Raw genomic sequence first — 1,153,433 nt, 5'->3', positions numbered from 1 at the left:
ATAGTCATTAAATATGTAGAAACACAATGATCTGTTTTAAATACAGACTAAATTTGAAAGAAAAAAATAGTCTAAATATTATACAAATCAATGTGGATGCCAGTCTTTGTAGAAAGGAAAGGTTGTTAGAGGGTGACATGAATTATTTGTTCAGAAACTTGCATTAAAAGATGTTTAAAAAAGCTCAGCATATTTTATAAAAGGGCAGAAAGCATATTCCATCACAGCTAGCTGAATTAAATTGCTAGGTTTGGGATTCAAGTGCCCTGAGGACATCTGCTCAGTACTCAGCTTCTGCAGCTCTTCACATTGTTGTCTTTTGCTCAGGCTCCAGAACCACAGGAAGACCTGACAGAGGTGACATACTGAGTCCTGACTTCTGTCCTTCAGATCTGAAAGGGAAAGTATTTAGCAGTACAAGAATGTGACACGTGAATGTAGGTGTACTGACAGACCATCTTTATGTCTCTATTTAGAAGGAATATCCTGTTAATTAGTCACCAGGCAAATCCAGAGGTCCCTGCCTGAGGTGCTCCCCTCTAGTTGGAGCTCTCTTTCAGGGCTCCAGACCTGAGTGATATGGTGATACTATCTCTGTGAACTCACAGAGGAGGCAAAAGGCCTAGAGCTTTCTCCTGTTCTCTTTCGCATGTGTGTGAAGGATTCCTAAGTTTACTTGTAGAGAGAAAAGTGGGCTCAAACCCTAATGCTTTCCAAATCACCATTTAGGTTTCTCCTATTTAAAGCCAGATCAGTCTTACAGCTCTTTGGGTAGCCTCTGCGGATGCTGGGCTTGTTCAAACCAGCTTTCTGAGAAGTGAAAATGCCAAATATACTATGAATTTTCTTTCCAGGAAGTGTCTCCAGCTTCTATTCCTCTGTAACCCTTTCTTTTGGGGCAGAGTGACTCAGTACTGCTAGTGGTAATGAGCAGACCATTTTGACTGATGAGCACTTCACACTGATTCTGTGATGCTGGGGTAAAGAGCACAGACAATTCCCAGGGTGCAGGCTAATAATGTGCTTTACTCAAACCTCTTTCTTCCCACTAGTAAAGGGAAAGGAAAAAAATGGATATGAGGTTAAATACTGTTCCTCTTTCAGGTTCTAGCTTTTAGATACATCCTTTTCATTAATAAATATCACTCTGTTTCAGTGGTTATCTATGCAGTTAGAGCTCACCAGGCTTTTGTCTGTGCTGGAGTCCCAGTTAGCCAGGTGCTGGGCAGTGAATGCCAAATCATTCAGAGCCTAGTGAAGCCAAGACACTATAAATGGACAGAGCAAACTGCTGAAAAGAAAGAAGAAACATGAATGGAAAAAGTAGCTGTGGGAACAGATGTACATTTGCAGGCCAGAAGCAAATGTAATTAAGAGGCTTTGAATGATTTGTAGTACTTGCATACAAACATCACCTCTCTAACTTGCTTTGCTCACTTTCTCCCTACATGTCAGCATGTGGCACATCAGATGGACACTCAAGGAGAATTTTGTATAAAAGGAATTGGAGGAAAATAAATATCCTATTTGTTACATCTGGGAGACTCTTTACATCTGTTTTCGCAAACACTTATTAACAGGAGGTTTTCCAAGTGGGGAGAATTTAGTTGATGACAAGATATTGCTCTGTCAACATCATAGGACTTGAAGAACAGCTGCTGGTTGTATTTGAAGCTAGAAGTGGGGGAGAGGAGCTCCAGAGTGTTAACTCTGGACTGGTAACTGCTGAGAAAAGCAATAATTTCTAAATCACTCTTTTTCTAAAACGTGGTGGCTTTGCATTAGACGCTAACTGTGAAACATCTCAGTGCCTTTTTCCCCTTTTGTAATACTAACCCATTTACGAGACACTGGCTATGGCTCCCTTTGCTCTCTCCTCTTTCTCTCATGATGTTTGTCAGTGCTTTTACAGCCTTTGGCAGCTTCCCAGCCAGAGCAGGTTCCCTGCCAACAGACTCCTCTCATGGCAGCTCGTTTTATAAAGGGCTGACTGCTTTGATGGATGATAAGGCTAAGGAGAATGAAGAAACAAGGGATTTTTTTTTTTTATTTTTAAGGAAAAAGTCCCTCTCACTTGCATCTGAAAGACACTTTGTAAATAGAATCAATCCAAACCTTGCAAGCTTTTATCAAGAGGGAGCCCATCAGGAGTGAAAGCTGTTCCTGTGGTGCTCTGTGTGTGATACTGGGTGTGGGAGGTGGAAAACATTAAGGCAGGAAAGGTTAGGAAATAAAGGAGAGCAAATTAGAATCCTAGGCTATGAGAGAAAAACACAGTGAGTGGAGAGAAGGGAATAATAATCAGTCAAGGGAAAAAACGGGAATAAAGAAGGAAAGAAGTTGAAAAGCAGAAATAGAAACAAAAATGGTCTGTAAGCAGAAGAGAAGCTGAAGAGAAGTGCTAGAGGAAAGCAAGGCTAGTGTATATGCAGCTATGTATGCACACTTGGTAGAGGAATAAGAAAGACCTGAAGCCAGGATGAAAAATAAATCATTAGAAAAGATAAAAAAACCTTTTTCCTGACCTCCCTTCTCATCAGTCCAGCTGATATCTCAGTGCTGAATTTAATATTGATGTTTAGTTCTGCAGGTATCTGATTGAGTCTCAAAGGCCTTGATTATATCCATCTTGTGGAGATTTGCCTCAGTGCTCGTAATTATTGCAGACACAGAAGGAAATACATGTTTCGAATCAGCGCAGTGTTTCCTTCATTTTGTGTGTCCCGGCTGGACTCTGATGTTGGCAACTATTCCAGCTTTGCCCACCTTACCTTATCTTACCTTAACACATATGTTGTTTATCAGCTATTCACATCTTCAGAACCTCTAGTGCAATGTGAGCATCTCCTGTGGATTATGTTTCACATCCTCTGGCTGTAGAGGGTAGAAACATAAAATGACATGTTCCCTCGGTGTCCATATGATCTTTCTGCAGCATCAATATGCCACTTCATTCCTTGCTCATTCCAACAAAACCTCTTGTATGAGTGTGATTACTCAGGAGCATGTAAATTGTAACTTAAGGGAGAGACCTCCACAGATGTCTTGGCAGGAGCAAACCTCTCCTATATGCCTGTACACTTGGGTCAATCTCTCTTGGGTCTCAAGAGTCCAGACTGGCTCATTACAAACACTGCATTTACAATTGCCTTTTCCAGAGGAAATGTGCAGCATATTAATGGTTACTTTGTTAAGACTTTATTTCATCTTTTTTTTTTTTTTTTTCTTTCCCCCCAGCCGCTGTGGGCATCTCCAGCAGACCAGGGCCCAGCCATTCCTGCTGGCCACAGGCAGGCAGCTATCATTAATTTAAGGTAGCTCTTAAGTGTCTAGCAACAGGGTAATTCTGCCTTTTTGGCACCTTTCTTATTTACGCCTGTAGCTCTTGGGGCATTGCTGTCCCATTCACACTTACTGCGATAGCACAGACAAGTGCTCTCTGAAAATGATGCACAAGTCTTCTCTATTCCACAGTAAATTTTGTCTTTCTTGGATACCACTTGTTGTGTTCTCTGTTTCCACACCAAGTCAGTGTTGTTGCCTATCTTCCTGCAGCAGGCTGTGCTGTGGGGGTTGGAGCAGGCTCCGCTGCCTGCCCACGGCCAGCAGGAATGGCTGTGGGCCCGGCTCCACTGGAGGTGCCTGCAGCACAAGAAGGGAGCAATTCCAGTAGAGAGGGATTGAAGTGGGTTGAGGCAAGCTGTGCCTTTAAAGCACAGTGATGTTCTGAGTACTTGTGGTGAATCTGGAAAAAGGTTCCATTTTTGTTTGGGTTTTTTTTTCCCCCCCTTGGGTACTGGTTGCACTTACTGTTACCATGATTAGATAATGTGTTCATACCTCAGCCTGGTATGAACAGCCTGGTACTCCTGTTACGCCTATCTTCAAGGCTCTGTCCCTGCTTCTATCTTTGATCTAGCTTAGTTTACAAACCAGTTTCCTTAGGATATAGACAGAAGTTTTGAGGTTTAAGAGGCAGTTATCTGCTTAGTCACAACTGAGGTTCTATGGGACATAAGCACTGACCTGGACTCTGGACTTTTCAAAACCAGCCCTCAGATTCCAGTGAAGGTGGCAGGTGCTCTCCATTTCATGTTGAAATGTAGGCATTTCAGCCTAATTTCTGAGTTGCAAATGCATGCAGATCCTTCTCATCACTGCCTGGGTGCTGGAAGAATCATGCCTTCTGGGATTACGCAGACTTCAGTTTCAATGGGTTTGATGTGAGCATATAATCTGACCTCCTATACTTCAGGTTTACTCCTATAGAGTAAACCTGAAGGTCATGAAAAGAATATAAATGAGTTTAAAAAAATATAAAAGTGAAATAAATGAATTAAGAAAATTCTAAAAGTGAAATTCAGTGCATTCTGCCTGTGCTTATTTTGTGAATCTTTGCTTCCTCTGTCATTCAAAAAAAGATTAAACTTCCTCACTTGCTTAATACTTGGTTAAACATTATACAGTCCATTGGCTCCAGATAAATTTGTCCCCAATTACATGGGACTTCTACTAATAGAACTTGAGCTAAGCAGTAGTCATTAGAGTAAATCAAATACCCCAGTAAAGTGGCCTCAGCTGAAGTTAGGTGCAGTGCAATCATGGCCCTCAGGGCATGTGGCTTGATTGCTTACAGTCTTGCATGTTTCTTTCTATAAGTGCCATTTTCTAAATGAAAAATGTCTTCTTTCTTTTTTTTTTCTTTTTTCCTGTGGATCCCTTCAATTCATAATAAAGAACCTCAAGTACTTTTTGAAGCCTCCTTGAGGGAATTCTATTTTTACTGGGATTTTAAAAAGGGAAATAAATGGGAAAACAGGGAAAAATACTGTGTTTCATCTTGCTCACCAAAATCTCACCTTGTTTGAACTCAGCAGTCACAGTATATTCAAACATTACAGAAGCAGAAAGTGTTCAAGTTTGTGGAATAATAGCCTTAAAAAATTCACAGAGTGCTAAATATTGGATGAATAGCTGAATGAAAATTCCAGACCTAGAATGCGGAAAGATTAGTCAAACTTCCCAAAGGAAATGTAGCTTAAGCTACACTGTCTTTCTAAGCAGCCTATCCCTCCTCCCCCAGGTGTAATTTTTGAACCCACCAGTCTCTTGAGCAGATCTGATGGAAGCATTGGGTTTCAAAAGACGTGAAGTTGTTCCAAGTTCTGTGGAGGTGGTTAGTCAGAGGGAAGGAACAAAGAGGCTCTGCAGAAGTATAGAAGCTTCTCCATGCAGCACATGGGGCTCAAACCCCTTGCAGCAGGTGCTGCCCTCAGTTCAGCAGCCAGCAGGGAGCTGGACAGGGTGGGGGGATGTGGAGAGAGCCAGGTGTGTTTGGGGTGGCTCCAGGTTGCCACTGTGGTGGGGGACCACAGCCTGGAGGTGGTGTGCTGTGACCAGGAGGGTGCATGGGCTGTGGAACATCAACCACCAGGAAAACAGCTTCATTAATCTTGTTGGGAATGGAACAACTCGTCGGTGCTGTGCGAAGGAAGGGAGAGCGGGAATGAATCTCTGTGCATTTATATGAACAATTTTCATGTGTAGTTTGACACTCAAGAATGCAAAATATTACTTGAGCCCTCCTCAGCCCCTTCCCTGATTCTGCCAATAAAGATGTCAGGAAGAAACTGGGCCGTTAGAGCAGAGCAGGCAGGACTGGGAAGGCACAACTGGGACTACGCAGGAGGCACCCAGGAAGGCCTGGGCACTGAAGCTCAGTGTGATGCTCCTCAGACACTGCCTGCGCTGTGCTGCCACCAGTCAGCTGGTTCCACAGGGGATCACCTGGTGCCACAATCAGGACCTGTAACTACATCAGGATTTTTTTTTTGAAAACCTCTTTTTTGTGGTTGTTGGGGCTTTTGTTTTGTTTGTTTTTTTTTTGGGGGGGGGGCGGGTGGTTTGTTTGGCTTTTTTCAGAGCAAGAAGGTAGGATGCTGCTGCTGAGCAGAACAAGATGTCTTCCAGTTACAGCTGCTCCTGTAGAAGCTCTGTCTGGTGATGTTTTGTTTATCTTCCTTGTGAAGATTGTGAGAAGAGAACCAAAAATACCAAGCAAGCTCGGCTTTAAGGGATAACCTCTATGACATCTCTCCTTTTACATCAGAGATGTGCAAATAGAAAATGACAGCATTATTTTCCTTTCCTTCTTTTCTTTCTGCAGTATGCTTTCTCCCCTGCCTGGCATACTGATTTGCTTGAGAATCCAGGTAGCATTTTGGTGGAGAAAAAAAATGATTAAGTACATGCAGGCTTTGCTCAGCACTATATCATGACTGGACTCTTACTAGCACATAATATTTTTTTCCTCCAGATCTCAAAGTACTTCATGTGTAAAATAGTGTCCCATTTCAACAATTTCTATCTTTTTTCAATCTTTAAAAAAGAGAATGACTGAAATATATTTCCCAAATCATCTCATGGATGTCTCAGAGATCTTCCTTGTCCTTATGTGTGCCACACAGTTCTTTCTGAAGTATTTTTGCATTTTTGAGACAGCATGTTGCAGTGCCAGGATATTCTGGTTGCAAGGCCTTTCTTTATTTAAACTAAACTTTGTCAGTAGCAATAAAACTTTTTGCAAACCTTGAAATCATCAGGAGAATAGCCTAGAAGTTGTAAGTTAAATTAAAATAATGTTTGTGCTCTTTTGTGTTGGTGCTCTTTTTCTGACTTTGGGAGGTGTAGTCAAGCTTGCTTCTGGTGTGAAATTTTAAAAAAATATGCAATTCAGACAGAACTATAAAATGTTTGGTGAAGGAGCCAAGGTAGATTTGACACAGAACTCCAGAGGTGAGTCAATCCATAAAGAAAGATGTTGAAATTTCCTTATAGGAGAGAGAATTTCCTTCTTTTAGAATATAACATTGGTGATGCCGACCCTGACCCAAGGTTCACCCAGCCCAGAGTGCTGTTTTTGACAGTGTCCGTAGGTGAAGACCAATAGAAGAGTCTGAGCAAGACAGGTATGTGTGATTATTTGATGTTCTCCCAGCCTTCACATTTTTGAACTCAGAGTCTTCATGGCTAGATGTGGTCCCAAGGCAGTTGCCCTCTGTGAGAATATGTCCAGCCTTCCCATGAAGCCACAAAAACTTGTATCACCTGTAGTGCCCTTTGCTGAGGAGCTCCTGCTGCCCTTTTTGCTGTTATCTTGGCTCCTTCAAGCTTCAACTGATGGCGCCCTCTTGCTGGTACTGTTAGAGAAGCAGACAATCAACCTTCCTGCAGATTTTTTTTGTACACCCAGAAGTCACCTCTTTCACAGAGTGATGTGTCCTACCTCACTCATTTGTTCCTTGTACAGCAACTTTCTGTACCTTTGATCTTCTCTTTTGCCTTTCTCTGAACATTTGCCAGTTCTGCTATAAAGCTTTTGAGGGATTTTATTGCTCAGTTGTATAAGATTTCTCTGCAATTTTTCACAGCTGGTGCTAGTCCTTACTATCCTGAATAACCGTATTCTTGATAAGCTTTCTCACTTCACCCTTTTCTAAATTTTCCATAAATACACTGAACAGCACAGACCCCTCCTGAACTGTTGCTTACTCTTCATTGAGAAAATGCTGCTACTGTATTTCCTAACTGGACAAAGATCCTCTGTGGATGTTCGGTTTCTTCTAATGCTTTGGAAGATGTTTCTGAAAATCAAGGAAGTCAGTGTCAACCAAATTACTCTTATCTTCAGATTTGTGGATCCCTTTGCAGTTCTCCAGGGAGAGCAAGAAAGACCTCGTTATAAAAGCCCTACTAACTCTTCGTACCCTGATCATCTCAAGTAGCTTGTGCTTCTCTAGTTGAGCACTAATTTTTTTCACTATTACAATTCCTCCTAATTGTCTTGGTTCAAAGGTCACGCTACTTTTCCCATATCGCTTCTGGTGAATTTTTAGGAATTGGTGCCACTTTGACCCACAGCCGTGACTGAATGTTGTAATGCATCCTGGAGCAGAAGAGATGGTCTCCAGGAGCTCAGCACCCTGCTGGTGTCCTGGCCCCATCTCTGGCCAGTACACAGGACACATCACACTGTTCTCAAGTGACAAATGGTGTTCTCAGAGAGAAAAAAAGTATTAAAGCATAGGTAGGTAAGATAGGCTGGGTGCTCACACGGGAGGGGGATGTTCAGGCCCTGCTGTGCCACAGCTTAGGCTCTTTCTGCCTCTCTCCCTGCGTGTGCTGTGGGCGTAGTGGTATTTTCCTAGCTCACAGGGTTAGGGTTGGATAAGTAGACTGCAGACAGCAAGTACCTTATTTACTACTGGAATCTGTGCCATAGTAGAGCCAAAAATAGGCGGGTGAATGTACTTACAGCACCAGTGGAGCGTTGCTAACCTTGTGTGACAGACCGAGGGCTAGCACACTATGAATGTGTTATGGAGAGGGAGTGGGAAAGCCCTGGCTGAGCACAGTAGGATCAACCTCTCCTTATGGAAAAAGTGCTGGGTTCCCTTGTCAAAACTTTGTCCTAGGCAGGACTTTTCAAACAGGGTATTTTTTTTTTTTTGTCTGATTTGACCCTTTGTGTGTGAGCTTTTGGGCCCTGCTTAGGACTGTAAGCTCATACCTTCAGACATGCTGGAAGTTCTTTATGGTCTGGAGATGAAAGTGGGATGGCAGAAAGGGCCAGGCCTTGTGAAACCCAGAACGACAGAAAGGGACTGTCACAGAGGGCCACAAGTCTGCAAAGAGTAGTTAACACTGGCTAGAGTACAGTTACTCCTTAGGTTGCACTAAACCTCTCATTTAAACTTCCATGAGTAAATTACTTTCAGCAGGTAGTGATTTGCAGAAAAAATACATTGTTCTACTCAGTTTTATGAAAGATATCTCAGGCTCTCTGAGGTACATTGAACTGTGTGCTCTCACTGCTTTATGCATTGTGCGTTAGTCCAGCCACACCTAACAGAGGCATTTGCATGAGTAATTAACTGCCATTTCCTGCGAATCAAATTACTTGGAATTAGAATTTAAAATTACTTTCCAGTTACTGAACCATACTTGTTAGCGAGAGCAATGTTTTTACTGTGCCACATTTAGAAAGGGCAGAGGCTCTTAACTCTTTCAAGAGAGCAATTATTTCTGAGAAGCACAGTGTGTCCAGGGATCCTAACCTTATTTGCTTTACACTGCTAACAACCGCTGGAGCTGGTGATGCTGCTCTCACAAGTGAGACAAATTAATTTTCTTCTTAAACTTTATGAGAAGAACAACATAAAATTTCCTTTATTTGCATCATGTTTCAAGGATGGTTATATGAGCTTCAGTACAAAGTTGTTTTTTGTTTTTTAATGTGTACAGCAAAATTGTTCAGAGCCTTTTCATGACAGTCTGTATAACTGTATGTGCAGATGTATATATAATTCTAAATGAAGATGTCTCTATTATCACTTACAGTATCAATTTAAATTGCCAATGGGAATGTTAATATTAGAGAATAGGATTTCCTAAAAATATGCTTTCAAAATTTACAGACCCTGAATTTCCTCATGTCTTGTGTCCAACAACGATCAGACAAATTGTCTGTCTTTCTGTCTGCCTGAAACACAACTAAATAATAAAAGGGATTAGGTAAAAATGATGAACCTAGGCCATCATATTTTAAAGTTGCACTGTGGGGACTTTGGCTGGCATCAATGCGTTGAAGAAAATAAATGTATTCATGTTTCTTGATTCCTGCACACCAAGTCTTGCATGTAAGTTAAATGACTTCCTGGCTATCTAGTGTGGTTTCACAGAGTCAAAGCTTCATTATTAATGTCTGCTTGAAGAACACAGTGCCCTGTTAACCACTAATAGGAGTCAATGAATCCTAATTGATTCAGTGACCAGGGAACATTTGATGTTCAAGATCATAAAATATTATGAGAACAGACATTAATTTTTGCTATCTGCTGCCTAGAAAAGGAATGGATTTAGTTAAAAGGAATACTAGAAGTACAACTTGGTTTTTCTGTATTATATAAAAGCATAATGACATTGTGTAGCTAACTTGAACTGACAAGAGCAATGAAATGTAAGGTTAAGATTCTTTCTGCCTTTAATCTTGCTGAGGCTTGAGGTACTGCAGTGCACTAAGCAATAATACTATGGAAATAAAGAGACCAATTATAATTGTAAGCGGGGGGCTGGGAAAAGGAGAGCTTGACTCATTTCTTATCAGATTTATTGGCAGACTGTTAGAATAATAGTAGAATAATCCCTTCTGAAACCAATAGAGGTCCCCAAATTAACAGCAAAAAGAGAATTCGCCTTAAATTTGTTTCATTTCAACCCAAACGTCATCTTTAATTTACCCTGTCAAGTTAGGGGATGGGTTTAAGGAGGAGTGCTGACAGGACAGGCATTTCTTTAGTGCTGCCTTCTTTCTTTTGCTCAGGCCAGGTGGTTCTGCTTTGGGGAACCTGCAGTGCTTCCTGGAGGGCAATCATTGTATGGGAGGTGACTGCTGAAGGTGAGCTCCTCTGCCAGCACCCAGACAACTTGGGTTAGGGTTTCACTGACTCTTATGTCCAAATTTCCAAAAAGGAAAGGCAATATTTGTGTCGTTAAAGGGCGTTTGGACCTGTGCTGGAGGCTGAAAGTGGAAGCATTTTATGAAGTTGGACACTGGAAAATAAAAGGAGAGGGAAGAGGTGGCGGAAGTGAGAGGAAGATGAAGCAGGATAGCATGGGTTGATGGAGCAGAGGAGCAGGCTGATGGTAAACGAGCAGAGCTGTTTGCTGTCAAGAAGCTCCCAGAAGGCAACATTGGGGAAGAGAGACTTCTCTCTGTGAGGCCTGAACTGCCTCTCCCTAGGCTATGGCTGTGCTTGTCAGCCTGTGTCAGCATGTTTCCAGAGTGTCCTCAGGAGGGTTTGATACAAGTGAAGAGCATGGAAAGGAAACCTTTTCTTAAGCTGCCTACTAGCACAAGAAGCTCATCAACCAGAGGGTCATGGTAATTCAAGCCTCTGCCTTCTGAAGAGAAGGCTGACACACTTTCAGAGATCACAGTGATCTGCCAGAACCATTGCCATGAAAGGACCTGGTTTTGAAAGAGATGAAGATTTAGCATAATCTGAGTTATTTTTTGCCACCATTGCCAGGATGCTGGAACAGCTGAACAGTTGCTTGCATCTGTCAGTTTGGTGTCTGTTAAGAGGCTCATCACACAGTTTTGCTGGACAATTAGCTCCCTGAACCTTCTCTAATAAAAATAATGCTGGGCAGAAACCAGACAGGACAGTGCTGTGCAATGTATTTAGACAGTTAAATGGTTAACAACAGAATTCCTGTTGTGATTCAGTCATGCCAGTAGCATAATGCCAGCTTCTGTCCTCATCTGACACTTTCATGCTGCTCGGAAGGAACCGCTGGGGAAATATGCTTTCACAGATTGTTAGTTGTACAGCCACAGCCCTCAGAGCCTTGTATAATAAGGCATTGGCTGAGGAAGGTGAAATAACCAAGTCCTGGTCACATACCACCTCTATTTTTGCTATCAGCACAAGCTCAAAGGCAGCTGATTCTGGGTGGGAGGTAAAGCTTCTCAGAGGTCACCTCAATTAACATCAGGGCTTGGCCAGGGGCCCGCCTGGTTTCATAGATAAAGCTCTGCTGCTTTTTCATTTACTAAGACGAACCTGACTAAAATGAGCAATTGGGTTTTTATGCTGCAAAAAGCCACTGACAAAGCTCTAAAGTAGGATCCTCTGTGTGTGTGTGTACCTGCTGGCAAAGCACAGGATGACAGACTACCTCACAGTTAGCAGGGGCAGGGTGAATCTGTAGCAGAGAGAAAGCAATATAAAGGTCCTAATTATTTTTTATTTTGGAGTGAAATCATGCTGAAAAGCAAACAGTTGCAGTCAATATTGAAAAATGAGCTTACTTATCTTTTTGGACACAGAAGATGCTCCAGCATTGATTAAATGTAATGGACTGCAGGGCACTGATTGCAAGGTAAGATATGATTGATCACTGCTGGGAAGGCATTTGGTATTGGGGCAGCACCTTGGCAACCTTTAAAAGAGTATCAGCCATGCGTGCAGAGCTGTCCCAAGCTGAATTCCATGTGCAGTGAACAGGGACTCTGTTGTTGCTGCAAGATAATCTGAGAGCATCAGGCAGGGCAGAAGTCTTTTCTGTCACTGTATTAGTGACAAGGCAAGGCGAGGGCAAGGATGCTGGCAGAATGCCTGGATCTCTGCATTCACTCATTTATGGTGCACATTGTATTTTTTAGAAATACCCATTCATATGTTTTTAAGTAAAATAACCTCTGTGGAGTCTGAGTTTCTTCTTCCTCATACCAGTGTCTACAGTCATGATATATCTGTGATGGGGCAGCATGAGATCCTCCAGTCTTTCAGATAACGCCATTATTTCCCTTTGTGACCTCTTCCTCTGGTGTCAAGGACCATGTTCTGATTTTAGAAGGAAGGAAAGAAAATTTTTTGTCATTCAGAAAGTAGATCTCAAATGGCTGTCATGGCCTGAGATTCTATGTTTTTTTTAGTGAGATAAAAAAGGCAAGAGTTTCACAGTGGGTTTTGCCTATGTAGTTAGTCTGAGCTTTTCAATGAATTTATATCCCAAAGACCCAGAGGAAAAATTTCAGATAAGCCCATTTCCAAGCTCTGTATGCCTAAATCAGATCTAAACCCACTGGAGAAGCCACATGCCAAGTTCACTGGCTTGTAGAATAGCAAACTTCAAACAGTTTAATTGTCTCACACAGTTGTGTTTTTCAATTTCAGCCCACTAATATTCAGTTTCAATTTCAGAGAGCAGTTGTCTGTAAAGAAGTGTTAGCTGAGTGAAGTGAATTGTTTGAACAGTGCTGGGATTTTGAACTGTCATTGTGAGAAAGGCTGCCTTTTTTTTTTTTTTTTTTTCTGGACCAGCCAGGGAAAGCTGCAGCTTTTTTCTCTAGGAGGGAAGATGGTGAATATTAATCACCCCTTGGCAACCTGTCAGGTGGCGGATTGCAACCCGGGGGAAGCGATTTGCTGATTATCTGATGTGACAGGTTAATAAACAAATATTTACACATAGGGTAAAAGTAACAGTAAAGTTGGGCAAGAGTTCTGCATCTCCTGAAGTCTTGGGTCAGTGATTTGGGTAGAAAAAATATTTTCCTTTCTGGCCATAGGGAAAAGGGTGGAAATAACTTTGTCAGGTTCTTTGTGGTGATAATTTAAATTCTCTGTGTGCTTGGGATTTCTCTTTAAAAAGATCATTCTAGAAGAGAACAAGATTAGCAATCCTGGGCTCCTTGGCTGACTTTCCAGCCTCAGGACTGCTGTGGAGCATGCTGACCTGACCACCCAGCTATCCCACCCTCCCTGGATACCAAACTATTTGACATTATCAGACACTCTAAAAATATCTCCCATGGTGTCTGATGTCTCTGTGGTTTACCTGAGAGCTGAGTCAGCACATGTGCTGATACAGACTTCGTGCATTGCATGGGCATTTATTTCCCAGCTTCCCTTCATAAGCAACAAGTGCTGGAGCAAGGGAGAGGGAAATACTGAAGAGCATCACCCTTGATACAGGTGAACCAGAGTCCCAGTGGCAGCTAACTCTTGGCCACAGGTGCTACTGTGAGAAGGGAGGAAGGGTTTCACTTGGAGGTAATTCTTGGAGGGGGTTGCAAAGTCCCCTGAGGGAGATGCTCTCTGTTAGGCAGGGTGAGGAGCCTGTGTGGCAACTCCACCATCCAAGCCAACCCTGTAGAAAGCAAGGTGTGATTCCTGTGAAGGAGAGCAGCTGGAGAGGGATAGAGCTAATGATGGACAGACCCACCTTAATGATGAGAGGATGCTGTGGATGCCCTTGGCAGTAAGGACAGGGCTTCAGCCTTGTGATAGATTTCTTCAGGGGGCTGGGAGATGAAACTCATTCAAAGCATGTAAAGAAGAAAAAAAATTCAAAACAACCAACCCACAAAAAACCTAAACCCTTTGAACACTGCTATTTATGATTACATAGGAATTCAAGGCTTCCTTCATGTTCATAGCTAGGAACTGTTTTCCTAGATAAAGTTTAGAGGCCTAGATGTAATCAGCTAAGGAACTCTTCAAATAAGCTTAGCTGTGTTTCGATTTGGTGCAAATAAGAAGTGAAGTAATAGGAATAGCTATTCCTGGAACAGCTGAAGCTTTGAAATGCTGATTTAAAATGCTCCATGCTGCCATTCAGCTGTCCTGTCATAACAGTATGGAACGAAAGACAATTTTCCTCTCTGTGAACATACAAAAAGAAGGATATATTAGCAATTGGAGATAAAAATCCAGCTCTAAAAAAATGGGGGGGGGGGGGATAGTTTTTGTACTCTTTTACCTTTTACTTCATATTTTTATTCTTTTTTTTTCCTCCCTGTATTTCTTCTTAGTATCAAAAAGACAATAGCAATGTTTCTTGCATTAGCTACAAAGGACATCCAGTTTTTATTTCTCTACTGCTGTTACCTCAATTGACATGATTTGAAAAGTCTGATCATGTGGGGCATGACTGTGAACTTGCTATAAACATTCATTTTCCTGCATTGTGAGCTAACAGGGAAGAGAGATCTGGGATGATGCCTGTGCTGCAGTCAGAAGCCCAGGCAGAGCAGGTATGGGCTCTGTGACCCTCGGTTGAAGGCTGGGGAGCTGCAGCTGCAGGGGTGCCAGCATGAGGAGCTGGCAGAGTCTTTGCCCAGGGTTGTGGGCAAACCTTTGGCATGGCGATAACTGTGCTGACTCTGATAATGGGGCTGGTTTAGGTCTACCTATACATATGCTTCTGCCCCACACCTTGGGCAGTATGGTCATACAGAATCTGCCTTTTGAATTTCTGTCTCTGCATTCTGCCCCTGCCTTCCCCTCCTTGGCCCAATGTGCAAAGAATGTTTGCAATGATATTTTATCTGAAAGAGGCTATTCTCAGCTTGCTGGCCATTGGGAGGGAACCATTGCTACCCCTCCTTCCTGTTCTCTAAACACCCCCATTCTGAAGAGTTTGTAACAGTCTCTATTAGGCTGTGTGCTCCCATGGGCCTATTCAGAAATGGTCCTTACTTTTCCCCATCAGCTGGTATCAAAGGTAACTCACAGAATAAAACAGATTTGAACACAGCCTATTATGAGTCTGTGCCTAAAAGTGATTGTGGAAAAATAATATTTTGTCTTCATGTATTTACATGCCCCCATATTTGGGGCAAATATCTTCCAAGGTGTGCGTTATCTGCAGACCCTTGGTGGTTTCCATTTAAGTTCAGTGGTGTTTTCAGGATCTTTGTTTATATTTATAGTTTCAGTGAGTTTCTGAAAACTCACCCATGCAGCTTTACTTCAGTGAGTAGCACTATTAATGTCTACCAGATTCCTGCCATGTGTAAACTCACTCCTACACCTTCATGGTGGTACAGCAACAGCAAATTGCTTCTTTTGCTATGAATCTGGGGACAAGTTAGTCTCTGGGTTAAATTTTAATTTTTTTTCTGAAATCAGAAATATTTTTAGGAGCGCTAATTGTCCCGTTGAACACAACTAATGGTTTACCTGACAAGACAGATCCTAATAAATGGATTATTCTATTTAGAAAGATATTAATGAATCATGTCTATAGTTAGGTTATTTCTTCTGCCTGTAATACATAACCACAGGGAGTTTGCAAGTGAAGGGCGCTATATGGAGGACAAATGGAAAGAATTGCTCTGTTGCATGGTGCTCTGTTGTCTCATGCTTTCGTTGCTATGGGATGTAATTCTATTACCCACTGTACTGTCAGATTTCAAAAGGGCAGTTCATAAGCACTAATAACATTTGTGGCAATCTGAGCTAAGTTAATGAAAAAGATAATCAAATCTAATGCTACAGGGCAAGATATCTGATATCTCCAGGGGTCGTAAAGGGATCATACAGCTGTCTCTGGGCAAGGGGTGGTTGTATGTATGAGTGCAAGAAGAGGCAAGAGGCAGCAGAAAAGTGAGGGTCACCTTGCTCAGAAGCACCGTGTGCTGGTCACTGGCAGAGGCAGGAGGGGATTGCTGGATATGCCACAGAGATGGAGACGCTTATTAGGCTAATGATATTTTTAGTAATGCCAATACCTCATAGATAAGTTTCAGCTGATCCCAGACATTTGTCTCAATGTGTTGATTGCGAGATTGGATTAAGTAGTTCATGCATGGTTGTGCCTTGCCCATAGCAGGTATATACTGAGTTGGGAGCTGACCAAGGATGGCACTGAAATAACCTTTGGAATTTGTTTTTGGTAAATACAAGCTTCAGCCTGAAACTCACTTCTGAAGCAAATGTAGTATTTTATTGCGTCTCTAGACAATACCCAGTGGTGACTTTTTCTTGCTTCTAACTATAAACACTGAGATATTTTTGTGAACCCTTTCATCACCTCATATTGGTACATCACCTGAGGGTCTGAACAGCAGCTTCGTGTTCCTTGTAGGTATGTAACTGATAATGTTCAGCAAGAGACACTTGCAATGGGAATTGCAGCCAGCACCCAAAAACATGTTTTCTCTCACAGACTCGTGCTGTATTTATTGCAAGCACCTCCATCTTACTCTGCACTTTTGTATGTTCACTGTGAGCATTCTTCTATTGCTGCTACTGTTCTTTTTAATAATGATCTGCTTTTGACTACAGTAAGGCTTCTGTCCTAGTTTCAGCCGAGGACAGGTTAATTTTTAGCAGTAGCCATGAGGAGGCAGGGCCTGGTGCCATGTGGGTGTGTCTAGGTTGTTACTCTATGCCGGGCACTTCGTAGGGGGGAGGCAGAAGTAAGGGCTTCTCACTTCCAGGGGGGATGATGTGGCTTATCGACATTGCCAATGCATTTTTCTTCATTCCTCTAGAGCAGAGTGCAGCCACAGTTTACTTTCACCTGGAGGGATGTGCAATACACCTGGAATCAATTGCCCCAGGGGTGGAAGCACAGTCCCACCATCTGCCATGGGCTGATCCAGACTGCACTGGAAAAGGGTGAAGCTAAAGAACACTTGCAGTTCTTTGACAACATCATCGTATGAGGCCACATGTCTGAGAAAGTTTTTGAGAAAGGGGAGAAGATGACCCAGATCCTCCTGAAGGCTGATTTTGCCATAAAACAAAATAAGATTAAGGAGCCTGCCCAAGAAATTCAGGTTTTAGGAGTAAAATGGCAAGATGAACATTGTCACATTCTCATGGACATGGTCAAAAAACAGCAAAATACCAGCTATGTCCCCACCAACCGGCAAGAAGGAAACACAGTTTTCTTATCTCATTGCTGTTTCCAGTAAATATTTCCTATCTCAACTCAGGATATCTGCCCTTTGTCTGTCTCACTGGAGGGACGGGAAGGAGGGGAGTAGCTCGTGGTTTTCATTTTAGTGAGAGCACTAAATTAGGGAATTCCATTCCTACACCACAACAACTTCTCATACCAAATCCTAGCCATGTGAAGACATCAAGTGCTATAGCCTGTGTGTGTATATGGCCAAGGGCAGATGATTAGGAAAAACAAGAAGGCTAAGGACTGCACGACAGGGCCCCTCCTTCAATATGTCTTCCTAAGCCCTAGAGACTTCCTAAATTAGGTGTTTTAACTACGGTACTTTGCCTCTGATAGTTAATCAAATCTGAATAGATGTATTGGATCCCTTTTTGAATGTCTAGATATTACTAGTTGTCTGTATCATCCAATAAGAAGTGCTAAGAGTTCTCCAATAAAGAGACTTCTCAAAGTAAAAATGTGTGATGAGCAGATGTCATTTGTTGGCTTCAGGCCTCCTTGCAGCATATGTCCATCATGTGATAGTCTCATGCCCAGCCGCCGCACGATTGTTTGTGTGATCCTTGTGTGACTGTCCCACCATGGGACAGTCCACTACTGGCATTTGCTCATCACATGTTTTTACTTTGAGAAAAAAAAATAAAGGGGTGTATTTGATACTAGAGCACTTTTTATTTTTTCTTCAGAAGAACAACAACTACGCACAAAATTTAATGGGAAATATTGAAGAAAGAATTTTGGGGCCAGGAGCTTTTACTATGATGGACTGTACTTTTCAGGAGTGCTTATGATTTTCATGCAGTAATAGTGGAGTACATTGATGTTCTTTATAGTTCCATTTCTATCAACATTTTCTAAATTCTTTCCATGTTTGTTAGAAAAGCTTTGTTAACTCCTAGAAGTGGAGTTATTTGTAATGTTTCTTCTGACTTTTTTGAGACTTAAAAAAAACCCCAAAATTCAGCTGCTAGTCTTTAGAGTTTACTGTAGAACTGAAGAAATAATTGTAATACATTTTCTTGAACTTATCATTATAATAATAATCACGTTTCTATAAAGCTTGGATTGAAAAAAAATCTAACAGAAAAACTGATTGAAATCTACCATACAAAAATTGACGGCTTCCTTCCTCTTTCCCACAGTTTCTCAAGACATCACCATGTTTCTTTTTGGAATTTCTACAATATACAGTTATTTATACTATATCAGGTTTTAATTAAACAAGGAGTTCAACCTCACAATTTTCAATATGTAACACCAAGTAGATTTTGCTTAATACCAAATGGACTTTTATTTAGCTTGCTTTCTTTGTTTCTCTGTTCAACAAAAGGAAAATTAATATCACCTCTAAGGAAGTCAAAGTTATTCTGGAACAGTGAGCTATTACAAAGTTTCCAGCATTGCAAGTAGACATAGTTATTTTAAACTACATCATTCAGACTTCTATATAGCTTCTCTCACTTTCAGCACAGACCTGTCTCTTCATGGGATGGATTCTCAGCTGCAAAGCATCCAGATCCTAATTTATGTGTACGTGAATAGTCAAGGTTAATATATTCCCTGTGGGAGAAACAGTCAGTGCCATTCAGACCACATTCTGTTTTCCTCCCTTGCTACAGAGTAGGCTGTTGAAAATGTGTCTGATGGAATTGCAGGTTCCTTCTCTAGTCTTATGAATAAATTTAATGTTTCTAATTGAGATTAGGTAAAGTACTTCTCCCTCTGTCCAGTCAGCCAGCAGGTGGGACAAATGAGTTTAAATATCTACTCTAAATCAAGGAGAGAGAAGATAAATGTGCAACTTTTTTTTTTTTCCTTCACATGATAATTGTTTCTGTTCCTGTAGAGTGTATGAGTTTTGGAGCTCTTAGTATGTGCAGTCCAAATCAATGACCCAAGCACATGTCCCAGGTCACAAACTGACTGAAGAGTAGGAAAGACAAGATTCATGGCTTGGATTTTCAAGCGAATTGTCCTTTTAGCCACAGGTAGGTGGACGTTTATTGCCAACTTTACTGGATTAGATTAGGTTAGATTAGGAACCTAAGTACAACTTTTGCATGTCCTCTTTATTACATTTCTGATGGATTTGTGCAGTCTCTTGGCTGGTTCTGGGGCTACTCTGCTTACACAGATCCCAAATATTGCCTGTAAGGACCGGTGCCGACAGGGACTGGGGACCTGTGTGTTGGAGTAGGATGCAGTGCAACAGCAGTAAAGTTTATTCTGTATCTGAGCTGGGCAACTGAGAAAGTCCAGCTTGGGTACCAGCTTTCAGGCACTTTCATTTTGCCTCTAAGCACATCTAGACAATATGTGCACAGCTGTGAAATTTGCTTGTCCTTGCCCTTTTAACACAAGGAGCTTCTAGGAAAAGGGGATACATGTCTGGACTGTCAGCCAGACTTCCATTGACCAGTGTGGTCACACATTCCTGTTCTTGTGCGGCAACCTGGTCATTAATCTGTGCTTCCCAACACACGGACCAATCCTCAAGGCAGCTGGCAGTATCTGCTGGAGCACTGGAAGGTAGGGAGCCCTTGGAGTGACAGTGTCAAAAGGGACCAGTAAGGGTGTGCTGAGTGCTGCAAAACTGGTGAGGTGAGAGGTGTGAGTGGTAGGATATGAACTGAGAACCTGTCAGGATGAAACCTGTGCATACCCCAACTTCTCTGTCCCCTTTGCGTCCTGGTTTTCACATTGAGGAAACTGGGGGTGCCCTAGGGAGGGACTGCAATGACCCCTGCAGGTGCCAGCTGCAGTGCTGACCTGCCCTGGGACTCACTGTCTCCTGGCATGGCTACACTCACAACCATTCCCACTTATCTTGGGGGCTTACTCAAAATGCAGATTAACTTGCTGTGGATGCTGGGACATCAGAAATGGCCCTGTACGGCATGAGATAAGGCTTAGCAGGTGCTAAGAAGGGCTGATGGGCACTGGTGACGGCATGCACAGAGTACCCCTGCCCCCTGCTTTCCAGCACAGCCCTCAGCAGCCACTGCTGTCTCACATGTCATTATCCAGTATGTCCCAATAGCCCCAGGTAAAGACAACAATTCAATGCCGCTGTGTTCGTTCAGTTCCCAAGCAGCTGGCTGAGGTAAAAGTGGGTTAAGCATTTAGACATTGACCATTATTGGATTATACCAGGATCCTATCGGTTTTTAATCTTTGATAGGATGCTGAAACATGGCATTAAAATTCACTGCAGCCATCACATATTTTTTACTTTGATTGCTTGAATTCTTCTTGTCGGTTCCCCCAGAACATCCAGGATGAATACAGGGCTCTGTGAATTGTCTCACTCGTGTTTTATACAGAGGCAATTCTGCCCCTTTACTTATCTGTTCTATTGACCTGTTGACAGAGCTGAGGGTGGTGCTGCAAGCTGATTTTCAATTGGTGATGTCCTGAATTCCTGGGATACATGTAAAATGCTAATTTTATGAGTTGAACATTGAAGAGATGACATTAGTTTTTAAAAGTCATATTCCCACTTGGGTCTTCTCATAATCACTGTTACAAGGAAGATTACTGAGCTGACCATAATAATGCCTCAATAATGGTCTTGCCTCAATCAGGAGTTTTGAAAGACCTTGGGATTTTAAAATTTATTTTGCACTGGACAGCATTTATGTGTATGGTCATTGCCTCTGGTTGCTGTTTATAAGCTGTTTCTTCTCAGAAAATATATAAACCTGGCTCTGGAGTTTTTTTAACTGCAGGAGGTGTTTGTTAACAGCAGGAGCCCATCACAGATGAGATTGTGGGGGCGGTGTCTGAAAAGTAGAAGCAAGATCGGGTGGAAGACTGAACCTTGAGTTCCACCCCTTTTTGCTTACTGCCTTGCTGCTCTTCCCTCTTCAGCCTCTCCTTTTCATGAGCAACTACAGAACTTGGAACAAAGGCTCCACATTTCCATAGCCATGGCACTCTTTTCTTTCCTCACCCCAGTCTTTATAGCCATTATATGTGTTTTGATTGGGGTAATAATGAAGAAGACTAATGGAGAGAAGGAAAAATGTGACACTAAAAGCAAGCATCCATCTCGCCCATGGGTGGATGAAGATTTAAAAGATGGAACTGACCATCCCTTAGAAGAAGAAGGTAAGAAAAATCTTATCCCAAACACTTTTGTTGTTTGAATTTTATCTGCTGATATGAATAAAGGAGGTGCAATCTGCTGGACTTCTCTACAGTAACAGCAGTGCTCAGCACAACACTGCTGCTGTGCCCTGAGCTTGTTGGCTTCCAGGAAGGAGACAGTCCTCATGTCATGTCGCTCTTGGTTTAAATCACAGATCAGAGTGAAAAAAAAAAAAAAAAAAAAATATATATATATATATATATATAAAATATATTCTCAGAGACTCCTGTCTGTTCCTTTGTACAGCAGATCTCAGACCTATGGGGGACTCTATGGACAGTGTAAGGAAAGGAAGGAGATCCTGCTGAATTGCCCACAGTCCCTCCCCAGGCCTTGTTAGTGAGAGCAAAGGGAAGACCTGAGCAGAGTGTTTCTATCTGCAAGTCATCCCACTTTGTCACCCAGTGCAACATATTTGGTCTCAGCGCTGCTAAAAAGTTGGAAATGGGTTTATTACTGTTTTTACAAAGGTCCTCTATTTGTGGCTTCTGAGAATGTCAATGGCAGCTTTGTTGGGAGCTGTGTTGATCAAATATTTAAGAGCAAAATGTGGTGATGGTGATAATCTGTTCACTCAGCTGCATATTTTGAACCCGTACAGAATGCCCTTTATTTTAGTAGCTCTTTTTGATTCACAGCTTGGACAAAAGTCTAAGTACAAAATGTACTCTTCCTTCTTCTTACTGTTCTACTATCCTCCATAAGCTCACTTTATTTCCTTGTGAAACCTAGAGTTCTGTTCCTATGAAGTTTTTAAAGTTGTAGTTAATACAGATCTTCTTTTTCTTTTTTCTCCCTCAAGCTGGTTTCAAAGGCTTTTTGAGGTGTCTGGGTTATTTTTTCCCCATAATGACATTTTCCCTCAGTCTGCTTCTAGGAATCTTAAAACTTACATTGCACATAGACCTATTTCTAAGAACGATTATAGCTCTTTTCTCAGTGCTCAGTGTACTTCAAGTTAGTGTTGTTTATCAGTTTCTGAAAATAGTTGATACCAGGACGGGTTTAAACCCTGTTGCCTATTTTCCAAATATATAAATTTTCTTTACGAATTAGTTTATGTGGTGTATCCTCCTTTGTTCAATGCAAAGTAGATTCTGTATAAAATTATCCCATAATTTCTTTGTCGCTAATGGCTTACTAGTTCAGTTAAATTGCTGCAAGTTAAAATTCCTGTGGGTAGTTCAAATGATAATATATGAATTATCATCTTGGACTATAGCTGTTTCTGTTAGTCAAAAAATTTAGATCCCCCGCATACGCAAACCTATTAGCTCTTAACAAGGAATCTCACCGCCACAGCTCCATATATCAAATTTTAGTCTTTATGTGTTAGTTGCTTTCCCTGTTTTCAGGTGCTAAATTTGAAACTGTACTGGTTTAAAATTGCTTGCAAAAAATTTTGACAGGTAGACATGTTGGTACTGTTGCTAAGTTTTATTTGCTTTTAAATAAAACCTTTCTCAATATACCATGTCATCCAATATTAAATTTTCTTGCTATTTTGCTTTCCCTTAATGGTGTGTGATTCAAACCAATGTCTTTGCAGAACAGTCATGTCTTCTATGTCTAGAAATATTAAAATAATTTTATCATTCTTAGGGAAGTTTTTCTTCAGCAACTCAGCCTAAGTGAGAAGAGTAGCAAGGAGGAGTAGAACAGTCAGTAATAAAAGTCTTAATAAAGGATCAAAATATGTTAAACTTGTGGTCAGTGTTAAAACTTTCACTGACTGCACTAGATGCTGAAATGGAAACATAGATGTAAAAAGAGATTTTTTTAATAGTGAAGAATACTTTACCTACTGTGTAAATTCTGCTGTTTTATTTATGTATGTTTCTTTAGCAGACAAACTCCGTTCTGCTTAAATGTCTCAAGTTGGTTTGTGTTTAAAGATAAAGTTCCTCTGAAGAGAATTTGAGTTAGATAACATGAAGCATTCTTAAAGCCTTGTCTAAAGCTAGAATCTAGGGCTGCCCTAGGTGAAAGCTGAATTTTCAACAGCCCCCTGAATAGGAAGGGGCAGCTGAAGACCAAGTCTTTTGATTCATGTCCCTGACCAAAGCAAGGTCTATTTGCTGAGTGAAGCACTCTGCTAGAAAAGCACCAACCTTACTTGTAGACGTCAGCCCCATGAGTGTTCCCTGAAGTGGAACCGTCAGGGATGTTTCCCATGAGAAGGACATACCTTTGAGCAGCAGAGCATTCAGTGTAAGTAGCTGAACTGCTTGGGCAGACTCAGTAGGGTCACTTACTGGCAATGAAGGGTAGAATGGTGAGGGCCAAGTGCTCCTGAGCTTGTCTGTGTTCTGCTTTCCATGGCTAAAGAGATGGATGTTTTGTTAAGTGCAAAACACTCAGTCCATTTGTTTAATGGTTTAACTGGCAGTACTTCAAATTTGTTTGCATGCCCATCTATCCTGTAACTTTTTTCTTCATTTATAATATACAGAATGAGAGGTTGTTGTGCTGTAGATTGGCAAGGATGCTCTGTATATGTGTATATCTGGCTGTGTCTTGCATTAGGCCATGTGTAATTAGACCAGTTGGATACAGATGAAAAATATGTTTCTTCAGCCTTGCCTTGAATATTGAGTCACAAGGGCTTCCTTATAGTAGCAGGCATCTTATCCCAAAGTGGTGCTATCTTGTCTCCCATTGCTTCAGAATAGATCTGGACTGTTGGAAAAACAACTTCAGTCTCTAGCCCAGGGAGCTTCATATATATTGATCATTTTTTGGTAATGCCTTCAGAGCCATACAACTGATGGATAAGGTAAATACAGACCCATTTTATAGTGGTGTGGAAGATGAGGTTGAATTATATTTGCATCCTTGTTATTCCGGGGAACACTTGCAGAGATTAAAAGCAAAAGCATTTTATTACTACATATTTAATTGTGGGAGCACTGATGATACACTCTACTTAAGGACTACAAAGCAATGCACAAAGTACCAAATGTTCCATTTCTTCTGAAAATGCACTGCTGGTTGCTTGTGATACTCCTTGTAATAGACCTGTCCCACTTAAAAGCATTTCTTCTCTCCCCAGTTTCAAAGACTTCCCATATCTTAATAAAACTACTACTGACATGAATGAGGCAGTAGCATTTTAAATTTACTTTTCAATGACAGTTCATGTTTTGTATCGTTTAGGAAGACAGGACTTAGATGGACACAATGCCTTACTGTGTGTATCTTCCTGCTGTTGCAGATACATCCAGCCTTTGTCATCAGCTGAATGAACATGAAAACTGGACTTTTGTGACTCTTTTTCTTTAATTTTGCTGAAAGGCTGGTCCAGATTTTCATGTTATGGGTTAAAAACCCTCCTCTACTTTCCTACCTGCCCAAACTTAAATAAGACCACTGTATACCTATTTAATCTGTTCCATCCTCTTGATTTTAAAGGATTCTCTTCCAGCCCTGATATATACCCTCCTGGGGTTTATGGATAGCAACCAGATTACCTCTCAGCTTTCCTTATCCTAGGTTTTCTCTTGTTACAACAGCCACTCATTTCTCTTGAGATCTTAAGAAACCACCTGCAACTGTATTCCAGCTGAGGTAATTTTCACAATATTTTGATGCTGGGTTCTTTCTTCCAGGGTCTGCGCCTCTCCAACTTACTACTTCTTTTGCTTAAGATCCCAGACCCACTCTCTCATTGAGAGTTTTCAGGATGAGCCTGCTAACCACTATTTATAACCCACTAGAAGGGTAATCAATCTCTTTTAGTTCTCTATTAGTGACACTCAGTTCAGGGTTGGATTCACTAGTGGGATTCCTGTAGTGGCCCTTTTTGCGGCAGTCTGCCATTAATCAGAGAAAGAACAGGGTCAGTTACCCAACATTTAAGTCCAAAGATCTGAAAGCTTTCTTTATACACTTTTAATTTTTTTCCTATGCATCATGTCTTTACACTGGAAAAGAGAATTAGAGAGGAATTGTAAGCTTAGGAAGCAATTCCCTAGAGAAGAAACTTGTTTGGAAAGAAAATGCAGTGGTCTTGACTGGGGTTTCTCAAGGATCAGTCTCAGGACCAATTGTTAATACCATCTAGTGGTCTTTGCATAAAACCAAGGAGGGTACAAGTGAAATTTCTTGATGACATACAACCTGACATGAAGCCAGCAACACAGAGAAGTGTCAGTGCAGGTAAAATAAGTTGCCAACAGAAGTGAAATGATAGCTTATTGTTCTCAGTGAGAGTTTGTAATTAAGAACTCATGCTTCAAACTGAGGTAAAATTTATTACAGATTTGCAGGCTGATTATAACCTCCCATATGGACTCTGGGAAGAACATAGTCATCATCCTAAAATGTATCCAGAGAGGATTTTCTGATCAAGATAGAAAAGTCGTACTTTTAAAGTGAGATTCCATTTGGGATGTCTGAGCCAAAACCACTCCAGATTTGCTTAAAAAACAGGAAGCTTGATGACTACTGTAAATGGGCAACAGAATTGATGGCAATCTTGAGAATGTGGCTAACAAGATAATAGACTTACTAGCAGGATGTCTGTTGTCCATCAAGTGGTGGAATACACAGAGATATCAACAAGACACTTGTGGTATTGTATAATGTGACCGTACCAACAGGAGTATGTCTAAACACAGCAATTAAAGATATAGAGAGCGTGCACTAAACAGATGGTGCTGATAATGATTTTAAGTTAGCATATGGATAATGTTAACTGCTAAAAAAGAATGGTAGACACATGGTGGAAGAGAAAATATATAATAGATGAGTTTATAAAAAAAAAAAAAGATTGCCGGGAGAGTTTTGGTTTTGTGTGTCAGTTCCCACATTTCTGGATTCTTCTGCTTCAGCCAGTATTCCCCTGTTGAGTGTATTGAGATTTTCCATTCTCATGAGTTGTCTCACCTTTGTCCCATGTACAAATATCTTTGAAAGTACATTTCTTTTTTCAGCTTATTATTAAGATGGGCTATCTTGACTAAACAGCAGCTTCCCTTCTTCTCTTCTACTTACATGGGAAACGCCCCCTCCCCACAAAACAACCAAGCACTCATCACTATTTTCCTGAATGTAAACTGCAAAGGAAACATTATCAAGAGAAACCCTTTTACTTTTTGATTGTGCAAGATGATTAAAAAAAAATTATTTTTACAAGGGGTCGCTGCTTTCCATTAACCTGGAGCCAGGTCCCTGCAGACTATGACCAAGAGTGCTTAACACAGGCATGAAATGCTAAACCTGACATCTTCTCAGGGTGAATTCTTTGTTTGCAAAATGAAGTGTGTGTTGTTTGGGGACCAGAACCATTCCGTTTAGATTCATGTATGAAACTGGATTTATTTCACTCCTTTGCATAGGCTGAGCCACGCTTGTGAATATTTCACTGCTTTTAAAATGAACAAAAAGTCAGCCTGGTCTCTAAGGCAACTGCCTACTACTAAAACACAGAAGTAATTGCTATTTGAATTTGTGCTGGAGATTGCTGTGATTTGGGAATAATAGCCTAATAGCAACAGAAAAGAACTGTAATATTTTTTCCTGACTCAGCTCTCTGTAGCAGATTGCTCAATACTATTGACTAGTCAAAATGCGGCATTTAAATGGCTTTAACTTCCACATCATAGTTGCAAAAAAAATGCTATCCCTGCTTATTCTAGGAATACAGGGGAGAAAGAGACCTCAGAGACAACAGAAGACTCATTTTGTGATATAAACAGACAGATTTCAGTGAAATGGGGAACCATTTTGAGTTCTTAAATTAAAGACAAGAAACACAATAGCCTACATTTGATATGTTGTTATCCTAAGTATAGATGCCTGACATCCATTTCCTCCTGTGCTGAAAGCAGTGGGAAACCAAGGAGCTTAACCACAAAGTCGCATTTCTGCAGAGCCAAGGCTTGCAATGCTTCTGCTATGAAACATGAATATGGAAGAAGTTGACATTCAGCTCTTCAAAGGAGATTTTACACAAATTGGTAGTTAAGCTCTCTCCTTAAATTCAGTAATTTAATTGATTTTTTTTTTCTTATTAAACTGCTCAAGAAGGAACACACATGTTCACATTTATTTGCTGAGAAAAATGGGCTGGAAGACTGTCCACTTTTTCAATGCTGTTTCAGCTTGTAACCCATTTTTGCAAGTGGAAAAGGCAGTGACTTCTTTGTGGATCACACTTGGTAGAGCCAGCCAGGACCCTCCTGTCTCTTGCTATTTAAACAAGGTGTTTATTCAGTAGCTGGAGCTGGGGATCAATGAGTTGTGTCAACTGGAACCTCAGACTTTGCATTACCAGTGGTGTAGAAGCATAGCGTATGCCAGTGCAGGACAAAGTGCCTTATGGTGTGAATGCCAAGGATATTGACAACATTCCATTCCTAACAACAAAAAAATCCATAACCACTTCTGTTTTCTTGCAGAGGGCGATGAAGAGTGGCAAGGACTTGAAGAAAATGTTGCCCATGTCCCCTTTACTGGTGAGCGCTTCTCTGAGGCCGAAATGATTAAAAGGTCACGGACGTTTTACGAGCTCCTAAATAAGCGGCGATCCGTCAGGTTTCTCAGTGATGAGCCGGTCCCCAGGGAGGTTATCGATAATGTCATCAGAACAGCAGGTAGGTACTGAGTGGTTCAAGGTCTTGGGGGAAAAAAAAGGAGCAGCATTGCTGTTCAACTGTGTAACTGTGAAAAGGTGGTGTGGAAAAGCCAAGAGAACTGGCATTTTGCTTATGGTTTTCGTAGATTCACCTGTAACTGGAATGAATTAGCACCCACTGATTGATTGGAAATTACTCAGTTTGAACAACTGTATGTTGGAGACTGGTTTGGAGCACTCCCAATTCCTTCGTGTTTGCAGTTCACCCATGAAGGAAGAAGAGCATTACAACAGCATGAAAAAAATCACTTCATTTTCAACCTTTAAAAGATGTTATTTAAAATAAAATTGATGTATGGTTTATTGAGACATCTTTCAAATAGAAATATTGAAATGTTTTCTCAAAAATGTCAAGCCATGTGTACTTCACATGCTTTAAAATTTAATGCATTGTGATGATATTTATCATGTGTGAGTTTGTTTTTTTTTTGTGTCCCCCCACAAACAAATAGATGAAATTCTCAGCCATGCAAAATATTTCAGTTGACATAAATGGTTGGTGCTTAATAAAGGGAAAGAATTTCAGTCTAGAACAAGAAACATTTTCCAGTCCTTCCAACAGCAGTGACAGAACCCTGTTGCATATGATTGGAGTGTTATGCTGAGGACCTTCATAGAGTTCATTTGTCTGAATGTCAGAAATTGATTATCTTTTTGTTGTGGTTGTTGTTGAGAATTTACGTATTTCACATCATTACTATCATGTCCTGGCCTAATCTTATCTCTGCTTTAGTAACATTGACTTCAGCCAGGAGTGGTTTTCACCCTCATTATTTCTATTATTCTATGAGCCAGCTGCTGCTACTATAGAAAATATTCCCAAGCTGCCTTAGAGAAAAGTTCAGTACCCTTTAGCAGGCTTAATAATTTAAAGATTGTCCACATTTGAGGTGCATTATTTTCCCTTTAAAAACTGTAAGCAGCTTTGTTATTGCACTGTAACGAGTGTCCATCTCCCTCTAATTAACTTGGAGTCATTAAAACACTGAGCATGTTTTGGCAAATGCAGCAAAGCAAACAAGGCTGGCGTGCAGATGAAGTACTTAGTAATGGTGAAAGCTTTGGGCTGTGTAGAGAAAAAGAAAAAGGGAAGCATGAATGCCATCAGTTTTTACCCAAAACTGAATGGAGGAGAGGCAAGGTTCACAATATAAAAACACTTTCATATATCAAGATAGTTCAAGCTGCTTATTCAGTGTTTCTCGAACTAAAATCAGTCCTTAGTATTGTATGCATTCAAATATTTTTAAATATTTTTAAATGTGTATGAGGGATCAGAGAGATCTACGCAGTCTTCTTAACCTATATATCTGTGAACCTGTGCATATATATATTTTCTTCAGCTTCTGGCTTTTAACCTCAATGCAGTTAAAATATTCTCCAGTGGTGTTGATGGGTGAGCAAGTACAGATTTAATATGTGCACACTTATAAACACCAGCTGTCTGTGGGACAATGAACTCAAACCTGTACGCTCTATGGCAGATGTCTGTGTTGTACAGCTCCTTATCTTTGTCAGTCAGTGACAGGTTCCTGCAGGTGGTCACTTAGCCTTGTTTTCCTGAAAGCCATTACTTTCACCCTTTAGCAAATCCACGTGTCAGAGCTGGCAGTGTATTCAGACAGTGCTCTGCTCTTGGTACAACACTTTGCAATAGCCTTACTGCATTCATATATTGCACCATATTACTGCCTCATCATAAGGACCACCAAAAAAGGAATTTTTACAAATCCTTAATGCTGGCTTCCTGTAAGATGGCAGTATGAAAGGACTAACTTCTGTTCTTCAATGGGATTTCACATTCTTTGAGAAGGAAATGAACAGGATTGTCTGCCAGAACTTATCTCAGTCCTTTTCTTCCCATCTTATCCACATGCTTTCCCACTGCTCAACAGATCAGCCTGAAAGCTCACAAGGAAGAGCTGATACCTCTCACTGCCCACCTTCCTTCCTGAGTTTTCATCTTCTCCTGTTTTTCTATGAAGGTACTTCACCTAGTGGAGCACACACTGAGCCCTGGACATTTGTGGTAGTGCAAGATCCAGATTTAAAACATAAGATTCGTGAAATTGTAGAAGAAGAAGAGGAAATCAACTACAAAAAAAGGATGGGAGACAGATGGGTTAATGACTTGAAAAGATTGAGGTATGAAAAGTCAATTACCTAAGGGGTTTGAAGAGAGCTGCTGTTTCAGTGTAGGATAGACTTGTATAATTTTCCATTTCTTCCTCCCTCTCACTTTTAATATTTTTCTAAGATTCATGTTTGGAAAAAAACCATAAATATGTGTAAAATTGTGCCTTGGTGGCTGGTTCATAAAATTGCATCCAGTAAAAAAGATTATATGCTCTCCATTTTGAAAGTTTTCCAAGCATTTGGCTCCATCATTATTTTTTCCTATGTAACCTCTGTGGCTGAAACTCTTGTCCCAGATTTTTCCTGTTGTTTGCCAAACAGTGAAGCTCCCAAAGTCATCGGAAGCTTTGCTACTGACTGAGGAAGCCCCAAGGCCTGTCCCTATCCAAGTGCTGAATTATGCAATATTTAATTGTTCCAAATGCCCTCCGAAGTCTGACCAACTTGCTTAACTTCTCACAATGTGAAGATGTCTACTGAGCCTTGGCTTGTCAAATGGAGCATATGCACAAAGCTTGGTAGGGTTGACTTGCTGTACTTGTTTGAGAATGTTATTGTTTTTCAGGTGCTTAGGTGCTATGCAAATTTATGTGCTATGGAAACAAATAAGAGGGGTTCTTATGTTTTGAGTGAGAACAGTAGAAAGCACTCATTTTCTTGTTTAAATCCTACATCATGAATGTCATTTAAGAAATAGGGAATCAAATGAATTGTAACAGGGATGAAATACCCAGGAACAGAATAACAATTTTTTGCCATTGGAATGTATTTAGATTTAGACCTTAGACAATAAAGTTTTGAACTTTTCTGACAGCATTTTTCCCTTCAATGACAAAAACGTTGTCACTGCTTGTAACAGGCAAATCTGCAAAATTCCAGGAATTAAGTAATCTCACAGGCAAATGCTTATGAGGCCAGGTCATAGATAAGAGGTCAAGAACTATCTCTTACTTGTATGCAATTCCACTCTTCAGAGTAAGCACATCAGCTCCTCAGCCAAATCTGTTAAAATTGAGAACTCTATTCAAGCTTTTTTTTTTCTTTCTGAAATGTTTCTATTTAAGATGATAATACTTAATCCTTTGCAGTAAATGTTCTAAGGTTTAGTCTACTGCTATAATTGGCATGTACCTTTAGTGCCCCTTTGCAGTAACTTACACGAAAGTGAAAAGGTTGCAAAATAAATGTCTTAAACATTCTTTTGCAGGACAAACTGGATCAAAGAGTACTTGGACACTGCTCCGTATTTGATCCTCATTTTCAAGCAGGTATATGGGCGGCTTCCAAATGGCAAAAAGAAGACCCACTATTACAATGAAATCAGTGTTTCTATTGCCTGTGGTATCCTGCTTGCTGCACTGCAGGTATGTTGACAGAACTGACATAATGGGATTCAATATATTAGTTTGGATTACATACCAAGATTATTCTGCCCAAATGAGGGTGGAACCCAATTTAGATTTTAACATTTTGAGTCTCCCAGATTATTCCAATTCCTGACAATATGTCTTATTTTGGAGGTTTAAAGTTATGCTACTGACATCTACATCTGAGAAGGTGATTCCTATCCTCAGTACTGGTTAACAGGAAGAAAAATATAATGTAGCTTCCAGAGTTGTCACTCTTCTCTCGGCACAGGCTTCAGCCCCTGTGGTTTCTGCCTTATGCTAACAAGGCTGACAGGCTCTTCAGACTACCCAAGCATGGCTGTGCAGTGCCACACTGGCCCTTTCTTTTCAGTAATCCCTATAAAACAGCTTGACACCAAATCACTTTTAGTATACAATGCTGGAAAAAAAAAATCAGGAACATATTCCACAGGACAGGCTGTACTATTTCAATCAGTCTTTCTGAGGCATTTCTGAAAGTGAACTGATTTCTAAAGCTCAGCATGTTTGACACCAGCCAGTTAGATTTTCTCAGTGGTTTCTCAGTACCCAGTTCTGCTTCCTGTATCTGATGTACTCACACAAGTGTTAAATAGAGAAGCTATTCTGATAGTTAACCTGGCCTGTCAGCAAGATAACAGCAAGGTGCTTCCTCTTATATTAGGCCAATTTCCTACCAGGCACTGGCATTTCTCCTCTATTCTGTTTTGAATGACACTTGCTTTCATGCATTGCTGCTCCTCAGGCACCATTCAGCACCACCACTATTAGCTTTTCCCCTCTTGAGAAGATCATAGAGATTACTTAATGTGACAGGTGCATTTCCTAGGCACCTCTCCCTGGCTGACTTTTGTATCTCAAAGCCTCCCAAAATGCCTTCATTACGTAGACATAGAGACTGAAATCCACATGTGCAGCTCTCAGGAAAAGACTCAGCTGTGTGGTCATACCTCGGATGATGTCAGCTTTTTATTGTTTGTCAGATTTTTTAGGGGTTTTGTGAGATTTTGTATAAGAGGAAGAATGATACATAGACTTATTTTGGGATTCTGATGTAATCCGTAACAATGGCCACTGTGAGAGATGCCAACAGACTCCTGTGACAACTTCTGAGGCAGGGCCTGTGCCCCGTAATCCTGTGAGGCACAGCTCTTGATGAGGAACAAGTGTTCACAAGGCTGTAAGGCATCTTCCTGCCAGCTGTATGGAGGCAAGAACCAAAACATTTCTCTGTGTGAGCCAGATCACAGAATCATGGAATAGTTTGGTTTGGAATGGATGTTTCAAGGTCATCTAGTCCAACCCCCAGCTCCATGGGATGACATTCCAATCATATTCCCACAACTGCCTCTCAACTTCCCTGTGGCTATGGATCCCCCACCACACTGAGCACAGCAGGCAGGCTCTGGCTGTACAGCACACAGAGATGGCAGGCAGACTGGGCTGCTGCTGTGGTGGAGAAACGCTCTACTTCTCTGTAAGCAGAGCAGGCATCTTTTATGGTACCATTGAGGCTGTCAGTAAATCAGGGGCTCTAAAGCCTGCAGCAGGCTAACGAAGTAGCATTTCTGGGCTAGTCAACAGAAGGGTGTGTACAGGTGTGGTGGGAACAACCACTACAAATACAGAGCACAGACCTCTGTCTCACTCTGTCACTGTCTGTCTTGCTGCAGAATGCGGGTCTGTACACAGTGACCTCCACACCCCTCAACTGTGGCCCCCAGCTCCGGGTGCTGCTCCAGCGCCCAGCAAACGAGAAGCTTCTCTTGCTGCTCCCAGTTGGTTATCCCAAGAAAGATGCCACTGTGCCTGCGCTGACTCGGAAGCCGCTAGAAGACATCATGGTGGTCATGTGAACCCAATGCCTGGAGGAAGGAGTGCATCCCTGCTGACAGCTGAAGTTGTCACTGCTGTTTCTGTGCATTGTCCCCCTGTGTCACTGTTGCTCTGGCTCTTTACTCCTCTATTTCTTTTAGTGTTAGTAATCTACCAACAGCAGTGAGCAGTCAAGCACTGTGCCTTTGACAGCTGCTGTTACCTATCTGACCAGGGCATTGTTCCAGGGGATATGTACAATGGCATTTAAATGACCTTCATCACTTGTTTTTTCTCATGCATTGTGGGGACAAATCTCTCCTTGAACTGGAATACCTATTTTCCTTTTACTTTTGTGATTGCCATTACACAGTTATTTTAACTTAAGAATTTTAATGACGGTTGTATTAAAACATACAAAGAGGTCAAACTCAGCTGTCCTATCTCGGTCAGTGTGTACTGTTTAAATGCCTCTTCCCCTTCACTGTGTTCAGCTATGTGTAGAAAGATGCTATTTTCCTCTTACATCGTAGGATTTCTCTATTTGATTGATCTCAAAAACTTTCTCTATACCAGGCTTTCTTAAACTATTGTGGCTATGAGTGTCTTAGGTTGGGGGAAATTTAGTAGGAACAAGGCATATAATTTGCTTGTTAGCATTTATTTATACATGTTCCCGGCAAAATTAGATCGTGTAGTAGCTATCAATCGCATCCCTGGTACTTGCTTCTTCCACTGGAAGCAGTCCAGAGGGAACTACTATTCTGTTTGTCCTGTTTACCTGCAACTATACCAGATTAACACCCTGAAATTGAAACTGCTTTAGAGACCTTGACACGTGAGAGATGCTTTCCTGTGAGCCCAGACCAGGGATTTGGGAGCGGCGCGCTGGGAGGGCTGGCGCTGCCGATGGCCGGGCGGGCAGAGCCCCCTCGTGGGGCCGCGGGTCCCGCCGGCTCCGCCAGCAGCGAAGGGGAAACGCTGAAACAGACGCATCCTTCCTGCAGGTCTCTCTGTGCTGGGGAACGCTTTCCCACCCTGACCTCTGCTGCATCTAATGCCAGGCAAGTTCAGCCAAACTGGCTTCAGCCGTCCTTGAGGGATGAGAGGCTGGAGAGCAGTGCCACGGAAAGGGACCTGCGGGTCCTGGTCAATGGCAAGTTGAACACGAGCCAGCAGTGCCCTGGCAGCCAGGAGGGCCAAGCGTGTCCTGGGGGGCATCAGGCACAGCATCGCCAGCTGGGCAAGGAAGGGGATTGTGCCAGTCTGCTCTGCACTGGGGCAGCCTCACCTCGAGTGCTGGGGGCAGTTTTGGGGGCCACAATGTAACAACATTGAACTATTAGAGAGCGTCCAAAGGAGGGCAACAAAAATGGTGAAGAGTCTTGAGGGGAAGATGTATGAGGCGTGGCTGAGGTCACTTTGCTTGTTCCACCTAGAGCAGAGGAGGTTGAGCAGTCTGCATCTTCCTCGTGAGGGGACGAGGAGGGGCAAGCACTGATCTCTTCTCTGTGATGCCCAGTGACAGGACCCAAGGGAACGACCTGAAGTTGTGTCAGGGGAGGTTTAGGTTGAATATCAGGAAAAGGTTCTTCACCCAGAGGGTGGTTGGACACTGGAACAGGCTCCCCAGAAAAGTGGTCACAGCACCAAGCCTGACAGTTCAAGAAGCATTTGGACAATGCTTTCAGGCAAATGGTGTGACTCCTGGCTGTGCATGGCCAGGAGCTGGACTTGATGATCCTTGTTAGTCCCTTCCAACTCAGCAGATTCTGCGATTCTGAGTTAACTCACTCCTCCTTATCTGGTCAAGTGGAAGGCTTATCAGGGGGATTGGAACTACATGATCCTTAAGCTTCCTTCCAATCAAAACCATTCTGTGATTCTATACGTCAAATCCAATTTAGCATCACTTGTCAGCTGACAAAATGGAGGGGATAATGTTTTGCAGAGTTGCAGATTTTGGCCACGTCAATGCATCTGTCACCCAGTAGGAAAAACTATTTTCCTCATTTTTAGACAATTTTGCTGGTATTTAGCAGATGTGGCTGTGTGTTCACCTGTTGTACTAGCCCTGTTTCACATTCTCAGTGGTACAGCTATGGCAGAAAGTTTCTTATGCAGGCCTAGTCTGAAATGAGCTCTTGTAACTACAGTCAAAAAAATTTATAAAAAGGAAGTTCTGGGTTTACACACTTTAGTTTCTAAAAACTAGTAAGGGAGATAGGGATTAGCTTATTCAAGTGAAGGCTGATCAGCTGCAGGTGCCCAGTTTTCAGGAATACATATTAAAGTCACTGTTGCAAGTTTTCCTTCTGTGCAGATGCTGCTCTGCCCCACCATGCCCCTTCACAAGCAGTTTGTACCTGCTGGTACTAGTATGTTTTAATTCAGAGTTCACATCAACAGAGGGAGAACTGAATCCCTGTCATGTTGCAATCTTTCCTACAGAAATAAACTCTCAGCTACAGAAATAAATTGCTTCTGCAATTCTGAGGACACTCAGAGAAACTTTACCAAATAATTCCGTTTCAAACAGCAGGAGCTTGCATTTATAAGGCTGTTTCTAGTGTGGTTTCATAACTAAAAAACAAAGAACTAAAGCAGTTTTAAAAGTATACAAAAAATTGTCACAATAACAAGCACTGGTATATACCAATATACCTCCTCACAGCAAAGAAGATTAATGGTTGGGTTTTTTCCCCCTGTGCTAATTCGAGAAACTAATAAACACATAGTAGTTGAGGAACTCAAGCTCTCATACCTGCTGGATGGGAAAGGTTCTATCCAAAAAGCATGTCTGAAATCATGAAAAGTAAGTAAAATAAGCTTCTTTTTTTCCCCTTCTTTAAAAACTCCCATAAAAATGCTTATTCAAATGGTAATACTTCAGTAGTATTACAACTGGTGATGATGTTGCAGTCTCTTGTAAATCATGTTAGTGCTCTTTTAGTGACAAACCTACTTGGAATTGCCATTGTTCTTTAATAAATGCACTGTCTTTACTTAAAACACAATTAAATAATAAATTTTGCCTTTCCATGCAGCATATTGTTGAATAAAACAAAGGTTAGCATTTAAGTTGATTTACATTTAACTAGGGATACCTGGTTGGCATTTGTTCAATTTCAAGGTAAAAAATGATTTTCTGCTATCTAAATGGAATTTCCCATGTTTCCACTAGTGTCCATTGCCTGTTGGCCTGGTGCCACCCAATTCCTAGAGAAGTCTGGCTTCGTCTTCTGTGTATCTTTCAATCAGGTAGCTGCAGAAAGCAACTAGTTCTCCCCATTTCTGGGATCTCTCTTCCTTGAATTTGTGTGCATTCAAGGACTGTCACTGTCTGAATTTGTCAGACAAATGCTCTTGAAATCAGGTGCAACGCGGTGGGTTGCGTGACAATCCAGATAATTAAAGGAATAAGTATCACATTTGTTGGAACCACGGCCACCTGCCCATCTCCTCCCGCTGCATGGATGACTGAACTGGCTTTGGTTTCAGTCTGCCCTTGAACACCTTGAGGAGCTGCAAGGTATTGCAGCTTGTGCTTCATTAGCAAGCCAGCTGGCCATGCCATGAGGCAGGGAAGCATTACTCCCGGAGCAGCACCTTACCCACTCCACCATCTTCCTTTCAAGACAGGTAAGCCAGAACCCAAATGATGCTGCTAGGAGGTAATTTTTCTTTAATCTTGGTGATTCAGAGTGCAAGGTCTGAGGACTCCACTGAGGATGGGTATATGTGCCCATCTCCTCCATAGCTGTGTGATCAAGTGTAAGATTCCCATAAATTAGCTGGGCTGTAGTACTCATGTAAGTGCTCTCTGCTTGATGAAAATAGCAGGTTGGCAGTATTTAGCTTCTTTGCAAGTAGTTTAAAGCTAAGTGCTATTATCTTGCATTTGACAGAAATAACTGTTCCAAGGCACAGTTGGGGTACTGGGTCTGAGCTGGTGCACAGGGATGTAACAGGCTATAGTTTATCAGCTGTGTATTTGAGCATTCCTTACCATACAAAGTCACACTAGTACAATAAAAGTAAAGCAACTTCTGGGTGTGAGGAAGTGTCAACTTTGTGCTGTGTACTCCAGATGAACAGAAGCATGCAAGTCCCTACCTCAGGTTGTGGTTTTGCTTTGATTAAGCTGCAGCACTTCAAAGACATTTAAGCAAGTAGATGTGCAGTCAGCATCTGATTGATTTATTTCCTTAATTGCTACATAGATCTCATGGGCCCATGAAAAATCAATCTTGAGAAATAATCCAGCTTGCACTCTAAGGCAGGATCAGCTGTACTTGATTGCCAGGTACTGACAAAACATGAATCCACAGCACTAATAAACTGCTCCCAGCAAAAGACTTGAAAGAAATGAAAATGCAAATGCTAATTCTGCCAGCACATGCAAGTCCTAGGAAGTTTCTGTTTCCAGAAGGGCTCAGCCTTGGCATTGTGTTGTGTCACTGATGAGACCTCCATGGAGATCATTAGGAAAAGACTGGGCTGCTGTATTGTTTTTTGAAGATTTCCTCCCACCTGAGCTTAGTCAAAATAAGAGCTGCAAAAGTAGAACAGACATCGTACTCATCACTTAGAACTCTCAAGGAATTTAATATTTTTTTGGCTAACATTACCTATATCAGGCATCTTTGGGAGCCAAGCCTTTGCCCATATAGATAGAGCTCTCCTGTGCTTGTGGAGCATAAATAGTGAGAACACTTAATGGCATGAGAGCTGGGCAACAAGTCCATTCAAATTTAAGATGGAAAAGAGTCACTGAAGCTTGAATCAGTGCAGCAGCAAGTTACCAGTGAAATATCACATCCTGTTCCAGGTTGTGTATGTGTATTAACTTAGCTACAAGATTGGAACTGAGTTGAACTAGTTCTGGTAGAAACAACAAAGGCATTCCAAGACCCAGGTAACACAGTGTAAGACATGGGAAAACAGTGCTGATCAACGAGATAGATAGTGACCATGACCTCAAGGCATCAGTTGCCAAGTTTTTTGGGACATAGATTTGAGAGATGAGGTGTTTGAAAGATTTTTAAGAGAACACTTGGAATTTTTTATGAGGAGGTGCCCTCTGCCTGATGGTAAATTCTTGTCTACTACTTGAGGGTAAGATCTTGTAGCTGAGATCAGAAGTGACTCAGCTTGAAAGGGTGAGACCAGAGTCCAACAGTTTTGCCCAGTTTTGCCCTATAATGTGACAGCGTTGGTGAAGTTATCCTGAGGAGCACCTCTTGCACATACCAAGTTCAAGGTGTGAATATTGGGAGTCAGACAAGAGCACACCTGTGTAGACCCACAACAGTCACAGATATGCTTCCAAGAGAGGATCTGCTTTAACAGGCTGCTTTTTTTTTTTTTTTTTTTTTTTTTCAGTTGAATATGCAGTAGGGGCGTGGGTCTGTAGATTATGCACTGGATTTAAATGAAGCTTTTGTCTGTCATTTTTTCTGTAGTGCAAATGGTCCAAATGTCAGAATGCTTTTAACATCTTCAAACTATTCCTTTAGCTCGCTCATAGGATGGCAATTATTCATTCAGCTTGCAGAAGGCTGTCACAGCCAATTCTCTGTGGGACTAACACCACAGTACCACTCTTGGGTAAAGAGAGATATGTTCCCTAGCAGCTTGCTGTGAAAGATAGCTCTATGCAAGTAGCATTACCAAGTGGAAGGGTTAACAATGACCAGCTGGCTTTGCCTTCCTGGGGCAAATAAATATGAGATGTGATATAAGTCACCTCCTTTTCAGTGTGAAGATCTTAGTCTACTTTCAGTACTAGTGTACCAGTAAACTTGTTCTTTGAGGTTTATGACTGAGCAAGACAAGCCACAACTACCAGGCAATGTGTAAGTGTCCACACAAAGGGTCAAAGAGCTGAGGAGAGAAAGAGCTTTCCTATGCTGGCCATTCTGTTTGTTCCTGTATGTGAGCTGGTATGCATTAAATTTAGAGCTGACTAAATTTCAGGAGACTAAGCGGCCCTTGAAAAATCTGTGTTACCCCTGGAATAATGTGTTAAAAGCCACTAATGAACGATGTCAAGCAGGACAGTTGTGGCACCACTCCTCTTTGGTATATGGCCTTTTATTTCTCAGGGTATGTTTTAGACTTAATACAATACAGCAGCTCATTCTTTAATATTGGTCTCTGTTTCCCTTTTTGCTGGAAAATGAAAATGAGGCACATGATGGGAGAAGAATAATTTTAAATTCAGTGAAATATAAATATTGGTCAAAGCAAAAAGGTGGTGTAATCAATAAACAAAGTGATGGACAGCTATATGTAGATTTATACTTTTAAATGTTAAGTAATCACATATTTTATTTTACAGTTGTGCATAATGGCATGAAGCAAGAGCATCCTCAAATTTAAAGTAGGGTGAATTATCAATTAACTTTAGTAGTAGCTGGGCCTGCAAAGGGAAGAAAAACAAAATTCAAAATGAATACTTGAAATATTTATAAATACATTATCTATTTAGAAATCAAAACCCACTGAAAATACTGACTCATTTTGATTAGCTTTCAAGAAGCATGAAAAGAATTGTGATTATTTCCTTTGCTTTGGAGACCAAAGCAGCATATGCAAGTGTATCACTTGAAAGAGATTTAGGATCTGTTTCATGCTGAATTGTGTTTCAGACTGCCCTTGAAATGAGAAATTTTATTTCCAAACTGTCTACTAGCCAGGATGTCAAGGCAAAAACTGATCATCTATGTGTGGGATTCCAGATTGTGTTCCAGCTTAACGATGTGTTATGCACAGAACAGGGCATAGTGGCTCATTCCAGTGGCTCAGTGAGATCTGAGAAACAAACCTGATGCACAAACCTTAAATACATTGTGGCTCAAACGTCTCAGTTTGCTACAATAGCATCATAAATCAGAGGTGGTCAATGGATGGTACCTGACAGGGAGATTTCCTTTTGTGACCACTAACTCTGGCTGTGCAAGTACGTGTGAATGAGTATGGATAAGAGATGTATGCATACATAAAAAGCATAGATGAGGACTGTGGCACAGCAGAATTGTTCTTGTCTCACATGATACAGATTGGTGCATCCAAAGTGGCTGAAGTTTTGCCACTTTCTCAGGAAGGAAATCTTAGGCAAACACCAAACGTTGCTGGTTTTGGAAGCAACAGAATTAAATCTTGGGGAAAAAGCTCTAAGGCCAGAAGGATTCTTAAAAACTGTCTTGGTTCTTGTCAGAAGATAGGAATGTTTTATACAGGATAACCTCTAACTATTTCTTCTCCCTGATACCTGGTACAATTTGAGTGCATTCATCATGAATGAACAGCAGCAAAATAATATCTGCTTCTTGTTTATCCATTTTCTTATGTTTTTGACCTCAATTTCTTTTCTGTCCTTCATTTCACATCTGTCACCTCACAGTATATTTTTGCCATAGGTACTTTTTGAGCTTTGAGCATGGTGTTCCTATTCTTTAAAAGAACAAGCATGAGTACTATGCAAAGTGTGTTGAGCTGGCAGAAGGGTCAAGAAAACAGCAAGCACAGGTCAACAGCAAGATCTCCATCTTTCTGTGCTTATTTTTATCTATGTGGGTATAGCACCTGAACTCCACTAGATGTGTAACAAATAGTGGGTCTGACTCCAAAGTTTGTCTTGCTTTTAGCTGCATTTGTTATACTATCTGTTTATAATTAGATGGCAAAACACAAGCATAAGTATGAATGAGGTAATAAACAAAGGTTAGAGCAAACTGTTGTCAACTGTTGTCTATTTTAACTGTCAAGAGAAATCTGGCAGGCACATCCTTTCCTGCCAATCAAAGTGAATAAACTCTCTGTGAATATTACCTTCCCATTTAATTTAGTAAATTGTTGATGAACAAATTGCAAAGTTCAAGAATGTAATTATTTGCGATTAGTAGAGAATTTCTTTAGCATGTAATTGATATTCTGTAGATCATTTGATTAGCAGCTGAAAACAGTTTGTAATTGATGCTGTAATTAGCCAGCACAGTGCTCACTCCATATGAGACTGCAGTGTTATAAATTTGGGTAGACCCAGAATACAGAGCAGCTTGGACAGAGTAGCAGCTTGACTGCTAACTAACTTACACTGGACAAATATTTTGTAGAAGACTACACTTTCACCTGTAGAAATTGAATACAGGAGGTTTACAACCAGGTCTGAATCAAAAATTGCCTCAGAATTCACTTACCTTTAATTCTGTGCTGATGTCAGCTGTCTGTGGGTTCTCACTCTGTGGGTTTTGCATCTCACTGGTGGTTCGGGGCAGAATGGACTAAATATGACTGGTTTATGAAAACGCACATGGAGAGGAGTCATGGGCGGTGAAAGATCCTCTGCACAAATGCCTACTATCTGTGGGGTGTTCCTACAGAGCATGAGAGTTCCTCTGGACTGGAGGCTGTGTATTTTCACCTTCATAATCATGCAGCAGACCTGTATTGTGGGAGGACCGTGTTTCCTTTCTGCCCCTTAGACCCAGGAGAGCAGAGTCCTTCTGTGAGCAGCTAAATGGGGAAATACTATGGGGATATGGGAATATATTATTATATACCATTTTCTGCATGATATGATTTTTTTCATACCATATTCAGAGTCAACTGATGTAATAGGAGACAGTGCTGCCTGCAGGCCAGTATCCCTGTCCAGAATTAAAAAACCTTTTGTAAGGAAAAAGTAAATGATATTTTAAATAATCTTGCTTTTCTTCAGTTTGTTTATGAACTTCATAACTAACCTGGCACTCCTGTTCTGGTCTCTAAGGGCTGGATACATAAATGCAATTCTATTGTTTAGCTCCTCAGAGAAAGTCTATTGATATGGAAGGAGCTTTCCCCTAGCCTTTTCTAGATACAATCTTTTTTTTTTCTTATCCCCAGCTGCTCCTAATTGGCAAGAAAACACATTGAAGTACTCCATTACATTTGCTAGCATTGCCTTTATACCACTAGATGGCACGAGAACACCATATAGGAAGATCGAACCTTTGCCTGGAAATTAATTGGCTCCTTAAGTCCTCTTACTCCAGTTACCTTTAACCGTACTCTGTTACCCAAATCACAGATCTAGGAATATGCAGCTGATAGTTAAGAGCTAGACTGTGATCAAAAAAGGACCGCACACAAAGACTAAATTTGTTGTGCACTTTGATAGCTTAAGTACAGAGCTGATTGTAAATGCAAAGGGTGAAACTCACTTCCTCCAAGCTCTGACAGGCTTGTATAGGTGGGGTTTTTCTTTGCTGTAGAAGGGACCCAGTTTTATCTAGTTACCTAGTAGTATCTGCTTTGCAGTGACACAGATGCAAAGTTTTCCATTAATCATGAAGCAGACTGTCAGGTTCACAGGTGTCTTCAAATAAGAATATGGTCACTAATTTTCAGCCATTTCCTTTCATTGAATTAATTCCCCATGTATTTCCCTTCCTCCCCTGTGGGTCTGCATACTTCAGACCTCTGCAATCCTGGCTGGCCAGCAGCTAAGGCATGACACGCAGACACTTGTCTCTTGAGAAGCAGGTCCAACTCCAGTCTACTCAAAGGCTCTTACTTGTTCATGTGAAACACAAGATATGGGTGTCCTCTGAGTAAAGCTTGTAGACTTTTTTAATTTCTGCTATTTGCCTGAGAGAGAAAAGGAGATCATTCCTACTGTCTTTCCCTTCAGATATGGGTAAGGCATGATGGAATTACGTAACATAAGAATGAGAAAGCTGTGGAGAAAAAGCTTTCCCTCCCTCTTTTCCCAACTTATTTCTAAAATAAATCTTCATTTACTCTCTATTTAAAGGATTTTGGAATGACCTGTCTATGAAAACTAGAACTCTATTTCCATGAGTGGTGGGAAAATGAAGCCTGGGATTTTAGATAACTTGTGAAGTAAGTATACGAGTCACCTCTTAATATGAAGCGTGGTGACCTTAGAAGACTAACGAGAGCATAGAGAAGTAAAAAGGTCTGGGAGGAGAACACAGGTTTGAAGGCCTGTAAGGCTGTGTTCAGGCTAGATCTGTTGTGTTACAACAAAAATTGTGTACTGGGGAAGGTAGGCTTGGATTTGCCTGCAGGTGTGGAGGAGTTACTTGGTTGCCCAAGCAGTGAGTCAGTCAGATGCCAACATCAAGTGAAGGAATGTTCTCCTTACGGAAGATTCAGTCATGTATCTAAGAGACAAGACTGGAACTCCTGCCTATGTAACACTGGATAAATCGCTTCCCATATTTTTTCTGTCAGTGCATGAATGGTGGGATTTGTGCTGATAATCTACAAAGGAAATGAAAGGGAAAAATTACTTGAGCAGCCCATGATAATCTTGGTCTGATAATCTCAAATTTGCTGCTTACATAAATTTTCCAGATTTCATATTCAGCTTATCTGTGACTAAAACTTATCTGTACTTGATCATTAATCACTAATGTATTCTTCCTGTAATAGTTGTGGATGCTGAAGGGTACCAGGAAAGTAGGAGACCGAGAAAGAATAGATAAACACTGCAGAAATATTTTAACTCTGGGCAGACTGGCAGCAATGAACTTTGTGCACTTGAGGAAGAAAAGATTTTATGCTTGAACTTCAAATCTGTCTTGGATGCTGCTTTCAGCATTTCAGTTACTCTTGAGGATTCCAGGTGTCTAGTTGAAAATAGAAAGTGTTCCCAGACATGGGTTTCTGTCTATATTCTGTGTTCCTGTACTCACAAGAAGAAGAAGAAGAAGAAAATTTCTTACAAAGGCAAGGCACTAGATGGAATATACAGTGTTGGGGTTTTTTAACATAGATTCATACAAGTTTTTGAAAGCCTCTTTGCTATGTTGTTTGTCTAATGATTATGTAGATACAACTGAAATTTCTCCAATTAATGTGATTCTTTTGTACTTCTTTGCTGTGTAACCTAATGTACACTGCTTTGCACTTTTTCACTAGAGGCAATACAGAGCAGTTGATGGAGAAACTGACTTCGACAAAATACCTTTAAATTTGACCTTGAAAGAGTTGCTAAAGGGAAAAATTGAAGCAGAGGGAGCACTGAGAACTAAACAGTGAGAGGGTCTTACGAATTCACGGTGTATGTGGTAGAGAGTGGTTACTGTTTTGCAGAACTGCATTACTTGAGAGATACAATTCTGCAATTTTATCAGCTATTCTTTGGTATTTTCATAAATCACAGCAATAGGAAATTATTAGTTGTACATGCCCTTGGCAGCCCCCCTGCATGCATCCCCTTACTGACTGTACCTGGAGCTGAGGAGCAAGCCTGCCTTGGGTGATGTGGTTATGCCTGATGTGCTTAAAATTAAGGAGTAGAAATCAGAGCGATGCTGAAGACTGCAGGGGTGACCACCACCTCACCCAGACTAGCCTGTGGCTCTTGCTGAGCTTGCGTATGCTGGATATTGGGCATCTATCAAAGCCTGTGGTAGTGCAAGGCAGAAGGAACAAGTTCTCCCACATGAAGAAAGAAAAGTGTTTGGCTGAAGGAAGAAATAAAGTACTGATCCCACAGTCTTTAAAGATAAACTCCTATGAAAGACTGAAGCGCTGATTATTTTTAGCGGGGGAGAGCCTAAGGGGAGGGCTTGTCAAATAGATTAAACCATTGTTAGGAGCAGAGAAGGATTCTCCTGCAGCACCTTCCTTTCCATCACACCTGCATCCTGATGTGAAATAAAAAGCCTGTGCGTGGTGGTGGGGGAATGTGGAGGAGGGAAAAGCTGCACTTGGGAGAGCTGAAGTGGTAGCAGTTAGTGATGGAGTCCTTGTTTCCTGTCACTGCTTTTACCCTATTAGCTTCTCTTATGCTGATTTCTTTCTGTTAACCCCAGGATAGCCTCTGAGAGTTGTTTATCATCCTGGGGCAAAATGATTCCAGCCTGCGCTCACCACTCTTTTTTCCTGCACGCAGTGTTGCTGATGTGTCTAAGTGTCCAGAAGAGCCTGAGGACAGAGTGGGAGGATGTTTTCTCATTTTTGTAATCTCTCTGGGCCTGTGACTCTTGCTCAGCGCTGTTCTATTCCCCCTGCTTCTCCCAGGCACCGAGGCTGTGAGAAGCAGTGCTGTCATGCTGCAGCAAACAAGGTGCTGTGCAGCTGCTGGGCATTCATCCGTGCTGGGCCAGGTGCTGTCTAGCCCTCCCTTTGGGAGCATGTGTTTGAACATTGTTCAGAGCAGTCTGGTCACGGTGGAGTGGCATGGGTGCACTGGGTAGGGCAGGGTATTATTCAATGCTGCCCTTTGCCAGCTAGGTTTTACTAATTTCCTTGTTCTGCTGCATGACTTATCTCCCAGACAGAAGGAAGGAAAGGCTGGGAGAGTGTGTTTGCCCCAGAGAAAGAAGGTATTTGGGACGACACCTGGAGGTTCAGCCAGGTGTTGTGACAGCAGAAGCTGGCTTTTTTTATCTAGAGCAAGAGTGTGAATATGTAAAGTGCCTTCAGAGACTAAAGGTTATGCTACAACCCCATCCGAGCCTTTCTTCTCTTCTACCTTTCTATTCAATTCTTTAGATCAGCCTTCTACAGAAGAACATCTTTTAGGTGGCAAGTCCATCACAGAAGACTTCTGTGACTCTTCAGTCCTGGTATCATTCTCTAGTTTTGTATTGCCCTACAAATCCTCTGCCTTAGGGTCTTTGAGTCTAGAAGAGGAGGCTTGTACATAAGACAGACCCATGTATTTACTAATAACTAAACTTTGGGGAAGAGGAATCAAAGAAATATATAAGCAGGTAATTCACGTGCAGACCTGTTCTTTTTAGAAGTCTATCTGCCTAAAAGTGGAATCTACTGGGACTCCCAGCTTTGAGTAGAGAGAAAGTAGGACTGAAGTCTGTCTCTTAATATTCTTTCTGAATACTTCAGGAAATGTGCCTTTAAGCCTACTCAGATGATCCCTCCTCCACAGTTTTAACAACTTCTTACATAACTGGTTAATCTGACTTTGGGAAGCTCTTGTACCATCACATGAAAACATTTTTATGTCTTGTCCTAAAGTATTCCTTCACTCTATTTTATAATCTGAAAGGAGAAATGAGACCCCCTCCGTAGCCTGTGAAGGGCCTGTTGATCCTAAGTGTGAAAACCCTTTCAAGAAGTGGTAGGTAAATGGCTGAGCTGTATGAAACTGAACTATGCTCTTTGCTGCCTGATGTAGGCAGCTTGTTTTTCAATTTAACTCCATGTTTTTACACAGAAAATTGCCTTCCAGTAATCAAAGAAACATTTAAAAGATTATATATACAATTTCAGGCATCTTCAAATCCATCACAGATGTCCTTTGGGTTTTGTGTGCTCAAGGGAAAGCTTTGGCTTTTAAAGATAGAAGAAACAGGAAGAAGATGAGAGATGAAAGGGGAGAGGCTGGTTGCTTTCAGAAATATGGGAATTATCAGACTGAGCCAGACTTAGACCATGTAATCTGGCTTGGATACATAGAGTGCAGAAGGGGACTCTAATTATCACTCAGCACACACTGGTGGAGTACATGTCTTCAGTCATGTAGGCTTCTGGTGTCTGCATAGCTGAACCATCTCCCTTTGGAGCTGGGATCCCTGCAAGCAGAACTAGAACTTAATTACTCTGCTGTTCCTCCTGGGAAGGGATCCACACACTGACGTCTGATATCAGTCTGAGCTAAGGGAGGAGCAGGGAGAGAGGAGCTGTTGCTTTACTGTGGAACAGCTGCATTTTGGGCTCAGTGCCAAAAGTGGGGGAGGAAAACTTCTGGAGGCCTGAAGAGGTAGAGAAAGGCAAATCCCTCCAGGTCTTAGGCTTCAAGAGACCAACGCTGTGTGTGGGCAGGAGCTGGGATGCTGTGTGGGAAAGATTTGCTGTTTCAGTAGGAGTTCCCTCCCAGGTCTTCATGCAAACCAAGTCCCCCAAATCCCAGACTTTATCACAGATCTAGGCTAGTACTCTGGGATGGGCTGCAGAGCTGCAGCCTCCACCCCTTTCCACCCACTGGCATCAGATACTGATAACCTCTGGATTTAAAGATGCACTGCTTTTGGCACAGAACTGAAACCAGCAGTGTGGCCATCTGAACCCCTCCTCGGTAGCATGAAGCAGCACAGTATGGGAAGCTTCTGCTCAGGCCACAGAACTTGGCAAGTCTATGTGGTGTAGCTGCCACAGCTCTCAGCCTTGCATGCTTTGTGCTCTGCTGGGTACAAGACAAGGACTTTCCAGGAAGGCTGGCAAATGTTGGGGTCAGTAATACTGGCAGCTGGCTGCCTGCTATGAAGTGAGAGCACAAAGACCATGTATTGTTTTTATTTTAGGGTGTTTGATATCAGAAAAGCACTTTGCAACACTGCACGCATGCCTGGGCTTCCAGTGACTTCATTTAGAAGTGTCCAGCCACACCTGGAGAGAGCTGTAAAGTGTGAGTTGGGATGACAGCATTTTTTGTAAACAATGGGATTTCCTGGGATTATGTTTGAGTGGTTGGCCCTCTTGGAAAGGGGGAGAACGTATTATGTCTCTGACAAAGTAATAAGAAGACTTTCTGCATTATGTAATTTATAAGGCCACTGGTTACCATTGAGCCAAAAACCTGCTTCAAATTGAATGGGTTAAGGTCATCCACGTGGTCCTGTTGAAGAAATTCAAATTGCATGGGATACAATTACATTAAAAACTGTAGTCAGTTTAAACCATGTCTCTGTCATTCTTATATTTGATAAGCATAAAAACACCCTGTAGTGAAACCAGCTAACTGTTTTCCTTGCCAGAATGTGTCATAGGATTTTGTTGTGACCAATCTAATGGCTTTTTCAATGTTTCACAGCTCTCTGGTATAATCTCTATAAAACCTTTTTTTCATTTTTTTTTATTTAAAATTTATCCTGACTGTCTGATCAGGACAGGAAAAATTCATCTTAATGAACCCTATAATGATTACAAAGCTACTCTGGCAAACCAATTTAATTTTCATGAATCTCATTGTTAGATGAATATATTAAAAAAATTAGTGTGGGTCCTCTTTGAAATTCTGCACACCCCAGGTATGCTCAGATTCCTAGAACTCTGCTTCCTTTGGAATTAAAACAGCAATTTATGCGCATAATGCTTAGCTCTTGTTCAGTGGCAGTGACCAGGTAAACCGTGCTGTTATAGGCCTGTTTGGTGGCATGTATAAGCTTTCTAATGTACACTTTAAATGTGATATCAGCAAATAATGTGTGTAGCTTTAAAACAAGCTTTGGCAAGCAATCAGTCTGCCAGCATTTGACTGGACTTTCAGTGAAGCAGAAACAGGAAAGTATACACTTCTTTAAATTTGCCCTGTCTGTTGGTGGAAATAGTCCTTGTGGTATTTGTCCAGTTGTGTTACTGAATCCAATCACTGCAGCAACTTACAGGCACCTTCATTAGCTGGAACCACTGGAGATAATTTCTGAAATTCTGAGAAGCGGTTTTAAGAAAAATGCTTTTTAAATAATCAGTCTCACTTGCCCCAGCGATTGTGGCTTCAGTGCATTGTGGCATGGCTGCTGTCAGCATCCATCCATGCTGACAGGCATCAGGAACTAGGAGATAACCAGGATCTGCCCATAATATTATTGGAAATTGGTACTCCCCAGCATATGCACTGTCCCATTCTAAGAAAGGCTGCCATTTTTGACCTCCTGAGGTTTTGCTGCTTCTAAAGTGGAGGGACTGAATTGTGCCATGGATGGAGTTCAAGTGATTCTTTGTTTTAAGCAGCCATTGGATCTCAGCAAACATCAAAGAATTTTGGGGTACCAGACATCACCTTTGCTGTCTGAGCTGTATCTTTTCTGGCATGGAATGGTAGACATAAAATCTTCTTCTCCAATATAGTGAAAGGAAGTATATTTTAGTTAAGGTTGGTATTGTCAGGAGATAACATTTGCTTGAAAATGAAGGTGTATTTTTCTAGCACAATATACTGTAATTTAAATCATTCACAATGCAATTTCTTCTGTGGTTCCAGTCTGTAAACTAAACCAGAATCTGACATTTTAGTTGGTGCATTCAGTTTCAAAGCATTGAATACTGCACATAATGTAAGCAAGAATTCTCATTTTCTTGCTTCATGTAATTTTCATAAATAGTGGTGCTACACCTCTTTTCTTCTCCATCTGAATAATGTCTCTGACTTTTTTTTTCCCTTCATCACTCTGGAAAAATACTGTATGTTGATGTTCACTATACTTGTCTCAGTTTACCTGTTTTCACTGTGCCAGGCAGATGAATGACTTAGTTTTGTCTTCTGAAACAGAAGCTTCCTGACGGAACTTGGAGTTCACTGCTTTGCTCTGTACCTAGATGTTCACTGAAGGGTAGTTTTCTTCCCTGAAAGCATCTTCTTTGGCTGTACCAAATTAATCATCATCAGTTTTGCCTTAAGGGGTTATGCCCTTCCTCACAGTAGGTTTAAACTTGAGTGTGGGGACATGATAGCAGAGTTCTAGGAATCTGAGCATACCTGGGATGTGCAGAAGGAGGCCTCTGAACATGGGCTTTGACTCAGCAGGAGATATGCTGCTCAGGGCACAGAAGAGCTGGCCAGAATCCCTGCTTTTACTCTTGCTTGGGAACTCACTGCAGAGAAATGGACTGACTGTCTCTCTTCAGGTAAGAAGACTGCCACTCAGTCCTGCCTTCCTGGCATGGGACCGTGGAGGCTAAATTCTCTTTCAGCCTGTGCAAGTCATGATTCTGCTCATTTGCTTCCCAAATCCACCCCAGCAGAAAGGAAGTAAAAAAGTAGCAAAATAAGCTAAAGAGAGCAGTGTAAAATTAAAATTAAAAGTGTAAAATTAAGACAAGTGAGAATGCGCAGCTTTAATGTGAATTTTAGTAAAATTCTGTGCCCTTCCTAGTATTTAAGAGTAGCATTTGCTTATATTTTAGTTTCCATGAATGGCGTGCAGTGGACATGACTGCTATGTCTCCTTGTGTACTTCTCAACTAAATAACTCTTTGAAGAAAGTGGTATATGAGTACAGGTTTCTTCAGCATGAAGTCACAAATTATCCTCTTTGCTAAAAGGAACTTTCTCTATGTGTTTTGACCCTTTCTCCCCCAAGTTTTTCAAGCGTAGGTTTTTCTTTCAGCCCCATCTGCTGTCCTTTTACCTCTTCCACTCTCTTCTCCAATGAGTCATTCGTTCTTAGTGCTACCTATTTGGATCTGGTGATTCATGTATATGCTCCCCTGCTGAATAACCAGCACGAGGCAGGAAAGTCTACCCACTGACTAGTGACTGCTTCTTTCCTACTTTGCCTTTTTCAGCTTTTAATGGAGAGAAGGGAGAAGAGTTATGTAGTGCCACCAAATTGAATGCCACTTTTACTCAGCTTTTGTGCAGGCTTTAAAGAATGTTAGAAAATAGTATGAGGAGTCAGAAACCTATCATGTTTAGACCATATCTAGAGGTTTCCTTTAGATCTGATTATCACTGTTATAGTCCACATTAACAAACTACATCATAATTTGGTCTGCTTGTTTTTTAAACCAAGGTTTGGCAGTCTTTTGTTTGTTTCCTGTGGTGACATTTGAGGAATTTCCACGTATGGCTGCACCATCTGAAAAAGATGCCAAGGCTAAAATGAACCTCATGTCACAAAGTTCACACTTTTCATAATGTGGATTTCTCCCACGTCGCTGCTCTGTTCAGTGCATGGTACAATGGATTTTTCTAGTAATGGTTTTGTGATGGTACAGGCTAGGGATAAACCAACTGGAAGCTGGGAGTGATTCCCAAGTCTTGTGTAAGGAGCTCTGTTCAAACTCTGTTTTGACTCCATTCATGAGTCAGGTTCCACATCTTTCTCTTCATGCTCAGGCTTTCAAGCTTCTAGAAGTAAGCTCAAGTGCATGGGCCTGAATGGGGTTTCGCCATGTTGCTGTCAGACAGTCATGAAATCAAAACTACAGAACCTGCCAAGGAAAGCAACCACCCCTAGATGGAAGCTGTGAATTTTTTGCAAGAGGAGTTGTCCCTCCAACTAATTCTTTACTTCAAAATCAGAAACCTCAAGTCCCTTCTGAATGGCATCAACCAAAATTTGGGCAGGGACAAAAGATGGGAGCTGCTGTGCCTTCAGGGAGATGGCTGTGACTTCCAGGCATTCTCTGCTCCTGAAAGATGGAAATTCCTGTTGTACCCAGAGGTGGTGTATAGCTTTGAGCATATGGAAGGTGGGAGCTTTTCACCTCTTGGAGAAGCAGTACATGATTTATCTCTAGTTCGGTAGGGAAAAAAATTCTGGCGTGCGTTTCTGGAAGGGTTGCTGGGCCCTGACCTCCTTTGACCTGATTTAATTGAGGATTTTTCCAAGCTTATTACATGGGATGTTCTTTGGCAGCACTGAGAAAACAAAGCAGGCTGATCACAAATTATCATTTACACGTGCACAGAACGAAACATAAAAATAGCTCTTTAAAAAAAAAAAATTCCTTTTCAGTGACATATAATAACCTTCCTTCAGTAACCTGCCATAGACCTCAAGATCTGCATGACAAAACATCTCAGCTTCCTCACTTTTACATCTTCCCAGACACATCCCTAACATGAGGCTGAAAAATGTAAAATATGCTCATCCATTTTTTTTTTCTTTTCTTTTCTTTAAACTACATTAGTGGTTCTACAGATGTACCCATTTTTTGTCTGCCTACCAGCAATGTCAGCCAATATTTACTGATACACCTGCTTTACCTTTGACATATTTCCACATATGAAATACATGGGACATATTAGCACATTTCCTCATATTTCAGGAAAAATTATCTATTGCATACACAAAGCATTTGCTTTTGAAGTATTAAACCTCAGGTTGCTGACCTGACAGCTACTTGCAGTGTAGTACACTTCATGACATAAATGAGTGAGACAACAGGATAGATTAAAAAGGAATGTCAGGTGAAATTATTTTTCCTTACTGTTTTTAGGCAAGATGTCATTTTTTTCAGAATATTATTCATTAAATGAAAAAAAAAGGTGGTTCCACACCCTGAGAAGTAATATTTCAAACTTCTCAATGAAAATGAAAACATATTACAATGTAACTGGCCTTGGTTTTACTTGAAGGAACTGTTGCAACTCATCACCTCCTTGACAACAGGTGTGTTTATTGGCTTAGGACAGTCAATAAGAAAATAAGTGACAGCAATTTTTATTGTCCCATAAAAATTTAAAAGTGATAAAGTCTCACAGTAACTCCCCTACTGTTAAGAGTTTTTCCATGTTTGAAAGCTAACAAGACTAAAGACTTTCCCCTTTATGAAATGTTATTAGCTACAATAATTTGCCCAATCTGTGGAACAAAAAACCACTGATGACTTAACAGCTCTTAGGGTTCATTGCAGGATTTGCTTTGGTTTTCTTATTTAGGAGGTATCTACATCTGCCCTAAGATAACTGCATACTGTCTGTTGACATCAGCAGCATTCCTAAGTGTCAGGGAAGGACACTAAACTATAATTAATTGGCTGACGTTGCTAAAGACTCATATGTGAGCTGGTTATTTTCCTTTTATTTTCCAGTTTTTTGCCATCTCCTGTTTTCTGTTTGGCTGCTTCATGTTTATGGTATAGGAAGAAACAGGTAAAGAATCACATACCTAGGATCAATGTGAGATCCAAAAGAGATATAGAAATGGGAAAACTTGCATGAATATGAGGCTTATGTATTGCCAATCAAGCTCCATAATTTTACCAACAAATTCTAAATTTCAACCAAATTCAGCAGAAGTAGAAACTTCTAAGATGATAAGTCCCTAAAAAATGTCATGAAAATTCATTGGGAGGAAGAAGACAAAGGAAAAGTTTGAGTTCAGTCCTTATCTTACTTCTATGATATGCAAGTGTTGCTGTCAGCACTCAATGCTCTAAATCAGCCGTGACCTGTGCTGCCCCTTGCCCAGTTAAACAGGTAATATGTATGGCAGGGAAATAGAAGTGTTATGAAAATCAGGGCTAGAACATGGAATACGGGATGTTGAGAAACTAGGATCATTACTATGGAAGAGATTCTGGGGATATAAGAGCAATCTGATGGTACAGTGGCAGCTTTGATTAGTATCACGGGGAAATAAAAGTCTTTAGTGACCGTACGGATATGCAGGAGACATGAGTGCTGTCTGGATAGCAGCTTGGATCTGTAATACTCTTTTCTTCTTTGCACGTTTACCCCCTTAATCACCCCACCCCCTTATCTTTTTTCTCCCTCCTCTGCTTGACAAGCTTCCTCACATCACAGCCAAGGTAGTCATAAGTCAGCTGACAAATGAGGAATGAATAATTTCCTTCCCCTAGGGGCACTAGCACGTCACTGCTATGAAACACTTGGGTCACCTGTCTTCCCAGCAAGAGAACAGCAAGGACACCGTGTAACCCAACAACTTCAGTGTGTCTCCTCCCTTTGGAAGAGCCACTACAGTGGCTACAAGGTCGGGTGATTTATACTCTTAGTGAGTTCTCCTAGCTTTTACCTGCAAGATTGTTTTTCCAAGTAAAGTTTTCTCACAAAATTCGTGTTTTCAGATACCTCTATAGAACCCTAGGTTTTTTTCTGAAATGCTGCAACTCTTCTGGGCTGATAATTGCATAGGCATTAGATATCAACAGCTCCAAAACTATATGAATTTTTAGAAACAAAATAAAATACAGAATCACAAAGGAGTATTAAAGTGAAGTGAAAGGAGAGTTCTGAACAGAGCACAAGATCACAGCAAGGCTGGTAAATGCAAGGCTGGCCTTGAGATGACCCATCTTTGAGATGTCAATTTGTCATTCTGTGCCCAGTTTCACCTACTTAGAAAGAGGTTAGCACTCCCATCTCATCTTTTCAGAGCATTTTGTGATGCACAGCTAGAAGGCACTGTAGAAATATAAATGACTGTTTGGGAAGTAGTACAGTTCTGTTACCATCTATTCAGCTCCTGGGAGAGTGCACCGAGGTCTCTTAAGAGAAAATGGAGTTCATGTCAGCAGTTGGATGAAATAAAGAAAGAAAATAATGGCAGAGATGGATGCGGTGAAGAGGGAAGTATGCAAGGTATAAAGAAAAACATGGGTGAGTGGCATCTGCCTGAGAAAAAGAAGTTGGAAGTGGGTGAGGGAGGGCAGTACAAATGGAAGGGGTGTACTCACCCAGTGGTACTGTCCTTGCTGAAATGCAAATGTGAAGCTGCATCTGAATGCAGACATGGTGCCAGCCCTTGTCACAGAGAGGAGGCTCCAAGTTTATCACCTACTGGTATCTCGTGTACTCCATGGCTGACATGCAGCTCATGTGCCCTGAAACAAAAAAATTGTTTTACAGCCTTAGGCTGCTCCTATAACACAGTGAATTTGACACAAATCTGTTCCAGTGTGACCAAGCTGGAGCAAGTAAGCAACAGCACTTGTTTTCCTGCCTCTGTAAACTCATCCTGCTTTCTGTCTCTGACTTACCCAGTAGAAACAAGATAATTAAAAAATGGCCCTAAACTATAGTCCCTGAGATTCATGACAGACCCTAAGAGAATTTCCTCCATGTAAGCTGAGGTGATTTAGAGAGATTGCCTTTCCTTAACTAAAAGTGTTTTAAGAATGTGTTAACAGCATATAAATTAAAAAGGGATTGAAAGCTGGAGCTTTAACACCAACGGCACAGGAGGACAAGTCAGTGCAAGATCAGGGAGTTGTGGAAGTAAAATCAAAGCAATGTCAGACTGATTAAGAATAAACCACATCAGAAGTGTAACTGGTAAGAGTCTTAATCATTCAGAGTCAAATAAATGCGGGAATATGGTATTCTTTAACACCACTGCTTGGAGAGATTTTTCTGACCAGGTTCAGAATGGAAGAAAGTCCAGTATAATAGGCTGTGGTCCTCAGTAGAAACATGAAGACTGGACTTCTCTGGGCTTAATGGGAACGTATATGAGATGTCTAGTGGCTGATATGTAGTTCACTCACCTATAGCATGTGTTCTTTCTTTTTTAATTTAAGTTTCTCTTTGCATCTGTTGCAGGAAGTGTCTTAACTACAGCAGTGAAGTAGCTTTTATTTGTATTTTTCTTGTTTCATTCTATTCCATAGAGGGCTGTGTTGTCAAGGAGCTCAAAACCTGTGCTCCACTTCTTTCAGTATGGAGAACACTTCTGTTTGCTGGGCTGGCAGCTGCTGTGTAAGCTTTTCAGTCCTTTTTAATTACTCTGCCTCCCGTAGAAAGCTACTGTGAATTAGTTCTTTGGGGCTCATTATCCAGACTCCTTTACCACCCTTGAGAAGGAACAAGAGGTACTGAAGAAAGCCCAAGGGGATATCCCTTGCTTAATGATTCTCTGCTGTGCCTGTAGAGTCACAGTGCCAAGAGGAGGATGGAAGGGTCATGGCTGGGATGTATTGTGCTCTGGATGATAGTGCATGAGAATGGATCAGAGCAGCTATGAAACTGCTTTGTAAGACACTGGAAGTCAAGTTGGCTCTGAATGATACCAGGAAACAGAACAATAAGGACACTGACAACTTCCTTTACCCATGTCCTTACTTAGACTGCAGTGCTGAAGTCACTGACAACTGAAAGATTGGTAACTAGAATGAGGAAGGAAAAAGTCCAGTATCTCTGCTTTTTCATGCTGTTTTCTCTGATTGCAGAGAATCTGACCTTAAGCAGCATGACAAGGCAGGGAGGCAGGGCTCTTCACAAGCAGGAGTCACCCTAATCAATAGAAAAGGAATGTGATTGTGTGCCCTTGTACTTCCATCCATGGATTTAACTTACCCAGACGCTGCAGATTTAGAGTGAAGAGCTATCAACTGAGATTTTGAATGGCGGTGTTTACCCCTCTTGCTCAGCAGATGTGGGAGCAACAAAGATCCTAAATTTTACAACAGAAAAAGAATTCTTCCCTGTTCTGCTTTGTAGTTGCTGCATGCTGATTCGAAACCTGCTGAAAAAGTTTTATAAGGCTCTTCTCCCTCATTAACAGAATCATTTTAGGTGCAGGAGATAGCAGGAAACAAAGCACAATAAATGCTGAAGCTTCAAACTCAACCCAAACCTCTCTGTAGACTGGAGGTGCATGCTACTATTCCAGGTTTTTACTTCATTAAAACTCCAGGGATTTGGACTCATTAAACCTGCTAATCCCAGGATTACTTTTTAATTGCAGTTTTTAACTCATCTGTTGTACTACCTGTTGCTCCATCGAAGTTGTGCTCACAAGGAAAAGCATGAGAAAAGGAACCAAGGGAAATTTGTTTCTGTGGTCAGTCACTGCCTGGAGCTCTCTCACTGGCTTTTAACTATCTTGTGAAAGCATGACTGAAACAGATTGTAACAGTTACATCTGAATAGATTAGGCTGTGAACATCTTTATGAAGATATGGAGGTTCTCTTACAGGTACAGTGTGTTCTTGCAGCTAGCTGCATCAATGTGAAGAGTGCAGAGAGGCACACCAGCTGTGCACAACTGCACCACATTCAGCAGCAGAGCATTTGAATATGAACAAGACTCTCATTTTGGTCTCAGTCCTTTCCTTCTCTCCCTGTTGAATGAATAAATCTGCTTCGTTGCTGTTTATGTGATACAAGTGGGTGAGAATTAGCAGTTTGGAATTACTGGTTTGGGTTATTAACTCGGGTTCATGAATAAGCAGAATGACCGCTGCCAGGGAATCATGCATTAATTATCCTTGAGCCATGCTGATGAAAGAGTGATAGAGAAACAGCAAATATACTAACAGTTTTTGACTACTGTTTTATTATTATTAGAATTGCTAAAAGGAGAAAATTGGGAAAAACTCCTTTTCCTGTCTGCTTCTGGACTGTGCAGGGGGCTGCAATTCAGGCACCTCCTCTAGAGTATGAATGACAGATGTGTTGTAGATATTATTTTTCTGTTGTGATCATTACTAGCCACTCAAAACATACTTCTGGCTCCCCTGTGGAGAGAACAGATCCACTGTGATGTCTCTTGCCCTGGACATCCACTTGGCCCCCATAAAACTGTAACTGTGGCTGTTCATCTTGGTGCCAGCTCTGGTAATGAAGCAGTTAAGCGAGACCTGCAGAAAACCCCAGAGAAATGCACTGATTAAACACTTTAGTTTTATCTTCTACTGTTCTTCTTGCCTGGTCTTTTTCACCTTCTTCCGGCCTTGGCAGTGTGTGCTCTTGTGTTTTTTTGAAAAAGCTGGATGGGAAATTAGTAAACACTTTATTTGGTTCAACATATGTTAAGGAAGTGGAAACAGCTGGGGGCCAAAGGGAGAATGTGGCTGGCAAGGCAGGTTGTTATTTTTATACAGGGCTGTTAAGTTAGGTCCCTTTGTGTAGAGATGTCATTCCACTTGGCCCAGTTTTACCTTGATGCCTCCTATTAATCCTCTTGCCTTTGAGCATTTTGTCTTAGTAGTTTACACACCTGCATGTTCATGTATTGTGATCCATTGCAGCTTCTCCTTATCTCTCCCTTTCCTCAGCACTTTTCTCTTCCTTTTCCTCTCTTGCAGCAGTTGCCACTCCTACAGATACTGGGGGCAATGGGAGGGGTCTGGCCCAGTTTTGTCTGTCACCTTCTCAGCCCTTCCTCTTCCCAAGGGCAAGAGAGCCTAGGGTGAAAGCTAGTCTGAAGGAAAAGAGCCAGCCAGCTTCTGCCAAGTTTGAAGAGACAGACCAAGGATGAGTTGAGAGAAAATTATTAGGCAGGGGAGAGGATGGGATTTCCATGGCGCCCAGAGAGATGGTCTAATTTCAGTAATTTGCATGAAGTCCTAATGAGACAGGACTTAAAACTTCAATCATATGTGTAATATTTTCTACTCTGTATTATTATCTATAATTATGCATATGTATTGCTTTATTATATATTCTAGAGGGATAGGTGATAGAGCAGGAACTCATAACCACCTATTTTGTGGCAGGAGAGAGCCTTAAGTTATTCCATTAGGAAAACAGAGATGTTACTCTGTTAGAAGAGAAAAAAATAATGTAGTAAGTGGTGCTGTATCAAGGCAAAGAATAAAATTGTCTCCTTTTTGCCTATCCTTTCCCTGTATGTTTCAAAAATTCAAGTCTATTGCCGCTTATTTCCAGTAATTTGGCCGAGCAGACTGGCACATTTTTGTATGTCACATGGAGATCTTGCATAATGTGGGTGAAGCAAGCAGATATAGTTGGGCTTTGATTATACCAAGGCCACTTTATATGGCTACAGGGATCACTCTTGGTGGTTTTATTCCAACATCAAAGACCAAGGCCATTCAGTTATTTCTTCCTGGTTTGCTAAGGAAAGTGATTTAGTGGCAGAGCTCTTATTGCTGTTTTGTTACTGTTATGTACAAACACAGAAAAATTCCTGGGAACTGAAAAACACTTCCAAGCAAAATATGATTTTGATTATTGGCTTATCTGTGAGAGCATTGTAGTCTAATTCCTATGTCAAAGATCACATAAGGCTTATTCAGAGTCAGCATGGCAAGACCTAATTTTTTTTTGCATCATTGACTCTCCAACAGGAGCTCAGCAGCCTTATGCAGAGAGTAGAAATGAGGCCCAGAGCCTCCTCTCTGACTCTTGCCATAGGAATCTTTAAAACAGCCTTAATTCTGATAAACTCCCTGACATAATTTCAAACTGTTCTATTAAGTGTGTCAGTAACACTATTTCTCAGAATCCATTTTTATGTCTTCTAAAAGTTTATTTGTTGAAATATATTTAGTATCTTCTAAAGCTCAGTAACAAAATTGCTGGTTTTATGTATTTTATGTGCAAGACAGGATAGCCTTTTGATTATGCAGTACCATTAAGTGAATATAGGAACATTAAGCCTAATAGACATATCAGTTGCTTTACCTGTTTTTTTTTTTTATTAACTCTTTTGAAGTGATTACTTGTTATGTATTTATCATATGCAATAAAATGCTCCAAGGGCAAAGAGCAAATATGTTAATCTAGTATAATAAGTAAAGCTAGTATCAGTTAGCTTGCCACTGCTTTCTCCCATTAAGCTGGCATGGATCTTAGCCCTGGTTGCTGCACTTTTTTTAAAATGTTTTTTTTAAAGATCCTAGGTTGCAGACATGCTTTCGTCAGTAATGATAAGCTGTTGATATTGATGCTGGCTAATTGCTTCATTTCTACAATCAGATGTTTTCCATTTTAGAATCCTTTGATTTCCTATCAGTCAGATGGTAAAAAGAAGAGAGAGGTTCCGTAATAAAACTTTCAAAGAACAAACAGAAAATAAAATCTATTTAGAGTCTAACAATAAAATTCTTGCCTTCTTTTTAGTTCAAAGGGACAAATTACCAGCAGCCTCTGAAAACCAGAACATGTACGAGACTTTATCATAGCCAACGATTTCAGGAAATATTGACAGATCCAGTTCTGAGGCAGAATTTCCTGCTTCCTGCCTTGATGGATAAAATACTGACACACACAAATTCATCTGTTCATTTTGAATATGTGCTGACAGAAGCAGTCTGACTTTCAGAGCAGTATACACTCCAGGTGTACATACTCGGGATGTCCCTGGCTACAGAGATCAAGACTCTTGCATCCTGTTTAACATCCCGGGGGATTTACTAGAGGAAAACATAAGCTGTCATGGAGTCGTGATGGCAGTGGTATGAAGGTGACACCCAGTGTGCTTGCAGGAGAAGGAGCATTGTCTCCTGCCAGGCTTCAGGACATTTCTGTCTGGATGAAGAGAAGTTGGCTCAGTGGCTAAACTTTAACAGCAGTAATTCAAAGTGGTTTCTGTCACTTTCTTTACATTTCTGCTCATTTTTTGCTGTCTCCTTCCTTTTGGTATTCTTTCTAGAGAGACTATACGAAAAACCTTTCAAAGGAAAAAATCTAAACCTGACCTGACTGTGCCAGCATAATATGCCTAAAAGTTTGGGGGTTTTTTTTGTTTGGTTTTGTTGTTGTTGTTGTTGTTGTTGTTTTGTTTTGTTTTTGTTTTTGTTTTTTTTCCTGTTGTAATTCAAACAGTTTCAACTAGTCCTACAACTATCAGCCAACTTTTTAGTACCAAAAGACTTTGGGGTTTTCAGTGATTTGGAGCCAGTAGCATTGGTCACACTTACCAGACTGTTTCACCCTAAGCTGTCACAACTCACAGCAGTTACTGCATGTTGGAATGATGGACCTATCGGTGGAAACTAATGGTTAAAGCTGAAGAGAACAGACAAGGCGAGAGATCTCTCAGGAGCATTTTCTGTCTGTAGGCCTTTAGAAACCTTGATTTATAGGTAGCAATACATTGGCATTTAAGCTGTCTAGACATAGGTGCCTACTTTGAATTAATTTTATGGGAGTTATGCCCAGGGGTGCTTTCCAAGTGCCAAAATGCCATAAAAAATGTGCTATGATTATCTTTTGGGGGCCGCTAAAATAAATAGTTTGTTCAGATATTGTGCTGACAAAAACAGTATTAAAAAAAACCAACTAGATAGAATTTGATAAAGTAATATACAGCAAATGCAGTTGCATACATGAGGGGATTTCATACTAGAGGAGTATGGTTCTAGCCATCAGCACAATGGGAGTGAAAACTTCTGCGAGAAGATAACAATAAAGAAGCAGCAAAAGTTTGGGGTAGGGCTGTGGTTGTTGGCATTTAATGCACTTCTAAGCTGTGCATCTGAAAGCCATTCAAAAGGCCTAACTTGCATAAGAGTGCCAGGAAACCCTGCTTTATTTGTAGACATCCTGGGCAGCTGTTGTCAGACTATAAAGAAGAAGTAGAGAAGGCAGAGAAAGGAAAAAGAAAAATGGATGTTTTGGTGACAAATCTGTCCTCTTCTGCTTCTGAAACATTGCAAGCTTAAGGAGACTTCAAATAGCTAAAAAGTTGTAATTAGAGCCTTCTTCTGAAACTTGAATTTGTTTCCCTGACACTTTGCAGGAAAGTTCCTGTTTTTCTGTTGTTTCCTGTGGCATAAACATTTATTTTAAATTTCTTTTGTCATCTGGGGAGATGCTGTCTGGAGGAGACATGCTTTCACGTGACATTCTTCCTTCCCACTGCTGTTTTTGTGGCCTCAAAGGCAAATGCAGGATATTCCTCTTCCAGTTCCTTCAGTGCCTCTCCTTATTCCAGTGTCTCTGATCAATCACTTTTCAGTGATGTCAGCATTTTTGAAGAGCTGATATAACTGCATGAAAGAAATGTAGAACAGACTGACATTGAATTTCCTAGAAAAGGCTGAAGCATTCTTCAAGCTTGTATAGATTACAGAGGATTTGAATAATAACAGAAGAAAAGTATTGTAGTACTGTAATGTAAGTATGATTCAGTTGATAATAAAATGAGATGGGGATGAACATCAGATTGACATAATTTATCTAGACCCCTTGGGGTCAGGAACAAGTTTGGCAAAATCCTCAGAAGGCTTTTTATCAATTGTGGCAATCCAGATAAAATTGATCCCCTCTGTGCATAGCCTTGATCTGTACTATTTCTCATGTCCCTTCCTTGCTGTACTTCTGTGACAACTATATGACTCAAGTGGCTAGGCAGGTGATACCCTGTATCAACACTAAGAATTAGAAAGGTGGGAGAACTTCAATTAGCTGCTGGTGCGCACTGATAATCATATTTAAGGTTCTGTGTTGCCTTCTGCACATCATTTCTTTATGGCTACACAGCACTGATCTGGACTGAGCAGTCCAGTGGATAAACTGTGCTAACAAAGTGTTAATGGGGAAAGTCTCAAAAGTTAATAGACTGGGAACGGCAGAGAATCCATTTTAAAATTAGCACACAGGTATATTACTACAAGAAGTGCTTGGCCTGATTTACCACATGACCTACCGACTTATGACCACATGGTTAAACAATGCTGGATGATCTATCTCAGCTTTTTAATTGTTGCAGTAAATCATTTAAATAAACCTTCAGAAACACGGGTGAGAAGGAAGGAGTTGCTTGGTTGAGAGTCTTATAACCTCAAAAAACGTGAGAATGACATGAAGAATCCTATCTTTTGAGATGACTCATAAAGTCCGCTTTATTTAGGATTAATGAGGGAAGTGCTTTCTGAAGGCTGTTACTGATAAAAGCACAGAGGTTTCTGTTCATCAGGGCAGAAAACAGGAGGCAGGTGTGTGTGTGTGCTTTACTTTGAAGAAATGGGCAGGAATTATACTTAAAAATCATATGGGTTTATCTCCTGCTAGGAATTTCATGTCACTAGTTGACCTCGGCCTTCATTCAGTAATGCTCTTTCTTCTGTAATGCTGTAAATGACTCTAAAATTGGTTTTCTTCAGCATCCTGTGAAGGAGAGAAGGTAGAAAGGAAATTTGAATAGTCAAGTCACTTATGTAGCAAACAGAAAAAAGGTAGGAGAGGTTTTAGACAGGTGTGTCCATGATCAATTAAAAAAAGATACGTTAGAAGGGCTAGTGATCCAGTGATTTGTTGTAAATTAATTAGCCCCTATGGGTAATTAACTTCTTTGTACAAAGATCTATATTTCAATAGAAAGAGATGCAGTCTGTAGAACAGTGCATTTTGTTTGTGATGCACTTATCTTGCAACTGTTTACTCCATTATTGCATCAAGACTGTGATTAGGAGGAAAGGTTTTATCTTGTCTCAGTGAAGGTTTCAGTATACAGCTTTGGTTGTTGGCAAACCAGCCTGTGAGATACCTAAGAAATATTGGTTATTTGAGAAATCTGGCTTCTCCTTTCCTCAAGCAGCCTTCATCATATTCCCTTCCTCCTCCTGACCAGAGAATTGTCAGCATGTTAGCTTGCCATCCTAACTATGGAAATTTTCTTTGTGTCTCTCACCATGAACCAGATCTTCTGTCCAGGTTAAGGACAGCTGATGAGATCACAAACCAACCAAAAATATTGTCTGTAAAGATATTTTCTTAGGCCCTGGCATTCCTATAGAGTTTACAGCAACTGTCAGGGGTCTGGGTCTTTCAGTAGGGTCTGTTTTGGGGGAGGGTGTGGACGCCAGGCTCTGGCAGAGGAGGGTTGGGAGTTGGGGGTGTGAGCATGAGCGGAGGTGAGGAAAGAGCTGCCTTCTAGTCTGCAGATTGGTGCTACAGCTCAAGGAGAAGAGGCAGTGGAGGCTGAAATGGTTTTGGTGGTTGGGATGTCAGTGGGCTGTTTGACCAGGCAATACCACAGCATCTCCAAGCACGGCCTCTTCAGTTGGACTAGGCCTGACTAGGCTAAAGTAAGACATAAGTACAGTGTGGGTGTCAGCTGCTCCTTTGTACCTGCCTGGGTATGCATTCTTACTACCTGATAAATTTTATCTCTGTTTCAGTGATGAGTCACTCTCCCTGAAGGATAATGTACTTTGTGTTTACTACAGAGAAGTGGCATGTAAATAAGCAGTTAATGCAAAGTAGCTGGCATAAATGCACTACTACTTACAACCTGAAAAAAGTGACTTTTCCGATGACTTAGTGTATTTTTTGTATTCTTACTCTTCTGGTTTAAAGGTGTCTCTTCCCTTCCTTATGAGGCTTCTTTACCAGAAGCAGCTGGGTGTGGTTTTGCAGTGTGAAAGATGGATGTGGGAGGAGGCTGAAATTAGACGTCAATAAAACTCAGAGTAGGAAGGAAAAAGTCATTATGAAAGAGTTTATCTCTGTTGCTTCCATTAGCAAAGCAGGTGAGTGTGCCATGAAACCATCAGGTGTCAGGTTCAAAACAAACAGGAGATAACGTCTTCACAGGCTGCTGCATGTTGAAGTTATGCAATCCTTGGCCACAGCATGTCTTGGGGTCCAGAAGTTCTCAGAGCTTCAGAAACTGGCTTTGAAGGTCTATAGATGAAAGATAGCTTGAGATTTAAAAGGCACAAACATACCCACCATGGCTTAAGGTGTCTGCCATACATAAATCCCTGGAAACCAAGTATGAAATCTTGCAGAATGTCAGTCTGAGCTTTCCATGCTAGTTTATTCTTCCCTGATATCCGCTGCTGGCCACTGTCAAGCACAGTACATTGTGCTAGATGCCATTTTTGATCCACCATGAATGTTTTCATGTTCTTAACCATGCTGTTAGAGGGCACATTTGTCCCAGTACTACTGCACCTATACTTGGAGAAGATGGGCATGTCTTGTACTGCTTTAACTATTGTCAAAAGGATCAAGTCTTTCTGTGTGGATGAGGCAGCAAGAGGCATTTCAGTAATGACACATGGAGCAATGGGCTGAATCAACAGTTTTTCCTAAGCTCTGAAGACAGGAATGTAGTGGAATGTATTTTTGAATACAATATTTAATAACAAAATAAAAGTCTGACATTTAAATTCCATATGACAAAGAATACCTCTTAGGCAGAATTTCCTTTTTGAGAGTTCTGTTATTTTGAGTACAGAAAAACAGTTTGGAATTTGAAAAGGGGGGAAAAACAGACGTTCAAATTTGTTATAAGGAAATTTTTATTAGTCTGTGGATACCTGCTAAGTTAATTTAACTGGGACTTCATATCCTGTTTTCCCAGTTGTGCGATTAGGAAAATGACGCTGCTGTTTCTAAAGACTGACTAGAAATTTATAATTTTGGCAGGAGATCTTAATGGTTTACACACTGCAGGCATCAGGCTGGAAGAAACATGGGTGAAGCTTCTTGCAGAGGGAGAAGAGGAGGCTTTCCAGTTTTTTTAATTTCAGAGTAACTAGGATGGAGTAAGATAATATCCTTTCTCTGATAGTTTATGGGCTACAGGTTATTTGTTGTTCACAAGGAGACGGTGAAGTTGCACAGACTAACTTTCTCGGATACTCTGTTGCGGTGCAAGCAAGAAAAAGCCTTTGATCACGTGGTGGAGTTAGTTGCTGGCCACAGCTGCCTTCAGGCTGGTCAGCAGGACAAGTGCACACTGCAGACAGTAAATCTCTAAGATAGGTTATTGAATATCTATGTCCATGCTATAAGTCAGCTAAGGAGAAAGAAGCCAGGGAGGTTTTCCTGGGCTCTAGAGCCCTTCATAACTCCTGCCCAAGACTTGCACAAACACCTTGCTGCCCCCTTGCCCCATGCTAGGGTATCCTGTGTCCTAACAAGGACATGGAGTCCTAAGGAGGAAATTGAGGAAACCTGCACCCAGCACCTTCCCTGTGCCATCTTGGTCTCTTTTCTCTTAACACTTTCTCTAAATGGCTTCAAGGTCCCTTAGTGCCAAGATCCTAGAACGCGGTGTCCTGGGAACCACTTCTAACCACAAGAAAGAGCCTCCCTGTCTCAGGCCAATGCTGTTGTTGCTCCCTCATTGTAATGGGATGGTGGGAATAAGGTTCTACCTTTTTTACCTGCATAGGCAGCAGGGACAAACACGGCTGTCGGGAAGAAGGCCACGGATGCAGCAGTGACAGCTGAGATGGGGAGTTCAAGTGTCTCATTAGAATGGGAGTGCCACGGGAAGGTGAAGGCTGCACCATGGTCTGTTCAGCTCCAAGTCTTTGAGGCAGCAGCCTTGTTTGGCTGGGATCTGAACCTATTTGGTCCTGTGCAACACCCACCTCAGTTCAGGGTCCTACCTATGACTCTCCTGCTGCTTCTGTTGTTCCCAAGGCTCTGGATGCAAGTGTAAGAACCAGGGCAACTGGGAACAGGACACAGTTGAGGGCTGACAATTTAGGGAACTGTGAGAGCAAGGGAAAGGAGGAGGAGGGGGTGACTTGTTCTCAGCTTTCCTATATGCAAGGTTGCTAACATAATCCTGGTGCTAATGCAATGATGAGGTTCTCAAACCTTTTCTGTCTCTCTCTAGCTCAGGACATGGGTAGTTTCAGCACAAAAGCATCTGCATTAACTTTGGCTTGGACCATATGATTTGAGCTGTAGTTTGCGGTGAAGGAAGACAACAGAAAGCAGCAGTTTCTGGTCGGGAGGCAACCCACAATTGGGAAGGGGCTTGTGTGACGTTCATTGTCGTGATTCAGAGGAACCCTGATGGGAAATATGCAGCTTTGGTAAACAAGCCAATAGCACTAAGAAAACACCTGACTACGTGTCACTAATTTTGACTCCCAAGGGAAGCTGATTTCCAAAACATTGTCATTCAGCACAACTCTTAGAGGCTGTGCAGGTCTTGCTTGGTAAACATTGCCTTACTTAACAAAGGCTGTTACTAGTGAGGAAAGAAAAGGCCAGGTATACAGTTGCTGTGAAGTGAAAGCCTGCAGGCAGAATAGCTGACATTCACTTAAAACCCTATAATTCTGCTAGTGAAGAAAAGAAAATGCTCTCAACCAGCAGATGAAATGTACTCTTTCCTTGTCTTCACGTAAAAGGTCAAGCAAAAAAAAAAAAATCAGGAGGTCAGAAGTAAATCAGGAACAGTAAAAATTATCTTTAAGACACGGTAGGGTTAGCAGTGCTTTTCTGCCTGTAGCCTGATCTTGCTGCAGAAAAAACCTGGAGAACATGCCAAAGCATTAAAAGCAATACAATTGCGTTTTGCAAGGCAATAAAAGCAGACTGTGTGGGTAAAGGGCTGTGTCGTTCACCTTTCATCTCTCTGATGGTCACCCAAGGATCTCCTTTGTGATTATAGAGGGTGCCATTTTAAGACCATTTATGTTGCTTGGGAGAGTTATTTGAACAGTATCTATGCATTGCTGAGGTAACTTTAATTGGGTTGCTGTTTAGGTGATGCAATTAAACTGTTGACCTTCGGATAGCAAAATATCCAAATGAAATAGTCTTGTTTGGGTAGGGGCTGTTAAAATGTATAGTGGCTTATTGACATACTACAGGTTTATTGACTTAACCTTCTGAAGTTACCTTTTGCAATGCAGAAAAGCCTCTCTGTGCCTTGAATTCATTTCACAGACTTTGTCCCCCTGATTTGTCAGGGGCAAGAGCTCAGAGCATCCTTTACTCGCTATTTACTGAAAGTTCTCCTGGAATTGTGCATCTAAGAAGAAATTCAGTTCTAGAGTTGAACCGTGCCACAGGGTTTCAGTTCAAGCTTGCAGAGGAACCTTTCAGCCATTCCTTCTAGGTGGAAACCCAGGTCAGACACAGGGCATTTGATTCCCAGCTTTATGTAAAGAGTTAACAACAGATGTGTTTTCTCCACATATTAGACACGCATAATTAGAATAGCTTCTCATGTCACCTTGCTAGTTTATGAACACAGAAGGATTTGTGCATTTATATTGGATGCTCTCATCAGACATAGATTATTTTGTAATAGTTTTCTGTTTGGAGCTAATCTCCAGGAAGGAGGGATAGAAGGCTGAGACCTGGAACGTGACATCAGTGTGAAGAGGGTCTGTCACTTCATAGCTGTGACCAGCATAGATTAAGATAAACTAAATTAATTGACCTTTTCTTCCCTGATATTTAAGGGCTACTTTCCATTCTCTGAATTTTGACTAGCTCTTTTCATCACCACTCCGAAGATGATGTCTGTGTCTCTGAAACACGCTACACAATCTAGTCTGCTTTCAACATCTATCTACTGGCACTTAATTCTCCATGGGGTGTATCTGTTAGTAATATGATTGAGAGACTTCTCCTTGAAGTCTTCTGTCTGCTAGAACAGTTTATCCTTTGTGGTTTAACTCTTCTCCTTTTTCATATCCTTGGGTTTTACTTTTGGAAAAAAACCCAAACCAAATGTGGTGACAGATGGCAGTGGTTTTCCATATTTCAGATACTGATCACTTCTCTTGACCTGACCAAAAACTTCATTTCTTACCCTGTTTTCCCTGCCGCTACCCAAAACAACTTTTTGTGATAATTCAATGTGCGTTCTGACTTCTGGAGAATGTTTATTCCTTTTTCTGCAGGGCGATGAAAGCTGGTCCTGCCTGGTTGCTGTGAGTAGTCAGGACATAATTTCAAGTTCTACTCTGAAGACCTCAGTTATGGGAGCTATTTTTTTTTTTCATTCTCCACCCCTAGGATTTATCACAAGCCAAAAGGGAAATTATTCTGACGGCTCTTAGAAACAAATTTGTAAATTTTTTATATCATACTTTCGCCACAACAGAGTTTGAAATCCTGTTTTTATGAAATCCATGGAAGTTTTCCAGTGGGTCCAAGTCTGAGGTGGGTGTCTGTTAAGAGTCAGAAAACAACACGTGATATGAGTTAGAAACAGAGGTCATGTCAACTGTTTTCTTTCCAGTTTCCTCTCTGTTGTCCTACATGCGAAATTTCTTGTATGGCTGTTTTCCTGGAGAAAGCCTGGATGGGCAATAGGTTAGCAGTTACTCTGCCCTGTAAGTTCATGTTTTGTCAAATCATTACCTGTGAATAAAGTATAAAAGGTGTGCTTTTACAACTCTAGTTTCCTGCCAAACTACCTGGGCTCAAGGTACCTCTTCACAGTGACGTAAAGCAGTCCCCATAGTAGAAGACTCAATTGGGAGACTACGGACCATGAGACAGGAAGGTTTTTTGAGTTTGTAACATGCCTAATTTTCCCTAGAAAGCTAAACAAGCACCAGGCTTGTTAGGGTTATTCATCTTTTGTGTGGTCATTTTTTGCTTAATCTATGAAAGTTATTACAGGCTGGAATACGTATAATTTATACAATATGGTATTGGGACCCCAGGGAAAGGTACTGCTGTTTAAAGAAGAAAGGGAAAGTGGGACATCTGAAACAAATCAGATGAGGAAAACCAGAACACAAGTTGGTAGAATTGCCACAAAAGTTTTATTTCGCTAAAATTCCTAGGGTGATCTTGTGGCATTACTCATTTTACATGCCAATTATCCTTGCCTTTGCATCTATTTATAGTTGGCCTCCTGTGGAGGCCCAGACTGAGAAACATAGTTTTGAACTCCTTCCACACTCCAGTTACACAAACCCAGTTCATGCTATTTTGGGGTCAGACACCTGCAGCCAAAGCAGTGGAGGGGCAGTGTAGAGGAGCAGGCCCTCAGAAAGAAAGGAATTAAAATAACTTCTGTACAACATTTCATAGGATGTTGACCATTGCCAAAATGGGATTAATCAATTTTCAGTAGCCCTGAAGAAATCGTGTGCCTGGGGCCTGACCAGTTTAACCAAAGAAACTCGTCAGTGCAAGGGGAAGGCTGGGCATTAACATCCAGAGTCAAACAAGCAGCTCTGGCTGCAAGCACCGCCATTCCCCTGTGCTCCGGCTGCTCCGGGGCAGATGTACGGAGCGTATCCTCCAGATAACAGCAGACCCAGAGGTCTGGCCATCCACTGCACAGTCACAGAGGGGTCTTTCCCTGCGCTGCCGGCACCTGGGCGAGCCCCAGGCCGTGGGCCTCACCCAGCCCAGCTGGCTGCCCTCCCAGAGCAGGGGCTCACGGTATGCGCTTGGGGAGTCCGGAGGCTGTTTGGCACTGGAAGCAAACTAATGCAAAACACAGTCAAAGCGCTTTCATGTGAGCTCCTGAGGAGAGGGCAGGGCGGCAGTAAAGGATACGCACAGCCTTGGGTTTGTTTATGAGGGGAGAGAAAGGGCTGCTGTGGGAAATGGCCACGTCACTGTTCCTTGTGGTGTACTGTATGTTGTTTATACAATAGTGCCAAGTGGCAAGCACAAACACACTCATGACAGAGTACCTCAGGAACTGCAGAGCCTCCTTTTGATCTTCTTCAAAACCTAAAAAGGGAGAGAGTTGTTTAAATTTGTACTACTGTCACTGCTGCTCAGCTGTTTGAACCTTTTTTCCACCCACTCATGTTTACTTCTCTCGGCATCGGTGAGCTTCTAGAGCACATTAGAAACATCACAAGCAATGCCAAAGTTTGAAATTGAGCAGATGAGGTCACTTGTTCAGCCTGAAGAAGGGGAAACTGGACAGGAGACCTCATGGTGGTCTACAGCTTCCTTGTGAGGGGAAACGGAGACACAGGCACCAGTCTCTCCTCTTTGGTGACCACTGACAGGACCTGAGAAAATGGCAGGAAGCTGTCTGGGGGGAAATTAGGTTGGATATTAGGAAAAGGTTCTTCTCCCAAAGGGTGGTCAGACACTGGAAAAGGTTCCCCAGGGAGGTCATCACAGCAGCAGCCCGCCAGAGTTCAAAAAGTGTTTGGACAATACTCTCTGGTCCATGGTGTGACTCTTCAGGCTGTCCTGTACAGGGCGAGGAGTTGGACTTTGATGATCCTTGTGGGTCCCTTCCAACTCAGGGTATTTTGGGATTCTATGAAATCCATGCTTGTCTCTTTCGATGGATGTTTTATAACATTGAAGATCTGGGTAGTGTGATCACAGTTGTATTTGTAGCAACCTCTGTTGTCTGCAACTGTCCCTCTTTTAATGGCATGTCCATAAGTACTATTCCAGACTCAAAACATATTTCTGTTATTGTTTTATAAGAGTACAAGCAAGGTTAGTACATGGTGTGAGTACAGGAGCGTAAGAACTGCTGGCTTTTCTATCCATACTTTGTGAATTTAATTTACATTTTCACATTAGTTTTATTCCCTGTAGGTATGTCCTGGACTCCTCTGTAGTGATTATTTTTGATGACTCCACTAACGCTTACTTCTGAAGACAGAGATGATCTATTTCAGACTCCTCCGCTGAATGAATTTAGCCAACAATCCACTCATGACTCTGGCAGATGTTTTTACTTTCTTTCTTTCCTTCAGGCCAGTAAAAACTTTATAAATCTTCCCTCCACCATTCCAGAAATATGAGCGCTTCCCCCTTGACACCTGAAACATCTCACTGGCATTGTCTGCATGCAGTAGAATACATTTGTAGATACTGCAGACACCTAAGTTTAAATAAACAAAACCCCAATATTTACTCCTGTAAAGGGTTGATCCAGATTAGACTAGTATCCACAAAACAAGGTTTTCCTTAAGAGTACTTACTCCTGGGGCTCATTTACCCACAATTCAACAGCTGTCAACTTGATTACCTACTGTAGCAAGTCCAAATGTTTATGTTGGTTGCCCCTGTTGTTTATATAACAACATTGTGTCTCCCCTCCTTAGTATGCACACCAGTAGCCATGAAGTTAATGGACTATTTCCATTGATCTCAGGAAATGTTAGCCAAAGGTCTGCAAAAATGCATGAGATCCTGCTCCAAATCAAGCCTGAGGCGCGTTCATTACAATCTTTCCTTTGTCTCCACTTTGAGATGCTAACTCATTGGTCTGCTCTCCCATTGAAGAAGACCTGAGAGTTCAAAGAAGCTACTTCAGACTCTGTTTCTGTATGCTCTTTAAGGCTTGTCCTGTTTGGTTGGAACTGGAAAGCATTCAGATATGTTGATTATTTCCAGGGAAAGAGTGAGGTGAACTGATTATTGCAGTCCATCTCTCCCTAGACTAGGGGACACATTATTTTTTCGAACTAAGTTTTGCTAAGAAGCCAAGGACTAATTGGTTATGGAGACTAAATTATCCTTTCACTTTTTAATTTATTAGAAAACATCATGGTCTTGTAACCAGAGGCTGTTAGAAGCCTTCATGATGATGAATAATTATGACATGATGAGACATGCCTGAGGAGGAATTTTTGAAATCATTCTAATGCAAATAAATAAAATAAAGATTAGTATTCCAGGGAAAATACATAAACTCATAAATCTGCAAATGAAGATTAGCATATACTTTGTGGTTTGTTTTTTTGTATTTTTTTTAATTGTGAAGTTGTTGGAGATTTTCCAAAGTAGTAGCATAAGAGGGGGTATTTTGTATCTTACTAGTTCTGTGCTAATTGCAGCTTATTTACAGCCACTTTAAAAGAAAGTTCCCATCAGGGCAGTACTCTATTTCAGTTTTCTTCATAAAGCAGTGAGATGGGTCATTCCTATTTCAGTGTCATTCTTTTTCTTCTGACTCTCAATGAGCCTGCAGGTTGTTTATGCAGAATTTGCAATATTTGACTCTAAAAATTTGTGTTGTACTCCCTGGACATCTTGGTGTCTCACACCTACCTGGGTATTTTATGCTTTCTGTGCATTCTCTGCAACAGCAAATACCAAATGTTTGCATCAGTTAAAGGTTAGTGTTAGTGGATGTATGGGATGGATTCCCTCAGGTTCTATGCTGTGTTGTAGAACAGCCATTAGTGTAAAACTCACAGAGATGAGATAAAATTATGAACAGTTTACCCAAAAAACCCCAGCACCCCACAAAAAAGTAAGAATGACTTGGTTAGGGCAACTATAAAATTTTCACTTCCATCCAGCCACAACAGTAAAGTGTAATCAAAATGATATTTTTTCTGCCTTCTCTCCTTTTACCCTCTTTGAAAGAAAACATTTAGGCCTGTGGTTTTCTATAGGATTTACTGATAATTCACATAAGCCAATGTCTGGGATCTGAATTTTAGATGTATTGAGTACCTGGAACTCAGGTTTTAACCTGCAACAGATATGGCAAATGCCTGCTCCTGAACAGGAGGCAGTGTAAGTCAGGAGCTGCTTTGTGAAACCTGTACTGCTGTCCTGGTAATGATGGAAGTAGTAGTAATTCAGGGGACAGCTGTAATGAGAGTGCCATTTGCTTATAAAATGCCAGAAGGTGCAAATAACTATTAGTCACTTGCAAAGAGGACTGCAATGGGGTGAGATAGCTCTGTGTGCCTATTAACTTTGAGCACCTATTTTATTAATAGTATTGCTGTGAGCATTGTGTTTAAATTATCAATCCTCTATTAAGCCTGAGAGCAGACAGCCAAAGCTGTGGGGGTCTTTCATATCTTGAAAGGCACATTTTGCAGGACAGTATGCCCACTGGGGGACACATGGGCAGCTAACAACCTTCAAATTGTCCACTTTAGGTCACCTAACCATATGTCATGACTGCCTTAACTCACCTCTTCATCAATAGCCTGACTACTTCCACCTGTAGTGGGTTTTCCTAGGAGTGACTTCCTGAATTTGAGAAATTTGATCCCATCTTGGATTAATGGGAGTTTTATCTCTGACACACATGAGGTAGGGTTGAGGTTTTGATGATGTGTGAGAAACAGCAACCTAGCTGTATTATCCACCTTTTTGGAATGATCACCTAGAGAGGGCATGGGAGCTCTTGACACAGAGAACAGGTATGCAACGTGAAAAGGTTCTGCTTCTTTGCATCTACTTTGCTGAGAACACTCCTTTAATGATTTCAGACTTAGAAACAGCGTGTTTACCAACAGCAGAAATAAGTCCAAACCTTTAATAGATGCTCAGATTTTAGGCTGAGTGTTTGGGAATCTCCTAAGCCTCTGCGAGTGTTTTCTGTGTCTGTCTGGCATAAGAAGCAAGTAGTATTCTACCATTAATACAGTCACTGTAATCCTGTATTATTTGTCCATGTTTTACACAGCATTGTTCTGCTCCCTAAGGACTAGACTTTGGCCAGTGTTGCATCCTCATCAGTGAGGGATGGCTTGTGCATCTGGGTTTTACATCAGAAACATGCTCTCTTGTTTGTGTGGAACTCATTCAGAAAAGTGACTGAACTGTTTTTCAAAAGTGGGATGCTGTAGTTTTAATACCAATGGAGTGCCAAAGGACTTAAGTTCATGTGTCCTTGTTTTTGGTTGCAGGAAAAGACATCAATACAGAGCACATATGAAATTCTGCCTGTGTAATGAAGAATATTCTTTGACTACACTGTTTCCAATGTAAACTACTGAATGTGCAAACACAAGTTGCATGGGAGATATGCCAAGGTGATGAAGTCCAAGCAAGATGAGGAAGCATAGAGACTGTAAACATACTATCTTTTATTAAAGGAAACATGTGTTGTAAAGATATAGGGTCTTGTCTTTTATTTTGGTAAGAATAAGTTGGTTTTTTTCTGATACAGGTGGCAAATTCACCAAGGAAAACATCCGCCAGAGAGCAGAGGTAGGCCAGAACATTTAACAAAAGCCTCATTATCTGTTGTTCTGCAAAGCAGAAGACTGAATGCTGGTCTCCTGAAGTTACTGGCAAAACTAGCTTTTTCAATGACCTAGGAGTTTATCCCAGGTGTTTTGCTACCATAGTGACAGTCTTATCCATACATGTAGAGAGCAGTTGGTTTAAGTTAAGAACTGCTCTTATCAGGGTGTAATTTTTGGAACAAAATGACAGCTACAGTTAAATGAATTAAAGGTAAGTATTATGAAAAATATTTCTCAGTACACCTTTTAGATGTAGACTAATACTTGACAGAATGCTGCAGGCATCATTGCAATGCTAACAGATCACGGTAAATACAGCAGAAGTATATGTGATACAAATAAGTTTTACCTTCAGAAACTTATGCCGTCTAAACCCATAGAGCTCAGTGAGCATGCTTAGAGGAGCCAAAATGGGTGTATCAACTCACATACCTATACCAACTGGGCACAGGGCAAATGCTGAATAAATACGCTGTCAGAACAGTCCATTTGTTATAAAAACTGTGGCAGGTATCGTCCACAGCAGACATCCCTGTGGTTTCCTTCATGAAGAGACTGCATACAAAAGAAAACTGTTTTGACTTCATATTGTGGGGGAATAGCCTAAGTTCTTATTTCTTTGTGTGTTGATCTTTTTTTTATTGCTTTTCAGAACAAGGATGTCCTGAACTAATTTATGCTCTTCATTTGAAACATTGATGGCTGGTATAGAGAGTAAAGCAAGGAAGCTGGGAAAATTTGGGGGCTACGGGTGTCTTTGATATATTTCCAGCAATGCCTTTCATGAGAATTTTAGATCTTTGTGAGTTTGAAAATAGAGGTGATAGACCAGGTAAGTATAATGAAAACTTCATATGAAAATGAAAAATTTAATTTAGAGATGATCATTTAGACTAATATATTTTAAGTTCTTGTATTAATTCAGATTTATTTTCATGTCTAGCTCTTATTAATTATACATAATACTGAGATCCTACAGCATCACCATCAACCTGTAAAGCCTATGGAAAGTGAAATTTGCACTGATGCTGTTCAGTTCAACACATGCAAGCTACAGACACATCCTAGAATCACAGAATATTCTGACTTGGAAGGGACCTACAAGGATCATAGAGCCCAGCTCTTAAGTGAATGGTCCCTATGGTGATTGAACCCAAAACCTTGGTGTCATTAGCACTATGCTCCCATCAACTGAGCTAATCCTGTTTGCATCACCTTTTTTATTATTATGGTCATAGGTATAAACTGGGCAATCATTTTTTGGAGGTGCAGTTTTTGTGAAGCAAATGAGTCTTATTGACAGATCTGGTTCAGATGATGATCTGACAGATGATTTTGATTCACAGTGAATTTGCACATGCCGCTTGTGGCTTTCCATTGCAGTTACTGGGAACTGATTTTTAATTCTTTGTTGCTTTTTGAGATAGATAGTTATATTTGTTTCAATTTTTAAATAAAACTGAGGTATTTATATGTTTGAACATGTTTACTGCATCAGTTATGAAGTCATTTAAATGGCAACAGTGCTAGGGAGCATACTGGAGTACCAAAAACAAAAAAATATTTTAATAGATAGATGAATAGTTTTTTAAGCTCAAAAGCATCTATTTGATTCAAACCAAACGATGTGTGACTGTGATATCATTAAAACAAATATCCCAAATGAACCATCTCTCACCCTTAGTACCAAAGGGGTGACATCACTTCTGCATATTGTATTGATAGGTTTTGTCATTCAGTACAGAGGTCAGACAAGTAAGCTGGGAAAGCAGGTTGTGTTCCAAAAGGCCACACCAAGTCCCAGCATGAGCTTTTTATCTTCTTTGAATGTAAGATCACAGGAAATTAATTTTTATTCTGTTTTTTCCACCTGTGTTTACTGTAGCTAGGGGCCTATTGCTTTTCTATTTGGATTCTATTTATTTAGAAGCAAAATGAGAACAGAAGAGTATGTGGGAAAACTCCTAATAAGGCAAATTTGGCAAAAGGAGTCTGTACATTGCCACCCTGCACTGTGGTAGCTTCAGAGCAGACTGCTGATTGTTTGCCTGCCTAATTTTATACAGTGCTTCCTACTTTAGGGTATGGCTCCTACAGCATCAGTCTCATACTTTAGATGTTATGGAAAATGGCATTTACATTGAAGTCAGTGATAGTTGAGTGCATGCACTTAAGAAAATAAACACAAACATTGATTTCATTGTCTCTTCCTTCCTCCATTATGTATGCTAAACTTTTGCTATTGTTGTTTTTTTTGCTTACAGAGATACCAGGAATACCACTGGAAATTCTGTCTTCCAGTTCCTTCCTTGAAGGAAGGACAAGGAATCAGTTTTTTTATTTTTATGTTTTAATAGTGGAAGACTACCAAGTCACAACTCTGATACTTGTTCTACTATGAAAATGGCCCTGCTGAGAACATAGCATGGCTTTGTTTTGCTATTCCATAGGAAAAATCAAGAAGCTGGTGAGCAAATGGAAAAATATGTTGAAAAAAAAGATTTTTTCTTATAAACACTTGCACGTTTATGCTTAAAAACATTTGCACAAGGTAGGTGTCTTTTGTTAAGATATGTCCTAAAACAACGTGTTCATCAAACATGTAACAGTTGAGCTAAATGCTGTTTGCTTTTATCATAGTAGCAGCAGAGTGGGTGTGACAATGCCTGTAGTACTGTTTGCAAGAAATGTATGCAAATTCAGGCTCATACTTCTTGCCAGACACAAAATATTCTCTTTATGGTGAGATAAATTACTTTCCATTTTTATGCAAATTTTCCTGCTTATTGGCTATAGAGCTCTTCTGTTGTATTTGGAGGCACTGCATGTCAAGCACTGGAGAGGCTTTGCATTATTTCCAGAAATCCTGCTGAGGTATGTGGGAATATGTAAAGCAGTCAGAGAGAGAAATTAATGCCATTTCCCTCTGCCTTCTCTGTATTTCATCATTGATTGAAGACACGATGTGGGAAAAGAGATTTTGGCATCTCTAGTTAAAATAGTGTTATTCATAGAGCTTTGTATGTAAATGTGTTCGTTGCTGTGTCTAGAAGACACAAAATCCCCAGCAGAACCATCTCAGATTGCACTGTGTGGTACAGACTGTGAGGGAATGATGAACCAAAGCTGCTGTGTTCAACATAGAGTGAGTTCTTTGCTGTTGGAATATTTTATTTTTGGAAGTGGTAGAAGAGAGACGAGGAAAATGGGGTAGGAATAGAAAGTGTGGCTCTGAAAAGTCTATCAGAAAGACTTCCTCTTCCTCTTACAGCTCATCTGTTGGAATATTGTCCTGGGATGTGAATTCATGTTTTCCCTCCTACTGAAGGGATTCTCCTCAGAGATACCATCCCCTCCTAATGTTTCAGAGGTCAGAGTCCTTCTCAGGCTCTGGCAGATTCCTGGGTCCTGCCTACAGGAACTGCCCATCAGCGCTGAGCAAGTGGGACCTCAGCTTTTGCCTGCTCCCCTGGGAAGCAGGACTGTCATGTTCCATGTTGCTCATCCTACCTACAATGGAGTTTTGTCCAAAAATCCAGATAACTCTGCTATGTACACCTGTGGTCTGAGCCCTCTCTTGAAATGTACAAATACATGTTCAAGTTGTCTCAAGCAGAGGAGGGAACTAAACTGAAGTTTCCAGTACCTGGGAGACATCCTCAAGTCAATGGGGAAAAAGAAGTTATGTGCAGTAATATGGTCCTGTGATACTCCCTGGCTACTCTGCAGCCACACAAGCGTTAAGTGGGAGACCTGGAATGGGAATCTAGAACAGTTCTTTCCTGTATGACTTTACCGCATGAAAGCTATTCTTGAGTATCATACCTCTAATTTAAGAAAGCTTGTGGGTTTATAAATGTCTTGGAGACTTTTAGCCTATGTTCATCTTTGACTGAAATGTTTCTATAGTGCCCCAAGTATTTGGGAGTGGGAAATATCCCTGGCTTTCTGAAAACAAACAAGAACCCTTGCTTCTACCTCTTCTACTTTTGTTGCTGTAACTCTCTTGTTATTTTTAACAAGCGTTGAGCACTTTTGGAGTGAAGTGGGCATGGGGAAAGTACTCATTTGGCTCTACTGTCCATAGAATTTCTAAAAAAGCTTCTTTCTTATTTTTAGAAGATAATTATAAATTGCCCATATAATATGTGAACTCGTGAATAGTATCACAAGATGATTATTTCACTGCAAGACAGAATTCCTCAGCGTTATTTGCATCTTCTTTTTTTTTGGCAGGCTTCCAACAAATGCATGACACTTAGATATGTAATTCATGAAATTTATATCCTCACTCTATTTTGGTAGTCTTTTTTTCCTTGTCTGTTATTAGTCAATAAACAAATTTTGCTTTCTTGAACAAGATCTACTACAGTACAATTCTAAGATAATTTCTATTGATGAAAACTTCCCAGGTGATTGGCAGACTATACTAGAAACCACTCATCAATACCATCTCTTTGTTAAATGTCTTTGGATTTCAATAGAGGTGCTTTATGGAGACTGCTTCAATGGAATCTGGCATTTTCATTTCCAAAAAAATTTGAATGCTGGAAGACCTCTAATATGTATAACATTAATTCTAAATGACATAACACTTATACAATGTAGTTAAAATGTTACCTGATAGCTTATCATTCTGTGCACTATATTTTTTTCTTACAATATTTCTTAATTAAGAAGTCCGTTTGGTAGGTGTATTTTTAATCCCTTCACCGTTTCATATTGTTGTTTTTCTGCATTTGTTCTGAATGTAAAAATAGATATAGAAACCATCCATCGGGTGGTTAATTTATATGAAGCTAGATTTTTAAAAAATCTTGAATTTTGGCAAAAAGTATGGTCCACTTCACTCCTTATCACCGTTCTTCTTATTGACATAATTATCATGAATTATGTTTTCCTGCAATTTCAACTGATGATTTCCCCTGGGCTATATTGATTGGGGGTTTTTTGTTGGGGTTTTTTCATTTGGTTGGTTGTGGGGTTTTCTGGTAGGTTGAACTTTGCGTGCTACAGTAGAGATGGCAGACTGTCCACCATTCCACAGAAATTGGCTCAGCATGTGTGGGAGATCTTAGGGTTCATGTCCTCATTACATGTTCTCTCTTCTGAATTCTTTTCTAATTTTCACTGCAATCTATTTTTCATTGGCTTTTCTCTCATTAGTACCAGAAAAAGGTCAAACTGAACTTTTCATCTCATCCGGTTTTAGTTTTGGTTTTTTGTTTGGGTGGGGTGTTTTTTTTTTTGTTTTTGTTTTTTTTTTTTTTTTTTGTGAGGTCAAAATTAGGCAAAAAGAACTTGTCTGTCCTTAACTGAAAACCTCTTTTTAATACCTACACTAATAGCACTTGGACAAAAAAATGGGTTGGAGAGAGTTTTAATCCTTAAAGTGCATTGTCAAGTAAAACAAGCACAGTGAAATGTGGAAATAAACAGAAAAGCAAGAGGAGTTTCTTGTCATTAGTTATTGGTAACTGGAAAATTGTCAGAGCCCAGAAAGGCCATAAAGACTTCATTGTGTCTTTCAATCAAGTTTTAGAGCCAGATAGTTACAAGGCAAATTCATTCTCAATATACAGCCTCTGGAACCATGACCATAGCATTCAATGAATTCGATGTGAGCAAAATGTCAAGATCCTCATAAAGAAATCTTTCACTCATCTGGGTTATTATATCAAGAGGTTTGGGTTGGTTTTTTTTTTTTGAGTCTGATAAATTTAGGGCATGGGAGGAATTTACTTATTTATAGTTTCTTCTTATTTCATAGTGATAGTGCTTGCCATCCCTCCCATACAGCTGCAGAGCTCCTTAGCTAGGAAATACACAGACTGAGTCATTATAATTGCTACTAAAAAGGAGAAACACAAAAGGGTTGGATCCAAAACAAGAGCCAAACCCAGTTTTGGTGGACTGCACTCTCTGTGTAATATGTTACCATTACTTCTTTTAAATGTAATTTTGAAACCCATTTAAGCACAGATGTTGTCACTGGAAACTCATAAAAACATCAGTTTAAGCAGTCCCACGCTGGTTGAGCATCCCATTAGCCTGTCTCGGACAATGGCCAGCACCAACAGCTCAGGGGAAAGAGCTTAAGAAACACAGGAATGATTCGTTCCTCTTTCCTTTCTTCTAGTGATCAGTGCTGCAGGCGTTTCCTCCTCTTGATATCACATTAGGGCCATTGTTTAGTTATCCTCAATGGACCTTTCTCCAACTCACTTTCCTAATCCCATTTTGAACCTGCTAATATTTTTCACATCCAAACTTAATTTAGCAGTGAGTCAATATCTTGCTGTGTGGAAAATTGCTCCCTTTGGTTTTAACTGTTTTTAAACCTGTCATTGGATAAATTACTTTGTTTGTATGGTAAGGAATAATGAACAATTGTTCCTTATTCATCTTCTCTGTCCTAGTTATGATTTTATAAACCTCTCCCCCCACACACAAGCCGTCCTGAGCTGAAGAAAGCTTTCCTGCTTTGCTTGAGCAGGTGCTGAGCCATACTTGCAGCCACCTTTGTCCCCCTTCAGAATATTCCAAGTTCTACTGTATCCTTTCAGAGGGAGCATCATCAGAGTTATACCAACACACTTGCCAGATGTGAAAAATGTGCAGCAACTGAAGGACTCCAGGATATAAAATAATAGGATTTGTGGCTTGTCTATAGATCTAATGAGTAACTGGTTTGGGAGTTTGGTTGGTTTTATCTTGAATAAAAGGGTGATTTTTTCATCTCTCTAAATTAGTTCAAGCTGCTTTGCACTTGGACTAAGCAAGCTAGAACGTGCTCCAGAATAGGAATGTTCACTCATAGAGGCAATCTGAAGCAGCTATCCATTCAAAAATTTCTCCCTATCCTGTTGTACATCAATTTTCATCCATCAACAAATCCTCAGTCTCAGAACTTTCTTCATTCCTTTCACAGGAGCAATGTGTGGATTAATTAATGCACACTGTTGGCTGAAATTAATAAGTGACAAAATTTAATTACCTTCCACACCAGTTGACTCTTATCCACACATGGTGCAAACTATAATTTCCCATTCCTTTGGGATACATTTCTCATACGGGCCACACATGTTTCATAAATTATGTTGGAAGTTCTCCTTATTCTGGGAAATTTTTGTGGTCTGCAAACCACAAGCACAAGCAAGAGTTCAAAAGGCTTCAGTAGAATACAATCTGATTTAGCACTGTATATACACAGGTCAGTAAACACCTAAGTAGTGCACCTGAATTGATACTAACTACTGTGTGTCCTATTTTGACAGAGCTGAGAGACGAATTGCCTTCTAGTCTCACTCTGTTGAAGCATGAATAGTCCACAGTTTTAACTCAGTAGCAGACAACTGTTGTCCATTCAGTCCTGTACAAATCTGTAATGAAACAGTTAAATGGCAAACCCCAAATGCTAGGTATTTCTAGCAATTGACATTTATGACAAAACACTCTATCGTTGGAATCAAAACTGTCATTGAAACAAACCTTTTTCCTAGTCCCTGTGTCTAGTGTGCATTTTAAGTTCTCTTGAATGTTTTTTTTCTGCAGCTTGATGGAGTTGACTCTTGACCAATAGCAGTTAAAAACTCTACAATATAAGAGCCCCTTACTAGGTTCAAGGCATTGAGAAAACAAGAGAGATCTACTGGACAATGATCCAGGATGTCCTCAAGGGACCTGGATTTGAGTTCTGATATTGCTGATGTATTATAGACATGGTAATTATTCACTTCTGATTTTGTCTGGTTTGCTCAGCTGTAATATATTTGCAGAAGACAATTTTTGCTACATATTTGCAGTCAAACACAATGCAGTCCTCCTCCTCTCTTGGATGTCTGCAAGTCAGATTCCCTGCTGCAAACCTAACACAGGGATTTCCTAAACTTTCCTGCAGAATATCTTTACACACTTTTTAATTTCATGAAATTAGTAAGAATTAGTTAGATGAAGTCAGCAGGAAGTGTCTTTTTTAGCAGAGGAGGTGAGTCCTTACTCTTTGAGTCTTGTCATATCGTTACTAACTGAGCAGTGGTTCCTTGTACAGCTGCTCAGCCTAATGACTCACAGATTCCAAGATAGAAGAGTCTTGTTCTTGCCCATGCACATGCCACCCTGTCCATTCCTGTTGATTCATTTCCAGGCTGGGCAGTCTAAGTGACTGGCCCAGCAGAAGAGCTGGGCAGTCTTCTACTGTGTTAAGGTAGCATCCAGAAGAGTCCAGATGTCAAGTGTGTAGTGTGGGAGCAGGGCAGGGGAAAAGAGAGGCCAGGCGAGGAGCGACACTTCCTCTCTTTGTTCACCACCAGGTTTGCTCAGTTGACCATGGAGCTACAGCTTAATAAACTATCAAATTGTCTCCAGTTGTGTCTTCTGAGCCTAGAAGATTCTAAAAATCTAGGCTGGCCCAATTTCTTTCTGAATTCGTGCAGTATGATCACTTACTTCATTTACTAGAGGCTTTAATTCAAATGCTGTGTCCCCAATACATCTTTGTTAATAATGACACAGATTAGTAAACATGCTTCACTGTAGGAGCGATGACTGTCTTCCGTAGGGAGGGAGCAGTCTGTTTTGGTATTCTAGGAAACTGTTCTCATTTAATCAACAGACTTTGTTTTTCATAGCTGCATAACATGAGACAAAGTTGAACTAATGGTCAGGTTTAAGGTTACTACCAAGGATTTCAACTCTTCAGCTACAGGGGAAAAGGTCTTACATTTTTTTCATCACAGTCTCTGTCGAAAATGTTTAAATCTGCCTAGAAGTAATTACTGTTTCCTAACCCAGTAAGATCTTCCAACAAATACAAAGAGCTGCCTGCAGTTCTGACACCATGCAGATCTGTTTTGTTGTTTGTTTATCTTGGTAAACCAGGAGTTTTGTTACAATAGGATGCATATTTTGGCTTTTGAAATGCAGCAAGGAGCACAGGAAATTATATGTGCTGACAACTGGATTCTGAACTTTTGTTAGGAGGAAACAATTTCAGAGCCTCCACTAGGAAAACTCCACCCATCTTGTTATATGTTTTTTGAATCACTATCTGTTTAATGACTTGCATGTTATGAAGGACATGCATGTTTTCTCTTAGAAAAGATTCTTATACTCAACCCCGCTTATACACAAAATTTCATGGATTTCACTAAATAAAAATCACTTTGGTAAATGTTTCAGACCCCCTACTGTATTTAACTTCACTGTCGAGTTCTGTGTTCTTTCAACATAAAAAAGCTCTTCTCCCACTATGTAACAGAAACACTGCTATTAATTGAAACTTTGAAGCAATGATGAAGATTTCCATAATATATAAAATGTGCGTCTCTCCCTGTAGCATCTTGTAATAAGGAGAGGGTCTTTCTGAAACAGGCTTAACATATGTTCTTATTAATCTGTTTTTCTTGAAGTGATTTAAAGGCGAAGGACAAGGCACTGCCAAGCACAGTGGAAGAGAAGATTTGCTCTCGTGGGTGACGGACAGTCAGGAAGGTCAGTGTCTCAGGGCTGGGATTTCCCATCCATGCTGTATACACTTGGCTGGGCCACTGACCATTGTTTCAAGTGATAGGCTGTGCTGGCTCCCACGCAAGGTGATTTTTTTCTATGTCGCATTTAGAGAACAAGCTCTTCTCACAATATCTGGGACACGGGCTCATTGTGGCTTCCATGAATACAAGGGAAATTCCTGGCATATTCCAGGACCAAGAAATGTGAAGGCCCCTCAGAGACTGAAAATTGGACCGAACCTTTTTTGAAGGTACATGAACTGTGAATCTGAGAGTAAAATTTATCCTACTTGCCACTCTGGGAAAAAAATAGTGCTGTCTTGGTTTTCCGCATGGTCTTTTCTAAAGGACAATGTATATCTCATGCATTTTTGTCATTATACAGTAAAAGTATGGAGTGATAGTGTCTGACATGGAGCTGTTGTTCCTTCAAGTTTTTCTTATTCTGGAGTTCCTGAATTATTAAGGAAGCTGTACCAATCAGGGCACCCCTTCTAACACTAGACTGTGAAAAAGAAAGAGGAATGCATCAATCATGAGGACTGAGGCTTCTAGAGAAGAAGTATTAACTTCATTTAACCAGTCTTCTTCTATTAGAGCATTGACTTTGTCTCTTTGATTTTGGTATATTCTTTGCTATACTCCAAGAAGAGAAACCTGTGTGACAGAACTTAAGAAAACAGTAGAATAATGGATAAACAGTCTAAAACTTTTGGCTTTAGAACATCATTGCTTATTTAATCTCACCTCTAACTATCTGTTCCCTCTCTCGCCTCACATGTCAGATAAACTCTTAGGGGTCACATCTGTCATCTGGTTTTGGGGTGTTAATCTCCTAGGACAAGGAGGTTAAATATACAAACTATAATACATTGATCAATATAATGGTTGGCTGGAGAAGTTCAATTAATTAATAAAAATTATTAAAACTAGAATCACTCTCCTTGTTTTAAGAATGACACTTCCATGGAACATAGATGTCTCCTTATATAAAGGTGGGGCTGCCTCTTGACTTGTTTCCTACTTCCAGATTTCCTTTTTAACCATGGCAGGAAGACTGGGATTGTGACAAGAGAAAGGGGAAACACAGAAGAACATTTAGTAGCAGTAAGTTTTCTCATGTTTAGAAATAGCCTCAGTGTGCAAAAACAATTGTCAGCAGCTTTAAACAATTTCAGTGATGGGTTTTGTTTTCTCAGACCTGACCACCCTCTGTTCATCAGTCTTTTCACATGCATCAGTCATGAATCTAAGTCTCTCAGCATCCCCATGCTGAGCTGTCATTAATCAGCCTGCACATTGGAAACTGCTTATGAGTTTGCTTATGCTTAGGCAGCAGGGATCAGCTCTATTTCAGCTTATTATAAGTACAGTAAAGCTTTTCACTGGCCTGTATAAGAGGAAAGATAGAAATGTAAGTTCTCCCAGATCACTGGGAGAACCAATGGCAAGCTGCTGTCAGCCACTCCAGAGAGATAAGTAACAGAGGGTCAAGTCTGATGTACACTCTCCAGGAGTGGTATGTATACTCTTATCTGGTGTCTGAAGTAATTTAATTAGTTTCATGCCTCATAACATCCATACAAGCAAGATCACCAGTGGGGAACAGCGTAGTTCTGGTGTTAAAACACATAGCTAAGATTTGAGACCAGTGCTCAAATTCCAGCCTTATTACACCATGAAATTCTAAGTTACAATTTTCTGTCATTAAACCACTTCAGTGGGTGGTGAAAGCTGCACAGCAGTGAAGACTCAAACCATTGTGTCACAGAGTGAACCATGCTACGCCAGGATAAAGTCAAACAATGGAATAGTAAACACATCCAAATCCCATCTGTGTTACAGTGTCCATCAGTGGGACTGCAACTGCACCATGGGATCCTGAATTGCAAGTCCTTTTATTTAAGGGCAAGGGACACACATCCTAAAGAATAGTATAATTTTATCACCTAATTTATTATATCAGTCCAAAGTGCTGTAGTGAGTGTCCAGATCAGTTATGCTTTTTCATAACGGCCATGTATTTTAGGGTAGTGCTAAAAAATCTAGTACTTTGGTTTATTACATTCACATCAGAATGACCTACACTCTTCTCAATTTGGATGCATAAATGTAACTGTAGGTGTCTATTCATATTTTTTGTGTTTCTTTGCAGAAGAATGGTTCTGCTCTGCACAGTACTGTCCTGCATGAGGAACTGTCAACGATTATGTTGTGGTTATTACATATGAAAATGGAAGAAAACAACAGCTCCTTTAACACTCAAATGTAAAGTAGAGATGAAAGGAAAGGTGTAGTTGCAGCAACCTTTGCTGCTTCAGCTGTCTGCACTAATGGGGATGAGGTGCTTGAGTGCAACTGCTTTTGCTTTTGCAATGAGCGCCTCATACTGTCTCCCTTTGGTTCTGGGAACTAGGTGGAAGGTTTACTCTGTCTGCAGAGAATCTGTGCTTTCGCCTGTAATCGAAAGACTGATGTACCACACCCTAGGCCCTGATGAGAGGTGTCTTCCTTCAGTGCAGCAGACCCCAGGGAGGTGTGGATGGAGTTCCTGAGTGTCAGGCAGGAGAGAGGTGAGAGAGGTTGTACCCAGCCTAACCTGGTCTGTTACAAAGTTTTGGGCATGCTCTAACTTTGATTAATGAACTGTTCTACCCCAAATATTTCCTGGATGTCTACATTACCATTTTCAATTGTGCTAACTCAAACAAACCAGCAATCAATTAACTAGAATTGCAAAACTCTAGGCTAAACAAAGCCATCATGAAGAAACTGGCTTTCAGCCCAGTATCTGGAGACGATGGCATATGAAACAGCCTATTGATTCTGCAGCTCTCAAATTCTTGTACAAAAGTAAAAACAATGCTATTTGCCTTTTCAATAGGGAAAAAAAATATCTCATTTTATTCAGTACCTCCACTTATAAAAGGGAAACTACATTACTGAGCCAAGTTTTAGGAGGTTATACAGGAGGTACAGAAAGAAGTAATTCCAGCACAGTAAGAAAACTTCAGCTTAGAGTTATAAAAACTCTAGAAGAAAGGCAAGAACATGAAATTTTAAACTAGATTTATATGTCCGCCTGTCAAAAATGTTATGCGAACTTTTTGAGGTGTTTTTATCTTTCATGTAGAAAGCAATATGAGAAGACAAAACAGCTCTGTCAAGTTTCTATGCTGGTGACTGTCAAGTTTATTGCTAGTACTATGATATTTAGTGCTTTTCGTCTGGCTTTGGATGACAGAACCCTAAAAAGTCTGAAGATCTCAGCTTCTAGTAGTCATGCTTCGGGGGAAAAACTTGGAAACTTGAAACTAACACACACAAATGGCATAAATAAGTCAAGCAACAACAACTGAAGACAACACTTTCCTAAACCTCTTCTTTTTAATAAATTCTCTGCTCTGGAGGAGCAGTTTCGTAGTTTTTCAATATGTGAGTGTTGCCAATAGAAAAAGCATGTGGTAATTGTAAAAGCAATAACCAGTCCAGCTGCATTCCCTGTGCAGAAACTGAGAGGGACAACAAGCCATAAATAGTGGTTTCACCACCACTCTTTGCCTCAGTTAAGGAGTATTATTAATCCAAACACAAAACAAACTATTGCTTGGGTTCCAACTGAAAGTTTCAAAGCCTCATATATCTGCCAGATCAAAGCCAATTTTCACTGGAATTTGGGAAAGGAACTTCTTGAGAGAAATACCAGTGCTAATTTTAATTTCCTTTTACTACTTAACAGCCTTATCCAAACCCAAAGTGTTCTTCAAATGGAAGAATACAAATTTTTCCTCTGATTCACCTTATTCTGTGTATGCCTGTAGCTCAGCATTAGTCTACTATAGCAAACACAAGCAGAACATCTACAATGAGTATATATTTTCCTTTAACCTGAAGCTGCTGAGAACTGTCTTTAGGCAGAGATGGATGTGATGAGTGACTGCACGTTAACTACTGATGGGCTTTAGGTAGGATATTGCTGCCTAAGCTGTTATCTCCAAGGTCCCAGTCAAGGCAGGTGCTTTGTCTACAGTGTAAACTTTTTTTAGGCTTGTTCAATAAAAGGTTTGGAAACTGCTGCCACTGAGGAGAGTTGCTGGTTCCAAAACATGAAGAGAAAGGTTTTGATTTTTTTTTTAACAAAAAGGAAAAATCCTTTTTTAACAAAATGGAAAAATCCATCCTCGGCAGACATCTGAGGCAATTTTCAGAAAAGTCTACTCAAAAGGAAGGATGTGTGTATGTGATTGCTCTCTGATTGCCCTTCTGAGAGTAATTTCTTTGCACTACTTTTTCTGCTTCGGAGTATCTTCCCAGGTGGAGAGGCCAGCCTTCCCAGCCTTCCCGAAAGGGAGAAGGGGAAGGTCAGAAATGATGGGGCTTTTTCTCCCTTTTTTTCACAAATTTCTCTTTTGTCACTACCCTCCTGCTATAACACTTAATTGTCTTCACGCATTAAGTGCGTTCTACACAGAAAACCTGCTTGCAGCACAGTGTTTTCTAGACTCAGTATTTTATCTTTTTTTAATATATGGTGTTACATGTTTGCTAATATGCAAAAGAAACAAGAAGAGTAATGATATAAGAGAAAATCTGAGGTGTCTTTCTTTCTAGGGATATTTATTCCATTTTCATGGTTATGAAATTACAAAATTATGTTCTATGCAAAAAAATTTGGCTCTGAGTATCAATCAATGCAGTGATAGAACAGACATGATTAGTACAAGATCCCCACAAAGAACTTAAAAAATGAGAAAAGTGGCAAAAGGAAAGGTTGTAGTGTCAGAGAGATTGATCAAGATATTTGGTATTGTGAGAAAGTTCTCTTTTGTTTCCCAGTTGCAAAATCTTTTGCCCCAGACAGGAACAACTGATTTTAACAAATGTTTGGCTTATTTATTTTTTTTGGTGGAAGTATACAATAGGCCCATAGACCCAGCCGGTCATAACACATGGTCTTGGGCCTAAAGAAAGGCAGCATAAAAGTGTGGGGGTTTTTTTTAATGAAAAGAAAGAAGGTAGTAAAAAGGACTAATTTACATAGTTCAAGTGATCAGGGTAGAACAGAAAAATATTCTGCCTCTACCGTGGATTTAAATAAAGGCGTTCCTTTGATTGTTAACTACTGTCAAAAGGAACCTCATTCTGGGAAACATGCTGAAAAAAATTTTTCTTTGTCTATCCTGCATATCAGCTGCCTGCTAGACAAGGAAAGATTCTTTGTGACTCTCTTGTTCTTATACACAAAAGCAAATAACAGTGTCTGCATTTATAGGTATTGCTTTCCAGTGAAAGAGTTTTATGTCATACCAGTCCATAAGATTCAGAAAAATAATTGTAATATCCGTTGGCCGTAATAACATGTTATGATTAAAACAGATCTTCACTTTGCAGGCCAAAACCAAATATACAGGCTTGTGAGCATTTTTTAGCTTTTTGCTTCTTTATTCTTGCTTCTCTGTTTTGCCCCAGATTGACCCTGCACTTCTGGACTTGTTGCTCTACCAGGATTTCTCTTAACCTTATTAACATAGGCTCTTATTAAAAGGAGCTCTGTGCAGCAGTGGGCAACACTGACAGGGTTGTCTTATGGAAAGCACAGCTGTGAGGACCTTCCTCCAGGAATGGCAAACCAGGCAGTTACTAAGTATCAAAGCACATTTAGGTGTCAAACACAAGCGCTTCTTGCTTTTTTTTATGCCTCAATATTGTGCAAGCTGTAGCAGTGTCTTGGAGGTGAAAACTAATATGCAGCTGGAGGGTGTCAGAGCTTTTTCCAGCAGTATCTATGTCAATAAAACAGCCTGAAACTTTGTTTATAGCCTTGGCAAAGCCATCATAAGCTGAATTAGTCACAGCAGCAAAGCTATCTGCTCACCAGTAGGGAATCTTCGTATTACAAACTTTTTGTATAAACCTCATGAGGTTTAATAGGAATTGCTTTATATACTAGTAAAATCTATAGATTTTTACAGACTCTAGAGCTTGTTTTTACTCTTTCCAACACTTTGCAAAACCAAGGTGAGTTCTTCTGGCTCCTAGGCTCTTCTCTCTTAGCTTTCTCCCAGTTGCTGCTGCTAACTGTTCAGCATGCATGGATGAGCCTGGAGCCTTGGTGGAAGGCAACAGAAGTCTGCGGCTCAGGAATATTGCCCCCTTTCAGTGTGTCTCTCAGAGAACTTCTCAAAGTGACTGCTTCTCTTGTTTAGCCACTATAATTGAGCAAGAAAGCAATTCTGTGGCATAGTTTACAAATCTTTAAGAAGATTGGTATTTTCAATATGCTTCAAATTTGTGGACCCCTGTAAAGTGAATCTAAGTCTACTGAAGCAAACTTTCTCAGTTATCTTTCCAGGTCTCCTAGTAGTAGACCAGATGTGAAACACCACTGATCTAGAAAAAAAGACCTCCCTTCCAGCTGAAATTTAAGCCCTGTTTACTCAAAGGTTCAGAACACTCTCAACATCACTTAGATTGTAAATTCCCTGTTTATAGGGACCTTTTCCTTTTTTTTTTACAAATTATGCATTCAGCTCATTGGTCACTGTACTCTGTGAGCATTATTGCAGTACGGATAATAAATGGCAGTTTTATCTGAGGGTCCTCAGAAATATCATTCTGTAAGAAAGTTTCTCATCACTAGATTTGGAATATTTAGAAATTATTACTTTCTCATTCTCAGAACCAGGACGTGTTTCATGATGGTTGGTAGACTAGAGGTATGAGGTAAACATAGTCATAGCTGACTGAGTTTTTGTGGTTCCATCCTAACTTGTACAGCTTTCTTGAGAGAAGCCAAGACTGAAAGGAAACATGGGAGTTTCGTGGAACACAATTACAGTTGCTTATTCAATTATTAGCCAGTCCTGAAGTGACTCACAACACAGCTGCTTAGATTTACAGGCAGTTAACAGACTTAAGTGTTTGTTGGCTTTTTTGTTCAAAGTGATGTAGTGGGACATTGTCCTGGGTCAGATGTACCATAAATTTGAAGGCTTGAGGAAACAGAACAGACTTTTGTCTCTTTCTTACATCAGCTGCTTTGTCAACGGCTATGAGAAAGATGCTATGAAAGTGATTTTATCTGTCTAATCTTGAGATAGCAGAGCAATCTAGTAACAGTATTCAGTGAAAGTTGGGCACTATTGTCTCTGAGACACTCTGAAAACTCTGGGATTCTCTGATCTGCTATTTCCAAATACTCCATTTTTGATGCGACCTTATTTGGTAACTCTTGCATCTGTAATAATAATAATACAGTGGGCTAGCTGCTTGATTGGTGGAATTTTTTTCAAAACACTGATAATTGACAGTCATGCCTCAATAATTTGGAACTGTTTTGGTTAGATTAACAATCAAATTTCATACTTTTTATATAGAGAATTTCTTCGTGAACAGAGATAGAATAACCAGTAAGTATAGGCCATGTCATGTCATATAAACAAGTATTTACAAGATGCTGCAACATATTTCCTTTTCCAAATAATATTGTTTCTGATTTTAATCTGGGGTTGTTCTCCTGTACTAGACTTCTATGCTAATCTTCTGCATTAAAGAAAAGGAATTAACAACACTGACCATAACACCTTAGGATTTTTAAGTTTTCTTTTTTTCTTTTCTTTTTCACTTTCTTCTGTTTTTCTTCCTTATTTCATTAATTCACTGAGGTATCTCTTCTGCTCTTAATCCCTTTTGTCTGAGGTTGAGTTACCATCTTTTTTCTCTTCTGGTTAAAGTATTTTGTATTTTTATACTGCTATATGTAACTATTAAAAATCAAAAGCATCTTTCCATACTGTAGGCAGCAGGATTTGTAAAATCTATAAGAGACTCTCTGCCTTTTTGTCAATGGCAGGTCTTAACTTTAGGGCTTACGTCCCTCTTCTGGACAGACACTGACCAAGGCAATGCAAGTTCCTATTTGGGGGTTAACAGCCTTCACTGTTACAAGTCCTGATAAAGGTTTAGACTTCCTTTTCCACTGCCTTGTCTGCATTCATGTAGATAGATGGAGAATGAAACTGCAGTGAGTTTATTAAATCTTTGTTCTGTCTTGATAGGATCTGAAATACCACCTTCCTTGACAAGTCTGCAGTGGCTGAGAGTGAGTTTTTGGGTGTTACACAAACTTCCTGAGGGTTGTGATGAATTATGCCCACTGTCCATGATCTGATTGGCTTTTGGCACTCATAGAATTTACTAAGAGTGAGGAAAATCTTCCCTCAAGATAGCGTTTTGCTGTGGCAGTAGTTCAGGACCGCACGGGATGCAGCTTTGATGAGGTTGGAATGGCTGAACAGTGGCCAAAGTTACCTGATAAGCGATTTGGACTGCGTGTTGCATCAGACAGCAATACAGCAAAGGAGATTACAGTCCTCTTAGCTCCTTCTTGGAAATTTGCCCCTTGGGATGCTCTCTGATCCATGCCCAGAGAACTGCCCTTGCAATCTGCCTGCTCTGGTGTTGTCAGTCTCTGATGGACAGCAAACCAGACTAAATGCAAGGAAGAGTCCAGGGCCACTTGTGCTTGAGAAAAATACTCCAGGACTAGATGGTGATCTTGGAGAAGTTAGGGGCTGAATTTAGTTTATTGCCTAAAAAAAAGCACGTTTATTACTTATTACTCAGAGGGTAGTTTAAAACAATTAGTCTAATTATTGTGGAGCATTGTGCTTTAAAAGCTACAGCTGAAAGTAGGGAACCACAAGATTTTCATGTAAGTAGTAAAAGTTTTTTTTTTAATAACCTAGATGAGTCAGAAGAAACCAGTGGTTATAAGTTTGAAGGAGTTTCCTTGAAGCTGGAGTCCTGTAATCAGATGAGCTCATCTACCATCTTAGCAACCTGTATTAGCAGTGTTGAAAAGTAACTCTTAGCTGCTGCTTAAAGCAAGTGTAATATTCTCCTTGTTGTGCTCTGAAGTCCTTGGACTTGATCCTGCTTTTTTGTACATGTAGACTCACCACAAAGCACACAACAAGAAAAAACCCTTTTAAAGAGCATGATCTTGCAGCCCCTAAATACAGCACATAAGACAAAGGCCTCCTTGTGACATCTTAATAATCTTTTTGTGAATAATCAATTTAAGCCAAAAGGAGGCAGCTGAATTTTGAGAAACAAGCACCTCCTGTGTGTCCCGTAAGGACTTTTGCTGTGCAAGCAACGAAACAGAGAAGAGGAAGTGGTTGGGATCCTGCTCCAGCTTTATTTTGAGTGCTTTTGACTGTCCTGTCCAGAGAAAAGGGGTAAACATCTTCCATCCTGGAGGGGTTGCAATGGTTCATCCTTAACTGGTGGCTTTGTTATGAGGAGCATGGAACTAGTGGTGACTTTCTTCCAGAACAAGATGGTTGACGGCCAAACTTTGAAATGAACGACTCGGTTCCAGCCTTATAACCTAAAATACTTCAAAGAAACTTTAACTGGAGAGAAGATGAGCTCTTGTAAGACTGAAACAGGGTTTCTGTTTGCAAGGGTGTAGATGCAAATTTTTTCAGGAATAAGACACAAGAAAAGCTTTCTGGAGAAGAACAGATGGGAAATGTAGACAGCTATTATTTATCACAATGAAAAAAGCACCATGGTGGAGGTTGTGCTTAAGACCCAAGACTTGTAAAGAATTTGAGACCTGAGCTGACAACATAATTGCACTAGCTTTTGAATTTACCGAAGCCTATTTCATGAAAACTGCAGCTGGTCTGTGCAGCTGGTCATATTTTTTTATGAAATACAGTAGCATTTGTGGAGGATCCGAGCAGTGCTGCTAGGTGGAAAAGCAAATCACCTCAAGGATGTTTACTTCTGCATGGACAAAGGAGTCAACCCTCTCCCTAGAAAGATTAAATTCAGTCCATTCCTTCTGCACAGTATTTTGTTCTTTTATTATGTTGGCAGTCTTCATACTTGTAACCACTAAACTTCATCCTCTTACTCCCATTCTTTATGCACACTGTTTGTTTCCCAAGGCAAGTGGCATGCAAAGTCATCTTGTATTTAAAGTACTTCCACTTAAACTTTACAGTAAGATTGGGAGTAAGATATTTTGAACTTCGTGATTAAATGTTTTAGCAGCTGTTGCTGTAAAGACTTAAATATGCTTCCAATTTTTTCCACAGAGTTATCTCACCAACTTGGAGGAAAACTGAATACCTACAGGACACAGGCATAAAGTAGATATGATAGTATTTTATTTGATATTAATGATTTTACTGGAACATATAATTACTGGAATGGTTGTGTACTCCTTGGCATTAGTGTACATGAAAGAATATGTTCTATTAAACAGGAGCATAGCTCTAAAAACCCCCTACACTTAATAACATTACTTTTCAAAGTGAAGGAGTGTACCTATGCCTGTCAAGTAAATTGTGTAGTGGGTAGAATAATTAATTTGGACACAAGGCAAGGAGCACATTGCAGATTTTTTTTTTTTTTTTAAGCTGACTGGGGAGTGCCCAGGTTAATATTATATTCATTTTCCCTGCTTTACACCCTTGTGCATGGCATACATGCAGCAGTTTGCCTCTACAGATCCTGCCCCTCACCAAACAATCAATTCTGGGATGTGTCTTTGCCTTGAAGTGTGTGTGTGGGGTGTCTTTACAAGTAGCTTTCTTCTGTTATTGTAGGGACAGGTTTTTTTCCCCCCAGATTCTAACACAGAACAGATAAACTTGTGCTCCTCTTCAAGTGAATGGTGAAATTCATCATCAGTCAGCAAAACCGAAGTGACAGTGATTTCTGTATATTTAAAGGCATTGGTTACAGTTTTGCTGAGTCACAGCCAGAATGAGGAAAACATTAACATGATGACTGATGCAATTCAGAGCTTGTGATGTAAAGAAATGCTGTGATGTTTGAGAACATATGTATATGTACAAACTTATTGGTAGACCAGTTGATACAAGCAGACCTCCTAGAAGAAAATAATGTTAGGTTACAGATGCCCAACATAGTAAGCAAATCAGTTTCAAGTAGTACATGAAGGTAAGTCCTGGACACCATTGTGAAAGACACCAGCTCGTTAGTGGTGCAAGTTTCTGACTGCCAGGGCAGCAGGAGGGATAAAGGTGAAGAGCTGGCAGACGGAGTGGAATCCCACCTTATGTATGGGGGAAGGCAGGAATCCTGCTGTGTAAGAGTATGAGAGATGCTGTGAGAGTGAGTAGAAAAAGATGTGTGTTGACAAAGGTGGAGCTCAGGGGAACAGAGGCTTGCTTCTTGAGGAAGCTGTTTGGAAACCTCCACAACAACTGATGCTCCTTCCTGTGCCACTGACCTTCTGGTGCACAGGCAAAAATCAGGAGAAAGGTTCACCTGCCTGCAGCTTCCTTGTCACTCATGCCCTTTTACTAATAGTCAGGTGAATTACCTTCAAAGACAGGCGTTCCCACAATTTGTCCATGTATCTAATTCCTCTAAAAATAGGTGGTTCTTCAGATACATTATTTTGTGTTACAGTGTTGTAAAGCTTGACCTTTAAACCTCTCTCATTCTTTCTGCAACAATGATCCTGCATTATCGGTCAGTCGCCTTAAAACTGAGGGTATTTTGTCAGTCCACTGTAATGCTATTTTTAGCACAAGCAAACAGAAACCAGACAGACTCATGATCAGTCCTTTGGGGAAACGGAGGTAGAAGGATGAAGAGAGAGGAAGAGACCTCCTCTTGAAGATTTTTCCTGTTAGTCACAGCACTGAGGAAAAACAAACTCCATATGGAACAGATCATGTAAGGCCTTTAAAACATATTTGGAGAGACTGTACAGTTTCTTAAAGGAACTTGGAATACTCTGTGATTTGGGGATTTTGTTGTATTTCCCATTTGGGGACGCGTGTGCATTTTCATTTGTTTTAATTTGGACTGAGTTAAATGCATTAAGCAGTAGTTTGTTTTATTACCATCTTTCAAAGATCTATTCATAAAGGAAGAACATTCCCTGATTCCCCAAATGGGAATGAGTTACAAATGCTTCTCTCCCAGTAGTTTCATCAGAGAAGTTTTGCTGCTTTTGTGTTTTTCTGTTTTGTTTTTGGTTTTTTTTTTTTTTTTTTTTCTTTTTTTTCCTATTGACTTGCAGATGAAGGCTAATTTTTTGTTCCCAGCACAAGGCCAGAGTGTAGTGTGCTGAGGCAAGGATGTGTGCTGAGCTGGATGCTGAATTCGACATGGAGTAAATATGTGGTGCAGGAGGTCACAACCAGTGGGTTGGTGTTAGTGGACCTACTAGTCTTATCTGAAATCGCCCTTCTTCCTTTTGCCCCCCTGTCAAGCAACTTTGTCAACCATTCTAGAGTATTAACTGTGGAGTCCAGCCTTCTGTGATCTGCCTTTCCTGCCTGATAGTACAGTGATGGCTCACAAGGAAATAGGAGTGGAGTGAGATTTACCCCTTGGTGATAAGTTTTTTCACGCAGAGGGTGGTTGGGCACTGGAACAGGGTCCCCAGGGCAGTGGTCACAGCACCAAGCCTGACACAGTTCAAGGAGCATTTGGACAATGCTCTTGGGCATAGGGTGTGATTTTAGGGGCTGTGCTCTGCAGGACCAGGACTTGGACTCAATGATCCTTGAGAGTCCCTTCCAACTCAGAATATTCTGGGATTCTGTGATAACTATGCTATAATTCTGCAGTGTCAATAAATGTTATGTGCAAGAATGGCTGCCTTTAAAACATTTGAGGTATTTTTTTTTCTTGAAAAGCTAATATAGTCCCACTTATTAAAAACAAACTTTTGTTTTGAAATGTGGCCAAAATGAATTCATAAATGTGGTAATCTTAAAATTCAGCACTGGTCTGAAGAATATTCAGCATGCATGTTGGGAAAGAGCTCTGGGCTTCTGAATCAATGACAGAGAAACAGACTCTAAACAAGGTGTTTTGGTGGTTTTTTGGGTTTTTTTTTGGTTTGCTTTTTTAGGATTCCAGTGAGAACAGGTAAGATGAGGGCAAACACTGAAACTTCCTGCTTTTCTGAATTACTGCTATAATTACTTGTTTTGACATCTGAAAAGTATGAGCTGTTCTAACCTCTCAATTTTCCTTGCATTCCACATGTTGTATATTAGCATGAGTAGATGCAGAAATTGTTATGGAAAAAAAGGAATACAGCTTTACTAAATGTGAAATATGGAACAAGATTTTACAGGAAACCAAGGATTTTGTTAGGGCTCAGAGGAATAAGGAGCACAGAACATGTATGAAGAATTCAGGCTTTATTTAAGCTATTTTTTCTCTTTTGTGTTTGTCTTTTTAATTTATTCTTTTTTAATTTTGTGTAGCTTTAAGCTCACCTTTTCAAAGAAGATGACCCAGCAGCCTGCCACTAGGCAGGTGTAGTCTCTGTCTACAGCCTCTTGGAATTTGCTTTTTACGGGTCTGTATTTCGGGGTGGACTTGCTCCCTTCGCATTTTGGCAACTCATTTACAGAAGCTCAGACCTGTGAATTGAATTTCAGATCTGTGGTGGCAGAGAGGAGCCGATGGGCAGCTCGGCGAGGCGGGAATGGGGCTCGCAGCCGGGAGGAGAGGCTGTGACCTGACACACGGGGGAGGGCAGGAGAGCCCAGCGCTCTCCCCTGAGTGGAAACAGTAGCGGGATTTTTTTGTTTTCCTTTCATTTTTTTTTCCTCCCTCATTCCCTTTTCCTCCCTTCTTCGTCCCGGGGCTGTAATCTGACTGCTCTCTTTGGCTCCATTCCAGAGACAAATCCGAGTGGTTAATCTCTCTTCCCCCCCTTTCCCAGCCTCGGGGGCTGGGGGGCGACGGAGGAGGGAGGAGAAGGAGAACAGAGCAAGCACCAGCCCAGAGCCGGGCCAGGCCTCCCCGGGGAGGGGCTGAGGCAGCGGCTGGGCTGCGGGAGCTGCATGGAGGAGGGGAGTTTCACAGACTCTTCTGCCCGGCCGGGAGGCGAAGGAGGAGGAGGAAGTTTGGAGATTAAGCCGCTGCCCGGAGCTCGAGCGCACGGAGTGAGCCGGGGCGCGGCCACGGGCGCTGCGAGGGGGACACCCGGCCGGCGCCGCTGAATGCGCTGCGGGGCAACCTCCCGCACTCCTGGCCCGCACCCCTGCGCCTGGATTTTCAGCGGGAGGAGGAGCGGTGGGCGAGGGCAGAAGACGGCGAGACGCTGCCGGTGAGCGCTGCCAGGGGCTTTGTTCGGTGAGGCGCGCCGGGGAGGGGGCGGCGGCTCCCGGAGCGGCTGCGTTCGGTGCGGGGCGGGCGGTGAGGTACCCGGTGTCCCGCAGCCCCCCGAAACCGCGCCGGGAACTCCGCAGGGGAGCGGGCGTTCCGTGAGCGCAGGCTTTGTGCGAGCCCCGCCGCTGCCCCCGGAGGTGCCGTGCGCCGGGCTCCCATCGCGGCTGCCGCGGCCACCGCACCGCTTTGTGCTCCGTCGCTCCGCCGGAGCTCGGGGCTATCCCGGCCAAGCTCCACCGGCTCAGCCCGAGCCTGGGGGTTTCATCGAGTTTCTCTGGCGAAGGAGGAGGTACTTCTTTTAAAATATGATAAAATTGCATAGGGCCTCGGGTTTTGTGGGGATGCTTTAGCAAACCTGTGTCTTCTGGAAAACTCAGAAAAACCCCCCAAACCTATCCTCTATTTCTTTTTATGTTTTAAAGTTAATGGGATTGTGATAAGTATGTCCTAAAGAGGTTTAAAAATATGATTGATCTATTGTTAAGTAGTAGGAACTTTGATTCTGTGGAGAGGCAGTGGGGCAGAGCAGTGTCCTGCTACCCTATAGGATCCTGGATGCATTTCCCTATATCCCGCACTCGTCTTTTCCCTGTTTTGCGAGTCGTGTGTCCCAGTCCCTCTTGTTGAAGGAGAAGCCCTTCAGAGTTCATCTTTCAGTTAGCACTGACAGACCTGAGGCACTGGTTCCTTCCTTTTTACAAGCCACACTGCTCCAAGTATATGGGGAAAGGACCTGAAACAAGCTTAGCTGAACGTTCAGCTGGCTTCCAACACGGTCTCTCTTTGGTTGGCTTTTTTCCTCCTTTGATTATTAATTGGCAGACACAGAAAGAGCTGTGGCCTTGCTTTTTTCTTTTATTGTTTGCTGGTATTCAGCAGTTTAATAACTCTGCCTAGAGAACCTGAGGACTTATAGCTGTTTTGAAAGCTGTGTAATAAGAGCCTACTAATAGTCATCTTTTGCTACTGTTTCATTCTTGGAGGGAGCAGTCTTTGCTGCTGGAGCGTTGTGGTTCAAATTTCCACAAGCGTTTGTTGCCTGTGCCTCTAGCTAAATTTATAAAGGAATCCTGTTAGCTTGTATGAAGCTAAATCTGGCTGTAGCAACTCCTGGCTGTACAATTCACTGTGGTTGGCAAGGCACAATATATAGCTTCCTTGAGATTTATTTTTAGGTTTTTTTTTCGCCTGGTATGTGTGGGACACGTAGTTGTGATAATTTTGGGAACTCTTCACCGATGTGTGTGCGGGTGCTTTGGGATGAAAACATAAGAGTTATGCTAAGGTTAAGAAATGTATTAATAGAGTGCTTGTCTTGAAAATATGAGAAGGCAGTTTGAGATCGGCCTCTTAATGAATATTGGTATTGTTCTCGGGTCCATGCAGATGCTTAGCTATTAAACTTTGCTTCTGCTCTGTGTTCTCAGTTGGCAAACTAGGAATGGTGCAAAACACTCTGATGAAAGGTTCGGTTTTAAATGTGTTCGTTTACGGGAATGCTGGCTGTTTCTCACAGACCTAGAGAGCCCTAAGCAAACAACGTCGACCTGTGGCCACACAACTGAGTGCATCTCTGCAAGAGCATGTTATGATTCTAACACTAGGTGTTAAGGTGTAATTTTTCTTGTTGTTTTACTTTTGATTTTCCAGAAAAGATAGAGGAAAAAAAATAGGTGTGTAGCCAAATCAGTTTGTAATTTAGTGTCTTACTTGATAACATACTGCAAAGACAGCATTGACTTGATTTTTAAGTGGAAATCTTCAAGCAGTGAACCTGGTTTGTTGGCAGCAGTCATCATTTCAGGACATCTGCTAATGTGTTCTTCTTCCTTGGGCAGGATGTGAGACTACAAATTAACTGTCTAAAGGCATACTTTGAGACTAAAGTGTTTGATTGTGAGGGGATGGAAAAAGGTAGAAAGGGTTTGGAGCTAACTAACTGAACACTTGGTACCTTCCTGTGGGGAAGTGGAGTGTTTTTGTCTGGGTAGGGTTTTTTTATGGGGTAGTGTTTTGGGTTTCTTTGTAGTTTTGTTTTGTTATTTTATTTTAAACCTTTGCTGTGACCTAAAAAGTTCAAGCTAGAAGGGAAGTGAGAATATCTGAATACTTTGCTGGTAAGTGGCAAGTAGTGAGTTTGTATACTTTTTGCTGCTGTTATTTGTGTAGGTTGGTATGTTTGAACCTTTCACTGATGCAGTCTTTCATGTGGCACCAGTGATAGTATTTTTGCGAAGTCATTTGGAGCAGTATGCATGTTTGAAAGCCTCCTTGTGTGCATTTATTTGGATTGGGTTGCTGTATACCTGTTGTCCTCTGCCTTTCATACTCTTGTGATTTCTTGGCTCCCATTCAGGAAAGGCTTTTTAAGCTCTGCTAACCAGATAGGGCTGTAGCAACTGACAAAGGCATTTACTTGAAGTAGTGCTCTATTATCTTTGAATGCAAACTCAGCAGTGCAAAGCTGGTCTGTTTCTCTAACCATAGAACACTAACAGAACTGTAATTTGGCATTGGCTTCTGTCATTTTACCTTGCTCTGTGCTAGCATCACCCATACAACTTGTAGGCTCTGGTGAGTTTCTTTTGAGATCTACCCAAAAATGGGGAAATCAAGAACACAGTTACAAAATCTGCTGTTACTAATTTTGAAGAGTGGATCCACAGATTAGCCTGAGATACTGCTATTGAAAAAAAAGTTTCTGTACAGAGGTGTCATCTCTAAAATTGTCACTAAAAAAGACCAATCCTAAACCAAAACAATTCTTAGGGAAGGATACTACAGAATGGATGGACCTTTTTTATTTTATCTCAATTTTTTAAGACCTCCCAAATAACAATATTTTAACAGATACTTAGCACAGTTATTAAAGTATGCCAAAGACTTATTCAACTGTTGATTTTAATTTATTTATTAATTTTCTTTGTGCTTGGTTGCCATTCCAGCAATTGCTGGGCACCACTAAGTCTCTACTGGCCAAACCAGAGCTGCAGCTCTTAGTCTTGGGAGCATGGGGTCATGAAGAAGAGGGACCACATTTCTGGGTGGCAGCATGGCCATGTCATGTACCCCAAATCCATAGGGTTAGATGTGCTAGATCAGGAAATAATGGAACCATCCAAGCTGATGATAAAGGGGGCCATTTGCAGGCTCCATTTAGAAGTGTTTCTCAGATTAGACATGTATAAAGCTATGGCAGTTATAAATTAGAACAAAGGAATTAATCTGATGTGCATTCCCTTTTGTATTCAGTCGTGTTGAGAAGGAAGGCTGCTGTGTTAAAGAAACATGTTTTATTGACATGTTAAATTAGTTATGGCTTTAAGTTACTTTGCCTTAAATTTCTTAATTGCCAAATGTGGTGCACGGATATTTAGCTAGAATAGAAGATAGGACAGTGAAATATGAAAAAATGCAAGTTAATAATGTAATGTCTACTGAAGACATTTGGAGTGATGGTGATCCTCTTATAATAATCTGGAATTTTTGCTGGTGGGGACAATGAGGATGACTTACCACTACTTACTCTAAATGACATTCTGTTTCTGTAGAGTTAAGAGGGAGAGGTGGGAGGGGAAGAATTTTTGCAGCCCTCAGCAAAGTCTGGAGTGGCTGAAAGGCTTGCAGAGCTGTTTCTGAATGGTTAATTCTGAGAACCTGCATTACTGTCACTGCACATAAAAAGTTTTAGCTAGTAGGACTGTCAATGAGGAAAAAAAAAGTGGAAGAAAGTGTTATTCTTGTAAACTTAGAATGCAAAGGATGTGGAGCCTAGATTTCCTCTCCGCTTTAGAAAAGCTTCATACCCCACAGTGAGTGGTGGAAGCACAAAACCGACCTGGGAACAGGAGGGAAGGGAGTGAAAAGTAAAGTGAGTCTTAGTGCAATGGCAACAGTTACAATTGTAAGTACAGGAGTCTTTTATGTCAGTGGCTAAGAATACAAGAGATGAATGTGAACAGATTGAATAATAACTAAAAGTATCAGTAAAGCCTGTTTGTATTAATTAATGTTCAAAAAAAGTGTGTGACAAACTATCTCTTAGTGTTTAAAGTTTCCCAAATCACTTTAAGGATATTAACTTTTTTTTTTTTTTTTTTTTTTTTTTTTTTTTTTTTTTTTTGTTATGGTCGTTGTATCAAATAGGTCTAGCCTGATTCACCAAAAGTTGAGTTTATATGAACTTGGCCTAAAATAGGTTTAACCATGAACTTGATTACAAATGCAGGAAGAGAAAGGGGCCTAGTCAGGGAGGACTGGGAAGGAAATAGAGGGGAAAACTACTTACAGTTATCAAGAAGGCCTGCAAGAAGCAGTTGTCCAAGCCACATTAAAAACTCTTAAACCCACTGTCATCTGTTGACTGGGATGCCTTCTGAAGTACCTGCATGTGGGGGTGGTCACTACCCATGTTTTCACTAATCACAATGCAGACCATTGCTGTGAAAATACAAAGCAAGGTGACAGTTTAAAATTTTTTCTGTAAGAGTGACTTCATGCATTTGACTTGATTCCTTCCTTCTTTCCTTCCTTCCTCAGCATGACCTCTACTAGTCCTGTTTCCTAATGTTCTATGGAACCATGATGACTGTGCTAGTGGAGGTTGCATGTGTGTTTTGTAAGTGTAGTGAACAGGTATAAATTGGGCTGGCAGCAGTTTCCCATGTAAGCTTGTGACTGAAGCAGCGCTAAAGAAACTTTGAATCCACTAAGTCTTGCTTACCTGCTCTGTCATTGAGTTTCAGACCGCAAGTGGTGCCAAGCCTCTTCCTGTAAGCATACGTTCTCTAGGGACTTGCATGTGAGCCCTGCCCAGATGTTTTAAAACCTAATGAATGTTAGCATTGAAGCATTTGAACCTTCGTATCCATTCAGACATTTCAGGATCACGATCCAAGCATTAGTATCGTTCAGCTACTGTTTTCTGCTGATAAGATGTGTGCTTCCTTTCACTGGAAGTATCGAACAGAGTTAGTGTGTCATTGATTGAATCACCGTCTCAGCTGCTTACTCACAGCCATTGTAGATAAAACCTTGGTACCTAGCTTGGGAAGGAGATGGCTGTTTGGGTTGTCCTAAGGAGCAGTGTCGGGGACAGCATAACAGCCAGTTTCTTTTCATGGTCATGGCTGACATCTTCCAGCATTGTCATCTGGGTGTGGGCTTCAAGGTCGGCTTCTGCCTTTTAGTTAGCCCACATAAGGAGTCCCTATCTCCTAGATTTAGTGCATAGGCTCTAGTGCTTGTACTTTCTCCCATGCTTTCCCTTGTGTTATGCAAAGTTATCTGTAAACATGGGCAAGTTTTCCTCCCTAAACGCCCTGTAAACTCTGGTTTGTTAAAGTATTTACAGATGTTTTCTCTCATACATGTCCCCTAAGATTAGATACACTGTCTGCTGCAGCTTCGTTGTGATTTCTACATACCAGAATCAATGTGCTGTTTGGGGGTTTTCTTTTTGTTTTTGTTTCTTTTTCTGTATTTGCACTGCCTATCCCAGTGAGTCTAGATCCATAGATGAGCTCCCAACACATTTCAGGAAGGCAGTGGCAGAATGACTTGCTTTCTGCTGCTGCCACTGATCTGCAGTACTTCAGTATAAAGTAACATAGTGCTTTGTGTCCTTCATGTCTGATAGGGAAGAAAAATGATAGTTCCTTCTTTGTAAATAATTTTGAAAATCGATGAGATGGAGAACTACTTATTATGCATGTAAGTAATCTTTATCACTTTAGTATGCACAGAGGTTTCCACTTATTGTTTTAAACTGAAACCAAGTTAACAGCAGAAACCTGGGTTTGGCTTACAAGCAGTATTGGTGCTGCCATAATGAGCATGCTTCATACTCAAGTGCTTATGAAGCTTTCTCACTGTTTACTTTCCAATTCCTTCTCACTATCCTGTTAACATACCTCATGAGGTTGGTCAGAGAGCTGTCACACCTTAGTGTCTGAGTGATGTCATCACAGACTTCAGTCAGTTGTAGAAACACTAATTTCTGGGAAGAATCAGCAGTCTTAGCCTATTGAATGGTAGACAAAGATGTATTTAACAATAAATCATTATTGAATTTGGAGAGATAGCTTGCCTTCCCTCATACTTTACCAGCATATGGCTTGTAACATCTCTTTTCTGTCAATCTTCTCTGATAATTGTCGGTCTCTCTCATGTGGGATAAATCTGAAGTCATAAATCTCTGATTTGCTTTATCTTGGTGGGTTTGCTCCTGCTGCTTTGAAGAGGTTGCTGTCTCTGTCCTGCAGGCAGACGGGACCACTTAGGCCACTCCTCACTGGATATAGCCTCTGAGAATCCTTGCCTTACTGGGCTGGTTGTACTGTGAAGGTTCTTCTGCCTTGTGGAGATCATCTTCAGCATCTCCTTCTCCTGAGCTTGAACTCATTTAATCTTCTGAGTTTTTCCCAGATTTTGGGGCAAAGATGCTAATTTACTTTCTTAACTTCCACCTGCAATACCAAGCATCAGGCAGAGTGTAGATGTTTTGGTAAGCCATTCTAGAATACTGCAAACTGTTATTAAGTGAAAGTAAGTAATTTCTGAGGGCATTAATGACTGTTTAATCTCCAAGGTTTCTTTCTGATATATAGGGCAGTATCTCAGCATGCTTGTGCTCCTCCATTGCTTTAGATGACATGGTTCCTAAATTGGTATTGGAGATGTCTGTACTAGGACAGTCAGTGCTAGCCAAATTTTTCAGATGAAAAGGACAGGTTTTCTGCAGACCTTCCCTTCAGGAATTGTTTTCTACTTTCTTAGAGCATGCCAGCAGGGAAATGCAGGCTAGAGCATTAAGAAAACCCCACTTTTCTCTTGGTGTGAAGGACAGAGTGGTTTGCCAAGGCACAAGTTTTGCTGGGCAGATTTTAGAGTTGATCTCCTGCATGCTGACTCATCCTGGTGATCTCAGTTACTGCAGTTTGCCCTTTGCCTCTTCACCTGCAGCAGCACTCTCCTTGGCAGCATGGCCTGTTACCAACACAGGAGTGCTTCCTCACTCATGGCTGTGCATGCTGACAGTGTCACTTCTGTTCTTCATTCTTAGAGCCAGGCTGTCCTGCCGCTGCCATGCACAGTGCAGATCCAAAAGGAGCCATGCTGAAGATGTTCTTTCTGCAGCCCTGCAGTAGAGGATCCTGCTGATAACAACCTCTGTTATTAAACAGAAATTTGACTCTTGCACTCCTCAGGCCCCTTCACAGCAGTTTGTTCATCCAGATCACAGAATAGGCACTGACAGACTCCCACAAGTTCAAAGCAAGGGGAATAGGTGATTTTTTTTTCTGCCCTGTTTTGGTGAAGCAGTGGTGTGATTTGGGCCTGTGATATGCACAGGTAGGGTATGGAGGAGAAAGGTTTTCTTTCACACACCACTGCATGCTGTTTGGATAGGATAGGAGCTGTGTCTGCTTCTCAAGGAAGAATTCTGAAAAAACAGAACTATGATGATCTCATTTGCTCTCTTCAGAAGAAAAGCTCGTCATCAGCCTTCGTCACATCTGTTGCTTGCGAGTCTCTTTCATCTCAAAGGGACAGTGCTGACACACATACCTGACAGATGCACCTGCCCACTCTGGCTGTGTGCATCATGCAGCTATTTGAGCTTCCAGAGGGGTCTGGATGCTAGGGCCATTTGGATACTTCTTCATTGCCACTGTCTTGTAGTGATGAGGAGTCTGCCCATTAAATGTTATGGGTTTTTTCCCCTTTTGCTCTTTAAATCAATGTCAGTGGTGCACAAAGAGTTCTTTCAATATTTAATAGAGGATCAGTGATGCCCATCTTCTGATGATTTCAGGAAAATATACTGGGTTGGTTCCTTTTATTTGTTAATTATAAATATTGAGTCTTATCAGGAGGTGATTAGTTCTGGTACCTGGATCACAGTTACTTGTCTATGCCCATACTTGCTCAATACTGACTTCTTTCCTGGGGACAGTTTGAGGTCATACCAGGGATGGGCTGGAGGAATTCTGGCAAAAATTGACTCAGCTGTTGACCTTGTCATGCAGCTCACCTTTGTGCTGTTCACTGTTGTGAATGGGTAGAGTGAAAGAAACTCCAGGAGCACTGCATGAACTTAGTCCATGACATTAGCTTAATATGTCTGGGAAAGCTCTCAGCTGATTGCATGTGGAATAAATCCTTTTGCTTGGGATGTGGCACATTTTCCATCTGTTAATCAGTTATGTCGTGCAATGAGAAGGTGCTACAGTATGTGGCCTTCCTGTAAAAGCAAGCTGCATTCCTCAGCCAGAAAAGCTGGGCTTTAGGAACTGGAACACAGCTCAGAAAAAGTCATGTCAAATCAATTTTTACTTTAGTTCTACTCACTGGTGATTAAACTTGCACAGTGGTTTGCTGTCTAGCACATGTGAACTTCTCCAAAGAATTTTATTCTGAGCTTTTCTTTGAGGGTCAGTATGTGGAATTGTTTGGCAAGAGTATTTGTTTTAAAATGCTACAGTATAAATTGACACATATAATCCAAGGTGTAAGGATGGAGTTGTATGGATGTGAGGTGTGGTTGGGGACTAGCTGAGAGCAGGGGTGACAATGAATGGAATGAGTGTCTTGATATCCTACTTGGAATTGAAGCAAATTCCCACCTGTAAGTTTGTGGAACACAATTGCATCTAGTTGAGTGGCTCTGGCTTACTTTGGTCTTTTACCCTAGCTGAAACAGGATGGGGAAATTCTTTAAAAGCAGAGATGTCAAAGCTCCATGGTGTGAGAGAATGAGTTTATTGGACTAAAGTGAAAATGTTTGCTTTCACCACACTGAGAGAGTGTGTAGAACAGAAGGGTTGTGTGTCATTTACACGTTTTAGGAAAACTGAGGTGAAGGTAATCTCAGTGACTCCTAAGGAATAAAGTAAAGCACCTGTCCTCTTACTGAAAATTATTTTGGTTGCCTCCCATGCAGAGTATACCTGAAAGGAGCACCTTAATTTTACTGCATTTTGAAAGATAGTTTTCAAGTTTCTAGGCTTTTCTTTAACATTATAGTGTGAATTCCACGTTCCAAAGTGTTTTTCACAGGACAGCCAGGCATTATGGTTCAAGCCAGTTTAAATATCTGAATGCAGGTTTCTTTGGTGGTTTTGCTTTTTAAGTTGCTACTTGCTTGATGCTTTTGCCCTATATATTTTCTAAAAGTGATTAAGAAGTAAAGCTTTTTATTAACAACTGTGATACATTTCTAGACTGAGTATTTTAAGTCATGCAATTTTTTTAAAGATGAAATAGAAATTATAGAACAAATGACAGTATATTTTTTAATCACTTTCGTGAAAGAAACATGCAACATCTTTTCTTCACTATAGTTTTTCTAGTACAAAAGTATTCAGTATTCTTACACTGATGGTTGAGAAATAAACCACTGAACTGATAAAAAATTCACAGGATGAAAAATTAGTTTTCCTTACAGATTGTCCTGTTACATAGTACGATGATAGCAAAATCTGTAGAAAACCTTCTTGGAAAAGTTAAAGGTTGGTAGAACATTCTGTAGCATCCAAGAGCTTATATTTTAGTTGGGTGTGACTATAAGACCCTGTCTCAGCTCATCAGTTGAAAGGTTTTGAAAGGCCATTGTGTCCCCTGGTGGGTAGAGAATATCTCAGCTTTTGGTAAATAATTTTACCCTAGAACTAAGAAACTATCATTGATGAAACTACTGGCAAACAAGAGAGCCCTAGTAAAAAGTTCAGGCTTCTTCAGGGTTATCTAGGTTCTGATTTTTGTTTATTTATATATAATGGATATTATATATATACACACACAGATGTGTGTGTATTTAAATGGTTGTGGTTGTATTGCCAGTCTGCCTTTTTCTAGGGTTCTTAAAGAAACTGGGCTCTCAAGCAGTTGAAATTGAGTCCTTTGGCTCTGGAGGATTTGAGGCTAGGGAAACTTGCATGATAAATCAAAAGTAGAATGGTAATTGTAGATCACTTTGCATTTCTGTTTTGCTTAATTTGCAATCTGAAGTACAGTCAGGTGGTTGGGCATTTGAATGTTACAGCTGTTACAGTCTGATCACAGGAACCTGGTGAGACTACTCATGTATTTCCTTCTTCAGATTCCTAGAAATGTTAGTGGAGACTATTCTGTGTCTTCAGTTATGAACAGGAAAAACTAAGCGAAGTAAATAAAATTGTTGCTGTAGTTGTCACTAAGTGATACCAAAAGAAAAAAATATACTCTTTTAGTCTGTGAAATTGCCTGTAGTGTTGCTTTAATGCTGCAAAGATGGCATGGAGAGGGCAAATACATTGATATTTCATTAAAAGAAAATTTCAGATGGAGTGGTTTTTGTATTTAAAAAACATCTGTAGATAAACATTATGCCGCATTAGCAAGATTGAATTGATGGTATTACTGTTGAAGTTGAAAGTAGCCCAATATTTTTTAAATGGATTTTTGAAATATAAAATTTTGCCTGTTTATGGCTTGCTTCACCTAAACCAAATGAACTCAGACACTTAGCAGGGACTCTCATTTATTATGGCATAAGAACAAGCGTTGGGCAGAGCTTCCTGGTCGCAAAAACTGGTGATGGTAAGAGGCCTCCATAGTGTTCCCAGTCAGCTGAATGCCTGAGGTATTTTGCCATACAGGAAATCAACTGCAGCTGAATGTGCACTGTTTCCACTCCACGTATATAAACAGGCCTTATGATGATATAAAGAAAAGAAGAAAGAAATTAAATACTTTCTTGAAAGTTCAGAACAAGAACATTTGATGTTCAGTTTCTGTGGCTTCTTCACTGTCACCTCTGGCACAGTCCATGGCATAGAAATAGCAAAGAAGGAGAGGTGAATTAATCTTGGGTCCCCTAGAAAAGGGAAACATAAAGCAATGTCTTAGAGAAATGAAAATAATAAAAAAAGGTATTCTTGTTCAGTTCCAGTTGATATTCTGTTGGGGCTGGGAGGGGTTACAAGTTTAGCAGAGGAAATGAGTTCTTTCCCTTGTTAAATCAAAAATCCTCCATTTTTAGGCTTCAAGGCAGGCTAATAAATTTTGCGAGAAAAAGTTGCACCACAATTCTACCTAGATAGCTGTTTTTTGTGAAGTGGTAGGAGAAACATTATTTTTGTTCAGATATTTATCATGTTTTGTTGACCTTGTAAAAATACCTAGGTGTGGTGGAGGTACCAAGCAGATCTCAGTGACCCATGTCTCTGATGTACTTTATAGGCCAGTGATATTGCAGGAAAGTGAGGGATCATTTGGATAGAGGTTTCCAGGCATTAAAGATAATGAAGTTGAAAGTCAGCTCTAAAAATTTCCAGAAGGAGTGTGGCCTGAAGCCCTTGGGGTTTAGAGCTTGGGAACCCAGCCGTACTTCCTTGCTTCAGTGCAGCTGTACAGCGCGAGCATAGGCGAGCTGTCTGATCTAGATTTTTAAAGATGTGGAGGTAAGCAGAGGTGGTAAAGGCTCTTAATGGGATTTTCAGAATCACATTAGTGTCTCATTCCTATTCAAAATCTGACTCCCTAGCTTGTCTGAACTGGATTCAGCCCGTGCTATGTTTTATTCAGCTACTCTTTAGGACGGAACGGGCAGGCGTATGTACGGCGAGCGTGACTTAGGGGGTATAAACTGAGGTGTGCCCAGACCCCTGCTGAGCTGCACAGCTGAGCTCCCTTTTATCCTTTCTCTAATTCTGTAATTTCTACCCTCCTTTCTGCAGAATGCCAGAGTTTCAACGGAAGAGAGGAGAAGTGACTCCACTTTGCCCAACCTAACAGTGATATATTGGGTGAGTGCTCTACCAGGTAAATTTTTTTACTATTATTTTAACTTTCATTTTTTTTACTTTATTTTAAATGTGAGGTGATGTTTGCTGTGCCTCTGACTGCGAGGATTACCATTGGTGTGCAGTAAACATGCCTCAGGTTAACCATGAGGCTGCTTAGTATGCAAATCCACAGTAGGTCACTGTGCTGAACGGGCCTGCCATGTGGGTTAGCCAAGAGGGAGGGTGTTCCTCATGTGCACACCAGTGGCCTTTTATGCTAATTAAATCAAATTTTGGGGGGGCACCTAAGCAGTTAGGGGAGGTTAAGTCTTCAGTTTTAGCCCTTGTTTCTGAAACTGAAGTTTTGCTGAAGATCTGTGGCTGAAATTTTGTTTGGTTGCTTGATTCTTTGCCTTTGGATGTAAGAGTGCCACTTTTTTGGAGAAACAATGGTCTCGCCATAGGGATGGGGTGATCCAGGATGACTTTGTTCTCCTGAAATTTGCTATATTTGCTATACTCTATGTCATTTTAGTTTATTTTTTAGGGATTTTATTTTGTTTATATAACCTCACTGCCTGGAAGTCTTAGGGCATCTAGGGAACTTGGGAACATAGGAGAAGCAGGTTTGGATGCCATGGAAATGTAACCTGATTGTAATAACTGATTTCACTCATTTGATTATCTGAAACAAATTGACATTCCAGAAAACTTCACAATAGGGCTGGCAGGAGACTCTACAGAAAATACTAGATAAGAGAGCTTTAGGCAAGATCCCTTTTTCCTCCTTTCCTCCTCAAGGAGAAAGATTCCTGGTGCCAATGTGAATGTATATTTTCTTTTCTCTGAAAAAAGCAGACATTCAGTAACTAACAGCTCAGACACTGCTATTTCGAAAAACTTGATGCCTTATAAGTAACCTACTTCACTCCTTCCAGTGCTAATGTTGAAACCAGTATAGCATGGATTACTTTATAATTAAAAAAAAAAAAGGATGCATTATGTTAATTGCCACTCTGGCTTCTGTGACCTGCAGAGGGAATATGAGTATGCTATATTAGACCACTAATTAATAATATCTATTCTTTTACCCTACTGATAGTAGGGCTTGTAATATAATTTTGTAGTATGTATTTATGATTCAATTGTGTTCAAATGTTTATGAAATTTTAGGAGAATGGCAACTTCATTTTGACTCCAATGCTTTGAGATTGCATAACTGTAATAGAGAGACACTTGCAGGACTGCATAGCATTAGATTAGAGCTTACATCTGACAAACATTAGTGAGATCTTACTTTTCTTTGGATCCAAGGGAGAACAGTCTCTGTAAGTAGAAAAACATTTTGCGGAGGCTGCAAGAGGAAAGACCAGAAATTCCTCTTCAGTGTTTTCCAGAAATAGCAAGATTTGAATAAGGTTGCATGTTTTAACATGCATCAGAGAAAAATAATTGACATGACCTAAATTCAGTACACTAGTTCTCTGTGTTATTTGCTGATAGTTAATTACTAGCATATTTTTTCATCCACAAGTGCGGAGGGGCTGTACATTCCCAGCTTCCACACAGGAAATAATTTTATTTAGCTTGAAGTTTGTGCATATCCAAATGCACGCAAAGTATTTGCCTAGTGACCTTAGAATGAATTATTTGCACAAATTCTCCCCCTTTCCTGATTTCCATTTCATTTCAAGTGTGCTTCTTGGCCCTGGTTTTGAGTTGCAGTGGTTTTATTGCATTTTCATGATGAACAGAAAAGCTAAACCAGACCACCAGACTCAAATAACCTCTTTTCTAAGCAGAGATAACATGGATTGTGCCTGTGGCCTAAGATGCAGAGGATTTCCTAAGATTCTTTGGATCCGTGGCAGACAAGCATTCACTGTGAAGTGCCTCAAAAAATTGTTGTGTCAACAAAACTGGAGTGTGTGGGAATGTATCAACTAAGGGGATAAGGCATTCAAGGACTAGATGAAGTGAATATAGCGAGGAATTAATTCTGTGGGAAAAAGGAAGGAACACAAAATATGAGGACTGGTGTTCTGTAAAAAGAATAGCGTAATGGTTTAGGCAGATACAGCTTTGAGGGATGGATGTTGAATCTTGCCAAATAAACACCAGTAATTTTGCCAAATTTGCTTTACATGTCAGGCTTAAATCTGGAACTTCTAAGAATATTTTCATTCCGAGAAACTTTTGGGGGTGGTGGGGGAAACATTTTATGGAATGTGTTTCTATTTTGCTGTTATCCATTTCACAAACAAACAATATTGTTTGTTTTTAATTGTTTCAATAAGTTGGTGGTTAGAATATCTTTAGAAGGATTAAAATGGCATCTATTAAATCATAACATGTTGTAGCAGAGAAGGAAACATTAGAGCAATATACTTTGTTCTGACAATTCCATGTAAGTTTTAATATGCAGTGTGTTTATGCTAAAATTCAATACATTAAAAAGATTCCTTGAGCATCTGTGCATCACTGAATGCTTTGTTTAGGTCGTGCCTTTAGTGGTATGAGGGCTTTCAAATCTGTGTGGGGGTGGAGAGGAATGACTATGCCCACGTGTGAGCTTTTCTGTAAGTCGGGTCTATTTTTGGTATGCAGTGAAGCAGAGGTGCAGAGTGAAAATAGGGGTTCAGTTGCAATGTGAAGGCATTTAAAGTTTTCCTGTTGTGGGAAGTGCCCACCAAGCTCTTAGAGCAGGTGCATTAGTGTTCATGGGAATATTTGGGGTTTAATTTAGCATGCTAGCTTAATGCCTAATACCTTAATTAAGGCTAACATTTTTAATAAGTTTCCTGCAAATCCTTTGTGGCTGACTACAGTCGTGTAACAGACATAATATAAAGCCCATCTCTAGGGTTTTCTGTTGTTGGCAGCTTTATGAGAGCTGTCATTCTATTTCAGAGTGATGAAGCTCACCAGCGAACGTAATCTTTAATGGAAGGATCCACAGATCTGACTAGATTTCTTGAAAATATTAATCCAAATAACTTATGCCAGCGATGTATTGAAATTCTATATGCCTAGTACATTTAGACTAATGTTTTTATAAAAATCGTGATAACTGTTTCAGAAAAGGCTTTGTTAATCGATAAAACAGCTTTTCTAGATAGATGCTGCTTAAATCTGTTGTCAGCTCACGTTTGGGATTTTCTGCTGTGAAAAAGAGTCAATGAATTGTATGGACAAATTCAGGAATAATTTAATTAGGATTTTGTATAATTTGTAGATAAAGTGACAAAGTATTTTTTAAACATTTGTATATTAAAGTGTTGAATAAAAAATCTTATATTCATTTTTAAAAAAATCCAAAAAGACAAGCTCACTCACCCCTATCTGCTTTCCTCCCTGCCACACTTGCTCAGAGCACTCAGTCCTTTCCCGCTGCCATCTCCTATTGTTGCGGTCAAATGACCAAGGAAAAGTGTATACTTCCTTTTGTGTCCTGTAGATAGGGGTTCTTAATTGATGACTGCTGCTTTCTGACAGAAAGGAAATGAATGGCCAGTAGTGATTATAGCACATCTGTTGTTTTCTGGTGAGCATCCTGTACAGCAGTGAAACTGTCTTGAAGACTTTTTTTTGGTTTTTTTTTTTGTTTGATTGGCTTTTTGTCCTTTTCAGGACTGGTTGATAGAAGGGGTACAGGTGACAGTCCTTTGTCACAGGTGTAGCCAGAGCAGAAAAAGAAAAACTGGAAGAAAATAACTTGCTTTTCAAATAACTGTATTTTACACACAAACACACAGACAGTCTTACAAAATCTTCAGGGATGTGCTGTGTATTGGTTGCATGTGAGTCCTGTCTTTTTAATCGAGTCACTGCATTGTAGATTTAACACTCCAAAATCAAGCTGGAAATGGCTTCCTTTGGGGAAGGGGAGAAATACGAAGGACCCAAAAGCTGAAACGGTCACATAGCTTTCACTAAGATGATGTTTCTAAGTCTGTGATACCATTGTCCAACTCCTGCTTGAGCATCTACTGCTGGATGTGTTGCAACACAGCTCTTAGAAGTGCTGAGGAATAAACTGGGGAGCTCTGTAGTATGTGCCTGCTCTCTCAGAGAGGAGGTTGGGCATATATGGAGCTCCTTAGCTGGCTTTACAGATGACAGGGAAAGAAGTTTTGGGGACAGATGAATGGTGAACTATTGGTAAGTGTCTGGCCTGAGAGAAGAACGGGACTTGATGCTGGGGCAGACAAAGGTCTGGAGAAGTGATTGAGGGAGACCAGTAAAGCAGCTGGGTGAAGTAGGTGATGGTAGCAGAGTATACTACAGCTTTTCCTTTCCATCACACCAGCCACAATTTTTCCACAAGTTTTTCTTTTTAACTCTTGTATAATAAAGATGTGAAAGTGGTATGCACTCTACATAAACCCTGAGTGTGTCTTGACCTTTTTGTTCTCTCTTGCCATGCAAAATGCTTGAAAAACCATTAATTGAAAGAGCTCTGTAAGTCTGAATTCTTACCACTTACTTAGTTGTTATTTGTTCCTTCCTTTTGCTTTCATCCTGTTTAATTGCACCATATCTTGTAAGCAAGATGCCAGTACTCTGCTTTTGCATAGACTAAATTCATTGGTACTTAAAGTAACAGGGTTTACGTTGGGCTTGGATGCAGCTGGTTAACCAAAGTCTCTGGACTGGGTAGTGCTACACTCTTCCTTGGGATTTTTTTCAGCCCATTCTTGTCACTTGGAATCCCAAGAGCTGCTCTGTCTCTGTTCTCTTAGGAGAGGGTCCCTTAACAAAGGGTACGTTGAGATGTACAACTTTCTATCCATAAGATGCTGCTGTTTAGCTGGAATCTTACAGCCTTCCTTAAGCTAAACAGGTTTTTCAAAGAGCAGATGCACCTGGCCACTAGAGATGAGAAAAGTGAGTGAGAACATTCTGTGCTATAGGTGAACACCAATATGGCTGAACACAAAATTTGTGATACCATACGTGCTTCATGCTGCAGTTAATGTCCCAGAGCTACATATGCCCTTATGGTGCTGGTAGAATGGGCATCAGAACTGTGACCCTTCCTTTGGCTTTACTTTCATCTGTACTCCCAACTTGCAGACCATGTGGGATATTCAACTGTGTAATTATCCAGCATAAATATGGTTAACCTTTAGTTGTTCGTTAATCAGAACAAACTCCAGAAAATGAAAAAGCAGGTGACATAACCCCAAATTTAAATTTAAACTGGGTGGGTTTTTTTCCTTCTACCTAGTGATAAAACTGTTTTTTTTTTCCCCAAAGACTTATCTGAGAGTAATTTAAGCAAGTAGGTAATCCTTGTGCTTTCTGAGTGAGATGCACAGAGACCCTCTTCATGCCTCCAAAGCCTGTTAAACATCTAGCCTATCCCCATAGGATTTCAGAGTTATCCTGCATCTGTTGGCAAGCATTATGTTGTAGCTAAATATTAGTTGTGGCAAAAGCCAAGTAATACAGTAAAAACCCACAGAATCATTCAAAATATATTTGTTCAAGTTTTTGTAAATTCCATTTTATGGATCTCTTAATAGATTGAGCTTTATAAAGAGTGCATTATAATTTTAAGAAATATAGTAAATTGTTAATTTGAGCTTTTTGCAATTCTAAGCACTACATTGGTAGATTATGCAATTCTAAGCACTACATTGATAGATTATTCTGCACCACTTGAATTACTTGTGAGAAACACTTGGATATTAGTGTGGCTTAATGTATTCAAGTTACTGTATAGGAGTTTGCTAAGATGTTTTTATTATGGAATCCTGGCTTTGGGAACACATGTGACTTCTTGTATCGTGAGTTAAAGATGCAATATGTGACTTAGAGCATGACTATAAATGGTTTTACAAAAATTTCAAAGACAGCTCTTTGAGTACATACGCATTGATGACTATACTCACAAGCCAAAATCCTATTAAAAATTAAAAATATTTCTTCCATTGAGGCAGATTCTCATTAAAGCTTGATAAATAGCTCTTCAGTAAAAGAAACTTCAACAAGACCTTCAACCTCTAAAAAAAAAGATTAGCTACTGCTTTTATCAGCACAGACATCGCTTTGAAGAAATTGAACATCTGGTTTCCTTCTGGGAGAATTATGTTCTGTCCACTTGACCCTTTGTAAAAGTAAATATTTTTATTAGTTATGTTATGTTATGTTATGTTATGTAGGAATTTGAAAAAATATTTAATACATGAAAAAACCCCCAACCTTTGTATATTTAGCTTCAATTACCGAAGTGCAATACATCAAATGATCTTGCGTTCTTGATTAATGAGTTTCTATTGTATTGAAAATCATGCCAGTATGGAATTTGATAAGAGACATAACTATGACTTTCCTTTTTCTTTGTTTTCGTTTTTATAAGAAAATATTTCTTTTCCTCCCTTGCTCCCTTGTCCCCTCCCAAAAGTATGTCAAACCACAGACATTTCAGCCCTCGCTCCTTTCCTTCAGCTATGGCTGTAAACTGTACTTCCAGGGTAATTCCACCTGGATTATATTTGTTTACCACATAGTTTAAATGTGTAAAGTTACTTAGTAAAGATAGTTGTATGTTTTGACTATGATCAAATAGAGGTTAAGGTTTATTGGAGATGTAGCTTCTAATCCTGTTTTTGAGGTAGAATAGAACAGACCTTAATATCATAGTTGTTATATTTGTTTCTTCTATGTGGAAATAGATTACTTAAGAAAAATGCCCTCCATGCATCACAGGTTTAAACACAAATGTTGCTTGTTTTGTGCCAGTATGAGAGTGAATGAGTATCTTTTAAAATACACAATGTAGCCTTTTAACTAAGGAAAGGCATTGGACTAAAGAAATGTTGCACTTGAGAAATGATTTTACAAGTAAAGGCAGTTAGGAATTTTTCAGCCAAAAATATTTTGTTGGAAAATAACAATTTATTGAAAACAGAACATTTCACACAAGCAGTTTTCAACAAAACTATCAGCAAGAGACGTTTTTCAGATATAGGATTGTAAGAAAACCTGTGTCAGTTCCATGGAAAAATAACAATGTAACTTAAAACTCAAGTGAATACTATCTCTCTGGAAAGTTCTGTCTCTATTTTTAATGTTTTGTTTTTTTTTAATTACAGTCCTTCAATGATCTCTACCTCTTTCTCACAAGGAACATGGCTATTTTCAAAATTCTACTTTTTATTTTTCCATAAGTGGGTAAGACAGCTTGCTAGTTGATTCTAGTCTACTGATGTTCATTTTTGCAAATTGTTCCTATGGAAAAGGTTCTTCCATTGTTTTAATGCAAACTTGCTGACAAATGGCAGACATGACATGACTCAAGTAATGACAAATGATTCCTTTTCATTCCCCATTTGACATGAATCAAAAACCTATTGGTGACTTATCTGTGAAGTTAAGACCTGCTCCAAATTATTATAAATTTGATTTGCCCCATTTGTTATTATTATTATTGGTCTAAATTGTGTTGCTTATGTAATAGGCGCCATAAGTGCCTGTCTCTTTATTGGATGTGCCAGTGTTGAGGGTTTATTAATCTTCTGGGTGAAGTGAAGCCTTTCAAAAGACTGCTATCAGAGTAGACAGCTTTTAATCAAGTGGGTTGCAAGGACAACTGAGGATGCTTGTGCCAAATCTGTGTAGTATCTAAACCAAAAATACGGAGGTTTTGTGTTTATTTTGGGAATAGGTTCATAGTTGTACACTTGCCTTTTACAGCAATATTTATGAGAAATGACCTTGAAGTGGACTTTAAACAGCACATTATAATATAAAATGTTACTGTGTCTCTGAAGCACATCTGGTAATGCAAGATGTAAAGCTATTAATTTGGTCAGGACAATGAGTTCTTTATGAATTGGGGCTAGCCTATTGAAATGAGTTTGTTCCTGAATTAATGATGGAGGGTGGGGAATTTGGAGTAATGACCATCTGCTGGGTTGTTGATGTCCAGCAGGCTTCAAGAGACAGAGTGACGCCTGTGGTAACATGCTTGTGCAAATCTTACTATTTGTATTGTTACTATGAATAGAGCAAGGAAACAAAAGATGGGTGAAACTACAAAATTTAGGTAATTTTTGTGTGAGAGAGGGAACTGTCTTCCAGGGATTGAAGCTCGCTAGTATTCTCCATTCCTGAGAACAGCTTGATTTGCCCCCACCCCCCAGGCGAGATGAGAGACAAAAGAACTAAATGCTTTTTACTCTGGGGACTGGAGGAGCCCCACGCGAGTGCTGTTGTGCTTCATCTCCTGTGGTGCAACAGTGCATATGTGATAAACTCTTCACCCCTGTTGCTACTCATTGCACATACCTAAATTGCATCCAAGATGTAGTTTAACTGCCTGCAACACTAATTCTCATAAAGCTGTTCAACAGCCTTTCAGCACTGAGAGTGGTGTATGTTTCTTGAGATTGTCAAATCGTATTTTGCCTTACCAATACCTTTATGAGACATAAGGGTAAAGATACTTGAGTAAATTCTGTATAGTTGTATAGTTGAGGGAGGCATGTATAGTTGAGGGAGGCATGAAATTCCCCTGCACAAGTAATTTCCTTCCCTGCTTTCTTGGATATTAGTCTTCAAGGTGAGTGACATAAGCCGCTGCATGCTTGCTGGAAATGAGATTAGTAGCTGGGGATTTTCCTTAAAATGAATTGGCAGTACTGGTAGAAAAATGCATGCTTCTTTCTGTATATGTGGAATGCATAATGTAAACACACATCTATTTATAAGTAGGCATCATACAAATATCTTAATATCTCTGTAGTATCATACTTCCTGCCATTGATCTTTATCACTAAAAGTAAACAAAAAATTTTTCCTTGATGATTCTTATGTGTTAATCTAGGATTGCAAACCTCTACTTCCAAAAATGCTGCTCATGGTAGATATCTTGAAGATTACAGTGTCCATGGTGTTCTGATATGTTCTGAAGTGTATTTCACACTCTATATGAAGTGTTAGTTTGGATTTAGGGTTTCCCTGCAGTCTACAGCACCAGGCTCACACTTGGGAATAGGTGGAGTGCAGCCTTCTTGGGGGAGGTGCCAGCATCCCAGAGGAAAAGTGGAATGTAAAACACTGCCCAATAATCAGGCACTGGGGAACCCATGTGCTATCTCCTTCAGGTTCTGAATCTGCAGAGCATTCAAATTTTCTTCCTAATACATTTCCTTTTCTTTATTGCAGCTAAAAGGTTGAAAATCTTTTTTTCATTTGGTATCTTCTTATTATCTTGCTAGTAAGCACTCTGATGCATCAGTTAAATAGATCTTTGATGGAGTTCTTGCAGGCTGGAAAAAAGAGCAAAACTGCAAAAAAAGTCCACGGAACATGTATGTGGTAAAAATGGAATTTATTATCTATTTCAGTTTTAATACATGCTTGAATTGGTAACGGAAAAATATATTTTTGTAGTTATTTCTCTGAGAACTGCATCAGTTCTCTTATTTCCTTAGAGAAATAGGCTGAATCTTCAGCTTCAGAGATCTAAGGCTGGTAGTTACAGGTAATCTGTTTTAACTAGTAACTTTTGTAACAAATTAATTAATCAAATAGTTGAGTTTCTGTGCAAATTTTGCTGACAGTTAACTTTGGAAAAATACAAAATAATTCTAGGCACACTATAAAGGTTATGTTAATTTAACCCATCAGAGTTTACATGATTCAAACCTTGTTCCTTAGTTTTGTTTTAGATTGTTTTTTGCTTGTTTGTTAGTAAGAACAATTTGAAAGAAGTACCACATGGCTTACATGTTTTAAAATAGATCAAACTTTTCTTACATTTCAGTGTAAAATCTCAAAGCTGTCAAAAATAAAGGTAATGTTGAAGTTTGGTAGTTGCCGTAACATTCACTGTAGTTGCTTTTGTTAAGTATTCTAGGTTCCTGTTTTCCACAAGCTGGGGTAGATGCTAAAATGACTAAACAGTTTTTTAAAAGTTTGGCCTTTGTTTTATAACTATGATTGATTACAGCTTCTTCCCAAGCTTTAATAGTTTTTGCTTAAACTGTATTACAGTTGGATTTAAAAAGAAAACCTGAAGCACTCAAACCACAAAAAATTCCCTTCCATTAAGGATCTGCTTTACATTTCATGCTGGCATTAGCCTGGTAGTGTCACAGAGATGCCCAGACTTAAGACTTGTTATGGAACAGCCAAAAGAGGACTTTCCTTGCTACAGGAGAGCTGGGCAACTGCCTCTGAACTCTCCTTGTGGAAAAATCTCTTGCTCTGACACAGTGGAAGGAGGCATCCACCATTTGTTGGATACACAGGAGCTGAGAGTTTCTGGAGGTACAGAGACAGAAAGTTATGCTTCTTTTTGAAAGGTTTGTATCTGGTCTGTTTTAAAGGTCAGGACTGAAATGTACAAGCAAACCCTGACACTGCCTGTGGCAAAAGCATAAGGGAAGAGTAGTTCAATTGCATGTAATTATACTTTCTCCTCTGCAGAGAGTATGGTTGTCTTTTTTCCTTTCTTCTCTCCCTGTTCTGCTTTTTATACCAGTGTGTGTTTGTCTGTCTCTGTTTCCATTTAGAGTTCTTTAAATCTTTGAAGTGTGTAATGATACTCAATTAGGGAAAAAATTAGTCGAAACTATGTGTCAGCAAAGGTTTATGAGCATAGGTGGCCTGAGAGGAGTCCTGTAAGGTTACACCTGTATAAAGTTCAGATGGGCCTAGGAATGTTCCCAGGCCTGGAAGAAGATGGTTTGTGATGGTCGTGTTTGCTGGTGTGATGTTGGGAAATGATAGTTAGCCTTCTCCACGGGCAGTTTCCAGGCATGACTCCATCCCTAGTGCATTTCAGCCATCACTCTAGAGAGATGACTTTTCTGCACCCTGTTTTGGAGACTAGGATTATTCATTACCACAGATGTATTAGTCTGTCCCAGCTTGCTTTTGTACCCAGGAGCACTTTTTGCGCACATGTAATGCATTAATTTAAGAATAGCCTTCATTTTTCTGATGATGAAACCCTGCAATGTGGCCTCAGTATTTATTCAGCATCAGAGAACCTACAGGTTGCTCCAGAAATCCCCTGAGTGTTTTCACTGTGTTGGCCTCAGTCACTTTTTATTTGATGTGAGCTCATCTTCTCCTCAGTCAGCATTTCTCTGCAGACTTTTTTAGGTCCTTGCACGGGTAAGTTTCCTCTACAGAATTGCTATGGTTTATTTCAAAGTGAATTTCTGAACTATTTGTTTTGTAGAGAGAAATGGAGGAATTTGAAACTGGGAAAGAGGAAACAGAAGAGTTGGAACAGACTTGGCAATTTGTTAAATTGATATGCCCTTGTGGGTGAACACATAGTGATGACCATTGGGGAAAAATTGATAGTAGCTTGGTGATATCTCTGGGAATACTGCACAGGTTATGGGAACAGTGACAGGATGAGAAGGAGATGGAGTAACTGTCATCAGATTTAAAGGGAGCAAATGCTTTATCCCCCTGCTCCTCTTGCCTAAATGCAGTAAGACTCAGAGGGCTACAGAATCTCATTTGCTGATCAGACAGAGTGGTTTCCTGCTTTTTGTGGTAATATACATAGCTCTTTGTGTGTGTTTGAAATACAGCAGGGACTTTTTTTCCTGTTGCCCCACTGAATAGGCTGGCATAATCTCAGTGAGGCAGGGCCAGGTGGTTTCCTCGCTCTGCTGTGCCTCTTGCTGGGTTCAGTGGGAACCTGCTGTTGTTAGTATGCACTCTGTGTGCCTGTGTTCCTCAGAGGACAAAATGGGGGCTAGGCAGCAAGAATGGAGGAGCTGGGATTTTTGTGTACTAAGGATGGTATTACATAACTTGAACAGCATTATTGGAATACCTCTGTGTTGTTTCAGTACTCAGTACTTAATATTTGAATGAAACATTAAGGTTTATAAATGGTTAGTTGTGTGTCTTGGCAGTGCTTTAGGTTTGTTCCCCAATTACTAAACTCAAAAGGCTGTTTTGCAGAAGGTTCACATAAGTTATTTCTTCCCTTAAAAGTGGAAGAAAAGGAACTTTCATCTGAATTCACTGGGCTTAGCTCTGAAATTCAAAAGGCTTTGGAAACTGGCTGAAGCTCTTGGTACTGACTTGAGTAATATCTCTTTGAATATTTACTTTAATCAAACCTATTTAGAGATTCCCACTCACACCCTGTCCTTATTTTTGTTGGTTTCCAGTACTAGATCAAATTATCAATGAAATATAAAGCTGTTTTCTTAAAAACGGGTCCTTCTGGAGTTTTCAGTGATATTCCTGTAGCTGGATTTTATATTATTTTAGTACAAAATAGGTATTTTTTGTTTCTGTGTTTGAAAGATAAGTTATTTATTTTATTTTCTAGAAGGTGAATGAAGTATCAAAGTGCACAATGGCTCAGACTCCATGTGGTTGTCAAGAATTACTTTTAAACAACTGATTGATCAAACCATGTCTCTCAGACTGTTGTAGAAAGGAGAAAAACACTCAGCTGAAGGAAATCACCTTTCCAGCTATAATATTTGTAACTCATGTTATTTTTTCCCCATGTGTTTTTTCTGAATGCAAGTAGTATTTTGGTCAGGGGCAAGTGAAGGTCTGCATTTGGCAATTCAATGTTTACTAAGAAATCCAGCTCTTTTGAGAAAGAATAGTGGAGATAAGAAGCTTTATCTATTTATACAGAAGGAGTTTCCATGTCTAGAGAATACTGCAGGTTTAACTCAAAAGAAATGTTTATTCAACAACTTGTCACCTGCTTCCATCAAAATGGTCATTCAGATTCCTTTGGAAATTCTGGCAGGTTAAAGATTGCTACCGTGAATGGTTTCCCTTTGACCAGTTTTAGTCTCCTAGACTCTATACTTGTGCTGATCATGGGTTAATGAAATAATTTCCTTTCCATTTCTAGTCCTATTTTATCTAATATTCCTTATTCTTTATAATGAATATATTTAATGAATATATATGTGCATGTGTTCTGTCAGAGATTAAGCATGAATGTAATTTGAAACTGTAGTTTCTCTGTGCTCTGCCTATGCAATTCAGTGCCACAAAAGCCAATTGGACTATGCTTGTAGTTACAGAACTCTGAACTGGGGACATGCTTTTCAAAGCTGATACATAGCAAGAGGTCTCTGGCTTCTCCATCCCAACCAGTTAGAGTGTTCTGTAGGTAAGTGCAAACTTTGGCTCTGGAAAGAGTGTTGTTTGCAAGCCACGCTTCAACAGTTGCACTCTGGAGTGGCTTGATAAATAGTGGAGTGTTTTTACAGGAAATGTCCCAATCTGAGTTATGAGGCCATTCATTTGGATAAATTGCAAGGGAATGTACACAGTGCTGTTAGCTTGTCTGTTCTTAATTTCCTCTTTTTTAACATGTGTGCACAGTGTGTATATAAATATATATACATATATACACACAGATGTATGTACTCTCAAAGTAGGGAGAAGGAAAAGCTGGAGGAACATGAAGGGGTCCTGCAGTCAGCTGCCTGAGCCAGGGCTGGGGGGCTGCCAGGTTCGGCGGTGTTCGGAGCCTGGAACATGTCAAGGCTCAGAAAGCTTTAACTGTTGATTCTTTTACGTGATTTGCTGTGTTGTTTCCTAATGTTACATACTCTGTGATGGAAACAAAACCCCAAAATTTTCATTAATGATACTGTACTGTAGTCAGAAAGTTAGATGGATTTTTTCTGATGGCTGTGGGTAAAAAAACCCCAACAAATGTGTTTCAGAGGGCATGCGTAAGTAGCTTTGTTATGCATGGCTGTGCATTGGCTAGCCACTCAAATGACAGCTTCTGGAAAAGCCAACTGAGTATTACTTGTCTAATAATTATAAAGTCCATGTCTAAACCTCTCATTTCAGCAGTAGTGCCATACACAGGCAATTGCAGTTGAAGGAAGCACACAAATGAGCTCTGTAGGAGCCCATTTTCCTCACGGCCAATCTGTGTCTGAGTCTTTCCTTATAAATGTAATAGTGTCACCGTGTGTTATGGAGACAAAACTAGTGAAGGATCTACATATAAAGCAATAATTATCCATTATTCTGGTTTTAAGTAGGCTTCCCCTTCTTGAACATTCTCCTTGTCAGCAATGCCAAACCAAACATTCGTCTGTATCCTTCCCCCCCCGCTTTAGCTCTCCAAAAGAGTTTATGGTTGAGGGGGAAAATATCATTCTCTCTTCTTTACTTGGAATTAACATGGTTTATGAATTTTTTTTTTTAAAGTAAATGTCCTTTCTGGACAGTGCTGACATTTTTGTCTTTCATCAGTATGACCTTATTCTGAAAGTTCTGTGGTTTTCTTCTACAATAAGGTCTGAAGTTATTTCTTTGAAAATACACAGTGAACCCAAACATATTACAAGTATTTTACAGAAGAGGTGTATCAGCCTAATGGGAGTTGATGCATACTAATTTCTCTGCTATTAGTCAAACTGGAAGAAAAATAGCAGTGCTTTGAAAAAATATGCACACGAGATAATAAATTTGTGATTCCAGTTTGGTGCAAAGCAGCATTTTGTGGTTCATTGGTTTTTGGGTTTTTTTTGTTTTTTTTTTTTTTGTTTTGTTTTTTGTTTTGTTTTGTTTTTTTTTGTTTGTTTTTTGTTTGTTTGTTTGTTTTTTGTTTTTGTTTTGTTTTGTTTTTTAGGGGGCTTTCAGAAACGTGTTTATGTGCAGAGAAGAAATAGCTGACTGAAACAGCTGACTTCGAATAGGACTTTTTTTGTATTTATACTCTTGAAAAGCATTGGGCTGTTCTGTTCTCTTTTAGTATTTGCTTTTGGATGCACCTTATCTCTGTCAAGTTGTCAGGATTTACGTTGCATACTGGTTATGTGAGTTGAGGAAGATATCATTCCCTATCTCAGTGCCTTGACTTTGGCCCTACACAGAGTTAAAATACGTACAAATTTCATTGTTCCCATAGATAATAGCTTTTTAGTGACCTTAAATATCAAGAATTTCTCTGTAAGAGGGCTATAAAGTTTTAATTTAAAACAAAACAAGCCCCAGAAAAACCTTCATTATTATCACAGTCCTGTGATTTCAAGAGAAACTACCTTGCATAATAGACACAGCCTGATGTCCTTACTGAGCGGATGGCAAGGTTGTTCCCTTTCTTCTGACGACTAAGCATGACAAAGTTAGTGAACTTTAGTTGGGTGTCAAGAAATTTCCTTAAACAGAAATGGAAATACAAAAAGAAAGTGTCAGAGGGTGAAATGCCTGCAGACAGGGTAAGATTCTTCTACCATCGTCAGATCCAGTTCTTCAGACGTATTGGAATTCATTGGTATGTTATCCATCACTGTAATATTTATTCAGCACATAGGACTGGATTTGCATATTATAGTTTATTTTTACTGTTATTTTACTTGTTTGCTGTGATTGGGTTCCTTGTGCTCCAACAACAGCTTTGCTTCCTTGCAGCCTGTTTTATTTCTTCCACTTGAGCCTATGGTGAAAGGATGAATTTACACATCAGTGGTCTTTTCCAAGATGACATTTAGTGATAGCCCAAGCACAGGCCTCAAGCAAAAATAGAAGTGTCTTTTTAAGTGCTACACAACCTCTCTAATAGAAAACAATTTGGAGTAGGCTTACAACCTGTAAAAGCAGGGACCAGGGGCTCTTTACTGCATATGCCAGGTGCAAGTCTGGAGGGTTTTTTGTTTGCTTGTTTTGCTTGTTTTTTCATGTATAAGAGAGAAATGGGAATACAAGTTGACTGTGAGGATGCTAGCTGGGTTATTGCTCGTTTGCTTGTTTGTGTTTTTTTTTTAATATCTGTGAGCGGCATGGAACAGCAGCAGCAGCTTTTGTCCTTAATCAGGAATCTTAAAACTGTAGTTGTTGAGCACCAGAGACTTGAATACAAAAAAGACTAAAGAGGGACAGAATGTGAAAAAGACTAAAGAGGGACTCTGTGTGTGCATCTCTCTGATTGTTAATTAGCCAAATCAGCATCTTTCCTAATTGTAGCAAAGTTCAGAGCTTTGAAAGGAATTTGAGTAATTCTGAGATAAACAATGCTGAAATTCTTTCTTCTTCAGTTTCCTTTTCTTAACCATGTGCACTATAAAGCAATCTCTGCTGTTGAAGAAATTTGACAGGTTCACATCCAGCTCTGGAATGTTTTGGAATTTTTGTTTTCTTCATTTTTTAAGGCAGAGCTTTTGGCCCAGTAGTGAGGTTTAAGCTCTGCACCTCACTAGAAGGAAATCATAGAATGGCTTCGGTTGGAAGAGATCTTAGAGGTCATCTAGTTCCAACCTTCCTGCCATGGGCAGAGACACCTTCCAGAAGACCAGGTTGCTCAGAGCTCCATTTTACCTGGCCTTAAACACTTCCAGGGATGGGGCATTCACCACTTCTCAGGGCAACTCCTTCCAGTGCCTCAACACCCACAGTAAAGAATTTTTTCCTCATATTTCATCTAAACCTATTCTCTTTCAGTTTGAAGCCATTCTCTCTTGTCCTGTCACTACATGCTCGTGTAAAAAAATGCATCTCCAGCTTTCTCATAGCCTCCCTTCAGGTACTGGAAGGCCACAATCAGGTCACCCTGAAGCCTTCTCTTCTCCAGGCTGAACAACCCCAATTGTCTCAGCCTTTCCTCCTGGGAGAGGTGCTCCATCCCTCTAATCAACTTGATGGCCCTCATCTAGACTTTCTTCAACAAAATACAAGACCTAATGCATCTGTAGTTGTATTTTCTCTTGAGAAAGATGCAAGAAGAGGGGATGCTAGTGACCAGTCTACCTAATGTAGATTTAAAAAAAAAAACAACTTCAAACTTTTTTTCCCCACGAAATCTGAACACTTACCTGGAATGTGTAGTTGGAAGGGTGAATGGTGAGCAAGGCAGAAGTGCAGCTGTAAACACAGCATTCAGAAACTACATTTAGGGTGACATGGTTAAATGACTGTGTGAATTCTAGCAGTATCAGAGAATTTGTTGAGGGGAAAGTCATGTATTCTTTTTTTAGCAACTGTCAGGGTTCTGGCCATGGGTTTGACTGTTATCACACTGTAAGGACTTGCACCCTAAAATCCTGTAGTCTCTTTAGTACTTTAGCTGGTGTGTGTGTGTGCATAGTGCTATTTCTGCACTTGGTATACGCATTACTGAAGAGTCACAAATTAATGGTATTGGTTATAAGCTCTTGTGATATAGAAAATGTTGAACAGTGCATTCTTGTCTATGTTGAGGCATTTGATTTTATTTTTAAATGGGTTTGTTTCACATTCAGTTTTCTTTGTGTGCCCCTAATTAGCACTTAGCAGTAGAAGTAGTATTATCTAAAAAATGAAATCAGAAAACAATGTAAGGGTAGCTCAGTTAAAAGATTTTATCTCTTTCTAAATGCCAGTAAAGAAAACTATGCTGTTGGTTGGTTTTTGCAGAGTAACTACATGTAATGCATTACATGGGGCTCTTAATTTGCTCAGAAAATGCTTTGCGTGGAATACATTGTGTGCTTCACTGTGTGCTTGTTGAGTAGCAGATTTCTTTGAGTAGATGACAACAGTATTTTGTGATAACGATAGCTGTTCTTGGCAGCTATGGCTTGCTACTGCTGTACTCACAACAGACTGTGCTGAGACTTGCCTCTAAGTCCCTAAATATCTTGGGACTGACCTGCTTATCCTGCTTTTCCTTGGTTTTCGTCAGTGTATATCAGGCATGTCCTGTGCTGAGCCCCCTTACCTAAGTCTGTCTGTTTTCTCAAGCTTAGATTCAAAGGAGTGTCTGAAGTGACAGACCTTCTGTATGTAAGTGAAACATGATCTTTTGATGGATTTTTTTTTTCTTTGTTCATGTGGGATTTTTTAACTTTAGTGAAAGCCTGGAAGAGCTTAACTGCACTGTACGAAGGCATGGGAGAAGCAATAGGTGTATGGAATTTGAAAAAATGCCCAGTGCTTTTCAAAATAATTCTCTTCATTCTGGTTATAGGGAGTCTTGAAATAAGCAAAAGGTGGGATAGCAGCTTAGCTGTTAGGCTACCCAATCCCAAATCCAGACTCGAGTGATAAGCACGACAATTCAGAAGGATTTTTAGCCCTCGCCCGACACGCTGACCAGGACGGAGAGACAGATTCTGCTGCAAGCACTCATTTTTGTCTGCCAGTGGAGCAGCGTGTGGCACCACACGGAGCAGCAGCGAGTGCCACCTGCGGGAGCTCTGCTGGAACCGGTGCCTTAGGGCTCCGAGAGGCAGAATCCTGGGAAAGCGCTGTCGCGATTTCCCAGCGCCACAGAGGGAGGCGTTGGGTTCTTTTCTGTCAGCTTTCTCTAGCGCAGCGTGATTACATGCCATCTTGAGCAAAGCTGCGTGTACAAGCTAAAAAGTATTTACAAAAATACTCATTAACGGTTCATTTTTACAGAAAGAGAAAGAGCAGTGGTTAATTATACTAAGGAATTTCCTATAAACTGCTCTGAAATGACTTGAGTTTGAAAGACAGCACTTCTGCTGAGCTGAGAAACTGCTGTAATCAGCACAGAGTTAATACATACGTGCAGGAAATACATGCATTTCAACAATTAAAGCTGATGTCTTTCTGCTTAGGCTTTGAACATATGCTTCACAAGGGTGTTTGGGGAGTGTCAGTCAAGGTTTTGATCCGTCTTCCTCCTCCCACCAGACCCTGTGGGGAGTTTTCCTCTTTGTTTCACTTGGCCTAGAAGCAGCATATGCTCTTTTAAGTAAGGAGCCTTGCAACGTGGTTGGACACAGACCAAAGGTTGAGTATGGCTCGTCTTTTTAAGAAGTTCTATACAAAGTTTGAAGGAGAAAATACTGTGTCACATTCCCTCCTAGACCTCATATCCGGTGTTACTTTGTGAAAAATACGCTGTCTTGCCTTGCAGGCTGAAACATGGTGATTAGCTGCTGAACTTGATCTTTTAGTGGGTTTGGAAAACCATGACCAAAACCTTGGAATAGCACTGGGAATGGATTCAGAACTATTGGAGGGACGGGAGGAGGGAGAAGACATACGCGTAGCAGTTAAACCACAGAGGAGCCAGACAGCTTGTTCCTTATATTAGAACATTTGTGATGTTTTTCACATTCAAACGTGGTGAATTACTGTAAGCCAGAATGAAAGTGACAAAAGGATTCTGTGATTTGGTCTTTGCCTGCTGGCAAAAACTTATGTATTTTGGATTGCAGCCGCAGCATGGATGATTAGCTCCAGAAACCTAGGCAGAGGATGCTGTAGATTAAATATATTTTGAAGAAGTAGGCAGGAGAGAGTGATGTTAATGTGACTTTCATCAATGGGCAAATGTGTAAAGGGGGTTTTGCTCCTTCTTGCCAATATAGATCAGAGAGTCTTGTTTGGATCATCTCATCTCTTGCTGCATTTATCTTAAGTGCCACTGTTACTGCCTTTCTGTGGAAAAGAAAGTGAAAGGGTGACCTGGTTTGGGAAAATCAGCAAAATGTGTAGCGTCTTACCAAAAAAACCCACAAAAACCAAACCCCAAACTCCAACAAAACCCCCAAAGCTGGAACATTTTTGTATGTGTTGATGTGCAGGGGGAAAAAGACTGGAAGATTTTTGTAGGACTTTGAAGGAGAGGGTTTTTGCAGAAGGGAAGCTGTAATTCACACCCACATCCAGAGTGCTGCTGGCAGGGAATGAAAGGAGCCATTAGAATTCTGTGCAATTTTGAAGGAATAACTGTTAACTTGAAATATAGCTTGAATCTTAAACAGGTACTGCCATATTACTTAGGAAGGCTTGGGGGGTGGTGGTGAATAGGAGCAGAAATGAGGCTTGGTTTATGTCCTCGTAACTGCTATCCTTTAGGTCAATGTTATTTAGGGTTTCTTTCAGTGTCACTTCTTGGTTCATGTGAAAGAACTGTGTTAGTGTTAGCATATAAACTTGCTTTTAAGGTTTATGTGATCTGGGATCAAAGCTATTCTCGTGGGGTTCAGACAGCAATGCATCTGCTCCAGAAGGGATTTTGTAGGCAAACAAATGGCAAAAACTAGATCAGGGACAGATGTCCTTATTCTCTAGCAAAGATAATAAGCAATGTTTAACAGCCAAATGTCGAAGTCTGAGTGTGAGTATGAATTTTACCATAGCCATCCTTGGAGTATGGAGTTCATCTTGAAACCTGAGAATGTGAGTGCTGGTTTTGGGGTTCTGTGAGTTGTTCTGCATTCAGAAATGCAGCATCCAATACCATTTATCCAAGAAGGGTGGCCATCTGTGCTGGCTGTTTCTGGGCATCCAATTGTCCTTATTTGTTTACAAAATATTTAATGTCAAAAAACCTACTAATATCTATTATCTTTCTACCTCTTGCACTTTTTTTTTTGATTGCAGCAGGAAGACCTCATCCAAATACTCTTTAAAAATAAACCAGCAGATAGACTTTCTGTTAACAGCACAGATGTAATGTAACTTCAGGACTTCAGTTGTTTTACATGTACTGATCTGTGTGTATAAAGCGCCAACTGTCTAATCTGTAAAAGGCTGCATTTAAAACTGTAATATAGTATTGTAAGGGAACATGTATTTTAATTGTGAATAAAGTGGCCACAGCAGAATCTTAACATTAATGCTGATTGTGCCGATGAAAGATGGTGGAGAAATGCAGTGTCTGTCATTGACAAGTGACTGTGTTTGACAACATTTTGAAGAAATCCAAGCAACTTTCTTAAATATGATCACTTCCAGCTATTTGGAACAGATGTAGACTAGAGGCCAGGGGTTTGACACAAAGGAGGAGGTTAAGGTTAGATTTTGATTAGTGATGATCATTGTTCAACATAAATACATAGTTGGACTCCATAGTTACAACTGCAAACAGTCCTATGACAAACAATAGTCTCTTTCAAGCTGCTTGATGCTTTTTTGAGAATGCAACAATAAATTGCTGAAAGAACAAAACTGGAACAGAAGTCTTCTCTCCAATGAAAATTTGTCCATGAAACTTTAAAAGTGAAAATTGTGATACTTTGATTAACAATGATTTCGAATAATTGGAAACCCTTACTGATGGTTTTGTTTTATTTGGGTTTTATTTGGGTTTTTTTTTTGCAAAATACAGCTAATTAAAGAGACGAGGAAAATATTTGTCTATGAAACACAAGTAATCCATATTTTTTGTGAGCATGCTTTTTAAAAGGTATTTTTTTAGCCACCCATGTGCTATAAATTTGAATATTTTACTAATTCGCCTACAATACACTATTGGTTTAGATGCTGTGTTTAAAGGATCTTATGTTTTTCATAACCTTAAAGCTGATTTGCAGTTTTTAGCAGCTCAGGATTTTAAAGGTAAATCAATCTACTGGAAGGAACAAAAAATTTCTTGAACTAGGACCTCCCAGTATGCCTGTTTGGGTGGCCCTAGCTGATTATGGCCCATGAAAATGCATGGTCATACATCTGACTGTTTTTAGTTGCTGTTAAAGAGTTTTGCTTAATGGAGAAATGTAAACAGTATAGCTGTGTTTATTCATAAATTATCAATGCATATGTATTTCAAGTTCTCTTACTAGGATGTTCTGTGAAAAAGTGCTCTGACTAAGCAATAGGTAGCAGTTTTGACTGATGATTTGAAAAATACAATGTACCCCATGGACAACTAAAATAGCTGAGCCTGAGATTCAGAGACAGTTAAAACTATTTCAATAATTATATTGCAAGAGTATTTGGAAGGGTCCAACAGGAATGTTTTTATATGTACTTAATTGGATTCATCTTGAAATTATGCAAAATTTTTGGGATACTATTACTAATAAGATTGTCTGGATAAGTGGAAACTATGTGTATTGAAAGTGAGCAAGGATTACTTCATTTTACATTTACTAGCAAGCTTGTACCCCAAATGCTGCTTTTCTGCTGGATTTCACGAGTCCAGCTTGGCCTTACTGCAGAGAGAGAGATTTAGTGTCCTAGTCTATGAATAGTATTTGTCAGAGATTTCCTTCCTAGATTAAAAAAGGAGGAACTTTATTTATAAATAAAGGAATGCTCAACATTGACTTCTGTTTTTTGAATAATTCAAAATTTGGTGTGTTACAGAAAACAACAGCAGAGTTCGGTATTTCTTTTGTTTAAAGTTTTTTAGTATATCTTGCAATTTCTAGCATTAGCATGGAACTAGTTTGCAATAATGAGACAGAAAGGGGGAAAGCATACTTTTTAGATTTTAAAATATATGTATTTGTGTACTTCAAAAAAGAAGTCATAAAATACTGTTCTGCACCATGTTATGGGACCTCAGTTTTTTGATGTAATGTTTTTAATTGACAATCAATTGCAAAAATGTTGAAGACTCTGTCATGTTTGCATCTGGTTTTACTATTCTGGTACAACTAATCTCCTGTAAGATTTAGAAAAAGCAGCAACAAATTTCAGACTGTTTCATTACCAAAAACCATTACAGACAGTGACAAGAATATCTGGGAAAAAATCCTTCATGGAAAGGATTTTTCAAGCATTGAAACAGGCTGCCCAGGGAAGTGGAATCGCCATCCTTGGAGATACTTAAGAGAGATGTAGACGTGGCACTTAGGGACATGGTTGAGGAATGGACTTGGCATTATCAGTTTAACAGCTGGACTCAGGGATCTTGGAGGTCTGAGAGCTTCTAGACACTGTTCTGAAGATGCACTTTTCTAGGCACAGAGGCTGACTTTTTTCAGCCTGTTGTAACTACGTTAAGCCGCCCTTGCTGTCACTTTTTGTAATGCAGAGCTGCTGAACTGGTAAGTCTGTAGAAAACCATTAGTGGGACTTTAGTTTTTAAAATTGCTGAGAATTATCCAAATGAGCTCTTGAAACAGAATTGTTGTAGCTGTAGCAGGTCTGAACCTGTTCAATAAATACCTTCGTTTGTGAGCAGTAATTGAATGATCGAGCTTTCAAGTTACTGTTCCATTATTAAAAATGACAAGGTCATTCAACGCCTATTTGAATCCCACTTGCTTTTGTGCTGGGAATGATAGGTCATGCTCCATAGCGAGGGATAAGCACAGAAACTCTATTAAATTTGGAGAAATGACTGTTGGGGCGTGTCTTTCTTGCAGTAAAATTGCTTTCTGGTATTGAGTTTTAATAACAGAAAAGCAAGGCTATCACTTCCTTAGAAGGCCAAGTAAAAAAGGCTGGCCTACTTTAGACAAGAAAAAATTGGAGTTATGTAAATAAAGATCAGGGCAGAAAAAACAAGAAGTCTTTTTTTCTTGCTTGTATTTAGCACCTCTACAAAAGTCAGTAGAAAAAAGCCCAAAATTATTTCTGAGACTACTGATTTTTTTTTTGTCATTAACATGTCAGTGAGTGACTCTGTGAGCATTTTCATGGTGAAGTTTACTTATATATTTATTTCAAGTCTACACAACTCCAACCAACCAAAACCAGAAAACAGATATGCATATATCCATGTTTTTCCATTTTAAACATGTTGTTTTCTGAATAAGTGATATGAAATGATTTATTTAAAATGTAAAGTTTACAGGAAACATTTATTGTATTTTAAAATTAATGACAAAAAGTAAATATAGTACTTATTGATGAAATTTCTTGTTTCAAATACACTGTGTGATTAACTAGTTCCTATCAACTTTACTAGTAAATCACTAGATAACTGGAATTTGATTTATAAACTGGTGCAATGTTGAGAGAATATGTAGTACATCATTGAATGCAGAGGGTTAGACACGAGCTTGCCAAGTTTTAGAATTAGTTGGTGTATTTATTCTAGCCAACTGTTTAGTGATGATAAGCATAGATAATTAAATTTGAGTGATCTGTTTGAAGAACAAATTAATTTTTTTAATTGTCTTCTGGAGAGTCAGTTCTGTTTCACAGCAGATTTATAAAGGCGTTTGGAGATCCCTGGGTGTTTATAGTTGTTTAAACCTCTGTTGTGGGCACATTGGTTTGTTCAGTGTGTGGCACTATCCAGCTGTGGTTTATGAACTCATAAACCCAGACCTTCAGGTGGGTGAGTGTTGTAGCTATTGATTTGGGGGAGTTAGAGAAGATGTTTAGCTAGCTCACAGTCTTCAGTATATATACTGTTGTGTGGATAAAACATCTATGTTAAAGACAAAGTAGTTCCTGAGTAAGATGTGGTGGATTTTACCTTGAGAAGAGATGAATTGGCTGATCCAGGAAATCATAGGTAGTAGAATTTCCATCAGCTAAATAGAAATTAATTTCCACCCTAAGGTATGCTCATATGTGTTTAATATTTCTAAGTATTTTACATATTTGTGAATTAAATATGTCAGATATACTTGCCCTGGAAAACACACATGAAATACTATTTTGTGACTTAAACTGCTTAAGAAATCCTACAAATTTTGTATAGTTTGGTTGTAATGTAAACGTAAGCTTTTTATTGGACACCAGGGCAGAAATGTTTTCATTTTATGTCTGAGGATAGGATTCAAAACAAGCTATATGAATTTGAAAGGAAAATAATTTAAGAAGGGAGAGAAAAAGGGCCATTTGTTGGAGTTCAGTCTCAGTTCTGCTGCAGGGTTATCTGGGGAGGTCTCACATAACTCTGGGTCTGATGGCTGTCTTGAAATTGCACGCCAAATCAGCTCTTTGCCTCAGTGTTGATAGAAACTAGATGATTCCTTTGTCAGGAATTAAGGCTGTACTGTGAATACTTCCAATGCTGTGCACTCTGTACAGTGCTATACACAGCACTGAGCTGGGTGAATTGTCAGCTGAGGTGAAGTCCCTGTCCCACTTGGCACACAAACTCCTTCAGGCAGAGGATCTTCTTTGTTCTGATTTGTCTTTTCTTGGGGCATCCTGTCTGATCTTGAGGCTTTCATTATGTAAAATGGAGCGTCAGCATTGCTGGTGATGGGAAAATATTCAAAGGTGCTAAAAAGGAGGAAACAAAATCCCAGTCGGTATGTGGTGGCCACATGTTGACCATCAGCCAGTACCACAGAGGGTACATAAGGTTGCTGTAAGAGGAGAAGTGTTCAGTGCCTTCCTGAGAAGCCTTTTCTTCTCTGCCCACTGCTGTGCTGGAAAAAATACTGGTGCTCGACTGTGTAGTAAAGCTTTTAGTTAGTGGGATTTTCTGTTTGATGCAGGCTGATGTGACCCTCTGGATGGTCACTCCATGGTTAACTTCAGCAGTACCTGAGTGTAAGCAGCTCTTCCATCCTAGTTCATAGACCTCTCACTAGAAATTAACTGAGGGAGAAAAATGTATGAAATCAAAGGCAGAAGTTCCCCAGATGTAATTAGCACTTTCAGGTATGAGAGGGTCCTTTTGTGCCTGCCTACCTGGTAGTACATCCAATTGAGAGTCTACTGAATGGTATTGCAGTTAATCCCAAGAGAGTTTTGCCTGTTTACACTTCTTACATGCAAACACAGAAACTATGAAAGCTGAAAACCCATCCTTCACAGGGGCCATGGAGCAGGGGAGTGCCTTAACTGAAACATGCTGGTTTTGATGGAGAACTTTGTTTGCTTTGTGTCCATTAGGTTTTACTAAGCCTGTGTCTGCAGAGATGCCAGATAAAACACCGGGTGCTACAGAGCCTGTGCCCAGAAGTGAAGGTTAGTAGTTTTCTTCCATTTTTCTGACTGTTAAAAAAAAAAAAAAAAAAAAAAAAAAAGAAGCATTGGGATTCTGTGAAAAATTTTTTGAACTTAAAAACTGAGTTTCTCTTACTGGCCTTAAATTTAAGGGAGAGCTGAATTAGTATTATATGTGCATGTTTATCTAGATAGCAGGAAATTTTCACTTGTTTTTGTGTAAGCTCTCCATCCCTCTCTAGCCCATCATCCATGATAGTACTAAAATATATAATGGGGGGGGGAGGACCAGTGCACTGCTAGGATTTCAGTGTTAGAGAAGATGTTTTGTCCCATTTGCTGAAGAGATCTTGTTAACTGAGGCCAGGTTTTCGTATGGGATACTTGAGTCTCACAAAACCAAAGCTGACAGTTAAGATGTGGGATGATTGATACAAGGAGGAATTGTCTGGGTGATTTTCACTAAATCAGTGGAATCTTGAAATGCTCAGTCAGACCATTTTGTTTCTTCTCAAGGTCTATTAATTTTAAATTCCCACATCTGAAGATCTGGTACTTGGTTTCAGGGAAAATCCAATCTTTGAAAAAATTGTAATCCTGCTAATTTGATTCCTTCCTCAGAACCACTGCTGGATGTGTCATTACAATATTTTATAAGAATTTGCTATTTCATGTGAAGATTGTGAGGTGTTTCTGACAATATTGTGTCAAAACTGAAGTAGCTCTTGTATATCCTTGTTTTCTAGATCCTCACACACGGGCTATATTAATTAAAATGTGTGTTTTAGTTTGATTAAAGCTTACAGCTCAGGCTAGTTTATTCTATGCCTCAAGACAGACATCTCAAAATTTAGTTTTAAATATTTTCCTGGATTTTGAATCTCAGTTTTGGCATTTGAAAGGCATGGAGAAACATGCTGCAATAATAATTTCAAGAAGTGCATCAATAGCAGTAGAAAAAGGCATTTCTCTTCATTTAAAGGGTATTAAAATTTTATGCTTGACTGCAGAAGGCCTTTTTAAAAGTTACTGTAAAGCTTAACACGTTACTGGGAGAACTCTGAACACAAGAGGAGAAGCAATTACAGCTAGTCTTTAAGACTGAGCTCTCTCTGATTCACATGTTTGTGTCACCCTTATAAATAAATACTTATGCTAAAAGCATTGGAGTGAGTCCACTTGAAGCGAAAGCCTACGATAAAATATAGCTAACTAAAATGATGAGATTATTCTGAATCTTCATTTTCAAATTGCAGTTATCATATTTTGTTGCGATAAGAGCTCATGAAGTTATTCCAGAGTCTGTAGAACATATCTTTCCTCAGCTGGTTAGAGCAGGATGCTGATAATGCCAAGGTCACAGCTTTGACCCCTGTATGGGCCATTCACATAAAAGCTGGACTTGGTGATCCTTGTGGGTCCCTTCCAACTCAGAATATTCCGAGTGATTCTGTGTGTGCACTTTAACAAATGCAATGTTTACTTAAACAAAACTTGGTTTAATCTGGATGCTTTGTTTTTAACTGCTGTTTCAAAACTAATTTTTAGATATTAAAAAAAAGGGTGAACTAATGAATAACAATGAATCTACACTTAAGAGGCCTGTTTTTGTGTCGTGATGAAAATACTCTACTATGCATAAAACATTCTAACAATATGAAGTCATTAGTGCTGGCAGTTAATGAGAGTTTTTGTTGGTTTATTGTCATAAATACATTCAAAGATGTTACGATAATGTTTACTGGAAAAAATTGTCAGACATATATGCTGCAGCATGGATTTACAGGATAAACTTCCACAGTCAGTCTTTGATCATATGCATCTCTCTTTAGTTAGCATTTATACAACTAACTGGTATGTAGAAAAGTTTCACTGGTATGACTGAGTCAGAATTGAGAAGTGGGTGTTTCATTTCTCATGATTAAAATACCAATGCTCCTTATGTGCATAAACATTTATGTGAACTTTTGTAATTATTTCCAGAAATCTTATCATCTTATTACTCTTTGATTTTTTTCCCAAAGAAATATTCTTGCAGTCATTGGTTAAAAGAAAAGAAAAAGGTGTATTTGTTGTTACAAATTTCTAACAATTAACCTCTTTCGTTTATCAGGGTCAAGTTGGGTTAAGCAAAGTGTTGGCAAGTAACTGATTATCTGGAAACTTTGAAAAGGCCAGTGTTGCTTTAACCTAGCAGTGCCCCTCCCTGCCCCTGACCCACTGCTCCATATACTCCAGTTAAGCCACGGAGCACACAGGAGCAGACAATTGAGAAAGGAGTTTCCTGTAATTAAGTTACTGTAACTTAGTCCTTGACTCGAGGGTCCCCAGTGGGTGGGCAGCCTATTTGCTTTTCTGCCACCTCTTCTGTCAAACCTTTTAGAGTCAACAGTTATATTTATAAATGTCAACGCTTGCTTTGTGCTTTTGGGAGAAAAGAACCCAGGACCTGGAGATGTGGTTGTTGCAAAGATGGAAGTGTGTGCATATCACACAGGGAAAAATATTTTTCAAGAAGCTTGTGTAGCTATCAAGGAGTGGTAGACAAACAAATTAAAACAAAAAACTCCTACCATGACCAACGTATAACTATTTCTTAACTGTTTTCCTTCGGCAAAGCTATTATATTCTATTTACAATGGATGCATTTAGAACAATGTACTATGTCAATACCAGGAAGTGGATTGAGTATATTTCTGTTTTAGCTTGCAAAGGAATTAGCATTTGTTCTGCTTGTGTTTGCTGAAAAGTCACTCTTAAACGTCTAGTGTGGTTAACCACTGGAAATAAGGCTGTGACAGGAGTACCCCACCCACTGCACAAATTCCTCCTCTCACCTTTAGAGAGGCCGCTGTGATTCACGGTCGCTGCTCATGATGGTATCTGGAGCTGAGCAGTTACTTATTTGCAAAAATTTAGGGGAATGATTGTTGACTTTTTAATTACAAATTATCTGTCTTATAGGATTCAAACTTTTTATAGCTTAAGAAAATTTTGATGATACTGAATATTTTTCATGGAACACAAGTGTTTCATCCTGTGGATAGTGGATTAATTATTTGTCATGATACCTGTGAACAGCTGTTCTTAACATAGCTAGGCTTGCGTCAAAGAAACCATATGAGGTCTGCCTTAGTATCTATTTGGAAGACTCTCAGACTCAAAGTTCTTGGGGTATCAAAGTGCTACCTTAGCAGTAGCTTTATGCAAAATACTCAGAAAATGTATATGGATGTGGGAACCTTTATTCAGTTTCTCCAGTCAGCTTGCCTGGTTGTTTTTCTGTGCCTTAAAAGTAGACCTATTTGAAGAAGATATGAGGAAGTTAAACTCCCACAAAGTCTTCTTCCTTTCCCTCTTCCCACGCCAACTTTTTCATGAAGTAAGAGGCATGACTTCCCACAGCTGGATCCTCTCTTACTGACTTCATGGTCCACACTTGCATCCTGAAGGAAACGAATGTTACACCTGGACTTTATAAACAGCTACTGACAAATCCCTGTGGACAGCAAGTTTATGTCATTGTAAAATATCCTACAGCAACAAGCAGTGGTTTTCCTTGCATTGTGTACCTGATGGCACTAGTGAGAGCCTACCAGCTGTTTCTGTTGCTGCTTGTGATAAGACTCACTCCGTTTTGTAACTCCTCTGACTTACGTTTGCGTGCTATTTCTGCTGTAATACACAACACTGCACAGGAAAAACGTGCAAGCACAGCCCAATGGATCATACACTTCAAATGCAGTGAAGAAAATAGCATGAGTATTTTTTACCTCCAAATTTTGCTAAGGCTGATTCTTTCATGGCAGGAATGCCAGGGTGTGGTCATACAGGTTAGTAAGTGCTGCGTGCTGCCTTTAGTCCCAGTGCTGTGTGGGCTTTCAGTGCGTCATGTTCATGGAAAAAGTTGTTGTTATGCTTTATTATTACTACATCCCTTTTAAAGAAACACTGAAGTAGATGGGAAAATGAAACATCTTTCTAAAGCTTTTTCAGATCTTATGTGCATGTGAAGTTTTAGGCAACTGTGGTAATAGTGCACTTTTAGGCTTAATGGTAAATCACTGGGCTGAGATAAGCACCAAAAAAATCTGTGTGCTGACACTGGGTGGCTAAGATGGAACATAAAAGGCTGTGGCTATTTATACAGAAGGTGGTGGGTGTTGTGGACTTCCCTACAAAAGGATATTGTGAATTTTAAAAAACCATAAGTTGAAGGGGAGACCAGAGAAGACAGCTCCAAATAAATAAGCCACTGTGAACCAAGGAAAGGCTTTTAGCTGAAAATGGTTGGAAGCTAGAAAAATGGTGGGGAAAACATACTACATGCCTTTCATATTCTCACTGTCCCCAGTAATTTAATCTTCCTTTGCCAGGTTATTATTCCTTAGTTACTGTTCATAGCCTCATTTTGCAGCAGCTTTTAATGCCCCCAAAATCACATCTTGATGGAGGAGGAAGTGTCTGTATAAAGATGGTATCTGAAATTCTTAACCCTAGTGTTTTTAAAAGGAGGTGATGAAGCCTAAGTAGATTTGAAATCTGATTGGAAATGGGAGAAATAACTGGAAGGGTGATGAAATTGGATATTCTGTTTCTGACTCCTCACTAAATTGTTGGCCTCCCTATGCACACTGCAAGAGGGTGGCACATCTTGCTTTGAAAAAGGGGTTGTAGGCTCTTGTCATAACTCCTGACATCTGGGTGAGCCTCTGCCCCGCAGAAGTTGAGCACTAGCAACAGCCAAAGCAGGCTGCATTGCTGCAGCCAGTCTATGTGCAGCCCCTGTGGTGTGCAGCACAGCTTGTGTTCTCTGGTAGTGCATGAGGCATGAAACCACAACCTTGAATCGACTGGCGATTTTCCTGAAAGCACCGTGATGAACTGCCTTAGTCACTGAGCCATGCTGGCTGGGTCCCACTTTCTTTCTCAGTCGCCAACAGGCTGAAACTGGACGGTCTTCCAAACTTCCTCAGCTCAGTGAAGAGGAGGAGGTGGTGGCTGTCTTGATCTAGGGCAGTGAAGGGCAGCGAGAGGTAGATTGTTCTGGACATTGTGAAATGTTTGAGTAAGTAAAGCCTGCTCCTCATCAGAAGTGAAGATGCAGTTGCTGTAATGTAATGGTGATCAAGTCACTGATTAAAAAAGGTTGGGCTATTAACAAGTAGAATAACTTGTTCTTCAAATGCCAAGCACTTTCCCTGGTGTCCTGACTGGCTGGTATCCTGCCAAAGATCAGTGTTGCAGTCATCCACGAATTATAAAAAGTTTATGTGGCCTGAACGGCTTAAGGTTTGGAAAACTATGGAGAGTTTCTTTATATCAATGATCCCATTTTCAAAGAATTACTTTTGTTTTTCTGTTTCAGTGGTAACTAATTCTTAATTCTCAAGCAATTAAGAAGTGTAGCACTTGAGTTTGATGCATTTTTTTGCTTTTGTATCAATAAATTGCACATGATGCAAAATTATGTATATCATGTTTTAGACATAATGTGCACATACTAAATAACCAGTTTGGGGTAGTTCAAAATAAGGGAGGCTAAATGTTGCTTGCATGAAGCAGTCAAATGTAATGCATCTTGATGAAAAACAGTTTCTTTAAAGCCCTTCTGAATCCTAATGGTACTAATCTATTTCTAAATAAACTGTTTATTTCTTCCAAACTGTTCTAAAACAATTCAAACACTCCTGGAGGAGCTAAGGTTCCTTGCTAAAGAAAAGAAAGAAGTGGCATACTAGTTTTCTGTGTATTGGAGTGTAAAAATTCCTTTTCCTATCAGGAATGATAAGCAGTGTCTAATTATTGAACTTATTAATTATTTTGAGCTTAGCTCTGTATATAAAATGCTTGAAAAAATGATTGAACATTCCTTCATAAATAGCATTTTTTCATTTTTGTGTTATGTTTAGCATCTGTCTTGCTTAGCACCTCAGAAATGTGCTGCTGATCCTAAAAAAGCTATTGCAGGTTTAAATTATATTTTTCTGTTTAAAAATAATTTGAGTATTGTAATAGTATTTTGGAGAAGGCCCCAACCAGAAGTTACACTATGTAATACTGCAGTCTTAGCTGTGTGTGACCCGGAGTAAAAATATAAAAGTACTATTCTGTGATTACAGATGTTAGCAGTATGCTTTGCATCTGCTCTTTCTAGATTGGGAATGATACCATTGCCTCTCTTGAGATTTTTTTATGGGAAGACTTTGTCACCAAACAGAACAGTTATTGGTGTTAAAGCAACTACTGTGTGTTAAATTGCTGTTCTGCAATAACTGGAACAGCCTAAAAAGGCACAGTTATAATGGCAATTGTCCTGTTAGAAATGCTGATACAAAGAAGTTTCCTTTGGCACTTTCATCATGGCTTGTTTTAGTTTCTTTTTAGTGGTGGTGGTTTGAGGTGTTTTTCTTTACTATCATATGTTCCATGTTATCGTGTGGAAACACAAACCAGATTGCTGGCAACTGCACAGGGTTAATATACAGAAACTAAGTAATAATAACAGTTAATTTTTCAACAGTTTCTTAAATGTAAATCAGCTTTCATCCCAACAACTGTGCTTTTTCCCCCCTTTTGGAATTTCTGCTGTATTTTGTCTTGCTGCTTTATTCAAGTGACAAGCCAGAAATCTGTTTTCAGAATCATTGATTTCACCACCTCCCCAGCCATATTTCTTCCAAAGCAACTTAAAGGACATGGAAGGATAAGAGACAAAAATGGATTACTTGCTACCAGTTAAAGTGAGCTGCAACTCTTAAGATAAACGAGAATGTCAAGGTTACATTCTTTCATCTTGTGCTGATCACATCCTTAAAACCAAAAGATCCAAAGTAGTAAAAACAAAGATACAAAGATATTTTGCTGTTTGAGTTGCAGCAGCACAGGTACCTCCCTGTTATTGACCATTTAATTCTGAAGTATTTTGACAGGTGCTATATAGTTAGCAAATGTAAGCATGCTAGTAGTAAGTATCACTATTGTTTTGTTGTTTAATTACCCATTTTTATGTCTAGCAGTAGTTTCAAACTGCCACTGACATTAGAAGTGGGCTGAGAGGCCTCGATATCCTAAATTTAAACTTGAGAGATTAATATATACAGAGGAAAGCTTAGTTGTTATGTTTTGCTTTTTTAATTGGCTCCCTGTAGTTTTATTTAGCTTAAAAAGGGGGGGAAATGCTGCTTGCTGATAAAGAAGAAGGGGAGGTAGCTTTGATGTTTTATGAGCAATAAAAGGTTTTGAAGCGATATATCAAACTCCTGAAGTCAACTTCTTGAAGACTCAGCAAGCTGAGGAGAGCAGGGAAGGGGAGGAAAGGTGGGAGGCTGCCTCTATACTGTGTCCAGATCCATTAGCTGTGCAGGCAAAAGAGCACATAGGATACTTTAATTCTTTAAATTATATGCACATTAGTTTCTGGTTGTCTCTTTGGTCAGAATATGCTGAAAAACCAATTGTGCAGTTCAAGACACAAAAAGTTACCAAATACTTTTAAAAAAATATCTGTTCTTAGCTGTGGATTTTGTGGAGTGGGTCTTAAAATAAATTCCGTTACATCTTGGCAGTGGTTCCTGCAACATATATATTGTAGAATAATTTAAAATGGACACAGCTTCCAGGTGCAGTAAACACTAGTTTTCCCTTATGCACACAATGTATGTAGCCTGTGCTTCAATGGTGGAATTACCAAAAAATGATTAAGGTGGTAAGAATTTGAGCTTAACTTCTGTTCTAGCAAATCTGGACTCTTGTGGTTCAGGAAAGCCAGGCAATCCAAATTATTTGGGTTCTGTTATGTCTACGTTTTGTCGAGATAGTTATAAACCACATGCTTCCTCTCAATGTCTGTTTGTTAAGAAGGGTGGTTATCAGTTTATGTATTTGTACTTTTCACTGCATAAAAATTTCATGTTCATGGTTAAATCTTATCTCATGAGAGGGTATGTGTTTTACAATGGAAAGCAATATTGGAAGAAACAAGTTATGTATGAGGCTAATTGTTAGGGAATTTTGCCTGATGTCTGGCCAGGAGATGGTTCTGTGTGGTCATATCCAAAGAAAGCCAGTGTTTCTAAAGATGGGATGTCCTGCCTTGAATGTTTTGTAGTTTTTCCATATGAATACAATTTGTAGACAACAGGAAATCCTTTAGGAAGATAAGACTCTGTTACAATTCTTCCAAAAAGCAAACGGCTGCATTTAAGGTTTGTCCCCAGTTAGGATCCCTACCCTATGGAGAGTCTTGGTATTAGATCCCAGCCTGAGGAGCTCTGTAGTCACTCAAAATGAGACACAGAGAGCCTTCTTCACACTCTAAGTATGATATGTATAAATGGAGTTTTTCTCATGTCTTTAGTGTTTTGGGGTTTTTTCACAACTGAGTAGTAATAAAATACATTATTTTTGTTTAAAGGCTGTCTAAAATTTTTGAGGATCATAGGCTTTCCACCTTCAGAGAAGTGACAGTATTAACTGGAGGCACTGGTCTAATCTTACAGCATTTGGCAAATTTCAAATAGGAAATTGAAGGAGCCCCAAAGCTGCCCACTACACAAATATTTTGTGACCTGCTGAAACAGGCAAAGTATGTAAAGATCCTTTCCACTGACAGCTGCTAGCTAGGAAATCCTTGTGACAGAAAGGAGACATGTGACAGAAAGGTGACTTTCTTGAGTGTGAAGTCTATCATGAACTAGTTGCTCATTTATCTCCTCAGAAATATTGATGAAGAATATCCTAATTGTATATTCGTTATTAAAGGTTATTGGTTAGTTCTGCTGCTTGCCACCCCCTCTCATTTCAACCTCTTGAAGGAAAAAACTCACACCTGTATCTTCTTAAATACCTGGACCCACTTCTTGAGACTTTGGTCTTAAAAGAGCACCTCCTGGAAGGAGGTGGGTTCTTGTAATTACAGAGTAATCGGTGGTTGCAAGGAGCTGTATGGGTGAGCTGTGCTGCAGCACTGAGGTTTCAGGTTACATCTTGAAATGGTAATTTTAGGATCTACAAATAAAAATATTTGGCTTGTTCCATATTTCCTGTCAATGTTGTGCATTTAATGAAGTGCTCAGAAATATTTTAAGTGTTTCATAAGGGGAGTGCTGAAGAAAAATAATGCCTGCATTTCACATGGTGAAGAAGTCTAATGCTGTTGAGAATCTGAGTTCCTGTGTTTGTCACAGTTCTTCAGCTCTTACTGCAAGATATGGCTACTGCCAGGGTAACAGGGACTGATGGCTTTTAAACAGGTCTTATGTTTATGCCTAAGGTTTTCTAACAATAGAGTTTATCTGCTCTACAAGGCTTCAGGTGTACTGAGAGTACTGTTTTTTTGGCCAGCTCCCAAAGCTAAAGGGCTCATGATGACATGAAAAGCTTCATTTAATTTGGAGAAGCAGCAATGGGAACTCACAGTGCTTTATGCTTCTGGGGAAGTTTCTCTGTACACTGCTTCCAGAAACTTGTATGTCGAGTCAGAAAGCTAGACTTTCTGCTTTAGAATCAGAACAACTGATTCTAAATTGTTCTGATTTAGAATCAGAACAGCTGATTCTATGTACAGCTGGGTCTCTGCAATCTTTTGTTGTGACTTAAACATCTGTATCATATATGGGTGCTGTGCATTCATCACAGACCACAACTTGCTCATCACTTTAGGCCTGACTGGAATCCACATAATTAATAGAGCAGCTCCAGGCCATTTTGCCACACATATTTCAGACAGATGGATACATGATTCAGATCATGCCTTTGGAGTAGTTTTGTGTCTAAATCCAACTGTCCCAGTGTGTTCCTGTGCCCTGTGCTACACTGAGCTCTCCTGGCCACCAGAGAGGAATGGTACAACCCTATCAGAGCTAGCATTGGCCCCAGCTGGGGCTGTGTTTGTGTAATCAGGGTGCAGGAGAGTGAGCCAAAACCACCAGAATTGCAACACATTTTTAAGTACTGAGCCCTCCTTTTTGTGAACAGCCTGAAGATAGTGGTTTAGACTTTGTTTGGATAGAGGTAAATTTTTTTATGAGCTCTGATGGGCAGGATTTGACTCAGCTTCATACATTTCCTTGGTGTTTTAAGAATGTGTTGGTTTTAAATGAAGATTTTTTTGAGGTTGTTTTGGGGGTTTTTGTTTTATATTTTTCACTTCTTTATGGGTGCTGACCCTGTGTTTAGATTTTCACATTTTAGGAAGATAGGTGGGCTATCTGGATAGTTGGCTTCTGTGGAGCCTTTGCTTGAGACGTGGGGAAATCAAAGTCATGTTAAGACTAAAAATTATTGCACAAGCTTTTTAAGTTCACAAATTTCAGTAATGGCATTACTGCTGTGACTGAAGTGTACAATACCCAAAACCAGGTTTGCACTTATGTATTGTGGGAAAATGTCACTGCATTGTTGTCACTTCTGAATTCAGACAAATAACTGCCTTTTATAAAATTGTCAGAGTTTATAGGCATATTTACTTTACAGCTACTTTTATAAGTTACCCACACCCTTCTCTGCATGTGAATAAAAGAGCTGGAAAGGCCACACTGATAATGTCATACCAGGAAATCTTTAATGTGAAATACAGAGAACATGGGGAGGAGGGAAGCTTGTGGGGCAGGAAAAATCGCATTGAAGATAATGTATGGGGGGAAAAAATACTGGTTTTACGTCTACTCCTTTTTTTAATTTTTAAATTTAAAGAAAAGAAATATAGGTTGCTTTTGACATAAGCCAACAGATGTGTTTGTAAGCACTGATATACAGGGAGGCTTCTTGGTTCCATATTTAAGCCTTTAAAATTCCTCTAAAATTGAATTCATATTAAAAAGGGAAAAAAAGAACCAGAAAACTAAGAAAACAACCAACCAACCAAAAAAAACCCCAGAGTCTTGTAGAGCTGAAAATACTGCCTGTTGACCAGACTTGATCCTGCTTAATCTTTTTCTGCCAAGTTAGACATTCTGGCAAGCTTCCTCAAGTCTGGATGTATTCAAGTACTGTATTTGGCTGACTTAGTTTGTTACTTTGTAAAGATATAGGAAAATCCCAGTTCAAACATTTCAGCCTATAGTTGTTTTTACAATCTGTCAAGAAGCACAACTAATTGATATTTCATTTTATACATCAGATATATTTTTTCTACCAGTATGTTATGTATTTGGAAGTACATTTTCCACTTAAGCAAGTTCAGCTACTATGTATTTTATCTGACACACTTCATAGTTTTACAGAATATTTGGTCTTTCTACTGAACAAGGTATAGTAACACTTGGCAAGTCACTAACTTTTTTCCACCTTTTTTCAAATTAGCAGTGTCTTCCAGGTCTCAGCTTCAAATTTCATCTGGCTTTAATGCACAGTCTGTCCCTGCAGAGATGACATCTTAGTTGTCTTAACTTTGAGTTTATGAAGAACAGCAAAACCATTACATTTGAGACCTTCTGTATTCGAATGCCTTTGATAGTTCCATCCCTTGTATAAAGCTGAAATTTAAAATGATAGAAGTAAAACTAATCAAAACTGGTATGGTTTGATTGTATATGTTAGTCTTTTTTTGAAGTCCAGTGCTGAGTCCAGCAGTAATTCTGCTTGTCAGTACACGTATTACCTATTGGATTTGGTGAATGAAGGAAAGTGGGAATTTTTGTCTTGAAATAAGTTTTGGTTTAGCTGAGGAAATATGTGGACTTCCTGATGAAAAGAATAAAAACTAAATCTGCACTTGTTGGAGAGGTGTTCAGAAGTTTTTAAAGTCTGGAAGTACTGCTGGAGGTGTGTGAGCCCATCCCCTGCAAAATGTGGTCTTTGGAAGCTGAAGACCTGAATTGCAAAGGTTTTATTTCTGGGATCTCATACTGTTTAGAAAGAGGTTTAGTCTTCTAAGCAAAAACTTCTATTGTAGAATTAACCATGACAAAAAGATTTGTATCCCTAATTATTCCATCAGTTCAGTCCTGTTTCTAGACTGAACATGTCTGTGTGTTTAACTTACACCATTAAACTTCTGTTTGAAGAAATGGTTGTGACCCTCAGACAGGTACCTCTTGACTGTGAAAATTGAACAGATTGAGCTTCTTTTGCCTGTTGTTATAACGTAGGATTTCTGACAGTGTATGTTTCTCATGCCTTATTTTGCAGTTTTTACAATGCTTGGATATTCTTTTTGAAATGTAAGAGCTAGAGCTTGACTGCATTGAAATCCTGCACATCATTTTATTTGTCTGGAAGTAGGCATTTCTTCCCTATTCCCACTTGATCAAGATGCTTAGGATTATTTATAAATAGGGGAAAACTGGTCTCCCAGCCATTTGGAATTAGTGTACAGGCAGAAACTTGGTGAGATGGAATATTGCTGTGTTCCTAAAATAACCTGAAAGACTTTATAAGAAAGGTACTGTCTCATTAGTAGACTACACAGGGTTAAACTTAGGCACAGAAACAAGCCAAAAGTTGATTTTCTTCATTTATTTCTCACAAGAAATCCACTTGGAACAGCAGTCCTTGTAATTGATGCAGATGTCAGGAATTCTTTTCTGCTGACATGGAATAAAGGCTAATCCAGGTCAGTCAGTACCTTGTAATTAATGCACATTCTTTTTCCCTTTCTTTTTTTTTAAATCTCTCTTTTAATTTATTTCCTTTTTTTTTTTTTGGTAGGGAAAAGGGAACAATCCCTGGTTTAAATCTCTGAGCTAGTCCAAAATGATTATAAAAGTTTTGAATGGAATTGCAGGTTGCAGATTAAAACTGTGCTAAACTACTAAATAAAAGAGCTTTTTTTACAAGTAATTTTTAAATGCAGAGGGGGTTTTTGTCATGTTCTTCCCTGCCCACCCTGGTCTTGTCAGTTTGCAGAGAAGCAGTAACTTCCATTACCATATAATAGCACAGGGCGTTGGAAGGGTTAAGCGGAAAGGAAGATAAAAGCTACTTTGAGCTCATTTTGTTCCCTTGAACTTTGGATGCTGTTGAATACAGCAGTCATCTGTGATCACAGGTATCTTAGCAGCTGTATAATCAAAAACTGTAAATGTCCAGATAGGAAAAGATCCAGTAATTAGAGGAAACAGTACTGAACTGATGACTTAAAGTCACTTTCATTCTTAAATCACACAGTTGTGGCTGTTAGACTTTATCCTGTGATCTTTTCTCAGTACCTTGGCAGAGTACTTGAAAACCCTGATAATCAGATTGGCTGAGAGTTAGAAAGGAGAGAAGGATTTGGATTGTTTTCTGTAGCTCCTTGCCAAAGAAGCACCTCCTGATTGAGAGGTGTCGTTGCTTAAGTAGACTGGAAGGAAGCTAGGGGTTGGTCCCTCTCTTACCTAGACACCTACCTTTCTTTCTTTGTGTGTGTTGTGTTACAAATATTAATACAAATGCAAGGGAGGGCTCTAGGGTGGTTTTGTATATGTGCCACTGAAATCTAAACAATAATCAAAGCTTGAAAAAGAGCTCAGGTTTTTAACTTGGATGGGTTTCAGAATTAAAAAAAAAAAGAAATCTGTGGCCTACTTACTGAACAAATGGGAAATACGTGTTTAGTTCCCATGTGTAATAAAACCCTGAATGTTGGGAGTTTGTAGGTTTTTTCTTTCCTTTTTTTTTTCCTACTAGAAGAACATTATGAAACATTCAAAAGTGAAATGGATTTGTTTAAAACTGTCTTGCTTTAGATACAAATTTAGGAGAAAACACTAGTAGGATTTTGAAATTTAGGCTCAGAAGTCTTTAGTGAAGGATTTCCTAAAAGTCGTGTAAGAGAACTCTGTTTTCAGAAACACAAAAGAACCTCTTCCATGATGTTGAATAGTTGCTTAGTTATCTACATGTGTGCACACAATATGATCTGCTTCTGCAAAGTACTCGAGTTGCTTTTGCATATCATGGCTACTAACCTTGTGCATGTGACTTGAAGATCAAAATAGTGACTCACAAATTTGCTTGTTGGCTTGATCCTAATTATTACTTATATTACTGAAAAATCCCTTGTCACCTCTTCAAATTCTCCCAAGAGTTACTCTTGCTAAAATGCCAAGGGTCCTCTTTTTCAGTACTGGATACTGAAAACAGTATAGTTTCAAACAGCCTGATGCAATAGAAATTGAAATATGCAGTGATTCACTGGCTTTACTTACCACTGTGGTAAATAAACTGATGCACAGGTTATGGTTAAAAGTTCTAAGGATGCTGCATTTAATGCTAATTTTCTGGTAAAAATATGTCCCTTTTGAAACACTAGTATGTTCTGGGGAGGTGACTAATTTAGGCTGATTTGTGGACTGCCAACTTTGAGAACAACAAAAAACATCCCTGAAGAAACTGTGTCCTGAAGCAAATACACAGACACAGACAAAATCGATTTGTTGTCTATTTTGGGTCACATGTGGTTGGCTCACAGTCCAAGTTACTGTTCTGTGTCCTTGTAACTAGAGAATAATTGTGATTAGTATCATAGAATAGTCTTCGGAAGTTTATACAGTGTGTTTAAGATACTCTTAAGATCTTCACATCAAGATGTTCTAGCAATATTTTGTGTTTAAATCAGGAATGGGAATGGAATGTCCAGAAAGCTTACATGTACTTTGAATGCCATTCCTCTGCTTAAAAACCAAAATAAGTTAGTTTTGAAATACCTCCTGTAAACTGCCAATAGCAGCAATTCTAATATTAGCATAGAAAAACCCCACAATTTTAAAGTGCTTATTGATCAGAAATCAGCATATTTGGAGTCAATACTACAAAGTTCTCAGAACAAGACATTTAAGCAAATGAGTAACTTTAAATTAATGAATGATTCATAGATGTAGAGAGGTTGGCATGCTCATTGCTAAATACTCACATTAAAGTTTCCACCTTGCAGGAAAAGAGCTATGATTTCATGATAAAGCTAAGCAGATTTATCAGTAGTAGCATAAGAAGGAACAGTCCCATCCTGTGCCTGGTTACATATTCACTTACCTCTGCTTACTCTCACCCAGCATGCAAACCATAATATTTCAGGAGCAAGACCAGCAGGAATGTAATTTTTTTTCCATTTGAAGGTTTTTTTGCATGTGAGCTGATTACCATCCTTGAGCCCACTTACCACTGGGCTTTGCTGCTAAACATCCATGTTAGTTTTAAATACTTTGCAGGGCAAATCATACTTTGTGCGGTGGATTTGCCCAACTTTATTAAATGTGAAGGCTTAATTCAAGATTTTTCAGGCCTCAGTAAGATGTTCTGCTTCATGCATGCTGAAAAAGTGACTGTAACTCATTTTCCCTTCTCTCTGGTGTTAACTCTATGCTAATGAAATGATGGAACTTCTGGACTCAAGCAATAAAAACATACTTTGTCTCTGAAGCAGATGAGGGGCTGTTTCTCTTCCAGCCAGGGCAATTTGATACTTTTAATGCCAAGTTGGGAAAGGATGTAATTGATAGCTTTCCACAGAGCAAGAGGCACAGCTTGCAGAGGGAAAGCGGCGTTTTTGTTGGCTCTGGGACGAGACTTTGAAATCTGGGTCTGTTTATTTCCTTGCCTGTAATACTTAAACAAGTCCCTGACTTGCCTAAGGACCTTGATAGGAACTTGACAGTGTTCTAGGCAACCCGAAGGGAAGAATTTAACCTGTCATCTCAGGGGAATTTTCTCTTTTCTTTTTCTCCTCCATGGTTAGTACTTAATAATGTTTCATTCTGCCTACCACCCTTCTTTGTTCCTGTAGTCCCAGATCTTAACCTAAGGCAAAAAAGATGATGCTGACAATCATATCTTTATAAAGCAGTAACTATCCACTGCTGTAAGACTCTTTAATGCCTACTGCTTGTTTTGTTACTGAAGATAGTTGTTTGCAACTGGGAGGAGTTAAGTTCTGACTAGGACAGAAAACTCAGGAGTAGTGGCTGGCTCTTTTTCAGATGAAGCTTCACCCATATTGTAACACAATGACCTTGTCAAAATGTTGGCAAATTTGGTTGAGAGATTAAATGACAATGATAGGTGCTCTTTGGTTATGGATTTACTGAAGATGGTTATCGTATACAAATATAATCTTAAAAATATTTTTACTGTGATAGTTGGATACTACAGCTCTCAAGATCCCACAGGTCTCTTCCACTTGAATTAAAGGGAAGAAGCATCATGGTTCTAGAATCCAGGAGGATCTCTGCTGAACTGCAGATTACAATCCAAAACAAAAAGCATGAAATATACTCTTTTAAAAAAAAAATTCAAAACCTCAATGTCCTGAGCAGGAGAAATGCAAGTGTAATTTTACGGACAGATTAAACTGTCCCAGTTTGGAGGGGTCAGTGTGCTCATAAACACCAAGAAGAATAAAAAAGTACTTAGGGGTTTCCTCTGAAACTGCATCCCTTAAGACTGGATGAAAGGAGACCTTATCCTTACTTGAAGGATTGGAAAATGATGTAGAAAAACGAATTTGCCTGTAAAATACACCACAAATGTCTGGGCTTTCCAAGAGTAAGTGCTAATTTTCAAAGTTCTGGGATTGTATTTACCAATGATTTGGTATAATTACTTGGTTGTATTTAGAATGCAGTGCCCAGACTAGCTTATTTTTTGTACAATGATATATAAATATAGCCTGTGATTATGATCTGTGCTCTCCAAATCTCTAATCTGTCTGAAGGAGAGCAAACAGGAGCTGTGATTTTAAGGTGTGTTTTTGGTGGGTTTTAATTTTTTTTACAATACTTGCTCAGTGGTTGGTATAATCCTGTTTAAAAGGGTTTTTTTGCTTATTGGGCATGTTCTGTCTGGCTACCATTGTTTCATCCCTCATTCATAACCGAGTAACTTAATACTGAAATCAAACAAGTTGGAGTTTCAAACCCAGACAAAGTTTTTTTGTCATCCCGTTTTCATTTTGTTTTGTGCAAACAGGTAGTACTTTTGTTGGCTGTTCTGCAGCTAGTGTCACATTGAAAACATCTGAAGCCAATTTTTGTACAGAGTAAACATTCTGTGGTTAGAAGGGCTTAATTAGCTCAGGTGCCTTTACTGCTGGCATATACCTCCTTATCTTGAAAGTAGTGTCCACCAACTAATCGTTTATTTATGTTGAGCTTTGGAATTTCCCTTGAAATGCCTTTTTGTAACCTCTCCCAGTATACATGGGAAGTGAACAGGTTGTCAGGTAAACAGTGAGGTTGCTGGTAAGAAAATTAATAATACACAAGAATGTAAGTTTCTTCTCACTGGTGGCAGATTGGATGCGTGTGATTTAACCTCGGAGAGAGTGCCAGTGATGTGCTTACGCCTGTGATACGGTTTGTTACCTTTTGTTGTACCATTTTACAAAGGAATCTTTTTCTTGTGTTTATGCATGGGAGGACAGAATTTGTTAATCAAATGTCCAAGGCTATGTTTTCAGTGCTCAAAAGGAGGGAATTGTTCAATGACAATGGCTAATTTGTGATAGCGATCACAATGTGAAATCCTAGTGGGCAGTTGGATCTCTTCGTCTGAAGCAAGCTGATAGCATGACATATTCTACAATTCAGCATGAACAAAATGGGAGCCTATTTCCATTTTACCATGATGGAACTAAATCAACTTTACTCCCTTTGCAAAAAAAGGTATCATTTTAGTTTGGTTTTGGTAAATTCTTAGCCCCATTGTGAAATGGTCTTTCTGATTACAGGATTAAAGGTAATCCTAGAGAATCCTGATAGTGGTGGCTAGAAAAGAAATTCTGTAAAACCATTGTATTCCATTTCTCAGGTTTCTGGTCTTATAATAGTGTATGATTGCACTGACAACTGGTTAATTGAGAGTATCCCATGATAGGAGGAGAACAAGGAGTATGGCAGAAGTTAATGCTTTCTCCTGTTCCATATTAAGAGAAAGGTAGTAGTGTAGAGAAGTTGAATGAGATAGAAGTAAAGAAATCATAATTCTGTCTTAGCTGTAGTCTGCATGGTAAAAGAAACTTGTAGACATCATACCTGAAAGAGCTGCCTTCATTTTTTTTTTTTTTAACCCAAGAGCCAGGTAGTTTGCCATTTCAGATTAGATTTCAGGTGTAGGACTTCCCTACAAGAAGAAAATTAATTCTGATCTGTTTTGAATTTGTTTTGTTACTCTTATTCAAGGTACTGCAGCAATAGCAATATTGCTATTAGTGTATACTGGAGTAAACTGGGCTAGACTAAGATGGTGTATCTCCCTGGTGCACTGGAGGGTGTTTGCCTCTGTTTTTTCTCTAATACTCCCTGCATTTAGGCTCTGAAGGAAGGATTATGCGTGCCCATAGTTGAAGACTTTTTTGAGCTTTAGGGGGATTTAGTGGGAATGGACTCTCAAGTAGGTGTCATGGCCACGGGCACAGGTGTTTGAACTGAAAGTGATCACCCAGGCTCCAGCTGGCAGAAGAGTGCAAGAAAAATGCTGCTTTAGACCCAATAAAAGCAAGTGCTCATGATTGTTATTTCTGCTGCAAGTTTAACATGTAACAATTGTACAGAATACGCCTGCTCAGAGGCATTTAACTCAGAATTCAGGGTTGACTTGTTCAGATCAAAGGGGGAACTCAACCAAAAGATTCATTCAGACTTTAAGAGATGAACTTCTGAAATTTTTTTTATTGTTATTATTATTTTTACTTTTTTTAAGAATGTAAAAATCTGCACATCTGAATGTAACGCTGATCCTGCTGGTAAGATTTAAGAGTGAACCAATGCCAGGGGAAAATCGAAAGCATATTAGCTTTCAATATCCAGTCTCTTGTGGAATCGAGTCGGATCTTTGTTTTTTATCAGAAAAAGGGTCATAACCTCATCAAGCATTCCCTCCCTTCCTCATGACTCCCCAAAGGTGCAGTACTCTTAATTGCTTTTGGCAGATAAAAGCTATGAGGAAGTCGGGGAATATGTTGTATTTTATGTTACTGTCATTAGTCTGAACTAGTTCTTAATCTAAAATTACAAAGACATTGTTTATAAGGATATATCTACTGCAGTTTCTGTTTGTTTCTATTCCTCTGGGTTATGTAAGGCAAACAGTAATAGATCCTTAACTTACTGAAAATTGAAAATGTTGTAAATGCTTAAAATTCAACACCTGCCTCTTTCTTCACAAAATCATTGAGCTTCTCTGCACATTACCCTGATATAATGACTGTATCTGTAGTCCTTATACAACACTTGACTCTTTTTCATATATTTATACTGGCTAGGTCTAGGTAAGAATAAATCGTGAGGTGACATGAGGTGTTTCTAATCAATGTAGCTAGTGAACTAAAATGCAAAGCCTTGCTTAGCATTTGATCCTATTGTTGTGAAAAGACTTCTAAATCATACTATCAAGGCAGCAAATAATCTGTATTTTATGCTTATATCCTATATCTAGACTGTATTGAAAGTATATGTTTTCTTCAGCATTAAATATAATCCAGCAATGATGGTGGGGACTTGGTGGTCCTGTGGCTGTTCCTCCATTTAGCTGAGCAATGTTAAAGTTAAGGGAGCTGGTAGCCCTTCTGCTGCTACATTTGCACCAGGATGTTGTCAGTGCCTGCTCAGAAATCTATAGCTAAGATGGTCATATGACTGTGTCTGTCCTTTCCTTGGTAGGTCTGTAAGTGCTGCCTTTAATGTACTGGTCTCTGGCCTTTGTTTGTTTTAGGGAATGCCTTTTGTATTTTTACTCTAACATTACTCTGTAAATGCATATTTACAAAAAGAACTAAAATTTCTCTTTAGGATAACAACAGATCTGTGATATTGTCACACTCTAGGCAGGTTGTGTAATTGTGATGAAAGAACTTTTAATTTAAAAAAAAAAAAGAGTAGAAATGCTTTGTGTGAACTCATGGACATATAACTTGTGAGATATGTTTAATATTTAAGTGAACAACTCTGCTTAAGAAGAAAAGTGAGATTGCTCTGACCTTCATTCTTTGCTCAGAAGAATAAAGTTAAGCATATGTGATAAAGATAAAAGTGCACGTTGCTGTTTGGTGAATTGGGGCCACTATTAATATTTGAATGTGGTGGCCAAAGCCAAGCATGTAAAAATGGGAAACTTGGAATTGGATGAGGTATTACCTGATTATTATTATCAAAGGTGGCTTCCTTTTTGATAGATATAGTTGAAAATCAAACTCTGCTTTCTCCAAATTCTTCATGTATATTACAAAGGTGCATGTCAAATAACTTCATTTTTGAACAAAACTCCAAATTCTTGAATGCTGATTACAGTAATGAAAGGAACAAATCTGTTCCTGGTCATACAGAAAAGAGCTGAAAAGATAAACACTGTATTTACTTGTGAATTTTTGTTCAGGAAGATGTAGCTCATTTGCTTAATGCTGCCTGAGGGAGGGAGGTGGAAGATGATTAAATTAGTTTTCTGTTTGTTTGTTCAGAGGCTTCAAGTGTTATCACTGGGTTGAGTTTATTTTTCTTTTTTGATCAAAGTTAGGTGCAGAACTGCAAAGTTAAAAATTGCTATGCTGGTGGTAAGAAACAAGCTGCTTCCTTTGCTCCTTCCTCTTTGCGATCCCATCTTCTTTCTCCCCCATCCAGCCCTAAAACCTTCAGTAATTACTTTGATGATTGAAATTATGGAAATGTTCCCAGCGGTCCAGACCTGCCAGTATTAATTAAATCTCAGGATTTGTCAGTCTTTTCAATTTAAAATTGAGCTTTGTAAAGCCTATCTAAAGACATTATTTTCTTATCTCTAGGGGCCCTGAACTCACTTCATACTTTAATATGATTTCTAGGGAGTAAACATACTTTATCTTTAGTTCACACAGCTGAAGTTTAAAAAGAATTAATGAAATTAGTTAGTCTTTTTCCATTTGCAGCTTCCTTTGTTGCAAAATTTGGTCTGAACACGTGAAAGAAGGGACAGGTAGTTTCCCTGAAGCTTAAATGAACAGGGTGCTGGCCCCCACCCATGAAGTATTTTACTTAGGTTTGTGGAGTGTATTTTAATAAATGCTGGAAGCAGGTAGCTGCTGATGTTGATAACTGCTGAAGTTAGCTTCTGGAAAATACAGTGAACTTTCTTCTAAATTTACTGTTTGGCATGCACAAGCTGTTTGACAAACACTGATGGAGCATTCAGTTGTAGTTGTTACTCAGCTTAGCACTCTTTCAGTGTATGCATTGCCCTCCAATACAGCTAGAACTTATCTCTTAATGCTAGGATAATTTCAAGTAATATTTTGATTCTTAATGAATGCTTTACTGAGGTATGCATTGTAGTACTGATAATATAAGCCATAGTGAACACAGCCAGTGATAGTGAGCAATAATAGGTGTTTTAGAATATGCGGTAATTGCACATCTGGTGTGCCCTGCCCTTTGAACAGCTAATTGATTCTTCTAGGACCTAAACTCTTGTACTCTTTAAGGGCTGGAATTGACTGTTTAAATGTCGGTGCTGGTTCCTTATTATGCACGGTGCTCTACTCTTTGTTTATCTACTAACATTCTATATGTGTGAAACTGACCTCATGCAATTAATGTGGGTGTGGCTTTGCTAGCAAGTGGTGCCATATACCATTGGGACCTCCTCAGTTAATTAAATCTCACTCTTGTTACAGTTTTAACTCTTGGCTCAAGATTTAGGCTCACATTTAAGTGTTCTGTTCAAAACAGTCTTGGAAAAAGGTAAATGCTCTTTCTTGCACTGCAGTAGTGTTTTCTCTCTTTTCCTGTTGTTTCTGCTCTTTCTAAAGATTTGCAAGCTTTCAGTTTTGGATTAGGAAAAAATAGTATTTAAAAAAATTAATAATTAAACCCCCCAAACCAAACAAAATTGACAACAACTCTCTATCTCCCCATAACTGTGTTTGAAGAGAAGAAAAATTTAGTATTCATGCACACCATGAAAAAGAAGTTAGGCTGATAGATTTTACTATGTTTTCAGTAAAGAGATATCCATTGTGGCTTTGGTGCTACTTGGTAGCTTCAGTAACTTAACCATGTGTCTAGAAGAGAGAATAAAGAGATGTTGTATATGTAAATATGTGCATTTCAGAAGTTTGAGAAGGTTTTGGGTTTGTTCTTAAGTTATTATAATTAATTTAGTATACGACTAATTTATTTTCTTTTGGCAGAGAATAGGATTTTTATTCCCATTTCTCTTGACAGATTAGGTAGGTCTAGGTTGGTGATGTGGTATGTGTGTGTGGTGGGGATGTTACTGTTTTAAGAAGGCCTTTTCCGTCAGTCTTTTCTGCAGACTGTGCAAGGAGTTTGAGTCCTAAACATAGTGCGAATTTATCAAGCAGCATTTCCCAGACAGCTTATGGAAAGCAATCCTGGAGGACTCCCAAATGTAAATAACTGAAAGATACTGCTTGCTGTGCCTGCAGCTCTCTGGAATTGGAATGTAAAACTGGCAGTGGAATAAACGCACTCCCCAAGGAGGCTGAAGATGCTGCAGAGCAGCAGACAGGGAAAAAGAGATTTCCTGTAAGGCCGAAAGACGCTTTTCTTTTTTTTTTTTTAACCTTATTCCTCTTTGAGGCCTGCAGTGATGGCAGGTGTCCAGCTCGGTATCAAAACTCCGGTTTTAAAATGGGAATGAAAGGATGGCTCTTAGCCACTCGTTAATCCTGTGCTGAAGGTCTCCAGGAGAGTAACCAGTTACACAGCTTCACAAGTAATCATGGCAGGGTGGGGCGGGGGGGCTCACTCGGCAAGTATGTTTCTAGACAATAACATTTCTAGGATATTTGAGAACCACAATACCTTATTATCTGCTATTTGTTGGCTAAACTGAGCAGTATGGTGTATATAGAGTTATGCTTCCAGAGAAAATGAATCTGCATTTGCTGTAGGAAGAGTTTTTTGGGGTAAGCTTTTCCTAATATTTTCACCTTTTCCATCTTTTCCTCTTTTGCCTGCCTCCTCTAAAAGTTTTCACCAATATTTAGAGTTCTTACAAGACCTTAAAACCAGAATCTTTTCAAAAAATTCTGATAATGCTGGTCTGTAAAACTATGTATGGCTTTTTTTGTTAACCTTTTTTTTTTCCTGTACCAGCTGTATAATGTCATGCAGTAAGCACTGAGTATTGACTCATTTAAAATAGAAGATTTATTGTGGTATTTCAGTTCATTTCTAAGGTAACTTAATTTCCAAGAATAAAGTAGCAAGAAAGTGGCAAATAGTGACACCTTGTATTTTCAGGACAAAATTTTCAGAGGGGGGTCTTTCCTGAATTGGTCATTGAGTCGAGCATCACTGGGATGACCAGTCACTGTGACCATTGAAGCTTGTCCATATCTGTATGCATGTATTCTGTCATCTCAGTCAAGTACCTGAATGTCTTTAATTCACTACTTTATTGTCTTCAATTCACTTCTTTATGAGGTTAATGAGAAATGTCCTTATGTGTGGGGCTGATTTGATCATCTTGGTAATTGCATTTTATATGGGTTGACATAGCTGTGTAAGAATGAAAAGCTGTGTTCAACACTAAATATGTTATTTCTGGATATTTCATTTGCCATTTCTCTTTGAGGTGGGGGGAAAGAAGCAGAAGATACAGAGAAAAGCTGCAGAGTTTGAGTGTTTTAGAGATGCTTCATGATGTGTTTATACATAAACCATAGAAGTGCAAAGTCCTTTTTATTTTGGGTGTCAGCATGATACCCTATTCCAGTCACTGATAATGTTGTTTTATCTCTAGAGATTGATTTGCAGAAATGTGATGCACAGACACATGTGAAAGCACAAGTAGCTGTTGTTGTTAGTTAAAGGTCAAGCAGATCATGGTCTCAGACATATCATTCTAGTTTCCTTTTGTGACTGGAAGATTTGCTCTCTCTAAAAGTTATAGCTATAGAAAAAAGGTTATTGCTTAGTTTTACTAAATCCTTTCCAGAAGCATTTTTCCCTTTAGCTTACTGACTTTCAGGGAAAACCAAGTTCAACATTTTCCTTTTCTGTGGTTCAAAATAACTCACTTGTATGTCTTGGCCTCCATGAAAGTGGTCTACAGAGGATGGATTGAAGTGAAGTTGTACTTGTGGGAGAGTGTGGGAAGAAAGGAAAAGGATACATTTAACACTGCCCAAAGGAATTAGCTGAAATGAGATAGGAAATCCCAAAATGTACATCTGAAGTCACTGAGGCTGACTGCAACTCAGTTTTGTTTGAATCAGCTGACATGAAGTGATGTCATTCCAGAAACTAATGTGCCATGTGTGCATTTCTTTTCTCTCTCACACACAAACACACATGTTGTTAGATTTCTTAATTCCAGTTTAATCAATGAGACTGCGTGCCTCATACTGAAGTCTATATTTAAATGAGGATATAAAGAGGATATGGCCTGTCAGTCTGCCTGTCATAAGGTTCTTATGCTTTTTAATAACCCACAACACCTCCCCAGAGGTCCTTTGATAGGTAAGGGCATGGGCATGTCTTCTAGTTGAAGCTGCAAGAACCATCTGTCCAGTCTTTGGGACAGCTCAGCCTGATGTTATTTGGGCAGCTCCAGAGTGCAGGTACCTTTGTTCTCCCAGAGGTTTCCAAACACTGGAGAAGTGACAGAGGGGATGACCCTCCTCCCCCTGTAGCCCCTGGGCCATGTACACTGGCCAGCCCGTCCCTATGGCAGGAACAGTCATGCAGCTGCCCAGCTTGAGCAGAAGCCTGAGCCAGGTAGAAAGGGAGCTGGGTGCCCACAGGACCACTGCTGGTGGAGTGAGCTCTTAGTGGGCTTGAGGGTATGGGATCCAGAGTGAGAGGAGGGAGACAAGCCCACCAGTGGGCTTAAAGCGACTCCCTCAGAGTGCTCTGAGACTGAACTTGTCTGAAAATTAAGATCATAAATGTATTTTTCTTACTATTATATCCTTATGTTACCATTTAATCCTCTTGCAAGGATTTTAATTAGCATATAAACCAGATAACTCTTTTATTACAGCCTGTCAAAAGGAGTAAGAAAATATTTAAAGACTATTTATTAAGAAAATATTTTTGAAGATACATTTTTCGTGTGCCTTTAGAGTACAGACAGAAAAACAGCAGATGGAAATAGCATTATATTATTGTTTCCTTCAGGGATGAATGTCTTGAATGACAAGAGCAAAAATTTGGGGAGGTATGTTTTTCCTGTGTATGGTGTGGATTTTTTTGCAAGGCCTATAAATATACTTTAATCATGTTTGCTAGCAATGTCAGGGTACTTAGTGCATTTCCACAACGGTATCTGGGTTTTGGGAATAGCCTAGAGAATACATGTCCAGTTACTGTAATCTTGGATAGGTTTTTGTAATTCATTTATTTTTGTAACCTGGGGCTTTCCACTGCACTGAATACTTGCTGACCTTTAATTTCATTTACTGGAGGGTGGGGAGGAAGGAGGAGAAAAGAAAGGCTTTAGGAAATCCCTTTCCCCACCCTGCAAAAGAAAGTAACTTTCTGTTTAAATCTTGTTTGGGTTTAAAGGCTGTAAGCAGAGGAGAAAGTACAGATCATTTTGCATCCCTTCATAAAAGCTAAATGTTGAAAGCAAACTATCAAATATTTAGAAGCATTACAAATTTGATACAACGTCTGTAGTAGATGAGTATGTGAGATTTACAAAATGCTTGTAGTCCCTGCTGAGCAACCTTTATGCCGATACATCATTTTTACAAATATATACTCTTGTTAATATTTCAATAATTCTCGCTTAAAGTGGGTATTTTTTATAATGGATTTTGGTTTGGATTAATAATGTACACACCAGATCATGAATCTCTTAAGATGCTTTTCTTCCTACTTAGAGATCATCTACTCTTCCCAAACTGAAAGTATTTATTCACACAGTTGCTTACTTTTTCTGCTAGATTAATTTAGTCCACTCCTTTATTTCCATTTTAAATCAATACCAGACATTTGGTATAGTAATACTTTTCTCTTGTGATCCAGAATGTTGAGTTTGTCAGCTACTTTCCTACAGCTGGAGAAAATCTATTTGTTCATTTCTTAACCTTTTGACATGTCTGTTTTTACAAGCCCGGCTGTTTGTGATGGGGGATTGAAGTATAGAGTAACAACTACAGAAGGAAACATCTCTTGTTATGATCAGAGTGTAAACTGAGCCTAATGCAACAAGGGGGGAGTCTGCTTACACAAGATTTTTGCACTCTAAAAAAAAAGAAGAGACCCTCTTCTTCCTTCACATGATGGTGTGTTGAATTTTCATGTGGTGTAATAAAAGCTGGATTTTTTAAAGTTTTATTTGCATCTCTTAGACAATATGATTGTAAAATTGACTTGCAAATAGGTTAGACCTATTTCTCCACTGTAAAAGCAGGCTGAGCAAAGTTGCATCTGTATTTTCTTTCTGTTCATGTGGTGAGGCAGGTCTGAAAAGTCAAGACCACTGAGCCCTGTGTGAAGTTGCTAAGATGCCCTTGCCATTGCAACAAGCAGGGAAATGCAGCAGTTTAAAGTGTTTGGAGAGGAATCGGTTTACAGGACCTGCATGCTGAGTGTTTTCTGATGGCTGACCCCAGGCTCAGGAGTGTCCCAAGTCACTGGTGCATGTGGCTGCTGAAGAAAGAAGTAGATCTATCTGTCTTCTGTCTCAGGGTATTATATCTATCAAACCTTCACTTTCCTACTTTTATCACACTTGGAAAGCATAACTGTGGTAGCCTGTCAACCCCCTGACTCTGTGATGCCATGTTCCCCCTGTTCCCTGCCCTAGCCTTGGCCACTCCCTTGGTTTCCCCTATTGGCCCCAACCCCACCCAGAGACCGCCCCTGGGCCCCTCACAAAACCACCCCGCACCCAGACCACGAGGCCTCTCTACCTCTGATGGCGCTGGATAAAGATGTGAATAAAGCCATCTTACCACCCTCATGGGAGACCCTTCTCTACCTCCTTCATCACCACTGAGTTGTAACACTGCTGGCTGCCAGAGCCAGATTGCAGGGCTGTCCAGAATGGACTCTGGGATGCAACTGATGGCATGGCCCTAGGAAACGCCGCTGTGCTCACAGGGAGCTGCAGCCTGCTAGGCAGAGTCCAGCAGCTACAACACATAACCATTATATCAAAACTACTTAACCTTGCCTGTATTTTTCCAGTAAGAGTGAAGGGTGGTAATAGTGGCAACAGATCAAGCTTTGTCCTTCTTTCTCAAAATAAGTTGTATCATCTGGCAACAGATTATTATTATGCCTTATATATATATAATATAAAGTTGAAAGGTTTTTTCCTCTCCTTATGTCATAAAAAAATATATCTGAATGTGTTGCAGTGTCAAAGGACACCACAGTGATTACATGTGCTATAGCACGTGTGAGATGGCTTCTGCACTAAACTTAGGTACAGTTAAGGTCTATCTACAGCAGCAAAATATCAGAATGGGCATAATCTTGTTCTGGACCCTACAGATGCACCAGCTGAGGCTTCTGTTGCCAGTGGGACTGGGCATCTGTAGCAGAGAGCCAGCTGTGCCCTAGCTCAGGGCTGATGGCAGACACTGCAGCATCACCTCTGGGTTATGCAGACAAAAACAGCTTGTCTTTTAAGTGAGTAAAACATTATTCTTGTGGGCTACTGATAAGCAATTACTAATGAAAAGTGATTTTTTTCTTCCCCATTTTAGTAGGGTGGCTATTTTAGCTTCTGATTTAAATACAATAAATATTTCCTTAAAACTCACATGGAAAAAGTCCATGGCTAAGCACTTCGGAAATCTGAAAACCTTGACATGCTGCATGCACATCCCTTCTTGTACTATGACAAGGTTTTTTCCTTTTCTTTCCTTTTTTTTTTTCTCCTTAAAATGAATCTATTTCAGATGAGAATGTGGAGTTGCATAGGGAATTACCTTTATTTGTACAAAGTATAAGCTGTCACTGCCCACACCCATTCATCTCTGTAACAAAGGGGATAAATGAAAGGGGCAAGTGGGAGTGCTAAGGAAGATTCCTAGCTACATCACTATGTGCAGAGTAATATTACAGACTCAAAGCAGAACCACCGGTATCAGCAATATGTTCCTAAACCAACTGTGCTAGTCTGAAAAGAGAAAAGCAAACATAAGAGAAAGGAATGTCAATACAGGGGGAAAATGGTGGGCTCCAGTATAACATACTCACTGCATACTGCATAATTGTTTTCCTGTTTGCTAATGGTGATTATCAGGTCTTTTATCTTAAATATGCTTCTTGCCACCTCTGGATGTGAGCGATAGTGCTGGCATAGTGAGGCTTGGAGTTTGAGCTGTCCTTTTCATAGTAAATAGAACTTGGTAATGAAAAACCTTCATGGTCTCTCCACTAACAAACCTGGCAAATCCTATGATACTTATTTTGCGCCCATCCCTGTATGTCAACATTAGTGAGACTGCTAAGAAAATCGATAAAATAGAAGACCACAACTCAGAATCTTACAAACTGGCAATGGTGACTGGTTAAGAGTATTAAGTGGCTAGGCATTCCGTTCTTGCTTTCCTAGGCTTTCATCCTCTCACATTTCTCCCTGTGCAGTATCTTTCCATTGTAGAGTTATTGGCAGATGCAAAAGTATTATCAATAAATTATCAGCTGTATCAGGATTTTTTCTTGAGTATTCTTGTAACAGAACATCCTTTTTTCCCTGGGCATGAATGAGTTCTAAATAAATCACATGTATCACATATATCAATATATGTTAAATGTAGTGATCAAACTGGCTGAGATTTTGTACAATCTTCTTGCAGATACTTGGAGAAACAGGTTGTGTCAATGCTGTTCATTGAATCCTAAAAATGACTTTGTATTATTTACACCTTAACGGGCAAAGGACATTTTGGATATTGAAGCCTCTTTTTGATAATTTCAGTGACTCTGTGCTGTGCTTGCTGGGATGTGCTTTTTTACCAGTCTCTGGTAATTTTGCCGTTGAAGATCTCTTACCCATGGTGATCTACTGGCAGCTTCTCTCCATCAGTATACACATTCATGTCACAGTTTAGCTGTGTCACTCTTCAGTTTTTGATGTTGCATTTTTCTAAGTCAAGATTCGCTGTAACAATTACCATTCAAAAGGCAGCAATATGACCACAGTCAGTTTGACTCTTCTTGCTATGAAGCGTTCAGGCCTTCAGTGCAAGATGCCTTTGTCATTATTTTCAAAGAACTTTGCTGTCATCAGGAGGGGAATGTTTCTCCCAGATTGTTTTTCTAACCTTCAAAATATTTTGCAATGGATTTCTAATTGGCAGGGTCTGTGCATAGTTTAAAGGTTTGAAGTGTTTCAAGACCATTAGTTTTAAATTGTAAAGAACATGTATTAACTGAAAAATCATTGGAGTGGAAATTCTAGTGTCTTTTGGTGCTCTGTTAAGTGATGCTGATCAGTTGCAAAAGGGACTTCTTTTACTGTCATGCTGCTTGGCCTGGCAAATATAGCCATTCTTATGGCCTGTGGTATTGAGAGATAAATGCCTTTGGGTACAGAAATAAGTAAAGCTGATTTCATCCATGGCTGTATACAGAAATTAATGCAAAAGAAGAAAAAAAATGAAGTAAACCCATCATCCTTCTCTTTTGCTGAATAAAGTTACTTGAACGGAATCAGCTTGCAAAAAGTTTCATCATCTTCCTAAATTGTTATGGCTGGTCATCTGTTTGTATTCTCTTACTGATTTAATTACAAAACCTTCACAAATCTTTTGTTAAAATCTTTGTTAAGGGAACACTTCAATAGTGACAGATTTTCTACAAAAGTGCAAAAGTGAATGCTTCTTAATGAAATTCTGCCTACGTGAGTCATACATTATAGGTAACGCCAAAGGGGGAAGAGTGGGGAATTGCCCAGTTCAACTTCTTTTAACCTGTGCCTCTTTGTAATAAAATAATGGTAGTCAGGGTTTCCAAAGAGATGAGGATTTGAAAAGTGAGCACGCCAGCTAATAGCTGTGGTAACAGGCTGAACGCCGTGGAATAATACCGATGCAGTGGCCTCTCGGTGTGTCTCTGCGCCTCGGAGCTCAATAGTGAATGCGCACCATTGTTCGGCTGTGAAAAGTCTCGGAGCGCTTGGGATGTCAGGGCAGACCGAAGGAAACTGATTTTCAGCTTGTAGCCTCCTTGTCAGAGGGCTGAGAGAAGCCTGGGGGCAGTTGGCCATTCCTCACGGCTCCTCTGCTCTACCAGCTCCGTGCTTGTATGTGGCGAGTCCCCCGCAGGGATCTACCGCTCAGCAGTGTGCCTGTGGGAGAGGATGAGAGACAGGGGAAGGAATTTTTTCCCTCGAGATGGGTTTCATGGTAGAATGTTAAGTGAAAGCTTTCCCGAGGGAAGTTAGAAGGCGACATTTGAATTTAAGAAAAGCATGGGCATAGCAGAAGTTACTTCATTGAGGATTTACAGATTAATGGTCTAAATTTGATCACTGGTTTTGGAAGAAAATAAATGTTTAACTGTGTGGGGGTTTGGGTGTTTTTTAAATAAAATGAGACTCTAGATAAGTCATGAGAATGGCTCTTAAGTGAATTACCTTGTAAGTTCCCATGTGTATAAGTTACGGAGTTGAGAAAGCTTTGATGTTCTCTCTATAAACAGGAACAACAAAAGGAATTGTATTTAAGTATGGCTTGCTGGAAAAACCCTGCAGTTCCACCACAGAGTGGATACATCCTCCCCTCCTCAGCCCCCACCCTCACTTGTTTTAGACCACAAAATTGGCCTTTGTGGACAAGTTTCTCCAAGTCCAGGCTGTGTGTTTTGGGTTTGAGAATTTGATTTGGATTCTAGCTCTAATATTTCTTAAAAGGAAGGATTTGCTACTTCTTCCTCATATAAAACAAGCAAGTGGAAAACCCAAACAAGGAAAATGGTGGGACTGAATGTCCCTATCTGGAAGGAAGATAAAGTGCAAAGGAAAAATCTGAGAAAAATAACTGCTTTAGCTGTGCTAACTGGATTTAAATAGGAGCCTTAAGTTTGTTTTCCCTGTCTCTGATCTAAACACTGGGAAGATTGATCTGAGTTGTTTACTGAATATCAACAGGTTTAGATGTTTATTGTAGTTAACAAGAACTCTGAAAACTTCTGAAAACAGAAGTGCTTGAAGGCTGCAAAAGAGAAGTAAAATGGTAATGACTATAAAAGTCAGAAAAGCAGAAGGATGGTAGCAGACAGTTGTTATCTGATGTCTTTTCATGAATGTTTTAAATTTCAGCCACCTTGCTGTGAACCACAAGATGGTGTATTTTTAAGAAGTTTTGTGCCCCTCTCTTGTTTGCATTTGTCAGGGTGTTTTTTCCTCCATACTGACAAAAAATTGCAGAATAAATCCAATGGTCAGAAGAAATCTGAAGATGCCTTTTTCTACTAACTTTCTTTGTATGGTGTTAGATGTGCTTAAAATTCAGTTAATATACCTCTGAATAGGAATGTTAGAGAATTTTAATACTTTTAAGTCTATAGGATTATTTTTCTGAAGCTGTTGGTAAAGAAGGCACAGGGACTCTGCAATATATGTAGCTTTAATAAAATGATTGTCTGGTTCAAATTAAGCTTTTTATTGCTCTGATAAGAAAGTACAGGGAAAGGCTTATGACTCAGGAAGTCAGTCGCTGTGAATTATGCACCAAATGTTCTCTGTAACCAAGTCTAGGCCTCTAATCTGTTCGCTTCTTGCCCTATGGCTTCTGAAGTGTGATTGTTATCACTGTTAATCTTGAATTCTGATATGTCAATAAGTGTTGCAGGCATTAACACCATCTGCATATGGGTGCAGAGGCTGCACTGCTCTGTACACTGACATTGCAGAGATACCAATCTCAATTCATGCTTTGCTTCATGCATACAAAAACTCTGAGGAAAGTATTGCTTGTTGGGATAGGAATTTTGCTCTCAATGGTTTGTCTTCATGAAATAACAGGAAAGAAGTAGAAGGAAGTATTGTAGACGCTGCAGAAGAGCCTTAAAGCAACTCTGAAAGCGTTGTGAAGACACTTCTTCATCACAAACATGGATCTATTGGAGTGGCTTTCACAGACATGCCAGAAAAGCTGACAAGGCAGGGAAGGGAAGTTTCATTTTAATGTGGCACTGTATTTTCTCTGTACTGCAACAGGCTAAGGACATTGAGAGGAAAGGCATAAAACATGATGCCCATACTTTAAAAGTACGGAAGTTCCCCCCCCCAATGGGAGCATGGGGCTCCAAGGGACGATTTGGAAAGACCAAATCAAGGTAAACAATAGTCCTGATGTGATAGGGTCATCAGTAGAAAATAAAAAATGAAGATTTGGGGTGACTGCATTTTTATGGATCTGTTGTTTGTGGCAGCAACAAGACACCTTTGATTTTTCTGCTGTGACCAGTTATTTCACTGCTGTTTGGCAGTCTTAATCTTTGTGACTTTATTTATGTAAAATTCTATACTTAGCTGTAGAAGCAATACAGCGAGAAGACATTGTTTATGTTAAACTCCTTTGAACATCAGCTTGTTTTTTTTTTTTTTTTTAATTTATTTTCATTTAAAGGTTTGTGAGATGTCAAAATACCGATCATTGTATTTTGTAAAAATCCATCGCATCATTTAGTAAATCTGGAGTCCTTTAGCTGCCATTGCATGTGTTTCTGTTGAACTGGGATTTTGAAAGAGTTGTTAACTTACTGTTGTAATGCCACCTTAAAAATAAGACCTAATGTTCCCTTTTAGGAGGGTGAGCATAAGAAAACAACTGACTTGAAATGCCAGAGCCGGTCTGTGGTGCAGCCAGACCACCAACATGTCTTAATTCCAACCTGTGTAGAATTTAAGGATTCTTCTGCCCATGATGTAAACATGAATACTGCTTTCTACAACTTAAATTTTTATTCAAGAGAGGAAACACAGAAGAAAGTTTTCATTTTATTGTAAATGTGAACATCTGTTAGGAGGATCCTGCTGTTACTATTTCAGTTCTATTTCAAAATTCTGGTTGTTAAACTTCTTGAGGAACAGAGGAGGTTCCAGTAAGTGTCTTTAGTTCAAAACCAAATGGCAAACATCATTTAGCTGTATTTCAAGAAAAATGTCAATTATTTTAAGCTTCTGAAACTCACTTCTATTTTGCATCTAACAGCATCAGCTATTTCAGAGAACTGGCTTTTACAAAATGTGTTTTGTTTCATGCAGGATTTTCACTGGAAAGATTTGTAAGTCAACAGAAAATTCAGTGGCGGAAGCAAACAGCAGACTGTTAAAATGAGTTTAAAAGAACTAATCTGTTTGTGCTAGATATTGTAGTTACAAGTTCTTGTGAAATTGAAAGAGATGAGTTGTAAAAGGATGTCTTCTTTATGGTCACACAATTAAGTTTTTCATTGGAACTAGCAAGAATGATTTACAGATGCTACGTTTCCTTCTTCTGAAACTGTCTCACTCTCAAGTTTATTTTGCCTACTTTACAGTGGGAGACAATCAACATTTTTTAGTCTTAATGTTCTTGGTAAAGCAACAAATGTTGTGTGCTATATTGGCTGCCTAGCCAAGACCTCCCATGAGCTCATGCTGGAGTGGGCTTTGAAAAGTTATGAACTTCAGCAGCAACTTTAGGTTGCTTAGATGAAATTGAAAACAGTAGTGTGTTACATGTTGGCCTGACAGGACATTTGCTCAGAGCAGTAGGTTAGTCCAGGAGGAAGTAGAAACCAGGCCTGGCATCCAAGCACTGTTACAGTGACATCGTGTAGCACAGAAAGTCACTAATAACATGCCAGCAGCAAGGCCTGATCCTGTGTGCTGCTGGGTGGAAGGAAGATTACATGTGGATTTTCATTCTGGCACTAAAGTTTGAGTGTAAAAGTACTAAAACATTCAAGCAGCATCATGTTGAACACTAACTTTTTATGCTTCTTCACTAAATGCCAGTACAGGCAGAGAAGAAAAGGCTATAAAAGCTTTGATTGCTTGTCATCTAGGGTATTACTCCTCCATATGCATGTCTTCACTGAATTTTCATTGGCTCCGATTTAGAAAAGAATTGAACTCTGCCTTTTTAAAATTCTTTTTAAAGAGGAGAGAAGCAAGCCTTCAAAATTCACAAGGAGATGGAAAACAATTCTTTTAAAAGGCCTATAAATGGAGGATTGGACCTATAGGCTCTGTTTGTGTTGCAGTACACCAGCAGCATGCGATGCCTTGTTCCTTTTGTTAGGTGTCTCTGCAGTATTGTATACAGATTAAATAGCTACTGCATTGCAGAGAGTTATTAATACATTACATTGCACTTCCAGGGAAGATGTCAGTGTGTCCTTTAGCCTGAATATACCTTGTGGTTGAGTTATGGGTGATTTTTTTAAAATTTTTCTGAGAATAACGTACTTTTTCAGTAAATCCTTAGCCAGCTGGAAACTATAGAACAACATCATTCTTAACCTCTATAACCTTCACTTTTTGTTCAAGTTTAGAAAAGTCAAAGCCTTGTTCCAAAGTAAAAACAGGTCGCCCTTCTCAAATCTTAATCCTGATACACTAAAAATGTGATCTTATGCCACTGTACATTCAGTAGAAGGAAGCAGGAGATGGGGCAGAGAAAGTTATGCAACTCCTAAAATATAATGCAGATAAACAAAATGCATAAAATACCAAAAAAAGAGAAGTGGGGCCAAGCCATTATTTTTCTGGCATACTGTTTGCTGTTTCATTTGTGATGCACATTAGTAAAATAGGAGGCTTTTTGGTTTCCAGTCTTCTGCCCTGACAGCTCTCAGTGCTGTGCATGTTTAAAGTGATGGAGGTTGTGGGGTTGTTCTTGGGGAAATTCTTAAGCGTTGGGGAAACTTCTGCTGACTTATACATGGGGATGGAAGGGAGAGCTAAGGTCAGGTGTGCGTGTGCAGAGATGAAAGAGCAAGACAGAGCCAAGCAGAGGATCTCAGCTCTGTTTCCCTCTTCCCTCCACCCACAGGAATGCTCATGAGAGCTCACTGTGCCAGTTCAGACCAGTGGCTGAAGCTCACACTGCAGTGCTGCAGCCCCTGTTTTAACCCAGCCTGCTGAAACAGATGTGGGACACTTTCTGTCACTGAATCTTCAGAGTTCAGGAACTTTGTCATCACTAAATGATGAAGCTGCTGATATTACTTGTATGTCTTAGGACTTCACAGAATTGACCAAGCATTGTCTTATGTCTGGTTGATCCTCTACAGGTCTGTCCAGGAATTAGCTAAAATCTGACTTGGAGGTGCTAAAAGCTCTGTAGGCAAGGTGGGCACAAGGTGTGAGGAAGCAGAAGTCCAGAGGAGTGAATTAGCTCCAGACAGAAATATGTGTGCATGTGGAGCATAGCAACTGCCATATTCAAGTGATTTGAGTAGCTGGGTGCTGCACTGCATATATACTGAGAACTTTGGGGCCAGTGTTGGCTATTCTACTCTATTCTGGAGTGTGTCCAGGACTTACAGATATGTGGTAGCTCTGTCTAAAGTATTTTGCACAGATCTTGCAAAAAGATCTTTTAATGTAAATATGTAAGTATTAAAAAAATCCTCGGAAGCTGCAGGAGAATCCAGGGAATACACAAGAGAGCACATCTCAACAATCTGTGATGTGTCAGCGTGGCAGGCTGTAAACAACTGATCTTTTAGCCTGGGTGAAAGGGACTTTCACCCCAAGAGCCCTGACGTTTAGATCAAAGTGTTTCACAGCTTTGCCAGTGGTCTCAAGGCTGTTTTTGCTTCCTTTTCTACGTCCAGTTTCCTGCTGAAAGGCGTTGTTCAAGGACTGTGCTCTTTAGGAATACTCTGAATGAAGCCGAGGCCATGTCACATACAAGGACAGAGGTAGTGAATTTCAAGTATAATTTTAAAGATAGAATGCCTCTTTGTGGGCTAGGTTTGAGCATGCAGCTGTGAGAGCACACCTGGAAAGTGGTGCCAGCAGCTGGGAACTCTTCTGATTTCTTTTGCCTCCCAGCTTCAAGATGGAAATGCCACACCTCCTCTGCAGGCAAAGGAGATGTCAGCTTTCTCACGGGTTAGCACCAGCCTATATCCTTTTTCCTCCTTTTCTGTTTTTCACCTTATTTTTTTTCCCCCCTTTTACTTATCTTCATTGTGATTTAACACAGAGCTCTTGATGGTTTGGTTTTCACATTTTCTTCTCAAATTCATTTCTCTTGCCCTTAAAAAAACCCCAACCCACTGAAGCTTTGAAAGCACTCTGCAAAAGCCTGTTCCTGTTTATGTTAGGGCAGAATAAGATCCAGAATGACTCTATTTCCTGGGATCATCCTATTATATTGCAAGATCATGGACGTTTCTAACATAAACACAGAAATTTCACAACACCAGCAAGTGATTTATTTGCTTCACATCCTTATCAATATTGTCTGCAAATCTAGAAGCAAAGCATAACAAATCCTGTGGAAGTGGGGGCTCTGTTTGATGTTTGCACAGTGTTATGCCTGGAAAACTGGAAGTTAGTGGGTGTTGCTCAGTGAAGTGTGCATTTTAAAGTTACCCACAGTGATGCCCATTGTCCTGTCCCTGAATTGCATGATGTCATATGTCTTTTAAAGCTCGTGGTGATGCCGAACACTGTCGGTGCGCTGGGAAAAAGGCGATGAGAAAGTTGTGAATCAGGTTTCTGTAAAGCCTTTGTGTTTAGGGTTTGATAGATAAAAGCTGACTCATGCAATATTTCTGGCGAAGGAGCTGTACAGACTAGTAAGAGCTTCTCATTTTACCTGAGTGCCCAATGAGCTAATTCGGGAACAGCTGAAGTCAGAGCCCGCGCCTCTCCTCTGTCGCACAGGTAGGTCGTGGGCTCTTCGGAGAGGATTGGAAAATAGAGAGGACTTGTTCAGCCCGGGTGCGAGGAGCCAGAGACATTCCTCAGTGGTGAGATACTGTCGCAGAGGATTTTCCCTTGCAATAATGTTCTCGGGTATTAGCGTGCTTGGTTGTGACAGAGGCTATTCTGCTTTAAATACTGCAGGGAGTGGGGGTGGGGGGACAGTAATTGCACTCATACAAGCACAGTAGTTGGTGGCTCTTTTCCCTTGTTGTGAGATTTCTGATAAATGGGATTTCTGTTCCTCAAAGTTCAGTTAAAATACTTGGCAGAGTATCATTTGCAACAGTCGAAACGAGAGATCTAATCCTGCAAATATTGTAGCTCTCTAGTGTGATTTTGTTCACAGAGGGTGTTAGTTTTAGAACTGATATGTGTTCATATAAAAAACTTAGAGATTAAAAATCTGCTGACCTTCTCTTGGACAGTATTCAGAGCAAAAGATATAGGGAGTGTATTTAAGATAATTTGGGATTGGTAGTGAATGGATTTTAATCTTTCTCAGTCAGGAAGCTGTAGAGCATTTTTGTTTTTCAATTCCAGTGTTGCATGTTGAATATGATACTGAATGTAGAAATCGTTCTAAACTAGCTTGCTTAATTGTATCCACAGTATGAATGCTTTATTTGAAATATGAAGATATCTCAGGGAAAAAACAGGAAAGATATTTCTTGTAGTCTCATCACTTTTTTGTAGCTAAACTCCAGAGGATGTGAAGACTGTAATTTCTGGTAATGTTGACTTTGCAGATAACACCTGAGGTGCTCTTTTTCTTGCCAGGAGAAAGGCAACAACAATGCTAATCATGAATATAAATTGACTTGTGAGTTTTTAGTTATGCAGTATGTCATAAAATTTCATGTACAGTAAACAACTTGGAGGAATAAACACCTATATTTAGATAGGACTTGGGGATCTTTAAGTCAGTTTCATATTTAAAGACAAAGCACTTTATCTCTCATTGTATGCTAATGGTCTAGGATAGCCAAAGCTGCAGAGATAATGGAAAATCATTTATCATTACCATGAATATAATTACAGGAAGGAGGTTTTTGTTAAAGAAAAGCAAGTGACAGAAGAAGATTATGCATTTTTGGTGAGAACTTGTTTATGACTGTGCTCTGAAAACCCGAGACATGCCAAGGTGGTTGTTCTGCATGTGCCTTCAGTCTTGTAACTAATATTAGAGTTGCCTTTTGGGATGAAACAGTAGTATTTCTTGCCCTTGCATGTCTGTGGAGTAGGGAGATGTCATTGTTCTTGCTGGGGAGCACTCTGGGGTTGTGCCATGCTGGTGTGTGTGTGTGACACGGGAGCAGGGAGCTTTGCAGGGGCTGGGAAGGGGGAGAGTAACTGAATTAATGCGAAGGCACAAACAAGAAATGACCTTGTTTGGGGAGCGTGTTTCCTTGTGAGTAGGGACAAGTAGTAATTATCCTCCTTTCAGTGCTGAACTAACAAGTAATTACTGTTATTCTTTAATTAAAGTATGCAAATTGAACATTTCTTTTTTTTCTCTCCCCAGACTGAGTTAAATACCGTTATTCACAACTGACAAAAGTTCTCAATATTATTTTGGTTCATCCTTGAAAAGGGTCAGTAACCAAAAGAAAGCCTAACAAAAAAAGCAGTGAACCAGGCCAGACATGGGTCAAGGTATACAGGACTTGCTCAGAGCGTGTGCCTCCGCAGGCTCTGGGGGTACCTACGATTTCACACCATGTTTGCTGCCTGAGTTTTGATGAATGCCCCTACCCGCTGGTGCTGCTGCTGAGACTGGGGGATGGGGTGGACTGGGCTTGTAAATCAGTCCCACAGGGTATGGGACAAATTACTTGCTTTTTATAGTAAGTTCATATGAAAGAGAGAAATTTGTAAGAGGTTACAGGGTTTGCAAAGGCACTGGGTCAGTTATGATTCATAGAGAGCAATCCTGAGAGAAGCTGTTTACTCTCTCCTCACTCTCATTAATTCAGTTGTGAATTTTTCACCAGGCATTTGGTACAGACCTTAGGCAGCTGGTGCAAGAGTGAAGTTACTTTTTGGTATGACTGCAGAGTAAAACTACTCACTCTTTAGAGTTCTGAAAAGCCAAATACAGACCCTGACAAGAGACAAGAGGATGGGCATGTGGCTGTGGCAGTGAACTCCATTCAACTGCTGCCTGTCCTGATGCACTCGTGACTACAGAAATCAACTAAAAACTCTGTTCCTGATTTTAAAGGCAAGGGTAATTGTAGAAGTTATTTTCCTACCTAAGTGTTCTAAGATTATCAAGTCCGACTGTTAACCCAGTGGTTATGCCAAATCCACCACTAAACCATGTCACCAAGTGCCACATCTACACATCCTTTGAATACCTTCAGGGATGGTGACTCTACCATTTCCCTTTGTAGCCTGTTCCAGTGCTTGACAGCTCTTTTGGTAAAGAAATATTCCCTAATATCCAATTTAAACCTCCCCTGGTGCAACTTTAGGCTGTTTCCTCTTGTCCTATCATTTGTTATTTGGGAGAAGAGGCTAACTCCCACCTGGCTACAACCTCCTTTCAGGTCGTTATAGAGAGCAATAAGGTCTCCCCTGAGCCTCCTTTTCTCCAACCTAAATACCCTCAGTTCCCTCAGCTGCTCCTCATAAGACTCGTGCTCCAGACCCTTCACCAGCTCCGTTGCCTTTCTCTTGACACCCTCCAGCACCTCAATGTCTTTCCCTCAGTGAGGGGCCCAAAACTGAACAAAGGATTTGAGGTTTGGCCTCACCAGTGCCAAGTACAATGCTCAAATGGGTTTCTGAAGACAAACTTGTGAAGCCTTGGAAGATGTACAGATCCTGTGTTATTGGGAAGGGCTATAGGTTTGTCACAGTTACCTGTACTTGAGACAGGAACTGAGAGCTGGGCAGAGCCAGGGTGTGTCCCCTGATTTTCATGAGCAGGGTGTTTGGTACAGGACTTGCCAGCTGAGGAAAGGGAGCTGCTTCCTGGTTCCGTGCCATGCTGAAATCCCCGGTCCGCTGTGCCCTGCCTTTCTTCCAGGTGTGCCAGCTGCCTAGGTGCCTGCCTGCTGCTCTGCAGGAACACTGGGCTTCTGTGCTGTCAAAGTGCACCCAACAAACATACTTTAGTGGTTGGGGACATGATGGACAAAATGGTAACAAAAACTGCACAGAGAAGCCACATGACAATTAACATCCATCTGGGAAAGGAGTAAAAATGAAGTAAAAAGTAACTTTTGAGGTTAATAGTCAGGATGAGGTTTTGAGGACAAAACAGACCAAGTAGCAAATACTTAGTTTGGTGTAATTTATATAGAAATACACAGGAATATAAATTTGTATAAAAAATGGAGGAACTTGAGTCAACCATGTTGCATGCAATTAATTAGCCATGCCTTGCAGGTGCCTGGAGTTTGCCAAGGTCACTGGAAATACAGGTGTCAAAAGAGCAAGCCCGTTTTAACTCTTATAACTAACCCTTGGCTTTTTTTAATGAGCAATGACATTGTCATTAAACAAAAAAATAAGTGGGTTTGCTTTGGTTTTCTAAGACATGTTAAGATCTCCCAATGCTTCTGGCTACAGAAGTATGTCTTATGTAAAACTACTGTTAACATTTTTTTCTGACTCCAATGCCATTGACATGATCTGTGTTTTGTTTTTATTTTTTATATTAATGAAAATGTTTGCAAAGCAAATAATACATACTAATGCCTTTGTGTGATTATCTGAGAGGCAGACCACAAGTCAGTGAAACAGGGAGAAAAGAGTGTGGGGCAGCAGAATTTCACGGGAATCCTTTATTTCCCTCCTAAATGTAGCTAATCAGGTGTTTCTTTGTCACATAATGTTAGTAACATACCTTGGAGTAAGCTAGCAGAAGTGTACCCCATTATCTTGTTTATCCTGTGCATTTTTCAAGGGAGGCATTTTTCATTCAGCAATGTTGTGCTTTCAAACTTGAATGTGAAAAATGGTCCAAAGCTGATAACAAAAATGCATTTTTTCTTACCAAAAATGTATACTTTCTTATCACAGGTAATATGAAGGCACATATCACTTTCTGTGCCCAGATAGAAACAAGAAAATTTCACTGCATTTTTCTGTTTTAATTTAATTTAATTTTATTCCTGGTTTATTGCTTTATATTTTATTTCGAAATTGGTACTTGATGTGGTTTATTCAGAAAGGGTAAGAAAACATGCTTCTATGCTTCAAAACTAGAACCTGGCACAAAGAAAGGCTATAGATTCTCAGACTACAAGGTAAAACCAGAGGTACAGAGGTGCCAAATTAGGTTTTTAATCTAATGGCCAATTTCTAACCTGTGTAATGAGCAAATTACCCTCAGTGTTAATTCTATGCATCACCTTGAGGGCAATACTTGTTCTTAACAGAAAGCTAATACCGTCATCACTGAAATGGCACTAGTAATTACTCACTTACAAATGAAACTTATGCATTCAAGGTAGGCCAAATAAATCAAAACATTCTTCTCTGGGATTTTATTTCTGTTTGCCTTGGATTTATTTTAAAAATGGGATAGTTGCTTTCAGCTTTGAATGAAATTCTCCCCCTGCTCTGAGAGCTGCAGGAGCTGTGTGTCCAGGAGGTTTCTGCTTGTAACTACATAGCAAGTCTGCCTCAGTTCAAGAAGGGCCACCTTAAAGGTTGGGCGGGTTTGATTTGCAGCTTTATGGTTTCTTTACTGAAACTGTTGTCAAGAGCTGTAATTACTGGCATGAATTTTTGAAAAGTTGTCACTGGACTAAAATAAGGACTAAGCAACTGCTCTGTGGGTAGCTTTGGTATCACTTTTCTTCCTAAATTGTCAAAAGTTTCCCCTTTTCACAGGACAGACATTATGAAATTCCATGAGTTTGTGGCAAGATTTTCTTGGGAGGAAACTTCTTACTGAAACAAAGCTTTGAAGTATTGAATTTACCTGCAGTTGCTTTTGCAGATTCTCATGCTGCATCACACACAACTTGGCCAGAGATAAATCTGCATTGCACCGTGGACAGTGTCCTGCAGGGCATTTTGGAAAGGAAAATAAAGCATTGAAATGCCAACAGGAAGACAGACATCTTACTTTGTTGTTGCACTGATCTGAAAAACAGCTTTGGGTCAGTTCAGCAGGGGGTAATATTCTGGCTTGAGCAGAACAGTTTTAGAATTACTTATTTTCCCAGTAGAAAACTGAATTATTTGGCAGCACTCTTTCCTGTGGGGACTCTTTCTTCAGAAACTACATTCTTTTCATTGGAAAATCATTCTGCTTTTAGTATTTTTGTACAAGCCACAGAGCTGGTAATTGATAACTGCTTTTAGTTTTTTTGAGACTGTTGTCTTTGCAGGATTCAAAATGAAAGACCTTCTGGTATCACTGTATGTTTCTTGAGGTTTCCAAACCTCCCAGACCGGGGTCAGTGCTTAGCTGGGAGATAGCGGGGACTGCTCCCAGTAAAGCTGTGGGGGTCTTTTTCAACAGTGGGGAAAATCTCTGGAGTTGTTTTTCTCCTGTGCCGAGCCTGAGCCATGGATGTGCTAGCAACAAGCCCAGCACACTGGCACAAGAAGGATGTGCCAGAAACAGAAGCGTAAGCAGGAGGAATGTGATGCTTCTGTTGTAGCCCTCAGGGGGAGATCCCCACAACCTAAAAAGCACAGTGACCCCCAAACCATGTTGTTCTGGTTGTCTTTTGGTTTAAATAGAGTTTTGGCAGCTTTCTATGCAAAAAGCTTTAAAAGTAGCTGTCGTCAACTTTTGTGTTATATGGAGCAGCAACAATAAACCCACTTCTTCTGTTTGTTTGTTTAGATGACTTCCACTTACCTCTTGATGTTGTACCAGCTGTGACAGAGGCCCTTGACTCCAAGAAGAAGGGGGAAGATTTGCACAAGGAGAGCAGATCTTTCCGCTACTGTGAAAAAAACACCATGGACCTGTCAGACAGTGACCGTCCTGTCAGCTTTAGTTCCACTTCCTCCTCTGCATCCTCCAGGGACAGCCACTGCTCCTTTGGTAGCAGAATGACCTTGGTTTCAAACAGCCACTTGGGTTTGTTTAACCAGGATAAAGAAATGGGTGCCATCAAGCTAGAACTGATCCCAGCCAGGAGATTTTCCAGCAACAAGACATGCAAAAACTCTGCTGTGGAGCAAGAGGATCCTGAAGAAAGCCTTGAGAAAAGGCCAAGCATGCCAAGGAAAGCAGAACCAAAAGGAGCAAGCAAAAACTGTGCAATGTCCCTGGTCACAGAGCCCACCAGTCCGAAGCTCCTCTACGTAGACAGAGTTGTCCAAGAGATTCTGGAGACAGAGAGGATGTATGTGCAGGATCTAAAAAGCATTGTCAAGGTAGGGGACTTGGTTAAGACAGTGTTAACTGTTCCATAATGCCATTTTTTACATTGTTTGATTTCACAGCGGGACAGATGAACCTGACAATGGAACTGGCATTTGCTGGTCTTTATAAATTAGTGTAACATCATTGTTCTAGTGTGTTTCTAGTTCTTTTTGATTAGATAAATCTAAGCTGTTACTATGTGTTCATGAATAAATAACAGAAAAAACGATCCTACAGCTGGCAGCAGTAGGATCAAAGTGATAAACTCTTTGCAGTAACAAAACTTTTTTATATTTACAAAAAAAAAATTACATTGCTCTGTGTCCTAGAATGTATAGCAAGAAGCAAACGGCAGACAGCTTTAACTGCCTCTTTAAATGCTTTACCTGAAGGGTCTTATATACTGACTTTTTCCTGCTCTCCCCAAGTCGTAGTCCTGCAAGTTCTTTCCTGCCTTTTCCCCTGTCCCTTTCATACAACTCACAGCTACAGTCTATTCTCTCTCTGTCCTTGGCCTGTAGTATCGAATATGGCATATGTATTTGCTGGAAAATACTGTTGTGTTTGGCTGTAAGATGAAGGAATTATGTTTTCTTTAATACTAATTCTGAATGGGTATAGCATTTATTAGCAGCAGTAAAGATTTTGTCCAATCCCTAGCCTAACAGTACCTTTCATATCCTCTTTCTAGTACAGGAAAAAATATGGATGAGTCCTTCTGTCGATTGTTCTTTTCATTCTGCACTTGTATGTGTGCCATCAGCATCGTTCTGCTTTGCATTTTTGAAGATGACAATTGAGTCCCTTGACTATTGTTTGTAGCCTAATGCTTAACCCACAAAGAAGGGTATGTAGGAAGGCTTATGCTGTTTGTAGAACTTAGAGCTCCAGGTAGGTGTATGAGGTCATCTGAGATAGGAAATATCAGCCAGCTAGAGACACTCTCCCCAACTGCAGCTCTAACCTGCCTGGTCCCCCAGTAGCAGGGGAACAATGTGAAGGCTTTGATAACTCAAATGCACATTGTGATTAAACACCAGTACCTCACCCTGCAAAGTTCTCAGAAAGGTTGCTTTCTCTGCAACTTTTTTTTTTTTTTCCTTGGTTTCCATAGCTGGTGCTGTTTCACTACATTCAGCTGTAGCCCAAGTTTCATTTTGGAGTGTTTAAGGTCATCAGATGCTGCAGAACCAAGTCAGCTTCTGTGCGTAGTAACTAAGCACGACTTCCATGGTTTTGGAAACCTTAGCCCTCACTCATCCTCCTGTGGAGTAAACTGTACAACTTGAGAAACTGAAAACTAGAATTAATATCTAGTAACAAGTTTCCAACTACAAGCAGGAATACTAGTAAATGCTTTCTAGAAAATACTTCAAGCATCACTACAGTAGATGTAGAGTAAATAAGACAAATGTATTTTTAGTTATGGAAGAACTGAAGGAATTGCAAACCTGTGAAATGCCCAATCCTTTTTCCTGCAGCAACTAATAATGAATCTAGAAAGCTTTGTGTGAAACTAGACAGCTTATTTGAGACATGGAGTGGTTGGCAGTGGAGCTTTTCTTAGGTAGGTGCTGAGGATCCAAGGGCTTCAAAGGAGCTGCATCCCAGATGGTGAGGACAGTGGGGGACCAGCTGCCTCAGCCTGTGCAGAATGTTCTCTTGGTTTCAGGGGAGGGAGGTGTGACTGGGAGCAAACTTCTTCAGAAGGGCTCATTTTATATGTTTCTCAAGATTCCTTTCTCCACAAGTTAGCTTAGCAATGCTGCAGTAATTCACCCAAGCAAGGGTGGGGGCTGTGAGAAGGTTGGGAATACTCCACAGAGATCTGTCGGAGTGCCAAAGCCTTATAGAGCTTGATTATATGGGCCTTTATGATTTGAGGCCATTTAGTTTGGCAGGCAGATAACTGGTGCTGAGCCAGACTAAGATGAAGGGAAGCAGCTTGACTTGACTTATTTTCCAGATAAACATGGGTCAGATTTGGCAGCTGGTTAGGAAATGGGATGAGAATGGGAAAAGGGGAGCTGGAGAGAGGTCAAAGGGCAACTGCTGCCCAAGAAGTGTGTAGGAACTGAAGAGATACATGAAGGTGGGAGCTGGTGGAATAAAGCATAAGCAAGTGAACCAGGGCTAAGTGGAGAGACAGAAAATAATTAGCAGGAAAACAATGTGAGGAAATGAGGGAAAACCCAGGAAGTGGAAAGTTAAAGTACAAGATTGGTTGGAACTGGAGCTCTCTAGTGAGTTTTCAGCTGATGATCAATACAGAACCACAGATGGGGTCATCTGGTCCAAACTCCTTGCTCAAGCAGGATCATCCTAGAACACATGGCACAGGATTGTGTCCAGATGGTCCTTGAATACCTCCAGTGAGGGAGGCTCCACAACCTCTCTGGGCAATCTGTTCCAGTGCTCAGTCACCTGCACAGTAAGTAAGTTCTTCTTCATATTCAGGTGGAACTTCCTGTGCATCAGTTTCTGCCTGTTGTCTGTCACCCTAGTGCTTGGCACCACAGAGATGAGCCTGGAAGCATCCTCTGGGCACTCTCCCTTCAGATACTTCATTGACAAGATTCCTTTCTGTCACCTCTTCTCAGGGCTGAACAGGCACGACTCTCTCAGCCTTTCATCGTAAGAGGGATGCCCCAGTGCCCTAATCATATTCATTGCCCTCCACTGAACCCACTCCAGGAGCTCCATGTCTCCTTGGTGCTGAGGAGCCTAGAGCTGGATACAGCACTCCAGATGTGGCCTTGCCAGGGCTGAGTAAAGGGGCAGGATTCTCCCTCCCAACCTGCTGGCAATGCTCTTCCTAAGGCACCCCAGGATACCAATGGCCTTCTTGGCCACAAGGGCACAGTGCTGGCTCATGGACAGCTTGGTGTCCACCAGGACCCCTGGAAGCTTATGTACACAGTCTAAAAGTAGTAAGGAGGGCTGTTTTTTGTTTCAGGATGGGGGTTTTTTGGCAGAAGGAGGGAGAAAGAGAAGGGAGGCAACCCACATATGAAGAGCTAAAAGCTGAAGAGGTGTCAGATTGAGGATAGCATAACAAAAAGGGAGAAGTTAATAGGGGCTATTTTAATCACCCTCTACCCTCATAGGAGAACTGTCAGTAGAGATCTAGTCTATTGATTTTTGTCCTCTAGTAGAGGGAATTTGCTGATGCTACATTCTCTGTAGGCAGTGGAAACATACTTAAAAAGAATATATTCTCACTCTCACTCTCGTTTCCAGGACTTTGAAAGAGGTTTCAGAGCTGGATCTGAGAGGGTGTCAAAACTCACATCCATGAATCTATTTTCTGCATTTCTGGTATAAAGCAAAACAAATTTGCCTTTTTCTTTGGGTAGGGGTGCTATTTGTTTGGCTTTTAGGTATTTGGGGGGTGGGAACATTTTCTTTTTATTAGTTTCATTGGGGGGGGGGTGTTGGTTTTGTTTATTTCTCTTGGTCTTTTTTTTTTTAATATATCCATGCTCTTTGCCATTAGCCAGATCATTAATGAATACATAAACCAGGATGGCACCCAATATTAGCCCCTAGGGTATGCCACTAGCCACTGGCCTCCAATTAGATTTTGTGCCTGTGATCACCACCCTCAGGTCCTGTTGGTTCAGCCAGTTCTCAGTCTGTCTACTTATCCAACTCCGACTTCTTCAGCTTGTGTATGAGGATCTAAAGGGAGTTAAAAGTCTTCCTGAAGTCAAGGTGGACAATACCTACTGCTTTGCATTCATCTACCAAGCCAGTAATTTCATAGTTAAAATGTTAACAGACTGGTCAGCTTTCCCTTGCTGAGTACCTGATGACTGTTCTTGATTACCTTCTTGTCTTTAGTGTGCCTGGAACTGGTTTCCAGGACTAGCTGATGACCCATTGACATGGATGATGTGAAATTGCGTGTAGGTACTAGTCATAATATCAAAAGTCAGCTTGTTAAGAGCTAGCCTAGCACAGTATTTTGGGCAGTGTCCTTTCAACCTATGTTACCCTTAGAACATGGAGTTGTCATGCCTGAAGTAAAATACTATGGAGGAATAGGGCAAAATAGAATTTTGTCCTTTTTTATGCTTGCATAGACCTAATGCTGGTAGGTCATTGGTAAGTAAATAAATATAGTGAAAAGTCATAACTTCTGTTGCCCTTTGAGTATCTGGGTGATCCTAACAGTGCCAAGTTGGTAGAAAGAAGTAAAAATTGAGTTCATGGGATGTGGTTAATGTGATTTTTAAGTGATCCTGGAGACCTATTGAGGTTTTCCTTTTCAAGTTTTCTTTTCAACTGCTGACAAGAAGTATTTGGCAGGCTTAGGATGAGTGAGGAGGCTGTACAGGTGTTATTTGGCACACTTTGTTCCAGGATAAGCATTCAAAAACAACTGCTTTTCTAGGCAGTACAGCCATTTTGCCTGTGACCTGGAAGGACAGTTGGGTTAGGATTGTTTTGAGGTGCGCTGCTGTGATTCTTGCACAGGCAAGCTTTGCAACAAGGATAGAGTGAACTTTTCCACCATTTGGTATGTTTTATCAGATGATCTGTTAAGGATAATTACAATTTTGAACGAGTGCAGCTTGAAGCTTGTTTTGGGCAAGTTTGTGATGAGAAATTGGATACCTTTGCTTCCTGCTTGTGTCATGCTGACAGGTGTACTAGCCAGGGCAGAACTCACTGACCTTTTCCTCTTCAGGACCTAGCCTGACTTTTTCAGGTAGTAATGTAGTTAGAATAGACCTAAACTTCAATTAGAGTCACTTACTGAAGTGAATTTTTTTTTCCCCTTGAGTAAAATGCTGTCCCTGAACTTATAAAAAAATCTGTGTTTTGCCCTTGCAGTTCATAGGAGTCAGAAGCCCCCATTCATAATGTGTATAAGTGCTTGTAACTGCAGAAAGACATCCACATTTGTGTTTTACCCCTGCACAATGGAGGAATAATGCAAAAGCACTGTTACAGTACTTGCATCTGCATCCCTATTGGTATAATAATATAAGTAGAAGTATCTATAAAATAACTAGAGGAGACTAAACTGTGCATTGTCAGTGTGTTTTAAATATATTTGATGCCAACAGAGTTTGAGCTTCAGAAATCTTGAACTCCGTCTGAAATCTGGCAGACTTCATTTATGTGAATTAATTCCTCTACCTTTTAATTCCAAATGTGTCCTTTTTTTTTTTTTAAACCGTCCCCACTGGACTACTGGAAGTCTTTGTCCTATTTCCTCCCCAGATATTTTGTCCCTGGCCCACTCTTTTTATACTTAGGTCTCGTCTTTTGAAAAAGTCCCATTCCCATCTACACAGTCTCCTGCCCATGATCTTGCTGCCTGTCTGAAGTCTTCTCTCAGTAAATCCCATCTGCATCCTGTCAGTATGTTGCCTCATTTCCTTATGTGATTTTTCACTTTTTACTATTTCTCTTTCTCATGCTCTTCATCTCTGCTGATTCCAGAGCTCTCTCCATAGTTCTCCCAGCAGGCCTGACAACATTTTCATCACCACTCCTAATTTTTCTGCCCTCTTTAGTTCTGTGAAATTAAGAGGAGTGTCCACCAAGCTTTGTTCCCATTTTTTCCTTCCCATTTTTCTGTAGTATTCCTTTATGTGCCCTCTGCCCTGAAATTGCACAGCATGCTCTTCTATGCTGTGTATGGTTTGCAGAGAGCCAGTGAGAGACAGGAACAGTCTTTTCCCCACGCTTGCCTCAGAGGATCAGATCTGAACCAGATGCTGCTGGCAGCACAAGAGAACAGCAGTTGTGGGTTAAGACCTTGTGAAGCCTGAGCTGAACCTTGCAAAGGGCCATTGCTAAAACTTCTTATTGAGGATATGTGAATTTGCAGTGTTTCTCCTCCCCCCACCCCAGTATGGTCAAATATAGGGTAATTTACATTAAGGCAGCAAAAAAGGCATACTCTCAGAAACAAAGTCTCCATTATGCTTGAATATGCTGCTGTCCTTCCCTGAGACGTGAGGATATGGTTCATGTCCCTGCTAGTCAGCCTGGGGGTGCTTGTCTTCTTGGGGGAAAGGTCACCAAAATTTTTCAACATGAGCAAAAAAGGGTATTCTTTCTCAAAAAGCCTCGGGGGAATGGCTTTGCTGAAATCTCCTAGAACAACTCATCAGGGAGGCAGGTTTCTGGCATGGAAAGCTTAATCTGAGGTGAACAGGTCTGCTGAAGCTATATACCCGTTGTGGGGTGGGGGTAAGCCTTGCAAGGGGAAATGTTGGATGTTTGAGGTAGATACGTGTTGGGGCACCAGTGATTAAGGGAAACCCTTCTGAGAGGAAGTCAGTGTTGGAATGTTATTGTTCCCGGCTTCCTGTCTCCCCGGTGCTGCTGCTAGAGGATGTCTCCTTCTGTGTTTTAAGCAGTTAGTTAAAAAGACAGCTCTGAAGACTGCAGTGTGCACATTGTCACCTGTGATGTGTTAAGTAAAAGCATAGCTGCTTGTGCACTGGGTTTGCTGGATAGTGTAGCTCTGAAAATTAATTCTTTGTGGATTCAAAAGCTGGGAATTCCAGTATAGCTAAGGTATCCCATAATGTTTGTTCCCACATTATAGTTAATTTCTATATGTGACCTCTTTTTCTATGCCTGCTAATCTGCATACCTGAGAAAGACACCTTTGGATTGCTGACATAAATTACATGTGAAAATTTGGATGAACAATTTAAATTACCTGAAAAAAAAAATTATCTTTTGCATAAACGTAGTATGATTATGCAACAGCGATAAGTTTAACTGTGATTAATATTTGTTAAATTTTTGAGCTGAACTTTCTCACTGCTTTCTGTCATCCATGAAGAAAGAGCAGTGTCAAATTATGATTGACCTCCTTAGGGAAAGCTTGGCTTAAAAGCAAGGGAAGTTTTCTCCAGTAATATGGAGACATGACAGCTGAAACGGAAGCATTTCAGTACATGTCCAAGAGGCCTTCTTGAAGTTTGTGAAGTTTAAACAGAGTTACAGCAATATAAATCAGAGCAGAAAAATGTTCCTCTTAAAAAGTCTGTAATTAATTTGTAAGTAGCTTTATTAGAGAACTTCAGTGTTGTGTTTTGTTTCTGGTGTTGCTGTTTACAAATCAGGACCAGTGCAGACTGCTGAGAAGTGAGGTAGTTAGGAACACCACAAGGTAAGTTACCAAACAGGTGCAAACAGCTCTTCTGGCTACCCTTAAAGAAATACCTAAAGTAAATTAGACTACTTCTGATACACTGGGATAGTTCAGTTTTCTCTGCAGACTTCTTCCTTCCTGTATGTGAGCAATATTAAACGTCCTTAAGCAACCTAAAGTAATAGAAGTACACACAAACTGGTTTTTGTCTCTTAAATGGTTTTAGATGAGGTTGTTTCTGGAACTCCAGGATCTTGAACAAAAGTGTTTTGCCAGCTACATGTGCTGTAAACTCCTCATCCTATGTGCCCTTTAATGATACCTAACAAAAGCAGAAGCAAAACCCAAACCTTGCTTTTCTGGGCAGGATGGGAATGGTTCTGGGTTTTGGAAAAAGAGGTTTATAGCTGTATAGTAGGAATGTAATGTGTTGTGGACAACCAGAAGTAACCTAATAAACAACTTGTGTGGTGTAAGCGTCTGCTTATGCTGCGGCATGAAAGGGAGCTGTTTGTAAACTAACTTCACAGGAAATACGCAAAGCCAGGGTTAAATATACTGATGCATAGTTTTTCTTATCTGCATCATCACTACTTCAGTCTTATTTCTGCTGGCAGCATTCATAGATTTCTTTTATTCAGCATGTTCCCAAGTATTTAAAAGACACTGAATAAAATGTCAGTGCTGCCTTCTGTTTCCTTCACCTGTACTTTGCATCCAGTTCTTTTCTTAGAGCTGCCTTGTAGAAACTTGCTGGGACAGAGGTGGTCTTTGTCAGGTGATTGCAGAGCTTCACTGGTTGACTGGGACTGCAAATGTTAAGACAGCACAAATGTATAGCCACAGCTTTGGGTTTGTTTTAAGGCCAGCTCTGTGTTTGGACAGCACAGAAGGGTGAGTTACACTGCAGTAATAAATGAGCTGTCTATAAATGTACAGTGAGCCTTTCTTAAGCTGTGGGTGGGAGAGAAGCAGCAGGGAGGGCTGCTGCTCTTCCAGGGAGCCACAGAATTGCCGAAAAGCCTGGCTGCTGTTGCTCTTGTCCTCCCTTTTCTGGCAGCAGGGCGTAAATCATTCGACCATGCTGTCTGCAACCTCCTACCCACTTGCTGAATGTGAATGCATATAGATAAAAGGATGAAAGTTAATCTTCTGTTCCAGAAAGCTTTATTCTTTTGGGAGCAGGGAGGCCAGGGGAAGTTGTAATTTAAATATGGAGTGTGCCATTTAGGAGTGCTGATGGTGGGCAGGGGACTCCAGGATTGAAATGTCATTCCTGTGACTGCACTGAGGCTGGAGCGGGAGGTTGTATCCCTGCCTAGGGGGATGTATGGAGCCCTTCTGGGGTTCAGGAAGTAACAAAAGAGAGGCCTGTTCACCTCTGCCCTCCATCTTGTTGTTGCTTACTGGCAGTGGATAAGGAGCTCCACAGAACAGAGCAGCAGCAGCGGTACAAAAGTTTATAGAGTAGACAGGAAAACTGTGAGGAAGAGGTCTGAGAGCTGAGAGACGGGAAGAGGAAGTATAGCTTATGCTGCAAAATTTCCAGTAAACATTACAATGTTTTAATGAGATTATATATTTTTTGCAGAATGATTGGGATTTTCTGTAAAGAAATTTCAACATGTGGAGGTGATGTCTTAAAGGCAGAGACATTTCTGCATTTCCAGCAAGGCCATAGTTTCTGGAATTTTCTTTGTGTATTATAACCATTTCCATTTTGGTCCATGGAAATATTTGACTACTTTTAAAGTTGTTATATCATTGTTATTAAATATTACTTGTCAGTGAACAGTGTTCTAGTAATCCATGACCTTTCAGCCTGAATGCTTAACAAACCACATAGTAGTCTCTCTCTTTTCCGCTCTTACCACTCCTGCAAATTAAGGTGTGGAGGTCGCTGCTATTTTTCCTGGTTTCATGAGAAGACCATTTTGCAAATAAGACACTTTTAAAAAGTTGTTCGTTGCAAACCACCCACTACTATAAAGTTCCATTTCATTGCTCTTCATATATTAATAACAAAAGCCTCTGGGAATCATGTGGTTACTAAGGTTAAGATAAATGTGTGTTTGGGATATGTGCAGATTTTCTCCATTTTGCTGGGTTTGCATTTTCATTCTTTGGAAAACAGACTCTTTCAGTTTCCTTTCTTGTGTTTTAAAATAAACATTTCTCTTCTGGAATGTCTCATTTAACTTGTAAGCATATTGAGATCTCTTTTTAAAAAAGTTAACATTCATTTGCCTTACAAATTGGAGAAAGTTTATTTAACAGGGCAAGGGTATACACCAGAAGGCTCAGGCTCTTTTTCTGAGTAATTAATACATTGGGAGGCCAAATATGCCTTAATGATTCTCAATATTTTGTTTGATTATGGTTCAGTAAGCTTATAATCAGACCAACTAAACTGTGTTGTGATAATTAATTTATAGATGTCCTGGTGAACTTTAATTTTTTTAAAATTTATAATTACTAAACACTTTCAGTTGGTACTTTTTTGAAAAAGATTAAGATTATTGAATGATGATTGACACCAATGATGTAGATCTAGAAATCTTTAGAACCTTTCATCTGCCTAGCAACCTTGAACTATTTGAAATACTAATTACTGTTAATTATTTTCATTTGTAGGTTATTTCTTCTGTGTTTCCTCTTAACTTTAGAAAGGCATTAGATGAGGGCCTCACATAACTCCTTAATGACATATCAGTAAACTACTGATAGCATTTGTAATCCCACCTGTGCACCGAACTTGCTTCTTACCACACCTCTGAGCAGCAATTTTGAGTGCCAGCTTCTGGGAAAAAATCTTGTAGATGTGATTTGGCAGTGGGTGCTGGCTGATAACTGAAGGTAAATGTGGGACATGGTTTTAATCAGTGGGCTTCAACTTCAATAAGTTACTGTGCTGAAGTATCTAAGTCGGGTTTCACGTGAGTTTCTGTTCCAAGTGATTTACTCATAATCATCTTTACACATGATTTACACTGGACCATTTACAGGGCTCATCTGTGTACAATCCATGAATCACAGTTTCAGTTTGAGTGCTTTTAATGCATCTCTGTCAAATTACAGTTTGATTTAGTTGACAGCCTGCCTTCCAAGGTGTCTTTTTAAGATGGGAGATTTTAGCATGGAATTCCTGCAGTTGAACAAAGGAATATTATTGAACTTTGATTGTTTTTCATTAGAGCAAAAATTCACTACAACAAAGAAGGCAAAAATCCATGAGAACAGTCCATCCAGGCCGGCTGACAGTCCAATGCTGGATCAGCTGGTGACAGGTTTTGATGCCCCCAGGCACAGCATTCCTGCTAAAATGGCTCATGGGACACAAGAAGAAAGGGTGCACTGGGCAAAAAGAAAGGACATAAGACCCTGGACTGGTGGAGTAGGCAGTGTAGGACATGTGCCTCCTTCCACCCCAGTCCTAGAAGGGAGCTGTGAGGCAGTGCTGGAAATTGATATGGGCATCCTCTGACACTGGAGCAGGGGCAGGAGGATATGCAGAGCTTGCTTTAAAGGCTCAGGCTCTAAAGCAGTGAGGGGGGACCCACAGCTGCAGGAAGCTGTTCTGCTATCTCCCAGCCATGCATGCTGGTGAGGCAGCTGTCCTTGCTCAGGGCCCCAGTGAATGGATTCAGAGCAACAGAGTGTTGAGGGACCTCTCACTGACAGTTTTCCAGAGCAAATTCTTTAGTTCATTTCCTGAGACTAGCTGTGCTCTGACAGCTTGAAGTCCTGTGACAAGATCTCCTGACCGTTGTGTTGTTGACATTGATGTGCCCTAGAAGTTTCCAGCTTTGTATATGACTATGCCTGGGCCCATGTCTCCATGGGCACAACTGTTCAAAGGCAGCCTAAACCAAAGAAAGCTTGTGTTTTCGAGGTGCAAGGCATAGTGTTAGGACTCAGGAATTCCTCACTGCTAATTTTGGCTGACACATCACTCCCCCTGTGACTTTCCATGCATGTGGATGAAGCCAGAGGGACCTATTAGGGGTCACTGCTTCCAGACCTTAGTAGCTCCAAATGGGACAGTGCTTTAATATATAAATAATCTATAATATAGGTGAGGAAGTTGATTATTGAAAATCTGTCCCTCAGGAATAGCTACATAGAAAAAAAAATACTTTTTTTTTTTAAATCCCTTTCTATGGGTAAACTTTAAGTTAATACTGTTAACTTTAACTTAACTTATTTACAGACCCCTAACTGTGGAAAGTGTGGGGAGATCTCTGTCATGATCACCTTACTCTGCAATGTTAAACAGTGGAAATAAAACTTAACGCGTGCTTCTCTATTTTTAGTCTTTCCTCATACCATGTTCTCACGAGTGCTCCCACCATCAATCTTTGCCCTTTCCACATGCAGTCAGCCAGCAGTGCATCGCCTTCCTGTGTCACGCTTTATTGCCGCTACCCGCGGGCTGCGTGTGAGCCAGCTGCACGTGTAGGCTGGCACTTCTGAGGAAGCTGGCTGGAAGCACAGGTGAGCTCAGTATGGATCTTCCACCGTCCACCCAGGGCCTGGGGAGAGGACTGGTGCTGGTTAGGTGGCCTCCTGCCAGCTCGGAGACTCTGCTCTTCTGCAGGGATATCAGAGAGGAAAGAAATCAATCACAAACTACATCTCGTGACAGATTGTGTAAAGCAAGGGTTACTTTGGCTGCTCCCATTTGGAGGGTGGCTGGCTGTCAGTGCCAGGAGGTCTTCTCCGTGTCCTTTTCCCTTGATAGCAGAGTGAGTGCTCTCCAACCATGTCCTTCGACATGTAGGTGTGTCCTTTAAAGCCTACCTGCAAGGCCTGATGCATCCATTTCCCACCAGGGCAGACCTTTGCTGCTGCTGACAAGTGGCAGTCTTACATGCAAGGTGCCTTGGGATATAAAGCAAATGGAAGAGCGGGGGAGGAAGCACATGGAGTGTAGGAGCTTTCTGCTCACACTGCTGAAGGGAGCAGAGGAGCCTGTGTCTCTAGGTCTGTGTTCTCAGAAAGGCCCTGGCTTGGGCTGTTGGTCAGTGGCAGGACAGTGCTGTGCCTTACTGTGCATAGCCTCAGGTAGGTGCTGGGCTTTCAGACCTATCCATGCCTTTGGCCTATGTGAGGGTTTTCCAGCTTCAGATGTCTTTAAAAAAAACCCCCAGCATATACCAGTAAAAGCAGAAAGTAGAAAGACATGCTCACAGAAATTTTCTTCTTTATTTAAGTTTCTGGGTTTGCATGTAGTGAATCTGTATGGTGGACAGTGCAAGCATTTTTTTAGGTTTCAATCAGCCCTAGGACTCATAGCCAAAGGAACCAGAGCAAGAAGGAAAAGTATGTTTAATTTACAAACGCACACTGCCTTTGCTGAGCACAGCAGTATTTTAAATAATTGAATAGAGCTGCAGTGAGCTGCCCTGACCAAAATTCATCATCCTTGGCCACCTGTTGTATGGATATTTTGAACCACAAGGCATTCAGAGTATGCTGCTATACATGCTGGATAAATTAATAAATAAAATAAATAATGGGGAAAAAAGAATAGGAAAAAAATCTGGCCAAAGGTGAATTGGTACATATTATAGTTACCTATATAATTAGCAGAATAAGTACTGGGAAGCATTTTATAGTGCCTATTCTAGTGTACATCTGTTGCCCAACTTTCTTTGTTTGCAAGTGTGTGGCTAGTTTGGGCAGCATGGCTCTAGCTAGCAGGCTACAAATAGGATCCATTCTGCGGCATGTTTTCCTTCTGGCCTGCAGCCTTTTCCTCCAAGTGGTGTGGAAGTAGTGCTTAGGTGGCCAAGGATGCTGAGCTGTCTCAGTGGTTCCTCTTCTGTACAGCCATGTGATTTTGGCCAAACACATCTTTGTTGTGTAGGGGGGAGTTGGGCAAAAATATGTCCATGAGTATGGGGTGTGTCTGTTCAAAGGAAAAGCTGGGTGGCTAGATGAAAATGTCCCATTAATTCGCATTTGCTTTCTAAAGTCACGGAAAACATTAATCAATATGTGAAAATAATTTTGCTCATTTTGTGCTTTTATTGACAGTTTTCTCTCATTTCTAATTTATATAATAAATATATCTGGTTTTAGCCTCTGAGATTAGTGTTTTCGTCATTTTATTCCTCTAGAGATCTTTTTCTTTGTGATTGTGGAGGAGGAGACAGTAGTCAGGATATGCAACTTCTAGCAGACATTCTTTCTGATGGATTTGGCATGATGAAAGACAAATGGGGAGAACATCAAACCCAGCAAGGAAGGCAGGGCTGTCTGGCAAGACTCTCCTAGTTTTTGGAGAGTTTCAATGAAGAGGGAGGAGAAAACTCTGCAATACCATGAGACCAAACCATGGTCTATAAATCAATCTAAGGAGACTGACATTTGTGAGGGGCTTTTTTTCTCCTATAAAGTAAGCTAAATGTTTATGCCATAACTGCAGAGAAGCAATAAAAGGCAAAGGTTATAAACAAATCATTCAGTGCCGACAGAGGGTTCATAGATGCTGACAAGAAACAAATAAAGTGAATAAGGCCAGTACTCTGTTCTGATAAATTTCATTGATTTCTGCACCATGTCATTACGTTTGCAGCCTGCCCTGTTATCTTGTAGCTCCAAACCTTTCGTTATGGCTGCAGATGGTAACAGCTGTTGATATACAGCAGTGACTACCATGGGGGTAAAGTACCATTTGCTAAGAAATAATTAGGAAAACCCCCACGTGTGGGTAGCTTTGATCTGCCTGTGGTGTTGTCCTTGCAGAGGACATTATATGCCAATACTGCATCTGTTTCCTGGATGAGTTCATGAAGCCTTTATGAGAGCACACGTGCACTATAAAGCAGTGTAATCAGACAGGTCTCACTGGCTGAGTCAGTGCAAGCAGTGTGCTGCTGTGCTGGGCCCGGTGTTCCTGACAGCACTGTGTTAAGACTGTCTAATGCCCACCTTTTTACAAAAACATGGATACCTGGCGCTTTTTGCTGCTGTGACTACCCTACTGTCAGTGCCACACCAGACTGTTTGTGTCTACCACAGGTATTTGCTTACATCGATAACAGCAACCTAAACATGTCTGTAGTCTCAAGTCAGCAATACTGACAAAGATAGAAAGCTAAACCAGTAAAGCAGTTCCCAGATCGTGTCATTTCCTAGCAGTATAAGGTGAGGTATAAGGTAGCTCTGAATCCCAAGTGTTTTGAGCAAATAACCATCTCCCCTTACCCTAGGTAAGCACAAATCCTCCCAGTAGTTTCTGGTTTGTTTCTGATCTGAGGCTGGGTGGAGAAGGGGGCCTGAAGCACAGTCTGAAGGAACTTTAGCAAGAGAGAGCACAGAATGTGGGTAGGTGGCGTATATAGGCTGATACTGGCATATGTTACAGGAGTGCAGGAAAACTGCCAAAGCACCTGCAGGCTGCTGCTTGGCAGCAACATTAGAAAGGTACCTGGTTCCCTCTTCCTAACTAATAATTGGTAAAAGACTAAGAAAAGTATGTATATGTGGAGGAAAATCAGGATAAGAGGACAAAAGGAGCAAAAACCAGGTCATGCATATAACACTGTCTACAATACTGGAAATAACTGTGGACTGTTTGTTGTTTTGAAGAAACCCAAGCTCCAGCTATGCTGAGATGAATGAATTGGAAAGGAACTCCTCTTTATTCATTAAATGTGCTGTATGGAGTTACTTAATATTAGATTTACATTCCTCTGCAGCCCAACCTTGTCATATCAGCTCAGGGTGCTGCAGTGTCCCTGCAGTGCTAAAAATGTTTTCAGAGGATTGCAGTTCCACTGGAGCTTTTCTGTTCTTTGCTTTTATATGATGATGTTTGTTTGTGGTCAGAAAAGGTTATTTGTTTAATAGTATTACTGGAGTAGCCCTGAATATATCACCTACTTCTGCCTTTGACCTAGTGTACTGCTTCCTGCAGTCCTGTCTGCTGCACCATCCTGAACCTTTTTACTCTTCTGCAGCTTCTGAGTATAAATAAAAGGTGAAGACAAGTTCAGGAAGCCCGTGGAGGTGGTTCCAAAGACTTCCTGCACAAATATATTTCAAGGACAGGTGTGGGCTCTGAGGCTGCTGTCAGCCAGGAGGGAAGGTAGAGTAAGGTTGGATGCTGTCACAGGAGAGATGACAGGGCTCTCCAGGGACCTGCCTGCTGCCACTCAGTGCTCTTCTTAAAGACACTGAGGTTACCTTGGAATAGACTTACTTGCTTTCCCCTGGCAAAAAAATACTGAGTTTTGGGGGTGATGAGGGGTATCTTTAACTGGAGGTGATATCAGAGTGTGGATTATTGATAGGGGGAAGGGACAGGAAATTGCTGATACCTAAACCTGAATCTTGGTTACACCTCTGACTTTGCTGACACTATTTCAGTTGAACAGAAGGATATGGGCATGGAGGCACATAACAAGGCTTAAGCACTGTAATTCTTAACCTTCCTTATGAGGACATCTAGAAACCAAAAGTCAGATCCTTGGTTCATGCAAACCCTTTGTCTTCACAGAATTTACACAGAGGATAAATCTTGGCCAGTGTATGTGTTCCATAATACCTTTTTCTTTACAACTCTGGAACACAGTTATATCTTAGAAGTTTTCATGGTCTTGTTGGCATTTTGCAGGGTTTCTTTCTTGCAGCACCCTGGAATGCTGTGTTGTTTTTGGGAGATTGCCACACCACATTGTCTAGCCACAGGCTAAAGGATTTTATTTATTTTTATTTCACATTATTTCAGCTGTTTTCACTTTTATTTCCATACTCCAGCAGAATTTCTTCATGAATGTGGCAGCACATCAGGTTTCTTGTTTTATGAGTTGTAGTTAGTTAAATAGCCTGCTGGATTTGTTTGCCCTTATGTGAGAATTTCAATACTGTAGCAGCAACAGAATGAAAGGTGACATTGATCTCTTATCGAAGTGAGGGAAGAGGTGGGAAAATTGTTCACCCAGAACACTGATGATCTGAGCCTTTTCTAGCTGTCATGTTTTTATTCAAATAAAGTCCCTGGATGAGACTATCAGTCTTGTAAGTGCAAAAAGAAATCCTTGCTAGAGTATATAGCAATGTAATTTGCAGTGTAACTATGCATGGTAAATTGCATGGATGCAGATACATTGAGATCTTCTACATACTCTGCATTCTTTGGTAACCATGAATTTTTTAAAAAGCAATTTATTCAGTGGTTGCTTTTCTGAGCCTCTGTTGCTGTGTGCTTTCTGTTCTGTTCTTCATTATATAGCTTTTCTGTTATTAAGACTGCATTAAATTACATTCTTTATCTCTTTTACATTTTTTTGTCTTTGAGCCAGCCAAATGATCAATTAAACTGCCACTGTGAATGAAATGTGAAAACATTTGTTTATCACTAGCAAGAGAAACATTGGCTGTCCCATCTAAGAGGTAGAACTTAGCTTTCAGTCTTTTGTTATTTTCTTGGTTTCAGGGAACAGGTAAGTACTGTTACTGTTCATAATAGAGTGACTGTTCACAGAGAGGCTGCTGAAGGCTTTATAGTAATAATAAGGTGAAACTGATATGAAGAGACTCATCTTGTACAATAAAACATAGCTCTGTTTACTGATCTAGAAAAGGAGGAAATGTCTGAAGACCTCCCTCTTGTTTCTCTTGTAGGATTACCTTGACTGTATCACTGATCAGACCAAGCTCTCCCTGGGAACAGAGGAGCGATCGGCCCTGTTTGGAAACATACGGGATATCTACCATTTCAACAGGTAAATTCATACATAACTAAATGAAAACAGTTCAATAGCCTGTGTTAACGAGAGGGAGCAAACCAGCCAAGTATACTTTTATCACTTTAAAATGGCCAAGATCTATAAATTGAGAAATTATCTAATTTTAGTTCTAAGCAAAGTTGGTTTGCTGAGACCAGATTTTTTCAGCTGTTTATTTGATGAATCAAGTGTGGTCTCCATTTAGCTTTTTTTGCTTTTATGCTGGGTATTTACATGAATGTAAGCCTAACCTGCTCTGTGCCTTAACTGAGCATAATGCTAGACCACTGTAAAGGAAATCCTTGCCTTAATGAAGAGATGTTTTATCTCTACTAGATTGGCTCCTTTTTTGTACCTATGTACATCACCTAGATCTGGCTTTTGTAGTGTTTTATGCTAGTAGGTACTCCCTGAATTAATTTCTCTAAACTGTATTCAAGTACCTTTCCTTCATTGAAGTTTTCTGTTCAGCCTTCTCTAAAATTCTGCAGATGAGATTCTATTGTATATTGGGAGCCTGAAGTAGAATTTCTTGCTTGCATGGCTGGTGCCACATTGTGTGGGATCTCAGTATCTGCAGTTTTAAGAGCATGCTGCTGCTACTTTTGTCTGAATCCTCTGTTACTATAAAAATTATTAACTTATTCAGCATTTAAGAAAAACCTGAATATTCAACAGATACAGGAAATATATTTACATGAAGTTCTCACTTCTTTTATATACCAATACTCCTGTAAAAGCTGTCTTAGCTTTGCTGTAGTTGACAAGACATCTCCCAAACTACTGTGTTCTTTGAAGAACAACAGATAATTTAATTGATTCAAAAGAGGATTCTGAAGTGGAGCACTTGTGTCAAAGATCATCTTCAATGTTTTTCCATTGTCATGGGTAGTTATTTTTAAGGGCTTTAACTGCTGGGATTGCTGTTAGTGTCAAAGGAAAGAGTGAGGATGGATCTATTCAGAATATACGGACAAAGATGAAATCTTAAATCTTTTCCTGAACCTTAAAATAGCTACTGCAGGGTAATGGAAATATGCTTAACTAGAAAGCTGCTGTGTCCTGCTTCAGCTGCAACAACTGACTTTGCTGAATGTCTAACAGCTGGAAAATACATAGTGGGAGCATGCTAAAACAGGCTCATGGGCTGTTTTAGAGCCATGAGACAATGATTGTGAGCTTACAGATTCCCAGTGGTCACAAAATGGAAAAACACAGTCCTGGCCATTATATTCTCTGATCCTTCAAAAGCTAGAAAAATGACAGACTTGATAGCTAGGATACATTTATGCCAGCTTCACTGCAGATATTACCTACTAAAAATACTTTCAAGTAGGATCAGTTGTTATACAGAATTACGGAGCTGTGGAAAAAAAAATTGCAGCAGTTAAAAAGAAAAAAAAAAAGAAAAAAGCAGTTTGGGGCAATTTTAGAGACAGATGTGTTAAAATGGTTAAAACTCACTGGGAAGTTGTCCTCTAGTACATTGCTAATGTATTTCAGGCCTTATGATATGAAGTTCTGCTTGGAAATTGTGAGTTCTTAAAACTGAACACTCACTGTAGATCCCAATATAGCTTCAAGGATTAAGTTTACTCCTGTGTGAAATTTGGCATTCTGGGCCCTAAACATACTCTGGAGCCTTTTTATTTATCCTTAGCTTCAGAAAAAAGGTCCACTTGGCAGTTCTATGTTAGTAGTTTCAGATGTTTTTTTGTGAGCATGATTTTATAGATTCAGAATTACCTTGTTTTTCTTAACTTTGAATTTGAACATTAATCAATAATCAAAGGTTTCAGTCTTGGTTTTTTTTCAGACTTGCTGATCTGAGAAATTTCATTTCAGTAAATGGGATTTTCTCTCAGCTAAACTACCTAGGTTTTTCAGGTGGTGTGTTGAATGGCAAAAATGGTGGTCATCATGGTAACTGCCAGTCCCGGGATTATGATCTCTTTTTGAAAAACTATTTCTTTCTGGGTTTCATGGTGGTAAGGTCTGGCTTCTTCTGAGGAGAAGCTATCATAAAACCAAAAAATCAAAGCATCCTAAAAGGCATTGTAATAAGACTTTAATTCATTTGAAAATACAATGAATGCACTGTATGCAAAATTGTAAGTCTTTATGCTTCCCCTCTCTTATCCCAAAGGAGTTAGCATTAGCTCCAGATGATGTTCGTACAGATTCAGATTTTCCCAGCCCATAATAACCCAAGCTATATAGCTCAGTATGTGGTTTTAAGTGGCACTGGCACCTGTGTCATGCTTCAATCAGAATCTTGTCAGTGATTCAGCTGAAAGAGCACGAAGTTCCTCCACCAGTGCTCGCTCGTGCTCCCTGCCTGCCTGGCTGGCACAAGCCTGTTGCAGAGGCCAAGAGCTGTGACCAGCAGAAAACCTCTGGATATTCAGGTGAACAGGACCAACGCTTTTCTCTATTGTTTTTTCTGCCTTCTGCCACGTACTGAAATGTAGCCTATAATAATAGCCCTGTTTTTCTCACATCAGCTTGGTGTTACAGGGATTTATTTAAGATTTTCAGGATGCCTGAGCATGACAGTTTTAGTGTTTTTACAGTGGCAGACTGCTCTTACCAATCGTGTTCTTACCAGCCAGATGAGACAGAAGAGAGTGCAGTATAGGTAACAAACTCTTTCAAAAACAGCCCTTACACTATGGGTTTGTGCTGAAGACACAAACCACTAGTCTATTTACCACATAAACATGGACTCATTGCATGAATATATAAAATCTTTAAGTGCTCCTTTTCTGTATCATGAAGGAGAAATGACATGGTTTTACTAGAGACCAGCAGGAATAAAATGACAGTCCAGGTGCTACATACTCTATGCCATCAGGACAATGTCTGTCTGTCAGACAGCAGGAATCATCTCAGCCTATTTGACATGTTTGGTGTTATTTCCAAAACTCATGTGTGGGACACAGCCTGACTGTATAACTAAATGGCTGTGGTCACCATTGGTACAGCTTGCTTCTTCTGCTGATGTAAATGAGCTTCATGAGTGTGGAGTATCAAGCAAGGGTCATATTTTTATTCCCATTTTGATGAAGGGAGAAATTGAGGTATAGAGGTCAAATTGTCACTGTACAAAGTGACTTAGTGACCACTGAACCTGAGGTCTTTGCCTTTATTCCTTGTGACTGCAGATTGATTTTACCCTTTCCTTCCTCCAGTAATTAGAGAGGCAAAGAACAAGCCAGGAAACTCTTCTGGTTTACTGTTTTTGTACATGCAGAGGGAAATTGTGTCTGCTTACAGGGGAAAAGGATAGTTCCCTAGATACAGGCATAGGAACTCTAAGGCAAAACTTTTTCAGGGAACCAGCTGTGAATCGGGAGAAAGGTAGCCCTAAATGAAATAGCATCTGTGGGAGTGTGTGTGTAGGGGCAGGGGGGAGAAGGGTGGGGGGAGGAGGGTGAGGAGGGTCAGGAGAAGAAGAAAATTCTACTAGAGAATAATTTGGCAGAAAACTCAGTTTCTTCTCTCATTTTTCTGAGTACATCTTTCAGTAAGACTGAAAACTCTTTTGATCAAGGAGATACCTTTGAGGTTCTCTTCTTCTACTTGAACTCTCTTTCACTGAATTTGCTTTTGAGAACTGCATTTCATTCAACAGCAAACTGGCTCCCTTAATGCTTTGCTCTCGTTCAAATGAATTATTTTTCTCTTTGGCATATCAACATTATAAAATCCTCTCATGTATTGTTTTTATGCATGTATATGTATTTCCTTCCAGAAAGCTTTTTTCAGGCTAACCAATTTATCTTCAATGAAGAGACATGCTAGAAGTAAACTAACTTTCCTGAGTGAGCTTCTTAACATTCTTCATATATGAAAAATACATCCCTAGTTCTCACCAATATTTTTCAGAGCAGTTCATCATCTCCCTTGGTCAAGTAAAACCTGTAGAACATAAAAAAGTCTTTATAGGACAGTGCACGTGCTTCAGTAACTTTTAAATTTTCTTAGTCATCACGTTAGTTGATATACAAGCAACACAACTGTCTGACTGCACCACTGTGACTGTTGTAAAAGAGCTGTCAGTCACAGAGTCATAGAATAGTTTGGGTTGGAAGGCACCTTTAAGGTTCAGATGACCCTTAGGTCCAGCCTCCCTGCAATAAGCAGGGACATCTTCAATTAGATCAGGTTACTCAGAGCCCCATCCAACCTGGCCTTGAATATTTCTAGGGATGGGACATCTCCCTGAAGGAAGGGGCTCAGCTTTGCTTAGCAGAACAACCATGGTTATCCTGGCAACTTGAATTTTGAAATAGTGGGAATACCATTTCCTTATAGTTCTCCTCTGCCTGCAAATAAAAAAAAACCCAGCACCTGGGGGGAAGAGGGGCATCAAAGGAGTTGTTTTTCCCTTTTTAGGACTCCCTGCATCATTAAGTGCTGCCATGAATGGTGCAGCACTGGCTGGTTCTGAATATACAGGTGTGTCTATTCCAAGGTGTGCCGTAATTGTCTTACCGTTTCCTGTTCTTTGTTTTAGTGAACTTCTGCAAGATTTGGAAAACTGTGAAAATGATCCTGTGGCTATAGCAGATTGTTTTGTTTCCAAGGTAAGTCTGCAGCACCAGCTGCAGAGTGATGTGGGGAAAATAAGATTGATTTATCAGCTTTTGAGACCTAATTCTGGTAGCTTTTGTAAAGTTAACCAAGAAAAGTCAGCAAATCTATGGAAAGGGAATAAATTTCTCTTAGTAATTGAGAGGGATATGCCTCTCATTTGCATTTCTAAAAAATCAAGACAAAGGTGCTGTTTTCTTCACTAAGTGGATCTGAACAGTGGAGCTGTTTATTGGGTTCATTTTTAGGGTTTGCTTTTTTTTTTGTCAGGTGTTACAGGGGTTCTCTTTGTTACTTCCATCTGTTAATGTGGGTGATCACGTGATACTCTCCAGTTATGCCATGTCATCTTAAAAACATCTAGAGAATAAAACTTGGCTGCATTCCTAGAAAAGGTAGTAACATTAACATACAAAATGTGGCCATATTGTTTCCTGAGAATTTTTCCTGAAACCCACAACTATACCTTTAATTTTCTTTTTAAATGGGATGGCCCAAAATCTAGTCTTAAGATTCAAATCTCATTCTCTCTGAAATGCTTTGAATTTTCTGAACATTAATCTGATATCTTGATTGTGTTGGGTGATACTGAAGCCAAAAATATGGAGTAAAGGAAATTGTTAGGTGCAGGAGAAATACAGGGAAGGAGGTGGCCTTCATTGTAGGAAACACAGAGAGCTAGTCAGGGAGAAGAGGAATGGCTATAATGAGTAGAACTATGATGCTAGTTCACTGCAGAATTCACCAGAGAATCGACATATGCCTTGAATCTGTAGAGCCCAAATGTGTTAAAAAATAATTCAATTTCTGTGGTATTTCTGGAGGAAGAGGGGTCATGTAGTTGTTTAAATTTGGGTAATCTCTCTATAGGTGTGTTTGCCTTTTTGTATTAAAAAAAACCCAACAAAAAACTGAAATGAAAAAACAAACACAAAAAAAACCCCCAAAGAAACCAGAAAGCCAAAGCCTGTAATTTCTTATACTTTGTCCTGAACTCAGCATTGCTAGCACCAAGCACTCAATGTAATAAGTCTAGCACATGGATGTAGGATTAACTGGACCACCCTCTCATTGTGGTCCAGTAATTTGTTTGGCACTTTTGTGACATAAGGGGTTTTATAGCAAATTCGAGTGATGATACCAGCTGAGTGCTGCTGTTTCACCAGATCACTTGCTTCAGCTGAGATTGAGAAAGTTGCAATTTATCTAGTAATTGGTCTTTTGTAAGCATTAAGAGACCTTAGTGTTGGCAACCACTACTACAGAAGTAGGATGCATTTTTGCCCCATTGCAGTGGGGTTTATGGCATGTTGTTATTGCTACAGATAGCCTGGATTGAATTGAAGGAGAGAGAGGATAGGATAAGGGCAAGTGCAAAGTCCTGCTTCTGTAACAGAATAACCCCACGTGCATGCTGGGTCTGGCTGACTAAGAAAAAGCTTTACAGAAAAGATCTGTGGTCCTGGTGGGCAAGAAGTTGTGAATTACTGCACTCTGCAACAGAGTGCCTGTGCAAGTAAGGGCCAACTGGGAGGCCTTCACTGTATCTACAGATAAAACAATTTGGAACTGGTTGATATTTCTGCTGTATTTCTTGCTTATAGCTGGGACTGCTGGGACTACTCCTGCTGGGATGCAAAACAGAGATGGTGCAACTGATAATAAGTCCAGGAAAAAATTGTGTTCTTGTCCAAATTGGCCAACTGAAAGGGCTTGTCTGGTAGACTTTCTGGCCATTAGTTCCAAAACCCATCTGCATATCATTGCTTGTGCCTTTTGTTCCCTTGTCAAATGCTTTTAGCATTTGTATTATTGGCAGGCAGCTGCCTGATGGCTCAGAAATTGCTGGAGATTGCAGTACTAACAGGCATTTTTTAGCTTCATCCAGACAAGTGCAAACACTTAAAAGCAAAATCAAACAATACCAAACTACCCCACAGTTCTGATTTTGGCCATGAGGATTTCATTACAGCAACTGCTGACTGTCTTAAGAGACTCCAGTTGTCCATTCTTGGTTGCTTGTGTCTTCCCAGCACTGAAAAGTGGAAATAAAACTGCCTTTTTTGGCAGCATGTGCTCCTTCAATCTTACGGGACTTTGGCCATTTATTGTTTCATTGCTTCGAGTGCGTTAGATCTTCACTGTGAGTTAAGTACAGGGATGTTTTCATGCTGAAGTCATAGCTCACAGCCTTAGCTAATGGATGTAGCTGTGCTGGAGCTTCTTGAATGCTTCCAGTGGAACTGTGCTTAGGTTACATGAGCTCTGGATCTAGTGCCATTTTTTCACCCTACTGTGAATACACTCTAGGTGTTGGGAATTTTAAGGTACAACAAGTTTTCTCTGTAGGTACTGTGTTTGCTTTTTGCACTCTTATGAGCTCAGTAACTGCCTAAAGTAAAAGTTGTTTCTTCCTTAGGATTCATGTGAAGTCACACAAAGTTGGTTTGCATGTATAACAGAACAGTTATGGTTAAAGTAACTCTGAAACCTGTTGGGACTAAAATGTTTTATATTTGTGAAGACATCTGGGGAGCTTAATTTTTGAAGTTTTGGGTCATTCTCCTTGAACTTGACTTCGTTATTTGGTTTTGCTCAATAAAATTTCTTGTATAGCGTACTATACTTCTCTCACACAATCATACATGACTGTGTTTCCTGTGTATAACTTTCATGCTTGGGTAGTAAAAAGCCTTGTCACTTTTAAGGGAAAGGATTATCAAAACACACTTTAGTGTACTTTGAACAAAAACACATAATTGTGGATTTGAATCATTATGTTAACATCTTTTGTGCTGAGTGCCCTAAGTAAATAGCCCCTAAAATGGCAGCTTTGATTTGTTAACAGACTTCAGCAACGTCTTTAGTCTAAACCAGCCAGTAATGTAAAACTCATTAACCAGTAAAATAACGATGCAAAGCTATGACTTTATGGAAATGTAAATATTTAATAGCAACCTACAACATTGTATTGAATCCCTCTGCTTCCCAATGTTTTACTACATTAATAACTCACAGGCAGATAGGCACAAATGCAGAAAAGCACACTTACTTTAAAACCTGCTATCCAATCATGAATTACTGTCTTTCTGCCTCAAGATGCAGTTGGTGTGGATGGGTATTTGTTTAACAGTGTGGGATGGCTGCTGCATGGAAGTAACCTGCCTCTGCGGGTAGTGTTGTACTAGTTTAGTTTATACCAATTCTGGTCCTCCCTCTTTGTCTAGAAGAACTGGATTAACACTAGTATGTAGAAGTTCTTGGAGACATTTTGCTGGTAAACTGTAATTGGAGACTGATAAAAGGTTCCAGTGCAAGCTTAGCTATGGCTTAATTATTCACACAGAAGACTGTTATAAGGGGGTTTTGCCAGTTTGGTCTTTCATTTTCACAGTAATGATGCCAGTGTTAATTAAAAGATTGACTTCAGTATTCTACATGTTTACATTTAAGTGAGTTGTTTTAAAGGAGAGCTGAATTCTGGCACATCGCTCTTCTCACTCAGCACCCCAGAAATTCAGAACATATGTTTTCTGAAAGGCACACTAACAGCTTAACCAAAGGGAGAGGGAGAATTACTTTAATTTAGCATCTCATTAGTGAAGAGGAGATCCAGGCAATTGGCTTCAGTTTGCACACTGACTCCACTCATTTTCTCAGTCTCCATTTTCTTTTAAAGTGCCTTTTATGGCTATAAAAAAGCAAAGTGCACCAAGAGTTGAGGGAAGATCTGGAATGTATGTGGAAGAGATGTGCAGTGAATTGATTCCTCTGCGAGGCACCAGTATAAGTATAGCTGGGGTCTCAAGCTCATGCTTGGCTTTTCTCTTGAGGGTGACTTGCAATCAGTGTGGACAAGCTCTCAGCTTGAGTCTCAGGTTTTTGCAGCTTCTACCACAACAGCTTTGGGCCCCCAGATTTAAACTGATTTCTGGAGCAATTCCAGTCTCTATGCAGAAATCAGTTTTAACCTGGTCTAAAGACAGTTGTCATGAACAAAACTGTTTTCAAGCTGACTAAGTTTAAGAATGTCCAAAGAAATACTGATGAGCATAGCTGGTGTTTTCCTTACATTGTGAAAGTATTTGGAAAGATATTAAATCCACCTTAGTTCTGGTTTTTCTGTTGCTCTGGTACTGAGCAGTGCAGTTTTGTCCAGATGAGGAAGAACTTCTCTTGGACGTGGCTCTCTTGGCTGCTTTCCCAACATGTTCACATTAATCCAGCCAATGCCTGGGCAAGGTGTATGATGTTGATTCACAAGAGATCTGCAAGTTTGAGTGTGTATCAACAATCTCGTCCTGGAGGCAAAACACATGTCCTTGACTTTCTCCTGGCACTATGCTCACATTGCTCAGTAGAAGTAAATGCTCTCTGATGGTTCTGTGTGGTGAAATGAGCTGTGGCTCACTGGAGCGAGTACACATGTAAGTGCAGTACGGAATTTGGTGTTATGTCTGTTCAGAAAGCAGGGATGATTGTGAAACCATTCTTAAGCTTTAGAAGTATCAAGGGCATAAGAAACTCTTTTTTTTTTTCTTTTAATACAAATTTGTTCCATTTAATAGCTAGACTAAAATTCTTTCAAAACAAAACAAAAAAAAACCATTAAAAGTAGTTCTGACCTTGTGTAAAAAAACCCCAAACCAAAAACCAAACCGAAAAGCGAGAGTGTGAAAAGGCTCCTGGGGATTTCAGACATGCTTTTGAGTTTGAGGGGAATGTGCACACAGCCTACTCTATAACCCTGAAATGTTTGGCCTTGTTTGTTTTACAGATAGTACTTTCATTGGTTAAAATTTCACAACAGATACTCTTTTCCTTTTTGTTTGAAAAGCAGAATAATCATGTGATATGAGCAGAATATATACATAAAAATAAATTGGCTCAAAATGTTCTTCACTCTGCTTATGAAGTAGTTCTATAAATTGTATTATTCTGTTATCATAGCCATGGGAATATCTTAAAATTTATTCCAAAATCTCCTAAGTGAAAACTTTGAATTAATATATGGATATATAAAATAAATTACATTTTTCCACCATACTGAATTTCACTTTTGTGTTCTCTCTTAAGCACCCTGGCTTATTATGAGTGCTGGCTAGTTTGGTATTGCCAAAGAAAATTACACAGTGTAATATCTGAAGCTCTTTGAGGTTTGTTAATTCTTCATTTTGAGTGGAGAGGGTTTGGAGCTGTGGCTGGGATTCCAAGCATGGACATGAACTAGCTGTGACACAGGCTCACTTTCTCTGCATGTGGACACAGGGTGTAGGTACGCTGCCACAAAAACTAGTTGTGATGACAAATTCAGTTCAAGTGTGAAAAACCAAGCTAAATTATTTAACTGTATTTGTATCAAAACTACTTTTAGTTGGTTTGTTGGCTTCTAAGAGAAGAGCAGTTTAATAAGCTTACAGCCCACCAGTGAGTGAATGGGGATCACAATCCCCTGGGGAAACATTTATTAGAAGTTTGCTTGAGTTATTTTCTTCAGAACAGAGAACACTGAAATCCAGTAAGACATACTGAAATGAATCGCAATGACTTGTACTCATGCAGAGTAACATCTTACTTTTTAAGGAGTCCTCATGGATCACTGCTCAGTGGAGAGATGGATGGCACAACCTGCTTTACCCCCAGGAGAGGGGGACAAGAGCAGTGCTGTTGGAACTGGCAAAGGGCACTGCCTGAGAAGGCTCTTTCTGATGAATGGCTGAATGAAAAACAACCAAACTCCAACAGTGAGAAACAAAAGCCTGTGTCAGCCCTCTCCCCAGGGGTGGTGCTCCTCAGAGCACTGTGCCTTCTGTGAATGCAGATGTTTGGTCTTGCCATTCACCCACCAGCAATGACCCCTGGAAGACAGCCCCTCATGGAGCGCAGCTATTGTGCTGCAGAATGCCAGAGCCTGTTCTGAAGATGCTTTGAGTGGAAATTGGGGTCTTATTTACTGCTGGAGGACTGTGTTTTATCTGTCTAGGGCGTAGGAAAGAAAAAGTGATTGATATGGGGAGCACTTTGCCCTTCTGCATTGCTTTCTTAGCCTTTAAGACTCCAGTAAGCTGCAGAAATTGTGTCTTATTTGAGATAGAAGTTAATAGGCAGATGTAGACTTAGAGCACATGGGAATGTTTCTGGTAATCTGTTCTTGCATGGAATTAAATGATGATTATTAAGAAAAAATCTTAGGCCAGGGAGGAAAGAAATGAAACTCAGACTTTAGCTCTGAGAAGCTTGTCAGCATTAAGTCTGAGCAATTTCAGTGTGACAGGCAAGTGTGGAAACCCACCCAGATCTAGTTACAACTTGTTGGGGTAATAGCTGTCTGCTTTCACATAATTTACTTTTCAAAAAAATCACTTTTGTGGATTCTAATTTCACGCATAGACTGTGCTCAAATGTGGACGTATTTATAATTGCTTGAAAATGGCACACCAAACATAACCTGTGAAACTTATTTCTCCCAGTAAATACTGCAGGTACATGGTGTGATTCTTGGGGTTGTCCTCTGCAGGGCCAGGAGTTGTCTTTGATGATAGTTGTAGGTCCCTTCCAACTTAGGATATTCTATGATTCTATGATACGGGTGTGCTTCAGCACACAAAGAAACCTAGATAAGTGCAGCCAGCTGTTTGAAGAAGGTATGTGTAGTAATGGTATTTTGGTTGAGTTTTTGGTTTTTTGGGGTTTTCTTGAGGTGCATAGATTTTCGTAAGGTACCTTGGAGGCTTTGTTGCAAAGCTGCTTGTTTTTTCTCTGTGTAGGTGTCCTTGGCTTTTCTTTCAAGTAAAGGAAAAATCTCCCCCCCCCTGCAAAAAGATGAAATTAAATTCTGGTCGTGTTAGGACTAGTGAACGATTCTTTGATCAGGAACTGAAGGAGGTGTTGTCTTGACATCATCATCTTTATCTTGCACATTTTTGCTGCTAGTTTGACAAAATCTCAATCTGCAAACTTTTCCTCCCTGTGCAGAGTGAAGATTTCCACATATATACACAGTACTGCACCAACTACCCAAGGTAGGAATTATGATTCCCTTTCTTCCTTTTTCCCTTAGCCAGTTCATGTAATGCAAATTACAGTCTATGCAAAAAAAAAAAAAAATCAGCTTCTCCCCTTCCCAGATTGGAGGAATGGTAACAGAGTTTACCTTTTATGTGAAAAAGAAAAAAATTACAATAATTTTTAAGAAATGCTTATCTGAAGTTTTGTTTTATCTATTCTTGTGGTTCATTGCTTTATCCTTCTTTAGAAAATGATGGTCTTATTCTGTAATGCTGCTTGTATAATTCCCAGTAAGAGAGATCGGTTGCATGTCAAGGGGAAACATAGCTGAATGCACAAGATGAATAAAAAAAAGCCAAACCAAACAACAGAAAAAGCAGTTATTAGAATGGGGACCTGCTGCCCCTTTTTACAAGCTAAAACGGAAACAATTCTTTACTTTACTTACAGACTTATGGAAACAGAGTGTCTTAAAGCTGTGTATTGATGTTTTCAGGTCTGTGGCTGTGCTGACAGAGTGCATGAGGAACAAGGCACTGGCCAAGTTCTTCAGAGAGCGGCAAGAAGCACTGAAGCATTCTCTGCCTCTGGGCTCTTACCTCTTGAAACCTGTCCAGCGCATCCTCAAGTACCACCTGCTTTTGCACGTAAGAAATGTATTTAGTTTAGGGCTGCTGCACATTGGAGTTCCTGCCTCTGGTACAAGGCTTGTTGGTTAGAAAGGTTCTGGTTTTCCTTAAATACTCTTCCTTTTGTGGGTATTTGATTTCTACATGTGGAGACTTTCTGTCTTCATCACTTCATACCATATGCATCTATTTGGAGTGGGGAATTTATGGTAATTATTTTAGACACATTGAATTAGTCTTTGCATCCAAATAATTAGCACTTTTTTTGAAAGCTGGTCTGTAATTCTGAAGTTGTTTGGAAAATTCTTGTTGTGATTAAACATTTTTGTACCCAAGTTTATTGTTCCGATGAAGAACAGTGTTTTTCCACATGTTGCAATGCTGGGGGTGGTTGAAAGAAGGACTAAATACATATAAACACCCTGACTGCTAAGAATTTTGTGGAGAGGAATGATGGAGGAAGTGGGAACTCTTTCAATATTCAGTGAATTGACTTAAGCAAGTTTCGGAAATTCATACTTTATTGTTAACATTTTCCACATATGTTTCCTATTAGAGAGTCATGTTCTAGTGAAGTGTAAAGACACTGATCCTTATTTAAAATGCCTGGTGCTTTTCTACTCTCCAACTGTAAAGTAATGCCCAGTGTAGTTCCATCAGGGTTTTGTAAGTGTGTAGATATGTTCTGTGTTGGAGGAAAGCCGTTAAATGCTGTCTGAAAAGTCTCCTGTCAGTGTGCTGCGCTCTCTTTATGTGCCTCTCTGCTCACATTGGCTGCTGCAAGTGTACTTGCTGCTAAACTGGCCCCAAAGGCTTGACTTTGTTCGTCATCTTGTGTTACTCAAACTGATAGCAGCAATCATCATTGCATCAATAACAAAGGCAGGAACGTTGCCTTCAAGTGATTGTGATGCAAAGACAAAAACAGTACTGATAAAAACATAGCACTGCGTTCGTCTGGGAAAGTTCACTTAGGAATATGGGGACTTTGGTTTTTTTCCCTTTGTTGTAGGAAATAGAAAACCACCTTGACAAGGACACTGAGGGCTATGATGTGGTGCTGGATGCCATAGATACCATGCAGAGAGTGGCATGGCATATAAATGACATGAAGAGGAAACATGAACACGCCATCAGGCTCCAGGTGAGTTCCCAGAGAGATTTTATGGGTGTTTGTGAGCTGGTTTTGTCAATATATATGCAATTAACATTTTTTAGTTTATCTTTTCTTTTAATCTTTGTCAGTCATAATTTAGACTTCTGTTGAGCATGCCTGTGGCTGTTTGATCTTGGAAACCATGGTCATAACTGCTGCAGGAAAATCTCAGACATCTCTAACCTACAAGCAGCATCCTGTAAAGCATTTATTTTGCAGTAATATGGAACTTAAGATAACTCTTCTTTCTTCCTTTCCCTCAATTGTACAGCGCTGCTGTACAACCCTAGGGCATGGCTTTGTTCAGAAATCCTGTGGTTTCCGATTTCTTCCCTTTGTGCTGATTAATTTTGTTTTGAGGCATTTCTTTTGCTGATTCTTGTGTAAGTACTTTCCTCTCGGGTTTTAGAAGACTCATTATCAGTTGCTTTGTGAAAAGCATAAACCTAGAAACATGATACTCAGAAAAACTCTTAACTTTGCTTCAAATGAAGATTTTTTTGAGGAGAAGAAACAAAAGCTACACCCTGAGTAAATATTGGCATCAAGAGCAAGCTCTTTTGTGGAATTTTTGCTCCCATTCTGTTTCCAGGTTCCCAATGAACCATACTTTTATGTTACATTTTCAATATTTATATTGCTTTAAGAAAATTGGGGGGATTTTTTTAGTTTATAAAAGGGAGTAATAAGCTTATCTCATTTCAGAAATCCATGTCGTGTAATTATTTGCCCATTTTTTTTTTTCTTTTTAATGTCAATTAAATTCATTCATTCATTCATTCATTCACCCTTTTTGTGGTTTTGTTCTTTTTTCTGTTTTTCGGTTGGGTTTTTTTTTGTTTGTTTGTTTGTTTTGGGTTTTTTTTAATGATTTTTTTTTGTGTTGCTGTTGTTTATGTGTAAGGAAGATTCAACAATGTCTTCCCTGCAGCAGGGTAATCTTTGCCACATATTGCTGGAAATGCATGCTAATGACTTTTAACAACAATCTGCTATAAATCTGAGTAATTATGTTTGGCAATAAATAAGGGTTAAATGCTTTTGGGAAAAAAAGCTTTTTTTTAATTTATTGAGTTCAGCTGGCAAATGTGTGGGGTTGTGGAAAATGTTTATGTTCATTGCTGCCCTCTAAAAGTAAACCTTCTGCAGCCATAGGGATAGGCCTTCTGTGGGCTCTCACACTGCCGTGGGGTCTGTAATGCTGCAAGTATTGCAACAGCAGTTCCTTCACAGTGTCCCTTGACAGTGGTGGACTTGTTCCCTGTGCTGTATCCTGACTTTTTAAGTTCCTGGAGAGATCTGATACAATGCAACTTTTAGGTTTTTTTTCTCCTTTTTTTTTTTTTTTTTAACAGCTGTCTGTATAGTCCAAAGTGGATTGCTTTGGGGTTTTATTCCTGTGAATGCTTTAGCCAGCATTGGTGCTTCAAATGGAATGGGATGTTCTCCAGCTGAAAGCTGTATTAAAGTCTAATGTCCTAGAGGGCCCAACCTAGGATGAGGCAATCTGTCCCTGCTTTGCTAGTGCTGCCAGGTTTAAAGCCTGATGGATATTTTTAAAAAGTTCCCTAGTTAAAGGTTTAGCCTGCTTTTAGAATTTGGTGTCCCATGCTTAAGTCCTATGTCATTGCTGTGGAGAGAAAACGCAAGCAGTTTAGGGAAACCTAATAGCCATAGCTAAGTGACACAGTCTTGTGAAGATGTTTTTAGATGTTTCTCCAACCTTTTTTTTTCTTAAGTAATAAATAAGGTGAGAAATATCTGTGGTATCTACAAAAATCATTAATATACAAGCCAATATTGAGATGTTCAGTTGACCATATCACTTGTCATCCTTTAATCTTCTGAGAATCATCTCTTCAATCCAAACACCTCACAGAAGTGTCTTCTGTGATGGGCCTATGGGACATGGACATGGCATTATAATTCATTCAGTGGGAGACCACACAACTTAAGGAAGATACCCAGGGTGAGAGGGAAATGTTAAGAGAGATTGGTTGGGGACATAGAGGAGAGCGTGAGAGAGACTAATGACTGAATTACAAAAGGTTTTCCATTGGGAGCAAGGGGAGCAGAGGTTGTGCTCTTACATTACAGGCTGCCCCAGGAAGATCAGGGCTCTTTGCTGGATCCATGCAGAGACAGTAACCAGGACTCAGGGCATGTTTTAGTCTGGGCTTTGCAATGAGCCTCCAAGCACCTGGCTGCAGTGTTACACATAACCTACCAAGCTCAGTATTGGTGTCTGGTGACCATCCACTATTGGATGCTAAAGATTATATGGGAGAGTGGGAATGGCCGCAGCAGATCATTTGGGTCTTTTGTTTCAACAAGACCTCTGAAATTAATTTTGGTTGTTGTTCTTTGATCTGTTGCAGGAGATACAGAGTTTGCTCACTAACTGGAAAGGGCCAGACCTCACGAGTTACGGGGAGCTGGTGTTAGAAGGAACGTTCCGCATCCAGCGAGCCAAAAATGAGCGCACGTTGTTCCTCTTTGACAAGATGCTGCTAATTACAAAAAAGAGGGATGAAATGTTTGCATACAAAGCTCACATACTGGTATGTCAGAGAGCAGGTGGTAATGTGCTGTCTACATGTCTCCCCAATACTCCTCCGTGATTCACATTGTTTTCTCTCTTCATTGCAGTGTGGAAACCTGATGCTTGTTGAAGTAATACCAAAGGAACCACTTAGCTTTAGTGTCTTCCACTACAAAAATCCTAAGATGCAACATACTGTCCAGGTATGAAGAGAAACTTCCCTGCCCTGGGTAACCTGGCTCATGTCCATATGCTGTTTATCACCCTGCATAGTGCAGGAATGCATTCTTCTCATGGTGCCCAATTTTTTTATCAGGCAAAGTCACAGCAAGACAAGCGCCTTTGGATTCTTCACTTGAAGAGGTTAATTCTAGAAAATCATCCTGCTAAAATTCCTGCCAAGGTAAAAACCCCAAAAAAACCCAACCAACCAACCAAAAAACCCAAACAAAATCACAAGACACTTCCTTGTATGCCTACTTAACTTAAAACAATCTTGTTAGCTGCAAGATGCATGCAATATACAGAGAGTTTAGACTCTCTCCAGGATGTTAATTAACATGTTGTTTCCTTATATCTTTAAAAGTTCCTCCAAATTAATGGGAAAGTTCCACTATAATTATCTGCAGGGCTTGGTATGGGAGTAGAAGAATTTAACTGGGCTAGCAGCATTTGCCTGCCAAGACATAAGTAACAGAGGTGCAATGTCAGGAATCTTGACTCTAGGAGCACATCTTAGCTTGATGCTGCCTGTCTGCAGAGCACTGAGATGCACTAATTGCAGTACTGTAGATGTTTTTAATTTTAATCTGTCTTGGTTAGGTATCATAGCAGTGAAGCCATTGGCAGCACACACTTCACTGCAAGTACACATGCTCATCCTGAACCCAGCATCCTTAGCTGGGACATCTGGCCCTTTTTGGTGAGATAGCTAGCAAGCTTTATGCCAGAAAAAATGAGGCTCTGATATCATATTCATAGCTATAATATTTCAGAATAAGGAATTTTTCTCCTCTTATTTATGAAATCCAGTCTTAGATCTTCAGGTGATGCCTCCCAGTGTAACATACAGCACCCCTCAAAGGGGGTTAGCCCTGGTTAGCTCTTGCCAAGACAAAGCAGCCACTGACTCGTATGGAAACAGGATTTTTTTTTCACACTGAGTTTACTCTTGGTTTTTCAGTTTCTCTGATTGTTTTTTCACTCCGTTTTATGCTATAATAGCTAACAAATGTTACCTGTGACTGACATGCACCATGCTGTACTAACATGCATTTTCAATGGTGTGACAAAAGAGACTTATGGGAGAAAAAAGCCCTAGCAGGTCCTATTGCTAATTCTCCTCTTATCTTTTGTTGCCAAAGTCTATTAAAGGCATAATGTTTATGCTGGTATCCATACTTACACTGTAAATACTCAATGCAGCTTATTAGGCTGTTAAAAGAAAAAGAATTACAGCACGATCCCAGCCTTTGTATCAATTTTTTTTTTATTTCTTATTAGATTTTTATTTTATCTGTGCAAAGAATGTGAAGCCAAAAATATAGTCTGCTCAGTGAAGCAATTTCACTTGAGAAAGGAAAAGTCTAATGAAATAAATCTCTGAGGTTATTGGCACATTTTAAATTTTTCTTTTTTCTGTCAAACCAGTAATTGCTTGTTGTGAGGCTTCTGTCTGCCCAGTTTTTGGAGAACTTAATAATAGTCCACATGTGACGCCTGGTGGAAAATTACCGAACTGCACCTGTAGAAGGGCAAGCACTTTAGATGGGGTATTTCAGTTTAGATTGTTTTCTTATTTAGTAGCTGATATGCCTCCTAAAACTTCCAGATTTTTTTTTTCTATTAAAAAAAGGGACAAATTTTAAGCAATCAGGGGATGCTGTCTGTCCTGCATCAATCTTTCTTAAACCAAATTTTGCCTTTTTTTTAATAGCTGTTCCACAAGGAAAATCTTGAAGGAAGAAAGGTTTATAGCATTTTAAACACCAACAACTTTAGAGTTAAAAATATAATATGGGAGTTAAACTATTTGGTAATGCTGCTAACCATATTTATTAGTTCCCAAATTAAAGTTGTTGTTATTTGCATATAAGTTCACTACTATCTGTAATATGCAATAAAGCTTGCCCTCCTACTAACAGTTTTAACTTCTTCATTTGTTATTTTTTCTCTTCCAGGCCAAGCAGGCAATTCTCGAAATGGATGCCATACGTAAGTTCGCTCTTTTTCACTTCTGTTTTAAAAATTAATAAAAACCATCTTCAAAATTTTGGCTTTAGCTGTTGGTTTCATCTGAGATGGAAGAAGGCCAGGCTTATGTTCCTTGAATTACGACCCTGCTGGAAAAGGCAAAATTCAGTGCAGATCCTTTAGACTTTGTTGGGAAGGCTCTGACTGAGAAACTGGCAATCAAACGTGATGGTGGTGGATAAATGTTGCTGGGTTAGTCCTCTGGAGCCGGGCACAACTACATGGGCAAAGAATTTCCATGGCTGCCTGGGTAACAGCTACCCTGCAGTGGCATATCTTGCTTGCGTAGCTTCAGGCTCTGATAAGGTGCAACTGTATTAGTCACAAAGGGACCATGGCACTGCCTCCAAAGGGAGCTGCAAGGTGTGTGAAGTGCCATCCTTGTCACTCTCTTATTCTCTGTGCCTCTGCTTGTTCCACAGATCACCCAGGCTTCCACTATAGCCCTGAGGGAGAAATGAAATCGTCTTACCAGCCTAAGGAAGGCACTGCTCCTCACAGAGTGAGAAGGAAATCAGGTGAATAAACTCATTTACCACCTAGATGACAAAAGAAAAAACAAGCAGGGTTGTTTTGGGGGTGGGTTAGGCTGGGCACGTAGAATTGGTTTTTAATCTGCACTCCAGGCAGATTTAGCATGGTGTCTCTCAGATGTGGATGAAGTATCTTATCAATCATTTGGGGTTTTTATGATTTATTTTTTTATCTAGTGTTTGCATTTAATTTAAGGAGTATACATTTGTAATGGTGGATGCATAAAGAACAGTTGGTACTCTAACAGATTAAGGAATGCATATGCAGGAAAGCCAGTCACATTAATTAAATCTGACTTCCCCCCCACCGCAGTTATTATCGTCTCAGAAGTGGTTCCATCCTGATTATGATAGGCTTATTATTTCAAAACATGATTACTATCTTTACTTAGTGTAATGTTTGCCTGATGGGTCATAGAGAATTTAGAGGTGGTTATGCTGAGTTTGGGCTTTTTTTTTTCCCTTTCTAGCTCAAAGATACATCCATAATTACTCTCAAAGACACTACCAGTGTCTTTGTAGTTGGGTGACTTTGTATTGCAGTCACTGTGGTCCCCTCTTTGTCTCCTTAAAGACCTTTCCAATTTGGAGTGTGCAACATTGTCTATTGGGAATGACTTAAACAAAGCTCATGAGAATACTGATGTAATGATTTAACATACAGCAGCATTTGTGTCTGAAAAACAGTCAAGTTCTAATAGGTTGAGGTGTGTTCCTTTGTTTCTGAGGTGTTTGCACACCTTTGTTGCATTGGTGCTGCTCTTCCTGTGAAAGGAACAACACAAAATACTGATCAAAGGACCTCCTGTGTAATCTTCAGCTACTTACACTTTTTAAGCCCTTTTAAGATGTTGGTACCCTATGCATTTTTCTAACAGCAAACCTCTAACACCTTAGAGCAATAACAGAGGTGACCAGGTCTTTTGAACGCAGGAATCCTAGCATGGGATAAAAACTTGCGTGCCTTGATGTATGGAGGGCAGCTGCTATTGCATTAAGAAACAAATATGTTCTTTGGTAACAGCTATAGATTTGACACTTCAACAAATACTTCTTCTTTGTGAGGAAATTTTGTGATAAAGAAATTAAAATCTGGCTTCACTGCATGGGCTCAGAAACTTGAATTTTTATATAAGTTATAAAAAGTTGTCCAGGATGCCCACAGCTTTCTTTGGAATGTCACAGTGGGTAAACATGTTGTTGTCTTTTTCAGAACCCTCATCTAGAGTCCATAAAGTTTTGAAGTCAAATGGTAAGCTACTTTGTGTACTGTTTACTGACCTGGTGCTTTGGTACTTGTAGAACAAGTAAAGACAGATTCTTTTTTCTTGTAACTGTCCCTAAATGCATTAGGGGGAGGAAGAGGAATTTTGGAAAAAAAAACAAACCCAAAATGTTTGTATTTAAATCTAGTATCTGCTTTTCCACACTTTGGGTTTGGTCCTGTAAACATCCTAGGAACTGGTCAGACCACATCTTGGCCATTGTGAACAGTTCCTCATATCACAGCAGTGCTGCAAAATCAGGGCCTCAAGTGGAACTCTGGTAAAGCTCATGCTGTCTCTTTTTTATCAGAGATCCTATAGTCTGTTTGCTCAATTGCTGCTGCATTCAGCCCCCTTTGGGGAATTCGTAATTGGGGTATTAGTGTAGCATTGAAATGGGCATAGATTGATACCAGTTTGATTATTCACTGATGTGTGTATTTCTGCTTTCAGATGTAAGTCCAGATATTCAGAAGGTAAGCCATTTCTTGTATTTCTTGTTTTAGCACATTCATATGACTTAGAGCACAGTATTTACTGGAGAATTTGCATCTTCTTGGGTATGTTGACCTTAAGAATGAAAACAAACCCATAAATGTTATTTAGCATCTCAAATAAGATTACTGGAATGAAAGCAGTAGAAATACAGCTTGCTATTTTGGGAATATTTAATAAAAAAAAGACTGATCCAGATATTGTTGTGGTTTATAATACAGTCCAATCAATTACTAGCTCTATAGGATACTTTAGAATACCACTAGAATCAAGGAGTGCTGTGTATAAAAATAGTGTTTATTCTTTGGATCATATTATCTTTGCATTTATTAAATAAGACTGGAAAGTTTCAACTTACTCTGAGATATATATAGATATATATAGATATATTATCAAACAGAGCAGCAGAGCAGATGCAGCTTAAGCAGATCGAAATGAGCATTTCTAATTTTTACATTTTCTGTAAGAATATATATTGAAATTCCCAATGTAGTTTGAAAGTCTCATGTTGAATTTCAGGTCTTAAGGTTTTATTTAGGAGGGAATTTTAAAAGTGTGTGTGTTATAAACAGAGTACTTTGTGTATTCACTGTGATGCCATAACACTGAAACTCAGGATTCGATGGGAGTGGGGTTTTTTTGCATATATTTTTTCAGTTCTAAATATTATGTGGAAAAGTACTGATTGTTGTACTTCTTTATGAATCTCCTTTCAGTGCAGCTAACTGACTACAGGTTAAACATTGCCTGTGAGTCTGATGTAAAACAGGATCTTACTAAAATATAGAATCTCTATAAACTTCTAATCAAAGTTTCACAATTTTCTTTTTTAAGCGGATGGGCATTGAAGGAGCCCTATTATCTCAAGCCACCAAACTAGGATCAAGTGAATCCCTGCTGAATTCTAGGAAAAAGGTTTCACTGGAATCCAGTGGGCTGGAAAGCCAGTTTCAAGAGTCTATTGAACGGGCCTACAGTAGTGATCAGGATGAAAATCTTCAGACTTCTGCTACGGAGCAGATTGATGCTGATGACGAAGAAGAGTCTGAACAGGTAGGAAAAAGAAGGGAAAAAATAAAATAATTTTTTCCTGAGTAGAATGGAAGAAGGATTAAAATTATATGTAAAATAGCCATTAGGTAGGAATGCTTTGCAAGCATTTACAACTTTCTCTCCTTAGAAACATTTTTATTTAGGCTTCATACAATACTGTCTTGCATTTTAACAGAGAAGATGTAAAAGTAGCCCCTATACAGGCGGAGAATTTCCCACTGCTTGAATGAGATTTTACTTAGTCCTTCACAGTCGTCAAACCTAGTTCTGACAGGAAAGTTTTACCTGTTGCGCACAGCTGGCTTTTCCTTGCTTCTTCAGCTGATGCCATGAAAAAACCTTTTTAGGCCGTATGCAGAGACAGTGCCTTCAAAGCAAGGACTTGAATATTAAGTTAAGATTCAGGCACTGCTCGGTGTGATGGGGTGCTTCTTGATCTGCGAGCATCTGGCAGTAGCTATGAACATGTGAACTTGAATATGAGAAGTTTTGAGTAAGATTTCTGAAAATTAGAGTCTTTATCTGTTACTACAGCACAGATGGTAGTTTTTCCCACTCAGTATGATGTTTCCACACATTGCAGTACCTTTGAAAGACTAAAAATCCAACTTCAAAATATGGCTGTATTAAAGAATCTAGATTTTCAGTTTATTTGGTTTAGTTGATAGTGAGATCATATCCTTGTGTGGTTCATTTATTTTGTGAATTATCTAAAACCAGTTATTGAAATTCTTTTTGAACCTGACTGTGCATTTCCTCTTTGAAGTCAGACTATTTGCGTTATAAATATTTGACAAAATAGTGTCTTGCACCAGTTTTAGTGCAGTGTCTTGTAATTCTCCCTCTTGCTGACATAAGTAAGAAAGAAAGAATGAGTAAGCATAAAAGAATACCACCGCAAAATGTATACTGTTAGCTTAGTGGTTACTGCTAGATGTGGCAATGACACTTCCACAGGTTTTCTAAGCTCTCAGTAATTCTTGTGGCAGTGCTCTGACGACTCATAAGCTGTTTCATCTCCCAGTGTAGATCCCTGACCTATTCTAGCTTGTAATAATTCCTCTGAACTAGACTATACAAAGAGCTGTATATTTTATTGCCCTTCCCCTGTTTTATTTCTTTAAAATCACAGCAAAACTCACTGCAGAAATCAAAAGGGGGAAGAAAAAGACTTAATAGTCAAGCTGCTGAAAATGTTGAAAAACGGAGAAGTCTCAATCTCAATAAATGTGAAATGCAGGTATGTAATTATTATTTTTTACTTCTATTTTGCTATGCATCAAAGATATGTCAAAGAAATCTGTTTTCCCGAGGTTGACAGATACATCATCTTCTGTTTATGTCAGAAGACATAATATTTTATATAATATTTATATGTTTATAAATATAATATAATTAAATAAATATAATATTTATATTCATATCTATGATGAAAGACTCTTCTAACAAGTAACTAACCAAACCAATCAGCATTAACTTAAGACAAAAAGAATTATTTTTCCCTCTCTCTCCCAAACTCTGGCCAGCAATCTCTAAAGCATCCTTTATGCCAGCATTAGTGAGCACGTGGCCTTGCTGTAAATTAGATCTGGATGAAAACTTACACTAAAAAGAAAAAGAAATTTTCAGTGGCATGTGCTATAGAGCATAAGATTCCTTTCTGCTAGGGTTATAGGCAAGGAAAGGGAGGAGAACAAAACTTTTGGCACAAGCTCAGAGTCAGATTAGCTTAATCCAACTGTGAAACTGCAGAGTTAGCATAAAAGGTTTAATCTAACTCCTGCCAAACAAATTTGCCTTCAATTACTCATGCATTAACATAAGCTACTGTCTTGTATTTGAAGTAAGATGTTTTAAACACCAAGAGTGAACTCTGAGCCATGGTAAGGATTAGGAAGCAAAGTAGTCTGGCACTGCCACCTTGGCTCCCTCGCTCTCTGTTGAGAGAGTGCTTGCTCTGCCCATCTCCCCATAATTCCATGCTGCAGGAAACACCGGTGCTATGGCAGTCCTGTAAAAAGAGGGAATTGCTGTATTATTACAGGGATTCCAGGGATATGCTAATGTTACCTGCAAATTTCAAATCTCCACAGAACTCCAAGGACCCTTCAGATGAAGAGTCCACCCAGCTGAATACTGATCTTCCATTTTCCTGCACGGCTAGACAGCCGCCGTCTCCTCGACAATTCAGCACACCCCAGAGCAACTCTCTGATCATGAATATCCTTGGGGGAAGTACCTCTGTCAGAAACATCTGGACAGACCACCAGATCAGGCAGGCATTGTTTCCCAGCCGGCGCCCACCTTATGAGAACGAAGATGATGAAGACGATTATCAGATGTTTGTACCATCAGCGTCTACATCCAACACGAGTTCAGCTCCTGGTGGAGAAAGGAGGGGTTCTTCGGGGCGTCCATGCAGCTGGCACTTGGGACAAGTGCATCAAAACGAGACTCCCAGCCCCACTCGCCACAAAGTTGTTAGACGGGCCAGTAGTGCTGGTGAAAGCAACACACGTCCAGCCAGCACCAGGTATAAAACAGGGGAGCATGGTTCTCGAAGGGAAGTGAAGATAGCAGAGGGGAGCAGTAGGAATGCATATCCCGAATCTTCAGAGGAGCTGACCATTGATGATATTGAACATGTTTATGATAATATCAGCTATGAAGACTTAAAGCTGATGGGTCTGACAAGAAGGGAGGAGACACCCCATGGTCCCCAGAGATCTGCTAGAGACTCTCTGTATGAGGCTGAAAGCAAAAGCAGATCAGATTCACCTTCCAAAAAGAGAACAGCAAATCAAAAGAGGACCTCCATTCATGCTAGTCAGGAGGAGATACTACTCAGTAAAGAAGCACCAACTTCAAGTTTGGATGAGCTCAGGATTGTTGAAGACAACATCTATGACACCATACTGCTTCCAGAAACATCACTATTGAATTTTAAATGTGACTCCTTAAAATCCTCTAAAAGGAGGAGTTTTTTGGAAAAAGACTTTGCATATTGTGACAATCTACGACATTTTGTTTCCGAGGAGAGCCTCCAGTTCAGTGAAGATGAAAGCCCTTACCATCGTGTTCCTGTTGACAATGACTATTTGAGTTTAGTAGATAGCTCCTCCAACTCTGACTCGCTGTCGCATAAGTCTGCTGCAGATAAACTCTCAGAAGAAGTAGATGAGATTTGGAATGACCTGGAGAACTACATCAAGAAAAATGAGGAAAAGACAAGAGACCGTGTCCTTGCAGCCTTTCCTGTTTGCAAAGATGACATGCAGGAAAGGCTGCATGCTGGTAGCACACCTGAACTGAGTAAAGATGTAGAGTACTCACTGTCTACTCTCTCTCTGCCAGAAACTCCTATTTTCCCTAAAACTGTGAAGCCCAGGGCTGCCACCATAAGTGAGGCTAATCTCAGGCTTGAAGACACTACACCATGCAAGGAGAACTCTTTCATGAGTTTGAACAGATCTTCCTTCTCCAGTGAGATGCCTTTTGTAGATAGTCCATGTGAACCTGCCAGTAGTGTTCTGTCCAGCGCACCTGCAGAGGGTGTGGAAAATGACTTGGCTGTTATGGATAAAACAAAGAACAGAGTTTTTATGATGGCAAGGCAGTACAGTCAAAAAATTAAGAAGGCTAACCAGCTTTTGAAAGTTAAAAGTCTAGAGCAGGAACAGACAGCTAACAGACAACAGAAACTGAAACACAAAGATCTTGCTGCTATTCTGGAGGAGAAGAAACAAGGAGGTCCTGCTATTGGTATGTTAAAAACCTTTCTGTACAGATACATTTCTTTAGTAGCTTTCAGTGAACTTTGTGTTCTGAACTGGAAGATTATGAATTTTTCTCACCTCAGTCATTGAGTATCAGGATTGTATTTTCTGTGTTACGACTGAAATGAATTTTCTCAGACAGCTTTAACATGAACAGTCCTTTATATCTCATTTCTTATTGTGACCTGGTAACTTTGGGAAGAAAGAGTGGGGCAGTGTCAGGAAAGAGCAATTCAACTGAGGCTGGAAGTAGAAATCACGCCTGAAGCACTATTGGCCTCTCTACAGAAAAGCAGATATTTCCTTTAGTAGTGTGATCTTCAGAGTTTGACTAAAGTGTTTTTCCAAGTTGGTTTGCCTTCTCACAAGTCACATACATCTGCTCAGGTGCCATTCAGAATCATACCTATAAGCATAAGGAATGTGGTCAGATAAGAAAGAGCTGATAGTGTTGCTCGAGCTAATGAATGGCAAAGTCATGGCTATGCAACAACTCTGGGACTATTTTTGTCCATGATCAATTGAAACAAATTGAAGTCGTCGAGGCAGCAGACTGCATGCAGTAGAGTGTCATTCTTGCCTTCTTGTGATATTTTTAAAAGTCTCCAAATATCTTATTTACCAGGCCATTTTTAGAATGTTCTTTTCTATTTTAACATGAAACAAGCTGTGTATTATTGGAACCATGTGCTGCATTGTGTCCTGCATGACTGCTCACTGTAGCAAGATATTTTATGCTTCTTTTCCTCAACAAAGTGTACTGAAATGTGACGCAAAGGCCTTTCCAGCCTCCATTGTTTCACATTACTTTGCAGAGGCCAAATTTATTGACACAACTGAAAGCTTTTCTCTACCAATACTAAGTGTTTTGAGGTTTTAAAATTTTAACGTGATTAATTGAAATTGATTCCTTGTCTCTGCTAAGTTAATTCTCTCTTCTTTCTAGGTGCCAGAATAGCTGAATATTCCCAGCTTTATGACCAAATTGTCTTCAGAGAGAGTACTCCTAAGGTCCAAAAGGAAGCTGGGGCCACTCCTCAGGAGCCATCCGCTGGGAGGTTTTCCACACCCATGGCCCCATCTCCTCCCCATTCCCAGCCTGCCAGTGAGTGCTCAAGAGCAGAAGATTGGCTTTTGCATTCTACGTACAGTAATGGCGAGCTGGCTGACTTCTCTCCATGGCCTGAATCCCAGGACCCAAAGTCCAAGAACTCATACACAGAGGCTGGTACAAAAAGCAATTCAAAGCAGTTGCCATCAGCTGGCTCGGTGCCTTCCCTTCAGATTTCCAACCGTTTGCATGTCCCAGCGCAAAGGTGGAGCGCCATTATAAGCCAACCAAACAAAGAGAACTTGCATCAAGATCATGTCTATAACTCGCTGGGGAGGAGAGTAAGCAATGTGAAACCACAGGCATATGGCAGGTCACAGTCCTCGTCCTCAATTGTGGTCAACCGGTCTGGAGAATCAATTGTATATAATAATGAAATTGATAAGAAAAGGCTCCATTTGAATAGGAACTTTAGATTCAACAGCCATCAAACTCCAGGAATTGCTTCAGGATGTACAGGGCCGGAGATGAGAAAGCAGATCTCTGAAAACTGTTCAGATATGATTCTGCAGGATTCTCAAAAGGTGCTGAGAGTGAACAGAGCCTCCCCTCTGACAGCACAGATGGCCACTCAGAACTATTTTTTGAATTTCAAAGATTCTGAAGAAGGAGAAGGGGATGATGATGACTACGTTGAAATAAAGTCTGAAGATGAGGGATCTGACTTGGAGACTTCTCAGAACCAAACAAGGAAATCAGATCCTAAACTGCGTAACACAGATGCTGTTCCTTCTGAAACATTCTGTGGCAAAACTGTCTCCTGTACTCCTGCAAAGTCTGCCAGCAGCAAACATGCACTTACCCCATATCTGACTGCATACAGTGATTCAGATAAACTGAATGACTACCTGTGGAGAGTACCATCTCCTAATCAGCAGAATATTGTCCAGTCTTTAAGGGAAAAGTTTCAGTGTCTCAGTTCAAGTAGCTTTGCTTGATGCTTTCAGTAATTTCTAGCTGTACTGCCTTACCATGACAGAGTATATACTAGGACAATCAGTACTGGCATCATGTATTTCCGTAATATTACAGTATCAGGCATTGTATCACAATAATATTGTAAATAGATGTGAAATGTGTCTTTTAAAAAATGGTTTAGAATCCTGGATGTGAAAAAGGCCAAATGCGCACTGTCTGGGGTCTCTATGTAGTACATGTGAACTTCTCATCTCCTACTGAACCTTCACATCTCTTCTTTGTTAGGTGTGATACCCCCTGATTCTTACCATCGAACCAGGTGTGATGCCATTTGATTCTTAAACCATTTTATCACATGGAAACCTTGGTATTTAGACTTTCCAGTTGGTGTCCAGTGTTCTGCATCCAAAATACCTGCATGATATTACTCTGCTTACATACAGGAGCATTTAGCTGGGCAGCTGCTCCTGTGACTGTCCAGATTTCTGAGCAGGGTTGTGGTTATTACCCCAACAGGCTACATGTGCAATTGCACATAGTTTTTGCACGTTACTTTTGCATCAGATAGATTCCAAGTGTGTGGGACCAATGCATATGCTACATTATTTTAGAGCAAGCTTCTTACATTTTAAAGAAAACCTAGTCCTAGTACTTGTGCCAGGCTGATAGCTCTGTGGTCTGAAGCCTCTTCTACTTTCTGGAACTGCGTAGGAGGCAGAAGATGGGCAGTGGTGTCTTTTTGAGAACCTGTGGGTGTGACACAGTCCTTGCCTGGGGAGTGGTTTTGGCATTAGAAGGGGAGCTGCACTGCTTGTGAAGAGGGCTAGACCAGTTTTGGTACCTCCAGTGATGATGGCGTTTGTGACATGCAAACAAAATCTGAGTATCTTGTAGATCAGCATCCAGCAGTCAAAAGCTGCTGTGCAGAGTTGAAGAAGCTGTGTGTTGTATGCAGTGACCTGCTGGGCATTTATTCAAGTCCCAGTGTCAGTAACCCTGCGAGAGAATGAGGCTTGGCCAGATTCTTGGGTGAAATACTAATTGTGGGGCATGTTTGGCCCATAGAGTGGTTTGGTGATAGTGCTGTTTGAGTGACAAGCTGCAGTCCCCAGGGCATGCATCTCCTGTAGCAGGAAGTGACCCTTCCTGACAGAGAGCAGTACATTTTGTAAATCAGTCAGGGCTGACTCTAATCCAATTTATGTACAGTAAAAAGTAGCTTAAAAATGAGAATACATTCCATTCTTTTGCAAATAATGTAAAGAATAAATGCTGCCATTTAGAGCAAGGACAGGCTTTCCAATACTACATACTCCCCTTCATCGTCTTTGTTGCACAGCTTTGGATTCTGTTACTTGAAAACATTGTACCGAAAGGAAAGCCTAGATACATCTACACTGATCATCTTGGGTGACTTGTTCTTCTTTGGTGCTTACATTCTTCAGATTACATGGATAAAGCCAGTACCGAGTTAAACATATCAATAAAGAAAGGAATTTCATTGAAATACTATTTTTACTAACCACTTATCACTCCCCTCAGTTACAGAGCTCTGTACTTCCAGAACAGCTGATTATTTACAACACTGGTTACCATGAGGAAAACCTGAAGTTATCAGTGTACAGCTAATACTTGTAGACGAAGATTTGAGGACTTGAATTTATTAGAACCGACTAAATTATTTACCACACGTATCTTGCATTGGCTAGGAGTTGTTATTTTGAGGGCTGGTTGGTCATGGTACTTACTAGCTCATACCACAGGGATACTTGTTACAGTCAGCATACCCCCTGTGATAGGACCCCTATCTATCTAGTAAAATCCGACTGAGAAATAATGTTGTACATATTTAAGACGCCGAGGTGTAGCAGAGTCCATATTTATTTAATATAGCTTGTAAAGTATTGTAAATATGGATAGAAGGTAAATCTGTGGGCGCACATCTAGATTTGTTTAAACGGCTTTAGGAGAATGTTTAACTCGCATCTCATGCAATCAATGGAGTTGGGAGGGGAGGGGAAAACAACCAACCAATCAGAAAAAGGGACTTCTACTAGTATTGTAACTTCTCCCAGGGACCATTTCATACTATTTTTAATAAACGTTGAGTATGCAAAAGCTTTGGGTGCTTTTCATTGCGGGGGGCGACGGAAGGAAGTTATTGGCTTCTACCTGTCGGAGCTGATGTTTGGGGGTGATTTGGACGGGGTTTGTTTCTTGCAAATAAAGCGGAAGCGAAAGCAGGGGAGCGCCGGGGCGGGGAGCGGGGGCGGGCGGCGCTCCATCCCCGCCCGCCCCCTGGCCCCGCTCCCGCCCCTGCCCCGTGCCCGCCGCCGCGGCTGCCGGAGCGCACCGGAGGGATGAGGAGCGCGGCGCTGCGGCGCTGCCTGGCCCCGGCGCTCCCCGCCGCGCTGCCGCCGCCGCCGCGGAGCCGCGGGCTCAGCGGGCCGCACCCCAGGGGCGGCGGCGCGGCGGCGGCCGCCCGGTAAGAGGCGCACGTGGGGAGGCAGCGCCGGCTGATGCAACCGGGGGGTGCGATGGTGTGGGCATGGAGGGAGGAGGGGTGAGGGGCATTTGGGCGATACGCCCTCATTAGGGGCGTCGGGTTGGTTTTTTGAGGTGGGCTTTTTGGGGGGCCTCGTAGTAAAATGCCCCCCTTCTCCCAGAACCACTGGCGGGATTTGCTCTGGGTTTTGGTGGTGGCATTTTGAGAGCGAGCAGAGCAGCCGTCATGTGGCGGTGGCTCAGGTGAGGAGGTGCGCAGATGTGTGCCTGGAAAAATGTGTCCCTGGTCGCCCCCTGCCCCTCCCCGTCCCGATTCAGCCTTGGACGGGATAGTCTGCAACGGCATTAAATTGAACTGGTTATTGGCTTCTCCAAGGGTACGAGCTACCAAAAATCCACTCCAGGCTGTTTTCTTCCGTTTGACTTCCTTGCTGTGGGAGGCAGACAGATGTATTTCAGGGGGTCTCCTCTTTGCCCAGCTGGGAAAGTATCATCTGCACACGCCAAAGATAACAGGAGAGCTGGCCGCCACTTAGCCAGAAACTTTTTCCGGACAGCATTCCCAGTGCCTGGCTGTCACTGGTTTTTCCAAGAAGCAATGCGGCAGACAGAGGTGCCTTGTCTCCCTTCTGCCAGTGGTTTTGAAAGGCATCCATGAGACTGGCTGGTCTGCTGCTCTTGGGGCTGGTGTAGCCCATGTTAAGTCGTGGCAGCCGCAGCTGCAAAGGCTTCTGCATCTGTCACAGCCCTGGCCGAGGGTATGGAAACGAAGAACCCACCTGACCCAAGAACTGATCTAAGAGCACAGGGTGGTGGTTCTCTGCTGCGCTTCCCATGGTGGGGCTGGACAAGCCTTCTCATGAATTCGCACAGCCTAGCTATAAAGCTTTGGGCATGTCAGAGCAATGCCCCACATAGCTATAAAAAAAACCCCAAACCTTTGGCCTGTTAAGGTTTTCTGTAGCTGCCTGCTGAACACCAGCCCTCACAGTTCACGTCCAACCATAATTTTGGAGATTAAAAATGTATGTGCCTAAGCATTTCTGTTATGTTGTTGGCTAACATTGGTTTCTGCCGACTAATGTCGGGAGGGTTTATTTTGTTAAAGAATTTGCTTGTTACTGTTGCAGCAGAGTCACCGAGAACGCAAAGAATTCCTTGGCCTCTCTTAAGAGAGAAAACCCTCGACTTGAGCCAACGCTTGCCATTATTCAGGTAAAGCATGTCTGTGCTCACTGGCTGTGAGAGATCTCCTTTGGTACCATTTCTTGTCTGAAACTTCAGAAGCACACAATGCAGAAAGTAATTTTAATCCTTTTTTTATAAAGAATATTATCTGCTTTATTATAAAGCAAAGCAATGGGAGGAGGTAGTTCCACCAGATGGTAGATTGCCCTTCTTCAGGCCTGAAACGTCACAGCAAAATTCAGACTGTGGGAGAGCTTTGCAAAGGAAGGGAACAGTTTTATCCCTTCTTCCTTTTGCTAACGTAGTCTTCCCCATTGTAAGTATGGATCGCTTTTTCTCACAGCTTGTCTAAGTTGATTAACTTAAGAATTGAATTAAAGTAGTGTTCTCAAACCTTTATTTAGCTTGAAGCTTTTTTTGCAATCCTGAACAAAGTGCTTACGTGCCTGAAAACGTGGGCCTCCCTTCACCTCCCACCCCTGAAATAACAATGCCAGGATTAATGAAAGACCCTGTTGCTTCCTGTCAGCCATGTTACCTTTGGGTAGCTGTGGCTTATCACTGTCTTACTGCTCTTATAAGAAGAGGAAAACCACACTGAAAAGTCCCAGTCAGCTTAGCAGAGTCAGTGTGAAATAAGTGCCCTGTGTAAAGTGTCAGCGTCCCATAGAAGTAGCAGCACTTTCTGATGTGAAGGAATCTTGTAGTAATTGAGAACCCTTGTTTTACTAATGCTGTGAAGAGCTTTCCATCCCACTGATGGTGCCATTTTTAATAGGCAATCGAAATCAGAAATGAGGATTGCTATCCCTGCAAAGCTGAAAGATGTTTGTCCTTAGATTTCTTAAGGTTTCAAAGCCACGAAACTAGGGATGCTTGTCATTCAGTGGAGACCCAGAGCCATGCAGGCAAAAATGTTATTGTTGTGTTTCTTCAGATGGTGGTATTGGTTTTGAGTGGGCACACATTGAAACTGATTCAGTAGGTTTTAAGTTTAAAACCCAGCTGTAAATATTTTTGAAGTACTGATAGTGAATCTAAGTAATGCAGCAAGAGCTTTATTTCAGTAGGTCTTCTAGTGAGGCTGTCTGAACAGGCTCTCCCATCTCTTACCCTCCCTAGTAATTGCATTTAATGTTTTCACAAAGCCCTCTAAGGCTAAAGCTTAAGGACTGCTAGAAAAGCAGTGACCTGTCTCCATCCAGTTGCACCATGAGCTGGACTAGGACTGTGATCTACCCCAGCCCAAGCGGTCTAAAGAGGCTTCCTTTCAACCACGTTTGTCTGCTGGGTCTGGTTTTCTGCATGACCAAATGTGTGTTTTATGCTGGCACGATGGAAGGGATGTCCCTGTTTACCCCACTTGGTTTGTTTTGCATCAGGAGGTGGCTGTAGGAACATGTGTCCTAGATCCTTCTGAGTGAAATTCACCCAAGCTGTGTTCTCCAGCTGTCAGTCAATCTAGCTCTGGTCTAGTTGTGAGGAGTGAAGCAGAGCCCACTTTAAATGTGTATCTTTTGGTACAAAGAAAACTTGCTTTGGTCTACAAATGTTCATATGATGCACTGCTCTACCAGGAGTGTGGGCAGAGCCTTAAGATTTGTGCTGCTCCCCATGTGACGCATCTGGCCAGAGGAGCAGAGGGAGGGCAGTGAAATTATCTCCTTTGCCAGCCACTCTTGAGTAACAGCAGGCAGCATGACAGGGCAGCACTGGGAATAAGGAGTTGCAGACTGAACCTGCAGTGGAATGATTTTAGGACTGTCCTTTTCCTCTTGAGCCAACTGAACCTGAACTGATGCTGAAATTGATACCTGTGTTGCTTATTATCTGTGTTGAGCCTTGGTTAGAGCTGTGCAACAGCAAAAAATGAGTGGTGGATGCTTCTTAATTTTTTTGAAGCTGAAAACTAAAGTAAGGCATCAGGATCGTGCTTAGCAGGGGAGCTGTTGCCCTGCAAAGCTCAGCAAAGCACCACTGGCTCCCCTGCACCCCCTGTCCTGCCCTTGCACCCTGCCAGCTCATGTACTGAGCTCTGGCCTCACCTGTGCTGCTCGGTGGGTTTTGATAGGAACCAGTTCAGGGCAGGGACTTTCTGCACTCATACAAGGTAAGTGTTCACCTGCCAGTGCTGCAGCAGCGGGGACACTACAGGGGGCAGTGTGGTACCACCAGTTGCTCCATCCCCGTTAAACCTCTCGAGAAGTCGGTGTGGGGGCACAGTCCCACATTTACTGGCATAGGGGAGCAGCTGCTGAGCTGTCCTTAGACCTGTCTCTTCTTCCCTCAGCACAGTGTGAGCTCTGCACGGTGTCCTCGGTGCAGCAGCCTCTGTGCTGCCACTCACCACCAGCCAGATTTGGGGAGTGGGATGCCTGAATGCTGGCAATGCAGGGAGGGAGGTGGGAGATAGAGGACAAGCCCTCCTTCCCTAACAGATGTTGCCCCTCTCCATGAAGCCTGTCCTTTTAAATGCTCTTTTTATCACTGTTAGCCGTATTGAACTATCTGGGATTAACAGGGATGGCCTGTTTCTTTCTTAGAATTGCTTTTTATTAGTTTGAATACCTTTAGACACAGACATTGTCACTACATTTCTTGCATAGACATGTGCTTTAGTGTACTCACATTTTTAAATGTATTATTTTAAAACTCAGTTTCTGTTTTGTTCCCCAAGGCACATAATGACCATTTGATTCAAGAAGCAAACAAGAATTTTGCCAAAGAGGTAAGCTTTAGCTGATGCATGTGTTAATAATCATGAGCTACTTGCCTTTGGTAATTTTAAGTCTTTTCTTTGAACAGGTTGGTCTGCGTGTTATTCACATCTGTCTTCCTGAAGGCAGCACCAAGGATGAGGTAACTGAAGCACCTGAAGGAGTCCTCCTTTTTATTGCTTCCTTGTATTTATTGCTGACATTCATTATATTTTGACTGACCACTAGTAAGTCAAATTAGGGTTAGGATTGCCTTGGTTTAAATAGCAAATACTATCCCATTACTGGCAAGAGTGAGAAAAGAGAGAATTAATGGGCATGTCTGCTGTTCCCTGGCAAGCTGGGGCAGAATCAATAGAGTAATGTTTTGGTTTTGTGCTTGGTGTTTAACCTCATACCAGCTCTGGTATCCTGTTTCCCACAGTTGCTCTTGTGACTGTACCTGATTCTTGCCCAAGTTATTCAGCAAAATTAAAGATTATATGATTATATAGGGAAGGGAGAGGGAAAGGAGAGTGGGATGTTGAATTTGTCTATTGATCTTTTAATGTTTAAATTATGTATTAAAAAACAATCATCCACCCCCAAACCACTAGAGGCCTGAATTCTTTACCTTTTTGAAGCCACAGCACTTAATATCAATTGTGTTTTAAGTATAGAAAGCCATGTGAAAGTTGAACCAGTGAAGGAATGTATAGTAAAAGATGACACTGTTCCCAGCTGGCCTCCTTGTGCTTGGCAAATTTGATAATCCTTCAGGCTTGTGAGTTCTGTGTACAGCTTTGTTTTCCAGTACACTTTGTTCTTAAAATGTTACTGCCTTGCAGTGTAATCTCAAGAACTGCTTCCAGATACATTGAAAGGAACTTACTGTGAAGTTTTGTAGATTATGGATAGTCAGCTACCCATTTAAGAAGAGTGGGCTTTTGAAATGAAAAACAAATACACTTTCTTGTTGGTAAATGCGTTTTATCTGTTGAGTAACACAGCAGAAATAGGTAAAATACAGTGACTATGCAGCAGTAGTTGCTGTTACTTTGAAGTAGTATCTTAGAAAGTGGTTGAGCTGTGTATTTAAAGAGAAAATGGGGGTATTTCTGTTATTTGAAGGAAGTTAACTTCCAATAAAATTCATCATGGTTTGCTTACTCTCTTGCTTACTATGACAAAGTTTTTTACAGCTGCTAAAATCCACATCTCAGTTGTGTTCCCTGGTGTGGGAAGGTGGGAGGGATTTCAATACCATGTACATTTGGGTTTTGCCATAACTTCCTCTGTACAATAAAGGCAAGTTAATACTACACTGCTTTACCCTGCATGAGTTATAAGTATTTTAAATGCCGTGATGATAGAAAGCTGAATTAAAGTCAGATGCAATTAAAATGGAAAACTGAATTATTTTCCCAGGAGGCAGAAATACAGCTTTGAGTTTTAATTGCTCTGTAGGCCCCCAGCATTTTGTAGCATATCAAGATTTTTTTAAGAAAAATGTGGATATTTTCATGTCCATATTGTGGTATATACAGTTATCCTATCTATTGCAATGTATACCAGTCCTGTTGCTGTCAAATACCACAGGACCTTAGTAGATATGCTTGTTTTTGCCTCAGGAGTCAGGAAACTAAAGAGGCATTTCTGTACCAGTGATATGCTTGTATAATCTGTGTTTAGCATGAAAGTAGTACGTTCTCTTGGCTCAGAGTTGCAGCTAATCTAACTCCTGCCTAATTCCCCTAGCTTAATGTTGATTGCATATCAAATGTGTGGGTAATAGAGTTCACAATTATACTGAATAGTTTACAAGAAAAGCATTTTAAGAAGGCATGGTATTAGTTAAGGAAAAAAAAAAATACTTGTAATCCTTTTCTGTTGGATATTAATCCAATTCAATTATAAAGCTTTGTGATGCTTGCACACGGATTTTATTTACATGATGGGAAGACATGCTTGCATGGCATTTCTCACCTAAGAAAACTTCAACGTGTTTTGTTCCATTGTATTCTTTCTGATCACAGCAGAATAGCATGGATCAGCATTGCACTTTAGGGAGGAAGTATTCAAGGGTAGGTAGTACAGTCTCAAGTGTTGAATATGACCAATTATAAGCCACTTGAACTTGCATCTGGTTCAGTACTTGAAATTCATAAATTTTTCTGCAGTGCCTTTTCAACATAATTCTTCACAAGACAATTGTCAGCTCTTAGGATCAGGGTGTTTTGAGAAGGAAAATTGGTAACCATATATGCTGGTTTAATAAAATGAGTTTTTTCTTGTACAATTGTTTTTTCAAGTGTTACAACTTTTTGTTCATGTTCTGTGTTGGGACGTGATCTGGTCCTGTTTTGAACTATGTATTACCTCAGGCATCTTGTTTCTAAAAGCATCTTCTGAAGCCATTGCAGTGGCAAGCTTTTGCTGAGGTTTGGAATGGTGAAACACAAACTGCTTTTGGCAGCTTAATGTCACATAATACTTGTTTACTTTGCAAGATGTTTAGCATGGAGTCAGGGTGGCTTAATTTGGTAAGCCATGGAAATATAAACTGAGTAGAGCAGGTTATTGCTTTTTCATTTAGAATTTGCAGTAATAAGCAAGGGAAGCCAAGGTGGCCATAAAGTAATTGAAAAAAAATTACAGGTTTTACCCCATTCTAATCAGATTCTCCTTTTATCTGTTGTTCTGATCTTTAATGCTTTTTATTAACTTCCTAGATTGTCAGTGAAATCTTGAGACTTAATGAGGATCCTAACGTGCAGGGCCTTGCTCTTGACCTCCCAGAAAGCTTATATAGCAGTAAGGTATTAAACGCTGTGAAACCAGAGAAGGATGTGGATGGGTAAGTGGAGTACTGAGAAAAAATATTAGCAGACACAAGCCTGATGGCTCTGTAAAATCAATTTGACCCTGTGCTTTTCATTAATGGATTCCTCAGTCAATGTGTCTGGCTGTGCTATTGAGCAGTGATAAAAGATGCCTCTGAATCAATGAGAAGTCTTTCGCTCAAGGAGTTTTGGTCATTATCTTCGTATTTTTTACGTAATGTATATTCAGGGCATAGTCTTTTCAAAGAAGTAAAAAACAAAGACTTGATTTACTCGTGCTACTTAAGGTATTTCAGTACTTCAGTAATACAAGTGGTAGTCACAAAGTACTGAATTTTCACAAGAAGGATCGATGGAAAAATTGCAGAGAAGGTTTTAACTTCCTTACAGCACTCTCTTGTGGTGAGAGAGTAGGCTATAATAGTTTGGACCCATTAGCACAGATTTCCAATCAGTGTTGAGTTGTACTGCTCTCTGAAGAGACCACTGGTGTTATTTAGGTTTGTGAGTTACCATTTTGCTGCTCTTGCAGCCTTCCTGCTCTTAGCTGCAGGCCATTACCATTTTTTTTAATCCCACTCTCTCTCTTTTTTTTTTTTTTCATGTCAGGAAAAAAATCTAAAAATCCTTCAAATTAGTTACCTTTCCTCCACCTATGTGGAGTACTGAGATTGTTGGAGAATGGAAAATTGGAGCATCCTTGTGTATGAGAGAGAATGGAGTGCAGTGTGGAAACACCTGGGTTACCTCCTCCTAAACTAGCCTGAGCCCAGCAGGATGTGTTGCCTCTGGCTTGGCTCTGGCAGCACTGGCCTGGTCTCACTGCAGCCAGTGAAGTGTTTTGGCCCAATGTGCTGTGCCCAGTCATGATAAGTAAAGAGCTGCCTGTGTATCGTGGGATGGTGTTACTCATTCTAACTCACAGATCCCTTTCCTGGCCTCTCTCGAGGCTCAGTGTGTTTGTCTGTCTGGGTTGTGGGATGATACAAATTAGCTGCAGTACATGACTATCAGAGGATTTGCTTTTGTGAGAGATGTTTGCTCTTGGGATTACCTCTTAGCCATGTTACAAGCCTTGCTGGGGATTTATGTTACACAAACTTTTTTTTGTTAAATTGCCATATTTTTCCACTGCAGATTGTCCAGTGTAAACCTAGGACGCTTGGTACATGGTGATGTCAATGACTGTCTAGTTCCTCCTACAGCGTGTGCTGTGATGGAGCTTCTTGAAGAAATAGGTGAGTCCTTCTATCATAATCATTACATTAATTTTAGCCTAACTATTTTACTCAATTTTAATCCTCACTGGGAGTCAAATATAATCTGACCTTGTTTTGTTTTCTATTTTGTGTTGCGTTCCCACCTGACATATATTTGTCTCCTGCTATTGAGGAACCTCAGTGACATCTGAATGCTGTATTTGCAGAAATAGGTCTCAGGCCTACAGGTTTTGGATATTAGGCAGGGGCTAGCTGCCATCAGCAGATTTAATTTCACTGAAGACACACAAGACATGTGAGTCTTCCAAACAAAAAATACATACATCACTTGGGGATTTCGCTTGACTGTTTTGATTAGTCTGAGCAGTTGGAGAAACCCAGGTTTGCCTGTAAATTGCTGCTGAGCAAATCTTTTGGTTTGGATTGTGTCATGTCAATGCTGTCACTGGCAGATTCAAACAAGCTGGTTTACTGTGTGTGGAGACGCTGTTGGTTTAAGGCAGCATTTCAGAAGTTGTCTCTCTTACAGTGATTAATAATTGTTGAAACGAGGATTTCTGTAGCAGAACTGTAAACAGAAGGTTAAATGTACTTAGTAACAAATGTGAATGAAAGGATTTGTGCAAAATACCAGAAAGCCAGAAGAACAGTATTTGCTAGAAATTAGTCACCAGGAAACTACTTAAGACCTGTGGTTGTTGTCACTGCACACGCTCCAGAAGAGCTGCCCGTGCTGGCCCAGCTGCTGTGGCTGTGCAAGCACAGGGCGCTGTCCCTGTGAGCCCCTTTGCTGCCCCTTCTGGAGTGCTGCAGCAGTGGGTGGCCTGGGACGAGCTCTGCGTAGCTGCTGGTGCTTGTGCCCTGCTCTGGGGGCGGCTGAATGACTTCCCTTGTGTTGCACAGGTGGGAAGATGGTGCTGCTGGTGGGAGCGCGTGGGGCACAGGGTGCTGCCCTGCAGAGCGTGCTGCAGCGCGAGGGAGCCGCCGTCCTCAGCTGCCCCTGGAGAGCCCCACAGCTGCAGAGTGAGGTGAGCACTCTTCTGTCTGCCCAGGCTCATTGTGCATCCCCACTACCTGCTCATCCCTGTCAGCTGTCCACCTGACGATCCTGCCCTGGCTGCTATTCCCCAGAGGCTGCCTTCCCAAGAGGGAGACTTGTAATTGCAGTCGCAGGTGGCTACAGGGGTTGGCGGTAGCCAGTGTGGGTCAGGGTCTTTTCTCCTTCCTGCTTGCTCAGAAATGGTGCAAACACTGGTCTCTACCAGAATATTACATGTAACAGCAGCTGCTCTTACTTCATTATTTTACACCAAGAGCTGTGAGAGAAGGAATCCAACAAACGTTTTAGCTCTCGCTTTCGCTTTCTGTCTGTGCAAGAGAAATGCCCCCTTTTTTTTCTCATCCTGTGATACTGTCATTTGCATGAAACTATTTTTACTGGATTGGTGTCCTAAAGGTTGCAAGTGCTGCTGCTCTTGGGACAAAGAAGTTCCCAGCCTTTATCTTTGAAGAGAACTGTAAAAGGATTCAAAGAAACTCAGGAGCCTTAAAGGATTTGCATGGCCTCCCTGGTTGCTTTTTGCAGAGCTTTTAGACACAACTTAGAAGTTGGTATAACTTCCTGTCAAACGTAGCAGTTTATCCCTTAGTCCCAAATTTCACACATGGCTCCAGCTGGGGTTGCACTGTCCTCGGGGTATGTGCAGCAGGGTCCGGACTCTGGCTGTAGGAGCTCACTGTGCTCCAGGGCCTGGCTGCCAGTCGGGGTGAGGTGCCGGGGACAGCTCTTGTTTTGGACAGCCACAGGGTGGCAGCCAAGGCAAAATGATGGTGTCCAACCTCTGGGCTTTGGAGGCGCGGACAGGAGGAGGAAATAAATTCGAGCAGCTGTGATAGAAAGTTCTCTGGCAAACCCGTGTTTTCACAGCTGCGGATGTTTTTGTCAGGCTTGTCTCAGCTCTGGGCTTTTAAGTGACTGACAGCACTTAGGAAACATATGGCTCTCTGGGAGATGGAGTGCTGTGAACTTGATCCTTGCCATGTCTCATTCCTCAGTTATTTCTCATTGCTTGGGGTTGTGCTAGAGGACTGCTCTCAGCTGGATGGGCTGGGTGACAGGGTGGCCAGAGGTGTTTCCACTGGTTCACAGCAAAAAACTTGTATTGGGCCCAGAGCTGCTTGTGCAGCGCTGTCAATAGCTGGAGAGAATTCTGTTTCCTTCCATCCAGATGCTTTCCCATAATCATGCTTTGCTTTTTGGCATTCCCCATAGCTTATCTCTTGGAGCAGGTCACTGATGGGAAACAGAATGGGAGGCCTAAGTTTGAGGCTTTATGCACCTCAGTTTTAACTTTTGGCAGTAAGAGAGTTTGTACTTTGCCTGAGGGACTAATGTGCAGAGCCCAGTGGAAACCAACCTTCCTCTTCCTCACCTGTGAGCATGGAGCTGCATGTCTCCAATAATCCCAGAGCACTGCTGAACCTGAACTCTGATAGTTAACTCTAGCTCCTTGATAAAATCTAATGCATGCAGGAAAAACTATCCTGTTTCATATTCTCAGAAGCTGGAGAGTCAGAAACTGAGCACAAGTTTCTTGCCAAGCAACGAGGTACTGCTGTCTTGTGGCAACCTGTATTTGAACTACAATGTTTTTAGATAACATGATTATAGAATTTATATTCTTCTGCTTGTTTAAAATGCTGATTAAGTAAAAAGAGCTTAAACGTTCACTCGGTTTCTTCTCTTGATTTTTAAATTTGAATTTCAAGTAAGGAAATGTGTTAGTCAATATAGAGGTTTTTCAAAGGCTTGAAAGAATCGATTCATGTTTTGTTTTTCCTGCACAATACAGTAACTTTTCCTTTCTCTGAATGTGACAGCTGTAGAGTGGCAGTTTGTGTGCTGTTGTTTGGAAGTATAACCTGGGGTAGCATTATCACTTATGAAGTGAGGGATAAACTTACGAAGAGTATGATCTTTTCACTGGAATGCATTTGTTTTGCAACATATAACAGGAAAGGCGAATTTTGTCTTAAGGGTTGTCATGGGCTAGCAAGCACAGTCCCGGAAGTTATGTTCTTGCTAAGGGGTGCTTACAGCTCCTCTATGACCTGACAGAACCTATCAGGTGGCCAGTTTGAATATGGACAATTCTTTAAGCCACTTAAAGTTGTGACCGCCTCTGTGATACACACTTAAGAATAGAAACTCCAAGGCAGAGCCGCTCTGTCTCATTTCCGGCACTGGGACAGGTGGCTGCAAGCCCCATGCGGGGCCAGCGGGCCGGGCCCAGGCCCTGCTCGGGCCAGGCCACGGCCATGCTGGAGCCGATGGGCCCTGTTCCACAGCCCTGCTGTGGGCAGCCGGAGTGGCTTGGCTCCCACCCCCCTCTCCACTGTGATAAGCCACATTCCAGCTGCAAGGCCTGGGTGAGATTAACCCTTTTAGTGCTGTGAAGAGCTGAAAACCTGAGGGAAGAGAAGGAGGAGATGCTTAAAGCTGAAATTCTGTTGTGAAGCTATGAGGTATCAGAGTATCCCGTTGTAATTTCTTGAAGATATGGGGGGTGGAGTGTTCAACTCATAAGCAAAAGCACCTGCGCTGAGATAGGCAGATGCTGACACAGCTATAATTTGATGAGAAGTTTTAACAGGGAGAGATGGAAGCGATGAGGACTTTTGCTCCAAATGGAAAAGGAGAAAACCTCAGTTCCTAGAGATGCTCCCAGAGATAGTCTTGAAGATGAGGGAGACCCTTTGCTCCCAGGGAAGGAAAAGGGCCTCTGTTCTTAGAGATGAAATGCTCCCAGAGATGGGTGAAGAGAACTTTTGTTTCTGTACAGCTCAACCTTAAAATTGTACCCCAAAAAACTTCAAGAGTGAACCCTCGAAAGCAGTTGTGGGAAAAGCTGCAAGTCGGGGGAAGGGACTCACATGCGAGCACAGAGACTCCTCTTCCTAAATGGACTGAACAAAGTTATTTGGAAGTGGGCGGCTGTCTCGTTGTGATAATGTTTTCATAGCACGAGCAAGAGAGAGTCCTCTTCCTAAATGGACTGAACAAGGTTATTATGGAAGTGATAAACAGACTGAACATCTCAAGGGTTGTCTTTTTACATTGTCAGTGGGAGAAGGGAGGAAGGTGGGGGGAGGAGGAGAGTTCTGAAGGTGTGGTCTGATTTTTTTTTTCTTCTTATAGGTCTGTTAATAAACTTCTTTATATTCTTTCAAGATTGGTGCCTGCTTTGCATTTCTCCTAATTCTTATCTCACAGAAGATAAACAGTAATGAGTATTTTGGACCAAACCACTACACTAAATTGGTGTTTCTGCCCGGTTACAAACCCAACCCGCTACAGGGTAGGAGAATGTTACTTGTTGTAAGCCAATGGCCAGACCTATTTGCATTGAAGCACTAACCCTGACGTTAATGATGTAATGCCTTTCTTAGGTGGTTACTGCATTACCTTAGACTAGCTCTGCTAGTCATTCTCCTTTTTAAAAAGGACAGCATAACAACAAGTGTTTTCTTTAGAAATTCTTTTAATTTAAATGAGTTACACAACACTAAGGTTGTAGGTTTTTTTGGATAAGGTTTTGTATTGCTATGGACTTGTTATTGCCTCTTTTACTCATGTACTTTTGCAAAATTATTTTGAAAATGATCAAGAGGAAGACATGTTTTAGTCCACCTTAGGAGAAGTCTAATACAGGGGTAGCTCTCCTAAAAATCAGCATGATGACATCTACCATCTGACTTAGTATGTTCCTTTAAAGCAAGTCTGTTCTGTCTTATGGCAGGAAAAGGGAATAAAATAAATAATGGTACATTTTTATTTCATTGCTTTGATCTGAGATAATGGACATGGTTTCAATGTTCTTTTCCCTCCCCACTTCATGTTTTGTTAAGTAGAGCAGATTGTTAATATTTCTTTTTGTTCCATTTTGAATTTGCTTGACTTCAGTTCTTACAAATAATCATCACGGCACAGCTGAGCCATGTCCTTCAGAACTCTTGAGCTTCCTGGGTTTTCAAATAATTCACAAATGAAAGAAAGCATTTTAGAAGGTTCTGGCGCTTCTGTGCAAAGTTGCCATGAAGAAACATTGTTCTTTTTGCATTGATATGTTCAATGTAAAAGAAATTACAAAGTGAGAGATAAAGACATAAGCATCTTGGAGGAAATACTTATGATGTTATCGTTCTGTTAAGCTTTGAGTAGATAATTCTTCAAAGCACATTCACTGCATTGTGCCTGGAGAATGACCTAGTGACATACTTTTAGGAACATCTTCCTTGTAATTTTAAAATGGGACTCCCCAAAAGTCAATTCAGTATTGCATGTGAAGAATGGGAGCTGACGTGTTTAATCCTGTATTACATCAGAATTATGCTTTCTAGTTTGAAAGGAGGTTGTCAAGTAGATTTGTATTGAAAAAACAGATTATTTTCTTGCCAAAACATGGGTAATACCTAATTCTGTCAGAAAACAGAATTTTGTTTCAGTCATCTAAATTCAGTCAGTCATTATTTCAGCACGTCATCTTTAATGTAGTCTGTGTGTGAACCACATCATGCCTGTTTTAAGAGAGCTGCTATCCTACAATCTTATTGTAAAAGAAGTGAGAATTGGTCTATCTAGGTATAATTGGGAATAGAAAAGTTGTTTGCAAAAGCGAGGTTAAGTGTGAGAGTGGTTCAGCTGGAGTGCTGAATGGGAGTTTTCTTTTCAGTTTGGAAAAGAACTTTTGGCCACAGTGTGCTTTTCCTTAGAGCTGACACTTGAGCTTCAAACTTTTAGGCATCTCTTAACCATTTGCTGTCCTAGTTTTGTTGTCTTGGTAAGACCAAGAGTCTTGTTACAGGCAGAAAAATACATTTTGTGTTGTAAGCATGAAAGAACCAGAGAGCAGGTACACGGATCCCATAAGGGGAGAGGAGAGGGAAGCTGCATGAGAGTTTCTAATGGTGATGATGTAGACAAAGTAATTCCACTTCAACATTTTATGTACATCATCTCTGTTCCTTGTAATTTTGAAATGTATCCCCCTGTCTGTAAGCTAGAGAAGCAGTTGCTAAAGCATGGATCATAGTGGCAGGCTTGAGTCCACAGCAGAGATGTGGGCTTGATTTTCACGTGCACTGTGTAGGGCAAGTGCATTCAGGATGATGTGGCAGGGAAAGCTGGAAGAAACAACATAATTAGTACTTGCCTTGGTGGAAAAAGTGCCTTAAACTAGTAATTGACTTAAAAAATTAGAAACTAATTAGAATTGCTGTGATTGAAGTAGAACCTGATCTGTAAACTGATGTGCATAAAGACTTTTTTCATAAAGAGAGTTGTGAAAAATCTTCTAATCAGATTCCTATTCCTCATCCCATCTCTTCAATTTTGTATTGCCTAGCTTCATACCCAGGACTCTGAGGGCTTTTACATTTCAATTATTAATTTTAATTTTTATTTTGTTTGTTCATGCATTTAAAAATGGCTTTTTTAGCAGTCAGTTTTAACTATGGGAAAATGTAAATTTTATGCAGACTTCACAGCAAAATGGAGTTTCAGTTATCTGTAATGTACAGCTACTTTGTGCCATTATCATTTAATACTTGGCTCGAAGGTCAGTATTGTTGTTTTAACATTTGGTGTTCTGTCTTGGGAATGGGTGGTGCTTCTTAATCTGTTTCAATTTAAATCTTGGTGGAGAAGATCATATTTTGTTATGAGGTAAGGTTTCAGATTATTTATTGGCACAGCTCTTCCCAACTGAAAAAATATTTACCGGTGAGAAGGCAGGATACTACTGCACTAATGGCTTACTTTGTATGCAGCCTGTTGCCTAGTACATTAAGGAGGGTTTGGCCTGATGCTTGTCATTCCTTCCTCTGGCCAGCTTGATGGAATAGAGCCTTGCTGTCCAGGGAGCATGGGGCAGGTGGCCACATGTTCTCCCTCATGGGTATCTCCTTGACCTTCTGGCTGTGGCTGCCTGTAGCATCTGGTTCCTGTCAAATGTGTCCTCTGTGTCCTCTCTGTCCTCTGTCCAGGGACTGTGGTGCATTTGCTGAGGGAGGCTGAATGTGATGATTTCATAGGACTTTTCCATCTCTAACGTCTGTGGCTGGCTTGTGATGTAGAAGATGACCCTGAACGCGCATCCCAAGGCTTGCTTCTTGCTTTAGTGATTAAACAGGCAGTCAAAAGGGTAGATTATGGCAAGAGAGAAAAATCTAAAAGCAAAGGAGGCATGGGCACAACTTCTTGCAAGTGTAAGAAAAACTAAAATTCCCTGATGGAGATCACATAAATCTCTTCCAAGGATACCCAAAATTCTGTACACAAGTATTTTGCTTTCAGTGGACTTGCTCTCCCAGTTTCTGTATATAGTTTTTAAAAATACTCATAGGGGAAAAAAATTTCTCTAAAATGTTTGAGATATATATTTTATTGACTCTGCAGGAAATTTTACAATAGTTGCACATAAAATATTGTTTTCTCTGTGAAATAAGGGAAAGGAAATCACACTGGGGGAGGCTGTGAGAAATCAGTGTGTCTTTAACCTGTGGTACAACTCTTTGCTGCCATGTGATGCAGCTTTTTTCATGGAGGAGGTGGGGCAGGGCAATGAGATGACAGGTCCAGCTGGTTTTCTGGTAAAATTTATGGGTATGTGCGATGTTAGCTATCCGAACCAGTGTTAATGTTGGCTACAAAAATAATTGTGTTCAGCTGTTAAGAACATTTTTCAACATTAGGGTCGGTAGTCATAGAGATGAATATTTGGTTCCATCAGTTGTTTTCTGGCATTATAGTTACATTGAATCAATTCTGTCATAAGTATGTTGGCTGAACATTCATCAGAATTATTACTTGTTGCATACAGCTCTCAACTTGTTCATCAATTCACAATACTAAGCGGTGTGCAAAGCTCTTAGTCCTTGTCCCAGAGGCTTTACATGGGAAGGCATCTTGACTTACAGTATATGATTTATAACTGCTAGAATAGGAATTATTTTTTCCTTGGAACAAAAAGTCTGTGCTCATGTAACTGAGAAAAATCACTGTTTTTCTCTGTGTTGATGTTGACTGTTAAAACAGAAATTTCCTTCTTTTTTAGGGCAAAGCGTGCCTTCAGCATGGTATTCTTGGTACACAAGTCATTACAGCATCTTTTTATCTGAATTTCCTTGCAGATTTCTCAGTGTCGTTTGACCTGACACTGGTCAAGCATTATGACTTCTGTAGCCTTCTAGGAGTGGTGTGTAAGCTGATACTTGCATCAGACTCAGGAGTGTGAGCAATTCGAAGAAGGCTGAATGACTGTGCACAGGCAATCACAGGAGTGTTGCTGGACATGTGACTGAAGCCTGAATCAGCTCATTGCATTAGTCATTTGTCAAGCAAGGAAATCTTCTCCCACACTTTTGGCTTTGTGTTCACATAGGGATCTCTAAGGAGGGTTAGGCCATCCTTGTGTCCTCTGAGCGGAAGATGGAGTTTTTTTAGTTTTCTGCCTTTTCCACAGCAGTTATGTTCTTCTCCTCTCCTGGATGCTCAGCTGTGCCAAAAACCTGCTATCCTGACAAGATTTGTAGCTGTTCTTTCTTGGCAAGAGGGTTGGGCAGGGTTGTGTCAGAGCACTTTTGGCCAAAAAAGAAGCTGGAACGCTTGTCAGTCACAAATCAATTTGTAGAGTGGCTCACTGAGCTTGTGACACTTGGAATTACTTTGCATTTATCCAAAATATTACCAAAACTGCTGTATCTCTGAAATAATTTTTACATTCAGTCTTGAGGCAGTGTTGTGTCTGTGCTTTGCTATTTTAGTGTATCTTTATACATCTGCTTCTGGTGCTGTCCCTCATCTCATGCTGATTCTAATAACTTGTACAGGGCCCTGTTTCAGAGGAAGTGGGGAAAGAAATGCACTTACATCTTTGATTATAAGAATTTTTGTAGCAACCATTTTTGCTCCAACATCTGCCAGGTTGAGCTAAATTGGGGGCAGTGATTAGCAAACATGAACGGAGAAGGAAAAAAGTACTTTAATTGGTATTCTTCAAAGGCATCGATCTTTGCAGAAGGGGTCATCTTGCATTCCTGTCAGCTGGCTTGGTTTTCTACTGTCAGACAATCTGACTGTACTCTTTATAAGTGCCTATTTACTGTCTTTCAACCCTTCTTTTTCCTAAGTTGCTCCAAGTTATCTTGGACTTTAGGACAATGGTAGAACTTTTTATTTGGAAGGATGTAATCCCCATTAAATATTGATACTGACTTTGATCTCACTTGCCTGATCTCACAATTTGTTTACCTAACTTAATTTTAAATGCTATTCTTAAGTTTCGTGGCAGGTAAGAATCAGAATATCAGTTTGGATCTTTCTTTTTTGTTCTTGTCTGCAAATGCTTTGCTCAAAAGGCATTGCTATATAAGTCTGAATATTTTTAAGATGAATATTCGAGTATGTTTTTCTAAGATTAAATGCTTGCTTTGTTTCTGGGGGTGTTTTGGTCTGTCCCTAGCTCCGTCACGCAGACGTGGTGGTGTTTGGCAGTACAAAACCCGATGATGTTCCTGTGAGCTGGATAAAGCCTGGGGCCACCATTATCAGTTGTGCTCGTGATCTGCTGTCAGGTAAGAGGTGATAAAAGGTAACAGCTCCTGCAGGTGGTGTACAGCAAACCTTTGAGGTGTGTGTGGCATCTTGGCGACAATGTAATGTGGTCAAAAGTTGCATCTCTGTGGGAGGGCCCTTAGAGGTGTGTGTACAGGGCATGTGTACACCTTGCTCTGATGTATTAATGGGAAAAAGATGTTAGGTAAGAGAAGAGAGGTTGGAACAGATTCTTCATACCAGGATGGTTAAATAAGTGATGACCCAGTGGATTCAGAGAATTCAGAGGGAAGACTTTTGGGTCATCAGATGAGCTATTACGTAGTGCTGTTTTGTACAGTGTCTTATCCTGTGACTTCTGTGGACTCACCTGGAATATGGGAAAAAGAGAAGGGAAGAAATATCAACTTTAGAGTGCTGTGTAAGTGTCTGCAGAGAGTGGTGCAGGAAGGAGTACAGAAATAATGTGTAGCTAAGAAGATGCAGAACATCTCCTGCAGTAATTATTCCTACAAAAAAGTTTGGATTAACCTCCTTCCTTATCCCCTGACTTGTTGTTGGGGGTGTATGTGTTCATTAATTTCTCAATTGAAACACGTTACAGAATTTTATTGGGAATAAAATTAAGAAATCTTCCCAGAAGTTACTCTGCTGCTAGAATAACATGCAGTAATTATAATAATATGTAATTTTACATTTCTTGTAAAATTTCTTAAAATTCCATGAAGATCTCTAGATATTTTCTAGATTTTTGGTGTGTATATGAATTTGACTGGTCAGCATCCCAATGAGATTATGCTGTGAACTAATAGGTGAGGAAGTTCATCTTATCACAAGTGTACTAGATTGACATCTGTTGATGAAATGGGCATAAAAACTGTGGAAATGAGCATAAAGCTCAGAAAACCTAATTGCATGGGTTTTAAACTAGGGATATTCCCTAAGGACAAATGAAGCAGACACTCTATGCAGAGCTAATGCAAGATCAGGCTCATAACAAAGCAGCTGCTGTTCCCATGCAAAGCATGGCCTTGGCAATAGATTTCTTTCTTTGTCTTTCATTATGTCCTCTTGACTGGAACAGACACTGCAGGTGTGGGAGATCTGGCTTATTATTCACTCAATTGTCTGAAGACATTTGGACGTTCATCTTTCACCTCCCAAAGCAGATCTCTGATCCTGCTGAGGATCTCAGGGGTGGGTACCATCCTTATCCCTTCCTGATGCTGCACAAGTTGTCCAAAAATAATACATCTTTTCTTTTCCTGGACTAGTGACTAGGAGACTCCTTGCATCTCTAATGCCTATTTATTTCCCATAGGGATTTTTGGATATAATTGTTGAGTATCTGTGGGGCAGGGCTTGGCACACAGGTCTCTTCAGCAGGTACCCCAACTACTAGTATGACACAGTCAAACATGAAGAAGGAATAGTGGAGAAATGGAAAGGAATAGAGAAGAGAGGGAGTGGTGGTACAGTGCTCATACCTAAAAATAAATAAATGAAAAGGAATCTCCCCTTCTCATTTTAATCTTGCAAGTAGAAACCTCTTCTATATGACAGACTTGGGATGGAGGTGCAGGACTGTTCTGACAGCATGGGATAAGCCAATCCTTTCAGCCTGAGTGGGCACCAGGAGTGACTGGACTTTGCAAGCACTGGTGCAAGTCTCACTTTCAGTGGTGCAAGTCTCACACCTAATTCTCTCTATTGAAAAGGGAGTCTGAGCCTTCACAGACCTAGAAGTTATGCAGTATAACTGCATGCTATGTCTTAAGACTTAAAAATCTTCATGCTTTAGTTGCTCTAAAGAACTATAGATAATACTAATGTTTCCCTGCTCTGTAAGAGTGCAGTTGGAAAAACTGCATTACGTATCACAGTAACATTCATTCCTAAGGCAGGAAATGTAAGATTTGGCATAAGCATGTATGTTTCCTTGCATTTCTCAAGTTGTAGCAGTGTGCTCTGTTGAGTACTGTGTTTTTTTGGAAAGGCAGCATGAGATTTTGATGAAGATAATTTAAATAGAACTTATCTACCAAATGTCTATCTGTCTATATGGTTATGCTTTTGAGGTTGTCAGAACCTTGGAGAAACTCCGAAAGTACAGCAGAAATGCATTTTACCAGCTGTAAAAATGTTGGTCTTAAGGCTTACTTGAGAGGTACATGAAACACAGGTGTCTGACAGGAAGAATGCACTTAGTTTAGTTGCAAGATGTTTGTGGAAAGCCCATTGTGGAGTAGTTGTGACCTTGGAGAAACAACTGAATCTTACAACTGACTCTTGACTTCCGTGGAATCTGGCTTGAGGTGCTTGGAAATTGTTCTGGATTTCTTCATGCTTTAGAAATGTCCGACTTAACATCTGTGGGGTCACAGGAGCTTAATGGAGCCTGAGAGCAATAATGGTCATCAAGTAACTTTTGTTCTTGCTAGATGGTGGCTAGGTTTCCAACTTGCGTGGGTGTACATGTCATCTACATTCGTGTGTTTTCAAAGCACTCAAAGTTGCAAGGGCATAGCTGAATTGGGGAAATGTAATGTTGTAAATCAGAAGAGTAGAGAGAAAAGTGCTCACTCCAAAGTGACAGAATTCTTTTTCAAGGCTTTTTTTTTTTAATCCAATCAAAGATTTTTAAATTATCACAGTTTTCTGCAATTTTCGAGCAGTGCAACACCTGCTTCTGTTGCACCGACAACCTTGGAATCAGGTGAGTGCTGGTAGTGTCTTGCAGGAATATACTTTATATGTAAATGTATGGAGATGAAAATAAGTTTCTGAAAAAAATTTAAGGATGCCAGAATTATTTAGGATTTGATGTCCAGCTCCTTTGGGGTCACTTGAAAGCCGAAGCCCATGTGGTTTTAAGTATAATAGTGGGAAATTCAACCGTTTCCCCACCTCTTCTCTATTCTAAGCTGCCTGAGCAGACAGGTAGCACCTGGCAGCAGCTCTCACTCATCTGCACAGTAGGGTATGAGTCAGAGGAGGGAGCACAAGGTCTGTAGTTCTGTAGTGACCGTAGTCCAAAGCAGAGAGTGCTATTCCAGCGTCCATCTGGAAAATTTATCCTAAGAGAGCTGTTGCAATCCTGTGATTGTCTTGCTAACTCCATGCGTGCATGACTTTCACCTCTAGTTTCACCTTCACCCCTGTAAAAGCCTGGTTAGTCATTTGTGGGGTGACTGTGTAGCATAGGCAGTCTGAGGGAAATAGTTTTTTGAAGGGAATTGTCTAATTCTAATATGTATTTACACACATGCTAGCTCTGTCCTGATAAAAAAGTCATATTAAGCCAAATAACAAAAAAAGTCAAAACGTTTCTGTAAAGCACAGCTGTCTGAAAGGGGGTTTTAAACTTCATTCTTCCTACTCCATTTGTCTGTTTGGCAGCTCTCCCAGCCTGGTCTCAAAGCAACAAGAGTCAGCTTATGACTGTAATAGACTATTCCAGTAAAATTCCTCTGTCTAAATCTACAGCTGAGCATCTCCAGAAGATTTTGTTGTTTGTTTGTTAGTTTGTTTGTTTTAACTGCAAGTGTTAATGCAAGTAGAAGGACACTTTCTTAATTAGAGTTTAATATGAGGACTGTTGCCTTCAGCTTGGTTGGCTTTGTCACTGATGTGTAGATGCCTGCTGGCAGGAAAGTTTGAGGAAGGGTCAGGAAGCATACAGAATGAGGCTGAGGGTGTCTGCAGAGAGGGTCTCTTGCTCTCAGTGATGGGTGTGGGAGAGTGGGCCATAGCTGGGTGGGGGTGCTGGCTCCACAGCATGGCTCTGCCTGCCACACTGCCTCCAGCCTGAGTGTTCTGTGCCCTGCTGCTGCTGGGACCCTTGTTGGGAGGGGTAACTGTGCAAGGCAACGTGAGCCTTTTATGACCAGTAGAGAATGGGTGAGCAGTGCAAGGGCTTGACCAGGTCAGGGTTTGCACTTCAGTTCCCATGTGGGAGAAAAGTTAAAGCTGTCAGCGTACAGTTGTTATTTTTTATTACAACTATGTCTGTGCCCTTCAGAATGTGGCTAGGGCCTTGATATGCCCAAAGAGACTAGGATGCAAATTTTGGAGAAATTGTGTCTAGGTAAAAGTCAATGAGCAACAACAGAAGAACAAGCCAGAAGAAGGATTACAGCAAAATGACAAAATAATATGTTTAGTTAGGGTAGCTAATGTACGATTATCATTTGATATATTGCCACTAGAAACAATTATAACTGTGTCTAAAGTTGAAGTCACTCTGAATTGTGTAGACTCTCCAGAATACCTACTTTTAATATCATGCTGATGGAGATAACTGTTGCTACTCAAAAAAATTTGCATGTATTGTGTCCAGGTTTTAATAATCCTGTATGGTATTTGTGATCATTTCATTGTTCTCGCTCACTGTAATGTGTGTGTTGAAGAGAAGACAGTCTTTACCGTGCTCATTTAGATGTTCTGTTTAAGAATATTTTCAAATCCTTACAGCTGTGTGAATTTTTTTGTGTGTGGGTTTGTGTAATATGTTTCAGAGCATACAGTTACTCTCTGATTTTCATAGTATATTCATCCCTCTGGGTGATTTCATTTTAAATATTAAAGAGAAGCCATCTATAATTTTGTCGGTAATATTGTTACATTTAAATTCAACATTCAGAAATTTTTTATTTGAACATAATTTTTAAATACTTCTCCCACTCACAAAAGCTTTGTGATTTATTAGTGCAATGCTTATATTTTTCAGAGAAACGCAGCTACGGTCAGCAAAACAACCCTGCTGCTGAAAAGACTGTTGGTTCTCTTGCAGTAGCAATGAGAATGCAGGTTAGTGTACCTTCAAGTGTTGTAGATTTGTTGCTCTGTAAGTTGCAGAAATTGCTTCTACAGTTTAGATTTTAACTTTTGTTTTGCTCTTTTGAACATCTTACCTGACTTCTATTTTAATAGCAGCTCTTAATCAGATAGAGTGATACCTATTACATTTAATTAGAGAAAGAAATTAAAAATCAGACATCTCATAATTCTGGTTAATACAGTAAAGCTTGGCAGAAGCACTTGGGTCAATAGGCTAATGTCACTCACTCTGGTAAGTCTGTGAAGATTAATTGTATCTGCATTTTTGCATCATGATAGATAAAGAGTCCAAAAGTTTGTTATTTAGTGTGGAAGAAGCATGACTCAGTCAATGAACAATCAGTATCTTCTGTTGTTTTTAAGGTGTGAAAGAGGAATAGTAATTTATCTTACCAGAATAAAATGTCCAACTGCCTCATTAGAGACTTTTCTCTGCCACTTATGTGTTAATGGAGTTGTTTCTTTATGAAATGTGGTCAAACAATAGGAAAGTGGCTCTTACTTTGTCCTAAAACCATGAAATGGAAAAATTTTTCAGCTTGGGGGTTTTTTGTTAGCCTTTGCCATAGAAGTTATTTCAACATACTCTAGAGATTGTTTGAAGTTAGTGTTCAGCATTTATGATGCAGCTGTTGTGTGCTGTTTTCTTGTTTAAAACCAGAACATGGTAAAAAACGTGGAGCGATGGATCCAGTCCCAGCAGTACAGGAAGTGGGACCTCCACTGCTTGAAACTACAGCCCCTCTCCCCAGTGCCCAGGTAATAAGGAAGAAAGAAGGAGAAAAAAAAAATTGAAGGAGAAAAACGAATTAAAAATATTTTACAAAAGAGTAAGCAAGTGTGACAACTTAAAAATGTTCCGTGCCTAATTAATTTTTAACTTTATGTGGACATTCTCTTGTATGCTTCATCATGACCATGTGCTTTTGTTTGCTATCAATTTTTACTTTGATGATCTGCCTTGGAGCCAAGCTGTATTTAATGAAGACCTAAAGCTGGAAGGTTTCATTGAGGAAGGGAGGAGAAGCAAAACCAACAGAAATACAAAAGACAAGAAGTTTCTAATGGCTAAATGTAGGAAGGTGTTTAGTTAAGGCTCAGTGATTTCAATTGCATTTTAGTTTGTATTATTTTCTTCCCTCAGTAGAAGTACTTTCTTCTGCATTAGACTTAAATTCCTGTGTGGGTGTGAAAAGCAGGAAGTATATTTATTCGCATAGCCAGAATCTTTTCAATCAGTTCCTGTCATTCACTTCCCAAGGCCCGTGTCTGGGCCTCAGGGATTTCAGGTCGGCCTTGGCACAATTGCTGACATCTCTGACATTTAGCGCAGATTGGGCTCTTTACTGTGCTCAAGTGCTTTGCTGTGTGTTGGTTGTGTTGAGTGACAGAGAGAGGAACCAGTGGCTGAAACAGAGGTTGTGCCATGCAGGAAAGTGTTGACATTTTTTTGTGCTTACTTGTACGCCTGCTTCTGCAGGTGCTAAAGGAGCCTCACCCCAGAAGAAACTCAGAGAGATCTGGAACTGCTTAGTCTGGAGGACAGGAGGATCTTATCAATGTGTCTAAATACAGTGTACAATAATACAAAGAGGACCAAGGCAGGCTCTTTTCAGTGGAGCCCAGTGACAGACCCATAGGCATTGAGCACAAACTGAAACCCAGGAAGCTCCATCTGAACATTGGGAAATACTTTTTCACTGTGAGGGTGACCAAACATTGATACAGATTGTCTGGGGTGGTTGTGGAGTGTCCGTCCTAGGAGATACTCAAAAGCCACCTGGACACAGGCAACTATCTAGCTCTAGATAACCCTGCATGAGCAGGGGGGTTGGACCAGATGACTTCCAGAGGTCCTTTCCAACCTCAGACACTCTGTGATTCTGTAATTCTGAGTTCTACTGCTGTCTATTTGGAAAGCTGTGAGAAAATGTTGTCTTTTCTAAGCATTTTGATTTACTTTTCACTGTCTCTTAAAACAGTTTAATGGGAATGGACACATATGTAATTGAAACCAGAGATGCCAAAAAATGAGTTTTCTCTTGTAACCAGGGACACAAGGGGACAGAAATTCTTGAGCTTTTTCTGGGCTAGCATGTAACATTTCTAGAACTGAAGCCTGAAAAAACTGTCCTTAAATAATAAAATTAAAAGTTAAAGTATGCAATGCCATGAGTGTGATGGTAAAAAAAACTTTAAAAAAAGTATTCCACACCCTCTCTATGACATTGTGCGTTTAGTACATAAATAATTAACGTAATTAATAAATAATGGTGTATATACACCATAATATATATAGTATAATATATATTATATAATTAGCAATAGGGCTTGCATTTATCTGCTCACTCTGTAGCTTTGTCTTTTTTCTTTTAAATGTAAAGAAACCCTTCAGATGGAAAGTATCCTGTAATAAAATGTAATCTTGCAGTAATACACCACGTTGTGTGGAAACAGATGGAGTTTTCATTGAAAATGAGGCAAAGCTGCTTAAGCACTAAAACTAAGAACATCTGCTTTTTGATTTCTGTGAGATCTGGGTTGAAGTATTTCCAAATATATTGGAAATGGCATGGAAAGTTTTCTTACAGTATGCAGTAAAAAAAAATGTCAGCACACAGGTGAGTAGATGCAGAGCCTTCCTCCATCTTTTAACTTTTTCTGCACTTTGTAAATTACCACTTTGCATTGTCAGTGATGGACTTCTTGCTTAACAGTTTTCATTCATGCAGAAGAACCACTGTTGCACATCTCCAGCAATACTGAATAACATAACGCATTGAGTAATTCTGGTATTTCCAACATAGAGAATATATTGTCAGACTGAAAGAGTCAGCTACAAATACAGATTTCTAAATTACAGGTATAACCAAATCTTTCATTTCCTGTATTTTAGGAAAATAAATTTAGTAGGAGGAAAAAAATGCAAATTAACTTTGTCATATTAGTCCACATCTTTCTCCTCTTGCTAAATGCATCAATTACTTTAATAGGAGAATAGTCACCCTGAAAATTTTCCTTGCTTAGATCTTTAAGGGGCCACATTACCATTGACAGCAAGAATTTTCTGGGACTTGAGTTGTTGGTATGTAGTAAATTCTGAGTGAAAACTTCAGATAGTCTTTGCCGTGTGATGTTTGTGAGCCACTCTGTCTTGTGTTCTTGTTACAATTTTATGGCTAGTTGTGTTTGAAGTCACACATAAGAAGCCAAAGGTATATCCTTCCATGAAAGAGGATGCACTTAGTATGTCTTTGAAAGAAAGCAGGTTCCAGGTCAGCCCTGTGATTGAGTAACTCCTTGACCTGTAGTACTGGCTTATGTTACTGTTTGGGTGGATGGTTTCTGGGTTTCACTTTGCTGCTGCAGGGTGTAGAAGGGGGATACTTGAGAACTATAAATGAATAATGGAGCCAGTTTAGGATTTCCTCAAAGAATTGCAAGCAATTAAGTTGGCACAGACTGATCATTTGCTGGTGGATGCAGAACAGCCAAAGTCCACACACAGAGTTGAGATCTGGCAGTAGTTTTATGTTCACTGATGGATATTTAAGGTCCTGCAGACTGGTAATTCAGGACATGAGCTTTCATGCCATTGCCAGATTCTATCTTAAAAACACTGTGATCAACTGAAACTAAAGGAAGGAATTAGCCTGGTTAAGCTGAAAGTAATTTTTTAAGTTGTTTTTGTGGTAATGTGAGCAATTCAAAGCCAAAGGAGACAACTCTTCACATCCCATGTGCCAGACCCTGGGTTTCCCTACCGCAGGAGCTTACAGCTGCTAAACACTTACGTGGACATAATGGGCAACTAGGTCAAGCTCACAAATGAAAAATCCATGACAGAGTATTAAACCCCAAGACCTCGGGTTGTCTAGGTTAGGAATTGCAGATACAATAGTGTCCCCTAACCTGCATCCTTATCCCCTCAGGTAATCTGTGTGCTTGCCTCAGCTGCTGCTCCCAGCCTTTGCTGGAGGTAGTTCGTCAGCTCTCTGGATGCCTTGGCTGAGCCCTGTGCTTTAGACTCCTGCTCTGTGGCCATTTTTAGTTCAGCTGTGTTTTAGAAGTGCATGAGTTGGTCTTCCAATGCCTTGTTTCCTTTGGTGCCCTTGTAGGGGAATGACTGTGTTGGTGCTGCCCTCGGATGAAAGGCGCTGCATGCACAGGCTTTCGGGTTTAGTGAATGTGTTTGTGTGACTGTTGGCCAAGGAATGCATGTGCTTTTTAGTAAATTGTATGTGCTGAAATATGCTGTGAGGGAGGAGAACAAAAGGGAAAACAAACCCAGAAACATCCATGTCCAGTGGGACAGAGCATCCAGCAGCCACGTCTCTAGCTTGATATGAAAGCATTATGTAATACTTGGAATCTGATTAAACAAGAGCTCTCTGTGAAATTGTAACAATTAACAAACACTGCACGTGATTTTCAATGTTATATTAGGTGTTAGTTAATATTTAGGTTTGGTTAATAAAATATGAGAAAAATTGAAAAACTCATTACAATAACGCCATTGTTGGATTATTTGCTGTTGTTTTTTGCTCTGTCGTCGACCACCTAAGCTGAGAGAAATCTCCTGGCTCTTATTTGTTTTCTTTTCCAGTGATATTGAGATTTCCCGAGCACAGAGTCCAAAAGCTGTTGATGTGCTTGCCAAGGAGATAGGATTGCTTACAGATGAAATTGAGATCTATGGCCAAACCAAAGCCAAAGTACGTTTGTCCCTGCTGGAAAGGTTAAAGGATCAACCAGATGGAAAATATGTTCTAGTTGCTGGGTAAGAATGCAATGTAATGTCATTAATGTCCGCTCTTTCCACTCTTATTAATATAAACATGCAACTTACATCTTTTTTGTGCTCTGCACAAACAAGAATCTTGAATGTTTTCATCTGTATGTTGGTCTCTTCTGAAAGTGAGCAGGTTTTGAACTTTTTTGAAGTAACACAGCTTTTCTTCCATACTGTTATTACTGAAGTAAAGTATATTTTATAAAAGACAATTTGTTCTATGATTCTGTGAAATGTTAGCTGTTGGTGCATGGAGGTTTTCTTACTGTTTTATCAGAATTTTAAATGTTTAGCTTGGATATTTAAAGCCGCTTGTATTGTAGCTGTTTATAAACAAACATTAACAGAAGCTACATGCTAATCTGTTGATATTAACAATAAATACGTTTTTTATTGAAGAACAGATTACAAAGTTTAAAAAGCCATGTTTTTCTCTCTGAAATGTAGACATGTCTCCAGGCAGGCTTATCCTGCCTGCTTTTCCCACGATTATAGCAAATGCTATGCTCAGCAGGAATTATGCACTTCTCTTCTGAAGAGCTTCAGGTTTTTCTTGCATGGGGTGACCCACCATTTTCATTCACCTTGTTTACTAAGTGGAAACTTTTACTTGTGAACAAACATGTGAAGGTTTTCATTAATATTTAAATTGCAGTGTGTTCTTTATCTTCTGAGTTAATCTATTGGTTGCTTCCTTTAAAGTAAAGCCACTCTGGTTTGAAATACAGTTTTAGGCTGATTCAGAAGGAGAAGGCTGTTAACTGCCTTGATCTACTGTAACTGCCTTGATCTATTCCTCACCTTGGCTAGTGTTTTTCAAACTGTTTGCTTTACTGCCTTCCTGTGGGATCAACCTGGATTTCTGGCACTGTCTGAGATGGAGCTGTTGTAGACTGAGAGACTTGATGTTACAAAGATGAGGCAGGCAAGTTATGAAGCTTTGTTCAAAGCTGTGTGAAATCCAGCATTAAAGATATTCCTGGAGGATGCTGGAGCAGTTAAGGGAAGGAAATAATAGCTGATTGAGATTGGTTTCCTTTGGCAGAGTTTTATTTGGTTTGGGGTTTTTTGTGGCATTGGAGAAACAAAAACAGGTTTGGCATTTGACAGTTTGAAGAAAGTTGCTGCTGTGTATTTTCATGCTCATGGTGTCAATATCATCAGTTGGTCATCATGCTGCAGGCTGATACAGGCTTCCCTAGCAACAAACCTCTCACAGAAGAGGAAGAAGTTATTTGAAAATGTCTGGAGGTACAAAGATAGCAAGTTGCAAAGCCCCATTCGGATGGATTTTAGTTGTGTCAGATTGCATGCACCAGTGCTTGCATTTCTTCACACTGCTTTGTTTCCCGTCTCCTTCAAAGAAGGTATCTCAAGCAATTGTCACAGAAAGCAGTGTGGAAGAAATGTGGGAGAAATGCAGGAGTTTTGACCAGCAAGATGAAAAGCTGGCAAAAAATAGAAAATTGTATCCTCTTTTAAGTCTACGTAAAATATAGAAATACAGAATGGTGTTTCAGAAATGAAGGGCTGGGTTTGGTACTTACCCAACCTGATGATGCAATGTGTTGCTATTTGTAGCATCTCTGAAGTCATTTCAACTTGTGGGCTTAGTGCAAAGCCACATCTGCTGCAGGAGGAGTGCCTGGGCAAGGTCGCTACAGTAGCGGGAACATTCTCTTCTTAGAGAGTTCAAAGCTTGACTTTGAAATATTGTACAGATAAAGTATACATATAATGTGTGTTTATACACTCTCAGCTGCTCTCATTTGCTGAGATGGCTGTAACAGATGACAATAATTTTAAGAAAAGTAGGGAACTCTTCTCTGATGAGGAAATGTTCAGTATGGTGAAAATTGAGTATCACTGAAGTGTAGAAACTGGTGAGTGAAATAGTATTGTCATTTGCCTTCATTCTCTCCCTGCCAAGGCAAGGTCAACCAGAACCTGCCATTTGGATTATTATGTTTGTTCACAATAACCAAAGATATTTAAAAATTCTTTTAGAATGATGCAGTACAGGTCTTCAGAATAAATTTTCAGTGCTTCAGAGGAAACATTTAAGATAATATGCTTATACCTAAGAGTCTGGTGGAAATATTTATAATGTATTGTGGGAACTTCTCGTGTGTGAAAAGAGTGTAAAGTGTGTGTGTGTATGTATTCAACAAATGGCAAAATCTCCAACCTCCATCCGTGATGCAGCCAGCAACATTTGTGCCTCTAATTGCACATTCAGGTTTAAATGTTTCACAGTGTCTAGGAATTTATAAATATTTGCTGCTAATGCTTGTCTAGTTCATTCCTGATATGCTAAAGACCGAACTTCTTGCTCTGAACAGCAAAATGCAACTAAAATGTACCTTTTTATCTCTAAGGATAGTTGTATTTATGGCTCTTTAAAAAGTTGCTAACTGCAAAATCTTTTTTGTTCTTTCTAAACGCAAACAAATATGGCTAAGTACCTCATCCAATATAAACTTTGTATGCTGAAATATTGCAGTTTGATTAACAGATCATGACACCCAAAAAGAGGATGAAGACTTTATTTCTTCATAACTTCCATTTTCTTCTCTATGGAGACAATTCTTTTCTTTTTTTACTTCCTTCTTGCTTTTTTATTTTCTTTGTCTGTGTTTGGCTTGCTATAGGGCTCATGTTAAGACACTGTGGGGGAGCCACAAGTAATCATGGAGTAATTGGTTCTTGGGCATCAACTGCCTGTAAACAGGCTTTTAGTGTGCCAAATAATGTATTGCAGGATCTGTTAACTCAAACTGCCTCCACTCATTGCTAGCTGAGAACATGCAAGTGAATGCAGCTTGAGCATGACCTAGGAGCTAAGTTTAGTGTCCAGGTTAACTTAATCACTCATTCAAGCATGTAGATGGCGTATTCACAAACACAATATGAAATTACAGCTAAAGTTTATTAGAATCTGTCTGTGTGCATATGTTTCAGCATCTTGTTTCTAAATGCTCCAGTGCTGTGGCTTTTAGCAGATAATTCTGGAAATCTGTTCACTTCAAAGATGCAAGATGAAGAAGAATAAAAAGTGGGAATATTATAAAATATAATGCTGCTTTTAGCAAGAAGTGTGTTGGATTTTGAATGCTGGAAAATTTAAAATCAGTACTTTTCTCCTAACATCAGTTGATTGTTCTGTGATGAACTACTTTTTCAGTAAGGTAAAAATGGAGGAAAACAAAAATGTATTTCTTTTTACTGTGTCTCTTTGGCTGAAAGGTGCTTAAAAACTAAGAAAAAAAGGAAAACAAAAATTAGAGGAAAGCTACAGGGAAAGATAAGAGGGGAAAATACCCCTATGTTGATGCCCTGAATTGTCTGACAGTCCAGTGTAAAGTCATACTTGAGACAGTTGTCATGTATTGGTCATGTCATTGCACAGCTCCTGATTGGGATTGTCTTGTATGAGTCTGTAGTGGGTTATGAGAGTTTGTAGTGGAGGATTCCTCAGTCTGTTCTTCAGTCATTTTAGCTTCATAATCTCTGTGCTTTTGTATTTGGAAGCTCCAGTCCCGTCCAAAGGATGCCACTGCAACGTTGTCATAGCCTCATCTTGATGAGGTGACAGCAATTGCAACACTTCTGTGCTCAGAACTACATTTCTGACAGTTGTAACCTAGGATGGGAGATGTACGTGGGTGGGAACTCGGGTGCCCATGGCCTCCATAGCCTGGCTTCACAGGTTTCCATGTGGGTCACAGGAATTATGAACTCATTAAAATCTTTGAATCTGCTCATACCTATGAGTTGAACGTAGGAAATTTGAAAGGGAATAGCCACATATCCAGTAAGGTTCTTGCTGGAGTCACAGCGGCTGGCGTAGCTGTGAGGAGGTTACAGCTGGTGCAGTGTGTGTGTCTCCCTGTTTGTTTATTTTCACTTTGGGAGACCTCATGTAGCTTTCCCAGAGAAACAGCTCTGCTGTAAGTTAATGTGATGTATAACAAACAAACAAAAAGTCTGCATATTCTTATCTTTGTTTTGATATACATAGAGAAGACTTTCCAACGTTATGGAAAACTTGCTTTGCCAAGGAGCTGATGACTGCTTGGTAGGTGGCAAAGTAAGTTTTAAGGCAGAAAATTGTTGTGGGGTTTCTGTGTTTTGATTGAAAACATACTAAAGAAATTTGAAGAATAATGCAAATGGCTGTAAAAGTCTCTTGAACTTCATTAAAATTTATTGCATTTTAAAGGAGGTTTTTCCTCAATTTTTGTAAGGTTAAAACACAGCATTGCACAATTGAGCTAAAGTTATCCATTGGCACTTGTAATTTTATACCCATGTGAGCAGGTCACCTGAGCTACAAGAGTGTAGGCTCAGTAGTGTAGCCAGCAAAAACAGCCCACAAAACAGTTTAAGTGGATTATTTTATTTATAAAACCCAATCAAAGTAGAGCAGGTACAAGAGGGACGATACTTAAAATAAGCTTTTGAAAGGAAATTATTGGAATAGAGTTTTCCTTTGATTTCAGGAGCCTTTTTTTCTTTTAACGAATGTTTAAAGCTGGGATTTTGGTAACTGTTGAAACTAATAAATAACTGCTTAGCTCTTGAGGTTTCCTGCCAGTTTAATCAATGAGCAGTTGTGTGTTTCTCTTTTTGCTTTCTGGAGAAAGGCCTATCTCATAGAAAACTCCCAGTGCTTTCTGGTTCATTTTACATAGGCATTTTAGAATAGGCCAGTCGAGTTACCAGAGTGTTTTAGTAATGGGACACTTGATTGTTTGTTGTTACCTTCTGTGACAAGTAGATATTATTCTTGATGCTACCAACATGCCTTCTGGTTATGCATTTGTCAATTCCAATTTCCTCTCCTTTGCTAGATAGGAGGCTGCATCTTTGATTTTGCTGGTTTCACAGGAGTTGTAAGGAGTCCCTGTGTTGCTGTGCATGCCAGATCAGCCACCTGCCATGTTTTGAGCTGAACTGAGTAAATGGCTAGGGATGGTGTCTCTGAATTCTCTTGAGCCTGAACTTCATATGTCTGACACCCAAAAATAGAGGTAGCCACCGACAGGATGCTCTGCAAATGGAAATTTTTCTTTTAGTAGTGCAGCCATTGTGTGCACCGAGTTTTTGGGGTCTGTGGAAAGTTCTTTACTGGTAACTTCCAGTAAACAATTATAGGTGTTTTTTCATGGTGGAATCGTTTTCTTTTTGGTGTTTTGTTATTGCTGTTTTTTTCTTTTTGTTTTGTTGTTATTGATTGTAAATAATTGATAGCTTCAAGAGTTGTTACCTTGTTAAGTCTTTGACTGCAGTAATGCCTCAGGATTACTCATATATTCCTTAAATCTGGTTTTAATGCACAGGAATAAGAGGATCAAGTAAATGAGATTAGGACAATAGACAAAAGTGAATTAGATAGTAGGAGAACAAGGGGTAAGGAGAAAGCATGCTAAGAATTATTTGAATGTGTTTGGGGAAACCAGTGTTAGAACAGTAGTCAGAAGGTGAAACTGGTAGTAAAAGTTAATTAACCTGGCTCTAGTGCTCAGAAAAGAACACATTTGTACGAAAGTGAGGATCCTGGGGCAAAAAGGAGATGAGAAGAAGAGTGGTGGGAAAAAGGGAAGTTATCCTTGCCGCAACAGTAAAACCCTGAGGGCTCCCTGTCCTAACAATGTAGAGATTAAAAGTATCCTTTCTTCTGGGAACTGCAAACTTGAAAGCAAAAGAAATGAAGTAACATTCTGTGCTCCTGCAGTAGATCAGAAGGAAATAAGAAGGCCTAGTATGGATAAAAAGACGACGGGGACCAAAACTGCTTTGAGAGTAAATAAAGGATATGCTCTAAATCTCCCACCTTTTTTTGGCTCTGCAGATATTTTGCTAGAATTCTGTGAATTCCTTTTTAAGTCAAAGGAGTGCCATTCTAGGATAATGGAATAGTAAGTTATTGAGGATGTTATAGAATCTGACGGTTGGTAAACACAATGTTATAAAATGTGGGAGAAAATTACTAAAACCAAGTGCCCAAAGTAAGTGACCTGTGGTCACATAAGAGTAGTTCAAAGCGAAGAATTCAGGGAATCTCTTATAGATGTGCTTAACCCCATTGATTTCACTGAAACTTTAGTTAAAAGACTACTTTTCTGAATTGGAATTTTTTTTCCTAGAACAATATAAAGATGTTAATTTGGCTTGTCTCCTATTGCCCAAATTTTTCCAGACATATCTGTCCAAAGCATCTTTTTTAAAGTAAAAGCCCAGGATCTGATGATGCTGTAACAGAGAGATTTGTGAAAAGTTAATGTTTTTTCATCTATTTTATTTTGTGGGACTAAGAAGGGCTTTTGACAATCTGTGAACTGACTGAACTAAGCTGAATCCTACAATTACACTAATGTTTTTATGCCATTTGAATTGTGATCTGAGGATAGCAATATCTTGGAAAAATTACTAGTTGGGGATGAAGTGTTTCTAATTAGAGCTAGATGTTTCAGCTCAAGTTTTGAAGAAGTCATAGGATAAGGGTTCCCCTTTAACTAGGATCCATGTGCATGTTTGTATTTCCATGGGAATGAACATAGTTCTTAACATCAGCTTCACTAAAGTACCTCTCTGCAGGTAGAAAAGGCAGCAAAGATACAAATGGCTACACTTTGCCAAAAAGGATTTGTGTGAAAGTGGTGTGAGTGGAAAAAAGGACCAGGGCTTTCTTCTTTTGCCAATCAGAAAAAGAAATGCTGTGCCTCAAATGAATCATTTGAGTGCATTTTGGAGACATGAGATGTGTTCATACCTCAGGAAAGAAAAACAGGAAGAGAAGAAAAACCCTAGCAGCCCCCCACACTTTTAATGTGGATCATAAACAAATGTGCTGATGTTGAAAGTAGGCTGAAGATCATTTAAGCTGAGATGTCTCTCATTCACTGAAGGCTGATGAAGTTTTCTACTTGCAAAATCAGCTGTCATTGTCCCTTTATTAAAGGGGCAAGAATAGAGTCTCCTCTAGGGACAAGAATAGAGTGGAGGTTTGATTCTCTGATTTGAGTTCGGAGGCCTTTCTAAAATTCTGTCCTGTTTCAGTCATGTTCTAAATATGGGAGCTGTAGCATGAGGCTTTTGAGCTTTTGTATGGATTATGATTATCATTGTCCCTTATTGCCCTTAAATCTCCAAAACAAAAGTGTACAATAAATCGTGTTCAATTGAATATACTGAATTTTGTGTCCTGTTTTATTTAAAAAGCAGTTGATCTGTCATTTTTGAGGGTTACGATGATGTAGAAGGTGGAGAGGGGTAGTTGAGCTCTACAAACAAAAGTGTTGGTTATTTAACTTAAAATATTCTATTATTTCATTCAAAGTTTGAGCAGTGGGAATAAAAGATCTCATGCATTACTACAGAAAAATATTAATACATGCTTAGAGTATCATGATGGATGGTTTGTTAATGAAACTGGTGAGACTTTTGTGCTGTAATAAAAATGTCTAAATTCAATATATTCTTTTTAGAACTTTTGCCAAAATAATCTTCTCTTTTTCTGCTATCATAGTAAATTGCTTAAATAGAAGACACATGTATATTAGCATTCCAGCTTGAGCTAGGGGCTAACATTGTGGCAGGATTTTTGTGAAGATAAAGTAATCTTATTGAAATTTGCTGTACAAATATTCTTCATTGAAATCAAAAGCTGTAAGTTCTGATATCCTTAGCCAGGCTGACATCAGCAAAAATTTGATTAATCTTTTTTCTTGTTTTGCTAGAATAACCCCTACACCCCTAGGAGAGGGGAAAAGCACAGTCACAGTTGGTCTTGTTCAGGCACTTACTGCACACCTTAACATTAATTCCTTTGCTTGTCTGAGACAACCTTCTCAAGGACCTACTTTTGGAGTTAAAGGTACATAATATTTGCAGAACCTATGACTTTTCAGATTAAAAGGAAGTACTGCTATTTTGCTTATTTTATTTCATTTCTTCTTTTTTAATTTCTTAATTACTTCACTCAGTGGATTGTCCCAGTGGTAGCATATTCGATGTTTTAGTAGATATGTAATTAATAGATAAGGGTTTCTTGCACATGACTTTCTGTGCAAGGTTCTTGCCTATGTTCATGCATGTAACATGTATTGATAATGCAGATAAAGCCTAGACATAATGAAAGGCAGAGGGATGTATTAGCCAGGAGGAATTTTGTGTGAGTACACACCCTTCCAGTCACCCCTCTACTTGGAGGCTCTTTAAATGTGTTTCTAAATGTTACTATCTTATTATTCCTTGAGAAAGAGTCCATACTGGATATTTCCAGGTAAAACAAGGAAGTTAGCAGTTGTGGTTCAGCTGTGTCAGCAGCATAGTGTTTGACTAGGTCTGAACCTCTCTGTTCTCCTGAGCTGTTGCCTCTAATAATGGGCTGCTGCTTTTTTGCCTAGAAACTTTATAAGAGCCTGAGAGCCAGGTAAGACCCAGTCAGATTTCAAGCCCATCTTCAATTCTGATAGGAAGTAATGCAATTTTTTTTTGCCATTTCTCAGCTGAAATTGGTGCCTAACTGGGCAAGCACTCCCCATCTGCTCTGCTTTGCTTTGCTGAAGTTTAAGTTAACAAGTTTGGTTTCAGCTGGAAGGCTCCTGGTGCTTGGTGCTTCTCAGCTAAGACTGATGCGTGTGAGTGCCTTAATCCCTTCACTCAATTTGTGCATAGGCAACAGCAAGTTCCTTTGCCTGTACCATGAGAGGTAGTGGGGAAGGAGTGCTCAGGCAAGGCTGTGAAGGTTTCATTCAGAAGCAGTGCTTGCTTGTGACTGCTTTGTCTTTTCACCCAGCAGCTGCATGTGCATGACTGTGTCCTAAATCTGGGCAGGAGCAGAGGGCAGCCTTGACGCAGCCAAAGCCTGCAGCACCCATCACGTGCAGGCTTTTATTTCAGAGCAAGAATTCCCTTTTTAGTACCTGCTGAAAAAAAAAGCCAGCAAGATCAAGGAAATCATGTTTATTTGGGTGCATCACTGATCTTCTAATAGAAATCAAAATGCCAAAAATGTGTCATCATTGCTGTATGTTTCACTTTGTGTGTTTAAAGATAGTTGGTTTTTTCCAAAGCTGATGTGACTGATGTGACCATGTGCTTCCCTGTGCAGGTGGAGCAGCTGGAGGTGGATACGCTCAAGTGATCCCCATGGAGGAGGTGAGACAGCCTCAACTTGCAGTCTGTGATATGGTTTAATGGGCATGATGATATTCAGTTGAAGATTGGACTTGATGATCTTGGAGTTCTTTTCCAACCTTAATGATTCTATGATATTCCTAGTGCTTGTTTGGAAATATGTGACAGTTTCACCCCAAGAGAGTCTAATTTAGAGCTCAGGAAAACCTCTCTGGCCAGAACTGGTGAAGAAACACCTTGACCATGCACAGCTGGCCCAAGCAGAGTTCTAGTGTCAGCCCTGAAGTGCCATTAAAACTGTCCTTCCGACTCCTTCTGTCAGACACATAAAAAGTAGAAGTATCTGTGTAACACAAGTCTTAATTTAAGATGCTCATTTCAGAGTTTTCACAAAACTTTGTTCATCAGACTTTGTATCAGCAAAGTTCATGCCTATTAGGTTAGGGGCTGTTCTCCTGCAGTTAACAGAAAGCTGGCACACACCTCCAAAGCCAGCATACATGCTGTGCTCTGGGACAGGTTCAGCAGTAATCCACACATCTGGTCCAGGTCAGTTAGTAACTACTAACACTAAACTGATTCAGTATTAATGATGTGGAACTATAGCCCTTGTCTTCTTATTCTTGAATCATTTAGTATAGAATGAAGATGTTCTTGGCTTCGTTTGGCCACACTTAGAGTGGTGTACTATGTACACAGCTGAAAACAAGTCCTTCATATGGCTCAGTGTATTTTCACCTGGAAATCTTTAGCCTACCCTGACAGCTGGCTAATCCGAGCTGTAGTGTCTGAGATAGCAATGATTGCTGCTGCTAATTTGTCTTATTAATGAATTTAATTAAATATTTTCTAATAAAAAGATCTTGTTTCCCCCTTCTAGTTCAATCTTCATTTGACTGGAGATATTCATGCTATAACTGCTGCAAATAATTTGCTGGCTGCTGCTATTGATGCTAGGATCTTGCATGAGAATACTCAGTCTGATAAGGTGAGAATTACTTTCTCATATCCAGATGACATTTTTTCTTTTCAGCTTTTCAATAAACTGCATTTCAGAGAAAAACACATTTATCGTTTTATATTTTCACCATGTGGACAGTAACTTGCTGAAGCCATTCCATGTTCTGCTGGGAAATTTTCCTTATACAATATATTTTTCTGGCAAATAGATATCATAAGGTAGTCTTTTAAGATAACAATCTCATGCCTGGAACATTGATAACTCTTTCAGACTGTACTAAATAGTGTAATAAAGCATGTTCTCCCTATGTATAATCTTATTCTTTTCAATAATTTGTAGACTCACTTTAAAGTTACAAATTGTATTTCTGATGTGTAGTTGGGTATGATGTACCTTAAGAAGAAGGAGTTATGGGGAAAATAAACTAGATCCTTGTCCCTCTGCTAAATATATTGTGACCTTAAAACAAGTCTTAACTTGGGGCTTTAAAAAGAAGGGAGAAGATCGAGGAAAGAGTCTCTTCTTTCTGTCTGCAGTATTAAAACTGAGCAGGTTTGACATATTCCCTTTGCTTGGTACATTGGTACACAATGTACAAGTGTACATTTAGGCAAGTTTGGAAATTATAACTATAGTTTAAATACTTTGGATCTTGGTTAAAGTTTTAAAAGGTTCCCAGTTTCAAAATTAATATATATTGTTTTGGTGAAACAGAGAAAAACCAGTAATTTCTGGCAACTGGATTTTAGGCTGTTAAATCATAGACATGGCTCAGAAGCCTGCCACCTTCTCAGAAATTTGTTTTTTAAATCTCTAACCAGAACTCCACAACTTAGGTGGTTAGGAAATTCTTACTGAAATTAGGTGGAATAAATTTAAAATGCATTGGCTTTTTATAACTTTTTCTTTCAACTTCTTGTGTGGTTTTTCTAGTCTTTGTATAATAGGCTGGTTCCAGTAGTTAATGGCGTGAGAGGATTTTCTGCTATTCAGCTTGCCCGTCTGAGAGTAAGTTGTTAATTCAGTCTCTCCTCAATTATAGTGTCTCTTCATGAAATGTGTTCTCTTACACAACTTGTTTAAAATGATTTGATGTATGGGACTGAGTTTGTATAAACCCTTATGAATATATGAAGTCTAGACTTGTTTTTTGAAAGCATCATCCTTGGAGTAATAGAATCTGGGTCTGATATTATTTTTACAACTAACATTTTTGCTATTCTTTTCTCCTGAAATAAACCAGTAATGTTTTTAAATGCTGTGTCTTTTCTGATGAAATATAAAGTTTTTTAAATACTTTTCCAATTATGGTATAGTCACACTTGAAAGCTCACATTCTTTGGTTTTGCAATATTTTCTGATTTTGAAAGTTTAATATAGCATATATTTCTGGGGTTTTATTGATATCGGTTTGACAGTGTTCTTCCTTCAAGGGGTACATTTGTATGTTCAGTATATTTTTGCATCCCATCTTGCTTGCTGAATGCTTCCAGAAGAGCTTCCTGTGCAATTCATATATGAATTACATGTCTGGATTTGAGAATGCCACTCTGATAAAAACCTAGAGAGGAACACAGTCCATTAGTGTAGGAGAAAGAGAATATGAGCCCCTTAAATATGACCCTTGAGGACAGCTCCAGTTCTTCTGTGACCAGTTTCATATTTGTTGTTGGCTTATGAGTCCTAACTGGTCATGTTTCAGTCATCAGATGGCAACGGGATTGGGGGGTAGAAAGAAGGATAAGAGGTAGTGCCAGCTTCTGTTTTGGCAGGGGGAAAAAGAGTTCTTACAACATTTTAAGCTTTTGCCCTACTCAGTTGAATGTCAGTGAACTACAATGGGGATGATACTTGCTTGACTGTAAGGCAGAGTCAGGCTCAGAGATTGTTCCACTGGAATTCTGGAATATTTTCATTTTGTTCTTGTTTACAGTTACAGATAACAGGTTAGGGAAAGAGGGGGAGTGTTTGCTTTATTCATGACATACCAACTATCTCTATATTTGAAATGGATTTCTCTCTTCACATGAGCTGCAACTGAGTAAAGAGAAGTTTGGCTTTATAACATTTATAGCATTTATAACATGAATCATAATTTCCAATATATTTGAATTATTTTGCTGTGAATTATTCTCAGTGTAATGATTCCTTATATCTAACAAGATGCCAATTGTAAAGGAATCATTATGGGATCAGGTTACATTTTTCTCAAAACAGGATTACTAAGATTGAAACTCTTCACTTACATTTGTGGGGTTGATAGGCCAGAGCAGCTACACCATTTGAAACAAATAAGCCATTTCATTGCACTTCTTGAACTTGTTTGTGCTTAGAGGCTGGGAATAAACAAGACTGATCCTGAGACTTTAACAGAAGAGGAGATCAGCAAATTTGTGCGCCTTGACATTGACCCATCAACCATAACATGGCAAAGAGGTATGTAGTCAGAAAGCCTCACTTCACCTTGGATTTCATCATAATTTATTTCCTAATTTGCTTAATTTTACCTGAATCAGAGCTGTTTCTGCTCTGACTGTAAGAATAACCAATTTGCAAGTGGGAAGTGTGGGTGCATAACAAATGCAGGTGCAGCATGTTGCTCTAAACTTGGTCAAGTATCTGCAATAACTCAAGACTTCGCTAAAATTCTGAAAGATAGGTTTCTTTGACAGTTTAAATATGTCCCTGGTCTCTCTCACATTAGGTAATACCTCTTCAGACATATGAAAGTGTATTTTCTGTGCCTTTTGCAAATCTTAGCCATTCTTTTCTTAACTGTGTCTGTTATGGCTCTAGATTATTTGTATTTATTCTTCTTGATTTTGGTCCCTCATCCTCCCAAGCTCAGCAGCCTGGGTAGCTCAAGAGACTTAATAGGCTTAAGGGATTATGTGTTTTTCTGATTTTTGAAGTCTCTTGAGTTGTTTGCTTCATTTGGAAAAAGAGGTGAAAGATGTGGTACGGTTGCCAAGCAAACTGATATCCACTCTGATACCCTTAGACAACTCCCCTTTGCTTTTTCCAGTTCTAGTGCTGGGTCAGATTTCAGTGTTTACCTCAATTTCTAGACCTATCTTTTTCTTCTTTAGGGAAGTAAACTCTGCATAAAGTTTTGGGCTAAATACCACTGGATTTTATTTTCTTTCTTAGTTCTCAAATACTGAAGTTATCACTGTCACATGGAATGTATTGTGATGCTTAGAAAAAAGGGTGAATCTGTTGAGAAGGGAGGGGTCTTGGCCATGCTTTACTGTGCCCTTTGTGTGCATGTAATCTCAGACTTGGGGTATTTTTCTCAAGATAATTCTGTGGATGTGGCAGAAGATGTTTTTTATTAGTCACACAGTGTGTCTGGAAGTGACCTGTATTAGGATGAAGAAGTAATATAAATGTTTAGTGTAATATGACTCCTCTTTTTTATCAGCATGGGTTTGGGAGGAGGCAACATTGCTCAACAGCTGTTAACCTCAAGGGAGTTATTTAATTAATCTCAAACAATATTAGTGAAATTTCTATTCCACACAGCTCCATATGATGTACGTACCTTAAACATTTCAGAAAAAAACCTGAGTTTAGGAATGGTTTAGATAACTTGGAGAATGTTTTATTTAGGACTGTTTCTGCAGTCCATATGTCTATGAAGCTTGTTACATACCAGGGAATTTGTAGGGAAGAAGAGTTAAGCTATCAGATTTTCTGAAAATTAGTTTTAGTCAGGACCTGTTTCCATAGAAGTACCACAAACTTTCAGTTCATTGTCAGCTTAAACTAACTTGAAAATGTACAATATACTGAAAAGTGGGAAAGCTTCCCTCTTCTTAGTCTTCCACTGGTATTCAGATTCTGTTTACATCTCTAGAGGATAAGGAAGCGGATACATTAAACCTAACACTTATTTGAACCTAAACCTTAGTCAAAGGTTTACTTTGGGTGAAGGAAGAGGGATGATTTGGAGAAGGAAAAATTGGTTTTATGGCAAAACCAGTTATTCCTTATTTTATTACTACTTAGTGCAGCTATTGGAATCTTCTTGGAGAATGAGTGACCACAGTGAGAAAGTTAAGTATATCTCAGTGACCAGGAGTTGCCAGGGCAGTTACAATTTCATGGTTAGGGTGTTTAGGTTACATGATTTCATAAGGAAGGACCAGATAAAAAAGCAGCTCACTGTCTATCCACACTGGTGGGAATGCTAGTTCCTGCCCTCAGAAGTGCCAGAAGTAGGCTGGAAAGACATTTAGGTCTGCTTAAGCTGTGTTGTGAGACTGAGCTTCCCAGGAAGAGAAGGGAGAAGTTTGTGCTGGCGGGATCAGCTTGCCATATGGCTTCACAGTGCCATATGGTACCACAGCTTGGTGCAAGGCTACAGCTTCCATGTACCAGGCTCTGTCCTGCAATTTCTGCCAGGAGTGTAGAATTTTAGAGTATGACTGTGTATACATAGAAACCAAAAAGAGTTAGCCAAATCTGTGTTGTAACATCCCTTAAATGGGAATTCCTGAAGAAATTAGGGGCCTAAAGACCACGTAGAGGGAAGAAGGTATGTGTGGTATTTATAACAGCCTCAAGAGAAATGCCCAAGAAGGGAGGAAGTGACTTAAATCTTGGTTTTCTCCCAGCTCACTCACAAGCCTGAACTGGAGTTGTGTAAGATTAAGATTCAAACTCCCTCTTGTTCTTGGGTAATTATGTCATCCTTTTCTGTTCAGACAGTTTTGTTAATCTCCAAAAGCAGCAGGAAAAGTGGAAGGAGCTGATTTCACTTACCTTGAGTACAGACAACTTCTCTGGAGGTCCCTGGATTCTCCACTTATAAATGAACAGGACTCAAATCTACCAGAAGATTAAGTTCACTGCCAAGCTACAGGCTGAACTTATCAAGAGTACCTTGCACCCTTTATTTTAGGGTTGGTGCAAACTTAAGCATTTCTAGGATTGCAGAGCCTGTAAGAAAGAGAGAGTCTTATTTTTGCTTTCTGTAGGGGTTGATGTGCCCTCTTGTCCTATCACTGCATGCCCTTGTAAAAAGTCCCTCTCTGGACCCTTTAGGTACTGGAAGGTGCTATAAAAGGTCTCCCTGGAGCCTTCTCTTCTCCAGGCTGAGCAGCCCCAACTCTCTCAGCCTGTCTTCGTAACAGAGGTGCTCCAGCCCTCTGATCATCCTCACGGCCCTCCTCTGGACAGGAGGTTCACAACCTATGTTGGGGCCCTCAGAGCTGGATGCAGCACTCCAGATGAGGTCTCACAAGAGTGAGTAGAGGGTGAGAATCACTTCCCTCAACCTGCTGGCCATGCTGCTTTTGATGCAGCCCAGGACACAGTTGACCTTCTGGGGTGCCAGTGCACACTGCCGAGTCATACTAAGCTTCTTATTAACCCAGAGCCCCACGTCCTTCTTCCCAGGGCTGCTCTTGATTCATTCTCTGCCCAGCCTGTACTTGTGCTTGGGATTGCCCCAAACCAGGACCTTGCACTTGGCCTTGTTGAATTTCATGATACTTGCGTGGGCCCACCTCTCAAACCTGTCCAGGTTCTTCTGGATGGCATCCCTTCTTTCCACCTAGCCTTTTGACCACTGTGCACAACTTGGCATCATCAGCAAACTTGCTGAGGGTGCACTGAGTCCCACTGTCCATGTTTCTTACAAAGATGTTAAACAGACCAGTCCCAATACCAGACCTCAAGAAACACCACTCATCACTGGAACACACTTGGACACTGAGCCATTGACTGCAACTCTGAGTGCAGCTGTCCAGCCGGTTACTTTCACCAAGTGGTCCATCTGTCAAATCCATGTCTTCACTTTAGAGCTGATGATGTCATGCAGGACTTCCTCCTAATGTTTCTTCCTAAGAAGCATCCTGATCAGTTCTCAGCAGATGAGAGAGCTCTTTGATTATTCTCAGTCCTTCCTTTTGGCTGCTACAACGGGAGGTTTGAAGTTGAGTGTTGAAAGTGCAGAACTGGAGAACTTGGCTTGTGATGTTTGTTAGAAGTCTGCAGTTCCACACATTGGTTTGGTGCCCTTGCAACACCAAAAGTGTTTCCAGGTTAGAAATACGATTGTCTGAGATTGAAGTTATGTTAAATAGCAGGTGGTTTATCTTGACAGTTGAAAGAAAAAAACAGAACCAACCTTCCTTTAAATGCTGTGCAGCTGAATGTGGAGTTAGTTACGGTGATGTGTGTGGAAGATACTTGTCTGGAAGAAGCAACCTGACAACATAATCATCCTTTAAAAGAGGAACTGACCAAGTCTAACCAACATCATGCAGTCTTAAAATCAATTCTTAAAAAGTCCGTGATGAGGCAGATGATTTGAAGTAGATCTGGTGCTTTGTATCTACTAAGACTGATTTTTCTCATGGAGGTAAAATACTAAGTTGTACGTAAGAGTATCAAGAATCTGTTAGCTTCAAATGCTGTTCAAATAAACTGTATTTGAGTTGTTTTGACCTGTCATCGAATGGTATCAACTAGAAGGGAGCAACCAAGTCCGTGCCAGTGCTAACAGAGAGAAGTGTGGTTATCTGGTTACACTGTTGGAGCAGTTGAATCTTACATGTGTAAAAACAGGTATGTCTGGAAAAAACCCATATTCCCGAGACCTTGTTAACATGTTTTGCTTTTGCTATTCCCGTATTTCAGTGGTGGATACAAATGACAGATTCCTGCGCAAAATAACAGTTGGCCAGGCAAATACAGAGAAAGGATTTGTCCGTCAGGTATGTAAAGGCACTTAACAGATCACATTCTGGACAGACTTTGCTTTAGAGGCTGGGAGAGTTTCTGCAGTTCTTTCAGTGTACTTGCAATACTGAAGTCTGTTGCTGTTGTATAGTAATCTTGCAGTGAAATTGATTGTGTTAATGAGTAACTAAATCTCAGGTTTCAGAAACAGAAACCAATGCATATTCCACAATGTGTTGAAAGCACTTAAAAAATTGCATGTATCAGGGGTTTAACACTGTCCTATGACAGGGTGCTTTTATGCCCTCATAAAGTTAATTTGTATGACTTTTAATTTTTTTTTAAATCTCCGTAACAATTTATGTAGGATACATGTAATTCAAATTACATTTAAATTTCATTTAAAATTTTTTTTAAAAAAATAAGCTTTTTATTCAGAGTTCTTATTTCCCGGTCATGCATCTCAACTTTGGAATCTGAAATATAAGACTTTTGAGCATGTACTTGCTTTTATTATGTGGACTTGAAGGGGTAGTTCAGCAAGTAAGTATGTGCATTCTTTTCAGTGGTGTAAAACGCTAACCTGCATTACTATATGAAAGATTCTGAAAGTTTATTAAAGAAATTAGTGATAAATTGAAAGCCAGACTTCTCCAACACCACCTGAACAAGTGTTCCTGGTGTAACGTAGGTAAATGAATTTCTGAAACAACGCAGCATGGAACAGCAGTATCAGGAGGAACAAACTTGTGATGGTGTGAAGTTGCTCCTAATTTGATGAAGATCTTGTAATATAACATTCTGGATCATGAATTTCATGAAGTTCTGACTACTTTTATATTTTGATGTGAAAAATTCTTGTGGTAGAGATAAGGTTCTCACACATTTTTGGAATCCTCGCTTTAATTTTTCTTTACTGTTTCAGACCTCTTCTAGGCCTTATGCCTAAATAAAGAGACCAAGACATAGTGCTATGTTTTTTGCAGCAGGTAAAGCAAAGTCAAATTGGAGAGAAGAACTTCAAAGAGAAATCATAAAATCCTCGAGCAGTTTGGGTTAGAAGGGATCTTAAAGATCATCTAGTTCCAACCCCTCTGCCCTAAACAGGGACGCCTTCCACTAGAAATGCTCACTTGATTTCGTTTTGAACACACAAAATAGAAATTTTTCTGTCTGTAGCTTACAGGAAATTCAATATTAGCTAATAGTCATTTCTGATAATGGGCTAGGACCACAAAATATTATACTTAGTATGAGTTCCTTCAACACTTGAGACCTTTTCGTATGTTTAGATTTTTTTCAGCAACTCAATGTGATTATTGGTTTTAAGCCGGGTTCTGCCAGCCTTGTTGTGTAGCATTTTACCACTGTAATTGTACTGCTGAGTTAAATGTGGGTTATTTTATTATAGAGTAGCAGTTGACAATATGGCTATCAAATGTTGCTTCTGTACTTTTCCAGTTAAAATTAATGCTTTCAATATTGAGATGTTGGACTGATGCATATCCATTCACATTTTAACATGAACTTAGTGACTCAAGAAATAGAGTTAGCAGTTAGGAAAACTCATTTCAGAGCCTAGACAGAGATCCAGAGAAAACAGGACTTCATAGTTAACAGATGCATTTTATAAATATTTGGAGTGATGTTCTAGCACTCTTAAAATCAATGACACCTGTGTAAAATGTCAGAGCACAGCAGGCACAAAAGTCTCCATTTTAATGAACAGGGATGCTGTGGTTTCTAAAGAGTATTACATGACTGATGCCCTTGATCCTGCAATTGAATCCATGTGGGTGGATCCTTTCATCAATAGAAAACTGACTTTGCAGCTAAGACTTCTGTCAGCACTTCATAGGTGTATAAAGGTTATTAGAGTTAAAATAGCACCTGCTACTACAATCTTTTGTGCCTGTTTTTGCAATTAAATTTTATATCACTCTTTGAGCATCTACCTGGGATTACTTTTCCTGTTCTTTTGGGTTTATATAGAAGCAATGATAATGAAAACTTCTTTTGTGGGTCTTCTGATAAGCATTCTGATAGATTAGAAATATTTCACCATATGGATTGGACATAGATTTCTCAGGCTTATTTCTCATCTTACATATGCTGCAGTCACTTACTGAGGACATTCTCAAATTCAGAGAAGATAGTGGTATCCATGTCATCACAACACTAACAAAGTTCATTGCATATAGAACTGCTTCCAACGGATACAGAAAATCTGTTTTGTAATTTCAGCATTTCACTTGAATCCCTATGCTGAAAATCTCAGTTACAGAATAATTTTTCTTTTCCGTGGTATGTATGACTCCCTGCCTGTACCCAAAGCAGAAAAGTGCTCAGGTGTCTTCAGAAGTTTTGACTAAACATGTGGGTACATAGAGGTCAGTCTGAATAAGGCAGTTCTGGGCTGTAGCTGAAAAAATCTAAAAGCAGGAACATGGGTTAAAAAAGGGCAGAAGCTCTTAAAAGTACTAGGCAAATGCACAAGAGTGGTGGGGTGTATGTTCTATGTGGATGCTTCTTAAAAACAGACAAAGCTCTCAATTTCAACAGATTCCTCTGGTATTAGTATGGGATACATCTGCTAGAGGTCTGATAGAAACAGTCCTGGGGCTTTTTTCCTACATGGATAGCAGTAGGATGTAGTTACTAAACTTTATGTAGACATTAATTGCTGGAGATGGAGAGATTACTAAAGAAATTGCAGTTCTTGATCACTGCCAACATTGTATTCCTATCACATAATACATTAGGGGCTTTTCTTTTCTTCTCTGTTTATGTTCTGACACCATGTGGCCTGAGCTTTACTAATAGTGAATTAGTACAAATACTACTAATCTATACAGCAAGCTCTTAAAGAGAAGTAAAAACTATTACCTACATTGTGCTGAAACGCTGTTTCTAAAAGAATGATAGAACTGATGCCACATATAGTTCTTGGTTCTTTTTGACTTACGTATTTGTTCATTTAGAAAAAAAAGGGGCAGAGATATATTTTACGTTTTCATAGGTCAAGCACAAGACCTAACAGCATAGACTCTAAATTTTGAGCTTAAGTAGAAAAAGAATGATCAAATGTAGCAAGAATGTTTTTGAAACCAGAATAAAAAGCTGTTGGAGATCATTACAGAAAAAAAAAAATTAAAAAAAAACCCCTCCACAATGCTGTGTTCTTTTGCTCAGGCCAGTAAAACTCAAAAAACATCTGGCGATTTTCTGTTTCTGCTGCAGAAAAAAAATTCTTGGTCCTTCAGGGAGCATCTCTAAGGATAATGTGAGCCAAGGGGGGGCTAAGCAGTCTGCAACACTGGTCCTCAAATAAGTGTAGTGTAATGGAGAATATTAATGAGGGAATATAAGGTGTTTGAAGTTCACAGAATCATACAATATCCTGAGTTGAAAGGAATGCATCAAAGTCTGTCTCTTGGCCCTGCACAGCACCATCCCCAAGAGTCACACCATGTGCCTGAGAGCATTGTCCAAACACTTCTTGAACTCTGTCAGGCTGCTGCTGTGACCACTTCCCTGGGGAGCCTGTTCCAGTGTCCAGCCACCCTCTGGGTGAAAAACCTTTTTCCAACCTAAACTTCCCCTGGCAGAACTTCAGGCCATTCCCTTGGGCCCTGTCACTGGGCACCACAGAGAAGAGATCATTTTATGCCCCTCCTCTTCCCCTCACAAGGAAGTGTAGACTGCAATAAGGTCTCCTCTCAGTCTCCTCCAGGCCAAACAGACCAAGTGACCTCAGCTGCTCCTTATATGGTGTCCCCTCAAGGTCCATCACCATTTTTATTGCCCTCCTTTGGATGCTTTCCACTATTTTTATGTCTTTCTTGTATCGTGGCACCAAAACTGCCCCCAGCACTCGAGGTGAGGCTGCCCCAGTGCAGAGCAGAGTGGGACAATCTTGCCTGGCTGGTGATGCTGTGCCTGATGCCCCCCAGGACATGCTTGGCCCTCCTGGCTGCCAGGGCACTGCTAGCTCATGTTCAACTTGCCCTTGACCAGGACACCCAGGTCCCTCTCCACAGCTCTGCTTTTCAGCAGCTCATTGCCCAATCTGTCTGTACAAGTTACTCTAGTTTTGCGTAATCTCAAAAGCTGTAGGTTACCATTTAGAACTTGTTTGAATTCCAGTGTGAAATTTATCTTTCCTGTGTTTATTTCTGATGATCACCTATGAGTATTTCAGCTGACTTTGATTTGGTTCATGCTTCTCATTTCTACTTTACAGGCTCAGTTTGATATTGCTGTTGCGAGTGAAATTATGGCCATCCTGGCACTTACCACCAGCCTTCAAGATATGAAAGAAAGACTGGGGAAAATGGTGGTGGCTAATGACAAGAAAGGAGAACCAGTAACAGCAGAGGATTTGGTATGTTCAGTGCTGTAGAGACCTGTGAATAACCTCAGACATGCCTGTTTTGCCTCTTGAAGCATTAAAAAGGCAGGTGCACGCCAAGGATTTTGCTTTGAACAGCACAGTCAGATATCAAAGAAAGATCATCTTCTGGGCCAAAACCTGCTTGAGAATGAGAACAAGATGTAGAACTCATTTCTTCAACTCTGGTAACATCTGGTTCAGGAAGCCTCTGGTCTCCATAACCTACTTGGATCATTTTCTGCAGTTCTTAAGGCAAACAAATTCGGTGCTGGAGGGAGTCAAAGTGCGGACTCTTATTTGAGAGAGCTGGTAATGTTTGCTACTGTACTGAGTCTGCTCAGATGTTACTATGATAGTTACCACATGAATGCCTCTTCCACTGAATCAGAATGGAAACAAGCTGTTCTTAATTCAAAGGTTGCTGATAGTGCTTGGGACAGGGTTATCTGTCTTCTTTTTTTTTTTTTTTTTTTTTTTAACCTTAACTAGTTGCTGTTTTCTTATTCCCTACTTTAGCTTCTGAAAAAAATCAGTGTGTTTTTTCTTTAAATCCCCTTCTATCCCTTGTATCCGGCCTGTGAGTCGTTGAACAGTGATTGGAAGGTCACACGTGGTTGTATATGGCAGGTTCTGGTGCAGCCAGAAGCTACCAGTTGACATTTGTAATCAGCTGCATGCCAGGAGTAGTCTAATGCCAGCCCACTGGTGATGGCTGCCTGTATCACAGAGGCTCTGTATGTTTTCTCCTGTTTCTCCCTGTTCTGTGAACATCTGCTCAAACTTACTGAGTATTGAATGAGTAAAGCAATGAGTGTCCTGCCTTGTCAGCAAAGATAGCAAATCTGCAAGTCAGGGACACCTTCACAGGCTTAGTGGATTCCAGTTTAATAAAGAAAAGAAAACATATCTAGTGTGCCTGGATTTAAGAATGAAATTAAGATAAAGTTAAAAATTTCTTAATACAGTCATCATTACAATTCAAAGTAAGTCATCTACTCCCAATTATGCAAGAGACATGAAAAACTGCATTCAATATTCCAGCATTGAAGTTGTGCTTTTGCTTTTTAATTGTATAACTTTGTCTTGGCCAAATGGAGGGGAATGTGGAATAAGTTACATTATAAGGCATATGCAAAATCTTTTAAATTATTTAGTGTTAGAATTAAAACTGCATTTGAAATACATGATTTTAATTTTGACACTACTTTTGTATGAAGGTACTTTAATTTATTAACATTGCAAAATATTTGGCCTGCTAACCACTTAATGCTAATCAGCTTGATGAATGAAGGAAATAGCTTTTCCATAGGGGCAAAAGAATTTTAGAACGTTTACACTGTGTTCCTAAAATGAAAGTAGTGCTCAGCGAAATGTCTGTTACTAATTCAGTTTTCTTTGTCCTTTTTAAAAACAAACTTCCTATGCTTAGTATCTCAATCATTTGATAGTGTTGCTTGTACTGAACATATGTTTCTAGTTGTTCTTTAAAGCAGTGTTTTGTATTATACAAAAGAAAAACCGCCCAGAAAGAAAAAAATCACAGTCTGAAGGACATGTGTTATGAGTATCTGCAGCTATGCTGCTGCATTCTTTTTCTTCTGGAGGTTCTCCATACCATGCACAGGAAAGACTTGTGTGCATGTCATGACTGGGAGGTGCAGAAACTCTTACCTCTTTTGTTGTGCAGTGTGTTAAAAATGAGTATGGGAACTTTGGGAGTAAGCAGAATATGATTTTGTGGTTAAGGATGTAAAGCATCTCTTTGGCACATTCTATTCCTGTGGTTTTGCAAAACTTACACGTGGTGCTCTGTCCACACAAACTGATTCTTACAGCACATAAGGAGTTATGCATTCCTCAGCTGGTTTAATACTAAGGAGCTAAACAACTGAAATTTATGGAAAGAGTGAAACACCATCAAGAACTTTGAACCAGGAGAAATTATTTTCTGTTGTCTCAGGTTGAGCATCCAAAATTGGTGAATATCTTTGATTCAGAACCTGTGTACAGGTTTCTCTTCTGAAGAATGGGAACAATTGTTCATTTCTGAAGACTTACTAATATTAGTGAAGAAGTCAGATACTGTGGTGTTGGGATTTTAAAAATGTCAAAAGAAATTAGTGGGGTATCAAATTAAATGCTGCTTACTTCATACAAGGAGAGAGAGCTTATGAATAACCATACTGCACTGGTGAAAATGTACTGTATGAAGTTGAATCCTCTGGAAACAACAGCAGGAGAAGTATAATCAAAGACAATAATAAGTCATAATTCATATGGACAAAGAAGATAAATTTCTGTTCTATCATGTAGCATTTCATCTCTGTTGCTGGTTTCTTCCCACAGGTGGTCAGTCTGTTTGAACAGCCTGCAGCTAAACCTACTGTTTCTAGAGTTTAAATGCAGTCTCTACTCTTCCCCTGCAGCTTGTGCTGCCTGTGTTGATACAATCCAAGGATTAGATCTTGAGAAAATTTTCTTACATGTCAAGAGGTTCGATGTGAAGCCATTCTCCTGAATTTTCATCCTCCTTTCAAGTCAGGGTCAGGGAAGAGGTAAAGCTCTGTAGTTCAGAAGGGAAGGATCTCAAGACAGCTGAACAAAGGAAAAACACTGTACAAGATTTTAGAATGCTCTCAATCCAGGTTCAATAATTTTGACTTTTATTTCTGTAAAACAAAATCCAGTTTAAAAGCTTGAATCTGTCATAGTCCATTGACATGGAACATTTTAGCCAAAAGAACTGCAATTGCATATAGTTCTAAAAAACTTTAAAGGCAACTTTATCATGAGAAATACCACACAACCTGAATAATGGGTCAATTCTACCTATCATTGAAAAAATTTCTGGGGTTCATGTTTATATCCTACACAAATTGAATTTATGCAAGTTTAAATGTTTTGACAGTAATCTGTACTTCTTTGAAATCTATGTGAACCAAAACCACTAAACCTTTCTCTGTGATTTGTTTCCAGATGTACACACAAAATATTTCACAAAAATACAATTGCTCTTAATTTTGACTTTATATGCAATATATTTATAATAATACAATAGTAAAACCTAAAATACACATTGGCAGATATAAACCATATGCAGAGACAGGCTAGAAGTAATAGAAAAAAGATAAATTGAATATTTCATGAATTGAGAAGACTCTTTCCACAAGAGTAATGGATTAAATGTCTATCCTCTGTAATGGAATATGTTGAACTCTTTGCCAAAATGTGGTGCTCATTGTACAGTATTTTGAAGACTTAATTGCTTTTTGGCTTTTATAGTGAGGCAGAATTCTGATGGACACATACCATATTTTTATGTGAAGCTAAATCGGTATATATGCCCTAGATCAGTATTTCAGCAGATATGAAAAATATTAAATAAATATGTCACTATTTTTTTTAAATCAGGCTTCTTCTCATCTTACTTTCTACGCCATACTGTTGGATTTCAGTAATTCCGGGACCAAAAAAAAAAAAATAGCTTCATATTTACTTACATAAATGATTGTCAGCTAGCAAGATTTTGTTCTCTGGTTCATCAGAACCATTGTGTACCTTGTTCACTTCAAACAAAAGAAGTTGCAGTTCTCAGATTATGGTTTAAGGTTTAGTTTTTTACAGGACTGAAATTGCAGAAAGTGTTATTATTTTGTTAGAGACTATAGTTTCAATTGAAGGGAAGTTACAAGTACTTCATTATTTTTCTTATAAAGAAAAGGGTTTTTCTCTGCTCTTCAGTCTGTGTAGCCTTTATTCATTTCATAGCAGTTACTTTCAATCACTTTCCTTGTCATCTGATGCTGGCTTTCATTTCCACTCTTGGTAGACTTCAGAGACTGCTCCACTGGAAGTTGCTTTGAAAGTATTTTGGATTTTCATCTAAGTTTGCCTTTCCTGTGTTACGAGTATAATTTATTTTGTGCTCTGTGATCTGTGCTGTCCTGGGGAGCATACCTGCCCTGACGGCTGGTGGATAGATGGAAGGAGCATTATTTTCAGGAATACTTGTGATCAGTTTCAGGAAGGAACCCAGAAAAGTTGGATGTCTGTATACAATTGATTCAGAGCCCTGCTTCTTTCTTCTGACAGGGAGTTAGTGGAAAGCTAGTGATCTTTGGGCTCTCACACATTTAATTGCTGTGTGTCTAAGCCCTTAATTCTTTTATAAAAAGTTTGTCTACCTTTTCTGAATTGGAAATAGGAACCTGATTCCTTAAATAGCTTTGAGAATTGGATCCAGGACTTGGAGTGAGCTGTAGGAATTGTTTACTAGATACTTGGAGGATTGAGGATACAAACAAATGAAGACTTTATTCTCCCAGTCCTGTCAGATAAGTGTGAAAGCTTTATTTTTTGTGTAGCTTTTAAGGACTGCTGTTGACACCAAACCTGGTTAAGAACCATGGGAGGCAGATAGACACAAGATAGGCCTATTGGAGTATTTATGTTTTGGTTTGGTTTTGCTTTCAGCTTCAAATAAAATGAATTGTTGTGTCCAGAATGCATGTCTAGTATTTCCCAAATAATGCATAAGTAATATCTCCCAAAAAGTTAAAATGCAGAGGAAGTATTTTTTTACTTCACTGTTTTTATCAGATTGGTGAAGATATCAGAAAGCATAGGAGGCAGGATTTGAGCCATTGCTTTTTAGAAGGGGTAGGGGAGGAAGCTGGGGGAGAAGTGTCCTGATTTTATTTTTCACTTCTTCTTCCCTCAAGTCTTCTTTCCAGTAGGGCTGATGTGTGGCTGCTCAGGTAGTTATTCTTGCTGTTGACCACTTCAAAGACCTGATGTAAAGTTTTGCATTTGGCTTTTTTTTTCCTCCATAAATGAGAGTATTTGGGTATGTAGGCAACATATAGCACCAGGCTGTTTCTGTAGAAGCGGTAGAGCTTCACCCATTTTGAAAGAGCTGGAGCGCTTACGTTTCTTTGTGTTTTAATCCTGGCTTCTAAAATTAACATCTTAAGGAACAGCAGTCTATTCCTTTGCTCATTCAGAAGATGAAAAACTAGGCTGTTTTGGTATCATTTTCTCATATCTTTGTGGATCCATTGGGGTTTGTAAATAGTGGGAAATGCAAAGTGCAAAGAAAAATCTTTTTCTTCCCACTCTCTCCCTCACAGTCCTCCAAGGAAACACTTGCTATGCATTAGTAGACACCAGTTTTAATATTTTGGTTTCAATTCAGTTTTATCTAAGGCCAAATATTCTGCGTCATTTTCCTCTGAAGTCCATGCTCAGATGTGATGCTCAGAAAGGGGAAAATTTAATTTAATTACTCAATCACCACATACTTTTATGTCTCTTATCTGTTGCCGTCAAAATTTTCATGCAGACTTTGATTGCTCAAATTTTGGGTTAGTTGACAAAAGCTGTGTTGAGAATTATACAGGCACTGGTTTTATTGCTTTTCTTCATTTGGATATTATTGTTCGTCTCTTTATAGGCTGCTTGGATATTGTACCCATGTTTTTCAATCTTCATTTTAAACAATTTACAGCAGCTAGGATTTTTGTTTGGTTTTCATGTTTCTTTTCAATACAAAAATATATTAAATTCATTTTGTTTTGCATTCTCTGGCAAGTCTATGAGCCACTCTTTATAACACTACTGTGGTTTTTTTGAACCATGATCTAGTTTTTTCAAAACAAAACACATCATCTCAAAATCAAAGTAATTCAAGAATGAATTTGAACATATGTTGGTGGTTTCTAGATAGCACTCTTCATATAGTCTGATAGTCATGTGCACACTCTGTAGCCTTTTATTTTTTCTAAAGTGAGCATTGAAATTTGGTGTAGAGGGATGTAATGATTTTTTTTTTTTTTTAAGGTCAGTCAGTGTAAAATCTATACTTCAACAAAATTTTAGAGAGGACTAAGGTTTTTTACAACCAAAAGTCTGCAATTTGCTCAGCTCCTTTTGTGCTTCCATCATCACAGTAAGGCACCTCTAACTTTTAGTCTTCTGATGTATTTGTTATCTGCCCCTGGTAAACTCTGTGGCTGCTTCATCCTGTATCTCTTATGTATATATTTGTACAAGTCTTGAAAAGTTCCCTTTCTGGTTGTTGCTAGCTATAGATTTATGCTATTGATTCTGTCATAAAAGAAATACACCTGTCATTCTTTAGGCATTCTTAGCAAGTTATTGTCTTCCTGCTATCTCAGGTCTCAGTGGCCTTTGGCACTTCATCTTTTGTTACCTTGAACATCCTCATGCTGATCACTAAATTCTGTTTCTGACCTCTCCATGAAATAGGACAATGAAATTACCTGGTGCCTTTTAAGTGTATTCAGAACAAAATAATTTTTGATTTTGACACATTCTAAGTACAGGATTTTAGAAGTCTTGAGGTAATATCTAAATAATATGCATGACTTGAACACTGCTTTGAACTGTGAGAGTTGTTTTAACTATAAACTTAAGTGTAACTTGGAAATGTTGCACCTTAGAATTGACTTCTAAGTCAGTAAAAATGTGGACTCTTGTTTTTTAGGGAGTAACTGGTGCTTTGGCAGTTTTGATGAAAGATGCAATTAAGCCTACACTAATGCAGACATTAGAGGTAAGTATGGCTTATGATGCCTGCCCTTCTCCAACTTTCAAATTCCATATTGTTCTGATCGTGCTTCTCTTCAGCAGCTCTGCTTGACTTTCAAAGTTCAAGCCAGAGTCAGATCCATAAAGGGATTCTAGCAAATGTTCATTTGTTTATGTTAACTATTCGACTCTATCTGCATTTATATCTTTTTGGTGGTTTTCTTTCTCTTTGAGATCTGGCTGTAGTCATAATTTTACCTAGTGTTGCAAACAAGCTGCAGTGCATTGTTGAGCTGGTTCTGAGCACACTGGGAGGCAGGTTGGTCATGTGAGTCACAGATTTGCTGCTGTTTCCCACCTTGTTCTTATGGGGAAGTTTCCTTTTTATGTACTTCCTTTTATAGGGATGTTCCCATGACGATTCCCACAGCCCAGCATTTTGTGTGGAAAGAAGAAGCTTTGCTGTGGCCTTTCTAACCTGTACTACAGTTTGTGCCATTCTTAATCACAGGAGGGTCCTTTTAGCTGTTTATGCATTTTCAAAAGATGGCTCCCAGCCACCCTGTCTTGCCATAGTGCCGTCATGGACTAAATGAAGCTTTGATGGGCTATGAGAGGAATGTTTTACACCTACCCTAGTGAGCTTGCTTCCAAAAGCTTAAAGAATGTAGAATTAGTGCAACCTAACTTTGTGCTTGGGCAGTCTAGTATTGATGTTTTGGCAGGAAACTGAATGATGAGCAACATTCAATGGGAGAAGGAAAAAGAAAAAAGGAAATAATGAAACAGCAAATGCACTTGGAGAAAAATCAGTGTTTGTTTTTTTTTTTTTCCATTTGACTATCAAAATTACATAGCTGGAATATTTCACAACAATTTTTGATATGGTGAAAAGTTGAAGAACGCAGAAAGATACCAGTGCAATCAATCTCCAGTTTGATAAAATTACCAGATTAAAATGTCTCATTTTCTACAGCATGTCAAAGTGATAACTAACTTTTCGCTTTTGTCTTTGGATCGGGATAACTTCCTTGTCTCAGGGAATATTAGAAAAATAGAATTTAAGTCTATGTTATTTTATTATAGCCATCTTAATTATTTTCCCCTGCAAAGAAAATCTGTTCTTTCATGTGGCTGTATGAGTGTGTGATAATTTTAATGTAACATCCAATAGCAGAAACTGGAGGTCACATAGGATCAAGAATGTCACAGCCAGAGCTGAGTATTAAGTCACCACTTGGATAACATTGTGTGTGTTAAGCTCCTGTGACAAGGTAGCTCTGATTCTGACTGTGTAGTCACTCTGTTTGCACATTGCGTATCTGTTGGAAAATACTGTGGTTTTGTTGCAGTGTTCGGAAAGACAATTATAAATGTCAGGAGAGTTTCTTTTGATTGATAGGAATTTGGTTCTGGGACATGCATGCATATATTTTTTTCCCTGCATTTCTTTATATTCACATTTCTATGCAATAAAATTCCTGCCTTTTATGTGGTATTCTTTTCTAGTCTAATCTATGCTATGGCTGAAACATCTGCCAACTTTCATCAAACACTATTGCTTGTTAGCAGGACCCTGACCACATTACCCAAAGATACATTTTTCCCCTAAATTCTTCTCACAAAGTTATTTTTAAAACAGCAAACTTAAGCAGCTTGGAAGACTGCTTCATGCTCCACTCCTCCTCTTTGAGTCTTAAAGATGAGTTTTTGTCACCCTTTGGATACTTTCTGGCTTGCAGGCTAATGTAAGTCACAAATCAAAGAGTGGAGATCCCCAGTTTATCTAAATGTTTTCCAAGATAGTGCTCTGCTTTGGCTGATGTCCTTTTGGACTGTGTCATTGCTCTCATGTAGGATCACAGAGCCTGCTGAGCTGGAAGGAACCCCCGAGGATCACCAAGTCCAGCTCCTGGCCCTGCACAGGACCATCCCCAGAGTCACACCATGTGCCTGAGAGCACTGTCCAAACACTTCTTGAACTCCATCAGGCTGGTGCTGTGACCACTTCCCTGGGGAGCCTGTTCCAGTGTGCAACCACCCTCTGGCTGAAAAACCTTTTCCTGATATCCAACCTAAACCTCCCTGACATAATTTCAGGCCATTCCTTCAGGCCCTGTCACTGGTCACCACAGAGAAGAGATTGGTGTCTGCCCCTCCTCTTCCACTCATGAGGAAGTTGTAACTGCAGTGAGGTCTCCCCTTGGTCCCTTGGTCTCTTTCAGGCCAGACAGACCAAGTGACCTCAGCCACTCCTCATATGGCTTCTCCTCAAGGCCCTTCACCATCTTTGTTTCCTTCCTTTGGATGCTCCCTAATGGCTTCATGTCCTTTTTTACACTGTGGCCCCCAAAACTGCCCCAGCACTCGAGGTGAGGCTGCCCCAGTGCAGAGCAGAGTGGGACAATCCCCTCCCTTGCCCGGCTGGCGATGCTGTGCCTGATGTTCCTCAGGACACACTTGGCCCTCCTGGGGATGCAGTGGCCTGCTCTAGTGCTGCCTATGCTGTTGAGCTCTCTTCATTATTTTTAATGCTTCATCTGAATAATGCTTCATCTGAATAGCAAGAGGTGCTACTTTTAATAGCTTCAGTAAAAAAAAAAAAAAAAAAAAAGGAAAAAGGAGGGGAACAAGGAACATGTGCCCTGCACACTTTTGAATTTACTCTAGTGAACTGCTTGTGAGTTTAGAGCCCTCTAGCATGACAGATTTTAAGCCAAACAAATCCTAGTATACCCTGAGGCAGATGTAGATAGTTGTAGGTAGATGCAATAATGTTTCTTCTGCTATAGGTAATGCCATTTTTCTGATGAATGTGTGAATTGCAAATCAGAAATAAGGATAACTGAAGCCTACATTACACTTGAAATACACTTGAAATCCTAATAAGTAGTACCCAAAAGTTAGCATTTTAAGTTTCCAAAGAGGTTACCAAAAATAATTGGGCAACATAATCCTAATCCCTTCAGGGAGAAAAAGTTCTTCATAAAAGTGTAAAGACCTTTAGCAACAGCACTGCAATTTGACAACAGTAAAATTAGAAATGATCCTACAGCACATAGGTGGTGGAAAAATAATATGGTTATAGAGAACACAAATACAGCTGAGAAGGCACCATGGACCCATCTGGCAATTAGGGATGAAACTGTTCACCAAAGCAGGTCATCCAGATCACTTTGGAGAATGGCAAAAAGACTATTGGTGAGGGAGAGCAGGAGATCTGGATGACTGACAGTTGATTTGGCTGATTTAATATGTAAGTCCTAGTGTCTGTGGGTAAGCAGTGGCTGGAAGTAGCCATTGCAGAGATAGGAGCCAAATAGAAGTAGCCAGTGCAGCTGCACTCCTCTGTGATCTGGCCACGAGCCTGTAGGTGGGAATTGTGTTAAGCCGTGGAAGTCTGAGGAGTTGCTTCTAAGGGCCTGTGAAAAGGGAGAAGAACAACATGCTGGGTCGATTTGTACCAGCTTTATATGGATGTCTGCATGCACTGGGGAAGAGACTTAGAAGGTCATAAATCAAAAATGACCGAATGTCAGTCCTGTGTGGAACTGAACTGGCAACTTATGTCAGTGCTTTTTTTCATATGTGTGTTCATTGATGTGTGTTTTAATTTGCTGGTTTTTAAAGAGGTTTTGTGGTGGGTTGCTTTCTGTCACGGTCCTGCTACTCTGACACCATAAATTCTGCCTGAAACTGTTAGTGATCGACAGTGTTTTATATGCAGGAATGACAGTAAAAATCTCAAAATGGGAGACACAGAGCACTCCATTTACAATAACCACAAACTTCAGTGGAACTTACATCCAGTGCTGTAAAATTGAGATTACTTTGTTTGGAATGTACATAATGATTTCATAGTGTTTATCCATGTTTCTCATGACAGATTTGTTCTCTTGTCAACTGATCCCTTAATGTTTAGCATTTATTTATACCATGCGTAACAGAGCAGCTGCTCTATGGGACAGCCCTTTGTAGTTGCAGGCTGGCTGCTCTGGGATGGTTTGTTGTGTTACTTTTGAAGTGCCAATCACAGTAAAGATGAGAGAAGGATGGTAATAAGTATTATAAATATCCTTCTAGCGGCCAGATAACTTCAAATATTTATTGACATTCTGGGTTTATTTTCTTTTACTGAAACTTGGGTAATAAAATTTTCTGTACTGAAAGCAGCCAGCAGAATGCATTTCTGTGCCACTGTTTGGTTCTCCATATAGTTTATTAAGAGTGTAGCAAAAATAAGTGGCAAAAACAATTGGTACAGATGGACTGGCACAGTCACTAAAGCTGGCCTGTGAAGACATTGTTGTCCCTATTCCAGTGTGTGCCTGAGGCTCCCAAGGCCCTTCTGGAGTTCACTCTCTTTAGTATCTAGACTTGACTTTTCTGCCAGGATTGCTCTTGTGAAAAAACAGTCCAGTAGCTTTTCCTTTTCTTTTGGTGGATTTCAGAGCTCTAGGGAGGGGCACCTGTCTATGCCAGTGATTTAGTAGTATGTTTGGATTTCAAGTTAGTCATGGGAGCCTCTTGACTTCCAATATTCTGGATTTTGGATCCTGCAGTCCAAATTTCCTTCCTACCCATGTTGTGTGGACAAACTCTTGGAAGCACAGTTGCACAGGGAATGTAGGAGGAGACCCTTCTGGCACCTCTCTTTGGATAGCTGCTGCGGTATGTGCTGGGCTGCCCAGTCACTGGCTGTGGCTCTGAGTCCGTGCATCTCATCTGCCCATGTGTGCACTGGGCTCTAACAAGACCAGCCCTTTAATTGCTTGCCACAAGAAATTAGGGCTTGGAAGAGTAAAATTAGACATACTGTGTAATAAAAGACAAATTGGAATAAATTGTATTGATGCCTTTTCCTGGTCTTAAAATCAAGAATCACAGTTAGAAGGGAAAAAGGGATTTTTACCTCTGTATTTATTTTAAGGATCCTTAGGTGCACACGTCCAGGTCGAATGCACCTCAATGCACCCGGCAATGCACACCCACAATTGATCTGGTATAACATTATATGTCTTACTAATTAGCATATCTATCAAAAATTCCCTGATGAGAGGCTTGAATGAGCCCCCCTCCCCAAGGAGCTTTCCCCTGGATGGTTCTATCTTGGTTTACAGAATGTGTTCTGGAGAGGACCTTGGGGTCTGGGGCACACTGATCCCTAGCTACGAAGCTTCTAAAATGTTTAGTCTCCTCGCTTGACAAACAAGGCCAAAAATGTAGGCAAAAAGCACTAAGAATACAGAAGTTATAAACAGGTATATAAAAGGGGTATAAAAGAAAAGGCAAAAAATCATCATGGCATCAGTATGGATCTGAGTCTGGTAGCTGAAAACTTGTGGTCTTACTTATTTGAATGCCAGAAGCGTAAATACTGGATTAAAGTAGAAGTAAAGCTTAAACTTGATTTGGTGGAAGTCGTTTGCATTTTATTCTGTATGTTACAAGCTCTTTGGAATAGGGATAACATATTTTGCACATCACCTGTTAAATGGATGCCCAATTAAACTTTGAAAGCATACATAGTTCATGTTAATTTTTTGCGTACCTGTGTGAAGTCCCAGTTGATGTTGCAGTATGTGTCCATTAGCAGATAGAAAACAAGAAAAGAAACCTAATCTTAAGTAAACACTATGAAGTCACTGTGTTTTAATTATAGTGATCTACATTGATTCTCTTGTTACAGGGCACAATTTCTCCTTATTTAGTTCTTTGGCTCCTGTTTCCACTCTAACATGTTCGAGGCAGAGTTACCTGAGTTGTAGCTTAATTGTGTCATTCCTGGAGAATAGCCCACCCATATGTGTGCACGTGGCAATGGCTAAAAAGTCACTCGTCTTTCTTCTGAGCAAAACAATTAATTATATATTATTACTTCTAAAGGAAGCAATAAGAAGAGGTGCTTTTTGTTGATACATCATTTTTGTATATAATTTCTATTCATCATTACTAAAATGTCTGTGTTTTCTGTAAAACACCGTTTAGATTACAGTAGTGAAATAGAGATTTCCTTATGTAGGTTGTTTCCTTAAGACACTGGTGGCTGGGGGAGGGAAGGAAGAAGAACCAGCTTGTATTATATGGTTAATAGTTTCCAGGTTGTGGCTCAGGGCTGTTGGATGTGCCCTACAGCTGATCCCTAGAACACTGTCCTCCTTAACTGGTGTCTCTGGTCAGAACTTGAGGGAGGTTGCCCTGTAGTTTGCCCGAGATTTTGAGGGTTGACAGTAGTTCCTAGTATGGAATGTGAGAAGAACATTAATGGAGATAATGTGAAATTGTCTGCTTACCTTTTCTTTGACCAGCTGGGCACTTTAAGATGCATAAACACAACTACAGGCATTTGTTTGCCTAAGTATTTTCTAGCAAAACAGCTGAAGTGACATCCTTCTGTCTGATTGTGTATTCTGATTTAGAGAAAAAGTAGCAGTTAATGTCATTTTACCTAATCCTAATCCCTTTCTGTGGATGCTTACTTTCTAATTTCTCCTTTCCTTGGGATGCCTTCCGAAAATATGAGAGGGAAGCTGAGAACTGTTTCCTACCTTAGAAATTCCCTATACCTAGTTAATTTGCTTATTCCTTGCTTCTCATTTCCCTGGTTTAGATTGGTCCGTGCTACAGAGTCAACTTTTCCTGTGTATTTGTATGGTGTCTGGTGCAGGAGAATTTGGCTCTGCACCTGGGTTCCCAACAGCAGCGAATGTTTTCCACTGTGTCAGTATCCCCACTGTACCCCAGCATGTCCCTTGCCATCTCCCTCTCCTGCTCCTTAAGCCTTGACTCTGGTTCCTCATGGCTTCTGCTGGCTCCTCTGCCTGCACAGGAATGGCTGTTGCAGCCAGTGAGGAAAACAGGAGCACACAGGGATGGAGTAGGGCTGGAGCTGGGCTCTTATTTGTGTATCTGCAGCAATGCATTTAGTGCTTGTTGTAGTTCATGTGCCAGAATAGCACACCACAGTATTAGAGCTGTGGAAATATGAAACATTATTAGTACAAAGTGGGGTGGCGAAGTTGTGCAAGTTACCTAAAGGTTGCACTACTGTCTGTTACCTTTCTAGGAATTAAGCAGGTTCTGACATCAAGGCCTGTCAGTGAATGAGGTCTCAAGAACCTGAGATGTACCTAGAACCCCTAAATTGTCTAGTGGCACTTTCTTGCTGTATGTGCTTTGATTAATACAAAATTTTGATTAGTCTGCAAAATTATTGAGGTTTGGACTGGAATAGGGTTAATTTTCTTCACATCAGCTACTACAGGGCTGTGTTTTGGATTTGTGCTGGAGACAGTGTTGATAACACAGAAATGTTTCTGTTATTGCTGAGCAGGGCTTGCACAGAGTCAAGGCCTTTTCTGTCTCTCACCCCACCAGCAAGCAGGCTGGGGCTTACACAAGATGTTGGGAGGGGACACAGTCAGGACAGCTGACCATGACTGGCACAAGGGGTATTCCAGACCATATAGCATCATGCTGAGCATACCAAGCTGTGGGAGGAAGGAGGAAGGGGGGATATTTAGAGTGATGGCGTTTGTCTTCCCAAGTAACCATTGCACGTGATGGAGCCCTGCTTTCCTGGGCTGAACACCTGCCTGCCCATGGAAAGCAGGAATTAATTCCTTGTTTTGCTTTGCTTATGTGTGTGCAGTCTTTTCTTTACCTATTGAATTGTCTTTATTTCAACCTATGAGTTTTCTTTAACCCTTCTGATTTGCTCCTTCATCCTACTGTAGAGGAGTGAGTAATCAGCTGTGTGGGGCTTAGTTCCTGGCTGGGGTTAAACCATAACATCTATATATTGAATTACTTACGTATATTTCTTTATCATCCAGGGAACACCAGTATTTGTTCATGCTGGACCTTTTGCTAACATTGCACATGGAAATTCTTCTGTTTTGGCAGATAAAATTGCCCTTAAATTAGTTGGAGAGAAAGGATTTGTAGGTAAGTAAATACTCAGTTTATTGTATTATGATCTGTTGGTAAATTGGCAGTATTGCAAGTGAATGGAAAAATTAGTAGTTAAAGGTAAGAATGCTAATTTGTTATTAATATCAGTATAAAATAATCTTACAGTGAGTATATAATAAGCCAAAAGCACTTCTTCTCTTACCTTGCCTTTCGTCTCAAGTCCTGTCACCATGGTCCTGTCACCATGTTTGAGACTCAACAAGGAGTCTGAACCAGTCAAATGACTGGATTGCATTGAAAGAGATATCCTGTTGTTCAATCTATTGGTATTCATCTGGCCACACTTGATAAACCAACAGAAACCATTCTTTTTTCCTGCTGAATTATTTCTCTACCAGTTCAGTAAAGTCAGCCAAATCAGAGGTCAGATGTCCCTGAGCCAGTGCAGAGGACTAGCAGAGGCAAGATGGTAGAAGAAAGATTAATACAGCCTCATTTTGGTGGCTGTGAGCCATTAGGTTAGTCCAGCTGCATTGTCAAACCTCACCATGAGGCCCTTATGTTCCCATGAAAGCATTTGAGTGGACAGACTCTTTTTATATTAGGAATTCAGCCTGCACAAACAACAATAGACACACATAGAGCTTACAGTTGCAGGCTAAATAAACTTGTGGCTGAACAATGAACTAGCTTTTATAAAAATCGTAGTGACTGTTTAAACCTTAGAATTAATTAAATAAAAGGGGTGTTGCTTCTTTGCAGTAGTAATGCTGCAGCCATTCTCTTCTATGTCCTGAACACCCAGGATGGATTACGTTAATCCTAAAGCTGGAGTTCGAGTACCTGTGGAACAATGCTCTTGAAAAGAGGCAGCAATGTGAAAAATGTAGCAAGGTTTCTTATGCTAGCATCCTTAAAACTAGTAGAGAAACATGGATATATATGTTTATGTCATACCTACATATTGGAAAGGATTTTTTTTACAGTGTTGTACAGCTTAAAGGTCTGTTTATATCCCTCTATTCATCAAACATCCATTCAAAGAATATTTTGCATTCTGAATACATTTATTTAATGATAGTTGAATTTGTATTTCACTGGGCCATGTTTGTTGTCACATGGATTTGTGGAATGAAGAGCAAAATCATTTAGGGTAGCTAACATTTTTCGTAAGCCGTGTGAAATGACTTTGTTTCTGCAGTGAGCAATCGTTTCAACTGAGGAGTCAGTTGTGTATCAAGTGAGGGAAAGTATGTTGGCGACAGTCTTGAGTCTTGATCCTGGTTTCAGAGCCCAAAATGTATTGCCTTGTATTTGGATTCCCTTCCATTGAGTGCGTCCCTCAGGCACTGAGAGCATATCCTTGCATTTCGTGCTTTTTTTTCAGTCTTATCCACCTGTTTGTCTTTAACGCTCTTTTCTGCTTTGTTTGTCTTTGGCTCCAGTTTCTCTGTTGGGAGACAAAGCAGCATAGCTTCAATATAGGAAAACCTTTGTGCGTTGCCAGCTAAAGGCTCTTGTTCAGATTTTATTCCACAGAACACAAATCCCCATGAAACTGGCTTCAGAATAAGACTGCCTTTGCTCTGCAGAGCCAGGAACTTCAGCATGATTTGTAGATCCTTGTTAGATTATTAAAAGCAATAGTTCACAGAGTGGCCTGCTTAAATAAACTTTACAGGTAGTCACAAGAGTAAATGTTTGTTCTAATGGTTGTAATTACCCTAAGCTTTATGGTTTAAAAAAATAAATTTTTTTGGTAACTAGTCAGAGCACATGGGCAGAGACTACATGTAGCACTCGCTGGTTTATTAAATACTGTTCTATCCTACCCTACACAACCGAAGTCTAAAATCACAGCTACAAAGTGTGCACCAGTCCACACTGAGGTAACATCCATACCGATGGAGAGCCCAGTGCCTTGTGAATCTGTGCAGCAAAGCAGGTAGCAAAAAACTCCACTGCATTCCTGCTCACTGTGGAGTTTGCCTGACCCCTGCATGGCCATTGAAATTCCACGGAGAAAGCTGATCCAGTAGTTAATTCAGACAGCTGGCGTGCAGGGCAGCTATGCTGCAGTTAGGTAAGTAGCTGAATAAGTTTAGTTACTCTTGCTAAAAATAAGTTTTCACTGTTCCACATTTCCCTTTTGTCAGTGTTCTTGTGCATTAGATCTGGCACTCATTAAATCTTGTATGGGCGATTACAGTTCACATTCTGCCATGTAGGTTAGTTCCACAAGCTCAGGAAAAAATCCAAAAGGTGCTAGGAATAGAGAAAGGTATCTTGCAGAACCACGTGGCTGGGAGAGGCATTTTAGGGACCACAGGCTATGAGATAGCTCTCAGTTGCATCCAAAGCAGGAACATCAAAAATCTGTGACAGAGTCTGCTATTAAATTATTTTCCTGAATAGTAGAATTAATACCTTAATGTACATATGTTACCTCACTCACAGAGCTGAGATGGGATGATGATATAAAAGATATACAATTCATTTATTTATTGATTTATATATTTAGAGTTTATAGCTATTTCTTTTTTTTTTTTTTTTCACTTACACTGTATTTATTTTAGAGGAGAATTTCCTGTTAAGTGTGTGGACAGTACTGAGGAGAATAGCATGGCTTGAATTTGCAACACAGTTTTACAAATACAAACTTTTTAAACTCTCTGTCCTGGTTTAGGCACCCTCCTTCCTCCAGCTGCTTGTTTCCAGTCCTTTGCAACCCCTCTGTTTCACCAGCACACCTGTTCACAAAGCCACGTGACAAGCTAAACTAGAGCCTTGGTCTCGATTGAAAACAGCTACAACAAAAAAAATTCCTTTCCTTCCCCCTCACAGACAGTGTCTGGGCAAACAGCTTTGTGTGACAGGGGGAAGATGAGATAATGCCACGTAAGATGGTGTTTTTGCTGAAATAAATATTTATAGTATTATAGCCACATTTGGAGCTTTCAAGTGCCAGTAAAGCTACTGTGGATGATCAGACTGAGCTGATCACAGTGAGCCTGTCCTGCCAGAGCAGCTAAGCCTGTCTCCTTTCTCAGCCTGTGCTCAACTGTTTTTGCATGACATCCCAGCAGAAACCTATTGCCCTTTTTGTTGGCTTAGTTTTCTGCTGACTTAACACAGAAGCGGTTCAGCCCAGAGTCACAAAAACACCAGAGCTGGTGCAGGAGAGGGTGAGCTGGGACAGCCAGCAGTGAGAAACCAATCTGTTGTGTAGATCCAATTGCTTGTGTGACCATGTGCCACAGCCAAGGCAAAAAAAGAGAAACCTTCTCAAAATGTTCTTTTAAAATTTATTTTTAAACCTTACTTTCTCTCTCTGGCCTGCATTGCCTGTTTCTCTGCTTGCTTTTCAGCTGGAACGGCATCGTGCTGTGTCTTTTGAGTAGTGTCAGGTAACAGTGATGTAGACAGCCTGCTTTAAAAAAAAATCTAAATGAAGTTTAACCATTGAGTCCTGTTGTGAACCCTCCCTAACTGAAGGCAGTCCCTGCTTCAGTTTCAGGTATCCAAATGAATCAAAGGCCCTCATTAGGTTTTAGATAGCTTAAGTCTTTTAGCTCAGCTTTTCCTTTCTCTCTTTCCTGAGCCTTGTTGCTATGCACTGGTAACTCAGTCTTTTTGCTCTAATTTTGAGTTCTTCATGTGAGTTTTGCCACTGAACTTTAAGTGCAATGCCACAGCTGCCACTGGCTGGTTTGCACTTGTCTGTCCTCTCAGCTTTTTAGTGTTTCCCTGTAGATTCCCCCCAGCCCTGCTGCGAGCGAGAGTGGCCCACTGAGCATGGCTGCAGGCATCCCCTGCATGGGGAGCACCCACATTGTGGCACAGTGAATGTACCCATCATCACAGCTGCTGTGTCCCTGGAACTGTTGGTTTTGTGGCTCTCTGAACTCAGGGCTTTCCTGAGCTGTCAGTGTTTCAGAAATTATTGCACTACACAACTCAACAGAGTACCCCATCCATCTCTTTAATCCCTTGAGGTTTCAGCTGAAGAGAGGGGTTACTGTACATCAGAAGACAAGTGAAGCATGAGTAGATCCTTGGAATCCTAAAGCAAAGTTCTTCTCAAGTTTGTTTTTCAGGTTTGAACTTCATGTTTGTCAATTGCTTTCTTTGCTACTCCTGGTAAGCATGTCACATTAGATGCTGAGAGCATGCTGTGCTGGGCAACTTTGTCCTGGTGTGTTTTATCAGGTGACAAGAAGGGAATTACTGCAAACTGTTGCTGACTTAAGAAAAGTTCACTTTCTTTGATGTAATTGGAAAGAATTTGTAGAAGCAGTAAATTTTTATAAGCTAAGTAATTGACTCTTTTTATTGTGTTGGTACTCTGTTGGTTAGAGTAAGCTAATGATGCTAGCTGTTCTAAGTATCTCTTCAGTATATACAAAGTTGTATTTCAAAGGGTATCCATTTTACATACTCTCAGAGCAGACATTGTTTGACAAGTTTATAAAGTGCCTTATAAAAATCGTATGTGTTTAATACACTAAGTGAATAATCTTCAGTAGATTTTTTTTAAAGGCATAAGACACTTCAATCCATTTTTTAGTGTACTCTTTTTCCAAAAAAGGAAATAAAGCCCAAATACTTTGGCTAAACTTCTTTTGGCACCACTAGTACATGTGATATTATTACATTTAAATGTCAAGTTCAAGGATTTATTTTTAATATTTTTTGCTTGATACTACAGGCAGCAACAGATACCATTAGAAGGGGATTCCATGCCGTGACCCTCCAGAAAGCTTTAATTTTTAAGAGTCTGCCCAGCATCTTTCTAGCTTGTGTTTATTTAATCTCTGACTTCTTCACTCTTATTTTCACAAAGAAACCCCAAATTGTACTGTGATTGCATTCCAATATTTTGCTGTCTGAACAATGTGGCTTTTCTTGTTAAAGTGTTAACGCAAGGCTAAGGTTTTGCGGTATAGGATGGTTGATGGCATTATCAGTGTAGGTGTTACTTGCCTAGTCTTGATCTGTGTGTCCTACAAACTAGGAAAAGGATGTTCAGAACTTTACAGTGGTTTTCTCTGACCCCATTCATAGTGCAGCTGCCCAAGCAGCTGTGCTGGGCACAACTGTGACAGTGGTGGGGAGGGGGAGGGAAGGTGATACTGTGTTAGTTGGTATTGCTGAGAGGCTCTTAAAGTTGTGGTCTAATAATACAAGTCTCAGTGGTACCACAAACTGCAAAATAAGGTACCATTACTGCTAGAAGGTCCATGAATCTGTGCCGTTCACTTGTGGGTGGTGGTGCCATTCACATCCAGGCTGCCGTTTTTATTGCTTTCCTCACAGCTGCTGAGGTAAAAGTAAATTCCATTTCTTTCACTTGCTGTAAAGTGGAAACAAAAAAATCATCTCCTTCTTTATGCTTTTAAAATCTTAGCAAATTTTCTTACCAGTAATCAGGAAAGTCTTCAGAGACAAGATATAGTGCAATGTGTTTTTCTTCACTGGCATGAAGTCAGAGTTCCTGAAAGCTGAGTTTCCTTACTGCCTTGTCACAAATAATCTGGGTGCAGATCATGCTTGCTTATAGCTTGCTGCAACTGGAAGTTGGGTGACAATGATTTAAATTACTATCTATTTCTATTGCAAGAAGTGCTTAAAACACTCTTGAAATAATTTATGAATTATTATGTGAAATGAGAATCAAACTTTTTCTTTTATTCAGAGTCCTTGAGAAAGTTGACTCCACCTTGTCGCTGCAGATTTCTATAAATTTTTTCTTCTGCTCTTTAGCATACACTGCAAAATAAAGCTTCGCAGAAGGAAGATTGAGTAGAAGAGAGCTGTCCTGAATATTTTTGTGTGTAAGGAAGTATTCTAGCATTGACTTCAGTATCATATGTCATTATATTTCAGAACTGAATTAATTTGAAATCATATTAATTATGCAAAGCTGAACTCAAAACTGAAAGTTGGTATTGATCATGAACTATTGAATTATGTCTAACCAATATTACACTTGGCATAAAAAAGTAATGTTTTGCCCAGTCAGGAGAGGTGGTGCTATTTTGAAGACAAAACCTCCTAAATTTGTGGACTGTCTTGTAGTGAGATTTTACCTTCTTCCCTTTAAAAAAAAATATGTCTAAAATACGTGTTAGAAATTTACTAAGTCTTTCCTTGCTTTGAAGCATATTTGTAAATGTTTGTTCCCAAATCTGCTGTTTATATCCAGAATTGCAAGGGGCAATTTAGAGGAATAAAATAACATGTGATTATAAATCATCAGCCATTTAGCTGAGTTCTCTGCTTTATCTGACAAGCATATCAAGTGATCTCCTTCATAAGCCGACTGAACTCCCGTTTGAAACCAGCTAGGATTTTTAACTCTTGCTACTGGTGAGCTGGCTGGGTTGCCGTGGCCAGTTTGGATTCATTTGTTCTTTTTTTTTTTAATACTGTGTTACAGTTTAGTCCTCTCTTCCTCAAGTGATAATTTTTTATAATACTGTCTCTAACTATTCAAGCACACATTTTCCATATGTCATGGTGATTGACTTAATACTGCTAGGCTCCCAGTTTCCTCCTTGCTGTTTGCAAGTATGAAGTTCCCAAATCATAGGTCAGATTTTTGTCATTTTTTCTCCAATGGCAGTAACTCTTTACTAACAGCTTTCATTCTGCTTCTCTTCTTTTCTTCATAAATCCACAGGAATTTTTTCCTGTGTGATATGCTTTCAAACTTTGTTGTTGCCAATAAACTCCATCAGTGTTCCTCAGTCTTTCTGCTGAGGTGGTTTAACAAATAGTAAATGAGAACCCTGGGGCTGGTCCTCTCTCCTGTCCCACAGTTCTTGTGTGGTGGCTGCCTATTCTCTCCCTTAATCATGTAGTTATGTTCTTCCAGCCTTGCTGACAGACTCCAATGTATTGCTGTAGCAGTTTCTTTTGTTTCTCATCACTGATGAGATGTTGTCCTATTTTCATCACTGGAGAAAGTTTTTAATCTGGCATAGCCTGCCTCTGGTAGACAAAGGTTATATTTCTTACTTGTTTCAATTTTTTTTTAAGTTATACTCCTCTTAAAAATCTGTTTGGAAACCATAAAGCCTGTAGTCACTCAGATTTCCCCCCATTCCTTGTACATTCCTTGAAAATAGGTTTTGATACTTTTCAGGTACAAGGCACCAAAAGAAAAGGAACTTATTTAAGATGTTGATACAAGCTTTGCAGTTTGTTTTTTCTTCTTCTTCCAGGATTTTGAAAATTCTGTTTCACACTTTATTAAGAGCAGTGGATTCATCTCTTGTGCACTTTGGGCCTTTAATTCCATTTTTAATATATTACAGCAACCTCACATTATTAGCTTCTGGTTTTTAATTTGTGAGGCTGAAGACCCTTGTAATTTGTTTGCATTTCCTTTGCAGGCTCTGACACTTGTTCTCTAGCATAGCAGCTCGCTCTGTCTTTTCCTGTCTTTTAGAGCTCGTGTAATTAATAGTGACGTTATCTTCTATTCAAAAAGTTCATCTTGCAGGATAGCAAAGCTGTTTATTTGACTGCCTTTCCTCCTAGTGACCAGAAGTTACCACGGTTCTCAGGCCAGATTTCATGTGAGAGACCAGGCATTTTAATTTGTACATTTAGAGAATTTTGAAGTAGTTGGTGATTTCAGTATGAAGAAAGAAATTTTAATGGTTACATGACAGAAAATAATTAAGAGCATGGCCTTGTCACAGTTATTTTCAATGGGGTTTTTATTGTTTCTGGGTGGAATGATGCTGCTCTGTGCCTCACTAGAAAAGGAATTAAATGGTTTTTCTCAGACTAGGAGCTGTGAAGGGGTATGTGTGTTGGTTGTGTGCTGAATGAAGTGTCACACGGTGACTGAGCTGGCTGGGTGTCAAACAAGTGGAGAACTGGGCATGCATAGCTTGTTTGAGAAATCCATGTTTTCTTCCCTTCATATGGATTTTCAGAGTAGAACAGAGATGCAGTGAGATGGTGTTTGGGATGGTATTGAATGCCTGGGGAATGTGTGTGATGATGATGGGGAGGCAGGAAGGGCAGTGGGAGTGTTCCTTCTGGCTGGCTGGTAACTAGAGCTGGCTGGCTCCTGAGGAGCTGGTGCCATGAGGAAACCTGTCCTGTCTCCTCTTTCTGGCCTAGTGAAAGACAAGGAGACAAAGCTGCCAAGCCCATTGCTTGCCACCAGCAGCACACAGTCTCTGATGGAGATCTCCTGGTCTGTCATGTGGCTGTGGCGCTGCAGGGCCTGACAGGAGCCATACATCTTATTCCTACCTCCATCCTTGACTGGCTTTCTGGCCTTGAGCAAGTAATTTCAGCCTCTATGCCTGCACATATAATCCCATTCTTCCTGATGTGTTTTTTCAGTTTACAGACTTTCTTGGGGGCAAAAACTGTCTCACCATAGCCAAGTGGGGAGATGACAAGCACTGCTATAACAAGAACTTTAAGGTAACAGGGCTTTTGTAGAGCCATGGCAGCTGCCAGTACTTAAACATGCATCAGGAATTTACTTACAATCTAATGTGGTATTTTAATGTCCTGTATGCTGACCTCTTCTGCAACATGTTAGAGATGAACACAACTCTTTCCTCTGGCAGTGATATTCATAAACTAAATGGAGTGTACAACTGTTAAGGGCTATCCATTATTCTCAGTCTCAGGATAGTTACCCAGAGGTAAAAATAGATAGGAAGGATCTGTCATTCATACAGAAAGTAAAGGCACTGCCCAGTTCCTGATAAATAAAATACCATTCTACTGAGTAGAAACTGATGACATTGCAACTTCTGTTTATTTTCCCTTCCCTCCTCAAGTTTGCAATCTTACCTAGTTTTTAAACTCCCAATGCATAAGAAGCAGTTCCTTTTGTTCTCTTGTTACCTACTGGTTGTATTGTTTTCATTTATAAGAGGAAAAGAACCAGGGGTTAAAAAAATTGCAAACAGTAAAACATCGTGTATGCTAGGAAGTTCTCTTAATTCATCACTTGGCAAAGGAAATAAAAGCAGGCTCCCTAGCTAACAGCATTACTTTTGCTTAGGGTTATTTGGCAGAAAATCCATCATCCCCTCTCCATTTGTGAGTATTTCATATTGACTTGCACCCTTTAGCAAGGGTCAGCAGGGCAGAGTATGCATAAAGAGTTCAAGTCCCATTTCAAAGGCTCAATTTTAATTTTAGTGGATGGTTTCTTTTTAATATCAGTTGAAAATGTTAGCTCTTTATTAGACTGTTGGTTCGTTGGTTTACTGACCTTTTGATACTGAAACTTACTGTTCTTTTTATGGACAACTTGTATAAGAATTAGGTTTCTTCAGATATTTAGATCATGTTGGAGAAACCAGTGTTTGCTTTTTATTTTCTGACTGGTTCTAATCTGCAAGTGCTTTGTTTTCTGAAAGCTTTTATAATTAAAATTGTTAATAATGTACACATACGGAGGGGGCAATGTTTGTTTGTTTATTTACTTTGTGTATTTACTTTTGGAATGGCTGACTTAATTCGTCAGGATTCCAGAGAAGTCAATACAAATGTGGAATATGGAAAGGACATAAATACATGTATTTTCATTTTTGATTATGGTAATTATAGTAGGCAAAGTTTTAATATCCTCTAGCACAAGTTTACATTTTGCAGAATTGATTTTCTGTTTTCTGCTAGTATTCCATAAGCTCACGCACACTGAGAGCTCTGTTAACAGGTGTTTCAAAAAATATTGTTTAAAGTTACATTTTCTAATTCGGGATCAGAACTCTGATATGTTTTCTTCTCATCGTGTGCTGCACTCTCTACCAGCCCAATTAAAATAACATGGTTTGGGGAAAAGGTTAAGATTATATCTCTAGATGTTCCTGGAAGAAAAATGCAAATGATAAGGGTTCCAAATATTTTTATTTACAGATAGTTTGTTTTGCCTCAGAGATGAAGTACTATGTGGTAGTACAATATAAAAGAAAAATAGTGTGATTTCTCTGAAAATATGCTAACTTTGAATTGTTGTTTTGTTTGGGTTTTTTAGTTTTCAAGCAACAAACTCTATGTATTATTGTATGTTGGGTACTTTAACAGAAAATAATTGCAGAAAAATAGTTATTTCTCTTCAAAAACAGAAAGTATGTTTGTTTACATATCTGATCTTAACACCTAATGGGATTAGCTTTAAAGAAAAGTTCAAGAATTCATGTCTAGGGATGTAAATTTGTTTCTAAACCATTTTTAAACATTTTAATGAGATTGCAAATGATGCTAGGTTATGTATGGCCAGTATGATCGGAAGAGTGGTGTATTGGCAAATAGCCAAAGTGCTTTTGAAGGTCAGATGTTGATAATATTTGAAAGTGTTCTGTGATTCTATAAAATAATACATTAAAAGAAAAGATTAATATCCTAAATGGTATCTCAGGGTCAGTTTACTGCTCTGACCTTGTAATTTAATTTAATTTTTGCAGTTTTATAAATCTGCTGTTTAATTAACCTGATTTGATTGAGAAAACAGATTATATTCAGATACAGTAAGAAAAAATGTAGGTTACAGCCTTTTTAAAATTTCGGGTGGCCTACCTGTCTTTTTATATGGTTGCCCTATTTTTTGGTCCCTTTATCTTTGGCTTTCTGTGCCGGCAGCTTTATTGAGGCTGACAATATCAAGCTCTTCAACTTTGCTACCTGCACATGCTTCTAATGTATTTTCAGCTTGGCACTGGCTGCAAGCTCTGAGTGGGAATGAAGCTTCAGGGATAAGCAGATGCTTTACATGCATGAGGACACGGTATCTTTGTGCTGCCTCCATCTACTGCATCTCAAACAGAGCTCCCAAGAGACTGAGTAACAGCTTCATAAATCAAGGGTTGCAGGTTCAGCCTTTCCAGAAGCCAATTAGGAATTCGGTATATGTTTTGGGGTTCTTCACTGCACAAGGAGCAAGAAAGCACAAAAATGTGGGGGAGGGCTAAAGGATGATAGAGTAGCTGAGATGACAAGATGATGGGCAATTATGAAGAGGTACTGAAAAAAAAATTAATAATTTATAACCCATAGTAAGGAGGGATCAGCTAATAATGTAGAAATATTTCAGAAATGGTAATGGGTAGTTTGCAATGGCAATTGTCTTACCCTGATAACATGAATTGTGGTTAAGTGGATAAATTCACAATAGGCATTAAAGAATTGGTTTAGCCATGAGTAGTTGAAAGGATTTGTCTTGTACACCAGCAGAATTATGGTTTGGTTTGATTTTGGTTTTGACTGCATTTTTAACTGGGAATTCCATGTAGGAAGATAGGATTTGTTGGTGTGTGACCTTAGTACCTTCTCTCTCCTCAGTTTGTAATTCTTTCGGTAAGATAAATTACACATGATGTCATATCATTGAACAGACACAAGTTATTTTCCACAGCAATTTTAACCAGTTGAATTATTTTTTCTTATCAAAAAATTATAGGGAAAACAGTAAATACATATTAGTAAGTTTGTCACAGATCACCAATCTTACACTTTGAGTAGAAGTTCAAATAACATTTTGTATATTTTATTTTAAAAATAGAGGTGATTACAACCAAACTAACGCCTACCTGCAAAAGGTATTGGAGAGTTTCCATCTGAAAATCTTCCGTGGTTTCCGAAGTTGCTTCTGCTGCATTTCTCCGTGTATGTGGCTATCTCACGAAGTCTTGCAGCACAGTGGGCTTTACCTGCCTGCTTCTTTTACCCTCCTCTGCTCTTCTGTGGCTTATGCTGCATGTTCTCTCTACTAGGCATTATTTCCTGTCTCTTAAAATGCTACTAACAGTACCTGGTGTTCTCTGTCCCCATGGAGCATCTTTCTGTTTACTGATATCTTAAATTTTGTGTGCATTTGATACACGAATTGCAGTCTGTGTAGAGTAATTTCCACTCTCACAGAACTCTCCAGCAAAGCTCTTGGGATGGTCTTGTAGAGTAATTTACAGCGTTTGCATCAGATGTTTCACTAGGCCATTTTTGCATCAAGACAAACTGCTAATGCAGGGGAATACTCTTCATCCTGGGGATACATAACAGGAGATGCCCCTTTCCATGAATTTCTAAGACATGTAGTTGTGCTGTCAAGAGTAGTGTTGGTGTCCTCTCCCAGGCCAATCATGAAAGGAAGGAATTCTGTCTCCTAGCAAAGACTTAAGTGGAATGAAATAAAACCAGAACCTGTTTGTCCTTCTAGGAGAAGGGTTTCCTACATGTGTACAGGGAAAAGACAGTGCCTAAGTCATGGACAAAATCATTATCATAATAAGCAAGTGCTTCCCGGAATTTTAGAAGGGCAGAGTGGAGAATGCTTCTCCATGTGCCTGGTGCAGAGTCAGGGGGGAGCTGTACCACGGCGGCTGCCCAGGGCGAATAGCTGCATGCACTGTGGGGTGGGCTCACACTGCGGTGATGGATGACTCGGTGCCTGGCGTGCCTCGGGTGATTGCGCAAGTGACAGGAGCATTGATCATCGTGATTCAGCGGCCCTTTGTTGTGCGGCATTCGCCGCAGCCTCGGCCGACACCACTCTTCTGCTGTCTGTGCACAGATGCTTTTGTTCTGTGATGAGAACGAGGAGGAGCTCGGGCGGCTGGCAGAGTGATTCCCTGGGCTCTCCTGCTCTCCTAGCCATGACCATCCGAGGTCATGCCAGAGCATCCACAAGCCGGCTTGTGGTGAGAGGTGCTGCTTAAATGGATTTTGTCTCTGTGTTGAGATAGGCTCTGATGGTAGCTTGTCTGGCTGCAAAAATTGTGTATTCCTCATTCACTACCTGTATCATCACTCATTGCCCGATTGTATTTCTGCTGCTCTTCAGAAAGTTTGTCTTCTTCCAGGGTGGTTTGTCTTCACTGCGTGGTGGTTTGTCTCAAGAATAGGGTTCTTTGCATCCCTTTTTCACAGAACAGTGCAATATTGGTGCTAAAGCAGGCATCGCTTCATGACCATTTGATTAAATGCTTAGAACTTTTCCAGGCAAGAAATTTTCAGGCTCTCTGCCTGCCCCTTGAAGTTAGTGTTTTCCAGATGCTTGTAACATGAATTCTCAAAGCATGTTCAAAGTCCATTTCCAATAGCTTTTTCAAGGGGAATGTAGAAGGACCCAAAACCTGAGAGCTCAACAGAAAGCAGTTTCCCTTTGATGAAAGGTGCATTGGTGGCAGGAGTGTCAGCCAACCAGATCTTTTAAAAGTGAAAGTAAATGGAAGTTTGGTAGTGAGATATGCATTGAGAAACATGGTTTAAGTGTGATGAAATTTATTTTAAGCTCTTAGGGGGATACTGTGGGTACCATAAGTTAATACACTCCTTGCAGAACTGCAGAAGAATAGCCTTAAATGAAGATCCATCAAGTGCTGCTGTTAATTATTCCTTCCACGCAACTCCAAATAAAAAAGTGGTGAGGTTTTAATTTTGTAATTACCAGAAGACTAATAATTCTTTTGCCAAAGGCCATGGTGATCTTTGAAGTATGTAATGTAATTGCCTTATTCCTGTGCCATTAATTGTGCTACAAACGTGGTCATCTGTCTTATGAGCAAATGTTACTCTGTTACCTCAAAGAAAATGTGCTATGAATGGTGAAAGGATGCAACCAAAAATTCACAGCTCTTTTGTTTGAATTTTTCTGGTTAATGTTATAAGAGAAGGAGGTTACAAAAGGGGGGCTGTGTATATTTGGTTAGTGTATTCAGCTATTCATTACAATTCATGTCAGGGCCCAACACTTAGCCTATGAGTTGCGAGTCTTTACATGATTATAGGACACAGAAATTAAGAGAGAGTGACTGTAAAACCCAGCAGGTTTATCAGAGGGATTCAAAGAAACATGTAGCCCATGAAACCACATTCGGCTCACTTAATTTCTATTAGAATGAATCGTTTGTGACTTGTAAGACATCTTCTGTTTTTTAATCTCTAGTAATAAATCTAAATAATGAGCTCATTACTAGTGAACTGCAAGAAAATGTCAGATTTTACATTTGAATATCCGAATATGGTTTGACAAGGTGGCTAGGAAAGAATTAAGTTTTCCGCTGCTGAAATGTATCTTCCTTCCTTCCCTTGTTTCTGCTGCTTGTTTGAACATGTTCAGACACTTCTCTGGTCTTACTTCAACTAATTCAAATATAGCCCAGTGGAAAAAATTACAGGTTTTGTTTTGTTTTGTTTTGTTTTTTTTCTCTGTGTATTTGTATGTTTTCACTTTCTGTTCAGCAAATTCCAACAGTTTACCTTCCAATTAAATGAATGCCAGAAAAGGCAGCAGGGACAGAGCAGGAGAGAAAGATAGAAGACAGAAAAATGAACAGGGATTGCCCTTTCAGCAAGGCTGGGTGCTCATTTGATTCAGCCACAGTGGAAAACCATGCCCTAAATAGGTGGTTTGGAGACAGGAATCACTGCAATTGCATTTCTGTATATTTTCAAGACGGGGAGGCAAGCAGAGCTGTGGAGATGTGCAGAGCATGCTTTCTGTCACACAATGCTACCCCTGTCAGCTCCTGGATTTTCCAGTTTGATTCCCACCCTGAATTTAAAAACCAACATCTGCAGCATACATACATAAACAGGCCTTTAACACCCACAAAGAGCAATTGTGTCCTTGATCGTCAGAGGATTGAGATTTAAGGGTTTTCTTTACCTGTCTGGCTTGTAGTAAATAAATGAACTTTCTGCAATTCTTTTTTGTCTATAGTGTGGGAATAGTCTATATGAGTCATTGTGCCTATTCTTTTGTTTAATGTATGGGATGCTCTTGGAAAGTTAACAGCAATTGATATTAAAAGTGAGTAACTCTGAGAGGTTATGAGGTAACCTTTAGTTTCTCATTTAAAGCTGCTCTGCATTTCAATGGTAAAATTACTTTCTTATGGAAAAATAAATGTTTCTAAGGAAAATATTGAAATAGCTTGTTATGGAGTCCCAAGGGAATCAGCACTTAAATTAAATGTATTCCTGGGAGCCAAGTTTCCTGTGCAGCCCTTGCTGCCAGGACGCAGTGACTGTTAGTGGAGGCCTGAGTCTCAGCCAAAGGAGATAATAAGACTCCTTTGAAGGAAGGCAGAATGAATTGCCATATCTGCTGGTTCAGTCAAAAGCATGGATTGTGTGTCAACAATCAGAAACCTCCAGTGCCCAGACCTTGGTGGGGCAAACACTGCCCTGGCATCTTTCTTTAGCAAAGGGTGGAAAGTACACATTACATCCAATTAGCTTATGGTCTGTTAAACTTAGGGGCAAGTATTTTTCCTATTACCTTTTCTTCTAGACCTCACAACAACAACATAAAATTTTGACAACCAGTGCAAAGTATTTTCTTCATGGCATAGAAAATGTTCAGGCTTAACAAATTCATGTGTAGTTTTCTGCTGGACTTTGTGTTCAGCAGTGGTAGCAGTCAGTTCCTGTGTTCCATGACATCTGAAAATGCGTGTAAAGAAAAATGAACAGGAAAACTCCCTCTGTAGGTAGGGGAGGGGAGCAGGGAAAAAAGTATCTGTTACATTCCAGAATCAGTCATAATAATGGAAGTTCACATCAAATAATTGCTAGAGTCAAAATGGACAAACATCTGGCTTATTCATCCCTAGCTATACTAACAAAAATATGATATCCTGTTAGAGAAATCACTGACCATCCTGGTTTATTTTGGCGATTGTGCACCTTGGTATTTTTCACTTAATAAAGAACATATCAGTACTTTATTGCTAGCATATCTCCAGTTCCAGGTTCACAGTTCATGTGCTTCTGTGACTTTGAACTCTTCCTTTCCTGAGTTTACCAGCAGACAGCTGCACCAGAACAGATATGTTTACATGTGGGGAGTAAATGGCAACTTGCAGCTCAGAGTTTCCATTTCCTTTTACATTGTTCAGGAATCCAGGCACACAATTCGTCCTCAAGCTTCGCCTCGTGTGTGCATCTGACTTGGCCCTTTATAGTACAAATGCTTTATTTTGACATTGATTTGTTGATACAAAGGGCTGACTAGGGAAAAGCTACTTTCACTAGAAATTACCCTCAGTAAGCATGAAGTTCAATTGTGGGTGAAATAGCTTTTTAAAAAATATTCTAAACATCACTTTCTGTAAGGCTTTTAAGCACTATATCAATGTAAGACTAATGTGGAACCACTTTATGCAGCTTTAGTGAGATAGATGTATTTTTAGATGGAGAAAAATTACATTTTGTATTAAGAGTGACGGTGAAATCTGATTAGCTGCTTAACACATGACACTGTCTATTTAATCTATTGTCACATGTAGGTGATTCCCAGATGTCCTTGGTAAGGCAGTAATTACATGAAGGAGGTTATGATAATTATAAACAAGAAACAAAACCATCAGAGTGATTTGTTCATTTGCCTGAACCCTGAAGTAGAATTACAGACCCCAGTGAAGAGTTTCTTCTGACTTTACACCGACAGACTTATTTCTGTTGCCTAGTTTCACCCCTACGGGCTTCTCCTTCCCCTTTTGTACCTAATTTTGGTATTTTGGATTCTTGCTCTGAATGAAAACCATGGTTTATGGATGATTTTGGTAGCAGGAGTGAGTGAAGTGGGTATTACATAAATGATCTCTAGGAAGACCTGTAGTAACTGTGTGTTGTGTTTTGCCTACTGGCTTTTTGAACCAAGATACTGCAGTTACCCTGATGTGTTAGAATGAGCTGCTCTTGGTCACGCTCATGTGGATATTTTAGGAGAACAAACTCTGTGACCTTACTTGAGCACTTTGATGCAGTTTAGTTCTGATATATATATGTGTAAATTAATTGCTAGACTTGGCCTATAGCCCACTCTTAACAGTAATGTAACGGCAGTACACTTCTGATACGTGAAATTTAAATTTTTAGTCCACATTCCAATGTTCTTTATTATGCTTAGGCTCTAAAACTGAAGCATAAAATCAAACAACAGGTTTGCACTTTAGGTTTTGCACTTTGTACAACCACACAGTGAGAGTCCAGAGAACTGTACTGACTGAAAATTGCACCCAGGAGATAATCTTTTAGCACTTGTCCAGCTCATCATTGAGTCTTGTCGGTGCAAGGAGGGGATCCAGAATGCAGATCAAGGCTGGAGACTGTAATAACACTGATCTAGGTCAGTATATGTTTGCCATGGAGTTGTGTTCTCAGCCTGGAAGTGCAAATACCTGTGTGTTTTCTATGAGCTTGCTGAAGGCAGATCATTTACCTCTTCACTTTCATTAAAACTGCATTAGAACTGTGTTTGTGGCCTGGAAATCAAAGCAAGCAGTTAACACCATGCTGATACCTATTACAAACCGCCTACCTGCTTTCAGGGCAGCATCCCACATAGCCATGATTCATGGGGCTGGGAAATGGTCACTTGGCAGGGCAGGAGATAAACAGGCATCCAGGGAGGGGAGCTGAAGCTGGGCAAAAATGTATAGGCAGATAGTAGTGCTTGTGTCATGAACTGTTCTTCAGTTGAAGTACATCAGACCACAACTACTTAAGTAGATGTTTGTTGCCCAAAACTTAAGTGAGTTCACCTGTGATCTGTAATTCTCTTCTATTAACAAACTATGTATGAGAAATTATTATCAAAATAAATGGACCCATGTTTTACTTTAATTTTCTGTTGTTACATGTAAAGCGATTAGCTCACCATGTACTACTTTCAATTTCTGTTGTTACATTTAAAGTGATTAGCTGGTTTATCTCATGATCACTAAATGTAGAGTAGTTTGAAACTTCCCATTCGTAGTCTGTGCTTTTCATTGGTGCTTTCATTTGAAAGCAGGAAACAATCTGAAAGTAATTGTATTAAGTGTTTCAGCACAAAGATTTTAAAGTATAAGAGCTTGGCATGTTTTTCTATCTTCTTACTATTCCTTAGAGAAAACAAAATGGAGTTGCAACTTTCATCCAGGCAGCTTTTCTACTGCATCCTGTTTCCTTCCACACACTGGAGAAAGCTGATGAGAACTGATGTTCGTCTCCCTTTCCTCCACTTCCAAAAATCCCGTTCTCCATGTTGTAGCAGTCACTCTGGTGAACTCTGATACACTCTTTGGATTGTTTAGGCAAATGCGAATTTTGCCCTCCATATCAAAGGAAAGATTGCAAAGAATAGAGGAACATGCACTGCGCTGGCTGCTTGGACTGCCCAGAGGGTGGCTTGCTGTGCAAGCAGTTGCTGTGGAAGGCTGACATCTCTGCTTTTCTCCCACTGAAAGGCAGACTTGCAATCCCCCCTTTCTCAAAGGGAAACTGACCCTTGAAAAGGCTTGGCATGAAATGGATTAACTCCCTGGAAACTTTGTTTGGAAATGTTAGGAGACTGCTATGTATATGTGCTGGCAACCTCTGTAAGAGACAAATTATTTTCCCACCCTCTCAAGCACTTGGTAGTTTATCTGTTGTTTATATTAAAGATTGATCGTGGTTATATATTCCTAATTCAAGGTTCTCATTAATCACCCTATGCCACATAAGAGACTGAAGAAGAAGAATGAGGGTTACTGGAAAGCAGAAATGTGATCCCTGGCTTTGCTTTTAATGTGACTTATCCTGACATTAGCTTTGCTCCTATGAATTACTGCATTTGTGTAAACATATTTCCTTTCTTTTTTTTTTTCCCCCCATGTTTGGTGTGTCTGTTTTTCTCAGGGCTATTTAGAAAAAGATGATTTACTTATTACAATGATTGAGGAGAATGTTAATCATGACACTTGCCATGTTACTATTTCAGGAGGTCCCTGCTCCCCCCAGCAGGCCCACCCTCTTGTTTGCTACTACTTGCTGCCTCTCCCAGCCCCAGCAGCCATTTCCTCCCTCAGAGCAGATCCAAGCAATTGTTTCAGCCTGTGCAAAACGAAGAAGAGGTGGAAAAGGACCAGTGGGGTTAGGACAAATGCACAAAGGCTGGGACTTCCTAAAATGCATCGGCTGCCAACAGTGAGATACTTTTTGTCACAGCAACAGAGCAGATCTGTACCTCCTCCTTGACCCTGCTGCAGGTTGCCAACCCTGAAATGTTCAATCAGATGTTTGCGGTCCCTTCCCCTCCTAAGTATGAGAGACAAAACTGCTGGCAAGAGGAAAAGAAAAGGGAATTTACAGGTTTTTACAAGTTGATTTGGGTTATGAGAGCATGTTACCAGCCCTGCTTGGAGTCAGGTCCAGAAGCCTCTGGAGCAAACTATTTTCCTGCCCTGACTTGTCTGCCTGAAAGTCCCTTCACATCTTTCGGAGGCATTCCTTGAGCCCAGCTCTTTAGCATGTTCTGGTGGGAAATTGTTGCATCAGCAAATTTTCAACCAACAGGAGATTTAATCCCTTAAATTTTTTATTTGCTGTGTGCTTGTCTTTGTCTATTATAAAAAATAACTTGGATTTTAAAAGAAGCAATTGAAATAATTTCTACAAATCAGGACAAATTCGCTCTGAAGAGACTGATACCATTTAATACGGATTATCTTCTTTTTATTTGTAGCTCCACCAAAAATACTTTGCCAGGTGTATCCTAATTCTGCACAGATTTTTCTGTTAAGTCATGTTACATTCATGTCTGACTTCTTTGGTGCAAAATCCCATTATTAAATTTGCCATTTAAGAGCATATTCAACACTGAGATATGACTGTAACTGCTGGTTTGTGTTTATAACTAAACATCCTCTCCACAAAAGCAAGAGATCACCAGAAGTTCTGCAAAGCTAGAAGAATTTAGGTCCGTTAGTTGTGATGAAAGCACATTTTGAGTAAGATCATAGGAGGAGGAATAATATAGGAAAGTCTTATATCTGTGAGAATTTGCAATCATTTTACCCATAATTGCACAGAAGCATTAATTTTAGAGGACTAGATATTTTTTAAGTACTTTGGTTCAAAGTAATTTAGATTGCTTGGTTTTTTCCCCCCATGTAACTACCTTTGATGGCATATTGTACATCTCAAGAATAAGAGAATTTATTTCTGAGTTGGGAATAGGTTTTTAATCAGACTCGGTAATGTAAATAGACCTGTATTTGAAAGTTCATTCAAAACTGAGTATTAGTGTGTATTTAAGAGCACTGTATGCTAAAGTAGAAATATCCCCCAGTGTTTAACCAAAAGCATGTTTAATATGTGGTTTTGTTCTGGTTTTTATGTTTAACAGTAACTGAAGCTGGCTTTGGTGCTGACATTGGGATGGAGAAATTCTTCAACATCAAATGCAGAGCGTCTGGCTTGGTTCCCAGTGTGGTTGTCCTTGTTGCTACAGTGAGGGCTTTGAAGATGCATGGAGGTGGGCCAAATGTAAGCTTTTGCACCTTTCTTGGAAAACTCAAGTTGTTGCTAATATTTGCAATAAGTAAAATACCTTGATTTAAGAAATATTTGGAGTAGTCTGTGGGGCAGTATTTAGATAACCCTTCTGAGATATCTCACTATATAGACGTTGTCTCTAAAGTTAATGCTATCGCTAAAGCTAAGGCACAAATGAAAGAAGAGGGACGAAAGAGCTCTGAAGTAGTACTGCGTCTTGCAGAGCAATGGAAGTTTGTTACATGAAACAAAAAGCTGCAAGATATAGATATATATATATATTCCTTTCCCTAGCTTTTGAAATAGTAGTTGTAAGTGAACTGAAGTTGTCACAGGCTGGGAAATTTGACGGTCAAGGAGAAATGAGATGAGTTCGAGTTGCAGCATGTGAGTGGAAGTAGAGAACATTGTTAGTGAAAGTTTTGAGATTTCTTTCACTCCACTAATGGGTACCCCTTATGTCCTTTTATTTTGCTCAGATTAATTCCCTCAGGGATGCTGAAGTAACTGATGAAATTTTGCAAGTGTTTTCCTGGTGTACTAAGAGTCACCAGTGTATAATTTTCTGTTGTCTGAGCCATGGAGAGACTTTACAGATTAGTGATTGTAGAAGAGCTCCTCAAACGTGAAATCTGCTAGCTGAGCAGACAGACACTTAACTCCTAGGAACACTTTCATCTGCCCAGCATGCTAGAGAGTGATGCTGCCAGGGAAACAGTCACACTGGGTGAAAATACCAGAGCTGTTTCCACAGCCACAAAATTTTAGAATGCATAGTTTCCCTTACAGCTAATCATCTCTAAGAGTTAAAGCTGAGCTACCCTTTTTCAGTCTTTCAGGTTGATATAATGATATCACTGTCTATCATTTTAGGCCACTTCTAATGCATGTTTTCTTTATTTTGAATTATATTTCGCCATCCCTATCAAGGCATTTATATTTTCACAAGTGTTATCACTCAATCTAGCAAAAATAGGACTTAAATATGTTTTAATAACTGTCTCTATTTCTGTCTCACTTGTGTCTTTAGAAGTTTAAAGCTTTCATTTGTTTACAAATGTGATGCATTCATCACTGAGGCATGTAGAGTACCAGATACTTTTACTGGGAGGTTAACTATAAAATGGACTAATGCTAGAGACAAAAGTGAGTAAGTCTGGTGCCTGAGATTGATGTTATGTGGTCCTTGGAGACTCAGTATAGTACCCCAGTACCTTGGTGATGCACTTTGCATGTGTACCTTTGTGCTTTCCAGCAAATTACTTGCATGCAGTTCCTTGCCATAGGCAGTAATTACAGGACACTCAGAGATGATGTTCTTGTGTGTTGCTGTTATTTCTTCAGCTGTTGGAAGTTGCTGCCTATTGTCTTTGCACTGCTGGTGTGTTGTAACAACATGTAGAATGAGATCTAGCTGCCTCCCCTGGTAGTCTTTTGCAACTAATTGCCAAGGCAAGACCTGTATCTTGCTACCCAAACACAATAGGAAGTGTTGCTATTCTTTGTGTACTGGTGCAACTGGAAATAAAACACAAGCTGCAGTCAGGCTGTGATGTTGTGTGCACTGGTGTGTGTTAACTGGCAGTAGAGAAAGCAAGCAAAATTGCACTTCTGGCCCTTTAGGGTTATATGACAAGTATCAATTTCTGATGACTTTGACTGTTTATTATTACCTGATCCCAGGTAACTGCTGGTGCCCCCTTGAAGAAAGAATACACAGAAGAGGTAAGAGGAACTGTTATAAAACTTAAGAGAGGCTTCTGTTTAAAGGAACAAAATAATATGGTGTACACAGAATTAGAACTTCTCCTTGCCCTGGCTGGTTAGTGTGCAGCCTCAGGTTTGACAACAGCATGCTCTAATGCTGACATTCAAGTGAACATCTCTAACAGGCATTGCCAACAAGTAAAACCACCTCATCTTCCCTCAGCCCCTTTTTGTTATCCTTCTTGTGTGTATTATGTGTGTGTCTGCATGATGGATTGTAATGGGGAACTGAAATAGCTGAAAAATAACCTTTCTTCAGTAGTTTTTCCAGGACCACTAAGTTTTCAGACTGCTCAACACACAAGCATTTATAGAAGCAAAAGAGCAGAGTGGTGTAGGGGTCAAGAACACTCCCTGAAATTAATGATAGCATAACCTGTTCATTAAACAACAAGTTTAATATGTTTATGCTTCACATTTGGGCTGAGATGCCACTCTTCAAACGAAGAGTGAATTCTGCTGGTTTGTTTTCTTTGTCACTTCACTACAGACAAACTTTTTTGCTTGTATGAGGCTAAGCATATGTGTTTTGTTACAATTAAGACAAGGCCTACAAAGTGTGATGTAAAAGAGTAAATAAGGAAATCCAGTAATGTGCTTTTATCTGGGTTATGTATGTGTACATATGAACTCTGCATCTAACACATCTGTATATTAAACCCCACCCCACTACTGCAGTCTGTTTATAAACCTTGCAAACAGCAGACTGAAACATTTCACGACCACGACAAGCAACCAGTCATCAGCTGCACCATCTTCCTGTGTCTCAGAAGAGAGCAATGGTTTCAAGTACAAGTTTTGGACACTGCTTAGTTACTTAAATATGTCTGATGTTTATTAATTGGAATGAGAATTAATAAGTGCCAGAATACTTTCATCTGGAAGCATTTCACTTGCCTGCAACTGTCATGATCAGCACTGTTTATGTTCTCTTAAATTTATGGAAAATTCTTTGGCTGGAGAAGACTTTATGTATCTTACCATTTCCATTAATTTTTATTTAATTGCACAGAACCTCCAGCTGGTAGCTGATGGCTGCTGTAATCTGCAGAAACAGATTCAAATTACTCAGCTCTTTGGAGTTCCTGTTGTGGTTGCTCTAAATGTCTTCAAGTAAGTCTGTTCTTTCATTACTCTTGTGAATAAATACACAGTTCAAATTTCTCACTTTTCTTGGTTTTAAATTATTCAATTTGGCATGAACAAAGAAGCTATTAAAGAATTTCCTTTTTTCATCATGAATATAAAGATATTTAAGTCCTTAGCTTGTTCTTACAGCTTTAAAACCGACAAAAAAAGTATATACTATTACAGAACTGATAATCTTCCGTGTTCATTAGCTACAACAGTTACAACATTTTCTTGAAACCCGTAAATACATATGCTGTATATAAATGCATTATGTATATGGTACGATTTCTATATATACACCTGCTTTACCACTACTGATGGTAAAATAAGGCTAAGTTTATAAGGTTATAGAAGAGAACTAATTAAACAAAATAATGAGACAGGACTGTTTGGTTGGCAGAACTGACTCTCCAGCTGAGGTTGATCTGGTGTGTAAGATTGCAAAGGAGTCTGGAGCATTTGATGCTGTACCCTGCAATCACTGGTCGGCTGGTGGTAGAGGAGCAGTAAAATTAGCTCAAGCTGTGGAAAAGGCAGCCAATCAGAAAAACAGTTTCAAATATCTCTACAGCTTGGAGGTAAGATTTCTTTTCTTTTGTTTTTTTTTTTTTTTTTTTTTAATGAATGCATTCTGCATCAGAGTTGGATTTAAAGCAAGAAGAGCATTGAGAACATTGAAACAAAGTTTTCTAAAATACTTGGAAAGGAACTTGCCTTGGTTTAAGATCACAAAAGCTTATGAGAACAAGCAATCTGTGGCTTGTCTAATCAGAGAGCAGGATACTCGCTGGTAATGATCATTACTTAGTGCATTGAATGATACTTCTGATACTTTCATGTTTAACTTAAAAGTATGTATGCAGATGGAACACTCACCTGCTATTTTGGAAGACTTCTCCAAAGATCTCACAGTCATGGTATTTGTCCTGTCAGTCGGTTAAAATGAGTTGTAGTTGCTGTCTCACAGTCACGGGTGTTGCACCAATAGTTGTGGCTTCCTGAAGCTGGGGCTTTGTGGCTAATTTGCTTAGCCCTTAGATAACCCAACAAAGGAAAGCGTGGTCCAAGTTCCAGTCCTGTGTCTGCCAGAGTTAGTGACTTTTTCCATGTCTGTTGGAGACTGTTACTGCAGTTGTCTGCAAGGTAACATCACAGCATTGTGAGTTGTCAAGAGGAGCTTGGACCCCTGGGAGCATTGGAGGTGCTAGGGTACCACCGTGCTGGCAGAACATTTGGAGGGACATATTGCCAAGAAGGTTATATAAATGATTTCTCAGGGCCTTCCTGGCTATCCAGATGTGGGTGGGTTTAAATCTGAACAGCCAAACAGACTTCTCTGGCTCGAGGAAGCCCTTGTCAAGTTTCAGATCCTGTGCCCCAGTTGACCGTGCTACTTAAGTTTCTTTAGAAAATGTTCAAATGCTATTTTTTAATAACAGAACCTCAGCTTCATTCTTTAAAATGGCTGGAAGTTCCTGTTTTGACTCTTTCCAGCAAAAAGTTCAGCCTGAGGTAGGTATGCCCTACTGTCAAATTTCATTCTCTCTTCTCCTTGATATGCACCCTGTATCTGTTGCACCCATTTTATTTTTACTTTCCACCTCCCCCGCTGTTTTACAAAGTGTCAGTAATCCAGCCAACCCCTGTCAGTGTTAACCACTGCCCTGACAGAATGGATGGACATATGTTGGGAATATTAGTGCTGCAGCATCTATTCAAGGCATTTTGCCCATGCAACAGTTTTACAGCTGGGAAATGGACCATGTATATGCCTTTCTAAGTTTGTCTCTACTGAGATGCTCTGAAAACTGAGGCTATCATCTTATGGGACTTGTGTAATTAAATGGGGAAAAAAATTCTTTGAGAAATGCACTGGACACTTGTATTACAGGGAGAGCACATTAGCCTTTGAGAAGGCCCATATTTAAGCTCTGATGTTACTATACACTGTGTAGCTTACAATCTGGTGGTACAAGTGAGTAAAAAGGATTGGTAGGGGTGGACTGTGCCTCTAAAGAAAATCAGATTGATTTCCACTTTAATGTCTTTCCCAGACACCTCGTTTCGTGCTGTGTTGCATAAGCAGCATGATCTTAAGCACAAAGGGAATGAATCACATCCTTACATCAACTTGATATCCCGTAACTTCTCACAAGTATTATAAGCCTCAAAAATAGGTTGAAGGGATTTTATAAAAACATATAAAGATTTTTAAGTACTGTAAAAAAGTACCTTCAGGCCAACAAAAACAGTAAAGTGTGAAGTTCAGGCTTCTGTTTCATCCTTACTGTGCAAAGGATGGGGGCTGAAGCAGTTGGAAGTAGGAGAGTAAAACAGCAATGCTGTCACTTTTACAGTATGTAGGTCAATTGGTTACTAGGCTCACAGAGAAGTGAAGGAAAGCCACCTCTCCCAAATAAGCCTGCCCTGATTTCTTTTGTTGTTGTAGCAATTCTGAGGTGCAGTTTCTACTGTTCAAAGGGGTAAAATAAAGAAATTTAAGGAAGATAAAAAGCAGTAAAATGGGATTCAGACTGATTATTTTTCCCCTCATTGTGCCTAAAGGGGATGTAAGTGAAAGGACATAGTTCCATCCCTCATCTGATTGTCAGATCTGTCCAGTTACTTGAATAATATTGAGTCCTGGTTGCCTCAAGTTTCACAGGATTTGCTGTGGCTGTTTTTTTTTCTGTTTTCTTTCCCTTTTGGAAGGTCAAAGAGGGGAAATACTCTGCATAAAACCACTACCACTTCATTCATATATCTATCTGTCATCATGAAATTGCTCTACTGTTCCCTTTACTCCATGTCTCCATTTAATCCTTTGATGTCTATTCACCTTGTTTTCCTGTCTGGAAAACTTCATCAGAATTTGCTTCCAGAACTGGCTATAATTAGAAAAATTTCCAACAGCACAGACCACTGTAGCTGTAACAGGTTCATTCAATATTTTGATCTTTTGTTAGAAAGCATCACTCCGGTTATTAAAAAAAATAAGCTTCAAATCCTTACATGTAAAACTGGTTTATATCCTTTTTTCTAGTTAGAACAAACTTTGAAGTAAACTTTTTATTAATGTGCAGTCAGACATATAATTAGATGATAGTCCAGGTCAAGTGGGCTTTCTTTGTTTCATTTTTTTTCCAAATGCATTAATCTCTGCAGTGCTTTATATAAATGCATCTTTTCCAAATGCATCTTTGAAAACAAAAGCTTCCTTGAAGGATATTTACAAATGTGTGTAGTGTGAGAAGAACACTAGAAGAAGGTATTTTCTAGATCTGTCAAATGCTGGTTAAGAGTTGAGAATCAGCTTTTTTTTTCTGAATCCTGAGGTATGTTTATGTGTTCATACCATCTTGTCCAGTGTTACCTGAGCATGTGCCAAATGAGCCATTTTAGACATTGGACCCAACAGGGTTGTGTCAGTTCAGGACTCAGGCTCTGCTCCTGTTCAGTATCAAAGCAAGCTAGTCTAATTAGAAGACTGTGCTAATTTTATTCCTTGAAGCATCTCATTTGGTCTCTTTAAAAGTCCTTGTGTGTCATTCCATGACACACTCTTCTGTAGTCCCACTTTTAGATAGCTTTTTGGGTTCTCTTTACTTATTTCTATAAGCAGGCAATCTTTATTTATCCTAGTAGCTGATGCTTGTAGTTAGAATTTTTTTAAGTCTTGATTATAGCGTTTGACATTTGGTGTAAGATGAACAAATATTTTGGGGGAGTTGAAATGAGAACAGAATAGGTCATATATGGTTTTGGGAATGCATATGTGTGGCAGTCATTTCATGGATCAAATGCATGACCTTTGACAAGTAAATACTGCTCCATTGCCACTGTAATATTGTAAGAAAAGGATGTAAACAGATAGAGTGCACTATGAAATGCTTACAGTATTAGGAATTGCACAGGGCAGGGGGGTGGTTCAGGAGCAAGGATGAGTCTTCATATCATAGACTTCAGAGTTTTTAATGTAGCTGAAAATATTATTGGCAGTAACTGAAGTAAATACTGCAGTATTGTGTGGTTCAGTATGGATTTTTTCCCCCCTCTGCACAATAACTTCTCTTAAGTTACTGTTGAGTTGGTTTCTTGCAGAGTGTTTCTCTTCAGTGTTTGAAGGATGGGTTTGTTTAAAAGGCCTCCTGAACTCTTTGTGAAATCATCTGTGGCAGTTTATTTTAATATATATTCCTGCTACATATGGAAAATATCAAAATATCAATCCTCTTATCACTGTTGACTTCCCTTCTGGGTTCAGTTTTCTTGAAGTATGAGTCTTTAAGTTGCAGCAGAAAGCTATTACTCAAAATAAAGTTGACTGAACCATTAAAAGTAAGTTTAGATAACTAGGGGGAGGAAAGGAGAGAATGGAAATGCATCCCATTCCCAAATTTCTCTGGCTTCAGTGCCTGTTCTTGATCAGGAGAAGGGGGGAAGCTATATTCCTCACTAAGCATGCCTGTTGAGTAACCTGCCTTCACTATCCTGGTCTCCTCTCTTCTGCTATGGTGAACTCTCCCTTGACTTAGAGCAGCCCTCCTCAACCTGGGGCAGGAAGCATAGGTCTGAAAGAAGGCAGGCATTAGGTTTTTAAGAGATACAGTGCCCCTTCCTTCAAGCAGCTGGAGTGGAGTGGGCTCTCGGGAGATACAAGAAAGAAGGACAGGCGTTTGGCATGAGGCAGGATCAGCCTATCTGGCTGGTCTGTGAGTTAGCATTGTCCTCTTGAAAGAATGACATGGTAACCTGACAAATATTATTGAAAAGCCTCAAATCACCTGATTTATGCTGCACTGGAAAACTAAAGACTGTAAAGGTCACAAATGGGAGGGAAGGGGTTGTTCCAATCTTCCAAATTTGTCAGATGACACCATTTTTTGACAGTGCTATGCCTTTAGCATGTCATGACAAATGAAAATATTTCCAGGTTATACAGGGAAAGTTGATTGCACAAATATTTTGGCAGAGTGCAGTGCATTGGCTGGCCAGCCTGCAGAACAAAGGAGAGCTTTCTCAGCTTGGGACCTTCCACTGGGAGCGAGGTTGAGTAGCAGCACTTCTCATGGAGGCATTCAAGCAGTTAGCAGCCTCAGCACTGGTATTTTTCTTCCCCTGCTGGGAGCATAATAATAATTTGGGCAAATCTGGAGCATCTGAGTCCAGAGTTTTGTCTGCCCCTGCCTCTGTTGTGCTGTGCCAGTATGGTGTGGGCTGTCACTTATCTCATTTCTTCCAGTCTTCGCTTCAGCTGTCACAGACAATGGGTCCCTCAGAGGGGTCTAAGGGTAGCATCGAAACAGAGCAAACTCTGCCAGCAGCAGTTCTCTGTGCATTATTTTCTCTTCTGTCCTCTGGCCATGGTCTCCAAAAACGAGAATGAGCTGTAAGCAAGGAGGAAGAGCCCCGTCAGTGGAGGAGAAGGCTCCTTGGTGCATGTACTGGGAGAGGAGGAGCAGCTCGAAGAGGAAGGCACAGTTAAGAAGGGCTCATGGGGCCTGGGTTTGAGGATGCCAAGCTTCAGGAGAATGTCCCAAGGCAGAGTTTTTCTTATAGTTTGTAAACTTCTCATCTTTTCAATCCCAGTGATTGAATGGGAGGTGAAGGAGGTGCCAGGGCTATTTTCTGTTTCCTCTACAAATACCATGGAGTCACTAAGCTGTGAAAGCCATCCATCACGCGTCTGCTGTCACACCAGCCCAGCATACCTCTCATTTGTCTGGGAAGCATAGCTTCTGTGTTCTTCTCTGTACAGCATGGAGTTCAGTCATGTGTGGACCTAATGGGAAGTCCTTAAGTACTGCTGGGCTGGGAGTAAATAAAATTATGTATGCTCCTTACTGAAACTTTTCCTAATAATTGATGGCAAACATTTCTCACCTTGAAATGCAGGCTGTGCTGCCCTGCAGCATATGCTAGGCTTTAAACTATTTCCCCCCTCCCCTCTACTGCTAGTAAGACATCTAGCAGTGAAGCCACATCAAAGAGGAATTCTTTGGGCTTCATAGGGCTGTACCACCCACTCCTCCCACTCCCATCAAAGAGATTTCTGTGGAGTCTGGACACTTGTTTCACTGAATTGGGTGTTCTAGGGTTGGAAACTGTCTTTCTGCCACTCCATCTCTTTATTTGTGGATGTAGGCTCTTGACAGCACTGTACTTTTATGTTTGTTTTCATTATTTCCCTGTTCTTTGCATGAAGCAATTTTCTTAGGCACAGCTGTGGTTTCAAAGTTGGGGAAATGCAAACCAAATCTCTAAAGGCCACAGGCTTAGGTGTTGATTCACAAACTGTTTAACTTCACTGAAAATGCTTTTCCACAAATTAAAAAACAAACTCTTGTCCTGTGTCAGCAAAGGAAGAGGAGTGCTAAAGACTTGGAAATCCTTTTGTCAGCCACAGAACTTCTGGAACCAGAATATACAGATACTTTAATAAATGCATTTTTATTTTATCCAAGGGAAAAGCTAGAAGTAGGAGTTCGAATGTGCAGAGTCAGCTATTGTTTTAGCTCTGCACTCTGTCACCCCACACAGCACCTTCAGCCATACTCCCATCATGTTTTCATTTGGCAGCCTTCCCAAGAAGAGGAATGAGTGATGTCTGCATACTGTTTCACTTAGCCAACCAGCGATTCTTCTTTATTGCTTTCAGTGAATGTGTTAGGTTAAAAAAAAAGTGCCACTGCCTAGAATTTTGAATTATATTAAGAATTTCTGTTAAAACACAAACAGCTGGATAACAGTAAGACCAGAGGTTGTCACCTTATAATTAAACTGATGTCATAATCAAAAATAGGCATTGAGACTAAAGTGAATGTTTAAAGTACTTGAAGTATTAAATGTGTAAGTGACAGGTGAATAGTGCTTCTGTGTATTCTCAGGTTAAATGTATGTTTTTTCAACAGAATCTTAGTTTTGTTGGAGAATAAAGTAGTTTTAAGTATTTATGTTGTGTAACTCTGAAAAGATCCTGTCAGACAGTGCTGCACTGATGGACACTCACTTATGGTACTCAATTTGAACTAGATAATACCAGGGCTTCTCTTAGAAGTGTGGCTTAGCTGCAACCTAGTGGAATGTAGTATGACTAGGGACTTAGTGCTGTTGTCTCTGGCTTTGCAGAGATGTGTTCTGTTGGTGAGGAAGTCAGGAGGATGTTTAAAAGCGGAAGAAATGAAGGAGGAAGAGAACAGGGGTTGTTTTCAGCAGTCCCAGGGACTGGCTGTGGGGAGTTAAAAAGATAACTCCTTTCTCCAGTAGCTAAAGAGCTTAAAAAGTCAGGTGTCCAAATTAGGATGCAAAAGATGGAAATCTTGAGCATAGTCTCAGATGAGATCCCTGGTAATGTGCATGCTTTGTTTCACTTAATACTGACTTTTGGCAGCAAGACTGATTTCAGGAATCCCAGCCAAGGTGTGTGTCCCTGCCCCAACTCGCTTTTTCTGCTGGTACATTTCAGTGCTCAGATTTGAACAGTTTGAGCAATTCTTCCTGCTTCGCGTGGGCTTTGCCTTTATGATAAGGTGGATGTGTGAACTGATATGGGTTGCAATAGGGATATGTTTTAGCCTGGATCACTTTCTCTGGTATGTGCAGCTGCATAAACAGCGGTGCTGCCTCAGTTGCACTGGCACATGGGTGAGCGTGAGCAGCAGAGGAAATGAGGATGAAAGGAGGATCTATTGTAGTTGGTCTGCTGTCCATGGAAATCCTTATCAAGCCCTACATGAAAAAATGATAATCTGAAGACGGCTGTTAGAAGTGAAGGAAGATATGAAGAGTGAAGGAAATGTGAGAAGAGTTTAGCATAAATTAAGCACTATTAAATTATGTTTTGGTGAAACCATTGCTTCAATAGTAAGGGAAGAAAGAAGACTTGTGTAATAAACAGCACCACTTTGCACTAATATCATGTCTTGCAAGTGAGATGGACTGGAAGTGGCAGTATGGCTGGATGATAACACTGATATGATTTCATCTTAGATAATCAATACAGCCTTGGAGATGACAGGCTCTCATCTTTATCAGTGCTGATTTCATGGTTTATTCATTCTCTATCAAGTAATGAAATGTACAGCTACACAGATACTGTTTTTGTGAAAGCAGTTTGTGCTTTAGCACTTGTTATGCTTCAGCCTAGGAGATAATCCTGTTTATGGTGTGGGTGCCTGGCAGCCTCAGCAAGCACGTGTGTTTGTGCTTGCCTCAGAAGCAGCATATGCCTTTGGTAGCTCTAAATGTGTGAGATTTCAGAAGTGCACATTCTCTCTGGCAGGACTGGCAAGATTGGTTGTTTCTGAGAGAAACCTACTGAATTGTCAGCAGATATACTGGGCCACACAGATGGTACTGTGTGGCCCAGTAGCATCTTCTCATATTCAATATAAATTTACAGTAAGTATTTTATGTTACCCTTTTCTCAGGAAGCTAACATTGAATTTGGAACGAATTCTCTGAAGCTGCCATAATTCCTTCAGCATTAGTACTAATACATAGTTGCATATCTGTAAAAGTCAGGTTTTATCTAAATCCATACTGTCTATTGTCTATCTGTCACCTAATCGTCGACTAAATGTACTGAGTTGTGCAACAGTCACAACTTTACCTAGGGGAACTGAGAAGAGGAATAGCTTTTATTGTTGATCCTAAATCTTTCATGGTTTTGACACCCTGGACATTTTACAACTTTCCTTCTCACCCTAGCTGTCCAGATGGCAGAGGTGCTGTGGAATCAAGTTTCTGTTGATAGGGGTGCATCAACACACACCATTCAGATGAGACTTTTCATCCTTCTTTCCTTAAGACTGTTTTGCTGATGGACTGCCAGCAGTTGCATCAGCGTGGCTGAGGGTGCTGCATTGGAGTTTGCTAGTAGGAATGAACAACTGGTTCAGGAATTTCCTAGGCCATTGTAAAAAACTCAGACAAAAAAAAAAAAGATATGTTTTCCTGCTTCTGGCAAGGATGGGGTTAATTTTTGCAATAGTTGGAAGGAAGCATGGCCAGAAGGTTATTCTATACTGTGTCACATCATTGCTGGGGAAAAGGAGTTGCTTCCTGGGAGAAAGGATTCCTGGAGCATCTTGGTGGGCACACTGAACTGGAGAGTACTATTCCCAAACCACAACAGATATGAAATTACTCTTTTTTTAAAAGTATCTGAGATATGTGTTTTCTGCTGGCAGACATTTGACTAAAGTATATAAGGCACAAATAGGTAGTTGACATGATTTTTTTTTTTATGGATAAGTCTGGTATCAGCTGAAGCAAAAATCCAGCTTAAAACCGCCTAATGATCTAGTTACTTGTGCAATGAGTCTTATTTTTCAGCCCACTTCTCCATGTGAATTAGCATTGTTGCTACATACGGTGTATGTCTTTGCCCATCAGTGATACTATTTTCATAGTGAAGTGCTGAATAATCAACAGTTTTGTTGAAAACCTTAAGCTAAACAAGGGTCTTGTAAACATCCAGGCTTCTGCTGTGTAAAATGTCTCTTGAATTAGTAGAACTTCTTTTCTGTTAAATACTGTTATGGCACTTCCAAGCAAAATGAATTTTTATTTCTCGTGTAAAGCACTAGGTGTTTTTAGCGTGGAAGACATATCTTTAAATTAAAGTGAAGTTTCTCAGCACTATTACTTGATAACTGAAACACAGGAAACTTTTTAGCTTGAAATGCCCTGTTACACTGTGATTCTAAATAGATAATGCCTTAAAAGTCCCGCTAAATACTAGGAAACAGGTGGATCCTTAGCATGGTGTAGTGTACTCCTTTCCCTACTCCTGAAACTTCAGGAAGGAAGCATATCTGAGAGTGTGTTAATGTCTATAGCACATCTGTGCCTTCCTGCTGGTTTCTGTCTGAATTTGGCTCAGCCAGGACTTGTCTTGCCTCTGCTGAGATTAAATAGGCTCAAACTCTCCTCTGACACCACGCACACATTGCCTCACCTGTTTGTGTGCACAGGCCTGGCAAAACATGACAGTGTCAGGAAACCACTTTTTTTTGCCATTCACACTCACACAATTCCTTCCCCAATGGTGATTCTTCTGAGGTTACATTTGCAAAATCTGAGGTGTGGGTACCGACCCAAGAAGTATCTGAAATTCTGGTAAAAGGAAAAACAAACCGGGAAAAAACCCCAAACCATAAATCAATAGGGATATGGTTTGACTGTCCAGCTCAGACTCAGTCCTGCAAGACACTGCACATATCTCAGGAGAAGCAGAGTGCCACCACTGTCATTAAAGCATTCTCCTGTGATGTTAGCCAGAGCCCTGCTGGGCTTCTTTTGGAAAATACGGCTATGGTCATTGGAAGGGGGCTGAAGGCGCAGTAATTATACTGCTGTCAAATCAGTTTGAAATGTTTTGACACAAATGCAAGTTGAATCTAAATGTCCATCTCCATCTCAATGAATTTACTGAGGTTTAAGCAGAAAGCTGTTAGTTTCGATGTTGGCCTGCTGACAACAGGGAATGGAATGCCTTTTGCCTTTCCATTTGCCATTGCTGTTAGTCCTTGACTGCAAGCAAACAGCACCCAAAAGGCAAATTAACAGACATGTTTTGCATTTCTCCCACTGTGTTGAAAACTGCCATGGATATGAACGTGTTTAATAATCACCCTGAGACAAGTTTCATCTCGTGATGGCTGTCCATGGCACTAAGTATTCCATTCAGCTTACTGCTGCCAGGAATTATACCCAGGATATTTGCAACGTGCTATCTCCAATCCTGATTAGATTTTCTTGCACTGCTAGGATTCCTGTAAAAAGCCTGATGTTAGGAATGTGACGTTATTCCACCCAATTAAGGTGCAGTAATTGTATAGTGAGCATGTTCAGAAAGTGTCTTGTGAAGCTTCTTTAAACCTGTCTTTGAAATTTCAGATCTGAGGGAGGATTTTATCTGAGCCTTAGTAGCTTTTAACTGCCTTACATTTAAGGTACTTGGAAGTCTGGTGAGATTCTTTTTTTTGGTGATGCCTCTGTTACTGGAGTTCTTTATTAATGTAAGCTTTAATTTTTCTAAAATTCAGTCATAAATACAAAAAAGGTTGATCTGACACAAACCCTTCAGCTGATGTATCTTTGCAGAAAAAGAACTACTTCCAGACAGGCATTGCAAAAATGTGGTTAACTGTGGAACTTCTATAAATGCACCAGATAGAATTCGTTATTCACAAATTAATTAATTTTTTGCCTTTGTCAGAATAAAAAAAAAAAACACTTCTATTTTGTGTTCTGGTGCTTTTTGTATTGCTTGAGATTACCAAGTCTTCTTCCCTAAGTGGTATCTCTGGATTTTGTTTAGCACTTCTTCCATGTGTGTTGTTAATTAAATATGCTACAAGTTATTGATGAAATATCCCTTTAATATCTCTGGCCATCTGTAATCAGCACTGAATTAGCTGAACTGGTGGTAAGATCCCTCCTCCATCATCCTGTTCCTATTGAAAGAAGTCAGAGAATGGCTTGTTTGAAGTAGGCTGGAGGAGTCACAATTTCTGTCTCCTCGGTCATTAAAAACAAAAGGAGAGAGAACAAGGAAATAGGAAAGAGTTGTTTAAATGCACAAAAATGATGGCACAAAAAGTAAGTGCCTGATCTGACCACAAAAAACTTTCTTGAAAATCTGTTAAGGGTTTTTTGACAGACTGAATGTGAGAGTCTGCATCTGCCTTCAAATAGAAGTCATGAAAGCAGAACTTGTCCAGTTCGAGCTGAGTAACATGATGTGAATGCTTTCACTTTTTTTTTTAAGTGTCCAAAGTGCTTTACAATATCAAAGCTACAATTAAAATATGCATGTTAGAAAGGATAGGAGGTGAAAATAATAATAAATATAAGAAAATCACAATCAAAGGAGCAGTGATGGGTCAGGAATTTTCTCCTAAAATTCCTTGCTTCTCAGAGGAACATTTCCTGGCTGCCTCCTACCTTGCCTTCTCCACTCATTGTGTCGGTTATCTTTATTCTGGAATGAAACTTTTTTGTCTAATGATCCGTGTTAACCCAGTGGAGCTTGCTTCCTCCTATCTGCAGTGTGAGTTAGATTTGATTCTTATAACTAGATGGCAGTAATTTTCTTCCCCCACTTCAGGTGAGCATAAGCTCATGTTGTCAACTCTGTAATGCACAAATTGTGCAGCTTCCAAATGATGGAGTAGCTGAAATCACAGCTGTTAATTCCTGTACCTGTAGCTGCGTATCATATCCATCACCAGTGCTCTTTACTTTGTCTCATGCTTTAGCAAGCCCGTTTGACAAGGATGAATCTAAATGAGAGATTCAGCGATCTCACTCAGTAAACAAGATCCTAGTTTCTCTTGGCTAATGTTCATCCTTGTATTATTTCCTTGTCTCTGCAGCTTCCTATTGTTGAAAAAATAAGGATCATTGCTCAGAAGGTGTATGGAGCTCAGGATATAGAGTTGTCTCCCATTGCGCAGTCACAAGTTGATCGTTACACCCAGCAGGTAAGAACACCAGGGAATTATGCGGACAGGCACTTGCTGGATGCGAGTCTTGGGAAACCTCAGGGTGTAAAATGTTCTCAGACTGGAATGTTAAGTCAGGCTTTGCTGAAAGGCGTGAGCTTCAGTGGTACTGAACTGTGGAGGTCAGTATGGATTGGTTTAGATTCCATAGAACAGAATGGTTTTAACACTGAAAGCGATCTCCTGTGAGATATGAACAGCATTCAGAATACTTCTGAGATTGTCCATGAAACTGTACTTTCTATGCAGTGTGGTAATTTTGGGTTACTCTCTTAAACATGGTAACGGCATATCTGCAAAAGTTGCATGACACTTTACTGTGCCGTAAATCAAGTCTCTCCTGATGGGAGAGAATTTGCTGAAAGTCCTTGCAAGGAGTTTGAAAGATAAGCTGAGATTTTTCCTTGAGTTTCAATGCTTCCAGATAGTTGTTTATTAAGTCTTATCAGAGGAACAGAGCCACTAGTGTGACCCAGGTACAGCACAGAAGACAGAAAAGTAGGAGTGAGACTAATTATGAAGATTTACACAGCCTTTTAAAGATATTTTAACCAATAGTTACTAAAAACGTACATGATTTTCACTTTCCTACCAATTATTCAGTAACGTGGGCAGGAACTGTGGAATTCTCTATCCAATCATTCCAAACTACTTTTACTGCAGAACATGGAGTAGTAGAAGAAGAAGAAGAAGGTTTAGAGAACAACAACAATCCTCCATTTTGATATTTTTTACTCTTATCTATTTACTACAAAGAGAAGCCCAAAACCTCTAAATTTTTCACCCTGTGACAATCTTACATAGTAATCTATCACCTAATTCACACCACTGTATTTTCTAGTTCTTGGCACTCTGTGTTCCTACAGTTGCAGCTAGCAAATACAACCGATTTTAGCATAGGAGTATTCATTTGTGCCTGCAAAGAAGGGTTTGCAAACACAGCAGGACCTGCGCACAGCTATGCACATCGATAACAAAGGTCCCAATATTTGTAAAATATTTTGATTTCTTTCTGTTCCTATTATTTTCAAGGAGTTATGAGTACTAGAACATGAAATAGATCACCTATCCTAAAGTATGTGGGAGCATGTTACAGTTTGAAAAGTTTTGAAACCATGTGGAGAGGTGAATGTGGAATGGCTTCTGGATATAAATGTGGCTGGAGACTTTCTGTCAGAAAGTAGAAACTATGGACAATATATTAAGGAAAATTCCTGAGTAAACTTCAGCAACTTGGTCAGACAGGCAGAAGTGTAGCCATCTTCCCTATAATGCAAACATCCTAAGAATTAATTTGATTTTTCTAAATGGAAAAGATTACTTAGTGTGCTTGAAGAAAAATAATCCATGCCTTTATTTTTTCCTGCTGTGATTCTTTAATCCATTTTTTAGTCTAAATGTTAGTAGTGTTAGGAAATATTTTCACAATGTCATTAAAGGGTTGTCAGTAGTGGGTGGCAGAGACAATTCCCTGAAGCACGGCCTCTCCTCCTGGCCTTGTGAACTGGCCCTGTTTGTCAAGGAATTGAACAGAAGAGTAGAAGGTGCCTGACTCAAGATTAATCAATAACTTGGAGACAATTAAGGGGGGAGAGCTGCTGGGGCACTTTTCCTGATTTTCTCCCACATTTTCAGTAACTAGTACACTGGCATTAGTGAAGTGGGTGCCATCACCTCATGCAGTTTTTGTTTTGTTTAAAAACAAAGGAAAGAAATATGATTACCATCTGTATTTACCCCAAGAAGCCATTACTACCCTTAGAAAATTTGGGACTCTGAATCCTGGTCTCAAATTGGTGTCAAACTAGGTCGTAAGAGCCCAGAGGGAGCTGCTGTGCTAGAGTTTTATTAAGTTGGTACAGGTTTTATGTTAAGTGAGGTACCTGTTGTGGACCCTTTCTGAAAACAGCACACTTTAGCTGTTGCATAGGCAACTTTTGCACCTAACTGTAGGTTGAGAACCCACTCTAGAAGCTAGGTATCACTACAGCCAAGTCTCTGGCAACAGAGGCCTGAGGTGAGAGAGAAAAACATGTATAAGACCATATTCAGCCCACTTCTGAATTATTAGCTGTTATAAAACAGCTTGTGGACTTTAGGGTTTCCAGAAGACACTGATAACAAAACAAAAACATAATGTGTCTTTACTGTGAATTTAAAAATATTTTTCTTTTTTTTTCCTTTTTTTGACAGGGATTTGGAAACCTTCCCATTTGTATGGCAAAAACTCACCTATCCCTCTCCCATCAGCCTGAGAGGAAGGGTGTTCCCACTGGTTTCATTTTGCCAATTAGCGATGTGCGAGCCAGCATTGGAGCTGGATTCATCTACCCTCTGGTAGGAACGGTGAGTGCAAAGTATTCTACTCGATAACTCCCCTTTGACCCAGCTTGACAGGGAAGTGCATTTCCTGTTTGTGTCTAAAAATAATGTGTAGAACCATGTGAGTTCTTGTTTTTGTATAATAATCTTATCCTCAAACTTTTCATAGCTCTATGCTGATAGGAAAAGATAATCAAGAAAATGCAATGTCATGTAAGAGCTTTGACTCTTGGGTCTGAGAGAATGGCTCTTGCTGTTGTTTCTGTTGCTGTTGTTTTTAGGTTAGTCTAGGGTATTTAGGCACCCTAATGCTGCAGAAAAATGAATTTACTTGTCCACTGCCTTTTCTTATTCAAATTGCTGACCATAAATAGCTAGTTAGATATTTGTATTCTAAATTTTAAATCTTTCCTCCATCATTACAAACAATTTTAATGTATTTAGATTAAAGGAATTGTGCTGGGGAATAGAGTAAGCTTAAAATAAGTGCTCTTCAGCTGATGAGCCTGATCTGCTCCCAGTCTTTGTGAACATCACTGCTGGTCCTGTAAAACTAAGTTATAGTGGAAAGGGGTAGATTTCTAACTGAAGAAATAATATCACATTCCTTTTCCTTTTTTAGAGATTTTAACTATGAGGTGCTAAATAGAGGCAATCGTCATCCTTTCTTCCTACCCGTCCTTACAAGTACAGACTCGGATTCGGAAGCTCCCGATACTTTCTTCCCTTACAGGCCTTATCAAAATAGCTGAGAAGTGAGTTGCCTCATGCCTTCTGCCAACCACGCACATCTTAATCCAAACAGCAGCTGAACTGCATCTGACATCTCGTAGCTAGAGTTATTACTTACATGTAGCTGATTCATGGGATGGTGCGAGAGAAGGGATGCAAAAGCCATTGCATTTCCGGAAAGAGTACTCTCCCAATGTTATCTCATCTTCCCAGAGCACAGCCTGATTTCCTTGTGTAGCAGTACACTTAGGAAAGGTTGAAAATTTCTAATCTATTGTTTTGAATTCCCTCTGAAACAATCAAGTGTTTGAAACAAGGAAGGAAGTACTTTCTGACCAGGAGGGTTCCTGGAGTTCAGGAAAGTGTGTCATTTTAAGTCACTGGACTTGGGGATATGCTTTCTTTCTGCATGACCACATTATGCACATCCACCAGAAGCAGAGTGCAGCTGTGTATTTAAATTGTGTAAGACCAAATTCCAATTACTGGTGACAGGATAAAATTTGTCAGAACTTCTAGTATCTCCTTCATGGCCTGGATTCAAGTTTGCACTGCAAGTTCTGTGTCATGAAGTTATGAGAAGGAGTGCATGTGAGTAATGGGCAGCAACTAATTCAAATCCATGAGGGAGCTATTCTGTTGGATGTCAGAATGAAATATTCTTGGGTTGAGCTTTGTGAATGAGTCACACCCTGCATGCTTTGCTACAAACTAGCTGCAGTTCGGTGTCATAAATCCGTAGAAACTGTCCATAGGAGCAGTATAAACCAAACAATTTCAAGGATTACCTCTCATTTTCTGTTTCCATTTAGAACCAAAAAATGCAGTTCTTATGAAGGACTTTTTATATATGGGATTTCTTATAGGAGGAGAGTGTAGAAAATACATCTAAGTTAGTTAGCCTGACTTTGGTGAGAGGTTGTACTAGTCATGGAACTTCTCCCATATCCCAAGCTGGGTAGGCAGTATACTCTGTGTTATGTATTCCAAGAGAGTTTGTAGGTGAGGTACTGTATAAACATAAGATCCCCAAGAGGTAAAAATGTAAATACATGGACATCGATCACTGGTTGTTTGGAAAATATTGCTAATGCTCAGGAATGTAATGCTCAGGAATGTGGGACAGAACACTTCTTGGAACCATCACAATTGCTACAAATCAGAATGAATGAATGAATATGAATGTATTCCTAACATTGTTAGCACGAAATTCTTTCTTTAGAATTAAATTTATAGCAAGAGGTCCAACTTGCTGCCTTTCAGAGTGGAGACTTGTGATCATCATGAAACAAACTCTCATAGTATAATTGTATGACTACTTTGGAGATCACTTTTCTAATTTGCCACCTTCAGATTATTTGTGTGCATTGTTGTCAGCAACTAAGTCTTAGGGTTAGTGTTACTTTTTAAGTTGTGCAAGAAGAAGTACTTTTGACATCTGGTTTCAAAACTGAAAGCCTTCCTTTGACAGTGCTCTTACTAATAAAGCCATCTGAAAACGTCTTCAAGAATAAAGCAAGTGTAAAAGGGCATGTCCTGAGGCCTTAAGGTGTCTGGAAGCCAGTGCTATGGGTAGAGGGATTACTGAAATCCCAGTGACAGCATATAGTGGAGACATCCAGTCATGACAGTGGATTAGATTTCTTTATATAGGAAAAAAAGAAGGAGCAGCATTTTTTTTTTTTTCCTTCCATCGCTTGCTGGCTAATTGTATTAATGGAAAGGTTCCTTAATGCTTAAGCTGCTCAGAACCTTCTTACAGCTAAGACCTTTTCTGATGACAGGAAAAAATGATATTTTTCATTAAAGTTGTAGTGATAATTCTGATGCTAATTAAATGTCAAACTCCATTCTCCAAGCATATTTTTTACTGGGCGAACTTCTCGTATTCTAGCCTGTCAGAATTTATCAGTAAAGCAGGTTGTTAGAGTTCTGCTCCAATGTAATTGGGAAGAGCATTACAAATGAGAGCGATAAGTACTGCTGAAGCATAATAAACTATCTGCAGTAACTAGCATTTGTAGTTTAGCCTTGTCACTAGCACATGCAAAGTAATGAGATTTGTATTTATCCCAGCGTTGATATGCAGTGACTTTTTTTTAAACTAAATATTTAGCATGTTGTCTTCATGTTCTCTAAGCAATATTTGGTTTGTGTTATGGTTGGCTCCAGTTCCCATACAGCATGGAAGTCTTTCCAGGAAAAATGAGCTGGGCCTTATCAGAGGAAATCAGCAGTGAAACAAGAGGTGTATTTAATTAACACTGGCACAGGTTTTATCCAAGTTCCCTGAGACTATGACCCAGAGGGCTACATCACTCTCACAGGTGGACTGTTGACATCATTGCTTGGCTTAACAGAGTGATGGCAGGAAAGCTGCTGGAGTATATGTAGGAAACCAGTGAGGTCATTCACTAGCAATGCTTGGGTGGGGAATTATTAGATTTTTTCTAGTATGTGTGTTTCTCTCCACACCCTCCCAAAAAGCCCTAGCAGTTTGGTGCTTTCTCACATTCAGCCACATTTCCATTGTTCTCTTTCATGTGAGTTGCAAGAATGCAGGAAGGTCATAGGAGTAAAACGTGTTGTCTTTTGCCTTTGTGAAGTGATGCCACCAAATCACTGGTGCAGGTAATAAATCTGTGTTTGAATCACAGTGAGATTTTTAAGTATGTACTACTCCTCTCCAGCCATGCACTTTCATTTTAATGGGTTAAAGTTACAGGCAAGGTCACTCTGAAAATATGTGGAGCCTTTGGAGTCATGCCAGCTTCCAAATTCTCACAATGAACTGACATCCTTCAGATATCAACATATCTGAAGAAAGGTCAACCTATTACAGAAACATTTTTCTCCTCATGGAGAAAGAAGTTCAAGTCTCTGGAACTAGTGCTGAAACTATATCCTCTGGGAAGGAACTCTTGGGGTGACCCAGTGTAGTTTGAAATCAGTGTATGGGAGCAATAAAGCTCTAGTTCCCTTGTGGGTGAGAGCCAGGACTGTCCTGCCAAAGTATTACCTGGATATTGTAAGAGGGAAAAGACCTTGAAAATAAATATTTTTATTAATAATTTCAGAAGGAAAATATTGTTCCCTGTTGAATAAATTTCTTCTTTCTTAGTGGTTAAGAGCTTAAGAAGTTTTGAGAGAGTCTATTGAACATAAGCTGGAGTGCAGGCTACTTGAAGTGAAATTGCAGTTCTTCAGTGGTTCATGATGCCCAGGTTGTCTCCAAACTGTCATTTTGTCACTTCTCTCAGGTGCTTTTGTGGGACAGATGAATAATAATTGTTGGATTGCTCAACTCATCCTGATGATGGTATGTTTCAAAAACATTAACAGTGGTGAGGTTTGTATTTGCTTTGTAAAACATTTAGCTTACAGTTCAATTTTATATTGTTTACACGGGAGTTAAGCTCTGCTAGGTATTCTGATCACTCTTGGTCCAAAAAATGTCCCTGATGTGGCATTTGACACCTGCCTTTGGTGTTGTATAGTTGCTGTGCTGCAGCAGTGGTCAGAACATCTAGTTGTGAAACCTAGGTGCTCACAGCCTCTGCGGGCTGGTTTTGAGATAACTGCAATAAGTGTGTAAGCAGTAAGAGTAAAGGAAAGCCATGAAGTTCAACTCATGTAGGAAAGCAGGTTAACAATTTTTTAGTTCTAAATTGAAAATTGGTAAGAGGGAAAGAAAAGCTGTCCTCTCTTAGATGATGTGCCGTTGTATCTATTACAGTAGGTGTCATCCCAATGAGGGACAGAGGTTTTCTGAGTTACAAAGGGTGCCTCATTCCTGTACAGTGGCCAGCTATGCACACGTGGAAATGCTGAATAATAGTACACTTGGTGGAGGCTGATAAATTATTCAGGGTAGGGTTGATGGGCTGGGGGTGACTGATGGCTGGAAGTGAGAGTAGGGACAAACAACTTCAGTTTGTTGTGTCTAAAAGCTAGAGGCTGAGAGATTAGTAGGCTGAGGATAATGTAACAACAGGAGATCTACTTCTGGCCCTTGGTGGATTGCATGACGTGGTTGTGATGGTATTGGGCTGGCTGGAGAGGGGAGGGTCTCTGTAGATGAGGCAAAAGTAGTCCTAAGTGAATGATTTAGCTGAAGGGCTGAGGAAAAAGTTGTAGATTATAAGGGAATGGGGTATGTGGCAGCCTTTGCAAACATCCCAGGTGTGTGGACTATGAGGCAGTTAAGATTCAAGGATCGCTACGGCCATTTGTGATCAGAAGATGGGAATAGAAGGTTAAGGGCAGGATTGGAAAGATGGGATTGGCTTGGAAAGGCAAAAACTGAGAGTTGTATCCTCCAATGGGAGGAGATATCTGTAAAATGTTTTGAAGACACATTCAAGATGTACATGGAGAACTGGAAGAGGACACTGAGGTAAAAGCCACAAGGGTTAAAGAGATTTGAAGATGGTCCAAAGCATTAGTTAAAACAATGACATGATGTAAGATCTGGGCAGGAAGAAGTCATGTGAGTAATGGATGTAGTTATGGGAGAGCAGAACATGCCTTGCTGATGACGAAGGATTTTTTTTTAATTGAAGAGGAAAAGAGTAGAGTTTAGCTGGCTTGAAGATATCATTATCATTTCTGTAACTTTAGAAAGTGCATAGAAAAGAATGTTTTTAAGTGATAGAAATGTCCATGTAGTCTGTGCATTTACTGTTTACTTTGTCCATGGAGTCTGTGCATTTACTTTTAAATTGATGTGGATAAGCCAGTGCTTGTTGGAAATACAGAGTAAATATACTTTGCTTTGGATCACTGTACCTCCATGCCATGGCTGTGACACAGGCGTACGGTAAAATACTCTCTTACAACATGAAACAACAGCCAAAACAACCCCACAAAACAGCCTCTCTCCCTCCTCTGGCATTTAGAAATATCTTGACAGATAATGGAGACAAGACACTTACTTAGATTCTGTATCGTTCGTGCTGTCTCTCTTGGCTGCTGGTTGTTTGCTAGTAAGCATTATTTAACCTACATCATAATAATGTACCATATATTCCCTCTTCTGAATGAAACACCACGTTCCATTGCTGGCCAGATTAAATTTGTAGCTTCTTACTGCTTATTCCACCTAACCTTACATTCCTTGAGGACCAGCACTTGTAGTTAGAGAAATTAATGTGTGGTTTTGCTTTGTTTTCTACTGAGAAAAAAAAAGAAGTTTTGTATGTGTGTGTGTTATTTCAGTGAATTGAATTGTTGAAGGAAAACCTGTTGTTTTGGGGTGGGATAAAATCATTAGACAACAAATCGAAGAAGAAAATAGACCCTGTGGTTTGGTAAGCTATTTCATGTTTAGTTTAGATGATACTTTTTTCTTACTGCAACCTCCATTATAAGGAATTTCAGTATGACTCTTGTGAAATTATTTCTTTGTATCCAGAGTATCCACTATTTTCCAGAATTATTTTCCCATCTTACCATATTTTAAGCCTTGTCAGAGAATTTTTTCTATGCAAATGTTTGAATTTGGTTCCAAGCAAAATTAACTTTTTAGTGACAAAAATCAACCAAATGTATTTGTTGTATCAATCAGGTTTCCTTGGTCATCTTTTCCAAGTATATTTATATTAAATACATCTATAGAAATGTAACATTATGTTCAAGCTCTTAAACATGTCAGTGTTAACCTGAAGTAGTTTATCTGAATAGGTAAACTTAAAACTTATTTACAAGTACAAGAAGTGACTTTCATGTTTCACTTTAGCCAGAAAAAGTTTCACACTGATCCCCTGAAAATGCATTTTGATTTTTTCCCATCTCTTGTGGGAATTTTACCTAACCTCCTTTGCTTTGCATGCAGAATGGCATAGAAGGTATGGTGGATCAGAGCTGCTGCAGAGGAATTTCTCAGACTGGTATGCCAGGATCACAAGTGCTTGAGCACATGTTTTCAGTTCAGATGAGCTGACTATGGACTCATTGATCACGGGTAGTGCCTGGATAGTGGGGACAAGTTTGAGCGATGCTGAACCAAGAGAACTCCTTATGCTCTGAAACAGTTTTTGTTCAGTGAGGCTGTGAATGCCTTGCCCTCATCAGTCAGACCTGAGAAGTTGTATGTAATGAACTCAGTGCAGCTGTCTGAGGCGTGCAGATGCCATCAGTGTAAGCAAATGGGAATCACCTGTAGGGCGCATGGAGCCAAAGGGGCACCTCTGGGAAAGGGTCCTCTGCTCAAGGCCTTCAGAGAGTCTGGGAGTCATTAAGATCCCTGCTGTCTGTTCCAGTGAGACCTACCTGTGATCATAACCACTTTGGTTATGTCTTCTATCTGTTTCATTTCCATGTCTCTGATTTACAGTGCACAATCCCAGACGAGGATGGATATGGCTGCATCAGTTAAGAAAGGAAAAAACCAAGAGACTTATATTCCATATGGAGAGCAGGGTTCTTTGAATAATGTACATTACCCTATTTGCATGAGGCTTGCTTTTAGCAAATATGTATCAGTTAAAAGTGGGAAGTGCAATTTGGACAGAAGCTAGCACCAGTTTTGGACAACGGCCCTTGGATTTTGTGCATGACTTCAGACATGAAGAAAGAGGGATGTTGCAGTGGAAATGCAGGCACGTGCAAGTTCAAGCAGTTAGTGAATGCCTCTTGCCGGGTGTTCTGCAGGGCAGAGAGGGAAGTGGGTGGGTGAATCATGGCAGCTTCTCTGTGGTGCAGCAGTGCTGCCTGCCCACCCTGCTCTTACCCTGCTGCTCTGACCGTGCTGGTTAGCACACCTGATGTGTGTCCAGAGCAGGTAAATGGCTTTGGTTAAGAACTCATTCAATCAGCCTGGTATGTGTGGACTTTGATCAAATGTGAAGAGCTCAGCAATCAGTTTATGGAGTGCCTAGAAACAGCAGTGTTAAGGGTTTGATTGTGCTATCCATACAGAAGAGGTACAGACTTGAGCATTAGAGAGGGCATCCAGGTATTTCTTCCCCCATTCATGATATTCTGTGTGACTTGCTGTGTGAAGAGGCTGATGCTGCCAGACGTGGGGGTCACTGAATCTGATTGCTTTGGGGTAGGGTGGGCATTGCTGCTGCCTGTCATGGTTCAGTGTGGTAGCAGCAGCCATACTCCTGTCGCTTCCAGCTTTCTGCTGTTCCTCTGTATAGGGAGAAATTGAAATTATGTTTCTTGCTTCCTATTTTTGTTTGTTCAGCCTGATAAGCTCCTCAGTTGAAGAAATTGCAGTTTCTGCAAAGGTTCTTTATGGCCCAAATGGTAAATTTAGAGATTCAGCCATTCATTGAGGAAGGAGTAGCTACTTTTTAAAATTCCTGTCTATATGCAATTTTTTGATGCTCCCCTAAAGGAAAAAAACCACTGTCCTTTCAACATTCTTGCAGATGCATTTTTCAAATGGTGATTCACAGATTTTAAAAGCATTGATACCTTGGAAGCAGCAAAAAACTTTACAGCTTGGATCAAGTGACTGAAAGTTTTCCAGACTGTCCAGTAAGACAAACTATCTAGCAGATGTAGATAGCTGTATATTTGAGTTTGGCAACTTACTGTTACTGCATCTCTAAAAATGATTTAAGGTTGATAGCTGGAACCTAGCTGGAGGCTGCAAGTCTGTGAAAGAACAGTTTTATTGAGTTCTGGATAAATGAGGTGAAAGACGTTTTGAAATTAATGTTCCCAGCAACTTGCTTTCTTTTGTTAAATTCTGAAATATAAAATAAATAGTGTGCTAATTAACATTAAAGAGGAATGACAATTTGTGCCTTCTGGTCAAGGGATTATCCTTGTTAAAACAGGAAATGGACTCTGATTTCCTTTTTTTAAGTATTTTCTCCATAAACTTTGTATGACAATGTGAGGTTAAAAATAGGTTATACTTTTACATAGTAAAATATATATCTATTTTTAGTTAAAAAATAGCTTTTATGGGGAAGGAAGGGCATTTTCCAGATTGCTTTATATTGAAATAAATGCATCCTGCATTTGTTATGCACAAAATACTATTTACTGAGAAACTAGAAACTGAACTTCTCTAAAAATCACATTGTGATGTGGATCACAGGAGCTATAATACTTAACATTTACATGCTATCTCTTTGTATTAGTAATTTCCTAGAGAAGCAAAATTTTGACATGGTTTGTTTTTTTTTAAAATAAGGAGTACAAACAGTAAGGTTGCCCTGAAAAGTCTGGGACAGGACAAGGAACCAAATTCACGATTTCCTGGCCTGCGAAATCATTACATGTTTATGTCTAAGAATGTGAAGAATCAGTATGGGGTGTTTCCACTGGAGTAGGCTGACCTACATTCAGTGCACAATGCTAAAAGATAAAGTTATGCTGCTACTCCTCCCCTGCTCCACCCACCCGCCCACATAAAAATCCTAAAGCATTTCCTGAGATATTCCTCATGTGTCCCTATTTAAAAGAAACCCCAAAAGGTACAAATGCTGGCACACTGAATTTTGCCTTTGATAAGTGGTAATGGGTTTGCTTTGAAAAGAGCAATCTTTCTTTACTTATGAAATTATGAAATGTCATGAGTAGAGAGTTACCTTTTCACTACCTTGGCCTCACCTCAAGTCCTGTGTGCAGTTTTGGGAGCCACAATAAAAACAGGATATAAAGCTATTACAGAGCATCCAGAGGAGAGCTATGAAGATGGTGATGGGTATGGAGCAGAAGCCTTATGAGGAGCAGCTGAAATCACTTGGTTTATGAAGTGAACAGAAGAAGAAGAGACTGAGGGGAGACCTAATAGCAGTCTACAACTTCCTCTCTCTGGTGACCAGTGACAGGACCCAAGGGAATGGCACAAAGCTGTGTCAGGAGAGTATTCCCAATGAAACAGACTAGATAGTGGTGCAGTCTGGGACAGCTGCAAAAGATCTGAGATATGGCACCAGATGGGTGGGTGTTCACTTTCACAGCAAAGTCTGGCTTCTTTGAAATAATTTTGACTCTTACCTCCATAACCATCCAGTGGATGATAATCCCATGCTAGCTATGCCAGTGCTTGACATTTTACAGGTTAGTGCCTGGCAGCTGTACATTCAGCTTTTCTTGAAGTCATATAAAAATGCCTGATAAAAATGGAACATTCTTTTTAACTGGTTTCACATATTTAATAGTGTTTTTTAATAACATGTCAAAGTTTGGAGCTAGTAGGCTAAACAGTTTCTCTCTAGGGACTCCATATTTTCAGAAGATAAAATTCTATAATTGCATGATATTTTAGGCTGGAGTGCCTGACCACAGCATCTTTCTTTAATAACTATGTTTCTTTAGACAACATAAGGAGCTGGGCTGTAGGCTTAATAAGAAAAGATAGTGACATGAAGAAGTTCAGAATGAGTTATTCAGTCTTATATAGGAATGCTGCAGTTGGAAAGAAAGTATTTTAGAAATGTTAAAGTTCTACACGAGCTGTCCTACTTCAAGCTCAGCAATGCTCTGAAGACTTTGAGTCTAAACTTAACCTCAGAGTGCATAGTTTCAGGAAAAGTAGTGAGAATTAGGTAATCAGGTCATGGTTCCTTTTCTGCACAGCCGCTCAGCGGCTATTTTTTAATGTCACTTTTACAGGTTTTTATTTCACTTTTTTTAGTTGGAGACTACATGTCTACAGCAATTTTAAAAGGGTGGTTGAGTCCAAATCAACTGTTTCTTGTTTTTACAAGCATGCAAAATGGCATAAAGCTACTAAGTTTCAATAATTTAGCAACCAACACATCAATTATTAAACACATGGAGGCTTGTGATAGTCACAGAAATATCATTTATATCCCCTGCAATCTTCAGAAAATCTTGCTCTGATTCTCCTTAAATTCTGGTTTTATAATCAAAAGCAGTCTATGAAGAAACACTGGGTATGTGTAGATGAGAAAGCTGCATTGTTGAAAGGGAAGGGATTGTATAATACCTCTCACTGAAGTGGCAAATCTCTTGTATCTTGTAAGGCACCTACCAGGCTAACACCCTACAAATACTGAATATCAAGTGTGTCTTGAGGTAGCCTTCTGGTTTCACTGTTGCAATCAAATGAGCATACCATAAGTGAAAGCAGCAGAGAAATGTGGGTAATGTGGTGCCTTTTAGTAAATCATCAGTAAACTCTTACACTGAAATGATCTGGTTTTGTTACTTGCTCACTCAATAAAAACAACCGGTAGACTGAGGCTGGGAGTGACAATTTGTCACCTGTAGAAACCTGTTGTACTGTTTCTAGTATTTTTTAAGATTAACTTAGATAAGGGAAAATAAACCTTCTGGCTTAATTTTACTCTTCACTTGTATTTTTTTCACAAAACAGCATGAAATTCAGCACCACTTAAGAGTTCCTGCTTGGCTCCTTGATCCTTATTTTCAGTCTGCTATGAGGAGCAGAAGTGCTGCTGGAGAAGTGTACTTGGGGACACCTGAGACTGTTGAATCTCAGTAGTGTTAGTTTATATTACACTTTTTCTTTTAGGCAACACTATCCATATCATAATATGACAAATGCACCCCCAAAAACGAAGTAGTAAATGTCACATAGGTGGTATCACTGAGTTGTTTTTGCTCAGTTCCACTTGCAACACTTGCCCCTTGCTGCTCAGAAGTTACTGCATTTGCACAGCTCTCAAAAACTGCTGGGGCTCAGAAGTGAACTGCTAATCTGAGGGTTTGTACAAGGAAACTGTACAACAAAATCTGTGACTTTTACCTTTCTTTGATTCATTAAATAGCCCAAAATACAAGGGTCTGGTTATTTTGCTGGAAAACAAAAGCTGGTTTGGTATCTTACATGCAGTATTGTTCATATTATGAGACTGTAAATGCCTGATTTCCGTGCTCACAGAGGCATCTTCAGGCTTTGTTCAGCCAGTGGTTGTTCAGAAGGCTGTCCTGTAGATTTTTCTCACTATCCAGCTCATGTTTTTGGCTCAGATCCAATTTCAGGTTTCCAAGAGTGTTACTACTATGCAGGATATGTGCCTGTTTGAAAGGACTTTGATACTGCTTCTGTTCTCCTACCATTTTACTCTTTTCATAGAATCACAGGATCAATTAGTTTGGAGAAGACCTCTGAGATTATGGAGTTCAACCTATGACCTAACATCACCTTGTCAACTATGGCACTGAGTGCTACATACAGTCTTTTCTTAAAGCCCTCCAGGGATAGTGACTCTACCACCTCCCTGGGCAGTCCAATCCAATGTCTAATCACCTTTTCTGTGAAGAAATTCCTCCTAATAACCAAACTGAACCTCCCCATGCACAGCTTAAGGCTATATCCTCTCATCCTGTTGCTGGTTGCCTGGGAGAAGAGGCCAACTCCCTACCTGGCTACACCCTCCTTTCAGGGAGTTATGGAGAGCAGTAAGGTCACCCCTGAGCCTCCTCCAGATTAAACACCCCCAGCTCCCTCAGCCGCTCCTCATCAGACTTGTGCTCCAGACCCTTCCCCAGCTCTGTTGCCCTTCTCTGGACATGCTCCAGCCCCTCAATGTCCTTCTTGTAGTGAGGGGCCCAAAACTGAACACAGCACTCAAGGTGCAGCCTCACCAGGGCCGAGTACAGGAGGGACAATCACTGCCCTGGTTCTTCTGGCCACAGTATTTCTGACAGAGACCAGGATGCCTTTGGCCTTCCTGGCCACCTGGGCACAGCTGGCTCATGGTCAGCTGCTGTCGACCAGCACCCCCAGGTCCTTCTCTGCTGGGCAGCTTTCCAGCTGCTGTCCCCCCAGCCCGTAGCACTGCCTGGGGTTGTTGTGATGCAAGTGTAGGACCTGGCACTTGGCCTTGTTGAACCTTCTGTAAATACCCATTCAAACCCAGCCTTAACAGGGAGTACTGCTCTTGTATGCACTGTATCAGTATCCAGAGCAAATGTATGTGCTATACAGTTCAATTCCTATTCAGCTTTGCATTGACCAATTTTGAGTGGTATCTCTTTCTTGTTGAAAGTGTTTTAAGGATTTCTGTGTATTCATGTTGAAAAGGCAGTTTTCCACCCATCAGTTCATACGTGTTTGACTTAATTCATAATGTTATTATTGGAGGTGGAGCGCAATGAATGGAGCAGTTGTCATGTGATGTAAGAAGACTTTCCTTATAAGTGCAGAAAAATGTAAATTGTGGGAATGAACTCGTTGATAGAAGGATGCTTTTAGTTTGATCATCAGATATTTGTGGAAAATTTCTCTATAATTGGCGAGATTTCTGTTGACAGTTGAGAGTATTAGGAATCATCATTCGGTTGTTTATCCACATTTTGTTTGGATTGTGGACTGCATTGAAAATGAATGCATTTTTTTATCCATTAAAGCACGCCTTCATTGTGTTCAGTTTTCCTACATTTCATTGCAGAAAATTTATATTATTTCATAGATGCCATCATATCTTCATGATAGTGGTCAAAAGCCTCATCTTCTTCCTCCTTTTTTTCTTTTTTTCCACCTTTTCCACATCTTCCTTCTTTTTTTTTCTTTTTTTTTTTTTTTTTTTTTGTCCTCCTTCTTTTTTCTCTATTTTTCCTCCTGGGAGATATTTTGGCATCTGGAGGCAGTTTTTATTTTGACATGTTTGACATAAAGGATGGAATGTGTCCAGTGTGGGAAGCAGAAAAGCTAGTGGAGGGAAAAAAAATTGAATCATTGCATTGCAGAAATGAAGAATATTCTTTCTAGTCCTTCAAATAGAAATAGCTTTTGGTTTCAGCTCAGGATATACATGCGAATAAATTGCAATTAAAGGGCTTTATTTAAATGGAGAGAATTTAGCTATGTTGTTGGAACCATAAAACTTTAAATTTTATGGAAATGAAATAGAAAACGATGTTTTGGCATGCATTAAACACAGAGTGTGTAATTTACAACTTTAGGGATCCAGCCAAGAGGAAGTTGTATATTAAAGAAAAAAACAAAAACAACAACAAAAAACCCCCAAAACCAACAAATAACCACATACATGTTGTTATGGGGATCAGTCCTGGACTGAAAAGCATCTGTATTCAAATGTGGGATTTTTCTGTGTGGTCAGAATTTCAAAATATGCATGCCAATGGTCCTGAGTTCATCTGAATTATGGACATGTTTCCATGTGCCAGCAACACCTGTGCAGCAGAGCAGGAGTGTGAATACCCTCAAAACGTGTGTTGTTCCCTCCTTTCTTCTGCCTGGGTAGTTGTAAAGGGGAGACTTGCTGGCCCCATCTCTGTGTCACTCAAATCCACATTTTATTCCTTGACTATGAAGTGTTACATCCCTTTGCATTAGTGTCACTCTGTCTTGTTCTTACAGGCTTGCCAAAAAGGATAAAGGGTGGGGAGGGAGGTCAGTTAGAAGACTTCTGGCTTCTTCCAGGCGTGAGTGAGCCAGGGAATGTACTGAATGAAAGGTGTGTTCTTAATGGCACTTGCTTAAGCAGTAAGCAGCTTTTACATCCTAAATTCAATCTCAGAAAGTCCTGAACTTTTCATGATCTTCAGCTCTCTGCTCCAGCTCTCCTTCACATGTTGTGTTACTGTTTATGGGCTGGTGTTGCTGGCTCTCTCTTAACTCAGACGTAACCTCTGGAAACCAAGGCAGTCTGCTGTATTAAGACTTGCCAAATGCGATTCTTGGAAAACGTAATTTAGCCTTTGCCACAGAATGAGCTTCCACTTTTTAAATTTGTTTTAGTAAATTGTACTTTGCCCTCCAGTAAAGTTTATTCTGTAGTTTAGTGAAAATCAACAAAAAGAAAGTAGAAAGTCAATTTATGTGAAGCCTCAAGGAATTTCTTGCAGGTAAATTTGTAGAAAAAGTTGACAAATTAAAGAAAAGTTTGGAGGAAAAGTTGCCAAGCGCATAAAATACATTTGCTTCAACTGTAAAATTAATTCAAACCTTCACCTAAATCCATTTTAACTGAAGTGTAAACATCTCTCTTATTTGGGCCAGTGCTGCTGGTTGTGTGTCATTTTGTATGAGGTAAAATTACCTACAGGACCACATTAAAATGAAAGTGCAATACTCATTTGTAAATTGAGGAGAAACCTCCAGACATTCAGAGGAAGACAATCCAAATCTGTTCTCTTTTTGATGTTGTGATTAGGTCTGATTTTCTAAATAGATGAGTTAAGGTGTTCATCACTAGTGCAGGTCATGGGGAGGAATTGCCAGGTAGTTTGTATTAGTTTTGTTCCATGTGTGTAATAAGTCTGATGCAACTTACTGCAGTGAGAACTTCAAAAGATAAATCTACTCTACTGAGGAAGTGTTAAAAGCAGCTGCTATAGGACAGCAGGTTCTTACAAATGATGAAGTTGCAGGAGCTGTTTTAAACCAACAGAAGACTAACAAAACTCAAAGGATTTTTGTAATTTTATGGAAAAAAACTAAGTTAAGAACTAATTGACTTCTTTGTGTTCAAAGATAAAAGGGAAAAGGACATGCGTGTTTAAGGTAAATGCATCTTGGACTCACTCTTTTTCTGTTTTGTGTATCCTGTGATGCACTTGAGTCCAACTGTGAAAGAAACTATAGGAGGAATAGACTTTCAGAGGAAACCAGCTGCTGATTTTTTTTTTTTTTACATCTGTAGAAATAATGAAAGAAAACAATTTCCAAAAAAGAGGGGAAAAAAGGAAATCAGGTGTTTCTGCCTTTTCACAACCTCTAAATAGTGTTATTTTCAGCCCTACATAATTCTAACAGCTCTATATAATTTCCATGGAAGAAAAGATTAATTACATTTAAAATTATCTGGCTTAGGATGCAATAGAATATTGATTCTTAATTCCATTGAGAATGGGTTTTAAGATGCATATGATAAATTCTTAATAAGTAGTTCTTTACTGCTGCTTTAAAAATGCATTTCTCAGAAACTCTCGACATCTTTATATTCCTTTCCTTGTTTGCTTTGGTTACTTAGACTTTGAGGTCTTCAAAATGGGAATTTTACCTAGTTCACAGGCATCAGGGCAGAATTGTTCCTGAAGTTAGGGCTACTGAGATGGATGTTGCTTGTACTTCATTAGAGATGGTGGTTGTTCTCAGGCCTCAGAGAGGTATAAGGACTCTATAATATCATTACTGCTGCTCCATTGTTTCTATCTTTTAGCAATTATCTTCTGAAGTCATGTCCCTCTGTTCTTTGCATTTTGCTGATGAGATCTTCTGAGTGTTAGTTCAGCTAGTGTTTTTCTCTGCTTCCTGCTGTGTTTTCCCAAATGGCTTTGGTACCATCCCTGTTTGCACAGGACATATTTTCCCCTTTTTTTTCCAGTCCCTCTCATTCTCCTCACACTTGTTTCTTCTCTCTGTACTGTTTTCCCACGTGCCCTTCAAAGAACAGCTTTTCGAGATATCAAAAAATAATGTTGCAACAGTGCAGCAAATCTTGAGGCAAAATTAGGATGGGAGAAGAAACTAATTTTCAGTCACTCTGGCTGTCATTGCTGTGTACTCCCAAGCACCAAGACACACCTGTGCAGGTCACCTCCAGCATCCAGGTATCACGACAGGTGTGCTCAGAGTAGGCACCATGTGTTTGTTCTAGATGTGCTGATTTATACCCTTTGGCAGCAGATAACAAATAGTCTTTTGGCTCTCCACCCTGTTGGCATCTGAGAGTCGCTGAGATTCACAGCATCTCGTTTCTCTTGCTGTGAAGGGCCCCTTTCTTACTTGCCCATTTTGTGTATCATTTCATAGGTGGCATGTTATTTTCTATCTTGTCTCCAAGCTGTGCTCTCAATGTTTGTTTTTCCTTCCAGCTGATAGACTTTAAAAGTTTTGGTTTTTTTATTTAATAATTTTGTTTTGCATCTCCAGTAATCAGAATACATAATAATTTTCCAAGCAATGTCTTACTTCTGACAGAAATTTTTGTATTCATTTGAATGCCACATGCACACTTAGCTATTTTTCAGTCTTTCTCATGCATTGCCTTTGGATTAAGCATCTCCTCTGAATAATGCTTTCAGCTGATAGCCAGGAATCAGGGATATTTACTGCAATTTGCAGACTCAATTACCTAATTGTAAAAGTGGTTGTTGATTTCTTAGTGTACCTACTTATGCCTTGAGGCATTCATGAAAGATAAATAAGGTACGTCAGAAATGACCTTACATTAAGGAGACTGGTTTGGGGGGCTGCATATTTTGAAAAGTTTATTTAATTTATATCACAAGTTACTTCACATACCCTTAGATAAAGGCTGCAAAAAGTGTATTTTGGAAGTTGTTCATTAATTGATACAAAATGTGTTGTCAGTGGCAGACAAGCAAGATGTCAGGCAGTAGATGTTTACTGTGCAATGGACATCCTTAGCAAGTCCCAAATGTGCTATTCAAAATCAATCTGGAGTGCCATTCTTCCCATTTGATGGGCTGTCATGTAATATATTTGCAGGAACACGCTGTGTCTTGCACTGTGCTTTTCATCAGTAACTTTCTGACGCGTCGCAGAGGAGGCACAAGTTAGGTACAATCCTTGTACTCGGATGAGAAGCAAATTGTCCATCAAAAGCAACAAAACTGGGAAAATACCTAACTTTGGGGAAAGCAAGCTAGTACTGCTAGCAGTAGCATGTGCCACTTGAGGCCTTGTTTGAAAGACAGTGCAACCCCAGCCTTAAAATCCTTTGAGATGTTGAAGCTTGTTATATTTATTCCGAAACATTTCCAGAACTACAGATGAGCCGCTTAATATGCAGGGCACATTTAGTGACCCACATGTTAACTGGCAGATGCCATAAATGAGAAGATAGTAGAAAGCTGCTGACCTGAGTGAGTATAAAAATTCAAGCTTACCGCATCAGAGAAGGGTGGCCAGTCCCAAGTTAGCTTACACAGAGCTAAGACAAAGCTCCTGCAGTCCCACAGGACCATCCCCTTGGCCGTGGATGAGCAAGGGCAGGGCAGCAGTCTGCATGTGAGTACGTGTACCTGAGCCTAGGGGCAGCCTCATCCCCTTCCAGCTGCAGTCCTCTCCTTCCGGAGAGGAGATCGAGCCCCTGGGCAGAATGGAGACTTAAGTACAGGGTAGGAAAGAGACAAAAGTGAGGAATGCAGAGTTAATTTTTGCACAGAGTATCTGTTCTTTAGTACTGCTTTCCAACCTGCTTATGTTAATACACACAGGTTAACCCTTACCACCACCTGATGTTCACATGGTCTTGAACATAGGAATGGTGTAAGTTGTTGTTTAGGGTTTTCACTTTTTTTTAGTAAAATGATAAAAAGTTACGGTAACTAGAAAAAAACAGCTTAAAAAATCCACCTTAAATGTTATAATTTAAAGTTTAGTTGCTTATCTGCAATCCTTTGGAGGGATCCACCAATCTTTTAACAAAACTGAAATCAAAATCTTTGTATTTTCCAGCAGAAATTTTCTGTAGCATCTGAGGTATTTGTTTTGCTTTCCTTTTGTGTACTGATCCCACGACACATCCTCCAGGCCAAGCAGCTGCAAGGCCTGTTTTTGAAATAGTTCATGAAACGTTGCTACAGTCTAGATGATACATTGTGGCATAATGATGCTCATGGAATATTGCTCTGACTCTTTGCCACTTATTTAGCAAAAATAGCTCTTTTTCAGGTTTTTGATTTATATTTTGAAGGTTGTCCTTTATGGATGATCAGAAGGTAAAGGTAGCTGATGATTCAGCACTGTAGGTAATATCTCAGAATATTATTCATATGTCTTAAGCAGAAAGAAAGGGTTTTGTTATTTTTCATCTGTTTTGGAAGTGTTTGGAGTGGCACCTCTCCTACCGTAGCAACAGAGTATTTGCAGGAGGCAAAGTAGTAAATCTACTTCTCCTGGTAAATCATTTGCATTCACTTTTGAATCAAAAAGTTGCCAATGACATGCTTAGAGGGCTTGGTCCTGTACTGATGACTCAAGGGAGAACAGAGCTGGTGCAAAGAGTTATGGATATGGTTGAATTGCTGTTTCAAAATATCAAAATGAGAGACATTTGCTAACTGACTCCAGCTGCCTTAACAGCAAGGATAGAGAAGTATGAAGTCTGCAGAAGTACAGGTAGACTGAAACATGTGTGCATTTGCATAATATCAGTTAAAGAAAAATATTGCACCCATTCGTTTTCAAGACTAATTAAATGAGCCTTAAAGAGTCTGCCAATAGATGAGGCAATCCCTTTTAATTCCAAATATGAATTCTTTTTGGAAACTTGATTAGAATTTCAACAAACCCCAGCTGCCAGCAAAGCTCGCTATTTTAATAACCTACACATATTTCATTTCACATTGTCAGTTTTGTCGCTGCCAAAGCACCTATCACCTCATGGTGCCAATCCATTTTGGTGCTGGAAACATTTGGAAAGCTTTGATTTATAGTAGACTTGCCCTTCCTTCTAAAATGCCTGTCTCGTGTTTCCTGTCTTCATGACTACCCATCTAGAATCATTCTTCTTCCATTTCATTTCAGTAACCATAGGCTTTTGAGAGATGTGATAAGCTTTTTCTTTTGAGGAGAAAACCTTGTGAAAAAAGTTAACATAGAAAGAAAAAGCAAACATTTTGTTGGGTATGACAGTGCTTGGAAAAGACCAGTCAGTATTTTCTGGTTTCAATATTGCTTGGATAATTTGATTGGATTACACAGTTGTTTTTCCTGTGTGTGTTGCCCACATTGAGAGTTTGGTGTTTTATTGCTGTAGAATACACTCTCTCTTAACAGAAAGAGGGTAAGAGCAGAGGAAAATCAAGAGTTCTGCAATAGTAAGGACATTGAGTTTGCAAGCTGAATTGTGATGTTGACATGTCATATAGACCAGGTCATTTATATTCAATAGATTGTAAATCAGTCTGTTCCTTGGACTGCTGTTTGAAAACTTGGTTCAGGTAGGAAAAGTCCTAGTGCCACCAGAGTCTCATCAAGTTTCTTTAGGAGTTACTGGGGAATGAACAAGTGTATAGCAGACACTGCTTCCATTTGCCCAGAACACAAGCCACCGTACGTCCATTACGGATACACAAGCAGAAATGTAAGGTGTTTGTACTGTGAGTAAGCAAACGCATACCCAAGTGGTGGCAGTGATGAAGATGCAGCTTCCAGTTGTAGTGCAAGCTGTTGAGGCTTTCTGAATGTGGCTTATCAGTCCATGCTAGAATCTTCATTGCTAGTGTTGCACCTGTTGTGTTAAAGCTCACACATGTGAGCCTGCATGCTCATGGTAGGCATTGGGCATGACTCACCTCCTCAGTTTTGCCATGTAGGTCTGTCTTGTACTATCTTAAGTAGAACTCTGGAGTTAGTAATTTTGTCTAATCAACATCTTTGGTAAATGTGACATTGATTTGATTTAATTTTTTTACATATTTTTTTCCAGATATCTAATGTCTTATGCTGAAAGCAATGCATTTTCTTCTTTGCTCTGTGTAAGCTGCCTTTGTATATCAAATTTGCTTTTATACAGCCATACTTCTTTTGTAGAGTTTTGTGTTTAGTCTGTTGTTGGTGCTATATTTAAGGTTAATGTTTGTAATGTTGCTGGCATTAACTTGTAAGTTCAAGCTGGTGAAAGAAAGCATTTGCTCCCATTCTATTTCAATGTCAGAGGATTTATTTAAAGTGTGCCTTCCAGCCCCAACCACTTGCTCCTTTGAAATAAACCAGGATCCAAGCTAGATTATCAGTACCAACGTGAAGGACCATGCTTGACTTCCATAAAAGTTCTCTTTCTTAACATTTATTCTTCTGCCTTGCTCTGGAGATTACACCATTGAAGACAAATGTAACTTACAATAGTGAGCACAACAGTACTATCTGTCTTTCTGCACAATAACTGTTTGTTATCTTTCAAAAAAATGTGTGGTGACTAGCAGACAGCAAGCAAATGCCATTTCATACACCTGTGTGCCAGATGTTTTACAGCTGTGCACATACTGCTGCTGCTGAACCTCCAGTGAGTGTCATGGGACAACTGATCCAGGAAAAGTATGAATTTTTCCCTTGGGATGGGCTGAAATGGCAGGGAAGGAGACGGCTGCCAGTCAAAGGAACTGCATAGCACAATTAAGAAGCAAATCTTTTGGCATCTTGTTTGGGGATGTTGCTGACATTAAGAGTTAGCAAGATTTCCTCTGGCTTCTTCACAACTAAAATAGTTTTCACAGCCCCTCAAAGTCTAATGAAATTAAAGTAGTTGTTACTGAAATTTGATTTGGTAGCATACAGGTGAACTGATTCTTGTAATGAGCAGCATAGAGTCAGGTTTTACAAATCCAGGTAGGAATTAATGACTATAAAATTCGTATTGTTTTTAAGGGTAGCTAGATATCTGAATGTCACAAAGTTTGGAAAATCTTCTTATTGAACACTGGGTTTTATTCCTGGAATGGACGTTTTTATTTCTTAATTCTTAGAACTATGGACAGTATGACAAAGAAAGCAGTCCTATCATCACAATCCCAGTCCATTTTCTTTCTTTATGATTCCTACAATGATTGTCTTTTACAAGGTACTTTTCAGCATTCATTTGAAGCTTGCAAATATCTTTAACGAAGAAGGTTGGTTTTACTATTGTGTAATCTGTTACTTATTTAGCTATCATTACTCACTGCTTTGTATGTCAAAAAGAAAGTTCCAGCCACTGATATGCTGCACATGGTATTTGTAGCCAAATCTCAGTGTAGTTGCAGCTGGATTCTGTGTCACGTCTTTAAAGAGTGGAGGGAGGATATCACACACTGCTCTGGGAAGGGGGCCAAGGTATTAGACATGGAAGTGGGCATGTATGTGTGCCTTTATGGGGAGAACAGGGGAAGAAGGAGTGTGGTCCTGGAAGCCTGATAGGCATGGACATATTTTGGTTGCTTCAGAAGCTGACTCAAAGCTTTTAAGTGTTTTGAAAATCTGTTTTTAAGGTGATGGTTTCAAGAATTTGTTTACTAGTGTCCTTCCAATTTGGCAATGAAACAGTTTTTTCTTTGATTTCTTATTTGGTTTCCCAGCTCATGGAGTGGGACTGAAAGTATGTGACATGAGAAAGACAATTATAGCCACTGCTATGATATTGATTTTGATGTGCAGAATTGAATAAAAACTATGTCAAATTAGCATCATTGTAACTCAGTGTGAGAGACATCAATGGTTTGAAAGGAGATGGCCAAAATCTTACCACTAAAGTGCAAACTTCTCCAAAGCTCTGTGTTTATGCTTTTTTAACTCTTTTCTTTGTTTAACTTTCTGATGCTTTTGAGAAGCAGCTGTGGAGTGTGAGGAGCCCATGGCATGCTGTGCAGTACATCATGGCGATCTGTGATGGTACAGTGGATGGCACAGTGGGCATGGCAAGGACTGCCTGTGGTTCCAAAGTTGGTACTATGGCCATGAGCAGGGCACTGTGCCTAATGAACACCCTTTGGCTCAATGGCACGTTCATCTACTTATATATACTTATAAATATATCTCTATATATAGGTAGCTTTTGCTTCCAAAGACACTGTGAGTGTGCTTTGCCACCTTTATGTTATGTTGAGCTGGGTGTTGTCAGCATGGGTATAATGAGCAAGCGGGGAGGATGGCAGTCCTGGACCAACATACAGCCAGGGACAAGTCTTCCCTCTGGTTTTGGGGAATATTACCTGTGCTGCTGAGAAGGCAACTCACACCTTCTGTTGCTGAATGGATATTTCTACTTTCACATCATTCTATGAAGTCCATTTATTTTCAGTCTCAGGAGTAATATGCTTTTAGTGGAGGGTTTTCCCCCTGTGATTGTTTCCTGAATTAGTGTATTATCTTCCTTCACTTTGGCAAGGATTTTCCTTAATAAAAAGTTTCATCATCAGTTATTAGTTTCATATGACTGGTCTGTGAAACACACAGGATTATTGAAAGCTATAAAATTTGTGTTAGCTGTTTTCCTACATCATGATCAAAATTATCTCAGTTGTGTCTCAGTGGGTTTGATCATATAAATGTATTGCTGGTTACCCACAGTAAACCAACAAGCTGCAACTGTGTGACTAGAGCTCAGATAAACTTACCCATTTACACCCAAAGTGGATCAGGGAAAAAGCAGCTGTAAAATAAGTGTTCGTTTTAGTAACAATTGCTTTGCTTATAGTGGTTTTATAGATTTTTTTTGTAGTTACTATTGTCCGTAACTTTTAGTCAGTGTTAGTAACATTAGGTTACAACTTCATATAATCCTGTTTTTAACCCAAACAGCAGAAATGTTGATACTTGATACTGGTCTGTAGTGAAGTGGGAAAGGAACTGTGGTAGAACACAGTGTGCTACTAATAGCACCTGATGAACTAGCATGAAGTATCATATTATTAATTGATTTAATGAGTCCTTAGATCCTATTATACTTGAAAGAAGGTTAATTGGTTTCTTATGACATAACTGTACTGGACTGTGTTTAAATGCATTATTTGATTATAATTTTCTTGAAATATCCACTTCTGAGGTTTTCAGTCCCCCTTCACTCCTCAACCCCAAATATGTAGTTCCTTTTGCTCTGAAGCATTTTAGGAGCATCAGCTCAAAGCACAGTGTTTCTTCCTTGTTTACATCCCTTGGGTTAGCTGTGAATGGTGCTGTGCTGGGCACAGTCCTCTTCTTGAGCTAAGCAGAATCGTGCCTGTCCTGGCTGATGGTTCAGATGGCAGGTAATGGTGGATGGTGCTTGTCTGAAATGAGTGATCAGCTGTAATTGATTTGGCACATTTATATTCCATATTAGTTTCCTCTTTTTTGTATAGACTGTATGAAGAGTGACATGGAAATATCAAAATGTATTGTTTTTCACTGGACTCTAAAATAAAGTTATTTTCATCAATTGAGAGGACAAGTGCCAGAGGGGTGGATCAACTTCCCTGCAAGGCTGTGTTGGACACAGCCCTGCCTCACAGACAGGTTACATTACTGCAGTTGGATGCTCTGGAAGGCCCTGCCATAAAGGGAAATATGGCTGCTGAAATAGTCATGCTGTAAGTCTCAGGAAGGCAGGCTGGGGCAAACAGCCCACGCACTGTTCCCAGTGCTAATGCTCTGCAGAGCGCCTGAGCAAGCTCACCCAAGGTTCCTGTCCTAACAAGACAAAGTACTGCATTGTATATGAAAGGGAAAGTTTTAAGCTGTTTGGCTGCATCCCCAAATTCAATTAATAGTGCTGGAACCCAGAGGTGGGGCACGCATGGGCTCTGCAGCACACACTGAGACTAATGTGCTGTGAACCACAGGTGCAGCAAGCCAGAAGTGGTAGGAGCATTTCAACGTAGTCAACCCTGTCAATCCATCCTGTCACTCATCATTTTGCTTTGGGATAGGAAAGATAGATTTCTTTCTTCAAAAAGAAAGAAATAAAGTAGAAGTCTCATATAGATTAAAATCATAAACTGAAAGCTTATGTGAACAAGATGGGAAAACTTCACAGAAATTTTTGAATAAAAATGGCAATACAATTATTTTTAACTAGCTTCCTTTTGACAAGAAAACTTTCCATTCATAGGCCTTCAGAATAGTGGGAATACTTACCCACACATATGGGCATACATACCTACCTACCTGCACACTACACAGACTTAGTGGTAGTATACAATTAAGGATGCTTCCTCTGGATTTACATATTCAGGAGAAATTAAGTCATTTTAATCAAATTTCAGAAACACTCACAAGTAGGTTACATTGTCAAGAATCTGGATGCTTTGACTACAGTAAGAAGCAACTGGTAAACATTCATGGGAATAAAATTCCTTTGTGTATCCTCACATTCATTTTGATTGGCAAATAAGTTATTCATCCTTCACAGTGGCTCCCTTCCTGATTATAAGAGTATCTTTTATCCTTCCTTCTCTTACATCTCTTTTCCCCACCCCAGTATATTGGATGTGCTGGAATAGAATCAAATGTTAAAGTTGTATCGATACACGGGTAATGCGTTTTAGGATTTTTGCATCTTTGCTGGAAAACAAAACATTTTGGATAGTTGGAGAATTATTTCTCTGATGAAATGTTGCAGATTTATTTATCTGTTCGCTTGTTTATTAATTATTTGGATTCTCCTTTGGGTGTCTTCATCCACAGTCTTTCTTAACCCTACTCTGTATATTTTACACCCTTGTTTTTCAAAAAAATGCCAGGATGTTATTTTCATTAGGAATAAGGAGAAGACATCCAGGATTTATCCATTTTACCTTTCTGCTTGCTTTATTTTTAGCTTCCCTTGTGCCTCATTTAGAAAGCAGCAGCTGTTTCACATTCTGTATCACATGACATCCTTTCTAACAAGCCACTTTAGAGCATCCTTCCTCAGTATTTTGAGGGATGCAGAAGAGACTTACCGGTACTTTGCTGCTTCTTTCTCATTGCACCATCATGAGCTGGTAATATGTCATCTATGTGGTGCTGCTCTGTATAGTCAGAGGAATAATTTAATTAATTTTTATTAACAGTGCCTTAATTGAATTTTTGAAAGACAGATACAATTACAAACACAGCACAGGAAGAGCATAGGAAGAATGTCTGGCACAGCTATACAAATATACAATTGCTTCAAATATTCCCCTGCTGTTGAACAAGACATGTAGTCTGTAAAGGATTATGTGTAAGAGGGAGAAAGATACTCAGAGCAATAGTGAAGCTTATTCAAGTGGTCAAAGCCAGCAGAAAAGGGAAAAAAAAGTCAGACACATGAAGTCACGAGTGCCTCCAAAGTGCAGTGACTCCTCTTCCCTCTCCCAGACACTCAATCAAAGATAAAATAAAAATTATCCTAATGCCTGTGCTCTGGAAGAGAGAGAGAAAGAAGAATCCTTCAGGAGAAAGAGCCAACGTGGCATTACAACCCTCAAATCCCTAAGAGATGGGCATAAAAAAGTGGGGACCACAAGAAAATAAGGTTTCCTAATATCTCCAGTTGTTCAGTTACACAAAATGCCCACGTTAAGGACATGCATAAGGATCAAGCCCCATCGCTGTTTTTCCACTGAGCTGAAGAGTTGTTGCTATTCCTGAGTTGCCACTTTTATTTCCTTTTGAATCTGTTTTAGGATAACTTCCTGGTAGGATACACTGATACAATACCATTAAAAAATACCTTTTAGTGAATGTGCCCTGTCTTCAAGAGCTCACATCCCTTGGCTTATTCAGCATGTTACCCTAATTTGAATGTAGAAAGGCCATCTGCACAAGAAACCTGGTAGCTGAGCAAGCTGCGTCAGTGAGTGACCATGCTTTCTGAATGTGCTGCTGCAGAGTCTGTAGTAAGAACTTTCTTAGTTTCTTTCATCTTTTCATGAAGGAAATGTCAGCAATCATTTCAAATTGTTTAAATGCCTTTTCCTAATGCTTTACATGCACTTAACAAAATGGGCACAATTGAGAGACTTGCTTTACTCCCTGGTAAGAAGGACTGTGGTGGGAGAACTGGTGAATATAGACACAGACACCCACCACACAGATGCACGTCGTGCTGGAATGAGGTACCATCAAAATTTAAACAGAATGGCTGCAAGCGGTCTTATTCCAGGATAGAAGTGCTTTTTTCTAGGTAAACTGAATCTGCTCTGGAATGTTAGCTGAGCCTACGTTTACTTTTGCAACTGGAAAACATTTAAAATCACATTTTTCTAAAGGGAAGGCAACTTTTTTCTTTCCTTGGGTTGCTTAGGCCAAATGGACCATTTCATTAAAGGTATGTTCTAAACTCTGTTTCCCAGACACAAAAGCCATGATAATCTAAAAATGTGCCTTCTTGTAGGCCTTTCAATATGATTTCCAGTACAGTTTAAAAAAAAAATGGTAGTATATGAGATGAATCCCAGATAACAGCAGTGTAATGTCTAGTGGTTTCATTTTCCAGGGATATACTCATAAAAGTTCATTTTTAGGGGTCTAAAGTAATCTTCATTTTATGGGGCAATTAAAGACTCTTGTTTTGATGTTGTCTGCTGTTCTCTGTGGGATTGATTCCGAATCAAATACGTACTGTAGAGGAAAATTCAGCATGACAGTTTGCTGCTGGCATTTTTCATGGAGAATTGCAGTGTGCTCCCAGATGGAAAAGAAACTTACAAGGGAGTTCTGGTTTTTTATAGGTCTGTATTATAGCTAACCATTCATCTACTTATCACTGCAGGTACATGGAACACTGCCTGGTTTTGGAGTCTTTCCACTTTATAAAGTACAAGTTATGTTAATATTTTTTGACACTTGAGTAAGAAAAATTCTTACATTTTATCAAATTCAAGACAACTGACTGCCCTTTGATTATTTCCAGACCCACGTAATATCAGTCACAAAGGTAATACAGTATGAGATTTAGGGTTCTAAATGTAGACATGTGTCTACAAATGAAAATCATATTGCTGGAGCTGTATCAGCCTCTGCCTCTCAGAAGGATGGCCGTGCCCTGAGTGAACATCTGATTTACTTGTGAATCAGCTCCACAGTGGTTACAGTTTGCTATATTTAGTGTTTTGTAGGTAAACCTCTGGTATTTTCACTTTGCTCTATATCACTCTAAAAAAAAGGAGTGATTGTCCAGAAACTGGTTGAGAAGTGACCAAGGTATTTGGGCAGCAAGAGCTAGGGAAGGGATGGCAAGAGTGTCTGTCTCAGCACTTGCTCCACACCCTGCTCTTCTTGCTGATAGTCAGTCCTAAAACTGGTGCAGTCCTTTGGTGAGCCAGGGAGTGGTCAAACGGGCTGCAGACGTGCCCCTCTTGGCAGCAATTTGGGTGTAGATGCCTGTGCTCTGGAAGCTGTCAATCTGTGCTGCCTTGGGGAGGAGCCTGGGCTCTCAGCCCTGCCTGCCTCAGCCCTCTCTGATGGAACAGCAGTGTGAAGGGCTGCCTTTTGTTTCTTTGTTAAGGGGTCTTCACTAGCAAAGAAACCATAAGCCTTAAACATCAGGATGAGTTAGGCAAGGGTCAAAATCTTACGAGAGGAAATGAGTAACAAGGACGTCACAGACCATCTCCTATGTTATTTGGAGTTGTACCCTCGGTATGTCATCGTTTTCCCTTCTCTCTCACTGAATCCTCTTTTTTTATATATATTTTTAATACTAGCCTTAATGACAGTGAAATGGATGAGTGCATTACCTGTTAAATGCCAGCTTCCCCTTGTATAGTATCCATCTGTAAATGCACTTAGAACAAACATTTGCTCCCAGAAATTACTTTCTGAGCTGTGCTGGTTCTTTCAGTGTCTGCCAGGCTTTTCGTCACCTTCCCCAGTAATCCCAAAAGGTCCACAAAAAAGTAAAGATCCTTATTCATGTGACATTGCAGCCACTTCAGCTGGCTTGTTGAAACTCAAAAGTTACAACTGGAGGAGCAACGCAAGCCTATTCACAAGAAAGAAAAAATATTTCAGTTGTGATGGTTATCATGTATGTTAGGCATACATAACCCAGGTTACTTCTACGTTATAACCTGGATCCCACAAAAATTAAAATTCATGTAAAGTACCTTTTTCAGCTAAAATTTAAATTGGTGGGTAACTAGACAGTAATCTTGAAAGGCAGAACACTACAGAGACTGTGATACAGCTGCACATTAATATGTGGCCATTTCCTTCTGAAAACAAAATACTGAACTGGGTTTTAAATAGCTGCTTGCACACAGTATGACATGTAATATTTTGCACATTAAAATGTGTGTTTAGAGCTAATGGATGTTATCAGAGCTCTGCTGTTATACTTGAATCAATTTGGCAAAAGGTTCATATTCTTTAGCAACTTGACCACTTTCTTTCTCTCCATTTAATTAAAATGTCTTGGATCATTCTTCACAGAAACAGTTTTAAGACTCTTGACATGTTAACATGTTTCTAATATTTGAACTACTGAGAAAGCCAAGAATTTTTATGTTGTCATGTTCGTATAGAATTTGTATCTGTAAATCTGAAGTCTTGTGAATTTCATAGACTTGTATTTATACCTGTATTATGTCCCAGTGGTGTTATGCATAATTTAAAGATTATCTGAAGCCCCTCCATACTTCCTGGAAACTAGTTTTTCTTTAAAAATACTTTTCAGTCTGTGAAGAGATGCTGCCAGGCATGTATATTAATACTTCTATAAAAGAAGGAAATACTTTCTCACATGTGATTAAAATGTGGAAGTCATTAACACAGGAAAGCCATTGAGTCCAGGAATTTAACAAGACTTCTGAAAGGTTATAGCCATCAACAATATACAGGGTTGTAATTAATACAAGTAAGTAATTTGGAAAAAATGCTAAGCATAGCATTCAGGGATTCAGTTGGTCTTCAGCGATCAGCTCCCAGTTGGACAGAGACTGCTTTGTCAACCTCCTTAGTTTTAGGTTTTCTCCATACAGCATCTGGCACCAGCCAGTGCGTGAGACAAAAGCCTGGGACACGCACATTTGCTGTGACATGGGACAAACACGCTCCCTGCCTGCCTTCTGGCTGATTTAAAGTGTTTAACTTCTGTAGTCACTGATCACACTGCGCCAGCCCTCCGTGCCTGCACAACGCCCTGCTGCTCCGTGCATGTAGCAAGCAGGGCACGGGGAGCTCTTATTACTAGACTGAATGAAAGGAAGATAAAAGATGATGCTTCACGAACAAATAAAGCAAAGTAGATACAGGTATTTCCCACCTTCTTCTAGGTTTGACAACTCTTTCTCATTCCTGTATTTCAGCCACGGCCAGGGACGTGCTCTGCACTGTCCTGCAGGGTCATGCACAGTTGGAGCAAAGCAGCAGGAAAACAAAGGCAAGAGAACATGCAGTGGTGCACAGGGAGCAGAGTAAAGCCTTTTCTGTATGCACCAGAGAGAACTGTCATGCTGCTGGCACTGCACATGTCAGATTTGCTTTGTGTCTGAGACCCTGAACGAGGTGTGCTGATTGTAGAGCTCTGCTCCAGACTGTAGGAAAGAACATCAATGCCATTGTATTTGGCACCTGTAGTAAAGATGTGATGCAGGGAGTAGACATGGAAAATAAGCACTCTGCAGGTAATCTGTCCAAAATGGGATCAAGGCATGCTTGTGACAGCATGAATAAGCTTCCTCTGAGTTTGTGAAGCTCTTTGTCTCTTTAATTTTCTCGGGGGGGAAAAAAAAGAAAAAACCTAAATTTCTTGATAACTTTCCCAGAAATAAAATCAATTTAAAAATAGCTTCACAGTCAGTATTTATTCTCACAGTCTGAGAAATGCAATGTGGAAGCTAAGATAAAGCAGCCTTTTCCTACAAATAAATAATTTTCAAATGATAATGACTACATGAATTCCAGTTGCTGGAGGGGATGCTGATGATGAGATTGCAGCAGGATCCATGGCTGCATTCAAGGGAAAGCAGTCTTGCTCACCAGCAGCCTCTGTTCAAGAAAAGTGCCCAGGCAGGTAGGTATCAACACACTGCTGGGGCACTGCAGCTCTTCAGGTGAGTTTTGTGGGCCATCTTGGGGGCATCTTTATTCATGGGCTCACCAGGAGGAAAGGAAGAAGGCTGGACATCAGTGGATGTGTTATGGGTTGTGTTTTTTATGCCTTGGCTGAGCAGTGGAGTTGTAAATGATTTCTTTGACAAAAATGAAAGTTCATTACAGTCTGGCTTTGTTTTGATTAGGAAGAGCTGGGGGTCTATACCATAAGAGTAAATAAAGCTTATGGATTTGCCTGCTAGTTTGTTCACTTTGGAATTAGAGAGATTATATTCGAACTGGTTTTTAATTTCTGTGTTACCTTTTTTTATTTTTTTTAGTCTTTTTAGGATTTACTCTGTATGTGCACAAAAAACTTTCCATGATGGTGGCACTCACTTCTACAAATTTTTTAGTGCTTGAAAGGAAGTTCCCATAGACTGTGTCTGTACTAGATATTTGTCAGAATAAAAAAGCGTTGTGCTAACTTGTGTTGGGATGCAGAAGTTCATTACCTTCCCTTTTTTTTTTTTGTCCTTTCATATGCTTCATTTGGGAAAAAAACTACCCACAAAACATCTGTTTGGGGGTTGGTTTGTTCTTCAGACTGAAAAAATGTGTTTCCAAATAGAGTTGATTTTAATTAGATGGTTTAACAACACTTTTGTCGCTTTTGTGAGTATATTGTTATCCCTTGTTTTATTATAAAAACTGGTTTTTTAGGGAAGTGACTTACTGCAACTTCATAGAGTACAAATTGTGAGAAATGGGGAAAGTTGTACAAAAATGCTGATACAACATTCATTATGTAATAGAAGAAGATGTTTCATGCAGTGCTATTTTTGAATTTCAGTTATATGAGACTAAGACAAGAGTTACCAATTTCAAGTTCCATTAACCTGGCAGCACCTCAGCTCCCTTTGGCAAATCATTTAACCTTCTCTGCTTCCTATCTAACAATTTAAATGGGAGATCTTATTTTATTTATTTCCCAGGTATACTTGAAGTATTTAATTCATGTGTGTAAGTACTTTGATAATAATTTTATTTATAAATAAAAAATACATAAATCTTTATTATATTATGGAAGGATATACATTTGTAGGATAAAGACTGTGCTCTCTATCAGTTAACAAACTTTTATTTGATTTCCTTTGACAATTAAATCTGTCTTGACAGCTTGTTAATGCATGGTTCTCTATCAGTGAACAGAAACTAGGGTTTTAATATCTTCTTAGAGAAACTTTGAAAATCAGTACTGCCATAAGAGACTTAAGTCCCACATTCATGGCTAGAATTTTTTCTGTTCTCCTTACAGCTATTAGTGCTGTTAAGATGGCTTACAAAGGAGCTGGCTCTTCTGAATGCTTGAGTTCATCACAAGTCAGTAGCTTTCAGCCTTTTCCAAAGCATTTCTATGTTCCTCCATTTTCCAGGGGAAGCGTGAGCTCCAGCACAGGTTATTCAAGGCCTGCTTTTATTTGCAGCTTTGTGAAGACTTCTTAAAATAGTGGTTCGATAGACTAGAGGAGGGAAAATGCTGATCTAAGTAATACCCTTCTTTTTTCTATTTTGTTTCTTGTCAGTGGGGACCACAGTACATTCTGGTGTGATTCAGAGGACACACTGTATTGAACAGTGTGTATTGCCAGAGTTCCGTGATGGAATTGTGACTCAGAATATCTGATTTACACAGACAATTTAATAATTTGGTGTCCTTGTATCCATCAAAGCTGGATCCATTCTGAACTTCTGGGTTAGGACCAAACAGAAAGGAAAAGTTTTTGAATTCCTCAGTGCAGCTAAGATGGCATTGACCACTCATATCAAAGCAGTAATTTGTCTGGAGAGCAATGGGGTGAAACTCTGTAGGGTTAGAAAGCATCCACATCCAAAATTACAATATAAGGTGCTTCTTTGATTTGTCTATTTCTTGTTTGCTTCAGGCTGTCACAAAATAAAGTATATTAAGTGATACAAAGAGAAAATAATTTGTTTCTCCAAACGAGTGACTTGATAAAGTAGATATAGGAACTTGAACTAACGAGGTTAGAGATGCTCACAAGTCAAGGTTTGTACATGATGACAGTACAGTGATAGTGACTGATGCTGTTGGTGCCCACCACAGTTGATCATTCTTTGGAGACAAGCTTCCCAGGCTCTTCTTTCTGACACTTCCCATGATATCTACAGACCAGAAAGCTGAACTGCACCTGTGAAGTGTACATCCTAGCTTTTATTGTTTCCCAGTCCTGAAAACTAGATTGTATCTACTTAGAGGGGATTAGCAAAGTATAGTCACCTCCTCTTCCACTTCTTTCCACTTCTGTTGTTTTGAGGTGGTTTCCAAAAATCTGATACCCTTTGGTATTATTTGGTATTATAAAGGTCATCACTGGCACTTAGTTTAAATCAAGTAATGAGACCAAGCCAGTTTGGCAATTTAACAGTTAAAAAGAATTAAGATTTAAGGAGTCCTTTGCTATAATACCTTTATGTTCTTTAGAAGCAGTTCTTCCCATATTTATACACGCACACACATCATCTTTGCCTGATACGATGTTTCCTAGGAAACTTTACTTACTCAGGTATCAGTGGATCCAGTTAATTGTAACCAAGAGGGCTGGTATGGCAGCAGTTTTATGTGCTTTTACTCACCACAGTTATACAATCTTTTTGGATTTTTCCACATTGTAATTTGCCATGAAATGACTGGATGATGCTCCTGATGTTCTTCTAGCGTGGTGTGCTGAGAAGGGTAAAGTTTGTTGCATGTCGAGCACACACATTTGCTTCACATAGTCTACTGCTGCCACCATCTCCAGTTTCTGGGCTGTAATTGAGGTTTTCTCAAAGCTATGAAGCTTTTAACCAAAATGTCATCGTGAAGATCAGCAGCACAAAGTGGGACTTGCTCCCAGGGTTTGCAGAACAGCACTTCCAAAGAAACACTTGCTACAAAATAAACAGGTTTCAGAGGAAATGAAGGGTGCCCTGTGCCTGAGCAAATACAAGGCAGCTGAGATGGGTCACCCAAGACCTCTCCCCTCCAAATACCACAAAACTTGCTCTGCTTTCAGCAGAAACTGAGCTGCTGGCACAGTTTGGACACCTCCTCTTTACCAGGAGACCCGAACACTGAACAAAGCAGGAGAATTATGTACCCATGAACATCAGATGCTTTAAATATTCCTGTTGCTGAAACAGCCCTTGAGAAAAATGCCTTTATCCTCTGGATTTATTCCTTCAGAGGCACGTTTCCAGCACTGTCTGATATACTGGACACTTTTCAAGAATGGGAACAGCCCTGGGAGCATCTGACATCAGGATTGAGCTGCAGGGAAGGATTTCTTCTGGATGAGGAGGTGATTTTGTACAAGAGGCAGTGAGCAAGAGTCCTCTGCCAGGGGTTCTGTTTAAAGCCCAGGGGGGAAAGGAAAATCAGGATGTAGGCCTTGGTCAAGGGAGCAATTACTTCTGGAAATGGATTTGAGTGGGCTGGGATGAAGGAAATGTTTTGGAACAAGTCACCTGGAATTTGTAGTTCTCATTTTTTTCTCTCCCCCTTAATTTCCCTCATGAATGGTTGTTTTTTTGAGGGTTTGTTTGGTTAAGTTGGGTTTTGTAGCTTTCATTTTTGTAGCATTTTGTTTATCAATAACCCTGTGTAAGGCAGAATACTCTGTGAAACATGGTGTGTTGTGGATTGTATAGAATATAGTGCACTCAACTAACACCATCTAATGTGCTACCTCAGAGAGGTGTATTTTTCAATTAAAATTTAATATATTGTTTCCACTATGCTGTTATCACGGGGACCATTTTCTTCTGCTTCAAGTGTGGTTTTATAAATTCTAAGATGAAAATGCGTTGAGAGAACTCTGCCAAGAGGAACTGCAGTCATATACGTGAGTCATAAATATTTTACTTAATTGGGGAAATCGCTCATTCTTTTACAGATTACATCTATTCCTAAATATTTTATTTAATAGCTAGGAAAATCTCTTTTCTGGGTCTTTAGTGCTTCAGCACATCACTAATAGCAGCATTTGAGTTCCAGTGGTATTACACTAACTGATTCACCAAGAAATCCCTTGCTTCCTTTGGGATATGCACCCACAGATCTCTCCAAAAGCTGTATTGGACAGATGTGGACTATTATGTGGGTTTTGATTTTTCCCTAGGGTGCCCAGGAGATCACTTTTGGTTCAGATCATTTCCACTCAAGATGACTAATTCGTTGGGTCCTGGTAATCCTTCAGAGCATGTAGCAGGGCACAAGTTGCTTCTGCCTAACTTGAGCACCTGGCAGCAAGGCCAACTGGATTTGTATAATCAATATTCAGTACTTTTGTAACTTCATCCAGATGCTGAGAGTAGAGGAGCAATGTCCATGTATTTTGTTGTTGTAAATCCTTTCACAAAAATTGAACAATTGCCAAGAATGTGTAAAACATCAAAGTAAGAGGCAATTATAATACAATAATTGATGCCAGATGGACTTCTACACCTGATATCAGTCAATATGCCAGTGAAAAAGTGCCGTTTGTTGCAAGGAATACTACAGCATATGTCAGGATAGCATCAGCATCTTTTCAAACATTATTTTAACCATTTTGAAAGTTGCTAATGTGTTGAGTTTCTTGCTGTGGTTGTTCTTAGACATTGCAACAAGATCCTTTTTTGTTAAAGATTTCCTGAGAAGGAAATATGATCTTCGCTCTCCCTAACTCCTGTGGTCATCATCAAGTTTGGCAGAATTTCATTAAAACTTACAAGTAAGCCATTATTTAAACACTGACTAAAAATCATTGGTTAGCTGCTTTTAGAAACCCTTGTTATCTTCAGGCAATGAAAAACAATGAGATAATATTTTCTTAAACATTATGTAGCTATTAAAGTAAATTTTTAAAATACATTGCCATTTCCAAAGCTGAATTTATTAGTTTGTAAAGGTTGATATTTTTTGGAGGAAGCACAAACTTACCTCCATTGTGTATCTCCTTTTCCTAATATGAGATTTGGAGGTTTGTTTGCTTTTAAGAGGTGGTGAAAGGTCACTTGAGCATCAGTTCAGGCTTTGGTATGGTATTGTTCCCCTCTGCAATACATGGCGGGTGGATGAGATGAAAACTATATTGTGCATATCTTGTTTTGGCCATTTTGTTCTGATGTTTTTCTTGTAATTATGGGGGGAAAATGCTGTTTTCTTAACTATTCTCTTTTGTTATTTTCATGTAATTTTATTTTTTTCCATCATTCAAAACCTGAGCTGCCTTTGAAGTGATAGACCTCTGCAGATTGGAGGAATTTTCCAGTTCTGTGGAACAAACTTCAAGCTGATCCTGGAGATACTTAGTATATGCTGCCTAATTTTTCTGCACCCTTTTCAGTGCACACTGAGTGCCTCTGTGTCCTGTAGGACACTCCAGTTTGAAGATTAAATAAGTGACTGCTCACTGGAAGTGTTTGTACAGTCACATGCTTCAGAGTGCTGTAGTCCTACCTACTGCCTTCATTGCATGGATAGTCTCATGAAATATTTCCAAGTATTTTAAACCCCAAGAGGGGTTTAAAATGGAGAGTGCAGGGACCATGAGGGATCCAGTAAAAAGGTCTGCACACACTTCTCCAGCCATGCAGTGCAGTGAGGTGACTGTTAATCTCCCTCTCCTGCTCCATGGATGCAATTCCCCAGGTGCCAGCTTCCAGTGTGTGGCCAGCACCACACGTGTAAGTGGGAATAATTGGCACTCAAGATAAAGTGCACCTAAAGGCAGGCAGGACTGGAGACCTGCAAGGATTTCTTCAGAAAATTCTTCCATTCACCTTTACATGCCCCGAGACTGACAGATGCACTGAAGGGGAGCAAATTTCTGGTGGTGGATCTGTCTTCCAGAGCTCTAACTCACACTAGGAAACGTTATTGAAACCCTGAAGTGTAGCTCCTTCATGCCGTGCCTCAGGATTCCAACAAGTTCTGGCACGATGACCATAATGCATACAGGTTTATAGCACTATTTATAAATCTCTTGAGTTTCCTCTTGTATTGTTTCTTGCTGAGGGAGTGTGGGATGTGCAATTCATCCTATCAGATTTTATTGAGGAGTTATCCGCAGTCATGTGCATGCTGGATTCTCTTGAGAAACAACATCTGCTTTCTGCAGTATTTCAAGTTTGAAATGGTTGTGAGTTGTCATAGCTTGTTTAATTAACAAAAAGATACAATTAAATAATGCAAGTTACTTGCATTTCTTGTCAAACACATTATTAACTCCATAAGGCACAGAATAGGGAGGTTTCCTCAATAAGCTATTTGCTGATTTTTCAGTATTTTCTAATCAGTTGTTTGCCATACTTTATGTAAGTAGAGATTCCTCTGGTTTTCTTTCTCTCTTCAACAGAAACCATGTTATGCCTGTAAAACAGACACTTCTTGTCTTATAGGTGAAAAAGACACTAAACATGAGTTGGATGTGGTCCTCAGGACCATCTGTTTTGCAAATCGTGCCATTGTGCTGACCCTGTCAAGTCAATCTCATGTTCTATTAGGATCTTTTCATATAGATAAATGAAAAAAAATATAGATACTTATATGGATGGATACACACTTGAAGGCAGGATATGTCAACCACTGATAGGTATTTGTATGATAAAAAAGGAAGCTAAGCAGCATAGTTCCTATTGGGACCATAACAAACCTGGCTAGCAGAGTCTTGGCGCTTGACTGTGTCCACCTGTTATGTAGATCTTATGGCCAACTAAAATTACAAGTCAACACATAACTGTAATTTAAATGAAACTCAGTCACTCTTCCAGTAACAGTGGATGTGTTTGTGGAGAGGGTGTGGAGCAGCACTTTCATATGACTTCCTTGAAAATAACTGGCATTCTCCTCTTGTAAGGAAGCTCATTATGGTTTTTTTGTTCAGTCATGTAAGTAAACTTCTGGAGGATCGTAAATGCCTAATATAACAGTAGCCTTCAGGCATTCTTAACTAAAATTGTACTTTATCTTCCACCAGCTGCACATTTCCAGGAGCATAAATGATCCTTAGGATAAACTGACTGTAAGACTTGCTGCTCTTGCCTCCTAAACACAGAGAGCCATAGTAACAAATGGCATTGTATTTATCACATCATCTTTCTGCAGTTGATTCGCTCTCATGGATGTATGGATAGTTGCACAGTTTGTAGATAAAATGGTCTGTTCCCACAAAACTAGTTCCTATTAATTCCTAAATTACTTGTATAACTTCTTTTTTCTTTTTTCCCTGCATAAAACATTCATAGGAGTTGCATTAAGCCTTGGGGTACCAAGCTTATGCTTTATATTTTCCTTCTCTCAGGAAAAGTCTGATAGTAGCAGTTTTGTTCCAATTAAGTACTGATTATTACAGCTCTCTAAATCCAGTTTGTGATTTTCAGTGGATAATGTGCTGTCATTCTCTGCTTCCTACGCTGTTCTTTTCTCACAGCCACGCTGTGCGATGTTGCACAGCTACCTATCTATAACCCAAACACTGTTACATTAGCGTGGAGAGTTGTGCTGATCTCTGGGCAATATAGAGGATGGATATTTTAGGAGATGCCCAGCAAGCTGCTGTATGACTATAAATTTCTGTGGGTTTTTCTCATGCTGTACATACCTGCTAATTACCAAAGTGATTTGCATTTTAAGCATATTTTCTCTTTCGTTGTTCATTCTCCTTTTTTCAAGTTTTAGAACTGGAGTAGTTTTTAGTAAGTAGTTACCTCAGAAAGCCTTGGAGAGGTGGAGATAGTCTGCTGTGCACTGTGCAGGTACGGTATGTGCTACAGCCGTGGGGTGGTTGGCTTTCCCCCTCCGTGCACAAAAATCTGGGCTCTGGTGGCTGAGGTCAGGGGGAGGAATGCCTCTGGATCATGCCTGCTGGAGTAAAGACCAGCCTGTGAACTCATTCATCAATGCCTTCATTCAGCATCATGGAAAATGGTGAGAGGGGAAGAGGATCATCCTGAGCCTGCAGTCATGTGGAAAGCCAGTCAGGTGAAGCCTCGCTGCAGCCTTGCAGCAGACTGAGCCCTCTTTTCTTTCCTGCCTTTGTGATTGAAGGAGAGAAGTGGAGGGCTAGAAAGGGTATAATCAGTAGTAATCTCCTCAGCCAGCCAGCCATCTCCTCCTATTGACCTTGAAGTAATGAAAAAGGGATAGATTCTTCTTCATGTTACCTCTGTGTGTCCAGATAATGAGACCAGAGAGTAATGACCATAAATCTACATAGCTTTGCCTGTTTGAAAGTCTGGGCCATAGGAAAAATGACAGTACATAGTTTATTTTCAGTCTGCAATTCACCTAAGTATTTGTCCCAAAATGTTTCTTCTGGAGGTTTTCTTTTTGCCTTGTACTTCATTTTATGCAGCAGTGGTTTTAATTCAAATGAGCCTATTCCCTTTTGTTGAATTCATTTTTCAATATGAGAATAGTTGTATTTCCCAAACCAGCAATAAACTGGTTCAATATTTGCATTTTTTTAAATGTAATAGTTTTTTATTAGTTAATACAGTAGTTATACTGGTGTAGAACTGTGCCTGTGAAAGAAAAAAACAAGTCCAAAATACAAAATACATATGTAGGACTTGTATTTAATATTTCTTTTTTTAAAAAAAATTAAAAACAAAGAAAAACTCCTCTCAATTAGCTATATTTAAAAAAAAAAAAAGAGTAAAAAATAACTTGGAATTTGGGAGTTTACTTTCAGATGTTGAACTGCCATACACAAAGTAACCAGAAAGTTGTCTTTGGCAATTTGTTCATTCCCCTCCCTGTGAGATGTAATTCATTAAGGCAGTTCCTTGTCAAACATTAACTTAGAAACTGGAAGGAATCTGAGACAGAAAATAATTAAGTAACCCTAATGATGTAGTAGTCCAACTACTGTGGCCAATGGATAAAGAATAGTAGCAAGGTGTTTTAGCACTTAGTTACATACAAGGCAGTGTCGGCCAATAAATGATGTAATGCAGTCAGAGGCAGGGTTCGGTCAATGCAAACTGACAGTTTTGTCTTTTAATCCTACTACGTACAATAACAAAACATCAGGAAGGACTATATTTAAAAACAGAGGAAATGTACTGAGCCACTAGAAGAGCTTGTTGCATTGTTTTTCCTCTGAGCTAGATCTCAAGGGAGATGAGGGCTGCACCAGTACCGAGCTCCCCAGGCGCCTTTCCCCCTTCTCAGTGTGGGATTAACCTCTGAAATGGCAGCAGCATTCTTTCTCTGGAGTAAACAGGACTGTGCTGGAGGGGTCTTACATTTTGCTTGTATTCCCATGATTGAGTCATTACATGAGTGTTTGGAGCAAAGCTGAAGCATAAGGGAGATCCTGACCCTCTCAATGAATATGCAGCAGATCAGGTTGACAGAATCAAATATAGTCCAACCCAGTGCGAGGGGAGTCTGTAAGTCTGGCACTCTGGAGCAGCTAGGATGGTGGTCATAAGTTTTTCCTCTTTCCAGCCCAATTATCCTGTTGGAGCTTGCCTTTGTCCAGAGAAAACACTGTAGCTGAGCTGTGCTTCTTGGGGAATTAGGGTGGATAGAGGGAGGAAGTTGACTGGCTCTGAGCTCTCTGCTGGAGAGCTGGAGGTGATGGCTGGCCACAGTGTACTCTGGCTGCTCCCCTGGGGCAGCCTGGGGCCTGGTGGTGATCTGGTCATCTGATAAGCAGATTTACTTCCTACCTAACCCAGATTTAGTTCCTACCTAACCTACCAACCCTGGCCACAAAAACATGCATTGACATCAGTGTGTTGAATAAGGTTGGTTGCAGTAAGATGAGTGCCAGAGCCAGCTCCAAGGGGGAAACATCCGGGTGAAACTGTCCCTTTTCAGCATGAAGACATACCCAAATCTGACCCTTTATGTAGGTTATTGTGTTTGGAGTGTTTCTTGTACTCAAGCCAGTGTAATTTTTTTTTTTCTACACAGCCATGTTTGAGGGTTACCTCCTGTGGTCAGGTTAACTACCAGTTTTAATGAACTCTGCTGACTTGCCCCAGTGAAAAGTTCGTTCCTCAAAATCTAGCAAATAAGTTTTAATGCTTAAAGACTCTCAGTCAACAAGCAGTCAAGCTAAGTTGAATTCTAGGTTTGTTTTCAGAGATTGTAAGGTCTTTCATCAATTTAAGTATTAATATAGGGCCTATTATAGCAGGGCCATTCTCCACTTTCTCCACTTACGAGGCTAAGATATCAGAAGAGTTTAAGGAGTCATTAAGCCCAAATGCTATTTTTAGAGCTCCTTGAATTAGTGCAAATATAGTGAGATATTCAGGGTGTGAATGCAAAGTGACCCAAGTTGATCCAAACTGGCCCTGTTTTAAAACTGCCCCACAGGCTCAGCCTTTACCCTGTGCCAGTGGTGGCTCTGGGAATGAGGAAGCCCTTCCTGGCTTAAGGGGCTGAAACAGGAGAAAATTAAGCAGATCAAAAAACATCATTATTCTGCCATACCTGCTCTCCAGACATCTCCTTTGCAAGGGAGAAGCAAGGAGTCCTGAGGCAAGGAGTTAGGAAATTGGCAAACCTCTGTTTTAAAGGGGCTTAAACCATTGTGGACCAGCACCTCAAGATTTCCATGTCAGTCATGTGCCTTTAATTGCTGCTAAAAATGCCAGTTTGAAATAATAGTGTAAGTAGCCTGAGAAGACCTGCAGGTAACTCTGTAATTTAACTCCGTGAAACTATTGAGATGTTTAAAAGTATGCAGATGCTAGTGTCTTATGCTAGATCAGGATCTTAATTATGCATAGTTTGAGATAATTGGGTTGCCTTAGCTTTGTATCTCAACCTGTTAATTCTAACTACTAAATTAGGATTCAACTGTAATTCCTGTATGTTTAGTAGAACTATTGCAATTTGCTCCTGACATTAGGTAAGTGTTGTGATTAATTCTGCTTCTGTATTCTGGTTTTCTGTGGGAGAGGTCTAAGTGCAATACATTCATATCACCAGGTAAATTCAGACAATTACATCTTTGCCCTTTGCTGTGTGATTTTTCTTTTTTTTTCAGGAGATAAAAATGGATAAATGTTCTGGATAAATATTTTGAGGAACAAGCAAGTCTCAAAGGGTGTTCATTTTGTTACAGAATTTATTCTTAGGTTGCTGTGCTAGCCTGTATTTTGTGGCTTTTGTTTTCTCTTTCTTGTCTTTTAGAAGCTCATGCTTAAAAATTCATCAAAGAAGTACCAAGTTTGACTTTTTTAACAGAAGCGGAAAATGTGGTAAAGATCACATCTGTGGTGGAGCCTGTGTTGAACAATCCAGTCTTTCTCTTAATCTAAGGTTTACATGCAAGGCTAGACTGATTATCTGCTTACAGGTGCAGGAGTATAACTGAATGTGTTTGTTTCTACAGATGAGCACCATGCCAGGACTGCCCACAAGGCCGTGCTTCTATGACATTGACCTTGACCCCATCACAGAGCAAGTGAAAGGATTGTTTTGAGAGTGACGTCCAAATTCAGGTCGGTCAACAGCCTTTATTTTCCTGTTCCAGCTTGAGGGAGGATGTTTGTCCCTAGTATGTGTGTAAGAAAGGTTGTCAGGAGTTTATCTAGGCTCTAGTTTCAGTAAGGATTTCACACACTTTGGGGGTATATTTCATAATGTGCACTTTATCACATGGGTTTCTCATTTGCTGAATGGTCACTGGCACTTTGCTGGTGTCCACTAACAGTGCCTTTTGGATTTCCTGGCACTGTCAGTTTGGCATCAGGAGGAGCCAGCTCTGCAACTGTACCACTCTTGGCTGTGGAAAAAAGCCAGTCTGAAGAAACCATGTCAGCTTACTCACCTCAAAAGAAGTACTCTTTGATACTGCAGTCACATAGATATCAGGGAAGATACTTCTCAGTTTGTTCATGAGCTCTGCTTTGTTTTTTCATGTTTTGTTTTCATAACTGCTGTCATCTGTCTCAAATGGTAATAAGCATTTCAGGAATACAAAGCTGTCCTCTTAGCCTTTTTTTCATGCTGGATTCTCTCCCTTTTCCTCGAAGGTTGCAGTTCCCCCACCACCCCCTCCCCTTCTCTAAGTACTTAATCTTCTTGGTGTCCTGCTTTAATTTTGTGCAGCACATGTTCCTCACTTAAAAATACAAGATGTTATGAAAATATTTCATGCTACTCCATTTTAACCTTTTAACATAATAAGTGGAGTAAGAGAGAATGTAACCCTGACTGAAACAAACCATGTGTGCCTGTGATGGGATTCTCTCCTTTCATCACTTAGCTCTCTCCCCCCAATAGATTGGTCTCGAGAGCAAAAAGGTTTTTCTTTTTTAAGACAGAACAACACTATTACTGTGAGCTAACAGGACTGTGATGGGACCCCAGATCAACCACAGCTTTGAGGTAGATGTGCCCAGGTGCTTCAGCCCTGCTTTAGCAATCCTTGCCTACTGTGGATTGAGAGAAAGGGTTTTCATTTTCTGTTTCTGTGTTTTGATGGATTGTTTGGAGGAGGGGAGAGGTTTGCACAACCCAACCAGACCAAGTGAACTGTTCACTTGCCCACGTGTGAATGCCACAAGATTCACGTAACATCTGGTGAGAGCAGATTCTGCCAGTTTGTGTGTGCCAGTCAAGACAAGTAAAAAGCACTTAGCTTGAAAGTTAACCTGCATGCACAGGTAATTACTGCTCTGTATGCTAACCATGCCTGAATATTCTGTGGCTGGGTAGTGTTACACATACCACTCCTTGGCATATATCCCATTTTTGTTACTGATACACATGGTATGTCTGACAGCTTCATGCATACATATTGATTCATCATGTGTCAGCCATGTAATTGCTTCTGAATCATTTGAAATTACTGTAGAATCCTAATGTAAAATCTATATGCAGATTCACATAGCCTGCTTAATTGGGTGTTTATTGCCTAGTCTTACACAAATCCATCCAAACCAGGGACTGATGAGACTGGAAGAACAACAGTAATTAAGCAGACAAAATACTCCATTCCAGCTGTGAAGGCCTTTCATTGGAAGCTGTGCATGAAATGAAAATGTTAAACTTGGCTTTTAGTCAGTGATGGTGTTATGTCAGATGTAAAAAGAAATGCTAATAAAGTCATGGAAGCATAAGAGTCAGGTAGGAAATAACACACATATCCAATGATTCATTAAGTTTAAGCCTTTAAAGAAAAAAACAGCTTGATGATATATATTTTTCATCAATATAGGCACATACCTGTGTTCCTACCTTTAACAATCTAAATAAATGCCTTGACACTGTGGCAATACCCAGTGAGCACCACACAAGGTAGTCAAGTGTTCATTAGCTCTAAAGTTCATCTGGTTCATGTGCTAGATTTGTACATTGCTAATTTTGGAAAAAGAGAGAAATAATCATCCCATGTAGTCTTTACTCCCAACTTTCTGTAGAGAAGTTTTGTAGCATCCTTTGTTTTCACACATTCACTGAAGTGAACCCACACTGTAGGTGATACTACACTTTGAGATCTTTGTGGGTTTGTTTCTGTGATGGCAGATTGAGGGATTTTTTTTTTATTTAATTTGAATTCTCCAGCATTTTAGTGTATGATGTAATATTACTAATAATATGGTGTTGTGCCAGCTCATTAGGACTGATTCAGATCTTTAAGACATTTTAATTGAAAAATATTTAGAGATTTGTGGAAGAGCTGCAGATGTTTCATTATAAACATGCCTGCAGAGCTGAGAACAGTTGTTTTATTGTGCAGTTAATATCCTCCTCTGCAATGCATATCTTCATCAGACCTGCAAAAGACATACAGGCAGAAGTTCCTGCTTCTTGGGATGCTCTGTGGGGCTCTGGCTGAGCTGAAACACTGGGTGTCATTAGCCACTCTGATTTTTCTCTACCACTTCACACCAGTCATTTGAATATGCTCTAAAAAGTCATAGAAGCAAAAACCTTATCATAAAAGTCAACTCTGTTTTTCTCTGTTGACAAATAGCCAACATATGGACACACAATATTGCAGTCTCTCTGTTGGAGTCACGCGATCTATCAAAAATATGAAACATTAGTACACGGAAATTAACCCAAAGGAATTTGGCTAGTCCTTCATCACTGGCCACTGTCCTATTTAAATTATACTGCCCAACTCATACACTGAGAAAGTGGAAATTGTTTCCTTAGGAGCTGTCTGTAGAAAGCACCAGTCATAATAACACTTACATGGAGACAAGTCTGCCAAAAGGAAGAAATTTAAAGGAAAAAAAAAAGAAGTAATATTTGCATAGTGAGGGGAAGTCACAAACTGGACCTGTACAAGTAAAGTCTGTTAAGGACCCTTGTGAATTCTAAGGATCCCTCTAATTTAATCAGTGGCAGTAGGTGCCTGCTCTTACTGTGCCAGTTTGGTTCCCTGAGTATCTGGGTTGATGGTAATGGGGGGAAATTGTCCTGCTCAGTTGGTTGTGACTTCGTAGGACTGCCACTATCCACGGTGTCTGATGTATTCTCTCACTCTTCTCCTCTTCAAAACTGGCAGAGCACTGGAATAATTTTAATACATAGTAGGAACACTTTGCTGCCCCCAGAGCTTTTCTGAATGTGAGAGGAATCCCAGAGCTCTGCCTTTGAGCATCTTCATGGCCATAAAGAAGTCCATGAGGGCAGGACACCAAAACTGATGTTCTAAAATTACAAACTATTTGTTAGATGTTTTCATCTTAATTTATTCCGATATGAATAAAAAGTGTTTTAAGACCTTTCCTTTGCATCCACAAAACTGATCCTATGAACAAAAAAATTAGTTCTTTTAGTCTCATCCCAGTCTCATTCCACAGTATTGGCTTTCAGTCAGCAGCAATTACTACAGTAATGTGCAGTCTGAAGCCTGTATCATGCTGGAATATGAGTACAGATTTTTGTTTCTCACCTAGTACGGCTACACAGATAATAAACAGGAGGGGCATATGGCATAACTATACATTTTTGTTAATTATGGTTAAGGCAAAAATATATCCCATTTCACTGAAGCACTCATTTTAGGTTGCGATGCCTTTTTTGTTTCTTTAAAGAAAGCAAAGATATCTTGTTTCAATGTATAAATTTCTTATCTTTGTCATTTCAGAAGCCTGAAAATTAAGAACTGCAACTTTCCTGTTTCCTGCAAGTAAGAGACAAAAAATGAATCTGAAATATTCCTGTAATGCGTCTCTGGAGGAATGTCAAGATAGACCAAAGAGCAAAAGTTTACTCTTTCTTCAAACTAGTTTTTATGATGAAATATAGCTGTAAGGTTAAAAAAAAAACAAAAAACCCCAACCCAGCAAGCTGAAGTTTTACTCGCTGTCATGCAGGAAGCTCTCTACTGGGGCTTACGCTTGTTTGTGGATAAAATGACATTGAAAAAGAGCAGTTTTTCAACTCAAGAGTTTTCGTCTTTTCTCAGAGGAGTGTACAGAAGTATTTCCTTTATCTTGGCTATCTAAAAACTTGCATAAACATGATTATGCAGTGTGACCAAGCCTATTTCTCTCTGAAAAGTACACTTTTGCTCCTGGCATTTGAGAGCAGATTAACTGCACATTTTTGAGTTATCATCAAGTGTTGCTCTGGATGCATTTGGGCAACAGCCAAGCTTCAAGCAAGGAAGATATTAAACAGAGAAAGAACAGAGCATGTATTTTGTAAAAGGTTTTTAACATATAATTTGTTTCCTTGTTGGGCAAAGATCTTTTGAAACACTTAAGCCATAGCTGTCTTGTATCTATAGGTCTGTCTTTATCTGAAGCATGTGTTACAGGCTGTCCGGTTGATTATGTGCTTGTTGTGGTGAAGCTGGTTGTTCAGACAGGGCACTGCTCCTTCTGAAGCGCTGTTTTGCTCCTGTTCATGGCTAATGAAGCCTCCTGCTGTGCTGGCTCCCGACCTAGAGTTTTTCCCTGACAGTACACAACGGCCCAGTAACAACAGAGGAATGTCCATCAAGCAGGGATGCAACAGGGCACAGCGTGTTTCTGCTTCATTTTACAGGTTTTAACGACCATACTTGTAAACGTGGAGGGCATTTCCATTTGAAGGGGGTATTCAAACAAATTGAATTGCAAACCATGTGCTTTAATTTGTCTCAGTAACTTTATTTTCCTGGTTTTTCCTAAACTTGTAGCAAAACAAGCCTTAGGCACAGGATACTGCCTTTAACTTTCCAAGCTGCTACTCCTCAGGAAACTCTCGCTGACTGACTGTTGGTTCCTTCAATAACAAAAAATGCGACAGAACAATAGGGTGAATCGAGACAATAGGCCATTGTTTTTTTAGGTAAAAAGCGGTGAAATAATGATGAGAGAGTTTATTTTCCTGATGACGTTTTCCATCCTGTCACTTTGCTCTGCTTACGCACATCTGCATGTTATGGGCTTTTGCAGTGTAGCCTTGGTTCCCTTCGACAGAGCCACATTTGGAGACTTAATTATCTCAGGAACTCTGTAGTAATTGAGGGGTTTGTTTTGGTTTTTAAAATCATGCTCCGTTATTTATAAACTCAAAACTATAATTATGGACAGTAGAGCAAACTGGGGACAATTAATTGTCTGTGCCTTCCTTGGAGGAGCATGGAAATGTCTGCTGACTCCATTTCAGTGCTATTCATAGCATGGTCTTCCAGCACCATGGGGATTGCTGTGAAGATAAATTTAAATGTAAAAACTAGAGCAATTTAATATTTTATCCTTAGTAGACGATAGAGCTCATAACAGCCCAGACTGTGGGTGCTTTAATTACACTGGGGCATGACAAACATGGTAAGTAGAAAGTAAGACTCAAGCTCTCAGAGCTGCTGGGAAGAGAGATTTCTTAAATTTTCTATTAAATTGTGCCACAAAATACAACTCAATGCTATTCATACAACAGTGTTGTAAATTAGCCTTGCACACACTGATCTATCTAGCTGAGAAATAGCCAAAGAGTTTTGGAAGAAAGTAAGTGTGGTTTCAAGACCTAGTTTTCCTAGTAGTTTCCTTACAAGAAAAATAATCAAGTTTTTCCCTCCATTTTGTCCAGTGAAGTTCAGAAAATACATAATTGTGCCTTTCTAGGAGTCACTGTGGTTCCCCTGCAGGTGCACTAGAATTGTCCCTATGCAGTGTGGGATACTAAATGTGGCACTAGCTGATTGCCTGTGAAGCTTCTGTATGGATGTGGATGTTTGAGCAACAAGTTTTATAAGTCATCTCAAACTGCTGTTTGGTAGCTTCTATAGTGTTGTCTCAGTATTATCCCTTCAGGCCACACGCACTAGGACTGTTTATCTGACCCATCAGTCTCTCCCCTAAAACACCATTCCAGCTCATTTAGTTGAGAGTTGACAGACATCCTGTAATTTTTCTACTGTCATGTGCACAGGATTTGCTATGTTGTTTAGATAGCTTTAGTAAAGGAAAGCTGAAATGGCCCACTTGTGTTTTGTTGTAGCTTTTCCTGCACCCCATCTAGTTAACTAGCTCCAAAATCTCTCAAGCTACTGCATTTTTGGTTCTTTGTCATGATCCAAAGGGATTTAGCTATTGGCCACCAGGTGAGCTGCAGAAACTGCCACAATATCTTCCCTGGGGCCACCCTGATTCTGAGGCCTTCATCCAGAAGAGTTTAGCATGAAAACTTTTAAGGTCAGTCTTACTGGTAGGTGTACTTGTTACATGGATGCGACTGCGGCTGTGGGACTCCCGCCTTTGCATCTACTCTGAGCAATGTTGTCACATGGCAGAACCACAGCTTTATAAGGCAGCTTGCCAAGCTTCTCCCCGCCTCTGCTGAAGTGTTTAGCACCATGCAGTTGTTTATTATCAGAAGATCTGCTTTTTGTAGTGACTGGATACTTTGTTATTGCTACTGCTGAACTAATTCTGTAATGACATTGAAATACTTCAGAATACATGCAACAGTTTCTTCATTTGTAGTTTAAAATTCAAGTTTCCAGAATTTCAGTTGCCATGAACATGAAAATAAAGTCTGTGTGCTAGCATTTAGTTTGCACAAGTGGTGCCTGTCTGAATTCATTAATAAAATACATCCATTATTTAATATTGTTCTCTCTCTCTCTCTGATCTTGTCTACTTAAATGGTGACTTTTTTTTTTTAATTCCTCATAAGCCACTTAGTCTTGTCATGCCCATATCTCCAGCTAAACACAGCTGTGCCAAGGAAGGAGAGGAGCTCAGCCATGTTGTGGTGAAGTGCCAAATGTGAGCAGAGCATGGGACTCTTACCTGCCTTCCCAGAGCCCAGGAAAGTGTTTGTGCGTGGCTGTTGGCACAAAGGGCCGTGCACTGGAGGGTTGTCCATGGGTCTTCTCTGTCAGTACAGTCCTTTTGAAGTTGGTTTGTGCTTGGGGAAGGACACACTAGGCTAACATCCTGTCTTGGTCCCAAAATATACTGCTGTTGCCTTTGGTCCTTGACGTGACAAGCTGGACCAGATGCAAGGGTCAGTTGGACACTTTCCATTCTCAGTTGTTAGCTGGATTTGTGTGAAGCAGTGTCAGGTACAAGAATATTATCTGTGGGCTTCTCAAGGTAGGATTCAAACACAAGCGATGCAAAAGTTCCAGGAATTAAAGGTGTTAAATCATGAGGCCATAACACAGCAGAAAGCATCCTTCCTGCAGGAGCAGGAATTAATAAAATGGGGAAGGTGGGGGAAGAAATTGAACATTGCAGGCATGTACTGTACAGTGCTCCTGTTTTCTAAATAGCTAAATGAAGTCTCAGCCATGTGGTTTGCATTAGTACTGGGTTTTTAACATGCTTCTCATGGCTAGATTTCCAAACAGCTTCTCAGCTTCTCTGAAATGTTTCAGCCAGGACCTTACCCATATGGAACAGGTCTCAAGCACTAGGTTTGCTCTTAGTGACCCCTGGGTCCACCCTGATGACAGCCACCCAATCAGCCAGCGGTGAGTGTGGGAGGCATATGCAAACTCTCCCCTCCACTGAATTAGTAGGGTGGTGAGGGAGGGTGAGTAGTTTTACCCCTTTGAACATACAGGTTTTCATAGAATTTCCTTCAGAGAAAATATTTCAGAGAAAAATTTTAAGGCCAAGGTATGGCCCCCTGCTTGAGAGGGTTGGAATGGAAACACTGAAAGTCCCTTCAGGCATTTGTCCTGAGAACAGGACTGCTGTGCTATACATGTTACCATTCACTGCGGAATTAAGGCCAGAGTGTTTACATAAAGTAAACTAAATTCAAATATTTTCACAAGTGTGGTCATAATAATAGCTCCCTACTCCATGTGGTTGAGTGTAATGTATTACATAGACACAAGCAAAGTAAGAATCTATTTGTGCATGCAGCTTTTATGTAAAATCTTCAGTATTTGCTTCCCCAGTAAACTTTTTAACTTAAGCCCTTTGAGTAATGTTTGGGAGGAGCCAAACATATCAGCACAGGCTCAACCAGGCAAGACCCTGACAAACCTTTTTAAAATCAAGCCTGCACTGGGTGATCTCCAGGTCCCTTCCAAGGTAAACTGTTCTGTGTTCCTATGAGCTGAGAGGTTAGCAGAAAAAGTAGCACTGAGGAAGCCAAGAGCTGGAATACACCCCCACACACACACCACAGGAACCTTAAGAACGTCACTTTGCAGAGTACTAATAAAAAAGAGGATATATCAAATACAAGTCTTGCCCACTTCTACGCAATACACTAAATCAAGGTTTAAGTTATGACATGTTAAAAGCTAAATTGTTTCCCACTGGGCAATTTCCATCATGCTATTTCAACTCAATTACCATCAACATCTGGTCAAAGTTAGATTCCTAATGCCAAAGAAGAGTTTCAGCTTTTCAGGATGCAGCCTGTTAGTTGCCCATATAACACAGCCCCTGCATGTTCTTATCACACACAGAGTTTATGTTTATTCTCCAGAAAAATACAATTATGGCTGTATTTGTACAAAACATGTATTATGTACATGACATGTAGGTATACAACTATAGCTGAACTATAAGAACTATATAAGAACTCCAGGATATTTCCTTCCAGTTTCTTTTTTGAGGAAAGGCTCCAGGGGGAAACCTGAGAGGGGAGAATGACTTGGGGCAGCAGCCCATCCCCTACACAGCCTTCAGTCAGACAGAATCTCTGCAAGGAGACAACGTGTTTGCTGGTTCTGTGCTTGCGTGCTACACCTATTCCCACATAGCTCCAGCTCATCTGGATCACTTTGGTGTCTCCATCGCAGTCAGAAAAAGTTATATTTGCCAACCTGTTGCTTTTTTTCAAGTGTTTGAGGTAAATGAACTCTCCCTTAGGGAGGTTTCTGGGGAGAGCAACAAAACCAACATCTACCACCAATCTGCTCTTTATTACATTAGCCTGAGGTGGCAGTTTAATGAACCAAGCCCTTCACATCAGTGCCATACAGGGGTTGATTTTTCCCCTGTGTTTACAATGTTCAACCACTATCATTCAGTGTCAGACATTAATACCTGGCAAAAGCTTGCTTGTCCAGGATGAAACCTGTGTCTAATTCTGCATCTTGAACTACTGAAAGTCTGGCAGACTTTAAATCTCAGTTTGTAGGTAATAACCAAGTATCCAAGTTATTTAATTCTCAATAGTATGTGGAAAATAAAAAATAATAAAAGAAGAAAAACTATGAAGATTGTAAATGAAGGAACAAAGCACAGGAATCAAGCTGGCTCTTTTGGGACAAATCTGTATGAAAGCAGTTGTAAATCAAGGTGAGTCTGACAAATAATTTCACTAAATCTCACATAAAAAATTCCTTTAAGTGGAACGATATATAACTTAGCACCAACAGTTTTGAAGAAGGCTATATATGAAACGAAAGTATGTTTAACTGCAAATTGCTGCTAAAAAGGGAACTTTTAATACTAATTTGGTATTAGAGAGATACACTAAATCAGCACAATGTATTGAAGTGTTACTAAGAAATAGTAGATAAAGAGATGACCAGCAAGTGAAAAATGTCATCAGTTTAAAAAAAGAGAAGTCTAAAATAGCTTCTGAGATAATAATGCACTTGGAAAGTTAATGCTACTGGAGATGACCAAGAGCCAATTCATAGCAAGATGTTGTAAACTGTTTCCCATCAATTCTTCCTCACAGTATGGATTACCAGATCCCCAGAGACAGGAAGAAGATCTTACACTGAGCTTGTGCCTGGCATCACCTATAGCAACTGCAGGGGATCAGCAGGGTGGCAGCAATTGCCATGGAGCCCAGAGAGGGGGGAGGCTCCAGGCTCAGATTCCTGTATTTACTGAGTCCTCCTCGTACGTGCCTCCTCTGCAGCGGGTCACTGCAATAGATAACCTCACCTTTGCTAAGTTTGGACATCTCTATCCCACGACTGCAGTTACTCAGCAACAAACAAACCACACACCAGCCTGGAAGCAGAAATGGAAGGGTTATACCCAGTATGATTTAAACACGTCTGGGAGCTGTGCAGACAAGCTGCAATTATCAAACCCAGAGTTTCACGAGCTGTTTAAAAGACAGAGAGTCTATTTTTCTGCCCCTTCAGAAAAGACTAACAGCATCCTCATCCAACACCGTGCTTGGGGAAGGAGTACGTGTGTGCAAAAACAATTGCTTAAAACATTATTTAAACCACTGCTTTTCTGCTGGTATTCCAGTTTTGTCCCTTTAAGCTTTGACAAAAAAAAAAAAAAAAAGCCCCAAAACCTCACTCCAAAATCTCACTCGCTCCCAGTGAGATGATCCCATCAAATATATTTGTGTATCTGCAATGGATTCTTACCCCAAACATCTCTAATGCTCAGGTTTTTCCACTGTTTGAAGACAAGTGGTAGGAACAAACTGACAGGAGAATACACTGTTTAATCCTGTATAAGGGATGATGAAGTGAACCTACAGAGCCAAATCCAAACATTTATAGAGACAAGCCTGAATGCACAGGAGCAATTAGGCTTGCATACTTCGGAAAACATGTTTGGGGAGGACCTTCTTCATAACTCCTGTGAAGTGGCTGTGACACCCAGCTGTGGCGGGGAGACATGCTGGAAGAGCCATACCTTACTTAGTGCAACTGAAATGGAAACAGTCCAAGTAACCATTTACTCATCTACATAAACTTGAATCTTAAATTTAGCAGCATTTCACCTTTTGACCTAGAATTTCACATTGCCTCAACCAGCTTTACTTGAGCCTGAACAGCTACAGAAATGTTTACAGCCATCTGCTGCAGCAGGATTGAAGAAAACCTCGCCTGGATCTTGAAACCAATATCTGGGGACCATTCAGACATGATCAGCACTGGATCCTGTTTGACTCACTGCAGACATCTGCCATCATGCCATCAAGCCAAGGGCTGGCCAGAGCACTCCACAGCATCCCACCCTACAAACAGGGCAAATCCTGCTCCCCGCAGCCCACTGCCAATTGAAGATGAAGGTGTTTACTATGTGGAAAGATGTATATGACAGATGTAAAAAAAAACCAAAACAAAACAAAAAAAAACCCTCTCCCAAGATTCATAACCTTAAATGCTGGACTCAAAAGTTCAAGCATATGCTTTAAATTCTATATAATTTATTTAAATGCCAGTGCCCAGCCCACAAATAGATTTTTTTTAAAAAATACAACTTCAATAGAGGTGAGGACTCCAGTATAGAATCAGGACATTTTAAGTCTATATTTTTTCTAATAAAAATATTTTAGAATTTAAATATTCACCTAAACCATACACTCAGATCTGGTACAGATTCTGGCCCTATCCATGCCGTTTACACAGAACTGCTCAGGATGGAAAGGACCTCTGGAGCTCACCAGGTCTCACCAGCATACAACATGCTCAAAGTTGTATTTATTAGAAAACAAAATTTCTTCAAGTTCTGTTTTCATGTACAGATTTAGGGACTAGGTTGCGTGCTGTAAGGTTGCCTACCAGCTGTAAATTAGAGGGCTTGCTCAGTCAGGCAATGTGCTGAAAAAGGCTTGCTGCAAAGGTAGGATGGCCAGAACCAGCCAGTCCCCTGGACTGTGGAAGCATGGCACAGCTATTTCTCTAGGACCCCTCAAAGGGGCTACATTAAGACCACTAACCTGCTCATTCATTTGGATGAGTTGTCACAGTCCAAGTCACATCCTGCAGACCTTCAGAGCACTGGCCTAACCTCTTATTTCAAAGCACTGGAAGAGAAAAACGAGAAGAAAAAAGCCTAAATACCCAAAGGAAACAATTCTCACTCCACACCCCCAGACCTCAGGTGTTTTAAGTTTCTCTATAACAATGAGGTCTGGCAGGTGCAGATGCTGCCTACTGCATACCACGTCCTCACCTGGGAGGTTTGGTCTCCCAGTGTTTGATGGATTTAGATGGTTGGACCAGCGGCCCAGTGCCCCAGTGGAGCAGGAAAGCTACAGCCCCTCCACAGCCCCCTCCTGTAAAAGCAGATGGCTGGGTTTAAACCACCAGCTCTGGGTGCCTCAGCCCACGCAGGCAGTCCTGCCCTGGAGTAGGTGGGATAGTGCCTGCAGCAACCACTCCATTGCCAAGGTGGGTGGTGGGGATAGCTGGTGTGGCTGAATCCTGCCTTCCAGCCAGCTCTGCCTGCTGTGCCAGCTGTCCTGGCACCGCCTGGCACCATGGTGTTGTGAGTCACAGCACCATATGTACCCCTGAGGCAAATCATCACCCAGCCCAGCCTGGGCACAGCTGTCCTGTCTCTGGGGAGATACCCTGGCGCTCCTGAGGAGGTGGATGGACCTGGGACTCTGGATGGTGTTCAGGAATGGGTGTCAGGCCTTAGAAGTCAGCATCCAACCACAAAATACCGTGACCTGGCATACAGGTGTTTGTGAAGGTGCTCCCACAGCAGGACTCACACACCAGCTGCCTGATCTGCAAGCACAGCGAGTGCTGCTATTTCAGTCCCACCTGCAGCCTGCTGGATAAGCCAGTAGTGCTGTCACCAGCCCATGGTAAGCTTTCCTCAAGGCTCTCAAGCTAAGGGAAAGGAGCAAGGAAGGGGGAAGAAAACTGCAATTTACTCGCAGTAGTGTGCTTTTCCTCTGAAATCGTTATCCTGCTGGAAACTCCCTTGGCATTCAGAAAGTATCTGTGTTTAATCCCTGGTCTTGTTCAAGATGCAAAGTACCTTGCCTTGAGACTGATAATTTAATCTCCTTTGGATAATTGCTACCAACTAGACTAACAGCTGACAAAGGTCAAGTCATTGGTTATTCAAAGCAGGATTTCCCCCATTTTACAAAAAAACTTCTACTTGATCTTTGACTTGTCAGCTGCAGCATGTGATTGCTTTCAGCACTGGTAATCACTGCCGGAGCTGTATGCACATGTGCATCTGTGCACACACACACATTTCACACACATAAATGCAAACTGGAAATGGCCTGCACACCCAAACCTCTGTGTGATACCATAGATCACTTCCAATTAATGTTCAGTAAAATTTATATCCTCCATGGCACTTTGTATACATTTGCATATATTAATTTATCCCAAGGCTTACTATGTTGTGAAGGGTGCTTCTCACCCTTATTTTGTTCTTTCTCAAGGAAATTGATTTTATGTGATCATGATATTTTCTCATGTTTGTCCATCCCCTAATACTGAATCAGTCCCTAAGCAGTAAACTGACAGACAAGTAAATGACTATATATTTCATGAAAGCAGGAAGACAGTGGGGAGTTGAAGAAGTGAAATGGACACAGGAGAGAGACAAGATCTTTTCCATGGTGATACAGAAATTTATGAGGAACAGACTTTCCAATTTCACTTCTTGCCAGGTTGTGCTTTCATTACATGTAATATTTTAATTAACTTATAATTCTGGTTGCAATTCAGTTGTTATATTTTAGAATCAGGAGATAAATTGACTTAAGTTTGTAAATCTGTTGCAAGGCAATGTGATGTTCATAAAATCCTAAATTGCTACAGTCTCATGTGTGAGGGCCTTACTCAGCCCTAAAAATGAACAGGAGATAAAACAGGTGGTCCCTATTGCATCTTACCAATAAAAAATCCTCAAAACAGGGCAAACGGTCTTCACTAATTTTTTTAACTGTACAGACTGATAGCAAAAATTGAGTTTAGAGGAGAAACTTAAGCTCAGGACCTCAATGCTGCTTTGATACTCAAATCACATCAACTTTATTTTAGCAAGGAAAATTCTCCATCAAAGTTTCAGCAACATATGGCAAAGGTCTAAGTTTCCAGCTATTCCTACTGGCAGGAGAAATTCAGGACTTTCTAAGTCCTTGGAGAGACACTAAGAAACTCTCGTTTCCTGGAACAATAAGAAAAATTAATCTTTGCATCATTTTTCAAATTACCATTATCCCCACCTCTGTGGGGAGCCTGCCAAAGCCCAGCCAACAAGATATGACTCTCACCTTCCCAGACCTGTGGCCTTGTGCTGTCCCCAGGGCTCATCCCTCTCTCATGCCCCAGCAAGGGGACCTCTCTCTGTCCCTATGGTTTCTTCTTCCCCCAGGAGCATGTGGCCACTAGGACATGCTTTACTCCACGGGAGGTGATCATCAGACCCAGACTTTCACTCCTGGTCACTCCCTTCTCTTTGTGGCCAGGATGAGACTTCCACAGTATTTCAGTGGTGCAAGGCAGCTATAGCAGGAAAGGCATAAAATCAAAGGGATAGCTCGCACGCTGAATGTGTTATAGAAGTAAAATACCAAATAAATCACCCCTTGTCCTCTCTGAGGAAATGAGATTAATAATTGCATTCCTTTTCTTGGCACGTAAGATCCATCCATGTTTATCCATTCTGTGGTGCCTGGGAAAGCAAAGCTGATAGCTACTGCTTGCTCGTCGCAGTCTCCAGCTTGGCAGTGCCGGATGGTGAGGTGCTGTGACCTTTCTAAAACTGTCTCCAAGGCAAAGCCACTTGGCAGGACCACCACACACTCACACACACACACATGGATAGCTCCTTAAAACAGGCTGACGACAAAGATGCAGGAAGGGTCTTCGTATGGGGTTCCACGGGAGGAGTTTAACGCAGCCACGCTCCTGAACAGATCCAGGGACAAAGACAAATAACTTTGGAGGATCCAGGTATAAGTATGGGAGCGGGGTGATCATCAGGGACCAATGGGCTGAGGGCACAGGGGTGGTACACAGGCAGGACTAGGGTAAGAGAGCCAATGGGGAAACTCTGGGGGAGTGGTGGTGGGGCAAGGGCCAATGGGGGAACCTGGAGTGGAGAACCTTCTAGGGCAGGGACATATAAAGTAACAAGAGATGGGGAGGCAAACGGGCCAACCAGGGAAGCAGAGCTGGAGTATGTTAACATCGCAGAACAGAGCATCCAGGGAGAAGCCTCTTTTGTCACCTTAATGTGGGGAGGTTCTTTGGTACTAGGGACTGTCCCACCAATGGATACCCTTTGTCCCTTGTACCACAGGCCCAACAGCCTCCACACTTGCTGGCCTCTGCAATGCCCCAGCCATGCCCTGTGCATTCCCCGTGCACCTGAAGGAACTGGGAAGCTCCAGGGGTACATACCCCAGCATGACCCATGGATCCCTCTATTCTGGCAAGGGACCACCTTGGTCTAATGCAACAGGAAAGTGTTTCCGTTGTGTAAGAGAATAATTTATAAACAGCATTTCAGTCTGAGCTTTTTAATCATGGGAATGTGCATAATTAGCAATCTTTCACCCGTGATCAATACATGGACACTACTAGGGCATAATGCCATAGCTTCTTAGAGCTCCGGGTAAATGCTGCCTGGCAGTTCGAGAGCTGCAGTGGCGAGAAATGCCTCAGCTGCCTCAGGTGAAAGGCTCAGAAGCTGCTTTTCAGAGAGGCCAGATTGCCTCTGCACCTGTGGGCGTGCAAACGCTGGCAGCTCTTCAGCGTGTATTTGTGTCTTTCACTTAAACCACCCGAGATCGGCATTGCTGCTACTGCTACTACTGCTGCTACTACAAAAAAGTGTTGCTATATACGAGCTGCATACAGAGAAAGGTAGGAAAAGGCAGATCCATCACACAACTTTAAGCTTGGAAAATCCTGTTTGTGGTTGGTTCAGGTGTGCTGTGTAGCTCTACGCTGACCTACAGCATTGCCTTTAGTTTACTGAGGACACAGAGGAAGAAAAATAATTTCATCTTAATTATGATCCTCATGTTTATTGCAGAACCATTTAGCGGCTGTGGAAACCAGCTTGACAAACACTTATTGTTCACAGGATTGAGGGACTGAGGAGACAGAAGAGCAAAGAATTAGGCCCAGGGGATTTGGCAGCAGGTATTTCTGTGTGGTGGGAAGGTGAGAGGCACAGCAGGGGCAGGTTGGTGTCTTTGTGATACGAGTGTGTACCAAGCAATGCCAGGCAGAGGAATGGCTTATTTCAGTTGCCTGTTGAAATTGCTAAGAGTAAGAGAAATTTGTAAATCACCTTTCAGTGGTTCTGTGTCTTTGTTGGAATACAGTTTAAGAGATGAGAGAAAATGAGGCACTTTTTAAAATATTTTAAATTGAAAAAGTACTTTTCAAAACCATACACTGTAGGATAAAACACAGTTATATTTCAAATACTGAAAGGCAAAGGTAAATTGGAGCTTTGGCTGACATTTTCAGACAGAAATAAAAATACAAAAGGGTAAATTATGTGTATCTTTTCCCTATTTGCCTAGTCTTGTAGGAAAACTGGCTTGAACACACCCTAGATGTTACCTGAAATCTTTTATTACTGCCCGGTAATTGCCTATAGCCTGATCCAAAGTCTATTGATCAGTTTGGAGCCCTTCCCTTGACACCCACCCAGCCCTGCTGGGATCAGGGGAAGAAAGGAAGGTGAGCTACAGACAAGGTGCTTAAAGATAAAATCAATGGCAAGGTTGCCAGGAATGAGGCATCTTGTTTGAACATAGAGCTTGTTGGCAGGGATTGACATGTCACAACTCACAGTCTTTCATTCTTCTGCTTAGATTTTGACCTAAATCTCTTTTGAGTTCTTGATCAGTGCTTTGATAAAATGTATAGGCTTGATAAAAGACTTATGTCGATTTTATCCTATTGATCCAAGACTCTTAGATAAGATAAAAAATATATTGTTCTTGAAAAATGGGAATGATTCCTTTCCAAGAGATTCCTCAGTCACTGCTGGTAGGTAAGAGGTCTTCACTATCAATGGCATGTAAGAAGCACTGGCCCTTACACAGCACTTGCCAAATGTTTGAGGGGGTTTTATTTCGAGAAAATGTGTGACTCAAGCAAAAGCATCTGGCAGACAGGACAAAACATTTCAGAAATTTATTTTTCAAGACGAAAAATGGAAATAAATAGATCTTCAAATGTTCGTTTCAGAACGGGGGAGGATTTATTTTCTCAGCTTTTTATGTTTTCTACAGGGAAATGATAGGAAATGGTTGGATTTCTATCACTTTTTGAATACTCTTAAAAACATTTTCCTGCCTGACATTAATGGACAAATAATTGAACAAGATAAAAAGAAACTAAAATTCACAATGAAGCCAAATTTTCTGTCAGGACTCAAGCACTTAGATTTTAATCCTTACATAAAAATCAGAAAGGAGTAAAACCTCCATGATGTAGCAAAACCCTATCCTTTTCCTCAGAAAAGGCATGACAAGAGTTCCCATCAACAGCAGTGGGCAGCAAGACACGGGGGTGAGGGCAGCTCTCTGGAGGAACACAGCTCAGGCCAGAGACTCCAGGTGATGCTAAAATCCTGCTGCTTTGCCGCCTCCAGACACCCAGTGAGCCCCCAGCACAGGAAACCTGAACAAAGGCAAAACAATTTTCACTGAGCTCAGCAGTCCTGGAAAGGGTCTTGGTGCAGACCTGTTCTGCGCTCTTTACATCCTTAAAGCTTGTAAACAGAAAAGTCAAGATCCTCCCTGCCCTGCCATGCTTGGTGAGACCTTATTCCCAGCCAAATCAATAGCAAAGCTCTGCTGCTCTCAGCAGAGGCAGTTTTTCACCTGGAAATATTATTGAAGTTCAATTTGAGAGCAAACCCCAGTGACTCTGGAAGAACTGCTGCTCACTGATCAGAAGTACGGAAATTTTTGAAAGAAAGCCCATCCCTTGGGATGTTTAATGAATGTGATCCACCTACTTCTCCCTTCAGCTCTCAAGGCCACAGAAGGGTTCTTTCTGCTTTGTTATGCCAATAGCAGCAATGCTTCTGCTTTCCATCACTAAAAACTCCACTCTTTGAATTTACAGGTTCCTGCTATTTATAGTCCTTAAAAGTCCTTGACCAACTGTTCATTTCGTAAGTAATGCCGTCATATGAAGCCTAATTTGCTGAATATGATGTTTCCTTTCCTCTGTCATATTGAATTACCAGCAATTATGGCTTTAGTCTAACGTAATATGAAACTAAGGCCACATAATAATTTACCCAATGAGCTGCACCGACACTGAGCTGTATCTGCAGTACCAGATCTGAGGTTTAAGTCAGTCTGGGGCTTCCTAAAAACATAAGTAACAAAAAGGTCCTATATGTGATGGAAAAGTGAATTTAAAGGCCACAATTTTAATATGCAACTAAAAAAAAGGAGTATGAAAAATGCAGCTAATGGGAGTATGAAAATGTAAGTCAATGGGAGTATAAGTAAGTAAGCCAAACTTGAGCTCATTGTGAGCAGTACCTCTAAATTCCAGCCTAATATTATAGAGATATTTCCTTAGGAGAGTCTCAAAAATACGAAATAAAATCTCTGAAATCTTTCTCAACAAGGGGTTCCAAACATCTGGTATCACAACCGAAACACCACTTGGTTTTCCAATCACTGAATGGGGAAAAAAAAGGTTATTATTCTTGCTCACCGTAAATATCTCAAGTGAAGAGTCACTCAGCATTATTCTCTCTCTGATATTTTCCCCCACCCATTTCTTTACTACCTCTAAAAACTGTTCAGAACAATGTAAGGAAGGGGGCAGATCCATAGGACCTGTGGCTGCAGCATCCTCCAGAGCTGACCTCGGACCTGTGGTGGTACACAGCCTCCATTGGCAAGCTGCTGGTGGAGCCACTGCTTAAGTTGCTGTATCCTGGGGGTGAATTATTATGTCTATCTTGAAAATAGCTTGCACTTTGGCTTAATGTTCTCTGACAGAGTGACAGCCCATATTCCAGTTCTGGCAAGCTTCTAAAGGCCCAGAAGGTTGACTGAGGACATGAATTTTTAAATACCTATACAAACTTCTTCTGAAAGCAGAGGGCTCTAAGCACATTCCATTTTTTTTACTATGTCAAAAGTATCCCATGAGCAACCTCTCACATTGAATTCCCTTAAATTAAACTTGTGCAAAGACTCACAAATAAATGACAGCAGTTAAACGTTATAGTTTTGAGCCTTTTTGCAAGTTTGGGTAAAGATTTAGAATTTCTTGCCCATTCATTCTGCCCTACTCAGGTAACAGAGAGCACATTGCTGCAGAGAAAGAAAAAGGCAAATAAAAAGGAAGATGTCTCAGTTATCCCTAGACAGAAAAGAATTAATATCACAAATGCTTGTTCCCCTTTTGCACGGGTACTGATTTGATACTTGAGTGAACATTGTGAACTTGAGTTTTTCGGGGCTGAAGCAACTCACTTTCTCAGCAAGATGTGCCAAGAAGCCCAATTACAAAAGGACAAATGATTCATTTAACAGGAGTTTTCATCATGTTGCCACACTGCCTGACCTCCAAATGTGCCAAGATGCTACAGTATCATTTAAACTGGGAAAGAGTGCCTCTGTATTATCATCCGCAAGATTCACGAGGGTCCCGTTATAGCCGTAATATTAAAAAATCCCAACCAATACATAAAATAACAGTCTAACTTGAGGAGCCATCATGGTCAATCAAATAAACACAGCATTTAAAGACAAAACAAAGTACATGCCCAAATGAAAAATTATTACAGTCCATGAAGAAAAATTTGGGTTCAAAAATCAAGATTAAAACCTTGCTGGTGCTGATAGCTGTGTGCATGCAAGAGTGGTGGGATGCAGAAGAGAGAATTATATCACCCATTCCATGTCTACCTCGCCACAGCCCTCCAAACTGAAGTCGTTTTTGCTGTGTTAAATCTAACCTAAATCACGTTCTCCCCTCACTGCAGGATTGCTCCTGCTGGAAAGGGTGGCCCTGCCCACTCCGTCCCCCTCCCTTCTCCATACAGCATCTCCTGTTTTCTCTCTGCTTCACCTCTTGCTGCAGTGTGTCTGGTGCTCTTGTCGTCCATAAACCACTGCTTCTCAAAAGCAGTAAACTGTCAACCAGAAGAAAGAAGCAGTATTTACTGTTTTATTTTTTCCAAGGTTAGTTTTCCTTGGGAGGGTGAAATAAATCTCACTGAGACAGTGAACTCCAGCTCCATCCCTTACCATTTAACTGGTGCTCTTGGGTGACTGGCTTTGTTTCACAGCTGCTGCGTCACTGGATGAGATTTGTGCACTAGAACCATTTGCTGTGGCCTTCCTTTCGTTTCTTTTCCCATTTAAATTAAATATTAACTAATCCCAGGGGTGCTACTGGTTTTAAACAAAGCCTAAAGACTAAGAAAAGCCAGACTCAAAGCAAAGGTATTTTTTACCTGGTCAGCTACAGCATCTGGAAATAAAAAGATTCTCAGCTCAATAATTCGGCCTCCTCCGCAGCTGTATCAACTGGAAAAACAAACCTTGCTCCTGTCTAAGGAGCTATGCACTGAGTCACCTCATCTGTGCACTGTCCAGTGCAAAAGCTATCACTTGGTTTTACAGACTGCAAAGTATCTAACAATTCCCACAGGGCGGGCTGGCAGGATCGGGATGCTTCTTATCTCACGAGAAACAAAGGAAGGAAGGACCTTTTTTCTGAAGACAGTTAATCAGTATTGATCACAGAGACTTTATGCAAAGATGCTCGGGCAGGGAGGGAGAACAAAGCGTAGGCAGCACTCTCACATCCTGCCTTAAAACAGACAGAAACGAGTAGAGTTTCCCCTTCCATTTCTCTCCAGGCCAACTGGAATTTGGTATCAGGCTGTTCCACTTTGCCCCTTTAGGAGGAATGGCAGGAGAGGTGTGTCAGCAGGCAGCAGCTCTGTCTCCCGCTCTGTTTGAGCTTTCGGCACCAGCCCCAGTGCGCTTTAATGCTCGACACGCCCGCAGGACCGAGCTCACCATTCAAGCAGAGGGGGTAAACCCCAAATGCTGTGATGGTGTTTTATTTCCGCTGAAGCATTCACAATGCAGTTTTAAATCCTCCCAGCCGGGAGGACCCTGTCCTTAGGCAATCCTTTAACAACAATGGCAATCCTGAAGCAATCCTCTCAGACCATCTCACAGACAGTTTTGTTTACAGTGCATCTAAAACTAAAAAAAATTCACATATTCCCTTTTTGCTGTGGCAACAAGCAAGAACAAACGGGTAAATGCTTTGCTTAAGGCTGTAGAGCGAGTCCTCACTAGCTGAGAATCAATCACCCTCTCCCACTTAGCTTTATAACCAAATCTGCTGCCTCAACAGAGCACAGGTAGGCAACCATCGCACTTCAGTGAAAGCAAAGTCCCCACCATGTCATCTCTTTTTCTCCTTTTCAAGCCAGCAGTGCTTGCCTGCTCGCTGGATCATGTGATGAGCCTGCTCTACATCATGCCAGGACATGAAAAAGATTATTAGTTTAGTGCTCAGTTACCTAAGGTTGCTATGCTGGCCATACAGACTGAGAGCATCCCCATCTCCTGCTGCTAGTGGCACAGATCTCAGCAGCACAACCTCTGTAAAATACACACAATAGCCTAACAAAACACAGGCGTAGCTGTAAGTAGACACAAAGGACCATATCTGCAAAATGGAGCAATCTTGATTTGTACCAATAAAAGCCACAGGACACTGCATTTACAGGGCAAGGTACACGTGTATTTCATAGCACTGAATGGGAAGGGATGCCTGCAGATGTATGTACCTGTCTGCATGTGACCTTACCAATATGCTGGAGTAATCACTTGTCTGTTAAGGCACATGCATCTTTAGATATGAGATTAAAAAATACCCTATTTGTCTCTACCTATATTCTGCTTTTCTTCTCTGCTCTCACCATAATGCCATACAAGAAGTCTTCATAAATCTTCACCTTTCTGCTGCCTTCTTTCCTCCCACTGCTCTTTTTATAACCAGACTCACAGGTCTTTATTATTCTTTGTGGCATTTCTAACACCAGTTTCTGCAGAGTGACCTCAGACTTTGCTATTTTTAAATAAGTATAGATGTGATTATCACTTAACCTGCTGATCCTGAGCCATATTTTGACTACCTTGTGCTATGCTACTGGGACAAACCACCCCCACACTTGGTGCCTACAGCTCCTACAGAGCCTCTCTGGTCTCAGACACCTTAAGTTTCAATAACACAATAAGAGAGGCCTTAGGTCTGCAGGAGTGGTAATGTCACTTTTGCAATGTCTTCTCCCCATTCATGTCTGGCCAGAGATACAGATATGTTCTTTCATATATCCTTCAACGTTTATTTGTACTTGCTTTTAAATGTAAAAAGTCAAAATAAACATGTTCTTTAATCTCATTATTGAAAAAGTTTTCGTTAGAAATTTATACTCCATATAAATGCAGCCAGCTACAGAATAGGAATCTATTTAGAATTTTCTCAGCTTGGCTCTGTATTTCATTTAGCAGGGTATTTTCAAACCTCAAATAGTTGTAAAAAACACAAGCAGGCTGATAAAGGTGCTGCAGACCCGTAGTACCCCAGGCAGTAAGTGGGAGTGGGTGTGTCAGTCACTGCTTCAGAGTATTCCCAAGGGGTGAAGGACTCAGTATGATGGCTATCATCCCTTTAATCTGCATATTGCAGACTCAGGATAAACGTTTCCAGGGAGGCTGTGGGTGCAGTGCTGCTTTGCCAATAGCTGAGTGAAGGAAGGTGTTGACCACCTCTCCCCTGCTCCCGAATTTCGATGGGGTCCCTGACCAGCAACATCTGTGCCCTGTGTTTGTGTCAGAACACGGGTCCACCGTGATTCAGTCATTACCTCCCTGCACCGTCGGGTCACCTGGATGTACAGACTTTATTGGCATCATATTTCTGTCACATTAGTCAGAGCACACGGTGTTTATGCTGGGTTTGGCTCTCTGTCAGTTCCTGGAGGCAATGCACCATCCAGCAAAAAGCCTGCCCGCCACCCCTTGGAGAAAGCTTTTGAAGAAGGCTGAGGTGGCAGCACCGACAGGCACCAGCTCAGGGCCCTGCACCATGACACTGACGGTGTTTGGCCCAGCACCAGCTGCCCTAAAACCAGATGAGCCACCTGATGAAGCTGCTGCAGGAGGTCTCTGCTACACCACCTTTAGAGAGAAGCAGGCGGAGGGGTGCCCGGAGGTGGCCAGCCTTGGCAAACCTCCCACCAGGGAGGGCACTGGGGGATGCATCCTCACTATTTTAGAATTTAGTTCCCCCTCTATGTGCATGTGTGTACACGTGGATAAAGGCAGGAAAGGCACAGCAACAGCAGGGAAGAAGGCAGGATGGTGTTCGGTTCTTACATGAATCCTTACCCAGCAGTGTTTGGAAGTGACTCCTCTGGACACAGAGTTTAAAGAAAGTTTTTACACAGCAATACTGCATCTGCAGTGGTGGGTGGCTGAGATACAGGCTGAGGGAAACAAGGAAATCCTCTGGTCTCTAGTACAGATACTGAGGAACATGTACCATAAAACAAACCCAGATGGGCTGAATGATGAGTAAACGCTCTCTTTACCTCTTATCTCTCCAGCTTTGTGTTTCACCATCATGCTAAGTGGCCCCTATCCTTGCAAGTAGCCTAATGATTACTTTCTCCAAAGGGTTTAGGTGTGATTCAGGAACAGAAAGGTGACTCCTCACATCAGGTTGGGTTACTGGTCTGAGTCTCTCCCTCTCTGTCTCTCTCTCACACACACACAGAGTTCCCCGGCTGCCAGCACTGCTAGCACAGGGTGACCCCCTGGACTTGCCTAGGGATGGGTGCACCCCAGAGCCACTGCAGCCACTGACCAGAACCTGTGTGTGCCCACTGCCTCTGCAGATAAAAAGCTGCCACTGACAAGCATGATAATGGCTTGAAATTGAATTGTTTTCCTCTCAGAACTGTAGTTTTGTGGATTTTATTTTTTTTTATATAAAAGTACGTGTCACTTTGAAATGCTATAAAAGTATAACGCTTTCATGTAGAAATGTTAGACATCTCCACTACATGCATTATAAAGCAGTTTCATGTCAAAGCCAAGCAGGTTGTGCAGAGAACCATTAAGTGCCACCATTTCATGTGCGGATGGTTTAGTCAAGAGCAAGAAATTGGAGCTGTCAGTAGGGATGAGCTGCTGGCATCCAGCAGAACCACAGACACAGCTGTGGTGTGGTGGGGGGAGGAGAGGAGTGTTTGCCACCCATTTATCTCTGCTAATTTAGTCCCCATGATGAATGCAGAATGAGAAAAAAAAAATCTTTGAATTAGGACAACACATTGGCTCCCAGAGCATAGCAGGTAGAAATGTTTCAGCATAGCTCATACCTGTGAAACATTTCAAAGTTGTGAACAAGATACTAAACAGATTTAATAGCACTACTCCCTCAGGATGCAGTAACTTATCTGTTTACAGGTTTTACCACTCACATATGGCACTGCTGAGAGGCCAATCCCTTCTGTGACAGCACTGTTGCCCTACCAAGGGCCCAACATGCCCCCAGACAAAAGGGAGGCCCATACTCACACTTATCTGGATGGACCCTCCCTCTGCTAGCAGACCTTGAGTCTGCCCAGACAAGCCCACTAAGCCCCAGAGGGTGCTCCTGCCGGTGTTTGGATTCAGGGCTTTGTCACTGGAAGTCCCCAGTGGCCACAATAGCTGTGGATGTGGCCCTCCTGTCCCGTGAGCAGAGGAATCTGTAATCTTCCCATCAGCAACAGCTCCATGGCAGCTAGGGCATCCACGTGTGGGTATCATGGAACTGCCAGAAATTCATGCCTCTGTGGCATGAGGTCACGCAGCCACAACTCTGCTTGGGGGTATTGCACTCTGTGGCGGGAAAAGCCAAATACATACATGGTTAATTATCAGCAACATTTTCCAGCTACTTTATTTGAAAAATGTAACTTACCTATATCCTCTCTGTCACATGCACACACACACATGTGCTTATACACTCCCATGTTCTTTCCAGAAGAGGGGAGAAAATAGGCCAGGAAACATGAATAATGAAAATGATGGTACTCCCTAGGGCCATATTCTCATACAGCTGTAATCCTTGCGGCTCCATTATGAAAGTATCACCTTCTGAATTCAGACATTTTGAAACTCTTTGTAATTGAACTGCAGATTTATGTTTAAGTCAAATGCCACTGCTCTTTCAGTTGTGAAAATAGTGATGTATCATTAGGTTGGACTTTCATTCCCCAGTCAGGGGGATCTCCGTGTCCTCTACTGGGCAGATTGCTGATTCTGCAGCACTCTCCTGACACTCTCTCCTCTTGCTATGATGTGGCCCAGGAACCTGCTCTGCTGACAAAAGGAGACCAGAGACCAGGAGGCAGACGCACCACATGGCCCCTACTCTAGATGCACAAAAATTCAGCTGAAGAAATATTTTATAAAGCTTCTCCTTCTTTTTCTCATTTCCAGTGGGGAGTATTGGCTGGCGTGGCAGCAGGGTTGCTCTGAGGTCAGGATGGAGAGATCAAAGGCAAACACTCTGGTCTGCAGCGCCTGGGTCTTTGGGATGCTGCCAGGAACAGGGCAGGCCCTTGGGAAAGCTCCCGTGGGAGAACAAGGGTGTGCTCGCCTTTCCCCCTCCTCTTAGACGCTGTACCAAATGGGCTGTCCCTTTCCACCACTTGGTTGCAGTGAGAAGGGAGGAGGGGAAAGGGATGCCACACAGGAATTTCACGTTTTTCCCGTGGTAGAGAATTAACCTTGCTTATTTGCATAAAGAGTGAGATTTCATTTCTTTAATCTGGTAGGCAGTCCTTGCAGCTGCTGGGAGGGACACTGCTCCTCTGAGCTGGACCCCCTTCGTCCTGGGCATTGCTGCAGTGAACACTGTGATGGCTGCAAAAGCTTCGTGCAAAGAGCAGGAGCAGCAATGCATCACAGCATAAGCTAACAAACGTGTATGTCTCACTTTGGGAATGAACTGCATCCAGCCTGGAGAGACCAGACTCCTCCTCGCTAAGAGTTCATGCTGCCAGTGATGCTTTTAGGAGGGGAGTGATTATGGGTCTGATGTCTCAGCTGTGACACAGCTATGAGTGAGCTAAAATCACATGCTAAATCAATCTAAGTAGATCAATGTTTACTTGTGTGACCACATGCACAGGACTCCTCCATATACTGACATGTTTCCAACTGGAGTGCTTTTCCAGCACAGGAATGTTTTAAATCCTTGGCAGCTTCACCACCAAAGCTGCTTTAGCTTTGAACGTTTTCTTAAATCATACAGGACATTGTGGGTAGAACAATGTGCCCTTCCCCAAGATGAAGAAACTACCCCAGTAAATATGATGATCTGGCAGCGTGGCTTGCCTGTGTGAGATGCTTCTGCTGACACAGGGATGTTGATGTGGCTTCACAGCTCCTCACACCCCTTGGCTGCCACAGCCATCATCCCCCATGTCTGCAGGGCAGATGTAGCTTTCACAGGGCCAGATCCGACTGAAAGAGAATGCTGGGGATAAGGCTGCTCCTTTATCAGTTCTAGGGGCAAAGCACGTGGTAAGAGGGCTGGGGGGCAGTAGCACCTCCCTTCACCTTCTCTTGCGTCAGTAAATCCCGATCTGGCCACTCTATCTGCACTGTCAGAGCAGGTCAGTGCCAGGGATAGAGTTTGCAAGTGTAGAGCAGTGTTGGGTTAGCACAGCCACCATCACAAGCACATCACAGTGGGCATGCTTGCATCTGCAAGAAAGCCTGTTTGAAAAATGGCAAACAAGCCGTTTATCTTAGCAAAAGGGAAGTCAAACTCCAAGGCTCACTAACCAAATCAGTTATATTGTTAGGAAGCCCATGTGGAATCACATAAGAGTGACTTATTTCGGTTCAGCTTAAACCAACATCCACCTGAACCTGTCCAAATCAAGTAGGTCCAGATCAAATGAGGGATAACAACAATTTTGCACTGGCTTAATTAAGTGGTTTCAGGTCAAAGTGACAATTGAATCAGTGCAAGAGGTAAGGTAGGCATGAGAATATTATAACCATAAACATGTAAGAAACAGAAGTATATATTTTATCTTGTCAACATGGATCATATAACAATTACTAGAACTGAAGAGAAACATTTAACTGCAAATGGCATTTTAATTTTAAAAATCACATAGCTCTGAAGAGGAGCTTATATTATGAAAGACCTACTTAATTTTCTCCTGTAACATTTGTTAGTCTAACGAAATTGTACTTTGTCCCTTCAAACCACAGTTGGCTTAAACTCTTAAAACTATCATGGCTATAACATAACAACCACTACACTGCGTACAAGAGTATAACAATGTATGTACAATAATAGTGTAGGAGTTAATATTTATCTGGGCAAGCTAATAAAAGTAAACTGACCCATAGACAGATACTTATGATATGGGAAGACAGGGCTGAAGGATATCTGCAAAATCATCCAATAATCCTTCTCATACATCTAAAAGTGTTGCCTGAAACTAGCTGTAGAAACACTCATGGTCCCCTTCTGTCCCTATAGCTGTGCCTCTGTTCACCTTTTCAGAAGAGATATATATATATATATATATATATATATATATATATATATATATATATATATATATATTTTAGTTTATTTTTTGTGAACCACAGGTCATTATATTCAAGTTTGTGCAAAAGGTAACTCTCTCAGACCAAGATGTAAGACATAACATTTCCAGCTTCACAAGATGGTCATGCTTTGCCTGGAATGCCAGATTGATCTCATGTAATTAATACTTCAGATATCTTCAGACATCATCTCTGATTTGGTTAAACTATTGACACATGTAATGCTTTTCTGCGTTTCTGGATTGCAGCAGTACATTCCTGAGTAGAGAAGGTGACAGATTAAAGACTCTTTTAAAAAACTTTACATTATTGGACTATTAAGTGAATTAATCTGACAGTTTAATTGCTATTTCATAATAGCCTGTGTTTACTTTTTGTATTTTGCCTAGATTCTGTAAACAGACATCAGGTTAATTTTTATTTGTAGCTGAACTTTTTGCAGTTCCTGCCAATTCTGGCTCTCTTGCCCCAATAGAGTATTTCAGTGTGAGCATTTGCAAGCATAACAAAGCTTGTTGAAACCTAAACAAATAGAATTAAATTAAACAAAACAAAACAAAAAAAGAGGAAAGAAATAAACCTTTGGGGTTTTTTTTTAAAAATCATACTGACATTAAATTTTATGTGGCACTCCCTTACCATGTTTGTTTACACAAGACAGAAAAAATTAGTAAGAAATTCTCCAGAAACTAATGGTCACTCAAGAAAAATTACACAGAACCATATTTATTCCGTGCATTTAGAGTTTAATTTTTCACTTTGGCTTCTGTAACAATTGGGTCAGAGCTTATGAAAGGTTATTTCTCTGAAAAACAGATGGCATTATAAAATCAGAGCTCTTAGAAGCACTAAACAAGTCCTTGCACTGAAGACTAACAGTATCTAGTGTAGTAACCCCACATTATCTCATGTCTTTACGGTCTCCAGAGATCCTGTCCCACAACACTGGAAATACTAAAAAAAAAATTATTAAGTTTATAATGACCAGGAAGAATAGATATCAAGAGCCCAAAAATTTAAGAGGTTTAAGATTGCTTTTGCAGAAACCCTCCTGAACAATGCCTTATATTCATATTACATATCTGTAGCAGAGCATTACCATTTGCTGGAATTCCTCTTGGCTGCATATTTTTATGTAATGAAATGCTCCAAAGTATTTCCTCCCTGGATAGATACCACAGAACATTACACTGGGACATCACACTGCAACTGAGGATGTCCCATGAAAAACAGGGTACTCAGCTGTTTGGTTTGTCACCATTTTACTTGCATCTTGCATCAGGTTTCAATAACCAACAACTAAATTATTCATCTGCTTCATATGCTCAAGTCCAGAGCCATGGATACTCCTGTTGCGTCTAGACATGCTGGAAAAATGGTGCAAAATGAGAAAACATTTGCTGAATCCACCCTGCTTTCCATCTCACACAACCCAGTGGCTGAAAAATGAAGGGATATAAAAATAAACATTTTTTATATTAACCCATCCATTAGCGTCTTTCACCTGTGCAACTCCTCTAGCTATGCTGCAGTTGTTACTCAGAGGAGCAGGAACATGCCTTATAGTAGAGCATCTTGGAATATTTCCTTTCAAACAGAAAATTTTGTGGTATTAAAAAAAATCTTTATTGTTTTGAAAATCTCTGACTAAACCCATTTGTTTCTGGTCAGGGATAGACATGTCTCCCTTCCAGGATACCTGGAAAACTAGCAAGAGAGACATTGTAAAACATTGTTGGGACTTGGAACATGATGGCATTGAAAGCAAAACCAGCAAAGAGAAAATAAGTTTTACTTCACAATTTGAGGTGACCTTGTGTACTGCATTAGCAACACGATGTTCCCTCAGTTTGGATAAGAAAATGATGTGTGATTCACAAAGAAACATTTTGAGCATAGCTGTGCTCGTTAGTCTCTGTATTTATGGATCTGGCAGCTCTTCCACTGTAAACACCAATGCTGAGGATCAGATCTCTGCTGTGAAACGCTCCTCCAGAACAAAACATCATCAGAAAGCACAACAGGCAGGGCTTCAGGGCAGTACTTTTTCTCACTTTCCTAAAACTGTCTAAGTTAGTTCTGCTTTTTGTAAGGTTATGGAAAGTTCAACAGAAAGAGAAAAAATAGCTAGTTAGGATACTCAAAAATACCTCAATGATTTTGAGTTGAAATTATCAAAGTTAATTTAAGGTATTTTTAGTAATGAGTTGCTTCATGACACAGACTAGCATCTTTTGTAAAAGGGATCTGCAGTGGTTTTATTGAGGCTGAGGCTCAGACTGATCCTTGTACCTGTGCATGGGAAATGAGTCCTTGAAGCACAAATGGAGGGTGCTCTTTGGAAGACTGGATGAAGAGTAACAACATCTCTGGAAAATTCCAATTAAGACCAGTTGCTCTTGGCTAAATAGTGAGAAATGTGCATTAGAGTCCCCTTCTATGACCATTTGCCCTGGCAGTAAACCAAGTGAAACTACTCCAGCCATCCTTCTGTGAACACCATTCCCCTCCCCTGCTCCAGTCCACGACCCCTATTTGCCACTGGCCAGAGGAATTGCAGGTTTTTTCCTTATGCAGGTGCTCTCAGGGACCCAGTTCACATCACAGTCATGACAAGAAGCTGAGGGGAAGCAATACATCATCTTTTGGGGGTCTGGCAGAAGAGATCAGGGGAAGGAAGACAGTGAAAGCTATGAACAAGAGTTGTGGTGCTGCCTCGAAGCACAGCCAGAGAGCAGAAAACCTTTCTTCTCCCTTTCCCTAAGGCTCTCCGCAGAGTCTGGGGCAGATCCCTGGCCTCCCACAGAAGTGGATGGGGTGCTGTGCAGGTTCCAGGGTCCACTGCAGAGTGTGGAGAGATTATTTTATGAAACTGAAATGTTTCTGTCTCTGGAGGTCTTTGAGAACTGGACGGATGAGCAGCAGTCAAGATTAGCTCAGTTACAGTTGATCCTCCCTTGGGCCAGAGAGGCAAAGTTGGTGATTTTATATGATTTTTTCCACTCCTATGATTCCATGGTGGAAGCAGAGCTGTGGTTCTGCAGGGCACCATAGTTAACTAACATCTCCTCAACCAACACTACATGCAGTTAACCATCGTATGCATTTCTGAGCTGGTGGTTTGCAATTGCTCTTTCGTGCAGTATTACCCTACATCTACAAAGCTATCAAATAACCAAACATCTCCTTCATAGTAAAAAAAATCAGTTCTCACAAAAGCTAGGGGCACTGCTTCCCCCCCCATAAAAATTCCCAGAACTAAAAAAATCCTGCTTCCAAGCCTTACAAGGACAATGCAAAAGAATTAACACATTCATATAAGAATAATATACTAAAGTGCCACTTCTGTCATGGAGAATGGGAGCATGAGAGAAGGGAATCTTTTTGTCAGAACTACCCTAATTGCAGGGAATTTCTGCCTCTGCACCACCATCTGTCCCTGGAAAAAATATTCTTATTGCTGATGGATGGGAAGCCCGCAACGTCCATATAAAGTCAATTAACTTCTGCAGCATTTCTGTCCCTCAGAGGGGAAAAGAACTCTTGTCTGTGCCTTTTGGGGAATATGCAGAAATATAGCTCTGGTCAGCTTTACATTGCCTTTGGGACTGATGCACACACCCTGTTTGATTGAAAGGGATCAGATAATCATGGGGAAAAGCCCTTGGGAGAGAGGAGTAATCTGAATATCTGTTTGATACTGCAGTGTGGATGTTCAGACAGAAAAAATATTACCAATCATCTAGCTTACACCCCTGTTTCACATTACTTTTGGGGTATGGCAGGTAGTGCTTTAGGGCAATGATTAATGTACTTGAAATTAAAGTTATGTTCAAAGTAGTTTAATCAGACATAGCTGTCACTGAAATAGAGATTAAAATGAAAAAACATAGTGTTAGATGGAGGGTGGTTAAAACCTTAGAAAATATTATCACTTTTTCCACTGCCAGGTTTATTTCCTGATAGCACAAAAACACAGTGTGGGGTAGTTTCCAAATATATTTATTGTTTCTGGAAATCAGATTTAAAATACACAGTAAGGGAGACAAAAAATTAAAGCAACACTTTATTCCTCAAGAAATCTGTCAGCCACTATATAACAGAGCTTAGCAAAGCCATACCCTGCAAAATAGAAAGCGATTTCAGAAACGTTCATCAAGAGATCAATCAAGAGATTGTAGTAATCTGGTATTGAACAGTATCAATGTCACACTGTGGACCTGAAGAGACTTTAGTCTGATCCAAGTGGACAGTGCCTCTGCTCCCATCACTCCTGACCTCACAGTCACAAGCTGACAGAGGGGCTGGCTTTAACCTGTAATTTTCGTCACACTGGTTGATCCCTGTCTATAGCTCCATGGGTGGCACGCAGCCACACTGAGGCTCACAGCCATCATTTAAATGCAGGGCTCAGCCCCTATAGCACGGTGTGGGGGCCCAGCTTGGCACTGGAAAGATGTACCAAAAAAGCCCTACGCGAAGCACCCCTTACTGTCTCTGAGTTTCTGGTGTACCCAGCACTTCAGACCTGAAAAGAGTAATTATAACTTTCAACAATAACTTATTTCAATATAGGTTGGGTAACTTTAGTACTGAGGAGAGACTGCTAATGAATAAAGGAAGCACTAAACTCCCAGCCTGCAGCTAGAAGGACAATTTGGACCTGTGCTGGTCCTGGTGGAGAGGGGACCTTCCCAGGTGACACAGACAGCTCTGTCCACACAGGGAATGGCCTTGAGGAGACCCAGTGCCCCGCTGGTGGGCTTCCATGCCATGTGTGCACCCGTTTGTGAAGAGCTCATGCTAAGAAACACCTACCAGGCCAAGACCATGTCTCTAATGCAACTAAGAGTCCTCTGGGAATGCTCCAGTCCCACACTCAGCTTTTCTGGGAAGGAATTCAGGTCAGGACTGATTGCTTTTGAGAATAAACTTTGGTAAAGTCCACTGGAGTTTTGTTATCATGTAGTGTCCATGTTAACTGCTCATACTCTTAATGTAGCAGTTTGCAAGCTGTTGGATAAAGTGGCCAAAGGGATTTACTGAGCTACTGCATGATGGACTTAAATCTGAGGACAGGTCTGAAAACGAGGAGAATTATACAGCCAGCTGGCAAGAGCTTATTTTTTTTATGCTACCACCACAGGATGAGACCCAAACCCGTACTGACAGTTGCAGTGGCAATTTTACAACAACTAACACAATGAGAAACAAGCCACAGGGTAGCAACTGTGCTGGTACCAGGTCTGGCTTTCCTCAGAGGGCTGCTGCCATGCCTGGAACTTCTCTGCAGAAGTATTTCTCTGAGACATCTCTGGTCCCCAAGTCATTGCCTCTGCAGCTTCATGGAAGTTACTTACAAACCACTTGAAGGACAAAGCCCCCTTCTGCCTCCCAGTCTCGACTTTTGCCAGCACCCACTCCCTGTGAGGCCAGAGGAACACAGCTGATGCTTCTCTCCATGGCCTGACAGATGTGCCTGCTTTTGAGTCTATGTGTTTTGAGAGACTTTGACTCCTTTTAGGATAAACCAACCCTGCATGCTCCAAATTGTCTTGCTGGTTCCTGGAAGGGCATCTTGAAGTTGTTAATTGTGTTTTTTGAAGACCTATCACCTTTAAGGAGTATTTTCAGCTTGTTTAGTCTTGCAGCCAGAGCCAGGCCAGATAAAGAGGGACTCATTTCCGTCAGCATTATCTCCATCCCTCCCCACCACCACACATGGGCAGGCGCAGAGAGAGGGGTCAGCCCACTGACCCAGCAAAGGGCTACGGGCACACTGATGAGGCAATAACTCCTGAATTGTTCCAAAAAGTGTTTATTGATATTTTATCTGCTTAGGTTAAAACTCTTGTGACTATTTTGCATTCATTTTTCAAGGAAACACTAGATTTTTGAAAAAATTGCTTCCTTTCCCCTCATTCCTTTATCCTCTGGGTCTCACTGGTTTTCATTGCTTCCTCCCACCTGCCCTTTGCTTCATCTGTCTTTGGAGTCCATAACTATCATCCCTGTGTCTCTTTAGATTTCTGTCACTCCTAACTTCCTTGCTTCTCTTTCCTCCTTTCTTTCTCTTTATCTTCTCCTTCTTAACTTCCCCTTCCTTCCTTGTTTTGAGATGCTCAAAGATTGATTTCCAGCTGAGTGAGGCATCCCACACAGGGAAAGTAAAACAGGGAAATATTTCTTCTGAATTATTCTGAGTAGCTCCTCTCACTGCTGTAAACTATCATTGAGGCAAAGAAAAAAAGGGGTGCAAGTTCAGTCTGTGGCATGTAAAATGACATATGGGAAGCCAAGTGGGCCAATGGAAAACTCTGGTTAAAACTGATTTTCAGTGATTTGTGGTCACCTGCTGACTACTACAGTCTCCTTCCTTTTCTGGTAGTGAAAACTTCTCCAGGTGTTTTCCTCAGCAAACCCTCTTACTTTGCCAGTCTGCTCTAAAGACTTTACAAAATTGTCTCCCTTTTGTTTTCACATCGCATTTTCTCAGCCCTGTGTTCTTTAGTTCTGTACTGAAAAAAACTCTAGCATTCTGGCATCCAATTACTAATTCTGGTGGAGCTAGACATTTTTGTAAACATGGCTGAACGATGCATGTTGTTCTTTGTTCAGGCTCCTTTATGACCTCTGGCAAGCTGCTCATCCAGTGTGCCTTGGTCTCATCACATCAGGACTTCCAGATTTTTTTAAGTTTTATTTGAGGGAACTGAAGTTTTAAAAGACATGGGGGTAATACAGTATTATTATTTTTATCCTTTGCCTGCCCCTGTGTTTTTCCTGCTGCCTAGCTTCCATGCAGCTGTTGAACATTTAAGAAAAACGTCTCCCACTGAGCAAGTTCCCGACAAATGTGAATTGAGCTTCAGGAAGAGGAAATGTGAGTCCTGAGGTCACTCCTGAAATCAAGCTCTTGCCTGGCTGCACATAATTCTGCTGTTGTGTTTTAAGGGTGATTTAGAAAAAAGCAGCATATATTTCCCACAAAGAGCATAAAAAGAAACAAATACTGGTGATCATGAGATGATCATATGATCCTTCAAATCTCACTGTTTTTCTGGTATTTTCAGTCGTGCTTTTTGAGTCTGCAGCTCAGATCCAAGCAGAGAGGGGGAGGATGTGGGATTACGGAGTGAAGATGACCCACTGGTGCTGACCAGAGTTAATATTGGGAGGCCCCTATGCACTCCATGCTGATGACTGGAGAAGACTGAACTTTTCTTTCCACTTAAAGATGCTAGAGCTACACCCCCTTGTTCACCGGGGAGTAGTATTTCTGTCAGATATGAAAGCAGCTCCTAATCTGCTCTGACCTTGGCAAGAAACTCAAGTCCAAATGTAGTAACATAGAAGCTGACAGGTCAGCCTGAAGAATTTGAAGTGGGGGAAGCTTCCTTGCCTTCTTTCTTTCTGTCTTTCCCTCCTTCTTTCACTTGAAATCTTATCAAGGATCACTTCAAGTGCAGTCACAGCCTGACCAGCCCTAGAAATGACACCAGCTGGGTCATTGTCCCTCCTGTTACAGCAGAGGTGCAGAGAGCAGTTACTGGCTGGGCTGAATACGTGCTACTATTGTCATAAATTCATAAAGGCGTAGACCCATCAATAAGAGCATTTTACCATTTTGTGTGTAAAAATTGGAAAAGTTGATCTAAATTTTACATCTGTATGTGGTGCCTTACCGAAAGACTCCTGTCTCCACACGAGAGGCTCTCTACTTTTTGTTTTCCAAGTCACAGACCCACACCGAGGTTGGAGATGGTTCTCATCTGTTCTCACTGCTGCTGAAGATTTCTTTCTGTCAGTTGTGCTTGTGCCTTCTTCTACAATGACTAAGACAAAACCAAGGACTATAGAAATGACCTATGCTTGCTCAAAAAGGGGCTAAAAATGCCTTGAGCTCAAGTCCCAATTTGGGTATTATTTAGAAGTCTGAAAGATGATGGTTTTCTTTCTGGCTATCTTTTTTCTGGTTATTTTTTTTTTCGAGGAGTGAGCTTATTTTTGATCACACTGGCAGAAAGTTAAAAACTTCTGGTTGAAAGTTGGGGTGCTGCTTTGTACTTTGTCAGTCAAGTGATCAGACTAGAATTTCTATGGATTGCTCACCACAAAAATGATAAATTATGAATAACTAAGGGGTATTTATTGTTTGTATCACTAAAGAAACAGGCCTTTTGAGCCACAGCAGACCCCCCTTATATTTGGCATTATATTGGCCAGAACAAAAGCACTTTCCTTGCATCTGAAAATTTACAATCCCATTACAAAGCAGCGTAAACAGCAGATCTTGTGGCTTCCCCCAGTTCAGTGGCCATGTTCACCAGTCCAGGAAAGGAAGGAGGCATTGCCCACCAGGGGACCACCCGATGGCTCTGCACCCCTGGACATGGGGGGCTCACCAATGAAACCCCTCGGCAGACAAGGACACTGGACCACTCTGTGCCTGGACACCTCCTGCCAGCCTGGGCTGACAGACATCACGCAGGCGAGGGGTTAAGGGAAAAGGGCTGACTCTCAGAGGTGAAACCTGATGTGTCTGCAATAGATAGGGACAGGCCCATGAAGGGATACAGGGAAATAAGAAAATAATGTTGCTGAGTAATCAGTAGTCATAGGTCAGCCACACTGCTACCTATCTGCTGTCCCATTTTCTGTAGATGACATGTCAAAGGCATGATTTAATGCAGGTTCTGAAGGACGTTGCCTCCAGACATCAGGAGCAGCATAAGGCATAGTGCAGATGCTCCTGTTTGAAAATCTCAAAAGCAAATGAAGGAGGTGGGTAGCTGTGACCATTGCCAGTACTGAAAGAGAACTTATAAATATGATGGGGTTAGATGGGAAAGCCAAAGACAAGTAAATCATGCTTGGTGGAGATCCAGAAATACGCTGCAAAGAGACAGGTCATGAGGTAACAGGCTAGGGAAATTATTCTGTGTGGGTACTAGCAGAGCAGGACAGTGCTTGCTTGGGCCAGAGGAAGAATGTGACAGTACTAACATACAATCTCGGTGGTCTCTGTTTCTTTTAAAATATGTTTTCCTGTTCTGTTTGCCAGTGTTGTGATTCAGAAAACATTTTGCCATTTCCTACCTGCAGCTATAAAGGTTTCCCAGGTTGACTGACCCTGATCAGGGTAGAAGGAGGGAGGTAGGATTTCATGGCTTATGTAGCTCCCACACTGCAAATGTCTCAGCCAGGAGCCACAAAACATGATGAGAAACTGCCAGAGGGACAGGTAGTCTGGAGAGTAAGAAGGGTGCACAGAGCAGCTTCACATCCCGATTCCCATTTATGGGACAGGGCTCCTGAGGGGGATGTGTCTGTCCAGGTGGGTAGAGCTGGGTGCCTTTTGTGGTGGCAGAGGTTGTTTCGCCTTGGGGAGGTACAGCCTTCTTGGGGCACCAAGCCTTTGGGAGAACAGATGGGGATACAGAGGCTTGGCAGAGACTGCAGTGGCAACTGGAAAAGGGTGAGCATCTCAGGATGACAGCCAATCTTGTGAAGGATGGGGATCCCTCAGCAGCAGTGACTGGAAGCATATTGCTGCTGGTGACAGAGAGAGAGTTTTCTTTACCTACTGATGTGCACATATGGGGCAGGCACTGGCAGTAGGGGAGCAGGAACAAGAACTCACTTGTACAAAGCCCTAAGCAAGCTCATCTAAGCCTGAAGCTCACCCTGTTTTGAGCAAGAGATTGGACTAGATGACCTCTGGAGGACTGCCCCCCCCATCTAAATTATTCTCTAAATCCACTCCAGATTCCAATTTAATTTTCAGGGTGGTGTTTTAGCACCTGCTGCCTTTGAACCCTGCCATTCTTGATGACATCAGTAGTGCCAAGGCATTTCTAAACAGTCACTGCACTCAGTCCCAAGCCACAGGGGTTTCCTCCTGAAGACAAAAGAGCCTCACTCACCTGCTGCTGGGACAATGGGGTAATGGGTAATGGCATTAGGGGGACCTTCTGTGCCTCTTTATCTCTCTCCTCTGGGCATTCCTCCCTTGATGAGGAATTTCCTCAGAGCACTGCCTGAAGGGCTTCTTGGGTGAGATGCATTTAACTGTGCAGAAAATAAAACACTGCCGTGGAGGTCACATTCTTCCATCTTTGCCACTGAGACTAAGCTTGCCTGTAAGCTGATGTCCCCTTGCACCTGCACACCACATTATTTATTCTCTTATTACACTGCACGACTACTATACTGATAACATGAAACTAAACTACAGCCTGGCTGTAGCTTTCCCCTCCTTAGCAGGAAAGTGGACTGCTTGGCATTATAGGGGAATGATGAAATGCAGTCCTTTGAGCTTATTCCTTCTTTTCTTATGAAAGGAAAACTCATATAGAATACTTCTTTCTTTTCCTTCTTTATACAGCCAAATTTTAGGGTTTTTTCCTCATTTAAGAAAAAATTTTCATCCACTGTCACCTTCAAGCTTGAACACCACGACATTGCCTCCTGGAAACACCAATATTTTGACACAGACAGATCAGAGCCTGTCCAACAACCAGAGCTCTTACAGTTTTGAGACAGCACCATTTGGGCCATGCCCAGGCCATGCTGTGAATCTTTTCAGCCAAGCTCCCAATGGGATGGACCTTTGCAGTCTCTTGTCCTGTCCCATGTCCCTGTGAAGCACTGTCCATGGGCAGGTGACAACAGTCAGACTCCTGAAGCTTAACATATCTGTCCAACACCTCCTGGGAAGAACAGGACAAGTGAAAAACTGGTGAGGAGAGAAACCACAAGGAAACTACAGAGAAACCACAGGCTGAGTAGTAGAGAGAGTAGTAGAGAGGTAATAGAGACAGATTGGTACTACAGAAAACTACAGGCTGCGTCTCTCTCTCCTGCTCTGGGATGTCCAACAAGGGTCTCTGGGTGCTGCAGCAATGTGCAGCTACTCGATGAATGACACATTTGCTATACAAATGTATGGCCTTTACTGAAATAACCATCAAATTCAAGACTGCAGTCAATTTCTGCTACTAACATTATTTTTAAATTGCACAGATGTGTGTCTTTATCCATGAATAGGTCTTTTCTGATACAGATCACCTCTGTGATGTGAACTTATTAGATGTAGAGTTTCTGCTCATTTTATCTACCAGTGTGATTTTTCGGGGATATGTGAGCTCCTGGGAAGTAAAGAAACAGTCTTCTACCAGCAAAATTTATTCCTTTTTCATTATTTCTTACTATGGCATTATCAATGCTGCTTGCAAGAAAACTATTTTTACACAGCTATTTTTGTAATTTTTTTCCTTTTACACTCATCACTATTTTGTGAGGCTGATACATATGAGCTCCTTAGGCACATCCACATATTTCTAACAGCATCCTAGAATTTCCTATCACAACTGGACAAAAGAGGGGGGAAAAGCTGAAGATTGCAGTAAATAGAGCTGAGGTGAAGTCAGAGCACTATATTCTCTATCCAGATCTAAGGTATGTTCTTGAGAACTTCCCATTTTGAGAACACTTACATGGTATGTTTCCACTTAGCTCGTATGCCAAAAATATCCCAATGCAGCTCCGCCACTGATAAAGGAAACAAGAGTCTTGATGTAAACAAGGGCTCCAGGCAGCTGCCAGTGCTCCCAGCCACCGTCTCACACAAACCTGTGAACAGCCAGCCTGGATTGGATATGGAAGAGCCCCTGGCATGCAGGCTGGGCAGGCAGCCCTGTTCCCCATCATGGATGCTGGGGACTAGCCCTCCCATCTCCACCTTGTTGCTGACTCCCCATCTGCCCTGCTGATCCTCAGGACCAGCCAGAGTGGCCAACAGCAGCAAAGCTTGTGGCCACATGCAGGGGCCAACAGAGCAAGGCTGGAAGGAGTGCATGGGGAAAATCATGAATGGGGCAGAAGACAGCAGGAAAACATTTCATCAGCACAGACTCATGGACTAAGACATGTGGTTCATCTCTTCTGTACAAAAGCATCAGCAGCAGTTACATCAACCATAAATGCTTTTGGAAAAGGAGCAATTTTAAAAGTAACTAAATTAAGCCTTGTCCACAGACTCTGCTTTACAAATATCATTATGAAAGTTATCTAGGTTTCAGGGGAGTTTTAAAACAGTCATGTGCTAGCTGCAATGCTGAAAGATTGTCCTGCCATTTGGAAGGTCTGTGCTTGCACCTCTTAGTAGGAGTTCCTCAAAGATGTTTCACGACATGCCAGTAGAGCTTTACTTATCATCTTTCTTCATTCCTTGGGTTCATCCTAAAAAGTGTGCATACTTCTGTCAACAGCGTGAATATTCTTGTCTCAGTGCCAACACTTGGTGACTTTGGAAGAGGACTGGCTGAAGCATATGTGACTCCACTTCACTGGAAAGGCTGTCAAGAGAAACAGACGTAGTGCCTGAACAACACTTCAATACAGCAAGAGGCAGTTGCAGCGTTCAGGGTAATGGCCTGGGCAATAACCACCCCAGCACAGAGGCAGAAGGTAGGGAAACACAGGCTGACAAATGCCAGAGTCAGACCTGTCATTCTTCGTGATTCCTTCTGGACAGGCAGGGTACAGACCATCAAGAATGGCAAAATGGACAAGACTGGAGATGTTGGATTTCTCTCTTACAGGTTCCTATGCTAGATGTACTCTAGGAAAGAAAACAAAAACAAATAAATAAATGCAAGAGGAAAGGAGACAGAAGCTGTGCCCATGTCAGGGATTATATAGGGATGGGACAACACCTGATGGCTCTCTGCATCACAAGTTTGCAGAAGTGTGGTGGTTCAGACTGGGGAGAAGTTATGAGTGTACACACAAGCCATCCTATGCTGCTCGACCTTATCACCAGAAAGCCGTCCCCAGCACATTTTATTTCACTGAATAGATGTAGGCAAAGACTTCCAGCCAAAAGAAAATAATTTGTGTTCAGAAAATGGCCGGTGAATGGGCACTGAGGGGTGTCTCTCTCAGCTGCAGTGCTTGCAGCATCTTTGCTCTGAGATTGCTGGGCATGGAGCCGGTGCTGCCGGGCACAAGCAAAAGGACTAAAGAGCAAGCTTGGATGGGAGGAAGGAGGCAGTGTTCTAGCTGCTTGCAGAGAAGGCATTTTGTGGTCAATGAACGGTGAAAAGACAAATGATGTGGCACAGACCTTGAATTATGTCACATTTCCCTTCTTGAGAAACTCCCTGGCAAAACCCTGATCTCCCCATGGCACATGCCGTTCCCAACTTCTCTGTGTGCCACTGAGCCCCACGGATGGCGCTCCCCAGGAATCCTCTGTGTCTGTGCCCAGGGTCCATGACTGAAGGGGAACCCAAGACAGCCCTGCAGCAGTTGGGCTGGCCCCCATTCTCACCTGCGCCTGCAAAGGCGGAGCTGAAGGCAAGGGAGAAAGGCAGATTTGGTGGGGAATGGAGGTGGTGCCAGCTCTTTCCCCACCAGAGACAGAGGCATCAAAGGATGACAGCCAGGAAAGGCTGAGAACAGACTCCTTGCTCCCCTGTTGTGGGTGCTGGCTGATGGGTGATCCAGAAGCACTGAGTGGCTATGGGTAAGTTCTGCTACAGGGACTCAGGCACTACTTAAAGCTCAGATCTGTGTTTCCTCTCTCATCTGAAAATGAGGAAGACTAAGCAGATAGGGCGAGATGCTGATCCCAACTCTGATCCACAACACCAGTTTTGTTCTGCTAAACACAAACAATTCCAGTTGGTTCTTCTGTTAGCTAAGGCGAGATGATGAAAAGGCTTTTTCAGTCATTGACTTGATGTGTGTTCGTTTTTTTAGGGAAAAAACAAAAAAGTGACCAGCATGTGGCAATCAGGTGATTTGTAGAATGGAATTTTAAGAGAATGGGTTTTTTTCTGAATGAAACAGTGCTTTGGTGGGTGAGGACTGGTTGAAAGGAAATTGTGTATGTACTACGATTTCTTCAGACCATTCCTGATTTTAACATGAACTCTGTAGAGGATAGGTATGTGCACACGTTTAGAAAAAAAAAAATTATAGTTATGGTGAAGGACAGTTAATGGATCCGTTTGCTACCCATTTGGCACATTGTGGCTAGTTAGTTTTAATGTGTGTGCTATTTCACTGCTGATACCTTTGAAAGCACCAGGTAAGAGTGTGCCTACACACATGCTGGTCCTGATTTTGTGGCATGGGAAAGATGCTTTGTGTATTCTGGGCTAGGAGAGAAACTACTGTTCTTGGCTTTGCTTGCCTAGGCCATGATCTGGCATGAATTAATAATAGGGAACCTGTCCTGCATGACAATAAAAAAAAAAAAAAAAGGCGTCTTGATTTTTTTGTTTCTTCGAAGTTGCCTAAGACATGGGACCTTACATTTCTGCATTAGCTGAAACCTGGACGTCCTTCCCTCAGACAGGCCCAGCCTGGCTGAGGTCCGGGGCCCGGCGCTGAGGGCTGCTGGCCGCGGAGCCGAGCGCCCGGGGCACGAGGCGGCAGGAGCTCCACGGGGGCGAGGGGCAGCGCGGCCGGGCGGGGGGCGCGGCCCCTGGGCCGGAGCCCCGAAGGTGCCGGCGGGCGGGCGCTCGTCCCGGCCCCGGGAGAACGGCGAGGGGGCCGAAGCGCTGAGTCAGCGCCGCGGTGCCGCCGCGGAGGGCCGGGGGCCGGGAGGCGCCCCCGCCCCGGCGGTGCCCGGGAGGGGCGGGGAGAGGCAGCGGCGGCGGCGGGCAGGGCGCTGCCCCCCTTGGCCGCTCCTTATCAGCCCGGTTTGATGCTGCAAGGCGTGTCCGGGGATCTGCTCATGTGATGGAGCAAGAGGCAGGCGGGCGGGGGGACCAGGGGAGGAGGTGATTTTCCTCGCTGCTCTCGCTCGCGCTTTTTTTTTTCCCTCCTCCCTTTCCCTTTTTTTTTTTTTTTTTTTTTTTTTTTTTTAATTTTCCCCCTCTCGCCCTAAAGGAGTTTGCGAGAGCCGGGCTCCTTCATTCCCGGCTGTGCCGCCGCCGCCCACCGCCAGCCCCCGTCAGCGGCTCCGCACGGCCGCGGGGCAGCGCCATGGGCGCCGGCAGCTCCGCCGAGCCGGCCGCCCCGCAGGACGGGGCCGGGGCCGCCGCCGAGCCCCCTCGCACCCCTCCGGAGCCGCTGCCGACAGAAGACGCGGCAGAGCCCCAGCCACCAGCGGAGCCCGCCAAGGTAAGGCAGGAGCGGCGGGGAGGCGGGGGGAGACGCGGGGCGGCGGCTCCCGCCGCACCCCCGGGCCGGGGAAACTTTCCCGCCGCGGCTGCGGGCACCTGCCGCAGCGCCGGGCCGGGCGCGGGTAGGGGCGCGGCGGGGCCGGGACTGCGCCACGGCCGGCGCCGCAGTCATAAAACTCCCGCCGGCGGCGGCAGCAGCGGCGGGGCGGGGGGCGAGGGCGACCGCGGGGGCGCCGCCGCTTTTGTGTGCGGCCGGGGCCGGGGCGAGAGGAGCCGCACCCAGCCGCGGTGAGCTCTGCGCCAAGGAGCCTCCTGACTGCGGTCCTGCGGCCGGATCGACGCGGCTCCCGCGGCTCTCCGCAGCCCCCCCACTCCATCCTCTCCCCTCCCGAGGGAGCAGGTGGGAGGCGCGCCGGGGCGCGGCCGGGCGGGCGGCTCGGCAGTGCCTTGGGCTGGGTGCCAGACGCGCTGTGCCCCCCTTCCCGCCCCGGCCCGCACCCCTGGGCTCGGGCTCACCTGAGCCCCCGCCCCGCCGCCGCGGGGAAGGGGCGGCGGTGTCGGCAGCGGGGGCTGGAGCCATGGCTTTGGTGCGGCCCGCTGTCGTACCGCAGAGGGGACGAGGGGGAGGGACTCCCGAACTCCCAGCCCATGGGGAGCGAAGGAGCTCTAGGTATGTGTGATTTAAAATAAAGACGTTGAAGAATTGAAAGAAATTCTTTTAAAACATGTCTGGTGTTTAAAAATAGATCATGAATGAACCCATTTATCCCTCTGGAATAGGCGCGTTTAGGGGATTTGGGGACTGAAAGGGAGGTTATGTGCATCTGTGTGTTTACATAGCGTGGCTTTGGGGTAGGCGTGAGTTTGTGAGGGGAGAAATAATACCACGTTCTACCGAGGTCCCCTTCTTTGGGCTCTTCAGAGTTCGGGTGCTCAGAGCGGGGAGACTCCGAAGTTTCTGTGACTGATGCGTGGGTGTGTTAGAGCTTGAGAACTGGTTATGACTTTGTTTCTTTGACCTTGTGGTTCAGATTTAACTTTCAAGTTGAATTTCCCATCGTTCCTGGCTGCCACTAGACCTCCTTGTGCGTGTTTTGACAGATTTGAAAACCACACTGCGAATGAACTTTAAATTAACTAAGATTTATTTTATTTTCTTTTTAACCAAATAAGCGTTGGGGCTTGGTGTTGGTTAACAAAATATTTAGCAGTTGTGTTCGGCAATTTTAGAATTCAGAGGGAATTTATATCAGGCAAGCATTTGGCTATTGTGGCTGTTTAAAAATTAAGATAATGGGACTTTGAAGAAGGGATGTAATATTCATAGCCATGTTTATCCAGTTATGGGAACCAAGACCTTCTAAAAAGGGAATAACATTAATACTGTTCTCAAGTACAGATTATTATTACTACTGTGGTTTATGTCTTCTAAGCTTTAGAAAAATGTTTTCTAATAGATTTTTGCCTGGTTATTCAAGTAAAACTGTTTAAAAGTGGGGAAGTTCTGTTACCATTTTGCTGCTATAAGAAATTGTATTACGCTGTTCTCCTAAAACAGCTGGTTTTGCCTTCCTTTACGTGACATAAAAAGAAAAATAAGTTTTAATGAAGTTTAGTCGTACTTCTTTTGTATCTCATTTAGTCTGTCTTACTGAAGTAACTTCTTACAGATTTGTGACACAGTTTTTCATCATTATTCCTTCCAGCTCTCTGGATTTGAAAATTACCAGTCCTGCAGTGCCCCTGGAGAAATCTGTCAGATAGCTAATTTGTTTGCAGAAGATACAACGGGAATCTTTTGGAGGGTGGTCTTTTTTCTTGCGTTATCCAACTTAAAATGCTTATTACAACCCTTTTAGAAGAAAAACTTTGGAAACTGACTTTAGTGGAATCCAACTTGAGTGAGTCTTGGCAAGGCAATTACAAATAAACTGTCTAAGCAACTAGTCTTGTACAGGCTATAAAGTCTCAGAGAAGTTGTGCTTTCTTTTGTGATGTGAAATCCTTGAAATATTTAATTAAATTTCTTTCATGACGTAGTTGTATTTTTTACAAGATGAAAACCTCTTCGTCTTTTCTTCTAGAAAGCAACAAATTTATAGTCTTTAAGCTGTTTCATTGTTCATGTGTGATATTTTAGCCAGATACCAGCTTTTGCATGTCCTGGTGTCCATACTGAAATCGGAGGGTGTATGTTTCGGTGCTGCTCACTTCTACAGCCCAAGGACCCTGGAAAGCACTTGGTCTACAGAGCAAGGGGTATTTAGGGGCCTTTGGGTGCTGGCTTGCAAACACAGTGGGTTCAATGTGGGCTCATGTGGTGAGTACCTCAGCTGTACCATCTTCTCAAGAGTTCCTGGTGAATTACACGTAAAGCAGCTCCAGAGTTTCCAGCCTACTACAGTACTAGGACTCTAAATGGGTGGATTTCTTTACTGTAGCAGACAAGACTTAAACTCTGTCAGTGAAGGAGCTGCTCCTTATCTTGCATAGCCACCCCCCACTATCTCTGCAGGGGAGTGTGACAGATACTGGTGGTACTAATCCATTCAGGTGCCTGAATTGAATTAATCAGATTTGTGAAGTGACACCCAAGGTCCTATTGAAACCAAGGGGCAGGGTATGGTTCCACAGAAGGCTGATTTTTGTGATAGTTACCTTCTTGCTGTTTGAACAGCAATGATCTTTTCCCCCTCTTTCTCCTCTGTTCCTCTTCCCTGTCTTGCCTCACATGACGCAGTCTCGCTTGGCCGTATCATGTCCTAACCTTGCCTTTCTGTAAGCAGGTTAAACTCACTAACCCTTCAGGAAACGGGGAAATTTATTCTTGCTGGAGCATTTTCCTGATCTGCTTCTGAGTTCATTTGACTCCTACATTGTGGAGGTGAGACCAAGAGCTAGGACAAGGCAAGCATCTGCAGGAGGGGAAATGAAAAAACTTTCCCTGATGGTGGCAGTGAGCTGGTGGAAACTCACTGAAACCTCACGAGCAGATTGTCCTGAGCAGCACAGAGGCCTGAAGCTTGGCCTGAGAAGGATTTATCAGATCTCAAGAGTGCTAGAAGCAGGAACAAGATCTTTTTGGTCTTGAAGAAGACCAGACATACCTTAGGTGTCCTGAACTGACAAAAACCTTTGAGATGTCTGATGAGGAGGTTCATGTGCTCCTGCCTCCTCCCCAGAGCACCTGCAGCTTCTCCTGTATTGCACCTGGCACTGTGTGAGCTTGTTGAAGGAGCTAAGCCCCTGAAAAACTGTTCCAGTTCTTTGGCAAGGTCATTCTCTGCTGATTGAGCAAGATGTGTTGGCTTCTTGGACTCAGCAGAAGCTGCAGGGGAGTAGGCAGGACCTTGTGACTGGAATGGGACAGGAAGCTGGGTGACACTTCTGTTGGTGGCAGTACATGGCTGGATTGGTTTGAGCATCTTCATCTTGTGAGCGCCCTCTCTGTTCGTAGCAGTGATGTGGCTCTCACCCAACTTCCAATTTTGATGCTAAGCATCAGAGATCTGGAAAAAAATGCCAGTGTGGTGCCCTCCCATGGGGTGGAAGGTGACTCCAAGCCATGTGGGCAATGCCAGGATAGCTTTGTCATCCTACCAGCATTGCAGCTAACAATGACAATCACACACACGCCACTTCTATTTTATTTAGAAGTTCAAGGTACCAGCTTTAATAGAGGTTTCTTTTGTGGCCCTGTAGAAGGAGCCAAGCTCTGTTGGAACAGCTACCTGAAACAGTGTAGGGAAATTTCCAGAGAGAATTTGGAAGAATAGGGGAATGCTAATAAGCTATTCTTGCACCAAAATCTAGTTTTGTCAGAGATAGTATTTTAATGGGGATTGATGGCTTGAAAGTGTGGTGTGGTGGATTCCTGGCTTGTGCCAGCAAGGGCCCTCACTTGAGCAGAGAGTTATTTGAACAGTGTTTTCGGGATGGTTCCCATTTCTGAGTAGTAACTTGATTACGCTACCTGTGTTGTAATGAGAGCAAGTGTGTGCTAGACAGTAAATATTTGGAACTGTCTCTTCTAAAGAGATTACCAGCTGAGATGTCAGAGTGTCTTATTGTCCGAGTGCCTGACAAATAACAGCTGGGGCAGACTTACATCTGCTGTTTAAACAACTGCGTTCTGGTGAGGGAGCTGAGTCAGCCTGAAAATACTACATTATCAATAGTGAAACAAAGCTTGTTCAAGGGAAGTCCCTAGACTGTGTCTCCAGGAGCCCCAGTGTGAGACATTTGGTCTGAGGCTGCAGGGTTCCCCTGGCTCAGTAGGGTCTGATTCACTTTAGATACTTCTCTTCCAACTGGGGAGGAAGAGGCTGGTACATTTCAGTGGTAAGGTTTGGAGGGCTGACCACGCCTGTGTGGTGGCTGAGGTGAAAGCATAAAAATGTGTAATTGAAAAAATGCACAATGGAAATTGGTGTCATAGCGGCACCAAAAGCGTGAAATACCCCTTATCGTATAGGAGATAAAGAGGGAGGTGGCCGGGCACTTTCAATGCCGAGGCAATTAGCTTGTGTTTGATGTGGTAGAAGCTAAAGAGATGCAAAGAGGAGCGTCAGGTCTTTGAAAGTCCTCCAGGTTGGAAATGCAGGCCTGCTTGTAGTTGCTGAGAGGAAAGGAACGTGCTTTGTGCTCAGCCCTTGTTCTGACTGGTCCTTAAAGCTTGGGTGAGCTGTACAAGTGAAATGCTTTCATAAGGTGGTGTCTGAAAGAGCTGAACAGTATGAGACCTGGGAAGGAGCTCAGGTTGGATCAGGCTTTGAATAACAGATTGGGAGTCGTGCTTCTTTCACAGGTTGCAGAAGAAGATCATAGAGATTATTTGGGTGCAGAAGCTGTTTTATCCATTTGCGTTTTGAGGGTAGTCATCCATAAGGAAGTGTCACAGCGAACTCAGTCTGAGAGTTGGGAGAGAAGAGGGTAGATGAGGAGATGAAAGGTGCAGAGAAAGTTCTTGGCTTTGTCTGCAGGAGACTGAAATCGGGTATTGAAATTAAATGTGCTGTTATGTCCCTTACAGAGGAAGGGCGTTGTGTTTTCTTCACCTGGAACTTGGAGTGTCCCACAAACCTCTAATGTTTAGCTAATGCAGAACAAGACAAACTGCTGTGAACAAAGAGTTGGAATGATTCAATTTTTTTCTTTTCCCAAATGTTCGTGTTTGAAGTTCTTTTTAATGAAGCAGCATGTGTTAAGAGCAGATCCCCTGAGCATGCCAGCAGTCTTTACCAGAGTTTCAAAATCAAACTTCAGGAAAAATATTAAGAGACTATTATGTTAGTTTGCTCAGTTGTTCAGACAGCTGGATCTTGCTATTTTAGTAATCTGATGTAGAATCAGTGTAGCAGGATTAACAGAATGAGGCAAAATTAACTCTGGTACGTTTGGGCCTGGTGTGAGGAATCCCTGGAATGATTTGGGTCTGGTACAAGGAATGTTGGGAATGATGGTGATTGCTGGTGGGGGAAGAGGCTGGGTGCTGCGAACCCCTCAGGAACAGTGCCCAAAGAGAGCGTCCACTAATGTACAGTGAGATCAGAGACCTGCAGTTCATCCACATCTCGAGCAATTTGTCATGTTAATTTACCCATTTTCAATTTTGTGTGCGTTTAGTGGGGTCTAACAGTTGGACTCACTGCTGGATGCAAGATGGAGCAGAAGCTGCTCTTGGTTAGAGTGATGTGGGCAGCAAGACTGTGCATTTTAGTCTCATTAACTGTGTGTCTGCCCTTTGCTTCCATCTTTGTGGTGAATGGGAGGCAAATATTAAAAAAATAGATGCATGATGTATAGTAATGGTGTGACAGAAACTGGAGTGTTGCTTTGCTAATGGCCCTTTGTTTTGGGAATGAAGAAGCTGAAAGATCAGTGAAGTGGATAACCAGTTCTCCTTGGTTTCTCCCTTGTTTATGAGACAACACATTCATAAATTAATAATCAAAGGAGTGTAATGAATGTGTGCCACAAAAAACTGATAAAATGCTGATAAACCTGCCAAATGTAATGTCTCATTACTTGTAGATAAACGCATACAGGTGAACAAAGAGATTCCTAATACCGTTAATTTTTGTCTTTTTAAATTTTTTTTTCACCCATCTCTCTAAACTCTGACATTATATTTGTCTAAGCTTTACAACTATTCTCAATGGAATTAAGAACACTGCTCATCAAATTAGATATAATTGGACTAAACTGCAGTTTAGATCCCTTCAGAGAAATGAAGCAGTTAATGTGAAGGAAAACTGAAATTAGTTTCTTTTGAGGACTAATGCAGTGGGACAGACTGCACTGACCCTCATAAAGAGCCTGGGTGATGTTTTTAGAACACAAAACTTTTTTTTTCTTTTTTTTTAAACTAATGATGCTGTTATGTCTTCTTTCAAGTTACAAGCTCCCCAAAGGTTTCTTCTCCTTTGCACATGTTTTAATTTGAAAAAATACTATTGTTTTATTAGTTTTGATTACTCAATTATTTAAAGCAGAGCACTTGATTTGAAAATCTAAATTTGCCTTACCAAGGCCACGAATCACATCAAACTCTTTCCCGAGGGACTGGAGTAAAAAGGTAGGGTTATACCACAGGTCTGGTCAGATTTGAAAATGCTGAGGTCTTCCATGTATTTACATTTTTACATGGTTGTGACTGATGGATCCTGCTTCCAAAACTGAATTTATGTACAGAGTGAACAAGGATTATAATTATAGTGGCTGGTTGTAAAAACTGCTTATAGTCTTACATTTAGTAATGTTTTGTATTTAATTCTGTTTTTCATACTGGAAGGCATTGCAGATTTAACAGATCCGAGGGGTTATCTGCTAGACCCAGTGACTTCTGAATTTTGGTCTGAAATGACAAATCTTAAGGATTATATAAAGTCACTGTTTTCCTGAATGCATCACAACTGTAGAATAAATTCAGAGCTGGGGGAATAGTAAGTGCTACCATTGTTAATATTTTATCGTAACAGCCTGTGCTCAATTTGAAAAGGAGACAAGTTGTACTGCATTGGGCTACCAAATACCTTTGTGCCCTGGTTCCTTGCAGAGTCCACTGGTGCTTATTAGGCAAATAGTTGACTGTGTCTATACATATGACTGGCTTTAAAATGGTGTGCTGCCTGAGGAGGTTTGGAAAGAAAGGCAAAGAAATCTTTGAATAACCTGAGGAGTGCTAAGATATTCAGTGCTGTTGCCTTTCTTGTGACTTGAAAGAATAGTTGGTGCTAATTCTGAGGGTGTCTTGTAATAGTCATCCATGGCTTTTTCTTCAGATAGCCTAGTGCCCTGGGAGCCAGTCAAGTTAAGGTTGTTCTTGTGTTTGCAGGACTAGCAGTTGTCTTTCAAGAATAAATCAGTAAAACTTATTATAATTTAAAAAAAAAGTAATGGTCCTCTACTAAATTTGTACTGAAGAATCTTAAAGCCCTTTCAGAATTAGATTGTTGTTTCCTGTGTCTGATTCTCTTGCTTGTTTTTAATCAGTTACTGCCATTCAGTTAATGCTGTGTGCAACTGCAGAGGAGCTTCACAGGATTTACGTGCCTTTGTTCGGTGGTGTGGCGTCTTTATCCCTCCTGAGTTCCTGTGTTTTAGATTTATGGGAAGGATGATGTGAGAAGCGGGAATGTAATCTGAGTGTTGAGCCATTCCGTATTTCTTCTATTTAATATCTGGTCTCAGCATGTGAAAACTCTGAAGCCAAATTATTCCATCTGTGGTATTGGCAGTGGAGCAGAATGGGATCCTTTTTCGTGAGGTGGATTATGTGGCTGTGAAAGGCAGCTTTGAGGAGCGCAACAACGCCTGGTGGAAACAATTTGGCTTAATTAAGGGCTTCTGAACTGAAAATCAGGAACCTGAATGCACACGCTTCATTGCCTGTGGAAGTGGGGTACAGCGCTTCTCCCAGATCTCACTCAGCATGTGAAAAGAGACAGATGATGAAGAGGAATGCCCTTTTCCTGGCACTGTCTGTTGACTTGAAATTCTGTTGCAGCAGGCTAATTACTAATAAAAATAAATAAATAGATATCCCCATTCAGAAGGTTTATATATAGGGGGAGTTTGGAAGAGAATCATCAAGAATGTGGCATCTTCCTGATCCCAGTTTGGCACTTCAGGCATGTGGATGTTAGATCCCATCTTTCAGTGTAATGTATCTATGGTACCTTTGATTAATTATCAGGGCTTCCATGGCAGTATTTTGGGAGTACTGATGAGTCATAAGACAATGATACATAATTAAGGTTTGCTGTTCCACCAGAGGAACTTCAAACCTTCACTTCAGGAATAATGGTTAATTAGTTGAAATGGCTTCTGTTGGAAGGTAATAGAATCGGTTGGAGAGCTAGTTCCTTAAATAAAGGGTAATCAATAAATTAAAGGGTAATTAAGTATCTTATAATGACCACAACACATTTCATACTTTTAAAATAAAAATATGCTTTTGAAAGTATATTTCTTCTTACAGGGCAAGCCAGTACAAATTCTGAAAATAATTAAAATGTATCAAGTGTGGAAGCTGAAAAACAGATTCTTCTTTTTGCACATACTAGCAAATCTAGAAAAAATATTTCAAATTATATAGGACAGAGTCCCAAAGGATTGTAAAGCTCTGTCCTCCTTTAAGAGTAGTTGCCACCTAGTAACAGAGGTCCAAAAATTCTAGTTTTAATTTCAGTTTCACTACATTTCCTCATGGGAAATATATATGTATTCTGCTTTCTGTCCTGAACAGTTCCATTTCTTTGTAGTTGTATTGTTGTTGATGATAAGATAAGCACATAAGTAGAGGAGCAATACCAAAGTCTATATTGTAGAGAGGATTCATTCTTATATCAGAACAGTTGTGCCAGATATTTTGAATGAAGAATTTCTTTCCATCAGCTAGATTCACCTTATCCTGGAGTTTTCCCTCATGGAAGAAACCGATTTCTACACAAGGTTATAGGCCATTGTCTGTAAGACCTGCTTCTTCCATGTATTTCATGTGGAAGAACAGAAAGATAAATAGTTCCAGATTATGTGTTTTGGTTTTTTTCCCTTACAGAAGTACTTGTATTTAATAAAGTTAAAATTGCTTGCATGTATATAGTCAAAATGAGAATGAAAGAACAATATTCTGTGGGGGTTGGAGGGGAGCCCAGCCTAATACTGATGTTTTCTTTTTCTTTCCTTCTTTCTTTCCCTACTACCATCCTTCAATCAATGCTTGACCACGCAGGTTTTAAATGCAAGTTTACCAGTACCTGATGTTAGTGAAGACAATTTGAAGCATGATGCCTCACCACAGGAGCCACTGCAGCTGGAAGCTGTTACAGCATCTAAGGAACTGGATGGGCAGCAGCCAGAGGTGGCTTCACCCCTCCAAGAACCACCCAGAGAGCAAGCAGAGTCGCCTGGAACAAATGGTGAGTAAAAACCTGTGTTCAGTGGACATATCATAGAGGCCTGTGTGCTAAATGGGATGAGAAGTAGAAATGGGGCTTGATTAGCTGTGTGCTACTGAACAGGTATTACTCAAGTGATCTCTTGTTGCTCAGGTGCTTCTAGGGCACTGTTTCGTGGGAGATGTTTTTTCTCTGTAGGAGAGTCCAGATGACAGATGGCTTGTGGACTGAAGCTGTTGGTGTCAGTGGTGGAGATGCCCACCTGTTCCCCCTTAGGGGTTGTTCTCAGCTCTGAATGCCTCTGCTTGTCTGCTGCCCATCTCCTGACCATCCACCTGTAGGAACAGCTCAGTTTCCACTTCTCGTGTTGGGAGCTCCTGCTGCATAGGCCTGTCCGTTCCTTCATAAGGCAGAAATCCTTTTATGTTAATTCATTAGTGATATTAATGATAAAATATTTTGAACTCATAGGAAGGGACAGGCTGCTAATCTGTTTTTCATCAGATTTGCATTTTGACCACAAAACCTTTCTCATCATAGGCATCCCTGTGTGTTCTGTCTTGGGAATGTCTCCCTTGCCTTGCTGCATGGTCAGGAACATGCTGTTCTTTCTCCTGTGTGATCTGGCAGCCCACCTTTCCTGCTCTCATCAGCCTCTTTTTGCTTCCCTCAGTTCCTGTTCACAGGCGTGCGTTGAGAGATCTGCTTCGGCAGTCCTGCTACCTGCTGACTTTTTGGCAGGATGGCAAGAGGGAGGGATAGTTTTCAGTCAGAGCAGGCATCTAATGCTGTTGTTGGAGAGCAGGGAAGGGATGGGGACAGGGTAAATGAGGCACTATCTGCCTGTAGAGCAGCTTAAGGCATGTGTGTACTCCAGGGTAACCGTTGGTGTATTCTAGGGTTTGAATCCTGGTAAAAGCAATTCTTTGTCATGTCTTTAGATTAATTGCTATAATGCTATTATCCCAATAGAAGGCTACCAATTTTATTCTGAGCTGTTGTGCCTTTTTTTTTTTTTAAATCATATCAGTAGGGGCTTTTGACACTATAAAAATGGGATGGAGCTTGTTTTATCTTTCATGAAACTCCACTTCTCTAAAATTTTACTCTTAAGCGGACAGGGACGGGAGGAGGATACTCACTAAACAGAGTCATAAATGAAGAGAAAATACCTGATGTTTGGAAGTAGTGTCAGAAGATTTCATGTTGGTATTTAGCTTCTGGATTAAGTAAAAAAAAAAGGCCTTTAAAAGGGCATGAGTTTCAAGTTAATAGTCAAAGATTGTAATTCTTTTTTGTCATCCTGGGTTGTAGTTTCAGTTACTGAAATCACATTACTAGGATATGTAATGAAGAGGTGAGAAGCTCCCTCTGTGTGCAGATAATTACATGTGACCAGTTGCATGGCATGATGTGAACATAACACAGCGTTAGGAATTTGGATTTGAGTAGCCTGAAAAGCCATGGCTTTGTTTTGAGAATAATCTCTCATGTTGCTTGTGTGATATTCCTATTGTAATCTTGTTAGACAAAATAGTGTAATTTTGTCACTGTTGTCAGTGAAGCCAAGTCTACATGGTAGCATTATTTATGTGAAAGGGAAAACAGTTCTATGTGTTTGCTCTTGAAGTTAAAAACCCGTTAATGGAGGTGATGCGGCATGTATTTGCTGGTAACGATAGCTGAAAATGACATCATCTATAGAGGCAAATAAAACTTGCCCAGTCAAGCACTGAAAAGGGTTCTTCAAATAAAGGCTATGTTCAGGTGTTCGTAGCTGTTTGTGTCCACTTGTCTGGAGCTTAGAGAGCCTGGCCCACCTCATCTGTCCTTAGGCAGATGAATAAAGGTGGAGAGGAGGTATCTCTTAGTTGCTCCATGCAGAGAAATCTTTCCACATAGAAAAATGTTCCATCTTAGTGCTACACTTCATGTTCTCCAGTCATTGTTTATTTCACCTTGCTTGCAAGTCTATAAACTTAGGAGTGAAGCATTGTGACACCGAGCACTGAAACAGCACAAGTGTTTGCCTACAGTAAAGGAGTATTTATGATTATAGGGTTTTTGGGTTGGTTGGTTCTCACCATCACTATTTGAATCTTGCATTCAGAAGACCATTTGAGAGATGACCTAGACTCATTAAAGTTGCCACTGTAAGATTAAATTAACCAGAAATTCTGGTAAATTGGCTGGGAAGTTGGTTCTGAGAGTCAGAGATGAAGGCTCAAGTATCATCAGAACTTCGGAGGTATTCAACATAATCAATTCTAATCAAAATAGAAACGGTGTTGCTATAATAGGAGGACACCTGTATTAGATACTGAGCCTTTACATTTTATCATATTGCATCCCTTTTTTACTATCAGTGGGAGCATTAAATTAATATACTACAAGTATCTGGAATAACACGTTTATGAAACTCTTGACAGCAGAATTTGACGCAATTTATAAGTAATTAGGTTGTAGAGAATTCCAATTTAAAAACCCCTCCAAACAAATGGAAACAAAACAAAAATACCAAACCAACCCCACAGTAACAGGCAAAGGCACAGATATTTCGGTGTGGAAAAACAGAAGTGTTTTGTAGGGTTTTGTTTATGAGGGGTAAAATCCTTGGGGTTTTAACCAGCATCTTTTGAGGTTGGGTCTGGATGCTTTGTGGGAAGCTGCATCGGGAAGGCATTACGACAGCGGGAACTGAAGCGGGCGCCTGGTTCGAAAGCGGCAGCCAGCGCCTCTTCCCTTCGGGACAGGGGGAGGAGATAAAGGGTCGAAGCGGCAGTCCGAGACGGAGCCTTTGAGGCACCACGCTTGTGCCGGCCAGCGGTGGGAAGAGCCGGGCGGGCTGGGGGCGGTCCCGGGCGGGGCCCAGGGCTGTCCGGGCCGCGGGGAGCGGCCGTGGGGCGCGGCGGAGAGCCAGCCAGCCCTCCGACAGGCAGAGTTCCATCAGGCAGCCTCTCCGTCAGCCGTCCATTCGTCCAGCCAGCCGGGTGCCGGGGGGTGGAAGCGCCGCTGCCGCCCGTCCGCCTCCCTCTCTGCCGTGGGCTGGGGCTGCCCCGCGCCCCTGGGAGGAACCTCGGAGAAGGGGGTTCGTGGTGTCAGTGTGGCTTCAGCCATGCTGGGGACAGTGACGATGGCGGGTAAGGCGGTGTGGCACTGCCGGCACACGCGGGGTTTGCTCTCTCTGGGCTCAGCAGCATCCCGGGGCTGCGGCGGTGCTCCGCTGCCGGAGAGCCTCCGGGACCCCGAGCCCCCAGGGTTACACACTCGGGATTTCCTGGCAGGGCGTTACGAGTTAAAAGGTCTGGCTTAAGTATTTTTGTCTCAGTGAGAACCTCTTCCATGCGAAGGTTGCTGAGACTTCAGGAAGTCTCATACCGCCTCAATCGGACGTTCGATGTGATCCGAGGCTTTATGAATGTGGAGGTGCTAACTGGGTGTTTTTCTGCAGGACGGGGCTATGACCTGGTATCCGAAATTGAGGAACAGAAAAAAAGGTAGTGATCGCACTGATGATGCTATTTGACATTAATCAAGCAGTAAGGCAGTAAAATACTTTAAGAGCTAAACTTGGTGAAATTGGAGGAGATGCAGAAGCTAGCATCGTTTATATGTTGTAAAAATACTTGCATGAGAGAAATGAAGCTGTTACTCCATTGCTGTTTTATCTTAATGAAGCAAAATTCAGAGGGGATTAGCACCGTGGCATGGGAGTGTGTGTGTGTGTGTATGTGTATGGGGGGCAGCGGGTTACCAGCCTGCAGTACCAAAAATTCCATGCTGTGTATGCTGAACGCCACACGTCTTACTTGAGGAATTAGCACACAAGCCACTGAAGCTGAGAGCTAATACTGTAAACTAATTGGGCTTTCTGAAAAGATGAGTTTTGGAGGAGCAAAGAATTAAAACAAAAAAACATTGTGCAGTGCTGGGTTTGCACAAACTTATGTCTTTCTCTGGGAGACAAAGTGGCATTATGAAGTTCAAATAAACCCCGTTTATTTTGGCTTTTTTCTCCTAAAGATAGCTAATTTGCATTGGAATTTCTCTCTGATGATGTATGACTCTAGCTATCTAGGAAATCTTTATTTCATTGTATTAATAATTACTCTCTTGTATATTGTTTGCTAGAGCCAGTGAATGAGTTCAACAAATAGGGGTAGTTTATTCATGCAAAATACTTTAACTTTACAATACATATCGACAACAAAGCCTGTAGAAGTGCGGCTCCATTTGGAGCGGGCTCTGGGGAGGGCTGTACGTGATTTGAATCAGTGAGTGGTGGAGGAGATATCCTACTGCTGTTTACAATAGGGTTTTCATTAAACTCGATGTTTAATGAGCTTTTCACATGCTGAGACTTTTTCCTCAAGGGTTCTCTATTTTTTTTATTTCCTTTTATTGTCAGCAATTAAAGGTTAAACTGTTTTTCAAAAGCAACGTCTTTATAGGTTTGCACAGTTTGATCTTTGAGGTTTTCCTTATTTAATAATTCCTGTGGAAGAACCTTGGATTTTCACTGCAGTACAGCTGCTTCTATAGTACATTTTGCAAGAACTGCATTTAGCGTGTAGTATGTGTTACCATTTCTTGGAAGGGACAGAGTACCTCTGCTTGTTGGTATGCAGGAGTGTATTAAGCTGTCATGTGTCTAATTAGTGCAGATGAAGCTTCATCTCCTTTGTGGTGAGTTTGTGATGTTTACATTAGTCTTTGTGGTCGTTTTGATAAAGAAAAAATTCAATCTGCTTTTCATTGTTCATTAATCATTAGGGGTTCTCAAAAGTGTCCCAGCTTTTACTGGTCCATATTGCTTATCCCATCCTTGTTGCTAATGGAGCAATGAATTTTTTTTCCCCTCAAATACCCAAGTGCTAGGGTTGCATCTATCTTATGCTTGGTGAATAAATTTTATTTTAAGAAGCAGAACCAAGTCACTGAATGTGAGATGTGGACAGCATGTCTAACCATTAAATTTCATAAATATTTGTAGCATGCTGGTTTGGTTCCCAAACAGAACAGCTGTGCTGGTGTGAGAGCAGTTTATTATTGTGAGCATATTTAATGAAGAATTTTTAACTACAGCAACTATATCCAAGCCATAGCTAATGACCCTTCTGGCTTTAAAAGTCTTCAGTTTGTTTTTAAAGAACTATACTGTTTTCTGATTTTTAGTGCTGTTTGTTGAAACACTGAAATGAAAAAAGAAATATCTTAATCTTGAATAGATGAAATACATAACTTTTCCTGCTGGAATTTGAGAAGCTGGGCTCAGAATTGGAATTTGAGAAGCTCTGGGTTGGAGCAGAGAAGTACAGCTAAATCAAAATCTTCTGAAAATAAAGATTTTTTTGAGGAATATTAGAATGATACAGCAACACAGTGGAAATGATTGTGCATTTGGGTTTGTTTGTTTGTTTCAGTTACTTTTCTGTGATGTCATTTTCTGGGGATGCTGCTTTTGCTTTCTAAAGGAGCTCTAAGCCATGGAAAATAATAGATATTTTGCAGCTTTTTCCTTTTTTTTCCGTTTTTAAAAATGAACACAAAAGTATGTGAGATTTTTAAACATAACTCTTCAGTTGCCACCGAAGTACCAGAGAACTGAAGACTAAATAGTACTTGTTTCAAAAGCTTTGAAATAGCATCATGCTTGAAAAGCTCATGAATTGCATGGATGCATGGTGAGATTTAGCATGCAAAAATCTCTGTAAATCCTCTCCCATTATTTAATTATTCTGAAAGAACTTGCTCCCTGTGATGAACATGGCAAGTCAGTCCTTAGAAATAATTCAGTGAATAGAAGGGAGAAGGACATAGTATGTGTTTTCTATGGAAAACTGTTTGTACATTGAAGTGGAAATAAATATGGTGTATAGTAGGGAAAGGAAGGAAGAATTTGTGAAGAATACATTGCTAAGAAGCAGCAATGTCACAGTTGTAGTTAAAAAAAATTAAATTGTTGGAAGGATAACACAATCATATTTCTGTGTTATTTTGTTACTGAGACGTGAGTAGCGTGTTTGATTTATTAAGCCCAACCTTCTGAAACTTGTGATTAAAAGAATCAGAATTTGTGGTATAATCCCCAATTCATACACTCTGCAATGGAAACTTAAAAGCACAGATAGGGTTTGGTTTTGGGTTTTTTTTTGTTTTTTTAATGCTAAAGTGCTCAATTTCACAAGTAATTCTAAACATCTACTTCATTCTAAATAAATCTGTTCAGGGTAGGTTTTTCATAGATACTGTAATTTCAAGATGTGTTTTAGTTTTTAATTACTCACCTATATCAGTTTTTGTCCTTTCTTTACATTGTCATTAAATGTTTCTAATGATAATTAGAAGAATTGTGCAGTTAAGAGAAAACGACATTTGACAAATACAAGCTTGGTTCAGATTTTTTTTTTTAACTGCCTTCTGTTTGTGTCATATGAGCTTTAGAGCAGTAGCTGGTGGCTTGTTGTTTGTTTGTGTTTTTTTTTTTTTCTTTTGTATGTTGTATTTGTAACAAATTTAGGCACAATGGAGGCAAATTCTTGTAAAATACACCTTCAGCCTCATGGCTGCAGCATTTGCTTTTGCTCATGTGAACGTAGTGAGAGAATTGTGTATGTGACCAAAAGCACAATTTGGCCCTAAACACTGAATAAATGAAAACAGCACAAAGTCCTCTGGAGCCTTGCAGCAGCCAGAGGAGTTTGTGAGGTGGGCGCAGGGTGTGTGTGTCACATCCATCTGAGAGATTGAGAATGTTGGGAATTTATGGAAAAAATCCAGCGCCGTGCTGCAAATCCTTAGGGGGAAAAGTCAACCAACTCCAGATGTTGAGATGGTTGACTTCGAGCACATGAAGTGCTGTGGATTTAACTCTTGCAGTCAGAGTGCTTTTTTAAAACTCTTTGGCAGCTACCAGGGGAGAAACACATTTTCACTTTTGAAGAGAGATGAGAGCTGGGAGCAGTTAGGTTGCACTGCCAACAATGTCTGTCAGACTGCAAAAAGAAGAGTTTTATTTATTCATTTTATTTTTAATGGGATGAGACAGGAATTCAGTCATTCTGAAAATACTAATTTTCCAGCATCTGATCAGCATGCTCCTGATAAAATAAATTCTTACCATGGACTAAGTACCTATGAAATTGTGAAATCAAGCACCTTTGAATCCTTTTCTTTCAGAATAAAACAGAACACTTGTGGTTATTAAAACACAGGCAGCACCTTGAGTCAATTAAAAATGTTTGAAAGGTTAGCTGGTGTGTAAGCAGTTAAAATAGACTTTCAGTGTTGGTCCTTAGCCACAGTGGATTTAAACAGCAAAGTGTATCAATTTTATGATATCACCCCTGATCTTTATCTCCTCCTCTAGGTATGTTTTTGTTGTATTCTGTTCCTTGGCTAGTGCATAGCTGGTAAAGTACAGCCCTGCTCGCGAGAGACCTAAGGAAATGTTACTCCTATCAGTATTTTACTATTATTTGTTTTGTTTTGATTTCTGGTAGCTGTTTTGATGAGTCTGTCTGGTGTTTCTTAAAGGTGCTTTCAAAATCAATGAATTAATTCAGAAAGTGCTGGTTGTCTTGCCAGAACACCTGTGGTAGTGACATGCTACAGAACTCTGACCAACAATGCCTTGTGTAAGTAACTTCCAAACCTTTCCAAGTGGAGCTGCTCACAGTTTGCTCTGCATTCAGAATTGCACTGACAATGTTTGGGCACTGCAGTGTCATTAATAAAAACTTCAATATAGAATCCAACTGCTAAATATTGAGTTCTGGGTGTATACGTTGTGAAAAGTACAGCTTGGATATTCGTGGCACTGGAGTCTTGTCACAAAACAGTGGCAGACTCCTGGCAACATGGAGGCAAATTTCCTGAATGGCACCTCTCTCCTTAAATGCTAAGGAAGGGCATCAGAATTTCATTTTTAAAGAATCTTCCAGGGTTTTAAAATGCTAAAGGAGGAGACAAAGTAGAGACTGGGTGCAGCAGCAGCAGGTCACTTAACAGCTGACACTGGAATGTTATCTTTCGGGTGGAATACCTTCTGGACAGGTTAAATCCTTTTGTGAAATTGAAGGGGTAGTGCTTAAGCTAGGTCTGTAAGTGTATCCTCTGTGCACCATGAGGGAGAGATGGAAGTGTGATGGGTTGTAGCATAGCTGCCACTTCAGACTGGTATTAGTAAGTGTCTGTCAGTAGGTCAGTATTTCTGTTAGTTTTTCCTTTTGCACTGTGTTTAGTGAAGTGTTGGAAGGTGAGGTGTCTGCTGGACAGACTCACAAGGAAGACCTAATTACTGTCAGCTTGATGTAACAGTTTTGAAAGCTTATCACTGCATCTAAACTCTCTGTTCTCTATTTTTATGTTTGCATTTGCTATCTTAATGCATACCCATGCCTGCAAATTTTGTAGTAGTCACAGCTTTTTTCACCTGCAAAACATTTTAGAGAGACATAGTCTTTATCCTAGGGTGTTATAAACACATCATTTTATAAACTCAATAAGCAAAAACCCTTTGAATGCTATCTTAAATATTAAGAGATGCATTTATATACTAGTTTTACATCTTATCTCTCTTTGGAAATGGAGTGCCTCATTTATTAATATTCTCTATCATTGCTCTCTTACAGTAATCCCATTTATCTCTAATACCTGAAACTCATCTTAAACACTGAATTTACACTAAACACCACATTTAGGAATAAATAAAAAAATGTCATCTATTTACAATTTTTTTTAAAACTCAGGATTTTTGATAATGAAGGGGCATGCATTCCTAGGGAGTGTTTGCAAGATGAAAGGTGAGCCCATACAAATCTATGTCTCTGGCTGCTCAGCAGTCCCAAGTGCCTTCTGACTTGTCCACTCCCTTCTGCCTTCCTGCACTTCTGCTCCTTCCCACTTATACCCAGCATTCCCCACTTGCTCTCAGCCCCGTATTTCAGTCTGCCTTTAGATAACTCATGTCAGATGGAGATTCTCCTGTGACTAATAAGAGTAAGCACACTGGCATTAATGCAGGGCTGAGACAAACAAAGACTCTATAGACCTTGTTTGCTGCAGAGATGCTAAGAGGCCTGGCTCATGGGCAAATTTTTATTCAATGTTAAATGATCAGTGTTTAGCTTCATAGCTGGTTAAGTCAGAAGAATCATTTATAGTGTAAACAAGCTGAAGAGTATATTAAAGTACCTGTTACTAAATAATTACAAAATATGTGATGTTTTGAAGATAGTCTTTGAATGCCTCTAACTTTGTAAATGCCCATTAAGCCTTAGACAGTTTTCTGTTAAATTACATAATTTTATGGAAATGACAAGGACTTTATTTCCAGACCTAGGAATAAATGAACACAGATACAAAAGGTGGTTCCTTGACTTTATCGTTGCACAGTCTCAACATACAACTAAATAAACAAAATGTAATGTTTGGTTGATAAGAGCTGTTTTGCTTGTGGAGTGTTCTGGTGTTTGCAAGAGACACATTACCAATGGACTAAAAATTCTGGCTTCTTTAGAAAAATGTCTCTTTTGTCTTACCATTCTCCCTCTCAAATGGCTCAGTTCAAACATCTCTGGTCTAAAATGTTCAGGGAGTTAGCATGTTAGCAGAGGTCAGGCTTTTAAATGAATTAGGAGTTAACTATTGAGGCAAATAATATTAAACTGTTAGATAAAGGAAAAAACAAAAAGCTTTGCTTATGTTGACTGAGAAATAACAAGAAGTAGGCTGCTGATAGTGAAACATGATTTGCCCTCTACATAGTAATTAGGAGCCAGTATCCTTGTAGATTTTGTTTTGCTTATTCTGTTGTTAGTTCCAGCCTTACCTAGACCGCATTGTCTGTGTGCTTCTGAAGAAGCAGCCCTTCCTAAAGGGGGAATTAGGCAAGAGGCTGTGAGGGACCTCTGGAGATCAGGTGTTCCAGCAAAGCAGCGCCAGCTGCGGAATCAGAGACAACTTAAAAAAGGTGGTTCAAATAAAAACCAAATCACTTCAGGGAATTTGATGATCACATACTTTTTAAAGCGTTCTCCTCCTGCCTCTGGACATTGAAGTAGCACATAACAGCTTAAAAGAAAGGGACCATGCATTCTTCTAGGGTGTTGCTGTTGCACATTGAATCTTTTAAAATAATTTTATTTTTTAATCTTGGCACTCCGACAAGTTTGGTCAGAGAGAAGAGTACGTTCCTTCATGGCCTTGCACTTAAACCTGTTGCACAAAGTCAAGGGTCAAGAATAATATTAAACTGAAATCCTGGCAGCATCCAAGCCCGAGAGTCGCTTGGTGTCTTGAATATGCCATAGATTTAATTTACATGCCAGTCTGTGAACTTGAGTAGTTTATGGCCAGAGGGAGCAGTAATACTTGTCCCAGCAAGACTGAGAGGGGGGTTGCCAGTGACCTGAAGGAGCTGTCCTCAAAGGAAAGATAATGCAAACTGACATGTGAGCAGTGGAGGATTTTACCTTCTTGCATAGTAACAACCTCATTCATTTTAAGCAACGTGGAATTCCTGTAGATGTTGTGTAACTGTTTTGTAGGGGTTTTCAGAAAAACAGGTAATTTCCTGTGGGCGTTTCCACATCTTACTATTCTTTAGGGACAGAGCTGTAAAATAAGGGTCTTTTTTGGTCATCATTTTAGGTCAACAGGCTTTTTTGTGGGGGCTTTTTTGTTTTGTTTTGTTTATTTGCAGGTTTTTTTGTTCGTTGGGTTTCCTCAGATGTGTCTATCTGCATGGAAATGTTTGTTGAGCTTTGCTTTAGGAATAATTGCATATATTATTCTGTATAGTCTGTGATGGAAATATTTTTTTTTTCTTACTTTGTTTGCCTTAAAGTAAAAAAAAAAAAAATACAAAGCAAACAAACCACACAAAAAGAACTGCAAAATCAGGGAATAGAATAAGAGAATATAAGCTCGAAAGGTGCATTTGCAAATAAATGTTGGGAAGAATTGTACAATGATACAAAGAAGGAAAATAATTATAGTAATGATAGAACAAAAACTAGTTCTTTAAAAGGTACTAGTACCTTTTTTATATTATGTTATTTGTTATATAAAGGTATCATATGACATTAAATTGAAAAAGAAATTAACTGGAGTTTTGTTGTTGTTTAAACAGTTGGACAAACAGAACATTCCAGTGTAACTTTGAAGGAAGACAATGAAACTATGGAGACAATTCCATCTGACTCAAGCACCAAGGACGGTGTAGATGCTGAGAAAGAGGATGCTCATTCAATTAAGCAGTTGCCAGCTTTGGAAGAAGCTGCAGAAGACCAGGTGTCAGAGCCACAGTCTTATGATTTAGGTTTTAAAAAGGTTTTTAGATTTGTTGGGTTCAGGTTCACAGTGAAGAAGGAAAAGACAGGAAAATCGGAACCAGTTCAGCTGCTTACTGTAAAAAAGGAAACACAAGCCCCTGAAGGAGCTGATGATCAAAAAGAAGTTGTCTCAGAAGAAACAGCAGTGCCTGAGGATGTACTCTCTGCAGAAGACAATACCAAAGATACACTGAAAAATGAAAAAACAGAAGATGAATCTCCTAAAATACCAGAAGCAAATGAGATTTGTTCTCAGCCAGCTGCCTTAGCCACTGAAACTGCATCGCCATTAAGAAAACTTTTTACTCAAGGATGGACTGGATTTAGAAAAAAGAAGAGTTTTAGGAAGCCTAAAGAAGATGAACAACAGTCTCCTGTGAAGGAAGAGGAGCAAGAAAAAGAGGGAACAACATTAACAACTGAAACCAGTGAAAAGGAGGAGAAACCTGAGTCTGAGAAGCAAGATGAAGAGAGGACTGTGACAGCAGTGACTACTGAAGCCCAGGAGAAGGAGCAAACTGAAGGTGAAATGCAGGATTCAGGAAAGACTGTGGCAGCCATAGGAGTAGAAGGAAGTGAAAAGGAAGAGGTAGTCAAGCATGATGAGCAGGGACAAAAAGAGGACCTGGCAGCAGTAGCTGTAAAAGAAAGTGCAGAGGGAAAAAAAGATGAAGATGATCAGGAAAGAAAGCTGGTGGAAGTCTCAGAAGATCTTGGTAAAGAGGAAGAAAAAACTGAAGAAGGAGAGAAAGAAAATGAGGTGACAGAGAAACCACTAAAAACAGAGTCAGTGGTACCTCTTGTCACTGACAGTGTGAATGGAGAATTGAAAACATCCTCAGAAGTCCTGCCTATGGGAGAAAAACTGGAGTCTATGGAAAAGTGTGAAATAGATGACAGAACTGAAATAGCCTCTGAAGAGACACTTGAAACAGGATCTCTGGCAATGGAAGTTTCTAGTGAACAGCTTAAAAAATCTGAAGGAAGAGAAGGCAGTAAACCTGCTCTACTTGGGAAAGAGACATTAGATGAAAAAACAGAGGAAGCAGTATTGAAAATGTCACCCACAGCAGAAGATGTTGCACAGGGAGAAGCTCTGGATAGAACCACAGAGAAGAAAGAAAGCAAAGAACATGAAACAAAGTCAACTCTGAGTGCTCCTGAATTGAAGTCCTTTTCTACTTCTGAACATTCAGTTGACGCAGAGGATCATCAACAGTCAGTTAAACCCACTGATGAAGGACTACAGGGAATACCTGGCACAGATACAAGTGATGCTGACAAACCAGATGAAACAACCATGGAAATAACTTCTGAAGAGGCAGCTGAAAAGAGGCCTCCAGAAGGTATCACAAATGAAGCGGAGCTCCTGTCTTCTCAAGAAAAGACTAAATTACAAGGCAGCCCTTTAAAGAAACTCTTTACAGGTACTGGATTGAAGAAACTGTCTGGAAAGAAGCAGAAAGGTAAAAGAGAAGAATCTAAGTCAGGGGAACAGGGTGAACCAATTCAGCACTTATCAGATTCCCCAGACAGCCCAGAGGAACAAAAGGGGGAGAGTTCTGCTTCTTCTCCTGAGGAGATGAATGAAACTCCCTCTTTAGAAAAACCTGCAGATGGAATGCAGGTCACTGAAAATGAAGATGCCACAATTCCAGATGTGGAGCGAAAAAGAGAAACTGTTACACCTTGGGCATCATTTAAAAAGATGGTGACTCCCAAGAAACGTGTCAGAAGGCCTTCTGAAAGCGATAAAGAAGAAGAAATTGATAAGACAAAGAGTGTTGCAGTATCTGCAACTGAAAATGTTGTTGATGAAAATCAGGAAGAAATAAAAGAAAACGGGATTGACCAGAAACCAGAGAAAATTACAGAAGAGCCCAAAAGAAAGGTTGACACCTCTGTGTCCTGGGAAGCTTTTATATGTGTAGGCTCTTCAAAGAAGAGAGCCAGGAAGTCATCATCATCTGATGAAGAAAGCCAAAAAGTAGAAGAGTCTGGACAGAGCAAAGAAACAGCAACAGATGCAGTTCTTACGAGCTCTCAAGAGAGTGATCAAGGACAGGGGAATTCTTCCCCAGAACAAGCTGGAAGCCCATCTGAAAGTGAAGGTATTTCAACATGGGAATCATTTAAAAGGTTAGTTACTCCAAGACGGAGATCTAAAACCAGAATGGAAGAGAAAACTGAAGACTCTGTTGTGGGATCTAGCCTGGAGCATTCAACATCGGATGGTGAGCCTGGAAAAGATGAATCGTGGGTTCCATTTAGAAAACTGATGCCTGGACGCAGAAAGAAAAAGTCAGATGGAAAGCCAGAACCAGCTCATCTTAAACAAGCAAGAGAAGACATGACAGAAACAGCTGAAGAAGATTCTGATATTCCAGCTGTTGTTCCTTTATCTGAATATGAAGCAGCAGAACAGGAGAAAATGGAAGCCCAACGTGCGAAGGATGCTGAAGCGATGAGAGAAGGCACCTCAGAGGAAGAGAGAGCAGAAAAGTTAGAGGAGACCCTAAGAATGGAGCAAGGATCTGGAGGGCTGGTGCATGCAGTTGCTGTTTCTGTTGTGGAAGAGGAAAGGGCAGTGAGCAGCATTGAGGAAAGGTCACCATCGTGGATATCTGCTGCTCTGACAGAGTGCATTGAGCAAGCAAGAGAAGAGGAAGAGAAAGAAACTCTGAAAACGGCTGAACCGGGTGTTACTGTGGAGGATGCAGTGGTAGCTGCTAAGACAGTGCCAGAGACTAGAAAGGATGTAAGTGATGACACCACAGCAAGTGAGCTGGAGCTAACCTCAGAAGCAGTGACTGCACTGGAGACAGCAGAAGCTTCCTGTGCTGAAGAAACAATGGAAGTGTCCCTTGCCGAGGAGACAACTGAGATGGTTTCTGCTGTTTCACAGTTGTTAGAAACCCCAGATACTACAGAGGAAGCTACACCTGTTCAAGAAGTAGAGGCCACTGAACAAAATTTGAAAGACTTGGACAAGCAGACGCAAAAAGTTCTTCATGAAGTTGCTGAAAGAGTAAAATCAGATGTAGCACAGCTGGTTAGTGAAAGAGCTGTGACAGAAACTATAATTACAACAGTACAGGGACCGGAGTCGGAAGTGAAAGGCGATGCTAAAGATGAGAACGTTGTAGGCCAGGAAGCTGTTCTGCTTGAGCAGTCCTTGGAAAAAGAACACAAAGAGGATGGCCCCCAGCCCCAGCAAAGTGCAGGGACCATTCAGGGCCAAAACAGAGTTGAAGAGAGTGTTTTACCTGAAGGTTCAGAGAAAAGTGAAATACCTTCTCCGATGGAAGAAAGCACAGAAGGACGTGAAAATGTAGAGGTGAGAGATGAAAGCCAGTGTCAGGCATATGAAAAAGCAGTTGTAGAAGACCATAAAGAAATAAATGAAGTGCAGAGGACAATAGAGGAACCTTTATCACATGACAAAGAGTTTCACAGCATCAAAGCCATCACTCCCAAGGAAGAGCTGTTTGCAAAGCAGGAGCCTTCAGAACAAGAGAAACTGCCCGTAACAGAATTGACACTGGATGAGACAAGAGATAAATGTGCTCCAGAAGTAAAACCTGCAGTAAGTATTGCATATAACACAAAGGTTGATTTGTCAAAGAAAAAGTCAGCAAGTGTTAGATACTATACCTAGTTTAGAACCAGGTTGTGGGTATATTACTGTCAAGGACCTTCCTTGTGCTGCCTGAGACAGCTGAAGTTCATTTCCAGTGAGAGACACACAGGTATCTAGAAGCAGCAGGCACTGAAGCTTGTGTGCAGGGTGGGGTGGATGCAATGCCTGCAGAAATGGAGTAGGAGATGGTGTGCATGGATCCAGAGATACTGAAACGGTTGCCCTTAGGGCTCCTGCACTTCACAGAGTGACTGAAGGTACTATATGAACACCTGAGATACAGATGTGATCCATGTGACACCATACACAGTGGATGTTGTTTTCAGTTGTAGGCAGAAATACAGGTGAAGCTGAAGTACCTCTGCAAAGGGAGGACATGAAGCAACACCACTACTTCCAGCTCTAAATGCTGCAGTTACTGCAGCTGGCACATTCCTACCTTCTTCCCTACCTCCTCATCTTCCTGGCTTAATCTTTGTTTCATGTGCTGCCAGCTGTCCCTTCCTTGAATTAATTTTAAGGCTGCCCTGTGTTTAATGAGCTACATGTCCTCAGAAGCAACACAGGCTGGGATCTTGGTGAGCCACTAGTCTCTGTGACATCACCTTGTGCTCTTCCTACAACTCTTGCCCTTTTGAGTGTTGTGGTTTTTCACCTAGAACATTGCTGGTCACTCCCTGCTTGTACGCTTTCTCACAGATCTCTTGCAATTCTCCACAGGTTCAGGACAAGACAGAGGATGAAATCTCATCCTTGGGGCTTACAGCTGAAGAGGCTGTGCAGCTTGAAGGAGAGGGCAGAACGCTCACTGTGGGACCAGAGTGCGCAGAAGCAGTTGTCACTGTGGTCCCTGCTAAAGATGAAAAACAAGATGGCATTCCTGACTCAGAAGAGCCAGTTTGTACTAAAGGAGTTCCTAGCAGGACACCTGCCTTGAGAGAGGAAGATGCTGTGCTCAATGGAGTAAAAAGCACGGAAGTCACTGTTCCTGAGGTTCCACTGCAGAGCAAGGGAAAAACCTCTGCCCTTCCTTCAAAAACAGTTGGCTCAGAAGCAGCTGTGGACTCTGTGCCCATCCTAGAGCCACAATGCAGAGACAAAACAACTGAAACCCACTCCAAGAGTGATGAAACCAAAGGTGGCAAAGTGGAAGGAGCTGTGCTCAAATCTGAAACATGGCTGGAGAGCACTTCCACTGTTGCTGAGGCTCCTGTGCAGATTGAAGCAAACGGGACATCTGATTTAGCATCAGCATGCCCAGAGATTGTTGAAAATGGAAGTGCTGTTACTGCTGATACATATCCTAAGAAATGTGAAACACCCAGCAACTTGGCTGGAAAAGAGACTGTGGGAAAACAACAAGAACTTGTAGAAACCTTGAACTGTCAAGGCTTCCAGAAAGAGGATAAGAAAAATGAGCAGTTGATGGAAGGAGCCAAAGAAGTATTTGAAGATGGAAAACGGGAAGCTGTGAGACATGATGAATGTTCAGCTGCTGTCCAGCAAGAGGAAGGCTCTGACTCAGCCTCCCCACAGGCTGAAAGCTCGGGGGCTCTGAAAACACCTGTGGCTCCAGCAGCTGCAGCAGGTGGAGAGCACGTCACGGCAGAAACTGCGACACACGCAGACATGGCAGCCAAAACTGTACAGCCCTTGGCAACCACACCAGAGCAAATGGCTTCTGAAGAGGTCCCAGTTTCTACTCTTGACTGTTCAGGCTATGAGACTGCAGAGCTTGGTAGTGTGGAGGCACCCAAGCCTAGAGTGACTTGTGCTTCCATGAACGGAGTGTCAGAAGAGGGAGAGAGGCCCCAGAGCACTGGGCAAGCTGAACACAATGATATTCCTTCCAGTTGCAGTCTGTCTCCCAGCCATCCAGAATTTCAGAAGCATGTTGTTCAGTCTGTGATTATAGAGTCCCAGAGTACAAAAGTTGTATTGAATGCCATCCAGTCAGCTGTTCACAAACTTGCAGAAACAGAAGAGTCAGCTGCCCTTGAGTCAGAGCAGAGCATTAACTCCATAGGGAAAAGCCCATCAGATACGATCATACCTGAACTTCTGGGAAGTATGCAGGTAGATCAACAGCTTCCAGTAAAAGAGGAAGAGATAAGAAATAAAGAACAGGAGCTCAAGCAACCAGAAATAGTGAAAACTGCTACCTTAACTGAGTCTGCAGAAATTCATGCAGCTGTGGAAAAAACAAAGGACATGCCTTTAACTTCTGAGATGCTGCAAGATGGACAAAGTCAGAATTCTTCAACAGTTGTGACAAGCCCTGAAGACATTTCAGGGGGAAGTTTGAGACTTCAGAAACCAGCACTAGAACAAAGTACTTCAGAAGATTCAACCAAAGACACCCTAGAGATACACACACCAAAATTAAGGGAAAAAGAGGTTGGGTACATTACGGAAATCTCAGACCAACATACAGGACCGCAACCGTGCAGAGAAAGTGAAGAACAACCATATCACCCACCAGTGGAAGATGGGAAAACACAAATGTGGGAGGATGACAGTTGCCAAGAAGGAACATCTTGTGATAGACAAAGTCAGAACTCAGTGGCTCTGACGCCTTGAATGTAAGTAGCATTTTTAGCCAGTAATTCATTTCTTTTTCTAAGGTAGTTCTGAGGATCTCTAAGCTGTTCTCTCTAATGTGTGGTGGTTTGTTTTGTCTTTAATTATTTTGCTGAAGGGCTACCCTCACTTCAGTGGCCTTGGACTGGGCCTATATTTTGGTGTGATATTTCTGGGAGGTAGAAAATGTACTTTCCAGTTTTCCTAGGTAGGAACTCACATGACACATTTAATGTATGGGATTTAATATGCAAACACACTCTCTAACAAAGCTCTTTTTAAAATCCTAAAGGATGTGAGTATTGCCTTCCATGGTAAACCTGGAGTGCCTCACGTACAAAGCTCTTTGCACTTCAGAGGAATTTGAATCAGAAATTATAAGTATAATCTCTCCCTAGGATGTATACTGCACTTTCTTCACTAAGTCATAAGACCTTTATCTCTGAGAACTGCTTGGGAAAAGATATTCTTGAGAAAGTAAGTTGTCATTACTAAATCTTTTTTATTGTCATCTTTCTTTCAGATGTGCTAAGCATCCATGTGGCATTTGGAGAGATGCCAGTCCTAGAGAACAACTGACAATCCTGCCACAGAACCAGGAGCTTTATTCACTACCCTTTATTCTTGGATGTTAACATCTGTTCTTTTGAAGACCTCGCCTTGCCATTTATGTTAAAAAAACAATGCCTTTAATATTGGCTGTGTCCATACCTGTGTTCCATTTGAATGTCATTTGTCTCTGCCCAAAACAATTCATTAAGACTGGAGATGCACCACTGAGTGACTGGGCAGACCACTAGAATTTTTGCCACGGTTATTATTGTCCCCTCATTTAATGTGTGTCCTGTCTGTCCAATCTCCTTGAATCCCTTCACTCGTCCCTGAACTCCCCTTCCTTCTTTCTGCAGTCTCCCTTACCCCTCACATCTTTCTAGCTGCCTTGATCTGACCTGTGAGTGGCTGTAGGTGCTGCTCAGCTTGTGTGTGAGGGGGAAGAGAGGGGCTGACTGATGAGAACACGAGACTTCTGGATATGTCTGTCATACAGCAGGAACTGGATCACGCACAAATCGTTGAGCAAGGTGCTCAAGTTTGCTGCCTTTCAGTCCCATTCAGGTATCTCTGTCCATCTTTCAGTTGTATTTGTGCAGGCCTGATGTAGTCAGAAATTATTTCTACAGTGTAGCTTGAAAGGAGATGGAAAATACCCTTCCTCTGTTGTTCCAGACTTCAGGTCTCAGGACTGGACTGTAATGTATTGAATATTTATATGTATGTCTTAAACCCAGTTCTGATTTTAATGTAGAGCAATGATACTTCTGTACTGTTTAGGCATTCCCTTAAATGAATATTGTAGAGTAGCCTGGAGAGGAAATTGATACTATTGCAGTGGAAATTGGTAACATGTAGTTTCCTATTTATTGTTCCAGGTTTTTCCCCCCTGTAAAATCTCTCATAAAATTTGGCTGTCTTGCTTTGAATATTTATATGTATATCCTAAACCCAGTTCTGATTTTAATGTAGAACGATGATACTTCAATGACCAAAGGAGAGCCCTGACCTGACCCACTGCTCACTTTTACTTGCAGCCCTTCCTGGTTTCTGAGAACCCTCCAGACACCATTTCACTGTCACCTTGTTCTCGTGCCACTGCCTTTGTATCTCGTCCCTCTCATTCAAGCTCTGATCATTTCTGGTCACTGTCCCATCCAACCCGAAGCCTTTCCCTGCTCTACATTGTCTGACATCTTTCCTGCATACACACTTCCTCCTTTTCCAACCCCTGCCTGAACTGTTTTCCCACCACACTATTCTCTGAAATTCTCCCACTCCTGACAATTCTGTCTTTCTGAGACAGGAGTAGGAAAGAGGAAAAGGACTTGGTAATGAGTTCTGCCTTGAATTGCAAAAAGCTGATGAGATCTTTGGGGTACCGAGGTCTTAAAAACCTTCATGAAAGGTGGATTGAACTGACAACACCTAGAATGAGCAGGGTGATAAAGAGATGCTTAGAAGCCCCAAGACTGAGAGTCCTGGGATGTCTGTCCCCAACAGGAATTGATCCTCTCCTTTGTTGTTTACATTAAAATCAAACAAGGGGTACAAGTCAGTACTTTCAGCTCTGATTTCTACAGTGAAGGTTACAGATCGCACGTTGTGAAGCCAATGCCCATCAAGTTGAACAATAGCTCACGCTCATACCTGTATAGTAATTTATTTTAAAATCAACTTTAGTGTACAAATGCTCTTGTTATGGCAGGTGCTGGCCTCTCCTCGGGGCTGCACGTCCAGCAAGCGATGTGACTGATTGCACTGGTGTGATTGCACCATCTGGTGCTGCCCTGTGTGGAAGCATCAAAAGATTTTTCCTTACCTCAGAGCGAATTATATAAATATTTAAAGCCAAACAATGTGGTTTCAAACAATCCAGTCTATCTCTGTCCACCGTTAGCGGCAGCTTTCCCCCATAGCTTTGGGCAATTCCAAAAACCTAGGTTGATTTCCACACGTTTAGGTTGGCTTGCAAGGTAATGATGCTCTTAATAACACCTCACAAGTGCAAACTTGGCTGAATTTGTACAAACTGTATACCTATGTACCTTAAGCCATATTGCAATAACTGCAGCAGGTAAAATAACAAAAGCATGACCTGTGTAATCTGATTCTTACGTTTGTAGCTCCAAAGCTGTTAATAATATGTAAAGTTACTTCTTGTCTGAACCTCATTTAAATAAAGCTAGCTTTACCACAATGTAAATTGTCTGTTGGTAGTAACTGAGCAGGCATGGGCTTTTAACTTGCCTGTTTTCTCCATTAATCCAGGGCCTAGGTAAGCAATGCAACAAACCTAACTATAAAACAAATACAAAAGCTTTTTATAACTGACAGCTAAAGAAACCTGCTGCACCCAAACCCACACTAATGGTGCAAGGGAGCATGTCTCCACAAAAAGATACTACTTTGTTCCAGTGTATTGCTTTGGCCTCTGAAACTCTCCTTTGAGACTGTGACTTCTGGCTTGTGCTTAAAGGCTTGAAGCTTTCTCTAATCCAATGTATTGGGTTACCAAATTTGATTTTGTGTTCTTAAGGTAGATTTTCATTGATAAATAAAGTGCAACTACAAATTTGTTCTAACCTGTGTGTTGTGGTGGGGTTTTTTTTCAGCTTGTTTAGTGTAAATTATTTTCTGATGGTTGCTTCATCTTCAGGGAGTTAGGTTTGCTCCTGAGAATTCATTTGTTGTTGACTGACGTTCAGCTTTTGATGTGAATTGAAGAAGATAATTACAGAATTAAACTATGGTTTGGCTCTAAGTTTCAATAAAATATGCATACTTCAGAAGAAGTTGTAAGGATAAGGTACTCCAGAAGACTGAAATACCTTTATTAAATTCAAGATAGATAACAGTATTCAGTGAGCCAGAATGAAAAATTAGTAAATCATACACCTTGCTGGTGTGACTGAAGTATAGAAACCTCCAACAAAGCAACAACATAAATGTCCACAAAACCATTGTCATAGATTAGTAGAGGAAGGGTCTTAGGCCCATAACTGGTATCTTCTAGGCTCCCCCACTTCTGCTTAGGGAGAGTATACTCATGGCACCAAAAATCAGGGTGTGCTGTATTGATGTTAGCAGACCTTGGACTTCAGACATGAAATTTTTCCAGCTGTTTATGTTCTGTGGCTGAGGATGATGAGCAGTGTTTGTATCTTGAGACAGATTCACACCTGAACTAGTTTTGTAATGATTGGTGCCTTCCCATCTTCAGCTAAAATGCTAAATCCAGTGTCTGCAAATACTTCACTGTAGGGGTTGCAGCAGGTGCAGGGATACTGGAACACTGCAGGCTGCCTGTCCCTTTTCCTGCTTTGGCAAGGGGTCAGGGGGCTCACACTGCAGGGACTGATCTTACTGTCCACCTCCGGCATCTGGAGGTACAGATGGAGCCAGCATCTCCTGCCAGACATTGTGCTCGAGGTGTACACAGCCTCTGGTGGCCCTTTTGTAAGATCTGTGCATTTATACTGGTGCGTGAAATCCCTCAACAGGCACCTAACTAGGGATTGGAGTCCAAGCCTCTTGCATCCCAAGGAGGATTCATCTTGTAGGGCTGTTTTATTGGCAATAGCTCAAGTATCCTGCCTGTTAGCTCAAGCTATGGAAGTGGGTCTGGCTTTCCCATGCAATCCAGAGCATATGGGAGGCAGCTGTGCTCATTGAGGAACCTGCACAGCTTGGATACAGCAAGTGCTTGGGGAGGGGCAGGAGGCTTACCAAAAGCAGAGAGGATTCCTGAGATGTTCATGTCTGGATGCTGAACGCTGGATGTTTGTCATTCACAGCTGCCACATGGGAAGGGAGTAGGCCTGAGGAGGCTGATGGTCTGGCAAGGAAGGATGTGGCTTGGAATGAGGAGCAGTGTGGAGCAGAAGGCCAGTGGACTTGGCAGCATAGGGTTTGAAGTTCTAATTTCATGGAGGGGATGAATGATGTGATAAAGGAGGGTGACAGCTCTGTGAACATTTTGAGATACTCCTAACAAGATGGATACAGCCACCACAGTGCTAACACCCAATACAGGGCTGATGTCTCTAGTTGGGCACCTCATGCAGTCTTTACAAAAGTAAGAATTAGGGACAGGGGTCTAGTAAAGGCGTGTGTCTGTTCTGCTTCAACATCCTCTTAAAAAAATATTACCAACTCCTTAAAATAGGAAGAACAGTTTTATGGAAGCATCTCCTATTCCCCCTTGAAAATGACATCCACTTCCAGAGCTTGAAAAGGCTCCTTTTTTTTTTTTTTTTTTGGTTGGATGGGACCTTAAAGATCATCTGGTTCCACCCCCCCTGCAATGGGCAGCAGAAGGAGTGATGGTGTTATGAAACGAGGGAAGCGGAAGTCTGATATGCCACAGGAGCTGTGCCCTGGTGATGGTCTCTGTGTCAGCTTGACCCTGTCCTCGTCATTCGTTCTACAGGTAGCCTCTGTCCCTCCTACAAAGGCACCAGACTAGGACGGATAACGTGATGCCTTTCCTCTAAGCAGCTAGACAAGAGGGAATTGTGGAAAACTGCAAGGCATTTGCAAGCCAGTTGCTGTCCGGGAAGGCAGACATCCCAGGAAGCCTTCAGGAAGCAGGCTGGGAGCAATCCCTGCCTTCTCCCCAGTGCAGCTGTTCCCCTGGGGGGGTCTTCTGTGTCCCCTCAGCCTTGCAGTACTATGGCCTCCTCTCCCCTGCCTGAGCTATCTTCCTGCTTTGTAAGCAGGTTCCTTGTGAACTTCTAAATGAATTTCTGGGAGATTTTCACTGGACAGTCCCAGGGGCAGCATGACAGTCAGTGGTGCCTATCATTTTCCATAAAAGCAGCTGTATGCAGCAGAAGTCCTGACACACAACTGCCTGTACTAACGTGTCTCCCTTTCACCATTCTGGGGTAGCCATGAGGGTAAGAAAAAGACACAGAGGGGTGATGCTCAGCCAGTATCTAGGATAGTGCATGCCCAGGGCCAAAAATGAGTAAAGTTTTCAAGACTGGCTGACTAATGCAGAGAAGGCTGTGGTGTTACTTACAGCTCCGAGGAAAGTCTGCTTGGTGAAGATGGGGCAAGGAGGAAACATTATTTATTCACAGGAAGCTTTTCTTAGCCCAATTACATTAGGGTTTTTTTATCTCCAAGATGATGTTTTCACTATCATTTCATGAGCATGATTAAGAATTACAAGGGCAAATAGGACCTGTCCATTATTCTGGAGCTGACAGAACTCTTCTAAACTAGAATATTTGCTGAATAATCTTGAAAATAGCATTATTTTCTTTGGCATAAGTCTCCCTACTGGGAAAACGCTTTTATTGGATTTTTGCATAATCTGTCTTGATCCTGCAATTGGATTCCAGCTCCTACATCCCCTCTCCTCCCCACAGCAGAGCCAGTTAATGCCTCGCAGATGCAAGGGGGAAACCTGCACCAGTATGAATGATGTGGCAGAGGCTGGGCATATTGCTAACAGTTCCTCATACAAAAGCATATTTAATTAAAAACCCCAAACAAACAGACAAGCCCCTTGAGCCATTATTGGCACCAGTTAGTAGAAGCAGGCTCATATTTATGGACTCATTAATCATGGCAGTATATTGACTATTGAAATTTCTATTTTGTTTTCTTTCACTCATAGCCAATAGTTGCTCATGAAGAGAACAGATACAATACTTCTTTCTGTAAATATTCCTTGATGTGTCTCAAGGCTCTGGATGTTCCTGTTATTATTTTTCCAATAGAAGAGGCATCACATTTTGTTTTCTCCTTCCTATTGAGAGCTTGGATCACTTGCGTAGCATAAAATCTTACAATCTAAGCAGTAGAGATGATGTTACCTAAAACCCCTCAAAATCCTATTTTGACTAATGTACAGGAGCATAGTGATGCTGAGCTATGAAAAACAACCTACTGTAGTTCTACGTTATACCATAGAAACCAGGAACCTTGGCATATCACTGAAAAAATAGTACTTGAATTTTGAATTGTAAACTATGAAAGGTATTGATTAAATTTCCCCATTGAGTGGCAAAGTAAAATTAGCAGGAGAGTGACAGTGGGTGGCTCTGCCAACAAGCAGGGATGCAGAAGAGCACAGCTGGAGAACTGCAGGAGCAGAGACCAACATGCATCAAGTGATGCAAGACTGCTGCTACTGGAAACAGAATGTTCATTATGACAGACTTGGCATTAGGAAAAAAATCAAGAGAGGCTCCACAATCTGCAAAACCAGAAAAAGATTTAAATGAGTTGAAAAGCAGTGAGTGCTTTTACTGAACGTGAATTTGTGACCTGTTTGCAGGAATGCAGATAGTATGGCCACTGAGGCTTCTCAAGGACAAAGTGCTCTTTAAAGAATATGTTCATACATTTATATGAACATTTGAAGTAAGAGTATCTTCACTTTAAAGATAAGCTCATAGCTTTAAAATAACACTTAGCAGTGAACCAAAGATAGTGTGAAGCTACTTCTCTCCTTTCTGCAAGAGGAAAGGCAAGTAAGAGAGCTTTTAAAAATTTGCTAAAAACCAGAAACATGAGAGTGTATGGTTAACTAATAATGATCTTTGAAGTGTAAAGCTTAATTTTCCCGCTCATTACCTATTTTCTTAAGGGAGACACCAAAACCCTCTACCAGCTCCTACTCTAAATACAGCACACAGACCAAAGTTTAGAAGGTTATGTTTGAATTTTAAATGGGCTAGCCTGAAGTATTAATGATTCATCAGCCTGAAGAGCCTAAAATAGACTGTCAAGAGAGCAGTGCTGAGGTTAGGCTGTTTCAATGTTCCCAGGAAAAATGTACAGCTCTTTCTAATTCTGTTGTGATCTCAAAATGCAACCAAACAATGAGAACAGAGTGACCCTAAAGTGAGAAGGCACTCTGGTTTTTAAGCAAAGAGGAGGAAGGCTAAACAGAGGGAGCAGTACTGCTGATGCTTGGAGAATTAGTATTTTTAGCCCTTCCTAAGGCAGCGCTCTGGGCTGGAGGAGCAGCTGGACATTAGTGTGCTTCGTGTGTGCACACACATGTGGGTGCATACGTGCACCCTCCTCTGGCAGGACATGCTCAGGCTCTGTCCCCTCTCTGGACCTGGGGACAGGGAACTTCAGCAGCTGCACTGAAGCTCAAACAATTGCTTCTCCTTGGCCTCGCACTTCCCTGGCGCAGCTGGAACATGGTGTGCAGGGAAGTGCCGGTGTTTCCGCCGCGCTGAAATTCCTCTGCCACCTGCTTATCAGCTCATGGGTCTCTCCTGGCAGTGCTGCTGCTGTGCTGGGGACACAAAACACCCTCTCGAGCCATATTTTCCCTGGTGTACCTGCCCCTGCCAGCCTGGGCTCTTGGTGCCTTTGAGTGCTCCGCAGCCCGCCGTGCAAAGGGCTCTGCTCTCCGGGACAATTCTGCTGCGGGACAGGGCTGCCCTTCTGCCCTTCCTTCGGCTTTCCAGGGCAGCCGCCGGGTACGGAGGTGCTGCCGGGATGCTCTCCGGGGTGCGCAGGGGCTGCCGAGGGCCCCGGTGCTTGCACTGGTGTGACTGCACCATCTAGTGCTGTCCCTGCACACCGCCGGGAGAGCTCTCGCAAAAAGAAACCAAAAGGAAAAACCAACCCAGGCTGCGCCTTAAATGTGTGTAGAACCGTATCTCCTGCTTCATGTAACACCCCCAAAGATGGAGAAATTGATGTGGCGAAGGCAGTAACTTCTAGCTGTTGTCTTCCCGGTTAGCTGAAATTCCATCCAGCCCTGGCAGCTGTTAAAGAGCAAAAAGCAGGACAGAGCGTTAGCTTGCATTGGTGATGCATGTGCACAAAACAGACGTGTGAAACGATGAGCTGCTTTAGTGGGCTCTGAAGGGAAAATGCAGGTTCAGTTCTAGATTGCTGCTGTATTTGGTGCCATGAGACTGGGAAAGTGCTAGAAGAAGCATTTATATGGCCACGGCCATGACTCCGCAGGGGCAGCCACTGTGTGCCCCAAAGAGCATCCCCTTGGCAGCATCCCCATACCCAGGGGCTGCACTGGAAAGCCAGAGAACGGGACAGAAGGGACTCTGGCAGCCCTGTCCCGCAGCAGGCTGCAGAGCACTCAAAGGCACCAAGTCCCCAGGCTGGCAGGGGCAGATACACCCAGTATATACCACAAATGGCAAAAACCAGAGGAGAACCTCAACTAAAATAAATGTAATGGAAAAGAAGAAGAGCCAGCCTGTCTCTGTGTGAAAAGGAGAAAGCAAAATGGGTTTTGCTTTGTGGAAAGAGGTTGTGGAAAATGTACTTAGACAAAGAGCAAACTCCAAGTCAGCTAAACGTACAGACAACACCAGTTTTACATCAATTAGCTGAGCTGCTCTCTTCATAATAATCTTCTGGGATCCATACCCAGGGAAGGTGGTGACACAGTACAAAAAAAAGTAATGACCAAGGCAGAGGGTTTTAGGGATGTGGTCTCTTAGGCACCCACACGGCAAGAAGCAAATAACAGCAGATTATGGAGGCCCGACAGCTGCTGCCAAACCACTCATTGCATCTGTTCCCAGTATGGCTGATACAGTCAGTCCTTGTAATGATGGATGGCAACTATCGACGTGAAAGAAATGTTTTTCATTACCCCAGCACCGGAGGCAGATCAGATGAGGTTTGCTTTCATCTGGCAGGGACTTCACTATACATTTACTTTATTCCAAAGTTTAAACTGTAGTCCTAGAATACGTGTAGCTCATGCGACATTGCCTGAAGAGCTGGAAATGTTAAAATTTCCACAAGAGGTCACTGTGAGGCAGTGCATCAGTGATGGAGGAGGCGGCTGCTTCACAAAACCCGTACAGACTATGGACACTCGTGACAACACAGCCACAGTCAGCTGGGGTAGAAATACCAGCAGAACAGGAAGAAGAGCCCAGTCATGAATTCATCTTTTGGGGAGTCAGACAGACAGGTGGGAGAAAAACAGGTGCTACAAGAAATCCAAAGATTATCACTGCCCCAGAATAAGAAATTAATTATGTGCCGCGCTAGAGACTTTAGGATCTTGGAGGGGACATATTCCAGGATTAAGAATAATAACCTGACTACTCCATAATTTACTAAAGAAAAGTGCAATCTGGAAATGAACCCACAACATAAGAAGCCCCCTAGATTTATTAAAGAAAACCATGAATGTGTTTCAGTCACTGGAACTCATCTGCCCTATGTGGCCCCTCTCACTACACATCCACATGAGAGAGAAGGGATATTGCTGGGGATTAGAGCAAGACCTGGACCCATGCAACATCAAGTCACTTTGGGTTCCAAATAGAATGTAAGAATGCAGTCATATGTAACAATAAGATTGCTATAAAATAATGACAAAAAGAAAAATTACTTTGAATAGGAAACCAGAGACTATGACTTTAGAGGAAGGTCATGAAGCTGGGCAGTGGGGTCATCATGAAGGCAAATGCACTTCCCCTCTAATAAAGCTTTTTGAAAAGCGAAGAGCATGAGTGTTTATCTCCTCACTCCGAAAGCCTTTTACACGTCAGTGAAATCTGCGTCAGGAAAGATGGTAGGTGTAGCCTCTCCTGAGATCATTTTATGCATTTGCTTAACTGAGACCTTTTTTTCCTCCATCTCTAAGAACTGCTTGGGAAAATAAGATAATCCCTAGAGAGTATATTGTCGTTAATAGAACTTCATAATTCTCTTCTTTCTGTCAAATACGCTGAGCATTCATGTGCCATTGGGACAGATGCTGGTCTTAGAGACCAAGTGGCAAGGCTGTGGCAGAGTCAGGAGCTTTATCCATGAGGCTTGATTCAGGGGTGCTGAGAGTTACCCTTTGAAGACCTTACCTTTTTGTCACGGTCATAAAAAGCAATGCCTTTAATCCTCAGTATAGCTACACGTGTGCTCCATGCCAGGGTTTGCACAACAGAGACAGGATCATGGAAGATAACTCACTCTCCTCATGGAAGGCAGCAAGGATTCCTCTGCCTCCTACTCCCTTTTCCTATTGTGAGACAGGGACAGAAACAGGGGCATGTACTGCACATGCTCTCAAGTGAAGGGAAAACTGAAGCTGAAATTAGGGAAGACTGAGAGAGAAGGGGAGAAAATCACATTCTGCTTAGAGGCTGCAGTGCTTGAAATACTTGTTTGGTGTCATTCCAGCTGAACAGGCGGTGTCCTGTGCCTGCACTCTCCACCAGTTGTTACACTGACATTCTACAGCCTCCCTCTTCTTTCACCAGCTCTCTTGCAGCCCCATTCTGGTGAGAGGTTACCACTCTGTTTCTCTCCCAATCCTAACCCTTATCCTTGTCCTGGTTCTGGTTGGGATAGAGTTAATTGGCTTCCTAGCAGCTGGTACAGAGCCACGTGTTCGTACTCAGCATAAGGATAATGTCCATGACACACTGATGGTGTAGTTGTTGCTGAGCAGTGCTTTCCCCAAGTCAAGGACATTTCAGTTTTCCTCGCTCTGTGGGTGAGGAGGAGCATGAGAAGCAGGGGGGGAACACGGCCAGGATGTGAACTGGTCTGAGAGCACTGGGGTTGTGGCCTTCTTGACAGGTCCAGCATGGCTGCTGCAGCATGTGACTTTGCCACCAAAGGCCCTGTCAGAGGCAGTGCCATTCCTGGACCTAACCATTCCTTCAGCAGGTGCTTGATTTCCCTGGGGTCCCCTTTGGGTTTCTTACAGCTGGAGCAACTCATCTGTGTAATCTTAACACATTTCTTGCTGCAGGATGATACCAAGAAATGCCCCTTCTTGGTCCCATCAGACACTGAAGAAGAATTTTGCCACTCCGCTGGTAGGTTTTAAACATGGACTGAGGAACTGCCCTTGTCTATAGCACTTTGTAAGCTGGCACTTCTGCAAAACTGCCTGCTTCACTTCAGGCAGAGCAGTTCAGCTCTGTCCAGGAGACCTCTTGAAGCCTGGAGTGTTACTACTTTGCAAACCCTGGTTATGCTCAGTGGCAGAGACATCAGTGCTAAGTGCCACTGTCATTGTATCTCTATTTCCCAGCTCTCAGAGCCATGTTTAATCACGTTCCTTGACAGCAATAGGAAATAGATGTGCTCATTTCTCATGTAAGAGTCACCATGGAGGTGTGGCACTGCAAGAAAGTACCGCTACTGGCAGCTACATGACAGAGCAAATAAATCCTCTTGGCAGCAGCAGCTGCACTTTTTTCCTCTCACCATGCCAAACCTCAGCTCCTGTAAGCACTCTGGAGGAGCCCACCAGCACGGCCAGTTGTAGAGGGAACCATCACCTCACACTTCCTTGCAGTAGTGTCAGAAGCAGGGAAATGTTTTCTATGACATTGCAGCACTAGATGACTTTCTCATGGGTCCACCAAGGATACAGGAATTGATGACATTTAATTTCTGTACGTCAGCTTCTTCTTAGAGCACGAAACCACCTATCTATGATGGGGGGAAGGGTGGAAAAAGCATCAATACAATAATGATTTCCAAATTCCTAGTATGCTCTTCTCTTTAAGACACAGATACAAATCCCATGCTAAGAGATTTCTGACCCTCAAGCTAAGGAGCACTGAAGGTGGTGCTCCCATTCCCTGAGGTGAGTGTACTGCATTTGGTAGCACCTTCTCTTGCTGGAAGGGGCAAGGGGAAAGCACCAGCCCTGAGAGGAGAACTCATCAGAGTGCTGCTAGCCCTGTGCTGGCAGAGCAGAAGCCACGTGTTCTCAATTCCATCTGTGACAGGCATTGAAAGGCAGAAGCTCCTGCTTCCACTCTTGCTCTAAGTAAGGGGCACGGTCTGACAGCATAGATTCATAGAACTGTGCAGGTTGCAAGTGCTGTCTTTGCAAGCTGCTCAAGTGTCATACCCACCGTGCAAAGTTATCACAGAAACCACTGCAATCAAAATCCTCTGTAAATGTAAAATATCTCAGTGTTATTTCTGTGCCTTACACCTTTCCACTCTTCTAAGAGGAAACAGTTAATATAACGTAAAAAATACCAAAGCAAAACAAAAAAACCCAAACCCCACCCCAAAACAGGAAAGGTGGTGTTCTTACAGGCATGATCACAGCTTCACAGTTTAGGTGGCTGCTTCCTGAGTAACTGCTCAGTTCTTTCAGACTCTCCCATTTAGTTTGAGCTGCTGTTTCACCACATGTTAGCTTTCTAATCTGTCTGGCACAGCTCTGCACACAGATGAAAGCTGATCTATTTTTCAGCTGATTCCTTCTGCTGATGTTTGCTTTTGTTTCACTTGCAGCAGATAGAACTCTGGTAACATTGTGGCCCTTTGCTCTGAGACATTTCCTATGGGACAGGAGAGTGATGCACAGCAACACTTACAGCCTTCAAGTCATGCCTGTAGTATGGGGGGTTTTTATAATGAATATCATACTGCAGTTTTATTAAAAATGACATGAAAAATTTGAACTTTAATAAACTCAGTGAAGAAGGATGAAGTTTCCACAAAGGTTCTTTTTCAGTTCTTGCACACAAATCAGGACTTGTTCTGGGTCCCCTTCTGTTATCAGCATTGCAAAGGTGCCTCAAAATGAGATTAAAAAAAATTTAATTCTGAGTAAGAATGCAATCATATAAAAGAATAGTATTATTACTATTGAACAATCATGACTCTATATTCTGTGTCTATGTCTGTGGAGAACTGTGAGCCAGCAGCTGGAGTGGTTCTGGTTTGCCGATGGGGCATCACCTTCCTTTCCTCATCAGCTGCCAATCACATGCTTTGAGTGACTATTTCCCTTCACATCTTTCAAGCACTGCTGTGGGGGTGGAAGGACCTGACCCTCCCCATTTTCCAGACTTTACCCTCTTATAGGATGCTCAGGAAAGACCTGCTCCTGCTGGGATGGGAAGCCCATGCTGGCAGTTTAACACCCGGCCTGTGCTGGTGGAAGTGCTGTGGCTGCAGGAAGAGCGGCAGCTGTGCTGCTGCCGAGGCCAGAAAATCAGGGCTGCTGCGCCTGCAGCCTTGCAGAAGTGACTGCCTGGCAGCTTCCGACGAGCCTGAAAGTCTTCAGAGTGAGCTGCAACAAGCCACAGCAAAGGTGTAGTCCAGGCTTCTGCTCTGGGAGGCAGGAATACAACAGCTAACCCCAAAAGCCTTTGGCAGCAGATCCAGCAGAAGCCAGGCTGTTGAGGCTCCTTGCTTCCTAGGGTGATGGAGGGGACACCTGCAGCATGATGCAGATGAAGGATAAGCACCCTCACCCTCAGCCAGGCAACTCTCTTGCTCATAAGCATGTAGTTTAGTCAGTTTCTGAGTTAATGAACATGTGAATTGTTGAAGCAACACATTAGAAAATTGAAAGATGAGACCAGTCTATCAAAAGCGGATTGAACCCTGGTTTGATTTTTACCTAATAAGCTCATGAAATAAAGCTTGATTGACAGAATACATTGTTCTGTGAATTTGAGAGACCCAAATAAACAATGGCAATACATAAAATAATTCACTGCTGAAACTGGAATTGCACAATATAATAGTAACAAAATAGAAAATGCTTTAACCGTATGGTTGAGAGGTTAAGGATAGAAGGAAACAATGGACTGATCAGAAAGCTCCCTTAAAAAGTGTATGAGCTGCTTCAAAGTGAGTCCTGACACAGTCAGCAGATTGGATACAGGCCATGGATCTGTGCTGAGGCATGCTGGAGTGCTGGGTACCTCCTCCACACTCCACAGAGCAGTACAGTAAGTGAACATTTGTGCTAACTTTCATTTTGTGGCTCTGCTTCTCTCTTCCCTGAGCAGGCTTCCTAAGGTTCCAGGAAGGCTCCAGTTTTGGCTAAGGCAATAGGCCTGTACTGAATATGAGGAAGTCCTGCTGGCAGCTCCTTTGGCACAAGGACTAAAACACTGGCACTACAAGGAATGCCAGCCACTCCAAGGCCATGCTGAGCTCTTGCATCTTGGCACACATGACCTGTTCAAAAGCACAGATGCACCAACATCACAGCACCAAGGCTGTACTGCAGAGGAAATGTGTTACATACTTTGGCTAAATTTCATCAGTATTTATGTCCTTCTTAATGGCAGGCTTGATAGAAGCCCATATTTAAGGACAGTGAGTTTCTCTTATTTCTAGAGATGATCACAGATCATTTGGCAAATACACATTAATGAAGGGTGTTGCTAAAGACTTCTTGCTTCTTTCTGTTTTGTTCTACTTTTGGTATGAGTGGGATTTCATTATCCAGGGACAATGGGCATTTTTACAAACAAAAACAAAAGAACAAAATAAGAGCTGTAGAAATGGAAACACTCTGTCTCAGGTTGAGTAACAGCTGGGCTATTTAGACAGCCAGCCTCCATCACCACTGGTAGTCTGTCACCTAGATTTCATTAACCAAAGTGTGCTGCTGTAATTAACAGTGTAACATTTACAGTGTTGAAGTATGAATGTTAACTGGTTTTCAATTGTATTTTTTTTAAAATAACCTGATTACTCCTTATCATTCATAGCTATGAAGTATCTTAATACATTTGTTGACTTTTGGGAAGCGATAAATAAGAGAGTCAATGACAGAATTCCAAAATGAACTTCCCTTATTTGTGTCTACTTTTTAAGATTAAAAGGTGTGGAAATACAATCAAGGAAAATTACTTTAACTTGGTTAAGAATGAATCAATTTTATCTTTAAGTGCTTGGGCTGAAGATATCTAAAGAACTATTATTACTCTCCAAAAGGCAAAATACCCAAAGAAGGTAATCCTGCTGTTAAGGAGATTGGGAAAAAAATACTGAGAGAGATTGTGATGCCACCAGGCACCACAGCACCTGCTCTTGTCTAACCAGGTCTCCTTTAATTAATGTAAAAGATGTTGCAATGTCAAAGAAGTTATTTAAAGTAAACAGAATGAAATCTATTTCTTTTTTTCTCTTGCAACTGACAACTTTTTGTGACTGAGGCTGTTATTTTGTGGGATTTGGAGCTGAAGAGCCAGTCAGATTTTCTAAACATCAAGACAGCAACTGAAGGTCCTGCAGTGTAAACAGGAGCCCAGTTTTAAGTATTCAATATTTGTAACACAAGCATCTTCTGATAAATTCTCCCTCTGCAGAAGCAGAATAATTATCAGACCAGTGACTAAGAAGATACTTGATAAAAAATAATTGATTGCAATGGACTGCAAACTTCCCTTTCAGAAGTGATAACCCTCTGGGGGAGCAGATAGATCTGTAGATGTTTTGTACTTTTGAAGTGAAGGCAGAGATGTCAAGTGACATGCCTAGGAAATTAACTTCGAAGATACTCCTTTGGAAAAACATGGGGCTGAAGTTCCAGCCCACAGCCTTGAATGACGGCAGATTTTCACCAATTTCTCAGCAGTTCCTGCCAAGCTGTCTGCTTTCGTTTGGTAGAAAATTCACAACTTCAGCAGGTGAGCAGACTGAATGATCAATGAGCAACTCAGCCACAAATCTCCAAGTCAAACACTGAAAAATAAACCCTGAAGTTATCTCTAACAGTAATAATAATTCAGAGTTTAAATGAAGAATCTTGAACCAAATACTATCTGTGCTGTAATTTCCCAAATTCTTGATGCAGCTGTTAATAACCAGAATATAATTTCTAATAGTTTCTAATTTATTGTAGAGAAACAAAACTGCTCAGGCAGTTGAAAGGCAATGACTTAAACATCCCTATGAAGCATCAGACAATAAAAGGGTATTTAAAAGACACCATTATCATAGCTCAACACATATTAAAACAGTCTCTTTATTATGATTTTTTTTTCTTTTTACCCGACAGTGTTATTTCGTAAGAATAAATATTAACAGGTGAAAGTATCTCTGCTGAGCCTGCAATTTCACGTTCCTTGTAGCAGCAGTAGTCATAACCAACTCCTTCCACGGCTGCTTGTTCCCTGCCCTACCTTGCTCCTTCTTGCTGGGCAGCACACCGGCCTGCAAGGCCACACTGCCCTCCAGAGGAGCTACCTGCCCAAGTGGGAGTCACCACTTCCCATCTTCTACATCCTGGATGTTGCTAGCAGCAACACTGGCTTCAGTAAAGCCTCTTCCCGGCTCATCTCCATCCTTGCACAATCTGTGAGTTGTTCAAAACCTTCTGCAGAGCTAAAATAAGGAACAAACTTGACAGAAAAAAATAGCACTTTTTAAGACTGGTTGTTTTTCACTTGAGTCCATTCAACATGTAACTGAGCAAACATCATGATGTCCAAGGAGTGGAGAAGGAAAGGTGAGAGCAGGAATAATGTCTCACAATAAATGGTGTGGCCATGTGCACCCCGAAACAACCAGCCACGTGGGGAGTTGAGCTGAACTGTTGTACTTTGCCCCAGAGCAGAGCTCTGGAATGAAAAGCAAAACCAGCATCTAAGCAGTAACTAACAGCTGAGGTGGCAGCACCTTTAGCAGCTTCAGTCATTTTGGAAATGAACTTGTGACTATCCCCTAAACCACAGATACCTCAAAAGCTGACAGTACCCTGAACTAGGAAAGATTTATTCTTTTGTTTTTCTACTCTGAGAGCATTTTTAAGGAAGATTAAATAAACCCCACATTTAGGGGAATTATATTGGTAGATGGAAGATCCTAAAGAAGTTTTAAAATGGGAAACACTAAAATAATTCTGTAAGATGTTACTTTTTTATCTCAAAAGACTTCTATACTTTGAAGTCAATTGATTTTAAATCTATTACTCTAATACAAGAGAGATAATAAAATCAATACCACTTACAATAAACTTTACAATAACTGTCATATTATAATAAACTGGGAAAAAGTCTAGTATGTAGTAACTTTTTGTGCTAAATCCACCTTAAATTTTAGTAAGCTCACTGTTCACTTGTGTGACAGAGGTTTTAGTCTGATGAACAGGATACATCACTTGGTTTTTAAACTGATTCAGCAAGAGCTCATTCAGGAAGACCGAACACCGGCAACCTTTCACCTTCAACTCAATAAATCATATCCCATTTAATTCAATTTTTATTCAATGAAATGATGTATAAAAACTTACAAATCTGAGAACTTAACTATACACAAAAAGATGATATTCAGTTTAAACGTATACACAGAGAAGAGCTGTGGTTTGTGACTTGCCCTCTCCCACCCCTCCCCCCAAACACACACTGTCTCCATTTATGATGGGGCACTTTTTCTGTCCACTTACGCCTTCTGCTGGCCCAGTAATTGCTCAGTGGGCTTCACTGCTGCTGTCAGTTTAGGTTTTTAGGCTACCAGCAAAAAATCCGGGCATCTATATGAAATAATAAAAATCAACAACTTGATTTTTAACACAAAGATGCAGTACTACCATCAGCAGTAACTAAAACTACAGAATTCATCCTTTCAGTTTTTGCAGGCTTTGTCTTGGCTTTCAAAATAACAGGACTCTCATAGAGCAGAATTTCCCAGCCAGCACTACAGATTCATTTTAAAACAACCATGATCCCCTGTTGCTAGAACACCACTTTTTCTCCCTCTTAACTCATGCCATTAGACCAAATGAAATCATGGACACTCCTTGCCTGAGTAAGGGAATAAAGCTTTTCTCTCTCCTTTCATCCAGAATGACTCAAACCTATATATAGCTAACAACACACACATGTGCTGCACTAGCAATGGTGCAGTGCTCACCAGTATGCCACTTCTCTAGTTTCCTTGGTAGCTTGGGTGACAACACTTACCTATTGGCTTCTCTTCAACAGGTCAATAAAAATGCACACAGCTCAGGACGTTTCAAATTTGGTTAAAAGTAACCTGTGCAATGACTAGTTCTGTTGAACAACTAAAAGACATTCCAGGCTGAATCTGAGAGTAGATGGCCAGTTACTTAAAAAGGATGTGTGCATTTATTTACCTGTACCAAATATACACACAAACACTTTATATATATATAAATCTTTATACATATACAGTATATATATATATATATATAAAGATTGCCATCACATTACTATTACAGCTACTTAAGTCAAAATTTGACTAAGTAACGACTTTGCTTGACTCTGAAACAGATACCCAAGGGCATACTTGAAGGAAAACATACAGCTAAAAGAAAACCAACACCCTCAGCTCTTTTTAACTCAATGAACAGAGATTTCTGCATTCCTTGAGAAAAGTTCTGAGGGCTTAGGTTATAACCTTAATTGACTTGCATGTGGACTTGTAAAGAGCATGGTGTTTAATCTGCCGGATCTCAAAATGCCTTCTACCAGGGAAACTAAAATACATATATCCTTTGCTTACCAAACTGATACTCTTTCTCATTACACTCATCATTGTATCTAAATACACTTTTAAGCAATCTAAATTTTGTTTAAAATCTATTAAATTTGGAATAACTAATACTATCAACATAGTTAGCTGGATTGTTTTTTCACGTTCCTTTGTATTAAAATCAATTTTGTTGTGGTTTGATGCAAGAGCTTTTTTGTTTGTTTTGGTGGGAGAGGCAAAGTCCAATTTCCTAATGTGCCAGTACAGTTCTGGTTGTTGAAGACAAAGGGCGGGAAGGAGGTTGCTGGAAATGATGGCAGGGATAAGTGAGGTAAGAGGTAGGGGGAGGAAAAAATTGATTTAATAAAAAATGAGTAAAGAAACTTTAAAAAATTGATATAGGTTTCACATTCAGTCCAACAACACTGCTTCCTGCTCCTTTTTGATGGAGGCTAAAACTGCATTATCAGTCTCTGAGGCTTCTGTGTCCCCACCACCTAACAGAATGGAGCGATCTTCTTCTAGTGTAAAGACAGAGTTTTGATTTTGGCACGAATGTTTGACTACTTCATTGGGAGTTGAAAAAGTTTTGTCACACAAGTTACATTTGTAGGGCTTGTTGGTCTGTACTAACATGTTGTCCATTTGACTGCCTTCCTCAAAAGTACAGAGCTCCAGAGTCTGTTTATCCACCATCGTGTACGTGTCCATGCTCTGGTTTAGGCACACGTGTCTGGCAGCCTGGTTAGCCCTACAAAAGCTTTTGTCACAAGTGCTGCACTTGAAGGGCTTGCCTGTGTGTATGTACATGTGCTCCCTCCAGTGGCTTTTCTGAATAAATTTGCGACCACAGATGGAACATTCGTATTTCCGTCTCTTTACCTCCCTCTCTTGATCTGCCTGCTCCAGGTTGTCAATGTCTGCGATATCGGAGGGGGGAGGTGTCTCTGACTGCTGCTGCCCATCAATTATTGGCGAGTCTGAGATCTGCTGCAGCTCGCTGTCACTAATCATCCCTGCTTCAGGCACTTCCATGGCATCTTTATCAGCTGTGTTGTTACAGAGAGACAAAGAAATATTACTTTCTCCCTGCTGGCTAGATGTGAAGGGAACTCCTGTGTGGATCTGCAGGTGCTCCCGCAAACTGCTGCGCAGATTGAACCGGCGACCACAGAGGTGACAGGCATAGTATTTTGGGAAGCTTCCATTCCTTTTCATAATGCTTGGCTTGACATGTGCAATCGTGAGAGAGGCAGGCTGTTCATCTGAAGAAGATGCTTCCATGTTGGCCTCTTCTCCCGAAGGTGAGTTATTACCAGCAGCAGATACCAGTTCTGGAGATAGAGAAGATGGCAACGGGTCAGAAGCAGACATATTTGTCCGGGTCACTTGTGGCAGATTTGCACCCAACTGCGAGAGCTGTGAGCCTTCAGAAACCTGCTCTTGGTTCATCCGTGATGTCTGCGGCCGTGGTTCTCGCCCAAGTTTGTCAGTCGCTGACGTAACCTTAGTGGGATGTCTTATCTGGTGATCTGCAATCTGAATGCCATATAATGAAGATGCTAATGGAAAGACTTGATCCGGGTGAGAAAAAGTTCCCTGACTTGCAAGGCTGGCCTCTTGAATTAGTGGATATGCATGCAGAAACTTTATTCCCTGTTCTAGTCGAACTGGGTCAATGAGTTGTGGTGCCATCTTCCCAGTGTACATCAAATGCAAGAGATAACTGAAGATATCTGGTTGTATGTCGGTCGCTTTCAAACGGACACATTCACTGTAAGGTGAAACAAAATTATAAACAAGAGATAAGGAAAATATTTTTTTCCAGTTCTAGGTTATTCAAGCCTTGATAAAAATAGGAGGCTTCTACTTAAATTCAAAGGACAGAATCTGCAATGAATATTAACAGAGATGCTTTACTGTAAAAGAGCTAAACTTAGGAGCTATTTGAAAGATGACTTTTTTCGTCAGTGAAGTAACCAGCTTGAAAGAAAAGCTGTCCCATTGCAATCTATACCATTCTAAACTGCTTGTTGTAAATGTGGTGTTACATATTAATATATTTTGTAAACTACAAAGACATTTTTCCCCTTTTCTTGGCTGGATTCAAACACATCTGTGGCTAAATTAAAACCTGCTAGCATGGGACTCTAAATTCACAGTCCATTAAACTCTTCTCAGTATTTAACCCTGAAAACACCTAAAATTAATCTGGAACTTCCCTGCTGGGCTTCTATGTCCCGCTAGGGTTTACAGCTACAGTTCTGCAGGTGTGTGGTATTGCACTGTCCCAAGTGCATTACGATCCAGAAACCATGTGGGACAGGGTGTGAATCCCCCTGGGCATCTGATGCAACAGGTGTAATCCATGGAGTCCAGGTTCCTTATGCCGCAGAACAGCAGCTTCTTTCCTTGAATAGGGAAGGAGAAACAGCAGCACCAGTGGACCGCCTGGTCAGCCTAGCAGTCCCTTGGTTAGAGCACTCAAAGGAAGATGCTTTGGCTGTGATGCTCTCTTCAGCCCAACAGGACTGAAACCAACACCACCCTCCAGCTCAGTGTGCCCTATGCATCAGCCTTTACGATGCTCCGGACTGAGACAGCTACCACTGCTCTAGCCAAAGCTGTATTTCTGTGCAGAATGCAAGGCAAGGTTCTCAGAAGAAAGAAAACACGGAACATCTTGGTTAGCTCAGTTAGCTAACCAGAGAGGAACTGGGATTCTAATTATTTTTCAGAAGTATTTGTAGCTCCTCTATTAAAAACAAATATAAATAAAACACAGAAATTCAAAAATGGACATGACTGCGTGCTGTGGCCTGAATGCTCTACCTACAATAGGCTACCAAGCTGAGGATGAAATTATAGGCAATTCTTCCATTTCTTGAGGTACACCCTTCTCGAGCTCTCTCTGTGACCGTTTCTGAATTCAGATATATGACTCAAGAGTAAACCTTGCAATGCTGTTTTCCAAAGATGACTGTGTGCTCTTGATGGAGCATCAAGACTGATACATCTGCCTGCAGTACTGTTTCAGAAGTGCAAATGCACTTCTGTCCTAGCAGTTCACTTTTGGCTAAGAGCTCTTAGCCAAAGAGTTAAGAGTGTGACTCACTTAACAAACTTTCTGAGTTATTTCAAGTATTTTGGAAAAAGACCAAAAAATCTTTAGAGTGGTCTTACACTTTGGTGATCTTTTCAATGTCTTCAATGTAAGGCTGTGGTACAAAAAAAAAAGCCAAACACAGAAAGAAAAGTACCACAAACCCCCTTATTTTCCACCATGTAGTATTTTACTATTTAACTGACTGATAAACTGCAAAGAAATGAAACACATACACCTCTTTTGTAAGTTTATTTCTCAAAACCTCCTAGCAAATACTTACTGGGTTGCATGTAACATTACACAAATGTCAAGAACAGTGTCAAGACAGAGTAGAAGATAGTAAGTGGGGGAAGGAAAGTGCAGGAAAGAAGACAGGATCCTTGAAGTACTCAACTGTAGAAATTCTATGTTCTATGCTTTTTTAAGGATAAAGAACTTGTGCTGAATTATAAAATTACTGTTAATGAATCACAGTTCAACTTTAACATATTTTAAAGTGAGGTTCTAGTTTGCAGATAAGACTGGATTCCATACTCCTTATGTCAGAGCAAGAAGCAAAAAGAACATTTTTGTTTCAAAATGTTGCTAGACTTCCTTAGCTTAGTTAACTGAACAACATTTAAACGGTGAACCTTTTTACAGTTACCTGGTTTGATGAACAAACAACATCTTGAAGTAGTTGGAGAAAGAAGCGAGGACAGATTTGTGTGCCTTGAAGTAGACATCCCCAATGGCAACTGTGCAGTCACACAGGAAACCGAACTCTCTCTGAGCATTTAGCTGCTGCAGCAGAATAAGTCCATGGTTGGCCAAATCCATTTTTTTACACTCTGAAAAGCAAATGACTTTCATGTAAAACTTAACAGTAGATGCAGAGATGCAACAGTAGCTGTCTCTTAACAGATATTTTCTCCAATATCCAGATGCCATACTTGAGTAACACATCTTAATCACAAGTTACTGTATAAAAGATACCTTACATATAGGCAAGGATCTGTCTTTCAGGATCGGCAATGCAATTCACAAAGGTGTCAGTGATTTACCAAGGCTTAAAGAGCAAAGGAGAACCAGGACTAAAGTATTCTTTCTCTAAAAGGCATGTTGTGGGTACTTGGATACAGAAATATAAATAGCTAAGGAAGATATATTAGTAAGTAGTAAAAACACCTATACACAATAGGAAAAAGAAAGTGTTTTGGTTGCTACCTATCTGCTCAAATAGGAAAGCTGAATTTCTGACGTCAGTCACCCTCACCTACGTTGGTGGGAGTGTATTTTTAATACGGATTTTAATGTCTCTCTATATCTTTTACCTAAAAGTTATGGGTCCATCCAGCTGAATCCAAGTCCAACATTAAATAACCAAACATTTGTGATGGTTATGCCCTCTCCTGGGAGACACCAGATACACACCTGAATCTTCCCAGGCTCATGCAGTGAATTCATTCTAGGTATTGGCAAGCCCTCTGGACTATCATTTCACCTAACAATTATTGATCTATTTACTGAGACCAGCCACAACAGCATTTTTAAGAAGTCTGCATGCCTCATGCCTGCCTAGCAAATCAAGAAACTGAAAGAGTGAGAGGTGCAGTTCTGTCCATGGCCGGCCGTCAGCACCAGGCAGGATAACAAACGTGAAATGTGGCACTGACCCAAGCTCCCCTAGGCCAGGGCTTCCACAGCCCCTCACCCTCCCAGGCACCTCCTTCTACCAGCTGCTGGAGGCTGCCCATAAAGCACTACCTAAGAGCTATAAACTCTTTCTCAAGGATTCAAGGGCAGCCTTGGAAGCAAAAATTGGTAACTTTGGGGGAAAAAAATAGCCAGGAAAACACATTAGGACAGTTACCCATGGTTGGATGGATGGACGAATATAGGGCTAGTAAGATCAACGAGCAGATACAAAGTTAATCACAGCAAATAGAGCTTTGGTCAAAAAAAGTGAAAGTATGAAGCAATGTAGATCTGTACATAAACATATAAAACAGCAAGAGAAGCAAAAAAAATTCCTGGCCATGTAATGCCCAGAACAGAACCAGAACAGAACAGAAAGAGAAGGTGAAACTAGAAGTGGACCAAAAGGTTTATAAAAAGTCTTTGGTGTTTTCTCCTCTAAACTTAGCAGGAAGTTATCAAAATTTTAAGTCAGGTTCAAGTGCCTTTTTTCTTTTATACAGTAAGAGCATGGCTTTTTGGGAAAGAGAACAGAAGTGCATCCCACATATGCCAGTATGTTTAGTCATTGGAGAAGCAAGTATTTCTACTTGCTGGACAGGGAAGAATTCCCTCATATTTAAAGCAGTAACCAGGCTGGCCAAATGCATTCCTTTGCATTCACACGAGATCAGAACTCACTGGAGACAGGCGTGTAAAGACAAAGAAAGAAATACAGTGTAAGATACAGCTGATTATTTTTTTACAGTTAATAAGAGAAAAAGGTTTCAGCTCTCTTTAGGTACATGTTCTCCCCCCTAAACTAATGTTTGGATAACTAAGTTTGTACATACAATATGCTAAAATTCTCTTCGTCTCTCCACAAGAGGGAATACTTGCTATCAGCAGGAACAAAAATTATGCTTGGTGTTATTTAATCCTGCAAGATGCGCCATGAGGGTGATGTTACAGAAAACACACTAGACATTTTTTTTTAACCTTTAATTTAGATTATTAATGTGTTCTACATTTTTTAATTCAGTCTGGTTTGCACTTGGACAACAAAACTTGCCAAGCAGAGCAAACCACCGATGTGAGGGCACGCTAAGCCAGACAGGCATTCTTTCTAGCTATTACTGTCCTAAGTTTGTTTGGTTTGGAGCTTCACTCTTACCCAAACAGCAGGCCCTTCATCAGAGACCTGAACTGATCTTTTTAAAAAATGATACGTGTGCACAACGTTGTGTTTTGCATGTATCTGGATTATATTGAAATGCTCTAGCTCAAAGCACTACAGGAATTACACTGAGGAAATCACAGGGCAGATGAAAAGAGCGAGGAAAGCTCGTTGTACATTACAGGTATGGGTGTGCTCAGGAATTTTACCCTTAGCTAAATAAAATGGTGATTAACACCGGCAAGGGCGTACTTCAGTGCTGACCGATTCAACAAGTGTGTGAAATACTTGTTGCGCCCTGAAACCCCGTGGGGACAGTCCTTCCCTGGCCCGGTCCCGCTCTGCCACGGCTTTGGAAATTACCTAATCTGTTCAATGCTGGGTGAGAAGCTGCGCGGGGGCGAGCCCGTTCGGGAAGGGTGTTCGCTTCGGAGACCGCGCAGGGGAAAGGGGTACGCACAAGCCCAGGGTAACACCGGGGAAGCGCCGGTACCACCCCGCCGGAGTGCGCGGGGCACGGGCAGCCAACCGGGCTGGCAGGGGACAGCTCGGGCACGGCGCTTCCCGCTCTGCCCTCGCACCCCGGGCACCGAACCTCGAGAGCACCGAGCCCGCGGCGCTGCTCCCGCTCCGACGGCGGCCCGGCCCCTGCCGCTCACAGACGCGCCGCACCTCCCGGAGCGGCGGCAGCCGCCCACTCGGCCTTCGCCCTCACCCCGAGCGGCGGGCGGGGACCCGCGATGGGCCCCGGCCCGGCCCGGCCCCGCCCGCCACGACTGGACGGGAGGGGACGGGAGGGGACGGCGCGCGCCCCTTCCCTGCCTCCCGCCCCCCCCCCCGCCCGGGCGCTCCCGCCTTGTCCGGGGCCGGGGGCGTGTCCAGCCGCGCGCCCTCTCCATGCCCGGAGCACGCTCGGCCGCTGCGCGGGCGGGGACGGCGCCCTCCCATTGGCCGCCGGGGCGGAAGGCCGGGCGGCCGCGCGCCGCTCTCACTGGCTGCGCCCCGCCCCTCCCTCCTCCTCCTGGCCCCGCCCGCCGCCCCCCCCGCGCACGCCACGCGCGCACGGACGGGACGGAGACGGCGCGCGAGACGCAGCGCGAGCGGAGCCGCCAGGGCGCGCGAGACGGGAAGAGCCGCCGCCGCCGCCGCCGCCAGGGCCGGCCCATCCCAACCCGCCGGGGGGGGACGGGGGACAGGCGGGGCCGCCCCGCCCCACGCGCGCCGGATCCCGCTGCTGCTACTGCTGCCGCCGCCGCCACCGCCGCCGGAGGGGGCGGGAGGGAGGGAGCGCGGGCCTCAACCGGCCGAGCCGAGCCCGGCGCCGGGCGGTACCGGCCCGCCCGGCCCCCTCCCTCTCTCCCTCCCTCTCCGCGACCCACCCACTCCCCTCCGGCTCGGCCTGGCCCTCCCCTCGGTGCGCACCCATTCCCCCCCCCCCCCCCCCCCCCCCCGTACCGTGTCCCGGATAGAGCCGCCCGGCCTGGCCCGGCCCGGTCCGGTCCGGCCCGGCGGGGATTCACCGGGCAGTTCCACCTCCCGCCCTGCGCCCCCTCGGCCCGCCCGGACCCAGCGGGGCCCGGGGCGCCCCTCGCACACAATGCGGAGGTAGGGCCGAGCAGGCCCCGCCGCGCCCCCGCCGCCGCCGCTTCAGCCCGGGCCGCGGCCGGCGCGACGGGGCCGGGCGCACGTGCGGGCGGCGGGGCCGGGCTGCCCCGCGGGGCGGACGCGGCGCGGCCGGTGCTCGCTCACCTGGGGGGCGTGGGGGCCGCCGGGTGGCGCCGCGCGGGGGCCGCCGCCGTCTCCGCGCCCGGCAGCAGCAACAACGGAGTCAGCGCGGCGGCGGCGGCGGCGGCGGCTTTTCCTGTCCGGTTACGTTCGGGTCACATGACCGGGAGCGGAGCACAGAGGCTGCGGCGAGGAGCCCCCGCCGTGGGGGAGGGGAGGCGGCGAGCGCTGTGGCGGCAGCGGCAGCGGGAGACACCCAGCCCCCGCCCCTCCTTCCGCGCCCGCCCCACCACCGGGAACGGGAGCGGCCCTCCCGCCCTCCGGGCACCCCTGGGCCAAAGCCGCTGCTCCCGTACTAGCGAGGCGCGCTGCCCCTTTAAAACTCCCGGGCGGCGGCAGCCGGTGTGGCCCCCTGCACCCCCCTCCGCCTCAAGCGCTGCGGGATAACGGGGATCGTGGTGGCGTGCGGGGCCGGGAAGGGATGGGATGGGGCCGTGCTGTGCCGTGCCGTGCCGCGCCCGCCGCCGCCTTCCCGGCGCCCGTCCGGCCTCGCCGCGGCGGCAGAGGCTGCTCGGTGCCGCCGCCGGGGGGCACCGAGCGGCTCCCGCCGGGCGGTGCTTGGCGGCGGGCGTGGGATGGAGGGATGGATGCCGCCCGGTGCTGCCCTCCCGCTCGCTGCCGGGGAGGAGTGGCGGGCGCAGGTGCGTCCCTGCGCTTCCCGCGGAATCGCCGGGGATGTGGGAAACGGGGACGGGCCGGCAGAGGCGGGACGCGGTGTCCCGGGCCTCTCGGGCACGAACTCTGAGAGCCGGTGCCCTCCTCTGCGTCACCCTGGCTGCTTTCCAGGTGTCATTTATAGCCAGTCTCGGTTCGGTGCGCCGGGAAGGGGCGGCGTGGGACCGGTCTCTGTGAAACTGCCCTGGGCACGCCGTGGCTGAGCTGTCAGATGGGAGGTTACAAGTTCAGTTGTCAAAAAAGAGTGATTCAGAGTACAGAAGGGGAAAGGTTGGGTCTGCTTGCGGTCTGTTGAGCTGGACGCAGCTTATTTGAAGCGGGTGTTCTGAAGTGCCTTTTTAGATGATATAGCTGTCATATGTAAAAATTACATCTGCAACTTCCCACAGTGGCAGATTTTGTTGTGGTGGAGTGTGGAGGGAAAGTGGCTGCAGCAAGGCCTTGTTTTATCCAAATCTGAGGCATGCTGTAGAATAATCCATGGATGCTTATAAAACTGCATAAAGAAATGCACACAGACATACATGGAAATACATGTATGTCTGCGATACGTGGAAAAAATTGTTGGTCTTGCAGAAATATTAAGTCAGAGCTGCTAGTGTGGAGCAGGGATGCTGTCTTCTACAAGAGGCCGGGAAGCCCTTGGACGTGATTTCTCCAAGCAGGGAATCAGTCCAGGGACAGCCCGGATACATCTGCTAAGCGGAGCAGTGGCATGGACAGAAACGTTTTCAGAGAGAAACTTTGTTGTTGTTGTTGAAGACCTTGTGGGAAGATGTTTGGCCAGTAACAGTTAAAGGGGATTCCTTTGCACCCGCTCCCCTGGAGCCCTGCTCCTGCTGTCCTACAACGTGCTTTTTGTTGTTCATGGGGAACAGCATATGCTACAATGCCAACTGTCTGAATTAGGTCCAGATGATTATTACCTTTTTTAAGGTACTTCTTTACACAAGCATTTAGGGGGCTAGCTGTACCTGGGGTGTTGTTTCCACCATAATTAAATAAGATGTACTATGGAAAAAAATGCCCAAACTTTTAATTTTGCATCTTGACAGCAGGTGTGCTGATGGGGAGGAGGAGTTTTGTATCTTGTCTGTTTTGTAGATCCACAGATGACTGCAGCCATCCCAGGCTATTGTTACTTTTACAGGATATAAACTGATAAAGGATTAGGCTAGTTTTATGTGAGTCTGACTAAGCCATCTCCCACTGAAATTAATGGATGTCTTGATAGGCACAGCTTGAGTCTGTTTGCATCAAATAGCTCATGAATATTAATTTATTTACCCAAGTTAAACTGCACTTGGAAAGTACAGGTTTTTAAGACTAGTGAAGTCTTAAAAAAATGCAACAAACCAACCCCAAAACCCAGCAACTTTTAATTCTAATGGAGCTGAAAGCTGACAGTTTGTCTGCTGCTATTCCAGTACTTTGGATAAAGCAGCTGAACAGAACTCATCTTTAAGACCCACCTCGAATAGCTGAGATGTTAAAAACATGTCCATTGTAGTTCAGCACAACTCTTTGAGTTCTGCAATGTGAGCATGTGGCAGAAAGTTTATAGAGTGTGTTTAACCAGTCTACTTGGCAATTTTTTCCCCTGAATGGTTTCCCTTGCATTTCAGTTTTGCAAACAAAATACAAAGTAAAGAGAGTAGATGGGCATTTGAACTCAAGTTGCTTAGTGTTTGATGATCTGTCTCATTCTCATGGAAGATATTGAAAAAATGATACAATTTTTAATTTAATTCAGTGGGCTACTTAGGAAAATCAGTGTGTTTCTGGCAGCTATCTGGCAGGCTTTGTGGCCTCTTTTTCTCTTCTATGCTGCAGTTGCTTACTTGTGTGTTGGCATTCGTGTGGGATTCTCCTCTCTGCTGTCTCTGAACTGGAGAAAAATTAACTTAGCTATGGTTTATTTGTATTATTAATGGCTCATAATTCAGATTTAAATCATCTTTATTTGGACTGCAGTACTTGAATCCAGAATAATGCAGTTTCTAATCCTGTTGGATTCAGTAGAAAAAAGACTGTGTTGAGTATAATGCTGACAAACTTCAGAATTTCAGTACTGACTGACACCTGAGACATGTCACCTGGGTTGCAGGGAGTGATAAGCAGTTCAGCTGGTGCATTTGGGACACCCAATTTATGATGTGAATCCAAAATACTCCTTCTGTCTCTTCTTCTGAGTTTTGGGTTTGTTTGTTTTCTAGGTTACAATCCATGCACCTGAAATTGTAATAAAAATTTATTCATATCTCATTAAGCGGCATTACTGTGCTTTTAGTTTTTATGTGCTGGTTTTTCCTCCTGAGTCCCTAGAGCTACTTGATTAGGATTTCTTTCCCAGTTTTATGACTTTTTGAAAGGACTGTTCAGACTGTTTGAGATAGTGCTATACATTTGAGCACATTCTTGGTTAGGTGTGATGCTGTTGATGACAGCATCAGTCCCTACGTTTTGGGTTTTACTTTGGTCTGCACGTACTTGGATTAGAGGCAGCATTTTGTCTGATAAGATCATATTTTACATTGTAAATGAGCATACTGCTGATGATATAAGTGTTAATAGGATGACGGAAGTGTCTGCTAATCTGAGTAAAAAGTCACTTGAGCAGTGGGAGGAACTTGATTCAGTCTCAAGTCCTATAAGTATGTCTTTTTGGAAGAGTTCAGTTGAAATCTGGAGTGGAATATTTTTTTACTGCTATAGTCAAAACCTTAACAGCTCTAGTGATGTTAATTAGGCTCAGAGTGCTAAGATTTTTAGTGAGTTTTCAAATTTCTCAGCATTTTTGAAAAGTAAGAGAGCAGGGCCCCTGTTCTGAAGAGCTCTTTGCTCACCGTTCCCTGCAACACTGCTGACCCACTCCCGGAGGAGTGGAAGCCACGGGGATCTGAGACTAGGCAATGTGTGGGAACTCTTCCCTGAAGGTGTGGGGCACTGCTTTCACATGGCTACAACTGTAGTAAAACATGAGTTTATGTCAGTGCTGTAAATCTGTTTTATTAGCACAGCTGCCGTTTCTAACACTTCCACTTCTGATTTATGTTGGTGACAAGGCTTGGTGGCAAGTGTGACAGCTGCAGTAGCTTCTTGCTAGAACACTGTACCTCTGAGAGCCTTCAAGCTTTTCATCCAGGACTCTGTTCCTTCCTCTGTTAGAATTGTGCACAGTTGGTCCAAGTCTCACCTATCTTTCATACAGCATTGTAGGAATGTAAAAGTGATCCCTGGGAAAACTGATGTATGGGACCAGCAGCATTTGTGGAATGGCTCTTTTTCTTGCCTTGGCTTCCGTGCCCTTCCTTGCCTTGCTGTTGGGGTATGTTTGTGAAAGGTGAGTGGTCATCCCCAAGGAGATCTGAACATTCACATTTTTGTCGTCAGTAGGTCTGGTGGTCTGAGAGGTGGAGGAGATCCATGGTGTGTGAGCCACCTTTTGTGTAAGATCTGTGAGGTGAAAAGATGAAGAAATGGATCTTTGCTGTTCTGTAGGCTAAGGTGTTTTTCTGGTATCGGGTTATTAGGAATTTTCTTCTACACCTAGTGAACAAAACTAGTTGAGTAGCTGCAATTTAGACCAGGAGAAATAATAATTATAACCATCCTTTTGTCAGTACAATGTATGTCATTTAAGGAAATGGTTTAACTGTGTGTATATTTTTCTTGTTAGGAGACTCATCTCCATCATGAATTTTTAGTGTAACCCAACACAGTTCCTGCAGTGCAGATTAGCTGTCTATTTTCTGCCTTTGGCTTAGTCCGAAATTAGCCTTTTACATGGGCCCTGCCCACTTTTAACTGGTAAAGTTCAAATGTGACAATGTTCTCTTGGCTGGAGCAACATATCTAGTGGAGCTTGACTATAGTTACAGCAATATATGTACTTGCATGTGTTGTTTTCCTCAGAAAAAAAGGATTCAAACGACAGTGGTTCCCAAGTGCGTTTTTAATGCTCATGCAGGTGAGGTATTCCATAGAGGAAGCAGCTCTCAGTGGCAGAGCTCCAGAGAGGTGTGTGTATGCATCCAGCAAGCAGAGCTGATGTGAACAGGAGCACAGCTGAGAGCAGAGACTGACTCTATACCCATGAGTGCCGTCACTCCAGAAAAATGGGTCTGGAATTGAGTCACAACTCTCAGCATTCCTTGCTGTTTTACAAATAGCTACGCTTGTGACAACTTCCCTGCAAATCTGCCAAAGAAAATCATGTGCAAGTTGTCCTTTACCTCATTTGACAGAAAAAGCACAGATAGAAACAGTTTGCACAGTTGAGGTCCTTATAAAGAATGGTCTAACAAGGCTCCATATGAACAGAATTTTGCCATTCAGTCCCAATTTTGTTAAAAAGGTCAAAATTTCAGAGTTCTGGATATTTTAGGATTCCTCTCTGGTTTTCCTTGCATTTTCTGTATTTATTGCTACTGCATCTTTCTTTTTTTTCCCCCTCAAATGACCCTTACTGGTTAGAGTAGACCCATTTTGATGGAGACTCAAACTGTGCAAGCTGTAGTGACAATGGTTGCTTTCACTTACACCATGAGGGCACGTGGTGGATGAAGCAGGCAAAAGACAGGTGTGTTCTCACAGCTAAGGCAATTTTGTGCTGCTTCTGGAGCTCAAGTCTCATCCTGCCTCTGCCATAAAACTTCCTCCAGGTCAGGCCATGTGTACATGTGCACAGGCTGCCCAAGGGATCTCTAGCTTGAAACAGAAACAGGGACTGCAGGCAGGGAGTTTCCCACATGCTGTGCGGTCGCAGAGGGCTCTACTCCCTGGTATACTGTGCTGGGAAAGCTCAAGTTACGTTCTTGGTGCACTCAACTTCCCAGCTTGGTTCTCTACGTGCGATATACCAAGAGGATTCTCTATAGTTAGCTGCTAGAATAAAAACCCCTCATCCTTGGATGCAGCTGCCAGTGTGCACACCATGAAAAAACGGATACAAAGTTTTAAAGGTCTGTTAAGGCTTAACTGAAGCTTTTGTTTTTTTTAAACTTGACTAGCCCCTCAATGGAGTAAGCAGGGTTGGGGGCTTGGCCGAAAGCAGAGTGTGACTTTATGGCTGTGGTTTTATATGCCAAGATAAACTGATTTACAGTTTCAAAAGTAACTGTGCTTCTCTTGTTGAGGTGTTGGTAACTCTTACAGTCCTGAGACAGAATGCTTCAGATAATCAAGCCTAGACACTTCATGCTTTTAAAGAGCGTTTAGGAGTCCTCCAATGACTTTGTTAAAACCACTTTTCCTAGCGATGCAGTTGGTCTGCATATTTACGTTTTAGCAAATGACCTGAAATACTGAAACATTAAATGTCCGATGAATGTCTTTCAAGAACTAATGTTCTTGAGAGCAAGTATTACACTCAAAAGAGCAGAAGGAGAAGCCTGAAAAATATTTGCTGGAAAAATTAGAATTAAAATGTAACCTAATTCTCTGTTACTGGAAGTAAGTGGTGTTTGGTAAGTTTTCCTGCTGCATAAAAGATGTAACATTCTGTTTCTTAACAATGCTGTGTAAGTCAGGTTACTGATGCAGTCTTTGTCACCAAGCTGTTCTGACCAGTTCACTTCCCTGAGCAGGGTCTGACTGCTCAGACTTCCTCAGCAGTTCAGAGAAGCGGTACCTGAGCTATCCCAGAACCAAGACCTCCAGCTACAATCTGTTCTGATTCCAATGGAAAAAGCCTACCCTTAAGAGTAGCGTCTGCTTCTTCACAGGCACCCATGGCATTGTATCATAATTTATGGCAAAAGGATGGGTTTGCAGTCAGATGTTTTTCCTAGCTGTGCCTGACTTTATTATTTTCTCCATTATATCTGCTTGATGTATTCAACAGGAGTCCAGCATTACACTCAGAAATAATGCTCTCGGGTGAAGAGAGAACAGTAAACTACTGCAAATGTAGTTGCATTTTTAGCCAGAATTTAGTCATCATGGCTTGTTAATGATGCTCCAGGAGCTTTTAACAGAATCTTTAGGTTCTGTTCCTTATTCAATACACTGGACTAAAGAGACTTTGAAACAGGTGATAAAACAGCAGTTGTGTAGCAGTTTCTGAAAATACACTTAGAAAAAGAAGTTGCTAGGGAAAAAAATCCATTTATCCTCTCCTGAGTAAGTAACACTCTGTGGACTAGGAAAAGATTAAAAATAAAAAAGAAGAAACTTTTACCTTAGAGGATAATTACGACATCTTACCCTATGCTAACTCACTCCCTGCAACTTACACTGATGAAAATCAGATAGCATGATAAGGTGCACAGAGAAATTCTGTGAATCTTAGTTTACCATTTTGCCACAGGTCCCTGTAACCTCAGAGATAACTCATTCCCCTTCCATATGAATACTAAATGTAAAAAAATAATGTAAATAGTACTACATCTCAACAAATGTATTCCCATACAAGTATGTAAACACCACTTTCTGATGGGGTGGAACATAACATTAAATGTATCTGCCACATATATTAAAATCATGCCAGGAGAACAAAGAGTAGTGCCATCTCCAAGCTTGGGACAGTGTGGTAGCTGTCCAAGAGGGAGCTGGTGAAAACGAGGGAAAACATCATCAATCAGAAATACACAAAGTAGGAAAGTATTCAGCATCATTTTAACTGCTAGGGGAGAAAGCAGTAGACTCCTTCACCAAATACATTCAGCACAGATGGGATTCATCCATAGGTTAAGACCTCTCTAACATTACCAGTACAGTGTTTGGGAATAATGTTCACAGACTGATTTTTATTTTTCTTTTATTTGAATAGAAGATTTAGGGATTTATCAAGAAACACAATTTCATGATTCTCCAGAAGCATATGATCGGAATTTTCTAAGCCTTGAGTTCTCTATTGTTTTGTCAGTTTTCTTCTTCCTGAGTTTGTTCTGTCATCAGAAAACTACCCTTGCAAGTTCAAACAGAACCTGTGGAACAGCAAACACAGTGATAAGAATTTTTATTTTATTGAAAAATCTTTAAACCAGCTTACACTATAAATCAGATAATCTGAAAAATAACTGTAGCTGCAGTTTGAAAATTGCAAAGAAATACTAATCCCCATGTACATCACATTAATAAAATAATTCCCAAATAATCGAACTATAGAAATTGCACTTATTATTACATTCTTAATATTGGAAAGAAGCCCCACCAACCTCTATGGTGATGAGTATTACTATCATCCACTCAAGCCGTAGTGTGTGCTTTTCATTCAGGTGATTTCGCATCAGGTCTGTCAGCTCCATGCAATGCTGGAGCTTTTCATTCATTACCTGCAAGCAATTACAAACATCACAAATCTGGACTCCCAAAATGGAATCAGATCACTAAATAGGGAAACACACTCCACAGAGCTAGAAAGGGGCTAACACCTCTGCAATAAAGAACAGAAAATTCTGTAAGGCAACATGCACAAGCAACAGAAGCTTCAGTATAAATGAACTTGTTATTTCAATAGGTTCCCCAAAAGAATATAAATTTGGATATGCATCTACAGGTATTGAGGTGCTTCTGCGGGATACCTACTCATGAAAACAGTCACAAGCAAAAGAAGATGCAGCTTTCTGGAATGCCTCAAAATTAAATATTTATGCTTTCTGTACAATCAGGAGAGGTAGTTTTTGTCCTTCTTATTCTGGTCCAGCAGTAAACATTATGTCACCCTTCAAGAACTGATGTGAATTCCACTTCTCAGTTCTTCTAACTATTTAAAGCCTAATTTAGTGGCTCAGGAGATAAGCAGTTCATTCATGTGAGGCAGGTTAACCTAAACTGGGTAAAGGTGCGAGTGGGCTAATAACACATGGAAAAGGGGAAAGTGTACAAAATCTTATTTTTTATTCAGTTTCTGCAGTTAAAGCACATTCACAGAGCGATCTGTGACCCTGCTGAGCCAAAGACAACTGATCTGAGTGTGAAAAATTCTCTCAACAATATGACACTCACCTTAACTCTGCGATTAATGTTGAGAAACTGGCAAGTCTTGTCATAAAGCTCTTCCAGTTTTTCTCTATCCCAGTAGAAGTCAGGTGTTATTAGCAGGTCTGAGCTCAGATTTATACGGTGTCTAAAAAGAATGGGTACTACTGTAGTTCAGGCTTCGTCTTGGTGAATATAGGAGCAAATATTTACATGGCAGTTAAATGAAATAAGAAAATTTTCCTGTAATGCTACATAAAATATGAAAAGAATTTCCTTTCATAGTAAAAATACAGTTGGAGTGATTGTTTAAAATTGGTCACATCTCCTGAAACCTTCCTGGGAATACTCTACTGTGGAACTGTTCTGAACATGTGACTTTTTGCCTTTTGGCAACACCGCCTCCTCAACCTGTCACCTGCCTTAATTTTCGATACCTGCAGAGAGGTCCCTGACTATGCTGGCAGTACACAAAATAACAATACAGAACTCCTAAATGTGACTGGTAGTGCATACTGGATGTGTGAACATAGCACACCCCTCAGAATCAGACTATGGTCTAAGCATCATAAAGGTTAAAAGCTAAAATCTCCTGCCTTCAACGTACTGCTAACATAAACCTTTGGATACTTGGAACATCATTGTTGATTACTGATCAGTTCTTCAAGTAAGGACGTAAGTCCTAGTGTTTGAAATAGGAATTTTTTTTTAATTTTACCTTGTAGATTTTGGTGGGGTTTTTTTTTTGTTTGTTTGTTGTTGGTTTTTTTTTGTTTTTTTGTGGGTTTTTTTTGAGTGTGTAATGGTCTGTATTGCCAATGGCCAAATTTCACCTGAGGGAGGAAAAAATGTTAAATCCAGTAATTTTGCAGAGGTTTCTGAGTAAGTCAAGGGAAGACCAGAACTCCCAGATTTTTACCAACTCTAGGCTGTCGCTAACAGTTCTACCTAGCTGTCTTTCCCCTGGTGTCCTTTACGTGCTGTAGTATCTGCTGTAATTGCTAGTTAAGACACGTGTTGTTGGACTCAGGAAGGGAAAAGGGTGTGGAATTTGGCCACATACACTGCCTGCATAATGCCTGTAGTTGAAATGCCAGTGTGAGTGTGAGCCACGGGGTCCTCTGACAAATGTAAATAGCACACAGACTCCAGTCAAAAGAAGGCTGAAGGAATTCTTCCACCCCGTCTCACCCTGCTCTATACTTAGTGTGTATTCTGCTCTTTGTATCATGCACAACATGATTTTTAAGTTCCGTGTAATACAATGTCTTGGGTGTAACCAAAAATTACCTTAGTGCGAAGAGTTCTCCAATTTTCTGCATCACATCTGCATGAGAGAGTTTTACCTTCCTTCGAGACTTTAGAATCTGAAAAGTAAATTCTTTGCTACTTGATCAAGAAACATGTACTAGTAATTAAGAAGCCCAGAACTTTACAGCCTGAAGTGTGTTAAAATCTAAATGCATACTGTACTTATCAACATTTTAGTTTTGTTTGCTTAGTGCCTTGCTTCTCTAGCTTTCTAAGAGTATCACCAAGCAACTGGTTCATCCAGGTTTTTCAATAAATCACTGAGTATGTCATCAGTATCTACAAAAAATACTGGGGCATTTTCTATAAATGATTTCCTGAACAAGAGATCATTTGTTTTTCCTTCCTACTATTTTTAAGTCATGACAGTGTTCTTTTACTTTGTCACTACTTAGCCTTTTAATAGACTTTCTCCTTACAACAATCAATGTATTACCATTTATTTCCTTCATATAAAAGTAATAAACCCAGCATTTTCTCTTTTGAACCCTACAGATCTCATTTTTATATACAACATCATATGGGCTTTGTACAGTAATTAAGTCTCATGAAAAACTTTTAAGTAATTCACTCAAACTCTTCATTATATTCAAGTCAAGGCACATTATTTTCAGCCCAAGTTACCACACACTGTGTTTGGCCAGGTTTTTAAATGCTACTTGTCCCGTTACACACACATTTCACCAGTAGCAGGTGACAGTGACACAACATGGGAAACATCATGACAATGCAGAACCCCACTCCCAACCCTTTAAAGGTCGATGATTTCTTGTCTGACCACTCTGCAGGTGTTCTGAGCTGCTCTACATTGATGGATTTACCATCAAATGTGTTGAACATTCAATTACTTTTTCCCTACAGCTACATATGCACTGGTCTTTTACAAAACACAGGAGAAAAGGAGGGGAGAGTTACAAACAAGACCTCACTCACCTCAGGAATTGACTGGATAGATTCCACAAAGTTATCCAGTAACGATTCCCAAATAGCCAGCTTTACTGCAACACAGAGATGAGAAAGCCGACTGTGAGAGGTACATATGCTTTCAAGTAATTGTAACTTTAAATCTGCCAACAGGCTGCTTCAGGACATGTCGATGCTTACAGACATTTGAAGCAAGTTACAGTTTGTATTATACAATCACTATTCATGTATCAGTGGACAGATCTGGGCTGGGCACTGACACAGCTCTGCACACAGAACCAGCTGCACTTTGAGTGCAGCTTTCTTCTCCAAGTGATTAGTTTATCCTGGAGTTTTTGCTTCAGCTCAGAAGTTAGTTGTGTGTCCAAGTGCTCTACTGGATGTATGAGCCCTCTGCAAATTACATTCCAAGGGGGCTGGAGAGAATGAGCTATGCTGCTGTCAGGCTGACTTCATATGGTACCTCAAGAGCCTCCACTGCATTTCTAGTGTCCTGCACAGCTCTCATTCTCCATTTGTCCAGTATGGATGCACAGTGCTCCAACCACAGAGTTAGCTGGTATAGACACACCACCAGTTCCTGTTGAAGCTCAAGTCGAACTTGAGCAATCTCCTGTTTTGTTTTTAGGTGAATGTACTGTTACTGAAGATACTAACTTCTGTTCTCTGGAAGCTTGAGTTCAGCACTGGCACTGGCAACACAAATTCTACCATGCCTCAGCTTGAACCTGGAAAGCTGTTTCTACAAGATGATAATATAACTCGGGCCTTGTTCTTTAGTCCAGATTCCCAGACATGAATGAAGTTGCAACAGATCAAAAATTAACCCCATTCAAACAGAAAAAATAATCAGGGAAGATTTAATTGTCAAAATGAACTCTTTTGTGGTAGTAATCAATAGTATCATCTGGTTAGGACACTGACAGTAAACCCAATGCTGAACATTTTGCACACTCATCTTTTGAATACAGAGGCCTAATCCAAGCCACTGACTTAAATGACTTTAAATTTAGCCCCTGAAAAAAAAAAGCCAGTAAGCATTTAATCTGTCACCGGTTACTTGACAGAGGTTGGTCTCTGCTGTGTCATAAATTTGACTAGGGACTATACTTGCATCCTTTATTTTTACTGAACATAATCTCCTGAGAAAAAATCCCTTGCTCCCTTTTAGGTGGCACTACTCTTCCATACAGTGACTTTATGTATAGGAAAACTAGAGAGAACAATATGCTTTTTTCTCAACAGCTCTTCCTTCAACAGTCAGGAACCATTTAGTTACACTGTACTCCTTGATCAAATGGTGTAGCACTTCAAAAATGTGCATTCTGTTTCTCTCCTGCATAAAGGTGCACTTCCCCAAAATACTACTGGAATCCTGGAATTTACCCTAAAGACAGTAGTGGTAGGCAGACCAGACAGACTTCCCTTAAAGGCCTTTCTGAGGACAGCCTTACTGCTGCTAGTTCCTAACTCCCACTTCCTACATCATTCAAGGTCTGAAGCAGCAGACAGGTGTTATTTCCTGAAGCAGCAGCATGACTGGTGAGCCTGACTTCTTCCCAGTGCCTCCCACTGTCTGCTACCATGGCTAATAAGCCTGGAAAACTTTATTTTGACTCTGGTCCAGATATGTGTATACTGATACACCTCCCCAGCTGGGAATAGCTGCTCTGTATCACTTTAGCTGGCATCTAGCTTTTTCTGTCAGAGGAAATGTCGTCAGTATGAATTACCCAAGATTACTGAGAAGTTTCTAATACTGAACTCTACACTCATTGTTATCGTAGGATAGTTCTCAAGGGTGGGGAACAGGATGCTCAGTAGAACGTGTATCTTTTGCGAAGCATGTTTGTTAATGTGCTTTGTTCAGCTTTAGAACGATTTACATTGAATAAGGCAATTCCAATTTACAGAAAACACAGTAGAAGCATTGAAAACAAATCCTCTCACTGAAGCACACTCCTTACACAGTTTGTCTAACCAGATACCAAGTCTTTTCCAGCCTGCGACTGTACAAGTCCCACTTATAATGACATTTCACAAAATCTGTGGCATAGACTACATAGTAGGAACAATATTAACTTACCAGAAAGACAAAGAGCATTTGAAAAGGCAAATTTCTGCAGAACAACTTCATCACTATCCAGCTCAGAATTTAACAAGATTTGTCCTTTATGGAGCTTTGACTGACCTCTGTTAAGACAAGATTGAAGCATCTTCACTGACAGAGCCACAAGCTTAGGAACATTTAAAGAATAATTGACAATGCAAGAAAGGCTGGTTGTTTATTTAGATAAGGCATGCCATATCTGTATGGGTGTCATACTCATCCTTCCATTTTACTCATGTTCAACCTGACAACTATCACAACAATCACTGAAAATTAGTTCCTCAATTTAAGACTAAATATATTAAGACCAAATTTTCTAGGTGTAAATGCAAGTGCTGCAAGCTGTGATGGTAACTACAGCATTACTGCATACACACAGATAATTCAGAGTAAGGAGGATGCTGGCCTCTCTCCTGCTCTTTAGCTCTTCTCTTATCTTTCTGTTTTCATTTTCCACTGTCACTCTTACCAACCTTACTCCCTCCCCACTATAATGTTACTTTCCCTAAAACCTCAACTGCATAGGGGGCAAGGAGCAAAGAAAAGAGGACAAAAGACTTGTTTAACTTTTCATATGAATCTCACTACGAAACATGCATAAGCACAATGGAGCATGTCAGGAATCACAAATTACACAACTTAATAGTACATGCAGTTTTCAAATGGTCAGGAAAAACCAAACACCTGTCTCTTTACCAGATTACCTTAAATAAGCTCAACCTCATTAGTTCAGTTCCTAGTATTAACAGTGTCCTGTCTAGGGGTTGCTTTTTGGTGCTGTTGGAAAATTACAGGTAATTTATATAATCATTTTCATTGTGAAATATTTCTGTAGAGATAGTTTTCCTTCCATGATGAAAAAACATTATTTAACAAGGAAAGACAACTTGCCAGGTTTATCATTACCCAATGATCGAGTTGTAACTTTCCTAGGAAATGAAGTATATGCTGAAATTACATCTTTGTATATGAACCTCAGGGACAAAGAGAAAGCTTATAGAGAGCATCTTCATTAAAATCAGACTTGTCTCAATAATGCTCATAAGTTTCTTTGCTGTGAGGTACATAGTTTCTGTTTGGGATTGCTGAAGAACACAGAGAGTTGTGTGGGCAGGGAGCTTCTTATTTACAAGATAGATTGTATAAGCAAATAGCAAACGCCACTACCTGCAAGTTTACCAAGACAGCAACACTTGTCAACTTAGACTTACTGTTTTCTTTATTTATTTTACTCATTTGGGAAAAAAGTAAGGACAAGTATATTTTTACTAGCTGCTTTTGCTTGAATTAGGTTTAGGTGTCTATTAGCTTTTATATACAGAATGCCTGAAGATACTTACTCTCCTATTCTATAGTTCAGCTCTTCATTCTCCCAATGGACTAGTGCAACTTCATATGGCTGAATTTCATGCTGCTCTAGCACTCGCATGATATTCTTCATCTAAGAAGAAGACAATTGCAGCAACAGTTAGAACTTGCATACTTCTCTCTGCAAAGAACTTGCATAGAGCAGGCTGATGAATGCAACCTTCATGCTGAAGTTATTTACATAACAATGAAGAGGTGTGCTAAATAATGAAGTTATTATTAACATAGTTTACTTCTGAAACTGCTTCAGAAGAATTTGTGGCTATGAGCAACTGCAAGTAATCTGGGAAAACTGAAATGTCATTTAATATCTGCACACATGGAACAGAGTAAGGATTAACCACAATAGCATTAAGGACAACATGGATGTATTCAGTATTATAACAATGAGCTGTACAAGATTTTGGCAGATGTCTCAATGTGGGAATGACTCTTTAGGATAAGTACATCAGGTGGTTGTTTCTGATAAAATTACTAGTTTGCTGCTAAATCAGTAATTTTGTTTCTGATTGCTGCTGAAATCAGTAGTCTTGTTTCAGCTACCAGAGGTCAGTTATATTAGAGAAATCCTTTACCACTACAAAAATCTGGAAAAATTGTTACAGCTGCCACATTCATCCCTGTAAATAGTTAAATGTGCAATTTTACTTGCAGAAGTAATCTCTTTGCTCTTTTATTCTCCAGCACACTAAAATCTGATGCAGGAAGAAAGAGCCTTTTTCTCTCACAAAACTTTCTCCTCTGACAACTGATTTAGGCTCTCTCATCCTTGTTCCTTTTTATATGCTACAAGGCTCCCCTCATCTGCAATTAGAACAAGTTCTGAACTAAAAAAAGCACTCACTTACAAGTTTTTAAAAGGCATTTAGCTACACAACAGCCAATAAAAAACCAAACCACAAAACCACAATACACTTTTGATGCCTAAATTCTTTAAAGAGGTCAATCTTCTACTAAGGCATACTTAAAAAGCACTCTCTTTTTAAAATAAAAGATCATAGTTAATATTTTAATACAAAACTGTATACCATAACTTTTTCATAAAGCATATTCTCCAGGTTAAGTACTCTAAAAAATCTGCTGGATCACCTGCAAGAGGGATTTCCTTTGCATTGCTTGCTTTCTTCATTGCTGTCAAGAATTTTGCTGATACTATCTATCTATGTAACACAGTAACATTTTTCACTGAAAAAAAACCCTCAACCCTACAGCTGCAACTGCTCCCTTTGTAATCCTGAATTCAATATGAGCATGACTAAGATTTGCCATATAATTCATGTCTTGGGAAAAAAAAGGGTATGAAAACATAGGAGGCGTCTGTTCTGAGGCCAGTCACCTCAGCCAACCAGTGGTGTCCAGGGACAGTTCAGCAATGCAAACCCCGCACTGCTTCTAGGCCCAGCCTAATTTTATAGAAGGGACTAGTTGTGACACAGTAAAACCAATTAGAAGAGATGTTCTGGAGTCACTGGCTGCAAACTCTTGCTATTATGGGCACTTACGTCACACAATTTCCTTTAAAAAAAACCTCAAAGCTGTCTTTTCTTTTTGTCCTAGCTATTTCTACAACCTTCCTATTCAGGTATTTGAAACTGGTATTTCATATTCTAAAGTTTTCTTTGTGATCAGTCTGTATTTGTTACTTCTCCTGTTAAGCGTCTCTTAATGTAAAATAAGTTTTTTTTCTCCTACTAGTCAATCTGGAGCACTTTTGTCCATTTGCAGTGATACTCAACATTCTCTGTTTTACTGAATTACTTTCAGTTTCTGTTCTACAGCCCAGTTCGGGGTTTTTCTCCTTTTGTTTCAGTTCATTAAAGCATGTCCACAAAAATACTTCTTCTGTTTGAGCAAGTTGTTTGGCAGTTAAAACTTTGACTATGATTTCAATAAGCAGAAAGAGGCATTTTTCCTCCTCTTTTATAAATAAAGCTAGCAAGGGACCAACTACTGTTACTAGTATTGACCAGGAAAACAAGGTACGAAATTTTCAAAGGTACAAAGCATGTAAAACAAAAGGAGAATTTTCAGAGTACTCCAGGGGCTGAGGTGTCCAACTCAAAGATCATCAGGAGTTAAGTCAGCTGGTCTTCAGTAATACTTGTGAATCAGTAGTGTAGTTACATCCATAGCATCCTAAGTGTGCTAGAGGCAAGGTTTGAAGGGAGAGCTAGTATCTTTTTTTGTACGGACACCTGATATACTGACACCTCCCAGAACAGCCAGGAAATCAGGAACATTCCAGTTCCGAAACAGAAAAAATGAACTTGGATCCAGAAATTGTTCACATCTGGAAACAAGTACTCTCTGTTTTCATTTACCCCAATGAAAATCCTCCTGTGAACTTCTATGCATCTCAGTATTATCTATTAATTACACCATTTAATTTCACATACTCTGCCTACAGATAAGGTCAATACTTTTTGTATCTAGATCCCAGTTTAACCAGTTATAAAAATACATTCAAAACATTAAACAACTTTAAATATATTCATCAAAATAGATATGCCTCTGGCATACCCTTCTTGGTCAGCAAAGATCACCAAAATATTGTATGTCAGCAACATATTTAATAATTATACCAACCAATAAAAAACTTCCTTCAGGAAAATTGCTAGCTGGTAAAAACACAGAACAGTATTAAAGAGTTGCTTATAGATTTTTTTCTCTTTCAAAGTTATACAAATACAAGTCTTTAATCGTTTTGACATAAAACGGAATAGAGTGGAATGATCCTTTTCTTCTAACATATTTTCTGTTCTACTAGTGCCTTTCTAACAATCATTCACAGGTTGATTTTTCTGATCTACTTTTTCAGGATGTAGAGCTGCAAAAATTTTCTTTTTGTCAGTCTCACTAGATTAAGGTTTCAGATTTTTGTCTTAAGTATGAGTTTCAAAGGTGATGTATCAGCAGCCCACACACTTGAGGGCAGCAGCAGGTAAGAACCTGCACTCATTAGGAGAAGAATTTTCCTTCATGGAAAGATCAATCTTCCAAACAAACCCCTAACACACTGAGTTTTGTGAGACTGACAAAACACTTGCTTATGCAGTTTTAACCAACAGTTTCACTTTACTTACACTTTTCTCTTCAACATTCCAAAATACAACAGCCCCTTCCCTGCGAATTCAAGGAAAAACTGAGTGTAATCATACTGTTTTAAACGCATTTTAATGGAATAGTCTAATTGTAAGTGGCAGTTTTTGTCATTGTGAATCAAGAAACTTAAAACTATCTTCACAGAAATTACATACCAGTTGCTTTTTAACCATACTTTAATGAAAAACCATGAGAAGGTGTTTTTTAGCCATTTAAATAATTCTGATTTTTTTTAGTCATTCTGGCTGGACAGTTATTCCTTGAGTTTCATGAGGTAACATGATACAATGATCTAGCAAGCTGCACTACTTCCTTCACACCATTACTATTAATCACATAATGTTTTGAGCATGATTTATAGCTTACCTGAAGAAAAAGATCATGCCAGGATCATCTTCTTTTGCAGATTTCTCAGTACTGACCACCAAAACATTTGCAGCATCTTGTTTGAAATAAATGAAAAAAATGAATAATTACTTAAACTTCTGAACATGACAGCTGATAGCTGTAAGCATGTAATTCAGCAGTTGCACAGTAACGCATCTGCCAGTCCCACATTGTATTTTTCTGATAGAAATGCTTGCCAGGAAACAACTACAGTATCAAACTACACTGCTTCTCTGAACTGCCACACTCTAGACCGACTGAGCCTCTACTGGGAACTTCACCAGAATCTTCAGTTAATGAAATGTAGCAGCCTTGAAGAACAAAATACTTAAGACAAAACTGATGCAGACATAGTAAATAACCAGGAACAGAATACAGAAGTGGACATGCAGTGTGAGAGAACTATGGAAGTTGGCTGCAGTTGCAGAGAAATTACTGTTCAAATCCGTTTGCCTGGAAGATCTTTCTCTTTTCTATACACTACGGGACTAATCTGCACTCAAATTGTGCTGACTTTGCTTTGCCAGTCAGAAACTTGAAAGAGCATACCCCCTGGATGGGGGAGCCTACACCTGCATTTCCCTGCACATCAGAAGTGTGCTTTTGAAACAAACCTTCCACCCACCCTCCTTTACCACACTTCTCTTGTGCACTGCAAAACAGTACAAAAAATGTGAGGGTTTTTGCATTAAATTAAACTGAAAGAGAAGTTCCAAAAAATGCACCTGTGGTACTCCAACCACTAATGGGGCATTTGTTACAAAGGATTAGACCAGAACTAGTCCAAGTAGAATTCCCCCAAACTTACAAAATGTGGTTGCTGGGTTCTCAAAACAGGGGTTTGAATTTTCTTCTACAAATCTTCTCCACTGTGCCACTCACTAAAACAGATAAAGTTTTAGAAGTCCTGATGCTGTTTCAAACCAGCATGACTCATTTTGTTGCAGCACTAGTGGACCAGTAAAGCCCCCTATATAAAGTGAGACCAGTAAAGTCTACTATTATAAAGTGAGACTTCACAAAGATTTTGCAGGGCCTAACAGCTAAGCCTTAAAAATTTAAATGTCTTTGCAGGAAAATCACAAATCAAGTGACAATTCTGCCTGTGTAGAAATTCTACCTTCTGCTTTACTGGTCAAGCCATAGAGGCCAGGTAGACTGAGGCAGCAGACAGAGATGACCAAGTGTAAAATACACTTTTGCTAATATCTGAATTGGGACCACATGGTTGGTCTGAATGAGCCCTTGAAGACTTTTCTTCCACTTGCTATTTCAGTTCAGAAACACATCATTGGATGAACAACTAGAGCAAGTTTTAGGTGTGAAGTTTGAGTTCATCATGGAAATAACATTTGTCTATATTTTCGCATTTGCCTTTTCAAATACTGGCCATATCTTTATTTATCCGCTCCAGCCAAAACATATACAATTGAGGAGAATTTGGTCTACTTTAAGTGGAGGTGCAGGATCTGCCTCTAAAATGTTTTTAAAGAGGTCAAAAACAAGAATAATGCTGTGGAAAAACACTACAAAGTAACAAATCCACATAATAACTGCTGATTTAGATTTCTATGTGGTAATATTTTTAAAAATTATTTTCCAAGATTCAGTGTTTGGCTTGGTAACCAACCACTGCTACATGCATATGCTAACCATCACAACACTTCAGATCTGCTGGCACAATCCAATATCCTTTCATCATTACTTCCTCCAAACCTTTGATAAACAGTACTCATTATGAGTCAAAAACACCATGAAGAAATAAAAGGAACTGGCAAAAATGACACTGCCAGGGTAAAATACCATCAACAGTAACATTTAATTCATGGTCATGCTGGGGTTGTACAAAGTTTCTATCCCAAAGCTGTGAAACCAGGGTTAGTTTTAATACAAAGAAACGACAGAGGAACATGAAACCTATATTCTAGTGGGTATTGTCTTTCATATTCATCTTTCTGAACAAGACAATCATCAGTAAATCTTGTCCTTGCAAGAGACCTACTGGAGTATTATTGCACTTAGATTATTATTTGAGAGGCAGACAGGTTTTTGATAAGCCCTACTCAAATGCCCATGAACAGCCTCTCCTTCTCCTAGCTTCATATAATCTGTTCCTCCAAAAGGAAGAAGAAAGGCATTCTACTACTCACATATGAAAATCACAGCTGTTCCAGGGCATAAGGCTCCCTAAGCTATAATAAGATCCATTTGTTTTTGTTTTGTAGTATACTGCAGCTATTTCCAAGCCATACTTTCCCAAGTCTTCCGAGATACTCTACATGGAAACCAGAACCAATTATTTTGCTAAAGCCTAGCTAAGTGAAGCATTCCACAATTGCTAGAATATACTTGGCCCAATAAAGAAGAAGTATCAACAGCATTCTCTTTACTAGAACTAAGCATTTATGTGTGTATCATTTTAATTTCACTTAGTCAGTAAAATTCTCTCTTGCATGCCTTCCTCTCCAGCTCTGTAATTTACATTAATAGAAACGTGGATACAGAAAGAAGATGCAACACTTCAAATTACAAAATTGTTTTGACAGCTGAAATAGTGCACTACCTCACTATGGAAAGATTAATTAAAATAAAACATTCAGAATTTTCTCAGTTAGTGAATATCTATAGAAATTCTCTGTATCAGTCAATTTCCAAAGTTATTTCTCATGCATGCACGTAATTTTTCTATACTTCTAGTGTAATTGTAATGCTGGGAAAAATTATCACAGGGTAAGAGCAAGAGCTGCCCATATTGCTATTCTGGAAGGTTTTGTTGTGCGAATTTTTAAGCAAATAGAATCTTTAAGCAAAGCAATAATTTTACAGGAAGTATGAATTATCAGAATAAGAATACATAAAGTTATAAAAATGATATCCCTCACCCATATTTTATTTCCCAAGGTATAACATTTCATTTAATGTTTCAAAAATCTACCTCTAGGCAAACTTGTTATTTCAACATATCCATGTGAAGTCAGGTCATGACACAGATTACCAAGATGATACTCATCTGCTGTTGCAAAGGCTGTGCACTGCATCAGATTCTGTGCCAAAGGAATAAAGATGTGAGTTAGGGCAAGGCTGAAGCAAAATGTTAATAAGACAACTGTTTGCTTCAAATTTATTAAGAGTGACAGTTTTCATTTATGCACTGTTCTGTGGTATCATTGCCGTGCTGCCCACCTGCTGTACATATATACTAATGAGATTACTTGCTCCTTGTTAAGTGGGAAAGCAAATCACACACTGAGAACAAACCAGGAGACATGAGTTAAGTCGCACCAAAAAACTCCGTGGTAGAGCCACAGTGAAAACCCTTCTTCCCTGAATGCCAATCAAATACTTGAACAGCAGAGCCACACTTGCTGCTGCTCTCCCATCACATAGCTTATGACATGCTTGGCTGACCACTGAAACCAGAGGCAAGATATCCCTGATAGCAGTTTTAACATCCGTGTTTTAAAGATAAACCAAGTCTGACTACCCCAGTCTGTTTATCAAGCAGAACCTCCAATCACAAACATCATGTTCTGCCATGCACCAAGCTACTGCCCAGGTTGAGCCACTGCAGCACAGGAAGTCAGTGACCTTCCGGGCCACTTGCAGTGCTGCACATCTACAGCGTCCCTTCCCCACCCTGAGCTGCATCCTGCACTAACAGCGTGGCCTCCACCAACACCACAGCTGAACAGTACACAATGGCCAGTTTGTCCCAATATCCCACAATCCTAAATAACTAAAATGCCTTATTCAAAGAAATAACTGGAAAAATTATGTTGACTTGCAAGGAGACTTGAGATTTTCTTGATTAATCAAGTCACAATAAACTGATTTGAAAATTTTAGTACTCATTTGAAGTATATTTCTTTGTTCTGACACCATGTATGACCTACAATAATGTTTTTCAGTACAATGTAGTGGAAAATATCCAGAAAGCAATGTCTCACTGTGGATCAGTCACTTCCCAGTTTTTTGTAACTAATACAAATGGAGATGTAACTAACAACAAATGAACAAAGGAACTGTACTCATCTGGAGGGATTTAGACCCACAATACACTTCAACCTAAAATCCAAGTTACATTCTTGCAGCACTCACACACTGTCAAACAGCAAGGCTTAAAGAGGTATTCTGCTCCCTGCAGGGGGCCTGTCACCACCAATCATCAGAATCACCACCTCACATTTGAACTTTTCTTTTTAAATGTCCACATTCTGTTATCACATCCAAAGTTTTCCTTACCCATCATCTTAATTCTGCAACCACTCACAGAAAATAAGCTTTCAAAGTAATTCTAATATTCAGAGAGCAATTCTGTAGGCATATTCTGACAACTGTGCTAGAAGGCTGAATTAACAGTGGAACAGAACTGTATTTTCAGTTCCCTTGAAGTAGCAAGTTTCATTATCACAATTTCAACTGTATAAATCCGTTCTGAATCTCTAAATTGCCAGTGCCAATTACGCATCTGAATCTGAAGATTATTCCAAAAACCTCTTATTGTAAGTACGCGTACTCTGCCATGAAATTCCTTTGTCAAGAGTTAAGGGAGCAAACTCTCATCTTCTAGTTAGTATACAATCTGAAAATCTCTATCCTGCTCTGTGCTTCCCACAGTTTATTACTTGGGCTATTCTTCATTTCAACTTTCTGTCCTACAGCTGCAATTTTAGTTTGAATGGCTACATTTCTCATTTAGTTACAACCAGAAGTTTTTCTGCTAAGCTACATGCCTGAGATAGCATTTTGAATATGAACTACTTTCAGTTTTTGGGTTTTTTTGTTACAATGTACTGTTTCACTTAAGTATTTAAAAAATTCTTGTTTGATAGAGAAGATTTGCCTTGGGTATAATTTGAGATTAAGACACCTAAAATACATGTCCATGGGTGCTCTGAATATCTGAATTCCCATGACTGTTGGTGGAGATACAGCCAAAAAATCTACTCTAATCAGTGAATCAGCTAATCCTAAAATCGATGTGTTACATGGCTTATCAACCTTAATGCCATGTTTTCTGCTACATCACTTTCACCTGCAAACTTCAAAAACCCCAGAATACAGCACCTGTACTGGTGCTAGAATGGAACTCGAGCTACTCACCACCCTCCTCCTTTCTGCCTACACCGTTATTGAGATTCCATTCAGAGCAGCACACAGGATGGCTGCTCCTAAGGACAGCTAAGTACACTGACAACTGATTTTCTGTATCATCATGCCCCCAACGACTGTACAAGCTCATGGAATCATAACTCACTATAGTCCATCTCTTCCACTTTAAGCATACTAAAATTTTTTAGAAAGAAAATCTGCATGATGAGCTTTAGTCCTTGTATCACCAGAAGGGGAATCAGTCTTCACCTAAAAGTGTAGTAAATACTATGTCTTTGCCTGAATTTCAAGCTATTTCTATGCTAGATGACTACAGCACTAAGAATTAGCTCAGAGGCTTTTCCTGCCATCAGACCGTACATACAAGATTAACCAAGCAGTGGTACCACTCACTGATGGACTGACTAAACCACCCAACTGCTTTCAAGTAACTCTTCCATCTATCCTGAAAAACTGGTTGTACAACAATTTATCACTGCTGGTGCTCAGCACTCTGCCTGTAAAAACACATGAAGACCAGTGTTGGGGAGGATGGGAAAGACCTCATTCACCAAGTGCTCTGCAAAAGAAAGGTGTCAGCTGTCAGGCCCTCCCAGACAGAAACCACCACAGATCCTCAGGGTTCTCGAACCAAGAACCTCAGGACTGGGCCTGCAGCTGCTGTCTCCAGAGGCAGGAGAAGCTGGCAAAGAGATGTCCCCAAGGCAATGGCCTTGGCATTGTGGCCTGCAATACTAGGGGGCTCCTGGTTGCCTTCAAACATGCACAGAAGGCAAGATCAGCTTTTTTTGTGACACCAGGATTTAGAAAAAACTGATGGCATGCTGAAAAAAAAACCCCTTCAAAGATTCTCCATTTGTGCTACTTCTAATAATCTTGCAGAAATCAGCTACCTCCAGAAGTTACTTCTCTATACTACATAGCTATAAGGACAGGTAAAAAAATGCTGACTCCTCTACTGTCAGCCTGCAGTCATGGTGACAGCTTATCTGCACCCCTGCAGATTGGAATAAATATCTGACAAAACCACACTGGATTTATTAAAAAATAGCAAATGTTTCTGTTGCTGTTAGGTCTGAGTTTACATAATTTCTGGCCCAGCATTTTGCCATGCAAGAGCTTCCTCAGGAAGTATATTATTATTTCAGTGTATCAAGCACTATTTTCTCCATTTCTTCACAATGGAAAAAAATAAAAATAGCACTGCATGTTACTTGCACATATATATGAAAATGTCAAACAAAGAAACTGTTTGCATTCTATGCTGTCATTTAAAAGCCTCAAGAATGTTGCTGCTTCACCCAAAACCAAAAAGAATCAAACTCTGAATGTAGTATCATAGCATGACTGAAAAACTGGAAACATTACATGGTGTTTCAGGACTAATATTTCTCACTTTCCTCTTGCGAAGCAATATGAAAACAGGAGTGGGAACTAAATTGTCTGTAACTACCTCTTTATGTTACACTAAGGCGTAGTCATCACACAGAATATTAACCAGAAGCTTAGATATGAGAAGGCAAGCACCAAAACTTTTCTCTGCTCACATTCAGTAGATTATGTAACAGATATATTTTGCAACGTGGAAGCTATTTCTGAAGGGACAAGGCTTGTTTTAGTCCCACCTATCATACTATTTAACTAACAACACCCTGGAACTCAGTTGTTTTAGCCTGAGAACAGTACACATCTGACACCAGGATTCACCATGGAAATCCTATATTCAAGTATAGTTAAAGCCTGGCTTGGCTAAGAGCTATCTTAAGGAGATATGGCTACAAATATGCACTGTTCTTCCTCATCATATCTCAGGGTATCTAAAACAGTGTGTTGCTGCATTTCCTCTATAGACCTAGGAGTCTGATAATCAAGGTGCTATTTCTACACAAAGAATGATCTTTCTCAGGTAACACAGACTACACTTGCACATTCATTTCCCATATGAAACTTAATCTGAATATAAACTTCATACTATTTACTTTCACTTTTATTTCTGTTTGAGTGAAGCCTTAAAACTGGGTAGATCTGGATAAGCAAGGAAATGTGGGGAAAGTTCAATTATTCTGAAAGCTAGACTTTATTTCTCAATAGTAAATGTGATTTGAAAGCACTGGTCAAAACTATTTTTAATGCACTTCACCTTTCCACTTTATAATAACCACTCATCTTCCCTCCACTTTTGTTAACACATTGCAAGTAAACTTCCATTTTACCTTCAAAATACCAGACATGCCAGTTTCTATCAAGCTTGCTTCTATTTGCAAAACTCCCACACTAGTGTAAATAATGAAGTATGTTAATTTCATTAAAATGTTAATCTAAACCCAAATCTGAATGTAAATTAAAGTGATGCACTCCCTTAATGTCACACAGACTGTAAATGTCATCCTTTACCTCCATGTCTGAGAGTGGCAGGTTCGTTCTGGATGGCTGCTTGGTCCTCGGTGCCTTTGGTGGCCTCTTAACTGGCTGGTTACTGGGTTTGGGGACAATTTTACCAGCTGATACAACCGCATAAAATCTTGACGATGTGTTCCTAAGCTTTTTGATCCACTCTGTATTGAGCCTGTAGTTTTCCATCACTGTCGCACCCAAATGTCTCCAGGATGAGAAAAAGCCCTCCCCACTCTGATAATAAACATTTCTTCCCAAAGTGGATACAAATCCTCGGAGGAATCGGCAATTCTTGACTTGCACACGTTGACTTGTCAACCAAGGGAACGCAGTTTTCAGAGCACACAAATTCCAAGACTTTGCTGTTCTGTGAGCTGTTCTTTCAACACCATTATCCAGCTTTAACTGTAGACATCCAGTTTTGCTAAAGCTTTGGCATTGGCATATTGTTAAAGTGTGGAAAGATCTCATCTGAAGATGCAGAAGTTTCAGTCTCATTTCTTCCCTCTGAACTGTACTTAAAACAAACAAAATCATCGATCAACATTTTGGAAAGAAATAATATTATTTCCTCTCTTATCTAAAAGGTTGTCCATACTACTCTTGCATGTGTGACTACTCCTAAGCACATGACATTGGTGGGAATAAGACTTTTTTGATCCTATGGAAACACTCTAAGATCAAAACACATCTGTGTGCTTGCAACAAGTGGTGAAAAAATCGAACTGGATGCTGTGTCAATGTACAAGCAGGCATCTTTTCCTTCTGTGTGCAGCAGCCTGCACTTTCAGTAACCCCACTGCTTGTGAGCAGTGTCCTTAAAGAGGACATCAGACACTGTGAATCACTGTGATATATAATAAAAACAACAATTAGATTACTACATGGTTGTATGGGAATGTCACCTACAGCATCAGCTCCAGCTGCTGTGCCACGTACAGCCGAGCACAGATCCAGCCCCAGCCATCTGTCCTGACTACAGAGAATAAAGCTGAGTTACAGCCTTGCTCCTGCCAGTACATCCTGGTGCAACAGGGACCACCAGGCCTGCCTGCAGACTGATCCGTGCAGCCGGAAACACAACAGTGTCCTTATTCTGGTAGTTCAGACTAAGAGCAAACCTACTGTTTTCACACTATGTTGTATGAGGTAATCAAATAAACTTAAAATATTCAGACAGTAGACTCAATACCTCAGTGGATGTGCTTCATTTGCTGAAAAAACCCAGTGACAGTCCTCACCTGGTTTTCTTAATCAAGAACATTTCCCTTATGACACAAAATGCATCCCTCAGCAAGTTATTAACAAAAATCATTAAGCTGACTAGTTCATAAATCTGCCTATTTCAGAATATTTTTCAAAAACTGAAGAAGGATCTTCAATACTACAAATACTTTTTAATATAACAGTTGAAATAAAAATTTTCTTTAAAGAGCAAATCACGGTATGTGCTGTGGAACAAGCCCTCCATCCTGACAAGGATACCTAGTTGAACTGATATCAGGCATGACTTTCTATCTTTATGTGGCCTTCACTCGTACATTTTTGCCTAATTTAGAAGCCTGTTATTGGCATACTTACTGGGATAAACGACTATTTTCATTTTAAACTTGTTCTGTATTGAAAAAGTGACCCTGTCTAGGATCAGGCAAATTTACCTTATCAAAGGCCTGGTACCTCTGGATAAAAAAAGAGCTGACAGAAACTCAGCAACTTCAGTCCAGGTGGTGGAGAGCCAGAGCAAGGGGAGAAGTCTCCAGCAGTGTGTGATAAGTGGCAGAATGAGACTCAAAATGGTTTTGTTGGCTAGGGAAGCCAACAAAACCTCACCCCGAATCAGTAATGCCAGGAATGATTTTTCAACTGTACAGGCTTACAGTAAGTTACAAGGAAAGAGAGATCATATAGACTGAATTCCATCGAGGGGCCTAAGCGTCAGACCCGTGGCACCAGAGGCACCTAGCCAGGAGGAGCGGAACAGCAATCGGAGAAGAAAGCGGGACGAAGGGCGACCACAACAGGGCAGGAGGCGCCACCTCCGAGCAGCAGGCACGGAACGAGGATTTATTTTCCAACGTCTCTTCAGCATACGGCACACTTTAGCCACGCCCGCTGTGTCCCCGGCCGGGAGGCCTGGCTTACTGCGGCACAGCCACCGACATTTACGGATGGGGCGGGCCCGCTCCGCTGCCGGGCGGACCGGACCGGACCGGCACAGACCGGCCCGCCGGCTCTGCCCGGCCCACGCAGTCCGGATGCCTCCAGACTGCCCCCAAGGCCCGCCAGCAGCGGGTGCCAGGACACTCCGCCCCTTCCCTGCCTCCGCATTGCCGTCCTTTTCTCTAAGGAAAACAGCGCCCGCACCGCCCCCAGGAGCGCCCCTGCGGCAAGCGCGGGGGAAGGGCGCTGGAGATCGAGGGCGCCGCTCCTATTGGCTGCGAGCCGCGGGGGGCGGGCACAGCGGGCAGCCAGGCAACCAATCGGAAGGCGAAGCCGCCCCGCCCGCGCGGGCACAGCGACCCCGCCAGCACCGCCCCCGCCCCGCGCCACTCACGGGCGCCCCTGGCGGGCGCGGAGGGCAGCGCCGCCAGAGCGCGGGGGGCAGGGCCCCCCCCACCCCCGGCCCGCGGCCTCCGCCGCTGCTGCGTCACCCCCGCGCAGCGACACCTGAACACGGGGGGATGGCGGGGGAACCGCCCGGCAGCCGCCGCGCTCCGGCCGCCGGCGGGGCAACCTCGGGTGGGGGAGGCACAGGGCTGGAAATCGCCCCTCGCACCCGCAGGCAGGGCTCGTGCTCGCCCCGAAACTGCGCCCTCCTCGCGAGGAACGTCGCGAGGCCCTCCCCTCCGCGGCAGGATCGGAGCTGGCGGGAAGGGCGGGCGAGGCCGCCTCGGCTCGCCCACACCCTTCTCGCGGGCGTTGCGGCAGGCCCTGCAGCCCCGGGATTCTCCCGGGAGGGGCTTCGCCCCCCTCCCCTGCCCCGGCGCGGGCTCCCCCGCAGCTCCGGCCGGGGCGCGGGGCCGCCAAGGGCACCCGCAGCGCCGCCGGCCCGGCCCTCCTTCCCCTCCCTTCCCCCGCCCCGCGCGCGCGCCCGCCGCCGCCGCCGCGGCGGGAGGGGCGAGGCGGTTCCCGCCGCCGCCGCGCGCCAGCACTGACCTGGGGGAGGGGGCGCGCCGCTCTCCGCCGCGCGAGCCGCGGCCCCGCCCACCGCCCGCCGGGCCCCGCCAGGGCGCGCGGGCCGACACGCCCCGCCCGTCCGTCGCCGCGCGGCGGGGCGCGGCCCGCGCGCCAATAACGTCCGGCTGGCGCTTGGGCCCGCTTCCGGGAGAGGGCAGGCGGAGGGCGGTGCGCCGGCTCGCGGGGGGGCGGAGCAAGATGGCGGCGGTACCGGCGCTCCCGGTGTCCCTGTCGGGCAGGTTTAAGGGGTCCGTCACGGCCGGGCGCGCTTGTCACCGGCAGCGAGGCGGGGGGCGGGAGTGAGCTGAGGGGCCGTCCGGCGCCCCGCCGCCGGGGAGCGAAGGTTTTCGGGCATGGGCGGGGCCGTGGGGCGGCTCTTGGCCCGGGGGGGCGGGCGGGGACAGCCGCGTCGGCGGCACCCGGGGCCCGTAGGCGGCGCTGCGGGCGCGGCGGTGCCGGCGCCGCCGCAATCCCCGGTCGGAGCGGGTGGTGGAGCGGTATCGGCGCCCGTCCGGTGCCCCCTGTGCAGCTGCTCGGCTACGGGGTTCCGACGCACCGGGTAGAAATGTCACAATAAAAATCATCCTGCAGGCCCGCTTGGCGCTCTTTGCGGGCCTTGCCGCGTTCTAGTTGTTGTCATCGTACATAAACAGCCTTCAGAGAAAACGTAAATCAAGTGTATAATGCAGAGCACGTTTCTTGTTGATATGAGATACGTGATAAACTTTGAGCAGATATCTGCGTTTTTAATTTTACGTTTCCCTGATTTTGTATCTGGGTATCTGAGCAATAGAGGTCGCGTTTTAGCCTAGAATTAACTGCAATTTCTCGCTGTGTTGGTAGGGCCAGTCATTTACCTTTTTCTTTCTTGAAAAGACTGCTGTTTATCATTTTTTGCAAAAGTAGGCACAAAAACCTGACCAGTTTGAAGGTTTTTTTGTTTTAGGTTTTTTTTTTTTTTTAAATTGCTGTCCACTGCTTTAAAGGCACGTAAAGCTACTTTTAATACTGTTGTGTTATAAGGCTGGCTGGCTGCAAAGCACCACACAACTCAGCGGGGTGGGGAGAAGTGAATGGGAAGTGTAAAAATGAGATGGGCTGAGATAAGAGCAGTTTAATAACTGGAATGAGAATAAATTGTGATGAAAAGAGCAAAGTGAAATAGAACCCAAAAAGAACAAGTAAGGGAAATGAAAACAATTGCTCACCACGAGCTGACTGATGCCCTGGCCAGCTTTTCCTCCTGGTTTCCACTGCTGAGCATGACACTATATGGTCTGGAATAGCCTTTGGGTTAGTTAGGGTCAGCTGTCCTGGCTGTGTCCCCTTCTAGTGTCCCGTGCAAGGGCCTCTTCGCTGGTGGGGTGGGGTGGGCTGAGGCAGGAAAGGCCTTGACTCTGTGCAGGCCCTGCTCAGCAGTAAGGAAAACATCCCTGTGTTATCAACACTGTCTCCAGCACAAATCTAGAACACAGCCCCATACCAGCTACTGTGAAGAAAATTAAATCTACCCCAGCCCAAACTAGCACAAAGATCATGCATTTGTTTTTAGAAATTGAAGCAATTTCATCATTTGCTGACAATAATAAAATACTGATCCTTTCTTTTTTAGATCCTTTGCGTATTTTACAATTAAAGACAGACTGCCCCAGATCCTCACAAGAGTTATTGATACTCTGCATCGACATAAAAATGAATTTTTTGAAGAACATGGTGAGGTAAGTGTAAGGTCCCTATTCTCCCTGATGTTTATCTCCCCCCCCCCCCCCACATCTAGTCCTTGAGACCCCTTCTCTGCCTTGTTTTTACTGGTGTCTTATACAGTCATTATTTGTTTGTCTCAATCCTTTTGTCTGATTTTTTTTTAAATTATTTTTTCCTAGTAGCTATTTTTGATTAGTTCTATAACACACCTTTCTGTCTAAGCTTTTTCTGATCTGTCACTTCTGCAATTGCATCACTTACTTGGGTTTTTGTGTTGATGCAGTGTTTGATAGACAGTAACACATTCTTAACATGACTGTGTTTCAACACTCTCATCACCTCTAATAAGCAAAAAGTCCAATCTAAAAAGAAATTCCATATGAAATTCATTTTAGGATGTTGGATCTGAAATGAGCTTTATTCACCAAAATATATTTTGTTGAATCGAGCTCTGATCTGTGTCTACAGGAATAAATGTACAGAATAGGAACTTTTGTTCTCCACTTTTTTCAGAAGGGTGTTGAAGCAGAGAAGAGAGCTATATCTTTCCTCTCCAAACTGCGGAATGAGCTGCAAACAGACAAGCCAGTGACCCCTTTGGAAGATGAGCTGCCTGATGCTGCGCTGTGGAACCAATACCTGGACTACCAACGAAATTTACCAAATGGAAGTGGAGAACCAAGTTGGTTTCAGTCCCCTTGGCTGTATGTAGAGTGTTACATGTATCGAAGAATCCATGCAGCGTTAGCACAGAAGTACGTATTTACCGGATTGGTGTATTAATTTGCAAAACATTGCTCTTACCTATTCTTGTTTTGGGAAAAAGAAAGACAGCTGAGGAGTAAGATAAAGGAAAATTTTAAGCTTTTACCATATTCCTTTTTCCTCATCTTGCACCTCAGATTTAAAATTAATACCTTTACTTCTTCAATTCAGCAGAATTTGAAACTTACTCATTTTTTTATGCTTCAGTTTTGGTGAATTGGTCTGCATGGAAACTTTTAAGCTTGACTGTATAGCTTGACTTGCAGACTAATGTGAATTGATACATGAAAATCGTGTAGCATTTCTAAAAGGTTTGTTGGTGTAGAATTTTCTCTTAAGCCTTAAACACAGTATATGAGAGCCACAAATCTGTTGGTAATTCTAACGTGTTTTGCGGCTTGAAATCTGAAGTTACCATTTGAGAACTGTTTCTTAGAGCAGCAGACCCATCTTAAGCAGCCACTGTTGTTCATTCTACACCAGCTTCTTAGTTACAGCAGTGCTTGCAGACCATGTGTTGCACTGAACTTTGGGAGCTGACACTGGTTAAAAATAACTGGCCAGGAAAAGCTTGTTGTGCTGGTACCATGGAGATGTGCCAGTACAACATCATGGGGTAGGAATGAACAATTTAAGATCCCAATGCTGCCAAAAAAATTTGAAAGCTCCATGAGTGCTGGATTTACCCTTAGTGTTGTGGAGATGCAAATACAGTAATGGGACTCAGTTTCTACTGGTATGTTGTGTAATTTGAACTCTTGTACCAAAAGCTTCAAATATGAAGTTGCTCCACTGGATTGCACTTTAAAAGCTGAGCAGATACTTTTCAGTAGTACGCTTTAAGTTTCTTGATCTCCATTATTTAGTTGCTCTTAAGGATATACTTGGATGGAAGTTCAATTGTTTGTTGAAAGGTCTTCGTGCAAATATGTCTCATAATAGATTGGTCTATAATTTTTATGTATTACAACATTCTCATTTGTCATGGTAATTTTCCAAAATCCTAGTAAAAACTTCCATAGGAATAACTTCCTGTCGCTTTAAGAGAATTTGGTATGGGAAGTACACTCCAGTACACACAAGCACATTTAAAATCAGGCCAGCGTTTCTTGACTTGAGTTCACTTGTATGTTACAGTTTTAATTCTCTTGTCTGAAGACTGGAGTTCAAAATGCTCACTGTATGGACAGTTCCCAGAATTGCTGTGATTGAATACTTGTTCACGTTCAGAATAAATTGTTATGTAAACGTGCCTTGCATAGTGTCTGTTTTAGCAAGATACAACATCGGGCTAGGAGATGTGTGAAAATATAGTATGATGAATGAGAAGTGGAAAAGCTAACTAGGGCCTATAATACAGTCTAAAAAAGCTCACCTTTGAGCTTTATTTGCATGTGCTGTCATGAAAAATGTGGAAGGTGTGTCAACATATTTGTTCTTCTCTTTTTAGCCCACCTATTGACAACTTTGACGTATTTAAGGAAGGAAAGGCTCAAAATTTCTTTGAATCCCAAGAAGCTGTGATTGCCTTATGCACTTACTTTCAGGAACTTCTTAAGAACATCAAGGATCTAGATGAAAAGCAACTTAAGGAGGAACTTCTTAAGCTATTGCAGGTAAACTGGTAGTGCTTAACACAAGAATTTAAAATATTTCTCCTATGAAACAAACAAGAATTTGAAGTTATAAAGAATCTGAACTTCATATGGAAATTAAAATACGGATCTTTTGTTTGTAGAAGTGTGATGAAGTCCTGATAGCCATACTGTATTGCTGCTATTCTGGAAATATTTATATTTTGTGTACTTGTATAAATGTGACACTTTTTTATTAACCGCTGGTCTTCATTATGTGTATGAAAACCCATCAATTCTTCCTTCAAAACCAGTATCTCTCAAACACTTTAAGTCAAGTTCCAGATTACGTTTTTGATATTTACCTATAATTTCTTAAAACAGTTAATTTTAGTTGGCACTTTAAATGTTTTTGGGACTTCTTTGGAGAAAAAAATTAGAAGTCAGTCTGGGTCAGAAGTGGTTTATAAGCTTTATAACAGCATTATTCTTGGAATATAGTGCCTTTGGGTAGAAACACCAAAGTATCATAGGATTACAAATAAGTCCGTTAGTTGGCAACAGTGCACACCAAGTATTGATTAATCTTTAAAAAGGGCTCATTTGTGAGTACTTAAAATATATATACTTAAAATACTTATTTGGCTGCATGTAATAAAAAAACAAAGCTGCTTTTATTATTCCTTTTTCTGTGTTACCACTGATATTTTTTGGAATTGCAGTATGGAGAATATTTCTCCTTTGAGCTTTGTGATCAGTGTGTTTATGATGATCTAAATCTTCCATCTTTGTCACTTCTGATGCCTGTGTAAATCCAGAGCTTGCTTTGGTGTCTTCCACAAAATCTTGTCTATGTTCAGATATCTGTGCAAGAAGTTGCGTTTTATTAAAGCTGGGAAGAATATATGGAGTTAGAACCTTTATTACCTAAACCAAAAACAAGGAAACAAAATCTTCATAGTGTATGTAAAGTTTAGAATCTAACTACAGTGAGACTTAGCAAATGTTGTTTTGTTTTTTTTCTTCCTTCTAGGTGTCATTGTGGGGCAATAAGTGTGACCTTTCTTTTTCAGCTGGTCAAGACAGCTCTCAGAAATCTAGTCCCTTGCAATCCCTGGAAAACATGGTACCTTACATCTTAGTGAATGATATGGAAAAAGTTTGGTCACTACTTGTAAATGCCAAAAAAAATAGAACAGAAAGAAGTAATGTTAGAGTTGACATAATCCTGGATAATGCTGGATTTGAACTTGTAAGTGATCTTGTGTTGGCTGATTTCTTGCTATCATCAAAGCTAGCTGATGAAGTCTATTTTCATGGAAAAAGTATTCCATGGTATGTATCAGATACCACAAAGCATGATTTTAACTGGACTATTAAACAACTGGGGTCAGCTAATCATATGTGGATGTCTAGATGTGGGATAAACTGGGAGGGCAATTTGAAAAAGGGAGTTTGGGTTTTCTGTGACCACATGTTTTGGACTTTACCACATGACTTTTCCAGTATGAGTGAAGTTGCTCCTGACTTGTATGCTGAGCTACAGAAGTCAAACTTGCTTCTTTTCAAAGGTGATCTAAACTATAGAAAATTGACAGGAGATAGAAAATGGGAATACAGTGTCCCGTTTCATCAAGCCTTGAATAAGTTTCATCCTGCACCTCTCTGTAGTTTGAGAACACTGAAATCTGACACTCAGGTTGGCCTAAAACCTGGACAAGGTGAGCAAGTTCAGGCTTCTGAACCTGAGTGGATGGTAAGTGGAAAATACGGGGTTGTTCAGTTTGATGCTGGTCTCTAGTTAAATGATTCCTAATATTCTGAAAGAGAGATTTAGTCTGAGTTTAATTTTGGAACTTTCTGAGTTCCATGCTTGGCTTCAGTAAAGATGCTTTTCTGTTTGCACTTTTTCCTCCAAAGTGATTTGTTATTTTTGTCCCACAAAAGACTTTAATGTTGTGCAAAAATTTATAAACTGTCTTTGTACATGTAAATCAATCTGCATTTCAATACCATTTTTTTTTCCTAATGTCCAAGTTCAGAAGACCTTTAGGATGATTATTTAGTTTTCCATAATATTTTTTCCTCATCAGTGGGTATGAGTTTAATGAGTGAAAGTTTAACAGGTGAAAAATTTGCTTCAGAAACAATTTCCCTAATGCCACATTAGCATGAATTTACTTATTTCAGAATAATTTATACTCCACGTCATTTCATGCATTGCATGAAAGTTAGTACTCTAGACAATTCAGAAATTAATTCCAGACAGATTCTTTTGATGTTTTGAGTATAGTTTGCTTTATATTAAGTGATAAGTTATTGGGTGACAGCTTGTAAATATTCATGTAGAATTGAAAATTGAATTTCAATTTTAAAGCACAAGTGAATGTTGCTAGCCAGTTTGCCTGTGGGAGAGAAGTTGTCCCACCTGGTAGGGAGATCAATGGGAGAAAGGACAATCTCATTTTAAGAGTATTGAAGATACTGTTTATTTACGAAGCTCTACCAAGAAGAAGCACACAGAGAAACCTCCCCAAACAAACAAATTAATGAAACCAAGCAGTTACATTAACTGGATTTTAGATTTAATGCAGACTTGATTTGCAGGTGGCCTGTCAGCAGTGTATGTATGAGGTTCAAGCATTGCTACTTCCTTCTGTTGTGATGATTCTCTTTATTTGTCAAATGTATTTGTTTGTGGGTTTTTGGCTGGTTGGTTGTTTTTAAGAGGGATGCCTTAATTTTCAGGGAGGGAATAGAATCCCCAGTTGCACTGAGAAGTACAGGCTAGAGAAGTGTATACCATACAGATTCCTGTTAACTGGAATTAGGTGCCTATTTCTACTCTTCTTCCCTGGTCTCCCAAGCTGCTGCTCGCTATGTTCATACGATAAAGATTTATACAGTGGATAAATATGTTCCAAATGCTGATGACTTTGATTATTTGTGTTTATTTTCTTCTCAAATCTGAGTGTTTTAAGGTTTCAAGGTCAAGTATTCAAAAACAAAGATGCTAGGAATTTCATGAGGCAATTGTAGGTAGAGTTCTAATTTTGAGACCTGGGTTTACTCTATTTACTCATCTCCTGTGTATCTTTGGCTTAGTACTCCTACAGAGTGAATTCATCCTCATCCTTAGGCACCTGATTGAACTGCAGAAATTAGAAATCCAGTCAAGAAAGCTGAAGGCAGACTGCTGAAGGTTTCTCTGACTGGAGAGCACTCAGCAGCACTCTGGCTTTAGTGCTTTGATCAAATATGTAAATGACACGATGACTCTGTGCACTGGAGCCTCAGTGTCTCATCTTTGAAAATGCTGTTATCTTGTTTCAAATGCATTTTGAAGCAACAACTTTGGGTCAAGAACGAGAGATGGAAATTATGAAATATGTGGAATGAGACCACACCTTGCTCAGAGAGCAAGGACGAAATCTGCTTTGCCTGTGCTCAGATTGTTTGTAAGGTGCAGACTTAATTTGCTGGAGAGGTTTAAAAGCATGTAATGGACAAGAAGAGAAAGTCACTGCTTAGGCCACCCTTGATGCATAGATTTGCGTCTTACACAGTCCTCACACATGCTGAGACACTTGGTTTCGTTTTTTACTGGTTGTTTACGTGTCCCTGTGCCCAGGTTGCTTTTGGGCTGTTACTTCTGGGAGCTCACAATGCAGATCAGTGAAAATTAGTAGTATGAAGTTATGATAAATACAATCCTACAAAATACAAAATCAATTAGGAGATGCAGTAGCATTTGCTCAGTGTTACTGAATTATGAAGAGTACTACAATACATGGAATTCTTAGCTTAGCATGTGAATGCTAATGTAAGACATGATGTCATGCTGAAAAAAAATAGTTCTATTCTCCAGTTGATTAAAAGTGCACTTTTCATCTTTTGCCCCTCACAAAAAGAAGTTTATATGGTAATACACAGTGTGACTACATGTCTGTGTAAGGAATGCACAGCCATAACTTCCAAATACTTGACTTCTATAGCTGTAACTGCGAAGTGCTATCTCTAGGCAGAATTGAACATGCAGCATAATTTTATGTTGGTTGGCTATATTTTTGTAAAATTTTGATTGATTGTATGAAAAAAAGAAAAAACAACTTCAATGTTACTGTAATGCCAGTGTTACTGTAATGCCAGTGTTACAGTCTCCCATGACACAAAAAAGTTGTGAGGACATACTCCAGTGAGGCGCTGTGCTCTGCTGATGGGTTTGTTACAGTTTACTTAAAAATAGGAAACGTTTTTGTAGCTATTCAGTGTTAATTCCTTTTGTAATACAGCTTCATGAAGTACCAGCATGAGCCTATTGCATTTAGGTGGCATTTACAATTAAAAACATAACATAAAGCATGTGTTAGAACAATAGCATGTGCTGTAATACAGCATTTTTTTAACGTGAGTATTCAAGCAAGTTCCTTCTATACATCTGTGTTACAACTGATTGCCCAAAATGCTTCTACAGTATAACTCAGGAGTTACTGATTTGTATATCCAAATCTTTGAGATTTTCATTTCATATGCCGTTTGAATATTTATGGCAAAAACCAAAGGCATTTTCAGTAATTCTGAGGACCACAACAAAAAATGTTTTTCACTTTCTATTGTTGTCTTCTACCTTTTGAACAGCTATATTTGTAAGCCAATTTTTGATGGTGATGACTTCCATTGTTGATGAAATAGGAGGAAAGTAATGTCACAGTGAATATCAGTACACACATCTGTCTGAATACTTGATAAGTTATGTACGATATCTACAATAATTTCTTATGTATATACGGTTTCTTAAGATAAATTGATGTGGAAAATAAGTTGATTGACTGACTAGAAGCTTGTAAGAATATTGAAATAAATTATATAATTTTGTGCAAGTCAGACACAGTTATACTATTTCAGTGGCTGGGGAAGCCAACTTAAAATAATTCAGCTCTTAGTTTTTGGATTTTTTTTCTTTGAAACAGATTTTATGCATAAACCTGTAAAGCATATTTATTCAATGAGGTTTTGAAAGATACAGATGCATGAGATAGGTATCATAAAATGTTCTTCTGTAACAAGACAGAGGAATAATAAGGAATTTTATGACTTTTACGCTACTTATATTCCTGTTAAAATTTCAAAACCTTAAAAATCATTGAGAATCTCTTAAAATGTATCTCGTAATTACTTACTAAGGTTGGTGCAGTTGATGGTGTCATTTCCAGAATCACTTCTAGAACTGATAGATGCTCCATGTGTTCTCAGCAAAAATGGAAATACTGTGGTATTAACTCTCGCTGTAACTAAAACATTTCCAAAACACTTTGGTTTACACACCTTGCTGATGTCCCATAAACCCTAACTGTTGTTGTTGAAATAGTTTCTTTAAAGTTCATAGTGTATTTGCATTCATGGTTAACTATTTAACAACTTGTTCCATGTGAGCATTTGTCTCCTGTGCTGTCAGACAGCATAGGAAAAAAGCTCACTCTGTTGCATGAAAATTACTCTATGAAATCGTTTTAATCTAAAAAGAAACCCTTAATTGTGTCTAAAATAAAAATTCCAAAATGGAATCTTGTACAGAACTGTTGGGTTTTTTTCACTGAAGTTTGTTTGCTTGCCAGCTTTCTGTTTACCCAAAATTACAGAACAAAAGCTTGTAATTATTTTTATTTAAAGCAAAAATGTAAGTTGAAATTCACCTAACACTTATCTAAGGATTTTAAAATAAAACTGAAAATGTGCTGGTTAAAATGGTCCTTTCATTCTTTTCCATATGTCAGTGGCAGAACACATATGAGGAAAAACATGTCATATAGTGTGGACTGCCTATGTTTTCTTGTTTGCTTCTGGTTTGGGGTTTTTTTCCTAAAAAAGATTTTGAAAACTTCTACACATTTTTGTTCTTGCTGGTGTACTTCTGTTTCTAACAGCCCTGGAAATAAAAAGTCCACTTACATGTATTTTTACATGAATGAAGAATTATTTTATAGATTCACAGATCCACATTCTGTCTCAGCTTTCCAGTTGTGAATTCTGCAGACATGTTGTGAGAAGGGTTTTTATTTACAGTGCTTTTTTGAGATTTAGCTCATCTGGCTTTGTTTCCACTGTGAAAGAAATATAAAATGTCCTCTTACGATAACTTACAGTGAATAAACATATTCAGTATTTGTGTGCTGCTTTTGTTGTATCACTTTCCAGTAAGTGACATAATCATAATCTTTCAAACTCCCTGTGAAGGAAAATTTTCATCCTCGTAGAAGTTTATTTTTCCTGGGATTCTACTTCTTCCAAGTCTAATGAAGTAAAAAATTAAAAGCTGAGGTAAGATATATCAATATATATACTATGGCCTTTTTTATTTGCTTTCTTAATGTTAACTAAGTGATTAGTCTCGCACTACCATGGTAAGGCTGATGCTTTCCAAGTGACTCTAATTGATGAAAGGCCTGATGATGCATTTCATGCAGTTGCATCTGGAATAGGTTTCAATTTTTATCTCCCACTTCCCCAAAAATACCATTAATTGTCATAGATCAGGAAATGCACTGAGTTCTGGTCCTGGATGGTTTATATACACACATAATTGTTAATTTTGTCTAGGATCTGTGTAAAATGCAGAGCAATTCAGGAAAAAGGGTTAGGGTCCAGGAGTGCTCCCTCAAGCTAGCTGAAGGGTCTTTCCACCTACTTTTCCTACTGTCCAGTGACTCTTGTGTTAGAATCTGTGTGGTGGTCCTATTTCTGCTCAATGAGCATGTGTACCCCTGGGCTAAGGTTAGGGAATTAGGAGACAGGTACATTCCTCCAGACAGAGAAGGGCCTGCAACTTGCACTGAGGGCTCAAGTATCTTTATGTGAACAAAAGAACATCCCCGTTTTTCTGTAGTTGGTTGTATCCTTGTTTTCAGGTAATCCTGAATTAGAGCTGCATTTGAATGCCTTTGTCATGTATCAGATGCTCAGCTTTGACTGCATCCATGATGTTAGATTAGCCCTTGTAAGTTTTGCTGCTACTTTGCTGGATTGTGATGGAAACATTAGCAGGAGCTAGTTGCCCAGTGCAAATCGGGGAGTTTTCATGTATCTGTGGAAACCTAAGATCCACATACAGAGAATTTGCAAAATAGCTGCATGAGTTGAGTTTAGACTTTCAAGGACTCTGTATCTGGTTTAACTTCCTCAAACTGAAAACGACCTAATCCAGCAGCAGCAGCAGCAGCTTTCATTTACACTTCTTTCCCAAGCCTGATTAGTTCCCCCATACGCGTATTGCATTTTCACCACCCCGTTTGTCCAGGGGGAAGTCCAGGGTTGTAAAACCAGGTTATTTCCTTCAGAAGATTGCTTACCCCACGACATGTGCCTATCACGGGGACATCATTCTGTGACTTTTGGCTTTGAAATTATTTTTAGACATCCATTCTCATTTAGACACTTGCAGAATATCAGCTGGTACATTTTTGAGTGTACTGGGTACTGGAATTGGGGTTTCATAACACAGATCAATTTTAGCATCTTTTCTGAACCCGAGCATTTTCATGGAAGGGAAAGTTTGTAGTAATTTTATAAATTATTTTTTTGTTTCAAAAATTAGTGTCGCTTTATTAGGTACATACATTCAAGACATTTGCATCGTTCTTTGCTCAGAAAGGCTGAGAACATCCTTTCCATGTATTTTATCAAACACAACAGGAAGAATTCTGATGCATGAAAATGGCTCCTTGAAATTATTTAGAATTAAAAATCCCAAATTTACCCTTCCTAAATTGTTATTTCCTGTCCCTGTTAAGGAAAAAGAAACATGAGATTCTTTTGAGAACTCTACTTTGAAATACTAGCAAACAAGGGTAAAGCATTTGAAAGCGTGAGCAGTGTGTAATAAGGTAGTTATTCTCAGTCAAATGGCTTGAAGTGGGTATTGCACCCCACCAAACTGCCCCGTTCTTTTTTCAGTGTTATGTGACATTTCTACTTTTCTTCATGCTTTTTTAATCTTGTCTCTTTTGTCGTTACTCTTGCTACAGTTAATCAGATCCAAGTCTTTTTTTAAGGGCAAATAACTTCATAGATCTGTGGTAAAATACAGCAGTATACGCTTTCCTTCCCCGTCACCAAGGGTGTAGAAGCAGCTGAAGTGTAACTCCCGAACCAGCCGTGGCACTGCAGGACTAGCGATGGGGAAGTGTGCTCGAGCACATGCTTAGAAAAGTCAGGACAAACTTTCGCAATCATTTAATCCTGCATCTGCACGCCACTCCAGTAGTAGGACAGATTAGGCTGTAGTGGAATGCTGGACAAATCCAGGATGATATTTGCAGTGTATAGTAAAACGTGCCAGATTTATGCCAGGTTTATGCAAGACTGCCAGTACAATTTTAACCTATCAAAAATACTTAATGAAGAATGAGGTTACCCTGGAGCAACAGTTTGCACCATGCAGTGGTAGCAGCTTTGTCCCTTTTCTGCACCCCCATCCGCTCTGTCAGCACTGGATAATTTTGTTCCGGCGGTGCCCTACTGGGTTTCACTCCTCTGCTGCAGCACCAGCATTTGCGTGCAGTTAAGAACAGCATTTTTTGTGATATGTTTTTGTACCCCTGTGCCGTCTTGTGTGGCTGGTAGCTCACCCTTCGCCCGTGAGGATGAACTGGAAGGGTGCCACCAAGGAGCTGTCGGCACCCCGCGCACCCCCCGCGATTGTGTCTTTCCCCTGACGCTCAGGAAGGCGGATGCTGGCGGCTCCTCCACTGCTGCTGCTTGTGCTGCACCGCCCCAGCCCCGTGCAGGGTCTCCATTTCCCCTGACCTGTTCGCAGCGCTCCTTCCTCACATTAAGCGATTTTTGTCCTTTCCTTTATGAGTTTAGTGTCAGATTCCAGCTGAGGGATGGCATCGTATACCTGTGTGCTTTAAGCGATGCAGCATTTTAATTAGGGTGATGATCCACGCCGGCGAACCCCCTGCTTGTGGTGTTCTGTGTGCTCGGCAACAGCAGTGAAACGGCGTCGGGCACACAGGGACAAGGACAAAAAAATTAGTACCATCCCTAGCTTTGCCATTTTCTTCTCTGGAAAATGTGATTACGTCGGCATTCCTGAGAAAGGTCGGGGGCTTTTTGATTTGTGAGTACAGAAATGGTGCACGATGGCACTGTCCCCAGAGGCTGATTAAAGCTCACAGGGTCTTCAGAGAAAATGATATGCAGCCCCTATACACCCGCAGGTCTAACTTTCTTTTATTGCAGCCTTCATTTCCTCTCTTCCCATGTTTTTCCACTTTGTTTGGATGAAAGGTGAGGAAGAGGAGGAGGTGCCCTTTCGGCTGGCGGTAGTTCAGCAGCCATCCAGGAAGCCTGCTTTCTCCGGGCGGCGGGGGTGCTCCTTTGGCAGGTTCTGGGGGGAGAAGGAAAGCCTGCCTGGGTCACAGGAGCCGCTGCTCAAGTGCCCTCTGCTCTGCTCGTCTCTTCTGACTTTTTTTGAGAGAAAATGTGAGCAAATTTTCTCGGGTAATGTTTATTTGAAGTGAAAACAAACAAACAAAACCAACAAACCCTGGCGTTTCTGTGAGCATCCCCTTGTGAAGACTGTTCATTCGCAACCACCGAGCTGTGTCCCCCTCCTTCCCTAGCCGGGGCCTCCGCTTCGTCCCTCCCCCGGGACGCGTTGCCAGGGGCACGGCTGCGGCCATGAGCGGCTCCAGGGCTGGCGGGGGCAGCGGCGCGGCGGAACCGCGGTAACCGAGGGACGGGGCAAGGCAGAAAGGGCCCAGGGGGGTGGTTTGGTTAGGGCTTGGGGGGTTTTTTGGCAGTTGTCGTATTAGGGAATAAAGCCCTGACTTGGGAAAAATGCCCCTTCCTTCCCTTCCCTCGCTCTATCAATAGTTTCTGTCGGTGTTACTGCAGAGGCTGACACAGGCTGGCTGTAACCCCCCTTTGCAAGTCATCTGTGCAATATTCAATTTAATATCGCCTTTAGCACCCCCCCAAAACAAACAAACAAACAAACAAACAAAAAAACCCAACAAAACCCCCAAAACAACAAACAAACAAAACCAAACCAATCAAAAAAACCAAAGCAAACAAAAACCCCAACCCCAAAAGAGAACTTCTCCAGGTGCAGAACTGCACCCGGTGGTGCAATTGAAGCCCCATGAACTTCAGCTGATCATTATAGCTTATCTTTACAAATTCAAGGTCAAAAAGATTTATCTTACTAAGTGCTGCAGAAGGGAGTACTTTCACAGAGCAGGAATTTATAGTTAGAATCTAAGAATTTCTTCTTTGCATCTCTTCCTCCTTTTAAACTGATTTGCTGGCTTTGATGTGATTTTAAGGGAGACACTTGAGGATATTGCTTAGAAGGATCAAACCCTTGTACTAAAGATATAATAGGAACCTTGTAACAGTTTTGTGTTCCAAAAGATAAGCAATTTATTTGTTGTGTGAACAAGTTCATTTTCTCCTGAATAGTTGAGCATCAATTTTGTAATGAAGCTATATTGTTCTGAGGCAAAAAAATTACAAAATTTTGGTAGTTTGTGGTGGCAAAACCAACTGCCATTATATTAAATATAACTGTTATGACCCAATTACAAAGTTTTTGTTAGCGCTGCTTAGTGACAGTGTGGACAGCAACCTGCTCCACATTCTAACCAACCCAAAGTCAAATGGTTTGTGAGTGTTGATTTTGATACTCAAAAACACACTAGAAATTACATGTTTATAAAGTGTGAGTTATAACTGGTAAATCAAACTACAGCAATAATCAGTCTTTAATTGTGTATATACCAACATAATTATTTCTAAAACATTTGCATTTTGTTTACTGCAGTGAAGTGTAGTAGACATTGGAGGAAAATTGCAGCTGTTGACATTGCATGATGGTCTGTTTTTTAAATCTACCATTTAAGTTGTTCTGTTACAGAAGTTATTTAACTCTATTTAGCACTGTTAAAGTAAAATCAGTAGAACAAATTGTTTGTAAAAATCCCTGCATAAACACTTAATTTTTTCTTAGCAATCACCCTTTTTATTGTTTTGGAAATAAGCACAGCAGCTCCTTTTTAATCATTTTGGAAAAGCTGTGAGAGAAAGTGTCAGGGGAGTTCCAAATTCCTTAATTTGTCCATAGAGACAAAGGATGAAGTCAACCAGAAAGCATGTTAAATAATGTTTAGAGTAGATGATGTGTCTCTCTAATTGCCTTGAGATGACTGCTGTCTTTCATCACATTAAATGCATTTATTATATTTAGATGCAAAGTCACCTCATCCTAACAGAAAAACAAAAGATGAAAATGCTTTAACTGCTGCTTGTAGTAGTAGCAGTGGGTAAGACTAAAATTTTGATTGTAATGAAGCTTTCATTTGGGCCCATTAATCAAGCTCGAAATTGGCCTCTTCAGCAGATGAACACCAGGAGTGATTTTTATCTTTTCAGTAATACCTTTCAGTGATTACTTCAAAGGGAGGAAGGTAGAGCTGAGCAGTATCCTTCTGAAAGGAATTTAGAAAATCTCTTTGCTAATTTATTTGAGCTGCTGAGAACACTTGACTTAGTTTTACATGTTTCTGGAACATTACACTAATGCAGAAAAACTCCTTAGGTATATAAAAATAACAAAAAAAAAGGTACTGGAAGCAATGAGTTGTGCCTAGTTACCAGGAGGAATCAGCAAGGGGAAATAGGTGTTTACTGAGTGGAAAGTGATCAAAAGTATTTGAGTGTTTCTGGAACTTTATAATGTGCAAGAGCAAGTGACAGAACTGAAATAGTTGTGAAATATTACTTGCAAATTTTGATTTATGTTAATATATAGTTACCAATGCATTTTAGATCCCTGATAGGCAAATTGGGCAAAGTATTATCTATAAAGAAGACCCAGAATATACATACAAGATGGTTAATTTGTGAACCTTTTTTTTCCCTCCCCCTGAAGGGACTCCAGTGGAGGGGTCAGCCTATTCCAGGTAACTAGGGACAGGACAAGGGGACACAGTCTTAAGCTGCACCAGGGGAGGTTTAATTGGGAATTAGAAGGAATTTTTTTACAGAAAGGGTTGTTAGACATTGGAACAGGCTGCCCAGGGAGGTGGGGGAGTCACCATCCCTGGAGGTGTTTAAGGAAAGACTGGATGTGGCACTTAGTGCCGTGGTCTAGTTGACAAGGGGATGTTCGGTCATAGGCTGGACTCAATGTTCTCAGAAGTCCTTTCAAACCTCATTGATTCAGTAATTCATTTTAGTCTGTTCTCATGTTAGCAGAATCTGAGTCACTGTGGAATAGTGTCTGAACCTTCTCATGCTCGTTGTTGTGTGTAGGTGTTGTGGCTTTTCTGAGGTGATGTGCAGGCTGGCTGGCTGGCTGCTGCTACCAAGAAAAATCTGCAGTAGCCAAGTACAGAAATTTTTCAGCTATCCATTCTTTCCAGTATTTCATGTTGGATGTCATCTTCTTTCTGTTGCAGCAAATAATAATAATAGTAATCAACTCTGCTGCTGCATTGTGTTTTCAGAAGTTAGAACAATTTTAGGCACATATACACTCATGAATATTCATTTGTCTTAAAGAAAAAGATTGCAGATTTGGGATATCTCATTTTGCTTGTTTTCAGAATATGAACAGTTGTGACACTGGGATTTACAGAAATCATTGAACAGCCCACTGAGCCCAACCAGTGTACCAGGTCCTGTATAAACACGTAGGTAAAAAGGGTCCACTGATTACTTTAACATCTGAGGGGGAAAAAAAGATGTATTTCAGTTAAGATAGATCCTGTGTTATTGCTTAGATCTTTTTTTCCTTTTTAAATATATATCAGTGTAGAAGAGATGCAGGACAGAAAGAGAGGTGAAATAAAAACTTGGAGCACCTGAAAAGCAGTGACAAAGGCAATCACTGCACGAAGGCCGACTGTGTAGCTGAACCGGTGAAAGTAACCTGGACAAGCCAACATGAAGGTGCCTGTTTTGGTTAGATGTGTGTTAAATAACTGTGGAGACAATTAAAGCTCATAAGCTACTAGAGAAACTTTCCCATGGTGTTCTGCTTTCATGCCCAACTTTGCTGATGGTAACCTATGATACAGTTTAGTAAAGCATATCTGTGAAAAAAGAATGTCACGTGCCATCATATTACAAATCTATTAAATTTTCAACCTTTCTTCCCTCTTCCCCCCATTTGTTCTGTAGAAGCAAAGGAAGAATGAAGTCAACAAAGGTTCGTGAGTCATTGTGTTGGGTATGTCAACCCCAATGTGTTTAGGTAATTTGAGAATGGGAAGAAGAAATCTCTGCCCTGAGTACGGTCTACGGCAATGTGTTGACAAGTCACTCAGGGGAGTGATGGCTGCTTAAATGCTTGCTGGGGGCTTTCTGTTTTAAAAAATATTCTTAAAAAATATATTTTTTTGGAAAGGGGTCTGGGCTGTGTGCAGGCAATGGCAGTGGTAGCAGCATTTGCCAGTGCTGAAATAAGAAATGCAGCAGGAAATTACAGAAAAGTTGTCAAAAGCAGAATGGGAGTGAGTGGCTTTAACAGCTGGCTGATTTCAAAGTACATGGATAGGTATAAACCTACTGAATGTTGTTGTAGTTTTGTTGTTTCTGCATCAAATGAAGTTTGCCAACTAAAGACTGGATTCCAGGGAGATAAAGGCAGTTATTTGGTAAAAAAATCAAAACAAAAAGTGGTCAAAAATAGCAACAATCACCATATATTGTTGATCTTTTGATCCATTGTTGATCTATTACTAATAAAACTGAACATCAAAGTAGATATTGCTCTTAAGTACTGTAAATATATGCTTAGCTTCTGTTTAGCATGTGGAGTTAGATGAAAGCTTCATTTTCTTTCAGGTAAGTGGAAAGAAATTAAAAAAAATTAATAGTATGAGTGGGAGAAACACCCAAAACCTAGGTTATTTAGAGCTGATTGGGTGTTAATATATTAAGATTTCTTCTGTCTAATCTCTTGTATTCTTTTAACACTTCATTAATTCTATTTTCCTAACAAAAATCAGTATAGATTACATAGTACTCATGAAACATTACAAATCTGAATTTTTCAACAGATATAAAAGTGCCACATCTGCATTACAAATTTTGCCCCTACATTAAAGTCATGCCAAGTTAATTGAGTTGTCTGATAGGTCTGATTAAAGATCAGACCTGTGACTGGCTGATGGCAAACCACAGGAACATAGAAAACTATTAGTTTTAGAGCATGCACATTTCCTGCAAAAAGTATGATGGTAATACCAACTTCCCTACACACATGGTGGTGCCACCATGTGTGATTAGTTCTATGTTTGCTAAGGCACTGGAGGATGCAGAGATCTGCCTCTGTAAATCTCACTAAGACTGTAGATGAGTCGAACTGTAGTTCCCATTGACTTTTTCCCTGGCTTCATTAAACTTCTTTTAAGTCCTTCTGGATGTGTAGCTGCATCTTTAAAGTACTCATTATTTAAAAATCTAGATTTGTATGAAAAACATAGATTTTGGAAGTTTCAGCTCTAAAGGTGTTACATTGATCATTGTTTCTGAAAGGGGGCTTATTTTCTTCAGCTATGCTCTGAAATGTATTTATTTCATCAGTTTTGCAATGTACTCCTTTCTGTAAAGTCGTAAGTTGTGTTTGTTTAGAGAAGAAAAGGGAAAACCTCCATTCATGCAGTACTACAAATATAATAACATACATAAGCAGCATACAGAGTGTTACTGTTTGCAATCTCCATCCATCGTTGTGGAGCCCTGGTGTATTACAGAATGAGAAGAATGCCCTCCACATTAAAGAATTTCATGTAGTTCTACATGTGAAACAAGGAGAGTGAAGCAAAAGCAAGGCAAAAGTAGTGAGGAGATGGCACATGCTTTCCCTCACTCCCTCAGAACAGTGATAAAGTGTTGAGAAAATTAGCACCCCTTTTATCTCCAAGATTATGAGCTGTGTTCCATGTGGCCATGAGTTTTCAGCATGTGTCAGTCTGGCATGTTGAGAGTGGCAACTCCTTTGTGGAAGAGCACAGCTGAGTGTCTTTGAAGGAGATGAATGCAATTAAACTTGATGGGTCTAATCTAGTGTCAACTAGGACAGGGAAGAAAGATTAGAGAATAGAGTTTGTGATATTATAGCAACTAATCCAAGGTAATTTATCTTCTGCTACAGCCTAAATGAGTAGTTTTTCCTTATTCCTCAGGGATTTCTCTATGTGTTCCATGGTAAATCCTTATTTTACAAGATGTTCACATATTTGGAAAGCTCTTCAGGTTTTTTTTTTTCTATTTAGAATGGGTAGGCGCTGAACTTGTAATTTATCTCAGCCTGGAAGCTAATGCTGATATAGAAAAGCATGAAGAGAAGATGTCTCTGTCTCCATTGCAATACCTTTTTCCAATAGAAGCCATTATCTGGGGGTGTTTTGCATTTTGTAATTCATACCCAAACGTACGAGGACTGCAGTTTTATTTCAGTCCTGTATGAGAGCTGATGGAGTACAAATGTCATGTTGGGTTCTCTGCCATGTGTGCCCCCAGCATAACCTAAACTTAGTTCTGTTCTGAAGAGGTTACATTTCATTGTCTTATAGTTACTATTGATCAGAAAAAAAAAAAAGTTCTGTCTAATGAAACTCTATTAAGACTTCAGATCTGAATTTTCATCTTGAAAGACTTAAGTAACAAAGATCAAGAAATCCAGCACATTCCTGCTCTACTGTAGAAGAGCAGAACACCACAAAAAGGAGAAAGCCTACTATAGAATCTAAAGGGCACAGCTAAAAGGGTTGTATAAGTGGTGTGAAGGAGACTGTACTAGAAAGACAGAGGCAGTGCTTGCCATGGAATCAGGACTTGAAAAAGAATCAAAGGAAGTCATTATGATGATTGCTGGGGATGAGAAAGCATCAGTCAGGAAGTTGAAGTGGTGCCCAAGTGATGGAGTTCAAAAGGACCTCTAACCTTGAAAGGTTAGAAGTAAAAAAAAGTAAATGGCAAGCCAAAAAGTGACTTGGAGGAGCAGATACAAGTGTCTGAGTAGGCATGGGCTCTTCAACCTGGTAGAGAGACTGTGGAGGTGAGATACAATAGAGATCTGCAAAATCATGAGTGGCACAGAGAGGATTGATAGCCGTTGCTTTTTTTCAACATTTCTTCTGAAATAAAAATGGGGGGATGTGCAGTACAACTGAAGATTAAAAACCAAAGTGATTCTTTGCATGAGAGACACCTGACTCCCTCTGGGTTAAAGTTTGTACAAGTTGAAAGAGTGACTGGATAATTTTGTAGAAAAGGAACCTTTTGAATGTTACTAAATACATAGAAAGTGCTGGAAAGAGCGGAGCTGAAAACAGTGGGAGGTCATGGTGTTGCTGGCTGAACTTGGAGATGAAAGTGGTGACTTGTAGAAAAGGACCATTTAACCTGTTTTTCAGTACGTGTGTGTTACTCTGGGAATAACATTTGGAGGAATGCCCTTGAGCAGTTTAATCAAACAAAAACGTGCTGAAGCAAAAATGTTCAAAAACAGTGATGTCTAATAGTTTTGTCTTCATGCTGTCTTTACAGGAATCTCACGATCACGTTCTTTTGGATATTTCTGTCACTAGAGAGCAGATGAGTCACTATCGAGCTGCAGCTGAAACTGCTCAAAGTGAACTTGCAGCACTTTCTGTGAAGTATGACTGTGCCCAGTCAGAGGTACATTTAAAAATAAGTTCAAATCCTTCTCCAGACCTGAGGATTCTTTGCATCACCTTCTGTAGAGAATAGAAAGCTTTCAGAAAGTCCAATACTTGCTTTTGCTACAGAATTTTTGGAGGTTTTTTGTAATAAATTTGTTTTTAGAATGTCTGTGTGATTTTTAGTTTGCTTTCTTCTGTGATCAAGAACTGATTATTAGCTTGTATTTGAAAGACTTGAAGTAGTCTAGCTTTTTATCATCATCTAAATTCAATCTTTTTATATTAAACCTGAAAATTAGCATTTCTAAATTGTGGTTGTATAAAAGTTCAGATAGATATCTTCCTGTTGATGGCGAGTTAAGATCTAGCTGCCCATATTTACTCATTTCTCCCCTTTTATTCAAGTTATAGCTCCCCAAATTTGCTCTGCATTCATCAGTGAAACCGTGTTTGTGCTAATTTGCTCTGCTTTCATCATCAGTGAAACTGTGTGTATGCTAATGGAGTTGACTGTAACTAGAGAGGCTGAAGAACATGTACACATACTTTTCTACTCTTCCTGCTGTGTAGATGGTGCTTCTCAGGAGAGGATTTATTACAGGATAACTTTCAGAGCTTCATTATTGCCACAAGTAAATTTTTTTTAACATGTAACTGACGAAAAGTGATTTGATGGAAGTCAGCAATGCTGGCAGTGGTCAGTTTTAAAGTGGAGTAAAATTTGCCTTTAGAAGACACGAAAGGCTTACATTTATTCATATGCAGAACTACAGGCATAAGTGTCTATTGACTGAGGTTTAATTTGATCAGTTGAATCCTGAAGTTACTGCAGGGCTCCCCTACCTTTAACATTTATCTAGAATCCGTGCTTTAAATTTAAATTTTAAAAAGCCATAGAGAATCTCATGTTCTCATGCAAGGAATTTATTACTGGAAATGTTGAATGGCTTTATTGCCAGAACATCTGACTGATTTATAGATTCCTCAAGACTGTGCTTGCAAAAGCATATTCAAGAAAGCAGCTGTTCATGCTCTTGTTAATAAAGACCTTCATGACCCAGCTGAGGTCAGAGCCTTGTTCTTTTGAGTGCTCTGTAAAACTCATGATATAGGATTATTCTTGCTTTTTCTGCTATTGGAACTGACCACAAAGACAATGGAAAGAGGAAAAAATATTGGATGGGGAGTTGAACCACAGAGAAATTTTAAGGCTATGAACACTCTAAGATACCATAGCTTGGTCCAGCTGCCAAGCAAAGCAATGCTATTGTTCCTTCAGCTGCTTATTTCCTTCCCCACACTGCCCCACCCCTTGTGCCGGCATAGATGTATAAGTGTAGTTTTTACAGTGCACTGTTGTGTCAATGCAATTGAAAAATAATTCCTTTCAAGTTATTTTTTAGCCAGATCAGTTTCCCAATCTTATTTCACCTTGTAGCCATATAAGTGCTTCTGGTAGCACAAAGAGGAGGGTATGGAAATGAAGCCCATGAACTCGGGAAAAAGCCAAGCTGCTTCTGCTTTTCTCAAAGTCAGTGCTGCTTTATGTCAGCTCCAGAGTGTCTGATAAACCAGTGCTTGCACGTGAAGCATAAGCTTATCGAAGGCTGTGCTGCTGCTGCAAGGATGATCCTCCTACCTGATTTCTCAGCATCAGCCTGTGCTCTTTGATGTGACCAGCTCCACTTCCTCTTTCTCCTCTGCGAGAGAAAAAGTGAATATTTTCTATCAGTTGTTACTTAAGTTGTTTGTGGGGAAGTCAGACAAACACAGAGCTAGTGCGAGGGAGAGGAGAGGTGTGTGTGGCTGAAAAGAGGAGAAGCAGGACTTTTCCAAGGCAGTTGGCTCACCAGCCTCTCCAATTTCTCTGAGTGTCTTGGGTCTGGTGATACTGAAAGACTCCATCAGAGAAGTGAATTTCTCATTGCCCTGGATTGCAGTTTAATATCTTAAATATTTTTGCCTCAAAATGTTTGCCACAATTTAAAAGTTCTATCACTCATCATAAAGAGCAGTTAACTTGGCTTAATTATTTGCCTGTTAATTTTATGTAATAGGACAGAAGTCCTTCAGATTGTGTCTTGCTGCTTTTAATTGGAATAGTCAGGAAAGCTGAAATATGCCTTACCACTTCTTGTGACAAAAAAGTCCACTTTAAATTACTTGTTCCTATAACAAAAAAAATCATATGAAAATGTTGTTTGCCTGGTGAGTCTCCCTCAAGCGTGGTCTCCTAGAGAAGCTTCTAGCAGAAATAGTTCAATGGAAAATGGTATATTTAACAAAAAGAGAGAGGAAAATCTACTGAACTCCATGAACTCTTGGAAAGCTCTAGCATCATCGCTGTAAGAGGTCTTTAGCATTTGAGGGTGATTTTCCTTCTCCTCCCCTTCCTTAAAAGGTGCTATTACTGCTTCTGCATAAATCCAGCTACATTTAATTGGATTATCATGCCCAAAAGTAACTACTTGCATAAGATGAGAAGAGGGTGCCTAACACACAATGGTCCAAAAATTTATTTGCCTGAGTATGCCTCAGATCATCAAAAGTCTCCACACATACAACAGGATACTTTGCTATTACAACTCCCTGCAGCTATAGATTATCTGTGGAATTGTGCACCAGAATTGGAAGCAGGCAGGCGGCAGGCAAAGAAGAGGGAATAGAGGTGTTAATAACTTTATTGTAATGCAGACACATAGGAGACATGAGTTAAGGTTGTGCAGCAGAACATAATTTAGACTTGTCCTAAATTCTGAGTTAGTAAATAAATTTATCTTCCTGTAAGGTGTTATCTTGAAAAGTTGCATTGTGTTGCCCAACAGTAGCTTTTGTTTTTGCAAACCTCTCCTACTCCTTTTTCTGTCTTGTAGTGATAGAAATGCATTTCTATCACATTACTAAGCTTGTTATAAAGTCATGTTATTTCAGCCTGGGCAAAGTACTCTTCATTAATTTTCTCCTTTTCTATCTATAGCTTCTTAAACTCAGGTCGAGTATGATCTCTAAAGAAGTTTCTTTTCAAGAGCTGAAGGCTGAAGCTGACAGCTATAAGGAAAACAATGCCAGACAGATGTCTCGCCTCCTGTCTCTGCAAACACAAATCCAGGAGATGGAAGAAGAGCTGTGTGCACTTGCCACTTCTAAAAGCCAGGCTGAGCTGACAGCTCAGGTGGCATATAAGGAAAATTTGGAGCTGAAGGAGGAGCTTCATGAGAAAAATGCCAAACTTAAGTAAGAGTCACATCAGATAAGAAACAATTTTTTGGGGGGGAGGACAGAACAGTGTGGAGGACAGAACAGTGTAGTTGTCAACAGAGAAAAATGTGTTGGTGGATAGAGTTTATTGCAGTTCTGAATTCTGTTACAGTGCCTTGCACAACTGTTGTACCTGAGTGTGTGGCAGGTATTGAAATTTGAATTTTATTTTGAGTTGTTAGTCCATAAATGGAGGTTGTACTGTTTTGTACTTTGAAGGTGAAATGCATTAAACTTATAAAAGATAGTATCCTTTAACTGTACTGTTTTTAGCATAGTGTATCAGAGCACTGATCTGTCAGTTCTACATAGTTGCTTGTGTTTTGGGTCTGTAGGATGGAGACTCATGGCAAAATTGACTGGTATGAAAATATTCTGAACTCTGAAATTCTAAAATCAGTGTCAGTCATATTAATAGACACCTTGTAGACTTTTATAATGGATTTTTCCACCCATTATCAGGCTAATATTTGTGACTCTATCAATACTGTCTAGTTAAGAGCAAGGTGAGTGTTTACCAGACACCTCTATTTCCCAAATCAGTATTTCACACAGCTCTGCCAGGCTTTGTGCATTAAAAATTAATAATTAAGTAATTTTAAAACTTAGAGAAAGCCATTGCAGTGCACTTGTTTATTACCAGCTGATTTGCCAAAAGCCCTGCCTGGAGAGCGCAGTCTGACATAATGGCTGTTAATATTCTTTAAAATGCTATTTCTGGTAGAAAGAAAAAAAAAACTAAAAAATGGAAGAAAAACCTCCTATTCTGTTTGCTTGCCTAACTCACTGGGAGAAAACTGCTGGAATACTGTGTTTCATACTCACCTGCCATTATAGTGATACAGTCAATTTTATGGGCATAAATCTCTGCTGTCACTCCCAGAGCAGTCCTGGCTGCTCTCTTTGGCCCACAACACTTGTGTAATCAGTTCTGTTTGTGTTGATGCGTGGTGATCAGGACCAGGGGATTGCTCCAAGAAATAAGCAAAATAAAAAGCTCAATTTCTACCTCTACCAATCCCAGATCTGGTTCACTGTACACCTGGAGTGTGCCACTGGACTTCTGGCAAAAAGGAAGGGGTACAGGGATAGTGAGTTTGCTCATTTAGAAGGAACAAACATGTTGGATTGCTCATGAATGTGCAGTGTTTGCTTTCAAAGCTTTTTCTCTTCCTCAGCTAATGGTTACATGTGTCACTTCATACCAACCAATGTACTGACTCAGTGAACTTCAGCCACTTAGTCTGGCTGCCGTGGTGATACTTGGCGCTGGACTAGTCCTAATTAGGTGTTCCAAAAAGATTTTCACTGAAAACCACTAATGAAAGGGAAGAGCAAGCCAGCACCCATGAAGTGCATATTTACATTCTGTACCTTGGGGATATAGTAAGAAATGTTTGGTGAATTCTATGATTGGCTTCCAGGATGTGCACCTCTCCTATTGAAAACGGTGCTTTTCTACTCAACAGGTCTATTGCCATGGTATTTTTAGAGTCTGGACTCTCAAAAGCTTTTTTCTTCTTCTTTTTCCTTCTCTCCTCTTTGCTCATTAGTTCTGAAGAGCTAGCAAAACTGTGAAAAAGCTGTGTTCTAATTTTTTTTACCTGACTGCCTATTTTCTAGGTGCTCACGCCTTTATGGCCCTACAGCAGGTAATTAGATGATTTGTGAAGTTATCAAGTGAGTGCTTTGTACTTCAGATTTTTTTATTTTTAGAAGCAGGCATGGTTTTGTCTGTGGATACTTCAATTTTTTAGAGACACAGAACAGTTGTGGCATTGTTGGTCAATCTTATATAATATTCTGACATATAAGCATGCATATATGTCATGTCTAAGCCTAATAACTTTTCACTTAACATATCCCTCCTCACAAAAGCAGTTTAGCAATCATCTCATGATTTACTTTGTTGGGGCTACAGAGGAAAGGAGGGTGCTGAGAGGTGAGGAAGCTGTGAGGGTGCTTGTGTTCTGAGGGACAGAGTCTGCTGCAGGAGGCCGAGTTCTTTTGGCTCATGGTGTGTGCTGTGCGGCAGTATGTGGAACTGCCCTCACAATATCCAGAGCAGTAATGAATGTTTTCCATTCCTCTCTGTTGTTCTGCCACTCTCTTTCACTTTGCAGCATTTACAGCAGCTGTGCTGATTTCCCTCCTAAGGCTACGTGTTAAATCTTTTCATGGACTGTCTGTTTTGCTTACTGATTTATAACCATTCAGTGTACTGTGTTTGCACTCACTGTGCATCTCCTGTTGGAGTCTCATGCTGCTCTTTGGTTATGGAATGATACTCTGTTTGATTGCCAGCCTAGAGGGGAAGAAATCAGAAATGGAAAAGAATGAGTCCATTTCCAAAAGAAATGACTACCATGCCCACCTTGAAAACTGAGAATAGTGCTACGCTCTGATAAGCAAATACGTTTCAATAAAATACTTGCTCTAGACACCTGCTTTGTTACATCTCAGGTCTTGATTTATTCTAGGGTGAAGAACGTGCTTTAGAAAGAACCTTGTTTTTCAACTGGAAGCACACTAGTTTGTCATGCAAATCTACCATTACCTATCTACCACTCTCAGTGAGAGGTATTGGAGTTGACATTTAGATTACGCTAGTGGTCATTTTGAGCTCTGTTTGGTTGACTGTTTTTGCTAATCTGTTTCTTTTTAGTTTTCCATAAGTGATGTGTGTTTCAGCATCATGAGCAAGATTTTTGTCTGTGTTTGCTACCAAAGCAGACTATGGTGGCTCTTATTTGCTGGACCCATCTTTGTCCCTGGCAAGGGAAGGAATTTATATTAATGAGTTAAACTCACTATTAATTTACTTGCTTTGTTGTTCTTGCAGAGCATTTACAAACTAACACCTGCTGTTAAGGTTGAGAACCTGTTTCATGTGGGACATTCATCTGCACGATAGGCACTTGTTGAGTGATAAAATTGCTGACAAAAAGCTCCCTTTTCTTCATATCTTTGTGGTAGCCCCTAGATGGTGTCTTTTTTTAATGCATCCCTTTCATGGGTAGTGCTTCAGAGTACTGTACAGCAAAGTAGTGTCTCCCATCTCTGCTTCTGCTGGTAAACTTCTCTTCACAGGTACTCTGGATGTCTTACACTTCCATTAGTCCAGGAAGGCTTCTCTTTCCTTGGAGTTTGTTAATCATCACTGCCAGCTTCTTTAGAGAGGGGATGTGAAGTGCTTTTCACATAGTTTTGCTAAGAGTTGATCACTCTCTTCCTCCCTGAATTTTCTAAGCTTTTGCTTGCACTTTCCACTTCTAGTGTCTTGAGGGCACTATTTATTTGTGTCACTTGGTTCTTTTGTTTTATTCAGATTTTGTGCTGAGAATGAGATTGGGGTCATAGAAGATTTTTTGAAGTGTTAATCAAAAGCCAAGATGAAGAAATGTTTATACATAAGGCAACAGCAAAAGTTATATGTATTACATAACAGGTACAGAGAATTAAATGTAACTTTTAAAATTCATTTGGTGGTATGCAGAAGCTAGCAATAGTCTTGGGACAATGTATTTTGCCTAGAATTCCTTTTCAGTGAACATTCATCCTGATGTGTATATTTTTTTCTGTCTGATTAGTAAATATTTGAATGAGTGTAAAGAAAACATGACTCAAGCTTCTAAAATCAGCAAAAACTATGAAGAGCTCCTTACACAGATTTCTGGATTCTTGGACATAGACATCAGAGAAACAGAGAAACCACAGGAACATTTAACATCAAAGGTGATTGTGTAGGCAAATGTTTCTCTACAGCAATTTAATAAAAAAATATTTAGTTGTCACAGAAGTAAAGCAAGTGATAGAGATCTTTGAATTTAATAATGGTTTGCAGACAGTGCTATCATTTAAAGACAGATTTTTTTTTTCATACTGGGCTAATTTTCGAAGGTGCTAAACACTAATAGGCCTCAGTGAACTCAGTCTGCCCTTACCTGCATAAATACTTTATCAGCTGGTAGTTCCCACACATAGCCTTGATTAGAAACTTGGTTGAAAGCTTTCCTCAAAATATTAACATGGGGGTCAACAGGTGACGTGTAAACTGTAGCACTAGATCTTAACTCTTACCTTGAGCTGACGTACCATTAAATGCAAACATCTGAAATGGCCTGCCCTAAAACAGCCCTAACTGTGTCCTGTAATAAAATGCTGTAAATAACTTCGTGGTGCTTCTGAGACTTAATAATAAAACTTTATTATTTCTCTTCTCTTCTGAAGTTCCAATAACTAAGCTTCCGTTTAGGAAAGGAAAATTGCTTGTATATTCTTTTAACCTCTATCAATGCTGCTGAAAGACATTTTATTCTAATTTTATGCATTTCACTCATCTTCTGTCTACTCTTTGATCCCATTTTTTTTTCACTTTGGAGCACAATAGGTATTTGGGGAAATTCTATTTCATTATGTTCATAAGAGTACAGTCTTAATAAATCAAGATTTTCTAGGTATGTATCACAGTGAGTGTACACCCTCATAATATTACATAATATTGCAAGCACACTGAAATTTTAATAGATACTCTAAAAAAAGTTGTCACGCAAGATGCACTCTTGCATGCTTTAATAATTAATAAGTTAATAATTAGAGCTTTATAAAACATATCTTCATGTCTTTTAACAATGTAGTAATAAATCTAGTTGGGAAATCTAATTTGTGCTGAAAGCTGTTCTTTAGGAAACCTTTTCTGGGGTCTTGGCACACCTATTTAGCTTCTTTTCACATTATGGTTTTATTTAAGACAGAATTAATCTGTTTTAGTCTTAACAAATGTCTTGCCAGGAGGAGTCAGGGTACATTTTTTTCTCACTCTTTGAAGTGCCCACATTCATCTATTCCACTGATTGGAAATAGTGTAGTGTACCAAAACAGCCCTAGAATCCTCCTGGAGAGGACAGCTTCTTCCAAGGTGCTGGCTGCTCATAATGCCAGCACACCCAGTATTTGGCCCTGTCCTTGAATGTGCTTATAAAATATCTGTCACAAACTCAAACCTCTCATGTTTAAAAAGTTTTGAGCGTGAATTGCAGCTTTCTCATTCCAAATGAAAGGTACATGTCTTAAAAAGCCAGGCTGAAATGATTTGCTTTTCACATGGGGTAGCTGCATGGTCTGTTTTGTGACCTGCTTCATGTCAAGCACGGAGATGCAGCAGCAGTAGCTCTCCACCTGTTTAATACATCAAAAAGTCTGTGTGGGAGTAAATCTGAATCACATTATGCTAAGGTGGGGGTTTACAGTGAGAACATGATTCTATGATTTTAATTGTCTTTCTATTCTTTTCATAATGAATAGTAGAGTGCAATTATAAATCTGACCTAGGGGTCACCAGTAACACCATGTCTTTATTGCCATGATTAGGAGCAGGTATAACTGGGATAAATATGTTTAATTGTTAAGAGCTTTTAAGAAGATACTAATATTTGAATTATTTCTCAAGGTCTCTGAAATATGTAAAGAAAATCTGTCACTAAAAGACCAGGTTGCTGCTCTTCAAGAAGCTGTGAATGTCCATGAGATGGAGTCCAAAGCTAACAGAGAAACTATCATGAGATTAGTTTCAGAAGTGGCCAAGGAGCAGAAAAGGGCAGCAGGATACTACCAAGACATGGAAAAACTTAATAAGGTACGTAATTGCATGTCTTGTATGCTTGTCTGGTTTTCACATGATTTCTTGACATTTCAAATTATTTTCAATAAGAATTACCTGAGAAAAAATGCTTCTGAAAAAATTATGTTGATTAGGGTCTTTCCTAAAAAGGACATTTTTCTAAGGTTATTTTCAACTTTTTGAAAGTGAGATATGAAGATTAAACAAGAACATTTTGTAAAATTAGACCTGAGGTAGATTAATGTCTTTCAATGCTGTTTGCAAATTTCTGTTTTTGCTTTCTTCTTAGTGTTGTAGCCTTTGTGCTTGCACAAACATGTAAATAAATGAATGTGTATATTGTTAATATCTGAGGCACAAGCATGCAGTGGTGGAAAAAATGCTCTTTTAAATAACATTTATTTGATACTGCCAGTTTTCTGAGAATTTTTCTACTCAGTTTTTCAAAAATTCTAATGAGAAATTGAAAGGAATCGATAGGACACTATTCTTTCTTTTAAGGCACTGGAAGATAAAGTGTCTTGGCTTCCATACACCCTAGATTATCTTTTCAGTGTGTCATAAATTTGTATTTCATAACCATTGGCTCATACCCAAAAAGTTGTAGGCAGTAGGATGGCTCTTGCAGGAAAGCACTGTTCACTGTTGGGAAGTCTTAGAGGAAATCTGTGCAGGAGGAAGGATGGTCAGATGAGAAATATAAGTTAAGTTGTAAGTCAAGTATTCACCAAATTCACCTAGCTATGATTTGGGAAGGAAAAGGATGTGATTTAAGGATTGAATTGCTCCAGGAGAGTTTAAACTCCCCATTAAGGGTTTGTATATTTTAAAGGATGAATGAACAAAGTGCATTTATGTAGCAATTTTCCTTACTGCTTTGCACTTTTAGTGATGACTGTGAAAAGGAAGCAGTTTAGTGAAGCCAGAGCAAAGATTTCCTGCAGGTGAAACAGTGTGGTTAAAGCTCATGGCCAGAAGGTGAGAAAATTAGAGAAGAATCTTAGACTGCCAAATATGTAGCTGAGTTGTGTGTGAGTTTGTAGGTTACCGAAACATAAAGGCAACCTTGTGCAAGTGAGTTTTCAAATGTAATACAGCATTTTCCCCACCCCTGGCATTCCTCTTTTCCTGAAGAAGAGACACCCACCATACACTTTAAAGGATATAGTGTTCTGATTCGGTTGTAAGCAAAATACTTAGGAGATGAGAAATAGCTGGCAGCGTGCTCTGGAGGAGAAAGAATTTGTGGGGAAGATAAATGTAAGTACCACAAGGGTCATAAATTTTACTTTCTGCTGAAAATAGTTTTTACCAAGCTGTGTACAATTTTCTAAGACTCAATGGAACTGAGAGAGAACCCACACCAAAAACTTAAACAGGTCCGTTTTGAGAACATTCTGTTTTCATGCTTCACTTCAAACACAGGTGTGTGAGGAAGAAGAGTGTAGTTTACTCAGTAAGCCAGAAGCAGGAGATGTTTTAGACTAGGATCAGGGCTCCATTTGTGACTTGTTTTTCAAGTTTGCTCTGACTGCCAAAACATTTCCCAAGTTCAGCTAGTTTTCTGAAAAATATTTTCCTATCATTATTGTGCATATGACAAATGAGTAATTTATTTAACCAATTTTACAGAAAAGTCTTTCTAAATGATTGGCATTGCCTTTCAAAAGCATTGCCTTTGAAAAGCCCCATCTTCATGGAGGCTCCATATTCCTCCAGTGGCATTTCAGTTTAGCTACTTCCATTTGCAGACACTGGGTAAAGCTGTGGAGAAGGTTTTGTGTTCACAAAAGCACATTAAGAAGTTCATTATTGAAAAAGAAAGTAAAAAACAAAAAATGCTTTAAGCCCTCACATGTAAAGTGTGATGTATGGGATCCCCTGTTCCCTTGATGGGTGTCTTACTTGGTTACAGGAGGGGCACCAGCGGCATGGGGTCAGTCTGACTTTGCCATGTACTTCATGCTGCACAGCTCAAGCATATGAACGGAGTTGCACGTGTTGTGACATGTTCCCCTGTCAAGGTGAGAAGCAGAAATCCATACTGCTCCTGTGCCAGAAGACTCTTAATTGGCTGTGTGTTTCTGGGCTGTTTTCTGGGCTTAATTAACGGAATTGCCTGTAGCTGAATTCACCCAGCAAAGGCTGAGTACAAGTGACTCCTGCCTGTGTGTGCCTAAAGCTCTTAGGGCCAAACATTTTGGCCATCTTCAGTATTACAGATTGAGATGGCAGCCCATTTCCCCCAGTTTGCTCTTAAAATTCTTCCTAAGTGTATAGAGACCATCACACTGTTCTGTCAATCATCTCCAGCAAGATTCGGCCACAGCACTGTCCCCTGCCACCCCTCTGAATAATTGCCTGTTTTAATTGCCAGGTAGTTCTCCACTCAGGATTTCTGTGAATTCCTTCTCTTGACCAGGTGCTTTTTTTTATGTGCCAGGAGGGACATATGCCTGTATTCAAAAATTCTTACTAAATAAAATGAAAGCCAGTCAGTTATGTTTTAAGGTTAATATATTTAAAATATTCTTTATCATGTTTGATACTTGAGTATTTGTTGCAGTTAGCTGGAATTCATTCGAGGAACATTAACAAGTGAACAATAATTTTATCTGTTCCCCTCTCAGTCTCACTCTATGACAATATGAAGTGGCAAATAATAAAAACCAATAACTCTTAAAGCTAATAAAAGTAAAAAAAGCAATTCAAGAAGCAGTTTTTTTCAATCTATTATTTTTTAAATTTCTGAATATATTATTCTATTTATTTCTGAATTTCTCATGTTTCTGATAGAATATTGCAAGATTTTGCTTCTGGACAGCTGTAAATATTGTGCATACCTTTATTATGGCTGCGTTGGATATCAAATTTGCATTTAATGAAAAACAACTTTTAAATCCTGCCCAGATTTCTAGACTGAGAATCAGAATACCTGTCCATGCTTTCTGTATGTCCAGAGAGTGATTATTGATTATGGTAATCATAATTAGAGAATTATAACATTCTTTGAGAGTCTCTGTAGGTCCTTTAAAATGTCTTACTTACTCTAACCAAGTTTCTTTTTAATATTTAATAAATTCCTCTATGGTATTTATCTAAGATATAGAAGAGGATGCATATATTCTTCCAGATTAATTTAAATACAGCATTGCCATTGATGAATTACAAGAGCCAGTAAACTGTCCTGTTCTGTTTCACATCTTTGCTGATGATTCAACCTGAAAATATTTGTGATTTCCTTCTGAAGTGTTATTTTAAACATCTGTTTTTCAAAGATGTGCACCATGCAAAATCTTTAAAGAACATACTTGAAATGTAAGCAAGAAATTTTAATTAATACAAATATATCTGCATGTATTACTCATGCAAAATTAATCAGTATTCAATATTGTTATATTGTTATGTTAATTAACAAAAGTCTAAATAGTTTCTAATCAATATAAATTTATTAAAATAAATAAATTGTATGAAAAGTGTTAATTAAGATATGAAAATATAATTTAAGGAAATTGATTGAACTTGAGAAACATGGCTACATTTTGAATATACCCAAATACTTAGACTGTAGGAGAGACAGCCAAATGATTTTAGGTTTTCCTTGTCCCAACAGATAAATACAGGAATGAGTTTCTCAGAACCTGGATTTTTCTTTCTTTTTTGTTTATAAGATGTCATTAAGAAAATATGTATTAGACAGGTTTCAGCAGGCATCACAGATGTTTCCAGACTGAATCATTAGAGAAGACAAGAGTAAAAGCAAAACAGTTAGCAATCCTTATGGTATAACAGTAGTAACTGGAGGTGCAGCTGGTATAAGAATTCATCTGGAAGATACCTGCATTCTCTTTAATACGTTCTTATTACTCTTAATAAGATAATAATAAAGTACTGTGAGTTCTTTTTTGTATATGTGTGTGTAGCTGACTTTAGCATATTGAGACCATGCTGCTGATTAGGGTATTGGTATTAATAGAAAAAAGGAATTATTTAGGTGGGAAAAGACCTGTAAGATCATGGAGTCCAACTGTTAACCCAGAACTGCCAAGTCCACCACTAAACCATATCCCTAAGTACCATATCTGCAAGTCTTTCAGATACCTTCAGGAATGGTGACTCCACCACTTCCCTGGGCAGCCTGTTCCAGTGCTTCATGAAGCACTTTGATGAAGAAATTTTTTCCTAATATCCAATCTAAACCTCGCCTGACAAAATTCTGGGCCATTCTCTCTTGTCCTATTGTTTCTTAACTGGGAGAAGAAACTGCCCCCACGTGGCTCCACCCTCCTTTCAGGCAGTTTTAGAGAGTGATAAGGTCTCCCTTGAGCCTCCTCTTCTTCAGATTAAACACCGCCAGCTCCTTCAGCTGCTCCTCATCAGACTTGTGCTCCAGACCCTTCACCATCTCTGTTGCTCTTCTCTGGATGTGCTCCAACACCTCAATGTCCTTCTGGAACTCAGGGGCCCAAAACTGAACACAGCACTCGAGGTGCAGCCTCACCAGTGTCGAGTACAGGGGGACAGTCACTGCCCTGCTCCTGCTGGCCACACTATGGCTGATTCAGGCCAGGATGCCTTTGGCCTTCTTGGCCACGTGGGCACAGCTGGCTCATGGTCAGCTGCTGTCAACAAGCACCTCAGGTCCTTTTCTGCCAGGCAGTTTCCCAGTCACTGTTGGTGGCTTTCACTTCCTTATTTTATACCTTGATCTTTTGAATAAACTATGTTTGTTTACAGCTGTTCACAATTTAACAAGATGTTGATTAGGTAAGCTCCCTGGTACTGGCAAGCCATTTTAGCACTGCCTTTCTGAAAGGAAAAATACACACTGCTGAAAACTGTAATTGAAATAAATGACTCTTTATTCTTTGCTGTAATTACCATAATGTAGTTCTGAGCACAGGTGGGAATTTTCTATTAATAGGACTTGTCTAGAATAAAAAAGAGAAAATGGCAAGGAACCAGGCCAACATTTGTTTCTAAAACAGTTCTAAAATTACTTCAGAAAGGTGTAATAGCAAATAATTTCCTAAATGACAGGGGTTGTTTTTATTTGTGTTTTTGCATGATTGCCTTTTGGTAGCTATTAAAAATTTGAGTGTTTTTGGTATCATATTTTTATATTTTATTTTCTAAAGGTGCCCTGCAAACTCCTTTTTTTTTGTCCACCCTCCCTGCTGATCTACAGAAATGCTCCCAGATTTAGTTCTTGATTGGCAGGTATTCTATTAATACAAATGGCATACTATGCTTCACAGCAAGCACACACAGACCCTGAGAGACCCTTGAGTATCACCATATTCATAACTGCTCCAGGAACAATTCTTTAACTCCAGTGTGCACAGTCATAACTCATATCAGTCCAATTATTGAGCCTTTACTTACTACTGAGACTTCCAGAGGAATCCCTCTCTGTAAGCATTCCATCCTCCATAATAATTTAGTGTCTTGGGTGAAGTATTATTCTTTCCTTCTGTATCATGTGTGAATATTCTTTCCCATTTGTTCTTACCAATCAGAAAATGCCTTGAGAAATGAAGACTTATTCTTTGCTATACTTTTAGTTGCTTTCGCTGCAGAGGTTTTTCTTGTATATGTATGTGTAAGCACTATTAATATTGGTATTGTGGGGAAAGGAAAGAGACTCACAAGACTTTATTTCTTTATGTTTAGATGGTGATTTTTCTTTATTTTTCCTCTCATAATTTGTTTTGGTGTCCTTGGTCAGGATACAGAATTCTGTCTGTCTGCTCTGCCCTGTTAGGTCAATATTTATATACAACTGATACAGATACATTTGTATTGGCTATATTTTATTTATTCCCAAGCAAACCTTGATTTGCCTGGCCCCTCACTTCTCATTTCTGTGAATAAATAATCTCAGGAATTTTTGTCACATTCAGATAAGCTGATCTCAAAGATCACCTCTCATCACTATATTCAGGGAGACTGTAACTATTGTTTTGGTCATCTCTGAATTGTCAGGCAGTTGGAGTTGATCATTGCTGCAGGCTACTTCCAACTGAAATATTCTATTTTATCCTATCCTCTTCCCTCTCAGTTGTAGTGCTTTGGCTTTGTGACACGTCTTTTTCACTGCTTGTTTTTCAGGTTTTTCAGGAAAAGCAAGATTTCAATAATTTTACAATAAAAAAATTGGTTTTGTTCACCTGCAAATTTTATTTATGTATTCCTTTTTTCAAGCCAATATAAGATGTTAGCCTTTAGTGTTATTATAGCAGACTTCAGGTTTTCATCAGTTTCACTGGCAGTTCTCCTATGAAACCCTGACGTTGAGCAAACATGACGAATATGGGTCCTAGTTTCTCTGTCTGCAGTACCTGCTCCTGAGTTATTCCTTAATTTGTGTGTGGTGGAGATGGTTTATAATGGATTTAAAAAATCTTGTTTAATATTTCATGCACTTTTAGGATCTTGACAGTGCTATAATAAAGAGGCAGAGTTTAGAGATGGAGATCAGAAACCTCCAAGAGAAACTGACTGTTAACCAGAAAGCTTTGGAAACCTCAAAGCAGGAACTGCACAATTTGAAGAAATCTTCCAGGGAGCTAGATGCAAACTTGAAGAGCAGCAGAGAAGAGGCCAGGACTGCTCAGACCTCTTTAGAGGCTTTTAAAGAAGAAATTGCTACCCTGCTCAGCCATGGATCTGCAATAGTTAAACCTTCTGAGAAGGCCATTTTGGAGAGGATCCAAGAAATAAATCACAAAGAGGAGACTAAAGAAATAGTAAGTCAGCAACTACTGCACTTACCCAGTGTGTGTATTAATTCTCTTTGGGTTCCGTTTTATTTTATTCATCTGGTAGAGTGTTGGTTCTTTCTGCTTAGGTTTTGAAATTACAGAAACCTTTCGTTTTGTGTCTATTTAAGGTAATATTATATATTATTTAATAAATAACTATATAATATATAATATATTATATATTATTTAATCTATGTTTTACTAAGCAGGAAGAGTTCAGAAATTAAATTAATAACAGATGCTTTTAAGAAGAAAAGACTTGGAATGGTCTTCCAGTTCCAACATTGAAATTTGGTTTCTGTGCCAGCAGACATCAAAGTTGGCTGTTTGGTTGCTATGATTTAGTGAAACATGTGAACAAGTATGGATTTGCTGCTGCAATGGTGACTTCAAGAACTGACTTCTTTCTCAAAGCAGATATAATTGATGAGTTGCCACAGGCAACTTCTTTCCCTCCAATCCTCAAAACCTGCACCTAAAAATAAATATATATTTTTACAATTACATCTAAACATTGTTCGCCATCCAGGAGAAGGTAAAAGGGAGGCTCTGGGTTGAGGTGTTTGGGCTGGTAGTGTTTGCAAATTTGTGTTTGAATGTATAGATAGAGAAGGGACAGCTTGGGAGGAGGGTGAGTCAGAATGGAGTCTTACCAATAGCAGTACCCTGACACTGCACTGAAGTCTCTTGCTTGCTTGCATAAGCATTTATTAATTTTGTCAGTGAAGACTATTTATATAATCAAAAGTCACACACTAAATCAAAAGTTGCTTTCAGTGAGCCGCTGAAAACCAGCTTTGGTGTCCTTGCCAGATTTTAAAATTCTAGCATCTTCTGCTGATGTGATAGTTTTTAATGACAGCAAAAGATTTTGTATTCTGTCCAAGGCTGGAAATAGTTCTTGAAAATATCCTGTGCATTTTGATGAAGTATTTAAATAAAACCTAAAACAAAAAAACATGCCATTGGCATTCTTGCCCACCTGGGCACATTGCTGGCTCAGTTTCAGCCAGCTGTTGACCAGCACCCCCACATTCTTTTCCACCATGCAACTTCCCAGCCACTCTGCCCAGCCTGTAGCAATGTTGTGACCCAAGGGCAGGACCTGGCACTTGGCCTTGTTGAACCTCATACATTGGCACCAGCCCATTGATCCAGCCTGCCCAGATCCCTCTGCAGCGCCTTCCTGCCCTCCAGCAGATCTACACTCTGACTCAACTCAGTGTCATATGTAAAATGGTCATAGTTTGAAATTATCCAGTAGCCACATTAAAACAAAAAGGAGGAAGGGGGGTTTTATTTTTCAAGCTGACTGATCAAGCTGCACAAGTCATAGGAAAGAGAAATTGTGGAGGTCAGAACTGCAGGACCAAAAAAGCAGCCTTTGTAAGATGATGGATCAGGCATGGGTGGGTAACAAGGGTGCAACCTTGTTTTAGGAAATGCCTACATTGTGGTTTTTTGCTAAGCCAAGGATGAAAGTTACACCAGGATGCCCCAGGATGATAAAAAGCCAGCTTCGTGGTTTTTTTGCTCTCTACTTCTGTGGTATGGTCCTTCAATTTCTCGTGTTTATGGAGGCTTTGAAGCCTCTAAAACCCCCTTGCAGTCCCTCTGCAGCCTGTTAAAGGGGCTCTGGGTTCTCTGGCAGCAGCACATCTCTGGGGGAACAAGTTACTGAAACTGTTGTTCCTGCTGAGTGATGTGAGATGCAGGAGAGCATAAAATGTGTTTGTGGGTTCTTGCAGATTCATTATTGTTTAGTGTTGTCTACTGTATGAGCAGCAGTAATTTCTCAGTGTTTTTTAGGCAAGTTGGGTGCAAACTGTTATTTGTATTTAATTGCAGTAAGATTTGGAAACCTTTCAGTGCCATTAAAATTAATGAGAGCTCTGTGTACTTACTGTTCATTTTAACATAAACCAACATGATGCTTAAAATGAAGAGGCTGCTTGCAGATGAGTGTCTGAACACTGAGTTACAAATGCAATATAATTAATTATGTAACCAAATTATTATATGACAGTAAGTAGAAGACAGAGACAAACAAGCAGCTTTGTGTATAGAAGTGTCTTTCAGTATTTGGCTGTAGTGTAACCAGATACTTTCAAGCATTTAATTTATTAATAGTTTACAACTTAAAATACATTACATTATATGTAGGTGTTGTAAAGTTAACAGTAAAGAACTAGAAGTTTTTTCAAAATTGTTCTAGTTGCTTGTTTTGAGATTTTATCCTTTTACCCTTGGGCTCTGGCTAGATTACAGAAATTATTATTGCTATTTTTTTTAGCAAAATCTTTTAGTCATTTAAACACTTTAACAGTTAACAATTGGGAAACACTCCTCCGAGACTTAATTATCCATATCTACATTCTCCCCTACATTTGCATGTATTTTCTAAATAGCTTATATTATTTTTCTAATCAACTCCTCAATAGAATAGTGATTTTTTGGGCTTATTTTAAAGAATGATAGTTGACTACCAGGTATTGCTGCTGTGCCCACATGTTTGGAAATTTTGTGTCTAAATTAGTTTGTATTGATTTTTTAATAGATAGCAACACCTTTCAGTCATTTGACTCATCTTATTTATGATATCTGCTGTTCACTTTTGGGTGTCTTACATGTCACCACTTCTGCCATTTTCTGCCGGTGGTTTAACAGATTTTTCTTTTTGACTTTTTAAATGCATGTCTTTTAAAGATAGATATTTTGCCCTGTTTTTAATCATTTATTGATTTCTTGTCTTCCTAGCATTTCCCAACTAACCCCATATGCTTTGTTGCTTTGCTTGCTCCCTAGATGGTATCTCAGCTTGAAACCCAATTAGCTAAATTGGGTGAAACTTTGGAAAATCAGACCAGATTGTACCATGAAGCCCTGGAGAGGAGCAGTAAAGCTGAAAAATGTTCAGAGAATTTCCATGATCAGCTGAAGCACTTGGAAGAGGAATTATTAACTGGAGACCTGATGCAAGATGGATTGAAGCTTGAGAAACAAAAAGTAGTTATACACATTATTTACTTAAAGAATAGAAGTCACTAAAGGCAGAGACACAACTCATTGTATTGCTTTGGTCACTTGGAACACTGTGAGTAATGTGAAATAGCAAAGTCAGACATCATGTAGGGAGTAGTAATACCTTTTCTTTGACCAAAAATTGCAGTTGGAAGATGTAGCTAAGCTTTTGAGTTCCAAGTCCATTATTGTGAAACAAAACAAACAAACAAACCAACAAAAAAAAACAAGCAAAAAAAAACCGAAAACCAAAACCAAACAACACCCCAAAACCAGCTTAAAAGAAGTCCCTGTAGATACATCAGAAGTCCTTCAATTATTCTCTGCTCTCAATATTTCTCTCATCACTACGTCTTTTTCTAAAACATCGTCCGGTCTGCAATCTCTCAAGATCTCGTAGTCTTTGATTCTTTTATAGTCTTAGACAATCATGGCTACTAGGATTTTTTGTTAATTGTATGAATAAACACACTGTTAGCCTGTAACTCATTCACATAACAGAGAGTTTGAAAAATGACATAGTACCTGGAAAGCCAAACACTACAGCTAAGAAAAGCAAAGTTTTAGCATGTTGCCAGGCCAGGATTAATGCTTAGAAAGTTGTATTTGCAAAGAATCATCAATTCTGTGCTATTTGTTTTGCCTTAGACTATGATACACTAACTTTTTTGAATGAAGCATCCACCACATTGGGAGAAAAACAGAAAAAGGAGCTGTTTCTTCAGCTCTGCTTCCTCTGTGAATAACATGTGGCCCTAGATTCTTAAATTTCTCTCTAGATTTTGCTCCAATCAAGAGATTTTTCTTGGGATTTTTTTTCTTTAATGAACAACTTCAGTACTTTCTTCTTCTGCTACTGTTTTTTTTTAATCAGAATTATCATGAGACAAAAAGGTATTTTTGCTAACGAATCAGTTGTGAAACTGGTTTGTTGGTGCGATGATTTTTTTGCTGTTTGTTTTGTCATTTCTTTGCAAAGAAAATGGTCTGCTACAGAGGTAAGAGGAAACAAAATGAAACAGTTCTTAGTGGGAAGGAGGGCTTTGGATTTTCCAAGACAGGCTAATTGAGAGCAAGGAACTAAAGCAATTTTTAAAGAGCTGGTAGGGCAGGACAAAAGAAGGAAAAAACCAGATTGAATAATATTTTGTATCTGCATGCGTTCACATCAGCAAACCAGATGGAGATGCCATTAAAATAATCTTAAAAGCAATTTGTAAACCAGTAACTTACCTCTAAACCTTGCTGGTCCAAAGAAGGGCTGAAGGCTGACTATGTTAACATTCCTGCATCTCCTCAGACTACATCGTGTGTCATCCATGGCATCACTGCTATCAGTTACATCTGGTTTAGAGCTCACAGTATGGGAAATCACAGCACTTGCAGTATTAGTTAGGACACAGCAGTCCATTTTAACTTCTCCCTGCCAATGCACAGCCATGCAAAACAACAGAGCTCCAGACAGGAACTGGAGTCAGAGGCAGGAGCATACCTGCTGCTGCAGAGAAGCAAACCCCAAGTTTTCCTGCTAAGAAGATAAATACAGTAGATCTAGGGATTTATGAACAAAATAAGTATTGACTAAAAAAGGATATAAGGAGAATTTGAAGTCGTGTCAGGAGTATTCCCAGTTACACCCTTTCAGTATTATTTCTTGTGGGTAGTGTACTTGGCTATGTATTGCTGGCTGCCACTGTAGCAGGGATTGCTTTTAAATTGTACTTCATGACTTTTAATGAAGTTTTATTATTCTTCTGCCACCTTTCCCACATCTTAGTATCTAAAATTTCTGGAGCAACTTAATGAGAAGATGAAGCTGGATAGTCTAGCAGCAGAGGTTGGATTTGATATGACTATGGATGCAATTCTGGCCCGAGTAGAGCAGTTGGTGAAACTGGAAGGTGATGCGGTGGTTGAGAACAAGACTGTGGCATACAGCCTCAGAAGGAAGGTATGTGAAAAGGACATACCATTCAAAGATAAACATATGGCTGTGTTTCTGTAGTGGCTTGCTAGAGGCAGCAGACTGTATATGTGCAAAGAATTTCAAAGATGTCCATGACATAAAAAGAAGATAGCAAATGTTTGCAAACTTTGCAGAAAGACTGCATATTGAAATAAGTAAACCTACTGGTCGGTTGAACACTATACTGCTTTTCACAACTTCTTAAGAAAAAACTATGAAGTTATGGATGTTTATATCTGTATATTTGTCTACTTTTTAATACACATTTATAGTTCTGTAAACAACTGCCATTAATATTTAAATCTAAAAGGATCTGCCAAGGAGGGAGGCACATTACACAAACTTCTCTAGGAACTAGTAGGATGTTGGTTGTACTTCACCAAGAATTTCAACAATTCCAACAAGAACTGTTCCTACAGGAACAAGCCCGTTCAAATTTGGTCAAACACCCCTCTGTCATCTTGTTACGATACAGGGAAATCTTTTGGGTTTAGTCTTGTCAGAACAGTATAGAGCTGGGAACTGGATCTGTTTAAAGTTTAAAACAGTAGAGAAGCACAATGAATTGGTAATACAAGGAGCATCAAATTAAGGTACCTATGTTGATACTTCACAGAATTTTAGTGAGAGAAAGAGGAGCTCAGGTTGTATATGCAACATGAGGATTAAATTTGCAATTATGTAGCACCACTGTCTTTCACATATATTTTTTCCGATGTCCTTGTGTTTGGAAATCAAGCTTAAGGCTCAGAAAGAAAAACTTGAAAGCAAAGAGCTGCACATGAGTCTTCTGCGGCAGAAAATAACCCAGCTGGAAGAAGAGAAGCAAGTGAGGACTGCCTTAGCTGTGGAAAGGGATGAGGCCAATCTTGCTGTCAGAAAATTACATAAAATGATAGAGAGGCTACAGAAGCAGCTTGATCTGGCCAGGGAAACAAATACTGATCTCAAAGCCAAGCTGTCTGAAACCAGTGAACTTAAGGTGAGTTAAAAGATTGTTTCAATCCCTTTTTCTATTCCAGCTGGATACAGCTGGACTTCATTTAAAATAAATGTGTTCATGGAGTACTACTCAAATCTAGGTGGCAAAAGCAAATATAGTATTACAATGTTTTGGGTATTTTACAATTTGTCTTAATGTGCTAAGTAGAATCTGCAAAGCACAATATAAATTTTCAGGCTAGTGTAAGAAAAACACAATATATGCATCCCTTTCTTTCCTGTTGATGTGACTGTCATCTTGTATTTTCCCATGCACTGCTCACAGAAGGTCTATTCTGATAGGTATGGGGGGGAAATAACAGGGAAGATGCTTAATTTTAATTGTTTCTGTGTTTCATTACGTAGTAGTAGTAATATATTACGTGCTTTAACTCGGGTGAATACAAGTAGTGTCCAGCCATTGATAGCTTGCCACCACTAGGAGAAAGGAAGATTGATTTTATGGGACTTCGTGTCTTGTGGCTGATGGAGTGAAATAGCCAACTATGACCATGTTCCCACTGAATAATTTTTACCAGCAAAACATTTGGCAACACTTTTTCATACTATTTTTCCAGGGTCTGGAAGAGAGTGAACCCTCACTGTGGATTTTCTCTTCTGTCCAGATACCTCTTTCCACAAAATCTGTAGAGGATTAACTGTCATTGAAGGGAAAGTGTTTTTGTTAATCGTGTTGAAATAGGCCAGTCTCCTTTAATAACTTTTCAGTTCACAGGTACATGCGATGATTTAATGAAGAACCCAAAAGAAACCACACTAAAGTGCTTATTCATGATCACTCCTGATATTTTTATTATTTGCTCAAGTTAGATGAAAAAGTATGACAAATTTAACACTTCCTTATCTTATTGCAGATCAAAACTTTGGAGCAGAGCAGAACAATAGAGGAACTCAGTAAGTCTCAAGGCAAATTGGAAAGAATGAAAGAAAAAGCTGAGAAACAACTTGGATCTGCCAAATCAGAACTTCTTTTAATGGAGCGTAAAGCTGCTGAAGACAAAGAAAAAAACAAAAATATGTTACAAGCAGTTACCAGTGAGATGAAGGTGCTTAAAACAACCCTTGCAGAATTAGCAAAAAGAGAGAGACAGGTAGGTGTATAGGTGTTTGACAAGTGCTAGGTGTACCTTAGAGTGTAGGAAAATGGTATAGGTGGAGCAGCTATCCAGCTGTGCTTAAAACTGTTCCAAACATTATCAAACAATGAATTTTTAGCTCACACTTGTGAGCCAGAGTGACAATTGTGATTGCAAAGCTATTCCACAAGTTAAGTTTTTCAAGAGAATAGTAAATACAGGCATTATTTTCTTTGCACATCACAAAATATTGCATCACCTTTTAGAGAACTATCAAAATGCTGTAAATCCTAGTATCTCTTTTAAAGTATGTCTTTTTCCAAATACCTTAGGTATATAATGTATCAACTTCTCATCTGTTTCCTTTTGTTTCTCACACATCCATCTCTTTCTCCTTGCCAGTTGTAAGAGATTCAACAAGACTAAGTCATAGGATGAAAGGAAGCAGCCTCAAGTTGTGCTGGGGGAGTTTAGATTGGATATTAGGCAAATTTTTTCACTGAAAGGTTAGTCAGGCATTGGAACAAGTTGCCCAGGGGAGTGCTTGAGTCAACAATCCCAAAGGTATTTAAAAGACACCTAGACATGGTTTAGTGATGGACTTGGCAATGCAGGTTAAGAGTTGGACTTGATAATCTTAAAGGTCTTTTCCAACCTAAATGATTCAGTGAGTCTGTGTTACTGTGTGTAGGCCACAAATCCAAAGAACATTGGAAAATACAAGAAACACCCCCCCCCCCCCGCCCAAAACCCCCAGATTTAATATTGAATGTAGTTATTTTGGATCAATTTGTGACATATAACTTTGTTAAAGTTAAGATCAGAAAAATTTTTGTGGTAACTCAGAGGGAGAGTATAATTTGTGGGAAACATATTAGTAAATGTGTTCCATTCTAACTTCAAAAAATTGTGATGTATGTATGTTATTGCCCTGCATGTTGTGTTTTTTAGCAATGCCATAGGTGGCATAATTGTTGAAAGCAAACTGGACGTTTCTTTAAAGTAAAAGATTTGTAATTTTAAATTTATTTCAACTGCCTAGAATTTTATTAGTGCTGTATGTTGGGCTTAACAATGACTCTGAATGAAATTTAAGAATGTTATTTCAGAAAATTAGTCTAGAAATTTTTCTTTTTATTTTCATGGAGAGAAGACCAACAACCTGGGGATCTTTTCACCCCTGGAAATCTTTAGCACAGTTTTTGTTTTATAACAAAGATTAGAAATTTGGCAGGAAAATTTAATTTCTTCATACATCACATAAGGAATCAAAGCATCCAGCACAGAGAAGATATTAATTATATGGGGGAAATTATTCCATGGAGTCATACATTGAGTATTTTGCTAAAAGCACACAAATGTTGGATTTTTACTGTCTGAATCCAAGGCATTTCAAACCACTTGAATATAGTTGCAATTTTCTTTGGACTTTTTTTTGTTTTGTTTTCTTTCTGTTGGAATAAGACCCCTTCTACTTTCTTGTCGTTACAGGGTGAAAGTAAAATATAGTATCTGCTTTTTACTTCCCCAAACCCCTGCCCCCCAATATCTTGGGTTAATGCTCTAAATTACATTCATTGCCTGTTTTTTACTTCAGATAATTTTACTCACTGAATGGAAGGTACAAAGAAAATTTAGCAGGAGTGCTGTTTTGTTAGCACAGCTTTGTGTTTGAGTCTTTGGTGATGTTTATCTTTTGTTATTTCTCTCCTTCATCCAAAGGCTGGATCTTTGCAGAGTGCTGCCTTGATCTTCTAATGTAAAGTCTGTATGGAAACAAATTCCAGCTTTGCTGCCTCCTTACCTTGTCTGTGATCCAGATGTTTAAAAAAAAAATCTTTAGCTTCTGCTAAATACTACTTGCCTAACACACTGCCAGAGCCCCGCATCGGTGACCTCCTGAACTAGTGTAGAAGATAATATATGGGAACTTTGGGGTTTTGGCGTAACATTGTTCCAACACTTGATCCAAGACATCCCACTGCCTTGGTGATACAGGTAGCTGGGACTGAATTCTCAAATCGTAGAATCATGGAATGAGTTGGGTTGGAAGGGACAGTAAAGATGATCTAGTTCCAACACACCTGCCATGGGTAGGGACACCTTCCGCTGGACCAGATTGCTCAAAACCCCATTCAACCTGGCCTTGAACACTTCCAGGGATAGGGCAGCTCAACTTCCCTGGGCAAACCTGTTCCAGTGCCTCACTACCCTCCCAGTAAAGAATTTCATCCTAATATCTAAATTTCTCCTCTTTTAGTTTAAAACCCTTCTCCCTTTTCCTGTTGTTATATGCCTGTGTAAAGTGTTGCTCTCCCTTTTTTTTTTTTTTTTTTTTTTTAGTAAGCCCCCTTTAAGTACTGGAAGGCTGTTATAACTTCTCCCTGGAGCCTTTTCTTCTCCAAGCTGAACAACCCCAACTCTCTCAGCCTGACTTCATAGAAGTTCTTCAGCCCTCTGATCATCTTTGTAGCCCTCCTTGGGAGCTGTTCTAACAGGTCCATGCCTGTCTTGTGCTGAGGACTCCAAACCTCAGCTGTGTTCTGTACTGGTTTCCCTATTTGTGTTTCTGAACTGATGGCAGCTCCTCAGCGTTTGAAACAGTCTTTGGCAAGGTCTTGGAAACTGAGACCTTGTTTTCAGGAAAGCAGCAAACCCCTTTCCTCACAGACTCTAACTGCTTTAGAATTCTGCACAGTGTTCTTGGGGTCAGAGACATTTCAGGACTGTCTGTCTCCTTCTTGTCCTTAGCCCTTGGCACGACTGGTGGAGTGAGGATGCTGCTACACCAGAACATGAGTCCAGTTTCTTGATGGTTTTGATGATTTTGTGGCATTTTCAGTCTCTTTCATTCTTGGGAATGGAGATCTTGGCATTCAAATAGATAGCAAGAAAAGCATATTTCCTCAAATAGTAACATTTTTCTCTTTTGTGTGTTGATGATAAGGGGTATTAAGGCATTTGTTGTTTTGGCTGTGTAATTTATTTTCTGTTGAAGCGGCCTTGAAGCTTGACTGATAATGATCCATACTGTGAGTTGAGAAGAGTAAATCAGCAGAGACGACAACTACTTGTGGACGTCTGTCCATTTGGAACTGCAGAGAGAAAGCTGGTGTCTTTAATTACTTTACCAAATACCATTCCTATGACATTTTCAGCAGCTAGGCACAGAAGAAAAACAAGCATTTTCCTAAGCTGCATCTTGAATTTGGGCTGTATCCTAATTCAAATCAAAGTCAGACTCTAGGATGTGCCAAAAACTTCCACCTCTCTTCTGCCTTCCTCCTTTCCTTTTTCTCAAGATAGTGCAGGGTGGAGGGGAGCAGCGGCAGATAGTGGTCAAGGATGAGCACCTTAGCCTGTGCTCTGGGATGTGCCCACCAGAGTTTCCAGTTTGTATAATTTGTGGTCATCTGGGTCAGGTAAAAGTGTGTTTTCCTCAGTTTTTGTAGTTGAGTCAGCAGGAAAGATATGCCTGTGAAAGATACTAAAGAAACACTTGAAAAATGTATTTTGTGTTTGAGATACTTGACATCCTAACTGTTTGTGTTCTGTGATTTGATGTATGCCCCAAAGGGCTGTTTCTGTCCTCTTCTGCCCTCTGTATTGAGCAACAGCAGATATGCCTATATTTAGCACTGATAATACAAGTGCTTGTGTTTGTATGTATGCCTATGTGTACGTGTTTTCCCTGACATCTCCTTTGCCTCCTATTTAATTTATTCCCCTCCATTTGCTCTCGCAGCTGGCAGATTTCCGAGAGGTGGTCTCGCGGATGCTGGGCCTTGACATTGCCAGCCTGGCTCTTCCTGACTATGAAATCATTACATGCCTTGATGGGCTGATTCACTCTCATCAGCACCATTTCTTCCCCTGTGTCTGCCCCAAAGACATGGCAAGGACCCCGCAGGAGCAGCAAAGAAACATCCAGCTTCTTGACTGAAAGGAGACGGAGCAAAGTAAAATTTTCTGTTTGCTTCCTTACCTGCTAGACGCCCACAGAAAACAGATCCTTGTTTTTGTTCCCTACTCTACAGACACCAGCTAGTGCTGATTTTTAGAACTTCAATAGCGAGACTGAGTGGAATGGGTAGAGTAAAGCCAGCAGCCTGCAGATGGCACACAGAAAATCCCTGGGCAGCGTAATACTTCAGTTATGAAAATGATAGGCACCACATCAACAATACCCTCAAGTTTCACTGCAGAGGCATTGAAGTCATGGGTCACCCAAGGTCAGTTCACAGTTTTGAGAAGTTACTGAATGTCCTCTTCAGTGGCACTGCTTGTGTTTTACCTCTGGGTGACAGGCATGAAACCAAGTAGAGGTAGTCCTGCTTCTGTTCCTCTTGCCACATGGGACCTCTCTGCATTTTTACACATAAGGGCTTTAGCTTCAAGACAGTTACCTGCAAGTTAGAGCATTATCTCAGTTTTGGAACAAGAGATGTTTTTTGCTTCTGCTAGTTTCTTTCGTCTGCTCATATGGCAAAACAAAAAATTTCGCTTTTGGAGCAAAGGCTTTCTCAAAAGGTCCTGTCATGTGCCTCATGTAGACATATCTGGTAAAACTGGGTGTTGGCCTTGGTAATTATGCCTTGAAAATTTTGCTTCCAGCTACTGTATTCCATGGGCAATTAATTCACAGGCCAAATAAGTGGCAATTCTTCTGAGTTAATTAAAAATTATTTTTAAACTCTTGTTCACTACAGAAAATAATTGAAAATAATTGAACTACTAAAGTGTTTATTTTCAGAGAAGTGATGATGAGGTGTACAAAACTACCTCTTAGTCATAAAAACTTCTTTCTGAGTGTTGTTAAACTTCATGATTTTTTAAAAAGAAATATGGACAATAAATCTGTTTTAATAGCAATTCAAAGTTCATTCTGTAGTTTCAGCTTTCTCTTCCCATTATATGTTTTCTACGGATGTGTAGAACAGTAAAGAAGACTTACCTATTTATGTCTGACCATTTGTGGGCTTTCTACAGTATCTCAGCAAATGATGACCCACTCAGTAAAACTGAACACACTATTTTAAGAAAAATGACACTTTTTCAAGTAAGAGTGGTAATTTTGGTACCTGGCTGGGGACTCAAAACATGCTTTTATTTCATTTGCTTCTGAAGAATTGTTTCTCAGTGACTTGCTGTAAAATAAAAGAATAAACACACAAGCTTTTGTAAAATCAGTAATTTGAGGAGATAGAGATAAATCTTGTGTAAATTCTTACACTTCTGTGGCTAACTGGATTAAAATCAATTTAATTTCTTGTTTTATAATGTAACATTGTTTTGAGGGGAATGACTTCAAATTGAAAGAGAGTAGGTTAAATTAGATATTAGGAAGAAATTCCTTTCTGTGAGGGCAGTGAGGCACAAGTTGGACTGAGAAGTTGTGGATGCTCCCTCCCTGGAAGTGTTTAAGGCCAGGCTGGATGAAATGTAATTTTTAGGCATGATATGTTGATTGAGAATGTAGAGTGTGGGAAAGGATGCAATAATTTTATAATTATTTGTGAGATAATAGAGGTAGTTTCACTTTGTGTTTTGTTGGTTTTATAGGCACTTCTGTTTGATTTACTACTAAAGAACAAAACCTGTTTCCTTCATCCACATTAATATATATCATACAGAGCATGATTTACTGTATTTTGAAAATTAAGTAAATTGAATTACAAATTTAGGTCCACTCAGCCCAGATAATACATTCATAACATTAAGAAATAGTCTCCGAGACTGACAATTATAAAGTAAGTTTGCATTGTGAAATGATTTCCTGACGTCTGCCTGTTCCTGGAGACTTGCAGCCTTCCTGTCATTCCCGTTAGTCCCGTACTCTGCCACCCTGTGACCAGCCCTGGCACCAGCAGTGAAGTTCCAGCCCCACAGAAGCCACCAGAAGAGTTCTCAAAATTATTTCAGACAAGGCAGATTTTCACATGAAGTTCACAGCAATGCTTCATTACTGGTTTGCATGCTAAGCAAGAAGAAAGAATAAAGGGTTTCCAATGCCTGTTTTTTTTCTTTTTAGCACAGCAGATCTGTCTTTTCTGAAGTATTACTGCTCACCATGCTCACAAAGGAATGTGACCTATTATCTGACTACTAATACTGCCTGTATTTACTTTACTTTTGGAAGCGTACTGACATATTTCTTCATTTAGCCAAAGCAAACAAACAAACAAATAAATAAATAAGTAGCAATTTGATGGGAACAAAGTTCAGGTGATTTTTGACCTATATAATTTAGGTTACCCCTGAAAGAACTGACTTTCAATTTTCAAGGCTTGTTTCATACAGCACGGAAGTTAGTCTTTGTTTTGGAAGAAAACTTAAATGAGGCTTATAAATGTTTTCAATGTTTGTTTCCAATGTTTTCTTCTGTTTTAAACCAAGATGCATTCAACACAAGACAGGCATTGCAAGTGTGTATTAAGGTTGTGTCAGCAGACACCCCTCCTCCTGTAGATTATTTTTGCTAGGTTTGTCTGTATTCATAAAAGGTGTGGGATCAAGAGTTTTCTTTCTGTTCATTATTGCTCTTTTATTGTGGTAAAGGATTCTTGATTTATCAGCAGAACACATATGAAAATAGAAGTAATGTGTGTTAACTCCCAAAATGGTACAGTTACAGAACTTCTTTTATTTTTCTCCAAAGAACAGCTGAACCAACTCCAATGAAGACAGCTTTACTACAAAGTGTTAAGGCAAAACTCAACAAATTAAAATGTTGCAACTATAGATATTGAAGTGAAATAATTTACATGCTATAAACATTGTAAAAATAAAATCACAAAGCAAATAGGAAAACGAGTGTCGTAGTGTTATGAGTGTATTAAAGTACATGGAACTGAATTTTTGCCTATGCATCCTATTGTTGATAATACACTATTTGAAACACAGCAGAACCATGCATCAGAATATTAATGTAATAGAACCATGATTCCTCAAAGAAATTAAGCACAAAAGTATTCAAATACTTTGCTAAATTAGAATTAAGACACATAAGGACAGACCACATTAAATTACTCTTTGACTTCTGTCACTGTAGTTTATTATTGCTGTATAAAGCAGTTTCCTTGCTTTTTCACATATTCTATGGATGTGTGCATCACACACATTTTCCTAGGGCTGTTCAGTTACGGGATTATTTCACACATTATGAGGGTGCAGGAGAGGGGAAATATGAATGACCCAAGTCAAAATAGCTGTTATTTTTAAAAAAGGCAGAGAGGAATCAGGTACATTTTGAGAGAAAAAGCAATGTATTCTCCCAAATTTTTCATGTGAAATAGAAGTATTTTGTAAGACTACAGATGATGACCATTTCTCTTGACCATCTAAAAGAAAAAGGGTGAGGAATGAAGCAAAATGAAGTGACACTCTCTATGAAGAGAAAAGGGATTTCTGATATCACTGAAGCATACAAAACAAAATCAGTTAACTATGTGGAAAATAAAAAAATGATAGCTTGCCAGAATAGGAATTGGAAAGAATGTTCAAAGATAATCCTTTTCAAATGGAAGATTTCAGTGAGGTTTTTTTTTTTTTTTTTTTTTTTTTGTTTGTTTTTTTTTTTTTTTTTTTTTTTGTTGTTGTTTGTTTGCATTTTTGGTGCTTATTTTCTTTTTGTGGAAGGAGGATGAGTTTATTAGATTGCACTCATAATTAGTGAGGATAACTGAGTCAGAAAAGAAAAATCTACAAAATATAACAATGTGTTTGAACAAAATAGTTTACTTTTCTGTCAGTTTTAAAGTCAGCTAAGGAGCCCTGAGACAACGAAGAACACTTATTTTCAGAAGGGAACAAATAAAACAGTTAAGAAATGTTATTTTATTTTTTCTCCTGTGGCTACTTACACTTTGGATAAGTAGGAGAAGCAACACAAAGAAGATTGCACTGTGAGCAAGTGGGCTCCAAACAGGTCCCAGATAGAGAAATCAAGTGTCAGATGGCTTCTGGTAATGCTGAGGCTCCGACTGGAGAGCAGGAAGTCTCACCAAACTGGGAGCTGGATAGGTTTCAGCCACAGGTTACGTGTACCTTTTATAGTTTTTGTTGTAAATCAGTGTTTCTATGAAATGATTTGGGCGCTTTTTTTTTTTTTTTTTTTTTTTTTAAGAGGAATGTTAATATGTTGGGTGGGGATGATGAGTGTTTGGTTATAAACAAAACACTCAGTTTTCTATTAATGCTGTTTTTAAATAGGCCAATGAATGCAATTCAATCTTAAATTCTTAAAAAATAATCTTGCCCACAAAACACTGGGAGCTCTGGTTACAAAACAGACATGTGATGGTACCCATGGAATGCTGGAAGACCTCCCCCAGGGCAGTTCTGAAGGCAGCAACACCCCAGCAGAGCTGAGTCAGCCCTTTCCCCTCCTGGTTATGTTTTTCACTGTGAGGAACAGCACGGCCACAGCAGCTCTGGGGGCTGTGCACACCAGAGAGGCACCTCTGGTCCCAACAGGGAGTGTCTGTAGCCTGTCAACTATGCTTTGATTGATGGCTTGGGCTCAAGCTGGCTTGAAGTAAGGAGCTCTAAGAGTATTTCTAGCACTAGAACTATTTCACTGCATATTTCAAAGCACTTCCTCTGTGTACCCTTCATGCTGCAGTAGCGATGTAAATATATGCAGCATTAATTATAAAGTAACGATATGAATTTATATGGTCAGCCACTCTGGCTGGCTTCTTGCCCTTAGAGGAGGTCAGAGACTCGGGATTAAACCAACAGGCATCCCAGAGGACCAGCAAAAACCACTACTGGCAACAACTCTCTGACCTTTATCTGAAGAGTTTTTTTTCTTAGTCTCTACATGCGCATTGGATTTGTTGTGGCTCACGCTATCTTTCTCACCCAGATCTTTCACAGATCACTTGCCTGCAGCAAAGTCTCTGTGGTCAGCCCTGTTCTTCATCCAGCAACGTTTTGCGTCCATGCCTTGCAAGGAGCCCCAGAGTCAGCCAGGTTGTGTAGGTTTGCTGGAGAAATCTGTCCACACCCTTGGGCTGCTGCCACTTTCCACCCCTCAGAGCTGGCAGTCTCCTCCTGCACTTTATCCCAGGGTGCAGTCAGAGCTTTGCAGCGTTGTGTGGCACTCAGCAGACATCAAGATACAGCTGACTCTCTCCTGTAAGACTGCAGTGTCTTTTAGATGCTTCCTTCCCCTTCTAGGTAGTTTTCTGGAGCTGCTGGGACAGGGACAGTCAGTCCACGCTTGTGTGGGTGGGAGAAAGAGCTGAAAGGTTTTGGTCAGCCTAAAGGAAGCAGCAAGGCTGTGTCAGGCATACGGCCACAAGGGGACAGATATGTTCTGCAGGATCTGCAGGGGAGGTGGAGCTGCCAGAAGGAGAAATAACACGAGGGTGAAATGATGGCAGCTGACAAACCAGGACAGGTGCAGGTTCTTGTGAAGTAGACTGCAATGATTTTTATAGCAGATGTACTATGGCCATCAGTGTAGATGGATGGAATCCTGCAGGTTATGGAGTGAAAGTCCCTTGGAGCTTTCCGTAGAGATCAGTCCAAACCAGGCTGTGCAGAAAAGTGCTAGGTTAGTGCTGAGATTATCATAGTAATATCGATGTTTAATATTTTTGATGTTGTTTGGTATTAGAGACATTTAGAGTAATACCTCCATGGTGTTACTGCAGCATGTGACACCACTATGTAGTCCTGGCTGCCTTTGAGAATATGGATTGGGAACAGTGGAACAGAGGACAGACAACAGAGCTGGGGTGTGTCCAGCAGGAGTGGAATAGTGAGTGTGGCTGATATAACACGTAGGGATCTGAATCTCAGCTTGTATTGATGACATTTAGCTGTCTGAGGGTTTGTGGAAGGAAGTGGGAACAGAGGGTATCTGAGACACATCTCACAAAGTCATGGAGCTAAAATGGATTGATTCAAGTGGCTAAAAATATGCCTGAAGATATTTTCCTGTATTTACTATTAGCAACTATTCATCTCAACAGTTTGAGACAGGAGGCTGTGGAGAGTGTAGGAATCAAAAAATAAATATTTGAAAAAGCAACCAGTAAACAGACAGGGATTTAGACTAATGACCTAAACAGAAAATAATGTCATGGGTTAAGAGCTGCACAGACTAATCCTCTGGTGATAAATCTTAACTGCAAGGCTTTATAAACTTCTCCTGGCTTGTGGGTGAACTTCAGGATAGAAACAAGAGGAGCTAGTTGCCCTTGGAAATCTGCCTGTGATGTAGAGGGAAAAAAGGTAGCTGGAACAAGAGGAAAGACTGGCTCAGTGCCTAAGGACTGCTGCCCAGCTGGTTTTTGAATCAAGATAGGTAAGCTTCCTTTCAGTCTCATGAAGCTCTGCAAATGACAATATCTGCACCATCAAGTGACAAAGATCCCAAATCTCCCCAGCTAGGACAACAGTTTCTCACAACAGCTCTTTTATTCTTAAGTAGTGCATGTTCAAATACTTCATAGTTCTTTACAGTGACTTCCTGGCCTAATCAAAGAAGAGGTTGTATTTCTCAAAAAATGTTCTCTCTGTGGTTTTCCTAAGAAATTCTTGACTGGACTGCTTTGGAAGTTCAGTTTTTACGTGTGTCTGTAGCAATAGTATCATTGCCTGTAATGCAATGTGATGCTCTGCTTTTATTTACAGGAGGAGGGAAGTCTTCCATTCCAGATGGCAGAATTTATTTATTTGAAAATTCAAGCCAAAATGATTCAGTCCTTCCTAAAAACTAGACTAATGGAAAACCTATAATTTGCCTATATCCATAAACAAAAATCTGGCAATTCGGAGCAATTCAGGCCAGAGTCAAAACTTAGTTTCTTTGTAACAAGCGTCTCTGGCTTGCTTTGCCAGAGCAAAGGCTGACACACCTCGCTGCTCCCAATGCTCTTTTCATTAGAAATAAACAGGAGTGGAAGGAGGGGTCCATTTCCAAGCCACAAGGAAAAGGGACAGACTCAGGAAGGTGCTAGTTATGGCAGGTTTCACACGGAAGAGAAGAGAAAGGAAGTTCCATGGGAGAGATACAATAAAGGTGGGCTGTAAGATAAAAAAAGAAAAGGGAGAGGTGTGAGTAGCTGAGTAGGGATTTGGGAACGAGTGTTTGGGAGAGCTGAAGATCGGGAAGCAAGCAGCAGATAGCAGTGAGGATGGGAGCATTTCAGAACTTCCTGGTCATAGAGCAGGATGAAGGACAGGGGGGAAGCCAAGGGCAAGAGACTGAGTCTGTTGGATGCAGTAATGGTAAACCCAGGAGCAGTGTGAGAAATCAGCAGTCACATCTCCAAATGAAGTGGGAAGAGTGGGAGAAAGCAAGGTAATGTAGGATGGAATCAACTGTGCAAAATGTTCCCAGCATTTCACACCAGCAGAAGATGGGACATGACGTCTTTGTGATCTTCTTCCATTGTGTTTCTGTACATGCATTCTGCATATAGGAAGGGTTTTATTATCTGGGTTTTGGAGGTACAGAGAACCCAGAAAGACTCCTAAAAATAAGCTGGAATTATGAAGGGGAATATCCTCTGAAAGGGAGGGACAGGAGTTTGAAAGAGAGATACAATCAAAACTAGACTAACCTGCTGCCTGCCTCTGAGAGACTTCAGCAATACTGTCAAAATGAGGGGGAAAAGAAGTATGAAGAAAAAGCTCGTTTGAAAATGGTCTAAAAGCAAGGGAGAAAAGTAAGTTTTTGAACTGTAGGAATTCTAAGATGGAAATAATTCTATTTTTCTCACCTAGCAATTTTCATCTTCTCACTTACTGTAATGGCAAATGCTGTTTGATTTTGAGAAACTGAGAAATCAATGGGATATCCCTCCCATTTCTCACTACCATCATCAGGAGTCTTTCACCCATTAATCCTCAGAAGATGGTTAAGCTACAATTTCACCTTATGGTAGCAGGGTGCTGTGGTCTTACTCTCCCCCAGCAAGGCTTCTGGTCCCTGCCTGCCTTCCACTGCTTGGCCCTTGCAGGGGAAGAGCCTCCCCAGGAACTAAAATACTGGTGAATCTATTTGGAAAACTGCAAAATGTTCAGAAGGTGGCCTTCTCCGTGAAAAACAGTAACAATGACTAAAAGTCACTCTTCCCACTGGTAGAGGTCCTGATTCTTCCAAGTTCCAAGTGGAGAAGGAAGAGTATAAAGATGCCACTCTGGGCTGATGTCTTGGTGAATTTGCCTGGCTTTGGCTGGATGAAACACATCACCAAGGCATCTCCATTTGTACCTCGTGAAACCCATAAGACTGGAGGAACTGCAGATTTGGATAGCAGCTGAGAGTACTGTGTCTTCTCCATATGGCAGAGCAATCTGTTTCACAGTTTCTAAATAAAGAGGAATTTTAAAAGTCTTTTCCATATGTATTCACTGAAAGATAATTATAGTTATAACAGCACAAGGACTTTACTCGAAAAACCAAACTAGTAAATGTAGTAAATCAGTGCTTCTTACAGGAAGAAAAAAATACTGGTTACCACACATCCATAACAGCATCAGTGGTGTATTTCTCCCAATATGAAATTACTGTTTGTACTACTGTTTTGAAAAGGAAAATTTTAATAATATCCAGTATTTTAGTGTTCCATTTTACAAATCCCAGTGCTGTAGTAACTAGACACATCTCCTTTGCCATCCCAAATCCTGCAAGATTGCTGTTTTATGACTGATTAGCACTTGCATAAATCACATTCTGCAAAATCCTGTGAACATCAGAATAATTTAAAATTTTAGAATGTGTAAGAATTAAAAAAAAAATAAATTGCCTTTGTCTCTTTCATAGTTAAACACCCAAAATACATTTGCAAGCTATGTTTTTTGTCAGAGAAAAATGTAATTTTTTGTAATAGAAGAAGGTTCCTTTCTGTTCTGTGGTCCAAGACTTCAGTTCCAGAAAGGTTAAGCACTAATATTTTCATTCTGTTTAAAAGGAAGATAATTACAGTTTCTCACCCACCTTTAGAAAGCTCTTTAAAATTTTCATACAAAAGTGTAATGACTTTATATGTGGTTATATAAAAGACTCCCTATAATTTGTTGAATTTTTCTTTAGGAAAAAATGGAAATATCATTCTATGTTATTTCCTTTTAGTTTTGCATTTAGCTTAAAATGAACTGTAATGATATTTATTTCTTAGGTGGATTGCAAATTTTACACCCCCAAAATTACAACCTGTTATTGTTAAAGAATCCTTGAATAAGCTGTCCTGGAAAGTCTTTTACAGAGAGATACTTTCAGTGGCAAAGAGCTACCTTGGAGAGTAAATTCCTCAATATATTACACTTTGAATAAATATTTCACAATTGAGTCTACGCTTGTCTTAGAGTTGTAGTCAGGAGTTAACCCTTTTTTGGCTTTACCACTCTCCTGTTTCTTAGCTGGGCACAGGTTAGTGACCTCGTTATCCCGTGCTAAACAGAAAAAGCTTTCTCATAACATCCACATTTTTTCATGTGAGTGAAACACATAATGACATGGGTTCATATGATATCATGTGAGTGAAAAATTGCAGCAGTGGTGCAATTGCCCAAACTTCTGACACTCCTTCTTGTGCTTTGGGAAGCTGAAATTGTGTTCCTGGGGAGGAATAAAGATTTACAAAGGACTCAGGTGTGACAATATTTTCGTTTTAACCATGTTGATTACTTTTTGAGAGCCTTTTCTGGCAGCAACTCTCTAACTAATGAACATCATGGTAATGCTGTCAAATTCTTAATCAATGCCTGTCCTTTAGATCTTAAATGCAGGTTTAGCACCACTATCAATTCGCAAATTAAATTAATATTGTAAAGAAAAGCGTCAGAGTACAAAAATACTATGGTGTGTTGAACAGAAAACATACACAGTGTTGTCCACCTAATAATAGTCATAGTGATGATGATAACAAAATAATAACACTGACTTCTAATAAATACATTTATTTGCAAATATTTTACCAGTAAATTATTAATAACTAAAAATATAATTAGACTATATTAAATGACAAAAATTTTAAAGATAATAATTACTTATGATTCACTAATTATTATTAATAAGAATGTGTTCCAACATAGTACTTTCTATGGTAAGATCTCAAAGTTCTTGACAAAGGGCTTCTGACCTCCTGTTACTGTCTGCATACAGAGAAACTACAATGAAGTGAAGCAACTTGCTGAAAAATGCAACAAAGTGCAAGGCAGAAGGATCACTGTATCCTCTCATTCTGTCCTGTTGCCGAGCTGCACATCTGTGCTGCAGCTGGACCTGATACTTCCCTGCTTTTCCAGGCCTCATTTCTCAGCTGCATTTCCTGACAAAGTATGGATCTTCTTCTTTAGTGTAGTACACTAAACCCTCCAATTTAACAGTCGCTAAAGGAACTGTGCTTTCTTCACTAAAACAAGATGAAAACGTATGAAAAGCAGCTCAGCTCAGTTGCAGTTTGAATGCCATCACTTAAACTCCAGGCTGTTTGATAGACCGTAGAGAAAGGGGGTTGGAATCATGCAGGAATCACATTTAGCAGTCTTAAGATTGCTTCCACAGTCCCTTGGAAAAAATCTGAATATCATTGTCACAAATATTTCTAAATAATCATAAGTATAGGGTGCATTTTGACATTAATGGGCTCAGAGAAATTAGAAATAAAACAGGAAGTGACATCAAAGAGAAAACTCCCCTGTGTGTGGTGTGGTCCTTTCTGGAGCAACCTGTTATAACTTACACCAGGGGACTTTGAAATGATAATTAAGAGTAGTCAAAAAATCAAAATCCCAGATCTTGTAATTACCACCGAATATATTTGCTTTTGCCTCTCCTGGAAGCTTGCCGTAATTTTCCAAATTGGCGTGTTGGTTTTAGTTCCACATGATAAACAACAGGAGCTCTAAAAAAAAGTGGCAAAAACTTTCAGCTTCAGTTTAAAGGAATTATTTATATTTCTATAAAAAAAGGAAGAGTTTTAAAAGTTCCAAAGTATCAGCCAGCAGGAGCCAAGTGCTGTGGGGTGGTACAGTCTGAGGGATCAGGATGCCAGTGGCACAGAGGTGTGCAGTGAGGGAATGGGACCAGATTGCAAACTGGTAAAGAGCTTCTGGTGATGCTGGTGTAGAATAATCACCCAAATTACTGAAGTCTCCATGTGGGCATGTACATTCCTTCTACACATCCAGACACATGATGGTCTTTGTTTTCTAGTATGTAGCAATTCCCAGTCATGAGTCTGTGGTGAGTGTTCATCAAATAAGATAAAGTGATGTTTGCCATACTAATATTTGCCATTGCCTCAATTATAGGCAGTTCACATGTAACATCAGTTACATGGTGTTCCATTAATCTTGAAATCCAGCTAAAATACCTGCTTGAAACAAATGACATTTTTTCAGTGTGTTGTGGTGCCTTGTAGTGCTTTATCCCCACACTGAAGGCAATTCATTTAGTAAGTGTCAATTCCTGTTTCTCTACCAGTAGAGCAATGGTAACAACTTGCAAAAAAGATTAATAAAGAGCACATGGGTAGACCACTAACACAGGCAGAAAGGAGGGGCTTATTTGCTGAAATAAGGTAAATGAGGTCATTAGGCTGGGAAAATCTGACAAACTTGTGGTAGTAGCTGTGATCAAGATTTGATAGGACTGTCAGTGGGACAATCACCTGTGCACAAGTCTGGAGAGAATCTGATCACTCCTGTCACAAGAAAGGGACTGGAATAGATGGATTTCAGGATTTTTTTTTCCATCCAGAAGTACATAATTATGTATCAGAGATCTGTCCAAGGTTGGTAATATTTTCAACAACATAAACAGTTATAGCAGTATTTTGCCATACCGTTTCTATCCTCAGCTTTTCAGTTAGAAGCTATAGTTAAGTTTCTATTTATATTTGTTTTTAAAGCCTTATCTGCAACAAAGTAACACTGTAGCTTTTTAAAGAGCAACACAAAAGGCTGACAAATAAAAATTTAAGGAAATTATATTCTATGAAAAAGTTAAATACTTTGGCTGCTGTGGAATTTCTTGTTTAATTGCTCCTAAGTGTCCTTTCCTCTGCTCAGAAGCCTAGGTAGTCAAAATCAAGTGGAATAAAAAATGCCTTAAATTTTCAAGAGCAGTTTTTTAACACATTACATTATTTGTGTACTTGTATGTTTTAGTCTGTTACTGAATACTAGCAGGAAACTAAAATGGGTACTTACTGCAGATGTATTTTACTGGCTAGGCTAGTGTGAGGAGTTATTGTGAAGCAGGGAAACATGTTACCAAGGTAAGAAATAATGAAGGAAGGTGAATGCCAGTGCATAATGTAATTTAGGAGTTGGCTTTTTAGGAAAAAGCCTGAGAATTCTTACCTTAATGTTTTCAGAGATAAGATAGGTTGCACACATTTGTGGCAGTTTGCAGCTCAAAGGCCCCAGCTAACAGGTAAAAGTCAGCATAATGCTTTTATTTGGGAAGCTGGCAGAAAATTGTCAGTGACAGAACGCAAATTCAGAAAAACTGATGGGAAAATATTGACTGTGTAAACATGGAACAGCCAAAAGAATCAGGAGGCAAAATGCCACCAGAGCTGTTGCTGTCCTGCAGCGAGACTTGTAGGCTGCTGCCGAACAGTCTCATGTCAGTACTCACGAGGATGCTCTCTCAAGGCTTCAGAAGGTTAACAAACTAATTCATTCAGTTGGTCACTATCACAGAACTGGAGAATCAACATATTTTACATGACATATCAAGTAGCTGCCTTTTCCAATGTGATTTGGTTTAGGGCATCTGTTGGATGCAAAGAAGAGAGTCCAGCATTGTTAGCCAGCAGTTGCTGCCCATTCAGGGCAAGTGCCTCTGGAAAGCAACATCCTGAAGAGCTGAACGTGCTCAACCACAAGAGGACCAGAATTTGCCCTGTTAAGGCCGGGTGAGTTTAACTTGTTAAAAACTTTTACTATGTTGTGTATCAATGTAGGCATCAAAAAGAGTCCTGCTGCGGAGTCTTGTACCTTGTGCTAAGAAAATGTGGACATTTATAAGAATAGCCCAGTTATTAATGGGGTGGAAATTTTCTTTGATTACCCTGCAGGCTTTAATCCCTGTTGGAAGCAACTCAGAACTGCGTTCTATTTATAGCTGTAGTACAAATTTTCTGAACACAGTTATTGATTCAAATTTTCTTTCATTTAATTGCTAGTGATTTAGCTAAATAGCAAGATAAAAAGACTTGAGCCAAACAAAATCACCACAACAAAAGAGTATAGAACTGAAAGGGGGATTGAATTTCTATTAACCAATTAACATTTTTATTCTGGGGCCAAGCAATACTCATTTGCCTTTAACAGAATGACCGACCAAATTGCTGTCAGTCAGCCAATCTGATAAAGGTCAACTACTGAAAACGCAGTCTGTCAGTATACAAAGTAAGTGACCTGGGCAGCCAGAAGTTCATTTGTTGTTTTGAAAGAAAAGTACACTATTTTCAGAGATGCATCTGTTCTGCATCAATTACAAAACATTTAATGAAATTTTATGGTGGAAATAATACTATCAACTTCCCTAGTTATACTCCTTGTTCACTGGGGCTTCTTTGGATATCTTGACAACACAAACTTGGTTTAAATAAAATTGTATGTTTTAAGTCCTTTTAAGTGTTGTTTACTTTTAGTTTAGTCAAACAACTCTCCCTGACAGTTAAACTGGCTGAATAAAACTGGCAGGGGCGGAAAAGAGGAATATGGACACTATTCCTAAGATAGACAGTCGATTATTTTGTGTAGAGATTTACATTTTAGATTGTAGAATAAAACTTCAACTGTTTACCTATTTTCAAATTAACTAATTATGAAAAGATTTTAAGCAGGCTTAACTCTGTAGAGTGCTGGCCTGGCAAACCTGGCAGTGGAACTGACTGATGCTCTCTCATGGCTGATGCTCACCAAAGGAAAGGGCCAGGATGGGGCACCACAGACAGGGAACACCTGTAGAGTAACTTTCCTACACAAAGAGGTTTGCACAGGAGAAGTTTATCAGTTACTACAAAGAAATTCCCTTATGTTCTTGGTTAGGAGTTGATTTATTCATTGCAGGCTTGTTTATATCCCTTCTAAGAAAAGAATTTAAAAATATGTCATCCTCTAAATGTGGTTGCCTGTGAAACCATCGGCTGGACACATGTTTAACTTTGGAGTCAGCCTGAATAGTTGCAGTACCACACTGATCTAAATCTTTCCCTGCCATGTCTGCCCGGAGGGAGTATTTTGAGTGTTGCAGCATTCCTCATACCAGGGAAGAAATAGCATTTCAAGATGTAGGTAGCTTTTGGTTTTGTAGACATTTCAGGAACTCACATCTGCCAGTAAAACTATCATGCAAATTAGATGTTCTGTCTTAATAGGTAAATGATGTACTTATTCTTTTAACATCCCTTTTTCTTTTCGAACATACCAGACATGTACATTTTTGGTTTGAAAGAGGGAAGCTGCTCCCCCTGCTAAGCTGCAGGTGTCCTAGCCACTTAGCTCTTTTTTCCTCTCACTTGCCTCAGTTCTGGCGTCTGTTATCTGTAGTCACTTCTTTCATAAGGATGAAGGTTTTTTACATCCATGTTCTCCCTTTCAAAAAAAAGGAAGCTTGAAGGAATTAAGATTTACTCTGACTTGAATGCAGGATATAATAATTTCTTAATAGAGATGGGAATAGCTTGTTACAGAATAAATTACCTAAATGCTGTGGGAAAGCAGTGCACAGAAATCCTCAATAATAACTGAATATATCTGCTTACATGATTCCAGTAAATATATGATTACTGAAAATGGCTGCTAATTCTTCTGTTGCTCAGATGGTGCCAGTTTCAGAAGCTAGAAAATACAAATTTATTGTTGTTTGTTAAATCCTGATTTTATCCTTGTGTTGTTGTGTACTTCTGTTCCCTTATTAAGATGGAGACAAGCAGAACTATTTCTGGTTTATGTGCTTGTTTGAGCAGAATCATCACTAATGTCAGCATTACTGTAGAGAAGAAATTGATACCTATAGGCTGCCATGCAAGCAAGAGGGTATTTTCCCCCAGTTTATATCGTGCCACCGTGCTGTGAGTGCACAGAGGAGCACGTAAGCACATATTAGCAGTGCTCATGTGCATTTGTGTGGCACTGAGATGTATGTGCATGAAGCAAGTCTTATCTAAGGAGATGCTGGCTTCTCTAAAGTGGTTTGAAATGAATCAAGGTGGCAATATTTTGGACCCTGAAGCCTAGAGTTTTAGTTATCACATTAGTCCTTTTCTTCCAATGTTCCTGGAGGATGTTTGTCTGGCAGCTTGTCCCCCAGCTTTCCACTGTCTGACAGACCTCTGGGGGTTTGTACCATCATTCTTCCTTTCTTTCCCGTCTTTGTCCTTAGTGTCTCCAGAAGGGACAATGGGGAGAGCAGTTGAATGTTGGCACCCAGATTCCTGTCCCATGAGGACTCACCCCAAGTGTCTGTGAAGGAAGGGCTTTTTCACCATGATCCATCCAGAAGTTGCTTCCTTGGACTAATACATCTTTCCAACTGCAAGTGAATCTCCCTCACCAGTCCCAGAGGTTCAGGAACACATGGCCTCTCCAAAAAATCCTGAAGTGAGAAAGGAGAACCAGCAACCACACAGAAGCTCCAAATAATGCAATATTTTAGCCTGATTTCTGATTTCCTTCTGAGCAAGAATGCTTAAGAATGATGATGATTGTTGCACTAAACTACAGATTTGCAATCACAATCTTGGAGGGGTGAGCCTAGTCTAAATAGTTTTCAAGAAAGAGTTAAAAATGGAGGAAGGTACACTTTAGCTTTTCTTCCTTGCCCCCTTCTGAACTTATGTTGCATTGAGCAGATACTATCCTGATGAGATAGAATAGCTATTTCTTGCTCTTTATTTGCCACAGAACTAAATCTAATGATTTTTTTTTGACGGAGGAACAAACCAGAGTAAGGAATTAAACATATGACTTTGAGAACTTTGTAAAAGGGACACACATTAGGTCATTTGGCCCAACAGTAATGTCTTGATAACAGAAAAGTTTATCAACATGTAAGTGCAATAGAAATGTTTCTATTAAATCTGTAAAAAATAGTAATTGTAGAGCTATTTTTGTGGCACATGAAAGGATTTTTGCTCCACAGCAGTTTTTCCTTGAAACTGTGGAAAGTGTAATACCTCAATTTTTGTGAATTGATTTGATGGTTGCCATTTGTAATATCTACATCTGTTGCTCAAGAGGAACAAAATGAAACTAGCAGACAGCAGAGAAGCCAGAAGAAAATTAGATTTTAAAAGTCTATCTGAGTCTCATTTACACTTTGCAATGCAGGTGTTGAAATCTATTTCTCAACCACTAAATTTTAAAATCAAACTGTGCTCCTTTAAATTGCTTAAATAAGATTTGTGCTACTTTTCTGCTTCCCAGGCCTCCTCTTTCTTAGAAGCGAACTTAAATTGCTTCAGGAAACAGGAGGCAGAAATGGAAACACCATGTGACAGTAGGGAAGGGCCCCGCTGGCTGAGGAGAGATCATCCTTAGTCCAGGGTCACTTTGCAGAAACCCTATATTTCTTAGTGTTGGGATGAAAAGGAGTGACAATAAAATATGTGTTTTCCAGGGGGAAAGTAATTGTGCTGAACTGTCTCAGTCCACCTCTGCCAGCCACTTTATGTTCATTTCCAATATATGGTAAACTCTCAATTATATTTCTGTTTAACTCAAATTGCTAAAATAACCCCTTGTTTGAAACTGTTTCTACATATGAAGATTTATAGTGCTGGGAATAAAAATCATCATCTGGATTTCATTAAGATTTTCCTGGCAAGTAATTAATGCTGAAAGCATGTTTTGATCAAGCATCTCCAATAGCAGCAATGGTAAGTGAGTTAAAAGCAGCTAGCATTATAGAAATAGGTCTACATGGTCTCTGAAAGTTTTTGCTAGTTTTCCCAGCCCTCAGCAAATGGTGGTGCTAGTACCTTATTTTTCATTCCCTGTGTTTCCTCATTTCATGGTCATATCAGCCTCTTGGTGACTGCCAATGAGCAGATCTCATCAGCTGAAAATTCAGGAACATGTGCAAAGAAGCCACCCAAATGGACAAGAAATTTGAATATTCTCTCTCCTGGCTTTTTGCTTTAGAATGAGAGGACTGCAGGTATGAATCTGTCAAAGTAGGTAATTAATTTTTTTTGTTTGTTTGTTTCTGTTATGATTTATATCTGTTGTGACTTAATTGCATGTCTCTATTTACATGTACAGTAAGTCAATGTAGGTTTTACTGTGTTATACCTGTTGTGCATTTTTGTGTTCTAGACTATGAGAGCAGGACTCTGTCTCAGCCTGCTTTTGGGAGAATTGGCTTTTGGAGCAATAATCAGTAAGATGTGGGGTGCCCTTTTCCCAAAGCAGAAATGACAGCTTATCTAGAGTACTCCAAGTAAAATACATTGTGTACAGCTCCCTGTGAAGTTCCATGTTGCAGAAATGCAGAAATACCCATTGGCACCAAAACAGTGTTTTACACTGTGCACCGGGCTGGGGAGGTACCTGTGAGATACCCTTACCCTTAGAAATACCTGATAACTCTTGTCTGTATTCAGTGGGGTTTTTGAGTGTATTGGAAACTATCAGCTACAGGTGAAATTTGGGGAAATTTCCAGAAAGTACCGATGACTTAGAACAGCGTAGCAGCAAGTGTACAACTCCTTTTAATTTCACCCATTGAAAATTACAAGCTGGAAAAGCCGTTATGAGTTGTTTTGAGAGGTCCGTGTTTTATCATCAGCTTGAAATTGTGCGTCTGGCTGTTAGGCACTGGGCTGCCAAAATTCAAGTGGCTTGAAGTGTGAGAGCTACTGGACCTGCAGGGCAACAGCGGGAAGGAGGTTATTTTATGGCTGATCTCCCTGTATGTGCAGTGTGTTTCCCTATGATAAGGTGGCTGTATCAGCCCCACCTATTAAAGTTGTCTGACACTTCCCATCACAGACTTTGTTTTCAGATGATTATAATGTAGCCAAACTATAGCTGTCTGAGTTGAAATCTGACTTCTTGTACTGGCATGCTGAAGTGCTTCGTGTAGAAATTAATCAAAATTGGTTCTCCAGGTTTGGGGTTTCTTTTAATAAGGATAGAGAAATTGTTTTGCACAGTGAAGATAATCCCCTCTTTGTGGAACTCCAAATGTACTTGTGTGATCTTTGATCTGCAGATCACCATTTCATGATCTCATTAGGGTGAGGAGAGTCAGTGTAGGCTTTGCATTAATGTAGAAAATGTGGACCCTAATGGATTTGTTCACATGTACTGTGTGGGCTGCCAAAGGTATTTTCAAGTCCTGTTTGGCTCTCATTTCTTGCCTGAGTGCATCTGTGTTTTCTGAGTGGAAACTGGACACTTGGAAGAGAAGTGGCTATTGGCTAAAGGACAGCTTTTATCTCCGTGAAATCAGACCAAATCTGGCAAAGCTGTAAGCTGCTTAAAGAACACGTAATTCCAATATGCTCATGCTTGATGGATGTTTTCAGCCTTATTCCCTATAGTTTATCTCTATGTGCCCAGGCTGGGACAGTTCAGGCTGAGCAGATGTCTCCTGTAACTGAAGTTTGCAAACTGTTGCTGGCTACACTGGCCCTGGATGTCACTACAAAGATCAGGGGCTCTTTCTCTTCATTGCCAATGCTTTATAAAATTACAATACATAGTTATAAGATTTAAAAGAATAACAGAGGAGACCTTGGTCTTGGCAAGAGATTAGATCTGGCTGTGGAAGACCACAAAATACAGGGACTGGGGGTTTATGGGGCGGTTAAAACAGTATTTGGGTTACTCTGCTGGGTAAAAACAACCAGGATTTAGTGGTCTGGATCAAAGAGAGACAAAGAAATTAAGGTAATGAATGAGGAAGGGAGTTAAGGCATAGACAGCCAGAGGTTATTTTACCAGCCTTGAATAGAAGAAATGGGGCTGGTGGGCCATATAGCCAAAGCAGGCGTTTCGTGCAGGAGGGACTGGAATAGTGAAAAAAAAGTTCCTCTGTAGTGTCTATGAGAAGATGAACTTCAATCAGCAGGCTAAGCAGTAAACACTAAAATTGGCTCAGAAAGACAAAATGGGAAGACTTATGTGTGAGGCAGCACCAGCCTCAGGAAGGAGAGAATAAGAGAAGGGACAGAAGACAGTTTTGTGGGTTTTGTGGTTCTAGTTCTATACATGAATAGAGGAATCAGTACATAACTGAAAGCAAGAATGTTACTCTGTTTTTCAAACTGAAACAACTGTACACAACACCTATTCTAAATGCATTTGCAATTCTGCAGTGCCAAAAACTCAGAATGAGTGGATTCCAGAGATAAAATATCCCATGCAAACTTAATTTTGGCCTTGCTTATTTACATCCAGAAGATGTTTCCCTTTGCCTAACACATGCAAAAGATAGGGGGATTGAACAGTCTGTGAAAGTTCAAGTCACAGTTATTTTAATAGCAAAGAATTTTAATAAATATATTACACTAGCTGTTAAAGGTCCCTTGTTCTGAGCTAAATAGTATGTCATATTTTAGAAAAAATTATGAAAGAAATAATTTTTAAACCCGAACTATTCTGTTGGAACCTAGAGGAAAATGAAATCTATGTTAAAATGTGTGCAGCAAAGTGGCAATGGAAATGTACAAATAGAAACAATAGTGATAACTAGGCTTACTTTGAATGCCCAAGTTTGCAACTCTGTTCTTCTAATGTTCTTCTAATTCTTGTCTTGGAGGAAATGGCTTGGTTTTCTCCACAAGACAGTCCAACAAGGTTATAATACTCATGCAGAGGGGAGGATATTGGATCAGGACCCAAGAATGAAAGCAGGGGATCCCTAAACTGCCCCTGTAGACACCACATGAAGGTGTGTAAAGGCTGATGAGTATTTTTTCACCACAAGATCAGTATTTAATTAAAATGATGTATATTAAATATGGTGTTCCCCCCCCATCACAATATTGGCAGGTGTGCATATGGCTTTATTTTACTTCTTGCACCTGATTGGAAGAATGAAGTGTTTTGTGTATGTAACCTTTTGCAAGTTTGTTTCTGTTTGAAGATTTTGACTGCTTAATGAGCAGTAAATGAGCTCCCTGACAGAACAGACCCCTCACATATTCCAATATTCTTTACCAGATGCTGACAGCTTGCACGCAGAGAAGGTGAGCACCTGAATTAGGTGCCTGTTAGGAATGGTCTCTGGCTGTCTGCTCAATGGAAAAGATTTAATTTGTGGTTTAGGACCCACCTCTTCACTAATTACATAGGAAGCTAAAATGAGACATGCATATCTGGAATAAAGTTACATTGCCAAATTAAAGTTCAGCAGTGTGATGTCTTTCAGTTCTCATCTGTTACTGCCTAGCGAGTCAGTCTTGTTCACGCTCACCAGGGCAGAGCTGCCACGAGAAGCCCTTAATGATAAGCCTTCCTTTCATCAGATGCAGCAGAGGGCTCATACACTTCTGCTTGCAAAATCAGAGCAAATTCTGCCACAAGCAGATGGAAGGTGTGTGATTTTATAATTTACAAAGTGGATGGTTGTAATTTTGGAGAATAAGCTCAAGCTTGAGTTCCCATTAGGTCATGGCAATTGTAATGGTAAGTAGAGAGAGACAACAATGGAAAAATATATTTTAATTGGAACAAAGTTGTGATTATGCCTGTTCCCAAGAACAAATTCTGTTTGCTCTGTGCTGATAGCCCCTAGGTGCACTTAGCAATTTGGAAATTTTGAATTCAGAATAACAGCTTCAATTCTGTTTTCTCCCCACTTTGTATGCCTTAGACAGAATCAGCAAGAAATGAATAAGCAAGATTTAAGTTTTTCCAAACAAGTAACATACAAATGAAACCATATGACTACAAACAATAGCTCTTGTGTCCTATTCCTGCTATTTGCAGGTCCATATAGTGTTTCTTTGGCTAGCTACCAGAACTCATAAAATGCTTTTAGGCAGCTGTGTCCCATTAAAGCCACATGTTACATTACATCAATAAGGAACCATAGAAGTGCAGAGCTGACAGGGATTTTAGAAGACCACTTTTTTATCTTCATAGACTGAGAAAGGATCAAGCATGCCACCCTGGAAGATATTAAAAGCCCTCAAAGGAGGAGATTCCAGAACTCTTTAGTCTATTTTGGCATTTCCCTCCTCTGACTGTTAGATAACTCTTTGTAATATCCAGAGTTAGTTACTTTGCATTTTTTTTTTCTCATTTCTCATGGTGGACATTGTAAACTGTTGATTACTGTCCTTTTATAGAGCTCTGTTACTTACTGTAAGATCACTGTCATATCTGTTCCCAGCCTCCACTTCAGAGAAAAGAAAACCAATTACCACAGTCTTTTTTTTTATCTTTTCATCACCTTTTCTGTTTAAATTCTCTAATACTATTACAGTTCTCTGGATTCTGATTTGTTTAAATTTTTCTTGGAAATGGATGAAATAATTTCTTCAGCTGAAGAGCCATCATTGACCAATATAGCAATCAATGGCTTCTGTGGGTACATGTGATGCATTTGCTGCCTAGTCAAATATTGTCTTGGTGCATTTGATTTGATTATATTCTATAATATTTCTATAATGTGAAATTAATATAAAACATAGAAATGAATGTCTGCCCCTTGGCTATGGTCTAAACAAAAGAACACATGGGTCTGAGTATTAAAAGAATCACTTTTTTTTTACAGTATTTTTGTTAAAAACAAATTACGCAACCACGAGAAGGACTTTGCTAGCAGTCTCTCTTAAGCCACAAATTTCTGAGTTTTGCTCATATACTGAGATTAAATGGGGAATAGTTAAAAAGGTTAAGGCTCATCATCTTAAAAATAGATGAATTAGGGGGTATTTGACAGACATCTGCAAAGTTATACATGATGTTGACAGTTTGTAATTTTTTTCAGTACATGAAAGCTAACAGAAGCCAGGTTCAAAACAAGCAGAAGATGGGTTTGTTTTTTTTTTAATGCAACAGTCATGCAGCAAGTTAGTGTTAAAGCATTTTATGGCTAATTTAAATGTGTGATAATTTGCATATGTTTGAGGACACGTGGATAAGTTTGTGTAAAATATTATGTATATGGTTAGTAAATGGATAAACCAGGGTCAGTAAATGGACAAACCAGACCCATTTCTCTGAGGGAGAGTAGCTGGAGCTTAGTAAAGTACTCAAAAATATCATATGTACTTGTTCCTTGAGTATCTGCTTCTGTTCAGCTCTGAAGATGATACTAGAAGAATTGCCTAGTCTGTGCACCTGTCTGCACCAATGGACCAAGGCTGTCATACTACCAGAAACCAAGGCAGTTTCCTAAGAGCATTGCCTTCTCACCAGAGTTTGAAAGTTACTTTTTTTCGCCTGAGAGGAGACATACTATCTCCCTACCTCTGCACATTATTTCATCAGGCTCTCTTTTATCCTTCTTTAAGGAGGTATTCATGGGTGGATGTGTTTGGGAAAATTATGAGTGGCATAGAATGAAATCGAATATATAGAATACCATTATCATTTAGCAGAACAGGAAAGAAAATTGGCCCTCCTTCAGTAACTGTGATTTAAGAAGTAACAGAAAGTATATGCTAAAAATTAAGAGAAACTGAAGAGGATAAAACCTAAACATTCTATTCCGTGCAAGCTTATTCAAACAAAGGACAGCATTTCAGAGTTAGGTGTAGCTGTGATATACATATCATACAGGTAGGTTCCAATCTGTTCTTCTAAATTTTCTTTGCAAAATATGGATAAAATGAAAAAGGAAGGGAAGGGGGGAAGGAGGGAAGGCAAATGAAAGAAGATGTTGCTTGAATCAAAAAATTTTGAAAGATTGAAAACTGAAAATAGATATTAATTTAATATTGCCTTCTTCACTAGTTAAGATAATTTTTAATCTGAGAAGTGGCTATATCTTTATATATAAATCACTGTGTTGAAAAGTGAAACAACATTAATATAAACTCTAAATGAAGGCTGGAGGTTGAAACAAGCTTCTAAAAAAAGCCCCTTTACCTAACAAATCATGTCTGGATGGTGCACCAATGGAAGACATCAAATCTGCAGTAAGGTCAGTGGCATGCAGCATTACCAAAAAGAGACATCTGTGTTTCAGACCTTGGAAAAGAGATAGCACTTTAAAGCATTTGTCTGTGCTCCTTAAGCTCGTTCATGGGCATGGAGGAGTTGCATACAAACATTCTTTGAAAAAATACAGACGAAGTAATTTTTGTGTCAGTGAAAACTCAGAGAGGGCAGTAAATCATTCAGAGGAGCAGCCTTTTTTCTGTCCAGCATAAAGGACTAAGAGATTGGGCTTGCCATACAGCACAAAGTAGAATGTTTGGACAGAATTCGTGGAAAAGAGTTTATTTTTAAATTCAGGACAAAAGGCAGAGCCTCAGGATGGCTATTCCCTGGCAATCAGATAAGAGGAAGATTGTTCATCATTACATGGAGGTTGTGGAAACTTTCAAATTTAGAACTCAAGATACCAGAAATAGCAAAGTTGCTCTTCAGACTTCAGTGCAAGTTGTGTTTTAATACTCCCTGTGTTTTAATCCTCTCAGAATTCTTTGGTTAAGGAGTAATGTAGTACTTTTGTGAACAAAACAAAAAGAAAAAAGATGAAAAGGTACTTCAGATGGGATCTTTTCCATAAGTTTGATTGTTTTAAAGTTTTTTTTTCTTTTTTTTTTTGTCTTCCAATGGGGAGTTTTCCTTGTCAATGTCTTTATAACAAGAATGGTTCCCCCAAATTCGTATAAGATCTCCATGTCCCAAAGCCCTTAAGAGAATACTGACCCATTGCAGCATTTTTTTCAGTTTGTTGCTACACATTTCAAAAATCAAATCATTCCCCCCAAAAAGCTCACAGCTTATCAGCAGAGCGGTGCTTGAGCTGTAGAGAAGGCAGCTTGGACCACACAGTATCTCTTTACTATCTGCTTCTTGATTTAGCAATTCCTGGGCTAGCTAATTTCTCAAATGGGTCTCAGTAGCATGGATTTTCAGCTGGTCCAAAAGACATGCCTCTCCACAAGGTATCCCCCTTACACCTCAGTGCCCAGTCCCTCCCTCCTCCCATTCCTCCATGTGCCAGGGCACCACATGTGGGTGCAGCCAGTGCTCTCAGACACATGCTGTCCCCTCTAGAGGTCGTATGGGATCCTGACCTGGTTTTTGCTTCTTTTTTCATTTTTTCATTTGCTTCTGCTTATTTTTAATTTTTTTTGTTTCCTCCCCTATTGTTTACTACTGGGTACATTGACTGAGTTTGTGGTGAGTCACTGGTAACCATGGACAAGCTGGCCTGAATTATCTTTAAACTAAAGACGAATGGAAGGTGACTGGAGAATTAAAGAGGCTTTTTCCAGCAAGAGGTTAGTATGTCAAGAGGTTAGTGCATGGCTTGTGGGGTCCAAGGAGGGACACCACGATGCAGTGGGAGAACTGCAGTGTGCAATTTACTTGTGTGCAATTTACTTATGTCCATTGACACAGGGCTGAAAGAGATTTTTTTTTTAAAGAGGTTGGAAAGGCATTAATGCAATAACTAAACAAGCATACTGTCTCCTCTGTCTTGTGGATATTGAGTAAGACGTCTTAAAACTTACCTTATTTTATTACTATTGAATTCTCTGTTCTTTGCAAATGTTAAATGGTCATAGCAATGTAACTATAGATAACTTCACTGAATTTGGCAACGTTGCTATCCAGGCCAGCTGGAATTAATTTTTAAGTTATGATTTTTATAAGAAATCTAGTGCTGTTCTTACTGTCACATGGTAATTCACTTCTTTCACTAATTTGGTAATTTTTTGTTTGGAAAGGGCCATGGATTTCTGGCGAGCTTTTTCTTCTCTAATTTAATACTCTTTGATTCACATAAACTGTAGCAATACTATCTAGTATATAATCTTTTAGCATTTGTGCCATTTGTTGTTCAACAATAAAGATAAATTTGCAGGAAGATTACCAGAAATACCCTATTTTCCTTTTTCTTTATTTTTTTTTGGAAAGAAGTAATTTTCTTCTTTTTATCCTTTTTTCCAGTATCTCCCTAAATACTAATAAATTTTTTAAAATGTTGGCAGCTCTTGTCTACAAGATATGCTCAGAATTTGCTATGGAGTTCATGGTCTGCACTTACGTACAGATGCACAATTCCACTTACCCCTTACTCTCCAGCAGGCTTTTCTTTCTAATTGCAGAACCAGAGAATGAAAGCATCTGTAGTTTTGTGGAGAAAAAGTGGTCCTGTGCTCTTAGGGAAGCTGCGATCCAGTGCGAGCTTTAGGATGAATCGATACACCCGATTCCTGCAGTTTTAGCTGCCAAACTGGTAGAGGGTTGTTATCCCAGGGGTTGTGGCTAAAAGGCCAGAAGCACATGTTGTAGAGTCATGCTGTTCACATGGGTGAGTTGAAGAGCAAGCTTGGATATAATGCTGGGCTCATTAATACCAGGTGCTCAAGTATGGCTGGTGACAGAAATTACGCAGGCTGGCTCAAACACTTTCCGTCACAATTCTATGGGATAAAGCCCTGTTTTCAACCGTAGTTGGCCTACACTCCTAGACACTTTGCACTGGCCTTCAGTAATAACATCTGAGAAGCGATCCAAATCTGTGTTTAATGACCAATCTCTAAATCCTCTACAAATGTCGTCCTGAGATTTTACTTCCCCACCTCTGATTAAAAGGTGTGATCAGATCATTGCAAAGTGCCCAGATCACTGTGGAAATTTTAGGAGAAGTGCCAAGAAGTGCCAGGTGTCTTTTGGGACTGCTCTGCTGCTAGATTAGCAAGACAAAGATTGCATTGGCTGCCTCAAATAATGCCCTAGGGTATAATCTATCAAGTCTTTATCTCTAATAGGTGTTGTTTAATGTTATCCTCAATGATTAATGGTTTTGAAAATTCTTTGTTGTTACCAGTTATGCAAGCACAGCACTCTGCTTTTTCTCTAAGTTGTTCTTCTCTTCCTAATTATCAATTTTATCATCTCCAATTACATTTGGAAAGCAAGCAAAAGTAAATATTCTGAAATCTGGCAAGAATCCGTAGGTTTTCCCCTGAGATCTTAAGTTCTTTTTGCACTTCTCTGCACTTTCCTCTTCATGCAATTAATTCTTTCCTCTATGTTACTATTTTCTAGTGCTCCAGGGAAGAGTGGAAGGAAAGGGAGGAGCACAGAACAAGCACCAATTTTTTTTTTCTATGTCAGCTCATTCCCTTTTCCGCTTAGTCTAAAATCCTGTTGCATTTCTCACAGATATTTGGCCATTAGCTTAAAGTAAACAGAATTATTTTAATCGCTTTCAGTCCTCTTCCTTTTCCTCTTCCTTGTCCCTGTGTCATCCTTGCTACTTTTTTTGACACAGTGGAGAAAACTCTTGTCTTTCCTATTGCTCAGGCCTGGGTTTCAGCTCTGCTTTGGACATCTTTGCTGTATGCAGTCCAATGCTGAATCACTAATTAAAATTAAGCCCTTTAAATAAAATTGAAATTAATAAAAAATAATTAAGTAAATTTAAAATAATCTCCAAGTTTATTCAGGCTCTTTTATTAGATGGTACTCCACACACACTAAGTTTTCAAGCAGCTCATCTTTTGTGTTTTCTCCCCACTGAGGGCTTCACACCAATGCAGGACTAATTCCCAGCCTCTGGGATGTTAGCCCAAATGTGACAGCAAGAAAGTGCAGAATCACTGTCTGCACAGTCCAGGAATTAGAAGACAAAATCTCTGGGTTTGGGCATCAGAGGTTCAAGAGGCCTGGACCAAGAGGCTGGACTGCCTTGCCAAGTGGGTAGGATCATAAAATCATTTAAGTTGGAAAAGACCTTTGAGTCCAGTCATTAACCCAGCACTGTCAAGTCCACACTAAACCACATCCCTAAGGGCCAGATCCACGTGCTTTTAAAATACCTCCAGGGATAGTGACTCACCACTTCCCTGGGCAGCCTGTTCCAGTGCTTCTTTAGTGAAGAAATTTTTCCGAATATCCAATCTAAACCTCCCCTAATGCAACTTGAGGACATTTCCTCTTGTCCTATCACCTGTTACTTGGGAGAACAGACTGACCATGTACTGGCTACAATCTCCTTTCAGGTAACTACCTGAGGCTGAGCCTCACCTGAGGCTGCTTTTCTCCAGGTTAAACAACCTCAGCTCTCTCAGCTGCTTCTCTTAAGACTTGGGTTCCACAACTTTCATCAGCTCCAGTGCCGTTCTCTGGACTCCCTCCAGCACCTCAATGTCTTTCTGGGAGTGAGGGGCCCAGAAATGGGCATGAACTTGAGGTTGGAACGAAGATAGGAGGTTCTGGCGAGTGTCAGACTTGGAGAGTATGCCTTGTGGTCAGCTACCTCAGGCTTTTATTGCAAGTTACACGCTATGGGAACTTATTGTTAGTTAATTTAAAAAAAGACTAAGTCATGCAATTGCATTATGTTCCTCTTCTCTTAAAGATGAGCTTCTGTTCTTCACAAATGCACTGATCAGTTAGAAAATTTTGCCCAAAAGGTAAAAAAAAAGAGACACCCTCTTCCCCAAAAAAATCCCCAAAACCAAACCCACCAGAAACCCCAGTCATAACTTTTCTGAAACAAGATAGGACTTTTGGATATTGGATTGGCAGTTATGTGGAATGACAATTCTGTGGGACAAACACCCAAAGATTGGGAACGTGGAAGACTTAGGACTTAGTTTTTAGGTAAGAAATATGCTTGAAGGAAATGGGAACAAGGCATAAGGACAGAATTACATCACCTAACAGTTCTTGCTGAGGTGCACACATCTAGCTCTTTGGCCCGTCTGACATATGAAATATGTTTATATTGGAGAAAGAGCCTATTACTACTACACTAATTAAGCTTGCAAAGACAATATTTCTGAATTCCGTGTCAGTTAGATAGTAAGACTGAGAAGCTTACTGATATGTGTTTGTCTAGATAAATAAGGCAGAACCTCTGAGATTATGTCCCAGTAAATGCAGCCTGCCTGAACTGTGACTTTAACAGGTAAGGTCACACAAGGGCTCATTTAACAATTCCATTTTATATTTCCACCCCCCTCTTCCCCCGTCAGATTTCCTGTAAACTGGAGTTTTAGGCCTTTCCTAACTTTAAGTTAGAATTTAGCTACAGATTTCAGTGCAGACCTGCAAGTGAATCCCATTGCTTGTTTTGCCAGTGCGAGAGCCCTTCAAAGGCAGAGTGGCTGGTACAGCTGCCACAGCCACCAAAAGGGGAGGGAATACCTGGCTGGGCCAAGGCTATTGCTGGAAGAAGATCTTGCAGCTGGTGCTGACCAGGTTCACCTGGCTCTTTTGGCAGCCAAGGAGCAACAGGGCTGGCTAGTTAGGGCTCTACATCAGCCTGTCTTTCTGCTTTATTCTTTCTTTTCCCCTTTTTCTCTTGCTGAACTTCTGGCTGCACACTTACCATCTTGCAGAACTCGCTTGCCTGTGTTTCTGAGAAGACTTCAGGCAATTTTGTACAGGATTAGTGGTGAAAAACAGGTAACTTAATCTCAGGAAGATTTATGTGAGAGGGCAGCTTTATGGTTGAAGTGAAGCCATTAAAGGATTCACTACCTCTGATAGATTCCTGTTAAAGTAAATGTGTCAGAGTTGCTGTTGATTAAGTTTGCCTGAGTTGTACTTCCCTGGATCAGTTTATCCCTCAGCAGCCTGGTGGGATGGCTGTGTGGATAAAAATGTATAACAAACTCTGAGCAAGGTGGCTATTATGTTCATGCAGTGTGAATTAACTTATTAGTATTTAAAAAGCTTAAGACATTTTTTTCCCCCTTCAATTCACCTTTATTTCAGACAGAGAGGCACAAAGAAAGAAAACGATTTTTTTATTTTCCATCAGCAGTGACTTCTTAGGGTACAAGATTCAAGGAATGTTCTTGGCTTGTGTGTTAAGGAGCATTCATTTCTTCATGCCAGTTAAAGAATGCCAGTCCCACAAATTTAGAAATTAGTTTGCATGTCCTTATAAATTTGTCAGTATGTTCCTTTTTAATTTGTTTGAAGTCTCAAAATATTTGTTCTTTGATATTTTTAGGGAATCTGAAAACAAGGTGGTAATATCTTTAGTCCTTTTTTTATTCTTAAAGAGTTATATTAAAAACTAAAAGCAGTTATTTTCTTATATCCTGTTTTATAAACAGAGATGTGCCAGATTTTTTCTTCTATTTTTAATGAAAAAAAAAGGTTTAAATATGTATTTAAATATAGAGTGCTTTTAAGGATGAATGTACTGATAGTTTCTGTCAAAGAGCTCTGCAAAAGAAGGACTGAGAACAGGACAGAAGATCCTTGTTTTATTTATCTTTCTGGTTTCTCTGTTCAGTTTAAGCTTTTTGTAGATTTTTCTCAAGAGTGTGTTTACTGAAAATACCGCAAGTTAAGCTAGAGCTAAGAGGGGAGGTTCCTGTGACTTGAATCACCTTTCCCAAAAACATATATGTATTCTGGTTCATGGAAGCTGCAGCTGGCACAGGAAGCCTCCTCCACAGATGGAAATAGCTGGAGATGGCTAAGTGCAGGGAGAATTGCCATGGATGCTTACCTGTTCCTCCAAGACACCTGCTTATAGATGGTGTTGGAAACTTTCTACTGGGCAGTTGTCTGACCCAGCATGGCCAGCCCTACCTACTGTGTGGTGGCCTGGATTCCCTGAATGTGGAGGACAGGATTTGCTCTCCAGCACTGTTTCCACAGGGGACTTGTGGGTGAGGGTTACTGCAATGGCACATCCTTGCTGTCCAACTGGAAAGCTGCTTTCTTGAGAACCACGCACTAAGGTGTCTGTATGTAAAGCTCAGTTGTTGGTAATTAATTTTGCCCAATCTTCAAAGGGAAAAATGAATTGAATCACTTCAGAAGCTTCAGTCTATCAAGAGGAAATATGTGATAGAAGCATCTCATGGCATTTCACTGCCAATATGCTCTCCAAATCTAATCATTACAAATACAGTTTGACTCAAGCACCAAGAGCATACTTTTAGGAGTTTGGTCTGCAGCCTTCAGCTGGCTACAGAGAAACTTGAACTCTTGTGCTTTTACTTTTTCTCACCTGTGTCCTAAAGGTTTCAGATACTGTTTCATACTTAAGGCATGGAGTGCTGGGCCTGTGGAAGATACAGGCAGAGACTGAGAGGTCTTTTTGGTTGCCTGTGCTGGCAAACAGCTGTGGTGCAGAGTAAATTATCAGTGCTGTGTTGTCTGAAGATTCACAAATGTGAATGTTTGCTGGTTCCTAGCTACCTATGTGCATTTGTTTCCTCATCCTATTTAGGAGCAGCCTCCGTTATGTTTCTGGGTGATAGAATGTATTTCCTATTTTTCCTCACAGAAGTCAAAGGGATCTCTGTGTTCAGGGGTAGGGTGGTGGTTGTTTTGCTTGGCTACTCACAGATTAACCTGTGTACGGCACACATGGATGCAAGTGTGCATCACAGCTCATCCTCTCCTTTTGAAGAGGACATAAGCAAGTAGTGAGAGGTAACAGAAATTTGTCAGCTGGTAAAATTCCGATTCAGTGAATATGAACAAAGTTTTGGAAGCAGAACAGTGAGCTTTCCTTTCCCACCGTTTTCTCTGTTCCTCCATTGAAAACTCAGGCACAACATTTTTTTTCCATGAATCCTCTTACTGTTCCCTGGCTACAGACCCTCTCCTCTCCTTTAACACCTGACTTCTGTAACATAAAAGCAATAGGTCTGGAAAAGGATGTGGATCTCAAGTGGAAGAGGCAGTGCGTGCCTCATGCCAACGGAAGGAGGCACAGGTTGCTATGGAACTCAGCCTCCCCAGGAACAGAGAAAGTGCCCAGGTGGGTGAGGTGTCTGTCCTGCTGGTTTTCCTGGCTGCTGCAGCCATCCTGCCCTGGGTTGAAGGACAGAAGAGCTCGCAGCACTACCAGTAATGCTGGGAAAGAAATAAGAGTTTGGGAGCTCCTGTACAACCCATAGGCAGGTAAATAAATGCTTAAAAGTGCTTATAGTTCTGTGACAATCAAAATAATTAGATCCAGTGTTTTTTCTGCTACGTGCTGGTGGTTATGCTATGTGCTTGAAATTTTACTGTTGTTGTATTTATCTTAATCATATTATTTCAGAACCTCAAGCTACTGCTCATTTTAAACAGATTCTGCCCTCTAAATATAGATCCTGTAGAGGCTAAGTTAAATGACAACAGTATTAGAAATTTCTTTTGACCTAACTGTTGACATTAATGACTAGTGACAATTTCCTTTTCCTATATATGCAATTTGAGTCAAATGAGCTTTCTTACTAATGTGCTGCTGTTTTTGTGGAGTAATTTGAGTTTATTTTCTAGATCTGCAACATGGGCAGCTTCTGCAAGGATCACCTTGCTGCGCATTGCTCCAGGTTAATGTTGTTCTTGGAATACTGTGCGTGTAGTATTAAATGTTTTAATTCTGTGCCTGATTTACAGTCACATTGCCCCTAGAGTTAGCTGCACATTTAGAGAGGGATGAAATTAACGTCAAAAAAGCCCACTGTCAATCTCAAAATATATTTATAAAATTCACCCCAGTCCCAATCAGTTTGTTTTCCAGGTAAAAACTTGATAATGAAAAAAGCATTATGAAACATCATTAACTTGCTGGGTTTTTATATTAAGGATTAAAATTTTTGATATTAGAAAATTTTTGAAATTAGAAAATTAGAAAATTAATTTTGAAATTTCTTTAATGATATTTGATAGTAAATGCTTTCCTGTTTCAAATACTTTTCTGTAGCCTCTTCATTTCTGTCAAATAAAATGTTTTTGATAATCTATTCATAGCTTCATCTTGCACTCTAACAATTCAGCATTTCCATGTGGTGGTCATATTTAAGTGAAAAGTTGGAAGAGTGAGGGCAGAAGAGAGAAGAGATGTTACTTTTATTTTTCCCTAAACTCCTCCTACTAAATATGTAGTCTATGCCTTTTGTATTTTCTCAGTCTTTCCTCTTTCTTTGTTCACCTCCATCCCACACCAAATCATAAAAAGAAATAATTGTACAGGTCTGTTGTCCCTTGACTTCACTAAGCCTTTTTTCAAGAAGTAGCTACAAAATTGGAGCAAAGCCTGTGATTAAAACGTGCTGCTAATGTAAAAGGACAGATAATGAAAATGTGACCATTGAGTTTCAGCTGAAAAGTGCTTGTGTTTTTGTTTTCCCTTAATCAGTTGGTGACTCGTGTCGGTTACTATTCCTACAACTTAACTATGAATTCTTATGCCTACTGTAATTGAGATTTTTTTATTATATCTTTATAACCTCTTTTGATGATTTTCTTATCCCTTTACAAATTTTTCATCCTTTAGGTTATAATTTCCTCTATTTGATTGCTAGGAACAGATGACTTTATTTTCTTTCTTTTCCCTTCTTGTTTGAAAATTAGAGGAAAAACACAGTTGTTCATAACATTTTGTTATAATAACAAAAAATACATATGTACTTTAGTCATAATAAATAGGCCCATATTCATGGGAGGTATTGAATCAGCTCAGACCTCAATTTATTACTAGTCTGTCACTCATAACAACATCTGTTTTTGGCAGGAGCTCCACACTGCAGGTTTGAGTTTCATGACTTCAGACAGTTCCTAATATTAGAAAGATAAATAGATACACACAAAGATAGAAGAGAATTTAATGAAGGTGGATCATCTTTATCTACAATTTTAAACTGGTCTCTTTTCCTGCAATGGTATGCAGGTTTTTAATCAACACATTCTCTAGTTGGTTTTTTTTTAAATGCTTTTTAGAAGTAGAGGAATTCCCTGTTAAATCACATACTCTGTGAATGTTAAGGAAACCCTAACTTTATTCCGTAATATGTATTTCCAGAGTAAGATTTTGCTTGATCAGCTTTGTAGACTTTCTTTCCTGTGTCCCTTCCACGGATTGCATGTTTATAACTGGGTGAAAACAAGATCTGTTTAATCTGTGCCTGAATGTGTACTCAGATTCTGAAGTACTAAAAAAATCACAAGTGTCTAGTGACTTACTGGGGAAGCCTTGGTGATTTGTCCATTAGTGCTAAGGTGATTTCTAGATTTCCTAAATCAAATAGGGCTTTCTTTCCTGGGACATCCGTTTAGTGTTAGGAAAAGTTTTGAATTAAAACTGGTTTGAATTCAAGTTTTGGCACTTTAAGGAAAAAGAAATACTCTCGCTGGACACTTTGGAAGTAAAACCCAGGCGATGTAAATCATGCTGATCCACGTTCTTCAGATACCTCTGCTCAAACCAATAACATTTCTGATTTTCTACTAGGCACTAAGGATCTTCGTGTTGGGTGACAGAAAATGTGTGCAAAGAGCTTCTGGGTACTCTTGAGGCTGTTACAAAGAGTGTTGGGAGGAAAAGGGAAGCTCCCTGCTGGCTTGATGTACCTTGTCTCTCTTCATGCTCAACAGCCATAGCAAGGAAATTAATTTGTTTAACCTTTTGAAATTAATTTGTTTTAAACCACTTCTAATATTATGTTTCTAAGACTTAATATGTTCATATAAATCCTGACCTTTCTTGAACAGATGGTGATAATGATGGCAATGGGAATGCTATTGAATGGCATATGGGAAATATGAAGCCTAAGTAATATATTCGATTGCTGATGATCAAGCAAGAACCTAAATTTATCACAAGGATATCTTATTTGAATAAATCTGTTCCAAGTTTTCCATAAAAATGTTGATGCTCTTGACCCTGACCAGGCACTTAGATACGTAGTTGTTTGGTGCATACACTTTTGATAATATTTTCTGAAATTACATTTTTAGTCCTGCATTAAATGCTAAATTCAAATTGTATATATTCTAAATTAATTCATAATATTAAGTGACAGAAATAAATAAGGACCTTTCTTATTAAATAGATTGAATTTACAGAAGTTACTATGGCAAAATATTTGGTCTAATTGCATTGCATCAAAATAACCTGAAGTTAGTCTCAGTTACATTTCAAACATTGCATATACATATTTTTACTTTGTTTAAACTGAAAAAGAATCTGGTAGCATTCTTTAAAAAAAGTCAAAAAGAAATATATATCTCTAGTCTTTGCAACAATTTGGTGGAATGGGTTGTATTTGTGACATACTGATGGCTGACACCACGGGCAGTGGATAATGCTGTGTACCCTGACATTTCCCCATTTTCTTCTATTTCTCTTAGCAGAAATAGGGACTGCATAAAACTGGCTACTGTCTTCTATGTGTGAAGTCACATTATGTATGTAAACAGATTAAGAAATATCTCTTATTTGCATTCTCCCCTTAAAGTAAAAAATCAATCTTTAAGTGTTTGCATTTCTATTAGGGACTGTTTTATCTGCTAGGGATAAAACAGTCTTCAGCAGAAGCAGTAATCCCTGGGGTAGGAAGGTTATGTTTTATTATTACATTAGAATATATTGGAAGCTTTTTTTCCCTGGTTGTAAGGAGTATGATCTTTTTGTTTTATGTCACTACTTGGTATCTTCAATCATAGAATGTCACTAAAGGAGTTTAAATATCTTACACGAGGATGGAGTTTTCCAGGAGAACGGTTTGTGAGCAACAGACATATGTTAGTGCTTAGACCAGGTGTGTCACCACACACTTGTAAATTTGTATGGTGAATTTAAGTAAATTGGGGGACTGTCTGATACAAAGGACTATCTTTAGGCTCTTAAGGACCAACTGTAGCACTGGGATTACTACAGTTTGTTCAAATGGCTGTGGATTACAGTTATACACAAGAGGGATTAAGAGAGTGATATTATTTATTCCTGCTTGCATGTTAAGACTAAAATGTGTAGTAAATTTTTGCTCTAAACTATGGGCATAAGGAAGGATGAACATATTATTAGTCTGTTTCTGTTTACTTATACTAAAAATTCCCACTAACTTCATGGCAAGCTGTCCCTTTCGAACATAAAGAAATTTGGTGATAGCAGTCAGAATTAAGTTTTTGGGGGGTGGTGAAGAAAATTATTTTGAGAATGTATTAGTATTGCAAATAAAAAGGGGTCCAAACACTGAGTTTATCCATGGATATGGAATAACTTGCTGGCCCTGCTATTTTTCTTGTTAAGTATTCTATTAATATACAAAGAGACTACCTCAGAAAATTGGTTCAATCTAGTCCTACTCTACGTGAGCCCACAGCTTGAAAAGATTGACTTGGTTTCCTCTGGCTCAAGAATTAAGCTACCTACCAAGAAGGTAAAATAGAGATACATGTTTCTAGCAATTTAAATTGATAAAACTGTTCTGCATGCTAGTTTAAATAGTGTTCTTTAACTAGCTATGAATTGACTTTTTTAGGAAATCATAATGTACTACCAGGGCAGGTCAACATATTACTGTTTGTCCCAAATAAACTTTCAGTAGAAACTTAAAAAACTAATAGACATATATTGGACAGTATTTGAAAAAATAAGTGGAGTATTGAAATGCAATATTTGTCAGATTGCTCATTTGGTGAATGCCTATTTAAGCAGTTCACTACTAAGTGCCAGGTCCTGCACTTAGGTCACAACAACCCCCTGCAGTGCTACAGGTCGGGGACAGAGTAGCTGGAAAGCTGCCTGGCAGAGAAGGACCTGGGGTGCTGGTCAACAGCAGCTGACCATGAGCCAGCTGTGCCCAGGTGGCCAAGAAGGCCAAAGGCATCCTGGTCTCTGTCAGAAATACTGTGGCCAGAAGCCCCAGGACAGTGATTGTCCCCCTGTACCTGGCACTGGTGAGGCTGTCAAGTTTTCACTGTAAGAAATGCACTGCGATGCTGGAGTGAGCCCAGAGAAGGGCAGCAGAGCTGTGAAAGGTCTGGAGCACAGGTCTTGTGGCTGAGGGAATTGGGGGTGTTTCATCTGGAGAAAGAGAGACTGAAGGGGAACCTTACTGCTCCCTACAACTACCTGAAAGGAGGTTGGAGCCAGGTAGCACTCAGTCTGTTCTCCCAAGTAACAAATGACAGGATGAGAGGAAATGGCCTCCATTTGTGCCAGGGGAGGTTCAGGTTGGATATCAGGATAAATTTCTTCACCAAAAGAGTAGCCGAGTATTGGGACAGGCTGCCCAGTGAAGTGGTTGAGTCCCTATTCCTGGGGTATTTGAAAAACATGTAGATGTAGCACTTAGGGACTTGGTTTGGTGGTGAACTTGGCAGTGCTCAGTTAACAGTTGGACTTGATGATTGTAAAGGTATTTTCCAATGTAAATGATTTTATGATTCTCTATATATCAGTGTTAAGATAACTGCAGGAAGCAGGCATGTAAAATAACACCGATGCCCTGGTTCCAGCTGTGTAAAGAGATGTTCTACTCTGTTTCAAGTATTCCTCACTCTGCATTAAGCTCCAGGATACCTTGACACACTTTCTGTTTTTATCCAAGGCTTTGTACTCTGTCTTGTAGGTGGTGTACATCCTCCTTGCTGTGCTTTTATCCCACATGGGTGCATTTCTTTCCCTAAACTGGCATTCCTCTAGCCATTTATTTCACTCTCTTTGCCTTTAGTTTTTTTTTTTTCCCATATGATTACATTTCCAGCCCATTGACTTACCTATGATGGAATATTGTAGCATAGCCCCCCTCCCCACTCCGTGTTTTGCAGCTTTCATAGGTCCCAATTGATAAATAAAGTAGAGGAGAGTATAACACAAAGCAAATGAAATAAGCTGTGTGTTTGACCACAGAGGGGTTCCTGAGATGGTTTGCACTATGTTTGCTGAGTGAAAATACCCTGAGGAAAATGTTACTACTTAGCTAGGCTTTGTCTGAAATATGGTAAAGAATGCCACTGTTACATTTAAAATTGATCCAAGGGATGATTTTTCATGAAGGTTTCTGAAATCAATGAACAAGGGGTAGCTGAACCCAATTTTCTGTAGCAGTTTTAAGAGCTATGATACAATTTACTGTTTTGTGTATTTTGTGTACTTATATCAGTGCCCTGGCTCCTCTCTCACCATGATCAATGGCAAGCTTCCATCCACTTCAGTTCTGCCACATTACCTGCAGAAGGGCACAATTTCAGTGATGCAAAGCTTCTCCTAAAACCACAGTGACAGAAGTCATGTACCTGGTAGAATACTTGGAAGTATGTACACAGTAATATAAACTATGCTTTTCAAAATGTACTTTTTTTTTTCCAGAAAACCCCCATCAAATAGTTCCGATTTTGTAGCTTTAGAAAGGTTTTCTTTATCTTCAAATAACCAGTGGCTACAGCTTTGGTGTGTACTTCTATACTAGTACTGCTACTACTTTGAGTCAATGTTCAAGTTTCCTTTCTCAGTTGTTAATAAGAACAGAGAAGATACAAGGAGCCTCTTTGTGCTACCATGTTTATGTGGACTTGTACCTCACTTTATGAAAAATTCAGTTTAAGTGTTGGGGTAGCCTGCAGAATAGAGCAGATCTTGGCTTTTTTAATACCAAGTTATTTGTCTTGATTGACGATATGCTCTAATGATGTATATATTTTGACACAGGTGTGCATTTCTTTCTGGGAAATTTAATCTGAGATTTTATTATTAAGAAGCTTTGCATGTGGGAGGTTTTACCTGTTTATTTTATTTTATTTTATTGTTATTATTATTTGTTTGGTTTTGTTCGGGTTTTGTTTTGTTTTTTTTTAATGAAAGGAGACCAATTTGGGTTCTTAACTCATGTTCATATTATTTTCAATTATTTTCCTGCACAGCTGGGAGTCTGCTATGTAGGATTTTGAATTGCATTCTCTACTCCTGTGTTTATCCAGAAGGTCTTGTGAGACAGTTGCATTGAAAGGGTGGGATTTTCAATATTTTTGCCTTATGACTGCAAGGTGAGGGTGACTGCATTTAAAGACTAGAACAAGAAATTGTTTCCTGTCCTTGTACTGTTAAGATATACAGCATATTTCTCTTTTCCTTGGTCACAGTTTCTCTACTGCTGTTTACATTTTTCAGCAAACCCCCTTTCTGCAATAACTGTCCTGAGACTCACTAGCAACAAGGAAATGCTTGACATTTAGTAGAATGTAAAATTGTAACAATCTAATTTCAAATGACCAGGAAATGGTGAAAAAGTTCGCTGATACAGAGGTAACTTGTGTTTCCTGTAATCTCAAGAACAGTGTTTTGCTGGAATTAATTTTCTACAAGCTTTACAAAACTGGAAGAGCTAATCTTCTAACAGGGATACCTAGACAGAAGCCTTAAAATCAGGGTATTTTTTATTGTTGGACAGAACTTGCATTTGATCACTAATTCGTCTGTTCAGCTTTTGACTTGGATTCTTTGCATCTTTGTTTATATCTTTATGGTTAGATTATTAGATTTATAAATTTTTTACAAACATATTGGTCTGCTACCATATTTTTTACTCGTGAAAGAATTGAAAGCAATCTTTGAAATGTGTTTACAGCTCAGCCAATTATCTTAAGAGCATATCCTTTTAAAAAAATTGCTTCCTCTCTACAAACTACTGGAAACTTTAGCCTGAAAATGAAAATGGTTCCAGTGGTGGGAGGCTATTTTTAAACTTCAATAGATTTATTTAAAATTTTGATAGATCTTATTTTCTTTTAAAGTCTGGTACTTTACTAGAGCAGTTAGCAGGTTTAGTTACATACAGACACAGGCTGAGATTTATGAACCTTTCCCGTATATTGAAAAGGTAGCCAATGCCAGATTGCAAAGTTTAAGGCATTACCCATTTTTCAGCACAGCATAGGTTGCCTTCTAAATTTAACACCTTCTGCTCATATGGGAGTGTTATCATGCCCATGATACGTCTTCTCTTGAAAATGTGTTTGTGGTTCAGCTTCCTTGCTCCCGAGACTTTTCTATTTTGGTTCCCAGTGTCATGTGATCTTCCTGGCCAGTGAGAGCCCTGCAGAGGGAATGGCAACAGCCTGCTGGGAGCAATGTAAGTCAGAAAAAAACTTCTGGTTTTTGCAGTTTCTATCCCTCACACTCAATTTTAAAGGCTACTTTTACCCTGAACCTTTGCTGGGCACACCCAGTTATACCTATGGAAATGCTTAGAAGTTGGATGTTTTGGTTTGGCTTTATTTTTTACTCTTTCAAATGTTACTTTTCTGACTATGTTCCTTTTTTCCTGTGTCCTGCAGTGTCGCTGAGAAGCCTAAAAAAGCAACAGAAAACAAGCCAAAGGCATTGCAAAAGCTGCCTAAAGTATGTTTTAAGGTGAATATTTCAGGTGTAGTAGTACTTTGTTTAATGTCTGCTATAGATGGTGCCATAAATCCTGTGCTGCAGTTGCGAAAGAACGATGTGACCCCCCCGTCCTGTCACCCAGCCCCTCAGTCAAAATGGTTCATGTAGGTAGAAGGACAATAGTAAATAAAATAATCTGATATCACATGCTGATGCCTTTACGAATTGGCTGAGACATAATGGGGAAAGGACTTACTTGAATTTAAGGGCAGTCATGCACCCAAGGCAGTGTATTGTTTTCCTGATATGAATGAAGTGAAATATTGTATTTTGATCTCCGCTGATGCTGAGCAATACTTATAGCATATGATCTTGAAACCATGTATTTAGTGAGATTTGTCACTGGGGTGCTTCCCAATGACATATGGGTACAAAGGAAGAGTCTGATCTTTCTATTTTTTGACACAGGCTCTGGACTCAGTAAAATTATTTGGTAATTACTGAATAATGATTTTATCTAATGGCATTTTTTTTCATTAATAAATAAGATTTTCCAAAAATCATTCTCCCCGATAGCTGGACATACATATATATATATATATGTTTTACTTATTTTTTATTTTGGGGGTTTTGGCTTTTGTTTTGATTGAATTTGTTTCGCTTTTATTTTTCTTTCTTCCAAATTACACGAGCTTTCTTTGGAGTTTACTTTTAAGTTTTGGAGTTACCGTTTAAGTATTGCTAAGCTTATTTTAAACTTGGGTCCCTAAGTGATATGCCTTGATATCATATAAAAGTTTGAGAATGAGTGTTTGGAGAAAAGCGTAGTGAAATAAGCTGGAATCTTTCTATTTCCCTTCATGGCCTATAGCCTGGACCTAAGATCACGTCACTTGGAGGTGCAGACGCCATTACTGCACATTTCACATTTCTGTATTTCCTTTGTGTTTCTGATCTATACCCTAATGACCAGGTATTAAATGAAGGACTGTTGGAAGACTTGTTTCTCTTTCCCCCTTCCCCAGATTAATTTTGAACAGAGAAATTTCACTTAATGGTTACACTGAAGTAGAAAGAGCATGTTAGGTTTTCAGATCAGTTCTCATCATCATAGGCACTGGAAAAAAAAGTCTGTAATTCTGTGTTGGTTGAATTGTTGCAGTGTTGGAAGTGCAACAACATCTATGTATAAATATCTGACCCAGAAACTGAAAACAAATAGAAAAAGCCCATACTCATTGTGCAAACTAGATGAAATTTAGGAGCCAGTCTTACAGAACTTTTGTTTAAAGGTTTGTGTTGCTGGTTTTGATGAAAAAGTGAAGCATGTGCAGGACTGAAGATCATTTATTCTGATTTAAAGAAAAGCATTTCTCCATTAGATTATAAACCAAGTTCTAACCCAGTGTTGCTTATTTGCCTTCGCTTCATGAGTTTGCATGGTACCAGTGTGCAAATAATGGGAATTTTGAGATTGCAGCTCAGAGCTGGATTCCCTGTTGCTTCCAACAATGTAATGCTTGGGCTTGTGAACACAACTCTCCAGCCTAAAAATTGCACCAATCTTGTGGTAACCAGAGAAATTGCAATAGGTAAAATATAATGAGTTAAATTAGAAGATCTGTGCTATCACTTCTTTTCTTTTTCTTTTTTTTCTCCTACTCTGATTTATTTACTTCATACATGCTTATCAGTTGTCTTTGTTCCTGAAAAGGAACTTAAGAACATACTAAAAACATAAAAAAGGGGGGGTTGTGGACAGCAAAAAGCTTGTCTACAAGGACAGTCAGTTGCATAGGTTTCCCAGAGAGGTTGTGGAGTCTCTATCCTTGGAGATATTCCCAAATGGGCGCTGCCCCGACCCTGAGTAACCTGCTGTGGGTGACTGTGCTTGAGCAGGGGGTTGTTCTGCATGACAGGGACTCTGAGGTCTTTCCAAGCTGCAGCGATCCTGTTAGTCTCAGAATTACTCTCTGCCATTTGGAGCCGTAGACAGTACTGCTACTCTGGGGAGAGATCAGAAGTCATGTGTAGACTTTAGTCTTAGCTGTCACTCTCATATTTTAGACCTTGCCATTTTGCTGCCTCAGTTCAGTCATTAATCTTTCGTTTGGAGTGAGGGCCATGACTGCCTTGCTGGCATTGTCCAGTACACCCCACCTGAAATGTCACTGCCCAGCAAGGGATGGCACTCCAAGCTACTCCAAGTTACTTCAGGCAGCAGTCTCTAATCCATGTCTTTTCTGTGCTGTCTCCTCAGGCACCACAGTGTAGCAGAGTGGTAGGAGGAGACACTGTTGAAAAGAGTAAAATTAATGGCAGCACTGTGGGAAAAGTGTAAGCAGAAACTAAAGAGACGGAGCCAACATGGGTTGAGTTCTTACACCCATCTTGCTGCTCTGCTTGAATCTCACTGTGGAATTTCCAGAAGCTGAGGAGGGGATGTAGGAGATTGCACAGGCTGTGCCAGGGTTTGTGGAAGGAGGGGAGTAAGAAGCAGATCTCACGGGATCCCTTGGAGGCTAATGAAAGACATTAAGCCCCAGTCCCATACACTGCATGCAGAGCTGTACCCTAGAGACCTGATGAATGGTACAAGAGAACATGAGATCTCTGGGTAGGAATTGAAAGTACAAAAGTAGAAAAAAGAGAAAACAAAATTTTAAATTTTTTTTTATCTATAGAAAGCAACATAAAATGCACATGGAAAGTGTAGAGAGTTCAATAATACCTTTCACATTAACATAGGGATATAAATTTAAATAAAAATGGCAAAACCTAATAGCTTAACTTGCGTTTCAGAAAGATTTTTAAAATCTCTTTCTGCCATAATGCTGTAGGTGATGATTTTGCTTAAAGACTATTTATCTTGATGAGATTTGGAGCACTTGTCCTGAAAGCAATTGCCAACATAAATCGAAACAGGTGTGACTGTGAATAAATTCAGACTGGAGATGGAAAAGTAGATGGGTTCAGCCTCCTATCAGAGGGGTAGGCTAAGACATGAGAGGGAGTTGGCTACAGGAGGTGAAGGTTTGGTAGCAGGATTACACTCAATGATTCACATATCTATTTCCATTTCTGGCTAAATAGTGTAATTGGAATTTAGACAGTATTTTTTTTTCCTGAAGAACACAAATTATAAAAATATGACCATTTATTTTCTTAACATATTATTCTCTTTTATCTTTCTTCATTTTTTGAGAATAATGGTATAGATAAATGGGAAATAAATTTGTGCAATACTTTCTTGCAGATGGATATAATCAAGGGTGAAATACTCATTTTTATTAATTTTAGGGTACAAAACCCCACATTCCAAGGAGCCTGTAGCAGCTCAGTCTGCCAGCATTCAGTTGATGGTTGCAAACTAGTCTGAGAAAGAAGATAAATCTGGAGGAAAAGATTTTTAAATAATTACTTGATATTGAAAAATTTGCTAGATCTACAAGATATATATGTATATATATATTGTGGCTAGCATTTGTGTATTTGCAGATTTCTTTGGTCTGTAAAAAGCCCTTTTCTATATTGCATGCTAAAAGTAAATTTATTTATAATTTCCCTGACCTATAATTTGGGTCGATATATATGACTTATAATTGGTTGTCGATATTTGCTTTTTTCTTTTTTATTAATTTCTGTTACAATTGCATACTGCAGACAAAAGAACAGAATCTTGTCATTTAAGTATGTTCTAAAATCTAAATGGTAAAAGTTGGTTAGTTTTTTAAAGTGGAAATAGTATTTGATTTTGAAAACATCTTTTTGGTGGCATTTTTCTATATTTTTATTAATGCTCAAATAAAAATAATAGTTTTATTATGAAGTACTTCAAGTACTAAGAATACCATTTGTCTTGTGTTTGATTATTTTAAAAAATTGAATAGTTAAAGGAGAATTATCTGCAATGAAACAAGACTGGAATTCTGTGTTTATGTTTCCAATATTTTATTTTTGAAAGAGTCCAATTGCAGTTCTGTATAGAGACACTAATTTTGTATCTGTTCAGTTCTAAATAGCTTTCATTGACAATTTTTATGGCTTCCAATAGCACAGCAATTACAGGTTAGATCTGCCTTGGGGATTATCATAACTGTGGATTCAATCTGTATATCATCTGTGGCAGCTAAACATAAACACCATAAAGCCAAAATTGGTCAGATATGAATTTTGGCAATTTTGTCAAATCACTCGGTTTGAAATCCAAACCAACAGAAAATGAAAATCTTCTTTAGATTTCATCCTTTGCAACTTGCTAGATAACTTCAGTGTAACTGTCTATAGTTTTGCCTTCTACATTCTTCAAGTGGAGATAAACTGGTTGTGTCTTCACAAATAAAATCATTGAGATTTTGTTTTGCACTTATACAGTAGGAAGAATTTCACTGCTCATTTTATTGGCTTCATCAATTTTGAGGTAATGGACTTGAATGGTATTTGTGGGCTCATGTTGCTATATGGCTATAAATTGACAGCCTGCTTATTCATTCCAAAATGCCATTAATCTCAGACTATGCTGAGGCAAATGTACCTGCAACTGTTGCCAGGTTGTGTTCCCTCTGTCCCAAGAAATCATTCAATTTCTGCTTGTATTGTCTTCCTCTGGCTTTGTCTGAAGGGCACTTTCTATACAGGCATCGATATCTTGCTTGGACACATTTGGAGGTAAAAGCAACCCTGAACTCTTAATTTCATGTGCTCATTAGAAAGCTGGGTGCATTTCACAAGAGAAATAAGTGATAATATTTTTGTCCCAGCCAGTCTGATCATTCTGCTTTGTCAACCTGAACTTTATGTAATTTAAACTGGGCATATTTCTTGTGGATTTGTTTATAGTCCTGTCATATGTGTTGCTCTATCCAGCTAACAGCTGCTTTGCACCAAGCAGGACAGCCTTCCAGTGGTGTTTCTGTGCATGCTGGTGCACCAGTGCTGTGACCACTGGTCAGGGGCACGATGCTTGTTGTAACTTCTCGTCAGGCTAAACAAGACTCTGGGCCATGTGTCAGGCTTTATTGTAGTTGCCTTAACTGGCAACCAGCCCACTGCTTCCACTCAAAAGGTGTTGGGTAAAAAGCCCTTAAATTCTAATAGTCCACTTCCTCAAAAATGATGGCTTAGAAACCCTTAGATTTTGTACAGTACACTTCACTAAGTTCTCAGCTCCCACAACAAACTTCTCAAAGGTGCTAGTTAACAAGCCACAACACATAACTAAATGCTGGTTAGCAAGGCACAACACCACTACTCAAAGGTGTTGGCTAAAAAGCCACAAAACCCTTCCACAAGCTTCCCGCTCCCACAACAAACTTCAGTACTGAGTAGAATATAATAGCCATGCTTTGCCCATGGCAAAGCAGGGGAGGAGAGAGATAATGAGAGAAAAAGGAGAGAACAAAGAGTATCAGCAGTCCTTAGATTTTGTGTTGGTCTGCTGCACGTATAGTCTGGAGCAGGGGAAAACAATGTATGCGAAAGAAAGAGGAAAAAGAGAGTTGAGGGGACCTGATCCCCTTCTGTGTATTGTTAAACTGTGCACGCCTCTCAGTGTCAAAGAGATTTTTCCCACTGTTTTGTTGGTGCATGCCTAGCCCACCCTTTCAGCCCTCCTCCAGGAAGTGAGTCAAGAGGACTGAGCACCAGTGCCAAGGTGAGCAGGAAGCTGGCTCAGCACCGTGCTGCCCCACCTCTGCAGGACCCTCTCCTCTGATCACAACTTTCTCATCTTAACCATGTCATGTTTGAGACAAAACATGCCAATGCCTGGTTCACCACCCCTAGACACACAAGAGCTTGCTCTTGCATATGCATGCGCAGACTTCAAAGCAGGAGGGCTTCAAGGGCGCCAACTGAGTGAAATTTTGTCATTACATGCATCGTGGAAATTCATAATTATTTCCTTAACACCTCATTTTTTGTGGGGTAGTCTTTTTCTTAATAAAGTGTTTGCTGTTTCTCCCTGGCAGAGTTTGTATGCAAAGTGCCCATTGCAAACACTGGGAAAGTAAATTTAGAGAGAAAGGGAGGTTGACATAAGAAACAGAAGATTACTTTCATAATTCCTTTTGGACTTTTGACAAAAAATTGTCTTAAATATTGATTTTTTTTTTCTTCCTTTATTTCTTTTCTCCTGAAAGCTAGCAACATAAAGGATGCACTTGTAGAAATACCTTTACAAATAAAAGAGAGAAAGCTAGAGAAAGCTGAATCAAGAGAAACTCAAGAAACTTCATGAACTAGATGTTAAGTCAATTATGATATTTTTTCTTTTTTTAAACAAGAACTAGGCACAAGCAACTAATCTTTTTTCCCTCAGGGATTAAACTGAGGCAAGTAAGACAAACTGTTCAGCAAATTTGATCTTTGGTAACTTAAAGTATTGAAAACTAGACAAAACATTGTACAACTCATTATGTTCAAGGTAAAATACTTGTTCTTGGGAAACGTATACTTTTTGAATTGAATCTGTATCAGCTGCTTTGGTGTTACCAACCCTTCAACCCAAACTGTTGCCACAGTTCTAGTAAAAACTTGGCCAGTTTAGGTCCTCCCACCTGGATATCTGGATTGGGATAGAACCATGCCTATTTTGTGCTGCTCTCCTGGCATGGCCTTCCTGGTGGGTTTCCAGACACTGGAGTCCATGCACGTGAATGTGTGGCAAAGTTGTGATGAGACAGTGGGGCCTGGTGTCCTGGTTGGCAATATTATGCTAGACATATTCCTTGAGACTGCCTGAAGAACCAGTCTTGTGTCCCTGTGAGGAGTCAGTCTGTGTTTGGTACACTTTTTGGAGCTTTCAGTTTAGTTTACCCCAAATGGAATTTGGTTTTTTTTGCACATCCCAGCTGCTCTGTAATCCAAGCCAATGAAGGAAATCACTTTAAAACTTCACTACTACTGTGAACAAAACCAGTAGCATAGACACAGATTATTCTTATTAACCAATTTCCTTCCCTATTGTAACTAACGTTACTAATTTGTCTCCACACTAGATCTGCTCTGACAAGAGAAATAACTCCTTATGAAAGACAGGACCTTCAGGCTTTAAAGCTACCTATGCACTTACCAGAAACATAAAGGCAAAGCCAGATATTTCGGATATAAGCGGAACATTCCTTCCCTTAAGAACACTCTTTAAAACTCATTCTCTCTCTAGTGATTGAAGTCTAATGCATGTAACTCCAAAGCTTCTTGCACACAAAGCACTTCATCTCTCTTGACCTAAAGAGGAGCAGAAACATTCTGCATTTAAGCAGAAACTTATTTCTGCATAGGTAGAAGCATAGGTAAGGCACTATGACTTGCTTCTGCATAGACACAACTCAGAGTGCATCTGATTCATGCTGGTAAGTTTTTGCTTTAGTCTCATTTGTTGAATCCAGCTTAAATTGGATGGCTATCCCAGTACTGAGCTGTCATAGCAACCAGATCATGTAATTTGTTCACGGTGCTTATCCACATTTATTTTAAAGCTCAGGCTGTTTTTCCTCTCATGGACAGGCTGATCTAGAGCTTCACTGTTCTGTCACCTGAGAAGCTTGTGATTTCCATAGCAAATTTATTTGTGGTGCCAGCTTTCTTTCTTTGTCCTAAATACCTTTAAATACATTTATGCCTAACTTATAGGGAGTAATCAGCTTTCCTCTGATCTTTGGTGCTTTTTAGTCTAAATGAGTTGAATTTTTAGTCATCATCTGTTTAATATACTCTTTAACCTTCAGATCTTTATTGGATTCCAGCTGCCGTTTCATCCCATATTTTATGTTGTGAAATCCTTTTCCAACTCGTTGCAGTTGGCCCTCACTCTTACTACCCTAACATGAAAAAAACCCCTTGCAAGTTATTTGTCAAACCTTTTTTGGCTTGGCTTATTGCATTTTTACATTCAGTCTGCCAGATTTTTATTTTGTCTTTTATTGTCCTCATCAAGACAGCAGCTTCAGGGTTTTTTTTTGAAGTTCTGCTTCAAATAATGTCTTACGTTGGTAGTTAGCTGTTTTGGTTTTCCTTATGTTTGCTCTGCATCACTCAATATATTCTGCTAACTAGAAATATTTTGTCCTTCTGTTTGTCTGCTTGGAAGTTCCTTTGTTGCAACTTCTTAATTTCTTATTTTTTCCAATCAAGCAGTATTTTAAGGGATTTGTAGGCTTTGCTTTCTCCTGCATAAACGCATAATTTAAGGACTTTATGACTGCTATTAAAAACTGGCTCTTTAGTAGCAAAATTCCAGATTATGAGGCCCTGTCAAATTAGTATTTGCTTATCTTGTGGGTTATGTGTTTATCTGCTCTCTGAAGCATTTAATAGTGTCTAAAGCTTTTGTTTTGCAATCATGCACAACTTTGATATTTACTCGATTGTGTTGGGACCATTTTCTGTCTGCTGACATAGTTTGTCTCATCTCTGGCAAATATATATTTGCCAAATATATATATTCTGTATCACCAGTCACCAGCTACAGCATAGTTGGAAAAATCAGGAATAGTGAAAGTGTACTAGGTGTTCCCTTCCGTGTTCTGCTCAGGGCAGATATGTTTGAATTTTCTAGCTTTTTAAGAGTACCATCAGTGAGTCTTTCTTCTTCCTCCCCTTTCCTCCCCTCAAAATAGTATAATGCAGCTGAATATCTACTGCTGGTAAGGATGTTTTCTGACAGCTACATTTTGTTTCCTGCTATTGATTCTAAATCTCTTAAGTTGTGCTGTATCATGCATCTCCTGTGCTATTTTCTTTTTAGTATGTTGTATTCTGAAACATGTCAGCTAACTTGTCCTAGTGACTTTATCAGTTGCCGGCAAGTTACTAGACTAGCTTAGATATTTTATTTTCTGATCTCCTCCAATCTGACAGTATCTTTCTCATTGATGTGGTGACTGAATTTGGTATGTTGGGAGGGGGATTCTGCACATTTGAAGAACATGTTGTCAAAATAAAGTCACCACCTTCTTGCACTTACATGAAGCAAGAAGAAGAGGAAGCTGGAAATGCCTCAGCAGTGGTAGGAAGCTCTGAGTGGCAGTGCTGCTTACGTTTCTCACATCACTGTGTCTTGCAGTCCATCATGTTGTTCTCCTCTTGTCTCTGCTCTTGGCATCTGGATGCTGTGAGGCTTCATGAGACAGACCTTGGGAGACATCTCTTTGCTGCAGTTTGCCTTACAGAGAATTCCCACAGAATGAGCACAGTCCTGTTTCTAGAGCTTGTGTGTCTGAAAAGACCTGCTTTGACCACCCTTGCTGACTTGTTTTGTAGCACAACCTATAGGAGCTCTCCAAAAATTTTTGAAATATAGCTGGTTGAGGAGAGCAACTCTGCTTCATTACTTGATATCGGTCTGATTATCAGCATGGCATAGGTGTCTGATGGGAAATTATCTGTGCTGTTATAAAGGGCTGTTCATTTCTAGTCTTTATGTGTGTATTCCCAGTAGGTGGTGTGTCAGGGACAAACAGAGGCAAATGTGACTCTACTTGCTGTTGTGTTTCTCCCTACTGAGCTATATTACACTGGGATTATCAAACTCTATGGACACAGGGTAAAATTGACAGCTCCTGTTTGGCTGTGTGCTAGTGCTGAAAATCTTTTTGAGTCACTTCTCCTCAGGACAGAGCAGTATGCCTAGCAAATGGCTGGTATCCCATGCCTTCCCTCTCCCCACCCCCCATACATGCTTTTATATTTAGCTGTAATGGAAATTATATTGTTTTCCTGAAGGAAGGTTATGAAACATTCCATGTTGTATCCCTTGATTAAAAGCAGTATTTTTGTATTTATTATTCCAAGTACTATATTTTTTCTGCACATCTGGTTAGTAATGCTATTATTCTTGCATTCTTCTCCATTCATCATTGCATTTTTTAAAGTCTATTAAACAGTTTTCTTTAATTTTATTAGACGGCAATTTGATTTGTTTTACCAAATTGTTGGAATGTTGTATCACATTCCTTACAGTGGGAAAAATATATTACACAATGATATTGTTCTTATCAGCCAAACATCTTGAATTAAGATTTATTCGGTGAATTTAAGAAGAATCAATGTATACTTATATATAATATACTTATATAATGCTATTGGTTGATATTATTATATTAGTCTCTACTTCTAAATTAAAATCTTGATTTTTCTGAACCAGAACAGACTTACTGAATGCTGCTGTGGGTTTTTTTTTTTTTGCATTACTGTTATTGAGAATACCAGTTTCATTTTAAGAATTGTCTGATGTCAATATTAGGATTTCTTTTTTTTCCTAAATGTTTTAGAAAACAACCTTCCTTGCCTGAACTACTGCCTTATTTTTGTGTCCCTTTGTTTTAGTTATTAATTATTATTTAGATTAGTTGTTAATTTTCTAGAATTTCTGAAATGCTCTCTTTATATCTGTTTTCACTCTATGAATATATTCTCTGCACGTGTTTAATCGTGCCATTATTGTTTGAGTATCCAAAATTTTATTATCCCAAACTATTACTAAAGTTATAATTTTTCACTTGTTCATCTTTTAAAGCAAAGGTGAACCAAATTTTACTTTTCCTTTTTATTTTCTCAACTGTGATATTTTTGTGAATTATAGCTTTTCCCAAGAACTAGTATCCTTAAAATTTTTTCAAATACCATTTATATTCTCTAGGCAAACATTTGCTTTCAATTGATTTTAATCCTTATTGCTTTCATGCCTGTGAAACTGTTTCTTTAAAATGAGAAAGGGATATTGTCTGTGTATATGTATACATGTATATGTATGGTTTAGTCTTGAAGCAATTCCAACTTCTTTCAGTCTAGTTGTTATCAGTGGCATCCCTGTGATTGTAAACTTTTTCTGTTAAATTATTATCTCTTCTTCTTTTGTCAAATGATATGTAATTTCCCCAAGCTGGCTCCATCAATTTTTGATTTGAGAAACTACTGTTAAAGATTTTTAGGGTATCCAAAAATTCTTTAGCACTGAAAATTTAGAAGAAAGTGCCCTGTGACAAGGATGGCTCACACTCCATATTTAGTTTTGCTCTAGTCTTCTGTTGAACTCTTTTATTCTTTCTTTGGATATTATTGTTCTTTGATCTGTTACTTTTCTTTCCTTGATTGTAAATTCCCATCTTTTAACATATATCACTATATTTGTAGTGGGCTTTATATATTTAATAACATACTTAACATTAAGAACATAAGAGCTTTTCTGGACATATGCCCTAGTTTCTGCTGCCTTCCTTTTTTATGACCGCTTTTATCTTGTGTTTCACTTTCTTATCACTCATTCTTCTTTTTATATTGTTTCCTTACCTTGTCTACACATCCCACAACTCATGCAATTTTCTTTCTTGGCTTCTCTTTTTCCCTGTCCTCCTTTTTCAGTCTTTCACATCTCTACTCACAGTTAATAGCTCTAAAGAATGATTTACATGATCAAGGTTACTATTCTTGAGTCTGTGTTCATTTAGCTATATTAGTATTAAAACAGCCTACCTTGAGAAAGCATCTGTTCTATTGAACATATATGTACCACTGGAATCATCGGGAATGCAGTTATTAACACCCTTCCCCCCCCTTTGTTTTTGTTTCTCATGTAACTTCTGAATTACAGTATTGGAATTAAGGAAACTGTGGAAACAGTGACTGGTAACATTTTTGCAGCCAGTTCCCTTTACCTTCATGGAACTGCTGATATTGCTATCTTAGAAAAAGCAGTCAGTGAGGACATGAAGAAATACTATGAATGAAGTGAAGAGCTAATACAAAATACTTCCACTGTTCTGCATTGTCTGAGTTCATAGATGGTGGCAAAATCATTGACACTTATGAAGTTTAAACCACCAACCTTATCCTGTCTGGTAAATGAGAACATTGACATTACTTCCTACTTGATGGAAACTTACTTTGCTTCTATTCCTTCATTCTTTTCTATTCCTTCCTTTCTCCCATTCTCATAACAGAGCTGATCTGTTCATACTAAAATGACTGTTAAATTGAAATAGCAAAACAACTCACCTCTAAGTTGCCTTCTAACTTTGAAGCATATTAACTTGTTCTGGGTGTACATGATTGACGGTTTCAGCAATTTTCTTCATTATTGCTTGGCAACTACAACAGGCAAGTTGGTTTTCCATTCTGTTGATGGTACATCTTTGAGCAAACAACTTTCTTGCCTTAGTTGACCCAGATGTGTCAGCCAATGAGGTAAAGAAACCTCCCCTGTCTGTGTTATGTTTTGTGTTTGATCTGGGGGTCATTTTATAAGGCAATGTGAAGATTAAAGAAGACACCCTCCATCTTGGTGAAGGATTTCTTCATCTTCTGGCAAGCCTGTCCTTTTTGCAGAATGTTAACATAGCAAATACTTATGAAGAATACTTGAAGTAATCTTATTTATCTTTGGAGCTTTCTTTGTCCTGGAAGCAGGGGGAAATGAAGGAAGAATTCACCAGTGGCTGAGCTGAACTGTTCCCAGTGCTGCTGTAAAGATGCTCTGGTGGTATGTGCTGTGGTTTTGCTCAGGCTGGAAGGCACATTCAGCTGTGTTGCTGCAAGATGTAATCCACAGGATGAAGCACTGTTAGTTGTGTGTTTCCACACTATTTCCCTGAAACATAAAGTTGCAGTTACCACTTGATGCCTGGTTCAGAGGGAAACTCTTTAGTCCCTTTGCTGGTGGACTTTCTACTGGCTGACAGCCATCACCTTTTTTTCCTCTTGCTTGTTTCCTTCTCATTGTTATCTGTTTTATTTTTTTGCTCTCTGTCTTCTTTTGTTCAGGCCTTACCTTCTTCACTGTCCCTCCGTGTTCCCTGTACCTTCTTAGGTGGTGACATTCAGACCAAGACTGCACTTTCTGTCCTGTGTGGTAGCTCCCTGCATGTGTGCTGCTCCCTGATTCCTTTAGGCATAGCCCTTGTCCCTCTTGCTGACAGGGTCTGCTGAACACAGAGACTGTTGGGACTTCTTCCTAGATCCTGTAGCTACCAGCTCTATCACATCCACAACTCTGGTGAGTGGCAGGAAGGTTTGCCCATGCTGTCTTGAGAAGGGAGGAGAAGCATAGCCAGAACAGTGACATCTTCAGATGATGAAGAAGTCTCTGACTATTTTCTCAGTGTAGAATGGTTTAGGAAACTTTGATTAATTTCATGGTTTGAAAATGGTTTTGGTTGCAAAAGTGTTTTCAGGGAGTATGAAAGTCAAAAGCATAATTAAGATAAATTTGACAGCTTTCAATTTCTGCAGCTTATTCTCACTTCAAACTGCCACAAAATCTGTGAGGAAGAGGTGACTCACAAAGCTTCATTTCTGTAACTACCTTTGAAGTATCTTGTTTTTTTCCTTTGGAGAACAGTTGCTTCCTTTGAGTCTGAACAAATACTGTGAAAAACTTAGGCTTCATTCTTTAATGAATATAGTAATGTGTGCATGTGTATATATATATACACCTACACATGTATATCTATACACATGCATATATCTGTAGGTGTATATATCTATATACACCTACATATATCTATACACATGCATATATATATGTGTGTATGCATACACACACAGACACATGCATATTTAAATATTCTTGTCTGTAATGACAATGCCATTAGCACAAACAAATTTCATATATCAATAAGTTAATTTTGGAGAGACGCTGCTTGTCTCTGTCATGGTTTGGGGATGGTACTCCCCAATTTAGTGCTCCCACTGAGACTCTGCAAACTATGTGCTACTTGCTCATTTTCCGCCTCCCCCTTCCTTGTGGCAGGCTGGAGATGAGAATTGGGGATACAAAAGGTAAAGATCATGGTCTGAGATAAGAACAACTTACTGGAAACAGCAATGAGATAAGAAAACAAACAGCAACAACAACAATACCAATGACAAAGCGTACAAGAAATGAACGATTCACATGGAGCCCCCTGACAACAGACAGTACCTCACTGCTCCCTCTGCATGCTGTGTTGATCCCAGGAGGGAGCCCTTTCCCCATCCCTGGAAAATGATGTGAGGTTGTAAAGAATAACTCGGGGTCTTGTCACCTTCTGGCTACTGCAAAAACTAACCCTCTCCTGGGACCAGGACAAGCTCTTACTTCCCTGCTCTCCCCTCAATGTGTTTCAGATCTGAAACTATATTTTGCTTTTTCTCTGAAAAGTATTGCTATACTCAAATTATGGTGTTTCTCAAACTGGCATTTCGTGTAGATTTCTGGGTTTGTTCTTTTCTTTTAGGTTATTAAAGGGCTTCCCTGGCACCTTTCAATAGAATTTGTCCTGCATATGAATTAGAAAACAATAAAGACACTCATGCACACACAAGCTTTTTCAGATTATTCTTGTATGGGTAGAGAAGAGGGTGTCATCTTTTACCTGAATGGCTTTTTAAAAATTCCATAATAGCTTGTTTCTTGTAAAGATAGCTGAAGGCTGAATGTTGTTTGATATAAAGATCTGAAGTACTTATAAAATCTGTCAAAAGAGACACATGCTTTCTTTATATATTTCTTACTTCTAAGTGAGCCTGCCACAACTGAAAAACTGGAAATAACAAGCATTAAACCAACCCTTAAGTTGTTGGAGGGCTCCAGGAGAACGTCTGGCTTAGTCTCAGCCAAAGACAATCAGCCTTATAAATGGTGATGGTTTATTAATTTCTGTGTATGAATAATAGCTTTATAATAGAAATATCTTTGAGATAGCAGGTGAAAACACATTAAGGTCAGAAGCTTGCAAAAAAAGAAGCAAGTGTCTAAGAAGGGCATAATTAGCAATTAGAAAAGATGTAATTCTCTAGGTAAGTTTCAAGGAAGAGATTTCCTATTAGAAAATCCTCTCAGACACACTTGTCGTGCTAGGTTATAGTTTGTGAAAGTGAGCAGTGTTCAGGAAGAAGATAAATTGTCTGACTGACATACAGGAGTAGGAAATGAACTTTCCTGGATCCTTTTCACATGTACAGGTTGTGCATAGCTCTTGTTCTCTACTACTCTTGACCCATTGTCCACTTGTTCTAATTCTGACTCTACTGATAATTGTGGGATCCTCAGGAGCCTTTCTCATTGTGATTTCTTACTTAGGTGGGGTAGTGTCAGATGGCTGTGATATGACATTAATTAATGAATATTGACATATTTCTTGAAATTTTCATGCTGATATTGCTATAATAATATGAAGCCTTGTTGTAAGAGTATTACTGGGCATATCTATTCTATTAATAGACACATCCTTGAAACTTTTAACACTTTGTCTTCAGTTTACTGTCGGCTTTAAAAGTCTGTCTACTTTTTAAAAGGTTTCTAGTTTTTTGCAAAACAGCTTCTGTATCAATCTTCTCAGATGAAAACACCCTCTAGACACTTTGTGCATTTTTTTATTTCCAGGTATTTTTGCTTGGTTTTTTTCCCCTTTCTATTCTCTTGCCTGTTCGTTTGTCTGGGTACCCTTAGCAACATCTTTTATTAATGGAAAAAAGCACAATGCTTTCTGTAGTGTCACTGTGATTGAATCAGAAACAGAATTTACTTGCCAAAGCTTTTAGGTTTTCAGTTTCATTGTTCCTTTTACTATCCTGGACATTTAGTAGTGTGTATCAGGGGGATCTACGGATTTCTGATTTGTTTTTTCCAATGCTCATATTGCAACCTTATGTGGAATTAGGAAGTGGAATAGTCAGCTGTGTGTAGTAGGATCTCTGGCTCTGGATTGGATGAAGAAAGTATTCCCATTTATGTTTTGTGTAATTGCATATTATGGGCTGCAATCTTCAGAGAAATCACTTTTCAGAGTTCCTGTGATAATTCATTGTGTTCTCATTATGCTGCTGAGGAATTATCTGTAAGAACTGAGTCTCAATTTTTGCATCAACTCCCTTAATTCTGGAGGCCAGGGGGTGCTATAGGTATATGCATTATAATCTATGTAGGTTTAGTAGTCAATATGAAGCCTGTTGTAAATTTTAAATTTATTACAGTTCTGAATTCTGAGTGTTCCATTTCTTAAAGAATTATTTCAGTGGCATGTGTACATGTGCCTGCACTGGTTTCTAGTATAATTTGTATGTATATGCATCTTATCTGAGTGAGACAATGGAAAAATGAGGCTCAGGCCTGGAAGATTGGCCCTGGGAGATGATGGACCTTATAATGATTTTTTTTCTTAGGAGAAAGAACTTTCAGCATGGAATGAAATGGGGGAGAAATAGTTTATTTCCCAAATAATACACACATTTAAAAATATGAGTAAATAAAATATATGTATACCCTTATGTGTGTTTTGATGTTTTTTCACAGTTGGAAGATTTTGAAAGAATAATTTTCTTAATCAAATCTTTACTATTTGAAAAGAAATATTATTACATTTAAATATTAGGCAAGGATTTGAACTATGTGTTCTCAGAAGCAGTTTAGTAAAACACCTGTTACTCCTTTTCTCCTGCTCTAACCATTCAGATGTGTTAGCAGATAGGAAGTGTGTGAGCCTAATACATTTTTCATAAAGTAATAACATAGTGTACACAAATGTTCACATATCCTGAGTGGAAAGGAGACATCAGTAAGTTCATATAGAGCATGTCACATCTGTTTTTGTTTGTGTGTTAGAATGTTTGACAAAATACTAATTAATTAACAGATGGTTTGCAGGTGGTAAGACCTGGGCCGAGATTTTTTTTTTTAAACCCCATTTTCCCAGAAGTGGTTATTTGAGATTACAAAAATCTAATCCTCGTCTTCTAGGTTTTAAGCACCTTTTTGTCATGCTTTCTGATTTCCTTTTCTAATATGCCACATTATTTTATTGACTGCTGAAATGCAGTACAACTGATTTGAAAAGGTTGTCATTAAAATAATAATTTCTTTATTTCCCACTGCTAACAGTGAAGGATTAAATCTATATATAATTTCTGTCTTCAAGGCATCTTATGAACATGTTCTGCAGATGTGTATAATGTCTGCTAGCTTTGTGTGCATACAGTTGTACATGTCTGTATGTATTCACACAGAGGCTTTTGCAATTTTTATTTCTTCCCCAGGGGACCTTGTTAGATGTGTATGTCTTTTGTGTGCATTTGAAAATCATTTCAGGTGTGAAGGAGTTTGGAGCTGACTTTGTATTTAAAAAATAATTAAAATAAAAATTAGTTGCTAATAAGAATATCCATTGATATACTAAAATGAATTTAATTGTTTAAAAACGAGTAGACTACAGCCAAAAAGGTTATGGGCATGGTTTATGAATATTGACATAGCATGAAGATAAGTAAGGCAGTGATTTCACTTTATGAACAGTCTATTAGCAACGTTGACTTGAGACATTCTGGCTGTCCTGCTGGTGATTCTCACACAGTTGCAGTCACCCCCTCTGTAGAGCAGACTTGCTGTCTGTTGAACTGTACTGTAATCTAGATCAGGGAACAGACCTAAAAAAAACTTAGTAACTGTGAGAGCTGTGTGTATGTGTGCATTTTAATCTTGGATCAGAGAACCGTGCAACCTGCCAACAGTACTTCTGGTCCCGCTGAAGTAGTGGCTTAGGTTTAGGAAGGAACTACTGAAAAATGAAAGGCCAAGAACCCTCTAAATCAGGAAATAAACATTGTAGAAAGGAAATACCAAAATTCATTCTGCTTTGCTCCCATTGAAGACCGTGTGTCGGAGAGCATTGACTAAACACTTCTTGAACTCTGTCAGGCTTGGTGCTGTGACCACTTCCCTGGGGAGCCTGTTCCAGTGTCCAGCCACCCTCTGGGTGAAGAACCTTGTCCTAATATCCATCCTAAACCTCCCTGACACAACTTCAGGCCATTCCCTCAGGTCCTGTCACTGGGCACCACAGAGAGGAGATCACTGCCTGCCCCTTCTCTTGCCCTCACAAGGAAGTTATAACTGCAATGAAGTTTCGCCTTGGTCTCCTCCAGGCCAAACTGACCAAGTGACCTCAGCCAGCTTCTCCTCAAGGCCCTTCACCAGCTGGAGCAGCTTTAAGGGTTGACTGGGAGTTGATCAATCTCACAGTAATGGTCCTCCAGCTCAGGGCACTGAGACCCCCCCTTGGTCTGTCATTGCTGTTGAACACAGAGATAAAGAATGCATTAAACACCTCTTTCTTGTCCATGTCCCTGTTTGTGAGGTGACCATGCTTATCCTGTAACAGGCCAATGTTATTTTTACACTGCCTGTTTCCATTAATATATTTGAAAACACTCTTTTTATTGTCCCCCACAGCTCTGACCAGTTGAGCTTTGGCTGCATGAATTTCCTCCCTAAGGTGGCAAGCACGATCTCTGTATTCTTCCCATGTCACCTGACCTTGCTTCTACTGGGCATACACCTTCTTTTTTGTCCTTATTTCTAAGAGAAGGTTCCTGTTCAGGCAAGTTGGCCTTCTGCCCTCACCTGCTTGACTTCTTACATTTGGGAATTGTCTGCTCCTGTGCCATTAAGGAGGTAATGTTTAAAAAGCAACCAGCACTGATGGACCACAGCATCCGCCAAAAATATTTTTCCAGGGGCTGCTCCCATCAGGTTTCATGTATACATACCACTGATGTCAACTCTTTGGGACTGGGCCAAAGCCTCAGCTCCTCTTGTTTCTTCCTCATGCTGCCTGCATCAGTGTAGGAACATTTCAGGTGTACTACATTGTAGCCAACACCTCCTGAACCAGTTTGAGGGATTGCATTAGGGCTCATTTCCTCACGTTTTGGCACAGCATAAAGGGATAATACTTCCATAGATAGAGTCCTAGACAGATGACTTCAGTAGTGATAGGAAAAATAGTTATGAAAGTATTTTTACTTGGACCCATTACCTAGGATTAGGGAGATTATCTCTGTTGATCTGCATAGAAATTACGTCTGACTTTGTTGGTCATACTGGTGTAAAAGGGGTTTCTAGTGGCCAGACTCTGACCTGCGATGTTTGTGCATGTCCTTTTTCCCTGAAGGCAGTCGGTATTAATGTAACTGTCTTTAGTCTGACATATATCCAAAATGATTTCTTTTCGAAGGGTCAACTTCAAGTCACCATCAGCTTATCTAAAATCTATTCTCTACTGTCATTTGCTACCATATGTATCTGAACACAGCACATTATAAATGCAGTTCTTTCCTGGAGAACTGAACGTCACTGTCTGGGTGTGTCAGTGGTTTGAAGGCTTATTTTTTTTTCTTCTTGGTTTGATTCAGGAAGAGAAGTGGGAAACTAGACAGAGCAGTTTCAGATAAATTCCTGGTGACCATGGGCTTTTTCAACTGCAAATTAAGAGGAAGTTCTGAAAACATTTTAAAAAGAATGGTGTGTTTGTTGTGGTTTTCCTATAAGTTTTGCTTGCCTTCCTTTTCCCTCTTTACATTCATTTTTGAATGCTGTTTTGTATGAGAATAAGGATTTTTTTTTTTTTTGGTCATCCAATTTGATACTTGATGGCATATATCACAACACTCCTTAGTGTGTCAGACAGTGTCTATTGGCACACGTTCACCATGTCTCCTGAGAAACAATGCGTTTTCTCCATTGACATTAAAGTATTATTTCAACAGTGAGACTGTATTCTACTAAAACAAAGTAGGTATAGATACTTGATTCCTTACTGCTAATGAGAAAATGCTTTTAACTGCTTTTTCAGTAATGTGTTTATCAGATACACACTGAACATCAAAGCAAAATTATAAGAACTGCTATTCCATTCTTAGTTCAGTTTTAAAGTTTATGCCGAATATAGGGTAAAATTCTAATGACATGATTGCATGATATTTCTTCTAAAATCTTTTTCTGGCACAAAATACAAGAGATATAACTAATGAACATTTAGTCGATGTTTCATCATCATTGTATAATGAATGGTAAAGTCATTATTTTAAATATTGCTGTTAAAATGTTTTGGAGATTAATAACTTTATTAATTTCGTTTAAATCTTTTTGTGGTTCAATATAAGACAATTTCAAAATCATTGAGGAAAAGAGAGCAGAAGTATTTCTATTTTAGAGATCAAGGATGGGATAAAAATTAGATTAGTAGAATTTAGTCTTCTGAGACCGTATTTTTCTCAGCACTTAGCATTATAAAGCACTTTAAATATCAAATCTGATAATAATTCATGTCTAATCCTGAGGCTAAAGTGTCAATCTCAAGTTCACCTCTGATTTACACAGGAAGTTAAAACTTACAATTGACTGTATTTAAAGTAGGATGATGAAATAATGTGAGAGATACTACTCTTGAGATTCCAAGGCCGATATTTTTATCATCTGTCAAACTGTAAATATTGTGATTATATACTGGCAAAGACAGTACCTGTTATTTGCAAAAAAAAAAAAAAAAAAAAAAAAAAAAAAAGATGACTGGCTAACTACAATCTGTCTTCAGTTATATGCTAAGATTTAGATCACATTTTGAAGGAAGGAGGGATTAAAAACTACGTGATAAAGAAAAAATTAATTAAAACCAAATTTGATCGTGCACAGTAACCTGATTATTTCTTTGCTAATAGATTTTCCAGAGTAAGAAAACCCTATTGGTTTGATGTACATTAGTTGAAACATTTGGGAAAAAATTGCAGGGAAAGGTATTAACTAAATTGGTGAAGATTAAAATCCCTAAAGCATAAGGTCTGCAGTAACAGAACTGTACAATTTACTAAGCTGTAAAATTGGATTGTAGTGCTATAAAATGAAAGGTGAGTAATATGGTCAATTGTCCCTATAAAATGAGATCTCCCTGCCTGAAGTTAACTAAAGAATACTTCAAGTCAGGTATACTTAGATATGTTTAGGTGTTTGTAGGCTACTTCAAGTCAGGTATACTTAGATATGTTTAGGTGTTTGTAGGCATATATCAGCGCAGTAGTTGTTAATTGGGTGGTTATGAATGGATACCATTAATGCAGCTGTAATCGAGTCAATATGCTCAGGAGTTTCAGTGGGTATTTCAGAGTACTAAAAAGATATGGATGTACTTCTGTTGGTCCAGCAAAGGGCCACAGAGGTCATTCAGGGACTGGGGCATCTAAGGGGCAGAAGGAACTGTGTCTGTTCAGCCTAGAGTGAAGACTGAGGCATTCTCATCAATGTGTATGAGCACCTGATGGGAGGCTGCTGTATACACATATATATATAGACATAAAGAAGACGGAGCCAGATTCTTCTCAGTGGTGCCCAAGGACAGGAGGTGATGAGCACAAACTGAAATTCAAGAAATTCTACATAAATATAGGAAAAAACTTTTCTTACAGTAAGGGGGGGTCAAGCATCGGAACGGGCTGCCCAGAGAGGTTGTGGAGTCTCCACCTGTGGAGATATTATGTGGACTGGCTCTACACAGTCCTAAGGAACATGTTTTGGCTGTCCCTGCTTGAGCAGGGAGGTTGGACTAATGAATCTCTCAAGGTCTCTCCACCTCAGTGACTCTCATATCCTGGGATGCAGAGACATATCTATTCAACTGTATAAGGTTATTTATTATATTTTATATAATTTTTGTTCAGGTCACGTATGTGCTAGAAAATTGGTTTGCACTGGAAGATGAGCAAAAAATGTAGAAACTGTAATTTGAAAGGAAGAAATCTGGAAGAGGTATGAGAGATATGACAGAATACTCTGAATCAAGGTCTGTAATCTTCAGGTAATGGATAGTGCTATTTAAGCTAAAAGGCAGTAACAAATCTGAAAGTTGATATGAATGTAGAGGTTCTTCAAATATGTGCAATGAGATTCAAGAATAATTTTCCTCTTAGACTGTGAGATTTTAGCTGATAACAACTATCTAATTTGATCAAAATGAAGTAAAATTTCACAGGGAAGCTGAAGATCCTTCTGACAAGCAGCTCAAACTCCAGTGTTTTGAACTCTGAGAATACAGAAGTATTTGAAATGGTCAGTAAAAGGACATTGGATGTACTTTTCTCAGTGTTGTCCTTGGGAACATCACAGATTATCCACAGAAAAATTTATCCTGTGTACAGCACAGCAAATCACTGCAATAAATTTTAGCCCAAAATGCTGTAAGAAGCTGAAAATATGCAAAGAGTTGTTGCACAACCTTAATTACTGGCAGTGTCACTAGACTTCCTATAATGCAGTTCTATAATGTTTCTTAAATCAAATCATAATATTTTGTTCGAGCCAGATGCATAACTGTATGAAGTGGTAAGAATTGCAGTATGCAGCAGGATAGAACTATTTCATGTATATCACTGCTGTTCAGGGCACTTGAAGAAAATAATTAGGTTTATTAAAAGGACTTTTGGTTAGGTAAACATTTCTGCTTGACGGGATTTGCATAAACAGATATGAATTTAGAATGATTCTGTGCACATGATAATATTTGCCTGTTAACATTCCAAGACAATGTGTTGAATCTAGGGTCAGTTCTGGTGCACTCTAACCAAGTGCTGTTGAAAAGAAAAAGGCACTTTTGTGATTGTTCCCCTTTCTTGCTTTGTACTGAGACTGCAGCCTCTGGATAGAGCTTGGCTATTTGCACATTATGAACAGCACAGCCTAATTAGAGCACACAGCAGTAATTGGCAGCCTGTGGGATAGGACACATTGAATAGGTGAAAGATATGTTGTGGCTTCTTCTTGCTACACATGCGCTGGAACCTCTGCTACTGAAAAAGCTCAAAGATAAGAATGCACTTTCCCTTCCTTTTAGCTCAGCCACGTTGCTAGAAGGGAGAAAGGTAGGAAACATGAGAGAAGGAAAAGCAAATGCATATGCTCCCTCTAATACTCTCCCTGCCTTCAGTTAATTTAAGGATTCAAGGAGCCAGGTGGGGCTTTTGAGTATTTAGTGAACTTTAGTGGATTGATCTTCTAAGTTTTCTCTGTGTCCCTTAGAATCCCAGTGAATTTAGAGCATCTGGAAAATAATTTAGCAATGAGATCTCTGTTATATGAAAAATTATCTCTGTTTTGAACCTGGCTCTTGGTGGCTTCATTTCATGCCCTGTGGTTCTTGTGCTGGTAAAGAGTCAAAACCCACCCCTTTTCTCCATTTTATTCATGATGTGGCTGATCTCTGTCATACTCCCTCTAATGTGCCTCTTTTTAAGAGTGCAATCCCAGTTTACTTTATTCTTAATCCCTCATACAAAGGAGACATTCTGCATGCTCTCCAGAACTTTTGTCATCCTTTGTTATCCTAAACCTTTTGTGTCCTTCCATACGCTGCTTAGGAGGAAGGGACAAAACCTACAACTGGTATTCTAGGCATAGAAAAAACATAGATTTATGGCAGAAGTCATTGGCCATTTGCCAATCATAATATATGAATTTAGATTTAAGAGTGTACCACTCATTATTATAACTCACTTATTTACTTCATTCTGGAGATTTTTAGCTGTCCTGGGTGGAGATAATCTGATTCCGGCAAATTTTTTTGTATTCATGTCGTCAAATCTTTCTATAGCCTGTTCTACACTCAGCTGCATTTCAGACAGATCTTTTCCTGAGTTGCTAACAAAGCAAGTTCGTGCTTCCTTTAAAAGCTGTGTAGTTATTCCACGTACTTCTGCAAAGTACTGCTCTTCTTGCTCTTCTTGCTGTTTTCTGTGCCCTGATCTTCAGATAGCCCTTGGCAGGCTTCTGCTCCGGTTGTGTCTCAAGAACAACGTCGTGCTAGTTTTGCTTTTGCTGTTTCTCAGTCACTTTTTTGGCCTGCCTCATGGTGTGTTTGCACCTAATCTCTCACAGCTCAGACTTTCTGTTTTCTTCTTTTGTACACGACTTCAGTCTTTGGAAGTTTGCGTATATAATCTACTCCCTTTCCTTCCCGGCTTCCCTCTGCCCTTTCTCAAGCCTTTCCTTATGTGGCTCTGTTCCTGTGATGGGGTCCTCAAGAAGCCACTTCTAAGGATTTAGTTATCTCAGCTCTCCCTGTGGGTTTTTTAATGTGACTCTTATTTTTATGTCCTCTTGGATCTGAGGGCCTTGTGGTGGGTATTTAGAGTTTCACACTTCTGCAGAGATGTTGTCTGTAGGCATGAGATGGTTGCTGTTCTACATGGGCTGTTTCACTGTGCAAGATTTTTGAACCATGTCAGTCACTGCATCTTCTATTGAGGACTATCTTACTATTTGCTCCATCAAACAATAATTAGTGGTGTAATTTATTTGGTCATTGCATTGTAGCCTGATACATTTTCTGTACCTACACAGAGATTGCCAAAAGCTGACATTGTCATAGTTTCTGCATGTTGTCATAGGTTAGCATAAACAGTAATGAGTATTTTTGACCAAACCACTACACATGTGTTTCCTCATGTCCCTGAGCACATCAGAAACTACGTCACCATTCCAATAGTAGACTCCCATTCATCCTTTTTGTGTCGGCTTGATATTTCAAGCCCGACATAATCTATGCTAAATTTTGAGGTACTTAGCTCATATATTTGTTTTCATTAGGCTCTCTTTAACCTACAAAAGTACCCTATCTCCTTCTGATAAAGTTAGTTGCATTACTTTTTCCTGTGTATTTTGTATGCTAGCATCAGGGGTTATTCACTAGTTTCCAATATGCCCAGGATGACCATGCCTAAATTTAGGGCTAAATACGGCAGTGCTGTCGTCATATTTCTTATGCCTTCCAGTATTCACATGGAAGCATGTGTAACAACTTTTTTGTTCTCTTGGCACTCTGTTTAAAGTGTCAGCTTGTTTTCTTTTTGCCCATTTACAGCTCCTGTCCTCTGATACTGATTGTGCTCAATTTCCTCCTCTTCATCTGCAACAGAGATGTTACCTCATATGCTGTGGTATCTTTTCCCACATTGGTATTTTCTTACTTTTTTTTTGCTTTAAAACTTACTCATAATCTTCTTTCTTAGTTTTAAGCACCAGTTGATTGCTTCTTGCTTTCTTCAGCTGAAGGTTCTTTTATTTTGATGAAGCAGCTTCAATTTCTAATGATTCTGAACCTTGGTTCTTTCATTCTGCCATATTCTGAAGTAGGTGTAAATTTTGGTACTCCACTTTTCATTCTGATTTTGAGCAGAATACCGTGAGCATTCAGAGAATGCTGAAATCCTGAATTGAAATCCTGGTCCTCTACTGATTTCATAGGAACCTATACTTTTGTCTGTCTCAATCCAGCTATTCCTTAGGATCATGCATTACCTGCATAAAAATATATATGAGTGTTTCCTAACCACCTTATATCTCAGAAATACTGCTCTGAATTTCCATGGATCCCTGACTTAGGAGGGATGTTAATAAAAAAAAGGACAACAAAAAACCTTTTCTCTTTTCCCCATGATTCTCTAATAGGCACAGACAGAAAATGTCCAGTCACCTTTTAGCATCTTGCAGGACAGTAATAGCACACTTTTCAGCATGGGTGTTCTCATTCTGAAGTGGTCTCTTCTTTTCCTACATGCATACTGCTAGAAACTTTTTGGTAGTAAAACCATCCTATTGCTGCATGAATATCTGAGGTTTTACCACAGTTCACAGAGAATTATGATAATTTAGGAAAGAGAAGAAGCTGGCAAAGGGCCTGAAGAATAAAAGAAAAGGTTGCTACTTAGGCAGACAAGGTCAGAAGAACACCTACAGAGAGAAAATGGAATTACAGTACCAAAAACTAACTTGATTCCTATTTAACTATTCTTAGTGATTTAATTATCTTGATCCATTTAAAAGCTAGAAGTAAAAATACAACTGTTTCTTTCTTTTAATAACCTTTAGTAACCAAACAGTGACAGTAATCAGGTTTCTTCCCAGTATTACCAATATCTTAATGCTTTAATACCTCCTGATACATAGCAATTGTCTTCTTTTTTTGTGACTCTTGGGTGAAAATAATTTGCCCAAACTTCTTTCTGAATTCTAGGTAATTATACAACTAGATATTTGGCACTGACAGATGAAAAGAATGGCTATATTTTTAACTTCATTTCCACCACTCTTACTCATGAAAATAACATGTGCATTCCTGATGTAATGGTAGTGGGTAGGACTCCTTGATTAATGGGAAGGAATTCATGTGGGTCCATCTTGTAAGAACCTGTGGGATAATGGAAAATTTGCTGTGTGCTGCTAAGTGCCCTGAAGAGTTATCTGTGGGAAGGGTATCTGTGGTCTGACATTTTTCTCAATCCATTTTCTCTTGCTTGTTTCCATTTATGTGATGTAATAACTTCCTATTTCCAGGGAGAAGGTATAACTCTTGTACTAACTCTTATCTCTTGCTCCCATCCCCCCTTTTTATTGTGAGTGAGAAACATACTGCTTGGGAAAAACTAAATAGGCAGAGTTACCAGACACAGGAAGAGAAATTTAGGACAGAAAGTAAGTGAGAGAGAAGTAAAATATGGCTGGATCAGCACAAATGTCCAGAAATCATGGTCATGAGCATAACATAAAAACTTATTTAGATAACCACAAAAGGAGAAGTAGGTGTGGATTTTGTTGGAGCTTTTTTTAGGGCTAGATCAGCCCTTTCAGTTGTGTGTGCTCCTGTCCTATGGCATGGTCTTGGCTGAACAGACCCCAGTTTGGATCTGTGTTTGTCCTGTTAAGCTGTATAAAGGGAATTCTTATGACAGGTTGCCATTTTGCCTTTCTGTGCTCGAGGGCTCATATAGCCATGTATTGTTATGCCCTTGGTTTTATTTCTCTTAATGCTTGCCCTTGTTTAATTTTAATCGTAGTGTTCAGCACTGTTTGCAAACATGAAGCCGTTGTGTCTTCTGTCCTCTTGAATGTGAGAATGTCATTGTGACCGTGGGTCACTTTGGGCTGCCTGTCACCTGTGGCTGTGGAAATGAGTTACTGCAATCAAGACCAGGTTTAGCTGGGCCCTCAGAAGTTCTGTCTGTATTGAGCGACACTCTTGCTTTTGTGGCATTGTTTCTGCCCTTTATGTTTGCCCACAAGTTTTGTGAAACTTTTTAGGTCCTGTTAATAATCACTTGAAACTAGTTTTTAGCTTTTAGAGGTTTCCAGAAGAATTAATTTACACTTGCTTTAGAGTGAATTCCTTTTAAAAAATGGCTCAGGACTTCATGTGAACATGTCAGGTTTCTACAATATGAGAAGCTAGAGGAAAGACTCTTCCCATGCTCTGAGGAGAACAGTATTCACAAGGGCCTATCTGCAAGGCTGAATTCTGTGGATTATTATAACAGAATTATTACAGAGACATTATGGCATGATTCCCTCCAGTGTAAGATTTCTCTGATTTTGATACACCAGTTAAAAATACATCATATAGGCTTGCTAATTCTTGCCTATGTACTTGGCTTTTTTAAGAAAAAGCTTTTTTTCCTTTGTGTTTTCATTGATGGATGTGGAACATTTCTAAAAAGCTTTTCTCACATAGATGAGATGCAATCTGCTTATAATTTGATGTCCTCTAATTGGTGAGATCAAAGTGATTTTATTTCATCTCTGAAGCAGAAGTTGGGTCTAGCAGTTTGACTAGAATGAACTCCAGGAACAAAAGAAAGGCCATAATGGATCAGATCACATGTTTATGTAGCACAAAGTCCTGCTGCCAGCAGTGGTAAAAGGGGATGCATATTTAAAAATAGAAGAATATAATCAATTTAATATAATATTTCCAAAGAATGCACCTTCTCTATCCAGCAGTTTGCAGCTTAGAGGCTTCCTGAATCAGCATCAGTATCTTTCTTTTCCAATGTATTATTAGAAGTGTGAATAAGGGCTGGCCTGAAAAACAAATAAGGAATAAAAAGCTGATTGCCAAGTTTTAGTGACTGGTAGTCAAGGAAGATGACAGAACTGTCCAATTTTGAAAAGAAGGAAAAGATTCAGTACATGATGCTGGCCAAAATATAGTGCAAGGGAAACAAGGTGCACTGTCAGACTAGGCCTCTCTCTGTGTAAGCTTCATAGGACTGATCTTTAAACAATCTGAAATGCTAGAGCTCTGTGAATAAGAATAATGGTGTTGTGGAAAGGGTGCTATATGCAGACATCTGTGCATGAAGTTCATATTTTGTATTTTTTCTTCTGTGTTAATGATTCCACTCGTGAACTCTGAGAATGAAGGTGACATCTCATTTCAGAGGAGGGGAGTTCCAGGGTTTCCCATGGCAATTTCTACCGGAGAGACTTTGTTTGTAGGAGGCCCTCATACACCTGTGCTAGTACACTTGTACCAGTTATCTTAGGAGCTATGGATGTCTACCCTATGGTCTTCCAACCCATAAAGTCAACATTTCTGCTAACAGCTGCCAGCACTACTGTGCTTCAGAACTCTGAGGTTTATTTCCATTAAAGAGGCAATTTCAAAATTGTATTCATTGGTAAAAGACACTCTATAGGTGATACTATACATGACAATGATTCATTGTCATTGGGCAGAAGTATCTTCCAGAACCTACTGAGAGTGCTGAATGAGAAAAAAAACATAGGCATCAGCCATTTTCAGAACAACGGTCATCTAGAGCAGAAAATGTGAAGCTTTCTAATTTCATTGCTCACTCAACAGTTCTAAATCTGTAAAATTTCGTGCTCTTTTCATTCCAGACTCTTGGCACATATCCAAATACTTTGGTTGACTACGCACCTCTAGGAAGTCTATGTTTCTATGCTTTCTCTGTATTTGCTGTCTCTTCTGTAAGCACTGGAAAAGGATATGTAGCATAATGTATTCACTACAGTTTTTTGACTTCAAATTTGCTGTCACTTCAGGCCAATATTCTTGAGAGGTCAAAATTTATTGATTCTCTGTACAGGAGATTCCTTTTGCAAATCAGACTTGTGGTTAATAAGTGATTATCTATCACTTAGCCTCTCCCTGCCCTGTCCAAAAGAATGTTAACATCTACTGTTGTTTGAATATACAGCTGGTAAAGCCACAGCACTTAGAGTTTGACAGCGAAGTCCTGAAAGGATTTTTCAAATTTTATAAATTTTTTTGCCTTTATATTGATTTAAAATTACATCTTTATGACATTCAAATTTTCTCCAAAACACTGTGATAACAATATTCAAAAAGTAAACACTCTAAGACAGTTTTTCCACTGGTGAAATCAAAGGTAATTTACATTTACCTATTCCTAATTTGGACAGTTGCCCATTTTCCTATACGACACAGCTCAGCGTATTACCTTTTTAAAAATTTATAACCCTACTCCTCCAGGGCATACCACTTTCTGCATCATTGCTTTCCTACAGTGGATCACCCAGAGAACATTCTACCATGTTGTATTTTCTACAAATTTGGATACACTAGGGAACCTAACTGAAAGAGCTGTTTTCTCCAGTCACTTTTAAATTAGTGACATTCCCTACTTAATTCCTTCTCACTCTAGAAAACGTACCTTACTCTGATATAGCTTAAATAACGTGGGATTTTATCACAGAACTACTGTTACAGGGTTTTTGTGAGTGGATAATTAAATGTGTCTGAGGGGTTTTTTTTAATAGCTTGGTTTTGGGGGTTGGTTCCCCCCCCTCCACCCTGAATTTTGTGTTTCAAATGGTACTGATTATGATTTATATTCAGTGAGTGCCAGTTTTTATCTGCTGTTATACAAATGCCTCCCTTTTGCAATTTTTCTAAAGAGTGTTCCTTTTGTAATTCAAATGGATTTCTTTTATAACCAACATTGCTAGCTCCGGACTTGTTTCCTAGTTTCCATTTTTAAGGTCTTAAAATGTCCTCATTTAAGTTTGAAGCCAAATTACTAATGTCTTCAATGGCATTAGAATGAATCATCTTAAAGCCATGTGCTGTTTCACATACTCTTTCCATTGTCCACACTGCATCTTGTTGCTAGTCATAATGCCCTGTCTTAAATGCTGGTTGTATGGGCGCTGTAGCAGTGATGCACTACCTTGCTGGAAATATTAATTCTGGGCAAATTTGTGCATATTTCAGTTAATTCTCTCCTAGTCACTGAGGTATCATTGCGACAAGATGTCGCGTTCCCCTGCGGGGAACTGTGGAGAGCTCTTTTAAAAATGGATGGTCAGGAACTAAATTAAGCCAAATGAGGCAAACGTTGTATCTGAGAACTGTTTATTGGTAACGAAAACAAGAAGGAAAAGGCGTTGCCTGAGCGAAAGAGGGCTAGAAGAGACAGAAAAGAAGAAAGGAGAATGGAAAGGAATGGGGGAGAGGGGAGAGAGGAGAGAGGAGAAGGACAGGGAGGAAAAGACGGTGTTAACACCAGCAAGCCAGGGCAGCGCTGCCGGCATCCAGGCGAGAGGTGTGCGTCCTGCCTGTCTGTGGCCGGGCTGGCTCTGACCGAGCCTGTGCGGCTCCCGGCGGGGCGCGGCTCTCACGGCGATGGCACCGGGCCCGCGGGGAGAGGGCGCTCGGAGGGAAGGATGAGGACCCTGGGCAGGGGCGCAGCAACCGGCCGGATCGGCAAGGCAGGGTTGGAAGCAGGCAGCCCAGGCAAGGATGCGGGGCAAAGTGCCAAGGCGGCGGTCAGGGGCACAGGAAGGCAGGACAGGGGTGAGGGTGAAACAGCGAGGGCAGGAGAGCCAGAAGGCAGGCTGGGGCCAGGGCAAAGGAGGGAGCGAGCCCCAGCAAGCAGCAGCGAGCCCTGACGCATTTTTAATGCCCCCCGGCCCTTCCCAAAGCCTGCCCACTGACAGGGGACCATTGGTCCTATCCAACCTTCCTGTGCTGTCCACTGGTGGAGACCTTTTCGCAACCTGTTTGGAGAAGCATCTCCACAGTGTCTCCTATTGACTGCCTCATGGGAGGTGTTGCCAGGCGAAGTCGCCCCAGAGAGGAGACTTTCCCCCATCTTCTCCTAGCTGCATTCTGCAAATGGCACGTGCCACCCTTCCCCCGTGTGCCTCTGACAACCATTGTTGAGGCATAACTAAAATGAAATTGGCTCCTCACACAAGAATACTTTAGTATTTTCTTTAAAGTAAAAACCAGCAAACTCTTCAGAGATTGGTAAGCCAGGAAGGTATGAGAATGAATGTACCTATCTACAGTGACACCTAAGCAAGTAGAGGCAAACTTATTGGCAGAGAACTTTTTTCAGCCCTATGAAAAATACTGTTGTTCTCCCTTTTTTCAATAGAACTTAGTTTGCCTGCAAGAAAAAAAATTTCATTCATCTAGGTGTTTTGGAGCAGCATCAGTATTACTCCATGTAAATATGTTCTGGACTTTACAATGATACGTCTACTTCAAAGTAAATAAATCCCTAGGTTGTTCTTATGTTATCTTTGTGGATCACACCCATAAACTAATCCAAAATGAGTCCTCACCAGAGTGGGTGTTTGCATCCATAGCACAGTGCTGGGACTCATCACCCATGCGGCACCGAGGCACAATTCTTAGCATGTTTCATGTCCTGGATAGTAAGAGGGTTGTACCTGTGTACCTGAGTGATAAGATGTGCATATTTGTGCCTGGCTGCAGGTGAAGAAGATGCAAGTCCTTTGGGTTCAGGGGAATATAAATACCCTGGAAGGGGAAAACTAAACTGAGTATTGTATGCATACTGTCTGTCTAAAGGGAATCCTACAGCAAATGTGGTTGTGTTTCCTGGGAAACTCAGCTGAATTTGCAGTCATTGCTCTAAGCTGGTTGGATCACTCCAACAGTGATCCCAGGACTGACATTAGAAGTTTAGCAATACAGTGAGTCAGGAAAGCAGGACTTGAACGTGAATCACAGAATGAGCCAAGCAATTGTTATATTTGCACATTTATAATAATCTTATTCCATGTCTCAGAAAACAATGGTTCTGGAGAGTATTGAGAGAACCAAGCAGCCATGAACCAATGAGCCTGTGCAATATTGTGACAAGAAGAACTAATGTGATCCTCAGATGTTGAAACAGGGAAACAGCATGAAGGATTGAGAGGAGTGCTTGAAGCATACCAGAACAGAAAATACTGTTTCATTTGTCTATAATTTTAGAAGAACGTTGAAAAGTTGAGAAACAGAAACAAAAATTACCTGTAATTTGGGAAGTCTAAGAGAGTGCAGGATTTCTGTTTAATCAAAGTTTCAAACTGTGATAACAACTTTAAGGAATTTATGAACTGTGTTCATAGTTGTTGCACAATTGCAGTACAACTTTGTTTTCCTGCATCTTCTCATGATTAATCAGATAGCCATCTTTACGGGACATGATTTACTCTTGTGGCTATGAATATTCCAGCCAATCTCCCAACAGGGTAAGGGAGGAAGAGAGAACAGATGGGATTTAAATAGTACAGACAGATTTTAATTAGCACCTGAGTAACCACAATGCCACTATGTTATAATAAACTAGAAATGGATTTGATCTTGCAATAGGTATATTCTGATGATGAAATAGTGTGATCAGGTTAACCTATGTGTAGGTGAAGTTTTTTAAACATTTGATTTAGTTCTCAAAATAGTATTCCTGCTGGAATCCCTAGCCACACCAGGGAAGGCAAGCATTCAATATTTTGGATGTTGAATCACCTATTGAGCTTGCATCGTAGAAAATGTTATCTGAAATAGTTTCAGAACTATTGAATTGCATGATGGCTCCCAAGGTAGCTGAGAGCTGTGGCAACAGTCAGATGTCAGTGATTTGCAATATCTTTAGATATATTTTTATATATTGAGAAAAGCCAAATATGATAAAAAATTTAAAATTGTACCTGGAATATAGGTAGAAGATATTTTGTAACAATTTTCAAACAATAAAGTGTTATTTTGAACTTAGCACTTTTTTTCCTTTTTTTTCCCCTTGTGCATTCAGAATAATGAATATTGAATATGATCGTTTTCCTGGGACTCTTCTAGTACACTAGGAGCATTCCTGTATGGAAAATGACTGCTCTTGCTAAGTTCCTAGAAGAATATAACACAATTGGAAAATATGTCTAAGGGTAAAATATTTTTATTTATTTATTAAACCACTTAGAGTGGCTCTCAGACTATTTTGCCTAACCCTATATCCTTTCTGTGCAGTTTCTTATGGTTCAGCTACAGATGCTCCAGTGAAATGCTGAGACAGATGCCTGGATTATAGTGCACTAGTACCTTCTCCCTTGCTTTCATCTCTGCTTAACAGGAAGCTTTTCCACTGATGCTGGCCACCTCTGAGCAGCAAGCATATGATTGCACAGTTGGTTGGCAGGATTATCAGTTGAATAATTTCTAGTTTTCAAAGGTGGCCTTATTTGGGTTTCAGATTTCTTAGAATTTTGGACCTTGCAAAATTATGTTCTATGTAGTAGTAGCCTTTGAGTCATATGCTTTGTTGATGGATGATATTCAATGAGAGAACACACTTAGATCAAGCAAGTGGAAAACATCTGTTTTCTAGGTTTCATCCTGCTCTAATGCTAAAATGGTATGTGTTGGACAAACCCTGCCATGTCCCTGTGTTGTATAAGGAAAAATATTAATGACATTTAATGTTTATAACTGTTCTGAGAACACTGCCTGGTGCTAGCATATAAATCATACTGGGAGACTGAGTGGGTGAGGTGCTATGAATTTACAGGATATACATGAGATTGGAATATAGGGAAATGAAAAATTTTGGATGTGTCAGACAGAGAACGGTCATGAATAAATGTTTTCTTACTAGTTGCTGCAGCCTTCTTTAGTAAGAATAAGTAAACAAACTAGCAGCAATCTAGCCATTGTTTTTGATGGCATTACAGCACCAGAGTACTTTTGCAATTGCAGGTACATATATAAAGATAAGCTAGGCTGAGTGATGTGCAGATTCACTTGAGAATTCATTTGTTTTCATCATTCACCAAAATATTAAAGTTGTCTTGGTAGTTTAGGCATAAAAATCACTGTTAGTTGAAAATTTGGCAGGAAGCTAATAGTTAGTGAGGATAAATATTCTGGTGAGAAATAGTTTCTGTTTTTTGGTTGGAAAACCATCGCTCATGTAAAAGTAATACCTTAACTCCACTACCCAGAAAATAAGACAACACTTTGTAATTGCCTTTCTGTGTTATTGCATGTGTTGTTATCATTGTCCTCTAGGACCATAATGAGAATATGGGAACTCTGTTTCTTTGACCTTATACTTAGCTATATATGTGTTCAAGGAAGGATAAGTTCAGAGATGGTTATCAGAAGTAAAAATAAAACTTCGTTTGTATTTAACGAATTTAATCTAGTGATCTGCTGAGCAATTCTTCCAGACTCTGTCTCTTTCACAGGCAGAAACTTTGCCTTAATGCTGGCAAGGGATGGCTGTGTACCTTGCCCCAGTTGGTTTCTGAGCCTGCTGTTCTCTCTTGCTGCTATGGACCCTCCCAGCACATATACTTTGCATGAAGGTGTTTGGGCTTAAATAGATCCCCAGAGAAATCATTAGTCTTCCTGTATTTTTGAGCTTGGTGAAACCAGGACAGTTGTGCATTTCAGTCTTCATCTAAAACTTATTTTGTGAGTTTTATATGAAAGCTTGGAATAAATCACAAATAGTTCTGGGAGCAGGACCAAAATGCAAGTTTTCATTTTCCCCAGTGAAATTTCGAACCACCAGGCTGCAGTCTTGCTTCTGTTCATACCTTCATCACCTAAAGTAAAATAAAATAAAATAAAATAAGTAACTAACTTTTGTTAAGCTTTCTTTTAGTGTATTGCTGTGTTAAATGTGTTCAGACCACTCCTTCCAAATTGTTCACAGAGAATTTTGATGCTGTTTTTCCTCTTCTGTGGATGCCAGCTTGCCTGAGTCTAGAAACTGGGAACTCAGCTGCTAAGGGAGAATGGCTTCAGTGCTGTACCAAAGGAGAAAAAGCAATCATTTTTCAGATAAAGCAGGGAGATGTTTAGTGACTTCAGTTTCCTCTGGGGGTCTTCAGAGTTGGTTTGATGTGTCTTTTTGGATCCCAGTTTTGAATTTAATGAGCAAATGGATAGGGACTGCGTGTTAGGTTGTTATTCCGAAAGGAGAGTGACGCTTAGACAATGCAGTGAAACTTCAAGAAACCATGTTCAGAACAAGCAAAAGGAGGTAATTTCCTACATAGCAGGCATTTGTGAGATTCTCTGAGGAAGGTTGTTATGGATAGAAACAGTCTGTACAGGTTGAAGTGAGAATGAAAACAACTTGAAAGATAGTTCCATTGAGGATTGTTGAACAGGTAACTGGATTAGGCTCAGCATATCCTGTGAGCAGAAAATAGAAGCTAGGAGAATATATAGGAGAAAGACCACATATTCTTGTCCTTTCTTTCCACTCCCTGAACATCCATTTGTAGCAGCCTTTGTTGAGGAAAGTATTACAGGGCTGTGGGGATTCTGGGTCTGTACTAATACAGTTATCGTATGTGTAACTTCTCCTCCAGTTCACTTCCAGTCTGTTCTGTTTCTATCTAGTTGTGCTCTAAGACCCATTTATACAGCTTTGTTGAGTAAAGGTTTCCAATACAGGGATCAGTTTTTGACCAGTGAGTGATTTACTTTTCCACAAAGCACTGGCTTTGTGTATTACCTATTCTCATGCCTTCATGTAGCACATTTGAGTCATGTAAGGTCAGTCGATTTGAGCCTCCCTGATGTCTTCAAAACTGTGCTTTTGTTCATTTTGGAAAACTGGTAGAATGATTAAATTTTCTTGTAGTTTGTTTTGGATATCATATCTTCCCGTCAGTTGTAGATGATCAGTAAGTCTCCAAATAAAATATGACTTGGTAAATAAATGAATGCAAAACATGGACAGTAGCCTTGAAAAGGAAAACTAATGCTTTTAGTCTGCCTTTGATTTATTAATTAAAATACTACAGAAAAGGACTCCATGTCAAATTTCAGTTTTAACATTATCAGAATTTGTTATTTTTTAAAATAAAATGACTTGATAATACAAGAAAAAAACTATTTCTGTTTGGAATGCTAGTAACAGATATATCTATTTCAGAGACCAAAGCATTTTTAGAAATACTTGTGTTACTATATGTATATTTTAAAAAAATGTGGATAGGTGTTATGATCACTTCATCTTTGCAAAATCTGCTTTTAATTTATATGAAGTAGAAGTCAAATACAAATGATGGATTTGAAATTTGTTTGGAATTCTGTATAGGAAGTGGTAATGAAACATAAAGTAGGAGGAAGACCTTAATGCCAAATGAGAACACAATCAACACTGCCTGTGTAGTTTCTGAACACAGTGCGCCACACCTCACCTGGAAGTACAAACATGAAAGATATGTAGTAAAAGATGAAGCAAAGCCTTTTATCCTGCTGGTAGAGAGATTCTCAAGGTGAGTGAATTCCTATAATAAGTAATTCTTTTATTTCTGTTTATGGGTAAGCTATACTGGCAAAGTATTTTGACTCATCTTTTGCTGTTTTTTTAATGAGTATAAAAAGGACACAAGTACAAAAAGGTATAGCCTTTGTCCCCAAAACAGACCTTTCAGATGTGCACACACATGTATGCATAGATAAGCTGCTGATACACACGTGCAGACATACATGCAGCACACCTATGCACACATATATAAACACACATGTTATAGGTGTATGTTATCTCTCTGCTGATCAATGCAAGCACAGTGGCCCGTGAGATGTAGCTGCCACTTGCCCACGCACAGCTGCTCCAAAGATCACAGGTCTCCTCTGTGGTCATAGGTGCCAGCCTCATGTAGTGTCTTGAGTGTCCTAGAGTAACCTCAAAGATGTGAAAAGGCTGTATTTAGGCTACTGAATTGAGTTCAAAAGTACTGTTTTTAAGTATTATGCATAACAGATTGGTAACAGTATGAATTGCATGGTATTTTTTTTGTGTGTGTCCGAAGGAATTTCTGTAGTTCTAAAAGCAAGGACTGCTAACCTGACCTGCATACAATTAGGAAGTTTTTGCAAGAATATGTGGACGTAAATAAAACAAAGGTTTTTAGATTGGCTTAACTGTTACTCTAAGACATGCTGATGAATACATTTGTGCAGTCTGGCTCCCCTCTCTTATTTCTTCAGATTTCTTGTCAGTATAAGACACTGATACAGCAAAGCCAAAAGATTCAGAAGTCTCTCTTTGACAATTTAAGCTGGTCCAGAATTGAAGAAAATATAAATTTTGTTTGTATATATTTAGATATGGAAAATTTATGTCTATTGAACAATATTTTCGTATGTTCAAAGTGCTCTAGATCTAGTGTTAGACATATGTACACAATGTTACGTTGTTTTGTGCCTCCTTGTTCACATCTAATAATTCTGACCTCTGGTGTTCCTTAAAATGCAGGTTATTCAATTGATTGATTGTTCTGTAGGCATAATATGCAATTACCTAGGGGCAGGCTGTAAATGGAGCAAGATCTGAGTATGTAGCTAGAATTAGGAAAGGAATTCGTGTGGAATTCAAAGATTCTGGAAAGCAAATGAGATGATGCAGTGACAGGCATTACCAGCCACTTAGCTGCCGATACACATCTTTCTGTTCATTTGAAGAGATGATGACCTTGGCAGGGTTATCAAGCCTTCAGCTTCTGGGAGATCAGACCTCAATTTTTAGTGAGCATTGAAGTTCCATTTCTGTCTGGAAGGAATTAACCACTTCTTCAGGAGGGTGGTTTCTGTGACATTACAGGCCCTTCCATTTCTTTGAGATGAGACTATAGGATCTATATTTTCATACTGGGATTGTTCACAGTGATCTCTTTTCATTGCTTCTTTGCAAGTTACATTTTTTAAGCAATATGAGCCTATGAAACTTCCCTTGTGAATATTCTTCAAACTTTTGGTGTAGTTTCAGTCAGGAAGGATGTGCTAGTGGAGCTGCTTTGGCTTAGGAGAAAGGAAGCTGGTGATGTGAAGCTATTAAGTAACTTATCTAAAATGTGAAGTAAATGGCTCTACTGCTTGTGTCCCATGTCCTGTGTAGGCCAGATATTTCCTCTTGCAAATGCTATTGCAAGATCAGCATGTCTGAGGTTTTTTAGAAAATATTATTTTATTTGAAGGCTTTGCTCAAAATCAGTATTTTTATAGAGTATTTTTTAAAATAGTATTTTTATAGAGTATTAACTGAGCTTCAGACCGTGGTTTATTTATTACCATATTTGCAGCTGTAAATTTTTTTAAGCAATGAACTCCATGTTAGTATTTTTAAACATATTTAGGTAGAAATAAATAAAATACTATAGGACGTGGTGGTTCTCACGTCTAAAGATTTTCTTGAAATTGGATGGCTTTTGATAGAAAGCCCGGTTATTGCTAAATATGATTGTGAAGTTGCTGTATCTATTAAAAAAAGAGTGCATGAAGTGCAAGTGAATACATTTTTGTTGCTGCTCTGTAAAGTGAACTAACATATCTAGAATGTGTTTCAGCTGGTAAGATTATTCTGTTTTCCATCATGGACTTCCATCCATGAGAGTGAAAGGTGTCATTGATAGAAGTGTTATGGCATCAGTGGTTACGGACAATGTCTGAGAGATTAAAATAAATAACAGTTTAACTCTTCAAAGCAGAAACTTTGCACCTAACAAAATAAAAACCATTCAAGTTTCCTAGAGTTCAGACATTGCTGTTACAGTATCTTTTATGATCGTTTGGTGTTTTTTCCTGAATTCATGGGATGCAGGTAATCAATGAGAGATACTTGCCAAAATCAACTGCTAACTCTGTCAGTGAGGCTGTGTAAGAGCATTTGCTCCTGTATTTCCTCAGAATTAACATTTCAAAGCAGAAATAGGGCAAAGCAATATTACCTTGCAGTGGATACCACCCCCCTCACCCCCTCCCCCCATTTTAATAAGAAGAGCCATATTATTTTTACATGGCAATGTTGAAAATTTATCTGAGGATAGTCCTATTAATTTTATAGGGATTATTTATTCATTGATTTAAGTGAGGATACAGTCATGCTCATCATTCAAGTTTGCCTGTTACTTTTTAAGTATTGACAAATTCCACTCAGTTTTATCAAGAGTGTTTTACGCAGTCTGGACACCTCAGCTAAAATAAGTTGCCATCTACATTCAGCATACATTTGTTTTGTCACAGAGCAGGTCTAGATTTTTAATAGTGCTTTTATTTTTTGCATAAAAGTATGTTTTATGTTATTTGATAATGAAAAATGAACAGCAAGGTAAAAATACTTTATATGGAAGAGTGGGTTGAAATGCCTGTGAAAATAAGCTGTGTCTGAAGTCATTAAACAAGAATTCCCACTGGTAAAATTGTATGCTGGAAATTTTTGGAGCCTGTGTTCCACACAGTGAAGTTGAAGATACCTTTACAAGTCGTCAGTGCTCAACATATATGTGGACTGATAAGCAGCCATTTTTTATATATTGCCCAAAATACTACCTGACAGCTAGTGCAGTCTTTAAACACACAGACACACACAGCATCTACACTTGACTTGAAACTGCTGCAGTATTGTTAAGCATAGTCAAATTACACAATAGGAATGAATTTAAGTCCTGTTTCAATTAAAAACCTGATAAAACTGGTTTATGGTATAAGCCCAAGAGAAACACCTGTCCAATATTTGCCCTCAGTTCCTTTTCTCCATAAATATGAAATTCAGTGGATCCTTCTCTCAAAAATGGTCCACTGAAATATTTGTAAGGCACAAACTAAATTTTGTCCCAACTAGAACTGTGAATATTGAAGGATAAAATTTTGAATGGAAATAGTTAGTTTTACTTCTGCTTCCAGATGTTTTACTGAGGTATACTATGTGTCAGAATCCAAATTACATAAGAGAATACATTCTAGTGCTTTATAATATCTGAAGACTGAAGTGGGGGGATTTTTGTGAGTAGTCATTGGTACTAAGCATATGCTTTCTGTGAGGTGTAGATTTTGCAGGCTGAAGTTCATATTGCAGCTATGGAAGTCTTCTGATTAATGAGCAGTGCCCAGATGATGGTGGAAAGCAAGGACGAGCATTTTTCTTCTTCAGTAGCAGATGCAGGCTCTCAATGATAGTATGAATAATAATAGGTTTTCTTGTAATTTGATCTACTCATATTTAATCTTTCTCTGACAAAATGAAACATAGGCATACAGGGATTGCTGCTATAATTGAGCAAAGTGCTGAATTGCTAACCCTAGTATTTTGTCTCCAGCAACCTTTTAAATCCTATGTGAAACTAGCTTTAACTGAAGAAATATTACAGATGAACAGTTTTTGATCTGTCACAGTATTGAAATTAACTGCATATTTATTTCACTTAAAAAAAAGAATATTATGTATTCTAGATAAATATTTCTCTTCTAGTGATAGAAGTCAGGACTCAATTATTGTGAAATTGAGTCATAATTTTAGTAATAGTTATTTATATTATTCTTTGTCAACATTGGCTAACTACAGATAACAAACTAAATATGCAGAAGTTTCTCGTAGTAGTTCATCTTGCACTTGTTTTTCTGTATAGAAATGTAGAAAAAGTGAACTGAACCTTCTCATAAAAACTTGGGAAAAGCAAATTACTACTTGATAGTAAGCAGGGACTACTTTTTCTTTTCCAAACAATGAATCTTTAGATAAAACAAAGTTATTTATTAAGGACAGCATAGTATAATAAGATAATAGAAGATAAATAAACTGTGCAAAAGGTATATATTACCCATGGTGTATTTGATTCAGTTTCATCATGACCGGTTTGAATGTATGGTAGACACATGTCCCTTTGAGAGCTTACATCTTCTGCTCTGGCTCCTTGAGTGCACTGCTAAATTAATCTAAGGGCTTCCTGCTGCTGAACAAGGTGGTCTCGCTCTTCATTCTGGCCAGGTGCTCCCGCAGTTTCTCCTAATCTGGCTCAAGAGCTGCACCAGTGTGATACTTACCTTTCAAAAACAGTAAGAACTTTTTGCTAATGTCAGTTTCCAGACTGGAAGCATGAAAGATGCAGGAATGCAAAGGCAGGAGGAGGGATATGACCACTTTTGTCAACAGTCCACTGCTAAATCACTTGAGCGGTATTGCAAAACTATTCTTTTTAAAACCCTGAGAAGCATGAAAGATTGACTTTATAGGCTGGCCTTCAGGAAGTGAATTCACTGAACTCTGAAGCAGGCATGTGCTTCCTCGGTGCCTTCCAAACTCTCCCTTGACCATTTCAGGTCAGAAGTGCCCAACAACTCACTGTGTATACTCAAGTCATGCTGAACCTGCTGGGAGTGAGGCATGCCCAGGCTTCAGCAGTCTGCATTGCTCTTGAACTTTGTCATCTAACAAGCAGATTGCAAACCAGTCTTTTGAATCAAGCTTAAAAGCCAGCAGCTTTAGCTAGAAACATAAATCAAACACACCCAAGATGATTCCTAGGCAGCTGGACTAATTGTCCTGGAATAATTTGCATCTATGCTAATAGTTTCCACAAAGCAGTGGACGAATGCAAACTAAATAGTAGTAATGGTTCTGTAATTTTTTAATGTCTCAAGCTCAGGAATAGTTTGGGGTAGTGCTGTTTGGCACATGCTAAACTTATCTCATGAAATATTACAGCCATGTGCAGACAGTTGCAGAGAGTCTGCAGGTATGTCCTGTTTTCACTACGTTAAAAACAGCCTTGAGCTTTACTGACCTGTAGCTCACTAAGGGCAGTACTTTCCTGAGGAAGCTGCTTTCAGCATCTTCATCATCACCTCTTCATTTCTCAGCCATCTCTGCTGAATTGGCCTCTGCATGCTAACCTCTTTGTAGGGGCTCCAGCCTTTCTGGTGCCATCCACAATGTCACCGCATTGATTCTGTAGTGTGTCACCAGTCCCTATAGCTCTAATGATGCCAGGACTATTTGTACTCAAAGGAGAAGAATCAACAGAGTCTACACTACTGAGAATTTTATTTCTTACCAAGAGGCCTTTCTAAGCATACCTGTGCTATTTGAAGGAGTAGGGTAGAAAGAATCATGCAATATCACTGCCTGAAATCAGTTGTTGGTAATTAGTAACTTGGCGTAGAGCACAGTGTTATTGTACTAGCAATATGCTGCCTGTGGGACAGGGGTTAATCCTCCAGAGCATGGCACAGTGCTAGCAGCAGTGTTTCTTCACATTTCAGTGCTGAATCAGGTAAAGATGGCTTGGGAGTCTCTGTATCAGTTCTCTCTGCGTAGTACAAATCTGCCCTTTCTCTTTGTTGTGTTGCACAAGTGATGCATTGCTAAGGTTCTGACTCTGGCAAGAGATCATTTAGGAATTACTAGGGATAATCCTATATCTTGCTTGCACAGTAAGATTTATTGGTATTTTTCCAGGGGGAAAAAAACCACTTGAAAGTTTAAATTAATTTACAGCAGGTGTAAGAAGTCTCTGGACAGCAGTGTTTGCTGCTTTTCAAGGCTTTGTAACTGTAGCCTCAATTCCCTGGAAAAATGGCAACTAGTTAATATTAACTCTGGTTTTCCTATAGTTTGACATCAAATCAAATATTAATATTCCTAGATTTGACATTTCCAATGCCAGTGATTGCTGTTCATTCTTTCTGGTTTTGTAGTTCATTAATAATAATTTTTGTGGCTTGTAGACCATTGCGCTAAATGAGTGGAGCTGTCTATTTCACTCACCCCTTATGGATAGGAAACCTGTTGATCTGATGGACTTCTGAACTTATAGAAGAGCCTGTATTGCAAAAGAGCCATTTCATTAAATTACTGATGGCTGTGTTTCAGAAAGACCTCCATCTTGTTGCACAAAACAATGAAAATGGTGGAAGAACAAATAAAGATAGGGGAATGCTGAAATAATAAATAACTTTGACCTTTTTTTTTTGTCTGTTGGCATCCAGTTACTTCCTTTGATCTTCCCTGCCTTAAACAAGCTAATATCTGCCAAGAGAGTGCAACTGTTACTGAATTACTAAGGTCCTATTTGTTCCGCTTGACAGATGACAATGCATTTTTGTCTTTCTACAGAAGCATAGACTTTGAAAGCCTTCTCCAACAAGAAGCCTAGGTTTTCTCCTATACTAGATATCTTTTTTCTTTCTTTCTTTTTTCTTTCTTTTTTCTTTCTTTTTTCTTCTTTCTTCTTTCTTCTTTCTTCTTTCTTCTTTTTCTTTCTTCTTTTTCTTTCTTCTTTCTTCTTTCTTCTTTCTTCTTTCTTCTTTCTTCTTTCTTCTTTCTTCTTTCTTCTTTCTTCTTTCTTCTTTCTTCTTTCTTCTTTCTTCTTTCTTCTTTCTTCTTTCTTCTTTCTTCTTTCTTTCTTCTTTCTTCTTTTTTCTTTCTTCTTTCTTCTTCTTTTTTCTTTCTGCTTTCTGCTTTCTTCTTCTTTCTGCTTTCTGCTTTCTTTTTTCTTTCTTTTTTTTTTGGCTTTTTTTTTGTTTGGTGTTTTGTTTGTTTGTTTTTTGTTTGTGTGGGTTTTATTTTCTGTCTCATTGTGATGGTGTACTGCTGATGATTGTGTCACCCTTTTCTGTGAGGTGCTGGTTAGACAACACTGAAGTCATATGATTTTGCTTTTGCTCATTGTTCTGGCAAGAACAGAATGCTTCAACAGCTGTAGCATATATTGATGCTTCAGTTACATTATGATTAGTTCGTGAGTGTCATTTGTGATTTCTCTCTTTGTAGCTCCCTGATTTTTTTAAACAATTGCTGCTAGTGCTAATTCATTAGTTCTGTGTAGGTTTCTTGTGTTTGTAAATGTTGAATTGTTTGATAGCTTGATCAAAAGATTTTATATTTAGAGTTTAGAAAACAGACCTCAGTTTTATTAAACAATGCAACTTCAAAACAGAAGCAGGAGATACATTATCAGGTCTATTTGATTTTTAAGGAGAAATGGAGACACTTGTTCTTTAAGGGTGCTGCATTCAGTCACTGATATATTTAAATCTGGGCTATTGAGTAAACATTCTTTGTTCTAAGTATACCTTGTACTTAGCACGACGAGAACCTAATTTCTGATGGTGATCTTAGGTGCTCCTGAGTACAAATAACAATCACTATAGAACTGAATGTTTTGCATTGGTTTTTGGTACAGATTCCATTCACCATGCTTGTAGGCTGCTTAAGTCACTTAAAAAAATTCTTCTCTGGAGTAAGGAGGATATGTTGTATGACAGAACCAGAATTATATAAAGCTTGCAAGTTATTCCCAAAGAATGGGATATAACCTCTGCTAATTTTGAACTTCTTTGATCGTTGGAGATGATGTATGTGTCAGGATCAGACTTAGGCCTTGATCCAGGAAAGCACTTAAACTCATAAATTAGCTCATCATGATCAGTTTCTCTGGAGTCAACAACTGATTCAAATTATCATGGAATATATATAGCACAGCCTTATTTAGGACTATATATTTAATACAATTCCTATCAATTTTCCAAAAAAAAAAGTAAACATATCAGAAAATGCCTTATAAGGATTCATTTCAAGATCTTTCTGGTCCTGCGTGTCTTCACTATGTGTGTTATGGGAGAAGCCACTAATTAGCTCCAAAATGCATCTTTAATATAGATGGTACATTTCTGCTATTTAAATGGAATAGTTTCTTCTGAGGGAACCTCTTACTGAGACTTCTTCCATAGAAGGTCTGAATTTTTGTTAGAATTAAGAAATATTTTCTTAATTGATGATATAAAATTTTGAGAAGTACACCAGAGCAGACAACATATCTCCAGGCTACAGAGGCTTGTTGAATTAACTCACAGCATTTTCCCCTACAACATCTACCATCCTGTTATCTCTAGAATATTGAATTTGCAGTTTTGCCTGGGATCTGCACAGGACAATTGCAGCCAGTACCTTCCCTGGTAGACACGGTAATTTTTAATGAACACTCACTGACTGTGTTTTTCTAGAGTATGGTCCAGATGGGTGACCAGTGGCAGCAATGAACCAGCTGTGTCTGGTCTGGTGGTGCTGATAACAAGCCCGTTTTTGACATCAAGGAGAGAATACAGAAACATGTATAGCAAAACCAGTAAGTTAAACAACTGATACCCCTTATGGACTTTTCCTCTTGGACTTTAGATTTGTGAGAACAGGCCCAAAGGTAAACTGAGATGCCTTCCTTGTGTGGCACTGGCAACAGTCCAGTGGCTCTGTGAGAATCTGTAAGTAGATAGGGAGAACCTGAGGCATGCAAGAGGACTTGATGTGCTGACTTCAGATTATTCACAGGTACATGTAGACATGCTTGCAATAGCAGAGAAGATTGATTGACAGTGTTAGGGGAGTAACTAAAGTAAATCCCTTTATCTGAAGATGCCTAGAAAGTGAGGGGCTTTTGCTACCAGTGTCTGGTAGGTAAAAATGGGATGCTGAAAGCAGCAAATTTTTTCCAAGTAATTTAGGTGAAGAGTTTTCTTGGACTCAGGGTCACAGTAAGTATAACTGCTTGAGGTGACAGGGTTAGCCTCATCACAATGACCTTTCAGTTGCAGGATCAGCTTCTAGGGAGGAAATGTGAATGTGTAAATGTTAAAACCAAATTTAGTATATTTGAATACCATTACTGAAGAGAAATGAGTGAAGAAGCTAGGTCATGTAATAGATTGATTTTACACTTTCTTTTGTTTTGGGGTTAGGCTCTACTTTCTAAGTACTTGGACACTCTGGTCACCTTACTGTACAGGTACCTGCAGCACATGTATGTATGGAAAAACACGGGCACAGGGATCCAATGACACTTCAGAATGAGTCTTTTGATGGAGATAACTATCTCCATCAAAAAAGGCAACTGGTTGTTTTTTGTGGAAGCCACAAAATATGGCTGATTATTTATCGCCACAGTCTTAGTGAGTTTTCAAACATACGTGTGCCATAGACTACTGAGAACAGGTGGGCCCATTGCTAAGGCAATGGGCAGCAATGATATTGTGGATAAGGACTGGACTAGTTTACAGAAATGCTGAGAAGGTACAGTGAGGCCAGTACAATTTTTTCCGTCCTAACTCATCAAATGTATAAGATCTTGAAATCAGGCATCTATGGAAAATGGGGAAATAGACCATCATCATCAAAGTAATTAATCTCTTCTGAGTATTTTGTTGCAGATCTGTGCATTAGATGCATAGAATCATAAAATAAATTGGAAGGGATATCAAGATATCATCTAGTCCAAACCCCTGCTCAAACAAGGCTTAAGTCAGGCTACTCAGGGACTTGTCCAATTGTCTTGAACTCAAAGTCCTCAAAGGAGTTCCAGCATCTCTGGACCTTCCAGTATTTAATTATTCCTAATGTAAAAAATCATACTTAACATCAAATCAGAATTTCCCATAGTCCATCCTGTGTCCCGTTGCCCCTTGGACTGTTGCCGTGCACCTCCAAGAAGTGTTTGTATTTTCTGTATTCTCTGCTCAGATGGTTGTAGATAGCAGTAAGGTATTAGTGGGTCTTTTTTGCTTACGAGTTAAGAAGGCCTGGATACCTGAGCCTGTCCTTTTGTATCCTGACCAGACTGGGGTCTCTGGAGCTCTGGACAACTACAAGGATGCCAGGAGGTTATGCAGGGAGGAAATTGGAAGGGCAAAAGCTCAAGAAGAGTTTGTCTGCTGCCATAAATGACAGTAAAAGATGTGTCTGTAAGTACTCAGCCACGTCCAGCTGGTGACTGGTGACAAGTGCTGTTCCTCAGGGCTCAGTGTTGATGCCAGTCCTGTTCAACATCTTTGTTGATGATCTGGACAAATTGAGTGCCCCTTCATTTAGTTTGCAGATGACACCAGACTGAGTGGGGATGTTGATCTCCTTAAGGATAGGAAGGCTCAGGAGGGGGATGTGGACTGTCTTTCACTCCTTGAATTTAATAAACAAAACATAAGAATTTTGTTTATGAGATTCACCACATAAACGGATTAAGCAGGTGTCTCATTTCTGACTGTTTGGGAGCTCAGGCATGGGAATGTTGATCATTTTGAAGATGCCTCACCCTTAAGCCAATTGCAATACATAAAAAAACCAGTTTTCTTGCTAGGCTAATGCTAGTGATCATGGTGATCGGTCGCTTCATTCAATTTTTCTCTAAACGTGGGATACTAAGCTACTATTTTATATTTCAAAACTCATTTTGGTTTTTACATAACACTAGATTTATGAGAAATATTCTTGCAGGATGTTGTGTTTGTTATTAAGCATAGAATGTTGCTTAATCTTAAATCAAGGTATTGTTGCTTTTCTACCAGTGAACATCCTTGTTCGCAAGTAGTTACCATTTTGTGTAGGAAAGCAGAGAAAAGTTCTTTTTTTCTTCTGTCTTTCTGCATTTATGAAAACATCCACTAACTCTTTGAAACATCAGTATTTGCTAGTATCTTTTGAGTTTGTCCAGAGTACTCAGGTATTTTGGCCCATTTTACGTATGTAGTAAGTAATTTATTCTGTATGAGTCAGGCAGAATTATTTCATTTTATCCGCTCCCATCTTTGAGGTACAAAAAACTGAAAAAAATGCACAAGCCAGTTATATTACAGGATGTCTTCTACTTCCTTAGAAAAGGGTATGTTTTTGCATGTTTTTTCTAATGTTGAATTGAAAAGGGAGATGGTGTCCCATTTTGGTTTTAGGAAATTCAGCCTGTACATCTGAGGACTTAAATTCAGTCTTATAACTGACACAATAATCTGCACTTAATCCCAGACTATTACTCTGCCCCAGAAGAGTAATGAAAGGGGAAAACGTTCTGTATTTATACTATTTAGTAGTCTAGCATGTCATTCATTCTTTTGGGAAGTTTTGTGCCCAGGCGAGTCAGGACTAAGATCTGAAAGAGGGGAGAGCAGGCTCAGGGAGAGCAGCCAGGAAAGAGCTTTTAGAAATCCTAACTCTTAAAAACTTGCAGTTTTTTCAAGGGTAGAAAAATTGCCCAAATGTGGATGGAGTTTCAGAGGAATAGCAAAAGGCAGTTCTGTGACACACAGCTTCAGCTCCTGCCAGAGTTCCTGCTCCAAACTCCTTATTTGCTGCAGCAAAAGGGTTTCTTGTTTCAAAAAAGGTTTCTAGAAATCTCTAAGGAGGGAAAAGCAAATAATTTCCTTCCAATTGGCTCAGATACTTCCAAATTATTATCACTGAGCTCATCACTGAAACACAAAATTTCCAGCTGAATGGCTAAAATCTTATAGTGTCACAAATAGATGTAAACAAAGTCTTAACTTTTAAAGCATCAGAATACTTTACCAAAAAGATATGCTGACATCCTAGACTAATTTTTCTAGTGTTTACACACATAATGTCATAGTATGTAATAGGTCTTTTATACAAATTACAGGTAAAATTTAAGGCAATATTAAATGCTGTAAATTAATAAACACATGCATGGAATAATTGTATTTCACAGTTCCCCATTTGCAGTAAGAACTATTTTCACCAAATTTTTTCAAACCCTCTACTTACTTGACATGTGAAAGCAGAAACTCCCCTTTTAGCAGGAAAACCAACCTAAACCAAAAATTTAGGGTTAGAAATCTTAGGTCTAGCCTTTTGGTGCCATGGCTAGTTCTAGTGAGTTATTTGGGAGTAGGGGAAAAAAAAAAAGAGGTATACATCTTCATGTCAACTTACAAAACTTTAAATGTTCAAAACTTCCAATAACTGCACGAAGCACTTATCTCTCCTTACACCCTAACGTGGTATCAAGAGCTTTAATTTTTTTGTATTTTTTTTTTTTTTGCCAGAGAAGATTTATAAAGCAGTGGGGTAGATGGTGCTGTTCTCCAGCTGTCTATCTTGAGGAGTTTCCTCACTGGACTAAACACAACATAATTTCTCTGTAATGTTACTGTGGAATCTTGGAAAAACATAATGTTCCTCCTGTTATGTGCAATAGATTCTTTTTTAATTGCAGCAGCTATAAAAAGCTTCTGTCTTTATAGCTGTGGAACCAAAACGACAAAGCTTATGGTCTTTCACTGTCAGCAGGTTTATGGAAGATTTATAGTATGTTCTGTGAGTTTACCATTTATTGTGGTAATACTTACTAAAACTAGTGCTGAAAAATGCCTGTTATAGAATGGAGTTTTGCTGTCTTTAAAGTTTCCTACAATTTTAATAGCCTTTGTGTATATTTATATATTTATATATTTCATTTATACATATACTTCTATATGCATGCATATACTTTGAGTATATACTTCTGTACACTATACTTTGTATAGTATTTTTTGGTTTATCTCCTTTTCTCTTAAACTTCTGTTTTATCTTGTCCAAAATGCAAAATATGTTCAGGCTGTTCCTTCCTCCTTTAATTTTTTTTTTTTTTTTTAATCCTATAAACTGAACTTGTTTTGTTACCATTCTCTGACTGGCTTTCAGGACTTGTAGTCAATAGAAAATTATTGATGTTAATGGCATTGGAAATCCCCAAACTTCCAGTCATTTTGATAAGTTAAAATAATATCTTTTATATTTTTTTAATTATCTATTTTCTTTTTTCTGTTTCTGAGATCACTGTTTCCACAGTATCTGCCATCAGTGGAAGAAGGCTACTTTTGGGTTCTTTAAGCTATGTTCTAGTTTTAAGTGTTGGACCCATGGTCCAGTTGAGCCAAACTGCAGTATGCATAGTCTGCTAAATTAATCTGATCATGGTAGTCATTTGTCAACAATTAAAAAATAGTTAGAAGCAAAGTGTTCGTCAATTAATCAAAATAAGCAGAATTTGCCTTTAGAAGCATACCTAAATATTTTTCATCTGTAAATGATGCTAGTTTAACCACAGAGCAACAGAAATGTGGTTTAGTTTTAATGTTGCTACATTTGGTATTTTATTAGTGTAATTTAGAGTAAATTCCCCACTCTGGAAAATCTGAGTTGAGCACTGGAACTCTGGCCTATCTAGAAAAGGAAAACAGAAAGGTTGAAATTTTTAAAAGGGGAACACAGGATTTAATCAGTCACTCTCGTTTATCTTATCTGTTAATTTCTCATTTCCATGAGAAGTGTAGTGTGTCTCATCCCAACTAATTCTCATGAAAAATCCCTGTGTATGAAGATGCAGTTGACCTTCCTTGCTAACATGTCTGTAGTGCTCCTCAGTCACAGTGGACTAGTGCCTCCTACTTCTCCAGTATTCATTAAATGCTGTTTTCTTTCCTTCCTGTGTATGCCTAAATGTGGATGGATCAAAGCCAAATTGTATTTGTATATTCCCAAACTTCAGAAATATAGCAAAACCCCCAATCTATACCTGATAGAAAGTTACCAAATCTTCAGATTTTTTAGAACCAGTTCCTCTCTGTTTGTATGTATCTATGATAGACAACTTCCTCCTGTGGTATGTGCTCAGCAACTCCAAAACAATATTAGACCTTCATTAAGGTGAGAGAAATATATAGAGCAGCTTGGCTGCAGCTGAACACAGAATAGTTGAGAAATTGCTAAATCTGAGAAGGTAGATTTTCCATTTTTGAACACATCTGTCTAGCACTGGAAATGAAGGTGCTGCAGCCAATTCATGTTTTTATTTACTCTCTCTTGTTACTACATGTAATTTAAAACAAAAACCCTAGAGTGAATGAGGCAAGCCCTTCTGTATGAGATCTGCATAGTTTTAAAGGCATACATGATGTGGGATTTAGAAAAAAAATCTTTGCATAAACTTTGTGCTAAACACCATTAAATATCATTGCTATACCCTGTACCCTTTCCCATTTTTTAATATTTCCATATTCTAGAGCATGTAAAATCTGACATGTAATAGATCAGATTAAACTGAGTGGTGAAGTAAGTCCTGACCTTTAAGCACAAATACCGTGTTTTAGAAACCTAGATCTCATTTTTCTGAGAGGCGAGCCCACAGGCGGATGCCCCTAATGCCGTCTCTGCAGCACAGTGAAGCAGCAGTGCTTGTTGATTTGGAGCAAGCAGCAGTCTTTACCATGTAGGATGAGAAAGAAAACAACCCTCTGATAACTTGTTGCATTTCACAGTTTCTTCATATCTAAAAATCCCATATATAGTAAGCAGAATCAAAACCTGATGGCTTTTTTTTTCAGTATACAAAAATCAAAAATTCAGCTTCTTCACAGGATTTGGCTTGACAGGCCCCCTGCCTCACCCTTGCCTTTCTCGCTCTCTTGCTTTTCTTCCACAGGAAAAGTAAGTCAGACATTACAGGATGCTGTCACAGAGGTTCTCAGCCAGTCCTCAAGATCTTGTCTGTGGCACTCACATTTTTTTCTCTCAAGAGGTGTACCAGGCTGTGTGCTGCATGGATACTGCAGCTGGCTATTGCTGAGCCCTTTCAGTGGGAGGGCTGTGGCTTGTGGAGAGCTGCTCATGGGGTCCCTCGTTTAAATACTACACAGCAGAAGTGATGGTGGTTCAAGTTAACCCTATAGTTTGCATCTGATGGAAATTTAAAATATTTGACTCCCTGGAAACACACCACCTCCCAAAAATAATTAAGGAGCTTTTTAAAAATTGCATGTAAGAAGCACAGGGCACACTCAGAAGTCAACTCTCTGCTCATTTCTGTTTTCCATCTTCTGCATAGCTATTACACTGGAGCAGTTTATTTCATGTTAATATAGTACCTTTAACATAGCATACATGTTGGGTAATGCTTTAGATAAAAATTCTAAGCCCATTTTGTAGCACACTAGAGAAGTGGGTACTTCATATAGCAGGCAGATTCACATTAATTCTCAGATTATGCAGCTTAATAAGAGATAATGCCTTTTCTATGTGTTTCAAAGCACAAAATGAAATACATTAATTCTTACAAATGAAATGTGTAAGAGTGACTGGCTTAAACTTGTAACTGTCATTCATTTTTAGCGCGTGCAGCCCTGCAGTCTGGCTGCTGAGAGCTGTGCTTGCTTGCTGTTTTTGTGAGTCTCTGCAGATTCACGGTCGCCCACTCTAAGAGAACATGCACACACTTTTTTTTTTTCTCTCACACTGTCTGGCATACTTTCAGAATAACTCTTCGAAGACTTTCTGAACTGGGTATGGTAGTCTGATTATTATTTTTTTAACTGGGAACATGTTTAGTCCAGTGTTATTTAAACAAGCTTATCTCTTTGATCAAAGTCTACAATCTGAAATTTGAACAGGGTAGGGAGGGTGGCTGGGTGGGTGAGGAAATATATCAAGTACAGAGTTATGTGTGTGCTGGTGTCTCAGCTCTGTGCCTGAGAAGGTAGAAACGTATATTGCTTCAGAATATCCTTGCAAATGTAAAAAACTTTGGCTGTTTTAGTAGAAGTTCTGAAAGCACAGTATTATTTCTAAAAAAAACGTTTTTAGTAAACTTTTCTTGACACTTCTAGTGACCTGCATATTCAGTTTTTCAGTTTCTTGGGTTTTTTGAAGGTTGAGCCAAATAACTATGGAGTTGTTCAAGTATAGCATAGGCTTTGCTAGTATTCAAAACACACTAACCGGAGACCATATATTAATGCATTCAGGGTTGACATTCGCCTATTTCATTGACTGAACCACAGACCACAGCAATGAAGCTGGAGAGCTTGAAACAGTTTCTCGAGGTTTTCATTTAGCTCGTTCAGGAGAACTGGTTTGTGCAAAGTTAAAATTATACGGAATGAGATTGCAAGAAGAAGCATGCATGCCACACCTTTTCATTATGTTCTCTCGCTTCCTTTTTTTTCTTTCTAAAAATAACTTTGAGAAGCATTTTTTTTTTTGAGAAGTTTTTTTTAAAGCCAATCCCATTTAATTATTTTAGATTACTTGATTTTCTAGTCTGATTTCAAAATTCAAGTTTGCTAAGCTTTTCTTCACAAGACTAGGAAAAAGAATTTCGTATATTCAATTTATGTATCATGCAGTCAAATAACCATCTCCTAACTGTGGCAAAATCTGAATGATGTTTATTTCATCATTTTACAGCATTAAAAGAAGCAAGCATAATTTTCTAGGCTAGTCTAAAGCTTTTCCTTGCTTTTTAATGTTATTATAGTACTCTAGTAACTGCAAGTCGCGGTTGCTGATGGAAGTATATTATAAATCTTCTCTTCTGCATAGGTATCATGCACACTTTAATTTTATTAGCTGGCTTTATTGACTGAGGCTTTCTCCCCACACACCACATGCACACACACATATATACACACAGACAGACACACAGACGCGCGCTTGCACACACACACACACACACACACACACGTTCTGCTTTGCCCTATCTTGGTTACAGCATAGTCCTGCCCAGGGTCAGTACAATGTACACATTACATATTTCTAGCAAACATGAAAATGAATCAAACAGGAGGAGAGATAAGCAAAGATAGATTGGAGCCTGCTGAGGAAATAAACGGCAGTAATCTGACTGACCACTGGACTAGTCTTCCTGGTTGGATTTAAGTGTTCTTTCCCGTTAGTTGCTGCAAAGCACTGTACCCTGAAGTGAAAAATTAAACTATTAGTAAGAATGAAGTAACATTTAGACGGACAATACTTTGGTATAACTCCAAAACTAATTGTTTCTGAAGTGATGTTTAAACCAACGTCGGCACAAGGCAAGGGTTCCTGGCTCGAAGCCAGCACCTTGTAATGCATATTAGAGCAGATGAGGAGTTCCTAAAAGTTAGAGAGAGGGAGAGGGAGGGAAGAAGAGAGAGAGAATGTGCATTTTCAGTGCTCACTCTGCATTTGTTTGTATCCTCCTCCTTGCTGAGATTAGAGGAATACCTGTGTAGTGCTGCTTTATTATGATTTCTGCTGAGCCTCAGAATAGGTTCTGGTATTTTTTTTAGGTGGACTGCCAGCTGCCGATCTCGCTGTTGACAATAAAAGCAGATATGTTCCTTGCTCACTGCCATTAGTACTGACCATGACCCTTCACACCAAAACCTCTGGAGTTACCCTGCTGCACCAGATTCAAGGCACTGAACTGGAGACACTGAGCAGACCTCAGCTGAAGATTCCCCTGGAGAGATCGCTCAGCGACATGTACGTGGAGACCAACAAGACAGGAGTTTTTAACTACCCAGAAGGAGCCACCTATGATTTTGGTACTACGGCTCCCGTCTACAGCTCTACTACACTCAGTTATGCCCCTACTTCTGAATCTTTTGGGTCCAGCAGTCTGGCAGGATTTCACTCACTGAACAGTGTCCCACCAAGCCCAGTGGTGTTCTTGCAAACGGCACCCCAGCTCTCGCCCTTCATCCATCATCACAGCCAACAGGTACCCTATTACCTTGAAAACGATCAGGGCAGCTTTGGGATGAGGGAAGCTGCTCCACCAGCCTTCTACAGGTAAATGCTACAGAAATTTTTCTTTCTTTTTTTAAGCAGATGATCTGAGAAAATTAGAATGTGGAAATCTGTTATGCCCTAATATTTGCTTTTTGTGTAAAGGAGCATATGATTTAATTGAATTGGTATCTAGACCGTAAGAAATAGCATAGAATAAAATAAAACTGTCATTCACAGCCCACTGTGACTGTAAGCTGTAAATTTTGAAAGATGTACCTACATAAAAAAACGAATCAGGTAATGAGTATAAATATTTCCTGGGAAAACACGAAATCGTAATTGATTAAAGAATGGCAAATGACCTCAGTGTTGTAATGTATAGTAACACTGCCTGAAGTACACTAAAAAGACTTCCACCATTACACATTGTCAGTGTGAGTGGTTGTTTGTTCAGCTCTTAGCTGGTAGTAAGTGTATTTTTCTCCTCTGTCTTCCTTTGCAGTGTGAGAAGTGGCTTATATAGGAAGTTGTTCAGAAGCACTATATCCTTCCTAAGCAGTGTTAGAGTTGACTCAGTGACAGTATTTCAGTCAGTAACCCCCTTCCTGAGCTATCCAAAGAGCTGTGTTCGTATTAACATGCATTTTTCCTTGGAGTGCGATATATACTAACTGTAAACCTAGCGTGCTGCTTTTCAAAAGATAGGATCGTTCAGTGGGGTTTTTTAAATTTTTGTCCCTCAATAGGAAGTTGGTTTTTATTTTCTTTTTTTGGTCCGGAATAGAAAGATAAAAGTATCATTGAAAGGGGGAAATAATTTTCCTTGGTTTAAATATTTATTGTCAATTGTGAAAAAAATTACATCTTTTCTTGAAGAGGCAGAAATTGACAGAATTATGGCTTCTAAAAAAAAAAATCGTCATACGTATCTATACCCACGCTGTTAACATTTTGTGCAGTGTTTATAGCATAGTTTTGTATCAGCTTATTATACTGGGCTTCAGTGAGTCAAAGTGAACAGTTAGATGTAATTTTTGTTTCTGAGCTCTGTTGTTCTCCGTTGGTTTGAGAGATACAGGTGAATTTGTTAGAAATGTAACAACTCAGAAAGAATAAAAGCAAGTAATTTTTTCTGTGTGGAGGGCCAGACTCTACTAGACTTATTTGCACAATATAACACGTCACCATGAACAGCAGTGTGTGTTCTTAAGTCTAACTTAGACTGACTAAGAATCTGGTAGTAAAATCTGGTCCCAGAAAACAAAATGCTTGCACTTTTTTGCAATGGATTAGTCAGATTTGGGGAGCAGATAGACTAAAGACTGGTGAAATGATAGATCATGGTTATGTTAAACTGTCCAATACAGTGATCTGTAAACTGTAAACTGAATTGATTCAAACAAAATTCACTTTAGTGCAACCAAATACAGTACCTCCTGCAAGAATGAGTACGTGTCAGAGCATAGTGATCTTGAATGATTACCAGTGACTTGAGAGTAAAACTGCACTTTGTGCTAGATTAAAAGGCTTTTTTTACATGAACGTCTCGTGCAAACCTATGGTGAAAAGTGTGTAAGTGACCTTATGTATGTAAGCAGTAAAGTAGGGAGTTTGTGAAGTTGAAATACGCAGGCAGAAAATGTTCTATACTCAGGTATTGAACTGCAGGAAGATTCAAACCTAAGAATCACCTGGACGTAGATGTTGCTATGGAAATAGTGTTCTTTTAATTTTTAAGCAGTGAATTAAGGTGAGACCCTTAAAAATAAAATTAAGGTACTGTTTTGTTTAACTGCTGGAGCAAATATGTAAGACCAGTGCTGTATTCCCCTTTTCCTGACATTTCTGATCAAGGTTGTGTGTCACCCTTGGAGATGTGTATTAGCCATATGAAATTGCTGAGGCTTAATGCAGCAGTAATTAGGTGAATTTATGATCAGAAGGTTTATTGCCAGAAGGTTTATCTGCATACAGTGTTGTACAAATGATTTAATGGCCCCTTCCAGCCATAACTCTGTGGAATGCATCTTATGTGGTAATAAGAAATGTGTTTCAAAGTGCTTGCTATGATTATCTTTTGTTAACAGGCATGGTACTGTTGGAATTGTTGAATTTATAAAAACTGTACTTTTTTTTGCTTTTCATTTTTGTGACATTGTATTTACAAAGTTATCACCCTCACAACATTAAACATTACGTCTTTCTCCTTGTGTTTTGGCATGAGCCCAATCACCAGTAGACTGTCAAAAATAATTTGAATAGGTGTTCACTGCCTGGGAAATATTTAATTGTCTAGACATTGGGTTTAAGACCAAGTTCTTTAAAAATTTCCATTTTGCTTTATTTATTTGGATAGTCTCATTGATTTCAATTGGGTTATGGGAGAAAAGAGAGCATAGGGCAGTGTAACCTGGCAATGAATAAATTGGAGAGTGAAAGATGTCTAACTACCAAAATAGTGAGTTTCTGGACCTACCAGTAGGAGTGTTAAAGGCAAAAAATCTTAAAAAAGAGGGCCTAAAAAAAGTTATAATGAATCATGATTAGTTTGTGATATGGCTGCCTGCTTCTATAAAAAGTTACGTAACCTAAGACCCAGTAAGACTCTTCTGCAATTCTCATTTACCTTTCTGTGTAACTGAATTGTGCTGTTCGGCTTTTTGGGGCAGAAATATTTGCATTGTATCACCCTGATGTACTCTAGTTTGACATGCAAATGCTGCATTCAGTGATAAGAGTATCTAGGACAATAAATAAACATTATAGTTTGGAGCCGAGGTGATATTCCATTTGATACTTGGAAAAAATGTTAAAAATCTTCAGTCACAAAACTAAAAAATTACTCAGTGTGATAAGAAAAACTTTTAATGTCTTTTGTTTTTGTTAATAAGTGTTCACAATCATACTGCCTGTAGACATATATGTATTAATATGTGTATAACTACATGTCTCCTAATTCTGGAGTTATAGTTTGTCTTTCAAATAGTGCCTCTTTTTCCAGAAGAGTTACTCTTGTTGTGAGATAATGACAGGCTTCTATATCTGGCATATATCTGAACATAACAATGCATGAAAAGAATGATTTTTAAAGAATGAAATAAATACATTTAATGTCCCTTCTGCAATCTCTAAATCATGAGGCATCAGAATGTAAAAAGTGGAAAAAAGGGCTTAACTCAAATTGTGTTGTCTACACCTAGAGCCTTTTTATGTCTGATCTTGTGGCTGTTTTTATAGCTAACCAGACTAAAATACCTTTTTCTTATCTGACAATGTCAAATCTCAATTTTTTTTTTTTTTTAATTGATAAATGTTATTATTGGGGTTTTTTATTATTAAATGCCGACTAGTGGTTGATTATTATTACAGGAAATCTTGTACTCGTGACTGTTAAAGAAAATTAACGGAAATATTTACTTTGTTCTTAACTACTGAATTGGAGTTCTGGTAATTTCTGGTTATTTTCTCTTGCTTTTCAGCAAGTTTTGATACACATAGGGAAAAATCAAGACTTACAGCAGCTAATTTACCTCAGTAGATTCCTACAAGCAACAGCAGAACATCCTTTTTGCTCTGCCGGTTTGTGACATTCTCGTGTCATCCCACTGAGTTTGCACTCCTCAGATCTCAAGTAAAATAATGCATATATTTAAGGCTCTTTGTACCCTGTCTTTGGTGCTGGTTCCAAATTCAGCCAAAAAAAAAAAAAAAAAAAGGACTGCACCTTCCAGCTCCCTGACGAGAAAGTTGTCTGTCAGTCTGTAGTGAGGGACAGAGACTGGGCAAGCCAGTGTACAAAAAGAATAACAGATGAATTGCTCCCTCACTTTTAGTGGCTAGTTTGTATCTTCTAATACTTCAGGCTCTATGTTTAGATTGATATAATAAAGTATTTGTTTAGCATTAGCCACGTTTATCATACTGGAGTTGAGTCTGCTGTTCTCATCAGTATGATCACAGCTTTAATTTTAATGCTTGCAAAAATTGAGAACGATTAAAAATGTAGATTGATCCCTCTTCCGTTGTAATTCATAAATCCATCAGTCCAAGAAATAGTTATGTAACCAAATACATAAACTTTGTTAACCTTGTCTGATTCATTATGAATTTTTCTAGCTGATCATTTTGAGTTCTAAACAAAGAAGATTTTTTTCAAATTTAAAAATTGTGTTAAAATGAATGCAAAGTTCAAAGATAATTTTTCTTTCTTTTTTTTAATGTAGCATGAAGTATTTCATAACACGGAGTATGATGTAATGTAGTGTTTTGCTTTGCTTTTTTGTTTATTTTTCTCTAAAACATCAATCTGCTCAGAGGTCGTCTCTTGAATAGTTCAAGTGTTCAGGCAATTTCTTGAACACTTGAAGTGTTCCTGTTTTCAGGGCTTGTACTGGTATCTCTGACAACTTTACAGTAACAGATGACTGTAGTAAAAGAGACAGGAAAACATGGAGTCATCTCATGGATAGTTTCTCATCTCAAGGAAATGTTGTAAAGATAAGCCCATTAAGTGTTCTGAGATGTTCACACGTGAAAATTATGAGGGACCGGTACAAACCAACTTTGGTGTTTCTGCAGCCCTTCTTGGAGCACGTGCTGATGTGGATCTTGCTGCAAGTGTGCTTGCACCATAAAGTCACCAATCCACGTTGCTGAGGAGCACATGTGATCTGTGCCACCTTGTGACCTTGAATAAGGGGTGAAAGAGCTCCTGTGCTTCCTCATTACCCTTGTTTCTGCCAAGGCAGGGGGATAGATGTCACTTGCTCTCTCTTCTCATTGAAGAAAACTTTCTTCACTTCTGCAGCAGGTACATTTTTTGCATAAATCACTGAAACAGGAAGTGCTCTATATATCAAGTCCTTCCCAATTGAAATTTGTGTCTAAACCCATGGTTGTTCAGACAGACTATGTGAATGGGGTTCATCTGATTAAATGTAGACACCTAGGTCTGTATTCATTTTTCCATTCCTTAGACGTCTGGTGCCATTTGAGAGGCCAGAAGGTTAGATAAGTCTAGTAGATATGACACAGGACCTGCTGGGTAGCTGTAACTTTTTGCAGCAGGAGGTGTGTCAGTGAGGGTCACCACCTGGAAGACCTCAAATGGCATTGATAACAGCATCAAACCTGCACATGGACCTCCTTCTTACTCTGAGACAGAGAGAAAGAGGCTCTGTGAACATACCTCTTTCTGGGGTACCTGATTAAAATAGACCAAGTGCATTAGGCTCAAAAAAAGCAAGTTTATCTTCCTATATTATAAAAGACAGCTACATTCTATTCCAGATAGCTACTGGATGAAGATGGATACCCAATGATATCCAAAGTTAACGTGAAATTAATCCCACCTATACATCTCCTGTAAAGAACCAAAACAAACATGCCCTATAATATCCCTTCATATAGACACTGCAGTATGTCCCTTGAGAGGGAGACGGGGAATTGACTCTGTGTCACTGGCCTTGATCACTCTTGCTCTGAGGTTCTTGAAACAACAAACAATGCTGGCCATATCTGCTCTGATATGGAAAGCATTAGTTGCTGGCATTAGTTCCTTCAGCAATTGCAAAGTGAACATCAGATGCCAGCATTTTTTATTAAACCAACAAGATAGGCTGACCAGATCTAAGGCATAGTGCCAAAAAAACACAAGAGAAGATTCCTGCAACTGAAGTGCATCCACATTTTCTAACAAATTGAGATTTTGGTAATTTTTGTAATTTGATATTTTTGACAGTGAAACACTGAAACTAATCATGAGCTCCCTGGTCTGTCTGCAGAGAGTTTTCTATTATCTATTCAGGTATCAGAACAGAGATTAGAGCAGAGATGCTGTCCTTCAACATTCTCATTTGAAGTGCTGTTTTCATTGCATTCATTGCAGGGACTGTTTGTAAAATTTGCTGTATGGGGAGAAGTCACATCTGAGGCTTAGTGGCCTTTCCAGTGGCTTGCAAAAGGTTGTAATTTACCACAGCTCATTAGGAACCCTGATCAATGCGACACTGGGCAAGGCAAGGCATTTATGCATTTCTGCCAAGCTCAGATTCCAGTTTCTGGGAGGCTTCTTACTTCATTTCACCCAAGATATTCTTGTGCAAGACTGTGAATGCATGAGTGATACCGGTTAGAGACAAGAAGATCATAAATCTGCAGGATAACCTTTCTCCTTGATAAGATATTGATAACAACATTGGATTCAGAAGTGATCTAGGTATTTTATTTTAACCCTTCACTAGAGAAAGGGGATATGGTCCTCAGAAGACAGAAAGCTTAAATATGACTGTCCTAAATGTAAATCCTATTTGATACATGTACATAACAATTGCAGTGGTCTTCCACCCCCTGCAGTTTTAACTAATGGCACAACAGCTAGCACCTATATAAATAAGAAATAAGAAAAGATGGCTCACTGCATGGAAACCATTGGTAAAAGTGAAAAAGAGCAGTAAAGGCAGAAAGTTGGAAGTAACTAAGGACTAACTTTTTTAGAAAAGCAGCTGGTAACTAACAGTGAACAGCCATGCCATGTAACCACCTCACATCCAGTGGGTAGTCTACAACTCTTCAAGGGTGCAGTTCCCCTCACATCAGGCAATATGGGTGGAATGTGTTCCTCTGGTTCCATGTGCTGCTGTCTTGCAATACTGCCAGCTGCCAGAACTGACCTCCTCAGGAGCCAGGCAGCAGAATCTGTGCAAGGTAACTGTTGAATGCTACAGGGATAAGCCCTCTCTCCCTCTGAGGATGACAGACCAGTGAGCATCTAGGCAGCACCAGGCTGCATTTCACATCCATGAATTTCACCTTTCATTCATAAACTATGTGAGTAGGCAGTGTGGTTTTTTTTTCCATCTTGATCATCCTATCTAATTAAGGAAACTACTTTTAACTGATTACATAGGGAAAACCTGTATTCTTCCATTGAAGATTTTTTGCAGTTTCTCAGCAGTCTGCAGTCCAAATGTCCAGTGCAAATTTAATTGCTACTTCCAGTCTTCTCTCCTCCTTCTATTACTTGCTATCATGCTAACAGTGCTTTGATCACTGCATCCCACTTCAGTACTGATTTGTGCTGCTACAAGATGGCTATACAAAACTTTCTAGGATACTGCAAAGGAGGACATCAAAGCTGGAAGAAGAGGGAAGGGAAATTTACTGCAACTCAGGAAAAGTCTCAGCTCATGATAAATAACAGTCATTAGGAAGATGCTGTGCAGGAAGCAGCAGTTGTAGAAGAAAATGGGACATAAAATTTAGGTCCCAAATCTTAAGTCCCAAGGCTGGGAAACTCATAATATACTTTCCAAATAGCCTTTGCTGTGGTTTTTGCGTATAGTTTTGCTAAAATTGGAATATGTAATACCTACTGCTTTCTTTCTATTTCCCTTCTACTTTTATTTTCTTTTTACTTTTAAATGTAATTCAGGCTTGAGAGACAAGATCTGTTAATTCAAAAATCAGTGAAAGATCATTAAGTCATAGAACAGTTTGGGTTGAAAGGGAAGACTAGTTCCAAGTCACCTAGCATGGGCAGAGACCCTTTCACTAGACCAGGTTGCTCAGGGCTCAATCAAGCCTTGCCTTGAACATCTCCAGGGATGAGGCATTCACAACTTCTCTGGACAACCTGTTCCAGTGCCTCACCACTCTCATAGCAAGGAATTTCTTCCTAATATCCAGTCTCAACTGACCCTCTTTCAGTTTAAGGTCATTCTTCCTTGTCCGGTCACTACATGGCCTTGTAAAAAGTCCCTCTGGTTTTCTTGTAGGCCCCCTTTGGGTACTGGAATGTTGCTATAAGGTCTCTACTCCAGGCTGAACAGCCCAAAGTCTCTCAGCCTGTCCTCATAGGAGGGGTGCTCCATTCCTCTGATCATCCTTGTGGTCCTCTTCTGGACCTTCTTGATAAGGTAGCCTTTGGCAGACCTTCACTGTAATGTCACCTGTCCCTGCCCTCCCTTTATTCCTGACCTGTAAGTTCTCAGTTGGCTCCACATCCATCCCCAGGTGGAGCTCCATGCATTCCAGCTCCTCCTTGACATATTCTGGTGTTTAGAAGCTTACTCTTTTTCCTTCTTCCAGTTGATCTATAAACAGATGGAAGTTTGGAAGGTGCTAACTCTAAAAATTGTAATTTAATTTTACTCTTGAAGACAAGTACTATAAAATCTGATCTTTGGCAAAAATAAAACGTCACTTAATGCCCTGTTTTCAGTTTATAAAGCCAGTAAACATTCTTAAAACATTTTGTTTGCTGAGCCATCTTGATCAAGCAGTATCTAGTTATTACTGAATAACTTGTTGGTGTCTAAGAGAAATTAATTTGAATAAGCGTACTCTGCTTTTGTTATTATTTATGATGTGGACTTGACAGTGAGATCCCTATTTCAAATGACATATCATAGAACCCTTGTCTTCAGGAAACTGTAGCCATGGCAAAGAATACTCTGTCTGAGAGTGCACAGCAAATCTAGTCACCTTTGGGGAACTAATATATGAAAGGACAGCTTTGTCTGTTTGTTTCCATCCTGCAGTAAAATGATACTTCTCCTTCAGCCATATTGATAACCACAAGCAAGGAAAAATATGTATGTTGCCAACACATGAGCCACTGTCGCAGATTTATTACCTTGCAATACCTTTTTGTGGTTTGGATTATTTAGAATTTATGGGTTGAAAAGTATGTTAGTTTATTCTTGCCATGCTATGAGAAGTATAATCCTAATTTTAATCTACAGGAATATCAATCAGAGATAAAGCATGCAAATCCTGCAAGTGGTGAGAGTATTGTAATTATGTTCATGGAGAAAGGTGCTGAGATAGAAACCCATATAAAATAATGTAACTAAATGTGTAATGGTAACAATATCAAAACCAGTAAAGATGTAAGAATATCTGCCAGATGTATGGCATTTTAACGAATCAGATATTTTTAAAGCAGGTTGCACTTCAGTAAATTTTTACTATCTTTTCCTTGATTCAAGACATAAAAAAAGCCAAACAAAGTGGAAGTTAATCTGATTCTACAGAGAAATTTTTAAACATCCTGGAATAAAACTCAACTTTATTTACAGGCAGTTCTAGTAACACTGCTTATTATTAAGTCTGACTAAGTTCCTCCTCTTTTTTGCTTATTTATATTGTTTAGCTTTGGCCTATATTTTCCATGTTAGATTATTGTCTTGGGTAAATTTTTTTAAATGCATTTTGACAAAAATGGCTTGACTTTCTAAGTATCATGAAGGGAAAAGAAAGTTTTGCTATACACATGGAAAAAAACCCCTAACATTTTCACTGAACATCCTAGACAACGTTGTATTATAGGTATACATACATCTAATACTTGGTAGTGGGGGAATGCTGTCAAATCAGGGTTATTTTTCTTTCTTTTTTCCCCAGAAATTTTGCTCAGATTTAAGCTACAAACTCTTGAAACACCTCTATTTACAGTTGGAATCTGTTTGCATTTGATAGCTAAATTATATGTAATTTTATCTACCATACATGCTCCATCCTTTCTCAGTGATTCTATATTGACCTGATTGCAAGAGCATCCTTCTCTGCCAAAATGTGTGAAGTTGCTTCATCCCCCAGCTGCATGACATTTCAACAGGATTTTCTCTGCAAATATCACTGTGGGCAGGGGTAATTTACTGAGAGATGAGAATCACAGGGTAAGGTAAGTTTGAAGGAGTGAGTAAGTTTGAAGATTATCTGGTTAGCATCTCAAAGTGGCTCACTTCAAAGTTAGATGAGGTTTCTCAGGCCCTTACCCAGTTGTGTTTTGTAGATACCCAGGAATGGAGGCTCCACATCCACCCAGGGCAATCTGTTACAGCAGTGAACCACTCTCACTGTGAAAAACTTTTTCCTAATATATAATCAGACTATTCTTTGCCCAAGGATGTGTCAGATGTCTCTCATCCTTTCATGGTGTTCTCCAAGAAGAGTCTAACTCCGTTTCCTTTAAAGCATCCCATTATACTGTTGATGACAGCAATAAATCCTGCCTTAGCCTTCTCTTTGGAAAACTGAACAAATTCAGTTCCCTCAGCATCTCCTCATGTGCCATTTGTTCCAGCCCCCTCCTCATCTTAGTGGCTGTCCCTGGACTTGCTCCAGTTTGTCAAAGGCTGGCTTCAGCTTGGAAGCCCCAAATTGGAAGCAGTTTTGCAACTGCCAAGGAGAAGGGAACCAGCCCTGCTCTCAGCCTCCTGTAGCTGTTCGTATCAGTACAGCCCAGCCCCTGCTGTATTTCTGCAGGGGGTTATTCTATTCCAGGTGTTTGCCATTCTGTTGCTCTGTGTTTTCCAGTGCTGAACTTCATGAGCTTCCTGCTGGGCCATTTCTCCAGCCTGTTGAGGTCCACCTTATAGGGAACTTTGCTCTGCAGCAAATTCACCACTCTGCATGCTCCCTGTCCTCCATCTTGGTATCTGTCATTAACTTGCTAGGGGTGCAGTTCCTTCCTTCATCTCTATTGTTAGTGAAATACTCACCTCACTAATGATTGCCCACGAATACCACTGCAAGCTTGCCAAATTTCAGCTGTTTATAAAAATCTGTTGAGACTAGCAGTCCAGTCATTTTCCATCCACCTTATAGTTCATCTGTGTAGCCCATATCACACTTCACTGGGATTGAGAATATTGGTCTCTCTCGTGCCTTTCTTCTTCTGTGTTTGGCAAAAGTCACATCAGCAAAATGCAGTAAAAAACTGAGCTTGCAGTATAGGAAGATGAGCTGAGGAGAAAATAAAGGTGGTCTCAATGAAGAACAAAATGGGGCCAGTGAAGAAATCTTATGGGTCTGGTAAGGTAGAAACTTTGAATCTCTGGTGAGGTGCTGTAGCAGGCTGTAGTGAGCTGTGAGACAGAACATGGAGGAATAAGAAATGCCCTAGTAGTAGGAAATAGATGATGCATAAGTTCCTGGAAGAATTTGAGATTAACTGCAAAAGTAAGATGAAGGAGAATCTCCAGAACTGAAAAAGCTGATGAAGAGACTCCTGAAGGAGTCTGAACTGGAGATAAATAGTGGAATTTAAAAGTTCTCAGGCAATGTGACTTGGACTGGGGATGGGCTAAAAACATGACTGAAACAGAGAAAATGCGTGTTTGCAAAGCATAGAGAAGTAAAAAGGCTCACAGGGAGAAACATGGAGTATGGAGCTGGCCCCATGTAGAACAACCTTCCTCCCAACAGATATGGGCAACTCTGGCTCTCTGTTGCTCTCTGTTACAGATTTTCCCAGCAGGTAATGGATTAACCCAGCTGTTGGTTTGATCAAAGGCCCAATGTAGCCGATGTTGGTGCTGTACACATGAGCTTCCATCACTCCTGAAACAACTATCACTCACAGAGACTTGTTGGATTTTTATTATTTTAATTCCTTAAAGCCTTGGTATATCTCATGTGCATAGAGAAAATAAAGTTACTGCAGTGAGATCATGGCAGCAACCTTCCTAAAGCTGAAACATGCCAGTACTAAATTTGTCTGCATAGATCTTTCCCTCTCTCTGCCTAATATCCTAACATGTGAAATGAAGACTCTGCTGTTCTACCACACAAGACTCCTGTGAACAAACATTTACTGGTGTCTTTAAAGTGCCCATCTGTAATAAGGAACTGAAAATCCTCTGTGAAAAATAGACGACTGTTTCCAGAGCAGGCTTGAATAAGAAAGAGGACATGAGGCTACATATGAGTAAGGGTGAAAAGAACTAAAATATTGAGTAGGTGCTCAGTCAGTGAGTATGGGTTTGGAAACTAGCAATGGTATTAATAAATACAGTATCTGAAATGGAACAAAAATTGTTTACAGGCTTGCTAAACACACATACCCAGCATATTTCTCAGAAAGAATGGAGCATCGATATATTTCCACTTCAGTCCTTATATGGAATTGTATGTTCAGCTACCTTGCATTTATTTATTCTATAGGTAGATAAGGGATGACTGCAGAGAATCAAGGAGTTAATTTGCTTTTGACATGAGCTCTCGGATACGACCTTCAGTTCATAATATTCTTTATTTAAGGTGAAGGATGTTGCTGGTTTTATTTTAACAAAGCACTGAAGATCTTACTCTTCAGAGAGAGGGATGCATTTTGGTACAACAGTACATAAGCAAATATTTGCTCTCTGTGCCCTCCCCACCCCCCCCCTTTTTTTTCCAAAAGCATTTAAGAATATTACTTAGGCCAAAGACTGCCTTTTCAAGAAGATCTAAAATGTTGTTGTATGGATAGCACCATCTTTTTAATAATTTTTTAAATGGCAGCTTTAGGTATTAATAGCTTCAAGCTGTTTTAATGTATGACCCATTTTTTGACTCCTAAATGCCTTGTTTCCTCTCTCTCTAATTCACTTTATTATCAACAAATGTGGATCTGTCTGGAAATGACAAGCAATCTGAAAGCTGCATTGCCTGAGACTGACCCCACTTCTCCACGGTCCTTCCAGGTTGTTCCAGAACTAAAAACCAGAGGAGAAGAACAAAATTATTTATTTTGTTTATTGCAGGGGAGATATGGTAAGAAATAAATGACAACAAGTCCCCAAGACCACCATTTCATGAATTCTGATGAGAGCCATGTTTATGTTATGTAGCAGCCTAAAATGGATGAAGTCTGGAGGTGTTCTTTATTAGGGTCAATTTGCTACCAGATTACTTGGGGAAGTTCTCCTTGTCCCAGAGAAATTCCTGAGGTATGTGCCTGCCAACTACTTGATCCTTTTCTGATGACTTCACGGGACAAATTTTAAAAAATAAGAAGAAGGTTTCTGTCCTGTGGCCAATCCTGAATCCCAGGTTCAAAACCAGAGTTTTCATTGCAACATTCTCTAAGTGTGAGGGATATTAAAGACTGTTTTTGTGAGAACTGAGACTCCTTGAAAAGTGTAATGCCAGATGTAAGTTAGTCCAACAAAAATAGGCTAAGTAGGAATAAAAAAAGAAATATGTATCAAATGGAAATGTAGTAAAGTATTTCAGTGTTTAATAAATCTGAAATCACTAGCTTTATTGTAAACCTCAGTCTTCCTGGCATAGTCAAGGAATGGAAGGGAGGTTTCATTTACTGCATACTATGAATCATTACTTCAGAAACACTACAGAAATGTTTAGAACTGGTATTTATGCAACTGGGAAGCGATTGGTGTATGCTGTCCAGTTGTGTGGTTGTTTTTTTTTTTGTTTGTTTGTTTTTTGTTGTTGTTGTTGTTGTTGTTGTTGTTGTTGTTGTTCTGTGTTAGGCTCAGCACTAAAACTGTCATGGGAAAAAATTAATTGAAGAGCTGCTTTTATTCTTTAGATTTCCATTTTGTCACTCTCAGCACTTTCAAGCTATTTTCTTTGTCTGTTTAATCTTTGGATGTTCTGATGTGAGGTGCTGTTTCTACAATTAGATTTGTGCACTGCTGCTCTGTAGAAAGAACAAGAGGTACAAGATATAGTAAAAAAATAATTTGTCCCAATCAGGGGTCCTGAGATAGGTTTGAAATTCAGTACCTGAAATTCAGTACTCAGATGATATTAATCCTCATCCTCTTAGCTGAAGTCTAGTGGAATTATCCATTATGAATGGATTTATCATTCCACTGGAGTAATTACTATTAAATATGATTTTGCATAGATATAATCTATAAGCCTATTTCAACTGTATTTTTGACCAAATGAATTTGTGATGATGAGAGCATCCATAACAAAAGGTTGAACTATTGTGATTCATTAATTTAGCAAGGCTACCTTGTAGTTACAAAGTATTTTTGAGGAGAATTGATGAATTTTAAAGCAAGAAGTAAATACTGCATTAGGACTCTTGCTGCTGAACTTGAAATTGCCATTTTTAATTTTCTTACTTTTTATTGCAAAATACTAATATCAATTGCTTAAGGTCTTAGGAAAAAGCTTGAGCCAGTTCAATTTCTTGTCTGAGAATATGATCTTTTGCATTTGCACTCATATATCAAAGGGTTTAAGTGAACTCTATCTGGCAGGTTCAGAAAAATATCTCCTGTCTCTCTAAACCAAAAAGAATCCAAATAATGTATTAGAAGGTGCTTTGAATATGAATCAAATTTAATAAACCAAAATCTACTTGCAGGTACCTATTCATACATTAAAAGCTTAACTAAGAGTTGATATCTGTTGTGTTTGGTGGATTTTTGTGCATTTGCAGAGCTGCACCTTATCAGGGAGGAATACTCTTTCTCTCTCCTTCCCTACACCTTTGTCTTATCTTCTGACTCACTAGCAGGTGCAGCAGCAAGCCTTCTCTTTGCTCCTGATGCAGAGTTATGTGTATTTACCTTTCCAAGCCTGCTGTTCTGCGTACACTTGCACTGCTGTTCCATTCTTGCGGGATGTGTGCTCCAAAGTGTGCAGCTGGAAGGGAGCTGAGCTCTTGGATAGGCGTACAAAGGGTTCTCCAGCAAGGTTACCAGGGTTATCAGCAAGTGAAAAAAACAATCAAGAATATGTCTCATATGGCAGCTCCCACTGGAGTTTGTGGAGCAATGCTGAGGCTGGAGAATGAAGAAGCAGTTAGGACATCTTCATTCAGAATCTCTGCACTGTTGGCTTATCTTGCCATTTTATGTATTATACTTTTCAACATGACCTGATTGAAGCTGGTTTTAGATTCTGTATTTGGCAACAGAAAGGTATTGGTTAGAATTATTTAACTTTGCAATCTGTAAATCCACATAAATATATATGTGAAATAAAGTGATTATGGTGCTAGATGGAATTAATGAAGTACAATTTAAACTTAGTGATGTTTCAAAATATTTTTATTAAGATTACAACAAAATTAAAACCAAACCAGAAGTAAATGAAAGAAAAGAGGCTTATGGGCAGTAATTGAAATATCTTCCTGTTTGTCTTATAGAGGATATCACAGAATCACAGCATGATCAAGGTTGGAAGAGACCTTCAAGATCATCTAGTCCAACCATCAACCCAGCACCACCATAATCACCCCAACACCATATCCCCAAGTGACACATCCAGATGCCTCTTGAACACTTGAGACAGTGACTCCACCACCTCCTTGAGCAACTTATTCCAATGCCTAGCTACTTTTTCAGTGATTTTTTTTTTTAAAATATCTTTTTGGAACCTCCCCTGACATAACTTCAGGTCACTTCCTCTTGCCCTTTACTTGAGACAGGGCAGAAGAGACTGACCCCCCCACTTCACTTCAAGATCCTTTCAGGTAGTTGTAGAGTCTTCTCAGACTAAATAACCCCATTTCCCTCAGCTGCTTCTTATGAGACTTATGGCCTTCCTTGGAGTTGCTCCAGCACCTCAGTGTCCTTTTTGAGGTGAGTGGCCCAGAACCGGACGCAGGATTAGGGGTGTGGCCTCACTAGAGCCAAGGACAGGGGAAGGATCATTGCCCTGTTCTTTCTGGCCACACTATTCCTGATACAGGCCAGGATGCCATTAGCCTTCTTGGCTACCTGGGCACATGCTGGGTCATGTTCAGCAGCTATCAACCAGCACCCCCAACTCCCTGTCTGCTGAGCAGCTCTCGAGCCTCTCTGCCCCAAGCCTGTAGCAATGCACAGGGTTATTGTCACCCAAGTGCATGCCCTGTCACTTCACCTTATGCAGATATGTTTGAATACACGGACTAAGTGAAAATAAAGCATTAATTTTGGTCATATTTATACCACAGTAAGCTTAGATGAGAGCCTGGTTTCTCCTAACTTGCTGCTCATTCAGGTCATTTTCTGGAAGACTAATGTCTGAAACAGAGGGTTGGAAGCTCTTGGGACCATTTAGGTGTGACAAAATAAAAAGTTTTCCGGTGGTTTTGGTGAAAGTTGTTATAGCTGCTGGCTCCTGCAGGTCTAGTGCCAGGCTGTGGGGCTGTGACCGGATCCTGTTGGTCTTCCCAGAACAGAGGTCAGGAGGGATGTGCTGCCATCAGCTGCCAGCTTCCGCTCCACTGAGCTGCTGCTTTCCTGTTGAGGCTTGGACAGGACCATGGTGGGTTAATAGGTTTGCTGTGCTAAGCTTAGTGCAACATCCACTTCCAACATTCAGCTGTATGCAAGAAAGAATATTTTGGCTAGAAATGAGTAAACAGACGGATTTTCTGCAATAGTTAGCTATTAAAGAGTATTATGCAACAAACAGAAGTTCAAACCTGGGTGGATTATTTTCCCCTTCATTTATAAGAGGCATGCATACCTGGAGAATGAATATTCAGCAGGAGTCCCTGGTGTCTAGTAGACTGGTATTAGGTGTCTCCCACGTGAACGGGTAATATATTTTTAAACATCATGACAGAAGCGTGGCTGTTGTGTCCATAATACTCTACATTTAATTCTGCACTGATTTGTCGAATAGACTTTTTCCTTCCTTTGTAATTTAAAGGGCAGGGAGCAATTACTGTCTACCAACAATAAAAAGTGAGAAGATTAATGAGGTGTTATATTGTGGCACCTGTGAAGCACTTGAACTTATTCTGTGTTTCCGTGAGGAATAAGAAATGCTACAAATAGTTGATAATGGATTTGCCAAAGCGAAATACAACTCTTTAATGTATTGAAACAAAATTATCACCAACACAAAAGGCAAGTGCATGTATTTCTCACAGACTCAATTTCTCACATGTTGTTGCATAAGTTACCCCAACATACATCAACAAGCACTATTGCAAACAGGTATTATGTGTGGTTGGCTACATGAATGTATTTCCTACTTTTCATGAGCCATGTTCTCCTTGCTTTTTCTTGATTGCATAGTCAGCCTATGCAAATTAATCTGTGGACATTATCTGAATAAATAATTTAAATACTTTGGGATAATTTAGAGAATTTGGATATGTAAAACTTACTATTTACTGCTCAGTTAGTACTGATGACTGGGAAACCTGCACATGAAGAAAGATCTGCAGGAAAGAGAAGATATAGAGGAATGACAAAAAGAACACAGTCCAGTGTTTTGGTTGGGTTTTTTTTTGTAGCCTTTAACACTAGATTTTCAGAGGGGATATCCAAGAGTTACTTAGAGATATGCTGAAAGCTTATGGCTGCCCTTGTTTGAAAGAAGAATCTAAGAAATCAAATAATTTTGAAAATCAGTTTGATGGGGGTGTCTCAAATTGTAGCCTTTATATAGCAATCTGTCCAGGTTCTGTTTCTTACTATTTCTTACATAGTTCTGAACTCCCCATCCCTGGAGGTGTTCAAGACCAGGCTGGAAAGGGCTCTGAGTAGCCTGTCTAGTGGAAGGTGTCCCTATCCATAGATGGAGGGTTGGAAATAGATGATCTTTAAGGTCCCTTCCAACCCAGATTCTGTGATTCTATAATATTTCTAGCATATGTAATTTTCAGTTTCTGGAGACCCTCTATGACATATGTAATTAATAATTATATTTTATGCCACTGTGTGTTAACAGGGTCTGGCCTTAAAAAGCTAGGACACACCTAAGAGCTAGAACTACATGGTATTGACAGACTCCACTGCCGTGTGTCAAACTCTAGCATGTTTATCTCGTGGTTTTCTGTTCATTATTATTCACAGAATGACTTGGCATGCAAATTTGAATTCAGCATTTTCCAGAGAACAAGTATAAGTCCAGTACCTCAGCTACATCAACGTTTCCTCACAAACTACCGTGATTTTGTGAGGCATCTTATTTCTGTGCAACCATCTTGCCTCCATTTTGACTCTGAGGACAAACTAAAGCATACTACTGTAAGGTCTACATTTCCCCTACCAGGGTCCAGGCTGTCCAAGGCTCAAACTTGACATAACTTGTAATTTTTATTAACAGAGGAGGAGAAGTGTGTGTGTATGTGTGTGTGTGTGTATATATATATATATAATAAGCTACAGAGCACAGGCATTCTGTTATCCTTACAGCCCATGAGTACTGTGAGCATTTTTGCAGCTCATCTGTGCAAGTGAAATGCAGTCCTTGTATGCAGTGACTGGAAAGCAGTCAGTGTTTTCAGACTGGCTGTTTGTTTGCCTTCTGTCATTCTTTTTCACCTGTCCTTTGAACAGTTACACTTGGCCATGGGCTTTTTTTCCCATCAGTTACCCTTGTTATACTTCCAAGCATATGACTTTCAAGTAATATTTGAATGTCTGGGAGTCATATTCTTCCTACATGTACTAGTAGAATCATACAATAATTGAGTAGCCTGAGTTGGAAGGGGCCCACAGGGATCATTGAACTCCCAGCCCTGCACAGGAAAACCCCAAGAATCACACCATGTGCCTGAGAGCATTGTTCAAACATTTCTTGAACTCTATCAGGCTGGTGCTGTGACTACTTCCCTCAGGAGCCTGGTCCATTGCTCAGCCATCCTCTGGGTCAAGAGTTTTTCCCTAAAATCTAAACTGAACCTCCCCTGAAACAACTTCTGGCCATTCCCTTGGGTCCTGTCACCAGTCACCACAGAGAAGAGATCAGTGTCTGCCCCTGCTCTTCCCCTCATGAGGAAGTTGCAACTGCAATGAGGTCTCCCCTCAGTCTCCTCCAGGCTGAACAGACCAAGTGACCTCAGCCTTCCTCATATGGCTTCCCCTCCAATCCCTTCACCATCTTGGTCATCCTTTGGACACTCTAACAGCTTTATATCCTTCTTATACTGTGGCCCCCAAAACTGCCCCCAGCACTCGAGGTGAGGCTGCCCCAGTGCAGAGCAGACTGGCACAATCCCCTCCCTTGCCTGGCTGGCGATGCTGTGCCTGATGCCCCCCAGGACACGCTTGGCTCTCCTGGCTGCCAGGGCACTGCTGGCTCATGTTCAACTTGCCATTGACCAGGACACCCAGGTCCCTTTCCGTGGCACTGCTCTCCAGCCTCTCATTCCCCAGTCTGTCCGTACATCCAGGGTTGCCCCATCCCAGGTGCACTTTCCCTTGTTGAACTTGTAAAGGGTGGTGATTGCCCAGCCCTCTAATTTGTTCAGGTCTCTCTGCAGGAGCCCTGTGTTACCCCACTAGCAACAGGCCACCAGTTTGATGTCACCCCACTCACTATAATGCTTTATGCCCATCCCTTGAGCCAGTTGCTCACCCATCTCACAATGTGTTTATCCAGCCATGAGCTGGACGGTGTGTCCAGGAGGACACTATGAGCGACAGTATCTAAAGCTTTACTAAAATCCAAAAATAATATGTCAACTGGCTTCCCTTGATCAGCTAGGTGTGTTACCTTGTCATAAAAGGAGATTAAGTTTGAATAGCAGGACTTTCCTCTCATGAAGTTGTGCTGTCTGTGACCAATGACTGTGTTGTCCTTCAGGGGTTTCTCAGTAACTCCCACAATAATCTTCCCCCAAATTTTACCATAAATATATGTATTTATTAGTTTGGTTTGATGAAATTAACTTAAGCACAAATGGGTTTGAATGTTCAGGAACTGTTTTTTTCTTTCACTGGGCCCTAAACTGTGTGCCATTAGTCCAAGGGACTGCAGAGTTTCTGGTCCTAGGGATTACTGTTTTGGGACAAAAACAAGGAGTTTCAGACAAACCTTATTTGCTTGGGGCAAGTAGTCAAGCATTTTTACAAGCAGATGTCAGATTTTCCCAAGTGCCTCATTCCTTCTCTGCTGCCCATTGTGTTTTTGCATTTGGCATCCCTGCCTAGTCTTTTTTTCCTGTATTCTTGCAAGCAGCTGGCACAGAGTTGCTTGGAGATGGCCTGGTGGCAATCTGTTTGGGAAAACGTTTTTGTCTCTTCTCTAGCTGGTTCAAGAGGTCTGCATGCACTTTAATGAACTTCAAAGCACTACTTTAAATAGTCTTTTATTTCACCAAGGTTTATTTTCCTGTGGCCTAAAGCCCTCAGATTTCTTTGTTGTGACCACATGTGGCTGTACCAGTGTTTTTTTCCAAAAGTTCATTTTGAAATGCAGTATGCCCCTTAAAGTAACATTTTAAGATTTCATTCTAAAGAAATGTAATTTGAAATGTTAGATTGGTTTTGGTTGAAATTTTTGAAACAACGGTATCTAAATTATAATGTTGCATTATGCAATCAGCATTCCTAGTTAACAATTTTTTGAGGGTGATGTAAATGAGGATATTTAAATATTTCAAACATTTTTCTTAAAAATATCCTGTTTAATGATGGTCATTGAAAGATTTTCCAAGGAATTTAATGAACCTTTGGATAAGTGGTTAAATTTGGTGTGTGCATCCGAAATATTTGTATTGAGGGCATGCCCAAGAATAGAAGGATCACATGAGCACTTAAAAGTCCTATAAAGGCACAGTAAAGAAAGATTTATGACTGATTCCTGTGTTTTTGCTGGCACTTACCTTTGAAATAGTTTGGAGGTAAGTGTAAGAATCTGACAGCACTTCCTGAAATACCTTTTTCCAATCTATTGAGTGCACTTAACCTTTTCCTTTCAGATGGCTGGATTGTGCTAGTTTATCTGAGCATTAAAAAAAGAAAAAAATAAAAGTAGTCCAGTGTCTGGGTAATTTTGAAAAAAGTTTACTAGGAACAGTGAAACCTGGAGAAAAGACTTCTGGATGTGTTATGAAAGGATAAATGTCAGCCTTTTCACAAAAGCCATATTATAATTCTAAGACTCTTGTAAGAAATGCAGGGGTACAATTTTCAGTGGAGTCTTTGAAGGTTAGAATAACTTTGGTGGAGACAAGGCTGACTAGGACTTTCTAAAAGCATGAAAGCTGTACAGGATGTACATGAGATTGTTGGCTGAAGCTGGCCTTTTGGTTTGTTCATGCTTTCAGCTTTTCAAACATTTTACTCTTCAGATTGTTTACACTTAAGTGAGCTATCCTAAGTCCACACTTCCAGAGCATTTGCCTGCTGAGCACTCCACTTTGGCACACTTGTGGGCACAGCTGATTGCCACACTCAGGGCCCTGTTGCTCCTGTCTCCAGAGCCACACAGCCACAGAGAAACTTGGTATTGCTGCCAGAAAATCATCTTATGCAGCACCCAGGGACACTTTGTCAGCAGCTTTTTCATCAAATTTGGCACGCTTTAAGACAACAGAATGAGGTTCCTCAGATTATATGACTCTTCATGCAGCAGAGTCTCTGGGACTGAGAGATGGTGTCAGAGACAGATTGTGCCCAGGGTAAACTGCACTCGGCAGAAGGTAGAAATGAGCAGAAAAACCCTAAACAATTTGTCTGGTCATTATTTTATATCCTAGGGAATTTGTTAAAAGTATTTTTTCCACTGGTGTTTTTCCTTGAAGAGTAGAGGGATCATCCAGTGAGCAGGGATTCAAAAGATACATGAAAACAATAATTTGCAGAGATTTTACTCCACAGATCAGACACTATCATTAATTTTTAAATAACTAAAAGTTATCTGCTAGTTGTTACAGGTAGCAGAGATCTGTAAATTAATCACTTAAAATGTAAGTATGTAAGAGAACATTTTTCTAGTGCTGCTTACCACAATAGAATCTGAAACACTAAATATTTCTCAAATTCTAAGGATCAGTGCAGTATCCAGCCTTTGGGAAGGAGAAAACTAATGAACGAGTACAGTAACTGGAGAATTAGTAAGTAAAGAACATCAGAATAAAAAACAGTCTAAGTAGAAGAGAAAATCGTAAGTGATGTACAAGCTATCAGAGTAATCTTTTGCAGAAGAGGCAAATTTTATTCTGTGAACAGAAAAACACAGGAACAGGTCAATATGCTGTTCTAAGAGAGACTGGCAAGGCCTCTTTCAGATTTTTAGGCTCGCTAAGGGGCAAACAAAGTCCTTATGAGAGCAGAAGAATTAGAAAGGACACTCTGAAAGAAAGGATGGAGGCAGAGGAGTGGTGTAGCAGGAAATGTAAGGGAAAATGTGTATCAAGAGAGCAGCATCTGAATTGTTCTCCAGGCTAACTGGAAATAGCTGAGGGCAAACTACCTTAATTTCCAGAAGAGGACTTGGGCTGGCCATGAGGCAGTGAAGCAGCAGACAGTTCACAGAGAGAGGCTTAATCATTGGAGATATTGTAAGGGCAAGTTAAAACAAGTTCCTGTGGGGCAGGTCTAGATATGTGGTCTTTTAAGTGATGCTCTGCCTGTGCTTTACTGGATGCAACTGTACAGTGGGTGCAGAGTATAAAATTTCTGTGGGTCTTTTGTCATTACTTAGGTCACATTGAGACTGCAGGGCAGTTTGGCTGCTGGTAGAGATTTCAGCAATTTCTCCTCCTGCTTAACATGGCAAAACAGTGCCTATGAATGTGTCTTTTATTCTTTTTGCTAATTCTAAACATGGGTTTTTTCTTTGTAAATGTGCTTTGCATGAAAAGAAAAGCTTTGGTGCTTGAATATATTTCTGTCAAATCTTTAAAAATCAATATTTCTGCAAAATGAAAATCCCACTGTAAATATCTTTTCCTTGAAAATTGAGGGAGAGAAGTTTTCTTGTCTGAACTTTTTCCTTGCAGAAACTAGATTTCTGTGGTGATTTAAGTAGTCTTCTAAATATTAATAGGAGAATAATGTTTTCCCTTTTTTCAGAAATTAAATTCTGGCATAAAATAGTGTGGCATTTATTACACATTATGGCTTGCATGGCATCTCTCAATTGGTTCTTCAAAGCTGATGGCTTCTGGCCTTCATTTTATCCCATGGGCAAAGTGTCCTAGCACACAAAACCCCAGGCTGTGGGGAGTGGTTACTGTGAAGGCTTGTATTCTAAGAGAAGCAGTCCCACTCCAGAGGAGAAAAGACAGAATTTCAAATTATATAAGGCGAGGCCCTATACATAAATGACATTTCATAGCTTTAAAGGTATTACTAAGAAATATTTGTCTTTTTTTTTTGTTTGATTTATTTATATTTTTAATTCTAATAGGACTCACTCAAAAAACTTCATAGTTTCTTGTGGATAGTTGATAGCACTTACAAAGAGCTGCTCACCACAGGATTGCAAAAATTTTAAATTTAGCCTTGGTAAAAAATATATATTTATGTCCTTGTATGATTAACAAGTTACATGTGGTCAAGAGATGGCAATACTAAGGTCCCTCAAATCTTCTTTAGTTAAAAATCTCAGGATGTGCTTGTGCAACTGGTGGGTCAGGTCACAGGAAAAAATGGATTATTTATAAAGATTACAGAAGCTAAATAATCGTGGCAGACTGGGTTGCTGGGGTACAGAGAGAGGCAGAAGAGTGGAGCTGTCCTGCCCAGGACATGAGCAAAGTGAGTAGTGAGAGAGAGAAGGAGAGCTTTGGATGAAATGCCTGCAGGGAGTCTGGGCATGAGAGAAGTAGCCAGGCAGAGTCAGGCCAGGCACTAGAGGAGGGAAGTTTGTCCTTTCTAGACAGGGAGGTGAGGCTAGAAGGAAAAGCCCAAAGGTGAAGGTAAGAATGGAACAAGTGGGGCTGGATGTGCCAAATGAGAGCAGCAGACAAAGAACATCTGTGGGAGGACAGAGCAGAGGTTCCCACTGACAGCAAAGGCAGCACCTTCTGTGTGTTTAAGAACTTTCACTTCTCCTAAAATAGAGTAGAAAAAAGGACTTGTAGCCTCACTACACACAACAGTTAGCGGGTGTCACTGACATCCTTCCTCTGCTGCTGCATGAGAGTGATCTGTCATCCTGTGCTGCATTAACACAAGTGAAGGGTCCACCAACGTAGCCCAGCTTTGCTGTCTGTGACTCTGTGAGGCAAAAAGGTAACATTTTTGTTTTTCTAGATGTCCTCTTTAGAAGGTGAGAAGCTACAAAAAGCTATTATTTGCAAACTTGTAATTTTATTAAGCCCAAGATAAGGTGACCTGTGCAAATCCTATTTGGTTCTTTTGTGATTATTATTATTATTATTATCCTTATTTCTATATTTATAAGGTAATCATAAGTGGGGTGCTGTTCCAATATATGAAAAAAATCACCTGTGGAATGTGTCATATAGTGAAATATGTCACTGTAAATTCTCTACTCATTTTTCCCAAAGGCTGATAACTAAAAAAAGGAAAGAGGCAAAAATTATTATGTGGAAGCAGCTGATTTCTGGCCTGAAGAACTAAATTCTTTGTCCAATTCTGCCACAAATGCTTCTGTAAAGTTCAGAAATCATTAAAATCAAACTTCACAAGCATTCTCGTGTTGTATTGTAATTTTCTTTGTGCAGAATGGAAGTCCTACAGTCTGATAAATGTAAGTGTCGAACATTTGCTCTTGCAATTGCAGACAAGAAAAGTAGCACTCTGAACATTCAAAACCTACTTAATGGCGAGTACTTAAAAACTCAGGTTGCCCATAACTCAGTATATACTTTTGACCTTAATCTCTCTCAGTCTCATTTTTTATCCTTTCAACTCAGAAGAGTGTTGGAAAAATATATTCATTAGGGCCTGTCAGCTGCTAAATTGCTATAGTGGCATGGAAATACTGGGAGGAAATTAATTCTGAATTCAGACAATGCGCTGATAATAAGGCACCAGACACTGAACAGTCATGGAAAAAAACCCTCACAGACAGAGTAGCTGCTCATTTAATGAATTATTTTTTATTTGATGCACTGATGAGCTGTTGCACTCTGAAATGTATGGTCACATAATTGAAGATAACATACATATGCACAGGACACATAAATTAAGGTTTGAGTTGCATTTGCAAGAATCAGTTCAACCACCCGGTGTTTAAAATCTTAATCATTTTCTAAGGTATACTCATATAAAGATTATGTGTGGGTGTTTCTGCATTCACCTTATGTACAGAAAGAAGTTATTAAATTTCTCTGCATAATGGAAAAAAAACCAGAAAATTGCTATTGCTTAGAAATTATTTCAGTTTTGGGTTATTCCTTGAAGTACAGCTTTCTTTACTTAAGAATAATGAAAATGACCCTGTAATTGAGCTGTAGTTTAGATTCCAACAGCATTGAGAAACAGAATGAATCAATTTCTCTGTATTTATTCAAAAGATTGTTTTGGTATGAATTTGAATTTCAGACCCATAGAACTGACAAATAGATTGAGCTATTTCCATTTTAGAACCCATCCCTCACTCCCCTGCCATTTCAAAGAAAAACTTCAACGTTTTTCAGAAAGCTGGGCAAACTTTTATATTGTCAAGGGAATCTGCTGCAAAATTATTAGCTCACATGTATAAACCATAGAAAACCAATCCAAGGACTGGAAGTATGGGAGAGGGAAGTATTGCAAACATCTGAATTCAGGTATTAGACAATGAAAAAGTAGTCTGGGCTCCTTTACTCTCCCATCCATAGAACCTTCAGGAAACGTGGCTGGAGATGTCATAGACCACTCAGTGACAGTGCATAAACACATCCCTCCAGATTTTAATGCAGTCTGCAAATATTAGTGACAGATCTGAAAATAAAATAAAATTTAACAAAAATGAAGCTTTAAAGGACTGAAAGAATGTTCAAATTTATACTGACTTTCCTAGGTAGTTCTAGAGGACATTTTTCTGCACACATGGAGTGGTTTACTTTTGGCATATCCAAATGTAGCATTTCAATCACTCATTTTAAAATTAACCAGATTAAGAATGAAGGAAAATGATAAAACTAATGCCAAAGGAAATGTTTAGTTTCATGTCAAATAAGAAGTTTTGATGACCTAAGAAGATAAGCTTTTATTTTCATGTTGCCAGAGCTTGTCCTCAACACTACTGTTTCTTGGTCAATACCAAGATATTTTACATAAGTTTTTTTATTTAAGTTACCAAATTAAGTTGTATTTCATTTTAGTTCTAAATTTCAGTGTCTTCTGACTACAAAATACATTTGCTGATACATTGTGAAATGCTATCAGCATTTAAAATTATTTTATTATTCAACTTTCATATAACTTTATTTTCATTTATTTTTCTTACATTTCTCTTTTGTCAGTTATATTTTTTTCTTTTTTCTGCAGTGAGGCCTGTCAGTTTTCAGTTGGTTTCCTTGCCATTTTTCTTATTTGGCCTTCATAAATATATTCTGTTATTTTTAAATTCATTCTTGGTATTTTCTCTCCTCAGTTTTTTATGTCAATATTTGTTCACCTCATCCATTTACTACATCAGCTTGGGATTTTCTATGCAAGTAGTCCTGTTGAGGTGTCCCTGCACTTACCCTAAAGGAGAAGACAAGATATGAGCCAAAGCCATGAAATAAATGAGAATAAGTGACCAGAGCAGCATTTCTCTGCCAGGATGGTCTCCTCCTGTCTTGTCTAGGTGTCAGAGGAGCTGATGTGCAGCTCTGCTCTGGTGGTCTTCCTGATTACAGTTTGTATTTCCCTTGACAGGAACACTTGTGAAGGCACAGGGCTGTGGGAAAGGGAAGAGAAGGAGCTAGTCATGCATTCCATTTAGAGGTATGAATTATGGGCAGCTCTTTCTCAGCCTACAGCTTCTTTTCACCCAAGGGTGTCAAACTTTCACAGCTATGTTTATCCCATACAGAAATTGTTGGTGAACTTAAATGTCAAGTTCAGTGAGGCAGGCACTAAGCTGGAAGGGACAGCACTGTTGTCTAAGGGAAATGCTTATTACTTGTGGTTTTGATGCTACACCCAGAGACATTGCTGATCACCAGGGAATAAACTGAGGATAGTGGGACAAGAAAGCCCTGTGTATATTTTAGTTACCTAAACAAGGCCAGGCCATAGGTGCAAAGATCAACATGACAACTCTCACTGCTGAAGAGCTTCACATTCCAAGGCAGGGTTTGGCCAGTTTAAGTGGACCTCTCCCAGGGCATGGGGCAGGCAGGAGATATGCAAGGCAAAACCATCCTGTTTTGAGGGGGAGAAAGAGAATTTAGCTGTGTGAGTTGCATGTGCTCAGAGCCATGGATCAGGAAACACAATCAGGTCCCAGGGTGAGTGCTAGCTGATCTTCGTCACCAGTGGAATATCAGCCATGGAGTGATGCCAGTGTCTGCTCCCATTGCTGGAGCCCATCTTCATGGTTGTAGCCTGTCTTGTGCCAATGCTGGTTTGGCATGTGGTCACCTCCCAAGGTTCCATCTAGCCTAAAATACCCAGTGATTCTGTCCATTTGAGATAGAACTTCATGTAAGGCTTTCTCTCTCTGTCCTCAAGTTGTACTTAGCTTAATTACAGCCCTAGACATTTTGGGGTATTTTTTTAAGCCAACACTTTCATTTGGATGGCATATGATTGTTCTTCAGGTTCTTTGGAGCTACTTTTTGCGAGTATAGTTTTGAGGTCCTTAATGTATTTGGCAGTTTTCTGTTTATTTATATACTTGGTCAATGCTATTGCAATACTTTTTCTTGAGATGTCTTGTGTTTCCAAGCACTTAGTTCTGTTCAAATAGTATTTTGTAAATATTTTGCCCCATGCAGAAGTTTACATTCTAACAGCAGATTAATTTCATATGGAATGGTAGAATGGTGTTATAATAAGTAGAGTGTGTGGAAATGCATTTGTGTTAGACCTTGACTGCTTTTGAAATGACCATTAGTTTTGAGGGATGCCCTGGGAACTTTCATCCATTCAGGTAAGAAAGAGTCAGAAGCTGCATATTAAACTTTCTTGTTTGAAAATAAATTCAGAAAACTAGAATTTCTCAAGGTGTCTTATTTAACTGCTTATATAATTTTTCCCTTAAGCCCTCCTACTATGAAATCTCTTTATTTCAGGTAAAGCTGGGATTGTGAATAAATTGGGCCTTACCTCACTGTTGTGTGGATTGTGTACTTTGGGCTATCCTAATTTCATCCTGCCTGCCAGTCAGATTATCTTGATGTAAAAAAACTGAGTTTACATTATAAAACTTTAATTGTCTCATGTACAGTTTCTTTTTACTTTGCAGTCAACATAGGGTTACTAATCTCGTTCTGATTCAGAGCTGCAGGTGATGAGTGAATGTGTAGAGGTGTCTTTGTTTCCTTACACACTCATTGAAGTGTGAAACATGAAAGTGAGTGTGGAAGACAAGTTTGTTCTGCTCTGTAGGTTCCAAACACTTTGCATTTTGATTACATTTCATTACATACGTTTTATTACATTTGGAAATGAGAAGTAAATTCTGGGGTTTTTTAGCTTTCTAATCTGTTCTGGTTTTGCACAGGCCTTGGAGAGAGGGCTTTGTCTGGGGTTTTCTTTCTTTTTAATTTGTGGGGTTTTGTGGTAAACATAGTTGGCAAGATCTTTTGGTCTTTTATTTTTTTATTATTGTTTGCATAGGTTACAAAGGGAATTGTAGAAAAGTTTCTGCTCTTGTATTTTGGGAATGATGGTCTTGCCAAAGTTATTAAGCTGGGTTGTTGTACTATGTTCTCCAGAACACCAACCCTTGAAACCCAGCTGAAAACTGGATGAAGAGCAGACTGTTACGGTTTTTTTGTCAGGACACAGCATCAGTGGTCTGTGATGTGCACTAACTAGCAGCTGGTTTCTGGATGAAATCTGATACGTTACTTTGATTTGGCAATCTGTTATTGGGATCTTCTTTTCATAAAAAGTTTTTCTCCTCATCTCCTCTAATAATTACTTGACTGAATTTATTACCAGCTTTTATGTCTGCTATATAAACGGAAAGGATGTTATTTTTGGGGAATATGGGGCTAGGGGTATTTTAGTGTGCTTCCCACTGTGGTTCACCAAAGCCTGAATGTGATGACTGCAGGGCCAGTTTGCAAACCCTTGCTCAAGTGGTGCTGGAGTGGCACTGATTCTGAGGGTGAGAAGCAGCAAGGTCATGTTTAGATTCCTTTTGCTTTTTGAAAGTCTGTGTTAACAGATTGATAGTGCTCTCTTGATGTAGCAAGTTGGTGTGCAGGAAGGTGATGGAGACCCGAGTGAGATTTGACACTTATGGGCATTGCAGGCAGGTGTGAGTAGTGGCACTGCTTCCCTGTGATCCCTGGGACCACAAACCCTGGGAGTGCCTGCAGGGAACAAACTCTCATTGCTTCTGCCTGCAGCCTCTGCGTGGAAATGGGGTCTCATTGTGTGACTGAGGATGGACAGAACCTGTGGGACAGACTCCACACAAGCATGAAAAGATATTTATCTTTACTGCATCTTCCTTCTTAGTGTTTTCATGCAGCTTATTTTATTTGGAGTGTACATATTTAATGAATTTTTAAATTTGTTCTACATTAGAAAAAGCTTTTTTTTTGTTTCAGGTAATTTTTGAGTAATTTTTTATTATTCTTAAGTATAACTTTGATAAAAATGTGTTTGCAAACCTAGGTTTGATCTGAAAAAGGATGAATATTCTGAAAAGATGAAAATTTAATTTATCTGGACTGATAGATCAGTGATGACTGATACTTTTTGGTATTTCTTAATTTTGGTTTTACCTATGAAAGAGTTTTCTTTCATATCCAACTGGGAAACTAGGATTGCTTTAGTAAGCGTGTAATGTTGGAAAACTGCTACACACCTAAAGAAATATGTAATTGTTTGGAAACTTGAATTTTTTTTCTTGTACTGTTTTTTAAAGTGCAAAATTTTAATTTCTTTGTACTTCTTATTGAGATGAAAATAATTCTAGGAACCTTATCTTGTGTAACATGCATATTTGTATCAGTTTTTAAAAAAATTGATCAAAGATTATGAACATTTATCAAGTCGTCATGTGTACCTAACAGATTAGCCTATTGCTATTAAAATTATATTGACAGTTATTAGATTGCTTGCTGGTTTACTTCAAATATTTAAAACTTTCTTGTTGTTATATACACCTAAGAGTATGTATTATAAAGAAGCCACAGCGTGGTTTATTTAAAGTTATACTGACAGAGTGATAAAGCTGCAGACAGAGGAGAATGGAGTGGAGAAGATAAGAAACAACAGCTTTGATCAGTAGAAAAAGAAAAGAAGTCAATTAAATGAGGCACTGGGATAACGCAAATTCAGAGGAAGGTTCAGAACTTTGAGAAGAATAAAAAAGTATAGTTAGATAGGCTTGTGGCGCTGGAAAAGGTAATTAAATGGACAATGTATGTGTTGTGCCCATAACGATTGATTAATGATACTGTGTTAATTTTGGTACATTTTAAAATTTTAATTTTTTACATTGTAGCATCTAAAATACGCAAGGACTTTTTTCCCTGCTTAGTTTCATAGAATCATGTTGTCAATTGTGACATTCTTCAATTTTCCTGTCTCACTGAAAAACCAAAGATGTGTCATGTCAGCACTTCACCCTTTACAATTCTTCACTTCTTCACCAGTTCCAAAGGAAAAAAAAGTTATTTATGTAAATGTTCAAAATTAGTTGAAGTATAAGTCTTGGCAAAGAACATTTGGTTTAAAAAATGCAGTTTTCCTGAATGATGCCAGTAGTAGTTTCTGCTATCTAACATGGTAAAACCTCATGTGTCTCTAATAACTGATACATTTTCATTGAAAAGATTTGAATTAATATCATATTTGGGGACAGAGATTATATATATAAAGTCTCAAGGGGATGGCTGAGAGCACATGTGAGAGCGTGCCTTTGGCTGGCTGGTAGAAAGCTTTTGGATGGTGAGAGGTACTGCAGCTGGAGATGTCAGGGAACTTAGGCTACATGAGATATTTGAGCATACCTAAGGAAATCAGAAAGCTGCTGGGGAGTACGGGTTTGGAGCAAGAAGGTGTGGTTGGTGCCAGATGTCTCGGTTCATCAAAACAGCAAGTTTTGCTGTGCTCATGAAGGGAATAAGGCAAAATTAGGTATGTAGGAAGAAATCTGAAAGAGAGTCTCCTAGGCTCAAAACCAGGATATGTTTGTTTGAGAAAATGTTGAGACTCTGGGGAGATAAAAGCCACCTGCTTACTAATCATCACTTAAAGCATGCATGAAAGTGGGTAATTACTATAAACAGTAGGATTCTTCATGCTTTAGCTTGTCTGGTGCTGTCACACCCGATGGTATTTGTCTCCTGAACAATTTTTAGTGCAGACTCTTACTGAAGAGCATGTTTCGCAAGAACTGTTTGCCTTCCAGGGGCAATCCCAGAGTTCACTGGTGGTTCCCTTGGCAATTTCACATCCTCTCAGCTTTTTCAATGTTGCAGACCATGTGTGCAGCAACTACCCATAACAGCCTCTTACCAGGTTCAGTTGGATGTGAATTTATTGCCATTTACAGATAGATCTGTTTAGTTTTCACCTGCACAGCATCCTGCACATGCCAGTCATGTGCATATCTAGGACATGTGCAGAAACATTTGTGTATCGCTGGAACAAAAGTTCTTCGGCAACAATTTTCAATATGCTCTCTCTCTTTTTTTTTTTTTTTTTTGTGCTAAAACCATTTCTTAATTTGTATGAAAGTGTTATTGTAATGAGAATAGGCACTTTTTTATGCAGTATTAGATCTTGACAAGTGAAGGAAAGCTTGCATCTCTAAATGGGCAATAATACTTGAAAATAGCTTCATTAATAATTTAGGTGTATATAATATAATAATTTAAGTTAATAATTAAACTAATTCAGGTGCAATCATCAAGTGATTTTTGACTCAGATTCTTGACCTAGCTGCTGATATTGCAGTTATGCTGAAACCTTTGGATAGGAGCAGGTACACAAAATAGTGCTGGGTTTTTTTGTATTCCTTTGTGATGTTGAAAAATTGATTAATTTATCAAATAGCTTTTTAATTTTTCAAGGTACAATACCCAGTAACTTCAGGTTGATTTATGAGAAACTCCCCCATATCTTACTAATTCTGTGACTTTCCAACTAGGAGAGAGGGCAGTAGATAAAAACATTTTTCTTTTGTCTATTGGTTGTTTTCAAACAAACAAGATTTCTTTCTGACAGCCTGAAGCAGTGGATGAAGCTTAACCTCCCTGAAAGAACTGTGCTTGTGTTTTTTTTTTTTTTTTTTTTTTTTTGCTATCAACAGACCAAGTTCTGATAACAGGCGCCACAGCATGCGGGAGAGGATGTCCAGTACCAACGAGAAGGGGAGCCTGTCCATGGAGTCCACCAAGGAAACGCGGTACTGTGCTGTCTGCAACGACTACGCCTCAGGATACCACTATGGGGTCTGGTCTTGTGAGGGCTGCAAAGCCTTTTTCAAAAGGAGTATTCAAGGTAATAAACTGTTCAAGTGAGTCACCTTTACTCTTTATGCTTGAGGAAACTGAAGATACTTGAGATTGCAACCCGGGTCCGGGACAATGACATTGATTGTGTTTTCATTAGCAGTTGTTGTGCTCTCCCACATAGACTTAGCTCTGTGTTTGGTGAATGCTTCTAGCAGATATACAATATGTTGTTATTTAGTCCAACATTAATGAGGGAAGGAAAAGCTTTTCTATGTTGTTGTTTCTTTAGGTATATCAGACCATGGCAGCAGTGAGAAATTTAATTTAAAAATCCATATTGGATCAAGATGGCCACTATTTCAGGCTATGCATATCTCTCCTATTCTCCAAGGCATTTTATTTTAGAATTCCCTGTCAGATGATTAATTCCTGCTGATTGATTTATTAATCTTAATTTAGTGCTCCATTAGCCAGATGGTTCAATCCAAATCTCAACTCCTTAAAGATGTCAGATGTCTTTTGAGAGCAAGTATTGAAAAGGAATATTTCCTTGATGAAATATTATTTGTGTCTGTCAACAAAGCAGGGCTTTGAACTGCACACAGAATGGTTTAGTTCACAGTCTTGTCATAGTTAAAAAGGCTAGTGGAGTAAAGGGCATCTAACAAAAACAGTGTCAGTTACTGTAACAGAGATGATTCTTTATTTAAATGCCTGTCACTTTGTGGAATAGATGTTTTTTTTTGCTTTGTTCAACATCTTTTAAACTGAGTAAGAAGTAACTATAATTCTACTGAAAAAACAGGTACTGTTCAGTATCTAAGTTTTAGAGAAGAAAATAGATTTCTTCCTTTACAACAGAAAACTTGTAAAGTGCTGTGCTTTATTTAGGTTTCTATAGTTTCTTAAATCTCCAGGTGATACATAGGCACAAAAATTTCTGTTGCTTCTTTTACTGCAGTAAACACAGTATGGAACAGTTTTACCTCATATCACAAGGTGTGATTTTTGCCTGTTGTGTTGCATGACTAGCACTGAGGTGAGTTAAATAATACTTCCAGCATTCAGCTCAGAATTTTCCCTGCCTTGAAGAGAAAAAGTAAAATACTGGCTGAAGGGTAGACATTGATGGAATTATTTGAATGTTGATGATTAGTCAATAGTTAGTCGTATTTCTGTTTGTCCAGACACGCTAAAATGATTTTTAAAAGAGTAAGTGGTTAAAACCAGAGGTCAGTAATAAGCAACACTGAATGGAGAAAGGGTGAAATGCTTTTTTCTTCACATCAGAGTGATTAACTTGCATGTCAGAACAGCTCCCTTATTGTGGTTTTTTTTGTTATTTTTCCTTTTCACTTCCCCTGACCAAATCAGGATTATTCTTAGACTTTTGAAATTATGTCCTTGTGCTTGAACTGAACTGAGTCACAACAAAGTGGAAATTGAAATAGCTTTAAGGAAGAGTTATCAAGTAATTGTACAGCACACATCTTCAGCTTTTGGCCATTGTGGAAGAAGAAATGAATCTGTTTACTGAGCTTGGGCTGTCAGCACTTGGTGGTTTTTCCCTGGCCTCCTCATGGACAAATGTTGTGGTCCACCACAATGGATCTGTTATCTATTTGTGCTATGCTAAAGGCTAGTTAGTAAATTTGCTTCTTGCTACATATATATATTTAAGGTAATTTTTAAGTAGGTAAGCTTTTAAATCTTAAGGCTTAAGTTTCCAGTACCCCATAAAATGTCTTTCATGATCTGTAAGTCACATTTGCTCCAATTTAAGCTCCTTGCTTCTTGCTCTATCCCCTGTGGGCACGACGAGGGCTTATTACAACAACCTTTCACATAGTTGAAGACTGTTATCATATCTTTTTTCAGTCTTCTCTTTTTTAGACTAAACAAACCAAGTTCTTTCAGTAGAGCATGCTTTCTAGACTTCTGATCCCATTTGTTAAACTCCTCTGTACTTTCTCCAGTTGATCCACCTCTTTTGAGATTAAGTTATCATAAAAAATGACATCCACAAATATAAAAAAATAATTCGAGGACATGAGTACTTATGAGAGAATTGTGATCATTTGATCACAGATGGCATGAAAATCTTCTGAAGAATGTTTAAAGTCATAGGTACCCAGTCATGATGAACTAAGGTAATTTTTGAATTTTCTACTGGATTTGGAAGAGATGTCTATTTCAGCAAGTACATGTTCTCATTGAACATGTGTCCAATTGATGAAAATGAAAGTAATTTTTAGATTGAGAATAGATGCAAAAACATGCATGTACCTGCAGATGATAATAATTTTAAATATGTAGTGATCAGATAGTTAGGAATGAATGCAGGCGTATTTATAGAAGAATATGTGGACTAAATATTATTGTATATATTTTTGACTTATTATGTATACTGCATTGTATATATGCTCTGCATTCCTAAAATAAATGGGAAAAATTTCCTGCCAATCATATGATTAAACACTGTTGAGGTTCACAGAACTTTTTAGTATGAACAAAAATAAACCAAAATGCTTTAAGGAAAGATTTTTGTTGTTTCAGAAAAGATAACTGTGCTACTTTGTTCTTTGCTAACCTGTATTTCTCATATATGTGTATAGATGCAGAGATGATTATTTCTGTACTTCTCATCAGAGATTTCATAAAATTGCTGTAATGAACCTTGATGTCCCTGCTAGACTGTAGTCAAGTATTCTATCTTGTTCTTAATAGAACCACAGGAAAAAGTAAGGACAGACACAAACAAGCTGTATGTGGTAATCAGTTTCCTCTGTTACTCTCAGTGATATCTGAGGTATCTATATTTACCTGCATAAGTATATGCTGAAATTTTGTGAAAACTCACATCTGCATTGGGGCTTACCTGAGGTGACAATAAATAGCTTCATTTTTATCCAGGGGATCTGGAATGTTCCTGGTAATATTTTGTGAGTCTTAAATGCTAAGGTGTTTTTCTTTGTTGTCAAGAAGTTAAAGCTTGAAAAGTAATCTGAATTAGAAACTGTCTCAATATGTGCAACTTTTCAGTTTTGTTTAAAAAACAGATGGTTTGTGGAAAACCTCAACTGCCTCCTGAAACTATGTCAGTCTGTTTTGTTAGTCTATGTCCCAAAAGTGATTTGGGACCTTGTTTTGAGAAATCTCAGTGCAGAGTGATATTAAAGTACAATCTTTCATGGGAGAGGAACGTCACAGGACACCAAGAATACCACGTTGCTTGGTGACAGTGCTTTACTCTTCACCCAGCATACGTAGTCTTCAGGAGTGTACTTTGGTCAAGGGAGTTCATTTCAGAAGCACGACAAGGAGCCACAGCACAGCACACTGTACTTCTCTACTAAAATTCTTACGAATTTTAAGACCAAGAAGGGCCATTTGATCTGTAATTCTCCTCTTCTCTCAATATAAACTTTATATGCTATCCATCTACAAAGCCCAGTAACTTGATGGAGGTAAATATTTTAGAAGGTGCCCAGACATGATCTATGGGCTCAAGAGTTTTCTTACAATGATGGTTTATTCTGATTTGTCTTCCCATATACTAAAAATTTACCTTTCTAAGGTGTGTTACATTGGCTTTTACATCACTTCCATGAACCAGTCTTAGTAACTACTGTCTTTCTGCTGTGGAAAGTTCTTATAAATCGTTATCAAGTCAATCAAATCACCTTGATATCTCAAGTGAACTAAAATGTTTCAGTCTCCTGCTGTATATCTTTCTATCTTCTGAGTCCATTATCTTTGCACCTTTACTCATTCCTGCACACCCATAACAGCCTCTCTAAAATTTGGATGTCAGAATTGGATGATGTATTTCAACATGAGCCTTAGAAGTGCCGTTTACAAATTAAAAATCCCCTTGTGACTCACACATTCTTTCACCCTTCTAATTCCCTTGTTTTTTGGATAGCCACCAAGCCTTATGAGACAGGAAGGAATTACTCATACCACCTCTGACAAGCATCCAGAAAATGCCTACATATGGGTGTCTGCAAACCCTGAGGGACCACAAGGGATTCAGAACAAACCAGGGGTAAATCCTTACATTAGAGGGTATCTTGATCCCAGAACTGCTGCAGCATTTTAGAAATCCCCAATTCTATTTCCTCTTCGTATGCCCTTCTGATGTTTTTCAGGTGCATCTTCTCTGCTTTTGTTCACAGCTTTTGTTCATATCTGGGATATTTCACATATAGTTAGTTAACAATTGCTCCATGATGGGAGGAATTACCAGAATAGGTTGGCTTCTGAGGATGGATGAATAGCTGAGGAATTCCGGAGGCCTGCCTTTAGTGTCCTGATCACAGAGATATAATGGTCTCTGAAGTGCAGGAATTCTTGAAGCTGGGAAGTATTTTGATTGTGTGGCTTGAACCTGGATTTTAATTAACTGTTATGCCTTCTGACCATCAAGTACAAGGGATTTGGCAGTAGACTTTGAGTGTTATCAATTGTTTTAACTTCACAGCGATAGAGCTGTACTTTGTTGAAAGTGTGTAATGCTGAGAGGGGTGGTAATGTATATGTATTTTCATCTTTGAGAGCATTTTACTGGTAAAACACGCTAGTGAGTGAGTGTTTAGGTAATGGTGAAGTGCAGCAATTGCAATAGTATCAATTTGGGAGGTTTCTGAGATCTCCCCTTTAATTTTCCATTCTTGTCTTCTGTTTTGATGGTATTTTTGTAATCTGTTTTATAACAGCTCAGATCCTGCAGCCAAGAAGGCAGAAACTCCCTAATAAGACTGCTTGTACACTGGTACTATGAGCTGTCAGCCAAACTGCAGAACATGAACCTCAGTGAGACTAGCAGAGGTAATCACAGCCAATCAACAGGGAGCTGCAGATGGACATCTGGTCTCAGAGTGAAAAACACATGATTCCAGTTGGAGATGGCTGTTGGAAGTTTGAAGGCTAAAAAATGTGGATTTGAAAAGTTTGCCTGGGTTTAGCTGTCATTGAGACTGCTCTAACTACTGGTGGTCATCCAGGTTCTTCTGAAACTTCTTTTGATTTATTTTTGTGCGTTTAGTAGTTTTTGTCCAGTGTCCCTCAAGTTAAACACATGCTCTGATTGCATTTTTTTTGTTCTGATTGCGTGCTCTAACATATATTTTTAATTTCAGCAGTCTAATTAATGGTGATCTTGTTTGAGAAATTTGAGTGCTTTTGAAAGGCAAGAGTCAATACCTCTTTTTTCCTAGTAAGGCAATTTTGAATGCAGTACATTTCTAGAAAATTTTAAGTGCTGCATTCAGCATGGGTATGATAGTGGCTTAAGATGTTTGTATCCAGGATACTTTCTTATTTTTCATGGCCCAAATAAATCACAGGGCTGCAGTGGACCTTGAGCTCTAGTTCATCTTTCTGTCCTGTGATAGGATCAACTTCTACCAATTCCTTATATATGTTTATTGAACTGCTTCTTAAAACCTGTGACTTGATCCAGTATTTTATTCTCCTTATCTTTGAAGGCTACTAGGAAATTTGAATCTTCCTGCCTGCAGGTTAAGGTCATCACTTATTTTCCTGCAAATCATGCTACAAAAAATTTGTTCTCTTTCTTTCTGCAACAACCTTTAAAGCATGGAAGACTGCTGTCACACTTGAAATAAAAATTATTCTGTTTTACCTAACCTGAAGAAACATGGTTTATTCAACATTTTCTCATATGTCTTGTTTTCTCCACTTCTAGTTGCTCTGCTTTGGAGGTTCTCCACTTTTTGCTGTTTTCTTTTTTTCTTGAAGCATGATTTCCTTCAATATGCTGTTTAACAAGTACTGAACAGAGCAGTAGGATTACCTGACAAGCCCACCCATCACACGCTATTTGTCTATATCCATCAAACCGTAATGTTTGCTTTATTTACAAAAACACGATCCTCATAATCAGTGTGTGATGCAGAATAAATTCAGGCATACTTTTCTGGAGAAGAAACAATTTATTTTCCTTATTGTTTTGTGCATATGATTACTCCTATTTTAATGCAGAGATTACTACCAGTCCTTTGTACTTTGGACTTTCGTGCTGATGTTTTCCTGTGTGCTACCTCCAGTTTGCCAAGGTGATTTGGAATTCTTATTCTGTACTCTTCTGCCATTTATTTCAGACTGGCTAGCAGAGTAGTCTGGCCTTTCCTCTGTCTTTCTAACACATAAAAATGTCATCTACAAATGAATAACAATTAATAAAAGAAATACTCCAGATCATTACCTATTAGAGAGGAAAACACTACGTATAACTGGATTCAGGACAGACACTATGGAGCCTCATTCAATGTCAGCTTCCATTGCAGCCATGAACTCTGATAGTTCTTCCCTGAGACTGACTTTCTGAAATCATCTGAACTATATTTTCCTAGCTGATGTACAACATGTCAATCTAGGCAATACTGAAAAGCTTTCTGAAGCTGGGCAACACACATTGCCAGGGAGTAGAGAACTGACTGTTATCTGATTTTATAAATGGTCATTCGTGTTTCGTCTGCCAAATCCAAAGCTCTTCCCACTTCCTAGACAGAATACCTGGCTTTTAGAAGCTGTTCTTAGTGTATCCTGTATTATCACAGTTAATGTTGTTTTACTTCCTCTGGAATATGACTGTTATGCCATATCAAGCAACAATAACAAAAAATTAAACAGTATTACATGTTGCAAGTGTTTAATGAATATTTCATCTAAAGACTCACATTATTCCTAGCTGAGGACTGAGCTTGTCAGCAATGCAAAATATTCTGATGAGGAAAAAAAAGCACTTTGCATTTAAAAACTACAAGAGAACCATGCAATTTTTGTCCTGCAGGAAAGTGCTAAATTGTTCCACTTGCTTTTAGAGAGTGTGACAGGTAAAACAGCTATTACCACTCTAAAATGGGGCTAGAGATTTGCAGAACAAGAGACTAAGATACCTTGGTTGACCCTTCTGATTATAAAATGGATGACTCTTCATACTATAGAGTATGGATGATGTTAGGATATGAGGGAGCGAACCAAGGATCACAGATACAGATCAGTAAATTAAAGAAGAATATAACTAGATTTGGCTTTGCAGCAGAAAGTGGTACATGGGAAGAAAATGGTCTTTTTTTTGGTCAAAATACTGGAGTCAAAGAGTAGTGTAATAATTTAGCAAGCCAGCTGTCACCTGTACTGAGGTTTCAGTTTCACAGACTTCAGTGCAGAAGACTCACTGTGCTTAGAGATGCCCATGCCCACTGCATGCTCTGTGCAGTGAGAATCCTTTATTGCTCCCCTCCTCCTGCCAGTAAACTAAAAATACCAACAATTTCCTTCCAAGGGTGCTGTGAGGATAACTACATTACAGGTCCTTGAAAAATGTATGATAGCAAGAACCACTCAGGTACTGAAGATCCAAACCTGGTATTATATCTGGAATAAAAATAGGGAGTTAGATTAATTTTTTTGTTGATAACAATTGATAGTATTTTGAGTACACAAGAGCAATTTGCAATACTTTTTGCTTCTTAGGCTCTTTATAATAGTTGTGGGAGGTTTTTTAAGTGGATTTCTATCCCTTCCCATTTTAGCTCAAATAAACTGGGAAGCTAAAAATACAAGAGTTTCATTCAAAGTCTATGGGAATAAGATGGCCATGACATGCCTATAGCTCTCTCTGAAAATGCTTTTTGTCTCTGGAGAGATCATATTGAAATGGTTGTGAGTAATACGTTGTGGGAGTTTTTCCCTTTAACACAGCTGTTGTTTTAATCATGTGCCAAGGACTTAAAACAATTGTGATTTATCAGCTAGGGAAACAGAAACTTGATGTTGTACTCCTTGCCAGATTTTGTGTGATTGGATGAGTATTTTTGTCTGTTTTTATTTTTCATGAGGAAAAAATATACTTTCTATTTTGTTACCTTTTCTAAAATTAGAAAATTGGATTGGGGTAGAAGTAGACTATGTACATGGTATCATAATCCTGAAATAGTAGATGAAACACCAAATTAAATTATAAGATAAGGACAATAATAAAAACTTCAAAATCAGTTGCTTGAGTAGAAAATACAATTTTATGGTTATAGATTTATAAAGTTAAATTGTGTCTTTCATTCAATATGTCACCCTTTCTCAATATATAAATTCATGCATTATTATAATGGTGAGATGGGAGCAGGTTTGGTATGCTCATGCAGTGCCCATTCTCCTTCTTTCTTCATTTTTCCTGTTGATATATGGAAAGGTTTAAGAAAAGGTCGGTATCATAATCATTTGGCTGGAATTACCTGCTCATGTGAGCTGTTGCAGTTACACGTAAGGGAAGACAAGAAGATTCCACTAGAAGGCAGACACAGTCTGGGAGCTCCATGAAACAGCTGAAAGACATAACACAGAGTATATAAATTTTAATCTTTCCTCCTTTCTCACTAGCTTCTTAGGCTCTTTATAGTAGTTGTGGGAGTTTTCTTTAATAGAATTCTACCCCTTCCCACGTCAGCTCAAGTAAACTGGGAAGCTTCAGTGGTTCTGTGATTAATCTGTGTCAATGCTCTCAGGGTCATGGTGTGATAGTTGGGACTGTCCTGTGCAGGGTCAGAAGCTGGACTTGATGATCCTTGCAGGTCCCTTCTAACTCAGGATATCTCATAATCTTTCTTTCTGAGGTATGCAGAAAAAGAGGACTTCCTCACTGGATGCAAATGAAGTATGTTTTACAGCCTTCAAGGCCCAGCCTTCAAGGCCCTTTCTTTACTGTCACATGTACTAAAGTTTTGCTTGTTTAAAACCAGGAAGAAGATTAATCTTCTCAGCCATTCTGAGTAGTTGCTAAGAAAACCCAAATTCCAAGTCCAAAGACCTTGTCTGAGGGTAATTAAGCTGTGAATTTGAGTGTCTGTGCTTATAAAAGATTTAGACATAACCTTCTGTTCTTTGGTGAACCTGTTAGGAAAAAGTGATATTTTAAAACCAATCAGTGCAGTTTTATTGGGGCACTTTAACTTAAAAAAGGTGTTACTTTTTCTTCTACATTCAACATTTGTTTTTACTAGGTTAGCCAACGTAATGTCCAAGTGCTTTTCTTTTTTTTTTTTTTTTCTTTTTGTTTTTAGGTAATTCTTTCCAAGGTTTTGCTTTTCATCTCCAGTCTTGTTTGGCACCTTAAGGTGTGGATAAAGTCTGCAGTTTAGCCTTCTTTTCCTTCCTTTCATCCTAGCTGACGTATGAAAATTTTGCTAATATCACTGTCAGATCATAGAAGGAGCTGGTGCTTCCAGAGGTAATGGCTAACCTGGTAGCTGCCTTATTCAGCTAGATAAAGAACAGTTTAGGAAATATGTGACATGAAGATTGAAAATAAAAGAATAATTAAAGGAAAAGCACATAGTAATAAAAGGATAGTAATTATTATTGGCTTTGTTCAAAATGCATGATGAGTCAATTCAACGACATCAGTTTAGGCATCCTCATCCTCCTCCCCTCCGCTGTTGGTCATTATCATGCAGAATGTCACGTCTAAAGTTAGTGCTATGAGAAAAGGGTCTGATTTTTGCACCCCATTCTGGAGAGACCTTAGCATATCCTGATGTGCTATAAAAATACTTAATTTTATTTTTACTGTTTTAAAATGTGCAATTCATGAGTTGCAATAGGAAAAACAGACCACCCCTCCCCAAGTTCCTCCAATAGCTCCAATAGACTCTTCCATGATAGCTCATGATGGTGCAAGTCATACATATGGGGGATTAAAACTAGGGGATTCACTGTTAAATTCACTGCCTTTAATTTTGTGCAGATTGTCTGATTATTTTTAAAAAGCCTCAATAAGATCACAGCATCCAAGTGACGCCTGCTTCCCTCTGCAAGTATCAGTGATCACTGAAGACATTTCTTCCTCGTGGTATTCCTGTGATACCAACTCTCAAGTGGCCTACTTACCCTCTCTTCTAGCATGTATTATGCTTTGGATACCATGAAAATAAAAGGCAGGGCAGCTGGGCACCTGTTGATGTGTCCCATTTCAGAAATCCCTTCTAGTAGGTCAGATTGATTGGAATCACCTTTGCCAAGAGATGAGCTTTAAGCATTAGATAAAAGGTCAAATAGCTAAAAGACAATTCAGCTTACATCAAGGTTACTGAGTTCTATACTATTTCACTTTAAACTTGTTTTTGTATATTACCTATTCCTTAATTGTGTTTTTCTGCCTTTTCTCTTCCATGTTACCCCAAGCTAGACTGCCTTAGTCTGTGTCTGTGCTTTGCAAAGGAAACTTCTTTTTTCACTTCTAGCAGCTAAATGCTTGAAATCTGATAGTATTGTGGACAAGGAGGAAAGGTTCCTGACTTCCTTCTTCGTTTCATTTCTTTCTTCTTTCCTGATTAATTTGATAATAGTTTTTACTGTATACTCAAATTATCAAACATTTTCTGCTGGTTGCTTACATGTTTTCCCATCTCCTGAAGGCATGGTGGTCAAATGAAACCAAAAATTAAGAGAAATAATAAATGCATTATCTTTTTCCTATATTTACGGGAATTGTGAAAGGCTAAACAATGGTGTTACTATGACACTCATAATCTGAAGAATTCACCTCACACACAGATCTTTCTTTTTGAAGGCAAATTTTACATTCTTTATTCTGTGAAGTCTATCAAGTACTTTGAATGACCAGTGTCTTGTTGAAGGTGCAGATCATGTGCATGAAAACAGAATAATTATAGTAACATTTAAATGGCAAATTCCTGATAAAACTCTTCAAAAGGAAAAATATTATCATATGAATGTAGGAACTGTAGCTCTATTACAAATAGGATTATTTTACCTACTGGTCTACAAGTCAAGTGCTTATTTCCAAACACTTGCGGTTTGCACAAGGAAATACAGATTCAGAGCCAAGGAGAAGGTTATCACCCACATAAGCACAGCAAAAACAGGATGGCTGCCCTAATGATATTGATTCCACTTGATTTTTGGGTTTTGCATATAGTCACCTCTGTCACCTTTCTTTTTTTTACCTTTGAATATTATGAACGTCAGCCAATCCAGCAAAGGTGGTAAACATGTTCTCAGCTTCGACCTAAGTGGTAACATTTATCTGCTTATTTTAGAGAGACCTAAATGATATTCTGAATTATCAGCTGATTTCAAATCCTGCACTCATTCACCCTGTGAATTTAACTTTTAACTTCACAAGGAAGAAGATTAGTTATTCTTTCAAAGTATTCCTTTGTTTTTAAAAAAGAGTAATTAAGGTTTTCCATCTTTATCTTACGCAATTTCCAAAGTTGGCTAATGAAACAAGCCAGGTGGTTGAGGTCAGGTGCTACAATATTCCACTGCTGCTTAGTGTGACTCAATATAAGTGTGTTTTGTTAAAAATATGGCTTTCTTTTTCTGGTCCTTTTCCCTGTAGATACTGCATACATGGTGGAGGCTGTTTTCTTTCTGACTTGATTTTTTTTGTTTCCTTACATGTGAAAGGTTTGGAATCAGATACAGAACAGTCTGTATTCTACAAGAGGAACTGAAAATTAAAGTGTTCTCTCACGGTGGGTTGAGGTGGTGGATCAGTTGTACCTTTATACCACAGTGCTGGAGCAAAGCATGTGGATACAGACTTTTCCAGTATTATGCTGTTCTTTCGAGTAGACCGAAAAATAATAATTCTCTGCATTTGAGACAGTGCATAGTCATCTGTCTCCCTATTAACAAGTTTACAGTTTGGCTACTTATTTTGATGAGATCCCAGTTATGCAGCATTAGAGAGCAGATGTTCCTGGTGTAATCTGATAGTAATTTTTACTCTATTTTCTAATTTGTAGTCAAGGATAGATAATTTGATGAGACCAAGGCTTCTCTCTAACCTCCACCCTACTTTACCTCAAGCTGATCCCTTGACCTCAAAGAAAGAACAAACAGTTCTGCAGTAACTTCTTTTTTTTTTTGCGTGTGTGTACTGTACCTTAGCTGTGTTCAGATGAATACAGAGCACCAATGAGATAATTTTGAAGAGACTTTTTCATCCTTGCTAACCTTTGCCAGTGGTTGGAAAATAATTTTTTAGCAGATTTACGCACTCATTTTTTAAGAGCAAATTGGAATAGAGGCTTTTTGGCAGTAACAAAAATGGTATGCTAAAAATACTTGTTACGAGAATTGAGATGTAGAAAGTAGTAAACGAGGAAGATAAGCTCTGAAGGAGAAGATACCAGTAACAAGCTTGGTTTCAGCATGTGGTAATTTTAGAATTTGTCATGTCAAAAGGTTTTTGCACATATCAATAGATATGCAGCTGGGATTAGCAACTGATTTATCCCTGAGGTACAATCAATCATTTGAGCATTGTTGCTTCTTTTTTATGTTGTTGTTTATTTCTTAACTGCCCCAGACTGTGGTAGATAAAATCTTTTGTGCGTAGACCTTTTTAATTTTGTAAACCTCATTTTATGCAGTCTATTGGTTAAACATCAGCACAGGCACACAAAAACAGATGGCATTGTATTTCTCAGCCTAAGAGCAAGGAAGTCAGGGCACTTGTTCATATTAATCTGTCCTCTTTTGTGGCTACTTTAGTTGTTCACTATTTTAATCAGTCTACAGAAGTTTTTATTCGAAGAACTTGCAAATAAATGTGTGGCATGGAGATGTTAGTTTCAAAATCTGTATCAACATTTTTATGAGAGGTTATGATGGTAACACTACTTTTTTTCCCAAGATGTTATAGTAATTTTTGTTATGTCTGTGTATAACTGTGTCCTTACTTTCCCTCTGGTTTTACAGGGCACAATGACTACATGTGTCCTGCTACTAACCAGTGCACCATTGACAAGAACAGAAGGAAGAGTTGCCAGGCCTGCCGACTGAGAAAATGCTATGAAGTGGGAATGATGAAAGGTGGTATGTACATCAACAAATCTTTAGCATTGTTGTCTGCCTTCCTGCCTTTTAACTTCCTCAGGTAGCTGATATGGTTTCTAACTAAAGAAGGAAGCCACTGATTTTATTGAGCTGCAGTGTATTAAATAAAAATTATTTTATTAAATAAAAAATTAAAAACTCCCAAATATCATGTTATCTTGTCCAAATTTGCATCAAAAATAATAGGAACATTGATTTCAATAGAATTAGAATTCCTCTCTTACTATTTTTAACTCAGTATTTTTGGTCTCTCAGGCTTCAGGTCCTGGTGAACGAAATTTAACCCAAGATTTTGCAGCCTTTTGCAGTTCAGTGTGAAGAACATTGGTAGTCTCAAATCAGTCCATATTCATTTAAATAAACTTCTGGATTTGTAATTCTTGTTCTGTGAAACCTGGAAGGGAAAGATAATTCCTCTGTTATGGAACTGTACACATATGTTAGATGTGAATTAATTTCATCCAACAATATTAAAGGCTTACTCATTTTATAAGAACTGAGATAAATGCCACTTTCCTGGAACGTGTAATAACGATGTCTTCTTGTAGCCTGCTAAAAATTTCAGATTGCTTTTATTAATAGAGAGTAATAAGTAGCTGTATGGAAACCTATATCTACAGGAAAAATTTAGCAAACTAATAAGTGCTCAGAGAAGGGATTAGATCCCATGTCTTTTTTGTATAAAACAGCTAGTTTAGATTACAGACTGGTTGTCCCTTTCTTTGGCACGCCTAACACTTACTTATGCCACAGAAAGTCTGGAGCAAGAGAGAAGAGTAGCTCATCACATTTGTCCTTTCCACAACAAAGGATCATGTTTAAGTCCAGCAAAGGTAGGCCAAGTCTGGGAATCTTAGGAGAAAAAAGGAAAGACTAGAGGAAAACTGGTCAGTTGCTGCACTTTGAGGTTGGATCTGCATTTTTCTCAACTCAAGGATTAGGAAAGAGCTGAGACTGATTTTGTTTATCTCAGTTTAGGGATGCAAGCAGGAGGAAGATGTAAAATCTCCTTTTGCTTCTAGAAGTTAAGACAGTAGTTGATTTTTTTAATGAGATTTTGTTTATTGATCTGAACATCCTGGTTTATATGGCTAGAACTCTTCAAAGTGTATGTAGTTAATGTCACAGCTACGATCCAGAGAAGTTAGAACTTCAGGTAAGGAAAACTAAAACCAGAGAATCCCATATATGAATATGCCATGCAGATTTAGCTTTGACCTTTGTACATATGGCAGATCATAGCTAGAATTTATAATTATGCATTATGTTGATGGTATTACATTTTTCATTTGGCACATTTACATCCAATTGTGCTTACATGTATTTAATTAATAATCCACTATACCAGTTTTATGTTTTTCATATCTCTTCTCTTAAGATGCAGGTTCTAATAGGTTTCTGACTATTCTATATGTAACTGTTTTACTCTCATAAAAATTGCAAAGATTTCTCAACTAGCATTTTGTAGATTAAAGTAGTCCAAAAGAAATACTGTAATTCTGCCGAAATTTTCTTACAAATATAGATGTCTGGAATCTTTATTTCATACAGTGGTTCTCACTTGAACAAAGTCCTCTGGATTTCATCCTTTCCTTTTAAAATGTTGTAAGATTTCTATAGTCACTACAGGAACTGTCAGTTCAAAAATAGTTTTGTGGTTGCTTTAGTTGTTTTTGTTTTGATTTTGTTTGGGTTTTTTTAAGAAACTAAACTCACAGTTTACAAAGAAGAAGATCAGGATCGGCATAAATTGTATCTGCTCTTATAGTACTACTAATAATGCATGAAGTCCATCACTGGTTCATAGGCAAGAGTTTTAAAATATTATTTTATGAAGTCTTGGAAAAAAATCTCAAGATCCCTCAGTTACAAGTAATAAATCTGTCATGCCTGCAGATGACTTCAGGGAAGGTGAAATTAATGTAGATGAAGTAAAACATTCAAAATTCTTCTGGAGTCACTACTAATCCCCTACTATCCACATAGATATGGGGGGAAGAAAAAACTTTCTTCTAAATCTAGACCCTTATAATTGTCACATTTCTCTCAGATGAAGATAAAGGTTAAGTGAATATTTTTGTTATGCCATCTGGTTAAGTCACAATGTTTAAAAGTTTGTTGTTTTTTTTTTTTTCCTCATTTTTTCTGAGGAGAGCTATGAAGATTTTCTTTTAATAGATATAATAGAACTTTTCTTCAACATACTTAAATGATGTAGCTCTGCGGTCAGCTCAAGGTTCACATTGTTCTCTAATAATTCCTAGTGCTTGTGATTGGATCTTTTAGTTTAAATAATCTCCTAATTTTCATGTTGAAGGATATGCCTTTTTTTAAGGCATTTCTATCATACACTTGAATATTCATTTGTGTCTTAATCTCACTTTTATCTCTATCTCCACAATTTGCTTATGATGATACAACTTTCAGATACAGTGGAAAACACCTGTAATCTTTCTTTCCCCTAAAAGTAATCTCAGGTTTTTCTTCTGCACTAAATTAGCTGAGGTTTCTCAATAAATTGTAAAAGTTCCCAACTTCTGACTTTTATCTGCCATTTAAGTGATACAAGTAATAACTGATATTAAATATTGTCTTTCAGTAAATATTGGGGAAGGTATATAAAATCTTCATTAAATGTCTCTGGTTAATTCTAAACAGAATATAGAATAACATAGGATATAGAATATGGTTGCTGAGGATTTCCTCACAGAAGGTCACTTAATGTAGCATGAAAAAGTTCATAATATATTATTTTTAGTAGAGTGAACACAAGCAAAACATGTTTTTGAGGCTTTAGTTAGAAAAAATTGCAGTCTTCAAGTGGCCCTTGAACTGTATCATAGGAACATTTACTTATGAGTTCCTCTTATGAGTTCCTGTGGAAATTTTATTGATTTTTTTTTCTTCCCTGTTCTTGTGTCTTTTAAAGACTTCTTCCAGTACTGAAGAGTTATTTTCTTTCTCTTCTCTTGTGTTTGCAAGTGTTTCCTTCTGCATCCGTTACTGTGCTGTTTCAAGAGACAATTAGACTGTGAGACTCTCTGCTGATGCAGTTGCCATCTGAGGTGTAATTTACAGCTGTTATATTTTGTCCAAATGCTTCATTCTCTCTTTCTGAATAAACCCAAAGAACCTTAAAATTATATGTTATTAGTTAGTCTGTGCTCCCCTGTTTGTACGTGAAGATGGACACATTAAATAAGATTCTTGTCATGTCCCTCTTATTTCTGTTCCTCCCTCTTATTTCTGTTCTGTAGCAGGGGAGAGTAGCCTTGTTTTTGTTTACAATCCACTGATGCCTTGAAGGTTGTTTCTAGTCTGGGTTGGAGAAGTGTACTCCAACTTACTTTCATATGATGGAGTGTCCCAGCTTCCAAGTGGAGTTGTTACAGCAGTTGCAACCCTGAAGCTCCAACCTTATGTAAGGTGCAGGTGATCCCTGCTCCAATACAGACCTAGTTTTCCCTTTCTCCAGTGTTTTAAAGGTTTTCTGATGACTTGGCTCCAAAAACCCTGATTTTATGAAAGCAAAAGCACCTTGCTTTATTGCTTTTTATTAATTATTTTTATAGTGTAGTAAGCGAATGAGGGTTTCTAGTTATTAGTGTGCTACATTCAATGTGGTGACAAGACAGATCTGTCATTAAGTGCTGTGTACGATTATAGCAACAGGATGTTAGTGGAATTCATGGCTGTGGCAAAAAATTGCCATGATGTTAAATGCCAGAATCTTAATGAAAAATCCATTACTTACCTGATATTTTGCCGTGTTTAACCACCCTGACACCTACATAATTCTTTCAATTGTCGAATGCTGATGGCTTCCCAACAGCCAATCATAGGAGATGTGGCCATTAAGGATTTGAGTGCTCATGTGCTAGGTCCAGATGGTGATTATGTATATGACATGGGGTTTGAACAGCCTGAAATCTCATGCTGTTGAGAGAAGATTCCGTGTACTCTTTGTTGTGGTAATGAAATTACAGTGTTACAGCACACTTGAAGCCTACATACTTCAGTGTTACTCTCACAGAGTATCTGAGAACACTTCAGAAATTACTGCAGTACAGCCCAGGGGGTGAAACTCTGTGCTGGCTGTAACAGGGTGCTAAAACCACATGACATTTGACTGTAGAAACTTTCATTAACTCCTAGAGATTGGAGTCTCCAGGCTCTGTTTTTCTCTTACATTCTTATGAAATAGTTACCCAGGTCTAATCCAGCTTGGTTCACTGTGACAGTCTTGCTGAAGTTTAAGATACATTTTTACAGGGAAAATGAATAAACAAATTTTCCATCCTCTCAGAACAAGACTTTGCTGATTTTTGTCTTTAAATGGAGGGAGCTATGCCTCCTTGCTGAATTCTATATTTATTCATGTAAAGAGGCTAGACAGTTATTAAAATCATTCACAAAAGTAGAAGTAAATTGATGTCTGATTCAACCACTGGACAGGCTCAAGGCCTTCTACATTTTCATGTAATTATCTTTTAATGAAATATTTTATTTAAAAGAGAAATTAGTGAAAGAAGGAAAATGGATTGTGGATGTGAAATGAGTCAGGTTTGTTCAAGGAGAACCTCGATTCCTATTAGACATACTGTTCTGTACTCAGCCAAATAACTGTGTAGGTGGGGCCTGATAAATGTATGAGGAAATGAACTTTTTAAATTTGTAATTGTTGGGCTGAAATCATGTACTCATGTTCATTTGAAGTAAAATTTTGTGAGTTTACAGCAGTTTTCTGGGAAAAAAGGTGGAAATGAAATCAGATTTTTAGTGAAATGTTTCTATCTCCTCTTTGCAAACATACAAAGTGGATCACTGCCATTGAATTGTACCAAAATATAATATTCTTGTGTTCTGCCCCCAAAGTCAGAAAGAGAGACCATCGTTGTAAACATCTTTGCCAAAAATGCTTTATCTTGCTCTCCCACTTCATAAAATGATCTGTGCTAGAAGGAACTCTAGGATGTTTTTTGTTGAGCCACCTGCTCAAAGCAGGTTCAATGGTGAAATTTTACACGGTTAAGACCTTTTGCAGTCAGGTGGAAATGGGACAAAATGGGACAAATTTTCTTATGCTTAATTATATGCTATAACTGGATATATATAAAAACTAATACTGCAGAAGTTTTTAGTGTTTAACTCTTGAACACTTATTTGAGATTGTAAAGCTGATTATAGTTGTATATTTGTTTACATTCACTTTTTGGCCTTTTAATACTTTTTTGACTATTTGAGTAATTCCTAGAGTACTAGAGCTATAAGTGAGCTCAAGAGGGACTTTTTTACAAGATAATTTAGTGGTAGGACAAGGGGTAATGGCTTCAAACTGGAAGAGGGTGGGTTTGGATGAGATATTAGGAAGAAATTCTTTACTCTTAAGGTGGTTGTGTGACACTGGAACAGGTTGCTCAGACACATAGCCCCATCCCTGGAAGTGCTCAAGGCCAGCTTGGATGGGGCTCTGAGCAACCTGGTCTAATGGAAGGTGTCTTTACCCATGGCAGGGAGGTTGGAACTAGATGATCTTTAAGATCCTCTCCAACCCAGACCATTTCATGATTCTATGATTGTATAATTCCGGTTCTTCTCTTGGTTTAGACACTTACAGTTCAGTTCTAACCCTTAGTCCTGGTATCAGGCCAAACACCTTCAATACCCATTTAATGTAAATAATTTTTTAAATGTGGCAATTAAAATTTCTCATTGTCTTTGAGATTCATACCACTGGACTGATTGTCCTAAACCAACTTCCTTTCCCAAATCGTGGTTGATGTAAAGGTAGAGAATGCTCCTGTAAAGGCTTTATTGTGATCCCTGAAATGTCTATAGGCTCATTGTAAATATTGTCTAGAAATGGGGTGGTTGCCATACTTAATGTAACCAAAACTTGGTATGATTTTATCAGGAGTGTCAGCACTGAAAAGGACTCATTTGAATGACGGATTAATTGAACTTCTCTTGTTTCACTTCTACATGTCCTCAGATGCTCTTTAAAACATGTGCTATGACTGCAAAATATTGAATACAAAAATACAGATTAGGATGAATCATGCCTCACACCTTCATCTTTAATTAATAGATCATTGGTTCTCAAACTGTGCATTATGAATAGTCATTAGAGACCCCAAATGACATTTGTTTGCCTGTTAACAGCTGTTTTTTGTCACCACGTCTTTAAGAGTTTACATGGAAGACCAGTTTTATGATTTGCATTTGAGTTGGTAGGAGTTCTGGGGCACTGAGATATGTCGTGTGACATGGTCAAAGAGCAAACTGGGAGCAGAGCCAGGACTTGAACCTGAATATCTGAATCTAAACCCTGACTGTGACTACTCTCTCCCTCTGTCTCCAATAGAAGGAAGTCTTGATTATAGGGGAGTTTGAAAAAGGATAAGAGATCCAGTTTGGAAAAGGATAAGAGATATTTTTAAAAAAAAACCCCACTCACATAAATAGACAGACAGCATTCATCTACTCAGGAGTAGAAAAGACTGTAACATCCAGGTGCACAGACCATTATTTATATAGTACTGAGTGTCTAGATATCCTTGTCAGAAATCAGGCTATTAAGCACTGTCACTTGGGGAGGTCTGTTTGAGATTAGACATTAAATTCTGATTAATCTTTTTAGAAGATTTCAGACAATGTTTCTCATTTAAAGTAATTGTCAACCCACCTGGGTTTTCAGCACAATTTACATTTGTGTTTCATTTTCTGAAAGAGAAGTGAGAATTAAATAAGGGGCTGATTGTCTGAACCATATTCAAAAGAAGTATTTATTAGGCAATAGAATTTGAATTTCAAAAGCGGTGTTCCTTTTCTGTGACCAAATAATATATTTATGTAGAGAGAATCAAGCAGAAAAGTTCTCAAAATCTCAAAGGTTTTTAAAATCACTTTGGAAAGACTATTATGCTGAGATACATTATAATATTAGAACCTACATTGAAGTCATAGCTTTAGCAATCTCCATCTGTTATAAATCAAGAATGAAATTATATTATTGAATGCTACTTACATATAACAGCTACAGTGACCTTAAGTTTTAAAGGAAGCTGTCGGATTCTGTTTTATTTCCAATGAAGCATAATAAAGCTACTGAATTCAGCAGAGGTGTGCCTAATGAGGCCTATCTGTAAAGTGAAGTTGCCATAAGAGGTCATTAGAAGACAGCTGCCTTGCTTGCCTCTGCCCTTTGGACCCTAAACCCAGTTTTGCTTAGACACTCAGGTTTGTGTCCATAAGGGAACTGTTGGCTTGTTCACACTGTTTTACTTCTGCAGTCCCTTACTTTTGCCAGTGGTAGCAATGACACCAAAGTGAGCCCGGACTGAGCCCCAGAGGCCTTCTCCCAAGAGTTTAGTAAATCATTCCCATGCTTGGGCATTTGAAGAGAGGCTTTTGAATTTCTGGCCTCTTCAACCCCAACTTCAATTTCATAAATGTAGGTTTATGTTGTAGGAAAACCTGGTTTCTTCTTATGCGAACACTGGTGTAAAGGATTTGTGTGGCATCTCTGCCATGGCCTGTCCTGTGCATTCTCCCTTAACACTGATCATCAGCTGGGCAATTGACGCTCTGCCGCTCTGACAGACACCTTCTTATTTGTAATGTCTTTCATTTACCACATGCATTTTGTCTTTTATTGTTAAGCAGGGTTTGTTTTACAAAACACTAGAGATTCTTTCTCTCTAAAACAGAAATTCTTTCTCTCTGTCAATTTTCAACAGGATGCCAATGATGTAGGTTGGTCTTGAAGAGCAACAACATTGGTTAGAAGAGAAGCTGCTTCCAAATACATTTGAAATACTCTTTTGACAAACTGACAAAATTATAGGCTGTTAATACTACAAGGCTGTGCATGTATATAGAACTGTCAAATATCTCTTATCTGGGTTCTGCTGACAAGGAGCAGAAGTGTGGACAAAGAGCCTCAGGGTCAAAGGTTGTTCCAGACTGGGAAGTTAGCTGGTAAACCATTTACCCATCACCATTTCCAAAAACAATCATAGGTGCATCTTTTTGTTGCCCTTTTGAATTTAAAAAAAAAAAAAAGAAAAAAGAAAAAAAAAAGAAATAGCCTTCTTCCTGCCATGATTTCATGATTTCCCTTCCTTCCCTTCAAGTGTGGCTACAAACTGTTGATTGGCAAAATTGCTAGTAAGAAAGAAATTGAAGAATATTATATAAAGCAGCTCATAGGGAATATATTTAACTAGAATAGAATTTGAAATTATACATATATCTTCAAATCTAAAATGCATTATTCTGTAGTTCACACACAGCCAAGCAAATTTGATTCTATTTGGTCTCTTCCTTTTCTTCCTCTAAATATTCTTGAGTATTTTATATAATACTGAAGGTATGAGGTGGAACTTTGTTATTAGCAGTAGGGAGGAAAAAAATGGCTGTTGTATGGCTGAGGTTCAGTGCTCATTCAATCCATTTTTAACCTAAGAATTTTTGTTTTAACAATATGGAATTTATTTTTTATTTTGTTTTAAAGACATGGGAAAATACTAGTGAAGTATTTCATATGGTTAATATTTCCTTCACAATCATAGACTCATAGACTCTTGAGTTGGAAAGGACTTTAAAGGTTATCTGGTTCCAACTCCCCTGCCATGGGAGTGTCATATGCAATTTTATTGTCCAGATGCAATTGTATTGCTGATCAGGTTCTTATTATTTGATTCTATAATTACTTAGCAGTTTTGAAACCTGTCTCCATGTCTGAAAGTCTGACTGAATTTGCATATGAAGTTTTATAAAACTGCCTTTGAAAATCTTGGCTCTTCCAAACGTGGAAATTGTTTTAGAGCTCTTGAAAGATGCATAATACTTCAATTTTTGCTAGAATATTGTTCTTCATAACACTTGACAATTCAGGTCCCTTTATTGGCTGAACTGTGAAATCAAAATTGATGCATTCACATATTTAAAAACTCTTACAGGATCATTGCACTTTTGGCAATGAAATTGTAGCTCGATAGGGTTGTCTTTTTTGGAATTAGTGACTGTACATCACTGTTACCTCTATTTAACAGAGATAAAATTTGATTAAGTTGAAGGAGATTTGGGAGCACTTGATTTTTTTCAGAGAGATCCTCACTCCTATTTAGTCCAAGAAAATAAGTAAGTATGTTGCTTGTCCATCTAGGGGTTAGGTAAAGAGTTAATAGTAAGTTCTATAAATCTCTGATGAATATGATACTTTTACAGATTCAGAGACCTTTTTGTCTGTGATCATAATATCTGGTGATGTGATGCAGAAGGAATGCATACTCTTACTGACGTTTTTTCAGATTTAGTCTCCACAAAATCCAGCAGTAAAATTGCTACTGTTGGTTGGTTGGTTGATTTTTTTTAAAATCCCAAAATAAAAATGCAAGAAATAAATTTGTGGGGGGCATCCTCCTCCAAACTGGTTATGTGTAGCTTTGCTTAATGCACCACTTTTTTGTTCTAAGGTGAAGAAAAGCCAGTGGTATGCTTTCAGATGAATTAAAAATAAAACTATTGTTCTTATTTAGCATCTGGTTTATTTGTAAACAGCTAAATATGCTTACATTTGCCACCTTTCCTCTGTTATGTAAAATCCTCATCACATTCTAGATTTACTTAACAAGGCAGGCCTGGACTAAATAAAAAGCAAAGCCAAAAAACCTCTGATCTTCCAGTAATCTATGTGATGGAGACTTAATGCTGATGTTGCCCTACTTATATTTATTAACCTTTAATTGATTCTGTTCTCTATCACGTTTGGCCTACAGCTTTCTAACTATACCACCTTCTACTTGATTCACACTGTCAATTTTGTTTCTGCATGGTGTGAAAGGGAACCTCTTCTTGTCTGTCCTGAAGCTTGCATGGGGTATTTTCATTTGAAACCTTCTTGTATGAGAAGAGAAGCTTTAGCGTTTTGTACCTTATTCATCTTTTTGCTATTCCTGATTTTGTAGTCTTGTATCTGGCTTGCAGGCCAAGCAGATATAGTCAGTTTAGATATCTCTTATACCAAAGTTGTTTCACATTTCAAATCATCTTATCTGTTTTTCTCTTGTCCCTTTTTCATTTATTTTTATATCTCTTTTTAATTTGGGAAGAACAGACCGGCATGCAGTGTTCACTGTAGTGTGCCTCACGATAATAAACTCTTGTGATTTATGAAGTTGTTCTGTCCTCCCTTCCTTTCCAAGTAATTTCTAGCCTTCTATTTACTTTCTAAACTTATCTGATGTTTTTATAGTATTTTTCTAGCCCCAACATCTTGTTTATGAATTATGTCAGCCCATCTATTTATGAGTATGTTGAACACCACAGACCCCAAGGATGCTTTCTCTTTGAAAGAAAATTTCTAGATGAGCAGCCAGAAAATTTTGAATGTGAGAAAGTTAACAAATGCTTTAGTTTCTGTGAACCATGAGGGCTCGTTCATGTGATTATATCTACATGTTTCACAGGGCAATTTTAATTCAGAAACATTACATTGATACAAAGCATACAACAAAAATCTCTGTTACAGATGGAGCATGCCTGCTACTGAGTATTGCAAGGAAGTAAGTTACCAGTGAGATGACGTTTTGCCAGAATAAGTCCTGTGTTTTTCTGAAGAGCAAGAATCTCCCATCCTCTCCTTAACAGAAACTCTTTAGTGGTAGGAAAGACTGGTATTGCTGAATGAAAAATGGGAACAGCAACGCACTTGAGAGTTTTGGCTTAGAAGTAGTTTAGGGAATGGGAAAATGTAGATAAGTTAAGTAATAGGAGTGATGAAAGATTTATTGAACTCCCTTTATCGGAATAGATTAATGGAATAGAATCACAAAGCCTACTACATTTTGAATGAATTAGACATAAAATGCCTAATATCCAAATACTAATTCAGTGGAAATCTCACCATAGTTGAAGAAAGAGGAAAAGAGATCTAAAGATTGTCCCTGTTTCTTTGAGGCTGGAAAGGACACCTGCTGATGTGATCCAACATCTAAATGAAGGCATGCTGTATGTGAGATGGAAATACTGCCAACAAAGACTGGGATTCTAAAGGTCTAAAATTTTGTGGTGTGAAGAGATCTGAGCAAAGGTTGTTTTTCCCTTTCTCCAACCATTAGAAAGACCTGTATTGATTGCTTGCAAATGTTTTTGGTTTGGTTTTATTTTAAATGTTTTCCCTATTTCTTGAATGGTTTACATCTTTATTCTCTGTAGATACTTCTTTTGCTATTCAAACTGGGATTAGTGCTGCTTTTTCATGTTGCGTGAGAACTCCAGAATAAACTGCATCACAGCTGCCCTCTCCTCATATCTCAATTCCTTGTGTGCTTTCCTTATTACTTCGTTGTCCTCCCTTGCCTCCACTTGATGATGGATTTAAGTTTTTGACTCAGTCTCAGAATGCCTGTAACTCCTCCACTTAGAGCCAAACTTAACCTTCCCTCTATGGTTGGAGTCCACGTGGGCTTTATCACCATATTTTTCTTGTAACCTTTCCCCAAAGGAAGCTTTTGTTCCACTGTAGAGGTCTTACGTTGTTTGAATTGGTACGGCTGATTTGATAATATCCCAAGGTTCAGGGTCATACAGTGCAAAGCACACTGCAGAAATGTGCAGTAATAACAATTTTCTGTTTCTGTTGTGGTTATTTCAGCCTTTTGGCAGTGGGTCTCCCATATTAGAATCTGAGGTTGCAATTATGTCTCCTTTTTGTACTTACGTTTATCTACTTAAATGGCATTCTTTATTGCTGTATAAGCTCATCTTATAATGGGAACTTTCTTAAGTGGTTTTTATATAATTATGAAGATTACTGGCTCAGTAATAGGGTCATGTTTAATTGAAATAATTGGTGACCTTAAGCAAAATATTCTAAGTAGTTTTGAGAGCTACTTCTGTGATCCATCTGACCCACCAACATCATTAATTTATTGATGATCATTTATAGAATAAGGGTCTGTTAGAGGTTGGGAGATACTTTGAAGTTTTGGACTGGAAAGAAATACTTATTTATTCCCAAATGACTTCCTTTTGTGGGGCTAAGGCAGCTGTACAGTGTCAGTAGTCTAGAGTTCTGTGTGAGCCCAACTGATCTGAATTTTAGGAAGGAGTGCACTACTCCTGACACTGTACTTTTAAAAATAATTTTTCTATCCAATTACTGGTGTAAGATTCCCTATATAGGAAGAAGTCTTCAAAAAATAAATCAAGAGTCAGTGCTGCCTGGGTCTATCAAAAGCATCTGCTGTTGCTTAAGCCAAGTGTATGTAATACTTAAGTTCATGGAAAGGAGTTCATTATATTCTTGTGTGTCTCTAGGAATTCGGAAAGACCGCAGAGGTGGGCGAGTGATGAAACAAAAACGCCAAAGAGAGGAGCAGGATTCCAGGAATGGGGAGGCTTCTTCAACAGAGCTGCGAGCTCCCACCCTTTGGACAAGTCCACTGGTGGTTAAACATAACAAGAAGAACAGCCCAGCCCTGTCCCTGACGGCAGAACAGATGGTCAGTGCCTTGCTGGAAGCGGAGCCACCCCTAGTTTATTCTGAATATGACCCAAACAGACCATTCAACGAAGCCTCTATGATGACCCTGTTGACCAACCTTGCAGACAGAGAATTAGTGCACATGATCAACTGGGCAAAGAGAGTTCCAGGTAAGGAAAAAAAAAGCCCTAGTCAACTATAAAATCTGTAGAACACAAACTGAAAAGAAACCCTCACATACTGATTTTCTGACTACCTATTCTTATTTAATTGAAATTGGTCATTTAAGTATAAATACATTAACAAAACTTACAACACTAATCAAATTTTATGTTGTATTTTTCAATAAAATACTACAGTGCAATGTAAATTATTTTTGAGGAAAGATTTAGTTAAGAAAAGGTATTTTCCCACTCTGTAGAATGTTGGGCAGTTTTTTGTTTGATAAACTTTTTTTTTTCCAGACAAGACTCAGCAAAATTAAAGGTTAAAAGAGATTATTAGTCAAATCTAGTCAATTTGATCTAATCAAATTATGTTAACTATTTTAATGCTTTTAGTAAAGGGTTAATCTTATACATGTAATGTAAGTGATAAATTCAGCATCACTAGTAAGCCCATAAGTATTATTATGATTTATTTAATTGCCGGGTTCTATTTTTGACTGTGAATTAAAGATCTTTCATGAATTTTGGATTTGAAAAAAAAAAAAAAAGTCCAGAATAAATGTTCTAGTATGATTTTTTTTCATAATAGAACTAGATTTTTTTATCTCTATCATTTTGGTACACCATGATTCTCTCTTTTTCCAAAAGGAATTACAGAATTGTGGGAAATCTGTAACATTTTTTATTGACTATATGTTACATATCATTCATGTAGTTCAATTAATCAATATAAATTAAATGAGTAGTTTTGTAGTTAAAGTTCATTACCTTTCAAAGTGTTAGTCTACACAAATACTCTTCATAAATTAAGATTTTAAAATTTATAAGACATTTATTGCACGTCTTAGTTTTAGCTTGGTAAAAATACTGGCATACATGGTAATTTATACTTCATAATTCACTGAGATTCTGATCTTTTAAGTTTTTACTGTAGCCACTTATTTAATTAAAGTTATGCAGCTACTTTAGGAAGGGATGCTAGAGACAACTAACACAGCTCTCACCTGCATTACCTCAAAAGAATTACACCCAGGTTATGCCATTTTTATGTTTTCCTTCATTTAAACTTGGCAAGGCTGTTCCTGGTAAATCAATAACCGTGTCTTTTCCAGTCCTTAAGGGCTCCCTTTCAACCACTTTTCACAAGTCACTTTGTGGGCTCCAGCTATGACCAATGAGAACCTGTGTGTGTTTAATTTCTCATCGTATCTTATAAGAAATCACTCGAGAATTTTATTCTTGACAAAGTCACAGTGGTTGAGGCCTGATCTACAGTCTGTTCAATTCACGGGCAGGTTCTGCTGTTAATTTAGGTATTTTTTGCATCATGCCTTTACAAAAATGCCTTTGAAAAAATGAACCTATGTGCATGAGCTATTCACTATTCAAACAGACAAATTCAAATTACCTTTCTACTGATTTTTAGAGGTATAATTAGTCTGTTAAAATAAATCAATTTACATTCAACATGAATATACCACAATCTAAATGCATTATGTTCTCCAACTGGAAATATTTGGTTTCCATGTCTTTTGATTTCGAGAGTATAATTAATGGAAATGTGTTTAAAAATGAAGTAACATTGTCAGAGAACCCAGATCTTGTTTTTATTCAGAAATCTCTCTAGAACTGCTTGTCACAAGATGATTACAACTGGCAATGATCAAAAAACTGCCTGGTTTACCCAGTATATACTTCAAATGTAAGAAAGCCTCTAACACCAGAAAATCAAAGGTATGAGGTTATCAACTATTTATGTATATCCAGTGTATTATACATTTCATTTACATTGTCAAAATAGCTCCTAAGGAGTAGCCAAGCCTAATGACGCCATGTATATGCATTAATAAGTACTCCAGCAGGTGAGGTTTTATGTAGAACTGTTGAACTCTGGCTAGAATTAAAAACCAAAAATCCTTTCCCAGTCATAGTTTGATCTACTAGTGACTGTACAAACAATTATACCAAAGGAAAGTCCTAAAGCAGGAGAGAGAGAATAAAAGGAGTTTGGGGATTCTGAAAGTCCTAGATGCCTAGTTGGTTCTTGATATTGTGGCCTGGAGAACAGTATATACATGGCCAAAAGCAGAAATGAAAGTTGATTTAAAAGAATTCAGGCCCAATTGTTTACCTACCTCTAAAATTTGGATCTAGGTGCTTAAATATATATATCTTTTTAATCTCTCATTTGGTCCCTAGAAAAAGTTGGGTGTACCTAGTTGCTGATATTAAATATTAGGAGTACTGATCACCTTTCAAAGACTGTGTCTCTGCTTGCCAAAGTTTCCTTCTGCTAGAATATATTGGGAATACATGTACATTAATGGAAATGTGTCTGACGATATAAATTGTATTTTCACCTCTGCAGTACATTGCCATTGAATACTCCATTATTACCAGGAATTATACAATACTGTTTAATTAGAGAGGATTTTTGTATACTTTATGCATACACAGAGGAACTGAATAATTTTCCTCTGTTAAATTAAATATTTGGTGCAACAGCATTGTGGAAATCCACTCAGTTATTTTTTCAGCTAATTTACTAAGGTTTCAAGCTTCAGAATAAAGGGTAAAAATATTTTTTTTTCTAAAAAGTGAGTGTGCTTTTTAGCAATAGAAAAAAAGCAGTTGCAGGAAACAGCTTCTCCTACGCACACTTCTCAAGCCTTGGAAACATTATGCGAGTTAATTTACCTACATGCAGGATGTAGGAAAGCAAGGAACAAAGTCTATATGAGTGGATCAGTTGAAATCATATTTCATAGTGAATCACAGAATCACAGGATATGCCATGTTTGAAGGGACCCACAAGCACCATTGAGTCCAACTTCTGGCCCTGCACAGAAACATCCCTGAGTCACACCATGTGCCTGAGAGCATTGTCCAAATGCTTCCTGAACTCTGTCAGGCTTGGTGCTGTGACCGCTTCCCTGGGGAGCCTGTTCCAGTGCCCAACCACCCTCTGGGTGAAGAACATTTTCCTGATACCCAACCTAAACCTCCTCTGACACTTCTGGCCATTCCCTTGGGTCCTGTCACTGGTCACCACAGAGAAGAGATCAGTGCCTGACCCTCCTCTTCCCCTCATGAGGAAGCTGCAGACTGTGATGAGGTCTCCCCTCAGTCTCCTCCTCTCCAGGCTGAACAGACCAAGTGACCTCAGCTACTCCTCATACGGCTTCCCCTTCAGGCCCTTCACCATCTTCATGGCCCTCATTTGCATGCTCTCTAATAGATTCATGTCTTTTTTATATTGTGGCCCCCAAAACTGCCCCCAGCACTCGAGGTGAGGCTGCCCCAGTGCAGAGCAGAGCAGGACAATCCCTTCCCTTGCCCACCTGGTGATGCTGTGCCTGATGCCCCCCAGGACACGCTTGGCTCTCCTGACTGCCAGGGCACTGCTGGCTCATGTTCAGCTTGGCAGGGACCAGGACCCCCAGGTCCCTTTCCGTGGCACTGCTTTCCAGCCTCTCATTCCCCAGTCTGTATGTACAGCCAGGGTTGCCCCATCCCAGGTGCAGGATCCAGCACTTTCCCTTGTTGAACTTGTAAAGGGTGGTGATTGCTCAGCCCTCTAATTTGTTTAGGTCTCTCTGCAGGGCCTCCCTGCCATTAAGGGAGTCAACAGCTCCTCCCAGTTTTGTATCATCTGGGAACTTACTCAGTATCCTTTCCAACCCTGCATCCAAGTCATTTATGAAGATCTTGAAGAACACAGGGCAGAAGATGAAGCTCTGTGGAACCCCACTAGTGACAGGTCACCAGCCGTATGTCACCCCATTCGCTATAACCCTTTGTGCCCGACCCATGAGCCAGGTGCTCACCCATCGCATGATGTTATGAAATAATTGAATCAATTCCTTTGTACAATCCCTGAAAACACACACATACACTTTAGCCTATGCCCCAACCCCACAACTTACTTGGTTAGTGAAGCCTGAATACTTTTTTGGAAGAACATCCTCATATATTTATTTTTGCATGTTGATCAATGAAATGACTTTTTAGTGATGAAAGTAATTACTAATCTTTGAACTAAAGTTTGAAAACAGCTTTGTGCTGGATATTTTGTCCAGAAGGATACTGTGGGAGAGTATCAAAAGCTTTACTGAAATCCAAACGACTACATTATTTGAGGAAGGAAGAAACTGATATTCACAGAGCAGAAAAGCAATGAAGATACAGCTTACAAAAACGTGTAAAGACTTTCAGGGACATTTTTGGAGTTTTTTTGCTGTGTAGGCTTTAAAGAATAGTTTTTAGTCAGCCAGCCTTTCTGATGATATAAATAGGTGAGCATGGAAGAAGAAACAGCTAAGTAGATGTACTGGATAAGAGTTAAACTATTCCACAATACGGAGCAGTAAAATGTAATTTGTGATGGACTGTGTAGAATCATGTAGGCAGAGATCTGCTATAAAGACATGCTGAGGACAATCTTCAAAATCAGATGAGTATCTTTGCAGACATGTGTTGTAGCTGCTGGACTCTGCCTAGCAGGCTGCAGCTCCCTGTGAGCACAGCGGCGTTTCCTAGGGCCATGCCATCAGTCGCATCCCAGAGTCCATTCTGGACAGCCCTGCAATCTGGCTCTGGCAGCCAGCAGTGTTACAACTCAGTGGTGATGAAGGAGGTAGAGAAGGGTCTCCCATGAGGGTTTGAGATGGCTTTAATCACATCTAGTTCCCGTGATGTTCAGTGCTAGAGAGACCTCGTGATCTGCGTGCAGGGTGGTTTTGTCAGGGGCCCAGGGGTGGTCCCTGGGCGGGGTTGGGGTACAGGAGCCAATAGGGAGAAACCGAGGGAGTGGCCAGGGCTAGGTCAGGGAACACGGGGAACATGTGAAATAGGAAAAGCAATGGGTTAACAGATCCCCATAGATATGCCCTGATTGGGAAGGTGAGAATTGGTCTCAAACTTTATTGCCGCTAATTCAGCATTAGTTCAAACTTGCTTAAACCGGCTCTGCAAACTTGGTGATGTTAACCAGATTCTGGGGAAAGAAGAGCTTTTGGCAGCTTCTTATGCATAACTTCAAAAAATATCTTCAATACTTAAATATAACATGATTTTTATCTGAGGTCAGAACCAGGTTCCCCCATGACAGTGCAATCCATAATATGCCAAGTACAGAAAAGCTTGTTTTAATTTTTTTTTTTTTTTTGAAACCTTGGCCACTAATGCAAGTGGGTTTGCTAGATTAAATGAACAAAAACCTTGTACAGTGTCCTATGACATAAACAAAAAATTCAGGATGCCTTACTCTTTACATGGTCTGATGGGGATTTAGGCTTCAGTCCTCCCAGGTGGCCTCTGTAAGACACTGATGGTGCCTTTTGATCACCCCAGCCAGCTGGAATAGCTGACAGCTGCACATGAGGTGGATGCAACCAGATTGTGGTGGGGCAGACTTTACATGTAAATTGAGCCTTTTACCATTTAATTGGGACAAATTACAAAAAAAATCACATGTAGGCAAGGTATCAGCGTAGATGAATGTTCATTTTTGAATCACATATTCCTGAAAGATATGCTTTCTTATGTTCTTGACTTGCATAACATTTTGGGGATACAGTACCACCTTCAAAATGGTCTTTGATAAAATGAGCAAAATCATTACTCTGCTTTTCTACAGAAATGCTGTTACATCAAAGGAATTAACTTACTGTATTTCATTATTCACTTACTGTGTGTATAGTTAAATGTCGTAAATGGAGTACTGTATTTTCAAAATGAGGCTGGCATTTTCAGTGTAATCAACTGCACATTTTTGGTGCAGAATCTCTTGAGGTGGTAACAGACTTTGCAAGCTTATGTAGTGAGCTCATGGTGAAGAGTGTAGCTTTAAGAAAATTTTGTTGCAAGGGAGAAATCTTTGGCAGTGCTGCTACAATTTTGTATAACTATTTACTACAAGTACAGTGGCTGTACAACTTAATAGCCCGAAAATGGTACACTGGGCATACCAGCTTTGAAGTTTTGAGATGATTCACGGTGCTGTACTTATTTTATGGCTTCATGAACCGAGGAGATAAACATTTTGGCACTGGGTTTTTTTTTCTTTCTTTCTTTCTTTATTTCAAAGCCACAGAGGTTGCTGTTTTATTAAGATACTGTTTTCCTATTTGACCTTCTAAACGGCTTTGTTTGTTAAATTAGGAACAGTGTGCAAAGAGGCCAATAGCCACAATTTTGTATTGCACTTTAGTGGCACCAAACCTTGAAAAAAAATTAAGTCTGCTTTCAGTGGAAGGAATCTTAGATGAGAGTGGTATGTGTTTATAACCCTTTAGGTGTAGGAAAGTTTATAGAGCTTCTAAGTGCAGTGATCCTCCTGCCAGTAATTTACACTTATTTAAAAAAGGAATGGCTTTCAATTCCTGTAATAATTTTTAATAACTCTTTCAAAATAGCTGTTTTATCATCTCTTCTCCTTTGCCTAACAGCCTTGATGTGGAGATTTCTAAAATGTTAAAAAACTCACGCCTTCGCTTATCTCTTTAATCTGTTGAAATGATACTCTCTGCTCCCCTGCTTCTTAGGGGAAGAAAATCTGTAAGCAAAAGAGAAATTAAAATAAGCATCTGGATCTTGCTTTATGGATGCTTTTTGCTAATTTAATATCTGTGAAGTTTCAATTAATTACCGTGAATGTAAGAGAATGTATCAAACCTTACAGTGGAATAAAGTAAACACGATTTGAATTTGAACATCAGACTGAGATGTGTCATTCAATGGAATGATTATAAGGGGCAGCAAAATTAAAATAATTGAATATGAAATTAAAGCTTTCCATCCCTGTGTTTTCTTAGTCTGGGAAGCATCTTCAGTTTTTCTTGTCTATATTTACAAAACCAAAAAAGCACTCGTTCCGTCCTCCTGCTCCTCCTCCAGGTTCTGGGTGTTGTATAAGAAAATGCCTCACTTACAAGTAACTTTTTAAATTATCTTGAGAATTGTCTTGTAGTGCTTTTAGGAAAAGGATGAGGTATATTTCCTCCTGTACAGTGCTTCTAATATGAGAAAAGGATGAGACGATGTGACAGAGTGGTCTACTGTTGAGAGACAGGGTGGAGGTGCTGATTCTAAAGGACAGGGAGATGTTACATGCACCAGGAGCTTGTGTCAGACAGGAAAAAGCAAAGCTGAGAAGGAACAATTCAGTCGAAGTGCTTGTAAAGGAACGTAAACAATACAGAACAAAACAAAAATACAGGTAGAGATTTCACTAGCTGAAGACCGGAATAAAATTATAGCAGAAGAAAGAAGTATCAAGGTCTGAATTACAACTCTGATCCTGGAAATTTAAGAGGTACCCTAATGCAATGATTTTCAAACTCTAGGGAGGCCCTAGAGTTAGGGATATAGAAGGGGAGAGAAATACATCAGGACAAGGTGACCAGCAACAAGGAGCTGTGACAAGAAAGAACACAGGCAAGAGGACCAGAGGAAAAAAATGCTGTGAATCAGTCACATGAGCCAACAGTAAATTCAACAGCTCAATACTGGGCTTCTTACTTATTGCTGGGGCTCCTGCTGAAGGTAGTGATTTGTTCAGGGGCTCTTCCAAGTGGAAGGGTCTGGTTGTTGCCTGCTCCTGTGGCCAAAGGAAGAGCCTCGGGATGTGATTTACTCGCTGTTCTTTCCCATTTCGTTTTCCAAGCCATAGTGTTTGAGCTTTATGTCCCACTCTTTCCCCAGGAGTTTCCTGGCAGTAGACATTACAAGAATGTGTTCAAACTGCATCATTGTATTTGCATAAAATTTCAATCAAGGGAAGCAGAGTTAGGAAAGGAAAAGTAGTTAGAGAACCACTTTGAATATTTCTTTAGAGAACCTTTGGGTGAGCTCAGAAATAAATCCTTGAGAGTTTTCTAATACTTATCTTGCAACATTTCATATTTTTTTGTTCATTATTAGCAGTTTTTTACAACCTCCTAAAGCTAATTCTGTAGCTTTCCAGATTTTATTTCTTTGTCCAGAAGAAGAGAGATTCTGAAGAGTACATCAGAGCTGGTTATGCTGTTATGCAAGTACATAACCAAAAGAATTTTTTTAAGACTGCTATTCCACATGTTATAGAGTCATAGTTCCATCTGTACGCAGTGATTTTAAAATCAAGACCCAGAGTGCTGTTGCAAGGCCCTATTCAGGCCTTTTCAGAGTAAGAAATATTTGAATTTCAAAGCTTTGAATTTTGGGACTTCCCAACAAGCTGTCTCAAAAAAATATTTTCAGTAACCAAAATTTACCTTACTATGAGTAATCTTTTTTACCTGTTTGACATCTATTGACAGATGAAAAATGACCCCAAACAGGTAAGAAGGAGCTAACATTCTTTTAACAAGAACTGCTTATATGTTGGAGTTCATTGGGCATTCAATAACATACAAATTCACTTGATAGTAAGTGTCTGAAGATGAAATTCTGTTCGTCTTGGCAAAGGCAAAAATAAGCATCCAGAGTAATAATCTTTATATTTTTTTAGCCAAAACTTTAGGAAATAAAATATTTAAACTGTAATATTTTATTTCTAAAAGATATGATCCTTTTATAAAAACATTTCCTGCTATTTTTCTTTAGCTGATAAGTAATTTACACTCTTGGACGAACATATCTGTCTTAGAGTCTTCAGCTATGCTGAACCCTGGAGCTTTCCAAGAAACGCTCATTAATTTCTACTCTAAGTAAACAGTAAGTAATGATCCCTCCTGATTTATTTATTTCTGAAAATAATTTACAAAAAGAATATGCGATTGTTGGAAAGCACTGATGCGATATGTATGTGCGTGTGCACATATCCATTGTTTCTTGTCCTCATAATTCACACAAATTGGCCCTTTTTGCTTGATGTTTAGTAACTTCAGCCTAATTCTTTTAGGTTCTCTCTAGTACTACATCTCTGAGTACAATCAGCTGTAATTCCAGTTTAGAGGTTATTTTAATATAATGTGTATTAGTTTTCTGTTCAAGTGAGTCACTCACTAAAACGTCATGTTAGATATATAGGAGTTTTTAAGTTACATAGAAATAATTAGGAAAGATTTATTGCAGATGACTTCTGGATGGGCTCTTACCCCATTTGTATTGCTGCAGTGGTGCATTATAGGACACATCTGTTACGCAGCTCATTTGTTTTCTTTGATTATCTCTCCAGGAAATGAACTATGCATGTAAAGAGTATGTTGTTTTGTCTGCATGCTGTGAATTTGAACTGGTGAAAGAAAGTTAAAGAATATCCCACAGTGGAATGGGAGATGAGAAATCTGAATTTGCCTTGTTCCTCCAGGAGTTTGTGCTCAGCTCTGAGTGTCCAAAAGGAACTATTGCCTTCCCTTCCATATGTAAAGTTCTGTTCCTTGTAAAAAATGTCACTGTCTGCCACAGTCCTGGAGCAGGGAGATAGAGATGAAATATTTATCACTTTGCTTGCACTCTGGGTCTAGACCTAAAGCTTCTTAAGCCTCTTGAGGAGTCCTGGAAACAGAAGGCAGGAATCAAGATCTTGACTTGGATTCAGTGTCCAGTTCCGTTTGCCCACCAGAGAGGGGCACTGCTCAGGCTGTCAGAGGCACCCAGTCATTTTCACAGGTATCTGGTACTCCTTGAGAGCGGACTGATCTCAGAAAAAGAAAATGCATGCCATCAGAATTTTCAGTGATTTTTCTCTCTGCAGCTTGAGGGTTTTGGTTTGGAACCAAATCCAATAGGAAGCCTTAAGACCCAGAATCAAGTTTAATATACAAAGGGAAAAGTACCATTCAAAATCGCTTATAGGCTAAATGTGTTGTGTTCCCTGTGAAATTATATTCTGGAGTGTTTAGATTGATTTGGACAACCAAAATTCAAGAAATCTAATTTTACTTTGATTCACAAAGATATGGAAAGTGGTAGAGTAGGCTAATTAAAATGTTCCTAGAGAATATTAAGTCTTATCAATAGTCTAATGAAGCATCTTCTGCAACAGCTGCTATCCCTCAGAAAACATGGCTGCAAAGAGAGAAGTGGCTATACAGGCTGCTGGCATGAGAGCCAGGTGTTTGCTAAAACCCCGGACAGTCTCTAACTGGGTGTGTTCATTGTATTAAAAACAACTGACTGGAAAAGCGCTAAAATTGCAATATTGCCATATAATATCAACTATTACATTAGTATTGCATGTCTGACCTATTTCAGAAATCTCCTTTGATTGCTACAAAGGTAGTATTTCTTATGAATATCACACATATTTTTAGACATACTTTGTGAGATGGTAATTTCACAAGTATTTATTCCAGTTGCAGTGCTGGCTAGAACAGTTCCTACCTTTCTACTTCTCCCTGTCTTGGGGTGGCTGTGCAAGTACAGGGATTTATCTGGGTTAAAAAGGAATCTTTTGGGTGTGTGTTTTGCATTGCCAATAACTTGTGTGAGTTCGCCAGTCCAGTTCATGGCAAAATAGTTGAGACAATTGTAAAATGGGAGTTGTCCGTTTCCCGCGCTATCACGTGTCGGAGGAAAAGAACTTTAAGGGATGGGACTATGCAACTACACGAATTTATTGTTTAAAATAACAAACGCATCAGTCCAGGCGTGAGATTTTACAACACCTCCGAGTAATGGTGACTAGTCACAAGATTTAGGGTTACATCGTAATTTATAACTTTCTAATCCAATAGATACTTAAAACGACACTTTGTTTTAGATTAATGACCTATCACCTGTGGCACTTCTCACTGCAATGCAGCTATGTCTTGACCAATAACTTCTCATGTCACGTACACACAGTTGTCTCTGTTATACCATCTACATTCTTAACTTAAACTATATAAAATCCCACTATTATATTTTAAAACCCTTCACCAAAACACCCAGTGTACAATTTTACTTATAATGATAGGAACACAAGTTTGTAATCCTTTTGCTTAAAGTCCACAAATCTCTGTCAATTAAGCCAGACCTAGTCTCTTCCAGGGTTGTAAATCAAAGCCTCCTTTAATTGCAGGAGTTTCTACTCCTCTGTTTCCCACAGGGAGTGACAGTATACCAGGAATGAATAGGCAAGTATTGATGTGATAGTGCTGGAAAGAAATATTCATGTATCTATACTGCCAGTAGCAGCATGCAGCTCTAGAGCAAGCCTTCTTCTAATTTAATTTCTCTTTATTTTTACACAGAGAGGGCTTTTCCAGTCTCTCCTGTACAAAGGGCGAGAATCTTCTAGTTCCTGGCACCTTTTAGAGTCTTTATCCTGTTTGCATACATAGATGTTCAGCTCCTACATTGCATGTTCCTGCTTAGTCTGCAACATATTCTGTAATGGTATGCCATAGCTGTGAGGGCTTGGATACTTATGGTTAGGTAGGTAGTACCCCCTAACTCAAGATGCATCCTTGTTCACAGAAGGTCTTTTGTTGGCTTCCATCCCTGGGGTACAAGATGCTTTACTTCCCAGGAGGCAAAGGCTGCCTGGCTGGTTGCCAGTTCTAGTGCATATTTTTGAAAGTTGTTCTTCTGTCTTTCTCTTCCAGGAAGGCAGTAAATTCTTCTGGAAGTTCTTTGGGCCAAGTTTGCACTGTACAGCTAGTAAATAGTGACAGAAGCATGTGGCAGCCTTTTGGAATCAGCAGTTGACTCTTAGTCTTCTGCAGGGTGGGATTTTGCAATGTCTGTGGAAAAGGAAAGCTCTAGTATACGTTATTTGGTGATGATGGGATTAAACATTTGTATTAATAGGTTAATATCTAACACTTTTTAAAACCAGTATACACAGAGTGGTTTTCAGCTGACACAGAAGAGCTCCCCATGAAAATCCAGCACAATTGTCAACTCATGACTTCATTTTTTTCCCCATGAAGGATCATTGGCTCCAATATGAATACCAAATGAACCTTTTTTCCCCCAGGTAAACGTGCAGGGTTATGTTCCTTTATACTTTCGAGAAGAATGTTGCTTTACCACAGGAAAGCACTGGCTCTGCCAATGCCCCCTTGTGTCAGTTATGGAGAACTCTTACAGTGTGCCACAGTGAATCCATTCTTAAACTGGTGTCTCAGGATTTTATCGGCTGCATGGAAAAGATATGAAGCACACAAAATATCCCTGTTGTGAAACACCCCCCTCCCCCAGTCTCAATTTGAAAATTCTTAGCCTACAGGCATAAATATGAATTAAATACTCTATTTCTTTTATACTGCTCATTATGCTCCTGTTTTATGCCTTGACAGTATGCCTCTCTTCTCAAAAAAGAGTGGCTTATATTTTGCAGAATTTTTTACATGCTATTTTTTTGTTCTGTTTTTTGTTTGTTTTCTTCTTGTTCTCTTCGTTTGTTTTCGGGGCTTTTTTAGTTGTTGCTTTTGTTGTTTTGTTTTTTTTTGTTTTTTGTTTTGTTTTTTTTTTTTTTTTTTTTTTTAAGGGGACACTTCTAATCAAGTGTTCAAACAGACACACATTTGAATATTTGAATGAGACAGTGCCAAGCAACACAAACACATTTCCTTTACTTCCTTGTTTCTGCAGACAGTGCAGCCAGAGTTCTTTAGACTCCGGATGAGCTCTTCTGTACCTTATTTGTCAGTAATAGGGCTTCTGAGAGGTTTTGGTAAAAATCCGTCTGATGAATCCAGATCTGCTTTTCTTCAGCTGACAGTGAATAACTGTTACCAGCTTTCCATGTCTTATTTTATTTACAAATAATGTGAAGTAACTTGTAAGTGCTAATTTCAGGTAGGTGGAAGACTGAAATTATTCACTTATGGGATGTCAGAAGTAGTTCAGTATAATGTTGATGAGCTGTTTTCCCCCATGTTGCCAGCCTCTTGAACCCTCAGAGTCTCTTGGCTTCCAAGTCTCTGAGCAGCTTCTTAATACTTGATGTTTAATTGGGGTAGGACTGTATTTAAATGTGTTTGTAGATGCTTTTTACACTCAGAATTACCTTTTTTTTTGTGTATGTGTAAGACAATAACATTAAGATTTTTTCCTCTTTTTGTGTCAATTTCCAAGTTCACCCCTCTTTCTCAGTTCATATTTTGATTTTCTGTCCGTGCAAAAATGCAGCCTGAAAATGCTTAAAATTTAGGTTGATTCCAGACTTAGCACAAACAGTTAGAAGGTGACTCACTTCTCTGAGTATCTCTGAAATTCATGTTCTTTTTGTTCTGATAAAGTTATTTTCTGTTATCTTCATATTTTGCTGCCTCATTGCTTTCTTGGCCTGTCAGATCATTAATAAACATATTTAGGATAATGAAAGTTAGAATGCTGTGTCATCTTGACAAGTTTTTACCACATTGCTGCTTCATATTTTCTCTCTCCTGTTCAGTTGTTTTTACGTTTGTTTTTTACCATCATAGTGCAACATCAGTTTTGTGTGACCTCTCTTGGTTGTGTCCATATTGCAGTTACTGCATGACTTAGTCTCATCCTGGTAACTCTCCTCATGGTACCAGTGTAGCCATGGGAGCATATAAACAGATATGACCTGCAGGAGCCCATAACCTTCTGGATATCATCAAAAGTGGGCAACACCATTTGGGTAACAATCAGATGATATTTTCTGCCTCAGGGCTCCTTCACCAAACACAGTTCTTCTGCCTCTCAGGATAGGAGCCTTCAGCCTGAAAAAGTCTTCTTTATATGATTCAAACTGTGCTTTGAGGATCAGTATGGTGATGCTATTGACAAAACAGTCTCCCAGACTATGTCTGAGCTGTATGAAGTGGCTCCATTTCCTGATAGGTTTTTATTCTCATCTGTAAGCAGTCTGTCAAATTTGCATTTCATATACAAGTGCAAAAAAAAAAGAAAAACAAAATAAATAAGAATGTGTCTGAAATAAGAAAGATGAAAACTACCACTTTTTTTATAAGTTAGAAAAATTATCAAATTATAACTCCAGGGAAAACTTTCTGGATTTTAAGTTACATATTTTTCTTCTAATCTTTAATTTCTGCTATTGAACTTATTACAAGACATTACAGTGATTTTTTTTTTTTTTTTTTTTTAAATGTAGTGGGATTCCATGCAATTTTCCAGTCCTGTCAAAGGATGACAAATAGAGTTTATAGGCCTGGTCATTTTGGATGAGCTTGTACACTGTTCCAAAGCTTTTCCAGATGTCTCCATTAGAGTTGTGTAAATAGTTTCTTTGTTTCATGGCAGATACAAACAGTAAAAAATAAACATTCTCACTTCATACAAAATGAAATTTTTTAAACTATCTGCTAGATAATAACTGTTTTGGGTGAAATGATTTTTTTTCAATGTGAAAGAGTAGACTTCAATAAAATTTCAAATATTTCGGGCACCTGTTTAAAAAAAAAAAACAAGACAATTTTGGGGAGAAGGGTCATATATTTCCTAGAAGTTTAGGTACCTTTTTCAATGCTGAATAGGAATAGGTGCCTGGTAGAGTGCTGAAAACTAAGATGAGGCACTGACAAGGACGCCATATTTCCAGATAGAAACCAGCCTCTTTATTTGTTTGTTTTCATTTTGTGAAATCTGACATGTTACCCAGAGGGTTTTAAACGTGTCAGCCTGTCACTTCCTAATGTAAAATGCTCTGACAGAGTGCTCCCAACCTCAGCCCCTGAGCTCTGGCCTCAGTATGTATCTCAGCAAGCAGTATAGGAGCTTGAATTAAGGTCACTGTTCTCCAAGTGCAACACCTGTGTTTTGTGTGCACACCTGAGCCCGCTCCATGAAATGTGGGACAGTTTCCTGAGGGTGCCTTGGGTTTGATACCCATTGAAGAAGAGTCCGAGAAAAGGGGTTTAAGACAGTGATGTGTTTTGTGGAAACATATTGCTTGATAACTTACTAGGTCTCCCTGGACAAGGAAATTAATATGAATTGCCAGCTGCATTCCAGTGTCTTGCTTTCCCTGCAAAGTATTCCTTTGCTCTGTCTTATGGTGACACTCCCACACGGCTGCTGAAATAGTCTTCTTGTAGTGGTTAAAGGAAATTGCTGCAATTAATTTTGCTGTCTTTCTTCTCTTTGATGTGTCCCTACAATTTCCTGGGTAATTTTTCAGAGATTGGGTTCTGTTCAAAACCAGTCATGTAGGGGTGAAAGGAATAGGAGGAAAAAGAAGCATTTAGTGTTTCATTTATATGTGCTTGTGTTTCTGTTTTGATGTAGGTACCAGGCAATGTAATGGATGCTAAAGTACACATATATACAGCTTCTGTTACTCACATATAAGTACAATTGACAGAATAATACTTCTTCAGAAGTGGGCAATCTGAAGGCATAAAATGGATGCAGGTGCATTAGTCAAGCTAGTTTTATATCCTAGTGACTATAAAGAATGACCAGACCATGAACTCTTAAGTTATACTCATTTCTTGGGTGCAGCACATTATGTTCTGAGCAATTTCTATATGTGGTCTTGAAGCAGTTTTAATTTTCTAGTTCGCTACAAACTTGACATTTCCCCCCTCTTTTCCTTGGGTTGCAAAATAATCCTCTTTTCTGTTAATTCCAGATGCTCCAATGAACACTAATTGGTTCAGTGGTGAGCACATTAGTGGGAGAGATGGAAGTAAAAAGCTTAGTGCCTTGTTCACTGGATTTTATGAATGAAGAAGGGGAGAGCATAGCCCTCCCAATTTCATCATGTGAAAGTGTTTGCAGTCAAAAAAAGTGTTACATTTTAAAAGTGACATTTCTAAAGCCTCCAGACATGGGCAGAGATTGAAACAGTGAAACTTTAGCTCTTGAAGAATTAAACAGAATTATTGGAAATGAAAGTGTAAAACCAGGATTTTAGGGAAAATCAGAAAGAATAGGGTTAATCCTTAATTTCAGTTTATATAACTTAATGCTAGTTTAGAAGAGTGGCTGAAACTGGCCATTGGTTGTGTTATCTTGCAAATCTAATTTTATCTCTTTTTAAAAATGTTCTTGATTGTGTTATGATTACCTTTAAGTCTTTCATGTAGCTCTTATAATTAAAGGAACGAAAAGGATAAGAAATGTAACAATGGAGATATTTTTACACCCTAACATTTGTGGCGAAATTGAGATGCAGAACAGCAGAATGAGCTGCCTGTGGTACAGTAGGTCTCCAGCCTCCCTTTAATCTGGTTTTGTTCACTTGCCATCCCTATCCTGTCCCTGCTATGACCATTCGACCATGTGGCATTGCCTTTATCCACCCTGAAGTTTTCCAGAGCCTCTTCCTCTAGCAGGGTCTGTCTCCCAGTGCCACAGTGAAGGCCAGGCATGAGATGCTGCTCAAGCCATCTCCCGTCAGGGCTCCATGTGAACCACCCCCTTGCTGCTTGCTGCTCTCACTGACACCATTAGGGTACTGCACCATCCAAAGTGCCTTTGCCAGCTACAGTGCTTATAAAAGTAGTAAGAGGATGTAGTAAAAGCATGTAGGTGCACTCTGCAAAAGAGGAAAACAACTGGGAAGTCTTTGATCTTTAGTTTTAAAATTCTCCTCCAGTAATTGTGTATTGAAACAACTGTTTGAAACCTTGCAGGGGCATGCTGGGGTCATTTAAAAACCTCTGAAAGTCTACCCCAGTCTGCCTTCTTTCCCCCCCTCCAGTGATTATATGTTTGCTTGAAAACTGTGGTTTCCTAAAGATTGCTCTAGGAGTGATTGCTTAATGAGATCTTTTGCCTCAAATGATTTTTTTCTGACAGCACAAAACCATCAGTTGCATTTGGTTTAGGTTGTGATTGGAGCATAGCCTGGTACTTTAGTAAGGAGGTCAAACAAATGCTGAAAACCTCATACTGTCTTGGATGCAACTGAACAGACAAAAAAAATCCCAGTCATGCTGGATGTTACCTCAAGTCTTAGGGCAGATTTACAGAGTGTAAACTCTCAGAGGTGGTTGGTGCTCCCTAACTGCCCATCAGTCGCTTTCATGCTCCTCAGTCTTGACAAGTTGTTTCATCAATTATCTGAACACTTAAACCAGCAGAAGAGACCAGCAGTGTGACAGCCCTAGCTGGGTGGGGAAGGGGAGGAGGGGAAAGAATGAAGTAGAGAGGACAGCTTGTATTTATGAGTCTGTCTTTTGAGTTCGTAAAAGTCAGTTAAGAATGCATAACCAGCCCCAGAAATTATTTTAGCTCCATCTGCTTTTGATGGAAAACATTTTGCATAGCTGTGACCTCTTACAAAAATGACAAATCCCCCAAAAATCTCTCCAAACTATTTGCAACTGGCCTGAGTACTGGTATAAGTTTAATATAATGTAATTAACTGTTGCAGAGACGATAAATAAAAGATGTATTACCTCATACCCTCTATTTTAGTCAGCAGCTAATAAATTTTGAGTAGTGTCTTTCTTCACCTGTCCAGGGAAAAACTCAGAGGACAACCTTCAAAGAAAAGCCTTCACATGTAGCTGATGGGTGTTCCTACACTCAAAATCACAGGGAACAGCTGCTGCTGTTCCATTCCCAATACACAGACAGTGTTCTGTGGGTTTTATTTGCAAGCCTGAACTTCCTGACAAATGGCACAGCTCTCAGTGGTAAAAGAACCATGAAGTAACATCTTAGTGTTGTCAAAGCGTACCCTGTATCTCAGACATCTGGATTACAGTCCAGGAAGGAATAATCATTAACATGCCTTAAATAACTGTTATATACTGCTGCAAGAATTTTTCATTTAATAATGAACATCACTTTTTATTGATTAGTTGAAGAGCTTATTTTCTGTACAGAAAATATATGTACATCTCCCTTCTTGCTTTACAAGTATGATAAGCTTTCACTTGCAAACTGGCAGGCAGCCTTCACTTAAAATAGTCTTATCCAGTAGTTGTCTTTATAATTATTATTAGCAAGATTTGTTCTTATTTCAGTAACTTTTAAAACGGCTTGTTAGGAGGGTGAGGAAAACTTAGGCCTAAGATTTGTTTTGTACAGGTTGTTACCTTGCCTAGATTAGTGAGACAGATTCAAGTTAATGCTTGTGTACTTCCCTGCATCATGCTTTTCTGCTCACATTCTGAACACTTTTCGCCCCAAATCTAGTTTCACAAAGCTTTTTTTCCTTTTTGTCTATGAGAAAAGTTCAGTTGCTTCTGTTTTTTTTACCTTTACTGATTTGCAAGAAACAGAACTTTCACTTGGGCTCAAGGAGTCTTCAACTCAAAGATTTTTGTGGTTGAAAGGATGACAGAGTGTGCTGAGACACCTCTGTCCTAATCCTGCCTCCTCCTGGATGAGGCACTTAACCTCCCTGTGTTCTATCTATAAAATACATTTAATAATACTTAATGGTTTTACTGGCCTTTGGAAATGTAAAGTGCTATGTGAGTGCCAATTACTTTTATTATGTTCCCTGATGGAAGGCCTCAATGTATTTGTGTTAAATGGTTACTGCTAATGCACTTTCTGGAATAATCTTTGGTTAACAAAGTGAAAGAGTTGGAAAAAACCCCTGTGTTTAAGTCAAGACTCACCCAGTGACAGGTGCGAGAAAGTCAGGACTTGGCAGCACTTTGCTTCTTCACTGGGTACGTTTGTGTCCTGCCTCAGGGATGGGCTTGAGCCACAACATTACCCAGCCTGTCTTCTCTCCAAGGAGGAAGTCCTGAACTTTGGACACACAGCCTGACCATCCACCAGCCCAGGACAGATCTTCAGGCAATCAAATAAATCCTGCAGAATAATTTGCTTGTGCTGCTTTTTAGAGAGAACTTGCTGTCCCGAAAACTCACAGGAGCACTTCACAGCTAAGGGCTGGCTCTCATGCTGGGTGTTCCTGCAGACCCCCTGGCAGTACATGGTCCATCTCCCTAGGAGCATTGCCAGCCAAGCTGGTGTTGTGCTGGGGAATTCTCATGTTTCTCTCAGGCAAGGCATCAGTACTTCATAAAAATGTGGCAAGAGTTTGTCAGGAGAAGAGAATGTATGTTTGACCAGTGGCAACTGTCTCTCACTACCTCTGAAGTGTTTCCACGGCCCTAAATTCTAGTTGTGCTTGGTGCAAAATATTGCTTTGAGTAGATCAGCTTTTACTTGCCTAACTTATTTACAAGCTTGCTCTGGCATAGGAAACTTGAAATAGGACATTATTTAATGTATCTGATGTAGGCAGGATGTGCTTGGTCACAGTTTACACTGCTGTGTACCTGAGGAGGGAAAGAGAGGTTCCTGTACTGAATAAGGAATTGGCTACTTGACCAGGAGTGGCCTCAGGAATTTCTTAGACTTCTCATTCTGAAAAGATACAGACTGGACAGGTTTGAAAAAGTATGTACTTCTTGTCCAAGCAGAAGGCATTGAGTGAAGTCATGACAACTTCATGTATTCCTGGAAAGGAGCTGCAACAGTTCTCATTTACCTGAGAAATGCATTTCAGAATCATCACAGTGCAACTTTTAAGTGGAGGCAGAGCAGATCAGCTCCTAGAAATGGGATCTGAAATAAAAAAGTGACAAATGTGACATCACTGCAGCATCCTGTTCTGGGGACAGTGTCAGGTAGGGACTTTGGCTGGATGGTTTAATTGCCAAACTGTTAGGTAGTTTTCCTAAGGCCAGCTCAGGGAGGATGGAAACACTAGAGGTGAAGAGCAAAGCTTGCTTGACCTTGACTTTCAGTATGGATACAGACTGTGAAAGCAGGGCCTCATCATCCTTCTGACTTCTAGGGTTTTGCCCCAAACCCCAAAGTTTTCTAACCTGTTTTAAGTTTATGCTTGTAAATTGTAATTTTTATTTTTCAGAAAGAAGTTTAAAACCATTAGAGCTGAAAATGGCAAAATGAGAATTATAATTTTCAAAAGGAACTAACAGTAATTAAGAGCAGATGCTGTTCTCTTTGATCACAAGAAATTTAATTTCTGACAGACTGTTTACACTCAGAAGAGACAGTGTGTAAGCTTGCATTGGTGTGCTGCTATATTATAATTATACAGGCAGCAAAAATAGAGAATTGTGAAAGAGCAGACAAAGTAGTTAGAGGCTCTTAAAACTGTGTCACTTGCTTTGTGCTTGCCTTTCAGATTTCCTCCCAGGAACTCAGTAAATTGTAGTTAATTTTTTTCTGACCACACTTACAGAAACAAAAGCAATGTCCTTTTAAAAAAATGAAATAACAAGACTACCCTTCTAGCAAAATATTTGGATTGAAGATGTTGAGGTTTAGAGATCTTTGATCTTTGGTTTTCAAAATAAGTCTTGCTTTAAAACACTGGTGTTGTCTAAACAATTAAACCAATATGTCCATGTCATACTGTGAGTGCCCTTAGGAGGGAGAACTTAATAAAAGTGTCTTAAAATTTTTGTCTGAAGATCTGTGGAAAGAATTAGGAATAAGTAGCTTTATAGAAATAGCTGTGTAAATACTGAGGCTCAAGGAAAACAGTGTTTGTGGTTCTCTGATTCACTTGGCCTCAGAATTTGTTTTGCTCTGCTGTTGTGTACAGACAAGGCTAAAGTCAAGGTGTGGGTTTTAGCCACCTCTTAACTATGAGGTTTCAGGGCTCAGCCTTAAAGGCTGAAGAGGCTGAGCGAGCCGTGCAATTTCAGAACAGAGTATCATCTTATGTGCTGGATAAATGCATAGATGCAGTCTCGCCACTCTGTTTGAAGTGGAGAGGTTGGGTACCAAGCTCGTGGCATTAAAACAGGCTCAGATTTCACCACTTGATCAAACAGTGGTGACTGAGGTATTGGTCCTTCAGTGTGCTTTAGGTTAGGAGGAACAGATGTTTTTCCTCTGTTGTTTTGGGAACAGAACTTGCCATAGGAATTATTTTGCTGTTTGCCTTTCATCTACCTAGATATTTTTCTCTATACAAGCATCTCTTTATTTTGTTCCTTTATTGGATGGTTGCTAGCAAGTAGGTTGCAGCACCTACTGCTACTTTCCTGCTGTCTTTTCCAACCTAATTAGCATTCTTTTCCAAATGTGGTCTATTACATGACTGTCACATGACTGAGATACTGTATGGAGTTGTAAACAACAGCCTCTTTCAGTGGTTGTTGCCACATTTCAAAACACTGCCTGAAGACAGAAAAAGCAATGGTCTGTCTGGACATATTTAAGACACAAAATGTAGGAGTGTTCTGATTTCCCACAACTTTTTGCTGGAAAAAAGGGTGTGGATAATAGTGTTAAAAATTATGGATGTTACTAAGTTGAATAATGTGATGAAGATAAGGGCAGACTGAAACAGTCTGAAGTCATGGTTGCACTGTCTGTAAAAGAATATAGTTGAACGGGAAAATGATCCAAGAAGGACAACATTGTTTCAAAGGTGAACAGAATAACTTGCATCTGAGGAGTGACTGAATATACTAAAATTGCTTGGAAAAGAGAAGTGAGATGATGACCTAGGGAATGATGGAATCTTCCAATAAAATAATTAGATGTATCAAGTGAAAGTCAGAGAGAGATTTTTTTTTTCAGAACAACAGGAGATTGTTATTTACATAGTGTTAACTGAGAGTGTGAAACTTCTTACTGGAGAGTACTGCTCCAGAGTATATAAAACATACCAGAACTGCATTAAATGCCTAAGTCAGTTCAGAAAGCACCTGGAGAAACTTGGAGGGAGAAATGTTAAGGGATGTCAGTCACAAAAACACCATTTCCAGCTTTGCAAGTCTGAGCTATACACCTCTGGAACATGAGGAAACCTCCTGTAGAAGCATGTTTCTCCTGCTGTATGTTTTGCCATAAACATCTGGTATCAATTGCTGTTGTAAATGGGATACTTTGATAGATGGAGCTTTGCTATTGTTTTAAAACTATTTATTGCTTTTACTTTACTTTCCTTCAAAGCATCTGGAGACAGAATAGTTCTTTATGACATGATAATGTTTATTTTCTTGCAGAAATTGGCTGACATTCATCTTTTAGGCACACATGGTAATTAGGAGATATAGTATAAACATATAGGTTGGATTAGAGTTGGATCAGATGCAAAAAAGAAGGGTTTCTTTATAATTTGTTTTCACCTTTACTCAACTGATTTTGAGCAGTCTGGAAACCCTGTAGTTGTGTCTTATTAGGAGAAACTGCAAAATTATGATAATGATCCTCAATGTTATTAAGTGTCCAGTGGAGGACTTAATGTTGAAGGATTGAATCTGCAATGACACTGGATATTGGGTCTCAGAGAATGGTAATTGCTATGGAAATTGTTTCTCATAAAACAGGTAGCTACTTATTTGGTCAAAAGTCACTGAGGCAAATGATGAATTTATTAGTTTCAAAATGATTGGTAAAATTTGACACAAATATATACATATATGTATACATGTGTTGGTAGTGGTTATTTCAGAGAACTGAAGGGTGCACAATGTATGTTACATTAGCAAAAAATGAAAATCATCTGAGCTTTATGTTGTTCCTTACTGCAGTCAAACAACTTATGGCATAAATCAATTTTCTCAAGCCTGTGTGCTTTACTGAATACCATTTCCAGTAATCCTTGTGTTGCCCAAATTCCCAGGTTACAGAGATTTACTCTGAAGATCATTCTGGCTTTTCAGAAGTTCAGATTTCCTTATTTATACAAGAATTTGTGGAACATTTTTTGTGTTTGTTGTTGGCAATCACTTGGAAACGCTGTTAACTTATCTGTATTTGAAAAACAAGGAATGGTCTAGGCATGGCTTTTGTTCTCTAAGCATCTTTCTCCTGCTGAACATATGATATATGTTGGATAGAATGGACTAGTGGCAATCTAGGTTATTGATATTGATTGATATAAGATCATGAAATTGGTCAGTCTGGTATATGGAGTGAGATGTAGGTTATATCCAAACTGCAACTAATTAATTTATCTACACTGAAGTGAATGTCTTTCTTCTTCCTTGAAGCACAGTAATCAAAAATTTAGAATTAAAAAATACTTTGTGAATAATTTTCAAAACTTTCCAACATTAAAGGAGTACTGAAATTTGAGAATTATGTGCACAGCTACACATAATTTCAGCAACACTAATGTGCAGCATGCTCTACATGATGGACTGACTAATGATTTATTCATAATTTAATTTAACCTTCTGTAACATTATTCTGAATTAACTTGCCTGAATAAGAGTATGTCTTAAAAAAATCGCTAAATCTTGATTAATGTTTCAAATGAGAGAAAATTCAAGGAAATTTAATGTGATGCTTAGATAATAACTACTCTTGTTAACAAAGCCCCCTAATTTGCAGTCTGACTTGGAGCTGCTTTAGCTTCCAGCATGGGCTTCTCTCTGTTATGCCATTATCCTTTGTAATGTTTTACATTACTCTTTTTCTCTGGATATTTATCCATTGCAGTCCTTTAACCCCTCGAGACTATTTAGCTTCCCAAAGAGTAACTAAATTTCTCTTATTCCTCACCAGAGGGCATATTTTTCAGTGCTTCATTCATTTTGACCTTTCTCTGCCATTCAGTCTAGCTTCTCATCCCACTTGCAGGATGGTTATCAGATTCGTGTAATACCAAGGTAACTCAACTTTCTTACACTCTGAGTTTCCCTGGCTTTTTATAAAGTTCATTGTCTGCATTAGATGTTTCCCACATGCCAACAGGACATCTGAACTATGACTTCTGTTTTTTCTGTGTGATCATTAAAAATTGTCTATGGTAAAGAAGTAAACTGTATGTCCTTCCTTAAGAAATACTTCAGTTCAGTTCATTACCCTTTTCCCATACTGAAATGTGAAATTTAAAGTATTTTCATTCAGTTAATGTGTTGCATGCTTTTACAGTATCAAATATTTTATGGAACTTTGTTTCATCAAATCTATTAGTTTATAGAATCATCAAATTATTTGGGTTGGAAGGGACCTAGAGACCACCTAGTTCCAGCCCCCTTGCAGCAGGCAGAGACACCTTCCACTAGACCAGCTTGTCCAAAATCCCTTCCATCCTGGCGCTGAGCACTTCCAGGGATGGGTATCCACAGCTTTTCTGGGCAGGACATTTAGTTTTACCAGCTAAACTAACTAGCTAGTTTTATCAACAGCAAGATAATAAATTTACAGTGCCACCTAAAAAGCCATCAAGGCAATTATTGTGTATTATCATTTTAAGGCAATACTTAATAGGAAACCTGATGTTTATTATTTGTTCTCCATATACAGACATTTTCTTTCTGCCAATTGTGTTCTTGAGTGCTGTAACCAATGCTTTGTAGTTAAGAATGTTGCTCTTTTAAGTTTCAGCTCTATTGTTCAAGCTGCTTGGTGACTCAGGCAAGTGCCATTTCATCAGTCTTTGAAGTCTGAAAATAATTTTATGTACTTGGCAATAAAGGAAAAATACAGGAAAAAGCAATTATTTCTTCCCTCTATTGTTACTACTTCCATAAAAACAGCAGGTATTGCAACTGCCTAAATTCACTTCCAATAATTGATAAGTGGGTTTTATTTCAAACGTGTCAAAGCTGTTTCCTTTTCTTCGATGATTTCTTATCACTAGATTGCTTAGCTCTCTCAGATAATTTAATTAAAAATAATTATATCCACAACTCTTTTACCAAACTTAACAATATTTTCTCAGTTATTGTGAACTGTATTTTCTTTATTCTCTACCTCTTTCTTATTTGAAAAATGTATTTCCTAGCACAACATTTAACTTTTAAAATATGTGCCTTTTTTCTTCCTTTTTCTCAAGATAATACTTAAGTGTATGTCACGTATATTCCTCAAAACTAACTCAGTATATATCTGTAGAGAGGACACAACACAGAAGGAAAATCCCTGTCATTTTAGGGCTGGTAAGGGAGTTTACCATGTAACCTGTATTCTGAATATTAGTATAAATCATTACAATTACCAAAAAAATTATGGCAAGGTTCAATAATGTGTTTCACTTGTAACACTGAGCAAAAGACAAATAAGATCTGTTTTAAGGCATCTTCTGCACATTGTGTTTTAAGAAGTTCATTCTAATTCGTTCTAATTTCAAAGAATAACTTATGCAAATTATATTATGCAATCTCCACTTTGGTTATATTTTTGGATTGAAAATAACATTTGTGAAAAGTGAGAATTCAAAACAGAGAATAATTCAGTCTGTTGCGTGAAATGAACACAGGAAGGACCACTGTGATTATGGTTTCATATCTATCTTCATCATTATTCTTTGTTTTTCATTTTTTGTAGTATTGTTATAAGCCATCTCTTATTTTGCATTAGTTGTTTCTAGTGTTTAAATACAAAGTACTTCCTTCCTCCATGTTCTGTAGTCCAGTAGGAATACAAACAGGTGTTTCATCAGTGAACTCTGATTGTGCAAAGATAAGCATTTGGTCCCAAGTTTATTTGAAATGCTCTGTTGGTCCCTCTTCCATACAGGTACTGCGCTTGCAGTATGGTGAATTGTCCTTGAGTCTGTAAAACAGCATTCCAAGAGAACTGGCCTGGGGTTAGCTGATTAGAGCTGTCAGTTCATTTTGTAGCAGGGATTTTTCCATTTCACCTCCACCATGCCCCAGGCCTTGTGGTGCTGGAGCACACAGATCCCTTTCTGCGGCGTGCACCTGGATTCCCAGGCCCCTGGCAACAGGTGTGAGGATGGAGGTGCTGTCCAGGCTCTTGCCTTGATTTTTGGGAAGGGTACAGCCAGCACGAAAACAGTAGGCCAGAAAGTTCTGACTGTTCTTTAGCATGGAACCCCGGTGGAAAAAACTCAGCCCAAAATATAAAGAGAACAAATGTCTGTTTTATTGTTCTTTTTGATTATCCGGCTCTAATTCACTTTTTAACCTAGTTCTCTGAATAATGTTGTTCCACTTACAAAACTGGAGTGTTTTTACTGTCTTCTATTTATTTTTTCAGGTTTTGTGGATTTAACACTCCATGATCAGGTTCATCTACTGGAATGTGCCTGGTTAGAGATATTGATGATCGGCTTAGTCTGGCGCTCCATGGAACACCCAGGAAAGCTTTTGTTTGCACCTAACCTGTTGCTGGACAGGTCAGTCTGCACGTTGCTGTGATTTATTTAAGTTAATTTATTTCTGCTGCAATCAGATTAATTTTTATCTCATGATATCATCTCAATGATACTACAATTTGGCAGTACTTTGTATGTCAAGCAGGCTTATAGTAGGCGAGACTGGAAAACGAACTCTAAAAAACCTAGAAATGCTCAGGAATTTGATACTGGTCATTTATTAGACAAGTAACACATCTGAAATTCATCTGCTGCTTGAAGTACTTTCTTTCAAAGGCAGCAGTAAATTTCTCTTATAATCTGTACTGTTTGTTGCAGAAGTAATTTAGATTAAAAACTGAACACTACTAATTTAATTCAGATAGTTACTTTTGTTTATTTAAAATCATTCTAGTTTTTCTTAGTTAGAATGAATTTATCCAAGCAGCCAGCCAAATTTTTGAGGAAAATCCTCATAGAATCTCAATCACAATCTTATTTATTTATAGAGAATATATTAAGTTTGGGGGTTTTCTTTCCTCGTGAAAAGTGGAGGCAAATAAGTCAAACACATACTTGCTTCCTTCACTAAGCCTTTTCTTAGCCAGTCTTGCTAATATACTAAGTATTTCTGAGAGAGAAAAATATGCATCTCTGCCGTACAACAATATCCTGGATTTCAGCTGGCAGTCTTTGCAGTAAAAGCAGGAAGACTGATAATTTAAAACATATATTATACTATCTTAGTGTAAACTCAAGCTCTCTCTTTCCTAGTCATGGGAAGAATTTCATGAAAAATTTCAGTTAAAGTTTTCAGGAAAAGTTGCTTAAGGTAGAGTCACCTTAGCTACTGGTGGTCCTCTTAGCTGAAGACTATACATAACAGCATAACAGAGTTGTTGGGGAGAGCTGCTGTGTGCACACCAGTCACTTCAGGGCAGAGTTTGGCAACTTCCTCCAAACTGGAAGTGGCAGAAGAGCCGAGCTGAGATGGAGCGAGGCAGCTGAGAGCTGGGCAAGCTCTGACTTCATCACGTAACTGCAGGGGCAGAGGGGTGGCAACAGAAAGTCAAGGGCAGTGCCCTCAGCTACTGCAGCCACCAGCTGTGTAAATTAATCAAAATTCTTATTAGCAGAGAAATGTCTTATGATCAACGTGCTCTGTTGACTGTGGGGTACCGAGTTTTTATGGTTGCATTCGTGCAGTGTTAATCCTTTGATTCCCTGCCTTCTATTTGCAAAAAGAAACCCCTAGGATTTACTTCTAGCATTTTAGTAAAATACAAATTATAATGCCTAACAGGGTAAAATATAATATTTCATAGTAATAGAGAAATATTTATTGCCTTAGGAAAAACCCTATTCCACTTGTGTAAGCATATGATCTGTGAGCTGTGGAACTGGATAAGTATAAAATACATTCTCATTTTATGTACAGAAAATATGTTTGTCTAAATTTAAGTATAGTCTTCACAAAAACCCACAACAGTTTTAAAATTATTTTAAGTGAACAGAAGGACTGAAATTTACTATGCTAGGAAAGTAAATATAGTATTTTATTGAAAACTACTATAAATTGCAATATAGCTTCTAAAGACCAAGCCACCTTTTTCACATTACATAATTCAGGTTGTGAGAAAAAATTGAAAACTGAAGAGCAGAGATGGCCAGATGATATTTTTTTCTGATCTTGGCTAAAAAAATAAACAAACGAAGAGCTAGGGAAACACTTGAAATTTTGGTCTTCCTCAACTTGAAATCCCCATGCTCTGAGTAAAATGGAGTTTGAGCAGTTGATTCATACAATTTTAAGCCGACTGTTGGATTAAAAGAAACAATTGCATGCGACCAGAACCTCATATTATGTTAGGGCCCTTTGTTTTCTGAGTTTTAATCAAGACTGTAAAAGTGTAGATCTATTACATCTTCTAATTTTCAAATAATAAACATTTGTCTAAGTCATCATATACTTGCCTCACTCCACTTGGTAGGGATATTTGCCGATAGTAAAATAATAAATTTCTTGACTCTGGGAAGCGGTGATATGCTAATCAGTTAAATAACTCTTAATTTGCTAGTTAATTAGTAGTAACAATATTTTGATGTGTTAATTTGATTTAGGCAAATTGCCTTTTGAGAGTGTTATAGAGCAAAAATACATTGTTTGTCAGGTTTGAGAGGACAGACACTGATTCAAGGACTCTTTAACTCAATGAAGTCCTTCCACTTCATCAACTATTTGGGCAAATACCACAGTAGTACCAACATTCACAGAATCATACAATGGTTTATGTTGGAAGGCACCTTAAAGATCCCTAGTTCCAATCCCCCTTCCAGGGGCAGGGACACCTTCCACTAGACAAGGTTGCTCAGAGTTCCGTCCAACACTTCCATATTTAGTGAAAATTCAGTATTTTTATTACAGAGCTTTGCCACGTTTTGCGCACACCTCTAGATCTCTCTGATCATTCTGTTGCAGACATACTCTCTGATTTGAACATCCCTTTCCTTTTTTGCACTCAGGCTTATCCTGATTCTAACAGATTCTTTCTGTCAAGGACCTTGGATATAGGTAGTCATTTGTATACATCTGTTCATAAAGCTTAGCTGACACCAAATTTTATTATACAACTTTTTTGCCTTTTGGCTAGATAAATGCAGTCTTGTCTTGTTAAAATCTATCTGAAATGTCATAAAAATACCATTTCAGCTTTGCTGGATTTTTTTAAACAAATGTGATCTTTCTTCTCCCAACTCACTCCTCCTACTTGGGTCATATTACACATATGCTTGTCTTGTCTCTGAAAGTCTTTTAGAAACTGTCTTTTCTAATTTCATGAGAGTCAACCAGTTACATTTTCAAATAGATACTTCTTTAACTTTCCTTTGCAACAATTCAAACTTGGAAGACTCCTTGAAAATATCTGTACAGCAATCCTTAGTTATTAATTCTGTGTTCCTTTTTAAAATTTTTCTTTGCCTATAAGAAAATAATTACCCAACAATTAAGTTGCCAATATGTGTAGACTGCTTTCTTCTGTATGGATGAATATCATCACATTATCTCTTTTTGTTCCCAGTCTGCATTGCAATTAGTGTATTTCACGAAGTAATGCACCCTTTCTTATTCTGTTAATGCATTACCTAAACACTTGAGTCTTGGTTCAAAATCAGGAATTTTAAGAGCCTTCCAGTTACATAGAACTGGTAGATTTTTACAGTGTACAACTGCTGCTATTAAAAAAGCTCAAATGACAATAATTATAGATTAGAAAAACAGGCTCAATCAGAAAATACAATGGCACACTCACAGTGCTTGCAATAATGTACAGTACCTAATAAAATCAAAGAATAAATTCAAGTCTTCTATATTCTGTTTTTGAAAATTAGTATATTGTATAAGGCAAATTTAGAAGTAAAGGCTTAGTTTCCTAGTGGGACAAACCAGATGTTTCCTGTCTGGAGGGTTCCCAAGAAACTAGGCTTTAAAAATGTCATTAGACCAGGGTTGAAATTTGTCAGGCCTGACAGTAGGCTGTTTATAATTTTGAAGAAAATGTAATGTTTCTTCAGGAATAAGAAAGTCATATTTTACTATATTTTTACAGGATTTGTTGCATTCACATATCATGCTGATCCCAGGTTACTCAAAGGCTTGAAACATAATTATAGAGAAACTCATGATAGAAGTAGCTGGATTGCTGAATCTCACTTGAAACATTCTCAGTACCAGCAAAATGGGAAATGCAGTGCTGCATTTTTAAAAGGAAGCCTGGTGACCACAGTAAAGAAACTGATGGGATGCCATCTAAAAAAGAGAATTGGCTGAAGTTGAATGAACATGATGTAAAAGAGTCACCATGCATTTTGGTAGAGGAAGCCATGAATACACTGAAGTCCTTTAAGAAATTAACAAGCAAGTAGATGGGAGACATCTTGCTGGATTTCCAAAAAGTATTAAACAAGTTCCAAATTTTATGTAGACAGGAGTGAACTAATGTATATAGGAGAATAATAATTCTGATCTTCCTAAACTGCATTCTGAGTTGATCTTTCCATCTCACTGTTAACCAGCAATTAGTTCTATAAAACCAGCAGTTCTTTGTTTGCCAGTAGTCAAAAAGTAATGCGACTGCAGCTTTCCTTCTCCCCAAGAATCTTTACAACAGGAAATAGAGATAATACAGATCATTGTCATTCCTCTGTTTAATTCTGTGTTTCATCTGTGCTTGGAAAACTGTGCCTTTCTGATTTTCTTTGTCTTGACAGTAATATTGAAGGAATAGAAGAGGTACGCAGAGGTGTTGCACAGGCAATTAAATAGAGATATGAGCTTTGCTACAAAGAATAACTAAATAGACTGACTTCTCTACCTGTGATGCTCATTAGAAGAAGGGGAACAAAGTAAAGATGACAGGAGTTGTATAAAGTCATGAGCACGTTGAGAAGATATGAGATAATCCATATTACCTCTTCCAGCCCAGCACTAGAGGTAGTCACTTGAAACCTGCAGATCCAAATGCCTGTGTGCTTAGCCCTCAGCTAAATTTACCTTTGATACAAGACAGTACGGCTGTCTTCACGTTATTTTCTACTGTTATTTTCTTATCACAATTGTAAAAAATCTCTTGCAGAAAAAAAATCTGTCTAGGGACTTACAAAATTTCAGTTCAATGTAGTCAGTATTTCCCTGTTTCTATCAGGTTTTTTCCTTGGTTTTGTGGAGAAAGGTAGTCTGTTTTTCAGGGTTGGTTTTAATTGGGAGAGTTACTCACTTCCACTTCTGGTGCTTGATGAAGATTTTTCATTCTCTCTGAATAAACTGAAGACTTTTCCTTTTACTGACTTTTGTATTGAGCAATGGCAGGAGGCCGTGGATCTCTTTAAACTGCAACTAACACAAATAACAAAAAGGCTTACAGCATTCACTGTGTGACAGGATAGCTGAATAATTTACTGCTTTCATGGCTCTTTTTCTGAACTTTTCTCACTATATCTGAAAATAATGTTTTAAGTTATTTATGCAGATATTTTGTCAGACAGAAAATTAGATACAATAGAAGAGCATCAAGATGAAATCTGAGTATGTTTTACTAGTCCCTCAACTTGTTCCAAATGTCTGAGGACACCACACTTGTCTGTCACTTGAGTAAATGCACAACATTTCACTTGGCACTGTGTAATTGTGCATGCCTTAATTACCATTGATTTATTAGAAAAATTGAAGCAAAGTGATCATAAGTGCTTTATTCAGGATGCTTCTTTAGTGACCTTCTGCTTGTATTTATTTCAAATTGGAAAAGCCCATAGGCAACAAGTATATCCAAATTTGCCCTTTCAAATGGATTTGAAAAGCAATTGTACATTTACTTTTCATCATATCTTTAACAGCAATAGATTCCATCCAGAAAACCCAGCTCAAAAAATCATCTTGTCACTAGGCTACTTACTTGATAGAGCTGAATGGATTAATTTGTAGAGAGTTAAGGAATCTCTTCAAGTAATTAAATTTCTCTTTCATCTTTCACTTCATGCTTTGATTTTGAGATGTATTACTGTACTGTAGACCCTGTAGAATGAAAAAAAAAACCCACCCAACTTATTACAAGAGACAGAATTATAAAACTTAAAAGAATGAAATATGAATGTCTATTTATTGGAGATCAGTCTTCACTGTCTCTGAACAAAATTCAAAGACTGCGCAATTCTGTAACTTGAACAACTTAAATGTAAAATCAGGAAGATTTTTCCAGAGTCTGGGGAAATTCTGGGTGATGCTCAAAGTGATGAATTCTTAAAAAAAAAACCAAAAAAGGAAAGCCCTCTCTCATTATGATCTTTACATCTTCACAGTTTCCAACTGCTAGATTCCCTGGGGGATTTATAGGCACAGGAAAGAAGTTCTCAGAGAAAATTAAATAATTCTGGGTTCAAGATTGTCCCTACACAAATTATGAGATTACGTGTTCATCTAAGAACCCTGACCTTGGAAGCTTAGGCCCCAGTTCTAGGCCACATTGTATTGTGATGCTGTTTAATTACACAATCAAACTTTCTTTGCATTTCTGACATGAAGAGAATTTTGAAATGCTTTTTGGGTTTATGGTGATTCATACTGAATATAAACTAAAGGAAAAAAGACTCTCCTGTAAATCAGAATAACTTTTCTTTGGCCAATTATTGTAGCTTAATTATTCCCAAATTGAGAGCCTTTATAATAATTTTCTAATCTAAATGCCTTAAATGTGACCAAAAAATGATCAGTTTTCTTAGAACTATTATAGCAGCATTTTAGGGATTTTTTCCTATCTGGCATGCTTGTGGATCCATTTCACATTATATTTTACAAAGAGAAAAATCTTTTAAAGGTACTTAGTAGCTCATTGTGTTTCAGACCTGATTGACCACTGCTCAAATGTGTAGTGTACTCTTACCCTATCTACCTAGGTGGATGATCCTCTGGTCATCCAGTCAGAAAAGACACTTGGTTGGCTACCTGGCTCTGAGGACAAGTGCCAAGCATGTGAAAGCCCAGGTGGTCCAGTCCATGGGGGCTGCTGTGGAGAAAGGGCTTGAGGCAGAATGGACAGATCCTGCAGGGCAACAACTGGTTGCATAGCTGATGTCAACTACAGGGATTCAACTTTTTTATCATGGAACCTGCTGTGAGGATCAAGGATGTCTAGGAAGAGATGAAATCAATACTGTAAAGTGGGGCAAAAGCATGATTTCCACAGACTGGCCAACCTGGTGAGGAAGCTTTAAACCAGGATGATGTGGACAGGAAAGACATAATCAGCAAAACTTACTAGTGGGAAACCTCCCTAAGCATGTGCACGCACATAAATACAGAATTGCCTCGAGGACACCATGGTGGGGGAAATTCCATAAATTTTCTAGGCATTCAGCACAACTGTGTGCCCTCTGAGCCAGCAGTTCTCTGCTCCCAGACTGCATTAGGGAAAGCTTTAGCAGCATCTAGAGGTGGGAGATGATCTCTCACTGCTCAGACACGCTGTGGCAAATCTGGTGTGCTGTGTCCAGTTCTGAGCTACTCCGTACAAGACAGACATGTACATACTGGACTGAGACCAGTGAAGGGCCACAAAGAATGGACTGGAACAACTCTCATACAAGGAGAGTCTGAGAAGACTCAGAGCTGATAAATATCTGATGGAGGTAGGGAAATGAAGAAGGCGGTGGAAGATTCTCCTCAGTGACAGGACAAGAGGTTTTGGAGTCTCAATCCTTGGAGATACTGAAAACCCAACAATATATAGGTCTGAGCAGGGCCACTGAACTAGATGATTTCCAGACAATCTATGCAGTATCAGCAGCTCTGGTATTCTGTGACTAACTCTAGGTGAAAATAACTTCAAAATAGATTTTTATTTATTTATGTTTTATTGATGAATGTGCTACTTCTTATTTATTGCCAATATTTGTCAATGATGACTTCTAAATCTTGGCCTAATTTTATAACTTTTGAATACATTTTAGCCAGCAATTGACCCAAATCTTTGTTCTTAAGCTTATATTGAATAAGAAACAAAGGGCTCTTGACAGTACACTCCAGGAAGAGGAGGTTGTAATACCAGCCATTGACTGTAGTCTGTGAAGTTCCCCAGGGTGTGTTAACTGAAAGCCAGTATTCAGGGAGACATGGGATGAGCAAAAGATGTTGCTACCTCTAAAGGCTTATGAACAAGTCAATTAAAAAACCCCAAACCCCCAAACCAAAAAAACACACAGAAACAACACAACAGAAATATAGAACAAGCCCTGATATAATTAATCTGTCCCTTTCTGAAGCTCACAACTTCATGACCACCTACCACTTAATGGTTGATTTTTGTGAAGGTACAAGCTTGATTGCTGTGATTAAAACAACATTTTTTCCAAAGCAAAATGCTATTTAATCTCCTGGATACTGACAGAACAATAGGTATTTCTCTTTAACAGCAGGATTTGCATCTGACACTGTGATTTACTTTACACTTGGTAGCTTCTTCTTTTTCTTTGACTCCTGTTCTTTGCAGATTGCTGTTTTGTTCTAGAGCTTTGGGGTTAATTTTTTTCAGATTTTATTTTTTTTCCTGCTTACTTTTCCCCCAGCCTTTTCCACACTCCCTTGGTATTACTGGTTAAATGCAGGATGGTCTGAAGTAAAATTTCTCTGCTGATAACAATTTCCTCATCTTTTAATGACTGATAAAGCAGATCATTAAGAAAAGGTGGAATCCTCTGTTAGTTAAATAGCCCTGTAAAGACTGTCTGGCAGCATTTAAAGCATCCCAATAGATGTTCTTGATTTGGTCTTTAAACCTTACAGATGGAGCTTTCCTGACATCCCACTTCCTTAAGCTGTTTTAGTGCATTGCTTTACATTGGAGAAGAAAGCTTTTATCAATGTCTATTAATAGAACTGGTTTATATAGAATACATTAATGTATATAAAGGTCATCTATTGTTTGGAAGTCTGTGTGCAGACTTAGTATTCTCCTCCTGTGTCAGAGCACTGGCATTTGAGTTAAGTCTGTGAAGGTCCTCCTTCCTGACTGGGGGTGTGAATATTGTCCTTGCAGTTTTCTCTCGGCGATACCTCCCCCGTTTCGTAAGGAAACACATCCTGTTTCCAAGCCTTGTTTAGAGGCTTCATGACCAAGTTACTAAGTCCATTTGTGAAGGTGATATTCTCTCTCCTAGCCTTGTGGATCCCATCTGTTCTTGGTAGTCCCTTTTCACCAAATGAAGCACTGTTACAGCAGGGATACTGTAACCTGCCTATAACAAACCAGGAGTCCCGTGGAAAGGAAATATCTATGGACAGATTCTTGGTAGATGTTTCAGAGATGTTTATTTCTCCAGCCGCATGGCCGGGCTCTGCTGAGGAACTCTCATGGTCTGGGCCGAGGCTCCCTGCCCGCGCAGGGAAACACAAACCAAACAATGGGAACGAGGCTGACCAGGGGCAGGGAAACCCCATGTCTATCCCCTCAGGGCCCCTCTCCCAGGGCTGCATGGAAGGGACCCCGACAAAGCACCACAGTAAAAGAAGACAGAGAGATAAATACACAGTCAGACTTTGTTTTGATGGGTGCATCTGTCTTATTTTGTGTTTCCCTTTGAATGAAAAGTTTGATGAGAACATCTATTGAGTCCTTGAGTCCCTGTTCCCTTCACCCAAGCACCCTTCATTATTAATTTTTACTTGACCCTCCCTGTGCTTCTGTAAAAGGCAGTCCTGGTATCTAGGTTTTCAACAAGACTTTAATAAAATCTAGATTCTTATTCCTGCATACAGTGGAATAGCCCTGGTACTGCTACCACTATCAGTGGTAGCGTAGGCATTAGAGGGAGGAAAGCCATTATCCTGCTTTTATTTGGCACTCATTATCTGGAATACCACATCCAGCTTTGTGCTGCTTATTACAGGAAATGTATTAATAAACTTCAGTAAACATAGTGGAGAGCCACCAAGGCCAGACTCCATGCCTTATGGCTGGGAGAAGTGGATTTGTTCTGCCTGGAGGAGAAAGGGCTTTTAAGTCAGCCTAACCTACAATCTACAAGGAGGTTATCAAGGCTCTTTGTTAAAATGCCTGATGGGAGACTGACAAACAGGAGTAATAAATTGAAGCAGAGGAGGTTTTGACTAGATATAGGGGAGGAAAAAAGCATGACGATGAAAATAATTAAGCTGAGAGAGGTTGTGCAGTCTCCATCCTTGGAGATTTTCAAGACCAGCCTTGCATAAAGCCTTGAGTGAGCTGACCCCACTTTAAGTGGGAGGTTGGACTAAAGTCATCCTGCATTGCCCTCTGGCCTGAATGATGCTGAGATTCTATAGACCTACTAAAGTTAATGCACATAGAACTTCTATGCAGTCACTTAAGACCTTTAATTCAAATGATTTAACTTAGACATAAAAATTTTGCAATTTTTTTCAGACTGTGTAATATTTTGAACTATTGGCTGCGGTAGTTTTGTAGGTTCTAAGAACCAAACAAATATGACAGATATGACTGAGTGACAGCACTCAGACATGAAGATGAGGGGTTTATCTAATATGGGTCATTTGTTTTATGGTCCACAGAAACTTTTCATTTCTGCAAAATCCTGAAATACTAAATTCTTAAACTTACCTTTATTGGGGCATTATTTAAGTTAGTGCAAAACTACTAAAGGATTCGAGTCCTCTGTGCTAAACTCTATAGAGAGGAAATTAATCTTTCTCTAGTTGTAGGCAAATATAGTGTATCAGGAGCATCAGAACTTGTCCCGATGTAAAAATTAATGTGTGTTTTACTTCCATATGTTTTAAATTTTAGCACATAAAAATTATTTTGAGGTAATAGCACTTGTTCATTATCTTCTGTCTGATTTTGAGTTTTTTATTTGACAGTGATGCTATTAAATATACTTGAATTTTGTTGATTTTATTGATGTCTAAACGGAGGTAGAATATACTTGAATACACCCAATTCAGTTTTTCAGATTTTACATTTTACACTGCACTTGTTACCATCATCTGTGGGAACCTAATATGGGAAATATCAAAGTTGCTGGTCATACACAAAATGCTACCATAGTTTAAACCACAGTTTCTTCATCAAATTTTTTTAAAGAAGGAAAAGCCCATAAAAGTTGAATTGCCAAATGTTGCAGTGACCAGCTGCCTGCCACACAATGGAAATCTAGCTCTGAGCTAAGTGCTAGTGAAAGGATTAGGAAAAATTAAGCAGTTCTCAGGAGTGCTCAGCATGCAACTGCCTGGTAGTCCATAGGGACCTGAAGTGAGAAGGTGCAACCCATTCTCCTTATTAAACATACATTTTTACTACTTCCATTGCCAAGGCTGGATCATGTCTTTCTGACAGAAAAATCAGCTGATGTGTGATGTTGTAACAGTTACTGGAAAACTTGCTTGAGACCCCAGGTTTTCAAGCATTGCCGTAGTTTAACCTAGTGAGTGTTTTAAGGGAGTATCTCTCACTTCATTTTCTCCATATTGTCCTGCTTTGAAAGCAGCTGAAATAACTTCTGTCATATTCCACAGTCACTGATTTGTAGACACTGCTTTGGATAAGGGAGATGTAGATTTTAGTTAAAGCACCAAATTAAACTTCAAAGGGATTTGAACTTCTAAGGAAATGGGTGCACAACTGTTCACAGATACCCCCACTCCTTCTTTGACTCAGTTTTTGGTTTAGATATGATTGAGAGGTGCAAAGAAGTTTCTCAGTCTGCAATCAGAAGGGAAGATGTCTGGTTTGTCTGAGGGTCTGGTGTGGGTTCAGACATCAGCTACAGGTTCTCAATAGCAAGTCTTAATACAGACTTGAGCCTGGTGTCTCTATACTGGTAGGTTTCTAGTCGAAATGAAATTAGGACATGCCTGGTCTGTTTCGTGTTATAAATTACAGTCTATTAATTTGAAATTTCTTTTGCATTTTCCTATAGCAATGATCTTCATAATTTTGTTCATGAAAGCCATATCTAAAAAGTGTTCTATTTCTAAACAGCAGATCTGATCACTCCTTAAGTCTAATATATTAAAATTTCATTCAGGAAGGCCTAATAAAAGTAAAAGTAGATAGTTCTTGTTATAGGTAGTAATGGAAATGGCCAAAAGATCTGCAGACTAAATTTTCACAAAAAATAACTAAAATCTGCATTGCTTCTTCAGCTGCAGGTTGGGTGGGCAAGATGAAAATTAGTGAGTGGGAATGCCTATTATTGTAAGCAGGAGGTGGTTAATTGCCATTACTAACGAACACCTTAAGATTTCCCAAACTTCAGCTTCGTTTAATGCTGCAGTGTAAAAAGTTACTTGATTTGTGGAGTGAACTGATAGTTTTCATTAGTCATGCAGACAAGATTTTGGCCTTCTCAGTCCTTCTTGAGCTCATGAATAAGCTTAAGGAGGCATGATGTTGACATCAGACATGGAGAGAAGAGTGTTGGAACATTAAAGGTTCCATGGCCAGCTAGAAAGAAGTGCGAACGGCTAGGGAGGGAGAAATGTAAAGAACTGGGACTGTTTCAATTAAAAGGAAAAAAGAAAAGAAAAAAGAAACAAAGTAACAGCAGCAGAACACACACACACACACACACACACACACACACACACACACACACACACAAATAAATCAAAATGCAGTTTTAAACAAATCTGTTCCTCAATATAAAGATTTGGTTGAATCAATTCCAAATGTTCTACCTCAGTAATGCCTTTGTGATGAGTTCCCAAAATTGATTTTTTTAAAAATATGGTACTTAATTGTTTATTTATTTTACATGGGATACTGAGAACAGTGCTTTTGTAATCACACATATATCAAATGTGCACAGAGTAGGAAGTCACTCGCTTGCTTGTGAGCTGATGAAATCAAATTGGAGGGTATTGGTGCAAGGGGATGAAAAACTCATGGTACCACCGGCTTTAAACTGTGAATATCTCCCCATTGATGGTATTCACACAGGAATCAAGGGAAATGTGTAGAGGGCATGGTGGAAATCTTTGACATGCTCCTGGCTACTGCTGCTCGGTTTCGCATGATGAACCTTCAAGGGGAGGAATTCGTGTGCCTTAAGTCCATCATCCTGCTCAATTCTGGTAAGTTGTGTGCTTTGCTGTCACTCGGGTATTTGTGGCCACTTCTGCATGTAGTTGAACACTGCGCTGTCCTTAGTGGCATTTTCATTTTGGGACAGCAGCAATGGAAATGGGTTTTCAACACACACACAGGCAGGACCACCAGGCAGGGGTGGAAGCGGCTGAGCCTGTCCAGTGATGTAGGTGGGACCCAGCAAATGGATGCAGTGAGTAGCTGACACACTGTGTGCAGCTGATGGGGAGGGTGATCAGAGCAGTGCTTTGAACCAGATGCTGGCGGGTCTTAAAACTCTTACAAGACACCGAAGGCAGCCAAAGGCAATGCCAAACTGCAGTGCTTAGGTCATGGCAAAATAAAAGGAAATAAGGTAAAAAATATGCTTGAGTTTATTGTGGTTTAGTTTATATTAAATTATAGGCATCTAAATCTGACATAATCACTTTCCACTTCCTTTATAGTTTTTGGCTGTAAATCTCATGCTGAAGTACACTTCAAAAATAGATGACTAGATAACAAGTGTTAAGTATAGATACAAATATGTAAGGTTAGATGATTTGAATTGTACATGAGATGATTGAAACAAGAATATTTAAATTGAAGCATGTGAAGCAACTTCTGTTGTACACCAGAGGACTCTTTTCTGTTTGAAATGAGAAAAAATCTCCAGACAATTAATTTCGTGTATGCAGAAATGAGACCCATGGTGTTCTCGTGGAAATGATAGATATCTAGAATAATAATGTAGGCACCAAAGTAAAAATTTTAGATGCAGTTCTCTGCTGAGCTGTTACCTGGTGACTAAAGATGCCAGTTTCCCAATGCTGGGAATTTACCCACTTGTTCTCCCCTTTTCCTGTTGCATTTGAACTTATAGATGGTACCAGCCTCTAGAGAAAACAGATGTAGAGGGCTCTATGTCCTTTTTATCCAGTTGTCTAACAGATCACTTGCCCAAATTGCGGGCAAAACAAATTTAAGATATTCACATCAAAGGCTAACTGTAAACGCAACAGACTTTGCTTTACTGCTCAGGCCTTTTTCTTTATGGAAGCTTGAATGTGGTCTCAAAGTTCAAGCAAAATTATGTACTTATATAATCTAATATAAAACCCTTTATGTATGTTCTATGAGATATGAATGGGGTTCAGGTTTTGTTTTGGTTGTTGCCAATTGCCAAGAAGTAACATTTGAGGCAAGCAAGTGGCATGTTAGGAATGAAGGGGTTTTGTTCTTACCTTAGTTGCCTGGATAGGGTAATTGTAATTACTGTTTGACATTTTATTTTCCTTTTACTGCACTGATAATTATAACAAAATATTTCCTAGAGTTAAATATTCTTCCTGGAAAGTGAGTCTGCTCCAAAATTTTAGCTAATATATTCAAAGGTAATTAAATTCTTAAATAAATCTAAAATATGTAATTGATTTATAAAAATTTTGAATTTAAATTAGAAAAAAACCCTCGAAGTTTGAATAAAACTAATTGGATGTTCATGTCTTGAACATGAAGAATTTAAGTCATGCTGTAGAGAAATTTTGTGCCGCTGTTGTATTTAGTATTGATCCAGAAAAAGAAATTTGTTATTTAGACAAAGCTCTGCCAGGCATCACCAGCTATCCATCATAAGCACATCTCACTGTGTTAATGGGATTTTTTTGTTACAAGATTCCCCTAAGGAAAAAGAGTGAAGAAAAAAAAATACAGCAAGTGAAGTCAGTGATAATCAGAGACAAATTTTCTTCTGTGTGTAGGAGAGATGGGACCACTGAGTGCAACTAGGAGATATTATCCTTCAAGGTTCATATTCAGCAAGTTCAAATCGGTGGTGCTCTTCATGGCAGAGCATCAGACTTGATCTGATGACTGATCTGATTTTGGCTGTGGCTTTTTTTTTTTTTACACTAAATGTAAGTTTATAGCTGCTCAGAAGTCTGGCATTTTTACGAGAGTCTTGATAGGGATAGATTAGAGGACATGGTTCAGCTGAGCTGTTACAGGATCATAATGAAAGCAACTTATACCATTGTTACACAGATCGTGATGTGTTAGTCTGCTTTACAGACTGCCCTCAATGCAGTATTTCTGATACACTGTAAATTCTGTGTATATGGGGCCACAGAATGTGTGTCTGTATTGCATATCATTACCTTTATGCATAAAGGTACATTTCAGTATTTGTATTCCTATAACAAACCAAATTAATTGGGAATGTGGATACAAGTTTCTTACTGTCAGACCCTCTAGATGCTCAAATTAAGAGGCTGCAAGACAGAGATAAGTAGCATAATTTGGGGTATGTGTAAGAGTTGTGTGTTTGGCATAGATGCTCTAAAATGTCTTCTGGAGATGCTTCACTTCACAGAATGTAGGCAGACTCCTTACATAAGTTGTTGGACAGATATGAAACATGATGTGCTCTGAAGCACATGGCTGAGAGACCTGAGTTGGTTCATCCTGGGAAATAGGAGCCTAAAGGAGGGTCTTTCTGCAGCCCTCAGAGAGCTCATGAACAGGTTATGGAGAAGCCAGGGCCAGACCCTTCTAAGAGGTGCAAGAGGAAAGGACAATCTGCAATGGAGAAAAGCCACAGCAAGGCAGATCCTGACCAGATAAACAGAACAAAAACTCTACCCAGTGAGAGGTTTAGCACTGGGACAGGTTGACCAGAAAGATGGTAGGATCTTAGTCCTTGGAAATACACAGAACTCAGCTGGAAAAAGCTCCGGGCAGCTTGATCTAACCCTGAAGCTACCACTATTTGAGCAAGAGGATGAACTAGATGACCTCCAAGCCTGCCTTAACCTGGATTCTTTCTGTGAGTGCATATGTAAATATTCACAAATCTTCTGCTAAAAGAAACAGCAGATAAACACACAATGAATTTTTGGCTTATTATGCTGTCTGTATTATATATTCATGTGATTAAACCAGCAGATCTCAAAATGATTTAAACAAGGAGATTAATTAAACAAATAGGACTAATTATGCTACATGTCATGTTTAAAAGCAGTCTGCATTTTCATTCTAAAGCTTTGTGTGGATTTAATTCATTGAGTGTACGCAAACGTTTCTTTATTAAATCCTTGGACATCTGGTAGTCTCTTCACATGAAGTAGTGTTGTTTATTGCCTTTGTTGGACATTCCTGTTTTTGCAACATCTTTCAAGGCCGTTTAATAACTTTACACTCCTTTTCCATGTGGTTTTGGACAAAATGCAATTTTTTTTTTTTTTAGTTTTGCTCAGTGATTGTGGAAAGGATGGAAGGTTTTGTTTATAAACCAAGGTATATTCTTACGTTACCTCCACATTTTTCCTGAAATACCAAGGTGACAGTATGTCTGTAACAACAAAGACATCACTGTCTCCCTGCTAAACAACAAACCTGAAGGTGCCCCTCTAAAGCTGCAGCAATAAATCTTTTGACTAAAAAAACAAACTTGTATTTTTGAAAACCACATTCAGCTCAATATTAAAGGGCTGTTACGTAACATTGGAAAATAAGTATTAGAAACATGAAAAGGCAACATGATGCCAGATGTTTTACTTTTGAGTATATTGGAGAAGAGGAGTGGCGTTATGTGGCAAAGCAACAGGCTTTCATTTTGACATGAAGATGTAGGTCACATCTGCCTTAGCAGCTGATTTACCTAATTAGTTAGCTGGTTAGTCCATAGAGATGGAAAGATCTGGCTAATGTGATGCATACTGTAGACCTCCTGATAAATTGCTCCACATGACAGCTTGTTATTCTTTTCTCCTGATGTTTTTCAATTCCTGTTAAATTGTCCTTCTTATTTATTTCTTTATTTTGGGGGCTGGATGATTCCAGGAGTGCATGGTACGGAGACAAATTTCCTCATATGCTCAGCCTGTCTTGCTACAGCTTCAGAGCAATGGGGCATAGTGGAAGAAGGAGAGCCTTGGGTATTGCTTTGTGAGCCTGAACTCTAAATCTAAAAATATTTAAAGTAGGGTTTATTGTGACAGAAAAGATGTTGAGGGCATTCTCTTCTACAGTAACATGCAACAAATATATAATTATATATGGTGAAAGATACAAAATTATATCAATGTAAGGGCTGGCATGGTAGCACTGCAGTCCCCAAGGGATCGTGTTCTGGTGTGTGTTATGGGCATGGACCAACAGGCCTTGCTTGGTTGTAGGGTGGTGCTTTCTCTGTTCTTGCACCTGTTATGTTTCACAATACTGACCTACAGAAAGAGCTGGAAAACAACCTGGTAGCTATTAAATTTAGGCTTGGAAAGGGTTTTGAGACTGTTAAATTTCACTTTGCTAAGGCAGTTTTCTGCACCCTCCTTTGAAAACTCTGCTTGGATGTGTATGAGTGTGTGATAGCCACCATTTCTTTTTGGGAAATCTCTGGTCAGTGGCCTGGGGCAGGAGCAATCACCATGAGGGTGTAGAAGGGAAAACCTAACATAATTTCCCTTGGCAGTTATTGACTGGCAATTGCCTGAATTCTCTACAGTTATTGGGGAATGCTTTTTTGATTTACAGTTTTTAATAGCTTTTAGACTAGACCTAGGTGAGAAAAAATTCCTCCTGAAAGATTCTTTTCTTTTACTAGTTTCAGTAATATGAAGTTATGGGGTATTGCTGCAAGAGCACAATAGGTTCCTGTGTCTGAAGTAAACCGCTCTGGAGGGTGCATTTATAAGATTAATATTTCCTTCTAGTGGATTGTGTTTTGTCAGTAATATTTAAGAATCTTGCCCCTACAGGTAAGCTATTGAGCCTTGTATTGTCGATGGGCACATGTGAGGGTGGTTCAGAGTCAGCTGAGAAAGATTCAGCTGAAAAAAGCCCAGGACCAGTTTCTGTTTTGTGAATTAATTTCAGTGAAAATAATAATAGTTATGAAAAGCTCTGTGAGAAAAGAGGCCACCATACTATTTATATCAAATTTGAAGCAATATTGATTACCAAAATTAAGAACTCTGACTGACGATTTTCAGAGGTTGTGCTGTGTTTGAGCTATCCTTTTGGGTTTTTAAAGCAGTTTCTTACTACTTTTTCCCAGAGACATTCACATTCACAAACACATTTACATTTCCTTTTAGTACAGAAGACCCAAAATCATAAAAGATAATTGCAGTTTACAGTAGTTCTAGGTGTCAAGTCCTTCAAGTACCCAGATGATGGGAGGAGGTGAGGTAGGCCAAGAAGATGTTAAAAAACATCTCAGCTCCCCAGCTGCTCAGATGCACAGCAAAGAATTGTTATCTTCAAATCCAGTGGTGGCCTCAAGGCTGCAAACAGTGTAAACAAGCTAGAGCATGTATGTCTGTCTGTCTGTGTGCATGCTAGTGTCTGTGTGTCTTTTATTCTTAATAACACTAATTGAATTCCATATTCTGCTGTATATGATGCTTTAAAGAAAAGCAGAATGAAACATAATTCCAGAAACCATTTTTTTCCAAAGACAAAATCCAGATCTCTTCTTGGCTCCATGAACTGATGCAGAAGGGCCAAAGCACAGGATTTGTCAAGGCTATTATAGACACAGGACCATGAAGCCAGTTTGATTGCATTACCGTATGTACATCTTAAACTTCTGGTGCCTCAGGGCTGGATTATGGCAGTACGACCTGTTTAGAGTTATTGGTTCAGTCCAAAAGATTTAAAAACTGATGCTGAGTACAACTGCTCTCTTTTGGCAGCACAGTGTTGTTGTGACCTGATTCACATTGGCTGTGTGTTGTTGTCCAGAAAAAAATCAAGATAAAACAGCCCAAAATAGTTTAGACTTTCCCATTTTGAAAGCTGATGTGCTCCATGCTCCCAAGATTTAGCACTGGCAAAAGCTCTTAGACCTGGATTAGAGACTGTCACAGGTGATGTAGAGGGGCTGTTGGAGGGGGAGTTTTAAGGTGTTTTGTCCTCTGGAAAAATTTCTATCTGGTCCAAACCTTCAGGCTGCTCACTTTCAGTAGTAAGCAATTCAAGACAGCTAAATTTGCACAAGTTGATTTGGACGCAGTTTCTAAAGGAGAGTCAGGTGAAGGAAGCCTTTCCAGGCTCTTGCTTGGTTGGGAGGATTTTATTGGGGCAAACGTCCATAAACAAACCCTGGTTTTGTTTACATATTTCGCGGTAACTTTATTCAGTTCTAGATTGATAAGAAAATCACTAAAAATCAAATACTATACAGCACAAAAAATGGCAAAAGCTGCTGAAAGCTTGGGTTGGTAAATATTAAAGAGCTCTCAAGGGGAATAGCATCTCCTGAAGGTTTCAGAGCCAAGTGACCAAGCGAAGAGCACAGCCCACAGGTAGGTCTAGCTGCAGGTGTCACCCAGCACCTGCTACAGACCTTGGTGGGACCCAGGCAGGGAAGAGGCATTGTCTTTCTCCTCCTGCTTTGCCCACAGTGACCAAATCCATGCGCCAGGGTCATTCAAAGCAGCGACCTGGCTGCCAAGCAGGAGAGCTGTCTCACAGTCAGATCCCATGGTTTAACACAGCTTAAGAGGCAGCACAAGGCATATCTTGAGTCCACCAAAGTAATTTTTGTCTGGGGTTTGTTTGTTTTCTTTCTCCCTCCTACTCTAGGTGTGTACACTTTTCTTTCCAGCACCTTGAAATCTCTGGAAGAGAAGGACTATATTCACCGTGTCCTGGATAAAATCACAGACACTCTGATACACTTAATGGCTAAGTCAGGCCTTTCTCTGCAGCAGCAACACAGACGACTGGCTCAGCTCCTCCTCATCCTCTCTCACATCAGACACATGAGGTGAGAGCAAGCACATAGTCAGCATTTCTGTGCTGGGCCCATGCAAGAGAGGTGTCACAAATGCACATGCACACTTTTCCTTCATGGGTGGGAGTGCAAACTGTGTGAAGGGCTGTAACAGAAAAAAAAAAAAAAAAAAAAAAGCTTTCCAGCTTTCCACATTAAAATGTTTACCCCATTTGTTTCTTCTGGATGTCATTTCCTCTGCTTTTTGTTTTAATAGTGCTAAAAGTTTTAGGGTAAGAAGTATCTGCTTTTAATCTTATGTGTGTCTTAGAATCATAGAATGGCCTGGGTTGGAAGGGACCTTAAAGAACATATAGTTCCAACCCTCCTGATATGGGCAGGGACGCCTTCCACTTAGATCAGGTTGCTCAGAGCCCCATCCAACCTGGCCTTGAACACTTGCAGGGATGGGGGACCCACAGTTTCTCTGGACAACCTGTTCTAGTGCCTCACTACCCTCAGTAAAGAATTTCTTCCTAGTACCTAATCTAAACCTGCTCTCTTTCAATTTGAAGCCATCCTCCCTTGTCCTGTCACTACATGCCCTTGTGAAAAGTTCCTCTCCAGCTCTCTTTGAGGCCCCCTTCAAGTACTGGAAGGCTTCTGGAAGGTCTCAGAGCCTTCTCTTCTCCAGGCTGAACAACCCAAATTCTCTCAGCCTTTCCTCACAGGAAAGGTGCTCCAGCCCTTGGATCATCTTTGTGGCCCTGCTCTGAACCTGTTCTAACAGGTCTAAGTTTTTCTCAGGGTGAGGACCCCAGACCCGGACACAGGTGTTTGAAAAGTACTGAGTAGAATATTAATGTAGAAGTAGCCTAGCTCTGCAAACTTTAGTCTCTTAGAAGATAAGATTTAATAAAACTATCACTTCTATGTAGCCACTTTTCCCAAGTGTCGTGATTACCAATCACTTTAGAAAAGAGATTAGGATCATTATGTGAATTGTATGGATGGGCATAAATGCAGAGCTACTAAATTCCAATCTAGAGGAACATGCCTTTTGCTAATCAGAGGTGAGCTGCCTGACACACTGTTAGTAATTGCAGCAAATGATTCTCCCAAATTACCTCTTAAGGCAGCTGCTCAATGGATGAGGTGTTAACATGATAAATTTCTACAAAGGTATGCTATAGATTTTATAATTATGAAAGCACAGGAGATATTGTTACACAGACTTAACTTTTCATTATTTCAGCTAATAAAATTTAAATTAGAGTAAACAACACATCATAGCTACTAAAGCTGAAACATGCAGATTTTACTGGACTGATACACAGATCTTTGGGAAAAAGTGAAGGGATGTGTGTATGTGTTTTTTTTTAACTTGTGTCATTTTGTAGAGTTTCTTTGTCCTTGTGTTAATGATCCTTTTGTTCCCCCCTCTAAGAAGAATTTTTACAATTAAGAAAATTCCAGATGTATAGTACAGTTAATTTTTGTTTCATAGTTTTGTGAATGGATACTATTATAAGTGAGTTTTGCTAAGAAATTGATTGAGCTTATTTTCCAGGAAAGAAAACGGATACTTTTTTATTATGGAAAAGGCAAAATTCATCCCATCCTCTTAAGTCACAGTGGCTAAGTTAAGAGTCTGTGTGCTCTAGGCTACTTTTTAGGAAAAGAAGAGCAAAAGAGACACCTTTAGAAGGCACCTTGACCACAGGCAGCCTGCAATGTTCTTTGCAGGTGCCACCTTCTGCTTATACTGTAGCAGATGTGTAAAGCAAATGCACTGCTAAGTTAGTTGTTTTGGACAAGACAGGGTTTATATGAACCCAGCAAATACTATTTAGCTGGTAGCTTTTTTTTTCCCCCCATAGCATGTTTGGAAAGTAACTGTTGTTTCCTCACAACACACAGCAACAAAGGAATGGAGCACCTGTACAACATGAAGTGTAAGAATGTAGTTCCACTCTATGATCTCTTGCTGGAGATGCTGGACGCTCACCGACTGCACGCCCCAGCAGCCAGGAGTGCTGAACCCATGGAAGAGGAGAACCGAAGTCAGCTGACAACGGCATCAGCTTCATCTCATTCCTTACAGTCTTTTTATGTAAACAGCAAAGAAGAGGAGAATATGCAGAATACGATATAAACAGAAGTCAGCATATACAATGGTATGAGAAACTCAGCAGTGCACTAGCTCATGCTTCATTTCATCTATAGTGCCACCTTTGAAAACACTCCAGTGACAACAGACACCAGCATTTTCCATATGAGTGTTTGTCAAGCGCTTGCCTAAATTGATTGCTTATCCTAAACAGAAGACATTTCATTGCCATGGACAGCCAGCAAGGATTGTCAGGCTAACTTGATTTAAAATTTGCAGTGTTTTTATTTAATTTTGCATGCTATTTGGGTAACTAAGTCCTAATCTACACCATACATTCATTTTACTATTTACAATTGATAGGCCATAGCACCCAGGCATATTGGTATCTTCATGAATGATAGTCTTTGTTAATATCCACCCCAAATCCTGAGCTCACTTAATCCTTTCCTTGCTTGAAACTTTGAAGTTTGGTAGAGATTCTGGACAACTTCTTAGGCAGTGTAAACAGAAAGTTGACTGGCATCTTAGCGTGCCATAGTGAAGCTGCACTGCGAGGGACTGCCTTGGTAGTCTAGTTAAGATTCCTGCCTCTTTTCTTCCTACAGTATAAAGGAACCACTGTCTGAGAATCACACTGTTTTACCTCGCTGGCTTACATCACCAGAAAACTCCCTCTCAAACTCATTCTGACCAAACTTTTAGGTACCCTTACCATATCCTCTAGATGAATTGCTTTGCATGCATGCTATCTTGTCTGATCCTAGAAGGCTAAATTGTTCTGTTGCCCAAGAGTGTAAATGCAGGGCAACATGGCAAAAAAGTGATAACATAGGGAAATACTCTTGAATCAGACCAGATGATTACAAAAATCATCAGGTCTTAAAGAAAGGTCTTCACACACATACAGGATCCAGCACTATTTACAAAAAATCCCTCCCCCTGTCCCATGCTTTGTTGTGCTACAAAGCAAGGGGTTAGGACAGCAGTGCAAGACTGGCACAGAAGGGTGGGATGGTCCCATCCCACTCAGCAGAGTGTGGTCTAGCTGTGTGTGGGAGGGCTGGCATCACAGTCAGAGCAGCAGGATTTTCCTTGCCTTGGCTTTCTTTGGCTCTTGATGTGGTATGTTTCAAAATCGCTGTTAAGAGCCGGCTCACCTGTGACACCAAAACTGGGCAATGAGCCTCAGACATGGTGTAGACTCTGGGACTGCATGTCCAGAAGGATAAACCTATCTTTCTCCACGCATGTCTGTAGCTCCTAAGGATATTCATAAGGATCAGTCTGATTCTTCAGACCAACTGTAAATATACAAAAGGTCCACTGACGTCAAGAGTATCAACAAGACATGAAAGAGACTGAAGAAATACACGATATACTATCCAAAGTAGGAGCTGGTGCTGCCGTTTGACTGCCTCTATGCTAGAAAATTAAACGTCAGGGAACTTTGCTGGGTACTGGAATGAGATTATTACATATGCCAGGGATATTTTACTAATCTAATGATAAACTTTGCCTGTGCTATCTGCACTTCTGGTTGACAGGTGCAGATTGGGAGTTAGCACGGACCAAGGACTATTCCAATAGCTGGTTGGAAGCAACCACCCTGCCAGTGAGGATGCTTCCTAGCATGAGTGTAGGCTGCTCCATAGCAGCTGGCCACAGTGCTAGTGAAAGGGTTCAGGGATGCTTCTTTTACTGTAGTTGAAACCTTTATGTTGATTGGAATATCCTGTAGAAACTAAACATAGGAAAGAGTGCAAGTATTGCCATACAGGAGTGCCTATGTCTAATTACGCTCCCTGTCATGCAGGCATAGCCTGTGTGCAGTGAGATCAAATTTCACTGCAATTGTGAAGGCAGCAAGGCATAGGATGGGTTTGTGCTTAAGTCAAGAATTCAATTCTTTAGTGAATGTACATAATGGTGTCTATAATAGTTTCATGTACATATCTGAGTATATGAGCAGTTTGAAAGTCTAAAGCTAGATGCTACCTATGTTTGAGAAGATTCCTTGAAAACTGTTCAAGCCTAAACATGTGAAGCAGTCACTGTAAGCTCATAGGCCTTTTCTTGATGCATATTGTAGTGTCATTTTTCTTCTGAATGTGCTGAAGGTTTTGTCTTTTTGTGTATTCAGTAAAAGCATGTGTGTGTGTGTGTGTGTGTGTGTGTGCGCACGCATGCTAATTTGGTACCTAAGGGCTTTTTGAGGGCTCCTAAATGTCATGAAAGAAAATGGACATTTTGGGTTTTTTTAGTAGCTGTTTTTCAGATATGTTAGAAAAACCATTAGTTCACTGAAATGAGTGCAGGATAAGATCTGAATGGAGCACAGGAATCCCTGTAGTTAAATTATCGTGCTTACACCATCATCATTCACTTGTAGCCCAGTGTGCATTAGAGCTGCTCTTTAAATACTGTACATGCAACTTGGTGTTCTCTGAGGACAGAACACAAAGATCAAGCTCACAAGCTGGAAGGCAAATTGGATTAAATGAATGCCTTTCTTCCTACATCCCTGAATAGGTCAATTACATCGATTCAAGTGTAAATTTGACCTAGAGGATAAAGGGTAGTTAATGAAGAGCAATTCACAACAGAGGGTCAGATTTGGATCATACCTATATAGGGCAAGGACCTTTACACTCAGCAGGTTTTCTCAGTGAAGATGGAAAAGCATGATTTGAAGTGGTATGCAGCAGGCAGAATGTGTCTTGGAATATATAGAATAATATCAGTCAGCTTGCAATAATGATGAATGCTTTCCTAGGCTCAGCCCTTGCAAGGAAGCAATTTAGCTTTCAACCAGTCCTCCCATGTTTGTGGTGACAACAGTAAAGGGCAACCTAGAAAGAGTAAGAGTGATTCCCAGTAATATATTCATTTACCTCGGGGCAGATTTAAGATCCATGTCATTTTGTTAACATTTTAATGAGATTTTAATTGAAAGAGCACCTTAATGCATATAGTAACCTTCCCAGAGTTATCTATTAAGATGGCCCCCATATCAGACAGATGAATGTAGCTATTCAATTGATTAAATGAAGTCTACGATACAAAAATAGCAACTTTTTTCATATATAATCCTGAATTATGCTCTCGTGTATGCAAAAAATTGTGCCTGACTATTGGTAATTGTTATTTCACAAGATGCTATTTTGTGTGTATATATATATATATATACATATATACTTTATATATGCAGCTGACAAACCAGTACTACCTGAATATCTGGTGCTGGATATTACATAAAAATATATAGCATGTAAAAAAAGAAATTGAAAGAAAAAATTTCAAGGCAGCTAATTATGCTTTTACCAAAACATTCATAGTGATGTCTCTGGACAGCTAGCAAAATAATTATTTTGTAATGTTTATACATGGATTTTTTTAAAAAAACAAAAACATCAAAAACCAAAAAAAACCCTCTAGAAACATAGGCAATGTAATACCAGCACAAGGCAAACATAAATAGACCAGATGAATTTGCTTTGCTTGAGAACATGCTTGTTACTGAAGTATTGCAAAAAGCTTGGGAGGTAGAAGAGGAGATAGGGAGATGTGTAGCACTTAGTGGTGTCAGAATATGTGGTGTTTGAAAATGTGAAAGCTACTCTGGTTTATAGTGGTTTGAGCCATGTCTCAATGTTGCAGGCTTTGTCTCAGGTAAAACTCCCAGTTAGGGTACTAAGATTTGTACTGGGGTAAAATAGTTTAATGGAAGTTTCTTGGTGTGTGTTGTGGTAAATCTGCTATTATATTTCAGTGACGTCACTTGATGATTTTTCTCCTTCTCTACACTGAGGGGTTTAAAAATGTCATTAAAGAAATAATTGGAACTGAGCTCCCAAGGATATTGCAAGGATGTCACCAGATCACTGGACCCTATGTTGAAAAAAAGAAAACAAAAGCCCCTCAAACCATCCCCTTCATAAGAGTCAGGGTTTGTATTGGAGCCTCCGTCCATTTCAGTTGATGCCAACTGATTCCTTAAGAGCTGTGCCAAATGTTTAAAAATAAGCAAACTACTAACAAAGTAAAAATTCTGCCTCAGTAGGTCTTTAGTCTTATTCCAGGCTTAGGTAAGAACATGGCAAGACCCTCTTGTGTATATAGTATCCTAAAAAATTAAAATTAGAGTGCAACTCAACCTACAGATATTGGGATTTTGTATATAAGGCATTCTCAGCTGAACGTGTGTGAAGTGCATTTCTCACTTTGAATAAAGAGATGGATGTTTTACAACCGTGGTACGGCTTTACAGAGAGGACGTCAACACGTGTAATAGAAGGGGGATGGTAATGATGGTATCATAATACAAACCAGTCTTTGCTGTCACCTGCACCTGTAGCATAATCTCAAATTGATCTGAGAGTTTAAAAGGAATGTTTTCCCAATATTAATGTCCTATCCTTTCTACTCACAGTTCCCTTTCATCCTTCAAATGTAGGTAGCCTTATATCCTGAAAGTTGTTTTCAAAGTGATTGTTGCCCATAAAGGGTATTTGGTCTTGCACTGTGTTAAAAAGAAATTAAATTCTTTTGCATTCAAATGTGCCTAAATAAACAAACAAAAATTTTAAAAAAATTACATGCTGCCATCTTGCAAATTAGTAAACTCTGTAATCCTGTGTGTGCCTACGATTAGAAGTCTGTTTCTTCAGAAAGTGCCCATTGAAAAAGGAAGGGATAGACTGCTGGTCACAAGACTTGCATTATCAAGCCACTTTATGTATTACCTTATTGTATGTACTATGAAACCAATGCTTTTGTGTGCACTATTTAGTCTGTCAATGCAAAGTCCTTTCTTTGGCATAGGCTCAGCTGTCATAATGTATTTGTCAAAGTATTCTGTTCTTTCACTGATGCATATGAAATTATTGACGTCTTTGGTTTTGGTGAGGTATTTTTTTCTTTGTTTTGCACCTAAAAAAGTTCTGAAACAGTCTTAATAAAAAATCTGGTAGGCTACCTGATTGGTGCAAGATTTTTATCAATGTATTTGATGTTGAAAATAAAGAATTGATCAGAACACATTGTTTCATTTGTTATTATTTGCATGTTTTAAAAATATGCTTCTCTGATTATTGTTTTCCAGCAGACAGCAAAATGGCACACCGTTTTTGAAAGAATCAGAATGCATCTGTTTCTGTGTGAAAGCGAAAACTGTTTCTTAGTTCCTTCACTTTTCCTGAAAAGCATCAGAGTGGCTGTATTTGGAGTCAACAACAAGCTAGGTGTAGTTAGTAATCCTAATGACACCAGGGAAGTAACCTAAGTACCTAGTACTTTATATGCTTTAATGTTCTTGGTATTTTGCTTTGCATTCCTTATTTTGGGTTGTGAAATAGATTATGGCAGAAGAGACAAATTGTGTGAATTTAGCCTTCTGTAGCTGGCTGCCAATTACCATGAGCTAGCTTGTATCAAGGCAAATAGGACTCCTTTCCCAAGTGAAACTAGTCTTCAGGAAAAAAAAATTGTCTTGATTAAGCCATCAGGAAGGGACGAAAAGAAATGGAAGATATTTTTATTGACATAAGACCACTTAGAACTCAACTCTATTCTGTAAAATAATCTCAAAATCATATTTAGTGTTTGCAAAGAAACCAGTTATCTATAGGATTTGCATACATAGGTAGGTATTTCAATACTTGTAGCATATATATTTGTCAGTAACAGAGAAAATATGGTCCCTGTGTTGATTTCTTTTCATCTATTTTCTGTGCCATGCTGGTTTCAACATGGGACTGTGGAACTGGCTCATAGGTCCTTTTCTTATTTGAATATATATGAAAAAGCTGTTTGCTCTTACGGGATGTTTCACTGTACTTAACTTACAAGGAAAAAACTACAAGATTATTACCTCAATTCTATCATCTCGATGAAGACAAAACAGGCAATGTACTTTGTTCATGTAAAACCTCACCTTACGGTTTGTCAAATATGAAAGCAAATAGCCTATTCAGACTCCAAAAGAAAGCTGGAGACTGCTGGGATTACCAAGTGCTGAGTAGAACCGAACAAGGGTTCCAAATCATGTGATTGTTTTGCAATATGCTTCCATGACAAAGAACTTGACTGAAAGTTGCTTCTTTGGCCACAAAGGGTGGGTCAGAGCAATAGGAACTAATTGCACATGTACATGTGCTCAAAATAACAAACTAATTTTCAATGCTGACTCAAAATATGACACCATTCCATGGCTTTATACAATTTTTTAACTACGGGGCCAAATGAGTACTTACAGTTCATGGGGAAATGGCTTAAGAAGACAGCTGCTACATGATGCTGAACTCACAGGCTTAACCCAAAAAAAGCAGCTAGATAAGAGAATATTCCTGCAAGATCAAAAACATGGCACTCCTAAATTAAAAACTTCACAGATAAAGTCTGAACATACTTACCTCTGCAAAAATTGCAACAATTTGAATGAGCAAAGTACTGCATGCTGCCTGGGATTGTACAGTACCTGAGGTGAGGCATTCTTTTGCCCATCTCTTTCTGCAGCACGATATGACCACACAGCATCACAGTGGAATCACCATCAGAGGAATCACCTAAAGATGACTGCCAAGGGCCATGCCCAGTTGAATGTTTAACAGCCATGAAAGGAGACCCTTCTATCTCTCTGGGCACCCTTTTCAAATGTTGGATGATCTTCACGTTTTAAAATATTTTGCCTGTACTCAGATGAAATTTCATGTGGTTTAATTTTTGCCCATTGCCTTTCACCCTGACAGTGGCAACAACTGAAAAGAGTCTGTCTCCCTCATCTTCTTTCCCTCCTATGATATGTGTTCTGTGTTGGGAGAAGGTGGATGAGATGTCACTTTGCTCAGACACCCAGAACCCACCAGAAAGAGGGCCTCTGCAGCTGGGCACTGGGCACATTTCAGTTGTCAAGAGCCATCCAGAACTCCAGGTTTATTCCCAATTTCTTATATGTATTGGGTGAAGAAGTTTGAGAAATTATACAGCAAGGACATGCCTTTCATTGCAGATCTTTTGCAGCTAAAACTCCTGGCTCATCTTTACTGGGCCCATCACCCTCACTTCCCTCACTGCACACACAACACTTTACAGAGCAGCTTCCCCAGGGGATCCTATATACATGCACACCCCCACACCCCTCCTTCCTCTCTTTCCTGACATGTAAGTGATGCCTGTCTTATTCCAGCATATTTTATTCTATTTATGGAATATTATTCTAATATTCCAGCATATTATTGGTTATTCTGTAACTAATTAGAAAGGTATGACATAGGGCATCAAAAAATAACATATTTGACTGCTTTTCTTTTCTGTTAGTTAAGGCAATCCTCATAATGCAATGATAGGCTTCTTCAGGGGCTAAAGCCTCAGTGATCTCAGTCAGTGGAGCACCCTCCCTCATTAAAAGCCTTTTGGCCATGCTTATTCCTCAAAATTAAATGATGAATTTAAATTTTTTTTTCTTATCCAAATACTGCAACATTAAAAGCCCCAAGAAGCAGCTGTTTCTTAGGCTGGAAAATTTTACATCTCCTTGCTCTGCATTACAGTGCTTGTCTCTACCACCCACACAGTGAAGAGAAGAGGAAAATCCAAACACATAAAATAGCACTCATGAGTGCACTCACATATAAAGAATGCCCATGGAAGGGCACTGCATACGTGTTTTTTCTTATGCCCAGCCAGGCTCCAATTACTACCATTCACCACGGCATCCTGCAGACACAAGGGCTCAAGTGTAAAAATGGTCATGAAGTCTTCAGGAAAATTGACCATCAAAATAATAACATTTGGCACTTATCTCAGCAGGAACAAGGCTAACTAGCTCTCATGTCCCTTTAAGAACTTTGTGCTGTGGTATTTAGGTGTCATTCTGCTAATGTCTTCATTTCTGCAGGCATACAGGTGATACGAAATTTATCTCCTGCTGTCTTCCATTCCTACACATTTTTGCACAACTTCAGAATGTTACCATTTTAAACAGGTGAAAAATGTGCATGTGAGGAAAGAATGTGTTTTCAGGCATTTTTTTGCCAGATTTCGCAACACTTTTGGGACTAAGGTATTTATCTCCTCTACAGATAAAGACTGAATGCTGCTAAGACAGAAAGATTTGCTTCTTGTCAGATTCTATTTTATTTTTCACTCACCTCTTCACAACTTGTGTCATCCATGGAAAAGTGAACAAAAATGTTATACTCTAGAGATGAGCAAAAAGTGCTGTCCATTTTGTGGTGACCGGGCACACAAAAGCTTGAAAGTTTAGGCATTTGTATGAAAGCAGAAAAGACTGAATTCTAGTCTGCCCTTACAGGATTAATTTTTCCTTACATTAGATCTGAAAATAGGAGAAGAAACTACAGCTCAAAAATGTCTTCTTTGTATCTGTCTGTCTGTCTGTCTGTCTCTCTCTCTCTCTCTCAACCAAAATGCTGAAGCATCATGCTTTCTTCCAGTACTTCTTTCTCCCCTTTCCCCCATGGTCTGCATACCTGCCTGCACAATACTTCAAGTTTAGCAAAGGAGTCAAAATTGCAACCATGTGTTTTAACCTGTAGCTCTATGTCCAGGAGAGCTTCCCAGACAATTTCTGAATTGTTTATGAAGAGAATACTACAGCTGTGAATGTCCCACTTCTTGGATAGCTTTGTGAGCACTTACATAAAAAAGTGGAATCTGGTAGGTTTAATTCAAACTGTTCTTTAAAACCTCCTTTCTAAAAACAAAGGAATGGAAAACCCCACAATTACAACATCCATAAATAGCAGTCTCCCAGGAATTACAACATGCCAGAAAACAAAAAAAGCCTGACCTGAGTAACCTGTGTGCAAACTACATCCACATCTGCATGATACCTGATCAGAAGAGCTCTCTAGCACACCTCTCCCTCCCCACCATGGATACCTTTGATACAAGACACGGACAATACTTTCCTACTTTACTTTTCCTTTTCCTGTCTTTCCAAAAAGTTAAATGTGCCAGTGTTATTCAGACCTCACTGTGGTCAAATCCATTTGCTGCGTCTCAGGTCTGTAAATAGATTCTTACTTGAACAAAGCAGTTTTGACTAGCTCATTTCTGGAATGACATATTAGGTGGCACCGAACAATAGATGTTACAGCTTTCAGTTCCTATCTGCTTTTAGAGCAATCATTTACCAAAATTCTGATTTCTATCACTTAACCAGACCTTAGTCTATGACAAATCTTCAGTGCTTCAGCTAGCAGTTATTCACTTCCTTTTATCTTGTTTCACAGATTTTTATCTACTGGTTTCTGGGAAGACAAATTAATTCTCTAAATCATTCCTATTTATTTATCTATTGGGGAATATTACTAGAATATTCTAATGTTCTTAATATTATTACCACAGCATAACTTCTCCCAAATACAGGTTGCACCCCTATGTCCCTCTAACTGTGGCCAAACAGTGCAACAATAGAATTCAGCTGGCTGTAGTGCATTACACAACATGCTGCCAAGGTTAAAACCACTCAGCCAGTACCTAAACAAGTTCCCTTATGCAGGGAACTCTCTGCCTCTAATACACACAACCCTAAAGACAAATGACCCCCTCCTGCACTCCCTTTCCCCCCCTCAATTTAGACAAACACTGTTTTAGATGAATTCTGCATTTGACTGCTGCCAAACCACCCAGCTTAAACCAAAACTCACTATTCTGCTTTTTTTCCTTTCCATAATCTATTGTTTTAAACACCAAATAAAATATGGTAAATTCCAGAAAGACAATGGTTTCTATTGCTTCAGAATCTACATTTTTTCTCCTTGACTTGCTCTTAGTTCTCAGAATCGTCCTACAGTTGCTAAGTCTTGATAGCATCTGTAGTTTAGTAACCAGTTTCTGTCACGCCTTTGAACACACAGACACACATCCACTCAGATGCACATGATGATGATGAGCATGCTGAGAGATGCTATCACTTGTAAACAGATCTCTCAACTGCAAATTACACAAGACGAAGGGCCAGGGATGACTGCCCATAAGCAATCCCAGCATCTTTGTTCTCATTCAATAATCAGATGCAGAAAAAAGTTCTGAAGAAGGAGAGAGCAATACTGCAGGTGTTCACAGCATTTGCAGCAAAGCTGGAAGGGTGGCAAACCAGTGGTGAGGAACAATTGATCTGTTGCAGAAAGAAGCTGTTATCGCTGCTGGAGCAGGGTGGGGAATAGGTAAGAGTGTCATTATGCTCACAGCTATGAGGAATAAGGCCACACTAGTTCTGTCGAGATCATTTGTACTCCTAACACTGTCAGACATCTCTAAATACCACTTTGCAGTCTGCCTTCAAGCTTTGCAAAGCACGGTCCACAAATGAAGCTCCACAAACAGCTGCAGGAAGTCCAGGGCAAATTGTGCTCATTATTTTCATAATCACACAGTGCCTTGATACTACAGTCTGGAGTCACTGAGCAACCAGTTACCTTTAAACACTCACTAGCTCTGAGGTGACCACAGGCCAATAAGCAAGGTTCAGAGTTGCAAGGTATGTCAAGCTGCAGGGATGATTACACCCCTACAGAAGCTACTGCATTTATCTACAGTAGAAAACAGGAAAAAATACAACACAGTAATGACCTGAGCTCCCCAAGAGGCAGAGTCTACCATATCTATGCTTGAACACATGCCTTCAGTTGAGACCCAGAGTTTGGTAGCTCCTGCGCTGCCTTTCCTCATGCCAAGGCTCAAGGTGCATTACCAGAAATCAGTCCCTTGTGTTTGCAGAGCCCAAGTAGGTGATGTTTCATAAAGAGGAGAGATGTTAGGCGGTTGCAGGCTTAGCAGAGAGACAGGGCATCTCACACTCGAACTTGAGCACTTCCTAAAGAGTTTCAGCATCCCATTATCAGGATGAGAAATATGTCCAGGCTGCCACACTGCCTAGTGCCACTGGCTGCAATGCTTGACATCCTTCTTGGTGTGTTTTCTCCCCCACTACAGTTGCCCAATTTAACCTGGTTCATGCTGTGGTGATAAAAGCATATGTTGATATCTCATGGAGATTTGCAAATCAATCTAGACCTTCAAGTCACTGGCACTCTTGGGATGGAACTTGAAAAGAGCCTGCCGACTTATTTACATTTTGCCTTCCTTGTGACAGTTTTCAAGATCAAGATCCAGTTCTGCAAAATCACATTTGAAATTATAATGGAATTGGTCAGATATATGGCTACAGATCAGAGCTTGAAGGTATGAACACAAGAAACTTTGAAACACCTGGAAGGAAGCAAATCATAGCACGGACACTGTCCACCAGTTTATCAGCAAGGCAGAGGAGAGACAGTTCATGTATGACCTGCAGGTAATAATCAGCCAAAAATGCACTGAATTTTAAAGGGCTACTGACACTTGATGATGTGATCTTCCACACTCTTCTTCCTGGAAAATAGGAGACAATCCTTATTTCTCCCTAAATTAGTCTTTTTTTTTCCTTTACAGTGTTTTTTTAAAAATAAAATAAAAATCTCTTTCAACAAAAAATTAACCAGCAGACTCAGAGACTGGCTGATGAAAGGATGTCTAAAGCATGCACGGACCTAGACTAATACATCCAGTAAACTACTGAATTATTCACGTAGGTGCACTGATTACTACTGATTAAATTATGTCACCAAAGAGAACAATACCAGAAAAGAGAGGAGGGGTCAATTTTATGTAATACTTCAGGCCTTTTTCAAGTAACATCTCTTCCTGGTACCCCAAATGTGTGTTCTTTATCTTTGTCTACTAAGAAACAGTGATTATGAATGTTAATCTAGCCTAGCATAACTTCTGAATAGCAAAGAAGGAAACTCAGCCTTGAAAAGAACACATACTTGTGTCAGTGTCAGACACTGAAAATAGTTTGTGAACATACAAAATCCTTTTCACAAAAATGTTAATGTTATACTTACCTGAAAAGGAAGCTTTATTTTGGCTCTTCCAAATGCTGGAGTTCAGCTTGTGGTTCCCTACCTCTAACCACCCTCTCCTCTTAACAGGTCAAAACATGATTAGCCAGAAAGTAATTCTACATAACAGCAACTAATGTGCTTGTAGTTTTTTCTGGCTTTTTTATTTCTGTCATGCAATCCAATATATTCTAAGCAAAAACATCTAACTTAGAAGAAAACTTCACACTGTGTGTGTCATGGCTTCAAAACCCCCAAGCTTATTACAGAGCAGTAACTTAAGAGCCATAATCTGTATTTTTTTTCATAATTGAGAAAAATCCTGTTCTTTCAAGGTCGAGTTCTGACAGATAAGCTGGGCAAAAAGTGCCACTGAGTAGACTACAAGTTTTCACAATAGTTCTGGAAAGTTAATGAGTTTTCAATTTGCTGTTTTTCTGCTATTTATGCTTGTGTTTTGGGCCTATTCCACTAAAATAACAATGGGTAAAACATAAATATCTATTTTGGTATTGAGCTGCTATGGAGAGTATTAGGAAGTTTCCAGTATACCCACAGGAAAAAATCTGCTTCCGTGTGGACTGGCACAACCCCAATTGTCAAAGGCTGCACATGGATGCAGACACAGAAACACAGACAGAAAAAAACACACAGGTGAGAGGGAACTTCAAGAAGCAGCTTGAAAAAAAGAAAAACCTGAAATGATGAATAATTAATCCAAAACATGTACTGCTTGCAATATCAGCACAACTTCTAACGGGATACCTTCCCATGTATTCTGCCAGTTGTCGTTTTCCAGATCTTCTCATTCAAACATATACCTAATACCATTAATTTGTTACAGAATTTTTTAATTATTTTTTGAAGTGCAGCATATGGATGTCTTCTATTTTTTTTGATACCATACATATCTCCTTCTAAACTTAGAGGTTTCCATAGTTGTCATTAAAAAGCACGTAGACAAAATATTTTATGGTATCTATAATAAATGCAAAGAAATCAATACAAACAAAACTTGGCTTAGCAAACTGTACATACATAAATATGTTCTTTGTTTTTCAACTTGACATTCAACATTTTTTCCTCATAAAAATTTCTGCAATCTTATTTATTACATCCATTTTTTTTTACACCTTAAAAAAGTGCTTCTCAGATTTACACCTTGTGCATCCAAAGCAAAAGTTAGAACACCATGCCTGAAACAGAAACCACAGGGAATAATACATTGCCATACAAGATTCTTTAAAATTGTATGTTACAAATGCTCTAAAATTCCTTAAGCATTGGTTATTTTGTATACTGTAGATACTGAGAGGGTATTTAACAAAGACTGGCTAATGGGTCATTTAGAGCAGCACACAGGAAAGGATCTACAGTATCAAGTCCTTGGCTATGCATAGTACAGGGCAATGACCTGGATATAAAGTGGCTAAAAGATCCCAAAAGCTGTACAGAAGAGGTTTCCCTCATATACGTCGCATCCTCCTTAGTACCCAGGACGCGAGTATTGAAATGATGCTACTCAGGTGCACGCTGTGCAGTTTGATACTGAGACACTGATGTGTTTCGACCTGAGTGCCAGCAGAGAAAGATACGGGCACAGTGGTGGCTACAGCGGACAGGTGAAGCTGCCATGCTGAAAACCCTGTCACCCTTTAAAACCATCTTGCTCCTAACCAGCACTCCAGCAAGGTCTCCCGCTGTCTCACAGGTCTCCTTCACAATGGAGGAGGACCATTCATGTACTTTAGCATGGGGTGGAAAGAGCGGGCAAAATTGTTTGCCATAGCACAGCTGTAATCCTCCTCGGTCATTGGCACCAGGCACGCCAGCCCAATCAGGAGCAGCAAGAGGAGCTGAAGTGGCAGAGCAGCTCTGAGGACTCTGAGGAAGAAGGACGGGCACCGCCACGCCGGCCCAGCCTCAGAAGGGGAGGAACCTGAGCCACCTCTTGTGGACCTGAGAAAAGAAGATGGATACTTGAATACACTAAAACATTACTGCAGCAGAGGTTGCCCTTGGACACTCAACCTCCCCTGAAGGCTGGTTTACAAGTTGCACAGACTTGGATTGACAACTGTAGAGGTATTTTTCACTGAACATGCTATTTCCCTAACACTCTTAAGAGACCCCGTATTTCTAGACTGAGTAGGAAAACACCAAATGATCACAATAGAAGGGGCTTTGTGACCCCACAGCCCTTTTATCATTTATGGGGAGGACTCTCCACTTAAAGCACTGTGCTAGAGAAGGGGAAAATAAAAGGTGGGCCATACCTGTCATATTTTTTCAATGCATGCTGTCTAAAAAGGAAGCCTTCTTGTTTAAAATGGCCAATTGATTTGCAGAAGTTTCTACATTTGTTTATGTATAAGGTATCCATGAGGGTAAAATGCATTGAGATTCAGTTACATCGTCTTCAGTCAATCAATACACCAATATGCAGGTAATGGGGACTTATTTTCTACAAAGCACATTGTATTTTGATTCTTGCACAGAATCAGCAGTTAAAATCTATCTGCTCAACTCCCTATCACCTCCCAAGTGATTTTCTCCCCTATGTTGATGGATCTTACTTGAAATGGCACATACCTATCACATGTCTGTGAGGTAGGAGAGATCTAACAAGTATCTCCAAAGGGACACTTCAAAAATCCATTCTATTACTTTAATGAAGGATAAAGACATAAATTTCACATTACTCTTTTTGACTGAAACTGTAGAGAGCTGGAAAGAGTGACTAGGAAAGATTAAATCTGATGGTCTCAGTGTGCTAATTAAACAGCATGGGAAAATACTGTATTTCAGCACAAGACAAAAACGAAGAACTCAGAGCCTTCAACTAACTTGCTTCAAGAACTCTGCCATTAGGACATTAGGTCATGAATTTTGTCTCAGATATGTTCCTATAATACATTTGCATGGTTGCTATGATTATGAAGCCTCAGAAAACCTACGGTTTCCTAGAGTTTAAGAGATAAAAATGCTCATAAGGAGATGTGGGAAATCAGGTGTATTGGTTGAGGTCAAATGCTCCCCAGAAAAGTAAGTCTGGGGTGATGGTTCCCTATTGTTTCTTTGACTTCCCCTTGTTCTTTTGATCCTGTCTCTCTAATAAATCTGAATTTGTGTGGGGAAGTATCCAAAAATGAAAGTATCATCTTCAAAACAATGCCAGGCTTAGCAAGAGTTTCCTTCCCATATGTTCAGAAAAGAATTATTTCTATGCTTGAGATTATTTTATTTTCTTGTTCATGTATGTGTAGCACTCCACTATGAAGACTTGAACAAAGCCAGGCAGATTTGGTAAAGTTCAGATGACCAATGCATACATAAACACTCAGATATACTGAATTATTAGCTTGAACTAAATATCCCAGGAAGCAGTGATGATCAAAACATCAGATCTTGAGGTTTCTGAATCCACACTGTTGTAGCCCAGATGGAAACTTGCTTATCGCATAACGTAGGATCACGTATTATAAAGAAGATTTTGAAAGGACATGGCACATTGAACAGCATCAGAGCATTCCACATTAAAGTTCAATTAGATCAGGACTTCTGCTGTCTGAGAATACCAAGACAGAAAGTTAATGGACTGAGGTAGGAACAAAGGGAACAAGGAGTGCTTAATTACCTTCCAAGCATTTGATTGCACACCTTACCTATTTACAAGGCTCTCATTGTATAAATGTTGTTAATCCAAATAAAAAAATGGCCACATTTCTGTAGTTGCTAACTGGTGTTTGGTAATGAGCAAAGTGTCACTTTGTTCACTGGCCCAAAGTTACTCCAGGGCAACACCAGATGTAAGAAGGGGAATTTCCAAAAGGCTGAGTCAAAAGGGAGCAAAGTTAATACCTGGTTTTTCTGTTCTTTTCCTATGCCTTTAGTAGCACAATCTAGCACTTCTTGCTTTGTGTTTTCAAAAAAAAAAAAAAGAAGAGATGCTATATGTAAGCTTGCATGGCTGATCTCAAAAACGAGCATAAACTTTCTTTCAAAAAACAATTCACAGCAAACCATGTTTCTGCAGTGAAGTAGGGTACTGAACAATAATGTGTGGAAACAAATAAGCAAATAGTGAAATGTTACAAAAGCATTTTTAGAAGGGGAGTTATACAAAGTTTGAGTGCTGTACTGCCTGTAGTTATGGCAGGTACACCACTGCAATCTACATAACTGGCTGAAAAATGGAATGGGTCACCTTAGAGTCTTTCATGGATTTGGTAAGGAGACATGGTTAAAAATATATATTGCTAATAAAAAAAGCTCACTATTTTTAAGGACAGAACACCTATTTAGTCTGGCAGGAGAAGGGAAAGCTGAAGTACTGTGTGCCACTTTGGAGAAAAATGTAATTTCTGTTCTTGGGCTTGCCTCTTTCAGCCGTCTCTTCTGACTGCTCCACCGTTTGTCACACTGTGAGGAGGGAAGGAGGTAGGGCCATCTGCTACATCCACTACACAATTCCTACTCAGCAAATGAAAGAGGGAAGCACAGCTGCAGTCCTGGCCAACAGTAAGCTTCTTCATGGCAAGAAATTTTACGTATTAACCTAAGTGCAAGCAATAGTTCACCTTACTTTGAGAGTTTGTAATGTCAGTGACACTGGAACTCTTCTCTAAGCATTTCAAGAGAGGAGAAGCTAATTTACCAGGCTATAGATAGGATGGTCAAAGTGAACTTTAATTTCAGCTCAGAGGGGAACCTTCTTGTAAAGATGATTGCTATTTTTTTCCCTAGGAAAATATCATTGATGTAACCTATCTGTATTGAAGTAAGCATCTGAAAGCTTTCAAAAAGGAATTTATCAGTCAAGTGAAGTTGATAGAAATAAATAAAGTGAGTTTAATGGTAAGTGACCAATGGAATGGAGAAAACAGGCTTAGATTGAAAGAGGCACTGCTGGCCTAGTAGGATGTTATTTACTGCAGTAATTCAAGAATGGGCCTTAATTTAATACCTTTATTAAAAGACTATTGCACAAAATATAAGAATAGTAAATTTCATCTATTTGATGACAGATGCTGAAGGTCTTTACAAATACCAGACATGATTGGCTTCTTGCACAGAAAAAAAGTGAGTGAATCCAGTAAGTCTAAGAAGCAGCAGTTATATACGATGTTTAAGTAACAAGCTCCAAGTGAGAGTGAGGGAGATAACTGGGAAAAGAATCATGGCAAGCCAAACCCAAACCTACTGTGTAGCCATGAATACCATTTTGTGGGCAAAGGCACAAAGAGTGATGTGGTTTGGTCTGCTCCAGGAACAGCAAGTGACCTTTAAAGATCCACTAGTCATTCAGGGAGGCTTTGGGAGAGCAGGAAATGGAGGTTGGCACTCTGGCACCAAGACTTGAATAGAGCTGCTCAAGAGAGACAATGTAAGCAACCCTGAGCAAAATGAACCACTGTTTTAATCTTTTAACATTTTAATCACTACAAAAAAATTCAGAGGCACAGATCCAGGTGTGCAGTTATGACAGCTCTATTAAACTGATGAAGAAAGATGAATTGCTTCTTGGATTTGCTTTCCCACCTAAGCACACGATTACTAGTACTGCTTGGATGAGGCTCCAGTTAAATCCACAATGTCTAGTCTTAGCACCTTGCTTAGCATCACACTATACATGCCTGTCTTTTTGTGGTGATGATGGAGAAGGAAAAGTGGTATGACACTTGTTATACACAAAGCATGGCCCCTCTAATTTTATAGATGAACTTTCCTCCACAACTTCTTGTGTGAAAAACCTTTTAGGACTGACTTTATTTCTCCTTTATACTAAAGTCTAACAGGGTTTGCTGATCCAGTGCAAGATCAAACACAAAGTACTCTGATCAGAGGCATGTCAAAATATTAAAGAACATAGTGACAGCTTGTACTGCATTATCAGTTAAAACCACATTATACATCAACCACAACCTGTCTGGCTTGTGCATTTGATTAAGTTTCCTATTCAGCAGTGACTCATTTGTATTCCATGCTTGTCTGAATGACAAATTGAACATTGTGTTGTGCTGCTACAAGATGTGTTAATAAACAGTGCTGGAAAGCCTTGATCTGAAGGGTGCTGCACCAATGCCACTGCTAGAACAGTGGCTGATCCCAAAGCTGCAAAGCACTGCTAGCTGCTCTTTGAGCAACCAGAAACACCTACAACCAGAAACCTCAGAAGGCTGGCAGAAATGGTTTGCCTATGCAGGAGAGTGGAAAAGCACACACAGTGTGTTCCTTGAGTACAATGGTGCTAGTGCAAGCATGCTGATCTGTCAAAGACATCGTCCCCTCCTCCTTGCTGTTAGTGGCTGCAGAGTAAAGCCCCTCTCTTCCCTTTTTTTCCTCCCTACAAGAAACTAAACACCAAGCATCATAGCAGACTGGAGCTGAATAATTATTTCTCTTTCTCCATCAGACAAAAAGCATGGAGTTTACATGTATGCTCTATCTTCTACGTGGTTTCCTTTTGTTTCAAAGGCAAAAAAAATCCTTAAAAATAGGCAGCTTCTTAGTGCGTGTGGAAGCAGTAAAAGATGCTTTACCTGTTCCATCTGTTACATGGCTTTACAACTGTGCCACTTTACTCACAGTCCCTAACTACACATGTAAAGCAAATGTTTTAAAAGAAGTGTTTATGTAAGTATCTACGTGGTAAGTAGTTTTGCTCTTTACTTCATTTATAATGAGAATAATTTTGCTGACTAAAGTCTTGATTTTGCTCATGAAAAAAAATAATACTTTTAAGGTATTTTTTTGTCTGCTTGTTTGTGGCTCAATCACTGTATTAAATCCAGTGTTCTTTGACTCTAACAGGAGTTATTTTAAAAAAATTACTTAGTTTTGTATTTTCTTCTTTCCAACATAAAATCTTTGACTCTAACAGGAGCTGTTTTAAAAATAAATCATTTTTGATATGCAGAGAATAAATGAGATTTAGGTTAAATGAGATTAATTATTAGATATAATAAGAACAAATATACCTTAATCACACTTTCTGATTATTTTAGCAGTGTGTAAGATGCTAAATTAGCAAAAGATGTACTCTTTATACACGTTGGCTTGCTCATTTGCCTTTTTTTTTTTTCTTTTTTTAACTTCATAGTTGTAGAGGCTAGTAAAACCAATCAGTGAAAGAGCAAAGGTACACACATCACACTGACAACAACAAGAATGCAGAAGCACTGTTAGCTGCAGAGATGACAGGTTGCTGGAGACACTGTGGAAAGCAAGGAGCTGTAGCTGCAAGCCTGCTCTCTACTGGTCAGACAGAGATGGGGCAGTGCTGCTCCCGGAGCAATGCAGGGATGCGAGCACTGGGCGAGCCATGGCAATGTTAGCATGTTATATTGCAGTCGTCTGAGGAGGGGAGAGAAAGTGATCCCAAGTCTCAATACTCTCAAATTCTGACTCTTAGTTTTGAGGCTAAAGTATTGAAAACCCACAAACTGAACAAAACGTTTCAGAGAAAAAAAAAAAAAAGAAGAAGAAAAGAAATAAATAAATAAAGAAAAGGATGTTAGTATGTCTCATCCAGATCTGTGGGTTTTGTGAATTCTAGAATATGATATTGGCCTATTACCTGCCTTAATTTAATATCTAGAGGTAAAGAGGATGATAGAAAGTGTTTGCCATGAACTTACTAGCATTCCTCTTAAATCATGCCAAAATAAAATAATCATTAAGTATCATGAGTGTAAACACACAATCACCTTGCTCAGGCATATGAAAAATAAATGTTGATTACGTGGGATTTCTGTGAAGCAAAAGATGCAGGTGTCCAAGGATTAGTCTGTATCTCTATTTAACAAAGAATCTGAAGTAATTGAAAGCCCCTTTTGCCAAACAATTAACAAAAGGGAAGTTACCACTTGTGTAAGTCCTGACCACCTGATGGAGTCAGTGCAGGCTGAGCGGAATCACGGCCAATTTCTATCATCCCCTTGGTGTTCTAGAACAGAGTGCGGAAACCAGGAGAATAAGGTACCTGCTATGTGGACTGCTGACAGAGGGTCCAGGCTGTGAGAGACTACATTTGCCCCGTGGCTGTTTGCAATGAACAGGGGGTAAAGAAAGAAGAATGTTCAGTCCAGGCAAATAAAGACAAGCTACTGATGAAACTAAATTAAAAGTGCAGCAAAGGAAACATAAAAAAAAAAAAAAAATCAAGTGAAGTGACCAATACCCATAAACCAAGGAAACTGGCTTTTCTTTGCACCTAGCTGAGTATGAAAATTATTGGAACATACATAGGGAACTCAAAAATAACAGTTTAGACATTATGTTTATGAATGGTAGCCCTGGGTTTTAAAAAAAGTCTCTAGAAATTTAGTTCAAATAATTTGTAATATGAAATAGATGAAATCTAGTTAAGTTGGATATGGAAAAATACATAGATTTAAAAATGCACATGCAGAAAAATGAATATTCTCAAGGAAAAAGGTCCAAGACCCTCCTTTGACAAGTTTTGCCTCTCCTCTACCCCACAATTTTGAAGGCCAAATAACTGGAGGTGCATTGTTGCACTCACAGCTATTTGCTGGATTATTTAATGCGGTTAGATATTTATAATTCTGATTGTATTTTTTTATTAGTGTTTATTTATTTAGTATTAGCATATTTGGCACTGAAATTCTAAACAATATCACTTCAGTCTTCAAAATTGTGAAGGTGCAGAACCCAGAAGTTTGAAAACTACACCCAAGGAATCATATAACTTAGCTATGAATTATGGACAAAAAAAAAAGAAAAAAAGTAGTCATGTACATGAACAATAACAAATTAGAGATAGGCAAATCCTTATTAAAATATTAAGATGAAACCTACCCTAATTCTAAATGCTCTCTAGACAAAGATTTTATGGTAAAATACTTCTCCATTTCCTGTAATGGTTAGGCAACCTTCAGTTACATCTGTGATATCAGAATTACTATAAATTATTTAGGTTTCAATTTAAAAGACAAAAGCATTGACCTCTGAAATAAAATGTTAAGTTTATATTCTCCTTTGGAAAAGCCAGTATTCCTTTACATTCTCATACTAGCATCTAAAAGGAAACTAGTGAATGTGAACAAAAATTAAAAAAATAAACCAATTTCAAGAGCCATAAATTTATCAAGACAGAACTCAGAGGCTTTACAAAAAAGTGCAAATGGAAAAACAAAGCAAAACAAAACAAAACCAATCTGATTGTCTTAAGAACTAAGGAAAAAAGCAAATTAATCAACCAATAGAATTGCAGAAAAAGACAAAATAATTGCAGTTCCAATTTGGGCTCAGATTATGGAAGTGTTAAGTACTAGGCATGTATTGTTATATTTCTTGAATTTTGTGCCAGCGATGTAGATGGACAACTCCAGAGCTGCCACCATAGCCATTGATTAGGTCCTGCACAACTAGCTGGTTTGAATAATGTTTTGTGCCCTTCAGCTCTACTTAGCCATTCATCCAAAGTCTCAATAAGACCATCTGCAACCTGCATCAGAAATGACAAAAAAACTTATTGAGATTCTTGATGAAGCAGCTCTGAAGAGAAGGCCAAACAGAAATGGAGGACTGATTATACCAGACAAGACCAGACTTTGGGGTGCTGCCATCACTAGAGCAAAATACAAGAGACACGACATGCCATACCATGGTAAACCAACCACACTGACAGCCCTGGTTTCAGATAGTATTTACCAGTTCTGGTTTCATGCAGGATGGGATATGCAGCAGGGTTGGGGAAAGCAGCTGTGTTTTGCTTTTGGTTTATGCCATTTCCTTTCCTAACAAGTGAGAAGGGGTGACTTCCAGCTGGCTAGAATTGCTGTAGACATCTAGAGCTCCCACCCAAGAGGTGGAAGAAAATAAATGACATGAAATTACCGTTCTCTGTCTGCTTGGAGTGCTTCTTCCAGATACAGGACTCACTGAGCCTGATGTGTCTAATTCATCGGAAGACCATGAGGACAATTCCTAAAGTTCAGAAGGAACGGAGCTCAGAAATACAGCAACTAGCTGTACAGATAAGCAAACTACAAAAATTACCCTAAGTGAAATTCCAGCAGAGTTATTTCCAAGGCAAATAAAATAAAGCAGCTAAATTTTGTTACCAAATTTTTAAAAGACTAAGGCATTACATGTTTTCTCTGTCAGCCCTAAAGGAAAAGAAAAGCAAACAGTAGTTAAAACTTCATTATTTTTTAGGTGACATATTTTCCACCCAAGTCAATACAGGGGAAAATACAGTTGTTCTTTACTGGCTGTGAATTACAAGAAGAGTTTGGTATTACCATGATTTTAAATAAACAGGCAGAAATACACTAGAAGGAGTGAAGAGCTGAGTTCTTGTACTTTAAGTTCCTACTAATTCAAGACTTTTAAAAAAAGGTTAACTAAAGGAGAGCCTTGAAATCTTTGCTTTATATCTGTCACTGCTTGCAAAGATGTATGTGTAACTCCCTCTCACACACCCTGAGATGCACAACAATTTGAAGATTTGGACTATAGCTCAAAGCTAAGAGACACATATGAGAGACTCCTACAGAATTTATTTTATGCTTTTTTTTCCTCTCTTTGACAGAGTTTGCATTAACATCCTTTCCAGTGACAACTGGCACACGGTAATTTTCAGTACTGCAACTGGAATAATTATCTCATATACTTTGCCAGTTGACTGATTCAGTAATAGCAGGGTAAACAAACCAAGAAGTTCAGTAATTACTGCTATTCCAAACAGAAAAATATTAGTGAATTAAAAAACCCCATCATATCAGAAGAGATATTTACATTATGAAGTTTAAGATTACTTTATGGTATTAAAGATTACATGTTCCATCTTGATAAGCACTGCAAACCACAGAAACAGAGCAGCCAACAGCACTGCTGAGAGAAAGACAGTCAAAACAGCAGGAAGCATGCGGAGAGAATGGAATAAAAAGACGTGACTTACCAGCTGGCTACTTGAAATGTCTAGAATTTTCTCTAGGTCTTTAATATGACGTGTGACCTCTTTCAAGAGGAGCTTCAATCTGTTTCCAATGACATGTACCTTTTCTTTGGCTTCGAGACAATCCTTGCCTTCAGCATTGACTAGCAGTTGGCAAGACATATCTTGCAGCGACGCCACCTTCAACTGAGACTCCAGCAGTTCACGTCTGATTTGCTGTTGCCAAGGCAAGCATCAAATTTTTTTAACAGCAGTTAAAAAAAAAAAAAAAAAGGAAAAAAGCTAGAACTCACAAAACTCAACACTTAAAGAAATGGAAAGAAAAGAGAAGCAATACAAATTTCTAATCTGACAGGAAGATATACAGAAGCCTAGTAGTTGCCTGAGATTTAAAATCATGTGTTGTGCTACTAATGAAAGTGAGTGGTGCTCCCTACCAAGGTAAAGTCAGTCACTGACATGGGTCCCACAGCTCTGTGTTAGTACACAATGTACAGTGCTAACCCTCAAGAGAAAGAGAAATCTGATTAGATGTTTCTCTGGTGATGTGTTTTGGGAGAGAAAAGGGTGATTTTAGTCCTACCATCAGAAGTCTGTGATGATCCTGCAGTATTTCTGAGTCCAGGTTTGGATTGATGGGCACAATCTCATTTTTTCTTCTGTCAATATTCTCCAACCAAAGCAGCAAACTGTGGCTCAGTTCATGGAAATCCTGCAAATGACGAATCATTATTTCAATAGGGTAGCAAAATATTCCAGTCAAATTCAGGTTTTTAATTTATCCTCTGATACGTCCTACTAGCTAAATAGAGTAACTTCTACCAAGTGTACAATAGAATATTAGAATAATATTCCAGAGATGACAAATTTAGTAAATATTGGGCTGTAAAGAGATGTTTTAGGTAGCACAGGTGCATCCTTGAGAAAAACATACACCAAAGCTGTATTTTGGCTTCCACAGGCAAGTTTCAGATGGATTGTGAGCACACCAGATAAGTAAATGGTTTATATTTTGGCTGACAATTTGAAACAGGCACAGTACAAACCTGGCACTGTATTAATGCATCCTGCAAGGAGCTGCGCCACTCTTCGATCATGCCGCACACGTGCTCCCAGCGCACGTTCATCTGAGTCAGGCGCTCCTGGAGCTTCTTGCTCTCCTCGCTGTCTGACTGAGTGAACTCTGAGCTGCACAGATTGATGGATAAGATGATGGCTTTGCGGTTATCAATTGCTTTCTGCAGCTCCTTGATGATAAGACAAAGGGGAAGAAAGAATGGAAATTGGTAAAACATGACTTTCAGGGAAAAAAAAATAGAGAAGGCACCACAAGACTGCAATGATTTGCCATCAGCAGCTGCAGAAAGGCACCATACTGTAACATGTCCTTTTACTCTGGATATGAAATTTCTGTGCTCACTCTGTGACTCTGCAAACGTTCACTCTTTAACATCTACTAAAACTTTACTGTGAGCATAAACAAGACCAAGCCAATTAAACTTGTAAAGTCTTAAAAGCCTGAAGTCAGAGTTGAATTTTAAAGATCTGGCTCATGTTTCAGATATTTTAAAGACAGAGTAGGTCCAACAAAATTTAAAGACGTAGCACAACTCTATTTGAACTCACAATAAAACTTTTGCCCTCACTTCACAGTTTTGCTGATTAACATGAAAACCAACATATTTTCAAGTGGAAACTGCTGTCATCAGTATTTTAAAAGAAAAGCTTTTACTGAGAGAAAGAAAAACATACAAAGAGTATAAAGAACTTCAATTTATAGAAGCACAGCTTGTATAAAAACTCTGACTTGTTTACATTGGAAGCCACAAAAGAAACCCCACCTCCTCTGGTTCGGAGGGTACTAATGGGCTTTCAAAGAGGGGGTGAGATAAGAACAGAATTCTTATGAAATGTCCCGTTTTCCACCTACATTACAGCATTTACTGAAAAGCACGATGTCACAGTAACCTTTGTAGTACTTATGGCAGCTATATTTGGATTACAGTGAAGATCAGCATTGACATGCTTCTCATGGATCACTGCTGGAAACAGCCTTTACTGTCTGTTCACCACATCCCTGGCATGAAGCACAGTGCATTTTGACATTGGGTCCCATATTTTCCTGCCCACGCTTGTAAGATACTAGTAACTGAATGTGAAGTTGTGGGCCACCACATTTGCAGATCTTTATAGCTGTAAAATATATGAGAGAGATGAAAAAGTAACATTCAGATCCTGATGCACCTGAGATGACAGAAGAAGAAAAGGAATGTTGCAAAGGGGCATCAAATTTTTCCTATGTTGCACTGTTGTCACTGGGTAGGTTACAACCCCTTTGGACTCTTTCCTTCCTCCACACAAAGCTGTATATCTCAAAGAGGCATTTCTTTTGGAGCACCTTTTTTGTTACCTATTTGAGTAGAAGAGAATTGATCTAACTCAGCACTTTTTTTTATTTCATCAGTTTGGGTGATATCAGGAGTTTTCTGTACATTCTGGAACTACAGAATTGACACGGAATTACTATTCCAAAACTTCATTTGGATTGCAAGTGGTACATTTTCCTGCCAAAAGGTGATTCAGAAAATCACTTTCCCAGTTACTTTATCAGCAGCAGCCTGCTATGTGAGGCAAACCAGCCGCAATTATTTGCAACCTCTTTAACATACCTGTTGCATTCAGTTTTACAAGGTAACTCACAGAAAAAAACAGTAAAACTCACTTTCAGTTTTTTAATTCTGAGCTCAATAGTTTGTATGTCAGTGCTGAGATCAAGGCGGTGGAGCTTCTCCAGCTCCTCTTCAGTTTCTCCCAACCAAGCCCAGATGCTATTAAGGTCAGAGTTGAACTGCTGCCATTGCTGAAGGTTCTGCTTCATCCTCAGCTCTTTGCTTAGAGCTTGAGCCTGGATTAATTCCCATCTTTCAATTACACCTGGAATTACAAACACTAAATTCAACAAAAGCCAAAAAAATCCGCTAGCTACATGGACACAATTGCATGAGTTGAATACTGTTCAGGACAAAAAGATGCTCTGTAAAAACCCTAAGCCACAAACTTTAACCACATTAAAAACTAAGTTAGATTGAAGAAAGTGATGTTGGAGAGAAAGAATGAAGAATCTTGATGATTCCAGTCAGCAGGCAATTTTGTTGCTTTCTAATGTCAGACTTCTATGAGCAGAATTAAGCTGATACATGCAGGTCTCTAAAACCAGATTATGCTGGCAAAAAAAGACATCTTAAATGACCATAAGTGCAAACCAGACAAGAAATCTGAATATATCTAACTAACCAGATATTATTTTCATAGGTAGTTGTGCCTATCACACTTTAATTTTCACAGCTCACTACATTTGCCTAAGCTACTGCTGATGCATTGGATAAACACCTGCACTAAAAAGAAATAAATTAGGGGCTATTTCTTCTTGCTAGATATCTTGAAATGCTATGGTAGAAGGACAAGTTGTATCATTCCATCAACTTAAAATTTAAAACAAAATAAAAGAGACTATATGGGTAGCATATTTTGTCAAGCTTAGAATGGAGATGATGCCTTTATAGTCTCTGGAATAAATCCATGTTTTTACAATCCAGTATCTCTTGTTCTACAGCTGATGTTTAAAATTAGGTGAATACTTCTATCAGGTGAAAATAAATTTCTTTACTGTAGGCAGATAATCTTAGAGGTGAAAGCTAATATTAGAAGAAACAAATGCTGACTTAGGTGTTTTGTACAGCAATATAAGCAACCTTTTTCATGAGAAGTCTTACAACAAAAACCCATTGCATCCATAGGGACTTTCTGAAAGGCTTAGGGTTATGCCTCATGATATGAAGGGGTTCTTAAAATGGACTTGTATGCCTAAACTCTTCCCAGGGCATACACAAGGAGTGTGTATTACTTACTATTTCTTTCTATTCCTATTAAAAGATGTTAAACAGAACATGGTAACAGTCAGTCGTGTAAATATATATGTCAGCAAATAATACCAATGTTTATTTAGAAAATCTTTGCATGTTTGCTACATTCCATAATTGCTGTTCATCAAATAACTACATGTTACTTACCAGCTGTTTGTGTTTCAGTACTGTTCATGTTAATGAGTCCTGAAAATTTTTCTTCTTCCTCCTTCAGTTTATATCCAAGCCTTCTTACAGAGTCTATGCTTCCACTGCATTCACCTAGCAGTTTCATCTGTGTTAACAAACAAAATATCCCTTTTCAATATGCAGTGTACAGGACCAATTGTATGGGCAGCGTGAATTACAATGCAAATTAGAGAAATTTCCAAAAGTATAAGTGTGAAGAAAAAAAATCTATTATTATAAAAATCTGTGCTGATCCTACAAAAAAAGTACATGGAGACAATAAAGGCTTAAAGCTTAAGTTAAGACTAAACAGAAATAGCATAGTGCCATTATGCCAAATCGATCTAGATGTCTTAGGTGCCATCTTTTCTGCATTTTAAGACACTATGGGAAAGACACTAGAAGACCAATAAAGAAAATTAACCTAAATGTGGAAATACTATTATGCATTCAAGCAGCTAATTTTTAAATTCTGTCTGTAATAAAATTACTTGAGTGGCTTAGAGAGAGATTTATCTTCCAGAAAACCTCTCTGAGAAAGCTTTTTAATCAGGGATTCCATACATGCAACCTTGTTTCTATGTTGCATGTTAATAATTCATTAACAATACTGTGCCTGAAGCTATAAAACCTGCTTTTAAAAGCAGAGGAAATTCAAACAAGGGTATCATCATTAGATGGGTAAAAGCATGTGTGAGAAAGTACTTCTAGACATCTGCAACAATGTAATAGGAAAATAAATTCCTGAGAGTCATGTTCCTCTAATCTTATACTATTGTAAACACAATAATAACATAAACAACAATAGCATGTGATTAAGGGTAGCAACCATATGAGTGAGTCTGAGAAGCAGTTACAGCTAATTGCTCTGTTGAAGCAGCTGTATTTCCTTCAATGGCAAAGCTAAGATAAGCTTGAAATGCATATTTGACTGGGGCTCCAAAACACACGCACATATCCTTTGTAAGTGGAATCCAGTTCTGGTCCTGTGGGTGTCTTGCTACGGATGATGTTTTCTGTTTGCTGTATTTGGAAACGACTGGTGTCCAAGGCCTTGTCCAGCTGTCGGATATGTGCTTCCAGGGCACCTGGTTCACCTGTATCACAACCAAAAAAGAGTGACTGTCACCCCAATTTTTCCAAAGATTTTTTTTCCTTGTCCAGGCAGAATAGATATTAGGAATACTATTTAGATTAGAGAGTAAAGGAGAAAATGTGGCGGCAGCGGTATGAGTGCTACAATGTCAAAGGTAAGTGGTAACTAGTTACATTAGTGTTAGCAACCTTCAGAAGATGATGCCAACGAACAAGCTTGCCATAAGCATCTAGAGAAGAGTCCACAGTTTAAAGTAGGCTTGCAAATTACTCTGAAGTGACTTTTCCCCCACATTGAATGCCTTGCCTTTTTTTAAAGAGAAAGTTCTCAGCAAAGTGTACGCTAACCTCACTGATTTTGGAAAACATCTTTTTCCCTTTCAAATACCGTCAAATAAAACCCTGTAACCCAAATCTCCATTTGTATGATCTAAATTCATATAAAAATTTGGTATCTTCATTTCTCTTTGTATTATTCCTCTCCACTAAAAAGCAGCAGAATTTGGATCTCCATAAAAGGATCCTATTTGTATACAATTTTAAAGACTAGAAGTGGCTTACAAATGCTAAGTGAGACTGTTATAATCATTGTCAAAATCCATAGATGACCGGACATCTTGGAGGCCCACAGCAAGTAGTCAATGACTGATTTGGGCAACCACAGTAAGCAGCAAAATTCACAGTATTTTTCCAGTTAGATACTTGAGAAAGATCATGCTTAACATATCTGCAAGATGGTATTACTCATTCAAGCTATTGGGAACCTGTATCAGTGTTTTTGAAGCAGGACTAACTTGTATTTTCCTTTTAGAGGTCAGCTGAATTCTGTGATAAAAATTAGCTACAGACAATTCTAATGTGAAGCAGGCTGCAGCCTAGAGGACCACATGAGATCCTTCTTATCCATATTCTATCACTATGCCTGATTTCCATCTGTTTACAAAGACAGTTTGAATTCATTCATAAAGACACAATTAAAAACAGGAATAGAGAAGAAGAGCCTTCTGTCCAACTAATTACAGGAAATGGCGCCTCTTGGATGAATAATCTTTTTTCATATAGAACACCCCAAATGGACAGGACAAAGTGCTCAACATTGCTTTTTGCTCATTACTTGAAAAATTTTCACAGGTCAGAAAATGAAACATTTTTTGGCTAAGTACTGCTATTACTGCTGTTAAGGGTATTACTTATACCCTTAATCAATAATATTATTTCACTAATTTGGGAAGTAAATAAAAATGGGTGGTGAACCTGAGGCTTGTGTCACAGACACTGAGATTTTAAATGTTTGTTGTTTGCAATGAAGTCGTTATTTTAGAAGAGGAAAACTTTGAAATCATGAGAAAAGGTATTTCAAATGCATCTAATTCCTCCAAGAGAATCATCTAACAAATGAGACAGCAGGTTTAATCTTGTGCAATGAGAAAAGAAAATAATTTTCCAATATATGAGACTAAGATAAAGACAGTACCTCTACTTGACATTTTGATCCCATGAAACAACAACTAACCGAAAAGTTTATATCTGCATGATAATCCAAGATGTGGCTGTGTTAAAAAAAAAAAAAAATGCAAGCCTGAAAAATTAGGTATTGCTCTATACCTTTTCCTTCTGCCTTAAGATGTAACCATGTATTAGTCCAGTTGATGGACATCAGAGAAAAAAGACCAATCAGACCAGTTTAGTTTACTTAGCCAAGGTGGCAAGGCTAATAGTTCAGACATCATTTCATCCATGCCCCTAATGATACCTTTAAGTGCATAGTAAAGCAGGAGGATACTTCTAAGTTAGGATGCCAATGCTGCCATGTAAGAAATATTTATCTTGTAAGTTGTGAAAAGATAGCAGATGCTAAGAGAAGAGAAAGAAGTTATGCTTGTGCACCATGGTATTTGCATCTGGCTATGCTTAGACTTTTATGATGCCTACCAGAGATATTTTTGAGGGCATTTTCTGTGAGTGTTACATAGGCCTCAAGAGTTTCAGGGATCTCTACATCTGAAAACATAAAAGCACAATCTGAATTGATGGCTTAGCAATGGCCGTCTCCTTACAGCAGGAGTCCTTTTCATGGGATGGATTATATAAATGGTTCCAATAGCAAACATTCTCTCTGGAGAAAAAAAAGATGAAGACTGAAACACAGGAAGCCTGCTACAAAGTCTCTTAAAATCCAGGAAAACCTGACTCTTTTCAGAGCAATGACCTGGAAAGCAAAAGACAGCCACAAGATCAGAGTAAAAGACACTGGTATGTCTTATCCCACAACTAGCTCCATTTGGGCACTTTCACATGTTAAGATTTAATACACAAAGCACAAACACTTAGAAAGGATTTCCAACTTCAGTGGAGAGCAAGACCCAAGATCCCACCTTAGGCTAAACACTCATTTGCTGGAGTCTTGCCTGCCTAAGGACTGAGTTAGGATTTATTTAAACGCTTGATGATTTTCTCTGTGGGTCTCTCTCACAGCATTTCTTCATTACTTTGTTCTGCACTTGTTGCCATATCCAGTATAGTTTCTTCTAGTCAGAATAACTTAGGACACAGGGCTGTTAAGGATGACATATCCCATCTGGCAGGCCTCACACACAGATACACAGCCAATTCCCTGCCATATCATGTACGCCTTCGCCATTTTCCAAGGCTGTCATCATCCAGGAATGTCCATCACTGTCTCTAATGCCAAAAGGCCACTGAGATCACTTAGGAAACACTATTTAAAGTCACCAGGGGCTATTTAAAGTACTTTTCCATGAGAATCTTGGCCATGTAATCACATATGTAACGTTTGCCTTTTTTTTACTCAGAGAAAACAAAGCACACGGTCTGCCACCATACCTGCTATGCCAGCTGCTCCTCTAAGGTAGAAGTCTTTCTCTTGTCCTCCGTCTTCTTCAGAGTGCAGTGCCCGTGAAACGGCTGTCTCCAGGTCCCTGCTAAGGTCGTAGTCATGATCCCACTCCAGGGGGATGGAGTCCACGCTCGCAGGGGTATCTCGCCCCGATCGCTCGCTCCTCAGGGGCTGGGAAAGAGGCAGCGAAAGGTTGGAAGAGGGGTGCGGGGAGAGAACGCTGTCCGCAGATTTGTCATGCCAGCGTATGTCAGAGAGATCTGCTGATTCATCCAGATCCGCCTCTCTGTCAGAGAGGTCGTGCTCGTCATCTGTTAGCTAGAAGCATAACGCAAACAGAAGCAATCAATGGAACGTGCAAAGGCACTGCACGGTCAGCCTGGGTCACTGAAATAAAGTAACATTAGGTGACAGCCACACTGGGGGGGGGTTCGTTTTGCATCCTTTTGCACTTTCCTTTCATTGTTTTTAAGGTGTACTAAAAAAACAAAACAACAAAGAAGATCAAAGTGCCAGCTCATTTAATTACTTGAGGCACCATAAAGTCTCACATAAGGTTAAGTATCTCCAGACTTTTACTGATATTACTTCAATGCAAATACTAAGTTAGAAAAACATCTGGAATCAATTAACAGAAAGAGTAAGTGATCTTTATCATAAGCATTGCTCTCACTATGTTAATTTCATATTTTGAAACCCCTGGATTTTGCTCCTTTCATTCAGCAGGACTTGAGCTACCAAAAATTGTTTTCCTTCCACTTTCTCCTTTTGTTTTCCTTTTCTACTTTTGAGCTTGTGTTCAATTCTGGAGACAAATTTCTGTATCTTCTGATGAAAAAAAAAAATTATAATTTTTTTTTTTAAAAAAAACCTCACTAAGCTGCCAATCAAACTATCTGACAGTGCAGGGAGATGTTCTTATGACCAGTAGCACAGTGCTACCCCCATGAATAAAGTTCTATAAATCTCCAATTTGCACGGATTTTCATAGTGATTTACAGAAATTCCAGGTCTCGTCAGTTTGCTCTCTGAACAGGACACAAACAGCATGTAATGAAGGGAGACAGATGGTCAGGGTTGCAACAAAACTTAACCACAGGACTTTTGGAAAGTTATGTAGGCTTCATTTCAACATCTTTCCTCATTCTCACATTTGTAAAATGGCAACAAACCAAACAAGTAAAAACATATGTAAATATACACACAGGAAGGCGGATAAGTTTCTTGTGATAGCGTTCCACACGACCGAAGACCTCTTGGCAGTAACGATGCAGCTCATCTAGTTCTTCTTCAATCACAGCTGCATCCAGGGGCTCGCTTTTCTCAATGAGTTGCTCACCTTGCACAATTATCTGCTCAATTTTGCTGTTGTTCAGTGAAATTTCTTGCTGGAAAGCCTGCGTAAAAGAAAAGCCCGTGCTTTATCAACAAAATCAACATGACAACAAGCTGGGTACTAAAGGATGCACATCTCTGGAGTTCTACAGAAAGAATGGTGTGGGTAACAAACAGGGATTGTGCTAAATATTCTTGTCATGAGCAACAATTCCGCAATTAAATTAAATTTAGCATTCCACAGTCTTTCAAGCCAAAACCAGTGATACGTCCTGGTTTACCAGCTCATTCCTCACTTGTTGAATTTGGAAAGAAAGCTCTTCTCTAAACAAGTCATGCCAATGACCAAATGTCTAGAACGAACACAGATGCTAAACCTAGCACAGTGGAATTTTGGAAAATGTGACTTTTAGTATTGTTCTCTCCAGATAAGGAGTTTTCTGATGCAAAAATGGTTGAAAAATGTATTTATTATTAGATATTAGCAATAATGGAGACTTTACATAAATAGTTTTTATTAACACTTCCTATTTTGATGAGGGAAAGTACACTATCACAGCTGTGTCTTTATTTTTATGTTTTTCACAGCTCAAATATCTTATATTTTGACAGAAAAGTACATACTGTAATCTGACATGACCCATAACTGTTGAGGTTGAAGTCTCAGCCTGCAAGTAAAGGAACCATATCATGCTGCATTTCTGCATAATGTTTCTTAAAATTGTTTTCCCACCATGCATGTTTTTTTCTCCCCTTCTTTCATCCCTCCTTCTGTAACTACTCAATCACTCTTTACCTTAAGTTGCTTTATCTTTGCTTGGACATCACACTCTGAGAAATGCTCGATGTTGGTCAGCTGCAGGTCCATCTCTGTTAGCCAGACCAGGATGCTGTCACGTGCTGTTTCAAACTCCTCCCGCTGGCCAATAAAATGCTGGAGGGTGGAAAATTGAGTGGCATGAAATGACCAACAACATGAAAATCCCCAGAAATAGTGGGGAAATGACTTTCATCCACATCAAACCCAATTTAAACTCAGTACACCTTCTTTCACTTCCTATGTGCTTTCCAAGGTTCCCTTCTCAATAACACCATCTAGACCTGCAATCCGCAGACCTATGAAAGTTATCTTCTGTGTGGAAGGTGGTGGTTGATGTCACCAAGAATTTGCCTACAGCCTGTACTTTGGTTCCTTTGGACTAAGTGAACTGATAAGCTTCATTCCTCTTCCAAAGACAGAAATCTCCTCAAAAACACTGTGCAAATGCATTAAACTGAAAGCTTCTGAAGCACCCTTGATTCATAACTAGAGTAGCGAAATTGAAGCCTTAAAAATGGAAGAATACTTTTAGCCTGCGCAGGATGGAGGTAACTCGCTTTTGTAAGTTGTCCCATCTCTGGTTCCCCTCATGAACCATCTGCTTGAGGCTGCCATCGGAGTCAGTGCGGTTCTCCCGGGCCAGGCGCCGATATTGCTTATTGATCAGCTCCAGCTGAGTCAGGCTTTCATGCACTTGTCTCTGGAAAGCCTAAAGCAGTATGAACAAAAGACACCTTTAGACTTTTAGATTACTGAAATCAGGATACTTATATAGATCTCTTGCCTTATTTTGACCCTACTGCACTCAGACTTATGTAAGCCAATAAATTCCACTAACTGGAGACATCTCTATACCCCGTTGAGATACTGCCTTCTGATTAAAAAAAGCAAAACCAAAAAACCAAAAAAAAAAAACCAACCAAAACCCTCCAAAAAACAAAAAAAAAATTTTGAAACTGACACGGTTCACTGAATGAGAATTGCAACACAAATATCCATTACAAAGGCAAAATAAGTACCAAAGAAAAAGTCTTCTTTCTATGAAATTATATGCTTTCACATTTGAGAAGTACAAACAATGAACATGAAAATTTTCTTTAAAAAAAAAGGAACAGAAATACAAGATTCCTGTGGCTTCACTGGATTTCTTTTCACATATTGAATTTGCTGAAATGCAAACATTGAAGAGATTTGAGCAATTGTTTATTCTGAAACATGGTGCTGAATGAGACATCTCTTTATACTTAGTACACTGGTGTACAAGTAAGTTTTGCCTTAAAATATTTGCACAAAAGAAAATATCACAAATATCCATGCAAACTTATGTCTGGGCAAATGTTTGCACCATGTACTTTTGGTGCTTGCTCTGCTGTTACAAGAGACAGAGACGCAGCTGAGGTGCACGAGTGACCTAGTCCATGGGTTTTACATTGTGACTAGCAATCATGAAACTTGGAGAAAGCACCTTGCAGAGAAATGACTGAATTAATACCTTTAATAATAATAATAACAACAACAATAAATGAATATTCTTTCAAAAATCTACTTGTTTGTATCTTGTCACATCAGCGAAATAGAAAAGCAATCAAAGGAAGATTTAAAAACCTAGATTACACCAGCTCTCTTTTGAATACAAGTAGGGTTTGGATCCCACTGTAGTTCTACAAACTTGCTCTGATATTCCTCACAATAAAACAGTCAATCTCTTCCAAAACTAGAAATTTCCCTTAATAAAGACTGTAGAAGTAGGATAGGTAATATAGTTCTGTACAGAAATTTTAATTAAAGAGGTGAGTTTTCTGTGTAAAAATATATACATTTCATATTGCACCATTTAAGGCTAAAAATGAAAAAAGCACATTTCTGCTGTAATACCGGAGAAGAAAGTAAAGAAACTGGTTGCAAAAAAGATCACAATCTGTAGAGTCCTCTCAGTATAATTATTCTCTTCACTGAATGGCCATCAAATTGGGTAGGGGACAACCAAAAAGGAGCAAATGGGCTTGCAGCTATGAAATGAGCAGTAGAACTGAATTAATTTAAAATTGCACAAGTATTCCTATATTAGAGGCACAAATATGACTATATTTACTAGGATCATGAAATCTAAAAGTGTGCAGTTGTTTCACCTGTTACCAAGCCTTCTCCAGCAAAATAACAGCTGTTTATTTGCCTTCCATTTTCTACTCTCAGCTACACAAGAATTCATCTGTTGCATTCCTTCCTGTAACCTCTCTTCATTTCTCCATAAACTACTGGAGAGGAAGGAGGTTGGTTTTGTACAGTGAAGTCAATGAGAGCCATCTCTGACCTCGGTGCTCAGGAACTGCAAGGTTCTTATACGGTCTGATGAGCTCTTTTTGTTGTGTGTTCTTGTTTTTTTTTAATTAAAGTGCAGATATGGAGAAAAAAAAAATAGAAAACATGTAAAGTTAAAGCAGAAACCTGCTTCTGCCAGTATTTGTAGGTGGCCAACTTAATAATGAATTCACAGTAAAGCTGCTGAATTCCACTGAATTTGAGTACCACTATTTTGTTACTTGCATTCCTGCTATTTGGTGGGCAGAGAAATTAGGTGTTCAGGACAAAAATAAAAAAAAAAAAGAAAGAGAAAAAAAAAGAAAGAAAAAGGAGAAAGAACCAAACTATAGGGAAAGCAGGCTTTTGGAGAGGCTACACTGTTCGCATTGCATCTTGTTCCGGCTGACACTCTACAGGCAGTAAAAAATCCACAAGTCTGCTGCAGAGGAAAGGTCACCAAAACAGCTGAGGTTCAATGAAACAGACTTTGGACAAAGTCAATTCAGCTGTAAAAATCAAAGAGTCAATATACTTTTGGTACTGCTTCTCATACATAGACTTACTAAAGAAGAGATTTAAATCCTGATCACTGAATAAAGGGACAATGGGAAAGAGGTCTGAAGCAGAGTGCCTGTGTCCAGGAAGCAAATGTTTTTATAGTATGGCAATCTACCTGGCCATAATGAAGTCTGGCATAATGAAGTCTGTTTAAAATCAAAACCCAGCCAGTACATTCATAAATGTGAATGTCAATTACAGAACTCAGCGCTTCACAGTTTAGGCTTTTGATTTAACTTTTAAACCAAAATCTATTAACTGGTCTTAGATATTGTTTAAAATTTGCATTTCTTCTTCACAGCAAATGCTTTACAGTGTCAGACTGTTTACTGAATTGCCTAAATAATTTGTTCTTTCTTCTCTCTCATCTTGACATACTCTTTGCAAATATTAGTCCAAGCAAAAGATTTTCCCCCGTGACTCACCAGACGATGTGCGTGTGTGCCTTACACACAGCTTTACAATCCCTTGGAACTATGGGACAAATCCTCGCATCTCAGTAAACACAATGGAATCATGTAACAAGCTACTAAGCACTGACCAAAGGGACAGCTTGTCAGTTTTGAAGCATGCTTAACTTTTTTAAGTCACAGAGGACACCATGTGGACATACAACAAAATTTGCATGAATATGAATTTCAGGTATAAGGATCTGAAGGGGGGATATTCTGCATAATTTGATAGAGCTAAGAGGGCTGGTTTCAGAGAGTTATGGAAAGAAGAGGAGCGATAAAATCAAAGCCAAAGCTAAAACATGCAGCACGCATTTGAAGAGGCACTTGGTGAAGGGAGATTTAGGAAGGCTCTGGAACACCTACTGACTGGACATATTAAAAAGATGCAAAAATAAAAAAGGTGAGGAATCTAGCTTTGCTGAACAAACAGTGGAGGGAGAGTGGATTGATTTATTAGCATTTCCAGCAGCCACCTTCCACTGTCTTTCTGTCTTAGGAACCTGCCACTGAAGACAGCTACAAAATCATCAACTCCATTTTATTAGTACAGCATCTCTGCTGAGCAACTTGGTTATGGGAAGGAAGAACACTAGCTGGCTGCTGCAACATTATCAGTAGGTATTGAATTTCAACCACTATAAATCACCTCAAATTTCTTCAGTTCTTCCTTAGCAACAGTGTAAAGCACACCAGAGGAGCTTGGGAAAGCAGCTGTCCTCTCAGAGACTTTTAGCCACTCTTCAAATCTAGAGTAGTCATCCAAAAATTTTTGCCATAGTCTCCAGGTCTCTTCAATTCTGCAACAGATAATGGAAAATTAGAGAATGCTTGGACTCATGGCCAGTTGACCTATAGAACTTTAACCAGTCATCTGCAACAGCAAACTAGCACTGCACCAGACAGTAACTGACTAATAATCTAACTCAGCCAGCCAGACTGATAAACAGACCACAGGGAAGGCTGGCTCATTCCAGACTGAGCTAGAATAAGATGAAGACTTTTTTTTAATGCATCTAATTTTGGAATCAGTATAAAAAAAAGTTTTAAGTTTGTAATAGGAGCTCTAAAAAGCTAGCCACACACTAAATAACTTCTGAAATGCAGTGCCAGTGACATCACTAAAGTTGCTCTTTAATACAAATAACTGTTTCTAGTACAATAAAGATCCTAAATACTGATATCTCAGTTAACTTACAAGTACAAATCTACTAAAGCATAATGTGTACATTCTCAGATAGCAAAATAGAGTTCCATGCATAGTTCCACATTAACTTAAAATAGTTCTGAATTCATTTGTTGGACACAAAGGTATGAAAGCCCATGTATGCTCAAGACAGACTATGTCGAAGATAGAACTTATAAATGTAGCTGTAAGTAGAACTTATAACACAGAACTGTACTTACAGATATATACAATTCAAGAATTTCCATGCAATAGCATAAAATTACTTAAAGATACAAATCTATGATACAGAGCAGCAAAACCTAACAGCAATAAATGTTTTCCATAAAATAAACAAAAAACTTTACTAAATACATTAAGAATATCCCACAAAATGAAAGACCATAGAAAGTTCAATTCAGCATTTTGAAATGTCAAGTTCTTCCTAGAGTTGTTTCTATGACTGTACAAGCATGACAGAAATAAGTTTCATAACCAAAAAAGTTAAAGAAAATACCTTCATAAATACAAGATTTTAAACCTGTAAACATTATTACTTATTACTAGTTGGCACAGAGTACATAGCATTGCCCTAATCTAGCCTACATAATTATCGCTGTTGAAATCACCAAACTATCTTATGTGGGAATAGAAAACAGTGAATCTTCTGGATATGATGGGCATGCAGCCTACAGATGGTCTAAGCATGTGCAGTTACCCAGACTACACCCAAGAATCTTGGGTGCTTTGGCCCTCACTTGCTCAGCACAGCTAAGGTGGACAGGTGAAGCATTTCCATATGAGTGCTCATTCCCAAAATTCTTCCAACTAAACAAAATCAGATATAAGTGAAAGTGCTGAGGAACACTGGGTACATGTAAATCCTAATACCTGGAATAACCTTCCACCCATTCAATAACTAGTTTCCCATCAATCTCAGTAGTTCTTGTGTGAATTTAAGCATTACAGCCTCCCTTTTAGGTCATGATTTCTACATCTCTTGGAGTCACTGCAATCATCTAAACTTTCCCGTTTCCATCTCATCATTTCTATGAAGCATGGGAAATAAAACATTTATCAAAGGACTTGTGAATGAAATTTGATGATTGTTATCTGTACTTTGTATAAAGGCATGTGCAACCCAAAATGTCTTTTTTTTTCATAGAAGCATAGCAGCTAATGGCTTCTACTCAGCATATGATCTTTTTCTGACCCTTACACTCTTTTATTCAGTACTACAACCATATAATATACACCCCATCCTGTATTTCTGCCTGTGGAAGGAAATACTAATCTGTAGGCATTTTAGACTTACTTAAGCCGCCTTTCCATTGACATTGCACAAATATTCCTCCACCTTCTGTCCAGATTGCGTGTAGCCTGCTGGATAGAGTCACACTCAGCTTCTGTGGCACAAGCATCACAGTCATGAAGCAGTACTTCACACAGATTGAGAACAGATGCCACACCAGTGCTGTGCTTCTCTATGTCCCTCTGAAGTTCCTGCAGGTGAAGAAATTAGTTTTTAAGAGAAATTGCAAAACATGCATCCATGCAAATGTATGTATCTTCCACTTACTTAAAAAAAGAAAAAAGCTTGCAAACAGAAGAAAAACATCTAGTAAATACAAATTAAGAGAGTGCACCTGCACAGGTGGTGATGCAATGTTATCAATGAGGCCAGGAGAACCTGGCAGCATGCACAGCTCTCCCAGGGACTATGAACACCAAACCATTACCTGGATCAAACTGCCAGAGCTCTGCATGCTCAGCTGAGCATCTTTCACACACATTTAATCAACATCACTAATAAACAGTAGAATTACTCTCAGCCCTTTCCCATTATCAGAGAGAATGTAAAGCAGAAGTTAGTAAGAGAAGTGCAACAAGGAAATATGTTCTTATGTACTGCAAGGGTTTGGCGGAGGGACCCTTCACGAACACACTGCTCCCCAGGAGAGACAGCTGCTAAGCTGGCATGTCTGACAGAGAGACTGGTGGCAGCACATTGAACAGTGCATGTGTAGGAGATTTTTCTTCCTTCAAGTTTCCAGCTCTATAGCATTTTCATTGGAAATGGAAAAGGAAAATTTCAGACACCTAAAGAAAATGCACTCACACTGTTTAAGCACTTATTATATGTCATCAGTATTATTTTTTCTGTTGGTTTCTTGGTTCCAATGGCTTGTTCTACACTGATGATAATGCTTCATCTGTAAGTAATATTTCACCTTCAGTTTTTATCTCCAGATTCAAGTTAAGACAAACCACAAAAGTAAATGGCTGTTGCTGTTGGATTAGTGCAATGAAAAGAAACTCTGCTTGACTTTTGTCTACATTTGTAATAAATCATCAGAGTATTACATGGAAAAATCAGTATGGACAATAACAAAGCCAAGACAACCCAATTCCAACAGTGACAAAGAAATACTAATGTAACTACATCAAAAAGTTCTATATTGCCTCTAGAATACTAGGTTCAGTTCTGACTCAGATGAAGAAAGGAGCCAATAGGACAATTAGAGGTGTGGCGGTTTACTAAGGAGAATGTGGCAGCTTGAGGATGAGTAGAGATAAAAAACTGCTCTATAATTTTGCTATTGAAGTAAACTATGACATGCAAAGGGAAATGCAGTGTCAACATACTGTGTCTATACACATTTAAGGTCTAACTAGAGGAACTTTTCTTACAGCTTACATGATCTGAAAATGTCTTTCAGCAGGAAAGAGATATAAATGTCAAATTAAAAAACAGGAAATTTGAAATAGAGCAAGGTTGACCTACATCAACCATTTGTTTTGGTTGTTTGTAATAACTGGGGTTTCACTGTTTCATCTTCTCATCTAGAATGTTATTTTGTAAACATCTACTTGAGAACATTGAGTGGAAAATCACAATCTTTTCTTCCTCAGGAACAGTCTTTTCACTTCACTTGCCTGAAAAATACTTTCATTGTGATTTCAAAGTGCATATTTTTCTTTCTATCTGCCCTGAAATATTATAGGAGGGCAGACACTATAATCAGATGCAATACTTTATGAAACACACATTCCAGACAGCTATGAGACTTGAGGTCAAGTAACCTCAGTCTCCTTTCTAATGTTTTGGAGTAAATCAGTAGTGAGAACTGTGAGTTCTGAGCATTCCTAAGAATTAAACTTTTTTATTCACCTACAGAACATTTCCACAAGCAATGTCTAGATTATATTTTCTCCATAGATTAATATTCATTTCCCCGATTTTAAAATTTTCTATGTTTATTAGACAACAGTAAGCCTTTGCGTTAGTTGACAAAGGAGCATCACTTTTATGCACTGCTGTCACCCAGATACAACCTTTTTTTTTTACATTATTTGGCCACAAGCAAATATCATTTTTTCACATTTCAACTGGTAGCAGATTGAGAAAATAAACAAACAAGTAATCCTTTAAATGGAGTTTATTACCCTAGGAAAATACTGCATTGAAGTTACCCTACCTTCCCAGGGATATCCAGATTCAACTGTATTTTTATTTCACTAGAGACCAGCAATCTGGAAAGCTGATGCGTGGCTGAAGTAGATGCTGAGAAGTAGATAATGGAGTTTCATAAATGGAATTTGTCCCTCCTCTTTCACAACATAATATTTTTAATCTAATTTTGCATATGAACAACTGGAAAGATAACATGACCTCAGTGGAATATCAAACATGGAAAAGAACAGAGAGTCACTAACAGAAGAGACAGGGAACAAAATACTTGAGAAGGTAGCCTTCTGCAGTGTTGTGGATAGAGATATAGCCTCCAACTAATAAAAATCCTGGTTGCCATGCACTGAAAGTGGGTAGGTTTTTAAAATTAATATTATTATAACCATGTCTTGTATTGCTATCATGTCAAATCATCACCATGTTTCCAAATATGTCATCCTCCCATGGTAAGATTCACCTCTATTTCTCCCCTTCAGAGTTCAAATTAAACCACTCTCACTTCTGCAAAACACCACTGCATGCTGCCACCACGAGGAAACAGAGAAAGGCAGAGATATACCAGTCTCTGTGCCCAAGATAAATCCCGTAAGAAGTGGTTGTACAAAACTACGGGATGTCTGCATAGGGATTCTAGTAAATAATCTCAACTATCTACTTTGCTGATAGCAAAGTAGCAAAAAAATGTTTAGCCCTTCCCAACACTTTATTGTCTCAGAAACACCCCTCCTTAGTGATGTTTCTGTGTTATAAATTATTATCCCTATGTAAATTCCATATAGAATATTAATAAGTAATTCTGAAAAGAAATCTAACAAATCAGTTGAGGAGCTGGCAAAATCTCTGAAGGAGTTCTTGGCTCAGTTCCACACTCAGCTTTAAGGAGCAAAATGCCCATTTTTACTCTTCATAAATTATCCACAAAATATCCCATCTTTCCTCTTACACATTTCTTTCTCCTCTGGAGAAAGGACCCAGGAGAGCATCTAACTCATCTAACTCAGTGGGCACCAGAAAGGTATTTTTGCCAATAAATAACCAACAGGAACACAAAGGACAACAGTTCTCTCCAGCAACATGCTTCTAGGCAAAACTGCACTGGGCAGTGAAGTGGAACAGGAAGGAAAAAGTACAGTATATCATCTTAGAAGTAACATTAGTTTCAATGCCAAAAACTAGCTGACTTCACATTTTTCTACATATTTTAATCTAGCACTGTATAAAGGCTTTGTGTAGTATAAACCACCCAATTTTAACTTCACGTCTATAGCTCATGCATCTTTGCGTGCAAAGTGACTCTCAAACAAGCTGCAAAATAAAACTGAGTTAGAAAGGTTGCTAAAAATAGTAATTTTCAAGCATTTGCAAAATTTGCAAGGTCTAATAGGTGTCAGTTTTGCCTCTGGGAACAGACAATTCAAACAAACAAAAACCACAAGCCCAAAAGGAAAACAATTGCAATAACTCGTTCAGGTTACATCTCTTGATGCCTTACCTTTCTTGGAAATGTCAACCAGCTCCTGGAGGATTCGATGTCAAGGCCAGCAGAAGGCTCTATAAGTGACACAGTAAGTACCACTTGCCTTGATATTTAAGCATTTTGCCTTATGCCCTCTCAGCTGAACTGGGTATGGGCAGCCCAAGGACACACTAAGTTGGCTCTCCCCATGTCACTGTTCACCTGATAAGCGTGTTGTATTTTACCTGCTGTTCATTTAGCTTCCTTTGTATCTCCTCAGAGTCACAAGTTTCATAGACGATAGGTTTGGACAGCTCTGACTCAATGTGGGCAAGCCAAGATCTCAGGCTACTCATGTTTTTATCCAGCTGCTGCACTGCAACAAGGGTTTCCTTCAACTTCTTTACCCTGTAAAGAAAAAGAAATGGCAGTATTAAGTACACCCTGAAGAAAATTTTTCATGGTATGTGTTGCAGGAAGTTTCCAGAGAAACTACACTTAGATGGCAAGTTCTGGTGTAAAGTCTTCCTTTATTATGTAACAGAAGTATATTACATGTGCATGGAGTCTGCACTCATAGCTGCTGGTTGAGAAACACTGGGTGCTTACTAATGCCACACAACATTTCCAAAGCTTCTGTACCTTAATCAGTTGACTTTAATATTTGTTAAGAAAAGTTTTCTGTTTTTTTTTTTTTTTTTTTTTTTTTTAAAGAGCTCACACACATCAAACCCCCAAAACAATCTAAGCAATTTAGTTGTGTATTTGACTAATAGATGACAACTGTTCTTAGAGTACAAATAACTTACCCATGTACTGGTGAGAGAGTGCGTAAGTGAACAGGCCTTTTTCACACCCATGAAAACACTGAAGTATGTATCACAAAAGGTTTGGGCTGGAAGGGATCTTTAAAAGTCATCCAGTCCACCTGCTCTGCAATGAGCAGGGACATCTTCAGCTAGATCAGGTTGTTTAGAGCCCTATCCAGCCTAAACCTTGAACATTCCTAGGCATGGGGCACCATCTGCGCAACCTCTCTGGGCAACCTGTTCCAGGGTGAAGACTTGTCCTTGAATAAATAAGTTCCAGAGCAAGAAGCCCAGCTAAGAACTTGGGCAGAATTCTTGAATCCCAAGGGCTGCTTTAAGTTGGTGTTATTGGACTATTTCAGGTTTAAACAGATTAAATTGGAATGGAACTGCACAGTGATTCCTAACTAGTATTTTCCTTGGAATCCTGACCCTGGAAGATCAATTACCAGGAAAAACTACAGATTTCCATTTGTTTGTTTGTGGTTTTTCAGTTTTTTTAATCAAGAGAGTATTAAGCTTAGGGAGTGAATAAATTCAACTAAACTTTCATCCTATCTCAATAATTTTTCCTTCAATCTGTTTGAACTGCAAAATTGTCCTTCAGTAATTCTCTCTTTCCTATCCCCATGTTTCATAGCATACATTATTAGTGGATTCTGAATTTTTTTCTAAGCTCTTTTTCCCTGTTTGTGTGGTATCAAAACTAATCTTGAGTAATGTTCCCTTTTATGCTCCTATTGCTCTTCTACTTAAGTGTTTCAATATCAGAAAGGTTTAAAAGATGTGTGTGGTTGGGAATAGACTGACTAAATTGGGCTGAAAAATACAAGATTGCCAGATTTGTTAAAGAAACAAAATGCCATCTGACCATCCTATAATTCAAAATAAGCAATTCACATTTTTTTCCACAATACTAACCAGCAAATTTATCAAGTGTTTCCATACTGAAAGCAGTAGTTGCAGCTGACCATTAGGAGAATCACAGAAATATTAATGTCATCTTAAAAAAAAAGAGATTTTCATCTCTTTATAGCCCTCTTGTTAGCTCACAGATGGTTAAACTGTGGTTTTTTATTGCTAAAACCCCTTAAGAACAGTTCAAATACAGCTTCCTTGCCAGAGTCTCACGACCAACAGCTATAGGGTTGTGATCTGAAAAAAAAACCCACCTGGTACCTGGAAAAAAATATGGGCAATCTGAAAATCTGTCTACAATGGGACTGAAGTCAACACAATTATGCTGAAAGACAGCCTCAGTCCCCATCATGAGGCTATGTCAAAACACAGCTATGTATTTAGGCTTGGGGAGACAGCAGGAGAACACCCTCTGTCTGAGGGCACCATCTCCTTGTCACCTATGGTTCGACATACAGCATTTTGTGGGCTTGAACCAACTGAAACTTGCTCATAGTGTGACCAAGAAGGCTGGTTATCACCCTTCTGGAAGGCACATACAGCTTCTCAATCTCAAACATTATTTAAAAGGAGTGCAATCCTGCCCATTTTCTGCTTGTATTTTCAAGGCTTGATGCTACTGATCTTTTGCAGGCCTGCTGGAGTGGGAATGGGAACAATGAGTCATGTCAGCCCTGTGGAGAAGCAGTGTCACTTGATCATCTGCAAGACCAAACTGTGGACCAGGATTTTTTTGTTTGCAATTGTGTACTACTCTAATCTCTGTGCTGGATTTTCATTTACATTTTGCCTGCAACAACTATAAAGGGTCCATCACTTAGAAAGTGTCCTCTGCCTCAGGCAAACTTCACAGGAATACATCCCTGCCAGAGCATAAAAAATAGCCCAGGCCAACTACCCCTATTTTCAGTCACATGATCTAAGATGCTCCAGAGAGAGAAAGAAAAACAGCATGACATACCAAACCCAAACCCTACAACTTCCTTTCTGTCCCCCCACTACATCTACCTCTAACACTGCTCTTTTTTGTTGTACTGAGTTTAACACAACAGGTTCCTTGCCCATGGTACAAATAGAAACAAATAAACAAGTGCTTACTGGAGTCTGCTGGGATTACTTTTATTTTGACTGAACTGCAATATAGTGTTGTGTCTCCAGCTACTCTGAAAACATATCTGTGATCAAATAATAATGCAATCCATCATGTCTGAGAGCTTTCCTTCTGAATTTCAGCAAGCAAAGTTGCCTGTGCTCTAAAATCTCTGCTTAAGAGACAAAGGTCAAATTCTAGATCAAGCATGTGGGATCCCTAGCCAAGACGTTTTGAGATTGCACTTGCAAGACTATGTTTAAAATTTTAATTATTCCAATAATCATTTCATGCTTCTGTTGCAGCACTAGGCAGCACAGTAACTGCATGTGTTCCTGGGAAAGACTTGATATAACTTCTCTCCTTGATAAAGAAAATTCTGCACTGAAATCAATGGGTTGGAACCATTACACAGTTGGCTTAAAGGTTTTTTTTTTCATAAAACACACTCCCCAGTCTTGTTACATTTTAAAAATACCTAAGACTCTCAGAAAGGAAAATACTGCAGAATTCAATTGTTTTTATGGTTGACTGATGAAAAATTGTCTAACAGTTTGAATGGGCTTATGATACTTCCATGTTCCAATTAATGTGCCTCAATTTCCCCAAGAAAGCAGTAACTTTAGATTGTCTATTAATAATGTCTATTATTCTACATCAGGCAAAGCCAGTGGGAGAACAACTTGGAGCTAAAATTAAGCACAGATACATTTAATTCAACTAGTCCTAAAGTGGAAAGCCTTAGATTCCACTTAAATCTAAACAGGAACAATCCTGTAAGTACATACAAATGCATCATATAGAAGTCATAGATACTGCATTAGTCATTTAGACAGCTGCTTACTAATATTAAACTTTAAAAGCAGCATGAAAAAACTCAGTAAGAACATGCTGGCTAAGTCTGTACAATAGATAGCAGAAAGCAGAAAAGGTGTTTCTTAAAAAAAATACCTACTTGGAATAGAAGACAAAGTTTTAAGAAACACTCTTTGAAATAGTGAAAAATGTTGCACTATTAAAATCAGCTTTGAAAAGATCAGTTTAAAAATAATCTTTTTCTGAGTAAAAACGAATTTATTTTCCAAAGCACAGTAGTGCTGTGCAGTAGGACACCAGTAAAGCCAGTTGTAGTTACTACTCCAACCAGTTTGCTCTTTCAAAGACTGCATTTCTAGAATTCTCAACAACAGCTAAATTTCTAGAAGATAATGTGAAAAGGGAAAAAGAGAAGCTGAATTAAAAATCCAAGATGATGTAGGCTGAGTTGAAGTATTACATGCAGTTACAAAACAGTTGTTAATATGAACAGACAGACAGGCTTTGGGAAGTTAAGTCTGAAGTACTTTCTTTACAGCTTCTTTCCTTCTCTGCCTTTTGCTTGCAGTCATACCCCTTTGATGACACAAACACCAAGTAGACAGATACAGTCTGTTTATTCTCATCTGTGTACATGCTCTCGTATTTAAAAACAGCAGTAAAATCAGTCCACAGTTTCTCTCAGACAGCTAAGAGATTTTACTAGTTCTAAGTTGCCATCACTATCAAAAAATTATTCCAGGATCCAAAGGTACTAGCTGTAAAACAAAGTATGCTGTTATCACTGTCAACTGTTTTTAAACTGAGCAGAAAACAGTAATTTCTAGCTACAGTACTGATTTCTACATATCAATATTTCAGTTAGTTTTCCAGCAAGCCAAAACTTCAGAAAGAATAGTATCAATCAAAAGCAAACAAAAATAGCTGCCTGCCTTGTGATATCACAGTTACAGTCTGGGAGGTCTGAATCCACACTGCTGTCCTCCGCCATCCTCACAGCATGCAAGTCTTCCACCACAACCATGAAATTTTCCAGTATTAAAAAGAAGAACTTCCACTCCCAAAGCCTGCAAACACTGTTCTTTTGGCAGGGGGAGGCAAGGGGACACACTTTGCTGGGGAGTACTGTACAGAAAATGTTTCACAGCAAACAAATGTTACCAGCCGTTGCTTGATAACATGACACTGGATGGTGACAAGTGGTCATGTTTCTAAATAAAACCTGCATTCATCAACATGTGCCAGATTTGATCTCCAGGAATGTGGACTGTGAGTGGTAAGGGAAAGGATGAAAACACACACAAAGCCTTCTTTGCAAAGCTTGAGCAGTTGCAGCAATAGCACTGTCTCCCAGCTGTAAACAATGGCAACTTTTTTTCAGGAGGCTGACATATCAGAAAAATTAATCTGAAAGGATTAAATGTTCTAGAAGGGAACAAACAGAAGTCTCTGATGCAGAGACACAACCACCTTTCTGCAGCTGTCACTTCTGTAGTTACAGACCTCCTCTGAATGGAGGGGCAATTAAAAGGAATGGGCAAGGGAACAGAATGTGACAAAGAAAGAAAGACAGAAAGAAAGAAAGAATGCAAGAATGCAAGCAAGCAAGAAAGCAAGATGCTTTTACAGGTGACTGGAGAAGTTTCACCACACAGTATAAAAATCAACAGGTAAAGATTCAGACTGGACATGTATTACCATAATATATTACTGGAGCATTTTCACACAGCACTTGCTGTTAGTTCACAGCTCTAGGAAACAAAACACTGAGAAAAATGTTCCAGGCAAGGGATTACTGTAGCATTGCAGAAAAGTCTGCAGGCTCTAATATTTTATTAATACTGTCAGGCATCCAGAATGTGAAAAGATGTACTTTTTTCTCAATACGAGGACAACTAATCTGCCTTTACTAGATGAATGAAGCCAAAACCATGTTATATGATACATTCGACATTCCAAAATATCTTAACAGGAACATATGTCAATATATAAGAACATATTCTAAAGGGCCTCTGGGGCCTTCTAAAAATTATCTTGGGGGATGCCAACCCTTTTGTCCATTTGCAATTAGACATCAATACAAGCATTTTGTACATACATTTATTAATTAACAACTTGGGTTTTATTGATTTCCAGCCTAAGATACAGCTGAACTAGCTTTTCATAGCCTAGCATCACACCTTTCCACAATTTATTTCCAAACGTCAGCTAATTTGCAGAGTATTTTTCACTTCAGTGAGCACTGAAATGTAAAGATTTATATGTTTAATTGCATACAATAATGTTGAGCATGCCAGTTGAGAAGGGTAAGTTGAAATGATCGGGAAATAAAAGTAAATAATATTTTGCATACATTAGTTTAGAACTAGGACTTGACACTTCATGATAACAGAATGAGAGGGCTTAAGTGTATAACATTGCATCTTATGTCTCCCAACCCATGAATGATACAAAATCCTAAACATTCACCTCTCCTATACTGGGGACTAATCTGTAATACTGAATAGACAATATAGATAATTTAAAGATGTGTTTTGCAATTTCTGAATGCAATCCTCTTTTGATAGAAACTTCCTGAAGGTATTACCTGAACATTTCCCTGAGTAAGCATTTGAAAAGAATAACATAAAAATATATCAAATATACTTTAAGTTCAACAACTGGTCATGTATCGCATCCTCTGCAACCAAGCAGGCTCCTTGATGGTAATGCAACACTTCCTGACTTAATTGTTCTGTAAGAAATATATGGTGCTCATTACTTTAAAATGAACTACTATTAAAGGAGCTGGAGCCACTGGAATGCTTCTGTTTACGAAAAATTTACTGCTTCCATGCTAACAGATTTCAGAGCAAGAATGCAGTAAAATCATCTGAAAAAAGAACACACAAAAAAAGACGATGAAACTAAACAAACCCTTTTGCTGCTAACAGGACTAAAGTATTACTAATGCATATGTTCTTACATCAAAGAAATGTGAATTATAAAGTATATGAGCTATTTATGCAATTCACGAAGTGCAAAATTGTGAGAAAATTATTGCTGGTAATGAAAGAGAGGCTGTAGCACAGCTCAACGGAAGTGTTGAAACAAATAAATAATTTTCTTTACATATTAAACAACAATCCTGTATTAAGTTCTGAAAATTGCTGTTATACTTTTGAGCTTGAATAAAAAGAGTCTTTAAGCCCAGTGTGCATACATCTACCTGCAGTTACTTTTCTCCATCTGTGAAAAAAATGATCTGGGAGGAAACCTAAGACTTACTTTTGGACCAGCTCTTCTTGAAATCCGAAACTACAATGGCACTGTTTTGATTCCTCTGTCAAGAAATTTCTAGAAAAACTACATTTGCATCCAGTTTTAAGCACTATGTAGAGTAAGATGCTTCTAGAGGAAGGCTCACTAAACCTGATTGCAACTGATCCTATATTGTAGAAACATTGAACTGTTAAGTTTGGAAAGGAGCTTTAAGATTAAGTCCAACTGTTAATCTTCCACCATCACCATATTATCATAATGAAGCTTTTAAATGACTCTTCTTGAAGAAATGTTGTCCTGTACTATAAAGTAAAACAGGAAAGTGAATTTCACAGAAATGTGTTGATGTTTAAGAATGAATTTATTTCAGAATGTATGATGAAAAGGCAGACAATAAAGGATTTTAAATGCATGACATCCAGCATATTAATTTGTCCCACTTAAAACTTAGAAACAAAACAACTGTCTTACCTGGCTGCAATAAGATCTAGAAGATGCTGCCACCTGTCATTGATCTTGCCAAGTTTGTACTCAATCTCTGACGCCTTACTCTCATGGCTGGCTTTAGCAAGTCTCTCTCCCATTTGCTGAAGCTGGATTTTGTTTTTCTGGGCTATAGCAATTTCCTCTTGATAATCCTAGACAGTAAAGAGCAATCAAAAGACAAGGTACTTATTCTAAATATACTCTACTCTGCACTTCTAAAGAAATGGTGCAAAAATATAAGTGAATGTTGTTTTTCCAGTTGATTGGTACAGTGGAGTGACCACCTCACGTATTTGATGGATAACAAAAACAACTAACAGAAGAATGAAAAAAACCACCCAACACAAACCAAAACACAATGCTTTCTATAAATATGTCTGCTATAGTTTAACTCATTACAGGCAATTCTGATTGGACACTTAATAAAGCACTCAGACGCCTCTGACTTTGCATTCACTTAATTTTCTGGCATTCTGGGAGGCCCTGTCTCAAGAAAGACAGGAAAAGGCAACGTAACAAGAGAACATAAACACCAAAACACATCAGGGTAAGGAAAAACCTTAATTTCAGCCCATTCACAAACAAGTAAACAGTTAAGTAAGAGTATGTAAGTGTACACTATACCTTTTTAAGTTTCTCAATCATTTCTTCTATGAGGATGTCACCATTTTGAGACACCTTGCTTTCCATTTGCGTCAGCCATTCACAGAGCTCCTTGTTCTTCTCACTGAAGACAGCCCACTCATTCAGTCTCTCACTAACTTGTTGTCGACGCAAGGAGACCTTAAACCATTTGCAAAGAGTAAATGAAACCGAAACAGTAAATATATTTAAAACATGCTTAAAACATTTTGTGCCTCAATGTGAGTTCCTCTAGCCTTGAAAAAGTGTTGCAACCACTTACTTGCCATTAAAACAAACTGGAGTTGTACAGCAAAAATTTGTGTGAATGTAAGTTCAGGGGTAAGCACTGATCTCAGATTTCCTGTCAGCTACATCCTATGCACAGAGAGAGGCACCCAAGCGTTAAGCTCAGCAGTCTGTCAATATCTGGTTTCATAATGTCTCTAACCCGAAATTTTCATTAGAAGATAAAACCAGTATTTTCTTACAATTCTTGCTCACTTACAACATTTTATAAAATATATTAGTTTATTTTTAGTCTAAGAGATTGAATTAGAAAGAAAATTAAAAATTCTTCACCAAAGCATTAAAAAAAAAAAAAAGATGCAGACATAGTACAGGCCAAAGTCCAAAAGTCTGTGTAATTTGTGCACAAGCACATGAATACAAACCTAAATCCAAGACACACTACTGTAGTTTGCAAAACTAATTTTTTACTTGAATACCAATATACTCATTTCATAAGACAACTGTCTCCTGTGGATAGGTACGACACCTCGAGAGATTCCGAAACACTGAGGTGTGCCTTGACAGGAAAGATTAGGCATGACACATCAAACAAGCAAATGCTGCAGTTAACACAGAAGGAAGGAAAACACTGATGTGTTTAAGAAACAGCTGTAACTGTGGTACCGTCTCAGAATGCAAACAGTAACATACCAAGATGGACACTGAAATGAAAATAGAGCACAGACTGAGCAGCAAAGTCATCTCTGCAGTTTCAGACACTGGTACAACTACTTACTTCCTCTCCACTGTGATCTGGGTTATTTCTGACTTTATATCACAATTTCAGCTGAAAAGGTGAAGATCTTTCACAAATGAAAGTGACATGCTTTTTAACTACTGTGTTAGGTTCAACAGGGGCATACATGTGATCTTGCATTTCCTGCTTGCGGTTCTGAACTTGATGACAGCTTTCCGGAAATAAGCAGCAGTTGAACAAAGGCTTGCACTAGGTTACATCCTGAAACACTCAGCATGCTCAAAACTAAGATAAAACTTCCTTACTTGGCTCCTTCTTCTACCATAAACATACATGCAGCACTGTATCATAATTTAGATGTATCTACATTGGTTCATTCAAATGCAACTAACTCATAACTTGATCTGTGCTGGTAACTGTGAAGCATTTTTCCTACTTTAGGGGTGTTTTTGAAACCTTCACAAATAGTTTACAAGAGGTAACTATTTCAAGTTAGCCCCATCATATCTGGACTGCAATCTCTACTGAACTACAGAAATGACATCATGATAATCTGAAAAGCTGGGTAAGGAAGACTCCACTGCCTGGAGTGCATATCAGAGGTCAGAAGCACACTAATATTAGTGTGATGTGCCTGAAAAAATTAAACAATACTACTCAGCTCATTTTGGAGGCAAGCAAGTTACCCTCAGACTAAAAGAAATGCAGACACCAAGGTCTGAAGAAGGCGAAGCTATCAGTAGAACTGAAGGTACAATCAAGCAATGTTGAGTGGGGAGGGGACATCCTTTCTAAGCACAGATCTTCCACCAAAGCAAAGTGTAACTGTATTATTTCTGTGTTTTTTTTCCCAGCCAGCCATGCCAAGTCCCACAGCTCACAGTGTGATTTTTTTTGTTGATTTTTCAAGGCTGTTTAAATATGACCTCACAGCCATTATAAAGTTCAAGAGATCTAGAAACACTAGCAGTAACTAAAGGAGTATTTCAGTGGACCTCACAGCCATTATAAAGTTCAAGAGATCTAGAAACACTAGCAGTAACTAAAGGAGTATTTCAGTGAATGTTTCTCCTGACTCAGAAAGAATTCACTTTTGAATTTAGGGATGTCTACATGGATCTTTTATAAAAGCTGCCACTTGGATTAAGTTTTTCTCCCAACACTTTTGTAGCCTGCATACTGCTCCCAACACTGCTCAGTGCTGTACTTGCCTGGTGGCACAGCTCCTCCCACTGCCTGTGCAGGAGTTCTATTCGCTCACTGAGGATTGAGATATCATCTGCGCTGATATATACAGACAGGGTCTCCTTCAGCAGGGAGAGGTGTGCAAGGTCATCTGTCCATCCTTCAACAGCATTCTCTAACTCCTTAAAAGAACACAAGGAAAAAGGACCAGTTTGCTAACAAATAATAATTTGAGTATGTTGATGAAACAGACAAGCGGTGTTACCCACTGATTTAATTAATATCTGAGCAGACCCACCATGTCAAGCAGACTGTTTCAGCCCCATTTCAAAGAAAAAGAAAACATCAACTCCAAATGTACCAATATTTTCAGACTTATGATGGTATTATCTCCCCAGTACAGAATGATACATGATAACAAGAAGTTGCAAACTAAGATACTACTCAACTCGCCAAAGTTCAAAGGTATCCGGGAAGTTCAAGTACTAGTTTGGACTTCTCTGTATTGCTAATATTTTCAAGTTGTAATCCACTTCTAAAATGCAAATAATATAGCCTAAAAGTGTTGTTTTAAATCCCCCGTGGTCACTTCAGCTCAAATAAAAAGCACTAAACAGGAAGTTTAGATACCATGAGTTTAAATTTGAGGTTAGAATTTCTGTAATAAAAACACCCAAATACACAGCCCTTCTACAGTATTCTTCAGACCCTGTTCTGGTACCACTTCCATCAGATCTACATTTACTCTGGAGGATTTGCATTATGGTGAGATCACTCTGGAATTATGGTGTCCATATGTTACATGGATAGTTTCTTGCCTGGTTTGCATAGTCAGTAATATGAAGCCAATTAACAACAGAAGAGGTTACTGCACAAAGGCAGGCAAAGAAGCGATGACAATCAACAGAGAAGAAGAGCTTTACCTTGCAATGAATCTGTTCTGCATGCAACTCGTCATGGTGATCTGGCAATGGCTGAGAAAGCTTTTTTTTGAATGATCGTAGCTTCTCCAGGGAGTCTCCTATGCCCTTTTCACATTTTTCCCAGTCCTGAAAGCAGAATGTTTATTAGACTTCAGTTCTGATCTGTCTTATACTTACATCAGTTGATTTGCCTAGAAATAACATGCCCTGAAATCTCCCTCTAAATAATACTCCAAGTCTCAGATCTTGAGTCCTGTGTAGAACTGTGTTGAATTTTTTGTGTGTAAGTCTCTGTTAGTAGAAATACACAAGGTCTTCTGTTATTAAAACACTGTCTAGACCCAACTCCATCCTTTCAGGAAAGTCTCTCCCTGACAAAATTAATTTTTCCACTTCCTTTCTTGAATGTCTGCACTACTATTCTTTGACAAGAGCTTCATTCAGGTGCATTAATTGCTGGGAAAAAAAGTGGGTGGGGAAACTGAAAATTTAGGGCAGACTGAAGTTTGTGTAGTATCTTCTTTAAATCAGGATTCTAGCAGCTACACCCTGCTTTAGTGCTTGTATACTTTCCAAAATTTTTTAATGTGTCCAATGCAATCAAACCATGTCAAGTGACAGTATGGTTTTACCTGTCTCACCTGCTTGTTAAAGACTTATATTAAGATAGAAGGATCATAATAATGATAAGCCAGTCAACCCAAAAAGAATGGCAGTTGTACGATACCAGAAAATACAGAACTTGCACTGAAACTTGCATTGTATTGAAACTAAGTCTTCTGTTTCAAGATATTCTCCTTCTACCACTGCCTTTGTACTTCTCTCCTTCCTCTTCTCCCAATCTATGCCAGTATTTCATGATCATCTTGATGAAGAACTACCCATATCAAACTATATGACTTTGCATGACAATAGTCTGGCATGTTCGTAACACTCTTCCCCTGCTCCAGCATGAGGTCCCTCCCATATGAAAGAATCCTTCATGAATTTCTTCATGAGTACTTTCTACAGGCTGCAGTTCTTCACAAACTGCTCTAGAGAGACTCCCTTCCATGGATTCCTTCCAGACCCCCAGGAACAGACTGCTCCAACAAGGGTCTGGCACGGGGTCAGAGGTTCTGCCAACAAAACTGCTCTAGTGTGGGCTTTCCATGGGGTCACAGCTTCCTTTGGGTATCCACTCGCTCTGGTCCTCCCACGGGCTGCAGATGAATCTCTGATTCCCTATGGATCTCCATGGGCTATGGGTGGATAACTGCTCCACTGTAGAGCTCTGTGTCTCTACCATGAGCTGCATGATAATCTCTGTTCTGGATGCTGGACCACCTCCTCCCCCTCCTTCACTGACCTTGGTGTCCGCAAAGTTGCTGCAGTCACACTGTCTCACTCCTCTCTCTGGATGCAATTGCTCCTGCACAGTAATTTTTTTTTTTTTTTTCATCTTCTTAATTCTGTTATCCCACCATCACAGTTGGGCTCAGCCTTGGTCAACAGTGGGTCCATCATGGAGCCAGCTAGCACTGGCTCCCTCAGACACAGGAGAAGCTTCTGGCAGCTTCTCACAGAAGTTATCCCTGCAGCTTCCCCCTAGAAACACTTTGCCACTCAAACCCAATTCAAATATGCATAAAAATTGAACAAAATTGTACAAAATAAAAGAAATTTTTGCTCTATTTTGAAAATAGGAGTGGTATGAATATATTTTATTGGCAGTATTCTGGAAATATAAGTTAAAATATATAAACTGATGGGCAAGCCTGTTGTGAAGTGTTACCACTCCCAGTTTCAGAGGTGGTGAAGGGAAATTGTTAATTCATGTACTGCATGTGCAGTTCCTGTATTTGTGTTTGTCCGTTGAGAATGCTTTCCTTCACCAGGGATCACAGTGAGAAAGCACAAACTTGCTGAAGAAGTACAGAAGAAATTGCACACTTACTTTTAGCAACAAAGCAAGCTGTTTCTTTTGTTGCTCCAGCTGAGTGCTAACTATCTTCCAGCGCTCCTGGATTTCAGTAAGCTCTGCCTGCAGGACTGCCTCAGCTCCACTGTCAGCAGAGAGCAGCAGTTGTTTCCCAGCTTCCACTGTGAGGATGTAACTCCCTTGCTGCCTTAAGAGAACTTTCTCTTTAAGCTGAAAATATTAATAGTTTTCTGTCAGCTTTGTCTTTTTAATTACAATTAGCAATTCAGTAATTCACTCTCAAGCCCACACTTTAATTGGTTGCATATCCTGTCTTAAGCATGAACTATGGCCCAAATGCTTTACCTTAACATTTTCACAATCATTTACTGCAGCAGACATTTATAAAATTTCTCAAAGGAGATAAAGACATCAAAGACTTCTTTCTCCCCACTAATGTCAATGTCTCAATTGCTCTTAAAGAGTTCCTCTCGAGCTGTTATGCTTATAAGGGTTATTATCATTATATCCATCTTCCAGCTAAAAAGCTTGAAGACACCAAGCTGCTCACTAGATACCATTAACCTCACATGAAGATGGACACTCAAGGAATCCTTGTTATCTAGTATACATTCCTCAAACAGGTCATCACTATCTTTTCAAGACCGTTTCAGTGTGACACTGGCTGAAAGCAAAAACAGAAGCAAACATGGCTTGAGAGGAGGGCCCAGTAAGTTCTCTATCTCATGTTCTTTATGAACTCCAACTTTGCTTCCATCATGCTACTCCTTCTGATGTTACACCAGTTCCAAAGAAGAACTGGCAGAGCAGACAGGCTGAATCTAAGACATTTTAAAGAATGTTGTAAATGGTGAAGACTGTAAAAAAGGCAGGGATTTTTTCCTTTTTCTTCAAACACACTGGGCATACCTGCACTTCATCCAGCAGCACTCTTGCTTGCTGCAGTGGGATAGGAACACTACCCAGTTCAGTCACTGGCTGACAGGACATCTCCAGCAGCCACTTGCGCAGCTTATCCGCCATCTCCCTGTAGCGCTGCCACTGTTGAATCCGGCTGTCAATGATCCCCCTCATCTGCTGTGCCCGGCGAATTACTCCTTGCCACTGATTACTCAGAAGAGTCAGATTCAGATTAAATTCATCCCTATTACAAACAGATTAATAAAAATACATAGTAACCTTCATACTTTGATATATTTACTTAATGAAATAATCTGAAGGGAAAAGGCACACAGAAAAGGTGTCTGTCTGTCAGTTAAAAAACACTAAGAGAAAAGCACTGAAATCTCATGAAGGCTGACTGAGGCTAAGAACTTCACACTTCAAGTACTGGGAAAATTAAAGGGATCCAATAATTGAGACTGTAAAACCCCAAACCTTTAATGTACAAGACTCTTCTACCATCTTCCCAGAAATACACAAAGAAAACCCACAGGTTTTGCCAGTTTGGATTAGTCAAATTCACAGTAAATCATGGAGATTTCACAATTCACCCCCAGATTTACTACTGAGTTCAAAGCAGGCGTAAGATACACATAGCATTAATAAAATTCTCATATTCCAATAAACAGTTCATCTTAGTACCATGATAACCTTAGCAAAGTCAATGTATATGCACAAGTGTGAAACCATCGGTGTTCCACTGATTTACACTCATTTGACCACAAGCGTTTAAAATAAAATCCTAAGCAACAATGAATTCCTACTCCATCACATTAAGGCTGCAGGTGTTCTTAAATGGCAGCAGGGAATCCTCATGGTAGAGGCAAATCCCCAGGTGGCATAAATCAAGTGAAACCCACTAAATGTGTCAGTGCAGGCTCCTTTGGTGAAAGCAACATTTTGAAAATACATTGAAACAGATATATATGTAGCGTGCTTAATACTCCAAGACAAATCTTTGTCAGAGAAGCAGCCTCAGAAGGTTTTCGTATTCCCAAGCGCATTCACATACCCCATAGCATTCTAACGAGCACTGTCTTAAGATCTGGCTAATTAACAGCTTAACCACAGCAGTAGTAACTTCCACTTCAGAAGAGCATGATCTGAACACTGCCATCTGCTACCTCCTCTGTTAGGAAGTCTCCCACTAGCCTAAGTATTACTTCACATAACCAGCAGCAGCAACAATACAGCAATGTCTACCTGTCATCCACCTGTCCTTGTTCTAGGAGGTGCTGCCCGTCAGAGATAATTGAATGCAAAATCTGCTGGCGGCTGAACATCTCTGCCTGGAATAGCTGTTGTACAGGAGACAAGGATGTTAAAACAAGATCTTACATTTTAGTTCTGTCTGTATGTACTGATAAAAATGAATTTTCATATATTTAATCTCATGTCAGATTAATTCAATGGGAGTTTTGTCATGACCTTAGTAGAAACATATTGAAAACATTCATTTTAGAGTTACTTGCTGCTTCTAGTAATTAATATTAGCTCCTCAACACCAATATTATAAAGATAAATTATATCAACAGGAGCTAGGTTTTATGTTTCTGAGTACAGTTTTGTTATTGACATCATAATTTACAATATAATTTACAACAAAATCCAGATAAGGTGTTTTTCGCTCGTACAGAAAGGGCACTTTTTATTTTCTGACCCGTTTAAGGATTTTGTAATCTTTTGCCTTGTTACACAGACCGTGTGGGAGTGTTATATAAACTTTTAATACACTTTTACATTGCCAATAGAACTTTAAAAGAAATAGACTAAAAATTTTCTATAAAAGAAATGTAGAGGAGCTAGAAATCATTTTTCCACTTCTTCTATGTTTTCATATTCATTTTCCTCATAAATAATAATAGCATAATAAACTTCCACAATATTTTTAAAACCCTCTTATTACTTAAATGTAACTTAAGGACAAAAAATTACCTAATTACTACTTAAGCAAACATAACTCAAATGTATATACTAATTAAATTTATTTTTAAAAACATCTTTTCTTTTATTAATGGACTATGTCTCTACGTAAGGCTCTTCAGGAATATTTTTATGTTCATGAAGGTGCACTCAGGCACACACTGGACCCACTCTGTGTTCAAAAGGTTTACAGAGAGATTAGAAGAAAAAGTAAACTGGTATGAAGCTTGGCATTCTTTTTCTTTAGTTAGTGATGGTATTTGCAGTTGATAGAAGTTCACCCTTGCCTGAACTAAGAGGCACTATTCTCCAAGTCTAGACCACTCTTGCTATATGGCCTCCCGCCAGCTCAAATCGTGATAGTAACAGTCCCTGCATCTGCACCTGCCAGCAAAACTCCCACTGGCACCTGCACACTTAAACCTCTCAAGCACATTGCATGTAGTTTAGGACTTCTAGACGATGCAGTAATTTTTCAAAATGAGATTTTGCCTCTGAATCACTGAGTTAACTCTGAAAATTCTACTCAGGTCATTAAGTTTCCCATAGAAAAAAAGAATGTTGTCTGATTTCTTCACAGAAATATTTGATACTGTTCTTTGAATACTCTGGCACTTACATTGACTGAGCCTGAATCAGAAGGAAACAGAACACTATTATTATCACATGAACAAAGCCATAAGTGTGGCACTGAGAATTTCAGAAAGCTGAGCAAAAAGGCAGAAATTTTACTTTCACATCTATTTTTGTCAAGTTAGGGGACATGAGCCACAGAAGGCAACAGCATCTACCAGCACTTTTGAAAGATTGAGACTAAAGAACACTAGTTGCAACTGGTTAAACAACTCCCCCTGCCCAAAGACCCAACCATCCCCCTCCCCTAAAAACCCCCTCAAAAACCTGAAAAAAACCCAAAAATAAAAACCAGCAAAACCAATTCCTCCAAAAGGGAAAATTTTAATACTTTTTTAGGAGGACAGATGAAATAAAAGCTTATGGAGCACAAGGAACTCTGCTTAGAGCAGATGTATTCAAACCCTATACAAAAGTAGAGATATTTTGGTCACCATCCACTTCCTTTCCATATTTACACTCTGTACATAAGAGGGATACCCCATTACCTGGAACTACTTGTCACCCGAATTTATTCTCATATGTAGATCACCATGAATCACAGAAATAGGTATTCAAAGGAGGAGGAAGGGAGGGCAAGCATTGAAATGGACAACACCAGCACACAGTAAAAAATTCGGTAATTGAGTTGGCAAGGAACTTCCTTCCCCTTCCCCTGCCAGCACTTTTTCAAACACTTGTCTCAGTGAATTCCCACTGCATGGGAGTCCCAAGCACTGTGCCATGTACTGGAGAACCATGCAAGAGTGATTATGAGATTGTCTTGGCAGACTGATGCAGATGTCAGTGTTAGCACATGATGTCTGTAGCTATCACCTCCACCTTGTAAACTTCACCTGGAAGATATTTCTAAATAAGGCCACTGAGGTGGTTGGGGTCTTCTTTGGGTAAAAACCAGCAAAAGCTATGAGTCACTGGAAAGGCAATAACAGAGCTGGAAGCATTTCAATATCCATTCTGGGAATTCAGGTGGAAACAGAACATTTTCTCATTATTTTCAAAAATACAAAGCAAAACAATGTGGAAATGCACCTCAAGAAGTTGAGATTTGACCCTTTCAGCCACAAGGAGTGGAAAGAAAAATTTTTGTGACTATCAGGAAGCACTGAAAAGGACACTTTGTAATGAATACATTTTGATTATAAAAAAAGACAAAAATAAGACTTAAAAAAAAAATCAGGTTTCTTTTTTTAGGATGAACTGCAGTATTTAGAAGACCAGGTATTAATTATCTTATTCTGAGATGACTTCACAGTTGCAAAAAAAGGGCTTAAACAGAGTTTCCAAGTAACATTCCTCTGCTCAGATCAAGGTTTCAGGAGAGAATTAAGCTGAGATCTCAAGAGAAACAAATGCAAGAAGATTGCCCTAACTCCCTTAAAAAAATTATAGCTATGACTAGACACAACAACAATAGGAAATTATCCACTTAGTAAAAATTTCTGGACATTCAAATCTCAAAGACCTGAGATGTTTAAACTTACAAAGAGACTGTCCAGTTAATGCTGGTAGTAATGAAAGGAAATTAAATGGATGACATTTGTGAAAGCAAAGGCAGTTAGATGCTAAAGCAAACGTATGCTAAAAATGGTTGTGAATTACTTTTTGCTATCAGACATTCATTCAAACACTATGCTGTGAGATATAAGGCAAGAGAAGGGGAAGGACATAACTCTTCCTGTAATCTGGCCTGAGTCTAGGGGAAGGTCAGCTGAAAAAGCTGTGGGAACTGAAACTACTGCGGCCACATGGGAGCTCTGGTATGAAAATTGACTTCTTTTACTTGATCTTTACCAGGATTCTTGGCAGTAACAATATGGGTGGAGAAAAAATGTGCACCACTTGACTTCACAGAAGAATCATAAACTCTGAATCTAGTACTAGTAAAAACTCTGAATCAGTTTTTCCCTGCAGCAAAAGCTGTGCTAGTTCTTGATTTTTTACAAACAGACAAATGACTCCAGCATGCAGCAAAGACCAATTCAGTTTGTTCTCCAAGGAAATGTTATCAAATGGAGGTGCTATGGTGAGTTATATAACATGGTAATTGACAGAAAACTCTTAACGTGTTCTTCAAATGCTATATGCATTGATAATTTAGTAACAAATAAACAAAATCAGAATAGATATTTTCTCCAGTTATGACTGAAGGCAAAGAGCCAAATGGCATGAGAATTGTTAGGTATTTACAGGAGCTTTGGTTTCCTTGGTACAAACCAGATTGAAGTAGGCTAAATGTAGGGGACGCACTCATAGGCATAGTGAGGCATTATGCACAAACACAGACACTCACATCCTCCTCCATGCTGGCTATTGTTGACACATTTGCATGCTTCTGTTTTTAACAGAAGGTGCACACCAATACAATTCAAGGCATGCTACCGTATCATTCAAAAAAAGAATGTGCATTCCTTCTATGTATAAATAGTATGTGTTTTAGCTAGGTATAAATATACATCATTACTTGCCTCGTGTTCCCTCTGTTGCTCTAAAAGCCTTTGGTAGTTTCCTGAAACCTCTACTGCCAACTTCTGCTCAGTCTGAACTAATAAATCCATCCAAGTTCCACATTTCTCCAAGAAGGTCTGCTGCTGCAGCAGGAAAGACTGCAGCTTACTGAAAGAAAGGAAGAAAGATGGATTCAGGTAACTCCAAATCAGATGGTAACACCTTTCCCACTTAGCTGCCTCATTCAGTTTATTTAGCCAATACTTGGAAAAGAAGCAGTCCTACTCGTTTCAAATTACGGTAATTTGTGGCAAAACCTACTTCTCAGCTCAATGGCTTTGCTCTTTACTTTTAAGTACACCAAAAAAAAAGGAACTTTGGTTAACAAAATATCTGAAACATTTCTATATTCTGCAAAAGGTATACTTTCTAACTTGTAATTGAAGAAAACTGTATAACAATCTTTATTTATCCCCACCTGAATCTCTCTGTAGTCTGAGATGAGATCAGAGACCAATGTCTGTTCAGGTTCTGCATCCTTTTGATTTCTTTATCATTCAGAGGAAGCCTGTAACCCAGCTCATTAAGACGGTCCAAATCTGGGGCCATGCTGCTGAACTTCAGCATTTGACTCTGCAACAAACAGTAAAAGTGATAACTGGGAAGTTCAGGAATTACATTATTATTGACTTCAAAATTATGAACTAACACTCACTTAAATTTAGAATGGCCTTGGTTGCCACCAAGTGGTCAGCAATCTCTATGCCAGGAAAAAATTGCATTTCCAGTTTTCATCTTCTGGTTCCAGACCAGGAGAAGTTCATGTTTAAATGTGCGCAGAGAAGTACACTCAAATTGCACTGAAGTGTTTTGCTGAATGGGGGATTTACAGTTCAGAGCTGCAGAAGTAGGCTGGTGTTTGAAGCCATACATTTTTACTGTCAAAATAAATGAGCTTTATTCCTTGCTCCTTAGCCTGAATTCTAGGCTGGAAAATTCCCACTGAAATTATTCAACTTTTTATTTCTAGGTTTTTGTTTTGCAGTACAGAAATACTCAATTCACTACCTAAGGAAAATGCTCTGCTTTTTATCGTGTCTAAAGTGGAATTCTGTCTATAGATAATCTTGATTGAAAAAGAATGGAAGATTAAAATGACAAAAACAGCCTACATGATAAAGTTCAGCAACTTCTTGTCATGGCCACTGAAAGAAGGAGAGGGAAAAAAGAAGCCCCACAAAAAGAAGTGTGTGAGACCTCAAATGGAGATGACATAGTACAAAGTATGAATGATTCTTCAGTATATCAAGATACCGAAAATGTATGAATTACTTCATACCTAAATGAGATACCACTGAGACAGGAATTGAATAAATTCAAAAAAGTTGTGAGAAAACAAGATGAAGGAAATCTCCAAAAACTGTTGAAGTTTCCATTCCCACTTTTATCTGTTTTTAATTTTATCCTGAGAAGTTTTACTGTTCTTTTCATCTTTACTCAGGGCAACGTAACAATCATTCCTTGTCTGCCATCAAACTTCCAAGTTCTCAGTCTTACACTTTTCATGAGTGATAGTCCTTTACCACATATAGAATGCATGTGTGGTATCTGTGATACCCTGTACTACAAATAACCAGGCCAACAGAGGAAAAACCCCAACACTTCCTGTGTTTATTAGTCACCTTGAGTTGCTCCATTCTACTCTGTATTGCCGAGACATCAGATGAGTGAGTGGGATCCTGTTCTTTCAATGTTTCTTCTGCTTCTGTTATCCAGGTCTCAAGGACTTCCAGGCTCTTGGCAAAGGTTTGATAGTCCAGGGCTCCAGCCTTGAATACAAAAGGATACAGTTTTGGTTTTGCAGCCTCCTTACTGACATTACACTCCTGGTTATTCTCATTATAGATTTGCTAACAGTTGAATTGGCTAGTAGCAATTGTAACTGCTGCTTTGCTTGCAGACTGTGGAATAAGTTTGATTTTTTTTTTAGGTTAGAAGAGGATTTTTGATCATAGGAAAGGCAACATTTCAGCAAAGTGCATATCTCCTTATAACCTTTTCTAACTTTCTTTTATGAAAGTAACTCCCCTGTTTAACTTACTGCCAGCAGAGATGACTAGTCACTCTATTGCAATTCTAAATTAAGAACTTTTGTTTTGTCTTCTCACAGCACAGTGATACTATAAGCACATCTCAGACACTTCTGGATTTCTTGGGTAAATCCTCTTTTCTCTCAAACAGAAGCTGCTACCTTTGTGGCTTTTCCAACCAAATAGTTTCCTATGGAATACATCCTTCCACTCCGTTTTTGCTCTTTAGTCCCTGGTGACACAAACAATTTGGCAACCTCTACTAAACAGGCTTTGACACAAATGGTAGGTGTCAGTTTGGTCACTGACACTAATAGGAACCACAAAAATCAATTCCACATAATATTCCGAATCTCTCATTTCTTTTACTGTTAAAGAAATAGGTGGGAAAAGTGGCTGTCTTCAGGGGAGCAGTAGCTATGGATACAGTTGTTAACACTACTGTTGTGTGCAGAACGCCTGGCCGCCCCGGCATTCCAGACAGACATTTTCCTGCATGAGGTTTGGTATCCTCTTCCCAGAATTTGGACCTTCTTCCAAAGTCTCTTTGCTGGACTTCAGCGTATTTTCTACTCTCAGCTTTGGCTTCCAGGGAAGTCTAGGAAAGGCTGATGAACAGGTAACACTACCCTCTTTTCCCAGGCAGATTTAGCTAATTTGTATCTTTTCAGGTACCACAGGACAATGACATTTGAGGACTGTAAACACTGTCTGCATACCTGAAGTGCAGCCTGTTGCTTGCGGAGAGCCTGCTCTAGGCTTGACAGATTCTGGTTCAGAGAGAGATGATCAGACTGTATGGCTGCTGCTGCTGAAGCCTCCACCTGGCTTTTTAGCTCCTCCCCCAGTTCTTGAAGAATAACCAGTGACTCCTGGGCTGTTTTCAAATCTCTGAGTACATCCTGTGGCAACACATTGAATAAGGACATGAATAGCTAACCTGACACTCTGATTTAATCCCCTGATTTAAAGGAAGAATGAAATGACTGAACTCAAGCACTGTAAGGAAAACTTCTATTTACTACTGCATTTCAATATCAAAGTTTCCAGTTACATTCTGTATGAGTCAAAAAATAAAAAGATATGTCAAAGAACCTGTACAGAAAGGAACAGAAAAAAGACACTGCTTGGCTACCTTTGAGCAAGCCTGAGTTGTTGATGAGACAGTAACTGTTGAAAGAAATCCTTTGAATTTACTGACATGATGGTCCTAAGCAGCGACAGCCCTCACTGTGAATTGATTCAGGTATAGATCTCCCTTTTCTTCCTGCTATGATTTACCAGGAGGGCTGAAAAAATAACTTTTGTAAATGGCCTAACACAATGGTTAAAGAATGGGACATCAGGAAATAAATTATTTGAACTGAACAATTTGAATTGCCAGTCCATGGTGCCTGACCATGGCAGCAAATGCTCTGAAAAATCATGAACATGTTTATTTTTTAACACTAACATTTATTTTTCTCACTGTAATTATTTTGCTTGCATTTAGACAATTAATATTTTTTTTTTTTGGTCAATGACACTTAAGCTCAAAAGAACCAAAATGTAAGCACAGAGAGGAGATAAACTACTCTGCTTGTATCTTGAGATACAATCTTGAAAAAGTAAGAATATCAAGGTTTCAGAGTGAATGGTGCCCTTCCATAATGAAGTATAAAGACATCTCCATCATTCTGAAAATGTGAATGGTCTTGATTGGTGGGAATACAGTCAAAGGATTTTGTGTTTCTTTCTATTATAAGGAACTCAGAAGACTTGGTAGAGATACTTTCCCAAGTAAAAATACCTTCATTAAGCAGGAACTTAAGGCTGAATCAAATGATATAATTTATCCACCTTCTCCAGAGAGAAGACTTTAGATACAAGCTTCTGAAACAACATCACAGCAACTAATGGAAGGATCAAAATTTAGAGACACTCATGAGATTTGGGTAGCAGATGTAAAGCTGTCTCTCCTGTGCCTAAGCTGCATCAGTAAAATGAAATAGGTTAATATACAAGATTCTAAAATATCAACTATAGAGTTTAGTAATGGAGAGTCTCTTGAGATGTTTTTTTAGCCCCCAGAGCTGAGAAAAGCTGCAAAGCTTAACTGAACATACATTACAGTCCCGAATCCAAGTAGTAACTTCATCATCAGCAATGTCTTTGCTGGTTGCAGTCTTCAGGAGTTCATTGGTCTGGTCTTCTCGCTGGTGGACTGTGGAAGAGCACTGCTGGTAGCAGTCCTTGTACCTCTGCCACAGCTGGAGCAGGGCCCTGCTGGCACGCAGCCGCTCCGCAATCTCCTGCAGGAGGTTGTTCCACCTGGTGAAGAGACTGCATGAGTGATCGAAGCCTGGGAGTCCACAACAACTATATGTGTCCCTCTTCCTCTCTGCTGTTTCCCATAGTCTCTTGACTTTTAAAAAATTTGGTAATAATCAAGATCCAGACATTTGGTGACAAAAATACCAAACCAGTAAATATGCTGGCAGGCTGTTCTGACCTGTCACAGTGTGTCTCATCTGTGCTACATCTTGAATGCTGTTTATTAATGCTTGAGATCAGAGCTGCAGCACCCTTTTTGAAGTGAATCTCCTGCTATTTCCACTTAGTATCCTCAGCCTCACAGAGCATCCGTGACCAACCATGCACTGCCAATAGCAGATTCCTGTGAGGGCCTAAGAGGCCCAGAACAGATGTAAACAAGACACCATTTTTTCCCCCGCAATTTCCTCCCAAACTCTGACACAGAGGGTTTAAGTCATAAAGCTGTTTGTAACTCACTTGTAAAATACGCCCAGACATATTAAAAATCTTTATATTTATATTATCCAATTAAATAAGCAATTTCTCTTTGAATTATTTCCTATAATAATCCTCCATTGAATTTTTTACTCTAATAGCAACCAAAAACACATACATTCTCAAATGTGCTGGCAGTTATCAAACTGCCTAATTGTTTCCTTACCAAAGAACACCACAATATTTCTCAATTATTATTGTATGATGAAAAAGTAAAGGTTTTGAAGCCAAAATTGTCAGCTGTCACTGAAATGGTTAAATTCTACAGTATCTTATTTGAAATGGCGTTAAATAATCCCTCCCCCCACTTCCAGTTTCTAGGACAGGACTGAACAGAGACTAAAATAAATTTGGCATGACTCTGTTTTCAGAAAAATTTCCAGCTTTCCACAAAACTCTCTTTTTTTCTTTTGGATCCTCTCTTCCCGTATCTGCTCTGACTAAATCCTTTTACTGGTTCTTGCCTGAATTTAAAGCTGGGGAATCTGTTTGCCAAGGTACTGGTGAGGAGCTCAGATCTTCCCGTCTATCATGCTCTTCCTACAACTAGAAATAGTAACCTAAAATTTGGGGAACCTGATGCAAACCATTGAACCACTGCAAACAAAATTTTCAGACACAATTCTCAAATTTCAAGTGCAGTATTATTTTCCAGCATGGTATTTATGAATCTTGGTTGGCAGTCAAGCATAGAGCAAAACTACTGACGGTAATGTCCAAATGCTCATTGGAGAAGGTATTTCTTTTATGGTTAGCAGTAAATGAGAGTTTTACTCCACTCCTTGGCAAAAGGAGTAATAGTGCCTGTTCCAACAAACCCCTCATGACCTCAGGAACTTAAAATAATAAAATGTAAGAAAAATAGAGAAATTGGAAAACTGGATAGTGGATAAATACAGATTTGCTACTGAAATTAAAGTTTAACACAGACATTTTCTACCTCATATTCACTTCTTTCAAAGTGTTGGTAAGTGTCTCAGTCACAGGTGGGTGACATTCTTTCAACAATTCATTCGTCACAGAACCAAATTTCTGTAAGCTGCTCTCTTGTTTTTCCAATTGATCTTGTAGGCTCTAAAGTAGAACAATAACAAAACAAAACCATGAGTTATTGGAGTTCCATGATGTAGAAACACTTCAAAATAGCATGTATCAATTGCATTAGATTATGAATGAAAACTTGATTTCATGTGTTTCATATAGATAGAAGGTTGTTTAATATAAATATTGTTCTTGGATAATTTGATTTTATATAAAATTTAGCAAAAAGTAAGTTCTAATCCTGTATTTTTGTAAAATGTAAAAAATCCTATAAAAGAAATTATTCTAAACAAGTACTTTTGTACAGAATGAGTAAGCACATGGACTGATTCAGATTTTAAAAATTAACAGATGGAAGAAAACTAACTAAATAACATTTTCCTGTTTAGAACAAGATAAAAAAGTAATAACATACAGAAAGCCATATTCTGAAAAAAGGGTTCTTGCTCTTTCAGTTACCATCCTGATGTATGTCTGTCAGGGAAGTGTGCTTTGTCCAGCAGAGGGGAGTGAGGCTGATGACCTCTCTTATGAGGAAAGGCTGAGGGAGATGGGCCTGTTCAGCTTCAAGAACAGACAACTGAGAGGGGACCTCACTATTGTACAGAAATATCTAAAGGCAGGAGGGGGTGCCAAGAAAATGGAGCCAGGCTCTTCTGGTGGTGCCCAGCAAAGGGACAAGAGGCAATGGGCAGAAACTGATGCATAGGAAATTCCACCAGGACACATGGAAGAATTTCCTTACTGTGCACATGACCATACACTGGAATAGATTGCCCAGAGAGGCTGTGGAGCCTCCCTCACTGGAGACATTCAAGAACCCTCTGGACACAATCCTGCTCCATGTGCTCCTGCCAACCCTGCCTGAGCAGGGAGGTTGGGCCAGATGATCCACTGTGGCCCCTCCAACCTTACCCACTCTGTGGCTCAGTGAAAATGCTCTTTTGTCTTTTTATTTAAACTTAAATATCTTTTATGCATGTTATTGCACTTTGAACAGCCCAGTAAATCTCAGGCTGAGTTTATATTCACAATCTTAATCAGCAAAGAAGCAGTTTTCTGCACCTATTGTTTTACTGACTCCTTCTCTTTAATGTGTAAAAAAATTAAAACCTAGAAGAATAGCTGTAAGGTCCATGATTAGAGTGTCTTTAAATCTTGGTTTTAAAAGTGCTGTCTATGCTTAGATAATTTGGCTTTATATATGTCTGGACTTCAAATCACAAAAATATTTAAATTATAATGTAAATCTAAATTTTCTGGTAAATACTAACAGAAGAACAGAGTAAGAACAACAGAAGTTCTTCTACTTTGGGCATCTGGAAATGTCTGCATAATTATTTTTGATTTCAAAGACGAAAACTTTGGTTGAAATAAACGTTTTTTCTATATAGTAGAACAATAATTTGAATATTTTTATTTAATTAAATTAATGTATTTCCATTAATATTAATTTATAATTTTATAAAAGGAATAACTTTGTATTTTATGCTTTTTTTACAGTGGTAAATTACTTGAACATATGAGTATCTCAGCTACTGGAATATTATTTTTTTGATCATCAATCTACTGGGAGGTTGGAGGGGGGCTAAAAAGGTGATCTCAACATGTGCCTGTAACTCCAAAGCCTGATGAAGTAGCATGAGAAACTTCAGTTTTAATGGCCATTAGCATGATTTAAAAACTTGTAACAATTTGATAGTGTGGCTCAAAATTATAAAGAACAGCATCAAAAACCTAAAAGGAAACAACTATCCCAAATTCATTTTTCTGGAAAACGAAAAATGCAATGGCTCATTTATAATGTGCTCTCTTAATGTCATGTGATTTTAATGTGCCAATATGTCTGTACTTCCACTTCGTATGAACCAAAATGTACAGCCATCTGCATCCATGCAATTTCAGAGAAAATTAACTCTTTTCACCTGAAGTTTATCAACTTGGACTTTCACAGCTTCCAAAGAACCAGTGAGAAGATAAAAACGGGACAAAGAATATCTGGCTTCTGTCAGGTAACTGTTCAGTTCTTCATAAGCCACTTTGTAAACGCTCCACTGATCAAGAACCGATTGCAACAATATCTTCAGTTGGCTAACCTGGGAGGAGGGAGGAATAAACACAAAAGTAAATTAAAAGCATTCAAGCTATTTGGGATTTGTTCAAATTATTTTCTTCCTTAGGATCTCATATGCTTCTTGTCCTACGTGCCTAATCTTAAACCTGTTGAAGAATGAAGATTTTGTACAACCATCAACTATGCTTACACTGGGAACAGCATAAAGTTCTGCTTGATTTTATAAAGGTTGCATGGAAGGGACTGTAAAGATGTCAAGATTCATTTTACTTTGGTCCAAAGCAGGATCAAGAGAAATTCCTTGAGACTACACATATCCCTAAGGCAGGGAAATCAGCTTAGGGAAGTCAGCAGAGAGGCTAGCACTAACATACTGCATTTCTCCTGAGAAGGCAGACTGATGTTGACCAAACTTTGAATGCTGAAAATGAATGCTGATCTCTTCCTTGTTCTGTGAGATCTGTGGGCTTGAGAAGTTAATTCCTGACAGATAATTTGGTACCTTTACACTAAATATCAGAAAGCATCTTAAAAGTTTCAATTACAATGACTAAAAGCATCCTTGAAACAAGAAATATTATACCCATTTTATGTGGAATGAACACACAAACTTGGGGATTGATGGCTAGAGAGATTGAAAGAGGGACATGATTTAGAATCTCTTCCCCAACAACACAGAAGAAATCCACTAGCTGCAACTGCTAATTCTCCCTCTCCTCCATGCCTTGTTCCTGGAGCTGTAATTTTCTGTTTAACGATTCTTTTACCATGTGATCCAAATTGGCCCAGGAATGGTTAATTTCTTGCAGTGTATTCATAACAGCAGAAGAGACTTCTTCATTCTTGTTCTGTACTAAAGAAAGACCACTCCGTTCTACATTTTCGACTTCTTTTTCCTTTGTTCTTATTGATTCTTCTAATTCCTGAAAAAAAAAAAAAAAAAGAAGATATCTGAGTATTTTTGCTTGTTTAATTGGCTAAATAATATCTTGATATATAAAAGATGCCCATAAGCTCCTTAGTTTAAAAAACGGGAGAAGTGCTGGCATGCTTTGACTTTTTATTCTCAAGGGATTCACAACTCATCAGCAATTTCACTGAATATTTTATGTTCCCTTTAAAGTCTAGTAGTTTGTTGTTGATTTAAACAGAAACACGTCCTCTACATAAAACTTCTGTATAATCTTTTGCTCCCTTGTAAGAATAAAAAATCCATTAAAAATAGCCATTCCTAGCCAGGAAACTACCTATATAATTTCATAGCTTGGTGCAGGGAGAGCCAAGAAAGTCCTGCAGTGCTCTGACTCATATGGAAGCTCTGGGGCTTCAGGCAGCACAAACACTGAGTTTGAGCAGAGTGGGAAAGTATGGCTTGTAGGCTTCAGGCCAGCACAGTTTACTTGCCAGTACCATACAGAAAGCAGACTGTGAGGTGAGAGCAACCTTGTGTTACCCCTCCACTAACTAGTACACCACGTGATCTCAGGTTATTTTGTAATTTTCTGCCAGCCCCTTCTTACTGAGAAAAACAGATCATCAGAGAAAGAAAAGAATACAACAGAACTCTGGTCAACTTGAAACCCCACATCTTCCAGTAAATTTCACTCCCTATGAATCCCAAAACACAACAAGTGAACCATTGCCATAAGAGACTTTACATTTTAGGTAGCTGGGAAAGTATTTGGAGCAAAATTCTGCCCAGTCCTGCAAACACTTCTTATCAACAGAATTTATCCCTGCACAAATACAACACACTTTTGTCTAAATACGTATTTGTGAGAGCATTTTTGCTGAACTGTGTATTCTCAGTCTTTTTTTTGTGTTATTTCACTTTTCTTCAAACATCTAGCCATGACCTTGTTCCAAAACACAGCCACAGCAATAGATCATTTTTTAAACAGCTGACAACACCACAAACACTCCTAAGTTGAATGTAATAAATCTGACTTCCCAAAAAGTGGATTTTTTGCCCTAAAAAATGTCATTTAACTTTACACAAGGTTGCTCCAAAATTCAGAACGTAAGACAGGCAAAAGTTTCAAACACCAAGAACAGCAAATATTTCTAGCTCTCTTTGAAAAGGGCTTTTTTATTTATCATTTAAAACTCATAACTGAATTAAAGATGCATTATTGTTTCTAACCTATGACAGGAAAAAATGGTTGACTTCACTTATTAATATGACACTAAGCAGCAACTAACATTGGTTAATAAGTAAACTCCAGCTTTTGTACTAGTTGAACCGGATGTCTGGGAGTGTCTGACACAGCTATTTCTCAAACAATTTGTTTCTCTGCTGATCAAAGTCTTGCCATTCATAACTAACTCCTCAAGTGTATTTGCTAACTTCCCTGACCAAAAGGAACCAAAAAGGTGATAAATCAAATTCAGCTTTGTACTCCAGCCAAGCACAGACTGCTGATTATGTCAGGCTATGTTAAATTACCCTTGCTTCAGTTGTATGAGTTTATTGTGCTGAAACCATAAAGATACCTGAATTAAAACTAAACACTCCAGACAGTTTGAAAACTTAGGTCAACAATTTCAGAAAAAAATTTGACCTCTAACATATCTCTCCTAACCACCCTATTTGCCTTTACAGAAACAAAGATGGGTTTAATACACTGGTGAATAAAGAGCAAATTCTTTTATACATTTCATTTAAATAAATTTCCAGCTGTTCTCTTTGTGAAGAGATGAATGCTAGATTATACTTGTCCCATTAATTAAGTTCATGCAGGAAGGACAGCCACATAAATATAAATACACTTTCTCATTCCCTTTTATGGGGATGAGAACACCAAGATTTTATGCATTCAGTTGGCCAGAAAGAGTTTTAATTTGATCTGGTGTGAAATTTATTATATGGTATCTGGTAGGACAAAATACTTTTGAACAAAAATTATGTGATGCCTGATACTGTGTAGCGGCCTTGTCTATAAATTCAAAAGTATCTGTTCTGCCTATACAGCTGTAAGCTTTAACTCTGGCCTGACAGCACCAGAAGCCAGCTTCTTATTACTATTTAAATATATGCTACTCTGAGTCAGACATTCAGAGACAACTGTGATACCCTGTTCACTGCTGTGTAGTCCTTACATGAATTTCATGTGAAAAACTGTGGTGGTTTTGAACTTACATGCATTAGGTATAGCTGCACTTCGCCTCATCTCATCTCTGCCCATCATAATCATAATTGTCTTTCCTTTTCTGGATAATTAAATATTTGAAAAAAAATCCAACAAAAAATGATTCCCAACTTTCTGAATGAAAGCATGAAACCTCTGGGGATTCTAGCATTTTTCTCTGAATAGTCAGGGGGAATATATTAGGTGGAAAAAGAACGGAAAAAAGTGGGGGATGGAGGAAAAATAGTGAAAAGGCAGAAAAACCCCATAAGACTGGCTTAACAGATATGATAACATATTCTTTTGATGGTCTTCTAGTTCAGTATGCCTGGCATGCTTTGAAATGTCCAGTGTAAAAATAATGATTACTTTGGTTGGTTTTAAGCAACTTTGAGACATTATTGCTCCTTCTTATTTTATTGCTTGCATCTTAGGAATGAAATCTTTCTCTTTCTGAAGTCAAGAGGAGTTCAGTCACTGAACTCACCAATATGAAGATTTTACATGGATTTATCAAGTGTTGTTTCTAACTCTTGGAAAGAGTGCACTGTTATTTATAAACAGACATTACCTGACAGTCTTTCAAAGCATTCTGCACTGAAGCCTGGTCTCCAATCTTTTGTTGCTGTTTCAGCTTCCTCTCTTGGGTTTCAAACCAAGTTTTTAGGCACTGCACATTATTTTCATATTCTGTCCAGGATTCTTGCAGACTTTCCAAGAGCTGGATCTGCAAAGACAAATGAGTATATACTTTCTCATACAATTATATTTATTGTTGGGTCAATTAAATCAGTGAAGACCAATGCAAAGTAGTGCCTTCTTGGAATTCAGTGCTTTCAGAATTTAAAAACAGTATAGACATTCAAATTTAAATATATCTACTATTTTTAATAGAATTAATAATAAGAACTCTGGCTTCATTCAGCTCGGGAAGAAGAGGGCAAAGGAATCATCTCACTGTGCTGTCTGTTCCTTATAGGGAGGCATGGGGAAGATGGAGGTAGACTATTCTGGAAGATACACAGTAAAAGGAGAGTTGCACAAGTTGCAACATGGGAAATTCTGATTGGGAACAAGACAAAAACCTGTCCCCCACCAGAGTGGTTAAACGTGAATGAGTTGTCCAGAAGAGGTTGTGGGATCTCTCCTTGGAGATTTTCAAAACTCAGACAACCAAGTCCCTGTGCAATCTGATCTAACTGTAAAGCCAGCTCTGTTTGAGTAGGAGATTGACCTAGATGACCTGCAGAGGCTTCCAACCATTATAACCTTATTGTTCTATGCATTTTGAAAATTCACCCCAGAGCAGTTAGGTTTTTCCCTTTACCTTTTCTGTTATCAGGCCTTGCAGGATCTGCCAACGTCTGTTCATTGCTCCGAGCTGTTCTGCAAAATCAGTTTTGTCACTGCGTTTACTTTCAACATCCTGGCTGCTGATTTGTAGCACTGATTGGTTCACAAAGTCGACAGTCAACTGTTTGCAGTTTAAATCTATCTTGAAACCCTAGGAAAAAAAACAACGGAATAAACAAAGCAGCACATAAGTACCATAATTTCTCACCTTCCTGCAAAACAGAGGAAGAATGTTCACCAGCTACACCTTTATCACAGTGCAATAAAAGGGCTTTTTCACAATTGACCAGGAACGAGAAAACAAGTCCTCCCCACTGTAAGCAAAGAGCAGGTTCAGCACCACTTGATGAAGCTGAATAGTCACAGGTCTATGGGACCTGATGAGATGCATTCCAGGGTCCTGAGGGAGCTGACTAATGTTGTCAAACCACTTTCCATCATATTTCAGAAGTCATGGAGGTCAGGCAAAATACCCAATGACTGGAAAAGCAGAAGCATTGCTCCTATCTTTACAAAGGGAAGAGAGGAAGATCTGGGGAACTACAGACTAGTTAGGCTCACTTCTGTGTCTGGGAAGATCATGGAACAGATCCTCATGGAAGCAATTTTAAGGCACATACAAGCCAAGGAGGTGATCCAAGATAGCCAGAACAGCTTTACTAAGGGCAGATTGTGCCTGACCAGTCTGGTGGCCTTCTATGGAATGACTGCACCAGTCAGCAAGAGAAGACTGACTGATGCCATCTACCTAGAGTTCTGTAAGGCTTTTGACACAGTCCCAAACAACATCCTTATCTCCAAATTAGAGAGATATGGGTTTGAAGGGTGGACTATTCTCTGGAAAAGGGTTTGGCTGGATAGATGCAGCCAGAGGCCTGTAGTCAATGGCTCTGTGTCCAGGGGGAGGCTGGTGATGAGTGGTGTCCCTCAGAGCTCTATTTTGGGACCAGTGCTCTTTAATATCAGTAACACAGTAACATCAAGAGTATCCTCATGTGATATCCTCAAGAGACCTACAAGAACCTCATGAAGTTCAACAAGTCCAAGTGCAAGGTGCTGCACCTGGGTTGGGGAGATGAACTCATTGAGAGCAGCCCTGCAGAGAAGGATTTGGGGGTTGTCATGGATGAAAAGCTGGACATAAGCCAACACTGTAAGCTCGCAGCCCAGAAGGCCAATTGCATCATGGGCTGCATCAAAAGTGGAGTGACCAGCAGTTAGAGGGAGGTGAATCTGCCCCTTTGCTCTGCTCTTGCAAGAGCTTGCCTGGAGTGCTGCCCCCACTCTGGCAAATCTAATAAGGTTTAATAATGTGCACATTGCTTTGGATTTTCCTGGAAATTAAGGTAAGCATATTAAAAATTATATTCCTGCCATAAGTAAACAGGAGAGTAAAAGTAGTTTTGGCTTCTTTTCCACAGTATCAAATATTGCCCAGTTCTAACTTGTGTACAATTCCAACCACTCCGCGAAGTTGGTGGTTTTTTTTCCCTAAATCACTTATATCTTACAAATGTATAGACATTTAACTGTAGTAAAAAAGGGGATAATTCAAATGGAAAATTAATAATATTGCCGCTTATTACCTTGTACTTCTGGACGTAATCCTGAACTGCTTTCTGTCCTACTACATTTTTTATATTTTCTTCATCCTGCTGAATTACATTTTCCATCAGTGAAATCCAGCTCATAACTTCAGTGATGGCATGGCGAGAAGGAATTTTGTCCATCTGGAGCTGTTGAGATAAGAGAATCATGTTGTGAAGAAAATGGATAAGAATTCCTTGCTTTGCATTAACACAGTTTCATGTTTGATACAGTACTGCTTGCCTGCATTTAGTTACTCAGGAATGTGTTCTATGACATTTTTAGGTAGACATAATATATTTTGTATTACAAGGCAATTCCAAGAACTACTGAATGACATTGCTTTGTTTAGTATCACAGACTCAGTTAACATTTGTTACTCTTCCTCTCTCCCCCTAAATCACGTTATTACTAACTCTGAGAGCATTCTAAGATATAAACTGAAGCAATACACCAATAACCTCCTAGTAAGTGAAAACTAAGTCAACTTTTCAACCAGTATAATTCTAACTTCAGTATTATAGCACTAAAACGCCAAAATTGCACAACCAAAAGCCTCCTGTTCCTCCACATACTAACAGAAATCATGAACAATGGTTTTACATCTATTTTGTCTTTCACAGACTTGAACCTAACCTATTCAATTTGAACAAAACCACTATCCAAACCTGAGAAGGCACAAGGATGTGAATTCCCCTTTTCCAGAAAGCATACCAACATGTTGAAAAAACCCTCATGTGTACATGTTCTTTGGTTAAAATTTGACCAATATAACTACGAAAGTCTGAAATTAACACTGATAAGTATTCCCACAATAAAACAGGAGTAACTTTTTTCCTATCTTTCCTCACATGGACAAATCGAGAAAGGAAGCAACTAGGCAGTGCCAACTGTACAGTCTGAGTTTTCTGGAATATCAAAGGCCATCGCTGGCTTTCTTACCTGGTGCAACTTCTCCTGTACTGATGGGATTTGTGTGAGCAGCTCTGTCCACTGGGTTTCAATGTGGGACAATCCTGCACGCAATGCAGCTGTATCTACTTTCTTAAGCCTGAGGAGCTGGTTCCCAGTACTCAGGACAGAAGACTTCTGTGATGATTTAGCATCCACTTCTTTTGAAAACTCCTGTAAGCAGAACCATTTTACGTGGAAATAATGAAGTACTTTTTTCTTTTACTTAGAGTTTTGCCTCAGAAAGCTAAGAATATCCTCCTTTCCCTCTAAAATATGTACTTTCTATTAGTATTCATCATCTATACTTCAGGCTAAGTAAGGATAAAAATGTTGTTCAGTCATAATTCTGTTTTCAGAATCGTCAAGATTTACAAACCTCGCATATAGCAAAGAAGTGCTTAATGTGCATACACACCACTATTTTGAGGAACAGCTTACCTACATACTCACCAATGATGAGAAAAAGTATAACCATCTCATTAATCAACTGTTTATTTGTAATTAGAGAGAAATAAGTGTCCCAGGTCCATGAACAACTTACCAGAAAGGAGTTCAAGTGGTCTCGAACTGTTTCTAGTTCCTGAGGAACTGTCAAAGACTGCTGGCTCCAAAACTCAAGTCGCTCCTTTGCAGACTGTAACCACTGTGTCAATTCATTTGATTCACTCTGATACCTGGGGAGGTGTTTGAACAAGACTAAAACAGTCATTGCCACTTCTTGCTTCCAACTGAGCAGTCTTTCCTCCATATGTTAGAGGAAGATACTGAATGCCAGATTTGAAATAAAAATAAAAACTTTTTCTTTCCTGTACCGAATTTCAGAAAAACGTAATTTAATTTTACGGGCAGGCACAGTATCAGGAAGCTCCTGTTTTAGCCACTATACTCACAATTTCTAACAGTGCCTTCATTTTGCCTTTAGAAAAAAGGTTAAATGAAGGACAGTAAATAGGTCACAAACCTCTCTGGACAAGCTGTAACCCCACCCAATGCACATAAACAGACTTAATTTCCATTAGAAGGCTCAGTCTTCCTAAATCTTTACCAAAAATTATCTCAGACCAGAAACTTAACTTTTTTTTTTCATAAACCATCTCCATATAATTTCATATGCCAAGTGACTAATGAGGTAACAGAATTAGAGTGTCCACACATAAGCCAGGGATTCACAGACAAAGCTTTTACACCGATTAGATAATTAATTTCAAAAGTAGCATATGAACATTAGTAAAGGTAGCAAAAGATCCCTTCCATATATGCAATGACACACACAGACCCACAAGAACCCAGAAGCTGCAATGCGTCCACTAGAACATGCTGAGTCTACTAACGTTACCCAGCAAAGCACACAACTTTTCTTATCAACTTGTATGCACACAGGGCTTCTGAATTAGTAATCTAAAGAAAGTATTTTCTAATTTCCTCACACCAGCTCTTTTCTGCTGCATTTTTTATTAGAAATGAGAGAGTACAACAGCACTTCTATGGAGCAGAAGAGCAGTCAAACTATGACATACCTCACGAAGTACTTTCTTTTAAATGTTGAATCTAATAGTTCTGGGTCCAGAATGGCTTCAACCTGAACAGCACAGGTGAAGAACTTTATATTGCCCATTACATCAGCATTACCTTGTCCAGTGTTTCAGTATTGTCTCCAGCCTGTGAAGCTCCTTGGTGACTTTGCTGGTGTTACTTAACCAGCGTTCTCCCAGTTGGTTCAGTAGACCTTCGAGTTCCGAGCAGCTGACAGAAAAAAGGAGCCTCTTCCCATCATCTAGCACTTGGTATAATTTAGGTTGGTATTCAGTCAGGTTAGATCTCAGATGCTGTAATGACAGAGGAGATGGTTAGATAACTGCAGGTCTCTGCTACCACACTTTTTCAACATTTAGTTTCCTTTTGCTGCATTTTGTAGCATATCCAATGTCAACACAGCACATGTCATTTTTTCCTCTGCTCCAGCTCTAGAACTCCCTGAGAACCATCATGCAGGTACTCTGCTCAAAAGCTGAACATGTTGCCACAAACCCAATCACGTCAATATGTGTGTTGGTTCCTCCTTATGATGAATTCCTCCTCCATGTAGATATTTTACACTTGAAAAGAATCTCTGTGGGGTAACACCATTTCTGATAGAAATTGATTAAAATACCAGAACTTTACCATCTGCTGAAAACCTACCATCTACTGCAACGAAAGTTAAATATGTCCAGTATCAAATTATTAACAGTGGCTCCCTCTTCAGCCCTTTCAATGCCTATCTTCAGCTCTCTGGACATCTCACTCTTTTACTGATCTACCCTCCTGCTCCTCCTGGCTACAAAACAGAAGATCACCCCATCCATCCAAATCCCTGAACACAGAGACCAATTTTAATTGCACAAGAAAGCAAAAAGGGCAATGAAAAAGTAAAGGCTGCTAATACTATTACCCAGAATGAACCTGCAACTGAGACAGATTTAATTTAAATGGTGATTTGTGGACGGGTGAAGAATTTGTACATGTGGGCAAATATACCTGCCAAATTCCACTATCATTACACAAACAGTATGGATTTAAAAAAAATCTGTACATTGGTTTGAGTGTAAAATGTACATGCATTCCCATTTTTCAGTTCTGATGAAAGTAATCTGAATATAAAAGGTACAAAACTACCAGTCATGTTGTGAGTACATGAACTTCCTATCACTCTTATTTCCTCTCTCACAAAAGTAGAGCTCTAATAGATTAAAAAAATATCTTTGTAGATGTGTGTCTGTGTGTGTACTTAGATATAACATATATACAAAAAAAATCCGAGACAGTGGCTTAAAAAAATTTCTAAGATAGTAAAAAATTTATTATGATGGATTATTAACGTAAATGTGGCCAAATAATAAAATCTATGACATATCAGAATACAAGAATCTGGATTTGAAGAACCTAATTTATGTAACTGAAAAGAAAAACAAAAGAAGAAAACTAATTTAGGGTCAGGACCAACACAAACAATGCCTAGCACCAAACAAAACTAAAACAACACCCTCCACACAACAGATTGCTTAAGTGTCCTCATACCATTGGAAAAGCAGAAAGCTGTCTGGTAAAGTAACAAAAAAGATAACAATACAAAATCAATTTTCAAGAAAAATTTGACAGACATTTTTCTGTAAAAAAAACAAGAGAACAAAAAATCACCAACTAAAGTTTCTAGTATAAGGAGACAAAGACAAAACACTAGACCAAAAAAACAGGATGTGGCAGAAAACCTATATTTAAACTACTTGTTGCATTTGGGGAGGGAGGCAATTTGAGGAACCACAGGCTGTTCAGCCTCACCTCGGCCTCCGGAAAGATCATGGAGCACATCCTCCTGGATTCCATTTTCAATGACAAAAAGGACCAAGAGGTAATCTGGAGTGTTCAGCTTGAATTCACAGCCAGCCTTTTATGACAAAATTACTGTCTCTGTGGATCAGACAGCCTTCAGTATGACCTTTGACACCATCTCCCACAGGACCCTCCCCTAGCAGCAGAGAGAGCTCCGACCGGATAAATGGACTGTTTTGTCGGTTCGAAATGAGCTGCATTACCAGTCTCAAGGCTAGTGATCAAAGGCTTGATGCCTGGCTGGCACGTTGCAATAGGCAGAGTTCTCCAGAGATTGTCTATATTTTATCCCAAATATCTTCAACATGGATCATGGCAGACAGCACTCCCTCAGTAAATTTGTGGATGACAATAATATAGGAAGAGTGGCTGGGACAAAAAATGGCAGACTGATTCCAGACACACTTTACTGAACTTGAGGTTGGAGACAGCAGAAACCTTGGGAGGCTCAAGAAGTGCAACTTCTGCACCCCGGGCTGACTAGCCACGTTTCTCAGTACAGGTTAGGAAGGAAATTGGTAGCGTATTTAACTTGGCAGCTTATAAGGCAAGCCACAGCACTGGCCTATAGCAGGTTGTTTGAACACAACCAAAGGAAGTTATTTCACTATCCTCATCTAGATGGTGCAGATGAGGCCACGTCTACTCCATTTGATTGTGCTCTGACCCCGTCTCTCACCGACCTGAGGAAGAAGGAAGTAATCAGGGTCTGGTGTAGAACTATTAAGTTATTTAGGAACCTAGAGCACATGTCCTTTGTGAAGAGCCTGAAGGAAGTGTGCTTGCTTTAGACAGACAAACAGCAGGCTAAGGGCCAGTCTAACAAATGCCTACAGCTATTTGGAGTAGAATTAAAAAGATGATAGCTCCTCAGTAGTACCACACAATATAAAAAGGACACTGGTGACAAGCTGAAAGTTGATGATACAGATTGGGCATTACAGAAAACTTTTTATAGTAGTGGTGGTGCAGGACCACAATTGTTCTCCTCGTCAGCTGTGGGATCTCCCTCTTCTGAGGTTTTCAAAGCTGTTGCTGATCCAGCCCATGACAATAGTGCTTTGAGTAGGAGGCTGGACTAGATGAGTGTCAGAGATCCCTTTAACTCCTCTTTTCTGCACAGAATGTCTACAAAGCACCAACCTGAAAAAGCGTAATCCGGTCTGTAAGCCTGTCCTCTGTCTCTTCCACCAAACCAACAGTGGGGATGTTTCCTTCAACAGATTCCAGCTGTCTGTTGAGTTCCTGGTAATCTTCATCCAGATGCATCCAGGTCTACAAGCACAAATTGTCCATGTATACAGTGAATCTGAGTAGCTAGAAATTTTATTACTTTTCTTTTTTGATCTGAAATCCTACAGTTATATGGTTGTAAAAGTACAGAAATAACCATACAGATGTCCAGCAAACTGGTAAAAACACACCATCTCTGGGCCAAGCTCAACTTTTGGTTAGAATACACGGATAAAACTGTCATGCTCTCACTACCAGCTAAAGCTAAGCAGCTCTTTAAACTTAGAGGAACAAACCTTGTGCCACCCCAAGAGTTAAACAGAAAGACTGCATGTAGTCTATCAGTGCTTTGTGTGTATGACAAAATGGACTGATGCTCATCAATTCTGTCCAAGTATAGGAAATCAACACCACAGAAAATCCTGCTGGTTGATCACAATGGAAGTACAGAAAAGACCACAGAAATTCTCACCTCTAGAATGTATTCCAGCTCCACACCTCGTTTATGAGCCAGCTTTAATACAGCTGAGGCATGTGTCATTATCTCTGAGTGTGACTGAGTTTCCTTCAAGAGGGCAAAGCTACTCATCTTTCTAAAAAGTGTTTCCGTCAGGATCATGTGAGACTCCAACCCTTGAAAATATTCCTGAAGAATATGGATGAGAGGGAGAGGGAGAACAGAACAGAGAAAGTGCAACTGTTACTCAATTCATTACCACTAAAACAACATTTTAAGGCATAAGCAGTAAAATCAAGTATCTAAAGACATAGAATTAGGCAAACCTTTCACTTCACAACATTTCATGAAGTCCAACACAATTTAAAGAGGACAATGGTCTATTCAAAGAAAGGAGTCAGTCATTCTTTCCATTCAAATGCCATCCTGATCCTCATTCCATAAACAAAACCAGCTTAAATCAGATAAGCACCCCCAAAAATTTCTGCCTAATGAAGATGTGGGAAATACTTGTCATATTTGTGGGTGCTTTTACCAAATGTAAATTTCTGTTGAAAATAAATTGAGTGGTAGATGAAATTGCTATGGAGCTTGAAAGGACAGTACTAGGAACTTGTTATTACAATAAGGAAGCAAATGCAATCTACCTGGGTTCACCTTCAACAAATCATTTGAAACTCAGTCTGTCAGAACAGTTCATTGGCTCCAACTTAAAATACAGTCTGGCCCACCATTCTGAAAAGTTCCCGAACCCTTAGGAACAGAAGATTAGCAATTTGCTCTTCACAAGTGTCCTTGTTTTGGCTGGGATAGAGTTCATTTTCTTCTTAGTAGCTGGTACAGCACTGTGTTTTGGCTTTACTATGGGAACAATGTTGATGACACACTGATGTTTGCTTGTTGCTGAGTAGTGTTTACCCCAAGTCAATGACTTTCCAGTTTCCCTCGCTCAGCCACTGAGGAGGTGCACAAGGAGCCGGAGGGGGGGGGGTAACATGGCCAGGGACAGCTGACCTGAACTGGCCAAAGGGATATTCCATACCAAAGAGCACCATGTTCAGTATTTAAAGTGGGGGGAGCTGGTGAACAACTATGTTGTACATCACTTATTTATTTCTCTTGTGTTTATTTCTCTCTCTCGTTTCCCTTACAATTATATTCACTATTTCAATTAGTAGTAGTAGTAGTAGTAGTAGTAGTAGTAGTAGTGCTATTAGTATTTCTATCTCAACCCACAAGGCTTACCTTTTCTTTCCCATTCTCCTTCTCCCCATGGAAGGAACAGGAAAGTGAGGAGGCAGTTGTGTGGTACTTAGTTTCCCACCGGGGCTAAACTGTGACAACGAGTCATTACTAGCCCTGAAACATGTCCCAGTTTCTTACCTTATGTTTTTCAAGCAGCAACTGAACCTCTTCTTTAGAAGAAACAATTATCTTCTGATCACCAGCCATTTTTTCTTGGCCTGTTTCTACCAGGTCAGCCAGGTCCTGCAAAGCCCGCTCATACTGCCTCTTAAGAGCCATATTCTGATTCAGATCACTCCGCCTGGATCCAATGATCATCAGCAGCTCATCATACTTATCCTAGGGGGCAAAAGACAGCAATGGTGACTCTTGTTTCACACCTTACATGTCTTCCTGAAAGCAACCTCACTGTCCCTGTACTCTCTGTGAATACTAGCAGAATAACGTTTATTTCCAACTCAAAAAGAGTTTGCAGGTGCACTGACTTCACTGATAAATTAACAACTCACCATTTAAAGGCAGAAAAAATAAGCAAGACCTGCAACTCTTTCAAGTGCATGCATTCACACAAAAGTTAGTAGAATCCCTAAGGCTTAATGTAAGTAGCAAAGTAGGGTAATTCGGCTTAATGCATCAAAAAAACAGTGACTACCATGCAGTGCAGATGTTGTCTACATTTTACTATTTATAATGCAGAGGACTGGATGGATTCCATCACGGGTACAGACTATAGGCATCTCAAAGCCAGCTTTGTTTCCTTCTCCTGCCCCAGAATCTTACAAGCAAGATACATATAATTTACTGTAAAAAACAAACCAAGCCCATACTTTTGATCTATACAAGACATTCCAACAACCAAAATATCTCTATGATCCTCCAGTGCTACAACAAGGTGCCCACCCTCAGACTGCAGCTGGCTCTCCTGGCTTTAAACATTTCTCACAGAAAAATTTGAAAAACACAACTTTCAGAAAAAAGGAAGGCTTTTCTAAAAACTGAAATGAAGGAGAGGGGACACATAACGGAACGTCATCTGAGAGGAAAAAAAACCCCAAAAGCCCCAAACAAACCAGCAGGAGGCGCTAAGACCAAAGGGATAAAGAACCGGGCAAAAGACACATTTCTTAGTGATTTATTTCTTAGTCATTCCTTTTTAATTGGTATCACTGTCTTGTTGGCTTAATAAGTTTATGGTCCAGTTTCAGCTGTTTTATTTGCTTCCAATTTAATATTAGGTCATCGTAAATTATAAAATTCAGTCATAAACCTTCTCCTTGATATTTCCTCAAGCATTCCCCTGCACCAGCCTGCTCAAAAAGGATTTTCAACAGGTTTACAGAAGCTGTAGATCAATTGCCCACATGTATTTACATGAGAGATGTTCTAGAAAAAGCATAACATTTCCAGTTTCAGGTCTTACTTCACTCTATATCCTCCTTTACCCCCTTCCTTCTTTTAATGACAGGCATGAGACAGTACTAAAGTGGAGATCATGAAACACAGGTGAGAACAGGGATGAACTCCCATCAGACAAATCTATGTTTCACTTCATCTGTTTGAAAACGAAGTGGAAAAGAGCTGACAGAAAACACGGTTTTGCAGATTTTTACAATTAATACTGCTAATAACAGATGTCAGGAAATCTGAAGAGGCAAAAATAGAAAAACTAGGTGAACCAGAGAGAACATTATCTTTTATACACACTAAAATGCTTTTAAATCCCTTCTCCTAAACTGCCTTATGAACAATAAAAAAGAGCATTCCTTTGATATCACAGGTGATAGGATGGACGGGTCTAGGATGGAACTAATGAACTATGCATACCTGGATCTTAGACAATTCTTGTACAGAAGGTTGCTCAATCTGTAGCTTGTCTATACGCTTCTTTAATTCATTGATTCCAGCATCTAGTTCCTTTAAACCTTCTTCTGCCTCCAGTATTACCTGTATATGAAAATTACATTGCTTAGTTTGAAGTTTTAATAACACTAGTGCAGCTGGCCTATGATCATATTCTTTTCTGCTTGCAGTGCTAATCAGACCTTCAATGTGCTGAAATTCTAAAGGATGTTATGAAGTAAATGTATTAATTAAAAGTTGGGAGAGCCCAGTTTTTTTCTTAAAGTTAAATAAGCATATCATTATTATTTTTTAGTAAGAAGCTGTTTTAGTATCATATAAAATACTATGCTTAGTATTTTTCATACTAAGCATCTCTGTAAATTTCCATGCTTTTAATTATACAATAGAGGCCCAAAACATATTTTTTTTTTAATGTAACAATGTCTTTTAAAGAATTCTTTTTATTAACAGTCATTCCAAGCAACAACCATCACAGCAGAACCCATGTAAGAAAGCAAAGAGCTGTGCATAGGTCCCTTTCAGGACCAGGCTGGGGCCAAAATTACTGTCAAGGAAAAAGACTCGTAGCTCCCTTTTCTCATTTGGAAAACTGCAACTTAAGAACACAGATTGGTATTTCCAAGTGTCTGCAGATGATGAGTTTTATCAATGGAAGTCACAAGCTTTCCTAGGTCTCTGCTGAAGTAACATATGCATATTATAACAAAGATAAAAGCATGAGGTAGATTCCTGTACTTAAGTACTTTGTTGAGGCCCTTTCTTGGAAGCTGCCTATCCAAATATTCTTGAACTATGTATGTGAAGCAGAACTCCTGCCTTCCAGTAAGATGGAGTTTGCACAATACAGTCACTAAACTTTCACTTCATGCAACTAAAGTCACCCGGCTGATTAAGGGCCTTATTTCTACTTTCCTAATCACATATTGAACAAACAGCAATGCTTTTAAATTTGCATGTTTTATCAGCCAAGGGAGATTTTTGGAAACAAGTAATTTCACTTGCTTTGTTTACCACATTGTTTTCCTAGTTGGTAGTTAAATTAATCACACAGGAAATAAATTTTTGCCAGTGTTTGGCATCACAAGATAGAGAAGAAAGACACAGTGCAATCTCTCTTTTTCATACAGGAGACATAAACTCCTTCAAAATTTGAATGCCAGGTATATAAAGTCCAGTACTTCTGTTTAGCTGAAGGGTTAAGTTTCTTCCATTCAGTCACCTGATGGCACCAGGCATCAGTAACAACAAATACCTATACAATATAGCCCTTAGCATACTTCATTCATTTTTCTCATTGGCAAAACAGAAGAAAGAAAACAGGATATACTTTTTCATATAATTAATTATTCATCAGGCCATTCCTGATAAAGAAATAATAATTACTGCCTTAAATTAAAATTATTAACATTTAAGACATGACTATAAACCAGTGAGCAAGAAAGTGCCTTCAGTTCTTCATGAAGTTTAATAGCCAAACAATTTAGCTAAACTTTGGACTGTTTCGTTTATTGAAGTTTTCTTTCTTTCAAATACTGTCCAGTATAAGCATAACTAGGTACTGGGTGAGCTGGGGAGATAAGAAAGACACTTTTGGTAGGGTTTTTTTGTTGTTGTGCCTTTTTGTTTTATTTATTTACAAACGTGTAGTACACTCTCGGATGTACTCATTTTCCTATACTTCATGTCAATACATCTGTTCTTCCATTAAAAGCAACTGTTCTCTAGAATCCATTTATACTTTGGATAAAAACTTTACCTCTTCCCCTCTCCCCAAGTGACAGGTATGTGGTAGTACCTGCATTTGTTCTGTTTCTGGTCTGTCAGCTGCCTCTGCTAATTTCTGTAGAAGTAAGTATTTGTTATCAGCCACCGATGTAAACATGAGCTTCAGATCATTCTACAGGAGACAAAACCAACAGATTACAGCCAATCGCAGCACAAAACAACTGAAAAATATTGTTCCAAGATGTTTAAATCATCAACTGTTACATGGCCAGCACTACAGCATAGAACCCACTTGAAAAGTGCCATAATGAGCCAGTGCAAAGAATTGAATATTACTGAAAATCCAGTTATGAAAAGTATGAGCTAAAGCAACTCCTATTCAAAACATATCCCATGAATGCACTTCTGCTTCTGCCTTCCAACTAGATCATTAATTATCAAGGGTCATTACCTTCACATAACAAAAACATGTTATTCTTGAAGAGTTTATTCAACCACTTATGATTGTAAACAAGCTTGGTTTTACCTTCTAAGGCAAGCTGTTTTAATTACAGACTTGAGCAAATATAAGTAAACAAGGCCCCCACACATTACAGGGCTAACCATAAGCACCAACTTTTAGAATGTTTTATCAGACCAGACACATAAATATTACTTGCTGAAATACAACCAATTATCATTTTATTGCATTCATCCCAACAGAAAATTATCAGCACATTCTTCCGAGACTTTCAGAAATCATTAGATTTTTTAATTCAGTAATTATTTTAAATACCAAAGATCTGTAAGAATAATGCAATGAATTCTAACCAACTTCACTGTCATCAGCAAAGGAAGGTCTTTCATTGAAAAATTTTGCAGAGGAAAGATTATGGAGTTTGGAAGGAAATCCAGTAGTAAAAATCTATGAAAAGATGACCCTAATCTAAAGACACAAAAAATCTTTTTTTTTTAATTTATGGGTTTTTAAATTAATGCTGAAGTGTATTATTAATGATAATGATAACAATAATGATAACAATAATGGTAATAATAATGATAGGAGATAAGGTAGAGACCAAATAAGATCTGAAAGCATTTCTGAACTCTGAAAAGTTTTCTGAAAGTGCACGTTTCTCCACTTACAATCATTTCTTCACATTTGCACAACACAGACTTCCTTTTATGTAATGCCAGCAGGGTGAGACAGCATGGAATGATTATCACTTTACAGTAGTTGCATGAGTTGTAGAAGTCTTCTAGCAGAGAGTTTAAATTCTGACTAATTATTACAGTATCAAATTTTGCATAGCCTGAGAAGTTTGATTTTTCAATAAAAAATCTGTGACAACCTTGTTCTTTTGATTTGGTACCAAAAATTCACAGCATTTATATCCCCATTTGACATATACCTCTGTTAATTTCATCACCTGGGCCTCATACCTTGAATGTGACGATTTGCTGGAGCCGCCCTTTCATCTGATGGCACCTCTGATTTACCACTGACTCCAGTAAGGTCAGTCTTCTCAGGAGACAATCCAAAGTGTCTTCTATAATAACCCTATTATCACTACTGTCAGGAAATATCTGAGCAAACAAAATCTTGTTCTTATCCACTTCTTCTGTTATGTCTTTGATTTCTTTGGCAAGAGACTAATTTTATAGAAAAACAAAAGTGACAATCAGACATTCTGGAAAGCAGGAAAACATTGCCATAAACTTTTTCAGTTTTGCAGCGATGTAGTGACTTTTTTACATTGTTGGTATACACACACATTAGAAAAAGATGGCAGCTACAGTCATCTCTGACAGTGAAAAGATAACAGACTGCTCCAAGGAAAACAAGCGCTGGAACAAAGTGATGTAAAGCCATAGAAACATTTGGGTTGGATTAAAGGTCATCTAGTCCAACCCTCCTGAATCAAATATGGACATCTTCAACTACATCAGGATGTTCAGAGCCCTCTCTAGCCTGAATTTGAATGTTTCCAGGGAGGGAACATCCACCACCTCTCTGGGCAACTTCCTCCAGCATATTCACACTCTCATTTTGAAAAATTTCGTCCTTATATCTTGTCTCAATCTATCCTCTTCAGTTGAAAACAGTTATTCCCTTGTCCTATTGCCTCTCTCTCCCTGCCACCGCTCGATTCTTTCCCCCTCTCTCACCCCTAATTAACGTTAATGAACTTGTACTGTTTCTATATCCCAGAGCATTCCTCCCTCTTTTTTCACTTTGTTTCAATTTCGACAATGTGGTGTTTGCTAATACTTAGGAAAGAAGCTAAACAGAACAAAGAGTCCATGCTTTCTGCATCATTCTCAACACGGCCAGCTGCAGAATGCTGCAGTTACATAGAGATCATGTCAGTGACATGCCACTTATCCAGGAGTCTAATACTTCTGTTCTAAACACTACATAAAATGCACACCTATGGGCAATTGAAAGGAAGTCCTACTCAGGGATTCCTTACCTCTTGCTTGCAAAGGTATGCTTCTGTTTCTTCCTCTGGCAACCGGGCTATAGCAACGAAGACCTGCTCTTCCACACCATCCAGCCACACTGATGTGGCTGTGACACCATCATACAGCTTCTGTTCAAGATGCAGGGTCTCCTCCACCTGTCCAGCCTGGGCAAAAGGAACCAGAGAAGTCCAGAATAGAAATACAAGACAGTCTTTCTAACTTCTAATTATTTGGGAAAGGCCTGTATTTCCAGGCCACAGCTGGAAGAGTTTTCACTGTAAATGTGGCCTTGCTGGAGGACAGGTGTAAAGACAATTGAAAATTACCTCAGATGAGACATCTTCAAAGGCCTGATTCAATTCAACCAATACTGGTGACACTAGGGATTTATCTTCATCCTGTGTCTCCTCCTTATACAAAGGCATTCCAGGTATCAGTCTGTTTGGTCTGCTATAAAGCTGCTGAGAGACAAGTACCAATTAGGATGCATCTACCACATGCAGGGTACAAAGTTCAGCTGTACAGATTCCCTGCTGACTGAGACTATCACCAGCTAATGCTCATGTTTCTCCCACAAAAGCTCCATGTCATGAATATTTCAAATAAATATTGCTCAACAGGAGGTTCACTTGAAATGCAGGATAAATACTTGCAGGCCAGAATTAAAATTACTGTTTTTTACCAAAAGTATAATTAATTAATGCTTAAATAATACAAGGTATTTAGAACTTTGGAATCTGATTAATAGAGTGTTAGACAAAGAAGAGTGGGTCTGGGTCTATTAACAATAAAATGGAAGATATATGTTAATATAGATTTTGGATTGTCCCCAGTTTAATTGATTAATCCCTGTTTCTTCCAGTAGAAATTTTGGGCCTGAAATTCCTTATCCACTAAGATCAAGAATTGTGTATAACCAACAAACTCAAACTGAAAATAACAGTTTTCCTCTAAGTGGTTGCCAGGGTACTGATCAATTCCAGAGGGATGATTTGTTACACAATTATCCTGAGTTAGATAAGTAGATAAACATTTTGTCTGAGCTCTTTCTTCCTTTCTAGTTCATTAATCTGATGGTAGTGCAATTCAAATCACTTTGAACATGAGCAGTGCTGGTGCCAATATTTAACAGTTTTTAAAGGTGTCACAAAAATAAATTGTTCCGTATCTCACGCATTAACTACAGCACGTTAATAGATCTACATATTGTACCTCCTGTTGTAACAACTGCTTTCAAAGAGAAAATGGAATGAGAAATTTTAAAAAGCTACCAGCTGTTCTTTTTCCAAAGCTTTCTGGAGAAGTCTCTGCTTGGTACTGAATTCCTGGTTTAGGCTTTCCCATTTCCTCTTCATCTGTTCTTCAGAGGATGGCTTTTCACCTTCTAAGACTAATTCCTCAGAGAGCACATCAGGCTTCTCACTGAATCAGAAGATGCATAAAGGTTTAAGAAATGCAAAAGTTACAACCATTTAAAGTTATAATTTTCCATAAGGAAATTCTACATTTACATTAAGTGCTACTTTTCAAAGCTTTTGAGTTGTTGGTTTTGGTTTTGTTTTTCAGATAATAAGACAAAGGCTGGTTTGAACAGTGAGAAGTTCTTGTCTGATGGAATAAAATGTACTTTTTAAGAAACTGTTTAGAGTTTCAAGTACCCAAAATAAGTAAAGAATCCCCAAACCAGACTGAACATATACTACATTGAAATGTAACCTATAAAGAGGTTTTTGGTTCAAAGCATGAATTAAAATAAATATTTTATCTGACTCCTTCCTCACCTCCTTTATCAAAATGTCAGACACACTGAGATATTTTAATGGAGTACAAGCATATGAGTTTAGCTTTGGTAAACAGTTAATCACATTCAGAATTTTCTGGGTTTTTTTCTTTACTTCTATAGCATACCATCATGTGACAGAAGGAAGCCTCAAACAGAAGGAGACTGGTTAAGTACTTCCTGGCAGTAGAATGAAGGCTTCAAAAAGAAAAACACTTGCTAATTGCAGTAAAAATAAAATTAAGCAGAGTATCTCAGCTGGGAAGATCTGGTTACAATGGCAGATGCCAATGTTTGAGGTAGATGTGATTCACGCACCAGTGCTGGTCCATAAAGTTCTAGTTACTGATCCACTGCTTGTCTAATGAGTCCCACTAGTCTTTAATTGGAGTGTGATGCCTGCTAGTAAGAATAAAGGGCATTTCTAAATGCTGAAGGTGATCTATTACCACAAAACAGTTTGTGTAACTGTATTATCAGACCCCTGAATTACAAATCAGTATTCCAGTACCCTAGGTGCTGTATAAAAATGATAAAACAAAAATTAGAGGACTAAGAGCAGAAGATGGATGTAAATATAAGGATGACAAAGCACAGCTTCAGAAATTTACTTTTCAGAACAACACATGAAAGCAAACCTTATGGATGGGCCTTCAATAGAGCTCTGCTGTGTTAGGATCTCTCCTCCACGGCATGCTACAGATCGAAGAAGATTCTTCTGCTCTTCTAGCTCTTGTTCCAGCTCCTAGTTACAAAAACCAGAACAAATCTCAAACGAACTGATTTTGTATTGGAGAATATGTCTACCTTGCTTAACTCTCATGCAAAGTTAGCTGAGCTACTTCTGAAATGGTTTGCTTGAATACCAAAAAGGGTCCAAAATCTCCAGCCAACACAGAAAAACTGGGTACATAAACTGGATTATTGACCTAACTAACTAATGCCATGCAGTTTCTGGAACCTACTCTAGTGAGAATATCTCCATATCATGCAACACAATAATAAGTGTATCTTTACTTCTATGAAGGCAAAGTTATTATTTTGAATATTATCATCTCTCCTTAGAGTAACTTAAAGGGTTGATTCAATTTTATTCTACTGATGGACAAAAGAAGAATAGAGTGATGAAGTGAATTGACCACGATCACCCAGGAAGTCTAGTCTGCCTGATGGTTACAGATATGAGAGAATTCAGATACATCATTACAAAACCAGTGAGTAAGAAACAGTGTAAAAATTAGTATTTCACTGGAAATATTAACAAGAGTAGCTCAGCTATGGCATTAAGTGCAATCTAAAGATGGGAGTAAAAGAAATGCAAAACACCAACTTTCTGTTGCTGCAGGGTACTCTGCTGCTGCTGTGAGCGAGTAGTTCTTGCTTGTGCCAGCCATTCTTGAACGCTGGGGCTTTGTGAGGAAACAAAGTCCAGATCACTCTCCTCCTTTTCTTGTAAAGATCCCTGCTTTAAGAAAGATTAATTTAAGATTTAAAAAAATCTCCTGCATTGTTAGGGAGCTTGCAGGTCCAGCTCATCTATGCAAAACCACCTCCCACCTCCCAAACTGATGGCTCACATAAATTCTGAAGTGAGCAATGACTAGATTTCTGACTTTTACTGGCTTTTGGCTTCTAGCAAGAAGAGCATCCCTGAAAATGTAAAAATAAACAGGCATTACTGCACTTAGCAGAATCAGAGACCAGAGGTCAGAGACCATGGACTGATGTGTTTCTAAAGACTGTTCTGCGTGTAAAAATCACCCTTGATCTGTAAAGGAGGGTGTGACTTTAGCTGGCAACGCAGGGATTCAATGGTTTGTTTCTGCCAGGTTTGTTTTTATCCTAATAAAAGCAGAAAAAAAAATTTGTCTAATTGAAAAGGAGAAAATTCTGATTGTCATTCTGGTCCATATTTATTTATCAACAAGTACAGAACTCTATGTTCAGCAGAAACACACTGGGTAAACAGCAGATGACATGATATGAACAGCAGAGAAAGTAAGAGAGATCAAACCACAGAATGTTAGAACAGCACAGCAAAAGCAGTAGCTCCTTCCATTCATATTTCTATCATTATGTTTTTCCAACATGAGTGATTAGACAGGCTTTCTGTGTAAGCAATGCAAAAAAGAACGAATGCCTTAATAGCTCAAAAAAAATGTTTTATCAACTTCTTGGCTTCCAAACTCCATGCTGGCTGCAATTTTAAATAATTTTAGCAGCCAATGTATTCAAATGTAGGTATTTTAACATGCTTGGCCTTATGTTAGAGACAGACTTGTAGGTCTGGCTACTTAGATGTACACATCTCTCTGGATTTATTTAATATTACTTGCAGTCATATGATGACTGTAGAGCTTGTACGTTTTTGGGTTTTTTGAAAGCTTCAAGATCTAAAGCTGGGGCTTATTACCTCTTCCACCTTGTCTGTCCTTTTCATTTCTGAAGGATTCAAAATACACCCATGGTTCAGCTTTTATTCTAAACAGATTAAGAGTGCCAAATGGCTCAACAACAGGCTCTGCAAAACACAGACACTCTGCGTTCCAGAGGACGTTTCTCAAATCAGACAGGGACCAGCAGGGCAGAAGGTGAGTGTGGAAATCCTACTTGCCTCACCCAGTGCTCCTTATGCTAACAACTGAGATGGACCTCTGCCACCAGTGTCCCTGGCATCAGCCACTGAAGCAGCAGTTTTGCTAAGCAGTAGAAGTTAGGCATAAGATTTTAATTTTGGGGGATGAGGAGTATACTGAAATTGAAAGGACTTATTAGTGTTAGAGGATATAAACTGTCAAGAGGAGCAAAACAAGCAAGAAGTATCTGGAGCTGTAAAGAACCATGAGCCCTTGCTTTATGAAATAACTTTGTTTTACTAAGGTTTCAGTTTGCAGGTAAACTGTGATACTTTACTTTGTAGGAACAAGTTTATAGAAAAGCTGACATAGTTGGAGTGTGAGTGATGTTATTACAGAAAGTCAGATTGGGCAACGCAAATAATATGTGAGAGGTAAAGAGGGTCTGGAATTTTAGCTTTTCTATTACAAGTTAGACAATCTTTCTGTAAATTGTGTGTGGGGGGGGAAACATCTGCTTCATTTTATATACTCTAGAGACTATAGCTATTCAACTTGTAAATTTCTTTAGAGAACAGTACCTAGTTCTTCTTCACATTTGGGTGGGCTGGTTGATTTCAGTTACATTTTGGGTCCCTTTTTCTCTGGGAAGAGGACTGAGAGGCTACAATTTTGGAATTATACTAGGACATATAAATAATAGTCTCATAGTACCTGCAATAGCAAAGAGTATAAAAAGGATTGCGGCATTTGTTGATGCAATGAGGTTTTGCAAATATTCTATTTTACATACTTTTTAGATTAAGAGTATTTGTGAACCAGACTTTATCATTGTCAAATTACAGAATTTAAGTTTGAAAAAAATACTGTTGCATTTTCATTTGAAGTCTGTCTGAAGGAACTGTATTACACTGCCTTTAAACAGCCAGGGAAATACAAGCTTGAACCCATCATTCCCAGGTACTGTCCAGCCTAGCACAAAAATAAATGGACAATCCCTGAAGAAGATGGCGATGAAATTGATCTTTCAAAGGATTTCAGAATTATAGGCATGCTTTTTCTTGTGAAACGAGTCATTCCTCCCCCACACATCCTTTGTAATAAAAAGTAAAGAAACACTATCTGTTTTGCTGGGGTTTTTTTACTGCAGAATACATTCTACTTCTTTGTTTTTTAAGGAGTCTATTCAGTTTCACTCCCCTAAACCAGAGAATAAACAGTAACAGACACAGTATTTTGTGTGTGTTTCAAAGCGCCACCTTTGGAGACAGTATAGTCTGCAACACTCCTGTTCCAGCTTGTTTCTGATTAGTTTCACTACTTTATTTTATGAATAAAGAAGATGGTCTCCAAGTCACCTTCTCTATATCATTAGTGACATTCATTAACTAAAATCAGAAGAAAACTGAAATTGTTCCAAGAAAGTCAGAGCATCTCACACTGACTCCTAAAAAGCCTTGTGCACAGGAACAACAGGCTGAAATATGCTTTTAGGAAAATATAGCTCAGTCTTTATAATAGTCTTTCAGTGCCACTTGGGAGGTTCCCTCTTTTGGGAGGAGGCTGGTCTATGACTCTGGGCAATTACAAGGTTATCAGAACATCTGGGGACATGTAAAAGTCTGAGTTTTTTACATGCATGAACAACAGTGCTGTTAGTTTGTAATGTTTCTCAGGGTTAACAGAACAGAATTATAGTGGCAGTGGATAGAGTTTGGAGCATCTGATGCTCTTGGCCTCAGTCCATTGTTTGGAAAACAACATTATAGAACTCATTTGAAAAAAATTGCTCAGTGAAGATTAGAAGATGTTCTACTGCCTATGTCTATTATCTTACATGATCTGTAAGTGAAGTCAAAGAAAGGCTTGAAATTCATAAAGAAACTTGAGTCTTGCATTCATGCACCACCTTAATTGGTTCATATCCTACATCTGGAAATTATTTTGTTGTTATTTTAGAAATTAGAAAACCATCCAAAATTCTGTTTTAAGAGTTTAAGTAAACTAAATCACACTACTCCATTTAAAATTTAAAAAAATATTTTAAAATTTAGAAAAAAACTGTGATGCCTTTTCACTTCACAGGTAATATATGAGAACAAAGTATCATGTGCCTACATGCTGTGGATTACTTTTCACTTGCCTATTCATGAGGTTTATATGCAAGAATAACATTAAAGTTACTTCATCTTAGTGGCAATAGGAACGAATACCTGGGGGTTTCCTTTCTTTTTTGTTTTTTTATTTTTCTGAAACTGTGTTAAGTTTTAAAGCTATTCAGCTGCTTTGGACTAAAAATAGTTCTTAGAACATCAAGTGACTTTTCAAGCTAACCTCTCAGTAGACTTTAATCTGCATTACAAGCCAGAAATCTTTGAAGCTTATCATGTTTAATTTGAACAGCAAAGCCAAGAAAAGAAGTAAAAGAAAAGGGGGAGGAGGGAGTCACAGCAGGGCAAGCAAATTCAAAACCAGTCAGTCACATTACATGGCTGGGTTTCTTGTATGTATTCGGTTCTCCACATGCTAGTTTGACCTAAAGAATGACCAAAAGTAACTGTTAAATATGACGAATTAGTGGCAATGAGCAGACCAAAGCTGCTAGGAATAGAAACCTAGGGCAAGATGGAGGTTAAATGAATTTTTTTTATAAAATTTTTTTTTGGTATAATGATGCCACTAAGTATTAGCCATAATTAAAAATGTTCCCTTATGTTATTGGTTCACTGTGTTGTGCACACTGCAAAAAAAGCACATATTTAGGATCATTCTTTTGTTGGGGGAGTAATGCCGCCCCAGACCATACACAATCTAAAGGGACTGGAAACAGGAATAGAGTATATCCAGACCAAGCTAATCATCTATCTACTTCATTATTGTCCTCAGTGAAGATACTGAGGTTAGGATAGTTTTACCATAAAGCAATATTAACTTGAAAATGATCAACTAAAGCTTTCTAGGAAGTTCTTTATTTTGGAGTTATAATTCCATATACTAACTAAAGATTAATAACTCAAGCTGATTCAGCACAAAACTTTTACTCTTCTGCCCAGTTGCATAAACCTGCTATGAAATCCCCAAACCCCTGCCCACCATGAAAACAGCTGGAAAGAGCCACTCACCCGAATGTTGATCTGTTTGTCATGGAGCACTCTCTGCAGCTCCAGAAGGCTGCCCTTCAGCGTCCTGAGCTTCACAGCCAGCTGCTCTGCCTCGTCCTTGGTGTGAGCCTTCCCTTCCATAAGCAAGTTCTCGTTGTGCACAGACAGCTCTGACAAGGCTACCACCTTCTGTTCTATTTCAACCAACATGTTCTGCAGCAGCAAAAACAAAGACCCAAATTCATACATTTTCCAGCACCTGTCACGTTTTTGGGCAAGACGACCTGTGGCCTACCTCACCCGTTGCCCAGATAAGAGCAAGTCAGATTATCATTGCTTTGCCTTCCAGTCTCATTCAGAGTCCTCTAGAACATGCTTCCAAATGTTTGTATTTGCCATTTCAGTTTGCAACCTTTTTCAAAATAGGAAATTAAAAAGTTACTTGAAACAAGTAATTTGTTGTAGAGGAGGTGCTCTTTATTTGCATATTAAAGGTAAGGATGACTAAGAAGCTAGACTGACATCCATGAAGGACAAGAAATGAAGCACACAGCCAGAGTTACTTTTTTGCTCTTCTTTCATTTACATGTAGTCAAGTGCTTCCTACCTCCTACTGTGTGTTGCTCTGGCTGTGTTGGTAAGCTTCTCTTCTCACTACTTGCTCTTTCTGATTGGTGCATGACAGACTTAAGGATTTCTGTATAATCCTCTTTAGTCTAAAGAGAGACTTAAAGTGACAAATCTCTGGAATGTTTATTCTCAAAAGCTACTTCCCTGACATTCCATTAACCGTTCCTGTATTAGAGACATCGTGCATATTTTGATCTTCCAGATGCAAGGCTCAAGCAAGTCTTGCTCAAAAACCCAGCCTGACATCAAATGCTTTTGCTTCCATAGCAACTGTCAAGCATGAACTTACAAATATTTCTCCTGAAGAAATGTGTACAGAATAAGATTGGTAGATTATCTAAAAAGTGGAAAAAATATGTAGAACTTACTGCATTAAGATTTTAACAAGCAGCAAAAGAACAGCAGTATTCACTTTCCCACAAAGTTAACTTTTCTTTTTGAGTTTCCTACAGACTATATTAAAAAAAATACTGTTTTGTTGAAGTTCACAGGGTTTATCTATGTACAACAAAGGGCTCTCAAGGACAGGTGATGCAAGAACTCTTGAGACTAAGCAGACTGAAAATTCCAGTGATGAAGCGTTGTCAGTGAAAATTCATCAGACTTATATGAAACTTAACGCTCATTTACCCTAAAATAGTTGAGATCCTCATTCTTGAATGGGATCTTCTGTCCATCTTTCTCTTGTCTCTTTTGTAATTTTAATTACAATGATTATACAATTCTAAACTATCATTTAAAAATGGAAAATTCCCACTGATTTGAGAACCTGGATGTCATAACTGATCCAAGTCTCGTTAATAGAAGTATTTGCAATAACTCTTACTGCAGCAACATGTCTTTCCTCAGTTGTTTAGGTATTCTGAGTTGATTAATCTTCAAGACATAAAACCAGTAAATACTGATGATTATCCTTTACTTTTGCATGTATTAAGGATTATTCCAGAAGAAAACACAACACTATCCCAGTCATCACTGCTACTGCCAGTATGTTCTTCAGCTGGAAAAGGACGTGTAGGAAAGTACACTGCAGGTGTTTTCATACCTATCAGGTGAGCTGTTCAACAGCTCCAGCTCGAGGGGAGCAAAAACAGTAAGTGAAGCAAATACAACACCTTTAAAGCTAAACAAAACTACATCTGAAAGATGTAGAACTTCAAACCTTCCTGCAGTCAGGACATTTTGTTTTCCTGCTGCTATATTCACATGGACTTTCTAAAGTGCTGTTCGCAATCTCTAATGAGAAATAAGGAACAGGTTATATTTTGTTTCACAAATCTTTGAGGAAGCAAACTGAGCATATAGAAGATGCTAAGGAGCTCAGAAACTTCTCCACAAATATGCTGGCTTATTCAACTCAATAACGGTCTTAATATTTTACCTGACAGTCCACCAGCTGTGCTTCCATGTCCATAGGCTCCTCAGCAGGAAGCAGAGTGGTGTCCAGCGTAGCTCGGGTACTGAGCAGCCAGTGGTCAAGCTCATCAGCTTCACACCTGTACCTTTGAAGAGCCTGCTCTTGCCGCTGTTCTTCGAGCTGCTCATTCAGTTTCTCCTAGATGTAAAAATTGCATTTTCCTTTTTAGAAGAAATAAACTGTTACTTTTAAAAAGTTTTTCCTCTCTATTTTGCACAAACCCTATGCAGTATTTCTAAGCCATAGTAAGACCTGTATTTTACAAAATATTATTTCTTTCAAATGATGAGTGTGTTTTTCTGATGACTGAAACTCTGTTTCAGTTCAGTCACTGTATTTCTGGTAGAACTCTGCTATTACAGCTTTCTAAAGGCGAGGTCTTTTGCTCCCTCTTCTTGCTGCTCTCCTGTGGGTTTCCCCCCTCATTGATTCAGTTTGCTCAATTCGTACAGCACTGTTTGCTTAGGGAGAAAGGTGCACATGAAGAAAAGGAATGCGTAGAGCTGGGAATGGGCTGCAGGGAAAGGAGAGAAAGCAGCTTTGCCTTTTTTGGCAGCAGGCTGTTAGACTGCTTTACTGCTGCTCAAGAGAGGCACAAGACGGGTACTTCAAGGACCAAACAAAGCACGGGTGGGCCCTTGGTACAGTCACATGGGTAAAGAGAAGCCTGAAGAGCTGTCTACCTTCTCTGGCCTCTCAGAAGATCCCTGAGCCATGTGGTGTGGAAGGACATTAAGCTTCAATGGCTGCTGCAGCATCAGCACTGCACCAACACAGATACCCCCCCACCCATCCATCAGCTGGTCCATCCATTGGGAAGACAGGGAGTGATCACCAAGTCTTGCTCACCCTTTAATTGCCCTGTATGAATTTGAAAACTGGCTGAACAGCTGCAGCCAGGGGGTGGTGATCAGTGCACAAAGTCTAGTGAGTGGCCAGTAATGAGCCTCAACAAGTTTGCTGATGACACAAAATGGGATGAGTGGCTGATAAGGCAAGAGGGTTATTCTGCCATCTAGATGGACCCTGAAAGGCTATAAAAATGAGCTGACAGGAAGAAGGGAAAGTGTGAAGCCCTGTACCTGCACGGGAGCAACCCCATGCATCAGTACAGGCTGGAGGTTAAGCAGATGGGAAGCAGCTTGGCAGAAAAGAACCTGGGGGTCCTTTTGAACATGACCCAACAATGTGGAAGAGAAGGCCAGTGGTGTCTGGGGCTGCTTTAGGACTGTTCCCACTAGGATGAGGGAGGTGATCCTGCCCCTTTAGTTAACACTGGTGAGTCCACACCTGGAGTACTATGTCTAGTTCTGCGCTCCCCAGTACAAGAGAGATACTGAGTTCTGAAGGGAGTAGAGGGGATTTTGGGAATAAGAAAATGAATGGGATGGTCAGAGGATACATAGTTGCATCAGATAATGTGAAACCTAAGCATGGTGCAAATAATAAGGAACAAAGGGAGAAGATTGCATTGGATCTGGCTGTGATGGAGTTAACTTCGTTGCAGTCTGTACAGTGCTTTGCTGCTGTGGTTAAATCTGTGCTGATAACACAGCAATGTTATGGCTACTGCTGAACACAGCATAAAGGCTTTCTTTCTGTCTGCCCCTCACAATGGCCAGTAGGCTGTGAGTGGGCAAAAGGCTGGGAGATGAAATAGCCAGGACAGCGAATCCGAACTGACCAAAGGGATATTCCATACCAGATGAGATCATGCTCAGCAATAAAATCCGAGGGAAAGGGAGGGAGGGAGGGAGGGAGGGGCATTCGTGGTTATGGTGTTTGTCGTCCCAAGAAACACAAGCTGAGCTTTCCAGGAAAGTAGCTAAACATCAGCCTGCTGATTGGGTAGTAGTGAATAAGTTCCTCATTCCTTGCTTGCAGGCACAGCTTTTCCTTACCCTGTTTAAGCTGTCATTATCTTGATCCACGTGTCTTTTTGTCTGCCTTCTATTTTCAACCCATTGCACAGGAGAGAGGAGTGAGGGTGGGTGTTTGGCAGGGTCAACCTACAACACTTTGTAAGGGAATTCAGACTCAAATGAGCAGGGCAACTTCCTCACACAGAAGTGCTTGCGCAGCTTTTCTGAATGCTCAGTTTCAGCAGGAAAATTAAAAATTGCTGTTAGAATAATTTAAAGAGTAGTTTTTAGATGTCTCAAATAACCCATACCTGAACAGTTCTCAAATGCTAGTTACTTCAATTAGGTCTCCAGAAAGAACAATATTAGTAGTTCACACCTTCAACAGCAAAATATTTTCATTACCTGTTCTCTCTTTATTTCTACATTTACTTCCCTGGGATGTTCTAGAAGATTTTATCTGTGAAATCAGAGCTATGAAGTACACAGGTTAAATGACTGAATATTGTGTACATATCATATAGATTTCCTAGCCAGGATTCTTAGGGAATACTTGTGGTATTGTGTTGAAGTAACTGTCAGAATCCTAACCACAGTTACGAGTAATACATTTGACTCATTATTATCTTCAAATTATTAGTTATCATCTCCTAAGTACTACCAAGATGTTTGTTAGATCCTGTATGGGATAACTATAAACAGCTAGATCCCCTGTTCTACTTCCAACTCCTCATTATTAATTAAAAGCTATTTTTCTTCTAAGGAAAAACTTAGTGCAATTTTTTTATTTTAAGACTTAACAAAGATATTTTCTAATGACCTGTTCACTATCCCAGGTGACTGCACAGAACTAAAGCAGCTGAAGCACCCTGAGACTCTCCTGTAATCCAGTGTCTTGGTTTAACCCCAGCTGGCAACTAAGCACCACACCTTAGATCCACACAGCCAATTCTCACTCTGCTTCTCTGAATCAATTGTTGCTGGAAAATATGAAGGCAGTAGTTGCTGTGTTTGTGAATTCACTGCTGCAGTTCTTAGCAGTACAGCAATAAAGCTGCGCTGCAGTGTTCAAAGTACTCAAACTGTAACCAGCTTTAGCATGACTGCACATTCTCACCTGTATAATATACGCAGCAACATTCCTATTTGAAAAGGGCTTTAAAAAATCCCCTTAGTATTAAAGGATTTTTGGTAAAGTTGGTAGGCAAAGAAATAAAGGGGTGCATCTTCCATGAAAAAAAGTTTGCATGCAAATCACTGGGAAGATGAGTGTAGACAGCAATGCAAAGATTTGGAAGAGGAGTTAATTCTTGTTTTAAGCTTTCTCTCTTCTCTTGTCTCCCAGCCAAGAGGTGACTCCTCAAAAGTTTACTGTAGGCAATATGACTTCTAACATCTGCACTTCATTACTTCATTTATATATACACACACAAACACACATATATATACATAGCACATATATATATATAGCACTTATGGATATATATATCTCCATACAGCTAAATATTGCCAGAAGGAACTTGGAAGATATATGTGTGCTCCAAGTTCTCTCTGGCTACTTATCACTTAGCATTAAGATGAGGGGCTCACTAAAAAAAGATTGGTAATTTATTACTGAAAGGAATTGTGAGACATAAGCAGAACTGAAAATTACTTTTTTTTATGGTGACTAAGAATATTGGTGATATTTTTTCTTGTACCTCTAATAGCTGTCGTTTTCCTGATGCCTTCATTCGAATTGTGGCCATTCTTTCTGCCAAGACTGTGAGGGTGGACTGCAATGCCATCTGATCAGCACCTTCTGCATCCAGTGGTTCTGAAATAAGCTCCTGGCCTAATGATGTCTGAAGCTCACTGATTTCTTCTTGCAACATTAAAATCTCATCCATCAAAGCCTATTTAGAAATGAGAGCAGAGAATGCATTTGCTTCATTTACCAGTGAGAAGAAAGTATTTCAGGAAGCACTGACTAAATATAAAATTCAAGGCAACTATCCTGGGGGAGCACGAGGAACACAGAGTAGTGCAGAGTATCACTGCTGGTATGGTAGAGACAGTATTCCAAAGGACTGAGTCCTGCTTTTAGAGGATTGAGATAGGATCATGTATCTGGTTACTTAAATATGGATTTAATTACATATCTTGAATTTCAAACATACCACAAGGAATTATTTTGGAAATTGGAAATTTATTCTTCCAATAAATTATCTGCAGGGCATTCTAGTACTCACGGTAAAGATAATGAACAAGTAAGTGTGTGTTTGTGAGAGAAGAACAGGTGCATGTGTTAGCTTCCAGCCTAAAATTTCTAACTGGACAAAGAACATCCAGCTACAGACGTAAATAATCAGAGATTTACTCCACGGTGCAAAGTAAGTTCCTACTCATTTGTAAACCATGAATCAGTTTTCAACATACCTACAAAAGGATGGCACGCTACCAACACCTTTGAGGCAATACTTTAGTTTCATATCTGACAGAATATATGCACTGGATGCATAAGACATCACACAGTGCCACAAAAGCCAAATGTCATCCTTTTCAAGTCATGGAGTTTCTGCTGAAATGAGAACTGGCCCTGTCAGACAGATTAAAGCTATCACATAGAAGGCTTAGGTGATTAAAACTTAGACATATGTCAGATGGGTTATATAATAAAGAATACTCTTATTATTCAGAGCACTATTTCTTGAGACTTCCCTTGTGAGGGAATTTTTGTGCGCTTTTGGATTGTTTTGTTTAACAAGGTGAAAAATTAATTTTGATTAATATACAATGCATCAGTATTGGTTACGATCTTAGTATCTGGCAACACTATTAATGATCTTCAGCAATGATGCTGAAGAACAGTATGTATAGCTGTCACTGGAAACAATCTTGGACAAAAGCTTTTGCTGAAAATTTCAATTAGACAAACTCTTATTATCTATACTACTTCTTTCAAAAAGGCTCCTTATTAAAAGAATCCCCAACACACCACCTTTAGAACAGCAGGAAGCCCAGAAAGGCAAGACATACAGTTAACAGAGAAGGTTCATGCAACAAATGTGTATGTTTGAGGTATCCAGCCATGAAGAACGTTACCGTCTAAAAAACAGAACAAAAGATATGCAGGCAATGTGTACTCTCCCACTACTCTTCACATGTAAGATTTTACCTGATGCTCAGCCATCTGGCTCTCTGGGCTTTTGGCTGGTTCCAAGCTCTCATTTAGTTTGATTTCAGTGGTCTCCATCTTTGTGGATATAGACTGGAGTGTGTCCTGATATTTCTGTTGACGCTCAAGAGCTTCATAGAGCGTGCGCTGCTTTTCACTGATCTGAAGAAGAATGGAAGGTGTAAATTCTGACCTCTCACACAGGATTTGCTATTTAGTCAGCTTCTTATATTACAAAGCTTAAGAGACTAAAGCAAAAAAACTTGCAACAAGTTTTCAAGAGTATAAATTATAAAGCAAAACATCCCTATTAAAAGTATTTATTTACTTAAATTCCATCAAATTCTAGGTTCTGTTGCTGAAAAAAATGGAAATAAAGCAGGGAAAACCTATGCACATTCTCATGAATTCTTTTAGATTTCATGCACTCAAACATGGATGTGCACTATTTGCTAAACACATGTTCTTAGACAGCCCATAACAGCTACTGTGCCTCTGAAAGGAATTAAAATTTATAGCATCTGATCAAATCTCTGACCATTTTCATACATCACTGAATGATTAGGCTGCAAAACTATATAGAAATGTGTTAATTCATTATTTGGAGAAACTGGATTCTTGGGCCTTTTTTGCCAACTCATCCAGTGTGATTTGGTATTCTTATTAAATTAAGGAATATAGTCTGTCAATGGCCAGTATTTCAGAAGACAACTATCAGCTTTAATGACTCTTGTTTTTCTTAATGGAGGTCCATCTTGCACAGGCTTTCAAACAAAGAACAAAAATAATATATCACAACTAACAATTCAAGTAACCATCTGAAAACCAAAAACTGCAGAGACTATTAGCTGAGACAGTTATTTGAATTTTATTCCTTACAAGCTAGCCAATAATTTTGAAGCCTCCAGACAAAAACTTACCACATTTTTCAGTGTTTCCCAAGAACGCTGCAAATCATCCAATTTGGCACTAGCAGATGATTCTAAGCCTGGTTCGTAAAACTCTTGGGTGGCTGAGGTGCTGGGTTGAATTTTAGCAGCTTCTGTCTGCAACTGTTCAGCAGATAAGGCTTGGTAATAAGCAATGTCCTACAAGCACGAAGTACATTATTGCACTTTCAACTGCACATTATTGCATATTATCCTCCCCATACTGCCCCACTGCATACGTCCATTAAAATAAAGCCCACAAAGCCAAAACCACCAGGAAACCTCTGAATAACACAGTAAATCAATATTTAATAGTAGCAGACTGAACATGTTTTGGACCTCCACTATGATGAGTATTTTGGACACATTTTTTTCATGTCCATATTAGCTAGGAGGTGCAGAAGGCAACTGTGGACATTCATGGAAAGGCTGGGAGGGGAAGTGCTATAAATGGGAGTGTTGCTCCAGCATCATCACAACTACCCATGGGGGAAAACCCATCAAAAAAGACAGTGGGTTATGGTACTGCAGGTGGCAAATACCACCCTAATGAACACTATCACAGAGAGAGCAGCAGAAGAACCTAAAAGGAATATGCTGGAGGACTGGTAAATGAGGCAAGAAAGAGTATGAAGCATCAGCTTATTGTAAGCTTTCAAAAAAACAAGGAGCCTCAACTAACTTATTAAAGATATTGAGAAAAGGGACCAAAGTGCTAAGGAAATGGGCAAACGTTCAAACCACCAATGAAAATTCAGAGTGGAATTATTTCTCACCAGAACTTCTATACTTAGTGTATGGAGATTTCTTCAACTGTTGCAGATGACAACTGAAAACATCTACAGAAAATGTAGAATTAAGGAAACAAGTACAGTATCTATACTTAGGTCAGAAAAGCAGACTTGATGACAAGGATTATTTAAAACTGAAACCATGTATGACAGTTAGCAACACATTATTTGGGAGGTGAAAAATGCTGCCTTCAAGGGAGGGTGCACAGCAGACAGAAAAAGGCTCTTTTCAGGGGTGCCCAGTGACAGGAACAGAGGCAATGGGCACAAAATGAAGCACAGGAGATTCTCTCTGAATATCAGGGAACACTTTTTTACTATTGGGGGACTGAGTACTGGGACAGGTTGCCCGGGGAAGTTGCAGGGTCTCCATCCTTGCAGACACCCAAAATCAACCTGAACATAGTCCTGGACAACCTGCTGTACATGGTCCAGCTTGAGGAAGGGTGTTGGGTCAGATGATCTCTGGAGGTCCCTTCAACCTCAGCCATTTTGTGATTCTGTACAGATGTATAAAAGTTAGGTACTAAACAAGACTAATTCTGAGGTACTGGATCTCAGAGTACAATAAGGATCCTAATGTGGAACAGAATGCAAATATGTTATCTAATATCATGTGTGAACAAAACCAGACAGGCTCTGGAAGAGCACAGAAACCAGATCACTCCCATCAAACAGTCCAAAAGTGTCAGATGAGGTACTTCTTCAAAGACAATAATTGGGAAACTTGAAAAATTTAATGATGAAAGTGTTATGATGTCCAGGAGCCCGCATAGAATAGGAGCCCAAATAGAACAGCTTAGCACAGATTCAGTACTGCAATTTCAGAATTGTTCACTCTGACCACAAGTGATCTTTCCAAGTAATGGTGAGAAGTTGCACCAGTGGGAGCAACTTCTCATTTTGCCTTGCCTGAAGCTACTCTCCACCCTTTGCTAGTCCTCTCTCAAGGTCAATGCTTCTGTGACCTCTTAACATGGTTTTCAGAAGAAAGGGTTTGCTTTCACAGAGAAGGAAAAGCAGTCCCTTTCCCCATCTTTTCAACTGCTTTCGTGAGTATACAACATGACAGCTTCTCTTTGGCAGAACTTTCACCTGATGATAGCAGGAATCCAGATGTTCATGCAAGTAAAAGATTTTGTTGCCCCTATAAAGGCCCTACTATCTCATGGCTGTTTTTATGAAAAGTAGCCAATGAAGAGTAGTCAAGTTTTGTTGTTAAATGTAGGGGCAAAAGAATGTGTTTAGATTTCATAAGATATGCAAGGAGCTCTGACAGCACCTTACATGAATATTCATTAGGGAAAGAGAAAGAATCCTTAAGTAGGCTGTGTACAAGAAGATAGATAAGCATTTAACAGTGACCCAGTGCATAAGACTTGAATCACAGGATCAGCTGGGGCCTACAGGGCATTGTGCCAACACTTCAGCTTTTCCAGTTCAACTGCTCTGCATTGTGTATCAGGAAGACACTTTTAAAAAGTGTGTCAAATTTTAATCAAGTACATCTTTGGGTAAGTGCAAGAAGATTTAGCCCCAAAGGATTCTCATTCAGTACTATAGTACAGATGAAGTGAAATTTTGCTAAACATCAAAATGAACTGCATTTCAGGACTGTTAACTACTGCCAATACTTTATATACTATGAAATTTCTCAGTGTTTCCAATGTTAACACCTTTATAGTTCCCCCTTCCCCTGCTGTTTTTAGAGGAGGTTCTGAAAAAGAACAGGCATTTTTTAAACTTATAATAGTGCTAGAATTGTCACAATTTCTGCTCTTGTTTTAATCTATTTCAATACATAACCCCATTACTTCACTAACAAGCAGCTGGCACTTATTTCGTATTTTCATTACTTGTTAGAAATATAAAAACAGTATGTAGACACCTGAATTCAGACTAGGTATGTTTCACCATTAAGAGATGCTCACAAACTGACGAAAGACTATAGATAGTTATTTGGGACTCAGGACTCAGGAATTAAAAAGCAGTCTGAACACCCTCCCCAGCTGCCTCTTCAGAAGTTTTATATCTTTTTCCAAAGACTAAGTTCATGTTATTCTTCACTTTCTAGAGTTCCTGTTCACATTTTCTTCTGGTAGTTTGCAGGTGGTCTTCCTGTGAGAAATTAGTTCTTAACTCTGGCTACTTTTAAAAACAAAGTATTTACAAATGATTTTGCTGATTTGTTGTAAAAATACAAAATGTTTATAACTTACATCTGAGCTCCTAGTTCACTAATGTCTAGGATATTTTTTTTTAACCAACTGTCTTTCCTGAAGTCTCCCTGGGCATTTATCATGACCATCACTGGCAGTTTCATAGCTTCTTTAATCTCATGTGAATGTGAACCTAAGAATTTTGTAAGTAAACCACTGCATTTTGGAATGTTCTTCCGCTTGTTGTTTAATACATGCAGTTCATTTCAACATTAACCACACTGAAGAAAACTTCTGCTCTAAGTTTTTGACATTACTGTAACAGCATCAACTTCATGTCTCCCAAAAATCTTCCGCTAAAGGAAAGACATGATCTTTTTGTTTAATTTTGCACTAGTAAACCACTTATTCTAAAACTCGTATTTTGGTGTCAGTTCATGGTGCAACAGCATCTTCACTGTTCTTTCCTTATTGTCTGAGTGACTGGAGCTGTTTGACTTGTTTTACATTTTCAGAGAAAATAATGACCTGACACTGGCTTTGTTGATTAGGAAGCAAGCTGCTTTTGGTCCTTTAACTCCTTCACTAATTAATGGTGTCATAGGACTTCTATGTTGAAATATATAGATATCTTTCTACTGTAAGTAAACTTCACAAGGAACTTTCTGATTATCTAAAATAACAGAACACTAGAAAAATCCTTCTTATGCATTATACAAACTTTTTTTGTACACCACTGATGATTTTGTCACCACTCTTAATATCTTACATTAGTATTCTTTCTTAGATCTTATATTTAGCAACTTCTATAGCACCATATGCATTTCTGAAATTAGCAGAAGGAATCAATGAGCATCTTGCTCAAATTTGTCTAATTCTACTTAGCAATGCAACACAACACATTCTAACCTTCAAGTCTGCAGGGGTCAACTTTGGAAGCAGTCACAAATGCAAAACCAACCAATCAGCTACAAAGTCCAGAACATGGTGAATTCAGTAAAGTGATGACAGCTTCTAAGGCTCATTTCTAAGTTTCTAAAGCATAACATTTTATGTGTGACTTTATGGGCATGATACTCAATGTGCTGGCTCAATGTTTACATTTTAATCAATACTGATACACACTTGCTCCTATTAGAAGTGCAAGAGCCCTCAGTTTTGATTTAAAATCTAACGTTGGTTATTTCACTAATCTACCTCATTGGCACTTAAAATAGACTGCCATGAAAATGAACAATGTTGGAATAAAGAGTACATGAAAAAAACCTACATGAAAGTTAATAACTGAAATGGTATTAAGTGGAAGATATCAGGCTGTGACTTCAGTGCCACAATGGCAATGGTACTGTAAGATAGATGGATACGGACATAATGCAATGTTTCATTGTGGGGAGTACAAAAAGGCTTTTTTTCTCAGGATGCAAGATTCCATTGAATACTACTGAGAAAATAAAAATTAGGTTATAAGTAGAAAACACCAGTGACATTGCAATTGTCACTTAAAATTTATTTTTAAAAATCATGAATAGCTTAACACCAGTTTTATACAATTTCAACTCAGAAGTCAGTATCTGTATTCATTCTGAACCAGAACCTGAAGGTTCAGTTTGGTAAGAGGTGAAGCCTCAGTTCCTTGGAGCTATAGCTAAATATTATCTCAGAGGATTAAATAAACCACCTGTGGAATGGAACCATGTACATCTGAGATAAAAGCTGAATGAATGCCAAGAGAGAGGTACCTGGTTAACAGAAGCATCTGTATTAGCCACAGGTGAGGGAGAGCGACAGGCGGGTGGAGAAGAAATCTCACTGTTGGTTCCCTCCTCCCCAGACTCCTCAGTGACAGGGGAGAGCAGCGTGTGACAGCGACCAGCAGTCATCTGCCACAGGAAAAGCAACCCCAGAGCACAGGAAGAAAATCAGTTACCTCAGCTGAGGCTTGACTTAGACTGAGATCAAAACAACACATGGCCAGAATTACCATGATATTAATTAGTCATGCTTCATGCTCCTACATTTACCAGTTTAGAAATCTGTTGAATAAATAGTCTCATTTACTTGTCATACTTCAGTATAAAAATGCTCTCCTGTACCCTAATGGATTTTAAAAGACAATGTAGAGCAAGCAACTCAGTAATAACAAATTCAGGTTTGCCTAAATGTCTTCTAATACAATCACTGCTGCATACAGAAATACTGTGGAGAGATACAAAATACTGCACCATTTCTCTCAGTATCCAGGTCCGGTTAGAACAACAAGGAACAGACTTGAAATATACAATATACACAACCCACTGTTCAAACATAACCTTCTTCCTTCCCCAATGTTGTTATAGAGGGATAAATCCTGAAGTCTGACACTCAGACAAAAATCCCAGTAGCATCAGCAGAATGTTTGTACTGAGACCCAGTTAGAAACAAACAAAAGCAAAGTAAGTCAAACATTAGGCCTGGGGCAGTACTTAGCTTTCATTTCCAACACACTCATCTGAGAATACAGCAGCATACTGTCAATTATCACACCAACATTTTGATGTGTGAAAAGTCTACACACTGCAACATCTAATGAAATAGTATTTATTCTGGTTTTATTCCTGCAACTCATCAATTTTTTGGCATTTGTTCTTGAATGCTGATAGCTACCAAAAAAAAAAAAAAAAAAAAAGCACACTATTTGCATATTACTGAACACAACTTTCACGTATTTTTCTATTAAAGAACTTCATCCTTTATCAACAAGTCTTCAAAATGCATATAAAGCAAAATACAGTAAAGGGAAGCTATAACTTGTTTGGTTTGCTACACTACAGCCATTTCAAAAGCTAAAGTAGATGTGAGCTGTTGCAATTTGTTACACAGAGGTGCTGTTATGATGCAAGAGGAAGCAGCTCAGATAATGAGTACAGTAACCAATGGATTGCTTACCATCACCACCGAGGGATGAGTGGGGTGTGCTGGGAGGAGGTCGGAATCCAGTTCCTCCATTCCCTCGGACAGCCCCTCCACTTCTGTCACTGTCAGCAGCATGGTGGCATGTTTTGCTTTCATTGTCAGCATCTTGCACTTGGAATTCAAAGAAGCAATTTGCTCCTGGTATCCTTTGATCTTCTGAGCCAGCTCCTGAGGAAACATTTTTTCCCCCTAATGCTGATGCAGCCGGGAAAGGCCACAGGACCGGCAGCATTTCAGCTTCCGCGGCGAACTGAAGCTGCCCCTCCAAGCGCAGCCAATACCATGGCAGCGCTGCCGCTCTGCTGACGAGCAGGATGTCGCCAGCGCAGGGACCCAGCCGTGCGCGTCCGGCTGCGCTGCGAAACCGCAGAGCGGCAGCTCCGGAGCGGCGGCGGCTGCCAGAGGCTCCGCGGGCGCGGCGCCGCAGAGCGCAGCGAGGGAGGGACGGAGGGACGCCTCACGTTCGCATCCTGCCTGAACCTCAGCCCATGCCTGTAAGCTTCACGCTGCAGCAAAGGGGAGCGTCTCTCCCTCTTCCTGTCCTATTCTCCCCCCGCTCCCGCCCCCCATCTACTTCCATTTATCTGAGGAAGATGAAGCTCCCCTGCATAGTGCATGCCAGGGAAATGAGGTCATGTAGTGGCCACAACTGCAAAAAATGCCCCATTCAACTCTCACCAGAAAGAATGAATTGTCTAAACAATAACTTACAGGGTCTAACAGGCTCAAATGTGATAGGAACAATCAGTCACATAATAAGATTAAATGCAGACTGGATTGCTTTTTGTCACTGTTTGGATAAGCTGTATTTTAATCTTGTTTTGGTTTTGTGTAAGTCTACTGAGTTGGAAGTTGAGCTGCACAGGGCTAACCCTTCTTTGGAAAGAGATGGGGAATCTGGCTTTAAGCAGAGTATATTTTAAAATATTGGGGGGTTTATGCTTAGGAAATGGTCTATTTATGTGGCCAAACACGTTAAAATTCTTTAGACAAGAAAGATGAAAAAGTGTAGCCTTATGACTATTTGTGTCTTCTCTCCTTCCCTACACTGTTACCCCATTCAGTGTCCAGTTTCACAGCTTTCGATTAATATACTTCAAATAAAAAATGGAGGAAGTGTTTCATAGTTCTGCTGAAGCTACTGCTCCTGTCTCCCTAGATGCTCAGTGACAAGTTTGAGTTTTGATCTATAAAGTGAAAACATTTGTATAAGCTTGCCTACTAAATTGGTGATTATTTGTTCAAGTATATATCTCTGCTTCATTTTTATATCTGCTTTTACTTCTTCAAAACCCACAAGTTTTCAAGGAAAAATAGCAATAGGAATTGCCAGATCTAGTAGGCATAATAATATATTATTACAATATCTTTTCAAAAGTAAATAAGACTGCTGCTTCAGGCTGATAAATTAAAAGTTTTTTTAGGTGTATGAAATTTTCAGTAAGAAAATTCTTCAAAATTACAGTGCAGAACACTCATTGCAAGAAATACCAAGTTAGGAACTGAAACAGCTCAAAGACTGAGGATGACATTTCACTACTTGAGTTTCAATGGCACCTTGTCACCATCTGTCATGTCAGCAACAAAAGGACCTCTCTTGGTGCTCCAAAGCTTTCCTTGGAGACTAAGAAAAGTCTTGATTATAAAACATCAAGCAGAATAGTCATAAAACCAAGCTGGAATCAAATCAAGCCACAAATTTAGTGTCTATCAGCTCGAACAGTTATTTGCTCTTTGGCAAATACCAGTCATTCCCTAATGCTCAATGAATGACATATCTGAACCTCAGTAGAAAATCATTGTCATTCAGTATACTCACTTTATTCCATCACATTACTGAAGTGCAATGACATTTGTGGTATTAATGTCCAATGCACTGAGTATCTAAAATACCTCTTTTAACTGAAAACAAGGAAGAGTAAGCAAAAAATGTGATTGCAAAAGAAAATTAAAAATAATAAAGCATCTTATAAAAGCAATGTCCCATGAGGTACTGTATTCTCCATTAAAATAATTAACAAGTATGGAGATACTTGCCCATATTCTTATCTGAGACTCTAAAGATAAACATGGGTCAGCAGACATGTACTTGCATACATGCATATTAATACAAGCTTCCTAAAAATCAAGATGTAACTTCCTTCTACTTTCTTCCTTCCTCTTATTTTAATTCTAAATATAGCTACTGCAAATGTCCCTTCAAGTTCTTTTACATACAGACTTAAACAGGGAATGTGGTAACTGATACTTTCTTAAATTAGTAACACACATAACAAATATCTTGACACACTTGACTTTTGAAGTAGTCTAGTAGTATACAGTTCAGAATATCCACTTCATGTTATGCTCTTTCACAGGTATTTAGAAGAGAAAACATGAGCCAAAAATATGCTTATTTCAGTCTTTCAAAACCCCTTACACCTAAATGTGGAAAGCTTGCAAGTATGAAGTCTGTCCACTCTGCCTGATGCCAACATGGGCATTAACATAAAGCATAAAGCTGCTATCTTCCTGCAGATGTTTAAGACCACTCCTAGCTACTAAACTTGCTCAAATGCACATGAAACTTCAAGCTGCCCCATTTTTAATTCCTTCCTGCCTGCAGCACCATTCCTTCCTCCAGCAATATTACCCTGAATCGCTGAAGTCACTCCCCTGCATCTGCTGTTCCAGAACATTTGAATAGAGAATAGTAGCATTATCAATTCAATACTAAAAAAACAGAAGTATTTGTTTATGCAAACTGCTCTTGAATTTATAATAAGTAACTCCTGTAACAACTGGATAGAAAAAAATGAGAAACACATGTAACATTAGGTTATATTACACAACAGGAGGGACAGCTTTAATTCAAAGATGAAGAAATGGTGCCATCTGGTGCCAAAAGTGACACAAAGATTTTCTATCCCAAGAATTACACAACAGACAGGTGGAGGGGAAAGGGGCTCAGAAAAGCTCTCAAGGCAGCATAGCAAGAAGGCTGCACAGAGACTATCCTGACTTATGATCCATGAGTTTGTGGGCAGGACCCGCAACTCCAGAGCACAAAAACCTTCCCAACAAAGACTTTAAAGAAACCTTTGGAGTGAATGGAGCAGTTTTCCTCCAAATCTAGTATGGATTTCCTTTGACTCAAGTCTCTTGGTATTCTTTACAGAATGTCACTGGGATGAAAATGAGCAAGTACTTCAGGATATACATGGGTATATGTACAAGTACTTTAGGATATACAGACATACATATGGATCACCAAACTAGTTGTGATTATCTGACACTGCTGAACTTTGACTTCTGGGACACTCCTCACTCAAGTTCTAATGTTAACTGTCCCTGAATTATGCAATGCTTTTGTTTATCATAATGCTGTCCGAAGGTTAGGATATACCTAACTGAATGAACAAATAATTCTCCCCACTGTACCAATGGCAGGAGTTTCCTATCTGGTATTGTCTATCTGCTCAACTAGCCTTGGGGAAGTCTGAAAAGCAACTCAGCTAACTTATGACTGTTGCTTATGAAAAGTTGTTTGGGTCAGTGAACTGCTACCAAGCCCAAAGTTTTGATGCATTTTGGCTCTCATACCTCATTACGTGAAATCTGGACCTGGAGTTCCTGGATGTTGCTGGTTGCTATTGGCTTGTCTTGGATCTCGCGATGGGCACTCTCTATCATCTGCTGCAAATGTTTCATTTCTTGCTCATATTGCTCATACTGAACCACTGCTTCCTAGAGAAGGGAAAAAAAGATTGAGTGTCTACATGAAAATTAGTTTTTACTTAGTCTAAGCATGACAGATCTCCCTCCTGAAGTGGAAAAAATTTACATCTATCTGGCACTCACATCTCCTGCAAAGCAGGAGTATAGTCAGGAAAAGGTCTATTCATAAATATTGCGAACTGCAATGATTTGAAAGGTTTCATTTATTTAAGTACTTCCCAAAACCACAGTCCACATAACCTGGTATTTTAGATTTCCAATGTAAGGTGCTATAACTTCTGATTCAACAAGTGCCTGAACCAAACATACCAACAAGAAGATAGCCTTGCTTAGTCTCATGGTTTTACTATAAAGCATTTTCATTTGCTTTTTCACTTTAGGTGTTCATTTAAGACTGTAAGAAAAGCTTAGATTTTACAGAAAATTCAACTGGGAGAGGATTATGAAGATTGATTCAGATAATTATCCTACCAGTGTAGTATCAGTTCTTTCTATTATAGATGCATGAGCAGTTTGTCTAACCCATCTTTAAAATTTTCAGTGTCACATTGTAACCTTTCTTGTATTTAGGAACCATTAGCTATCCTTATCATCAAAAGTCTCTTCTGTTATCTAACTTGAAACTTTGTAGTTGCACCCTAGCCTATGGAATATGCTATGTATATTCCTATCACTAAGTAGCAAAGAAGAAAAGCTTATTCTCTTCTTTGGAAATACTTTTTACATGTTTAATTATAAATCCAAACTATCAAACAGAATCTAGTTTACTCGTATTAAGCAAAACTTGAAAATACAAATTTATTAGATGTTGAATGATTCCAAAATCAGGGAACAAATATATATATAAATTATAAATAAAGAAAATAAAAATAATTATTTTTACACTAGAAAGTTATTTAATTAACTCAATAGTTTTTATGCAATCTTCAGAAGCAGCTGATGTTATAATATTATACTAATTTTATTAACTGATCATTTATCTTATAAAATTAACCCGCATACAATTGTGTATTAGTTATTTGTCTAGTTAATCCTAACAGCATTACAAAAATCATAGCAATATCAGGGAGAGGTGAGAGTTTGATGAGTAAATCAACAATTAGCATGGTCATGAATATGAAAATCAGGAATAACTGAGACTTAGTGGGGAAATTCCTAATGGTACTATGGAACAGAGGAATGCACAGAGACAGGAAATTCTATGTTTTCATCACAGTGTGGATGTCACTGTTCAAGTTCCTCTGAGTGATTCATGGCTGGAGTTGCACTTGCCTGCATGATGTTGCACTGCTGAATGGCTGTGTGCTGCAGGCGGCTGGCCTCCTCCTGGAGCCGCAGGGCACTGTGGCACATGGGCAGGCTGGTGACCACCTCCTCAGGAATCCTCAGGGCACTCTGGCAGTCTTGTACTGCCTGAACTTTTGGCTTCAGTGACTCCATTTCACACAACAGATGCTAGAAACAAAGTCAGTGCCATAATAAGCCAGTTTTTCAGAACCATCAGAGCACTTCATGCAGCTAAAGACAAATAATGGTATGCTCAAGCAATAAAGGAAAAATTTTGTTATCTATTTTTCAAATTGAATGTAATTAGACACTTTCTCTGGAATTGCTCATGGTGAAATGAGAATTCTTTTAAAGATTACTTAAGCAAAAAGCCCATATACTACATATAAAAATAATTAATGAAAAAGCATAGTAGTACCTATTTCTAAGTGTCTAAGTAATAAAATATTTCTATTAACATATTTGAAAAAATAAATTTACAAAATCCACAAATCAAAGCAGCACAAGAGTAACTTATCTATACACCTATCTCAGTGTTAAAATCTGAGTGGAACTCACTGCTGGGACACAGAAGCACATTTTCTAAACAGCAAATGAGTTCCATTTTATTCACAACCTTCTTTTGAAAACACAAACCATGGCTGAAAATGTTGCTTAAAATTCAAAAGACAATCAAACAGAAAGGAGCACAGCTACACAGAATGCTTTTTCTTTGAATAATCAGCTGGATGCCTTTGTTAATAGTGCCTATTTCATACACAATGTCCATTCAAGCTGTCTGTTCATATGCATGAGAAGGGTCTAAGTGCAATGATTGGAGAATAGATTTGATTACCATTCTTTTTATCTACAAAGGAGGAGTCTAATGTATGTACAGATAGGAAAAGAAAAACAAAAAAATTAAAAAAGGAAAAGGCAAAGTTGATGAAAAGGGCCTTAGCACATTAGAAAAAGACTTTAGATTCCATAGATATACATCAGCTGGACAGTGAGGCAAACTGGTTATCTCCCTTCCCCTATACCACATTCAGAAGGATAGCTAAGTGGTCTGAAGTGCATACTGATGAGAGGATTGTGGTTTGTTTTTTATTTCTGCAGTTTCGTGACATATGGCAGATAATCTAACCAGGGTTTCGGTATAATGATGTATTCCTCAGACAGCACAGGTGGGGCCTCTCCTCTGTCAGGCCCCATACTGCTGGCAAAGGGTGTTTTTATTGTGCAATCAGCACCCAGAAGCACCCCGAGGGCTGTGTGCCAGCCAGGCATTTTCCAAGATCCCCCCTCTGGTCTGGTGAGACAGGTGGAGAGGGGCTGCAGCCCCTTTCTGTACAAAAGAAACTCATACTGTGAGATCTGCTAGAGCCAGGACAAAGAATACACATAAAACCCAGTGTAAACTCCAGGTTCCTTTATTCTTATGGTGGGTGATGTGTTTCACTTACAGTCTTTAAGGCCACATTCTGAAATCTGTTCTCAAGTCCCCAGAATAAAGACTGCATATTTTAATGAAAAGGAAAAGCTGTGCAAATTTACCTTTCTTCCGTATGTTTTTCTGCACATTTTAAACCTACAGTGAACCTGCTGAATCCAGTTTTCACTGGCAGACTGAGACAGTTAAATCTCCATATTAGCTTGCAGAAAGAAACATCTTAAGAAACTCAGAAAGCTATAACTTGCCTTATTTTTCCTGTTAAGAGACTGAGACCAAACTAACAAACTGACAAATCTCCACAGCAGATCAAATGCAAGAGAGAAAAACACAGTATCTTTTGAAGATAATTCAACTAAGCATGCAAAAATGTAACTGGGCTTAAGGAAACCTGAATTGTCTCCTAGTGTTCCAGATTACTATTGGAGAAGCTAGCAACAAACTGTATAATTGCATCTCTATCTGCAAAAGGATGGTAACAATCTAGACCTCCTTTTGAAGTACTTTAAGAACCTCTTGACCAAAAGCACTAGATAAGAACTGGGCTTCATTACAATTATTAATATGGATTAAAGGGATTGGACCCACACTTCTCAGAATTGCATCATAAAGAATTATACTTCAACCATTCCCTCTGAGGGAATGATTCGTCTTGTTCCATCCATTATTTCCTTGGCATTAATTTGCGGCTACGCTCTGAAACAGTGACCCACCTAAGAAACACAACAATCAGTCTCATCAACACTCATTATCCTTTGTGTAAGATCACACTATTCAAATGCTAACATTGAGGTCCTGGTCTTTTACCTGTCTGTGAGAAAGTTGTTCTTTCAAGCTCAAATGCCCAAGCTCTGGAGAGGTCAGCATGGCTTGGGCTTGCTCCAAAGCAGCCTGTAGGGCTCTGAGCTCGATTTCAAATTTCTTCATATCCTGTAACGTAACACATTTGGTTCAGGGATGAATAATAAGAAAAAAAGAAATCACTATAAATACATCTGTCTGGATTTTGCAGTTACATCCCCCTTACATATAGTGCAAAAAACAATTCATAGTTTTGACACTTAATTTTAAATGTTTAAAATATTAGATAAAAATACCAGTCACATGACAGTCTAGAAAAAGGGATTGCAAAGGCAGAGTTATTATTTTAGGTACTTCAATCTCAAACACAGCATATACTTTAAAAAACTGAAAAAGCACGTTCATTCTTTTCATTGCACTCCCTTGTAGAGGGAGGCCTTACACGATGGAATTCTGGTCTGGTCCAGAACTGATCTAAATTAATAAATAACAGCATTTAGATATCATTTAAGAGAAGAGTAAAGGAAATAGCAGAACGCAAGTGTCAACAAATGCACTTTTCAAGTATCTAAACATAGAGGCTTAGTGCTATTTGAGACACGCCATGATCCTAAATATATCCATCCAGAAAAGGCACTTATAACAGGACCTGCAGAAATCTTGTGCCCATCTGAGTCAGCACCTGAAGGCAGTATCTCGAACAGCACAAGACACCAGACTTTAGACAACACAGTCATGCCCTGTATAGACCACAGATTATCTTCACTGCTAATAATCTCAGTGATATGATGCATACACCACCCTAGTTGCCAGCTAGACTTAGAAAAACTGCTTTCATTTACCTTGGCAGCATCTTGAAGGTTTGGGAGCTGCACTTTGATAACTTGCTGCAATTCCTCCGTCCGCCGCCCCAGTTCCAGCACTTGCTGTGACATTCCTTCAGTACAGTACACACTTGCCAGGTAATCAATCCTCTCGCTCATGGCCTCAAGATCACCGTGAATCTCTCCAGACTCATCAAGAATGTTCTAGATGGAGATATAAGCAAACTGAATGTCAGGTTTGAGACTCAATGACATGTATCTTTTAAGGATATTTCTGTTCTGCAAACTCTTCAATGTGTACCCATTTATAAGCCTAAGATTAAGTTCCACTGATTTCCTGTAAGGCTTAGGCAACATCCTTAGTTCTGAATGTATGCTGAAGTGCTTCAGCTTATAGAGACTTATAGAAACAAAAGATTAAGTCATGAAGCTTCAGCAGCTGTACTTACCAACACATTAATTTTAGTGTTTTCCTATACACACTTGTGTGTAAAAATACAATACATGCAATCTATGGAGAAGATCTGTTCTGGAAGCCTGATGCACTTAACAGAAAGTAGCAGAAAGCACTTGGGTGCAGCGTTATAGCATGGCAGGAGTCATTAATGCTGCCTAAAAAAACCCTGCTGAAGTATTGTGTGGGATGGCATTGGTTAAGCCTGTATCATCAGATTTTGAAGTAGGGAAAAAGCCATAGCAAAACCAAACCAGAAATTCTATCTCTAGCTTTCCTCAGGATAAATTGCCTGGAGGTTCCTATTCAGAACACAAAGTGTGACATACTACACTGCACTAACGTACAAGAACGCAACTGACAATTAGGTAATGTATATATAAAAACCATAATTTATGCAGTCTTATTTTGGTATTATTGATACATGATTATCTTATGATACTTGGATTTCTTTCATATGGTCACGTAACACCAGGCAAGCTTGAACTTTATAAAAATGTCCCACTGATCAAACACACACATTCCACACAGACACACACACAAATTGCACAATTACTGGGACAGCAAATTACTCTGATGTGAAACGATCACAAAGCAATTGGAAGAAACTCTTCCATTAGGTATCAGTTTGAGAATATTTGGTATAAAACTCATTAGCTGAGATCAAAGGCTCTTCTAATTTAGCATAATGGAGGAAGAAAAAAACCCCAAACTGAAAATCGTCTTTGATTAACTAAAGCTTTAGAGTATGAGCTGCAACAAGGTGCTGGGTGTGATAGAATCACAGTGTACAGACACATTATTCAGCCAAAAGCCTCTGTGAAACCAAACTACGTGAGTAAACATGGAGATGAACTTTGATTCACATGTTTTTATTCCACAATGTATTTTTATTTCAGTCTTCAAAACAATTGTCCAAAAACAATTAATCATTTTTAAGTCTTGGAGGAACAGTTAAAGAAATCTTTAGCACTTTAGGAGGAAGTAGAACTCCATTACTTCAAAAATAACTTCTTATATACACTGCCTTTTAAATTTCATAGCTCACATAATCACCTGGTAGGCTTTAAACTGATCACGAAGCTGAGAGGAAGAATTCCATGTTATACTACCATGCACTAGGATATTTGCTTTCTCAATCCATTTCAATATGAACTCCAGCATCTCATTGTATTCTTCCAAGTGTGAAGCAGCCTGGATAAAAGAAAAATTTACTTAAGCCTAAGATGTAATTTTGTACAATTCTTAAGAGGATGAAAAAACTAATTTTATTTCCTTCACTGTTTTAACCTGGGGATCATTTTAACAACTTCTCCTCACTGTTTTATATAATTTAATTTCTTATGTATTTATGGAGTTAAAATAGGTCTGTTACCAGATTTTTTGGGGAAAAAAGGCACTGTAAGAATGTAGGTCACACTGGGAGAGTCCATTGATGCTCAAATATATCCCTAGAGGGTACACTCCCTGTGCACATTTTAGCCTCGCACATAAGTTCCAAAATACCTCCTCTTTCAGTTTGTGGCTCAATTTCTTATTTTGATATGTCTGTTTCCATTCTTTCTATTACATCCTCCAAATCACCTTTGTTTTTAACAGTCTGCTTTGTCCACTCAGTCTGCCATATTTCCAAAAAATGAAATGCTGCACTATTTCAAAATACAGGACAAAAGCTCTGCTTTCTGATTAATCCAATTTCTATTTAGCAAAGTACTCATAAGTTCCAATTTTCAGCAGGAATAATTTCACTGATGTTCATGAATTTCCTCTTAATAAAGGATGGATCAAATCCCAGGTGACCAAACCATATTTGCAAGCAGTTTTCAATACCTATCCTTTTTTATGACAAGTGTATTTCTTAGTGCTGAACAAAAATATCCTAACATTAAAATCCCTTCACCAAGTACCTTTGACTGAATTCTTACTTTGATAATAATTTTCTATCTCTTCTTAAAAATTTTTTCGGGGAAACTGAAAAGAATATCTCCAAGTTTTCTTTTTCAAGCCCTACAGAAGCATCCTTATGTGTGCAGAAAGGAGAAGTCATAATTTATCAGGATATTGATGGAAGAACCATAGAAAATCCAATTATTTTCTTTTAGCAAGAGTTTTTTGGAATAAGAACAATAAGGGGAAAAAAAAGGTGAAAGAATGTCAGGGACTTTGAACCACAAGGGATACATCCTTATGAATGCCAAAATGTTGCATAAATATTATGCATTATCAGGGCCATTGTATTTAAGCTTCTCTATTGAATCTACAAGTTATATTCACCCTCTATGGATTGAGACTAGAACAAAATAATTTTAACTTTTTTTTTTTAATGCTGCAAATATAGGCAACAGTGACAAAACAGAGACCCTGAAAAGCACAGTAAGATCCTATTTCCTGGCATGCTACTGTTTTTGAGATCTATAATCTTTTTAGGGCACCAAAGGAACTAACCAGCAGGTGACTCAGGCAAGAGGGTGTTAAAGCAGCATCACAGAATTATTTCGCCCTCTGATTTGACCTGACTGTGTCTCTTTGCAATGCGATGCAAGCCCTGACTAATAATAGGCAGATGAGCCAAAGAATGTCTCTTCTGGCATTACTACAGGAAAATAAATGAGATGTTTGCATGCTCCTTCTGCTTCTGAGAGGAAACAGCAGAAAGGAATGAAGATCATACCTGACTGAGCTTGGCTGCTCTGTACTCAGCCTGCCGTATGGTCTGCTGGTGCAGTGCAGTGAGCTTCCCTATCCTGTTAGCCAGCTGCTTAGCCAGGGGTACGTTCTGCTCTGCAAAGTCCTGGACTGATGCATCTAATTCCAACAGCTTAATATTGCAGCTGTCCAACTCTTCACCAAGGATCTAGACAGAAAAACAATAAAATCAGTGATCCAGGAAGTGTTAGCTTTCTGCTTGATTATTCCTAGTCCAACTTGAAACTTTTATACCCTGTCCAAAATCTCCATAGTTTGTTCCATCTTTAAGCAGGAAAGTGGAACAGCAGGACGTTTGGTCATCTCTCAAGTATGTGCTGTTACTCTTTCTTCTCTGACTTCCTGGCTGAAATGGATAACCGCTTTCCCTGCCATAGCCAAAGACTGAATCACTCCAGTGTGACATTAACTGTTCTCAGGCATCTTTCTGTGTTCGTTTCTGAAATGAACTGTCAGCACAAACTGCCATGACAAGGATTTTTATTTATTAGAAAAGGGGTTTGTTTTACTTCTGTCTTAAAATGTAACTTTATAAACTCATAAAAATGTAGTTAGTCATTAATGGATTATGAAAACTTAAATTTTCATTTGAAACTTGCATTTTCATAGCACGATCTTGATGCAGGAGCAGTCTGATCATGCTAGACTGTTTCAACAGAAACAGAGTTTAAAATCAATTTTTCTTACCATAGTCATAAGTATCTTGAAAAGGAAGCCAAAAAATTTTTCCGTATTTCTTATAGATTTATAGTATACTTATGGGCTATAGTTTCTTGAGGAGAGGCTACTGGTTATTTTTGTACTTGCCTTTTATATCTAAGGTGTTAAAAACTCATGGGTTTTGTAACATAAATAAAAAAGTCACAAAATAGCAGAACAGGTTAGGTTGGAAAGGACCACAGTGGGCCATCTGGTCCAATCTCCCTGCTCAAGCAGGGTCATCCTAGTGACCATGGCACAGGATTGGGTCCAGATGGTTCTTGAGTATCTCCAGTGAGGGAGACTCCACAGTCTCCCAGGGAAATCTATTCCAGTGCACAGTCATTGCACAGTAAAGAAGTTCTTCCTCATGCTCAGGTGGGACTTCCTGCGCCTCAGTTTCTGCCCACTGCCTCTTGTCCCACTGCTTGGACGAACATCCTGCCCTCTCTCCAATTATTTCTACAAATTTAAATTGCAATCATTCAGAACACTGCTCTAGCTACAGGTGCTTCAAGAAGTTACTTCAGGCTCTTCAGGTTAGGGCTGTCCTGGCAGACACATCTCAGAGAGAAAGTTACAATCAGTCGTTATCAGTATTATTCCACAAACTTGTCAACATAACTGTCTACACGTAGACACAAAGACAGATATTGAACTGCTCATCTAAATACAAAGACACACATATTTCAGCAGGCATAAATAAACGTAGTTACTACAGATATTCTGCAGAATTTATGTGCTGTTTGTGAGGGAAGGATCCATTTGACTTGGGTCACATGGATTTAAAACAGATTTTTATTTTATTTTTTCACAATCAGTTTCAATGTTAATATAAAAATATTTACTGCTGTAACCAAAGCCAACCCAATCTCAAGAGTATCAGCTAAATGCTGACACAAAAGCTGTTGGAGTGTTACTACATCTCCATTGACACAGAGCTTTCATTTATGCAACACGGGAAAGCAGATTTCACTGGCTTTCTCCTTTCTTTCTAGAATCAAGGAGATACACAAGGGATATAGTTCACTGACACTTCCTGCAAAGCAAGCAGTATTTTGGAACATCTTGAGCATCTCATGAAAATAAACAGGTAATTCATGACATACCAGTCATGCTAAATCTCCTATTTTGCATGCTTTGCTTAATTTCAGACAATAATTCGGTCCAATTTATCTTTCCATAGTTAAAATAACAAACCAACAAAAAACCCCCCAAACCCTCAGCCAACCCCTCTCCCACATCTTCTCTCGCCAAAATCCCTTACTCTCATACCATAATCCTAATTTGGCCCTTACACTTCAGTACAGATGATCTTTTCTGAGTGTGGCACATAGTCAAGATTAAGAAAACCCACAAAAAGAACCAGGAGTCCCCTGCATTATTCTTAACTGCATACGTAGTACTTTACCTCATTATTGAACCAAATGATGTGAGGTGGACTACAAGTTAAGTAAAATTTATTGATCTACTGATCATCAATAAAGAATGATCATTTCAGTACAGAGAAGAACAAGCAGCAGTTTGGAAGTTCCTTAGGCTTTCCAAGATTGGAGTCATACTCATTATTTAAAAGGAACAGTGAAACTTGTTCACCTGACTTTAGCGGTCAGCTACTTCCTCCAAATTCTGCTGCTCACTCAAGACCCTGTGTGAGCCAGTTTGCAAAGAATATAGCTTTAAAAATCTCATCAGTCAACCCTTATTTCTGTATAATTCTTTTGTTGAAGTACACTAAAAAAATGTGTCCTGCAAGTCTTCACAAACACCACTGTGGTAAGAAGTGAGTTTACCAGTTCAGAAAAATTTATGGCATAACCACATAAGGAAAGCCTTGTCTTACCTTTTGTTCAAGTTTAGCTTGTGCTATATCATTTGTTTTCTTTTTCAGTTTGGAAAGAATGGTATTTAGTTCATTTGCTATCCCCTGGATCTTCTGATCAAACTCTTGATTCAATGTTTTTATTTGCTGAGTTTCTCTTTCTTTGGTTTGAATCTGTCAACAATAAGAATTAAATTCAGTAATCAGAAATCAGTCCTCCTTAAAGGAAATTAACTTCCATTTAATTTTAATTCAAAGGCTGAAGGTAATAAAACTATTCTGTGTTGCTACAGTTTGGCCACAGCAGGATACCAAGTTATAAAGCCTAATGAAGGGCTATAGATCTGTTATGCACTTATCTACTGCACTTTACCTGATCCTGCACAGTTACAAGGGCCAGTCCAACTTCTGCTAAATGAAGAGAGAGTTCAGAAGGCAAAATGGTATAAAGCCCCAAGTACTTATTCTGTTGTTGTTCAGCCAGTTTTTCAACAGCCTGGCGATGCGTAGTAACTTCACCAAAGAGAGACTAATGACAGAAAAAACAGTATTGTTAAGAACAATGAGAATACATCTTAAATATCTTTAAAATAAAATATCACAGTCCATGATCTACTTCATGCATTATCAGTTTGTCTAGTGGGTTACTCAAAAACTCATGAATATAATCTAATTTGAATTTGTGGTGGTTTTGAAACTATTAATATTCACTAACAGATTAAAATGAAGATAAATATTGCGATTTAGAAGTGGACAGATTTGGTATACCTGCAACTCCTGAAGCTGAATGTCCACTTCTGCATCAGGGCTTAATAAATATTCTTTTGTCTCCTGGATCCAGGACTTCACAATATTAATCTCTGCTTCAACCTCTTCACGCTCCTTCAGCTCCTGTTTCACCATCTTCACACCCTTTTTAACTTTCTGTTGCATACTTCAGAAAGAAAGAAACAATAACTATTTGTGAAGAATTAAGCAATGTCTAAAAACATTTCTTTGTCAAAAAATACGGAATAATAAAGATCATGATTGATAGCACCACATCCAGAAAAATAAATTTAAATAAATTAAATTTTTCATGTCCTTTCTTTAGTTTTATGTGTTTGGACATCAAGCACGCAATTCTTTCGAAAAAATGCAAATGTTTACAATAGAAATCCCTGCATCTGAGCTCATCACCAGACTGCCCTGAATGTCAGTGGAGGAAACGGGCAATTGCAGGGCACAAATTAGGATTATTCATTGTCATTCTAAAAGAAACTTCTAAAATAGGTCAGAAAAACGGCATCTTACGCTTGTTTATTTCTCTACACTAATTAGAGAGCAAGACTTAATCTGTCCTGATGGTAAAATAACATGACATAAATTCCACTCCTATTGATGGGGTCTGCACAGGCAGAATACTTAGCCTAAGTTACGGATCAAACATCTGAACACGGACTATCTCCACACTTCCACTAAGGCAGAATTTCTGCACTTTCTTCAAGAACTTGAATCTCCTGTAAAAAATTACACCTCTTTGAAAGTTCTATTGGACTACTTGTAGCTCTTATACATGTGACATGGATCTTACTTTGATATTCCCACTTGATTTATGTTCGCATAACCTTTCATTGACAAATCATGAGCAGGAGGCCATCACAGACCCGGTATCTTAGAAACCAATTCTATGTGAAAAATGGAGTTGTAAAAGTGCTTACATCTACACATTTTCTACAGGCATTGCTATTCCACTCTAATAATTTATACACACACACAATAAACTTTGCACAGGCTTGGTGCAAGGATTTCCATTCTCTGCCTCTCTCCCTTTTCCCCCTGGGGAGATCCAGCTAATGGCATCTTAGTGTAGTTATGATGTAGATATGTGTCATAAAACTTAACATAAACTTCCTGTTTTCTACATGACAGGGAGATGTTTTAGATTTAGACAAACATTTGCATAGCCACAAGGTGAAATGTTAAGATATGTTTTCTTTGCATATGCTCTAAATTCCTCTGTAAATGTAATACAGGACCTACTTTTGGTACCTAAGTGCTTCAAACAAGGGAAACAAAGTGATAAACAAAAGGATACAAAAAGATAAACGGGCACTGTTAATGTGAGCGGCAATGGAAATGTTTAAAATCAGTTATACCTTTAATGCAGTTTTATGCAGCTTTTATGTAAATTACTATTATTATGCAAGGCGAGAAGTACATATTCTAAAATGCATATTCCTTCTGATGGAAATAAAAAATAATGTAAAAAAGGTATTTCAAAATTAATTAAAAAATTTTAAATTAAAACTGATGCTTATTTTAAAAGTAGTAACTAATATTTATTTAAGCATGGTAATTGCTAATGATAAAAATAGGATACATAAGCTCTTAATAATAAATTGTAAGGTACCATTTTTCTAGTGAATCTTTTAAAATATTGCCTTACTTGTGGCATCGATCTTGCATTGCTTTGATTTCTTGCATAACTGGTAGTTCCTTCTGAGATGGAGGCTTTACTTCCACATCCTGCAGCATGCTAACAGCATGCTGTTTGAGCAGGCCCAAAGATGACAGCTGGTGGTCCACCTCCAGCAGGAAACTGCTGTGGTAATCCAGGAGTTCCAGGAGCTCTGTCTTGGATGCCTTTTCCACGGAGCTTTCTGGTAAGCGACCTTGTAGCTCATCTATAGCTATGGTGGCTTTCTGAATCTATGGAAACAAAGAAGCTAGTACAACTGACACCAAAAGGTGCTAGACCCAATGCTGTACGTTTAGATTCTGTAAAACTCTTGTGGTATAGGGCTTGTGCTCTTCTGTGTCAGATCACTTGCTCTTCACAGGGCATTAGGACTTGCTAAGGGACTTTTTATTGTCCAGTTATGGGTGGCTTCTTAAATTTTTTAGCATTTATTATATTTATTGCCATAGGAACTAGAGCTCTACCCTGGGGCACACACATATTTGGCACAAGTCATACGTTTAACAAAATGATTATCCTCATTCCCAGAGAACCTGCCATCTGGGCATAAATAATGGACAATGACAGATAAAAAGAGTCAGATAGGATATAAGGGGAAAAAAAGAGACATATGACCAATGAGCATTGGCAGGCACTATCATCAACTGCTTAGGCTTAAAAAGAGCAACTTCATACTCTTCAGGGAAAAAAGACAACAAGAAAAAAGAAAGAGTGAAGAAAGAGAGAAAAAATAGAGATATGAAAGAGAAGAAGAGAGAAGAAGAAAGAAGAAAAAAAAAGAGGTTGACATAATCTAGAACAGAACATCTGAGGAAAGGAAACAGAGAAGTAGATTCTGAAAAACCACCAGAAACCAAAACAACTCTGTATGTACTATACATGTATGCATACAGAACAGTCCAAACTTTGGAGGCAGTGATTCTAAACCTGGATCTTCCATAGCTGTGTTTTGCTGACCTGAGGAAAGAAATCAGTTACTCCTGCTATCAGTTTTCTCTACCACAAGATGATTAATAAGGCAGCCTCCTGAGTGTAAACCTACCTATAAGGGAGGATTTACCAAGACTAGAATTTACCTTATCATTAAAACTCTTCCATTCCTGCACTGCGTCTTCCAAAATTTTTTCTTGTTCCTGGGCTACATTCCGGAGCCGTGTCCAGCGCTGCCAAACTGTTGTCATGGATCTACTTATAGATGCCTTACTGGCATCATTGCTGATTTTTTCCAGCTGCAAAGCCTTTTCTTCTAGGGCTGTGATCTTCTCATGGAAAGAATTCACTACGGACACGAGAGTCTGAAAAAGCAAAAATAAGCACTCTTTTCCGTTCCTACAAGATAACTCATTACTATTCAACATGCAGGCAGATGAACAACTTCCATCCACTGCAGATGAGGAGGAGGTACTGTATGCTGAGTGAAGTGGCTAGATCTCACTTTATTTTTATAATTATTATATGCAGTATTTGAGCTACAGCTACTTGGTCCAAAATCCATGTCTCTGGAAGCAGCACAAATCTGGAGTAATCAGCTTTTCCCTTCATCAATATCCCCCTCAAGAAGGATGAAAATAAGCATTCAGGGTCCTTCTCATAGCAAAGACTGACTTCTAAAAAGTCTAAAAATGAAAGAAGAAATTCAGGTGTTTAAGTGTACATTTATGTCATGTTTATCTTTAAGGATATTTTAGATGCCCAAGGATTTGAGGACATTCTCATGAAGCTGGCAGACAGGACATTACTCTTAGGGGAGATTCTTGATTTCACAGAGACACAGCTGGCAGCATGTCTGACTGCCTATATTAAGGCAATTGGTTAGTACCCTAAACACAAGAAGAGAAAGTAATTTTTTAAAATTATATTTCTTGCTTTTAGACTGAAGAAGAGTTAATATTAAACTCTAACTCTTCCTGTCCTAGTAAAACTGTTTCATATGATCCAAAGTAGATGGATGTTTCTATTGAACTGAGTTGCTTGTAATTTTGGGGTTTACAGACCCATGGCTTTTAGGAACATCCTGACTCTTTGCACTTCTCTACAGTCATGGGCACATAGACAGACAAGCTGAAAAGTGACTAAAAATACCTGCCTCAATCACCCCACAAACAAAATTCGTGTTTTGCACAACACTAAACATCTCTTGGTGTGTTATGACACAGTTAAGCAGGTAAAGATGTAAAAACTCAAATTCAACAGATAGGGACCTACATAATATACATTCATTTTCACTTGACATAGAATGATTTCATGCAATTATCAGTAAGTACCTTACCTTATGTGTTAGCAATTTCTCTTCTGCTTCATGAGAAGAAGCAGCTTTAGCTACTGAGAATTCAGATAATTTTTTCTCAGCCTCATTCATCACTTCAATAACCTTCTGCCTTGATGTCTGGTACTCCTGCCACTCAGAAGCACACCTTAAACAAATACAGTTCCAGAAAGAACAACTTAATGCAATATAAAACCATTTGAAAATCAGAAATATTATTGATCCTAGTTTTCAATGTAACTTCTTAGTTATGCTGTTACACAGTATTTTCCAAGAAACAGAAAGATTATTGGGAAACAGCATACATAGAAACATATGCTCCAGATTTTCAGATATGCGCTTCACAGAAACCACAGCCGGGCATTTAATAGCCCTTATTTGACTTTTCCTCAGAGACTGCCTATGTTGTGTTTTAAACCTACCCAAACATAGGGAATTCAGAACATTCAGGAATAATAAGAAACATAGTTATGTTTTTTTAAAAAGGTATTTCCTTTTAGTTCAAAATGTCTGCTTCAATTTCATTTGTTTGCACATAGATCTTGTGTCAGGTGAAATATAGAAGAATTATTCCCTACTCTTCTTCTCCTTGCTGTTCCAAGCTTAATATAATTCTATCAGAGCTTCTTTAAGATCACACAACTAGTCAGTCAAGGGTAGAAAACAGAATCTAGGAGCGCTGAATCCCCAATATAAAATTCTTTCATAAGTAGCATAAATATTAAAAAACTTCAATTAATTTTCAGATTCTTCAGAAGGAAGAGGAAAAAAAAAGAAGAAAGAATATACCTTACCTTTGTAACCGCTCTTGCTGGCTTTTGGCTTCTTGCTCTGTCCCTTTGGCTTTTTCCTCCAATGAAGCTACATTCTGTACCAGCTGTTCCCTTGCTGAGGCTTGTATAAAGGGGTCTATCTCAGACACAAGGCCTTTTAAGTCTTTCAAATGATTATTGAACTGACTTTCTGTGCTGAAAAATTCAACATGGTTCCTTAGATTCTCCTCAGAGTTCTCAACATCTAGACCATTTCTTGCTAACTGTAGAAATTCCTGAGCATCTTCCAGCCAGTCATTTGCTATCTGCATCACTTGGTAGTACCTCTGGCAGAGGCTATATACTTTATTCAAGGTAGCCTGAAATAAAAGGGAGAGTCACGAACATAAAATCACAGTAACCTGTGTCATTTAAAAAATCCAGGTAATAGGATTACTGAAATGAATCTTTTTGTGATGATCATAAAGATCAAGCCACAGAGCCATCTTTCTGAGCTTCGTGACTGAGAAACTAATGACAGTTAGGGTGCACTGACCTGTCTCATGTGTATAGCTTCTTGAACTTCACCATCCAGTTCTGCCAGCTCAGCAAAAGTGTTTTCCAGGTCAGCAGGTATCAGCTCCTTTGCTTTCATATAGCGCTCTTTCTCTTTATTGCTCAGTGCATTCATTATTCTGAGGCTCGACTGCACTTCTTCCTGATGTATCTGAACCTTTCGGATTTCTTCTTGGATGTTTTGCAGTTTGAGGTCCAAACTTAATGTTCCATTAAGTTCTGTTTTCACCCACCTCAACCAGTCCAGTGAGCGGCAGATTTCTGTCTTGAAGTCTATGCTCTGCACAAGTCTGTTCTCACACTCCATCACCGTGTCAACAATGCCAGAATGCAAAGACTTCAGCTTCTCTTGCCAAGCCTGAACTTGGTGATTTGTTGTCTCACATGCAGATGAGTCGAGCTGAGGAGAAAGGGCTTCTAGATGTTCAGTTATTCGCTTCAGAAGACTTCCTGAGTCTTGCAAGCTGCCCACCAGAGAATGGTATATTTTCAACTTTTCTTCTATTGGGAGAGTTTCTTCATTCACCTTAATCTGCTCCTTTTTCACTGTCTCCAGCTGTGCTTCAAACTGCATACACATCTTCTCATGCTCCTGGCATGCTTCTATTGTGTCTTCCAACAGGTTGATTTTCTGTTCTATTTGCCTCTTCAACTTGTGATAGAGTGTGGCAAGTTTTAACATCTCATCTGGCTGCCAGGGCTGGCCAGTGCTTCGAAAGGCCTCCTTCTTCTGGTTCAGTTCATCCACTGCTGCACCAAGGCTCGTTGCTTCACCTAAGAGATCTCTGTAGGCCTGCTGGAGTGACACAGATTCTTTGGCTGAAACAGTAGCTGGAGCTTTATCCATGTTAGTAAACTGGTCTTCTAGCTCAGTCAGAGCTTTACTTGTCAACTCAATTAAAGAGACATACTCTTTTCTGGCATAAATTGCTTCCTGAACTTTATATAATTTTTCTTTTGCCAGAGCAGTGACAATACTGAATTGCTGAGGGAGACTGTTAAGTTTTTCATCTAGATAAGAATGATCCACTTCATTAAGTGATGGTAGGACTTCTTGGCCATCTCTTTGCAGTGCAAGTAGCAGATTTTCATATTCTGGAGATTGCTCAAGAATCTGTTGATATTTTGCCAACTGGCTGTATAGCTCAGTGTCAGAATTCATTACATTGACTTCTGGGAATGTGACAATATCAGCTTGTTTTAGCCAATGGCAAGCTTTATCCAGATCTTCTTTGAAATATTTCCTGGAGACACTATTTTTCTCCAGTTCTAATAATCTCTGGTTACACTTTTGTAAAACCGTGTCATATACATTCTGTAGTTCTTGAAGTTTACCTAACACTTCACTCTTCTCTTGATTTGTTGCTTCTTTCATTAAATCCCTTCCTTGAGCCCACAACCCTGTGACCTCATTTTGATAGGCCTTCAGATTAGCCTGGGTATTCTTACAAGTCCTGATCTGTTTATTCACATCTTCTGGCAACAGACAAATATGTTCTGGAAACATCACCTTCTTCTCATGCTGGTGAATTTGGTTTGTAGCCTGGAAGACTGCCATGAGAAACTGGGTCTTTTCAGACAATGCCTTATTCAGGTGTTTTCTCCTCTGGCCAACCAGATCACTGAGACAAGCCACATGGTGCTGTGCATCAGAAACTGTTTTCTGCAGTTCTTGCCTTTCATTGAGCCCTAGGTTGGTCATCACCCTGTCAGCATCCTTCACAAGCATCTTCAGAACAAGCTGTTTGGCTTCAAGCTCACTGCAAATGGTAAGATGATCCATGAGAAGACTCTGAGCCATATCTGGAGGAGGGCTCTGTTTAAGAGCCTCTGAGACACTAGGTTGTTGCTCCTCTGCCCATTCCATTAGTTCCTGAAATTTGGAATGCACCAAGCTGAGCTCTTCTAAGGTTGAAACAGAAACTTGAATTTTCCTTTTGACAAGGTCCTCCAGCTGAGTCCAGCGTTGTTCAAAATGACTGAATTGCTCCTTTACTAATTCTTTGTCATCAAGATTCAAATGTTCTATCATCTTCTGTTTCTGATCTTTCAAATCTTCCAGAGCAAATCTCCTTTCCTGTAGTGCAATTGCCAGTTTTTGCAAAGCTTCAAGGTGCACATTTGTACTTTCAGCATCAGACCTGTTATCAAAATGGACAGGAAAAAAATGAGTTATTACATCCAGTTTCAGCACAGGCTTGAAAGAGAGGTCAGGATTAATTATAAGCCCACTAAATACTGAAATCAATACAGTATAAAGACCTACAGTTTTCACATTCATTGAAGGCATCAGCCTTGAATATTAATTAAAAAACTCTACAAATTTATTCATTTTCCTTTAATCTGCACTATGGTCATCAGGCTGACCATACACATTTACATGAATACTAAAGTGCATGCTGATTATATTGCACATAAGAACAACAACAAGTATTGAGGTCGAAGGGAATCTTGTTCCATGACAGTGACAGGAGCAGCAATACACTTACAATTTTCTCACAGCTGGTGTGTTTATCCTATGCAAAGCAGCTGCAAATATTTAGCAGTAGTTGCTAAGCTTTAATATAATAGTCTAGTAGCTATAACACAGTATTACAATGAAAATGAACTGATGAATGAACCATGAACTCATGAACCACCACAAATGAAAGAGTTCAAATAAAATAGTCAACATTGTTGAAATATTGGAAATGCTATACCCTGAGATGTGATCAATCAGTACTTGCCTTAAAGACAAACACTGAAGATCTGGTCGCTCAAACTCTCTTTATCTCAACAGAAATGATTAATTGCCTGATAATTAATAAGGGCGGTGTGCTTTTAATTAAGCATGCAAAAGTAATTTTTAGTGGCTCCCACTTAGAGGCACTCTGTAAACAGCTCTTTCAGCATATATGCACACTTTGCTTTGTGCATGCTACTCCTTTTTTACCTAGCTAGGTTGTCCCACTCTTTTGTGAGCTTTTCCAGGAAAACTTCAACGACATTCATGCGATCATGGTAATCCCTTGTCCTCTGCAGATCCTCCTCCCTCTGCACGAGCAAACTATGTGCCTGAAGGCAGAGGTCCAACCACTGGTTGCTTAGTTCTCCTATTTCCTTGTGTTCAGGTGATTCCTGTCCTTGGGTTAGTTTGTTCATCTTCTCAGTCACAGAGGTGAGAGCTGACTGCTTAGACTGCAACTTCTGACTGAATTCCTGAAAAAGATACAAGTAAAAACCAATATAATATCATGCCCTCAAAATTATAAAATGGAATTTAAATAAAAGCTCTGAAATAAATAAATTGTATATGGGCTAATTATCTGCCCAGGCAAATGCTCTGCAGATGTAAACTGGAAGAAGTATTTTCACTCCTCTCCAAATCCTCCTCCCCATCTTCTCAGGTGAAGACAAGTTGGTAATAGATGCTAAAGCAAACGAGAGAAGTTTCCAAGAGCCAGTGATAAACAGAACTTGTGATCAAGTCACATCCTGTTGTCCGGGCTTCTGGACTAGCACAGCTCCCACCATACACTAAAACATGCACGATAATCTTGAATCTCACAAGAATAATTCATTTTCCTAGTACTGTAACTAGCTAATTTTTTTCCTTTTTCATTAGAGACTAAAATTAGGAAGCAGAGTCCATGAGTCAGCGAGCCTCCGTATCCGTACTCTGTATTGTTCCTACTTCTGTAACAGCAACTGTTACCAGTGTCATTACTGAAACAAAACCATGGATTAACCTAGGTATGACTGCTATCTGAGCTAATAACTAGTAACTAAAAGAGTTCATCTGCATACACATTTCATACCAAAAAAGAAGTCAGAGAGATCCCAAAAAGAAGAATACACAATATACTGACAACTAAAACTAACCAAATGTTTTCCAGCCTTTGCACACTGTCTAAGGTAAAATACAATCTTTTCCTAAATTCTATTTCCAATAACTGTAACTAAACAAGCATGCCTATCTCCAGCTCTGCCTCATTCCTCTTCATGAAGGCTTTAAATGGAGCTAGGCATCTTCCTTTATCAGGGCAAATTATTGGAAAAAAACCACCTTGTGCCACATCTAACAGTACAGAAGGTGTCTCTCTTTCATTATAGTCCAAAGCTTCTGACTGAAAGAGTGAAGAAATAGAGACTCCTTCTCCTTCCTGGACTCTAATGATAGCTGGTATAACAGCTTTCTGTTCAGATTGTGCTGAGGCATCTTCAAAGGCTTTGACTTTGTTCCAAAGTGTGAGTAGAACAGACACGGAGAGGAAGTGCTAACTCTTGGCATACCAGAAAAGGAATACAAGCAAAGCCTAGACCAAAAATGCAAAACTCAAGTACATAATCATTTAATAAAGAAATGATCTTTTTGTTAAGTTACTGGTTATGATGTATACAGACGAGTCATAAAATGTCTCTCTTCTGGAATAACTAAGTCCTGAAGGCATTTGTCTCATTATTTAAATTGGATTTCTGCCATACCTTTTCTTAGAGATCAGCAACATCGAACAGTTTTGCTGACTAATTCTGAAATACTTCTAAACTATTCAGAAGTATAGAAATCAAAAGAATTTAGCAAGCACAGTTTGCAAATCTTATCTTCAGGTCCACTGTGATCAGCATTTAGTCTACTCTAAAAGTGAAGGCAAATCAGACCAGTAGACTGAAAATTGTCAATTATTTAAAAAACAAAGCCAGAAAAATACTACAGTGCAGATTTCTGCTCTCTGAATCACACTGTAGTATCAGTAAGGAAACACTCTTTCCTCTATCTTCTCTGCTCTTGCTTAGAGCATTTTAGCCAATATATGCACTATGGGCACACAATATCAATCATAAAATAGTATCAGCCAAAGGATGAACTTCTTCCTTACCTTCTGTTCTTAACCAAAAGTCTCCTTACCTTAACCTGGAGCACCATATTCTGGGCAATATTTAGCTCCAACTCTGCCCGTCTCCTTTTTAAATTCTGTAGTTGTTGATCCGCATCCTGGAAATATATCCAGAGCTCAGCCTTCAATTGTTTGATCTCTTCCCAACCTTGAGACAAATACTGTGAGTGCATTATCTGTTGCTCAATCTAGAAGAAAAGAAATGAAAAGGAGTAGGAATGCTTTAATGCATCTATTTTTGGAGAATGGAGGATGAATACCATTCCTCCTCTGAGCACAATACTGTACTAAAGCAATTTCTGCACTAGATTCTGAAGGGGCTAATATTATCTACAAAAAGAGTCTTAACCTCCAAAAGTCACAAAAATTCTACCTATCAGAGGAAATCCATGTGGAAACAACAACAACAACAACAAAAGGAATTAATTATCATTCACCCTTGAGAGAAGCAAGTATGTTTATGAGTGTGTATTTCAATGTTCTCAGTCCTCAGTTAAAGCTTAAATTCATTGTATAATATACTGCATGCCAAGAATATTGTTAGAATGTACCCTACATAAAAGTTTCAATTAAACACTTCCTTTTAATTTGCTTAGCCCAGTTATTCTAACGATATGCCTCTACTAAAATGCCAATAAGAAGAATGCTTACCAGATCTGAGCCCATCAATCCTCTTACACCAATAGTGACACAGCTGCTTTTGCTCTAAATACAGCAGTCGGGTGTCTTTAAGGTTTAGACACTCAACCAGCTTAGTATATCTCAGCACTATACCATCTGTGATTTCTTAAAAATGTTTCACTGCTTTATATGTCAGAGGAGGATCTTACTCTGATGTTTGGGATCTTTCTCAGCAATTCAATACTTGGACTGCCATATTTTCATGGGTTGCTTGGGTTTGTACAATTTGCTTTTCTGGTATGGAGTACTGTTACTGTATGTATCAGATTTTTACTCTTGTTAGAAGTAGTTCCAAAACTCTGGTTGTATGTCTGTGTAAGAGAAACTAAATTTTTCATGTTTACAACAAGAGGAACGCTCGTAATTCTTCTTTCCCACTAACTTAGGTTTATAGCTCTATTTTAAACCTAAGCATTAAGAGACTTTAGAACTTAAAATTGAGGAACACTTCTATAAATTAATATGTTGAAATAGATGCACTTTGATTCATGAATTGAACCAGCATAATTTTATGATGATTATGATTATTATATTAGTAATATATTAATATAGGTCAATATCAGTCTATTGTTGAATAAATAATAACAAGAAAATATGTCTCAGATTTAATAAAATACAGAGAATATTCGACTGAATTGTGTTTTTTGAAACAGATAACTTGAATCAGGTTTTCTACCACAGGATGTTACTTCTGTGGCTTTAGACCAACATCTTGTAACATTGCCTAAGTACCTTCAGAAACCTTAGTTGTGTGCCTTTGTATTAGTACCAGGATGACAATGTATGAATTTAAAAATAAAAAAAAAAAAAGAAGAAGCAGAAAGAGAAAAGAGAAAACTATTTAACTATTTCTAAAGAAATGCTTAGGATGAAAGATGACATTTCTTTAAACTATTACCCAATATGACCTTTTTAAAAGGGAACAGATCAAGGCAGTTAAAGCTCTAAATAGGATTAAAAGTGGGTTGTTGTGGTTATCTTGTACCGTTTGTTTAGTTTGTTGAATATCTGCTGCTGTGCTCTTCACTGTGGCATCTGACAGATCACACATGGAGCACAGAAGATCCAAGTATGTATTGGCCTGCTCCTGCAGAGCCCGGAAGTGTTTAACCTGAGGGAAGACAACTCACAAATAAAACCTGAGACTGTGGAAATAATATCTTGTTTTATTACAATCATGCATTTTAGTATTTTTACTTTGCTTTATTATTTCCATAAAATTAAATGTAGAAATACATTATTTTTTTAGGTAAGGCTGCTATGTTATAATTATGGAAAGGAATAATCCTTAAAATTTGATTATTATCCAATTACCAAAGCACTTAGATACATATGAACTAGCTAGCTTATTTCTTGGATAGAAACACACAGTTGCAACAAGGTGACTGACTTTCCCAATGTGAATGGGAAGCCGAGCTTTATGGGATTATCAAAGTGTCCTGTTCCTACAACTGTAACATTTTCCAGTGTCTGACAGATCATGAGAAATTCAGCTTAGTAGCACAATACACTTTCCCACACCTTTGGAAAACCTTCCAGCATTTCCAGTATCTGTGACTGGCAAGACTAGACAACAACACATCGTTAAGGGTTCCTGCTCTCAACATTGCCTGTAGGAGCTCACCTCTCCCTGTGAAGATTCTCCTTATCCTAAAATAATATTATTATATGAGTGCTAACAAGCAGGGCAATAACATATCTTCTAGAGTCCTAGGGAGGAGGGTGAGTGACCACCTAATGCAGAGGGCCAGCGGTAGGTCCTTGCAGGCAAAAAATTGAACTAAACAACAGTGCACCCTTTTGGCAAGCCCAAATGACTGTATTAGCAAGAATGCAGAGCACAAGCTGTGGAAAGTGATTATTCTCCTGTGCTTACACTTGTCCAGCTGTCCCTGATGTACTTAGCCCAGTTTCCCTCTTCCCCCAGAAAAGAAACACGGGCAAACTGACACAAGTCCAGCAAAGAGCTCTGGGGATAAGGGGCAGTCCTATGCGGCATTTTGGCAGGTTTGAAGGAATTCTTCCTAAACAAGGGAAACCATTTTTCACTCTAAGAACAGTCAAGCACAGGATCAGGTCCCTAATCCTCAGGGGTGTGGCTAGGGCCCTCAGCACACCAAAGGGCTCTGCAGCCTCTATCTCCTCCTCTTCGGGGTTTGGCTACCTCCACTTAGGGCCAGCCTTAACTCAGACCCGCTGGGACCTGACCACCAGAAAGGCAAAGCCCAAGAGCTGTGTCTAAGCTCAGTTCCTCACCCACCTTTGAACCTCACCTGAGCTACACTACAGGTATATCTGTGCCTGGCTGATCCTCCCGGCCTTGCCTTGCTGCCCTGAGCCACTGCCTTCACCTGGGACTGGCCTCATCCCTAAGGACTTGCCTGGTGACCATCAGCTGGGGGAATGACATCAGGGGGACTCTGTTCACCTAACCTTTGAGCTGCAGTTCTGCACGCCCCTGGGAAGGTGCTGCCCTGCTGGTCTCACCATGTCACACCCTGCTTCCCCTGCCCTTGTAGGTCTGTCATCTTTAGTATTTCAAGGTCTCTATTAAGTCAGATGATGGATGAGACAGCCCTGAATTCCAGCATTTTTAGCACCATGCCAGTTTAATTTAAAACCAAGTCACAAATCCAACGTAAAACGCATTGTCACTAAGAACAATCAAGAAGCAATGAAAACTTTCTCAATGGTCAATGCGGGCTACAGGCAGCTCTATGCTCTTAGACCGAAAAATTGTTTAAATTGCCTGATAATTGACTCTGTGTCCATGGTACTGTGAAAACAGGTCTCATAAGGGACATAGTAGACAGATGGGCAACTGGACAAGCAGAAAGACACAACCCCTCTGCTAAACACATTTATGGAGTATCTGAGCAGACTTATCTCACAAGCCAACATTTTTCAGGTAACGTGTTTCTAAGCATTAAGCAGAGCTAGCAAAAGCCATCTTTGATTTTTCACCTACAGTTATTTTTCATTCCCTTTTGAAGTTGGGAATGAACAATGAGGCTACACAGCTTTCTGAGAAGGCTAGAAAATATCTGATTTCTAGAAATTTAAATCTCTTATCTGAACTCACCTTGTTTAGAATAACTGAGCTTTTTCAAGTGCTAAACTTTTACCTGTTTAACTGCATCTGCCAGGCTGAAAGGTGTCCAAGTAGTTGGCTTTAGCTCTGACTGCACTGTAGACAGCCAAGTCTGGCACTGTTGTAGAGTATCCTGATGATTAACATGCTTCTGGAGCTCATGTTCCAAAGTCTGGTACACCTAAACCAAACATTTTGTAAGTTTATCACATTTTCAAATACCACCATTGTGTCTCTTCTCCTTCCTTGAAAACTGCAAACAAAACAGAATTATTAAGACTGTGGATTTTTTAGCCCTTGTACATAAAAGAACCAAGGGCTGAAATCTCCTTAAGCTCTCACTGTACTTTGCTAACATGTGGAGAAGATGGACAATATTTAATGCACAGCTTCTGAAAAGAAAAAATAAAGATATAAATGAAGAGCATGCTCTCTTATTTCTGTATTCCTATCCAACATTCTTCCATTGTGTAAGAATTTTTAAAATTTGTTTTTGGGTTTGTTTTGTTTAGTTTTTTGAGTTTGGTTTGGGGGTTTTTTTGATTGTTTTTTTGACTGATGGCTTGATCTCCTAATTGGTTTAACAGAATGGCCCAGCTAGCTCTTCTTAACTGTTATATTCTGGTTTTAATGAGAGAGATAGTATTTCCTAGCACACACTTGAGACCTGTTAATGTATGTATGCAAACTATCAACACCAAGACTGCAATTTGCTCCCTAGTTTTTGAAGTAGAAATAGCCTAATTTTTTTTTGCTGCAGCTGCTCAGAAGCTAGTGTAACATGAAGGTAGTGAGCATGTGGTATGATTAAGGTAAGAAATGACAGGCCACTACTTTTGCTGGTTGCAAGACAACATTTGGATCACAAGGAATTCAACTGTAGCACAGGAATTATTAAGTGCTCAGTAACCTGTAGGCTCAATTGAAATGAAAACAGTAGGAAGACTTTTATAGCACTTAAAGAAATAACTCATAGAAATAATAATGCACTTTTTTCTTAAATGGCATAAAAAAATCTTTGAAACAAGACTTACTCTTTGGGCTGTGCTACATATGGCAGAATAGCTGTCTCTTGTCCCCTGAAGATGGCTTTGTATATTTTGCTTAAATTTTGCTTGAAGATGTTCTGAGCATTGACTGATCAGGTAATCACCTTTACTCTTAAGGTTGTTCAAACGATCTTCAAATCCTGCAATTTCTTCCATGATAGCCTAAGAAACAGATAAAATACTTTTGAAGTAATATGCAGTGGTGCAGAATGTTATTTCTTCCTCCTTTGAACACTCTTCTTCAGATTTGGAAAAAAGTTTTCAGACAATGTGTATTTTCATAGTCAAGCTGTTGGACTGCATGCTCATTGTAAAGTCATTGTCAAAAGTCTTTACACAGATATCCCCACAGAAACATCAGTAGCACTGTCGTAATGTGTCAACACACTCTGCTCACACCCCAAGACTACCCTTAATCTTCATTTGTTGCATGCTCTTCAGGGCTCCTCCAGCTTTTCTTGTGTCTAGTCATGCAAATTAAATCTCATGCTGAATCATATCTCATTCCATAAGCTCTTTCACAGCAGACAGTTCTTTCCACTGACTTTGGTGGAGCCAATATTTTATCTAAGGAGGTTACTTAAGGAATAACACACCAATCACACATAATTTAAAGAGTTCAATATTTGCCATTGGAATCTCAGTTTCAGGTAGTGGTGGGTTGGATTTTGCTCTCACTAACAGCAACCATAACAATACTTTGAATAAAAGCAATGGAGAAAATGCTACAACCTAATAGAACCTAGAATTAGAACAACCTAATAGACGTACCTCTAGTTTCTGCACTTTTTTCTCCATTGTTGTTTTATCAACCATGCCAAATTTGGTGATCACATTTCTAAAGTTCTTGTTAGCAGAACCATACCAAGAAAATTTTCAATGTAGTTTTTTTTTTCTTCAGCCTTAAAAGTGCCAGAGCAAAAAATACCTCAAGAGTAAAATGACCCCAAACCAATTTTTGTGCTTCATTTCCTGGGAAGTCTGACATAGAAAAATCTGTCACAGAATTCAGATCAGAGTACAACAAAGCTCTTTGTGTAAATGCAGTTTTAGACAAGAAACAATGCTAACAACAGGCTAGATTTGTTATCTGGCTTAATGACACTGATGCTTATTTACACAGTTAGCAGTAAGAGAAATAAAATAGGTGAATGACAAATAGCTAGAGCTCTGAAGTGGAGCCAGAGAAGCAAAGAAGAAAAATTCTATTTTAAAAAGGAAGATTACCAATAGCAAACCCACCTTGTGGTTAGCTAGTTGCTGAGTGACTATTTCAAGACTGTTGTTTTCCACGAGGTCAGGGCTGACCAATCTGCTGGACATATGTAATAACCATTTCTCCCCTTCTTGCAAATCACTATTGTAATCCTCATGTTCTTTTACTCGCATCTCTAAGGTTTCAACATATGCCTGCAGGTACACAATAACCAAAATTAAATTCCCAGGTAATTACAAGAGTTCAAAAAACCCCCCAAAAAGCCAAAACCCACCAAGAACTTGAAAGCATAATAAGAATTATCATCTAAATTCATATTCCTGTGAGGGACTCTCATGTGAATAGACTCTAAAGGAAGACATCGAAAGGGATTACTTCTGGGAATAAATTTCTGTGAATCATTAGCTCTGTGGTACTGAGTGGTATTTTCACTCCAGCTGAAATACCATACTTTGAAGACTGAGGAAAACACTGAGAAAATGAATACTGTCAACTTGACTTTAAGTTCACTTAGAGTTACTACACACTCTTTGAGAGACTGCACTTGACCCACCAAATGCTATGGCTGGGACCCTGCTGCTTACAGCCTTTGAGTGTACATACTACCCGTGTCTGCAGTAGGCAAATTAAGAATGTACACACTGAGTTAGAAAGTATTTATTCTTTTCAGGAAGATTCTCTAAATTTAAGCCATAGATATTATATCCAATGCAATGGATTTCACTTCTGCAGTACAGATTGGAGGCGCGTCTTTAAACTAAAAATTAACCTTGAAAAAAATAAAATCATATCCTATTTCTAAATGGATTGGTAATTAAAGGTGCCTAGGTCAAACATAAATACTAACATGGTTTGCAGAGCTTATCCTTGTTAGGAGTACAACCTATTAAAAGCTTTAGGAATAATCATACTTTAGGATGCATTTAGAAGCATTAGACCTTTCAAAGTACTACATACATGTGGACTAATGAATCAATGTTAATTAATAATGCTGTTGCTGAATTAAATTCTATCTGTCTTGCAGGCTTGCAGGTTATTTTCTCTAGTGCCTTTTATTCAACAACTAAACTAAACAGTGTTTGTGGAAGATCAACCAGAAACAAGAGAGAGCACAATCTGAGGGCATCTGTCCCTTCAAGAAATAATGTATTTAGAATTCTATTAAATGCTTTTAAAAAAAAAGTAACAATAATACAGATTAGTCACTGATACATATCCCCTTAGTGGTACAAAAGACTTCATCTGCCACACTCAAAATTCATTTCAGCTATTCTGGTTAGATTCATTTAGGTAGTTTTTTCCATATTCCAAAACTGCCTGTCACTGCTGCCCCCCCTCCAAAAGAAAACCATAAAAACCCCAACAAAACACCAGAAGTGATTAAAGGTAGCTGGCTCTTTGTACACACAAGATAGCATGAAATAAATAGTTAAATTCTTAAAGAGTGGTAAAAATATAGCAAGTTGGAAGAAGCCTGAGTTTTCTTCCTTTTTACCTTCGTTTTGTTGCAGAGTTCCTGGTAACTGCTCTGAAGGTCTTGAATGTTGTTCTTTAGAGTCACATCATTCACCAGATCACAAAGTGCCTCTCCCTTTTCCATCACTGACTTTATTGAGGGCTCATGAGACAGAACAGTCTGTTGTATGGACTACAATGCAAGCAAGAATTAAGATGTATCTACCAATCACTGGAGATTATTTCACTAACTTCCCTTTGATCTGCTGCAGAGCCTTCTACCATGGTATTATCCTTTCCAGATAGGAAGAACTTTGTTTACCAATGCAGGATTCTGTTTCTCAGCCCTACCCTGAGACAAGAACTTTGCATGCATCTAAAAACAACTGCTCCTTTTGTGAGTGACTACTAGCATGGCTGACAGTCTGGAGCTGGTGAACCAAACGGAGTTCCTATCTATGAAGGGGCCAGTGCTAGGGATAAAATTTGTTCAGAGGAACAAATTATGAAAATAGGTGCAAAAGTATCACCAAAGCCATCCCCTCAGTGAGATGGTATGCAATAAGTGCCTAGCACTGCGCTCTCAAGAGCGCAACTCCCCAGACATGCAGAAAGCAAGCACAGAGCTGTGACATACAACTTCAAGTAGGGAAGCTGGCAAGGGGTGGGAAGCTAAAGTGGGAAGCTTTAGTGAGAAAGCCTTGAAGCTATGTAGGTACTGTAGCTCAGCGTTAACCAAACTGTTTGTTTGTCAGCAACATTTTTTTAGCCACAAATGTAAAGCACAGCACTACATGGCCTCCTATGAGGAAAGCTAACTCCACCTCAGCCAGACCCAGTACACATTTCATGAAACATCTGTAATCCTGGAGTATTTTACAAAAACATCATTAGAAGAAGAAAAGGGGTTTGTTGGCAAATGTTCTGCTCATTTTTGTGATGGGAATATAACCCCAAACACTTCATGAAAATCCTAATTAAAAACATAGGAGGTCATAGCAGCTGACTGGCTTGGATATCAGTTGAGCTGGGACATTCAGCTTTAACCAGAAAGCTGATTAAGTCAATGTAAACAATGTCTGAAGACAATGTCTGAAGTCAAGAAAGACCAACTGATTTTTATGTTCACTTCAATTGCAATCAATTCTGTTCAATGCAATTACTCATATGTGTACGCATAAAATAATTTTGCACCATTACAGAAAATTTTCAGATATGGAAGCCTTTTTAGGACGTTCACATTTCAAATCCAGGGTCTAAGTCTGATTTTTAGAGGTAGGTATCATGCATGTTTTCCTTGATGTTGATTGGGACATCCAGATCAGAAACATCTCATGTACCTACTGAAGAAACTTGGATACCTAATCAGAGGATTTATTGAGAATCACTAGATTAAAATAAATTCAACAGTACAATGAGATAATCCCTTTTTACCTTGTATTTGGACAATTGTGCCTTCTTCTCATAGAGTTCACTCTTTGGCTCCACAGGAGCATGTAAGATGGCTTGGTATTCCGTGACCCACTGAGTCTGTGCTTTATACTTGTCTGAGAACTCCTTTACCAGCTGAAGACACTTCTCTGAAGTCATGTGCTCTTTTCTGATGGAGCCAGCCAGCTCTTCAAGCTGTTCCACATGATCTCCAATTTCTTTTCTTAACTGGTCAACTTCACTTTCTTCCATGTATTTTATAGCTCGCTCCCCCTTCTCACGGGCTGATTTCAGTAAACTGTGGCCTATGTCCATATCACTCAACAGCAGCTGTGAAGGAAGTGTTGGTTAACAGAAGATGTATGAAAACTCTTGCCTTTTTATAACTTTGCTATGGACACAAGGAATTGCTAGGGAAAATGAGTGGACTTTTCAGTACAAAATTGCCTGGAGTTAAGGTGTGTCAAGTGAGAAGGAAGCAGATATAGCAAATACTTCTGCTCTGCTCTGGGCTTGTGAATTTAAACAGAGAAACTGAGGGATCCCAGGAGAGGATCTATACTCCAAATTCACAGATGAAAGCTTTTACTTAGCATATTGTATTTAAGCTGCTTAAGCTGCAGGACATACAAGAAGCTCATCTACAACTTTTGAGATGAAACATGAGTTTTACTACAGTTTCAATGAAGAGAAATAGGAAGCACTCCTTGCCACAGTGCACAGAAAATATAGAGTGCACAAGAAAATATACTTGAGGGGAATCTGGGATATGGGAATTTATTTTAAGTTTTAACCTAACATAAAACAGATACAAGCATGCCTAATGGAAAGATGAGAATATATTATTTCGGCCTACTTATAATTTCAACAGCCAAACTGTGATCTAATGAGACATGAGAACAGAAAGTTTCATACTGTGTGTTCTCATCCCATTATCTTCTCTGGGCAAGGTAAAGTCAGAATTTTGAGCAGCTGTTAAGATGTATGTTAAAATACAGCCTCCTTTTTGTGAACAGAAACAAAAATTGCATTTAAGAAAGCTGTACCTCTAGTTTCTGAACTTTTTTCTCCATTGCTGTTTTATCAACCACGTCAAATTTGGTGATTACATTTTTGAAGTTCTTGTTAGTAGCTCCATACCAATTTGTGTAAGCACTAAAAGACAATTCTGACTCCTCCATACAGCGTATTTCTTCTTCCAGAAACTTTACTTGCTCCTTTAAACAAATATGGAGGGTAGGGGGAAGAAACAAGAACCACTCAGATGTTTATCACTGCTATTGGTTTAAGATAAAAATAAATTTCTATTTATTAATAAAATCCATTATACAAAGAAAAAACATATAGGCTTTGAGTTCTTCCATAAATAGTGTGGATAATTGTTACAGGGCTCTTGTCAGGATGTACATATCGCAATCACCAATGTCAAAACTGAGCTAAAACTAAACACTGAAAATGTACTCACATTTTGAACTTTGAATCATGATTTGTGATTACAGTACTATGAGGCAACTACTACTTAAAGGAACCTGAAGACTGCACCTTACCAAATCAAATTTTCCCCGTACTAATGTGTATCAGTGGCAATCTGAAAACATTTCTATAGAGGTCAATTAGCATTCAAGCACACTTTATTCTGAATTTCTCTCCTGAAACTATCAAAAAAGATAATGAAAGGACATTTTACTTCATTATCCTAATTATGTTTCTGTAGTAAGTTTAATCCAATGAAACCTACATGTGTGTACACATATGAATGTTATACGATGGAGTCTACAATAATTAATAAACTCTGATTAAGTCTAATTACAAAAGCCTGTTTGTATTTGCTTCATTACTTGCAATTTATGATGTTACAATGAATTAATCCTCATTACTTACCAAGACATGAAGAAGAAGAGTTTGGTAACGAGATGTAAGCTGTGTAGCCTGACTTCCCATTCTACTTGCAGTGAGATTTTCCTCTAGTATTTGCTGAGCCAATACCCCAACTTCCTCTACATCATCTTTGTAGATTGTAATGTCTTCATGCCACTTCTATGGCAAAGAAATTATCAAGCTTATATGACTGATTCAAACACCTTAAACTAACAGGGATTTTAATTGCAACTTAGTCGGGAAATCATTGAAAAGGAAAACAAATACATGGCTGTAAATATTCATTTACAACTGGAAAATAAAACAGAATCTGATGAAGGTTAATATAACAAATATGCTGGAAAGATTCTCATCCCAAATGGACTGCATTTCATTACAACAGATTCCTTTTGTATTTTTTCCCCCTCCAAAAATAATAATAGAAATGCAATCTGGACTTCCTATAGATTTCACCTGAAGTTTTAAAGATGACTATAAAGCGTAAGCCAGAATTGTTCAAATCTGCTTCCTGTGTTTATTCAGAACCATGTCTTCTTGCAGTGACTAAAGGAGAATTATTACATCAACACAGTGGAGACTTCATAACACAACTGGTCAAATTTTATTCTTGTTACCCTATTAATTCTTTTCCATTCCAGTGCCTATCTTTGTACTCAGTTACATCTTCCCACACTAAAGAGCATTTGAATTACAGATCTCCCTGCAAGATTTCAACACTGGTATAGCCATACCTCCACCAGTAAAATGGGAGGACCCTCAATCCAGAAGGCACAAAGCTCTCTTGGATCCATCATTTTAGTCACCACCTCAAAATAAACTGAAAAGCTTGCTCTCATTTTCACAGCGCAACCAGGAATTGACATGGAAGCCTCACATACTATTTTGTTTAAGGAATGCCTTAACTATATTCTTTACCTTCATTTGTTGAAGCTGCATTTCCTTTGTTGCTCTACCAGACCTCCTCCCAGTCCTGATAGCAACTTTCTCCTCCAGGTTTGTTAACCAGTCATTAACCTTTTGAAATTTTTTCTCCATTAATCTCAGTTTGCTCACAGTGGCATTTAACTGGCTTCTTGCTTCAGAAAGCCTGTGCTGATAAACTTGCCAATCCTGCCGTAAGGATTCCAGGGCTCTGTCTTCTATCTGGGGAATACCCCAGGGAATCACCTCCTCTCTGGCATGGACAGCAGCATTCAACAATGCTTGTCCCTCTGCACAGTGGACCTGCAGCTCCTGTAAAGGCAGAGGCACAGTTACATACCCGACACTGACAACTTTCATTCATACATGGCAAAAACCCCCTTGGTTCCTCTGATGACAGCTGGGCATTCCCTTTAATTATCCATGGTTAAACATATATTGAGAGTCTTTCCTCTAATAACACCAATGACAGCATGCTCACTTACAAAGCACACCAAGTATCACAGTTATTGACAACCGAACTGCAGAAAATTATTGACAAAGCATGCAATAAATTCTCTGCTCTCCTTCCACGTTTATCAGTTCTGAAACATTGGCTGCCTGAGCCAGCATGGGATGGATGCAATCCATTCACCATAAATTCAGCATGAATTCAAAACTTTCCAGATGTGGCAAACAGACTGTAAGACTGATTCTAAAATTGAATCTCTTTAGAAACAGAGGCTTCAATCTTATAAAATAAACAAATCTATTTATTTTTACATATGTTTGGGACAACACTCCAGACTAATTTTTGATACCCTCTTCTGGACATGTATGGCATTTTCATGCTTATTAGCACTTAATCAGAAAGTACAAAGTGATTCAGTCTGATTAGAAAACATAACAAAGAAATTACCTTAACAAAACACAGTTGTGTTTCATCTCAGATTTCATTTGAGATACGTATCCAGATTTTCAAAATGGCTTTTTTAAAGTGACTACAATAAGCAGAAATATATGCAGAGTCCCTGATCATACAAAGACCTCCTCAGTATCCTGAATAAGGTAATAAACATTTCATATCTCAAGTACAGACTTTGTGCTCCTTCAACAACAGGTATTAAAGCATTTTAAGTCAGCTTAAGATAATAACTGGGGAATTACTGAAGTACTACAGGTTCACTTTTCACTGTCAGTGAAGTGATTCAGTGGTAGTCTTCCCACCTTGCTATGGGAGCCAGCCTACATGGCTGGAACTGCCTGAAAGTAGGTGCATCTGCACTGTGAGCAGTAAAAGATGGAACACCAATGAAAATACTTTTCATATTTTATGAAACACACAGGAAAAAGAAGAGAAAGACCAGTATCTAACACAAATTTAGTACTTGCAAGAAAGGATTGGTATGCCTGGAGATTTCATTCAAGGCCTGACACTTCTTTCCAACAATATTTCCAGTACCTTTACTGGAACCACTTTTGAGCAACAAGATGTTCATATATAATGCAATTCCAAGTTGTTCTCAAGACAATTTTTGTCTGGCAGTAAATGTTATTCTGTTGTTTTACAATTAGGATTGATTTTCTTTTTTCTTTTCCTTTTTTTTTTTTCTTAGGGTGTCACATATTATGTACCTGTAAATCTCGGAGTGTTGCCTCCTGTTCCTGGGAATCACCATCAATATGTGATAAACAGTCCAGTTTTTCCTGTTCCTTCTCCAGCCATACTTCAAAAGCCTTCAAATTTCTTTGGTACTCTTGGTGTAAGGTAAGCAGTCCTTCAGCTTTTTTTACAGCCTCCTGCATGTTAAAATATTTACAGATATATATACATAACTTGGTGTACTGTCTGTCAAATCAAGAAAACATAAACCCCAGCCATCCCTCAAGGGGAAGAGTTTGTATCTGATGCTGAATTTTCCAAGAATTCAAGAGTCCTTGGATTCTGAAGATGGCTTAGTCAATTACAGGGAAGAGGGAGCACATGTAAGGGTAAAGATCTTTATTCTAAAAGGTTCTTCATGTAAGTTCGTGACTTCTTGATTTTTATAGCAATTTAACTTAACTTTGCTGAAGTGATTAATAAGCATATGAGCTGAGAGACTGCATTTTTTTTCTTTGCATGACTTTTTTTTTTTTGCAAATGGAATTGGAATCTCCTGTTAGGAGTATCTACTATCTTAGGTTTGATATTTGCAGACAGTACCTACAGAGCACAGTAAAAAACAGACTACAAATCTTCTGTGTACATACACGGGTGAGCAAGTTACAATAATTTTGCGACCCAGCACTAAAATATTACCATACTTGAAGTACAGAAGGAAAGACGTCCTATATTAGCATAAGATTAGTCTTACTAAGTGCAAGAAAAATATACTACATGTAATTCACATCCTCTAAGACATGATGGGAATGGGGTATCAAGTTCTGATGGAGATAGGCTGCATCTGAGAGCACCAGGCTCATAAAAAGACAACCACTTTAATAAATCTATGAACTTACTGTCTGCTTTACCTTTTATTTCTAACAGGTCTGTCTAGTGGGAGAAAGGAGGGAAACAGGAGTATTATCACATTTTTTACAAGGCCTGTCCATGCCCAGAAGTGAGAAGGCAGAAAGAGAGACCAGTTTTCTTGCCTCCCAAGAGGGGCTTAGGGAATTTTAAGTCTTGGGCTGCTCAGATGTGGGCCATAAACCCTTGAGGAATCTTGTCAGGTTTCCTGCCTGGCCAAAGGATTAGTAAAAGATTTGAGCATTCCTTACTTTCCAGCTATTTGCTTTGAACTTTGAATTTCTAAGGGCTGGTTTCACTCCTGACACTTAACACCATCACCACAGTTGGGAATAGGGGAGACCAGTCATCTGGGCTATTAGGTGGAAGAGAAAGAAGGAATGCTTCTTGCTACATGGGAAAAAAGGTACAGAACTCTTGCCTCTGTGAGCCACCATCCATTTCTTATTGTTTCCATGTTGTTGCTCAACCTGAGCAATATAGGCAGCCTGTATAGCTTTGTGCAGTAGAAAAAGGTAAAGGCTAGAGCATCCCCATGCTAACAGGAATAGCAGGTATTTACCAGTACTTTCCAGGATTTATGTATCTCTCCAGCAAACCTGATCAATTTTATTCACACAAGGTCAAAAGAAAGAGCAGAGCATTTTTTTGCAGTTGTGGAAGAGAGGTCCACAAAACAGTGAATCACTTCGGTGTTCGAAAAACTGAATTTTGGCTGAATTTTGAATTTTGTCATTCTACATGACAAAGGCATCACTGAGACAACAAAATTCAATTTTACTACACTGCTGTCCTGAAGAAAAGTTGGCTGTCTGAGCATGAATTAGGCATTATTTAATTATCACAGAAGTACTTGGGTTAACTGGAGACAATCGCCTAGCTTTAAGTCTCTAGCCAGGTCTTTTATTATTTATTTTTTACCTTATATCTTACCCTAAACCCCATCCTGATCTTTATCTATGTCCTAATCTTTTCCACATACACAATATCAATATTTATTGGTAAAGTTATTACTTACCACACTTGTGTCATTACAGTCAGTCTTGCTAATAAGGTTTGTGTTCAATAATAAAATCTCTGTAGCTGTCAGCCATTTGTGAATCACACAGCTGACTGGTAAAATTTATTACAAACATACACTTATGGAAATCACAGGTTCAAAGGTTTTTTCAATTTTTCAGTCACAATAGGTAAAATTATATCTGTGCTGAAGTCAGTGAACCATTTGACATGGAGTTCCTCAGACTATTCTGATTTTTAGAACCCTTCTGAAAAGATCTGAAGCTCATTACAGAAAGACAGATATATTAACCACCCTAGCAGGTTTCTGTTACATTAAGTTACAGCTGTCCCCAAACTCTTAATCCTCACTGAACTGTAAAATAAATGATTAGTGGAAAGACTTTTTCCTTGTTGCCAACTAAACAAGGAGTGCTATGAAGAAAAGCTGTACCTTTGTTCTTTCTTTGAGGAACTTATACCTCTCCTGAAGGTCTTGGAGCTCAAGCTGAGCAATGTAATGCTCAGCCATCCCTTTTCCTTTCACTTCAATTGTCTCCAACAGGCTGTTATGACTCAACACCTCTTCATTGAGTAGCTGCAAAATAGAAAGAGAAGAACACAGAAAGGCCACCATTAAAAGAAGACCACAGATTAATCTTGCAGTTACACAGCTTTTTTTACTGCCTTTAAGGTGTTATGGACTTGTTGATGGTTTGTTGTAGATCAAACACACCTTTGCTTTGGTGACAGCAGCTGTTTTTTCCCTCAGTTCAGCATACTGCCTTTCAGAAGCATTCACACTTGCTTCTACTTTTTCCATCCATCTGGAAAACTGATTAACATCTTCCTGGTAACTTGTCCATTTGGAGAGAGCTCCTTCCAGTTGACTGTAATTAAAAAATACATCTTTTTTTGTGATATTGCAAGTTCCCATGCTATTTATGCAGCAAGATATAATCATATACAGATATGCTAGACTATATTTATGAGAGAGATATATCACAAGCTAAGCAATCTGTTAAAATCCTACAGGTTTTAACTAGGAGCACTCTTTGACTAATAAAGAGAAATTAAGTTTTCCAAACCTGAAATATTAAGTAGATCTGTAATTTATGTAGCTAGATGACATGTTCTAAGTTCAGTAAATAAATTGCAACTGAACGCTTAAGACCCAGGATCAGAAATTTTCTGCCCCTTTGCATACAGGCAAAAGTTGCTGCATTCTAATGTTTAATTACCTTTGTTTCTTTAACTTGAAATATTTGCAACTATTGATGCTCCACCAAAAAAGTCTCCATTTTTTCCTTTATATTTCTTTATTGTATCACTAGGAGCGGCACTACTAGACACTGTAATTACAGTACGTTCTTTGGAATGCTAGCAAGTGGAAAACCAGACATGATCTTGATAGAGCAACCATTAATGTCCATGGATCTTCTCATTTCTGACAAGGTTTCAAAGCATTGAGTGCAACACAAAGTAAAATATTCAAGATTATGCACATGGAATCCAGTTTTAAGAGTAAATCAACAATAAGTGTTAATTAAGCTTAGATCACTCAGTTTCCTCCCCTTCTTCTACTTCAAATGAATATATATCAACCTCTAGACCCGAAGCGTTTGGCCTATGCAATCATTTTACATGAATTTGACTCTTGTAGTAATAAAATTACTTTTCAAAAGTTTTTACAGTGCTTTGCTACTAAGCATCATTCTGTACCTCATGCCCTTTTTACCTCTTGCACTGGATACAAGCAGACAGAAGAGAAGCCCAGCTGTCCTTCAGATTTTGCAATTGGCCTTCAATCACTGGTACTCCCTCGAGAGAAGTATTTTGCAGAACAGATTCTCCTCTTGTCAGAACAATTTTCATTTGGACTTCTTTTTCTTGTTTCACTGCTAGCAGGCCCTAAGAAGCAAGTGGATATATTTTATCATTAACTGGGCATGACCATTCTAACTGGCTTTAATGGAACATGACCTGATCATATTTAGCAGCTTGTAGCCAATAGGAAGATGGACAGTGCGGTTCACAGCTGGGCTTCACAAACAAAACTGACTTTCAGTGGGTAGGTTCAGGCTCTTAAAAGACCCCTCAGTTAACAGGGAAGTTTTCACGGAATCTGTGCAGGTACTTAGAGTGTATCAGAGAAGGCACTTTTCAGTGGAAAGGCTGATACTCCAAAGGAAATGTCACTTAGATGGAAAACAGGAGGATTCATTCATAGAGAAAACAAGATATAGTGACAAAGATCTTCTACATGGCTGAAATACAGTTTCTACCACTCCAGGGTACTTTTGAAACATGAAGGTATCAACAAATAAAACTTGTCATCAATTCCAGCCCAGGGACTTCAGCTCCTGGAGCTGTGCAATTCTCTCTAACACTATGTAGTCATGAGAAGCCTAAAACCATGAACCCAAAAGACTCAATGAACAAAAACCAAAACATAATTTTAGTGTTATGCTACAATCTTCTGCTTTTTGATGTATCCTTATGACTTTCAGGATTTTTGGTTCAAAATTTGAGACATCAATAAAATGAGAAGTATTGTTTTCTAAATAGTGCCCTTTAACAATATTGTGCTCTGTTGTCAATGCTATTTTCTTAACTGTAGTCATCATTTTAAAAGCAAACAATTATAGGAAAAGATTTGTTGAATCAGCTCTATCACCTGTAAGATTCAGGAACATATATTGAAATATACTAAAATAACAGAAGTGACTATCCTACTTCTTCCCTTTAACTTTCAGCAGCCACACAACATATTATGAGTACTTTAAGAATTTTCATATATGCACTTCTCCATGTCATTAAGATCCTTATTTACTTCATAGAGAAAAGTTCTAATAATGAGCTCTTTCTGCTACAAGAATAATTATTTTTGAGTAAAGTGAAAATCAGTGTCTGAACAACGGTTATTAGACTAATATGCAGCAACTAAGTATCCTATACTTGTATTCTTCATATAGATCTAAAAAGAGCAGGTTTTGGACTCGTTTCCATACCTCTAGTTTTAACATCCGGCTGTCCAGAACACTCTTGTCTGCAGTGGGATGACAGTAGGAATCCAGCATGTGAACTGCATCAGCAACCCAGTCCTGGAGGTCCTTGACACTCTGTGAGAACTGCTGGTGCTCTGCTACAATCCTATCCATTCTGGAAACTTTCTCCTGCAATTCATACAGCAATTAGCACCAACAGCTATTTAAAGGATTGTCTATTCCCCATACAAACTCATGGACTTTAGAATGAGTCTCATCAACTATACTCACAAGTTTGCTTCATACACTGATAATTACAAGTACACTTGAGCACAGAATGAATTTTGCATACACACACAAATGAACTGTCCAAACATAAAATATGAACAAAAATTTCAGAATTGTAATTTTTTATTTTCTAAATGTAAAGCTGCAGTTTTCTGGTTTCACTTTTTCTTAAACATCTGGTAAATCATATCTAAGCTCCATGGCAGTGTTGCAATGGAAGCTAACTTGTGAAATTGGCCAGTGCAAACCCAGATTTCAGCCTAAGAAGTTACACTACTGCAGCAATATTTTTTAATATTTGAAAAAGAACTGCTTTCCTCAATGACTCTCATTGGTATAACCATTCTGCTGAAAAATCACTGACATTCATAGAAATCAGAAACAAATGCTGAAGTTGCATTACTAAAAGGCTTGAGGTGAACAAGAATACAGGGCAGAGTGTGTTTCCCACTGTGACAGAGAACTAAAGTCAAGTCAGGGTAACAGGCTTTGGAAGTTACTGAGAGGGATCCATGGCTATCCAAAAAGTTTCAGGATTTCTCTAATAGGCTGAATAATATGTATCCTGCACCTTAGATGACTCTTGCTCATCCTGACATCTCCCAAGTTCTGCTCATATAAGCTTTTGTTAGTAACTCATGCACCTTTCACTTTGACATTTTGCATATTTGAAAATTTATTATGGCCACACATACAATCATTTTCAGCAAGTCACAGATATGCTTCATAATTTTTGCTTCCACAGAAAAAGTAGAAATTACCAAAGTAGCAATCCCTTAAACACAAATACTTTCTGAATTGAATTGTTATTCCAAAACATACTTTCTATATCCTTAATCATTCTAGTTACTGTAGCAACTGTAAGCTTGTATCAAGCCTTCTTCATGACATGAACTTCGACAAAAATAAGTCTCAATATGAAGGCTTTCTTATCTGTTTACACAAGAGAGATGGTAGAACTATTAAGTGGTGAAGTGTGAAGCACCACTCAAAAAACAAAAGAGTTACGTTTAACTCTCAGTTCATGGTCTGATGGTTTAGAATTTGGCCTATGTCTCCCCTTGGACATTCAAAAGCAGCATAAGAGGTAATCATCATTATAGGATGAGGCAAAATAATCATCATTATAGGATGAGATGAAATAACAACTTGTCTGCATCCCGTATTTTCTAAAAAAAACCCCACCTCTGCTAATTTTTGAAAAATACCTCTTTCAGATGCCACTTATGACAAAATTAAAATGTCTTCAGTGCTTGAAAGAATCAAAATAAAGTCTGATTATTGTATAATCAGTTGGGGTTTACTTCTTAATCAGTACACTTTTAAAGAATATAAAAAAAAAATCACAGATACATTTTGTTGACAGTCCTTACTCTCCACTCCTAAAAGTCAACGTGAAAGACAGAATTGCTCAGACATGTCACAGAGCAGGCAAGCAAGACAACTGCAGTGTTTCACATTTCAGTCTTTATTTTTCCCCACATACATCAAAGGAGTTGCTTAAGAGCACATACATTGGGAGTATTACCTTTGTCAGATTGCTTAGAGTAAGATACTGAGAAGACAACTGAGACACTCTGCGCATAAAGCTTTTGCTGACAGCTTGCTCTTCCCACAGCTGCTGAGCTTTCTCTTTTAGCCTGTTGAGCTGATGCTCGTGGCAGCTTATTTCCTCAAGGACAGACTGTAAAGCACAAGCACAGTAATAATAAGAGTGGGTGCAAGAAAGCAGGAAATAGAGAAGCATGAAGGTGCCATGAAAAATAGAAGTGACATATGGCAAGCTTGCTGAGAAAGGCACACCATACGGTTACAGCAATGGAGCAGCATGTCGTAAGAAATGTGAAGATGCAAAAATTGATGGAACAGGATCATCAACAGCAAACCTTGAAAACAGTTCCCATCTTATTTAGACATCAGGATGCTAGAATGATCAAGCTTTTGTATGTAATCAATGAGGCCAGGAGGATGGGACAGGAAAGTCTGGCTGTGTTAAGAACACCTGGAAGTCACCTGCAGCTTTTGCTGTTCTCTTCTCTTGGAAGGAAGATCATGGAGCCGACTGCTACTTCCCTGTACTACCTTCTCAGTTGTGTTCAGCCACTCTTGCAGAGGCTCAGCAGTTGCTTCAAAGTCCTTCATCTGGATCTTTAAGTTCTGGGAAGACATACAAATTTCTATGAACAGTCTATGAACAATTTCTATGAACATTTCTATGAATGCACTGGGCATAACTAATTCACAAGACACAGATGAAGCACACAAAAAGGATATGTAATTGTAGGCAAATTACACACAACTCTTCAAATAAATTACATCAGCTCTGCCCATTCCTATCCCACAGATACTGAAATAAAAGTCTGATAGGGCACGCTTTTAAAAAGCAAAATAGAAGCAACAATGTACCACACAGTTGAGGGGAGGCTGAAGCAAATTTCTTTTTAATGGAAAGCTTTATAGATTTTACGAGATTTGGCTCAATCTAATCCTAATTTGCCTAACTAAGGCAGTCTGAATAAAGGCTAATTTGGGATATGAGTTATCTAACATCTGACTTCAGTCATTCACACTGACCCCTCCTTAAATGGGCTGCCACTACTTCTAGGTGATGTCTAAATTCAACCCAATCCTGGGGAATACTTCTGGTTATATTCTTTTTTAGTATAAAATTTTGGTCATAAGAATGTGTGCATTAAAGGCATATGCAGCCATTCCTTCAAAGCCTACATACTTTTCTTGTAGGCTTACTCCGCACTATTTAATAAAAGAGCATCTGAAATAAATCAAATGGAATATAAACTTGAACAGCATAGCTCCTGTGCCCAAGTTATTTTAATGTATTTTTCCCCCAGACATATTTGGTTTTCTTTTCACCTACACCCTTATCACTTAAACATCAGAATCAAAAAACTAAGCCTATGAGACTCAGAAATGCTCGACTCAAGAAGACTAACCTCTGAGAACATCCTCTTTCCACGTCAGCCTTGAGATGAAGAAAGGTAAGTCCTTGCTACCTGACAATTTTCTTTGGAATGCTTTCGTACGTAATGCATTAAGTATAGTTAAACTTTTTCTCAGCTGTCTAGGCAGCACTGTTTTGAAACAAGAATGCCTAGGAACTTCAACTCTCCTATGCTATGAAGGGAATTCCAGACGAGACCTTTTGACCTTAAAACCTATGATCTTAAAAAGTTGAGGATTTTAAGATATTCATCACCTACTGGTTGAATTGTGAGTTTTGAACAGAGAAAGGCACTGGCATTTACTTAAAAAGTTGCTCAAATAAGTAAGTACATTTCACCTATTTGCAACAAGAGAGACAACATTTACACACTGAACTGGGACTATTCAATCAGCAGCAGTGTCAGAAACCTGAAAACAGTTTTTTTAAAAAGAACATGTGTTTTAGTAACCCAGTACACTTGATGAGATTAGTGAATTTCAGCAACTGCTGTCTTTGATTCTGAAAAACATCCTTCTTCATGAAACGCCCCACTTAATGTGAAATCAGGTCATAAAGATAGCAGAAGTACACAAAAGTAAAATGCAAAAAGAAGAATAAGACTTCTTGAAACGAGCTATTTATTAATTCTGTCACATAATAAACACAGCTTTATATGAAATCTAAACTGTGCTGTTTGAAACAGAAGCAAAGAGGAAATCCAGATCCAGTCGTTCCTCACTGTGATTGGTTCAATACCTCCAATGCTGATTTCTTCTGGTGGAGCGTGGTGATAAAATTTTTCCAGTCTTCTTTAGCAACAGCAGATTTGTCCTGGATAACTTTAGCCTTTTCCTTTGGTAAAACAGAGCACAGCAGTTCTCCTTTGGATGCTACCAGGTTTAGCTTTTGTTGCCCATTCTCACTTTCTGATAAGAATTCCTAAAAACAGTAATAAAAAAACCCCAGTTGGTGAACTTTGAGTCCCAGTAAAGTCAAGCTGCTAGAAAATTTATCAGTGATAGGAGTTTATTGTTTCTGCTTGCTAACATCCTAATGTATCTTTCAGTACATTCATTTCAATATTGTTTGTATTGATGAGATTTCCAGGTGGGATTTCCAGAACTGCAAAGTGTCTGAATAACATATACATTAAAATTCTAGGATTACCTGTATGTTCCATATTTCATGAGCCAATTACTGGTCATTTAGTTAGATACTATACTCCCTTAAATATCCCTAGTACAGAAAGTGATAGAAGTTTCATTTCAGGGAACCATTATCCTGACAGAGGTAATACAGGTGCCCCCTCAGAGGCACACACTGGACTGAAGCCCTGCAGCTATGCTGGACTTGCCATGAGCATGTGGGGGTATGGGCTGATGCTCAGAACCTGATCAGTGTCCAATCTGTGTGATTTATGTCTCTGTATCCTTAATTTACCTTCCCTGTTTTAAAGTATTTTTCTTCACAGAAATCTTACACAATGCTGGTGTGCAAGAAGTGTGTGGAAAAACGCATCTACAAGAATTATACAGAAATATAAGGAAACAGACAGATTTTTAAATTCCAATGTATTGTGATAATCTCTTTGTAACTTATAATTATTAAAAAACTTTGTGAGCATTTAGGACTCAAAGAAATGTAGCGGTCTTATATAGCAATATTTTAAACAGTTACTATCATGATTTTGTAATACACATAATCATTAGGTTGCACCCACGTTCAGGAGTAACAGGCTTGATACCAAAATTATTAGGTCAGGTTCTGATTCTGTGTTACACTAGAGGTCTTGGCAGAGAATGCAAAAGGTCTGTTAACTTTGAGATATTTCGACTGTAAGTTCTGGCTATATTAAAATGAAAGATATTGGTGACTTAATGATGCCAAAGGGGCTAACAGACAGACCATTAACTTCCAAGAAAAATAAAATTTTAAGTTTATACAGGTTACCTAGACATCTCTAGAAGTCCTAAAGCAGTCAAAAAAAACTTTATTTCACCTAAGGCAGCTTTCACAGAGAAAGAGAAAAGGTATGGTCTTACACTATGAGGGGGCTGCAGTGATCAAAAAAAAAAAAAATCCACTGTTGAAAAAAACCCCCAGCCTTGATAAAACATTTATATTTAATGTAAAAAATTACCATGACTTTTCTACCTTCTAAAGATATTCTCATCGTGGTGAAGTCAAATATTTCATATATCAAGACAGCATTGTTTGGGCTTTTAAGTAAACCACTTAAGCAAGGGAAAGTAAATTTACCAAAAAGAGGAGGCAGTGATTTGGCTTTTTGTGTTTTCTGAGCAACAGATATGAATTTCTTCTGTTATACTATCTAACTAAAGGTATAACAGACTCGTTAAATAATTCTCATTTTGATATTTACAGTTAAAATGAAAGTTATATTATAATAATAAAAGTATTTCTTTCAATTGATTTATTAAAATATACTTTCAGTTGGTATGCTTTTCCACAGAGCTGTTTGGGCTTATTTTAGTTTTATGCGAAAAATATTCTCTTTAAGTGCCTGCTCATACTGCATGTAATTTAACTCTGGTCTTATACCATGAGGGCTCCACTTTCCTACGTGATGACAAATATTCACATAACTTTGAAATAATTTCAAGTACTAAGACTCAATTCTGATATCATTCTGATTTTAAAGTACTCTCCCACCTAAAATATATATTTTTTTCCCATTGTAAAAAAGAAACAGACAAGGAAAACTGCTATGAGACATAACTACTCACAAACCGTAGCCCAACAATTAAACCAACCAAAATGGAAAAAAAAAGCTCATTTCTTTGCAAGGAGTCACCTTTAGTGTTAACAATAACAACATTAACAAAAAACAGTAATTAATCAAAGCAATAAATTTGAGCTGTACATGAAAATGATTTGGTCTCAATTACACTAGTATCTTACTGCTATAAAGTTACCTGTATTTTCTGCAGACTTGCTGAAGCTTCACTGATGTTTTGAGGCACATCAAAGCATTTGGCTGTGGTGACTCTTGCATTGACCAGCCACTGCTGAAAATCCCTGAAAGCTGTCCGAAATCTTTGCTGCAAGATCTGCTCTTTGCTCTGATATCCTTTTGAAGCTCGCAGGCAGAGGCTGGGTTTATCACATCAGGGAAGAAGAAGAAAGCGAGGGAGGGAGGGAGGGAGGGAGGAAAGGCAGGACTCTGTTAGGTGACAATGCTATTATTTTGTTCTCTGAAACACAATGGTAAGGGTAGGTTAACCTGGATTCCTCCTACCAAATTTATGCACTTAACTGAGGCACCAGGAAATCCATTAGAAACTTTCAGTTCTCAAAAGTGAAGCATGTAAATTGGGACATAGCTGTCACAGATATGACAGGTACAAGTGTTTCCAGAGAGTGACTCAGTGCACCTAAGCATGAATGCATTCTGCAAGCCTCTTTCTCTCTCTAGGGAGAGGGCACAGGACCACAGCAATTGAAATTGTAACTTCTGTGGCTCCATTATGTCCACAAGGTTATAAAGGATCAATCTGAGTCATCACGTCCTTCTGCAGGTACAGAAGCCAGAGGCTGTAACTCCCTGCAAGAATCAACAGAACCTTGTGTCTGAAATGCAGGTGTCACACTCCAAAGTAAATCAGAGAGTGACTTGAGAGAAAGCAAGAAAAGCAAATACTACCTTCCCTAGCTAGTTCCTGTTTCAAGAAACCAACTAATCAAAGAAGAAGAATCTGAAGGACAAAAGCAAGAAAAATATCTCAGCTAAGCGGCATAGCTTGTTCTTATTCAGGCAAATAAGACATATTGCTACCTCACTCTTTTACAAGGACTCCTGTAATAGATCAGGTATACATGTACATTTAGTTTCAGCTGAATTTAGTAGCATAGGCTGGGTTTCAGAAAAAAACCCCAAAAAATCAAATTACTACTTTACAAATTTCTACTTTGTAGAACTCCCGGTGACACCAAAATCAAAATAATGATTCTAACTACTGCATACGTCTGTCTCTAGTTCTAAAATGCTAATTAATGGTTCCCTAAAAGACAGCTCATCCCACACACACACACATGAGGTTAACTATAAACAAGATGAATGTGTACCTGTTATACTCCTTAATCAACCCTGAAACTTTTGAAGAATGAGTACTTAAATCCCTGGAAAATCTACAAAGATCATTCAATTGAGTTTTGATCTCATCTGTCATTTGTTCAGATTTTACTAGAGCATCCAGTGTTTCCTGTTAAAACAAAATAAATGAAAAATATTGGTGAGTAAATATAAAAAAATACGACTTTTGAATCAAAGTTTATTAGACTTTAAATTCATTCATTTATGATCTATGTATGTTTACTTTCAAGAGTATTTTAGCAGTCAAGTCTACAGAACCTTATATGAAATTATGAGCTTCTAGAGACCAAATTTCTGGATGCCTCAACTTCCGTAGCTCAAAATGTTCTGGAGGCCCATTTTAAGGCATAAATTTCATTTTAATAAATGAGTAATAGTATTGTCAACTAGCTGTACACACATAAAAGTACATACAATTAGAGAATGGCAAATTATATACTTATATAAATATAATTATCCTGTTGACTTGAGTTTAACGCGTTTCAATTAAAACTGTTTTGAGCTGTATCCAGAAAGTTAATTTGTGCACAAAGCTTTTTATCAGCTTCAACTCTTTTCACAGATGACTTCATGATGCAAAAGTACAGCTGCTCACAATCCTGTGCGAGTAACTGGGTTACTGCCTGTCATTGGTGCACTGGAAAAGGTTCTTGCTTTGGAGACAGCTAAGCCAACAACAACAAAAACAGAGATTTTATTGGCTTGGCTTACGTCACAGGGAGAGGTGTGATAAGTACTCCAACAAAAACAGTGCTTGATGATGTCCACAGCATCTCCACTGCAGATTCCTGACAGCTATTCCAGCATAATGAGCAGTGCAGACAGACTTGGCTCCTTGCCTCACTAGGAACTAAATTCTTCAGACATTCCTCTCAGACTAACAGCAGAGGTTCTGCAGTGCAGGCGGACCAGAGCATTTGGCATGCACAGAATAGTTTGGCAGTCTGGGAGAAACTTACAACATAAACTTAAGAAAGAGATCATATGGAGATGAAGACAGATTTGAATTGGGACCTGGAAGTGGGAGATAAGGATGTTCCCAAATCACATTTCTGAAGATGCATATAAAAATGTATACATACATATTCTGAAGAAAAAAAAGGTGATGGAAAATGTATATAGTAAACAGCTCAGCACAAAACTGAATGTTCAGGAAAAGTACAAATGATATTTTGCTGCAGCAGATTTTCAGGCCTCCTCTGATTTACATTATTCATTATCATATTATGGACTATCTTCTTTGGGCCAGAAATCTCTTCAAACATGATTAACAGATACTTGAAATAGTCACTTGTTTCAATGCCATACAAAAGTAGCATTTGAACTAAGTAATTATGTAAGAGCAATAGTGCTTAGGAAAAAACCTTAAACTACTTTCTGCTTATGCTACTTTATGTTAAACTCCAGTAACCATTTTTGGGAAAGCATTAGAAGTAACTACAATGGACATTACCTAAACACAGGATGTCACAAATTGCCCAGGGCAAGAATCACCATAATGAAATGCTAACAGCCCCTTTCTCTATGTCAAGAAAACATCTCTACACAAGGTAGAACTGCCTGTTTTCAACACAATTTTTCAGTTTCAAATAACCTACCTCAATAACTACTAAGAGTTTATTCTGATTACATACAGCCTTAGGCACAGCCTACTAACAAACAGGAGCAATAACTTGCAAAACAGGGTAAATTTAACTGTGGCATTTTTCCATACAATGATAACACTGTTGCAGCCACTTGGATTTAATATTGACTCTGACAAGTACAAAAATAATTTTCTGAATTTCAAGCGCAAAATCTGTTGCTCTAATGCTGCACATACCTAAGGGAACAGAGCTTGAGCATAACAGAGTAACAGAATGATCTTGCTAATTCTACAAACTAGGAAATGCATTTTTAATTTGTGGCCATGGCTAACATGGCAACAGAATCACTGTGAGACAATAGAAATGGAAACTGCAGTGCTATTTTACATTCACAATAGGGCCTTTCCCTGGGGTCCAAAAATGGAAGGATTATTGTCACATTTCCTCTAACTATAAATAAAATTACATAGTAGGGCTGTGCACAGTTACGTCATGAGATGCCTCTGCATCTTCCTCATTAGCCAAAGTTTACAACCATCTAATCTAAATAAAGTGTTGTTACACAGAGCTACAGAACATACATATTATATATACTACTATTAAAAGCAATATCCTTTGAATTTAGTATTTCTCCATTTATGAAATAAAAAATGCCTGGTGCGTTGATAACAATCCCATGTCCTCATTTCCTTTTTAAAAACATATATACATGGAACACTTTGCATATTTGTATAATTATTTGCTTCATCTTAATGTCATCTTAGTTACTTCTACAGACACATAATGGCACTCAAGCAAGCAAGTTTCATAAATCCATGCAGGGAATTCTGTGAAAGAGGAAACCACAGAAATAACTTGGCACAGACTCTGCAGAAGGAGATTAATAGGCTGAGTTCAAAGAAAAGGTGTTCTGAGGTTTTTCTGAACATGGCTTCAGCCAAGGGGTCAGGAAGCAGGCAATACACACCTCTCTCCCTCTACCAAAACTGCTTTATTACAATGCTACACTGAAAAAGAAATACTCCGCATCTTTCATCAACATCTGTGATTCACTGTAGTTGAGATACTTACAAACATGTATCTTGATTGTTGCAAATATGTGTATATATAACATGGCAGGGGGTATGATAGCTACGTGGGGAATTTTTTGCTAGGAGACAATCAGGAAAAGAAACAACCTCTATTTCTCTAAATTCCACTGCATTCCAAAGCAAAGCAATTAGCAATTACACCAGTTTCCAGATTCACTTATTTAAATATTGGACAAGATCTCAACGTGCATAACGTAGAGGATATTTCAAGAAAAGGAAAGTATAAGCCAAACACGTTCCTGATAAACTGTAAATCAGAAATGGCTCCAGTTTCTTACTTGGCTTTTAGGAAACGCTTCACATTTCCTCCATCAAGTGTTACTCTGGCTCGAACCATTGAGCAACTTGGAAGCGCAGCCCGGAGCCAGTGTGCCAGCTCCTTGGCTTCCTCCCAGGGGCAAGCCCTGGGTTTAACACCTAAAATCCAGGCAGCGTTTGCTAAGCCTGGTACAGCAGAGGCCAAGGGGAGGGACGTCTTCTGCCAACACCGCTCGCTGTGATCACAGGAACACGCAGAGTTTGGAAAGTCGGAGTTTCACAGAAATACCTTCCGCAAGTATTGATTTTACGACGTACTTGATAGTCCCGCTTGGCGGAAGTTTCCTGCCCGCGGTGACCACACATCTACAGCGGAAAAGCTGCTAAGAAAAGAGACATGCCCTTACTTTCTCCTTGCGCCAGCTCTCCACCACCTCGGCGTCCGTGCTGCGGCTGTCGGCGGGGGCCAGCCCCTGTGCCCAGGCGGCCAGCTGCCCTCCGAGCCTCTGCACAGCCTCCTCCAGCCGCCCGGCCTGCGCCGCGAACTCCCGCTCCGACAGGGCCATCTGGCTGAGCAGGTCCCGCAGGCCGCCCTGGCTGCGGCGGGCGCTCTCCTCCCACTGCCGCCAGTCCGCCTGCAGCGCCTGCATCTCGGCCGCCAGCAGCTGGCACCCGCCCGCCGTCGTGCCGCGCTTCGCGGCCGGGGCCAGCGCCTCCACTCGGCTCAGCCGGCCCGCGCCGCCCTGCCGGGACTCCACCAGCTCCTGCGGGGAGACATTGCCATGGTAACCCGGGGGCCGCCACATCGCCACCGCTCCGGACGGCGGGGCCCGCCTGGGGGGCGCGTCCCGTCCCGTCCCGTCCCGTCCCGTCCCGTCCCGTCCCGTCCCCAGCGTCCCGCACCGCCCCGAGCCGCGGCTCCCTGATGGCAGCAGTCTGGAAACCGGGGGGAGTAAAACCCAGTCAACAGTGTGCGGGCCTTGCGGGGATTAAACAGCAGTTCTGAAACTGTCTTAAGCTTTGGAGAGAAAGAAATAAAGAATGAACGTGTTTTAAATATGGAAAATACAATTTCGGTTGAGATGAGGAACATAAGGACTTTGTTGTGATCGTTTTCATAAGAAATGCTGGTATGTAGCTGCTCGCAGCAGTCCCAAAAACACAACTGCAGTTTACAGCCTGCCCGTGACCTGTGATGTGCCAGAATTGGTTGAACATGTTTTTTTCTGAGTACATGGTTTTGGTTTTGTTTTCAGAGCAAAATTCTTTCTACGGGATCCTATTTCAATCTCACACATCTCATACACGGAAATCTGGAAGCTTTCAGCTTAAGAGACTGGAGAATGTATAAATACCATCCCAAACGCTGCATGCTACAGTCACCTCTTTTTTTCTCTCGTTCATCTTACAAACGAGATGCTGCTATCTCCTCCCTTTCCCGTTTTACAGATCAGGAATTTGAGCACAAGGGAGACTGAAAATTACCCAACAGTGTACAAAAAATCTGTAATTTGATCTTGGGGATCCTGAATCTTTATCTAGCATTCAACTTCACTGCCCCACTCTCATATTTAGGAGCAGAAAAAAGTGTTGCTAGCCTGAATATGTGAATATAAACACCAGGCTCGGGCAAAACATGTAGCCTGCTTTAATGTTTGCATTCAGGAATATGCAAATTTCTTAAGTACTCAGATGACTAAGAATAGGTGCCAGGCTAAGTAGAGTATATACAGGGAGGCAACTCATACATTTCTACCATGTTTGAGGAGAACAGTCCTTGTGCTGCTTTACACATCTCCATTTCACGCAAAGCACGAAAGGTTGTCTCTGATTTAGACAATTCTGCTCATGGAGAAAACGCATTTGGGGATGAGGAAAGAGAAGTATTCATTAATCAGCTAAGCCACATTTTTCTGTGATGCCACTAGGCTTCCGCTCTTGCAAATTGTTTCCATGTGTGCTGTGGTTAACTTAGGTCTGATTATACTTTTACTCCATCTGTTAATATGAGAAGGGAGTCAAAAACAAAGCACAGCTTAGAAAGCTTGCTTTCAGCTCACTGAAATGTAATCACCATTTCAAAGAAAAAAAGGACAAGACCCCACAACTGTTAGACTGCTTTTTTTTTTTTTTTTTTTTTTTTTTTTAAAGCATAGGGGGTGAATTGCAGAAGAAATCATGGAAGCTCACTTACATTGATTTTGGCCAGCTTTTTCTGTATAGTTGGTGTATCTCCAGATGCATCTGACCAGCGGTGAAGCTCTTCCTTTGCAGAATGAAGCCAGTCTGTGAATTCGTGCACAGCATCCAGATAAAGCAAATGATCTTTCACGATATCTTCCACTTTCCTCATTTTCTCCTAACATTCAGATAAAAAAAATAATAAAAAGACCATTGAAGTACTTAAATACTATGCTGTCTTTAAGCATGCAGTGCTGGTTTGACTCTATAGCATGCATTTGAATAGTGAATAGCTTGTGGCATCAGAACACTGCTACACTGCAAAAAGTTTGGCTAAGGTTGGTCTGGACAAGCTTTTTCTGCTGGAGCAGAAACCTTCTGAAAACGTATACAAAAATATACTTTAACAGAGTCCAATGTAGAGTTTAGTAGATATCAGTGCTGCAGCTGTGTCACTCTGGCATGCTTTTCCCAACACACCCTGGAGAGGGTCTTGCAGATCACCCATGAGCATTCCCAGGGAGCAGCACTGCTGCCAGAAACCCAGCTCTTACTTAGAAGCACCAAGTCTCTACAAATGCTAAGCAGAGTCATGGAGATGTCCCATTGGAAAACCACAAACAAAAACTTCAGCTGTCCAAAAGTGCAAAAGGAGCTTATGGTGCCGAGTCCCATTTTGACCATCACATCAGAATGGTGGCTCTCCCCAGCCACTTGCCCTGCAGTGCTGGAGGATGCTTTCCCTGACACAGACATGCAGCTGCTTCCTGGCTCCATCTTAGCTTTTTAATGTAAGCTTAGACTGGGGTCAGTTTATCTTGCTGTGACACAGTGGAGTACAGTGGTTAAGATTTGCCTTTGGTCTGACTGAGTAGACTTATTGTTATATTCTTCTGAGATAACACTAATGAATGTTTATCAAAACTAACTAAAAGTGAAATGAGCTAATCAAATAGATTTTTACCCCTATGTAGATACTCTAATCTAGATTGAAGTGTCTTGGTGCCACTTTCAAACTAAAACACCTACAAATTAAACTCAGTTATTTTAAAGTTTGAGTAACTCAGCATTCAACAAATGCTATTAAAAATATGATTAATAAGCCCTGCTATTCTCTCTGAAAATAGTCTTCATAATCTCTCAGAATGTGTCAGACCAACTTGACAATGGATGGTTGGTCTAACTGATCATTTACTTTAGGTCATCTTAGCTAAACAAACATGACCTAAAGCAAATTCTCAAAGTTTTTATACCTTAATGTGTTTTATGCAGCAACAGGGTATGCTGTCCACGTGCACCTGACTCTAACCAAAACAGCCTCCTAGGGAAGCAAGAGACTTCCAAGAAAGGAAACCATGCATCCCTGTGTACGTTGCTCACACCAAAATACAGCACCAGTACAAGGGGAGGCAAGGTGTTGCACTCCCATGTTCTGGTTGGCAGAAGGTCTCAGTCAGCTCACATATATTTCCTTAGAAACCAAACAGAATGCCTGTATAGCATGTGCAGTGCTTAGTGCCTTGAAACACCACAAAATATGGGCATATATCTTTTTGACAATAGGATTTCTCTTTCTGACAATATGTTTCCTGCTCAGAGAGCCATTTTATTCTTCCCTTTCTAGGCAAAGAAAAAAAAAATGCTAGGAATGAATGAAAAATAATTAGATGAAAATAAATGTCCGAATATCAGGAATACTGTTGTATATAAGAAACTAGGAACAAAATATATTGCCTTCACTTTCCAAAAACCATACCAGTTTCAACTTCCAATACCATTTTTGCATTCCATTAAATTTTAGTAAACTATATTCTATTTTTTTATTAGACTCAACTATATCAGAGGCAAGATTATTCACAGTCAATCCTTTAGTTACTAAACAATACAAAACCCAAAAATTTTTAGCTATATATACAAATGCCTAAACATTTTATTTACCTGAAATGGAGATCTTTATCTTACCTTGGCTACAGTTGTGATGTCATTAAACTGTGTTTTTAGTTCTTCTTGAGCTGCATCTCCAAAGGAATCATCCCCTGTTTTTTCATATAGTTCCACAGCTTTTTCAATGAGTTGCTGTAAATCACCCGAGTGATCCTCTGTCTCAGAAACAATAGCCTGGAAATGGTCCAGCTGAGCAAACTTCTCCTTCAGACCAATCTGTGGTTCTAAAGGCTGTTCTACTTTGTGATCCACATTCTCTAACCACTGTTCCAGCTGGTTTTTTCTTTCCAGATAGTCATTCCACTGGCTAATGACAGAATCTAGGCAGCTTACATTAAAAGAAACAAAGTGCAGATGAGAGCTTGAGAACTTTTGAACAGTTTGGGGAAAAAAAAAAGGCTGCTTATTCCTTAATTGTTATTCTGTCTGTAGCCATGCACAATAGGTTTAGAATATACTTTTTTTCTCCATCTTGCTTTTGTTTTCTATATCAAGTTGCATCCAAGTTATTTTAGAATTCCTGTGGCTTTTGGGCCACTTTGTACAACCAACATAGCTGCTCCCCTATTACAGGTTACATGAGCAATCTATCTGTCTCAGAATAATGAAAAGCACATTTCAGTGTTCAGCAAAGTAAAATATGGAACATTACTGGAGTTCTTTATCATCAGAGTAATAAAATATGCAGCAGCCTATGAAATTACTGTCAATTAAGAGATATTCTGGCAAGTTTTGAAAGAACAAATCCATTACTTATAGTCTCATTTACAATTTATAAGAAGTATTCCCTTCTGTTATGTATTGCTCCTCCTAGTAGATCACCATACTTCTCTGGGATTTAAGTTGAGGAATGTAATTCTCATTTCACTGGACTTAGAGATAGATAAGGGTGTGGTAAGGATTTCACTCAAAATACCATGGTCTAACCTAATCTAAACAGTATTTTATGATAACAATCAGGTGAAATTTGAGTTACATCATAAAGACAGCCCATCATCATCTTCTACGTACAATTCTATTATAATTTTGGTGCAACTAAGAAAGTGGCACCACTTTCAGTTATTATATTTTAAGAAAAACATAGACAAACTAGTGATAGTTTTCAATCTACTGAATAAGAAACAGGTGTGATAGAGGCCCAGAAAGTACTACCACAGAGAAATTGAGAAACAACAGTCTGTCCAGAACAGAGGAGATGGAGGCCTTCAGATATATAAAATTATCTCACACAGTCAATAAGAAAAACTTTCCTTTTCCATACAGGTTAAGATGAGATGAAATCAGCTTAATATGCAAGAAAGATTATTCGGAGTTGATATTAGGATTTTTTTAAAATTAAAAACATAATGAAAAACAGAATTGAGAAACCTTCTCTGGTTTATGTATGGAAAAGGTGGACAAATATCTGTCACATTGTGTCACATTCTTGGTCCTGCCCAAGTACAGGCTCAAAAACTCAGAAAGCGCTTTCTAGATTTTTCTCTGTATAAATTTGCATGATTTATATTAATTTTTAAATCAATGTGAAGTACCATCTCATATGAAATTTGATTCATCTGATAGGGTCCACCCCCATCTTTTTTTTATAGAAGTGTGTGTTTTTTCCAGGCAATTTTGGTTGTCTCTGACAGTGCAAATTTCCCCTCATGCACCAGTAATGAATGAATGTACTTCTACATGCTGTAATGTACCACTCTCTGTAAGCAGAGATTGCAGGGTCTGACCTGTGTTTTCCAGGGATTCTTACCTCTGCCAGTTCACTGAGGTACTGATGATGTCGTTCCATACATCCTTCAGTGTCTGCAGCTCGGTTTGTATTACTTTTTGTCCTTCCTCATTGCTGCTTTTAAGTGCTTGTTCTCCTTTGCCAATGGCCATGTTCAGCTTAACCTCACCGTCACCTTTGAGTAAGAGGATCTCCTATGAGGCAAAACAGGTCAAAATATCAACTGTAACCTGATGAGAAGTGAGAGCTGTTATTCTTTCAACAGTGAACACCATGTTCTCTGAGCTCACCCATCCTGAACAGTCATATCCAGTATGAATTCCTAGACACCTTTTCTTCTAAGGGCCTGTACCTGGCTATGTGCAAGTGCTACAGCAGTTTTTTCCACAGCTATACAGGCTTTTCACTGCATTGGTCAAGCTAAAATACTGCTCACATTGCAGTAGATACTGAGTAGGTCAAGCACTGCACAGTAAGACAGCACCTCATAGCTAGAAGAAACCTCAGGAAAGCCCATGGCAGATCTCCTAACAACCTTCCTAATAGATGCTTATTGAACCTCTTACTGAAGACCTCCTGTGATAGACACACCACAGTCTCTCTCTCTCTGTCAATTATTCCAAGGCTTCACCTCTATTAGAAAGCTTTCTGGGACCTGAATACACATTTTCATAGTTCATTATTCCTTATGAAATGTAATACCTGACACCTGTTTCCATTAAACTTCATCCTGTTTTTTCTACTTCCCATCCCAATTTGTCAAGATCACCTTAAATTCTGATCCTCTTCTTCATAACCATAGAAAGAATAAATTATAAAAATATACCTTTCCCACTGATGTGGCCCATATCCAATATTAATCTTGATGAGTAATATCTAGTTGTATCCTTCTTTACCTGAATTTGTGTCAGTCGTCTTTCCAGTGTGGCTTTGCTTCCAAGAGTGCTCTGTGATGATGTCAGTTTATCTTGAACCTCTTTCACCCATGCCCACATACTCTGCAATGCCTCCTCAAAAGTGAGATGCTCTTGGAGTGCAAGCTGACATGTCCTCAGCTTCTCCTTGACACTTTTGACCATATTTTGATAATTGGTGAGATGTTGAGAAGCCAGACGCACTTCCCTCCCTGCACCATGGCCGTCTTCATTTAAAGTCTGTGCCATTTGGGACAGCTGATCAAAAGATTCCCTGAAAGAAAATAAAGGGAATAAAAGTTTCAGAAAGCATATAGTATTATAGCCACTGCTAGAAGTTATCAAGGCTGCTGACATAATTACCTACTCCACCAGTGATAAGAGTTCACAGTTACCTGAAAAAATCAGTTAGGAGAGACTGAAAGAATATAAGCAGCATGTATCAATTAATATCTTTTCTTGTGTGCAGTACCATTTCTTGAAGAATTTTGGTGCTCAGAATGATCACACTGAAATCTTTGTGTTAAACACTTAAATTAAAAGCTACCTTAATTTTCTTTTCAGCAGTCAAACTCCATTTCTGTATGAACTGCTACCCTTTTGTACCTGCCAAAACTTCTAAGAAGTTCATAGTCTTGGACAGGTAGGAAGGCATGATGGAAAGGTCATTTGTCCAGGATTAAACAATGACTCTGGGGTTCAGTACAAGGGTCAGTAAAACAGATTAAAACTGGGTCATATCCAGTTAATCTCAGTTTACTTGATCACCCTTCCTGATACCTGATACCTGGTGAGTACAGGGAATTTCCATCAGACCAAAACCTCTTGCATCAGTCTCAACGCAATAGGGACTGACAGGGTGTTTCTTTTTAAGATGCTGTCAGACTTGGACAACTGACTACTATTTTTGTTCTATCTTCACCAACCTAATAATAAAAAGAGAATTTGAAAAAAAAAACCTGCATACTCAACACTGGCAATTACTTCACCATCTACTGGCTAAGTCTGAATTTTAGAAAGATTTTACAGCTCATGTGGGTGCCTTTTGAGCTCTTTTATAAAACAAGCTTCACAGGACAGAGGATTCTGCTAATCTGGTTGGATGTGAATGTTACAGGACAGAAAGAAAATTCTAAAATGGCTATAATGATAAATGAAATTTTCACTATTGCTTTTAAAAGCAAGATTTTTAACATTTATTTCCTAAACTATATTTTCAGTTTTAATTAATTAATGAAGTATGATAAGTTTTTAATCATAAGAAATTTATCAATACCAGATACTGGAGTTGATTGAAATTCATTAGAAATGGAAGCATCTGGATTCAGCCTCTTTTCACAGAGTATTTTCCAATACTTTCCTCTAGCTTTCAAAAACACACTTTACCCCAAAAAAGTTTAATTTTACTTCTGCCCTAGTAGAGCAAAAAAAAAGAGAATTTTAGAAAATGTATTTTCAATATACCTTGAATTCAGCAACTCTTCCAGGAACTTTTCCACTTTTTGCACCTCCTTTTTCTTCTCAGAAATAAGCTGTTTGTTCTCTCCTAATGCTTCTGTGCTTATTCTTTCTTCCATGTCATGCATCCACAGGGCAAGCTTCTTGTACTGATCTTCAAAGCTACGGAGCAGATAAATACTCCCTTAAAAAAATACTTCTCAAATGGAGTAAAGTTGGAAGAAGTTAATATCCACCAGACTGGGTATCAATTTCGTGCTTCAAGAATAAGAGTTGTACACAAAACATAATTCCGCAGTGACTACTAGTCTAAAAATATTCAGCAACTCTCTAAAAATGTTCAGCAAAATCATGGGAACTACAGGGCGACCAGAAGCCTTCAAAATTTAAAGTGACAGTACTTTTATTTATTACTAGATTCAATAAAAGCAGACGGAAAGAAAGCTTTTTTTCAAATTCTTATAATGTTTTAGTCTAAGAACAAACAGTGGGTAAAACTGGGCTTTTTGTCAACATTTATGTGTAGAACACCTGAAGTGTTGTGTTTTCAGTTTCCCCTACAGAAGACAACTGGAACCTTGAGTGCTAAAAACTCACCAAAACAAGTTCTCGCCCTAAGTTTGAAAACCTTTTTCTTACATGCAGGCACACTGTCTCATCCTGCTGTTTTACCCATTACTGTCACACTAACTTTGCTTTCCATTAGCAACAGTTTTGAATCTGGTTAGATCTGAAAATATTTTAACTCCCAAAATTCCTGCCCTAAGCAGTATTTTAAGAGTGTTTCCTTCTTGGCTTCTTAGGAAACATATCCATTTGGAATGGGAGAGAACAGGCACATGCTGTGTAAGAAGCATTCTATTTTCAAACCCCAGGACAGAATTAAATACTCATCACACATTTTCCATCCAGAAAATGGAACTTAAATTACTGGAATCCCAACTGATTTGGAGTTTCACAAGCTACACAGACCTTCTGCATATATGATCCTGACACCTTTCATTCTTTAACCAAATCAATACCCTTGGAGAAAGACCTGTTGATTTGTTTTTATCAGAGAACTTCAATTTCTCCTAAATATTTCCAAAGAAGAAAGCAAACAGGACTAGAGCAACTGGAAAGAATTCATTTTGCCTTGCACTTTGGCAGCCAGAAAATTTCATGCAGTCTATTTGTGACTGCTGGTATTACTCACCTTCCCAGGTGTGAGGCACAAGCTTCCAGGGCCTTCTTGTCATTCAGACACTGGTTGAGGAATTCCTGGAAGTTCTGATTAGACTTTGCTATTTGCTCCTGCATATGGCTCACAACTGGTTTGGGTAAACAACCATATAGACTCTCTCCTTCCTTGCAGGCAGCATCCAATTTGTTCTGTCCTTCACTAATAGAATCCAGCACACCCTGTGCAATGAAAGAGTATTGTTTAAACAAGTAAGATTTGATAATTAAAGATAAGCAATATTTCTGTGACAAGTGGTCAGATTTCTCCAAGAAGATGAGAGCCATGTCTAGCTATGGAAAAAATTTCTACGCAGATAGTTCAAATAAAATTTTATTAAGCGGTGCCACAATTCACAGCACTCAATTTTCTTATTTGATCCCAAGGTAGCAATGGCTTTCTCTGAATAGTTTAATAATCTCTTGAAGATGTTATACATTTCAGGAATTAGGGCTGTTTACAACAGGTGTCTGCTACTTATGTTCTGTCTCATCAAAAGTATATATCTACGAGCTTTGACAAAGCAGTATTAGTCTGAAATGCTGACTAAGTAAAAGTGTTCTAAAAATAGGAAAATGAAAAGAAGAGAAAGAAAGCAAAAAGGAAAAAAAATATTAATAATCAGAAACAAGAATAGTATAGTTACACATAAACCTTCCAGAAATTAAATTCTGATCTCTCAGAACAGGGACCACAGTTTTCACTGTATTCCCTCTACAGTACATACTGCTGCCTTGAACCATTCATATATAACCTTTTTAAAAACAAAAACAAGTGTGTTGGTATCTACAAATTATTTTAGATATATAATTGGTTACCTATACTAAATTGCTAATTACTGTTTGGGGTTTTTTTAAAATTTCTTCACTATACCTGCAAGTCATGTAGCTTTGCCTCTATGGCTTTGCTGTCCCCAGACCTGTCAGAGGATTCTTTTACTGCAGCCTTCACACCAGAAAACCATTCCTGGAATTCTTGCATAGAGTCTTATTCAATAAAAAAGTATAGAGAAGAGAATATTTTTTAAGATACAGCATTATCCACAATATTATACAGCTGTTTTAAACAATTCTTTTATCCTTTGGGAACAGTGTGTAAAAGGTAACAGAATAAGTCTAATTGTCTTCGATAATCTTGAGAGTAGGATTAATTCCACAAGAAATTAGATGTTTCCACTATAAACATCCAACTTTGAACAGTCTTACTAGGCTGCCCTTGACAGTCAGTTTCAGTTTATGCTATGTCCCAATTTTATGCTAAATAAAATCTAGATCAGTATCTTAACAAGTAAGATTAAAAGTTGCTTACTTTTCTCCACTGACTATCCAGGGAGCCCAGGAAATACTTCAGATGTGTACTTTTACATTATAAACACCTCCATGTGGTTATATACCTCTCTTTATTGCAAATATACAAAGTGTATTTATGCAATAGAGGTGAATACTAACAGTGAAGAAAGGTACATTTTCATGCATATGACATGGTTAAACTTGAATGGTGTTTATGTAAAATGCTTTGTTTCATAGCAGTTATCCAATGAACATTTGGTAACAGGACTTTTTGAGAGGCTCCATATGAAAACAAAGTTGTAATTGCAAGTGACATCACTGGAAACTCTGGCAGACTCCAGAATGACTCATGGCTGTGGGCTAACGGCTCACTCATATTAACCAGCCTGAAGACTCACAGAGGAAATGTTTTTCCAAGGACTCTTGCATCCTGGCCTGTGTTCTGGAACAGAGCAGATTCACAGCTTCATGCTTCTTTATTAACAAAGTGACAGTGCCACCAAGAGCTTCCAGCTCTACCGAAGGGTATTTGCGACAGAGGCTGTTGAGGGTCTCACAGGTTGAGTCAATGCTGCTTTGCTGAAGCTGGAGGTCCTTTTGTGTTTCCTGAAAGTAAAGTTACAGCACAAATAAGATAGTTATAAAGAAACAAAAGAACTGTCTGTTTCTCAAGCATTCCTACTCCTCCTATATGTTCTTTCCTCCTGTGCCCTAAAAGTCAGCCGAGACACAACGAAGGAAAGAGGCTCTGGATCATGTTTCCTGAATTTTCCAAGTGAGATGACTCCTTGAAACTAAAGAGCCATTGTAGAAATGAGAAAAGTGCTGCTTCTCATGATTTATTACTCTATTAGAAATAAATAAATTTCAAGGCATATTGAATAGAAATAGGTATTCTCAGCGAAGTCGGAAGGTACACATAGGATGCAGTATGACACTGGTATTTGGCAGGACTTCTGAATAAGTGGGACTTTACATACAACTTGAGAGAAATGTTCTCTGAAAACTGAATGTAAATTGGCTATTATATCAATATTAACTGTGCTCACAGTTAAATACCTTCATGTGGTTTGTTATGTTATGATGTGCTTAACTGCATGCAGTCAAGAGAGCACTTAGATGTAGAAAAAAGAATTGCTATATATCATGACTGAGGAGGACTTCTGAGGTAGAAGTTTGTGTCAAAACTGAGTTTGGAACAGTGTCTTTTACTGTGGTGAGTTATGAGTTCATACCTTATTGCAAGGGAGTCAATCATTACTGGAGTAATGACCAAGGAGTTCAGTGTAACAAAATCAGTTCTTGGAACAACAAAGACCATATTATTCATTAATATTTTCTAAAATATTTGTATAAAGTTAATAAATCAGAACTTTTTTTCATTGGTGCAACTTCCTAAAAACTATCACTGTATTATTTGCTAATATTTTAGCAGCTGTGCAGGATATCTGCATTTTTTATCAAAGGAAAATTAAGTGTAAAGCTCAGAAAAAAAATCTCAAAGATCAATACATAAGGAAAGGTATATTAATTTTCTTCAGCACTGACCTTTAGTTTATTTAGAGATTCAGGATCCAGGTTACGTGCACAGCTTAAAAGCGTCTCTTCCACTTGAGTTAGCCAGTCTGTCATCTGACCAATCAGCTTCTGTAACTGCATCTTCTGAGTACTGAAATCTTTCAGTGTCTCTTTTGCTGTCTCTGATATTTCTTTGGCATGTTCCAACTTCTGCCTCAAATCTGATTCTATAAACTAAAAACAAAATGTTACTTATTAATGCATTTAATAATAAAAATGTTTCATATAGTAAATGCTTATTGGCAAAATGGAAAGTAGGAAAGTGGCACACAATGATAATTTTGCTCTCTTTACAGCTTTAACTGGAGATGCTTACATACCTACAAAATGTCAACCATTTGGGATTCAGTCTTAGATATACAGTAATCCAAAGAAGGGATACTGACTTATAAAAGGCCAGACTGCAAACTGTTGCAGTTATTATCCACTTCTGAAAAATTGAACAGTTGGTATTTTTCCTTTACTAATTTGCCATATATAAAGAACATGACCTGCACTCAAATAGCTTGATAAAAAGAAATACCAATTGGTGAATAAGCCTTAAGAGCACTGAGGCTTCAATTATCTCAGTGTAAGGCAGGTGAAAATTGAAGACAGTACAAAAACTCAGCTAGAATCTTGCCCATTAACCTGTTTGAAGACAGCAATATGCAAAATTATAGTAGATGATTGAAATCCTCTGAACCAAGGTTTTCAACAGTAGATGTTAGCTGAGCACATATCACTAATAAAAGTACATCAAATCAGTCATAATGTGGTACTATAGATAAATCAGATTAACAGAATCCTTTGGGTTAGAAGGGACGTCTGTAGACTCCTTAGTCCAAGTTCCCTGCCAAGGCAGGGTCACCTACAGCAGGTGACATAGAAACACGTCCAGGTGCATCTTTTCCTTCTCCAGATGGGGAGACTCCATGACATCCCTGGGCAGCCTGTTCCAAAATGTGGGCAAGGCTTGAGTGTTACATTAACTTCCATTAAAACCTGGTATGTATCAAGATGTTTCCCTGCCCATGGAAATTGCAGAAGTCAGCTTATTTTTAAAATTTCTGATGTTGAAAGTTAATAATCTCAAATACCAATTTCTGTTTGAAATCAAACTGCAAAATAGTCATACTTTGGTTTTGTGACTGCCCTAGAACACAGGAATAAGTATCTGGCCAAAAGCTCACCTTTGTGCTCATTGTTTTATGTTTTTCTTGTAAGAGCTAGTTCAGCGCCCTTATTCTAGTTCACTAATGAATACTTTTTGGTTAAAAAAAGCAAATGAACATATTTTACTGCCTTATAATCCTTTCAAGGAAACAAACTGTGCATGCATTCACGTATGACATGGCTTAATGTTGTGCAGTGTAGAGAGTATCTGTAGTCTCATATCTCATCAGTTACATTATAAACTATTTCTTCTATTTTGATTTACTAAAAAATACTTCTACAATCCTAATGCTCAATTACTTTATCGCATACTGTTTATACAAAAAAAAAAAATCAAGGCTACCTAGAGAAATATGAACAAAGAATAGTTATGCTACATATAAATAATAATGCTGTATCTGCCACCTTGAAAGAAAAAGGTAGTGCAGGATAGACAGAAATTTCAGGAGGAATGTTTTCTTAGTTATTTGAGCACAATCTGTGTTTAACAATGTCTTTATTTTACCTGGAGATCTGCAGGAGGCTCTTGACAATGGGTCAGTTCTTTGAGTTCTGAGATTTTGGAACTAAGTTGCTCCAACTTCAGTTCTTTATCCTTGACTTCAGTCTGTAAAAGAGATATGGTCAAACTTTCATACCAAACTACAAGAAGCTTTTAGACTTCCAGAAGGATGCTCCACCAACTTCAAAATAGAAAGAAAATGAAAATACAGTTTAGCAACCAGAGGGAAAACACTGCCGTTCTACTAATTTTGTGCTCTAAAAATCTCCCATCTCTTTTTACTTATTAGATTCAGTTCAGAGAAATTTTCCCCTCCTTTAAAATAACCATACACATTATCAGCATTTAAAATGCTCTAAAAGTTTTAGTTTGTTAAAACTGGAAAAATAAAGATGAAAATGTCATTGTTTATTCAACTGGAAGTATCTACTGGGGGTGTTAGGTTCCACTTAAAGGCATACAGACTATATTACACGTGGTCTCTGATTTTTATTTCAAGCAAGTGAGGTCTTGATAAAAAATTAGACACAGAAATAGATTTTAACCTTAAAACAGAATAAAAAATACTGATATATATGCACTGACATATCTGGACCTTGTATTTATAGATCCAAGTTATAAATAAATACCTACTTATTAAAAAAATAGTACCAAAGTGAAAGTAAAAAATCATAATTTGGAGTTTTGAAATATCAGTATCCTGTTGCCCACAACTTCCTTTCTAAAAATTTCAAGTCGATCATTCCAATTAAAAGACTGAGCAGTGGACTGCAAGATTAAATTGCTGAAATTAACATCTGCCCTAAATTCCCAGAAGAATACTTGGGGGTATTTTGTGCTAGGGAGGATAGTATTAGGTAGTCAGTCAAGAAAGTGACCACTGATTTGGGCAGAAGAGGTACACTGATTGTTTCTGTCCATGCTTATCTATTTCTGATTGCTGAAAGGGCAGGATCCTGCTGGCACTGAACTGCTCTTCCTCTTGCCTTTGCAAAACAAAGTGCAAAAAAAAGCATTATGGACTATACATTCTGTGACTGTAAATGGGCACAGAGTGCTCACATCTGCTACTTTGGCACTCCTGCATATTAAGTACATCTGTGGTTTGGGTACTGCCTGCTTTTACTCCAGTTTTAACAGCAATGAATTTAGGTGGTCTGATTGCTACATAAGGCATTCAATAGCGCTTACGCTGAGCAAAATAATGATTTTTTGTTTTATAATCTATCATAATATTTGATTAAGTTCACTGTGCCTCTTCTTAAACAGGTAATTTATTTCAAATGAAGTAGAATATGGCTCAGTCTGTGATTGATCTGATGTATATTTTAAGCCAATAGAGGCAGAATGTATCCTGAAAACTGGCTAGATTTCTAAAAGAGTTTAACACTATCCAGAGAAGAAAGTCATCATCTAACTAAAATAAAATTCACCTTCCAGTCCACCATATCTTTTTATTGTCTGGAGAATCTACTTTCCTGGATGAGGTTTTAGAGACTACTCATTTTTTTCCTAAACTGCAGCTGAAGTTGTCTAAAATTTCCATTAGTTTTTACTGGAACAGAATTCAGTCTAGAACCAAATATAACTGCTAGGGCCAAAATAACTGTGGAGCTTAGATTTAGTAAGATGTGCCATTCTTGTTTCTGTCAGAAGCAAACACCTTAAAATAAAAAGGACAGGAATGCTCTCAGCTAGCTGTTGGGTTAGGGTACCACCACTTGAACAGAGGACACAGAGTACAGCACAGCCTTCTCTCTGTGCTGGACATCACTTGACATTTCGGTCCAGAACATTTTTATTACTGACTTATGGGTAAGAACCTGGAAGTCTTTCAGGAGGACCTCCATTCTCTGACTGTTACTGAAGTTGCTGATGCCTTCATTCAGTTGAGAAATGCACTTATTACACCATCCATCTAATTCATCTCCAGTTCTCAGGATGTCATCCCACAGAGACACGCTTACACTCAGTCGGTCAATGTTATCATCAATTCTTTCAGACACCTTTTAGGAAAGAAGAATATATCAATACCATTCACAAATTAATTTTAGACTTCTCTATTTTGCAGACAGTTTTAAGGCAAGTGCATAAAAATAATTAGTAAGCTTGATTAAATAATTTTCTTAGATTTAGTTTTAAGTTCTGAATTCTGAATTCTAAGATCAATTTAATTACCCACATCATAAAACAAAAATCTTATGCGTCTTTTTCTAAATATTCATATACTTTTTACTGGGAAAGCTTTTGTTCAAATAAACTTTATCTTTCAAAAAAACCTACATGTATCTTTCTTACGTAATGTAGGAATTTGCTACTAAAGCAGTATAAATATGTAAATGTAAAATATGAGGTAGAAATTCTTTACTCTGAGTGTGATGAGACACTGGAACTGATTGTCCAGAGCCATTGTAGATGTAGATCTGTGGAAATGTTGAAGGCCAGCTTGAATGGGGCTTTGAGCAACTTGATCTAGTGAAAGGTGTCCCTGCCCAAGGCAGGGGGGTTGGAACCAGAAGATCTTTAAGGTCCCTTCCAACCCAAACCAATCTGTGACTCTGTAACTAGCTTTTATGTTATGTTTCTCTCCTATAGTGACGTCTTTCTCAACATATTCATATCTGTTGTGGTTTAGCGTAATGTAATTTATTGCCTAACTTATTAGTCTGATTAACAAAGTATTGCTGGTATGCATTAGGTGTGAATCCAACCCAACTTTATGCTTAGAACTGTGCAGTGAGCAACTTTACAGTAGTAGCATTCATACACTGCTGTGAGACATCATTTAAAATCTATCAAATTGATGTCACAACTTTGTGCATGCAGTGGATCCCACATCCCTCTAAGCCTTTGAGTTATACTTCAAAGTAAATTTTACTAAACAATTGTACTCTAAGATCCTAAGAAAATAGAAATATTATAAGCTTAACCAAACTTCAAGACTGTATTTGACATATAAACCAGATTCTTACATCTAGCCATTTGTCCACCGTGGAGTTCATATCTGTTTTCAGCGCAGTGGAGTCACAGTTATGCACTCTTTTCAGTTCTGCTAATAAATGTTTTCCTTTATTAGTGAAAGTATCCAGGTCTTTTTGTTTATCACTCAGATCACTCTTGGCAGCCTCGTGCTGTGGATATAAATATTTGCTTGTTTAATGAAGCCTTCAAGAAAGAAAGAAAAATCCAGTTCTCCAGGTATCCATCCCTAGCCCTGTGTTATGAATGGGATAATGCTCATATCTAACATTTAACTCTTCCACAAAATACAAAGCAACTGATATGATTTTCTCATGGACATAATCAAATAGGATGATTGTTCTTATGAATAAAACACATGTGGCAGTAACAAATTCTGAATTCCTGTCACTTGGTACCCAGATATTTTCTAGACTTAAAGAAATTTTATTTTTTTATTTGCCTTTTCATTCTTCATCATTGAATAATCACTTCAGGAGTTATAGCAGGGTAAACAGAAGGTGTTGCTAACAAAATTTAGAATTAAAAGCCCCTTCACTACTAGATATTCTGGAAAACAAAAGTAAAGATCTGTTCTGAAAGGAGCTAGACAAAATCTTCAGGGTTACTAAGTTTGCAACCCTAGGCATGGGGAAATCTTTAAAACACTGTCACTGAAAAGGTGACAACATGCACAGGAAGGATCACAGTTTTTTCTACAGCAAGTACGAGAGAGCAGTACTAACAATAAGCTACTAATCTGGATGCAGTATGGCCAAAACATTTACTGCACTCCAACTTTTTCAGGCCTAGATGTGGCCACTGCTGCAGCAGGGAATTCTCCACAGCCCAAGTCTCAAAGGAATCATGTGGAAGTTACATGAAATTCTTTGTTAGACTGGTAAGCTCTGTTCTGGCTTTTTGTTCTTTTAAGGCATGAAAGAGGCCATAAATACACACAGTTTAGAATAAGGTTTATACAGATCTGACTGAAAGTTTTTGAATCAAGAGCTCAACAGGCTTCCAAATTAAATTAACCTCCAAAACAACAGAAAGAATTTCACTCAGAACTGTTTATCCTTACAGGTTGATGGACAGCAGAATTTAGAATTTTTGAAGTACAGTCCAGTGAAATGAATGGAATGTCGGGATCCAAATACCATATCTCTGATCAGTGGCCAGTATCAACATTATACACCATAGAAGAAGTCCTCTTAGGGAAAGAGATAATGCACATCCAAAATGTGTGAAATTCATGTTCTTTTGTGGCCTTTTACCTATTCCAAAATTTACCCAATATGGAAAAACAATGAAGTATGTTGACTGGAACTATCCTTTCATACTATGATAGGAATATATTCTCAATGTATTTTATATAAAGAGCTTACCACTGTTTTCCACTTATGCTTTCCATATAGTAACAATTTGCATTTCAATTAAAGTTATAAGTAGCAACAACAGATTAATAGATTTCATCAAAATGCAAGAAAGGACTATATTCTTTCCTCATCAGAATCAGTACAATTTAAACCCTGAATGTCAGTGTGACAAGATTTGACAGAAATTCAAGGAACTTTAAACACAGCTCAAGGACACCTTTCAAACAAAAAAATCCATCCAATTCAAAACTAATTTAAATTCCTCAAAGGAAAATATATGTTATTACCTTTGATAACGTTCGCCTGATATCTTCATGATCCTTCCAAATGGATTTGGTCACAGAGGCGCTGTTAGCACTATCTATGACTTTCATTACTGTTGACTTCAAGCTCTGATATTCCTTCATCAGATCAATAAGAACACAAGACTGCTCCTTTCTGTAATATGAAAAAGCTGTGTTAGTACCACCTGCTGTCATGTTTCTGAAAGATAGAGAACGTGACAAAGCAATTCACCTTATGAAAACCAGGATGCACTACGAAACAGCAATAGGACAGCCAAGGAAATATGAATATTTTGGTTTTACGAATCACTGTAGAGCCACCACAAAACATCTCACTGAAGAGACAGTATGTGAATTGCCATCTCACATGTATCAGATACCAAAGCAACTGACTTCAGGAAAAGAAAGACTGAAACTGGAATTCAAGCATTTCAGTTCCCAAGTTTAGCATCTTTTTGACTGGAAAGCACATTATAATGATTGTGCCACTCACAGTTCATTTTTTAAAAATAAACCTTTTTCTTTAACATGGAGTATTTTTTGGGTAAAAAGAAGCAGAAATAAAGACTAAAGCAATGCATGCTAAGGTCTGTTTATTTTGTCCTCCAATTGTCAGATGCATGCTTTTGGGACTAAAACATTATATTCAACTTACCTCCCTTCTACTGAGAATAAATTAACCTGCTAAAAACAAGCCTAATTTTTTTTCCCACTCTCTCTCCAGGAAAGCTTATTTATGCTCAGGCAATGGACCGAGGAAAAAAACCTATTCAATCCATTCCTGGTGTTTATACTGAAGAGAGAGAAGCAAAACTAATACTTTGGATATGCTTAGTTGTAAAACAGTGTTTTTCAATGAAAGGATTTTGGCAGACATCGCATTGTCAAGAAAGAGGAGTAACTGTTTCAGGAGCTGTCTCTTCCTCTGAATGCTCCAAAGAGCTCTCCAAAATAAGCAGGTTCAGGAGGGTCTAAAGTTGGGTCTATATGAGAGAGAAAACACTAATAGTTCTCCTTAAAGATGATAGTGAGGCAGTTAAGACAAAGAAATGGGTATGATAAAACTTTCTCTAGTTTCTTTAGCTTCTTTCGTTATCAGCATTCATTGATAAAACTGATCATCTGATCATGTATCATACACAATTAGTGTAACTGGTTATACACTAATGATTATTATGAGACTGTTCCCTTGGGCAGACCGAAATACTTAAATCTAAAAATTATTTAGGACCACTAAATATAGAATTGTCAGAAACACAGATCCAATAGAGAATGAAAACATGTGCTAGAAGGAGAATAGGTGCCAGCTAGAGTGACAGTGAAAATGCAGTGGACATTTCTTATCTTTCAGAAGAGTAAACAGTAACATACAATATAGCACGTATGTAATAGAAAGTGTATCTGTCAGTACTGTAGGACCTATCTGTGGCTTTATTAATAGTATAAGTACAACTGGTACAAATATTCTTGTTAACAATGTGTTTTTTTCTTCTATTCAGTATTTAACCTTCAAGCCCTGTTTTTCATTGCAACTAACATAGCAAGAAGATATTACATGTAATAACTGTGTCTCTGTCCCCATCTTCTCCTTTCTTATCTTCAGCTAAAGATCTACTTACTTCTCATGTATAGCTTTCTTGGTATCCTTCCACAGAGATTCTAAGCAATTTATCTCTTTGTCAGTCTCAGGAGCAAGTGTGATATCTTTTTGAGCAATTTGTTTTGCTTTGTCCATGAGCCATTGGAGTTCATGCTGGTGAGAATTCAATTCTTCATCTAACTGGTTAAAGATCCTCAATCTGCAAGTTAAAAGACAGGTTTCAAATTTACCCATCTTCACTTTTTTTTGGTAAGAGAAGGGAGAAAGAAAGAATAAAATTTTTTTTTAGTGTTACTGTGCATAAAATTCTCTTTTTCTAATATTTTGTACAATAAAGCATTATTTGTTTTTTTTTTTTCCTACTAGAACTGGGCTCAGAATGTGATTTTTTTGATACATATACTGCTATACAGTCATATATATATATATATATATATATACCTTCCCCTCAGTCACCTAGAAATCCACTCAGATATTTAGATTAATAGTTTATTACAGTAAGTGTTTTTAATTCCATCATCCCATGTACAATCTTCAGTTTGTACATATCCCAAAATAGGATTGAGATAGTTATGTTAGATGGGACTTCTAATAGCTTTTTGGATCTTAAGATTCATTTGGACAAAATATATTTTTGAGACATCGACTTTCATGACTGTTCTTTCAATACAGAAGATTAGCAGGACTTAAGTGATTTGTGCATCCAAATAGTTCACTTACTTAGACAATTTTATTAAGTAGATACATATGCTTGGCAAAAAATAAAGTACCCAGGTAGAAAACACACACATGCCTCCAATGAACCATGAAAGGTCTAGAGATTGCAATCAAGTGTAGAGGTGCCATTGTTTTTACCTTTGCTGGAGGGCTTGTAGTGTTGTCTCCTTCAGGCCCTCTTTGTCAGCCTTTTCCTCAGTATCTTCAATGCTCTTCAGTAACTGTTCTTTATGCTCCATGAAAGATCTTTGCAAGGCTCCAAGAGCTTCTGCCTCACTTTGCTTGGTTCCCAACAGGTTTTGAACTGCCTCCAGGTCCACACCCAGGTTATCCACCATAGCCCTGCAGGAGGTCCTCTGCCCAGAAATGCTGTGTTTCAGATGATATTGAGCCTTAGTAAGGGAACCATCCAAACTGAAAGCATCGGATTCCAGCTTGTTAAGATCCTTAATAACACCACTCAGTTCCTTCTCCAGTAATTCAGATTTAGCTTTATCCATATTTCCTGTTTTCTCCACTGTCTGCCTCAGCTGGTGGAGCACTCCTGATGCAGCACTGTGGAGCTCCAGGAATACTTGCAACTGCTCCAAGGCGTCCTGTCTTTGGCTAGTTATTTGACTTGCCTCCTGGAAGATCTGAAAGCAATCTTCGGTCTTTCCCTGCAACGTCTGCTGGTCCTCTGGGCTGCTGAAAGAACCCAATTTCTCTACATGTTCCTTCAGACTTTGTAACTCCTGTTTCTTACTTTCAACTTCCATTGAGTGGTTCTATGGGAAAGAAAGAAAATAGAGCTGAGTTTCTTCTTCAAATCAAGAGCTCAAGAAATATTTTAGCACTGAACTTACGAGTGAAACAAGTACTGCTGAGGGGTTTTCAGTAGGAATAGTTCAGTGTTACAATTTTACTTTATACTTGTAAAATAACAGAAGACTGTATGTGACTGCAACAGCATATTGGTTTTCAAACAAATAAATTACTTGCTAGTTCTAGATGAACATTTAGCCAAATGTACTATACAATTTCTCCATCTTTAATATTTACATCCAAAAGTTTACCTTATTGTGAGATGCAGCTATTTGTTGATCAGCTGTGTTTATCTCTGAAGTGGCTTGTAGTTCAGCAAGAAATTGCTTAATCCAGTCTGAGAACCTGAGCAGGAGCTCATCAAACTGCCCATGCTCAGCAACAAGTGACTGAAGGAAGTTGATCCTATAGAATGAAAGCACTTGATGCAATTTAATCACTTCCCATAACCAAACCCTGGTTGGTCAGCATTAAAAATCATGCCAGATGCAAGGAAATTAGGAAATACTACTTTATTTTGCCATATTAATTTCTTAATTCTGGGGGATAACATAACATTTGAAAGCACCTTTGGATCTTTCCTGTTTCCACTCTTTTATTTATATCAGCTGTTAGAGGTGCCCCAAACAACCAAGGTATGTTCTTCAAATTTTCTTTCTGGGTGTAATCCCAGCAAAGAGAATGTTATTGATGGAAGCTAAACTTTAATTTTCAGTCACAGCAGTTCTGTTTGCCCTATCATCTGAAACACTGAATTAAGGTGAGAGTCTCATGAATTTAGGCAGGGAGTGAGGAATTTAATGCTCAACTTCCCCTCAAGTAAGCAAGGGTAAAGTCTGATCAGAGGAACACAATTCAAAGGGAGAATGTGCCCAGAGCAGTACTCAGCAGAACTAAGTACCTAAGGACCAAGTCTAAACCTGACCTTAAAAAAGACCTTGTCATTTACCTTTCCATTTCCCTTAGAAATTTATATACCTAATTTTCAACATGTATAAGATCATTATATAGTAAAACAATCGTATTGATAAAGCACCTAGATGATTATGTCATTGATCAGGATCTATGATTCAAGCTACGTTACAAATAGTAAAATACGTGTGTTCACCATGGAAAGAATCGAAATCTAAATGTATGATAACACACAGTTTGAAATAAAGGTGACAGTTTTTCTGAGCTTTACATGAGCCAGCAGCCTAAAAATTGAGCATTTATAGTATTTATGGCAAATTAGAATTTCAAAGGGATTTTAAAAACACAATAGTGTGGCTTTGCACAAGGTAAAGCATATAACTGAAAAAAACGAGCAGATTATTAGAGATTTCAGAATTTACTTGGGAGATTGTAACTGAGGAAATGCAACATTGCCTTCATTTCCTGCCCCACACTCCTTGAAACAGATTCTTCTACCAAAAAAAATTGGGGAAAAGACAGCATCATAAATGTGTGGGATTCTCCTCCCCCCATTCCTGGGAGTTCAGGGATTGGTACTGATTTTAAACCTTTGTTTTCCTAATGGTAATACTGTAAAAAATATGTTTTGGGATTGGGCTTCCTTATCTGGATATTGGTTACTTTAACATGTAAAAAACACTCTGAAGCACAAACCTTTGATCAACAATTTGTGGTAAAGCTTTCCACCTCTCATCCAGCTCTTCAAATTTTTCTTTTATTGTTTTCACACACTGCTTTGAAGCTGTTGGAAATAGTGACTCATTTAACTGTGAAAGGCTCTGATAGACTGAAGCATGGGACTCAATATCAGCTCGCAAATCCTGGGATAACGAAAGAATGTAAAATAGATTAAGCATTGCACCATATTATGCAAAATAACAAAAACTAATAAAAAAAACAGCTACGGATTTCCAGTACGGCACTTCAAGACAAGTGAGTGAGCAGTCAAATCCTTGGAGGAAATGAGGCCTATTAGGACAAGCAGGTACTCAACAACTCTCAAACAGCTAAATCTGCAACATAAGATCAGTAGGGATTCATCAAAGTTGGGGTTTTTGTCTCCTTTAGGACAAAGTGTGACCTTTCCATACAGTGCTACTGTATGATGGCAGTGGCTAAGATGAAGACCACATTTTGCAACATATTTCATGTGCAGCAAGAGAATTGTGAGGAAATGTTGCAAACTGGCCCAAACAAAGCAAAACAAAAATAAAAAAAAACCGAACAAAAACCCTCAATAACAACCAACCAACAAAAAAACCTAATCTCCAAACAAAAAGGCACTCAACAACAACAAAAACCCCCAAATAATTTTCCTTTTCTTCAGTAATATTTAAAACTGACAACTTGGCTTCAAGGCAAGTATAAAAGACATTACATTTGGCCAACTGCTTCATATTCATCTAAAAACAAATGGCAAAAGTTCCAAGGGAAGGCATCATTTAGAACAGGATGAAAGTCTGGCATTTGAAAAAAAATCAGAAAGCAGACTTCTATTATGATTTCAAAACTTTTGAGCATTTTTTCATCTGAGAACCTTTCCTCACATGCAAAACAAAGAAAAGAAATATTGCTGAATAAGGGAATTTCTCTAGAGAAAGGATCTTCTAACAAGATGTCCTTCTATGTCCTTCCTTGGCAGAAAATAGGATATACCAAGGCACCTTTTTCTTTTTCCTTGAGATGGTGTATTATAGTTAAAAGTGAGAGTAAAGTAATTGAGAAATAGCAAGTGATAATGTAATACTTCCTAGGAGATTTCCAAAGCCCAGAATCAATTGAGTTGTCAGACTATAGCTAAGCAATTCCTTCCTTTAAAAGACACAGAAATACACCAGGAAATGTAGGGGCACAATATTTCAGTTGAAACCTACCTGCAGTGCCTGCAGTTCACCTTCCAGCTTAACTCTATCAGCAGAAACATACTGCTCTGAAGGCCTGGCTGTAGCTTCACACCCCTCCAACCAGGCCAGGAAGGCAGACAGCTCCTTCTCCTGTCTAACAAAATCACAACCTAGAGTTACCAAGTCATCCTCTCAGTCTCACACATGGAGCACAGGAAGGTCTCTGTGTCGATCACAACAGCTGGGAGAGTTTACTCACTTCTGCCACTGAGCCAGAAGAGTCTCTAATAAGCTCTGTTTCTCCTTAGCACTTTCCAGCACTTTTTCATATTTCTGCTGTAATGCTGTGACCTCCTGAGCAGCTTTTTCTTTGTTGGCCACCTTTCGGACACCGGCTGAGAGCGAGGCCAGAGCGTTGCTCAGTTTTTCCACAGTATGACAAAGGTCCTAGTGAACACGTAAAGAAACGGAAGTCACATACATGAACAATAGAGTTATGGTAACAGTGGTGGGAAAAATTCTGTAGTTCTACTCATAAGTTTGAAGCAATGCTACATCCATCAGATCATGAAGTCACTTCATAGCTTAGATTTTGCTCAGGTCCACCCTAGGTACACGTGTTCCAAGCATATCAATGAATTAGCTTGTAGTGGCAAAAGACTTTCCTAGGAACAGTGCTAAAGAAAAAAACTCCGCAACAAAGGAGTCAGATCTTCTGAATGGGCATGCAACACTGCATCATGAATGCAGGGCAAAGCTCCAAATTAAGGAAAAAGCTCGAGATTCCCTAACATCTGTCTAAGAGTTGCTCTAATTTATATAGAGTAAACTCAAAACCTCACTCCAACAGGTAAGGACTACCAGACTTGCAGCCAATGGCATGACACGAGAGTAGGGAAATGTTAACTTCATTTTCCAGTGTTGCTGTTTCTAGAAAGCTGGAAAACTTGTCCATATGAAAATGATTGAAATGTAGTGCAGTGAGTTAGAAAAGCACAAAATGAAACAGATTTAAGATCACGAAAGTCCCAACTCACAGGTGTGCAATAGTAACAACAATAGTAATGGCTATAATTACAAGAAATCATATATAGGAGGAAATACAAATTATACAGGAACAAGCTGCTAATAACTTCAGATCAAGGTATTTAATCATCATGATCCCCAAAGAGAACAAGACCTTTTAATAGCATACTTAGCTGTTATATAATGTTTAAAAGCCAATAAAAATGGTGATTACAAGTGCTGTCTGAATAAATTCCCCATATGCAAAACATTTTTTCTCAACTAAGTATCAAGCTTTTTTTGAAGGTCCCCCTTGAAAAAAGCCTTTGCAAGCAGTTACCTCTAAGTTCAGAAGACATTATATGCATTTTACTGCAAGAACAATATGACTAAAATTTTTTGTAGTATTTTCTTAGAAAGAAAGGCTATGATTATTGTTGAAAAAACATATCAGAACTTACAAACAGAAATACTACTCCAAACTCCCTGAGATGGGATTATTTGTAGTTTGAATATCAATCCAGTATTTTTTTTCCTTTTGTAGGGGACTGAACCACATATCCAAATACCCATGGACTTCTAGCATCACAGGAAAAAGTTTGTAAGTTGAAACTCTGTCCAGTCTTTTCACTGCTCAAGAAAAACTACTTCCAAGCATATATTTTCTTTAATCATATGGTTTTCATGAAAACCTTAGAGGAAAAATATCTAGCAGACTTGTTTCTTATCTTCTGTTTTTCATAATGTTTTAGATGCATAAAGTTAAAACCAATAACCTGAAGGGTTAAATGGTACTTTTAGGCTTTCTTTCCCCCTAGACTGGGGAAGAAACTTTCCAAGCCTGTCTGAAATGGTGACAAGAAATAGTTGAGGAAGTACTTAAGCCTTCTCGGTGGCTGCCCACCCAGAGCTTGCCTCCTTCTTGTCCTGAGTTGTGTGGCATCAGGCAGCCCCTGCTCTGGGGGTTACTGGCATTTGTGTAAGGTGGTCAGTGTGGTACTGTGTCCCTGGACTCAGTGCTAGGAATAACTGGCCACATGCTCACCATGCAATCCTGAAGGGCTGCGTATGTTGCTGCTCCCGAAGAGCACGACGTGAGAGGCTCAGCTAGCTTAGCTTCAAATTCAGACACTGACTGCTGCACCTATGAAAAAAAGGCAAACCAGAAGCTAAAACCAGCAGGAATTACATAAATGATTCTTTAAATAACATCTTTTAAATGTTTGCTGCTAAGAGAACTTTATATCCTAAGCCTCTGTAGTGCTGAGTGCCTTTTGAAGTTAAAAGATGCTAACAGTGCTCAGTTCCTCCTGGCTGGGGCAATAATAATATTTAAATTATTTTACTTACAACCTTCTATGAATCAAAGATTGAAGTTAAAGTGTTTGTCACAAGAATGGATGTGGTTCAAAAGTACAATATCCAGGACAATCAGTTAGGTTTTCTAGAAGACAACATAGTTTTTTGAGTGTGTATATTTTACTGTCTTTCCGAAGCTGCCTTTTAGGCAATTCAAAGCACAGATTTATGTATCTAGGTCCTGCAATTACCTTACAAATCTCCTTATTTATTTCAGTCCATCCTATTATGATATGCATTTTATATTCAAGTTTGGAAAAATATAGAGTAATTCTATAAATTGCTGCAAGCAATCCATTAGATTCTGCATAGTCTACCTGCTTAAGACTTTCTTCGTATTTCTGCTGTGCTGATGCATTCCCTGTGATTGTTCCTTCCAGTCTCTGTGCATGATCTCTTAGCTCTTCCCAATACCTTTTGACCTGAGTCAGTTTGGCTTTAATATGTGCACGTTCTCCAGAGGTAACAAACTGGGAAAAAGACTTGGCTTCCTCTTCTAGATTTGAGATTCCAGTTATTTTACCATCTATCTCTTTATTAATAACCTAAAATGTAAAGTAATAGTAAAAAGATTCACAATAAGTTTTAAACTATTAGAACAGTATTTTCCAAATGCTTTTTTTACCTCAGCTACAAAAATCCTTCATCAAAAAATTACATAAGAGGAGAGTTCATTGACCACTTGAAATAAGTAGTACTAAAGTCTTTAATATGATCTGTAAATACCCTTTTTCTTCTTGAAACTAACACTGGCAAAGGTTTAAAATACAGACTGCTCTAGAACCAGTGTGCATGAAGAGCAATTAGAATTGGCTGAGGTGCATATTTTCATAAGCAGACACGATGGTTCATGTTTTATTAGCATCTATTCACAGGAAAGTCGTACACAATTCTCTTTAAGATTCAAAATAAACAGAAGATGAAAAAACATGACTGTGTAACTGAAAAAAGTGTTGTTAAGGAGCTGAACCCTAACAGTTGGTTACTAATGTTTAATAGGGTTTCAAGGACTTAGAAAATAAAACATGCCACGATTTGAAAAACAGTAGAAATGGATTCCATTTTCTAATTTAAAATACTACAGCACAATAAAGGATAAATTTAACTAGACTGTAAGGGAGGGTGAGTGTGCCCTTAGGCAGAAGATTAAATAAAGAACCACATTACAGTATAAATAGGAAACCATGAAACAAGGGTGATAATGGTTTTTGGCACTTTTCATTTGTCTTGTACCTCAGTTACCAAACGCTTGAAGACAAACTTGCACTGGCTTTACATTTCAGCAGCTGCATGACAGCAATTGTCTCCTATTATTTTGCACTTGTCTTATTACAAATTAGAGGCAAACCTGGCAGCTACATCATCCAAGAAAGAAACTTACAGTGTTTTGTGTTCAGTGGCTATTTATTCAGTTGGCACCAATGAACTTGGAAATAAGCTTTTTTTCACAATAGTTTTTTTTTTTTATTTTAAATGACTGCTGATGTATCATGTCCATAGAATTTTCAAAAGCAATGGAAAACACCCACTGGGAGAGATTTGAAAGATCCAAGTGAGATCTTTAAAACTGAAATAGGCAATAGAATTCTCATATATAAAAATGTTAAGATGTGTATGTATAAGAAAGCAACCAATAACTTTCTTGCAAAAGCACTCTCAAAGCATAGGTTGTGCACAACGTCTGCTATAATTGTGATAAAAAATATGGTCTCTTTCTTGCCATTATAAAGCTCAGGACTGGCTTACTGCAACATTCAGTCAAAAATTAGCAGGGTGACTGTCAGAAAAAAATGTGGTGCTATAAGAATTTATAGTTTCTCTTTATGCAATATATTCTGAATTAATTTGGATTATAAAATATCTTTTTTTTTTTTTTGCATGAGAACATGTTGCTGGGGAAAAATACTGGATTTGCAGCCCTGAAGCCAAAATTATCTAACAATGCAGCAGATACAAATGAGGCAGTGCTTTCTCACTCCTACGCTATTCTGTTAAATTCACTCAGTTACATAAAAGAAGGTGGATAATTGAGGCTTTCAAACTCTCACAGAGTCTGCCACCAATGGTAACTACTTGTGATAACTGTCATTTTGTTCCACCAGGAATTTCAGAGAAATGTGTAGGTGAAAATCTGGCTCTGCTGAAGTCACTGGGGCTTTGCAATCAACGTCACCAAAAGTAGAAAATTACCAGTACCATGTAGGATAGTTACATTCAGCTGACCCAAGGCTTTTAATCTGGTCAGCCAAAGGTTATCAGGGAGCACACTGTTTTTCAGTAATTTGCCCTATGTTGAAATATTCCTTACTAAAGTGGTGTCCTAGAAATTATGAACTAAGTATGCTGATTAGTGTTGTGACACACTCATTGGGAAACTTAAGACAAAACATAAAAAATTCTTCAAAATCAGGCACAAAGCAATGCTGCTGAAGTAGACCTCTAGCTATATCCATGCACTGCAGGTGAGATGACTCATTTCACATATCACAGCTCATAAAGCTTATTAGTTCACAATGATGTACCCTGTGCCTCATGTGGAGGATTTTCTCTGTTTTATGTCTGTTCACTCAGGTGTTCACAAATATCAGCTACTGACCATGGTGTTTAAACGTGTAAGAATTATGATGGAGTTTTCAGAAACTTTCAATGCAGTGTAAAAATCACTGCTTATCTGCTTCTATAGTAAGGAACAACTTTTCTGGGAACTTGGTTGGAATAGGCTAGTAGGGCTTAAGAAGGCTCCATTTAGACAGACAAGAACTGACACGCTATAATGCAATCTTAGCATCACTTTATGCACTCATTTTCTGTCTTAAACATTGAAATCCTGTCCACTAATTATTTAAAAGCAAGACAACACGATAATATATGCCAGTGGAATAAGTGCATACATATTATTTCATAAGGAAACTGTTTTTGAATTGCTGTGGTGATGAAGCAAGAATTCAAACATTGTTTTGCTCTTCAGTGATGAAGTCAAAAGAGATTTATTTATTTTGTCTTAGTAAAGTTGTGAACAAATTACGAACAGGAAAATCTGTTGATAAACTGTTTCTGTCACATGAAACAAGTGCTTTATGGGATCCTTTGGAAATAGTGTCAAACTGGTCTGCAAGCAGCTGCACACCTGTGCACCTTCTGAAGAACAAGTAGGTCCCAGAAAAAATAAAATGGCAATGTGCACTGCCTACTAAAAAATTCTGCACCCTTAGAAACATGCCATACCAGAGAAGGTACACTTTCATTTGTGGAAGGATACAAAGTCAGCCCTTGAAACGCAATGCTTGGAGACAATATGCACCTCAGTCAGCAATTCGAAACTAAACCACTGTGCACCTACAGGAATGTACACAGAACTTAAGACAGTGCAAATACAGTAACAGTAAATGTTATGTAGGTTTTCAAGCTACCAAGAGCAACATTTTCTTTATTAATTCAGCATAAAAGATACATAAATCAAGTTATAACTTTAGCTTGCAAGATTAAAATCAAGTTCTATAGCCACTAGCTGATGTATGTTTTTTAAAAAACCCAAACTTGTATTTATGTAGCTATTTTGTACACCAGTTGAGATTACTTGAAAAATAAGACCGGTATAAATTATGTTTTTAACCATACACACAAAGATTTCACATATGTAAACTAAACACTAAAAGAGAAGGCAGCCTGTAAGAATTTTTCTTTAGTTTATGTAAGACCTTACTGCTTGGTATATTCATGTATAAAATGTGCCATTATTTCATTGTGGTAGTTTTAAACATGTAAAATATCTCTTCTCCCATTTGGCCTCTAGCAAAGTAACAGATAAATGGGCTTTTAACACTCAACATAACAAGAACTAATCACCTTGATTTGGCTGATCTGTATGTCCAAAGGAGATGATGATGTTTCCAAAGTTTCCAGTTCTTTTTCTTGTTCAGCTATCCAGATGGACAGAGCTTCAAAATTATTGCCAAAATGATCCCACTTGTTTTTCACCATTTCCATGCTTTTAATACTAAAATTAACCAAATCAATTAGAGAGAATAAACAGTTTAATATAATGAAGCTGGTCATATTCTTGCTAAAAATAAAAAATGGAATTCATTCAGTCTAAAGAAGGGTCATTTTAAAAAGCCCTCATTTTAGAGGACCAGATTCGGCATTAAATTGCATGGTTCTCTCTTAGGCCATGCACCAGAAGTCAAATAATTGCATTAGCCATAGTGGGGCACTGAGAGGTAAAAGTACAGCTTCATTCCTCAGCTGCACAAGAATCTCATCATAGCACAAAGAGAAAGGAAAAAGAACATCAACAGGATGAAATTTCTATGAAATAATATGAAATTATTATTATATCAGAAATCTAAAAATTTAGATAACTGAGTGCATAGGTGTTCATAATTTAGTCCCTAGACCAGAATGATTAAAACCAGTGAAATGTGGACATACACATAGTCACCAATGCTTGACTGCTTTATTGATCTTGCTTTTCTGTAACAGCAATCTCACCATCTTACAGGAAGTTTGTGTTTGCTGTGGCAATGATTTCATATCAAGCCAAAGAATCAACAACAAATGTGACTCAACTCTCTCAGAGTTAATAGTTTTATATTCTTTGAAACATACATTATAGGTATGTTAAACAGAGACAGATTATGACTGATTCTTCTATGTCAAGGACTGCAAACAAAGCACCTTTTTTTTGTCACAAGTAAGAAGTCTAAGGCCATTATACAGGGCCTAACAGCATTAACTTCCAGTGTACAAGTTTCTGCTCCTTTCAAGTAATTGAAACCAGTGCTAATGTAGGCCCTGCACACAGCTTGCAAAACACACATTTTCTATTTCACTGAAAATATTAAAGTTTCGTCATAAAAGTTTGAATATTACAAAATTTCAAAATACATTTTCCTTCTAAATATAGCCTAAAAACCATTCCATGGTAAAAAGTTTTAAACTTTTTCCCCCCCTCATTAAAGCTAGAGGAAGCTTTAAGAAAGATGTAGCCTAAAAATGTAAAAATTGGCCTTTTTATTTTTTCTTATTTATTTTAAAAATTAAAAAAAAAAAAAGGAATGTCAACAGCCATTTACTGATAAGAGTGCATGAAAATTCAAGTTATTTTTAGGAAAACAATGTGCAAAAATATTTCACTCAAGTCCAGCCCTTGAAAATACAGCTGGAAATCAGAATCAAAGGACCAAATCAGTGGCACGACTGCTGTTGTATGCCTTCGTTGTAGTTTTAAGAAAGCCACAGATTGTAAAGAATATAATCCCAAACAAACTGCACAGCTCTGCATGATCTCCTTGGAAAACAGATGGGCTAAGTTCTTACAGTAGATGACTGTGGAGAGCTGCTCACACTTTCCTTTTCCTGTTCATCAGGATACTTATGTACCTTATGAGTTTGGAATACCTTCACTTTAAATTACTCAGCCAAGATTTTTATTGATGATGCAAGTTAAAATAGAACCCTTACACACTTACTATGTGTTCTGTAGATATACTATAGAGAGTTGTATGTATTTGCATCTTTTACAGAAGGTATTTAGCTTTTTATTATGTGTCACACTACCATAGACATTCTGTATAATCCATACATTCAACTAAAACTATTTCATGCCTACATTAAAAGGCTATATCAATGATGACTTCCATTTAAAAATAGATGACTTTATTTAAAAAGTGAATATTCATTGCTGGATGGGTAAATTTCTTGGACTGAAAAATCACATTAGTTTTCTCTCTAATACTGGAGAAAATGATGTGTAAGAGATGGTAGAATTTAATTGCAAATCACTCTAACACTTTATATTGGAGAAAGCATTATATAAAAGGTTAGATCACTGTTTGCTGCACAGGCTAGTTATTCTGGTTTATAGCTGTTCTTTCATATCAGGAAGAAAATGGCACTAAGTTAAAATCAGATTAGCATGACAGTGGTCATTACAGGGGAAAAAACCCCCAATTATTTGGGCATTGCCCTTTGGTCATATTCTCTATGACTTGTGTATCAGATCTAGAGTATGCAAAAATACTGATTTCATACATACATACAAATGTATGTATATAGGGATATTGTGAGAATAGCAACATTCTGAATTTGAGTAACAAGTTCAATAACTGAATTACTCATTTGAGAGAAGGGATGAAATTTTTAGAAATACAAAAAGCTAAAAATATTTATCAAGCTTTCCTTGGAGTTTGAACCTTTCATTTTTAAAAAAAATCTGGAAAATTATGCCTTTGTTTTTTTTTTGCAGCAGAAGCAGCTTTTGATATTGCCCATGAAATACCATCTGGGCATTCACCTAACATGAAGGCACTTCTTGACACTCCTATAGAGAAAGTGGAATACTGAAAACTGAGGCAAATGTGGTAAATGTGCTGTTCTAATACTTGAACTGAGATTTTTCTTTCCAAAAGAGTCCAGTACATCAAGAATGAGCTCAATTACCCCTTCTTCACAAGACCAGGGCTTAAAGATATGTGACAGGTTAAATATAACTAACTTTTATGAACTACATAGTATTAAAAGAAATACTACAAAGTATTAAAAGAAAATATTTTGTTTGTTTGCACACACTCTTTTGACATATTTGGTACCATAACTTGGTTACTATGCCAGAGCAAGCAGTAAATGACAGAACTGATGAGACAACACAAAATGCTGACAAGGTATGCTAGAAATTTGATACAATTTTATAGTGAAGAATAAATATTAGGACTTGTTAAGAACATACTCTTCTTCAAGAGTAACTTCCACTTTTTTCACTTGTTCTTGGATTGATTTTGCCTGATGCTGAAGGGACTGCTTGTTCTTTGAACCAAGCTGTATCTCAGAGGAATTCTTCACCAAATTCTCAGCCTGTACTGCCATTGCTTCAGTTTGTTTAGAAAGTTCCTGTAAGGATGCAAGATGTATTAATACAGCTATAAAGAGTTTCATATAGTTACACAGAAAGTATTTTTCCTCAGTGTTTGTGGTTGGAAAAAATTACCTGTGTCCTACATGTAATTTGAATGTGTAAATACATAAACACAATCTCTGAAGACAGTAAATTTTGTATGCCATTTAAGAAAAGTTCATTTGAGCAAACTAGGTTGAATTAAATTTATCAAGGGAAGCTGTATGTGCAAAAGATTTTAAGTCAAAAAATCAAAGTTTCTTCTATACCTCTTCAAGAAATTTATTTTTGCATTGCAGAAATTATATGCATCTTTACTTAATTTTTAAATCTTACCATTTACAAAGTGGATTTTGCAGTATCTCATATTTTGTATTTTCACTTTGATTAGCACCTATTTTCTGTCAGAAGCATTAAACCCCCACACCAGAACAATGGATGTTGAGTATTATCAAGGTAGGTATAATTTATTATTGCCTTCACCAAGGGTTAACAGCAGTGTGTAAACCATGGCACTTAGGAAAAACAAGCACTATAATTACTTCCATAGTAGTAAATAAAATGGGCTGGGATAATTCTGTGTTACTAAGGGCAAATGGCATGTTATGGCTTATGTCCATGGGGTAGAAGTCTCTCTTTTTTCTTCTCAGGGCTAAGAGTGCTATTTGTCACATTCCACACAACCTTGCCAAAGTGCACCCTATTAATGTTGATATGCAAGTGCTCAACACTGGATTACCAGCATAGATGATTATTGAGCATAAAATGGGAAGTCCTCAAAATATTATTAACTTTCATACGTATGCTTCAGATGCAGACTTAGAGAAATCATTCACTTTTTTTTTAATAAAATGACTTTTTACCTCTGAACCGTTTATGCAGTCTCTCATCTGTATATGCAATTTACACCAGCATTAACAGGAAGCCATGCAAAGATTGAAGGCAATACACCCAGCACATGTCGACAGGCAAGGCAGAAAGATACCTCAGTTCCTGCATTTCACACAGTCAGTACCTTGGTCTGATCCAGTTCTGAGGAGAGGCTCTCTAAACTGCTGAAGTTTAAGATACGTTCAAGTACAGAGCTTGCTTGATTGAGATATTTTACTACTGTTTCTTTGTCTCTTTCAAACTGCTCCCATTTATTTATTGTGACCTAAAAAACAGACAAACAAAATGAAAAAGGAACACAAGGAGATCAAAGGGGAGAAAACAAGATTTCCATTGTACGTTACTGAAAAAGGAAAAACGAGAAAATCTTGAGATAAATTAAAATAATTTTTCCTGAGAAGCCATCTACTCAACAGTGAGTAGATGAAACTCTTCTAAACCAAATAAAACTTTTTTCCTTGAATTTTCATTGATTCATACTATGCTGTGCTAAAAAAGAACTGTTCTCTAAGTTGCCAGCAATATTTAAATCTTATATTTGAATGTCCTGTAAGAAGTCTGAAGTAATACATGCAGAGACTTATGGTGACAAGTAGTCAAAAATATCAAAAGGTTTTTCAAATTCTTTAATGAAATAAATTACAGTAAAATGGTAGAAGAAAATCCCTACTCATAGGAAAATCACACATAAGGACCTATCTGGTCTCTTCTGATAATGTAGAATTTTGATTAACATACAGCATTAAATTACCAGTCATAAAAACTATGACAGCTTAAACAATTATTTTCTTGATTCTGAAGCCTAGATTAAGACATTATATATGGGAATTCTTAGAGAAAAAATGGGTTTCAATAATAAATGCTTACATTAAGAAGTTATTTGAGGTTTATTGATCGTGTTTCTCATCTTGTGTTTTCTCATGGGACATAGTTTCGGTGACTTTAAATGTTTGGATGGAATAGCAGCCATTTAGATTAACATTCTGCTTACAAAAATGTAAAGGGCAAACCACATACAGGTGCAAGAAGCTATAAATTCTAATCTGTGTTCAGTCAGTGATTATTTATAAAAGCTGAAACAATCCATTTGATTTCCCTGTGACTTTCTCCTACCGTCTTTAAATTTAGGATCACAGCATATATTTCACACAGTAGCTGTGAGGATTATATTTGCCCATCAGATGTTACTAACCTAATATCCAGCCTAAGGACACTCAATTAAAGAGCAATGTCATCTTTAGTAACCAGAAAAGAGACACCTAAAAATTAATTCATGGATAAATTATTTAAAACTGTTAACTATTATGACAGAATAGTTGGGATGTTTAAATGCTTCCAGACAGAATGCTGTTTCTTTATTATTTAAGAGGTATACAGTAGCTTCAAGAAGTTTTCATAGAAGTACTGATCATGAAAACCCCAAGGACCAAGAGTCAGAGGTGAGAAAATGAGGCTTTGATAGTAAAAAAATTTGGGTATTACTAAGTTTAAAAAAAAAAAAAAAAGAGGAAGAAGAAAGCATGAGGTCTTATGTCCATGTGCAAATGACCCACCTGCAGTTGCTCTTCCCGTTTCTCCATAGTCTGCTGCATGTTCTCCAAAGTTCCCTCTAATTTTTGTAAATCCTCTCGTACTGTGCTGGGCAGTCCACCTTCAATCTGCAGCCGCTTGGCTTGGGAGATCTGCTTTTGCACATCTTGCCTTTTCGCACGGAGTCTCCTTGTCCTTTGCTGAAAGGATTCACCCAACAGGAATGATGAGACTTTTTAGCCCCTTTGGGAAACCAGCACAATGCAGTCCCTTTCTGGTTTTGCAGGGGCATGCAGTGAGAGTAAGAGGCAAAGGGATAAACTGGGGCAGGTATCCTTGAGACTCTCACATACTCATCAAGTATATGCCCTGGCTTCCAAAATGTCAAGTACCGCCCTTTTGTGGCATATGCATGTGAGAAGAAGAGTAGAAATGTGGCCACTTATCCAAAGCATATTTGAGAAAGCAGAAGCTGCAGCAGTTGAGCAACCACAGCAGGAGTCACAGGTGCATGTATTCCTCATTACTGCATCCAGGTCTGCTCTGCACTCTTGAGGCACAGGTTGGAGCCTCAGATTGAACAAAGCAATATATCAGCCTTATAGAGAGCAGTAGGGGATTGGCTAGGTTGTGTTACTCTGTCCTGGACATGTTTTGATCTGTAGTACTATCAGAAATTCCTAAGAATACATCTTTCTTATGTGCCTGAACCATGCCAGCCTTGCTAGGTAAACTCACAGCTAGCTCAGTTCTGCTCTGGGTACCTTCAGGTCTGTGTCAAAGTGTGTTTCCACCTTGACAGACTCCACACCCAAGAAAAAGAACTCAAGGAGAAGTTAACTATTTCTACTACCTCTCCTAAAATGGATAAGGAATGTAGACTATTTAAAGAATGAATATGAACCTTAACACACAGCCAAAGAGTTTAGATAAGACACAGGTAAGACTTGGTAGTGGCTTGGTCAGACAGTAAGCTGTCTGACTCCACAGAAATAGATGTTAAACACTTAAATAATGCTCAAACACTGGCAGTAAATGAGTCCTATTCTCATTAGCTTTGAGCAGCTCACAAAGTTAAATTCCCATATTTGGCCTTAAAAGCTGTGATTCTTGCTGTATGCAAGCCATACCATTGATTATTACTGTAGCCTGTAGATGTTTTGATCCATTATCAGTGCATAAAAAACCTCCTGTTCTACTCCCACAGAATGGAGGCCCATCTGTCACAAAAACCAGCTATCCAGAGAATGAGATAAGGCTAAAGGAACACCTTCCCTCCAACATTTAGAGTCGGGGCCACATCAAACTGGTAAAATAAAGAAATTTCCAAAGCCAGAATTGTGCCAAATTTACCATGATTGAATCTGAAACTCAAGCTATAAAAAGATAGAAAGAGAGAGTCTACATATTTGCAGAATACACTTACCCAAAATTAAAAGTAAATGAAGCTTGTTCTTTAGGTGTTTTGCGCTCCAAAACCCCATATAAAATAAAAGTTGGCATTTAACATTTAAAAAATACTGAAAACATTTTTCATTACAAGAAATCAATATTAGGCCATATAGGACTACTTCTGTTGTAACTCTTCCAAGTTTAAAGATTTATGTTACTGGACATAACAAAATTTTGTAAATACATGAATTCTTTTGAAAAAATTGGATATGGACATGAATAATTACCCTACCTGATGATGAAGCAGTAATTGCTGAGCTTGTAATAAACTTTCTGTATCCAGGATCTTTTCAGCCTCTGCTTGGACTTCTTTAGAATTGTTAATTAACTCTTCAATTGCACTTTTAACTTCTTCTTTGTACTGGACACAGTCTCCAACAGCACCTAAGGTATTTTCAATCTAAAATTACAGATAACTTTAAGTATTTCATGTTGAAAGACACATCTATATTTTAAGGGTACATTTATATTTGGAATTCTTTTTCAAAAATACAGTATATTTTTAAAATTCAAACAATTTTTATCTCCAGCATTTTTGACACCTTTAAATTTACATTGAAAAAGTGTCTTTAGACTTAAAATGTGACTGAGGAGACCTTTGTCTTGTTCAAACATACTCCCTATTACACAGCCATATGAAAAAAAGCCATCTGTGACAGCTACTTATTGGTGATCACTTAGAAAACATGCACTCTCCTTATCCTTGCAGGCTGACCCAGATTCCAAAACACCTGCACTACTCAACACAGAAAAAAATTTTGCTGCCAAGATTAAAGTGCAATTCTGTATCCACTAGCTGATGTACATCATGGTTTTGACAACGTTCACTACGAACTAATTTAAAAAACCTAAAAGTATGGACATTTTGATTCCAGAAACATTTATTAGGATACTTTCCAATTCTGCAAAGGGAAAAGATCCACTATAATGTCTATATTTTTTGCCTGCTACTCTCAGTGCTTTGCTACTAATGGAGTACAAATTAATTTGTCTTTGCTGAAGACTTGCAGCTTAATTAAAAAAAACACAGCAGGGAACTTGTGCATGTGAAGCCATGATTGATGTCATTTCATGTGACACTGGAAATGGAGAGTTCTTGTGTCCCTTGTACTGTACCTCAGCCAGCAAATCTAGAAGTCTCTTAAAGTCACTGGAAAGTTTACAAAACTCATCCTCTGTCTCTTTGGCCTCCAAATCAGGACAAAGTGCAGTCAAAACAGCAACTCTAGATTTCAGCCAGCTGTGATTTTCTCCATGCTTGTGAATATGCTTCCTAATTTCCTACAGAAAAAAAAATCAAAACATATTTGCTTCAAATATACAAAATACATCAATAACTGACATTCACAGCATCAGTTCAAAGAATAGCATTGTAAACAGAGTACTTTTATCTTGAAACACTAGAAATGTAGTATTTTTCTATTTGCATACCCTATCAGATTCTATTCCAATCAATGGCTGGAATTTTGCACTTCTTCCACAGACTTTACACCACTGCTAATTAAACTGTTCTTTAGTTAGTAGTGGAGTACTTTTCCCTCACAAACATTTTTACTTACAGATAGATATATAGAAGGCAAGTACCACATTTATGTTTTCCATATATTGACCATATTTCTTAGTTGCAATTTAAATCTGAATTGCTGACTTTCCCAAATATGTAATTTCATGCAATATAGTTTTGTGTAATTCTTTTTCTATTTAAATAGCTTTTTTCCCCCTCCTATTTTTACCCAGTAGTTCAACTGTATCTTTGTGGCAGTGATGAAGAGATGCTGGCAGCAGTGAAACTATGTGAGTAAATCAGACTTTTTGAAGCAGAAGCCCCCATTATGCTAAAGATCTATCAGTTTTATCAAGGCCATCCTAATAATGTTTCTCCATATAGTTAGACTCACAACCTGCTCATGTATTTCACATAAATACCTACAGTATGTAGGTGCTCCCAGTATGTGAAATTAAAAAAAAAAAAAAAAAAACAACAGAAAGAAGGGGCAAGTTGGGCACCAAGAGACACAATAAATTATTGCTTAAAACTAATTTAACTAACCAACTCAATCTACAGCTATTCTGTCACTCTGGTACCAGTGCCAAAGTGAATGGTAGAATATTTTTTCCTCCCCTGTTATACTACTGTAGAAGAGAACTTTTGGAATAGATTTCCTTAAATTTAAGTAATTAAATGTAACATCATTCAAAAACCTGCAATCCAGAAATTTTTGCTTTTCTTTGAGCAGCACTTTTAACTCTGCATGCAATAAGATGATGGGCAAATATTTATTCTATCTGCCTCTCTATTTTTAATGTTCTAAATATAGAGGGAAAGGGACCTGTCACTCTCTAAATTATTAAAAGTAAGAACTTCTGCCTCACTTTGCTGTAACATGCAACTTTCTCCTGGTAATGTTTTTAAGAATACCAGGAATAAACAGAGCTACTATGGCCTCTGTAGTAAAACAGTTGCATTACTTTGGAGTAGAATTTTACCCAGAGTCCCAGTAGCAATGACCATAGCTTTGTCAGAATATAAGATAAGGGCTCACCCCCACAGATGCTTTACACTGCTTGTATTTGGCAGTATCATTAACATTTTCCTTTATCTTCTTTAGCTCTCTTTCTGTTGATGAAATCCAATTTGCCAATTCAGAAAATCTGAAATAAGACATCACAGGATGGAAAAAAAAAAAAAGGAAAAAAAAAAAAGGTTAGACAAATACTGCCACCACAAAACAATAACCTCTTAAGTGTAAACAAAAAATTATAAAATCCACTCAAAGCCCCACTATACTCTGTGGAATTACTACATAAAGTATAGTTTTCTACTTGAAGCTAAGATCACAGTATCATTTTTTCCATGGTACTGATCTATGGTGACACAAGACCCAGGTAGGAATTGAGGTGACACCTGCTCTTATAGCCCTTCCAGGTGTCCGAGTGCTCTGTTAGCTTTATGTATGTGCTGTCTATCTGGGATTTCAGATCCTTCAGGATTCGTTGGCTGCTTTCCAATGTACCCCTCACTGGATCAGAGACTGGCAGTTTTTGGCACAGTTCTTCAATTCGTTGTAGCCTTTTCTCACATAGGTGGTAAGATCCCTTATCACCAAAGAACAACTGATGGAAGACAAAGCAGAAAATTCAATAAAATTACAAACTGGAAGAAATCACGAAGCATATCTATATACTTTTCATAAACTACTAAATTAAAATAAAATTTTTCGTTAAAGAGCTCAAGAACTGATCTGACATAAGCTGGACACAAAGCGTTTGGTGGCTTAAGAGTTAGTCAGAACTTCTGTTTATTATTGACATTGAAATGTATTTCTGTACGTGCCCCCAAGGAGGCATGTAACTCATACCATGTGTTCCTTGATCATTTTTTCATTGCCTTCTCTTGATAACACCTTGTTCTGTCGAGCTAGTTCAGTTTTGCACTCCTCCACTGTCACCAGGAACTTGCTTTTCTGTACTTCAATTTTCAAGTGGATCAAATGATATGGGGCTTCTGTTTGAAGATCCTACACACCCACAGGGGCAATAAAGAAGCACAGAGATACAACACTACTCACACTACTTCAGTAAATTTGCTACAAATAAATAATCTAAAACCCAATAATATAGAAAACAAAACATATATGTTCACGAACAGATAGGGGTTTGTCCGTATTTGCTTTGTTACCAATGTCTTAGTTTTATCAAAAGGTCTAAGTTGCAACCAAAATGCCCATGTATAAGGCACATTACAGAGACATCTTCATTCTTGGCAGGACATAGCAAATATTTCCTGTATAAAATAGTATTCACAACAGTTTCCAGAGGTTTCTGCCTGCCTGCTAGTGAGACCACTCATCCATCACTCCAGCTTTGACCAGCAATATGGTGTAGCAGGCAATAAATTCCACAGCTGGTGAGCAAAGTTAGTTGTTGGAGTCTTTGGCAGAAGACACAATTTAAGCTGATAGCCTGATGTCTTACAAATTTGGAGTTTTGTTTTTTTTTTTGCTTGGGAAAGTAACTAACATTAAGAAATGTTCTTAACCCAGGTATCATTATGGCTGTATGTAGTGGGGGGAAGATAAGGTTTTATAATTAATTTCTCACATTTCTTGATTTTACTTAACAGGGTTTTTTCAAGAGGCCATTTCTAGATGTAGCTGTATCTAATATTGTAAAATACTTTTTTCCCCCCTTTTTCCAATTGTATGCAAAGCCAAATAATACGAATTAATTTGTTTTCTTTTATTTTAATTTTTTTCATTATATAGGTCATACAGAAACTTTCCAAAACTAAGATTTACAATGTCCGTAGATGTCATTCACTAACCTTCCACTGCCTATGGAGTTTCCTCACAGCTTCCTGCAGGCTGTGTTGCTCTTGTTCTGGGAGGATGTCAGTAAGTTCATCACACGCTTTCAGAAAGGCATTTAGGACTCTCTGATCCAACTGGCTGAAAAATTCCTGAAGTGGAGGCAGAAAGTGAGAAGGTAAGAGAAGAAGCTGGATATTGATATTGGATATTGGTAACCTGCCAGCACAAAGTTCCCTAACACTCTCTAAGTTTCAATGTTACTTCTGCTTCATTGAAGAACTGATGTTTGAGTTAAGGAAATAACTATTTCTAGCCACTTAAAGTCTGGCAAATTAATTTATTCTCAGCCAGTACACTGAGATGGTATTTTAACAAGAATGCATTTCAAACCTACATGCATAAGTTATGATTATAATACAGACACATATATTTATCTAAAAAAAGAGCAGCAGATGTGTGAGATTGTCAAAATATAGTGTTCTAACTCTCTGTGGTTCTACTGAAAACCCCATCCTAATTTCTATGGGTTTTTTTTTCACTTTCTGATTCCTTACATCCAATCTTACATCAATAAGAGAGCTGATCATTTTCCTTTTTGTTTTTCAATCTTAACATTAGCTTGACCTGATCTGTATCACTTCTACACATGCAAGAAATCCACAGCAGTTTTAGAATTAAGTAGGCTTTTATGTCATGCACTCAAAGATTTCCATGAGGAAGGTCAGGGAATTTACTCACGCTATGTTTCCTGAGAAGTTCTTCAGGATTTCCTTTTTCTTTTAAGCAACAATTGGCAATCTGTATTACTTTCTCCAGTTCTGCTCTAGACTCCTCAAATTTCTTCATCAAACGGCTATTTGCTTCTATGTTTTTTCTCCACTCACCAGCTTTCCTGACCATATTCTGAGTTACAAGCAAAGAAAATGAGATGGCAATTTCACAGTGAGTTTTATTTGCTCTCTTTTACCATGATCTTACAAAACATGCATTTAATTTGTGTCACTTTTAAATATATGCTTTTCACCATGCTTCTCCCTCTCATGCTCCCATTTTCCCAATTTTTAATACTGAGGCTTGTGCTAATGTCATAATTCAAATAAAAATTAGCAGATTAGATGTCTCTGATATTTTCAGAATGCCTCTGCCATTTGATTAGTGAGTTTCTTTCCTAAAGCCTGCTTTCAAATGTAAAGCACCTGGTATGATCAGAAGCTTGCCATTTCATTTTTCTGGCATCAAACTACCTCCCCTAACACAACTCAAAGTAAAGGTGGTTTGACCCATGGATCCAATCAGTTCCATGCTACAGATCTTCTGACCTGGAGGAGGTCATTGTATGATTATCACACTAGTATATGTAACCAGGCACAAAGCTGCTTAGAAGACAGCAAATTTTGTGGTTTAGCTGCTGAAATCCTCATTTTGCAACCTTAGTCACAGCTCTTCCATTAGTCTGCTTTTTAGTCCATCCCCGTGCACTGCAATATTCAGTGGTTGCAATTTCACGAGCAAGTAAGAAAATTTACCTGGAGAAATGACCAGTTCAGCACTTTAACTGCTACAAGGTAGTTGCAGCACTGCTCACTGTACACCCCCTTCACCATCCTCACTGATTACAAACCTCAGCATAAGGAATTCTAATGAGTTTACCCAGCCAGCTAATCAAATCTGTAGTTCTCAACTTAAACATCTTGATAAAACTTTTTAAATTTTTCTGATGAAAATATCTTCATAACAATAGAATTGTATAGAGATGCATTCTTTACACAAAAAACTGCCAGTTTCCAGTATTTTAGCTCTAGGTATGTCACACTTTGTATGATTATACTCTATTTTTTAGGTTTGTTTTCTAACACATAAAGAGGTAAACCACCATGCAACTTTATAGAAGCAGAGTAATTATTGTTGAACATGGTAAATTCACCAAGCTACAAGTGCATCTGATTTTGCTATAATAAGCCAAACTTAAAATAATTGTTTCTATATTATAAATCAACCACAATTTATCTTTAGGTACACTCCACAAAATACAATAGAAATTTCAAAATTCACCTCTCAGAGCTATTTACTGATAGGTGATTTTCTGTAGTTTAAAATTCAGCTTGGATAGCTTTATACTGAACAATAATCCCCTGAAAATAAATGTAATAGAACCCATTATGTGGAAATCAGACTCTAAGACAGTCACAGAATCACTGAATATTGTTTGAACTGACACATAAAGATCACTGAGTTCATCTCTGGCTCTGCACCACGTGTAATGGTTAATTTCATGTTAGAGTGGGGCTAGACTGGGGCGGAACAGCCCCAAAAATAGCAGTAATAACTGATAATTACAACAGGTAATGGGGAATATAATCCAAAGGCCACATCTCTGCATTAAACAATGAAACATATTTGCAACCTTCTATATTCACAATCCACTGCATTTTCTGAGGAAATATAAAGCCCAGCAATAGTAGCATGTGCAAAAGTTTCCATCTTCCAAACTTTGTGTGAAAGGGGATGTATGGGAATATAGAAGCAAATAATTAGCCAAGATAATGAAGTCAGGAGAAACCAAAAACAGTGCAGCCCTAACAGTAGGATTTCAGGTTCCTCAGTCTGGAGGAGCCTGAGGCATGTGAAAGTTCTCTTAAATACCAGGTTCCTCTGTGGCAGGCTCACCTCTGAATAAGTGCATGGAGAACAAGACTGTCAGTCCCCTGACCACTTATTACTAAAGACAAATCTTTAATTAATAACTTGACACCAGAGAGGAGAGTTATCCAGGAGAGTGGCTATCAAGTGATGAAATGTAGGTACAGTAGGATGGATCAGCTGCATATGAACAAATTTTCAGAAACATGCACCAAAGTATGGCATTTTTACCTGAAAAGTAATCTGAACTTGTGTAGCTTTCTTCTGAAATATTGACTGATGGAAATGCTGTAACACTTCAGTCGAAGCCACACACTGAAGGATACTCTGACTATTTTTCTCAATCAGGGACACATCTTTCTTGCAGTTTTCTTGATAAGCTACCAAATCCTGAAAGAAAAAAAAACATATATCCACCCTGGCCAGGGACAATGAGGAAGAAAGTTTGGCAAAATAACAGGAAGATGCTTTTTGACAGTAAAGGCAAAAAGGATGAAGTCAAAGGACCATGGCAAACAGACTGCACAAAGTATTATATGGAGTAACACAGACAACACAACTTTCTCCTTGAACTCAAACTTCTGTACCCAAATAGATCTCTAGCTATTCATGAAACAATACACAGACATCTAACCAAGCCCTTTGTCTCTTCAGTAGAGAATGTAGATCAATACACTGTCCTGTGATATAATTTTATGGTATTTCTATATTTATTGCATAATCTAAGTAACCAACAGTGACATCAACAGACATAGGAATGACAGCTCTAAGTAGCAGGTTTAGATCTCAACATTCCTTGCCTTTCAACAAATTAATCCTTCATGTCAGCTTTTGGAATTCAGATTTCATTATAAATTGCATTAAGCAATGAGAAATATACTTAAAAAAAGAGAGAAAAAGAAAACATGCATGAAGTAGTAAAGGCTGAAAAAAGGTTTTAAAAATCCTATTTTCATTTAACTTTCCAAGAGAGTTCTGACTAGCTCTGAATTCCTCCAGAGAGAAGCGTTTATTGGCCATGTACAAAAGTTAATGTTATATCGCATTTCACTTCAAAGAAACCACTTTTCCAAGCCACTAATAAACTTCCGTAATTGTCCAAGGAAACATCTGCTAAATAAAAAATCCAATATATTTCTAGCACTTCAGTCCAATTTCCACTAGATTTAAAAAAAAAAAAAAAAAAAAAAAAAATCTTTATGTTTACTTCCTGGATTGAAACCAAGCACACTAGATAGGAACACAAGTTTCAATCTTTTTATATTTACGCCTAGCTGACTTTAGGATAAGGCTACATCTGTTGCCTGAATATGAGGAAATATCTGCTCAGCTTACAGAGTTGCAATCCAAATTCCTAGAGAGATAATTGTAAATACTCAGAGGCAGCAGACCTTTGTAGGATGTTTCTGAAACTTACTTGGGCTTTTTGTTTAAGAACAGTTGTGGGTTGTGCTTCAGGATCCAGGATAGAAATTATTTCATTTACTTTTTCAAGAGATTCATAAAAATGTGTGATTTGCTTCTCCAGTTCTTCCAGTGGAGACAGCAGACGTTGGCATTCATACAGCAGGGCACAGGAATGCTCCTTAACCTTTTGATCAAGAAAAACAGCTATTGAAAAAGTTGTAAAATTCAGTAAATAGCAACTTTTTTCATGTAGGTTTATATAATTGCTACCTACTCTTTTTCAAGATAGAGCAGTCCTGATCCTGTATTACTTCTAAATAAAAGAGTATTAAATTTAAGGATGGTAGCCTTAGCATTTAAAAGAAACAACATCTTCACCCTGAATCAATCTATTGTTACAACTACATATTTGTTCAAATGCATATATGTGAGAATTTGTGTACAGGAGCCTACTATTTATTAGTTCAACAGTCAACAACAAGTAATAAAAAAAAGTATTCTGCAACCTTGCCCAGCTGCTCCTTGAGTCGTGCCGAAGTTCCCAGCATTTCATTCGCTTCCTCTTGGGAAACTTCTTTTGTAATAAGTTGCACTGTTCTTGTAACTGCTTTATACTGAGCTTCCATGGCAGGCAATTTCTGCTTGATATTCTGAAACAAGTGTTTCAAAAAATATTTCAGCACTAGTATTTATGCGTTCATGGGAGATAAAAGACCGATAAATGATATATATTCTAAGTATCAATTATTTTCATCACTGATTTTAGTGAACACTGGATCATGTTTCAAATGCATGAAAACTGAGCCAAAGAGTATCAGTCAACTCACCTGAATGCAATTTGAAACTACAAAGAAAGAAATATCTAGTGAGACAGTGTTTTGGAAATCTGCTCTAAAAATGTCACTAATAGAATACATTGATAAATATTTTAGCTATAGCTGAAATAATACCAAAAAAAAAAATCCACCACTGGTAAAAAACCCCAAGTTAATAATTTTATGCTATCAGAATTAAATAGTTGCAAATTTATTTCTTTTGAAGGAGGAAGAAGGAAACTAAAGGAAATAACTTACTTCTAAATCTTGTATAAAACTTTTGACATCAAGAAAGGACACTTCTACAGGGACTGAAAATTTCTTATTGCTTCCATCAATAAAAGCTGTCAAATGGGCAACACCATCCACATATTCCTTCCTCATTTTGTCCAGTTCATCTGCTCGAGCATACTAAAAAAAGGAAAGTAAAAAAAAAAAAAACAACAAAACAAAAGCCCCACCCCAAATTAGATCTCCAGCAATTAAGTAATGATTTAGGAGAATTAGTATGTCTTCAGTCTTCAGTGCAATTTTTGCTGGAAAAATTATATTCAATGAAATACAATATAATGGAAACTAATCTTCTAAACTCATCATCTGCCTTAGTTTCAGCAGTAATGATGCTAAAATGAACAGCATGCATATAGGAGGTCAGCCTCTTTTATGAATGGGGAATGCCAGACTCATTTGTTTCTACTCTAGAATCAACAGTTCAATTTGTTTCTCACTACCTACAATATCAATTTTGAAAATTCAGCAAAGAGAGTAGAACAGGAAAAGCCTAGAAAAGCTAAAGGATAAGGGAGATCTTAATAAAGGAATGCTGGCCGGGGGAAGGGGAAACATATGTCTTACAAAGTAGAAAGAGCTGTATGACAGAAATGGTGAAAAAGCCAGTGAGGAAAAAAAACACATAGCCAGCATATGAAAGAAGCTGCATAAGTAGGGGAAGAGACATTTACATCAGTGAATCACCCTAAATAGCATCAGCAAGTAAAGCTTGAGAACATTCTTGTCAACAGTCTGGAAAAGTTACAATAAAAGAGAGACAATCATTATTTGCTTTTCCCTTTAACTTGACTGCATAGGAGATAATAATTCCAGTAAAGAAAACAGATTCAGTACCTTCAAATAGGCAACTGCTATTTCAAATCACTGAAAGGGGACAATATCAATAGATGTATATTGACTATACCAAAGATATTTTCTAACGTGTTTATGAGGTGTGAAATACTTCTGTGTAATTAAGCTCACATCTTCTCTTCGATTTTCGAAGAGCAAATACAGAAACAACAATTATTTTTGTATCAGTTGAATCTCTTACATGAGGTAAAGGGTAGGTTTATTCATTTACTATCAAAGCCTGCTTGTAACCAAGACAGAAGTAAAGTCTGACCAAAATGGGGAAAACATTTAGTTAATTAAATTAATTATTGTCCCTGCTTATGGTTGCAGTACAATAACTGGAAGGTGCTTTCATCAAAGAGCAGTAAAAATTATCATTTTCACCATTTTTACTGCTTAGTTTTATAGAGCTTTTACAGTAACAATAGGCACTGAAAACCAGTCATTTTTTTTGCAGAACAGTAGAGGTTATGTATAAATAACATTCACTGTATCAAAACCGGTGACCATAATGAAGAAGTACAGTTTATACTAGTTGAAAATGTCCCCTCACTCCCCCCAAAATAGCTGTATAACCAAAAAGGTAAATAAAGGAAGAGCCTCAATAAAATAAATTACTGTCAGGGAGTAATTTCTAATTTAAATACTGATGAACAGTTAGGCACTTTTGAAAGTTGTCCTAGAGTCCTGCTAACAGAGTAATCCATTTTGCTTGCATGGAAATGAAAAGTAAATATTTAAAAGTAACAGGGGCAAAATCACTTACCTGCTTAACTTGCATAAACAATTCTCTCCATCTTCCATTTAGCAACAGAAGCTGCTGTTTAAGATCTCTGGATATGGTCTCATCACATGTTTCAATCAGAAAATTACCAGCATCATTCATGGCTGTGTGCTGTTGGATCCAATGAGGTAAGTGTCTGAAGAAATCCTGAGGAAGAAAATAAAAACACAGATCCAAAACCTTTTCAGTTAAGTCTTTCTCTTAATCACAAAACTCAAATTTAATCACCGGCTAATGACTTGATAAAAAATTCGTTGCACAATTATCCTCTGAAGCTCCTCACATTGAATATGCCATAATAGAATTTTAATGTCTGTGAATACAACCTGTGGAATTAAAAATTACTGCCAGTTTACTTACAGCTCATTTTACTCCAGTGAGTGGCTTCAGTTAAACTAATGAAACTCCTCCATAAGAGAAAGTTCCAAACTGAAAATGCTGTTAGGGCTTATCTATTTTCTGTCTTATCCTTAAACAGTATGGGCTGATAGTAACCTGGGCCATATACAGGCTGTGGAGAGGTCCTTTCCCTGCTGTGAATCACAGGCAGCTTTCCAGGGTCTGGCATCCCAGAAGACCTGTGAAGACTGATTCTTTATCACTGCTTCCTCCTATCTCAGTGCAGGTGAGCACAGAGGGGAAAGAGATGGTCATCAGTGATTTTGTCCCCCTCACTGAGACGGCCTGATAGACTGCATGCATCTTGTAGGCAGGTACACACAGATAAACTTGTAGAAAAGACAAAGACCGCCTCTTTCCTTTCCTTTGCTCTCTTCCAGCCAATGGGCAATTGTTCCTAAGGCAGGTATCCCTGGGCTTCATGACTCCAGCTATACCAGTAAACAAAACAGGACTCAATCACTGTCCCATGAATGTCCACACCTTCTCTGACATGGCTTTGGCTTGTCCCTGCTACCCTTCTCCCAAACAATGCAGTATTCAATGAATGGCACAGACTGTTCCAAACAGACTGGATCATAAGGGCACCTTCTTTCAGGGGAGAAGGAATAATCAGAAGAATTCAAGCTGATGCTACCTGATGCTCAGGATTTAGGAAGGGGATTCATTTTGTTTATGACTATATATCTACCCTGTAACTCCAAAACTATTCACCTTCCAGTGAGAGCCCCGTATAATCCTTTGCTCAATGGTACATGTGAAAAATTCCTATCCAACCATACTGTGAGTCATCCCAAGTTTCAGAGCTACAGTTCTGAAACTGTATTTGTCAGAACTCATGCACATGCAAAAAAAGCTCAGATGCACCTTTAAAGAAAAAGTCTAATGGTTATATACTGGTCAAATGTTTTCAAGAGAGGACTGAACAGCACACATTGTGTTCAATTTCTAAAGCTGAGATGAGTAGTGTTCAGGTGTTCTGTACTGAGGTATCAGTGGATAAATTTAATCACCTCAGTAAATTGCATCTGCAGTTTGAATCTTTTTCCACTTGAGGTGGAGCAAAGCCCTTGCTTTGTGCAAAGGCTAACCTTTCTGAGCACATCCAAAAGAAATTAAGTCTACTGAATCTGACACTGGTCAGCTTTCCAATGGTCAGGCTCACTAGAGGACAAGAAGGAAAAAGCACATGGAGTAAAGTACTCACATCCTTGTTTCCGCACACTTATTCCCACAAACCATTACCTTCTGCAGACCCTGCTGGGGAGTCTCTCCATTTCAGAAGCCAACCTAAGCATGTGTTAAATCTAAACAAGTTTGGAAGGTACTGGTAAGCACACCTCATTCTCAATTAAAACAATGCAGCTCTTTTTAAGGAAGTCACCACAAGAGATCTAGATGCTGTCTAAAACCTTTTGGATACAGCTGTGTGAGAAGTGTGGGAGCATGCAGTTAGAATGAAATTAATATGGAAAGTGCTTAAGAGGTAATGGAAGTAAACAAAGAAGCTGTAGAAGGAAGAGTTTGAAAAATCCAAGCACATACTGGTATTTTTTTTTAAAAGATCTTCACTGCTACAGGTTCACAGTAAGGCTTCTGAAAACAGTAGCCAACAAGAAAGCCAACAGGCTACTTTCTTTTCCAAAATGAACAGTGGTACATGCTGGTCTGGAAATGATGCAGAGATAATGGAAAGAAGAAGAAAGCATGACAGCATGATGAAGGGCTACTATAGTCTTGGCCTAGGACAGAATATAGTGGCTTTAAGTAATACAGGTAAGGTTTGCAAATGAGCAACTCTGTATCGTATTACTGGTATCTTTATGGGTTTACAGAAAAAATATTTTGAAATGCTTAAAAATGTTTTATGCCATATTCCAAACAACAGTTATCATCTTTCACCTGATATTCCAGATGTTTTTAGTTCATGGCTGTAAGACTATTAATTTTACAAACCACTATAAGAACTGATACTAGTTTTAATAATCAAATATTAAAACTTCTAAATCAGACCTATCCTTGGAACTACCTAAGTGAAAACATTGCTGTGAAGTGCTAAATTCAAAATTAAAAGTAGACGTAACTTTTAAAATATGTGTCTCAGTCTATAGGCAGATTATGCTACTACTCAGTAATCTTTAACAGGTTTGAGCCAATGTATTTTTAAGAAGAAATTAGCATTTTGGGAAGAATAAAGCTTCATGTCTAAGGTTTTCAACAAGGTTTTTTGAAATGTTTGAAATTATTTGTCAGAATGAAAATAATTACTAGTTGGATTTATGTCAGAAATCAGAAGTAAGTATATACTGTATGGGTATGTTCAAATTTCTGCTTTGAAAATCTTTAAAGTTATACATCTGATTAGAAAAGTAAATGCTTTGATTTTATTCATATACATGGATTTAAGAATATTTGATTTTAATCACTGTCCAGTTACTTACATAAAACATAAACCAGTATCTAAGATCACCCTGATCAGTGGAAGACATCCTTCCAGCCCAGTAATAACTGTTTGAATCTATATTATGCCAGACTGTTTTTTTCACGTTTATTTTTATTTAAAAAGTGTATTCCATTATTTTACATCAGTTTAAACTAACAAACCTTAACAAGAACTATACTGTTCTTTCATGTGACATGAAATGCTCATTCCTGACCTGATGTCAGTTTGTCATCTTATAACCTACGAGAACCCTACTTCAGCGTTAAGAGCTACATAGCTGCTACATTGGGATCAGGTGCAAATTCAGCACCTATTAAATGCAGGACTCTTCAACTCATTCCAGGTTATTCTTGAAGATTTACCAACTTAAATCTTAGTGCTTAAGTACTCTAACATTACAACAGAAAAAAAAAAAATACAGAAGAACTATCTTTATAACTGCAGGTCCCCAAAATCAATTGTCTAAAAGATTTCTGAAATGCCAAGGAAATGGATTAGTTAATCACCCATCAAAAATAACAACACTATTAATGACACTTCTCTTTGAAGGTAATGAGTACAGAAATCTGTCATCTAGAAAAATCAGTGGAAGTGTCATTATAGGTAGTCCATGATTACTCACTTTGGTGCTAAGAGCTGTATTTGCCTTTGAGTGAATCATGTAACATTCCTCTCTGTAGCATTGCTCTCTGAGCAATACTGCTGCCCTCTATTCATGTCAAAGATGCCTCTAGCCATGGTACCACAGATGAGGCTTTCTCCATTGTGTATGTATGTATTTGCCTCTAGATGCTACACAAGTGAACACTGAAACTCCTATGACGAAGGAAGACAGGATGTCGAAGTCTGAGCAAAGCCTAAGCAAATGCAAAAAAGTATCAAATGTTTCACAATTTACAAAATAGCCAGATGCATATGCTACCAAGTGCATACCTTTTTAGAATGTTCAGGCTGATTCAGCATTTTTTCAGCATCTTCAAGCCAAGCTTGTAGACCTGCCACAGTGCTGCTGTATCTGTCCCAGTTAGCAATTACTTCTTCCAGCATGCTTCTTACACTTCTCACCTCTACTGAGAGGTTCCTCCACTGAGCTGTGGTATCACTCATGAATTTCATCACATTCTCAACTTCTTCCACTGAGATACAGGAAAAACACTGATTATTTTGTGTCATTACTATTTCTGTAAAGATTAACTTTATATCATGCTTATTCACTCTTATCAGAGAATTATATTTTACTGTAACTTCTATTTCAGTAGGCTTTTATATACGAATGTTCTGTTCACAGCCCAATTTTAGCACAAGATCATGACTGAGAAATTAAACGTGTGAATTAAAGACTTAGGAAAGTACATAAAAAATGTAATGCTAAATTAAAATGCATGCTAAATTAAAACAGTCACACTGCATATTGTGTGTGGTGTTCATTTCAAATCTGCAATAAAAGAAATCAAGAGACAGGCTTGCCTAAAAAAAACCCAAAAAATGAATTGTATAATATAAAGACATATAATATGTCTGCATTGAAAAGTATGAAATGAAATTCTGATCTTCCTGCCATTGACTTTGAAACCAAACTACTGCTAATTTTTGCCATTTAACTTTTAGTATTTTCCACATGGCAAGAAAGGAACAAATGTGTCCTCATTCAGAAGAAAACAAACAGAGAAGAAAAAAGGCCAAGCAAATGCTGAGACTTCATAAAATATGCAGAATACAGTTAGCTAATTTGAACTGCTATTCCTGAATTTATATATGTTAGTATTTGTTCTTTAGAAAAGAATTTGTTATTGGACTTTATTAATAGCATTGGATAAATCTGTGACTTTTGTTCTTTGCAGGAATACCTTGTAAAAAATGATTACTTTTGTAAAATTTGGATGTCACTGTCAATTTAAATTTAACAACATACAAAGGTATCCATTTTCTCCCCTCTTTACCAGTAGCTGCAACAATCTTCCACAGACATTACTGTGTTACAGATTAAAGTGATCTCATGCCTGTAATTATCTAGGTCAAATATTGCCCTCAAATTCTCACTGAACTCAGCAGTACTCAAGAATGACAGGAGGCAGGTGTTGAATCAGGCACACATTTCTTCTCATGTGCATCCATACTGCAACTACCATTTGAGTTTCTCTTGCAGATTTTCAAAGTTAATGAAGAACCTCCAATAAACCAAGGGATAATATTGCAATTAAGATACTTGGACTAACTCCCTATTTACCTTTTTCTTTTAAATTAAGCCAAGCCAAGGAACATTTCCAGGCACTAGAAGACTATTTTCCCTACTCCTAATTTGGTTTCTGTCACAATTTTTTATCCCAAATTAACAACACTGAAATAATCCAAGAGTTAGCATGGATGATAGGTTTCTCCCAGGAGGAAGTCTGAATATGACCACCCTCCTCTGGAGATTCAGAAGCAGCAGGAGGGCAGCCTGCTCTGGACCAGGTGCCTACGTGCTAGAGAATATGTGAAATTGCTACCAGAAGCTGTAGTCTCTGGTGAGCAGCAGCTGCTGGTGAGGAACAGCTTTGCTGCATGGAAGAAAAAAATATTAGGAGACCTTTTTAGAGGATACTTATGTCTAAAGAGATTAAAATGCTGATCCAGTGATGAAAGAAATATAGATACTTACCTGAGCCATTTGCTTTGGCATACATTTCAGCTGCTCGTTTCAAGATCTGGTAAGTAACTTCATACTGCTCAAAGAACTTACTATTTTCAATAACAGACTGAAAAGAAAAAAAATCATAATAGATAAAATAAAGATGGGTATTAGGAATAATTTCTATCAAATTACATCAGGATACTGATGACAACATTTAACTTCATTATTCCTCCATTCATCTTTTCATCATTATCTTTACAAATTGATGGTACAGCAGAGTATATCATTACAAAACCAAATTTATTTCCTTTCCACATGGAAAGATTATTTAAAGTTTTCTTGCTTGCTATCTTGCTGGAATTCACTAGCATATGATACTTAGAATGTGCAGAAACTGAGTAATTAATTTACAAGTTATTTAATGAAAACTATTTTACACTCAAATCTAAGTGGAATAATTTTAATAAAAGAGTAAATTTCCTTCATATACATCACCACAAAAATCAAATCCAATTGTTCCTGTACTAAGCCTTTGCAGAAAAACAGGTTACACTTTAATAGATGAAAAACATTTGCTTTATTCTTCAATTTTTCTTTACCTCCTTTGCAACTGGCAAAAAGTAAGATCATGGAAACACTGCACAAAGAAATGCTGTTTTCCCAAAGTGTGACACAGTACTGTTCCTTTGTGAGTGATGGTTTAGCTCTGTGATGTGCTAGAGTGCGATGAATAAATTATCTAGAAATATTTTTGTACAAATGTTATGCCTCTTTATCCCTCATGGCAACTGAAACTGACCTTTTTTTACATGTCTTTCAGAAATGTTATTTCCTTTAAGAGCAATACATAATTATAGCTCTATGTTATGCAAGCATATTATATCTTGGCATTACCACTGTTAAAACAGGGAAAGAAAGGTAGAGTTTGAAATGGTTCTGTAATTTATGCTACATCTCATCCCTCCTCATCTACAGATTACAAAACTAAGGAGTCCACACCCTGCATATGTTTATACAAGTTTTGGAACACCATAATAGAAAAAAATCATACAAGTGTGATTTTGATAAAACCAAGTTTCAAACAAAGTCAAAGTTTAATGTATTTTGAACAGGAGAAACAGATCTTGTGTGTTCATCAACGCATATTATATAACATAAAAAAAAACTTTAAAAATTATTCTGCCAGCCAGTATATATCAAAAACCCTTCTATTTTTAAACCTTTGACAGTTGCTATGTCAAGTAACAACAGTTATCTAGTATGTAATTTAGAATTGTGTTTATGACCAAGGAAACCAGAAGTCAGGAACAATCAGACTTTTTCTCTGTTCTCCTGTTAAAACAAAATCTGCCATGTATGAAGACCTACAGACTTTATCACGAATGACGTGACAGACTCATGACTTTCAGTTTTGCCAAACCCATACATACATTTTAACCTGAGCCACTTCATACAAAAGACCAAAAAAGATTTACATAACACTGACCTAAAGAGCTATTTGAAATATTTTCAAAAAGTAAATAAAGATGTTTTACAAATTAATATTGTCCCTTATCTGACAAGACTCCTTTAAGAAAATAAGGAGCTTTCCCAAATCAGTATAGCCCATGATGCTAAAAAAGTGCTAACACAGCAGTGCTAAAACACAGTTACATGGGTTAAAATCCATGTACCTAGTATCTCCATTACAGTGGAGAATTTGGTACAGTATCTTATTCAAGTTGATGGTGTACAGTCTGTGCTAAACTTTACTTCCGGTGTATGACAGATGGGTGAAAAGATTAAAAGGTTAAGTAAAAACCACCACTTTTATTTTTAAACTACAGTACATAAATATTTTCCAGGCATATGTTCTATCCAGATCCTAATTACGCATGTTCCTAGAATGCTGACATTCCCCAGTCTGTTTTGGCAGACAAACAGACTTACATTTTTATCTCCTACCAATATAGTCACTGACTATAAGGTACTGACTACAGCTTTCCTACGTAAGACTCCTAATACACTGGAAGAGTAACACTTGTCTCTCAGTCCTAGAAAACTGGTCCCAGGTAAGCCAAGGAAATATATTCTCTTTCCATCACACCTTGAAGGAGCCAGAAGTCAAGGCCATCAATAACGAAAATGAGATCTATTTATCTTCTTGTCCCAATTTCCTCATTTTGATGTTATGCAGTTTCAAAAATTATGCAAGGAAACATTTTCCTTCCCTAAAGACCACCTCAGCATTAGTGGTCTAAATCACAAGAACAATTGATTGCAAATTAATATACAAATTAACAACCTGATGTTCACTTTAAAGGAAAAAATAAGTGACCAAAAAAACCCCCAAAATTCAAGCTATCCACTTTTTTATTATTTCCCTTTGTCACCTTTTAGTAGTTTTTTTGACAGTTTTAGAGGGTAAACAAATGGACTACAACTCCTAGTATTGCACCTCACTCCAGCAAACTAAGTTATTTCAAGTAATTATCTGAATTTTGCAAAGCTTGTCTAAAAAAGGTTAACTAGCTCCTGAATTTTTATGTGTCCCTAACTGCTAAACTTTAAACACAGAAATTCCCACATTGTAGATTGCGAATTTCACCCGAATTTCACAGAGTTTGAATTTTCTTTCCAAAGAAGTGGGAACATCAATAATTTCCTCTGCACATGGACCTGGCTCTGAATGGTTCTGTATCTGAATATGTTCTTTCCAGACTTAATTTTCCTGTGCAATTTTCTCCGTGTGGATTAGATAGAAGGAAAATTAGACCAGCCATGCTTTTGAAAGAATCCTTCATGTAGAATGTAGAAGTGCAGCAGTAGTATCATTCTACCTACACTTGGCCCTGCACGTGTGAATTTAAGAAGATACAGCAGCAAAACACTGAAAGAGAATTTATCAATGAACGCTTGTAAGCCAATAGTTTCTGTTTCTTAACGTGGTATATGGCTGATGCAGAGATAGAGCAAACTCCTTCCAGAACAGAAATTAAGCAATGGGTTTAATATAATAATGCTGACTAGGAAAAGAAAAATCATTCTTTAAAAGAAGAAAAGTACTCCCCTCTAGGTACAGTATATTGAACAAGTACACGGAGGTAGAATAACTTCCTTTTTTTAATTCTTTTGGAAGACTTAAAAAAAAATACTGTGTGGGAATGCATGCCAAAAACCTCCTCTGTCTTTAACTCTTGTTTAAACTGTGTATAGTCACTATAAAGTGCATCTATGCCAGGGTAGAAGAAGATGAAATTAACTTCTTTGGAATAACTATACAAAGTAAGCAAAAATCTAGGATTTGGAACCTCCAGGTGTGCTTGCTAAGTTAATCACCGGACAGCAGTTGGAATGTTATTTCTATTTTCCAAGAAATGGTGCAAAGAGAATAATTTTTACTTTTAGCCTTTTGACTAAAGTTCCTCCAAGGGGAAGAAAGATTTACCTCTGAAGAGATATTCCATAATAATACAGTCATAAAGTTGATGACTGACAAATCTGATGTCTGTTTCTGTTCTTTTATACAATTCTAGTAAACTTAAAGATGAATACCTCAAAAATAATTATAAAAAGAAGACAACCCCAACTTACAATATAATTTTGAAGAAGCAGTTCCACAGACTCTCGCCTTCCGTATTTGATAATCCACGATTTTAACTTTGACTCTGCAAAGACTAAGAGTGACAGTAGACGATACTTCAGTTCCAGAAACTCCATCTTCAACAGATGGAGCTCAGATGTGGAGACAACAAAATTAAACCTATAAAATGAATCACAGAATAGTAAAATACAGCAATATGCATTTTTGCAGGAGAGACTGAAAGCTTTAGTTACAGTTCAGATATTTTTCTAATCTTTCACTTCAATCAGAGTCTACAAACATTTAATTATGTGTGATGATGTTCTGATGACTGCTCTTGAACAACAGATTGATGACATTTCTGTTTATTCATAGAAATAATCGGTTTACTTTTGTTACTAAGTTTTGCAAAGTCATTTTTCTTTTTTTTCACATGCATCCTGGCTGTTATATAACATTTCTTCCAGGGACAAGTAATAACAGGATCCATATAAAAAAAAGTATTCCCATTCAAAATCTATAGCCTACTTTGATTCTTAACAATCTTAAAAGCATCAGGTTTTTCAGTATACTTTTATGTATATTCCAGGTTTTTCAATCTATCTGTTTGCCACTGAGAAATTTAAATAGACAGTGATTTCTCCATGAACAGATAAAAAATCAAACAGGCTCCCCTTCATGCACAGAAGCTTTTTATTTCAGATTGAAAGCCTTACCTGTCTGCCATATCCTCTAACTGGTCATGTGGAACAGGCACGCCATTAACAGACCTGGTCCTGTGGATCTCATGGAATGCCTTTTTGTGACCATCTATGTTTTTCAGCAGATCCTGATTGGATTTTAAGAAAGAGAGAGATACTGAGAGAGTGGGGGGAGGGAGGGGAGGGAAAGAAAAGGCTCACAGTAGGCTATCTAACTAATAAGCACAATTTTAAGCCGGCTCTGATGACTCAGTGTAGTTAACTATTTGATCATGCTCTCATGTTTCCATGCAAGGTAATGCATACCATAAAAGAATTTACATCAACTTCAACATTTACACAGGGAACCCCCTTATGTGAAGCTCTGTTACAGCTATGTCGAACAATTATGGAAGATTTTATAACAGGATACACTGCAAAATGTTTAACAAAACAAGAACTCTTAACTGTATTAAATAATCTCTGAAATGCAGTCTCCCAATATGCTAACATCACAAAAGCATAATCTTCCTAAATTTACTCTTTAAATCTTCATAACCTTTGCTAAGTATAGACTGAAATTTTAAGCAACTAATCTACTCTACTATATATAGGCAGAAGATCTATAGCTCCTTCTCTAAGTACATATTCCATATTTAGTAAACTTTTCACTCTCTCACCATCGAAAGATTTCAGGATCGCTGTCTCAGTACTGCACGAACGACTGCGGAATGTGGTACCCGACCTGTATTCCTGCGATCTGAACTGTACCAGCGAAACCCTTACAGCAGAGCACACTTCTACTGTAACTAAGCAACACCGCTTCAAACGGCTTCCTGGAGATTACATATTAAAATGAATGACTGGCAGCAGTCTTTGAAGAGAGACTGTTAGCAGGAACATGTCAAGTCCCCAGAGAGCGGCTGAGAGGGCACAGAATGGTGGGGTTTTTTTTACTGCAGACAGACAGCTGCTAGCACAAAGGTGCTCAGAAGCCTGCTAGCAAAGAAGATCGTACAAAGGCTTCTCCCCTTTCACCTGAGGGAACAAAATGCAGGTTTCTGTACCGATGATAAATATGTACTTATTCCTACGTGCTAAGGAAGGGCTTATCCCCAGCCAACACCCAGCGTTTCCACAAGGATGAACCAGTGGTAATTCTCTGGCTCAGCTCACCAAATGGCCCCACTATCCCCATCAACCCGCCTGGGTTTTCATTGTTTTCCACTTCAGCCAACACCTTGCTGTGAAGACAAATGAACTAGGCTTTCTCAGATGCAGGTGAAGTGCTGGTTTTACCATGGTGAATGCTCCTGTGACTGACATAGTCACACATAAAGGAAAGATTTGGAACAAATATCTCAGCTGCATTTGAGACCTTGCCATACAAAACGGGATGCCCCTAACATGCAGTGGTTAGTCAAAATAAAACCCAGTAGCTTCATCCAACATCAACAGGAAGCTCATCAAAACTTATACGCAGCATTTTCAGAAAATAAAATCCTGCTCTGGGAAATGACCCTCAACAAGCATAGACATTAATTTCTGTTAATTTCTGGATCTTGGTAGCAATATCAACTGAAATAAATATAAATGCTTTTCTGATTCTATGAGATTTGTCCAAATAAGCTGGTATATTTTGTACTAAATACAAAATGGCCATAAGCGGTAAAAGTTCACTAAAATAACCCATTGTCATATGAGACAAAGATAAAAAAGAAAGCAATGATGTCATCTGAACAAATCCATAACAAACAAACAAACCAGAAGGAAGAAAGGAAACAAGGACTGAAAAAACCACACTAATGCACTTCTGGTACTATCCAGTAGCACATTAGGATTCATCAATTCAAATCTGAGCAACAAAACAAACTCCAGAAGAGATATAATTATATATGCTTCTCTTGGAAGCTTTTTCCATCCCACTCCCATGGGAAAACTCCCCTGGCACAGATAAACCTAAATCAAAGTTTATTTGTTGGCAGAGAAATCCTTCACCACAGCATTTCTGATGCAGATAAAAAACAGTTTAGGGCACACTCTTTTGTACTTCTTATGAATGTATCAAAAGGAGGTCTACAGTGTTCACATTCTAAGAACAAAAGAGTGTTTGACTTGTTTTGTTTTTTTTAAACAAATGTCAAATCCTAGGAATCCTGAAACATTTGACGCTACTAAGAATGAAATTTAGCATTACAAGAGACAAGACCCTGAAAAAATCCGTATCTTCCTTACAGATTTTAACATTGTTTTTTTAAAATTTCATTAGTTACTACTGAAGTTAAAAGGGCTACAATTGTTCTAATAAAAAGTAATCAGATAACCATGAAACTTCCCAGCTTTTCATTATATAACATAATATATAATACTTTTTGATGAAAAAACCCTACCCATATCCTAAACACAAAAAATAACAAATTTACAAGCAAGTTTTAAAATAGTAGTGATTCAGGAGGAAAAAAAACAATATAAAACAATATAGCCACAAGTACTGCCTTTCTCTACACCATCTTTTCCCTTTCATTTACTGGTTCAGTTTCTTTTACCATCTCACCAGCATATTTTTTCAGCAATATATTTTTATCACACATATTATGCAAATCCACAGAAAAAAACTCACAGTTTTGATTTTAAATGAGAACTTGGACTCAGCAAAGAATAATGGTACAATTATTTAAATTCATCTCGAAAAGTTTCCTGTTTACCACAGCATGCTATCTGCCATCACAGATGGCTATCATACCATCACAACACTAGGAAAATTCATTTCATTCTCATTTTCTCCCCTCCATGCCTGTTGCCTGCACTGACTGTCAGCACAGTTAGTGCATTTATTCCCTCTTTCCTGTTTCACCCAATTAGTTCATACTGGTTGAACAGCATACCCAACACTATGAGCTCCCTATGGAATTTTACCATTGAAATTAAAATACTAATACCTGATATCTTTCAGATAGAAGGAGCAAGAACACTCAAAAACAATTCCGAATATTGGCTGTAAGATACACAGATATCACAGTTCAAGTCACCATGACAAGACACCAAGCTTTAGCCACCAAGACAACACAACCCACAGTAACTAGAAATAATTATCTTTGTAGAGAATGGATCATTTAAAACTGTGGAAACAATGAAAGATAATGCACAGAATGAATGCATGTACATCTACCTTATGTTGTTCAAGCTTCCTGTGTATTGTGTTTGCTGTTTCCTCATGAGCTTGCTGAACAGTTACTTCTTCTCTCAGAGCGGCCTCTGCCCTGTAGAGCCAAGCACCTATGGTACCCAAAGGTGCAGGAAGAGATTTATCAAGGTGTATGTGCCAGTCAAGCATCTAGGAAATAAAAGTAAAAGTACTGAAATTCCTCCCTTGCTAAGTAATACAAACAAGCACACTGATAAAAATCAGACTTTACACTGTAAGATCAAACCCCCATGTAACAGAGTATAACTGAGACATAAGTCTAGGCATATTACTCCACATGAGTTTGGAAATTGCAGCATTCTGACACGCAAAAAAATCTCTACAAGAATTTTTTGATTTACATATTTCCCTTTCTGAATGGTAATTGAAGTACAGAACAATCACAAATAACCTGGAACAACTGAGAAGCAAAATATCTGAATTTCATCAGTTAATAGGCACAGTAAGAGATGCAAGACCTTTTTCTGCCACTGTCATTTAATTCATGCTCCTGCCTAAAATCTTTGTATCTTTATTTTGAACATACTTTTTATATGTAAGGTTCAAATGAGTCTCAAAGGACTGTGGCGAGAGAACATAGCAGTAAAACACTGTGTCTTACTGGCAATGCCAGTTATGGGAGTGAAAACAGCATAAAAATTATGTGAAAACTCCAGAATTTTAAACAGATCTTCTGTTAAATATATTACATAAAAATATATATATATGCAGTATGGATATGTCCTACTAATAATGTTTTATTAACTTTTTACTTGGGATAAACAGTATAACTTGCTTGGGATTTTTCATTCAGTTGTGTAAAATTCCAATCATAAATACTAATGTTAACTTATTACTTTTGCAAACAGGTCAAAAATAGAATTAAAACCTCATTTATTGGTAAAGTATTCAGTATTACACAGAAAGTTTTTTAGCAATACTAAAAAAATGTTGTATTAGAATTTCTCAAATAACTAGCAGTTTACATTAGAACACTGGGTTTGGAAGGTGCATTGTGTATGCTTTTCTTTCTATCAATAGTGTTTTGAACTTGGCTGAGCACTGTTATCATTCTTTCAAATAAAGGGAAATCTCAGAGTATAGTCCTTTTCTTGAAGTTCATATTCTATCTTTGAGCAATATTAAAGATGATAGTACAGTAAATACTCTCAAAAAAAAAGCAAAATAATTCAGCAGTGCCAGAAATTTGGTCCACTTTTAGGTTCCTAATGCCTAATAAAATCAATAGCAAACAGGTGTTTAAATGATTTTAAATTCCACCCTTCATTTAATAAAAAAATACATATCACAATGATTTTCAGCTTACCCTGGAAGAAACTCTCTCCCATGCTTGCTTCACCACAGCTTGATCAAGTGATAATTTGCCATCTTTCCTTACTGACTGGGTTGCAAGTTCAAACTGTTTCCTTTTTACCTCATATTGTACTCTGAAATGCTTAAATGACTGCACAAAGAGAAAATCAAATCAATTGCAGTACAGAGTCAAGGAGCTAAATTCTTTAACATTTATGTAGTATCATAAACTATGAAAAATTTGTACTGATCAGAGTCCTAATCTTTCCCAAAGAGGAACAGCACTTGTATATTTACTTCTATAGTTATTATTTATATATAGGTTATCACTATAGATAAATAAAAGGACTTCAATTATCAGATGCCTGAACCATATATGAAATGAGATAATAACTGATCAGATAAAATAGTAACTGGATTTAATGCTACTTGGGACAGTGGCTGCATTTAGAGAACAGTCAAGCTTCAGCAGAAAATTTAGACCAAGCTTTGTATTTCTTATTTGGACATTAACCTCTGAGAGAGTGGATGAAAATGAAACTCCAAGCCCTGCCCTCTCCACCTGTCACCTCATCCAGCCTTCAGTCATACCTCCTATCTCAGCTAAATCATGCAGGATCTAGAAGGATGGCACAGACACAAGCTCTCTTCTAACTAGGACAGTCCCTCTCCATACTGCAGGGAAAACCTCCCTGTTAGGTAAACCATCTGTGCACTGTCCTATGTAGCAAAGCTCGAGCTGACATTATAATTCCTCCACCAATAACAGGCAAGACATTTTGCGTCCTTATTTCTTTAAACAACACTATACTCACTCATATATACAGATTGCTTAAAATACTGCAGTACATGTTACACATAATGATGACAATAATTTGTTATCTTACATAATTTCCCTGCTGCTTACCTGGTATTTCTCTTGGAAGCTTGTTTCTGCCACCTGTGCTCTGGCTATGTCTCTTTCGAATTGTTCTGCCCACACTTTTAGGTCTCTTAGCACCAGTCTGTCTTCCTTCTATGATATAGTACAACCACACATTAAAAAAAAAACATTGCAGCATTTTAGTAGAGCTGTCAGATGTAGTCCAGAAAATATCATCTCTATGTCAAGTCAAGGTCATTAGCTGTAGTAAAAGCAAAAGTGCCCAATTCTCTCATCATTTACCTTCTTACAGTCTAAGTGAAAAGCACTTTCTCAGTATGAGAGAATTCAGCAACTAGACATGAGTCTTACAGTTGTGAAATCATGACAAACTGGAACATTGCAGTGTCAGAGATATTATTTGCAGTTTTCATCTGATGTTAAATTAACACAAAGTTCTTTAAAGACATCTTTAAGCTATCCTAACTAATTCTAGTCTTCAACAGATTTTCAAAGTCAATTATCAGTAGAAGTTAATTGAGCTGAGACAGGAGAGGATTTTTTTATCTTTTACCACCATTTTATTAGCTGATCTGCTATTGCTGAAAAAAAAAGCTATTGTCTGATTGACTTCAGGGTAATCCTTAACATCAAGCTCCAAGTTCAGAAGTTAGCACAATATTTTGAATATTTTACCACAGAAAATGAAAAGAAAGAAAGAAAACCCAATTATATTCAGTTTCTCTTCCTTCAATTCCATTTTATAGCTTTGAAGAAAAGCGTATTTGTTTTACAGCTTTCCTTTAACATTTCAGTTTGTCATGGCACTGCAGCTTTGTAAGGCTGCAAAGTTCTCTGCAGAATTCAGTGACCTGGCAGTGGACAGAAAAATACTAACAGGAAGTCTCAGGTCTCTGAGCATGTTATATCCAAAGGCTATCAAAAACCAGAAAGTATTCTGTGTAAGCAGGCTGGTCAAGTAGGATACAAGTGTCCATCTCAGATTTCCAAACAATGAACCAGATGTGTTGGCTGTTAATCAGAAGCTACTTTTTGAAACCAAAGAAGCCTTATTACGGTAAAATTTTTCAGAAACAAAGAACAAATCTGTCTATTACAGTGAACAAATGTAATATCTCATCATATAAGCTAACCAACTAAAATGAGTGATTACATTTCAAGCATTACATGAGAGAAGGAAAACTGGAACACAGGATAAAAAGAGTAGTCACTGACTCCATTTGAGGAACAAAGAACTGTCTTTTAAGAAATGATCCTGACATGGGAAAGAAGCCAATTTATGGTTCCTTTCTTTGAAAGCTTTCTAAAATATGTAAAATATAACTTCCCTTATTAATTTTAAAAACACAGAGCTATTGCTCCATCTCAGCCAAGGAAAGGACAGGTTCCTCAGATAAGAAAGAAACCTTTGATGTATTTCTACTAACTCTTTTACTGAGCTTCTACTCAAAACAGTGGTAGTTGGTTGGACACAATTTTCACAACAGATGTGCAATTATCACAGTTATCTTGATAGCCAGGGAGTTGCAGTGAGGTTAACATGCTGCTAGAGCAGCTGTGCTGGAACAAAGTTCTCTGTAGCTTATGCTCCTGTCTTGTGACACACAAAGGCTGGTATCTGAGAAACAGTATATGACAGATATGACATTCCCCTGCTCCAGCTACCTGTAATACTGGGCTTTCCTTGAACCCACACAGTGTTCCAAGAAGCAAAAACTCCTAGCGCTTCTAAATTCTTAATTCATTTAAGTATAGAGAAGGAGAATAAAATTTCTATTCTTCTGATCTGTGTGTCGGAAGAAGCCATCTAGATTGTTTGAGAAAACCAGCAAATTCATGACTATCCCCCTACGGGGAAAGTCATAGAATCATTCAGGTTGGAAAGATCTCTAAGATCATCAAATCCAACCAAGCAGAATATAAACAGAGAGAATCTTAACTCATTCAGCCATGAAAAAAAGAACTTTGGTATTAAATTTGCTCTGTTCTTAAGAAGCTATAACTTTAGTGAGACTACTGAGATTTCTATTAGTATTTAGCTGCCAGGTCCATAAAAGCAACACTAAACTATGCATCTTAATGGATTGAAAATCCTGTAGCAATCTTACTGACCGAAACTTTAAGGAAGACATTCTTGAAGTCATGAAGAGAACAAGTGTACCCCTATGTTCTGTACATTACTTCTAATTCAAACTATAAAATTCAGTTTCGTTAAACACTGTTTTATATTCCTCTATGGCTCACACTCAGATTACTCCTTAAAGTAAGGTTTTGACAAAGCATCTATGTGCCTGAAACACAGTATGTGTTTTTTGACAAAGCATCTATGTGCCTGTTCATACAGTAATCTGAGCAAAGCAGGTATTTTGCAAGGTTCCTGTCATCACAGTTTAAAAATTTGATAATGGCTAAAACCCAGTCTGACTCAATCTTCTTGAAATAGAGTATCTCTGGGATTAAAAATACCTCTGTGGTACCTGAAGATAAATACACAGGAACAGCCCCACCTCCCTTAAACCACATACTATTTCTCTGATCCTAAGTGAAAAGATTAAGTTAACAGGTGGCATTTAGCCTTGTGTATTTTAAAAAACTATTTATTTAGGCAAACTTTTGATTACTTTGCTTAATTGCAAAAGTAAGTGCTTCAGTAACTACCTAACTGGATGCCATAAAAGACATTGTGCAAAAATGCATGCTAAACCTTGTATTTATTTATTCATATGTTTTCACAGGTTTCCAGTTCAGTACTTCACTTATCACCTGCAAATTAGATTCTGTAGTCCCTGGTTGACACTAAAGCACTTTAAAGTCTCAGTTTGGGTAATCAACAGAAGAGATTCACTTTCTTAGACACCAAGGCACTTGTCATCAACACCCAGCAGATTTAATGAGCTATCATTCTTGAAAAAAGACTTTCATTAGTGCCTAGTCATTCTTACTCCTAATAAAAAAATATCAAAAGGACATTCTCACAGATATAAAGCCTGCATATGTGAAGTAGTATACAGATCAGAACATAAACCACCAAATGGAAGTTATCTAGAATAAATATAACTATTTGTCCTTTCTCCAGCATGAGGAACATTGATCTCTGATCCATTTATTTACCTACAATCCTGTGGTTCACTCGGTATGCTACTTCCAAGCAGCACTTTAAAATATTAATTTATCCTTACACAATTCCATGAATATTCACTGATTTGTAGAGATAAACAGAACTGGAGCACTCAACTGACAAGGAACATCAAAGAAGGTATTTAGAAAAAAATGTTTATGAGTTCCAATATGATAAGGAGGTAAATTTTAAATTTGCAAAGAAGCTTTTCAGCCCAGACTCAAAATCAAAGCATTATTTCATTAACTGATATGCCAGAGTTAATTTGAAAATGACGTAATACAGAATACTCCAGGGTTTGAAGAGCTAAAAATATAACGAGAATCTTAATTATGGATTGGAAAAGGACTATTTTGTTTAGTTTTCTAATATGTAATTATGAACTAGGTGAACTGTTCAAATTCTCAGGCACAGACACAATAGAATTTTCAAATATTACCTTTTAAATCCAAAAAAGTTAGGTCACATGTTTTTCAGGGACATTGAACTATTGTATTGCATATGTACTGAGAAAATGAAATCCCTTCAAAAAATTTTATGCATAAATTCAATTGCTTATGCTGTTCCTTTTGAAAACTCTAGCTGATATATATAAATATATATATAAATATATAAAAATATATTAAAATATATATATATATAAATATATATATATAAATATATATAAATATATATTTATATATATAAATATATATAAATATATATAAATATGTAAGTGTTACTGGATGTATATATGTTACTGAAACTCACTCCCTGAAAGCAGTATCACAGACAGGGTGAGTGCTGAGCCAGGCATCACCTTCAGGGATGAGCTATTAAAGACTATCTGCAGAAGTAGACTAAATCCCTGGAAAAGCTCAGACAGCTATTTTTGCAGCTGCTGCTCAGGAAATTCCTCTTACACTGGGGAACTCTGCTGGCATAAAAATGTCAGAGATGACAGGAATATCTTCTGAATTACTTGCTCATCAGAGCATGAGAAGAGAAAGACTTTACATCAGAAATATTTTGAGGGTGTGATCTTTAAGTACAGTTAAATTTATACCATGATAAGGAAATTGGCAGAGCTTTTACCACTTCAAATCTCCTCTGACTTAACAAGCAATGCACTGTGGCTGTGTAAGCCTAAGGACATATAAAGTCCCATTAATGGTGCCCAAACGTGCTTGAATGGATTGAGAATATTGGAATAATTCTGCTATCAGTATAAATCTTTGCTTCAATACATCACTAGTTAGATATACATAATGTGAGATGAAGATGAACCCTTGATCCTAGTCACTTAAAAATAATCTATTTTACATATTTATTTAAAAAAAAAATCCCAACCAAAAAACCTCCAAGAATGTTGAATCTAGGCAACTAACTGGATTGGGTCAAACTATAAACACTATTGACTGACTGCAGTGACATCTACTATTTATTTCACTATATATTCACTTCTGCAGTCTTCCAATTTCACCTGTGAATGCTCATTTCATATACTCTGTGTTAGATTTCTGAACTTCTCTCAGTTAATACTAGAAAGTTAGAAGTATCTAAAAGTCTAGGATGGTTAAAAAAGTATATTTTTTAAAATATCATAATTTAGACGAAAAAGGAGCAGCACATGTCATGCGATTACAGATGAATACGCTCTCCTTCCAACCCACAGGCCACACACATAACTTACACAATCATACACTCTAGTATCTACTCTATAAACCTAAAGACATACAAAAATACTCATCTAAAATGAGATTAGATGTGTAGAAACATTGAACTAAATCTATTTATTTCATGTTTATAGCTATACTTAAGAAAACCAAAAGCATAGTCTGAGATTTATTATAGGAAAGTTAACTTGCTTTTCAATAGTATTTCTGTTATTTGCAAAATAAAGCATTAGGGTCTTAGGATCATCTTACGTAAGAGAGAGAACCTAGATTCATCATGTTAATATATTGCTTTTCTAGAAAGATTACCTTGAGGTTAGCAAACCAATGTACATTAAAAAACCCCAAATCTAAAGTCAAATAAGTGCAGGATGAAAAAGATAACAACCATGAAAGGTCCAATTCAAGCAATTATTCTGAACATATACCCTTACCTTAAATTTCATAAAAGAAATGACAAAAGTTGGGATATCTTGAAGTTCCTAGCAATATGAAACAAATGGGAAAACGAGAAGCAGGAAAAAAAAAAAAGAAGCAAAATAAAATAAAATAAAGCAAAGCAGGCAGAAAGTCCAGAGAGAATAGTAAGAGCCACACATGTAGGAATACAAGATGTACTTAGAACTGTTATCAAGTTCACGTGTCTGTATCACATCTAGTGAAACAGTTTTCATATTAGATCTGATTTCCAGGTTGCTAGTCACTACATGATTTATTTTATCTGGCCAAATAATTACTTACCTTAGAGTAACTGTGATTCTTTGAGATGTGTTGACTACACAAGTTCACGTATGTTCATAGCTGGTCCATGAATGAGATACTAGATCCCTTTTAATTCTGGAAATGCACATGCAAATAGCTATTCCCTCTGACCACAAATAAGGGATAAGCTTCAATCATTACTTCACTTCTTCCAAAGCAAATTCTTTATAAACTGAGCATTGAATCAGGAGGGAAGATGAACAGGAATTTGTGTGGACAACACATCTTGAGGAAACACAGTAGCAGCTGAGTTGGCTGGAGGGTGGGTAAGAGGGTTAAAAATCTTCCCTTGCCCTCCTTCTCCATGCCAAAATTCACCAAAAGTCCAGTCTAGGACTCTTCTAACTAAATGTAGGCATCTGCAACTGAGATAAGCCCTTTTCAGTTCTTTAGGCAAGACAGATAAAAGCAGTTGTATCTAACATCTACTGTCCAACTTATTCTACAGCAGGCACTTAACACATCAGGTAAAATATATCCTTGAACAAGAAATTAGGATTACTCCAAGAGTTCAGCGGACAAGAGTCTCGCAAAGTTATCTCCCCCAGGTACCTGGGTCGTGTGATAAGTATTTCTTTAGACTATACTTCAGGAGAAAGACAGAAAGGCTAAAAATAGGGGGATTATACTGGTCACTAAAACAAACAAATTTTTTAATCAACTGCCAACAACATTTTATCTATCATTACCTAAGGGATGGATTAATCTGTTTTATCTCTGTTGAAATGCTCTGCAACACAGCCTTCCAGAGGACAGTTCGTTTAGGACACCATCTTAAGAAAGATGCCATCTGGGAAAGTGTCTATCTCTTGCTGACTACAGGTGCAGTGTTACAAGCTTTTAGATTTTAAAGGTGAGTCCTGTCCTAAGTAACTAAACTAACCAAATAATGTAAAGATGGACATGGATACTCCAGGACAGTAAAAAGGAATATAGTTCTTCCTCCAGGAAACAAAGAGGACCTTACCAACAAAGAATGATGACATTAGAAATTTAGTGCAATGTCAAATTCTTACTTTCTTCTCAAAGTCTGAGCCTTACTGGTTTCTGCAGTGTGACATGCAAGGGATCAGCACTTCTACCAAAATTAATGTGGATTGCTATTGGAATATCTTAGTGATATATAAGAAGAGGAAGTGGTTTTGAAATCAGCATGTTAGCGTGTCAAATTGATTTGTGTTGTTCTGCTCCCTAGTAATTCAGTTGGAATTCTGGATGCAACTCATTAATTGCCCTTTCATGACTTGTGTGCTAGCATCTCTGTGGGTATAGCCAGAGACAGGCAGAGCATGGAATGGCTGAACCCTGCATTCTCCTGCATCATCTCTGCATAAAGCTTGGGGGAAGGGGGTGAGGTTGTTCCTCAAAACCCAATCCCAGCACAGTCAGAAAGCCTTGCCAAGGCTGCTGGCAGCAGAAGCTGCCCTGTGTGCCACGGTATGGGGATGGCAGGACTGCCTTAGCCTGAAAAGGCCACAGCACGAGGCTTCAGTGCTCACTCAGTCCTCTTCAGCAGCCCCAGTGGGATGATGAGACACTGGCACAAGTATGTCCTCAGATTAATGCTGCAGGAAGGAAAATTGCAAGTTCCAGTGCTCAGGCACTGGAATCAAAAAGCAAAGCTACAGCTACCTCAGCCTCACACAGCCATAAGGAAGGAGACTCACTCATTTCAAAGCTCTTTTCTACCTCTGTAGGGAATGCAGAGAAACACAGATAAAAAATGCTTCTTCTTTCTCTCTTGCTGGGGCTGAGCAGATTGTCTCAGCAGTGCTTCCCGTGTTTGCCATGAAGAAAGCAAATCAGGACTAGGAAGTGAGTCATGATAAATTGGCATTGCTGAGTATATCATTCTAGTGCAAAGCCAATGCACTAGAGCATACATAAATCATATTCCAAGGAAAAAACATGATTGAAAACAATTCCTTAGAGCAAACAGTTAAACATCTGTGTGAAACAGAAAGGAACAAGTGTCAAAATTGTAAATGCCTCTCAGGCATAAAAGCCTGAAGGCTGTACCTAAGCAATATCTTGGACCATTCTTGTTCTTATCCAGAAACCCAGTGTGATAGAAACATAAATGACACATTGCTTCATATTACCGCAGGCCTGGTTCCTACGGTATAGCACCGTGTCCCGCAGCCATAGGGAGGAGGAGGAGGAGAAGATCCAGCAGGCAGGAGTTGTGCAGCAAGATTGATTTATTTAATTATTTTACAAACTCTTTTATAGACTTTTTTCTTCATAGCCTAATTGGACAAAGGGCCAGCCACCCTTTGGGGGTGATTGGCTAAAATCCTAAAACATCCATTGTCAAAATATTTTTCTACTATACCATAAACAATACTTTTCAAGGTTGCAGGTGTCTGGGTTGTTTACATTCCCTGCCACCTCTTCTGTGAGAGAGAAAAGTCTCTCATGGACTTAGAAAATAACAAGAAAATCCTCGCTAGCAGCATTTTTTGTATCTACAGCTTCAGGTAACAAATTATTGAAATCTCATTGGTGTTATGCTGTTAAGGAACTGTAGGATTCACTGGTTTGCTACTATCTACAATAACTGTTTGTGTTATTTTTTGCTCCCACTACACCTGAAAAGAGGAAAATATCAGCAGGATCACCATTTTGTTTTCTCCGCCTACTAAACATCTGCAACACTTGTTCCTTTATTCTCAGCTAAACTTTCCCAGTTTTCTTATTGTGCTTGCTTGTCACTTGAACTGCTCATCAAAAGTAAATCAATAAGCCGTAAGAAAATTTTAAAATGTATTTATCAAGCCCCCTTTCATTATAAACTGTTTTATAGTTATGCAACAGAAACTTACATCATTCTCCGGCACATCAGTCACTGTATGATGAGGATCGGGATAGTACTTCAAAAACTGGGCTACATAGGTCATGACAGACTTTTCATCTGGCTTTTCAACATCCACATCTAGACAAGTATAAAACATGGAAAATTAAATTTTTAGCTGAATAGCATAAAATGCTGTTCAAATGTCTAAACACTATGAATTAGCACATCTGGCTTCGCTATGCAAGTAGTTCAGATTTTTTCAACTATGAATTAGGTACCTTCTGGATCAAGGAGCCTTGGAATTCCTAGTTCTGCCTCTGCAATTGTGAAGGCTTCTTCCAGGTTTTCTCTATTTGACCTTCCCCTCACTTTCTCCATGTCCACTAAATCTGGGCGGATAGCATGAATAACAGAATGAAATGCAACACCACTCCTCCAACTTTGTCCAAAATCTTTGATTTCAATTCCAACTTGCCTAAAGAATATGAAAGGGAAAGAAGTTACTAATAACATCAAGACTACATGAAACAGTGAAGGAGACATGAATGCTCCACCCAGTGGTTACCCATCATTAAACCTAAACCACTTGTTCCTGTAATGCTTAATCAAGTCAAATACAGCTCCATCCATCCACTGCATAAATTAAATTCTGCCTATGAAGATCCACGTGTTTTTTATCATATACATGATGTATTTGTCTCCAGTGGGCTTGATAGTGGCAATAAGCCATGAAGCAATGAACAATGAAGTGCACCAAAGTTCTCATATGACATCCAGAGAGTCTGTGAATGTAAACACTTCCATTCACCATTCTCTCCCTCCCTAAAAATCTCACTCCATTAAAACTGCTGCAGTTCAATTAGGTACATCAGTATCAAACAAATAAAATACCAAAAAACCTGCACTAACCTGTTATTTTTCAAAATGATAGCATGAACAGTGACATCACTGCTTTTCAGAGGAAACTATAACACACAAATTTCTCTATGTTCTTATCAAAAGCATGAATGATACTATAACCCAGAAAACTTAATATGTCCACTAAAAAATAAACACAAATGATCCAGAAATAGTATACAATAAGAAAGTAATCAGAACTGAATCACTGCTTCTTTTACCAGTAATTCTGAAAGACACGGGGGTCCATTGACAGCAAGACTGTTTTTAACTTTGAGCAAGCAAGCAAGCATCCTTTCAGGACACTAAGACACTAAGGTAGTCTTGCCATCGGGAGGTTCAAGCAATAGTAACTGAGTGAAGCTCCATTTAAATCTCACTATGATCAGTGAAACACTTTTACTGACTTTAAGGAAGTAATCCTTGCAAACTACAATGAGAAACAGGCCTAGGTGAAGTGTACCACTAGGTATCACTAGGCTTCTTTCAACACATTTTATCTACTCTTCCCAATAAAACTGACAGTTTAGTTTATGAATCTATTTTGCATTTTGTTTGTTTGCATGTCTGGAAATAGAAGCTGATCACTTTCCACTGCTGGTATCTTACCAACAACAGTGCAAAGGAAGAAACTCAAATGAGACTGCACTGCACTGTAAATTACTGTATTCTACCGGTGGATAACATCTGAATCTTTGCAATTACATTTCTTTTTTCTGAGGCACCATTCAATAACTGAGCATTTCCCCTCTATACTTTGCACAACTGATGTATTCAAATAGCAGTGACTCTTTAATTGGAGCAAATAAATCCATGTTATTTTACACCTCTCATACGTATTTTTTTAATTTGGAAGCTATCAAACTACTATAGTATCGTTGACCTAATTTATGGGAGTGGTTAATGCCTTCTTGAAAGCTGAAGCAGCATGGGATAATCTTACAGTAAAGGAGAAAATTCTTAAGTTAACAAGACATAGCAAGAAATAACTCCAAAATAATTTGGATTAAGAAGAATGAAGATCCAGGGCAATGTGTGTAATAATATTTCCATTGTATCAGAGAACTGCAGAAGGATATACATAACTTTTCATCACTTGCCTTTCAACAGCAAGTGCCAGAATTTTGTGTTCCTACAAGCTTTCACTGAGGAATGCTTAATCAGTGTGGTACTGGCAGTGTCACATCAAGTGTTTTGGCAGCGGGACTAATGCACTGTCATTCAGACATCTAATTCCCCTTTCAGCTCCTCATTCTGTCAGAGATAATCCCATTCATTTGTCAGAAACTATAAAATATTATTGCATGTAAAATTCATGTAAATCATTACTTATTACTTGATTGTTGTACGGTTCAGCCTCAGTTGTCAAAAACAATATGATGAGGGGCTATATAATTATATACATTGGAAGGTACTGTAAAAATACAGAGTGAAAGGATGACTCCTGACTGAGAGAGCTCAGAACCTGAACAAAAAGCTTGCACTTAAAATATAAAATCAGTTCATCTGTAGGTTACTCACTTTGCTGCTGTGTACTGTAACCATTTTAACAAAGCCTTCCTGGCGCTTCCTTGGACCTTGGTTACCACCTTCCGTTTGCTTGGGGGACTTGCAGTTTCTGAACTGACAACGCTTTCCACAGAAGAAGCACTGCTAGACAAGGGCTGCAGCTGTGGGAGGTTGCTGGTAAGCTCTTCAATCTGCAGAGAAAAAATGTTAATGGACTCTTTGTAGATAATTCACACCAGTTTCTTTAATAATTTCTCAATAAAACTGTCCAAAATAAAGTAGGGCAGAAGCTGTGATTAACTGTGTTTTATTTAAATATACATTAAAGGAGCTTTAAAAACACTAATGTATGTCCCCAGGTGATAGTCTTAAATTCAGAAGTACTAGGCATCGAAACATCACTGACTTGACACTCTACATTTTAGAACGATAGGCAAGTGTGTCATGTTATCTATTATGACAAATTATCACCAAAATAGGAGACAATGACTTACATATAGTTTGAGTTCAGATTATAAAATAATCCACTAATTTCAGAGGAGGCTCATTCAATTAAAGAGTGGCAGTGACCTCAATGATCTCATCTGGATAGTTTTTTTACTTCCTGTTGTACTGTTCTGGCATAAATTCAATTGTGTTTTTGCTTAGAGGTACCTTGTGAAGAAACAGTGAATGTACTACAGGCAAAGTGCATTAATAGTGCTTCCTGAGGGTGTAGGACAGTAATTATGCCTTTCATCAAATGAAAATCATTAACTTGATTCTTTCAAGAACATTAATTTGACTAACAATTTGACTAACAATTTGGTTCTTTAACATGACAAAGCTACAACCAGAGGATGTTGCAAGATTTTTTATGCTGTCCTCTTAAAATCCAAAGTTTTGTCACATGGCAGAATGAGTCTGCCAGAATGAGAACCACAGCTCCCATGTATTTCTGCTTTCAATAACGTTAAAATTATGTATCTGCCTGTGACAACTATAGAAAAGGTCAAAAAACTATGAAGTAAAACTGATGCAGAGAACTAGAGTTTCAGTAAGTCTGAGAAGCATCATTTTCTCAGTTCATCTCAATGAGCTATAAATGAAAATGTTAATATCATTCTGACTAACTTTTATTCTGACAAATTCTGAACTATTGAGGCATCACAGTGGTTGGTGCTGAGGAGAACAGCATCCCTGAGACATTACAAGGGAGCCAAAGAACTCCATAAAGAAGAGCAATAAAATCAGTTGTTATTTTAAGTGTTGAACAGTGACTCATTTTGTTAACTCATATGGTCAGGATTTAGAAGCCAGTTTTTCCTCCCACCTAACTTCAACAGAATGCAAGTGCTCTCTCCTCTACAAATTCACCCTTTCTCAATCTATATCATTCACAGCTAAATTATATCCCTGCAAATATCTGCATCTTCCAGTGAAATCACCAGTGAATCATGTTTACATGAATTGTTTGAGAATAATTACTGACTGACGCCCAGCGCACTGGAGTTAAACTTACAGCACAGTCACCACTGCGATTACTAAAGATACTTGTAACACGAATCCACAATTATTTTCCTCTTTTGCTACATTGTATTCTTTAGAGAAAGCAGAAGAATATGTTTCAGTGACGAAGGAACTCCGTTCTAGGCAAAGACCAATTTACGCCATAGAAAAGTATCTAATTTTACTCAATGGGAAGCATCCCTACCATCAACTGTTGCTTTATTCAGGAATTACAAAGTGATTTAGCTACAATGAAAGACTGGAACTGCACCAGTTCATATAAAGGGATGATCTGAACCATTGTTTGAGCAAGCAACTCTGAAGTATAAAAAATGTAGTACCTGAAAATATAAAATTATGGTCCAAACCAAGCCAAGCACAATAGAAGGCCTGCCATCAGCAATATCAGTGGAGTTTATGTTGACAAGTTTAATCTATACAGAAAAGAAAACATGTGTTACTGCCACATACAAAGAATAGCAATTATGAAATGCATTTCTGCAAAACAAGTTTCTCAATTAAAAAAAACCCAAACACTGAATAGTGCAATTTCACATTTAGACAAGTATAATTTCACATTTAGAAAAGTTTTGCAAGTAATGGAAAACTTTTAAGACGAATCCATGCTATTATTTGTAGAAAAAATAATTTCAAGCAGAAAGAAAAATAAAAATTAGATAGAAACACTGTACAAACCGGAGATCCTCTGTATACGGACTAGCGTGAAAAGCAAAAGGAAAAATATGATACAAAAATAAATTTTAAAATATTAGGTAAATGCATTAATCTAATTTTATAATGCAAAGAAAGCACATTTTTGGCATATCTTACAATAAAATTTAATCAGGAGAGCAACTGAAATACTCTGCAACAGATTTTAAATTATGCAGGGTTCCTTGATACAGTTCTAACCCATGTGTAATGAAAAGAGAAAAGTGAGTTTAAACATAAAAATATAAAAAGGAAAGGGGTGGAAAAAGCATAAACGAAAGAAAAGGGAAAAAGAGAATGCCACAGTTCTCCTGCAAAGAGCATTTTATTGTAAACGATATCAAAACCACTGATTAAGGCCCCTTTGCAAGACAAGCCTAACAATAGCTCTTTTAAAAATAGAGTGGGAAAAAATTAGTTGTCCAAGGTCAAATTAGGTTTTTCAACAGAAATGGGAACAGATTTCATGACTATTAACTCTCAACTGCTAATCTATAGTCTGAATAAAATGTCATCCTAAAATAAGTTCATAAGATAGAAGGAAATAAAGAGGGGAATATATGATAAAGAAACTGACATGTAGATATTGCTCAAGGAAATTTAAAAAAGTAGTATTGGAAAATCAGCAACTATGTTAATATTTACTTCCTTGACAAAACTAAGAGTCGGACATCAATCATGATAAAAATATGAATGACTGCTAAAGTGCCCATGCACTACAAGCTTGTTCAAGGACAAAGGTTGTGGAAAAACGTTGGTGAAAAGTCTAAAGAAAAGCTGGAGAATGACTTCAAGCGACCTCATTTGTCTCTCCAAAACAGAGTAAAGACTGCATTTCTCTGAATCAGCAACTGGAAAACCACTAGACAATGTCAAGAGCAAACAAAACATTGTTGTCCAGACCTCTAAGTTTTTTTTCAGAATTTAATCTGCATAGGCTGCTTTGGAAGAGGCAGAGCAGAAGTCCCCATAAGTTACATTTTCAATCCTCTCCACCAAGACATTGACAAGACTCTAGGAAATTTGACGTTACTAGTTTCTCCACCAGTAAATAAGGAAAATTTTCTATTCCTTGTCTTAAAAAAATATACCTCATTCTCTCAGCTAGACCAATTCCAACAAAAGCTTTTCTTTTTCTAGAAAGTGAGGTTATTTTAGTATCTATTACAAATCAAAAGATTTACAGGGACTCAGCTAATGTTTATGATCAGGGCACTGTTCACAGAAGCATAGTCCATCTAGTGCAGTTATTGAGTTACCTTTGTATTATACACCATTAAGACGGATCTAAAACTAAAAATAAACTTTTCAGAACCATGAGAAAACCGGTTTTGTCTAGAATACTACCTGTTAATTGAGAGCTGCAGTTTGTAGTGTAACAGGAGTATTAGCAGAAGTCTCTCTGGACAGTGAAAATAGTAAGTTGATTAAATGTGTAATAAGATTTTTTTATGGGAGAGCCCATGGAGGAAGGAGATCCTGTCTGCATTTGTTGCCTTTGAGCACAGCCAAGGGATGGCATTCAGCTGCTGCAGAAGCATTTATTGTCTGAACAGTATCCCCACCTCCTCTGAGGGGAGAAGGATGACAGATGGGATAGATGCATCCTTTAGGTTCGATTCAGCTTATGGAACACAGCTATCGACCACCCTGATACACCTGACACCCTGCATATTTCTACCTCCCTGTAGAAGAAAATCTGCCATGCTAATACAACAATTACAAAAAAACCAAGATAAGCCTGGACAAAGACACTGAGATACCAGAAGGAAAAATGCGGCGCTTTGGCAATCTCTTGATCCTTGGAGGGTCAGTTTCCCAGCTGCACTGCTGCAGTATTTCTGGGATCTAAGCTGGATCACCCACCACGCTGTGACATGTAAACTGGGGAAGTCTGGGTGTTTTTCTCTTCGCCCCAGCCTTGTCTTAGGTTACAGAGGTCTCACTAGAGAACATCTCTGTCTGTACCTGAGCTTCCTCCCTCAGGCTCCATATGATATGGTTTGCATTAACAAACTATAACCCCTCAAATAGAGAAATTGTGAGCTAAAGCAAAATTCCAGGAACATATTTGTCTTTGCTTTGGTTATACATTTTCAATTTTAAAAAGTTCTCTTTTAGATTTACTTTACAGGCATCTGCTAAAATTGTTTTCCATATAACATAAATGCAATTAGGTTTAGATGTTAGAGAGCCAAGGAGAGGTAAAGACTGCTAAAATCCAACAACTCCCAATGTACAGAATTGTGGAGACATAAAATTCATCAGTTGTAACATCTGCACTGAGAAAAACTGAACTAAAGACAGAAATGAGGGGAAAAAAATACCTATAATCTAACAAAAAAATCCAGATCTGAGTTATTACAGTACAGAGAGAAGTCAGGAAAAAGGGTAGAAATACATTGCTTTTATATGATATTCATACCAAGATCAAAATGAGTTTTTAAGTTTTCTTCTTTTGTTCAATTTATAATTTTTTTCTTCTTTTCTAAAACAGCCACAGATTGACTGGACCAGTACAAATCCAGGAATTAGTCTGAAGTCCTGGCAAGCTAATACGGGGTCACCTTGCCCTATATTTTCATATCTATAATTTCAGGGAGTACTTATTTTTGCATTTAAAAGCTAGTGAAGACCAGAAATCTATTTTTTAATTATAAATTAATGTCTCTCCTGAACTAAAGTTCATTTTTTGCTGAGAACAGAAACAGGGAAGTAGAAATCATGAGGAGCCAAAAAGCACACTAAAAAAAAAAAAAAAAAAAAGGAAATCCTCCAAGGTGATTCATTGTTAATCAAAAAAAAGAAAAAAAAACCCAACAAGTGTCGCCCTATGCATTGCCACATATTAGAGTTGGACCATATAATTTTTACTTTAAAGCAGCTTTCAGGCACCGTGTAGAAACATAGCTCAGATTTTGGAGAATAAAAACAGATGGGTGGATACAAATCACATCCTTATGGTGACAAAGAAAAAAAAATTAAAACCAGGGCTAAGTGCTACCATACCTACCCGTCTACCTTCTAGAAACTTCAGAGCTGTGCCAATGTTGGCAACCCAGTGAATTCTCTTCAGCTGACGTCCCTGCTCACAAGGCTTAAAGAAAAAGAACAGATTAAACTTCAATTAGATTTATGCCAATTTGCTTCAAAAAATGAAGTTCCAGATTACAGTCAATGGCTATGTAAAAGAGCTCCTTGGAACAGTCAAATTGTTGAATTGTATCTTTGCATATAGATCACAGGGAGGACTGACAGATACAGGGGACACAAGTGTGATAATTCCATTATAAAAAAGTCACATATGTCTTAAAAATCTCAGGATGCAAGCTGTTGGCTTCAGTCCATAAACATCATTAAATCAGAGAACTGTTTTTCTTATGTAAAATAACTACTACTATTTCTGCACACATGCAAACACACATATATATGTGTGTATATATGTGTGTGTGTATACATATATGCATTTGAGAGAAGACAACATTCTCTCAGTGACATATTTTTGCCTGCAATGTATAAGTCAAAGTGGTTGTTATTTTTAAAAATCAGTCTGCAGTGAAGACATTTTACCTATGGATTTTCATCCCATCTCTCTAGTACCTTACTGGCAATTAAAATCTCAGCTAAATTCCCATTGAACAATGAACTTCGCTGAACTTTAGACACACAGGCTAAAAAAAAGACAGAATTATTTCAATTTGATCAAGAAAATATGCTAGGTTTCTAATACTCTACAGTGGAATCAAATTCCCCACTTAATTTTATATTGTAACGCATATGTGCAAAATTGTAATTTAAATTCCCATTCATGCTGTTACAAATGGATTTAACAAAGGCCTACTATAAATTCTGAATCCCTCTTTTAGTTACTACAGGATATCATATGCTGGTATACGTAACCCTTAAGTTCACCAGACACTATTCTAGTTTTGGAATATCTCTTGCCTTTCCCTAAGTAATATAGGCAGGATACAATCCAGTGAATTTCACTGTAACAGGTGCCGTCATTAAAATTCTCTCCCTGTTTTACTACTTCTGGTTTGCCACAAGAGGGAGGCTTTCTGTCTTAGACTAACAGAAACTGAAACAGATATATTGCAATGGAGCAGAAACACACTGGTAAGTACAGCTTTATCGCATTTCATAGTAAAATCGCTTTTGCAGTTTGATTTACTACCTAATTTTGGGATTCCCTTGCAATCAAAACAGAGGTGAAATATGGAAAGGAGAGCACTTGCAAACTGCCTTCATGTGAGGGGAGCCTGTAACACCTGAGCCCTGGAGCTAGCTGAACGACAGACAGTTGCACTGCTCCTTCAGACATTGACACCTGATCTGCAAGCTGTTTAGGGAAAACTCAGAGCCCTTGGCCTAAAATCCTTTCGTTTTTCTCCTCCATGCACAAAACTAGCCTGCCTCCCAAGAGACAGCCTATCTGCTGTGTGGACACCATCCCCTCTGCACTTAACTTGGCTGTGAAAAAGCCATTTGGCATCATTTAAGGTATTTTACAGTAGCAGAGCAGCTGTAAATGGCAATGGATATAAGCCCCCATGAAATCTGAGGAGCTTGTATGAGATTTTTTGGGGCAAAGCCATAAATTTAACAAGAAATGACTCATTTTTTCAAGATGTATAGAAGTAACTTGCAGTTTAGACCTTGATAGTGTCATAGCAGCAAAGCCCAGACAAACTGCAAAGACTAATACAAATAAGAAATTTTTATAAACTACACGGTAAAATTAATAAAAGTGCATACAATCAAGCGTGCCTGTAATAATCTGTAATAATGCTTTGTAATCAGATAATCCACTCAGTGAAAAACAGTTTCCTAGGTAAGAGCAAGTTTTTGTACTGTATTGAAATAGAGAAACTTATTAGAAAATTGTATCCCACAGAAATTACGCAACTATCTTGTATATTTAGAAGGAAGAAAGTTCTTACCAGCTTTTGCCCTGAAAGAACCTCCAAAAGAGCAATTAGCATTACCCCATCTTTGATATCTTCAAACAGGTCATTCACCAGCATGGGAGGATTGCGCTGAAAAGGGAGAAGGTTTCAGATATTATAAAAGCTCACCAGTATTACACCCTACCTCTCCTCCTTTTGAACAGAAACCCAAAGAGAGTGGCTGGTCTCCTTCTTTGTGTTTTACAATGTTTAATACCAACATATCCTTTAACCACTGCTTTGCCACCACACTGCTTACTTAACATTTCTGGCACAGGACTGTAACACTTTGTGGATTTCTGCCACTGATGGTACAAAGGAAAAACCTCCTGGTCCCTGAAACAAGCAGAGAAACACACTAACAGCTGCCTCTGCTTCTATAAAGTACACAGAACTTACGGATGTACTATCATAGTCACATTTCAGTCCATCAGATTATTTTCCCTAGTGTTAAGTATTTCACAGGAATTTCACTCTTTCAGTCTGAGCAATAGAAGGAGGTGTATGAAGGGAAGGTCCCTTGAGTGGTGTAGCAGGTTGAGTGATGCTGCCACTTTCTCACAGCTGACACTTCTTACACTGAGTTGCTGTATTTTCTTTCCTCTCCTCCAGCCTTGCAGGCTTCTGGTGCTGTCAGCATTATGTCAGCTCCTACTTAAGACAAACTGCTGACCAAATGTCTTTACATTCACAGGAGCAACAATGACAATACCCAAAAATATGTAAACAGGTGATCTTTCAGAAATTTTAAATAACAAGGTCACATAATAAAACTCTGTATTCTTAAATGCACCCCAGTTTGTGGAACTACTGCTCTCAGCTGAATGATCACAAAATGACTCTCAGAAAAAAAAAGTTTAAACTTGGTCCAGCTGAAAATCAGAATAAGCGGCCTCCAGCTTCCATCAGCTTGTGAGAATTCACATACCTTATGATGATGAAAATAATAATGATGATGATAATAATGATACCAATAACAATACCTGCTAATTCACTAAAATTACAATGAGAGTACAAAATTCTTGAAACTACTTTATGTTTAATAATTTACTTCTGGGGCACTTGTTAAAAAAAGTGCTTGTACAACAATTTACAGATTACTTTTTTGTGTAGAAATAGAGATTTGAAAAAATTAATCTAACAAATGAAACATTGCTCTTGAGAAGGTAAAGATGCGATAACAAATCAGGTGAAAGCAAAAGATTCTGGCTCCCCAAATAAAAAAAAAAAAATCAGCTTGGATAAACTAGTATTTCAATGAAACATAATTTTGGCATAAAGTGAAAAAAGAACTCCTCTGCTGGAAGCAGACTTCATCTGAGATTTGACATGCTCTAATAGTCACACTAATAGAAAAGCCTATTTTCTCATGTATATAAAATAAAGCAGCACTACAACTCATTATGAGGGTATATCTAGTCATAGTTCTTTTTTATTTCCTAGCAATGCAATAGATAAAGTTCTTCCTTGGATCATATTCTTCCTTAATATAACACCAAAGAAATCAATGGAGCAAGTGGGTCACTGGAGATTAATTTGTCCCAGTCTTGCATCACAGGCAGTTGACATAAATGCAATTAATTTTCCTCACCTTCTACGTTATCATTTCCTGTTTGAAGCTTGGAGCAGCTTTGGTTTTATCAGTATTACCGCATGACAAAACACTGAAGAATTATGTGCTAAAATAATTTAGTCATAAAGACAAGAGGATTATAGCAGTTGCCAACCTAATCTAACAGGAGGTGAAGGCCTGAAAGAATCTCCCCACCTATGAAAATGCCCCAGTAGTGAGGTTTGTCTCTTGAAATTGACACTACAGCAATGAAGAGAGGCGGATTTCTTACAGTGGGCAATTTAGGATATATTTAGATTGAAGGGTAAGTGAGATTTACAGTACCCCGTAATTCTGGTGCCCATAATGTGCTTGTCAGACACCCTGTGTGAGCATAACACAGCTCCCTTACAGCTTGTGTGCTATGGTATCCTTACTCACAAATCGAGGTAGGGGTCAGAATTTGTCTCATCCCAACATGAAGCCAGAAGTAATCTGGAGTTCATCTGCAAAGCAAGTCTGGGAAGCACTTCTGGTTTCTCCAGTGTATAGCTTCACATTTTAGTTAAAACCTCTGATCGTCCAAGCCAACCTCTTGCTCTGAACTACCCTCCAGTGGTATTGACAGAAGCTACAAAAACTATATTTATGCCCCAACTGAGGCTTGGTACTACAGTAAGGCAGTGAAAGTATCTCAAGCAAATTAACATCTACAGTACTTTCTACTTGAATCAAACACTGGTTTGGGTAAAAACAGGTGAAGAGAAAGCACTGAATAAGATGAGAAGCAGCAAAGAAACCATTAAGCACCAAAGTTGGTAAGACCTCCTGCTCTGAAGTGTGAGAATCACAATTGTCCTTAACTCAGCAGGCTGAAATGTACTTTTAGTTGCTGGAAGGTGGCATAATTACAAACACTGCCAGTATTTAGCAGCACACACCATGTCTGCTAAACCAATAAAAACAGGAACAACCAATAAAACAGGATCTTACAACCAATAAAACAGGAACAGAAGGCAGATGCGACACCCGTGTCACAAGGTCTCCTGTATAAGATCCCTCTAATATGGAAAATTAGTTAATTATATAAACTGCCAAACTGTGCATTCTTAGTAATACACTTTTTAATATAATGTTTTTCACTACCCTGAAGATGTTAATATCTAGTTAGAAGGAGGTTACACTCACCTTTTTTTTTTTTTTTTTAACTACACTGGGCACATAAGCTTAGAATTTACCCTATTATTACTATTATTATTTCAGTCACTCTCAGAAATATGGAATGAATATTATTTCTAGTGGTATATATGGAAAAATAGACTCTTCTACACAAGCCTGGATATCAGTCTTATTCCCTGTGCTGATATATACACTGGCTGATACTGAGAAGCTCACACGTATGGACTATTGATACTTGAAAGTTTTCTAGCAGATCCTCCACTGATATTAACACATCTTCTGTTGGAATGGTTAAATACCTACTCCTTGGATGCATACATAATGTCAAATGAAGTGAAAGATGAAGGTGAACACTGATTACTTATTAGCCTCCAGAGAATAAAGGTTTGGATTTTTTTTTTTAAGCTATATTCAGTTAGAATATATTGAAAACTTTTTAATTTAGTGACTCAGGCTTAACAACTATTCACTTAGTTCCTTAATGCACTGCCAAAATACTAACTGTAAATCGGCAAAAGCAGAGAATGAAAACTAACTTAAATTTTTGCAATTTTAAAATGTTGAATGTACTCCAGATTTTGGCTTTTTGCACATAAGTGTGTAGCCCTAGCAATACAACCAGCTGCAATGATACTAATGCACTCTATTTTAAGTGCTGGAAAGCCTGTGCAAAGAAATACCTTGTAATACTAAAGAAAAACTTTCAATTATAAACTCTTGAACAAAATTCTTTGACAGAACTTAGAATATACTTCAATGAATAATGAGACATTGAATCTACAACTTGTCACGTGGTGCACACTGATTTCAGGTGCCTCAGTATTTGATTAAGCTCTTCTTCAAGCTTCTACAAGGAAAAAAAAATAGCAAAATAAGATTAACGATCTGCTACACACTGGTTTGCATGAATTCTATTACAGACTCATTTATTGCAGTTTATCCAATCACAGTAGTGTGGTTTATAGTGACAATGATACCTAGGAACAGCCATGTCCCAAGCAGGGAGTCACACTCAGTACAAGTAAATGTGATCTGTAGGAGGAATATGAATTAAATGAGAACAAAGCTTCAAGGTTAATAAACTAGATTTTCTTCACATTAATTATTAATTTAAATAACTGTATTTAGAACTGATCATAAGTGGGAACTGTGGAAGAAATGCTTTGCAAAAATTTTTTGCTCTTACAACTTGTCTAATTTGCTGTAGTTTCCAGGAAATATTCTGACTGGCTTAAAGGATTGAACATTGGTACATATAGAAAAATATTTCCCTGACAAGCCTCAAAAATTTTTTTTGAATAGACCTGCAATCTCTAGACATTCTTCCTCTCACAAAGTAAAATAAGTTTTATAAAATCCAAACTTCAGATACGGAACAAACGTGTATTTGCTAAGCCATGCTTTTATTCCAACACTTTTTCTTGCATTTAATTTCTCATTTGCATCTTTGCTCAGGAATATTCTCCTCACATTCTTTACTTAACTTGTCTAATGAATAAATCATACTATACAAATAACAGCATCTGCATCATAATGAATGCCAATGCAGACATTGAAAATTATTTTTGCTACATTAATTTCCAAATAATCTTTCAAAAACTGCTGAAAAGATGTGTGAAAATCTATCCACATGCACAAACAGGAACAAATCTCTGTAACAACTGAATTTGTCTCTGCAAGGAAATATATATTAGAATAGCAAGGACAATGTGAAATTTCCATTACTCTGTAATAGTTGGACCACCCCTCTGCCACAAACTAATTCCTAAATCTATAGGCATGCAGGTTTTCATATTCCTTGCTGTTAGTGACTTTTTGAATTAGTAAAACTGAGGGACTCAGTCCTAAGTTTTACATTATTAATTTCATCACATAAATTAATTTAGGATTCACTGTTTAACATTAGAGGCTACATGCAATGCTAGGTAAATCATATAGAAACTGTTGAAGCAGAAATCTACCAGTCAGATTTTCCTCATCATGCAGTAAAGGTGGACAGTAGCTTGTATTTTTTCTGTGTCAGTGACTAAGATATTGGAAGCCTCTATCTTCACATTCGAAAAAGACCAAAAGGATCAGACTGAGTTAAATGGTGAAAACTGATGAGCTTCATGAAAGACCAAGTTACATTTTAAGAACAAGCTAACATCATGGACAGACCTGTGTGTGAGAGCTCTGTGTCTTGGTATACCTTTTTCTTCCTTTCTTTGCTGTAAAAGATATAATTTTGCAGTTCCAAAAGTTTTAATGTGAGATTTAATGCTCAGGTGTAATTGAGCATTATATAAATATTGCATACATAAAATAAAAAATATTCATCCATTCTTAGTTTTATTTTTAATTGATATCCATCCTCTGCTTTTGTTTTTTAATGTGTGCATCCTCTTAATGGAAACACAACATTAATAGCAATTTCTTTCAGTAAGTATTTGTTGTTCACTCTATCAGTTTGTTTACAGCAATACTTTGGTGAGTACAAATACTAAAATTATCCCTCTACCTGGGAACTAAAACGTTATTTGATTGAGTTAAACCAATTTACAGTCTGTGTTTCAAAGCTTTGAAACTACTGTCCCCCCAAACTTTCAGGAAAGATGAAAAAGGCAATAAAAATCGCATGCCTCTGCTGTTTGAGAAAGTGATATAGTTTTCATCTTTACTCATCTAATCCCCTACCTCAAAAATTGACATAGGTAATGAAATGAAAACTATTTAAGCAATTGCTGTTCTGAATGCAAGTAATGCCTCCTTTTTGAAATATATGGTGTAAATTTGTTCTGTATTTTAAATTTAGACTTTGAAAAGATGCTTCAAAAGATAGAAGCATACTCAAATTACGTCTATACTTAGAAGCTGAGATTGAGATGAGGAAGGACAGTTCTACAACCACAGAAAAATATGAATAAATTATATGGAATCAGAAAACTTCTTGTCCTGTTACACATGCATATCTTATTTATCATTAGTAGAACTGCACAGATGCACAAAAATTCAACAGGATGGCCAGAAGATAGATCACATTCATTTCATAGACTGTGACCCAATTTCTGAAAGTCGCTGGCAGAGAAAACATATAATTTCCCGTTGATGAGTCTCACCAGATTACTACTCAGAATCAGAGAGCAGAGACAGCTGGGGTTAGGGAGACAGCAGAGGGACAGACGCAGCCTCGTGCTAACAGCTCACCCAAAATGAAGCTGCATTACACTACCTGCTAGTTACCATACTTGCAAGTCTATCCTCTCTATTCATGCTCTCTGGGTGAGAGCACCAAGGCTGTTTCACCTCCACCTTTCTTTGAGTTGTCCCATAATTTAGCTTCTGCTTGTGAAAGAATGTCTATTTGAAATAGGAGAAATAATTTCTAAAAGGTAGCATTCTATCATAAGAGTGAGAGAATAAAAAATTCCACCTGTCTCCTATTGTCTTTCATAAAATTCAATGCATAGAATCCTAAAACCACTTAGGCTGGAAAATAGCTTTAAAATCAAGTCCAACCATTAACCTTACAGTGACATGTCCACCACTAAGCCATGTCCCTAAGTGCCACATCTGCACCTCTTCTATATACCTCCAGGGATCACGAATCAACCACTTTCATAGGCAGCCAATTCCAGTGCCTGACAACCCTTTTGGCAAAGAAATTTCAGCATTCAATTTACCTGGTTTGTTCATTCTTATTTATTTGTATCCATATTCTCAAACCCATTCTTAACTTTGCAGTTAAAAAGCCAAAAATAATTGGTTTAATGTATTTGATAGCCTCAGTTATTGAATTAGTTTGTTTCAATTAGAGCACGACTTTTTAGATGAAAAACATACACTAAGATCTTAAAGATCAAGAGGGAAGAATTTTTTACTCATAGCAAACCCTGACAAACAACCACATCCTGCTTTATGCTCCCAAGCTATGAATTGTTCTTGGTTCTATCTAAAATAATCAAATCACTTCTGTATTTCTATTTCTTTCAAATCACTACTCCTCACAATGTGAGAAACTGCTTCTTTTTAGATCCTACTTTCCTCTACTCAACCAACACAGTGTAAGGATGACAACTCTACCGTAGAGTTTCCTTTCCTTTGCTACCTCTAGAAACACATCTTTCAAATTGCTACAGTGAAACCCCATCAATCTTTGCTTAGAAAACATTAACTTCCCCTGCTTTTGAGGTTTGATGCAGTACTTTTTTTTCAAAAACCCTCCAACTCATTTATGATGAGATATTTCTTTAGATAGCCATGGTGTTAAAAGCTACAGAAATCTTAATTATAGTTTTCACTTTTCTGTTATTTCCTCCTATTAATTTTTCCATTAATAATTTTATGAGATTATCAAAAATGGCAGTGAAAGGAAAGAAACCCAAATTTTCCAAGAGTAGCCAAGAGATAGAGAGACAATTTGAAGTTAGTCTTAATATTGAATGCAAATACTGAGTCAAACTCAGCACAGTTTTTCTGGATCAATGGTGAGACACAAAGGCAAAATTCAAATCACCTTGCCCCCAGCTACCCCTTTTTCCCCTGGCTCAGCTTCACTTCTTCACTCCCAGTTCCTTTACCCCACAGTGGTGCAGCATGTATTGCTGTTTTTCTGCTGTAAGTTTGAGGCCAACACTTCGCAGTGCTCCTTGCTAGGTACCAGACTAATGCTCCACTTTTTATTGGGCCAAAGATGAGAGCAGAATGCAGACAAGGCTGCCTAAAAGTGGGTATCCTTCCAGGAGTTTTCCTTATCACATTTCAAAGGCTTACACACAGTGGAGATGTTACAGATCTCCAGTTTCTTTTGAAACAAACAAAACCACAACCTTACAAAACTCAAACAGCCTAAATATTGAAACTTTGAGGTACAAGTCAGAAAATGAGTGCAAGGGAAGTCCTGGGCACTTCAGAGACCCACCTGCACTTCCTACTGTTGTGATTAACTCAAAAAACATATTTCCACTTACATATTTCCAAAAACGCAACTAACAAAATTTTAAAAGCTTAAGCTTTAAACCTTAAGAATTTGAATGGCATGGGTCACTTCTGTTGAGTTTAATTTCTATGAACAGCGCTTCTCCTTTGGCAGTGTAACATTGGAAATGGGAAGCAGAGCCAGCCAATCTATAATCTGATTTAGGCAGTGAGGAAAACGTGCTGACAGCCATCAATAAAAGTATCGCAGAAACAACTTTCCTGCTCAAGCGTGAATTTACACAAACCAGTTACTACAAGGAACTAAAAGGTACCTCAGGTAGCTGAAAGTCAGGGCTGTGGCTGTGTAACTGCCTGGTTTGAATGTATTTGATCAGCCTTTACAGTATCAGACCCATTAAAGAATGACACACCTAGATCATGCAAGTCAAAGGGTTCATCTGAGTCCTCATGGCCCAAAGGGACTAGCACAGCAGGAAACAGTCCCAAATCCCAATCCAGAGAAAGATCTCTCAATGAAGCTGCCACCACAACTTTGTCTCTTCCCAAGTATAAGTCTGTAGACCAGGAAATTGTCATGATGGGCGCACACACACACACACACACACACACACACACACACACTCGTAATACCTAACAATACGATATTGATAACCGACATAACAGTTCTTCTTTTCCATAATTATCAGATTATTATTAAGGACACAATACAACTAAGAAATAGATGAACATGAAATAAGAGTTATTTTTCTCCTGTGAACCTCATTTGCAGCCCTCATAGCTAATCCTTTAGCAAGCACTGAATGCCTTTCAATTTCAGTTGAAGTAAACAGAAAAAAGAGTGCTTCTCTGCTGGATGGGGGGCTTTTGCAAATTAGTTTAAAGACAATACGGGGACAGACCTCAGTTCCAGTGAGAATCCACTGTCAAGAAGTCCTGAAGATGACTTTGTTCTTGCACTTGAATTTTACAATGCCAGTGTAGTTAATTTCATAGTAAGTCCTTCAAATACATTCCTCAGCAATGCAAATAAGTGCTGCTGCTCTACCATACTGTCTCATTAGATCAAATCACGTGATACAGAAGGGCTTCCTGCTTTGCTTGGCTCATTTTTGAGGGTATTATTAACCAATTCCTTCCACAAAAGGTAAACCAGTGCTGTTACAGATATTCTTCGCTCAATTTTAATGATCATTCACCTCCAGGCTTAAAAATACACATTTCAAAAAGCTTCTCTGGAGTTTAAAATTTTAATTTGTTGTACTAATTGATAACTATGGTTAGAGCTGTGTTGTGTGAAAACTTCAGGAAATGCCAAATTGAATCTCACTGCTTATGTTTTCATATAAAGTACCAATTGTAGCTTAATACTTCTAAAACTGTGTATAAATCCCAGTCTTTATGCTTCTAAAGGCAAAAAGAGGAGTTTTAAGTTTTGTTAAGAAGAAGCAACAATAGTTTCATGACAAATCCCACAATGCATCAGATAATTAATTCGGCACTGGATTAATGAAGCACTATTTATGTCTGTAACCAGCTCATTACATCTCTATCAAACTACAGACATGACTTAAATTTTATTTGAATATATTGTGTGCAGTAAGTCTAATATTTCTAATTTCATAGAAATCAATTTCAGACATTTCCTCTGGCTGAAACAGCAGGTACTGTGCTACCCTTCTGTTCTGGCCAAAGAAGCTGGGTGGTTGCTTCTGGACACCACTCACACTTCTGCAGCTGACCACTACCATGCTGAGATTCATCTTCAACGGTGTACAGATGATGAGGATCCTTTTTTAACTTTATGAAATACTGCTCAGAGAAAGCTGACATATTCTATACTCCAGGGCTCTACAGGCATAGACTAAAAGGCTGGATTTTTAAACAAAGTAAGTTTCAAACCCCTGTGTTACCTTAGCCAGATGAGTATTGATCCATTTTGTGAAAGTCCGTTTCTGCACTGACTCTTGCTCATCTGAGAATAAAAGGAAATCAATTTGATTAGACATCACTGGATATGCTCAGATTTACATGACGGAAGAGTAAAATTCCCTATTGACAACAAATGCATTCTGCCCTTGCCAGAAATTACTCTATATTTTATTGAGACAGTCAATTTTGCTTCCAAATACTCAAAACAAATACTTCATATTTTTACAATAATGTTCTCATAATTGACTATTTGAAGAGTTTCATGGCAAAGTTCAAGTCTTAACAAGCCAATAACAAGAAAGACACCATTTAAAATCTGAATGTCAAGATAAATCTGAGTTCTAAGTCCATACTATACTTACCCAAGGTCTGAGCACCTAGAACTTCTCTATACTTTTTAACTAGAATCCATGTCTGCAACAGCCAAGCTGCTTTTAGGCAGGAAGTCAGCTAGGGACTTAGAAAAAATACTCTTAGCATGTGTATTTGAAAATGTTTAGAATGTTGAATTAAAGACTTGAAATTGTATTATCAAACTTATCTGTCCTCTGGGAGATCCTACCAGGAAGGAGCCATTAGCTAGTTCAGGCAGTTTCTCCACCACTACTTACCACCTCCCTTAGTCCTGTCTCGAAGCACTTGTCTGATTTATAGTGAATTTCCCTGACTGTCAGATCGTCCCTGCGGGACAGCTGCCAGATGCACAGATTAAAATAGCTCCCAAATGAGCTCCTCCAGCTTCAGCAGCAAGGGTCACAGCGGTGGAGGGAAGAGCATCACAGCACTATAAGCAATCCACAAAGTCCTGTCCCTTCCTTGTGGTTAATCAGTTTTGACACATGGAGTAATTTCGCAACAGAGATATTCAAGTATTTCTGACAGAGATTTTTCTTTCAAAAATAGGAGGAAATATCTATTTCATGGAAAACCAAATCATGTTATTACTGTCATCAGCTCTGAATGAGCACCTTCATTTCCCAAAAGAAAATTCAAATAAATACAATTGCTGTTAAATATTTACTTTCCATAAGAATATGTGCATATCCCAAAATCTACAGATGGAGTATCTAATTTTAACTACTGCATTTGCCAATGACTTGTGCAGCACTGAACAGCATTTCTCCTATTCCACATCTGTAAAATTAAAATGGAATATTCCTTAATACCCATTAACATTCTGGAATAGCAACTTCTAAGCTTGCTGCATTACTAACAATAAGCTCCCTGACTTACACTCATGCAATGCTGCTTCACAATGAGGGTACATAAAGATAGAAATCACCACACAAAATTCATAGGTCAAAATGTTATTGTCAGTGGGACAGTGATAGCTCCCTGACCATATACAAGATCCCAAAAAGTGTCTGTGCATTATAATTCAGGGATATTTTCTTTATATACAAATAGTATCTCACATATAAGAAATATCAGAGGAAAAAAAGATACCTCCAGAATCTATTGCTAGACTGTCATACTTTATGCCTAAGAAAGTAATTTTGCATTCTTTATTTTCCTTTTGTATCATTGGGCAGGTGGCCTTATGTAAGTTTTAAAAATGTATTACATTCTCAGAATCTACTTGCTGCACTCATGGGCAAGTTATGAAAAATATCACTAAGATACTGCACCACGCTTCATTCCACACTGACTGTTTTTGGCAGGAAGGTGTCTTGACTTTGTATGTGACAATTGTTTCTACATTCTGAAAAACAGACTTCTCACTGCATGGTTCCTAACCATGAACAAGATGCCTTCCTTTTGACACACAGTAAATGTCAGCTGTGCTCTGAAATTACATATACAGGCAGCCAAATAAATTTCCATGGAAGTACTTGCACACTTCTTTTGGGTTGTGTGTGAATAGGTGTAGGGATAGAGATCACCACACATAGAATTAGTCCAGTTCTGCCTCTCTTCACATCTCTGTAACCTAAAAAACTCCCCAGCAACTCTGAGACAAGGGCATGCCAAAAGAAGTAAACCAGGCCTTCAGAAGTCAAACTTCTCATCAAAGAAATGAACGAAAATGATTCCCTAATTTGTTGTTTCAGTGCATCTTGATTATTTAAGAACAGCCTTCTGACAAAAACTGGAAATCAAAGAACCAGCTTCCAGCTCCTAAAAAGACACTTTACCAGAAGAAGTCATACACAGTTTCAGTCATATCAACAAACAGCAGAAATAGCCTTTCTACATAACCTGTTTCAAGGGAAATTATGTGAGCAATACATTCCTTACAAGCCAAACTGGAACTACTAAGCAATAAAGTTTCCTTGGTTCTAGCACTTATTTTGTATAGGCTTAAACGGAATAGATCGTACCACTGTAAAATCCATGTCTGAACATAATACAAGCAGTGCATTGATTTTAAAAATTCCATTGTAAATATGCTTTGTACAAATTTATCTGGAAGCAATTGTGTTGACTAAATTCTCTGCACAGCTACTGCTTATCTATACCCACAAGATGTGTGTGTCACACAGGTCCTTACACTCTCCCCACCTGCAAGGACTGTCAGCTCCGTACTCGCACCACTTACCCTGCTGGCACCGAAAGAATTCAGGAAGCACATTCCGCGACAGAACATTTCTGCCACCAGCACCTTTATAGCGAGCCATAGGCACTGCTGCTGCTGCTGCTGCTGCTGTGGATGCTGCTGCAGCTTCTGCCCCTCTCTCACGTGCAGCGCTTCTTTAGAATACAGCCCGAAGTAATTTTTCAACAATGATCCAATTTCTTTCCCTCACTGGAAATGCAGGCCTCTTGCAAAAATCCCTCCACCATCTCTTATCAGAGAATTCAAATGAAGCCAAACCTTAAAAACATCCTTATATGTTCTTGCAGAGCTGCAACAGCCAGACAAAGCCAGCTGTATTGGAAGCAGCAGTTCTGCTGGTCTCACTGCCATCATCCTTCTCCACTGTTTTTCTGTGGAAAGATTTTATTATCCCAGCACCAGCCAATCCGCTAGCAGAAATCTCTGATGTCAAGAGCTTGAATAATTCATCCAAGGGCCGTGACAACCCAACTACACTGCTGATATCCTAAAGCAAAAAGATGTGTGGCTGCAAAAAATGATGCAGCTTTCTCACCAGTGCTTTTATAACAATATAGTGCTCAGTAAGTAAAAATGGTTGAATGGCACAGACCTTCTTCTCTAGGTCACACATATAAAGGAAAACAGCTCTTAAAAACAACTAGTTTTTTGTTCACTGCATACTCTAGGGAGACAGGAATGTCCTTCAGCTTTGCAACTGAAAAGTGGAAGCAACAGCAAACCACGAATCTGAACAGACATGTAGGCCACTTAGCTTTGAATAATGTATTTGATCTGTGGTACAAGGGGCATGAAACATATGTAAGGATGCTGAGAATTTTTGGAGTGTGCCTAGATCAGCCTGAAACATACTCAAATTTCTGATAATATGCAGTACTTTCGATTTCATTACATCAGAGCACCAGAACATTTGAACAGATTTTTTTTTCTCTGGCAAAATGAAGGCAGATAGGAAACATTTTTTGTGGAGATTCATATGTTGTTCCCCTACAGGGGCCAAGAGAGTAGTAAACACTATTGAAATGAGAAAAAAAAGGCTTTTATTATGCCATTATTGTAAATGTATCATTATAGAGGTCAAATTAAAATTTCTGTTTCTGTAAAACACAATGACTCTGACAATATCATTCTGCATCTGAAAGAAACACTGCAAGAAAGATACCTTTAATCAAGTATCTTCTCTTAATTGGCTGGAAATATCTTCATATTTTTACAAACCTTTTTGCTACTAAAGCATCAGCAACAGACTGCTTTTCTATAATAATTTTTTGATTAGGCAGAAAAAGACATGTAACTGGTTATATTTACTTTCAAACATTTAGAAAAAATTATTTGGATCAAGAACACAACCAACTATGCATCTTCAGACAGTTATAAGTATGCTGATTATGTTGATGGAATGTTCATCATGCATACTTTTTCTAAGGTCTGCTATCATGCTGACAGGTGTGTACTGTGCAGCAGCAGACGGCACATCAAGCACCTGGTGCTTGGGGATGGGACAGCGCAGGGTGGCAAATACTGGGTTCTGCTTAAGGCAACAGAAGAAGGAGGCTCATGCACAGAGTGAGAGTCACAACAGAGTCAAGTTCACACAAGTCTAATAAAAGCATCTTGATTGATTCTCACAGACTGAATAATGTGAAGATTTGTTTTTTCTTGCTTTAGTGAAATTAAAGTTCCTCCCAGCTCCTCATTTTCAGTGTCCTTTTTTTGTTTCTTTGGTTTTGATAGTTCTTCACTACGAACACCGAAGAACTTTTTGTTTTACTTTGTTTTCCAGGTTTTTTTTGTACTGCTAAATCAACATGGAAGTATAGAAAAGTGTGCCAAAACAGCTGCAGAGTTTCAATGTCACTTGAGAACACAACACAGCACAGAAAGCAGAGGACAGTACCTCACTGAAAATTTTTTTTGATGAGGAGTATGGCATACATTCTCTAAAGCTTTCAATAAGTTATGTTATATAACAATTTCTATCTTCATTAAGGACAGCTTTAACTTAAAGCAGCTATAGAAAAGCTTGCAGAATGAAAGCAATAATATGGGGACACTGCCTATGAAAAGGGGCAGTATTTTAAGCTACATCATCTAATCTACATTTCCCTAACAGATGGATTACCCCAGTTAGTAATACTGCACAGGGCAATGCAACTTCATTTCTTGTCCTTTAAATCTCCAGTTGATGTTTTTCATGGGACAATTCCAGGAAAGTTTCGTTTTTTTAAAAAAAGAAACCAACAAACAAATTAAATTCGGTGATATCTCTAAAGTTTATATATTTTTTCTAAGCTGCTAGGTTTGATAGTACCTCTATAGACTTTAGGATGAAAGAAAGGATGAAAGCAAAGAGGGAAAAATTGTTTTGAGCAGCCATTCCTACTCAGTTGACAATAAGACTTAGCAGTACTGATACAAAGAATGAGAATACATACTTTAAATGCCTTATGCATTTATCTTTTTTTTTAATGTATTTTAAGGAGAAAGACAGGATTTGTCAAAGTGCAGCTCCTGGTTATGGGCTTCTACTGAACGTGCTTTATCAGAGATGGTGAGATGGTCACAGTAACAAGACCATTTATCTAAATTTCCATGATTTGGGATCTAGGTCTACACATCACTCATAGCCTGCTCCACCACTGAGCACCACTCTGGTCCCCATCAGTTTCTGCAGGAAGAAAATCCACGCACAAGGGCTAGAAGGCAACCAGTCATCCTTGGCCAAACCCTACTAGAGAAAATTATGGGGGTCAGCTCTCAGGGGTTTTCACAATTTACAGGTAACCTCAGTACAGTCCTTGGGGAGCCAAACGTTTTATGTCATTTGGAAGAGTGGAAATAGAGAAAACCCACACACATACTGGTGGAATAACTACAGGAAACTGAAGTATGGAGAAGCAGGCTCACATCTGCAGCAGCACCGCCTGCTGCATCACGTGCTGCTGCACAGCAGCTGGCACACAGCTGAGGACTTTCTGCTCTTACTGTCTGAAATATATTTACCAAATATGTTATTTTAAACATTTCTTATTGATTTCCTGCACTTCTAAGAGAGAGAAAGTGTCCATCTAGCCACTATTTAGAAAGATATAAAGAATTATTCCATTTATGATCCAAAGAAGGTTGCATTTTAAAAAATATCTGGTTAGAATAAAGGACAAACTGAACAAATCAATGTGTCTTCTTCTGTTCTCAGTCAATTTATTGCAAACACAATCAGCAATCAGGCTCTCTGGAAGCACATGCTGCGGACTGTGCAAGCAGATTAATTTTTGAAATCTGGGGAACCAAAAATTTAGCCAGCATCAGAGAGTGTGTGCTTTAACTCAGGCTGTTGGCTCCACCTCACAGCAGCACTTACACTGTCACAGCATATGTTTATACTGGGGGACTTGGGAGACTTCCAGTCCTTAAATCCAAGGTAAGGCCCTGCTGTGCCCATATTCTCATGACCATGTCAAATGTTCCTGAGCCATCCAGACTCACATTATCCCCCACTTTCCTGCACTCTGGTTTTCAGAGGAAGGAACAGAGCATGAACAGAGCACTGTGCAGTGATTTAATCTTGATTCTTAGAAGCCAGGACACAGTCTGGACATCACTGCACTGCCCCTAACTTCTCTTCACTTTGATCAGAAAGGCTTCCCTTGTTTGGAGAAACTAATGAGAACAACATGATTTCTGCAGTGGATTGGAAGATATGTCCAAAAGGTCATTTTTTTGACTCTGTGCATCATTCCCATTTCCTTGCAGTACACTTGCTCCTATTTTTTGTTTTGGGTGACTAAAAATAAACCAAACTGAAATTAAATTGCTATGCACCATATTTTGCCTGTATGGGCTGCATTTTGATCTTCTGCACATGTAGAAGCAGAATGCATCCATAACTAATCAATGAATATATTTGCATTTTATGTTTACTGTGTATTTGCCTGTGCTGCTGCACTACTATTTTCATCTCCACTGCTGTGTTAATCTCCATGTGATATAAACATGTTACTCATATATGAATCACTTTCATAGTATCTGCACTCAACTGAATACAGTCAGAAATTAAAACACCACCATTTAGAAAACCATTATAGGCACACTTAATTAATTTTTAAAAGCAGCACCCTGAAGAAGATATTAACAAAAATCAGGATACTCAGCATTTGAGTTAATCATGTGTAATGGTTTCAGCTCGTCTGAAAGATTGAGGATTTGCTGCTCTGCAGGTGTCTGTTTACTCACCAGCTTGGCACAGGTGACAGTGAACTTAAGTGTTCATACACACATATCTTTTCCTGCACCAACAGGTAAGGTGAAAACAGCTTGACATAACTAATCACACTCAACTTGACATTTTTTCTTATAATTACTTATTTTCCTTAATTATATACTTAAAGAGATGGTTTGGACGGTGAAAAATCAAATAGGAATCTAGAAAATCCAGTGAATTTCATTAATAAGAATAACTATCCTACATAGCACTCCTATTTCAATGTATTCAATGCTGGTAAGTAGGAACACCAGTTTAAAAATTGATTTTTCTTAAGACTTTAGTATTTAAAGACATTGATGAAAAATCATTCTCTTGTCTATAAAATACCTACTACAGTAGCATCTGCAATGACCATAATTTTAAAAAAAAAAAGGTCCTAAACAAATATACTGGGGGTTTTGTTACAGCTCATTGCAGCTCTGCATCTGGCATCATGTTGTCATTTACATGTTTTACAGACATTCTTTCTATTGACATAAAAAGCTTGTACATTATAACCTTTGTGTGCTGTTGGTCCCCTCCCTTAGAGCTTTTAATAAAGTCAGATTTTAAAAAAACACACATGCCTCATTGAAAAGAAGTCCAATTTTTAACAGAAGTCTTAAAGACAAGCAGTATTCACATCAAATCATTTAAAGAAAATAATTTAAAGAATATATTTTAAAATGTTGTTAATAGATCTATAGGTAATCTAGATCAGTACCAGTATGTCTACAAGTATCTTTATTAGTTAGGGCTTTAAGCAGTCATTCTGCAGTCAAGAAAGGTACTTAAAAAGCAGTTATACAAAAATACCTGTGAGATCAGATTGAAGGTAGCAGATCTATGAAAACGGAAAGCACAGGCTCTGATTCCATCTTTTTCACACACTGTATGGCACTTACATGAACTCCTAAAACAATGCAGAGTCTTGCTTTCCTGAAGCCAATCTTGTCAGGCAGGCAAATTACTGTAACAGTCATCACTGATTTGCAGTAGATTTGCTAATATTGTCTGACATTAATAGGACTGCTCATAACATTATGCACCACAACCTTTGAGAGAGACTTGTGCAAAAATGTTAGAACTGAATTGGAATTTTGAATATTTAATGTTTCTCTGTCATAAGACACAGAAACGTAAATGCACTGCAGCAAATGCACTGCTTGGAGCAAACTTCTACTACCAGTAGTAAAATTACCATTTTTCTATGCCTACAGTGAATTCAATAGCCTAAGAACAGTGGAGAAACTTGGCTTGGATATGGAAAAGGTCAGAATCTATTGAAATGAATCAAAACTAAAGGAGACATACTGAGCACATGCTGTCCAATGGATTAAATCAGGATATAAGGATCCTTTACTATAGTGGTATTTTTAGTATGTTGTTCATTAGTTCAGAATATTCACCAATAATTATATTAAACATTTCTATTTGCTTATAGTAACAAATCTAGTAATAATTCTAATATGAATAAAAGAGACTAGAGCAAAACAACAGAACACCTCAAAATCAGTAAAAACATAGACATGGTAGTAAGGGGTAAAGCAATACTAAATTTTGTGGTACCAAAAAATATATCCTGCTATGTTGTAAGATGAAAAATAGAACATCACATAGAAAGGAAGCAAGCTGTTCAACAAACACCAGGCAGCACTTTGAGATGCTAACTATCCAAAAGTGAGGGATTTTCAAGGAAATCAATTTGGGCAATGTCTCGAACAGAAACTGATTTCCCTGCAAATGACAATTATTTGTGTGATCCTCATTCTTGCAGTCTCTCTGCAGTGTGTCCTACATGATGCACGAACATCTTGGAAAAATGCACGACTTTGGCCACTGTTTCTGATATGGTCCATTCACAACCAGTGAATTCTTTTCATGAAAGCTGAATAAGATCAACCATTTTGAACCTCAACCACTTTTATTCTCAAGTTTAATAACCAAATAGCCCACTGAGAGCATCAAATGGCCTAAACGTTCAATGAGCCCTCAAAGTGATCAGTCATAAATTGGTCTATGGTGTTCAGTTCAGCCAGCCAAAGGTAAAAGAGGCTGCTAAAACTCCAAGGCAGACTCATGAGTTACAAAGTGCAATTCTATTAGGATTTGTTTCAGTAAAAACTTCATTCCTACAGACAACTCTGTTATGGTACCTAAGTGCTATCTAGGCCTGGAAGATTGGGTGATTGCTCAAGTATGGGAAGATAAACAAAGCCGGTAAAGAAACTACCTGATAAAGTGCTACAGACAGTGAAGAACTACAAACAAGCTTACGACTTAGGGCAAACAAACAATGCTTTAACAACCCACTGGAAATAAAATTATTTTTTGTCAATCCATCTACAAGCTATTTGTGATGCAAAGAGTCTTAATTTTAGGTTGGCTGCTCCTTCACTTTTTTCTCAATATATGAATGAATAAGCAGGACCTTCAGAGTCACACATTTGGCAAGAAGCAGACCTCTAGATATCTCTGAAAAAGTCTATCCTAATTTGTCCAAATTACAAGCCTTTTCAAATTCTCACATACACTTGAATTGTAGCACTTAGACTCTCCAACAACCCATCTTCACAGCCTTGATGAAACACTAATCAGACTGCACAAAAACTGTTCCCACAAAGAGTGGTTGAACATGCTTCAGCTTGGGGAATACAGGGGAAAAAATTTTTTTACTGCCCATTGCTTCAGCTTCAAATAATCCTATAAAGAAGCTGCATGCTCAACATCCATCCTCACTTTCCCTCTCATCCCTATGATGGCAGCTGGATGTAGTTCTCTGCTTCAGGCACAGGCAGGACAAAAGCTGGGCTAAAGGGAGTAATCTGAGGAGGAAAGAAGAAAGGTGTGAATTACCTAGACAGCATGTACCCAGAAGGTGGGAAAAACCTCTGACTGGCATCTGGAAAAGTGAAAGAAACAGGCTGAATCTGCTTGTGCTGTCCTGGAGAGCATGACACTACTGTCATTGCCAAGACAACTCAGAAGTTACATATTCCAACTGTAATCATGTCCATACAAATTTTATTTTCTCTTCTTTTACACATATGATAAGATCAGTCTTTAATTACATAACCACACGGGTTTTAATTACATGCTTGCTTGCCATTTTTTGTGCGTAAAGGGAAAATCATAAATTAATAAATTGTGGGATTTTATTTTTTTTATTGTTTACAATAATGTTGCTCTCCCTGTCAGACCTAATGATTAAGCATGTGACTTTGCAACTCTTGCACTATTTCTGTAACTATTTCTTCTCTTTGATATGAATAGTAATGGCGGAGGCAAAATTAAGTTCACAAAAAAAACCCACTAAAAAATCCTTGAAGCCCAACGTTTTGAAGAGAAAAATATTTTAAAAAATGGCTACAATGTGAATGAAGACAATTCAATCTCTGAAACCAAGTATAAGGATTGATGGACTTCATCATACATCAAAATCAGAGTCTGTTCTCTGAACATCATTTCACCCCAAAATCCTAGGATATAGCTCATAATCAACAACGATGCATGTTCACTTACAAGTTTCAGCCATTCGTATACTACACCAGTTTGCTCAATGGAACTGCATTGACCTGAACAGAATTACTCTTGCAAAAAAACATTATTCAAATGGAAATGTCTAGGCCTTGAATAGTATTTTCAAAGGTGATTGGACATTCTTCAGTGGAACATCACAAGAAGCAAGTAAGTGTAGAACGAAAGAGTATTGTCCCGACTGTGTTTGCCTTTGACAGTCCCTTCCAAAGCAGCAAATCACAGGCACCACTGTGCAGGCAATAGAATTTTTGTAATGTCTATTATTACTTAAAAGGACAAAAAAGCAAATCTGGGCCATTGTGTCAGCATAATGAAGTCCCTGAACTTGTTGAGGGGCAGCTAGGGTAGAGTCCATGTCCTGGGAGAGGGACAGCAGCCTTCCGTCAACCTATGTCCTTGCCCCTCAACAGAAATTGAGCTTCAAAGTTCAGTGGGAGAGTTGGAAAGCAGGGTGCTGGCATGAAGGGAAAGGCAGCAGTGGTCTGCAAGCAAATAATTGTTCTTATCCTTAACAGCCAGGGGCAAGTGAGGCTTAACCTTAAGCATTTATGATACTTTGTGCTGGCCCTTCAGACAGAAGTGAGATGCTAACTTTGCTTTCAATTATTTTTTTAAAGGCTTACTAGGCTACTATACTGTTATATCTGTTCCTTTTTTGTTCTTGGTAGCAATAAATGATTTTGTTTATCATTTATTTAAACATAACCATGATCTTATTCATCGTTTATGCCCTAATATTGCACCACATAAACTAATGCGAATTTTGCCACTGAAGGAAACAAGCATTTTTCACTGAGATTATACTTCAGATTTGCCATCGTTTCTCATCTGAAATACAAAGGTATACTCTTTTTAATTAACTTTATGGCATATATATTTATAAGGAGGAAATATTTCCCTAGCACACAGAAAGTTTTGCTCTTACTGGGTCCTGTTGAATAAACTCCTGCATTTACCACCTCCAAGCAAAAATATTTTCCAGAAACAGTATTTTTGCAAGAAGCCTGAAAATCAGTTGATGTACTGGGTTCATCAATTCTACAACTAATCACAGGAAGAATTTATTTATGTCCCCCTGTGGGAACACCATTCTTAGTAAACTGACTGGACCTTGATTTTGACAGATATATTCTTCTATATAAGAAAAAGCAGAAAAAATTTCCTCATAGGAAATTTTACATGTACTGGACATCTAAAAATATATTAAAATTGTATGAGGAAGACAAGATGAGAAGCATATTCAGAGCAGGTTGTTCAATAAACAAAACAGAGCCAAAAAACCAACAACCATCAAAACAAAAAGAAACATTCAACAAAATGCATAAAGACAGTGATATCTCAAATTTGCCCAGGAACCATGCTGTGACTAAACACTGTTCACATTTAATACAGTCCTTGTCAAAATCAGCAGTTCTTTTTCATATTTTTAATCAAAAAAGCCTTCAAGGCTTCATCACAGCTTTTATATAAATGAATGACTGTAGACTGTCTGCAGGGCCATCTGGAACACAGTGAAGGGAAAGCCCACTCCAATGAAGGAACAGGCTGTCCTGCTAATGATAGTGCCAGAACTCAATCTGGAGTTTTTATTAAAAATTTCCCTACTAAGTCACTAGCACACAGATAGCAACATCTAATGTGGGGGACCTTATGTAAATAGAATCCATGCCATGCATCACTTGCCCTGTAAGGAGAAGCTAAGGTCTGGGGTCTGGTTCAGCCTGGGGCAGAAATGGCTTCAGGGGGACCTATCTGCAGCCCCTTAGCAGCTATAGGGAGGCCAGTAACAAGATGGAGTGGGTTCTTCAGCAGCGTGGTTGGAGGACAAGAGATGATGGGCAGAAGCTGAAACAAGAAATGTCTCAGGAAAGGGAATGCTTTCTTCCACAGAAGACTGTAGGGCAGTGGATCAGGTCACCTGTAATCTCTGTCTATGGAGATAAAGTCCTGAAAACCTGGTCTCAGCTGGCTCCAGCTGACCAATCCGGAAGTTGAAAAACAGACCTCTTTCCAGCCTGAATTTTCCTATCAACCTATGGAAAATATCCTCCTGACAAATAGGTAATGAAAATCACATTTGCAAATAACTAGAGTAAAACCCAAAGGGGTTCACTCAGTTGATCAGGCAGTTGCACAATAACTGGAGAAACACATATAAGCATGCTACTTTTCAGGAGACTTACCCAATATTGGCATAAGCAGTTATGAGATTGTTCACTCATCCATACTGAAAAGCAGAATAGTCACAACTGCACACATTTATAAAGTTTCTGTTGAGAGTGGTATTTATTGAATCTCAGAAGTTTGAAATTTCTCAGGTCCATCTAATTTTCACATAGTACAAAGGTCCAAAATAATCCTAATTGATACTGACCAAGAATATCATTGCTTGATCTCCAGCCCTTGAACAGATAAACCTGGTAGGTACATTCCAGAGTCCACAAAATTTCACTGCTAGTAGTTGAGGAAGTAACAATAATATTGGTCTCAAGCAGCACCTGTAAGATGATGCATTTTGATTTGCCACAAATTGTTAGAAAAAAACCCTTTGTATTAATCCAATTCATAATCAATGAGAAAAATACAATATGAATACATTTTCAAACACCAAAAATCCCACTTCCCTCAGCTCATTCACACCTTACACCAGAGAGAATATCAGGAGAAGCTCTGCAAGCTGAACATGCATTTTACAAGATTTTGTCTGTATTTATTCCAGTTGCCCTGACACAACTCCTGTGCAGAATGGGAAATATACTGTACTAAATAGAAAGAAACCCTCTAACACAACTTCTAGACTCTAAATCAATCCATTTTATTCTTCTAGAACAGTATGCAAGTAGGTTCCCTTAAACCAAGGGTCTAATTCAAAGATGAAGTCAAATCAGTGCTGACATAGTTTGTGCTTGTTTGGTTTGGGTTTTTTTCAAACATCTTTCTAATATTCCTGCTGTGCAAGTATATGCTGATTGCTATCAATGGCAGTGATGAGGCAGCTAATTACAAGTGCAGCAGACATTAGCAATGGTAACATATTCCAACAGGCACAATATGCTGTTTCTATCCATAGGCACAGAAACAGTAACCTCATGAACTCAAAGAATAAAGTAGGTAGGAAGTTTATGTGCTGTAGGATTTCCATGTTTATGTGGGACAAGAAAACAGTGGAGCACATGAGTGTTCATTGTGGAGGTAAAATTTCTTCCCTAATTTCTGGTGGGCCTCTTAAGTGTGAGATGAATTACACTCAGGCTTTTTCAATTTTATCTAAATTTCTCTCCTTCACAAGAAAAGTGTTACAGAGCCTCATTGTATTTGTTTAATCTAGTGGACTTGGAAATCCTCAAATACAACATGTAAGCACATATCCCAGCTCATAAGGATATGACAACTTGGCTGTGATAATTCCCTGGTAACCCACGCTTGGATTCATTAGGAAAGGGCAAGGATCAGAGAAGATACAAGACATCGCTCAGTTGACTTCTGTTCTGGCTGATCAAGTCCCTAGAGGAGTCCGGGATACATATCAAAGAACCATAGAATCAAAGAATGGTTTGGGTTGCTGACAGTGAACCATGCCATAAATCAAGTCCCTCCTGATGGGAGAGAATTTTCTAAAAGTCCTTGCAAGGAGTTTCAAAGATAAACTTTTCCTTGAGTTTCAATGCTTCCAGATAGTTGTTTATTAAGTCTTATCAGAGGAACAGAGCCACTAGCATGACCCAGGTACAGCATAGAGCACAGAAAAGCAGGAGTGAAGGCTCTCTATCAAGATTTACACAGCCTTTTAAAGATATTTTAACCAATAGTTACTAAAAACGTACATTATTTTCACTTTCCTACCAATTATTCAGTAACACGACCAGGAACTGCTGAATTTTCTATCCAATCATTCCAAACTACTTTTACTGCAGAACATGGAGTAGTAGAAGAAGGAAAAGAAGTTTTAGAGAACAACAACAATCCTCCATTTTGACATGTTTTACTCTTATCTATTTACTACAAAGAGAAGCCCAAAACCTCTAAATTTTTCACCCTGTGACAATCTTACATAGTAGTCTATCACCTAATTCACACCACTGTATTTTCTAGTTCTTGTCTGATCGTTGGTAATTTTTTCCAAGGTTGGAGGCTAAAACAGTGCTGTTCAGGGGGGTAAGAACCCCTTAAAAACAGGCAGGGAAATATTCTCGGCACTCTGGGTTCCTACAGGCTGGAAAGGACCTTAAAGATCATCTTGTTCCAACCACCCTGCCATGGCAGGGACACCTTCCACTAGACCAGATTTCTCAGAGCTTCATCCAACCTGGCCTTGAACACTTCCAGGGATGGTGAGTCCATAACTTCTCTGGGCAACCTGCTTTCAGTGCCTCACCAACCTTACAGTAAATAATTGCTTCCTAATATCTAATCTAAATCTACTCTCCTTCAGCTTAAAGCCATTCCCTTGTCCTGTCACTACATGCCCTTGTAAGAAGTTCCTCTCCGGCTCTCTTGTAGCCCCTCTTTAGGTACTGGAAGGTCCCTGGAGCCTTCTCCTCTCCAAGCTGAACAGCTCCAACTCTCTCAGCCCATCTTCATAGCAGAGGTGCTCTAGCCGTCTCATCAATGTGGTGGCCTCCTCTGGACTCACTCCAACAGCTCCACATTTTTCTTGTGTTGTGGACCCTAGAGCTGGATGCAGCACTCCAGGAAGGGTCTCACAAAGGCATGTTTCTTTCGATGCAGCCCAGGACACGTTAACTTAGTTACAAACATTACGGTGGATTCCAACTTTCTTGTTCTCTTTACAAGCTTTACTTCACTCTCAGTAGAAGCAACAGAAAGCATTTATTACTGTGTAATATCATACTTAACTGCCTTCACTTAGCATGAACAGTATTATTACTGAAGCACAAAAAATGCAGTGTTTTGTGAGAAGCATGTATCTTCTATGAAATAACCAGAAACATTCAATAAAGTCAAATAAAAGTGAAGATAAGTGCAGTGAAATTAACTTTGGTATTTACTTTATAAAAAAGTCATTATTTACTTTTAAATGAAAGGATTAAATAGTAGCCTTCAGCTAGCAGCATAAAATGTCCCCAAAATTTTATACATACTACAGAAACATAGGGTAAAAACAACTAAGTAAAACTTTGTTAAAGCTATTATTGAGAAAACATTTTGGTTTGTTGTTAGTAGGTTCTTTTTCACTGTATCTGGATATACGTTTCTTCTTTTTGTTTTGGTTTTAATTACCATAGTATGAAAAAGAAAAAAAAAAAAAGAAAAAACAAGTTGTAAATCTAAACTATATATTGTGCTTGTTTAGTACAACTATTGTTTTATTCAGTACATTTAGCATGTACCTCTTCCTTTTCTGTGTCATTGTTTCATGATATACCTGAGGCTACCTTCTAGAAAGTTTACAAGCTCATGGCCTGATTGTGATTTCACACTGAGTCATTCCACTGACATCATCAGGGCTGCATGAGAATAAATCAGAGCATGATGAGAACCACAGTGTGATGAGCTTGTTGGGGTCTACATCCAGCTGTAAAGCCAGTCTAAACAGAAGGAAAAATAGACCACACAGATTTAAACTTCACCATTCTTAATCAGGCTTTTTCATTTTGGCCCTCCCTAGGATGCTTCTATTGTATTCTCAAAATAGCAAAAAAATTATCATAAGAACCCACACAGACATGAAGTATGCAAATTTCAGTCAGTAAACAAAATCCTTGAGGACTCCTAAGAGCACTTGTCAGTTTTCTCTAAAGGTAACCAAAAAGCAAGCAGCAAAACGTGAAGACTGGGCTGTAGATCACAAACAAAGATAACGATGATGAACCTAGTGAAAGGTTTTAACTGCAGTTCAACAAAGATCACTACTCTCAAATGTTTACTGATTAGAAGTTTTAAATTCACTTTTCAAAACACACCAAGATCGGGGGCTTAGGCAAAGTATCTTAACAGTTAAGATACATTATTGTAAAGCTGCCTCCCCACCCTGAAGTACAGACCCTGTACCAAGTCAGAGCAGTAACTGTGGCTTTCAAAGGTCCCCATCCCTTCTGCTCCCACAGCAGTAGCCACTATCCTGACTCCACAGGGGAAGTAGCAGCCAGCTTGGGTTTTCAGGGCTCTGGCACAGGCAAAGGCAACAGCACAGTGGTGACCTTGTTCCTGTACAGCAACGTTCTGCCTTTATTTTATGTGTGCCAACTTCACTCCTATTAAATGCACAACATTCTCAAGAGGTGTTAAAGAAGCACTGTTTGTATCTGCTGGTGCAGGAGGATGTAATGGAAACAGAAAGGGTAGTACAAGAGCTGAAATTCATTTCCTGTTAGAAATAAAGCTGCATGACCATATGCTGTAACTGAGAAGCAACTGTGGTGTTGGCTCATGAACACAACAAGTGACCCTAATTACAACACCAATAGGTATTTCCTACCAGGCTGCAGTAACCAATAAAACTCACTCTAAACTGAACCTTGCAATACAGGAACAACATTTGCCTCTTACTCTGCTTGTGAAAAGAAAGGGAGAAATAGCTGGCATTTCTCTGTTAACATTTATTCAAACAAAAGAAAAAGTAATTTGTCCAGCTCCTCTGCTGGTTTGGGTAAGAATGTGTACCTAGCCTATCAATCATCTCAGTGAAGATAACAAATTGGTTTCTTTCAGGTAACAAAGCAAAGTCTGTGACAGCCTAAGAGTTCTGATGCCCATTCTTCTTTGTGTATGTCCACTGAAGAAGAAGAGGCCTCAGGCCACTTAGAAATAATAGAAAAATATCTAAATACCTACATAACTTCAGAAAAATAAAATTTTTGCTTGTACTAATTCATACTATGTAGTATTATCAGCAGTTCAGGTATTAAGTTTTGCTAACTTCCATACAACTATTGTCTTTGCCAAGAAAAACAAGATAAACAATTATTATAGCACTTAGATTTTACTGACCAGCATGAAACCATATCCCAGGAAAAAATCCCATTAACAAAGAATGTATTACTGAGTGAAATTCTACCAACTCCAAACTCTGCTACTCTTTTTTTTTTTTATTATCATGGTGGTTTACACAATGAAAACAGATCCTTCACTCCTGAAGGGAAGCCGTACTCCAGAAAAAGCACACAAGTGAAGAAATTACTTTGCATGGCCTCTAGTAAATCCTCCTACATGCAGCAAATCTGTAGCAGTACCCTGAGCATGGGGTCTAGGGATAACATCATGGAGAGTGCAACAAGGAGTGGATGGTGGGAGTGGCTGGACTTGGCAGCAGAGCTGGAAAAAGGACCAGGCATTGGGGGAAGGCGGGAGCTGGCCCTAAGAGGGATCAAACACTGTCAGCCTCCTCCAGGGAGGTCTTAACAGCAAGACCTGGATTCCTTCCCACCATTTCAGTACTGTTTCACACCGTGCTTATACAAACTCTTCCTCTATCAATTTGGGTATAATTTTCTCATTATGACAGTGTCTGCATTCAAAGACCGCGCCTCTTAAATTTGAATTATTCGTCTAGTCTGGGAAAGCAATACTTCGTATTTGTGACAGAGTAGAAAAATTAAATGCTGTCTGGTCAACAAGCAAGCCCAAACAAGTCTTCCACAGCATACAGAGCTCAAATACTTCACTCAGCTGCTTAATGGGACATAACATTCACTGCATTACAACAAACTGTTTAATGTTTTTCAGCTCACTTTGCTTTTATATCCTTGGCAGTGATGTTTGACTACTGATATTACTTCATACCAGGAAACTAGAAAAACAGTAACGGAAATGATTACGTGCTACAACCTAGTATCCTATCTATGCCTCAAAAACTTACAGCTGCATATCACAGTCTTTTCTAATTTCGACAAAGGAGTTATACTTCCTGAAAATTACTGAAGATCTGAAGTCCTTGATCGAAGTCCAAGAAGCCTTTATAAACTTCAGTGGGTACAGCTTGTGTCCTATCTGGAAAGAGTAACAGTGAAATGCTGTGAAAAACTCAGTTTCCCATTGCTATTCTGGAGTAGTCCAAACTTGCCGGCCAATTTGTCACACTGAGGAGAAGAGTATCAAAGAGTGATTCTGAAAACAAGTACCTGCAGATACCCTGAAGACCACTTGTCATTAGGGTTAAGAAAAAGAAGTAGGCCCTTTAGGCTCTCAGCAGATGGAAGACAACTCTGTCACCTTCACAGTGTAAAATAAAACTACTACACTAGTACTTTCGTAGGTAACTGCTATTGAAGTAATAACACATTTAGTACAAAAATAATTAATGTAATTACTCAAGAAGTTTGACTAAAAGCATCACCTGAGTGACCCATTTCAGTGAACATATTCCCAAAATCCATGGTTTTCAGACCAGCCCCATTTACTCATTGTGAGGCCAGATGAGTATAATCACAAGCAGAGCCAAGCCAAAAGTGTGATGGAACTTCTCTAATAATTAGCTCAACTTATAGCTCCTGCAGGCAAGTTCACATTTGAGGCAAAGTGAATGAGTGAAGTTTCTTAAACTCTCCCCTGCAGGGCCCACACCAGAGCCCTGTTACATTCTCATGATTAACCGAGGTATCAGGATATGATATAAGCAACAACTCCCCCCAATGGTGATTTTTAATTTTTTTTAAATTATATTAGCATCTAATTTTTAAGCCATCCTCTTCAGCCATGAAAGCCAGAAGATGATTTAGTGTTTTATTTTAGTATTTTGCTAATAACTGAATCCCAGAAGCATCAAATATTATGACCTGGTCATTCTATAATCAAAGGCTGACAATGGCCTTTTAAGTTCAGCATGATGGCAGAGATTCTAGACATCCTAGAGCTAAAAAAATATGACATAAATATGAAGACCCTTAGCTGAACCCCTTCCAAAGTTCACTAGCTCTCGCCTCAATGGCAATTCAACCTTTCGTTGTAATTTCTCTTTCAGTGCTTTGAAACATCTTAGCCCACTTCTCTTCAACGTCTTCATAAAGTACTTGGATGCAGGACTCAAAGGAATACTAAGTAAGTTTGCCACTGATACTAAACTGGGAGGAGCTTTGACTGCCTTGAAGGCAGAGAGGCCCTTTGCAGACAACTCAACAAATTAGAGGGCTGGGCAATCACCAACTGTATGAAATTTAACAAGGGAAACTGACAGATTCTGCATCTGGGACGGGGCAACCCTGGATGTAAGTATAAACTCAGGAAGGGGAGGCTGGAGAGCAGAACCACGGAAAGGGATCTGGGAGTCCTGGTCAATGGCAAGTTGAACATGAGCCAGCAGTGCCCTGGCAGCCAGGAGAGCCAAGCGTGTCCTGGGGGCCATCAGGCACAGCATCGCCAGCTGGGCAAGGGAGGGGATTGTCCAGCTCTGCTCTGCACTGGGGCAGCCTCACCTCGAGTGCTGGGGGCAGTTCTGGGTGCCACAATATAAGAAAGCTATTAAGTTGTTAGAGAGCATCCAAAGGAGGGAAATAAAGATGGTGAAGAGCCTTGAGGGGAAGAGGTATGAGGTCACTTGGTTTTTCCAGCCTGGAGGAGACTGGGGGAAGACCTCACTGTAGTCTACAACTTCCTCATGAGAAGAAGAGGAGGGGCAGGCACTGATCTCTTCTCTGTGGTGCCCAGCGATAGGAGCCAAGCGAATGGCCTCAAGTTGTTTCAGGGGAGGTTTAGGTTGGATATGAGGAAAAGGTTTTTCACCCAGAGGGTGACTGGACACTGGAACAGGCTCCCCAGGGCAGTGGTCACAGCACCAAGCCTGACAGAGTTCAAGAATCATTTGGAAAATTCTCCCAGGCACATGGTATGACTCTTGGGGCTGTCCTGTGCCAGGCCAGAAGTTGGACTTTGATGATCCTCATGGCTCCCTTTCAACTCAGGATATTCTGATTCTATCAGTGAACTCAGTGAAAATAAATGTGATACTGGACCCCTATCCTCAAGCTATTTTGATAAAACTGAACTACCTGGTAGGTTCTAAAGACATAAAGTGAATTATTAATGAAAAATCTTCTTGATGCAACTCCTCTCAAGACTTTTTTCATTATCACTCATATACATCCCAGAAAATGAACACCGGAGAGTAAGAATAAGCATTCTGCACAGTATAATGTTCTTCAAAACCTGACTCTTCTTAACCCGCATCATATGTTGTTGTATTCCTAATATGTCCCTACACATTCCACTGAACATGCAATCAGAAATGTTTGAGGTCCATAATCTGGTTTCATGTCAATCTGATTCTGGATTTTAGACAAGTGATCCCCCTTTGGTTTAGGAAATGTAAGCAATCAAGCCACAGAGAAACAACCAAATTGGGGATTTTGGACTACATCCACATCTCAGAAAAAGAGGCAGCTACCAAAAATATATATCATATATTTAGATTTTCTAAACCTAGAGAACAAGGAGTAAATTCAAGTGTGTTTTGAATACCTCACATGTTAAAAAAATAAATACATAAAAATGCAGTAATGACTATGAATTTACACAGTTGTGTGGAGTGTGCATGCCAATTTTCACTTGAACGTGTATAACAAACATTATGATGAGGCCATGGGATTTATGCTTCAGGGAATATAAACCTTTCAGAATCATTAAGTTAGGCTTTATATACTGGCAGATCTGCAAGGAAGTGCTCTGCATGGAATGCAAAATCAGAAGTTAATCAGGTAATGTCACTTCTTTCCTCTTCCCAGATGCAGCACCATAGAGTAAGGGATATGGACAGGGATAGGGTAAGGGCAGAGACAGGAAGAGCAATGTGGATAAGGAGATCAGGGAGCAAGTGTTTAGTTCTGTAACTTCCCCTGAGTGCTTTGCTGAGACTTTGCAGAGTGCAGGCCGAGCCAGGCATCACTACTGTCTGATTCAAGCTGCAAGATAATCCTGTGTGCAAAAGCCCCAGTGATTTCTAGGACACCAGCCTACTGTAATATGCTCTTTAGTGGCCTTAATACAGTATGTTTAGCTTAGTGGAGTGCCTAGAGAAAACCCCCATTTCCAATTCATATTTATAATTTTAAGATGCTTGTTAGCATTACTCCCTAGCAGCACAGAAATTTGGTTGGTGCCGTATGGACACAGACAAAACACACAGTGCCTGCTCAAAGGGTCTGTCTCCATCTTTGACACAGGAGCTGAAATCATTAACTGCATGTGCATAATGATACAGGCCAGCTCCTCAGTGCTCCACTCAAGTGAAATGGAGCAATGCCGACTTACCCTGACTCAGGTTATTTCCATCCTTATGTAAGTCCTTGCATTAGCTAAAGCATAATGCAATCAAACATTGGAAAAGCAGATAGAAAATGAGGAGGGTAGAGAGCAAACACAGAAATGGATTGACATTTGTTTACCAGGAATTGCACAAATTACACCTTATTTTTTTAAAATGACACTAAAGCCCAGGCAATAAATATATATCATAGCATTTTAAATAACCCACAATGTCTACATCATTACAAATACAGCCTTCCAAAGTAAATTCTAACAAGAGGTTTTGGTAATGTTTGGAAACACTCAAGAGTTCTTCCTAGATGGAACAGACTAGGGCAAGGGAAAATTTACTATGTTTGGCTTTACGTATTTTTTTTTAATCTAATTAAAAATTTCTGGATATCTCTTATCCCCCTGGGCCAGAAAATACCAGAGCTTCACAATTTAAAAATGTGTTAAAAGTTAATTCTGTACAGATTAACTGAGTAACATTAACAACTGAGTATGAAAAATTATCTATTGGTGCTAAGTCTTAGCCAAGTTGGATGATATCCACAGATTTTGGGTGTGTGCTCTTACAAAAAACAGCAAAAGAATAAACAGATAGACAATTGCTGTGGCAATTTAAAGTACTTAAGCTTTCACACAGAAACAGGGAATGCAAAATGATGGGTTTTAGTGTAGTTTTGAAAGTAAAAGCAAAGTCCTAACACGCTGTCACATCCAATCAAGGTGAAAACCAGTCTGCCTTCCTGATGAATCAATATAATACTGCATGAAGACAATCTGAGAGGCAGAGGATATTAAAAAAAGTCAGTGTTTTAATGCTAGTGTGGAGTGTATGACAGGACATGGCATGTACCTTTATTTTTTACTATTACAGAAGCAAAAGAATCTCAGTCCTATCAAATGGGGCTGAAGGTGCTCTTAATTTCTGAAAATGAGACCACTTTTGTTTAGGTACAAAAATATGGGTATCTCTCTAGGGATCCAAGTTAAAAATGTAACCTTTAAAAAATAAATATTGAGGCATATACAAGTCAAAAGTATTGTATCTGGGCTAAGTAACCTTGAAATTATCCTTCATTTAAATATACAATTACCAGAGTTGCATGTGTGCCTACGAAATGAACTGTTTGATTACAGCTCCTCTTCATCCCCAACAGCAAAGAGCATTTTAGAGAAGAATAATAAAATATGACAGTGTCTCTGCCAGTGCTCCTGGGTAATACCCTTCAGCTCACACGCACATGTTCGTGCTTGCATAGACGAATGCACAATCCCTGTAAGTGTGCACATCACGTGCACACATTGATTTGTGGAACATGTAACTATTTTAGCAACCACTTCAGTGCTTGCAATACTTGATAGTCAACATTTCAGTACTAGGAAAAAGCAATATATATATATATGAAAAAAAGAGCACCCTAAATCTCCATTTGAAAACGCAGTTTCCTGCACAGAGAATATAACCAGAACAGATAAATGTGTGTCAGCTTTTGTCAGACTCTACCTCAAGCAGTCAGATTCTACCACCAAATGAGAACTGAGAGCCAGGATAAGCCTTGTAAGTCAATGCCTGGCTGTGTGCCTGAATAGAGGGTTTCCCCAAATGCCATCTGAGTCATCCCAGCAGCTGTTCCTAGATGTTCAATCTGCCACTTGGCTGAAATTATACTCCTTTTCCTCACTGATTGCTCTTACCAACTGAGATTTGGTACCTGCACCAACTTACTCTGCCTGAGGTTTCTCCAGCTTGACCTGAATTTTCTTTAGGGTCATGCCCTGTTGTGCATACTCCTTTTCTGATTCCCCGTGTGACGCAGAAATTTGCCAGGATCTCCTCAGCAACAGGGTATCTCCACATGTCCTTAATTCCTGACCACAGTTCTGAGGTCACACTTTGGAAACCTTCTCACTGGAACCAAGTGCATACACCTTAGCTGTATTTCTTGGCTATCTGCTCTGTCATTGCTTTTTTCACCAATCTTATTACAGGGCTTCCCTGAGACAGAGTTTCAATTATCATTATTTTAATACAGTTATATTTGTATATGGTTTGCTTGGTGGAGCGTGTGCCACTGAATCTACACGTTATAAGCATCTTTCATCTGTAACTTGATGTAGACATAGATCGCATAAGATTTTCAACTGAAACATCCTCTTTTCTCCTGATACAAATACTTTGAATTCACTTCTTGTGTAATACAAATACTTCCTTGCACTAGTGTCTGGATGTTGCTGTAGACGGATGTGCCCCCAACAGTGCTGAAGAGACACAGAGGGAAATTACAAACTTAAATACTGCTTTGTATGAACGGATATTTCCCTTCAGAGTCTACTGACAAGAATTGAAAAATTTTAAACTATAATTTACAAATGAAAACTTGATTTGATAATTTTAAAGATTTGGATTTATTAATAACAGTTTGCTTCCTAGAGGAAATAACCCAGTTTTCAAACTTCCCTGAAAAAACCACACACTGTTGACAGTATTATAAAGAAAACCTGGAGAAACAAAAATGACTTTGTAATGAGTAAAAAAAAAACATAGTATTAGGAAAGTGTTACCAAAGAACAGCACTGTACAAGTAGCAATCTACAGACTTGGGACCATAAATTACTGACATTACCTTTTCCTCATGTTTTGTATGAAACAGTTTGTTGAAAGATAGAATTTTTTAAAATGTAAACATGCAGAAACATTACCATTCATAGCTAATTCACTGTAAAGAATCTCATTCATCAGAGTGAGAGTCTCACCTATTATCATGTTACTACTTAAAATGAACCTCCTTTGGACATCATGTAGGATCAGAATTAATAACTTCCGAGCTTAAATGACTGTTAAACAATCCTCTTTAACTCGGTCTGAGTGGAAGGACACTCCTATAGGATGTCCCACCTCCAGAACTTGGCAGTAGTTGTCAAACCACTCACCCATCCCATCCTCCAGAAAAATTTGAGAGACCTCAGAAGTGCTGGCCAAGAGCATTTCCTAAGTTCTCACATGGGCCAGGACTAATAAGTTTCAAAAATTTGTAGAACAGCCTGAACAGTTTTCCCTATAAGTTTTCCCTGTGTCTACCATAGCATCCATACACATGGACATGTGGCCAAGAGTGTTGGTGAAAGTGCTGCCACATCCCAGGCATCTTCTATTAATATATATGTTATCAAAAAAATAAGCACAGTAAACACACAAACAAAAAACAAAAAGAAACAATGATATTTATATTTCCACTTTTCTGGGTAAACAGTGGGCTGGATTTTGCTGGATAAACAGTGTGCATTGTTCTTCTCACCAGCTGGATGATGGACACATGCACTGTGCAGGTAAAGGTAATGGGAGCATACTGAAGACTAAGCCAATCTTTCTATTTCAGGGCAGATCAGAATCATGGCAGGCTGATTTGGTAGGGTCATGCAGGTCAAGGAGGCACCCCTATAAATAACTGCTGATTAAGCAGAGACTGCTGCAAGCAGTCTGACGAACTATGGCAAGGAAACCATTGCACTAAAATAAGCTAAACTGAAGCAAAAATGAGGTCAGAGGTAGAATAGGTGACTATCACTCAAAATTGTGAAGGACGTGTACATTCTGAACTTTCAGTATTTCCAAAGCTTTCAAGGTGGAAGAAGCAAAGTTCTTTGAAGGAATTTCTACAATGCTCTAGTGCAGTAAAATGAAGAGAGCACATTAATTCCTCATGGCTACAGCTAAGCTTCTCAAAAGAGACATTTAATTCCAGTCATTTGGCTGTAGCATGGAATTATTTTAATTAATTCATTGTGCACTATCATTCTTATCTTTACATCATCCTAAAATATCAAAGATACTTTTTCCCCTACCAACAATCCATGCTTGGTCTATCTATTCACCTGTACAAACCCACCCTCCCTTTTCCACTTTGTTCCTGCAGTTCATTGTGATCTCGAATGGATGTAGAATGCAGCTAATAAAATAATTTTCTTCAGCAACCTCTTTAACAGTATGATTTACTTAACTGATACCTTTTTGGTATTTTACCACTTTTGAATAAAAATATTTTAAAAACCCAAACAAACAAGGCTCTCCATAAATCTTTGGAATTGTCACTACACTGCCTTTTTTGACAATCTCTTCTTTCATATAGTTTATTTCACTTTGTTTGCTTTCAGACTGCTCTCCTTATCTCAAATGCTTAACTCATCACACAGTCTCAAGGAGTTGAGACTCTCAGCTTTGAAAATCCTTTTGCAATTACCTTTCCCTAAAGCTCACATTTATGGGAGAATCTATGCCATTAATTGGTTCAATAAAATTCTTGAAAGACAGTGTCTTCTATATCTTCAAAGTCATCTGATGAACTTACACACAGTTCACAAATTCAGATTAGATTCTTGGAGTGAAAACTTATTTTTTCATCTACAGTTTCTAACTACCCAACTGATAGCACAAATAATTTGATGAAGATGTTAGCAGATCACCTTTGCTAAATTTCACGAAAACACAAGCCTGTATATGCAGACTTTGAAGTTTCATTAGAACTCTTAACTATCCTTTGAAGGTAAATATTGTCCACAGAGATTTTACCAGTCCCTGAGCCCAGTAGGAAACGGATGTTGGAGCAGTTGCCGCTACACACTTAATTCCTCTGTGTTGGAATTTGTCCTTTTATTTTTTTGCCAGTTGCCACACTCATCTGAAGAGCCTAACATCACCATTAGAGGTGGCAGAATTTTTGTAATGCCCTAATCATATTCTCTGCATTCTTCAGGTTTCAGAGAAAAGTTTCATACTGAGAACTTTACAGCAGCTGTGAAGCCTAACTTATACCAGGCTAGTACAAAAAAAAAATTCAAAAATTTATAGTATGCCACAAAATACTTTTAAAATACTATAAGAACATAGTATCCCTATTAAATAATCTCAAGGCTTAATTTTTTTAATGCATATAGAAAATAGGGTTCTCTAACAGGACAGAATGTGGTATTTTTAAATAGAGGGAAAGAGGCACAGTTACACACTTGCCTCAGGTCACAGAAAACAGTAACTTATGATCTATTGTAGAAAGACCACACACCCACATCACAATCTCCCAACAATAGGACATTTTTGTTTTAAAAGAAGACAATATCCAGAATAGGTGGTGCTTAGAACAAAGGCAACAAAGTCATTCCGGTCTGCAAGTTTTCACCAATATTATATTTGCTCACAGCTTTCCTGGCTCCATCCAGCATTCGCTGTCTTTCAGTTTCATAGGCACTAAAAATAACTACCATCTGAAGAACAACCTCCTTCCAAGAAAACAAACAATCCAAACATAAATTCAACACAAACATTATTTCCTTCTGATGTTCTTGACGTGATTTCAAGTTCTTCATGAAAACAACATATGGGTGGAGTACCACGGGGACTGGAAAGGCCAGCTATGACCTCAGTTACAGCTCTTGTTAAAGCAGGAGAAGGGTCAGTGCCTTTTCCACAGTTAAGTGTTTACGATCTGTGAGGCTCTTAGGCTCTTTATGGTGTGTTACTTCCCAGTATTTTTGTTTGGTTGGGGTTTTTTTAATGATATGCCACTGCACGTTACAATATGAGAGATGCAGGGGGAATACAGAAATGTGATCATCCTGTTTATTTATCAGTCATAATTATTGCGTAGTAATTATAGAAAGCCATGGAAATCTGCTGTTACAGGTACTTAGCTTCTGCCTGCATCTCTTATATTTGGTATGCTTGTAAGCAAGTCTAGAGCATCTTTACTCCACACATGTAAGAAAAGGTGGTTTGTCTTCCAAGCAAGGATGTTGTAAAGATAAATCCCTTAAAAATTTGGAGAAACTTAAATAACTTGGTAACAGAGATCATACAATTACAATAAACTCCTATGAATCTGCTATGAATATGTTTCTGTTTCTTGTCAGCAGAGCTCTGCTTCCTAAAAAGGAATAAAAGGATGTTTTCAACTGTTTTTAATACTTACTTTAATCATATCACAGCACTTTTACATTTGCTGTGTTCAGGCTTTGCCAATTAGATAATGACCTATGTACTCCATTAAGGACTATTGTTTTACATTTGGGATGTAGTAAACATTTCTGGTTTGGATAACAATTTGATCAACTGGACTCGAAATACCTGTGTCTATTGCTTCACTATGTTTGTATTTGTGTTTATATGCAGAGATTTACACACGGTTTGCTAGACCAAATCTCCAATTTTTCACTGCTGAAGAGATTAAATCCAGACTGAAGATCTGAAAGTTACCACCTGGAGCCCAAGACATGTTGAAATAAGTGTCCAAGGGCACAAGTCATATTGACAAAAGTCATATCATATGCAAATTTCAATATTCAGGATGCTCTGAACCCTGATTAGCAGAGAGTAAACAAGCAAAGAGATCTTTTCCTGATTCCCATCCATACAAACTCCTTCCTACAAACAGGAGTGCATGTAGCCCCTAAAACAATGAGCTCCAAAACACAAAGTCATACTTTCAAATCCTTTATCCTCCAGTATGGTTTCACTGTATTCCACTAAGTCTCATGTTCAGAGGTGCTGCCTTTGAAGAGAGAAGCTACAGTTATTTCTGTAAGTTTACTATGTTAGGCAATCTTGACTTGCAAAGTGCAAGCTGCTTATCTGAGGAGGTAAGAGGAACATATTCGTTTGGACAACTTCCTTTTTTATGTCCTTATGTGTTCCCTTTTTCACACACAAACATACACACACACAGAGTTCAATGTAAAATTAATCAACATCATAATATTTGCAAATGAAGAAGAGACTCCCTGTGTCCTCTTCTACTCCACTTCTCACTTTTATGGGGTCACATGAGACACACCATCACTCAGGACTGGATTCTGAAATTATGCAGGTGACCAGGACAGAATCTTCTGGCTTCACAATTCTGAGTCCTCTCAGTTTAGGTCACAGTCTTATCTTGTTCATCTTGTGCTAGGTTCTCCAAAAGCATCTGTCTCAGTCTGCCTAGTTCTTCCTCAAGGGCAATGCATCAGCTTTCAAGGCCTGCATGTTTTCTTTAGAGCAAGAGAGAGGCTTATGCTAGCCTAAAGACTGTATTGTCAATTTGTATTTCAGTTTCAGCTACAGAAAAGAGTTCAGATGTATACATTCTCTTAATTTGGATGGTAAAATGGGTGAAGAAAAGGGAAACTAGAGAAATCAGATTATTAGATTATACATTATATCACTACCCAACAACTTAATCTGATTTTGTCTTTACTGGTTACAGTCAGCCCTCACTGTAACTAGAGAGACCTAGTGAACTCAAAAATGTTAAGCTTAGGATTCTTTTGCCATAGTGACTTCTTAGCACTAGATTTATCTCATTCTTGTTCTGAAGGGTTTTTTTTTTCCTTTGGTTTTGCTTTTTCCTGTACGTGGGAAAGGAGACAATTTCCCCTGCAAATAAAGCACAGTTTTAAAAGGGTAAATCTGCCAAAGCAGCTTATGTCCAGCATTTCTGGCAGTCAGCCACCAATTCTGTCCAGTCACAGGCAAAAAAAAAAAAAACAACAAGCCATTTCTGGAGAACAGATGATCAGCATCCCATAGCACTGATTTGAGACAGAGTGAAAGAGGTCATGTAAAAGCAACATATGGTTTCAGTGACAAGCTATTGAGTTGTATCTTAATTTCTCAGCATCTCAAATATTTCTATGCCAGAATATAAATCGAGATGACAATGCCTATAAATCTAGAGGATAATGCCTACAAATAAATCTTAACCAATAACCACTGCACATTCTTAATTATATGCAAATCAGCTATTAACAAGCTTTTAATTCTTTCTGGTTCTGCAGCAAAAGTGGGAAAAATGTTGAAATACAGATAATGCTAAAATAAATTGCTCTCATCTAAGGCAATTATTAGTAAAAGATGCAATTAAATGGGAAGTTTTTAGAGTGTAAAGGAATTCAAGCAACAGATTGTAGTAAAAGAGGCCAGAGAAAACCAGAAGGTAGCAACTGACTAGTAAGAAACTGATCTAATTACATGTGCTCAGGGCTTTAAATTATTTGGAAACTGAAGAAATCACCTACAAAATGAGATCCATTTATCAGGAAGAAAGAAGAAACCAAGGTAGTTCTTCATAACAGACGAATGAACAGCTCTTGCTGTTGCCAGGGCAAATGCGAGAGAATGCTGCAGGATCAGGGAAGCATAGCTCAGCATCCACCTGTCACCTAGTAATTAGAAAACAGCCAAATCCTGATAGGGAGCAAGCAAGTAATGGTGTTATAGACATTTTGACTGTACTCGGAACTAAAATTGCTAATTCAGATAAAAGACATCTCTTTTTTGCACATAAGGGTTTTCAAACACGCTCTTAGATGTTGAGACTGAGACAGTTCACAAAAAAACAACACAGCTGAAACTCTTGCCATGGTAATTTTTATGCTCAGACATGTAAAAGCAGCTTCTCTCCCTTTTTGTTTCTCAAGGCAATGTTATTGCTCTTCTCAACATCCAATCTTCTTTCCTCAGTCATTTTTTTTTACATTTCTACCTATCAGAAGCTTGTATGTGTTCCTTTCACTTTCATTTTTCTTTTTCTTTCACTTCTATGTGTATTCCTATGTGTTAGCTTCTTCAGTTTCCTTGAAAGTAGATTATTCAAAGCTTTCTATCTCACTTTTAATTACAAATTTATCTTTCTCATAGATGCAAGGAAAGCATTACAAGATTTTTGTGAGTGCGTGTGTAAACAGGCTTTTTCTTTTTAAGGCTGTTTAATCTTCTACTCAGCTCTGATTCCTGTGCTTTACACTCTCCTTTGGCAACAAGAAGTAGCTAAGTGTTGAGAATTTTGATCAATGAACTCCAATTTTTTTCTTCCCTACAAAGAAAATTCAGTGCATGTTTTCATGTAAGTCTGTTTATATGGGTTTGGTTTTTTTTTTTCCATTTACTGTGATATTACTGTAATTAAGCTTGATACTTTTAAACTTAAATCATAAGCCTGGGAGAATAACCTGAATACCTTAGCCACTGTCACTACTGTTATGTCAATTAATTACGTCACTGAACATAGATTCCAGGTTTGGCCTCATTCAAAATACATTTCTGCTGGCAATTAGCATTTCAGTTGGCGAAAAGTCATTGTATTGTCATACGTGCTGTCTTGAAGAGCTGCACATTTGTAGTCTTGAGGTTTGGCATTTTAACTATGGCAAGACTAATTTTTCTATTTTTTTAGAAGTACTTCAGCCTGTAAAATTTTCAAGTTTGGTTACTAACATATAATAGTGTAGAAAACACAGAGAAAATACACTGGTGAAATTTACAGTGTGACTTTTCAAACATGCTGCTGAATGTGTAAGTCGTAGCTGTTCAGCCAAATTTTAAGGTACTTTTTATTCCTGATAACACAGTTCCCACCATTTCAGCCCTTCAACAGGAACAACCAGCTATTAATAATAAACAGAAATAACTACTTATAACTACCATAGGTACATGTGGAGGCGATTTCTTTCAGTAGATAGATGTGCACCTGATTTGTAGAACCATGTTGGTACTTAACCAGCTCAGTAGTTTTAGGAACTGATTTTTTCTTCCTGACTGCAGCAAAGGCCATGTTGCATCCTACACTTGCAGAGTAGTTGGTGAGAATGAGACCTTTCTGTGTCTCATTCTAACCCAGAGAGTTATCTTTACCATCCTCACAGCTCAAAGTATGCTACTTCACTATATATTTTGCATACCTCTTCCTAAAGCCAACCAAAAACCAAACCAAACCAACAACCCCAAAAAAACAACAAAAAAACCACCTTGAATAGTTAAGAATTAGCACAATGACATAGCATTATTTATTCTTATTCATAAATGGACATAATTTCCTATTCAAAATTGATGACTTCTTACTGATGAATACAAAGTGTAATTTTTTTTTGTGCAGACACAAGTGTCCCCAGGGAACACAGGATTTAACCGTGCCCAAGATCTCAAATACAAACACACAGAAACAGTAAGACTGAACTATTAGTCTCTTAGAAACCAGATGCAAACACAACAATTAACTGTTCATGATTCCTTTCATTTATTCAAATCAGTTCTGGCAGCTGATCACACCTCCAGCTCTCTTACTAACCACACAAATGAAAAGGCAGGCTCAGGATTATGAAAGAAGAAGAATTATGCAACGAGGCTTTGTACAAACTGACCAAAGTGACCAAACAAAAGGCCATTCTGGAAAGCAAGACCAAGAAAGCAGATTATACAACTAAACTCCTTTCCACGATACATTGCAATGCAGAAGAAGCAGATTTTCTGCTCCTGAGAGAGTCAGTCAGCCAGGAAAAAAAATAAATCAAAATGAGCTCCTGTCTCTTTGGGAAGCAGAAAGCAAAATCTTCACAGCAAGATTTAAGCTTTTTATTCAAGCAAGATTTCATTTTAATGAAAAAGCAACAATCAGTACAAAGCTTTCGATATGGCTACAGGATGAATACGTATTTTAGAAATGTGAACAAGGTGTTCACATGGCTTCACTTTTATTTAATGGACATAACACTAAAGAACAATATTAGTAGTTCCAGGATAGCCCACTGACTTTAGCCCACAACTGCTGGTAAATGAAAATTTAGATTTAGAAATACTAACTATGTTTAGGGTACTAAATACATTTGCAAATAATAAATTTATAATTTCTTAATGCTAATTAGAATCTCAGTACAACCTCACTGAAGACTTTTAATCCACTTTATTTGCTTGTTCGTGGATTGGATTATAAAGTACTCAGGTCTTTGAGGTTGAAGTAAGGCAACTAAAGAGGTATTAAAAAAATGCACATCATGCACAGGTGCCCAAATGCCTTTCCAAATCTTATTCTTCCTGCAATGCTCAACTTCAGTAATGCAAAGCAGCCAGAAATCCAGGTTAATTAGACTTATGTCCTGTCTAATGAGTCTCAAACCAGAGTACTTTATTACTGCCACTCACATTTGCTAACAAACCTTTATGCCTGGAGACCTCTGATAACACAGTGGCTTGATCACTTTTTTTTCACTGACTTGTGACCATTGGATAGTCCCACCTCTGTCTCTCCTGTCCTCAAACTTGAGTTTTGGCTGATTTAAGAATCACCTAACTGCCATAATCTGAGCTTCTGTGACAATACACTCCAATGGGGGGAAAAATGCCAGCTGGGCTACAAATTTCTGTAAAGGGTCCATTCCCAAAGCTTCTCTCTTTGGATGGGAGGAGCTCAAGCTTTCTGACTTCCATTAAAAGGTACTTCTTGTCCTCACTGTAACAAGGCACATCAGGTTCACCTGTGAGTGAATGGAATAGGAATGTCCAGGCTGCAAAAGGAGCACTCAGCTCCCAACAGAGAATGGCTGGGCTGGTATGACTGGCTCGTAACTGTTTTAACTGGTAATGGTGACTCTTGATTCTCTCCTGAAAAACCACAAAATTTTTCTGGATTACCTAGTGGATCGAAAAAGGTGTTTGTTTGTTTGTTTGTTTTTTTTGCAAGAGTCAAGTAAAAGAGAAAATTCATCTGTATTATTTGTCTTGTATAAACCAGTATCAGTTTGCAGCCTTTGAACTGGGAATGGCTGCATCATGTGGACTTAGAAAAGCCTAGGGATGTCTTGGCAAATGAGACAATAAGATAGAAACCCTGGCCAAAATAACAGAAAAAGGAGGTATGTCTTTACATAGGCTCAACTGTACTAATAATTAACTTTAATTTCCTTGGGAGAATGAAAGCACAGTCCAAAAGTGAACTTACTACCAATTACCATAATTTCTTATAAACAGACAGGTTTGAGGACTACAAGCTGCATTCCTAAGTAGGATTTTTTTTTCTTTTTTTTTCTTTTTTTTTTCATATATAAGTCACTGTAAGCAAATAAATATTTTGCTTTGCTACACTGGTTTGGCTGCAAATCATCTTGAATACTGTGATCTTGTATGTAGAGTTGGTTTTTACCATCCTCCAAGACCAGAAAGCTAACAGTAATATTCTTCACATACAATTGCTGTTGTAGTTCATTCCGTCCACCTTATGGAAAGAAGATTTTTTTTCCTCTGTTTTAATGAGCTTAAGATAAAGTCTTTACAGAACAGCTGCTGCATTGACAAGGTCTGCGGCTTTCTTGCAATAGCACCTTAAGTAAAGACTTACAGAAAGTCCACAGTGTCAAGTGAGGAAGCTGTGCCCATCCAGGCACACCAATGGTAACTCCCAAGAAAGCTGGTGGAGTTAGGACAGGCCATGAGCTGGCCTCTAAGAGGGAAGTACAGAAAGCATGGGAACATCCTACTACACTTGTACAGGCCTTTGGCATCTCAGTAAGGGGATGATCAATTTTCCTGGAATTATACTGGCATAGCTAAAGAAGCTCAGTGACTTGGACAAACTAAATTGCAACTCTCATTCTGCAGCGATGGCCATGTGGGTGCAAGGTGTTATTAAAAGTTCTAGATGTATCTCTTATCTGGGTGAATACAAGAGTCTTTAGCTTGGAGATTTACAGGTTTTGCAGGGTTGTGCCGCAAGCCGAACAGTGTTACAAAGAGATTACATACATTCTCCGTAGTCACTTAAACCAATGTACATCAGTGAGGGCATAATCCTCTTAGAAGTATAAAAGACTGTGTAACAAATACTGAAAAGTAATTACATAAAATCTAGTGAAATTGCAGCGAAAGAATCTTCAAAAATGACATCTCTTAATACATTAATGTTTACGTTCCATGTAATGAAGCTCCAAAAGATATTTCACAATGATCTTTGTTAAGAACAATGACTCCTCAGCAGGGAAAGCATGAAAGGCAGATAAACCAGAGAGAGGGGAGAGCAGGTTAAGGTATGAGCTCTTGACCCCCAGGCCAAGCTGTGCAGGGGCTGAGCTGGAGTCCAAGAACTGTCCCCCCGCCTCAGCACTACTCCTTACATGCATACCTGGAGGCTGCTTATCCTGAAACATCAAGCTGCTTTTCTGCTAGCTCCCTAACAGTTCTGATATTGAATTAAAGTAATCACCGAGAACTTGAAATCATCAGGATCTCTTTCAAAGTACAGGATGGAGGTCAGTTTTTAATATTAGTCCCAGTTTCTTTACACCCCTTCTTCAAAGAACATTGTACATGGAGCGGCCCCAGTTTAAAGTCTACTAACGAATGAGAATAACAAAACTTACACCTCAAAATACTAGCAAACAGAATTTGAATTTTAAAAATAGCTGTGCAATTAAGCAGTGAGTTATAACTTCTTGTACAATGTAACACTATCTTTCAAACATTTCTTTTTAGTTTATCATGGGGACATAAATTCCAAGGAGCCAGAGAAGGGGGTTTTGGTGGGTTTTCTTTCTTTGTTTCTAGACTATTGGATTCTTAATAAGTCGTTGACACTTCCCTCATAAAGCTCTTTCTCATCTTGGGTGAAAGACAGAACAAGTAGCCTGTTTTCTTGCACCCAGTAATACACTATTCACTTGGATACATACAACTGCCAACTAAAAAACCTCAGTGTGAGTCTAAAATTAGAACTCAGTGATATGAGTCACAAGGAGAAGCTTTGTGACAGTAACGAGGATATTTTTAAGCAAATGGAGTCTAAAGTGCAAAATAAAAATGGCATTCTATAATAAAGTCTGTGGAATAAATTGCGAATAATTGTTAGGTGTTATTTTTCATCTATGCGTCTTTTTCTACCTGCAAGTATATTCTCTGAAGTATATTATCATCCTGATAAATACAGATGGTGAAGCTTCTGATTTCTACAAATGGGCAAAACATGATTACAGCAAAACTGTAAAAAAAAGGAGAACTTTCTCATTGAAATATTTTGCCTTTATGTTACAGAAGTCTCTACATCTGTACAGAAGCAAGATCAGTAGTAGTTCTTCTACAAAACTATTTTAATCCCCTATTAATTAGTAACAAGGGACAAGAGGCATGTCCTTCTGCATTTTTCAGTTCTTCTAGTATTAAAAAACAACAGATGTGACATTTCAAAAGGGAGGGTTATTTATGGTGATGACAATAAGCTATGTTCAAATTTAGCAACACACCAAAATATACTGTAGGAAGGTACTATAGCACAGCTCTGAGAAGATAAAGTTTAATTTTTCAAGCCCGCAGTGTATATAAAAGAGATAGGAAATCACAGAACAGAAAATCGATAAATTGTCTGACCTGCATTAAAAAACATGTTATCAAAATATTTTGAAGATATTCTGCTTCCTCATATTCCCAACTCAAAGCTATTACTAAAATAACTGTCTAGCAGCCTGTCAGAATAGAGGGGGCACTCTCAAAAATAAACACTGCAATATTTTCCTTCTCAAAATCTTTATCTTCGCTAAACCATCAAAATTGACACATAATTGTCCCTATTTAGACTTCTTGAAATATCTCTCTTTTCACACCAGTAACAAATATGGCAGATGTTATTTTGCAGCAAAATCTTAACTGAGAACAGTTTTTGAGCCTCAGATAACACTTTATCAAAACCAGAATTAAACAGCTGCAGTGTGGATGCCTACATACAAACTTGTCAAACCATAGTGAGCAGCATGGAGCTGCTGAAGACAGGTTCATGTAAAACACAACTTGCCTGAGATGTTTTGGATATCCACTATATTTAAGACACAGCATTTTTAACCACCGTCTATAAAACTGCCCAAGGACAATTTGCATTTTGCCTCCTACATTTTGTGTAACGAATCCTGTCAGTGTTTTAATAGCAGCATAGGAGAAGAATTTCAATTTTTGAACTGTGTTTCTTCACATCCAAATGAAGCAATCTCAGTGTGAGACACTACCGTGTCAGCCATTTTCTACCCTAAATATATACTTTATCCCAGATGAAAATTGGAAAAATATGTTGATTTTTTCTTAAAGAGCAACTCAAATGCAAATATATACATATATATCTATATCTCTATATATCTATATATCTATATATATCTATGCAATTTATATTACCTGTGTGATTTTTAGTGCTTTGTGTCCTGGTTGACTAACCAAGTGGAAAGAGGAGCACAGATTAGTTTACCAACCTGTGGAAACTGTACTGTGATCATCAAAAGTGAAAGCAAGAAAAAAAAAGTAAGTAGGAGTAATGTTGATTTACATTGTTAGCTTTTTGGTCAAAAGCAGTAGAAAAAGTGTAAGCAATGAGACTGCAATATTAACTTCAAAAATTTTTTCTAGAAATGTATTTTAAATCACTAACTTGGAATTTGTTAATGATGAAAAACTACCTGAAAATAAAAACATTCTAAAATACATTCTGCATTTCACATACTGCCCCAGGACTGTGTTCTCATGGAAGTGAACACAAATTGAAAGCTAACTGCAGTTTAAAAAAAAAAAAAAAGGCAGCACATGTTTTCTTCCACTGAGATACTTATTGCACCATATGTCAAAACAGCCTAACTATATGACAAAACATTCTAATATAACATGATATTTAAATTCAGTTCATACTTTAGTAATCTGTACTATTAGTGAAGTGTTTTGACCACATTTCACCCATGTTTCTGCAATACCTACAGGTAGTTCAGAACTTCTCCTTCCCAGCAATACATCAGATTATTACTATCACATACTTGAGTCAAAAAAAACCTGAAGTGGATTGTCACTGGACTTGTTTGCATATACATAAACCAAAATTAAATACTTCTAAAAATGCTGATTTTACAGCATGCCTTAGTAACTTTCCTTATCAAATGTTAACTAATATTTAACTTGAATATCCCTAGATTATCCTCTCACATGTTTTTGTTGCAGCAGATGAAAACACATGATCTCTTTCATCTTTGTTTTTCCCTTTAATGATCATCTTTGCAGCTATGATGGCGAGTTTTTTGCAGCCATCTTAAGCTTAACACATAAACCCTATTATTTCAGCATTTTTTTCTGAAATAGTATTAAGTTAAATTTCCCACACTGAAAAAATAATAAAAAAGAGATTGAAATCCTGCTTGACTTCCTCTTGTCAGGTAACATGTGGGCTGTAATGGTATTCAGATTCCCAATTCATCACTTAGATTTACTTGACCTTCAGATCATAGTCTATACCAGTCAATAGAGTCAAAAGTATTTATTTTCCCTTATCACACTGCCAGTGAGTAATAAATTGCCTTAGATGCAAGATTTTCTCACCTGATAGACTAATAGTTTACACTGGCATCTTCTGTAATTCAAGACAAATCCAAGAAAGATGCAGGAATCAAAATGGAACATTTTAGATAGTGAAAGACAGCAAGGAAAAGGCATCAGCACAACTACATGGAACCTGTATACACAAGCAAACTGGATAGAAGGAAACCTTGACCAGAGCAGTGTTTGTAATATGGGGATAATAAAAGTCAATTGTGCAAAGATGTGCAGCATGCCGTTCCTGATCAAGCACACCTTTTCAATTTTGCTGACATTTACGAATGTGATCTTGCACTTTGGTTTTGCCAACAATAAAATGGTAAATGGCACTGAAGGGGAGACACTGCCTTTTTCCCAGGAGCTCCCTTGGCCTCTACAAACCAATTCTCAGCTGGTTCAGGTCTATGGTAAGAAGAGGAAGAGTACTGGTGAAAACAAAGCTTGGAACGTGCATGCAGTGAAGCAAGGTATTTTCAGCAGCAGGTATCTGTTAAATTGCCTCAGCTTAATGTTAAACTGTGGCTCTTGGCACTGTTGACTTAGAGAGAAAAACAAAGGAAAACACCAATGAAGGTACACATTAACAAAGTGCCTATTAGCTGAACAGAAAAAAAATGTACTGTTTAGTTAATAGCTGCTGGTATGGAAGAGAAATGCTAGGCCGTAAAAGCAAGGAAAAGAAGAGCCAAAACTTCTGTGGGAGAGGACAAGGGGAAGGATGGAAGGAAGGACAGTCCAGAAGAAAAACCAACCCACAACATTCAGTGAATAATGCTGATGTAAGGAAGGCATAAAACTACAGATGATACTCAGTTGTAGGTAATTTTACATAAAACAAGCACTGGGCTTGAAGCTAATTTGACCGGCCTGTACTGAAGCTTTACTGGAGTGCATGAGTGTTACTAGAATGATGTCTCCTTGAAGGTGGATCTTCAAGCATGACCATATTGCTTGCTTTCCCACCTTAGCTTTTACTACATCATGAAGTGTCTCTACAGTGAGTTTAAAAAACCCCAAAATACCCACAATCTAGTGTGTTTAAGAGCCTAATAAGAACAGTGGTGCAATCCAGAACAAATGGAAGATAGAATTTTTTATGCTTCCATATCATTTGTAGTGGTTTTTTTTAAGACAAAAGAGTTATTGCCTTGTAACACTATATAAATTGTTGAACTTTGTACACTCTAGAACTGGTTTTACTGCATGGGGTTAAAAAGGATTAACAGTCTCAAAATACCAGCTATACCACAGCAAACTAATTTGGGTGGCATATATGTTTAGATTGTAGTGCACACCGAATTTTTGGTGATCCACTGCAGGAAAGGAAAAAAGCATCCTGTTTGACTAAATGGACCACCCAATAATAAACACAATGACACTCAGAAAAGTCTTCATGCAGCACAGACTACTAAATTAGAAACTGAAAGGAAAAAACATGGAGGGGGAGAAAAGTGGGAATTAGAAAAGCCTGCAGTAATAGTATGCTACAGTGACTGTTAAACATCACCTTACAAGCCAGTAAAAGCAAGCCAGCCTACAGGAACAACAAGGTCCCGAGGAATGGGACAGGACAAATGGGACATTTCTTTTTTTTCCCTTTTGTTTTCTTCAGAAGAGCATGAGCATGACTGCAGTTTGCCTGTAACAGTGCATACTAATGGAAAAGATTGCATTTCATGATGGCAAGGATTGCAAATTCATAAGAAGTTTACTATCTTGTCTTCTAGCACTCCTTGCTTTGATATTTGTAGCTACCAAAAATGCTTTAAGAACCTTTATATACAGTTACAATGCCAATGAAACTTGCACTTCCTGTGGGCTAAGGAGCAGTGCCTTTGGCCAACTGGCTTTAATTCCCAGAATAATCCAAGAGAGTCCCAGGAATGTAACTCATATTGATGGTGTACACCAGTTCTGCTCAGGTTTTATGGGTGCTTTTATAATACGAACAACTAGGAAGCATAAGGTACTGTACAAAACCTAGAACTAGCAAGAAATAAATAGCACAAAGGCAATTATATGGAGGGATGTCACCGGTTCATTCTGTAGTAGCATGAGATTGGGTTCCACACGCTTAAATTCAGCAATGAAAATATCAGGTGTTGTCTCTGTACTCTCTTGTCTCTCTCTGCAGCAATGAGGAGAGAGAGGCACTTTCAGAAGATTAATTACACCCTTCTGAAACATCTGCCTTAGGTTGCATTAGCTCCTGTGGCAGTCACGACACCCTGCCAGTCCCCTGAGCCAGGCAGGATGGACCTGGAAGCCCATGAGCACCAAGCAGGGCAAGGCTCCTTGGAACAAGCACTGAGGGAAGGATAAGCAGCAAGCAGAAAGAAACCAGTGGAAATATCCTACATGCAATGCAACTAAGGGCATGTGTCTAGCAAAAGAGTGAGATAGAGGATATGATTTCTGAGGATTTAAAGTGGTAAGGCCATTTTTTTCAGCAGTCTTTGCCTATTATACATGTTATAAAATTCCCAGAATTAAAATATAAAAGGAAAGAGTTTGATTTTTTGCTGAAAAGACTCACTGTTATTAATCAAAATTCAAGTGACAAGGGATCATACTCCTGGAGAGGCATGGCTCTCTCCCTTGAGTTCAGACTGAGCTATAATGAATAGCACTATGCCTCAATTTTTATTAGGATCACAGGGATGATTAAGTTAGAGATGGTAAATCTTGTCCTCAGTGCTCACTGCTCTCCTGTGCCCTTCCTAGCCTAGACTAAAGGAGTAGATCCTCCATTCTTCTGAGAAGAGAGAGCTATACTGCAACATGCCATCGCCTGGGCCCCATGGGATCAGACGGGTTCTATGTACACTTGCACACAAACCCACAGCCCAGCACACTGCACATCTTTATGGCTGGCTGTCCCAGGTGGATTTCTGAGCCAGTGATACACAGTGTTATTCAAAAACTCTGCATATGTACAGAGTGTATTGCAAGTGTCGTAATTACCAAAGGGAAGTGACTGGAAATATTCATATTAAAAAACCCAAACAAAGAAACAAACAAAAAAAACCAAACAACACAGAATCAACTTTGTTGCTCTCTGACAGATTTTAGGAGACCATATATAGTTGCATTCATTAAAAGTATGTACAGCAGATACTTCAAAACTGAGGTTGAGAATGCCAGTGAAGAGTGGCATTTTTCTGGTATGTCCTACGCTCTCCCACCACAAACACTCACTGGAAACCCGTGAGGCAAATATGAGAACAATGTGGAGGAGGGAGCATAGCTTGCTTTACCTCTCAATGCTGACAAATTTCCAGCACTGACATCTTGCAGCACTGTCTAAACAGTATCCCACAAGAAGATACTGTGAAGAAGCTTCTGCCTCATCTTGCAGCCAGGTACAAAAACAGGTGTTGTAAAGCACAACTGCTGCTCAGCACTGAGGATCCCCCAAACCATTGCCATTCCTGTTACACCTTGAATGCTGTCAATTCCACTCTCGGCTTGAGCTGTGCACCCAGCTCTGCATTGATTCTGGGCTGCCATGCAAACATGCCAAGCAATATCTCTGTGCTCCTATGCCCATCTACTCCTATTTCAGCTGAGTATAATTTCTGAAAGGTAGAGCAACCTTAATACTCAAGGGCTTAGGCAGTCGCAGTGCAGACTGCCTGCTCATCCATAATGCAGAACTACAGACTAAAAAAAGATTTAGGCTCCAAGCACTCTAGCTTTGGCACAGGTGATTTATTGAAATAGTGCATCTGCAGCAAAACTCACATCCCATCAATACTAAACTGAGCTGATTTCATCTGCGAAACAAAGAATCCAGTTACAGGTATGACTTCAAATTAACATGCAATGCCAGATTTCCATTTAGTTCAAACATATTCTTCTAAAATGCCTTCACTTCAGAATTCATGTAATTTTTTTGCTTAATTGCCAAAAATAAAATAATATTAAAAACATTATATCAGACTGAACTATGTATCAGATTTCAGCAGAGCCAAATATATAAAAATGAAGAAAAAGTGTCAAAAACCCCAAAATGCAAATAAACAGAACTGCCATTTTGTCAGCAGCAGCTTTACAGATGTTTAGAAAGCTAGCACGTAACAGTCTGATAATTAATGATCCCCACACTTTGTATATACCTTCTGTAGCATCCTCCTTATACATTGCTTCAGAGTACCAGCCTGGATGATCCTCCCTGAACACAGCTCAGCTCCATGATGCTTTCCTTTGCAATGTGTCTCCATAACCTTTGAGTACCTCTGCCATTTCTCTCACGCATTTCTTCATATTCCTCAGAAGGTCTCACAGTTTCATAATTATTTCATATCTTGCTTCAAGTCCCTCAATATTTTTTTTTTCTGGAATACCAACTAAGAACATAAGCTCATACAAATATATAATATCCTGTGATACACACACACAATGTCCTAAGACCCCTGCCTGTTCTGTGGGCAAGGCTGCCTCACCGTGCCCTTGCACAGTCTCATTCAAATCTACCTGAAATGCCTTAGTCTAATTATTAAACCATAAATCCTCTGAGCATGAAGTATTTGCTCACTCTATGTTTGTGGGCACTTTGAACAGCCATTGTCCGAGATTGTGGCCTAAGAATTAGCAGACATAAAAATATCATGGGAACATATAGTAAATGTACAAAAGGCTGAGGAAAATCAAGCAGAACCCTTTCAGAATTGATGAAGAGCTATAGGACAGACTCCTCCATTTATCTGCTGTGGCTACATGGATATCATTAACACTAGTTGTAGCTGGTGGCTGGGAAGCTAAGTTCAGATATCCTGAACTGAAAGACAATAAATGGAAGGAAAAGCCACGAGCAGATTAAGCTTCCAGATTTAGAGGGTGCAGAAGGGGGTATCAAAGGTTCTGTGCATAAAAGCTTTTGTTAAGTCAGTGGAAACTGGTCTGTAGAGGAAAGTAGAAGGCCAGGGATTTATGATCAAGTTCAAAAGTTAATGGGAGTGAAATCTACAGTTGCACTGACAGTTTGTTTTGAGTCAAAATCATCATTTGAACAAAAAACATTTCAAATGCAAGCTTTCAGCAGCATCATTTAGGTGTATAACTTCTAAAAAAGACAATAAATTTATTTATTAATGCTATATTATAGGAACATAAAACAATAATGAATACTCAATGAATATTGCAAAGACATCCTGTGATGTGTTATCTAAAAGGTCATCAACTTGAGGACTAATAATAAGCTCACTGAGCTGTGAATTCTTCAACACTTAACAATATAATCAAGCACTGTTCTCATTGCTAAAATAATAAATATTAGTTTATCAGTATAAAAGATCTACCAGTTGACTTTGTAGTTGAGAAAAGGATGGATATAATTTCTATTCTCTTTTTTATGAGAAAACTGATGCACACATCAGGTAACGTGGGAGAAACAGAACCAAAGTCTCATAATCTTCAGTTCAGTGTACTCTCCCATGGAGCCACGTTCATGCCAACTGCTTTTAAACACCACTGTTAATGCTATGCCAAAGAACTCATATAACCATAGCCCTTTAGATATACTAGAAGTACTTTCCAGTGATAAGTTTAAAAAAGTTACTAAACTTCAGAAACTCTGTTCTGACTGTTCAGTATAGTAGAAAATAGGAACCACCATTTATAAGGGCATGGCAGAGAGCACCAGCCCCAATCAGTCACTTACCTTGAAGCCGTTGCATGACATTGGCAATGTCTCTAGATCTTGACACCAGTCGGGATGAAGCCATGATCTCCTTGCAGCAAGTCCACTTCCCCTAACAGAATTCTCCCTCCAAGCCGTGGAGCTCAGTGAGATGAGGATTTTGAATGGCTTCCTTTTAGTGTTCAACCCTTGGCCGTGGCAGAGCATCCCTGGGGCAGTCAGACACCTCCAGTCCAATGCTGGCCCCCATGGGGCTGGGGCAAAGCAGTGGCAAACAACCTCAGTGCCTGAGAAAGAAAGTGTCAAAGTTTAGAGGAAACTTTTACCAGCTCTAAAAACCTGAAAAATCTGAGTCTTAATAGCAGTCTTAACATTTTAAGGGTTTATGTTTTGCCCATAGTGTACACCCCAGCCAGAGACATAATTAATGCTGAAAGCTTGCTTGGCAATCATCAAGCAGAATGAAGCTGCAAAAACAAATCATTAAACACAATTGGCAACACACCAGACATCAGTGCCTTCCTGAGGATGCCTGTTGATGTTGTTTTAGAAATAATAATAATAATAATAACGTTACACTTATTAAAAGTAATACTGTAATACTTTTTAACATAGAGACTATTAAGCATAAAAGAAAAACAAAACCACTTGTAAAAACTTAAAAACTGCACAACTCTCCTTCTATTTCATCATGGTAGGAAGGAGCATGTAACAGAAACTCATTGGTCAGGATAACTCCTAACTCCACTGGACAATGGATCAACTCCGAAATATTGAGATTACTATATTTCAATATTAAATAAATTTGTATTTATATTCTTTTTTTAGTGTATCATGATGTTGTATTTTGTGTCATTTAACATCAAAAGCTGTGAACTAGAACTGCTATATGAACATAACACTTTTGCATCTATAATAAAATCGATGTGACTATAAATCTGATCTAAAAATAATCTAATTAGATTCTTCAGATAATGCTATCAATAACATCTTATCTTCTGAGGAACAAGTACATGTTCTGTATGTATGCAGTGATTTCCCTGATAAAACATAACTGAGCATATAGACACCAAGAATAATTGGATTCATACCATACACACTGGGTGCACCCCAAATTCAAGATGATATGCAGCTGATCAATATCACAAATGTGAGTGGGTTTATTGGTGTTGTGCATGTTCCTCTTTTCTGGCCCCAAGGTCTGTCAGAGAATAGAGTTCTCCATTACCAGGCAGACAAGCCTTCAGGCTGCACAGCTTCAGGCGTGATGAACCACCCCAAAGGAGCTGTGTCAACAAATAACGGTGGCCAGAGGAAATTACATTTCAACATTTCCTTTTCTAACCCTTCAAACCTTGCCTGACCGAACGTATGTCCTGCTTTCCCTCTTACTGATGTTTTTATTGCATGTTTACCTTGTATTTTGGATACCTAAATGCTGCGCAGGTCAGCAGCCCCAAGCTGGCTTTAAATCAGTGGAGCTGAGGGAAGCACACCTCTGATGGACCACAGTGCAGAACAGATTGCAAAGTCCACCCACATCTTTGGGCTGTGCTCCTGCATGACATGGCCACCGTGGTACTGACACCCCCTCCAGACACATTGCTGCTATTTTTACATATGTCTACACTTTACATGGTACCTGGATGCTCATATCCCCACTCTCTTTCCACGTGAGTCTGCTCTCTACTTCAAAGGACTCCTCCCCTCCCTAGCCCTTCCCACCTTTCAGGCTTTGCCCCACACACTTCTTGGGGTGCAAAGAGACTCTGCATATCAGTCACCACTTCCCAAGCATGGAAAGGCACCCTGGCAGGAACTTCACACCTGTGTCAATCAGGCACCACCATCACACCTCTCAGCCACAACACTGGCTGGGGCTGATGGTACCCCAGTGTTGCTAAATCCCTGCAGAGAGCATCAGCAACAGCACACCAAATAGCACCTGACTGGGTGGATGGGGAGCAAGAGGAGGTTTTCTGTTGCTTGCACTCACATATGACAGCTTGGTGAACTTCGCTTCCTCTGCAATATTTAAATGAAACATCAGCTTGCCTAACTTCATCCAAACCCGAAATATTTGTAAAACAGTGGGTTAAATTTAGCCTTGTTTCTGCAGCAGTGGCATTGCTAACGTTTCAAGCAGTACTGTAAGATGGGTACAGCCACTTTTAGTAGCAAGCTGCTAGACTAATTTGTGGGCAGGGATAAGGGGTATTAAAAATGCTCCATCTGATTGGGTTTTTGGCTAACAGCAGTAACAATATCAGAACACCAGGTCACTTACACTGTGACAGAGCTGGCGTAAATCAGCTGTACATGAGCAGATTTAGAGGAGCTGTGGAACATGCTGATCCAAGTCCAAGTTAAAAGAGTCTGGGAAAGTGTTATGAAGATGTATGTTCAATATACTCATACAGCAGGCTGAGTCACTGTGCAGCGATAAATGGCAGACTTGCAATTAATAATTTATTTAGCTGATATTAAATAATATGCTGCATAAGAAGAATGTGCATTTCTAAATATGGCTCCTCATTCAAAAGCTCCTTTGCAAGCAGTGAGAATTAACTCATTTAAAGATAACATTAAGGTAGTACAGGTAGGAAAGAAAGATTCTTGTGTGCCCAGTCAGCTCCACAGGCAGAAAACCACAGCTCAGAGCACAGCAAAACATCAGCAGAATAGATGAAACAAAGCTTCATGCACCCTTCTCACCTGTCTTCAGCCAACACCTAAAGTTCCACAGAACAAAAAATCCTATGCAGACAGTCAGGTATTTGACGTAATGCAGAACAGGAGTTTTTCATGACTTCTACAAATACTTAAAAGTCATCAACAAAACATTTTTTTTCCCTGTTGAAAGATTACATTTTTCAGATTTTTAAGCAATAAAATCTTCATTAAATATTTACATAGCTTTTATACAAAATATTTTTAATAAAAGGAATAACTTTTTAATTTCAGTATCAGACACAAAGATGTGTCTTCAGATGGATGTTTCCAAAGTACACAGGTTTTCAAAAAAGTGCATGGCTTAAATCTTAAGTCTTAGCCTGAAATAAACCTGAAGCTAAACCTGAATATGAGCTATTCCCTGTTTTAGCATTCAACAAGTGATTATTCAATATTTAAAATTATTCTCTTTTTTTTGGTCTGAACATACATGAGATCAACACACAAAAGTGAAACAGAATGGTTTTGCATATAAATTAGGTAAATCTTTTATTACATTTGCCACTTATCTGGATTTAATGGATAAAGTTGCACAAACACCATTTTCTTGTATTAATATCCAGTACTCTGGGTTTAGATGAAAAGAAGAAACGTGAACAACTCTCATATAAGAGCCATTAGGCTTTATTAAATTTCAGTTTACAATTATCTGGATTATTTTGTTTCTCTCTTCAAACACCAGGAAATTGAGATGTCTGTCCTATGGAAGAGATAAGAAAAACACTACATCTATTGTGGGTTAACTTTTCTGGGTCTAATCTTTCTCATTGTGCTCAGGAGCACTTTGAATTAAAAAATATATTTTCCTTTTATTGGTAACACTAGAATACCATTGGCAAGACCACGTTGTAATTTATCTTTTCTTTCTTAAAATTTACATATTAAAGGAAAACACACCTGCCTGTCAGCAGTGTGGTTCCAAAAAAAAACATAGAAACATCTGCTAGGTGCAGACAACATATACAATGTGCAACAAGGGCTGAAGATAAACCTGACCAAAAACAGGTAAACAATTCTCAGACTGTACTTCATGTTGCCACACACTGCAGATTCCAGATGACCCCACCAGTGGTTCTTCCAACCTTAACCACTCTGTGATTCCCAGTACACTGGGTTGATGCCATATATATTGGCGAGGAGAAGAAGCTACTGATGTGAAAGCATGGTTTTACCTGAAAATACAGTTTTAGACTTCTATAAACTCCCATTATAGCACCAGAATTGGTAAAGAAACTCCAGATAAACAAGGAAAAACACAAATAGTAAACAAAGATATTGAGGAGAGCAAGAAATAGGGGCAGGAAGTGAAAGGACTGTTTCTAATCTGGGACATTTCAAAAAGAGATATTTGAGAGGACAATAAACAGAGTAATAAATTCAAGGAAGTCCTGCAGTTAGAAGACATTTACAAATCAAATGTTACACAGATATAAGAAATACAGTGGAATAACTAAAATAAGTATAGCACATGAACTGAACAGAATCTCTGGATCAGGAATAGGCTATAGTGCTGGGATGCTATCATATACTAACAAAGAGGCAGACTTCCCTGGTAAGCAAGAGCTGCACAGAACTGATCAAGGGGAAAAAAATCGAGGAAAAGAATTTCCAAGCATAGTTTATTGCTGTAGTGCTGGAAGTCCACTTTGATCCACAGACTCTGTTTCTGAAACATAAGAGGTCTTGGAAATGCTGCCAGGTTGATAGACACTACTGGAACAGATGCAATTCTATGAGACAGCAGTGAGCCTCCTGCCAGTCAGGAATAAGTGACTCACAGAAAGACAGGAACCAGAATTTTCTGGACGTGCTAACTGCATTTTTAAACAGCAAATAGTCAGAAAAGCAGCTGTTTTAAGTTGGGTCTTAGTTGCTAGTGGGAATAAAATGCTAATCAATAGAAAATAGCTCCAGCTAAGGAAGTGATTGATGTTGTCCAAAATATTATAAGAATAATCCAAAGCATGTAAGCAGGTCAGGGGATGATCTAAAAACACAGTGCTTAAAAAATAAATAAAAAGGGAAATCAGCAGAGAAGTCAACTAGACTGAAAAGCACACTGCCTCCACTGTGAAGCAGGCTGGGGTTTTCTTTCAATCCAAAGTCTAGTAGCTGTACACCTTTTTAGAACAGAATAAAATTGCTCTGGATCTAATTGGAAAAGCCACCATGCAGAAACAAAGCATGAGAAGTGAAGAGTACTGCCATAGTGTGTGCTGTCTACAGGGATGAAGAGAGACGTGCTGAAAGACCATCTGAGAAATAAAGACAGCAAGCAAAAGGTTTTTAGCCAGATAAGTAAAAAGAAAATAGAAAATAAGATAAAGAGGAGTTTAATTTGCCTCAATTATTATTATTACACTGATTTTTCCACTGAAGACATTTCTGATAGAAAAAGGCATGACAAAAAATGGAAGCAGCACCCTCTTAAATAAACTCAAAGTTAAAAGTGGAAAAGCTCAATAAAATTCATTCCAGGGTATTGATGACTGGTCGATTACAACTTGAGAATCCATTTGTAAATTTATTTAAATAAATATGTCAAGTTGTACTTGATGCCTACTGGATATATAAAATTAGGAGCTGGGATGAAGAAGTGGGGTATAGCAATCCAACATGTTTCTTACATTATCCTCAGAGAAAATGCAGTATCTCCTCACTGATCTTCCAAAATCCAGGCCAACAGAGGAGTCCCTTTGGTAATTGTTTCTGATGGCTGACTGGCAAGTCTGCAGTCATTTGCTTAAACCCAATGCAGCAGAAGTCAGTGGATACTGGAACTTTCCCAAAGGCAATGGGACATAACTGTGCACCACATAAGATCATGGAAAATGCAATTTTGGCTCTGAAAGGTGTTTTTGATGGTTGAATACCAACATTGTCACTCGGTGCTTCCTTTCTCTACTGACAAAAAATGCATTGAAACAGGAACACTGAAACACAATGTTCTCACTGACCAGCCAACCTCACACTGACTTAATTTGCAGTAACTACCTGGAGGCATTGAAATTCATCTTTCTTGGGGAGTGTGGGGAAACAGAGAGAGACATTTGGATCCTTTCTGGAACTCTAGATTATTTTAGTTCATCTAGGTATCCTTAAGTTGGAGTTGAACAAATCCTTGGAGTTGAACAAAAGTTTTTCATTCTGCAGAAGTTGGAAGGTCTTGCAACAGAAATTAATCATTTGAAGAGATCAAGGTAATCTGCACATCTGACATTTAAATCTGTGGCATATATGGCAAAAAATCTTCTATTTTTTACATACTATTGTACTCCTGATTTTAAAAATTATTTGTAGAATCCTAGTCATGCACATACCTATGTATGTATTTAGATTTCAGCAAGAGAGCATTTTATTGTCTACTTTTCATTAGTTTTTTGGTAAGATGGACAAAAATCCAGTGGTGTGATTCTTGTCTTGAAAGCTGTAATTCCATTTGAATAGAAAATGCAAACTGTTCTAGGAGAAAATAAAAGGCAGAGACTTGCTATTTTTTAGGAACACTGGCAGAACATACATTTTTACATATATTCAAAGAAAGGTCATTCAGACTTACTGATACAAAAAGTTAAAGACAGCGTAAACTACAGTCCAGTAACCCTGCTATTGAAATTGTGCAGGAATATATTACAGTTATATGACTGTTGGTAATAGCAGGAGACTGGGGACTGGGATCAGTAGCTCATTACCTTCTACAAACACAGGATATAATCCTTGTCTAAAAGAGCTTACTATCCGTGCAGACAAAGACAGGCCGAGATTAAGATCAGAGGTCATAATACACAAGCAAATAGGACAGAGTGAAGTTCACATCTAATGTGTAAGCTGGTTAATGGTAGAATTGTTCTGATTTTTCTAGTTTAACACTGATATGGCACTTAGGAGCTCTGTGGCGTAATATGACCTCTAGCAGAAGACCATTGCAGAGGTACATCTGTGGAACAAAAAAAAAAAAAGAAAGACCCCTAAAATAGAAAACACTGAAGCATCTCAGGAAAGGGTGGGTCAAACTGAGTTTGAGATAAGCAAGTAAGCGTCAGTTTTTTGGTATTCCTGCACATCTCCCAAGCAAGAAACTTAGCTTAAGTATAACTTAAAAGCAAGTGGCAGACAACTGCCATATGAATGCAAAATCAGAAATCCCTCTGTTTTCCCCATTAAATTGTGCCTTTGGTGAAACAAAGGCAAAAATCCATTCACTTCAGATGTACACCACTGCTGTTAGTTTTGTGACCTCTAAGGAGACACAAGAACTCTAAAGTTTTGTTACTAGCTATGGTAACAAGTAAGTACGGAAACAATTGTTTGTGTCTGATGTATGTACTTTCTCAATAACTACTGCCACTAGCTGATAAGAAAAAAATTGAGCCACAACTGACTTCCTTTAACATAGCATAACCGAGGTGGGTTAATGTGGTGTCTGTCTGAAGGGTGAATGTATGCATATTCCTCTTGGGACCAAAGCTCTGTAGACATCAAGCAACCACTCTCACTGTGCTGACCTAGGAAGATTCATGCCTTGTTCAGTGAGTTACCCAGCAAGATCCTCTTCACTGCCAGGAACTCTTACTCTTTCCCCAAATTTAAATACTAATGGAGTGCTGTTCTTCCTTCCTTGTGCTCCTCTGCTCTCCCTGACCCAGTATCAAAGTTAGCTTCTTTGAGCAGTGTGCTCACTGACGGGCTGTGTAACTCTGCACGGTTCCAGTGAAGCCCACAGGAAGATGCTCTTAAGGTCCCCACAAAAATAACCTTGAGGACTTCCATATTTAATAAAGAGAAAGTAATGCTGCATGAAGGCATACAGCCATTACAAGACTCTTGTGTCTGTATTAATTACAGTAGTCCAAGTCACTACTGAAACTTATCACAATAGCTTAAAGTAAATACAGAATTAAAATTTTAAAAATCTCAAATGTATTTGGATTCACCTGTAAAATACTTAAGCACTGGTATTTTATACTCAGCAACATGGAATTTCCATTGACATATATTATTTCTGAAGGCAATATTAAACAAACAAACAAACAAACCAAAGCAGACACTATGAACAGGAATTAAAAGAACAGGTGGGAAGCACAGGGATTATTCCTTCTACATTCACATCTAACAGGGTTTGCAAAGATGAGAATTAAATCATTCAACATGCAGCACCATGCTCATTCTGGAGAGCTCCTTTCTCAGGGCAAAACGTCAGTGTTTTAAGGAGTATGTGAAACATTCCAAATGACAATGCCTGGCTCCCAGAAAAGAGGTAACTCCAAAATTTTAACACCATACCTCAGAAATCAGGTTTTTTCATGTCATTCAGCACACAACAAAAATTTAGCAGACAAACAAAAAGCCTGTTTACCAATTAAAATGACATAGCACCCTGATTTTTTTTCTGTCCAGTGGCAACATGTTAACATAGCCCGTCAGCATTTACAGCTTGGGATCTGTTTAATGTTGAAGTGCACACAAGAATCACAAAAATAATTATCAGAGATCACAGAGGGCAGACAGTCCATCACTAGTACTACTACTGGAAAGCGCGTGCCTGTTAGCAGTCGTTCAACAGGCTCCGCACTAGAAGAGTTCTGGCAGGCGGCCAGAAACACCACATACTATTTCCCTACAAGCCACACAGGTATAAATCCCTCAAAGCCAGAAGCACTGGAGTTTCCCTCGGCATCACAGAGATGATTTACATAAGTATTTCCTCATCAAATTCCAATATCCGGTCTTTTGTAGCAGGTTACTAATATTCCTTCCGAGCATTTTTCCTCAGCATGAATATGGTTGTCAAAATCCTCGTAACAACCTTGTCGGTGAGTATTTCAGCAGGTCTTACCTGGGAGCTACCACACAAGCCAGGGAACATATGGGCTCGATGCATCTCTGTCGTAGTGCACTTGCCCTTTTTGCACCATCACTGCGCGCAACCCAGGCTAAAACTGGCTTCCCGGGAGCGCCCATCAATACTCACATTTCCTTTGGTTAACTACGTTTTGGCCTGCAGCGTGTGACTGAGCATAAACCCGGGTATCTCTGCAACGCACACGTACGTGCACTTCAGGAGGAGAACCACCACAGCCCTCCGCCGGGTTTGTCCGCTCCGAAAGGGCAAAACCTCAAACCCACCCCGGAAAACGGCCGAACTCCGCAACCGCGGCACCGAGTTTCGGGTTCACCTCCAAACAGTTCAGCGTAGGGGAGCAGGAGGCGGCTGGTGGGCAGCCGGCAGAGGCTGCCCCGTGGGACTCTCTCCTTCCCGGCCGCGCTCCAGCCACTCGCGGGCTCACCCTGGGCTCCCCGAGGCGGCGGCCCCCCCCCCCCGAACACCCTCACTCCAGGGAGCCCCCCGCCCCGGCCCCGCGCCGCCGCGCCCTACCTCCGCCCGCCGCACCGCGCTGCTCCGCGCCTCGGTGCGCCCGGCGCAGCTCCCTGGTTACCGAGCACGACACGCCGCCCCGCCCCGCCGGCCCGCGGCGAGGAAGCAGGTGCGGGGGTGGGGAGAGGGCGGGAGCGCGGGTGCGTGTGCCGGGGATGCGTGTGCCAGGGATGCGTGTGCCGGGGATGCGTGTGCCGGGGATGCGTGTGCCGTACCCTTGCGGCGCTCCCCGGTGCGCGGCCGCCGCTGCCTGCGGGCTGCAGCCCGTGCCCCGGAGCCCGCTGTCCTTCCGCGCATCGCGGGGGGGCCGCGCCGCGCCCCGCCCCGCCGTGGCTGCAGCAGCAGCAGCAGCAAAGCCGGGGCAGCTTGTCCGGGGGCGGCTGCGTTGACCGCTGTGCTGGGGAATTGGAGGATGAGACACCGGCCTCAGCCCCGGGACTCGACACCCCCGAAGTGCTTTCTGGCTAGTAGCCGAACTACTTCTGAGAACGACTGTATCGAGCTGTCGCTGCTAATTACTATTACTAGTTATATTACTATTATTATTGCTGCAATATAGAGCATGTTGTAGGGCATTACCCTTGGCGTAGGCTCCAGAGCATCACCACGCATAAGGCAGAAAGCTGCACAAGCAAACTGGGACAGCAGCTCTTACATAACAGCAGCAGGACAGAAATATTCAAAGGAGCTGGCAAGACGGTCTGCCACTTTTGTGCTCAAACCACGCTAACCACGCAACAGTGTTTGTGCCCCCAGTATAAAACGTGATTCTGCCTCTTCCAAAGACACTGCACAACCCCTGTGACTTAATTTTGCTTTTTCCTCCTTCATTGTAATTGATACCATTAAGGCTAGCTTCATGCAGAAGACAGAAGGATATTTTTCTGCTTAAGAGATGGATCATCTCTGGCCTATGTCATTGGGAAAAACCCCACTCATTTGGAGCTGAAATGGAGAACTTGGGAGAAGCAGCACCAATGAGCCTCTTAGTTTTCATCGTTTCTGGCAGTGCTGCAGTGATTCTACAACATTAGCATGCAGGGTGTTTACTGAGTGGATGGATAAAATCTGAGTTAGGGAGCAGAGATTACTCAGCATCACCCTGTCCTTTAGCACTAGTCATACCAACATTGGTGCTACCCTCGTGATATGAACACTTACGGCACCCATCCCAACACTATGTAGTTATGGATGGCACACTTGCAGCCAGGGTCCTGTGTGAAAGAAGCAGACATATCAGGAACTACAGCAAGAATCATGTGAAACTGGGATATACATATCTAGGTCACCTCCAGCGATCCACAAAAAATTACCTCTTTCTGACAATGAGTGTAACCAGGCATATTGGGCCTGAAATCTTCCTCCTTTTGAAGGGTTGTGGAATTTTTTTTTGTTTGGGTGGGGGGGGAAGAGCTGGTGGGGGGGAGGTTTGTGCTGGAGGGGAACTGAAAAGCTTTTTGCATCCAATTTTTCTTACCTCTTTGTCCCAGTTTTCTGCCTTACCCCATGCCAGTTGCAGCACCAAAGATGGCAAAGGAAGTGGATGCTAGCATGTTTCTGAGCTCGCCCTTTCTACATATATCTTTTTGCTGAATAAATTCCTTACTTTGCTGTTTCTTTCAGAAAATACTATCTTATTTTTCTAGGTTAAGAGTACAAGTATTAAGCTGAGTGAGAGCATCTTCACTGCAGAAGAGTTCATACAGTAATACTACTGTTGTTTGAAGCAGTTCAGCAAAGTATTTCTAGTGTAGACTTCAATTTCAGCACTAAATGCTGCTCTGTATGTTTTAAAAGCTCAGCTAAAAAAATTGTCTATGCTATCCTAGGGACAACGTATCATAATTTGTCATTATTACTTTTTATATTTTGCTTTTAATTGTTACAAAATCATGGTCTGAAACTGTTGCCTCTTGGGTATTTGTAAATACCTCTTCTGAAAGGAAAGGGGACTAGGTTTGATAATGTATAGCAAGGGGACACCTCACTTTCTGTGCATGCTCTATCAACATGACTCAGAAATTTTGGAAAGGAAAAGCAAGAAATATATTCAGATGCTTTTTATTAATTTAGAAGTAATGAAATCCTTACTGCAAGTGTATATTTTATTCCCCTATGATTTAAAACAAGCTTAATGTTAAATGGTTGTATTAAGTGAGGATTCTTTACTAGATGTTGGCATTTGTTAACATGAGACACAAATATTACTTCCACTGCAGACACAAGAAAGTAAATAAAAAGAAGTATAGTAACATGAGTCATTAAAGGGTTCTCATTGTGCCCATTCTTTAGTGTGCAGCACACTTCTGAGAGCCCTCAGGTGAAACAACCTCAGGACAGGTCACAGCCAGACAAACTGCCCTGGTGGACAAATCTAGCCAGGCACTGAAGGATGGCTCCCTCTTCCAACAAACACATCTTCTGAGTACTCAGGTAGAGCATTGAAACCACAGGGAAATACAGCCAATATCACTGACAGTGGCTCTGGGCCAAGGACAACACAGCATCCCTGAAGGCTGCTGCTTGTAGCTGAGATGTGAGGAGGTCTTTTGCACTGAAGAATTTGGGGCACTCTTCCTCAAAAGAGAAATACTGCCTATAAAAAAGGTACAGTAATGTTTCAGTTTGCCTCAGTATTGTATCACCCTCTACTTGGTCCAGTTTTGGTTGCCAGACTTCAAAAAATAGCTACATCAGGCAGAGAAAATCCAGAGGAACACTCAACTCAGAAGAGAAGTCTGAAATAGGTATTCAATCTAGAGATTAAAAACTGGCATGAGGTATAAAAACATTCTAAATGAACACTAAAAGGACTGGAATAACCACTTCTTGTTGTCCACAGTACATAGGACAAGACATAATTTGCTTACCTTGCAGATGGTATTGTCATATCAGAACCAAGAATTTTAGGAGGAAATAAAGCTTTTCACCACATACCATAAAAAAGAAGTGAAGATGGTATTTTGGAAGGTGTTTAAGCACAGACTACACAAGTATCCTCCTGGAAGGCATTTTTAATTTTTTGATACTTTGTCAGGGTGCAGAACAGGATATCTCTATAAGTGTCTTGATCTCTTTTGAGTCCATTTGCTGCAACTGTGAATGCTAAGACTGGTTTGAGTAAAAGGGCATACCCTTCTTCCTGCAGGTTTTGCAGTAAGCAATAGTTGCCACTTCCTTCCTGTCCTAAACTGCTACACAGTATCTGTGTACAACCTGGAAGCATTGCCACACACCTCCTGAGAGATGTGTGCAGTTCTAGATCTGCTTTTCATGTACTGTATCAAGCATAAATGTATAAACATATAATCAAAGAATCGTTTAGTTTGAACAAAGACTTGCAGAATCATCCAGCCCAACTCTTAACCCAGTCCAAGTCCACCACTACACACTGTCCCTAAGCATCACATTTACATGTCTTTTAAGTACCCCCAGGGACAGGGAATCAATTACTTGTCTGGGCAGCCTGTTCAGTGCATGACAGCCCTTCCCATGAAGAAATTTTACTAATAGCCAATCTAAGCCTCCCCTGATGCAACTTGAGGCTGTTTGTTCTTGTACTCTCACTTGTTAATAGGGAGAAGAGACTGACACCCATCTTGCTACAGCCTCCTTTTAGGCAGCTGTAGAGAACAAAAAGGTCTCCCCTGAGCCTCCTTTCTGCTAGGGTAAACAACCTCAGCTCCCTCAGCCACTCCTCACAAGACTTGCTCTCCAGACCCTTCACCAGCTCTGCTGCCCTTCTCTGGACACCCTCCAGCACCTCAATGTCCTTCTTGTAGTGAGGGGCCCAAAATAGGATTCAAGGTGTGGCCTCAGCTGTGCTGAGTACAAGGGGGCAATCACTTCCCGGGTCCTGCTGGATACATTTTTTTCCTGTTTGCCATCAGCCTTCTTGGCCACCTGGGCACAGCTGGGTCATGTTCAGCAGCTGTTGACCAGAACCCCCAGGTCCTTGTGCCCCAGGCCCCTTTCCAGCCACTTCCCTCAGCCTGTAGCACTGCCTGGGGTTGTTGTGACCCAAGTGCAGGACCTGGCACTTGGCTTTGTTGAACATCACACCACTGGCCTCAGCCCATCAATCCAGCCTGTCCAGATCCCTCTGGAGAGCCTTCTTGCCCTCCAGCAGATCCAAATTGGTGTTTCCCCTGCAAACTGACGGAGGTTGCACTTGATACCCTCACCCAGATCATTGAGAAAGACATTAAATAAAGGAAAGGGACTGAGCCCGGTACTGAGACCTGGGGAACACCACTTGTCGAACATTGCTTTTGTTCCCAAAGTTCCAGCCAAAGCTCTCTGTTCAGCCAGGCCGGTCTTTCCTGCTGGCTCATCTTTCAGCACATTGGGACAGCCTGCTCCTGCACATTTAAGATTTCCTTCCTGAAGAATGACCAGCCTTCCTGGACTCCTTTGCCTTTCAGGACTGCCTCCCAAGGGACAGTCAACAGTCTCCTAAACAGGCCAAAGTCTGCCCTCCAAATCTCTCCTTACTTCTCCAAGAATCTGTAAGCTGTAAAACTGCATTAATTTTTCTACATAATTTTGTATATTGTATTTGAGTGCTTATGTTTTATATTCAAATGTAACAAAACCTATGTGAACAAACTTTGAAAATAAAGATACAACTAGAAGCCAGAGAATATATTCCCTCTAACATGAATTTTACTGCATTACATGAATTATAGCAACACACCATTTAACTTCCCTTGCATTGTGCTGAAATAAATAATCATAGTGGGATGAGATCACACAAAATGATGTGGGAGTGGAAAAAAATCAGGAAAAAATCATCTGCTACACTAGTATATTATACTAGGGTATATGATATGTTCTTTTAAGTGAAGTTATCAAAACTGTAACAGCTTAGAGATACTTAATTAGGACTTTTATGTACTGAATGAGCTCAGTCTAGCATATGGCAAGAGTCAAGCTAAAACAAATGGCATTTATTTCTAGTGTTAGTCACTCCATTTTCATCAAGAAAGTCATTATATCCTTTCAAAATATATTGTTTTGACAATTCTCTCTTGTTTATGCTTCACAACTTACACTAAATTGGAAAAAATTGCAAAAATCTCAAACTTCTATAGAGGAATGAAAAGTGGATGCCCCAATATTGTCTAAAACAGGACTAAAAGGTTATTTCTTGCAGGTCATAATCAAGCAGAAGAAGAAGAACTGCCAACCTAAAAATTCCATTAGAAGCTGCCCAATCCAGCAGTTGAATAGCAGCAAGGCTGCCACAGGTTCCTATCCCCGCATCCAGCCAGCAGCAAAGCTGAGTGTGCACTCCCCACAGGTGTGTGTGCTCATCATGCGAGTGTGCATGCACAGGAATGTGTGGCTGCACGCACAGCTCATCTGGGACCAAAACCACAGCACTCATGCTGACACTTGTCACAGGACCAGCCTGATCCTGCCTTATCAGTGTGAAAGCCTGAGAGCAGAAAATACCTGCAAATACATACGCAGCCATAAAGGATGAATCCCTCCAGTAGCTGATATTAAACACTCCATTGTGCTGGTGCTTGGCTCCTGGATCCCAGTCTGTCCAGCTCCTGAGGCCTGAGCCCTGTCCTGGCAAGTACAGACCCACTGACCCACCAACAACCACTACTCCTACACATATGGCCATGGACAGATACACGGACAGACTGTGCTCCCCTCAAAGGGCTGGCTTTAACCATTTGGTCTTTCCAACAGCTGAGCCCCCGGCTCCTCTCCCCTCCTGCTTGCCCCTCACACAGATACACTCTTCTGCCAAAAGGCCTCTCCTGCGGCTGGCCCAGAGCTAAGGCCTTGCTGAATCCCAGGTTCCCCGCAGTAGCTGGCATGGACATCCTGGTGCCTCCAATAGCCAACCCCTGCTGACTGGTATTATGGACACACATCAACTTCTTATGCCCCTCTCTTGTGGGAGAGTTTGGTGCTTGTTAGTGGTTACACACATTGGTGTTCACATCCACTCACACCGTGCACGTTCTCCGCTCTCTCCATGTGCGGGCAGCAGAGCTGCAAGGGCTCCTATGGCCCCGGCTCCCCCTCCAGCTGCACATAGAATAGGGAGCCCCTCACCGTGGAAAATAGCTCAGAATGGAGTTTAATGAGAAGCCAAGGCAGACTGCACTGATCAGATAATGGCCGGACCATTGTAACAACCAGCAACCTCTTTACAGGACACATATTATCCCCTTAGCCTTTTATTTTCCCACACTCCTCTACCTACCCTTGCACCTCCAGACCCTTGTGTTATGGAGATGAGTCTTTAAACACATAAACTAACATTTTTTAACAACGATTTAGCATAGAAAAACAAAGAAAGATAAAAATATAAACATTTTTAAAATTCAGATGAACATGATAAGAGTAAATTCTTTGTGATAAACTGGTAGTACCAGGCAATCATGATCAGATTGTGCCACCCTGTGGACTGTATCAAAAAGCTCTTACCTTTAGTGCTGGGCTCAAAGGATGCTGCAGGAACAGGCTGGGAAATTCTCAGCCACCAAAGCAGAAGTTATTATGAATTTCCTTACATTCCAATAGAGACAATATGTCTTTTTGAACTGTGCCTTTGAACAGCACTGGGCAGATTTTCAGCTGGCACCAATCTCAAAAAAACATGGACAAATATCTTCACAGTTAAAGTCATAATACCTTGGTGAATTATCTTCCTGTGATGCAACATTAGGCAGAATAATTGCCTTTCTTTACTTGCTTGGAGATATGTGCGTGAACAGAAAAAAACAATCTATCTTAAATGATAAAGAAATCAAAATAATTACTTCTCTGAAATACAATATTACAGTCAAACAACTAATCCTTGTGGTAAAAACAATAAACAAGATGGAAGCCACAGAGTATGTCAGTGGCCAGAGTAAAATGATGATTTGGAGACTAAATGAAAAGACCAACCTGTTAGGAGAAGAGGGCTCACAGGAAAGCTGGGGTCATTAGACAATGTGGAGCTGTCTTTTAAGGTCTCATCTGAAAGGAGACCTAAACAGAAACTGAGAACAGGGTATTTAATAAGGGGCGAGAAGCTTGGTGTGCCACATGAGGCAGCTGCAGCATCTGACAGGAAAAAACTGCTGTTGCCAAAACATGAGAAGGCAGGTAAAATCAGTCAGAGATTGGAGAAAGCATTATTTTTTTTATGGAGAAATGGATTTTGAACCTCTTTGCTTTACTTCAATGGTTATAAGCATCATAAAGGTCTAATGTGAGGCTAATCTCCCTGATAATACAATGTCTACCTGGAGGAAACCCTAATCCCATGATTTTTCATAATCTGTATTCAACATATTTCAGATTCTGATGATCACTATCATTACTCAACTGTTGGCTGACTGACACTAGTGGCTATTCTCTGTCACTGTAATTATGCTTGAAGTTTCAAAGCTGTATTTTCTGAATTCTATAGTGGTATGCTTACAAAACATATAAAAAAACCTATTAAAATTAAATATCTAAAATATGTTCAGTATGGTAAATATTTTACATGACAAAGCATGTGTCTGAGCCACTGTACACTATGTCCAAGTGAAAGAATTTATCCAAAATCTTTCCTGACCTAATTTTGAATATATAATAAACTCATTAGGTATAAGAAACATCTTGGTACTCATGTGAACTTCCAAGGGCAGAATTCTGCCATCTCTGTGAAACTGATGTTATTAGATATTTTCGATCTTTTGATGTTGACAGGTAGCACCAGAAGTTCTTCTGAACAATGTCAGGATTCTTTTTGAGACATCCATTCTTTTTATCATGTTCGTTTTCTTTCAGGAGCTTGAAGCTCTATGTCTTGTCTAATAGGATATAAAGAGTAGGAAGCATGTTGTTTTCTATGAGAACAGATGGTGTTGTTTAAAACAGTATTGCAATTTCTGTAAAAAAATGCTTATTTAGAGTAAGAGTTTTAAGAATAATATAACATAATAAAGAAACAATGAAAAATAATGGTACACAAATCTCTCTTATACAGAAACAGGCAGGAATTTTATTAAGAACACTTTCTGAATTAATAGATCAAACCTAAGCATGAAATTATGAGATTTCTAACTGGCCAGTAGAAAGGCTGAGCAATGTTGAAAGAATAAGTTATCATGCCTACAAAATGTCTTTATTTCTTTTTTCCAAAATTATATGCTACTCGTCCCTTGGCTTTAACTGTGTCCACTGTTTCAGTGCTATGCTTTATCCTGAAGGTGGCTGCATTCCATGTGAGTCATTCATTCCTACAATGTCTGAATTTTTTCACTGGATGTTTCCCATATTTAGCTGTGACTGTGAGTAAATTAGATAGTTTCAAGACTACACCGTAACACTTATTTCAGGAAAATACTGTGGCACAATACAAAAATACAGAATGCAGTTTAAATTAATCACAATAATTATTCAGGAGATATGTTCTTCCACTGGGGCAAAAAGTCCCCAAGGGAACTCTTTCTTTCTGCCTTAATACTTTGGGTGAATATCTTTTCCTGTATAGACCAAATCATTGTTAAATGATGTTTTTGGGAGAATAAACAATCTTTTGGGAGAGTTTTTCTGTTGTAAAAATCTCTCATAGCTGTGTTTCTTTGACCTCCAAAAATTAAGTTTTATAGCTGAAAGAGAAACTCAGACAGCCTACTGGTGATTTATATCTTTACAGTGTTTTACTTTAAATTGCCACTATCACCTTTTCTAAAATTGGTCCTCCATGTTATGGGGACTATTATGCCCTTGGATTTGGGTAGTGCTGTTTGCAGATGCCTGTCAAAGTTATGGTATTAAGGTCCAGATGCTTCCAGCTCTTCCGTGCTTCTTTCTGGAGATTTCATAAATGTTCTCTGTTCTCCAGAGACAGACTTTGTTATTGTTTACACAGATTTTATAAAATACTGTCAGTGCAGAATGGCCTGATTTTTGTATTCATGTTGCATTGGTGGGGATGACTGTAACAGCCATTGTTCTGACTAGGACCTCTGACTTTGAAGTGCAGCACCCTAAAAATAAAAGGACAAGCTGCCACAGAATTGCCTGAACCACCAACACTCTGCAGCTCAGACTTGCCACAGACTCGTATCCTCTGGACACAGAAGAGAGTAACACGGTTTGTAGTGGCTTACACAGCTGAGAGCATAAGAGCTATGTAGAGTTGACCATATCTGACTTTTTCATAGAATTCTTTCTGGACATTTTGTTTCTACCCAAGCTTTGGCAACTCCGGGCCACTCTGTGATTTTCCATTCTTCAATGTTTCAATATGATAAACTGCAGGATTCCAGATATAATGCTGGAGAACTAAATGACACAGTTGTTTTAAATTCATTTTTAGGTCTATATTTTGGTTCAGGAGCTCTCCCTGCATAGCTCCAAAGTGGGGGATTTTGGGGAGTTTCTGGCAGAACCATTAAGTACAAGGCTCTGCAACTACACTACGCTTTTAACTACAAGTCAGATAACGTGCCCAGTGCTACAACAGTCTTGGAACATCTGTGTGATCGAGATGAATCTGAACTCCCAGTCCTGAATGTAAAACAAGGCAGAGCTTACCAGGTTCTTCGGTCCTACAATCTGCACTTTAAATGGCAGCTTTAGAGATGAGCCACCTAATAATTTTCTGAGCAAAGTAGGGAGGACCCAGCATTGATAGCCTTTAGATACTTGGGATTTCCTTTGTTTTCTGTTTTCTTCTGTGGAAAACCATATTAAATGTTTCCCATTCTGCCTCTTTTCTCATCTCAAAATTCCCATCCCAACTCCAGCCAGTTCAACCCATCCCAAGAAAAATCCAAACAGATTTCATTCTGATGAATATGTAGGTAAGATCAGACTGTTCATTTTATTGACTGTGCTTCAAAATAAGGTAGCAGCAAGCAATGAATCAGCCATTCTCTGATTTTATCTCAAGATCATATTTAGGTTGTCATCACCATACAAGAATCTTTCATAATATATTCCTGAAAATTGGAAACACCCATTGTTTCAAAAGACATGGGACTTATCTTTGTCTTCAAAATTGGAAAGTGGAAGCGTTCTTGTTGACATTAATTCCCCTACTCCTGCTTCCCCTTACCATTTCTGATAGTTGTCTCATTAATGAAATCTCCACTTGTTTCTTGTTTATTCTTTAAATCCCAGTCCATGCATTGTCCTGACAGTCATTATGTCTTAGGACTGTTCCCTGATCAGTCCAGAGATCTTTGGTTAAGATCAAGTGATCTTAATTGGAAGTGTTAGCAGTCATTCCTGGCATATGTCCTTTAATTCCACATTTTAGTCTTACTTTCTTAAGTTTGACTGGCCCATGTCAAGCAGTCATGTTGTTGAATGCTTTGCTTTTGTCTTAATAGTTCCATTTCCCTAACATTTTCATCATATCTCATAATTTTATTTCCTGATATTTTTAATCATTCAGATCATGATTGTGAGTACATGCAATACAATTTACTGATGCAGATTTCTGCATGCTAAATATCTATTTCAGAATTCCTACATCTTAGATGGGCTTGTCTCCCAAGACCTTTATGGAATAAATCAGAAGTTCTACAGAAAGTTTCATCATTGTAAAACTGAAAGCATGCATGAAAGTGCACATGTGTTGTTTCAAGGATTCCAAGCTCCTTGTACTTGCTGGTAAATGATTTTCTACATCTGGAGTTCCTGCAGTCACTCCATTCTTGGATGCCTGTGTCCACAACCTCTCACCCTTACAGCAAGATTTATCAAGCTTACTCTCCTTAATAGCAAGCTATCTGAGAGCAGTAAAAATTAATGACCTGCAATACAAAATGGTTAAATTAATTATTCACCAGTTTCCAAAGGACCATAATTGCATTTCCATTCTCTGTGGAGCTCTCCAATTAGCATGCTGAGGGACTGAGGTGCTCAGCAGTGTGGAGGTTGCAAGTACAGAAGTTTGTGTGCGTGTTCAGGAAAGAGGGAGTAGGGGGGATTGTCAGAGGTGGCTAGGATGGCAATATGGGTGAGAGTGAGGGCAAAAGTTTGGATGTTTTATGACTCTGGAGACTTCTGGGATGACTGGAAGGAAAGTATATGTGGCGATGCCATGAAGATTTTTGCCTTTTCTTTTATACCCCTGTTATACCTTTTTACAATTTCTGTATTCCTAGTGCGTTTTCCCTACATTCTTGGACTTGTTTGTCAAGCTGAGAGACTAAACATTTTAGAAGCTTCGTAGGTAGGGATCAGTGTGCCCCAGACCCCAAGGTCCTCTCCAGAACACATTCTGTAAACCAAGATAGAACTATCCAGGGGAAGGTTCCTTGGGGAGGGGGGTTCACTTGAGCCTCTCATTGGGGAATCTTTGATAGATATGGTAATTAGTAAAACCTATAATATTATACCCGATATTGGAGATATAGATTCGGCGGGGTGCATTGAGGTGCATTTGACCTGGACGTGTGCACCTAAGGATCCTTAAAATAAATACCAAGGTAAAATCCCTTTTCCCCTTCTAACCGTGTATGACTCTTGATTTTAAGACCAGGAAAAGGCATCAGTGGGAGGAATGACTACTGCAGTCTTTCATCAGAGCAAAATTCTGTAATTAGTTTGGGACATAACTTCTCTGGGACTCATAGGTATGCTGAGGGAAGAACAGCTTTCATGATATGACCTTTATCTTTTTCCCACTTAAACCTGATTGGATACCTGCTTTTGTTTTTTACTTCTTCTCTATTTAAGGCAAGGTCAGACAAACAGGTTTCTGCCAGCATCTTCTTGTTACAGCAAGTAAGTAATGGGCATGTGCAAATGAACTGCAGCTGAACAAGCAAGGCAAACATGACAGACCTGGCAAACAAGCACCCTGTGAAGTGTCTTTAACCCTTGCATGCTGCTCTCAGGGGAAGGGCAAAGAAAATAAACAAAAATAAAAAAATGTATGAATGGAAGCTTGTACTTTTGCTTTTCATTGTGGTATTTTCCTGCAGAGTACAAGAAAAAAATCATTTGCACAAAAAAGAAGAAATGCAAATCATCTAGTCTCACTGTAATTTTTCTGTACAGTACTTAAGTACGAGAGAGCTGGGATTGACATACAGAAAGCCTTGGAGAAACAATAGTAAGAATAATTAATTACAAAACCAAGCAAGCTAAACTGGCATACAAAGCATTGCTCATGGACTTTATGGTCCTCAAAACCTCTTCTTACAGTGTCATAAGGTACTGTTGCACTCTTCATACTTTTCTGAATGGTTAATCTTGGCTTCATATACTTAGAACATTTTGACGTCATGTAAATTTGAATTGTCTGTCAGTAAATCAAAAGTACTGTAACAGAGGAATAAAAATCCAGCTAATTTCATGAGTAGCATTTCAAGCTTGTTGGATTTATAGGAATAAATGGACACACCATGACTGTGGTGTGATGCTGTCAATCAGAGGACGGGAAGATTAAACATTCATGACTACTGAAAGGCAATTTCCTTCAATTGTTCATCATGCCTCCAATATTAACCTTCCCCATAGGATTTCCTCTTGCTCTAAACTTAAGAAAAAGGTATTTTTTTACTAGACTTTTTATGGTAGTAGTAAACTCATGAAGAGGACTATAATTGTCAAACATTTTTTGTTGTTTTGCTTCACATTACTCGTTACCTATGGTGTGATTCAGAAAGCAGATTTTAACTGTAGCAAGTCATTTGCCTAGAAAAATGAAAGAAGATTTTTCAATCTGTTCATCTATCAAAATGGAGTAATGAAAATTAAGCAGTATGCCCACAGTAAACCTAACTAAATCAAACCAAAATGGTATCTGTGGTCATGTAGGGTTACTGACTATTATTTGTGACTAGCCTGGTAGACCAGATATAGGTCTGGAAAAAAACTAATTAAGTAATCCAGATATAATACCTTAGACTGGGAAAAATCCTATTATAAAGTTACTCTGAATTATTTTTTAAAGCATTGGAATCCATAGAAGAATTAACTTTGGAAACAGCCCTAATAAAAACATATGAACTGTAAAGATTTTGTCCTTACCATCATTCTATCCTCATTTTTGGAAAATATTTCAGATGTTCAGAGGCTTGTTTTCCCACTCCACACCTACTATGATATCTCATTATGTTTAGAGATATTTTCATTAACAACGTGTTTGGATTAGGCTCTTACCTAACACATGTAATGAAATAACTGTGGGGAACCTTTTCCACTAAAATGACTGTAAAAATGCATCCCAGAGACATACCTTGAATCCAGGATGCTGTTGCTTGGTTTGACTAACTGCATGATAAAACAAAGGCTGTGTCAATCCTAAATCCCAGTTTACCTCTCAGCAGAATGATTGCAGATAACAGTCTCTGCCCACCCACAGGCAGCAGCACTGCAGAGGTGCTGAACCTGCACACAGATTCACTGATGCACAACTCCACACACAAATGGTAGTACACAGGAATCATTTTTTCTTTTAGTAAGGGAATGCTGCATGATAAGTCCATTAAATTCCATATGGTCATTTGGTACAAGTAAAATTCTGCTTCTAAATAGTTCACGACTTGTAAAGGTAAATGAAAGATGCTGCTCACAGCAGAAAAATGATATCTGTGAAAGAGAAGTATCTCTCAGCATGAACAAATACAGCTACATCTGTGAACATTATTTCAATGAAATTATAAATTTCAGACCATCCTAGGGAGTGGAAAAATGGTGTCCATTTCATTCCACCTTTTTAACAGCTGTAGAACAGAATACAACAGCAAGAGATGATTTTGTTATCCAGTACTGGTAGGTGGAGGTGAAATTTTCAGTCCAACTGTTGAACTCTATCAGTTACTACCAAAGTGTTAAAATAAAATATTGTTGTCATACTGAATTGCTTTTGGGTGTTGTTTCTTTCTGTTCCCTTACTTGGTTCCCTTCTTAGGGGGCAAAAGAATGAACAGAAGGGCAATCGGAATTAAGGCAATGACTTTGCTAAATGTCATGGTTCAGCACTGCATGTCCCAGGACTTTCACGGGAGCAGAAGAAAATAGAAAGACTCTGAGGTTTATTGCTCTGCCCTTTGCCCTCTAGCATCATGGCTGAAGTCAAGGAAATATTGTACTCTGAGAACATAATGGCAAATCTCTTTCCTAGATTGTAAGTTTGTGCAAAACTGACAAATTTGTCCATTAGATAAATATTCTCCACATTTTGGAAAGCATATTTGTGGATTTCATTTTCATCTGCTGTGTGGGAAGTGGTTCACAGGATGTGTTTGTAGGAGAACAGAGAACGAAGAGGGATTTTTTGGCTTGCTGACTCCAGTTTTCTGCCTCTATTAGCAATCATGTCATATAATCCTCCTTAGTTATTTGTCAAACTTCCACTTGAAAGTTGAAACTGGATGAGTTTATGCCTCCATTTTAATTCCCTGTGAGGAAAGAAATCTTTGATAATGACACTACCTTGTTTTCTTCTTTTCTGGGATGATTACTTACAATTTCATTTCCTAATAAAATAAAAGTTTGAGTTTGGGTCTTTCAACTTTCCAAATTGCTGGTGTCATGCAGGCCACCACAAAATATCAAGCATTTTGCTAGATAGGAAACAGTGAGAGAGGAAGTCCCTGACTTTCTGTTGGCCTGAAATAGCTCATCTTTGTCGTCTCCCTCTTTCACCTCCTTGTGTCCCCAAGGATGACACCCATTACTGAGGTGTGCAGATGGACTCCCACAAGCCCTGTAATGCCAAGTCTCAGCACCATACTCCCTAGCTATCACTTGCCTGTGGGAATTCAATACCAAGATGTTAAAACTGTCTTTTGCCCACATGATTTACCATTATTTCTTCCAGCAGGACCCACTGCCCTGGGGTGATTTTGAGATACATTTTATTTAAAATATTTAAACCTGAATCAAAAATACTTTTTTCTTTTTTTTCTTTCTCTCTGACCTTAAGTTTAACCAGTGCTGAAATGCAGTAACATAAAATATACTTTGCTGTGTATCCTCTTTTAATTCACTCCTTCCTTTTCCACCCACACATAAATACACACAGTCTTCAATATCACAAATATCATTTAAAAAATCAGGAATCTGAAAGTGTCCAGTTGGCAGAAGGGGAGTGCTCTCAGTCTCTTTTTATGTCTCTCAGTCATCTTTCACTGAATGATATAAAACTTATAATATTAGGGAAAAAATATGTTTTCAGTGTTTTGAGTCAAGTACTGAATCTAAAAATGTTACACGTGTTCCAGTAAACACAACATATACTGCACAGTGACACTGTCTTCTCAATCACATAATGGTGCATAATTAGCAATGAGGGATCTTCTTTTATGTTTTGTCCTTAAGATTTCACAGCTCTCAAAAAAATACTGAGCACCTGAAATTCTCATGAAATTCTTACCTACAATTCTTTCTCTGAAAAATCTGGAGAAAAATTAGTAACAACTAACACACTCTGAAAAACCAGTATGTTTTCTAAGGTGGTGATATTACTGTAGCCACGTTTCTTTTCATTCATAGCAGCAATATCATATTGAAAGGTGTATTCTGATAGAGCAAGCCTGAGGCAGTAGGACATTTAACCTGTAGCTGGTAAACTGAAGAACTTTGCTGTCTGAAATTGAAGTGAGTCATTAAAGGCAGTAAATTCAAGATGTAGTTTTTCAGCCTTTTTTCACATTATGAGCAGCATTTAATATTGATAGTTTGATGGTAGACAGGAACATTTTTCATCACTAGTCAAATAAAAAAAATTCCTGAGCTTTTTCTTCATACATCCGGAGAGCTGTAAAACTAACCAAGGACAAATATGAGACTGCTGAAATATGAAACAATTAAAGGAAATCCCAGTTTAAATCATAATCTCCAGATGGAAAGTGTAAAAAAAAAAAAAAAGAAAAAGTTTCACTGGATGCTCATTCTATTATTTTATTTTTTTTTCAGTGAACTGTTTCATTTGAAATAAAAAGATTTTGTGGGTTCATGCAGGAGAATTCAACATATATACCTGTGTTTTCTCAGGAATCGCAGTAACTAAGCAACTGAAAAACTGAGAAGTAGTTTTCAGCAAGTTGCTTTCAAGTTCTGACATGGTATTCCTTTTTTCTTCTAACGACAGTTATATGACCCTTCTGTCTGGCAGTGATTGACAACAGTTAAGATCTGGGTTCAGTTTGTAGGACTGAGTGATCATACTCAATCATCCCTTTGAGCCCTGACCAGCTGGAAAAAAATATTTTAACCTGAATTAACCTCCATGCACTCAGTAAATTAGCTCAGTGGATCTCTCCACTATGTTAAACAGAAAATATTTAGCCAGTCAGGGCTCTACTGGAATGGCAAAGAAAAATAGAAGAATCCTAATCTATCATTTGGGAGAGCATAAATGCCTCGGAGCAAGCAGCTGCCATTCTCAGAGCAGGCTGGCAGTGATGCTAGTTCCTCCTGCCACAGCTACACATGTCCAAGGAAGCAGGTGACTATTCCCCTGCCAGCACTACTTTGTGTACCCACTGTTTGGTTGCCCATGGTTTTTCTAAAGAATGATGGAACCCATCAAATATATTTTCCCCTAAAGTTCTCCCCTTTCTTCAGGATTAGGGCTAGTGCTGCTGTAAATTCAAAGCACCTTCCCTAATTTAATCAGTGCATTCAAATCCTTTAAGGACAGAATTAAATTAGTCTTTTCAAACACCAAAAGGCTGCTCATTTCATTGCAATTGAACTCACATCAGTAATGTATTTGACAGCTCATCATCTACATACCCCCATCTCCCATCAGTCAGAAGTGACAATGAGTTATACTTTCCAATACAATGAAAGGTGATGAGCATTTTTACCCATGAGAGTACCTCGAACTATGATGATTTTATTTTCAAGAAAAGATACTTCTCAATAAAGAAAAATGAAACAATTAGTGGAGTTACCAATGAAATTTATTTCTGCGATAGTCAGAAAAAAATGAACAGAAATAAAATTAGTCTAACACTTAAAATAATAAATTAAGAAGAGTCTGTGATTTATCAATCAGCTTTAGCTTTTTGGAGAAGAAGATTCCACAGGTTGCCCAGAGAAGCTGTGGGTGCCCCATCCCCAGACGTGTTCCAGGCCAGCTTTGAGCAACATGGTCTAGTGGAAGGTTCCAACCCTGCCAAGGCAGAGATGTTGGAACTAGATGATTAAGATTTCTTCCAGCCCAAACCATTCTATAATTCTGTCTCAGGAGTTGATATGCTGTACCCATTTTAGATTAATTTTGTTGCCTGAAATAGCAATTCTTCCTTTCTCTTGCAAGAGTAAATAGTGGCAAGACAGTTTGAAACTGACCTGAGAGAGCCTCCTGCTTAGCAAGTCAGTTTAAACCCACATCATCTTGATTCATTTAAAACTTTATTTGCTTCAAGTTGCTGATAGGCGTTATGGGTGTGTGGCACATGTAAGACTTTTGGTTGTGCAGCTTCTCTGATCTGCTGCTGGTAATTGCCCATAGCAGCTGTTTTTTTGAGGAAAGCAAGAAAACTCCCATCTTGGAACACTCTGTCAAGGTAGAAACTGTCCTATTTCTCAGTGCTGCAAATTTTATCACAAAGAATTAAGGTTCATATTTCATACATTTGATTATATGTAACATGCAATTATCTGTACATGTGTTCATGTCTGAACTCAAATGTTTTTTTGCTAGATTAAGGTCAGTGTTCAATTCTTTTTTATAATGATCATCTCAATAGATGCAGTCAGTAAACTAAAATAATTTAATTTCCTCATTTTATAGTTTACAACAATTCATTTTTGTTTTATTTCCATATGCTCTTAGGGCACAAACCTAACTCTAGTCATATAACTATTTATTTTGTATATTTTTAGCATCTACTCTGGTATCAGTGTCCCAATTAAAACTAAATAATCCCAGAATTTCTTATGAAGTTGTGTCTTGTTCACAGTCATCTGAAAATCAGATCTTTTTCATTTAAGTTCTTAACTCAGTATTTGGATATGCTATTTTAAACACGAGGTTTGAAAACTATCAGTCTTCCATTAATAATTAGGTGTCTTTACTCAATATTTTTAAACATCTCTTTCATGAAAAACAAAACCAAACCAAACCAGAAAAGGTTCAACCTTAAAATGATGCTACATCCAAATCTTAAGATTGGAATAGTCCTAAATTTAGGGGATTCTAAATATTCATAATGAAAAATAAATGTAGTTAATTCTGGGTTTGGGTGTGTTTGGGTTTTTTTATAGTATAAGGGCAAGAAAACCCTCATATGCCTCTTCAGAGAACAGAGATTTCCTTTCACAACAGAATGTTTATGGACATCCATTATCTGAAATATATTGAAGAAGAAAATAGTTAAAACTTGGTTCTACAGAAATTATAACATAAATACAAAATCTTATATTTTGTCAATGTCCATTTATTCTCCATTAATTCTAGGTCTATGTCATTAAATATCTTGTCTATTTTCTTTTGTAGGGTTGTTGTTATTTCTATATGTTATATATAGCAGCAGTACCTACAATTCCATCAGGGAATTAACACTGCATTGTATTAAACGTGTCCAAGCAATTAGCTCAAAGCCTGTTTGTGTTCCAGGGAACTCATATTTCAGAATGGGGTGTGGAAAGGAAAGAATTTAAAGTTACACTGTCAGGTCCAGCTAGTTCCTCAAACCAGCCAAGGAACAATGGTGAATACTTAACCATCCTCATACCCTAAATTAATATCCTAAAGAATTGGTGTCCATTAAAAATCTCTTGATGCATTTCTTTCTTATTGAAAATTCCTACTGAATACAAGTGCTTTTGGATGTTTAAGGAAGGTCTTCAACATAAAAAATCCTTAAAGGAAAGAGAAATGATTTTTCATCTCTCTATCTCTGGACTTACGGAGTTCAAAAAGTTTCAGAGAAGGAGGTGATTTGGTATTGTTCTGAGTCGATTTGCTCTGCCTGAGGAAATGACGAGAAGGAAACTACTTCCCTGTCTCGGGAACCATGTGGTGTTCCAAGATAAGGCAAGCACTTACTAATTCGAGTCCACAAGCAGGAAATGTGATACATCCATTTCCTTTCAGGCAAACAACACAGTTCTGTGGCAGCACAAAAGCTTTGCTTCTAGTGCAAAATTTCAAACCTTCAGAAAACTATTGCTCCTCTGTGGACATACCATTCTGTATTTGCTATTTGGATGTTATGGATAAGAACAGTACTTTTCCTCCAATCACATGGCCACCAAAGTTTTGGGGTAAGGATATCGGGTTTTTTTCTAGAATATTACTAAAGTAGATGCAGATATTTGTTGTTGATTGCCTTAAAAAATACCTCGATATAATTTCAAGCCTCATGTTGGATGCAAAGAGTAATGAATAGATTTTGTATTTCCTGCAGTGATAAGACTGTTTTCCAAATGTTTCTTCAACAAAATTTTATCGTGTTTTTTAAATGGATCAAGACAGCAGGGGCTGCTGGGGCAAAATTGATTGTTCCAAAAAGTTAATTACTGAAGTCAGTTGAAAAGGTGTCTATTGACTTCAGTCAATAGCCAGATCAGGTAGACATTCTCAACTGCTTAATGGATGTACCTACGCAGCAGACATGTTCTGTTTCATCTTTTGATGAAAATGGTGTAACAAAGGCTTAATGAGTTTCAACCTTTGGAATAAACTCTTATTCCCCCAGAATGAAAAGTTATTTGTAATTTATTGTGCTGCCTCATGGTGAGATTTTCCTTATTTTTTCTTCAATGTATATTTTGATTATTATCTATTATGGCTGTTTTCTTTCACCCAAATCTGGGAATAGTTGATAAACTGAAATGTATAGCGTGAGGTGGAAGTATATGTTACACTGAAATTCATTTAGGGTAATTAGATTAACTGATTTGATCTTAAAGGATTCTATGCAATTGCTGTGGAAAATCCCTCCAAAAAGCTCTATTGCTTGCTATGTTTAATATTAACATTTATTAGCAATCAGCTTAGAATGAATCACATATCTCATTTTCTCTATTATTCCTATTGAGCAATGATCCCTCCAAGAATCTGAACACTATTTAAAACTAAAATATAATATGCATCAGCAAAATAGGAATTCAGTTGCATAGGAGTGCCCCAGGAAAAGAGTGGAAAAAAACATACATGAGGATGGAAAGAAGTTCCTTTTTTTCTTGTCATGAGGAACAAGAATCTGTTGAATGCCATCTAAGCTTCCTGCAGTGACACATATATTTTCCTACTGAGAGACCACAAGAGACTCACTCAATTTTGTGTCTCAGGCCAAAGAGTGGGGTACTGATACTCAACGTCTTTGATAAATGTTTAGAGATTAACTGAGAAAAAATTACAGTTATTACTGTTTCAGAGTCTTTTGTCTGGAGGTTGTCTGCTGGACTCTGAAGAACAATCTTTTTTTTACAGTGAAGATGGGTGTAATTCTAAAATCGCTCTTTCAGAATAAAAACTTGCTGCATTTTACAACACAGAGCAGGACACACCTTAACTGTCTTAATGCTGAAAGGGCCAGCACCTCCTTTCATCCTCATTGCTCACCTTGCTTGCCAGGGACTGACATTGTGCCCAGCCCTGATCACATCCCATTTGCTTAGGCTCTGACAGCAGATGAACCTCAGAGCTTTGATTTTTGTGAGGAGCTTGCATGGTCCTTGAAAGGGAAGATGCCTCTTAGATTTTTCTTATTTTTCTTATAGATTTTAGAAGAGTGAATATAATTTTCTCTTCCTTTCCTGTAGGTATATCATATCAGTAGACTAGGAAGGGTGTGTGGAAACTGTTTCCACTGTGTGGAAACATCACTTAAAATGATAGAAATGTGTTTTCTGACATCCCTGAGATACATGACTTGAGGTAAAACTAAAACTACACGTAATAGATATAAATAAAATTTAGTTCTTAATTAAATAAGAGTGCAGTACTTGGAACCGATTTTTTAGAACACAGCTTACAGGGTATTTTCTAAGCCACCCACCATGTAGTACTGTGAGTGCTACTATGTTACCACGATGCATTCCTTCTCCATGCATGTGTGATTTCTCAGCATCTTCCATGGACTCAGCCAAAGTGTAAACTCCAACATTGCAAAGTTTTGCTGAGCATTATGCAAAGTTTTGCTGAGAGGGACTAAGTTTGTGAGAAAAAATCCATGTTGTAAAAATAGTCTAAGCAACTGTTCATAATGATATTTAATCTCTTACAGTTTTATAAACCATCTATTGTCTAACAGCTGGTTCCTTGTGCTGGAAAATATACAGGCATCCTGCTCTCTATAGCTGTCCAGTTTCCAGTGATAACTTCATACAATAGCTTCTTAAAGGCGACTCTAGGAATTTTAGAACAATGAACAAACTGAACTGTCCTCTGCTTATCTATGTGTGAGCACATATAAATCTTTTTACAATTGCTTTAGGCCAGTGGAAGTATGCCTTAACCAAGCTGTGTAGAGAAAAACAAGATATAAACACCTCAATATAAGTCATTCTGTGTGAGTTGTCTAAGTAGTCTAAACCCTCTCTTTCCTGCAAAGATCTTAAAAAATTATAAAGTTAGGAAAAAAATCAGTACACATTTTTTTCAAGCTCTGTGTACAATCAGTGACAAACTGGAGAGTCAAAAACAGTACAAGTGCTTAGCTGCAGACCTTGCCGGAATTCTTCTTTGAATTCAGATGTCACCATCATCAATCTGCAGTATTTTTGGGATGCTAAATTATGCAGTGAAGGAAAACAAACCAGCAAAAAAGTTGCTTTGCTGGCCTAAAATGAATTCTGCCAGGAAAAAAAATTAAACTGTTCTGTTTTAAATTAATGAGTTTATGATAGAACTCCTGGCCCTGACAGCAAATGTCCTCTGTGTAATGTATCATAAGCACAAAATTGGGATACTAACTCTCACATGGCTAGAGCTTTTTCCTACAACAGATTTCGCAAAATCATGTAGATATACATGTCTGTTTCAGATAAGTTGTCTGAGCTGCTGCCAGGATTCAGAAGCTCATTTCTATCAGGTGCCAGCTTTTGTGAAGCTATGTAACTGCTTCCCACCCTCCTTTGCAGTGGGAATCCATAGTATGGTACTTTGGAAGAGGTAAGAAGAGAAGCATTTAAAGCCAGCCCCTGCTGAACTTCAGCACTGCTGATATCACACTGGAACTGTAGACAGAGAGTCCGGATTGTATTTTTTATTACTAGTTTCAAAAGGAGGCTTAATAATAGCTGAGTGAGAAATTCAATGGGTATCAAATTCATGATACCCATTCAGCAACCAATAATCTTACTTTTTACTGTTTTAATATAGTCTTTATTGAGTTCATTTTGATTTATAAGATAACAGTGGGAGCAAAGATGTTTCCAGTTAAACCGGGAGTGCATTTCTTGTAATTCCTAAAAGTATTTTCAGTTGTTCACAAGTAAATACAATAAATGTCTTCAAGACAATCCTATTTCTTCAGCATAGATAGCAATATAATTTCATATCAGGAAATTTAATTTAAATAGTGCATTTGATCAATGTGACAGCAGCAGAGACAAAAAGTGTAAGCAGATTTTAATCAACATTAACTTAGATCCCTAGACTATCCTTCAGTCAAGTTTTACTCAAGTGCCTATTTAAAATGCAACCTCAAAATTTAATACCTTAAAAAAAATTAAGGACCATTTTTCTTTTCTTGAATCAGAATCCAGGGTGTTATTTGTTTGGTGTGTGGAAATAATGCCATATATCAGCTGGCTTCCAGCATTTTGAGATTGCAAACTGCTTGGCACATACTATAGGCACTATTGCTTGTCTTCATAAGATACAAATGCAGCCATGTTTTTAAATGTATCAGATTTTGCCTTGTCTCTCCCTCAACCCACTTGTCTTCTCTTCATTAAAATGCATCTGTTTGTTTGAAAGTCAGACTATGTGCTCTGCTGGAAAAGATGGCATTAGAGAGGAGCTGTGTTTATCGTGTTACTGGTGTGGCCATAATCATGGTTAAGGACTGTGTGTCATTCTCTTTATGAAATGGAGTAATACTTGTGAAGGGGAGCTCTGACACAATCAGTGACACAGCTGCTCAACACTGCAAAGAGCAGCCTAGAAAGCCATGGGACATGATTCCTCTTCTGGGATCCTTCACAGGTGGCAATCATGGCAGAGTAGAAGCACAAGAAACAGATCCAGATTTCTTTGCAAGTAGGAAAAGCAGCATTTGTGGGGGCCAGTGGGGTGACCAGGTTAAGCCTCTTGGCTTACACTCGGATGTCTATGTCAGCACATTCCAGCATACCCACTGGGTGGTCTCTCCTCATTCCCTTTGCTCTGGTTCATACACTTTGTACACTTTCCATTCAAACTTCAGCAGCAACAAACACTCCGGGAGCTGCCTCACCTTTCCTGCTGGAGATGTGCACACAGAAGGACTACAGTTTGGAGCCAGCTGTGGAGCACTTGACAGCAGATGTAGCAGTGGTATCTTCTTACAAGCCACTGCTGTTCCTAGTTTGATGACTGGAAAAGACCAGCATCTTTGAACCAGAGCTCCCCAGAGGGCCTTTATCCTGGTAGTCCTGGAATTGCTAATAGGGCAGAGGATTTCAATAAGCTGACAATGCAATTCCTTTCCTGATAGAAAGGAGGAAGTAAAGTTGTGACATAAAAAGACTTACAGATGATTTAGTCCATTGAAGGTTTTTTCTTAGTAGAGAAACACTTCAGGGTTGAAGTGGAAAAAAGAGGGAGGAAAGAGCAACAAAATTAGAGCTTTGGATTCAGGTGATCTATCAACCTCAATGCTGCATTTCCTGAATTGTTATTATTCTTCCCCTACAGTCTCTTTTCTCCCTTTCCAAAATTTTGCCCTAGTGTGTGTATTCTTCCTGGTATTTTAACTCATGACAGTGAGCCAAAATAGAGCAAGGTGATTGCAGACACTGTATCACCCAGAGTTTTTCCTTGCAGTTTGTCTCTTTTGTTTTGTCAACTCTCTGTGATTTGGAAAATGCCAGTAATTTTAAAAATGCAGTATTTGGCAGCATATCACACATCATAAGGAATTCATAGCACAAGGAATAAATCTCTTCACAGGAGATATAATCTCTTTCTTCAGAGTCTTTGGGTTAGATCACTGATGCCTGAAAAAGCTTGGAAATGGGATGTGAAAAAATGAGCTTCTTCCTTTTGAAATTACTGTGCTGGAATCAGATGACTTCAGACTTTGCAGGCTCCTGTTGTTGGAAGCAGCCTCAACAGGAGAACAGAGAGAGGAAGGCAAAATGCTTTCTTTCAACCCCATCATGCAGTCTTGTTCTAGTGTTTTAGAGAATAATTCCTAACAGTGATTATCCAAAATAATCAGACTCTCCAAAATAATAGGTACTCTTCAGAAAATGGAGACCTAAAATAAGGATAGAGCCTTTTTGTGAGCGAATTTGAGTTTTGCCATGACCCAAAACAATACACTGTATTTTTTATGTCTAAGTAAGCAGTTCTTCATTCATAGTACTACTGGGAACAATAAATGAAAATTACATTCCAGTAAAAACTGACATTGCCAATTTTTAATTTCTTTAACCTCATTGCCTTTTAGCACTTAGTTAAAACATTACACCAAAAAATATAGAAAAATATGCAAAAGATACAATTACCCAATAAGAATAAAAATTAAAAGCAAATCAAATTAATCAGTACATGGTGAATAGGAGGGAAAGGAGCAGAATGGCCTAAACAAATGTTATCAGAGGAGGGAATGAACCATATTGAGTTGGTCAAGTCAGACATATCTGAAAGGATATATCTGAGTTTGTTGGTCAGGAGCCTGTACTAAAACCTTTCCTGTGTCACAGCCAGCCATATATATATATGTAAAATGCAGTCTGCACACTGAATCTGCAGCTCCCCATCTGGCATACACTGACAATATCCACAGCAACCACTTTCCTGCTCGAATTTCCCAGAGTGCTTTATCAAGCACTACTTTAATAAGTCTGCTTAAAGCTTGAATCTCTGAATCTGGATTCCGTCTCATCAGGGTTACTGATCCACAGCTCAGGACTTGCAACTCAGGGTTTTACCTTGTGATCTATGATATTTAGGGGCTTGAATCATTGAGCAGACATTGAGTAGTGCCCATAATGATGGAGCTGATATGAGAGCCAATTGTGTGTGAAAAAACCTTTCTTCTGACTTCTCATCTATATTTTCCAATCAAATAAATGGCTCATACTTTCAGATTTGCTATTATAAATTTTCTAGAGTCGTTGTTGTTCTTTAGTGCTTGTTTAACCTTCCATCTTCTGACTAATATTTTCTCTTTTACTCATTCAAGATGGAGCCTTTAAAAAAGGCAAAAGTTGTCCATGACTAAAACTACCTTTCTGTACTCTTATGTCTTCTAATAACAAAGAGCTGCTTCTTTTATTCCTATTTCACAGCCAAGTAAATCTACTGATGGTAGAAAAAGAGCTTGTTTTGAAGAGTGTATAATGGAAATGCCCTCCTCATTGGCTTATTCTAGTATCAGTCAGTGGCATGGGAATTTGGGCAACCCCCAGTAAAAGTAGTCTAACATAAAACAGTAAATAATAAGGTGGGATGCATTTCCTAGTTTAGTCAGAAAGCTCTCAGAATTCACTACATAAAGTGGCCAGGAAAACTGGCTGAAAAATACAGCCTTGTTTCTTAGCCCTGAAGATATTGATCAGATGGACTGATTAGAGCACCATTTCCTTAAAATACGTGCAACATATGTGAGCAGTGTGGGTGCATGACACATGGTGTAGTGCAGAAAGAAGTAGAGAATGTCTATGCACCTTTGTGTCAGTCTGGTATGGACAAACCATGTCCTTGGGGCTGCAGATTTCCAGTTCTGTCAAATAACACACCCGCAAGCATACCTTGCGTAGCGGATGTGTAGCCGTGTTGAGTAAACGCAATGGTGACACAAAGCCTTCTCACACCCCTCCTACAAGAAATTTTTATCAACTTTGAAATGTGTTCATCAGACTCCTGAGGCAGGGTTCCTAACATGGAGAAAAATACCTTTACTCTTCCCTAATTCATTGAGAAGCTAGAATTGTCTTATTTTCCTATGGGCAACGTGAACTTAGAAAAAGCAGGATTCCCTTAAATATGTTTTTGGAAATAGGCATACTGGAAGGCAGATTTTTAGTTGGGTTTCTGGGAGAGAAGATAGATGGCACCACCATATTTCAGACCCCTACTTGAAAACCAAAGAGAATTTCCCTGTGCTGCTTAGTAAGGACATTCACAAGAGAAAGGCGATGAGGTAAAATGTGACACATGATCAGATAGAAAGACAGCTCTGGCTTTGCAAATGTTTCCTGTAAACACACTGAGTATTTCAAGTAGATTTATCTGAGAAGCAGATGTACAACACAGATATAAATTATGATGCATTTAAACAATACTATGAAACACAATGAGATCTTTACACTAATGTTACATCCTTGAAATGCTTCCCTTCTTATTCTTATTATTCTTATTCCCTTCTTATTATTATAATATTATTATTATTGTTATTATTCCCTTCTTATTACCAGCTTTAAATCTAGAGTATCTACATATTCTCCTTCCTGCTCTTCACTGAAATGTTACATGATGCCACAAATTTAATAGTGAAGCCATATTTCCAGATTACTTAACCAAATATTTAACTTGAATGGGTAACCTGCTTCATATGGATGAAGAACAATTGCAATGTCCCTGCATGGTGAATGTGCAGAAATGAGGACTATGAAAATCCCATACATCTCAGCAGAGTTTTAGGATAGGGACCAGTTTTGCTTTTGTTAAAAATGTCGCACACTGTTATGTCAGAGCCTGGGAACACAGCAAAACCAAATAATGTCAGCACCAGTAAAACTCAGCTTCACCTATGTAAGAGCTGAGACAGACTTTTCCCCTCTTGGAGAGGGCTGTAGGATTGTGCATTCTCACAGGCCCCGCAGCATCCGAGTAACTTTTGCTGCATGGCCTCCAGAGCTACAGATATTTCAGTTGCTTTCTTTTCCACTTCAGATGAGATACTGATCTGCATGACAATCCTGTGATAGAGATATAAAAAGAATCCCATAACTAAATAACTTCTCAAGTGATCAAGTAGTCTGAAGCCGATTTAAGTAAGCCACATAATTTGAACCATGAACATGGTAGTCAGAAGACTTCTAGGGCAAGTGACACCCACACACACCACCTTTCCTCTGCTTGAACCTGTTAAGACCTCTACAAGGAAAAGTCCTATCTATCAGGTCAAGATCACCAGAAGATCTTCCCCTTTCCACTTCCCCTGAGCTGACTTGGGATGTGTCACAAGGCAGCAGCAGAGCAGCCCAGGGCAGTGACTCAAAGAAGACACAGCTGTCATATAAATAGTGGTAATACCGAGAGCAATGGCAACAAGGGTGTGGGTTTAACTGAAGGAAGATAACAGACAGCATGTGATGATGAGGCATTAGCAATGGCAGCAACTGCATTTGAACATCAGCTCTTCAGTGGCAGCATGACAGAAGAGAATCTTATTCTTTTGTAACACTCAGGGTTCCTGGCTCCTCATCTGAAGTCCTCCAGAAATATTCTCATAACAAAAAAGAAATAAATCCATGACCTGTTATGTAATTAAAAAGGAAGGCATTGCTCATCTTCCCCTTCTCAGCTTCAAGATGTACCATGTTTCTGTTCCCCCTCAGCTGTGTTTGGGAAGAGCTGATCTGTATGCAGCTTCTCAGTTGGATTTCTTATGCACGTGGCAGTACTGTTTGTTGGAGTGGCCATGTCCTTTTGCTTCAAAAATCATATACTGTCTTCTGAAGGGGAAAAATTATCAAACTATCCCAAATCTAATATCATTATGCTTATTTTTTTATCAGTAAAATAAAAGATTTGATGAACACCTGAACATTTTTGCCTCCATTACTGAAGCGAAGGGGAGCATAACAATAGTCAGATATTGAGAAAGTCTGACTTAGAGAGGCTTAGATTGAAAAAGTTAATATGTAAATGCATTCCAAGATTTTATGTGCCAGCCTTTCAGAGAGATAAAAGGAGATACTAATGAGGAACTTATTTTTTTCTTTGCCCTTATTCTGGCAAGCCCAAAGAAAAGAGTATTATTACTGTAGTTGGATGAAAGCAACAAACTATGTCACAAAGAGACCAGTCTTATTCTTGCATTCTGTCTATTCGGAGCACGATTTCTTCCTTGTATATAAATTATTCTTTTAAAGTGAGTTTCTCATCCTCAGGCTGTGTTTTGTGGCATCCTAATTATTACTTTCCTGCTTTCCCCACCCCACTATATAGCCATTGATTTATCAAATGCTTCACCATCTTTAGCAGGAAGGACACAAATCAGAGGTAGTACAAAGAAAAGGCAAAGTTTCTTTAGAATATTATTTAAATAATAATCAAGCACACAGCATACACACATTTTAACAATTACACCTGCGTTATTGACTAAGTATATGGTGCTGCTCGTTGTTACAAGAGCTGTCACAAGCATCATTCTTTATCCACCAAATACAGAAATCTGGTCCTTAGGACACAAAGTATATTTCTTCCCTCAAGCACTACACTAGGGAATGTGTTGGCATGTGAAACTGTCACATAACCAAGGCACCTTAGGGCTGTGCTTTCTCCCCAGGACAAACGTCCTGTGCCTGCATGGTCACCTGCTAGAGCCTAACAGTGTTCATACTCACATGAGCTGGTCTCAGCACACTGTGGGTGCCATGGTTCTGCCTCAGTTCTTCTTGTAGAACTTATTGAAGGAAAATGCTCTGTATTTATACACAACACCCAATTCTACCATTTCAATTTATTTGCAGAAGAAAATTAATTCCCTGTTTCAAACATTTACATTCACAATCCAGCATCCTAACACACACTTATGACATGTTTGACCATTTAACTGACATCTGTTGATTCTAAACCTTTTGCTTTTAAAAATTATGTTGCATTGGTACCATCTCTCAGTTATACAGGGTAATGGAAGATGAATCAACCAAGCAGACATGTGACTTCTGTGGGAAGTGCCTAAGTTATGCAGGCAAAATATAAGTAAAGAAGGAAGCCATTGATGGTTCTGTTAATTGAGAAGTGTAGGAATCTCTGGGCAAGCAGGACGTGGACCAGGTTGGTGCCTCCCAGATGCCACTGGCTCATATGGGACAAGCACCAATGCCCCACTTCATACTTAGTCTCCAGCCTGGATCATCTGTCCTGGATCAAGAAGAGCTGACTAATACTCCAGATCAGCAATCCATTCATTTAGAAATGATGTTAGCATTTATTAGCTTGTGGTTTTGATTCTTATGACTGCTACTTAATTGGGTCTCCTAGCCCACACTGATACAGGTATTCATAGAAATATTTGGTGCAATCTCCCAAATAGATTGATGTTCACCCAGGAGGTACTGGGACAAAGAAAGATCAGTTTTTGGACTTCAGGTAACTAACTGAAGAGTACAGTACTGCCACATATAAACACACTTCTGTGTTCTCAAAATGCTCACTATTATAGCTGTTTCCAGATGAAGACATGGAGCAGAAGATTTTTTACATTATTGGATGTAGCTCAGCTATTTGTGCAGTGAAAAATATACAGATCACTATTCCTGCTCCTTGAAAACTTGTTTATTGAATACTTCAGAAGAGTATTCAGCAAAGTTCACAAACAACTTTTCCAAACAACCTTTACATGGTGTGCATTTAAAATGGAGAGTAAGAGTTATGGAGCTGTAAAGGGAAGATTGCTCCTCTCCTGGGAAACAGCTGAACAGGTTGCAGGGGGAGAGGGAGGGAGATTGCACTGCCAAAAGCAAGGAGCAGGAACAAGGTCTTGCCTCTCAGGTGAAGGAAAGAGACTCTTGAGACTCAGAGGGACACATGCAGAGTTTGCAGCACTTACTACAAGCACTGCAAGCATTGGGAGTCTCTGTGTACAGGACACATTGGGAAGGCTGAAATGACACATTTCTTTTCTAGTATAGCTAGAGTGTGCTTTCTCATTCTGAATCTTTTAAAATATTCTTCTCTATATTCTTACAAGACCTGGGCTTCCAGTATACTTCCTGGCTTTTGTGGACAAGCTCCACCTGAAGATCTGTCTGGGTCAGGCACTGATAACAGAATCACTCTGGTGGGACTATATATATATATATATATATATATATACATTCCCCACCCCACGTTCTTCCCAACAACCCCAAATCCTTGTGCTTTGTTCTACCTCTGGATGTCTTCTTTTTTCTTAAATGTAGGCTATATGTTTCAGTATTTCATCCTTAATTTTAAGAATTTTAGAAAATTCTGCTTAATTTTAAGGTTTCACTCCAGTCACTCATGATCTGTCCATTTATGAGATTACTTATTCTCAGGTGTAAATTATTTTTATCAATTAAGTAATAACTATAATGTCACATTGCACCATGTCAGATTGTAATTTAGTGTTTGATTTAGGTTCATACAGAGGCCATATAGCTTAGGTCTGGTTTTGTGAGGTGGGTAAGAATGCCTGGCCAGAGGATTGCTTGCTGCACATGAAGAAAAGATAAAATTCTATTACTGCTTTTGTTATGCATTAGGAATCACAATGAAACCACATGGTAACAAAGTTTTTTTGTCTGTCTGCCTGAAGGAATCTTTGCTTTGTTTCACATAGTTGTGCCAAAGGCACTAAATTAAACATGCTGACATCTCTTAGATGTTTCCTTCTGCTTTTTACCATTACTCTTTATTTGTCATTCCAGTAAAAATCAACTGCCAGTATTATCAAGGGAACATCATTAACTCTGAGTTGATTTGTGGGATATTGAGATGGCATATTCCACTCCTCTGGGTTTTTATCACAATGGATTATGGTATTAGTAATCAAAGCCAATGTACTCTGGTGCATGGAGACCAGTCTGGACACCACTACGGATGTCAATAAATATGAATTTAAGAGCAGACTTAGGCTTATGCTTCTCCATGATCACAGATACTTCCAGAAAGCTACAAAGCTGTACAAGTTTATAAGTTTAAGATTCTGAACAATTCCGCTGTGCCTCGGTTTACTTCACTTTCAAAGCCTCTGCAAAATGCTAGTCCTATGTGTTTATGGCAATGAAATTCAAAATTTTTCTGGTTTTTTGAGGTAGTATGAACGTCTCTGTAATCTTCCATTGGAATGTTTCTCTCTAGCTTTTTCTAACTCCCTGTTTTACTAGAACGAAGGTAGTTTCTGCATAGTTTCGATTTCCAGAATCAGTTTCCAGCAGAGGGCAATCTTGCTCCTAGATAGGTTCCTCATTTGTGAAGGTAACCCTCTGATGAACAACCAGCCCCTCTGCATTTCAAAAAGAGTATTGATCCAAAAGCACGGAATGCCTTTTTTTTTTTTTTTTTTTTTCAACTTGTCTTTTAATTAATATTTTTTCAGATGCTTCTGGAGCCCATTTGCTTACCTGATCAAAGAATATCTTAAAAACTGCACAAAATGACGTGAGCATGGTCCTTGAGCTGTCATTTGTTCTACCTTCTTTTTTCAAGACAGGATTAACTATATGACAACTCCTGACTGATACTGCTTTTTAAAATCTTTACTGGGGGTAGGTGCACTACATGCCTGGACTGTCTATTCTAGTTCTTACCTGTCCTCATAGATAGAAACAGATTTTTAAATTCCTTTCTTTTATTTTAAACCCAGAACTTCTTATTTTATCTGTTGTGGACATAAAAAAAAAAACCCTGTTAAGTTATTAGGTGAAGTGGGAGAATTACCCTCTGTTGCTGCAGGAAATCTCACAGTAGTACAGGCTGCATAAAACATCCCTTTAGCAAGTTTGTGTCTGAAAGCAGAGGTCTGATATTTCTGGCAGCATAACTATGCCCTTTATTAGTTCTTATGTCCTTCACGGTCTGCTTTTCCTTCACCTTTTTTCCCCCCACAGATTCTGTTTTCCAGATGTCCCTGTTGTTGCCTCTTCATTTTCTGGACATCTCAACTACCTGAACTGTAGCCTGTCACTCTCAGTTATCTCACAAGAGTCATGTGTGAAGTTTCTTGAAGTTTTGCCATGACTAAGATCACAGCTGGTTGATATTACGCAGCAACTGATTCATCCACCCAACTGAATCATGGACTGCCTACAAATGATTAACTAGAGGCTGTTTTGCTAACACAATTAGCTGCAGTTGGGAAGATAGTAATACCAACACTTGTCAGATATAAACAAATTGCTTTTGTGAGCTCAGCATGACAACAGTAGCACAGGAATTGGCAACTGATACTAGCCCCAGCCTTCTTGGAGCTGGTAGAACCAGCATAATATTTCAAGTAGTTCAAATCACTTCAAGCCTTCTGTGGTGAGAGGAAGTGGTGGCTCTTTAGGCCCCAGGTATATTTCATTTCCAAACTCACTGCCTGGAATGCATGAGGAAAAGTAGCTGTAGCCTGTCCAGCTTGGAGATGTACATTTGCTATTGTTGAGGAATCCATTCAGTGCAGGTAGCTCTGGGTGCAGCTGCAGTGCCAGCTGCAGGTTGTGTTCTGGTGGGCAGGAGCCTGAGCCTGAGGCAAGAGCCCCTGACCTGCTGACCCTTTGCAAAACAAAGGGCCCAGGGACCTGTGGTCCTGCCAGGGGACCGGACGCTCAGGTGCTCAGAGGCAGCAGGAGCCAAGCACCCCAAATTTTCCCTCCCTTGGACTGTGAGGGAATAAAAGCCCAGAGGTTCCTTTGTTCAGGGTCCCTTCTTGGAGGCACCAGCTTGAGCTATTATTCTCTCATTTAGTTATTGGACCATGATTAAATTATTTTAAGGATCTGGACATGTGAGACTCTGCTATGGGGTTGAGCTGGTAAGGAAACCTGGTCTGACTGTGTGTGGGGGGGGGGGGGGGGTGTACCTGTGAAAGGGCTTCTGTCCCAGCTCAGGTGGTGTGTCACTGCCAGACTGGCTCCTGTATGGTGAGACAAGGAGGTTTCCTTGAGACTATAGCTTTTAGGAAGTTGCTACGAATTTGTTCAAACTCTGATGGGCCCAGTCTGGTTTTGCACAGAAGAGACTGTGCTACGATCACCTGCTAATGACTTAGCTGAACCTCACTTGAAACCTGAGACACTGAGACGCCTCTAAAATAGTGTCTGAACCATTATTACTTTCAGGTTTAACAGTTCTATAATTTGTAGACTGCAATTCATGCTTTAATACACTAGCTGGTGCTCTGTACTAAGCTGTGCAATGTATGTGTAAGGTATGAATTGCCACACTGGTTGGTATGCATTTTATACCCGCTTTTCTCACTGAGCTTTCATTTTGGGAAAAGATCATCTTACTACAAAAAGGCTGAGCCGATTTTTTCATGTTTGAGATCAAACCCTCTACTAGTTATCAAGGCTTTTCAGCTTTGGGGTAAGGCAAGCTGAAGTTGTTTGTGAAAATGTGTGTTCACAGAGGGAGAGGAATGATAACTAACTTAAACAAGGTTTGAGTAACTGGCATATGGCATCACATAAAAGAGAGAGAGCTAGCAAAAATGTGAGAAGGAAAGGAATAAAATGGAAATAAATTTAGAATTCTAAAATTTTGTTTGAAAATGTAATAATAACTCTCTTCCACTATATGTCACAGTGGTATGTTCTGATACTTCTCATTGCTAATGCAGCTGAAATCAATTATTTGTATGTTTTACATCTGAGCTTGCTGGAGTCCCCATGGTATAGAATTTGCACGTCAGATGCACAATGTCTCATGCTAGTTTGGGGCAGGTGGAAAAAAGAAAAATAGGAAAATTACTCTCAGATGTTTAAGTAAATGAACAGTCTTGCTCCAATGTAGTATGAGTAAAATGTCTCTATAGAAAGCTGAGTTTAAATGCTGAACAATGCCATTCTTGGGTGACAAGCTACCTTACCACTTCTAATAACTTTAAAATAAAACTTCTCTTGTGGCCTAGCAATGGCACTCCCCACTCTAGTGTCCACCCCCAAGACTCTCCCAAACCAGACTCCGTTTGCTCACTCTCCTGCACCTTCCCCTTCCAATTCCCTCTCCAGGGGTGGAGTTGAGAATTGGATGCACAAAATTGTGAAAATTGTGGGTTGAGATAAGAACAATTTACTGGAAACAGCAACGAGATAAGAAAACAAACAGTAACACCAACAATAGTAATAACAAAAGTATATAAAAAGTGGATGATTTACATATAAAAAAAACAAACCTCAGTGCAACATGGCATGATCCAGAGACAGTGAACCAACAGGTTCCCTACCCTGCCACGCTTTTTGTCCCACCTGAAGCCACACCCTTCTTCCTGGAGGCGAGAGTCCCTTACTTCCACCCTATGGTATAGAATAACAGCCCAGATGTGCACACACAGCTCCAGGCTCTGCCTCCTCATGGCTATTGCAGAAAAATTAACTCTGTGCTGGTGAAAACCAAGAAAACTGCTTAATTTTTACTCTTTGAATGAAACAAGAACAATGCAATAACAATCGCTACAAAGAAAAAAAATTAATAGCTCCAAAACACAAAAATTGCAATATTTGAAAGTCACCTACTAGAAATCAAATCAGATGTGTAGGTATCACTCCAGCCTGTGGATGTTTTCTGACTTCTTGTGCTTAGCAATAAAATGAGCAGAACAGATGCTTAGAAAACTGAGTGGTTCTTTATTTGCTTTATTAGTTAATGTCGGCCAAGATGCAGTTCAAATTCATCATATGTGCACAGCTTGACTAAAAGATGCTTTTCCATTTATCTTTCCCTTGCATTCAGTGCTTTCTCCTGTCTTCCTCCACCTCACCCTGGTTCATGATCTGAGATGCTGTCATTGAAAGTGCTGCTTACATGATTTTGTAAGGTACTACTATCCCATCATGGCCAGCTGTAAAGTTTATATAAATAAATAAATAAATATAAATGTATATATCTGTGAGCATGGGGGAAGGAAGACCCTGTGCCCACCTTAATTTAACACCTTTGGGAACTTACCGTAAGGGTATAGGAAATATACAAGCCCCAAGGGTTTTCTGAGGTCAAGGAACAAAATCCTATTGCAGCTTATTGCAGCCAGAGCTGAGGGCAAGAGAGACATTTCTTGGGAAAATGAATCCCCAGTGCAAATGTGTTTTGAATTCAAAGGGATGACTGATGTTGTCCATACAAATTAAAGGAAATGAAACTCACAGAAGTAAGAGGTTGACCTAGTTTGTCTGCAAGCATTCTGCAAGCATTCTGCAAGCCTATATGATAGAGGTGGGACACTCTATCACAAAAAGCAAATCTACTTTATGAAGATTTTGGGTATTTCAGGGATTGCTGAGTCTAGATAGGGATTATGTTGCTATTTTTTGGTGAGGTATACCCCAAAGTGAGGAAGAAGAAAACATAGTCCACTTCTGAGAGGACTTACAGATTGGTATGAGCCATCTTTGGTTGACCCTCCTTCAGATATCCAGGCCAGATGGGAAGAAATTGTTTCAGGGTCAAGTGCTAGGAAAAACATCTTATCAGCCAGTTTATTATCTTTAAAAATAACATGCCTAAATTTCTCCAGTGTGGATTTTGTAAAGCGATAAGCACTTGCTTGAGGTTATTGATTTGATAGGATATTTGCTATCACTTCATATGTACAGTTCATGAGAAGTTATGAAATCCTTAAAGAAAGCTTCAACGACCAAGAAAATGTTTTGCACAGCAGATGCAATAATCTGCTGTACAAATGTGTATCACCGTGTTTCCCTAACACTGTATGCAGAAACAAGAGAGGAGGGAACACAGAGACTTAAAAAGAAATTGCATGATCTGGATAGATGCTGAACTGACAAAGGTGCTGACATGATCTTCAGATCTGGGGGTAACACTCAGAAGTTATGGGTGTTACTGTGGGTTCTGAAATGCCTTGGTCATGTTGGAAGTGCCGCAGATAGAAAGGTAAAGTGGCTAAAATATCCAGTTGCTTTTTAACCTTAGCCTTTCATTTCTGGCTTTGTACCTCAAAGTCTCTCCTGCATTGTTGACAAAAACCTTTGTCCTTCATCTCAGCTGGTGTTAGAGGTGAGAGTGGAGAATTGACTGAAGTGAGCTAACAAATCTTTTCAGCTGTGGCATAATGAAATAAAGCAGGCAGTGTGAGCAGCCTGAGAAACAGACAGATCAAAATATATTTAGAGGACCAGCACCTGGGTAGTTGTTGTTATTAGCAGCATGCCTAACTTATCCCCAGATCTTTGTTTTTACTATTTTCCCTGAAAGCAGAGGGCAGAATGACATGCACAGCTCTCAGAAAACCATAAGATATTACAATGGCCCCTTGGGAGACACCTTGTGTCAGTATCACTCTGACTCCCTGGAAGGCTAGTTCTGCTCTGGCACTGCCCAGATTAAGGAAGAGAAAAACAATTTGGTGAAGGCCAGCTGTTCCCCTCAAAATCCCAGGTGCAGCAAGTACCACTCCATCTTTGATCTTTTTCCCTGTTTGATAATATTTTCTCCGATGTACCTCAGGGCTGTGATAGCCGGATATTCTAAAGAGGAAAACAATGGGCATAAATTTACAATTCTACAATGTAAGTGTTTAGAACTGAATTACATTTTGGTGAAATTCATCCTCTGCAGGGAGTAAGCAAAGAGCAAGTTTGGCCCATTAGTGTGACCCACAGTTCCAACTGAAGTCAGTGATAATTTGGGAAGAGAAAAAAAATGAGATGTCTGCAACCAATGGGTCTAGTGATATTTCTGTAATAAGAACCAAGGGGGTTACATGTAGGTCCAAATGGAAAAGAGAGCATATGGAGTCCTGGCAACTGAAATAGGCAGTGTAAACCCAGCTGAGCTTCATCAGGGAATAATCTGACCCTCGATTTTTACATCATATATGGAGATAGAAAAATAAAAGAAATAAACAAGTTAAAGAAAGACATCATTATCCAAAGGGATAATTGTCTGTGCTGTACCTCCAGCACAGGGGAACAGCACGTGGGAAGGACTGAAGAGCTGCACTCAATACTTTTGTCAATTCCCTCATCTGCTTTTAACAGTGTGAAACTCTGGTCAGATTGTGCAGGTGGTGAAAATTATGGCTCGAGGGATGCAGGGACAAATCCTCACCATGGTGCATGGCAACCCCAGAGCCAGGTACACTTCAGCTTCTTGCTGTGCTTCTGCTTACGCTCGAGGCTGCTGAGCCCTGTGGAGATCCCCTTTGCCAGCTGAGAGCCCAAAGAGTTGCAGGGATATCGGGTGGCAGCACAGAGCCCTGTGCCTGGGGGATTCCTTGGCAGCCTCAAATATAATAAGCCAACAGGCATTTGAGCTGAAGTGCAGAAGAAATGAGCACAAGAAAGGATTAGTTCTTGCTCCACTTTCCAGTAGCCATGCAGGGACAGCAGTAGGGGTACGCAGACTGCAGCTCTAGTGCGTGGGAAGTGCTGTCTTCAGGACTCTCTCTGGGATTTATTCAACTGGAGGTCACCAAGTCCTGGCTCTCCCTTCCCACCTTTGGGAGTATGAGTAGGAACTTGCAGTAACATAATGTATTAAATGTATTAAAATGCCATAATAAGCTATTCCTGACCAAAAGGGGCACAATAAGTCCTGCAGTGTCTCTAAAGATGTTTTATAAAGAGCAGAATCACACTGGGTTTGTGAGAAGAAGGCTGCTTATAGCGATCTGATCTGAAGCCAAGAGTTGCAGTGCAGGATGCTGCCTGTGGGTTCTTGCAGAAAGCAGACTGGGCAGTCACCCTTTGTCTTTAGTGTGCCCAATCAAAAGTTTTTGAGTTATAGAAATGAGAGCTTAAAGAAAAATTGTCTTTTATGATCAAGTCTGAGACATCTTGGAATGAAAGGGCAACAAAGTGTTCCTGAGAGGGAGCAGTCCCCTGCAGCAATATCCAACGCATTATCCCTACCAATCATTATTTGAAAAGAATAATGTTATAAGCCTACCTGAAAGCAGAGGTTACAGGCCAGGAACAGTAGGATTGTGTAGCCTTCCAAGTATGAATCAGATCACTAGCCATTTTTCCCTAAAGGGAGAAAAGTAAGAAGATATATAAATAAGATAAAAATGACTACTTCTTAAAGTGCAATTAACCAATAATCATTTACATTTCTTCTGCTGGAAGCAAAGCTAATGTTTCTTTCCTCCCTCTGGAAGTGATCTGTCCTAAGTTTAAGGCTGACTTAAAAGAATCTGTTCCAGGCTGCCAATACTGGGGTGCTTTTGTCTGCAAGTCAGTCCTGCTGGCCCTGCCTGGCACCTCTCCTCTCTCTTGATGGTGTGCTGGCTGCTCTCCATAGACATCACTTGGGCTGCTCACTCTCCTTGCATCTTCAGCACCTGATTTGGCCAAGTCCCACAACTCAGATTCACTGTCATTATTCTGAGGTTTGGGAACGACTGTTTGTACAGCACCATAAATTCAGGGGAAACTCTTTAGCAGCTGCTAGAAAATTCTCAGCCTAGTCTCGTCTTGCCTTTTCGGGCCTCTAATGTCTGCATCCCAGTCCTGGAGTTGCTACCTTCTGCCTGGCACAGTGTTATCTGGCCTGCTCTTCAGTATGCTCTAGGAGTTACTCACCTTTCTCTATCTAATGAATATACTTGCCCTTTTAACAAAAATGCTTCACAAATATGATAGAACAGTACAGATAGAACAAATATGTTTCAAGGTGTCCCATGGATATTTCTTGCTTATTCCCTCTTTGCTCCACCAGTTGTCAACATAGTGCTCCTTCTCGTTTTAGATCCAAACTCATCTTGAATTTTGAGAAGATCTATAAATGTTTTGCATTCATTTCAGGCCTTATCCAGGATTACAAATGTATCTCTGAACTTTTTAGAACAGCAATAATGCTGGTGCTTGGTTGCAAACTGAGTGAAGTTTTCTCAAGCAACTGTCCTCTTCTTAGAAATATACAATGAAAAAATCACATCTCTCCATCCTGTGAAACCATGTGGGAGAGAAAACAATCCTAGCCACGGGTTTGTTTTTCTGTTTGTTTCTTTTCAGATCTTGCAATCCTTGAAAACTTTTCAAAAAGAGCTAGAAATTTACTTTTCTTAATGGCAGATTAATGCATCTTTAAATTGGGCATTGGGGATAGGACATATTCAAGAGACTTAGTATTACGAATGGCTATCTCCGACCATAATAATTTAGAATGTAGTCATTTACATTAATTACTATGAGGTTTTAAATGATCTGTTACTCAGCAGTAAAAGGTTGGGAAGTGTTCTCATGTTGTAATAAATACAGGGCTTACTCCGCTAAGAACATGGTGGAAGGTACATCACTGTTTTAATGGGTGAGTTTGCAAACACGTACACACAGAACATAAAGGTCTATAACAAGAAGGACAAATCTGCATAAATCCACACCTCCTATTGCCCACAGAAGGAAATACTTGGCAGTTTTATAACACTTGGAGCTGGTGGGTGGTTGATTCTGGGAAAAGCTAAAGGCTTTCCTTGCCTTGGTACTGAAACTGATATTAAATATAAGCTATTTTCTGGATGTCGAATTGTGCAAATTAAGCAAACAAGCAAAAAAACCAAAAACCAAAAAACAAACAAACAAACAAAAAAAACAAACAAACAAAAAAACACACAAACAAATGCCAAAACGCTGTATAGTAAGAGCACTCTGAACTGCTGTGTTTATGTTGTGAAGTTTATGTGTCACGAAGACCCAGGGGCTGGTTCATCTTTTAAGGAGGCTGGCATTTTAAATTAATTTTCTTGCAGGAATATCCTTCAGAGTTACTTCATTAACTTTGATATTAATTTTTGCTGTATTTCAGAGCAGATAACAATAGCCTTCACAGTGTCCATGGTGATTGGACTGGTGATTGGAGGAGTCATCTGGGCATTTTTCACCTGCTTGTCCCGTCGCAGAGCTAGTGCCCACATTTCCCAGGGGAGCCCCTCAGCCTTCAGCCGTCGGTCCAGACCTTCATCCCATGGCCACGCTGCCGGCAGGACTGGATTTTACCGCAACAGCAGCTGTGAGCGTCGGAGCAACCTCAGCCTGGCCAGCCTCACCTTCCAGCGGCAAGCCTCCTTGGAGCAGGCCAACTCTTTCCCCAGGAAGTCAAGCTTCCGTGCATCCACCTTCCACCCTTTTCTGCAGTGTCCTCCCCTCCCCGTGGAGACAAACAGTCAGCTGATTACCCTCACTCCCACAAACACCACCACAACCCTTGTGGGAAGCACCACCAACAGCTTGAGTCGACCTGAATTCCACTGGTCTAACAACAACCTCCGCATCTGCCACTCCACGCAAACCCCACCTCCCGCCTATGAAACCATCATAAAAGCTTTCCCAGACTCCTGAGCTTCGTCCTTGCTGCAAACACACATGTGCATTTTAGGAGGAACCTCAATTATCTCAACAATTTTCCGTGCATGATGAAGATCTCTGAGAAGTCTCCAGCTGCAGTTGCAGAGGGGACATACTTTGCCAAGAGGCATGTAGCAGTGATTTCATGGATCCCAACATCCCACTGTCTGAGAGATCACTTGTCTTTGCACTGCTGGCTTTTATTTACTGCTCTGTTGTATGCTTGCATATTTATAGTGTTATATCTTTAATTGCAGCCATTGTCTCTTTATTTTAGAGGGAAAAACGCTGCCACATAAAAACGAAATAATTTCTTGAAGAAACAAATGATACTAGAGATTACTGATATACACAGCACATCAATGCAAATTTCACTGTTCATTTTTTTTTTTTTTAAGAAGTTTTGATTTTACATGTTTTCCCAAGGATGTTACATTTTCAGAGAGTACCTCCCATTCCCCACCTTCTTGCTATAACCCCAGAAGAGCGTCAGTCTGAGGAACCTTAAATGCAAACCTCGTAGAGGATGCAGTCCTGGCTGCTACGGACATCCTGTTCTGTTGATTGCAAAGATCTGATCTGAAAAGACTCCATATTAGGGATGCTTGTTTAAAATTCCCCACAGTGTGGAAAAACATTGTGAAGTATATGAAGCTTCATGCAGAAAGTTTTGAACAACACACTAAATGCATGATAACAATTATAAAGAGTTTTCTGTACGCAGTCAGCAGAACAAGTAGTCACATTTTAATACCCAGTGAGGCTGTATGGGCAGAACTCCTCATGTTTCATTTTTCTAGTTCTGGTTATCCAGATAAGCAGTATGAATGACAACTATTTTTTAATTAAGTTTCCTGATTTCCTATGGGATTAGTCATTTCCTTATTTCAAATTGTTTTCCTCAAATTGTACCAGCATTTAAATCTTTCTTTTATTCACTGAAATCTTGTCTTTCACTAAAACAAGATTTCAGACATCTATGGCTGAATATTGGGATTATATAATGAATTGGGCTATGAAGATAAAGATGAAGTATTTAGTTGAGGCTTACATATATTCTTGACTTTTATATGTGTATCATGCCAAGCTAACCCCTGGCTTAGTAGAGACTAATTGCACTGATGTGACAAAATGTTCAGGATTTGGAAGTAACAGAGACAAATGGGACCCGAATGAAGTCTTATTGTATCAGTTTCCTGTTAAATATTTCATGTTCAAATTAAGGGTAAAGAATTTCCACAAGCAGAGGAGCTGTCCACACTCCACACTTGCAAATATGCCTGTTGTTTCTAAAAGAGGCTTGGGCAGCACTAGCCTCAGGACTCCTGATTCTGAGGGGCTTCTGTAGGGAGAAAGAGTTCTCGTCTGTCTTCTGGGAGGGACAAAGATTCAGCAGCTTCTGAGAATGGGCAAAATGTTTATCATCTTCCAGGTTTTCCAGGCTTTTGGAGATGGGCTGCATGCATCCCTTTGCTGAGCTCAACATCCCTCAGGAAGCATTGGCATTGATCTCTGAACCGCAGTATTCCAGCCCAATATTCATCCATTCGCAAATAATGCTACAAACATTGAGCTTACAAGCAATACTTACTGTAAACAACAAGTATTCCTTATTGTAAAGGCAAATTATTTTGCATTTATTTACTGACTGGATTTCATTGTTTCATTTTTAGTGTGCAACACATCTGGAGAGATGTATGTCATTGCTAGAAGAACAACCATTTACAGAGTTTACAGAGCATTCAATTCTAGACACTATGGGTTCTAGCACACCCAGAACTTGCTGATAAGACTGTTACACTGCATTTGGCTGATCACAAGCTACAGACTTAAAATAATAGTCCTCTGAAGGAAGAAAGAAAGAAAGTTATTTCATTCATTAATAATTTTTTTTTCATGTAGAGTTTTTCTCAGTCTGGTGAATATCATTGCATGCAAAAGTATGTTCAAAGTGTCCTTGCTATAGAGTAGGTGATGCAGCCTATTCTAACCTGCCTACAAAAAGTAGAATTCAAGCCTGCTCCCTTTGTTTAGAGGGTTTGATGGACTGTGGAAGAGAGAACTTACCAGCTTTGGACCCACTGTGCACCCAGCTGGCCAAAGCTGCTTGTCCCTTGAGAGTGAAATCATTTTAGATGAGTAAATTTTTACTTCTGGATTTTTAGTGCACATTACATTACAGTAGAACTTTCCACAGCATAATTATTACACAATTATTACTTGTATTACACTGTATTTAGTAAACAATGTAAAGAGGAAAGCTTAAATGTACTGTATTTTTTTGCTCCTGAAATCTGTACAGGATATCAAAACATTTCGTATATGCCCTGGATTAGGGAGACTAAAACCACAGATGTTTGATGCAGTATGACTGTCAGATGCCTAAAACTTGTTTTCACATCTGAAATAAATGTTTTCCAAGCATTCAGGAAGCTTCAGAATATGGAATAAAGTTAGATGCTATAAACTCAATCTCATGTTTTTTCTTAGCGATAAAAAAAGTGACTTGCATAAAAGATCCTTTAAAGGCAAGAGTATTATCTTTAATTATACAAGATGATACAGTTAGAAATGTGAATGAGGACTTGCTCCTGCCTTTGCTTCTGTGGGGAAACACCCCAAAACTGAAGATGCTATTTGAAGTCAGGGTCAGAATTTACCATATGAGAACACCTTCAAAGGATTACAAGTGAGAAGGTCTCTCACAACTAACAGTGCTTACAGGTATTAAATCCACTGGTTTATAAGTACTTCAGCTTCAATTCACATTGTGTTTGAGCAAACGCTTGCTTTAAGCAAAAGGGCAATCACTATAAGGTTCATGCTTAAATGGACTCATGCACATTTTATTGCATTACGACCAAAGCACACTGCACAGGATCAACCCCCAAATTAACTCTGGGATTCAGAAATCATTGTGTGTTCAATATGCAAAAAGATTATATTTGCTTAATGAAATCATCTTTTATTTCAATTTAAAATACTAGAAAGAAGAGCTGAATTTAAAAAGAAAAGTGTTCCTGCAGATTTAAAGATTTCAGAGCATTCACAAGCATGAATTAAACTTGACAATTATTTTGCATGTAATACAATTAAAATGGTGCTCCCAGAATCACATAGGGACTGATAGGTAGAACTTTGATCAACACCCAGATATCCTGACACCTTGTTCTGAGTAAGCAGAACTACTTCTCCTCTTCATAGAGAAGCACTTCCTGTTATTGTCCGTGTCCACAAAAAGAGTCACTCCAGTTATGAGTTCATATAGAAGGCAAAACTTGACAGCTCTTTGTTTGAGAATATTTATGTTCCATCTTATTTACAAAAGTAGCTCATGCTATATTCCTTGACCTTTCCCCACTGAAGAGCTGCTGATCACCTCTTCAGACAGCTACTGATTACCGTACTGTAACACACTGTAAATGCATGTGTTTTTGCCAAATCACATTTTTAGAGTTCACTTGTAATTTATCATGAAGTTTTTGAGCCATCTCAACGTCCATTCTTAAGTACAAACTGAAAACTCTGATTACTGGAAATATCCTCTTAGAGGTGAAATGACACATGCCAGATCCCTGATCTATAAGCATTTGATAAAATTAGGTGATGTCTATGATGCAGTACAGCTTCTGGAAAAAAAAAAAAAGAAAAGAAAGAAAGAGAATACTAATTGGAAATTTACCAAGTCCAGAGCAGACTAAAGAAAACAGCACTGATATAATTTCAAAATGCTGAGAATAGTACTTTAAACATACAAAGTCTTAAAACTCAGGGAAAATACCTGTATCTTCATTTGGGTCTCTTAATAAAAGTAAGTTTTCAAAGGGGTTGAATGTTTGGAGTTCCTGTATGACTTTGTTCGGATATTTCTGAATATCAAAAAGGATGACAAGATCCTAATCTCTTTTTCAGTCTAATATAATTATTGGCTACAATTTACTCAGGATTTTTCATCCAGCTGGACTAAAGAGTTCTGAGAAAACTACTTCAGCACTCAGTAGGTGAACTACTGCTGGCAGCAGCTCTTCTTGAAGCACACAAAGCAACAAACTGCCTCACACTGTAGCAGCTGCAACACCAGTGACTCCACTAAGGATTTCTGGCCTCACAGTGCCAGGTGGGGTCTGTGTATTATTCCGTGCTTTTGCCCTCAAACAGTTTGCAGGTTAAGGAAGCAACTTAGGAGGGGTCTGGTTTGTGTGTTTTGTTTCTGCTTTTGACTTCTGTGGAAGGTTTTGGCTTCCGTCAGATTTCTGACGACACTAGTGCATGACTGTGGCAACGCCTGATGGGCATGCACTGGATTGAGAAGCTATTTCAGTGAACATGTTTCCTGTCTGCATTCCCAGAGACATTCTGCATCAGAGACATGTTTTCATCTATTTAGCAGCAGAATCAAGTGATTGTGTGCTGAGGGCTGTGAAGGGGCAGTTGCCCTATTTTAGAGCAAGGAGCTCTTTTAAACAAGAGTAGCTTAATCATGAAAGGGATTACGCATAGTGATGGGACTGAGATAGCAGGAAATTGGATTTGCTGATTTAGGACATAACTGTCTGATGTGCCTATGACTAGGAACAGTACGGAAAGGCACTGGAATGCAAAATTATTCCTGTCTAGTTCATGTAGGACCTGCATCCATATCAATCCACTTTATTTTATAGCAGCATGTTGATGTGTACAAAGGAAGGATGCTGCTTCTCTCTTGTTCCAACTTAAGAAGAGCACAAATCACAGCTGGCAGTGATATTCATTTCTTTGACATGTATGGAGAAGTTGCTAATGATAAATTGCACATTGAAATAGGATGAATCCCCTAGACTGACCAGTCTAGGGCTTGAGCACATGGAGAGGCAAGCAGGAGTCTCATTTTCTGTCCATGTTTCTGTACTTTATATCCTGGTGATCTTTTAAAGTTGTTGTGTTTTTTTAATAGGAGGGACAAATTCCATTTAAACCTTTTCTAGACAGATTGTAGATTTTTTTTTTCTCCTTTAGTGCTTCTCCATTTAGTTCCATAGTAAGCTCTCTCTGTGGGTAAGCATGATGATAAAAATACACAAATCTTCACTCTATCCCATTCTTTTGTTGTTCTGCCAGAACTTTCTTACGCAGAAAATCACTTTGAGGAATTGATTGATTTGTGTGTGATAAGCTCTCTAGCTCTAGTTTGCCAGCATCAAAGGACTGATCTTTTTTTTTCCCTTTTTTTTTCCCTAATCCCTTGGGCAAATTTCATGGAAAGATACAGACACCTTTTTGTCAGTACTAAGTGGCAGACATCATTTAGCAAAATTTTGAATTGCCTTGCAAAATTCTCGTAACTCCATAACACATTAATTCATAATGCAGATATTTTGGATCATTTTGGGTAATATAAAACTTCTATAAAAACTTCTATAAAAATTCCTGCACGCACAAGAACATATTTTTTGGGTACTTACATATACACTAAATTAAATCTCTCAAAGCTTCTAAATGCTTCTAGGCATTGAATCACTTCTGAAAAGGAAACTGATCATTAAATATGTTTCTACATCATGTAATCATGATGAAATGATGTTTGAAATGTATTAGCTTAAAAAAAAATTAAACTGTCTCTGATAGACGAAAGCATTTTCAAATTTTTATCTCTTTCACCAATACATGGAACCTGCTCTAGGCCAGAGAGATATTCCCAGTAAAACCAAAAATATATGAGAGAATTAGAGCTGTGAAAGCTCAGTGTAGATTGACAGGATTCAACTAATCCAAATGCGTTGGAGAATGGCAGATTTACCATGACGTCGCAAAATAAGGCAACCGTGAGTGTGTTTAATATCCAGACAGTGTTCCTGAAAGACGCCTGAAATGGTCTTTCCTGATCATTCCCTGATCCATAACAAAGCATCTGCATCTGCATGCCTTCTCACAGACGTTTTATAGGTGTTGAGGGCTAGATGTCATCACATACCTTTAAGTGCATTTTCGCAGTTCACAGAGGTATTAATAGATGTTCCTGCTTCATTCAAAGCACCTGTAAGACATTAAATGGCTAGGTGATTTAAAAGCTGCTTCCAGTGCTGGGCATTACAAAGATTTAAAAATAAACCAAGAATGTTTCAGACAAACTTGTTGCGCTTGATGTTGTACTCAAAATCTGAGTCATTAGTGATCAAAGAGTTTCAAGTATAACTGTTTATTTAAAAGTACAACAGGACAGTTGTGCTGGTTTTGCCTGGGGTTGGTTAATTGTCTTCACAGTACTAGCATGGGGATATTTTTTGGATTTGTGCTGAACACAGGGCTGATAACAGAGATGTTTTTTGTTACTGCTGAGCACAGCTTACACAGAGCCAAGGCCTTTTCTGCTTTCATACTGCCATGTGGCAAGGATGCTGGGGGTGTACAGGAGGTTGGGAAGAGACACAGCCAGGACAGGTGCCCAAACTGACCAAGGGGATAATCCAGACCATATTGTATCATGCTCAGAATATAAAGTGGGGAGGAAAGGGGGATTTTTGGAGTGATGGCGTTTGTCTTCCCTAGTAACTCTTATCTGTGATGGGGTCCTGCCCTCCTGGGGATGCCTGCCCGTGGGAAGCAGTGGATTAATTCCCTGTTTTGCTTTGTGCAGTTTTTGCTTTCCCTATTAAACTGTTTTTATCTCAAACCATGAGTTTTCTACCTTTTACCCTTCAGATTTTCTCCCTGATCCTGCTGTTGGGGGAGTGAGTGAGGGCCTGAGTGGGCTTTGGTTTCCAGCTGGGTTAAACCTCTACAGCGAATCAAAAGAAAATAAGAAATATACTGTATTATATATTGCTGTACTTAAGGGGTAGATTTGCAAATGTGATATGCTAGACACACAACTGAGGGCCTTGCTACACAAGCCCAATCCAGCAAAAACTTGTTTCACAATCTACCCTTAACCTACCAAATGCTCTGGTTGACTGCTGATAGTTTAATCTATATTGCTCTATTATTGACTGCAATGAGATTACTCATCTATTTAATAACTCTGTTGAATCAGAATATAATTTAATAAAGCACATAATTCTAGTTTAAGAACAAGTTTAATGCTAATTTAAGAACAGAATTTTCATCTGCCAAATGATTTCTCTTTCTTGAAAGTTTCTTTCCTGTGAAAACACATGTCGACTCTGCTCATCTCACCTGCCCAGTCACTCTTTGAGCATGTAAAAAGTTCTGTAGGGATATAAGGGTGATCTTTACATCCTTATGCAGACACATGAGGGGCTGACAACAAAGGACATGGTGAATCCGATGTGAGAGCAGGGTTAGGAACTTCAGAATTGCAGCTTTGTTCGAGTCTTTGTAGTTCTGTTGTTCGACAGAGGTGTTCTTTGCATTATCTCATCTCTCTGGATGAGGTGCCTATGAAATGGAATGGCAGCAAGAAAGACTAAAGGGAATTTTTTCTAGAGTCTCACTCTGGTAAAGATCACTTCTGGAGGAGCATTTTAGAGGTGGGTTTGGAAAGCAAAGCAGAGCAAAGACAGTTCTAGCATCAGACAGCCAGTCTCTCCTCTGACTGTCGAGGCAAACATTACAATGATCTTGCTTATAATCAAGACTGTCTGAAGACAAACTGTCCCCAGCAGAACAGTCTCTTAGAGGCCTGTGAAAAAATTGTTTGTAATCTTTACTGCATCTAGACAGCATGAGGAATTGACAAAATGCATTATTTTGATAGATCCTGAGAGATGTCACTTTGGGTTCAGCTTTGTCTGGAGCTTTCGGGAGGAGGAGGTAAAAAGGGGTCTGGATTTTTTTTAATGACTCCAGTTTCTGGCTTATTTTCATGCTCCTAAATTTGTACATGGCATGCATTTCTGAGTGACCCTGTAACCTTTTAACTATCAAGACAATTTTATTTGGGTATCTTTTACTGCATGCACAAATTCTGCATGAAGAATTGTATGCAATGTTACTACTAGGCACAGTTATTTACTGGGCATAGCAGGTAGCTAAAATATGACTACACTGAACATTAATATGGTCTTCAGCCTCCAAGCTGACAATAAACAAGTTTTTCCTCACCAGTCAGTGGTAGTCAAGTTGGGAGATGCAGCCAGTGTTCCTGCCTGGGAGAGGCTGATCCTTGACCTTGTGCAGTCCCAGACACCTGAACCACAAGTTGTGCTGAGGATGAGCTTTCTGAACTACACAGCTCTGGATGGAGCAATGTGCCTAAGGGAATAGAGGCCAAGACAGAACTGTGGATGCAGCTTCAGTTTATACTACCTTTTGTCTTAAAAAGCAAGTTATACTATTCAACATATTTGTTTCAAGATCTGAAAGAAGAGTAAACCTCCTTGAGCCAATTGCTCTGTTACCATTTCACTCCAAAGGTCTTTGAACCCAGTGCTCAAAATTACAGCAGTTGTTGAGTAATGTCAATAGACAAAGAAGTCGTTTGGATAATCTTCTAACCATTCTGAAAGATCCTCCCCCCTCTTTCCAAGCTGAAGCTACTAGAAGCAACCTAAGACCATCTCTGAAAATAAATCAGGAAGAATACCTACAACAGATGACCTTTTCTGTCCTTTTCACACCTAGTGTTGTGCGTGTGTGATATAATTTTCTATTTTGACATTGTGTGATTTCACATCTATGGAAAATTTTTCTGTTATACCAGATAATATCTCAGGCCAGACAAAAAATTACCTGTGACTTGGGCTGCTGGAAGTGTACAGAATAATTATCTACTACATGACATAATACTTGAAAATCCTGTAGTTACATGCTGGAAAAGAGTTACACAGTTATTTTTACTGCTCAGTTATTGATGTAACCACATGATTGACATGGCGTCACCAGGAGCAAGATTCAAATATACATTAATTATTTATGAATTCATGTTTTAGTACAATTTGAGCAGAAAGTTTAACAAATTTCAAGGTGCTAAGGTCCATGGCTTAAGTCCACTAATTAGCAACATTTTAATATTGATATTCAATAGTGCTGATTCTGGTGCTGAATGTTTCACTTGTTTCTGCAGAAATCACTGTAATCCATTTGTCACATTTAAAAATGCAAACAAAGTGCAGAATATAATTATACACATACACAGTGACACCACACATGATGGCTATCAAAGGTGGTGCTGTGCCTATTAATGCCTTTTGTCTTTGTGATAATCTTCATTTCCTAAAATCTCTTAGACACTTACTAGTATTGGATCTATTCATGTGTACTTAAAATATATTGACTGAGGTGCTATGTTCACTGGAACACTCTTAGTGCTTCATGTAAAATGGAAAGGGTAATGAGTCATTGACGTATTGGCCAAGAAGCCAATTAAACAAGACGTAGGAGTTATCGTTTGTTCTCGTGACCTGTGGAGTTGAACTAAATAATAACTAAGTTGGAACTGTAGCTCTCTTGTCCATGAACACTACAGAAGTTCTTTCATAACTAATATCAAAAACAGTCAAGTTCAAATTGCATCATTTATTAAGGACGATAAACAGGTTGATACTTTCTTCTATATTCCTTCTTCACATCAACTAAATGTGAATATAGATTTCCACACCCATAATAATGTACATTAGGCTTAGAGTAGTGCTAAGAGACAGCACGTTACACTATGCCCTTTATACACATGGACAGTTTTAGAAAACCTCTCTCAGCTCTTTTTCCATGAAGACAATAGTGGTAATTGCTTGAGACTGAAGCATTTTTAGCTTGTTTCTGCTCTAGCTTTTAGATGGTTTCTTTTTTCAGCTTGGTAAATAAAGAACTTGTGATGATTAGGTCAGTTCAAGGGATAAAGTTATCCTGGCATAATTAGCATCTTAAGATGAGCCTTCCAGCCCGACTGACGTGGTTTTTTTTATATCCTGAGATGGTATGTCTGCTCTCACAAGCTTCCAGACAGTGCAATAGTAGCAGTATTCACTGGGGAAGACAAAAAGAATTTGGCCACACAGTCTAGAACCAGCATATTGTATTTTACACATGAAGAAGGATCTATGCAAAACTGGGGAAGTATACCAGTGTTTTCAGCACAGATATTACAATTACAACCCAAGAAAGATTCCTATCATATGGTTACAAATGTTTAAATGGACTAAATTCTACTATACTTCATGGGAGATTTTGCAGTATAGGAATTAGATAAGGAGGCAAATAGACTTTTAGCAGCTTGCCTGAATCTGCAGATGTGCTCCTAGTCACATTAGTGACTTGGGAAACATTAGTTTCCCAAGGAAGCTTGGATTTCCCAAGCGCCCAATAAACTTGCAGACTACATAAGGTGAGTGTCAACAGTGAATCGTGGTGAGATAAGGCACCCTAGGCAGTTTTGGTCTCAGACTTCTAAATTTTGAACTCCAGTATGGCACTCCTTATGGCTTTTACTTTTAACAGATAATCCAAATGGATTTTGGAGGTTATTTCTAGTTTGCATTTCTTTTGTGCAGGTAGAGGCAAAAGGACTTCCATAAGGTATCATATAGGACAGCGTGGGGAAAATGTAGGGACATGAGTTTGAAAGATTGTTCTTAGTATTTGTTTAGATAATTGGATATTAGCTTACAGATATTTACACATGTAAGAACATGGTGAAAAAGAAAGTGATTCTCCAAACGTTCACCACAGAAAATCCAGTTTTGTATATCCAAAACCATGAAGCAAAGAGCTGGGTGAAAATGAATGGGAAGTTCAATCTGAATACTATGACATCTGAAAGACACATCCTTGTCATACACAGAGGTTATTTTAGATTTGCAGAGAAGAGGATTGGGTTGGAGGAGCTGCAGGAGGAGGGAAAACTTCCTGGTGATAAAAGAATCATCTGATCCTTTGCTGAAGTTTGAAGATTATAACTGTGCTGGTAGAAATAGGACATATTTCAGAGAGCTTGTTCAAAACAAAGAATACAATATGACCAAATCAGAAGCTACTCTGCTTCCTGACAAACTTTGGATTACCATGCAGTTTTCTGGGCTTTAAGGTAAATGGAATACTTTAAACAAGTCAGGTGAAACATTAGAAGGAAATTGCTTTGAAAGAAAACCAGATATATTAAAGCTCCTGTTAAATCTTGTGTAGCCACGTGTCCTCCTGAGGTGAGTGCAGAATACATGTGTCTGATAGTGAGAGGGGGATGGCAAAAACATCACATCCATGCTAAAGAATGAGAAGGAATTTAGACTGATGCTTCTAGGACAGCTGCATATCATGAACCAGATGGACATGAAGCAGTAGTCCACACACATACCAGACAACACAAACATATGGAGAACAAAATGTCTATGCCAAACTGCTTTGGAGTTTTTGAGAGAAGCTGAGATTGCATTTTGGGCTGTCCTTCACCCCAAAGGAGAAGGGTTATGAAAACACAGAACTATACTAGAAGCATTAGGAATTTTCCCAGATAACGTCTGAGGCAAGGGGAAAAGACTCTTGGAAGTATCACAGGAGTCAGCAGCTCTCCTGCATGCCATTTGCTCATCATTGCATCTACTCAGAGTTCTAACCAAGCAGGTCTGTAACATGGATGTTGTCGACCTGCCCGGACTCACAGATGCAAGCGGCAGAAGTTTGTTTGGGAGTCATCGGCATAATCCAAACGTTCCAGCGATTTTGAAACCTGGTTTTGAAAATTGTTAACCCACACAGAGTCATAATGCAAAGGTACCACCTGGAGCAGGAGAAACTTGTTCAGGTGGTGTAGATAGTTATCATGTTTGTTAATATAATTTACATGTTGCAGGAGTTTGCTTCAGTTGATAACTCTGCTCTGAAGATCCACACTTTTGACCTGAAGCAGGACTCAAAAAGGGTTGAGAGAGGAAATGAAGGCTCCCCTGTTCCACCTGTGTGACCCTCCCACAGCCTGGGAACTGAGGAGGCAAGCACTCTTCTTAATGTTTCTGTTGCAGAAGGCAACTCATGAGTTTTTAATTGAAAAATATTTTTCTGTGTTCTATTCTGCTTGCCATCACATTTCTGAGTCTGCAGAACTCACTCAGGCTAAAGGTATGATAGAATATGGATTGTGCTTTTGAAATAAAACTTACCTACAAGAACAAACTGATGGTTTTCTCCTTATTTCTTCTGAGAAGCGTTCAGAGATAGCTGCAAAGAAAGTGAAGCTGGAACAAATTTCAGCATTTTCATTTTTCAGCATTTCATCCATTTTTTCAAACCGGGTGATATCGAGGAATATAAATATTCATGGGAGAGTGGGATCCAGCAATGCAACATGATGCTGAGAGCAGATATTGGGGAATATGCTAATCCTGCTGTTAAAGGATTAGAGAAGGGCAGGTTAGTTTATCAATTTTTAGTTGTATATTTTATTCTTCATACACAGTTTCTTGAACTTTCATCTGCTATCTGTTTTGTGAAAGTTGAAAAAGCTGTTCTGTTAGCTGCTGAATAGTAGTGCACCATCAATCTGCTCTATAAGCTCTAAAAACTCATGGATCAATGTGATATGGCTATGGGATCAAAGGCAGAGTTTCTGAATTTATCCACAGCAACATGAGCTGTAATGCACAAGGGACATTCTGCTAACCCGATGATTTGTAAGAGACCTCATGAGTCAGTAGAAGTTTCCTTTTCTGATAGAATATGAAAGTCCTCGAAAAAGTCTCTTAGTATTTTTATCTTTCTTTTTTTTTGCCAAACAAAATGTTAATTCTATTTCTGATGCAATTCTCTTTTTCAAATACAATTACATGATAAATTTGGTAAATGCTAAGCAGGTCCTTCATGGAACTAAGCAGATTTCTCTCATCTAAGGATTTGGCTTTAAGAGATTTTTTGCACGTCAATTTCAGAACAGTTTTACATGCTAAAAATAGTAATCAAATCTAACTAACAACCCTAAGAACTCCCAAATTTCTTACCCCAGGTGATTTAGCTATTTTAGGTAATACTTGATTTATATATACATCACACAATTTTGTATACAAATGGTAGGACAAACTTTCAGACAAATTCTGCTCTTTGCTCCATCTTGTCTAATTGGTTTTCCATCATTCCTAAATATTGCAATTTTATAATTGTAACTTTTTTTGATTTTTTGTTTTATTAAGTGGAACATTAAAGAAGAAATTGAAGCAAAAATGGAGAGTAGCCAAAAGATATTTGATAACACATAGAATAAAGATAAAAGGTTCAGTAAGTGTGATGGTACTATGTATCAGGATTCCTGTAAAAACCACTGAAAAATACTTGATTTCCCAGGAGTTTCCTGTGTTTAATTATTATCCTGGAGAAGCTCCCAAGCACTATTTTCTCCCAAGTGACACTTTCCTGAAAGGGCAGAGGTTTTACCAGTAGAAAACAGTGGGAGTGACCATCCAAAAAGGGTTCATCTACCTACTTAGAGGATCTCACTTAGGATATTGATGGAAAAGGGTCTTTTCTCCATCTGTCTGTTTATAAAGAATTATTTTCTTTTTAATGACTTACTCTTATCAAAACTTATTCAAATGTGGAAATAGTAGTGTATTTAAGCTTCGGGGGGGAAAAAATTGGAAAAGATAGAATTTGGATTGCCATCCCAAACCGTTGTCAGTCATCCCAAACCAACCACCTTCAATAAAAATCCTCTCGAGAAATGTGAGGAAGGACTAAGGAGAAAGGGGGAGGTGGAATCTCTTCTTCAATTTATCTGCAAGAGGAGGAGATGGTGGGTTGCAACAGGGTGCTTAAGGGAAATGCAGACAATTGTGAGTGCAACTAAAGAGTGCTTTGGACTTGGGGTCCATTCAAAGCACCACTGGAGATTTCCTGACTAAACAAGAGGAACCATTTGATCTCTCTATGACTTAGTTTCTTGTCGATAGAGTAGGGAAAATAGATGGTATTGTAAGACTAGATGCACTAGAGATTTCTCAGACCGTTAAGGGGGCTCTAGAGAGGTTTCTTTATCAATACTGTCATCCTTAGGGAGGTTCTGAGGCCATTTATCCCAGCCTGACACCGTGTTGTCCAACCTAGTATACTACCTGCAAAGAAGAGGAACAAAGTTACAGCAAACCAGATTCACCAGGTACGCTATGGAAGGGTGCAGTGCGGTACCTCACAGCACCAAATGGTACAGTATGGTGAGAAAGCCCTGATTTGCCAGTGGTTCTCCAGTTTTTAGGCAGTGGAGTCTATACACGTCTCCTCAGAGCACGCAGCCACCCATACTGCACATACATAGCAACTGGCAGCAGACTTGTTTTTCACATATCCCTTAGACTGAATTGCCTGCTCCCCTCCTCCCTTCCAGGGACCGCAGTCCGCAGGACTCCTGCGAGACCCCCTTTACAGGCTGCGCTAACTCAGGCGTGCTAGCGCTAGAAGGAAACTTCTTTCTTCTCCGCTTCCTGCTGCCAGCAGCGTTCGGCTTTTCCTGCAGCGGCGCCCTCGGCGGGAGCGGGACTGAGGAACAGGAGAGGGGCTGGGAACCTGGAGTGAGGAGCGGGAGCGCGGGCAGCCGCGGCCCCCTCGAGCCCGCCCTGCCCGCGGGGTCCCGAGTGCCGCCTCCCCTCGCCACTCGCCGCTCCAAGCCAGGAGACTGGGCAACCGCAGGCTTCGCAGTGCCCCGGCCACGCGTCCCTACACCACCCAGGAGATGGCTTTCTCCTTCCTCTCTCCTCTTTCAAGTAGTTGAATGAAGTCCACGGCACTTCCCCAGGTCGTGCATACGGCACAACGCCTATGCGCCCTAGCTGGGATGTTTCTGAGGTGAGGGGAATACGGTGCCATTGATGCTCGTCCCGCCATTCCGGAGCAGAATAGCTTCTTCGACCCCCAGTTATGTAGTAACAAGGGGAAAATTTCCTGAAATTAGACTACTGCAGGAACTCTGGTTTTAGTCACAGCTGTCATCCGAGAAACAAATTTCCAGGCATTTTAAATCTAATTCACTTATTCTTTATGTAACTGAATTAGAAAATGTGATTAAGCATCGCAGAATCTTCGGCATTGAGCCTGCCTAACCTTTAGTGAAACATGAAACAGAAAAACTTATTAGAAGTAAGAAGAAATGGTGAAATCGTCTGTATGGATTTGGTACAATCGTTACTGACTGAGTAGGAGGATTAGAGGCACAAAAGCTCAAGGAAAAAAAAAAAAGGAAAAAAAAGAAAAAATAAAAGAGGATAATGACCTTTACAGCTGAAATTCTTCCGCGACTATTTGGCAAATATTTCAGGGCAGGCACCTGAAAGAGAAGACACGGTGCGACACTGAAGAGGTGCTTGCTTGATCAGCCCTGTCCTGCCGGCCCGCCAGCGGGTCCCACGCCCACTTCCCCTGTATTTCTTTCCCTGCTGCCCACAGATCTCTCTGAGGCAGGGAAAATTCGAAGGGGAAAAATCAAAGGCTTGAAACTGATTCCCTTGCTGTGGCATCCCCGAGGTTTCGGCTTAAGACACACTAGAAGGAAGAGCTGATCCCCCTCCTGCTCCAGCCGCTCTCCCTGCCCGCCCGTGTTGCGCGTGCCGGCGCTGGGATCCGCGGAAGCACCCATCGTGCTTGGCTGCACCAAGCGGCGCTTGGATGTGGGGGATAATCCGTTTTCCACTAACACGCACGCAGTTTAAACAAAATAGCGAAGAGTAGAAAACACCCCGACACCTGCTAAAATCAAACTAAAACCCGCAGGAAAATTCTGTTTTTCAGACCAACTCCCTCCGCACCCCGGGCGGAAACCCCCGTCAGGGACTTGCATGTGCCAGGGACGGTGAGGGACCAGTTTAGCATGGAAACACTGCCGAAGAGCTAGGGAAAGGAGCAACCCCGGGGCGGGAAAGCGGGCTCCTTAGGAAAGCCCGGGGGTTGGGAGAATGGGGGCCGGAGGAGGGGGTGGGGGAGCGGAGGGCCCGGGGAGTGCAGCCCCCTTCGTTCCGGCTATCCCGGCTGTGGGCAGGGATGCGCGGTGTGGCGTGCCCCCGCAGACCCCGACGGCCGCCTGCTCTCCCGGCGAGGCGGAATCACCCCTCCGACGGGGCTCCGGTCCCCGCAAAACTATGTCATTAACATAAATCAAATAATGGCCGGAGGGGATGAGGTGAAGAGGGAAGAGGTACGCGACTGCTCATGAGTTAAATATAAGTCTCTGACTGTCCTGAACAAAGCGACCGTCCCCTTGGGAAGGGTGACGTCTCTCCAGTAACGTGATTGCTCCTTCGGAAGCAGAAACGTGTAAACGCTATAAAACGCGGCGGCGCGGCGGGCAGCTCAGAGCGTGCGGCGAGACGGAGCCCTCCTCTTCATCTTCCTCACCCTCTGCCGCCGCCCCGGCAGCAGAGCAGCGGACCAGGGCTCACTCCCCCAGCACCGCTCCGCGCCCGCCCAGCCAGACCCACCGACGGACTCGCGGCTCCGTGAGTAACTTTCTCCCCGCCACAGCCGCAACTTGACAGCGGATGAGAAAGGATGTCCCCGTCCCGTACCCTCGCTCCTCTTCTCCCCCCCGGACCTGCGGGGAAGGCGTCCCGGCTGTCGGGGAGTGGGGAGAGGTTGTGAAAGCCCAGGGCAGCCGGGGCAGGACCCTCCCTTGTTACCGCTTAAGTGGCTGAGCCCCTGGCACCGCTGCCCCTTGCACCGGGCCGGGGCTCACCTTTGGGGGGTGCCAGCTCTCCCTGACCGCCGGCAGCTCCCCCGCCATCGCGACCCTGCTGGCCGGTGGCGTCTCTCGGGACAGGGACCGCGGCTGGGAGCGGGGCCGGGGCAGTGGCTCGGCGGCCCGGGGCGGTGGGTGACGGCTGCGCTCTTCCCTCCACAGGTGGCGGCCATGGAGCACCGCGGCGCCTCCCCGCTCCTCCTCGCCCTCGCCCTCCTCAGCGCCCTCTGCTGGCGGGCGCGGGCGCTGCCCCCGCGGGGCGCCGCCTTCCCTCCCGTGCCGCGGTAAGGCCGCGCTCCGCTCCGCTCTCCGAGCTCTGCTCCGCGCCTCTCCGCCCCGCAGGGGCCTGCCCAGCCTCGGCCGGAGGCAGAAGGGGCTGTGAGAAGCGCCAGTACTCCGCTGCGCCCTCCCAAGGAGCGCGCAGTGCGGCGCTTCCCGTCGGGGTCTTTGCCCGGTATCGGAGGTGCGCGGGGTCCCCGCGGCGAGGCTGCGGTCAGGCCTGACCCGGCCGGTGCCGGCCGCACCCACCCGGCAGCAGCCGCCGGGACACGCACGCAGCTCCCGAGGCGGCTGCAGCAGCGCTGCCCCGCGGGCTGGGGCGTGGTGGCCGCGGCATGTGCGTGGGGCGGACGGGATGTGGGTCGCGGCGAGCCCTGGGACGTGAGCGGGTCCTTGGGAACAGAGCGGAGCGTAGTTTTTGGACCGCTGCGTGCTTCGGCTGGTTGAAGTTGCTATTCGTGGTCCAGCTAAATTAAATCAGATGGCAGAAGGGTACGGTTTGCATCTAGGTAAGAGGAACACAAAGTGTAGAAGGACCGATGAAAAACAGAACAGCAAAACAGCACAGTGACTGACTTCCAAGCGGTGTGGCTTGAGCTGGTTCATCTTACACAGCAACTTTGCACCTTTTTTTTGCTGGACAAAAGACTTACATGGGTCAGATACATAAGCAGTGCTAACAGTGACTAAAATTACAAGGGCAGTAGTCTATCTCAGTTTTAGTATGTGATTTTTGTGTGTCATCACACACAGGGGTTTCCTACAGCAGTGGGAGCCTCTTGTCTGCCACAGAACATAAGAGCAGCCAGAAGGAATGATGCCAAACTACTGTTATGCAGTCAGACCCCCCTTGATAACGTGACACACCATAAGAAATCGCAGTTTACGAAAATGTGAAGTAACTGTACATCAGTTTATACAGAGCAATTGCCATAATACGTTCTAAGAGATTAAATGTAAACATTTTTTAGCTTCTAACATGAGAGAATAAAAACATGTAGAGATATATGACTGCACTTTGCATTTAGTTTGAAGTTTTTGGTATATTTGCTTTCTTTGGAGAAGGCCTAAGAACTGTTTCATTCTGCATTTCAAAGCACATCTTAAATCTTAACTGGGAGGTAAGTACATCACAGGAACAGTTTTCACTTTGCTTGGGTAGAGGCTGTTAATTCCATCCATCATTTATACAAAATATAGTTGCTAGGAAAAGCTTCATGGTTGTCACTACTGCTGTGTCATACATTATGTACTGGAATAAATTGTGTTCAATGAGAACATTTATCTAGAAAATATGCATTTGAGAGAAGGATCTGTTATGTCAATTAGTCTGCAATTAAGCATGGATTCTACCTGAAAGTGATTTTTGTTTTATCCAGCTTTTTCTAAAATGCCTTACAGATTAAAGTAGGTAGATGTGCATTTTGACACAAACCAGAATGTTAGCTGCAGTAAAGTGTCACACGTCCTCAGCTAGCTGTACTTTACATGGTTTCTTTCTCCAACAGATTGGGAAACAGAATGCCATTTGATGGAGCCAGTGAACCTGACCATGCCCGTGGGTCATTAAAGTCAGAATCAGATATTTTGCAGAACACATTACCTGAAAATGAGAAATTCTATTTTGATCTGTCCAGAATTATTGATAGGTGAGTTTCTTTATTATCATAAACACAAAAGATGATGGACTACTTAATCTCTGCCAAAAAATCATTCACATTTTCAAACTGAGCATTAGGAAAGGAAGACTCAATTACAGAAGAAAATCCCACAGCCGTTGCTTGAGTACTGGTAGCAGTAGGGATGTTGGCAGAGATGTTGATTGTATTGCCATTCTGGCATGATGAATGCCTTCACTTTCCAGGAAGGACTAAAAAGTACATTGTGAAAATCTGGAATTTATTTTCTGAAATTGGTTTCATTTAATATGTACAATAGATAAATTAAAGAAAGCAGTATGTTTACAAAATGAACATTATCAAAATTATATGAACCCAGGCTGTATTGTAGAGTTTATTTATTGTCCATTTCAGAAATGCAAGGCATGCTGATGGAATTTTCACCAGTGTCTGCAGCCATCTTTTGGCTAAACTTGCTGTGAAGAGATATCTGCATTCGCTTATTAGAAAACGAGTTAGGTGAGGTGACACATTAGGTAGATTTTTTCCTAGCTGGCTTTATTGGCACTTTTTTTACCCTTCTGTATCCAAGTTCTCCTTTTTGTGATTGAGAGATAATGAAAGAGAAGCTTATATAATTATGGGGGAGCTGAAAATCCTATATAAGTATTTAGTGATATTGCTAAATAAGTATGTTACTATTTATTCCTGACACAGCTGTGAGAGGTAGAGCAACAGACACTGCACAAAACATGGATAATGTATACTGGAAATATTAGAATGTTTATCATGCCAATTTGCTAATTCTTTTTTTCTGGTAGTGTTTTTACTAGCTTGGCAGATGAGTGGCAAAAGTAAATAAAAAATGATTGGTTACTCAGTACTTAACAACAGGGAAATGCACAATGAAATCAAGAAATGATTGGCTTATAGCGAAAATGTAAAGGAATAGTTTTTTCCTGCTGTAGAACATGTTGACAGATGTTTGTGCAATCTATACTGCAGAAGGATTCGAAAAAGAAGGAAGCAAATTCACAGACAAGCGGTCTGGATGCAACTTGCAGACCAGTACATTAATAAACTAAGGGGCACAGGGTGCTGGGTAGGATCACTGTATACTTTTTTCTTTTCAAATCCATAAGCAGAAACTGCTGAGCCACTGTGATTATACCACTGAGTACCTACTTCATACACTCAAAAGCTGAGTAAAAATTAGCCAGTTTCTCATATGCTATAACCTAACAGAGACCATTTAAAACAGAACATCCTGATGTTTCCCAAGATCGTGCATGGAGAAAAGGCCTCCAGGTTTGGTTTTCACAAGGTGTGTTTTGTCTTCTGAAACCTTAGGACAAGCATTTATAGCTACTTGTGTGATGCTGCACTCTGACTTTCCTCTGCGGCAGACTCCAACTCTACTGAGTTCAATAAGAGCAATGATGAGGTCCTTTAAGAACTTATTGAGACTTAAACCAGACTTAAACCTTGGCATTGTACTGAAATATATGCACACAAATGATAGAAATTAGGATAAAGTCTGTTTATTAAAAGGTGCAAGCTGGGGTGTGAGTACAGACAGGAGAGAGTCATGAAATCCACACTTAACCACTCGATTTTGCAGAACTCCTGGGATAAAATCTAGAAATCTTTGACAATGTATCCTAATTGCATAGGCCATGGGAAAATTGAGAAAACAATCAGTGGAAGGTGTGTCCCAAAAGACTTTGGAATTTGATCCTTATTTTTAAAATACATAGTAAGCAATAGAAGCAGTGGCTTCTTTTCAACAGAAGAAGGATCTAAAGTCATAGATGGCAAAATGAAAGCTGAAATGGAGATTTGCTTTTATTAGGCTAACCAACATCATAAAGCTTATTTCACTCATTTAATGGTATCTTCTTTTAAACAGATATTGTCTCTTAATTTTTCCTTTGTAATTGTTGTATTGCCAGCTCCCAGGACAGTCCTGTCAAGCGCCACTCTGATGCTGTCTTCACTGACAATTACAGCCGCTTTCGAAAGCAGATGGCTGTGAAGAAATACTTAAACTCAGTTTTAACTGGAAAAAGAAGGTACTACAAGAAAGAAAATATGTATTGTTTCCATACTTTTACGGTATTAAGACAGAAAAGGTTTACATCCATGTACGTATACAGAAAGGACAAGCAAAAGGCACTGAACATTAATGACTTGATAGCATAATTTATAGCATGGTTTTCAAATACAGACAACATTTTCTTGGAACAGACACCACAATGAGATTAGAATGAAAGAATAAAGAGGAGATGGCATCTGGCAATTTTAAAAAACTTCTGACAGATTCTTACATTGTTTTTATTTATAAAAAAATCTTCTCAAGGAAAAAATCCACTGAGCTATGGAACATGAACAACAATTTTATAAAGAAATTTGTTGAAAATTTGCCTCTCTGTAAACACATGAAATGAAAATTTAGAAGTCCCTGAAGGACTATATGCCCTAATGAGTGTAGGTGAGAAGTGCCAGCATACGTTTTTGTAGACCTTGTATTCCATTTGCATATTCACTCATTTAGACAACTGCTTTTAAATATCATGTCTCATTATTCATTAAACATGCTATTTCATATGTTCTATAACACTTTGGGTATAAGTGTAAGAAAATGTGCAGAAGCTATGGTTAGAAGAAGGCTTTGCTTTCTTTGCTTTTTCTTCTGAGAGCAATAAAATTGTTTCTGATCCACAACAGCCAGGAAGAGCTAAACCCTGCTAAACTTCGAGATGAAGCAGAACTTCTTGAACCATCCTTTTCAGAAAACTACGATTCTGTAGATGAGCTGCTGAGCCACCTCCCACTGGTATGCCAAGATTTTCTTCCCTCTTGCTGTTATTTGACTTGACCCATAAAACGAGATTAATTGTACATGAAGTATGGCCTATCAGAAAATCGGAATCCTCCAGGAAAGGGAGTGATTTCCATGAAAAGCTTTATGTTTCTACAGAGATTGTGTCTGAATAAAATAATAATTTTAATAATAAGCTTTAAGTTTTCTCATGATTGCTGCTATTGAAAATTCCTAATTAAATGGCACTGTTAATAATGCTGTTAACTCACTTGGGTGTTTCAACAAGTGTGCACTGCAGCATAAAACTAGAACTGACTCATTTTTAATTACAAGGATCATTATTTCTTCAGAGAACAAACTTGAGGATATTTCTTTTAATTAAAAAGAATGCCACAGATTTTATTTAACATCTTTTTCATTAGAGAGGAGCTGCCCCTAGAACTAAGGACATCAGCAACACGAACCTTATGCATTAAGAAAGCACGTGACATGCAAATCTTGCTGTTACTGTTTTCCATTTAGTTACTAGTATTCTTTCTAAAGTCATTCACAATTATTTTTCTTTGTTTTACTGAAACATAAACCCTTCTACATCAACACTTGCAGGAATATAACATTGAAAGTGTAAGGTAGAAGCGAATTTGGTATTCTTCAAAGTGTATTATGGAATTGATGATAGGACAATTTTTGGCATTCAGCTGTGTCTCAAAACACAAGTAAGAAAAAAGATTAAAAGGCTATTCTTGAAGATAAAATGTTGAGAAATGTCTTTTCTTGTATCATCCCCAACCACCCACCCCCTGCCCCCCCAAAAAAGTTGTTTCCTTTCAAGACTGATATAAAATGAGAAAATGTTCTTTTCCTTTCCACAAATGTGGCACTTCCTCTAAAGTTCCCGAAGGTTAGAAAGGACATAAACTGCTTATGCCTTGAGGAATCAAACAATTTGTAAGCAACATGATTCTGGAAAGAAATGTTCTTTCTGGACAAGATTAATATTCTGGCATTGACTAAGGGAGAAAGAGTAGTGGTGCAGCAGGTCACAGATATTTTCCTGGAGACGTTTTCAGTCCTTTCCTTTTTTTAGTGACTTTACTGATGAGGCAGGTGTGCCTGTAAGTGAATCAGTATTGACTGTTACTTGTCGTTTTATTGCAGTGCCCAGTTGCTAATGTAGTGTGGAATGAGCAACCTGAAATTGTGTATCCATTTCAAGGATACAGGATTATTTCAGTGAGCAGTTCTGCGCTGTAGGCTAATCTGCAGTAACATTTTTCTGTAGTTGGTCAGACTTTCTTTTCTCATCCTACAGTCTTGTCTGACTGTAATGCCCACCAAACTCCTGTGAGCAGCCACATCTCAGCTTGTCTGTCCCAAGCACAGAAATCGTTTTATTTCAAGTGTTATTTATTGCCAGCTGTGTCCCTTTGTGCACCTCATGATGCAAGTGCTTAAAAAGCTGACTTCTAAAGCACATTTCTCCTTTGCTTTTCAGGACCTCTGAAGGACGCCTGGTAAAGTCAATGACAAGAACAAGCTATTTTTGAGTTCCACATAGTATTTCAAAGAGATGACTTTAGTCATCAAACCAGAACAAATATGTTGTGAAGTGAAAGTTGTGATATATTTGTTTCTTATGTAATAAAAGTTGATATTTACATTGTAAATATTACTCTAGAGTTCTCTACTGAAAGCTGTACATATGGATGCCAGTTTAACTCATGAGAAGTCTGTGAGTCCATATGCTGTAAATCCTTTACTTCAATAAATTCATTTGAAAATCAGTGTGCAGCTGAAAAGAGCCCATCATGACTAATTAATTGGCTTATTTTAGGTGTGATACAACTTCAGTCAAACATATGTAATAATAAGGAAACATTTCCAGATAGCCTCATAAAGAACGTGTAAAAACATGAGGAGAAGAACGTGCAAAGTGTGTAAAATTGCTTTACAAAGATCTCTGAAGCTTATTGCCAAGCAAAAGGGAATGCTTTTCTAGCAGTTTACCAAGTAACTAGAAAAACTGAAAGAGAATTAAAAGTTCTTTCCTTGCGGTTCACATTTTTAATATTTCACAACATAAAAATTATAGTAACACCAGAAATGTCTCCTTTATTTTCAGTTGTGTTTTAGATGCTCTGGAGCTGACAAAGTGCTAAAAGAATGCAATCCCTTGACTTGTTTGATGCCTAAAGTCATAAGTTATTCTACATTTAATTGTCTGTAGCTTTGATGATGAAACTATTGCTTATATATAAAATAGATCTGAAGACAGTTTACTATTTTTTCAGAATGAATGTAATTTACAGAATATTCAGACAATAAATCATTTTATTATCATGGCAAGCTATTAGTGGTTTGAATCAGTGCTACAGGTACCTGGAACAGCAGAGGTCCCAGTAAGTGCTGTCTCTGCTACAGTAATAGGGGAAGATAACATTTTTAACTGATTTATGCTATACCATTTTAGAAAGTCAAGTAAATAAACATCCAGTCCCCTTTTCTGTAGCTTTCTATTATTGTAAATGACTATGGAACTGTAAGTTTGCAGCTGTTAGATTTACAGCACTGATGTAGAAAGTAGAAAAACTTATCAGACCTACTTACAAGCTCAATTTGGAATTTCAAGAATATTTATAAATCATACATATGCACACATAGTGATAAAACTGATTTGCAAGTTTCACTTACAAGTTTACTGTTCTCATTTAGAAAGAAACTTCTAACATGGTAAAATCTGAGATTTATGGAGACTAGTTCTCATAAATATGTAGCCCTCTGATTTGCAATTTTTTTGAATATTGGCAACTGTATGTCAAAAGAAAACCAGCTTTCACAGATCAGGTGCTAATATTGCTATTTCTATCTAGCCTTGACAGAATCTATTTTAGCCTAAGCCAATGAATGGCTCACAAAAGTTATATTTTCACAAAAGACATAATTTCAAAATCTTCTCTTGAAAAGTGTTTTTCCACCCCCATTTCCTATCATATGAACACTTGAAAGAAAAAATGTCTTTGTAAATACTTGAAGGATACTAAAAAACTGATGCTATAGTACTTAATTAGAAATTTTTTTCAGTGTAGTTTGAACTATATTAGTATTTCTGTGAGATGTAATCATTAAAAAAATATGTGAAAAAACCAACCAGATGCAAAGCTGCATATGGCCTTTATATACACAGATTTTTTTTCTTTTTAGTGTATATCATTCACTGAATTTAAAGTAACAAAAATTGGAGAGATCAAACTTTTAACTACACAATTCCAGATTTTTTTTTCTAAATGTTTCTTGTAGTTTTTTTTCTGTTTGTTTCCAGTTTATCAATAAGGCATCTGATGGAAGAACTTGTCTTCCATGTCTAATGTATTATCTTCCTGATACTCCTGATATTTTGTTCTCCATAGAAAACTGCAGAATTTGGAACATGTATTTTCTCTGTTACATGAAGATGGAGAAAAATGTAGGGACACTTATTAGGAAATCACATATATATACACACAAACACACACATTGTAATAACTCAAATAATACTGTGGTAGCTTCCCCTGAGCGTTAGCAAATAGAGACAGCCTAAAATGCTTACTAAATTTTGTGTACATTGTAGCAAAACCTAGCACTGACAGGAAAGACACTAACATCCAGAATAATATATTTGACTTGGTATTTGTGCTAAAGGATGACTTTTAACATGTGATAGCAACCTTTGTTTTCCATAGGAGATTTAAAGCCCAGTTAATACATTGAGAGGATTTAATTGTGGAAGATGTAACATTGTTCACCTCAACTCGATGGGCAAGTGGTCACAGTAAGGTTAAATGATAAAATTGAAGAGAAATTGTAACATTTCACTGAATGACACAAGTTTTCATCCTGCCAGTGACTCAATACACGTCACCAATCTTAAAGCCAATCTGCAAAATGTCATAAGAGTGGAATAAAACCACTGCATTATTAGGAGAATGAATGGGCCAGCCCCAAAGGGAGAACTGTTAGGAGGGAAGCAAATACCCAGGAGATTTAGAAGAGAACCACTGACCAGAAAAATGCAACCACTGGGGAGGAAGGAATAAGACTGTGATGGGTCATTGGGGTATATATTAAAGGAAGACCTCACCATGTTTCTCCAGAATTCCACTTCTAACACAGGGTAGGAATACCTGTGGTCTCACAGGATAGAATTAATTTTTGTTTTATTGAATGGGGTTTGCTTTTTAAAGCTATCCCTTGGAGCTCTTAAAGAAAGGTACAGAATCATCTTAAGTGCATCTTCACCAGCACTAGAAGAGGATCTTTTCTGGTCCTAAATCCATAGAGAAGATTTGCATACTTGTGTGCCCCTGTGCATTCATCATCCATTCAAGAGCTGTCAGAATTGTGTATAACACCATGAGAATTACAAAAGTTGACAAAACAATTTAAAATTACAGCCAGTAAAAGCACATTAAAAACAAATGAAACCCTGACATCTCCTCTGATATTTTAAATGGATTTGAGGGGCTATGAGTGTTTGTTCCACCTGAAATTCTGGGGCAAAAAAATCTGTTTAAAAATATGGAAATGGGTAACTTGGATCCAAAGCATAGTTATAATTTCATGTGTAGGCATATTGAATTCTCCCCAAAGATGGACCTTTTGCAAGGAGATGTATGTATACAGGAACAATTTATTTGCTTGCAAGATATTTGGGGCAGGGAAATGGAAAAGGCTGCCAATTGCCTTGTGTGATATTACCTATTCCTTCCCCTACCTCTTTTATTTTTCCTTATTTTCTCTTTCCCTCCTCCACTTATGACAGGCTTCTCCACTCTCTAATAATCTTACTATTGCCTTGCAAAGTCGGTGCATTAATATATACATTTGCTTTTGAGAAGAGCAATTACAGCAGAATTTAAATTTATGGTGCAGCAGTCTAACAACTGCCAGCCTTGTTGATGGAGAGGAGTATTCCAGAGAACCTGGCACAACTAGATTTGCAGGAGCTGCCTGTCCTACTCACAAACAGCTCCTGACTTCCCACTGGAGACTTCCCATTTGCTGTATGACTGGCAGAGAGACTGACCTCTCCTTGGATACATCAAACAGAACACGTGTCCTCCTGGGGCTTGTGCTGGTCAGGCAACTACAATATTTGCAGCTTTTCTCTTTTCTGATCTGGAGCAGTCACAGACAAATTGCTTGCCAGGTTACCAAACTGGTTTAGAACTGGAGGTAGGAAACTAGGCACCCAGATTTTGCATCAATCTTTAAAAAATTAAAAAGAATAATTTCATACATATTCTTCTTCTGAAGTAAACAAACAGGAAAAGTTTTATTTCAGTTTTGCGCACACATATGTGCAGGGCACTTGGGGGGGTGAAAAAACCAATTTTTCCTTGTGAGGATAAATATGTTCAATAACTTAATTAATCAACACTTGTAAATAAAAATTGACCTAATATTCAAAGATTAAACTGAAAGTGATGTAAATCATAATGATACAATAAAAGAAATAAATATCTAGATATCAACATTATCATGGTAAAACCAATATTTTGAGTAGAGCATGTTTTTGGGAAACAATGGGAATTGTTTCCATAATGAGATTGAAAAGGGGGAAAATTATCTTGTTCTTCCCCACTGAGCAGATTATTAAGTATTAGATAGACTTTTGCATAGGATAATATGCTTAGAAGAGTGTCCATGAGGAGGGTGCATAAGAACAGTTTTCTGGATCTTTTTCTGGAACTGCTCTGGACATTTAGAAGCCCTATTTCACATTTCAATGAGACCACAGCATCTATTAGCCTGTTATTTCTAATCACAGGATATAAATGCTTTTATTATGTAGATGCACTTATTTAATAGTTTTCTAGTCGGAATTTGCTCTTGCCCAACACATATCATATTTTTGGAATGGGGGAAAGCAGAAGAGAAGCTAAAAACAGTCACTGTCTTCTGTTAAATGAGATGTATCTGTGAAGACCTTTCTACTTAGGAAATGTACTCAGAGCAGCAACTTTTGTCAGTAGATTATGAAATAGCCAAGCTGTTGACTGGGAAGTGTCAAGTTGTTACACATCAGCTTTTTGGTAGAGAAGAATTCATTTATATGAAGCCTGGGATGCTCCTAGTTCTTTGCTTGTTTTATATACTCTTGAACTGCTTTTCACAGAAAGTGGTTGCAAATATGTTTGACAGATGTCTTATCACCATTTGTTTCTATTCTAACACAGTTCTTCATCTTTGTTTTTCAGATAGTCCCTCTTCCCATAATCACAGGCAGAACATCTGCACACTGTTTTAAGCAAGCAATTTTCTCTTATTAGAGAGTATAGAAAGCAAACTTCCTGCATTCTAGGAAGCCTCTTCATGAAAAGACTAAGGATATATAATTTATGCAGAAAGACCGAGTCTTGGTTAAAAAGCAAGAAGAGTTTGAAAAATTCTAGATTTGGTGTCAATAGTTTCAGTCCCATCTGGTGATTCCTTCCAGAGCAGTGCATTGTACTTGGAGTTCCAAAGCTGGTGTCAGAGCTCTGGTCTTAAGCAGTGAAGATTGTAGTAAGAAAGAAGAAACTGGTAAATGTTGAGGTAGAGAAGGTGTAGACTATGTCTTCAAGAAAGTACTTGATGTTAAACTTAGTTTATGTATGGCTGTTTGTTCCCTGTAGGTTTAAGACTCTGCCTTTGAGAAGAAATAGTTGTCTCTGGCTGTCAGAGGACCTCACATTATGCAAGTCCATTCATTAACTTAGCAAGCTCCCTCAGGAGCACAGCTGGATTTTTTCCCCCGGATTCTGCTGCTGCGCAGATCTAGCAGCTGTACTTGTTGGGAACCTTCTTTTTACTGGCAGCCTAAATTGACAGACACCTTTTCAACCACTCACCATCCTAATCTCCCCATTGTAGGAATACCATTACTCTTCTCAGAGACCTGTATTCCTAGATGTATTTATAGACTGCTTTTCCCTCCCAGCCCTGCTTTGCTGGGCTAAAGAAACAGTTTGTCTTGTCTCATCTTGTAAATGAATCCATGTTTCCAAGACTGTGCTGGAGCCCCATGCCCAGTGGGCTCATGTTCCATACTGAGCTTAACACTACTAAATTACTGTTTGCTAACTGAATCTGAAAGTCCCTTCTTTATTGCAGACATTTAGGAAAAGTGACTAGTTATTTTGAAGGCCTCTGTCATGAAGGTCTTGGAAGAGCTGATTTTTCAGTCTGGATTTTCTTTTTGTTTGTTTGGTTTGGTTTGGTTTTGTTTGTTTAGTTTTAGTTTGTTTGTTTGTTTGTTTGTTTGTTTTTTGTTTTTGTTTTGTTTTGTTTTGTTTTTTTTGTTTGTTTTGGATTTTGGTGTTGTTGTTGCTTCTCAAACATTTCTGAGTTTTCTAAAGCTGAGGAAACAGAATCACTGAGCAGTTGATATAGGGTAGCTTTTATGGAGTGAGTGGAGGGGAAGGCACTCAATTCAATCTAAAATGTGTGTAAAGCAAAACTCCATTCTTAAACAGGCAACTGCCCAGATTACTGGGTAGTTTCACTTAGATCTCTGCATCCTTTTTATGTGGCTATAGTCTGTATTTTTTAATTCAACTTCCTTAACCTGCAGCCAAGGGAAATGAAAAATGCAGCCCTCTTGTTGCCCTTCCATCCTCTGTGATACTGGATGGACAGGTGGCAGCAGCAGCAGCCCTGCCTTTTTCTTCTTTGCTGACTTTTGGAAGCCTAAGGACAGGAAAATGGAGATCAGTTCACAGCAAAGCCCTAGCACACTATCAAGGAGATTAGGGTAAAAACAGCTATATGTCCTCTGACTTGCCCGGTGAGTAGTGAGTGGTATAGTTTACACATTGGCCTGGCATCCACATTAATTCTTCAAAAGGAAGATGGAAGAGAGCCAGGCAAGCACTTGTGTATTTATGTCATGTATATTAAAATATCATGGTGAAGTCTAGTTCCAGTGATGCTGAGGGGCTGAGGGTCTCCTTTTATCCATAGCTAAAGGATTACAACAGGGATTACCTTCTGGATCGTTAGTCTACTGCTGTGCAGGAATAAAGAAATCCAGCTGAGTGGACTACTTGGGTCATCGCTCTTTGATTTATGATTCATGCTCTGTTCAGTACAGGTGAGAATACAAGTGCTCAATGTACCCTACTTTCATAGAGAAGGGGTTTTGATTCTGTAAAGATCAAATTTAATTGGGTAGTGCACATTCTGTAACTTCCAGGCTCCATTTAAATGTATTTTCCCAAAGAGTGGCTAATTCAAAATTTCATTTCCCTGGCCTTAGCCCTGTTGAATAGCTTTTTCACATTTACAACATTCTGAAGGGTTCTGGAATCATATATGAGATAATTAGATTGCTTTTTGGTGTTGGAACAAACAGAACTTCACCTGGTAAAGTCAGAATGACATTTAGGTGGGACTTTTCCTTGGCTATGCTTTATAAATAGGTTTGAAGGATCTGATTAATAAGAAAGTGCATGGCCACTAGACAATTTATCTCTGTAAAAAGGACTAATCCATATAAATTTTCTATATTATATTTCTAATTACATTAGCTCTTAACAATTCCCGGAGAGAAATCTATCAGAAATTCTGCTTCAAAGACATATTAGGTTTTATACTAATTTTATGTTTGTTGAATGATACTCTTCAGTGTAAAAACAGCATGCTACATAATTATAATGCAAACGGACTATTAAATTATTTTCTGTTAAAAGTGAAGAAATCAATGAAGGAGAACCTTTCCTGCCCAAGCTTTACTCTGTAGCTGCAACAGCAGACCACGGTGGAAAAGATTATGGTTTCAAGGACTTCTACACTTGCTCTGGTAAAATTTAAAGCAGATTTTAAGCTTTTATAATCTATATTGTTTGATTACACTTTGAAAGAGCTGTGCATCAATACAGCATTGTAACTTATTTACATCACAAGGTATATCATAGAGTGACACTACAAGAAAGAGACAACTTGATGGAGTATTATCTGTTGTGGGAGAATCTGCTACTGAAAACAATAAGAGCAATCCAAGTCCTTAGCAATTTTTAAATTTAACTTGATACTTAATTGAAGAATTGTTAAACATTTATATATTTTTTCTAGTTTCTGCATTGCCATCTTCAGAAACAGAGACTTGGTTAGGTCTAATTTTCTGAGATTTTCAGCTCAAATATTGGAAAAAACTTTTGTTTTTTAATGCTTAGATGTCCTAGATACACGCTATAAATCTTCTAGGTAACTACTTATATCCAAAATAAATAATAGGAAAAATTAATTCATAATTTTATTTCTTGCTTTTTGATCTGTTTCTTCTATGACAGATTTTCAGATATGTGTTGATTTAAGACTTTCATTCAGACAATAATTTTAAGTAAAGTGTACAAATAAGTTACCAATGACATCTGGTCTAGCTGTCATTTTCCTTTTGCATTCTGCAGCTTAGATACAAGCTTAAACTGATACATACTGCTAATGTTTTTCTCAAGGAAGCAGAATAAAACCAAGTAAGAGTAAATTGAAAAAGAACTTGTATTCTATTTGTACTTGGTAGTGGTAGAAAGTTTTAAGCTGAACCATTCAAACACACACACCAAAATTTATTTAGACTTCTTAAAGCTGGTTGCACTGTAACCCAGGGAAACAAATGTTTTCAATCTTGTTTTCCTTTTGCTAGTATTGACTGCTAGCAAACAAGAATTCCAAGAGACTGGATTTTGAAGAGTATCTCAAACAACTTGATTTAGTGGGGAGACAATTTATTTAATTAATGAACCGCTCATCTCCGGTCTAGAAAATATCTGGAGAATGTTTGGAAGCAAAGCACTCTTCAGATACACCATTACCTTTCTATTTTGATGAAGGAGCCAGAATGTCTATGACTTCTCTGAATTATTGTGGCTTACAGGAATGTGACCCTTTCTCCAGACATAAAACTGCTGTAGCCACACCTCGGATGGAGCTCACTCTTACTACTTATGTCAAAAATAATTGTGTGGTGTTACATTTAATTACTATGAAGATTGTGATTTCATGCGTTTCCTGATACTGCATATTCTTGGTTAAATTTCTTTTAGTTATGAAGATCTTAAAAATATTTCCTCAATCCTGTAGACATAAGTAGCTGTTAGTATAACTGTAGAATGTGATCAAAATCACCAATTTTGTATTTGTTTATTGAGTCTTATATTAAGTATATAAGATATAGGGACTAAAAAATAGTAGCTTGGTGAATTAGATCTTTATTTTCATTTTAAATATAACTTCAAAATAAAACAGCACCTTAAAGTTAATATAATTTCCTTCCATAATTTTCATGATTTCCTTTTTATTCCATCAAGAATAAATACATAGGAGAAAGAAAGAATAAACAAAAAGTATAATGCTCATGGAAGACAAGTTTGTGTAAATTAGCAGAGAATAAATTTAGGTGAGAAATTACACGAAGTTTCTAGCTATCATAGAACTGAAATTATGGAAGCATGTTCCAATTTGAATTTTAAGCTGCTACTTCATAAATTTAGTGCATTTATGAAACTGGTAATTTGACATGGTTCTCCTGTGATAGCAAGGACTAAATCTTGAATATCCAAAGGATCTGAGTGCTGTATTCCAAATCAACATATAAGAAAATCACATATCAGCAAATAGTGAAGCTTTTAACTATGGATGTCTGTTATTTGTCAAACTAACTGAGTTTTACATTGGCTGTTTTGTTTAATAGATTTACAGATAGAGAGAAACTTAGGTGGTTGACAACATTGCAGATGCACTGATTTTACTCTTATAAATCTAGCAGTAAATGCAGATATGTAGAGAATAATCAATATTTTGGGTCATAAAAGACTACCTAAGATAGTGAAATGTCATACACATAAAAATATCACTCAGAACTAAGGAAGTCTACATTTTTAGGTAGAAAAATGTAGCACATGTTACCATTTTTAATGTTGCACGATAAATAAAATATAATTGAGAAAATATGCTTTGCTGAATGTATATTAATTCACTCAATGCACATAAAATAAATACAGATATATTCCCACACATGCTTGCATCCATGGTTGTCTTTCTAATTCTTGGCAGGTGTTGGGCTTTCCAGGGAAAATGACAATTTGAAGGAAACCCTGCAGCGTAAAGCATAAACATGGTTAATCAAAGCTTTGTTTCCCATTACCTTCAGGTTCATTATATCATCAAAATGAGTCATTGGAATCCAGGTTTCGTTGCTCCTCAGAAAATTTCTTATTGAAAAATGTACTTTTTAAATTTGGTTTTGTGTTCCGCAGGAAGGAATGCAGCACTTGAGGCCTGGATTCTCTGTGGACTTCGTAAATGCTTGCAAAGTCATAGCTACTTGTTAAACAGAGAATATATGACTGGCTCTATAGAGCTACAAAAACAAAAGATACATCCTGATCACATATAATATTTTTCTTGTGCACCCAAAACCCCTCTGACACTTAGCACCTGGGGATAGATATGAAGGTGGACTGTATCACTGTTTTTATAGGTAAGCCAAAGAAAGACCCATATAAGGAGAAAAACAGATTAGGACAAAAATGCAATATTTGGATATTTTGAGATTCTTCTGTATAGTGCTACTCAGAAATAATTTGCTAAACTATTGTATTGAATTAGTTTATGAGAGAAAACAGATACCCATTTTAGGCATTGTTCTGCTTCTAATTGCTTTTCTATTTGCATATCACAACTCCATTACAATCACATATATAATGCATTGTGCCAGGTAACAACTTTAAACTTGAAACTTATGTCATAATGTGGCATGGTATAAGAAAAGTATCCACATTGTATTTAATCATAGCAGTCAGGGTGTTGGGTTAATTGAAGTCCACTCAGTAGAGCACTCAGAGAGTTTAAATGCATTTAATAGCAAAGAAAAGAATGATCAGGTGAGTCAGTCATCTCAAATTATTTCTCATTTATAGTAGTTTAAGATTTAGGACATGTTAATTAGTTTAGAATGAAGATTCCTGCCTAAGAGCTGGTTGTTAACACAGCCTCTGGATGAACGGAAGTTCACAATAAGTCCCTATCACAAGATGAGAAATTATTCTGTATCTAAAATACCCTCTTGACCTAGAGAAAGATCCCAACCACGTGCTTCTGGGATGATTCACATACATAATTCAGAGGTGATTAGTTGTACTGGTTTCCATACTCCTCAAGGAATAGGAAAGAAATGGAGAAATTAAGAGAGGAAATGTGATTAATGAGCAATGAAGACTGTTAAAAAGGTAGGTCTGATTGCAGCAAGCAACTGGGAAATCTATTAAGACCACAATTAAGTTGTTATTTCATCCAATCTGGAAGGGTTCAACTTGTTATAATGGCACTCCTAGACAAGATATGATTTTGCAGATGGTTTTATTACTTTAAATGTCAAGGTAGGCCCCCAAACTAAAGGGGGAAAAAAAGTCAAATGCCATTTCCTTGGGTGTTTTTTTCAGATTCATTTCCTACTGAATCTGAATCTTTTTAGAGCCCTTGAATATCTGCTAGCATAAAAATGTTGCTCAACCACGCATACAGATGCTTCCTCTCCTGCTTGGCAGGGATTTTCCTAGTAGGCGAGCAAGGATAAATATCACCATGGCATTCCCTTAGGAACACTGCATTAGTGTGCATTACAAGACTTTAATGAAGACAGACTTGGATCAGAAGGGCTGCTTGCCTCCTCTGAGATCATAAAGCACAGGAGCTTTACTCTTTCAAGGTACAGAAGAAATCACTACAACTCAGTTTGCACATTTAACATTACCTACTCCATGACGATTCTTTGCAGAAGCAGCTTTTTTTGGGCAAACTCATCTACTAAAATTGCAGTTCAAGAAGGAAAAGCCTTAAAAAGAATCTGAAATAGATGGAACATGAAAAAAAAAATGGAGCATCATGTAGTAGATTCAGCTTTTTAATTTTGCAACATGATCTATACTTCTTGTATGCAAGATTGTGTTCAGAAAAAAAAAATGGAAGATTGACTTCTATTACCTCTATTTAAACCCTTAGCTCCATCTGAGATCTTCCCATTAATCTCAGTGCAGGTCAATGATTTCTGCATGTTGAAAAGACAGATTAAGGAACACATTTCAGTTGTATAGAAAATATATCTAACTTTTCTTCAGCCAGCCTAGTAACAAGGAAATTGAGAAAACAAAGAAGATACACTCATTTTCCATTTCAATTTATGGCATATATTTTGAAGGCATATTATAGTATTTTCAATGAATCTCATTGAAGGGTCAAAATATTAGATGACCTTGATGTTTATCTGCATCAAACCACGACAATACTTAAATACACTGATGATATTTCCTCTGAATGCATCAACCCTTCTTGCTAACTGTAGCCACTTATTCAGATTTCACTGGTATTTTTTATGTATTACAAATATATTCTTACCTGCAACCAAAGCAGGTAAGCACTCTTACCAGCACACAGGAAAGACAGAAAAAGTTTCAATCAATCTAACAGAAAAAAATCACTTCAAGCCTTCCACTTGACATCTGGCTCAGCACTGCAAGGGAGATAAACATGTATTACAGACATTTGGCTAAATAAAGCCTCACTACAGCTGTTATAAAAACTCTGTGGAAGTGATGTCTTTGAAAATTGTCAAATCTCTGTGGCCAGAATCCTGGAATTTCTTAATTTTACAAAATGACATTACAAGATCACAAAAGTTTCTTAGCTATTTCTGGTTCTTACTTCAAGAAAAGCTTCAGTCTGAATGCATTTCCATGGAAAGTGTAACAGCTGATGTATTAAAGAGTATTGTTTCTCCTCACTGACGTGGCTTCTTTCACTTCCTCAGTCTGTTTTGGTTGCAACAGCTCTGATACCAAGCTTCTGCAGATGAGTTAACCAGTGTAGCATGAGAAGTCGAGATTTAAAGTTAAATATTTTGAAAGATGCCTGTGGGCGAAACCTCAACTTCTTGGTTGAACATCTGTTAAGTAGGAACAAGAACAAACAGAGTGAAATGCAATGTCCAATGTCTGTTAAGCTGGACAGCTATGGTAAATCTAGAGATTAACATTTCCTTTTCAGGTATCACAAAGCTGTAATTCAAAATGTATTTTATAATAGTGACTTCACTTGGTCATGTTCCTAGAAGGAGTATGACACTTCTGCATACTGTTCTACTATCTGAATACATTTTTAGCTCGGCAGCTGCTACAAATGCAGGTTGTTGATGCACAGTGTTAATTGGTAAGCACTGGTGAAGAATACAGATTAAAATATAAGCTTGCATGAGCTAATAAAGCTGTGTTTGCTTCTTGATGTGAGGGGCATTAAATAAGTAATTGCAGTAATGAAGGTGTCAGATAACTTGGAGAGAAATCATGACTTTTACTGTTTACAGTCTATCAAAGCCAACTGTTTCCAACTGTGTCTGATTAGTTTTCTTTCCAACAGTTGCTTTGCCACAGGAGGCCTTCCAGCACTCATTCTACCTTTTTTTTCCCTCCTTGTCTCAATACATCATTGCAATTAAAACTTTGGTGCTGCAGTTTCATGCTTGTTTAACACCAATGGTTTTACAGAAATTATATTTATGTGAAGCTGTGGTTGTGCTCCATCGAGCTAAGAATATCATAGGCAAATTTCGAATTTATTCTTTATGCACATCATGACCAGCAGTATTGGGTTAGATCCTTGGCATATTTTACACATCTTCAGGATTTTTGACCTAATCCATGTCTTCTAAAGCTTTAGATAAGTTTTTACTAGTCTTAATTTAAAAAACTACAGGAGCTGATGGAAAATGTCAGTCTTACACTCTTTCTTTATGGGTTTGTTTTCTGTTGTTTTGGGTTTGGTTTTTTTTTCAGTGCAAGGCAGCATAATACAGTGAAAAAAGTCCAATTTAAAAGCTTACAACCCCAATATATGTATCTGAAATAATGATCATGATTTATGTCTTTCTGGTATGAAAAATATAAAATGGAGTTGTATACATAAAATGAGATTCAGCTTTTTAATACATAGTCAGTTGGGGAAGGAACCATGACACTTTTTACCTTTCCAATGTCTGTCCCATAATTTCGAATAATCATGGTAAAAACCATAATTATGTAATTCATAACTAATTTCTTTTCTTCATTCAGCATGTTGGTGGTGTTTACACTGTAAGTGGAAGGTATATTAAAAGGTCAAAGAACAAATAGGAGTAGCACTATTGATAGCTGAACTCTGATATTTAGTTTGATATAGGAAATCTGTGTCAGTTTCAGCTGGGGAAACGAAATATGTTTCTTCTCCCTCACTTTCATTAGAATTGAGATAAAGTTAGGTGTATATATCCCTTCCGGAATTTCTATTTGATATACATTTTTTACATATTATTTTGTGTATTATTTGGGTGGGTGGAGTATTTATGTTTTAATATAAAGATGTTTGTTACCTTTGTACGAAAATAACCTTCCATTCATAATATCACAGAATTATAGAATGGTTTGGGTTCAAAGAGACCTTTAAAGATCACCTTATTCAACTCCCCTGCCTATTTTATCCTAGAAGAAAAAGTATCACAAGGTAATTCTTTTGGTTATTTGTAAAACTCTGAGCTGTTTGAACATGGTTGGTGTCTATACCACAGCAGAACCTTGCCAAGTTTTTACCATGTCATTTTACATTAATTGTAAGATATGCAAAAAATATTTTGGTCTGTGTCATGGTGAGTTGTAACAAAACAAAAACCCCTCAGCCTAATGAGATCCATTAGACCTCCATTTTGCAGCTGTACATCCTTTAGCATCTTCTCTGCCATGAGCTGCACTTGCACAGATAAGCTAGAAGAATTATTTGCATGGAAATAAGATTTCCTTCTAAACAAGTGTTACCTGCCAGTCAGTAACAGTATGGAAGTGAACGTTAATATTAAAATTTACGCAAGAGGTATTGTTAATTCCAGTTGCCAGAAAACAGTGTAAAGAGATATGACCTCAAAGCATGGGAGATTTTTATGAGAGAAATCTATTTCTCACAATGTTGGCTGAGCACATCATACATATATAGGCATACAAACAAGGAAACAAATGATGATATATAATATATCTTAATCACAAACCAGTGAGCCTTATTTCATGGGAGACAAAACTGCAATTTGATTCCTTCAAAAGGGAAGAAATCTCAATCAAACCCTATTGTTTGTGGTGACTGGTGACACTACAAAAGATTAGGGAGCTTGATGTAAACTGATCACACGTTTCAAGGAGACGTGCTCATTGCCAAGGCAGTGGCACTGATGGGGACAAGGCAGCTTTCATGCACCCTGCCAGGGTGGAATGTCTACAGCATTTCTAATGTTCTGCTCTCAGCACAGGATTTCAACAACCTACAAATCCCGGTGAGGTGTTTGGCAGGGTGTACTTTTATTATTTTCTACAGATACATGCACAAGTTCTAGAAAGTAGAGAAAGGTGGTCGAATGAACAGAATCAAGACACAAAGGCAGCCTAAATCAGCTGCAAAATGAATCCCTTCTCCTTCTCTTACACCTTCATGATAGATGCACCTCACTGTTAACTGTACAGCCTGAGAAAATGACAGGTCACAGCAGTAATAATAATCACTGAGTTGGGTTTATAATGTTCCTTACATCACATAACAATGATAGATTATAATACAGCTTGATTCTCCATAGAAATAATTTCCTATTAAAAAGACTGACATCTGTTTCAGGAGAGGCCAAAGTATATCTCATATCTCATCTGCAGATCCTGAACAGTGAGAATCTGAGTCCTGCACCCTGGTTTATCCCAGGGATGAAGCAGTAGTGTGGCAATGCTGCTGTCCCCACAAGCTTCTTGGACCTACTTTCTTTTTAGCTTTCTGAGGTCAGTGTCATAAACCCTGTGACTGTTAAGTGGTTGTCAGTGTCAGGAGAGGTGATCATCATGCTCCATTTTCCCAGGAAAGCACTCCTTTTGCCGAACAACGCCAACTGTTGTCTGCCATTTTATTTTGGCACATAAAGTGCCAATTGGATTTTTTTCTGCCAGAGGTTTAACATTTACTTTGAGTGTCATATGCTGAATGACATATAATATTAATTAAAAACAAGCAATGAAATTATCAATAGGCACTGATAGTCTGATGTGAAATGAATGCATTGGCTGAAAACAAGCTAAAATAAATGGTGTCTTATGTTTTCCCTTGTAAGAGGGAAAAATAAGTAAGAGATGTAGTGAGGGTAAAATATTGTAAGTTTAGAATGGTCAACTGAAAGAATTATTACATACATATATAATGTATAATAATTATGTATTACACACAATATTTATACAATATAGGAAGCAAAAGTAAAAAATAATACATTGAATCTTGTTTAAATATTTAAAAGACTATTTGCAAGGCAGTTAACACTGGATGAAACTGAAACAATGCTGGAAAATAGGGAGCTCACTGTATTAATCAGTAGTTTTTAAATTTGACTTAAGTCTCAAAACTTCATTGGTATCTGAGCAAAAAAAACACATAAGGAGGGAGTCATTAAAAGAAAGGAGAGAGAGAGAAGAGCCATATTCACTCTTGCCATACCCTGCAGAAACCTAATGACACCCAAAGTAATTCAAATTATTACATTTCCTCATGTCTAAAGTTCTGATACTGGAAGAATCCAGAAGTCCCTCAAGCTGCAACAGATTTGATGCTTGCGTCTCATAAATATCCACAGAGCAGAGGTGCTGCTGCCTGTTGCAGCTGCATTTGTTGGGCTGGGGCTGGTCTCTGAACTCACCTACATATCAGCATCCCATTATTTATCCTACATCCCCAAGGAGTGGTAACATTCCCCCTTTGGCAACACTGTACAAATGTCAGCTACTGCCAGAGCAGATTCAAGATCAGCTTTCTAGTAAATTGTGTTAACCAAAGGGGCGTGTGCATTCAGGAAACGGCCAGATAGGAATGTTTGTGAGCACTTCTGCTGAAAATACCTCATTATAAATGGGCAAAAAAAACCCTTCGTGATGCCAGAAAAACAGCAAAAATGAATGAGCCTGGGAGAAGCATGGATTCTCAGTACCACTGCAAAAACTCTATTTCTTTAATGGGTTTTTAATAAAGGTACAGAATTTTTTAAGAAAGGGAATTGTACTGGCATCTATATCCTGGAGTATATTAAAAAAAAAAAAAAAAAATCAATCCTGATAGTGTTCAGGAACCTAGCCCTTGAGATATCCTGCTGAATCAGGATGGCCTAGATTAGGAACTGCCTTGGTCAGCACACGCAGGGTTTGCAGATGCTCTGGTGAGAGTCCTACTGTGTACAGGGAGCACTGGAACTCACTACCAGCAAATTTTGGATGTCCAATTCCATGTAATGTTGCTAAAAGCCTTGTTTTTTCAATCAAAGAAGAACAGTGGAGACAGAAGACTATCAATACCCATCCAACAGTGTGCCCCCCTATATTCGAAGCATGACAAGATTGCTTTTCTTTCTGTGACTGCTTGAAACTGTAGCACATCTGAGAGAGTACCAAGAGGGAGGATTTACCACAAGTGGGACAGGTAATTCTCTGAAACCAGAAGTCCAAGACCATGGCAGTTAAAACACCTTCAGCACTGTGCTGGATGGCTTTCAGATGACAAAGATTTTTGGCCAAACTGGGTGTGAATTAGTCTCAAACTGAGAATTTGAGGGAAGCCACATAATTCCATTTTAAATCTGGAAGCAGTGAGTACTATACTGAGTAAACTTGCCTGAGTAAGTAGTAAGAAGGCCTTTATTAATGTGAGGTTTTGTGAGGAGCATGAAATTTACTTTTCCTGTGTGGGAGCGGGAGTTTTTTTGGTCACTACCTCAGTGGTCTTACCTATTAAAAAGAAAATCTCCAATGACTACTGCAATCTCTGAAAGGAACAGAGACTTTTTACCAGAACTGGTTTAGACATGACACATAAAAATAGAGAGGAAAAAAGTCTTCAGTGGAAAACTTTTCCTCTAGGCAGGCACAAGTATAAACCATACTATCTGATGTGTAAGGTGCTAATAGATGACATAAAATTCAATACATTATTAATCTTGTTATTATTAACCTTTGGGATAGTCATTGTTTCTGAAATCTAATCATATTTCATATTGATATTGCAGTGCATAGGTAAGGAGCTCAGAACACTTTAAAGATATTAATTAAAGCTCATCAAGAACACTCCTGGGTAGCAGAGTTAGAATCATTAAAATCATCTGACAGAGGAGGAGAAACTATGCTGTAGAGGATATAAGCAACGTATTTGATATCTTCACAAAGCCAGAAATTAAATCCAATGCCCTCAGTCATCAATTCATTGTTGTAGCTGCTGGTTACCAGCATTTTGCATATAAAATATATTAAAAGATGAAAAATGTGCCCCCCAAAATCCTTACTGCTTAAACCAGAGTCACAGGTGGACAGGTCCTGTTGAGCAGTCCCTGCTGTCAACACACCAGAGACATGCCCTGTTACCCAGCCCCACTCCTCTAGCCAGAAGAAAAGATAAAATAATCCATAAAACGCCTGTTCTTCAGAGCCAATGGCTGCAGAAGGACTTGAAAAGCAAAGCTCTGCGCTTACTAAAATACTACATTGCTTACTAAATACTTAATTTAGCAACTAATCCATAAGGGTAGTTCACTTAGTGCTCATATGCTCAGTGTAGATTAAGGGAACATGGATCACTTTCCATGTCTAATGATTTGCTTCTGCTATAGAAAAACCCTAAAATTGTTAAACTCTCAGTGAAAAGGGCTGCCAAGTCATCTAATCAAAGCCTAGTGGATTAATATAGGAATTGTATTTGATATTCAGAATTAAAAATTAAATTCCTTGACACTAGGTTTCATATATTTCAATGTAGCATTTTAAATGAGAACGTTTTTCCAGTAAACCACACACAAAGAGCTATACAGTATTTCAGTATTTTAAAGCTCATTTTAACATGTATTTTTCATGATCACATAGATCACATTTATATAATGATTTTAAAAAATCCTTTTTTAACCTTAAATGTACTTGATACTTTATCTCATGAAAAGAGCATGTTTCAAAAGTAATTTTTTTCTCAATTAGGATTTTTTAATAGCACTTCTGAAAACACAGGAGCTGACTGAATCCAATCAGTTCTAACCAGAACCATCTTTACAAATGCATGGATTGTCTGGAGCAGTTTGTGACAGAGGTATTGAAGTTTTCCATGGCTTTTATCTTTCCCTTTGTCATTTTCACTGGAAACTGCTTTTTGGTGTACTGTGACAGTTTTGTGGAAAAGAGATCTCCCGTGCAGATTTTTTCAGCTTGCTGTCTACTACTTCTATTACTAAACTTCAACTAAGTGCTTATGCATCACAAGACAGACTTTTGACTGAGATGCCAATGTTTTTGGTTTTGTTTCTGTTTCTGGTTTGTTTTTGGTTTTTTTTTGCCTTTTTTTTGTTTTTTTTTTTGGTTTTTTTTTGGTTTTTTTTTTTTTGTTTTGTTTGTTTTTTGGTGTTTTTTTTTTTTTTTTTGTTTGTTTGTTTTTGTTTGTTTGTTTTTTGGTTTTTTTTTTGTTTTTTTTTTGTTTAACATATTCAGAAGACCAGTTAGTAATAGAAATCTTTCAATGATTGTTTTTGTGCTAATATTTTGTGGTCAAACTGGATCTAAACATCTGTATTTATACTGGATCTAATACATGCATATAACTGGATCTAAACATTTGATGAACCTTGGCTTTTTATTAATCAAAGAAAACCATTTTAAAACTTTCTTTTGGAAAGTTGTTTCTAGCAGGTTATAGGGTGCCATAGATGAGGGAGCAGAAAGACTAAAGATTATGAATAATCCTGAAAATAGAATACACATTTTTGAGCTATACAGGAAGGCCCTCACTTAAAGAGAAGGTCACGAGTGTCTGTGCATGTTAGCATAAAGACATCAGATGCTGTGGGTTTCCCACAGTTTCTTTCTCTAAATCAGTGTAGTCCCCTCTACTGAATGCATTGGGCTGTACACTAACTCATGTTATCTGGGAAACCATACACTTCTTTTTAACTCTCTCCTCTAAACTGTTCTCCCTGGTTTTGGCTTATAAAGAACACGGTAATATTCTGCATAGGATGGCCCAACTGAGCAAAGCTAAAGTAGGCTGAAGAAGACAGCAAATGTTATTTAACTCATTCACTCAAGACAGGTATGAACAAATTACATTTGAGATCATCATAATAGAATATCAGTGAATTATCTTCTGTCAAAATTCTACAGCAAATAACTCAGATATGTTTGATTGAAGTATGAGATATTAAGAAAACAACTTCAGTGGTAGCAAACACCTGAGACTGCAAAGTGCAAATTGCTTTGACAACACCACAGGGATGATTTCAGATCAATGCTTACTGCCACCTCATTCCTTTGTAAAGGTATAACTCACTTCACTGGATCTCATTATAAAGTCTTTCCCTTATGTATCACTGAGACAATAAATAAACAAAAATATATATCATCAAATAAATAAACTTCAGTGTCATGGCTGCCCTGATTTGGCTCTTGAATCTCTGGTCTCTTGAATGCTATATTTATATTATTCTTTCTTAGGGCTTATGAGCTGGAAACCTCTACATCTTTCTACAGCTTGCTAGGTTAAAAAAAATCTAGGATGCAATTTATCTCTATCTGCTTCTATGTGAACTTTTATCAGCTCTAATTGCCTCTCTGCTTTGATGTACTCATAAAGTCTTTCAACGCTTCCATTCCCTTCCCTCCCACTTGGGAAAATATCCCAATCCTCAGAATCTGACCTTTGGCTTATTTCATGAAGACGAAAGCAGAGAATTTATTCAGGCTCAGAGCAATACTAACGTCATTAACTTACTTCCCACTTTCTGTATATCCCTCAGTGGCTTCTCAGAATACTTCATTGGCTTTTTGCTTGTGTATTTAAATGACATAAGACCATATTTTTGCTACAGAAGTGTCTATTTTCTTTGATTATTTTATTGTATTTGTAGCTTTACCTTTTACTGAAATATTTTAAATTACACATTTTTAAATTATCTTCTTGATTATTTGGCACTATGCCTTCCAGACCAGTATTGCCATTTCCAACTCTCCTTCCATTCCTTCTTCCACTCCAGTCCTCCCCCTTTGTCAACAGCCATGGCAAAATTCTGTCCCTCTGAAGTTAGGTGTGGATTGGACAAATGACTTTATTCCAAAACTCCAGGCAATTGCCACACCATAGGATGGTAGAGGAAAGGTTCTGAGATATCAGCCATGATTCTGACTGAACAAGGAGTCAGTTACATCAGTTTTTTCCTGACTGATATTTGACAAACCAATGTCTTAAAAATTCCAGTGATGGGAATTTCAGAACTTCTCTGTGAAGCATCTGTTCTTACTCCACTATCCTAATGGATTGTTTCCTTAATAATCAATGTCACCATTGTTTGCTGCAATTGAGGTATTCTTTCTCCCCAATAGATGTGGGGAACATCTTACTGCGTTTGAATTTTTCAAAATCAGCATTTAAATCTTACAGATTGTGTTTCATCGATAGTGACATGTCACCCTTCAGTCTTCTCCATACCAGGTCTCCTTGTTTTCCTGTGTCAATTATATTTTCAGCATTTCTGACAATTCTTTTTGCTCTTTTTTTTTTTGTTTTGTTTTTTGTTTGTTTTGTTTTGTTTTGTAGAGATTACACCTCTGATATATCTTTCTTGAAGTAAAAAAAAAAAATAACCCAAGTGGATTTTGGTAGATTTAAAAGACTATTTCACACATTTTTCTTACTGTATATTTTTACAGTTAGAATTTACTCCCTCACACATCTCAATATCATGTGCTTTTTAAATTAAGTCGTTACAATATCCAGAGCCTCTTAAATTACATGCTTTTGATTTTAAACCTTTCCTCCAATCTGCCAAGTCCATTTTTCATTCCCTTTTTTTCTCCTTCCAAAGTGCATGCGGCCCCTTTGTCTCTAATCCTATTTGCAATTAATAAGATTTTCTCTTCTCTTCTTTCATTAATTAAGGAAAATATTCCACACAACGTAGCTTTGCAATTAATTGGGCATACTAGTGATTCTACATCAGATACTATCTTCCTCATGTGCATGGATCTTTCCTGATCCCAATGCTTTTGTCCAAACTTGTATTTCCATAGCTTGTTTACAGGACTGTTGTGGGGAGCAACTTCAAAGTCTTAGCAAAGTCAACAGGTACTGCTTTCCACATGTCTTCCAGCCCAGTCTGTCACGGAGAACCTTCTGTCCCTCAGAGCAGATGAATGCATTTGTAAGCAATATTTCTTCTTTCCATTACTCCCTTCATAGTTCCTTCACATTCATGTTATTCATGTAATAAAGGATTATAAGAAAATATTCCAGTATTTAATCACAATGTTCTCTGTTATGTCATTTGATGTGTGTCTCTTACTTTGATCTAAAATGTTAAGTTCCTTTTTTCACCTTTCATTGCCTTTTTTTCTCTAGTCTTGCTTTGATCCTCGCATGAACAACTATGTCCCCTCCTCAATTTTAGCACATCTTTATGTCCATATTGCTTATACCCATCCTGGTGTTTCTATTTTGACTAAAAGGATTTTCAAAACTGACATTCAGAATGTTATACCACTTTCAGAATTCAAGAATAACTTCTCAACAGCATTCCCAAATCATCCTGCTCTGTGCATGTTATGTCCAACATGGAAATTCCTGGTATGGTTTGAAAATGTAGAAAGTAGTCTAATCTGTGACAAAGGAAATATTTGAGACAATATATTCTGGACACAAGGCATAATCATCTGACACAATAGTTTTCAGCTCTATTGTTGTCTGCTCACATTTTTAGAGTATCTAGTGAACACAGAAGATTGCATTTCCCACAGTGGTGGTTTTTCTACATTAACTTTTAACGACTCTGTAATGATTGTATGAAATTACTGTCCTGCAGGTGGTTTAAAGGCAATTTCTTTATATCATTTTAATGGTTCAGAACAGATGTGCTTGCTAATCTTCTTGCCAGCTAGGTGCTGCTGTGATGTCTGTACACTGCAGTACTTTTGACCATGGTCTACTCTCCATTTCCAATTAACTCTGTGGGAACTTTTTTACTTAAATATGAACAGGATCAGGCTCTTTGCTGTTGAAGAGGCTCTAGAGAAGCACATATATCTTTTCACTTACAAAAATCAAGAGAAGAATGAGTAAGTGTCCATCCCGTCTGTGGAATCACAAGGAGATTTCCTTAATTTGGCAAGATAATAGCTTCTAGCTTTAAGTGAGGGGGAGTGTTGCTATTGAAAGCCAGAGATAATGTATGATTACTCCTTTCACAGTTTTAAACCATGGAAGGAAAAACCAACAATGGCAGAAATGTGGCATAATCAGAGCAGTTATATGTCAGGGATTTATGTGGTTTACATGTAGCTTGGTTCAAGCAGGGAAAGGGATTTTCAATGGACTTCAATGCTATCCATGTTTTCCCACATGCTGGGGTTCAGCAACTGCCTAATAATACCTAAGGGCAGCTGTGACACACTCCAGACCATTACAACTTGGCAAGATGTATGGAGATGGAGATTCAGCTATTACAGTGAGAAAAATAGTAAGCTGAACACCACATATGATTTTCTGAGGTATAGAAAACAGAAAAATCAGTTTAAAAGATTAGACTTTAAAAATTTATTGGTTACAATTGTAATTATTTGGTATTAATGTTAAAGGTCTTTTTTTCTGGAAAAGCAAAGTTCTGTGATTGGAGTTTTTGGGGAAGGTTGCTGCTACAGTGATGTGTGTGTCAGACAGCAGATCAGAGGGCTGAAGTCTGTTCTTTATAGAAGCAGTTCAGTCCAGCCCAGGTCACCCTCAGAGTCCTGTTTTGGGACAGAGGAGTTCTGGAGGTGGTTGCTCTCCTTCTGTATTCTGCTAGTGGCAAAATTGTGGCATTCAAATATTTGACCTTCATAAAAACAAACAAGAAAGCAGCCATGTTTTAACGGATTTAAATAAATATTTAAAGTTGGAAGTCTAAAGAAAATTTTAAAATCATTTCAGAATATGGATTAATTAATTTATTTCAATAATTTGAATTAATGATAATGTTTGTGCTAGGCTCCTAGATAAATGATATATCATTAATTCAGGTCTAAATGGAACAGTGTTTTAGATTACAGTGTTGATTCAGGTACTGAAGCCAATACTGGAAATACATCAGCCATCCTCCAGTACTTTTTAATAAACAGTCATTTCCAAACAATTAAATAAATGACAAACACTCTCTTATTTAATTTCTGTGATTCTATTCAAAAGGAAGTGAGCAGACAGCTATGGTCAAGTCTTCATCACTTCCTAATTCCATAATAACAGTGTTTTTAACTCAAGCCAGGCACAGATATTCCAGAATATTCAAAGCAGAAGATGAATTAGACTTGAAAGACTGAAAAATTTATGTGAATGCGATGTTACTTCATCACTTCCTAATACCATAATAACAGTGTTTTTAAATCATACCAGTCACAGATATTCCAGAAGCTCAAAGCAGAAGATTAATTAGATTTGAAAGACTGAAAAATTCATATGAATGTGATGGTAAAATCAAGTGTCTGGTCTGTGGACTACTACTGCTACTACTGCTACTGAGAAGGTGCTTGATCCATTATAGCACATCAATTAAAACAATGCTCTCCAAAGTGTGGTGAGGTGCATAAAACCCAGGAGGTGTGCCAGGCACAGACAGTCCTTGCTCAGAGTGAGGGGTAGAGGTCTCTAGAAGACATTGGTATGAACCTGGGCTATCAGAAATCAATCCTCACTGTGCAAAAAAGACATTGGTCATAAAGATAATAATTTAATTGCAACTGTCCCTCATTGTGCTGTGTAGCTTGTAATAAAATACATTATAGTAAAAGCAAAAAAGAGAAAGTCCTTGTCTAACATAAGTAGGTATAAACTAGTGTTGGGCAAAGTGTTAAGAAATGTTGATAGAAGGAAAAAAAGGCTTTGATTTGTTATTCAGTACATGGATGAGGTTTCAACTCTGCTTTTCACGTGCAAAATACATAAAATACCTGAAGATTTGTGATCCCTTGTCTGCAAGACTCAGATTTCTTTCTTCATTGCCCAGCCAGCACTGCCCATCCATTTGCAACTTCCTTCCCTACCGTATTAGGCACAAGCACTGTAGCTGCAGGTTCTGACCTTGACAGCTACACCAAGATATTCAGGAAAAAAATTGTTAAGATTAGGAGCCTTGCTTGATCTCAGGCTTCGATGATTTAAAGATGACAGCTAATCTCACTCATGTCAGATGAGGACTTTGAGGGTTTCTGAAAGGACACAGACACCCAGATTTGTCATTCACATGAGCTTAGGCTGTATTATGCAGCTTTTTTGACCACCATCTATTTGCTAAGTCCTTTAGAGATCCCACTAAAACTACAGAAATGCAATGTCCTCTTTAAATCATTGACACCAGAAAACTGAAGACCAGTATTAAACTTGACATCTACCTGATTGTTACTAGTGTTCTGTTTTTTTCAAGAGAAAGGAAAATGTAGTTGTTGGAAAATCAGCATTTGAGCTATTTCTTTTGGTAAAGGGCCTTCAAAAGTGAGCAACTTTTCAATAAACTTATTGAACTCTTTAAGATTCTGATTGAGAGATTATGCAACTACCATATGATGTAGAACAATATCCTTCTTCAATTAGATGAAAAAAAAGATATTGCTCACACACTAAACAACTGTTCAGGAGTAGGAAAAAAAAAATCCAAAAATGCAATAGTTCTGGACTCAGGACTTTGAAGTTCAGGGACAAAACTATTGTGGTGACCTTATAGCAAAGGAAAGGTGTTTAATGAAGTGGGATGTATGAGTGGGAGGGGATTAATTGTAAATTCAGCATTTGCCATTAACTAAAGAAGAAGGATTTGAAGACTGTGTTTCTTCAGGGTTTCATACAAAAGACTTCCTATCACAGATTTATATTCATAGTAGATGAATTTTATTTAAATTCTGAGCCTGGAAATGTCACTGAAAAATAGATTACTCCAACAACACAATGTAGTGCTAACAATCTGATCAAGAAGAAAGACAAAAGAAATTATTAATCACAGAATCATTTATGTTGGAAAGGACCACTAAGATCATCGAGTCCAACCATTAACCCAACACTGTGAAATCTAAACTATGTCCCTAATCACTATACCGTGCCCCTAAGCACCACATCTACACCATTTTTAAAAACCTCCAGGGACTCAAATACTTAAACGGGAAGCCTGTTCCAATAAGTGATAACTCTTCCAGTGAAGAAATTTTCTGCTGATATCCAAACTAAACCTCCTCGTATGCAACTTGAGGCTATTTCATCTCATGATATCACTTTTTACTTGGGAGTAGAGAGTGATAAGGTCAACCTTGAGCCTCCTTTTCTCCAGGAGAAATTAGAGAAATGAAAAGAAGCAGGAAAGAGAAGGGAGCAAAGAGAATTGTGAGAATGCAGGCATAGAAACAGGAAAAGAGGAGAATGGAAATATAAAGAAGGGTGGGGGGAATCATGAATGTAAACAAAATATTAGAAGAAAAAATCAGATTTAATACCAGGGAGAAAGAGAAAAGACCAAAGGAAATTGTCTATGACACAAAAGGATACAGTCTGATAGAAAGAAGAAGGCATGAAATACATTAAATTATATGAGCAGCCATATGAGGTGGAAAACCCATATACCTAACCAAATATTTGTATGAGAATTTCAGTAGAGATACTCTGGTTTAAAAAAATGAATGTGGTTGGCAAATAGACTGGGCACCGGTGGTCTTCACAGCCTGGCACAATGGGAAATGTCCCTGAGGCATGCCTTCCTGAAAGGAGGAGCTGCCTGGCATGGTCCTGGTGAGCTGAAGCTCCTGAGACATCTGCTTAGTCCCCAGGGCTTGCAGCAACCATCTGGCACAAGTCATTTGGAACAGCAATTTTTTTAATTTCAGAGTGAAGACTGTGATTCTCCTTAGTTAGCAATGAAAGCTGTGACTACACCATCTCCAGGTTTAATCATCACAATTTCCTGTGAAGCACACCTTAGCCATCTCCTGCTGCTGCAGAGCACAGTTCCCCACAACAGAGCTATGTTTCCAGATTGGCAAAAAATATTTTTGTGGATTATCAAATAGGCTACATTTGGTCCTTTGACTCCCCTGACAGTAAAAATCACCCAAGGAGATGGAAAACAATGACACATTACATCGTAAACACAAATTTGAAAGGCAAGGGTTTCTGAGGATAAAATTGGTATTTTATGAAGCAAAAATGTCCTTTTCATTTCTTTTCATGCTATCTGTGCAGCCAACATGTATCTTGTGCCATAGACTAGAGAGCAGAATGCATCTTGTTTTGAGTTGGAACAGCTGAGCTTACTGCACCCCACCTGATGTTACCAATTGACTTACTTCTTGCATGGGACTGGAAAAGGTAAAGCACAGTGGGGTTTTTGTGGTCCTAAATAGGAAAAGACACCCTGAAATATTTGCATTAGACTTACCATGCTACTGCACTGACATATAATGGGCAAACAGAAATAGAGCTGGTGCTACAACTCCTGCAGCTCTATCCAGATGAGAATGTCATGTATAATGTAACAAGTTAGATAACAGCCATGTCTCTTTTCAGCAAAGAATTAAACTGACCCATTATATCCCCTTATTTCATTGTGAGCTCTTCTAGAACTTTACCTCAATCTCAGTGCTCAATTACTGGTACATTTTATATAGTCTGCACTTCTTACTTCTGTTGTAGTATCATATTAAAAATATTTTATACAACTTAAGGTCTACTTTCTGCTTTATGATAACACTGCTTCAATCATTCTGGGAAAAACTGATTTTATGATTATAAAGGATTGAAGAGTAAAAAAAGTTTGCTCCAGGGAATATTTTTTTGGGATAAATTTTGATCCCAAAACTACTTCTATTTCTACCTTATAGCTTGCTTTATGAAACACAAGGTAAAGTGGTTAGAAAATGCAATGTATTTTCCAAAGATGTAGATGAAAATAGATGCAATATTGATAAAAAGTCAACTGAAAACAGCAAGGTCTTTAAAATCGCAACCACACTTGACTGAACAGTTACAAGCGTCCTTTTAGTCACCCTAAAGCTTCTTATTTCAAACCTACGAAATAGAGGTATTGACAGTTGCACAGGAATGAACTTTAAAGATACATAAAGGCAGCAGAGGTCAACCAAACTGAATAAATGTCAAGATGCCAGAGGCTCATGAGGAAGTGCAAGAAATTCAGGCGCTGCTGCTGTCCCTGAGACCAGGATAAGGAATTAACAGTACTTCTCATGCAGTGCCCTGGAGTCAAAGCAAAGGGATTCCAAGCATTTTCTCATCCCAAGAAAGGAAGAAAGGAGGTCAGTGCTACCCAGCTTCGCCACTACTGCCCCAAGGGCAGCCCCTGCCAAATCTTAGCTGGAAAGGGAAAATCTACAAAACTTTCTCACCTCCAATCACAGTCTTTTTCCAATAAAAGAGAAAAGGACTATTTTCACCCTTTTTCCCTCATATGTCTTTGCAATTATTTGAACATTTATAAAAATTTAATAAGTGCATGCATATGTAAACAAAAACATATGTGTGAATCTGGAACAGTGCTTTTGCCTTTTAAGCTTTCTGAGAGACGAGAACCAAGCTGAGAGTTTCATCCTGCACTTCTGCTAACATCTCTTACAGAGATTTTCAGAAACAGAGCTCAGAACTGCCGATTGCTAATCTATTGTTGAAAAACTTAACTTTTCACAAAGAGTTTAATAACAGAGAGGCTTCAGGAAACAAGTCTGGATAACATTTTTGCATCAGTTCAGAAGGATTTATGAGGAAGCTGAATTTTGCTAATAGTTCACAATTTTCCCCAACCTGTTACTCTCTCCAAAGCAAAGACAGTCCTGCATTTCACAGTGCCCTCTCAGGACAGAGAAGCTGCTCCAGCAGCTGATCCTGGAGCTGCACAGCCCATCTGCACACTACATTTCCTGACATCCACAGCCACGCTCAGTGCCTGGCACCTGGGGCTGCATGGGACATCCTTTGACTTGACAGCTACACTCCTGAATGACATTTACTTGTGGAAGGGATCTGCCAAGTAAGAGTGGCAGATTGTTTCCACAGCCTGTTGCACACAATGTTTTATTTTCACTTGTTCTGAAGTTGCCCATATGTTTCTCAGATAAAGCTACAAAGCCAGATGGTACAAATAAAATACATTAACGAGACTGTCTGCCCTTGTGAGAAGAGATCATATCCTACCATCAGGAATTGCTGACTATAAGTAGACGCATGGAGCTGCAGAAAAAGAGGTGGATTCCTGGAGGAATCAAGTTCAGTGCAGCACCTGAAGCAGTGAGTTTATACCCAGCCTCTTGGCATGTCAGACAATCTCACTGAGAGTGCTGAATAGCAGCATTAAGGTGTGTCTGTCATGAAATTGTGAGGTTCGATTACACTAATGCGTAAGACTTATCATAAGAGAGTATCTTCAGCTGTAGGCATGACTACAGGAAGAGAACTGCCACATTAATTCTACAGGTAAGCACGGTGCAAAAGCAGTGGCACCACTTTCAGGATGGGTTTGGAGAATTTACATCTGCAAGAACTTACTTCTTGCCATCTTGCACTAAATCTGTGACCCATGGCACAGCTGTATTTCAGACACTTACTAACTAGACTGAGAATGGCTGATACACCTTCTTATGCTGCACTCACACACCCCAGTTGCACAATACACATATCTTCATGTAGCCATTAACTATCCTTGGTTGCATGCCCTTCCTCCAGTTTTGACTGTTCACTACACTTACCTCTGATAAAGTATTAGCTCTGCACTTTTCACTTTTCATCTAAAATGATTTAAACCTCCCCCACCCTGTCTCCCTGTGCTGTTGGTGGGAAAGAGGGAGGGGTTGGGAGATGAAAAGGTGTTTTTAAGAGCTTATTTTACTTCACATTATCTTCCTCCAACTCTGTTAGTAAAAAGTTTACTTTATACTTCTAAGTTGAGCTTAGAAGTATAGTTGTTTTGCCCTTAAGAGTGTTTTATCTCAGTCCTTATCTTGACTCACGAACCCTTTGTTAATTTTTTTCTCTCCTCTGCCCAGCTGTGGCAGGGGAAGGTGAGTGAGAGGCTTTCGTGGGTGCCTGGTGTTGGGCCAGTCTCAAACTATGACAGCAACTAACTAGATGTTAGGAGAGATGGAAAGACCTTTCCTGTTAAAAAGGCGGTTTCTGGATATTATGGCATAGTCAAATAAAAATGAAGAATTCATAAGATTAATACCTATTTCAATTTGTCAACATTTCTAAGGTTTGCAGTTTCTTTATCTTTCAGTGACCACCAGAGATACTCCTTCTAAAGGGTATCTTAAAGGGAAGACAGAGTTTCAACCTCTGTTACCCATGCTGCTTGCATTTCTTGCATTTTCCATTCTAATGACACATCTTTCCCTCAAATCATAGAATCCAGCTGTGTACTCTTGAACCATGTGATGTTACAAGCTAGTGTTAGGAGCTGCTGATTTCACAGAGTGAAATAACTATTTGAGAAGAGTTACACATTCAGAGTTTCTATCCTTGTTTTAAGACGGTTGTTACTGCTTCTTTAGTAGGACAGATACCAAGTTTAGCAACATTTCTTCTTCTGACAAACATTTGAGAAATATTGCCCAGTTTTCACCTCTTGTTTATGCAGACTGAGGAAGTGAAAGTAGATTGTGAAGGATTGACGCTGAAAAAGGATGGACCATTGTATTAACAAAAATATCTTTATTAAAATATGAGAAGCTCAGTTATAATTTTTTCCTAGTGAATAAAAATATAAAAGATCAGTTTATTTATACATTAATTTAAACAAGTAATGAACAGAAATATTTCCCAGCTATCTAGAGCCTAAGACAACTCTCTTTTAAGTACTTCTGTGTATTACAAGAGACATATTCTTATTCATCTCGTGCTCTGGTGACACATTAATGAGAATGTTATAAACATCTACAGAGTGCTCACAGAAAAATAGAGGTGGCTTTGAAGATCTATGGAAACACAAAAGCTGCAAACTGAGCTTTCCTTGGAATATTAAGACATTTTTTCACAGTTAATATAAGGTAGTAAATATTTCCTGATGTCTTTGACAAGTTAAATGAATTTGATAAATTTGTAAATAGATAAAATTTGAGACCATCAGGCTATTTCATTAATATGAGGCGAAAGGTCATCAGCATACATCAGGAAAAGTGTTAGAAAGGTCACCAAAAAGTGGCAGTGCAATATGAACATTTATAGAGAATTATAAAGATAGGTAAACCAACCTCAGAATGTAATGGGCAATGCTATGGGGCTATAGCTGTGTTGCATAGGTACCAGTGCTGTTGTAGGCTAAATTCTGTTAAAGCTTTTGAGTTTTTTTATGAATTAATGTAAACTTTTACCCTCTGCAGTAGCTGGTATTAGAAGAATAACTTGTAACACTATGTACTTATAGTTAATCTATTTAATGTAAAGTAACATTAGGAATTATTTCCTCTTCACACAGCATTTAAAGTTACAAAGTTCCTATAAAATGGGAAAAGCTTCAGATATTAAGCCATAAATTATCATATAATAGTTCTCCTGAAATGTGTTTTCCCAACATACATTTTAGGTGTACTAGGTAACCAGGAAATCAGCCTTATTCAGAGTAAACTGGACAATCTCAACAGTCAAATGAAAACAGATTCAAGAGCATCAGAAAGAAGTGTGGTTGCGCTGTCAGTGTGCAGAAGAAAACTCTATGAATTTCAATTATTTTATTTCCATACTATGCTTGAGAAGCCCTTGATTCCATAAAATTGTGGTAGTAATAATATATTATTGTGATTACCATGTCAACAAAATTTAAGAACTTATTTTTTCTAAATTTTATTTGAAGTGCTTAAATTTTTGTTCCTATGTCCTCTGTACATTGCAAGCACTATTTTTTACAGGGTTTCCTCTGCCATGGCTTAATGCCAGACAGAAGCTAAGTACCACACATCCACTTGTTCACTGCCCTCCACACCCCACCCCAGTGGTGTGGGGAGGAGAACTGGATAAAGAAGAACGGTTTAATAGTTGAAATAAATTGAGATATATTCTTAATAATGATTAAGGAGATAATAAGAAGAGAGAGAATAACAAAACCCAAGGAAAACAAGTGATGCAAAATGCAATTGCTCACCACCTGCTGACTGATGCCCAGACTGTCACCAAGCAGGGATTGGTCCCTCCCTGTCAATTACTTCCAGCTCACATACTCAACATGGTGCTTTATTGTATGGAATATCCCTTAGAACCATTTGAACCAGCTGTTCTTACAGTTCTCCCTCCTAGTTTTTTGTTCATGTCCTCAGGGGCAGAGAATGGGAAATTGAAATGTACTTGACTTAAGGTACGTACTACTCAGCAACCACTGAAACATCAGTATGTTATCAACATTATTCTCATAATCTAAACACACCACATTGTATCAGGTACCAGGAAGTAAAATAATTCTATCCCAGTCAAAACCAGGATAGTATCCAACTGTTATTCTACAGTATTTAAGCCATGCCCAGATCCCACAGTTTCTCTTACATACCAGCTAACCTCCATCACCTTTCCTGTCTTGTGATACACATACACAGATACCATTCTCTTAGTCTATGGGCAAATCCCTATGAAGATGCCTATTGAGTTTCTCGTCCATGATTTTGGACACCATCAGTCATAACAATCTTTTAGAGCAGGAAAGATGGTGTGTAGTTCTAGGTTGTTGCATGCTGATGTCAAATCTGATTCCATCACTTCTGAGATTGTGCGGTTTCATCAAAATTAATTTTTCATTAATCTGGGTGATTTTTACTGTCATACCCTTGATAGTGTGATTGAAGGGGAGTTGGATTGAGATCCCTGAATCCAAAGTGACAGAGACAGGCCCCATAACTCGGCAGTTTGTGGGAGTGTGATGGAGTCAGTCTTCCAGGCCTCCCCATATTTATATTTCAGCCATTGTCTTTCATACCACACAGGCTCTAACTGATTGCCTTGATAACTGCAGTGCAGATTTCACATTCACATCTAGTCCACCCCCTCAATCATGAGCCTATCTATGTGTTACATCTCCTCCCTGATGTCAGTATACAGATAAACTATTGGCCATTTTTCTCTTTCAGCAATGCCTAAAGCCAAGTGGATAGCTTTGACCTCTGCAAACTAACTTTATTTCCCTTCTTCAGCAGTTTCCAGACTTTTCATAGAGGACTCCATACAGATGGCTTCCACCTCTAAGGCTTTGCTACAATATGGCAGTAGGAAGCCATCAGTAAAAAAGTAAACTTATTGTTTCTCACTTTCTGGTAATTTATTATACACTGGAGCCTCTTCAGCAGGGACTCACCTGAACTGAACTATCTCCTGTCTGATTTTTTCAAAGGCTTGTCATTGCTCAGGGCCCTATTTGAGATCATTCTTCTTCCAGGTCATTTGATAGAGAGGGCTGGCAATCAGACTGTCATTTGGAACCTGCATTCTCTAAAAAACCACGATGCTTAAGAAACCTGTTATTAGTTGGCTGAGATGCAGCTGTTGTTTGTTGATCACTTCCCCTGGGATCTGATGATGTCCATCTTGACATTTTATTCCTAAAACTAGATGTCTTCCTGGCCTTTTAAAAAAAATTTTGTATGTAAAAAACAGCTTTCACATGGATTTTCACTATTTGCTTCCCTTTTTCTAAACTACTTCTTCTGGATTGCCCCACACAATGATATCATCAATGTATCACAGATGTTCTGGAGCTTCCCCCTGATCCAGTGCAGTCTGGATCAGTCCATGGCAGAGACGAGGGATGTTTCTATCCATGGGGCAGTCATCTCCAGGTGTTCTGGGTGCTGCTCTAGCAGAAAGTGAACTGTGGTCTTCACTCTGCCACCAAAGGGATTGAGAGAAATGCATTAGTGATATATATTATGGTGTATCACTTGGCTGCCTTTGACTCCAGTTCATATGGAAGTTGTAGCCTGCTTGGCACAGCAGCACCCAGCAGTGCCATGACTTCATTCAGTCCCCAATAATCTACTGTTAGTCTCCATTCTCCACTAGAATTTTGCACTGACCATATGGGAATATTAAAGGCTGAGTGAGTACTGTTGGTCACTCCTTGGCTCTCCAGTCAACATATCAGCTTATGAATGGGAACTGGGAGTCTCAGTTGGTGTGATAGTTTTGGTGGCAATCATGATTTATCATTCATGAGCCTTCACCAATCCCACAACAGAGATTCCTCTGAGAGACTGGGCAAGGTAATTTCCTCAGTCTCCAAGGCAGCTACACTGAAAGCTCACCAGTAACCTTATAGGTCCCTGAAATACCCTCTCCTGAGATTGTCTATGTCAAGGAGGCCCTGCAGAGAGATCTCAACAAATTACAGGGCTGGGCAATCACAGAATCACAGAATGAACTAGGTTGGAAAAGACCTTTGTCTAGTCCAACCTATGACCTAACACCTCCTCGTCCACTAAACCATGGTGCCACGTCCAGTCTGTTTTTAAACACTTCCAGGGATGGTGACTCCACCACCTCCCTGGGCAGATGATTCCAGCGCGCAATCACTCTTTCAGTGAAGAATTTTCTTCTAACATCTAACCTAAACTTCCCTTGGCACAGCTTAAGACTGTGTCCCCTTGTTCTGTCAGTTGTTTCCTGGGAGAAGAGACCAACCCCCACCTGACTATAACCACCTTTCAGGAAGCTGCAGAGAGTGATAAGGTCACCTCCGAGTCTCCTTTTCTCCAGGCTAAACAACCCCAGCTCCCTCAGCCATTCTTCATAGGGCTTGTGTTCCAAGCCCTTCACCAGTCTTGTTGCCCTTCTCTGGACCTGTTCAAGCATCAAAATGTCCTTCCTAAACTGAGGGGCCCAGAACTGGACACAATACTCAAGGTACAGACTCACCAATGCTGAGTACAGGGGAAGAATGATGTCCCTCGTCCTGCTGGCCACGCTATTCCTGATACAGACCAGGATGACATTGGCCTTTTTGGCCACCTGGGTACACTGCTGGCTCACATTCAGTCAGTTGTCGACCAGTACCTCCAGGTCCTTTTCTACCTGGGCACTGTCCAGCCACTCTGTCCCCAGCCTGTAGCGCTGCAGGGGGTTGTTGTAGCCAAAGTGCAGGACTCAGCACTTGGACTTGTTAAACTTCATGTTGCTGAACTCAGCCCATCTATCCAGCCTGTCCAGATCCCTTTGCAGCGTCCTCCTACCCTCCAACAGATCGACACATGCTCCCAGCTTGGTGTCATCTACAAATTTACTGATGGTGGACTCAATCCCCTCATCCAGATCATCAGTGAAGATATTAAACATGACTGGCCCCAGCACTGATCCCTGGGGGACCCCCCTAGTGACTGGCTGCCAACTGTATGCAGCACCGTTCACCACTGCTCTCTGGGCCCAGCCATCCAGCCAGTTGTTAACCAAGTGAAGAGAGCACCTGTCCATGCTGTGGGCTGCCAGCTTTTCCAGGAGTATGCTGTGGGAGATGGTGTCAAAGGCCTTGCTGAAGTCCAGATAGACAAGATCCACAGAAGACAGACATCACCAACAGTATGAAGTTTTACACAGGCAAGCTCCAGGTTCTGCACCTGGGACAGGGCAGCTCTGGATGTATCAATGGACTGGGGAATTTTCGTTCACATTTTCCCATAAATTGTTTGAGAAATTTATCATGAAAACTAATGTGAAAATTCCACAAGTGTTCCTGGGACTAAAATCAGAGTTTTGTATGGCTGTAAGGTGAAGGAAAGAGAGTAAAACTGGAAGAATCATGAATATTCTATAGACTCATAAATAGAACATAGTCACTTCGTTAATATGTTGGCTTCCTGTAAAAGTTCAGTGCTTACTTAGGAATTCTAACTAAGCATAGTTGTTGAAGGGAAAGCACTAGATTAGTCCATTCAAGCCTTTTAACACATATATTTCCTCCTGCCATTTCAATATTATTGCATATTAAAACATAACATGGACATAAAATTAAAGCAGTAGTGTAAGAATGCTAAATTTTAAAACAGGTACATAAATTCAAGGTCAGTCTAGTTAGGGAAAAGAATGGTTTCCAGAAGAAATTATATGTTCTATCTCATCAAACCCCATACAAATCTGATCCAGACTCTAACACTCTTCTTGGTCACAACTATGTGTGATGAATTAGGCCAGTTGGGCTACATAGAAAGGATCTACCCACATAGATCCAATTGTGAGATCAGGTCTTGTAACAGAGATCATAAAAAGACACAGCTCATAGTGCCTGTGTTAGTTGTCTGCTCAACCAAAATGTCTAGATACAGGCGCTGTATTTCAAGGGAGAAGAGAATAAATCTGGGGCCAAAAAATTAATTTATGAGGAATTACTGAGTACATTAGGTGTCAGATTAAAGGGCCACTCTGCTCATCTTCAGATGTATTCACACTAACTTCTCAGGCAGAGGGATTAATGTCTTCCTAGTCCACTATGGGTAAAATCAATTTCGTTTTGCTTTTGTAGAGGTCCATACAATTCTATTACATTATGCTGTCATGATTACATCATATCACATCTTTCCACAGTCATAGCTTAGTACAGGCCATTCAAGTAAGAGCTGGAATCTATGACCCTTGTGTGTCCCTTTCAACTCAGAATATTCTGTGAACTACTCTCCACTGCTTTTTTACAAAGCCATAGTGGGGTCTTTCATGTGCAAACTGTATAAAGACATCATAACTCTATGGACACAGAGTGAAAACAGTAGGAATTCAGATAATATATTTCTTATAAATGGCAAGTAAATTCATTTTTTAAGGCTCAAATTAAATAAAAGAATCAGTATAAGTGTTCTTTATATTTGAGAAAAGAGTATGAGAAGTAAGAGTTAAGGAAAAAGAGCAAACACAAGTGATGAGATTTTCCCTTCCACCCTTTCAACATCAATGAATATTTTATTGAATTCTGGAAGGCATAAGGAAACATTTTTTTTTTATTCTAAGGAAGGGAATTTTCAATGGGATTTTATATATTTATTCTAGGAGTAGTATTTATTACAACTGCTTTATTTTCTAGTAAAATTTGTTAAAGGCTACAAAACCAGGTCCTTTAACATTATAAAATGAAGGTGACTATTCAGAGACTATTCTGCTCAGCGTCTCACTGTGAGGTACCTGGTCTTTGCCAGTATAATCCTATTCTCCTAGCATCAGTTCCAGTGAAATCAAAAGAAGGCACTGGGTAACTCTAGGTGATTAGATGAAGAGTTGTGTAGATTCTTCAAAGCTGCGCAGCTCATGGAGGCACAGCAGAGTCCAGCCCCTCACATTACCATTTTCTGAACTCTTATGTTATGATTTTAAAGAATCAAAAAAGAATAACAACCATGCTGAGAGCAAGATTTTGTTTCTTTTTAATGACTTAAAGCTTGTACTTTGATTGTACTGTTTATTTCCTTGAAACAAGTGTTTGTTCTTGCACTAAATTCAACAAAGCTCATGAATCATTAAGTCTGAAATTGATTTGGCTTTCTGGAGCAAGCCCCTTATGTATTTATTCATTTGCTGAAAGGACACAGGCTCACAAGATTTTCAGTGCTTCTGGAATCCCAGGGGAGAGTTCTTTAATTGGTGAGTGTACAAAAAAAAATAATTCCCTTGTAAGAAACTTCTCCCCTACAAATGCTTTATTCTTTTATCTGGGTTGAGCCTGTAAGCAGCGGAGTACCTTCGATTCCCTCTTGAAATCTGTGGGGACTGGTAGAAGTTCTTCACCACCAGTTCATTTCAAAAGGAATTTGGGTAGCTTGGATCTTCAGAAGGCTGGGGCCTTGTTGAACTGGTCAGCTATGGTCTGGAACAGAAGGTCCTCACCAGGGGGGAAAATGTCACAGCTGACCCTACTCTGAGAATATTGAACTACAAGGCCTCCTGAGATCCGTTCCATATTGAATTTTCCTGTGGTCCTAAAACCCCTCTTGGTTTTAGACAGTGAAATCAGAGTTCACCAGCTGCTGGATAGAATTCACTCTATATCTAAAATACTGGGATGGGTGGAACAAAAAGTGTTTAATAGCCTTAGCTAAATATTAGAAGCCTAAGTAATATTATTCTTTTGGTTTTTAGTTTAAATTTGTCCTCAGAATAATTTTTATCTCAGGAGGGAAAAGAAGAAAGAGCACACTAATGACCTTTATGTTTTGAAAGAGGTGAGTAAAAATTTATTAAACTGCAGTCAGGTAAAGCTCTTTGCACAGCCAGACAGGGAAATATTTGCAGAGACTTCAAGGTGGGCTTTTGGCAGGAAATGGTTTGGATTCATAAAAGTGGAAAAGTCTAGCTAAATGTTTACCTTGTATGTAGCTTGAAGTGGTCAAGTAAAAACAGAAGGTCATATATGACATTTGCAGATATCTCCAGATAATACTAAATATAGGCAGGAGTTTGTCTTTGGGGAAAGGGGCCTTTACACTGACATAATGTTAATTTTAGAATTTGCTTCTGTCTCCCACAATATACCTAATAGAAGTGCTTTACACTAAGAGAATATAATTATGAGGCTCGGCTATGCAAACATTGTAATCTATATTTTGAAATAGCACCATGATGGTTAATGAGAATTGCTGAAATTACCAGGAAATATATTAACTCCTGAAATGGTGGCTGACACTAAAATGAGCAAGAAACAGTTTTTCTGCAGTAATAATATTAGACTAGGGGAATATTAGGGTTCCTTTCTTGTATTTTTATTTTTTTCCATTTGAACTATATGAAGATTGAAAGTGTACTCTGATAATATGAGTTTCTAAAGGAAATGCATTTGCATTCAGTCAACAACTATGACAATTATACAACATACAATATGGCTAACTTCACAGTCTTTAATGCATTTATCCACAAGGAACATCCTGTAATGGAAAATATATAGTTATGTCCCGTCACATAAGCTGAAGACTTCATTTTGAATGACATATGGTAAAATTTTAAAGTGGTTTTGTGGGATTAAAATTAAAGAAATCCACTCAAATATTTTAGGTCATTAAGTATCTTTATAAAATTGGCCAAACACTGAATACCTATGGTAATGCATAGGTAATGTTGACCTGCTAATGTCAACCTTTTGACTTCACATTACAATCTCTGTTTTAATTCCTACTGGAATTACATTCCAGCACTGGAATTGCTCTGACTGCTCAAAATTTAGAATGAGTTAAATGTCCTCCCAAAGTCCCAGACAGGCTGAGTAGGCAACAGCTGACTATTGATGACTAGACAATGGCTCAGGGCAGCCTCACAAAGGAGGGTACAGAATATCAAAAGATTTTACTTCATCATGGCCTTTCTACTATTCATGGCTGAGATCACTGATCAGCTGGGGAAGCACCTTGTCCATGAGGCCTGAACCTGTAGACCCCATGAGCTTTGGGCCTTCTCCCAGACTCAGCCACTGCTTACATGTGTGTCTCCTGCTGCCTGCTCATCCTTAGGTTGGGGTACTCCATGACTCAGCTGATTATGCAGATGTGTCTAGACCCATGTGCCACCTGAGATACCCACCTGGGCTGTCAGCTCCAGTGCAGGAGCTGCAGGCTGCTTCAGAGCAGGGTCCTCCTCAAAGTGAGAAGCAATGCTGATGCTCTGAAGTGAGATTCTCATTAACCCTTTTCTGGAAGGGCCTTGTTTTCTCACTGACTTTAGGAAGAACAGGGTTATTTCATACAGGTTCTAACAGTGGGATTCAGTTCAAAGCAGTTGATCAGATCACAACTGTAGGTGAAAAGGCCAGCTAACATCCAGTTCAGCTGTCCATTTATATACCTACTTACTATAATTTGAAATGTCTGTGCCATTCTATACAGCTTTATACAACCACACAGGACTGACAAATAAATGCAGAAGGACCTATGTGAGATACACACCTTTTGGAGCAGCAGATGGAGGCCAGGACTTACACCTCAGAGTGCCTGTCATGTCACAAGAAGATGGCATATTGGCAGCTAAGACAAGCACAGTGACTGGAAAGGGAGCAAAGGCATCTGACACTCACCTAGAATCCTGACTCTAGACACAAAATTTTAGTCCCACCTTAACTTCAAACTGGATTCCAGCTCATATTCTTAGATGCATTAAGTGATATGAGAGGTTTGATTGAGTTGCTTAAAGAAAGGATTTGGTGCCATTCTAGACACCATGAGTTTTCTTATATAGCTTCTACCTGCCACTGGTGATCCAGTTCAAATGGCACCAGGGCATCTAAAATGGGAACAAGATCCTTTTGTTTACTGAATTCCATCTAAGATGCCATCCAAGTTCTATGTCTAGCAAGCATTCAATGTTGCAAAAGCAGTAGGGATAGAACCAGGATGTTTGATGGCTTTGTTGCTAAAAGCTGAGAGGAGTGAGGGTGGAGAAGGGAAAGGGATGAAAGGAAAGAATTAAAATCTCTAACCATTTTTGTAGTCTGTGCATTTACTTTCAAGACTTTCAATGTTTATTTGCCGCAAACATCCAAAGATACTTAGCCATATCTTGAAATTCCTGCTGTTGGCTATCCTTATTTTTCACTTTGACCTTCACAATGACTGTTAGCTACTGTATAGACCTAATGGTGTCAATAGAGTTCAGTATTGAAGTTATCAGTGGTAAAGGTCTGCTGCTCAGCAAGACCACCTATACTCCATGTTTTAGAAAAGACAATAATCTTTTACTTACCTGTATCCTGATTGTTATTGATAATAATATAGCAATGCTGATAGCAATGAAAAGAGGGAATAAAATAAATCTTTTCTAGCATAAAAATATTTAACAAATTGTATTTTCAGATCAGTCTTTTTTACTCCTCTTCCTGATATTCCTTTTTAGATGTTCTGTATCTGCAGTAGTTCACTAATTGTCAGTAAATATAATTATGCTAGATTTACAATGTCTAATTTACCTTTACTTTCAACTAATTGGCCTATTATCTTGATTTGGGGAATAATCAGTTTGAAGTGCCAAGCACACAAATGGAATGGGAGGACAGAAGAACTGAGTAAATTCTATCATACAGATTTATTCTGATCCATTTTTCTGAAGAAATGTAGTGGCACCCTCCCCCCACTATCCTTTCACTACTTAAATGATGAAAAACTACTGTAGGTCAAGATAAATCTAGAAAGTATGCCAAGCCTATGTAATGTTTTCATCCTTGGAGCAGTCTGAAGTCATACAGAGTTTGCCTACTATTTTTACACTACAAACCAAACATGTAGAATATCTGACAGCATCTGAATTTTCAGTAACTAAAATCACTACAAGACCACTAAGAGAAAATGATTATCCAATTTATTTGATTGCATGCTACACATACGCAGAGTTCCTACAAAGAGGTGCTATTAGAAAAGTTCTTATTAAGGCCATCAGCAAGAACTCAATATCCTGCCTTTTGGAAAATTTTAGCTTGGTATAAATCCAGAACAACTGAATGATATTTCCTCTCTGTGATGCAGTTTTCCTCCGCCACACTCCTTGCAGAATGAGGAACTGCAATTGGTTCAGGAAAATACTATTGTAGGTTGCTAAAAACCTCCCACTCTCTGAAAAAATGTAATCAATGAGTATTTTTATAATTTATTATACTGGCTAGTTATTGTATAGATCATTATAATTAATAATTTATTAAATAAGTAATTTCACTGCTGACTTTGCAGTTTTTGCACAAACAAGTGTTTTTCATGATCTAGCTGCTCGGTAACAACCTCATAGAACTGAAATTCTGTGTTAATGACAAATATTTGAAGAGATCCTGGCATTAATGCTCTGGACACTTCAAACAAGTTTCTGGTGCTACTTTAAGCTGATGACTATTTTCAGGAAATAGATCAAATAACTCTCTTTTCCTCTCTGAAAAGGAATTCATGCCATCCAGAAGTATTTGTGCAATTTGGACCAGAAGCCCCACCAAGCAGTGGAAGCAGCCTGTCTTCCCCTAATCATCATTAGTAGCTGGATAGCAAAACTGCTCTGTAGAGTTCCTACAGCTTGGCTGGCTAAAGGTAAGTAATCTGTGTTATGTCAGAAGTTCATAGTATTTTAGAGACTGTGTTTAAACAGAGAAGTGGCAGAAGTATATAGTTACTGTTCTCTTCCAACCATATCAGTAGTATGAGATAATTACATGATGGGCTGTGTTTCATCAATTCTGTTATCTGCTGCAATAAAATGTGATTAAAAAAACTGCCCTCAGATTACCAGCCTTTGCTGCAGGTTTTCTGCTGCTTAGTTAACTGCTGCTGTTTTGGGGGGTTTTTTTGGCTTTTTTTTTTTTTTTTTTTTTAATTTAGGAATGGTTTGAAAATTTCATTCTAATAACAAACACTTGAACTTCAATAACCCACCTCCCTAATGGCTTGAGTGAATGTTTTCTAAGTAAGTGGTAGTCTTTCTAATCCTTTCAGTTGGAATTAGATTGGATCATATGTTAGGGTATATGTTTTATTGCCCTCTTGTTAACATGTTAATGTTCTTTTAAGAATTGTATATGCTTAGTATTAACTTGTCTGAATTCACCAGTAAAAAGCAATTTTTGTACAAGTTATTTCATGTAGAATAAAGGGCAACATTCTCCTTAACTTGTTCTTGAAGAACAACTACTCTGTGAAGGACCTTTTCACTTGCCAGAAGTAAAGGCATGTTTTTCATTCCATAAAAGATGAAAAAGAAGACTGTTTCTTTTGTCAGCCTTTTCAATGGAAACGTGATTCCTATCACCTTTTTTATTTGTACGGATAATCAAGATATAACTGTAGATATTCTGTGTGTCTAATTAAAATTCCTGTGGTTTTGTTACTGATGATCACAATATTGCTGTTGTCTAGATATATATATTATGTATTTATTATATATATATAATTATATATTATTAGTCTTTACATTTTATAGGACTTTTCTGCTAGGTCTTGAACATTGGTGTCCTAAGTGTTGTTCAGAATTATGTAGAATAAAAAGACACTCCTCAGTCCCAGACAACACAGACAATTTGAAAAGCTGCTCAGCAAGACTGCTAGCAACCTTAGTGCACCTAAATCTTGCCTGCTGAGGGTTTGGGGTACTTTAGGATAGAGTATCCTAAAAATTATATTTTCCTAATATTTTCTAAAACAATAAACTGAAGCAGTAACAAAAAAAAAGTGAAATAAGAGGTAGGAAAAGTGATTACAAAAAGTCAATAAAAACCAGAATAGTCAAAAATAAGCTGAGAATTCACAGCTGAAATGGGTTTATATTCTAAACAAACTCTTCTGCTTCTCTTGATATTACTGCATTTTTAGAGAATAAGTGGAATCCTCAAAAATAAGACGAATGAAATGAAAACTCTTTATCACCTGACTGAATTAGTCTTATGCAAACTATAGGAAAGCCTTTCAGGTTTCCTGTCTCCAGCGTGGCTGCACATTCCTGCAAAAAATTTTTTTATCTACAGTAAGAATTACACAATCCTGCTGCAAAGCTACCGACAGAAAGGCATTCTGCATTCTTCATTCGTCAGCAGTGCAGTGCATCTGAAGTATGGCCACCATCCAAAGAGACAAGAAAAATGGATTAAAGAGTCTGGGTTTTATAAAACTGTACTGTGTCATCAGTACATCATCACTGTAATAAATACTGGACAGAACAATCTTGCAATTATTAGAGCCATATTTTTAGTGAACATACACAGATGTTACAGTTTGAAACCTGCTACCACAACTTTGACTCATGGCTATTATTACTGCTTTCCTCTCCTACTCTGTGTGAGACAAACACACAGAAATTTGGCCATTCAATGCCTTAAACTGCAAAGTAAGGTTTTCCTGTATTAAAAGATGTATCAATTTAACTTATATTACTTGAAAAATAGCCTTGGTATGCATGTGATAAGCCTGTATGGATACTTATGTTTAAATTTCAGACTTGTTTACATCATTTAACTCTAAATAAAGAACTGAGCTAATGGACCTTCATATCTGTCATGTTGTGATTAGATTAAGAATATACCTAAGAGCACTATCTTGTTTGAAGTCATGACATAATGTCAAAACTTTATTTAGATTGTCTCAACTCTGACTAGAGATGAGGAATTTAGTTATGCTTTAATAGCTTTTCTATATCTCTGGCACATTTTCCCACTTCTTGCATACCTAACATTAACTACTTATACTGAAGAATTACCATATTTTGATTAGCAGTGTTGAATGGAAATTATTTTTTCTTTAACTACATTAAAAATAATGGATTAGACTATTAAGACTGGATGGAAACATGATGTCTAGCTCCTTCCAGAAACCAAACTGCACCCAGAATATACAGAGAGTAAAGAAAGAGATGGGCCATGCTTTGAAGGCCACAAAGCAAATTTGTCACTTCCTTGCACATGGTCATTTTCTTTTCACATGGTTCCAGGCTTGTGTTCATTGAGCTGACCAGCCTTTCTTTGCCCTAAAGTTGTCCTGTTCTACAGTTGTTCTTTTCCTTACACCAATGCTAAAGCTAGTCTCCTGCCTGGAGAGGCCTGCTGCCTTTCTATGAGTTCCTCTGTGAGTGCTGGGAATTGCTAGAAAGGAATATTCAGAGTCTGACTATTTCAAAGAAGGAGCGATGTGCAGATTTTCCATTTCTTCAGAAGTATTTGGGGAAAATTTAAAAAAAGCTGTTTGTTTTCTGTGTTCCAGAGATATTGCTTGTAAGAAGATAATGATCTGACTTATTTTAGGTATTTATCCAGAAGATTGAGAGTTTGAGAAATCCACCTTTGAGTTGAAAACTCAAGTCACTCATTAGCTAATTTGCTGTAAGCCAACTGGTTGCAGTCAAAATAAGTTTTCCATTACTTTGTCATCCAATACCATTTCCAGAGCTACTTGCTAATCTAATTGACAGCAGTATAATGACTACAATGATCACCACATTTCAACAGTTCAATTTTTAGCTCGTGGTTCCCTTTCCTTTTTTCCCCTTGGGCTTATCTATTTTTTGACATGTGAAGATCTGCGGTCTTCAATTTTTCTTTAAGAGACAATCTTCAATATTCATCAAAGTAAAACAATATGTCACATCTTTCAATCTGGCAACATCATTCCTTCTTCTTGTCTGCTGAAAATAAACTCTTTAATGATTCAGTTCTTACTGACTCAAAATATGTAGTCAGTCACTTCAGCAGAGCAATGATCTTTTCACCAAGCTTTAAGTAGCTTGGCACAGACACCCTTTAGTGCATACACTCTAAGATGGCATGAAAAAAATAACCGGGTGTACACTTCACAGCTGGAATTCTTAGCTGTCTAAAATGTAACAGGTAAGTTAAAAATGCATTGGACATAATTTTTAAGGGAGCTCAGAACCTTAAAGTTTCAGGCTATATGTTGGCTTTTTTTATTTAATACTGTCATCAGGTAAAATAATGAAAAATAAAACTGGAGGTAACATTGAAAGAAGCAGTAACACTATAGATTATAGTGTTATATAACACTATTATAGATCAGTTAGGTCTTCTGTTTTCATTCCAGCCAAGAAGCCTGATAAAGAAGGAAAGTGTTGCTGGGTTTTTTGTAACTGTAATCAACAGGCTCAGTTAATAAGTTACAAGTGTAAAGGCACAATTCCTATTTAAACTCAAATTTCTTCTCCTAAATTTCCATGAGTTTTTGGAGCAAAGTCTCCTAAGCCTGGTGCAGTAGCATTATATTTTTAGCTTAGCTTTATTTTTTTTCATTTAAAATATTGCACTACAAGGAAAATAAAAGATCACTGCAATTTTTCAGACAAGGATGTCAGTTGTGTGCATTGCTTCCATCTTCCTCACTATCTGGTATTGAAAATGAGTCTGTCATACCAGGTTTCATTTCAGATAATAAGGGAAGTTAAAAATTAACTGGTGCTCCTGCATTCACAGAATCCAACCTTTGTCAAGCAGCAGTTTCCTGTATATTAATAGATTTGAAATTATTCAGGAAATTGGTTGAAAATGACAGAGTCACTGAACATTATTTTAATGTCAAATGACTTGAACAATTCTGTTGGAGTCATCCAGAACACAGAGGTCAATGCTGCACTGCAGCATGGCAGCTGGTGTGCCTCAGGAGCTACAGACAGTCAACTCCAGTTTGAAATAACTTATAAGCAAAGATAAAATGGACCACAAGAAGAAAATGGACCACAAGAAGAAAATCTTCAAAAAAGCTATAGTAATATTATGCTAGCATATCCTAACTGGTCTTTCAAATTCAGAGTGTGGTAGAGCAGATATCTGACTGCTGGGTTTAAGTCTGTACTTAAATGAACGAGTGAAAAGGATTCCTCTCTTTCATACACAGACAGGTTTTCTGTTTTAGTATACACGAGTCTTCATGTCCTACAATAGAGTAACATATTCTCAAAAAAAGAGAGAGATACAAAAACAAAAGATGATTAGCCACCAAATTAAATTGTTGAGTGATACTAATAATATAAAAAGTTCTTGGGATGATGCCTATTCTCACAGATTTATATAAAATGCAGCTTATATTTCAAATTTACTGATAGTAACTGAGGCACCAGTTTGTCAGCTTCATTATTAGTTTTAATTCTGCCATCGAATTGACCAGTAATTAACTCTGAAGAAGTAGGAAATGTAACAGCCTAATTTACCAACATGTGGATTTTGTCTTCAGAAAAACTTAATCTCCTCCCACTGTTTTGCAATGAAAAATAACATAAATAGGAACTCATATAATGAATTCACAGACAGACCC

The 1,153,433-nt window shown here is 39.2% G+C and overlaps 11 protein-coding genes and 5 long non-coding RNA genes across 32 annotated transcripts; 9 read left to right on the top strand and 7 right to left on the bottom strand.

The window, feature by feature from the left end:
• Window positions 1-11,566: 11,566 nt before the first annotated feature.
• IYD (iodotyrosine deiodinase) lies at window positions 11,567-33,828 on the top strand. The gene is made up of 7 exons (XM_069010674.1): window positions 11,567-11,946; window positions 19,115-19,256; window positions 21,139-21,378; window positions 27,820-28,014; window positions 30,041-30,200; window positions 31,399-31,555; window positions 33,253-33,828. The coding sequence occupies exons 2-7, from the start codon at window positions 19,217-19,219 to the stop codon at window positions 33,433-33,435; spliced, it is 975 nt and encodes a 324-aa protein (XP_068866775.1). The 5' UTR covers window positions 11,567-11,946; window positions 19,115-19,216; the 3' UTR covers window positions 33,436-33,828.
• A 92-nt stretch (window positions 33,829-33,920) lies between these two features.
• Window positions 33,921-42,138, bottom strand: LOC138108266 (uncharacterized). The gene is made up of 3 exons (XR_011149922.1): window positions 41,993-42,138; window positions 41,599-41,843; window positions 33,921-39,818 (listed from the first exon to the last, which is right to left on the bottom strand). It is a non-coding gene; the product is annotated as an uncharacterized lncRNA (long non-coding RNA).
• LOC138108264 (uncharacterized) lies at window positions 41,404-75,017 on the top strand. 2 transcript variants are annotated; one of them, XR_011149920.1, is made up of 8 exons: window positions 41,404-41,564; window positions 43,197-43,285; window positions 47,683-47,786; window positions 49,905-50,005; window positions 53,690-53,823; window positions 73,850-74,013; window positions 74,113-74,153; window positions 74,844-75,017. It is a non-coding gene; the product is annotated as an uncharacterized lncRNA (long non-coding RNA). The 2 variants fall into 2 exon arrangements; XR_011149921.1 differs by lacking the exon at window positions 41,404-41,564 and adding an exon at window positions 42,869-43,079.
• Window positions 75,018-97,488: 22,471 nt separating this feature from the next.
• PLEKHG1 (pleckstrin homology and RhoGEF domain containing G1) lies at window positions 97,489-223,980 on the top strand. Of its 6 annotated transcripts, none has more exons than XM_069010668.1 (20): window positions 97,489-97,828; window positions 109,611-109,679; window positions 135,129-135,203; window positions 177,748-178,286; window positions 195,035-195,135; window positions 199,658-199,727; window positions 206,710-206,756; window positions 207,239-207,389; window positions 208,384-208,515; window positions 210,906-211,088; window positions 211,177-211,272; window positions 211,386-211,472; window positions 213,250-213,283; window positions 213,745-213,840; window positions 215,069-215,107; window positions 215,574-215,596; window positions 216,450-216,668; window positions 217,801-217,908; window positions 218,762-220,430; window positions 221,391-223,980. In XM_069010668.1, exons 3-20 carry the CDS (start codon window positions 135,155-135,157, stop codon window positions 222,491-222,493), a joined length of 4,746 nt encoding a protein of 1,581 aa, XP_068866769.1. In that variant the 5' UTR covers window positions 97,489-97,828; window positions 109,611-109,679; window positions 135,129-135,154; the 3' UTR covers window positions 222,494-223,980. The 6 variants fall into 6 exon arrangements, with proteins under 6 accessions (XP_068866769.1, XP_068866771.1, XP_068866770.1 ...); XM_069010670.1 differs by having other exon boundaries at window positions 109,611-109,695; XM_069010669.1 differs by lacking the exon at window positions 97,489-97,828 and adding an exon at window positions 98,042-98,179.
• An 853-nt stretch (window positions 223,981-224,833) lies between these two features.
• Window positions 224,834-373,993, top strand: MTHFD1L (methylenetetrahydrofolate dehydrogenase (NADP+ dependent) 1 like). Of its 2 annotated transcripts, XM_069010665.1 has the most exons (28): window positions 224,834-224,958; window positions 226,109-226,193; window positions 228,844-228,894; window positions 228,972-229,025; window positions 231,595-231,719; window positions 232,843-232,943; window positions 233,829-233,953; window positions 242,447-242,558; window positions 247,268-247,347; window positions 248,039-248,136; window positions 251,984-252,157; window positions 259,912-260,048; window positions 261,288-261,334; window positions 262,194-262,301; window positions 263,208-263,282; window positions 264,608-264,710; window positions 268,923-268,999; window positions 273,208-273,348; window positions 279,863-279,931; window positions 287,742-287,853; window positions 307,961-308,100; window positions 309,793-309,834; window positions 310,889-310,989; window positions 311,408-311,585; window positions 323,391-323,498; window positions 325,713-325,865; window positions 367,329-367,437; window positions 371,043-373,993. In XM_069010665.1, the coding sequence occupies exons 1-27, from the start codon at window positions 224,834-224,836 to the stop codon at window positions 367,416-367,418; spliced, it is 2,811 nt and encodes a 936-aa protein (XP_068866766.1). In that variant the 3' UTR covers window positions 367,419-367,437; window positions 371,043-373,993. The 2 variants fall into 2 exon arrangements, with proteins under 2 accessions (XP_068866766.1, XP_068866767.1); XM_069010666.1 differs by lacking the exons at window positions 224,834-224,958; window positions 226,109-226,193; window positions 231,595-231,719 and having other exon boundaries at window positions 228,876-228,894.
• LOC138108261 (uncharacterized) lies at window positions 372,509-381,963 on the bottom strand. Its single transcript, XR_011149919.1, has 4 exons — window positions 381,317-381,963; window positions 379,004-379,090; window positions 374,179-374,570; window positions 372,509-372,592 (listed from the first exon to the last, which is right to left on the bottom strand). It is a non-coding gene; the product is annotated as an uncharacterized lncRNA (long non-coding RNA).
• Window positions 381,964-405,785: 23,822 nt separating this feature from the next.
• Window positions 405,786-410,481, bottom strand: LOC138108259 (uncharacterized). The gene is made up of 3 exons (XR_011149918.1): window positions 410,359-410,481; window positions 407,211-407,327; window positions 405,786-407,061 (listed from the first exon to the last, which is right to left on the bottom strand). It is a non-coding gene; the product is annotated as an uncharacterized lncRNA (long non-coding RNA).
• AKAP12 (A-kinase anchoring protein 12) lies at window positions 409,476-439,940 on the top strand. Of its 3 annotated transcripts, XM_069010662.1 has the most exons (6): window positions 409,476-409,497; window positions 409,607-409,840; window positions 419,078-419,264; window positions 430,378-434,165; window positions 434,940-436,801; window positions 437,323-439,940. In XM_069010662.1, the coding sequence occupies exons 2-5, from the start codon at window positions 409,703-409,705 to the stop codon at window positions 436,797-436,799; spliced, it is 5,973 nt and encodes a 1,990-aa protein (XP_068866763.1). In that variant the 5' UTR covers window positions 409,476-409,497; window positions 409,607-409,702; the 3' UTR covers window positions 436,800-436,801; window positions 437,323-439,940. The 3 variants fall into 3 exon arrangements, with proteins under 3 accessions (XP_068866763.1, XP_068866764.1, XP_068866765.1); XM_069010663.1 differs by lacking the exons at window positions 409,476-409,497; window positions 409,607-409,840; window positions 419,078-419,264 and adding exons at window positions 422,177-422,383; window positions 422,695-422,740; XM_069010664.1 differs by lacking the exons at window positions 409,476-409,497; window positions 409,607-409,840; window positions 419,078-419,264 and adding an exon at window positions 422,177-422,383.
• A 12,973-nt stretch (window positions 439,941-452,913) lies between these two features.
• On the bottom strand, window positions 452,914-463,492 carry ZBTB2 (zinc finger and BTB domain containing 2). 3 transcript variants are annotated; one of them, XM_069010656.1, is made up of 3 exons: window positions 463,220-463,492; window positions 459,284-459,467; window positions 452,914-457,305 (listed from the first exon to the last, which is right to left on the bottom strand). In XM_069010656.1, exons 2-3 carry the CDS (start codon window positions 459,454-459,456, stop codon window positions 455,943-455,945), a joined length of 1,536 nt encoding a protein of 511 aa, XP_068866757.1. In that variant the 5' UTR covers window positions 459,457-459,467; window positions 463,220-463,492; the 3' UTR covers window positions 452,914-455,942. The 3 variants fall into 3 exon arrangements, with proteins under 3 accessions (XP_068866757.1, XP_068866758.1, XP_068866755.1); XM_069010657.1 differs by lacking the exon at window positions 463,220-463,492 and adding an exon at window positions 461,834-462,143; XM_069010654.1 differs by lacking the exon at window positions 463,220-463,492 and having other exon boundaries at window positions 459,284-460,569.
• Window positions 463,493-470,673: 7,181 nt separating this feature from the next.
• RMND1 (required for meiotic nuclear division 1 homolog) lies at window positions 470,674-491,796 on the bottom strand. 3 transcript variants are annotated; one of them, XM_069010658.1, is made up of 12 exons: window positions 491,718-491,796; window positions 488,562-489,073; window positions 483,991-484,099; window positions 481,035-481,110; window positions 480,650-480,689; window positions 477,539-477,639; window positions 476,175-476,281; window positions 474,098-474,162; window positions 473,144-473,220; window positions 471,881-472,001; window positions 471,091-471,207; window positions 470,674-470,859 (listed from the first exon to the last, which is right to left on the bottom strand). In XM_069010658.1, the coding sequence occupies exons 2-12, from the start codon at window positions 489,057-489,059 to the stop codon at window positions 470,827-470,829; spliced, it is 1,344 nt and encodes a 447-aa protein (XP_068866759.1). In that variant the 5' UTR covers window positions 489,060-489,073; window positions 491,718-491,796; the 3' UTR covers window positions 470,674-470,826. The 3 variants fall into 3 exon arrangements, with proteins under 3 accessions (XP_068866759.1, XP_068866760.1, XP_068866761.1); XM_069010659.1 differs by lacking the exon at window positions 491,718-491,796 and adding an exon at window positions 490,220-490,240; XM_069010660.1 differs by lacking the exons at window positions 470,674-470,859; window positions 471,091-471,207 and having other exon boundaries at window positions 471,951-472,038.
• Window positions 491,797-491,867: 71 nt separating this feature from the next.
• LOC138108256 (coiled-coil domain-containing protein 170-like) lies at window positions 491,868-541,929 on the top strand. The gene is made up of 15 exons (XM_069010661.1): window positions 491,868-491,986; window positions 493,351-493,456; window positions 493,956-494,197; window positions 495,658-495,823; window positions 496,815-497,537; window positions 512,342-512,473; window positions 515,435-515,691; window positions 519,306-519,450; window positions 521,165-521,350; window positions 527,767-528,084; window positions 530,905-531,105; window positions 532,898-533,071; window positions 533,826-534,068; window positions 534,943-535,179; window positions 538,910-541,929. The coding sequence occupies exons 1-15, from the start codon at window positions 491,937-491,939 to the stop codon at window positions 539,105-539,107; spliced, it is 3,378 nt and encodes a 1,125-aa protein (XP_068866762.1). The 5' UTR covers window positions 491,868-491,936; the 3' UTR covers window positions 539,108-541,929.
• Window positions 541,930-550,744: 8,815 nt separating this feature from the next.
• On the top strand, window positions 550,745-742,154 carry ESR1 (estrogen receptor 1). Its single transcript, XM_069010653.1, is given in 15 exon segments — window positions 550,745-550,922; window positions 551,907-552,053; window positions 554,531-556,025; window positions 556,173-556,306; window positions 578,048-578,114; window positions 578,320-578,395; window positions 631,870-632,374; window positions 664,127-664,317; window positions 677,028-677,144; window positions 689,490-689,825; window positions 715,584-715,722; window positions 728,166-728,299; window positions 734,877-735,060; window positions 736,927-737,138; window positions 737,141-742,154. Coding segments are annotated over 9 exon segments (1,833 nt in total). The 5' UTR covers window positions 550,745-550,922; window positions 551,907-552,053; window positions 554,531-556,025; window positions 556,173-556,306; window positions 578,048-578,114; window positions 578,320-578,395; window positions 631,870-631,946; the 3' UTR covers window positions 737,233-742,154.
• A 7,840-nt stretch (window positions 742,155-749,994) lies between these two features.
• On the bottom strand, window positions 749,995-1,035,155 carry SYNE1 (spectrin repeat containing nuclear envelope protein 1). 3 transcript variants are annotated; one of them, XM_069010651.1, is made up of 144 exons: window positions 1,034,972-1,035,155; window positions 991,623-991,684; window positions 982,056-982,151; window positions 980,126-980,209; window positions 976,743-976,835; window positions 974,926-975,104; window positions 972,786-972,982; window positions 972,536-972,645; window positions 964,200-964,307; window positions 963,306-963,443; window positions 961,964-962,128; window positions 958,831-958,943; window positions 958,126-958,294; window positions 954,580-954,676; window positions 952,872-953,074; window positions 949,079-949,243; window positions 947,446-947,598; window positions 946,879-947,022; window positions 946,383-946,556; window positions 945,197-945,355; window positions 943,064-943,228; window positions 942,340-942,474; window positions 941,375-941,533; window positions 940,921-941,129; window positions 940,559-940,667; window positions 939,132-939,296; window positions 938,248-938,415; window positions 936,587-936,763; window positions 935,158-935,298; window positions 933,978-934,138; window positions 931,097-931,247; window positions 927,568-927,795; window positions 926,937-927,035; window positions 925,146-925,333; window positions 924,917-925,040; window positions 923,697-923,863; window positions 922,340-922,493; window positions 921,423-922,051; window positions 920,587-920,766; window positions 918,971-919,121; window positions 917,319-917,477; window positions 916,170-916,352; window positions 914,350-914,451; window positions 912,660-912,863; window positions 911,510-911,717; window positions 910,696-910,808; window positions 909,799-910,004; window positions 908,610-908,765; window positions 907,128-907,419; window positions 906,253-906,425; window positions 904,524-904,833; window positions 902,575-902,739; window positions 900,788-901,144; window positions 897,418-897,554; window positions 896,268-896,445; window positions 894,088-894,270; window positions 892,401-892,544; window positions 891,916-892,071; window positions 890,124-890,288; window positions 888,851-889,023; window positions 887,849-888,002; window positions 887,567-887,710; window positions 885,237-885,401; window positions 883,617-883,934; window positions 882,705-882,860; window positions 881,870-882,040; window positions 880,827-881,153; window positions 879,433-879,585; window positions 877,964-878,131; window positions 876,707-876,883; window positions 875,707-875,853; window positions 873,567-873,692; window positions 871,912-872,088; window positions 869,959-870,224; window positions 867,007-869,167; window positions 866,493-866,830; window positions 865,702-865,846; window positions 864,509-864,727; window positions 863,400-863,662; window positions 861,740-861,905; window positions 861,345-861,500; window positions 860,993-861,145; window positions 858,416-858,598; window positions 856,801-856,938; window positions 855,309-855,494; window positions 854,473-854,595; window positions 852,219-852,401; window positions 850,812-850,955; window positions 847,203-847,397; window positions 846,017-846,157; window positions 841,319-841,486; window positions 840,399-840,560; window positions 838,942-839,136; window positions 835,344-835,517; window positions 833,354-833,545; window positions 828,986-829,120; window positions 828,294-828,400; window positions 827,147-827,297; window positions 826,202-826,336; window positions 825,884-826,039; window positions 824,853-825,062; window positions 823,501-823,602; window positions 821,667-821,786; window positions 819,981-820,181; window positions 818,613-818,786; window positions 818,051-818,182; window positions 815,168-815,364; window positions 814,080-814,212; window positions 813,527-813,709; window positions 812,584-812,733; window positions 810,972-811,148; window positions 810,216-810,371; window positions 807,284-807,439; window positions 806,368-806,538; window positions 804,342-804,475; window positions 802,717-802,921; window positions 801,331-801,513; window positions 800,204-800,350; window positions 799,000-799,154; window positions 798,542-798,689; window positions 794,721-794,815; window positions 793,485-793,719; window positions 792,591-792,785; window positions 790,655-790,780; window positions 789,758-789,913; window positions 787,562-787,720; window positions 786,923-787,089; window positions 779,803-779,965; window positions 775,945-776,132; window positions 774,114-774,264; window positions 770,680-770,862; window positions 770,130-770,267; window positions 769,204-769,395; window positions 767,986-768,316; window positions 767,074-767,142; window positions 765,001-765,143; window positions 764,026-764,152; window positions 762,678-762,889; window positions 761,002-761,202; window positions 760,539-760,667; window positions 759,959-760,171; window positions 758,893-758,982; window positions 757,013-757,071; window positions 749,995-750,987 (listed from the first exon to the last, which is right to left on the bottom strand). In XM_069010651.1, the coding sequence occupies exons 1-144, from the start codon at window positions 1,035,033-1,035,035 to the stop codon at window positions 750,747-750,749; spliced, it is 26,412 nt and encodes an 8,803-aa protein (XP_068866752.1). In that variant the 5' UTR covers window positions 1,035,036-1,035,155; the 3' UTR covers window positions 749,995-750,746. The 3 variants fall into 3 exon arrangements, with proteins under 3 accessions (XP_068866752.1, XP_068866753.1, XP_068866751.1); XM_069010650.1 differs by lacking the exons at window positions 757,013-757,071; window positions 767,074-767,142; window positions 852,219-852,401; ... (84 more) ...; window positions 991,623-991,684; window positions 1,034,972-1,035,155 and having other exon boundaries at window positions 750,871-750,987; window positions 850,812-850,951; XM_069010652.1 differs by lacking the exons at window positions 786,923-787,089; window positions 787,562-787,720; window positions 789,758-789,913; ... (122 more) ...; window positions 991,623-991,684; window positions 1,034,972-1,035,155 and adding an exon at window positions 784,123-784,447.
• Window positions 1,035,156-1,063,003: 27,848 nt separating this feature from the next.
• Window positions 1,063,004-1,086,816, top strand: MYCT1 (MYC target 1). Its single transcript, XM_069010649.1, has 2 exons — window positions 1,063,004-1,063,253; window positions 1,083,811-1,086,816. The coding sequence occupies exons 1-2, from the start codon at window positions 1,063,004-1,063,006 to the stop codon at window positions 1,084,341-1,084,343; spliced, it is 783 nt and encodes a 260-aa protein (XP_068866750.1). The 3' UTR covers window positions 1,084,344-1,086,816.
• An 11,578-nt stretch (window positions 1,086,817-1,098,394) lies between these two features.
• LOC138107277 (uncharacterized) lies at window positions 1,098,395-1,101,079 on the bottom strand. The gene is made up of 3 exons (XR_011149369.1): window positions 1,100,923-1,101,079; window positions 1,099,468-1,099,521; window positions 1,098,395-1,099,298 (listed from the first exon to the last, which is right to left on the bottom strand). It is a non-coding gene; the product is annotated as an uncharacterized lncRNA (long non-coding RNA).
• VIP (vasoactive intestinal peptide) lies at window positions 1,100,482-1,107,431 on the top strand. Of its 2 annotated transcripts, XM_069008552.1 has the most exons (7): window positions 1,100,482-1,100,686; window positions 1,101,088-1,101,209; window positions 1,102,713-1,102,853; window positions 1,103,238-1,103,342; window positions 1,104,776-1,104,895; window positions 1,105,551-1,105,659; window positions 1,107,143-1,107,431. In XM_069008552.1, the coding sequence occupies exons 2-7, from the start codon at window positions 1,101,097-1,101,099 to the stop codon at window positions 1,107,149-1,107,151; spliced, it is 597 nt and encodes a 198-aa protein (XP_068864653.1). In that variant the 5' UTR covers window positions 1,100,482-1,100,686; window positions 1,101,088-1,101,096; the 3' UTR covers window positions 1,107,152-1,107,431. The 2 variants fall into 2 exon arrangements, with proteins under 2 accessions (XP_068864653.1, XP_068864654.1); XM_069008553.1 differs by lacking the exon at window positions 1,103,238-1,103,342 and having other exon boundaries at window positions 1,100,486-1,100,686.
• The last annotated feature ends 46,002 nt before the right edge of the window (window positions 1,107,432-1,153,433 follow it).

Source organism: Aphelocoma coerulescens, chromosome 3, assembly GCF_041296385.1.
Source record: "Aphelocoma coerulescens isolate FSJ_1873_10779 chromosome 3, UR_Acoe_1.0, whole genome shotgun sequence".
Taxonomy (NCBI): Eukaryota; Metazoa; Chordata; class Aves; order Passeriformes; family Corvidae; genus Aphelocoma; species Aphelocoma coerulescens.
This window is presented reverse-complemented; position numbering and strand designations above follow the sequence as displayed.

Coding starts and splice junctions, on each gene's coding strand:
- IYD (XM_069010674.1), top strand. CDS start 19,217: ATGGCTTGGATTTTCAAGCGAATTGTCCTTTTAGCCACAG. Junction 28,015..30,040: donor TAATGTCATCAGAACAGCAG/GTAGGTACTGAG, acceptor TTTTCTATGAAG/GTACTTCACCTAGTGGAGCA. Junction 30,201..31,398: donor AATGACTTGAAAAGATTGAG/GTATGAAAAGTC, acceptor ATTCTTTTGCAG/GACAAACTGGATCAAAGAGT.
- PLEKHG1 (XM_069010668.1), top strand. CDS start 135,155: ATGCCAGATAAAACACCGGGTGCTACAGAGCCTGTGCCCAGAAGTGAA. Junction 135,204..177,747: donor GCCTGTGCCCAGAAGTGAAG/GTTAGTAGTTTT, acceptor TTGTTTGTTTAG/ATGACTTCCACTTACCTCTT. Junction 211,273..211,385: donor AGATGCAACATACTGTCCAG/GTATGAAGAGAA, acceptor TTTTTTTATCAG/GCAAAGTCACAGCAAGACAA.
- MTHFD1L (XM_069010665.1), top strand. CDS start 224,834: ATGAGGAGCGCGGCGCTGCGGCGCTGCCTGGCCCCGGCGCTCCCCGCC. Junction 260,049..261,287: donor ACCTACTTTTGGAGTTAAAG/GTACATAATATT, acceptor TTCCCTGTGCAG/GTGGAGCAGCTGGAGGTGGA. Junction 273,349..279,862: donor CAGTAACAGCAGAGGATTTG/GTATGTTCAGTG, acceptor CTTGTTTTTTAG/GGAGTAACTGGTGCTTTGGC.
- AKAP12 (XM_069010662.1), top strand. CDS start 409,703: ATGGGCGCCGGCAGCTCCGCCGAGCCGGCCGCCCCGCAGGACGGGGCC. Junction 419,265..430,377: donor AGAGTCGCCTGGAACAAATG/GTGAGTAAAAAC, acceptor TTGTTTAAACAG/TTGGACAAACAGAACATTCC. Junction 434,166..434,939: donor CTCCAGAAGTAAAACCTGCA/GTAAGTATTGCA, acceptor AATTCTCCACAG/GTTCAGGACAAGACAGAGGA.
- ZBTB2 (XM_069010654.1), bottom strand. CDS start 459,582: ATGTGTTACTCAAGTATGGCATCTGGATATTGGAGAAAATATCTGTTA. Junction 457,306..459,283: donor TTGTTTGTTCATCAAACCAG/GTAACTGTAAAA, acceptor TTCACCTTACAG/TGAATGTGTCCGTTTGAAAG.
- RMND1 (XM_069010658.1), bottom strand. CDS start 489,059: ATGAGACTGAAACTTCTGCATCTTCAGATGAGATCTTTCCACACTTTA. Junction 484,100..488,561: donor TGCCACTCTCAGACATGGAG/GTAAAGGATGAC, acceptor CCTTTGGCACAG/AATCTGATGCAGTGCACAGC. Junction 472,002..473,143: donor GGAGAACTCTTCGCACTAAG/GTAATTTTTGGT, acceptor CATTCTTTTTAG/ACACCGTATAAATCTGAGCT.
- LOC138108256 (XM_069010661.1), top strand. CDS start 491,937: ATGGCGGCGGTACCGGCGCTCCCGGTGTCCCTGTCGGGCAGGTTTAAG. Junction 497,538..512,341: donor CTTCTGAACCTGAGTGGATG/GTAAGTGGAAAA, acceptor CTGTCTTTACAG/GAATCTCACGATCACGTTCT. Junction 533,072..533,825: donor CATACAGCCTCAGAAGGAAG/GTATGTGAAAAG, acceptor TTGGAAATCAAG/CTTAAGGCTCAGAAAGAAAA.
- SYNE1 (XM_069010651.1), bottom strand. CDS start 1,035,035: ATGGCTTCATCCCGACTGGTGTCAAGATCTAGAGACATTGCCAATGTC. Junction 941,130..941,374: donor AAATGATCAAGGAACACATG/GTATGAGTTACA, acceptor GTCTTCCATCAG/TTGTTCTTTGGTGATAAGGG. Junction 841,487..846,016: donor CAGATGCTTCTGTTAACCAG/GTACCTCTCTCT, acceptor TCGTGCTTGTAG/GACATTGCTTATTACCAAGC.
- MYCT1 (XM_069010649.1), top strand. CDS start 1,063,004: ATGTGGTGTTCCAAGATAAGGCAAGCACTTACTAATTCGAGTCCACAA. Junction 1,063,254..1,083,810: donor ATGGCCACCAAAGTTTTGGG/GTAAGGATATCG, acceptor GCTGTATTTCAG/AGCAGATAACAATAGCCTTC.
- VIP (XM_069008552.1), top strand. CDS start 1,101,097: ATGGAGCACCGCGGCGCCTCCCCGCTCCTCCTCGCCCTCGCCCTCCTC. Junction 1,103,343..1,104,775: donor CTTATTAGAAAACGAGTTAG/GTGAGGTGACAC, acceptor TTGTATTGCCAG/CTCCCAGGACAGTCCTGTCA. Junction 1,104,896..1,105,550: donor GTTTTAACTGGAAAAAGAAG/GTACTACAAGAA, acceptor GATCCACAACAG/CCAGGAAGAGCTAAACCCTG.